The sequence below is a fragment of the Ciona robusta genome, chromosome 7 (genome assembly GCF_009617815.1).
Source record: "Ciona robusta chromosome 7, ASM961781v2".
In the NCBI taxonomy this organism is placed as follows: domain Eukaryota; kingdom Metazoa; phylum Chordata; class Ascidiacea; order Phlebobranchia; family Cionidae; genus Ciona; species Ciona robusta.
Genome location: NC_143241.1, coordinates 2,899,759 through 4,020,042, shown reverse-complemented (window position 1 = coordinate 4,020,042; position 1,120,284 = coordinate 2,899,759). Strand labels below are relative to the sequence as shown.

At 35.4% G+C, this 1,120,284-nt stretch overlaps 143 protein-coding genes, 13 long non-coding RNA genes, 11 other non-coding genes and 4 pseudogenes across 236 annotated transcripts in view; 93 read left to right on the top strand and 78 right to left on the bottom strand.

The window, feature by feature from the left end:
• LOC149733927 (mucin-like protein) overlaps positions 1–12,485 on the top strand; it is a 19,099-nt gene extending 6,614 nt beyond the window's left edge. For 2 of the 3 annotated variants that reach the window (XM_089882024.1, XM_089882025.1), the window contains 22 exons: positions 138–281; positions 659–816; positions 1,005–1,193; positions 1,516–1,692; positions 1,921–2,166; positions 2,422–2,686; positions 2,852–3,076; positions 3,476–3,628; positions 4,036–4,218; positions 4,517–4,690; positions 5,244–5,405; positions 5,700–5,847; positions 6,055–6,279; positions 6,554–6,834; positions 7,330–7,436; positions 8,659–8,806; positions 9,463–9,629; positions 10,191–10,257; positions 10,581–10,723; positions 10,971–11,457; positions 11,614–11,773; positions 11,874–12,485. In XM_089882024.1, the coding sequence (XP_089738150.1) occupies positions 138–281; positions 659–816; positions 1,005–1,193; positions 1,516–1,692; positions 1,921–2,166; positions 2,422–2,686; positions 2,852–3,076; positions 3,476–3,628; positions 4,036–4,218; positions 4,517–4,690; positions 5,244–5,405; positions 5,700–5,847; positions 6,055–6,279; positions 6,554–6,834; positions 7,330–7,436; positions 8,659–8,806; positions 9,463–9,629; positions 10,191–10,257; positions 10,581–10,723; positions 10,971–11,457; positions 11,614–11,773; positions 11,874–11,922 (4,058 nt within the window). In that variant the 3' untranslated portion in view covers positions 11,923–12,485. The remainder of the gene's footprint in view (positions 1–137; positions 282–658; positions 817–1,004; positions 1,194–1,515; positions 1,693–1,920; positions 2,167–2,421; positions 2,687–2,851; positions 3,077–3,475; positions 3,629–4,035; positions 4,219–4,516; positions 4,691–5,243; positions 5,406–5,699; positions 5,848–6,054; positions 6,280–6,553; positions 6,835–7,329; positions 7,437–8,658; positions 8,807–9,462; positions 9,630–10,190; positions 10,258–10,580; positions 10,724–10,970; positions 11,458–11,613; positions 11,774–11,873) is intronic. The other variant, XM_089882026.1, reaches the window with a different exon arrangement.
• Trnar-ccu (transfer RNA arginine (anticodon CCU)) lies at positions 8,427–8,499 on the top strand. The gene has a single exon. It is a non-coding gene; the product is annotated as a tRNA-Arg (tRNA).
• LOC149733926 (fibrinogen-like protein 1) lies at positions 12,378–13,410 on the bottom strand. Its single transcript, XM_089882030.1, has one exon. The coding sequence runs from the start codon at positions 12,996–12,998 to the stop codon at positions 12,378–12,380; it is 621 nt and encodes a 206-aa protein (XP_089738156.1). The 5' UTR covers positions 12,999–13,410.
• An 858-nt stretch (positions 13,411–14,268) lies between these two features.
• On the top strand, positions 14,269–24,609 carry LOC149733925 (polycystin-1-like protein 2). Of its 3 annotated transcripts, XM_089881801.1 has the most exons (32): positions 14,269–15,676; positions 15,791–15,931; positions 15,998–16,175; positions 16,232–16,425; positions 16,492–16,680; positions 16,946–17,223; positions 17,286–17,408; positions 17,472–17,621; positions 17,691–17,823; positions 17,883–17,956; positions 18,017–18,419; positions 18,475–18,671; positions 18,727–18,891; positions 18,941–19,069; positions 19,137–19,292; positions 19,348–19,472; positions 19,546–19,719; positions 19,788–19,987; positions 20,044–21,166; positions 21,244–21,465; positions 21,683–21,822; positions 22,021–22,175; positions 22,256–22,378; positions 22,482–22,623; positions 22,696–22,855; positions 22,910–23,062; positions 23,120–23,260; positions 23,313–23,498; positions 23,615–23,877; positions 23,942–24,000; positions 24,138–24,358; positions 24,477–24,609. In XM_089881801.1, the coding sequence occupies exons 1-32, from the start codon at positions 14,284–14,286 to the stop codon at positions 24,598–24,600; spliced, it is 7,614 nt and encodes a 2,537-aa protein (XP_089737927.1). In that variant the 5' UTR covers positions 14,269–14,283; the 3' UTR covers positions 24,601–24,609. The 3 variants fall into 3 exon arrangements, with proteins under 3 accessions (XP_089737927.1, XP_089737928.1, XP_089737929.1); XM_089881802.1 differs by lacking the exon at positions 23,120–23,260; XM_089881803.1 differs by lacking the exons at positions 14,269–15,676; positions 15,998–16,175.
• A 700-nt stretch (positions 24,610–25,309) lies between these two features.
• Positions 25,310–27,474, top strand: LOC149733924 (uncharacterized protein CG5902-like). The gene is made up of 5 exons (XM_089881808.1): positions 25,310–25,756; positions 25,874–25,984; positions 26,243–26,357; positions 26,419–26,509; positions 26,579–27,474. Exons 1-5 carry the CDS (start codon positions 25,509–25,511, stop codon positions 26,935–26,937), a joined length of 924 nt encoding a protein of 307 aa, XP_089737934.1. The 5' UTR covers positions 25,310–25,508; the 3' UTR covers positions 26,938–27,474.
• Positions 27,268–31,505, bottom strand: LOC149733922 (uncharacterized). 2 transcript variants are annotated; one of them, XM_089881806.1, is made up of 12 exons: positions 31,344–31,505; positions 31,205–31,283; positions 31,041–31,152; positions 30,879–30,993; positions 30,711–30,826; positions 30,535–30,656; positions 30,239–30,466; positions 30,102–30,180; positions 29,944–30,051; positions 29,827–29,883; positions 29,609–29,765; positions 27,268–27,700 (listed from the first exon to the last, which is right to left on the bottom strand). In XM_089881806.1, the coding sequence occupies exons 1-12, from the start codon at positions 31,377–31,379 to the stop codon at positions 27,476–27,478; spliced, it is 1,434 nt and encodes a 477-aa protein (XP_089737932.1). In that variant the 5' UTR covers positions 31,380–31,505; the 3' UTR covers positions 27,268–27,475. The 2 variants fall into 2 exon arrangements, with proteins under 2 accessions (XP_089737932.1, XP_089737933.1); XM_089881807.1 differs by having other exon boundaries at positions 30,102–30,171.
• Positions 27,692–28,832, top strand: LOC149733923 (uncharacterized). The gene is made up of 2 exons (XR_016385367.1): positions 27,692–28,285; positions 28,547–28,832. It is a non-coding gene; the product is annotated as an uncharacterized LOC149733923 (long non-coding RNA).
• Positions 31,506–31,620: 115 nt separating the features above from the next.
• On the bottom strand, positions 31,621–34,079 carry LOC149733921 (polyglutamine-binding protein 1-like). The gene is made up of 6 exons (XM_089881809.1): positions 33,918–34,079; positions 33,497–33,620; positions 32,899–33,021; positions 32,605–32,672; positions 32,306–32,384; positions 31,621–32,086 (listed from the first exon to the last, which is right to left on the bottom strand). Exons 1-6 carry the CDS (start codon positions 33,982–33,984, stop codon positions 31,921–31,923), a joined length of 627 nt encoding a protein of 208 aa, XP_089737935.1. The 5' UTR covers positions 33,985–34,079; the 3' UTR covers positions 31,621–31,920.
• A 367-nt stretch (positions 34,080–34,446) lies between these two features.
• On the bottom strand, positions 34,447–60,396 carry LOC149733920 (ubiquitin carboxyl-terminal hydrolase 9X-like). 2 transcript variants are annotated; one of them, XM_089881800.1, is made up of 53 exons: positions 59,880–60,396; positions 58,938–59,052; positions 58,588–58,655; positions 58,318–58,528; positions 58,011–58,117; positions 57,633–57,851; positions 57,296–57,411; positions 56,381–56,644; positions 56,030–56,168; positions 55,544–55,696; positions 55,004–55,108; positions 54,371–54,553; positions 53,392–53,532; positions 52,992–53,142; positions 52,430–52,531; positions 51,874–52,025; positions 51,313–51,498; positions 50,603–50,768; positions 50,232–50,385; positions 49,895–50,005; positions 49,429–49,561; positions 49,059–49,211; positions 48,412–48,561; positions 47,889–48,002; positions 47,470–47,624; positions 47,270–47,328; positions 46,850–47,034; positions 46,392–46,517; positions 45,923–46,086; positions 45,525–45,633; positions 45,069–45,215; positions 44,608–44,754; positions 43,919–44,138; positions 43,515–43,777; positions 42,942–43,117; positions 42,497–42,670; positions 42,018–42,159; positions 41,345–41,527; positions 40,766–40,894; positions 40,143–40,279; positions 39,726–39,853; positions 39,383–39,476; positions 39,020–39,156; positions 38,652–38,781; positions 38,047–38,174; positions 37,665–37,816; positions 37,171–37,336; positions 36,649–36,808; positions 36,196–36,345; positions 35,787–35,987; positions 35,369–35,546; positions 35,186–35,284; positions 34,447–35,127 (listed from the first exon to the last, which is right to left on the bottom strand). In XM_089881800.1, the coding sequence occupies exons 1-53, from the start codon at positions 59,880–59,882 to the stop codon at positions 35,086–35,088; spliced, it is 7,677 nt and encodes a 2,558-aa protein (XP_089737926.1). In that variant the 5' UTR covers positions 59,883–60,396; the 3' UTR covers positions 34,447–35,085. The 2 variants fall into 2 exon arrangements, with proteins under 2 accessions (XP_089737926.1, XP_089737925.1); XM_089881799.1 differs by having other exon boundaries at positions 43,515–43,774; positions 43,916–44,138; positions 59,880–60,395.
• A 415-nt stretch (positions 60,397–60,811) lies between these two features.
• LOC149733919 (uncharacterized) lies at positions 60,812–69,308 on the bottom strand. The gene is given in 18 exon segments (XM_089881805.1): positions 60,812–61,761; positions 61,885–62,027; positions 62,173–62,297; positions 62,437–62,563; positions 62,832–62,986; positions 62,988–63,008; positions 64,098–64,248; positions 64,721–64,827; positions 65,103–65,296; positions 65,493–65,621; positions 65,967–66,007; positions 66,246–66,401; positions 66,644–66,782; positions 67,130–67,304; positions 67,618–67,759; positions 68,155–68,295; positions 68,477–68,703; positions 69,084–69,308. Coding segments are annotated over 17 exon segments (2,364 nt in total). The 5' UTR covers positions 68,536–68,703; positions 69,084–69,308; the 3' UTR covers positions 60,812–61,402.
• Positions 69,309–77,033: 7,725 nt separating this feature from the next.
• LOC149733918 (polyunsaturated fatty acid 5-lipoxygenase-like) lies at positions 77,034–84,675 on the bottom strand. The gene is made up of 14 exons (XM_089880363.1): positions 84,478–84,675; positions 84,104–84,293; positions 83,645–83,776; positions 82,751–83,005; positions 82,495–82,588; positions 81,898–82,054; positions 81,330–81,587; positions 80,762–80,954; positions 80,582–80,662; positions 80,003–80,121; positions 79,433–79,552; positions 78,808–78,942; positions 78,203–78,301; positions 77,034–77,600 (listed from the first exon to the last, which is right to left on the bottom strand). Exons 1-14 carry the CDS (start codon positions 84,547–84,549, stop codon positions 77,421–77,423), a joined length of 2,085 nt encoding a protein of 694 aa, XP_089736489.1. The 5' UTR covers positions 84,550–84,675; the 3' UTR covers positions 77,034–77,420.
• A 171-nt stretch (positions 84,676–84,846) lies between these two features.
• Positions 84,847–110,119, bottom strand: LOC149733913 (polycystin family receptor for egg jelly-like). The gene is made up of 36 exons (XM_089881253.1): positions 109,483–110,119; positions 97,587–97,680; positions 96,304–96,451; positions 96,085–96,251; positions 94,390–96,006; positions 94,135–94,275; positions 93,891–94,068; positions 93,640–93,833; positions 93,388–93,576; positions 92,853–93,130; positions 92,666–92,788; positions 92,461–92,610; positions 92,259–92,391; positions 92,126–92,199; positions 91,663–92,065; positions 91,411–91,607; positions 91,193–91,354; positions 91,010–91,138; positions 90,787–90,942; positions 90,606–90,730; positions 90,359–90,532; positions 90,091–90,290; positions 88,909–90,034; positions 88,615–88,836; positions 88,258–88,397; positions 87,906–88,060; positions 87,703–87,825; positions 87,458–87,599; positions 87,227–87,386; positions 87,020–87,172; positions 86,824–86,964; positions 86,233–86,418; positions 85,854–86,116; positions 85,729–85,787; positions 85,373–85,593; positions 84,847–85,231 (listed from the first exon to the last, which is right to left on the bottom strand). Exons 2-36 carry the CDS (start codon positions 97,675–97,677, stop codon positions 85,111–85,113), a joined length of 8,241 nt encoding a protein of 2,746 aa, XP_089737379.1. The 5' UTR covers positions 97,678–97,680; positions 109,483–110,119; the 3' UTR covers positions 84,847–85,110.
• Positions 96,479–97,523, top strand: LOC149733917 (microfibril-associated glycoprotein 4-like). The gene is made up of 2 exons (XM_089880870.1): positions 96,479–96,756; positions 96,823–97,523. Exons 1-2 carry the CDS (start codon positions 96,489–96,491, stop codon positions 97,521–97,523), a joined length of 969 nt encoding a protein of 322 aa, XP_089736996.1. The 5' UTR covers positions 96,479–96,488.
• LOC149733916 (dehydrogenase/reductase SDR family member 6-like) lies at positions 100,691–101,771 on the top strand. The gene is made up of 3 exons (XM_089880884.1): positions 100,691–100,796; positions 100,988–101,024; positions 101,081–101,771. Exons 1-3 carry the CDS (start codon positions 100,700–100,702, stop codon positions 101,298–101,300), a joined length of 354 nt encoding a protein of 117 aa, XP_089737010.1. The 5' UTR covers positions 100,691–100,699; the 3' UTR covers positions 101,301–101,771.
• Positions 101,808–108,843, top strand: LOC149733914 (uncharacterized). Its single transcript, XM_089880885.1, has 7 exons — positions 101,808–102,202; positions 107,219–107,352; positions 107,557–107,691; positions 107,973–108,069; positions 108,129–108,239; positions 108,434–108,470; positions 108,528–108,843. Exons 1-7 carry the CDS (start codon positions 102,169–102,171, stop codon positions 108,745–108,747), a joined length of 768 nt encoding a protein of 255 aa, XP_089737011.1. The 5' UTR covers positions 101,808–102,168; the 3' UTR covers positions 108,748–108,843.
• Positions 103,823–106,745, top strand: LOC149733915 (uncharacterized). The gene is made up of 5 exons (XM_089880881.1): positions 103,823–104,444; positions 104,544–104,640; positions 104,704–104,814; positions 105,880–105,916; positions 106,341–106,745. The coding sequence occupies exons 1-5, from the start codon at positions 104,349–104,351 to the stop codon at positions 106,381–106,383; spliced, it is 384 nt and encodes a 127-aa protein (XP_089737007.1). The 5' UTR covers positions 103,823–104,348; the 3' UTR covers positions 106,384–106,745.
• A 155-nt stretch (positions 110,120–110,274) lies between the features above and the next one.
• On the top strand, positions 110,275–111,785 carry LOC149733912 (aurora kinase-like). Its single transcript, XM_089880874.1, has 2 exons — positions 110,275–110,426; positions 110,597–111,785. Exon 2 carries the CDS (start codon positions 110,607–110,609, stop codon positions 111,522–111,524), a length of 918 nt encoding a protein of 305 aa, XP_089737000.1. The 5' UTR covers positions 110,275–110,426; positions 110,597–110,606; the 3' UTR covers positions 111,525–111,785.
• A 27-nt stretch (positions 111,786–111,812) lies between these two features.
• On the bottom strand, positions 111,813–113,818 carry LOC149733911 (inosine-uridine preferring nucleoside hydrolase-like). The gene is given in 7 exon segments (XM_089880869.1): positions 111,813–112,300; positions 112,393–112,586; positions 112,732–112,843; positions 112,907–112,966; positions 113,085–113,136; positions 113,138–113,226; positions 113,338–113,818. Coding segments are annotated over 7 exon segments (990 nt in total). The 5' UTR covers positions 113,536–113,818; the 3' UTR covers positions 111,813–112,015.
• Positions 113,819–113,933: 115 nt separating this feature from the next.
• Positions 113,934–117,079, bottom strand: LOC149733910 (microfibril-associated glycoprotein 4-like). Its single transcript, XM_089880871.1, has 8 exons — positions 116,752–117,079; positions 116,579–116,695; positions 115,781–115,923; positions 115,571–115,667; positions 115,398–115,494; positions 114,831–114,895; positions 114,557–114,710; positions 113,934–114,276 (listed from the first exon to the last, which is right to left on the bottom strand). Exons 1-8 carry the CDS (start codon positions 116,924–116,926, stop codon positions 114,180–114,182), a joined length of 945 nt encoding a protein of 314 aa, XP_089736997.1. The 5' UTR covers positions 116,927–117,079; the 3' UTR covers positions 113,934–114,179.
• Positions 117,080–117,219: 140 nt separating this feature from the next.
• On the bottom strand, positions 117,220–119,712 carry LOC149733909 (microfibril-associated glycoprotein 4-like). Of its 2 annotated transcripts, none has more exons than XM_089880872.1 (8): positions 119,279–119,712; positions 119,106–119,222; positions 118,380–118,522; positions 118,172–118,268; positions 117,997–118,093; positions 117,871–117,935; positions 117,617–117,770; positions 117,220–117,505 (listed from the first exon to the last, which is right to left on the bottom strand). In XM_089880872.1, exons 1-8 carry the CDS (start codon positions 119,451–119,453, stop codon positions 117,409–117,411), a joined length of 945 nt encoding a protein of 314 aa, XP_089736998.1. In that variant the 5' UTR covers positions 119,454–119,712; the 3' UTR covers positions 117,220–117,408. The 2 variants fall into 2 exon arrangements, with proteins under 2 accessions (XP_089736998.1, XP_089736999.1); XM_089880873.1 differs by having other exon boundaries at positions 117,220–117,501.
• Positions 119,713–119,839: 127 nt separating this feature from the next.
• Positions 119,840–132,289, bottom strand: LOC149733908 (centrosomal protein of 104 kDa-like). Its single transcript, XM_089880854.1, is given in 23 exon segments — positions 119,840–120,667; positions 120,978–121,079; positions 121,082–121,117; positions 121,535–121,673; positions 122,032–122,140; positions 122,475–122,526; positions 122,830–122,902; positions 122,958–123,020; positions 123,470–123,578; positions 123,850–124,039; positions 124,434–124,608; positions 124,939–125,087; positions 125,518–125,671; positions 126,198–126,323; positions 127,416–127,553; positions 127,815–127,960; positions 128,254–128,438; positions 128,847–128,922; positions 129,039–129,099; positions 129,422–129,589; positions 130,747–130,885; positions 131,330–131,482; positions 131,822–132,289. Coding segments are annotated over 23 exon segments (2,748 nt in total). The 5' UTR covers positions 131,935–132,289; the 3' UTR covers positions 119,840–120,575.
• Positions 132,290–132,439: 150 nt separating this feature from the next.
• LOC149733907 (nucleolysin TIAR-like) lies at positions 132,440–142,269 on the bottom strand. 2 transcript variants are annotated; one of them, XM_089880861.1, is made up of 12 exons: positions 142,094–142,269; positions 137,900–137,996; positions 137,483–137,581; positions 137,278–137,329; positions 136,966–137,053; positions 136,825–136,900; positions 136,360–136,459; positions 135,900–136,074; positions 135,450–135,597; positions 135,110–135,222; positions 134,390–134,647; positions 132,440–134,124 (listed from the first exon to the last, which is right to left on the bottom strand). In XM_089880861.1, exons 1-12 carry the CDS (start codon positions 142,174–142,176, stop codon positions 133,995–133,997), a joined length of 1,419 nt encoding a protein of 472 aa, XP_089736987.1. In that variant the 5' UTR covers positions 142,177–142,269; the 3' UTR covers positions 132,440–133,994. The 2 variants fall into 2 exon arrangements, with proteins under 2 accessions (XP_089736987.1, XP_089736986.1); XM_089880860.1 differs by having other exon boundaries at positions 136,348–136,459; positions 142,094–142,268.
• Positions 142,270–145,106: 2,837 nt separating this feature from the next.
• On the top strand, positions 145,107–146,622 carry LOC149733906 (uncharacterized). The gene is made up of 4 exons (XM_089880882.1): positions 145,107–145,278; positions 145,516–145,613; positions 146,160–146,297; positions 146,443–146,622. The coding sequence occupies exons 1-4, from the start codon at positions 145,221–145,223 to the stop codon at positions 146,512–146,514; spliced, it is 366 nt and encodes a 121-aa protein (XP_089737008.1). The 5' UTR covers positions 145,107–145,220; the 3' UTR covers positions 146,515–146,622.
• Positions 146,623–148,681: 2,059 nt separating this feature from the next.
• On the top strand, positions 148,682–151,148 carry LOC149733905 (uncharacterized). The gene is made up of 4 exons (XM_089880867.1): positions 148,682–149,591; positions 150,037–150,149; positions 150,521–150,608; positions 150,854–151,148. Exons 1-4 carry the CDS (start codon positions 148,877–148,879, stop codon positions 150,970–150,972), a joined length of 1,035 nt encoding a protein of 344 aa, XP_089736993.1. The 5' UTR covers positions 148,682–148,876; the 3' UTR covers positions 150,973–151,148.
• A 2,818-nt stretch (positions 151,149–153,966) lies between these two features.
• Positions 153,967–155,793, top strand: LOC149733904 (uncharacterized). Its single transcript, XR_016385292.1, has 2 exons — positions 153,967–154,646; positions 154,794–155,793. It is a non-coding gene; the product is annotated as an uncharacterized LOC149733904 (long non-coding RNA).
• A 1,623-nt stretch (positions 155,794–157,416) lies between these two features.
• Positions 157,417–164,174, top strand: LOC149733903 (soluble guanylate cyclase 88E-like). Of its 2 annotated transcripts, none has more exons than XM_089880856.1 (19): positions 157,417–157,748; positions 158,185–158,268; positions 158,367–158,515; positions 159,119–159,310; positions 159,656–159,794; positions 159,862–159,984; positions 160,051–160,180; positions 160,249–160,375; positions 160,516–160,645; positions 160,931–161,077; positions 161,248–161,378; positions 161,462–161,634; positions 161,995–162,197; positions 162,602–162,684; positions 162,996–163,068; positions 163,140–163,203; positions 163,301–163,354; positions 163,409–163,450; positions 163,667–164,174. In XM_089880856.1, exons 1-19 carry the CDS (start codon positions 157,629–157,631, stop codon positions 163,963–163,965), a joined length of 2,463 nt encoding a protein of 820 aa, XP_089736982.1. In that variant the 5' UTR covers positions 157,417–157,628; the 3' UTR covers positions 163,966–164,174. The 2 variants fall into 2 exon arrangements, with proteins under 2 accessions (XP_089736982.1, XP_089736983.1); XM_089880857.1 differs by having other exon boundaries at positions 157,422–157,748; positions 160,051–160,138.
• Positions 164,175–164,611: 437 nt separating this feature from the next.
• On the bottom strand, positions 164,612–168,813 carry LOC149733902 (N(4)-(Beta-N-acetylglucosaminyl)-L-asparaginase-like). The gene is made up of 7 exons (XM_089880868.1): positions 168,609–168,813; positions 168,144–168,297; positions 167,456–167,633; positions 166,996–167,240; positions 166,459–166,573; positions 165,770–165,896; positions 164,612–165,223 (listed from the first exon to the last, which is right to left on the bottom strand). The coding sequence occupies exons 1-7, from the start codon at positions 168,706–168,708 to the stop codon at positions 165,132–165,134; spliced, it is 1,011 nt and encodes a 336-aa protein (XP_089736994.1). The 5' UTR covers positions 168,709–168,813; the 3' UTR covers positions 164,612–165,131.
• LOC149733901 (ferrochelatase, mitochondrial-like) lies at positions 168,716–170,926 on the bottom strand. Its single transcript, XM_089880865.1, has one exon. The coding sequence runs from the start codon at positions 170,559–170,561 to the stop codon at positions 169,383–169,385; it is 1,179 nt and encodes a 392-aa protein (XP_089736991.1). The 5' UTR covers positions 170,562–170,926; the 3' UTR covers positions 168,716–169,382.
• Positions 170,927–171,067: 141 nt separating this feature from the next.
• LOC149733900 (plasminogen-like) lies at positions 171,068–176,552 on the top strand. Its single transcript, XM_089880859.1, has 14 exons — positions 171,068–171,219; positions 171,359–171,479; positions 171,552–171,649; positions 171,933–172,116; positions 172,418–172,557; positions 172,930–173,101; positions 173,663–173,799; positions 173,873–174,013; positions 174,673–174,802; positions 174,870–175,023; positions 175,196–175,310; positions 175,378–175,514; positions 175,979–176,098; positions 176,336–176,552. The coding sequence occupies exons 1-14, from the start codon at positions 171,189–171,191 to the stop codon at positions 176,381–176,383; spliced, it is 1,728 nt and encodes a 575-aa protein (XP_089736985.1). The 5' UTR covers positions 171,068–171,188; the 3' UTR covers positions 176,384–176,552.
• LOC149733899 (GTP-binding protein Rheb-like) lies at positions 176,480–180,203 on the bottom strand. Its single transcript, XM_089880880.1, has 7 exons — positions 180,007–180,203; positions 179,451–179,522; positions 178,933–179,000; positions 178,276–178,358; positions 177,770–177,826; positions 177,298–177,427; positions 176,480–176,983 (listed from the first exon to the last, which is right to left on the bottom strand). Exons 1-7 carry the CDS (start codon positions 180,056–180,058, stop codon positions 176,894–176,896), a joined length of 552 nt encoding a protein of 183 aa, XP_089737006.1. The 5' UTR covers positions 180,059–180,203; the 3' UTR covers positions 176,480–176,893.
• Positions 180,204–181,432: 1,229 nt separating this feature from the next.
• LOC149733898 (uncharacterized) lies at positions 181,433–183,380 on the top strand. The gene is made up of 6 exons (XM_089880866.1): positions 181,433–181,866; positions 181,924–182,014; positions 182,121–182,250; positions 182,328–182,438; positions 182,496–182,720; positions 182,856–183,380. Exons 1-6 carry the CDS (start codon positions 181,569–181,571, stop codon positions 183,075–183,077), a joined length of 1,077 nt encoding a protein of 358 aa, XP_089736992.1. The 5' UTR covers positions 181,433–181,568; the 3' UTR covers positions 183,078–183,380.
• Positions 183,381–183,590: 210 nt separating this feature from the next.
• LOC149733897 (ATP-binding cassette sub-family C member 1-like) lies at positions 183,591–206,326 on the bottom strand. Of its 3 annotated transcripts, none has more exons than XM_089880852.1 (38): positions 206,175–206,326; positions 205,781–205,954; positions 205,416–205,541; positions 204,984–205,124; positions 204,591–204,707; positions 203,516–203,634; positions 202,730–202,858; positions 201,465–201,547; positions 201,210–201,336; positions 200,304–200,481; positions 199,724–199,844; positions 199,268–199,401; positions 198,725–198,826; positions 198,275–198,376; positions 197,832–197,978; positions 197,160–197,314; positions 196,708–196,834; positions 195,942–196,118; positions 195,595–195,663; positions 195,139–195,237; positions 194,744–194,827; positions 194,419–194,527; positions 194,032–194,134; positions 193,349–193,508; positions 192,744–192,864; positions 192,240–192,329; positions 191,749–191,899; positions 191,409–191,568; positions 188,924–189,014; positions 188,649–188,757; positions 188,206–188,332; positions 187,690–187,791; positions 187,078–187,224; positions 186,412–186,570; positions 185,840–186,006; positions 185,387–185,501; positions 184,598–184,677; positions 183,591–184,174 (listed from the first exon to the last, which is right to left on the bottom strand). In XM_089880852.1, exons 1-38 carry the CDS (start codon positions 206,211–206,213, stop codon positions 184,066–184,068), a joined length of 4,650 nt encoding a protein of 1,549 aa, XP_089736978.1. In that variant the 5' UTR covers positions 206,214–206,326; the 3' UTR covers positions 183,591–184,065. The 3 variants fall into 3 exon arrangements, with proteins under 3 accessions (XP_089736978.1, XP_089736977.1, XP_089736979.1); XM_089880851.1 differs by lacking the exons at positions 191,409–191,568; positions 191,749–191,899 and adding exons at positions 190,467–190,590; positions 190,692–190,878; XM_089880853.1 differs by lacking the exons at positions 191,409–191,568; positions 191,749–191,899; positions 201,465–201,547; ... (3 more) ...; positions 205,781–205,954; positions 206,175–206,326 and adding exons at positions 190,467–190,590; positions 190,692–190,878.
• Positions 206,327–206,654: 328 nt separating this feature from the next.
• LOC149733896 (uncharacterized) lies at positions 206,655–236,746 on the bottom strand. 5 transcript variants are annotated; one of them, XM_089880846.1, is made up of 55 exons: positions 236,621–236,746; positions 236,054–236,179; positions 231,320–231,438; positions 231,198–231,256; positions 230,856–230,966; positions 230,006–230,082; positions 229,827–229,950; positions 229,364–229,535; positions 229,065–229,149; positions 228,623–228,761; positions 228,430–228,492; positions 228,295–228,324; positions 227,557–227,652; positions 227,124–227,261; positions 226,743–226,865; positions 226,379–226,453; positions 225,907–226,017; positions 225,510–225,620; positions 225,011–225,220; positions 224,512–224,691; positions 224,172–224,215; positions 223,989–224,093; positions 223,850–223,888; positions 223,323–223,428; positions 222,912–223,072; positions 222,503–222,611; positions 222,142–222,314; positions 220,867–221,001; positions 220,294–220,431; positions 219,915–220,017; positions 219,489–219,634; positions 219,225–219,285; positions 218,799–218,946; positions 218,273–218,386; positions 217,643–217,763; positions 215,837–215,937; positions 215,379–215,513; positions 215,136–215,235; positions 214,659–214,869; positions 214,222–214,344; positions 213,862–214,045; positions 213,424–213,592; positions 212,967–213,086; positions 212,612–212,709; positions 211,992–212,120; positions 211,637–211,792; positions 211,283–211,401; positions 210,820–210,953; positions 210,400–210,527; positions 209,929–210,174; positions 209,269–209,490; positions 208,813–208,946; positions 208,291–208,536; positions 207,473–207,658; positions 206,655–207,206 (listed from the first exon to the last, which is right to left on the bottom strand). In XM_089880846.1, the coding sequence occupies exons 2-55, from the start codon at positions 236,104–236,106 to the stop codon at positions 207,156–207,158; spliced, it is 6,771 nt and encodes a 2,256-aa protein (XP_089736972.1). In that variant the 5' UTR covers positions 236,107–236,179; positions 236,621–236,746; the 3' UTR covers positions 206,655–207,155. The 5 variants fall into 5 exon arrangements, with proteins under 5 accessions (XP_089736972.1, XP_089736975.1, XP_089736974.1 ...); XM_089880849.1 differs by lacking the exon at positions 223,850–223,888; XM_089880848.1 differs by lacking the exon at positions 228,295–228,324.
• A 138-nt stretch (positions 236,747–236,884) lies between these two features.
• On the top strand, positions 236,885–239,227 carry LOC149733895 (centrosomal protein of 76 kDa-like). The gene is made up of 2 exons (XM_089880858.1): positions 236,885–237,022; positions 237,209–239,227. Exon 2 carries the CDS (start codon positions 237,239–237,241, stop codon positions 239,225–239,227), a length of 1,989 nt encoding a protein of 662 aa, XP_089736984.1. The 5' UTR covers positions 236,885–237,022; positions 237,209–237,238.
• A 697-nt stretch (positions 239,228–239,924) lies between these two features.
• Positions 239,925–242,161, top strand: LOC149733894 (m7GpppN-mRNA hydrolase-like). The gene is made up of 2 exons (XM_089880864.1): positions 239,925–240,187; positions 240,355–242,161. Exons 1-2 carry the CDS (start codon positions 239,925–239,927, stop codon positions 241,313–241,315), a joined length of 1,224 nt encoding a protein of 407 aa, XP_089736990.1. The 3' UTR covers positions 241,316–242,161.
• A 140-nt stretch (positions 242,162–242,301) lies between these two features.
• LOC149733893 (uncharacterized) lies at positions 242,302–244,182 on the top strand. 2 transcript variants are annotated; one of them, XM_089880876.1, is made up of 5 exons: positions 242,305–242,661; positions 242,765–243,026; positions 243,374–243,463; positions 243,545–243,672; positions 243,789–244,182. In XM_089880876.1, exons 1-5 carry the CDS (start codon positions 242,482–242,484, stop codon positions 243,972–243,974), a joined length of 846 nt encoding a protein of 281 aa, XP_089737002.1. In that variant the 5' UTR covers positions 242,305–242,481; the 3' UTR covers positions 243,975–244,182. The 2 variants fall into 2 exon arrangements, with proteins under 2 accessions (XP_089737003.1, XP_089737002.1); XM_089880877.1 differs by lacking the exon at positions 243,374–243,463 and having other exon boundaries at positions 242,302–242,661.
• On the bottom strand, positions 244,099–245,964 carry LOC149733892 (triosephosphate isomerase B-like). 2 transcript variants are annotated; one of them, XM_089880879.1, is made up of 6 exons: positions 245,790–245,964; positions 245,580–245,703; positions 245,414–245,513; positions 244,957–245,074; positions 244,647–244,890; positions 244,099–244,347 (listed from the first exon to the last, which is right to left on the bottom strand). In XM_089880879.1, exons 1-5 carry the CDS (start codon positions 245,896–245,898, stop codon positions 244,694–244,696), a joined length of 648 nt encoding a protein of 215 aa, XP_089737005.1. In that variant the 5' UTR covers positions 245,899–245,964; the 3' UTR covers positions 244,099–244,347; positions 244,647–244,693. The 2 variants fall into 2 exon arrangements, with proteins under 2 accessions (XP_089737005.1, XP_089737004.1); XM_089880878.1 differs by having other exon boundaries at positions 244,717–244,890.
• A 3,114-nt stretch (positions 245,965–249,078) lies between these two features.
• On the top strand, positions 249,079–254,368 carry LOC149733891 (uncharacterized). The gene is made up of 7 exons (XM_089880862.1): positions 249,079–250,216; positions 250,511–250,726; positions 251,130–251,326; positions 251,727–251,857; positions 252,227–252,385; positions 253,170–253,504; positions 253,912–254,368. The coding sequence occupies exons 1-7, from the start codon at positions 250,119–250,121 to the stop codon at positions 254,138–254,140; spliced, it is 1,365 nt and encodes a 454-aa protein (XP_089736988.1). The 5' UTR covers positions 249,079–250,118; the 3' UTR covers positions 254,141–254,368.
• A 1,095-nt stretch (positions 254,369–255,463) lies between these two features.
• On the top strand, positions 255,464–259,229 carry LOC149733890 (leukotriene-B4 omega-hydroxylase 3-like). The gene is made up of 11 exons (XM_089882081.1): positions 255,464–255,784; positions 256,106–256,250; positions 256,461–256,593; positions 256,705–256,869; positions 256,999–257,152; positions 257,426–257,572; positions 257,847–257,934; positions 258,141–258,243; positions 258,308–258,524; positions 258,596–258,678; positions 258,972–259,229. Exons 1-11 carry the CDS (start codon positions 255,572–255,574, stop codon positions 259,138–259,140), a joined length of 1,617 nt encoding a protein of 538 aa, XP_089738207.1. The 5' UTR covers positions 255,464–255,571; the 3' UTR covers positions 259,141–259,229.
• A 279-nt stretch (positions 259,230–259,508) lies between these two features.
• On the top strand, positions 259,509–261,649 carry LOC149733889 (ATP synthase subunit C lysine N-methyltransferase-like). Of its 2 annotated transcripts, XM_089882084.1 has the most exons (5): positions 259,516–259,767; positions 259,845–259,964; positions 260,394–260,468; positions 260,741–260,860; positions 261,324–261,649. In XM_089882084.1, exons 1-5 carry the CDS (start codon positions 259,603–259,605, stop codon positions 261,480–261,482), a joined length of 639 nt encoding a protein of 212 aa, XP_089738210.1. In that variant the 5' UTR covers positions 259,516–259,602; the 3' UTR covers positions 261,483–261,649. The 2 variants fall into 2 exon arrangements, with proteins under 2 accessions (XP_089738211.1, XP_089738210.1); XM_089882085.1 differs by lacking the exon at positions 260,741–260,860 and having other exon boundaries at positions 259,509–259,767.
• LOC149733888 (fibrinogen-like protein 1) lies at positions 261,622–263,103 on the bottom strand. Its single transcript, XM_089882082.1, has 2 exons — positions 262,626–263,103; positions 261,622–262,324 (listed from the first exon to the last, which is right to left on the bottom strand). Exons 1-2 carry the CDS (start codon positions 262,957–262,959, stop codon positions 261,666–261,668), a joined length of 993 nt encoding a protein of 330 aa, XP_089738208.1. The 5' UTR covers positions 262,960–263,103; the 3' UTR covers positions 261,622–261,665.
• Positions 263,104–264,056: 953 nt separating this feature from the next.
• Positions 264,057–274,278, top strand: LOC149733887 (uncharacterized). Its single transcript, XM_089882086.1, has 18 exons — positions 264,057–264,253; positions 264,615–264,746; positions 265,174–265,248; positions 265,852–266,031; positions 266,921–267,052; positions 267,633–267,681; positions 267,741–267,817; positions 268,220–268,317; positions 268,771–268,909; positions 269,267–269,331; positions 269,969–270,104; positions 270,423–270,598; positions 271,167–271,290; positions 271,626–271,754; positions 272,117–272,209; positions 272,481–272,558; positions 273,194–273,320; positions 273,729–274,278. The coding sequence occupies exons 1-18, from the start codon at positions 264,215–264,217 to the stop codon at positions 273,800–273,802; spliced, it is 1,923 nt and encodes a 640-aa protein (XP_089738212.1). The 5' UTR covers positions 264,057–264,214; the 3' UTR covers positions 273,803–274,278.
• Positions 274,279–275,025: 747 nt separating this feature from the next.
• LOC149733886 (uncharacterized) lies at positions 275,026–277,629 on the top strand. Its single transcript, XM_089882083.1, has 5 exons — positions 275,026–275,178; positions 275,737–275,838; positions 276,671–276,848; positions 277,055–277,243; positions 277,313–277,629. Exons 1-5 carry the CDS (start codon positions 275,161–275,163, stop codon positions 277,489–277,491), a joined length of 666 nt encoding a protein of 221 aa, XP_089738209.1. The 5' UTR covers positions 275,026–275,160; the 3' UTR covers positions 277,492–277,629.
• A 1,540-nt stretch (positions 277,630–279,169) lies between these two features.
• LOC149733885 (uncharacterized) lies at positions 279,170–280,795 on the top strand. Its single transcript, XM_089881700.1, has 4 exons — positions 279,170–279,393; positions 279,656–279,836; positions 279,957–280,160; positions 280,221–280,795. The coding sequence occupies exons 1-4, from the start codon at positions 279,307–279,309 to the stop codon at positions 280,415–280,417; spliced, it is 669 nt and encodes a 222-aa protein (XP_089737826.1). The 5' UTR covers positions 279,170–279,306; the 3' UTR covers positions 280,418–280,795.
• A 1,286-nt stretch (positions 280,796–282,081) lies between these two features.
• On the top strand, positions 282,082–283,072 carry LOC149733884 (tRNA wybutosine-synthesizing protein 5-like). Its single transcript, XM_089881697.1, has one exon. The coding sequence runs from the start codon at positions 282,082–282,084 to the stop codon at positions 283,024–283,026; it is 945 nt and encodes a 314-aa protein (XP_089737823.1). The 3' UTR covers positions 283,027–283,072.
• LOC149733883 (general transcription factor 3C polypeptide 4-like) lies at positions 283,040–288,461 on the top strand. The gene is made up of 11 exons (XM_089881687.1): positions 283,040–283,472; positions 283,916–284,049; positions 284,458–284,846; positions 284,951–285,104; positions 285,337–285,457; positions 285,985–286,144; positions 286,330–286,496; positions 286,945–287,132; positions 287,542–287,704; positions 287,797–288,029; positions 288,101–288,461. The coding sequence occupies exons 1-11, from the start codon at positions 283,155–283,157 to the stop codon at positions 288,261–288,263; spliced, it is 2,190 nt and encodes a 729-aa protein (XP_089737813.1). The 5' UTR covers positions 283,040–283,154; the 3' UTR covers positions 288,264–288,461.
• Positions 288,462–288,609: 148 nt separating this feature from the next.
• Positions 288,610–295,445, top strand: LOC149733882 (cAMP-dependent protein kinase catalytic subunit PRKX-like). 2 transcript variants are annotated; one of them, XM_089881694.1, is made up of 9 exons: positions 288,610–289,442; positions 289,784–289,952; positions 290,150–290,238; positions 290,702–290,876; positions 291,203–291,322; positions 292,483–292,578; positions 293,115–293,250; positions 293,954–294,028; positions 295,075–295,445. In XM_089881694.1, exons 1-9 carry the CDS (start codon positions 289,070–289,072, stop codon positions 295,159–295,161), a joined length of 1,320 nt encoding a protein of 439 aa, XP_089737820.1. In that variant the 5' UTR covers positions 288,610–289,069; the 3' UTR covers positions 295,162–295,445. The 2 variants fall into 2 exon arrangements, with proteins under 2 accessions (XP_089737820.1, XP_089737821.1); XM_089881695.1 differs by lacking the exon at positions 295,075–295,445 and adding an exon at positions 294,607–294,797 and having other exon boundaries at positions 288,931–289,442.
• Positions 295,446–295,465: 20 nt separating this feature from the next.
• On the bottom strand, positions 295,466–304,120 carry LOC149733880 (coagulation factor IX-like). Of its 3 annotated transcripts, XM_089881690.1 has the most exons (14): positions 303,997–304,120; positions 300,520–300,569; positions 300,268–300,317; positions 299,744–299,872; positions 299,126–299,248; positions 298,805–298,957; positions 298,699–298,742; positions 298,313–298,398; positions 297,885–297,975; positions 297,440–297,605; positions 297,057–297,173; positions 296,599–296,784; positions 296,185–296,331; positions 295,466–295,569 (listed from the first exon to the last, which is right to left on the bottom strand). In XM_089881690.1, exons 2-14 carry the CDS (start codon positions 300,534–300,536, stop codon positions 295,565–295,567), a joined length of 1,314 nt encoding a protein of 437 aa, XP_089737816.1. In that variant the 5' UTR covers positions 300,537–300,569; positions 303,997–304,120; the 3' UTR covers positions 295,466–295,564. The 3 variants fall into 3 exon arrangements, with proteins under 3 accessions (XP_089737816.1, XP_089737814.1, XP_089737815.1); XM_089881688.1 differs by lacking the exon at positions 295,466–295,569 and having other exon boundaries at positions 295,576–296,331; XM_089881689.1 differs by lacking the exon at positions 295,466–295,569 and having other exon boundaries at positions 295,576–296,331; positions 299,126–299,239.
• LOC149733881 (uncharacterized) lies at positions 301,390–303,711 on the top strand. Its single transcript, XM_089881699.1, has one exon. It carries the CDS (start codon positions 302,264–302,266, stop codon positions 303,080–303,082), a length of 819 nt encoding a protein of 272 aa, XP_089737825.1. The 5' UTR covers positions 301,390–302,263; the 3' UTR covers positions 303,083–303,711.
• A 3,100-nt stretch (positions 304,121–307,220) lies between the features above and the next one.
• Positions 307,221–312,792, bottom strand: LOC149733879 (leucine zipper transcription factor-like protein 1). Its single transcript, XM_089881698.1, has 9 exons — positions 312,722–312,792; positions 312,125–312,197; positions 311,759–311,883; positions 311,168–311,362; positions 310,873–310,999; positions 310,401–310,544; positions 309,888–310,031; positions 308,831–308,958; positions 307,221–308,365 (listed from the first exon to the last, which is right to left on the bottom strand). Exons 2-9 carry the CDS (start codon positions 312,125–312,127, stop codon positions 308,347–308,349), a joined length of 885 nt encoding a protein of 294 aa, XP_089737824.1. The 5' UTR covers positions 312,128–312,197; positions 312,722–312,792; the 3' UTR covers positions 307,221–308,346.
• Positions 312,793–313,274: 482 nt separating this feature from the next.
• LOC149733878 (sodium-dependent proline transporter-like) lies at positions 313,275–320,888 on the top strand (annotated as a pseudogene). The gene is made up of 14 exons (XR_016385362.1): positions 313,275–313,432; positions 314,699–314,864; positions 315,090–315,221; positions 315,277–315,434; positions 315,851–315,987; positions 316,594–316,939; positions 316,996–317,099; positions 317,418–317,542; positions 317,805–317,917; positions 318,108–318,239; positions 318,298–318,397; positions 318,979–319,094; positions 319,533–319,709; positions 320,274–320,888. The product of XR_016385362.1 is annotated as a sodium-dependent proline transporter-like (transcript).
• Positions 320,889–321,030: 142 nt separating this feature from the next.
• LOC149733877 (sodium-dependent glucose transporter 1A-like) lies at positions 321,031–324,278 on the top strand. 2 transcript variants are annotated; one of them, XM_089881691.1, is made up of 8 exons: positions 321,031–321,591; positions 322,148–322,264; positions 322,332–322,439; positions 322,781–323,199; positions 323,254–323,391; positions 323,460–323,553; positions 323,612–323,745; positions 324,087–324,278. In XM_089881691.1, exons 1-8 carry the CDS (start codon positions 321,423–321,425, stop codon positions 324,261–324,263), a joined length of 1,356 nt encoding a protein of 451 aa, XP_089737817.1. In that variant the 5' UTR covers positions 321,031–321,422; the 3' UTR covers positions 324,264–324,278. The 2 variants fall into 2 exon arrangements, with proteins under 2 accessions (XP_089737817.1, XP_089737818.1); XM_089881692.1 differs by having other exon boundaries at positions 321,031–321,185; positions 321,414–321,591; positions 323,612–324,229.
• A 2,043-nt stretch (positions 324,279–326,321) lies between these two features.
• Positions 326,322–335,641, bottom strand: LOC149733876 (sodium-dependent proline transporter-like; annotated as a pseudogene). Its single transcript, XR_016385363.1, has 15 exons — positions 335,453–335,641; positions 333,551–333,701; positions 332,871–333,002; positions 331,958–332,123; positions 331,446–331,582; positions 330,909–331,046; positions 330,397–330,531; positions 330,090–330,193; positions 329,902–330,026; positions 329,528–329,640; positions 329,036–329,167; positions 328,642–328,741; positions 328,016–328,131; positions 327,418–327,594; positions 326,322–327,221 (listed from the first exon to the last, which is right to left on the bottom strand). The product of XR_016385363.1 is annotated as a sodium-dependent proline transporter-like (transcript).
• A 407-nt stretch (positions 335,642–336,048) lies between these two features.
• On the bottom strand, positions 336,049–338,821 carry LOC149733875 (uncharacterized; annotated as a pseudogene). The gene is made up of 4 exons (XR_016385364.1): positions 338,558–338,821; positions 337,938–338,080; positions 337,205–337,429; positions 336,049–336,720 (listed from the first exon to the last, which is right to left on the bottom strand). The product of XR_016385364.1 is annotated as an uncharacterized LOC149733875 (transcript).
• A 141-nt stretch (positions 338,822–338,962) lies between these two features.
• On the top strand, positions 338,963–342,436 carry LOC149733874 (uncharacterized). The gene is made up of 4 exons (XM_089881696.1): positions 338,963–340,404; positions 340,748–341,291; positions 341,429–341,491; positions 341,681–342,436. The coding sequence occupies exons 1-4, from the start codon at positions 340,302–340,304 to the stop codon at positions 342,117–342,119; spliced, it is 1,149 nt and encodes a 382-aa protein (XP_089737822.1). The 5' UTR covers positions 338,963–340,301; the 3' UTR covers positions 342,120–342,436.
• Positions 342,437–344,333: 1,897 nt separating this feature from the next.
• LOC149733873 (uncharacterized) lies at positions 344,334–346,409 on the top strand. The gene is made up of 4 exons (XM_089881191.1): positions 344,334–344,562; positions 344,958–345,501; positions 345,702–345,770; positions 345,955–346,409. Exons 1-4 carry the CDS (start codon positions 344,556–344,558, stop codon positions 346,367–346,369), a joined length of 1,035 nt encoding a protein of 344 aa, XP_089737317.1. The 5' UTR covers positions 344,334–344,555; the 3' UTR covers positions 346,370–346,409.
• Positions 346,410–346,728: 319 nt separating this feature from the next.
• On the bottom strand, positions 346,729–351,367 carry LOC149733872 (uncharacterized). Of its 2 annotated transcripts, none has more exons than XM_089881195.1 (4): positions 348,862–350,039; positions 347,664–347,839; positions 347,210–347,310; positions 346,729–346,969 (listed from the first exon to the last, which is right to left on the bottom strand). In XM_089881195.1, the coding sequence occupies exons 1-4, from the start codon at positions 348,986–348,988 to the stop codon at positions 346,729–346,731; spliced, it is 645 nt and encodes a 214-aa protein (XP_089737321.1). In that variant the 5' UTR covers positions 348,989–350,039. The 2 variants fall into 2 exon arrangements, with proteins under 2 accessions (XP_089737321.1, XP_089737322.1); XM_089881196.1 differs by lacking the exon at positions 346,729–346,969 and adding an exon at positions 351,165–351,367 and having other exon boundaries at positions 347,038–347,310; positions 348,862–350,875.
• An 802-nt stretch (positions 351,368–352,169) lies between these two features.
• LOC149733871 (uncharacterized) lies at positions 352,170–354,495 on the top strand. Of its 2 annotated transcripts, none has more exons than XM_089881198.1 (3): positions 352,170–352,335; positions 352,898–353,069; positions 353,866–354,495. In XM_089881198.1, the coding sequence occupies exons 1-3, from the start codon at positions 352,170–352,172 to the stop codon at positions 354,146–354,148; spliced, it is 621 nt and encodes a 206-aa protein (XP_089737324.1). In that variant the 3' UTR covers positions 354,149–354,495. The 2 variants fall into 2 exon arrangements, with proteins under 2 accessions (XP_089737324.1, XP_089737325.1); XM_089881199.1 differs by having other exon boundaries at positions 352,195–352,335; positions 352,855–353,069.
• On the bottom strand, positions 354,366–364,162 carry LOC149733870 (prestin-like). The gene is given in 16 exon segments (XM_089881175.1): positions 354,366–355,749; positions 356,176–356,447; positions 356,660–356,795; positions 357,380–357,556; positions 358,003–358,176; positions 358,301–358,414; positions 358,911–359,058; positions 359,534–359,600; positions 359,603–359,667; positions 359,946–360,049; positions 360,505–360,669; positions 361,836–361,924; positions 362,351–362,491; positions 363,307–363,417; positions 363,748–363,911; positions 364,018–364,162. Coding segments are annotated over 16 exon segments (2,199 nt in total). The 5' UTR covers positions 364,098–364,162; the 3' UTR covers positions 354,366–355,557.
• Positions 364,163–365,262: 1,100 nt separating this feature from the next.
• LOC149733866 (prestin-like) lies at positions 365,263–371,636 on the top strand. The gene is made up of 14 exons (XM_089881174.1): positions 365,263–365,499; positions 365,602–365,733; positions 365,876–366,033; positions 366,117–366,371; positions 366,702–366,866; positions 367,024–367,116; positions 367,181–367,323; positions 367,889–368,033; positions 368,432–368,545; positions 368,752–368,889; positions 369,228–369,370; positions 370,078–370,215; positions 370,580–371,013; positions 371,103–371,636. The coding sequence occupies exons 1-14, from the start codon at positions 365,361–365,363 to the stop codon at positions 371,297–371,299; spliced, it is 2,394 nt and encodes a 797-aa protein (XP_089737300.1). The 5' UTR covers positions 365,263–365,360; the 3' UTR covers positions 371,300–371,636.
• Trnaw-cca (transfer RNA tryptophan (anticodon CCA)) lies at positions 369,405–369,476 on the bottom strand. The gene has a single exon. It is a non-coding gene; the product is annotated as a tRNA-Trp (tRNA).
• Trnaw-cca (transfer RNA tryptophan (anticodon CCA)) lies at positions 369,594–369,665 on the top strand. The gene has a single exon. It is a non-coding gene; the product is annotated as a tRNA-Trp (tRNA).
• Positions 369,901–369,972, top strand: Trnaw-cca (transfer RNA tryptophan (anticodon CCA)). Its single transcript has one exon. It is a non-coding gene; the product is annotated as a tRNA-Trp (tRNA).
• A 280-nt stretch (positions 371,637–371,916) lies between the features above and the next one.
• On the bottom strand, positions 371,917–371,988 carry Trnaw-cca (transfer RNA tryptophan (anticodon CCA)). The gene has a single exon. It is a non-coding gene; the product is annotated as a tRNA-Trp (tRNA).
• Positions 371,989–372,106: 118 nt separating this feature from the next.
• Trnaw-cca (transfer RNA tryptophan (anticodon CCA)) lies at positions 372,107–372,178 on the top strand. Its single transcript has one exon. It is a non-coding gene; the product is annotated as a tRNA-Trp (tRNA).
• Positions 372,179–372,565: 387 nt separating this feature from the next.
• On the top strand, positions 372,566–374,530 carry LOC149733863 (uncharacterized). The gene has a single exon (XM_089881181.1). The coding sequence runs from the start codon at positions 372,806–372,808 to the stop codon at positions 374,411–374,413; it is 1,608 nt and encodes a 535-aa protein (XP_089737307.1). The 5' UTR covers positions 372,566–372,805; the 3' UTR covers positions 374,414–374,530.
• Positions 374,388–378,315, bottom strand: LOC149733862 (uncharacterized). The gene is made up of 11 exons (XM_089881180.1): positions 377,986–378,315; positions 377,685–377,835; positions 377,397–377,490; positions 377,217–377,338; positions 377,038–377,130; positions 376,644–376,723; positions 376,507–376,569; positions 376,035–376,343; positions 375,051–375,605; positions 374,870–374,925; positions 374,388–374,803 (listed from the first exon to the last, which is right to left on the bottom strand). Exons 1-11 carry the CDS (start codon positions 378,164–378,166, stop codon positions 374,690–374,692), a joined length of 1,818 nt encoding a protein of 605 aa, XP_089737306.1. The 5' UTR covers positions 378,167–378,315; the 3' UTR covers positions 374,388–374,689.
• A 320-nt stretch (positions 378,316–378,635) lies between these two features.
• Positions 378,636–388,928, bottom strand: LOC149733861 (cyclic AMP-dependent transcription factor ATF-7-like). 3 transcript variants are annotated; one of them, XM_089881177.1, is made up of 17 exons: positions 388,788–388,928; positions 388,301–388,406; positions 388,072–388,175; positions 386,051–386,167; positions 385,568–385,769; positions 384,571–384,635; positions 383,964–384,110; positions 383,490–383,653; positions 383,038–383,206; positions 382,549–382,635; positions 382,390–382,458; positions 381,733–381,914; positions 381,469–381,550; positions 381,257–381,318; positions 380,765–380,895; positions 380,394–380,491; positions 378,636–380,253 (listed from the first exon to the last, which is right to left on the bottom strand). In XM_089881177.1, exons 1-17 carry the CDS (start codon positions 388,881–388,883, stop codon positions 380,188–380,190), a joined length of 1,947 nt encoding a protein of 648 aa, XP_089737303.1. In that variant the 5' UTR covers positions 388,884–388,928; the 3' UTR covers positions 378,636–380,187. The 3 variants fall into 3 exon arrangements, with proteins under 3 accessions (XP_089737303.1, XP_089737304.1, XP_089737305.1); XM_089881178.1 differs by having other exon boundaries at positions 381,733–381,863; XM_089881179.1 differs by lacking the exons at positions 378,636–380,253; positions 380,394–380,491; positions 380,765–380,895; ... (7 more) ...; positions 383,964–384,110; positions 384,571–384,635 and adding an exon at positions 385,055–385,229.
• On the bottom strand, positions 388,924–390,070 carry LOC149733860 (SUMO-conjugating enzyme UBC9-B). Its single transcript, XM_089881200.1, has one exon. It carries the CDS (start codon positions 390,017–390,019, stop codon positions 389,537–389,539), a length of 483 nt encoding a protein of 160 aa, XP_089737326.1. The 5' UTR covers positions 390,020–390,070; the 3' UTR covers positions 388,924–389,536.
• An 825-nt stretch (positions 390,071–390,895) lies between these two features.
• LOC149733859 (lipoma-preferred partner homolog) lies at positions 390,896–406,344 on the top strand. Of its 4 annotated transcripts, none has more exons than XM_089881183.1 (12): positions 390,896–390,928; positions 391,066–391,346; positions 392,084–392,252; positions 398,855–398,943; positions 401,908–402,063; positions 402,174–402,374; positions 402,653–402,874; positions 403,550–403,667; positions 403,965–404,080; positions 404,289–404,419; positions 404,703–404,823; positions 405,218–406,344. In XM_089881183.1, exons 3-12 carry the CDS (start codon positions 392,138–392,140, stop codon positions 405,329–405,331), a joined length of 1,383 nt encoding a protein of 460 aa, XP_089737309.1. In that variant the 5' UTR covers positions 390,896–390,928; positions 391,066–391,346; positions 392,084–392,137; the 3' UTR covers positions 405,332–406,344. The 4 variants fall into 4 exon arrangements, with proteins under 4 accessions (XP_089737309.1, XP_089737308.1, XP_089737310.1 ...); XM_089881182.1 differs by having other exon boundaries at positions 402,174–402,380; XM_089881184.1 differs by lacking the exons at positions 390,896–390,928; positions 391,066–391,346; positions 392,084–392,252; positions 398,855–398,943 and adding an exon at positions 398,708–398,817 and having other exon boundaries at positions 402,174–402,380.
• Positions 406,345–406,909: 565 nt separating this feature from the next.
• LOC149733858 (large ribosomal subunit protein eL36-like) lies at positions 406,910–409,687 on the top strand. 2 transcript variants are annotated; one of them, XM_089881203.1, is made up of 4 exons: positions 406,910–407,021; positions 407,827–407,923; positions 408,924–409,058; positions 409,567–409,687. In XM_089881203.1, exons 2-4 carry the CDS (start codon positions 407,831–407,833, stop codon positions 409,651–409,653), a joined length of 315 nt encoding a protein of 104 aa, XP_089737329.1. In that variant the 5' UTR covers positions 406,910–407,021; positions 407,827–407,830; the 3' UTR covers positions 409,654–409,687. The 2 variants fall into 2 exon arrangements, with proteins under 2 accessions (XP_089737329.1, XP_089737330.1); XM_089881204.1 differs by lacking the exon at positions 406,910–407,021 and having other exon boundaries at positions 407,804–407,923.
• On the bottom strand, positions 409,458–413,800 carry LOC149733857 (rhodopsin, GQ-coupled-like). The gene is made up of 7 exons (XM_089881188.1): positions 413,413–413,800; positions 412,870–413,012; positions 412,221–412,383; positions 411,613–411,758; positions 410,451–410,668; positions 409,889–410,026; positions 409,458–409,837 (listed from the first exon to the last, which is right to left on the bottom strand). The coding sequence occupies exons 1-7, from the start codon at positions 413,628–413,630 to the stop codon at positions 409,754–409,756; spliced, it is 1,110 nt and encodes a 369-aa protein (XP_089737314.1). The 5' UTR covers positions 413,631–413,800; the 3' UTR covers positions 409,458–409,753.
• A 620-nt stretch (positions 413,801–414,420) lies between these two features.
• LOC149733856 (intraflagellar transport protein 46 homolog) lies at positions 414,421–416,035 on the bottom strand. Its single transcript, XM_089881190.1, has 2 exons — positions 415,921–416,035; positions 414,421–415,733 (listed from the first exon to the last, which is right to left on the bottom strand). The coding sequence occupies exon 2, from the start codon at positions 415,655–415,657 to the stop codon at positions 414,572–414,574; it is 1,086 nt and encodes a 361-aa protein (XP_089737316.1). The 5' UTR covers positions 415,658–415,733; positions 415,921–416,035; the 3' UTR covers positions 414,421–414,571.
• A 174-nt stretch (positions 416,036–416,209) lies between these two features.
• On the top strand, positions 416,210–418,378 carry LOC149733854 (uncharacterized). Its single transcript, XM_089881192.1, has one exon. The coding sequence runs from the start codon at positions 416,655–416,657 to the stop codon at positions 417,426–417,428; it is 774 nt and encodes a 257-aa protein (XP_089737318.1). The 5' UTR covers positions 416,210–416,654; the 3' UTR covers positions 417,429–418,378.
• LOC149733855 (ufm1-specific protease 1-like) lies at positions 417,647–418,378 on the top strand. Its single transcript, XM_089881194.1, has one exon. It carries the CDS (start codon positions 417,647–417,649, stop codon positions 418,295–418,297), a length of 651 nt encoding a protein of 216 aa, XP_089737320.1. The 3' UTR covers positions 418,298–418,378.
• Positions 418,379–418,392: 14 nt separating this feature from the next.
• On the bottom strand, positions 418,393–419,267 carry LOC149733853 (dynein axonemal assembly factor 19-like). The gene has a single exon (XM_089881193.1). The coding sequence runs from the start codon at positions 419,160–419,162 to the stop codon at positions 418,500–418,502; it is 663 nt and encodes a 220-aa protein (XP_089737319.1). The 5' UTR covers positions 419,163–419,267; the 3' UTR covers positions 418,393–418,499.
• Positions 419,268–420,348: 1,081 nt separating this feature from the next.
• Positions 420,349–423,826, bottom strand: LOC149733852 (uncharacterized). 2 transcript variants are annotated; one of them, XM_089881186.1, is made up of 9 exons: positions 423,225–423,826; positions 422,796–423,020; positions 422,436–422,678; positions 422,263–422,365; positions 421,956–421,990; positions 421,679–421,750; positions 421,074–421,145; positions 420,672–420,809; positions 420,349–420,525 (listed from the first exon to the last, which is right to left on the bottom strand). In XM_089881186.1, the coding sequence occupies exons 1-9, from the start codon at positions 423,442–423,444 to the stop codon at positions 420,413–420,415; spliced, it is 1,221 nt and encodes a 406-aa protein (XP_089737312.1). In that variant the 5' UTR covers positions 423,445–423,826; the 3' UTR covers positions 420,349–420,412. The 2 variants fall into 2 exon arrangements, with proteins under 2 accessions (XP_089737312.1, XP_089737313.1); XM_089881187.1 differs by having other exon boundaries at positions 422,796–423,358.
• Positions 423,827–424,399: 573 nt separating this feature from the next.
• On the top strand, positions 424,400–427,261 carry LOC149733851 (transcription elongation factor SPT4-like). 2 transcript variants are annotated; one of them, XM_089881201.1, is made up of 4 exons: positions 424,400–424,674; positions 425,058–425,164; positions 425,649–425,704; positions 426,519–426,679. In XM_089881201.1, the coding sequence occupies exons 1-4, from the start codon at positions 424,597–424,599 to the stop codon at positions 426,662–426,664; spliced, it is 387 nt and encodes a 128-aa protein (XP_089737327.1). In that variant the 5' UTR covers positions 424,400–424,596; the 3' UTR covers positions 426,665–426,679. The 2 variants fall into 2 exon arrangements, with proteins under 2 accessions (XP_089737327.1, XP_089737328.1); XM_089881202.1 differs by lacking the exon at positions 426,519–426,679 and adding an exon at positions 426,828–427,261 and having other exon boundaries at positions 424,437–424,674.
• A 145-nt stretch (positions 427,262–427,406) lies between these two features.
• Positions 427,407–429,256, top strand: LOC149733850 (uncharacterized). The gene is made up of 3 exons (XR_016385328.1): positions 427,407–427,707; positions 428,628–428,778; positions 428,874–429,256. It is a non-coding gene; the product is annotated as an uncharacterized LOC149733850 (long non-coding RNA).
• Positions 429,257–433,427: 4,171 nt separating this feature from the next.
• Positions 433,428–463,138, top strand: LOC149733848 (forkhead box protein P4-like). The gene is given in 18 exon segments (XM_089881400.1): positions 433,428–433,698; positions 440,816–441,187; positions 442,197–442,370; positions 442,482–442,562; positions 443,772–443,840; positions 448,102–448,339; positions 448,444–448,612; positions 449,634–449,765; positions 453,122–453,209; positions 455,517–455,672; positions 457,257–457,539; positions 458,581–458,657; positions 460,637–460,738; positions 461,072–461,193; positions 462,283–462,367; positions 462,448–462,529; positions 462,532–462,677; positions 462,997–463,138. Coding segments are annotated over 16 exon segments (2,238 nt in total). The 5' UTR covers positions 433,428–433,698; positions 440,816–440,854; the 3' UTR covers positions 462,579–462,677; positions 462,997–463,138.
• Positions 438,114–448,105, bottom strand: LOC149733849 (uncharacterized). The gene is made up of 2 exons (XR_016385347.1): positions 447,132–448,105; positions 438,114–446,952 (listed from the first exon to the last, which is right to left on the bottom strand). It is a non-coding gene; the product is annotated as an uncharacterized LOC149733849 (long non-coding RNA).
• A 580-nt stretch (positions 463,139–463,718) lies between the features above and the next one.
• LOC149733844 (protein polybromo-1-like) lies at positions 463,719–499,514 on the bottom strand. Its single transcript, XM_089881399.1, has 40 exons — positions 499,492–499,514; positions 486,331–486,490; positions 485,911–486,008; positions 485,438–485,585; positions 484,540–484,659; positions 483,798–483,839; positions 482,782–482,895; positions 482,125–482,280; positions 481,483–481,592; positions 481,073–481,133; positions 480,560–480,622; positions 480,005–480,175; positions 479,607–479,750; positions 479,182–479,238; positions 479,039–479,092; positions 478,791–478,881; positions 477,883–478,085; positions 477,271–477,393; positions 476,359–476,535; positions 475,587–475,703; positions 474,940–475,067; positions 474,554–474,636; positions 473,762–473,910; positions 473,269–473,409; positions 472,799–472,891; positions 472,088–472,273; positions 471,808–471,907; positions 471,215–471,381; positions 470,700–470,796; positions 470,369–470,460; positions 469,970–470,082; positions 469,166–469,370; positions 467,987–468,136; positions 467,119–467,403; positions 466,359–466,532; positions 465,701–465,866; positions 465,035–465,198; positions 464,479–464,605; positions 464,272–464,365; positions 463,719–464,108 (listed from the first exon to the last, which is right to left on the bottom strand). Exons 2-40 carry the CDS (start codon positions 486,427–486,429, stop codon positions 463,991–463,993), a joined length of 4,980 nt encoding a protein of 1,659 aa, XP_089737525.1. The 5' UTR covers positions 486,430–486,490; positions 499,492–499,514; the 3' UTR covers positions 463,719–463,990.
• On the bottom strand, positions 486,491–488,348 carry LOC149733847 (G-patch domain and KOW motifs-containing protein-like). Its single transcript, XM_089881401.1, has one exon. It carries the CDS (start codon positions 488,346–488,348, stop codon positions 486,753–486,755), a length of 1,596 nt encoding a protein of 531 aa, XP_089737527.1. The 3' UTR covers positions 486,491–486,752.
• Positions 487,679–488,831, bottom strand: LOC149733846 (mediator of RNA polymerase II transcription subunit 10-like). Its single transcript, XM_089881411.1, has one exon. The coding sequence runs from the start codon at positions 488,829–488,831 to the stop codon at positions 488,436–488,438; it is 396 nt and encodes a 131-aa protein (XP_089737537.1). The 3' UTR covers positions 487,679–488,435.
• LOC149733845 (centrosomal protein of 19 kDa-like) lies at positions 491,962–494,338 on the top strand. Of its 2 annotated transcripts, none has more exons than XM_089881410.1 (5): positions 491,962–492,237; positions 492,341–492,457; positions 493,086–493,174; positions 493,572–493,658; positions 494,069–494,338. In XM_089881410.1, exons 1-5 carry the CDS (start codon positions 492,165–492,167, stop codon positions 494,141–494,143), a joined length of 441 nt encoding a protein of 146 aa, XP_089737536.1. In that variant the 5' UTR covers positions 491,962–492,164; the 3' UTR covers positions 494,144–494,338. The 2 variants fall into 2 exon arrangements, with proteins under 2 accessions (XP_089737536.1, XP_089737535.1); XM_089881409.1 differs by having other exon boundaries at positions 491,967–492,233.
• LOC149733840 (nuclear pore complex protein Nup205-like) lies at positions 495,266–530,864 on the top strand. Its single transcript, XM_089881413.1, has 44 exons — positions 495,266–496,449; positions 496,798–496,969; positions 497,197–497,341; positions 497,632–497,791; positions 498,372–498,603; positions 498,780–498,861; positions 499,187–499,382; positions 500,133–500,231; positions 500,643–500,747; positions 501,234–501,386; positions 502,443–502,593; positions 503,269–503,411; positions 503,879–503,971; positions 504,402–504,615; positions 504,904–505,024; positions 505,621–505,735; positions 506,286–506,498; positions 506,787–506,915; positions 507,433–507,554; positions 508,175–508,383; positions 508,626–508,774; positions 509,058–509,260; positions 509,685–509,749; positions 510,535–510,653; positions 511,007–511,240; positions 511,436–511,546; positions 511,880–511,969; positions 512,212–512,358; positions 512,747–512,889; positions 513,003–513,078; positions 513,508–513,637; positions 513,991–514,125; positions 514,401–514,521; positions 524,424–524,632; positions 525,133–525,216; positions 526,865–526,977; positions 527,417–527,551; positions 527,889–527,987; positions 528,350–528,494; positions 528,879–529,027; positions 529,458–529,547; positions 529,732–529,906; positions 530,015–530,115; positions 530,493–530,864. The coding sequence occupies exons 1-44, from the start codon at positions 496,303–496,305 to the stop codon at positions 530,631–530,633; spliced, it is 6,165 nt and encodes a 2,054-aa protein (XP_089737539.1). The 5' UTR covers positions 495,266–496,302; the 3' UTR covers positions 530,634–530,864.
• Positions 518,263–519,634, bottom strand: LOC149733843 (uncharacterized). The gene is made up of 3 exons (XM_089881408.1): positions 519,072–519,634; positions 518,729–518,946; positions 518,263–518,524 (listed from the first exon to the last, which is right to left on the bottom strand). The coding sequence occupies exons 1-3, from the start codon at positions 519,493–519,495 to the stop codon at positions 518,330–518,332; spliced, it is 837 nt and encodes a 278-aa protein (XP_089737534.1). The 5' UTR covers positions 519,496–519,634; the 3' UTR covers positions 518,263–518,329.
• Positions 519,737–523,537, bottom strand: LOC149733841 (uncharacterized). Of its 2 annotated transcripts, XM_089881406.1 has the most exons (3): positions 523,360–523,537; positions 520,957–521,535; positions 519,737–520,462 (listed from the first exon to the last, which is right to left on the bottom strand). In XM_089881406.1, the coding sequence occupies exons 1-3, from the start codon at positions 523,469–523,471 to the stop codon at positions 520,398–520,400; spliced, it is 756 nt and encodes a 251-aa protein (XP_089737532.1). In that variant the 5' UTR covers positions 523,472–523,537; the 3' UTR covers positions 519,737–520,397. The 2 variants fall into 2 exon arrangements, with proteins under 2 accessions (XP_089737532.1, XP_089737531.1); XM_089881405.1 differs by lacking the exon at positions 523,360–523,537 and having other exon boundaries at positions 520,957–521,873.
• On the bottom strand, positions 522,152–523,309 carry LOC149733842 (uncharacterized). Its single transcript, XM_089881151.1, has 3 exons — positions 523,099–523,309; positions 522,809–523,045; positions 522,152–522,532 (listed from the first exon to the last, which is right to left on the bottom strand). The coding sequence occupies exons 1-3, from the start codon at positions 523,307–523,309 to the stop codon at positions 522,471–522,473; spliced, it is 510 nt and encodes a 169-aa protein (XP_089737277.1). The 3' UTR covers positions 522,152–522,470.
• Positions 530,865–531,382: 518 nt separating the features above from the next.
• Trnaw-cca (transfer RNA tryptophan (anticodon CCA)) lies at positions 531,383–531,454 on the bottom strand. The gene has a single exon. It is a non-coding gene; the product is annotated as a tRNA-Trp (tRNA).
• A 326-nt stretch (positions 531,455–531,780) lies between these two features.
• LOC149733838 (equilibrative nucleobase transporter 1-like) lies at positions 531,781–533,486 on the bottom strand. Its single transcript, XM_089881402.1, has one exon. It carries the CDS (start codon positions 533,353–533,355, stop codon positions 531,781–531,783), a length of 1,575 nt encoding a protein of 524 aa, XP_089737528.1. The 5' UTR covers positions 533,356–533,486.
• A 1,396-nt stretch (positions 533,487–534,882) lies between these two features.
• On the top strand, positions 534,883–541,163 carry LOC149733837 (uncharacterized). Its single transcript, XM_089881403.1, has 8 exons — positions 534,883–537,100; positions 537,393–537,588; positions 537,956–538,074; positions 538,434–538,590; positions 539,478–539,615; positions 539,843–539,971; positions 540,414–540,516; positions 540,967–541,163. The coding sequence occupies exons 1-8, from the start codon at positions 536,973–536,975 to the stop codon at positions 541,122–541,124; spliced, it is 1,128 nt and encodes a 375-aa protein (XP_089737529.1). The 5' UTR covers positions 534,883–536,972; the 3' UTR covers positions 541,125–541,163.
• Positions 541,164–541,307: 144 nt separating this feature from the next.
• Positions 541,308–542,394, bottom strand: LOC149733836 (putative methyltransferase DDB_G0268948). The gene has a single exon (XM_089881407.1). The coding sequence runs from the start codon at positions 542,279–542,281 to the stop codon at positions 541,406–541,408; it is 876 nt and encodes a 291-aa protein (XP_089737533.1). The 5' UTR covers positions 542,282–542,394; the 3' UTR covers positions 541,308–541,405.
• Positions 542,395–542,625: 231 nt separating this feature from the next.
• LOC149733835 (uncharacterized) lies at positions 542,626–543,399 on the top strand (annotated as a pseudogene).
• Positions 543,400–543,570: 171 nt separating this feature from the next.
• On the top strand, positions 543,571–545,273 carry LOC149733834 (uncharacterized). The gene is made up of 5 exons (XR_016385289.1): positions 543,571–543,901; positions 543,993–544,013; positions 544,426–544,452; positions 544,519–544,577; positions 544,706–545,273. It is a non-coding gene; the product is annotated as an uncharacterized LOC149733834 (long non-coding RNA).
• A 29-nt stretch (positions 545,274–545,302) lies between these two features.
• Positions 545,303–546,554, bottom strand: LOC149733833 (putative methyltransferase DDB_G0268948). The gene has a single exon (XM_089880834.1). It carries the CDS (start codon positions 546,479–546,481, stop codon positions 545,594–545,596), a length of 888 nt encoding a protein of 295 aa, XP_089736960.1. The 5' UTR covers positions 546,482–546,554; the 3' UTR covers positions 545,303–545,593.
• A 601-nt stretch (positions 546,555–547,155) lies between these two features.
• On the bottom strand, positions 547,156–548,692 carry LOC149733832 (putative methyltransferase DDB_G0268948). Its single transcript, XM_089880833.1, has one exon. It carries the CDS (start codon positions 548,557–548,559, stop codon positions 547,669–547,671), a length of 891 nt encoding a protein of 296 aa, XP_089736959.1. The 5' UTR covers positions 548,560–548,692; the 3' UTR covers positions 547,156–547,668.
• Positions 548,693–549,148: 456 nt separating this feature from the next.
• LOC149733827 (putative methyltransferase DDB_G0268948) lies at positions 549,149–590,672 on the bottom strand. The gene is made up of 2 exons (XM_089880835.1): positions 590,655–590,672; positions 549,149–550,341 (listed from the first exon to the last, which is right to left on the bottom strand). The coding sequence occupies exon 2, from the start codon at positions 550,312–550,314 to the stop codon at positions 549,430–549,432; it is 885 nt and encodes a 294-aa protein (XP_089736961.1). The 5' UTR covers positions 550,315–550,341; positions 590,655–590,672; the 3' UTR covers positions 549,149–549,429.
• Positions 552,902–562,139, top strand: LOC149733831 (serine/threonine-protein kinase 26-like). Its single transcript, XM_089880821.1, has 11 exons — positions 552,902–553,104; positions 553,489–553,590; positions 554,063–554,191; positions 554,887–554,943; positions 555,669–555,777; positions 556,538–556,695; positions 556,881–557,066; positions 559,612–559,751; positions 560,289–560,451; positions 560,833–560,969; positions 561,288–562,139. Exons 1-11 carry the CDS (start codon positions 553,066–553,068, stop codon positions 561,313–561,315), a joined length of 1,248 nt encoding a protein of 415 aa, XP_089736947.1. The 5' UTR covers positions 552,902–553,065; the 3' UTR covers positions 561,316–562,139.
• Positions 562,328–566,989, bottom strand: LOC149733830 (uncharacterized). 4 transcript variants are annotated; one of them, XM_089880829.1, is made up of 8 exons: positions 566,638–566,989; positions 566,177–566,261; positions 565,140–565,226; positions 564,659–564,706; positions 564,375–564,397; positions 563,905–563,980; positions 562,984–563,105; positions 562,328–562,847 (listed from the first exon to the last, which is right to left on the bottom strand). In XM_089880829.1, exons 1-8 carry the CDS (start codon positions 566,884–566,886, stop codon positions 562,569–562,571), a joined length of 969 nt encoding a protein of 322 aa, XP_089736955.1. In that variant the 5' UTR covers positions 566,887–566,989; the 3' UTR covers positions 562,328–562,568. The 4 variants fall into 4 exon arrangements, with proteins under 4 accessions (XP_089736955.1, XP_089736956.1, XP_089736957.1 ...); XM_089880830.1 differs by having other exon boundaries at positions 563,917–563,980; XM_089880831.1 differs by lacking the exon at positions 564,659–564,706 and having other exon boundaries at positions 566,638–566,988.
• Positions 567,135–568,917, top strand: LOC149733829 (uncharacterized). Its single transcript, XM_089880841.1, has 2 exons — positions 567,135–568,384; positions 568,510–568,917. Exons 1-2 carry the CDS (start codon positions 568,233–568,235, stop codon positions 568,682–568,684), a joined length of 327 nt encoding a protein of 108 aa, XP_089736967.1. The 5' UTR covers positions 567,135–568,232; the 3' UTR covers positions 568,685–568,917.
• On the bottom strand, positions 568,513–590,673 carry LOC149733826 (E3 ubiquitin-protein ligase DCST1-like). Its single transcript, XM_089880813.1, has 14 exons — positions 590,655–590,673; positions 573,199–574,907; positions 572,835–573,044; positions 572,371–572,754; positions 572,109–572,252; positions 571,822–571,946; positions 571,325–571,479; positions 570,915–571,014; positions 570,760–570,855; positions 570,498–570,642; positions 569,592–569,693; positions 569,182–569,438; positions 568,930–569,121; positions 568,513–568,875 (listed from the first exon to the last, which is right to left on the bottom strand). Exons 2-14 carry the CDS (start codon positions 573,350–573,352, stop codon positions 568,768–568,770), a joined length of 2,172 nt encoding a protein of 723 aa, XP_089736939.1. The 5' UTR covers positions 573,353–574,907; positions 590,655–590,673; the 3' UTR covers positions 568,513–568,767.
• Positions 576,273–579,336, bottom strand: LOC149733828 (B2 bradykinin receptor-like). Its single transcript, XM_089880839.1, has 6 exons — positions 579,305–579,336; positions 578,663–578,777; positions 577,534–577,649; positions 577,133–577,273; positions 576,639–576,736; positions 576,273–576,415 (listed from the first exon to the last, which is right to left on the bottom strand). Exons 2-6 carry the CDS (start codon positions 578,760–578,762, stop codon positions 576,307–576,309), a joined length of 564 nt encoding a protein of 187 aa, XP_089736965.1. The 5' UTR covers positions 578,763–578,777; positions 579,305–579,336; the 3' UTR covers positions 576,273–576,306.
• LOC149733824 (neuropeptides B/W receptor type 1-like) lies at positions 585,446–601,333 on the bottom strand. Its single transcript, XM_089880822.1, has 11 exons — positions 601,089–601,333; positions 599,169–599,275; positions 597,999–598,139; positions 590,094–590,200; positions 589,142–589,220; positions 588,767–588,878; positions 588,171–588,279; positions 587,502–587,626; positions 587,103–587,177; positions 586,378–586,452; positions 585,446–585,963 (listed from the first exon to the last, which is right to left on the bottom strand). The coding sequence occupies exons 1-11, from the start codon at positions 601,302–601,304 to the stop codon at positions 585,880–585,882; spliced, it is 1,230 nt and encodes a 409-aa protein (XP_089736948.1). The 5' UTR covers positions 601,305–601,333; the 3' UTR covers positions 585,446–585,879.
• On the bottom strand, positions 590,885–598,004 carry LOC149733825 (uncharacterized). 2 transcript variants are annotated; one of them, XM_089882049.1, is made up of 2 exons: positions 595,087–598,004; positions 590,885–594,951 (listed from the first exon to the last, which is right to left on the bottom strand). In XM_089882049.1, the coding sequence occupies exons 1-2, from the start codon at positions 597,080–597,082 to the stop codon at positions 590,966–590,968; spliced, it is 5,982 nt and encodes a 1,993-aa protein (XP_089738175.1). In that variant the 5' UTR covers positions 597,083–598,004; the 3' UTR covers positions 590,885–590,965. The 2 variants fall into 2 exon arrangements, with proteins under 2 accessions (XP_089738175.1, XP_089738176.1); XM_089882050.1 differs by having other exon boundaries at positions 591,467–591,640; positions 592,008–598,004.
• Positions 601,334–604,448: 3,115 nt separating the features above from the next.
• Positions 604,449–612,400, top strand: LOC149733823 (uncharacterized). Of its 3 annotated transcripts, none has more exons than XM_089880814.1 (4): positions 604,449–604,590; positions 608,681–608,830; positions 608,977–609,067; positions 609,917–612,400. In XM_089880814.1, exons 2-4 carry the CDS (start codon positions 608,740–608,742, stop codon positions 611,751–611,753), a joined length of 2,019 nt encoding a protein of 672 aa, XP_089736940.1. In that variant the 5' UTR covers positions 604,449–604,590; positions 608,681–608,739; the 3' UTR covers positions 611,754–612,400. The 3 variants fall into 3 exon arrangements, with proteins under 3 accessions (XP_089736940.1, XP_089736941.1, XP_089736942.1); XM_089880815.1 differs by lacking the exon at positions 604,449–604,590 and adding an exon at positions 604,788–607,013; XM_089880816.1 differs by lacking the exon at positions 604,449–604,590 and adding an exon at positions 609,564–609,712 and having other exon boundaries at positions 608,813–608,830.
• Positions 612,401–613,046: 646 nt separating this feature from the next.
• On the top strand, positions 613,047–626,334 carry LOC149733822 (uncharacterized). The gene is given in 30 exon segments (XM_089880844.1): positions 613,047–613,207; positions 613,946–614,041; positions 614,929–614,993; positions 615,627–615,831; positions 616,149–616,242; positions 616,558–616,607; positions 616,698–616,760; positions 617,177–617,289; positions 617,753–617,822; positions 618,243–618,386; positions 618,653–618,826; positions 619,059–619,133; positions 619,446–619,566; positions 619,842–619,970; positions 620,328–620,491; positions 620,688–620,918; positions 621,032–621,133; positions 621,295–621,437; positions 621,535–621,690; positions 621,830–622,581; positions 622,745–622,833; positions 622,836–622,890; positions 622,977–623,207; positions 623,734–623,873; positions 624,136–624,273; positions 624,275–624,417; positions 624,725–624,879; positions 625,142–625,231; positions 625,526–625,903; positions 626,062–626,334. Coding segments are annotated over 29 exon segments (4,380 nt in total). The 5' UTR covers positions 613,047–613,180; the 3' UTR covers positions 625,891–625,903; positions 626,062–626,334.
• A 5,187-nt stretch (positions 626,335–631,521) lies between these two features.
• On the top strand, positions 631,522–632,961 carry LOC149733821 (ribosome biogenesis protein NSA2 homolog). Its single transcript, XM_089880837.1, has one exon. It carries the CDS (start codon positions 631,721–631,723, stop codon positions 632,501–632,503), a length of 783 nt encoding a protein of 260 aa, XP_089736963.1. The 5' UTR covers positions 631,522–631,720; the 3' UTR covers positions 632,504–632,961.
• A 24-nt stretch (positions 632,962–632,985) lies between these two features.
• Positions 632,986–636,303, top strand: LOC149733820 (uncharacterized). The gene is made up of 7 exons (XM_089880836.1): positions 632,986–633,128; positions 633,770–633,877; positions 634,143–634,264; positions 634,612–634,695; positions 634,918–635,047; positions 635,524–635,668; positions 635,953–636,303. Exons 1-7 carry the CDS (start codon positions 633,008–633,010, stop codon positions 636,071–636,073), a joined length of 831 nt encoding a protein of 276 aa, XP_089736962.1. The 5' UTR covers positions 632,986–633,007; the 3' UTR covers positions 636,074–636,303.
• On the bottom strand, positions 636,187–638,548 carry LOC149733819 (uncharacterized). Its single transcript, XM_089880845.1, has 3 exons — positions 637,770–638,548; positions 637,307–637,474; positions 636,187–636,627 (listed from the first exon to the last, which is right to left on the bottom strand). Exons 1-3 carry the CDS (start codon positions 637,933–637,935, stop codon positions 636,428–636,430), a joined length of 534 nt encoding a protein of 177 aa, XP_089736971.1. The 5' UTR covers positions 637,936–638,548; the 3' UTR covers positions 636,187–636,427.
• A 145-nt stretch (positions 638,549–638,693) lies between these two features.
• Positions 638,694–643,695, bottom strand: LOC149733818 (zinc finger TRAF-type-containing protein 1-A-like). Its single transcript, XM_089880827.1, has 7 exons — positions 642,998–643,695; positions 642,671–642,781; positions 641,409–641,587; positions 640,956–641,094; positions 640,264–640,419; positions 639,775–639,864; positions 638,694–639,341 (listed from the first exon to the last, which is right to left on the bottom strand). The coding sequence occupies exons 1-7, from the start codon at positions 643,139–643,141 to the stop codon at positions 639,138–639,140; spliced, it is 1,023 nt and encodes a 340-aa protein (XP_089736953.1). The 5' UTR covers positions 643,142–643,695; the 3' UTR covers positions 638,694–639,137.
• A 576-nt stretch (positions 643,696–644,271) lies between these two features.
• Positions 644,272–651,582, top strand: LOC149733817 (aspartate--tRNA ligase, cytoplasmic-like). Its single transcript, XM_089880819.1, has 12 exons — positions 644,272–644,433; positions 645,080–645,261; positions 645,693–645,888; positions 646,199–646,301; positions 646,479–646,628; positions 647,350–647,493; positions 647,939–648,041; positions 648,404–648,551; positions 649,147–649,293; positions 649,523–649,646; positions 650,282–650,465; positions 651,016–651,582. Exons 1-12 carry the CDS (start codon positions 644,405–644,407, stop codon positions 651,105–651,107), a joined length of 1,602 nt encoding a protein of 533 aa, XP_089736945.1. The 5' UTR covers positions 644,272–644,404; the 3' UTR covers positions 651,108–651,582.
• Positions 651,583–654,075: 2,493 nt separating this feature from the next.
• LOC149733816 (transcription activator GLI2.S-like) lies at positions 654,076–676,114 on the top strand. The gene is given in 30 exon segments (XM_089880843.1): positions 654,076–654,554; positions 656,473–656,759; positions 656,881–656,990; positions 662,801–662,890; positions 663,321–663,359; positions 663,598–663,684; positions 663,747–663,834; positions 664,435–664,634; positions 665,329–665,575; positions 666,287–666,469; positions 666,685–666,928; positions 666,986–667,064; positions 667,133–667,245; positions 667,674–667,823; positions 668,103–668,267; positions 668,874–669,038; positions 669,334–669,435; positions 669,742–669,952; positions 670,219–670,389; positions 670,515–670,723; positions 671,057–671,138; positions 671,438–671,561; positions 671,957–672,170; positions 672,649–672,792; positions 673,539–673,716; positions 673,774–674,435; positions 674,782–674,868; positions 675,081–675,144; positions 675,201–675,284; positions 675,646–676,114. Coding segments are annotated over 29 exon segments (4,695 nt in total). The 5' UTR covers positions 654,076–654,554; positions 656,473–656,496; the 3' UTR covers positions 675,786–676,114.
• Positions 676,115–676,373: 259 nt separating this feature from the next.
• On the top strand, positions 676,374–681,139 carry LOC149733815 (uncharacterized). The gene is made up of 7 exons (XM_089880838.1): positions 676,374–676,539; positions 676,599–676,915; positions 677,506–677,590; positions 677,938–678,434; positions 679,021–680,281; positions 680,475–680,562; positions 680,915–681,139. The coding sequence occupies exons 1-4, from the start codon at positions 676,404–676,406 to the stop codon at positions 677,994–677,996; spliced, it is 597 nt and encodes a 198-aa protein (XP_089736964.1). The 5' UTR covers positions 676,374–676,403; the 3' UTR covers positions 677,997–678,434; positions 679,021–680,281; positions 680,475–680,562; positions 680,915–681,139.
• Positions 681,140–681,538: 399 nt separating this feature from the next.
• On the top strand, positions 681,539–682,772 carry LOC149733814 (uncharacterized). Its single transcript, XR_016385285.1, has 3 exons — positions 681,539–681,879; positions 681,936–682,020; positions 682,612–682,772. It is a non-coding gene; the product is annotated as an uncharacterized LOC149733814 (long non-coding RNA).
• Positions 682,773–693,943: 11,171 nt separating this feature from the next.
• On the top strand, positions 693,944–702,648 carry LOC149733813 (serine/threonine-protein kinase DCLK3-like). Its single transcript, XM_089880810.1, has 18 exons — positions 693,944–695,715; positions 696,052–696,191; positions 696,251–696,277; positions 696,697–696,852; positions 697,794–697,873; positions 698,055–698,163; positions 698,233–698,399; positions 698,455–698,622; positions 698,695–698,877; positions 698,992–699,211; positions 699,268–699,384; positions 699,442–699,555; positions 699,671–699,848; positions 700,096–700,202; positions 700,623–700,769; positions 701,224–701,356; positions 701,469–701,636; positions 701,870–702,648. The coding sequence occupies exons 1-18, from the start codon at positions 694,560–694,562 to the stop codon at positions 702,076–702,078; spliced, it is 3,579 nt and encodes a 1,192-aa protein (XP_089736936.1). The 5' UTR covers positions 693,944–694,559; the 3' UTR covers positions 702,079–702,648.
• Positions 702,649–703,020: 372 nt separating this feature from the next.
• On the top strand, positions 703,021–704,565 carry LOC149733812 (WD repeat-containing protein 74-like). Its single transcript, XM_089880826.1, has one exon. The coding sequence runs from the start codon at positions 703,073–703,075 to the stop codon at positions 704,186–704,188; it is 1,116 nt and encodes a 371-aa protein (XP_089736952.1). The 5' UTR covers positions 703,021–703,072; the 3' UTR covers positions 704,189–704,565.
• Positions 704,530–707,172, top strand: LOC149733811 (vesicle transport protein GOT1B-like). The gene is made up of 5 exons (XM_089880840.1): positions 704,530–704,705; positions 705,166–705,257; positions 705,700–705,878; positions 706,124–706,205; positions 706,720–707,172. The coding sequence occupies exons 1-5, from the start codon at positions 704,681–704,683 to the stop codon at positions 706,756–706,758; spliced, it is 417 nt and encodes a 138-aa protein (XP_089736966.1). The 5' UTR covers positions 704,530–704,680; the 3' UTR covers positions 706,759–707,172.
• A 3,967-nt stretch (positions 707,173–711,139) lies between these two features.
• On the top strand, positions 711,140–734,879 carry LOC149733810 (membrane-associated guanylate kinase, WW and PDZ domain-containing protein 1-like). 2 transcript variants are annotated; one of them, XM_089882054.1, is made up of 27 exons: positions 711,141–711,394; positions 712,004–712,134; positions 712,929–713,045; positions 713,501–713,620; positions 714,072–714,230; positions 715,123–715,236; positions 715,939–716,062; positions 718,677–718,759; positions 719,497–719,554; positions 720,216–720,373; positions 721,184–721,399; positions 721,835–721,949; positions 722,852–722,994; positions 724,371–724,515; positions 725,243–725,393; positions 725,854–726,102; positions 727,472–727,607; positions 728,083–728,143; positions 728,622–728,751; positions 729,067–729,183; positions 729,430–729,505; positions 729,855–730,034; positions 730,514–730,751; positions 731,019–731,157; positions 731,691–731,838; positions 732,638–732,727; positions 733,531–734,879. In XM_089882054.1, exons 1-26 carry the CDS (start codon positions 711,231–711,233, stop codon positions 732,703–732,705), a joined length of 3,540 nt encoding a protein of 1,179 aa, XP_089738180.1. In that variant the 5' UTR covers positions 711,141–711,230; the 3' UTR covers positions 732,706–732,727; positions 733,531–734,879. The 2 variants fall into 2 exon arrangements, with proteins under 2 accessions (XP_089738181.1, XP_089738180.1); XM_089882055.1 differs by lacking the exon at positions 732,638–732,727 and having other exon boundaries at positions 711,140–711,394.
• Positions 734,819–742,600, bottom strand: LOC149733809 (uncharacterized). 2 transcript variants are annotated; one of them, XM_089882057.1, is made up of 5 exons: positions 742,476–742,600; positions 742,235–742,290; positions 740,468–740,663; positions 740,011–740,261; positions 734,819–739,360 (listed from the first exon to the last, which is right to left on the bottom strand). In XM_089882057.1, exons 2-5 carry the CDS (start codon positions 742,269–742,271, stop codon positions 735,813–735,815), a joined length of 4,032 nt encoding a protein of 1,343 aa, XP_089738183.1. In that variant the 5' UTR covers positions 742,272–742,290; positions 742,476–742,600; the 3' UTR covers positions 734,819–735,812. The 2 variants fall into 2 exon arrangements, with proteins under 2 accessions (XP_089738183.1, XP_089738182.1); XM_089882056.1 differs by lacking the exon at positions 742,235–742,290 and having other exon boundaries at positions 742,476–742,595.
• LOC149733808 (monocarboxylate transporter 2-like) lies at positions 735,030–746,084 on the top strand. Its single transcript, XM_089880820.1, has 5 exons — positions 735,030–735,196; positions 744,052–744,298; positions 744,477–744,617; positions 744,953–745,723; positions 745,786–746,084. The coding sequence occupies exons 1-5, from the start codon at positions 735,161–735,163 to the stop codon at positions 745,926–745,928; spliced, it is 1,338 nt and encodes a 445-aa protein (XP_089736946.1). The 5' UTR covers positions 735,030–735,160; the 3' UTR covers positions 745,929–746,084.
• Positions 746,085–746,222: 138 nt separating this feature from the next.
• LOC149733807 (DBH-like monooxygenase protein 1 homolog) lies at positions 746,223–756,695 on the top strand. Of its 2 annotated transcripts, XM_089880818.1 has the most exons (16): positions 746,223–746,370; positions 746,804–746,943; positions 747,479–747,589; positions 748,232–748,378; positions 748,849–748,939; positions 750,094–750,272; positions 750,671–750,748; positions 751,239–751,343; positions 751,570–751,672; positions 752,455–752,624; positions 753,313–753,407; positions 754,004–754,160; positions 754,631–754,761; positions 754,873–754,972; positions 755,361–755,453; positions 756,161–756,695. In XM_089880818.1, the coding sequence occupies exons 3-16, from the start codon at positions 747,533–747,535 to the stop codon at positions 756,299–756,301; spliced, it is 1,647 nt and encodes a 548-aa protein (XP_089736944.1). In that variant the 5' UTR covers positions 746,223–746,370; positions 746,804–746,943; positions 747,479–747,532; the 3' UTR covers positions 756,302–756,695. The 2 variants fall into 2 exon arrangements, with proteins under 2 accessions (XP_089736944.1, XP_089736943.1); XM_089880817.1 differs by lacking the exon at positions 746,223–746,370 and having other exon boundaries at positions 746,499–746,943.
• A 5-nt stretch (positions 756,696–756,700) lies between these two features.
• On the bottom strand, positions 756,701–775,479 carry LOC149733806 (neuroligin-1-like). 2 transcript variants are annotated; one of them, XM_089880811.1, is made up of 15 exons: positions 774,790–775,479; positions 772,528–772,704; positions 768,628–768,792; positions 766,472–766,657; positions 766,203–766,229; positions 765,084–765,249; positions 764,306–764,438; positions 762,360–762,478; positions 761,740–761,859; positions 761,095–761,234; positions 760,509–760,686; positions 759,487–759,682; positions 758,788–758,909; positions 758,255–758,429; positions 756,701–757,898 (listed from the first exon to the last, which is right to left on the bottom strand). In XM_089880811.1, the coding sequence occupies exons 1-15, from the start codon at positions 775,151–775,153 to the stop codon at positions 756,960–756,962; spliced, it is 3,207 nt and encodes a 1,068-aa protein (XP_089736937.1). In that variant the 5' UTR covers positions 775,154–775,479; the 3' UTR covers positions 756,701–756,959. The 2 variants fall into 2 exon arrangements, with proteins under 2 accessions (XP_089736937.1, XP_089736938.1); XM_089880812.1 differs by lacking the exon at positions 766,203–766,229 and having other exon boundaries at positions 774,790–775,478.
• On the top strand, positions 760,562–798,001 carry LOC149733805 (uncharacterized). Its single transcript, XR_016385288.1, has 18 exons — positions 760,562–760,702; positions 766,491–766,627; positions 768,632–768,798; positions 772,626–772,719; positions 774,931–775,089; positions 777,506–779,880; positions 780,221–780,381; positions 781,150–781,300; positions 784,549–784,809; positions 787,359–787,489; positions 787,814–787,972; positions 789,065–789,214; positions 790,372–790,525; positions 790,888–791,311; positions 791,391–791,529; positions 792,192–792,430; positions 794,322–794,521; positions 797,821–798,001. It is a non-coding gene; the product is annotated as an uncharacterized LOC149733805 (long non-coding RNA).
• Positions 779,455–806,942, bottom strand: LOC149733804 (uncharacterized). Its single transcript, XM_089882048.1, has 37 exons — positions 806,073–806,942; positions 804,933–805,121; positions 804,507–804,698; positions 804,245–804,357; positions 803,578–803,748; positions 802,913–803,059; positions 802,218–802,395; positions 801,710–801,812; positions 800,874–801,085; positions 799,932–800,095; positions 799,321–799,483; positions 798,627–798,822; positions 797,832–797,989; positions 796,961–797,138; positions 795,784–795,936; positions 795,200–795,334; positions 794,331–794,517; positions 793,449–793,709; positions 792,772–792,888; positions 792,213–792,415; positions 791,385–791,622; positions 790,744–791,040; positions 790,364–790,513; positions 789,565–789,826; positions 788,992–789,137; positions 787,791–788,029; positions 787,349–787,463; positions 786,868–787,011; positions 786,329–786,460; positions 785,342–785,490; positions 784,516–784,797; positions 783,667–783,803; positions 783,036–783,280; positions 781,930–782,063; positions 781,140–781,287; positions 780,214–780,348; positions 779,455–779,835 (listed from the first exon to the last, which is right to left on the bottom strand). Exons 1-37 carry the CDS (start codon positions 806,659–806,661, stop codon positions 779,683–779,685), a joined length of 6,915 nt encoding a protein of 2,304 aa, XP_089738174.1. The 5' UTR covers positions 806,662–806,942; the 3' UTR covers positions 779,455–779,682.
• Positions 806,943–808,050: 1,108 nt separating this feature from the next.
• LOC149733802 (uncharacterized) lies at positions 808,051–830,822 on the top strand. Of its 2 annotated transcripts, XM_089882051.1 has the most exons (55): positions 808,051–809,266; positions 812,319–812,516; positions 813,003–813,055; positions 813,216–813,248; positions 813,630–813,683; positions 813,800–813,889; positions 813,976–814,038; positions 814,097–814,141; positions 814,266–814,373; positions 814,598–814,651; positions 814,707–814,760; positions 814,845–814,898; positions 815,121–815,165; positions 815,325–815,378; positions 815,603–815,647; positions 815,901–815,954; positions 816,122–816,220; positions 816,382–816,426; positions 816,490–816,543; positions 816,726–816,770; positions 816,840–816,893; positions 817,165–817,218; positions 817,578–817,631; positions 817,698–817,751; positions 817,976–818,074; positions 818,306–818,359; positions 818,595–818,693; positions 819,039–819,146; positions 819,390–819,497; positions 819,672–819,815; positions 820,117–820,278; positions 820,470–820,523; positions 820,718–820,771; positions 821,011–821,064; positions 821,436–821,543; positions 821,692–821,745; positions 821,938–821,991; positions 822,268–822,367; positions 822,740–822,801; positions 823,307–823,360; positions 823,436–823,489; positions 823,712–823,873; positions 824,171–824,278; positions 824,651–824,704; positions 824,868–824,921; positions 825,097–825,150; positions 825,309–825,362; positions 825,558–825,665; positions 825,857–825,904; positions 826,296–826,400; positions 826,770–826,908; positions 827,307–827,472; positions 827,922–828,030; positions 828,982–829,137; positions 829,564–830,822. In XM_089882051.1, exons 1-55 carry the CDS (start codon positions 809,191–809,193, stop codon positions 829,708–829,710), a joined length of 4,425 nt encoding a protein of 1,474 aa, XP_089738177.1. In that variant the 5' UTR covers positions 808,051–809,190; the 3' UTR covers positions 829,711–830,822. The 2 variants fall into 2 exon arrangements, with proteins under 2 accessions (XP_089738177.1, XP_089738178.1); XM_089882052.1 differs by lacking the exon at positions 812,319–812,516.
• LOC149733803 (uncharacterized) lies at positions 824,746–826,773 on the bottom strand. The gene is made up of 2 exons (XR_016385290.1): positions 826,481–826,773; positions 824,746–826,420 (listed from the first exon to the last, which is right to left on the bottom strand). It is a non-coding gene; the product is annotated as an uncharacterized LOC149733803 (long non-coding RNA).
• A 500-nt stretch (positions 830,823–831,322) lies between the features above and the next one.
• LOC149733801 (uncharacterized) lies at positions 831,323–834,502 on the top strand. The gene is made up of 4 exons (XR_016385284.1): positions 831,323–832,085; positions 832,191–832,222; positions 832,793–832,873; positions 833,532–834,502. It is a non-coding gene; the product is annotated as an uncharacterized LOC149733801 (long non-coding RNA).
• Positions 834,503–834,755: 253 nt separating this feature from the next.
• LOC149733800 (uncharacterized) lies at positions 834,756–835,498 on the top strand. The gene is made up of 3 exons (XR_016385286.1): positions 834,756–834,916; positions 835,012–835,043; positions 835,342–835,498. It is a non-coding gene; the product is annotated as an uncharacterized LOC149733800 (long non-coding RNA).
• A 3,553-nt stretch (positions 835,499–839,051) lies between these two features.
• Positions 839,052–839,592, top strand: LOC149733799 (uncharacterized). The gene is made up of 3 exons (XR_016385287.1): positions 839,052–839,190; positions 839,286–839,317; positions 839,455–839,592. It is a non-coding gene; the product is annotated as an uncharacterized LOC149733799 (long non-coding RNA).
• A 4,307-nt stretch (positions 839,593–843,899) lies between these two features.
• Positions 843,900–847,329, top strand: LOC149733798 (sphingolipid delta(4)-desaturase DES1-like). The gene is made up of 9 exons (XM_089880828.1): positions 843,900–844,262; positions 844,320–844,469; positions 844,785–844,863; positions 845,229–845,381; positions 845,659–845,789; positions 845,848–845,969; positions 846,419–846,529; positions 846,865–846,994; positions 847,155–847,329. Exons 1-9 carry the CDS (start codon positions 844,181–844,183, stop codon positions 847,163–847,165), a joined length of 969 nt encoding a protein of 322 aa, XP_089736954.1. The 5' UTR covers positions 843,900–844,180; the 3' UTR covers positions 847,166–847,329.
• On the bottom strand, positions 846,996–854,651 carry LOC149733797 (glycerol-3-phosphate dehydrogenase [NAD(+)], cytoplasmic-like). 3 transcript variants are annotated; one of them, XM_089880824.1, is made up of 10 exons: positions 854,493–854,651; positions 854,071–854,248; positions 853,645–853,785; positions 852,684–852,731; positions 851,514–851,652; positions 849,955–850,067; positions 849,505–849,612; positions 848,503–848,631; positions 847,730–847,839; positions 846,996–847,224 (listed from the first exon to the last, which is right to left on the bottom strand). In XM_089880824.1, exons 1-10 carry the CDS (start codon positions 854,546–854,548, stop codon positions 847,128–847,130), a joined length of 1,119 nt encoding a protein of 372 aa, XP_089736950.1. In that variant the 5' UTR covers positions 854,549–854,651; the 3' UTR covers positions 846,996–847,127. The 3 variants fall into 3 exon arrangements, with proteins under 3 accessions (XP_089736950.1, XP_089736949.1, XP_089736951.1); XM_089880823.1 differs by lacking the exon at positions 852,684–852,731 and adding an exon at positions 852,426–852,479; XM_089880825.1 differs by lacking the exon at positions 852,684–852,731.
• Positions 854,652–857,593: 2,942 nt separating this feature from the next.
• On the top strand, positions 857,594–863,790 carry LOC149733795 (uncharacterized). Its single transcript, XM_089882080.1, has 14 exons — positions 857,594–857,726; positions 858,253–858,437; positions 858,799–858,903; positions 859,289–859,420; positions 859,699–859,907; positions 860,279–860,422; positions 860,531–860,647; positions 860,932–861,016; positions 861,271–861,533; positions 861,784–861,880; positions 862,074–862,260; positions 862,616–862,764; positions 863,170–863,275; positions 863,454–863,790. Exons 1-14 carry the CDS (start codon positions 857,609–857,611, stop codon positions 863,768–863,770), a joined length of 2,214 nt encoding a protein of 737 aa, XP_089738206.1. The 5' UTR covers positions 857,594–857,608; the 3' UTR covers positions 863,771–863,790.
• On the bottom strand, positions 861,407–863,461 carry LOC149733796 (uncharacterized). The gene is made up of 3 exons (XR_016385391.1): positions 863,183–863,461; positions 862,609–862,753; positions 861,407–861,520 (listed from the first exon to the last, which is right to left on the bottom strand). It is a non-coding gene; the product is annotated as an uncharacterized LOC149733796 (long non-coding RNA).
• Positions 863,791–875,529: 11,739 nt separating the features above from the next.
• On the bottom strand, positions 875,530–902,431 carry LOC149733794 (uncharacterized). Of its 4 annotated transcripts, none has more exons than XM_089882072.1 (30): positions 902,376–902,431; positions 890,962–891,042; positions 890,282–890,370; positions 889,806–889,872; positions 889,672–889,728; positions 889,100–889,194; positions 888,606–888,741; positions 887,937–888,038; positions 887,536–887,618; positions 887,126–887,237; positions 886,686–886,777; positions 885,990–886,230; positions 885,470–885,599; positions 885,044–885,147; positions 884,571–884,671; positions 884,199–884,379; positions 883,708–883,846; positions 883,220–883,349; positions 882,723–882,860; positions 881,984–882,080; positions 881,663–881,743; positions 881,211–881,281; positions 880,478–880,604; positions 879,623–879,687; positions 879,291–879,417; positions 878,195–878,360; positions 877,797–877,879; positions 877,255–877,298; positions 876,415–876,537; positions 875,530–875,753 (listed from the first exon to the last, which is right to left on the bottom strand). In XM_089882072.1, the coding sequence occupies exons 2-30, from the start codon at positions 891,011–891,013 to the stop codon at positions 875,628–875,630; spliced, it is 3,159 nt and encodes a 1,052-aa protein (XP_089738198.1). In that variant the 5' UTR covers positions 891,014–891,042; positions 902,376–902,431; the 3' UTR covers positions 875,530–875,627. The 4 variants fall into 4 exon arrangements, with proteins under 4 accessions (XP_089738198.1, XP_089738199.1, XP_089738200.1 ...); XM_089882073.1 differs by having other exon boundaries at positions 889,806–889,869; XM_089882074.1 differs by having other exon boundaries at positions 890,282–890,367; positions 902,376–902,394.
• Positions 892,016–905,304, top strand: LOC149733793 (uncharacterized). Of its 3 annotated transcripts, XM_089882076.1 has the most exons (20): positions 892,016–892,237; positions 893,241–893,310; positions 894,177–894,286; positions 895,593–895,713; positions 896,650–896,824; positions 897,751–897,842; positions 898,084–898,193; positions 898,631–898,762; positions 899,160–899,264; positions 899,722–899,820; positions 900,171–900,256; positions 900,962–901,082; positions 901,651–901,799; positions 902,778–902,903; positions 903,284–903,397; positions 903,922–904,044; positions 904,117–904,227; positions 904,288–904,594; positions 904,653–904,714; positions 904,783–905,304. In XM_089882076.1, exons 1-20 carry the CDS (start codon positions 892,192–892,194, stop codon positions 904,825–904,827), a joined length of 2,304 nt encoding a protein of 767 aa, XP_089738202.1. In that variant the 5' UTR covers positions 892,016–892,191; the 3' UTR covers positions 904,828–905,304. The 3 variants fall into 3 exon arrangements, with proteins under 3 accessions (XP_089738202.1, XP_089738203.1, XP_089738205.1); XM_089882077.1 differs by lacking the exon at positions 899,160–899,264 and having other exon boundaries at positions 892,018–892,237; XM_089882079.1 differs by lacking the exons at positions 899,160–899,264; positions 904,117–904,227; positions 904,288–904,594; positions 904,653–904,714 and having other exon boundaries at positions 892,023–892,237.
• A 1,864-nt stretch (positions 905,305–907,168) lies between these two features.
• Positions 907,169–912,583, bottom strand: LOC149733792 (ferritin heavy chain-like). Its single transcript, XM_089881984.1, has 7 exons — positions 912,426–912,583; positions 911,616–911,708; positions 911,172–911,318; positions 909,822–909,928; positions 909,185–909,266; positions 908,339–908,437; positions 907,169–907,499 (listed from the first exon to the last, which is right to left on the bottom strand). The coding sequence occupies exons 1-7, from the start codon at positions 912,495–912,497 to the stop codon at positions 907,353–907,355; spliced, it is 747 nt and encodes a 248-aa protein (XP_089738110.1). The 5' UTR covers positions 912,498–912,583; the 3' UTR covers positions 907,169–907,352.
• Positions 912,584–913,437: 854 nt separating this feature from the next.
• LOC149733791 (uncharacterized) lies at positions 913,438–916,887 on the top strand. Of its 2 annotated transcripts, XM_089881985.1 has the most exons (7): positions 913,438–913,594; positions 914,122–914,199; positions 914,367–914,450; positions 914,771–914,890; positions 915,434–915,511; positions 916,078–916,200; positions 916,680–916,887. In XM_089881985.1, exons 1-7 carry the CDS (start codon positions 913,550–913,552, stop codon positions 916,821–916,823), a joined length of 672 nt encoding a protein of 223 aa, XP_089738111.1. In that variant the 5' UTR covers positions 913,438–913,549; the 3' UTR covers positions 916,824–916,887. The 2 variants fall into 2 exon arrangements, with proteins under 2 accessions (XP_089738111.1, XP_089738112.1); XM_089881986.1 differs by lacking the exon at positions 915,434–915,511.
• A 1,141-nt stretch (positions 916,888–918,028) lies between these two features.
• LOC149733790 (nuclear factor NF-kappa-B p105 subunit-like) lies at positions 918,029–937,439 on the bottom strand. The gene is made up of 30 exons (XM_089881983.1): positions 937,280–937,439; positions 935,950–936,090; positions 934,221–934,369; positions 933,050–933,186; positions 932,600–932,758; positions 931,796–931,900; positions 930,431–930,591; positions 929,679–929,751; positions 928,990–929,067; positions 928,568–928,767; positions 928,301–928,366; positions 927,780–927,842; positions 927,304–927,375; positions 926,799–927,002; positions 926,221–926,349; positions 925,759–925,840; positions 924,907–925,064; positions 924,496–924,585; positions 924,006–924,048; positions 923,550–923,686; positions 923,323–923,353; positions 922,812–922,965; positions 922,389–922,554; positions 921,588–921,744; positions 920,942–921,117; positions 920,587–920,769; positions 920,267–920,345; positions 919,855–920,024; positions 919,166–919,285; positions 918,029–918,558 (listed from the first exon to the last, which is right to left on the bottom strand). The coding sequence occupies exons 1-30, from the start codon at positions 937,337–937,339 to the stop codon at positions 918,499–918,501; spliced, it is 3,603 nt and encodes a 1,200-aa protein (XP_089738109.1). The 5' UTR covers positions 937,340–937,439; the 3' UTR covers positions 918,029–918,498.
• A 3,761-nt stretch (positions 937,440–941,200) lies between these two features.
• On the top strand, positions 941,201–952,794 carry LOC149733789 (palladin-like). Of its 8 annotated transcripts, none has more exons than XM_089881746.1 (18): positions 941,201–941,340; positions 941,613–941,803; positions 942,253–942,369; positions 943,519–943,606; positions 944,165–944,461; positions 944,537–944,605; positions 944,739–944,841; positions 945,149–945,223; positions 946,545–946,670; positions 947,328–947,426; positions 947,791–947,940; positions 948,785–948,885; positions 949,130–949,243; positions 949,657–949,792; positions 950,224–950,431; positions 950,788–950,950; positions 951,723–951,856; positions 952,238–952,794. In XM_089881746.1, the coding sequence occupies exons 1-18, from the start codon at positions 941,336–941,338 to the stop codon at positions 952,387–952,389; spliced, it is 2,328 nt and encodes a 775-aa protein (XP_089737872.1). In that variant the 5' UTR covers positions 941,201–941,335; the 3' UTR covers positions 952,390–952,794. The 8 variants fall into 8 exon arrangements, with proteins under 8 accessions (XP_089737872.1, XP_089737871.1, XP_089737873.1 ...); XM_089881745.1 differs by lacking the exon at positions 945,149–945,223 and adding an exon at positions 944,994–945,092; XM_089881747.1 differs by lacking the exon at positions 945,149–945,223.
• A 589-nt stretch (positions 952,795–953,383) lies between these two features.
• On the bottom strand, positions 953,384–970,835 carry LOC149733788 (uncharacterized). Of its 4 annotated transcripts, none has more exons than XM_089881742.1 (29): positions 970,426–970,835; positions 969,878–970,018; positions 969,543–969,585; positions 969,158–969,323; positions 968,529–968,650; positions 967,874–967,904; positions 967,304–967,363; positions 966,731–966,833; positions 966,132–966,431; positions 965,132–965,227; positions 964,730–964,786; positions 964,408–964,491; positions 963,221–963,314; positions 962,421–962,500; positions 961,887–962,010; positions 961,122–961,254; positions 960,319–960,436; positions 959,729–959,852; positions 958,882–958,980; positions 958,284–958,333; positions 957,914–957,988; positions 957,800–957,841; positions 957,581–957,680; positions 957,202–957,317; positions 956,756–956,857; positions 956,429–956,490; positions 956,319–956,367; positions 956,157–956,198; positions 953,384–955,142 (listed from the first exon to the last, which is right to left on the bottom strand). In XM_089881742.1, exons 1-29 carry the CDS (start codon positions 970,514–970,516, stop codon positions 954,034–954,036), a joined length of 3,813 nt encoding a protein of 1,270 aa, XP_089737868.1. In that variant the 5' UTR covers positions 970,517–970,835; the 3' UTR covers positions 953,384–954,033. The 4 variants fall into 4 exon arrangements, with proteins under 4 accessions (XP_089737868.1, XP_089737869.1, XP_089737866.1 ...); XM_089881743.1 differs by having other exon boundaries at positions 961,122–961,257; positions 968,529–968,647; XM_089881740.1 differs by having other exon boundaries at positions 961,122–961,257; positions 970,426–970,834.
• Positions 970,836–971,581: 746 nt separating this feature from the next.
• LOC149733787 (CDC42 small effector protein 2-like) lies at positions 971,582–975,924 on the top strand. 2 transcript variants are annotated; one of them, XM_089881758.1, is made up of 5 exons: positions 971,582–971,763; positions 971,953–972,026; positions 972,776–972,880; positions 974,031–974,134; positions 974,382–975,924. In XM_089881758.1, the coding sequence occupies exons 2-4, from the start codon at positions 971,970–971,972 to the stop codon at positions 974,124–974,126; spliced, it is 258 nt and encodes an 85-aa protein (XP_089737884.1). In that variant the 5' UTR covers positions 971,582–971,763; positions 971,953–971,969; the 3' UTR covers positions 974,127–974,134; positions 974,382–975,924. The 2 variants fall into 2 exon arrangements, with proteins under 2 accessions (XP_089737884.1, XP_089737883.1); XM_089881757.1 differs by having other exon boundaries at positions 971,584–971,775.
• LOC149733786 (U6 snRNA-associated Sm-like protein LSm7) lies at positions 975,812–977,599 on the bottom strand. Its single transcript, XM_089881756.1, has 4 exons — positions 977,261–977,599; positions 976,904–976,988; positions 976,775–976,846; positions 975,812–976,364 (listed from the first exon to the last, which is right to left on the bottom strand). Exons 1-4 carry the CDS (start codon positions 977,264–977,266, stop codon positions 976,228–976,230), a joined length of 300 nt encoding a protein of 99 aa, XP_089737882.1. The 5' UTR covers positions 977,267–977,599; the 3' UTR covers positions 975,812–976,227.
• A 799-nt stretch (positions 977,600–978,398) lies between these two features.
• LOC149733785 (uncharacterized) lies at positions 978,399–983,429 on the top strand. The gene is made up of 5 exons (XM_089881754.1): positions 978,399–978,635; positions 979,436–979,572; positions 981,735–981,832; positions 982,264–982,491; positions 982,639–983,429. Exons 1-5 carry the CDS (start codon positions 978,490–978,492, stop codon positions 982,795–982,797), a joined length of 768 nt encoding a protein of 255 aa, XP_089737880.1. The 5' UTR covers positions 978,399–978,489; the 3' UTR covers positions 982,798–983,429.
• Positions 983,430–983,583: 154 nt separating this feature from the next.
• Positions 983,584–986,731, bottom strand: LOC149733784 (uncharacterized). The gene is made up of 6 exons (XM_089881753.1): positions 986,551–986,731; positions 986,160–986,305; positions 985,657–985,724; positions 985,073–985,287; positions 984,356–984,523; positions 983,584–983,866 (listed from the first exon to the last, which is right to left on the bottom strand). Exons 1-6 carry the CDS (start codon positions 986,647–986,649, stop codon positions 983,606–983,608), a joined length of 957 nt encoding a protein of 318 aa, XP_089737879.1. The 5' UTR covers positions 986,650–986,731; the 3' UTR covers positions 983,584–983,605.
• Positions 986,732–986,967: 236 nt separating this feature from the next.
• LOC149733783 (uncharacterized) lies at positions 986,968–988,633 on the top strand. The gene is made up of 4 exons (XM_089881252.1): positions 986,968–986,984; positions 987,063–987,255; positions 987,684–987,911; positions 988,057–988,633. Exons 1-4 carry the CDS (start codon positions 986,968–986,970, stop codon positions 988,213–988,215), a joined length of 597 nt encoding a protein of 198 aa, XP_089737378.1. The 3' UTR covers positions 988,216–988,633.
• A 754-nt stretch (positions 988,634–989,387) lies between these two features.
• Positions 989,388–994,448, bottom strand: LOC149733782 (uncharacterized). The gene is made up of 9 exons (XM_089881739.1): positions 994,077–994,448; positions 993,706–993,879; positions 993,209–993,296; positions 992,212–992,367; positions 991,573–991,728; positions 991,183–991,328; positions 990,682–990,749; positions 990,100–990,313; positions 989,388–989,554 (listed from the first exon to the last, which is right to left on the bottom strand). The coding sequence occupies exons 1-8, from the start codon at positions 994,082–994,084 to the stop codon at positions 990,198–990,200; spliced, it is 912 nt and encodes a 303-aa protein (XP_089737865.1). The 5' UTR covers positions 994,085–994,448; the 3' UTR covers positions 989,388–989,554; positions 990,100–990,197.
• An 818-nt stretch (positions 994,449–995,266) lies between these two features.
• On the top strand, positions 995,267–1,003,043 carry LOC149733781 (sodium- and chloride-dependent glycine transporter 2-like). Of its 2 annotated transcripts, XM_089881737.1 has the most exons (16): positions 995,267–995,332; positions 995,602–995,738; positions 997,485–997,614; positions 998,089–998,220; positions 998,648–998,821; positions 999,527–999,696; positions 999,870–999,956; positions 1,000,359–1,000,493; positions 1,000,889–1,000,992; positions 1,001,428–1,001,552; positions 1,001,634–1,001,746; positions 1,001,812–1,001,943; positions 1,002,006–1,002,105; positions 1,002,164–1,002,264; positions 1,002,322–1,002,489; positions 1,002,701–1,003,043. In XM_089881737.1, exons 2-16 carry the CDS (start codon positions 995,649–995,651, stop codon positions 1,002,917–1,002,919), a joined length of 1,980 nt encoding a protein of 659 aa, XP_089737863.1. In that variant the 5' UTR covers positions 995,267–995,332; positions 995,602–995,648; the 3' UTR covers positions 1,002,920–1,003,043. The 2 variants fall into 2 exon arrangements, with proteins under 2 accessions (XP_089737863.1, XP_089737864.1); XM_089881738.1 differs by lacking the exons at positions 995,267–995,332; positions 995,602–995,738 and adding an exon at positions 996,734–996,866.
• A 1,055-nt stretch (positions 1,003,044–1,004,098) lies between these two features.
• On the top strand, positions 1,004,099–1,008,197 carry LOC149733780 (sialin-like). Its single transcript, XM_089881493.1, has 10 exons — positions 1,004,099–1,004,215; positions 1,004,281–1,004,526; positions 1,004,845–1,005,078; positions 1,005,678–1,005,852; positions 1,005,905–1,006,041; positions 1,006,298–1,006,456; positions 1,006,583–1,006,699; positions 1,006,790–1,006,913; positions 1,007,338–1,007,471; positions 1,007,565–1,008,197. The coding sequence occupies exons 1-10, from the start codon at positions 1,004,183–1,004,185 to the stop codon at positions 1,007,736–1,007,738; spliced, it is 1,533 nt and encodes a 510-aa protein (XP_089737619.1). The 5' UTR covers positions 1,004,099–1,004,182; the 3' UTR covers positions 1,007,739–1,008,197.
• A 6-nt stretch (positions 1,008,198–1,008,203) lies between these two features.
• LOC149733779 (cytochrome c oxidase assembly protein SCO2-like) lies at positions 1,008,204–1,012,011 on the bottom strand. Its single transcript, XM_089881499.1, has 6 exons — positions 1,011,732–1,012,011; positions 1,011,046–1,011,349; positions 1,010,563–1,010,640; positions 1,010,032–1,010,154; positions 1,009,239–1,009,447; positions 1,008,204–1,008,429 (listed from the first exon to the last, which is right to left on the bottom strand). Exons 1-6 carry the CDS (start codon positions 1,011,777–1,011,779, stop codon positions 1,008,289–1,008,291), a joined length of 903 nt encoding a protein of 300 aa, XP_089737625.1. The 5' UTR covers positions 1,011,780–1,012,011; the 3' UTR covers positions 1,008,204–1,008,288.
• Positions 1,012,012–1,012,772: 761 nt separating this feature from the next.
• LOC149733778 (phosphatidylinositol 4-phosphate 3-kinase C2 domain-containing subunit alpha-like) lies at positions 1,012,773–1,032,696 on the bottom strand. The gene is made up of 35 exons (XM_089881487.1): positions 1,032,344–1,032,696; positions 1,031,342–1,032,112; positions 1,029,907–1,030,128; positions 1,029,368–1,029,402; positions 1,029,133–1,029,178; positions 1,028,792–1,028,862; positions 1,028,341–1,028,506; positions 1,027,939–1,028,025; positions 1,027,315–1,027,435; positions 1,026,583–1,026,694; positions 1,025,953–1,026,029; positions 1,025,812–1,025,881; positions 1,025,327–1,025,501; positions 1,024,567–1,024,697; positions 1,024,051–1,024,196; positions 1,023,619–1,023,744; positions 1,023,076–1,023,216; positions 1,022,474–1,022,677; positions 1,022,009–1,022,181; positions 1,021,562–1,021,700; positions 1,020,801–1,020,989; positions 1,020,245–1,020,382; positions 1,019,845–1,019,992; positions 1,019,191–1,019,283; positions 1,018,694–1,018,823; positions 1,017,953–1,018,089; positions 1,017,325–1,017,494; positions 1,016,619–1,016,775; positions 1,016,237–1,016,346; positions 1,015,642–1,015,852; positions 1,015,337–1,015,464; positions 1,014,783–1,014,900; positions 1,014,391–1,014,555; positions 1,013,999–1,014,124; positions 1,012,773–1,013,653 (listed from the first exon to the last, which is right to left on the bottom strand). Exons 1-35 carry the CDS (start codon positions 1,032,420–1,032,422, stop codon positions 1,013,477–1,013,479), a joined length of 5,289 nt encoding a protein of 1,762 aa, XP_089737613.1. The 5' UTR covers positions 1,032,423–1,032,696; the 3' UTR covers positions 1,012,773–1,013,476.
• Positions 1,032,697–1,033,105: 409 nt separating this feature from the next.
• LOC149733777 (cytosolic sulfotransferase 3-like) lies at positions 1,033,106–1,036,612 on the bottom strand. The gene is made up of 7 exons (XM_089881498.1): positions 1,036,254–1,036,612; positions 1,035,888–1,036,001; positions 1,035,720–1,035,829; positions 1,035,522–1,035,666; positions 1,034,426–1,034,541; positions 1,033,871–1,034,021; positions 1,033,106–1,033,671 (listed from the first exon to the last, which is right to left on the bottom strand). Exons 1-7 carry the CDS (start codon positions 1,036,525–1,036,527, stop codon positions 1,033,559–1,033,561), a joined length of 1,023 nt encoding a protein of 340 aa, XP_089737624.1. The 5' UTR covers positions 1,036,528–1,036,612; the 3' UTR covers positions 1,033,106–1,033,558.
• Positions 1,036,613–1,041,458: 4,846 nt separating this feature from the next.
• Positions 1,041,459–1,047,111, bottom strand: LOC149733776 (ralA-binding protein 1-like). Its single transcript, XM_089881489.1, has 13 exons — positions 1,046,908–1,047,111; positions 1,046,581–1,046,737; positions 1,046,426–1,046,517; positions 1,046,141–1,046,333; positions 1,045,463–1,045,619; positions 1,044,802–1,044,989; positions 1,044,064–1,044,223; positions 1,043,560–1,043,634; positions 1,043,364–1,043,465; positions 1,042,958–1,043,110; positions 1,042,685–1,042,782; positions 1,042,410–1,042,510; positions 1,041,459–1,042,222 (listed from the first exon to the last, which is right to left on the bottom strand). Exons 1-13 carry the CDS (start codon positions 1,047,107–1,047,109, stop codon positions 1,041,981–1,041,983), a joined length of 1,920 nt encoding a protein of 639 aa, XP_089737615.1. The 5' UTR covers positions 1,047,110–1,047,111; the 3' UTR covers positions 1,041,459–1,041,980.
• A 43-nt stretch (positions 1,047,112–1,047,154) lies between these two features.
• LOC149733775 (uncharacterized) lies at positions 1,047,155–1,051,301 on the bottom strand. The gene is made up of 5 exons (XM_089881495.1): positions 1,051,145–1,051,301; positions 1,050,849–1,051,019; positions 1,049,711–1,049,840; positions 1,048,845–1,049,043; positions 1,047,155–1,047,970 (listed from the first exon to the last, which is right to left on the bottom strand). The coding sequence occupies exons 1-5, from the start codon at positions 1,051,147–1,051,149 to the stop codon at positions 1,047,342–1,047,344; spliced, it is 1,134 nt and encodes a 377-aa protein (XP_089737621.1). The 5' UTR covers positions 1,051,150–1,051,301; the 3' UTR covers positions 1,047,155–1,047,341.
• A 244-nt stretch (positions 1,051,302–1,051,545) lies between these two features.
• On the top strand, positions 1,051,546–1,053,168 carry LOC149733774 (ribonuclease kappa-B-like). Its single transcript, XM_089881503.1, has 3 exons — positions 1,051,546–1,051,766; positions 1,052,170–1,052,258; positions 1,052,784–1,053,168. Exons 1-3 carry the CDS (start codon positions 1,051,695–1,051,697, stop codon positions 1,052,920–1,052,922), a joined length of 300 nt encoding a protein of 99 aa, XP_089737629.1. The 5' UTR covers positions 1,051,546–1,051,694; the 3' UTR covers positions 1,052,923–1,053,168.
• Positions 1,053,169–1,053,211: 43 nt separating this feature from the next.
• On the top strand, positions 1,053,212–1,055,637 carry LOC149733773 (uncharacterized). The gene is made up of 2 exons (XM_089881490.1): positions 1,053,212–1,053,307; positions 1,053,479–1,055,637. Exon 2 carries the CDS (start codon positions 1,053,492–1,053,494, stop codon positions 1,055,373–1,055,375), a length of 1,884 nt encoding a protein of 627 aa, XP_089737616.1. The 5' UTR covers positions 1,053,212–1,053,307; positions 1,053,479–1,053,491; the 3' UTR covers positions 1,055,376–1,055,637.
• An 859-nt stretch (positions 1,055,638–1,056,496) lies between these two features.
• On the bottom strand, positions 1,056,497–1,056,586 carry Trnay-gua (transfer RNA tyrosine (anticodon GUA)). Its single transcript is given in 2 exon segments — positions 1,056,497–1,056,532; positions 1,056,550–1,056,586. It is a non-coding gene; the product is annotated as a tRNA-Tyr (tRNA).
• A 382-nt stretch (positions 1,056,587–1,056,968) lies between these two features.
• Positions 1,056,969–1,059,537, top strand: LOC149733771 (succinate dehydrogenase [ubiquinone] iron-sulfur subunit, mitochondrial-like). The gene is made up of 8 exons (XM_089881501.1): positions 1,056,969–1,057,281; positions 1,057,547–1,057,692; positions 1,058,014–1,058,157; positions 1,058,230–1,058,308; positions 1,058,464–1,058,567; positions 1,058,631–1,058,742; positions 1,059,000–1,059,122; positions 1,059,178–1,059,537. The coding sequence occupies exons 1-8, from the start codon at positions 1,057,207–1,057,209 to the stop codon at positions 1,059,271–1,059,273; spliced, it is 879 nt and encodes a 292-aa protein (XP_089737627.1). The 5' UTR covers positions 1,056,969–1,057,206; the 3' UTR covers positions 1,059,274–1,059,537.
• A 497-nt stretch (positions 1,059,538–1,060,034) lies between these two features.
• On the bottom strand, positions 1,060,035–1,067,812 carry LOC149733770 (sodium- and chloride-dependent taurine transporter-like). Its single transcript, XM_089881491.1, has 12 exons — positions 1,067,604–1,067,812; positions 1,066,909–1,067,040; positions 1,066,119–1,066,338; positions 1,065,695–1,065,827; positions 1,064,414–1,064,548; positions 1,064,113–1,064,216; positions 1,063,667–1,063,760; positions 1,062,708–1,062,851; positions 1,062,496–1,062,633; positions 1,061,725–1,061,931; positions 1,061,263–1,061,433; positions 1,060,035–1,060,875 (listed from the first exon to the last, which is right to left on the bottom strand). Exons 1-12 carry the CDS (start codon positions 1,067,737–1,067,739, stop codon positions 1,060,747–1,060,749), a joined length of 1,743 nt encoding a protein of 580 aa, XP_089737617.1. The 5' UTR covers positions 1,067,740–1,067,812; the 3' UTR covers positions 1,060,035–1,060,746.
• Positions 1,067,813–1,069,914: 2,102 nt separating this feature from the next.
• On the bottom strand, positions 1,069,915–1,070,004 carry Trnay-gua (transfer RNA tyrosine (anticodon GUA)). Its single transcript is given in 2 exon segments — positions 1,069,915–1,069,950; positions 1,069,968–1,070,004. It is a non-coding gene; the product is annotated as a tRNA-Tyr (tRNA).
• A 95-nt stretch (positions 1,070,005–1,070,099) lies between these two features.
• Positions 1,070,100–1,070,189, bottom strand: Trnay-gua (transfer RNA tyrosine (anticodon GUA)). The gene is given in 2 exon segments: positions 1,070,100–1,070,135; positions 1,070,153–1,070,189. It is a non-coding gene; the product is annotated as a tRNA-Tyr (tRNA).
• A 139-nt stretch (positions 1,070,190–1,070,328) lies between these two features.
• LOC149733767 (golgin-45-like) lies at positions 1,070,329–1,074,185 on the top strand. The gene is made up of 8 exons (XM_089881494.1): positions 1,070,329–1,070,572; positions 1,070,654–1,070,776; positions 1,071,103–1,071,335; positions 1,071,711–1,071,812; positions 1,072,274–1,072,411; positions 1,072,735–1,072,823; positions 1,073,215–1,073,437; positions 1,073,734–1,074,185. The coding sequence occupies exons 1-8, from the start codon at positions 1,070,509–1,070,511 to the stop codon at positions 1,073,908–1,073,910; spliced, it is 1,149 nt and encodes a 382-aa protein (XP_089737620.1). The 5' UTR covers positions 1,070,329–1,070,508; the 3' UTR covers positions 1,073,911–1,074,185.
• Positions 1,074,186–1,074,468: 283 nt separating this feature from the next.
• Positions 1,074,469–1,077,780, bottom strand: LOC149733766 (F-box/SPRY domain-containing protein 1-like). Its single transcript, XM_089881502.1, has 4 exons — positions 1,077,229–1,077,780; positions 1,076,775–1,076,939; positions 1,076,273–1,076,543; positions 1,074,469–1,075,660 (listed from the first exon to the last, which is right to left on the bottom strand). Exons 1-4 carry the CDS (start codon positions 1,077,393–1,077,395, stop codon positions 1,075,475–1,075,477), a joined length of 789 nt encoding a protein of 262 aa, XP_089737628.1. The 5' UTR covers positions 1,077,396–1,077,780; the 3' UTR covers positions 1,074,469–1,075,474.
• A 339-nt stretch (positions 1,077,781–1,078,119) lies between these two features.
• LOC149733765 (solute carrier family 35 member B1-like) lies at positions 1,078,120–1,081,557 on the bottom strand. 2 transcript variants are annotated; one of them, XM_089881496.1, is made up of 8 exons: positions 1,081,173–1,081,557; positions 1,080,340–1,080,431; positions 1,080,067–1,080,197; positions 1,079,611–1,079,805; positions 1,079,375–1,079,501; positions 1,079,113–1,079,237; positions 1,078,855–1,078,990; positions 1,078,120–1,078,595 (listed from the first exon to the last, which is right to left on the bottom strand). In XM_089881496.1, the coding sequence occupies exons 1-8, from the start codon at positions 1,081,391–1,081,393 to the stop codon at positions 1,078,528–1,078,530; spliced, it is 1,095 nt and encodes a 364-aa protein (XP_089737622.1). In that variant the 5' UTR covers positions 1,081,394–1,081,557; the 3' UTR covers positions 1,078,120–1,078,527. The 2 variants fall into 2 exon arrangements, with proteins under 2 accessions (XP_089737622.1, XP_089737623.1); XM_089881497.1 differs by lacking the exon at positions 1,081,173–1,081,557 and adding an exon at positions 1,080,543–1,080,706.
• Positions 1,081,558–1,083,084: 1,527 nt separating this feature from the next.
• On the top strand, positions 1,083,085–1,089,021 carry LOC149733764 (sodium- and chloride-dependent transporter XTRP3-like). Its single transcript, XM_089881488.1, has 10 exons — positions 1,083,085–1,083,440; positions 1,083,828–1,083,985; positions 1,084,395–1,084,617; positions 1,085,079–1,085,196; positions 1,085,393–1,085,477; positions 1,085,734–1,085,975; positions 1,086,202–1,086,358; positions 1,086,550–1,086,760; positions 1,087,753–1,087,897; positions 1,088,347–1,089,021. Exons 1-10 carry the CDS (start codon positions 1,083,197–1,083,199, stop codon positions 1,088,642–1,088,644), a joined length of 1,881 nt encoding a protein of 626 aa, XP_089737614.1. The 5' UTR covers positions 1,083,085–1,083,196; the 3' UTR covers positions 1,088,645–1,089,021.
• Positions 1,089,022–1,090,923: 1,902 nt separating this feature from the next.
• Positions 1,090,924–1,092,942, top strand: LOC149733763 (uncharacterized). Its single transcript, XM_089880595.1, has 3 exons — positions 1,090,924–1,091,093; positions 1,092,080–1,092,213; positions 1,092,320–1,092,942. The coding sequence occupies exons 1-3, from the start codon at positions 1,091,021–1,091,023 to the stop codon at positions 1,092,698–1,092,700; spliced, it is 588 nt and encodes a 195-aa protein (XP_089736721.1). The 5' UTR covers positions 1,090,924–1,091,020; the 3' UTR covers positions 1,092,701–1,092,942.
• A 118-nt stretch (positions 1,092,943–1,093,060) lies between these two features.
• Positions 1,093,061–1,093,150, top strand: Trnay-gua (transfer RNA tyrosine (anticodon GUA)). Its single transcript is given in 2 exon segments — positions 1,093,061–1,093,097; positions 1,093,115–1,093,150. It is a non-coding gene; the product is annotated as a tRNA-Tyr (tRNA).
• Positions 1,093,151–1,094,226: 1,076 nt separating this feature from the next.
• On the top strand, positions 1,094,227–1,095,705 carry LOC149733761 (uncharacterized). Its single transcript, XR_016385250.1, has 5 exons — positions 1,094,227–1,094,475; positions 1,094,558–1,094,578; positions 1,095,171–1,095,197; positions 1,095,271–1,095,323; positions 1,095,647–1,095,705. It is a non-coding gene; the product is annotated as an uncharacterized LOC149733761 (long non-coding RNA).
• A 6,123-nt stretch (positions 1,095,706–1,101,828) lies between these two features.
• LOC149733760 (small nuclear ribonucleoprotein Sm D3-like) lies at positions 1,101,829–1,102,729 on the top strand. The gene has a single exon (XM_089881990.1). It carries the CDS (start codon positions 1,101,936–1,101,938, stop codon positions 1,102,326–1,102,328), a length of 393 nt encoding a protein of 130 aa, XP_089738116.1. The 5' UTR covers positions 1,101,829–1,101,935; the 3' UTR covers positions 1,102,329–1,102,729.
• Positions 1,102,723–1,104,736, top strand: LOC149733759 (fas apoptotic inhibitory molecule 1-like). Its single transcript, XM_089881989.1, has 5 exons — positions 1,102,723–1,102,891; positions 1,102,949–1,103,024; positions 1,103,213–1,103,365; positions 1,103,983–1,104,032; positions 1,104,330–1,104,736. The coding sequence occupies exons 1-5, from the start codon at positions 1,102,769–1,102,771 to the stop codon at positions 1,104,471–1,104,473; spliced, it is 546 nt and encodes a 181-aa protein (XP_089738115.1). The 5' UTR covers positions 1,102,723–1,102,768; the 3' UTR covers positions 1,104,474–1,104,736.
• A 4,374-nt stretch (positions 1,104,737–1,109,110) lies between these two features.
• On the top strand, positions 1,109,111–1,120,018 carry LOC149733758 (uncharacterized). Its single transcript, XM_089881991.1, has 19 exons — positions 1,109,111–1,109,271; positions 1,109,537–1,109,711; positions 1,109,885–1,110,056; positions 1,110,184–1,111,803; positions 1,112,068–1,112,254; positions 1,112,537–1,112,678; positions 1,112,817–1,112,897; positions 1,113,563–1,113,690; positions 1,114,942–1,115,013; positions 1,115,470–1,115,620; positions 1,115,900–1,116,074; positions 1,116,358–1,116,451; positions 1,116,844–1,117,015; positions 1,117,229–1,117,363; positions 1,117,616–1,117,740; positions 1,117,887–1,117,927; positions 1,118,015–1,118,162; positions 1,118,556–1,118,704; positions 1,118,964–1,120,018. Exons 2-19 carry the CDS (start codon positions 1,109,568–1,109,570, stop codon positions 1,119,692–1,119,694), a joined length of 4,467 nt encoding a protein of 1,488 aa, XP_089738117.1. The 5' UTR covers positions 1,109,111–1,109,271; positions 1,109,537–1,109,567; the 3' UTR covers positions 1,119,695–1,120,018.
• Positions 1,120,019–1,120,284: the final 266 nt, after the last annotated feature.

Here is a 1,120,284-nt window from a genome sequence, read left to right as displayed (position 1 = left end):
TAACAAAGACTAACTTTTTTAAATGCTAAGTATGTTTTTGCAACCTATTAGTAACTGCAACTTTGAGTTTTGTATTATATATTTTACATTTTAATGATGCAAAAACAAAAATCCCAATTTTGTTTTGAAATGTGTAGATATCAATGAATGCGAAAGTGGAACCCATAATTGTGACCAGAACGCCAAATGCTACAACAACGAAGGAGGTTACTCGTGTCGTTGTAAGACTGGCTATAGAAGCTTGGCCACCAATGGGACCGGTTATACTGGGGAATGTAAAGGTGAGAAAGAAAAGGCATTATAAACAAAAATGTAATTGTTATATATAGTATACTGTAGAATAATACGGAATACTTTTACTATTTAAATCTTGCATTTCCCGAGTGTCTTAAACAATTCAAAACGATTTTTAGAGTCGTTCGGATACGGTTATATAATTGTTTAAACATTCTTTGTTTACTACTAAATGATCATTACATTTCTGTAACATTTAACATCTCATTATAAATTGATCTATATACAGCATTTATCATTACGCTTTTCTTTAAAATACGATCCCGTTAGGTCTATGCTAGAACATGTTTATGGAGTAGGCCATATGTCCTTTGGCTCTTCAGAAAATGATTCTCCAGTCAAATGCTTTTATGGTTTTGATTAGAATCGAGGTTGGTTCATTTCGGAGTTTCCGCTGATGACACCGAGGTGACGTCATTGTCCCAATCCACCGGTGAACGTGTAACTGAACATCTGGCTGTACCTTCGGGCATTCCCATTGAGGACGCTGAGCATAATACGAAGCATTGCAAAAGCGTTTACGTAAGAAAACGAATTGTGTTTTTGTATGTTAACAAAATGCCATAAGAATGTTAGCTTTAAGTTACAATATAATACGAGTGGGAGGAACTTACATAAATGCCCAAAGATGTAAATATCGTTTGAATTTACATTGGTGTGAACATTTGTGGGAAGGTTTATATCTTACTGCGGTATTTATATTGTATAAGGCATCAGAAAATGGTTTGCTGGTGGTCTCAACTATACCAGGAGGTGTCAATCAAACTCGAACAGCCACGTTTCGTAATCCCAGCAATATTACGTCATTTGCTATGACGTCAAGCATAGAAATGCCGAAACATATCTGCGCTGTCATTGCACCATTGTGGACTGACGTCTCTGACGCAGGAACGGGAAAGGTGTGTGTAATAATGTATATATATCACAGAACGTTTTCCAATTGGAAATAAATATTTTGCTGTATGTTCATGGGTGTAAGAGAAAGTTACTTTGCAAATTATTTCGAAGTAAAGTTGAACGCGGATATCAGAAGTCATAATAATCGAAATTTACAAATATTTTAGGGTTATGGGTTACATTAAGGGTTAGTTAAAGGCTAAAACTGTGTCGATTTTCTTAACAGCGGATACGTGCTGGTATATAACCACCGTGTCTTAAACTTAAATAAATAGTATTATAAAATTATGTATACTTTTTTGTACTATAATTATGTTTCATCAGATTTGGTATCAACTGTATGACATGGAAGAACTGGTTGAAAACGAAGCGATTCTTAACAACAACGATTATAGCGTCACAGAACATATTAACAGGATTCTTCCTGGAGACTTTAAACCAAGATACGTGTTCAAGGTCACGTGGGAAAGAGTCTCCCCACCGTGGCCTTCTATAGACCAGGTATTCTACAAAATAGTGGCTGTACCACGGCTTACTTATACGAGCACGAGGTTTTTGAAACAGAACATCCGTGTTATAACGACTGTCGTCCTCCCGTCATGCAAGGATAAAGCAAATAACATTCATCGAGTTACTAAAAACTGTCTGTACCACGACCTACTATCTCTGGTATGCCATATGGCCGAAATTAAAAGTTCGAAACCGTTTCTAAATATTTTTTTAACACAGGAAATGACATTCCAATCATTACTCGCTACCGACGGGGCTCGAACTTACATCACCAACCTGTACGAAGACGGCGTGATGACGTGGCGACCTGTATATGACGTACCAGCAGAAATACCACACTACCAAGCCATTGCTGGATATTTCGTCAACAGTCAAACTCCTGCATGGCGTCAACATAGTAGCTCCGGGGAATGGTCAGAGAGAGATGACCCGTTTAAGGAACCGACAGTCTACAGGCTTGATGAAGTAATTTTGCTATTTTAAAAGTAATAACCAGCAACAAATACCTTGCAGTCCGTCCTATTTGAAATATCGTAGAAGACGTAGAATGTAGGCACGTTTTATGGTTTGTTTAGTTAATTTGGAGCCCGTTGGTAAATTGTTCGAAACAGAAAAAAATATAAGTTTTAGATGCTAACAGTATCCCATGATACCCCACAGTACTATATCTGTTTATAGTTACTCCTGCCTCTTCTCTTTAAACAAATATTGTTCTGACAGGTAACGTTCAACAGCACGTCACTAGTTGGCAAATCACTTTACAGTCTAACTCCGAACCGCACTCAAAGAAATTCGAACGCAGCTATGACGTGTTATGAATGGTATTTGCAACAGCATGACGTCACTCTTTCCGACCTTGACGTCATCAACTCATGCCCTCCGTCTGAGTCAGCTTTCCTGAAACTTGGATCGGTAGCTTGGAGAAAGTTGGCTACTACTAAGGAAAACACATCTTGTTACACATGGCGTTTTCAGTTCATTTCAGGTAATTCATTTGTGTTATTGGGTTCAACAGCCACACTTTTTCACTGTTGCCTATTAAATCATTGTTGAAGGCTTTTTTCATACATTTAACGGCTCGCCTTTTACTTATTTTGCTGTGATACATTTAATTAAATTAGGTAACCTAATAATTGTTTTTTTTTTGCAGGAGCATCGTTTGATTGCTGTTATCAATGGAAGGTGGATTCCAGCGGCCCCATCATCTCGGGATTGAACGCGTTTAACGCTGGTGCCGGGTTTTATTACGTCAACAGAACCGGGGATGACATCATCAGGAAAACATGCTGTAGCGAAACAAGATCGAATTACTTCTGCTCATTGTACAGTATAAAACGGCCACCGTCATCAGCAAGCAATTATAAACCAAAAATCGGTAACATTTGCTTACGGTTTTCCCTGAAACATTATAATTAGCATTTATTGACTTACGTCTCACCTACAATGGTTAACGGTTGGGTTTCCGGCCAAGAGACTATGGGTTCAACACTCAAGGCTGCTACTATTGTGGGCGTATGTGTCATTGGGCAAAATATTTAACGGCAATTTCCCTAACCCTATGATTCTCTTTATTGAATATGTTAAATGTCAGCCAAAAATCACTCCACTAAATGTGTCATTGGGCAAAATATTTAACGGCAATTGCCCTAACCCTATGATTCTCTTTATTGAATATGCTAAATGTCAGCCAAAATCAAATAATGACGCCCAATGATAAGTAGAACCTCGGCTGTCGCTCCGTGAAATTAATTAAGAAACACTCATTTATCCGCAGTTGTTGGAAACGACAACGGTCGCTTGGTTTCGATTTCGGGAAAGCACCTTCAACTTGAAGGTAGTGCAGAAGTTCAGTTGTTGAGGCGTGATGAAGACGGAGTTTCGAGAATTAACTTCATCGGTCGTTTGAGTGACAGGCCACAACAGACAAGTCAGTAATAGTAACTCTGGTTTTTTTATTAGGGTTTGTTACAGTTACATTTTTTATTAAATTAATAATATTTTTAGTACGTTCATGCTTATGTATCGCACTTTTAGTTTTTCAGAAACAATAATTACAGTTTTTTGGATAAATCAATTTTGTGATTTTTTAAACACAATTCCAATTTTATTCTTTGTAGCTTGATCACAGCTTGCTTTTTGTTTTATTCGCCTGCCGGTTTTCGTATTTAGTTGCAAATTTTATTAACTAAAACACGGTTCATATACACACCGACAGTCTGTTGGTTGTAGAATACGTTGAATCACGCTAAGGCATCAGTACATAGAATAAATTTTTATCTCATAATTATATATACCTTACTTCTTATACATTAACGCATTGTTTCCACATGTTAGCATCCACATTCACTGCACTTGCTCTTAAACTCAACAACATCACTTTGGAATTTTATCTTCCTCCATCTGAAGACGGAGGAATAATTTGCATCGTAGATGATGAAGAATGCGATGATCTACTTAATGATGTTGATCTTCGTGTTAATTCGACTGATTCATATTATGCTGTAGCAACACGATCTGGTAAGAAAAATACACAGAGCTATCGAGCATTTTTACATACACAATATTTGATTATTGTCTCGAAATAATAGTGTTTAAAATTTGGCAGATATGTTGTAATGGCATATAAAAATCAGCCAACGTTTTAAAAATTTGTGATATGTATTCACTATAATAAGCTTCAAATATGTAAAAAGTAGTATACGTAGATAGCTAAATCATCGTTGGCTTAAAAGTTATAAAATATTTGATTCATATGTAGGCTAATACATTAAGAGTTGTATACAAACAATTAATTAGCAGATATATACAATCTTAGGTCATTTTATCAACGTTTCTATTGCCGATCATGGAGATGGTTTGAGATTCTTTGCATCGTTCGATGGTGGGGCGTTTTCAAACAATCCTAACTCCACATCTGGAATTTTAAGTCAGCGTGGAAACTGCTATGGTGCAAGACCAGTAACTGGAAATCCACAAGTAGAGATTCCTTGTAAGAATGTGATTTTATTGTAAGAATGTGATTCCTTGTAAGAATGTGATTTAGTAGCGACGTATGCATTTCAACTTTAACAGAAAAAAGCCCGAACTGTCAGCCAACAAACAACAAAAACAATAGTCACCTACAAAGTTAAATCTGCGGTAACTCAAAATGCATGAGCTGTTCCAAATAGGACACTGGTGTTATATAATAGAGTGGGGGAAATGGGACAACTGTTCATTCAATTTTCTCGTTCAGTTAGGTGATAAACAAAGAACATTCAAAGAATTATAAAACCGTGCACTGACGACTCCCATAGACCGTTGTTAATTGTTTAAAACAGGATATTTTGTTATTATGTACTAAAGGTGTCCCGTCTCTCCCCATCCTACTATATATATACATATATATATATTATAACTGTATAATTGCCTGCCACACGAGAATAAATAGATGTCTTTAATTTTAATATTTAAGAATTATGACAAAAAACTATCTATGTGCATTGCTACTGTTTAATTAAACTGAATCTTCAATTGACCTTAATCTAATTTCATACGAACAGGTGACCTGAAAAGTATCGCAGATGGTCATCACCGTTCCGTGTACGAAGAATCTTTCTTTTCAAGATACCCGACTGGTATCAATGTGACGTCATACTTATCCTCTATGACGTTGCGTCGCATCAGTCAAGGCGAACAAACAAACGAAAGACAAGTTTATGCAAGTAAAATATACATATGGGTGTATGGTGTCGATATATTACAGCCACTCATGAAAAATTAATCAAACTTTTACAGTCGTCCTATTTGGTCGTTTGTTGTGATTATATAATTGACATTCACGAGATGCATTATTCATTGGAAGTCTTCAACGAAATACACGAAACACAGAGACAGTGCGTAATCACACCACAGCGATAAATATTTATTTCCTCTATTAATATTTACTTTTGAAAATTAAGTATTTATGGCTCGTTTTTACTTATGATATAGTACTGTTTCACACATCACTGTTTCAGCTCAAACGAGTTCCAGTTCTGCCCAAGTAATAGCGACCAAAGTCGCCGATGGTTATGACGTCATAGTTAACGTAACAGGCGTATCCGGTGACGTTACAACAAACTACGATTTTTCTGCAAGCAGTGAAAACGGACTTATCCGATTCAGGTATACCGTCCGAAAATATAACATGTTTAAGTAGCAAACAGAGTCTTACCAAAATAGAAATATTGAATAAATAAATGAATGAATACACTACTGGCTGAAAATTTTACTGTTTTACGTTTCCTTTTATAATTTAATCGAACTTAATTTAACCAATATGTATGCTTATAAAACCGCACATGGTAAGTTACTACAATATTGCTTTCACAGAACTAACAACTTGACAGTGGTTGAAACAATGCGCCTTAACGTGACGTCATCGGATGGTGTGACATCACTAATATTTCCTGATGTCACATTGTGTCGTTGTGAACGAGGCACCTGCGTCACAAACAGAGAGGCCAACGGTGGAGGGCCGTTTGTGACGCAGGCAGCATGTGATTGTGACGTTGGATTTGTGGGAGAGAGATGTGAGGAGAGAGCAAGATCATGCAGGTTAGCTGTGGTTGTTCATGTTTAGTCACTTGTGTGGAGTCGTATATCACAGCGTTTGGTTTGTATATGTTTACACATGATAATCTTGCAGTGATAAGAAATACAACCGTTTGGAGCGTTATGACATTAGCTTTTATAGTTTAAATTATTTATGCTGCTAAAAATATACCTCGTTCGCATTTTGTATCTTAAGCTAATAAAATATCTCATCATATTATTGAAGGTCTGGAAAGTCAAACACTTTACGATGTTTAGTTCAAATTTGATAATGCAGTGAGAACCCATGCTTCTATGGTGTCGAGTGCAACGAGATACAACCTTTCCAACCTCGCCCGGGAGATGTCGCTAAGTGGTATGAATGTGGCGACTGTCCCGAGTCTTTGTCGAGAGGCAACGGAGAGACTTGTTACCATGACAACCCGTGCTTGAAACCACGTGGTAGCGAGGGTTCACATGAATGCATGAACGCTACATGTCGTCATGAAGTATATGGATATTCATGCACCTGCTTCGATGGTTTCCGTAAAGTTGAAGAGGAAGGCCGAATATGTGAAGGTGCGAATACACCATTTACCTTAAATACCCGTTTTGTAACATACGAGTTAAGAACATACGCCGGCACATCACTGTTATGCTATTACTATTTAATACGGGTAAAGATATAATAGGTTGGAGGAGTTAGGACACCTTTAGTACATAATATCTGAATAACCTGTTAAACAATAAACAACGGTCTATGGGAGCCGTGAGAATACAGTTTTATAAATGTTTAAATTGTCTTTGTTTACTACCAAATGGGACGAAAAAATTGAATGTAAATCTTCCCCCACCTATACGAAATGCGTTTAGCATATAATATCCAAATACCCTGATCGTGTTTTAAACAATAACAACAGTTTATTTGGGAGTTGTAAGAATATGGTTTTGGAGTTCTTTGAATTTTCTTTGTTTACTGCTAAATGGGACGAGAAAGTAGAATAAAAAGGTGTCCCATCTTCCCCTAACCTACTCTATTACTTTACTGTCAGTTAATTTGACCTTTTACTGTAGATATCGATGAATGCGCTGAAGGACATGATTGCAACGACACAGCAGCGGAATGTATTAACACTCTTGGTGGATTCCTTTGCTCGTGCAAACTTGGTTACGAGTTAGAGGTGAGCAAAATGCTAAAATGTTCAAGACGCAACTAAACTTGAAATATTGTTAGGCCCACTCTGTTTCAACAACACTTATAATTTAGATTATCGTATTTTGTTAAAAACTTACACCTTAATTTGTACAGTGCAATGTTTGACGAAATGTAGCATTTGCTTATATATATACGCGTCTTTCTCTAACGAGTCTAACCAGCAGTTCTATGCGAGGCAGGACCTGTTTAAACACGTATTATATTCTTTATAATTCGAAGATTCTCCGTCAGCATTTCACTACTTTATCACACGTAACATCTTTGGCTGGCAATGCCAACAAATAAAGGCTTATATAACATATGTTAACAACTGAACAACAACTTGTAGCATACGTCTACAAATATGTTCCAGTATCTAATTGCATTTCGTTATTCTGACGCGAGTTCACGCTGCAGCATTATTGATTTTCCATACATTTTCAATCCCTTTTTGTTACTGGCCGTAATCGCATTTTAATTTTTAAAAAGTGAAACAAGAAACACAATTTAGACGCATTTTTTACGAATAGGTAGTCTAAACGTGCTTATAGATAAATGCTTCGTTTATAAAACGTATTCCATATTTTAGATCGTTTGTATTTAATTTGTCAATTACAACGTCACCAGCGCACAGTAAGTCATTCCCGATTCTTTTGAAACAATTTAGGCCTGAAAATGAAACAATTTTAAATTTTAATGCCGTTGTCCTGGTGATATAAGAACGGGTGGTCGGTGGATGCTCCGCGTGCGGTCAACGTCTGACGTCATATAGCAAGAAATGAGGTGAGCGTGGGAGCTCTTTCTCGATTTTCCCTCCTCGCTCCTCTTAGTCTCTCTCTTTTCTTAGCGCGCGCGGATGAGTCACATTTTCGATTTTTACTGTTAGTTGAAACGGGAATGCATGATAAAATATTTAAGACCTTCCCTTTGCACTCGCTTGTTGTATAGTATGGATTTTTGCACTTGGAAGTCGTGGGCTCCTGTGGCCTAAAGGAGAAGGCGCCGGTCTCCTAAACCGGAGATTGCGGGTTCGAGTCCCGCCAGGAGCCAGTTCTTTTCTAGTTTATATCCACCAGTAAGGACATCACAACATTTGTTGATAACGACACCATATTACTACCATTAAGCTAATTTAGAAGATAGCATCCGTCAGGTGGCGCTAACGAGTAAGTAATGTAGCAGCGTTATCTAACACATTATCAACACAGCAGGAAGAAGGTGAAAGGTGTATGGATGACAATGAGTGCCTCACTGATAACGGTGGGTGCGAACGAAGATGCGTAAACACTGAAGGAAGTTTTTACTGTCAATGCGAGGTCGGCTACAGACTTGCTGCAGATGGTTATAGTTGCGACGGTGAGAGTTCGTTTATTATAATACTTTTTAACTGAACAATGACTCAACATCTGTATAAATGGTGATTAGTGTATTCGGTAACACTACCAACTAAATTTCTCCCTCGTAATTATAATTTCTCTCGTGTTCCTCGCTGCTTGCTTGCAGTGCACGTGCGTGGCGTGCTGTGCAAGAATTTTTGCGTTTTGCTCCATTCGTTAGCTGGAGCATGGTTTGATTGAACGCCATTGGGTGTAGTTTTTTTTGTAGATTATGTGCAATCCATACGATTTGAAGAAAAGAACACTTGTAGCATTTAACGTACACTTAGTACGGGCAGTGATATACAGCAATGTTTTTTTAATTAGGCGTAAATATAAGTTTAGTTTGATACCAGTACTTGAATGTATAGTAGTGTGGGAGAAGATGGGACACCTTTTCAGTCGATTTTGTCGTCCCATTTGGTAGTAAACAAAGAACATTTAAACAATTATAAAACCGTATCCTCACGACTCCCATAAACCGTTGTTTATTGTTTAAAACACGATTAGGGTATTTAAATATTATGTGTTAAAAGTGTCCCATCTTCCCCCGCCCTACTATATATATGGTATTATGTTGCGGCCTTATAGAATTTAATTTCAATGATCAACACTTTTAACCCATTTATTAACTAGAAATCAACGAATGCGACGAATACGCAAGACAACACTGTAGTCAAATATGTGACGACAGTAGACTTGGGCTGCCATTCCGATGTCTGTGTTTGGAGAATTATGAATTACAAGAAGATTACTCGACGTGTAGAAGATTGTTCAGCACTGCTGCGCCTCCGAGCGCTGTGGTAGGACACGTTTATAATTTACAACATTACGAATTTTATATACTTACTATTGAATTAGGTAACGGTGAAGTTGCACTTATACTCCTTTTTGCACGGTCACTTTAATGCGCGTAAGTACTCCCATATTTACTCGCAAAAATAAAGTTAACACGCATAACGTCATAAGCGTGTCATCTAGTGTAGGAGGTTGGTTGTTACTCGCATTATGCGAGTAATGAAAAGTATGGTGGAAAGACAGTTTCACTTTTAAGAGCCTAATCTTTTTCGGGTGTTATTTTAATAGTTTTTAGTTGGTAATAGCACCATAAAGTATCAGAACTTATTTTATAAAGTAGATTTACCAAAATTGCGCTAAAATAAGCTAACTCAATGTTGATACGCGCATAAACCAATGACCATGCAAAATAACGCGGTTAGCGAGTTATCTTCTGACCTCTGACGAGTTAATGCGGATCGTTATTCGCATTAACTTTTTACCATGCAAAAAGGGTATTATTGTGAGGTTTTATATAAGTAGGATTTTTGTATTATATATTTATTTTTAACACCTGTGTACACCAGACGAGCAACCAGCCACCAACTACGACGGTATTGACCATCGCCACCATCCTAACAACACCATTGAGAGGTATGATCCCTCCCATTAGCATAACACATTAAGTACAGTAATAGAGCACTCATATATAGCTCGGTGCGATTTGGAGACTAAATGTCATTGTGGGCGTGTGTGTCTTTCGGCAAGACACTAACTTAAACGGCAATTGCTCCAATTCAGTAATTTCTAAAGTGTTCTCGGCCATAAAAAAAGAAAGAATAAAAGCAAATAAATAAGCTGTGCGTAGCATAATACCAGTGGTTTTAACGACTGACGTTGCCTCTTCACAAAAGGAAAAATTATTTACCTGTTTAAAGGTATTACTTTCATTTTATCTCAAAATTGTTCATGTTTAGTTTATGACACCACCACAACCACAAAGTCGAAATTTCGAGTCGCTACCACAACCCAACTCATTACATCAACCTCTCAACCTATGTCTGCGTCACCAACAACCTATATGATGTCGCAGGAGGTGCTGGACGAAATATCGAGTGAGGTAGTTATGATGTTTGAATATGAGGACATATAGTGTTTTTTTAGTGTATTAGTGTCGGGGTAGGTGGGACACCTTTTCGTTATATTTTCTTGTTTAATTTGGTAGCAAACAATGAACCTTGAAAGAATTATAAACCGCATTTTAACAACTCCCATATCCTTTTGTTAATTGGTAAAAACACGATCAGAATATTTGAATAAAGGTGTCCCATCTTATCCACAGTACTATATTTATGCAAATTCCACAGCTTATGCGCGACCAGAACTATCGGTCACTGACTGATCAACAGAAACTGAACGCTAAGTTAGTGTTTCAAAATGCCTTGCGGTTACTAAGCAATGACGCCATTTTGAGATTGATCATCTTGCTAAGTCGGATTGGAAGATACCAAAGCGAAAGTCAAGTTTGTGCATCTCTGTACTCTGCTGCCCAGTACGAGCATATCGATATAGAAACACTTCCGCTAGATGGTGTTCGTGAGCTCGCTAATACTGAAAGTAGCGCAAAAGTTATGAAACTAAAAATTGATCTGGACAAAGTTACTTCAAACTCGGTGCAAGCCACCCATGGTATGAAGCTGCAACTGCGGGAAATTAAGAACTACATGCAACTTATCTTACGCTGTGTGGCGCTATGGAGGTGGTACAACAGATCGACAACTGATAGTGAGCCAAACATTGCAAGGCGAGAAGCAACCGGAAGTGAAATGACGTCTTCACCAACCACTGTTAAAGGTTAGCGTCCTAAAACTAGCTTTGCTTGTCATGTTGAATCTCTTGCATTTATTATTAGACGGTTTATATCGGCATATAAAAAGTTATGACTCCGTACATTTTGTTTTGTAAATCTGCTACATTTTTCCTTTATATGTACACACTAACTATTTTCAGGTATAAAGTTTGGGAAAGTGATTCCACCCATGGTGCTTGTTTGGATCATTGTTATTGTTTGTTTCTTGACAATCCTTGCCTTTATTTGTTTTATCATTGGAACTCGAGTTTGTTTTTCTGGCAAGTCGGAAAACAAAAATGGGATGTCTTACAAGAAAAAGTAAGCAAGTAAACTCGTTTCCCTTTTAAAAAAATATAACAAAATTTTAAACTATCCGGAAATGCAATACGCACTGCCAATTATACCGTTTTATTTACAGGAAAAAGCTGGAGCAGTGGCCAAGAATTGTAATGTCGCAAGAAGTTTGAAGATCGTTGGTGGTGCGAAACACACAATCGACTGTAAAATAATATAAGATGATCTTATTCTATCATTTTTCTTACACATCGTTTATTAAGTTCTGAAGTTAAACTGTGATCTAATTTTGCCTAAATAAATACTGCTGTGTAATTATTGCGATTAGTGTTTTTACAAGAATGTATATGACGTCACATAAGTACAAAACGACATATACTGTATTTTAATTACAAAGTTTCACAGAATATATTTCATGTTTGTGGTAAGTCTTATATTTATTTTTATAATAGGAATATTATTATTATCAATGATTTTCATTTAACAGAGAATTTACTCAAGACTGAAAATCTACATATACGATGCCTACTTCAATCACTTTATGTAGTCTACTGATTGTTGCTACAATGCTAATAATTCAAGGTGAATAAATATTTTGGAATTGCGTTATGTAGGCAGGAGTAGGTATTTAGTTTCCACGAAATGGATATTGTGTCTTCATCGATGCGTGTTTCAAAGCAGTCTTGTTTGTATTAATTAAGAACCAATGTCGCCAATATATACCGTCTCGTTTAGACATTTTTTGATTTGGCCCCTGATAAACTCCGTTGAGGTTTGAAAAGCCGCATTCGGAAAACCACCACCCGCTGTTGTGGGGACCGGGACAATTAGTTTGAAAAGAAGTTCCTTCACTCTTTTTGTCAAATGTACTAAACTCTTGTCGAAAAAAAGCATCTGGAAAATTTGGCTGAAACCCTGTGCCATAACGTTTTCCGAATCGTCCTATTTTATAGTTACGGTTTGAATACAGAGTAAACCTCTCATATTCCACATGCGCATTAAATCCATCCCATCCTTTCAAATCAACACGGAGATTTGGCCTCAAAGTGGAGTAACCATGGTTCAGTACAATTAAATTTTGATTAGTCAACATTAAAATATTTTCCAATCCAGCCCAATAATCTTCATTTGGATTTCCAAATCCATTCACATAATCCTCCCACCCTCTGTTGAAGTTGATTTTACCATTCTTCCTTTGCTGGAAAGTTATCCAACCAGTTTTGTTGGTTATGTAGCTTCCACTTTCCATGTCGCAGTAAATGTCGATGAAGCGATATCCAACTTTTAACCAAATTGGATAAACATCACTGACGTACTTCCCAGATAGATGAATATTAGTGCAGTCTGTTGGAAAATCATACGCGTTTATTTTGACAACTATAACGAAGAGTTTTGACTCTCGTACCTGTATTTAAGTTTTGAGCAGCCGTCAAAGCATTCCTTTTTGCGCCAACTTCAAATAAACTAACTTTAAGCTTTCGTATTTCTTTTTCCAATATATTCTTACATTTCTCATTGCGTAAACCAATTAGCTCGCGACAGAGTAAAAGTTGTCTGGACAAATTTATTACTTTTATTTGAAAACCTGTTGCTGTTATATGGACACCTTGGTTCAAGGGTATAGCCATATATAAAGAAAATACCACCTGAAAGTAAATCCATTTCATTTTTCTATCCCTTTATCCACAGTTATTGTTTCTGATACCTCAACGAACGTTGTAGAAGTTTACGCTCCAGTGGTTGAAGAATGCAACCAAACAAATATTCCAAACGAGATTTCTCTCGAATTTGATTTAAAAGATAAACAGATGTTGGTCATTCATTTTCAAAATGCCAGGTTGCAACTAACCATAACTATTTTTTTATTGATTTTAATCTTGTTAATGCTCGCGAACAGTTGCCAGAACGTTTTTATAAATGTACAATTAACGAGAGGAACACAATTTCTATGCAAACAAGCTCCACTAAAGACTACCCTTAGTTTCAACGATCGATTTACTGTGTTGATCTCTCCACAACCACGAAACTGCAAAAACATTGTAATTGCAAGCTACATATTACTAGGTAGTTATGTTCGTGCAGTTCTTAATATAGTAGAATGGAGGAAGACGGGACACAATTAGTCAATAATATCTAAACCTCCTTAACGTATTTTAAACAATTAACAATGGTCTATGGGAGTCACAAGGATGCGATTTTCTAAATCTTTGAATGTTTACTACGAAATGGAACAAGAAAATTAAAAAATTAAAAAGTGCCCCACCTTTCCCCACACTCACCATACTTCGTTATAAAACATTATTTTTCTAGAAACGATACTGATTTTACCAACACAACCGGTCTCCACTCGGGAAAATGTAACTATTTATGCTGGAATTACTGACATCGGCCAATACGCTGAATCATTTGCCATAAACCTCGAATGTTCTTTAACCTTTGGTGATAATTCTCCTAAAACAGTTGGAATTCACGACAGTAAAATGTATCATATATTTGGACTGCCTGGTAGCCATTATATTACATTTTCTTGCCATATGCCGAGCGGAAGCGCGGTTACGGAACGAAAATTAATACAAGCTGAAAGTTGGTTAAACGAGGACAGTCTAAAAATGATACCTGCACCGACAACAGTCAAGTTTTTGACAGACATTACTCTAATGTTTCTGTACGTGTACCAATATCCAATAATCTCCTGCATCGTTTTAAATGATAATCAAGTTTGTGACAGAACCGAATCCTTTTCAGTAGAAAAGTTTGAAAGGAAAGAAGTTGTTGTAATGCCATATCCACTAACAAACAGTATACAATCTTCCACTGGCCCAGGAACACATCTCATTACAGTTTTCTTGCAGAATAATGTGTCGGCAGTGCAATACAATTTTACAGTTTGGATTAACCGACAAATTACATCAATAAAAGTGGCATGCGATTCTTTTGTTGGTATTCAACCAAATTACTTTACAATCAACATCACACTTGAAGAAGGTTGTCCAGCCAACATTACAATAGAAATCAATAAATATCCCAACAATGAACTTGTATCTCAAATGAAGACACTTTGTTCAAATCCTGATGAATGTAAATTGGTTCAAGTCAAAACATCTTTGAAGAAAGCTGGAGAGAAATACAGAGTCTCTGTGTTTGCAAATAACCAGATATCTAATGATAGCGCTGCATCTCAAGTGTTTGAAACCGTTCCTCAAATATATGACGTATACATGACGTCAGATGGACCCTTATATGCCAATGTTCCAACCAATCTTATGATTTACGTCAGAGGGGACATTGGTGGATTTGAGATGACGTTGAAGTTTGAGGAACATTCTAAACATGTTCCGTTTACAATTGATTCGATCAAACATGTTCATTCAGATGGAGCAAGTCTACCGTTTGATTCGACGTTTTTCAAACTAATAAAAGAGAAAATTATCTTCAGATCTACTGGAGATCAACAGATTGATGCAAATATCAGGAATTCAAAACAAGTTTTCAATTTTAGTTCAAACTTCATTGTACAAAGGCAACCGACATGTTTGGAAAGCGTGAATATCCGTGATGGGAATTCAAACAGAGCGATTGGTGAACCGTTAAAACTTGCGAGAGAGTTGATTTTAAGCGGTGACGTCACTTTATCGTGTGTTGAAGATTCCATCATTAAGTTTAAATGGAAATCTTTTAAAGTCGATTCAAGTTCACAATTACCTCGACCTGAAAACGAAGTGAAATTAAAAGGAAATATTTACAACAATGAGATTGTGATTCGAAGCAACGATTTGCTTCCAGGATTGTACGTCATAATGCTTGAGGTGTCGACTAATGACGTCACAGATAAGGATGTGACATCAGAGGCGAGAGATTTCAGTTTGATCGAGGTTCCCACGAGAAAGCTGGAGGTTCTTATTAAAGGAGGCAACAAGCGACAACTTGGTAAGTTTTGTGGTGAATGTTGTGGTTAATGTCGTGTTGTGGAATAGATATGATGAGATTGCCTGTGTTGTATATCGTTCTTAATAAACTATGGATTGTTCACACATTTAATAGGAAATGAAACAGCCGTTAAATTTGAAGCATCCGTAACAACTGAAGTTGATTTCGCGATTCGATTTCATCATAACTGGTATTGTGCCGTCACATTAGATGATTTACCACGTGACGTGGAAGTTGGTAAAGTGAAACGAAAAGGTATCAACATCCAACTGTAGTTATCTCACATAACAATGCTCGTTACATTGTATATGTTGTTACCAGGTTCATGTTTCAACCAACAACCACTGTGGATTGGTGATGATACATTTGTTCAAGTCTCAAATTTTAAACCAAACTCATTTTATTACATTCGATTAATCGTTACCGGTAAAGGGTATTCCCCCGCTTATGCTGATCAAGAAATATTTATTCTCCCTCAAGCTCCAACTTTAACATTGAAGTAAAATTGTGGTTTGTTAAAAACATGACATTTTTCATTTCACCTTCTTATTACAGATGTTGGACGAATTGTGGGAAATTTGTTTCTCCAAACGTTCCACTGATCCTCCAATCAGAATGCAGTGATTGTGTTCGTCACACTTGGTTTCTTAATTCACATATAATGGAAAGCTGTAACAACCAAGCAATTTGTAAATTTACTCCAAATTTGCTCCAATCGTCAACGATTTTAAACAACATTACAGTTATTGGTAAATATGTTTTAACTTAATGTTTATTACTTATCAATATTCACGTTTAAATTAACGATTCTTTAGGTTTGGATGTTTACAAAAGAGGGTCTTCTGCGAGTCTACTTTTCAATGTTACATCGCCACCCAGCGGCGGGCATTGCTCAGCTTTACCACAGCTCGGCAAGTCTTACGTCACAAAGTTTACTGTGAAGTGTCAAAACTTTGCAGACGTCCATCCACCACTGATGTACAAGTTTTACATGAAACAATCCGGCAAGTCGTGTTTGACTTTGCTTATATTGTAGGATGGGGGAAGACGGGACACCTTTAACACATAATACACAAATATCCTAATAGTATTATAAACAATTAACAACGGTCTATGGGAGTCGTCTGGATACGTTTTTATAATTCTTTGAATGTTCTTACTAAATGGGACGAGAAAATAGAATGGAGTTATGTCCCATCTTTCCCCACCCTACTACATTATACATTCTCATATTAGTCATATACATGTATTAATATAACACTTTCACAGACAAGGAATTATCGCTCCTACAATACGGTTACGATGCTTCAGTTCATAACATCACTATGAGCAGAACGTTCGGGGTTGCTTTCACAGTGGATATTTGCAACAGCTTGGGCGCGTGTCGACGAGATAAGGTTGCCGTTGACGTCATACCTACGTCACGAAATCCTCCAATTTCTGACGCAATAAAAGAGATTGACGAAAGTATGAAAGCCAACAACATCCAGAGATTGTTACAACTTGTGGTGCCTTTGTCAGGAACAACAGCATTGAGTTCTAACAAAGTAGGACGATCTCTTGTTTTATAATTATTTAAACGAATAATTTAACTTTTACATTTCTATAGAGAAACAAAATACTCAAGCACGTAACTGCCACAAAAGTAACTTCTGTTAAATCAGCGAAACAAATTGTTGATGTCATGAATTATGTCACTAGTAAACCGGACTTGACAGGCGTTGAAAATAAGGTACATGACTACATGATATTTATGTTACTTTTAAATTAAACTATCAAATGATTATTCCTCAAGGAAAGTTCTTGGGAAAAACTTTCTGATGTTCAAAATTTTATGGAGTCAAGGTTGAATGACGCAACAAAGACCGAACTCAACTCCATAATGACGTCATGTGTGTCGGTTGCTTCAAATTTAATGCTAGCTTCTCACAGCAGCATAAACAGGGTGAATATTTATAATGTCATTCACAGTTAACACTTACATGATAATACTATTTGTTGTTTTTATCACCAGATAGAAGAAACAAATAAAATAAAAAACTTTGGAAGACTTTTGATGACGCAGGTTATTCCTGGGGAATCCCCCATGACGTATAAAACACCCGGAACTGAAATAATGTTGATGAGAGTGAAAGGAAACACGACAGGTACATGTGGTATAAGATACGTGTTACATTATTTAAAACTAATACAGTTTATCTTAAAGAAAATGATCAATCTGTACCATTCCAAATTCCTGGTATGACGTCAATCTTCGGTAATGACGTCATCAATATGGAGGTTGGTGGAAATATTATTGGTATGACATATTATGTTTGATAATTGTTATGATACTTATAGTTATACAACTACGACGCACGAAAGATAAATTTTAACACATCCACTCAAAGTGTTGACTTTGTCACTGCTGTTTCCTTGACAACTGGTTGGGAGAAACAAAATCCGATTTCTTCCAAAAAAGCCCGAAATCTTCCAAGTCGATTCATTGTTCCAAAACAATCAACATCAACAAGTTTGCAATTAATCATTGCCAGCGATTGTGATGTAACAATATGCAACAGTCGAGCAACAACTAGCACAGCATTTGAAGTAGGAATCGACAACAAAGAAAACTTAAGTAAATATTTTCTTCGAATCTTGCTTGAAAATTCTACTCACGAAGTCAAGGAATGGAAGATAACGTTACAACTTTCTGATTCAATGAACAGCCAGTTTAACTTGACGAAGACATTCACCGATAAAAGTAACTAACTGGACCACACCAACTTAAACTGAGATTAATTTGGAAAACATTTCAGAGTCAGGATTTGATTGGTTGATCCCGTTCACGAATCTACCGCATGGTGGCAGCAAATACAACTTGACCATCCATGCTTACCTTGGTTCGAAATATTTTCGTCAAGGAAGCGTCATGAAAACGTCATTGGTGACGCATTCTGTCAATTGCATGTATTGGGATGACGTCATATTTGATTGGAACAACAAAGGGTGTCGGGTTTGACGTCACGAAATATTATTTTTTGTATTTTTAACAAAATTATTCATCTTAGCCGAGAGTGAACTCGAAAAAACAATCAGAGTTGATGTGTGAGTGCGATCATTTCCCAGTTCCTCCTGAGAGCAGTGGGAGAATGAAAGAAAATAACGGAAGAGATGTTCCCACTCTTTTCGCATCCAGTTTGATTGTGTACCCAAACAAGATTGATTACAGCAAGGTGAGAAATAATTTAATTTTTTTTGTTGAAAACCTAATTCTGTGTACAGCTGTCTTGGAATTTGTGGGCAGAATTTCTAAAAAATCCGGTTATATTTGTTTGTCTGTTTATTCTTTACACGTCTTATGGTATCTTGGTGGTTCTTGCAAGAAAGAAAGATATTGAATATGAAGACAAAGTAAGTCATTCATAATTATTATCAAGTTATATCATAACACTTCACATATACTGCATATCTTACCAAGCAACAATATATCGACGTGGTGGATAACTCACCCTTGGATAAATACCGTTATTACGTCACAATATACACCGGAAATCGTCGAACTGCTGGGACATCTGCCGTTGTTTGTATCAAACTGATTGGATCAAAGAAATCTAGCAAAGTTCATATTCTGCAGGTTGATTGTAATTTTTAATATTTTTAAATCTGAATTTACAGTTTTGCTGTTTCAGAACTCGGAAGAAAAACTTTTAACTAGAGGGAGCATTAATTCATATCTGATTACGTCATTCAGTTGCCTTGGAAATCTAGTTGCTGTTCGGTTATGGCATGACAACAGTGGACGTAGCCCTGAATGGTAAATTTATTAAATTATGACATAAATCCATGCCTTGTGTTTCAATTACATTTAAACCAACTTATACTCGTAGGTTTTTACAAAGAATGGTTGTAAGAGATTTAGAAGCGAATGAATGCACTTTCTTTATTTGCAATACGTGGTTTGATGACGTCATTGACCATATATTTCCTGCAGCTCGTACTAGAGAGCTCCACACGTTTGAAAGTTTATTTCACATCAAATGTGAAAATTATTTGAAAGACGAGTGAGTGGTAACATTGTTAAATAATCCAACAATCCACAAGTAACATTATCACTCCATGTAAAACACAGACACTTGTGGTATTCGATACTTGCGATGCGACCTTGGCAACAAAGCGAGATGTCTAGGGTGGAAAGACTCTCTGCTTGTTATCTTCTTATTTTTATGATCATGTTGACGTCACTCATGTTTTATGGACGCGAGGTTTCTCAACCTGGTTTCCAAATACACTTGGGTTACTACTCGTTCAAGTGGTCGCAGATAGCAGTTGGTAAACTGATTATAGTAACACGTTTTCTGATTTGATTTACACATTGTAACTTGCAGGTGTTGAAAGTGGATTGCTATGTTTTCCAATGACGTACATCATCACAACTCTCTTTCGATTATCTCAACCAAGATTGAAAAACACAAGAGATGACTTGGTTTCTCTTGAAAGAGGAGAGTTGAAACATTCTTATGAAAGTAACGACCATTATGAGACGGAGATTTCTGATGACGTCACCAATTCGTCACTAAGCGAAAAGATTAAAAATAAATCTATACATCAAAAGTCATCTGTAGGTGGTTTCAGCAAAAAGAAGGGTTCATCTCTCGGTTTGGGGGATTTCCACAAAAACAAAAAAAGAAAAAGAAGCAAAAGCGAACTGACGAAAAACGTACTAAAAGTACTGAAGAATGATTTGACCGACATAAAAACAGAAAAAGAATTGAAAGATGATGTTGAAACAACTAATAAGCAAATCAACACTTCTAAAAATATAATTCCCGACGATACCTCAAGTTCATTTAAGAGTTGCCGTTCCGCATTTGGGGGTAAAACTAAACGTGACCCCGATCATCGTCATCAGAGGAAACATCTTGATCATCAACAATCGTATGAGGGAAAAAGTAAAGGAAACGGCTTGAACTCGCCGACTTCATTAAAATCAGTCAAATTCAGTCTTGAATCAAATATCGAACCTCTCGATTATTCACGTCACAATTACAATACGTCATGGCAACCAGCAGGAAAGTTTGGTGCGATTCACGATTTGACAGAAATGGGCAAATTTTTCAACAGAGAACATCCGAATCCAATTATAGATCAACCTGTACATAACTTGTCTCAGCCAAAGAGGCACAGAACCAGGTTAAAAGAAATAACTAAGAATTCCAAACATGATGCTTTAGGTTCAAGTGAATTAAATAACACTGAACATGTGGATCCAATCAGAAATATACCTCGTAAACCTCATCATTCAAACCAACCAATCAGATCAAAGAACTCTAAACCCCCTCAAATCATTGATGACGCCATTGAAACAAAAACAAAGAAACTTCAAAAGTCGAAAAAATCAAAACTTTCTTCTGAGAAACCAATTTTGAAAGAAAGGTCAAAAAGACCTCAACCAAGGGCAAGGAAAAATAAAGTTCATGAAAATACTTCTTCTCCCGTTCCTTCAGCTGGGTCAGTTTATCTTTTAACAAATAATGTGTTCAACTATATTCAGGTTCGCTATCAATGTTCGTTGCTTGTTTCTTCAGGTTGAACAGGCGTGAGTTATACAGCATTGACCAGAAGGTAGCGGGTTCGAATCCTCGTTCGTTCACTATGGTTGACGTGGATCCTTTTTCTGTTGATTTCCGACCTTTACCTTCCTTCTTTGTGTGGATTGCTTGGTTCTTTATTTTCTCCACAATCCTCGCTTCAAGTTCGTTGTGTGTAATGTATGGGATGACGTACGGAGTCGAAATCAGCAAGGAATGGTGAGCGAACATGTTTAATCAGAACAGTAAAGACCAAAATTAAAAAAAACATTGGTGGCCCCTCCTTTGCCTATAGAGATGTATTTTTAAACATAGACGTTTTAGTCAATTGGTTTAATTCACCACTCTAATTGCTTGTTTGCTACACAACTGTTGAATAATACAAATATCTACATCTAAAGATTCTAAACACTGTTTTAAACATTTGTCATTTAAGGTTGATGTCTTTATTAAGTGGATTTATTCAGAGCATTATATTAATCGAACCCTTCAAAGCAATCTTCCTCGCCTCCTTTCAAGTCATCAACAATCCTAAACATGATTTGAAAGATTGGCTTGCACCTGTAGCTGACAATGGTGAGTAAAACCACAGATTTGTTTGTGTTTAAGTTCTAAATTTATATCTTTCCTTTCTATCTAATTTATGGCAATTACATTATATACGGGCGAGACCGACGGTTTAAGCAACATGTTCGTCAATTACCCTGTTCCATGTAAATTAAAGCATCTAACAACGCTCAAAATAATTAATTAATATCTTGTACGATGAATTAGTTCAACCACGAGATGCTCCTGATCCACAAATGGTGGAAGATTTATTAAAAGAAGAAAGATCAAAGAATCCGGTTTACAAACCTCCGACTCTTGTTCGGATGTTGGAAGGACAGGAGAAGAGAGCTTCGGAAAGAACGATCAGAAGAAGATTAAAAGTAAATCATTCCTTCCAAGCACAATATTGTATTCTTGATGTATTTTAATATTTGTTTACACTTTGTGTTCCATCATCCAGAATATATCAGTTCATTTGCTCTACCTCACTTTTCTACTGATTGTGTCGTTTGGACAACGAGAAGAGAATTCATTTCATTTCGGACAAGCGTTAAACAGAATGTTTGTGAATGAAGCGAAAAACGTAAGTTGGCTCAAAGATGGTTTAATATGAAATCAATTGTTGGAAGAATATGAACTGAATGATGTTGTATGTACAAACTTTCCATTCAATATTACTTTACCAGATCAAATCAAGCACGGACGTTTATAAATGGATCGATCGCTCAGTGGTTGGAACACTTTTAAATGATCACATGATGCATTTTACTGACGGTCAGCTGATATTTGTATCCGGTCCATTGTTACGTCAGAAACGTGTCGTCGCTGGTAAGATCTTCTAGAATTTGTAACCAAATTTTAAATTTACCCGATTGTCTCACTCACCATTGTATGTTACAGGAACGACGTGTGCTCACAGTGATGCCGTGAAGAAAGCAAAACTATCTGGAAACACTGCTTGTAGTTTAAGATATGATTCACCGTTTGAGGATCAACGAAACTACGGTCCTGGATGGTCGACTGAAAATCCTTATTTTTCCAACAGTGGCCACAAAAATAAGTAAATCTTTTTAAACGTTTGAAACTTTTTAAATGTTTCCACCGATTTGTTTAGTGCATGGAGATATAAACCCAAACCATGGACATGGATCAGCGATTATAATGGTGAACATGGAACGTATGACAATGGTGGTTATTACGTCACAGTGACGGATCGCGATGTTGCGCAATATCTTCGATTGTCGAATTGGATCGATAAACATACAAGGTCCGAAAATATTCAAACTTTTTGTCATTTTATAGTTGGAGAATATAACTTTTTTAGGGCCATAATTTTCGAATCAATATTCTACAATGTTCCTCATCGTATTTATTGCGTCACAATTATTGTCATGGAAATCCCAAACTTCTCCGGTGACGTACACGTGACTTCACAACTTCATTTTATGAGAACACACCACGTCGAGTGAGTAGAAAATGAAATGAAAGCCAAAGTTTAATATCTCGTTCCATTATAGGTACGCATCGGATGTGATTGTGTACGTGTCCCTCATTTGCATATTAATCATGGTTTTCTATCACTTGGTGGAAATATCGAGCAGCATGAGAGAAATTGGTTTTAGATTTCTATGGAACTTGTGGAACTTATTTCACGTCTTTGTTCTTTTGTTATCGACAGCTGCAGTCGGTGTTTATTTAACTAGGTTTGTAATATTGACCAATATCTTATTATTCCTTTACTTTATATTTGTACAATGTTGATTTCATATCTTGGTATCAACAAATATGTTCAATGATAACATTGTTGCTTCAAACACAGGGTAACATACACTGACATGGCACTTAAAGCTTATGTGGACAAGATGCCCTCATTTGAACTCTTCCACGAAGCTGCATACTTTGATTACGTCACAAGGTGTCTATTATCATCGTGTGTTTTCCTCACAATGTTTTACACTGTGAAGATAATGCAAGGTCATCCAACTTTTGAACTCATGTACGCCACCATGCGACAGTCGAGCGGTGACTTGAAGGGGCATTCCGTTCTCATGTTTTTCTTGTTTTGCGGTTTTTGTCATGTCGGTGAGCATCTTATTATATAACGAACTACCATCATATATAGTTTAACTGTATATACATCCAACAGGTTTGATGTGGTTTGGTGACATCAAAGACTTCAGTACGTTAGTACGAACCATGCAATCGGTATGCAAAGTAATAAATATGATAATATTTCGATGACAATTCATTTTATTGTTAGGTGTCGTCGTTATGGAAACATTTCTTCCTAAAATTCTTTAACTTAAAACAAATATTAAACTGTATTTAACTTTAATTTTCAGGTACTTGGTTTTTCAATGGAAGCGTTCACATCAAGCGATCTACTGATTCATCATCCTTTACTGGGAAGTCTCTTCCTCTTCGTATTTGTCGTCCTCTTTACCAAAGTCTTCGTCAACTTTTACGCCGTCATTCTCGAGAATTCTTTCCGCGAGTGTAAACTACTGATGCGTGACGACATCACTGATGATCATGTGCTTTCCTTCGGAAGAAAACAACTGAGGTGACAAATTTTGTTATGAGAAATATTTGTATTCAGAAGTTTCTATTTGTATAATAACGGGTGGAAGTTTTAAACTGTTTTTAAATTCGGATGAAATTAACTTAATCATTGTGTTTAGATCAATGTTCGCGATAAAAGAACAAAAGTTAAAGGAATTGAGTAACCCACAAGAAAGAAAGGAATACATTGATTTATTGGATAAGCAGACTGCTATAAAGAAGGGCAATAATAAAATACAATAAAATATTCCATATTTTAGTACTGTGAATTTGATTTTGGCCTAGACCATTTATACGATTATATCATGTATTTTGTGATGGTCTCTATGCTAATTGGGTACGTGATTGGAAATTTAGAGTTATTGATTTTACTCGCCGAATAGTTTTTCTTGTTCTTCCACACATTTTGTTCCAGACACAACATTTTCCGATCCACAATCTTGCCGCGAAAGCAGTATCTCCGACATTTTGTCACCTGCCTAGATTTACAGTCTACACAAAATAGACCAACCTATTGTTACGTAAAAGACAATTTGTGTTCAAAATATTAAATATATGCATAGAAAACATGCATGTTTTCGGTAATTTAAATAACAACATGGAATAAAAAACAAACTTAAAAGTTGGAAAGTCTGAACATGTTTTTTTTGTTTTCTGCATCGAAAAACGTTAAAATGTTATTAGGAAGAGGTAAATTTGTGACTTTGTGTCGTCTGCTTATTACCATATAAATACGACTCTGCTCATTACCAGAGTCCGTATATAAACATACGGACTCTGCTCATTACAAGTAGCAAAGTGACGTCATTTTTCATCGTGTTCTCTAGGCGATAAGCGATAGAAAAAATGCAAAAAAGAGAGCTTGCTGCAACTGTAGGGTAAAAGTGGCCACCAGAATGTTTAAAAGGAATCTGTCTCTCAAACTGTAACAAAGAAACAAGGCATTTATTTCGAATTCGACTCACTTAAATTTCGTACACTGAAATAAACTTTAACATAATACAGTTTTTGTCAATTTCTTTTGATGTTTACAGTAGATACCCGGGTCTCGCAGTTATTTTAATATTTAGGCCTCTATCACATTTGCTTGAATTTGCAACATTTTGGTCCGATTTGAAAGACTGCCGAGAACATCAGATTACTTTCTTGATATGGCATCCGGTTGTTGTGGTGGAAAGAAAACCAAAGTCAACACCGACCGTCAAAGTTCTTCCGCAAATCGCGAAGAAAGTTCTGCAATGAAACTGAGTAGACCCATGGTGAATGGAAATGGGATTGCCAACGGATATCAGGATAATACAGTGATCAGACCAGAAATGTGCTACTTCTGTTTTGATGTTCTTTCAGCTCACTTGCACAACAACGAACCTCCTAAACCATCATTTACTAACCAAGCCTAGTGAGTATATATTTGTATTGGTCACTATTTTTGTTGTTCAATTTGTGACAACTGCTTATAGGCGTAGTTAATCTTTCTTGCAACACTTCTTGGTGTTTTGTAATAATTAAATTTCAGTCCACTTTTTGTGACATGGAAGATTGGAAAAGATCTTCGCTTGCGTGGTTGTATTGGAACCTTCAGTGCCTTGTCATTACACTCTGGGTTGAGGGAATATGCAATTACCAGGTACCCGGTGTTGAACAATTTGTTTTACTATAGACATACTGGATTAATAATGAGTAGCTTGAAATTGTCATACAATCTGACTTTACCGCATTGGTTATTCGGGTTGCCCTAATAACTTTTCTGTACAAAGTAATTGGTGTAAATGTCAGCGCAAAGTTCCAAAGCAAGACTTCAAATTTTCAATTTGTATTTTCTACACTTATCTCACATACAATTATTGGGCAAGTCTTAAAATACCTGCTTGGTGTTTATTTTCAGCTCCATGAAAGACAACAGGTTTAGTCCAGTAAAACTGGATGAATTACCTCGGCTTTCTTGCTCTGTTTCGTTGCTTACTAATTTTGAAGAATGTGCAGATTGTTATGATTGGAAGGTATGCATACAAATGATTTGTTAATATTACACATGAGGGAAAATCAAATGTTTATCTAAAGGTTGGCATACATGGTATTCGAATTGAATTTCAAAATGAGCGTGGCCATCATAAAACTGCTACATATTTGCCAGAAGTGAGCAAAGAACAAGGTATAGTGTACATAACCAAAATATTATATAATTTAATATATATTGACTTCTAATATAAATTGTATTAAGGTTGGAATGAACAGCAAACTGTGGAGAATTTGTTGAGAAAGGGTGGCTACCGATCTGAAATTACTCCTCAGTTTCTTGCAACAATAAGAACTAAGAGGTATCAGTCTGAAAAACTTACTGTGTCATACCAGGATTATGTTGGCGCATGTGGATATAAGAGCAAAGCTCACATGAATGGAGTCAACCACAGAGGTCAACATCAACCTTACCCCCCTCCTAGTCAAATGCATCAGCACAGAAGGAATAGCCGTGAAAAAGGTTCCTCCTCCAGCTCACTTCACCCCAACCATAGTTCCTATAACTCAGTTGTCCATCAACAGCCAAATGGATATGGGAATCACTCAAACAGCCAAATGTGATGGCCTTGTGGGAAGCCAAAATATTTTAAAACATTTTTAAGTGGTATTGTAGGAACAGATGTTTTGGACCAAACAACAGTGTCTAATAAAATTGTAGGGCATTTTTGTTTTTAGGTACTTCGTAATTGTTACTTAGGTAAAACTAACTAATTAAATGTGGCAAGTGTAGATTCCATTTTGGAATTCACAGGTTTTATTCTTTTACTTATCTTGTCGTTTCTTTTAAACGTCTTCTAGCAAATACTTTTGTTGTGTGTCCTCGAATTTTGGGAATGTTATAAAAAGTACGAGTGTACTACTATAGCAATGAATGCTGCCCTGTTTAAATACTTTGTATGGTGCATGATTTGTGTGTATGACCCCTTTTTTCCATATTCTATTATTTTAAGACTTTTTGCGTATGAAATTATAGTGATATTGCATATATAGCACATTCAATACTATTACCATTGGTAACCGAGTTGTACTGTCAATGATGATTCATATTCACCATTAGAAGTAAAAAATGGCTGTTGAATAAAAAATCATTTGAGCCAATTTAGTATTCTGAATCATTAAGATAAATTTGAATATTTCCCAGTTTCCGAAACTTGGCAACAGGAGTAGGTTTAGGACCTTGATAAACTGGGTTGCCTGAAACATTTTCGAACCAAGATGTGCTGGATGCTCCTCTAATGGACATGACAGAATTTCTAACAGGAACACCATATGGATTAAAATGTGCATCTGACAAACTCGCAACATGCTGCTTATGTTTTAAAGAGTCTGGACCACGCTCATACAAGTTGGTTTTAATTGAAAATTTACACTTAATAAATACTATCTGTGGTAATTTTTTGTGAAAAAAATATTTAGTTTGGCCAAAAAAACGTTTTAAAAAGTGCCAAAAAATTCGCCTATTGTTGCGTCACTCGCGGGCACTATGACGTAAATTACGTCACGATCTTTTCTAATCGATCAGCTGATTTGGGCTTTGCTGTTTACAGCAAAACAGTGTACCGTCGACATAGCATTTTCTGTTACTTTTAAATTAAGAAATAAGCGTGGGTAATGCCGTGGCCTGATTTTAGTTTAAAATTAATATTTTTAAAAATTGTTTGTAAGTGTATTACAGTATTACACTATTTAAATTTGTCAGTTAACAATAATGTAAAAGTGTCAGTGTGTGATGTATAGTCAGGTAGAAGTGTTTCATCTAATGAAGTGACATAAGTGAAGATCCTAGTCCACTAGCAATAGGTATTGAGCCTTTCCAGTTTGAACCTGTACTTCCAGCAAGTGTTGGGGAAGTAGACAGGCCAAGACCATGGAAAATAAGTGAAGCTGAGCAAATCAACAACACAATTTGGTGGGTTGACGAAGAATAGCATTTATTAAAAAAAATGTGACATTTAATAAGTCTGTTGGTTGAAGTGTTGCACTGTCTTTTTTCCTGAATTTGTTGAAATTTGTGTAAACAGATTTGTGTTGCAAATATGATGTTCTTGACTGAGACCCGAGCATGGAATACAAATTTAGTGAAATCAATTTACTCTAGTCTAGTATTTATTGTTGGCTTTCATACCAAAAAGTTGGTCAATCACATGTTTATGGCATTTATTTTGTTTAGACAGTATCGCTACACAGCTGATCAGAACTTTGTTCGATAGGTGCGGCAATGACTGGAAAAGGAAAACAGAAAGGTTCAACATTATAGTGACAGTTCAACAACATTTGCAAGAATTTTTCATCATTCAGTTTTGAATGGTCTTGTTTCATACAAAATGTGATTCATGCAAGAGTTATGTTGTTTTAAATTATGTTGTTTTAAATTAAGTACATTCAACATTACAAGAAATACATATTTAAGTATTGGATTATTTTCATTGTTTTGAATAAAGAATACTTGTACCAGATGGTGGATTTGTTCTTCTGCGCTCTCCAAATACAATGCTGCTTACTTGATCCGAACAAGTTTCCTTGCATATTCTAATTAGAACATATCATAGTAAAGCGATCTGAAGTAAAATGTGCACTACAAATATGAGATGACCAGCATACCAATGTAATGTTTCTTGCTTTTTTTCTATGCTCCACTCTTCCTTTTGAAAATGAAAACACACATATATACTTATCGCTTTACAGCCATTCTTGTCTTGCTATTTTAAACACAGCACCTATCAGGCATGATTACTCAGCTTATGGTAAACTCCTATATGGTAACTTTAAATACAGATATAAATATAGTCTATGCCATATAGGGAAAAAACAAAAAGAATTTAAAATCTGAACCCTAGAAAGTCACGAAAACTAATTCTCCACTAAGCTTGGTAGGCTATTTTGTGTGGTTATACACTGATCCCTAGGAAATAGCTTCCAATAAGTTGCTGAAGCCATAGGTATTGTTAATACCTTAAAAAACGTTTTGATTTGCTTATCTATCAAAACTGCACCAATAAACCGCTGATAGACCGGGTTTTCCCCATAAACGAAATATTGCATTGTGACGTCACAGTGCCCGCGAGTGACGTTTTTTACAACTTTGAAATTTGATTTTTTAAACGTTCATAACTTTTAAATTAAAGCGAATTTTCACAAACTGGCTGTGAATTTAGCATCAGTAGACATAAAACTTTATTCTTATGCAAAAAACTGCGCAACCATGAGAACCGTGGGCCGGACTCTTTAAAGATAAAAGTATACGAGACTGTCCACCAGTTCTACTATTTTGAAAGTTTATGTAGTCTGGAAATTTTGTGTTTTTAAGGTCACTTCTCATGTTGAGCACGACGCTGCCCAGTGGTTTGGTAAGTTTGCTGTTACTTGATCCAATAACTCCATTTACCCTTCTGTGGAATTGGTTTTCGTCAAACAACATTTTTGATAGACTGTTAGAAACTTAGAACTTACTTGTATGCAGTTGGAACAACATTTCGTACGATGGTTTCTGGTTTATTGCTTCGATTTCTGACAATTTTAATGAATTATTTAAACTAAGCTTAGTCTTAAATTAATTTCATAACTTACCTTTTAACACTATTCTTTTTATTTATCGCTGCATTTTCTAATCGCTTAAGCATAGTCTGTTGGTTTTCAAAGATGATTTTGGTCACAGGAGCTGGCATTTTCAATTCCCTATAGGGAAAATAGTTTAAACCTAAAAATAAAAAATGTGAATCTCTTACTTTAGTCGAAATGTACTTCTCGACGTGGTTCTGCTTCCATTATCATCTTCAACTTCTGTAGAAACATTATCTGGAACAGCTGAATATTTGATTTTGTATTAAACACATTGAAATGTAGTTTAATAACAAACTCTCACTTTTATCCAATTCAATTTGTGGCAACACATCATGTGTGTTTGTCTTTTTTATCGCTTTATATTCACTACTTTCAGGGTTTTCAGCATTTTTTGTGATTTCATGAACAAATTTTCTGTCTTCATGCTCCAGTCTTGGTCTCTTTAATTGAACACCAAGTATTCTTTCAGCTTCCGAAAACTTGACCATTTTGCTCAACTCAGTTTTATGCTGCAGCATCCTACTCTTACCTAGAATTTGAATATTTGTCCTTAGTTTACTTAGGTAAACTATGTACAATACAACCATTTAACCTTACCTTTATTGAATGTATCTGGAAGTTTTGCTAGCTTTGGCAGGATAAAATGTTTGTTCATTGAATGCACACTCCCATTTATTACAGACTCATCTTCTTTCTGGGCTCCCACCACAAGCATCTCACTAATTTAAATATTTACAAATGACTTTTGGTAATTTTACCACATATTCATTCACCTGATGTTTACAGCAGTTGGTTTCTGGTCCTTCTTTGCTACTTTACGCTTTGCAAATGTTTCAGGCTGAATAGGCTGTTGAGAATTTTTGTTTTGTACTATCAGGTCCACATACCTCTGTGTATAAAAACATTAGAACAATTACACCAATGAATGTAAAACTTCTTACCTGAAAAGGAATTCCTTTTGTTGTGTGTCCATGCATGTTAATCACTTTGGGCATGGAAGGTAAGTAGACAACAGGTTCCTGTCTCTGCTGTGCATCTTCTCTTGCTTGTAACCATCTGTAAGCCAGTCTCAAAAATTTGTTTATTAATAAAACTTAACCCACCTGTCACGAAGACGTTTTTCGTTGTTGTTGTGAAGATTTTCAGAACTATTGGTCACACTATGTTTCGGAACATAAGCTGGAGCTCGTCTTGGCACTTGGTTAGCTTGTATGACTAACAATTTTAAGATTAGTAAGTATCTGATGTTTAAAATATTGGTTCACACCTGGCACTCTATGATTAGCGAACACATTGCTTCTCTCATAATATCTTGTCTCAAGTCTCTGAAGAAGATTGAGGCGGCCCTATATATGCACACAGTGGTTTAAATTTTAACGAATTAAAAATAATTATAATATACATACTTCATAAAACTGACTCGGCCTACTACTTTCTTGCATTATTTAAACAAAGTTGGCAGTGTTTTCAAGAAGTTTCCGCTCTTGGCAAACCGAGAATGACTGTAATGAACCGCTTTGTCCCAGAGACACACTAATGGTGGTGTCATTACACAACACAAAGGCGTGCCCAACCAAAATACATGTTTTGGTATCATATGTCATATACATCATTAGGAACAATGATCCTTTTAAGACAATATGATCACAATTGTAATTACAACTTAGCAAACAATAAACACACTTTCATGGGTTGTACATTGTATTAACAACACTCGCAATTATTGAATGCTCGCGCAATAATGCATTCTTATAAAATTCATGTAGCAGGAGCACAAAAACCAATGTTACATTACAAAAAGATGAGGGTTTTAGAAAAAATAACAGAATTTGACAACATAGCTGTAACAATACTAAAAGGTAGGCTAAAACATTTCTCAATTTTAACAAGTGAGTTTTTCCCGACTAACTTTCTTCTGTATTTTGTGACAAAACACCTTCCTTAAAAATTATATTTCAGTTGTATCGATAAGTTTTATTTTTATCATCTTGGCTTTAAAGGTCCAACTTCACGTCGCGCTTGTTTATTTCGACTAAGAACTTCACCAGGTGATGGGTAAGGTCGTTGTTGAAACAGAGGACCATTCGCTGTCGAGTCAACCCCGGATTTAGCATCATCAACTTTTTTTAAACCAACAGACCACTTTCCTCTGTTAAATAATTTTTTTGTTAGGAAAAATGCTTCGGATAGTCTTTTTTAAATACATGCAGTGTAAAGCAGATGATTTCGACAAACAGTGGTAAATTTTACAGTGGTAAATTTTAATAAAATGAACTACGAATTAATAACAGTGGTAAATTTTATTAAAAAGAACTAGGAATAATTCCTTCTAAGCTATATAGAAATTGCATTGAAACCATATACATACCTTGGTGCATCAGAATATGAACTTGGATCCATCGGATCAAATTCTTCAGGAGGTCTTGGAGCTTTGCGTTTTGCTGCACCTGGTGAATAAATTATTCAAGTTTTTAAACTAATCTTGCAGTGTTTCGAGGAATGCTACAGCAAGTTAGGCAACATGATTGTGTTTTAACATGTTTATATTAATATTAGAAAACATGTTAAAGTTGTAATGGGTATTGATCTACCAAAAAAACTAAAAATTATTTACAAAATAAAGATCACCAAATAATAATGTATAGCCTATACACTATGTCTATTTACTTTTATGTTTTGACTTTTTCTCTTCTTTTCTGTAATCCACTGGTTCAGAAAAATGATTTGCTCTTTCCCTGTATTGGTGAATGAATAAAAGAAATAAAGATTTTTTGGGGGGAATTTAATTTACAGAACTTAATACTCTAAAATTATGACCCATTTTTCATGATTAAATAAAGAGATTTATTTACATTTAAAACAGTTTATAATCATCTAAAATGATATATTCATATATTTTATGGTTCCAAGCATGGCCATAGTAAAAACAGAATACTGATATTGTTGCAACTTTAAATTTACCCCAAAGGAGCAGGAGCAAAGGGTGATTTCTTAGGAGCTGGGTTTGTTATCTTTGCATCGGGATCAGTTGGTGGTAGCCAGCTCACTTTATCATTCACAGTATCCCAGTAATACCAGGTTTCACTGAAAAATTAATGAATCTAAATTACACAACCAAATACAACAGGTTTATATTTAACCCCTTATTGCCAATACTTTTCAAAAGGGCGAAACTTCAAAATATAAGTCAACAGTTTGCGTTTAAACTGATGTTCAGTTAAATTTCAAAAACTTTTTAGATAAATGTGTTCAATTTGGGTACTTGTAGTCCTGAAATAGGTCTTCTTTTTTAAATAATAAGTACATTAGGCATTTGCAAGAGTAAGACATATTTCAAACTTATTTATATGATAGGCAGTTTGACAAATGTAAAAGTCCCATGAAGTACGTAAGCCAGATACAAGACTATAACTCTAGCAAGTAATAGTGTAAGAAATAAAAGTTCGCAAATTATTAGGCACGAATGTATCTAATAACAGGGTGTACTATAAAGGTAGACAGGTTGAGTATTAAGCTGATATAATGTGCAGAATAAATCTACAACATCACAAACACATACTGTGATGGCTCCCACACTTTCTCCCACATTGGAGGAAGATGTTTCCCAAACTCATCAACATGAGCTTCTTGTCCTGGGATGTCGTAATCCTCTGCTATTACTTCTTCATCGGGGTTCGAAGAATCTAAAATTAATTTTGCGTTAGATTGACTTGAAAGCTTGGTTAAAACTTAACAATATACTAAATAAGTTTATTAATGAAAGGATGAAAATAAAAAGGGTAGGTTAGTAAAGAATTCGGTGCTAGTGAAGAATCATCCCCCCCACCTTATTTGCTTACCCCTAACCCCTAACCCCTAGATTAGGGGGTTGGGTGTTGATGGTTAAGGGGTTAGTAGTTAGTGGTTTTAGGAGTTAGGGGTTAGCAAATAATGTGGGGGGGATGATTCTTCACTAGCACCAAGATATCAATACAACAAACCTTGCGTTTCACTTGAAACAATTCCTCGTTTTGCTAACCTTGCTGCCAAAGCAGCGGGCAGAGGCATTTTATCAAATTAATCAGATCTGTGGGTGCAAATTGAAAGTATTATTTATCACTATCAGTAATTTGATCCTTAGACCATAGTATGTAAGAAACCTGGTATCTTCCTGTACTGCAATAACAGTGCCACATGTTGCTGATATTCTTTCACGCGCTATTTAAGTCACCATTGGCAAACAACTTGTCTACATGATATCAAAATTAAAATTACCTTTGGTACCAGTATTTACATATTCAAGTATAATGCAGTAGAAAACAACAAACATTCTGTCAGAATTACAAACTATCATAATTCTGACAAAAAATATTCCGAAGAAACAGTGTTGCCGAAAACGAAAAATATTTTTTTACCATTCTTTACTTTTGCAGTGTTCAATCTCATAAGCTTCTACCGGTTGGCAACGCAAAAACTGCTTTTGACTTATGACAATACCATTCAGCAAAAATGAATGCAAAACAAATCCAATACATTTGCGTCGACAATTTATTGTAGTAATCGAATATGCGCTCACAGAAAGCAAATTATCGTGACAAGGACACGTGGGCAAAATGCTGCATTAAAAACGAATTGTTCAACATTATACATAATTACCTTTTAATATGGAACTTTTGGTACACTTCCACTATACAGCTATATATATAAGTTTCAAATGCGAGCCGTTTAATTACCTAAAAGGTACTGGGAAAAAAAAGGAAATTGCGACACCGTATAACATGAAATTCTTTGGTTTTATTACCAAAGTACAACGATGCAATAATACAATTTCTGCACCAAAAGAATTGGTTGAAGCAAACATTTGAATTTTTAGAAGTTTTAACAGCCCTTATTAATGCCATGAAAGATTGGAAGATAAGAATAAAATATTAATATATATCATCTTTTTAAACGTCCGCAGAAGAAAGTTGTTAAAAATTGAAACTTGTGTGGATGAGTGAATATTTAGTTGAACACCTTATCCACATAGTAACTGATACTAACAGCAACTGTTGGCGCACAACTGAATGTTGGCGAATTAGGGCGAACAAAAACATGGCACTACATATTGTACGAACTTGATGGTAAGATTTCCCAGCTCAGTGAAAAAGTGCATGTTGATAAACCAGGTCAGGTCTCATCCAGTTTATTTTCGCTTGTTTTGTTACTTTGCTGAATAAAAAGTAATTATTGGAAACCACTTCTACACCTGTAGTTAACTTTAGCTTACCTGATCAATTTCTGGTGCATATTGGGTAACCACAGTGGGATCGCTGATAGGAGGATTGTCACTTTCTTGTTCCTCACTTACTTCTATATCTTCTGGCTCCTATTCATATAACAGATGTTTAACTATCACACAAAACACCTATACCCATATTAACAAAAACTGCATAATAAAAAGACATCATACCTCAACAGGGCAAAGCTCTGATGCTTTTGCCAGAGTGTGTTTGGCACTCTGAGAATGTTCCAGAAAATATCCGTTTGCTGATTCATTGGAAGGTGCTGGTGGTGACCAGTTGTTGTAGTTGTACTGACCTCCAGTGTTGCCAGTTCCATACGAGCGACGATCTAACTCATCACCCAACCTGAAATCGAGAAACACTGTTATGTACATCAAATTAACTTAAAAATATTTTCCCCGACAGACAATAGTTTTTATTTATCTCTTTAAACAATAGCAAATGTCATGTTATTTAAACAACGACGAAGAGGGAATTACAGCTTTTAAAACTGCTATGGATGAAAAGTGTGGATAAGTTTGTCAAGTAAAAATCGTTACTGATGCACCCATATTACATAAGACATGATAATTCAGCAAAATTTACCATTCCACACTCATGGACCATCTTCTTTTCAGTTCACCATTGTTAAATAGAAGTTGATACGCCACTGGGCAGTTGCTGAACAATGTTGTCATGCATTTAATGCACTGATATGCTCGCTTGGCGTAATGAGCTTTTGAGCGTTGGATCGTGGTGAACAAACCATCTCTATCATCAGGTATCCCTTTCAATGTGTTGATGATCCTGAAGGAAAAACAGTAATAGCATTTTAAAGTTTTACTTAGGATTTGATAATATATCTTACAGTAAGCTGTGAAAAAATCACAAAAAAAAACAAAAAATTTAAAACATTTTTTTGGTCAAAACAAAACAATTTTAACACAATTAAACAAAAAAAAATTACAAAAATCCAACTAAAAGAAGCAACAAAAGTTAGGAAATATTTTGTAACCTCTGATGTTGCCATGAATCTTCCAACATCAACATTTGAAGAAGAAGATCAAGATGAGGACGAAGCTCGTATGTGTACGAGTACGCGATCTGCCATAATAATTCACTCAACACAACTCTCGACATCTGTGGATTCTCCCAGCATAGAAATCTAAAAAAAAGTTTGACGTTAATTGTAACATAAATTATAAATACAAAACTATCTTTTATATTGTTAGGAATTGATATTATCATGGTCCAATTAGAAGTTTATGGATCATAAAAATCCTACTGTTTGGTGTTAATAGGGGTGCTTGGTATTTCAAGTTGGTATACAACAACTGATAATTTCAGACATAAAAGTACAAACTATTTTATTTAGTTAACCATAATATCATCACTAAATAATCTGCTATTTTATGTTTTAATTTTGTTATATTTTTATAAATTACATGTTCCACCACAATCCACATACTTGAGTAGCTTGAGTGTTTCATCAGTGTTACTTCCGTCTTCAATTATCTTCTTCACATAACTCTTGTTAGTCATGAGCAGATCAACCACGTTAGATTGAAGTGGTATAATGGGGTGGGTGATTGAACGATCACCGTATGGGTTGGGTAATGCTGCTTGACCTAAAAGAGGAATACGTAATGTATGTTAATGGTCCAGTATTGACATTTCAAGTTTCACAACATAACATGGTAATGTGTGCATGCAAGTAAAGGGTGAAATTAATATGTGTATAAATCTTGGTGTATTTTTGCAGAGAAATATAAATGATTTTCAAGGAACAGTTTTTTGGTTTATTCATAAGGAATATGAGCATTTTATTTGGAAACAACTTGAATTTAACTGTCATTGTACCAATTACAATCTCCATGTAAAGCTATTTTTATAAGATGTAATTTATGAAAATTTGCTTTCCAATATTTTGAACAATATGGTGATAAAATCAAATTTAATAAAAGTCAATATTATTCTAAGTAGCATGTACCTGGCTTTGAGCTGGTGCAGTGTTGAGAGACATCACAACATCTAACAAGCAGTGATACCACCTGGTATAATTTATTGAGTTCAGCATATTGATATTTAATGGGGGGACCTGGTCCATCATCTAATGCTGTCAGGATGAAGTAGTGCGGAACTTGAAGTTGGAGAAGCTATGAGAAGAAGGAAGATTAAGGTTTCTGTTATGTTTCTATTTGGTTTTATTCACTATGTCTTATTAAAGGATACAACACCATAAGTATCATACTTGAAGTTTAAATTATAAATTATAGTTAACACATAATAATCTGAGAACAACTTTAACAACTTTAAAATTTCCAACATTCTCATTACCATTCAGATTTAACAACTTTTTAATTGAGCAACATTTAAAAAACTGCCAAATAAATTTCATCAGTCAAGAAAACACAACAGAAACCAATGGTAAACATGGTATAATAAAAACAAGAGTGTTTTTACAGCAAGAAAATTTGTTGTCACCTGTTTCCTGTTCACCACACCAAGATTAAGATACATTGCAAACACAGAGAAATACTGGGGCAAGTGACGACCATGTTCCGAAACATCTTTCTTCAGTAAATTGAAGACTCTTTGTAAGATGAGGTCACTCATCATTTTCGGGGGGTTTTGCTCTAAAAGTAAGTTATGTTGTTTAAAATTGGGTGGCTTATGTGACAAAGTTTACGTTTTTTTTACCTTGCATAAATGTCTGATAACATGTATTGAGGTAACAACCTTAGATATACACAAACAAATATTTTTAAAAGCAAAATACTATTTTTGATTTCTGTTTTTAAGACTTTTAAATGATTTAAAAAAAAATTTAACAAGAAAAATGTTGTTTGAATAATAATTTCCTCACCTGGACTCCCCTCTGTAGGTAAATGTATTGGTCCATCAGTAATAGTAAAATGAGCAAGGAATACTAACAACTTTGCAAACGCTGTTCGAACATCAGATGAAGTGCATTGTAATAAGTATTGACTGAACCTGGAAAACATATTAATATATTGAGTAATGATTATACAAAAACGTGTGGTAGCAAATAACATGACACTAATTTCTAATAATGTAAATGATGTAAAGATGCCATAGGTGACAGTGATTCATAAAAAATTAACAGTCAGTACAATTTTACTTTACTGCTGTTGCTACCAAGTCTGTGGATTGTGTTAAGTGAAATATCTGTGTGGTGATTGTTGCAAAAATAACGATAATATGTTATTTGCTATACAACACTAAAAAAGCTGTTTAGTTTACATAAAGGCTGTCTACCTAAGGCACCGTAGACTGATCTGACAGAATATATAAATAGCTGTTCAAAATCAAACTATTAATGCTTAATTAGTATAAATATAACCCTCAATAGAGCAATGAGTAAAATGTTAGACATACAAGTTTTAAAATTATAAAGTGATTTAATTTTTCATGGAAAAAAGTAGAAAAATAAAAGTTGTTCCTCCGCACCTGTGTGGATGGTTGAGGAGTTCATTTTGAACGAACCATTTCCTCGCTGACTTGCAATTCCTCATTAAATGGAAGAGAATATCATACCACTCGATGGCAGGCCCGCGCACTGCTTTCTTCGTGTGGAAACCTGTTATCCAAGATTATATTTTATTTATTTTAAAGTTTTCGTCTTAATAAATTTAACTATGGAGAAGCTTCTACAGCATGCAAGACGCGCCATGGGACTTGGGGTTTGGGCCACAGTTGGCTTATTACCACATGCATAAAGATGCAAAAAAAATTTTATTTCATATATATATATATCTGATACTTACAATTACAGTAACCCTTTTGATTTATAATTCTATTCATATGTAAATACACACCAGTACTGAATATAAACTTGGCAGCAAGTTGTACACTGATCATACACAGCTCTTCAGCTTCAGCAGATAACTGAACTTGTTGTTTATCTCCACCCATGAAATACTGGAAGTTGATGCGAAGTAACTGCTGCATGAAACTGGGAAAGAAAGGTCTTGGTTTAATTTTTAAACAAAAACAGTTTATTTTATAAAAACTAAACTAAGATCAAAATCACAAGGTTAAAAAAACAAATAAAAACGTATTTCAACAATTACTAAATAACTAAAAAAATAAATTTAGTTTATGACATGTCATATTAATAAGTTGGAAAATGATTATTTTATTTAAATTGAAACACTGAAAACTGAGAGAAAACCAGCCACCTGAAATATTCTCTACTGAATTGCATCCTCTTATGCATAAACTCGATGTTCTTCAACTGAACTCTGCGTTCAATTACTTTGGGAAGGTTACTTCCTGTATTAGATTAAACAAAACATGAAAATTTATAACTATAAAATATTCATAAACAACATTTTATAAGCAACTGTGAGGTAGTTTTATAATTAGGACTTGGATTTAAAAAAAATGCTTTTGGTGCTATATATGCACTAATACAACAGACTAAACAGGGGTGTTAACATAAAAGTTTTATCCACGAGGGCAAATATAATGAATATATAGACTTGCTCTTGTACATTGTAATTATCCACCAATCTCACTTACCTTCAAATGAAGAACCAAGTGATAAATTATGAATACTTTTGCTCAGCTCATAATCTTTCAGCACATCAACACGTTCATAGAAGAGAAGGTAAGCGTTCCACCATCGCTTCTGTCGTCGATACTGCATTCTGTCACGAACATCAAAATAGTAGTTAATTTGTTATAAAATAATATATTAAAATCTACTTTAATTAATTCCAAACTAAGTTGCTAAAATTTACTTTTGATTCATTCATTATTATAAAATACTTTCTGATAACAATATTTTTTACACACTTCAATTCAATTTTATATTTTATACACTCAATTCAATTTCAACCAAGACAAATTTTACATCAATCTAAGTACCTATATACAATAAAACACTTGCTAAAATACAACATATAAACTGTTAAAAACACACAAAACAGCCCATACCTTTTAACCATATGGTCAAACACCTCTCCCATATAATCTCCACCAAACGACTGGTTCTTCATGTCTTCATCAGTGAACTCACACTCACTAACATCAACATCATCAAACTTAAACCATTTGTTCCTCGCCTCTCCACCCTGTATGTTATATACAAGTTGGAAAGATAATAAAATTCACATATATGGAATAGAAAATTGTGGCAATATAAAAGTTTTGTAAATAATGAACTTTTTAAGAAAATGGGTAAAACACAATGAAACACTTTAGTGTTTATGTTATATATATATATATATATGTTGTAAAGAAGATATACTAAGTATAATTCAGTGACCATGGGATTTCACTTGTATAGAATAGAAAATTGTATTTTAACTATGTAAGAGAACTTATAAAACAAATTACACACATGTATGCATGCTATTAAAATTTATTATTTAAAACACTTTATGGTGTATGTTGTTTTTAAAAACATTGTTTTATTGATAAAAACACCAATTTCCCTAATCTTTATATAATTGGATATTTAACTAGCAAAACAGATTCAACAAGTTAAAACTTTATCAAAAAAAAGAGTAAAGATCTGGCATATTCATAGAAAGACGTTCTTCTCCAAACATTGTAACCTTAGATCTTTGTAAGATATAGGAATAGTAATGTCCACCACTGGCTTGTCCACTATGAACAATCACACCAACTAATCTATAGTTGGTTGGTACGTCGGCATCGGAATCGTTTCCCATTGCTTCAATTACCTGAATGTAAGTGCACATATGTATACATTTAGTAAGGTAAGATGGGACACATTTTCATTCTATAGTCTCGTCCCATTTGGTAGTAAACAAAGAACATTCAAATAATTATAAAACCGTATCCTCACGACTCCCCACGACTCCCATAGACCGTTGTTAATTGTTTAAAAAACGATCAGGATATGTAGATATTATGTGCTATAGGTGTCCCTTTCCCCACCCTACTATATACATATATAATACATTGAGATATACACGCATGAAAATATTTTTTATAAAGAAACCATTTTTGTATAATTATAAAGCCAACCGTGGTGTGACTGTAAATACTCATAGTTGTATTTCTTTAGCATTTTCTCCTATTATAAACATTTTACAAAAATACTTTTAGCAAACAAATTTAAATTTTTGTTTAACAATAATATTTTCCAAACTTGTTATTAAACCACCCACCTCTCCTTCTATCTTTGCCAAGCCAGCCACTGTATAAGGCTCCATATCTATTTCACGAGGAAATTCAAAATACTCGTTGAACTTGATGGCACATTCTCTCTCCCAGTCGTAATCAAACCTCTTCAATTGAATACAAAGCACTGATGGAAGCTTCTTTATACAAAGTCGCTTCACCGTGTCAACCTGAAAAAAAAATCGTATAAAAAGTTTTATGGCAGACTGAACCAAAATGACAATTAACTTCATAAAACTACAGTTTTACAATAAATAGAAATTAAGTAGGTTCATTGCAACTGTTTGATTTTCTTTTGGTATCCCAAATTTGTGTTAGAGACTACATTTTGCGTATAATTTGTTATATTAATCAAAATTGAATGCTATAACTGCAATTATTTCACACCGGTAAGTAATATAATGTAAATATCTCAACCAGTTCATGTTATGAGTAAAAAATTAGAAAAACCAGAACTCCAATGAATGAGCACAAAAAACAGAACTCCAATGAATGAGCACAGTAGATTATTTTTAAGAAACACAAAATGTCACTATATTTTTCACTAAGTACAAACAAGAACTTTCAATATTTAAATCACAAATGTAATAACAATAACAGCAGCTGGTCAACAAAATATATTAATAGGAAACATAAGTGTACCAGAATAACCGTCCCCACCTTTTTATCACATCTTTCACATCGATAAGCGTTTGCACCTTCAAGTAAATCCCCCTTCACATATTGTTCGAGTGATTCCTTCAAGTTACGATGATGACGAATATCAACACTTAATGATAGGAAAGGTTCCTCACGTGTGTATCTGGTGGTAGTTAGGTGGTTTAGTAAGGTTGATAGGGGTGTTAAAAGTGTTAAGTAATGCTGTAGTATAAAGTGTTAGGTAATGTCAGAATAGTTTTGACCATATATTTATAAGCTTTGGGTAAGAATCCCTGTCTTCTGTCATGCTGCATAGTACACACATAAATAAAAATAACTTTTGTGAGAAAGTAAGTGTACATAAGCTTTAAAAAAAACTTTAAAACTTAAAATGCTTTACTTAACATTACATAGAGTTTACCTTGGTAAAAACAATTCAATACACTGGCACATTACAAAAAGCTATTGTACTTCACATTAGAAAACATTATCTTTCCAACCTGTGGGGACAATCTTTACAAATCTTTTGATCGGAGAAGCTTCCACCAAGTACTTTGCTAAATATCGGGGATTGTTTGAACAACTTGAGCCCTTCATCCAAACCATCAACCAATGAATTGAAGAATTCCATCGCGTCGTGTTGTTCACGTACATTCACTGGTTCACCCATGAATCTGGGAACAAAAATGGAGAATAATACAAAGCAAAAAATGCAATTTTATATTAAAAATTTCAGCATATTAGTGTGTAGAGGTGTTGCTCATAAAATTATACAAAGATTTAAAATTGGCTAATTCTGATCCTGCTCTGAATACAACACTCACAAACACTTTTACTTTAAACTTTTAGAGGTTTATTCCTACGGTATTTCAACAAAACATTACCAAGGTCAAAGAACTAAGCATACAAAAAATGAATAAGTTAAAACTTGACTTTTTTACTCACTTAAAATGCTTCCAAAACCCAGCAGGTGAATAAAACTGCTTCTTACTGTACGAGAGATGACCGAATATGATTTGTACTTGGCGTGCCAATGTTTTATTATATTCCTTTAACTCTGTAGCTCTGCTTTGCTCAGGAGAAGTTGTGCCTTCCATGTTGCTGATCTCATCTTTACCACACTGTTTTTAACATGAAAAATAAAATATAATATTAAAATGTATGTCGCAGGCATGAAACAAAAACACATTTCACTAAACAAATTTTTCATGATTTTTTATTTAAATTGTCAATCTCTAGTCATTTTCTACTAATGGCAAAAAACTATTTGCCTCTTCAAACATGATAAACAAGATTGAGCAATAAATAACATTAATCATACTACCATAGTTTGATATGCTAATGGTAAAACATATTCTCAACTTATTGATTAACAAATAAACCCAAATAGCTTCTATTAAGCATTAATGTACATACGGAAAAGTTTAAAATAAACAAGACTCTCCAACATTAAATTTATTAGAGAAGTTAAAAAAACAACTTAAAGATTTCCAGGTGCATATTTCTCTTCCGCCTCACCTCATTATCTCCTTTTTCATTCGAACTCGACAAATTATCAACGACTAATTCTTCCTCATCTCCCGTGATCATGTATGTGTCCGGGAACGATTCATCGAAACCCAACATCTGATCTCGGATGCTCGGGATCAGGTAGAGCTGTTGGATCACTGAGTTCATGTAGCACGTTGCACCGGCGTTCTTGAGCCCAACGAACCCGCTTGGGGCCACTGGACCTACAGGGGGCATGAACTCCCATTCTTTTATTGTATCCTCATTATCTGGTGAAGAATTTGTTAGAAACTATGAGAAAAAATACATTCACTGGTATATATTACCACAATGCAACTATTTTAATGTTTATGGCTTTTCATACATACCAAACAATTAACCTAATCATCATAGACTACATTACAACTTACCAGAATAGAAAAGTTCAGTAAGAGCAGTTGCAAGTAACCGAAGGTTTGGAATACAACCACGACACAACGCACACAACACGTTAAACGCAGCAATTGTTGTCATCGGTTGATTGCACACAGGACGTACGGATGTAAAGTCGAAACTATTTTCATCCTTGCTTCCCGTGTTCTTGTATTTGATGTACGCTCGAGATGCGGGGAAGAGAAAATCCTCAATCATGTCCTGGATGTTGGGAGTTTTAAAATCGAGAACATTTGAGTTAAGAATATCGCATCTTAAGTTACAACTGTGTTAAAATTGTTTAGTGTTTAAAATAAATAGGTGTGATGTTTATGTGCAATGTCTTCCATTATGTATCAACATTAGAAATGTAAAAAAATAAAATCATAAAAGAGCTAAACGAGTATATTTGTCTTTAAATAAAACTGTTTCATGTTAAAAAATAGTTCATTATTGGTTTTACATACTGATTAACTTTGCTTTTAAATACCAAAGAGTTTGTATTGTTATTTTTTTAATATAACTAAGCCTTAACCTAAAAGGTATGACAGTTACAACTGTTTAATGAAATATTTTACTCATGCTGTCATTTCAAATATCTAATATGTTGCATTTACAGCACAAATACCAATCATGCTGCTATAGTAGGAAGTTATACAACTTAACAGATGCATAATTGGACAAAACTCACTTTGACAAGGTGTGCACCACCACGATCTGAACCAACATGGAACTTTTTATCTGGTGTTTGAAATGAAATAAGTTCCTTACACACACCAAGGTGACCTTCTAATAAAGCTTCTTCTACTGGAAGACTTCCATTTGCTTTGCATTCCTCCTGTTAATATCAAAATGTATTGTTACATAAGTTAGTGGATATATTACTGTAAAGGAAATTCCTTTTTACTTTGCAGAAACTAAACCATTACATTTCAAATATTTTATCACCAAACATTTATTTAGAAAGTAAAAGTGATTTTTATTTACAATGTTAAGTTTGCTACATTTACATTATTGTAGCAGAAGTTGTGAGCTATTTTTTACCAATAAAATATTATTTAACAACAATAAAAATTTTATTTTGAGCTCTAAATGAGGAGTTATACTCTTTAAAATTAATTAACTTACATACAAACCATTATTACACGTTACCTTGACCCGTTTAAGCCATTCAATCTCATTATTAAGAAGAACTTCAGCATTTTGAAGATGGATGCTCGAACAGAGAGCAAAGTTAAGCAGTCGACATAATAACGAGAAATATTCGCGACATTGTTGAGAATAATCACATACAGTGCTCTGTGAAAAATTACTTTAAAATTATACTCTTTAATATAATTTAATTTATCTAGTTTACACTGGTTATAACTAAAAGTTTTTGCTCTATTATATATGAGTAAGGTCCAACAACAAGGTATGATCGGGGCCTGGTGGTTTAGGCCCAACGTTGAAAAAATAATATTTAAAAATAAATACAACCAAATTTACTCAAAAAACATAAACATATGCAACAGATATATGCATTAAATAGGATGACCCTTGCTAAAAAGTTGCACGAATATGAATAAAAAACATCAAAATTAGTAAAACTATAAAAGACTCCCCCACCTTAAGAACTGTGATGAGTAACGTGATGAAAAACACGAGAGGTTTGTGACCACCTGAACATTTGGTGGCGATAAGTTGGAACTGTTCGCAAGCACATATGCGCAACATCCTGTAAAGATATGATGAATAACTAAAGTGCGAAGATATATTTTACATGAGCCTTTGTGAACATTAAAGTCGAAAATTTTAATAAAAAGGTATGAGCTAAATTGTTTGCATTGTAGAGTGTCCCATGTAAAAAATGTTTTAAAATCTATTTAGTGCTTATATAATCGATGTACACATTTTAAATTTAATAAAAACAGGTTATGCTGATATTTTATTAAAGACTAACCAATATTTCAAACTTATCAAACAAGATACACCACATGTATAGTACAAGAAACAACAAAGCTTACTTATCAGGACAAGCCAGAAGCAAGTCAATAATAAAACACTGCCATGTTTTGTCCTTCTGTAGTGAATCAAGCATATGTGGACACAAGGCAAGAGCTACAGTGAGAACTTGTAACGATTCTTGACACAAAGTGATGTTTTCCTGGTTGGTGTTGTGACGCATGGACTGTGGATATTTGCAAAGCTTGTTAGGTTTGTGGAAAAGATAAACGAATGTGTGAAATCCTTAATAAAGTAGTCTTAATTAATACGATATTTCTCTAGAAAACATTGTGTTTATATATGTTAAATATATTTCATAAGAATACATTGTATTTCATGTTAAATATACACAATACAACAGGAAATATATTTGGCTTTTTTCTTATTTTACAAAACATACATTAAAATAAAAAAGTAAGTATGCATCCATGTGCATTAGCTCTTTGCAAATATACAAAAAAAACAACGGAAAAAAACTTCTAAACTCACATTTTCAAATGTTTGATGAATATCTTCGTTGCTAGCCCCGAGTAAATTAAGTGAATCGCTTGCAGAAGTCCAAGCCAACTTCATTATCTGCTTAATAACTTGTATGTCAGGTGTCACGTCTTTTATCTGTGGAATAACATGCTTTGTGATCAACATAAGAAATCATTTATAATTAAACTGTTGACAATAAGTAACCTGTTAATAGTAGTTTCAAGCATAACAAATTAAACAATTTTGCCATGTAGAGTGTGGTCGTATATTTTAGATAACTTTCTTTGACATAAAGTTTGATATATCAAAGCTTGGTTAGATTAAATAATCTGAATAATATAAAATTCAAAGTAAAAACTAAAAGAATACCACTAAAAAAAATAATCACTAGTAAGAGATAAATTAATGCATTATCGGTTTAGGTCATTGCAAAATTTCTATAAACTATTTTTCTTTCCTATAATCACCTCAGCATGACATTTCTGACCAAGTTTTGAAGCCACAGATCTCATGATCATACAGTTGACTGGGTTCGGTATTTCTTCCAGTGCAGAATGAAGAATAACTGCTTGGTTATGCACACTGTGTAACACTGGGGGGTTGTTGCTGTTTGTACTGTCGTTCAAAGCTTCAGCAACTGATGCCACACGAGCTGTGTAAAGTAAAATGTGCAATGTTTTAAACAATATATTGTTCATGACAATGTATGAGGTAGTATATGTATTGCCATGAAATGACATAATTTTATTGCAGATAGCACTTTTTAAATAATTAGAACAAACACAACTTATGGGATTTAAAAGCAGATGATATATAAAAAAAATGACAAGCTTTGTTTTTCGTATTATGTTTTAAAAATATATTAAAGTAACCAATATGTTGCTTACCATAAGACACTGTTGTGAGCATTAGTTTAGCAACTTGTAACACAGTTGTGTACGCACTCCTGTAAACACAAAGTACAAGTTGACTAATCAACACTACAATTTTAAGTTGGGCCAAAAACAGATGAACATATACTTCCAATAGTATATTATTTTTTTTATAAATTAAATGCATTAAATTATGTGTTAAAGGCAAAACTTACCGTTTAGTATGCACGTCAGCATTAGCAAGGAATGTACTTAGTGTGAGCATGTTGAGCACAAGTTGTGTTCCGTTGCTTCGAAGGAAGTTAAGTTGAACCTCACTTGAGTCAGGACACGCCTCATTCGATGCAGGCATCAGGAGGAAATATAAAACCTGGAATTGTAATAATCAGTCTTGTCACTCCTGTGACATTAGTACTGCATGGCAAATAGACTGCACTCTAATATACAATGTCTATTGTACATTACTTTTGTATTCGTAATAAAAGTGTTTGCAGAGGGCAGTAAACAAAGTGTTTTGTTGAAAAACTTTTGTAATGATGGGAACTTTAAAACTGTCTACAAATACAGATGTTTAAGATAATATATTATATTAAAAATTTTAAAAAGTAAATGGTTTAGCAGTTTTTTAACCTACATTTAAATTATAGAGAGCTTCTGAAGGAGATGAAACAAAGAACAAACATTCGATCGCTTTCTGACTTGAATGAGTCGAACCAGCTAACTTTTCTTTCGATATATCCGATGTTAGCTGCATATAGCACAAAAAAAACAGTTAATTAAAAATAATTCAATTATTTAGGTAAAATAAATTACAAAACAATGGGCTAATATTGGTATGAAATCTTAGAAATCAGTTTTAATCTGCATTGAATCTTTGAATGCAAGCTTTCTGTATATATTGCAGGGTAGCAAATAACTTGTTTATTTTACAAGTTCCATGTTTAGTTATTGGGTGTGAATTACAACACATTCAGTTTTACATAAAGCTTAAACACAACACACCTAAAAACAAAACATCCAATTTCACATAAATCTTCAACAGAAAATCTAAACACAATTAAAAACATGGTCTTTAAACCATATAAATTCCTATACATATTGGCTGCTAAACAAGCTTAGGACAAAACATTAGAAACCTGCCCACACGAGATAAGCACCTGTTTAATGTCATTGACAGTCTTAATGTTGGCTGGTATGAGATTAAGAAGATGACGCGCTTCATCTCTAAGAGACGAGGATCCAATTTGACATCCAAGGTCAGCAAGTTTGAAGAGGAAAGAACAATACCTTGGGTTGAGGGACATGATCTGTAAAAGGTATTGAAAAAGATCATTAAAATACAAAGAATAGAAAAAATAATAAGAAAAACTTTTAAAATATTAGGCATAATTAATATTCAGGGCACTGTTTGTAAGGGTAGTATGTAAAAGACATATTGATTTTTAATGCATAATAAAAAGTTTTTTTTCTAACTATACAAAAGCCTTTTAAAAATTTACAAACAAAAATATTTGAAATCGAATCAGCATGTAGAAGTAACAATGTGACATTTGTCATGTTTAATGCCTGTTGTTATTATTAAAAACCAGAGTTTACAACAAATGATGTCACCCTAGGTACCTGAACATTATGCTTTTGATCATGTTGTGAATATGAATATTATGAATTCATGATAATGTATCATGTGATCACAACATGAACAACACAGAATATTTAAAAACATATCAGCATGTAGGAACAATGTGGCATTCATGTTGGGATTTTGAATATCGTGATAAATTATCACGTGATCAGAAAGACTCACGGTTCCCGGGAGTTGTTGCTCGATGGTGGTTGAGTCAAGAGGAGATTGTTGGTTGGGAACGGGAGATGAGGAAGATGAACTATCGGAGCTTGATTCTGGTGATGAGGATGCACGACCAGAGCTGTTGTTTTGAACTAACTTCAGCGAGATCGTCTGTGAGAGAAAATTTGATTTAGAAAAATATTCTTCGTAGAAAGAATATATGTTTTAAAAAATTGATGGAGAAAATAAGATTTTAAACATAGTAGCAGTAGGGTTAAAAATAAAATATACCATATTTGAGTTAAATGGTGTAAGTAATCAGTTTGAATATATTTACACCAGGAATTTTTACAATTACATTCAATATAAATTGATATGGGCAACTTACACTGCGAGTTTTTAATGACAAACTTCCGATAAGTTTCCGATCAAGTTCGGTTCCAAGCTGTTCACCATTAACGTACAACTCAGCTTTCATCACACCTGAACTGCTTAACTTGAAGTGGCTGAGAACTTGCTTTCTGTGTTTAAAATGAATTGGATAAAAATTATGGGCGCTTATATAAAAAATATAGTAAAATGACCATATTTCCGATACTACAGTCGTTTTGTGTAAATTTTGGAACTAAATACTAATGGTAAAAAAACAGACTAAAAGTAATCATTTTGTACCTTGATCAGTTTAATGCTCTGTAACATATGGGGTAGAGAAAAAACAATTATGTTAAAGGTATAGTAAAAAACACCAGACATGAAATAGATTTCCTAACATACTTTTTCTTTGTCTTCATTTTTGACATTAATGTCAACAAAAATGAAGTAAAATTATTTTGCAAATATACTAATGATTATACCTGACAGAAGCAAGTGAAGCATTGGCATGAGTGAGAATCTCAAAGTCTTCCGTTTGTCGTCCTTGTGCGGCGAATCTGATGATCAAGATGATGTTTTCTCCACGTGCTGCCCTGTGGTGTCAAGATATAAACATTTAAAAGTTGAATTCATCCACTGTGTTAAAATGCAAAATCAAACATTAGATTTGGCGAATTCAAATGTGATCAAATACACTTTCTAATTGTTTTGTATTACCAGCTATATTATTTAAATCAATTGGCCTATAAAAAATAATGTTTGGTCTTCTAAAACCATAAAAATCCTACAAATAAAAGTTGCAAGTTCCACGATAGTTACCTGTACATAGGAATAATAGTTCTCTCAAATGAGCATTCCTCGTCACACTTAGTGATATATTCACTTAACACAGTGAGGACACGAGTCATTCGACGGATCTCGTTATTTATATCGTTGCTTGAATCTAATGTTGCGTCATTGTCACCAACCAAGACTAAAAAACAAAATTTTTTTTTCCAACAACAAACAAAAAGAAAACAAATACATCAAAAAAACTAAAAAAAAATTTTTTAATAATAAAATTATTTCAATAGGTTATGCATATAAGTTAGATCATAAAATAAATTAAAAAGCAAACAAAACATTGCAGGGTAATTTTTATATTTGATGCTTACAAGCAGCTAAATAGAGTTGGAGTATTGAAAACTTACGGTTAACATTGTCGAATGAGACACGAAGTCGTTCAAGACATGATTGGATGAAATCCTCATGAATGCTTCCCTGGTTGACCTGAAGGTTGGGACCAAGGTTTGTGTAAATCTCCTGCAGAAGTTGAATTGCTTTTGTTGCAATGTCATCTTTGCCGTTCATCACAACCTGTATATGGTTTGGGTTAAAACTCTGGATTAGCAATAGATAATGTATATGCTATATAGGATTAGATAAAGCATAGTTATATATTTATACCAAAGTAGTCCAGATCACGTCTGTGAGTTTGTTGTGAATATTATTTAACCAGTAGCAGTAATATGTAAAAAAGCAGGAAAGATATTGAATAAAGGGTAATGTTACTGGCATAAGTCAGGAAATGTGATAATTTAAATACATGCCACAAATGGTGTTATTACTTTGTTGTAAAACAAGTCAAGCACATTGTTCATAATCATAGATCAACTATAATTAACAATTGCTACAGTAAGATACACATAACACATACAATACAATACTTACTTACATACATTAGATACCAACATTAAAATGTACAATGGATAGGAATATAAAAAAAATCCCTATTATTCAACTAATACTATTACCTTAAAAAACAATATAAGCTTGCATACGAGGCATTATTATATAAAAAAATTACCCATATATCAAACTCAATTTACCTTCATCAGTTACAACAGTTAGTCCCACTTACCCTCCACATATAAGGTACTCCAATAAGATCAAGCGCATCCATCATAAAACTTCCAGATGAATGGTGTTTAGGAAGAAGTTTCTTCTCATGACAGTTGACAGTTTTAAAGAATCGTTCGAAACAAAACATTCCACTCTGTGTAAGTTGACCGGGATCAAACTGGAGTATTTTGGTTTCGAAAAACTCCTGAAAAATGACATTACAAATATTATCACTACAGTAAAAAGGTGTATCATGTAAATACTTATTACAGGTAGGCTATGATAACTTGCAGTCCGTAAATAAGGCATAGGAATTATATTAGGGGTTTAAGGTACCCACCATAGAATATTTATCTAAACAGATATTTCTTTCAATTTTCTATGTAAAGGTTGGAACTCATAGAAACTTTCCTTATGTAGTATTATGTATATACAATACAATATAACCACATATGCACATATAACCATATATTCACATTACAGAATATGGTTGAACCATTATAATGCTTAATAAAGTTAATCACAAATCTAAGTGTGGGAACAGTAGAAAAAGGAAATGTAGTCATTTTTTTAAACAAACCTTATTTATATTTGGGTCCAGGTCTGGTTCTTCACCCATTAGTTTTGAGAACCATTGAAAGCAAGCTTCCTGATCACTCTGGTAAACACTGTTCTCAGCAAGACATGTCCATATCTGACAAGCTTGTGGCGCACATAACCATAACTGACCATCTGTGTGGAACATAGAATTGACAATTAAATACAGGTTTATTATACCATGGCATAAGGAGGGGTTTAACACATTCCTTTATATTAACATTGCACAAGGTTTACTATACACCTTATACTAAGACTATGGTGGATTGGTGGTAATTCTGTTTATTTTACATGATGTTGATGTACTAGGTATTAAAATACCATACATGTCATGAAATGTACTTTGCCTTTTTTTCTATGAAATTCCTAATAACAGCACGTTTGTTCGGTTGTTTCAGCTGTGGTTTATTTTTCTCCCAATATTATTGTTCACTTTGGATTATTAAATATCCTTGATATGCTTTTATATGGGGGTGGCTACACAACTTTATATTGTGTAAGTACATCAGTATAAACATGTTCTTTCTGATATTCAATACCTTTTAATATAAAACGTAGAAAGTTCAGTCTTTCATTTATCTCCTGTATATGCGTGTATCTACTTCCATTTCTTATTTCACTTGGCCTGTAACGAGGATTTTCTGGAATAAAAAAAAAATATTATAAAAACAAGTAAAACAGTAAGATCCATAGTCACATGTTAATTAGTTTTTAAAAATCTGTTGAAATTAAACAATGCTGCGTTAGTGATAGTGGTACATAATTATGTAACCGAATACACTTTAAAAGAAATATGCAGCAACACCATGGCCGGTTTGACTTCTGTTGAGTTTAAATTGAAAATTACCCCGGGCTATTTGTGGATAGATAATGCAGTTTCAATACAAAGCAAGTCTTGTATGGAAAACTGAATGAAAATATTCAGAATTTCTGCTGTCTTTTTCACACTGTTTTCAATTTTTTTTAAAAATCTGACGAACACGAAAATCTTATTTACAATATATATCATTACATACATACATTGTAAAAATGAATACAGATAATCAAATCAATATTATTTTCATTAAAGTTATTTATTTGTGTAAGAACAACAAGCAGTACCTTGGGCGTAGGTTCTTGCGAACTCAACATAGTTGGAAAGGTTGACGGCAACCAACGTAACCATGGAGTGTTTGTCTTGTAATCGATTGATTATTTCAGGTCGGTACGAGAAATGTTGCGTCCGATGCATGTTTGGGTAGTTTTGTGGAGCCTATGGGGGGTATATATGGTGATTAGTGTCAAAATGTCAATATATCAATTATAAATAAAGTGCTTCTGTGGCTACTGGTATCTAATGTATTTTTGTAAAGCTATAACAGTTTATTTTTAAAGTAGAAATGCCAAATAGCTATCGGACATTTGGTAAGTTGACCATATGATTAATGCAGTACTAGTTTATATAGAGACAACACAAAACTAAAAACAGCTATAATAAGATATCATACCAACATATACTCACCTCATTAAATAACAAACATATTCCTTGTATTTGTCGAAGTGCAGGAATCACCCAGTTACCACTTTTCAATTCTTCAGTAAATTTATCGATCCAGTGAAGTTTTTGGTTGTCGCGATCTTGGGAGCAACTGTAGTCTAAGATCTGGTGAAGAGAAATAGATTGTTACTATGTTTTTAGGTGCAGTATGTTGTATTATAATTTGTAAAATACGAACAAATGAATGTTACTTTATCCTTCCCCGGCTGGAAAAAGACAGTCGCTATAACACGAGTGTTAATACATCTCATGCCAGCTTACGAGTTACCATGCATGTTACTTTGTTGGTTATTATTTTTTTTATTTCATTTTCCTTATGGCTGATAATTTGGACAACCCATTAGTGACCACTGGGTTGAAGTAATTGTCGTTAGGTGTCCTGCCAACGGCCAAATACGCCCACAATGGTAGCAGCGACGAGCCTTGAACCCATTACCTCCGGGTTACAGGCAGGCACGCTAACCACTTTGCCACCGCGCCGGACAAATACATAATGCAATATTTCTTGGGTGGAAGCAAAGTCTACACTCTATTGTTCTATTGAATATGGGCGATAGCTATAGCTCACATGGAAAGTAGCATGGGAGGTCAAGGTTGCCCAATAAGTGTTTTTATAATATTGTTTTTGAGTAAAATATAATGGTTTCTACATAAAACAATTTAATTACCTTAGAATAAAAACTTTAATTTCCAAAGCAAAAATTTAAACATAATATATTGTTTTAAATTATGTATCTAACTTCACAGTCACACTAAATGTTGTTATACATTCAAATGTTTTTTCAAATTATATATCTAGATACCATCATAAACCATATAGCTAAATATTTCAGACTTGCAGCAATATAGTCTCATTAATCCTTATGACATATCAGGTTGAGGTTTATTTGCCAATAATATAAGCTCTAGTTTACAATAAAATATTCATCAGTATTTTTGTAACCTTTTTATGAGCACTTAGTGCTTGGTCCATGATTTCTGTTGGAACATCATCAGAGTGTGCGAGGTTCCATAGGAGGTTGAGGACTTTATGAGCCATCACTCCATCCTTATCATCTTCAGCCAACCTCCGGATCAACTCCAACAACTTCTCTCGCTGCTTTTTACTCGCTCCTGCCCAACTTTCCTGGAAAGTTGGAAAGTTTTTTTTGTCATTATTCACAGATTTTTATCACAATGGTTATATTTATGAGTTGAGTTTATTAGTAAATAAATTAATTTGCGGTGAATATTATTTAAAAACTAATTTTTTTAAAACTGTTTTACATAAATTTGATTTTTTGGTGCAAAAACACTGCACAATGGTCATACTGACAAATGCTGGCATGTGAATATAATGACTTATAAAAAGATTAAATGGAGATCCCAATCAATGTTTTAAATTGGATTAGATTGAAAAACATTCATGTTAAATGGAAATTGTAGAATAAACCCTAAAAATATTCGTATTTTCATAATCTTTACCCTTGCACTAACAAGAACAGTTTCATTAATGCAACGCTTTCAATCTGAGCTAAAATTCTTCCCCATTTCTTTTAAAAAACAGCCACCATTTTATATACAAAATGATATTTACTTTGAAAAGTTCAAACAGATGATCCAACTGCTCTGCAGAGAAATCCCATGCAAGTTTTGCTAAAAGTTCGTGAACATTTTTCACAATGGCTTCATGTTTTCCTGCCTGTTGAGTAAATTAAAATTATAATGTGCTTAATTTTCGAATACATTCATAGTCTTATTGTCTACCAAACCCAACACAATTGATATATAGTCTTATCAGTTAAGTTAAGTATGCATTTTACTTATTAGTAAATATTCAGTGAATTAATTTAAACTAGTTCTAAGCAATATGTTGCGCTGTATACACTAAACATGTTATTTAACAAAAGTGACATTTGCACCTTATCATAAGAACATTAAGTAATTGGGTATTTTTAGACAATAATTAAAGACCATTATTAAAACATCTTAACATCTTCTGGGCAACAAATTACTACAAAAATATCAGTAAAATCAAGTATGTATTCACATATAAGAAAGATATTATGTTTTTCTATAGGATGCATGGTATATTTCAAGGTTAAAATTTTAATTTGGTAAATAACTTATTTCTTACCTGAGCATTCCAGATGCTTCCCAGATCATCTAATGTGAGGGATTTCTCTTTAATTATAAAACGAAGAATTTTTTCAAGTTTTTCCACATATTGTGGTTGATGTAGATTATCACACAACACGATTGATAAGACTTTGTTTTCTTTCAACCATTCCTGTCAATATATACGATAATGATGTTGTCATTTTTATAAAAGGGATACACCGTACGGACAAACACTTTATGTACAACATATGCAAAATTTATCCTCAGAAATATACAGTTGATGTCACAATACTATAGTTGAATATAAACTCTACAGTCGTAGCTATACCTGAATATTTTGATTTAACTATAGCACACTTTTGACTGCCATCTTAAAGTTTTGTTTTTACAATAAAAAAAAAAAAATATATATATACAATTTAGTCAACTTCCCTGTACATACGCTTGCAATTTATCTTTACATATAATTCGGCATCACCCTAACCAGCATAACGGAACTTACCGCCATTTTTTCTGCCGTTATCCAAACTTCTTCATCCAGTGAATGTCTGCTGTGTGGATAATATGACACGCTGTGTATAACCTTGTTTACTTCATTTAATGCGTTCATTTTCCCATTGAATGATGAGATCTTTAACAGCCTGACAATGAAATAAAAAGTAAAAGGATTGTAGTTTCAGACAAAATAAAAGCAAACATACGAGTCATTTTTTAAGAAATTTGAGCAAGAATAAGTATTCAAACGTGGGAAATCTTATGTTTTGGACAGCAAACATCCTATAACTTTGGCTTATTAAAATATTCCTACTGTTGGTTAAAAGAAAATACATTCACCAGCTTCACACATGATTACCTGAGAATCATCTTGAGGCGAAAGAGCTCAATTGCTCTTACTTTCTCTTCCACCTCATTCAGTGAGATCCTGAGTAGGATTCGCTTGAGTGATTTGAGGATGATGGAGAAGGAATCTCCTCTTTGTTGCTCCTGCTTATTTGCTTCCTTCTTGATCTCATCATCAGTAAGAGAGTCAAGACGGTTAATCACGACTTCAATAACAGATAGGAAGTACGTTTGGCATATGTGAGCAGTCAGAAGTTCGGATACTTCACCGAATGGTCTGCATGGAGGAGATGAAAGTTTTAGGGTACCGAATATCATTATACAGTTTACAGTATTGTATAGCAGAATTACCATACTATAGGTTTATAAGCATCATACATGCTATCAGTGGCATAACCAGCGTATATGAAAAGGGGCTGTCATATTATTACATACAATCAGTGGCGCAGCCAGAAAAAAATAAGGAGGGGGGGGCGTTAATAAATATTTTTGGGTTAAAAAAGGGGGGGGGTCACAACCCCCGAAACCCCTGGCTGCGCCACTGCATACAATTAATAGGTATGTTGCAATAAGACGTGTAACGTAGAAATCGTTTAAAAAAAAAATTACCAATTCTAAGTAACAGCAATAAGGAAGAGCGTTTGTGTCTCTGCTATTTCTCGGAGAGTGTGTGTTTGTGATAACGAGAGCAAAACAATCCTTCAATTGCCCCTTGATTGCTATAACTACACTAAACTTTACCATATTAGGCACTTTAGCAGGTAGGAATAATTTCCTTATATTAACCTTTTGCAATTTAATTTATCTTGAAACATAAGATTGTCATTTAAAGCCTTGACATAAGTATTAAAAAGTGTTATATGGCAATGAATATTGTGCCGATGCCTGCTTGAAGAATCCAAAAACAAGCAATGCAGGATGTATTTACCTTATCAATGCAACTATAACCGGGACATTGAGTGCTGTTCCAGATTGAAATCGTTTTTGTAACATTTCGAAACCATCCAACTTTCCAAAGTAATTCACTAAATCCACCAACCAACCCTGCCAATCACAATCAAACATAATAAATGTGAATTTGTTACGTATATAAGTTGTTTAAATCTTCCTTTTATACAAGGAGTAAGGTCCTACTGCGAGGCATGCCAAGGACCTGGGATGTGAGCCAGAGTTGGTGGATTACACCCTAACCAAGCACATTCACCAAGAAAGAGTTTACTGATATTAAAGTAGCATAATACCAGTTTAAAGCAGATAAAACTTACCCTTGGTTGTCTTGTGTCTGCAGGTCGTGCATATAGTTCATCATCCTTAAGTTGGGCATCAAAGGGAACACTCTTTGAAGCCCTCTGTGCGTTGTATATATGATACTTGCAGTGTGGGTTGATGGCCATACCAAGCAGTTCAAGCAAAGGAGGAAAATCATCCGATAATTTTGAAATGCAAAGTTCAATGAGCAGCAAGATGTTCTTGTAAATGCACTCCTGGAAATTGAATGGTAGTAAAGGAAAGTTAGGTTAAGTGGTTAATCTAAGGTATAAAAAGAGTTTTATTAAGTTTTTGAATGGCAAAATGTTTGTACAATATTTGTTAATATATAATAACCACACAGAGAGTAAGACTAAACAACATGCCAATCTTACATGAATATTTAACTTCCAGTTGCTCACTGCATCATCTGTGAGGATCTTGGTAAAGGAAACAACTAAACTGCTGTTGAGGAATCTTTTGCATGGAACAGTGATTGCTCCTGTGCAAAAAACAAAAACTCATAAACAAATGCTTTAACTTAAACAGCCTATACTGTTACAGTGCATTTTAGGTATATTATTTAAATGGATGTAAAAAAAAGGCAAATCATAAACATATTATAAAAATTTAAATAAGTAATATTTTGTGGGTTTTAAAATTACACAAAGAGTTTTAAACCAACTACCAGTGTTCACCAACCTTGTGTGCTTTGTTTTATTGCGCATTGCAGTAAAACTTCAAGTTGTCCGTTGGGCAACACTGGAACCACCCACTGCGTTCTATTGATCATTTCTTCGAGTTGATCCAACTCAACCATCGGAAATTCAGGTTCTGCCTCTTTCTGACCAAGGTCTGTCACCCCAGCTTCATTTATTGTGCTTTCAGGACTAGCATCTCCACCTCCCATATTCTACAAAATGCAACAATTTCATATTTACCTGAACTACATAAACATTACATCTACAATACCTCATTTTTGGAAACTTCATTTTGTGGGGAGACTTTAGCCATTGGAACATTACTGTCTGCAGACTTGGCTGTAAAAAGAAAGATTGATAAAGTCTCCAATGTCGGTAAAGGAAATAGCTTATGCACTCTCTTTCAACGGTCTTGTGACCGCAAGGCGATCCCGTTTACTATTGTAGTCAATGGGATCGAGGGCGTTTTATGTAGTTTTTCTTTGTATTTTGACTTTATTTAAAGTTATAGGGAAAAATAACTATTTCCAAATATATGTATTTTTTTATTTCTGTGTATAAATCACATAACGCTGTTATGCCAAATTAAAGGTGGAGTGAAACTGGTAAAGTAAAACACACCTGGTGTACTGGTTATTGCCACTACTTCCTCATAGGGTGGTGGTGCTTGGTCCATGACAGGGGAATTATTTGTCTGACGTCTAAATATCTGAGAATTCTTATCTTCACTTGTATCCTATTGTATAAGTTTATAATGGTAAATGTATTAATATATATTTTATAATAATTAATACTACTGCATATTATACAAACTTGTACATGGTTAAATATGTTGAAAGAAACCTTATCCAAAGTTATCAAATTATTGTCACCACAAAAACAAAACATGCCAGTCTGTAGAATTAGCAGTTACTAACAAAATCTCACGCATGCAAGAAGTGTGTTTTTCGCGTTCGCGCTCAAAATCGGCGTGCAAATCAATACAATTCCAAATCACAATACGAAATCCCTAGTCTGCAGAGTATGGCAAGTGAAGGAACGATATTTTTTACAAAGTTTTGGTTATGCACGCCAATTAATTGAACAATGAACAAAAAAAATATGTATTACATTAAGTAGGATTTTGTAATGTGGCTTGGAAATGTACATGCTTTGCACGCCGATTTTGATAATACCAAGTGCGCACACGAGAAATAACTGTCCTGCCTACATGAGATCCCATCAGGAACTGCCATTCTCTTGTTTAATTAATTCGACAGCGTTGGACAAGCTATGGCTGAATGCATAACCAAAACTTTGTTAACAAAATCGCCTGTGAACCTGCCACACTTGGAAAACCAGCTTTTGTTTACTTTCACAGATAATTACCTTTTACATTTATTGTGAAATAAACATTTTAAACTTATTGATGTAAAGGAGTTGGAGTATTAAACTAAAAATATGTAATAATTGTTGGGAGTATAGTAAACATATAAATAAGTTTGAGAAACCAAACATGAAATTTTTATTAGTGCACTTACATGAGGTGTGAGAATTTGTATTGGTAAAAAATAAATCACTTACCATTGTAAACTTTGGGTAATACAAGGCTTAAGAAATCTTCTTATCGTTCACAACAACGAACGTTCGTATATAACAACAATAACTTTATTATCTGGCATTCATGTTCAATTAAAAGTACTAAATCAATAATTTCACGATTTTCTGCTATCGGCAAGATAATTTGCCGTAAGAAGCAGCCTACAAGTTCGTAGTTTAACTGCAACATATGATTAACTTGTATTATGCATACATTTTGTTGTTGTTTTTTACAATATCAAAAATGTTTAACTGCCACCTATTTTCTCCATGGTCCGATTCAAAAAGCGTGCTGCGCACTTGTTGATTTTAGTATAGGCCAACTATCAATTATGGCTGCAATTTAAACAGCACGAATGTTATAACACTAATATTGTACTTTAAAGTATCTTTAACCTATGCTTATTGCAACATGTTTACCCTTCACCACTCTAAACTTCCGCTGTCCGTGCAACATTGTTCACTTCTGTTTTTCTTCGTTGACCGTCACTTCGGAGTATGCTGTGGAAAACATTTACTCGCGGGAATAGAAACCGTATCATCCCGAAACAAAAAGTTAATTCGACAAACTCCCTTCTTAATTTTATTTTTGGTTGGCATGAAAAATCTACACAATAAATTATTTATAACTAAATGTATGAATGTAACCAACTAACTTTTGCCGAATTTAAAGAGTAACATGCTACTTTTACCAAAAATATGAAGAAGTAAATATTAAGTATTTTAGTTTACTTCCCAAATTTTTGTGTCCATGTCCGAAACATATGATATTCAATCATAAGTAATATATATACTATGTATATAGATAATATATGTATTATCTATATTTTAACAGTTCATATTTTAACATGTTCTACCACAGATACTTAAATATCTATGGCTCAACTTTTAAGTATAGCGACCAAGAACAACTTCAGTTATATAGTGTTCAGTTATATATTGTGTACAATGTATTTTCAATATCAGAAAAAAAACTACAGTTAACACATAAACAATCTACCAGCAAAACAAAACCTCCATGCTACTTTAAAGTAGTACAGGCCAAAAACTTGACATTAAATTTCACAAATTAAAGTGTGATACAGATCCTACTAAATTTTTAATCCTCGTCCACAATGCATTTAACACATTGGTAACTGATTTAAAATGAAGTACAGGTAGACTGTATATACAGCAGACAATACATGGATACAAAACTACATAAAGAAGGTAAATAAAACCATTGTCTCTGTACACTTTATATTATAATAAAAAAATAAAAAATACATAAATGGCAACAAGGGTGATTGAAACTATGAAAGAGACATGAAACTATTTAATTCTGTTTCTAAACTATTACGCATGAAATTAAATTTCTGTATCAATGTGTGGAATTCTTACTGGGTCTAATGACATAAAAATCTATAAAATGATTTTGCAAGTGGTCATTAATGACCACAGTTTTGCATATACCTGTTAAAAGACAGTATAGAAATATGTACAACACTAAGCTGTGGTAAACACACTTTCTACCATGGGTTTTTATGCTGAGACAGCTGCATTATGTGGCTTGGTGGTCCACTAATTACACGCCGGGCCCAGATATAACCGTCTTGTGCACCTTCATTTAAATCATTGTTCGCTTCCCTTGGTCCAAGATCAAGGTTGGGTAGGTAGATGTCACGCACATATGCTGGGCCATGATGGGAATGGTCAAGTGGCACAACGTCGTTGCGGTGGCGGACAACTTTGTTGTGGTAAACAATGCAAGCAATGATTGCTAGCAGAAGAAGTAAGGTGCAACCTCCAACAGCAGTGGAAACAATAACCACGAAAGAGGTTGAAGAATCATCTGGTGGGTTGCCTCCATCAATTGGTGGATTTTTAGCTGTATGAGAACAGTTTAATATATTTTTAACAAATATTGTGCAAAAGTGTTTATTTTAACATTTTAACAATACAATAAAATCTCATGTTTTTACTGAAATACACAAGCTAACAGAAAACTTACAAGGGGATGGATTGGAATTAACTTCTATAATTATTTGAATGTCTCCACTGCTGTTAACTTGTTGCACTGGAGACTGAGTGACGTTTGGATCATTGTTGTTTGGAATAGAGTCATCATCATCCTCAATAAGTTGTCGCTTGTATCTGAAAAGTTATTAAGCATTAAAGATGCATAAATAATGCAGATGGGTTAGGTTTGCTCTTTCCACATGTTATTGTTGCTCTCTGTTTCTTCAGTTTACTAGTATCTTATCTCGCTTACCAAACATTAATTTCCCTACATTCTTACCGATGGTTAACAACAAAACTGCTTCGAATTATTTCTCTTCTCCTTCTGGTAGCTTGATCATCAGAAACACAACCTTGTGAACATCTTGTGATTGAGTTGTTTGAGACGCACACTATCACTGAGCACTGAAAACATGATACATGATAATAATAAAATGCACATGGATCATACTACACATGTTTATACAGGTTTCCTAAGCAGGCACGAGGTTTATGAAACAGAACACTGTGTTATAACCACTGTCGTTGCCCAAAAGGGCTTTACCTGGATATGAACAACAATGGGTCCAGTGTTGTTTGCGATTGTACGAAACTGAAATGCTTTGATGCTGAAATGGTTTTCCATGCTTGAAGCTGCTGGATGCTTAACCATAGTGCTGTCCAATATGCATCTGCAACATTAGATAAAAATATTTTTGTTGGTAAAAATTGTTTTTTTTTGTAAAAATAATGTTTGAAACCCATTATATTAACTCAAGACTAAATGCTCTAATTTACTGTTTAAGATTTGAGTACATATATAATTTTGTGTTTTTTAATGTGTGAATGAACATAAGTCTTTGTCATATTCATGGCATTCAACAACCCAAGCAAAGCGGATAATCAGGTATAAGCTCTAAATTTAGTTCACATGAGTTATGGTTCAACAATGGTACACACCCGTTCCCAATCATTGTGTAGGAGTTTGTATTATCATTGATGTCCGCTGTTGGGTAAGCGATGCAGTTAACCGTGAAGAGTTGCATGTCAGTTCCCCCTCCAACAGCTCGAAGCCCAAAGTAAATGTCACTGTTTACTGTGAACTGAAGGGGGGTAGTCATACGGACCTATCGCTACCTGTGGAGGGTAATGAAGTGATAAATATAGATGAAGTAGTTGAGATTTAGAATTTAGAAAAAAGTCCAATTTTAACATTTCTTTTTTACACACAGAATTTTGATATTTCCATTTGCCCTATTATTTTCTAAAATGTGTTTATATAAACATGGTAAATGCGGGAAAAATTACAAGATGAGGTTTTAATTAGTTAAGCAATAAAATTCAGATAAAGGTAATCCATAAAAACACAACAACAATAGGAAACATAATAAATGTGTTTAACAATGTACTTTCACTTTCAAGTTTGTGGTTTATTGAATATTGATTAGAGACGTGAGTAATTTTTACCGCAATGTGTAACTACATAATCATGCACACCCTGGTCATCAGAAACGTGAGCGAGTGCTGTTTACTTGAGATGGCAAAATTGAAAAAATGCTTTCATTTTTCGCCCATTTTGTTTAGGTTCTGGATCACTGATTCGATTATGAAGCGTTGTCCCGAAAGAATCCGCCATTTAGCGTGGTACACCCTTCAGCGTTTAAAGGCTTTACGTAAAATCGTGCGTGGCGTAACAAAGTAATAGGCAACAATTTATGTTAAGATACCAAACAGATGAGTGTTTCTCAATTGAGTCAAAGTCAAACGAATCTGTTTCTATGTCATACATGCAGTGTTGGATGGCAACCACAAACATTGCGTGCGGTCTGCCAAACCCTGAACCATTCAAGCATCTGTTTGCGAAAGCCCTCATAAACCAGCGAAACTTTTCCAATGTATATTTAGTAATACTACACGTCTCAGTTTAAAACTTGACTAATTTACAAAAAAGGCTTTGAAAACTGAACAAAAGTAAAATGATTTACGAAGTTTAAGTTGATTCACTTGATTACTGCTATTAATTCAATAAGTTAAAGGTTCACTATTTGTCCTTTTCAAATTGTACTAAATGAAAAAATACATGGGCCATACTCTCCTCATTTTAAAATGCCATTAGAGTTTTAATAACCCGTGGGTCAAATGTAAAGCTGTTTTAAAATAGCATCATGGTTGTAATTTAACACAAAAAAAAGACGAATTTTGTGATAATCAGAAAAACTCACATACCGAAAAATCGGAGCTGTTATAGAAATCAAGGAAGAATGAAAATGAACCCATTCCTGGCACTGACAACAAATCTACTTCACGTTCAACTGGTTGAAACGAGGTGGTGAGGTTGCCATGTTTTTGGAACGTGCATGACACAGGAACGTAAAACCTAAAGCAGTGACTTATAATATCAGAGTTTCATTTGTATAACATTACTTTGTGTAATTTTACCACAGTAGATACAGAGCAATTGTATTGTGGTATTTTTATTGTTTTTAGTCCCAAAGCCTTGCTTTTCTAACCAAATCTATTTTTATCATGCTGTCATAACCACAGTTTTGCCTATATCTTTTAAACGGCAGTATAGAAAAATGTACAACACTAAGCCATAGTACCCACTCTTTCTATCATGGGATTTTATGCTGATACAGCTGCGTTATGTGGTTTGGTGGTCCACTAATTACACGCCGGTCGTGGTAAATTGGTAAAGTACATATTAATATACAAAAATACAAATATTAGTTATCAATTGGTGGGATTAAGAACAGTTTTGATTTTTATAGAACCGTTTAACAGCAGCTGCAGAAACTCTATACTCCTACCAAAGCACAGAAGTTTGTAATATATAATCATCAACTTACCATGCACCTCTGGTAATGGGAGAATTGGAATTCTGCGTTTCATCATCTTTTGAATCATCAGCAAATAAACGCACCGTGTTGGAATAAACGATTGTCCAAAAATCCTCCTATATAAACGACAAAAAATATAACAAAATACATTATAATGGCAAAATATATAATCTTGTTATGTTTTTAAAAAATAATATGGATTCCCAGTTAAAAGTTTAAACAGTTATAAGTCCAGTTAAGCTTTTGTTTTCACAAACAGTTACCTTAAATAAAACACATATTTCATTTCCGAATAAAAGACAATAGAAAATAATATTTTGTAACATTTGACATTTTATTACAATAAGACAAAGAACTGTGATTTATATTTAAAAAAACAAAGGTTTGGTACCTCTACTCTCATGCTGCAGTCACTGAGGCCAAATGAAAACTTATGAGAATCTTCTTCACTTTTCACTCGGCATTCCTCAGGAATGGGTTGAGTGCCGGGAGCTGATGTACCAAGAGATAATGCATTGTTATCTACTGAGCATGCAGATACTGTGATGTCCATCACATTGCTGTTACACTCAATTTGCAAGTCAGCTGCAAGTTTTAAACAAAAACATTAAATAATTTCAGTGAACTTAAACTTAAGCTGGGTTTACATTGAAAGTTAAATAAAGTAAAATAATACAAAAGAAAATGGGTACTGTTTGAAAATATACCATTAGTTATTTATTCTTTCAATCCAATTTAGTGAGTTGTAACACAAGTGTCTTGTTGTGTGGTGAAAACTTACGTTTGCAAGTTCTGCCATTAGATGCAAGAGTCCAACAATCTTTGGGGCATATGCAATGGTAGGAGTGACCAGATACTTGACACGTGTCGCTACAACCCCCGTTGTTCACATTACATGGAGAGGTGGCACCTGCAAGGAAACAGACAACGATAAACAAGTTCCTAGACTTTCTGTACATGAGTCAGAGATTAAGAAGATTACCGTGTTACGCTAAGTAAGCTGGCCAAGAATAATATGTTTACTATTTAAAATAAAAGGACACCCAAACTCATTTAGGTTTTAGGATAAGCTCTGGTAATGATTCCTCTCATAAGAAAATATTTCTTATCGTTTTTGGAAAACTTCCTTGTTGTAAAAAGAGAAGAACTTTTTCTATAGTTTCAGTAAACACATTGCAACCATAGTGCAACATCAAAATGTAAATGAAAAAAGGGAAAAAAAAGTTTTGACCATAAATTCTGTTTAAAACCTTACCTCCTACTATAATGGTGATACATCTTAACGCAGAAGTACGCCTGTAAAAACAGATACGATTTATATTTTTTTGACATTTGAACATTAGTCAAAAGCGTATAGGAAGTTTAACCAAGACTTCCTTAAATTGAAAACACACCTATTTTTTGGTCCATTAGAGTTTTTAAACTGGGATTCTAAATACAAAATGCCCCAACCAAGTTATCATTAATTGGTTTACTAAAGTTAAGCGACAAGCAGCACCCATGATAATGCATAGTGATGTAAAAATTCAATTACGGAATGTCGTCCACAGCTGAAAAGCAAAGAATGTTTGTTCCAATCTGGTCAGTGGTTGGTTTCCAGCTGAGATCCACTTTGTAAACGTTGTCCTGTGTTTCAGTCAAATTGGATTTTGAGACTCCAGCCATTGAAACAATGATCACTTCTGTTATACTGGTACAAATGGATAATTATTTATAATTTTTAATTTAAATTAGAATACATTGCAAATAAACAACTATATAGTTTGACATTCAACTAGTCATCAACAAATTAAGTCTCCAATAAAGAACCCAAAAACAAAATTCTTAGGATTAATTTATATATATAAAGTATTTTTGCATCAATATATACCAAACAGTGATACATAATTCCGAATAAGTGATTATTTTTTAAATATAAAATTTTCTTCCTACTTTCCGGTATCATACGAGGGTTTGGCCGATAAACTAATGTTGAATGAATCTCCAGTGATGGTGGTTGTGACTTGTCCATCAGGTGGTGTGTTATCGATGAATGTTGGTTTAGCATTACAAGGATAGTTGGATGATTCCACTGAAACAAAGGATTACATTGTTACTGTTTTAATATATTAAAATAATTTATTGCTCCAGCCCAGTAGTTACTTATGGGTTGTCAAACTGTCTGCCACACATTAAACAAAAAAAATCCTAAAAAAATAATTACAAAGTTACATATTTGTTCCAACTCATAAGTAGGGGGAGGTGTGTGAAACAGAACACCCACACTGCCCTGCCATGGGAGGATAAATAGTTACAATCAATCATTAAGTTTATTTTTTTTAAATCACTAAAATTGCGTTTCTTTTTCAATACATTTAAACAAATAGCATATGAAGCACGTTATAACTATGAAAGCAGATATTAGGTTGAATCACTCACATGCCACGATGTATTGTAGGGAAACATAACTCAGAGTATCAGATGGTGTTTTTGTAACAACATTTCCATTTCCCCTATCCACTGTGATGGTGGTAGATGGATGATCCTCAATGACAAGCGCCACTGTCACCAAAGTATCACGACCCCCTCCATTATATGTTAGTTGACAAGTTTCCTAAATATACATAATGTGCTTTAAATAAAATCAGGTCAATCATACCTTTACCCATCAGTGACAATTTTAGATTTCGTTTGTAATGCATACAAATAAAAGCATAACGATTTTTTTTATTTTGACGTATTTAGTGGGACAACTAACGTATATACTACAAATTTGTCAACAGAAAAGATATAAAGTGAAAAAAATCTAGTAGGGGTTTCATCACTACTAAACCACACACCAAGCTGGCACTAATTAACATTTAAAATCTAAGTATAATAAGAATTACATAAGCATTAATGTACAGCTTTGAAAACAAGATTCAAACCTCATGTATTGAGAAGTAAGGATACTTCTGGCAGACTTCACCACATTCTTGTACAGTTTCACCAAACCTGCACGTCACCTTGTCATCTGAATCAGGATCTGCTGTTGAAATTTGCACCGTTTCAGGGCAACCAACTTGCATCCTGTCAAATATTGGAAACAATAACTAAATGCAAATATTTTTGATCAAATTATTTTGACTTGTTTAAGAATGCTATATATTAAAAAAGCTTGAGCTATAAAGAAATAAAAGTGAAAAAAAATACGATACAAAACAGTAAAAATAATTAGGGACCCTTTTAAGTTTAAAATATTCTTAAGTTTTGGCAAAGCTGTTTTATTGAATTTTTCTTAGCTAGTAAAATGTAGAACATCAGTGCAGTATACCATATTGTATGTAACATAGACCACCATGAATAGTAAACCATAGTTCTTGTCCAGTAAACTGGGATTAAGTATTTAAAAAATTGTCTGTAAACTGGGATTTAGTGGTAAGAATTGGTTCATATCAAGATGAAATACTATCAGTAATATTCACCTGATGATTGGAGTGGTCACTGATCTTGGTGAAGAGTTAGGAAGAGTTGTATCTGATCTGATACCAACATCAATATAAACTGAGATGTTCCATGCACAAAGTGAATAAAACAAACCATCAATCCAACATCTTCCATCATACCTAATCAAAAATCAATTGTAAATTAGTTATTTTAAAATTGCTGGAAATTCCTAAGAGTTTCTTGAAAAGATAAAAAAAAGAAATTGACTATTTTTGTAAAGTTACAGAAACAAGCGAAAACATTGCAAAATAACGTAGAATATACAAAGTAGAGTTGCAAAGTTTTTGGAGCCATTCTTACCACATCACAAAGGGATCATTATTTGTGATATTGAAAGTGACGTGGTTTGACCCAATCATCCAATCTTCACTTGCGTAGTAATCCACACAGTAAAATTCCGCTGAGAAAGTTTCATCATTATGGCTGGTCTTCCAAGTTCCAAAACCACTAGAAAGTTTGTTGGCATTGTCGCAGATTGGTACTTGGTAGAATGAAGTCCTCCAGTTGAGTTTAAACTCAAAATGAATCTGAAAATATAATTTGTGAAACTTGGTACAGTCCAACACAGAAAGTTTGTTTTTTAACAGGATGTTTTTTTTCGCAATTATTGGAGCCGATTTACATCACATTTTGCGTTTTTTTTTTTTAGTATATTCTGTAGTATTGATTAAAAACCATTGCGCATTTAAAAAGCATGCAAAAACCCGAAAATCTTGGTGCATGTTTTTCAATCTGGTGTGTAACTTAAACATATCTGATCAAGTAAAGATAACTAACGCAGATAAGAAGAAATGACAACAGAGTTACATTCGTTCCCAGGAAAGTGGATACAGGTCAGTCGACATGTCAGCTTAGAGCAGCCAAACGGTTAAACCAAGTAAACCACACACAGCTACGCAGTCACAACCTGTCGAAACTTGCCTCCGTCTTTTATTTCACTGTCTCCAGTACTTAGGTAATGTCCTTAAGCTGGCACGATAACATAAAGCTAAGGTAAACTACCGGAACCATAGTTTTACACCGTTTACATAAGAAACAAGACATTTTAAGGGTGATCACAATGTTAAAATTAGCACTCATCCGATTCTTTTTACAGAAAACATATCGTGAGAACTCGACACACAACTGAACCGTAAAATTTAGTGCTATGCTTAACATGAACCGTAAGTCATGAAACATACATTTCATAATATTAAAAAAAATATGTTTTATGGTTATTCCATGTTGGGAGTTTCCCGAATTTAAGATTGACGACGATATAAAAAAAAGAGGGAGCCCATACAGACTTTATAAAGAAATACAGTTTAATTGTCTGTGTAAAAAGCACTTCCTTAAAAAGTCACAACGATTGATCTGAACAACGGAACATAGGCATAAACAAAAAGAACAGTCGAGATTGAAAACGTGGTAACAAAGTGGATTAACTTGAACCAAGAATAGAACGCGCATGATTTTTGGCTGTGCCCTCTTTTCGTGACGTAGAGCGTAGGAAGATTAAGCACCAGACTGTAGTAATTGAGCGAAAAGGCACCAGCGTTAAGCCCAACCACAAGCCAGCAAGACTTGGTTCCGCACTTGCACTGCAACGGGAGCATGTAAAGTGGGGGTGCGGTTCGGATAACTTTTGCCGTCTTACCCGACTGCCCACATAGTAGCTACCTAAATTCTTACCCCGCAGTTTTAGAGCTCCGCGGATAAGGTTTCAAGAAATAACTTTCATGATCATGTCTGTACAGACAGCAGCGGATTTCGTCAGCTTTGCTATAAGCTTCGCCCTTTTTTGATTTAGCGAAATTAGTTGTTGGTTATGTGTGGGTGTTTTACAACTAACACAAGTACGGAACAACACGAGTTAAACGAGTTTCACTCAATCTATTCAATATAAAATGCCCTTAATTCCTGTACAGACAACTGAATCCGAGTTGTTAAAATACAAGTATAGTAGGGTGGAAGATGGGACACCTTTTTTTCTATTTTGTCGTCCTATTTAGTAGTAAACAAAGAACATTCAAAGAATTATGAAACCGTATCTTCACGACTCCCATAGACCGTTGTTAATTGTTTAAAACACAATCAGGATATTTAGATATTCTGTGCTAAAGGTGTCCCATTTCCCATCCTACTATATATATTATATATCAATAAACATGGTTTACCTTATAAATATATTTACATTACAAGTTTTAATGAGCAAACAAAGTTGCAAAGCTAATAAAAAGTATAAATATTGCAAATCGAAATGAGGTACGTACACGTGAGATATTATATGATAGGGGGTAAAATGGGATACGGGGTATAAAGTCGGACACTTTTTAAAATTTTTTTACGGGCCCTTATTTCATTATAGACAAAAAATGTTCCAGGATTCATGGACAGCATTCTCACAACTATAAGCGCGCATTAAAGCCTATTACTACTTTAATTTATTAATATTCCAAGTTTTAAGTAGAAACAGTATTATTTTAATGAGTGAAAACATGCGTAATAGTAAAGTGCCAATTTTAAATGCTTCCCGAATAATATTTAAACAACGGAAATTTTATAATTTTTTAAACCATTAATCGAGAATGGAAAATTTAGTAATAAAATTAGAGTTGTGAAAAAAAGAAATATGCACATTAAAAATATTTCCGGGGTCAATTTGGCTTAAAATTGGGTAAATAGGCACATTAATGCAGTAAAGTTTATAAAGTGAAGAAACTATCACAGCCGGTTAAATTTGTTGTATATACTACACACGAGTTGCGTAACAATATAATATCAAAAACTTTTAACTGTGTCCCACTTTACCCCGCCGTTCTGCAAACATTTATTGCCAAACATTGAATGTTTTTGTGTAATTCAATGATTTATATCATGGGTATTTTTAATATAATGTACTAATATAATATGAAAAGTAGCATACTCACAGTGCATCAGTATACGTGTGGCAAAACCAAATTTGTTGTAAGGATATATAACAAATTTTTAGTTATTATAATTTCGCGATATTTGCATGTATTTCTAATATTGTGTTCATTTATAAATCAAAATTATCAAGAATTTGAAGTATTCAAATTTAATCAGCCGATTTGCGAATTGCTAAAATAGTAATGTGCCAACAAAAGCGCCCCTGGTGTGGTTAAAATATTTTTTTTTTGTCAATTAATAAAAGTATGTCAATTAATTAATATAGTATGGAATATAATACAATTTTCTTCAGCCTGTTATTGTGTGTCAACAGATCTTGTTCATAAAAAAATCAACAAAATTGTTCATTCTGACACATTGGTTTGTAACGTTAATTTGGAAGATTGATAAACCCGTCAAAAATGTTAATATCTCTAGATTGAATAAAGTCACCTTTGTGTTTTACTCCTTATCTCTTCGGGTGTGTCCGCATCAAATAATTACTGAAAACCCCTTGCTGATAAACAGAGACATCATTAGGGACGAAAAGTTCTGTAAACAACTCTTACCACAGCCCTACGTGTTTTCTGAAGTTGTGGTAATGGTGTGTTTATGTTAGAGCTCACACCGAACAACGATGTTTATTGATAAAACATTTTCCAAACGCGGGTGTCTTGATTAATGGGGCGCATAACAGCTTTTAAAACTTTCCGCTTACGTCATAATAACTTGTCAGCTCGGTTTCGAAGAACGATGGAGTCGGTAAGACGACCTTAACCTTGAACTGAGATCACTTTAGGGAAGTAACGGTTGGATGAAAAACTTATGAAGATTATGTTCATTGCGTTTGGTGCGTGTTTATACATGTTTATTATTATTTTAAGTTCATTCTATTATACATAGTTCAAGTCAGGGGGTCTGAGATTTAGGCCACACCTGATCCTTTAACCCAAATATATATTTTAACAATACAAAGGACATTTTTGCCACCTTATCACATCGCTGATTCGATTCAGTAGCACAGCACATCATTGTTACGCAGTTACCACAGCATGCAGCTGGGTCTACTGCCAACAAGCAAAGTAGTTCAGAGTTACAGCTTTACTTTCAACAAGTGACCGATTTTCGGCAAGTTGGGGAAACTACTCTGCTGCGAGAATTGCCAAATTGACCGCAAAAATGTTTTTGACTAATTATATCGACTGGTTCATTAAACATAGCAAGATACGTGACTATGCGGTGTTTGTGTCAAAAACCACAATTCTTGAGTGAAAATATTTTAGTAAGTTGCATACAGTATTTATATATATATATATATATATATATAATAGGGTGGCGGGGACACCTTTAACACATAATATCTAAACATCCTGATCCTGATTTCAACAACTAACAATAGTCTATGATAGTCGTGGGATACTACCCGACTCTACAACTATATAGTAAACATTTTCATACTTTACTAAAATGCGCATTTAAATGTTCTTGCGTAATAACAATACGCAGCTCTTTACACAATACAAAAAAAGCACAGTCATAAGAAAGAAGCGAATCCACCAATAGTCTTCTTAAAGCCAACCTTCTTAATTGGTTTATATTTAAAAAACAGGGTAGACTTTTGTCATTCCCAATCTTCCATTTTACAACCCTGGTTTCACTCAATGAGTAACTCGTGTTCACTATAATGTTGTTTATGTAAATAGGAAACCAAGATTTCCTATTTACATAAATATTGGTTCCATTTACACACCGAGGCGTACCGAGTTTTTCAACCAACACATAAATAATAATGATAAGTAAACTCGCGCTAACAAGGCATTTTATATTCACGATCTTTTCTACATCACCTTTCTTTACGATATTTTGGTTCTTTTAAAACAGATTCTTTCGACCATTACAGAAAACAAAAACTTTCAAACTCGATAAATCATTTCTTCAATGAATCGCTTTTTACAAAATAATTAAATAAAAAGAAACACATATAAACCGCTTATATTAAAATATACGTCGTATAGCACTTGTTTTAAAACACCAAAAAACTTTCCGTAAAAATACACTAAATGTTGGAGTTGTTTTAAATTATGATGCTATACTTTAAATAAAGTAAATACATCTTTCGCAAGGAGATATTGTGGCAAAACAGCCACTAAGTCTCATGAGGCACTATCATGTATTATTACTCAAAAAATAACGAATAAAACCGCAAACAAAATAACGGTAACATTATTTTTGCTTTTTAAACCTCACCTGTTTTAAGTCTTCAGAGAAGTCGGGTGACGGTTGCCACCAAGCTGTGCCTCCGCGGAAATGCGTCGCATTGGCGATGGACAGGAGCAGGGTGGTCTGGAGAATCAGGTTGAATGTCCAGCTCGAACTGAGTAAGCAATGTAGTCCCTTTGCGTGCGACTGTTGCTCATAATTTTCTCCAGCACATCATAAATAAGGGCGATAGCAATATGGAAGCACGTTTTGTGTTTGTTTGTTCGTGTGTAATGTATGGTCCCACTGTGATAAATCCAAAGTTGTTTTACGACTATACGGAAACACACAAATGGACTTTACAATAACTGTAACTTGACAGCAGGTGGAGCAGATAAAACTATAAACCTTAGCTGAAGATAAACAGATATACTGAAATGTAAATAAACACAAGTTATGTAGATGCAAAATATACGAAAGATTTAAACGGTTGAGGTCAAGGTTTGAAACCGAACTTTATTTGAGGTATTTGCTGTGTGACATTCAACACTTCTGTTTCACTTTTGTCTCGACAACGTCACATTGCTTTCTGTGTAAACTAAGATGATAATAATATTTAACCCCAAACAAAAACTCGCAGCTCTCTATGTTTACGGCGAACCTCTGCCGTTCAACCTTAAATCCTGATATCGCATTTCTAGTGGAGTGGCCGGGAGCCGTCCAAACATGCGTCATCTAATTTTGATCAATGCCTCTCCTTACTATACCGCGACGAAGCTGACGTAATGCTGAAGAATCCTCGCGTGAATACCCTTATACTGGACTCGACAATATATAGACTATTTCAAGAACTGCAATTCGGCCGTCCGAAATAAATAAAATAATTGATGCTACTCAAACTGTTTGAATACTCGGTAGTTTTCATTTTCATGTACGTTACATTCCATATAAACCATCAATACAGAAAACAGCATACAAAAACGTGTTTCAATAAGTAACCGCTTTGTAAGTTGGATGCTTTTACTGTCTCGTTGTTTAACCTCGCTTTACATCAAAACACTGTTTGTTTTATAAACCTTCGAAACAAGTATAAGACCACCGGGTTGCTTGCGTTTAAGTGTGCACAAAACAAAATTATCAAGTAATCTGATATTGAAAAAGTGCTGTTGCTGTAACGTGTTCTACTGATAACACGGCGAAGGGCGCGTAAAAATTAAGCGTCCGCTGTCGCCTAATTAACGTAATTATGTATATACGCGATAGGCAGTGATTTAGAAAAGACAGTGGACAAAATAATTTATGGATTCTAATTTTTGTGTAACTTGAAAGTGTCTAAATTTAAAATGCGCTATATTATTTAAATAAAATTATATTATATAATGTATATTCACAGGGTATTAAAAAGGTATATATAATAGGCTTATAGTAGAGTGGGAAAATGGAACAACTTTAGCGCATAAGATCCAAATATCCTGATCGTGTTTTAAACAATTAACAACGGTTTATGGGGTCATGAGGATGCGGTTTTATAATTCTTAAACAATATTTGTTTACTACCAACTGGGACGAGAAAATAGAATGAAAAGATGTCTCGTCTTCCCCAACCCTACTATACATTCATGTCTAGACTCAGGAGACTTTAGTAACTGCCTGTATAACGCTACTGACAACAACCTTCTGTTCCTTATCGTAGGATAATTTTTCTTACAGTATGTTTTTTAATTATTGAAACGCTTCTTTCATAAATTGCTTCTAAATTGGCCATGCTTGTTAAAGCAACGCTACTTAATAAAGAAAACAAAGCTTTAATTATCTCGAGTCAAAAACAAGCGAGCTTCACATAATTTAACCTTGTGGAGAACAGACCTTTCTCTGCAGAAACATCGGAAACCGATGTAAGCTGCAAGTTTACTAACGAGCTTTACGAATTATACAAATTTAGAATTAACTGCTTGTCACTCCATATAAGGTTACCGTCTATTATACATTGTATTACTAGGACTTTTTAAAGTCATCGTGTTTTAATCTTTATTTAATTTCGATGCGGAATTTTCTTTGGCCAGACCTATCTATGAATGAAGTAGACCAGACCTATTCTGCTGCAAGCTATACGAACATTAAGCTCTCGTGACTGATTTTAGCTTCGTATAAATCTGGTAAATATGCTTCCGTCTTCCGATGACTGTTGTGGCGACACCAGAAGCGGCTTCGAAGCCCATGTCGGGTTACTCTCGAAAAGGACACCGAGAAAGGAGGACTTACAAAAAAGTTGGGTGTAACCGTCACGTACTGCAGTTTCGCCATCGCTGCACTGCTGAGAGAGAAAGTGTTTCTGTATAGCAAGGCCTTGTTTGTCAGCCATCACCGTCTCCCGAGGAGAAACCGGTCTCGCTCGGCTGGCCACTTGCAACGGGTGAACACGAAAAGCAAACCTGAAGGTCTTGCGCAATTTTGCATCTAAAAAGCACAAGCAAAGATAGATTACGTATATACCGCTGCGAGATTTTCCACGTCACCCGCATGAGCTACAGCGTTGTGATGTGCGTGGCCAGAATGCTGGGAAAGTCACGCACATGCGCATCAACCTCAAAAATGAACATCTGGATTATGTTAGGAAGAAGACACAAAACGCTAAAAAGAAGTTTGAATATCGCTCTTCTCGTGTTACAGATCCGTTATGAAACTAAACCCAAACGTGATCACAAATTTTTGTAAACAAGTCCTTGTGTTCTTCACCTTATCATATCCTAAGTAGAGTCATGGTTATTTTTGTTTGTCCCAAGTCACTGATGCGTGACCAATGCACATATTCATTGACGTCACCAGCATGTAGGGTAATTTCGTGGACAGATTTTGACATAACATGAGCAACCACCAGAAAGAATTAGAGGTGTTTATTCCTGACTGGATGAAAACTTAAGCTGGGTTGTTGATGCGAGAGGATTAACGCGAAGACGTTAAACGATTTTTAAGATTTGACGCGTCAGCTTCAGATTTTTCTCCATAAGTTTGTTGAGTTTTTTTTCAATTTTAAAACATTACTTTTGTGTTTTTCAAAATCTAAATGATATAATAAAAAAGTAAAAGATATATTTGCTAATTATTATTATTAATTTAAAAAACTATCTTTAAAATATGTTTTAATTCGAAATATTTGTGAACTATATAGTTTACTATCAGCATGTTGCAATTAGCTAGCTAGTCGGGCGTATCGGAGTGTGACGCAGTTAATAAAAGATTAGCAAGTGTATGTGTCTTTTTTTTTCTAAAAAATCGTTGTTTTTCGCTGCGAGAAACCAACAGCCTTTAGCGTAGTCAGGCGAAAACAGAAACCCTCAAATTTTCGCTCTCACATTCCACGGCCCTTAAAACAAAGTGGTCGCGGTCCGCTGATCGCAATATCGCTCATATACTCTTAGCACGCGGTTATAACATTAGCGCAACTTACTAGCGATGGTTAGTTTTTACAAGCTGGAAGTTCTGCTCTGATACACCATGACCGTGACAACAAAAACCACATCTAAACGTCGAAAATCTTACTTCTAATTGTAAGAGGTGATAGTATAATTACTGGATGGTAATTCACCATAGAGGCAGGTCGTCAGTAGACATCACAAAACGACAACATAAAAAATTCTTTTTCGGTGGCGCTTATTAGAGGCGATGCTTGTTCAGGGGTGAAGGGAGACGAATTTTCCTACATTCATCTCAAGAAAAATTATTCTTTTTTATAAAGAAATGATAACCGTTATATGATGAGTACTGTCGCTATTATATATATGTTTATTATACATCAGTATATACAGTAACTTTTCCAGCGTATATATAATTACGTATTTTTACACCGAATATACCATAGTATAGAAGTAAGATGTTCTTTTTTTGTTTTTATTCTATTTTATATTACCAATTTTTTAATACATAAAGCATATTTATAGATATATTCAACCGTATCATCTTACTCACCAGTAGCCTATACTATACAACACTTTCTACGAATACTTCAGCAGTAAAATATAAAAATAATATTATGACTGGGTACATTTTTACATCTGTATGACTGGGTACATTTTTTATCTATTATGACTGGGTACATTTTTACATCTGTATGACGGGGTACGTTTTGACATCCATACACGTTTTAGAATAAGGTCGTCTATATTGCAATACTGTTGGGAATATTTTTCGGATGTAAATACGTATACTTGTGTTGAAGGTCTTTGTTTCGTTTCTCTATCTTCTTGCCCAATTCTTGTAGATCTTTCCTGTATTCTTCTTGGATTTCTTCAATCTCAGTTTCTACGAAAAGTCGATCAGGAAACTCTCCCAGGTAAACCTTTAACAAAATATAAATACATATTTAAAAACATGTATTAAAAAAAACTTACGAGCTGGCCATACCCTCTCTAAGATGCAGGTTTTATAAAACAGTGTTAATAAATCAGTATAGAAAATAATTATCATGGATCATCGCTGACACGCACTCTACAAAGGAAACAAGATAAACAAAGTTTATGGTTTCGAGCGCGCCTTCCTGTAACCCAGAGGTAATGGGTTTAAGGCTCGTCGTTGCTATACCATTGTGGGCGTATGCGTCCTTGGGCAAGACACTTAACGGCAGTTGCTCCAACCCAGTGGTCACTAAAATGGGTTGTCCAAATTATCGGACATACATAAAAAAATGAAAAAAATCATTCATTCATTCATTGTGTTCTTTCGAAAGACACTTAGCGAAAGTTATCTCAACCTAGGGGTCACTAATAAGTTGTCTAAATTGTCAACCATACGGTATAAATACACGTAAAAAATATTTTTACACAGTTACACACGTGGTAATTGCTAAGTGAATCACAAGAAGTATGAAACACCCGAATAATTATAACGATTGCCGTATTTCTTGTCACAAAATGTTCACAAGTAAAAATATTTAAAATTTACCTCATTCGGTGCATATTGTGAAAGGGTGTATGAAACTGCAATACTTCGGTTTGATATTCCATTATCGGGAAGGGAATTCATGATTCTAGCCATGGATCCCTATGGAACAAATGAAAGGAATAGAGAGAAAGAAGTAAACAAGTATTGACTTGAAATTTACTTATATTCGACAATTCATTAAATTTTTATGAAGAGATTAAATAGGTTATACAAGACAAAGAGTTAAAACTACAGGCATTTTAAGATGGTTTTAAAAAAGGGGTGTATTTTTTTAACCTGGCACATGGAATAATAGTAATATAGGCCGACATGGTGTTAATGAGAAAATGTATAAACGCACACGCCTGTAGCATATTATTCGAAGTATAGTACTGTTGGGTAAGAAGGATACTACACATAATATCCAATCTTTTCTAAGCGTGTTTTTAACATTTAACAACGCCCCTAAGAGTCGTAAGTATACGGTTTTGTCATTCTGTAAAAATAGTCCTCATTTACCCCATACTTAATAAATAAGAATGGAAACATTCATCTTAACCCAACCCCATATGCAACATCATTGATAGAGCTAATGCGGACATCAATGATATGAAAACCTAGCTTACCTCTCCAACTTTATGTGGAGGTAACCTCATAGAGAAAGGAGAGTTAGGAATATACTTGTAAGTTTCAAACTGTCCAAAGTTGACTGCAGCGTGTTGGACAGAACTCGTGAACATAATAGTAGTGCATGCTTCAACCTAATATATAAATAACACGGTAGGTAATGGCCCAATAGCTGCATTTAAATACTTTATTTATTATTATAATGCAACGTATGGGATTTAAACGATACCTTGGGTTTAAAAATACTGGCCTGTTTAGAGGATGGGACACCTTTAAAACATAATATCAAAGTATCCCGATTGTGTTTTAAACAATTAACAACGTTTTATGGAATTTGTAGGAATACAGTTTTATAATTCCTTGAACGTTCTTTGCTTACCACCAAATGGAACAAGAAAATAGTATGAAAAGGTGTCCCATCTTCCCCCGCTGTACTATAGCACGTTGCGGCAAAGTGGGACGTGGGTGTAATGTAAGACAATGTCGGAGATTATGTGTTTAAATTGTCCCAATATCTTTCATCCTACTTAGATATAATGTTTAAGCTTACAGCCTATATATAATACATCCTTAACGAAATATGAAGTTATGGACAAACGTTACAAACTACTACTTTATACCAACCAATTCGTCCAGCGATAAAATGTGAGATTTAAATCCTCGTGGATTATTATCCTGCCATGCAATGCCCTCTGTTACACTGCCTTGGGCCCACGTTTGTAGGCAGAAGTCGGATATGATGTCCTTTAATATAACAACATATTTGTATAAGTTAGAACATTGTGTATTATTGGAAATAAACATATAGTAGTCTGGGGGAAGATGGGACACCTTTTTATTTTATTTTCTCGACGCATTTGGTAGTAAATAAAGATCATTTAAAGAACTATATAGATCATTATCCCTACGAGTTCTATAGACCGTTGTTAATTGTTTAAAACGCGATCAGAATATTTAAATAATATGTGCTAAAGGTGTCCCATCTCCCCAACACTACTATACCCCGAATCGTGATTATTATTATTTAAACACACTTGTTTTCGTCTATGATCTGCTGATACCACGCAGCAGTATTTTTATTCGTGTACAAACCTTTTTTCGTAGCGTGTGTGTTTTAACAGTTAGAAAGTGCAAATTTGCTGTCAGTCTTGCCGTTATAGGTTACGGGGATAAATCCTATTTAAATGTATATACCTCTCCCGATTTGTAGTAGAAGCTTAACACACTGCGTATATACTTTTCCATAATCTTCCAATGAGCAATCGCATCGTCTCTGTAATAATATCCTGGTAATAGTTCGGGATCGTCGGTACCTGCATACATTAAATCAATTGTTGTATAACTACATTCATGGCCAGCATATCAATGAACATGATATAGTAGGTGGCTTAGGAGAAAATGTAACAGCACTTATAGTAGAGTGGGGGGAGATGGGACAGCTTTAGCACATAATATCCAAATATCCTGATCGTGTTTTAAACAATTAACGACGGTCTATGGGAGTTGTGAGGATACGGTTTTATAATTCTTTGAATGTTCCTTGTTTACTACCAAACTAGAGGAGAAAATAGAATAATCAGGTGTCCTATCTTCCCCTACCGTACTATATATCTCATATCTTTTAAACTTGTTCTTAAAAAGTAACAACGCTCTTTTAAACTCGCGGGATTACAGTTATATGATTCTGTAGATATGTTTTGTTTGTTACCAACCGGTACAAAAAAAGAAAATGAAAATGTCTCATCTTACCCTACCCACTATAATAAACTTTACCTTGCTTCTTCAGAAGTTTTGGAATCACAATGTCATTATGGTGGAAAGTTTTGTAAGCCTTTCTTGCAAGTGAAGTTGCAGCTAAAACAAAAATATTTTGTTGATATTGATTTTAAACTTTAAATAAGACACGGATGTTAATGTAAAACTTGCAATTGCAGTCTTTAAAACACAACTTACAAATAGCCATTGATTTATTTGTGCTCGATCCTTCGGGTATTAGGGTAGCTCTCGCATCAGTGTTGATTGCTTCCACAGTTCGTAAGTGTGGTTGCAGTAACTTAAACACTGGGTGGCACTTGGGGAAATACTTATACAGCGCGGTACCTCCTGTGCCGCTAACGCTGTGCGTGTTGGAGTAATGAAACAACCACTGTATTAAAGGTTAAAGTTACATTTTGCTTTTAATGTAATAAGTAATCATGACCAAACGTAAATAGTAGTATCTAATATAAACAACGTTTCTTTCAAGTTTGTTAAATATAGGAGGGGGTGAAATGGGTCATGTTTTAACCTTTTTACTTTTTCCCATTGGTAGTAAACAAACAATATATAAATAATCGCATCCTCGCGACTTTTAAAATGTGTTGGTATTTTTTTAAATAACTGTCAACAAAATAAAATTTGTGATTTAGGTGCTAACGGTAACCCATCTTACTCAACAGTACTATATTATGCTCCAACGTTTAGTATGGAAACATGAATATAGCGTGTTTAAATGCGTTTCTTTTAATATACTATAACGTACCTCATGTGCATTTGCTTGAGAGCAGCGATAATACATCTTCGCCAACAACCAATCATGTTCTGCAGAAGAAGGGGTGAACAAATAGTTTCGATCACCGGGCACCAACTGTATTGCAATTGGGACAAACTTCTCGTTGGGTTTGGAATAGAAGAGCGCGATTGAGTTTGCGCAGTGGAAAGGTAGCTTCGTTGCTGGATCGATGTTACGTATCGCGCCTTCTAGCATTTCACTGTAATCGCTGATGTATATCTTCCCCGCCTTTAAAACAAGCAGTATGAATGTATAGTACTGTGGGGTAAGATAGGACACCTTTAGTACACTAAATCCAAATATTCTGATCATGTTGTAAACAATTAACACCGGTCTATGGCAGTCGTGAGAACACATTTAACAGTTGTTTGAATGTTCTTTGTTTACAACCAAATGGGATGAGGAAATAGAATGAAAGGGCGTCCCATCTTTACCACTGAAATTGCACGTGCGTGTGTGCATATTACATTAGGCAGATTTAATATATTCAAGAAAAAATCCCCAAAATATGTATTTTCATTATAAAAAGTATATGTACCGCCATATTTGTTTCAAGGGTGGTCCCCGGTGCGAGTGATGACAGAACGTCGCTGTTTGTAACGTTTAAGTTATTCGGCAATTTGGAACACTTTTGTAGAACCAAAGGACTGATGCCGTTAAGAACTTGTCTTCCCATTCCTTCATCTGTGTCCCAACTAATTAACAAAAGATTGTTAATTCACACTTTACATGGATACTAATAACACAGCCATTTCAGATCGCGGGTGCAAGAAGTTACATTACAGAAAGAAATAATTAAAGAAACCTCATAAACATTGTGGTTTTAAGTGGAAAAGTGGTATTGTAGGTTTGACTTAATAAGAACTATCTGTACACCAGCAAAACTACGCCATTAAGGTGCCATAACTTGTGTGTTGATAATTAAAAAAGGTATAGGTCAGGCTAGGATGGTGCATGTTAATATTTTTTCTTATCCCATTTCGCAGTAAACAAAGAAAAAAAAATAACTGAGGCATTACGATTTTAAAGAGCGTTGGTACAGTAATTGTTTAAAACAGGCTTAGAAAATATTAGGTATTAATATGTGTTAAAGGTATCCAATCTAGCCCCACAGTACTATAAAGAGAAATCTTACTCCGAAATGTAGCTTCGATCATTCGCAACCTCGACTGCCTCTCGTTCGTACAAGTAATGAAAAGACTCGAGGTTTTCCAGCGGGCATGCAGTACCTTGAAACAAAGTTGTATCGCAGTAAATTTAGGTGTTACGTGTTAAAATTTAGAGGGAAAACATAAATCCATTGCGATTTTTAGTGAAATAAAGCTCACAGTTAAGTTACAGAGCGTATATGATGAAGTTCTTCTGTGGCCTTATACCCTTCTCTTACTTACTTTCGAGTTGCTTTAACATAAGGTGAATTCCACTTTCCAATTTGTTGGTGGTCTGTGCCAACTGGCGAATCTTCGTTCTTTGAAATACATCGGGAAGATCCTTGTAAGTAACAGCATTAACATATCTAGGAAATCCCCAACCAATGTCGTTTTCTGTAGGCCGGGGAATCCACGAAAACTTTGCATCAGCCTTTTTTAGTTCTCGTTCGATCATAGACGACAGATGGATGTTTTTAACTTTCTGCGGAAGGATCGCTGTGGATAAACAACCCGTGAAAAACTTTAATAGATGTCAAATGTCACAATCCAGCAAGAAAAACCAATAATTTAAAACCTATTGTTAAAAACGTAAGTAAATGTTGGAACCAACAATTACCTACTTAGTTTAACCTGTCTATCGTCTGAAATCTTACAATATACAATTAAACACTTGGTTTAAACTTACGACCAATCGTCTAACCACTAACAGAAATTTCACTGTTGTAATTAAAACCTACGCAAATGTCAAAAAGCTGAACGCGTGAACAACTAAAAACTCGCTTTTACTAACAACAATAACACAGAGTGAACACAAATAACACAGTATATACAATGGACAGCAATTGCGCAACACAGGACGTGGACCTCAGTAAAAACGCCTCGAATCACTTATAAGAAGCGAGAAACGTACTAGCAATTATTAAAACTCAAGCTCAAAGCAGAAACCAAACTTTGCGAATTTTAATAAACGCGTATAAAGTTTAACATGGAACAGCAAGAAAAATCAATCAACAAACCAACCATATAGTTTAAAATTAAACGAACAATATACAATGTCACAAACCTATTTCGATTTATAAAAATAAGTGTATATTGCAATATTTCGTTATATAAAAGGATGAAACGTTTACACACCTTCTCCCCTTGTAACTTCTATTTCGTCGTAAATCCAGTCACATACTGGGAATGTTGCTTCTTGACCGTTTACGCTCACCTTTATAAAATCACAGAGCAAACTATCTTTTGCGTCAGTATCGTGCTTTAACTCTAGAAGAAAAGTTATTTGTAATATCAAGTGTCATTATCGATCATAGTACTGTGGGGTAAGATGAGACACAGTTACCACCTTAATAAACCCTATATTGCATAATTGAGTTTTAAACAATAACAACGCCCATTTAGAGTCGCGGGGTTACCGTTATATAATTCTGTAAATATTCATTGTTTACTACCAAATGGGATGAGAAAGCAGAATGAAACGTCTAATCTTACCCCAACCTACATATGATGTAATTGATAATAATTAATTTAAAACATATTTAACATTAAGCTTAAGGATAGTAAATGCAACTTTGTTAAAACTGAATCCCTTACTTATTCGAACAATAAGCGGCAAACCAACGTCTTTAAGCTCAGTGGTGAAAGTGTCCAACCTTCCAGGTTCAAAGTTGTCGTAAAACTCTTGGTCCAATTTAACTGAACCAGTTGAAACAGCTCCATCCTCACCAAATAACTCAATTGAGACAGTCGAGTCAGTACCACTGCCCACAAACTCAGCATTTGTCTGATATAAAAATAGATTGCATAAAATAGAATTTCATTTTTAGTAGCTTTGCTTTTATGGAAGTATTTAATTGTACATTATAAATGTAGGGGGCATCGCTAATCTTTACGGTGAACTTTAAGTACAATGATGTTTATAAAAAGGTAATAATATTGCATTAACAAAGAAATTATTCAAATCTTACCTTAAATACAATGGTGTAGGTGGCGGTGTCCTGTTCGTTATTATCGCATGCTCTGCTTCTTTGATTTCCCATGTTGGTAATAGAGAACTATATGAAATACTACGTAAATCACAACACTAGCAAATTAAGATATAGCATAAAAGTAAGTAAATTTTAAAATTGAAATATTTAGAATTGCTGCAAATGAAGTCTGGTCTGTCACGTCTGGTTTTGCTGCAGTCTGGCCATCATGATGTTTACCTCTGAGGCGCCAAACATGTTTTGTTAATTATCTTGATGAAAATGCTAAAAACATGACACTTCGAACCGAAGCTTTGCTACCAAAAACAGGAACTGAATCATATAAATAGGTATGTACGTGCCCATGCATCACGCTTCCGAGGAAAATTAATTAAAGCTGCTTTATTAATGTTTGATAAAGAAGCTGAAAACAATACACTGCGAACCGAAGCTTTGTTACCAAACACAGGAACTGAATCATATAAATAGGTATGTACGTGAAAATTAATTAAAGCTGCTTTACTAAGCTAAAAAGAAGAATTAATTAGCTTCTTAATTAACATTTACGCGTGTGATGCAATGCTTCCCATACAGAACAGGTTTTGCATTTAGCAATCGAGTGAAATTGTTGTTTTATTTTTTATTTTGACGCTTATTTTGAGCAGTCTGCTTATCCAATAAATCAATGTATTCCTTTCTTTCTTGTGGGTTACTCAATTCCTTTAACTTTTGTTCTTTTATCGCAAACATTGATCTAAACACAATGATAAAGTTAATTTCGTCCGAATTTAGAAAAAGTTTAAATCTGCAACATGTTCTTATATAAATAGAATAAACCTAAATTAATTTGCAGAAACTTCATATTACAAACAATTCTTGAAACAAAATTCGTCACCTCAGTTGTTTTCTTCCGAAAGAAAGCACGTGATCATCAGTGATGTTGTCACGCATCAGTAGTTTACACTCGCGGAAAGAATTCTCGAGAATGACGGCGTAAAAGTTGACGAAGACTTTGGTAAAGAGGACGACAAATACAAAGAGGAAGAGACTTCCCAGTAAAGGATGATGAATCAGTAGGTCACTTGATGTGAACGCTTCCATCGAAAAACCAAGTACCTGAAAATTAAGGCAAAAATAGAGCTTAAAGTTTGTTTTAAATTTAAGAATTTTAGGATGAAATGTTGTCACGACGACACCTAACAATAAAATGAATTGTCATCGAAATATTATCATATTTATTACTTTGCATACCGATTGCATGGTTCGTACCAACGTACTGAAGTCTTTAATGTCACCAAACCACATCAAACCTGTTGGATATATTTATACAGTTAAACTATATATGATGGTAGTTCGTTATATAATAAGATGCTCACCGACATGACAAAAGCCGCAAAACAAGAAAAACATGAGAACGGAATGCCCCTTCAAGTCACCGCTCGACTGTCGCATGGTGGCGTACATGAGTTCAAAGGTTGGATGACCTTGCATTATCTTCACAGTGTAAAACATTGTGAGGAAAACACAAGATGATAATAGACACCTTGTGACATAATCAAAGTATGCAGCTTCGTGGAAGAGTTCAAATGAGGGCATCTTGTCCACATAAGCTTTAAGCGCCATGTCAGTGTATGTTACCCTGTGTTTGAAGCAACAATGTTATCATTAAATATATTTGTTGATACCAAGATATGAAATCAACATTGTACAAATATAAAGTGACAGAATAATGAGATATTGGTCAATATTACAAACCTAGTTAAATAAACACCGACTGCAGCTGTCGATAACAAAAGAACAAAGACGTGAAATAAGTTCCACAAGTTCCATAGAAATCTGAAACCAATTTCTCTCATGCTGCTCGATATCTCCACCAAGTGATAGAAAACCATGATTAATATGCAAATGAGGGACATGTACACAACCACATCCGATGCGTACCTATAATGGAAAAACATATTAAACTCTTGTTTTGATTTTATTTTCTATACCAGTGGTTCCCAAACTTTATCTACTCGCCTACCATTTTTTGGTTCATACAGCGTTCTCGTAACACGTACATACCAAACTACTAAAGGTTCGTGAAGAACTAATTTAAATTAGAAACCGCACGCATCTACATATTTTTTTCGAAAACTTGTACACGCGTAAGGCAACGCCTGCTCGACTTAAAAAAGTTGGAAACCACTGTAATAGGGAATATAGCATGAAATGTCACATACTACATAGTTTGTGTGAATTAAAATAATGCTTACGACAATCACTAAAAGATCGTTCGCGACCGTTTGTTGAAACTCAATAAGGTGCTCGCGTACCACAGTTTTGGAACCGCTGTTCTATACTCACTCGACGTGGTGTGTTCTCATAAAATGAAGTTGCGACGTCACGTGTACGTCACCGGAGAAGTTTGGTATTTCCATTACGATAATTGTGACGCAATAAATACGATGAGGAACATTGTAGAATATTGATTCGAAAATTATGGCCCTAAAAAAGTTATTTTCGAATTATAAAACTACGAAAAGTTTAAATATTTTCCGACCTTGTATGTTTATCGATCCAATTCGACAATCGAAGATATTGCGCAACATCGCGATCCGTCACTGTGACGTAATAACCACCATTGTCATACGTTCCATGTTCACCATTATAATCGCTGATCCATGTCCATGGTTTGGGTTTATATCTCCATGCACTAAACAAATCGGTGGAAACATTTAAAAAGTTTCAAAAGTTTAAAAAGATTTACTTATTTTTGTGGCCACTGTTGGAAAAATAAGGATTTTCGGTTGACCATCCAGGACCGTAGTTTCGTTGATCTTCAAACGGTGAATCATATCCTAAACTACAGGCAGTGTTTCCAGATAGTTTTGCTTTCTTCACGGCATCACTGTGGGCACACGTCGTTCCTGTTACACACAGTGGTGAGTGAGACGATCGGGTTAATTAAAGTTTAGTTACAAATTCCAGAAGATTTTACCAGCGACGACACGTTTCTGACGTAACAATGGACCGGATACAAATATCAGCTGACCGTCAGTGAAATGAGTCATGTGATCATTTAAAAGTGTTCCAACCACTGAGCGGTCGATCCATTTATAAACGTCCGTGCTTGATTTGATCTGGTTAAGTAATATTGAATGGAAAGTTTGTACATACAACATCATTCAGTTCATATTCTTCCAACAATTGATTCCATATTAAACCACCTTTGAACCAACTTACGTTTTTCGCTTCATTCACAAACATTCTGTTTAATGCTTGTCCGAAGTAAAATGAATTCTCTTCTCGTTGTCCAAACGACACAATCAGTAGAAAAGTGAGGTAGAGCAAATGAACTGATATATTCTGGATGATGGAACACAAAGTATAAACAAACATTGAAATATATGAAGAATACAATATTGTGTTTGGAAGGAATGTTTTACTTTCAATCTTCTTCTGATCGTTCTTTCCGAAGCTCTCTTCTCCTGTCCTTCCAACATCCGATCAAGAGTCGGAGGTTTGTAAACCGGATTCTTTGATCTTTCTTCTTTTAATAAATCTTCCACCATTTGTGGATCAGGAGCATCTCGTGGTTGAACTAATTCATCGTACAAGATATTAATTAATTATTTTGAGCATTGTCAGTTGCTGTAATTTACATGGAACAGGGTAATTGACGAACATGTTGCTTAAACCGTCGGTCTCGCCCGTATATAATGTAATTGCCATAAATTAGATAGAAAAGAAAGATATAAATTCAGAATTAAACACAAACAAATTTGTGGTTTTACCTACCATTGTCAGCTACAGGTGCAAGCCAATCTTTCAAATCATGTTTAGGATTGTTGATGACTTGAAAGGAGGCGAGGAAGATTGCTTTGAAGGGTTCGATTAATATAATGCTCTGAATAAATCCACTTAATAAAGACATCAACCTTGAAAGACAAATGTTTAAAACAGTGTTTAGAATCTTTAGATGTAGATATTTGTATTTTTCGACAGTTGTTTAGCAAACAAGCAATTAGAATGGTGAATTAAATTAATTGACTAAAACGTCCATGTTTAAAAATACATCTTTATAGGCAAAGGAGGGGCGACCAGTGTTTTTTTTATGTTTGGTCCTTACTGTTCTGATTAAACATGTTCGCTCACCATTCCTTGCTGATCTCAACTCCGTACGTCATCCCATACATTACACACAACGAACTTGAAGCGAGGATTGTGGAGAAAATAAAGAACCAAGCAATCCACACAAAGAAGGAAGGTAAAGGTCGGAAATCAACAGAAAAAGGATCCACGTCAACCATAGTGAACGAACGAGGATTCGAACCCGCTACCTTTTGGTCAATGCTGTATAACTCACGCCTGTTCAACCTTAAGAAACAAGCAACATTAATAGCGAACCTGAATATAGTTGAACACATTATTTGTAAAAGATAAACTGACCCAGCTGAAGGAATGGGAGAAGAAGTGTTTTCATGAACTTTATTTTTTCTCGCTCTTGGTTGAGGTCTTTTCGACCTTTCTTTCAAAATTGGTTTCTCAGAAGGAAGTTTTGATTTTTTCGACTTTTGAAGTTTCTTTGTTTTTGTTTCAATGGCATCATCAATGATTTGAGAGGGTTTAGAGTTCTTTGATCTGGTTGGTTGGTTTGAATGATGAGGTATGCTTCTGATTGGATCCACACGTTCAGTGTTATTTAATTCACTTGAACCTAAAGCATCATGTTTGGAATTCTTAGCTATTTCTTTTAACCTGGTTCTGTGCCTCTTTGGCTGAGACAAGTTATGTACAGGTTGATCTATAATTGGATTCGGATGTTCTCTGTTGAAAACTTTGCCCATTTCTGTCAAATCGTGAATCGCACCAAACTTTCCTGCTGGTTGCCATGACGTATTGTAATTGTGACGTGAATAATCGAGAGGTTCAATATTTGATTCAAGACTGAATTTGACTAATTTTAATGAAGTCGGCGAGTTCAAGTCTCTTTCTTTACTTCTTTCCGCATATGATTGTTGATGATCAAGATGTTTCCTCTGATGACGAAGATCGGGGTCGCGTTTAGTTTTACCTCCAAATGCGGAACGGCAACTCTTAAATGAACTTGAGGTAACGTCGGGAATTATATTTTTAGAAGTGTTGATTTGCTTATTAGTTGTTTTAACGTCATCTTTCAATTCTTTTTCTGTTTTTATGTCGGTCAAATCATTCTTCAGTACTTTTAGTACGTTTTTCGTCAGTTCGCTTTTGCTTCTTTTGCTTTTTTTGTTGAAATCCCCCAAACCGAGAGATGAACCCTTCTTTTTGCTAAAACCACCTACAGATGACTTTTGATATTTTAGATTTATTTTAGATTTATTTTTAATCTTTTCGCTTAGTGACGAATTGGTGACGTCATCAGAATCAGAAATCTCCGTCTCATAATGGTCGTTACTTTCATAAGAACGTTTCAACTCTCCTCTTTCAAGAGAAACCAAGTCATCTCTTCTGTTTTTCAATCTTGGTTGAGATAATCGAAAGAGAGTTGTGATGATGTACGTCATTGGAAAACATAGCAATCCACTTTCAACACCTGCAAGTTACAATGTGTAAATCAAATCAGAAAACGTGTTACTATAATCAGTTTACCAACTGCTATCTGCGACCACTTGAACGAGTAGTAACCCAAGTGTATTTGGAAACCAGGTTGAGAAACCTCGCGTCCATAAAACATGAGTGACGTCAACATGATCATAAAAATAAGAAGATAACAAGCAGAGAGTCTTTCCACCCTGGACATCTCGCTTTGTTGCCAAGGTCGCATCGCAAGTATCGAATACCACAAGTGTCTGTGGTTTACATGGAGCGATAATGTTACTTGTGGATTGTTGGATTATTTAACAATGTTACCACTCACTCGTCTTTCAAATAATTTTCACATTTGATGTGAAATAAACTTTCAAACGTGTGGAGCTCTCTAGTACGAGCTGCAGGAAATATATGGTCAATGACGTCATCAAACCATGTATTGCAAATAAAGAAAGTGCATTCATTTGTTTCTAAATCTCTTACAACCATTCTTTGTAAAAACCTACGAGTATAAGTTGGCTTAAAAGTAATTGAAACACAAGACATTAAGTTATGCCATAATTTAATAAATTTACCATTCAGGGCTACGTCCACTGTTGTCATGCCACAACCGAACAGCAACTAGATTTCCAAGGCAACTGAATGACGTAATCAGATATGAATTAATGCTCCCTCTTGTTAAAAATCTTTCTTCTGAGTTCTGGAAACAGCAAAACAGTAAATTCAGATTTAAAAATATTTAAAATTACAATCAACCTGCAGAATATGAACTTTGCTAGATTTCTTTGATCCAATCAGTTTGATACAAACAACGGCAGACGTTCCAGCAGTTCGACGATTTCCGGTGTATATTGTGACGTAATAACGGTATTTATCCAAGGGTGAGTTATCCACCACGTCGATATATTGTTGCTTGGTAAGATATGCAGTATATGTGATGTGTTATGATATAACTTGATAACGAAGATGTATGACTTACTTTGTCTTCATATTCGATATCTTTCTTTCTTGCCAGAACCACCAAGATACCATAAGACGTGTAAAGAATAAACAAACAAACAAATATAACCGGATTTTTTAAAAATTCTGCCCACAAATTCCAAGACAGCTGTAAAAGAGATAAGTTTACAATAAACAAATTAAATAAAAAAATATTTCTCACTTTGCTGTAATCAATCTTGTTTGGGTACACAATCAAACTGGATGCGAAAAGAGTCGGAACATCTCTTTTGTTATTCTCTTTCATTCTCCCACTGCTCTCAGGAGGAACTGGGAAATGATCGCACTCACACATCAACTCTGATTGTTTTGAATTCACTTTTGGCTAAGATGAATAATTTTGTTAAAAATATAAAAAAATAATATTTCGTGACGTTATACCTGACATCCTTTGTTGTTCCAATCAAATATGACGTCATCCCAATACATGCAATTAACAGAATGCGTCACCAATGACGTTTTCATGACGCTACCTTGACGAAAATATTTCGAACCAAGGTAAGCATGAATGGTCAAGTTGTATTTGCTGCCACCATGCGGTAGATTCGTAAATGGGATCAACCAATCAAATCCTGACTCTGAAATGTTTTCCAAATTAATCTCAGTTTAAGTTGGTGTGGTCCAGTTAGTTACTTTTATCGGTGAATGTCTTCGTCAAGTTAAACTGGCGGTTCATTGAATCAGAAAGTTGTAACGTTATCTTCCATTCCTTGACTTCGTGAGTGGAATTTTCGAGCAAGATTCGAAGAAAATATTTACTTAAGTTTTCTTTGTTGTCGATTCCTACTTCAAATGCTGTGCTAGTTGTTGCTCGACTGTTGCATATTGTTACGTCACAATCGCTCGAAATGATTAATTGCAGACTTGTTGATGTTGATTGTTTTGGAACAATGAATCGACTTGGAAGACTTCGGGCTTTTTTGGAAGAAATAGGATTTTGTTTCTCCCAACCAGTTGTCAAGGACACAGCAGTGACAAAGTCAACACTTTGAGTGGATGTGTTGAAATTTATCTTTCGTGCGTCGTAGTTGTATAACTATAAGTATCATAACAATTATCAAACATAATATATTATAGCAATGATATTTCTACTAACCTCCATGTTAATGACGTCATTACCGAAGATTGACGTCATACCAGGAATTTGGAATGGTACAGATTGATCATTTACTTTGAGATAAACTGTATCAGTTTTAACTATTATAACAAGTATCTCATACCACATGTACCTGTCGTGTTTCCTTTCATTCTCATCAACATTATTTCAGTTCCGGGAGTTTTATACGTCATAGGGGATTCCCCAGGAATAACCTGCGTCATCAAGAGTCTTCCAAAGTTTTTTATTTTATTTGTTTCTTCTATCTGGTGATAAAAACAACAAATAGTATTATCATGTAAGTGTTAACTGTGAATGACATTATGAATATTCACCCTGTTTATGCTGCTGTGAGAAGCTAGCATTAAATTTGAAGCAACCGACACACATGACGTCATTATGGAGTTGAGGTCGGTCTTTGTTGCGTCATTCAACCTTGACTCCATAAAATTTTGAACATCAGAAAGTTTTTCCCAAGAACTTTCCTTTAAAAATAATCATTTGAAAATTTAATTTAAAAGTAACATAAATATCATATACCTTATTTTCAACGCCTGTCAAGTCCGGTTCACTAGTGACGTAATTCATGACGTCAACAATTTGTTTCGCTGATTTAACAGAAGTTACTTTTGTAGAAGTTACGTGCTTGAGTATTTTGTTTCTCTATAAAAAAATGTAAAAGTAAATTATTGGTTTTAAATAATCACAAAACAAGATATTGTCCTACCTTGTTAGAACTCAATGCTGTTGTTCCTGACAAAGGTGCCACAAGTTGTAACAATCTCTGGATGTTGTTGGCTTTCATACTTTCGTCAATCTCTTTTATTGCGTCAGAAATTGGAGGATTTCGTGACGTAGGTATGACATCAACGGCAACGTCATCTCGTCGACACGCGCCCAAGCTGTTGCAAATATCCACTGTGAAAGCAACCCCGAACGTTCTGCTCATAGTGATGTTATGAACTGAAGCATCGTAACCGTATTGTAGAAGCGATAATTCCTTGTCTGTGAGAGTGTTATATTATTACATGTATATGAGAATGTATAATGTAGTAGGGTGGAGGAAGATGGGACATAACTCCATTCTATTTTCTCGTCCCATTTAGAAAGAACATTCAAAGAATTAAAAAAATCGTATCCAGACGACTCCCATAGACCGTTGTTAATTGTTTATAATACTATTAGGATATTTGTGTATTATGTGTTAAAGGTGTCCCGTCTTCCCCCATCCTACTATACAAGCAAATTCAATGACAACTTGCCCGATTGTTTCATGTAAAACTTGTACATCAGTGGTGGATGGACGTCTGCAAAGTTTTGACACTTCACAGTAAACTTTGTGACGTAAGACTTGCCGAGCTGTGGTAAAGCTGAGCATTGGCCATCACTAGGTGGCGATGTAACATTAAAAAGTAGACCCGCAGAAGACTTTGTTTTGTAAACATTGAAGCCTGAAACGTTAATTTAAACGTGAATACTAATGAGTAATAAAAATTGGGTTAGAATATAATCACCAATAACTGTAATGTTGTTTAAAATCGTTGACGTTTGGAGCAACTTTGGAGTAAATTTACAAATTGCTTGGTTGTTACAACTTTCCATTATATTTGAATTAAGAAACCAAGTGTGACGTACACAATCACTGCATTCTGATTGGAGGATCAGTGGAACGTTTGGAGAAATAAATTTCCCACAATTCGTCCAACATCTGTAATAAGAAGGTGAAATATAAAAATGTCATGTTTTTAGCAAACCATATTTTTACTTCAATGTTAAAGTTGGAGCTTGAGGAAGAATAAATATTTCTTGATCTGCATAAGCGGGGGAATACCCTTCACCGGTAACGATTAATCGAATGAAGTAAAATGAGTTTGGTTTAAAGTTTGAGACTTGAACAAATGTATCATCACCAATCCACAGTGGTTGTTGGTTGAAACATGAACCTGGTAACAACATATACAATGTAAAGAGCATTGTTATGTGAGATAACTACAGTTGGGTGTTGATACCTTTTCGTTTCACTTTACCAACTTCCACGTCACGTGGTAAATCATCTAATGTGATGGCACAATACCAATTATGATGAAATCGAATCGCGAAATCAACTTCAGTTGTTATGGATGCTTTAAATTTAATGGCAGTTTCATTTCCTGTTAAATGTGTGAACAATCCATAGTTTATTAAGAACGATATACAACACAGGCAATCTCATTATATCAATTCCACAACACGACCTTAACCACAACATTCATCACAAAACTTACCAAGTTGTCGCTTGTTGCCTCCTTTGATAAGAACCTCCAGCTTTCTCGTGGGAACCTCGATCAAACTGAAATCTCTCGCCTCTGATGTCACATCCTTATCTGTGACGTCATTAGTCGATACCTCAAGCATTATGACGTACAATCCTGGAAGCAAATCGTTGCTTCGAATCACAATCTCATTGTTGTAAATATTTCCTTTTAATTTCACTTCGTTTTTGGGTTGAGGTAATTGTAAACTTGAGTCGACTTTGAAAGATTTCCATTTAAACTTAATGTTGGAATCTTCAACACACGATAAAGTGACGTCACCGCTTAAAATCAACTCTCTCACAAGTTTTAACGGTTCACCAACCGCTCTGTTTGGATTCCCGTCACGGATTTTCACGCTTTCTAAACATGTCGGTTGCCTTTGTACAAAGAAGTTTGAACTAAAATTGAAAACTTGTTTTGAATTCCTTATATTTGCCCCAATCAGTTGATCTCCAGTAGACGTAAAGATAATTCTCTCTTTTATTAGTTTGTAAAACGTTGAATCAAACGGTAGACTTGCTCCATCTGAATGAACATGTTTGATCGAATCAATTGTAAACGGAACATGTTTAGAATGTTTCGCAAACTTCAACGTCATCTCAAATCCACCAATGTCCCCTCTGACGTAAATCATAAAATTGGTTGGAACATTGGCATATAAAGGTCCATCTGACGTCATGTATACGTCATATATTTGAGGAACGGTTTCAAACACTTGAGATACAGCGCTACCATTAGATATCTGGTTATTTGCAAATAAAGTGACTCTGTATTTCTCCCCAGCTTTCTTCAGAGATGTTTTAACTTGAACCAATTTACATTCATCAGGATTTGAACAAAGTGTCTGTATTTGAGATACAAGTTCATTGTTGGGATATTTGTTGATTTCTATTGTAATGTTGGCTGGACAACCTTCTTCAAGCGTAATGTTGATTGTGAAGTAATTTGGGTGAATTCCAACAAATGAATTACATGTAACTTTCATTCCTGTTACTTGTTGGTTAATCCAAACTGTTGACGAATGTTTTACAACAGAAACATTATTTTGAAAGTACAATGTAATTGGGTGTATTCCGGGTCCAATTTTAGATTGAATGTTTGTTGTTAGTTGGAATTCAACCTCAACCAATTCTTTATTGTTGTACTTGTTTTGTAAAAAGTCTTTTGTTTGGTCACATTTTTGATAATCTATTAAAACGAAGCAGTACTGTAGAGGATATTGGTAAACGTGTTGATAGAGTATACTTGCATCCGTAAGTAGTCTGACTGGTGCCGACCTCGGTTTTATTTTTAGGTTGTCATGGGTCAACAAACTTTCAACTTGTAAAAGTTCTTGTGTTGTAATGTCAATGCCGCTTGGTATGAGGCACAAAAATAATATTTCATAAGAACCCGGTAACAGAAAACGATGAGAAAATGCATTTTCGTAGATATCAATCATAACATTAGAATCGTGCCCAAATGAAATAGAACAGCTTATGGAAACAAAGAAAGCATCTGAGTATTTCCTGTTGTTCGTTATTTTGGCGTGAACTGTGACATTCTTATCAACCGGGATTGGATGTGGTGGTAATATCAATGACATTTCTGAGCATAGGGAAAAAATACGATGTAGTTAAATACCTATTTGTTTAACAGCGCCTGAAAGTTTCATATTATAACTACCTAGAATAACGTAGATTGCAATCACATCGTCTTTGCAATTTAGTTTATGTGGGGAAATGTACACAGTAAATCGGCCAATCAGATAAAGTTGTTTCGTCGTTGAAGTAAGATTGCATGAAAATGCTGTTTCCCTATCTCTTTGTATGTTTATGGAAACATGCTTGCAACTAAACAATATGAATACAGTCAGTAAAATATTAGTTAAATAACGTACATTACCTTGGTTCTTTAAACCGAAAAACCAGAACTTGCGTTTCCTTTAAATCAAACTCGTGTGTAATCTCACTTGGGTATTTTGTTTGATTGCATTCTTCGTGTACGGGACTACGAATTTCTTTTACGCTTGCAGAGGTATCACGAACAAGTACTGTAAATAGTTAACAAAAATGAAATGGACTTACATTATGCTGGTTTTTGCATCCCAAGTTGCCCTAACTCTAAACCACAAAAGGAACGCAACCTTAGTGTCAATAACAGCAAGGAGTGTTCAAATGAAAGTATTAAGTTTTTCGAAACAAATGCAATTGTTGAAGATATTATTGAATGAGCATAGGCACAGATGCAAAATTATCAGCGGATTAGTGAAAGAGTTACCAAACGATTACATTCGTCCTATTCTGAAGAACGATTTTAAATTGTTGTCTTTGGCGGCAATTCAAAGCTTATATACAGGTATACGACATGCTGCAAACATTATATATATTGATTAAAAATATTGGCTATTTTTTTTACAAATAGATTGTAAAGACATTGTTCAATTTGGAAAAAAAGCCAGTAATGTTTATCCAATTTGGTTAAAAGTTGGATATCGCTTCATCGACATTTACTGCGACATGGAAAGTGGAAGCCACATAACCAACAAAACTGGTTGGATAACTTTCCAGCAAAGGAAGAATGGTAAAATCAACTTCAACAGAGGATGGGAGGATTATGTGAATGGATTCGGAAATCCTAACGAAGATTACTGGGCTGGACTCGAGAATATATTTTTGTTGACAAGACAAAATGAAATTGTCGTGAACCATGGTTACTCCACTTTTCGTCCAAATCTTCGCATTGATTTGGGAGGGTGGGACGAATTCCATGCTTTTGTAGAATATAACGGATTTACTTTATATTCAAATTCAAATTACAGAATAGCAAATCTTGGTAAACGTTTTGGTACGGCATTTCAATCATATTTTCCGGACGCTATATTATCAGTGGAATTTAAAACATTTGACGCAATCGGAGACGGAACTTTTTATCATGTGAGTTGCTCGAGTCCCCATAACAGTGGATGGTGGTTTACAAGTTGCAGTTTTTCAAATCTTAACGGAGTTTATCAAGGACCAATGCAAAAAATGTCAAAACGTGAAGGTATATATTGGCGACATTGGTCATTTATTAACCCGAACAACACTGCTTTGAAACACGCATCGATGAAGATACAATATTAATTTCTTGGCAACTAATAACTATCCCTGCCTATGGTGCACACTTTTTTAAAAATATTTATTTACCTTGAAGTATAAGCATTGTAGCCAGAATCAGTAGAGTATGTGTAGTGATTGAAGCAGGCATCGTATGTAGATTTTCCAATCTTCGGTGCATCCTCTGTTAAATAAAAGTTTAGTGACGTCACCAATTAAATAATAAAATGAATACGACTTACTAGCAACAAAGTTGTATGTATTGGTATATTATTTGATGAACCTTGTAAGTAAGGTATTACTTTTTTATCCCTGTGACGTCATATACGTTTTTGTCAAACATACAAACGCAACAATCACACAGCAGCATTTTATTTAGGCGAAACTAAAATCACAGTTTAGAACTAAGTATTTAGTATACGATGCGTGGGAAAAGGGTCGAGTAAAATAATCTGTTATTTGTCATGCGTTTCGCACCAACATTTACAAGCAAAAGTAATTCTTTAAACTTCTTGGGCCATGACAATTCTTGGCTACTGCTCTAGTTTATAAACCGGTTATTGACAATACAGGGTTGCTTCTAAATAGACTTAAGACGTCATTATATTGTTTTATGAAAAGAATTAAAAAAATCTGACTTTTTCCTGTGAGACATCTTGTTAATGTTTTCCGACTTCCCGGAAAAACAAACTCGAGTTCCAATGATGAAACAAATAAAGGCAATTATTGTTAAGAAACAAACAATAACAATAACCCAAACCAAAGTTAGTATAGACCAAGTTAGGAAACGGATTGTAAAACAACGAGTCTTGTTATCCATTGTCGCGCGTCTATGACGTCATAGACGCCACCATTACGGAGCCCACGGCATAGCATTTTATCACTGCTGGGTGCTGTTTTTCGTTTAAATATTGCGATTTTTTAAAAACCAAGCACTTTTGCGCGTAAAAATGGCTTTCTACTAATGTTATATCTTATCACAATAATAAACCTCACAAAAATAATCAACTTTTACTGAACACTCAATCGATTAAAGAGTAAAAAAACAGAAAATATCAAGTTTACTAACCAAAAACATAAAAGAACATGTTCAAAATATAAAAATACAAACAAAAACGCATAACATTACCATAAACTGGTGTTTCTAGCTGCGGTTTTGCATTTAAATTGCCGTGATTTTACTTTTTGGCTCACAAACTTAACACGTATACCCGGCAATGAAACTTAGGGTATCTGTGTAAAATTTGCCTAATATCGAAGTGACATTGAGGAAAACAATACTGAGTTACTATTTTGGTCCTCCGCTTGAGTTAGTAAGCTACCTTTTCTGCGTTGTGGGTGTTTATGAAATCGAAAAACGCGCGAACACCTTATCTGCTAGTACTTAAGCAGTTTGGAGCTGCATGTCCACTCATGTTGGATTATAAATGTAGTAAAGAATGGCTCTGTAGATTCGTAGGTACGATCATATACTATTATGTAAACTAAGCTGATTGCTGCTAGTCTTAATCGCCAACGTAAAGTACCCTGTTAAACCAGACTGTACGCCGAAACCAGTCAAAATATTAATTTACTTCACATTAATTCCTAGATTTAATATTATATAACAAGATTTATATTAGCAATTATATTTTAAATGTTAAAACAACCGCTATACGTGTTTTCTAGCTTTGTATCGCTTACAAGAACTAAATGAACACATGCCGACCATGCATTTGTATAGGCGATTCACGCTCTGTGGGCTCCGTAATGGCGGACACGAGCGCCGTTTCCTAACTTGGTCTATACTAACTTTGACCCAAACAAGCACCAGCATGGGTGGAATCACTTTTCCAAACTCTATACTTTATATAGAATAAGATTCAGAACAGATACCAAGTTTTCATACTGTAACAGAACACTAAACTTCTGATACGCTTAACAGATAAACAATTTAACTTCGGTGATCAATTGCGATACTGTTGAGTGTAGCCTAATTAGAATAACTTCTATGCAGAGTAGTAAATCAAATTTATTTGAAATATGTGACCAACAACCACAGAAAAAATAATAAAATGTAGTTAAGAGATAGAACAGTGGTTTGAACGTGGGTATATATCATGATAAAAACTTACATCGTGCGTATAACTGAATTATATATGGACCAACAACAGCCAATAAAATTGAAAAATAGTCGCATCGCTATATACACAAATTTCCCCTTTGATAGGCTTAAAAACTGATTACGATACAACGGTTAATATTTAACTTATATCGCACCTATCAGACGAACTTGTCCGCACCACAGAAATAAAAAAGAATAGATCGCGCAACTGCCCAAAATCGTGATATATTCTTTTTTCTATTCACGTGACCGCCAACTCCGTCCCTATTTCGCTTGGTCTCCATTGTAAAAGATAGGCGCACAGTAGTTTTAGGATGTTTTAGCTGTTTATTTCAAAAACTACACCAACTACTCAAGTTTATTAGGCCAGTTTAGTTATTTAGTAGGTTAACGCTTACAGTTTACCACTCGTTTGGAAAATTTAATTATTTAATAATTTTAATTAAAAACTTTAAACAAACGGTTTATTAGAAATATATATATACTAGAAAATAATTGTTTTACTTTATAACTTTTAATAAATCAAAAAACGAATAAATATATGGGCGAGCGAAAAATACCGGTTTACACATTGTTTATACTACTATGCAAACCAGGTTTTGGAAACAATAGCAGATCTTACAAAGGAGAAAGAGATGGACAAATTAATGGAAGAGACGATTCAAGCATTCGGAAAATTAGATGTTCTTGTAAACAACGCTGGGGTCGTATCTATGACGTCTGTTGAAGATGTGGGTATAATATATTGTATAACACTAAGGGGTAAGATGGGATACCGTTATAGCACCTTAAACCCGCCCTTTTACAGTTTAACTGATGCTAAGATTGTGTAATTCTGAAAATATTTGAAAACTTGTCCCATCTTATACCCTATACTCTTATATACAAACTATTGTGTTGGCACAAAGGCAAGTAGGGACATACATTTTAACGCGTGTCGAATCGTTCGACAAGATTTTAGCAATCAACCTCAAAGCTCCAATGTATTTGACAAAGATCGCGAAACCTCACCTTGCATTGACAAAAGGTATATTTATCATGCGAGAGACAGTTTAGTTTAAACTAAATCCTTTTGTTGTTTCCAGGCAATATAGTAAATATGTCAAGTGTTTCTGCTACACGTCTTATAGAAGGTTACTCCATGTATGGTATTACGAAGAATGGACTTAGCTATTTTACGAAAACAACAGCTGCAAGTTAGTTGTATGGGGAAAACTTAACTCAACTTAAACAACTATATAAACATGAAATTAAACGACAGCATGTTATACCATAACTGGAAATAAAACCACTTTAAGAAGTATAATTTTCTTTTAAAATGCCATTCTTCACGATTTTGGCAGCCATACGATGCTTTCATACTTCTCAACCGCATTTTATTTTGCAGGTTTTGCAAAAGATGGCATAAGATGCAACGCGATATGGTTTGAATATTTGGACTATCATAAAGTACTCAGGTATTACCGACTACTTTTTTCAGTCCCGGAGCGATTGGCACCGAAATATTTGACAACTTTGTACCAAAAGAAATCGTGGAAAGTATTTTAACAGTCGAAGCATCTTTGCTTAGCGGGAAAGTAGCAACAGTAGAAGATGTTGCCAATATGGCCGTATTTCTCGCCTCGGAGAAAGCTGCAATGGTAACAGGTGAATGCATTGTGATTGATGGAGGACGATACATCACAAAAATAAATGAATGATCATCCACACGAAGCAAACAATATTTGAAAACACACAAGATGTCGCTTCGTTTTATTTAGAAATGACTGTAGATAGATACCATTTTTACGAATAACTTCAAAATATATAATTTTTTTTTACAATGAACGTATAGGCTATAGCGTCTGCTCAAATATAATTTATTTTCATTAAAGCGCTTATAAACCTCCGACTGATTTCTCCATATATTCCTTGCACGAATTTGATGAGTGAAATGACAAATGGGTAGCATAGATAGAACAAACCGGCGCCGTGCACGTAAGTATACGTATATCGGATGTATATACACCTGTAAGACTGTAAACATTAACATCAAGTTTACTAACTGACTGCGGTACATCAGTTAATATTTAACTTTAACATTCTACCTACCATACTAACTTATTCGTACAAGCAGCGAACCAAGTACAGATATTATTTATCAACACGATATTGTTACGTAAAGTGTGTGGTCCGGGACGCTTTGACCAGACTGATGTAGGATTTTCTTAACAGTTTAGTGACATACAAAAACTGCTATAATAAAACGATTAGGGATAATGCTCGAATACACCAACGTTTTGACCACAATAATCAAATACATCAACGTTTTGAACACGAAAAATAAATACACCAACGTTATACTCGCATACACACAACGAGAACTACCAATCTTATCCAATACTCGGACGGATGTGAGAAACAGGAGAAAAGGGCGCACTGGCGCGACGACGACCAATCATGCTCAAAGGTGGTTTAGCGAGAGACGTATCAACCCAATACAAAAGTCATTAACAACGTAAGCAAAACTAGAAACAGTGCAGAAAAACCCACAGCAAAACACAGAAAGAAACAATACGTCACGATAACATGGATGAAGCTTGCAAAGTTGTTTTAATTACTGGTAAGAGATAATACTTTAATTGAAACAGTATCAGGCTTATATAGGCATGTATCTACAGGCAGTTCGAGGGGAATTGGAGCTGCGATTGCTGAGTTATTTGCCAAGCAAGGTGCTTTGTTATCAATCACAGGTCGTAATAAGGATAAGTTAAGTAAAGTTGCCAAGAAATGCAAAGAAAATGGATCGAAACAGGTTTGTCACTATTGTGCACAATACCTTATTAAACGGCTTCGTACGCTTTATTTAAAGGGCCTAAACACACTCAAATGTACATCGCTTTAATAGATAGAGTGTGTTTTTCTAATTCCAACGACACCTTACTTGTTTTAATCGGTTCTGTATAACCAAAGATATTTCAGCTCAAACACCGTGAAATTCATAAAACTGATTTGAAAGTTGCGTGGCGAAAAAATGAGAAGTGTACTACCCACGTGACAAATCACGTCACAAAATTGTTAAAGCGTGGCCGCTCTCATTCGCAGAAATAAAAAAGAATAGAAGGCGCATCTCAAATGTCGGCAAAGGAGAGAGCATGATCAAAGTTAGTATAGACCAAAGTTAGTATAGACCAAGTTAGGAAACGGCGCTCGTGTCCGCCATTACGGAGCCCACAGAGCGTGAATCGCCTATACAATTGCATGGTCGGCGTGTGTTTATTTGGTTCTTGTAAGCAATACAAAGCTATAAAACACGTATAGTGGTTGTTTTAACATTTAAAATATAATTTATAATATAAATCTTGTTATATAATATAAAATCTAGGAATTAATGTGGAGTAAATTAGTATTTTAACTGGTTTTCGGCGTACAGTGTGGTTTAACAGGGTACTTTACGTTGTGGATTAAGATTAGCAGCAATCAGCTTAGTTTACATAATAGTATATGATCATACCTACGAATCTACAGAGCCATTCTTTACTACATTTATAATCCAACATGAGTGGACATGCAGCTCCAAACTGCTTAAGTACTATAGCAGATAAGATGTTCGCGTTCCCGATTTCATAAAGACCCGTAACTTACTAATTAAAGCAGAGGACCAAAAATAGTAACTCAGTATTGTTTTCCAAAATCTCACTTCGATATTAGGCAAATTTTACAAAGATACCTTAAGTTTCGTTGCCGGGTATACGTGTTAAGTTTGTGAGCCAAAAAGTAAAATCACGACAATTTACATGCAAAACTGCAGCTAGATACACCAGTTTATGGTAATGTTATGCGTTTTTGTTTGTATTTTTATATTTTAAACATGTTCTTTTATGTTTTTGGCTATAGTAAACTTGATATTTTCTGTTTTTTACTCTTTAATCGATTGAGTGTTCAATAAAAGTTGATTATTTTTGTGAGGTTTATTATTGTGATAAGATATAACATTAGTAGAAAGCCATTTTTACTCGCAGAAGTGCTTGGTTTTTAAAAAATCGCAAAATTTAAACGAAAAACAGCACCCAGCAATGATAAAATGCTATGCCGTGGGCTCCGTAATGGTGGCTTCTATGACGTCATGGACGCGCGACAATGGATAACAAGACTCGTTGTTTTACAATCCGTTTCCTAACTTGGTCTATACTAACTTTGAGCATGATACACTCTCTCTCTTTCGCGGGTCATTCCCGTTTACCATTGTAGTCAATAGAATCGAGGGCGTTTTATGTAGTTTTTTTCGTGTTTTGACTTAATTTGAAGTCATAGGGTAAAACAACTATTTTCTAATGTATATATATTTCTAACAACCGTTTTTTGAAGGTTTTTAATTAAAATTATTAAATAATTAAATTTCCTAAACAAGTGGTAAACTGTAAGCGTTAACCTACCAAATAACCAAACTGGCCTAATAACTTGAATAGTTGGTGTAGTTTTTGAAATTAACAACAAAAACCTCTTAAAAAAACTACTATGCGCCTATCTTTTACAATGGAGACCAAGCGAAATGGGGACGGAGTTGGCGGTCACGTGAATAGAAAAAAGAATATATCACGGGTTTGGAAAGTTGCGCGTTCTACTTTTATCAGCGTGCGGCAAATACTGTTTCACTATAGTCTACTGAAGTGTATACAATAGTTTTACACATTGTTTATGATATAAGGCACAACTACTCCCAAAACCAGGTTTTGGAAACAATAGCTGATCTTACAAAGGAGGAAGAGATGAACAAATTAATGGAAGAAACGATTAAAACATTCGGAAAATTGGATGTTCTTGTAAACAACGCTGGGATATTACATTTTGCGTCTGTTGAGGAAGTGGGTATAATATATTATACAAAGTTTTTTTGTCGAACATTAAATGTAATTGTTGGGGCATAAGTGTTTTAGTGTTATAACTCGTGTAATTTCACGCAGTACACAGGAGAATCGTTCGACAAGATTTTATCAATTAACCTCAAAGCTCCAATATATTTGACAAAGATCGCGAAACCTCACCTTGCATTGACAAAGGGTAATGTTTATCATGCGAGAGATAGCTCAGTTTAAACTTAATCCTTTTGTTGTTTCCATCCAGGCAATATAGTAAATATGTCAAGTGTTTCTGCTACACGTCTTACAGAAGGTTCCTTCATGTATGGTATTACAAAGAGTGGACTTAGCTACTTTACGAAAGCAACAGCTGCAAGTCAGAAATATTTATACTGTATATTACATATAGTACAAATATGGGACACTTATAACATATGTTGCCAAATATTTTAAAAATGAAAATACATAACGGTTTTTGGGTAATACCACGAATTAGTACTATCATTCCTTTAGGAACTAACAACAATTCAAAAAAATATAATAAAACGTACAAGGAGTTATTTTTCGCACAACAGGTCAAATTTTACAAACTCGAAAAAACACAGGATAAGACGGGACAGTTTTAAATCATTATTAATTATAAGCGTGTTTCTTAATATAGGACTAAATAATACTGCGGTACGCTTGGAAAATCAAGTTTAAACATTCTTTTTCTTGTCTTATTGGCCCCTGCCTATTTTCCTCATGTTTATATCTCAAATTTTAACAAAAGTAAAACTAGTTTTATAAAATGAAATTTTGCGATAATATATAAGTTTTTTTGAAGGTATGAATCTAGTTTAATCGTTCACACTTGCAATCTACGTAATTTCAGCGGCTTTGCTATGATTTAGCCAGCATTCAAAATTAGCACCTTACTCTATTTCGCATTTTTACCTGTTCAAAACATACTGTTTGTATTTTATGATTTTTTATAATATTTGAAAACAGTTTTCAGCTTGGACCATGGCCTACTAAAGATATATCTTTAGTAGGCCATGCTTGGACCTACGTTTTGTCAAGTCGTGATAATACTTTCGAATAATTCTGTAACATTATTTTCCTAATCATTATTAAATGGGTGTCCGTGAAAACGAAAATTAAAAAATGTCTTGTCTGACCAATAAGTGTCCCATCTCCCCTCTACTATATATTGAAATAAAAGTATATATATATATATATATATATATATATATATAGTATACTTTAGCCAAAGTAAAAAATCTAGTTTTACATAATATCAAATGCCATGTCTAATATAACTATGTACTACCAGCTTATAGATGAACAATAAGATATTTTCTTAAAATTGACAATTTGTGGAAGATGTATATCTATATTGGCTGTATAATAGAATGTGAGAAGCGATGCCTTTACATTCCTCATTCATTTTACTTTGCAGGTTTTGCAAAAGATGGCATAAGATGCAACGCGATATGGTTTGTTCATTTATTTATACCAGAGTCCGTATACAAGCAGGAGTTATTTCATCTCCATAGAAATCTTACAGCGCAACCAAATGGTGCAAATTCGCCGACCCTAGCAACGGAAGTTTTTAAACAATTTTTTTCTGCTTAGTCGCAGTTTATTTATAGAACTGAAAAACTGCAAGTCACTTTTAAGCTTTAATAAATCTACTATACCTACTTAAAAATTTGTTTTTTTTTCAATCTGCATCCTGTAATTGTATTAAAAACAAAAAAATTATATAATTTAGCTATATATGTACATATTTATACTATCAATTGAGGTGTGCTATGTGATTTCTATGGGCGACATGAAATAACTCATGTTTATATACGGACTCTGATTTATATTATCTATTCGTAACATGATATGATATTAAGAAATACTTTTTTTCAGTCCCGGGTTGATTGCCACAGACATACATGGAAACTTAATGTAAAAAGAACTTATACAAACTGCGCTCACAGTCGAAGCATCTTTGCTTAACGGGAAAGTAGCAACAGTAGAAGATGTTGCCAATATGGCCGTATTTCTCGCCTCGGAGAAAGCTGCCATGGTAACAGGGGAATGTATTGTGATTGATGGAGGACGGTACATCACAAAAATAAATGAATGATCATCAACACGAGGCAAATATTATTTATAAACACATAAGGCGGCACTTCCGTTTTGTAGTAATGACTGTAATTAAATTCCACGTACTTAAATAACTTCATATTGTTATTTACGACGTATATAGCGCGTGTTCATATATAACTCATTTTAATGCATTTACAAAAATAAACAAAAGTTCTGCCTGATTTCTATATTGCTTAACTAAATATGACAAGTAAAGTGAAAAGTGAAGGGCATGGAAACGAATTTCGTACTATGTGCATGTATATAAGTCTATGGAGTGACTATAATGCAGTTGTTGCAAAATAAGCAATGATGGATTATTTCATGGTAATATTTCGTGACTGAAAACTACAAGTTAAATGTCATTGAACAATATAGAAAAAGAAATTATTACGCCGTGCATGTATAAAGTCCAGCATGCACTACACGCCTTTGAACGTTAGTTAAAGCTTAAAACTGTCTGCAGTACATCGGTTAATATTAGCCTGTACCTATACCAACATACTAACTTGTTCGTACTAACGCTGAGCAACGAACTAAGTAAAGATATTATTTGTCAACACGATAACATGGACGAAGCTTCCAAAGTTGTTTTAATTACTGGTAAGAGATTTTAATTGAAACAGTATATCAGGCTTATAGGCATGTATCTACAGGCAGTTCGAGGGGAATTGGAGCTGCGATTGCTGAATTATTTGCCAAGCAAGGTGCTTTGTTATCAATCACAGGTCGTAATAGGGATAAGTTAAGTAAAGTTGCCAAGAAATGCAAAGAAAATGGATCCAAACAGGTTTGTCACTGTTGTGCTGTGTCTACATTCTGGAGTATGTACTGCTTTATTCGGTGACGTAAAATTAAGAATTATAGAATAAATTACAAAACTCATCGATTTGTTATAGCTTTTTTAGGAGTAATTTTACCATGCAGCGTGCGGAAATCTCTGGTTTATACATCGTTTATATAAGCCATTAGGCACAACTACTCTCCAAACCAGGTTTTGGAAACAATAGCAGATCTTACAAAGGAGAAAGAGATGAACAAATTAATGGAAGAAACGATTAAAGCATTCGGAAAATTGGATGTTCTTGTAAACAACGCTGGGATGTTACATGTTGCATCTGTTGAGGACGTGGGTATAACATATTGTAGAATGGGGGAAGATGGGACACCTTTAGCTCATGATATCCAAACATCCTGATCGTGTTTTAAACAATTACCAACTGTCTATATATATGTGTCGCGAGGATACGGTTTTATAATTCTTTAAATATTCTTTGTTTACCACCAAATGGGACGAGAAAATAGAATGAAAATGTGTCCCATCTTCCCACACTCCACTTTAACAAAGTTTTGTGTCGAACATTAAAGGCAAGTCAGGCCATAAGTCTTAACGCGTGTAATTTAACGCAGTATACAGGAGAATCGTTCGACAAGATTTTAGCAATTAACCTCAAAGCTCCAATATATTTGACAAAGATCGCGAAACCTCACCTTGCATTGACAAAGGGTAATGTTTATCATGCGAGAGATAGCTCAGTTTAAACGTAATGCTATTGTTGTTTCCAGGCAATATAGTAAATATGTCAAGTGTTTCTGCTACACGTCTTATAGAAGGTTACTCCATGTATGGTATTACGAAGAGTGGACTCAGCTACTTTACGAAAGCAACAGCTGCAAGTTAGTTATATGGAAGGAGACTTAACTCAACTTATAAAATATATTTAAACATGAAATTAAACGCGATGTTATACCATAACTGGAAATAAAACTATTTAAAGAAGTATAATTTTTTTTAAATGGCATCCTGCACGATTTTGTCAGCCATACACGGTGCTTGCACTTTCATATTTCTCATGCATTCTGTTTTGCAGGTTTTGCAAAAGATGGCATAAGATGCAACGCGATATGGTTTGTTCATTTGTACTATCTATTCGTAACGTAATTAGATAACAAATACCTTTTTAGTCCCGGAGCGATTGGCACCGAACTATTTGACAACTTTGTACCAAAGGAAATTGTGGAAAGTATTTTAACAGTCGAAGCATCTTTGCTTAGCGGGAAAGTAGCAACAGTAGAAGATGTTGCCAATATGGCCGTATTTCTCGCCTCGGAGAAAGCTGCCTTGGTAACAGGTGAATGCATTGTGATTGATGGAGGACGGTACATCACAAAAATAAATGAATGATCATCAACACGAAGCAAATATTATTTATAAACATATAACGCGGCACTTCCGTTTTGTAAAAATGACTGTAAATAAATTCCATGCATATATGAGTAACTTCATATTCTTATTTACAATGAACTTACATAGCGGGCTGCGCTCAAGTATTTTTCATTTTAATCAAAAGAGCTTTAAACAGCACACTTACAAAATCTAAACAAAGCCTCCGCCGGTTTTTATTTATTAATTTTCACAAGCCTTAGCAAACATTGTATCTGCGCGCATTATTTATTAACTTATAAATTGTAGGCTTAACAAACTGGATCACAATTAGTAAGCGTTCTTAGTTTCACGAAAAGCCTAATTGGTTACACTGAAGTGTGTGGCCGTTTTGACTGTGGCAATTGCGAAAACAACGAAATATTAAATGCGTTTACATGTATATTATGATACTTTTTCATAACGCAGGTCTCTGTGAATGCAAGACAGTGCTAATTTTATATAAAGCAAAGTAACATTTGCATATATGTAGTAGGGTTGGGTAAGATGGGACACCTTTAGCAAATGATAATCAAAAATATTTAACAACGGTCTATGGGAGTTGCGAGGATATGGTTTTATAATTCCTTAAACGTTATTTGTTTGCTATACCAAATGGGCCAAGAAAATATAGAATGAAAAGGTGTCCCATCTTTCCCACCCTACTACATACATGTAGTATGTCTTAACTAACAGTGAATATTTAAATAACATTACCTGACATCCAAAAATGTGTAAACAGCATCCACTTCTTGTTCTAATCTATAATCTCGTCATCGAATTACTATTGAAGTACATCGAAGTTGCTAACATAAGAAATCAACATGCGCTCACTCTAAAACGAAACAACCAAAGCTTGCAGTACAACTAATATACCATTCTTGCTTTATAAGGTACATGTAAACCTTTCGTACTAAAAATCAACGAAAGGCACAAAACCCGCCTAATTATGCCGGGGGAATCAGCACTTTTAGCGCAATTGATCTAAGTTGTTTGCTCGAGGAATAATTAAACAATTGACGCGAAACGTCAAGTTTCCTTCCGTTTATAGGTTGTGTCTCTTTTATGTAACTAAACGTAAATAATACACGTCCCATTCCTTTCCCTTGACATTTTAAGTTTTGACTCTTTGTATTCTATCGTTTGACTCCGCCGACTAACCTCTGCCTAAAACTAATAAATACACATTATTTAAATTCTCTTAAACCCAGTAATTTTCAACACGTTGACACGGTTACAAAATTTCCAAATTTTAAATGCGCCCCTAATATCGTCTGTAATATTACGTCACGGAGTTATGGTTCAGCGATTTGACCTTATGTTGAAAAGCGCAACATTTGATTTGAAGTTTTATTTGACTTGGTAGTTTAAATATTTTTCGTAAATTGCTTCAATTCTGTTTAGCAGAGAAACTAGATTGGACGTTTAAAGTGACCCCAAGAGTTGGCGAAAATTACTGTAATAGAAAATAATGCATGTTTCAGCAAAGGTGTTAAATATAAATATTATCGCTAATTTAAATTTTGTTTTCCAGTTCAGATCATTTATGCTGTAGATATATAATTTATAAACCTTTAGAATCGGGAGAACTTCAGTCGTAACATCCAGACTGTATGCTACTGCCGTCCTTTGAATATATCGTTTACTGTTTTTTTGTTTTAGTAAGTATTTATGTATTTCTGTTATATGTGTAATATGCTCGTTTATATACTGTATTAGATTATTAAGCAGTTGCATGTATATTACTGAAACTGAAATTCCTTTGATTGATTTATTATTATTTTACAATATAATTATATAGATATATATATAAATTTTATTTTTTTTATAGAATTGCAAAAATGAGTTCTGCCAACAATGAAAACAAAGCTCCTGAGAAAGCTTCAACATCTGGTCGTGCTACTGCTAGTTCCGCCAAAGATAATGCAAGTGACACTTGGTCACTTAAAAACTTTGACATTGGCAAACCACTGGGACGAGGAAAGTTTGGCAGCGTGTACCTTGCTAGAGAAAAAAAGAGCAAGTTTATCGTTGCACTGAAAGTGCTGTTTAAATCGCAACTCATGAAAAGTAATGTGGAGCATCAATTACGAAGAGAGATTGAAATTCAGTCTCATTTGCGTCATCCACACATTCTGCGACTTTACGGTTACTTTCACGATGAGACGAGAGTGTATCTGATCCTGGAATATGCATCTCGTGGGGAAATGTACAAGGAGCTGCAGAAGCAGGGCAAGTTTACAGAGGAGATGTCGGCTACGTACATAGCCGAGCTAGCAGATGCGCTCAACTACTGCCACAGCAAACAAGTCATTCATCGTGACATCAAACCTGAGAACTTGTTGATGGGTCTTCGAGGGGAATTGAAAATTGCTGATTTTGGTTGGTCTGTGCATGCTCCGTCCTCTAAACGCCAAACTCTTTGTGGTACGCTTGATTACCTCCCACCAGAGATGATTGAAGCAAAAGATCATGACGCTAACGTCGACCTGTGGACACTTGGGATTCTATGCTATGAGTTTCTTGTTGGCAAACCACCTTTTGAAACAAAAAGCACACAAGAAACATACCTCAGAATTACATCACTGAAATATTCATTCCCTCCCCATGTATCAGAGGGAGCTCGTGATCTTATTCGTCGCCTTTTAAAGTTGGAACCACGACACCGACTTCCACTGGAAAGTGTAATGGCTCACCCCTGGATCAAAGCCAATGCCAAAGTACATAAGTTTGGACCAGATGGTCGACCTATGGACTGACAGTAATTTTCCATTGAACCTTTTCCAATAACCACTCAATCATTTGAAGTTTTGCTAGATTATAAGATGGCAACTTTTCTATGTACATAGACACTTTCTCAAAAACTCTGAACTTTTCTGTTGTTCTTTCAGAGGCATTTTGTTTCTATCTGCCTTTTCTGATCTCATGCTTGTTTTGTTTAAAAATAACATTCTAAAATATTTGAAATTTGTGTTTCACTAAAAAACTTATATTGCATAAAACGGCTATACAAGGTAGAATCTATTTGGATGAAGCATATTAATAGCAAATTGTAATGTATTGCATAAAACAGCTATAAGAGGTAGATTCTATTTGCAAAAAGCAGCGTAGCAGCTGAGAATTGACGCTTTGATTACAAAAAAGTTTACAATCAAATTATATTGCACTGAAACAAATGTCCACTAGTTAGTTTTAAACACATTTTGTACTTAAAAATCTTTATTTTTGAGCCAGCCAGCATATACGCTTCTTACAAAAATGCTTCAGCAAGAAGCTGATGGTACAACTCTATGTTAATCTCGTCATAAAATATCACTGAAGGCATTTTAAAATTTTTAGAAAAGTGGTTTACAACCAAACTGCCCCTACTGTGAAAACCAGCTACTTCAACATCTGCACCAAGACGAGTGGACTTAACAGCCACATCTTTATTCAGTGCTATTGCCATAGCATAGGCATCACACATTGCCATACCAGCGTGAAATTCAACATCTTTGTCTTTAAGACAGAAATCTCGCAAAGTAGTCAAGATCATCTGCATTTATAAATACAGCATTAAAAGTAACAGCATTCAGATAAGCCTCTCATACAGATACAACACAACTTATGCTTATGTAGTGCTCTTACCTTAGCAAATTTTGTCTTCTTGTTACTTTCATCAGACAACCATTTGTCATACTGAGGCCAAGGTGTGGAATAAGTTAATGTCAGCTCATAATCAATAATATGAGTTTCACAGCCACTTGCATACCCATTTAATACAATGTGAGCAGCTTCCGGATCAAACAGGAAATTAAATTCGGCTGCTGGTGTCACATTACCTGTTAATGTATTGATGTGTTCAAAATGTTTGAACGATTAATACTTGACATAAATAGTCAATCTAAACATTGCAGATCCTGAACATCCACAGAAAATAACATTATCATAACAGTGGTCACATTTACTTTGATATAATGCAATTACCTTTTCCATACCTATTCCCTCCCATTATATAGAGTGCTTTTAATCGCTTGGGTAAATCAGGATCCAATTTAACTGCCATCGCAATATTAGTAAGTGGGCCTGTGGCAACAATCTATGACAATAACATAAGGTTAAAGAAAACTTAAAAGGGATTTCAGTAAACCCAAATACAAACCGTTAGTTTTCCACTATACTCCTTTGAAAGACGAATAATTGCATTCACAGCATGTTCTTCCTGAACAAATAAAATACAATTGAACTTATACAACAATAAAAAACATTTAAAAACAGCGACACTCATTTCTTTTAATGTAAAAGCTAATCAATGATAAAGTTCCTTATATAACCATCACCTGTAAATGTTTAAGCAGATCAGGTGAAGCAGCAGGTTCAATATCTGGTACTACCTAACCCATCAACACCATGAACTTCACCACAGTGAGTTGCTGTACCAACGTTCATCAACGGTCCTTGACAACCTTTGAAAACTGGCACCTTGAAAAAACACAGATAAATTTCAGAAAAAATACACAGATAAAATAACGTAATTACAAGAAAACTTCTGCTTTCAGGTATGATATTTAAATAATAAAAAAACATAGTTACCTTGTCTAGCTGGTCGTACAACTTCAATATTCGTAAATTGTTCATTATGACGTTGTCTAAGTGTGCATTCCCGTCAATGCAAGTTACAGCAACAGTCTTTACTTTGCGCCAATGACTTAAAAGCATCATTAGCGCAATAGCATCATCTGACCCCGTATCACAATCATGCAGAATGAATTTTTCTATTTCGGCGGCCATTGTGATATTATTTCTTTGTACACTATCTCTTTTTGTATAGCCCTACCACTCCTTTAACAATCTTAGCCAAGAATAACAAGGGATCCTTAAACACACTTTGCGCAACACCAGCAGGAAATTATACCCCAACATGTGCCAAGGAAACAGCAATGTATCCTGTCACGTAACTTCTACGAAATGCAAAGTGCAGGTCTATACAAAAAGTAAAAAACAACTTCTATTTAAATATGCAGGTCCGCTGTCCACTCTTATCTGCACCACTATATGTACTAATTAATTATTAAACGGACCAGAATGTTCTGTGTATCCACTGTCTAACATGCGAAGCGGAAACAAGTAAACACCGAATTCAAAGAAAAACATAACAAAGCAAGCTGACGTTGAAATCCCCTAAATAATTACTCATTGCATAGAAATTTTAATTTACATTAGCAAGCAATAAGCATTTAGCAAGTCAATAAAGGGTCTTGTTAAAATTTACAGGTTAACCAAAATTTCTAAAGCCTAACTGCCAAACAAAGGCTTTTTTTACTTTTGCTTTCATACAATAAAAATAAACGAAAAACACTTTTGAGAGAAAACTCAAATCTCAACATATAAAGCGAAAGCAGTAAAAGAAGAGATGTAACCGTGCCGAATGAAGATTACTTCAGACGAATTTTCATTTCAATCGACTTCATTGATTCGAACCAGCCTTTCCATGAATACCAAATTATTCCCCGAGCGCGCGTTGGTGTTTGACTGCAAATTTACAATAGAATAGTAAGGTGAAAACACATATTATTCCGACTCCCATAGACCGCTGTTAATTGTTTAAAACACAACATCAGGATATTTGGTGCTAAAGCTGTCCCGTCTTTCCCCCACTATATCTTGACACAAGTTGACACATAATAAAAAGGTCTGAAACGAATTATAAAACTTTATCCTCACGACTGCCATAGACCGTTGCGTAATTTAAGGTTTAACGTCATCAAGTACATTCGACGCAGGCTTACAATAGACAGTTGGCACCGCTTACCCCGCAGTGTAATATATTCCATTCGGGTTTGCTCCATGACATGCAATATGCCACCATGCCCCTCTATACTGAACCGCGCAGTTTGAACCACTACTACCGTCATTGTCTCTATCTTTCGTGCTAAATTTTCTACCATTGATTTCCATTGAATCGCCTAATCAAAGAAAGAGAACGAATATAAGAATTCGAACGTTTTGTGAATCGTGTCAGGTAAAGCACTTTGTTTTATTTGGTCGCAAAGATGCTGAGCAAAAATAATATTTCATTTACAAACCTGCGGTTCCGGAGTATCCAGAAATCCACACTGTGTAATATATACGATCCAAGAGTCGGAAATTCCTGCATGGGGATAGACAAATAAATATATACCTAATGTTTTCCATGAATTGTATTGTAAAAGCACGTTAAACTAAATTTATATTTATTGTATAGTAGGGTGGGAGAAGATGGGACACTTTTTCATTCTTTTTTCTCGTCCCATTTGGTAGTAAACAATGATAATTCAAAAAATTATAAAAATTATCCTCACGACTATAGATCGTTGTTAATTGTTTAAAACACGATCGGGATATTTAAATAGTATGTGCTAAAGTTGTCCCATCTCCCCCCATCCTACTATATGTTACGTGCTGGTGATTATAGTAGGGTGAGGAAAGATGGAACACTCTTAGCACATAATATCCAAATATCGTGATCGTGTTTTTAACATTTAACAACGGTCTGTGTGACTTGTAAGGAAAAGTTTTATAATTCTTTGAACTTTTTTGTTTACTACCATAAATTGGGCGAGAAAATGGTATGAGTAGATGTCCCATTTTCCCCCACTCTACTACATATGTACCTGTATTTAGCATATGCTGTGTTTCCTTGGAAATCTTCCATATCTACTCTGAGTTCGTAATTCCCGCTGTTCGTCAAGTTGTATATGGTATCCAAACCTTGTCATTGAATGTATTGGTATTGATGGCAGTAATTGTAAAATAATATCCCATATATACAATACAACTTACATACCTATCCAATACTCTGAGGTGATCTTTCCAAAACCAGTCACATAATCATTCCAATTTCTGTAAAACTCTTCGGAACCATCAATTCGCCTTTGGATGATCTACGAAATTGTTGGGTGTGTTATGTATTTTAAGCACTAAACGTGCTATTATATGAATGCGAAGCTTTATATCGTAATAAACTAAGCTTGCACAATTCAATTTAAACACGAACCATCCATCCGCCGCCATCAGTAATAACGTCACACGCAACTTCAATGCCTTGGTTTGTGTTGCCGAAGGGGAATATTGTGTAGACAGGCTTCTGCCACAATGGTTTGAACGGCACGTATCTGCACGACGGTGGAAACGTAGCATCTGTGGAATACAGGCAGTGTATAACACATTACATTTAGCATGAATGCAGACGCAAACCAATGTTACATCTAGAAATTTTACCAACACATATTTATTATACCAATATTTAAACATTTTTCGTTTAATGATCACAACATAAGCTAATTATGGTTGAATGGGTAACGGAAATTTTTCCCTCAAAGGGCATATAGGCACCGTGCACTAACCGATCAAACCTTCACTACTGCATTAATTATAAAATACTGTACTAACTATAGATACGCGTAAACAGTATATATATATATATATATACATATGTACCGAAATAGAACATGGTATTAACGTAAATACTAAAATACAGCAATAACTAAATAGCAGGTACGTAGGCTACCTTGCCTGAGAAAGAGAACTGCAACGTTACCTCTTTTTAAACACGCCTGCAGCTTTGTAAGCCTGCAGTGGCTTATTTACTTGAAAAAACACACGTACAATAAATAATTACACCGAGAAGGAATGCGGAAGAAAACACAAAAAAGGTGGAAACTCGTGTAATTGGCTCAAAACATTCATATGAACACGACAAAAAAAAAATACCATCCAATAAAACTAATGTTAGTCATTTTGATGTTATAAAAGCACGTTAGGTTTTTAAGATGTGATTCATATACATACTTACTTTGTATACTGTCTACGAGATTCCTATACTGTTGCACAACTGCTGATAACTCATTCATTCCATTACACTCGCATTGAACTGCAGGAGCGCCACGGTCTCCTTTAACACCTCGTAGACCTGAATACAAGAATACACTTGCAAATTACGATATAATAACATATTCGTGTTATTACCTGGAGGTCCACGCTTTCCAGGCGGACCGCGACTCATATTGCTTCGGCTGAATGAAAAGACAGCAGTAGACTGATCACATTGTAGAGAACATGTTCCAAGATTTAGTTGAGCGACGACTTGCGCAATAAACAATGTTTGCAAAACAATCAAACACAAGTACAACGAAGAAATCATTCTGGTAAGCAACGTTTCAGTCAGAATGCTATAGACGCGCCCCTGATTAATGCCGCGTAGCACACTCGTATCGCAAAGTTAAGTCGAATAACATAGAAAAAGTCTTGAAATTAAAAAGTTTTCCGCGTGTTTTGCCTGCCTTGGGCTATTTCATGCACCATCACAGTACCTGCCTCTGGTTTCCTCCAAACTGACGTATCAAACATTGCTTAATATTTGGTAAATCAATGTAAGGTAAAGGTTGTTGCTGACAAATCGTTTAATACAATTCAGTTGTAAATCTTTAATCTCCCTTTTCTTCTGCCGTTTGGTTGTAAAAAAGTTTATTCACAGAATGTTATAATGCCCGTAGTCTCACGACTAAAATAGCGTTGTTAAATGTTTAAAACAGGATCAGGAAATATAGGATTTAGATGGTAACGCCGTAACGGTATCCTATTTTACCGAACAGTCTCATTTTCAGCAGTATTTATAGTGTCAATTTACTTTAGGCGAATTTTCATTTCAATCGTTTTCATTGATTCATACCAGTCTTTCCATGTTGCCCATATTATACCCCTTGCACGATTCGGCGACTGTCTGTGAAAAACAAAAGTGTTTCCTGAAACCTTGTTGAGAGTTATAACAAGATAATCTTTTAATTGAAGATAAATTCGAATGAAAAATAAAAAAGAGGTTATATTTACGTACCCGACTGTATAATAATGTCCATTCGGATTTGCTGCATGACATGCAGCGTGCCACCAAGCACCGCTGTATAAAACCGCACAGTTGGCATTGTTCGCCGTGTCCTGGTCTCTATCCTTTGTGGTGAACTTTAGACCATTGATCTCCATTGAGTTACCTAATTAATAGAATTTAGAACTAGCCCCGGAACTTATTAATTAAGGTATATATCTGAATAAATGGCCGTAACCCAATAAGAGATTTAGTTTAAAGCAAACCTGCAGTTCCAGAGTATCCAGATATTCTTGCTGTGTAAAATGTCCTGTCTAAAAAGCGGAAGATGCTGTAAAGTAAAACAAGGCAAACTATTTTTTTATGACAGAAATTATATCTGTCAAGATTACCTGTATTTAGCATATGCTGTGTTTCCTTGGAAATCTTCCATATCTACTCTGAGTTCATAATTCCCGCTGTTCGTCAAGTTGTATATGGTATCCAAACCTTGTCATTGAATGTATTGGTATTGATTGCAGTATAATTGTAAAATAATATCCCATATATACAATACAACTTACATACCTATCCAATACTCTGAGGTGATCTTTCCAAAACCAGTCACATAATCATTCCAATTTCTGTAAAAATCTTCGGAACCATCAATTCGCCTTTGGATGATCTACGAAATTGTTGGGTGAGTTATGTATTTTAAGCACTAAACGTGCTATTATATTAATACGAAGCTTTATATCGTAATATAAGCTTGCACAATTCAAGTTAAAACACGAACCATCCATCCGCCGCCATCAGTATTAACGTCACACGCAACTTCAATGCCTTGGTTTGTGTTGCCGAAGGGGAATATTGTGTAGACAGGCTTCTGCCACAATGGTTTGAACGGCACGTATCTGCACGACGGTGGAAACGTAGCATCTGTGGAATACATGCAGTACATTTCGTTGAGCATGAATGCAAGCGCATACCGATGTTACATCTACGAATTTTACCAACATTTACACACTCTTCGTTTAGTGATCATACGTTCAATATATGTGTTACGGGAATTTTTTCCTCAAAGGTTTAGCTATACCCTGCACTAACACCCTATCACTCAAACACTCACTACTTCACTAATTCTAAAACTTGATACGGGTAAAGTATACACTTACAGCGTCATAAAACTTTGTTTAGCGTAAACACTAAAATGCAGCAATCACCAAAGAGCAGTTAACCGTGCAAAGCCAGAGAGAGAGAACTGCAAAGTTACCTTTTTTCAAACACGCCCGTATCATTGTACGCCTGCAGTCGCTTATGTGAAGAAACATGCACAATAAATAGTTACCCCGAGAAGGAATGCGCAGGAAAACAAAATAATTGGAAGCTTGTGTAATTGTCTCAAAACATTCATATAAACACGACAAACGGAAAACACCATCCAATAAAACCATTGTTAGTCAATTTGATGTTAAAAAAGCACGTTGGGTTTATAAGATATAATTCATATATATATACTTACTTTGTATACTCTCTACGAGATTCCTATACTGTTGCACAACTGCTGATAACTCATTCATTCCATTACACTCGCATTGAACTGCAGGAGCGCCACGTTCTCCTTTAACACCTCGTAGACCTGAATACAAGAATACACTTGCAAATTACGATAGAATAACATATTCGTGTGATTACCTGGAGGTCCACGCTTTCCAGGCGGACCGCGACTCATATTGCTTCGGCTGACCGAAAAGACAGCAGTAGACTGATCACATTGTAGAGAACATGTTCCAAGATTTAGTTGAGCGACTACTTGCGCAATAAACAACGTTTGCAAAATAATCAAACACAAGATCGACGGAGAAACCATTCTAATTAAAACCTTGTTTAAAGGCTGGCACGCTTACTGAATAATATTGCAGTGCAATTGCTTGCTTTGCAAATGAAAGTGGCCCAAAATAAAGGGTAAGAAGCAAATTCAAAAACGTCACAGTGCTTGCCCTTAGCTTCAATGGTTCCTGTTATGAACGTTGCCAAATTGTGCCATACATAAGGTAGTGTCGATGCAGACTTCAGAAAACAAGTCAATCACTTCACAAAAAACACGTAGCAGGCACAGCATAAAAAATAAATTTAAATGAATCACTGCCAATTTAAGAAGTAACCACATAAACCTGATACTGCTTTTAAACGCTCATGTTGACATGTAAGTTGTGTCTTTTCAAGTGCAAACTTTTCCAAAATAAAAACGAACTGTTACAAAAAAATTATGATGTATTACAACTGAAACCAAAGCAACGTGCGTCACCAAAAATAATTTACAGATAAAACTGAAACCATGGATTTAATAAAAATAAATAAAATATGTACCATGCTGAAATACAAAAGGATCATACATAACTAGAACCACAGAGGGAGACAATTAAAATACCATTCATATTAAGTTGGCATTTGCCACATTTGTGTGTAGGTTGTTTTAGCAGTTTTGGATTAGAGTATGTTTCAGGTTGTCAAAACTAAACAAATACTGCGTCGTGCTAACAAGCTGATAAAATACAGACATACATGCTACAGAATTTATAAATAGATATGACATACAATGTATTAATTAAAATTACACTAAACCCATGAAGAAACTACTAGACGAGACGTTATGCTAGCAATGATGTAACATCAAATATACATGTTCGAATTTCTAGGAATTTTTTGTTGGAAAGTTTAAATTAAATAAGTCGCTTTGACAACAGTGTCTAAGTCATTTTTTTAGCGAAATTTTCGAATGCAGAATATTTTAACGGAACAAGGCACACTATAACAGTGATAGTTTTGAAACCAACGCACTGTATATTATGAAAACCATGAGTACGAATACGTTTAGTGCAACAATTCACAGTGGTACTTAACATAAGACGTACTTGGGAGTTAAACTGTGTGGGATGGGTGTAAGTATAACACAGGCCCGTTTAATTAATGCACATGTAGTAATATCAACTTATCTTCGCTGTTGTTTTTTCACGTTACCGACGCCGCTCTTTTTCCCTTTTCCAGCTGCAGCTGCCTTTTCGCTTTCTTCTTTTGCTCGAACTGGAGATTTATAAAACAGTTAAAAATGCAGGAAAAATAACATATCGCTCATTATAGTAAAATTTAGATATAAACTTGTACAAATTAAAAAATAAAAGTTTTCTAAGCAACAAACCAAAAAACTTCAAAACTATTTGGCCTCATTTTATAAAAAAAAACCTAAACTAAAAAAAACAATCAAAAACATTGGTCCCTTACATAAAAAAGAGCAGCTTTTTTACTACAAACACATATATATATAAACAAAATAAAATATCTGCTACATATAAATCTAAACCCCACAAAACCAAACACAATAAAAATAACTTACGTCTATTAATAGAAGGCTGACGTCTTGGGTTTTCTAAACAAGCATCTCTCTTTACCCCCATCAAGTGAGATTTCCATGATTCTTCGCCCAACGCAATGTTTTGTGGCAAAGCGGACAATGATCCAAACCAGGTTTGGCCGCTAAAATTTATTAAAAAACATAGAAGCTTAGTCTTTTACGTTAATACTAAAATAATTAATTAAAAATATATAAAATAAAATCATTCATAAATTTTAAGGTTTAAAGTGATCAGTAGGAGCATTTGTGGTTTAAAACAACTCTAAAGTGATAGAATGAGGTGATATTTTAAGATTTAAAACAATGCTAGCTCATCAAAAATTTACTTAAGCTTAATTCCAAGGTGATTTTAGAATTGGTTATAAAAATGCTATTATTTTGTAATAAGAACAAGACAACAATTCCAACACTGCCATTGTAAAACATCTAGCTTTATTAAATAGAACATCTGAATTAATCCCAGTAGTTTGCGTACTACTGTTCTCACCCATTTACCCAAATGTTATTATAAAAACTTAGAATTTTTTTAATGTTTTTACCTGTACATCTTTTATCTGCCACATGTTTATCCAGGTCCGTCAATGGTATTGCTTCCTTACATCGCGGACACTCACCAAATTCACTTTTCTTGTCGCACTCAGTTAACAGGTGGCCACAGTAACCTGCTACCTCAACCACCTGCAAGGTATTGTATTAGAAATATCAATTTAATTAATAATAATAATTATAAATGATGGATATAACCATATGTGTTGTTGGCTTGGGAGCCAACCGATAGGCTTATATTATAAAAGATGAAAAAGTGTAAGAAATTTTGTTTTAATTTTTTTGCAGGTACATCCATGCATTGTGCAAGTATAAGAAGCAAATATTGAAAAGAATGACTGTTGCCTAAATCCCAGCCACCCTAACATGCCTCACTGTAGGACATCACCCGTCTAGAATTTGCTCTGTACGAACCAATTATAAGAGGATATAAACAATAACAACTGTTTAAAACAACACAAATCATCACAATGTAGCACACACGACACACCTGTTTACAATGTTCACATTTCTTAAGTAACGGACAATGTTTCCAATAATGTAAATCTAAACCTTCCTCTGTGAATGCATCGTCTCTTTCTCCACAGAAGATACACATGCTATGATAACAACATAATTATATCTTATCCCTATACCAAATAACCCTAATTGACTGAACAGGATTTTTTCACTGAATTCTTTCCCTTTAATTCACATAAGAATCATTTATGTAATATTTACAAAACTAGTTTTGACAAGAGTTTTTTTTATATATTACTAAAGTAAGGCTGGAAAATTTTGGTCCTACAAGCCTTTGGAAGGTGGCAAAAATAAAACCAATAAACAAAATACAGCAATATATGAATTATCAGTTCTATCCCCTGTTAACAATTAGAGCCCTTTAACACATACCATAAACTGTAATCAGTTAATATTAAATAATATAAAACTTACTTTTCCAGATAAGTTGAATCATTTTCATCTCCTGCTTTGTTTGGACTTGCTTCTGAACAAAATAAAAATAAATTAAAACTTTTTACTTTTTTAACAACACTTTCTTTTTAGACATATATAAAACAGTCTGTGTGTTAAGGTAATGTGCCAAATCTGGCATAAAACTTCTGTCCTCTAGCAAGCACCTCACCCATATAGAAATGTCCTAACAATAAACTAAATTATCAATACTGGGGCACGTAAATATACACAAATCACTAAATTACAAGATAAATGAATTTATATGTAAAGTATGGAGAATATTCCACTAATATTGTAACAAAACAATTAAACAACATATTCATCATAAAAATACCTTCAGCAGGTGGTGGTGGTGGTTTGGTTGTCGATTTCTTTGATTTCTTTCCAACTGCTGGTTGTTGCACCTGCTGTTATATTGGTAGTGTTAATGTATTGAATACAAATGTTAGTTTTCATTCAAACCTCATTCGCCACCATGTTGTTCATCTGCCGCAGTTGATTGACTTGTGATTGAAGATCCTCGATCTGTGAATTTATATTTGAAATAAAATTAAAATAAATTCTGTTGAAAATGTAAAAAAATAAGTAAAAATGTGATTTAAAGCAATATATTGTTTTGAAAACCAAAACAAATAAAATACAACAGATTCTGAAAGAGACATGGCTACCAACATAGCAATGGGTCAACTCTGATCTAAATTTCATGTTCTATGGCATGCCACGCCCTTCCTAACAGAATAACCACCAACTTTAAACATACAAAATGTAAAGCTATATATATATACACCAAAGGATCTGGTGCTACGAAAATGTAACCGACAAAAAGTCCAACTAATTATAGTATTAGAGAAAAATTGTAGTCTTAGAGACGCTTAAATGGCATCGTCAGTCTCTTGTTCAAATAGAGCTACACACCAAATAAATTATGTTGTCAAATTACACTTGTTTACTCGAGACAATATTTGAATTCTCACCTCTTGTTTTTTCTTTCTCTCACTTTCCGCCGCTTTAGCTTGTTGTTGAGCTTTCAGTTCCGATTGAGTAAGTTTGCCAGATATTCGATCAAACCCATCAAATATATTCCTTAGAATAAGTGACTTACAAATTAATATATAAACATTCATAGGAAGCAGTATGAATAATAAAGTAATTATAATTAATATTTAAGTAGTAAAGACTTTTTATCGATGCCAACATTTTTTTGCATGATATGCCTGCTTATTCTAAAAAAACAAAATTAAAGAGCTCCACTGGCATTTCCCACGAAACACAATAATTTTATCCCAAAAATTGAATAAAGAAGTACCAGCCGAACAAACCACTGACATTTTCCACATAACTTAATATATAATACCTATAAAGTGGATTCTTTCTCGTTGTATTATCATCCGGTGGTAGATAAGCTTTCACTGCATTCCCAGCAATCTTATAAAGAAGAAAGATGATCCTCGTTGCCGCATCACGAACTGATCCGGAGGAGTGGGAGAGAGCTTGGGAAGCGAACTTCATCCCTGTTTCCACTGTTAACACAGGAGGTTCAAGTCCTGTAGGAAAAGATAATTATTTAATTTATTTCGTTTGAAACATCTTTAATATTCAAAATGAATCTACATAATTAAAACAAAATGACTTCTATTCAATCACAAAGCAGTTATTTTTAGGAAGACAGACTTTTTTAAAGTTTCTTTCTAGAACTATGCACAATTTTAGGCACGTTTTTTATAAAAAGAAGATGTACAACTAAATAAAAACATAGACAAGTTCCTTGTAGGGAAAATAATATTTAAAAAGAATAATTAAATACATAATGCTAAGAAACAAACTAAATCTCTTTAACTGTAATGTTTACAGATTAACATTTCCAAGAATGTAAACCTGTCCCTTGCCACCCCAGGTTTGTTGCCCATGTTTAAGTAAAATACAGAACAGTTAACAAACCAAATTTAGTGAAAAGTCGTTCCAGTATTTCCACTCTACTCAGTGCGAGTCTCATCGCCATGTCACGCTTGAACGGAGGCGTTGCTTGTTGCGCAACCAACTGATACTGGTGGACCATAGCAAACTCACTCATGCGATCGATAAACTCAATAGCAGCGTTACGGGAACGAGCAGCCTGGGAAAAATAGAAAAAAGTTTAATATAAGAAAATTACAATTTGAAAAATACTTGTGTTTACTTTTGCATTGTAAGTACGATTACAAAAAATGAGAAAAGTATAGATAATATATTTAGAAGACTACAAGTACATTGTTTCCTTTTTGTTCTGAGTTGGCTGAAAAAATTATATATTTGTGATTGTTTTCACTTTAGAATTGGGACAATCGATTATAAAGAAATGTAAACGTTGGAAATGTTACAAAATATATATAACTGAAAAAAACACATTAACAATTTTTAAATGCAATAATATGATTACTGTTAATGTATTATAATTAAAACTCACAGTTTCTCCAGTTTTCTGGATTAGATTTGGAAGTGTACGTGACACAGCGTGAACTGTTTCCACTTTTCCTAACTTGTGTTTAGGAACAAAATCCACCAGGATTAACTCTAGTAGTCGAAGTGAAGCATGAAACACTGCATGGACTTTATCTGGTGGGGAATGCAAGGTAATGTTGGATTGAAGAATAAACTATGTTATATTTGTGTCTAATATATATGTATGAATGAATGTAACTATATATGTATGAATGAATGTGTTATTAAACCTTGCGTGGCAGGAAAACGCCAGTCATTACACTGATCTTTTGTTTCATACACCCGTACTTGTTTAACTTTAAAGTATCAATTAAATTATGATATGTTATAAAAACACAGAGAGTAATACTTTGTGTATAATATTTGGGATATTCCATTACGTAAAAAAAACATTGTATTAAAAGATAATTGTAATTCTGGTAAAACAATAATTATAATTAATTACACCTGAATGAAATAAACAATTTTTAAAACAAAGCTAACCATTCACACATTACATAGGACAACTACAGTACTGTTTAAATATAATATAAATTCTTCTCACCTTTGATAGCTCTTCTGATAAGAAAGATAGCAGCTCTAAGGTGCGACTTAAGTTCATCTTTGGATATCGTCTCGGGAGCGTTTGATAGAAGTTTGTACACAGCAAGCAAGGCGTCTTCACGAAACGACCATGTCTTTGAATATGCACCAGATACCTTGAAACATCAATGGGTTGAAACAAATTTACAGTAGTTTAATTTAATTTATATTAGTTTTATTAATTAGAGTGGCACCATGGTATAATGGTTAACCTAGACTCCTAGAGGTAATGGGTTCAAATTTCAAAGCTTGTTAATGCTACCATTGTGGCCTGTGGGCGTATGTGTCCTTGGGCAAAACACCTAACAGCAATTGCTCCAATCCAGTGGTAACTAATTGGTTGTCTACATTGACAGCAATACATAAAAAGTCATCCACAAAGTTACATTCATGGTATCTGTAAGCTGGTATGGGGTGTATGAACAGTTCACCCTGTTTTATCGACTGTAATTGGCGGGCCTGGCGAGGATAAAGCAAGCTACATTCATTCATTCATTAGTGTGCGAAGTAAAGTAATATATGAAGATTAGGATGCAAAATGTTATGATTTTTACAGTTTAGGTTATACTACTTTCAAGATGCAAATGCCAATAAATTTACTGTGGATAAAAACTTATAGAACTGTGACATCATAATGCTTACCAGTGGAAGTCCGAAGACATCAATCACAGATGAAGCTTCTCGGATACTTTTCTCTGACATTGCTTCTGGTTCACCGGAGGGCGCCGAAGGTTTGTCGGGAGAAAATTCTTGTCGGGGAGAGGGGACCTTTTTTGATGAGAAAAAATAACTTACTTTATTATAATTACTTTATATAATTTTATGTTTAAAGTTTAAACCATACAATTTGTACTTGAATATGGATGTATAATTTTTAAGCTCCAAAAAGGGAAATATATCTTGCACTTAAAAGTTGGGATTATTAACCATTTTGTAGCAATCATATTTAAATTTACAGCAAATAACTAGAAACAAACATTTCTTTGATTTGTTTTAAATTTCACATCAATAAATGTCAATAAAAAACTTAGCAATTGAATTTATATGTTAAAGCTATTGTACTGGGTTATAACAGAATTACACGGAAAATTAACTCTAGTTAGTTTTTTTACAAACACTACATCCCATATTCACATATATGCATATGACATAACTGTGAAGACCAAAAGAAAGCCGTTTTAGTTTTAAAATAATAAAAATAGGGTTTAATATATTTGGGGTGTAATGTTAGCATTAAAACTGACAATATATTCTGTGTTTTATGCATCTTAATTCAATTTTAAAGGCCAGATTTTCTAAAGTATATGGTATAGAAGCAACATACAAAGTAAAGTAGCATGTCATCCCAAGGGGCAAAGTAAGACACAGCTGTTTGTTCCAAATGAAACACGATACGATTTCAAATCCAAATAATACTTATCATCATATTATGTTACAGAAATCAATGGAACAAATTTAAAAACAAACAGAATTTGAAACATTACAACTGAAGCTGGTTTGACCGAACAGACTGTTTATAAGCCCTGATTTAACTCAATTCAAGTATAATATAATGAAATTAAAAATGAAATTTATACATACATACATTAACATTAAACATTTATATATCTTAAAACAGATACCATTTAATTTTTTAAATTACATCACTTATTGCTACACTAAAGCAACTATTCTTAAACTTTTAAGAATCACTGCAGAAATAAAACTGAGATATTATACACAACATTATTCTGAAACATTTACATACAAAAAAAATTTTACTTTTCACATTTTTTTACAATTTTAAGACACTCTGCATAAAAGTAGCCCAGAGCCAATGACTAACACTTCGTGAATAAATAAGGGGTCTCGAACTCTCACCTCATCCTCCAGGAAAGGATCGGGATCTTTATGTTTCACGAGAGCAGGAATGACTTTCTCATCGTAAATGACGGGTGAATGACGGACACGAGGTGAATACGTAGCCACTGGTTCAGGTGAAGCAACTTTTTCCTGGATCTGTGTTTTAAAGGTTTTGTAACATGTGAATAGGTTTATAAGCATTGAAAATTAGGTAGATTGAAGCCAACATATTTTGAATAATAAATATTTAAAACAAACTTATATTTTAACTATGTGGCTTCAGAATTGAAATTTCAAGCATTAAGTATTCAGGTGAAAATTTGGGTAAGAAATGTCTAAGGAGGTATTAGGCCAAATCCCTAACCCAGGTCCCCTGGTGTGTTTCGCCGTAGAACTTTAACAAGTTTTCTAAATTACCTGTTCTTGTGGTGGTTCAAGTCTTGGAGAGGCAATTTCTTCGTGTGGAACAAATAGTGATGGAGACTCCATGGGTGGAGGGGATGGTTGAGGTCGGGGGGAAACTGTGGGTTCCGATATCACCCTGCGTGGGCTTGGTTGGGGCTCTGTAGGAAAACAAGTGTGAAACTATGCAAAATACAACAACAAAAACATTGATGCATTATTACCTCTTGTCTAGTTAGAAATATATAGTGACAAAATTGTGGGTATCTTATACGCTTGTATCTTTTTAAATCATGTAATATAAAAAGTACAAACCAACAAGGCACTAACAACACTTGTTTTTGGTTTTGTCAACGACAACAGTATGTCAGTACCCAAGCAAATTTTTGGGACAATTGTCGTAAAAGGAACAATTACCTGTATAAAATGATCAGACAAAACAATTCTACACTACCTTGAACTTGTTGTAATGGTTGCTCTCCATTCTGCTTCACAGGTGAGATACCAGCATCTTCAAGTAAGTTATATTTCTGTAGTTGCTGGTACACCTTTAGTCTGTATTCATCCATCTGAGATTTCTTGCTCTTAGCAAGATCATAATCTTCATGTTCCACAGCTCTTCTCTTGTCCAATTCATATCTGGTGTGAATATTATATGATTTAAATGATACACCATTGATTTTATGTAAAGAAAAACATTTTGGTGAAAATAATACAGGGATTTACTATGGGTTTTGGTATATACCTCAGTCCTCACCAAAAAGTGCTATTTAAGATTATTTTGGTAAAAAAGGATACTCATATATACCAAACTAGCAAAAACAAAAAATAAAAGAGTAATATTTGTACCATAGTAAAAGTTTTTACACTGTATAAATCACAAATACTTTATTATTTCAATAATTTAAATTTAATTACTTCTTGGAAAAGCATTCCTCAAATAAAATCAGACTGACAAGTACATAATCACACAAAGCAATTGCAAGTGGAGTATTAATAACTTACAGAATACAAACACAACACCACATACAACACACACATAAATACCTTGCAAGTTTTTCACCAACTTTCTGCAGATCAGCAATGGCTTGCTTCATACGTTTTGCTACGTCAAAATTTTCAGCTGTAAAATAAAACAAAATTAATAAAAATTAACCAAATTACTCAAAAAACATTATCTTTTTCTCACAATTTACAGTAAAAACCAAAATACATTACATATTTCACATTATAACCAACCTATAACAGCTTTTTGTTTCTTTATATCAAGTTTCCTGATAATTCCAGCTACCTCTGGATCCTATGAAGAAAATTATTATTAAAACAATTAAAAATAAAAACAATTCCAAAAATGTGGGCAACAACAACACAAACTGGAGCAAATTTATTCTCAAGGGTCAAAATATATTAGTATAACATAAAAAATGACTATTACCAATACATTGGGTGTGGTAGAAATGCATAAAAATTTTATAACCCAATCTGAACAACAGAAACAGTAACATGTTTTGTTTGGATAAATAAGAGTCATTTTGACACTTCACTCTTAAGTGGATAGCTATCAAAAACTTAAAAGGTTTGTCTTTTAAAAAACAAACTATAATTAAAAAGTGTTTTTTTACCTGGTACATATCGAACGCCAGATCATCCATAGGTGAAATATAATCTGGTTTATTAATAGAACCTTCAATGCTGTAGTTTAATGGGTTTGTAGTACCGCTACTGATGGGTTTAAGTGGGTGTCTCTTGCTTATACCATCACCAATAACATTGAAAGCCATAATCCCAACCTAGTATATAATTTAATATTAAAATGTGACTTTTGAGGTTGGATGGTTTAATAAAGCTCGGAAAAATAATGAAAGCATTTAAATAATGGTGGTCGAATTACAATATATATCCATACTGTCATACTATAAGCAGCTATATATATATATATATATTAAAATGCTACTTTTTGTAAATATATTGGAAGGATGAACAAGTACAAGACACATTCAGTATCCCAAGTGGAATACTGACAGTGTAGATAGAAAAATTTTTGAACAAAAATTGATCAGAGTTTAAATAGAAGAATGTAATTGTATTACATTTTATTATTTATGTAAAACGCTCCTGACTGTACATTTTGAGATTTAATCATGTTTTGTATTTTTTGTAAAATATTCATTTAGTTTTTTTAAATATATTGGGTTAATGTATGTTTGAATTGTTGTTCAATCAATTTTAGTCACAAAACATCATGCAGCTACTCTTTAAAAAGTATTTTATTGTTTTGTATCATTATCCTCACTTCATTTCAATGAAGTATAATGAACAATAGCAGGCAGTAGGCACAGTGAACAAATATATCACAAAACTTTTATTCAGCTTATAGCTCAGTACCTAAAGCAAACATTTACATTAGCTGTGTAAAATAACCACACAGACAGTCAAATGACAAGGGTGCTCATAACATACTGAATTTTGCACACGTATAAAATTAAAATGCATACAACCTGATCTATATTAATTCTATAAACAAACTAAATTCTGATCATCCGATGTATATTAAATAAATTGAACACATAATAACTATTCGTTTTTGTTTAATTATATACACTGCTAAAGTGCTAAACAGACAAATAAAAATCATTCATTCCTATTAAATAAGAATTTGGTTTCATTAGAAAACAAACACAAGAATTGGTCAGTTTTAATTCAAACATAACAGTATGATACGACATACGATTGTCTTCTTCTCAAACGCTTTGGTTTAAATTTTAAAAACTAAAACCATCTTTATAGTTTTTTTTCTTTACATGGTTCATTTTAACGTCTAACATTACTAAAGATGGTTTTAGTTTTTTAACCGAAATGTTTGAAATGAGGACGTCATATTATATATGGACTGTTATGTCCGTTTAAAACCGACCAGAAAATTTGCATTTTATGCAATCAAGTGTACCTGATTGTAGAGGTTAAATTTGTTCATGTGGTTTTTATGAACAACAAGTCGTAGAAAGTGACCATCTGCATCAACATGAACTGACTTTAATTCACGGGCCTTGAAACCAGTTTTCTCATTGTTTGACAGATAAATGTACCTTGTGAGCAAAAAATTTTATTTATTTTTAAAGACTGTTTAAACTGTCAGGCCGACCCTCGAATAAAAATAAACAATTGTCAGCAACAAAATGAGCTTGTTGTTGCCCAGCAATAATATTACTACTGGTAAATATAATTACCGAAAACAGTATTTATTTATAATACAGCAATTCAACCAGGGTAATTGCAAATTAGGTGGTTAAATTTAGAATGCCAGCTTATGAGTTCCTGTAATTTTGTTCATTATTTTATTTATTTTTGGCAAGGATGCCAATTAGTACAACTCATATCAGTCCACTGGGTAGGAATAATTGCAACTATTTTGAAATATCAAATTTTGTATTTTCACAAACCTCTAATAGACAATGAAAAATACCAATTAAACTATTTACATTTACATTACACACATGAGTATTTACATTAATAAAACGTTAAATAGTTACCCGAGTCGCTTAAAACTATCTGCTGACTCATTCGTTCCAACAAAGAATTCAATCTTTGAAGGAATCATGAACTGATGTGCGAGAAGCTGAAGTTTCTTTACGTTTGTTCGCTCGTTCATTCTGATGATCAGTTCTTGTGGGTAGACACAAAACCTGGATTTAAAATGAAAATTTATATTCTAAATGTCATTGCATTATGCTGAAAACACAACATTCAAAAGGAATGTTGCTACTTTTAACATTTTCTACAATATGATTTAACATATATATATAAATAATTTTTTAAATAGAGAAAGGTTGATTAATTTATACTAGGTAATATTGGATTGTTAAATTTAATAAGGGGATTATGCAAGAAAACTGATCTTAGAGTTTCATGCAGTGTACTGTATAATAAGCAAATGTAATGAATAAACGCTCCAAAAGTAGCATAACAAACAATATACACACAATATTTTTTACCTAAAAAATTAGCAAAAAAACATTCTTTACCTTGGTGTTTGCCACCCAGGTATGGTAGGGTTTTGGTGTTCAAGATTTTTTGCGCCATAACCTTCCGCTTCACCCGTGCTACCAACCACGGAATATCCGATCTTTGACGGCATTTTACAAGTTTGAACTATATTTTAACATTCTATAAAATATCTGTAATCAAATGTGTATGTAATGCCAGTACGGGGGCTTTAAATGAACAATATAACGTCTGTCCAAAAAGCGACTAATGTTAACTAAATATGTACAATCCGCCAATATTACAGTTAGCACAGAGCGTGCACAACAACAAACAAAACGCTAACAGTTGCCAACCAGCTCTCGTCTGACACCGATTCATGTAACGTCTTTTGAGTTACGAGAGGGTTGGGGGCGACGTTTAGAGCTCGTATTTTGGATAATTAAAGTGAGTACCGCCAAGTACAGATAGTAAATATATGTACATAAAGCCAATTTATATAGTGATTAACCTTTCGATGAAATCTAGAGGTTACCTTGACAGAAATAAATAATCCAATGATTAAGATCAGACTCCATATACGGACTCTGATTAAGATTAAAGAATTAGAAATACGTTCTGTCATTAAACTTACTTTCCTGTGGAAAGTATGCAGCGAATTTTAAGTGTCACCAATCTTATTTTTATTAAAACAAACAACCAACTGTGAACAGTATTCAATTTGGTATTTTATGGTTCGCAATACACAAACTACCACACAAAACAAAACATGAAAAAGAAATTTAAAACAAAACGAAGCATTGTAAGAAGAAAAAAGCAACAAAAAACTTTTAAAATTCAAATCTTGATTAGAAAACGTTGGGCAAAACAATAAGCACATTTTTACAAGGATAGCTTCAAAGGGCTAGTCCCGGTAGCTAATTATATACAATGTTATATATCAACATGGGCAGTATTCTTAATTGCGGGCCTGCTATCTCGAATGACACGACAACAGCAACAAGTTCAAAGAGCGCCTTTTCATGTGAGGGTCTAAGCCATGCAGAATTAAATTAGTTCAATTCTCAAAGCAGACAAAGGCACATGTGCATTGAAATAAAATAGTTTCACTTAACACCGCCTGACATTGCTGAATTTTGTTGTGTATCAATTCGAGTTAGTTCACTAACCAGGTCACTAAAATTTGGAAGCGTGACCAAAACATCGTCTGTGCTGATTGTTTGCAGGTAATACTAGTAAGTAAAAGTAGAAAAAAAGTGAAATGTGTGTTAAAGTTCACCATCTGTTTCAGAACGCAGCGCTTTTTACGCATGGGGGTCACGAGTTTGTTAGATATGAGTAAATGGCAAAGAAGTTGAAAATTGGAAAAATTTTGATAAACAAACAAAATATTGCATGTCAGAAAAAACCTGAAAGACAAAAACCAAATGTTAAGGGGTATTACAGTGTACGACTAAAACTAAATTGAATAAAGAATAAATAATTACTAATGAAACAAAATTAAAACTTGGCCAAATTTGAAGTAGAAAGAATATAACTAAAAATGTAGTAGTATTAAGAAGAAATAACAAAATAACTAGATGATTAAACGTGTGCACGAAACAAGTATTAAGTCAAGATAAAATGCAAACAATGAACTTCATTTACAGATTGGCCGAATGTTTACTGAATCCGGTGTAAAAAGTTAGCAGCTCTGTTAGGTGAAGCAAAATGACAGGTGCCCATGCACGCTGTCGATTAGAAAAAAGCGTGACCAAAGGCTAGTTAGCAGTGTGGCGGTGAAAGCATCAAAATGTTGTCAATTCATCAGGTTTGTCATCAATTTCAACCTCAATAGATATCAAATGGGAAAAGATATAGGGACCACATATGCCATCAAATTTCGACATGATTATGTACAATTCTCTCAATGTAAACAAGGCTAGTATATAGGAATTTTAAAGCTATATGTGCTTTTAGGATATAGCTCATTAATACATAGCACCTTTATATGCTTTGGTAAATCTTTCATAGGATTAATGTGTACAGATAAAATCAGAATTACTATTTTCAACAAAATTAAACACACCTATAACAAAGGGCATGTGCATCTCTTGAAATTTTGACTGGAAATAACACTCATTATTCAAAAGAAAAGAAATTTTAAGGATGCCAAGAAAAACTAAATAGAAATTGAACAAGGACAGGTACCCCCCATTGGTGAAGTGGGAAGAATTAAATTCCGAACCCGTTGGTTGCTTGGGAAGCAGCAGGATTGGCAGCAGATTGGTCTCCAGCACCAGACGCACCGTTGGGTTGACTATCACCTTGGTTTGCTGTTAGATTTCCGAAACCTTGGGAGTTCCTACATGAAGATAACGATGACGGTATGAAAATTGAAAACAAAAGTTTTAAATATCATACTATGAAAATACAAAGTTAAACAGGAACATTACGCAACTTTAATGCAGGTAAACAGCTTTTTCTTCCCCTTATTTGCTTGCTCAAAATTTTGTAACATAATGCTAATTCCAAACTGATATCAAATTAACAAATTCCATAAATTAGATTTTATATCATTGTCCTATTCTTACTTGCACAAATATTACAAAATAAAAATAAGCATTTACCAGTTATTCCACATTCTGTCACCACCATTTGAACCCCAAGCGTCCCCAGCATTCTGGTGACCCATGCTTGGCCACCCCCATGAGTTACCCTGCCCCTGCTGGCCGCTCATATTCTGCTGCTGGTTGGTTGAATTAGGGGTCCATGTGTTATTTGACCCCATCTGGTTTGGTGGGGCCCATGTGTTGTTGGATTGAGTCATTTGATTTGGTGCCCATGTATTCCATGAGTTTTGTTGTGGTTGTTGCTGGTTTGGGTTCCTGGGATAAATACGTCATTATTTAAAATAACGGTGATATGTTTCAAGAATGTGGGTCTGATACTGATTTAGCACTTATGTAGTTGGACTATTCTACTCTAGTTGCGCCTTAACAGTGAATACAGCAAACATAAACAGAGTCCAACTAATAGTGTACATGAGGCTAAGATACCTATATTTTACTACCAGCATTATAGGTCTCTCATACAAATAAAATAAATTATAAAAGTTCAGACAACAGTAAAACTACATATTTGGTTCCAAAATAGCTTGTTGTATAATAACAGATTAACAGTAAAAGTCCTACTTTGCCACAGAATTTTTTCAACAAATTACATACAGTCTGATTAAAACAGAAAATAGAAATAAATGATGATGAAAAATTTAGATCAGCTTAGTAAAAACAAAGAACAATTCCTTATCTATTAAATTGATCGAACTTAGTTTGACCATTCGTTCCTACCTCCATGTTGTCCATTGATTATATTGTTGAGATTGTTGTTGTTGTTGTTGACCAACCCCCCACATATCAGCACCTGCAGGTGACCACTGGTTCATCTGCATGTTGTCCATTCCCTGTTTAATCATTAACATTAACAAGACTGGCAGCTGCCTTTTATGTTTAAAAAAAATATATATAGTTTTTTGTAAAAAAAATTGCTGATCGTAAAACACATCGTAAAACACAAAGTCTTTCGCTTTTACACATATTCAATAAAAAAATAAAATAAATAAATCTAAGAAAATAATAACATTCTGTTTTACATGTACAGCGAAGAAAAACTAAAGCCTTAACAACATACCCCAACTCCATTTGTAAAGTTGTTTGTAATATTTGAATTTCCCAAACTAGTTCCTTCTTTTCCCCAGGAACACTTGACTGTATAACCCTCCAGTGTTGAACCATGCTTATTTGTGATTGCTTGGGCTGCGTCAGTATGATTGTCAAACCTAATAAACAGAATATAGTAAAATACAGTGTGATAAAACACTTAAAATGGGACATTTAAGTTTAAAATTTAGTCACCTATAAACAAATATATTAAAAGCGTTTTCAGAAAGTGTACATTGTATAGCACTGTGAGATTGCTAGTGATTGTAGTTAAAAAAAAAAACAAAACAAATATATACATTGTTTGTTTTTAATTTTTTAACAAGCACTATGTAAGCAGCTGAGAATTTAAGACATTTAAACCCCTGTAGATAACCAAGGTGCCAGAATACTTTGATCAAAAGTAAATATGTTAACATACCGTATGAATGAATAGCCTTTGTCCGGGAAGACTCGAATTTCCAAAATATTCCCAAATCCAGCAAATGTTTCACGCATCAGTTGATCTGTTAGACCAGACATACATCCACCAAGGTAAACTGTGCAGTTTGTATTGCTTGATTGATTCACCACATTTGCAAACTCCAATTTTTGAACTAAAATTTAAAGAACATGGTAACTAAACTGAGAAGTATTACCACTACCAGCTATATATAAATAATAAATATATTGGCTTTACTAGAACGCAGTTATGAACAATAAAAAAGAACTGATGTAGGTAAAATTTAGCATATTATCCAACTGTGTTTTATTTATTACAAACTCTACATATTTTCCACTTTTTGTTTATACACTTCCAGTAGTTACTCATGTTTTGTTTTATTCAAGCAAATTCATTGTTCTGCTCATATTTAATATCGAAAACTCACAAGTTCTTCCACCTGTTTGACCTCCCTTCCTTGCAGCCCAGTTACAACGAACTTGCCGACCATGTAAAGCATCAGGAATAATTCGTTTCTTTTCTACAATGTCTTGTGCATCCTGCAGTTGCATCAAGTATCAAATTATTAAAAATTTTAGTATTTAAATTTTATTCTCCCTCTAATGAGTTAATTGTAGAAGAATTATTCAGTTCATGGTTATGAACAAATTTTTTTATGTAAGAAAAATACATTTATATATAATTATTGTATATATATATTCATTAAACATTTTTTTTTTAAATTTTCTCACATCGTTATGCGAAGAACTGGAGGATTTTTACAAATAAAAATTCTGGTGTCCGACTAATATTTTATACTTAAGCATGATAATGCTGCCATGGAAATAATGTATCGAAATTTTGTGAAAAATACTTGGAAAACCTCAGGTGGCAAAATTAAATGGAAATATTTGACAAAATGTACCTGGTAATTAACAAATGAAACAAATCCATATCCTTTAGACTTGTTGGTTTGAAGATCTCTCATTACACGAGCGTCACTGAAATTCCAAGAAAATACAGTCACACAGACAGTTATGTTAAAAACAATAACAAAACAACTTACGAAACAATTCCAATTCTGCTGAAGTAAGTTTTCAGGTCATCGGACGTTGTCTCTGGTGCCAAATCGCCAACAAATATGTGGTGATGGTCTGGGAACATACAGGGTGATTTACAATGGGAATGTGTCAGTAGAGAGAAACACTTTGTGGTATAAGTACAATACATTGGAACCGTATTGATCTATAAATAGCATGTGTGCTGTGCCAACATGTGTGCGTATGAAGCACATTGTAGCTAGTCACCACACATATTGAATATTTCTTAAGTGTTACTTCAGCCAATTTTATAAAGTGCAAACGAAATAAAAACTTACTGCTTGTATCTCTTTTGTTAGAAGGACGAGTTGCCCAGTTCACTCTAATTTCCTATAAAAAACAAACATTATAGTAATGTGAAATATGTAACCACACTTTTGTTAGTAATTTTGCAACAAAATGACGAAAATAAACGCGCCAAGCAAATGCAAAACAAATTTGAATGTAATTAAGGTTAATCTTCTTGGATTAAATTCAATTTACTTTTCCAAGGATCTTTCTTTGGTTCATGGCTCCATGAGCTGCAAGTGCATGACTATGCTCGTAGAACTCAACAAAGCAGTATGGATCACCACCAGCAGGCTGGAAATCAAGAATCCCTTGTTTTACAAAGCGTTGAGCAAAGATAGAATGTAATAACAATTTCCAGACATAATTTTATTTTTTTTTACTGTTTAGTGTTTAGTAAAGGTGGTTTAACACACTAAATGACAGAACATAACAGTGGGCCTACAATTTATGTGTGTGTGTAATAAGACTCAGTACAAATGCACAAACTTTAGAATTAAAATATTTGATGCACTATTATTCACCTGTAGTAGCATTGTTTTATATTTAATGATAAGTATAAGCATAAAATAGTACAAAAAGTGGTAATATTACAGATATCATGATACTTACATCCGTTATCATCTTGCAACTTTTGCAAGGTCCAATCACACAAAACAACTCCATTATCAATGATTCAGAAACAAGCGGGTCCAGGTTTCCAACATACCTAGAAGGTATAACAGATTAAACCAATGTTGATGCAGAGAGATTAAATCTCACATTTAATTACTTAATTATAGGGTAGCCCTGTTAAACTGGTAAGATAATAAGAATGGGTAGGGAGCAAGTTAATTAATTCAATGTCGGAAAGGGTAGGTTTTATACACTACACTGAATAGGTTGGGGTAAATAATGTTTCCACTATTTAACTGTAGTAACCTATGGAAATGACATTGAATGATGCAAACCTAGATTTTCTTACCACCAACACACCGCAAGAAGTGACATTTTACATATAGCTGTAACTGGTGGTATTCTAAACTATGTTTGAAGTATAAACAGTCAGATATGGCTGAAGGAGTTGGAAGCTACGAAGTGAAACTTTTGGGTGTTAGGAAGACAGGAAATTATATTAAACGAGTCACACATTGTACAGCACACTAACACATCAGCAAATCAAGAAACAACACCTTTTTAGGTATAACATAACTGCATTTAATACAAATTCGGCAAATAGAAAACAAAAAAATACTAGAAGTTTCCTTTAACTCAGTTTTAAAAATAAGTTAACTCAGTTTTAAAAACAAAACAGAAATCAAACAAACTTACAAGTTGTAACACAACTTCAGTTAATATTATAATATAGACCTTATGTATCTTTGTATATACCCTTACAGGAAAACTCTGTGGCAGCAAAACCATGTACATGTTGTTGCTCACCATATGGAAAAGTTAGGCTAGTGTTTATATTCATGTTGTGGAAGTGAAAACGTTAAGTTGAACATTGTCACGTTTCACTACAGCAACAGCCACTAAGTAGGAACGTTACACAACTAAAAACCCCCAGGCAGTTGGTTCAAGCATTTAAAAAGTAAAGCTTGTTTCATTACACAAGCTACAATTACAGAGAAATCTTCGTTAGAGTTTAATGTACACAAACTATAAACTAATGTGCTCTTGTTAATGGTAAATATATAACCTTTCCACCAGCCTATTTTACCAGTGTATTTAAATTTAAAAACAATTAAACAGGTAAGACACCATTGGTAAAAATTTTATCTCAAAACAAATTGTTGATCAACTTATTCATTTATATATATACAACAAAGAAGATTCTCAACAGTCATCAACAACACAGAGGATCAACAAACATACAATTTTTTCTTTATGTAAAAATATGAAAAGATAGGTAATTGCTTGAAAAAACTAAATATGAAATTACAATAAATTACAAAATTAATGAGTTGCTGTAGTTTTCTATTTTCCTTAACTAAAAATTCATTTAACAGCTCAATTCTAATAAATCTGCCTTGTTTTGAAAAAGAGGAAGTAAAAAGTGGATGTCACTTTTGAATGTGTATGGTAGAGAAATAGCAGTGGTGCAAATAATGTCATTTGTTCATTCTGTTGTTAGTTAGTTAAATGTATATATATACAAAAAACTTATAGATTATCGATAACTATTTACTATGCTTTATGGCCAGCTTACACCCAGGCGGATATTTTTCGATCATGAAATGAAAAAAAAAAATGAAAAATATGTGCACAAGCAATGTTTATTTACCAGCAATATTAAAATATCAAACGAATTGTGAGACAGATTTTATATTTTGTTAAATTAATTAGCATGTATGGGACAAATTATAGCAGGGGCGCAACCAGGGGGGCTGTTTTGCTGTCATGACAGCCCCCTTTTCCGCAGACACGCACGCAGCCAGAAAGTGCTAAGACGCACACACGTGCGTTGCATTCAATATTAGATTCGTTCGCTTGGAATTGGAACAATTTTTCGTTCAATTGTTACGTCACTTTGTCTATTGCAACGTAACTATTAATTATGACGTTTCATAATGTGGCCACTGCCCAACCAACCACGACATCGAAACATCGTGTATGAGCGTCATATTTTTACGCTCTGCGCTGGTCTAGGAAATAAAGGAAGACGCATGCCGTAGCATACATTCCACACCTAACAAACGAAGCAATCGTTGTGAATTTATTCTCGTGACAAGTGACGTAATGAAACTCTGGTTCTCGTGCGGTGACAACCAACGACTCTGTCCAAGCTCGACCGGGACGATACTTTGTAATATCATATTACGATTTTTGTTGGCTCCAATTTACTGATAGCGTCGCTACTTGCTTTTATATATGCACCAATTAAAATTCACATAATCGCGGTTTATCTGCATTTAAACCAGTGGTTTCCAACTTTATTTACTCGCGTATACATATTTTTGGTTCATGTAGCGTTCTCGTAGCACCTACACACTAAACTACTAAAGCCTCATGAACAACTCATTTTAAATAGTGGAATTAGAAACCGTACCGCGGACACACCTATTTTTTTCGCGAGTATTTGTAACACAAACTTGGCACTGCCTTTCTCAAAGCTGGGTGTAAAATAATTGTAATTTGCCAATTAAACAGGGTAACAGGGTGGAATAAACAACCTAAATATGTTCCAGAACGGACCAGAAGTATAGCACTGCTGTATATTTACGATGTTTTCCTCAGCCAAGCAGCATATTTATTACGAAACAGTAGGGATTCACACGTGGATTCATTGCATCATAATAACGATTGTTTGACCTGGTAATTGATTACGACATAATAGCAATTCACACGTTGATTATCTGCGTCATAATAGCAATTGTCCCCTTGATTATTTAACCTGCATGTGCTTAAAAACAGGTTGGTTATTTGCCTTTTCACGAATGCGCATAGGTAAAGATAGGCTTGCAAAATACTTTGTACACGCATAAAGCAACGCCTAAGTTTAAAAAGTTAGGAACACCGGTGTAGGGAATATAACATGAAATGTCACGCTGTACGTAATTTATGTGGATTAAAATAATGCTTACGACAATCACTAAAAGATCATTTGCGATCGTTTGGTTTGAACTTAATAAGGTGCTCGCGTACCACCTGGGAGGCCTTCGCGTACCATAGTTTGGGAAGCACTGATTTAAACTAATCATCAGAAACAGAAATTATACAAAAACTACAGATCGTATGGGAGAAAATAAAACACGATTGTTTACCAATAATCTCGTTTGTGACGTAACAATCGTAATGGTTTTTCAAAGGTTTATTCTGATGTAAATAATCGTTACATTATCCACGATGGACATGCGTAAAACTTGCACCAATGTTTCATCAGTTTATATCAATTTAGATACGCCTTTTTAATAATGTAGTGTTTTTAATTTACCGCGTAAAATAGGATATATATTAGTGTGCACATCCAATAAAGGGAGTGTTTTATCGTGTCATAAATAAACGTTGACTGGACGTAAATATGACAGCCCCCTTTTGAACGCGCTGGTTGCGCCACTGAATTATAGTGTGGGTTTATAAGCAAAATCGCAGGTGCACATGTCACAGAAATAATAGGTTGGTCATGAGAATAGGAATTAGCAGCAAAAAAAAGGCAAAACCTAACCTTAAAGCCGTTTTAATCAAAAGTATTCTTAAATCTATCGTAAAATTACAAACAAAATACTACAGATTCATACATTGATTAGCGTCATATTGGCAATTGATCAACAGATTGTTTATGATACAGTGAGAACAGACACATAAAATATATGCATCACAATACCCATTTTCAGGTCCATGATTTAGAACATAGAAGTTTCGTAACAAATTAAACATTCGCAGTTTTACGTTAACCATCGCAAATGGTTAATGCAGAAAGCTACACAACAGTGTTGCTATTAAGACAGAAAATAATAAAAACAAGTCGCAACAACTGTATAATCGCAATATGCGATCTGCTTTGGTTCCTTGATTAGATTGAATATAAGTTATCCACTGTTGAAAAATATGTAGGCAGGAACTCCAGGAAGCAATAAACAAATAATTAAGTTAATGTTATAAATAACAAGTTAAACAACAGAGTTTTTGCTACAAATCAAAAGCTTAAAATATTATATATTTTGTTACAATGTCTAGGTTAATGTGTAGTTTAATGAGCAAATTTTGCTTCAAGGCTACCCAAACAGCTTATACAAAATAGAACTGATGAACAGCCTACAATAAATATATATAATAAAAATCCAATCAATTTAGAAACATTAATGTAAAATTGCAAATGCTTACAAAGTTTTAGGATAAGCCTCATCCTCCTGAGGTTGTGGTTGCACCTGCTGTTGTTGCGGAAAATTCATGTTCAAATTGTTCATGACAAAACTTACAGTAGCAAAATTCAGAAAACTACAATATATAAAAAGCAGTCAAAAAGCTGGAATATAAAATGTTCGTTATAACGTAACAAACTATATGTTCTTGTATCGTTTTAATCACACATTATTAACGGTAACCAAACGCTTCTGTCAGATTCTATCGATCGCAACGTAAGTCACTAAGTTAATCTATTTACTGAATTGTTAAAGTAAAATACGAAGTAACACGTGTTCGCGTCCAACTTAAATTTGCTAAATCTTGACTTTTGCTTTCCTTAACGTATTAAAACTTCCACATGCATTTTATTTACCACACTGCACTGCAGCCAAACTAAATTTTCTTCTCGGAAATCGTTTGCTTTCCTAGCTAATTACGCGCATAAAACAAGAACCACAAAAGCAAGATCGCAGAAAGTGCGCTTGGTTGCGACACATGCGGCGGTGTCCGCGCGAAATGGAATTGTGGGTAATTTTATTCGGCTCATTTTGGGGACGATATTTATTTGTGGATTTTTTGTTGCACGTTCCCGAGGTCATATAAACACCAAGTAGTCCAACTGCCGTTTTTGTGTGTCCAAAATAGAGCAAAAGGGTGAATTTGGAAATGGGTTTAAACAAACTTGTTAGGTTTTGTTTGTGTTTTCCTTTTGTGGAAAGGTGTAATGCAGCTTTTATTTACCTTACCAAACATTTTTTAGAAAAAATATTCAAATTTAGCCGCATTAAAAGACTAAAATGTCACAAATCAACCGCTTCTGATTCCATTTTTAGACTTTTTTTGATACAAAAAACAATTAACACATTATTTTCACATTTTTCAACCTTTAAATTTGTTTTTAGGCCTAAGTTTTTCTGTAATTTACCGAAAAACATACATTTCCTCTATACCTACTGTGTTATTTTGGACCTTAGTTGGCGTTCAATTTGTCTTTTACGTAACAATGGGTTGATCCAAAGTTAGTATAGACCAAGTTAGGAAACGGATTGTAAAACAACGAGTCTTGTTATCCATTGTCTCGCGTCTATGACGTCATAGTCGCCACCATTACGGAGCCCACGGCATAGCATTTTATCATTGCTGGGTGCTGTTTTTCGTTTAAATATTGCGATTTTTTAAAAACCAAGCACTTCTGCGCGTAAAAATGGCTTTTTACCAATGTTATATCTTATCACAATAATAAACCTCACAAAAATAATCAACTTTTATTGAACACTCAATCGATTCAAGTGTAAAAAAACAGAAAATATCAAGTTTACTAACCAAAAACATAAAAGAACGTGTTTAAAATATAAAAATACAAACAAAAACGCATAACATTACCATAAACTGGTGTATCTAGCTGCAGTTTTGCATGTAAATTGCCGTGATTTTACTTTTTGGCTCACAAACTCAACGCGTATACCCGGCAACGAAACTTAAGGTATCTTTGTAAAATTTGCCTAATATCGAGGTGACATTGAGGAAAACAATACTGAGTTACTATTTTTGGTCCTCTGCTTGAATTAGTAAGCTACCTTTTCTGCGTTCCGGGTCTTTATGAAATCGGAAAACGCGAACACCTTATCTGCTAGTACTTAAGCAGTTTAGAGCTGCATGTCCACTAATGTTGGATTATAAATGTAGTAAAGAATGGCTCTGTAGATTCGTAGGTATGATCATATATTATTATGTAAACTAAGCTGATTGCTGCTAGTCTTAATCGCCAACGTAAAGTACCCTGTTAAACCACACTGTACGCCGAAAACCAGTCAAAATATTAATTTACTCCACATTAATTCCTAGATTTAATATTATATAACAAGATTTACATTAGAAATTCTATTTTATATGTTAAAACAACCGCTATACGTGTTTTCTAGCTTTGTATCGCTTACAAGAACTGAATGAACACATGCCGACCATGCAGTTGTATAGGCGATTCACGCTCTGTGGGCTCCGTAATGGCGGACACGAGCGCCGTTTCCTAACTTGGTCTATACTAACTTTGGGTTGATCTACTCAGTATTTCTATGGCTCTGCCACGAAAATAAAAGAGAGTAGAGCGCGCAACTGCCCAAAACCGTGATACATTCTTTTTCTATTCACGTGACCGCCAACTCCGTCCCCATTTCGCTTGGTATATATTGTAAAAGATAGGCGCGTGGTGGTTTTTGGAGGTTTTACCTGTTTATTTTAAAAACTACACCAACTAATCAAGTTTATTAGGCCAGTTTAGTTATTTGGTAGGTTAATGTTAACAGTTTATCACTTGTTTAGGAAATTTAATTATTTATTAAGTTTAATTAAAAACGTTCAAACAAACGGTTCGTTAGAAATATATGTATATTTGGAAATAGTTTTTTTCCCTATAAATTTAAATTAAGGTAAAAAAGCGAAGAAAAACTACATAAAACGCCATGTATTCCATTGACTACAATAGTAAACGGGATCGACCCGCGAAAAAGAGAGGGTGTATCAGGTCTCTCCTTTACCAACAGCAGAGATGCGCGTTCTATTCTTTTTATTTCTGTGGGCTCTGCACGTACCCAGCTGCTGGTGTCGAGAACTCGGTTATATAATTCTTTAATTTTTTTCGCTTACTATCAGATGGGACGTGAAAATAAAAATAAAAACATGTCCAATCTTACCCCCACCCTACTACATCCTATAAGGTACGCCAAGGTAGTTTGGGTTATGTAATAGTTCGTTGTCCTAAGGTAGGTTTGGCTGATGTAATAGTTCGTTGACTCTGTTATATACGAATCAATAACATGAACGAGAACAATTATAACACCTAAGGTGATAACGGGCGATCAGATTTGCGATCTTTTCAATTTTCTGACAGTTCAATTTTCTAACTTTGCTTTAGGGCAAAATATCGTTGACGAGTTTGAGTTTAGTATTACAAATTGCAACGTGTATAACGCGTCTCTGCCTCATTGGCGGTTTGTGGCGACCACAAGCTTATAAATGCAACCGGATTAACCATCTGATTATCGTATAAGCCAACAGCAACTGTCGTGTCGATAAGAGTAAACTGAACTTTTCGTATTCACCTGAAAAAATGAAGTTTTTGTCGCTTGTTTCAGTATCTCTACTTATTGGATTTACTTTGGGAGCGGGTGGGTTATGGTTTAGGTTTTAAACTATTTAATTACGGTTTTTACGATTTAAATGTAGCCATCTGAAAAATAGTGCTTGAGGCTAAGCAGTTATAAATCTCCATAGTGATCGGAATCAGAAGTAGAAACACAAATATGGCGCCTTTGCTAGAATAACCCTATCCCCTTAATACACTTACACAAGCAGCATTATACTATGTTATAAATCAGATTAACATCACGCTTATATCATTGCAGTTACTCCGGCTCCGCCGGTCACGTGTTACGTTGGAAGAAGTTCGGGTACAACCATAAACGCAACCAATTTCGAAGAACAATTGTGCGCAATGGGAGAGGTATGTGAATTATCTTTATTACCAATAACACACACATGTATATACATATAGTAGGGGGGGGGAACAATTAACAACGGTTTGTGGGAGTCTTAAGGAAACAGTTTTATAATTCTTTGAACGTTTTATTGTTTACTATCAAATGGGACGAGAAAATAAAATGAAAAGGTGTTCCATCTTCCTCCACCCCATACTATAGTACTGGACGGTAGAATAAACACTTCCATATTTCGTAATCGCGTAATAAACAATTTATAACATGGCCATTTTCTATTTTTTTAGGTAATATTAAGTTTGGCGAGAAATGGGAATAGAAACATGTTTTATCTTACTTAACTGTCATATACGTATACAGTCGATATACATTTTTCAAGCGCTTGTAGCTAAAGGCTACAAGCCTGTAGTTAAATTGAAGTTGGGGACAATATAACTTAGTGTTGTGATTTCTGTTTTATTACTATATTGACAACATCTCTACATAACGACAGTTCTTGAATATGTAATGTACAAATTTACTAACAAGATCACTAAACTAATATCTTCCATAAGTCTTGCAGAACTGACATTGTTAAAAGAGAGAACGAATTGATGATTGAGAAGAAATGCCACAACACAAAAGCTTGCTTTTCTCAAACAGATGTCGTCAATGAGTTCCAATGTTATAGTGGTCTGTCATACAGAAACAAGGTATGTGAAGTATAGTCCTACATTACACTAGCCGTAAAATGTACACAAAAAATAAATAAAAATGCGCGTGTCTATATTTTTTTAAACTAATTTACAAAAAATAGTGTCTCTAAAACTTTAAACGTATATATACTTGTTATTTCAGTTGCACGTTTGCCTGTTTTGCTGTTCAACTGATCGCTGCAACAATATGATCGAGATGCCTTCCGCTCCATAAGAAAACTATGCATCATATACATAGTTGCCAACAACATCTTTTCCGTCATGTTTAACGTGAATACAGTGCAAATTACAGAAGCCAAATAAAAATTATTGCTTGCTGTCATTTATTGTGCGATAACTGGTCTCACAGGGCATATATGCGTTTATAGTTTATGTGTTTTAAGTTAAAAGTTTTGTGGCTCGCACCTTTTTATTTGTATTATTTAGGATAAACTCAGTCATAAATGTCTATAGTTACATTAAATAAGCCATGTCATATATAGTAGAGTGGGGAAAGATGGGACACGTTTAGCACATAATATCCGAATATCCTGATCGTCTTTTAAAGAACTAACAACGGTCTGGGAGTCGTGAGGATGCAGTTTTATAATTCTTTGTATGTTTTTGTTTACTACCAAGTGGGTACCAACTGGGTCAAGAAAATTGAATGAAAAGGTGTCCCATCTTCCCCCACCCTACTATATTTATCAAACAATTCGCGAAACACGTCTATCATAACACTTAGAACGAACCGTGAAAGGTCACATTTATCAGACAAACACACGCCGCCTAAATTCCCACAGCATCGTGTTAAATCAATCGCTAATTACTGCTCTAAATGTGAACTGATCTATAGGAAAAGTGGCAACGATTGTTCCGGGTCGTTGTTGGGCGTGTGCGCTTCGATAGTTCGCGATAATGAACGATGATGTACGTCAAATTATTCCACAAGTTTTTTTTTTTGTGGGTTTTAAACACACACAATGTACATCCGACAAATGAGAATTTAATGTAGCGAAAGTTAACTACAGTTTGAACAATCGCTAGATTTCTGACCATTTGCAAATTCAAACCGATCTGCTGGCAAAATTGTGATGAACTCCAATCTATAATGCCAGTTGTGAACTTTGGCCAATATTAATTGAAGCGTCGTTTAATTCTCGATTAATTCTGCGGTCGTTCCGATTGCGCCACGGTAGGGAATTCAAAATCCAATCTGGATCAGAACTCTTAAGTTACTTAATTTCAAATTTGTCACTGAGACAACACACAAGAACAAAGTCACTCCAACTCCCATAGGAATGATGTTTAACATGGCTAAAATTGAACCAGAAAGTGATTAACGCAGCCAGATTGAATGTTATACGCTTGAATGAAGTATTTGAACATTTCCGAAGTCAGAGTTTTGTTGGTGTATTGGAGTGGGCGGTATATAGGAGAAGGCGATACACTGCTGAGAATGAATACCGTCAGCTAATAATATTCTATTCCAATCGTATTTTAACAAATAATAACATTTTTTGGTGGTGGGGGGAGACGGGACACCTTCAGCCCAGAATATCCGAATACCCTGATCTTGTTTTAAACAATTACCAACGGTCAATGGTAGTCGTGAGAATACGGTTTTATATTTCTTTGAATGTTATTTGATTACTACTAAATAAGACGAGAAAATAGAGTAAAACGGTGTCCCATTTTACCCCAACACTACTATATACAAAACGGGCACGCCGCTATAACACTGAACTTAGAAATCTAAAGATGGAACAAACTACACCTCCAATCAACAAACCTTAAGAGCACCTTACACGTATTGATTACAGACCACCATCATTAGTGCCACAACAATAAATTGATCAGAAAAAAGCTCTTATTGTACAAGCAGCTCAATCCAAATTACAGTGTTTTGTATGTACCCGAGAATAAAGTTTAAATAATGTGTATTTCGCTACTTAATTTATACAAATAATTCAACGATTTAATAGCCTAGTTCAGCAACAAATATTTTCCTTTCAATTTGTTCAGAATTCACAAAATGACATTTCACGCTTCTTGAGAACAATTACGCAATCGGTTTAACCGAGTCAACGAATTTTACAAAATGGCGGAACTCAAGAAAAAGGCGGAAGCTCAGATTGGAAGCGGCATTCCTAGTGATCAAGTCAGTTACAGCATACTCGTCTGTGACGAAGTATATTTGTGTGAAGGACGTAAATGATGTGTAAACTTTAAGCGTAATAATAATTATTGCTTAAAGATTTAAGTTGAATTTATTTAAATTAGATACTTGTGAATCTTGGTAAAATATCTGTCTTTGTATTAGATATTGTTGGTTGGACTTAATTTATGATTACTTCTGATTTAATATATTTTGATCCATTAATTCTGAACGCCAATTATTTTTTCGCGCAAAGGCAGAGCGAGTATATTACCTTATTTTTTAATAAGAAAAATACTATTTTTCTACTAAACTATTTCAAAATGGTAACTCTTTTTTTACTTTCGAAATTATTTTAGCCGTTTAAGTAGTAATCGTAAAACAACACCGCTATAAAAGTGTTTTATTTCAAAAGACAAAGGCGGGCGGTAAATTTAAAATGAAGCGAAATACAAGGTTGCCCAACTTTTACATTGACACAATTTTAAGGAGTTTACCATTGAACAAAAATCCTCAAAAAGGCGAAGTGGAAAAATATAACAACACTCATACTGGATGGACACAACCGACACGGGAATATACCGGAGTCGCACATCAAGTACAATCTCCGGCAGCACAAAGCAAGATAGACATAACCAGTTTTAACTTGCAACTGCATTTGTTTGCGCAGAGCATTCTGCAATGGCGACAGCTATACCCCAGCGGCCCGCGGGAATATGGTGACGCATATCCCGCACAGAATTGCGAAGTCCCGAGCATTCGTGGTCTGGCGGAGATAAATGAAGTTAAGAGGAATCAAACAAAGAAATCTTTATGGAATCCGATTAACGATGTGCGTGATCCGAAAAACGATTTATCAAACAAAGATGATACGCTTACCAAAAGCCAAGACGACCCCCTAGCGAGCCTCAACCGACTGTCGCAAAATGTCGACTATCCAGCAAACTTTCAAGAACTACCGCGCGCGCATTCGACACCAAAACGGTCGCTCATATCAAGTGATGAAAAATTAGCCGAGGATAATCAATCCCCAAACAGCAGACGATCTTTAGCTACAGGAAACCAGCAACCAACATCAGGAACCGAGGAAGAAAAGAAAACACTTTGGCCTGCATGGGTTTATTGTACTCGGTATTCTGACCGACCGTCCGCAGGTAAGACTACGCATGGTTTTACATTTAAAATTAGATCCGTGGTATCTGACACAAAATAAAGATAAATTCCGTGGATCTAACTCCGATTTGACTTATGAAGTTGGACGATTCACGTAACAAAATAACATTCAGAATCAATATATAGTGGTGTGAGGGAAAATGGGACACATTTTAATTTTATTTTCTCGACCCATTTTGTAGTAAACAAAGAACATTTTAAAGAATTATAAAACCGTATTCTCACGACTGCCATAGACCGTTGTCAAGTGTTTAAAACAGGATCAGGGTACTTGAATATTATGTGTTAATGGTGCCCCGTCTTCCCACATTATACACTGTATCTTACAGATTTTAATTCGTTGACGTTGATTTTTCTCGGTTACGCATTTTGTAGTACTTAATACTGAAACAAAATACATGAATTTTATATTTGAAAATATTTTAGGCCCAAGAACCCGTAGAGTAAAGCGGAAATGCAAAAGCAAGGACACGGGTGCTGAGTCATTGGATAAACGAGCAAGAACCGCATTCTCCCCGGAACAGCTTGATTATTTACAGGTTGGTAACAGTTGATTTTAACAGCAAATAGTAACTGCTGTTAAAATTGTTTTTTTTGTTTCATATATAAATAAAGGTATAGTAGGGTGGGAGAAGATGGGACACCTTTTCATTCTATTTTCTCGTACATTTTGGTAGTAAACAAAGAACAATTAAAGAATTATAAAACCTTGTCTTCGCGACTTTCATAGACCATTGTTATTTGTTTAAAACACGACCAGGATATTTGTATATTTTGTGCTAAATAAGGTGTCACGTCTTCACCCACCCCACTATTATTAACTAAACTGATTGCGCACCGAACTGTAGATTGGTTATGCTCACCGATATAAGTGCATTATGTAAGTTTTTAAGAGTGATTCTTGTTGCAGGTGGAATTTGAGAAAAGTCAGTATTTGACCGAAGACAGGAGAGTACGAGTGTCGGAAAAACTTGGTTTATCAGTCTCGCAAATAAAAGGTTGGCACAATTTGTGTTTATAAAAATATAACAACACGTCATCAAACTTTTAAAATAGCTAACTTATAGTACTGTTAGTACCGAAATCCTTATTTTCTAATCGTGTTTTTAATATTTAACAACGACATTTTGGAGTTGTGACGATAAGATTATTAAACTCTGTCGATGTTCTTAGAAAATGAATTTATCTTACCCCAACTGGGCACATGTTCTCATCCCACTAACAAATAAAATTACTTATACAGTTTGGTTTCAAAATAAGAGAGCAAAAGTAAAGAAGACAAGCGGAGTCAAGAACGAGCTTGCAATGCAGCTGATTGCACAAGGATTGTACAACCATAGGACGCAAAAGCAGGATGAATAGTGGGAAAAAACAACTTTGTTTCGTATTTTTATGTCACTCTAATTGGAAAAATATCGATCAAAATGTAAATACAACAATTTTGTTCTGAGTATTATTTCATTTCATTGCACCATGGTATAAGACTTGTTTATTACGCATTATAAGGTGAAAAAAATACATCGAATTTGAATTTGTAATCGCTTTGTATTAGTTAAGTTACCGAATATATTATTCATTTTATTTTGCATCGAACAATTGTAAATAACCGCCTGTCTATCTATGTACCCCAGTTGTATATGTTTTGTAAAATGTCATTTTTCTAAATGCGATTGCTATGGAACAGAATCGATTTAGTTTCTTCCATATTGTTTTAGAGAAACGGTAACCGTTAAAGGTAACATAAGCATATACTGTTCCTTTCCTATTTCACCATTAACAAAAGTTGTAAAAAAAATAAAAAAAAGAATAAAATAATCATTTTACGTAAAGAAACGGTAAAAGTTTTTCAAATAAAGCAGTTTTAGTAAGATTTTTGTTAAGTGTTTGTTAAGATTTGAATCCGTGTTAGTAACTTTAAACTATGAATAGTCGCGTGTCAGCAATACAATTAACATTTACTGGACGTATTGGTGTGGAAATAATCACTGGTATTTTATTAAATATCCTAACGTTTAATTTTTTACATAATCTGTAACTTAAATTTAATCGCATTAAAACGTCAGTTAGTCGCTTCTGTTACAGCTTAAATTAAAATACGTATTTATTATAAGACATATTCCAATAAAGTATGTATAGGGTGGGGTGTAAGGACATATTTTATTATCATTTTTCGTCACATTTAATAGTTAACAAAGATAACTTATAGAAAAATATACCTGATGTACCACGTGATTCTAAAGTAGTGTTGATTGTTTAAAACACGGCCGAGAAACATTATAATTTAGTGCCAACAGTATCCCATTTTACCCCATAGTATAGTAGAATTGGGGAAGATGGGACACCTTTTTATTCTATTTTCTCGTACATTTTGGTAGTAAACAAAGAACATTCAAAGAGTTATAAAACCTTGTCCTCGCGACTTTTATAGACCATTGTTATTTGTTTAAAACACGACCAGGATATTTGTATATTTTGTGCTAAAGGTGCCCCATCTTCCCACATCCCACTATATATCCCTTCCTATCATATAGTATTGTATATTCATAATATGGCAATCTTCCATTCCGCTTTGTTTCGCAGCGCTTTCGGGGTTGATTAAAAAACTTTTTAAGTAATTAATGAAAACGAAAAGACAGCTACATCCCACATTTAATTTATGAACAAAATGTATTTGTACTATAGGTTACAATAGAACTGTAGTAAAAAAGGAACAAAATTATATAAATTACAACTCACTAATATACAACTCCCTTAATATCAAATACCGAAACTTAAATCAAGTTGAACAAAATTCAATTGCTACAAAAGAGATTTCAAGTATACGCAAATTTTGATATTAAAATAATCATCATAGGAGACGAAACAAGCGTTACGATTTGTGGCGCACGCTTCTCCCTAGGGGTAGACGCCCCGCAATGAGCGACGGAAATCGTTCGTAATTGACGACAGACCAAAAGAGAATTAGATCGGCCGCACATTGGAGACTCATTCATCATTTTGGTACAAGCATTCAGCAATTGCTGGGTCAGTTGTTAGAAAGAAAGGAAAACGGCATCTAGGCACAAGCGAGGATTGGCGCTGGGATAATATGATTGTAATAACCTTGTTTATCGGCTGTTAAAGACGTTCGAATTAGCGGTGACTGCTTAGAGGAGGTTTGACGCATTCGAAAATTCAATTGAATCGAACGTGAATGAAGGACGATTGTCGTCCGAGGACGACGGTTCAATGACTATGTTACGGAAATACAAATTACATGCCCAAAACTGGGGTAATGAGTCAAATTAGGAATAAAAAACATTATTAATCCCTATTATAAAGCATAACACGAAAAAAAAAATATTTTGATTCAGATTAATTCTTAAGTAGAATGGCCGCGTGGTGGCAGCATACAGCAAAGCGAACAATATTTTCTGATTTATTCAACTTCCTATTCTTCTATAATAATGATATACTTATGTTTGCCACATAATTTCTCTGCGTGAAATGTTCGGACAATACGTGGGAAAGGATCACAGACCCACCGCTACTGATATGAGACCAGCCTTTACTTTATAAAGTACACGAACTCTTATAGTACTAGGACGTAATTAGGTCAAATAAACAATTGAACAAGTTAATTAAACTGGATTTCTACCACGATCTAGTGTTTGTTTGTTTTTAAAACCAAATTGTAGTAGCGTAGGGGAAGATGGGACACCTTTTGATTATATTTTCTTGTCCCGTTTGTTAGTAAACAAAAAACATTCAATACATTATAAAACTGTATCCTCACGGCTCCCCTAGACTGTTGTGAATTGTTTAAAAAAAGATTAGGATATTTTGGTATTATGTGCTAAAGGTGTCCCATTTCCCCCACCCCACTATGTGATAATAAATATCATCACGTTAAAAAGAAATGATAATATGGGATATTATATACGCAGCTTAAGACGCTGCTTCAACCTTTATACGTTGTTTACCTGCAAGCGTTTTACAGGAAAACCCCTGTATTGTTACATGGTTTCAACAAACGGTACGCAGGATCCATCTTAACGATATACAGGCGCCAAGAGGCTACAAATAAATAACCTAGAACTGTTTATCAGGTTTAAACGTTTTATACAATTTAATAAAGGACTGGTTCAACATTAAATTAAAGGTCCTAGTAATTTTGTCGCTGGAACTTCATATTAAACAGGTTAGGAGTATTACGAATCTATTTAGAATAATTTTGAAAGTTTGTCAAAAGAATGACTTACAAAACTGAGCCATGGTTTTCTAATGATTTTGGTGCGAAATAGCCAAAGGCATTTGGTCAAGTAGAAAATTTAGCTGAGCGGTTCTTTCGTTGCCTGCGTTGTAGTGAAAAAGCTCTTTAGCTCTTCGTCTTTGCAGTAAGAGAAAAAGTTTGTGGCGGAAAGTCCTGATTAGAGAACATGGTTCGAATTCTTATGTGCAGTAGTTTACCTTACGAACAGACACTAGACAGAGCTAAGAAAGTTAGAGAATGACGTTGCCCTTTTTAGGCCAGTTCTATTTGCCCTACAAATGTTAGCAATTTCCCCATTACAGTTATTCCTATTACAGTTGTACGGAATATATGTATAATGTCGGTCAAGGTACAAATGACACGGAGTTAGTTTAAACGCCCGAGGTGCAACAGTCAAAACAACATCGACCCAGGCAAATGTACTGAACTGGAAACTTAATAAAAAGAAATAGTACAGTCTACTTTATACCTACCACCCCAAGTTTTGTGCTATAGCTTTTGTTGTCTTGTTCATCAAATGATTTTGACCAATAGTATTTGCATAGACTGTAGCACAAACTACGTTTTCCAGCACTAGCGTTACTAAGTGAGGGAATCCATATACGTCAGTTTATTGTTATTCATGCTTTGTGACGTTTATTATTATGTGTCTTAATTTTCGATTCGGAAGGACAATTAGTAGTCACACAGCGTTGGTAAGGCCGATAGAATGGAAAATTACGAACAAGCGACGCATGACGGCCTTAGAATTAGTTTGGGAGAATACCGACCGATGTAGAGAAATGTAGGTAAAAATTCAGACGCAATTTTCTACAAAAATGTTTAATGAAAGCACTCTACTGTTTAATATTGTTATGTTAGGTATATGCGGACAAGATTTTGTACTAGTACGATGTAATACACAACTTACATATGTTTTACTATATTTCAGAACCGGGTTTAGTATACTAAAGAATTATTCTGTGTGCCCAAGCGAACAGAAGTCTAGTTACTTAATGAATACAGCATATCACGCATGAGAAACGGAAGCAATACGTTTACTTCGAAGAAAACCGTTCACGCTCTGTTGCGTCACGTCGGATGACGTCATCGTTTATGTCAACTGACGTCACGTCACGTTTGAATGTGGTCAAAAGCAACAACTCGAAATCTTTACTAGATACTTTTCTTAAACCGGGAGAGAATTTTAACTATGGGCCTATGATCAACTTCACGCCTTTGGCTGTGCTTATAGCGGTTGCCGGTATCATGATATTATGCGCGTCATACGCTAGTGTTATAAACTGGGTAGACAGAAAACACCAGCGTGCAAGAAGGCGGTTACGCTCAGGCTCATTTGGATCATCACATACACCTTGTACTTCAAGGGACGACGAGGATCATGTATTTCACGCATGAAAAATCTTCTATGTTTTATATAACTTGACTTTTGTATGCCTGTCTTTTTTAAACTTTTACCTGAATCGGTCTCGGTAACCTGTAAGACAAAGCAATATTTCCTCTGTTCTATTTTCTCTTTGACTCTTTTTAATAGTACCATTTTAAAAAGAAGCTTTACACTTTACAGTTCAGTTTATGTTTGTCGTTTTAGGCAATTTCCCCTGGAATCCAGGTCAAAACGCGATGCGTACGTTTGTGTGCTGTGCACACTACATTTTAACTTGCTCGTTTAACTTTTTAATGTACATTTTTAATATTTATTCCACACAACGGTAAAATAACGTGAGCGTTTTTACCAATTTTGAATCGCAGTTAGTTATGCATTCACGCCTACAGTTTTCTATGTATGTGTTTCTGTATTTAAAAGTGACCTTTTCATGCCATTTCTTTAGTTCCAAACTAATTAAAAATTTTAGCTAAATTGTGCGTATGTCCACAAGTTGCAGTTTTTTTTCACCGCACTAAAATATAAACAAAGACGACCAAAGAAATTGCAATGTGTTTGGCTATTAAGTGATTTAATTATGAACTAAATTAATTTATGCCAGTTATAAGTGAGGACAATGATTAAGTTAGGACAATGATTGAAAACACGATTGGGAAATATTATGTGCTAAATGTAACTCATATTACCCCACCGTACTATATATACAGTACACTAGGGGAAAATAGGACACCTTCAGCACGTAATATCTAAATATCCTAATGGTGTTTTAAACAATCGACACCGGTCTATGGGAGTCACGAGGGTACAGTTTAATAATGCTTTGAGTGCTCTTTGTTTCCACCAATTAAGAAGAAAAAAATAAAATGAAAAGCTTACCCATCTTCCCCCATCCTACTATATATAGTAGGGTGGAAAAAGATGGGAGACCTTAAGCACCTGATATTTAAATATCCTGATCATGTTTTAAACAACTAACAACGATCTATGTGAGTCGTAAGGATACAGTTTTCTAATTCTTTGAATGGTTTTTGTTTACAACCAAATAAGACGAGAAACTAGGATGAAAAGGTGTCCCGTCTTCCCCCACCCTACTGCATATGTCTGCTAACCAAATTCTCAAATCGTAATTTTAAGTTCAGTGTGCTAAGAGATTGGTATTTACGTAAATTAAATTTGAGTTGTTTGTATAATAGCGCCTGCGCACGACATGGTAAAAACGTGATCTTAAATAATCCTTCTTTGTGGCAGAGAGACAGTCGCTCAATAACATCTGTTTATAGCACGTAAGTGGACAAGACTTCATATACAGGCCGACAAACAACGAACGTTTTTTTCCACCAAATGCTCTGCCGAAAATACCTGAACTGCCCATCAAAATTCAAACGTTTTTATATGTGTATATAAAGTTAACTATAATAAATGTAGATACAGTAGGGTGGGGAAATTGCACACTTAAGCACGTATTTTACAAAACTTTAACAGTAACTGATACGGGTAACAGTAATCAGCTTTGGCGCGTGGTTTGTATAGTCGTGATAATACTGCCGAATGAACATTTATATTTGTGGGGTTCCGTAACAACAGAATGTCTCACATTACCCAGCGTCCCACTTTACCCCACCCTACCATACATGAGAACTTCCGATTTTCCATATATCCACGTAAAAAAATAAAAAAACAAAAGACACAATCACTAATGTAGGGGGGTCTCGTAAGCCAGCACAAGGCTTTTTATAATATATGGAACAGGACACCCGTGTTATATAACGACTGTCGCCCAGTCACGTAAAAATAAAAAAAGTTCATTCATTCATTATAACTTTTCTAAACAGCTAAAGATCTTTGAAAAGACCACCTTGCAATATAGGTTTAGAAATACGGAAAAGGCTGGTTTAAATAACATTTTTCGTTATGTCGATAACTTTATACACATACCGCTGTATTGATTATAAATGGTTTGGTCTTTAATGGCCATTTGATTAAAACAAACATAATACATGTCAAATGCAGAGAAAATGCATTTCGATTTGCGTTACGTTTGTAGTGTTCTGCATATGACAAGCGCACACTGATAATAAAAAGCGGATAAAAGCATAATTGTGGCGTATTTGTAATATACTTCTTCGTGTGCAATCAGTATAAATCTAATAATACAAATGTGTGTAGTTCTTAGACTTCGTTTAACTTAACTATTGTAATTTTAGTCATGTTGTTGGTTATACGTTTTTAACTTCAGGCACGAGGTATATGAAACAGATCATCCGTGTTATAACAACTACCATTGCTCCGCCACGCAAGGATAAAGAAGCATAAGTTACATTTAGTAATAAAAAATACTGTAATAATTCATTCATATCCACCAAGTACAGATTCCGTAAGATGTACGGATTCGTGCTGGAAAGTATTGTAGATTGTGTTCATGAGCAATGGGGGGAAGAGGTATGGATGGAACTTGTGGGAGAGATGGGATTCGATACTGTGGGATTCTCCATTCACACGGTGGGTGGTTTACAGTTATGTTTAAAAATTAAAGCAACTTTTAACATTCTTGTTATATATGGTACTATGTGTGGCGTATGATGGGATACACGTTTTGGAGCCAAATCTAATGTTTCCTCATCGTGTTTTGAACAGTTATACCAATGCTCATTTAGAGTAGTAGAGCTACGGGTATATATAATAGTATATTGGTCTATGTTTACTACCAAATGGAACGGAAAAAATAAAGGAAAACATGTCCTACAAAATATTGTTTCAAGCATTCAATACGACAGGAATGAGTTCTCACGGCGCCGCACGTGTACGTCTGGGGATCAAATAATACCATATATGACTGTGTCTGGCGGTTGGACCATTAGTTTAACACGTGCAGATATAAAATAAACAATGTCAAAGTTTTCAGTAATTCACTTTTTAATTGCTGATACGTTTTCAGGTATACGAGGAAAGCATGATTCCGCTGATTGCCCAGACACTCTCCAAGATGCTTCAAATAACTGAAGATGACATCATGTTTCAGGTGTGTTTCAAATATTTTAAGTTTAATCTTGCTATATGAGAAGCAATCAGCAATAGACTTGAAATTGAAGATATAACACGGCATATATATTCTAATAGTTTGGGGGACATTTCATGACGTTCGTATCAAGTTATGGTTACGACCAAATTACGAAAGTTCTCGGAAGAAGAATCTGCGACTTTATTAACAGTTTGGACAACTTGCATGATTACATCAGCAACTTGTATAAAGACATCAAACCTCCGAGGTGACAAAACTGACTTTAATATATAGTAGGATGGGGGAAGATGAGACACCTTTTCATTCTATTTTCCCGTACATTTTGGTAGTGAACAAAGAACATTTAAAGAATTATAAAACCTTGTCTTCGCGACTTTCATAGACCATTGTTACTTGTTTAAAACACGACCAGGATATTTATATATTTCGTGCTAAAGGTGTCCCATCTTCCCCCACCCCACTATATACTTATTGTAATGTGGGGTAAGATGGGACGTCGTTAATAACCTTTAAATCCTATGTTTCCTGATCGTGTTTTAACAAAAAATGCTCGTTTAGGGTTGCGAGGCTGTGGTTCTGAAATTTTGTAAATGTATTAAAATGTAGCCAACTTTCAGAATAATTACAGGGTGTGTAGCGATATCTCGTTGGTTATTTAAAAATGAGCGAGTTTTAGAGCAGACACACGCTTTTATTCTGTAACATATTAATGGCTCATCTGGTCACACTAATATGTTATTTGCACGCTTTTATATTTGACACCTTTACTCAGTAGTAACGACTGTCGTTTTGTTGCTAGTTCACTTTGTTGTGTTATAACTAATAGGTAACGTTGGATTTTGTTTTATAGTTTCTACGTAGAGACGGAGGACGATAAGGGTTTGACCTTCCACTACAACACACCAAGGAAATACTTTGGTTACATTCATTATGTAAGAGGGTTGGTGCACACGGCTGCTATAATGCATTACAATCTACATGATTCTGTTGTCGAAGTTGTAAAACAAGAAATGTTGGGAGAAGTAATGCATGGAATAATAAGGTGATGCTTCACTAAAGTTAAAATAAACTGATAGCTTAAATATATTTAGTGCGACTGAAGTTGCAGTATATACACTTCGACCTATTTTGGCTTATATAAAATAGGCTGGGGTAAGAAGAAACATGTTTTAGTTCTCTTTTCTATTCGTATTTGGTAGTAAATCAAGAATATCTACAGAATTATATAACCCCCGCAACTCTAAATAAGCGTTGTTAAAAAAACACAAATGGAAAAAATATGGTTACCAACAGTACAGCCCATTTTCCCCGTAGCACTATATTTCCTTTTTTATTGGAAAACTTACAAAATCGTAATTTAAACCCATTTTCATAAACATGGTTTCAGAATCAAATTTCAAAACGGGTCAGTTGGTAAACAAGGTGCGTGGATGCCAGCTTTGGCCAAACTACGATCGGTCACCCCGGTCAGCGTGAACAGCGACGTAGTTCTCAACTCATTCCCATTCTCAATCATATTTGGCGAGGTAAGTCGTGTGTGAATGATTTTCACGTAATTGTTGATAGAATATAAAACATCTTGGTTTGTTGCAGAATATGGAAGTAATTACTTGCGGAGCAGGAGTTGTTAAAACATTCCCAACTTTGGTTGGAAAGAAAGTGACGGATTTCTTTGTGTTAACCAAGCCGATTGGGATGCCGCTGTCTTGGACGTTTGTGAGCATTAATATGAGATAAAAATGATGTGTTTCGCTGCTGTATTGTAAAACAAATTTTACTCAGATGAAAAACCGACCGGTGAATGTCTTGGTGGAAATGACGTCAACTGTTGCATTATGGGCGGAATATGAAGAATATCTGCGATCTCAAGGTAGGCGGGAAACTTCGGACAACACTGTACATCCAACCGATGGTGTTTAATACATATTAATAACAAAATTCTGCACATTCTATTGTGCGCTAACCATGTTTCAATTTCAGTGCAAATATTGGGGCCAGAGCATCCACCACCGCACAAGCAAAGAGACGATTCAATCTCGCTCAAACTTAGAGGAACGTCTGCATTTCTTGAAAGCTGGAACGCGGTTATTTTTATGTGCACACCTGTGTAAGTAGAAAATACCGAATAATCAAGTGTAAATGCATTTTGTCCGGTCTTTTATTCTCTGATATTGCCAGTTTTCAATTTCTATCCATTCGCCACCAAAACTTATAAGTCTGTCTGACTAATGCTTGAACTGTCCATAGGTTTGACAACATGGACGTTATGAAAGATGTAGGCCTTTATATCAGCGACCTCAGTTTTCAAGACTCGCTTCAGATGTTGCTGATGGCTGGACCTCAACAATCTGCCGAACTCAAGATAGCCTTAAATATGGTGGGTTTAATATAACAATATTTATTGCTTTATATAACAGTTTTGTATTCGTATATAGTTATGCTATGGGATAAGATGGAATACCGTCAGCACATAATAATCCATACATCTTTATCTTGTTTTTAAGTTATTAACAGCGTTTTTTTAGAAGCATGAGGATACGGTTATGTAATTCTAGAAATAGTCTTTGTTTACTACCAATGGGAGGAGAGAATATGGAAAAAAACATGTTTTATCTTACTCCACGTTGTATGTTACATGCATTTCAACGTTGCTTATATATAGGAACAAGGGAAGACGGCAAAGATGGAAGAAACGTTGGAGGAATTGGAAAAAGAGAACAGGAAGACGGATGCTCTTCTTTTTTCGATGATCCCACGGGAGATTGCAGAGCGTTTGAAGAAAGGAGAAGGAGCAGTTAATCTTGCGGAGGTTAGCCAAATATACTAGGTGTAGAAAGCTGTGTGGTTTGATAATGCGTTGTAAGTTCATTTCTGTTGAGTAAACACTGCTTCGGATTTTGCATACGAGAAGATTTGAGTGTGAAATTTCACTTGTGGCTGTTTAAACTGCATTGCAACAATGTATATTTCCTTCTACAGATGTTTCCCGACGTTACCGTGTTGTTCAGTGATATAGTAGGTTTTACAAACATTTGTACACGTATTACACCGATGGAGGTTGTCTGTATTCTTAACACAATATATACCGTGTTTGATGTTCTCAGTGAACGGTGAGTCCACTTTACATAAACTGTGTAACAGAAACTTATTTAAATGGAATCTACTTTCTGTAATTAATTTCATGCGATTCCAGCTACGCTGTGTTTAAAGTTGAAACGATCGGTGATGGATATATGGCTGTCTCTGGCGCCCCTGTGCGGACAAAAGAACACGCCCAGCGAATCAGCGACATGGCGCTAGAGATGCAAGCTGGTATACGACACGTGAAAAACCCAGCGGATGGTGAATTAATTAGAATCAGAATCGGTGAGTTGACCAGTGTTTACAGTTTACACGATAACCTGTCTACCAATGGGTTGACGAAATAAGCAAACCAGGGCCTAAATTCCAGTTTCCATGACGCACCTCTAAGTCAGAGGTAACGGGTTTAAGGCTTGTCGCTGCCAGCATTTTTGGAAAATGTGTCTTTGCTGGGAAAAACACTTAGCGGCAATGTCCAACTCAGCGGTCGCAAATAGATTGTTTAAATTGTCAGCAATACAAAAAAGTCCACAAAGTAACATACGTGGAGTAATTAACCAAAATGCGCACGAGGTGTGCGAAACAAAACGTCTGTAGAAGATAAGGAAAACTACATTCATTCAATAACATTTTCCTAATCAATAGGTATTCACTCCGGTGGTGTAGTGGCTGGAGTTGTTGGTCGGAAGATGATCAGATATTGTTTGTTTGGTGATACTGTGAACACAGCATCACGTATGGAGAGCACGGGTAAAGGGGGAGAAATACACATCAGTACAACTGTACGTGATCAACTTGTACAAACGGAGGAATACCTTATAAAAGATAGAGGGATCATGTATGTTAAGGTGGGAGACGTGTGTTTGCTGTTATCGTTCTCGTACTAAAAAGTTTGGCTTTGTTATCACAACAACAAAAAATCGTGGCAATCGCCCACAAAAGTTACATATGTGATCACTCGTAAGCGGGCACGAGGTATATGAAATACAATTTACATCCCTCGTGTTATAACGACTGTTGTTGCCCCGCTACGCAAAGAAAAAGGGTCACATTCATTCTTTCATTCAAAAATTGTTTGTAAGAAACAAGCAGAACAAAACGTTTAGTTAAAAGGCATGCGTTAAAAGATTCAGCAATTAAAGCAGAACATACTTTACACAATGGATATAATCATACACTGCCGTTGTAGTCGTATAAACATATATGTATATATGCGATAACACCACTGTAAAAGCATGTTTTCTACATACAGGGCAAGGGTCAAATGAGAACTTACTGGTTGAACGGGAAGAAGGGAAAATATATTTCAATTGCAAACACAGTTTCAAATACTGAGTAAGTTATTATTTAAAAAGTAATGCAATAGATTGCGTGTTCTCTTGACTGTTACCATTGTGGTCGTGTATATGTCCTTGGGCAAGATACTTAACGGCAATTGCTTCAACCCAGTGGTCACTATGCTAATGCGTTGTCTAAATAGTCAGCCATATACAGAAAAAACAATTGCCCACAAAGTTAAATACATGGTAACTCGTGGGCAGGAACGAGGTACATGAAACAGAACATCTATATAATATAACGACTGTCGTTGGCCCGTCACATAATGATAAAGCAAGTTACATTTAACTTCTGAAAATAATCCACAGAAGTCAGCCAAAACATGACAAGAGCGTTCAAATGCGTCAAGCTTTGAAAAGTTTAAAGAACTACAGAATGAAGGTAATAATATAACTAGGTCTGAGCAATAAATCTGTTATATATTGTTGCTTAAACGCTTGTTGCAATTGTAGAATACCAATAGACGCAATGCCGCGAAACAACGAACACAATCTGACGTTACGAAACCAAACAACGGTAAGGTTATGACGATGCACATCTTAATTTTGCTAGTTTGACAAAACGCCTTCGTTTAAATAAAACTATACTGAACAACTTGTTCTTTCCAAACCAGATTTTGCTGGCGAATCTCAAGGTGGGGAACACGAAGAAAGAGACGCGAATGATGGTAAACAATATTTATATTGGTGGTGATGTAAAAGTAATTTGTTTGTTTTAACAGAAACCAACGGCGAGAGAGAAGAAGCACTTCAATCACTAGGAGGTAGCTATCAGTACAAAAACCAAACTTGGGCAATTTCAATAAATGACGTCTGCTTACGTCTCATATGATTGCATGACTTTAATAAGACATTTCGGTATATAATACCCATGTATTATATAGCGATTATCATTTCCCAGTCACGCATTAATAAATAAGCTACCTTCATTCATTTAAATATTCCTGAGTTTTTGACAACACTTATACTTGTTGTTGCAGGCAAACAAAACTCGACGTTCGATTTAAGACAATGTGACGTGAATGGCAAAAGTAAAAACACCAATGAAAACGCTCGGGATAGCTCGTACGAGGAAACAAAGTCCGACGACGACAGTAAAAATAGAGAAGGGGGCTTAAGTGTACAGAAAAGATCACGAAAGAATCGTTCAAAGATTGGCCATGAACCTCCAGGAGGAAGCGACTCCAAGGGAAAACGGAAGATCTGTACTATTAGGAAGCTCGTTGGAGGAGCAAGCAATATAAAGCAGAAGGGATCTAGTATCTGTATAGTGCTGTGAGATGATGCGATAATTAATATATGAACTGATCGGTACTTGTGTTTGTAAGTGTGATTTCACCAATGTTGATTTTGTATAGATATATATATAACTTCATTAAAAGTACATGTGTTTGTATTGGCGACCATTGACCATATTTGCGTTTCCTTACTCGGAAGAAACGCATGTAATGAACATGGTGGTTTAACATGACGTATGTTTGTACAATACTTGTTTTTATTTAAAGTTTGGTTTGGTTACAAAAACAACGAAGGTGATTATACGTGGAATTAACAACATCATCCACAGAAAGGAAAAAAAACTCCTACGGGGTTTAACTTAATACCTCATAGCCGACAATTACACGCAATTCTGATGCTATAACACAGTTTTACATACTGTACCTTACTATACAGTCAGTAATCGTCACCGTTCGTGTAGAGTGTAGCGTTTAACTTATTAATTTAGTAGTCGACATTTCCGTGTGGGCCATCGAAAACTCATCTACGTTATATTCGTTCCGACTTTTACACACACACACACACATATATATATATATATATTTATATTTATATATAAATGTGTATCTTAATACAGTTACAGTATATGTCGAGGTTCGCGCCGGAAGAATTCGTTCTAAACTTTTAACTCTACATATGAGAACACATTCAAGACACAAGGCAACTTTACTAACGTCTGCAAACGTCAAATCAATACAACCTAAAACCTATCAGAGATCACACATAAGCTACAAATCAGTAAACGTTGACAAGGTTATTATTTGAATATTAAGCATATTACATATAGGCCACGTAATGAAAATGTCTGAGAATATATACTAAGGCAAAGTCTCAGTTTTACAAAGTGTTTTAAGAAATCATAAATTCGGCGCCTATTCTAACGTGTAAGTTCAAACCAAATCAGTTTGACAGTGATCAATAAAATATTAGACAAGTTAAAGTAATTGAAAAGCGAGAAGTATGATGTAAAATTACCAACAGGCCAACTCTGGGTCTACTTTTTTTCATATTTTCATTGAAACTGCAACTTTATGCTAAATCCTATGGTATAGATTCTTGTAAAATAAATTTAAACATATAGTTCTGTGACTGTGAACTTAAAAGTGCATAGAAAACATTGCAGTGCTGAAAGAGGGGTACGGACCTGTGGTTTTGGGCAGTCAGCATTTATTTGCACTTCACTGAAATAACTGAGGTCATTGGATTAGATTTTGTTCGCACACAATAATGAAATGATGAGAATCCTGTGCAAGCCGCGCCTGTGAAGATATGAGGATTTGATTTAAAAAATACGGCCTGCAATTGGTTGTTGTGTTATGTTAGCCATAATAATGTATAGTATCTGTATGAATTGTTTGTGGGCAGTATTTAATACTCTAAATTTAGCTTGAGGGTACAAACATGTTGTTATAAATAAACGTATTGTTGTAAGAGAGTGGTTTCACTAGTGTGCTAACACAACTATACACGGAACGAAATAATTATGTGGAAAATAGTACTTGGATGGAATTTCAACAATGAATGAATAAATGATAAGCATTTATTTCTGTATGGCAACAACAAGAGTCATTATGACACTGGTGTACTATTTTAAACACTTCACGCTAGCTTACGAGTTGCCATGTGTCTTTTTACTTCTTTATCCCTTTGGATGTTCCATGACCGACCACTGGGTTAAAATGACAGTCAAGTGTCTTGCCCAAGGTCACACAGGCACAAAATGGTAGCACTATCGAACATATTTCTTTACAGTTAGAGTGCTATAACCATTGAGCCACTTAAAGAGAAAAAACATTTCCGCTCACCAACAAGTCCATCTTTTGTTACAGCAACAAGTGCGCCACTGAATGAAGGAAAATGTTTCAGTATTCTGTTCAAAGCATCTTCTGTTGCTTGTGTGGGAGAAGCACCTTGACGCATGGATTCCACAGCCTGTCATATGTAAAATATTTGCATTGAAAAGTTGCCCTAGTAGTAGAATTCACAATTTGTAACAAAACCAACAAAGCATTGCAAAAAAACGATAAATGTAAATGTAAGAAAACTATTTAGCTGTTTTGCAAATTGAACATTTCAGCTTTTGTTCCATAAAAATTAAGGTTTTATGTATTTAATATTTAAACCTTTATATAAAGAATGCTTTCTACTTTAAAATTAAAAAATTTTTACCAAGTACGAAAGTCATTTTTATGATACCCATACATTACTATACAACACTTACATGAATGAATATAACTTACTTTATCCTTGTGTGGCCGGAAAACAACAGTCCTTATCACACGGGTTTAACACCTCGTGCCAGCTTACGAGTTACCACTTATGTTACTTTGTGGGTAATTATTATCTTTTTTATTTTTTTTATGTATGACTGATAATTTGAACAACCCATAAGTGACCACTGGGTTGGAGCAATTGCCATTAAATGACTTGTCCGAAGACACATCTGCCCACAATGGTAGCAGCGTCAAGCCTTGATCCTATAATCTTCACGTACCTGGTAAGCGGGTAGAAACCTCATCATGACATCACCATCACCCGTAGCAACAGCCCCACCTACTAAATCATCGGCATAGCAACCTGACCCGGGCAAGGGGGAATCCCCAACTCGCCTAAAAATAAAAATTGAGAATATTTGATTTATATATTTGCACAAAATTTAAATTAATTTATAATGACAAACTTATTATTTTTTTAACAATATAACTTGTTAGTGGTACTAGAAAAGGAGCAAACATATTTGTAGAGAGAACTTTAAATATTTTTTCTACTAATTTATAACTAAGGTACACTTCTAATTTTGGTCAGATTTGCCTATCCATTTAGGAATGTATATTTATTTTTTCCATATGATTTACCAACATGAATGAATAAATAAATGTAACTTTTATATCCTTGCGTGGCAGAGCAACAACAGTCGTTAAAAGTATAACATGGGTGTTCCATTTTTTACATCTGCTGGCTTACCAAGTACATACCTTTGTGGGCAACATAACCCAACAGTTTCTGACAAACAACTAATTTTTGTGCTTACCCAGGAACCTTATGTGTCATCCCATTAGTAGAAGTCCCAGCAGCTATATGTCCATTCATATCAATTGCTAACATTCCTATAGTGTCATGGTTGGACTGATCTATACCAAGCTCAACACGAGGTTTAGTTTTCTCGGTGTTAAGTTGATTGGTTGGTTTGTATGGCCCACATGATGTGGTGGGGTCAGGTGTGACGTTGGATCTGTAGTTTGGTTGACAATTCTTGGCTTTCCAATCATCATACATCTAAATAATGAAATAGCTTTTAATATTTTGTATGTATTGTATAAAGTAAGTTGGTCAAATGAACTTTTTTATTTGGCAAATAGTTTATAGCCTGAAAAAAATGGTATTTCTGGATATTTCTTTTAGATATAACAGGATTTTATTTTCAAAATTAAAAAAAATGCACCTTTGCAAGTAATGATAGCATTAATAAACATCAATATTACGCCACATGCCTGCTGTGAGTGATTAGTAGTTAATGATTCTTGCTTGAATCCCATTTCCTTTGCAAACTCTGTAGCAAGTTGTCCCACCAATAAAGTATGTTCTGTGTTTTCCAATACCCTTCTTGCAACTCCTATCGCATTTTTAACTTCTCTCAAACAACCAACTGCCCCAACATTCATGTTGCCACTAAAATAGAACACTACATCAAATGGTCCATCACAAAACTGGTGCCAAAAAAATAAAAACACCTTTTGTATAAAACAAAGCCAGTGTGGGATATAGATCTCATTTTTGATTGTTGCTTGACAGTCTTGGCACAGAACACAACATACAAATTACAATTACCTATAAACTTATTTTTAGCCACATAATATATAAGAAAAAAAGGTAAATTGAAGGTAAACAGCAAATAGTTATATTTATATAATCAACATACAGTAAATAATGCTAAAATCAACTTATGGTAAATAGTAATAAATTTAATATAAAGTAAATGGTACTTAGATTAACATACAGTAAATTGTATTAAAATAAACACATGGAAGGTAAAAGTGAATGAATGTAACTTACTTTATCCTCGCGTGGCCGGAAAACGACAGTCGTTATCACACAGGTTTAACACCTCGTACCAGCTTACAAGTTACCATGTATGTTACTTTGTGAGTAAATTTAAATATGTTTGTTACACTTACTCACCCATCCATTATCATAGCATCCAATGTAGTTTCACCCATTTCATCGGGTGAACCCCCATATCCTACACTACCATCACACTGATCCACCTCACATCTCGTACATCCTTGTTCAACTGCATCCAACACTGATGAGGAAGAAATCAAGGAGGACCAAGCTAGAGGAATGTATAACATGTTGTTTTGCCATGCAAGATGCAATATATAGGCCATATAATACAAAACATATACTAAAGAACAAAGGTTAATATATAAAATATTATATGCGGCTTGTATATTAAAGATATACAATATAGTACAAGATTAAAATTAAAAAAAATTGTTCTAAACTTTAAAAAAAATATAATGTCAAACGTTTTTCTTTTAAAATGGGATTTATTAAACCAATATAAATATTCACATCTTGAGCTATTAAAGATTAAACAGACAAAAGCCTTAAATTTCAATACATAATATTAAAGTGTTGTACCTGCATCTGTGGCTTGGGGCCATGGCCATGTGTTGACTACGATTGGTAACTCAGCATTAGACATTAGGACTGTACATAACAAACATGCATAAAAAAGCATTGCAACATTCTCAATGTAAAGAAAACTTTATTGAATCTATAAAAGAAATTTGTTTGTGCAGCAAGTGGCATAATTTGTCATCAAGCAGAAGTAAAGTAACCTATTGGAATAGTAGAACACACAATAGTAAATAGCATGGGGTGTTGGAGTACACTAATTAACAAAAAAGAACAAACATACATATTTATTTGTACAAATACTTTGAAAAAAGCCAGAAATCAACAAAACACATGAACATCGTTATCGCTATGAATATAAAAATGTTGGCAAATGTACAGCAAACTTTAGAAATAATTAAATCAAAATTTCAAAAGCTTTAAATAACTAGACTAGCCTATGAGATAAAAAGAATTGTGAACACAACTTTTACACAATTTAGAATTTACTGCTTTGCTTTTGGCAAATGTGTTCAACGTATGACAAACGTTTTTGTTCAAAACACTTTTTAGTTCAACAAATTGCAACATAATAACTAATGCAGTATTTAAGGTTGATTTTACAAATTAACAAGGTGAGGAGTGATGACATAAATAAAACTGGGTATACTAAACAATGATTGATTTAAATGGACTTTATAACCAGGACTGCAATAGAATGTAAAGTTTACTAAACATCACTTATTCAGCTTATTTTAACATATTTTAATAACTTTTTAGTTTTTACATCTTGAAAGTTTAAACTGAATTTTTTAGAAAAAAGTTTCTCATTCCAACACAGGCTTCATTTGTGCATAGTGGACAACGCAAAGGTAGCTGAGGGGTGCTGACGGCATCTGAATTCAGATGGGATTTTACAACGTCAGCCATTGCTTGAATAAAGATGGGACTGTCATTTAGGGATTCAGCTCTGTGAATATTTTCAACACCTGCTTCCATCGCAAGCTCACCGATGTATTCTTCATCTAGCTCAAATAATGTTTCTATGTGATCACTCGTAAAAGCAATTGGCACGAGAAGCAAGTTTTTAAAACCGTTTCGGCAAAGACCTTTAATTGCTTCATCTGTCTGTGCACCTAGCCATGGCATTGGACCAACTTTGGACTGCCAGACAAGCCTGTATGGATTGGAGTTGTCTAATCTTTCCATAACTCTGCTTACAGTAGCAGCTACTTCAGCAGGATAAGGGTCACCTCTGTTTACAACCGACATTGGAAGTGAATGAGCAGAAAACAAAATCACAACCTTGTTTCGAACATCTTTGGGAAATTTCTCTAAAGCAGCTGCTGTTCGATCTGCAAATGCTTCAACCAATCCACTGTGAGTTGGCCATCGATCAATAACACTCCATTTCATCGCAGAAATGTCTTTTGGGTTACGCTTATAGTGTCGGAATATTGCATTAAGGCTGCTACCAGTGGTGGAACAACTGTATTGCGGATACTGGGTAAAAGCAACAGCTCTTTCAACACCATCGTCCCTCATTTGATCAAGAGCGTCCTCCGTCAAAGTTGGCACATATCGAAATCCAATATAATGTTTATGGGGAGCAGTCTCAGGGCTTATTTTATTAAGAAGTTTTACCATTTCAGTGCCTTGGTGGTTTGTCCACTTAGTAATAGGAGACCCACCTCCAATTTTCTTGTACTGCTCCTCAATTTTTGGTGTTCTTCGTTTTGCAATGAAGGGAGCAAGTCGACTCCGAGCAGGAAGAGGAATAAGATCGGGATCGGAAAATAGTCGGAAAAGAAAGTCATAAACATTCTCCCACTTTTCTGGTCCTCCCATGTTCAAAAGAACAATCCCTGTCTTAGGCTTAACCACTGTACTCCCAGTGTTATAGCCTCGAAATGAGGGCTGCTGCACCACACTAGCGCATGACCAAGCGCGAGGAACAGTTCGCATGAATTGCAACATAGTCTTGTTTTTATTTTAAAATGTAATTCCTACTGCGAAAATAAAATATGCGCTTGTGAGTACAAAAAAACATAATACAACTATTGTAGAGCTACCAAAACACTGAAGTCCCAGTTTTAAATAACAAGCAATAAGAAAATGCCCAGCACCGAGTTGTTTCTTTTTATTCAAACTAAGCTGCTTTATCACTCTTTACGCAAGCAGCGCGAATACTGAATGAAATCAACCGTGAATAAAACTAAGCTTATGTAGCTACACCTATAAAGTTAGCATAAAAAATAAAAATCTAAAGGGTCAAGGTTTTTTCATATAAACACGTTTATAAACCGAATACTGTATTTTTCATTAACTGCTCTGTGCAGAAAATACACGATTCGTGCTGGTATAAACACATCGGAGATTCCCAGACAACTAACGCGCCACTACTTGCAAGCAATGTGCCAAAACAATGAACCCAGAGTGAATTAATTGGCACTATTTATAATCGATTATGGATAACCTTTTGTTCCAGCTGTATCGGGAATTATCCAACGTAATGAGACTTCTAAATGCACTTTTTTTAGCATTTTAACAAATTCACGTAGAGTTGTTTTGTACGATCTCATTCGCAACTGAGGACGCGACAGGATGTTCTATTCAAGACTATTCGTTCTGGCAGGTAAGATTAGTCTTATCCCTACTTTTTCAAGGTTTTCGCAGGAAAAGGGGATTTAACGAAATTAATCCCCGGAAATACTAGTTAAATATAGATAGCAGCTTATATAACATCTGTATCTTAAAATTCTTGTTTTTTTTAGGTTTGTTTGTTTCCGTCTTATCGAACGACCCACTCTTTCGAACAATTGACTTCGGAAAATGGACGTCGTGGTCAGATTGGGGAGAATGCTCCGTCACCTGCGATCGAGGTGTTCAATACAAGTTAGTGTCATGTTTAGTTTTATGGGGTAAAATTAAATATTGCAAATTGTTATTTCTTGCGTTTTTGCACAGATCGCGAAACTGTACGGACGGCATTGCTGGCATAGGGAAGTGTAACGGGTTGGCTTGGGAGGCGAGAGCTTGTGTCAAAAAGTCATGCGATAGCAACAGTGAGTTTAAACTTTAAATGCATAATATAGTACCGTGGGGTAAGATGGGACACTTTTAGCATATAATATTCAATTACCCTATGTTTTAAACAATTAACAAAGGTTTATGGGAGCGGTGACAATACAGTTTTATAATTGTTTGAACATTCTCTGTTTATACCAAATTCGACACGAAAACAGATTGAAAAGGTGTCCCGTCTTCCCCCACCCTACTTATACACAATACGAATAATTGTGGTTCGACCAATTAAACTCGCATTCTTTTGTCAATATACGAACGTAGGTACAATAGCAGTAACACAAACTGTACCGACCACTCCTACTCCAACTACGAAACGCCCTAAGTCTTACGTGAGAAATTGCTACCACGAAAACCGGGCGGCCAGCTACAGAGGATTCACGTTCAGAACTATTTCGGGCCGATTTTGTCAACAGTGGACATCTAACTTTCCGCATGTTCATTCTTAGTAAGTTTACAGTGCGACTTATTTGCATGAAACAGCTACTTTACATTATATGAATGTAAGTTTCTTTATTCTCACATGGCGGAAAATGACAGTTTTTATAACATGTGTATTCATGCACTTCGTGTCCGTTTACTAGTTACCGCGAATATAACTTTGTTTATCATATTTTGTTTTGTAAAATCCTTGAAGTATGGCGCTGGATTATATACTCTTAGTTGTATAATGTCAGCTTAAAAAAATGATTAAAAAGTTTAACTTCCACAGGTTTTTTGTTTTCTAATTTTCTATTTGTTTTATATAGCACTCCGAGCAACTATCCTCAAGGTGGGCTTGGTTCTCATTCATATTGTCGAAGTCCAGACAACGATCACAAACCGTGGTGTTTCACAAGCGATCCAGCGAAGAAATGGGAATACTGCAACATTAAAGAATGCTCAGAACGTAAGACGCTGCCAATTGCTTGTTTGTGCATGTCATGGCAAAAAAGGGATTTTTTAACACTCTATATTGTTCGATGTAGCGTGAAAAATCAACATTATGCTATGTATATATGGTATTTTACACAGATGTATAGTGGGTTGGGGTAAAATGGGACATTTTATTGTTTAATGTTATTGTTCCAATTTTAGTATACAAGGACTATTTACAGAATTATATAGCTGTAACCCGGCGACTCCAAAAGAGCGTTGTTAATTGTTAAAAAAACATGATAAAAAATGTAGCATATTATATATGTGCTAATGGTATTCCCTATACCACATACAGGGTTAAATTACTATATTATAGGGCTCATTGATGAAATTTAAATTGCAGTTCCTTTACCAACCACCACCACAACCACTACTACCAAAGAACCAGTGACGTACACCCCAACACTCTGCTTTGATATGCGACACCCATACAGCTACAGAGGATTGGTCTCAACAACATCAAGTGGACAGCCATGCCAGATATGGGATTATAATAAGCCGCATTCACACATATAGTAAGTCTACAATTACCAATCCTATTGTAACTTCAAAACGAAATTACCATACACGAGTTGCATTCGAGTTACGTATATATGGAAAAGTTTGTACTACCTAACTTCGTTGGCTATTTTTATATGGCTGTCAATTTGGAAAAACTGTTTGCGCTCACCAAAGAACATCAGATACCAGCAATTTACTTGTGTTTATTAGCTTACAGCAATGGATAATATTTTTATGCCATTGGCTTCAAACGCCCATAATGTTACAAGCATCAAGCATATTGAATCCACCCCCTTAGTTATGCAAGCGCTATAATGACCATGGCGTCCAACTGATATATAGTAGGGTGGGGGAGGTAGGGACACATTTAAAATCGATTTCTCATGCCATTCAGTAGTAAAGAAAGACATTTATAGAATCGTAAAACCGTACCCACACGACTTCTATAGACTGTATTTAAATGTTTAAAACACGATCAGGATAATTGGATGTTATGTGCTAAAAGTGTCCAATCTCCTCCCGCTCTTTAGGTATAATATATCATTCTCAAATACGCACCGTATGTTTTTTTGCAGCACGTCGTCTCGGTTCCCAACCATGGGTCTTGGTTTCCACAACCAATGTAGGAATCCAGATGGAGATCTGAGGCCTTGGTGTTTTACAACCCACCCTGATATTCCGTGGGAATATTGCAATGTACCATCTTGCAATGGTAAGAATATCTGCACAATTTTGTTGAAACGAGCGTGTTAAAACATAGTTTAACTTGTTTTATATCCATTTAGGTCCCACTACTACCACTACACCAGTCTGGACAACTACCTTTTCAACGACAACCAAAATGACAATTACAACACCCAGGCAACTCCCAGATGGTTGTGGAAGATCCTTATATCCGATGGCTTCCTCATTTCGAATCTTTGGAGGTAAAGTGGCACTTATATTATATTAATATGGATGAATGCATGATATAGGTTGGAGTTACATGACCATTTGTTTCATTCTATTTTATCGTTCCGGTTGGTGGTAAACAAAAACTATTTATAAAATTATATAACCAAAATGAGAATACGCCCTAACAGTATTCGTCTTACCCCTTAATCTTATAGTAGGGTGGGGGAAGATGGGACACGATAATATCCAAATATCCTGATCGTGTTTTAAACAATTAACAACGGTCCATGTGCGTCGTTAGAATACGGTTTATAATTCTTTGAATCTTCTTTGTTTACTACTAAATGGGATGAGAAAATAGAATGAAAATGTGCCTCATTTTCCCCCACCCTACTCTATATTAGTGACACTTATTCATTCTCGGGTTGGACAATGACAGCCATTAGAACACGGGTGTCATATTTCATACATTTCATGTCTGCTTACGAGTTATATCTTTATTTACCTTTGTGAAGGTTAATTTATCTATATCCAAAAGACATGTAGGCTACGTAACATACGTACATTTTCACAATGGTAACAGTTAACATCGAAGGGGATGCTGTTCTTCAGTTACGATGCGAGCTTTCTGAGATAGGGCACCAGGCACCATACACCAATATATAACTTAAACTATTTTTGATTTGAACAGGTGTCGAATCTGTGAAAGGCAGTTTACCTTGGCAACTTTCCTTGCGTAAAACATCCGGGAACTCGCATTACTGTGGGGCAACGATCATCAGTACGCATTGGGTGATTACAGCCGCACATTGTATAGCTAGGTAAACAAATCGTGTATATTTCAAATGCCATTTAAACAAATATCAAATCTACATTTGCTTGTTACAGCCCAGACCTTCCACATACGTATTACGCAATGGCTGGGAAATATTATAGGAACCTTAGGAACGAACCGGGAGAGGTTAGAATCAATTTCCAGATGATATTCAAGCACAGGTTGTTCAACGCGCAAATTCTTAACAATGACATTGCACTAATGAAGGTGATTATGTAACTAAAAGCATTTTCATGAACGACATTAGTTAAAGCTTGGTTGCATTATATTGCACACCTCAGACACTCGCTTTCCAGTTACCGCATATACCTAACTTTGTAAGTAAGCGGTAACTGTGGAAAACACGTCTGGATAATTAAAAACTTGCCTGCTTTTTCAGGTTACAGCACCAATCATCTTTACCAACAAAATCCAACCTGCGTGTCTTCCAACCACGAAACAGCCACCTCAAGATCAGCGTGTTGTCATTGTATCCGGCTGGGGAAGAACCGAAAGTAAGAATCGTTTCGTATTTTTAAGCTAAAAACAATATTTGCATATCTTAACGACTATTTAATACAGCTGCCGGTTCCAGTAGCGTGCTGATGCAAGCTAGCTTGAAAATCATATCTGCAGCGAGATGTAGGCTGATGCATGACAGTCTGGACGAAGGAATGATGTGTGCAGGTTATACTTCAGGAGGAAGGGATTCTTGCCAAGTAATACCATTATTATATTCTGTTTATTGCTCTAATTTATTATTTTTTGGTGCTATATACGTCCGAGCAGATACAGATTATATGTTTGTCTAATAGGCCTATCACGCGTTTGAATGAATGAACGTAATTCCCTTACTCTCAAGTGGCAAGGCACGACAGTTGTTCCAACACGCGTGTCCTAACACGAGTGTCCTCCATCAAACACGCGTGTAACGTTTTGGTTATTAATTTTTTTAAATTAATGGCTGCGAATTAGATGCTACACTCATAAGTGACCACTGGGTTCATTTGTGATTACTGTCTGCTCACTGGCACAGACGTCTACAATATTAGCAGCGCCGAGCCTTGAACTCGTAAACTCTTGGTTTGACGCAGGCGCGCTAACTACTATGCCACGTACATTCAGTTGCGACATACATCTTATGGTGTTAAATTTGTTAATAAAACCAACTTACTTGCTACAGGGTGATAGCGGAGGTCCATTGATTGACATGAATGATAACAACGGTAGATATGAGATTGTTGGAATCGTGTCTTGGGGCATCGGGTGTGGTCTGCCAAATAAACCAGGCGTTTATACCCAGGTAAGAAATAAACCAACATATTTCAAATGTAAAAATATCATTGAGCCAAAACTATAGTACTGTGAAGTAAGATGAATACTGCTAGCAAATATTATTTTATATTTTCGTTTTTTACAACGCTCTTACAGTCGATAGGATACGGTTGTACAATTCATTAAACATCCTGGAAAATCTTATTTTACCCACGCAAATTTACCCCTTTGTGTTTTTACATTTATTTAAATTAAACATTTTTAGGTGTCATATTACCTGGATTGGATCAATTGGATCATGTCTTCCTACTAGTTTCAAACGATTCTAATATTCCAAAGGTGATTTGTTGGTGATTTCGAAACGCTTCCATATTTCCAGCAACCAGATTTATAATTTTTATGAACAATATTACTATTTCAGTATTTTTATTACTTTAAGAAAAGAGTTTGCCCATCACAAAAATACATTATTGAAAAAAATATATTGTTGGTTATTTAGATTTAGTGCAGCTAGTTTTGCTAGAATGTGTCCAGTTACATTATTAAAAGCACCATAATACATGCTGAAAAGTTAAACAGGTGTAACAGTTTTAGTTACTTTGTTAAACCATGCAGAAGAGAAAAGACGTATTTATCTCATGATACTAGAACATACATAATATATAACTCAGATACATTTAAAATAAAATGCGACTGAAAAACAATCAAGAATTAATCTTCCAATACAAAGGAGTTAAAAACCGCAACAAATAAATGCATTCCTCGCTTGGCCCAAATCTCGGGACCATCATCTTGCTGATTGTTTTAACCTAAGAGACAAGAATCAGGATATGATGCATTTCTTCTCTTCTGGGAGGTTGCCATCTTGTCTCTCCATCTCTAAAATCACTTTCTTGAAAATTTCCTGAACGTCCTGTAAATAATGGATTTTAATATGTTCAACCATGTTACAATAACAGATTAGTGTAAATGTAGTATTACTATTGTTGACACAGGCAAGGTAATAAACAGTCATTGCTTCAACCCAGTGGTCACCAATGGATTGTACAATCGTCAACAATACAGAACAAAAAACACATAGTTCCCACATGTTAACTTGTAACGAACAAAATATGTAAAAAATAACACTCGCATTATGACATTAGGCAATGACTTGCAAGCAGATAAAAAATCGCATTCATTCAGTATGATACAGAGCTATTTTAAAATAATAGGTTTATAATTTACCAAATTATCTTTGGCTGATGTTTCCAGAAAGATGGCGTTCCATGTTTGAGCGAGTTTCTGACCTTCATCTGTGGTTACTTTCCTATGCATGTGGAGATCGGTCTTATTTCCAACAAGAACTATAGGGATTCTGCAGCAAAGAAAACAACTAACGTTGATACGCAGTTAATATTGGTTGTAGAGTGTAATTTATTACTGTTCTAGACTGTTGTATAATATATTGTTCCATCTAGACTGTTAAATCTGATTGAATAAAAACACTACCTACCTTGCTAAAAAGATTTAATTAAAAACAAAATAAAGTTTGCCAATGAAGAATGTATACAAAATATGCATCAAGCAAAAATAATGATCAGTTTTAAACCTTTAACTGTTGAAGCAAATTAAATTGTTTGTTCTTATACCTTGTTATATTGATTTAAACTTTAATGTATATTGATTGCGCAATAAAAGTACATGTCACTCAACTTACTTGATCCTACCAACCATGTCCAGTAGTTTATCGTATATTACTTTCACAACTTCAAAACTATGAAAGTAAAAAAGTTATTTTCACATCTTATTGAATTTTTAGTAAAATCTACGATGACATGGCTAAAACACAGTAAAAAGAATCAAACATGGAAATTTGATTAATATGGTTAATGCAGTACACTATGGCTCTGCTTGTTTGTATACATATGTTACAGCAGAGTAAAAGCTATTTATTTCATAAAATCCCTGGACATTATACTTATGCCTTTAAGTGTAATGTTATTAACTTATTACTGGCGCTTTAACCCTATGATAATCTAAACAAATGACATATTGTTTTTTTGTAACCATAGGACAAGTTACCCAAAACAGCAGGTTAAATTTTTGTTATACATATGAGAAACAAACAACGGTAATACTTCTAACTACTATTAAAATTATTTAATGAAATAATTTCTTTTTCCATCTCAAATTACATGTTATATTTATCGCTCAGGTAATTACCTCTTTGCAGATGTGACAGAGTAAACAAGAATATAACCATGAATATCCAGTGAATATGAAACGGGAAACAAGGAATATTCATCCTGGTTGAAAAATAGTTTATCATCAAAAAAGTTTAAAAATATCTAAACCCTAACATAAAATATTCTGTGTACAAAAAGTCATTTAAAATGAACACAAGTATAAAATATTCAATGGATCATGTAATGGGCCTCCCTCATGTTAGCTAAAAAGTGGCGCTGCTTCTAAGGTATGGAGGAATTTATTTATTTTGTGTAGTGGGGAAATAGCAGGGTTTGAATTTCATACACCTCATGTTGCAAGTTACCACCTTTGTACCTTGGTAGGGAATTATTTTGTTTGATATTAATATTTGAATTATATCGTTTTGTAACTTTATGGGTGTCACAGTTGTAACTTTCTGTGTGTTTATTTGATTTTTAGTTTTAATATATGGTTGTTTTTTGGACAATACATAAGGGACCAATGGATTGGTTGGAGGCTTGGAAGCAATGGCTGTCTAAGTTTCTACCAATGACACATACTACACCCACAATAGCACGTGCCTTTAACCCATATCCTTTTGTCCTGCAGACTAATGACTGTGTCAGGGTACCAGACAATATAAAGATCTATCATATAATTAAAAAACAATACCTGTCCAGCAGTGTCCACAATGTTTAATTTATATTCTTGATTAAGAACCTTGATCTGTCTTGTGAATGCTGTAATAAAATTTATGAATAAATATATATATATAATTTATATATTATTTGTTCATTTTTTCTAATTTTAAATTAATATTTAATTTAATTGTTTAATTTAATATTTAAATTTGCCATAAACCTTGATATAAATATAAAGAAGATTCTTGGACAACATTAAAATGAGGAATGGAGGAAAAACACCGCTACTAAAAGAAGGGACGAAGAGGAACTATTTTTTTTCCAAAATAAGTGGGGGGGGGGGGGGCGGTGGGGAAAATGGTGGTGGTGGAGGGATGTTAAGTGGAGAGACCAGTCCCCTTCGTTCCTCCACTTATTTTGGATAAAAAATTTAGTGTTGTCTAAGATTCTTCATGTTATCATTATTTTGTATACATTTTTTAGCTTTTATGAATGCTACCAAGCAATACCATGCAGACACATGGTTGCAAATATTAATAAACAACTTACTGTTTTCAATAGTTGGATCGTATGATTCAACAAACTGATTGTCAACAAACTGAATTGTAATGGAGGATTTTCCTGGTAAAGAAAAATATCTCTAATGTTTTCAATATTTTGCATACAGCATAGTTTAAATAGTTTCAGTTAACCAATATTACATAACATTACTTAAATAGAAATAGCGCTTAAATTCTTTAACACGCCACGAGAGGATAATTTTCAATTTTCATTCATTCATTCATTCATTCATCTATTCAAAACAGCCAGTCTGCAAAGTATGGCAGTTCCTGACGAGATCTCGCGCGTGCAAGACGGTTATTTTTCGCGTTCGCGCGTGCTATCATTAAAAATCTGCGTGCAAAGCATGTACATTTTCAAGCCACGTTAGGAAATCTTACTTAATTTAATACGTATTTTTTTCTTTGTTTAATTAATTGGCGTGCGTAGGAGAAATTGTGGCGTGCATAACCGAAAGTCTGTAAAAAAATCGCGCGTGCACCTGCCATACTCTGCAGTCTGGCAAAACAAAACGTAATATACATTAATACATAACGAAATTTACCAACAGATCGATATCCCATAATTGCAAGTTTGCGTTCTCTGGGCGGTGGCATGGTAAGGAATTGCAACAAAGTTTTTTCTGAATATTTTATATTACACCTTGTACCAGATCAAACGCAACTACACAGCACGGTTTCTTATATCTCTTCCCAAAGTGCACACGAATTGGTTACCAAAGTAAATATAGTATATAGTACACATGCTAACATTTTTTAAGGTCCATTTTTGTACTTTAATACAGTCCAATTTTCATTACCGAAGACTGTCACATATTGGAGAGGCCATTCGTAACCTCGGTATGTTGCATTTTTCGAAAAGCTTCACCAAAATCAGTATCCTTCAGAACTAAGAACGGAAATATTAGTTGTATATTTGTTTAAAAGCACAAGAGAGCCAAGCTTTAATGAGTAGGCACGTTCTATTATAAAATGACTAGCTAAAACGAAGATTTTTATTTATAGTGCTATGGCGTAGGATGAGAAACTGCTGTTAGCATCTAAATTCCATGTTTCCTTATCGTGGTTCGAACAACTAACAGCACCCTTTTTACTCGCAGGAATACGGCTATATAACGTATAAATGAATGAATGGAATTTATTTTGTCTCTTCGTTCACGATAACCAAGAACGGAAGAGTTTACAAAGGCGAAAAGACGGGTAGTAACGGTTAAACAACAGTTGTTAAAAGACGATTACTAAATAACAAAAAGAGAAATAAATTTTAGGATAAAAGGTGTGGTCGTTACTATACTGTACACAAAAGAGATTAAAACCAACCTTTTTGCTCTCCACAAATGTTCGCAACTATACCCTATCCTGCTATATATCTCTGATACAGAATCAACGTGATCTAATTATATATATTTATATATCTAAAAGTTGTCAAATAAAATCCCCCGCTTTTTATTCTTATTTATTATTCTAGATCCCGGATTTGTGATATTGAACCTACCACATTTGATCGAACAGGAAAGTGTTAATTACACTGTTTCAAATCTGAGGAAATATTTTAAAATCCAGAAGTATATATATTATGATTTGGTTTCAGTCAAGAAGTTATAAAGACTATATGCGAGAAAAAAAGAAATATTCTAATTAGTAAAAATCAGAGTCCGTATATAAACATGTTTATATACCGACTCTGGTAAAAATCATAGCATAGAAGAGCAAGACCTGTTCGACGAAAAGGGATCTATTTTATTGCCATTACGTGCCCCTAGAAAGCAGAGCCGTGTCTCTCACATGAGCAAACAATATATAGTTATGATATATAATAAAATGTAACATTTACGAATATGTAGTTAAGTAAAATGGGACGCTTACCTCTTTGTAAAAATCACTCACTTTCGCACATTTGCGTGACGAGTAAGTAAACCACCAGTTACAGTTGGCCTTCAATAGAGGGCGCCATGCCTTCAATGTATTTAGATTTCTGTGCTAAGACGTTACTTTGTTTTTGATAAAGGGAACTTCCCGCGACCGTAAAATTTGCATAAAATTATTAACGGTGCCAGCTGTGAAAGTTCCCGTTGCTATTGTTTAAAGAACATATATTTCTCGGGACATGTCTATCAAAGACAAAAAAGAAATTAATATAAACCCTGATGCTAGCCTTTTTTCCTATAATAATGGTATCATACCAAATGAAAATCAAAAAGAGTCTTGTGAAACATGTCGTCGTTTAAAACAAGAAGTTAACAAGCTGCAAGTTACTGTTGGAGATTTAAAAACAACAGTTAAAGGCTTAGACCTGCGTCAAACCCAGCTGGAAAACACGGTTGAGGAATTAAAGACAAAACAAACCGTTTCAAATTCTACGGAGACAGAGAAATATTTTAAGGATATAATTAAACAAATATTGGGTATACCCAGTTTATTGTTTGAAAAGTTTTCTACATAACCAACATGATTTTTTGTAGATGCTGAAAGACAAAAATCAGAAGTATTAGCAAAAGAAAATAGGTTTACAAGCGCCACCAAAAATTCAGTAGTTATGATATTTCACGACGAGTAAGCAGAACTGTGGTGTAAATATATTGTTAGATAATAGTTTTGTTTATTACAAGGTTTTTAAAAATCTTAAATTGAGTATTGACAAGAATGACCTTTGTTGTAGAAAATTCAAGGGCTCTGGATTCATCATCCATCCAGATGAAGTTCTGCGAGATAATCTTGAACTGAAATCATACTTGTGTGTTGTTACATCCAAACATGTTGTCTGCACAGCCGCTAAAGAACGAACTGAAGTAATTATACCCAAGTTAAAACTACTCATTTTTTATACTATATAATCAATGTTCTAATTTTAAATATTTGTATTAAGGGGACACCGCTTTGTGGCCTTGATGTACGGAATAATGATTGGTCAATTGGTACATTGAAAGTAGATAAAGTTATACCTGACGATGATGCAGATGTTTCTCTCTTGTTAGTGGTATGTAAAAATTGCACAATTTATTTTTAAGTGATAAACATTCATAACTTTTATCAGAAAAAAGGTTTTTATCATTACGAACCACTGCGTTTGTGTGGTGAAAATTCCATCCCTAAATGGAGAGACAAGATCACAGTTATAGGCACTAGCGACGATCGTTCACCCAATACGGTGACAGAAGGAATTGTGAGCTGTAGGGATCAACAGGTTGTGAACAGTGGCCACTTGCAAGATAATACACCAATTTTCTCCTCGTTCATTCAGTGTAGCATGACTATCAGGGTAAAGTTTTTTTTACTTTTTAATTTTATACAAAATCTGGTATAGTGTTGTTAATCTATAATAAATTAAATCTCTGAACAGGCAAAGACTTCAGCACTAAAGTAAAAAATCTAAGGTTGTTTTTTCCTGCTCCAGAAAGGATTTTCTGGATCTCCTGGCTTTGTAGAATCTGGTGAAGTGATGGGGATGGTAAAAAGTGGTAATGATGCAGTTGATGCAAATAAAAAAGATGCAAATGATCAGAACAAGACTGTTACCCTGGTACGTTTAGTATCATCAGAAATTATTAAAGAAGCATTTAGCCGCCTTAAGAGTCGGATTCTCAATGCTCTTCAGGATTTAAAAAAATCAACATAAAACTTGGTCATCCACTGTGTTAACTACATTGGAGATTAATATTTTAGTTTGTTTATATTTTAGTAGTATTGCTTCAAATTTTTTTATCAATTTTTAAATTTTATTGCGTATCTGTGCGGAAGTGGTTAGCGTGTCTGTCTCCAGTCCTCGGGACACAGATTCGAGGCTGGTCGCTTCCGTCTTTGTGGGCATGTGTGTCCTTGGGTAAGACAATTAACAGCAATTGCTAAAACCCCATTATCTATTATTGGTTGTTAAAATTGTTAGTCATAGCTTCATAAGATAAATATCCTAAAAAAGTAACCATTTACAGCATAAAATATGTTGTAACCTGTAAGGAGGCCTGATATGTATAAAAGTGAACACCCATAGTTAAAATCAACTCGTTGCCTTGTTATTTGAGGATAAATAAGCTACATTCATTTATACACTTATGCACATTAATTGCCTATACAATTTTTACCTAATCGTTTTGTATCCTTGTGCCTTAAAGGTGCTAATAAAATCAACATATGCAATGTGCTTGGTGTATTCAAATTCCCACACACAGAAAGAAAAGCAATGAAATTGAGCACCTAATCCCAGCACATTTAACTATTAAGGTCTTCAAAAAATGTTCCATTCGCACCACATTCGAAACACTTTAAACTGTAGCAGTGGAACAAAATAGGAACTGCTTCATTGTGTTATTTGATAGTAGTGAGGTAGGTTACTTAATTTACATAATAAACAGAGGTGTAAGCGTGTAGCAGCAACCATTCTATATTACCATACCACCAGTTACATGTAATTCTACTCAGAACATTAAAGTTAATGGATCGCACCCTAAATTATGGAACTATTTGAATACATCAGCTGTGTAAGGAACTAAGGTACCTATATACAAGTTAAAATGTTATACTGAGAATGGGTTGGGTCTATTTACATTAGGAGATATCATTATCCCTTTGTTCGACAAGTTAAGACTCCGGTTTCGCGTTGTTTGCGCTCACGCTAATCCAGCGTCTTTTGCCATGCTGTAGAAAATTCCCTTGGATTTAAGTAAATTGATTGGAGAATCAAACTCAGCAACCTTTCCAGCATCCAATACAAGAACCCTGAAAAGAAAATGTTTTTATTTTAACTCTATGTGAATTAAAACAGTAAATATATTTATTGATGCATTGGTTTGGTTTAAAAATATAAAAGCAATGGCAATATTCATGAAGGCATTAAACTCAAAATTGATGCATTTCCATTAAAACGGTGTGCGTATATTACTATCTAAACGGATTAATTGTTCGAGTTAATTTTAAAAGCAAAAACTGAGACTGTAATGTTACCATTAATGTTACAAAACACAAATGAATTATAACTTGGGCTATAGGTAATAGTAAATTTAAGAACAAACAGGTCCATAGTGTGTGGGAAAACGTAAGCCTATGACGTGTAAGTAATGCTGTTGATATGTTTTGAAAGCTATAGGATTGCTAATTTGTTCACAATAATTATTTAGTCCATTGCTGTCTAAATGCTTTTACCTTGTACTATCCATGATGGTATTAAGTCTGTGAGCAATTGTGAAAGTTGTGCATTCAGCAAACTGAACACGGATGGTTGCCTGAAACAATAATAATAATAATAATAAAGTACAATAAAATAATAAAGTAAAATAAAATAATATTGTAAAATACAATACGAAATAATAATGTAAATACAACAAAGAAAATAATGTAAATTACAATAAAATAATAATGTAAAATACAATGAAGTGTAGTGTGCTGCATGTTAAACTAAACCATAATTAATCAATGTGTGGGTTGTTTGTGTGGTTTAAACATGGTGGAAACCTGCTTGTAACAGAGGTGTGCAACTTATACTGAACTGCTATCTGACTCTTATATTTAGCATTAGTATTGAATCAGTTAAAATTCCTACAAATCTAATGCATGCTGACAATTCAAAGCTTAAAATCTAAGACAAACCATTTATTGACAACAAACCAAAGCTGGTAATATAAAAGGCCATTTACAAACTTCTACCTTCAAATTTTAAGTTTTTTTATTTAAAATGGCAACCCTTCCATTTATGGTGATCACTTAATTTTATCCACGTAGGTAACTTTATTGATGTAGGTGGTAAATGCAATATTTTGCTATGTTTGTTTGAATAAACACCCAACAGCAGGGTGAAACCTATTTTAAGATGTAAACTAGGGTGCTAATACATATAATATTACCCCTTCTTCAAAAATTCGGATGACATGTCACTCCAATTCATGCATCCCTAAACAATCAACCATACATCTATTAGTTAAAGCGCATTTTTACCTGAATAAGATCATCAGTTTCAAGATCAACTGCAGCAGTTGCTTCATCAAGAACGAGAATCTTGGATTTCCTGAGCAAAGCACGAGCGAGACAAACCAACTGGCGTTGACCAACACTGGAAAATACAATAAAAAAATATAAAACTACAGAAATACTTCAGACAAGGTTCGTTTTGAATCATGATTTTTCTGTAATGCTACAGTTATTTTTGCTATCTTTTCCCTTGTGCTCTATTTTATCTTTCCGAACACAAAGGATAAGATAAATCATACATATTTTTGACCATTGTTTCTATTAAAAGTTAACTGAGTAAAAAAATAAATAAACACTTTTTTAAAAAGATATATATATTTCATGACCTAAACAAACCCATTCCTATACCTTACAAATGTGTTTCAATTTTCAAGCAGTTCAAAAAAGTGTTTAAATTATAATAAACAAACAAGCAAGCACCTTAGATTCTCCCCTCCCTCAGTTACTTCATGTTCAAGTTTAAGAGGAAGATTTAAAACAAAGTTTTTGAGATGAGAATGTTCCAATGCATCCCATAATTCATCATCGGAGTAAGAATCAAACGGATCAAGATTCATCCGGAGTGATCCCGAGAAGAGGACAGGATCCTAGGGAGGAGAGAATCATTATATTGTTCCAACATCCAATGATTAAATTATTTTGGGAAGAAATACATTGACTACTTGCATGGCTTAATCACTTGATTTGCGGAATGTGCCGCAATCAGCGTGGTTCATTATTAATTGTATCGCTATGTCGTAATTAAGTGACCTATACATGTTAGTGTGCTCGCCTTAGTTTTTATTCTGTTATTCTGTATCCCAATACAAACACAAGAACACGACAGATCTAAAAGTTTGCAGTATTTACTCTTGAAAACAACTAATGCTAGGTCCAAATTTGGGTATATGTAAAAATGTGACATTAATTTAACAAAAGTTGCTAAAATTAATATTTAAAGAGGTCAATTGTGGGTGATACATTGTACATACAAACATGATCTGACCCAATACCTGTGGTATGATGGATAACTTTGATCTGAGGTCCTGGAGTCCCATCTTTGAAATATTTTTCCCATCAATAGTGATACATCCATCAGCAGATTCAATGATTCGGAACAAAGCTAATGTTAAAGATGATTTTCCTGCTCCTGTCCTGCCTACAATCCCAATCTGTGGAAATCATTTTTATTAAATTGATTTTCTAAAAGCGCCTCTCCTGGCATTTTTTTGGTATTGTTGTTTCAACTTTTTATACAGACTGTATTAATCAGCGTGAAAACAAGTGTAATATTTAAAGTTTAAAATAAACATACATATAATGTGTATTATTCCTTCAGCTACCAAGTTGCTTACTTTTGCAAGCAAAATGTTTGCTTACTTTCTGTGTACAAATCCAACAATCACTGATAAAGTTTACATAATGAATATTAAGCCATTACAATGTACATTGTAAGCACCCATTACGGTTTATACTGTAAACCCATTTAACCTTATTTTTATTGAGTAACATATTGGTACAAACATGCATGGTGTATACAATATACATACTAACATACAGTACACAAATAATTGAACATTTGCTTAATTAAAAGATAAAAATTTATCTAATAATACTTTTATACACAAAGTCCTACAGAATATTAAAATTCAAATTCGCAAATTTTGATTTCATCTTACCTTTTCGCCGCCTTTAATATCAGCGTTGATATTTTTGACCACGAGATCGAGTTCCGATCTGTACCTTGTGCTGTAATCCTCAAACTTAATCCCACCAATTGATGGCCAGTCTTTATCAGGTGTCTCATCCTTAATAACTAGCGGTGCCTATATATATATATATATACAGTGCCTATATATTATAATGTTATATACAACATAACATTATAATTATCATTTTGCAATTAATAGTGAATGAATGAATTTATATTTACGGTTGTGTGGTTGGGCAAGACAGTTGTTATAACACAAGTGTTTTGTTACACACCTTAGTGAAGTTCAAAATATTTAAACAACAAAGAGAAGGGAATCAACAGCATGACGATAGTCGTTAAAGAGGGTAAAAAAAGGGGTTACTAAGGTATTCTTAAGTTTTCAATTTTTACTTTGGTTCAACTGTCATAAACATGTACAGCAGTGAAAAATAGTGCAATATATTTTAAAATAATATCAGTTTTGGTCGAACAAGCATAACTTTTTTCTAAAATTTCGCATCAAGAAAAATATATTTGTCTGTTAAATATTATTAAAACAACATATTTCTTTCGAACAACATGACACGCCCAACCATACCTCTTGTTCTACATTGGAATATTCCTGCACTCTCTCTACAGCAACAATATTAGTTTCCAACTCGCTTGATTGACGAACCATCCAGTTAAGTGTTTGGGTGATCTGGAGAAAAAAAAGTCTTAAAAAAGAACTTCCACATATAATATACAAAAGTACGAAATGTAAAAGTTTTGTGTCTTTGGGTAAGTCACTTGAACAGATATTACTCCAACCCAGTGGTTTCTATTAGCTTGATTTTCACACATAAAATAATAAATTACCCTTAGAGTTACATATCTCAAGCAGGCATGAGGTGTGCGAAAAAGAACATCATTTTATAACAATTGTCGTTGCCCTACTATGTAAGGATAAACAACTGTCATATAACTTATTGAAAAAATTATAAATCACATCACAAAATTTTAAATATTTTAACTAAATTGTTTTACAACTAAAAGTAATAATAATAACACGGCAAGTATTTTATGAATATATCATTCACATCATGTATTTTAACAAACACTGCCACATTATCACCTGCATAGCATATGAAACAGACAAACCAACAATCCCAGCATCCAATGTATCTCTGCCAGCCACAGCAAATATAGCGGCGAACAAAACAATGAAATTTCCAACTAATTCCAATCGAAGAGCTAACCACCTGGTAATGAATAACAAATAATGAGACTTGAGAAATATCGGAGTATTGCTATTATTGGTTACTGTTAAATGTATTTTATTCTTGCATTGTATTTAAGAAATAAACGAGGGCAGTTTGAAGTTTTAATTATCGCAGTTGCCTATTAGATACTGCTAAGAAAACTACCAACGCAGATTAGTCACATATAGTTTAAAACAAAATTATTATAAAGGTTTGCATCATATTATTTCAGAGTTTCCAGTTTTTTTTAAATGTTACATACATGAAAAGTAAGTCTCAATTAAATAGAGTTACCAAATAACGTAAATTGTTCTACCTGTTCGACACAATATTTGGATAGTAAGCCATCTGGTTGACATCAACAAGGTTTTCATTCTGTTTAATAAAACTTTTCTGGAGACCGTATGCTCTAATGGTGCTGGCGCCTGGTATGAAATTAAAACGGTAAACTGTGGAGTTATACAGGGGGTTACTAATGGTACATAATATATTATGAAGTTTCTTTTGGGTTAAAGTGTTGTTTTTTTTTATAAAGAAGACATTTGTAATGTAAACTGTAAAAAATGTAGGATCTGCAGAGTTCCAACTGACCTGTTATACTTTCACCAAAGTGAGAATATATTGGAGATCTGCTGATCGATTCAAGTCGTTTTAATTGACGGGAAGTACATACATAGAATCGCTGTGCGGAAAATATACTTTGGTTAATTTAAACTTAATCAAATTTAAAACCAAATGCTAAATATATCAATTTTTTTCTTTAATTGTAAAATTTAAACTACGGATATTTATTCAGCATTTGGTTTTAATGTCACTGATATACACACACAATTAAATACAATATAATAATTTACATTATTGTGAGTCCAATAAATCTTCATTTCTTTGGTGGCTGGTTGCATTTATTTCTCTAAAACAAACACAGCTCCTAGCACCCATAGATATGCATGTCTACAAGCAAGCACTGTATGCTACATGTCTGTTACTTACTACAACTGTATTCTATCCAGTGAAGATAATCTGATAATATACATTGCTACAGCTCAACAAAATAAATGAATAAAAACAGCAAGAAAAGCAACACCTTGCATGAATATAAGAGTAGAATATGCCAACTTTCAATACAAATGAAAATAAAACAAATAAAACATAGAATTTAAAAGCATGTTTTGAAACCACCCAGAAAATAAAACAAACCAATTTAAATTACCAAGCCACCATAAGCACCAGGTTTCAAAGTTCTTAAAACAGAACAAAATAAATACAAAGGAAACACAAAACAAAAGAATGAAAAGCCCGCCATGACGCACCTGTGCAAAAATAAACAAAAATTAAATAAAAATTGAAAAACACAGCAATCGAAAAATAATTTAAAATTTTTAACAAAACTTTTGAAATTAGCAACACGGAATAACAGGCAGGTGCAATATATGTACAATTAATTTTATTGTTTTAAAATTAATAATTAAGATTTTAAAACAACATGCAGTAGTAAGATCATTACAATTTCCAACAATAAGGAAGAAGTTTTCAAATCCAGGTTAGTATTGAAACAATTAGTGAAAAGAATTAAAACGCGTTCAAAAAAATCACTGGCAGCTACCATGTATTAGATTACTGCATGATATGCTGAGATATAGAGACTATAACCATATATATATTAAATAGTGGTTTTTCACCTTGCTTAACTTTAGAAATCATCTTTTAATACCAATAGTCTATCTGTACTAGTTTAACTTTTCAAATTATTCAGATATTACTGCTGATTTTAAAATTCGTAAGATTTGGCTGTGATCAGTATTGTTGCAACTCTATAAAGGTGCTGATTGAAAAATTATGAATGCAAGCCTTGAACAGACAGCGGCATTTTAGCAAGACACATATTTACCATGGAAATCTGCCATGTTAGTGTTATGCAATTTTTTCTGTGTATTTTGACCAAGTAACCTTTATAATGCAAGCTGTACCCCAACATGCAGCTTATAACAAAATAAGCAATTAAAATAGGAATATTAATTTTAGCCATTATTATTCAAAAGGTGTGCAAATTATTACACTACACTGACTACAGCATTGCAATTAATTTTAATGGCAAATGTTAAAATAATTAAGCATCTATAAGCCATGCACTTACCTGGACACCATAGTACAGCAGTAGTATAGGGAACAGTGCAAAAGTGAACAGTGGAGTGGCATAACATATAACAAACAGCGTGCCAAGAACTTTAAAGAAGCAACTGAGGAACATCGAAATAATTCTGCAGAAAAAACAATAAATGTAAGTTTTAAGGCATTTTTAACTCAAACTTTTTTTGTTTTGAATTTTTAAGTTAAAAAAATATTTTCTAACTAATTTGACCTTATCAATAAGTTATCCATCACATCCACATCTTTGCTGCATCGATTTATGATCCTTCCAATCGGAGTTTGATCAAAGAACCTCACCGGAGCAAGGAGCAGATGATGGAGCATGGTTTCATGGAGGACACGAGATGCTCCGAGAGCTCCAACGTATAATATGATTGATTCAACAACCACAATTAAACCTGTGGAAAATGACGAACCTACTCACCAAAAAGAGCCTTTTAAAAAACTCTGTTTTGCAGCAGAAGGCAGTTTAGATAAAATTACATTAATGATGTAATTGCTCACAATCCAGCGAAAGCAAAGTAAGCATAGAACAGATATATGTATGAACTCAACACTGAAGCAGTAGGTATCAATGATCCAGTATCAGCAAAATAACGTGAGACAAGAGATTTGACAACAAAACTTTTTACCATAAACAACGATATTTGGAAGCCAGTCGCATCAAGCGTCAAATATAGAAAACAAATTTGCAAAGCGATTAAATTAACCAAGTCATTTGAACAATGCAAACTGATAAAAACATGAATATAAACCCAAAACCTGGACATTTGGTTACTCTGTTTCTGGGCTGGCTAAAACCTTTTGGATTCTAAAATATATTTTTTCTGCAAACTTTCACTTAAATTTATACTTTCCTATCTGTCTATTCTGTTGAAAAAACCAGCAATTGGACTCACAAAAAACCAACAAAGTTAGGGATATGAACCTGAACAAAGTAATATAGCAGCAGTAGTGGAACCACTATGGATGCGAATACAGGAGTACTGTAGATGATTACACCAAATGTACCAAGTGCTTTGATCAATGTTGACATGAATGCATTAAATGTTCGTGGAATAACTTCATCCACAAGATACACGTCCTTACTGTAGTTACAAGAGGAAAATTAAAACTTAGCTTTGATTTCTCTATTTTTTAAAGAATTATTTCCAGGCCTAAATTAATTTTTTTTTCGCCTTAAATTTCGATTTTTTCTATTTTAACAATTATCGATTTTGATTTTTTTGCAATTATTTTTCTAACCGCAGAGAGGATAACGTACAGACCTGAATCTGTTTATGACACGACCAAGAGGTGTAGTGTCGAAATATGACATGGGAGCTCTAAAAACTCGCTGTAGCATGCTATAATGAAGGAGAGCTGCTGCAGCCACAGACCCATATGTCAATGTGAATGAGGAAGCCATTACAAATATTGCTGTGAATTGAAATGGTTAACAACAATAAAGGTATTGCAATCTTGTACAGTTCGCAAGCCTTCATGAAAGTAACTATCTGGCTGGATGATGAAAGAGATAAATATGCATTTAAAAAAGTCTTTGTGCATAGCAGGTTTAAAAATAAATATATATCTTTGTTAAAGTGATCAACATAATTGACACAAACAAAAAGTTATAAAACAAAAAAAAAACTATGATGATAAAAATACAAGTGGCTGTTTTTTTATTAAAACACAGCTTTGTTCCATTATAAAGAAAAACATGATAACTAGGATACAAACTTTTGAGTATATATATATATATATATATAATACATACCTTGTACAAGTCCCAAACCTCCATACACTGCCAACCTTATTTCTGTTCCATTCTGTGTTCCATCTGGATTCAATGGATCATTGCTCCATTCTAGAATTCAAGGTAAGTATGTTATTCTTTAGAAATTTTTTTATTGGTCAATTTTTGTTTTGTAATTTTTTTTATAAATTTGTTATTTTTTAAATTGTTTGTTATAATTTTGCAAACAAGTTTTGTTATTGGTCAATTTTTGTACTGCAAATTTGTTATTTGTTATAAATTAAGCTTATTCATATGACACTTTCTGTTACTTTTAGTATTCTATTGCTTAAAACTATAAAAGTGCATTAATTCAAACCTAAATTATATTTTTCAGTGTTTTGATACTTTTTGTAAAAAAAAAAGTTAGCATGCGTAGGCTAAAAATATAAGAATCAATTTTTGTATATGCTTCTGCAAATAGATCACACTTTGAAACTCTACAATGTAAACATAAGTGCAAAAAAACAATTGTTTAATGGTAACCTGAAAGCCAGATATTGGAATAAATTTGCGCTCCATTTTGTAAGATAAAGAAGGCACAGATGAGGAAACAAAGGAAAAATCCGATGGAGTCCATGTATGAAATGAATACTGACAGTTTAACCTGCGTGAGGTACAGTTTAATGCAAAGAGTTGATTAATATAAGGTAGAATAATATAAGTTAGAATTTCATTACTACGAGTTTATTTTGATAAACTTTTCTGTGCCATAGAAAACTCACTGGTAGAGAATGGGCCAACACTATGTATATAAATTGCTAACACACTATATATGTATATTTATATATATAGTAGAGCGGGCAAAGACAAGACAGATTTAGCACATTATATCCAAACTTTTTAATTCTTTGAATGTTTGTTTACTACCAAATAGGATGAAAAAATAGAACAAAAAAGTGTCCTATCTTCCCCTACCCTACTAGATAAAAAGTTATCAAATGATTGAAACAGCTATGAACTATTAGAGATATAAAAACTGTTTTGAACAAAAAATGATTAAAATGCAAATAACTAAGCAAATATTAAAGAAGTACATATGTGGTATATAAGTACTAGATTACTAAATGAAACAGAAAATGTAAACTTACACTGCCGGTTTCAGCTTTTTCCGATTGAATAAGCTTGTTTTCTTCTTTCTTATCAGGTGGAAGTTGACAAGATTTTTCTTCTTTTAGTTTCTTCTTTAATGGGATGTACTTACATGTAGGTCCAACGGGCTGTTGGGCCATTAACTGTCGACTTTGCTGTCTGGATATCAAGGAAAAGTTAAAGTTAAATAAAATTTAGGAACTTTAAAATATAAGTTTGTGTAACAATATACAACAGCTAATAAAACAAGTTAATGTGCTGTTGTATGCAGGATACTCATGCTGTTTGGTTAGTTTAGTCATTTTACTGTAGTCCACATAATAATAATAATACAGTATAATATATATAATATACACTTGGTATTTACAATTTCCATAAAATTCCAGTCACTGTATATAATTTAAAAACCTTTTAAAATTAGAAACAAGCAGAGTTTACAATTATCTTCTATTCTAAGTGGGTGAGGTCGTGCAGAGTAGCACCATATGGGACCTGGTGTTTAGGCCAGGATTGACGTATTTCCTATACAATAACCTTAATAACATTACCCTTAGGCCCATTACCCCAAAAATAACCTTAGGCCTATTACCCAAACAATTAGTAAAATTCATACTGTCACAGACACCAAGCCTCCTATATATATTTGCTACAAATTGACAAAACAATAAACTGAAGTGGTGACCTCACAAACTTCTTCCTTGCATCTTCAGCTGGCATTTCATTCAACTCTAAATCTTCATCCACATTATCAGGAATAGAATAAATATCAGATGTCATCGATAAAACTGAACACAAATATTAAATTGGGTTAACTTTGCAGAAAATTTAAAAACATTTTATTTCCAAATTTAAAACAAAAAGACCTTAGGTCCTGCTCATAAAAAGATTTAAAACAAATTCTCATCTTATAATATTTTTTCTACATAATTTATATTAAAAAATAGATTTACAAAATGTTAACCCAAATACAAAACTTTATTGTGTATTTATTGTATGGGTGTTCAAGCACTTTTAACACCTAACCCCTTTGACCTTTACTATGAATATAAGTTAACATAACAACGCGCACCTGTTGGATCTCCCTCCTTATACTCATCATCATCTTCATTAATCGCGTAATTACGAAGAAACTCGGCAAATGCTCCGTCTTTTTCAATCAGCTCGTAATAATCGCCCACCTACAAATACAGTGCAGTGTAAATGGTTTCCCGGGTGACAAAAACCAATTCTAGCCCAAATCCCCTATAGTGTGCTTCATATGACCATACCTATACACAAAAGATAAGACAACATAGTAACTGATGTGTTTTAGAACAATGGGCCAAGTCTCAAAATTTTTCTCATTAAAATCAATAAAATTAAGCATTGAATGCATCAAAGTGAGTTCCACACACCTCTGATATTCTTCCATTAACCAACACAAATATTTTGTCAACTTGAGGTAAGAAAGCAAGTCCGTGGGTGACCAACACTCGTGTCTGGTTAAAAATAAACATTTTAAAAGCTTTAACCTCAAAAATGTAAAAAAAAACTCAACGTAAGAGATATATAAAATGAGGGTTTGTGCGAAAGAAACTGTACCACCACCACTGGCCTTTTGATAACTCGCAAAAAATGGATTGTTTTTAAAAAGCATACTTTTATATTAACAGAGTTAATACCTAGCTTCCCAGTTATGAAGTTGAAGTGATATAATTTTTATCAATTTATTCCCTTTTTACACAATTTATTTCATTTAAAGCATTATACAAAGAAAATCTATGTTAACATAAACATCATATATATAAACCTTCTTTTTCAAGCATCCACGAGGCCCAAGTACGTTGTCGAATATGTTCTTACCAACATGAGAATCTACGGCACTCAGTGGGTCATCAAACAAATATATCTGTGTAAGGTTGTTTGTAATATTAATAATAAACAGCATAGAATAGATGATACAATCTGTAATATTAATATATATATATATATATATTTATGTTGGAAATGACAAGTAAGTATTGGGATTTTTAGGATTTGTTAGAAGCACTTTAAATTATAAAAAAAGTGATTTACTACGTAAAGTAATTAAAATGTGATTAAAGGCAAAAATGTGTTTTAGGCGAAAAAACAAAAGTGACATTGTATTTGAGTAAAATATACTGAGACGATCAAACTTGTTAGTAGATAGAAGCAGAGATTCACAAAATATTCAACAGCTTTTTATAGAGAAGCGCGGGTGAATTGAATAGAAATAGCAACCTACATCAGCATCTTGATAAACTGCCCTTGCGATTGCAACTCTCTGTTTTTGTCCACCAGATAAATTGATTCCCTGAGTACAAAAAAATTATTTAAGCCGCATACTCAAAATTTGAAAACACACAATCATAAAAAATCATATGTTAATACTTGACAAATAAGAACTTGAAGGCAAATACAGCAACAACAGACAATGGTTATTACTTTATAAAACTTTTCTGTTACCTATTTGTAAAGGATTTCAGATCATACTTTAATTGTGCTTTAATGGTGCCAGAGAAGTAAATAAACTATGACATGTAATTGAAGACGAACTAATGAAAACTAACTAACCAACCACACCCAACTTACCCTTTCTCCAATTTCGGTCTGATCACCAGCAGGCAACATTTCAAAGTCAGATTTAAGTTCACAAGCTTCCACAGTATCTTGGTACTTGCATACGTTGAGTGATTTGCCAAATGTAATGTTGTCGCGCACGGTTAGGTTTTGTATCCATGGTTGTTGAGGTACGTAAGCTACAGACCCCTGTGAAGTTCGTTTGTTAATATAAATATCCATGTAGGGTTAAGTAAGCATGTATGGTAAACCATTCATTGTTTATTATAATTATGAATGATAAAGACCCAAATAAGCTTATAATATTTACAAAAATTATAAATATATTAATATTTACCAAGCAAAGTATTTTTTTACAACATAATCTAAGAAACTATGCTTGTATATTAACATGTTTATTGTTTGTAAATTGTTATAATGATGAAAGGGTCATTAAAATTTTTTTTAGATTAAAACAAAGGTTAATTCACGGATTATACAAGAAACTCAACAAAGAATAAATATAACAGATTCTTTTTAACTGTACGTTTCAAAAAGTATATATTAACCAATCAAAATACTCAGTATCATAAAGTGGAATATTAAAAGTGTAGAGTGTAGAAAAATTCTTGAATGAAAAATTAACTATAGTTTACTGTTAAAATAGAAGAATATAACTGCATCACATTTCATCATTTAGTTAAATCGCTCCAGACTGTAAATTTTGAGATTAAATTATGTTTTGCATTTTTTTTTTGTAAAATATTTATTCAGTTACCCGCACACAAACACAACGTACCTTAACAGAAACAGATCCATCAATTTTCTCCATATCTCCCAACAAAGCCGACATAAGCGAGGACTTTCCACATCCTACCTGACCCACTACTGCCACTAGTGACCCATCAGGAACCGACATAGAAATACTAGAAATAAAATTAATAATTAGACTGTATAGTATAGAAACCAATACTGCTTCTGGTCAAAAACATACATTTTATCACAGAATTAAACTTTTTTATACCAGAAGACTTATATATTACTTCATGGGAGCAAGCAACAACAGCATTATACTGGACCAAACATGATAACAATTAAACGGACTAAACATTAAGACTGTCTGATACATTAAAAGCATTTGCGAATCTATTATAACTCATAGGACTAATTTTTATTAGTATCATAAAATTTTAGGAAATACAAGTTATTTTGCTAAAATGTCATATTTTTTTACTAAAACTGATGGCCTACTTGTGCAATACATCTTCTTCCTCATCTCCATCCCATTTGAATGATCCCTGCTCCACTTGGATGACATCATCGGAGATGAAACTACGATCCACGTTAGATCTGTCGAGCTCCTCGTTATTGAGGAAAGACTCGAGTCGTTGAAGACTCACGCTGGCCTGGAGGAAGAGAGGGTTAGGAACAACATCCGGAACAATAAAAGAGTTTGCAGAACAATACGATACCATTGAAAACAATTGAAAAAGTAAATTATTATTTTTGTGGGGCAATGAGCCAATTCTGTCCTAAATCTTTAAACCCATGGGGTGCTAACACAGCGGAACCTAACTCACACAGAATAGAAAATTGTTATTAACATGATAATTTAAATAATGTTTATAACACCCTTGGTACTTAAATATTATGCTATTCTGCATGGGTAAGGTCGTACAGCGTAGTATGACATAAGAACTAAGATTTAGGCAGTGTTGAACAAATTACATGCTACAACTCATTAGTGATTTAGTGACCACTGGGTTAGAGCAACTGCTAAGGACTATGTGCCAGTATAGATAACAGTATTGAGCATTGAACCTGGTATCCTTTGGTTACAATGCAAGCGCCTTTGCCTAAATAAAGTAATACCTAATCTTACTAAATTAAAAAAAACGTTCTAGCTTAGAAGTTCTAGCTTACCTGCACAAGTGAAGTGACAACCATTGGCAGCATCATGAGTGGAAATCTAAGGATGTTGAAAAGAGATAACGACACAAAGGCTTTTTGTGCGTCGAGTACATTTTGATCATCAGATAGAACGTACACTGCAAAGGTTGTCAAAGACACCTGTGAATGGGATTTGTGGTTTTGAAAATGGGTATTAACATAAATAACTGTTCCATAAAAAAGGTTTAGAAATGAAAAATTAACAAAATACAGTATTTCATTAAATCTATCATTGCAATGAAAATATAAAAAAGTACAAGTCTAAAAATACAAATAAATATTTTCAAAATAAAAACCAACCAAAATCTGATGAATTACATAAAACTTAAGAAAAAATAGTAGAAAAAAAAACATATTTAATACTTAAATTTACGAGCATGTCAAACGAGTGAGCAAATTTAAATTTAGTTTCTCACCAGGAAAGGAGCACACACAAATGTGAATGAGGATGCAGCATTTAAATAAGCAGCTTTCCTCAGTTCCTTTAATTCTTTGTTTCTTATATCTGTAACCTTATCCTGGAATTTGACATTAAATTAAAACTATGAGTTATATGCAGGAAAAGTTAATTTATCTAAAATTGTGTGAAATTGCTCCAAAATAACAGTATTTCATATAATGTTGTTTATTAAAGTTTTTGTAATAGAGTACGGTGGGGGGAGATGGGACACCTTAAGCACGTAATATCTGAATATCCTGATCGTGTTTTAAACAATTAACAACGGTCTATAGGAGTTGTGAGAATACGGTTTTATAATTCATTGAATATTTTTTGCTTACTACCAAATGAGACGAAAAAATAGAATGAAAAGGTGTCCCATCTTTCCCCACTCTACTATATGATTGAATAACAAGTGTCCACATACTTTAAATGACATCTCCCATGCATACATCTTCAACACTTTAATTCCATTCAAGATCTCATTCATGAGTTTGATCCGTTCATCTTTGTGTTTCATTTGTTTTACCTGGAAATTTCAAACCACATTTAATCTTATGTAAGATCTAATACACTACTTAATTGTAAAATTATTTGGACAGAAGAATATTTTACTTAGAATTCAAAATATCGTAATTAGAATTTTTTTTAGTGAATGTGTAAAACAACTTCAAGGTAATATAGGGCCATCTATGCTTAATAAATGCAAATATCACTATCACTATTTAGGTCTGAGGAATTACGTTTTTTTAATTTTTTTTAAATTTTAAAACTAATAAAACCAATCATTTGGAAAAGAACTTGAATATGTTTTATTGTTGCCAAACAACAAAGCATATGCATTAAAGGAGGTTTTGTGGTTGTGTGAACTGAGTTTAAGTCAAAACCCTTTGAACTTAAAACTGAACTGAACTTAATTAAAATATTTAGTAATATTTAATATATGTTGATGGAAAATTGTGTTAGTTACCTGAAGAGCTCTAGCTTTTGCAGCAATGAATCCATTAACAGGAATAAGAAGAATCATCACAGCTAATCCCGCTAATACTGATGGTCCAAGTATTTTCCATAAGAAATACAGAGCAAGTATGATTTGGAAAGGACCTGGAATTTGTAGGTGGAAAATAAAATAAAATAAAATATATGACTGCTTGTTAATGTAATGCTGGCATTCAGTTTTTAAGGACTTTTATTTGTATTTAGGTTTGGGTATAGTGAAAATATTTCTTTAGGAAAAAGGTAAAAAGAGTGTCTTAGATTGAACAAAACATTTCTTTTAATCGAGCCCTAATTATTAAGCAGTAAAAAACTTGAAATGAAAAAAACAGAAAAAAATGTTCCATGGTCACAAACAACTAACATTAAATAGAAAAAAATAAATTCCCTAACCATAAATACAATTTTTTTATGAGAATATTAAACTTACCAGACCAAACAACATTAAGGTATGACATGAGGTCCATGAACCTCTGAGCGTCAACTGACATCAAGTTTACAACTTCTCCAACTGTGCTCTCCTTGCGTGCTGCATTTGATAGAAGTAATGCCTGGGTGGGAGGGATGAGTTTAAGATAAAAGAAATTGATTAATTGGATCTAAAAGATAATGCAACACATCAGTTGGCAGAAAATATCAGTCAATACAATATTGTTGATCAAATTGTTGGAACTTTTTACTTTATCCTTGCATGGCCGGAAAACAACAGTCGTTATAACACGAGTGTTCTGTAATCTGTTTCATACACCCCGTGCCAACTTACGAGTTACCAAGCATGTTACTTTATGGGTGACTATTTTTGGGAACATTTCCCATTTTTTTTTATGTGTGGATAATAATCTGGACAATCCATTAGTGACCACCCATTTTTGGTTCATTTTTCTATTGGAATAAGAGACTGACGACGCCATTTAGGGGAAATATATTTTTTCTTATAGGATTAGACTTAATTTTTATTTGTTACGTTTTTGTAGCACCAGATCGTTTTTTGGTTTAATTAAAATTCCCACCTTTCTGTAGATAGCAGACACGATCGCCGACCTAAGCCTCATGCCCACCACAAAACATATATGAAAGTATTGCTGTAGGATCACACTTTGTATTAACGCTGTAACGAACATTCCAACTGCAAGCAAGTAGCCTTGCCACATAGGAGCGTAGTCAGCTGTTGTGAATGTGATCAATGAGCTGGAACATAAGTTAGGATTGTAAGATTCAATGGTAAAATTAGTAAAAAAGTAATGTGTTAAAATTAAAACAAAACCCCAAGGTGAATTAAACTGTATAGCATTGTTAAATATTGTTATGTTGTTTACACAATAACAATGTAAGTAATTCAAACAGATACTTCGCCAAATATTCCAGGAAAAAAAACAGGTTAAGTAAAACAAAAGTTTTTTTTGCTGCTGTTGGTACTAGTTAGGCATAAGGGAAGACTTAAAATCATTTTTTTGTTTTTTTACCAGGCAAAATGGAAAATTCAAAATCATCTTTTTGTTTTTTGTTATTATATAATAATGCATATCGATGTAAAGAATTTCCAGAAATATTTATAACAACCAAAAATGTGTTTGTTTTTACTGTTTACAACAGCTTGTTGGAATACTTTATTCCATTGCATTTTCATCACATAGCATTAGAAACAAGGTTAGCCTACCCTCTTTTTCCTTTAGTTTTTTTAATGGTATTCTATGTTTGTTGTATTATACCATAAAAATGTCTTGCTAGATGGTGGACCAAATATTGGTAATATAAAACATTAAAACGTACATTTATTTTATGTATGCTTAAAAACGTTGATAGAATAAATTTAATAAAACTTACATACAAACACTTTAAATATTTTTAAAAGGGTGCAAGTTATATAACCCAGTTAAAACCTGCCATTCAAACCACACAGCAACAAAGACATCTACCTTAGCAGTTGTGGGCTAACAAATGCAAGAACATCGTAGAAGATTTTGAGCACAGAGCTGATGAGGAAGAAAGGTCCAAATGTTTTCACCATAGCAAGTCCTAATGATGCTTTCACACATTTCTTTTCTGGATATTTAAAATATCTTACAAAGAGTGATTTGCTTATACTACTTTTAAAAATATGCATCAAGGAAAAGAGTTATACTGAAAATTGTACAACAGTTAACAAATTGGAATTTGAACCATTATATTACTTTTTGGATCTTTAATAAACACAGCTTCTTCTTTGTTGTCACTATTCACGTGTCTGTGTGTTGACTTTGCTGCTTTGCATTGTCTGTAAATTATCATTTCACGATTAGGAATACAATCATATTTAAAACAAGCGTCAAGGTGCTACAGCCTGCCACTCCATGAAACTTATTACTTGGGCCAAAGTTTGGACCCCAACACCCATTAGTGATCACTGGATTTGAGAAATGTGCGCTAAGTGCCCTGTCCAAGGACACATACCCATAAACCAGGAATCCTTAGGTTAGGATAAAAATGCCTAACCACCATGAAACCAAACACCAAATGTTTACTGATACAAACACTATCGTAACTAGAAGTCATGTTGATAGTATTTTACAAGCTAAACCCAATGATCATTCAAACTGTGGCAGAACTGGCGCCAAGCACAGTTGGTAGCACGCCTGCCTGTAACCCAGAGGTAATAGGTTTAAGTCTCATCGCCGCTACCATTGTGGGTGTATGTGTCCAAAACACTTAATTGCAATTGCTCCAACCCAGTGGTCACTAATGGGTTGTCCAAATTATCAGTCACACATAAAAAATCCCAAAAAATATGCACCCACAAAGTAACATACTTGGTAACATGTAAACAGAACACCTGTGTTATAAAAACTGTCGTTTGCCAGGCACGCTTGAATAAAGTAAGTTACATTCATTTTTACATTCAAAACCTTCCTCAACAGTGAAAAACATTCCCCACCATTGTTCAGTTTCATTCATACATACTAAGCATACTTTAGTGCATTTTAATAGAATACATATTTTGTGCAGAACAATGAGCAGCTCACAGTACACACATCAAGCATATTCTATCAATAGAAGAGGATGTCAATGTTTAATAAATTGTTATCCAGTTAAAACAGATCAATAATCTTCTACTTTGAATCTTCTAAATTTAGCGTCTTTGTTTGCTAAGCAAATAACGTTTTCGCGCCATTTTCTGTTTGCATTCAATCAGTGTGTACTATATTTTCCACGCTTGGATGCTTCCACAAAATATGCTCTTATCTCAAACAACAATGTACAAAAAGCTTTTGTATTATAAACCTCTTTACTATTGATCCCTATCAGACAAAATAGGATTTCATATTATTCAATTTAAAGAATAAGGGAAAAGTCAGTAGACTTAGCCATTTCATTATTGCTTTAAACAAGCCCCGTAATATGTATTTAAATTTCCAACGTGTTTTATGTAAGTAATTCATTTAACATATACACAACATACTCGGCTTTTGCTTTCTCTGCATTCCAGTTTTGTAGAAAATGTTTTGCGATGTTTTCCGATTGGTCGGTATCGTTTAACTTCCACAGATCTCCATCGACGAGTGGGCGCTTGTAACCCGCGACAACCATGCTGGGGGAATGGAAAAATACAGAATTAAGCAATAAAAAACTTTGAGAAAATAACTGCAACATGAGCCAGGAATAGCACAAGTGGAGCAGCCAGGGGGGTTTCGGGGGTCGCAACCCCCCCTTTTTAACCAAAAAAAAATTGTTTTTGATTAAAACCCCCCCCCCTTATTTTGTTTTCTGGCTGCGCCACTGGATAGCACATTATATCTCACAATGATAATACAGTAAACCACACTTAATCGAAACAAATTGAGATTAAACCAATTTAATCGGGTAGGTCTAGTGGGCAGAGGTAGGTCTGGTGGGCAAATGCGGTCATTAAGCTGGGTTGTCTGTAATAGTTCCATACTAGTATGTAGCAGACAAGATTTAGATAAAACAATTGCACAGCATATGTTCATTGTCTTGTTACTTTACACTAATACTGCACAGTGAATATATATATATATTATATACATAAATATAATTAAAAAATAAATAAACCCAATATAAAGTAATAGTTACAGTATTTTACCATTTTATCGTATCACTAGCATTAATACATGTGTAACATACATTACAGTATTTTATTGTATCCTTACTGGCTGTACTAAACACAACAGTTACAGTGCAGAAACCTCTATTATTAAGTTTATTAACTATAACACAACATACGAACCTTGTAAACCACCAGAATGTAATTTTTGATAGGAATGTTGCGCCCTCCTCTGGACATTCGATGTGTTTCTTCTTCTCTTCATCCATCTTCTCCAACAATATTCCTCCATTTTCTTCTTTCTGTGGAAGACATTATTTTAATGGATAAAATATGTTTTATAAAATCCCTTTAGACCAGGAACAGTAATTACTCAAAAGACAAAAAACACAAAATAATTTTTTCAGGACTTTGCTAAATAAGAAACAAAATGCAAAAAAAAGTTTAAGACTAAGTGTTAATAGTTTTATAAAAAAATAATTTTTTATCAAAAACTTCTTCAAAAATTAAAAATAGACAATTTAAAGAAAGTTTTAAATGTAGTTTATCGCAAAAACTATCACTCCAGTGTGCTTTTAGGTTGTTAAGGACTAAATGGCAGTGTTGGGCTCTCACAGCTTGAGATAAGAGTTCAACTACCACTTGTGAGTTGCTGTTCAATGATGGAACCATTATCAACAACATGATGTTACTTATATAGCCCCGAGGCATCACATGAACTTGAGTTATTTTACTTTCATTGATTACATTGCTGAAGTCAACATGACTTTGCAAAATTTGAACTGAATTATATAAATGTATGTCTGGATCTTCATTGCATAATTCAAACTAATCAGTGATTGCACCACAGCCCACTCATTTATTAACTCTTAGGAATTGTCTTGTAATATGACTTTTTAAACAACCATAAAATACAGATTATTATTGCATAGGGTATGCGAATAACTGTAATACAGTAGTAAAATAGTGTAGGTTATTTTATTACATCAAAATAAATGTAGTCAGAACTTAAATTATATGTCAATTAATGTTAACGCTTCAATTAATTTTGATATTTTAGTTTCTAAACATTAGAAAACAATAAAAAATATTCTTTCTTTGTTCCTTTAAGGAAATGCAGGCACCAAGTTATTAAAATGCAAAAGTATTGAAATAAACTTATTTTGTCCCCTACAATATTTTACATTCGATCCATGCTACATACAGTCACATTTACCGTATAAACCTTATACTATACAATGTACACATATTTACAAACCTTGATTTTAAATGCAGGCAATTCATCAGCGAAGAAACACAAGACAAAGTTGACCAAAACTGCAGCAAACGAGAGAAAAAATGTCACACACCTTAGTACCTGGCCACCAGTCAAAACCTGTCAAATATTTATAAAGATTGATAAAACACATTTCTAATACAAGTTTAGTTTCGGAAAAATATAAAAAGAATAAACTTCGCACAGTCTTAAACTAGAAGCATCTCATACCATGTGTATATTAATATTTAATATGGGAAATATTATTAAAACGCTCAACCAAATGTGATTCATTGGCATTATTAACCTTTTTACTATTAAAATCTATAGAAAAGTATATTTAAGTTTTAATCTATAACTTAAGCCAGTATTTTAAAATATTATCATAGATCTTACATCTGAACTGAGAAGAATTTGGACTTTTGATTGGAAAACAAATATTCCAGTCAGCAGCGTGAGTATCCAATAACATGTAAGAAGACCAGACGATCTAATGCCTTTCATGCGATCAAATTGTAAGAAGATAAGCGCCAATGCCTGTATGGGAAATTATAAAATATTAAAATATGATTAATTGATTACACAGAATATAGTCAAGTCATTTGTGTTTGTCAAAGTATTTGATTAAAGTCCAAAAAGCAACCTTAGACCACAGGTGCCGTGTGATTACAGTAAGAGAAGTGTCTGCTATGACACGGCAGTTTTAAAGCCGGTATGACTTTGAAATAAAATGCAAGTCACTGCCAGACTCATGGTGTATATACAGACAGTGTCAAATTTCACTACGGTTGATTTGCAATGTAATGAGAAAGAACACACAGCACTTACCATGGATAGGCCCACAATGAGTGGTACAACTAGATCCACTGATGGGACAGTCATCCCTTGTCCCCATTCCCATAAACTGCGAATCAGATTTGTCCATGCTAATACCCACAATATTAAAGTAGTACCCTGAAATAAATACATAAAATATATTAATAACATTATATGGCATAAAAAAAAAAAAAACATATTTAATTATGCTATAAGGATGCTTAATACTTTAACTTAACAATCTCTACTTTACACTTAGTAAAAGTTAAAAAAAAAATTGAAAAACTTTTGATGGTTTTATTTTAAACTAAAAATTTTGGGTTATGTTAAATTGTAATTAATTGAGAAATTTAAGTGTTAGGATAAATAGTACCCACCGCTTTTGCCTTGAAAAGAGGAGAAATTGGGATGTAGGACACTTTACTCTTTCTTGTATAAAGATAGTAAGGTAATGAGAAGATCCACAGATACAGACATGGTGTCAGGTCAAACACCAACTGCTGGAAACAGCTGCTGAATATGAGACTTGTTGAGTTTGCTGCTGTTGGGTCCTGCATAATAAAATGAACGTATTTCGGTTATACACTTATTAGTTACATTCACATATCTGTAATTAATAATTATCTTGCACAATCTAGTAAACTTAGAACCTAAACTTTAGATTTTCCCTGCACAATTCGTACGCTGTAACAGTGTAAGGTTTAAATACGTGGCCTAGTAAGTTATTAGATGATAAAAGTACAAAGTCGTAAAACGGCTGTTACAACTTACAATGAACTTCTCTCCGCCGCAAAATTCGTTCAGGCCCATGTTCACCTGCTAACCTACCCCACGTTTACAAACAACTTTACAACTTATCGTCCACGCTTATACAAACGTTACTCATTCGTTCACCCACTGAACCGAACGAACACCTTAAAGTAGCGAAAGAAAAAGGCAAATGTCTACAATTTAAAAAGGGAAAAAATGCTTTCCTGTTCTAAGTGTGCTTGCAAACGGATTTCACGCTTGCGGTAATGCATGAATGTTGACATACAATATTCGAAAGTGTTTAAACACACAATGTGGTGTGTACTAGTTAAACGATATGTTTGCTGTCGGCTATCTGGGTTTATTTTATGTAAATATGCAAGGGCGTTTTCAAATCAAGCATCTGCTATGCATGGGCTGCAACATTCTATTCTTTAAATAACTATTGGTACTTCTATTTTCCTCTTATACAACACACGAACTGTCTTTGACACAGATGCATTTGGTTTGAGAGTATATTTACTTTAAATAAAATCACTTTTGAAAGCAGAACGGCAAATATGTGAAGTGTAATATGTTTTCAAATACTTTAATTAAAATTTGTGAGTAGAGCTAAAATAAAGGCTTGAGTGACCGCTACAAAAGCAGGCAGTTAAATCGCTAGTAAAACCATTACATAACCACATGGCTTAAAAACAGTACAACTGTACGAAAAAACGGCAACAATTGGACATTTAAGGCTTAAAACTGTACTATTAATCTGGTACAACATGCAAAACATTCCAAGAAAAAAAAGTAAAACTAGTAAAAGTTGTGTTGTCGATAAAATATAACAGATTTGCTAGTAACAAGTAGCACCTGCGTTAAAACCAAAATCTAACAAGCAGCATTCATAGTTAAGTCTTGTTTGATCCGACTGCATTTTTGTTGTGCTTCCAGCAGGAATGTGCTCACAGTAAATTGGATGGAGTATTGTGGGTATGATAAATATATTGAGTGATATCAAGTACGACGTATTCGATGCTGTGGCCGGACTGGTTCATTTACTTTGGCCTAAAAAAACCAATTTTAAAGAGACCACAATTTATCAGCCTACAAAATAGATGTTTTAAAAATTAATTGGCTACTTTGGTTACTATAGCAGGGTGGGGTAAGATGGGACATGTTTTTATTCTCCGTTCATTCTATTTGGTATATATAATGTAGTAAACAAATGCGAGACCATTCCATCTTACCACTCAGTACTACATATATTAACTTAAATTCATAATAAATTGTGAACAATTTTTGCTCCTACTTTTGCAAAGATATGCTTATACCTCCAAATTGCCACGTGCTTTTTTTAAAACATCGTGAGTTTTTGACAACTGTTTAACAATAGCATGTTCAATCCCTTCCTTCATTCTGTTGGTTGATTGAAGTCGTTCTACCGTGCTTTGCAATAATTTATCTTGAGTTGTCAATCGTCGCCGAAGTTTACCAACTTCCCTTCGTAGACCATCGGTCTGTTGGAATTGTATTTTTAATTTATAATAACTTTGTACAAACTTATAGTATTTTAAAACCATACATAGTATTTTAACTACATAAACAATTAGTGTAGAGAATTTCATGTATGTAACAGAATTTCATGTATGTGTTAAAACCTGGAAAAAGTATTTTCTCTTTTGAAATGACATAATATGTACAAAAGAGGCAAATTAACTTAAAATTACTAACTGAAGTTTTAAGAAGCAAATTACTAATTTAGGGTCTTACATTGTGGCATACTATTGAAAACTATATTGTCCGGCGCCGTGGCATAGGGGTTAGCGCGTCTGCCTGTAACCCAGAGGTAATGGGATCAAGGATCGAAGCTGCTACCATTGTGGGCGTATGTGTCCTTGGGTAAGACACTTAACGACAATTGCTCCAACCCAGTGGTCACTAATGGGTTGTCCAAATTTGTCAGCCATACATAAAAAAATGAAAAAATCCCCCAAAAATAATTACCCAATAAGTAACATACATGGTAACTCGTAAGCTGGCACAAGGTGTTAAACCGGTGTGATAACGACTGTTGTTTTCCAGGCAACGCGAGGATAAAGTAAGTTACATTCATTCATTCGTATTATTAACTCTCCGAAAAACTACTGACCTCTGAGCTTATTGCATATTCTCCAGCTGACTCTGCTCCCCTATTCATGGTGCTCTCTGATGCTGATGAGCCCCCTCCAGTGGCAACACCAGATGAGGTAAACGACCTGACACGTTCGTGTGGTTCAGTGAGCATGGGAATATCTGCAGGCCAAAAGTTTCCTAATATTTGATCGCTATTATTGAGGTGACGACGTAATGCACCGATAGATACAGATATATCACGAAGCATTTTCTTTTCCGGGTTCTGAAATGTAAAAGAAACTTAAGACTTTTTAATAATAAATTACATATACAATAGGCGTGTTTATATTTTGGAAGTGGTTATTTGAACCTTAAGAAAATCTTAATGTGTGCGTGGTTACAAAATCTGACAGAAGAAATTAAGAATAACTGAACCAAATATTGCAACCATATAAAAACGCTGGAGCAGATCCCTTTACTCAATCTATCATTTTCATTAAAAAAAAGAAAGAATAATATTAAATATTTTTTGAATATTTAATTTCTAAATTCCTCATACCATATGTTTTGATGAATTGATTTCACCAAGTTTCCTCGCTATTTGATCATCAGTAGCTTGTGCAAGCAAACCACTGTCCAATATACTTTGTTGGAGATATGTAAAGTCTTCATGCTTGCACAGTGTGTATAGACCTGGTAAAGATTCATGGTAAAAATAAATAAATACTAAAAATTTTTTAAATTTTTTTTAAATACAATTACTGTTTAAAACATTCATTCGGTAAGTGTTTAAGAATTTGAACTAGATAAATTTTAGTTTTATAAGTTTTTAAAACTACATATGTTGGTAATAATATAATGTCAGACTATAACATTAATGTTTTAATAAATGTGTTTTTAAAAAGATTCATAAATGATAAAACTATTACATACACGTATACAAAAACAACATGATATAGCACTTTATTTGCAAGTTTTAGAATTTTTGATTTTTTTGCCGAAATTTTTTCCTCACCTTTCTTGCAATACAAAGGTCTTTCTCCATCGCCACCATGTGGTGAGCAATGATCAGGTATGGAGTGAGTCGAACATGAGACGGGAAGTTTATTGAAACTTCCATGATTATTGTGATGGTTGGTGGTGCTGGTGTCGAATGGGAAGGATTTACTCCCGTGATCTTCTGCTCCGGATGATGCGGAGGCAGGAGGAGTCATGAGAGCACTGTCTTCACCCATCACTGTGAAATAAATAAAGTTTTACAAACATCTACTTAAGACTCTAATTTAAAAAAAAGGAAGATATGCTAGATAGTGTTAATTTACTAAATATAATTTTGAAATTTTAATAACAGTAAATCTAAAAAATTAAAAAAATTTAGTAACAGTAAATCTAAAATGTACTAGTAAATGTTATGTAAAAGTTAAAGAAAAAAAAAGAAAATGATTCTTTGTTAGAAGATGCAACATGTTATTATATTATGTTCTAGTATATGTTTATAAGTTTAAACACTAATTTTAAAGACAATTCCCACATTTCAAAATAAACATAACATTTTTTTACCACAATATTAAAAACTATGAATATTTGAACATTAAAAGATAAAATAAACGAATGCATAAAACAAATGGGAACAAGGAAAATTAGCAACTTAAGATTTATGCCAAAGTAATCTTACATGAATCTAGTTTAAGACTCCTGCGAGCGTTATGTGAAGATTTTGGAGAAGATCGGACTTTTGATCCTCGTGGAGGAGTCAGATGGTGGATGTTGATGGTGGTTCGAGATCCATCTCGGTCTGGAGTCTTCGGATGCCTCAGTTGCTCTTCCAGCTGCTTCCGGAGCGCAGAGTTGGTCTCAATGCTTCTCTCAAGTTGGACTCTTAAAGATCGAACTTCATCCAGGAGTTCAGTGAGATCAATTTCTAAGAAAAAAAAAAAAATTAAGTAAAAATTTAGGTATAAAATTAGAAAAAAAATTTTAAACTAAAAAACCTAAATAAAAGCACCATTTTTCAAATTATAAAATTCACGAATAATTATGTTCTTATAAAATAGCTTTATTACAAACAAGTTATTTACAACAGCCAGAAGCACTCTATCAAAATTTGCACTCTATACATAAAAAGTAACAGAAGCTCCGTACTCACCTGGATGCTGAGATCGGGATTCTCTCCTCGTAACTTTCTCATGAAGAGAAACCTCACACTTGAGGGAGTCAATGAGTTGTCGACACTCGTTAAGTTGAACATACATGTGGTCGAGTTCTTTGTTTAATCTAAAAATAAACATAATAAAGCTTACTATATAATGTTGAAATATTTATAACAGTAGAATAATTAAAAATAAATTTAAAACAGAGTGTGTCAAATATGCTTACAAATTTTAGTTAAACAATAGGTAAAATTTTATTCTATTTTCATAGGCATTTAATTTAGAGACATATGTGTTACATACAATTATGTGGGTGAAGTCCTACAGTAATACATGCCAAAAGATCTAAGTTTTAGGCCAGAGTAGATCCCAAGAATCATAGTATAGTTTAATATCTTAAATACAAGTTTAATTACCGAGTTGTTTTTTCCCTTCCCTTCTTCTCACGATACAGCGCATCATTCTTCTCCGATTCAACTCGTTCAAGTTGATGTTTGTAGCCGTCAACTTCACCACGACTCATGTTTAGTTCGGATCCTAACTTCTCCGACTAGAAATACAAAGAAAATGTATTTTAAGAGCTATATATGGAGGAGTGTTATTGTATGCCATGTGAGAATGAATAAGGGACATTTATATAACTAGTTGGTGTGCTAGGTATGTGGAAACACCTTGAATTTGAATTGAGTGTTACTGTTATGGTTCATATTCAAAAGTTGAGATATGTACAAACACTTTAATATTTACAGTTAAGTTAAGTCAAACAAAATATCTTTCATACCACACATTAGGATCCTACTCATAAATAGTTTCGTTTCATGCCTCTTATGCAAACCATAATGCAGCAACAACTAGCATTATATTTTTTCAGATTCTCACCAAAGCTGTTTGTTCTTTTAATTCCCGTTGTAACTGATCAACGTGTTTTGATAACATGTCTGTCTGTGTGGACTTCTCCACTAGGTGGGATTGGAGAGTATTCAGTTCGTGAATGGCAGCTAAAACAAATTTGATAAAATTAATATAAAAATTTATATATATACGATCTATAAAATAGGAACTGTTAAAATCTTAAAAAAACATTACAATAAAATTATAATCAAAAATTTAAAACTATTTTTTTAACCGAAAAATATTAAAACTGGCAATTATATAACAGGTTTTTTAAAAATTAAATTTGATTAAACTTAAAAATAAAGTTCAAAAATTTAAGATTTAAGTTTTAAACCCAACCTGCATAAGTTGCTTTGATTTCTTCCTCGGAGCCAAGTCTTTCAAGAAGATCTTTGTTTTCCGCTTCAGCGAGCGCTAGTCTCCGACGCAAATCATCAGCCTCCAGTGCGTCACGGTTCGTTGGGTTTTCCGGGGAGACGTAAATATTGGTTGATACTGGAAAAAATTTTTTTTTTTATAAAAATGAAGAAATTTAAAGAACAAACAAACAATTTTTAAAACTGTTCTTAAATTAAAAAGAATAAACAAACAAATTAAAGTATGCCTAGATTATAAAAATAAATTGAAACAATTAAAAATAGCATAAAATAAAGTTTAAATATTCGTAATAATATAAAGAACAAACAAAACTCACAATGTTCATGATCATCATGATCTTGTAGTTTCTGCTCAAGTTTTTCACGAAGATGATCATTTGTTCCGATGCTCTTTTCCAACCTCTGCCTTAATCCTCGGATCTCACTCAGATGATCAGCGAGGAGGTCTACAAAAGATCATCAAAATCAACAGGAAAAAAAAACAATCTCGTATTTAATTTGATCATCAAAAAAGAGAAAATTTAAGCTATTTTTTAACTTTGGGTTCCTTTTTCATTTTGGGGTAACAGTTCTAAAAAGTATAAGATATAGGCTAAAAAAATACCATTTTGATTTTTAAAATTTAATAAGGGTCAACCTGGTTAGTAGCTTAATATGAAATATCAAATAACCAACAAAATAACTTGCAGTTTAAACTTGCCTGTCCACTTTACAAAATCAGAACTTTGCAAATTTCGAATCATGACAACTTCACTATTACCAACATGAACTAAAACAACCATCTCTATAGAAAAACTCACACCTATCTACACTATATACATTGCACACACTCAATGCATTGAACAAGTTATCAATAATTGAAAGCTACCTGTTTTAAGCTTAGTGCCTTACATATCATGCATCATTGAACGGTCTCTTAAATTTCCAGCCAAAATACCTGTTGGGTTCCTCATAGAGCGTTGGTAGCTTGGTACGTTGGTTTCTCGTGCTTTCTGTAAACTCTTACTTGCAATGTCGAGCTCTTCACGAAGGGATCTGAATAAAGTAAAAAATAAATCAATTCCTATCAATATTATTCATTATACTATGGGTTGATATAAGACATTATAAAAACATTAAAAAGATATATATGGCCAACTCAAGCAAAAGGGGGGAATATGCACTTAAATAATTTATACACAACCTGAATAATTTTAATGTAGTGCATATATAACAAATTCAAAATCAGTTTTGGCAAAATGCTTTTATACAGCATATTATAAATTTTCAGATGACAATTTCTCTCAACATACCTGTTTATTTTCTTACTATCCGATAATCTTCTTCGAAGTCGATCGAGCTCCCGTGATAACTTGTGGTCATGAAACTCATCACATGAGCTCTCACAAGCGTGACTACGGTTGTTGTATGGACTGCAATGAAATAACAATCGGTATTAAAACATCATAACTCGAAATGCTTCAATTAAGCTAATCATATTATCAACAATAATTCAAACTCAAATATTCAAATACTTTAAATTAAAAAACTTTATATTTAAAATTCAAATACTTTAGACACACATCAAGATTACAGTTACTACAACCTTCTGATGAAATGCAGGCGGTAGACCCTGTACAAGGTAAGGGCCAACCCATGCCTGAATCCCAAATTAAATAAAAACACTGTATTTTCCACAATTTTCAGGAAATTTTGCAGAACCTATTATCAATTCTTAAACAAAACTTATTTCTCAATAACCTTTCCCACCTTTGTTTAAGAATGGATATTTTATCAGATTTCCGTGGCGTGGCTGATGTTGGTGTCCACGCTCCACCGAACGCAGCCGTACATTGCGCTTCCTCGGATGTGGTCGGTAATCTTCTTCTTCTGCTCTCAACCATCGAGTCATCCGCTCCTGATGAAGATCGTGAACGATCTGAAATTTATTTTTAATTTGAAATTTTAACATTTTATTTTTTTTTATTTTACATACCAGTATAGAATATAAAGCAAGAATTGCATAGTTTTCCAAAAAAACGTTAGTGTTTAAAGGATATTTTTACTTACTAGTTATTTTTTTAACTCTTTACATTATAAAATTGAAGAGGTCCTACATTTTTGACCATGCACAATATTGTATAAAAAAAAGTAGTTAATCAAATGGGAGATCATAAAACTTACACATTTCTGCACATATAAACAAACCTTTTGAATGTTTTGAAGGCAAATATTCAGTGACAGCAATCGTACGTTGGTACATTGGCATTGATTTTCTACCCGGTGTCACTGGGCAGGATTGCATCTTATTTTCCGGCCACGAGGCTCGATGTGTTTGGTGATGCGTGTCGAGCGCAGAGGGTAATGAAGCGTAACGGTCGTCATGGTAATCCTTTAAAGAAACAAAACAAAAAAATTAACATTATATTAATGTTACGCAATCACATTGAAGAAAAAAAAGTGAAAAATAATATAAAATTGAACAGATTTCAGAAAATAAAAACAAAATAGGCAGATGTTAAAATATTAAAAAAGTTTAAAATTGATTTTTGTGTCAGCATGACTCACCAGTTTCGATGGTAAACGTGATGAGTCGTGAATCATCATCTCATCCTCGGTTCCTGACAACAAGGAGTGATGCGAGGATGAAGGAGTGAGCATCCCGTGACGAGGATCAAATGAAGATGGACGCTGAAACACATTAAAAAGATTATTTCCCGAAAAATATTTAAAAAATCTTTTAAGAAAAAAAGACTGTAAAAAAAGCAACATTTTTAAAATGATTAATTTACAATTTTAATCTAAACATTCATTAATTTAAATGTGATAACTTTTCACGCGAATTTGACAAACATTAACATTTTACCATCCTATTTAGGTTGCCTTTATATTTATAATATGCCTGGCAGCAAGAATTTATATATTTATTATTCCAAATTGCAAACCAGTAACTTATATAGTGTATACACCATGTTTACACTGTAAAAAATATAAATACCACTTACTTTTTTCACTGTATGAGTATGATGGCTTCCACTATCAGTTTGTAGATTTGGTGAACTGAGCCATTTCTCCCTTGTGTATGTGTTGCTTGTGTTAGCTGGTGTAGCACGTGGTTCATCTACTTGCATACTATCAACATATAACTGCAAGTTCTCCAATCTGTTCTCCAAGTCTTTTACTATAGTCGTCTTGCTATGTAATTCTGCTGAGAGTCTATAAAATGAAATGATTTTGGCCTTAAAAATATATCAAATGCTAATATTTCAACAAATTTTATTTAGATAGTGTAAGAAGTTGTCATTGTAATAGATGTATACAGTATACATATACATATTTGTAAACAACATCAATTTCAACAAAAATTGTATTCTGCTAATTTCTTGTCATAAAAGTAACACACTGCAGTGCTAGTAAAAAGTGTTTTAGGGGTAAAACGTAAAATGTGCAAGATGTTTTAGAAGTGATAGCTTTTAGTTTACCTTTGAATTTGGTTATTTTGTGAGTTGACGATAAGTTTTGAAGCGGAGCTTGGTAGAGAAGTTTCACCGTCACTTTCAGATTGAGAAGTATCCCCATGTTCTGTGGAATATTTACTTACAGTTTAAAAAATCTACTTTGAAACAGTGTTTTTGAAAAGTTCGCACCAACTAAACAATTAGGGTGTAAAAATTATAGCTATTCTTTTTTTTTCGATAAATTGTTTTTTTTTGCCAACAAGCTACCTGCCAAATGCTTTTGAAGTTTTTGAACGAGTTTTCTGCTTCGTTCAATCTCAGCGTTGACACTACTACTGATCATCGGGTCGATGTGGTCACAACTAGAGTTCAGTAGAGTGTTGATGTACCGCGTGACAACGTCTAAAAATAAGGGAAATTAGTTTTAAAAGTATTATGTTTATATTACATAAAAGTGAGATGAATTTCATGAATCTGGCCCTGATGTAACTCTCATAAAGTTGTACAACTCTCCTAACAAAAAAACAGTCAATGCCCATCAAAAAATCAAATCCAACGGATTGTGCAGCATATAATTCTCCTAAAATGGCCCAATTATTATGTTATCGAACAGATTTAGTTTTTACATTATATTCTAATTCTTTAACAACTTTTTACCAATCTCTTTTAGTTTGTATATTTTTAAATAAATACTGAAAAAATAGAAGCCACATCACAAAACTCACCCATCTCAGTAGCAAGATGACGACAAGTATTTCTTGATTTCTTTAATTTTTCACGAAGTTGAGAAAGTTCTTTTGCTTGTGCTTGTATGAGGGAATTAAACCTGGAAAATTATTTATAACATAAATAAATTATACTTTATGCTTTAATTACATGCTAAACTACAAAAATCCAATAAACTAGAATACAAAAACTATTTTCTATTTGTATGTAATACATGACTGGCTACAGGTGTAACTGACTTTATAGTAAACCACTTTTTTTTTAAATTTTATGGTTATTGTTCTTTAAAATTTACTGCTTCTAAGTCAGTATAACTGTATGGTATGCTGGGTTCACAACAAGGCATGTTATTAATGTATTTTTTATTCGTACCTGTGCCGATTGTTAAATATCTGTATGTAGTAATATGAGTGACTGTTTAAGTTATAATACATTTCATGTAAAAATGAGGCCATTTTTATAGCAAATACAATAAATTAAAACTAAACACTAGTATTCGCTATTCACCATTTGAAAGTATTTAAAATCAATGATAATGTAAGTTAAAAAACAAAAATCCAGTTTAATTGATAAAATCTCACCTTAACTGTTCTTTCAACCTAACCATGACACGAATAATTATAATCTGAACATTTTCTATGTTAAATAAACATGTTATAAACTACTAAAAATAAATAGAACATAATACCGAACAGTGTCTTCTCAAAACTGTATAATAAAACAAAACCTAAATAAAACAATCTAAGCTATAGATTTCGTTTGGTTAATAAACTTTTTCAACAAAAACTATATTTTTGTTACAAATTACAATTATAATATAGTATCTTAATATGGCTTCTTAAAACCCTGAATAAAAACAATCAAAAACTCTCAGTAACTTTTATCAACAAAAACTGCAAATTAATATCTGCAAATATTATGTCTGAAAACTGTCTTTACAAACCCTACTATAAAACAGGCCAAACAAAAAAATCCAAAACTCTATGTGTAAAAAAGCCATATATTTCCTCTTTTTTGATGAATAAACTTTAAAAAAAATCTGTTAAAAAATAACTAATAAATAAAATCCCTAAAAATTGTCTTCTTAAACCATATTATAAAACATCATAACCTATACATTTTCACTGTTAGACGACCTTTTTCAAAAAAAAAAAAAATGAATTTATTAAATATCTACAAATGCTATGTCCAAAAACTGTCTTCCAAAACCAAATTAATTTATAAAACTCACTTAAATAAAACAGTCTAAAACACTTGTGTGTCACATATCAGTGATTGAAGCCACAGCTGCACATTGTAAGAGTAACTTGCTCAGCCTTATACCCCAAGGGGAAAGCTAATTAGATAAAAGAGAAATGATGCCACAGTTGTATTGATTATTGGCCCGGCTGCTGCTAATGGTTTATTTTAAACTTGTGCTTATCTCAACTATTATACAAAACAGGACTGGTTAAACTTTTCTAAATGACTGGAATGGTTTGATTTTTAATATAGTTTGATTTTTCCTATGGTTTGACTTTTAACACCATTTTATAGAAGTATTTTTATTTAATTGCCTTCTAAGCAATAAAATTTATTCGTTTTAACAGTGTGAAAAACACTGCTTTACAAACTCAAAAAAATAAGTCCTAACTTACAAAAATGACCATCTCAAATTGAAAATAGGACCGCCTCTTATATGCCAAGCATACAACACTAATTTCATTAAAAAAATGCCAAAATTGGAGATCCAACAAATTTTCACAAAATAAACATTGACAACTGGCTGTAACAAAGACTTAAGCAACAACCAAGTGTTTACTTACTTCTCTTCAGACTTAGGAGAGACAGAAGCGAAGCCGCTATCAACATTGGAATGAGTCTGCGTGCTCACATCGTTTGTTTCATTGCTGTGATTACGCCCGTCACCGAGACGCTTGGCAGATTCTGTGGGGAATGTATTTGTTGGTGAGGAATATATACATGACTGTTTGGGTTTAACTGTTTAAAGTAAAATGACTAATTTGAATAGTGAGTAACATACAAGTAGATGCAGGCGTGAAATATATGCAATTAGCAACAGTTTATCATCAAATGAAAAAAAATATTCTATTAACATAATAATGTATCATAAAAAACTTAATCAAAAAAATATTCTATTACCTGTCCACAGTTTTACATGGATGGAACAGATACTTTTCGTTTGGGTTAACATTAACTAACAGAAAGGAAATTAAAGCAAATCAAACCAACAACAACATTGATACATGATAAAAACTATATAACTGAATGTATCATACTTTATTAAAGGTTACAAAACATGACTTGCATTATTAAAACTTGGTAAAAAAACAGCAGTAAAAAAAGTTTTAAAAAAATAAAATTACAAAAAGCAAAATTTATAAAGAGTAAAATAAATAAAAAAAAACTAAATTTATAAATAAGAAAATAAGAACCTGCATCCACAAGTTCTTGTGTGACCACATCGTTGATATGGTGTGTGTAAAGATTGGGTACACTACGTGCAGCACGTATGGGGGAGCATGGTGGACTAAATATACCAGCTTCACCTGTATGTAGATATGGTGATATTTATCCAACATATCAGGGGAACTGATAGTTGTAATGTGTTGGGATATTGGGAAGAATTTGGAAAGTGGTTTGTCTAGTATTTAACCATACGCTAGATGCTAAATCTCTCATCCATTATTACATCTCTTAGTGCATAATACTGTTTGGGAAGAGTTTTTGTGAGGTCCTTATGATAATAACATGGGTGTTTTGGTATTGGGCCAACTCTTAGTTAAATCCTAGGATCCATGGCATGCCACACAGGAAGACCTTACCCTTACAAAAAGTCATAAAGGGTGAACTAACCATTTAGTCAGGTTTTACTTAATAAATTAGGTTTAAAAACAAAAAAAACTTTGATATTAACTATTAAAGCTTCTAAATTACACTAATGTATTTTATTTTACTCACGCATGGCAGCTCTACACTTGTTCAATTTATCCCCTTGTTGTCTCACAGTCTGTTCAGTGGCTGCAAGTTTTTCATTGAGTTTCTTGTTCATGTTACGAGCTCGTTCTAAATCATGTTTCTCACAATCTACAGGTTTGGCAGCAAGACCCTGGTGAAAAAAAAAGGAATTACTACACCAGCATATTGTAAAAATTAAATTAAAAATAGATATTTTTCACTAATATGAGAAAATGATAAATATGAAGCCCGTGCAAATATTTAAATCATACAAAAGAGTTTGGTAAAAAACAATAAACGAGTTTAGGATAGTTAAACATGTAGTGCATGCACAAATACAAAGGCTTTTAGTTAGTCAGGGGTAAATAATAAAAGTACAATAACCTTTTTATGACATAACAGAAGGAAGTATTTAGTAATAATACTTACAGATGGCACGGGTAATCGACTCTTCAATATGGAAGCTGATGATTTCTTTGAAGGATGAATTCTAATGAGAATAAAATAATTTCAGAACAAACTTTAATACAAAACTGGTACTCCTTACCAGTTAAATGTAATACAGTTTAGGTGGGTGAAATATTTTAATATTAACAGTTTAAACAATTTATTGAATAAAATTTGATAAATTCAGAGCTTAAATCGAGATTTTTATTATTTTAACAAAATAATATATATAATACTAAATTTTACTTTAACTTGTTGCGTTCATCAAATAGTTGTTGTTTCAATGTTTCAACTTCAGCAGCAAGCTCCTCAACACGCTCGTTGTTGATTGGTCCGTTTGAATCTTTCATGCTTGACTGATCATGCACTTGTCGCTTCAGCAACTCGTTTACCTGAAAGTTGATTTTAATTTAGGAATATATTAAAAAATAATTCAGAAAATATTCACCTAGAGCTTAAATTACACTCTTTAAGAAATAGTCTTTTCTAGGAAAATGTTAAAAAAATGAAATTTTTGGACCTAAAGTTTTGAAATGTTAATGTTTTTCTTGAGTTCAGAAAAATTCTTCTCAAGTAAAATTATTTTAAATTTTTTAAAGTTGAAACACAGCTGGTTAAGAATTAAGATCCTTTTTTAAGGAACAGACTTATTACTCCAGGATGTTGGTTTACCTTCTCAGCATTCTGCAGCTTCTTCCGGAGGTTGATGATCATCTGATGAAGTTCCTTTCGACTAAAGTTGCTCATACCATCAGACTCTTCACCAGATAAATGCCTGGATAGAAATGATAGTGTTTAAATACTGATATTAAATACAGATAAACCTGTTTGTTTTGACCTCATCTGTCTGCATATTTTAAATACCTACCAGATTTAGACTCATATTATTTTTGTAATAAGTAAAAAATAATAGCACCAAACATGCAAAAACTATTGCAATGAATAATTAGTTCACCAATGCAAACTTACACAAATAAAATACCTGTCAACAAAACTCTAATTCCTAAATTTTCTATGCAAAATTTTTCCAAATATCCTGACCCCTACATACCTTGATCTGGATGATAAACTCCCATCTTGTGAAATAAGATCGGAAGATGTTGAAGTGTTGCTTCTCGTGGTGAGAGGGATCTTCTCAGAGTCCCGGATGCGGGAGAGAAGTCCGAGGATCTCAGATTCCTTTGCTAATCTAATGAAAAAGAGTAAAGATTCTTAAACTAATGATTACTATTTGGTACATAGCTTGTCGACATACATGACTTGAAGTGAAAGGGTGGACTTTTTGCACTTTTTCTGCACTGTATTAATCAGTGAACGTTACAACCAATATTTAATAATGTAAAATTTCGTTTAAGAGAATTGTGTATATTGATACTACTGTCTGCATTTATATAAGCTTGACACATACACAAACACCTATATAGTATTCTGCTGTCAATTCTACCAGGCAATTAATTAAGACAATATATAAAATTCATATTAGTTTAAAGCTTTAAATTACTATTGCTTTAAACACTATACTACTAATTGTACGGAAACAGCAGAAGACAAATTTTGATAAGACTTATTTTACTAAATAAAATCCCAATATTTATATCAACTAAAGTTAAAGTAAAGGACTCACTTGTCATCAAGCAGCTGCTGATTCTCCATTTCTTTCTCATCGAGGATGATTCGAAGTTGTTCCGATTGTTCCTTAAGGTTGATGGATGATCCACGCAGGTCAGATATTTCATGCAATGAGTCAGATAACTGATTTCTAGAAGAGTGAAAAAAGGATTAAAATTCCTTTATAACGGGTGTTTACCTGCTACAAAAGAAAATGATGGAGTTTCTGAACTGTTATTCTAAAATACTGTAACTGTTCAATTAGAGAGCGAAAAATTACTACCTGCAAAGTGGAAAATTACCACCTCAATCATTTAAAGTACGAAATACCTCACATTTTTGAAATCTTATAAAAATATAAACTAGACTATATTATTCAGTAAACTAGGTCATGCTTACGAACCAACTATAGCTTAATAATTCAATTGTGGTGAGCTATCAGGCTACAGTAAATACAAACTATTGTCTGTGGCTTGCCGACTCAACAACTGGAAGTTGGAGAGCTTTTCAATGGGATTCCATTGAAACAAAGCAAGCACTGTTACAAAACAATCCCTATTCTGTGTAACAAACCCCTTGCTTTGGCAAACAACAAATTAAATATTTCAAGCAGCAGCTACCCAAATACTTCTCTTACAATTTAAAACCCATTAAAGTTGAGTAAATAATGAAATTGAAAGTTAAATAGCTCTCTGTGTTTAATTAGTAGGTTTAAGTTTCTATTTGCTAATGGCTTGGTAACTTGGTTATTGAATAACTATCCAAGAACTCATAAAATTTAACAACAGCTTCGAGAGGTTTAAATGCCAATTGAAATTTAATAAAAGTACAGTGCTGTTCTAAAGTAGTAACGGCTGAGTTTTAAAAAAAATTTAACTGCCTGTTATAAAATCTATTATACAGCATAATATTGCATGCTAAAATGTAAACCAAAATGGATGTCCAGAGCAATATTGAGAATGCAGACTAGCGTAACATTTAGAACTGAATAGGTGTGAGCGAAAATGGTTTCAACAAATTAAACAGTTTATGATTGTTTTAAACTCAAATCAGTTCTGTGGGTAAGCTTTTAATGCATGGCACACCATGGAACCTAAGATTTAACTTATAGTTGTCCCACTACCCCAACACTAAAAGTGCTACAACTCATTAGCGACCACTGGGTTGAAGCAATGTTCGTTAATCGATTGTATCAATAATAAGCATTAAACCCACCATCCTTCAGTTATGACGCAGCAAGCACCTAACAATAAGCCTGACCAATTTCCAACACTTAAAAACATTAGCTTACCTTGTGTTTATAAGTACTTGTTTAAGCTCGTGTGTGGTCAAGTTAGATAGATCTGCATTACTTTCATCACCATGGTTACCATTATGGTTGGAACCATCAGGCATATCCATGTATGAGGTTTGGTCAAGTGGAAAACCAAGTGTGGTGTTCATTGTACCATTGCATGTCACATTCTGTATTTTTTTTTAAATTTAATTTTGTATAAATTCACTATTTCCATATATATATAGTATATACATCACATTTTTCAATGAAAAAGTATTTTTTTTATTTATGATTGATTTTGTTCTGATAGTGACAAGAATTTATATTTTGTTTCGTTTAAATTTTAAATAAAATGAAAATAATATTCGCCACTGACCTCTGTGTGGATTTTGGACCGGTTTAAACTAGTTCGAAGCGGTTCATGGTGGCCACCATCTGTAGTTGAATAGTTGGCAAAACTGGTTTGTTTGTCTGCTTTATTGGGTCTGGAAATGTACAATCAATATAATTAAACATTGCTGTAGTTAATAATATATGTAGAGAAAAAATAATATTTATTGTATAGTTACGTATAAGCCAATAAACCGTTGGATACTTGACAAAAAATTAAAATATTAAATATTGGACAGTTAATTAAAATCAACTAAATCTTTAAAACACACAGGACTTAATGGCAATAAAATAGTTACCTAATATTTCATAATATAAACAATCTTGTTAATTGCGCACATCATTTTGTATGGTAGTACTGGTAAGAATTGATGGTTAAAATAATAAAGTTCTACCTTTTGTTAAGTTTCCTCTGGTTAGGTGATTGTATATGTGTGTGGTGGTTGTTAGTGCTGTGCGTGTCTTCACCACTAGATGAAGTGTTGCTACCATCAGATAAACCCATGTTGATATGTTCATTGTGGATATAAGTGTTGTGCTGAGTGTGCTGTAATCGCTGTGGGAAAATGTTAATTTTAAGAACAAAAAAATATAGAAGCAAAAAATACATTTGAAATGTTTGTCTTTATACAAATTCAGAAATACAAATACTTGACTAATGGAAAAAATTATATAGTTAAAAAAATATTCAAAATTATATTCAGAAAAAAACCTATAAAGAATAAAAATTCTCGTTTAAGATTTTATTAGATTAAACATACAGTTTTAGCCATACTTTGCAGTGTAAATTATCACACACAATGTACCTGAATAACTTCTTCTTTATCAGCAACTTGTTGAGTCAAAGTTGTTATCTCTTTATAAAGACTTTGGATTTCATGGTTCAACGATTCAGACTCATCCTGACTTGACCTGGTGGAAAATACATTAATTTTATATCAGATAAATATCCAAGGGCACGTGTAAGTGTGCTGTGATAGCATAATCAATGCTAACTGTCAGGCATAGGTAAAAATATAAACCTAACTAATAAAAATCCAAATACAGAAAATAACATTTAAAATTTTATATCAGAAAATTTCCAACAACACATGTATGTTGCATGTCACAATATTTCATGTTTCAATACTACACCCTATGCTCAGTGTCGAGCATAGGGCAAACTCTAAACTTGATTTGTTAAAAATTCCAAATTTAAGATGCTATTTTAAAAGAAAATAGAAGATCTGTTGGAATAAAAGGGTAGGAAGAATATGGGAATGAAAGGAGTTATAAAAATATAACATTCTTGAAAGTGAAAACAACAAATTTAATAAAGTAAAAAAAGACTCACCAAAGAGAAAGCAAGCTAATAGAGGAAGGGTGGCGATTTCTTAAAAAAGAAAAAATTAAAATTTCGAAAACACAAATATAAAAGAAATATTCCTTATGGACAAAATTGCGCAATATTTCTTATGTTAAATATTACATACTTCCTCTGCAGTTCATGTTGGCGCTGTACTGCCATCTGCTGGCTGTTGAGGTTCTGAAGCTCTTGCTCGCTAGAGACGAGTTTGTTCTGAAGATCGGAGTTGATGCTGTGGAAGAGGGAAGGATAAGATGATGATCATGAAGATCATGTTAATGTATATTACATGGAGAAAAAAAAAACTTACTTTAAAAGATTGGAAACTTTGTTCTCAATCTCAGATTGGAGGTTCTGTTGAAAAATATAAAAATAACAAGTTACGTAAAACTTTATTTAACGGCTGCCTAATATGCATATAATTTTTTTTTTATTTGGCTCTAAAACAAAAATAGTTTAAAAACCAAGTTTAATAATACTCTTCCTCATAAAATGTTTATTACACTCGAACGTTTAGCAAAAAGTACTTTATATTTTAACAGAACAATAACTTATGATAAAATTTGATTTAATTTATGATTTAGAGACATTAATTTTGACAGAACATTACTTTATGGCTGGACCCGCATCACTAAGAAACTTGATCTCACCTGAATCTCCTCATCCCTGCTCCTAATGTCCTCCTTCATCTTGTGCATCTCCACATCTTGTTGAGCAATGGTCCTCCGATGTCTCTCGGACTCCTCTTCCTTGGAACGGAGCGCTTTTTGCAGGTCACTGATGGAGGAACGGAGATCAGATGCAACTCTATCGTGAGAAGACTGAGCTTCCTGAACAAGTTGAGGATCATTTAAATAAACAAGTATCATTACAAGATTAGAATGTCAAAAATAAAGCTATGTTGATCACAACAGTCCACACTTAAACAGCAAAAGAAATATAACGCGGGATGTTGTCAGCCACAACTTTTATCTACCACGTGAAGAAATTGTGTTAAAATATTTTTTTTTTTTCTAGGGTTTTTCGGATAAATATGAGCTGCTACTATATTGTTTTAGCGTTCTTAAAAATAAGAAAAGAATATTTCAAAAATTCTGTTCCTGCCAAAATGCTGCAGAAGCTTAATTTTTTTTAAATTTCTCCACTAACCTTATATTCCTCCTCTTTTTCCCTCAACTGATGCTGAAGATCAGATATTCTTCTTTCTGCTTCCATCTGGGAGATGTTGGATGAAAGATCCGAGCTTGATCTTCTCAACATTTTCCTGCTCATCTCAGTGAACCGGAGCTTCTCCTCATCACAATGGATGAGAAGTTCATCTCGCTCACGAAGAGCTGAAATTCTCTGCTCTTCTTTTTGCTGAAAACAGAATTCTTTAGATTGATTTTTTAAATTTATAATTTGAGTGTTTTTTTTAATTTAAATTTATAGTGTTTAACAGTAACTAAAACAAAGAATAAAGAAATCTCTTTACATTTGGTATATAAGTCACTTTCCACTCACTTTCCACTCAACACTCTTAAATTACATCTAATAAGTAAAAATCAATCCATTGGACTTACACTTCTAGTTAGTTTATCATAAATATAAAAACACAAATAAAATTAATAAATTACTTTTTTTGTAAATAAAAAAATAGATTTTTTACCTGCAGTTCCTTGAGCAATGCTTTATGTTTATTTGTGAGATCTTGAAGAGATTTATCTTTTTCATTTATCAATTGATCCATGGATACCACTGTTTCTTCACTTACTTGCAACTGTAAGTTAAGTTTTTATATTTATTGATTGATTTACAGATTTGTGGGTGACATATTATATTTAAAGTATACAAACCTGCATTAAAAGGTTTTTAGTTATTATTTTAAGTATATTAGACTGCTTGAACAAGTATGTATGATGAATGAGTAAAACAAGTTAGAAATTATTCATACTAATTTTAAATTCACTCATTACATGAAAATTAATTTAGACTTACAAATTAACAAACTAAGTAAATAATAAAAATTACTAAAAATTAAATATTTGATAAAAGTTTAAAAATACCGAAGTTTTAAGATGTTCCATCTGTCTCTCCTGCTCCCGATGTTGCTGAAGTTGCTCCCTTATCTTCTTATCATGATCATCTTGTGTCTTCAACTTTTCATCAAGTGCATCCTGTAATAAAAAATTGTTTTTAAAAGTTTTTTTTCCAAAAAGTTATATGCATAAAACACATTTTATAACTATTTCTATACATTAGCCACATAAGCCAAAAGTTACCAAAGTTATGTTCATACTTTGCAATTTACTGCACAGTGTTTTGTGGTATTTATTTCGTTTAGTGTCATTGAACAGTTCAGTTGAGTGTCACAAATAAATTTAAAAGTGAACCAAAAAATTTAAGATATACCACAAGTAATAAACATATTTGATTTTCCACCACTATTGTAACTAATAACAAATATGACAAGTATATTAGTACAACTAATCTCATGCACATTTTATAATCATAACCAAATTAAACTTGATAAACTACCTGCAGTGCAGCATCTGCTTGTTTAAGTTGTTGTCGTAGTTGATCAAGCAAGTTATCCTTGGTACTTGACATTGGCTGGCAACAACAAACAGAAGATTATTTTCAATATTGCAAATTATTGGGCGAAGGAAACCCCACAAACAGCAGTTAGAAAATGTAAATAAAACTTACAAACTAAAGTATAGACTTGATAAATAACACAAACACAGTAAATTGACATAAATGACACATGTTAAATTTACGGAAAGTTCTGCATTTATAGACAAAAAACATTTCATTACACCAATTTAGAAAGCGAAAACCTTAATTACAACTTTCAATTTTGAACCAAAATATCAGGTACAACAGAAAGTTAATTCTCCACCTTCTGTATTTCCAGTTGTCGAATAGCATCAGCCAACTCTTCAGCTTTAACTTGTTGGTCTTTCACTTCATCATTCAAATTCTCTATTTCATCTTCTTTCTTCTGTAGAAGCTTTGTTAGACCCTGGAACATAAAATGTGGGATTTAGAACTGTATTTACCGGCTTACTGCCCAAGCTATGAATTGTAATATTTTATCTAAAAATGTTGGCAGTCTATGTAATCTTAAAAAATTTATTTAAAAAAGTTTAACACATACTTTTGAGAGGTTAAAAATAAAAATAGGATTAAATTTGCAGTTAAATACCTATTACACACATGTAAATCATACATTTCCACTACTTCTCTAGAAAATAAAGATACAAAATTCAAAGGTACTCACAGCGATAGCTCGATCCCGCTTATTGACATCACGTTGAGCACGAGATTCTTTTTCTTTGAAATCTTTTTCCATTTCTTCAACTTTCGAAGTAAGATCGTTGTTCATTTCTTCAGCTTCGTCTAATGCTTGTTTCAAATCCTGAACATAATTTTTAAATTAAAATATAAAAACAGGGGAGATGTAAAAATTAAAAACAATCCAGTGTATTTTAGTCAATTGACAAACGTTGTTACTGGTTTTAATATAAAAATTTGAAATTTACTTTTGTCATTAAGTTTGTGTCTAAGTTTGCATTAACAAAAAATGTTATAACAACAATCTGTTTGTCAAAATGCAAGACATTATCTGGATAGGAAACATTTAAAGATTAAGACACAACAAGGGTATAAACATAACGTTTTTTTTCAATTTAAGTAAAAAACAATGGTTTTACCTTCACTTCTGTTTCTCTTCTGTCAAGTTCTTCTGACATTTGTTTAGTAGCAAGTTCATATTCATCTAATCTTTGTTGTTGTTCCATCATGTGCTCCTGGGTAATAATAAATATAAAATAAGTAACAGTAAGATCTGATCAGCAACCAACATAAATTTTGCAACTATTGTCAAAACATGTAATCTTATTTAAAAGTAAAGGTAATATGAAAATAAAGGTTTTAAAGGGAAAACCCAAATAAAAGTCAGATTGTTTACCATCAAGTTTTGGTAACAATTTTAGAAAGTAAACTCAAAATCAACCATTCCATACAAAATAATCAGTTTAAAACAATATGATTTGAGCAAAAAGTCGAAAACCTCTTTATTTGATTGTACAGCATGCGGATAATGGCTCATAAGCCAATCCAATCATACATACAACACAGCAATAGCAGTAAGCACACATATGCAGGGTTAGGAACGAAGTAGCTGCTTTGCAATGCAAAGCTATGCATGCTTGGACCTCAGGACTAAAGCAACTGCCAATAATTGACAACAAAACAAAACCAGAATTTTGACAGAATTTGTTACTGACCAACTCAGTAGTTTATATTATGTTTTTTCCATTTTCTAATGACGTATACACATTAGTAAAACTATGGACTCAATTGTCATAATTAAAGCAGACATGCGAGAAATGAAAATAAAATAAACCCAAGCCCACGAATGAAAAGCACAACCAGGCTTTGACCTTTACCTGATAATCATCTTGTAAATGCAGCATTTCCTAACAATGTAGTTTAGAATAAACAAGCACAAACAAATATTTGACTGAATCTCCATTATAATGTATAGTATAGACAGACAATGAACATGAGGATCACATCCTTACCTGGTATTCAACTTGACTTTTATCTTCCTTGTCTTTAGCAGCTTTGAGTTCAGTTTCAAGGTCCTGATAAATTTGGAAATAAATAACTAAAATTTAAAACTAATGTAAACAAAAAGATTCCAACAAAATTTAAACGGGATATAAGAAGGATATATAAAAAAAAGAGGATACACAATTAAAAAAATATATATACTTTTAATTTTTGTCGTGTTTGTTCTTTCTCCTTGATCAAGGAAGCCACCTGCTGGTCAAGAATGGATTGTTTTTCCTCGTTTAACAATTCAATCACTGTTTGCTTGGAAGATAAGCCTTCTTTCAGTTGACTGATGGTTCTGAGGTGGAGATAGCTTTAGAATCAATATTTAAATATTTGCACAACACAAGAGAAATTTTATCCTCATAAAATATTTACCAAGTAAATAAAATCGAATTTCCTAGTGTACGGAAAGCAATTAGGTAAAACAAATACCTGATTATAAATTATTATTACACTAAACAATTAAACATAACACATAACACATAAAGGAAACGAAAGTCTTTAGAAGATACTAAGAATAAAACATACGAATTAACATGTTTTCTATTATGATTTAAGCTGAAGAAGCAATAGCAGTAAAAACAGATAATGAAGCTACCTGTCTTTTTCATCTAATTCTTCATTTAAATCGTCAACTTGTTGCTTTAAGTTTGAATCATCATCATCTAATGATATTTTATCATCTGTTGGATATTAAATGAATCAATTAGCTCGTACGGCACTACAGCCTATTGAAAAACCAAACATTTTCTCAAGCAATGAAAAAAGGGAAAAATAAAAGCATGTCCAAAATACATAAAGCTTGCCTAAAGGCTACACAACACTACAGCAATATTATTCTTTCCCCCAACCTATGCCAAACATAAGACACCAGTTTAAAACAAAAACACCACTCACCAAAGTTACCACTGTCTGTTTGCTGGCTTGAGTTTTTTTCCAATGCAGATCTGACCTCATGCAACTCCTGGTTAAGAGCTTTGTTCTCAGATTTTATTTCATCAAGTTGTTTTTTGAGGTCAAGGGCTTGCTGCAGTGTTCCTTCAGCGTCCTGCTGGGCAGCTAACAAGTCCTGGGGGAAGTAGTAATTAAGGAGATTGCACAAAATAAGCAACACCTAGAAATTATATAGCACCTATGATACAACAAAGTCAGCAAGAATACTTTTATTGTTTTCTATATCTAATGTTTTTTATATAAAAATAAAATATTAATTTGAATAATTTGGATAAGTGGTTTTTAATTTTTTGTATCTTAAGCTATTATATTGAAAATTAACATTACCTTATGAAGCTTTTTTGAGGTTGTGACCATTATGTTTAAAAAAAATTTAGAACTACACAATACAAAAAAAACATGGCACCTTCTCAGCAGCTTGAACTTTTTCATTCATTATTTCCTTCAGTTGTTGCAGTTCATTTTCAGCTTCACTTCGAGCTTTACGCAAATCTTCAGGTCCATTCGACTCCATACAAGCAACTGCATTCCTGCAATGGAAAGACTTAGTTATATGGTTTTGGATTGTTGTATTCGATCACTTACGAAGCTTTAACCAATAGATCATGTTTGTCTTGCAGTTCTCTTCGGAGACCATCACATTCAACTTTTAATTCAATGTTCTGAGGAAAAACAAATTTGTATTAGATATTCGTACAACTAGAAAAAGTCACAAAAATGTAAGATATAATACTGAACGAGTTCCATCATTACATGCAAACAATGTGTTTTAAAATTAAATCACTCTAAAATACAAACCTGTGTTATTTTTCCAATACTTAATCTATGCGCCATCATAAGTAAAACCAACTAAACTAACCATCAAAAGCAATAACCACAGTTTGTTAATAAATTTAAAGCAAAACAAGCAACAACAAGCAGCATAACCTAACTACCGCTTCAATTTTTCAACTGAATTAATTGAATTTTGAGCCAAGCAGAAGCAACTTTGTTATCCACAAATATTGAGGCACGCAACCAAGTTATTTGTCCCATAGTCAAACCATCATTTGATTGTTGACCTAGTCAGCTTTAAAACTAATTTAAAAGGGGCAATATAAGCGTATTGTGTCCTAGGTGTCTAAACTTGCCCGAATTCTCCTTCGAAACCACACGTAACTTTGGAGATTTTGAACTAAGCTGGTGTTTGGCTTGGGTAAACAAAACAAAGTACATCAAATATAAGGAGGGTATAAATCACTATCTTTGCTACAACAAACAAATATGAGATGCTGAAATACTAAGTATAACGATGTAAAAAACAATACGGAAATAAAAGAAAAGTACTGACTTTAAAAATTTTCCAAGGTTGTTAGAGTAATTCCCATTTATACACAACAAAACAAATAATTTTAAATCTATACAACAAAACTCTACATTTTTTCATATAACTTACCGTACGAACGAGTTGTTCATGATCACCAGTGAAGTTTTCCTGCATCCGCTCCTCCATGTAAAATATTCGAAGCTTCAAACTGAAATTCTCCTTTTTTAGATCTGAAATTTGCTGTAAAACAAAAGGCCAATTTAAATAGAGTAAGTATTATGTGGTATATATATTACAATTCAAAATTAGGGAGTTTATAGGATTTTGTAACTGAATAACCAAGATGGTGGACTATTTTTTTATTTTACTTAAGTAGTATCAATAGCAAATAATTATAAGTATTTTTTCATATTTTAAACAGACATTTAAACTAAAAATTCTAAAATATTGTAACAATAAAAAATATCTTACAGTTCCATAGTCCTTCATGTTTCGGTTTGGGGAAAGTCCCTCTGTTGCAACTTTAAAAACTAAAATAACAAAGTTTTAAAATTGTTTAAATGTTTCATCCAAGCTCAGTGTTGCCAACTTACTTGCTGGGTATCCAGGTCCAGGATCACTTTTCCTAGCAGTATCATCCATATGAAGATGACTGGCATCACCGTTCATTGAGGTATATGATGTCATGTCAGGTAATTGAGACACATTTGAACTAGAGAAAATGAGATTTTTTTAACTGGAGCAAAAACAAGATTAAGTGAAAACTAAAATGTAATTCAACAATTGAACGTTTAAGGAAAATAATAATATACAGAACATTGTTATTCGAAATAAATATCAAACTTTATTCAAAAAATCTATAAATCCACAAACAGTTCCCAATTTAAACACACTGGTTTAACTCATCCAAATATAAACCTTTCAACGCCCTTCAAGTTCACAGACAACTAATGAAAAGTCTCTCTACTTTTACTCAACCAGACCACTTATTCATTTCAAGTCAACTGGATTACACTGAATACACAACTTCAATGACAGAACTTCGTACAGGGTGGAACACAATGTAGAAATGCAACTTTAATTTACAATAAAAATAAACTACAGACATATAGACAGAAGACATTGAAAAATTGTATCAATTTGTATGCCTGACAAGTTGACAACACTGACTTAAACCAAATTACTTTAAAATAAGATTGTATCCAGAAATACTCGTAGAGTTTTCCAAAGGCTGAAGTAGCACTTGTGTGTAAGCCAAATGCTCTGATTTCCTCAAGAACAGGACTGACTGTTGACATAGACTTAATAGCAAGAATGTAAACACACTTATCAAGTGTCCACTGCGGTGAAGCACACCCACTTCAAGTGGGAGGAATTCTCCCAAACTTTAAAAGCCAAATAATGAAAGATACTGATTAGAAGGAACATTCATACTGTTATTGTTTTAAGACAAATAAAACAGAACAAAAAATCTCTAGCAGAATATTAAAATTAAAAAACCACCAAAAATAAACAAAATAACCTGACGCAATTCTTAGAAACGGCTGACAATGATAATTGTTGGTATATTATCAAGTCTACAACTGTCAATCAAATGTCATATAGCTGCGGTTGTCCCTAATGACGTAATCGTCGCGATACTGGTGGGCAACCTCATACAAAGTACAAACAATTCAATATCGAATGCTCTTTGCACTCCCGCGACACTATCTGCTATGCAAGTCCTTCTAACGCGTTGAAAGATGCTAAAACAAAAGCCATAGGGCATAGGGCGCTGACCCTGCATAAACCAACAAAATTAACGCGTTTGCTGTTCGATCGTTGCTCTATCTAATGCTACGCGTTAATGGACAGTGACGTAACTAGTTTCCGCAATGGGCCAACAGAAATAAAGCGTCTGGATTTAATATACTATGTAGGAAACCGTAAGCTAAACGCTAAAGCTTTTACTATTGGTCAAGAATTATATTCTTGCTAACTATTAGCACAACGTCTCTCACTAAAGACGGTTACTAAACTTGAGTAATATTCCTAGTCCATTGCTACGATACGCACACGCAAAGGTAACTAGACAAATGCGACTGGCACAGCGAACTATTCCTAGGGCGTCATGGCATAAATTAATTACAGTTCGAAGGGAAAAACACAGCCGGTAATTTTGACGTTTGAACCTGCTAACTACGCCAATTGAAAGATGACGATTAGAACTGGCGGCGGGATTATAACAAAAGAGTCGAATCGGGAGTTGGCCAACGAAGACGATTTGAGAAATGGATTAATAAAGCAATCCTATTTCCGCAATGGCGGCGAAATTACACTGGTTTTACATGAAAGGCGCTGCTATATCTCAAGGCAATGAAACAATTACGGGCGTTGGATTAGTTCGACGGGGGAGATTAGACAGTTTTATTTGGGGGAGGGAAAAAGTATGTTGAGGGTCGAAGTTGTAATGGGACATACCACAAATAGATCACAATTAGTTGCAAGATTAGTGCGAAAAGCGACTCTTGATAAGGTCGTCAACAACTTGGTAGTATACCCAAGGGATGCTACGAACGTCATGCATAATTTATAGCAGCAAAACCGAGCGAGCGGGGAGCCTTTATAAAAGTCAAGTTCGCTATGCATTTCTGCAGCGTAAGCATAAATACACTTAAGCTATACCTATACACAACTTAACTTACGCACGCTAATAAGCAGGAATAAATGCTGGTTTAATATAACATTTAGCAGTGTGGGAAAACGGAAGCCATTTCACAACAGACGCGAGTATTTAATAAAGAAACAAAGAATTCGCCTGGAATGCACAGGCCTGTACATTGTAGTTTATAACGCAATAAACTGGTGCCATTATATATTAGTTTCTGGACCTATGTTCAAAATTACGTCAGAGCTTCAGTGGTCCAAACAACTTGGCTAAGGAAACCTTGGTAACAGTGCGGGGAAATCGATTGTTGAAAGAAACCAAGACTTCCTTTGTAATACACAAGGGAGGTACATTGGTTATGATGAGATTATTAATTTACCTTTTCTGCTTTGCCTCTATCCACGATTTGAGGAACGGGTACATTTCAATTCAAAGTATATTCCGCTAACGCAGTTCGGTATAAAACCGGTGCAAACGGATAAGAAAATATCCGAGTTTTTTTTAAATCCTTTGCTAAAAGTTGATAGCGGGTGGTGTCTTGGATTTTAGACGGGTCCGTTTCATTCTTCTTCAGTAAAAATGTTCAGTACACCACACGGGAAAGACTTCCTTAAGCAATCCACTGCTTACTACTTCTTACTTGCTTTCGGTTTTCCTTCTGAGTTTCGACGATGGCCGAAAGAATTTCTCGCACCTTCTAAAGCAATCTCACACCAACCAGTAAAATACGTCAGCTGCCTACACGGGTGACGGCTTCGGTCGGTAAGTAAACAGCGCGAATGGACTATGGCAACATAACGATTTCGACCGACGCTGATTAAGATTTACAGGCCGTATTCTCTCACGTAACTTAACGTCTACAACGACACTAGGTAACCTGTGAAACATAGAACACGACGTTGTGAAGTAGTGGCCTCAGGCAAGGAAAGTCGCCTCCTGAACCACTGGCGCGTACGTACTGCCCTTGTATCTCATTTACCTTCCCTGGATATCGATCTACCTTAACTCGGTCTAGCGCCAGAGATCGGCTATAAGAATAGCTAGCTAATTTCCTTTCGATATGCGTGCGGTTTTTTGAAAGGTTTTGCTTCACCACACGAAAGTCTTTTTGGAACAATAAACTGAACCCCAACGACGAGGCAATAACAACTTGTTTGTTATGTCAGGCGCACAAAAAGATGTGGAAACATCGAAACAGCGCGCGCTCTGCGACTAGTACACGAAAGCATATTCAGCCGAGCGTAGCTCTTACTGTCTCGCTGGCAGCAACTAACGTAAAAGTCTATAGGAGAGACAGGGCGCAGTCGCCATCACCTGTGCGTGAACCATCACTGTCAAACTAACTTGGCATACCGATCTCCTGAGTTATTAACTACCGCCCTGCATCACACTGTGTGGCTACTGGGACTCGGTCTGCCATTTAACTCGCAGGAGATCAAACGTACAATGCTTCTGCACGTATATAGTGGCAGAACGGAAACTGTTGGCTGCAACAGAACGAACGAACGATGCATCACACGTCAGGCGTGGGCAGGAAGAGACGAAATGAGAAAAAATGCAAAGCGTTGAATTAGCGCAGACAATCATATATAAACGGCAACAAAAATAGTTGAAACATTGATTGTTTAGAAAACAGCAACATGTTTGTAGCAGTAGTTTTCTCTCTTTGACATAAGTGACTTAACATTGTCAAAGACAATGTTTTGTTGCAGTACAAACTATTTAACTATTGAGTATAATATTTTATACAAAATTTGGATATAATTTAATTTCCTTTAAACTCTCCCATACAATCAAAATGCAACACAATGTAAATCAAACAACAATTATAAGTATAGTATATTCAACATTAATCATCTCAGTTTATTTATGTACACAAACGAAAATGATAAATTTAAGTAAAAAGCTGTTTTAAAACAAGCTGCAATATGGTGATACATGTTGTAAACAGTTGTTAACACAAAAAACAAAAAGTACAAATATTGATTGAAACTTGAAACAGTAACGACTTTTAATAATCCAATTAAATTTGCCTGTTCACCGCACCTTACAGTTACACCTAATGCAGAAAAACTTGTCTGACTGGTTCTACTGCGGTTGTCTGTTTATATTTATCACATACCAAATTAAACTATGTAATTTTGGGATGTACATTTTTTACAAGAATAGAAGAATGAAAATGATATTACTTGACACTTGTCAACTGGTCATTAAAAAATATTTACAGATTTTGAATAGTGAAATATATATTTAAAATAATCTGAAACAATTGTAAACACCTCATTAGAGCAGGATAAAGAAAGTAAGGGCCTACTTAACTTTAACTAATAAAAGTATAAAGAAACATCTACCATTAAATAACATAAGAACCCTGCAAATTTTTTGTCATCGAGCCAATACAAATACTTGAATTGTCACAACTGTACGGTCACCTTAAATAGTGCATGTCCACTATGTCCGCTTGTCCACTATATTCAGTTTACTATGTCCGCCATGTAGTGAATATTGTGGACAAAGCGGACATAGTAAATGTTGTGGACATAGCAGACATAGATAGCCGACATAGTGAATATTGTGGACATAGCGGACATGCACTAATTAACAGGACCCCAACTGTATACGTACCAATTAGGCAATTACTACAAACTTTATCACACAATAAATCTGCAAAACATCTTACCTGAAGTCAAAGTTTATGGGAAGAGTTTGATCCTCACCCATGAAGGATTCCATCGTACACGGTTCCAGGTGTTGTTGTGATCACAGATGTTGGCTTATAGATGAAGACTCAAATCAGGAAGCTCAACTGGAAAGAATGTTTGCATGTTGACTATGTGGCTTGGTAATTTATGATAGTAACAATGACAATGTTTTTTTAGTAAACATTAGGAAAAACATTTGAAAAGGCTTTGTTATAAGCAAGGACCTTCTACTGAGAAAGAGTGTGGGAACGCAAATGGTAAAACAACACCTTGTGTGTGCAAATGGAATGTTTTACAGACTGGACTTATATTACATCGGAATGATTTATTGGTATATTTTAAATTTTACAATAAAGTCCTTCAATTATGCTAAATAATATCAACCACGAACAGCGTCTTCGTACACATACTATACAGCAAATTTCCAGAATATGAAATTGAAGCTTAAATTAAAAGAAGAACTTAACAAAGTATACCATACGTAATGTCGTATTAGGTTATTCAACAGGATAATATAAAAACATACGACGATACATACTACTCACCAACTACCAGAAAGGATTTTGATTCATTTGAACTTTTGCAAAGCGCGCGGTCTTTTTTGTAATTTTTCTTTTTTTTACGTCCATAGAAATCATAACAAATGTGGCACTTAAAATGGTGACGTCACTATTATGGGGTGTACGTGCATTTAACAAGAAAATTTTTATTACAAAACTTATAAATTCACCAGTACTTAAATATTATCATTAAACTGCATTTATATTTTAATTCGGTAATAAAGCCGCATTTACAATTCTAATACATGACAGTTACCGTCGGTCAGGAATAGCTATAAACCCAAAACCGTTTGCTGTTTGTTCTTCGTTTGAAAGAAGTTTGGAAAGTAGCTAAGATTGCAGCATTTGATGGTGGCTGTTCGTGTGTGTATGAAGTGAAATTTGCAGGTGAGTTAAATGTATTTATTTCTAACAAAAAATACACCTTATGTACTTGACTTGTTCTTTAAATAGATGCATTACTCATACTTTATGCTACAGATATATTTGTAATAATTAACGTGAGTAAATGATGTGTCTAATTTTTTTAAATTACATTATGAGTCCATTACACCTTGTTTATGATCTTTACAGAAAATTCTTTGTTTGTGTGAACTAAAAACAATGGCATTGCCGGCAGAAAAAGTCGTGGAGCTCAAACAAATCATTCATAATCAGATGAATCAGGCAAATATTCATGACCAGATCAAAGACATTATTTCACAAAGTTTAAACAGGCAGGACCCCGGCCCAAGCGATGAAAATTTTGACATCACAGAAGGACAAATATTAAGTGACCTGAAACGAAGAGGTGTTGTTGAGGATATTCTGTCTAAGCTTCAAGTCAGTTCACCTATGTATTCTGACCACTATAAACCAGCCACCCATGAGCCTTTAGCAGATGAGTATGCACGTTCAAAAGTTACAAGTAAAGCAGCTGTGAATCCGACCCGAAGGTACATTTATTTTCATGTTTTAGCTGGTAAAGCTTTTTTGGAGCATGTGAATGCAACAGGTGGTGCAGGATGTTCCATGTTCAAGTTACACTTGCATTTTCGTGGGCAGCGATTTTCTTCAAACCCAGTTCCAGTTGCATGCGAGCCTAATTTAAACGAGGCATTTCTTCTGGAGTTGCATTCTCCAGATGCTGGAGAGTCCTCTGCAATGATGAATGTCGAGAACATGCTTTCTATTTGTGATCCAGTGCATTTAGTGCTGACCAAACATGATAATGATGGAACTTCTTCCCTTATATCCTCCCACAGTTTTGAATGGAGAGAAATTTTGACTGAAAAATGTGGCCAGGTTCGAAAAACCATTGAAATGATGGGAGTTGGTGCTGAATGTAAAGTTCCAGCTGGTATTATAGATGTCAATGTAGAACTTGTACCACCTGTGAAGAATGTATTGCTGCCTGATATTTTAGATGCACAACTGCAATTAGAGAGACAACGTGCTGCAGAGAGAGATCGTCTCTTTGTTGTTTATGCAAAGCAGTGGTGGAAGGAATACTTGGAAATAAGATCCGAACATGAAACAAGACCGGTCAAAATATTTTCTCAAGATGAAACTGGGGTAAATCGCCTTGTGTGTTCTTATGTTTCTCCCCTGCAAGCTGGTAGGCTGATCACAAGTCCTAAAATGGCTGCGCGCTTTGTGAGCGCTATTCCATGTGAGAGCAATTCTTTTGGTGGTGCTGGTACCAATGCATCTAATTGGCAAACCACTCATGCATTTCTCTGTGCAAAGAAAGGTAGTTCTGAAGATCACAGCAACTTACTGTGTAGTTTACTGCTCGGATTTGGCCTTGAAGCCTATGTTTGCAGTGGTAAAAAGTCAAATAAGGCTGTTTGTACTTGGGTTATGACCATTCACTGTGACGGGAAGGTTTATTTTTGGGACTCTACCACTGGTCAAAGATATACACATCAAAGAGTTGACCCAAATGACCCACCTGCCACCAAACAACCCACAAACAAACACCCATTCAAGTCAATTGGTTGTGTGTACAACAATGAGCATTTCTATGCCAACATACAACCTTTGAACATTGTAGATACAACTAAATTCAACCTTCGAAATACCTCACTATGGAAAAGCATGCCAACAGATGCGATTACATCAGTTTCTGGAAACCTGTACCCAAGCATCTGTAGCCCTTTACCGAATCTCAAACCCCCCTCCTTAGATCCCGCATTAATGAGTAATACTTTAGAAGTTTCCCTAAAGGCTCAAGTCTTGATGCACCGAAAGCATTTGGATTTGTCAACTGAATGGGACGACCACCTGAGTTACATTCTAACATCATCACTTGGCAGTTATGAAATTGAACAACAAACTGGGATTCTTAACGCAGGAAATGATGACTTTCAAGACGCAGTACGTCGATCTGTTCCTGAGGGCCACACATTCAAAGGCTTCCCTGTTCAATTTCTTCATCGTGACCCAAGCAGAATAATCTCTTCTTGTCTCAAAAACACAATATGTTCTGAGATAATTGAATGTCGTGGAGACCGTGTGCGTTTAGCTGTACGTGTTTTGGTTTCTTTGTTTCCAGATGATGTTTCTGCTACTTGGGTTATGTTCGCATGCACGTACAAATCGGTGTTATAAACTTTGGAATCTCAGACAATAATCCACCATATATTATATTTCCCAAAGGTTGTTTACCAAATATTTGCAGTATAATGCTAGTCTGTATGACTCCATAGTTTCACATTCCTTCATATTAACAATTACATTCTTTATGTTGCTGCTATTATTATAGATATAATAGAATATTTGCGTAATGCATTATTCAATTATTGATTTATTGTTGCTACTTTTTTATTCTAACTTTTTCTAGTTCAGTAGCTTATATTCGCTTCACTTTTGTAGTAAGTTTTTTATTTTCCTGAAAATATCAATGGTGCTTAATAGTTTAGTGTATTTGTTTTAAAGGCAAACCACATTTAAAAGGAATATTTATATATGATACTGTAGAAATCGGCTTTTTATTAAAACCCTTTATATTTTGCAGATAAATTTTTACTTAATTACACGTAGGTTTTATAACTGAGAATAAAGATTGTTTTACGTTGCTGTTGATGTAACAGGTATGCAAATGCAACTTGATGTTACAAGTTCTGGTGCTTAAAATTAAAATGCTAAATAAAAAATAATAAGGTTTTAAGGTTTATATTGTATTATTATAAATCACATAATCAATAGATTTAGCCCATAACCCTACTCCCTAATCCAAGTTTTTTTATATTGTTTTTAGATATTTTCTCAGCATCTGCAAGCTAGAGGCATATGACACCAAAAAAACATGTCGAAATTAAAAATTAGCCCAAATGTGCTTGATGATCTGTGCAGCAGATTTCTGCTGAACATCCCTTCACAAGAGAAAGAGGATATGATTCGTTTGTGTTTCCAAATTGAACTCGCACATTGGTTTTACCTGGACTTCTTCAGAGCTGAAAATAATCGCCTACCTGACTGCAGGATGAAAGAATTTGCGAAGCTGGTATTTGAAACATACCCTTTCCTGCTGAATCCAAGTGATGTAAATGTAGATAAAGTATTGGAAAGGTATGTTAGCTAACTAATCGAGTTGTGGTAAAATTTTGGAAATAGATAACATAAAATGATTTTCGGCAAACCAAAATATCTATATAAATTTACTCTAATCAAATGTAACTACACTCATATTAACAGTAACTTATTTACAAAATTTAATAAACTGTATTTTTGCACAGTTGGAAGGAATACAAACGAAGTGTTCCAACATATGGAGCAATCCTTATGGACAGTACGTTGGAATACGTCCTGCTTGTACAAGGGTTTTGGATCAAGGCTAGTTGGGGGTTTCCAAAAGGCAAGGTGAATAAGGATGAACAACCAGAGATTTGTGCTGCAAGAGAAGTGCTTGAAGAAACAGGATATGACATCACTAAGAGCATCAAACCAAATCAGTATGCAGAACATTTATTGAATGAACAACTGAGTCGGTTGTACTTTGTCAGAGATGTGCCTTTGGATACCAAGTTTGGTCCAAAAACCAGAGGAGAAATCAAGAATGTACAGTGGTTTAGCGTGAGTGATTTACCTGCTCATAAAAAAGACCAAACACCGAAGCAAAATTTAAATATAGCTGCAAACTGTTTCTTCATGGTCATTCCATTCATGAAACAACTACGCAGATGGATTGCAAGCCAGAAATCCCTAGAACCTGAAGCTCCAATTACTAAACCAAAACAAATTTTACAACCCAGGCCAAAGAGTGAAAGAAAGTCTCAAGGTAAGGAGAAAGGCAGGAACTCCAATCAATCACCTCGATCACATTACAATGGATTTGGTTCGCCGGTCAAGTTCTCCACATCTCCAAGTCTCTCCATGGCTCCCAAGACTTCCAATGAAAAATCTTTCGAAGATGAGCAGATCAACTCATTTAAGCAAGGAAACAATAAAGCACTTGAGGATATTTATGCAATTCGTACACTGAATATTAAACAAGAAAATCGAAATAAACCACATCAAGGTGGCCGTGGCAGAGGCCAATATTTGCATGCAACTAATCAAGGTGATGGTGGACTTTTTGTAGGGAAAGGTAAAAGTTTGCAAGCTGATTCATTGCCAGCTGCCTGGGTCAACTTTACTTTTGACCGAACATCACTAGAACGAGCAATTGTGAATTTCCATAATCGCAACAAATATTAAGTGATCAATATTCTGAACTTTGCAATCATTTCTTACTTGCCATTCTTTACGGAAATGTTTTCTGCATTCAATGAGGGAATCTGCCGTTGTACAACATCAGTCATTTTGAAAAAATGCTCCCACTGGAAGTACAGATTTTACAAATTTTTAATATTTTTTTTACAACTTACACAGGGCCTTTTTTTCTGTGGTTTAATCCTTGTTAAAAAAAGCTTGCAACAAAAGTGTGAAGAAGGTGCAATTTTTAAATATTTTACAAGCAGCCTATTTGTGTAAAGATTCTAAAGTGGGATTGTGAACATGTCATTTTTTTGTGTAAGAGTCCAGTCTTACTGTACATCCATGTTATACACTGTGCCTTTTCCTTTGGATCTTTTAATGGATAATTACACAAACAAGTATTAATTGTGGCAATTCAAAACAGTACTAACCCGCGGCATTTTGGAATGCTGGCACTTATTTGACTGAGCTTTCTGTTTCATATGTGTAACTGGGACCTTTTAAAATGGTGTAAGTTTAACTTGTCTCCAGTGTTTTAATAACTATTATTTCAAATCTCTGGACCTACAACGAACTTCCAACTAGAATATGTGAGAAACTAGTGCCTTTGTATAAATGGTACCCTGCTTTTAGTGTAAGTTAAGTACACAATAAACTGTCATGTGCATGATTCTGCTTTCCCACAGTGCAGCAAATGATATTAATTTCAACCCGTAACTATGAAAAGAGTTTTACTTCATATTTACTAATAAATTGCTGATCTTTTTAGTATGGATCTTAATTTCGACATGATCGTGCCTGCATTGACCCATTCTTCGATAAAAAATAAATATAACGTTGTCGTTGTGCCTGTTTTCTTATTAAAACACAGAACCAACCTGTATAAAAAATAACAAACGAAGTCTTTAAACGAAACCCGTTGGATTTCTATTGCTAAAGTTTACTTTTGAACGTAATCATGCGTAGAGAGTATAGAATGTTTTCCGTATTTGGCTTTCCTGTGAGGAGGTAGACAGACACGTACGTTCAAAAAACACAGTTGTATATCTGTTTAATTTACAATTTGCTTAGGTTGGATGCAAAACTTCTAAGAAAGTAAGGCAAAAACGGCAATACTACAGGCCATAGTGAGAAGTTACCGATTTTATGTCATCACATTAAAGAGCATGATTATACACGCAAAAGTTGCGCTGCTTTCAATTTTCTCTTGTGCGTTATGGAGTCCGCTACATTGGATATGGGAAGGCGATATTGAAAATATCTACATTATCGTTGGGTGGATTTTGACCACTGTAGTTTCCCATCTGTGGCTTGCAGCTAAAATCATAAACATGCGAATGTTTTCGGTAAGTAATTAAATACATTGATTATTTCTTCATTGTTGCCACCTTTTAATAGCTCGAAAATAGAACAGTAAAAATAATTCCAGTTGTTCTAATGTCTTTTTAGGTTGCATGGAGATCCTACATGCTGACTGCATTTTTTATGATGGGTTTCAGCATTGCATACTTTGCATCTACATTATATTTATCATTTGGCCTATACATTTGTGTTCTGTCAACATTTCATATGGGTGAATACTTAGCCACTGCCCTGTTTAATCCAACAAGTATATCTCTCTCTTCCTTCATCTTAAACCACAGTCTAGAGTTTAATGTTGCCATGATTTTAAGTGTGGTGGAGCATTGGACATTACTGTACTTCTTTCCAGGTAAGATTTGTATAATATTTGAATTAACAGTCTTAGTTAAGTACTATTGTGTGCTGTAACGAAAGTTAGGCCAGATCTCTTTGTTTGCAAAGTGGTTAGCACGCCTGCCCGTAAACCAATGAAAAACTTCGAAATAAATAATCACCTACAAACTGTACAAAGTAACATACATGATAACTCGTAACCAGGCGTAAGGTGCATGAAACAGAACACCTGTGTTATAACGACTGTTGTTTTCCGGCCACGGGAGGATAAAGGAGGTTACACCTATTCATTTCTACATTCATATGTTTATATTCCTATGAGCAGTGAGCACCAATTTTATTCTATATAATATTATTATTTAGGTATAAAGACCATTCAGTGGCTAATATGGACTGGTTTTACGCTGTGTTTATCTGGAGACTTGTTTAGAAAAATTTCAATGTACACAGCAGGTACGGTCCTGGCAAATACTGTTGCAATACTCAGAATGCCAAAACATAATTTTATCATTAAAATTTTCCACATTTTATCAGGGAAGAGCTTTACTCATCTTGTTCAATATTATAAGCGAGATTCTCATAAACTCATAGTAAATGGAGTGTATTCACTTTTCCGTCATCCATCATATACTGGTTGGTTCTGTTGGAGCGTCGCAACACAGGTGTATATTATGTAGTACTGTATAGTTTTGGTGCCTCTACAATATTTTTTAAACTGATGTTTTCCAATTAAATCTGCAAATTATTCCTAAACATATTCCACAAAAATATTTTCCAGGTGCTATTACTGAATCCGATTTGTTTAATTGGATACACCGTTGCTAGCTGGAAGTTTTTTCATGAGAGGATTTATTATGAAGAAATCACACTGCTTAATTTCTTTGGGCAACAATATTTGGAATACAAAAGGAGAGTTCCCAGTGGTATACCTTTTGTTTGTGGGTATAGTTTAACCCAGAGTTGACACCACAGCCCAAACACTCAGGTTCTGAAACCAAGATTCAATCCAATACTTCTCCTTAGTTAAACGTTGTTTTAGTTCATATGAAATATTTTTTGTATATGAAAGGTCCCATTCCATTTCCTACTTTGGTGCATAACGATTTTTATTCAAGAAATTATATGTGATTTATACAAATCAACACTGCACAACATGAACTTTCCGAAAAAGATGTAACAGCACTAAATGTCAGACTAAAGGGGCAGATAAGCACAGGATTATGCATTAGCTTTGATGATGTCTAAAAATTCTGGTTTCAGTGATGCACCTCCAACTAGAAAACCATCAATATCCTTTCCTTTAGCAAGCTCTTTGCAGTTTCCAGCATTGACAGAACCTAGAATATACAGTGGAAAAGTCTTAATCCGATAGAAGACAGCAGTGCATCAAAGTCCATAAAAATCAAATGGCAGCCAAATTGTTCTGTTTCTTAACTTGTGATTTCTATGGACTTTGCTTGCCGTTTTTTGTATTCCTATTAAGATTTAAAATAAAACTAGAAAACCAGCATACATAACCTTATATAATGATGAATTAAACCATGTTTTAATTGGCAGTGGTAATCTGATATTTTTTTCGTATTAATATGAAGATTTCAAATAAAAATTGAAAATCAGCGAAAAATATTAGATTTACCGCCATAAATAATTCTTGTTGATTTGGAAACATCATCAGATACATTATCAGCGAAAAATATTAGATTTACCGCCATAAATAATTCTTGTTGATTTGGAAACATCATCAGATACATTATCAGCCAACCACTTCCTTAGCTTCTCATGAACTTCTTGTGCTTGGCCAGGAGTTGCTGTCTTACCAGTTCCTATAGCCCACACAGGCTCATATGCAATGACAACTTTACTCCAGTCTTCCACATTATCTAATTAATAGAAAATATAGTTCAAGCAGGCTACAATCAAAATGTGTGTATAATGGATGGCATTACCTTTAATAAATGTCATTTGTTCAAACACCACTTGCTCTGTAACTCCAGCTTCTCTTTCATCAAGTTTTTCCCCAATACATGGAATTACACTCAAACCACTTTCCAATGCATGTTTCACCTGCAAACATACGCATAACAGTCAAAGCACCAGCACAAAGGGTATAAACTTCGAACCAATTTACACCAAAGAGTCCTCCATAATCTAGCTATTTAGATAACATGTATAACTATTATTTTTCAGTATGTATAGGTTTTGTTGTATATGCAAATGTTTTTTAATAATTTAAGAACCTTTCATTAATGTGCATACTGACATGTCATCCACGGCACATCAAATGACATGTCCATCAAGTATGACTGTGTACACGATCAATTATAATTACAGAACCTAATATACAAATTTAATTTGGTATGTGTCTTAATGTGTGTAAAGCATATGTTTGTTAGAAGAAGTTACTTTTTGTCCAATCAATTCATTTGATTCATTGAATACATGTCTTCTTTCCGAGTGACCGAGGATTACCCAATTAACACCAACATCAGACAGCATGGCTGGGCTGTGGGACGATAGGTATGTGTTATATTGCTATTATTGAAATTTCATGTTTAACTGTAACGCATACCTCACTTCACCAGTGTAAGCACCCTTAGCAGCTTTGTAACAGTTCTGGGCAGCAACTTTAACCTGGCTGGTGATTTTGTTGGTGACATAATCAAGATATAGTGGCGATGGAGCAACAACAACATCTAAACACAGATTCCAAGTGTAAGTTCACATTTTTACCAATAAATACATATCAAATAAAGCTCTTTATAAAAGATGTTTAGTTTACCTGTTTCAGGCGAATTCACAGTGTTAAGATTGGTAATAATATCATCCAAAGAGGATTTATTTCCATTCATTTTAAAGTTGCCTCCAACGAAAAAACGTCGTCCACTCATGCTGACAGATTATTTTTACAAACGTGTGCAAACTTGTAAAAAACTGCAAATAAAGTTCAAACACATTAAAGGGTGTTAATATAAACAAAACGTTTTTGCCAAACAGTTCATACAGTTAGCTTAACTATCACCCTCTTACTTAAACTCTGTGGTAATACCAACAGAATCTAAGCAACTCTGCCACCCGCAATATCTTTCTCTCCCGCCCAACACCTTCCCTCTATAGAAAGTAATGTTGCGCGAATGATTCCATATCGACCCCGACGTACGACCTTCGTCTGTGGTTTATCCACGTCTATGCTTAGTTTGTAACGAAATAAAACTCCCCGTTGTGAAGAGCGTTGAAAGGTATATTAACACATTCATGGCCTATTTATAGCCTTTAATGCACATTCCATCTTGAAAACAACTACACTAGAAGATTTGCCAGTGGGAGCTGTAATAACTCAACTGCATGAACAAGTAAAACACGTGTAAATACCATCATAATAATTTAAATTAACGATTAAAGACATATGATTGGTCATACAATTGGTCAGCTAATTAAATAATAAGTGTTTATATAAAAAATCGTAGCATGACATCAATATGAGAACAAAAAAGGTGCATTTGCGTTATTCATCCCTGTTTTCAACGAGTTTTAAAAATTGCTTTTAAAAACTGCAGTGACAATTAACGACAACCGATTTACGTCATCAATTTAGGACTTTAGTGGTGACGTCATTATAAAAGATATTTTAACTTGGGTAAAACCACAGAACCCATAATACAGTAGGATGGGGGAAGATAGGACACTTTTCAGCTCTATTTTCTCGTCCCATTTAGTAGTAAACGAAGAACATTGAAAGAATTATAAAAGTGTATCCTTACGACTCCCATAGGCCGTTGTTAATTGTTTAAAACACGATCAGGATGTTTGGATATTATGTACCAAACGTGTCCCATCTCCCCCCACCCTACTATAAATGTAGTACTGTGGGGTCAGATTGGACACCGTCAGCATATATATAATATATTCTGATTGTGTTTTAAACAACTAACAACGGTATATGGAAGTCGTGGGAATACGGTTGATAATTCTTCTTAGCTTACTATCGAATGGGACGAGAAAATAGCGAAAAGGTTTCTTATCTTCCCCCTCCCTGCTATATATAACTATATATTTATACGTAAGGGTAAAACCTAATCAATCGGAATTAAATTGTTTTCGTTCAGCCATGGCCTACTAAAGATATCTTTAGTAGGCCATGGTTCAGCCTAAATCAGTTGTCCCCAGACTTTTATATCTACTCACGTACCATGCACATTTTGGTTCATGCAGGGTAACGCGTTCTGGTACCACCTACATATAATTTACTTAAGGCTCGTGAACAACTAATTTCAAATAGTGAAATTATAGGAACCGCACGCATACGTCTTTCTTTCGGCGGGAATTCGCACCACAAACTTGGGACTGCCTTTCTTAAAGTTGCGTGCAAAATAAAAGTAATTTGTTAATTAAACAGGGCGAAAAACAACCGAAATATATTCCAGAAGTAGCACTACTGTATATTTACGATGTTTTCCTCAACCAACCAGCATGTTTATTACGAAATAGTGGGGATTTACACGTAAATTCATTGCATTATAATAGCAATTGTTTGGCCTGGCAGTTGATTATGACATAATAGCAATTCACACGTCGATTATATGCGTTATAATAGCGATTGTCCCCTTGATTATTTAGTCTGCAGGTGCTTGAAAACAAGTTGGGTATTTGCCTTTTCACGTATGCGCGTAAGTAAAGTATAGATATAGTTTGCAAAAATACTATGTGAAACAACGTCTCGATTTAAAAAGTTCTAGTACGGAATATAGCAGAAAGTGTCACGTTTTAACATGGCGTATACTCAATACACGGCCTACAGGAATTTAATACACCTAAACTGCTCTGTATTGAGTATGTCATGCGCTATACGTAATTTATGTGAATTAAAATAATGCTTACAACATTCACTAAAAGATCATATGCGATTCTTTGGTTAAACTTAATCAGTTGCTCGCGTACCACCGGGGAGACTATATAGTGGTACGCACCACAGTTTGGGAACTATACTGGTCCAAACAAAATAGTTTTAAAAACACACAAAAATAATGTGAGACCATTAAATACGTTTTGCCATATTAAAAAGTGAAAGTACAGTCTTGTAAAACTTATACTGTTTATATGTTTTATTATATATTCTATCTAAGTGAGAATCGACGCGGTTCACCACGGGGAGTAAAGACGATGGAATCGTGAAAGATCGCAAATAATGAATCTTGTAGCCAGCAAACATTGCAGCTCAGTTATATTAATATGCAGGAGAAAGTTTAATTAAATCGTGTAGTTAACCGTAAAAATACCTAATATGTTCTGCCGCTAATAACGAGCCCAGTGGCATTTATTTCGTGCGTAATTATGGCCTGTTTGGTCTGGAAGTATAGAATGCATTACTGAGAAAATATTCAATATCCAATCTCTGTATTACGCAACTTAAATCGTCTGACAAAGTGGTTTAGTTGTAAAATAGATAAGGGTCGGTACGAATGTTGCTGTATTGGAATAAACTGTTAGTTAGCCAGTGAATAAAACGTTTCGATGATAACCATGTTTACATATAGGCTTAATGTACCTAACCTTACGTACTAGTGGTACTAACCTTACTAGTAGTTAGGATATCGACACGCGTGTGGTGACATCCTGTTACGTTTATGATAATACACGTGATTGCTTATCAATGGGCTGCAGTGCAGCATCCTGTTTAAAACGTTTGTAGCATCTTTATACATTTATGCGCTATGGCTGAATAATCTCTCAGTGTATAGCACGTACAGGGATTTATATTACCGCTATACCCTGCCGTTTAATCAGTGAAGTGTTGACTTAATAATGTGGGTACACAGTGTGTGTAATTCGTTAGGTTGCAATAATTACGAGAAACGGGTCAAGCCTTAGAACTGATAAACGCGCTCGCCTTTGACTCATATGCCATTCTTTGAGGGAAACCACACGACATGCACTGCACAACGTATATACCCCGGTGTGTGATGGGGCAAAAGAATTTTGCACACGGCGCGTCCAAATCTGCACTCACCACCAAATTAAATTTGCACTGTCACCAACAAAGCAAAGAAATAAAAAGCAAACTCTTTATCAACAGCATAGGTGAAGGCTCTGCGGTACCGGCGGCGGCTTGGAGATTTTCCAAAAGAAACGGACAGTTTTTTTTAACAGCCGGTAATGCAGGTGGCCTTTCCCCATAAAACTGACAAGAATTTATACAAACAAGAATTTACCTGCACCGATTTACGACTATAGAAATACGTCATATTATTACGACCGCGATTGTCCCGAACAGCAAACTATAATATAGCGATAACTCCTAAGTAAATATTAACAAGCAGTGCAGGTATAAAATGACCAAATAACGTTAGTCAGCACATGTATAACAGTTACTAAAATACAGTTCAGTTACAGGTGGTTAAAAAGTAAACCGTAATACAAATAGATTTAATAGGTTATAAACGAACATGAAATAGTAGACATCGTATAGTAGGGCGGAGTAAGATGGGAAAATTTACAGAACTATAGTATCCCAGCATCTTACCTCAAAGTACTATATATGAGACATAAAGTAACTATGTTTCAGACAGCTAGTCAGTCAATAGTCGCATAAAAATACCAGGTTTTATGTGCGTAGGTCAAATGCATTATTTAGATATATAGCTTATAACGAGCCGCGTGTAACTAAACTGATTATTCGTTATGAATTTATGACAATGCTCGTCACTATAGTTTATTTACATTTATCATAATTTATCTATGTACATATATCTTATTTCAAGTTACAAAGTCAGGATATTATTTAGCTTACTTAATTTGGAGATCTTCACCAGTTCATCAGTCTGTATATAAAGATATGTTGCAGACTCTTAGTTTCGTCATTTCGCTCATCATGTTTTCAAGGAAGTAACTTTAAAAAAGGGTCAAACTCTGTGGTACAGCTGTCAGAAATGTCTTTGTTTTTAGAAGTCTACACTATGCAGTATGCACGTATATTTGCAATACTGTATCGCATAATATTCGATTGGTATATTATTGTATAATCCCGCTTTACTTAAGTGTAGATGAAAGTGCTGGATTTTCTTTGTTGAGTGATTAAGCTATAACAAGCGTAATAGCCACTGCTGCATTTAAAATGACCTTTACATGCAAAATTAACAGAGGGCCGAAATTCAGTCTCATCTGCATGCTCATTATGACATCGGCGTTTTTCTTCACAGAGATTGTAGTCGGGTATGTGAATCAATATGTTATCATGCTTTAATTTAATCAGTATACATTCCTATTCCACCACATGTAATATGTTGAGTATATATTTGGGGTACGGGTAATATTGAGGAGAATATTGCGGATCAGTTTTTTTTTATTTTAGAGCGTTCGAGTATGGACTGTGTAAATACTAAATATTGCCTCGGTATAGGCTACTGCTATATATTCAGTAATGGTTTTAAAAAAACAACACTTGTTTATATACAAACTAACAGAAACACTGCTTTTATGTTTGAAGAACTACGTTTTTGATACCAGGTATTCCACCAACTCCACGGCATTGGTAGCAGATAGTTTCCATATGTTGTCTGATGTGGTGAGTCTTGTTGTCGGGTTGGTCGCAGTTATTTATTCCAACAAAACAAGCAAAACCAATACGTACGGTTGGGCAAGAGCTGAGGTTCTTGGAGCATTATGCAACGCCGTGTTCCTATTGTCCCTTTGCTTCAGTATTGTAATCGAAGCTATTCAAAGGTGGGGGACTATTTGCTAATTTTTATTTGTCTGAATTCGTGCCACAATGTTTAAAGCTATCGTCACTGCACAAAGCGATATACTGGAATTAGGAATTAAAGTTCCCAATCTTTTGACCGTGTATCTCTTTTAAAAAACATTTTTAACTCTCATTGCTCCTTAGGAGGTTTCTAATCTGTCGTTATCCTGCTACGCCAGGATAAAGAATATTTTTTTATTAATTAATTCATTTACATGCTCGCTTTGCATTGCAAGTCCTATATAGGTCAATGCGTGTCGGCGTGTTGCACACGACACCGCCTAAACGTGATTGACGTGCTTTTTTCTGCTAAAATAAATAAACAAACGTACATGCTAAACATCACGAATTGTAACTGCACGGATTATTTATATTTCACTGCAGACTCGTGGAAGTAGAACCAATAACTGAACCATTACTTGTTCTGGGTGTTGGTAGTGCTGGTCTGGCCATCAACCTTATTGGACTTCTGTTGTTTCATGAGCATGCTCATGGACATAATCACAGTCATGGGCATTCTCATGATAGTCATGACGTAAAACACGAACATTCACATGATCATGACGATGACCCCGAAGGAGGTGAAATTGAAATTTATTATAAAGTAGGGTGGGGGGAGATGGGACACCTTTAGCACATAATATCAAAATATCTTGATCTTGTTTCAAACAATTAACAACGGTCTATGGGAGTCGTGAGGATACAGTTTTATAATTCTTTGAATTTACTTTGTTTACTATCAAACGGAAGGAGAAAATTGAAAGAAAAGGTGACAGCGTATGGTAGGCTGCTGGGGTGCTGGGGTGCTGGGGTTCCTGGGCGCTGGGGTAACATTTTCATTTTTTTTCTTCCTCTTTTGTAGTAAAATAGTAAAATATCGACAGAATTATATAATCGCAGCCCTGCGGCTGTAAAACACGGTATTCCATCTTACCCCACAATACTTTATGTAACGTTTTATTAACATTAATGGTAATACAGAACCAAAAGTTCGAGTAACTGCAGCAAAGCGAGGTCACTTGAATATGAAAGGAGTTTTCTTACATGTATTGGGAGATGCCTTGGGATCTGTTGTCGTTATCATCAGCGCTTTGATCGTTAACTACGTACAGGTTAGTTAAAAAGAAGACAGGTGTCAAATTTCCCTGTTTCTGTACGTGGCAAGATACAATGGCTATTATATAGGTATACAATTTCTTAAATGAAGTCTGGCAAAAAAACTATATTTGATTTGTAATGGAATATAAATTGCCAACAAACTAGTTTACTCTATAAATGAAGTGAGGTATTTTACAGCGTTGTATGCTATATTGTACCTGGGACTTGTACAAGATTTCGTTGATTAATTCAATACCCAAATATAGAAGCGCCTATATACCGACAGTCCATATACCGCAAAATAACACAACTAAAACAAACTGTTCTAAAGAATTTTGAGAAATTTTCGCAGCATTATAAATTCACATTTTACACTCATATAGGACTCTTGGCGTTTTTATGTGGATCCAGTTATGAGTCTCTTTATCGCGCTCATCATCGTATGCAGTACCCTGCCTCTTCTTAAACAATCTGCTTACATATTACTACAACGACCACCTGCCCATATCAAAGCAGATGAATTGGAAAGCAGGTTAACAAAGGTAAGTTGCGCAGTGTTTTTTTTTATAAGTTAAGCAAAAGATTGTATGGTATATGATATGTACATAACTATTAACTACGTCGTTCTTAGGCTTAGTGCTAGGTTGTTTTTTTAACAACTACAAACAGAATTGGCAAAAAAATTAACCGGTAATTTGCGTGACAGCCATTAATCAATGTCTGATCATGCTAAATCAAATTGCTAATATACTTATGCACATTATCTGGTTCAGTCACGAACATGCTTTGATACTTTAATGAGTAATTAGAGTAAAAATCACGCTTGCGTTTGCGTGTCTCGGTTTTGCGGTGCACTCAACCGGTTCGGGGTATTTTAGCGGCGGAATATTTTGCAGTCGGCACCAATGACATGCTGTGTGCAAAGCTTAGGTCTATCGGTCAATATTGTGTAACGGAATGCCAATAAATGCTAAAAGCAGTGTTTTGTGGTGGAACGCAATGTGTTTTGTTTTAAAATTTAAACCATTCCAGACATTAAAGGGTAAATATGTATGTATCTTAAATATATATGTAGTGGGCTGGGGTAAAATGGGACACCTTAAGCACAAAAATCCAAATACCCTGATCGTGTTTTAAACATCGGTGTAGAGAAGTCGTGAGGACATGATTTATTAATTCTTTGAATGTTCTTTGTTTGCTACCAAATGGTACGAGAAAATAGAATGAAAGCGTGTCCCATCTTCCACCACCCTGATATGTAATCTATCGTCTATATGCTGAGCTTACTGGAATTTGCAACGTATATTCAAATATATTATATTTCAGATCAAGGGTGTAGTGTCACTTCACGATTTGCATATATGGCAACTGTCAAGTAACCAGGCGATCGCTTCAGCCCACTTGACCATGCATTCAGAAGATGATTTTGGGGTGACAGCTCACAGGCTACGGCATGTGTTTCATGAAGCAGGCGTCCACTCACTTACTCTACAACCCGAAGTTTACCCGTGTAAAAAGGGCATGTCGGTATGTGGGATCAGTGATTGCCAATATTTGAAGGAAGAAGTTCACCAGTTGCTGCCTTCTATGTTGGAGGAAATTAAAAATAATGAAAACGCAGATGCCGAATGCACGGAGAACGTTAGTTTTACAGAATACAAGTAAGGTTATGTTGCCGCTTACAGTTGTGTTAATTATTTAATAACGAAAGCTACATCCTATATGTGTTTTGTTTAGACCCCAACATTTCTAATTTATATTTGTTAGAAACATAAAGTATATTCTAGTTTTTAAACAAGAAACTTCAAATTAAACAATAAACATTTATATTTGAATAATTATATATATATATATATATATATATACAGTGGGGTCTAGGGTGTATTTTTTATTGTCAGCAAAACATAGGCAACAACATAAGATAAAACATTGTACACAACGAATAATGCATCAGGTGACAAAAAAAAACATTCGGAACTTTTCATGTACGCACACATTATTTTACCGATAAAAAAATAAATTACATGGTCTAAGCAAGCCGCATAAACTACATTTATTTGTTTCACAGGTGTTGTACGCCACCCAGCGAGCATTCCGACAACAGTCCTATCCACACCATCTCAACAACTAGCAGTCAAATTTGTAAATTCTCTTGTGTCTCTGATGATTGCGCCGCATTTATGTGTTGCGATGGTGTCCGTTCTAGAAAGGAGTCCACCGTGTTAGGCGAGGACAATCCAGTTTATGGCATGGGACCTTTAATGTCGGTTGTTGAGTCGGTGTCTATACGTTTGTAGTGATACATTGAGTTATGCCATATTGCAAAAATAACTGTTGTGTTTTAATGCGCTGATGCCCCGCAGTACATTTACAGTATTATGTGGCGAAAAAGTTCAGTTTCAATACACTTTCTTTAAATCGCAAGTAATAAAGATGTTCTTTTAATGCAATTCTTTTTAAATTGTGGCTTCAACTAATACCACATCTTACTACTGACTATACAATAAATTTTGTCCACAAATAAACGTTGTATAATTGTATTAAACGTGCACTTGCATTCAAAGGCACGTGATTGTTTAATTACATTAGACATATTTCCTATAAATTGTCATTGTGTATATGCCTAGTCATCCTAGTGTTCACGTGTTAATTAAGAATTAGAAACGAATATCTGGTTTACTGCTGCACCATTAAATGACTAAAAAACGGTGTCAAACCAAATGTAAAACTGAAAAATCGTCTTCATTGGGTCATTTATGACGTTCTCAATCGACCCCGAGGACTTTCCTTGTACAAAGGTGTTATTTTATGATACTGAACGTGGTTACTCAATACTGTGGGTCCAAAGGTCGGAGAGGAACTATATACTCCTTCAGCCTAACAGTACATAGGAATCCGACGCGAGTTCATGATTATGCGAAAATACGTTGGTTAAAGTTTGGTAGGTTTACAAATTATGGTGTGGCGATGATATACCTGAAACCAAATCCTATTCTGAGATCTACGAATGAAACCTGCGTCAAATACAAACCTGCAGTGTGAATCTTATGTGTTTGTCTTGAGACCACAATTTACAGAATTCTAATATTAGTTAGTTGCATGGGAAAAGATTGGACTCTTATTTTTCATTCTACTTTCTCGTTCAATTTAGTATAGTAAACAAAAAACATTCAAAGAAATATAAAAGTATATCCTTGAACGACTCCCACAGACCGTTGTTAATTGTTTAGAACACGATCGGGATGTTCGGATATTATGTGCTTAAGGTGACCCATCTTTCCTCACCCTACTATATATAAAGGCTATTCTACTATATTTCAATTAAGTGATATTGTGTCATGCGAATTTGGGTATACAGTTGGTAGCTTTTAAAAATTGCCACAAATTCTTGTTTTGACGAAAATGCTCAAACGTAACCTAAAGGTACTGTTAAAGTTTGCCAAATTTGTACGCCCTTTAAGTTTTCCTCAGTATCCTTTATGTCTATACCTTTATGTCACATTTGAGCCTATATCTAATAATACACAAATTTTGATATTTCGTTGGTAGGCTATATGCCCCTTTAGTCGTCGTTTGTTTGCATTTTGTGTAAACTTGCCGAAGGTTATAAAGCTATACGTGTTTTTGGTGCGCGCAGCGTCATTTTACCGAAGCGCACGGGTCGTTAGGTTGCACGTTTCAGTGCACAACCTTTGCTTGTGCTGCATGCGTGCCTGGGAGGCAAGAAAATGACCCTCTTCGAAGCGGCTTCAGAGGTAGTTTTTCTGAATCGTGGGTTTGTACTTTCAAGTTTAATCAGCGAAGTGGTCTTGTTGATTGCGATAGTAGCAGTTACAAAGGTCTACCTAGTGCCAGCGATACGTTATTATAAGCGTGGTTTGTTGTACACCAAGCAAGGCTGTTCTCCTCCAAGGCACTGGCTATGGGGACATCTTACAGTAGTAAGTATATATATATAATTGTAGTGTTAAAGATTGCTGTTATTGCACAGTGTGCGTAAAAGAAAGCGAACATGAGCACTATATGTACAACCTGTTTTCACCAACTGTCCTTTAGAAGTAAATATCTGTTCTCGGAAAACAATATGTGCTTCGCTTTAATTTAGCGGCACAGAGAAAACATAAATTATGCATTTGAGTCGTATATTCAATATTGCTACACTGTGTCAGTGTGTTTATTGATTTTCTGCCAATAAGTCTATCTAAGCGTGTTATAACAGCATGTTATACCATATATGGTACTATGTTTATACATTACCGTAGTTCCCACTAAGCCACGATGGGATGTTAAAACGATTAAGAACAACAGCTCAATATGCCGGAATGTTCGTATCCTGGGCTGGACCTTTTACATACTGGATTGAAACTCAACACCCGACGACTTGCGCCGTTCTAGCAAACAGTTCAGGTATATAAGGATGCATCGCTTGAATAAGTTTGTGTAAACAAATGGCGTGGTCCAGTATATATGCCATGGGGGAGATGCAGGCCATTGTTTTGTCGTATAGTCTATTTAACCCCTCACAATACAGTATAGTACTGTCGGGTAAAAACGGGATACCGTTAGCATCCGCATCCCATTTTACCCCACCCATCTTATCATATTGCTGTATTTCAGCACCCAAAGCTGAATTCCTATACGGATGTCTTCGTCCATGGATTGGAGATGGTCTGTTGACAAGCAAAGGCAGCAAATGGAAGAGAAACAGAAGGCTTCTAACGCCTGCCTTTCATTTCGAGATACTTAAACCGTGAGACTCTTGTAGATTTGTATATTATTTGTTGCATCGTCGAAGAGCAAGTTCTTTTGATGATTCGGAAGTTTTTGTAGCATGAAATATCAGTGTTATATCGCTGTACAGATACCTCAACATTTTCAACAAATCCTCTTATGCAATGTTGGAAAAATGGAAACGACATTCTGGCCAGTCGTATGACGTGTATGGTGACGTCAGTAACCTTACACTGGATACCATGATGCAGTGTGCCATGTCGACGGACACTGACAGTGGAGGTGAAGACGGAGGGTAAGAAATCATTACAACTGATACGTATATTTAAATACACTAATACTTATACGTATATTTAAAACACTAATACCGATATTTGATACTGCGCTTTTCTAACGTATCGACACAAGATTCATATAACTTTAGATACGGCTACATTAATGCTGTCCACGAGTTGACGTTGCTAGTTATGGAGAGAGTTTACAATCCACTACACATGATTGACTGGATCTACCATTTTTCATCTAACGGAAGACGCTTTCGAAAACTAGTCGACTTCGTTCACGAAACATCCGAAACGGTAAGTTCCTACTTTACAGTGTAGCTGTATAGATCGCTTGTGTACAGATATTATAACATTATTTTTTCGGTTGCTCATTTTCTTAACAAATCTTAATGACACCAACGTGATCGTCTATGCTATGCTCTTAAATGAAATGTAAAACCCTGTATATGCATTTCCACTAAATACCGAGCGTAACAGTTAATAATCGTCCTATATAAATTTATTTATACATTTACACATTCTATTTACAATGTACATTCAACTTATATGAGTGACATATGGTCACAGATTATTAAAGAAAGGAAGAAAGAGCTTGAAACACTCGTCCAAGAAGACAATGATAATGCCTCAACTGCCACCAACAACGAAATATCCAGCTTCAAAAAAAGAGGAACAAAACATTTGGATTTTCTTGATATCCTTTTACAAACAAAAGTATGTAATAAGCTTAGTAATACCACTTTTGCAGATAAAGTGCATTTAACTGTTCTAGTGGCGCCTTGATAGTAAGGGCAATCAACATGGTATAGCTCGTATATAATCATGTGCGCTGTATAACATATATAGAACATCCGTGTTATACTTACTAAAGTTGCCTCGCTATTCCAAGATAAATAAGCAATATTCAATAACCTCTGTTGATCAGATAATGCTTATATTTAAGTACGGTCAAAATTCTCTATAGCCCTAAAATTTGAACGTAATACAGGATGAAAACGGCAATGGACTGACTCTTAAAGAAATCCGTGACGAGGTAGATACGTTTCTTTTCGAAGGTCATGATACGACAGCAAGCGGTAAGAAGTATATCCTAAATGTTGTTGTTGTTAATATTGATCTGACAATCAGCAGAGTGCTAAAAAAGCACTATGAGCATAGAAGCACTGTAGCATAGGTAATAATAAAAGTTTGCCTATATCACAAAACCATATTGCTAAAACGAAAGTTCTCGTTTTGGGTCATAAGTATCGGGTTATAAGAGTTAATTGTTCGCATAAAACAGGTATAGCCTGGTGCTTGTACAATCTAGCGAAGCATCCTGAGTATCAACAAAGATGCAGGGAAGAAGTTCTTGAAGAGGTCGGTGAAAAAGAAAAAATAGAATGGTAACTATAGTACAATAACAAACGTTTTATATATAAACAATATTTTATTCTTGTATTTGTACAGGGAGGACCTTTCGAAACTGACTTACTTAGCCATGTGTATAAAAGAAAGTCTTCGACTTAATCCACCAGTATTCTGTGTTGGCCGCGAACTAAACGAAGATCTTACGTTTAATGACAAGTACACGCCGTGTAAGAAAATGAAGGTTGAGTCTGGAAACACTGTACTCATGCAGATAATGTCCATGCACAGAAATCCACACGTTTGGGAGAATCCTGAAGTAAGAATGCAAAATGATTTATAGAACTTTTAGTTTCTGTGATTGTCTCAACTAGCAACTGTTCGTTGCAGGTCTATGACCCCGAAAGATTTTCTGCAGAAAACATGAAAAATCGCCATTCAATGTCATTCTTAGCGTTTTCTGCTGGTCCGAGGTAAAGCCCATATATGTTTGGTAATGTGCGATTTGCAATAATTAAACATAAGATTATAAATATTCGTGCTAAGCACCGACTAATTAACGAATACTTTAGGCTTGAACTTTATAAACACAAAGCATTTTGTCCATACAAGCAAGCGCGTCTGCGTCGAACTATTAAAAGCATTTCTCTTATACAATACTTAACATTAAGTTATGCAATGGGTGTTTACAAACCTTCTTTTCTAGTCATTTTTATATTCAAACGTAACCATTTATTATAGCTATGCTCTCTTTTTATACTAACAGAAATTGCATTGGTCGAAATTTCGCCATGAACGAGCTACGAGTTGTGATTGGCCAAACATTGCGACAATACAAATTATGGTGTGATGATGATACACCTGAGCCTAAGATGCAACCAAATATTATCCTGAGATCTGCGAATGGAATTCACATAAAATTTAAACCAGTGTAAACTATAGACGTTATAAAGATTTGGCAATGGTGTTAAGAAATCGAATTTGATCATTTAAACCAAAATAAAGCATGTGGCACTGAACTAAATATTTGAATAACAGGAATCACTAGTTAAGCAAGGAGTCGGTTTGTTTGGTCAGAGAGACTGAAATCACTGATTTGTGTATTTTCGTGTAACAAAAGTAGAAAGTAACGACAAAACACGCACAAAAAAAAGCTTTTAAATGGCCCAATTAATTAAACGTCGTGCGGTACAAAATTATGATAAGGAGAAAGTTAATTTATCAGCCGTTGCTCTGTCACACAAGTATAAAACATATTATATTAATTCAGTTATTACTCCCCATGTTATAACACTGGAGCGGGTGTTTGTAATGGGGCTTCCCCTTACATAAAAGTTTGTCTTTTACTTAAGTTTTTTTTTAAGTTTAAAGTTGATAAAGGGGCATAAACTCTATTAATGACAAGCGGTCAAAGTCAAGCAAGTATTTTTGACGTGGATGATAAAGTTAACAATGTAAAGCCAAAATCTATCGCTGGGCTTACTGCATTCGGCATAGTGACAGGAGTGACTGCTGGATTGTTTGTTTTTACAACTCCCTTTATTTCTCCTGCCCTAAGAAAGGTAATAGTGTTGAAAAGTCGAATTTTATTTATAAATTAATATATCCAAACAGATCTATCAAATATTTCTTTTGGCAGATATGTCTACCATACGTACCAGCATCCAGCAAACAGATTCGTAATGTTATTAAAGCTCTTCATTCACCTTCAAAGTTAGGACACACATTGGTTGACATTGGAAGTGGAGATGGTAGAATTGTAAGTCAAATCATATAAGTGAGTGTATCTTTTTTATCCCCGCATGGCTGAGTAATTACAGTCATTATAACATAGGTGTTCTGTTTCATACACCTCTAGCCTCATAGAAATTCTCACACATATAATTGTATGGATAAATATTTAAAATTGTTGGCGATATAACCCATAAGAAACCACTGGGTTGAAGAAATTGCTGTATGTTAGGTCTAAGTCACATGTTTCTACTGTAGTAGCAGAGGCGAGCCTGGTACCCATGTTCTCTTGATTGTAGGCAGGTGTTCTAACCACTGCGCCCCGCCTTAGAACAAAAAATAAAGTTATTTTACCTTAGCCACTAACCATAAAATATATTTTTTAAACAAGTAAATTCTTAGAAAGATAATTTTTTACACATATTTTCTTTAAAATATTTTAAAATTTTTGCATTAGGTGTTGGAAGCAGCTAAATATGGATATCATGGGATGGGGTATGAACTAAATTTGTGGCTTGTGGTTTATAGCAAAGTAAGTGACTTTGTGTTAGCAATGATTTATAAATGACATTAAATGACTGATGCTTATTTTATCCTTGCATGTTGTGGCAAAACGGTGTCTTCTGTGTTGTTTCACACACCTTGCATCCGCTTGTTGCCTTATGTTTAATTGTGTCAATATGTCCAACAGTTGGGGCTCATAGCGTTCTACTGTCTTTAAGTGTTATATTGGTCTGTTGATATAAATCGTTAACCTTAATAGTAGCATTATATTCAACATAAGGCTGATGTTTATTTTCTTAGTTTCAAGCTTTACTACAAAAAGGCAAGTTATCAGGTTCTGTCAATTTTAAGAGAGTTGACCTTTGGAAAGCAGAGTATGCACAATATGATAATGCTGTTGTGTTTGGAGTAGATCAAATGGTACGACCTTTATTTTTTATGATTAAGCAATGGACCATACTAATTTATACAAATCACAAAATAAGTTACAATTACTGACAATTTGCTTTTACAAGTCTATGTTAAGTGATTGTTTTTTCTTGGTTTGAGCTTTTTAGCCCGTATATAGCAAAATGGTTGGATATCTTTAGCCTAAGGAATTTGGTTATATGCCTAAACGGTTGGGAAATATGACCCTTGTTATAAAATGTGCCAGAAATTTATCTAACTAGTTTTGTATATTGAAATATAAGCCATAGCACACAAACTTTACATAAACTAATCATCATAGTATAGTTTTGTTTTTGATTTTTTTATAAACCCATTTCAGAGTGTGGTGAAATAATCCAAACTTTAAACCTCTCTTACTTAGTCGTAGATGCTCTCGTTAATCCCTTCCTCCCATTTAAATTTCTTTCTTCTATTTATCTATTATATTCAAAAGATGCCAAGACTGGAAAAGAAGTTGCTTCAAGAAATGCAACCGGGAACAAAACTTGTGGTTTGTCGTTTCCCTTTTCCCAACCTCAAAGTTTCTGCCACCCATGGTGAAGGGGTTGACACAGTTTGGACATATTTTTTACCAAAAGTTGTCACGAACTAACACATGGTTTGATATTAATGGATTTTATTGAACATACCAACCTATACTGTGTTGTTTATTGTATTGTGAAATGCAAAAACTCTTTTACAGCAAAGTGGTTTTGTAGTTGATATAATATGACAATATAGGGTCGATGTAGCATTTACTGCATGACTTTCAAGATCTGATACATTGTTATTACTTTTATATATATCTTTGAAGCTTCATTGATACAAATCGCAGGTCTGGGTTAGCTGGGTTAACTGCTGTCCAGTTTTTCCATTGCATTTTGTAAGCGCCGTTATGGGGCCTGCCAACTGTCGGGTACGGGCCGTTAAGCGCTGCAACCGCGCAGTTCTTGTACCACCACCCAGCCCTCTTGAACCCCGCGCACGATTTAGCGTTGTCTTTATCGTTTGTGTGGAAAGTCTGATTGTTCGAAACTGCTAGCAAGTCGCCTGCTGTTCCGCTGTAGCCCGACACTGACAATCTATACCCGTCCGCTTCGGTACCCACACTGAACCGTTCGTATCGCGCGTAAGCCTTCACCCCACTTGTGTCTTCTAAATCGATGCGAAGCCTCGCTTGTCCACCTCGAGAAGAACGAACATTTAATGCAAGAGTGTATATGTTCTTTAAGCCAATCCAGTACTCGGCCACTGGGCTACCGAATCCACTAACGTAGTCTTTCCACGGCCGTTCAAAGCTGGCGCGACCGTCGATTCGTCTTTGTATTGTCATCCAACCACGTTCAGAACCAACATCCATGTCGCACCATATCGGAATCGACTCGAAGCGATCGACCAACCAGATTTTGTACATTCCGCTCTCTGTGTTACCATCCACGTATATTTGCCTGCAATCTATAAGGAGAATAGGGTGTATACAGAATTGAGCACGGAAGATTTAACTTTTATTATATATAGTAGGTTAAGATCAGATGGGACTGTTTTTTTTTCTTCTTCCTCGTCCATTCGGTATAGTTAACAAATAATGTTTACAAAATTAAATAACCGGAACTATAGCGAATCTAAAAATGCGTCATTTGTTTAAAACACGTTGAGGAAATATGGGATTTGGGTGCCAATAGTGACCTATCTTACACCGCGGTATAGCTATAAATTATTACATTAAAATACTAAAAAAAAAATACAATTATTTTACCTTCATATTTCGCCACGGGTTGATTATAATAAGCAAAAGGTGAAGATGAATCGTCTGAACCGTTTCGCGAGTTATTCGCTTCTCTCTCCCTCAGTAACTTGATGGTATCGGTCAAGTTTTTCATCGTCTCATTGCACGAACAGATTTCCAAGTCACTTGTAATGCTGGCTTCTAGTTCATCAACTATCACCTGTAACTGGTCAAGTTGTTGCTGCAACAACCGAACCGCCACCTCATCAACTGCATCAGTTGTATCGCTTCCATTTCCCAGAGTACAGCTCATCATAAAAGCAAACATCACAAAATACATAGCAACCCTCGATGCAATCATCATTTTGGGCTAAAAATGTAAAAACGTTGAACTATCTATACTGTGTTTTAAACTTAAGTTTTCTGTATGTTTTTCTTAAATCTCGTGTTTGCTTTACCTATAATATTTTACTGACTTGTGCATTTTTATGCTCGCCCTCCGCAGCTCGGCTATATCGTATGATAACTGGCAACGGCGGTTCTTTCTTATCACCTTTCTCATGGGAAACTAATACAAGGGAGTTTTAGTAGTTTGCTACAAATGCAACACTTGCAACCAAAGAGAGAGACATATTAGGGTAATAGCAATTCATAAATGGTAAAGCCTACACGTAATCTAGAAATTTGCACTTTTTTACAGACTAATTAAACATTTGTAACTGTCGATGCGATATACAGTAGGGTGGGGGATGATGGGACACCTATTCATTCTATTTTCTCGTCCCATTCGGTGGTAAACAAAGAACATTCAAAGAATCATTAAACCGTATCCTCACGACTCCCACAGACCACTGTTAATTGTTTAAAATACGGTCAGGGCATTTGAATATTATGTGCTAAAGGTGTCCCATCTTCCGCCACCCTACTGTATGTCTGTAAATTTTCTGTTTAGTACCCATTTGGACAAGAAAATAGAAAGAAGACATGTCCCATCTTGCCCCGCCCTAATATATCTTCGAAGTTCTGTTTCCAATTCGATGATTATGTGCATATAAACTTTGATTGTAGTCTATTTACATCAGTATCCGTTTGCGCGGGGTAATAGCAGTTTCGTATACAAGGTTTTTCTCACCTTTTGTGTCCGTATACGAGTTACCACATATGTAAGCTATGTAACTTGGTTGTTAATTTTTTTTTAGGTGTGTATGCTGTATGACTGACTAATTAGACAAATAAAATACTGGGTTAGAGCAATTAGCAACGTCGAGCCTTGAAAGCCCTCTGGGCGAGAGGCAATCGAGCTAACCCATGCGCATGCGCACATAGCTCCGCCTTGGCGCTTTTGAATTGTAATATTTAATACGATTTCTATGACCGAAATTTTCTTTTTTCGCAATCGGGCAAAGAAGCGAGAAACGAAAATAGTAAAGCGCCAAACAAGAATGAAAAGATGGAATTTAAAACTGAGCAATCAAAAAGTGTCGAATGTTGTATGAATTACGCAAAATATATGTAATCAACTGTTATAATTATAGTCCTAGGTTAGGCCTGTAAAGGGTTTGTTATTAGTAAAGGTTAGGTTATACCGTTGCCCGATTTCATTCATGTAAACCCGTGAAATGCCAGGAAAAGTTGGTCTAGAACACGCCGCAAGATTGGTTAGTATTAAAACTGCTTTTGTAGTTTATAATATCGATTGGTATAGTAACCTTTCTTGTTAAATAACTAGTGCTTGTGAAGAATCATCTTATTTGCTCAAGAATCCTCTTAACTACTCTAACCCCTATAACCACTAACTCCCTAACCATCAACCCCTAACCACAAACCTCTAACACCTAACACCAGCCTATTCTGCTATGTACCAGAGGATTCTTCACTGGTGCCAAATAACTTCCTGTAATAAAAGTTTACTTCTTAACAGAATCGATTCAAAGCATGCGATACATTACCCAAAAATGTTTTAATGGAAAGATAACTTATTTACAAAGCAATATTTTATTATTACAATCTGTATTTTAGGCTGCTCATCTGTCCATGCAGAGGGAGTTGGGAAAATATTGTGACGTTTGCATCTGTGTCGCTGAAAAAAGATTTCTTGCTCACAAATGCGTGTTGTCCGCCAATAGTTCGAAACTGGATGCACTTATATTGGTATGGGTTAATAAATAAGTTTATGGCTCATTATTTCAATAAAATCATGTGAATTACACAGGTTTTCATATTAAATTTCTAAAATAATTACATCTAAAACTTTTTTTACCGAACCAACACTTTATTAACCAGATAGCAATAGATAATATTTAAAACGTCACTTTAAGATGAGGAGCCATCACTTTTTATAAAGTAGCTTTGGTGAATTTCAAGTACTGTTTCATAAACATTTAAATATATATATAATATATGCAATATTATAAAAGTATTAGGACAATATTAGTATACTTTGTTCAACTAAACATGCTTGCACCTGCAGCAGACTGTATTGGATTCATACAGTCAAGAGCCGTTGAATCAATATTTGTGTTCTTTGTCGTTACATGATCTTTGGTGTGTTCTTATTTCTGTCATGTTTTTTTATTAGGACGCAATTGGTAACAACAGCAACAGCCAAGATATAGAGATTGAAATACAAGGTGTTAGTCCTGTTGGTTTTGAAGTAAGTAATTGGAAAATATAACTTTATCTATACTTTATTCAGTATCTGTTAATGTAGGATTTGAACCGCGTTCACTTTTATGGATTATTTATGAATATTGATTTTAAAATGTGTTTTTATGATAAGTCTTGTATGAACAAAACAAAATATACATAAATATAATACTGAATTCTGCTGTTAAGGAACTGGAGTGTTAGACTATTCTGTTAAAATGTTATTTTTTTATACCAACAATCAACCAACGTTGTGCCTGCCAAACATGCCTTGCTGTATGGCATTTGGTAGATTAAACATTTGTATACTGAAATATGCGTTTTTACCAAAACGCTCTATACTTGTATAAAAATAAGTGGGATCATGTGTGAAAATAGATACGTACCTTAAAATTTCCTGGTGTTTATTAAAATTTGTAGATCAATAAGCTGTTTTTGATTTTTAGTGGCATTAGTTTATTGGGCAGAATTCTGTCAATATTTTCTTATTAAAAAAGTTTTGGTGCCGTTGCTTTGATTTTTTTCTTGCATTGTTTTATTCCGGTATCATATTAAAAGCTGCAAATAATGTGAATATTAACAAGACTTGATATTTTTTCTTTACATACAGAAATTGCTTGAATATTTTTATGTTGGAGAAATGAACCTGGAACCGCATACCGTGATGCCAGTGTGGATGACTGCTGCTTACCTTGAACTACCGGATGTGGTGTCAAAATGTAATGATTACTGTCAGAGATCGGTGACTTGTGTCTCATCCAATCAACCTCCCACAGAAGAAACTGTCAAGGTAAGTTTAGATTTCTATTTTTATCTCTAACACTGATTCTGAGATTAAGATAAGGATTTTCTTGATTTGTAGAAATTTGTATGTTTGAAATTTGTTTTTTTTTATATAAATGTCGTATAACTGTACATATATATATAAAGATAAAAAGCAAATAATGACAATTGGGCAATTTATTTAGTATAGGTCATTTGTTTGTAATAGCATATTAACTTTTTCTGTTTTGCAACCCTCTGTATGCATAGCAATACCGGTGCGTTGGTATAGTTATAAGAATATAGGCAACATGCTGTACCTATTGTTCGTTAATTTCCACTTTTTTTGAGTTCAATTTACTCCGATGTTTCCCGTCACTGACAGACAAAGTTGAGCATGAAGTAGGAAGTATCCACACACTATCAATATAAACAAAAATTCCTATTAACAACAGTGACTGGGGAATCAAATCATCAATATGTTATTTAAAAATGAATAAATGTCACTATGTTTATATAGAGACTAGTTGCACTCACATCCCTGTTTTTAAGTTTTAATCAATGCAATATATTAACAGCTGTCAGCATATAATATGTATTGGTTGTTACACAAAATAAATGTTGCATGCTCAATTATTTAATTAGGGGTCCATACAACACTCTCACCAGACTAGATGCTTCGCTGCAACAGAAAGAGTACAAATATTAAACCCACCATGATCACTGTTTTTATACAGACTTTTGCTTATACTTAATGAAAAAACAAGTATAATATTATATATATATATAATTTGCATGTATAATGAATTCAAATATAAAACAAGAATAATATTTGAAAGTATTACCATTTGCTTATGTGTCATTTACTTTCTATCACAAACCCCCTGCTTTAAAACCACCAATACATTTTCATCCAGACATCTGACATGAACAACAACAGCAGTGGTGGGATGGAACAAGGCATGGCTACATTAAGTCCACCAAACCCTTGTATTTCACCAACAGCTCAGGTCTCTGCTTCTCCAAAACCAGGATCTACACAGCACGAGGTATATATATATATGTATATTTATTTTCAATGTTTAGGCCTGAAAATGTTTAGGCCTATACAAAGCACAGAAAGCAGAAACTCTTATCAATTAAAATAATGATTGTTATCAGTTAACAATTACAAACGCTGTCCCAGGGGATATTATACCTCGTATTTATCTTTTTTTTATCACTCAGCGCTTAACACATCTTAAACCTGATTTCTCCTTTCAAATTAAGTACTTACCCATTGAATTTATGACTAAATGATTGCATTTCTTATGCTTTTTGCATGAATACATCATATATATGTATGGTTTTACTATAAATAGCTAGCATTATCGGTTTCTGAACGAAATAGCAATCTGATTAAAAGTAATAGGAATTCTAATGATGATATTGATATTAGACATTAGTGATTATATATATTTGTTACACCATTAGTTGGACTCGATTTTTGTTTGCTGCATATAAAGAGGGTTTTGTGTATTCTGTTACCATGCAACAAGAATCCTTCAACAATATAAGTGTTTGACCAAAGTCGTTCACATTACATAATACATACCACACTTAAAAGTTAAAATATGTTATTTATTTTAGCAAGGACCGAAATACAGTCAGATGAACACAGTTTCAGCAACAACGAAAGGTAAGGATAAACATAACCACAAATGCCACTCGCATGTTGTGACATAACCAACATTACAGAAGATAGTCCAGGTGTTGAACAAATAGGAGTCCAACATAGCGGGAGTGCTTCCCAGAAAGTGGCTTCACATGAGGAGGTGGGTTACCTCTGTTTTAGTAGTTACCGTGTTTAATACGCACATGACTATACTGTGGATCAGTGGTTCACAACTACCAGTCTGCATAGGTCTTTGCCTCCTTAAAATGCACTAATTTTGCCAGCTTATTTTTTAACATGTAATCCAATTATTGTATTATGTAGTCTATGCAAAAAGTTACATTACGTTATGCAACAGCAACTTTGTTAAACAAAATTATTACAATTAGTATTTTATTCGTGATGATCTTTTGTTGCTGGTCCGTGACCATTTTTAATTTATTACTGGTGCCCCAAAATATTGGTAATTTCTGCTGTACTGTAGATATATCTGAATGCTTGATATTATTTTCAAGCACTTTCTACTACTATTATATTTTAAAATAAGCTTACCTTTGTATAGAATGGCATAGCATGGACACCTTTGCAGAATGCCACAGGGGAAACATTCTCACAAAACAGTGGAGGTTCAAATAATATTCAGAATTATCAGCAATTCCAGTGAGTAACATGAAAGTAGCCACTTCTCGAAACAAATTCTTCATTTTATATAAAATTAAAATACCTACACTTTATTTAAAATGTTAATAAAAAAAATATAAATATAAGTTTCAATAATTTAAGAGAAGCTTCATTTTAATATCAAGTCAAAGTACATACAAATGATACAATTTAATTGTGTGTATATAAAAAGAAAGTATAAATATATATATTTTTTTTTTTGGGGGGGGGTGGGATTCCATTTTATGTAGTTGCAGTTTTGCATTAAAATTGAATTTCTCATGACATTAATGGCAACACTAAACATTCCTTATCATATAAAATAAATACAATTAAAAACGGTAAAATGATATTGTTTGTGGTTTTTCATTGCATGTAATATATAGTTGCAGAACTTGCAGCTTTGCATTAAAATTAAATTATCGATGACATTAATGCGAACACAATCCTTAGCGCCAACACCACCCAGACGTGGAGTCAACCACAACAAACATGGGTGACCACCAGTTACCAGGATCAACCATTACAAGTACAGTTAGCATCTGACAGCAACCAACCTGCGCATACACCTAACAATCTAATTGTTATTAAAGTAAGAAAAAATGCATTTTAATTTTGTGGTGTGTAGGAAATTTATTTATATATTTAATGACATCAGTAGTTAACTTTTTTTCTTTAAAAAAAAAATTTTTGAATCAAACAAATTACTGCTGAAATGTAGAATTTAGGACGTATTTAATAGTTGTAAAGTTTAATTTAATATTAACAAAATAATTTGGTCAATAAGTTTGTTAAAATTTTTGTAAGCGGTGGTGTCACCAAGCCAGAATAATGAACTTGACTCTTATTTATAACTATTTACAACGTAGTGTAAGTACACGGGTGTTTACTCCATGGGATATTACACAAGTTATAAGTGCGTGGACATTTCATATTAACTTCTCCACAGGAAGGTAATGGTTCAACACCTGAAGATGGTGAGATACAGATACAAGCAAATGATGGAACATTTACGTATGTTTTGTATTTTTATCTTTATTATTAATCATATGAAGCTTACATGATGACTCATGAACTCATCAGCTCATGATTCATGACCAAATAACTGCTTGTTGATGTATTTATCTCATATTTTTTTTACAATGTGACACTTAATGTACCTTTGGGTATATTGGGTTTATGTACAAGTACATCTTATTCCAATTTATGTCACAGCAAAATAATGAGTTCACTTTGTGCAATATCTCTGGCTGTGGCATATCATTAATAATAAATAATTAAAAGTATTATATAAAAAATAGATATATTAGCGACTATTAGTATTTTTCGAAAAGGCTAAAATACTGGATTAACCAATTGCCTAATCTTGTGCAGTTTGACCACATATACACCCATGTATGTGTACACGGCCATATTCTGCACGTTTGTTAAACATTTCTGGGTTGACATAGTTAAAATGCAGTTATACTCTAGTTTTCAAACATAGAGAACCTCATAAATTAATGTAATTATATTTTCATAGACACCTAACATCGGGTAAAAGGTCTTTTAAATCGGGATGCTAAAACATAGAATTTTACCCCTGACTCAAAAGTTAGGGTGACATACATATGCAACCACATTGTAAACTTAACTTATTCTTTCCCCACAGTGTGCCTTCATCAGGGACAAGTATGGTATATACACACCCAAGCAATATACAACATGCTTCAATAATAGATGTCAATAAACTGTCGGAGAATAACTGCATCGGAGATAAGGGGAATTGTGAGAACATTATGCTGCAGGTGAAAACATGTACCATATTGCCCCAAACTACATTGTACTAATTTTACTTTCTAATAGGCCTATGCAGCCTTATTTCCTAATAATATTGCCAGATAAATAATAGGTTTTAATGCAGATGTACCGAAGTTATTGATTTATGTAATTCCTTTTTAATTACAAAAAACTAAAGTGCTAAATATGGTGTTTAACCTGTTTCTTTCGCTGGTTTAATATTTTTAATAGGTTTAACTAAAAAAGTATTAAAATTTCAGATTTATGCAATTCTTGTTTAATTTAAAAAACAACTAAAAGGCTAAATATAATGTATGACATTTTAGGTTGAAAGGCTTCGAATTCAACATCAACAACTTCAACGTCTTCAACAACAACAACAAGCTCAACAGAATGCCGACGATCTTCAAAGAACAGGTCAACCACCATTGTTGATGAACTACTTACCACAACAACAACAACATGCAGATGAACCACCGAGAAAAAATCAAAGTAAATTCCTGTCTGTATTTAATTTTTCGGTATAGTACAGTTAAACTGTTAGTATATATTTATCATGTGTTAAAGTGTTGTGTTTTGCAAGGGGTTTATGTATGAAAACTTTCTATACAATAAATAAGCCATGTGTGGTTTCCGTTTTTACCTACCAATGGTGTAAATATATAGGAATAATTTAACTGTATGGTAACGGTATAACAGTATGAATTACCACCAAGTCCAAGAGACAGTTAAATATAAAGGAAAAAAATCTTTTTGCATTTGACATGTTTGTTCTTAAATTTAATGTATTATTTCTTGGTCTACAATATTGCATATGTGGCTTACCAATGTTGTAGTTTGAGATATATTTGAAATAATATAACTTTATGGTAATTTTCTAATATAGGTACATTTATACATACACTATACAAGTGTTGTTAGGTCTTAAAAAGATGAAAATCTTTACTTAATATATATTTTGTTGCATTAAAGAGAAAAAAAATCATATTTTCATACAAATCGTTACCCATCTACTATATATACATACAAGTGCTGACAGTGACAGTTATAACAGCATTGTGTTTTGATAGGAAGAAGAAATCTTCTCGGAGCAAATCTTCCGATACAGATTTGCCTTCAGACATGGAGATGCAGAATTACCAGCAATCTACCGTCACCCCACTTCCCATGCATACTCAACAAAACCAACAAATGGTATGTGTTTTTATTATTGTTACTATGTAGTATGTAAGTTTACCCAGGATTTATATGTGTTGTGTAAAGCATGCATAGAGCATGCGTGTATTTCTGTATTTATAATATTAATTTTGGATAAAAAGACAATTCAGTATATTTTCACAAAACAAACTCTTTGGCTAACTGTGATTAGTCACATATGATAAATAAATAACAGAAATATAACCTAAATTGAATCAATATCATAATTTAAAATAAAATCAGTCTAAAAAAGACCTCACAGAGCAAAATTACTCCACAAGACATCGTAGTTTTCTTTCCAAATGCCCTCACCTCACATTATTCTTACACAGGTGGTAAACAATGGTCTTTCTCTTGATCCTACCACGGGTTTACGAACTGTGAACCCACCTCCTGATTTTCGTATTGTAACTGAAGCTTACAGGAAGTCTCTATACATGAAACATTCAAGAATAAAAGAGGTGGTGTCGTATTAAACTTCTAGAAATTTCTAATACAGTTACAATTTTGTTTCCTTTTTTTCCTAATATCAAATCAATGAATATTTGTTGCAGTAATAAAGTAGGGAAAATAGGAGGTTTTGTCATATGAATATTTGAACTTGTATATTTTAAAACATGATAAGAATAAACATAGTACAAATAGTGCTAGAAAATCATGTCAAAATGCCAAAATGGAATTTATAGCATTGAGGAGACATTGCCATTTTTATGTCTGATCATTTCAAATAACATTTTGAACACGAAATACATACCAGTCACAATAAGGTGCATTTTTTAAATATAACAAACATTAAAGATAGAAATAATATTTTCCATCACAGGAAAATCCAATCTCTGCAACTGGTACTGTGGCTGAATTACTACAGAGGGGAAAATCTCGTAAGAGGAAATCTACAGAACAGAATGCACTCAATGTAAGTGTCTTTTTCAACTTAATGCAAACTGTGTGTTTTAAAACTTAGAGTGGGATACAGAGGGAGCACTTGTTTTTTTAGGATAAGGCCAACTTATGTTTAAATGTAATATGTAAACCAGTTGTTGTTAAAAACAAAAATGTGCAAAGAAATATGCAAGAATTTGTTGGTTGGTTTTATATATTTCACAGACACTTTATTATGTTTTGTTTATTTATCATGCTTGTACATATCATATTTAGTAAAATAAGCAACTTATTCCAACATACAGAACACCATTCGTCTGATACTTGATATGCTTGAGATCGTGGATTCCAGCGATCCTAGGGTGGAAGATGCTTTGTTTCTGGTGGGTACATTTATTATTTAGCATAAGGAATATCGATAATTGTTTCATTATATAAATGAATGGGTAATAATACTTATTTTATCGTGACATGACGGGAAACGACAGTCGCTATAACACATTTGTCTTGTTTTTTGTATAACTTGTTCAACAGGCCGTTTTTCAACACTATGTTGGAAAAAATGTTTGTTGAAGTGTCTTGACCACTGCTCACATCTGATAGGAATTAGGTTTCATGGCTCAAACCCACATGGTTTTATGTGTTTGCTTCCTTAGTCAAGATGCCTGTCGGCTTCAACCCAGTAGTTCCTTATGGCTTGTTTAAACTTTAGGTGTTTTTTTTAATAGTGTTTTTACAGCAATCATTTGTTGTTGATTTTCATCTTTTCGGTGTTATAATTAATGGATACTTGTACATGTTATCAAAGGTTGGAATACAATTGATGTTAGTTTTTTAAGTTTTTTTTTTTAAATTTTATGTTTTTTTGTATGGTACATTGGTACCTTAGGGCCTAGTTTTATTCTATATAACTAAGGCCCTACAGCGAGGTATGCCATAGTACCTAAGATTTGAGCCACAGTTGACCATTAATACTTCCCATTCAGTGTATTTTAACTTTGATAATATGGAATTCCAGATCATGGACAGATTTGTTTCATTGAGAGAAAACATCAACGACCCAACAGTTCGTAGAAGTTTGTTGGTGAAAGTGAGACATTCCATTCACTGTAAAAAATGGAGGGTCAAGCGTCAGATGCTGAAAGGTAGTGAAGATTAACACAATACATGCATGCTCACACCTCATGCTGTTTGTTTTAACAGGTGTGTCCCATACGGGAGTATATTTTTATCAATTTAGAATGTGTAGATGTTTAAAACGTGATCCTTTTAAAGCTTATGGTAGTTAAATAGGAAACTTACAATGTTTGTTAGAGATTTAAACATCTCGTACATACTTCCATGATGCATAGTAATAAATATCCCATCTTACCCCACCGTAGTATATGTGTTTTTAGAAAAATTTTCCTGTGGCAGTTTCTTTTTCACCCATGTGTAAAAAAACGCCTTTCCACGAGAGTTATATCCACTTTTTATGCAAATAAACAGCAAAAATGTCCCATTTTACCCCACAGTACTCCGTGTGAGCAAACTAAGCCATATTGTTAATGCAGAACAAGAACAAGGTGGCGCTGGTGTGGTTGTGAAGCTTCAACACGAGGAAGAGGAAGACAATCTACATGGGTGACCAACCAACCAACCAACCATATGTTGTTCATCATAATAATATTACTGATGGGCTCCATAGGACTGCCTTGAACTCTTTTTGTAACCAAGTTATATGATCCGTGTAACCGACCAAGTGCTAAATCGGTATATTGACCATTCTGTATTTGCGCGAACGTTTTTACGAAGTGCCGGTGCGTTTACTCGATTTTTTAAGTTGTTTTACACTCTGCACTATACCGGCATCTCATAGAAATTTTACGACGGCAAGCTCTAACGTAAAGCTAAAACATAACAGAATTTTTACAGCTTGTATTTTTACGATTTTCCTTTTATTGGTCATCTGTAAACGGTCCAGGTTCTGGAAAATGTTCGTTTTAAATTTTCGATGTTAATTTTTGCTCGTCTTGAACTTACTGCCCATGATGCTTTGTTTTTGTGCATAATCACGTTATTTTCATTTTTGCTCAATACATGTTCTCAACAACGCCGTAAAAATGTCACTATGCCAAAGATTTGTGCAAAGTTTGGCGCCTTGGCATAGTGCTAATTCATCGCATACCTCAAGCCCAAAGGACTCTAATACCCAGTGCCCCATTTTGGATTATCTAAATTATCAACCACAATTTAAAAAAAAATCTCAAAAAATAATCACTTACAAAGTTATCTCGTAAGTCGTAAGCGGACAGAAGTTAAAAACAGAACATCTGTGTTAAAACAACGATCGTTGCTGCCAATAAATAGGTTATATTTATGCATTCAACTACATTATGGTTAGTATGGTTATACACGTTCTCGAAAACGAGTAACTCAGCAAGTAATGCACCAAACTGTGTCTGTGGTAGCGTATTGAGACTGAATCGTACATTCTCTTTTATCTATATGATTATAAAACGTCCGATAACAGGTTAGTTAATGTTTGTAACGTTTGTAATTAATAAAAACAAAAGCGGTTACAATGATACAATAATGTTTTAAAAATTTAATAAAGACGAGCAATTACAAAATATAAGTTATATAATGAGAATTAACAAATTACGCGATTATGAAATCCAAACAGCACTCCCCGTAATTTCGATTAATTGCGTGTGGCCAAAACGATTTGCGTCATTACTGACAATTGACGCACCACAATTATTTCAATACGTTGGCTGACGGCGAAGCTCAACAGCGTAATTTAGTCTGTAACATCCTTAAGGACATGAAACGAACAGCTTTCTGAAAATACAAATTTAGAGCTAAGCACTTTATAAACTGATACAGCAGCAGTGTCACTTCACAGTTAGTTTGGCCTTCAGTAAGCAAGACTCGATCAGCAGTCAATAAATTTTATTTTCACCTATTTCGTATACAAGCACACTTACCGTAAGGTACAGCAAAATGAAGTGTATTTGCAAGGTAAGCTAAAGTTTTAAACAATAGTATTGCTTGAATTAAATTTAAATGTGTTTTTGCCAATAAGAAATTTAGGAGGAAAAGCCCTATTTGCCGTTGTTACTTTTGTTACTTTTTTATGTTGTTGATTAAATATAACTTATTTTATCCTCGCGTGGCCGGAAAACGACAGTCCTTATAGCACGTTTGTTCATACACTTTGCTGATAATTTAAACAGCCTGTTAGTGACCACTGGGTTGGAGCAATTGCCGTTAAGAGTCTTGCCCAAGTACACATACGCCTACAATGGTAGCAGCGACGAACCTTGAATCCATTACCTCTGGGTTACGGGCAGGCGGGCTAACCACTTTTGCACGGCACCAGATCGAGTTAACAACGGGTCATGGGAGTCGTGAGGACACAGTTTTACAATTCGTTGAATCTTCTTTGTTTACTACCAAATAGGACAAGAAAATAAAGTAAATGGCGTTCCATCTTACCCCACACTACTGTATGATTATTCTACTATAAAATAAATAATCTATATTTACTTTTTAATCAGATAACTCGTTGTTTTGCAGTGCTCAACTCTTATTATTTGGTTTGGCTACCTTCCCACGATTTTGTATGCAATGTCTTTAAACCAGTATGCGTCGGTGCTTTCCCGGCAAGCAGATAGAACGGTGAGTGGTTTAGGTTTAGACTACATTATGTTTGATTAAGTACGAAGTGTGCTAATTATTTTTCGCGAGAGGTTAAAGCTTTGTTAAAGAATGGCAAATTTCATCTTTGTTTATCAAATCACAGCACCTTGCTTTTGTCAAATACGAAGTGGGCTAGTTTAATTAAAACTCTATTACAGAAAATCGGTTCAATCTTAATACGATTATCCCATTAGAGCTGGAATACACAATTCAAAACAATTGAAGCTGCCATAATCTACAAAACTAGATATATAACAGTTATACACCTTAGGTAGTATTTGACCACCACTTCTAGTAATCGTTGAAAGTTCGTGACCAAAATTAATTTCTCGATATTGGCTCGGCGCCAAATTATTCCACGCGGTATCGGTCGTTAAATTTCCTTCTCATAAAACTTCTTTAAACATGCGCTGTAATTATAATGTAATTAGTTCGAATCTAAAGGTTTATTCTGCAATTATGCCAGCAATTGGCCAAGTCTTTTAAACTTTTGAAAAAAAAACCCTGAGAATTTAAACAACGATTAATGGACACTCTTATAATGAATACAAAATTAATTAAACAGATTATATTGTGGGCGTTTGTGTCCTTGTGCAAAAGACTTGAGGTTAATGGCTCCCAACCAAGTGGTTATTTCTTATAAGGTCAAATTATAATCTATACGCAAAAAACATGAAATTCAACTTTGCGACTGTCGTTTCCCGCCACGAAAGATAATTATAAGTTGCATTCATTTAATAGCAGCCATTTTTAATCTCAAGTAGCATTTTTGTCTTGTAGTTTTTAAAACTGTAATATTTTGTGTTTACAGTATTACCCAACCCCGAAGTCTCTCTGCGACGTTGAACCATACAGGTCAACTAGGTCCTGCTACCTTTTACGAACCAATAAAAGACGATTGCGGTCACTGTCGGATAAATACTTGCGCTATGATTTCAACTACTGGAAGAGAGTGGAATCAACCGATATTGCAGTAACTTCCAGCCATGGTAAGTTGCAATACATGCAACTTAACGTTATGTGCACCTCTCCCGTTTGACTAAAATGTCAATCGTTATATTTACTGTATAAAACTTAGCAGCAAACCTTGCAATTAGCCGATAATACAATCCATAAAGTGCCAAGAAGCCAAGACTGTTCATGGGTTGTTTAAGTGATGTATTTTCGTAACGTCAACTGTTTCTGTTTTCTTTAGACTTGAACACAATCTTGCAAACTGGGACGAACAGCAGCAGGAAAAAAAGATCGATTGAAGCAAAAAGACGACAAAAAAGAAACACAGTCACTTACAATCCATGTTCGAACGAAATTGCTGCCCGTACTACCATGTTTTACGGAAGAGATGCCAACACTGGCGAAGTACTTGAGATTCTACAGAATCCAGGTGAGAAAATGTACAAATATACAGCAGGTCTTGTTAACCGAGCATTATTAACCAAACCCTTATTCACAGACCGGAGATTGTACCAAACATTTTTTACTCATTCCTGCAGCGTACCTCGGTATTTCTGGATGGTTTGTGAGGTTCATTACGTCATCTATCTTGCAGCGGTGTTCAAACCTAATTCAGACACCGTTCATGTGAGACCAGTCAAAATCCCTACCAGTTGTGCGTTACGAGCGATAAGATGATAAACCACGGGCTCAGAAATGCTTCACCTTTCTTTCTGCAGCACAAGTTGTCACCTACCCTGATACGAGGCAGCGTTTTTGACAACATTTTTCATGCATGACCAAATATTCTATTGCCGAAAGTCAACATTCAAAAGAAAAGTTGATTGTGCACTCGCATGGTACCAATTTTGGCACCAACCTTAGATGCCTGGGGTTCGGCCACAGGAATTTGCCAGTTTTTAACATAACATTTGCTCTATGGCGTGGCGCCCTCTATAGCAAACAGGCAACAGTATTAAGTTCTTTAACTCTACAGAAAGTCAAAGCTATCATTCCACCGGTTTTGTGTTTTGGTAGTTATCAGCTATACTTTCTGTGATCATTTTAGAATCGTTTTAGCAAATTTACAACTAACACTTTACAACGAAACTTTATTTAAGCTGACAGTGGTGTAACGAATACTATAATTAGATCATTTAGATGATTTAAATATTTAGCTGCTTTATTTATATTCGACATGCATTTTTCCACAAGTGAACTGGAAAATACGCTGCAAGGAAATTTTCTCTTTTTTACGTTTTTTCGACATACTTTAAATAAACGAAAACCCAAAAGATATGGTTGGTTTTAAAATATTTCTTGCCGACATTTTCAGAACGTTGGATGAAATTCAACTCGTAGTTTAAAGTCACTTTTTTGAGTTTTTGAGCTGGTTTACAGATCGTCCCCTTTAAAAATACGCAACGAGGAGATTTCCGAAAAATGCAAATGTAGAGCAGAGTAGTTTATAAACTGATACAGCAGCACTGCGATCATATATGAGTAGCCTACAACTTGCGAGGGAGCCAGGAAGTCACAGAAACGTTTATTAGTAAGAAAGACGTTTATTTAGTAAGAGTGAACAATTAACAGCTACACAAATCGTGGTGTATAAAAATCTCTTTAATATTAGGAACCTGTTAACACTGAAACTGTGAGGGGGATACTAATCGATATCTTTTGGCTTCGTTTAGGTTACAGCGCAAGTATAAACATAAAGGTGTATAATACTAACCTTTATAAATCTCTCTTAATAACCATACAATATTAATGCCAATGAGCTAGCATCGAATCCGGGCCATTTCAGTTACTTTTCCTAGACGCTAACCGCTATATTACCTGAATACCACTACCGCGTATCTTTGAAACAGCGAATAAATCGTGTACTAAATATAGGCGTAAGAGTGTGAGATGAATGTACACGACGATTGCACAACGAAATCAAAATATAATTTCGTTTAAGCGGGGGCGCGTTCTCATGATACCTTATTATAGTAAATTTACAATCCAACACACAGTTCCGGAATTGTATAATGCGTTTTTGCATATCTCCTTCATTAATCATTTTACAGTGTTAGGTGCTTATTCATTAGCGCGTTGCTCTCTTGTTTCTACTATTTCGTATAGACACAAACGAAATAGTTTTTTGATCTGACAATAAATAAGGAATAAAATCGTCGCCACAGCGACGAGCTATATAGGCTATACGCGTATACTTATGCAAATTCCACTACGATTGTTTGCTGACTGCTATTAAAACAATTTTTACTTAGATTTATATTTGTATACTTATTTTGCATACTTGCATAATTGCTCCTTTGCATTGAGAGCTACTACTGCCCCCTTTTTAAAGTATACAAATAAGCTGTATTTACATTTTGCATAATTACTCGCGTATAGTAATCTATCATTTGCTATGCTTATCTATTTTGCATATTTACTTAACCGTATTGCAAAATATTGAGTATAGCGGTAACTTGGTAATACGTTGTCTTTCAGTGCTCAAATTTTATTATGTGGTTTGGCTACCTTCCCACGATTTTGTGCGCAATGTCTTTAAACCAGTATGCGTTGGTGCTTTCCCGGCAAGCAGATAGAACGGTGAGTGGTTAGGACTACATTATGTTTGATTAAGTATGAAATGTGCTAAATATGTTTACAGTTTTAAGGCTTGATGGCTCCACATTGTAGGCGTATGAGTTGTCCAAGTTGTCAGCCATACCGAACAAAACTATACGAAATATAAGTTTTACGTCTGACTTTGCCCCGCCATGCGAAGAAAAACTATTTGCATTCACCTATTATAGAGACTGGCATTATCGACTAAAAGCTTCTAAATGTTAAAAAACTCTTGTATCTACAGTATTACCAAACAATCCCGAAGTCTGTTTGCAAGATTAAACCATATAGATCAATTAAGTCCTGCCGCCTTTTGCGGACCAATCAAATTCTTTTGCGTTCACTGTCGGACAAATACATGCGCCATGATTTCAACTACTGGAAGAGAGTGGAATCAGCCGATGTTGCAGTAACTTCCAGTCATGGTAAGTTACAATACCATACGCGCAACATATATATGTATCTTAATAGCAAACTTAGCAGGGTTGTTGATGTGCTACTTAATGTGTTTTCGTAATGTCAACCATTTATTTTATTTTTACTAGACTTAAGCAACATCGTTCGGCAGACTCAAATCGAGAAGGGGGTAATAAGCAGGATAAAAACATCAGCTGATGTAAAAATCCGACAAAAAAGATCCAGCACATCAGTCACCTACAATCCATGTTCAGAGAGATTTTCTTCTTCTGTACCCGTACAAACCGGGAGAGACGCAAACACTGGTGAAGCACTTGAGATTTACCGTCCAAGTTAGTATACGATTAACCAACAATATTAGTAACCGAAATTTTAACTAAAACTTGTTTCAGACCGGGGGTACCAAACATTTGCCATTCGTCCTTGCGCTGCATCGGGGTATATGGGGTTGGTATGCGAGGTTACCTACGTTGTTTATTTCGAAGCGGTGACAAAAGCTAATTCAAACATCGTTCTTCATAGGCCAATAAAAATTCCTATCGATTGTGCTTTGCGGGCGCCAAGACCACAAGCAGCCTCGCTGAGTTAACTGTAATTTTATTCCATATTTACGCTTTTTTGTGTCACTTGTTTATGTGTTATATACGGACCGCGTTTTTATATAGCATTCTATTTTCGAAATCTTAATAATTTCTTTTTCGTTTCAATAGTTCTTAACTGATGCACTTTCCCACACCTTTTTTCTCTTGCGTGTTTTATCAATTGTCGTTGATTCCCTTTTCATCGTTTAAATGATACGTTATTTTCTACTGTTGTGGAAGAGATAATCAAGTTTTTTTTTTAAAAATTGTCTTGAGGTGGTAAACGAATTACATTTATTCTTTATTCGTTAAAATTATTAAAACAGTTATCGCTAGATGGAGATCAAGGGTTTAGATTTTTGATTCGTCACAAACAAACATGTCGTCACGTGGTAATCGTATTGACATGACTAAGCGTAATAATATGTCGTAATTAAATGTGTTTCATGCACTCTTGCAAATTAGGCCACCATTACTAGGCGCAAGAACGATGGGGCGACAGCTGTTAGTTTATATTAGAACGTTAAAAGCTTTGCCAAATTGTGTATTGTGGAAAATACATAGTTGGTAATAAAATTAAACAAAAGCGTTAAAAACAAAACTTTCTGCAGATTAGTTTTCTCAAAAGCAAAGTTATTATATAACAATTGAGTGTTTGTATTGTAACATAACAAGTCATGTATTCCCTGCGTCATATTGTTCAAAGAAGCATTGCTTCCAAGTTTGCTTCACCCACCACAAATGTAACAGCTTTCAGAGCTTACCATGAAAAAGTGATTGACCATTATGAAAACCCAAGAAATGTTGGGACACTTGATAAAAAGTCAAGTTCTGTTGGGACTGGGTTGGTTGGAGCACCAGCATGTGGTGATGTTATGAGGCTTCAAATCGAGGTGGATGATGCCGGAAAAATTGTCGACGCAAAGTTCAAAACCTTCGGATGTGGATCTGCAATCGCTTCGAGCTCACTGGCCACCGAGTGGATAAAAGGAAAGTCGGTCTCTGAGGCTGCGACGATCAAAAACACACAGATTGCAAAGGAACTGTCTCTACCACCTGTCAAGTTACACTGCTCCATGTTAGCAGAGGATGCCATCAAAGCCGCAATAAAGGATTACAAGATAAAGAGTGAATCGAAGAATTGAAACATTTTATTATCTCTCATTTTTCATGTGTTAAATAAAAATGTAGATTTGGTTTGCCTCAGTGTCTCTTTGGTTAACTACAGCACTCTTACAACAGTTTGCAAGATATTTGTTTAAACAAACATTTTACTTCTTGAATTAAATTAAACTTCCCATTTTATTGCATGCAAACTAAAATTGTGCGAATTTTTGTTTTTTGAGGTTAGTTGTAAATCAATATTCCTGTTCTTATGCTTTGTCTTTTTTGAAAACATTTGTGTGTTTGCATTGGTCACAGTCCGCCATTTATTTTTCATTGTAATTTTTATTGCATTCTGTTTAGGTTTTTGGGACACACCTTGATATTTATAAACTAATAACACAAACCAGTCTATGTTTACATTCTTATGGTAGAATTAGACACAACATTGTTAATGAAAATTGTCAAATATTTGTCTTAGATCTTAAATTCTGTGGTTTGGCTGGTGTGTTTTAATTTATTTCATTTTCTCCTTGTACAGTGACTTGGTATATGTTTTAAAGGAATAATGCAAAAATCGGTACAAGTTAATGTTGCATACAATGTAGACGAGTCTAATTTTGTTGAAGAAGTCCAAAGTAAAAGAAGACCATGTGTGTTAAAAGGATTAGATATTGGAGAATGTTCAACCAAGTGGACAGCTGAGTATTTATCCAATGTTGGGGGTGAAGTAGAGTGTGTTATACATGTGAGTGAAACACCCCAGATGGATTTTATCAATAAAAACTATCTCTACCGTAAACTACCTTTCAGTGAAGTTGTAAAAAGAGCAGCTGAAAGAAATCACACAGAATATTTTTTAACTAAAAATGAATATTATTATTTTCGTTCACTTGGCGAAAATGTGAGAAAAGATGCATCAAATATTACCGAACAATTCCCACAAATTAAAGACGATATTAGAATACCAGAGTTTTTCCCACCTCAGTCATTCTTCTCCAGTGTGTTTCGAATAGCATCTGCTGGAATGCAACTTTGGACTCACTACGATGTTATGGACAACTTACTCATACAAGTAAATGGCCGTAAGAGAGTTGTGTTATTTGCACCTTCAGATGCGCTGCATTTGTATCTCCAAGGTGATAAGTCTTTGGTGACAGATATTGATAACCCTGACCTAAAAAAATTTCCTAAATTTGTACAAGCCGTTCGTTTTGAATGCGTTTTAGAAGCAGGGGATGTTTTATTTATTCCTGCTTTGTGGTTTCATAATGTTGTAGCTCTTGAGTTTGGGGTGGCAGTTAATGTATTCTGGAAAAATCTGCAATCTGAAATGTACGATAAAAAAGATCCATATGGAAACAAGGATCTCATACCAGCAGCACGTAGCATGGACATTTTGAACAGAGCTTTAAAAGTTCTGGACGAACTACCTGAAGATTATAAAGATTTTTACGCCAGGCGAATGGTGGCAAGAATACAAGAAAAATCTTTTAAAACTGAAAAGTTATAATTTCACTTCACTTTATATTAATTGTTGCACACATTTTCTATTTAGATCATGCTGCACATTATGCTGTTAAACATCAGGATAGTATGAGTTAAAATCATGTTTAAGTTTGTACGATAATTATTCTAAACATGGAAGTAACACCCGACTCATGGTCAGCAACATTTGGGGAATCCAAGCTGGAAAACCGAGTTGTCAGTCACCATGCAGTAGACTGGTCCGATTGTTACGCTGTTGCCGTGGCAACTGGAAGGAGTGTTGTTATTTACTCGATGGGTTTGTATTCTGAAAGTCAGAAATTGGAGACAAGTTTTTCGGTTGAAAATATTTCAAGAAAGGCGAACGTGGTGAAACATGATGTTGGGATTGAAAGTTATTTAAGTGAATTTGAATCGCTGTGCAACCAATCTTCTAATGTTGCTGCATATCCTGATTACTCAATATATAAGGTACGGTAACAGTAGAAGAATTATCATAGCTTTAGAGGCCGCTTCTGGACGAAATCAAATCATACTACAAAAAATCCAAATCTGAATAAAATTCCAGGCCATTTGGCGTACTTTATCATAGGAGCTCCATTTTATAGTAGAAATACAACTGTAACAGATAACAGTGTTTATTGTTTTGAACTATTATTGTATTTTATATATTTAAGTCATACTCTTTTTAACCAACAAAAAACTAAATGTAAACTTGAGTGGAAAAATTCACTGGTGTAAATTTTGTTGAATCCATGCATATGCTGGGATCTGCATAGATATAGATTAAGTTTACATGGCACAATAAAGGAATGTATTATCTTCTTGTTTATTTCTTCTTAGTTCATTCTGGCTCTAATTTTTTAGCTGGTACTATTAAAGAAAATTTCAAGAGTTACCAATTTTTTTTTCAGATTCAACTTGACCCTTTGCTAAGCCAAGCAACAGATAGCACGTACAATGAATACGACATGGTTAGATTTTCCCCAAGAATGTCCACAAAGTTCACCAATCATTGCTTCCTTGCCACCCTCACGCTTGATAACAGGTTATGTTTGTTCCAGATCTATTTAAATTGTTATATCTTATATATAAGTGTTAACATTTGATAGATAATATTGTGGGGTACGATGGAATACCAGAAACTGTATCCCATATTTTCTAATTTTGTTACAATTAACAATGTTCTTTTACAGAGGATACATACATATGATAAATAACTGTGTAAATATTCTTTGTTTACTACATAGATGGGACAGAAACAACCCTGACCCATCTTACCCCACCCCACTATATAGGCAGTAATCTTACTTTATTAGGTTTATATAGATTTTTTTATGTTATTGTTAAAGATTAAATATAACCAAGCTTATCAAAATATCATCTATCTATGTACAATTGAGATTAATGGTTTATCCCACCTGTCACCACCATTCATTGAATGTTACATATCCAGGTGTGCGATTCTATACAAAGTTTCCACTGGTGCTGAAACAGAATGGAAAGAAATAATTTGTCCATCGGAACAGCTTCATGCCTATTTAAATGAAAACAAGCGGTATTTTCCTGGCTTTAAAATGGATTCTACTTTAACAAAGTTGGAAAAACTGATAGAGCATAAATATGCTGCTTCAATTGCTTGCATGGACTGGTCTGATGTGTACACCAGGTTTGATGCTAATGATGAAACCAAAGAAGTTTATTTTGCAACATCAACCAGAGCTGGCTTTGTTGTTATATGGAGATGTGTTGTGCCTGATTTTGAAAAACCAAACTTGAACATTGTATATGTCTTCCAGTGTAGCTATCGTGATATTGCAGAAATAAAGTGGTGCCGTTATACAGGTAATTTTTCAATTATATCTATATATTTACCATCAAATTTTTTAGGCTATATATTAAATTTTTGGCGTTATTATATTTTACCAATATAATATTACATTTTTTAGAGAGAAATAGAACCAAAACGAGTGACAGCTGCTCATTATGTATTTCTTCATTGCAAGGCCAAATATCTGTATGTCGATTTAAAATTAAGGACGACAGTATAACTTTGAAGTTGGAACGGGAAATTTGGGGCGAAAAAGACAATCTAATAGCTAGGTAATTTTACTTTAAACTTTGAATAAAGACCAGGTTAAATATTGGACAAATTTATCAGCATTAAGGGTAAACCTTCTATCTTAATGCAATTTAAAAAATTTTGCTTTAAAAATTAACCAATTTTTAAAGTTTTTTTAATGGCAAAGAAATACAGTACTAATTACCAATAATTGCCTCTATATGGTCATCATTGGAATATTTCATGTAAATTATTTAGTTTTTTTTTTTCAAGGCACTTCCAGTTTATAGACATTGAGGTTGGGTGTTCAATGTTACTTGCTGCCAAATCCCAGGTTCTCATTGCCATAAAACTCAATGCTAATTTAGAAGTTTGTGCTCAAGTAACCAACCTTGTAAGTATTTAGTTATCAATTTTTGCAATTTTTTTGTGCTTATGCGCCAATGGCCAAGGATAGTTGTTATAACATGGGTTGTTTTAAACACCTTGTGCCTGCTTATGAGTTGCAACATATGTAACTCTGTGAATAATAAATTCTTGGTGGATTTTTTGTTGTTGTTATTTTTGTAATGAATGGCCGACTATTTTGCCCTATAAGGGGCCCAATGGGTTGGAGCAATTGTCAGTAAATGTCTTTAAGGACACATATGGTAGCAAAGCTGCGAGCCCGTAAACTTTGTGCTAACTGCTAAATATTTCTTATATTGTTTCTTGTATTGCAAATGAAACTGCAGCTAATGCAGTTTATATGTAAACCAAATGTATAATGTTCAAAAGGGAAATCCTAATTTAGTTATAACCTGTTAAGATGTCCTGCCATGGGAACACAAACACTAATAAGTGAATGATCAGTGATGTAGCATACTGCAGTTTACATTTGTAACAAAAAAACACAGTTATTTTTACATTTATTCCAAACAGGATGCACACATCATGCCAGTAACAGGCATGTCTGTTGTAAAACATGGCACAACCCACGGCTGGTATACATGCAGTGGTGATGGTACTATGGTCAAGTTAGATGTGGTTTTGGATGAAGACAATATTAAGTTAAATAAGGAAATCTTAGGCACTTCATCTGGTAAGAAAGTTGTATTATTTATTGGCCTAATTATTTTGATAGATCTAAAGTATTGGTTGTAGACTACAAAAAAATAACTGTTTTTTTAAACAAACAGTGTATTATATAATTAATATCCTAATGATGTTGAACTTTTCCCCTGGTTTTTTGTATGTTATGTACTTTATTTTCGATATAATATTTAGACATCGGTGCATACAAAAGTATTTCCCCTTCCATGATGCATGGTATTGCTGTTTCACCAAACGCTGCATTCATTGCTGTTGTTACATCTAAACCAATCATCATTTCAAGCATACAAGTCAACAATGTTGCATTCCTGTCTTTTAAACAAAACAGCACACCATACAATGTAAGTGGCAGATAATAAGCAAATTGATTTTTTTTATTTTTTTATTAGGTAATATGCATCTTCTTAAATGGACAATTCCCAGTATGTGTACTAACAACTATTATTTATATGCTGTGTATGAAAACATTACTTTTAAAACATAGTTCAGCCATTGTCTGGTATCGTGAAAAGCGCGTCTGCGTGTAGCTTTAAAAAGTAATAATGTTTGCAGACAAATTTACATATATGGTAACTTGAAAGCTAGCGCGGGGTGAATTAATAAAACATATATTGTTATAACGAATATTAATACTCTGCCACGCAAGAATAAACAATTTATTTTTAATGAAACATTTATTTTGTTAAAGCAACTGCACTTTGTAATGTGTTATGTGTTACATGTTTTGTAATATGCGTGTACTATTTATGTAATAATTGGTCAAAATAGTGATAGTTATATTTATCTCAGGCAGCCGTGACGTTGCAATCTGCCGCGTTTGAACAAAACAGCTTAAACGTGTGTTATCATTTCCTTGATGTCATTGAAATAATAAGACAACATTATTTTGTAAATCAAAATCTGGAAACAGTTCTTGAAGAATTTTTAACCATTGCACCAAATAACTATCAAGATGAAACTGTTAAATTACAACTCAGGTAACCATTAATTATTAATACGTTTTTGTAATTTTGTCTTGGATCTTGCAATAATTAAAAAAGTGTAAAACCAAGTGAATAAAAACGTTGAGTCAGTTATCAACAAAATAACATTATAATAATATTATAATAATGATAGAAATATTAAAAATAACAACTTTTATTTGTCTCTTTGATTATGGTAGGAAAGATTTAGAAATAATTTAAACGAAAAGACAGGATAGCCTATAGATATAAAGAAAAGGCAAAACATGTAATTTATCAATATGTTTACATTTGTAGTCATGTAAAAATGTAAATGTTATTTGATAATAGTTATTTGAGTAGGAGTATGCTTCAATTCCATTTTCGATAAAATAGGTATTCTTAAAATAATTGTTATATTACATTGCTACAACATTTTGTTCAGGTGGCATCTTCTACAGATAAAGTACTCGTATATCAATTCATGTCAAACACCTAGTCCTTATAGACAGAATGAGAATACAGATCCGAACACCAAGCTTCTGGAAGAGAAAATTAAAGAGGTTGAATTATTGCTTATCGTTAGTCAAATGCTCAAAGTAATCAAGGTAATAAATAAATAATTAAATTATTTTATTTAACTAATTGGTTTTATGTAACTTTTTGTAACTTTTAAAATATTTTAAATTTTCAATTTCAGCTCTGGTGTGAAAATGGTGTTCCATTAGATTCCATGGTTCCAGTTGTTCAGCTTGTTAAATGGTTGGAAAGCAATAAGTCAAAACTTAGCTTACAGAGCAGAAATGTTATCTACCAAGCTAAATCCCTGCCTGCATATCTCATGCTACCAACTTGCCCTGTTTGCTTGATTACTGGTCAAGACTTAGCCTTATGTTTGGATGGTTTGACATTTTTCTCTGAAGATGGTTCAAGGTAACTCGTATTTTTTATATTGCTCTGGAAATTTTTTGCTTTTATTTATTTATGTATTGAGATTTTTGCAGGTGGCCAGCATGTTGTATTACGTTTAGTCCATTGCAAACCTACAAGAAACGAAAATCTTCTTGTTCATCACTATTTGGAAAGAAATGCGAAATAAATGATCCTGAATGGATCAAAGAACTTCTGTCGATGGAGTGTTTGTTTTCTGGCACTCCGTTAATCTGATATATATGTGTTTTTATATTACACAATCATGTTTCTATTGTCCGTCATTCAAAATCAACACAGTGGTTCAAGTGTAGAAAATTTATTCAAAAATTTTATTTCATCTTTTTGGTCTTGATAACTGTCTCAGTTTTGTTTTATTATAGACAGCTTTTGTTCAGAAGGCAGTGGAATTAAAAATTGTTTCTGTACGTTTTATTTCCGAAATAATTTTTTTTCTAAATGGGCTCTAATATGATTCCAACAGATTCATTAAGTACTTTGGGGTGTAAGTAGCATCACAACTTAACATAGAAAGTATATTGGTTATAGCGTCTGGTTGTTGTGTAGATTCTGTAGAATTGGTAAGGTCACCTAACAAAGTTACGTTTTGTTGTTTTAGATCGATTTTTATTCGATTTCAGCAAGTTGTTTTGCAGGTTTCAGGCACCTGAAATAAATGCCAAAAGGTCTTTAGTGAAGTACAATTATTACGTTAAAATAAATTGAATAAAGGTGTTGTACGAACCGTTAAAGACGGATCAAAATTGTGAATTGTTTGTCGTTACATATGTTTTAAAAGTTAGTTCGGTTGATTAGATAGAGTAAAAACGTTATACACAAGTTGTGTATAATTGATACTTTAAGTTTTAATGCATTTGGTTTGAATATAACTATAATATATATACTCAATTTTTAATTATGTGCTTGCATTATAGATGTTTAACTTGTTTTTATAGTTTTATTGCTGACTGTGGCAGCAAGTTGGTATTTTTTTGGAATCATGATAATCAGTTTAACTTCACTGGAAAAACATAAAACCAAAGATGAGTGATTCCAAGACTGTGAGCAATTCCACCAACTCGAATAACGTGGCTTCAGTTTGTGATACAACTGTGGACAACCTGGCATCCTCTGTTTCCACTGTGAAGTTAGGAAATACAAACACATCATCTACAGAACATAAACTTAACAGTTCACCATCAACCCCAAAAGGAGAAAATGTCCATAATGCAAATCCAGCAGCAGGGGACACGGCGGCAACTTTAAACTCTGTTGGCAATTTAAATCTCCCCCATGTTACACAACGTGGGTTAGAACAAGGTGCTACGGGTGGAGGGTCGCGGTCACCTGATTATTCAGTGGGAAGAGTGGAAAGGAAGCTTTCACTCAATGACTTGGAAATTCTATCTACAATAGGTATTTATGTCATTTAATATAATCTTAGTGTGTGCCTAAGCTAGTTGTATAAGTAATATTGTGTTTTTTAATTGCCTAAATTAAAGAGTAATTTGAAATGTAGGTAATTTATATAGGCTGACATACATAAATATATAGGCAATATTTGTATTATTGCCTATATATTTATATTTGAATGAATAAATTTTTGGGTTTAATTGATCTTTAATTACAATATATTAAAAGAATTTTAAAGCAGCAATTATGCATTATTTTTTTCATACATTTAAAATTAATTTATGATCTGTTTGTATAAAGTTTTGTTAAAATTTTATATTTAAAGCAAGTAATCTTCTTATAAGGTACGGGTACGTTTGGCCGTGTTGTTCTGGTGAAAGAGAAGCACACCAAAGAACATTTTGCACTGAAAGTAATGAAGATATGCGACATCATTAAACTAAAACAAGTCCAGCATGTGAAAAATGAAAAATCAATTTTAAATCAAATTCAGCACCCTTTTATTGTTCAATTGTAAGTCAACATGACCCACTTCAATTTTATTTACATTTCAAACCAAACCAATGCATGCTTAAATATGCCAATTGTTCATGTTCATTAATAATTCAGTAATCTGATAATCGCTCAAAAAAACCTGTTCCTTGACCATAATGAATTTCGACAAGGTGCCAGATGAAATAATTGGAATAATTGATGATGTGTTTGTTAAGGTTTTGGGCGGATCATGACAATTCCTTCTTGTACATGTTGCTTGAGTTTGCTTGTGGTGGGGAACTATTTTCCTACTTAAGAAATGCAGGTGAGAAACAGTGGATTATGAATTATGATATTATCAACTACTTGGAAAATTGCTACCTAACTGTAATGTATTATTTATGCAGTTTCATAATTCAAAGTATTGTATGTTTAAACATGTTCATAACTTTATGTTTGTTACTTGTGTCAATAATCAATATGAATGTATGCCAGTTGGGAGTTACATTTGTACTGATAATCACTATCTATACATACATTACCACATCCACCAAAGCTGTTTAGTGTAGGCCTAATGTTTTCCTGCTAGTTACTTTGATTGCTACACATTAAATTGACATTGCTACTCTCAAAGTATTATTGACCAAATTTTGGAATGAAATTTCACTCTGAATAAATTGTTACGCGATTTTAATCTTTTAGAAAAAAATAGTTGTAAAATGACTTAAAAAGGAAAAATTATACTCGTTACATCAGCTTGGTATTTAATACACCATGTTTTCATTAAGGTCGTTTTAACAATTCCACCTCATTGTTCTTTGCCTCTGAGATTGTGTCAGCATTAGAATACTTGCATCAACGTCACATTGTTTACCGGGATCTTAAACCAGAGAATGTTTTGCTTGATAGAGATGGACATACGAAGCTAACTGATTTTGGATTTGCCAAAAAAGTAGAAGACCGGTATGTCATTGCATTGTCATTTAATCTTCAATATATATATATGTGTATCATAATATATAATGTAAATGTAGTTTTGTTTAAGTGTTATATGTTAGTGTTGCATCACTTAATTTTGTATAGCAGTATATGTATATATATTTATTAGTTAGCATAGTTCAAATGTGTTTGTATTTTGTATATCACACATTCTGTAAATTAAACTTGATACTTAAATTGCTATACTCCTTCTGACTAAATCTTGATGTTCGTTAAGCTCCTATAGCTGGTTTCCGTTTACAACCGTATGTGCTTTGAAATACAACCAGGCCATTGATTGTGTATTACAGGACATGGACTCTCTGTGGCACGCCTGAGTACTTGGCTCCTGAAGTAATTCAAAGTAAAGGCCATGGAAGGTCTGTGGATTGGTGGGCACTTGGAATTTTAACTTACGAGATGCTTGCTGGGTATGTGGGTGTTGTTACAAGCTAGTACAAACTATACTATATGTGTTGTATATTATATTCACATTGGCATTTATGGCAGAAGAGTTTCTAGTTTTCTATAGTATTCAAATTGATAAACTGCTACAGTATCGTTACAGAAATAGCATTTTTTGTGATTTTAATATACCACAAATATGTTAAGATTTGGGTTTGTCTGGACTAGTAGAAGTTATTTATATTATAAACTATATTAATAGATCGATTCAGTGATCCTATATTATAGTACTTTTCAGTAAAAGTACTTCTAATCCGATTGTTTATTTAGGCAGAAGGGTACACATATGCCTTTACAATCTGAAGCAGCATTTAATAATATGCAACTTATTTTGATACTTTAATTTTGTGTTGTTTATATTACTAATATTGGGATCTGTAAAACTGCCAGCGTTTGAATTTTCTTTTATTATCTTTGCTCTTTTGAAATCTCCTCAACAACGGTGGCCAAACTTTTCCTTCTGTATGTTTTTATTTGCTGATGCTATGATAAAACCACAGCACCACAGTATGATAACAATAGTCTAAGGCGACGGGTGTTTTAGAATCACTTTGCTTCAATAGCCGACCACTGTATTGAGGTGGCCATACTTAAAGTGATGTTGCATTGTTGGCCAGTTGAGCGTGATCAATAGGATTACATGAACAAATGCCCACTTTGCTATGTTTTGTTCACTTTTATGTCACAGTTTTCTATATTGGATTTTAGATTTTGCATAAATTACGATTTCGTCCACATTCTATGCAGAACTGTTTATTTTTTATAAATCTGATTTTTTAATAGAGTTTGTTTTTGAAAATACAAAAACCACTTGTGTTAACTTTTATATTTGTCCCGGTTAATTTAACATGTTAGAACAGGAAACTTTGGCTGAACATAACAAACACTTTGTATTTAGCTGTAACCCACAAATGATTTAAACAAGCTATGACCTATAGTATATTAGATATGTATAAAACATCCATCAGCAGTACTTTTACTCTATACATTTGTTGTAAACTGTTTATCGTGTCTGTTCACTGTAGACTTATCGTGCCTTACGCGCTCTAAGCATTGTTGCCCGAGGTTGCCTTGCCTTTATATTTATATATGTATAAATATATATATAATATAAAATATTTTTCAGTTTTCCACCTTTCTGGGATGAAAGTCCGTTTGGAATTTACCAAAAAATTCTCCGTGGAAAAGTTGAGTTTCCAAAGAACATGGAAGGTTATGCTAAGTATGTTTGTTTGCACTTAACTTGCTTTGTTTTTTTTTGTTAAGATATCTTATAGTATGGTGGGAAAGACAGGACACCTTTGTCACATAATATCTAAATATCCCAATCGTGTTTTAATCAAATAACAAAGATCTATGTGAATTGTAAGGATACGTTTTTTCTTAGAATTTTCTTTGCTTGCTATTAAAAAAGATGAGAAAATAGAAAAAAAAGGATGTCCAATCTTCCCCAACCCCACTGTATATAATATATTAATATGATCTACAACTACACTCGTGGTTTTTATAAAATAAAAAAACTCTTCATAATGCAATACATTTATGTTTATTCTAATTGTGATTGGTGGCACACTTGTCTAGAAGTATGTGACCGCACAAATTTATTTTTCACAGATCCCTTAAAACAGTTTTATTGTTACGGGCAAACAGTTAATCTCACATTTTACTATATACACCTTTTTTAATTTTAAGTAAAATAAGTTAAAAACCTTGGAAGAACTGAACGAGCGATTTCTAATTTTTAAAATACTTTTTCAGGGATTTAATAAAAAAGTTGCTGACTGCTGATCGCACACGTCGTCTCGGTAACATGAAGAATGCATCGGAAGACGTGAAGAATCATAAGTGGTTCCGTAATATTGATTGGGATGCTGTTGTAGAAAAGAAAATGATTGTAAGTTGGGATAATTGTTTCTCGTTTATCTTCCTTTTTCACTTTTTTTCGCTTATGTTTATTGGTGTATTGATGTGTTGCATTACATGGTAGCCTGGTGAAGTCTTGCCAAATGGCAGATGAAACACAGGAAATACACTACGTTTTTAATACCAAATGAGCCGCTAAAAGATTATAACAGTGAATATGTCTGGTTGTGTTAGCAGAAATAACAGAATATTTAATGAAATGGTTTCTATGTTAAATTAAAATAGTTACAACCAAAGTGGTCTTCACTTATAAATTTGACCATAACTTTAACTACTTTATTCTTAACCTGGTAGTTCCTAATTTTCTTTGTGCGCTGCTTTTTAAAAAGCTCAACCTACGTCACAGTAGCAATATTTATTACCGACATTGCGACGTTCATTACTAAAGTTGTATTTATTAGGAATGAATTATTAATACAGAAAAATTGTCAGGGTGTATTGTGAAATAGTAATTACAAAATGTATTGGAATGTTATTTGTCCTTTAGTTTTTTTTTTTGTTTGAAACTTTTAGTGTTCTTCTCTTTTTGGCCGATGCCTTCTGCTTGTCATCTTTTTAAAAGTTATTACTTCTATTTTTTGATGTTATTCAATGATAAATCAAAACAAATATGTACTTCTATTGCAAATTAAGTGGTGTCACATACAAAGTATTAATAACATATTATAATCCAGCCACCCATCATTCCTAAAGTGAAACATAGTGGAGATACTCGCAACTTTGAAGATTACCCTGAAGATAACTGGCAGGTGTGTATAATAGCTATGATGCTTGATAATAATTTTGCTTCTATGTTGTTTTTGTTTTGGTAAACTCATGAATGTTCTGGATAAATGTAACATGCTTTATCCTCGCATAGCCAGAACCACAGTAGTTATATAATACAGGCGTTCTGTTTCATACACTCTTGCCAGCTCTCGAGTTACCAAGTATGTTACTTTGTGGGTGATTATTTTTTTATGTGTGCCTGACAATTTAGACAACCCATTAGTGACTACTGGGTTGGAGCAATTGCTGTTAAATGTCTTGCCCAAGCACACATACGCCCACAATGGTAGCGGCAAAAAACCTTGAACTCGTTACCCCTGGGTTAAAGTCAGTCGCACTTTGCCATGGCGCCAGACTGAATGCTATGACTATGTGTGTACTATAGTATATATTTCACAATAGATATTGTAAAAAGGCAGAAACTGTTTACTTGTTCTTACACATAAGCATATTGCTGCTTATATTTCACAATTGTGTATAGTCATCCTACTGTAGAAATGAAACTATGTATAGTCGTCAGCACTCAGCAGGTATACAAATGGACTTTGTACATTTTTAGACAACAGCTGCAGCTCAACCAAAGGAGTTGAGCGCCTTCACTGACTTCTAGCCATCCAAACAACGGCTTGAATTATTCCAAATAAAATTTTAACTTTTTGCGAGCAACAATTTTAAATTTTTACCATTTCCTTCATACCCATTGTGCCCAATCACTTTAATGCAAATATATTTTTGGTTGAATTCCTAACATTCCTTAATCGAGTTTTTTGTTGCCAAATGCCTATCATGCGTGCTCTATATTCCTGTTTAGTTTGCACAAACTTACCTATGCTTTTATTTTACCGAAAATCCACAAAAAAATTTGCCTACCCCCCAAACATTTCTCATGTCCTTCCAAAAATTATACACATTTTTAAATTTTAACATTTTGTTCCCTTGCCATGTCAATATTTTTTTCAAAACTAAAATTAGAAAAGATTTATTTTACTTTCAACTTTTAAGTAGCGCTGACAAGTCTTATTCTCAGGTTGCGAATGCGCCTATGTGTGTGTTCCTAGTACTTTTATCTGCATTTCCACCCTCAACAACCATCTTACACAAAGTCGCTATCTAGATTTCTTTGCTAAGCTTACCTACCACTTAATAAAGTGGTGCCACACAACATTACACAAAAAAAAGGTGTGACCCCTAAATGTGCACTGTGACCATATAGATACAAAAGTTTCGAAACGCAATATTTTCCCAATAGTTTCAACATTGTGTTTTACCCTGGTTTGAATGTAATCTTCTTCATAGAAACCTATTTCTTCAAGATTTCAATTTTTGTGTGTTCTAATTTCTTAGTGTTTCTCAATAGCTTTATATCGGTGTTGTTAATAAAAAGATATAAATCCAAAACCTGTTTCTTGAAAATCTTGAAAAAGACTCTGTGAAAAGTACAACTGGTTGTTGATGCAGGTAATTTTATTGATTGACAAACCAGCAAGAAAGTTTCTTGCATCTTAGTTCATGATGTTTCAAGCTGTGGAGATAAGAATGAGGATTATGTTAAAGTAGTTGAATCTAAATTGTTTATTCTCGTGTGGTGGGAAAACGACGGTCAATATGACTCAGATGTTCTGTTTCATACACCTTGTGCCAGCTTATGTGTTACCACGCATATGTATCTTTTTTTTACTGGGGTAATGGGCCAAGTCTGGCCTAAATCCCAGGTCCTCACGGACCTCACCCATACAGAATAGAATAGAATATATGTATCTTTATGGTGCTTCTTTTTTCATGTATGGTGGAGAATTTAAAAAACCCATTTGTGACCACTGGGTTACAGCAATTGCCGTTAAATGTCTTGCACAAGGACACATACGCCCACAATGGCAGTAGCGATGACCCTCAAACCGTATGGCAAGCACTAACTATTGTGCCACAGTGCAGGATAATGTAATGAGAGTATTTATGACTATCAGCATTATCTTTAATACCTAAATTAATACAAGTTGTGAAAAGTGTCAAGCACACATTACACAAAGATAACAATATGTACCACAGTAACTGTATAAATTATTAATGTTTACAATATTATACGTCTATATTGTATTAGGGTATACTGCTACATAACAAACATATTTAAAACCCTCACACTGGCAATTATTGGGTTGGCATAACTCTTGATGAATGGGATAACCTGGGCAACCCAAATCACCAGGATTCTCACAACTTCGAGTTCGATTTCGAAAACCTTTAAAGCAAGACTCACATCTTGACCATGCTCCCCACAAGGTCCATGCTGTGAAGTGGAAATTTAAATTAAAATGAACAATACAGTTATACTTTATTAGTGAGGGTGAGGTTATACAGTGTGGCATACCATGGAACCTGGCATTTGGGCACAAGTTGGCACATTACTTCAGTACAAAACAGCTACTATATATTTTTTTTTTAGTATTGGTGAGGTACTTTGCCAAGGCACATAACGAGACCTGGCTTTTGGACCAGAGTTTGCTTAATACCCCAGATGCAGTTATTATGTATAAATAAACATGATGTAACATACTTGCGTGTACACAAGGCTGGCGTGTGCTTCTTACAGCTGTGTGTTCAGTTATCCAATTCTCAAGTGTTGTGATTCTAGTATACACACCATTGGTATGATTCATTTCACTACCAAAACTATGCATTCCAGCCAAATACCAAGAACAACTATTGCAACGCTGGCAGAGCAGAGGTCCTTTAAAACTCTCTAAAATGTGATGGTTATAAATTACAAACTTAGAAACATTGAGATTTAGAAATTCTTACAGTAAAAAAAGAGTTTCTGTAATACTAATTATACTCTCTGTTTACAGTTTATGCATACCTTTGTTACAATACCAAGCACAATATTAAATGTATATTTCTATGTTTTACTATTTGTTAAATGGTAAAATGAAATGCTACTCAAAGCAAAAGCTAAAATGAAATACTGGTGATAAAATAAATTGGACATGTTATGTGGTAATTAACTAGTTACACCTGTCACGTGACCACCGCATATCATTGAGTTATTGATTGAAACGTTGACCTGACCCTGACAAGTTTCAATGGATGCAATTGGTTGGCTAACAGCTTGAAGTATATGTCCTTGAGAATCTATTAGAAGTTCAATAAGTTTAGGTGCACCATGTCTTATGTGGTTTTTGTTAAAAGCGGCACTGTGCCACAGTTTTGCATTTCTCTATAATAAAGGATTTAGTATTCAAGGTCTAAAGGTGCCACCATTGTAAGGGTGTGTGTGTGTGTCTCTTCAAACCAATGTGCCCTAATGAACTAATGGTCATATAACTTAAACCATATTTATTTCTTTTTTAGTTTAAAACTGTATTACAATTTAGAAAAAAAATTATTTTAGTACATACTGGGCAACTTTTGGTATCCAAGACCCCAACACTTTTCTTCAACAACGGTTTCCTCTCCACTTGGTAGACAGACAGGCAATATATAGGAAGACTCAATCACAGGACAGCCCAAGTGAAGCAGGGCAATGTTATTGTACGGGTAGTTATAATGTTCATGTATAGTCACCTAAAAAATAAATAAGTGTTTTGGTCCTGACTCACGGTGGGTAAAGCGGTCCTCTCTAAACTAAAGGTTCTGGGTGAAAGGCTAGCTGCTGTTGTCATTGTGGATATGTGTGATAGAAGCAATTGCTTGCACCCAGCTATGCGTTATGTTTTTGGACAACTCATTAGTGACCATTATGAAGGCCAAGTGTTTAAACAATATCACACACGCTTACAATGGTTATCACATCAAGAATGAGGTTGATATAGAATAAAATCATGGTATATTATTTTAGTTTACCTGTATGACATTGCATGTTTGTTCATGTACGTTAAAATGTCCAACATTTTCATTTCCCATTATAACACGAATATTTGACTGACCGCTATTCCTAAAACCGATGTGAATGACACATGTTTATTCGCTTTTCGTGCTTGCATATTAATTGCCATGCAGTGTTTTTTTCCAAAACACATAAAGAAACGCAATTGAATATTACTTTAGATAGATCATATATCTATAGTACGCATAAATATATTTTTTTAGTTTTTCTTTTGAATACAGAAGCAAAAAAAAATTAATTAGAACATTAGCAACAAAACTACAGTCAGGTTGTTGCACACTTTAATCTTAATGCGTTGCATCATAAAATTATTTTTGACACAACTATATTGTTCTAAGACGTATGAATAAATTTAAGTACTGAAATTGATCAATAGTTCACTTACTCAAAGCAATGAGCAGCAGCAACTACCCACTTAGAAGATATTAAACTCCCAGTACATGACTTATCTTCCCCAATCTGTATGTAAACCTAAAGCAAGACATTTTTAAAAATTGAAAGTACCAACGGTCTGTTCTACTATGACATAAGTAAAACAGAAAGCAGAATAAAGAAAAGTATGAGCTGACCTATATGTTCATAATATCATTTATACAGAAAATAGACAGAAAACTGACAAAGTTACGTATTTGGAAACTGGTAATCAGCATGAGTTGTATGAAACAGAACCTTGTTATATCGTGTTATATTATATTGACTATCAATGTCTGGATAAATAGGGTGAATTTATATATTCATTTTTAATTTAATGAGTTATTTATTCCAACATACCGCTGATGGCCATTGTGAAAATGAAGTAGCTGCTCCACAATTGTCTGAAACAAATGCAAGATAATGCCAGGTTTTTAAATTCATTCATTATAAGTCATTACAATACCTTGCCTGAACTTGCAGCATTCATTTCTCCTATAATAATTCCAATAACCTTGAACAGAAGAGCATGGACCACATATATATGACCCCACATGGTTTAAACATGTGGTGCCAGGAAGATTACATAACGAAGGGTTTTCAATGCATTCATTTATATCTGTCAAAAAATGGTTTTAAGATACTTGTTCATTTATTCAATATGTTAGCCTATTCAATCTTTTAAGTACCTGTACTTTTCATACCTTAATGCAACAAATAAATAAAAGTCAATTAGGTTAAACCAATATTTCAAATATAAGAAAAAATAAAATTATGAATTTTATACCTGAGCAGGTCTGGTTGTCAGGGTTAAGTCGAAACCCACTGTAGCAACCGCATTTGTAGTTACCAGTTCCATTAGACTGTGCGCAACTTTGACTGCAGTTTAACACCCTGCATTCTGCAAATTCTAATTAAAACAGAATAAATTTGTTGTGCAACTATAAATTGTTCAGCGTCGTAGCCGGGGGTTAGCACACCTGCCTCTAACACATATGTTAAGAGTTCATACATCGTGGCTACTACAATTATTGGTGTATGTGCTCTTGGGTGGTTTTCCAACCCAGTGGTCACTAAGGGGGGGGGGGGGGTCTACAAGTCATACAGAAATAACAATCACCCACAAAGTTACATTCGCAGGAGCTCATAAGTGGGCAAGAGGTGCATAATACAGAACACGTTATATTAAGTGGCCTGAAGATAGGCAAGTTAGATTCATTCCAAGCTGAAGTGAATATCATAATCAAAATTTTGCTGCAATTTGAAGACAGCTCTGCTTTTTAGTACAAAAAAATTACAAAAATTATAAAGTTAATATGTTCCGATATGCAAAATCCTAAAATTTAGGATTTATTAATAATGGTTAAATATGAGGAGCTATAACTTAGTTTAACATAAACCACACCTTCAGTTGAACAGATACTGCATGTTTTCTTGCACCACGATCTTATAAGTGGAACGGTACTGCATTGGATTTCAAAATCCGGACACCATGAAAACTGATCCACACATGTGAGATCATTAGGACTTATATCTGCAAATGAATATTTATACTTTATCCTAGAAGCATTTATTTTGCATATGTCTAAATACTGCAAAGCAAGAAAAAGCCCCTAACGTTGTAGGCACCTTTGGCCTTGGTGAAAACACCTAACAGACATAACTAGTGGTCTCTTATGGGTTATCCAAATTGTCAGTCTCATATAAAAAACACTAACAAAGTTACATACATGGTAAATCATAAGTGCATATTTTTGTTTTACCTAAATACACTTAACTCCTTTCGTAATTGTATAAATAATCAATTTCTACCAGTGATATAACATGGTACAATCTTAATCTATCCTAAATAGTGGCATGAATAGCAAAGTCATTTAAAAAGGTCAAAATATTGAACAAATTGAAATGTAAGAATTTATACAGTCTTACTTGTTCCAGTGGAAGATTCAACTCCCAGAATAACCCAAAGTACTAGAAACCTGAAATAATTTACAAATTAAATTAATACATAATTTTATAACGAAGAATCTAAAATGTAACAACGTTTATATATATACTCGTGGGCAATGCATCCACTAGCAAATTTAAATATTCGAGATATTTTACCCAGCAACTCTCTTCATAACACTAATCAACATATTCTTTACTGAATACATCTACATAACATAGGCTTTTACTTACATGGTAGTTTTACACATGGTTGAAATTGTTGGATTTCAGTATGAATGATCCTGAAAATTAAGACTTTATATAGTGGAGCTAGTCTAAAATAGCATAAGGAGCAAGAATATTCAAAACTGTAATCAAGATTGTTTCGATTTCAGGTACTATAGTTATAAAAGTTTCAATAATTAGTAAGGAGAAAAATAAGAAAATGCAAATTAAGAATTCGCCCTTAGGCCTGGAACCAGAAAATGTTTATTTTAATTCAAAGTTGGTACAGAAAAGGTAAACAATTTGAAAAAAACAAAATCAGAAAGTGCAAATTTTTGTGGTATTTTGTTCATAGAATCTTGATTTAAAACTACAATGACATCATCCAGTAAAATTTAAAGATGTATTTTTAAAATTCACCTACTGCTCATTTAAATATAGTTTTATATTTAAATATAGTTAAGAAACTAATTTCTCATTAAAATGTAGTCCAGATATTAATTCTAAAAACTAGTGAATTTGTCATATTGAAAATTTTTATTTGGCAGTAAATCACAATGAAAAACAATGTGTAGTAGGGTGGGGGAAGTTCGGACACCTTTAGCACATGATATCCAAATATCCTGATCGTCTTTTAAACAATTACTAACGATCTAGGGGAGTCGTGAGAATACGCTTTTATAATTCTTTGCATTTTCTTTGTTTACTACCAAATTGGGCGAAAAATAGAATGAAAAGGTGTCCCATCTTCCCCCAACCTACTATATGAAAATACGGCTTATTTAGTTCGGATGTGAATTTTTATAAGAAATATTATAAATAGGATATTGATTAAAGTATGTGCAATGAACATCTTGTATCCATTTTTAACTTGTATTAATTTAAGATATGTCTAATTTGTATACAGTGTATCTTGTACTCTATACTCTGTGTTATTCTGTGTTGTGGCACTAAAGAGAGTATGGGTTTGAGGCTGGATGCTGCTACCATTGTGGCATATGTGTCCTTCACATAACAGCAATTGCTTCAACCCAGTGGTACCTCATAAGTTGTCCAAATTATCAGTCATATATTAAAATAAAAAAATACATATATTCACCCACAAAGTTACACACATGTAACTCATAAGTGAGCAGCAGGTATATAAAATAGAACACCTTTGTTATAGTGACTGTTGTACATTTATTCATGATTCAACTTGTTCAACTGTAATGGATATAAAACTTTAATGGCAATATACAGTTTACCCATAACTAAGCAGATAAAAGTAATAAACTAAGTAATGGTAGGGTTTGCCCTCACAAACTGTAAAACACAAAGTAGTGATCAACCAATCCTAACTAAACAACAGATAAGAATATGATATTTACCAAGTTGACAGCAGTTTCAAGAATGTCATTATAATAAATTTTATCTGTTGTCAAGACTCAATAATACAAAGAAACCTTCTCAAAATTTACTGAAGTCAATAAACATGATGGAGATTTTTTTGAAGTTCTGACTAACGACCTGTTGAAATATTTGTCTTAGGGGAACTTTAAGGCTGGTATGCACACACATCGAAAGTTCTGACTTGACAATTTCCTAGAACAGCAATAACCATTTACACAACATAAATCAAACCCTGAGACAGGTAATAGAAACTGAGCCTATATTTCTAAAATTATCTGTAAATAAATATTTAGTCATGGCCATGCAACATTATATAAGTTGCAAAAGTTGGACTAATTACCACACATATTAAGTGAAATAGTTGGAATTGGAATACAGTATGACGCTCTATATTGCTCTGATTCTTTGTGGCTGCCTTTGCTTCAGTGCAGAGTCACAGAAAATTCTATTAGACATGTCAGTGGAGCACTATATCGAGAATAATGCTCTTGTGCACTATGATGCACGCTTTGACACCAATCTTGATTATGAAAATGGAAAAAGTGTTGAGGAATTGCTGGATCAAGGGTTATCACAAACTCATGCTTATCAGAAGAGTGAAGCAAATCAACCTTATGTTTCTAGCAAGCGACAGAATGGAAGAAGATACCTTTTCTTTGATGGAAATGACCGAATGGTGGCCAATTACAATCTCAATTCAGAGTCTGGTGTAAATGACAGACTTACTGTCACCATTGTGTACAGAATAAACGACAATAATGCTAATAATGGTTGGGTGAGAAATGGTTTGTTTGGTCATGACAATGGTGATTTTGACAAATTCATCACCTTTCTACCCGACGGTTCCCTTGTTATTTCACGCACCAAAAACAGTGAAAAATACATATCAATCAAAAACTATCCTAGTGGTGTAAACCCTGCTGCCAATGTTGTTTGGAATGTCCTTACTGTTCACTGGGATGCAGATGGTGGTGAAAATGCAAGTGGTGCCTGGTGTAACAGAAAATTACTCAGAAGGTTCACAGCTAGCCCAACTCCAAACGGATCAAACAAGTTCGTCATTGGTGATCTTAACCCAGACGGTGCAGCTCCTTTCATTGGAGCAATTGGCGAATTTGTCATGTTCAAACAAAAAAGTATTACGGATGCATCGGTTAATCAACAACACCAATATTTCAAGAAAAAATGGTCCATCTAATTTCCAATTGTAACTTTATAAGCGTAATTGCGTGATGCAGTAATTAACTAAATATATATATATTTTTGATTCTTAACCCCCTATTGGATGTGTATTTTAATTAGTGTGCAAAAAATAAAAGCTTTACAAATGTACTTTGTTGCAATATGTAGTGAAACAAGCAGAAACCCCTGTCTAAAATCAAACATACATTGATTCTGACAAATGATATTGAGTAAATTCAGATTCACTACTGAGCTGCTACTTATCTATTGTGCCAAATTTAATGGAAAAAAAACAGCAAAGAAAAAAAGGTTCCGCAAAGTTACATACATAGTAACTTGTAACCAAGCACTAGGTGTATAAATAAAACACGTGTGTTAAAATGATCATTATTGAAATACATAAAAGAAAGTTGGACATAGGGATTATGAATTTAACAAGGCACACACCCCAAGAATGCATCCGTGTAATTCATTCATTTACTAAAATCTCACCAAACTACTATGTTTATCTTAACATAAATAACGAAAACAAGAATTGTTGGAAAAGAAAGTCACAGGTTTTATTGAAATAAACGTAGATAACAGAAATTAATTTGTATGAAAGCAGAAAAATTCAGAAGACTCAGGTTTCCAACAATCTAAATGGAGAGGAAAAAAGGAATTTAAGAGAAAGAGAGTGATATAAATAATAGGAAGTTGGGTATAAGGATTATAGATTTAAAGAGGCAGTGGTCTAAAATTAATTATTTTTGTTCATATCATACATATTGTAAGAAAGCACTAGCCAATAAGTCTGAAAATAGGGTAAAAAGAAACATAAAAAGACTGCATAAAACATTAGAATGTAATTGTTTTAATAATTTACAAATAGGAACAACCTAATATTAATTTCTAATGTTTACTACAACTTGTATTAAACCATTGACTTACCTGAGTGATAGAAAATCCTGCAATCTCTTGGGAAGACTTAATGAAGTTATGAATCTCATTCTCTGTTGGCCCATATTATGTCGAATAACTATGCGGGTGAGGTCAGACAACTTCATTGGGTTACCTGGTAAGTTAAGTATTTAATTAGAAACCAAAACCAAAAAAGTAAACAAAAAAAAATGAATACTCCCAAGTTACAAATGCTGTAACTCGTAAGCAAGCAGGAGGTGTATAAAGCAGTCTAATCTAAGAATACTGTAGACTTAATTACAATTATAGCTTATATTCTTTATTTATAAAACGTACAATTCCACTCTTCCAAATATTCAAGCGTTTCCTCCCTAGTTCTGGTTCTACCACTGGTCCTGTACATTCGAATCAACTCTGATATTTCCTCATGATGTTGCACCAAACCACCACACAGTGAGAGAAGTTCAGTGTATCGCACGTCACACATGTACCGTAGTGCCCCACACAAAAGAGAGGTGCTTCCCCAGCCCCATTTAGACTTGGGGGCAAGCAAAGGTCCGCTCCACCTTTAACCAGGTGACGAAAACACTCAAAGTGACGATACACTGTAAAAGAAAGCAATTAATATGGCAAACCCCAAATGTAAATAAATAAAGGAATCTTATATATTATAGTGTAACAGGGCAACAACAGTTGTAATAACGCAGGTGTTCTGTTTTATTCACTTTGTGCCCACATTGTGGATTTATTATTTTTTATTTATTTCTTATTTGTGCATGGCTGAATATTTAGACAGCTCAAAGGGACCACTAGCTTGAACCCGTTAATTGTCGTTGAAAGTCTTCTAAAGAGACATACACCCACAATTGTAGGATCAACTACATCTACTTGACTAGGGGAAAGCATTTTAACTACTATGCCCACGACGAAACAAAACAATGGTTCGCTAAGTTGTGTTTGTGGTAACTTGTAAGCAGCCACATGTGTATTAAACAAACAGAACATCCACGTTATAATGACTGTCATTTTTCCAACATGTGAGGATGAACAACATTACATTCATTCACTCATTCAACCTAATATCCATTAAACAGCCTACCTAGAGTCATATAGATTGGCAGGTTGCCAGGGTAATCCCCCCTGACGTCACCAGGTGTGTGTTTCCCATGTCGTCCATTCACGTCTGCTCCATAACTGATTAGAAGATCCATAACATCAGGGTAATTGTCCCTTGCTGTTACATAGATAGGGGTTGAAATATTGGTGTCGCTACCATCTGGTTTAGCTCCAGCTTGAAGTAACATCCTCACACATTCAACGTGGTTGAACTTGGTCGCAGCAAAGAGCGGAGTTTGGCCTTTAATATCCTCTGTCTCGAGGCTGTGTATTGCAAATAGGTATTATCAGAATTGATAGTGATGTAACTGTATACACATAAAAGTAAGTAGGTTAAACGACCGATATGTGGGTTACGCGTACGATGTAATGGGCCGATATTTACGATTCACCGACATTCAATATGCCGTTGTAATTCAGCCTTTTACGTGCGTCGCAATTTAGCCTTAGCGTGCGTCGTAGTTCAGCTTTCATACTGATCAATTTCATATGTTCGTTATGCTCAGCTTTCATACTGATCAATTTCATATGTTCGTTATGCTCAAATATTGTTAAAAATATCGATATAAGTGGAAAATGATATCTGTCGGTCTCTATAGTCGAGATTATCATCAATGATAATAGACTATTACGGGCAATTGGTATAAATATATTTACAGTCGGGTGGGAAAGACGGGACACCTTTAGGACACAAAAACATCCTGATTGTATTTGGAACAATTAACAACGGTCTCCTGTGGTCGTAAGAATACGGTTTTATATTTCTTTGAGTGCCCTTACACCTTTTTGTCTACTACCAAGTGTGACAAGAAAATAGTATGAAAGGTGTCCCATCCTTCCCCACCGTACTGTGTGTACAAAGGACTGCCGATGCAACAGTTTCACATTAATTACAATGTAACTAGTACTTACTCTGCACCGTGTTTTATGAGCAATTCAACAGCATCAGCATGACCCATTAACGATGCCAACCATAGAGGGGAAGCCCCTAACCGGTTTCTTTCGTTGACATCTGGCGCAGTGCTACCGCCATCTCGCGGACTATCATCATCGTTTTCGTCATTTCGGCAATTTTGTAGAAGACATCGTAAAATCTGTAATTACGACATAAAGTTTCGCCTCACGGGTCTGTGTATTTTTGTAAAATAAGCTTTTACGCAGTCGTCGAATATTAAATTTTGTCAAAATGTAAGAATTATTGCTACGTATATTTCTGACGTAACATTCTGACCACGTTTATTACTATACCGTGTAGCTCATTCCAGGTTTACACTTTAGTGAGCAGTACTAAATGACCATCGGAACCAATACAGACACGTTCGAAATTTAACGGGAAACCAACTGTTTGCTTAAAGTCCGTAGAGAATGTACTTTGATTTCACTCACCCAATTGCAGTCTCCGCACCGGCTCGCTTTGTGCAGATTATTCTCGCTGGCTGATGATAAACCCTTGAACGGCTTTGCTAAGGCAAGAGCAATGTTAAACCTCTGTGGTGGTGCAACTTCATCAGAAGCATTTCCATGTCCAGCGCTTTCAACCACAGGGTTATTATTTACATCAGTCGACAATGCTGTACTTTCTGTATGGCTGTACTCAGGCATTCTGATTTATTACTGCGATGATTCGTCAGCAGTGAGGGCTAATAGTGGTCTGTCTAATTGAACGCGCTACGTAGCCTTATCTCTGGAACTATGACGTCATAGTGGCAGCTGTATCTTGGAGGCGGTCGTTCGCACTTGGAATGATGGCAGAAAATCTGCGCGATTCAAGTGACAGTTCGAGATTGGCGACTTGATTGACACTGAAAGTGACCTACATAGCTTGCACATTTAAAAAATAAACAAGCCTAAAAGTATTACTGAGAATCGATATTTTTTACTTAGCATACTAGGGTGGGGAAAGGTGAGACACCCTTAGCCCATAACATCCAAATATCCTGATTTTAAACAATTACCAACGGTCTATGGGAATCGTAAGCATACGATTTAAAAATCTTTGAATGCCCTTTGTTTACTAACAAACGGGACGAGAAAGTAGAGTAAAAAGTGCCCCATCTTCCCCCACCCTACATACTTGAGCCATCTAAAACACTGTTTAATACAATGTAGTTTTCCGGGATTAAATAACTTAACACATATATGCTTGGTGTATATATATATTTGGTATATAATTGCAGCTACAAAACAGAATAGAACAAATATACGAAGCAAGAAACGTTACATTATACACAGAAGAATTTGGGAACGCCTTACGCAACACTTAAAAGCATGAAGATTTTTGTTGAGTATATTAAACAACTAAAAGAATTTCGTCTCATGCACCACAGTAAAATTCACTATGTTTTTGTTTTGCTATGAATATAATAGCTTCTGGATTTTAGTTCCCAGTGTGCTCTATATACCTAACTGTTTCAGCCAAAGGCGTCCTGGTGCGTTCAAATCAGTTTCACAATATAGGTTAAAATGTATAGTAGGGTGGGGGGATATGGGACACCTTTATTTCTGTTTTTCGTCCCATTTTGGTAATAAACAAAAAACATTTCAAGAGTTAAAAATGTATCGCGACTCCCATAAACCGTTGTTAATTGTTTAAAACACGATCAGGATGTTAGAATATTATGCGCAAAAGGTGTCTCATTTTACCCCACGGTACTATATGTTGTGCAAAATGGGCGGTGTGTTACATAACTACATATAAACGAACGTCGTATTTTAGATATGCGCGAATTATAAAAGTATTTGTACCGACGGTTAACATACGAGAATTAATGATTCAGTTTGTAACATGAAGAAATATCCTTGCACAGGTAAAATGGTTAAACGAACGGGTAAGTTTGCAATTAACAGTAAATACCTGCTGATGTAGTGTTTAATTTTGTAGCTATTTCTGACACGGTAAAAAATAAGCTCATTTTTTAACAATCCAGTTACTTTTTAGGTGTCTGAAGATTTGAAAGAAAATACATCATTTTGAGTACAATTACCTTAAAACCTTAAAATTGTTGCATGTAATGCTAATAGACGCTCACGAATGAAGACCGTAAAGTAGCACCATAGTGAAAAAGTGTATACCATGTTTCAGGTAAAAAATTGGCATACAGAAAATAAAGGAATGGCTTTCCGTAGTCAATTGCATTCACGAAACAGAAAATATGCTTAAAACCCTACCCAGTTTACAAAATTTCAAAAATATGCCAAACTTCTTTAAAGTGCATACTGGTATGAATGACTTCTTTAACTAAGAATCTATGTTGTAATGCTGTATTAGTCGGTTTGTTCATACCTGTAATAAATAGTAACTAAATACTGTGGCATTTTTGCATATTCAACCTGGTGACTTAATAGACTTATATTTTGGAATATGTATCAGGGGCCACTGAACTAATAATAGGTAATAAATATGCAGCCGTAAAGGTATTTTGTAACAGCACTCTTCAAGCACTTTATACATGAAACATACAATTAGTATGACACTGTTTACCAGTAACCAGAAATGTTTTGTACAATAATTTCACTAACGAAGTTGGCTTAGGCAACATGTTTTATACTGAACCTATATTTGAGTGCATCATATTTCATTTATGTCAGTTTCAAATTTAGTTAATTCCCTTTGTCCTAAATGCACCAAATAAACAGCACATTTGCATACTAAAAAAGAAACCATTCATGGTACAAACAAAACAGATGAGGCATACAATGTCTACTAGTTACACAGTTAGAAAACAACTACGTTTATGAAACAACTTACTTTCCAAGCTTCTTCCTCAGTTCTTTTAACTGTTCATTTTTCTTGGCAAGCATATCCCGTAAATTACGAAATGCACCGGTTTCACGGAATTTCTTTTCCAGATCTTTCTCAGCCATCTCAAGTTGTTCCTACAACATAAAAAAGAATTCAATTTAAAATTGAGACAAACTCCCATGTATTACATTTAAACTCACTTATTACTAGGTGAAAGCCATTTGAAAAAAAGTAAAATGAAATCTTAAACTGAATGAATGAATTTAACTTACTTTATCCTCGCGTGGCCGAAAAACGACAGTCGTTATAACAGGGGTGTGCACCTCGCGTCAGCTTACGAGTTACCAAGTATGTTACTTTGTGGGTGATTATTTTTTTTAGATTTTTTTTTCATTTTTATGTATGGCTGATAATTTAGACAACCCATTAGTGACCACTGGGTTGGAGCAATTGCTGTTAAGTGTCTTGCTCAAGGACACATACGCCCACAATGGTAGCAGCGACGAGCCTTGAACCCATTACCTCTGGGTTAGAGGCAGGCGCGCTAACCACTATGCCACGGCGCCGGATAAACTATATTCATAGATTTGTTAAACCTTGATAAGTATTGACCCCGCAATATCCATGAATACAATGGGGAAGTATATCCCATTTGAAAAAAGAAACCCATTTAAAAAAAATCTAAAACAGAGGGCAATCAAGTTAAATTATTCTAACCCATTTGTAGAATATCAAAAATGCAATGAATTTCCACACAGTCATTTCTATGAGCCAGGAGTAACGTACTACAAAAACAAAAAAATTCAACATACATAGTTTAGAAGAAGTTAAAAAAAGAAAAAAATTTCAGAGAAACATGAACTGTATCCCATATTCCGTATTCTGTATCTTGTATACACGCCATCTTAGCCAACAAACCTAAAGTGGAAGAGTAGGCAGGCCAACCCTGAAACTTTCTGCACTACAATAATCAGTAAACATTACAACAAATAAGTTAGATTTGATATTAGTGTGGGCATCTAACTATTGCTGCATTTAAAAAGGTTGTCTATACATGGCATACCTGCACTTTAAGTAGATCGTGTTTAGTTGATGTAAGATCAGCAGCAAGAGCCTCGTTAAGCGCCGATTTTGAATCCATGCTCTCACTGAAGTCAGCCGTCATTGCTTTAAGTTTTGTCTCAAGCTCAGAAACACTGGAATTATCCTGCGCAAACAGGATTAAACCAGTTTTATTTTAATAATAGAGACTAGTATTAGAGTAATAAAGGTACAAACAAATACACACAGACTAATTAAAAGAGTAGACATAATACGTTTTAAATAGGAAAATGCTTAGTAATTAGTATGGTAATGTTAGCAACTCATTTTCAACTCAAACTTTATATGCAATATATATATATTTAACATTTCAGTTCCTAGAGTTTGCAAAAGTAGAACAAAATAAAACTTAACCATGCAGGTAATATTTTAGAATTGACTAATAGAGAATTGGGTTATAAAAGGTAAGAAATAAATTTTCAATGATTCTTTTATTAAACAATCAACAAAAAAATAATATAAAATCAACACATACCACAGCAGCAACAGGTTTTGCTCCAAGTTCTTTAATTTGTTTCTGCATTGCCTTGTTATCTTCCACGCACTTAGTTGCATGCTTTTCAAATGACCTGCTTCTTTCATTCAATCTTTCATTTTCTTCCTTCAAGCGCTCGATTTCCTAAGTAAGAAAAAATAATAGCTTAAACAAATATGCAAAGCAAGTATTATGTATTTTTATTGGGTTAGAATAGAATAGATGTATAGGGCAGGGGCACACAATTGGTCCATTACTCCAGAACATCCCTATTTTGTATGCAACTACTAACACCCTAACACATATATTAGTGCCTAAAAACTAGGTACACCAGTAACTAGGTACTCCAAAGCAAGATTTTTCAATGTGAGGATAGGGTCAGAATGTGAAAGAGAAATACAAGTCAATAAAATGATGTACATTTGTGAAATCCCATTTGTTAATTACAAGTAATGTAATATAATAGTCCTACCATTTGCAATAGAGCAACACCACCACTTTCATTTAAAGGTTCAAGTTTAGGTAAAGGTTTGAAGTCTGAGCTTCCAGATAAACTTAATTCCTGTTCTTCAAAGTCAGCAATCTGTTCAAGCAATTCTCTGAGGAAAAAGGTTGTTTAATTCAAAATTTTATCTCAAATAGACAAAATAAAGAAACATAACACAAATTCGTAATATTTATTATTGTAACCAACTACATTCAGAATATAGTTTAATAAACATTGCTTAAAACTGTTAAAGTTTGCATAAAGAAAACTTTTACTCAACCTGTTTTCAAGTTCAGAAATATCCGAACACAGCTTAAGATGCCATTTTTCAGCTTGTGAAAGGATTTGTCGCAGCTGCAGGACACTTGTGTGGCTTGCATTTAATAACTCGGCTTCCATTTCCCCTCTTACAACACTAAGTAAGCCATCAAGCATTTCTGTCACTTCATCTGTGGTGTAGGTGTCTTCGTATAACCTGTGTTATGAAGAAGCTTAAAATGCAGCTTACACCTTCACTCGCTAGACAACATGTATATACTATTAAATAATATGTTTTTTTGTTACTATAGCAAACGCCGGATTGGAAAAAAATATGTGTCGGCCATCCTTATAAACTGTGGTACACTGGTATAATTATATCAGATATTTGTTACCAGCAAGGATCTATGCAACATTACAGATGAGGATAATAGTTAGGGGGCAATGGTGAGGTTGTAGTTGTTAGAGGTTTGGCAGATGACATATGAATAGGATTCTTCACCAGCCATGGTTATTTTACTGTATATTTTGATAATGACACTGGCTGTCTATGACAGATATTTAAAAATATTGATTGGTGAAACAAACATTAAAGTATTGTTTATTGTAGAACCTGCTGTCTTTTAAATCTTGAAAACAGTGATCCACCGCTTTTAAACGTTGATTACGTTTATAACGACAAAACCGAATGAAATTGACAGCTTGTTGGTGGTGGTGGTCATTTAAACCTAAACCTGACTAAAATAAAAAGAGGATAAATTCTTCATATGTTTGTTAGTCGTGCCTTCATTCTACTGAAGGTTTTTTCACAAATTTTAAGTGTTTTAATGATTTTTGATTACAATGAATTTAATAAATACATTCTGCATAAACTGTGTTTCTTTGGTAAAAATTTAACTTTAGATACAGTAAAAATAAAGTGAAGCAATTCTTCAAAATATATTTGAACTTTAAAAATTATAATTGAAAAGTTACTTACCATTTCTTTTTTACTGCAGTCGAATGTACCGTTACAAATAAGTATACAGATAAAGTTTGATGCACCTAAAAGCGGTAATCCTTTAGCTGGTGGCCACCTGAAATTTTGGTTTCAAAATGTTCTATAGCCCTCACTGATACCTGCTGTCTAATTTTTTTTTCAAAAAAGTCGGGCGTTCGTGTCGAAAATTAACTTTAAAAATGCGCAAAAACATGCTGTGTCACCGTAATTCGTCTGATTTGCGTAAGGTTAACGATTTATTACGTCACAATCGCGGTCTGTTACGTCACAATAGTGGTATATTACATACGTTATAAGACGGTATAGCCTTGTTTTTCCCCACTGTTTTAACGTAGGAATCAAACGTAACAATACGCATTCTATGACGTAATAATCCAACCTTGGTTTAATTCATAACGGCTGATGTGGAAAATACGGTGACGCAGCACGATTTCGCGCACTTTCAAAGTTAATTTTGGACACGAACGCCCGAGTTTTTTCAAAAAAAAAATATACAATGAGTACCAGTGAGACCTAAGGAACATTTTGAAACCAAAATTTCAGGTGGCCACCAGCTAAAGGATTACCCCTAAAAGCTTTAAATTGTAAGTTCCTGTGGAAAACAGGTTCAAAAATAAACACCAGTGTTTAGTTTAATTATTTACTTAGATGGAATGACAATAAGCTTCTGTGATTGCCAGGGTCACTGCTCATTGGTGACAGCTAGCGGAAGTAGAAACTCAATAGGGTTGATGTTAAGGGACCGACAAAAGTGGACTCGAAAAGTTCATAGAGGGGATCAGAAACACATTTTTGTGTTGTGAATTAAAAATAACTCTTCGTTTACCAAGAAATGCCTATTGACAATAAATGCAGTAATTATTATAAGCAGTTTGCCCTATTTCATGCACATTAACAGATTAAACATGTCGTCAGTTAATGACATGGCGCAATCAGGTCTTTTTTTATATTACCTAACATTCCCATTGAGGTCATAACGCACTGCTTTATACGTGTTTGGTTACAGGTAAATAGGCAACGAAACACGCAGCGGAATCAGCAGAATTTCGTCGTAAAAATAAGAAAAAGGCAGTAACCACGTCTGGACCACGCTGTCGATTTCTGGAGGTATAAAAAGCAGCTTCCAAAAAACACAAAACTAAAGGTTACGAACGAAAGGCTCCTTGTAGCTAAATGTTTTGTAAGATTTTTAAACACAATTCTTTTGTAAGCTAGTATTATTTCTTTTGCAGATTTAAATTACCAGTTGTTACATAAGTTTTACTTATTACCATGGAGGAGAAAAAGGTGAGTGTTAATCTTAAAAGTTAAGAAATTAAATATGTAATTGCAATCAAAGTTAAATTTAAGTTTTTAACTAATTGAAAAATATCCTCTAGAGTGTAGATTGTCGTTTAAAAAAAAAGAAAGTAAAATAAAAACTTTCCAAAAAAATTTTGGTTGCGTATATGTTTTTGTTTAATTTGTCAACTTAGTTTAATTAGACAATTTATATTAAATTTCACTGTGTATGTATATAACATATTAAAACAGATCTATACGTTTTACAATATGTTCTCAGGCGTGGTATATAAAAGCAGACAAACACAAACTTTCTTTTTGTAAACGGCTGTAAATCTAATAAAAACACGCACAAAAGCGAATGGAAAATTCCACTTGTCGCCGAAGTATGTACATACAACCGAACCGTATACCTGCGGAGTTAATTCGAAACGCCGCCCAAATCCGATGTCCCAGTTTGCCCTGTGCTTTTAAGTGATTTTGAAGAGCTCTTGTGTTCGCCAACCAATTTATTTCAATAAAACGATTGTGGTTTACGGGTGTCTGAAATTTTTTGTTTGGATTAGAATTTTCTCCCAGTGTTTTCATTGTAAGCAATTTATCAGCACCGTTGTTATGTGTTCTCAATAGTGTACCCAGGAACCATTGTAATATTTTACATACCTGAACACGAATTTCAGCACTTAAGAATAAAGCGCACAAACTTACGCAATAAAACGCAATAAGGTTTACCGGACAATAGAACAAACTTTATCCTATGAGTGATCAGTCCATTATAAGCGGATTTTATAACACCATCTCTTGCTCAAATATTATTTCAATGGGTTTTATAAAAAATCTTTAGTACGCCCGCACGAGAGTTTAATAAATAAAGTAAAGCACAACCCCAAATGACATACAGGTAGTCACAGGTGTTTGTTGTCTGTCTAGAAAACCGTTCGATCAAAAAATTGGTCTTTTCGTACCCTCCTTTCAAAAACATTATTTGAAATAAAAGCACACATAGGCATAAAACCGTGCACATTTTCTAAAAAAAGAGAACTTTGCTTGAACACCAAATCAAAGAGCAAATTCAAACAATCACATCAAACAACTGTTCCAATGCTTTATCGAACAAATTCGCAATACCTTTTGTTAGTTTTGGAATTGAAAAGAACTACCACAAAAATAAACAAAGAAAAGCCTAATTGTCGTTATAGATGGACCGACAGTCTATAATCTACTCTAGACCCGAAGTATCAGTCTCACGCCTCTAAGCTAATTGTCGCGCAGGACATCGAGCAAGTTCAAAACAACGCGGGAGATAAAGGCGAAGAAACCGGCGAGAAGCGCGAGCAATGGGGCGGACAGATAGAGTTCCTTCTATCGTGCATTGGTTACTGCGTGGGATTGGGAAATGTATGGAGATTCCCATATCTTGCTTACGAAAATGGAGGAGGTGAGATTTTATATTTAAGAATTGTTCTTTTGACCATACAGGCTATGAGAGTTTTTTTTTATGTTTTAAGTCGTTACAGGCGAAGTGATTTAAAACAGCCTGCCTGGGGAAACATAATATATGACTAATGGTATTAACCTGTGTTATATCATCCAAGTGTAGGCCTACGTGTCTGACGTTTCAGCACTTTGTCAGCGACCACAACATGTTTTCTATTCCACGCAGGTGCTTTTCTCATTCCTTACATAATAATGCTGTGTCTGTGTGGGATCCCGTTGTTTATGATGGAGCTTTCGTTTGGCCAATTTGCTGGGCTCGGACCGATTACAGCTTGGAGATCGGTGCCAATATTTAAAGGTACGCTTTACACAACGCAAATTTAAGCCTCTATATACACAACTGATTTTTTTAGGCATTGGTTTCGGCATGGTCACGGTGTCTTTTCTCGTTTGCATCTACTACAACGTTATTATCGCATGGTCGTTGTTCTATCTGTTCGCTTCTTTCCAGTCAGTCCTACCTTGGACTTTATGTGATCAGTGGTGGAACAAGGAATCGTATTGTCCACCGGTAACTCAAGCTTTAATATTACAGTAGGATGGGAGAAGATGGGACACCCTTTAACTCGACTTTCTCGTCCCATTTAGCAGTAAACAAAAAACATTCAAACAATTATAAAACTATATCATCACGACTCTCATAGACCGTTGTTAGTTGTTCAAAACACGATCTGGATATACGGATATTATGTGCTAAAGGTGTCTCATCTTCCCCCACCCCACTATACATAAATATTAGAAGGCATATGATGTTTGGAAAACACCCGAGTCTTATTTTAAAATAATGGGACGAAGCATAAACGAGATTTAGTTTCGTATACCAACCTTAAACACGCCGGATTTGCGGCTTTTGAATTTACAAAATGACGATAAACGATATGGCGACAGTGGTTAGACACGGCGAATTAACTTGTTCTGTCGTCATAGCAAAATATATCCCTGAATGCGTCAATGGAAACTACCACTCAATCACCAACGACAACAGCAGGAATGACCACCAGTATTATGAACGCCACTCAAGTCAATAAAACGAGACTGGTCAGCACAACGGAAGAATACTGGAAGTAAGTATACTGGTAGGGATCAGTAATAATCGCTATATCATCGCACAAACTTCACATAATTGGCAATCATGAAGTGTTAAAAAAACAATCTTCCACAAACTTATACATGTAGTACATACGCGGTGTATGAAGTAAAACCTATGTTATAACTGTCGTTGCCCCGCGCGACGCGAGTAAATGAAGTAGGAACATTCGTGTTTACTGATGTAAATATATTTATGGCCTATACAGAACTACTTGACGCCTTTCTCAATTTATAATTTGAATTCTTTATATTTATTATTTTATATCTTATATTTTAGTTTACCAAGTGGTTTTAATCGGAAGGTGTAATTTTGGCCTTTATTGGGATGTTGTACCTACAAATACATTCAACCATTTATACCACTGTATAGTATTGTGGGCTAAGATAGGATTCCGTTGGTATCTAAATCCCATATTTCCTGATCGTTTTTTTTTACAATTAACACGACTATTTTAGAGTCGCGATGCTACGGTTATATAATTCACCAAATATTCTTTGTTTATACCAAATAGAAGACGACAAGACAAAGAGAACATGTCCCATATTACCCTACCCTACTGTATCACATCCTTACTTTACAGGTACAGGGTGTTGAGGATAGATCAAAGTTCGGGAATTGGAGATCCTGGGATTGTTTTATGGGATCTCGTATTGTGCCTTCTGCTTGCATGGATCATTGTATTTGCTTGTTTATTCAAGGGAGTCAAATCAACTGGAAAGTAAATATTCATTAATTTTACCTATCAGTAAAAACTTGAACAATTTTAAAATTTTAACACGTCCGCTATATAGGTTGTTTATTTCACGGCAACCTTCCCGTACATTATTCTCATTATTCTTCTGGTGAGAGGCTGCACACTAGAAGGCGCCCTGGACGGCATCATTTTCTACGTCAAACCCGACTGGGAGAGACTAAAGGATTCAACAGTAAGTAAATTTGTTTTTCAAACGACGCACTGTATTTAAATGTAAACTTTACACAGGTGTGGACCGCGGCAGCCACACAGATATTTTATTCCCTTGGTGTTTCTTTTGGAGGTTTATTGACATTTGCTTCGTACAACAAGTTCAACAATAACATATATAGGTATGGGGACTTACTTCACCTTCTCTTGCATAACCATTTCAGATTTCCTTTGTCTTTTATATATGGAGGGGGAAGATGGGATACTTGATCATTCTATTTTTCGTCCTATTCGGTAGTAAACAAAGAACATTCAAAGAATTATAAAACCGTATCCTACCGACCCCCATAGACCGTTGTTTATTGTTCAAAACACGATCAGGATATTTGGATAACATGTGCTAAAGTTGTCCCATCTTACCCTACAGTACTAAATACCTTGTGCTATTTCGTTAGTGAATTTGGTCATACACACGATTAATTTAAATTGTTTGGATTCAGGGACACATTGATTGTTTCTCTTGGAAACTGCGCAACCAGTGTGTTTGCTGGTTTTGTCATCTTTTCTGTGATTGGACATATGGCGTTTAAAGTTGGACAAAATGTGGAAGATGTAATCGATCAAGGTTAGTGATTTAACGATAAATAAAATTAGTAGGGTGGGGAAATATGGGACATGTTTTCACTCCATCCTTTTGCGTCCCATTTGGTAGTAAACAAATATTATTAAACAAAAATATACAACAAAAATATAGACTCGCGACTCTAAAAGAGCGCTGTTAATTGTTTAAAACACGATCAAAACTACGGGATTTATGTGCTAACGTTTTCCTATCGTACCCAACACAAAACTAATCCAATTCTCACTTTATATTTCCTGCACATCAGGTCCAGGGCTCGCTTTTATCGCTTATCCACAAGCTGTCGCCCTTCTACCAGTTCCACAACTTTGGTCGATTTTATTTTTCTTCATGTTGCTGACGCTTGGCTTGGACAGTCAGGTAAATAATGGAACTTGCGTGCCCAAAAATGGTTTTATACGTATTGCGTTAGCCTGATAGTTTAAACTGTGCAAAATGATGCCCAGTCCATTTTATTATTTAGTGAGACCGACGAAAGTTTGAAGGGTATAACTCTGTCAATCCTATTATATTCTTCCTGTCCTTACACTAATTTGTTGAACGTTTACAGTTTGCTATGCTGGAAACTGTAGTGACAGGTTTCATTGACGAATTCCCGACTCTGCTACGCAAACGAAAGATGCATTTCACTTTGTTTATAGCAGTGGTTGCGTTCTTACTGGGAATACTGCTAGTAACAGAGGTATGAATTATACTTAGAGGAAAAACTATTTTGACTAAAATCCCATTGTATGTTACAGGGTGGTATGTACTGGTTCAATCTTTATAATTTCTACTCTGCTTACTATGGGCTTTTAGCTTTATCGCTTGTAATGTGCTTGGCGATCAACTGGGGATATGGTAAGTAACTTCTATCATAACCTGTATAGTGTATATCTACAAGGGATATTGTTTTACAGAGATAACAACCGTATTAAATATAAAATATATTCTTAAACGTATACATTCATATTTTAGGGCGGGGGAAGACGGGACACCCTTATCACGTAATATCCAAATATCTTGATCGTGTTTTAAACAATTAACAACAGTCTATGGGAGTCGTGAGGTTTAGCAACCCTTTGCATGATAAAATAGAACGGAAATGTGTCCCATGTTCCCCCCCCCCACTACATATACGATCGAGATATGGACGTATACATTTATTATATAACAAAATAGCATCGTATACATGCAACTACAAAAGTGCACACTTGTCTGAAATAAAATATCTATACAAGGAATATTTCTACGCAGTTAACAACCACATAAAATATAAATGATATTCTTGAACTCGTGTATATATACGATCAAGAAGATATGTCCATACAGTTAATATCTAAACAATTTTAACATCGTATATTCATACGCAACTACAAATGTGCACACTTGTCTGACATAAAATACTTTTATATACATTTGTCAATACATTCTACATATAGGCTTCTTTTTCACTTACCGGTGGCGTTTCAACACCGACATTAAACTGATGTTGGGATTTGAACCGAACTGGTATTTCAAGGGAGCTTGGATGTTCGTCACTCCTGCTGCACTTATTGTAGGTTTATATAAGATTTAACTCTAACACCTTAGCCATACAACAATTGGTTAATTTATGATATACATATGTAGTTTGTTTTATATAGTACTGAGGGGTAAGATGGGATAACGTTCGCACCTAAAACCCATGTTTTCTGGTCGTGTTTTTTTACAAATAACTGCGCTTGTTTAGAGTGCCTGTGCTATACGGTTATATGTTTCTGCAAATATTCATGTTTACTATTGAGCGGGACAGAAAAGAGAATGAAAACACGTCCCATCTTACCCCCAGCCTACTACTAAACTGCGTATATGGTGAACTTGTTGCTAGTTGTTCAGGCAGAAGATAACAATTCAGCGAAAACTATAATAACGTTAAACCTTATTTTATATTCACTACTTTAAACTGCACCAATGTCCACTTATAACATTATACTGTCATTTACTTATGCTACAGTTCCTGATCATCTACGATGCGATCAACTCTTCCCCGATAACATACAGCGACTACAAGTACCCAAAGTGGGCTAACGACTTGGGAATATGCATGAGTGTATCTTGTGTAGCAGTTATTCCCATCTATGCAGCTTGGCGTGTTATTTTGGCTTTGATGAGAGGAGAAGATTTGAAACAGGTTTGAGTTAGATAGTTTAAGTATTTTTCCAAACTCTGAAACTTTTTTCTGAACTATATTCAATAACATATTACTTAATGCTGTGAACGTCTGATTTATTGCTGCAAACACTATCAGCAGTGCCTTCAATGTATAGCGGTTACAAGAAGCAATTCTACCATGCATTCTTATCGAGCGAAAACTTAGATCGCTTGGAACTAAAAAGCGTGCGGCGTTGTTGATTATTAGGGCCGTCGGCGTAATAGTACTTAGAGTAGAGCACGACTCAGTAGAGCACAACTCATGAGGAAATGAAACTAAAATAACTTAATATGGATAATAGGGTGGGAAAATAGGGCACATATAATATCCAAATATCCTGACCGTGTTTTCGAACAAGGATCTTTGGAAGTCGCGAGGAAACGGTTTTATAATTCTTTAAACGTATTTTGTTTACTACCAAATGGGACGAGGAAACAGAATGATAATGTGTCCTATCTTCCCCACCCTACTATGGATGTAAATATCCCTGTTTGAATTTTATTATAAAACGAAGCTTTTTAAAATTTAACTTCACTTTTTAAGCTGGTACTTCCAAGCAAAAGATGGAAACCTTCAGATGATACGATTAAGTACGATCATATGAAAGGTGCTATAGATACCAACATCAACGTTTTCAACATCACAAAACGTGAAAGCGACGCCCCACCTTACGAAGTAGCCACCTACAGTCAACCAGTTAATGATGAAATCTCGAACCCTTACCCGGAAACATACCATAGCAAGTTGTGAATATAAACTGACGCCTTTTTTAGCTGCACCATCACTATAGAATTAACACAAAAGCAAACTAATTCAACTTATTATTCCTTTATTCCATACTTGTGGCATGGACTTGGAAAAAAACAGCCTAAGTTTTAATAGGTTAAAATGTATCACAGTTTAATATTAATTGGTCAATTCCATATACTGCCTTGTGTTGTAACAAGCGAATTTCATACACAAGTTCTAATATTAGAAAATCACCAATTTGTTTAACCTGCTGTGCATTGGTTCGCCTTGTCAAATTGATTTAAGCTATTTGTACCACAAACAACACGTTCAATTGCTAATTGTTGGCAGATAGCCAAAGTTAATGATTGCAGGATACCGCTTATATATTGCACTTTATCGCAAACTAAATACACCAACATAGTTTTACGATCACTCGTTCATTCTTTGCGGTTCCTGTAGAACAAGCAACAAGTTTGCAAGCATTGTTGTTAATGTTGAAGTCACGATAGTTGAGCAACGCATTTAGCAGAATTAAGATAGCGTGTTTGTCAGTTACGCTTGTAGCAAAACCTGATTACTGAAACGAGCAGAAATACTTGGAATTTTAAAATGAAAGCACGTCTTTCTGATTCAAGCGAGGAAACAATTACTGGTGAAATAACTGCAAACAAAATCTGGGTGTACACCTTTGTTGGTGTAATGAGTTTGGCTCGAATAGGATGTGTAAGTCATTCATGTTAATCACTATAATCTAATGACGATAAAACTTAGTGTAAATAAATCTATATACATCATATAAGAGTGGAGTGAGATGGGAGATGCTTTCTTTTCCTTTCCTTAAATCCTTATCCTATTTAATAGTAAACAAATCATATTTACAGAAATATACAACCATTCTTCTTAGCCCAAAGTACTATATACTTGCTCATAACGGAACTTTTTTTACTGAAGGGTCTTTTTATGTCTCTATCCGGCCCCACACTTCTGTATTTAGCTGATAACGTGAACGCTAGCGTCGCAGATGTTTCGGCAATGTTCACTGGAAGATCGGCGGGATTCTGGGTTGGAGCGGCAATTTGTGGGGTGGTTATGAACCGCTTCCCAAAGTTTCAACAATTGCTAACGATAGGTGAAAATTTGGCAATGCTGTTAGTTAAATCACTAAAACGTTACATATGTGGCAACTCGTAAGCGGGCACGAGGTGTGTGAAACAAATCATTCGTGCTGAAACGACTGTCGTTTTCCCGCGCGGACATCCGGCGCCGTGGTAAAGTGGTTGGCGCGCGTAATGGGTTCAAGGCTCGTCGCTGTAACCATTGTGGGCGTATGTGTCTTTGGGCAAGACACTTAACGGCAATTGCTCCAACCCAGTGGTCACTAATAATGGGTTGTCCAAATTATTAGCAGTACGTAAAAAATGAAAAAAATCCAATAAAAAAGGCACCTACAAAGTAACATACATGGTAACTCTTACGCTGGCACGAGGTGTATTAACTCCCGTGTTATAACGACTGCCGTTTTCCGGCCGCGCGAAGGTAAAAGAAGTTGGTACATTCATTCATATAAAGCCAGTTAGATTTAAATAAAGACTCGTAGATTATAAAGGTTATCATGGCCTACTAAAGATAAAGATATCTTTAGTAGGCCATAAGGTTATCTATTTGTAACATTCGACTTTCTATAGCAATCGGAGCAACTCTAAACGGCATCTTTATGGTGATAACCCCTTGGGTGACCAATCTGCCAGGATTGATTGTAATTACTACATTGGGAGGCGTGATGTTTGGATACATGGACTCAGGTATTGCATAGAAACCTTCATGGATCAGCTTTTATATTGCCCACTAAAATTTAAACATTCCTGGCAGCCATGCAATCCATGTACCTACAGCTATGGGGAGAAAAAAGGTCGCGTCCTTACGTACAATCGTTTCACTTTGGATTCAGTGTTGGTGCATTACTGGCGCCTGTAGTAGGTAACTTACCATATATTCATTATTTTTCACGGGTTGAATTACTGTCAACACATATTCTGTTACTTCTGCTTCCAGGCATAGTATAAATAACCACCAACAGGCATGAAAATAAATAACTATTAACACACATGAAAGCTAAGTTTTTAAATGTTATAAAGAGTACTGTAGTACATAACATTCCATGCACCTAATCTTTTTTGCAAGTAACAATGGCCTTTTATAATCGTGATGATACGGTTATATAATTCTGTTAACATTCCTCGTTTACTACTAAATGGGTTAATAAAAGATAGTGAAAAGATGTGCCACCTTTACCTCAAACTAGTATACACTTCTTTTAGCTGCTCCGTTTCTGCAACAAGCTGATTCATTGCAAAGCGCAACAGATAGTTGTCCATCTCATGGAACAGTAGTTGTCACAACGCCCTCCACTGGCAACGTCACATCTGATGACGTCACTGGCATGACAACTCAAGTACCTTTCACTGGCCTTAATCCTGTGGCATGGCCTTACATCATATCCGGTTCCTTTATGCTGGGAATAGGACTTATTATGATCTTGCTCGCCCTCTTGCGAATGGAAAACAGAATACGAATCGAACACAAGGAATCGACAGAGGAACGGTCTGAAGAGCCGCTTCGTGATGTGATCTGGCTCTTTCTTCCTATCTGCTGCTTCTATTTTACTGTTGTAGCCATGGAAGTGGTATATCAGACTTATATTTATTCAATTGCTTTGTGTTCCCAGCTTGCGTTTTCGGTAAGATTTTACCCAGTTGACAGTTGTAAAAGTTCTAAACTGTGATATAAATAGGTTGTTGACGCATCGAACCTTAACGTTGTGTTCTGGGCTGGATTCGGCCTTGGCAGAGGTGCCGGTATTTTCTACGCTGCGTTTTTCGATCCGAAGACAATGATCATATTCGATTTATTTGGAACAACTTTGGCTTTGGTTGGTACATTAATGAAAGAACTTCTAAGTACATTTTCAGGAATTTCACTTCTTGTTTTTAAATGTAGACTCTTATGTCGATATTTGGGAAATATATTCCGCTTGTTGTCTGGTTGGTCACTTTTTACCAAGGGCTCTGTGTAGCGACCTTTTATTCCAGCGGTGAGTTTTGAACCTCGAATTTTAATCTATATACTGAAAAACTGTTTCTATACTACAGGTGTGTCATGGGCATCAAGGATAACCAACATGTCATCAACTTACATTTTCGTTTTTGCGACTGGTAACACTATAGGTCAGATGACCATGGTTCCAGTCGCCGGTGCTTTGTTCGATTCCACCCCCTACAGTGTTGTAAGTTATAAGAGACTCAGTTTAAATTACACTATACCTTTACAAAAGTAACCATATGCTATATTGCCACACTGAATATCCTACCGATGATGCTGGTAAAACGATATAGTACTGTGGTATAGTGAAGGTATACTGTTTGCACTTTATTCCATATTTTCCCAATCGTTTTTAACAATTAACAACTAGTGGCAGGGCTACTGTTAAATAATTCTGTAAGTAATCATTGTTAACCACCAAATGCAACGAGAAGAGAGTCCCATCTTGTCCCACCCTAATATATAAACTTTATGGACGGTTTAGATTTAAAAACATAATAAATCCCCAAACATTGTGTTATCCAGATATACCAGCTTCTCGTGTTAAGCGTGCTAACCATTGTGTTCTACATTTGGATGGAATTCATGGGCAGAGGACATGTTCGCAAGAGAGCAATGAAACAATCAACACTAAACCTCGCAAATTCGACGATAGATTACGACAGTATAGACACAACATCGATGTATAAAACAAAATTATAATTCAATAAAAGAAAACTTGCTAAAATGGTGTGGTGACTGTATTGCGGTATTTTTGACTTGGGTCTATTTTTATAAATATTATACTTGCGCGCTGGATTTCCCTGGCGTGAGGCGATTTCTGTCTGATTCCTCATTTGTAAAAGATTACAACAAAGTACAAGCATAGTGGCGGGGAAACATATGATTGCGTCACACTTTCGTATAAGGGCCAATGTTTCACGAGCAGCCAAGTGTGTAAATCGTGGGTGTGTATATTTACATCACATCGAGATCAAATAACGCGAACATATCGTGATCGTGGACAATACAATAACAATGTCCACTTTCGAGTGGAAATTGAAAATTAAAATAAAACAAAATCCTTTTCCCACTGTAGTTTCCCACATTCACGTATATAAATACGTGTTTATATTCCTTGGCATTTATACCGTTAACAAAACTTTAGACAACGTTAAAATGCGCTTAACTTTGTATTTGATTTTCGGGCTAGTAACGCATGTGTATAGCAGTTGTGTATATCCTGCGTACATAAGCAGCGTTAGAAAAACCTTCAACAGATCGAGCGAGTGCATTCAATACATTGACCGAAATAACCTGAACTTACAATTTGACTTCGAACAGCAGCTGGTACTCTCCCTACCACAGAACACAGTGAACCTGTGCTCCTATCAAAGATTTACGTAAGTTTAAGGCGTACAAATAACCTATATAAAGTAGGATAGCAACTAGAATACCGTTTCTCTTATACTGGCTCAGGTGTATTTGTAACATTAGCGCGACCATTGTGATAAATTTCCACTTTCTCAAATAAATAACAATTTTAACATAACAGTGCTCCGCGACAAAAAGAGATCTCGTGTGGCCGATGTGCGAGCACGGCACTTAGAAGAACAGGTTGGATGACTGAACACAAGATAATGATACCATGGTTAATATGCCGATCATACGCAAGAGAAGACAACCCTTCTTACCACGTATGGAAAATTGAACTCACAAGCAAAGAAGTTGCTTGTATGTGTGTTTTCAACTTATAACGTATCGACCCAACAGTCTATATATCACTTGGAAAATTCTTGATGAGTTCTAGTTCTGGGTTTTAGAAATGATTTTACCGTTTTAGTTTTTTGCATCCTACTACAAACAATCTTTTATACTTATCTTTAAAGGTTTACCTCTATATTTATTTATTAACAATAAAATCACTACTACATACACAGTCGTCATAAACCAGCGGGGAAAACTTATATATTTATACAGTATTCTTTAGTGTAATATGTAAATGGTGATAACTTATATATAAATATCTATAGATATTCAACAGCAGTAAAAGTAACAGATTAAATGGGTTCTCCCTGTGAGACGGGGTAGAGTCAGATATAGGTGCGATTTCGGGTGAATTTTTACGAATTAAGACCAAACCGACTGCGGGCACGTTTCATTTTGATTACGTGTTTGTTTTAGAAAACACTCTTAACAATATGCGTCGAGTAGCGCGAACCCTTAACAGTTAATACATTAATGCACCGTAAAGGTGTTTTGTGAATATCAAACATCGGTTTAATACATTCAGCTTTACTAAACCCCATTATATGCAACATGATTATGTATTTATATGCAACAGGGCGTATCCTTCATGTACAATAAACCTATATCTGGACGCTTTAATTAATCATACATCATATTAAGTAACACTAATCATGGTCGAAGTCATAATACTGACCACGACATTACAACACTGTTAGGTTGCATTAAAACCACGTGCATTCACATAGTCTATACCAACACACTTACCGATTCCAACTGATCCGAACTTTTGTCTCCGTTTTTCATCTTGAGACTTCGGCTTATGTTGCAAACAAACTAAAAACTGTATCAACGCAAGAACACGTACGACTGCACGAGAAAACAAGTACTCTGATCCGCACTCCCCTTTTCCGTGCGCAAGTATTTTAGCCCCGCTGGTAATCAACGCAAGACACGCCTGATTTTAAATCCATTGCCCGATCGATGTTAAAGGAGCGTGATGCTGGTGTGTATAATAGGTGTACAGGCCGGACGTACTTGTGTTCAGTTTTATTAAACTGCAATAAAATTCGACGGATGCTCATTTGTTTTCAATCTATGTGTAATTGTTGGATTATTCTTTATTTATTTGGCAAGTTGTAGTTTTGTATTTTTTAAGTAATTTGACCGTTTTAAGGTTTTACTACATCGATTCTTAGATCTTGTGTGTTTGTCTATAACGGTTATTTAACCTCTTTATTTATCAGTTACTATATATATATTTGTTAAAATTAAAATCGCTAATAAACACACACAGCCGTCGCATAAACAGCTTTATAAGAAATGTTAAATCAAGTAAAAGTAAGGCACACTATAACGACACAAAAATGTTTAAGGCGATAAAATTTTCCCTAATAAAAGGCATTTTTGCTAAAATTTAATACATGAAGGTATGGGTTAAAATTTAAGATACAGCAAATGTGTTCGTGCAATATCGTCATACAGGGAAACTGTATAATACTTGCTCCACGTTCAGGTATTGCATAATCGAACTATTAATTACTATAATAGGGTACAAGGCACAAAAGGAAAATCAAATAGCAATTGATTACTTAATATATATTTATAGAATGTGGGAAAGATGGGACTATATATGCATATGTGCTGAAGACTCCCGTCTTCCCCTACTTGAATATACCTACGAACCAACATTAAAAAGTTCCTAATAAAGTATCGTTGCTATAGTTGATACTTATACAGTATAGCACTCATGTGCAAATTTTAAGAAGGGTAGGGATCGACCACAGAGTCGTTGACGGTTTGAGAATAAGTGGGTAGCGGGTTATCAATATAGTTGGAGGAACGTAGATGCAAATTCGGGACTCCCTCCCCAGTCAGAGAATCGTAGTTATAACTTTTGTCTTGAGGTCCCCATTTTGCTTCAGGTAGGAAAAGCTAAAAGAAAAATGACAACTGCTGATATTGATAATTGAATGACATTTGAAACCCACTGTCAGCAGTTACAGACAGCAATCGGTATTTTTTAGTTATAAAACAAGAATCTAAATATAGCCTGAAGCGTTTTAAACCATAAAGGTCACATACCGGCGTTGAATTTGTAGATAAGCTGTATACCAAATAGCCAGCATACCTCTTTAATTGAGCCACCTTGCACCAGCGCTTTTATAATGCGGTATGCCATGTAAATGGGAATAAGGGCGACACAAGCCATGCTCATACAAAGACCGAGGTCGTCAGCCCACTTTGGATAAACGTAACTCCCAACTGAGATCGGAACGTACTTTATGCCAGAGTAAATGATCACAAACTAGAAAAGAAATAACCCTGTTTATATATATATATATATGTATAGTAGGGTAGGGGAAGATGGAACACCTTTAACACATAATATCCAAATAGCCAGATCGTGTTTTAAACAATTAACAACGGACTATGGAAGTCGTGAAGATACGGTTTTATAATTCATTGAATGTTCTTTGTTTACTACCAAATGAAAAGAGAAAACTTAACGAAAATGTGGGAACAAAAATGTGGGAAAATATAAATATATACAGTACTACATTTTTACCACCCCAATTTGCATTATACGTTGATATTTTACACTTGAACCTACTGTTGAGGATTGTTCAAACTTTAAACATATTGCAGACGTAGTTCACACACGTTACAATGGTAAGTCATATAAAGAGTATAAAAGAAAAAATATTACAAGTTTTTAAAGAACTGACCAGAAGTAGTCCAGGTGTGATAAACATCCAGTTGATTCTGAAATACCAGTTTGGTTCAAATCCAATCATGAGTTTGATGTCCTTAACCAGTCGCCATTTGTAAGTGAAAAAGAAGCCTGCACAAACACAACAGTATTGGGTTAACATTCTGAACCAGCAATAAATGCTTGATTGAAATATTTGAATTATATAGTACAGCTTGGTAAGATAGGAGATATTTTTATTCACTTTTTTCGTCTAGTTTGGTAGTCTACAAATAATGTTTTAATTAACTGCATCCTCACTAATCATAAACAGCGTTGTTAAATGTTCAAACCACGATCATTAAATATGGGATTCAGATGCTATAACGTTCGGTATCTCATTTTATCCCACGTTACTATATCAATTATAGTTTTGCTGTATATAAGTGAGATCTGGTGTAATTGAAAGAAGTATAGTCTATCATAAAGACATTATCATAAATCCAATCCTTTATACGGTCTTGTCTATATAGACATCGTTAAGGTTTACTGTATTAAATATCACAGTGCTAATCATAAATAATAAATTTGTAGGCGCACGTTTATGGTTTAAAAGTTGACACGTGATATTATTGCTATAAAACGCTAATTTTGACGACTTACCGTAACCCCAGGCTGCTATTAAACTAAGGATAAGAGATTGTAGGAGTAGACCGTAATAAGCGGAGTACCAGTTGTACAATTCAAACCAATAAAGACCACCCTGAAAATAGTTTCAAAGGTATAAAAACCAAACACAAATGTCGTATCTTAATTACCTAAACAAAACTGTTGTATAACATTGAAGTTATACGTGGCCAAATTGAACAAGCTTATTTATTCATGTGTGGCGGGACAACGACTGTCGTTACAACAAATTCTGCTATACCTTAAAAGAATTTTGAGTAAAAAAGAAAACAAAGGAGTTGTGATTTTTCACTGGCATTGTCACAATCATTTAATCCAAAAAAAACTCTTAAAAAAATGTTTAAAAACTATTTTTCTCTTCTTTTCTTACCTCGGTCACAAGTAGAATTCCCAACAAGAAACAAACAATACAAGTTCCAGCGGTGAAGGCAATCTTGTGAGGTCGGAGAACTTTCGGGAATTCGTCCATGAATCCAGTGATGACGGTTTCCACCATTGCAAACTGAACAGTGTATGAGACAAATTATGAAATAATCGTGAAACCAGAAATGTATGTGACGAGCAGGACATGCATAAAATAAAGATTGGTTTTAACTATAGTTTGTTGGAAGAAAAGTTATTTGTTTTAGCTATAGGTGTGTGTATGGGCGTCAAAGTTTTTTGGAAGAGGCGTAAAGCATTTACAATCTTATAGATTTCACGTGCTCATATTTTTGTAAAAAAAGCTTGTAAAAACACGATTGATGAGCTAATAAAAGTTTAGGAATTCCTGGATACAAAAAGAAGTAAAAAAATGCATTTTACCAGAATAGAATTAGTATGTCGTGAATAATGTAACAAATATAAACAGAATATAGCCTACCTGACTATCTAATCCCAGTGTCAACAACATGAAGAAGAAAAGGATCGACCACAACTGGGGAAGTGGAAGCAACGATACTGCTTCCGGGTAGACAATGAAAGCCAAACCAGGACCTAAACATCATCAAAATTTATATAGGCGATGGGAGAAGATGGGACACCATTTCATTATATTTTCTCGTCTTATTTGCTAGTAAACGAAAAACATTCTAAGAATTATATGACCTTATCCTCACGGCTCCCATACATCGTTGCTAATTGTTTAAAACACGATCAGTAAATTTTGATGTTATGTGCTAAAGTTATCCTATCTTCCCCCACCCCACTATATATTGTAAGAAACGTCATGTAAAGATAAATGGAAATCCAACCCACCCTGGTTAACCACATCTTCAACATTGAGTCCTAGTTTAAACGACATATGGCCGATCACAGAAAAGATCACGAAGCCAGCGAATATACTCGTTGCACAATTTCCTAATGCAACAATGAGCGTGTCTCTGCGTTAAAACAGTTTAGTTTTTGGCAACAGAATCTCCGAATTAAGGATGTTGCTTCAGTACCTATGAATGTTGTTGTTAAACTTGTTGTATGAAGCGAAAGTAAGCAGTCCGCCAAAGGAGGTTCCAAGAGAATAAAATATCTGCGTCGCTGCGTCTTTCCAAACCTGTGATCGTAAAGTTTAACTTAGAAAATATTCAACAATTAGTGACAGTAAGTGCATATAATATGGGCCAGGCCCTATACGCGTAGCACCCCGGCAGGAAACCTGTGATTTGTGAAAAGATTGGTTCGTTTGATGTAAAACCACATGGAAACACGCCGCCCATTAACGTAAACCAAAATGAAAAAAAAAGTTTTTGGTTTTACCTTAGCTGTTTGAAGTTTTTCCCATTTCGGAGTAACGTAGAAGACAATGCCCTTTCTTGCACCTTCTAGTGTGCAGCCTCTCACCAGAAGAATAATGAGAATAATGTACGGGAAGGTTGCCGTGAAATAAACGACCTGTATATTATACCATAAATAAATGATGTCTCTAAAATTAGTTTATTACTTTTCGGATAATAGCGGACCTATAAACATGTGCAGTATAAATGATCTATTCGCCGTTATCTCTATAAGCATCCAACAGAAATAGTAGGGTGGAGGAAGATGGCACATCTTTTTATTCTTTTTCTCATCGCATTTGGAAGTAAACAAAAATTATTATAAAACCGTTTCCTACGACTCTTATTGACTGTTGTTAATTGTGTAAAACCCGATCAGGATATTTAGATATTATGTGCTAAAGGTATCCCATGTTTCCCCACTCTATACTATATAAATTTAAGGTGACGACTTGAATATAATGTACACTAGGTAACCTGCAACCATGAGCTTACCTTTCCTGAAGACTTCACTCCTTTAATGAGACAAAAGAAAACAATAAGCCAAGCAAGTAAAGACACAGAACTAAATCCCACAAGACAGTCCCTGGGTCATCAATACCATCACTCTTGTTTATCCTCAGTACACGGTTCCTAGCGTAAAGAACGCAAGGTTACATTTAGAAAATAGGTGTCTCTGTTGTAATGTAATGCATCGTCCAATACAGAAGTAAACTTTAATTAACCAAGTCTGAGATTACAATAATAAGTACTGTTGTAATATAGGATCGTAAAACAATCCGTAGGACACCTGTTTTTGTGCCTAATGGCTGACTAAAGGTGGCTGTGCACAGTATCCCACGTGCGAATTCGCTTGGAAGTCGTATGCAAACCCATTACTGAGTTCCGCATTCGGCAGCGAAATCCGGACAAAACATACAAAACGGACGAATTACGGATACTGTGTACAGCGACCTTAAGCAGTTTGCTTTAATAGTGTCGTGCAAACCATGTCATTTCAAGTTATTAAACAACATATTTTGATATTAATACCTCCAATATTCTTCGCTTGAACTAATTCGTTTCACCGCTGCCATAGTTGTCATGTTTACATCCGAGGTGTAAGCTGTTGTCATCTCAGGTACTGCCGTAGTTGGTTCCATGGTGCAGTTAAGACCGATGCAGGTTGCCTGTATGATAACATGGATGTTATTACTTAATAACGCGATAGTGAAACTATAAGTGTGTGTTTTTGCAAACCCTACAGTGTTAATACTTTGACACATTTTATATACGAAATATAGTCATTATCTACTAGGGTGGGGAAGATGGGTCACCTTTAGCTCATGATATCCAAACACCTTGATCATGTTTTAAACAATTAACAACGGTCTATAGGAGTCGTAGAAATATAGTTTTATATTTTTTTGAATGTCCTTTGTTTACTATTAAATGAGACAAGAAAATAGAGTTAAAATGTGTCCTATCTCTCTCCCCCCTCCGCTGTATATGTTGCTAAATATAAATATATAGGTATATCTGGTTTGGGATAAAGTAGTTCTTACATTAGCTGTCTCAACGCAGGAGTCGACGTTCCAGTCAGTCCCGCATGAAGATGTCCAAGGAAGGACAGCTTGGAACGAAGCAAACATATAAAACAATGACCAAGCGATTATGACGTTGTAGTAAACAGCAACCAGAAAGATACAACCATCATCCCGTAACCGATGCCTGCGTAACAGTATGGTTACGTTTTGTGTTTTTAAACAGGATGAGACTGCTTTGGTTTAAAATCTCCAGGCATGAGCCAAATAGTTCCTTTTAACATAATAAAATATAGTAGGGTTCGGGAAGATGGGACATCTTTTCGTTCTATTTTCTCATCTCATTTGATCGTAAACAAAGAACATCCAAGGAATTATGAAACTGTATCCTCAGGAATCCCATAAACCGTTGTTAATTGTTTAAAACACGATCAGAATATTTGGGTATAATGGGCTAAAGGTTCCCATCTTCCCCCAAAGTATTATATAGTTAAGTTACACATGTTGTGCCGTCATATGCATTAGCCATTAATCACTGCGACCATTTCATAGTACCCGTTTCAAAACATTTCGAAGTACCCGTTTCATTTAAACAGGGTATTTTATGTTGTTGTAACCTGTGTTAAAGTCATATACTGTTTACAGTTAATACTTGCCGTAACCAATGAATAAGTTTATAATCTTATTTTTCTTAGCCAAAACGCCGCTTTTCCAAAATTAGGTTTACAATTTTTCCCGCATTTATTAATAACACCGAAGCCGATAAGATACTTATATAGCGAACGGAAAGTCCAGAAATCACGGGTTACTAATAATATAATATTATATACCCCTAGGCATCTTCAAACATATACTTATTTTGGCTCGGACAGAAAAATAGGTGATTTTTTGTGTTTTAAGTGGTAATCGGTCAAAAACATTTATGCCTATTCACCTTTAAAAATGGGACTGGCCCTCCATGCGGTAATGACACCATAACCTGAGAATTGTCCAAGCGCCAATTCTATCATGAAAAGCGGAATCCCACAAAACGTCAACATGATGAGGTAGGGTATGATGAAAGATCCTGTTGGGAAAAACAATGATGATAATATACGCGGAAGTCCGTGTCATAGGTCGACTAATGTCCGACGGCTAAAATAGATTGTTTGAATGGTGCGTTTAAAGCAACCGAATACGAACGGTTCTTAGAATAACAAATAATACGATGACTCATACTTAACTCGACGTCATTAAATATCGAACGGCAAAAACATGGGTGAAACGAAAATTCAATTTTATTGAAGAGAATCCTGGTCGGATGTTTCTCAATCTATTTGCTAGGTCATGAGAAAGTCTTTTAAATTATATGTCAACGCTCCGTTAATGACTGCGCATTGCAATTGCAATCGCATACAAATATCTATAGAGTTGCTGAAAGGTATATATTATACGTGTATTTTGACTTTTCCGGAAATAATTTTGCTTAAGTTTTTATTAAGTGTCCTTTACCCTGATAAAGGGGAACTGAATAGGACTTCGAAACGTCGGTTTGTAAAATTGTTGTCCAAAGAGTCAAAACACAAGTATATAGCATAAAAGTGTTCCAACTTAGTTCTATTTTCTTCTACTTACCTCCACCATTGTCATATGCGAGATATGGGAATCTCCACACGTTTCCCAACCCCACACAATAACCGATGCACGATAGAAGGAACTCCGCCTTATTTGCCCACATTCCTCTTTCCTCTCGATCCGCGGCTTCTTCCAATGCATCCGCATTTTGCTGTTTATTAAAAAAAGAAAGTTCATTTTGTATACAGTAGGGTGGGGGAAGATGGGACACCTTTTCATTCTATTTCTCGTCCCATTTTTTAGTCAACAAAGAACATTCAAAGAATTATAAAACCGTATCCTCACGACTCCCATAGACCGTTGGTTATTGTTGAAAACTCCATTCGCATATTTTTATATTATGTGCTAAAGCTGTCCCATCTCCCCCCACCTTACTATACATGGTGGGGAAGATAGGACACCTTTAGCACATTAAATCCAAATATTGTGATCGTGTTTTAAACAGTTAACAACGACCTATGGGAGTTGTGAGTATTCGGTTTTATAATTTGTGAAATGTTATATAGTAGGGTGGTGGAAGATGGGACACCTTTAGCACATAATATCTAAATTTCCTGATCGTGTTTTAAACAATTAACAACGGTCTATAAGACTCGTGGGGATATAGTTTTATAAGTCTTTGAATGTTTTTTGTTTACTATTAAATGGGATGAGAAAATAGAGTCAAAAGGTGCCCCGTCTTCCCCCACCCTACTGTAAATATAATAAATAAAATTTAATACACTAAACAAACAATATTTACAGAATTATATAACTGATAGTCCGGCGACCCTGTATAAAAAACGTCGTTAATTGTTAAAACACGGTCAGGAAATATGAGATATAACGGTATATTATCTTACACAGATATAGATGCAGAAGGGGATTTACCATAACGATTCAACAAAAATAGTTACACCGTCGGCTATTTATTTTTATGTCGTGAAAAACCACCAATGTTGCAGGAAGTGAAACATTTGTTTGCGATTACTAAAATAGGGCAAATGTTCCAACAACAAAAACTTTTAAGCAATGTTTTACATCATATAGCCTACTTTATATTGCGCGCAGATCTAAGCAAATTGGTGCGTATTTAATAGTAACCATATCGACACCGGTCATAAAACTCACTAATTACTCCCATGCTATATAATTTTTATGTTATTAAAGCAATGGTACGTCATCATACGGTGACGTATAGCTTTGTATTCATCTAAATTGACTTGCCCCTTGGCGAACTGCCGAAACATCGTGTTTATATTTTTGCCAAAGGCGACAATTATAATACGGGTTATTCCTGTGAGAATGGGTGGGGTCAGGTCGGTGCGGGTCACGAATTCGTCAATTTTACGACTCAAGTCACTCAAAACCAACTCCGGGCACGTTTTATTAGGATTACGTATTTGTTATTGAGATTTCGCTTTTGGAGAACAGACCATTATGCGTCGAATAACACGAACTCAATGGTTAATGTGCCAATGCACCGTAGAAGTGATTTGTAAGTACCAAATATCGGTTTAATACATTAAGCTTAACTAAATACCAGTATATGAAATTACTCAAAAAGGTGTATACGTTGGGGTAAGATGGGCCTCGATTTTATTTTTCCATTTTGTAGTAAACGAACATGTTTACAGAATATTAACGTATCCTCACGATTCGCCCAACACGATCAGGAAATATGAAATATTATATCCTAAAGATATCTTACCCCAATGTACCATAAGGAAAGCAATTTAATATTGGTAAATTTTCAATATGCAATACGAAATGGTATCTTTATAAATACAATAACCCGTAGTTGCACACTTGCATACTTTATCTATATCTAAACTATATTAAAAAATCTAACGAAGACATTACAACACTCTCAGGTTATACGTTTAAAACACGTGCATTTACATATTTTACCAACACACTTACCGATTCCAACTGATCCGAACTTTTATCTCCGTTTTTCATCTTGAGACCTCAACGTGAGGTGCAACGAAATTCAAAACTGTATCAACAAAAGTGCACGTCCAGCTGCACTAGGTAACTGTTCAACCAAAGTCAGATATCAAGTGACTACTGTGATCGGTAGGTATGATTTATAAACAAGATGCGGCTGACCAACAAAAAACAACGCCCGTGGCGATTTTTTGACGTGTTGGCTGTTCGTCTTAAACCCTTAAAGGTGTTTGTCAGCTTCTGATTTAAACCTATTTAAAAAAATTTTTTTTTTAATTTATACGCTGAAATCTGGCTACTGAAACAACGTTTTGCTGTTATAAATCATACTGTGGCAACAAACAAAAGTGAATTCAGCCTTAAACTGCATTGTAAACGCGTTTCTAGTTAAATGCTTTTTTTCTCCGGCGTAATGCCCTGCCGGTAATTGGCGGAACTCGAGACTTGCGCGATTTAAATTGAATCCATGGATGATGGTGGTGCTGTGTGTAAAAGACGTGTTGATATTTGTGTAATAATCACTTTGGCATTCGTCGGGTGTATTTATAATTAGATTTAATACACTGAGATAAAATCCGACAATGGTTTATTTCTGATGTATCTGATTACACAATGGTTATGCTTACATATTATTTATATACGCAGCAACTCGTGTAATATAAACGTAGTAAAACGTGAAATAATACTAGTTAGACGAACGTTTCTTATCCAAGCGCCAAAAGTGTTCTCAATACCACACGCTTAACAAAATAAAAAATATTATTATGTTATAAAAATTTTCAATCATAGTAACGAACACCGGCGGAGTTAAAGTTAAACACTTTGATGTATGTGCCTGACACCTCACTAACAAGTAAAGATCCTGATTTTGTGGCGACGACGTCATGGGGACGCCACATTCCGTTATCTCGTTTCGTGAGCACAGAAGCTCTGTATACCCCCTCAGACGTGAACTGGGAAACACGGTGGTTCCCCACATCCGCTACTAGTATGTTGTCGTGAGAATCACACGCGACACCTGCCGGATATTTGAAGTCGTACCGCAACCGGGGGATGGTTTAATAGCGTTGCTAGGGCGACCGTTGTGCTCGAAAACGTAGACGGCGTTTTGAAGATGATCTGGTATTATTAAACGCCCTTTGCTGTCTGCACTGATTCGTAGAATTTCATCTTTGATTCCAGGATCAAAGGAGTCGACCATTTTCCCAGTTTTACTGCAAGTTATCACTCGCATCTTACGTCTGTGGATTTTTTTTATAAATTTAGTAACCATAGTAAACTTACAAGATTTGCTATCTAAGTTATAAACGTTACGCGTATGTAATTTCCATAACCAATACAGAATAAATGATTGGAAATTCACGGCCTGCTAGAGATATCCATAGTATAGGCCGTAGATATGGTAATGACAAGTGTACTTTTTAACCTCCTTTGGCACGTTACGACAATACTTTAACAGGATTGCCCGATTTCAGTCACCTCGTATGTCCACTTACGAGCTACCATATATGCAAATTATACCCACTGGACTAGATAAACGATCATTAAGTGTCTTGTCCAACGATACGACCCCGTATAATAGTCGAAGCATCAACCATCAAATCCGGTATCATTTAGTTACGGTACAAACCCTCAAACCCTTACGTCATGTCACAGGACAATAATACCTCAATCAATTAAGCTACATTAAAAATCTAACGTACAAAAATCATGTAGTATTTAAACCTGTCAACAACTGATATTCTGTCCATTTCGTCTACAGCCATAGCGCTTGTTGAACCAAAAACTCCGGGCCCAAAATGTGAGATGGTTTGTCCTTCTGGTGAAAAGATGGCAACTTTGGAAGTTCCGTTATATCCAACACAGTTTACACACAAATCTCCATTTCTCAGAATGTGAATTCCACGAGCTTGAAAATTGAAGCCTGCGATATTGGTCTCGAACGAATGACTGTAAAACCAAAAAGTGGCGTCACGATACGTGAAATATTTATTTTTTTATTGCTTGAACCACGGCCTATTAAAACCACGACCTACTAGAGATTACAGCCATTCGTCTCTAGTAGGCTGTACTTGAACTAAGTTACATATTAAAAATATATTATTAAATAAATATAATAAAAATAGGTATATGAATATTAATTATATAGTGAAGTGGGGAGATGAGACACTTTTTTGATCTATTTTCTCGTCCCATGTGGTAGTAAACATGGAACAGTTAAAGAATTATATAACGCATCTCAAGGACTCCCATAGACCGTTATTAATTGTACACGACCAGAATATTTGAATATTATGTGTTAAAAGTGTCCCGTCTTGCCCCACCCTAATATAAAGATGGCTGGCAAATACGACGATTGTGTTATATGTAAAACACCAACTACATTGCATTTCGTGTTTTACTTCAATACCATCTGAGAGCTAAATACACTTATATACGTAATACGTTACCAACGTACAGGGATTTTCTATCAGGTAGTGATATCAACTGTATCCTCTTATTCCACACATCACAAGCATATAGTTTGGTTCCGTCATCGCTGACAGCGAAATGTTGGATCCAGCCGCCAAATTGCCCAGAACTGTTTCCTTTACGACCAACCTGTAATTTCAATCAAAATTAACGTTTGTGCACAAATTGAACCGCGGGCAACTTACATGCAGGCATTGAAATATGTAATTTTACTAATAATTGAACCCCGATGATTAACAGATCAAACAAATTGGTGATGTTGTTGCAATTTATATAAACAAACTGCTACATGATTTACATACGGTTCAGAACAACAACTATATACACAAAGCGCTACATTGTATATGCATATAGTAGGATGGGAAAGATGGGACACCTTTTAATTATATTTTCCCGTCCCATTTGGTAGTATACAAAGAACATTAAATAATTATAAAACTGTATCCCCACGACTCCGAAAGACCCTTGTTGGTTGTTTAAATTACAATTAAAATATTTGTATATTATGTGCTAAAGTTGTCCCGTCTTCCCCCAAGCCATTATATTGTATATATATATATATATATGCACGTTTCAATAGAATGTAGAGTTACAATTGCCTCATACCTCATACGAGTAATCAACGTATCCAGATATTGGCATTCCTGATGACAAAGATGAAATTCCGACTTTTTCGTACGGGTCCTCTCCATGGACCTCGTCTGTTTCGAATGGGACTTGAGCATAATAATCCTCTGGCATATCCATTGTAGTTAATACAAGATGTACAACTCCTAACGTAAATATAGATATGTGCAATGCCCAACCATCAAGCCATCTTGAAAATGGTAATACAGTATATTCTTATAGTACTGTATTACTAGACAGTATACAAAGTACGTTTCTTTCATTTAATCAAACTGGTATAACAAGTTATAGTATATACCTAATATAACTGAACCAACGCGTACAAATACAGTTACGCGGTGCAGTACAGTTTACAAACAACAGCACTATAGCGACTATAGAAATTAGCAAATTGTCTTCTCTGCTTTAGAATATAGAATTCAAACGCAAAGTGTGACGTCAGAATGTGCATTGTTTGATTGAGAAACCGGAAGTGAGGTGTAATCACACCTACTGATTTCCTACTAATGAGTGACGGCACAGTTTTATCTTATTTTACCAAGAAGTAATGACAAACATGAATATATGAATGTAACTTGCTTTATCCTCGCGCCAGAAAATGACAGTCGTTATAACACGGGTGTGCATACACCTCGTGCCAGCTTATAAGCTACCATGTATGTTACTTTGTGAGTGATTTTTTTTGGATTTTTTTAATGTATGGCTGACAATTTGGACAACAAATCCGTGACCACCTTTAAGTGTTTTGCACAAAGACACATATGCCCACAATGGTAGCCGCAACGAGCATTGAATCCATTACCTCTGGGTTACATGTAGGCGCGCTAACCACTCAATCAATACTGCTAAGTAAAATATATCTATCAGATGCAACGATGCCGTTGTTACAGTTATTTCCACCAATTTATTATCTTTCAAAACGGAGACAAAGTTTCCGCAATAAAACGCTTGAGAGATTGGCAACCCTATAGTTATGCACCTAAATTTAGTAGCAACATGTTATGTATAAACTTGGCGTCTGTGGAATAAACCTCTCGTTTACACAAAACGGTCGAAGTTTGAAACGAAGAAAGTAGGCGTTTGACAGTTTAACACTGGCGGGAAAATCTGGTCCTGCTGTTTTGAATGTGTATTTGGTTGAGCAAGTCGTTATATCGTATATTATATATCTTCATGAATCATTAACAGGAGGCTAATAACTAGTATTTGGATAAGTCACGCTCAGGAACACATACCGATTACGGACAGTATTGGTTGACTCTGCTTTCGTTAACGTTGTGTCAATCGTAGGTTAGTTGACTATTGTATATATTGTCGAAGTGCAAGAAAGTTTTTATGTTAAATAGAAGCTTCTATTATTTGTATAAAAGAGACGTTGGTACGAGTTAAGAGATCGATTGAGTATAGACCTACGAATCAAATCATTTTCGAATTCGCGTGGGTTTTCGAAATGGCGTGGAAATGCAAACAGCAACTGTAGTAGACAAATAACAAAATCATACGGTTCGACGTTCGAGGGAATACTTTAGTTTCGTCAACGACACATATACGATGTTGCTGATTTATCCGATACGGTTTGTCTTGTGTAACCATAACGACGTTGTGCATTCATGCGTGAAGGCGAAAGAAACCAGTCAAAACCAAAACATCACAAGTTTTCCTTCATTGTTCATGTTTCGTTGGTTACGTCATAGCCTAGTTACGCTGAGTGATTTTCAAGGAAATGCTGCATTTTTTCACAGACGTATGTTACATATATAGGTGTCCAGCAGTTAAATTACTGTATTTTGCTATAACTGGTACAGGGCTTACAATCAAAATGGAAGGTAAGCTTTGTGTGAACTATGTTCACTGACAACTATATATATATATACTTTTAACTATACTGGGAATCGTCGTAGGAATAACGCTTGATATTTTATTATATTTATACTTATATTAAAGTTATATTATCATTGTAGATCCGCATAAACCTAAAGAAGAGATATTACAGTGGGGTAAGACGGGACACCTTTACTACATAATGTCCAATTATTCTGATCTTGTTTAAAACTTTGATTTGATCTTGTTTATACCAAATGGGACAAAAAAAGAATGGAACGGTGTCCAATCTTCCCCATCCTAATATATGTAATATTTCGGCTTGATCCAGGTTCCTATTTGTTACAGCGGTTGGTTCGTTTTTTAAAAGGTTGTGCGACTCGAAGTTTACGACTGACGAAGGGAACATCCATGATATCGGGAGTTTAACAGGAGACCAACTTCTTCAGCGGTTTATTGAGTTGGTGGATAACTTTGGAGATACTTCTGCAGACAACCATCAGTTTAAAATAGGACGGAAAACTATATTCCAAATTATTAAAGTTTCCTTGCCAGCAATGGATGGTTATCTGGAGTTAAAAATGAAGGGAAAAGTAAAAGAAATAGACAAGTCGTTTGAGAGAACAGTGACAAAAAATTTTGACAAAGATTTCAACCACTTTCTAAGCACAAAAATAAGCGAACAAGATCCGCTATTGGTTGGTTTCTGTGCTTCGTTGCTGATCATTTTTCGAATCGCTACTCAGAAGTTTAATCTTCCGCATTTAAGCCGCGCTGAGTTAGCTAGGGGTATTTGGTTTGCTCTGACCTGCAATATGCCAGAGACTATTGTAAATATACTTCAAAGAGATAAGCCGGAAAACAGCAGAAGCATCTACGACACTTTAAAGCTGTAAGTAAAATAAGTGAAAATTCTCTATGGCTACACTATTGCGTAACATAGAAATTACTACTGAAATGAGTTTAATATTGCATGTATACGAAACTTTTTATTAACCCACTATGAAGTTTGTTGTTTATTCCTTTTAGGCAAGCTTCGAAGATGAATCCGCAGTCTGTACAAAAGTCAAAACCAAGTACTAATATTAAAAGGTAATATGATTACGCCATAAAGTATCAGTCCTGAGTACTTGTTTTGTCAACTCACTTTATTATGAAATACTGAATATTGTCATCTGTAAAAAAGGTGCAGTGTATATACCAATAGTTGTGTTTGTTAATCGGTAGCACCTATAGGCAAATAGACTCCTAGAGAATGTTTTAATTTGTTAACGTGTACAGGAAGAAACCAAATACATTAACACAAACATCAACTGATGAACAACAAATGCCAACTTCAACGACCAGCAATCCACCACCGGAACCACCTGTGAAAAAAGTAAAAGTTGAAGCAACAAGGCGACCTAAAAAGAAGGTTGTTGTGGATCTAACTTCAACATCAAGTGTGCAACAACCAAGTCAGTCCAATGTTACTCTGGAGAGAAATGATGAAACAAGTCCTTGGCCAACGTGGGAACATGCAAACCGTAAAGAGTCGAACAGTTTTGGATCGTCCGTAGACAAAGTTGCTATTCATAAAGCAGGCCGTCAAAATCTTAACAACAATAACCATTATTCTAACGAAAGTGTCAGACAGCAGACGAGCAATGACCAACAAACTAGTTCAGCACAAGCTTGGTTTCAAGATATGATCAGAAAACGAATGTCGGAAACAAATTAAACAAGTATTTATGGTCCAGGCCTAACAGTACAAACGAAAACCTTACTCAGTATATAAGTAGCACCACGTTTCGAGCTTTAATGTATAATGATGCACTACCTTAACAAAGGACTCTCTTCATTCTGAGTACAACATTTTGTAACTATACTGCTGTACTAACAATCACTGACGGTGTCGCGGAAATCTGGTTCCCATCGGCTACTGCGCATGCGTAATAGACACGGTACTTTTTTTTATCAGAAATCTTTAAATCTGGTTTCGAACGAATCATATATTCATGTTTTTGTATAGTTTGTATTATTAAATGTGAAAATGTAGGTTTTGTTGCCTTTTTTCGTTGTTGATGACGTATTAAGGGTAGAGGTCACTAGTCATGCGTCATAATGTACAATTTAAGTAAAAAAACTGCATAAATTACTAAAATATTTCTACAAAATGATACTCGTATAGAAGAATTGGAAAATTATTTTTTTGCTTATAGGAATTGGTAAACAAAATATTGCTGCACGCATAAAAGAAACGAATCGGCGACATTTTCTGACTTTACTACGATATGTATGGTTTAATGGCAGTCGATCTGCCTTGTTGTAATGTTGCCATTGCTTTTTGCTCTTCTTCCGTCACGTCTCAGCCAATTCGATGTGAAGTAACCGACCATGCAACCGGCCAGAATGCAGACCACAGTCAAACCGTTATACGTCATTACAAATAGCATTAAGATGTAAGAAACGCCCTATACTATATATTAATAGAATACTATATATTATACCCTACTACATATTAATAGGATGTAGAGTTATAATCGCCTAAGCTAAGTTAACACTGCCTGTCTCAACAATCGCCCCATATTCCCGGATTCTCTAAAATACGCGCTAACAACGCGAGCAGCTCACTGACTGGGTTTTACACTATTACAACGCCGTGGCAAAGTGGTTACCACGTCTGCCCCCCAGTTCAATGTTCGTGGCTGCTGTCATTGTGGACGTATGTGTTCTTGGGCAAGACTCTTACCATTAATTGTTCCAAATCAGTGGTCACCAATGGGTTGTCCAAATTGAAGGCCTTCCAAAAAAAGCATCCCCACCGTCCCCCCAAAAGTTATCACTTACAAAGTAACATATATGGTAACTTGCAAGCTGGCACGAGGTTTGTACCGTGTTATAACGACTATCGTTTTTCGGCAGTGGTCACCAAATCAGTGGTCACCAATGGGTTGTCCAAATTGAAGGCCTTCCAAAAAAAGCATCCCCACCGTCCCCCCAAAAGTTATCACTTACAAAGTAACAAACATGGTAACTTGCAAGCTGGCACGAGGTTTGTACCGTGTTATAACGACTATCGTTTTTCGGCAACGCGAGGATACAGGAAGTTACATTCATTCATTCATATACTAGAGTGGGGGGAGATGGGACACCTTTAGAACATAATATCCAAGTATCCTGATCGTGTTTTAAACAATTAACGACGGTCTATGGGAGTCGTGAGGATATAGTTTTATAAATGTTTGAATGTTCTTTGCTTTTACTACTAAATGGGAGGAAAACAAATAGAGCTAAAAGGTGTCTCCTCTTCACCCACCCTACTATATATCTAACAACCAATAAAAGCAGAAAAGTAGGTATCCAGGATAGCTCGAGCTGTTCTCGCTTATTCTAACTTTGAACCTATACTTTGTAAAACGTGTTCGCGCTCAGCAAGTTAGCGCTGAATTTTAGAGACACCGCGTATACCTCATATACGAGTAATCAACATATCCAGATATTGGCATTCCTGATGACAAAGATGAGATTCCGACTTTTTCGTACGGGTCCTCTTCATGGACCACGTCTGTTTCGATTGGGACTTGAGCATAATATTCCTCTGGCATATCCATTGTAGTTAATACAAGATGTACAACTTAACAGTAAATATAGATATGTGCAATGCCCAACCATCACAAAGTTTTGAAGTTGGTAATATATTTCTATAGTAAGTGCATTTATTTCATTTAGTTAATTTATTATAACAACTTTTACAATTATAGTACTTAATAATTAAACCAACGCGTACAAATACAATTACGCAGTGTAGCATAGTTTACAAACAACAGTGCATATAGGTACCGTATATAGAAATTAAAATATTGTCTTCTGTGCTGTAGAATATAGAAATTAAACGCAAAGTGTGACGTCAGATGGTGCATTAATTGTTTACTTGCAAATCCGGAAGTGAGGTGTAATCACATCTACTGCTTTCCTACTAATGAGTAACGGCACAGTTTTATCATAGTATACTGAAGTGTTTATTATAGGATTAGTATATACCACTATAGTTCACAGGCGACTGTTGCATATAGGTGTCAATGAGTTATAAATACTGTATTTTGCTATAACTGGTACGTTTCGGATTTTGAAAACGTTCGAAATCTTACTGATATACTCTGGACTCACAATAAAAATGGAGGGTAGGTTTTGTGTGAACTACGTTGTACATTATTAGCTTTGAACTTTTAACTATACTAGAGATCGTCGTTGAGATACAGCTAGGTATTTTAATGTTTACACTCACATTAAAATTATATTATCATTGATGATCTGTATGAACAAGGAAGATACAATGATGTGGGGGAAGACGGGAGACCTTTAGCACATAATATCCAAATATCCTGATCGTGTTCTAAATCTAAACAATTAACAATAACGCGCTCTGTGGGAGTCGTGAAGAAACGGTTTTATAAATATTTAAATGTTATTTGTTTACTACCAAATGGGACAAGAAAATGGAACGAAAAGGTGTCCCATCTTTCCCACTCTACTATTTGTAATATTTCGGCTTGATTCAGTTTTCTATTTCTTACAGCGGATGGTTCGATATTTAAAAGGTTGTGCGACTCGAAGTTTATAACGGACGAAGGGAACATCCATGATATCGGGAGTTTAACAGGAGACCAACTTCTTCAGCGGCTCATTGAGTTGGTGGATAACTTTGGAGATACTTCTGCAGACAACCATCAGTTTAAAATAGGACGGAAAACTATATTCCAAATTCTTAAAGTTTCTTTGCCAGCAATGGATGGTTATCTGGAGTTAGAAATGAAGGGAAAAGTAAAAGAAATAGACAAGTCGTTCGAGAAAACAGTAACGAAAAATTTTGACAAAGATTTCAACCACTTTCTAATCACAAAAATAAGCGAACAAGATCCGCTATTGGTTGGTTTCTGTGCTTCGTTGCTGATCATTTTTCGAATCGCTACTCAGAAGTTTAATCTTCCGCATTTAAGCCGCGCTGAGTTAGCTAGGGGTATTTGGTTTGCTCTGACCTGCAATATGCCGGAGACTATTATAAATATACTTCAAAGAGATAAGCCGGAAAACAGCAGAAGCATCTACGACACTTTAAAGTTGTAAGTAAAATACATCTACAATTCGGTTGTGTAAACTTGCAGTCTATGATGTCCATTCTTGTTCTCCAGCATGGCTGCACTATATACTACGTAACATAGAAATTAACTTCGAAATGAGTTTGACTTCTCTATTAACTTGATATTGTATGTTTACGAAACTTTATTAAAACCCACTAAAGTTTGTTGTTTATTTTTTTCAGACAAGCTTCGAAGATAAATCCGCAATTGATTTCTCCACAGAAGTCAAAACCAAGTACGAATGTTAAAAGGTAATATGATTTTGAAAAAGGTAATATAATTATGTACATGCTTTGTCAACTCACTTTATTAAGAAATTCTGAATATTGTCATCTATAAAAAAAAGGTGCAGTGTATAACAATCGGTGTGTGTGTTATTGGTAGTACCCACGTTGGTAGTACCTAGAGAATGATTCAATTTATTAACGTGTACAGGACGAAACCAAATACATTAACACAAACGTCAACTGATGAACAACAAATGCCAACTTCAACGACCAGCAATCCACCACCGGAACCACCTGTGAAAAAAGTTAAAGTTGAAGCAGCAAGGCGACCTAAAAAGAAGGTTGCTGTGGATCTAACTTCAACATCAAGTGTGCAACAACCAAGTCAGTCCAATGTTACTCTGGAGAGAAATGATGAAACAAGTCCTTGGCCAACGTGGGAACATGCAAACCGTAAAGAGTCGAAGGTTCCCATTCATAAACCAGACCGTCAGAATGTTAACAATACCCACCATTCTAACGAAAGTGTCAGACAGCAGACGAGCAATGACCAGCAGTCATTAGGTTCAACACTAGCTTGGATTCAAGATCTGATCAAAAAACGAATGTCGGAAACAAATTAAACAAGCATTTATGGTCCAGGCCTAACAGTACAAACGAAAACCTTACTCAGTAAGCACCGCGTTTCGGGCTTTAATGTATAATGATGCACTACCTTAACACAGGACTCTCTTCATTCTGAGTACAACACCTTGTAATCACTATACTGGTGTACTAATAATCACTGACGACATTGGATTGCGTATGGGTGCACGCAGATTTAATGTCAGGCAATTGAAATACCAGTTGCGTAACCATATGCAGCTATACATATAAAACTACTTTTGTGGTTAAAATATTTCTACAAATGGTACTCGTATAGAGGAATTGGAAAATTATTTTTTTTGGCGACATTTTCTGATCTTACTACGATATGTACAGTTTAATGGCAGTCGGTCTGTCTTGTCATGATGTCATTGCGTCTTGCTTTTCTTCTCCTGCCACGTTCCGGCCAATTCGATGTGAAGTAACCGACCATACAACCGGCCAGAATGCAGATCACAATCGAAACATTATACGTCATTACAGATAGCATTATGACGTAAGAAACGAGCAACTGCACGCCATGAACTAGTGTCTCGATCAAATGAATCGTGACCAACGTTCCGTGAGGAATTGGTGAACTGTGACAAGTGTAAATAAATGAAGAAATGAATAAAATTTATTTATACCTGCGTGGCAACGACAGTCGTTATAACATATCATATATGCACCAAACTTTACAATCTGATTCATATTTGTGGATGAGACAAGAATACCTTTGAACAAAAGGTTTCGCTAGTAACCAGTGCCAGCCATGTACAAGAAATGTTTTGTAAAAATAGTGTATATATAGTTTAAAAAATATTAACATTCTTGTGTACCTATCTTCCCTTTGCTTCTCTTTTTTGATTCTTACTTCAGTATCCATGCGACTGTCGTCGATCTTGGGCAATCCGTTTCTGATTGGTTGCTTTACCACCAACTGCAACAGTGTAAATATATTCGTATTTAGACAATACTCAAAGATTGTAACAATAAACCTAATAATTTTATTTTTGTACAAGCTAAGATTAATAATGAATTCTGATGTATGCAGAAATGAATGTAATATAAAGCATCTTAATTTAAGCAGGGGTATATATAACAGCCGTGTTCTGCTCGGTTTTACAGGCTAAAAGAATATAAAGGACCGATTTCACAAATGTTTGTGAATTATCTTTACGCCCATGACAGGACATCCTACCAAATGTGGGGGTTGTTTTACTGGTATATATAGATGTACAATTGCGCCGAAAGCGAGTCTATATGCTGCCACTGCTAATACCACAGTTTTACCTTCGTCCTAACAATTGATTCATTTGATTTGCTCTCCTTAATGTCACTGTGTTGCTCATTGCAGCTGCAGCACGAGACTGGGCATGTTGTCATTGAAGCAAGGCAGAGACGATAGTGTTTGAGAAACTCGTAAAAAACGCCAAGCAGGAACATTATAAAGCCAGCGATGGCGAGTTCTGAAACATGTTTGTATGTCAAAATGCATTTATGGAAATATAGATGCTTTTATAAAAAAAACTTTCTTAGCTTTTATAAAAAGATTCTTAGAAAAGACTATTGCCGTTTGAGCGATTCAAGTAATAAATCTATAGTTAATGAAGTGGTTTAGTAGAATGTCTACAACAGCAGTTATATAAACATGGTTCTTATACATTTTAAGTACATATTTAAACATAAAAACTCAGTGACAAAAAGATACCTAGAATCCACCTAATTCGTTCCCCAAGTTAAAAAGTAAAAAGAACGAAAATCACAAAACTACGTTGTGACATAAAAGGCGTATTATAAGTCAAATTTCATTAAAAAACCAAATTGTTCAAATTGCGTACAAATAAGATGTTATTTACTTTACCAAGGCAACGCTTTCATATAACTTTTCCATTCTCAATTGAAAACCACATTTTCTCGACAATAATAAAATTCCAATGTTAATTTTTTTGAGTATATTTGCATTATGCTATTTGTCTTGCAGTACTTGGAACTTTAAGAATAATCAGCAGAAGAATAAATAAATCCTTTAATGTGTGCGTACTTTAACACCTATTAAAAGTGTGTGGCAGCATTTTCTGTGGATCCGATGTTAAAACAGGCATTTTTGTGTCGACGTGTTTAAATGACAGTATATGCTTTACACCCATAACATTTTGACATCTGCAATGACGCCAACAGCGCTAACTAATATAATGGGATTTTTGGACCTGCGTTTTAAAATAAAATGGCTTATAAAAAAGGGAGCTATAAAACCAACACCGTATGTATAGTTATATGGGGTAAGATGGGATACCGTTAGCACCAAAATCACATATTTTCTAATCGTCTTTTAATAATTAACAGCGATTTTTTTCAGTGGCGGGGCTACGATTATATTTTTCTGTAAATATTCTTTGTTTGCTATACCAACTGGGACAGCAAAATAAAATTAAAACATGACCCATCTCCCCCCGACCTACTATACATAGAACTAAAGAGCATTTTCTACCCATGTTATTTCTTATTTCAATCGACTTAAGAAGAAGAAAAAATGGAAGTTGGTTTGTGAACGTCATCGTCATCATCATCGTTCCTTCCATAGACATCATATTTCCCATTGAAGAATTTCCCTCCATATTTTATATATTTATGACTACTGCCTTAAAATCAGTTATAGTAAGTAATAGAGTCCAATCGGTCACTTCATTTAAAAAGCAGTAAAATTTAATTGGCCAATAAAATACGAAATGTGCCTTCGCTTTTATGGTGTACCATGGTGAAATATCGTATGTAGGGTAAGAGCGTATAACAATAACAATGATGTAAATAATTTTGCACAACGATCTCTAGCTTTTAATTAATTGTATGGTTTAATAATAAACCTAAACATAACGCGGGTTAAACCAACTGGGAATAACTACTAAAGTAACTGCTGTGTATACTGTACTCGCCAAACATATATTGCGTTTGGTCGTCCGACAAAATTGCAAGCCGGTTTAGATAATACCTATTTTTGATTGCATATTAAACGTTAGACTCTGTGGCGCGCCCCTTATTTAGCTTTTATACAGGAATTATTGCTAAAATTCCACTGTATCTGACCAACTGGTTACTACACTGCTGGTGGTACATGCTTACACAGCTAAAACTTACTATGCAAGTCGATTCCAGTTAAACAGACTAAAGTTTATTCACACTGTATCAGCAGAAAAAATTCACTGTCGCCTCTCACTATATATACACTTGGTAGAACTGTTTAATTAACGGAGTTCGTTTTAATAGATTTAACTTGAGGCTAATTTTAAAACTTATTTTAAGCCAGTCCTGCTGTGCAAGGTCTGATAACAATACAATCATTCCCAACCTCGGCCCTGTTCCCATGGATTTTCATAGGCGGAACGAAACTAGTATGTTTCCCCTTAGCGCGTAATTAACGCGTTTCTCATAGCGAAGCTGAATCATAATAAACTCTCAGCAGGGCCGGTGAAGAAGTTTAGGAAGACGTGGAAACTTTACGCCGTCAATTTGTTTACAGCCGAATACTTGGTTTTGAAAATCGCTGTAGAAATCCCCAAACGCGCACACTCAATGACGATGTTTTGGTTAAGACATGCCATTTTTTTAACAAGCAATCTACTTTAAAAATCTGATTATAGACACGGTGTCACGCCCGATCAAAAAAAATATAGCTTCAAACTTTTATAAAGAAACCCTTGTAAAAATGCCGTGGTAGTCAACATTACACTTGAATTTGAACCCCTGTGGATTCCTAAGCCGTTTGTTTGCCACGGACAATCCTACGAAATTTTATTTTCACAAAAGGATTTATGACTATTGTAACATTCAATACATAATGCGTTGGACGTTATGTTTGTAATCTTCTTTTTCTCTTCTTCGTACAATTTACATACATCAGCATCGGAACTTGTGAAGTTTTTGATTTCTAGTATAGTCATACCCGCTATATATTCATAAGGAAAAACAGTTTATCTTAATTTGAAACCCGTTCACTCAAAAATGTATCCACGCCCCGAAACCACAAGAGAGAAGAAGTATACGACAGTAAGCAGCATAATACTTTTTTTGTATTTAAATTCAGAAGCGCGTGTAACGTAAAAAAACAAACCAATTTCTCTTCGGGGCTTGTATATAGCCTTTACTGTACATAAATGTATATAGTACTGTGGGGCGTGATGAGATACCATTAGCACCTAAACATAATATTTCCTGGTCGTGTTTTAAAGAAATATTAACGCTCTTTTAAGTTGCTGGGCTAAGGTTGTAAAATCTGTAAATACTTTTGTTTGAGATGAGAAAAGAGCATGAAAACGCCCATCTTACCCCATTCCTTTAAAGGTCAAATATTAAATACAAATGCAATAAGTTATCATGGTAAATGTGACGAAGTGGAGGGTATCATGTCTTGTGGTAAGTTTAATGAGACTGCACGGGCTTGGTTCTTTATTACGACAGCTTGACCTTTTTTGCTTTTAGATGGGTGTGCTGGTTCAAGTACACCAATGCTGGTTGAATAAATGTCATTGAATAATAGCTTTTCGTGCCGCTGTACACGTAGAAACGTGGGTGATGTGCCAAAGGCAATGCTATACTTTAGTTTACAATAGTGGTTTATCTGTTTTGGTTTAGGTAAGCAGTTTGTACATGCAACAGTAAACAAGAAATAGTCTAAAAATTTTAATGCAGTAGCACATACTGTACAGTTGATATTTGTCGATGCAAAGTGCATGTATATCATGATATGTCTACTACATACGTTTCCGGTATAGTGAATACGCCAAAACATAAACCTACCTGATTAAAAATATATAAATACCAAAGACTGCAAATGCTGCAATAACTACTCCAATCGGCACCCAGTACACAACTTTATTCGTCTCTTCTGGCTGTAAAGTTACAAACGAAATATTCAGGTAGCTCGTGGTAGTGGCATTGAGAATTATCTTGACCATTTTCCTAACCATTTATCTGACTAAGTTTTAAATAGCAAATGCTTCTGAAAACACCTTTGAACACCCCTTCAAATAAATGTGAAAGTAAGCGTAATAAAAGGCCAAATTCCATAGTGTACTGAAGGCAAACAGTCCGTTTATTTTGCAGCAATCTCAAAAGAGATCTTAAAATCTCCACGGTGTTTACTGAAATAGTGAAATCATTATATAAATCTGAAATTGCCATTTTAAAGCGACATAAACCTGGCTATAATACCTTCAGACTTCAAACCAAGCGAACCGATGCGCAGTACTGACCGCTGACCAAGAATACAACTAAAAGACCAGCCAAGGCGTGGATTTTCGTAAAAAAGCTGACTGAGCTATTAGGTTAGCGCGTGTTGCAAACTGAAACAACAGCTGGTTCGTCCTACGCAATCAAATCAGCAAAACAAATGTACACGCCTGCGTAAAAAGCATGCTTTTCTAGTATAAAAAATAACGTGTTTTTCTAGCATCAGTTCATGCATGACGGAAGGATCATTGTACGCCTCAAGTTTAAATCTCTGTCAAGTTATAGTTCAGTGAACATTCCTATCACAAAGCGGTTTAAATTATAGTATCTAGATTACAGCCTGACAAGCACTGAACAGGATCCTGGAAAGCTGTATAGATCAAAATAAGGTTTAAAACGTGTACAGCGTGTTGTTCACAGTTAAGACGGTTGTGCGTATTCGGCCTTGGGGCGTAAAAGAAATTAACTGAAGTGCTTTGTGTGGTTGAGTGGCGGTTAGTATCAAAAAGAACACAAATTAATCGTTTAAACGCAGTGTGCAATGTAACGCCTTTGGCCTGCAAGCTCTAGTCTATGCAGTGGTGTTGGGAGTTCAATTTGAAAATAAAAAAGGCAGCAGTGATTATAGAAATGACGTCTTATGTTAGTGGAGCAACACACGGAGCGCATCTCACCGCATTTACAAGCAAACTTCCCTTCTACAACTTGTTCGAGTTCTGGAGGGTCCAGACGGTTACTGGTAAGGGCATGTTGAATACCACGCAATTTTATGATATAGTATAGAGAGGGGGAAATTGGGACACCTTTTCATTCTATTTTCTCGTCCCGTTAGGTAGTAAACAAAGAACAATCAAAGAAAAAAGAATTATAAAACCGCATTGTCACGAACCCATAGACCGTTGTTAATTGTTTAAAACACGATCAGGATATTTAAATATTATGTGCTAAAGGTGTCCCGTCTTCCCCCACAATAGTATATGTTTGTGGAACCTTACTTCGCGCCAATACATTTACCATGTATCGTACTTATATGTGTACAAAGCTACACACGCCGTTGATTTTCAAATTCAATATCGCAAGTTTACACCGCAAACGTTCAGTTGTTCATGGAGCAGCGGAATCATTATCATTCATCATTCCTTACGTGTTACGTGTAATGAGAAGTAATGGTTTCGCTCTGTGTGTTAACTTTGTTAATGATAAGCGCCGGGGTTCACCACCACCGTGTTTGCCGATAATATGTAAATACCTTTTACAGATACTAAAATATCCCCTATGCTTATCTTTTGCCGCATCTTTAGAACTCGTCGTCAGTTGTGTGGTTTTATTTCTTCTTGGACTTGGCCACGAGTTTCTAAAGTCGGTTCAGATAAGCCATGGGAAATGCCACGTGCCTGGACGAGACGTCACGGACAGTGACGTAACATGTTTTGATAAAGAAGCTAGTTCACTATCCGAAGAATATAGCAAAAGGTAAGCGCACCGACATACATTAGAATTTTTAAACAGAAGTGTCTAAACAAACATGAAAGATATGTATAGTCGGGTGGAGAAAGATGGGACACTTTTTTATTCGCTTTTTTTCTCATAAAGAACATCTTAAGAATTAAAAAAAAAGTAATAATTTTAAACAGGGTCCGGATATTTGGAAATTATGTGCTAAAGATGTCCCATCTTACCCCCGACAATGATGAATTTGTTTAATCTAATTTAGCTTCCGTAATCGCTACATACGACTTACTTCCACTTTCTTGGCGCTATATATACGGTATGACGAAACCTCCACACGGCAGCTCATTCGTATAAATCAGTCATCTGTAGTAAAATAACAAGCGACTTAATTTGTGACTACAATGAACGTGGCGGTTAACATCACCATTATTAAGCAGATTCCTATACACTTATAGTGTATTAAATTACGTGTATGGTTGTGAATGTCGGATCCTTTTCGTTATATTGAGCTTCAAACAGTAGTTCTTTGTATAGAACTATGTGGTAAGGTGGGACACCCTTAGCACATAATATCCAAATATCATGACGTTTTAAACAACAATTAACAACGGCCTACGGAAGTCGTGGGATACGGTTTTATAATTCTTTGATGGTTCTTTGTTTACTACCAAATGGGACGAGAAATAAAATGAAAGGTGTCCCATCTTATCCACCCCACTGTATATACACAACTAATGTAGCGAAAGTTTATCCGTCACGCTATTAGGCAGTGTTGAAACCACAGTGGAATAAATTTACAAAAGAACAATTTTCGCAGACCAGCAATGAACGTTGAACAAAAGATGAGTACTTTGCACCACCTAGCGAATACTATTTTATACTGCGTGGTGCTTGCGTGGTCTTACTTGTTAATGCTTTCCGTGATGACAATGAACCCGTGGCTGGCTGGGAGCTCTGTGCTTGGATGCAGTACTGGCTTCATGATTTTCGGCGTTAACGAAAAGAGTCTCCCGAATTCGCAAACGGTAGAAATTGATAACAACGAAAAGTCAGACACGAACAGAAGCGATAAGGTGGTGGAGCTGGAACATTTGAAGTAATTTCATAAAAAACGTTTTCCTAATGCTAACTGCATCGTTTTATTTGCTGAATCGCATATCTAGTTGATGTTACAACACCAACTGCAACATTTGATGACATATCTTGGACTTGCTTGCATACCTCACAAACACACACACCAGTTATGCATACCACTGCAGTATGTTTAAGTTACAGAAAAAAACTTTTGCCCTAATGTTGGCTATTGATGCGACGATACATGAGTTTCCTTTATATTTCAATTATAATCTTAAAGAATGAAATACCATAGTACACATAATATTGTTAAAAAATCGAAGCAAAATTCAACACCGCCAGACAAAACAATGTAAATAAAATGCACAAAGTATACATAGCGAACAAGCTGCAAGGAATTAAATAAGGAATAACAACACTCGAATGAAAATCTCCAAAAAAGCAATGTAGTTTTTTTGTGTAATAGAGTCACCAGTACTATAAAGCACAGTAAATTGTTGGAATTTATCATCAATGAAAAATCAGTACGCTTATGAGTTAAAACGGTCAGGTGATGTGTTATGTCAGACTGTGCTAAAATCTTTATATTTAGGTAATAAAACCAGGCCATTAAGCCTCGCATATTGCAATACATTTAAATTTGCTATTTTCAGGAAACATTTTTAAGTTTTATCTAAATTGTCCTAGCTGAGGTGGTTGCTTGGACAATATAGTTAAGAACATTTGCTAATGTAAAGTAATAACACAATGTTGACGTTAGGACTTGCCTCGAACTTACTTTGACAGTTTATGATTTAATTTAAGGATGTTGCATATTGTGTGACATACAATATCTGGATTGTTATATATTTTAGTTGATAAAAATGCACCATATTGTAGGCTATGATTTGATCACCAATGTAGAAATAAAATGGGAAAAAACTCTAAAACAAAATCTTTCATTTAGAACCAACAGAACATAAGGTTTTCTTTTGGTGTGGCCAAGATTTGAATTTTAGACATCTAAAAACAGCAAGTACAGAAAAAAAAACCTTAAAAAAAAGTGTTTATCCAAATTACCAATAGAGTATAGGTTGGAAAACTTCATCAAATACACAAACCTGGGGCTTAAATAAGCAGCAACTTCGTAAAGAACTTTGAATACATTGTATAAGGTTCAAGCATGATGCTTAGGCAAATAGCGATGATTGACATTTACATTGAAAAAAAATGAATTAGATTTGAAACTTTGGAAATAAACTCTGGTTTATGTGTGGACAGTATAAAGGTGAATGCTATACTGTGTATGGCCATGGAAATGTGATCAATTGAAGCAATGCATAGAATGTACAGCTCAGAGGATTAGGCATTTGTGTTTATAAATACGATGAATAATAACAACTGTTTCAGTAAATTGCCTAAATTTTTAAGAAATCAGAAAAAGACGAAATACTTATTAGGCAATTTCCCGTTCGCGTCGTTTTGCAGCTTCTACAGCAAACCTTACTGAAGGAAACACTGTAGCCAATCCCTCATCTTCGTCATCACGTGATGCGACCACGCCCACTTTCATGAGGCGTGTCATGATATCAGGTTGCATTGAAGCTAAATACACTTGCAGGCCAGCAGCGATGAATTCTTTGCAAATCTGAAGAAATGTAAAACAATGGGTAACTCAAAACAATGGGTAACTAAATAAAAGCAGTTGTACCAACAAAACATAAAAATTAAATGCATTTCACTATTTTTACATCATTTATTTACAAGACATAAGTGGCAGAAGCAAACTCCAAAAGAAGATCTTAAAGTCGAGAGAAATGAGAGGAAAATCCTACTCTTAAAAATAGAAATTAATATTTAGCACCATTTCTCTATCGCGCCTCACTATATCTTAAACAATCACCATATTTATCTGTTCTTTCTCATAATTTTATCCATAGCATGTCTTAAGACTGTGTTTTGCTAATTACCTTTTCTTCATTGTTTCAATACTTCGCTATCGTTTTCGGAAAGACAAATTAAAATGTATTATGTTTACAATATGGTATCGAAAAAAAAATGTCAACAAACACACCTGTTTCATTGAATCCATTCCCATGGTGTCCATGAATATCCACCCCGAGCAATCGAACACAACCGTGTGGAAGTTGTGTGTGGGGTTAAAGTGAACTCCGCCGTGTTCTGGGGAATCACCTGGGTGAAACTTGACAGTGGCTGGGTCAACGAGGGTCACTTGCTGTCGGGGTGAGTAGGAATGTAATTCTTCGACATCGGTTGCCTCGCTGTCCGGTGAATCCACAATGGTGTGGTTGGTCATGTTGTTTAAATTATGGTGGGAACCAATGCCTAGAAAATATTTTATATTTATTGGTAAAATAATATTATACAACTATTTCCTAAACACAAACAAATAGACGTATTACTTTAAAAAACTTCTAAAAAAGTTTTATAGATTTCTGTAAAAATTTACATTTCTTTTGTTACATCAAAAGAATAGTTTTCACAATTTCATATGCTTGGTAAGCCCTGATATAAACATACAACACATTTACACCGACTTGTATGTGATTGTTCAGCGTCACATTTCCGTTTGGTAGCGATAGTTTCTTCCGCAAGAGCTTGAAGAGCTTCTTTGTTCCCAAAAAATGGAGATTGTGGAAAACGAAGAATTTTAACGCCATGTATTTCTCGAGCCTGTGTGCACAGAGTATTTGTTTTACTGATAAATAAAGAATATTGTTCATAAGTCTGGGTAGTAGCTCAGTAGTTAGGCATTTATACCTTAACTGGCAAATACAAAGTTTGATGCTCGGCACTATAGTGATCGGCGTATGTGTCATTGGGCAAGACACTTAACGGCAATTTTTCCAACCCAATAGTCATCAGCGGGTTGTCCAATTTAACAGCGACTGTCTTCCCTTTAAAATGCAACTAAATGGTAACATGATGTCCCGTTTCATACACCTCGTGCTAGCTTGGGACACATATGTAACTTTGTGAGTGATTTTTTTTCTGTATGGCTGACAACTTAGACAACCCATTAGTGACCACTGGGTTGGAGCAATTGCCATTAAGTTTAATTGTGAGCGTATGGTAGGAAACTTTAAGGTATTACACAATCATTCTGTTCCTTACATTAGTAGAAAGTTATATTAAGCAATGCCCAAAAGTATGAACTAACAGTACTGTCAGAAACAGAATATATTAATATTATTAAATGGAAAAAATCATGGTTGACAATAAATAAATGAATGACTTTTATTTAATAGAAAATTTACTTTTTTGAACTTTTCAATATCCCTGTAGAGCTCAGTATCACCAAGTCCACCACGAACTGTAATCTCAGGTTTGTAAACACGAAGAACAACCGTAACCAACAACCCAGCAACACCAATCAGCAAACCAATGTCAACACCGAACAAAGCAACGGCAACAAAAGTTAGCAACCAGACGGTCTGTGTAACATAAGTGTTGAAACTTAAAATCATTGGCATTGACAAACTATTGACTATTTTACATTCATACTAGTACAATTCTTTAAAACATTGTTGGTGATGTTGTTAGTTATTATATGGGTTAGATGTTGACAGTATACCTAAGGATTTTAATCCCAGCATGACTTTTGAAGGTAGCTGTGATACTGTGTTAAGTAGTGTTGTTATGGTTGCTACTTATAGTCACGACCTTGGACTTTTTTAATCAGTTTAATCAACGTCAATCTAATGTAGTTGCCTGGCTGTATTATAAGTGTAACTAATTATAAACTATTTTTTAATTTAGAGGAAGATTAAAATGAGCTGTATATGGTTAAAAAACATCCCCAAAGATTGCTCACAAATCACTGCTTAATATGAAGATACCACATTATTGGCATACATGTTAGTATAAACTTCCATCTTACAAAGTCATATTTGCACAAGCTCCAGATCTTTGGAAGTTGAAGGACTTGTCTAAAGAGACCTCGGATGTTGACCATGATGATGCACGAGAGAGTCGCTTTTGGAAGAGGGGAGAGGAGAGGACCAATAAAGAGGAGGACCAGAAGGATTACGCAGCATGAGATAACATCAGAAAACTTTGAAACAAAAGCGAATAAAAATAGGTTTTATACATTTTTGCCTGCATGAAAATTTTTGCCTGCATTATTTTATAAGGTATTATAATGTGCAACAAACTACGAAGAGTCGTTTAAGTTTTACTTGAGTTTTTGTTCCACTACTTTCTTTCACAGTGCTACGAGCAAGTGCACCAGCACACGCGTGTCCTTGGAATAAACCACACGTCACTTGTGATACGCCGAGGGCAAAAAGCTCCTGTATAAATAACATGTATAAGTAAATACACATTATTGAGTCAAACTAGGAATTTAAATGGGTATAAAGGTTTATTATAAAAATTTGGTAATAGACACATTAAATATACAAAAATACATGTGCCTTTCTGAAGCAAATTCTATTATGCAGTTTCTTTGTTGTGAATATAATTAGTTACTGATTAGGCTAAGTATACAGCACTAATGTTTATTTATATCTTGAACATGTCAAAATAACGAATTAGGCACTCATATGCCTTAAACTACATCAACATCCATTAACAATTAACTAATTTTAAACAAATAAATAAAATAAAATTTTAACAAATCACACATAAATAAACTATATATAAAGATTAAAGAGTTTCCAAAAAAAAAACAGGAAATGCTGCATTTTTGCATGCTTAAAAGATCACAATCGTAGCGACACTTTTACATTAAAAAAAGCAAAATGCTTGAATTAAATGCAAAGACAAGCCTAAAGAACAATCATTCACTTGGTTTGGAGATATTTCATAATCGTGCTTCTTCGCAAATAGCTTTCCTAGAGACACAGTGATCGCAAAACTAACAATTGCAATAGAAAACGCGTCGCTTATCAATGATGGCCACTTGGAGGCATCGGGGAGCAAAGGGCCAGGTAACCTGTTCAGGATTTATCAAGCAATGCAGTAGCAGTAGGCTCGGTACCAAAGTAAAAAAATATTACACTTTATAAACATGTATACCAGTGGGTAGAGATTTTTCAAGGGCTGCTATTTTTAATCTTTTCCTACTATTTATGATATAGATATTTAAGTGATTTTTAACACTTTGATACTATTTCATATAGTTTAGCTTGTTTTATTGTTGCAATGGCTGCCAAAAAGTGGAAAAAATTATATTTTCAACTTTTTTATACTAACGCCCAACAATTTTGTTGCTCTTGGTAAAAAAATACATATTCACTAAAAGAGCTGGTTTGAATTTATATTATAGTAGTAATAAATAATTAAGTAACTGCTTATATATTAAGGTATAAACAAACAATGGACAAATTCTGGCCTAAATCCATGGTGTACCATACCATAGGACCTTACCCTAACATAAGATATATAGACAAACTGTAAAACGCACTCACCCACTAGGAATTGCCCCCACTATGTCAATACCATATTTGGCATGAAAGTTTACATTTGCTGATATAATGTAGTTATAATGATGACAAATAATTCAATTGGAATTGGGATATTACGAAGTTTTTTCTTGTACTTTCTGGAAAAGATTGGAAAAGTAAGCCAGGGTTTGATGTGAAATCATTTAAGCTTTAAACTAAAAAATGTAGAAAAGATTATAAAATCATGTTTTGTAAATGGATAACATCTCCAGCTTGAAAGAAGTGACATATGTATTTATTAAAAGTTTTCAAATCACAATTTATTTAATTCAAAGTGAGCAAAATGACAATTAAAAGGCTTAAAAGAATTGCTTTTCTTGCTAAAGCTGCAAGAACGATCAATATACGGATGAAAATATTTTACAACAGCACTTACACATTTAGTAGTTTAACAGGATATAATACAACCACAGTGACTAATGAAAGAACAATCTCAGCAACATTTGTTTCTTTGATTCTACTGAACAACTCAACGTAAGTCTGAAAAAACAGAAACTCAGATAGGAAAACACACCCAGTGTTGAAAAAAAAACTGTTAACTCTGTTATGGGGCCGGATGCACGAATGTGCTAAGACTGTTTAAAAGTGTATTTTATTTGAAAGAAAATTCGCAATCCTTTTACATAAAATTTTTTCGCCATCCCTTTACATAGGCAGTAAACTTAAGGTGGCAACCCTGGAATTACATGCATTAGTCATAATGAGTAAAAGATGGGTTAGACTTGTTTCATAGGCATGCCTGTCCAACTTTCCCGCCACCCCGAATTTACCAAGTTTGGTGTCTATGTTTGGGTACACATGATGTGTTTTAAGTTATCTATTGGTAAGTTAAGTAATTTCAAATCTTTTCTTAACTTGCAGTAAAACATATTTATTTTGGTGTCATGCTTAAGAAGAAGTAGTGCATTAATACAACGCATGACAATTTGTTTTACCTTCACAAGAGCAAAGGGTGCCTTCTGCCTTGCCAGGTCAATTCCAAAGCAATATTTTACTTGTGCTGTGAACACAAACAGAGCAGCACCCGTGGTAAAACCAGCAACAAGTGGGTCAGAAAGAAAAACAGCCACGAATCCAAGATTTAAAAGTCCCAGGACTACCTGCAATATATAATTTAAGAATAACGAACAACCATTTTGAAATAAATAGATAAAATAATATGTTCTAAACTGCAGCCGTTGCTATTTATTTTACAGCAAAAAAATAATGTTTTATTGTTTATTAAAATGACATTCATTTTAAAACATACTAAATGTTAGGTATATACAGTGAAAATGTACGCATATTTTTCTAACACCTCATTTTCAGGAGTAACAATTTGTTTTGACATGTTTTCGCACAACATGCACTCCTATTAAGCAAACACAGTAGACTGCTGCTATAGCACGGCTCTGTTTATTTTGGAATGCCAGTGCAACAGAAGCTTTTAGAACATAAATCTTTCTATTATGTTGCCACAGTAATAAAGTCAATACCGATTAAAATATTACAAGCTACATAAGTTTAACCGCGTTGGTTTGTGTTGGTAGTTGGTACACACTGTGAGTTTACATATTAGAGAATTTGTATAAACAGCAAATAAATGTGGCACAATTAGATAATGGATTAATATTTGTCATAGGGGGTTGTAACCGGTTGGAAATCCCGTAGACACAATGGTAAATTGGTGATTATCTGCCACTGACTCAAATGTGTCAAATTTCACAGTATGGTGTAAAAAGCATTGTTTAGCCAGGAGGTAACAGATACTTTAATTTGTAAATTAGGAAGACTTCAAAATAGGGTAGGGTTTTGTTCGGTGTTGAATGCACAAGTACAAGCAGTTGGGAGGGGGTCCTGTTGAGATAGCTGTTTAAAATCAAAACAACATTTTTGCGCCACTTTATGTGGTTAGTGGAGTTATAAACTTGGAACAGCGCATTCAGTTTACACAGCAGTTAAGAATGTTCATGTTTTTTAAGCTTTGATTTAATCATTTTCTCTGTTTGTGGTAAACTGATACTTGATGTTAAATGGATTAGGAATGAGGATATGGGATAAGATTACATATTTTGATTGTCAAACTCCTAAAGATGATCTCTTTTAACAGAAGATTAAACATTTTTCAATTACATTTTGGAATATTTAATCTGATTAACTGTGAAGCATGATGGCATGTGATGCAATAATGCGAATTATGAGTTTAATTCTTAGTAGGGTTAGAATTAGTGGAGAACCTGTTAGACAGAAGTCAATTCATAAGTAGGAAAACTAAAGCAACCATTACCTGTATAAGCCCAACAAGTATAGTGACTGATGCAATAATAGAAAGGTGATAGGCAGATAGTTCGGCCGATAATTCTGCAGATAAAGCACCTGCAAGGTAATGTACTGCTTGTTAAAATTTTATCTCGATTTATTCATTCTCATATAGGCCTTCAGATTTTTGGCTTATTTAGGCTTACAGATTTGGAGAAATTTTGGTAGGCTATAGTATATATATTATATATACATATCTTCTTTTATAAAATTATTGAAATAAAACACTCAATATATTTAAAATCTCTCTTTAGGTCTTTTAAAATCTTACAATAAAAAAAAGATTTAGGTCTTTTAAAAACTTACAATTTGGAATAAAGGAAACATAAAACAAAACTAAGTATTAGGAATTGCAAGTTGCTTCATAGTTCATATTTGTGGTTCGGGATTGCATAAAATTAACATTTCTCATGTGCATTTAGTGTTTGACTAAATCATTTAAGCCCGACGTTTAGTGTTGAACTATACATATCATGCTCATACCCGAGTTTGCAGTAGTACCCGCAGTTGCTGTTGCTGCAGATGAAGTATAAACTGTTTGATTGCTTTGTGAAATAAAAGGGTGATTGGTCAAATACTTTTCCAACGCTGAACCCAACATTAAACTGATTACAGCAAATGTACCTAAAATGTAAAACAAAACAATTATAGTTTCAATAGTTTTAAAGAGGATATTCTTGAATGTGATATACAGTAGGGTGGGGAAAGATGGGACATCTTTAGAACAAAATATTCAAACATCCTAATCGTGTTTTAAACAATTACCAACAGTCTATAGGAGTTGTGAGGTTACAGTTTTATAATTCTTTTAATTTTTATTGTTTACTACCAAATAGAACAAGAAAATGGAAGGAGAAGGTGACACATCTTCCCCCACCCTACTATGTAATTTTAACTTATTAAATGTAGATGTGATTAGATAAACCTTAATAAATTTAAAACTATTTAAAACGTATTTAGTGAGGATGTTTATTTGGCCTTATCAATACTGAATTATGTTAACAGCAATACTACTGGTTTGATCATAAGTATAAATAGAAGCAGTTTATAAACATTTATTGGCAAGAGCATGAAAAAGGAAAAACAGATAATGTTATTTAGTTACTGGTAACGGATGGTATTATCAGAGGAAACACATGTCTATGTGATATGCCACAAATTGTGGTATATAAACAGTGTACTTGCTCCTAAGCAACCAAGGCAATATTAGGAATATTGACATACCAGTTTCCTTTTTAACACAGTATAACAATGTAGAGTAATGCTATGTAATGTCTAAAAATGGTTGCAGTCATAAAAGCATGACAGACATTTTTATTAATACGTGATATCAGGTTATTCTGTTCGAAAGACAATAAAGGGAGAAATGGTATCAGCATGATTATGGTCATGTAAGTAATCATTGTATAGATATTTTAATTTGCATGAATGCAGCTTACCAACAGAAACATGCCTAGAGGTTCCAAGGAATGTGTAAGTTAATGGAGCAAAGAAAGCTGTGTACATTCCATTAATTGGATCCACCCCAGCAAGTAAGCCATAGGCCAAACCTATATAAAGGATATTGAGAAAGGGGTTTAGTGGCAACAATAACGGTGCATGGAAGATGTTTGGTTATAGAAAGATAGTGAAAGAAACTATGATTGTAAAACTTCTATTTTACAATTACTTTGAAAACCATTTATTTGCTTAAATTAGATTACATAACTTAATAATACCAAAAATTTGTTTTCCACCAATTTAAAGTCAGATTTTATACAGTTTAGGTATCTGACTATCTGTACAATATACTATTAAATCATTTTCTGTATATGTGGTTTATGATGAAAATTTTAATTATAACTGCAGTCTGTAGGGCTATCCATTTCTAAGTTACTTACTCTGTGGTATACGAACTACAGCAGTAGTGATGCCACCTATCACGTCACCTGGCAAGTAATTTCTTATTGAGTAACTTGGCAGCCATGTTAGTATGGGAAGAAAACCAAGAATGAAGTTTTTAACTCGCTTTAAATCGCAAGTGAAATATTTCTTTATCTGCTCCCTGTTAAACATATACTGAGTTACATTTTAACAAAAAGAAAATAGGTGAATCCTTTTTACACTAAGCAAACTTTTTACATAGAAATGTACAGATGACTTATTCTTACTTTATGCTTTTTTGTGGTGGTTTGTGGTAATCATATTCATCCTGAATCTGGTATTCTGTTAGTAAATCATTACGTTCCATAATCGCTGTGCAAGGTCAGTAACAGACGAGAATAATATAAAAGGAACACAAGCTACATTACATTTGCTGCAATCGATTGAACTTGCGGTTATTAGTTAAATATTAAATCAATACAGACACATGTTAAACAAACACAAGTGTCAGCACTATTTTAAGCCACAACAATACGCTATTTCGTTTTACGATGCCGGTTACTGATAACATTGAACTATTAAAAATACTGCAACCTTGCTTCTTATCGGGTACTATCTAAATATGCTTCCTGCTGTACGTTAACGGTATCAAACTACTGCCTTTTGTATTAAATATATGGTCTTATAGGTCACACTACTTTTTTCTCTGGTCACATACGAAACGCTGTTTCCCGGTTGTGGGGAAATTTTGAAAAACTGCCTTGTCACAACAACTTTATACCTGAGTAGTTTTTAAAGAATGTGTCTACGTGATCAAGACATGGACACTGCGTTTGCGTGCTGTTGCATCATAAATGGTAGTGTCATTCGTTGTCAGAATGACAATGCGGTTTTGTATAGATAAATAGAAAATGCATTATTTGATCAGCATTTAAGTGACATGTAGTTCCTCTTGAGCTGCAGAAACCGCAGTAGCTACAAACAAGCAATGATATACATATATTAAAACAAGGCAGCTAAAAACATAAACCGCAGACTCTTGATAGCCTAGGTATAACATTCCACAGGTAAGTACATAATTATAGCATGTATCTCTAAAACCTAAATTTATTAAAAAGTAATAGACAACCGAACACGAGATAGTTACACAACAGACTAAAATTACTCACACACACTCATCAACGTGTGTGGTTCATTATCAGCTGATTGGATAAAAAGAAAAAGGTGCGTGACGTAAAACAGTTCATGATGACATCATACGCATTGGCTGAGAGACCGGAAATTCTGTTTTACTCGACTGTGTAGTTTATAAACGGTTATTTGTTTAAGCTAATCGATTGCAAACCAAAAATAGGATCACAGTCTTTCGAGCAATACTCGTTTTAATCGAGATACAGCCTATAGTACCAAACAAATTGTATTAACCATACGGAAAGTATCAATTTCAATATTTCCGGCCGTAATAAATATTTCTAGTTGTAAACAAATCAACGAGTTTACTTTAGACATTACCTAGGCAAGCATTGTTTACCAATGAATTGTATTCGTTTCAGCTAAAGTTAAGTTATAAGCTCTGTAGCTTTACAAATGAGCACTATTAGATAACGTTACTAATAAGCGAAACGTGATTATGGCCGAAGAAAATTCGATTCACGAGGTTGACGTCATGACCGAAGAACTTCTGATTGAACGCTATGGTAAACCCAGTGAAGAACGCACACTTCGTGAAAGGATTAAACATGAGGTGACGTCTTCGTTTGAATGCTCAGGTATATACCACTGATAAATTTAGGCCTACCACGGCTAGTAGGCCGTGGGCCTACATACACCGAGGTTCAGATTACATTATATTATTTTTTCAATTCAATTAGGCGATAAAGCCAAGAATGCGGTTCAATCCGTCTTACCTGTTACGCGTTGGATTCCGAAGTACAAAATTAAAAATCAGCTGCTGGGTGACATCGCTGGTGGCATAACGGTCGGAATAGTACATTTACCACAGGGTAAGCAGCAGTATATGTAAACACTGTTTGGTATTATTTTCCAAAACAAACACTAATCTCCCTTAATTAATCTGGGTGCTTAGGCCTTAGGTCATGTCAGTTCATACTGAGTTCGAATTAAAATAAATATTTTCAACCACAGGAATGGCGTATGCTATTCTGGCTTCGTTACCGGCAGTGACTGGCCTTTATGTCTCGTTTTTCCCGGTGCTCATATACGCAATCTTTGGCACGTCACGCCACATTTCAATCGGGACTTTCGCGGTCATTTCACTGATGGTGGGCGCAGTCATTGACAAGGTAACGTTACACAACATTGCCAAATAAGCAAAAAAACACCAATATTCCTGTTCCTGAAATGTTAATTTCTAGTCTTGTTTCAGAAAGTCCCACAACCGATCTGCAACAACGTCATCAATACAGTGACATCATTACCTACCACTGTTAGTGACGTAATAACAGTTGACGTCACAGGTACAACTGATTTCTTGACTAACCCATCTACGTTTAGTGACGTCACGAGCAGTGACATCACTACTAAACCAAATGTCGTAGTACCGTCTTCTTGTCAAGCGGATTACGATCGAAGAAAAATCGAAGTAGCAGTTGCTATTTCACTTGCAGTGGGCCTCATACATGTAAGCACCAGTTTTTCTCTTTTTTTAGAATTATTTGGATTTTATTTGGTATAGTAGGGTGGGGGAGTTAGAACACCATTTCATTCTATTTACTCGTCCGATTTGGTAGAAAAAAAACAAAGAACATTCAACGAATTATAAAACCTTATTTTCACGACTCTCATAGGTCATTGTTAAATGTTTGAAACACGATCACGATCAGGATATTTCGATATTATGTGGTAAAGGTGTCCCATATTACCCAACCTACTATATAATAACGAAACTTAACACAAGTATCGTCAATGCCCAAGAAATCGTTTCTGAAGTTTGTAACATCATGTGCTTCAGGTGGGAATGTACATTTTCCGTCTTGGCATTATCACTCTCTACCTATCTAGCCACCTGGTGTCGGGTTTCACATGCGGCGCTGCCTTCCACGTAATGACGTCACAAATTCCGAAACTGTTTGGATTAAATATTCCGCGGAAATCCGGAATCCTTGCAATTATATATGTAAGTGGTTAAAAATCTATACCCAAGTTTAAGCAATACGTTGTTGCAGAGTATAAAAAATATGCTTTATATACTATTTACATAAATGAAAATAGCAACGTGACCGTCCATTTTACCGATATATCTAAAATGAACGTATCCGTATTTTTTGTTGCAGACGTACATTGACGTTTTTAAAAACATTGCAACCACGAATGTCGCTACTCTCATCTTATCAGCTATCTGCATTATCTTTCTCGTGATCGGAAAAGTAAGGAAAAATAACATATTTATTGAAATGTGCGCGTAAATTCAATCCTATACTACTTTCTCAGGAGATAAATCAGCGATTTAAGAAACGCTTGCCGTTCCCTTTCCCATGGGAAATATTGGTGGTAATCTTCAGCACCATAGCTTCGTACTTTGGATTCTTAAATCTTAACTACGGGGTCACAGTCGTGGGGAATATTCCTCGAGGGTAAGCTAAAGCAAAATAAGTCACATATACCTAAAACGTTCATGTTTGTAAGCTCATATTCAATACTGTATTAAACGGTAGGTTATCTAATCATTCTACTTGAATAAGAGACTGACGATACCATTTAGGTTAGGCGAAATATATTTCTCTATTGCTACATTGTAGTTGGACTTGATTTTTGTTGGTTACGTTTTCGTAGCACCAGATCATAGGTTTTCTGTCGTTGATTCTTTAGGGCATACTAAGTATTTTTGCTGTTTTAGCAAACATAAACGCAAGTATTTCTGGGCCGATAATATGCCATGTTCGTCATATACAGGCAGACTATTTTTAAATTGCTATTCTAATGATAAAAACGAAAGCATTCTTGCACAAACGGTTCGTCTGCCATACGGCGAGACTGTTTTTACTAGAATTAAGAATATATTTTTTAAATAATAAGGTTTCAAACTTTAGCTGGTTAATATGTTTGTGGATGATCATGTTAAATGAGATATTTGACACTTACGCCATTATGACAATAAACTTATTTATTTTTGTTATAATTTTCTCTGTACGTTCGTAGAATTCAAATGACTGTACCACAAGGTAGTGATCTCGCATCTGTGATTGGTGATGCGATTCCTATAGCGGTCGTTATCTTTGCTATAGCAGTCTCGCTTGCTCAAATGTTTGCAGTGAAACATGTTTACGAAACCGATTCAAACCAGGTAAAACTATTACTGAGTGAGGATTTTATATTCAAATACAAATAACTCTGGTCCACTTTTAAAAAAATACTTACATATAGACATATAGTACCAATGGTAGGGTGAGGGAAGACGAGACATCTTTGGCACATAATTTCCAAACGTATCCTGGTCGTGTTTTAAACAACGTCTATGGGAGTTGCAAAAATACGTTTTTATATTTCTTTAAATGTTCTTTATTTAATATTAAGGGGACAAGAAAATAGAATGAATAGGTGTCCCATATCCCCCAACCTACTACATTATAGTTCATTATACATAAACAATACATAAACGACAATTGGAAAATATGGCATCAGTGCATAACTGCTATATATTAATAAACACACACTTCACAGTTTGGTTTATTTATTTTTTAGGAACTATTAGCGTATGGTTTGGCGAATGTATTCGGTTCTTTCTTCTCGTGTTTCCCTGCTGCCACTTCTCTCTCTCGTTCTTCTATTTGGGAGGAAACTGGGGGAAGTTCCCAGGTATACAATTTTTATTTAAATATTTTTATCGTCAAGTCCTTAAAATTTGCCATATACCAATCTATATAAAACTTTTATTTTTCACGAAAGATACATTACCGCGTTTCTTGATCACGCAATATTTACAGTAGTTTTAAAATCGTGGATAAAGTAAAGGTTGAATTCATGTGTTCGTGTTTCATAATCACGAATTGTGACATATACAGGTTACTGGATTGATATCATCCGTCGTTGTGCTTATTATCATGCTATGGATTGGCCCATTGTTTCAATCCTTGCCAGAAGCCGCTCTTGCCGCAATAATCATTGTTAACTTGAAAAAAATGTTGATGCAATTTGAACAGGTATTTTTAATGAACATGTTGCGTGGGGTAAGATGGGCGTGTTTCGTTCTAATTTTTCTTCCCATTTAGTAGTAAACAAAGAATAATCACAGATCTATATAAACGTAGCTCTCTACGACTCTAAAAGAGTACGCTATCATATTTATTTAAATCACAATCGGGAAAAATGGGATTTAGGTGCTAACGCTATATCTTATCTTACCCCACGGCCCACAGTACCATATTTTATTAAATTGACCCTACACTCTAGCCATTGTAAAATTACAAGTATCGAATTACCGCTATGACCACATGCCCAAAACACAGGTAAACTAAATATTTACTCCGATTTTATGCAGCTGCCTTCACTGTGGCGTGTAAGCAAGTTGGACGCTACGGTGTGGTCTGTCACATGGTTAGCAGTTGTCTTATTGGGTGTCGATCTCGGTCTTGCTGTTGGTGTTGGCTACTCCTTGCTCACAGTAATTTTTAGAACGCAAATGTAGGTTTTTGTTTGTTTTTTATACAAAAAAAATTGACCCCGACGTGATTTGAACACGCAACCTTCCGATCTGGAGTCGGACGCGCTACCGTTGCGCCACGGAGTCTGTTGGTAAAACTGCATACCATCATTGCTTTTCTTCCAACATCCTGTATTGTTATATCGTGTTTTTCAACTGCAGTATGTTGTTTAATAAGTATAGGTGAACATACCATATGCAGCAGACTCCGTGGCGCAACGGTAGCGCGTCCGACTCCAGATCGGAAGGTTGCGTGTTCAAATCACGTCGGGGTCACACTTTTTTTCCAAAGAAGTGGATTTAATTTAAAACTTTTGTAGCAATGTAGATGTAATATACACTTTTTTTCTTTGCTTATTTGAGACTTATTAATATGCATAAAACGTTGCGCCACGGAGTCTGTTAATATAACTGTATACCATCTTTGCTTTTGTCCCAACATCCTGTATTGTTATTTTCAGCTATACAGTATGTTGTTTAATGAGTATAGGCAAACATACCATATGCAGCAGACTCCGTGGCGCAACGGTAGCGCGTCCGACTCCAGATCGGAAGGTTGCGTGTTCAAATCACGTCGGGGTCACTCACTTTTCCAAAAAATAGAATTACTTTATAAAACCTTAGCATATATATATGCTTTTTCACTTTTTATGCATATTTGAGACTTATTCATATGCATAAAATACAGAGCCAATGGCGGGGTAGTAGTTCCAGTTGGAGAGACGGGGGTTTATAGAAATACCAAACGGTTCAATGGAAACGAAGTCGACAGTTCTACTTTGCTTTTTCGGTTTCCATCACCCATCTACTATGCTAATCACCAACGGTAAGTCAGCAATAATTCCTTGTATTTAATTACACATAAGTTGCAATGAAACGGCTCTACAGAAATGTTTTAATTTGCGTTTAGTAGGGTGGGGTAAGATGGGACACTTTTTTAATCTCTTTTCTTGATCCAATTGGTAATAATCAGGATAATTACAGAATTATATAACTGTTACTGCAAAGAGCGTTGGCAATTATTAAAAATACGATCAGAAAATATATTCTTCAAAATACGATCAGAAAATATAGGATTCATATGCCAACGGTGTCCCGTAGTACCCCGCAGTACAATATATGTCAGCATTCAATCGCATTTGAATTCGGGTGTCGGTAGTATCATGTAACCAATATGTTCATTTGTGTAGATTCAAAAGTCAGCTTTCTGCAGCCCTTGGATTCGAGCCAGCGCTTGAAGTTCATCGCCAGAAGAAACTTAAGCTAAAACAGGACAAACTTAATCTCCTTGTTCATATTAATACTGCTTATTCTGAAGAGCCACATGTGACCAACGCAGAGACAATGACTGCAGAAAATGGAGCAAAATTAGAAACACCATCCGATACAACTTCCAGTGCTACGAACGACCAACCTGTAAAACAGAACGGACATTCGTCGGTTTTCAATAAGAGTACTGGAGAGGTGACGATAGAAGGGCTCGATGGCAGAGCGCCTATTAAGTACGTTATAATCGACATGTCGGCATGCTCGTTCATTGATAATGACGCAGTAAAGACGTTCATTTCGATCCACGACGACTTATCGAAGTTGGGAATAAAACTTCTTCTCGCCGAATGCAGAAGTGAGTATATTAGCGCTGTTAAAATACATTGTTGAGCTGGCACCTGCTGTATATGTAATTATGTATAAATGGCATGATGTTTTTCACAGACTATGTACGCAAAGCCTTCCAAGCTGGCAACTTTGGACCAAGCGAGAAAGAAGACTCTCCCGAAGGTGCTACTCCGACTCCTGTTTTCTTTATCTCTGTTACAGCGGCCCTGATGTATGCACGAACTGATGACGTCATCAGCGATGATCCAATAACGGCTAACGACGTGAATGACGCCGAAACGACGCAAATGTAAATGTTGCCAAAGAAGAATCTTTTTTAACAACGCCTAAAACATATTAATGCAGTAGAACATTATAAAGAAGTATATCGTCGTTTGTTTATATTCCTATTATTACACGTTATGTTTTAATACTTGCTCCGTCAACATTTTGCAAAGTCTAGAAAACATATTGCATTGTTATGTGGCCTTGTGAAATTATACCTCTATATTTTTATTATATATTACACGTATGGCGAAATTGATTATTTTGTCCTTTTCACGCTTGTTATTATTAGTACTTTTGGCCTTGCTTTTATAAGACAGCCTACTCTTGTGAAATAAAAACTTGAAGCACTTTTGTAATTTTAAATTGTGGTTTTCAGTTTTTAAAGCGAACGAAATATTAAAACGTGAATCAAAAAGAAAAGAATGTGACTCCGACGTGATTTAAACACGTGACGCAATTATTGTTGTAGTTGTTTAAGCAAGTTGTTTTAACTGGAAAATAATTAACGCTCATGACCTACTAAAGGAACGTTTTACAACCTTCCGGATATCGTATGATCGACTGGTGTTATATGCCACTCAAAAAGGACTCAATATAGGACTTGGTATCGAAACGGAATTAAACTATTTTTTGAAATAGTGAGTGACCCCGACGTGATTTGAACACGCAACCTTCCGATCTGGAGTCGGACGCGCTACCGTTGCGCCACGGAGTCTGATGCATAAGGGTTGTTCGCCTATACTCATTAACCAGCAACACATTGTTGTTAAAAACAGTATTAACAAAACAGGATGTTGGAACAAAAGCAAAGATGGAATAAACTTATATCAACAGACTTCGTGGCGCAACGGTAGCGCGTCCGACTCCAGATCGGAAGGTTGCGTGTTCAAATCACGTCGGGGTCACTTAATTTGCGATGTTTCAATTTGTTTTTAAATTGACTGACCAGAATCAACACCAGCTAATTGAAAGATTTAGCTAACTCTCTGGCGCCTTTTAACGGGCATCGTCAGGTGTAAAACCACAACTTCTGGTCTAGGGCATTCAGATAAAAGCTCGCCAGCGGTGTGAGTTTTGCGTAATTGGCGTGTGGACGGCGTTCCTGTACGGTACACGCTTGGTGTACCAGCCTTCAGACAATGTATTTTTTCTTTGGACTACGTCAAAGAGATCTCTTTGGTCCAACTACACTTAGGCCTAATGGTGAATAGCCGTAAGCATCAGACTCCGTGGCGCAACGGTAGCGCGTCCGACTCCAGATCGGAAGGTTGCGTTTTCAAATCACGTCGGGGTCACATTGTTATTTAATTTGTCACATTAAATTTAGTTTGCACATAATGCATGATTTGTATCAGCATGACGCGCCCTGGCCACATTTAAACGGGAAATCCCCAGCTTTGAAATTCTCTAACAAAGCTCAACAACCTCAAACAAACCGTGAAACTAGACGTATTGGTTAAGCTATAGATTCAAGATTTGTTTTTAGATTGCAATGTAAAGACCAATGTAGGTGTTTATGAAACGGATCAAAAATGGAAATATTGACCGAGTTTCCGGAACCAATCCAATATCTTGGTCATTACCATTCGCAAGACGAAGTATATACGGTAGCAACGTGCGGGAATAATTGGATACATTGTTTTAAAGGTAAAGAGAAGCATTTTTCTGTCCAATGTTGTTCTAGTTTTGCACCGCTTCTGCTTTATTCCGTGATAGAAACGCGTAAATTGATCACAGAAAAGTTTTTGGGATATGCCAAAAACATTTCCACTTGCGAAGTGGAAAATATGGTTGTCGCTAAAGGAAAAGTTTTTGGAATTTCTGAAAACCAAAATTTAGTTGTGATTTCTGCAAACTTTTTGCTGGAATTGTTTGAAAATAAAATATCTACCCTAAACAAAATGATGGACTATGTTGAACAAAAGACATCTTTAGCAGAAATTACTCAAAACAGCAAAATTAAGATTTCATTTTTAAAAGTTGTTTCTGTTAATAAAGAAAATAACTGTTTATGGATGAACAAAGACTTATACGTTGCAATGTTTGGTAAAGTAACTGAAAAAAGACTTCTTGTTCTACTGCTGTTTTTGGAAAACGGACATATCTGGTACATATTACTGGAAAGTGGCAGCAAGCCTGTGTTTTTGTATGCCACTGATTGCTGCTGTGTTGATGCATATACGGATAAAACTTCATTAAAAGTTCTGTCAAAAAATGGAAAAGTAACATCAATTGAAAAATCCAATTTAAACAAGTTTAGCGTGAAAGAAGATTGGCTGCATTTAAAAGATACTCCTGAAACCAAGTGTCCAAATTTTTGTAGTCAGAGAATTAGTTTTAAAAACTGTAAAGGAGGCTTGGTGGCCGATTGGTGCTTCTTACTTTGGGAGAAAACTATAAACTTGCAAGCCGAAACAGATTTTAGTGTGATGTTGAATGAAGTGGAGGACCTGGAATTAAGAAAAAGTGCTCTTATGACTCTTGTCGAAGAAAAAAACGTTGAGTATAAAAGAAAGCAGTTGCTCTGCAAAGTTTCAGCAGAAGGTAGCAATTTGTTTCATTTTTTGTTCTGTGAAAATGAAGTGGAGATAAAATTGGATGATAAAGTCAGTTTTCGTCAGTTTGAAGTCGTATGTACCAATGAAAAAAGAGTTAAAACATTCCATAGCTCATATAGAGTGGTGCGCATCCCTGCGTCTGAGGTGGTAAACTTTACCCACTTATCTTGTTTATTTATAGACAAGAATGGGGCTGTACAAGTGGGATCAAAGGATTTAAATGTTCTTATGTTGTTGAGAAATAGTGATAGAGAATTTCCAACATTTGCCGAAAGAAATTCCTTCCAAATGATTTTCCATAATATGTTTTCAGAAGCTGTCGGAGATGTAAAAGCCTTTTTACTTAGTCCTGAAGTGAATGATATCAAAGGTGCAAGCACGTTCAGGATAGTAAATGACTATGTGTGCATAAAAATTGTTAAACGGCAGGATGTTTATGTGGTCAAAATAATCTGCACTGACGAGGGAATCTTGTCAAAACTTCACCATGTGTTCCTAACAAAAGTCCGTAGGCATTATCAACAAACAGAGAGGATCGTTAAAAAAATTGAAACAATTGATGAAGATATTGTGTATATGTGAACAATAAAACAGAAAAACTCAACGAAAGTACAATGGCACATCATGGGCAGTGTAAATTTAAAACAAAAGTTATGAAAAAATATGATCACAGCGTAACAAAATAAAAAAAAACAGTAATTTTCTTCTTATTTCTCAACAGGAAATTTATCCAAAAGAAAGTTTTTCGAAGCATGAATATTACGCCCACTGTAATAAAATAACAGTATTGACCAGTATTTTAATATAAATAAAGTAAGCAACGCTTGCGGATTCAACATAGGCAAATGCCTAGCTGGACTAAGAGATGTTGTTTTGCAATCTCATCATTTCAAACCACTTTTCTACGGATGAGGTGCTTAATTTAAGTTGTGCTGATAAGAATTGGATCATACCAATATCAGGATGGTGTGTCTAAAAACATATTAGAAAATATTTTGGTTTAGATATTTTTTTTTTACTATTAATATATGTCAGTACCTGGCTGAAGACCATCAAAAGAACATTGATTTTTGAGCAGTTCAATTTCGGCGGACCTGAATTTTGTAGGTAATATAGAGAAATTCATTATAAAGCTTGGTAAGAGTAAATAGGTTGTAACATTTTTTGGACTCATTGCTGCTGACAGAAAGTAATAAAATAGAAAGTAGGATACCATTACCTGCAACTTTAAAGTTATCTTGAGCAACCTTTGAGGGTGTGGGTTTTAAAAGTTGTTGTTGGGGAATTTTGTTCCCAATATCTGATATATGTGGAGTATTGGCTGTATTCAATTTTGTAATGTCAGAAATCTGTGGTACAAGCTCACAAATTGGAATGGAACTATTTAAAAACTTCGACTCTGTATCTGTTAGTGTTATTGGCATGTCACTAAGAGTTTGCTTGTGGAATTCTTTGTCTTTTGCTTTACCTGATACCTGGCCATTTATCAGGTTTTGCTGTTGAGCTTTTAAGTGAATGTTTGATGGGATTTTTATTACACATCTTACATGAGTAGTTTTCATGTTCGAACACAAAGTGCTGATGTTTCTAGGGTACATGATCTGGTTTGAACTGGTTTCAACTGGTGTTTGAGATGAGCAGACTTGGGTGGTATTGTTTTGATCACTTATATGTTTGGTCACAGTGGAAGTTGGTATTGTAGAAGTGACTTGTTTACTAAATATGCTGTTTACGGGAGGCAGAGGATCGGAATAATTGTGGGGAGTGGGATTATCTATAAACAAACAGATTATTATTATTACAAAACAAATTAATAATATAGTAGAGTGGGAAAACGGGACACCTTCAAAACTTGTTTTAAATAACTAACAATAGTCTATGGGAGTCTTAAGTATACCGTTTTATATTTCTTTTGAATGTTTTTTGTTTATTACCAAATTGGATGAGAAAATTGAAGGAAAAGGTGTCCCATTTTCCCCTACTATACCACAGTGAGCGTTGTACCCACATTAAGTAGCCTATCCTATACCTGTTGTGTTTAGTAGTATCTAGTATACCATTATTACAGCACCAATGTAATTACATTATAGTTTTCTAATTCTGTGTAAAAATTGGAATGATTGCAAAACCAATTCAAATTTACTTTTTTTACATAACTTTTAAACACATAAGTATTATAAGCAGCAAAGTTTACTCAAATTACCTTTATTATCGTTCTCTTCTTTTTCAATAGTTTGTGAATTAGACATGTGAGAAAATAGGTCATTTTGTTGCTGTTGTATATTTTCTTGCATTTCTGACACGGAAACTTCATCGTTATTAAAAGATTCATCTTCAAAATAATTTTTCCGATTTTTTCTTTCCCGGAGGTTTCTTTGAGGTGGAACATCCTTAGAGGTCGCAGAAGCAACTTTGTCCTCCATTAAGTTTTTCTTCTCCGTTTCTTTGGTTGTTTGTTTTAATTTCCGTTTTCTACCTTTTGAAGTTCGTTTTCCTTCACTTTTTAGTCTTTCTGTATAATATAGTATTTTTATTATTTTTAGTGTAAATAATGCTGGTGCAGATTATAACCAAAGCCATATTTGATACAGTCATCTTATTACTTAGACTTAGAAGATGTAATTTAACTGGAGTATTTTTGATAAAGAATTTAAGATTCAATGCAACTTACTTACCGAACAATTTCTTATTAAATTCTTTTTCCTTGTAGTAATCACTCATCAGATTTTTCAATTTTTCTAAATATCGATAAAAATCATCAGTCTATGCATTAGCTACACAATTCATGAATTCAACATTTTAAAAAACCTACCATCCCAATACGCATTCTTTTCCTTGTTTAACCGTTCTTCATTTTTCTTCTTTGCCTCCAATCTAGCTTTTATACGATTCCTGTAATTTTGAAAATATTGTAAAAAAATTACAAAACCCAATACAGGGTTTGAAATGACCTACACAGATTATTAGTGTACCATTATCTATTTTTTGACAGATATTTAAGTTTATAACAGTAATTTATCTCTAAGAATAGTCGAATACCATTGCAAATATAAAATTAACAAAACAACAAACAAAAAGAACATTAGCATTAAAAATAGCAGTTGTTAAAACCATGCTAAAGGAAAAGTGTGGCAGCTAAACCCTAACCAATCAATATGCCTATTATTTTATTTTTAACCAATGTTCGCAAAATACAGTAAGCTTACTCTCTCTTGTCAAATCTCCTCTTTTTGTGGAACCACTGTTCTACGGAGAACTCTGCAATCATTATTTCCTTTGATAGCTCTTGCATTTGTTTCCTAAAAGTAAAGTGGTATTAGAATACAAATTTTAAAAATTGTATACAGCCACAGAAATTCAGTATTAAACATAAATTTTTATTTACTTAGTCGGATTAGGTGTGTCTTCGTACAGTTTCATGAGTTTTGCTTTGGTTTTTTCATTCAAACATTTCCGTTGTTTTGCTTTTAAATCTTTACCCAAGAATTTGGCAAGAGCCACATCACCCTGGGTGAAATTAACATGAAGTAAAATACTAATTATTAGTGTTGCTATTGTAGCATACCTCTGCCTTAGCCTTTTCAACTTGTTCCAACCACTCTTTTAGATCTGGCAGTAAGTCAATTGATTCTTCCATGGTTAAATCCAATGTTTCAAAGCTGGTATATTAATAACTGATATTTTCAAGTTACAGACTGTAACTTACAGTACTACTACTAGACCATAACCATTATATTATGTACAATATACATAAACATTAAATTAAGTACATTACTATTTCATTAGAGATTTTTACTCAACATAAATGTAAAGTACAAAAGCAATGAATAATTATTTCATTAAATTGTCTTACTCTCTAATGTTGAACTTCACTTCTTCGCCAACCCAGGAGTTAAAAGATGAATGGAAAGTTTCAATGGAGATTCCAAGCCAAATTCTCTTTGTTCGGAATTCTGTTGCAAACTTTCCAACTTCGTGAGCAGTTAATGTTAGGTCACAAACATCTGAAAGGGTGTGTGAACAGATAACATAAGAGGAAAGAGGAACACCAAATTAACATACAATAGAAACTTGTAGAGGAGAGCAAATACAGAAACAATTTTGTTGTGAGGATATTATTATATTTAGCTTAGACAGTTTTAGCTTGAACATACCTTGATTCTCGTTTTCAATATTAACAACATATCCTTTCACTTTATCCACTTCGACCACAGAAAGTGACTGCCGTTCTTCCAAAACAGTATTTACTACATCTTCATAACTTTTAGGGATATTGGACAAATTTAAATATCGCACGTCACTTGACGACTGGATATTCAAATTGATAGGCTTCATATTGGTGGAAATGTCACAGCTACAAGATTCCTATTTACACACACTTTCGGCTATACTCACAAACCTTAAAAACGAACACTATACGCACATGCGTTAGCACGGCCGTCTGTGTTTGGATTTATCTCACCAAATGGTATCCACTCTCTCAAAACTCTTTACTGGCGCGCTTACCTTTTTTCCTTTTTACAATCTCTCACATGTGTGCAATTTTACAAACCTACAACGTTTGTACTAAGTTTGATAGACTATGAAAATATCTATTTATACTCCCAATGCGTGATATTTACCTGGTGTATTCATACAATGTAAACATACATTGCTCCGTAGTTACCTTTTAAAACCTTTTTTTATGCCTGTCCTTCTCACATTTGCTAACAATACGATGATGGTGCAAAAGCCAGTGTGGTCCAGCTGGTGTTTCTAAACCTCACATTCTATCTAATAGATTATGTCAATGAGCAATGAAATGTAAGAAGGCATTGATAGTGTTAATAGCGATATAGGCGAAATATTGTGCATATATTTACAGACGTAGGAAAAGAAAAAAACTAAAAGTTCACATGAAAATAATAAAAATAGAAGACCACTCGGGTGACTGAGAAACCAGGGTATTAAAGATTCTGAATAAAATATTTTGTAAAACGATAAAGTTTGGTAAAATCTGTTTAAAAGTACCCGGTTGTTAATATAACAAGGGTCAATTGCAACAGTGCACAGTTTTGCAAAGAAAAACAGGGCACGTAAAAGTTGTGGTCAAAAGAACGGAAAGTTATTGTTTTAATTTAAAGAAATGTTGGACAAAAATATGTTATTTGATAATGAAAACTTTAGGACATTTTACCAAACCTGAAAGCTTTGGCAAAATAAAAAATCATGGCATTGGTAAAAAGGCGCTTATTTGACCATGACCACCAAGCCATTACACCACAAGTGCATTTCTTATTTGTTTGGTGGTAATGACTTTAGTAGCTACGGAACTGTTTTAAATTGGGATAAAATCAAGTGTGTAATACTTACGAGTGGTGGTAAACAAAAGCTTACTGGTGGAACTTGCGACACTATACACAACGATGTTAGTACAAGCACATGCAATACGAATACTATGGACAGAAAATGAGAATTTTACGAGTCAGTGAAACTTATAACTGGAAGCTCAATTTGTCCAAAAATTTTTGCGCAATGCTGGGCAATAAAAATTGTTAATTACATCAGAGCATAGCGTTTACATCAGAGCATAGAGTTTGTACCGAATAAAAATTTTACATAAAATTGCAATGTTTACAAATTGTTCGTTAAAATGAGCTGTACTATTCCAGTCAATTTATAAAATTGTTATAAAGGTTTACAGGTTGTACTAAAAAGATTTTTAGTATGAACTTTGTTTTTATAGCTGTTATGGTTTCGAAAGCAACACATCAATTTGTTATACCAGCTGTAAAAAAGTAGCAGTACATTTGTAAGCCTTGCACGTAGACAGACTTCTTCGGAATTTAGGGTTTAGGTTTCTTGCTACTTGATATATATAACTCTATTTTCAAATATAAAACATAAAACTGATTAAGGCAGTCATGGTGTACTACCTAATACATAGGGTTAGTTGTTTGAGGCAAAGCTGCCACTGATGCAGTTAGCAAATTTAGGAGATTTTTTTAGAATCAAAATTTTCGCAATTATCTTTGAATTTTTTATATGAGAATGTTTGGAAACTGCTAGGTGTGCACCAGTGAGTAGCTTGCCTGTTCAATGACGTTTACAACGTTCAGAGGTGGAATGTTGAGCTATGCTTGAGAGTTTTTTTTATAATGGAACATAAAGCGGCTTATTTATAAAGCTGTTTCAACCCAACTGTGGAACATGGGTGGCGAAATAAAGTTTCTGCGCTTTATACTATTATATCAGGGTTTAGGTAATGCATTTTTCACACAACTTCGCGCAGTGACCTGACTTGCAGTGCTGCGGCGTGTACCAGAGTTCGCCAAGAGATAAAATAATAGAAATTATATAAAGACCACAGCCGCACGTCACGAGGTGGCAGTGTTAGATGAGGACATGAGGTCGGCGTATAACTGACCACTGGAAACTGGCGGCTAGAAAAAATATAGTTTTTTTAATAAAAAAATAAAGTTTTTTTTTAAGCGACAATTTCAATATACACACCAAATGAGCAAAGTTAGGTGTCACTTTGTTTAAATTTTTGAGCAAATAATTTTTTTAATTTGTTACTTACCTGCTGCTGATGCTGGCTGGACTGACTGTTAGGATTATGGTAATTTTCATCAAGTGAATTTGAGGATAAGGATGATGTTAAGGACTGGTGGTAATTTTCTGTCAAGTATAATATAGTACATTAGTGGAGGTGACTATTAAAATTCAATCAAAATCCGATTTTTGACTTAAATCAAAATAAAATTCAGGTATTGTAAAATATATGTTAGTTGTGAGCAGCATGACAGAGGGACTAATATTGCTTAAAATCTTTTTTTTTTATTTAACCTTATTTTTACAAAACTTAAAAAACTATCTAAAGTTAAATAGTTAACCAAAATAAAATATTTTGTGACTAAATGTTATGAGCCTAAGCTAATTATCAACTTTTACCGGGCATATTCTCTGACTTTACACCACTGTTGTTGGTGGAAGTGGTGGTTGTTGTAGTGGAAGGCTCCAGGTTAAGGTTGATACCAGCCATTGCCATGCTCTGCTGTTGCATCTTGGTTATTGGACAATCCCTGAAAATTTAAAAGCAGTAACTAACATGGTGTCTCAATGATTGCATAGAAACTATAGTGTTGTAATAGGTTTGTTGAGGAAAACAAAGAATGTACTAATGTAGTAACCACATGGTTGTTCAGGGGCATACCGACGAAAAATGAAAATTTGTATATAGATGGAGATGCACAAATGTGAAAGTAGTGAAACTGTTTGTTTTTTAAAACTTTGGACTTTGGATCACATTTGAGCATCTTTAGCCATGTACAAATTTTCATTTTTCATTGGTATGTCCCTTTAAATACATTTACCCCACGTTGGAAGTGGAAATTGAGAGCAATTTCATGCAAAAGTATTTTACGTTAGTCGTTACAAAACTACCTGTGAGAAAGCAGAAGTTGTTTCAATGATGCAATCTCGTCCTTCAGCTGCGTTATTTCGTTCTATGAGAAAAAATAAAGTTATTCAATACTATGTTTCTATAACATACTTTTTATGTACATGCTAAATTGGAGCATCTGTACAAAATTCCAGCACAGTATACGGATATGAACACAACCTATATTTATTTATACATTATAGTGTACACACACCTGTAGCATAACGTTGGTTTGTGAAAGTGTCTTCGCTTTACTCTCCAAACCAACAACCCAATTCTTTTTTTTTGACCGACACCTGACATAATAAAGTGATAAGCGGCCATGTAATTACAATTCAATAATAAATAAAAGCAAAACTCATTATACATTGTACACAAATACAGAATCAGTGTATCACTACTATTTTGTAAACTAACTAATACATTCTTCAAACTGTCGGTCTTTTTTTTGTCTTTTTTTTAATGTCAAAAATTTTACCTTGATGCAGCTGCTCTGTTTCGCTCCAGAAATCGCTGCCTCTTTATGTCCGGATCAACATCTTGTTGCTGCCTCCCTCGCCTTCGTTTTGGTTGATCCGAGGATGAGTTGTTAGAGGAGTTTACTGACATCTGATGGAAGAAAGAAGAATCATCGTAAGTTTCGTCAGAGGAATTATGACTCTAAATAGGGATCAAGAACGAATGGTTAATTTATAAACCTGTTAGTTCGGAAAAAAGAAAAACTGGTTAAATAACAAAGTGGTTAGTTAGGTTAGTAATTAAATTAACCTAGGTACAAACAAAGCTTTCAATATTTTTTTCTCAATGTGTAGTGAAATTTAAATTGAACGAAAAATTATTCACAGTTTAAATGGAAGAATTTAACTGTATCACATTTTATCATTCAGTTAAAAGACTGTAAATTTTAAGATTCAATGTTTTGCAGTGTTTTTGTAAAATATTTATTTTGGTAATAATTTCTTTTGTCAATGTGTAGGAAAACTTTATGTCTTTTAGTTCTTTAAAGCCAAAACGCATCTAGTGTAACAAATGCAAAGGTAATAGTAATAAACACAAAAGACAAAAATAGTTGTGTTCTAGAAAAAGAATATTATACAAATAAATGTCTGACAATTCACCATGGTTTATGTTATACCTGCATGGATTGAGTGGTGATTGCATGCTGCAGAGCTGGGTTGTTGCTTTTTAGAGTTTCTTTAAGTTTCTGAATATTCAAAATTCTTGTAAGTTTTACAAGTAAAGCTTTACCAAGAATTTTTTCGTGGAAATTTTACAGAAAAGGGTAACATTTTACCTGCTTTGCATCAAGCAAGTTGGAATTGCTGCCAAACTCGGAACTACTTTTCATAGATAGAGTTGGGTGGTTGGCTTGCTGATGATTCTGTTTATGCAGAGTGGAAAAACAATTGGAGGTTGTTGGATTATTTATAGGGTAAGGATAAGAAAACTTAACAAAAAAATGATACTGCAGTGATTGACTATATGGTAAATTGTTGAATTTGAATATATTTGATAGTCTATATTTCAAATTGAGTAAACTAAAAAAATTGGTAAAGGCAGAAGCTTACTGCATAACTTACATTCATATACAAAGTTTTTTTAAAGAAATATGTAACACTGGAAATGTAAAAATAAACAAGCAATAAGCATTATGCAACTTTTGTATACAAAAATAAATGGGCACAGTGTTACATTTGTATTCAAAGACTAAATAATGTGGTCAAGACCATTATGTCTATAGTCCTATACACACATTTTACATACAATACATACAAAACCTTACGTTCAGTGCTTGTTGCATGGTAGGATTGGACATAGTTGGCATGGTGATTGAGCTAGTAAGATCCACCATACCAGCAGCCATTGGTGGGGAAGTGGTTGGGATTCCTATACAAGTGGTTTGACCATTTGGTAAATGAACCATTACTGAGGGAGGCATGACCATTGATTGGCTGAAATGAAGTTTTGTTTATAAAATAGATTATTCAATAATTATAAAGCTATATTGAAGAACTGTTTTTATGTAAACTTTTTTTATTATTAAAAGAAAAATTATTACAGAGGCACAGAAATATAATAATAAGTGTACCAGTTTTTTTTTTAGAAAAATAGAGTTTTTTTTACTGCATCATTAACACAACAAACCCATAAGTTATAACATCTAAAGTTCTCTGAATGTAATACACTTAAAAACAAATTACATTTTATAAGTTCTTGACAAAATTTACAAATTACCTTTGTAAATAATTTTCATGCATCATCGCCTGTGATTGGTGGGCTGGCAGGGGTGGAGAAACTTCTGACATCTGATTGGTTGATTCACTTTTAACCGACGAATTAGATTGCGGCCTCTCTTGTTTAACGTAAGCTACTGAAGGAAGGGAACCGGTCCTTGGAAGCTGAGGAAACGTAGATTTGTTTAATTTATTCAAGAAAAGATAGGTTAGTATGGTTGAGTTAAGCATATGTTCATCTATATGATACATGGTAATAATTAACATACAGGAAATGTAAGGTTTAATGAATACAGAATGACTTGGATTTTAATTATCACAAACTTTGTGACATTTATATACATTATTGAAAGCATTTATTAGGATTATTTTAGGTTAGCATTAAAAAAACAGCCTATATTGTAGGATCCTTCAAAAGTTAAATGCCTGTCGTTTAATGTATTGAAACAAAAATGTAGATTTAAAAGAAACATACATTTGCGTTTGTGTTGCCAATAATTGGCTGCGACGCAGCATCAGATATACTTGTGTTGTTGTTGTTGTAAGCATCTTGTGGGTTGGTTAGTAGTGGAACATTGGATGTTGTTGGTGATGATGCTGATACTACAGCAGCAAACATAGCCTGTGGATTGTATATGGGGAAAATTTACATGCAACATATTGACCAGTTATCTCAAACTACACTGCATTATTTATACTGTATACAAACTAATACACAAATGAAAGTTATTTTCTATATTGGCCAGAGCCTATAGTAAAACAGGCTTGGGATTTAAGCCAAAGTTGGCCCATTACGCAACACATGTAAAAACTGATACTATAAAGTATTTTCTTCATGTGGGCAAGATCCTACTCCAAGAGTGAAACACACACTGGGGTCTGAGACTTGGGATTTAGAAAAGAGTGAAGGTGGCTGTACACAGTATCTGGAATTCTTCCGTTGATTTCGCTGCCGCATGCCTTACGGTAATTTTCGCAAGCGAATTCGCATGCCGGATACTGTTTACAGCCACCTTTAGCCATTTTAATAAGTTTAACTGAAACTTGCTATAAGCAATAGAATGTTTTTATAAATGGCTTACCTTTGTCAATGCCCTCTGTGCATCTGCCATCATACCTGGTGACATTCCATGCATTGGCAATAAACCTAAACAAGGTATAACAAATAGTTCATATATGTACCTTGTGTTGTTATTGTAATTTATGCTATTTAAATCAATGCTTGAAATACAGTTTAATACAGAAAAGTGACCAACCATTACCAAGAATTGTAAACTACTTAATAAAACCTATCTTTGCGCAGTACTGATTTCTGCTCTGAATAATACGTAACTATTAACTTTCAATTATTTTATTTACTTCAATACAGCTATTAGTAGTTTAGTACTAGACTGCAATGTACTAGACTGCATCATTAATCCGTAAACTGGTAACTTTCAACTAATGTGTAACTGTTAACTTTTAATTATTTTATTTACTATTCTCTTGTCATATTTAGCAAATAAAATAAAAAGAATATAACGAATAAATGGAGAGTTGGCTGCTCCTTGCAACTGATTGTAATGCGGGCAATGAAAGCTTGGCACGAACTTATGATTGATGCTCATTCTCCTATTTCCTCTACAGTTCTAAATATTCGAACAACTTTAGCACGATGTAAACAAACCAGTGATGCCATTTGCTTTTCAAATAATGATTAAATGTAACCATTTGCACGGACTAATGAGTATAAGAGGAAACACTAGAAAGGATTTGAAATTGTTTGTTCAATCACACAGTTCATATACAAACTGTATATTGTTCAATACAAAACTAAAATCTTTAGGTGTATTTAAATTAAAATAGTTAAGTTTCTGATCTTAAATTACAACTGAGCTTAATTTTTAATTTTTTTTTTAGTGTGCAACATTTGTTACTATGTAAAATGAAGCAAAACAGAATATATAAAAAAATTATAAAAATTTTATGATATAATGGGGGGAGGAAGATGAGACACCTTTTAACTCTACTTTCAATATTTAGACGCTATATTCTAAAGGTGTCCCATCTTACCCCCTTAACTATAAGATATTAGTTCACCTGGTGCAAATGGCATAATGGAGGGACTGAGCATGCTGACGGGCACGGACATGGGTGAGGAGGCTGTGTAACCTGGTAATGCTGGTATTAACCCCTGGGGTGAAGGGAGAAGTGGGGGCACAAAGAACTGACCCCCTCCAACAGGTAAGTTACCAACGGGAGATGACAGAGAAGGAGTAAGGGTGATCACATGGACAGGTTGCTGGGAGAAAATATCATTAAATACCGGTTCATGTATTTAAAAATGTTTAGTGATCAAATATTATATTTCATAATTTTGGAGATTTGTTGACCATAATTTTATTTAATTCTGTATGGGTGTGGTCTGTCAGGGAACCTAGGATTTCGGAAGGCCACAGTTGGCATATTCTTACTGATTATGATGTAAATTCATTGAGAAAGGGATTTTCCTTCCTTTTCGATAACTAGAGTTGCTTGGCAAATATTGAAGGAACAAACAAATCTCGCATAACTGTACAACACCTGGAACATGTTGGCGTCAGTATTAGGAGTTGTCGGAGTTTTACTTTTCGTTGAGTTGTTCATCGCTTGCAGTTGATGGACCACATTTGCCGTGCGTCGCTGTTTGCTTGTCAGTGTCTGGGAAAAATGGACATTGGGTTAATCTTATGTTTAATATAAATAAATTTCTAATACCAACAAAGTGTTATGTATTTATATAAAATAGGATACTAAGTATAAGTAGATTTGTTGTATAACTCGGTAAGCTTACATGCATAGTCATACGTTTTAAATGTAAAATAAAATTGTGGTGATTTTGTCATGGTATTTAATGTAAGGTACCATAAATAATGTTAGTATAAGGTTTAACACATAGTCAATAGTATTGACTCAATACTATTACTTGGTTTATAATACAGCAATATTATACGACTAATCTGCAAGTAGGCATAGGCATTGATATGCCATGTTAAACCATAACCTTTGTTTAACGGTCTAAAATTGCAGTTTCGGCGACATGCATTAAAAATTAATGGGGTGTAGATATTTTTATTGAAAATCAATCAAATATTTCATGCATTTCAACTGAGACCTCAAAGGATAATTGCCATAAACACTTAGATATGCGGATTTCCGATTTACCACAGACTTGATATAAATAACTTTACTTACAATAATGAAGCATGTTTTCTGGCCTAGGGGACCACTAATAGTTTCTAAAAGACTATAGCTTTGGCTTAAAGGCAATGTTGTTGCAGTTGCTTGCGTGGACTATGTGTTAATGTATACTTCAATAAAGCTATTGGTAGTTTAGTACTAAGCAATGTACTAAACTGCACCTTTAAAGAAAACAATAAAAAAAAGTGTCCTATACATAAAAGTTTAATAAATTAGATACATTTTTAACAAATATGATTAACAAATATAAAATAATTATGTAACAGGTGTAACATTAGGGGAACCTGAGCTGACATGTCACCTCAATTTCTGAAACAGGGGTTACAGTACTTGTTTTAGCACTTTACTTTTAAGCTCTAAACAGACAATGGGTGTAAGCATGTAACTGCATTTAACAATTTCAACCAAGATTTTAGTAAAAATCTAAAAACGTGCGGCTTATGTTCGTGGCGAACATTTTCCTTTGACAGAATTATTAAAATACCTTGTTTAGGTGTGAACAGGGTATTAGTGGAAAATTAACAAGTTGACATGAGGTTATTAACTTCCTAACGTCATAATATGGCTTATGGGCCAAAGGATTATGACAACTAATGAGAATTGCTCTATAAATGCTGGTTAATTGGATAACCACTGTTGCATCTACCACAATTAGTAAAACCATGTTAGATTGACAAAAATGACTACAAATGCCAAATCATGTTAAGCTATTTACTTTTGTACTTTAACACTATCAGGTAAACCTTTAGGAAAACTTGAATACACGAAAAAAGAAACAAAACTTACATTATTGTTAATACACCCTAACGCAGGTTACATAACAAATATTTAAGTATTATTTGGCAATTCAGTCAGCACAAGTTTGGTCTAAAATTAGCTTTGGTGGAAAAGATTTCAAGATTATGCTACAATTTACGGCACTTTCTAAAACACCAACAAAATATCATTTAAGGGCAAGCTTTGGTTTTTCCTTGAACTATTAACTTAGTAAACAGCTTGAACTATTCAAGTTCCAAGAACCAAATAAATAAGGAAGTTTTTGGTCCAAGTACTTTTATATCACTGTATGAGGAGTGTAGCTGATACATGCTGTGGTGAACTGAACTATAGTAAAGTTAACTTTAAACCAAACAAGTGACTCATGCGTATTACACATTGTTTTGTATGGCATAGAACAGAGAATCTTTGAATAAATTAACTCAATAAACAACTGTTAAACTGTTTACTATGAGATCATTTTCAGATTTAGGAAAAAATGTAGATAAGCCCCATTATAAATATAGCATAGGTTATACTATAGTTTAATTGTGCACACCAACAACAGTTTCAATTGTTATGTCATCACCCATAATAGATTCACCCACCTCTTTCTGAGCAGTTTTAAATTCACGGTCAAACGGGTTCAGTTCCTCGAATAATCCCATTTGGTTACCAAACTGTAAAAATCTTGTTGGAGTTGGAGTTTGATCTAAAATCCAAAATTAGATTAACTTTCAGGATACAGCTTTGGTATATATAAAATTTTAGGTGTACTTAATAACGCCATAGAAGAAATGGATTGTGAAAAGGTCAAATTTTAATAGCATAGTTTACCTATTGGCAATACATCCGACAGATTGCTGGCTTTGGTTGGTCCAAGTTTAAGTGTCATTTGGTGCTTACACTTGTGCACTTCCAATTCCTTTGCACTTGCAAACTTCTGCAATTTAAATCATACTTAGCAGTTAAATAAAACAATGCGGATAATTTGTAACTCTAATATATATATACATATATATATATATATGCTTTTTTAATAGGCCTAGATAGCCGAAAATATTTATATATTCCAATTCCACATAGTTTAAATAAACAGTATAAACACTAGTGGACTAGCATATATATTTATTTAAATATACAATTAAAAATGTGGTAGCTATACTATAGGTAAGTGGTTCAAATATTAATCTCGCAAACACACAAAACAACAAAAATCAAAGGTATGGCATATGTTATGTACATATCTTGTTACAAATAGCGACATATTAAAGAAAACAACAAATTGAAAAATCATAAACAAGGGTATAGTATATGTACATACCTGGTTACAACCAGCAGAGTTGCACACAAAGGTATCTTGGGAGGTTTGAGTTTCATCGCTGTCCCCCTTTGACGGCGAGTCTGACACCTCCGACATCGAGTTGATTGATTCTTTACCCTAAGTTTACCCTACAAGCTTATCCTTATGAAGTACAATTCAAATAAGAGGGGAACACAAATTATTTTGGGTCGTTTTAAGGGTTTTTGTTAATTTAGATGGATTGTCACAAAAAATAAGGGGCAGGAAAAAAAGGGTGTTGAACTAAAGAACAGATTTGGAAAAGCCACAAGTTTTCGTAATAGAACAACAAGGCAGTATTGACACAATGGGCTGAACATATCATAATAAAGTTGAAGTTTAATGAGAAAAAATTTAAGGTATTTTGGTACAGTTTTTTAAATGCAAAAAAGTTTCATCATACAAAACGACCATTAAAACAGGGAAGCTTGAGTGGCAGCAAAATTTGAAATTACACAATTCCGAGGTTTACTGCTCAACTTATGTACAATCTCAGTTGGATCAGTTTATGAACTCCGCAACTATTATCAAACATTCAGATTCAACAAAAATAAATTTCCCTTCCCACCGATGCAATGTAAATGCTGCAAGGATAAATGAACTTTGAGCCTAGTTTTTTTACTGTAAAAATAAGTGAACCAATCAATTTATCTATTGAATGTATGGCAGGGTCTGGTTAATCGTGAATTTTCTAGTTGTAAATGTCAGAAGATACTGTGGCTATGGGAAATTTATACGTCAAGTCCAGAGAATTGTTTTGCTTGCTCCTTTACTCGCTTGTCATATTCAACTTTGTTTTGGCTGTAAATCGCGTAGGCTTCTGCCTGTGCTGGGTCGTTTATGTTTGGCTCAGTCAGAAGATCCTGTATGCCAAGTAGAATCTGTTTAATTGTGATTGCTGGTCTCCAATCTTTGTCCTCATCAAGAATGGAGAGGCAGACAGTGCCCGAGGGGTACACATTAGGATGGAATAGTGCAGGTTCAAATCTACACTTGGGTGGTGAGGATGGGTAGTCATCCTTAAAAATCATGCGAATTTTATAAAGGCCCCCTTCCCAAGATGTTCCTTTTTTTCCAGGTATCGCACATTCCCAATTCATAAGATTTAGTGTATGGTCAGGATTCTTTGTTGGTTTTGCTACGAAGCCGAAGGGATGATCTTTCCTCCAGCTTTTTCGTTCCTCTGAAAGTCGCGCTGTGGCGATACCATTCATAATTTCAATTCTACACGGTTAAGTGCTAGACCAGAAAACCTGCTTGTGTACCTGTAACGGCATTGGCAATGTACAACTGTATATAATATTAACAAAGAATGTATTTTTAATTCGTACTGGTACTAGTGCCACTCTCGGTTATGTTACAGATTAGGCAATTGGTTGGGAGACTCTTTACTAGTGTTTATATGTAGACTTAATATAAAGATTGAATATTTATCAATTTGTGTATATTCAAGTATTGACAGAAATCAAGTATTTAATAAACGGTTTTTAATTTCTATTAACCAATGCTTATTTTATATGTACACCAATAAAAAGTAAGCCGGGAAACCCGGTCACAATAGCTGCTGTAATAAAGTGTTTAAGGTATTATAAATAATGTGTTTAAAATATCATAAATGATGTATACATGAAAATGATGTTGTTTATTAGGCACATCGGCACTATCGGGTGTGTGTATATACTGCGGACTGAAGTATAAACGTAGCTAAGTAAACGACTTATGAACTGTTTATATATATACGTAAATAACAAACTTCATCGAGTGAGGAGTCAACAAACAACGCCAACAAAAATTCTTAACACCTGTAACGCTTTAAGTGTAGACCATTTCTCAAAGCACACATCAGAAACAAAAAACCGTCGGACGTTTGGTCAATTTTTCAGTGTTTTCGGTAACAGTAATTTCTAATTTTATTTTCAACCCAATCAAGTAGGTATCGCGACATCAATTATTCTACTTGACCGAAATTATCTTTGAGATTAAAACCGTTAAAGCATCTGAATGTTTTCATATACTACGTACTTTGGTATATCTAATACAATCAATAGTCGAGGCAATGTGTATTTTTTGCCTCCCAATCATTCACGCAGTCGACAAGTCGTAGAAGTGTATATCTTATCTTGGTAATCAAATGATCTACTTTATAGATAATAATATATTTTTAATAACAAAGTAGCATTTAATATTTCTGAATTTATTGTTTTTATTTACTGGTTTTTATAGAGAATAAACGTATCTCTATCTCTTATTCTCTTTGCAGCAAAGTTCGTGATTTTGGAGAAACGTTTATCTTTTTGTTATGCGAAACAGACGGACTTTGATGCCAAACAGTCAATGTTCTCTATTTCGATTTATATTTATCTCCGACTCCACCTGTTGCACGACCATTTCCGATTTTATCTTTTCGTAACCTTTTTTCTTTTCCTGGAGATTATGCTCGGGTGTTGTCTTATTTGGTGCACGACTGCAGTCTCGAATCGTGGCGCCACTCATTTGATTCGGCTGAGCAAGTTTTGGTTTGGTTTTAACGTCGGCGTGCAGGTATGTACCGTAGTTTAGATTTTCAGTTGTTGTTTTTCTCACAATACATGATCAAATTTCTTTACTACGCGCGCGGGTGATCTTATAACTTGGTAGCTTTGGTTTTGGATCGTATACGCATGTTATGTATCCGCATATTTTATGTATTTTTTGATGTTGGCTTTTAATTATGGATACATTGTAGGTACTGGAAAGTAATATTTAAAAGACCAAAAACATTTTAAGCCCGTTCATTCACAGTACCAGTATAACTCAATGTTTGCTGCCTTATGTATCAACAGAAGTAAACCCACTAAAATGTCAGTTGTCAGACAGATCCAAATATGAATTTCTCCTTTGGCACCATAATTAGAACTTGTTAATGCAATGTCCCAATATCGACATTGTGTGCGTCACTTGTAGAAAGGAACGTCATTTCCTCGTCTGATCTGGCATCTCTTTCGTTCAATGATAAAAAGGAAGTCATTTCATGAATTACTCGCCGTGATTGAATAGCAGGAAGTAAAAGTCATTCAAACCACCGAGCTGAATTGCGCCACTTCACAAACCGACTACGTTTATTGACAATAATTTGGCACTTACTGTTTGATTCAGTGGAAAGCACAGTTTATATTTCCAAAATAAATACTCACAGGAGTATTGTCTGTATAGTGTAAGAATTCAAGTTTATTCTTTTCACAGTTTGTCTCAAATCTTTTTTTTCTTTTAACTCTTAAATTGTTTTTTTTTTATTTCAGGTAAAATAAACAACTTTTGGGTGAAATTTATTGATTGTATAAAAACCAACAATCATGGCGGACAACTCGTGGCTTGATGAAGAATTGGCTGAACTTGATCAGGCTGAACGACTTATTCATGAGACTTTGAATGACTTTACACCATACACAGTCCAAACTCAAGATGAAAGTAAGCAGTAAACAATATAATTATTAATTAGCTATGTTTGAAGTGGAAAATTGGGTCAAAGTGCATAACATTTTTGCCATTTATAAAAAATAGTTTATATATGTTAGTATGTGTAGGCAACAATGTTGATGGAATATGTTTATTTATTTTTACATGTTATACAAACCTAAAATATATTCCATTATAACTGCAATTTTCAACATATATGATTACTAAACTTGTAAATTAATAGATACGTAGTTTTGTTATTTCATCATGCCTAATAGTTTGGTGTAGGGTTAATATAAAAATTATAATGCAGTCCGCCACTCTGTTTGAAATAATGTACAAAGCTTTTGAATTAATAGCCTTGGGCATGAAATAAGGTTGACATTGTACCATATGTGACAAGGAATGTAAACAAGTGTCTTTTATGATCCAATTTAGACCTCATTTATTTTGAAAGAGGGGATTAGAACACTAATCTAAAGATATTTTATTGTTCAACTGCAGCCTTTCATGGTTTACACAGCTTAGGCAAACATGGTTTATTTTGTTCTGTATTTAAACATAATAATTAACTTTCAAACAGAGTGTTATGGTATAACAAACATATAAGCACACACAGATAACAATTCATTTAAGCATGTTTTTGTTTTTTTTTAATGTAACATTATCTGTGTTTTGGGAACTTTCAACTCACATCATAATTACATAAGTGTTTAACAAGAATGTTAAAACTTTATTTTTAGTTAAAGGAATGTGTTGGTAGTGCCCTATTATGGTCAAAATTACTTTCAATATTTTACAGTTACTCTGTTAGTTGTCTACCATTTGTATTCAAAGTGCAGAACATTTGTGATGTTTATTTGTTTGAATTGTTAAATGTATGATAAGCCAAAAGTTTTAAACAGTTAGCACATTCACACAAACTTAAAGCCACCCAAGTTGCTTAGTAAATACATTGGCATGTGCCAATGTCGACGTAAATGAAGCCAATTGATTCACTTTGTGTACTTAGCAACCGCGAAAGACGTATGCCACGCATTCTGTTATGTCAGCGTTTCTGTCTCTCGGAGTGATTCTATATTACCGCTAGATGTCGCTCGAAGGCTTTACGCCTAAAACAACCTTGTCTGTCGCTTGGACATAGTTCGTCGCTCGTAAAATGCATGAAGTTGTTTAAGCTCAAGTTCTGTACTGTTTTTTGTTACATTAGCTCTGTTATAAAAAATAACTAAAATCTCAACGATTAAATTAAAAATTTATGAACGTCGCTTTAAGTATAAACATACACAGACCAGCGCGTAAACTAATCCAGTCTATTGCCTAAACATGGATATATTCATCAACCAAAATACCGCTGTAACCGTCTATTAGTTCAGCGCATTTGCCGTGGATTCGACCAACCCTTAGAAGGACTTAATTAACCAGACTTAGCTTTGGCTACAATCAAGGAGTTTCGCTTTGATGAGAGCGATAATTGTCTGGCCGCTGTCGAGCCCGATTCTCTATAAACTGAATCGGTAACATTAGAGATTGGAATGCGGGGAATGAAGTGTACTCCCTCAGTCTGTAAATGTTGTAGCGAGCGGCCTATTCTCTTCACACGTAATTGAGGAACTCGACGAGAGATATTTTTATTGCAGCCTTATTAAACAGCCTCGGCGTCGTCGTTACGAGAGATCTTTTTCGCCTTACCGCAGATTGTAATGTTATTAAATGCAAATTTTAGATAAGCGCATGTCAGTGAGTAAAGTTGTTTAGTGCGTAGTATTCGAGGGCCGAACTATATTTCAGGTTAGCAGGTCTGTTAATAACCATAAATCATTAGTTTTCTAATCTCGGTTCGTGATTTCAGTTATCCTATTGTGTGTTGACATGTGGTTTTCTTTTCCCTCTCATATCAAAACCCGAACGATAAAGCTTTATTTGTTTATAACTTTTGACCTCAGGCGGGCCAGGCAAATATTGAAGTGCAAGTCAAAGAGCATCCTTATCTGTGAGAACAATCGTTGCTCAAATATCTGTGAGAACAATCGTTGCTCAAAAATATTTTTTAAGCTTCCCCACTGACTCATGCGGTAACTGGCGCAACACGCTTATCTTCCCCAAATATTCAACTGGCCGAAATCACTCGAGATCTACAGCGCAATAGCAGGCCTATAAATCCACCCATTGTTTACTTTGGACGTTGCTTCTACGGCCACAACGGCTCAAAGGGTCAGATGAAAGCGCCCTCGACAGTAGCTTGTATTCATAGCTTACATTAAAGGCTCCGCCGAGTTATTAATCACGCTGGTCGTAGTAGAAAGTTTGGTAAATCATCGCGGAAGTACTTACACGCTTACCTTGTATACGTTGGTGAAGAGGTTATGGGAGTTATTTTAAAGTTTTAAACAGTCGTGAATATAACGTATCCAATTACGTCACGATCAAGTGGGCACTACACTTTTTTGCTCCTGGAAATAGTTTAGAAACGTCACGGGAAGCGCTGTTTTGACAGAGAAAACGAAACAATAGCAAAGGCTATTTTATAAACACGTTAAAGTTGTTTCCGTAGTTCCACTTAAACTTACTGTTTAAGTTCAGGGCGAATGCGATTTTCTTCGCTTGGTTCACCTTACCGCTAGCTCAAATGATGCAGAACGGAAACCGTACGTGCACCTGCGCATCCGTGCTTGTCCTGGTCGCAATTCGTCGTTTTTCCCTGTTTACTGCAAACTGACTTGCGGTTACGAACCTATCGGTGGCGGTAGAAGACGCGTGGCATAGACTGCGTCATTTGCCACTACCATACAACGTCAGGTCGCCTGCCACAGGGAATTAGTCTTAACACGATGGATCGGAAGCAAAAACTATGATCAGTACTGATACTACGGAAAAGGCTTTTTCGTCATTACAATAGAAAGTAACCCCAGCCTTAGGCAATATACAGTCATGGCTAGATGATGAACTGTAATTTATTGCTTCTATAGAAGTTCAACCCGTATCGGCGCAGTGAGATTGTAGGTGTTGCTTATACGTTATTTGTGTTTCGCCAAAGCACAATACAACTGTATTAATGTCACGCTCCACTTGCGAATAATCGAATGAGATATCGCTGGTTCTGCTTCCTCAGTGCTTGGATAGACACAAGCTGGATAGCCGCGACAGGTTTTTGTCATCAAGTCACGTCATGCCGTTCCTCGAATAGCAGCAGCTGTCATATTCTTCCCGTGTATAGTACGTCATCACAAGGCTATTTTAAATGCAGCAACGCTTTTGTTTCCGCCGGAAAAGCACGAGATCCTGCATTATATCATTGTGACCCCGCCGTGTACCTTCTTTGGCTTCCGCGCCTTAGTCTAGTAAACGAAGGTGTGGGCACTCGACCGCAGAGCCGCAAAGCTGGCGATACGCTATTTTAATTTAACTTAGTTTGAGCTCTGCCAAGATTATTTCAAGTGGTGTTGTCAGCTATAGAGTAGTAAGCAGTGGCTTAAACAGGTATACCCACACTGCTAGGTAAAATAGGAAAAAATTACGTGGTTTACCCAGTGGTTCGTGGTTTTTAGCTAGAACTTGAGAAAACTAGCTTTGTACTGTTAGGTATTTATATTTGCTTAGATGTTCTCAGAGAGCGATCGTTTTTTATGCACGCGTCATAATGTAATTAAATCTTAAAACAAATTAGACTGTGCAATTGTGAGACAGTGGCAAGGCCATGAATGTAAGGAGTTTGGTTGAAACGTGAAATGAGCAATGTTGGACAGGCAGTATAAAATAATTTTCATGGAATATTGTATCCTTTATTTGAATGAATGTTTTATCGTCCACATTTGTTACTTTAAGTCGTTACGTTAGTCGTTTTAACTCGTGATGTAATTTTTAACATTAGCTACATTGGTTGGGCAAGCAATCGTACACAGCGTTCTTTTTATCTATTTTGCGATTAGCAATAACGGCATACTTAGCAATATGAAAGAAACGCTCATTTCGTATCATGGTACAAGGCAATCAAAAAGCAAATATATATTTCTAAGAAAACAAGGATCAGAAATTGTCTTGAACGTCAATTCGTGCAGGCCTCCCGTTGTGTGTGTGATTTACCCGACATTTTATGGCAGGATATTTCGAAATGGACGTTTTCGCCCAGTAAGCATTCGGGCCACGCGAGCTTTTATTGCCACCATCGCTATATATGTACTGCTAGCCGGAATATGTGCGCATCGCTGCGGCCAGTTTTCCAAGCCTCATACACCAATACGTGACTGTAGCACTGTGGGGCTGCATTTTTGCGGGTTTAATATATCCTTGTGTTTTGCAATGTGACACCTTCCTGCAGATTTGTAACAGTATCTGCGTAGTTTTACCACCAACACGCTGTGGTTAGAATGAACTGCTCTAGCCAATGATAATCCCATGATTAATACCCTCAAGCTACAGTCTATGGCGAGATTTGCCACTGTGAGAAATCTGCTGTTCTTTGACGGCAGACGCCGCTTTTCACGCATAGTGGCGCGCGAGCAACGTGCCAAGCAGTCGCTCCAGGCTGAATAAGTGTGTGTATAAAGGCAGGTCAAACGTGACTTCCAATTAGTGTATTATTCCGTAATTAGATGCTCCACATTACGCACCAATTGGCCGAAACGAAGTAAAATTGCAGAACGAAACATCGCAATCAAAGTGTAGTGCATCGGAATGTGTGTATAGTTCTCCATACTGCTGGAGTATACGCCTCATTTATTTAGCCCACGATAGTAATAGATGAGATAGTTAGCAAACAAAAGAGTTAATACATTACCAGTTGGCAGCGTCCTGGTATAGCTCCAAGCCTTGAAACCGAACCTGATAAAATCAGTCTTCCGAACAGTTTCATATAGCTAGGCAAGTGGCTACGAACTAAAAAAGTAGTTGCGTCTTGTGTGTATTTATAATTAGATCGTCGAGAATTATGAAAATATGCAATTTGTATTTGTAGTAACGTGCAAGTTTTACGCCCTGCGTTGGAAATACTACGCGGGAAGTCCAATTAGTAATTATGGGTTAGTTGCTTATGGGCTGTGTCGACGTGCGTATAACATGTTCTCTATATAAGCGTGTCATTCGTTTATCTAAGTATCAGTGATCGTCTCCGCACATGTTGGAACTTTAAATTGCACGTTGTTCGAATAATTCGTATTGTAGTGTGTGTCCCGTAGAGATGAACTCTTACGAATGTGAAAGATGTGACCGTACATGCAGAAAAACCGCCGCCACGCCAGGGATACTATGACGTTCGGTTCACTGCTTGCAAAAGATGACAATTGCACGCATCAGTGATTGTATTGTGACGCAAAACCGCGAGAATTTACCACACGTGTTCCCAGGTTTTTCCTTCCAACATGAGAAAGGCGCCAGAGCCAACACGACGCTTGCTAGGAATGTATTTTGGACAGTATTGTTGTTAGAAAGTCAGGAGTCCCAGGCTACGGTGCTTAGAATGTGGTTCAGGGATAATTATCTCGTAATCGCCTCCAATCTCAGTCAGTCTATATGAGTAATGGGCACCTTAAATTTAGAACAACCGTCTGATGCAGTCAGGTTTAAACCGCTTATGCAATACCGATATAAATTCGTTGTACATCGCATGGAACTATCAATATTTTCATTCGTAAGATAATATGCCTAATGCAACCAATTATAGTGAGTTTACTGTGGTTTGTTGTTACTACAAAGCTGCGTTTTGTATATTTCGCATTACGAAACAACGTAGTTGTAGTGGACCGAAAGCAAATAGCATTTTAATCTCTCCAGCTGTTCACGAATATTTCAACGTTGCGTGTTACCAATACACCACTAAGGGTGCATTTGTCACGTTCCCGATTTTAAGTTACAAAGGTCGGTATCTCCAAAACGTGGAAAATACTTTTCACGAAATCGTGTCCGATTTGATGGTTTACGCACACAAATCATTATTGTTCGACATCATTGAATCGAAATCTTACTAGAATAAGTGCTGGGTTTATTACAGTCAGACGACATATACGAACCCCGAAAGAACTCACTCATGTCTACATTAGTTAAAACTTAGCAGCTTACGCAGTCTTTTTGCAGCTACAAATATGTTACCTAACAGAAAGCAGATCACGTAAAATTTCAAAATTTCGCGTTGTTAAGAAGCATTAGGTCTTTAAAACTTGTTGAAGTTTAGGCATTTTTCCCAGGTGGTTTTAACAGTAACATACGTATAAAAGATACAGCAATAAAGTAACAGTAGTTGTCGACCGGTGAGAACGTCGTGACACGTGACCTTGTACATCCGGAAGGTCGTGTCTCAATTAAAGTTGATTAAACCACGAATTCGTTTGTCAGTGTTTCGTCTAGTTTATTGTTGTCTGGAGGTTTTCATATACAAATGAATAATAACCTGTAAGGCTTTATAGTTTCCTGTTGGATTACACATTATAACTATGTATTAAAACATACGCATTTTTTAGAATTATATTTTACCCAATTTTCCACTTTCTAGAACTTTTTATATACTAACTAAAATCTGCTTATTTGTACCACCGCCAAGATATTAACCCCTCAACGTAACGGCTTCGCCATGCTCAAATTCAAGGTGAGTAACTCAGACTTATTCCGTTCTAATTACCCAGAGCCTAAGCAAGCGGCAAAACAAAGCAACTATGTCATGGCTGGTCCTTCGCCTGTCGAGAATCCTTATGCCATGGCCGGACCTTCAAAGGTAGGAATATTAAAAAAAACAGTCGTTTTTATGTTCAATTTCTCGTACAGTATAAGCGTGACGTGTGTCCACTTTTGTAAAGGGTGTGGTCATGTTTTCTATTTTGCCATTGTCGTTTTGAGTTGCTAAAGTGCCGTTGTTTTTTTCGGAAGAAAAGGACATGTATATACCCGTTACACTGCAGTTTGCATGATATGTGCTATATATAGCAAGGCTGAAACGTTCAATCGCTTCTCAAATAGATTTCTCAGAGCAATTACCGTTTGAGGTTACTCAAGTACAAACCCCAGCATGTAAATTCTTTGTCTACATATTTTGCTTGCACGATCCTAATATGCAGATACATCATAATTTGTGTAATCCACCCAGCGCTATGTATAACACTTAATTTGGAAAACTTTCACACACTATAACCGCCACACAAACACTGCGTTATGTAATATGGACAATACATTCTAGAGTGTTGGTTTACATTTACTATGTGGTATGGTCAATGGCCATACAATAAAGTAAATAGGTGGCTGTTGAAATAAACTTATGCCCTATTTAACAGCATTGTTCAAAATCTCATATTGCTGGCGATTAAGGCCATTCCCAAAACATAATATACAGAGTAGAGTTATAAACACCATGCATCTCTCTCTCATTTGTGGGAACGCGACCTTTTTCGCTTTCACGGCGTGTCTAATGCGTTTTCCTGCCCTCGATTTGGCAATTGCAAGATCGCAGAAACGATTCGCTAGTTTTGCAACCGAATCCGCATTATCACGGCTTTTTGCTCGGGGATTGAAATCGTGTACTCGCTTACCACATTGGTGCTTTCTCAGAACAGAGGAACAAACATGCACTACATTAATTGACATGAAATAACGAGGCAGAGACGGAAATCAATCAACTGTAAAGTGGCAACGTAAAACTAAATAAAAAACAACAACGTTGATATGTTTACCCGTGGATGTGTTTAATCAAATAAACAAAACTTTTCACATGCCACAACAACCAGTAACCGTCCTTTCCTTTGCGTTCAATGTTTCATCATTGCGACGATCACGATGTGTTTAATATGCCAATTGCATCGTTTATTACATCTCCAGCTGTTATGACGATTGCTTAATTGCCCCGCCGACACGAATCAATATTGGCCACTTACTCATTCGCAACAGTGAATACCAGCGCCATGTAGTATTGTATACTGTTGTTTTGTTGCGCTTATTGTCATACACTATAGGGGTAAAATACGATAGAGATAAACTACAATTAAAAAGAACATATCAAACGTTGTATATCTAGGTTTATACAGGCAAATGTATGATTTAAGTCAGTCGCAGAAATAAAGTTTTACATTCATTTCCTATTGAATTGCAGTGTTAAACTTGGGTGTCTGAATGGTATTATTAGGTCACATACTGGGCAGTAATATTTTGTTTGTTATCCGCACGGTGTCACAGCAGAGCAGAACAGATTCCAAACCTCATAGCAAACAAACAACACCGCACCCGCTTACATTATGTTGTGTACCCCGCCCATTCTTTTAATTGTTATGCAAATAATAAACGGTTAAATTTTTCCTAAAATCGTTATATCTTTACCTTAAAATAAGTAAAAAGCTCTAGACCGGGGAATTAAACAAATTAATATCCGTCGCCTGTAGGATTTCAAAGTAAATTAAATTCCGCAAATGATGTTTTTTTGGAAAATGCCGAAACTAATTCTTCATATTTCGTTTCTCATATCGCAATGTGTATTTTTCGGTAACTGGCAAAACATACATATATGCCAACGCATGCTTACCTACAACCGCCCCAGGCCGCCACCCGCATGTCTCGCATATATCAGCGAATTAATCACTACTCTCCGTTTGCCAAACATAGTAATATACGCTCACGTTCCTGCATCGTAATGACTGATACATTGACGCAATATATTACACTGATTTACGAACCCCTGTTGCGCTTTTTGTACTTTCAACTGGCAATACGCGTTGTCAAAAATTTGTAGTAAAATAACGTTTCTTTTTTTATGACGTAACTGTCTACCATCGCTCAATTGCGCACGCCGCGGCTTCGAAACATTTCGAGCTTGGCCGACTATGAAACCAGTATCTCCTTATACGGCTAAAGCCGTTTTCGTGGTGCGAAGCCGATACTTAGCTATTCCCAGTACCGTGCACTCGATAATCGTCCGGGCGACGCACAGGAAGAAACAGAGCATTGTTCCGACTAGACAACGTTTTTATCCATTAGTGTAGTCATTTAAGCGAGAAGGGAAAGTGCTAGAAAAATTATATGTAGCATGTTAAAGTAAAAGATGATTGTAATGTAATATGTAACGATTTAGCTAACAACTACTCGCTGTATAGCGTACATTCTTCACTAAATGCCATTTCAGTTTTTAGTTGTTTTTTAACGTTTTAACCTCCATGAAATCTACGCATGGGAAATCATAATATGTCCTATAAAGTAGCACTGCACGCAAAAGTTGGTCATTATTGTAAAAGTAATATGACGAATACGCACTGCGTGTGGCTTGAGTGACGTTTTGTTTAGGAGAACTGTAGGACGTTCTTATTCTGACTCATCTTCGGTCTGTTTTAAAATAATCTGTAATGTCGGCGCTTTGCTGTGGTTATTCATACCACGGCTATTGGGTTATGTTAGTGGGTACTAAGTATACTGATTTACGATCGTGCAACTGCTGTCCAGTTTTAGATTAGTCGGTACTTCACTATCGTGAGAACCCTTGTATTGGCTTGCTCAGTGCTTTGCCAATAACAGGCCGTTTAACAGCTCGTCTGTTTATCGCATACTTTAGTCTTTAGAGCTTAGCTGAAGCGTGTAGCATAGCTTACATTCTGTTACATGCCTTTAAACTATAGAAAAAAATCGTATACTGTAGTAGGCTGTAGTAATTTAGGCAGGCTCACTGTCGTTAGTCGTCAGTTTTTATAAAGTTTCTTGTCTCCAGGTTACTAACACCAGTCCAAAAGCTGTGTCCGACGTAGACAAACTTACAAGTCAACTTCTACAAGGCTTAGATACAGGAAAACGCAAGAAATCTGACAATATTGAAGACTTCAATCTTCCACCACCGCCCAACTTGGACGACTTCACATTCTCACCGGTACCTAATTACGTATTCTAAATCCTATTTTAGATTTATTCGTTTTTTTAACTATTAGAAATATTTTAAAAGTTCAATTAAATTTTATCCCAACCTCTTTCTGCATTCAGCCTTCACCAATTAAGAGTCCAGATCTTCCCCCACCTCCTCCGTCCGCTGTTCCCAACGTCTACTCCCCTCTTCCACCTCCTCCAGCTCCCAAACCTTCCTCCCAGATGTCTAAAGCAGCTCCACCTCCCGTCCTCCCAAAACCATCAAAATCAACTCCACTGACGAAAGAGTCAAAGAGAGGCGTCAACAGCATCACTATTGTGAGTGTTAGTAATTAAATTTACTTTCCAAAATATCACAGAATTCCAACTAACAAATTACAATTGCATTTAACCACTTTTAGTGTGGAGAATTATTTGACCTAGGAATAACAATTTATCTATCACGGTCTGTAAAAAAATATCGTCCGTTTTTAGTTTGAGACATGATGGTACTTCACGAGAAGACGAAACTAATGTGTTTACATTTACAATTACGTTCATATATTTATATGACTAAACTGCGTTGTCCAAAATTATAATGATATTTTAATCTGCAGCAATTAAACAAACCGTCATCTGCTCCTTCTCCTCCTGCTCCCACTCCCACCACTGCTCCTGCTCCAGAGCAAAAATCCGCTCCGTATGTTCCTCCAGCATCCACCAGACCTCCAGTTGGTCCAGGATCAAGAGCAGGCATCCCAAAGGACATCAAGAAGAACTCCGAAGAAGAACTTGACTTTCTCACCAACAATCTGCTGAAAAACATGGAGAACCCGAGGGTAAAATCACATTTATTATTTATCTGCATTTCATTTAGCTTTACGCCGATTCGTATTGTGCTACCTATTTTTACATCACTGTGGAAAATAACCATTCAGAATTTGAAAGCCGTCTGGCGTGTAACACAAAAGATTTAAAATCTGCCGTGTAATACTCTTTTTGCATGGTAAAAAGTTAATGCGAATAGCGATCCGCATTAACTTGTCTTAGGATAACTCGCTAACGGCGTTATTTTGCATGGTCATTGGTTTATGCGCGTATCAACATTCAGTAAGCTTATTTTAGCGCAATATTGGTAAATCTAGTTTATAAAATAAGTTTTAACACCTCATGGTGCTATTACCAACGAAAACCTATAAAATAATACCCGAAAAAGATTAGGCTCTTAAAAGTGAAACTGTACTTCCACCATACTTTTCTTTACTCGCATAATGCGAGTAATAACCAACCTCCTACAGCAGGTAACACGCTTATGACGTTATGCGTGTTAACTTTGTTTTTGCGAGTAAATATGCGAGTACTTACGCGCATAAAAGCGACCATGCAAAAAGGGTATAAGTTAAGACAAAAAGTGTATCCACAGTTGCATTTTAGGTCAATGTATTCTCTACTGGTAGCTCAAAAAATTAAAATTAAATTTAAATGAATACTTCACGTACTTACTTCACCAACAGGATGAAGAATTCTACGGTTACTGCGAACGTTGTAACGGTGTGGTTGAAGGAGAAAACGTTGGTTGTACCGCCATGGACCGTACCTTCCATATTACTTGCTTCACTTGCCTAAAATGCCGTAAGTCAAATATGTTTTTTTAATAATAGTTGTTGCCAGTGTTAAGTGCTGGTACGCATGATGTTTTACTTAAATTTGCTAAAGACTTGAATGTCCAAAGGCGGGTGAAATGTCATGTCTGAACGTAGCTGTAATGGTGTTAACATTTTATAATTGTGTTAACATTTTATAATGGTGTTAACAATTGTATATATAAAAACCATTTCTAATTATATTTACTTATAAAAGCTGATATTAATATATAAGCAGATCTCCAAGTTTAAATTACACATATTCACAAATTTCTTTACACGTTAGATCGCAATCTGCACGGTGAACAGTTTTATTGCGTTGATAAAGATCCGTGGTGTGATAAATGTTACATGAACTCGTTGGAAAAATGCACAGTCTGCAACGAAACCATCACTGACAGGGTATGTTTTATCCTTTAATATTGTGAATTTAATACAAGGTTATTAGTATAAAGTCAGGCACAAATTACTCGGTGGGTTTATGTTATTTGACTGTAAAACGATTAAAATATGGGCTCTTTTAATGATAATGTAAACAAAAACGAAGTCTAAGCTTATGGTCAAAGAATGTACACTTGGGAAAAGTCATTAAATGTTGACTTTCATGCAGATTCTTCGTGCTACAAACAAGCCGTACCACCCACATTGCTTTCAGTGCGTGATGTGCGGTAAGAGTCTTGACGGTGTCCCGTTTACAGTGGATGAGAAGAATGAGGTGCATTGCGTAGAAGACTACCACAAGTAAGTCTACGGTTTACTATCGAGTGTCTACATACGCCTATGGCGGATTAACAACCTGTTATCATACAAGAATGTGCCTAGGCGTGTCTGTGTATTACAGTTTACAGTAAAGATAGTTTAAATACATGTGTCCAACTGTTAATCACAGTAGTAGAAACAGTTATTGCTATGTAGCGTAAAAACGCGATTCTTGTGCATTTACAAAATAGTGGAATCGTTTTTTATAAAAATGAGGTGATTTATATATATAGCTTGCTTTTACACTATGTTGTTGTTGTTGCAGGAAATACGCACCACGTTGCTCTGTCTGCCAGGAAGCTATTATGCCAGAGAAAGGCAAAGAAGAGACCGTACGCATCGTTGCCCTTGAACGAAGTTTCCACGTCGATTGCTACAAATGCGAGGTAACGCTTTATTATCAAACATTACTTTCGATCTCAAAAGAGGAATTTAGCTTAGTAATCCCTATTTCGAGCGTTTGATGTTAGTTAGCCGACAACCTCGACAGTATAAAATAGAACGCTCGAATTTCGTTGCCCCGCCATGCGAGGACATAAATACCTTACGTTCATTCATTATACAGACATTCACTAAACAACACCCACCTCCCACTATAGTAGTTTGGTAGTAAACAAGGGAAGTTTACAAAAATACATAACCATATCCCCCCCCCACACACACACACTCTAAAACACCGTTGTTAATTATCAAAACACGATCAGGAAAATTAAGTTATTATGTATAACGTTATCCTATCTTACTCCAAATTACTAATCCATGTATCTTACATTTACACAGAAATGCGCGGTCAAGTTGAATTCGGAGAAAGAGGGCCGTGGATGCTTTCCCCTTGACGGCCATATCTTCTGTCGGGATTGCAACACCAAAATCATACAACACCTTTCTGCATAAGATCCATTTGTTAACGGCTTAACGTTATCAAAAACACCATGATTGCATTTTAACGCTTAAGTAGGCCGACAGGATTCATTCCATTTGATCTCATACTTTCTGCATTCCAAAATGTTTTTATTTTAAGCTATTGTTAACGAAAATATTCTTTGGCAGATTTTAATGAGTTAAAAAAGTTACCTGCACCTTTTGGTTTTATAATTGATAATGTAGCGGGCACGATTAATATTGTAACTCAGTCTGTGTAAGCCACCGTTAAAATGCCCCTTTTTATGGATTTGTAACACCTTTATGTACTTTATTTTTTGTGCTTTTGCGAATTTTATATTTTACGCTGATTTTTTGCCGCCGCTTTTGGTCTCTTTTATAAGTTCAAATAAGCACGGTTGATTTTTCGTCATATACGCGTTGTACATAAAGCGCCTGCATGAAAAGTGAATTCTAGTTGCCTTTACACAGCATTACCGCATAGCACTAGCGCTGTAGTCGCTTATATATAACTGTACATTGCGACTGTCTGTAACTTCTAATGTCCCATATTAGCCAATGGCTATTTGCATTTCCTTTGTTAAGTCTGATAACTTTAACTAAACATTGTTAAGGCCTCATTGTGCATTCAGCAACTCATTGTGCTTCAGTATTGTGATTATAAGTCCGAATTGCAAATATTTTCATATTTTTACGAATATGTCTTACGGTTTTTACATAAGGTTGCATAGAGTGTAGATTTTAACACTTTTTATTGTTGTAGTACATCGCGTTAACGTCGTTGCACTAGCCCAGTATTAACTTTGTACAATTGTCCTTGTGTATACGTAATTAGCTTTTGAGCCGCGCAATTACTTGATTGATTATCGTTCGAACTGGTTCTGGATATCAAGTTATTAAGCAGTTTCAACACCTTGAGCTGCGGTTTTGTTATTTGATCTTTGTAAAATTTAATTTGTCGTTTACTTCCATTAATGTCGGTTGGCTCATTATTGTCAATCGTGTAATAAAATAATGATTTTGAATCTTCGCCGTTTCTTACTACGGGAAAAGTGCATAAAACTTATTTCTTGGTAATAAAGGCAAGTATATGGTATATTATAGTAGGGTGGGGTAAGATGGTACATGTTTCCATCATCCCGTTTGTTGGTAAACCAAGAATAGTCACACAATTAAATAATCGCATTTTCGCAAAATTTATCCAAACCACGATTAGAAAATAAGGGCTTTGGGTGCTAATGATATTCCATCTCACCCACAGTAATGTGTCGAAAAGTTGTCTTAAAGAGTGAAGTTACAACAGCTTCGTCACGACAGATGTGTAACAAAATAAAAATGAATAAAGATTGGTTGTCTTATTATTTTTAACTACAGCGCATGAGCCAATTAACCTGTTGTTGTAAAGGACAAACTTTTCTGAATGAACAGGTACGCTAAAAAATCAAAATGTTTTATATCATTTGCTAGAAATATAATATGATGCAATTTTGTTCCGATTTAGAAAAATACGTTAGTAAAAACAAAAATTTGTAAAAATGTATTGTAAAGCTGTAGATGTATACATAAAAGGGTTCTTTTTAAAATGCATTCTGATAACAACGATCCCCACTTTACTTCAATTTTTTAATGTTATCTCTATGTTCGCACAATTGGTCTAAAAAAACTTCCCACAATCCTTTTCTTCGAAGCTACCGTGGTAAAGGTGCGTTACTTTATACAGCATGTTATAAGCAAAATATAGGATAAAACGGTAAACTTCCGTGACTAATCAAGTAATACACATAACACCGTAAAGATCTTTAATGACACAAGGCAATACTAGCAGTATTTCCACAAAAAATAGACTGTTAAAGGGTACGAATTAAGTTACGAAGTAGGTGTTCCGTGTTTATAAAGAATCTTGTCAGTATAGGCAGTTGATTAAAGGTTAGGGAAATAAAAAGTAAAAACAAAACGGTAATCCTTTAGCTGGTGGCCACCTGAAATTTTGGTTTCAAAATGTTCTATAGCCCTCACTGACACCTGCTGTCTAATTTTTTTTTCAAAAAAGTCGGGCGTTCGTGTTGAAAATTAACTTTAAAAATGCGCGAAAACATGCTTCGTCACCGTAATTCGTCTGATTTGCGTAAGGTTAACGATTTATTACGTCACAATCGCGGTCTGTTACGTCACAATAGTGGTATATTACATACGTTACAGCCTTGTTTTTTCCCACTGTTTTAACGTAGGAATCAAACGTAACAATACGCATTCTATGACGTAATAATCTAACCTTGGTTTAATTCATAACGGCTGGTGTGGAAAATACGGTGACGCAGCACGATTTCGTGCACTTTCAAAGTTAATTTTCGACACGAACGCCCGAGTTTTTTCAAAACAAAATTATACAGTGGGTATCAGGGAGACCTAAGGAACATTTTGAAACAAAAATTTCAGGTGGCCACCAGCTAAAGGATTACCAACAAAACTTTATGGTTACCTGTATTTGAACAATTTCTTTGTTTTAGAATCATGGCAGTTATTCACGATATGGTGGTTGGTCTTAACAAGGGACACAAAGTCACCAAAAACCCTCAAACACCAAAACATGCCAGAAGGAGGGGGGTAAGTCTTGTGGTACTGATTATTGATAATTTAAAAAACTCATATATATATATACATATATATATATATATATATGTATGTTAAACTTAACTGCAAGAAAATAGAATATAATACTTCTAGCAAGATACTCCAATGACATTAGATTATAGAGAAATCAAAAGTCCAAAAGAAGCAATGCATTAGTGTTTGTAACATAGGATAAACCTAATTGGGACCATGAAAATTTTGCCACTTTTCGCAGTAATTTTTTCACATGGAGCTATACAGAGAAGACGGAAATTTTTTTCCGCTAGGAGGCGATGACAAATTCGTTTCTCTATTTTATGGGGAGCAGTTAGTTTCACGGTTTATACACATAAGATATAAACCCCTAACCCCTAACACTAACCCCTAACCCCTAACCCCTAACCCCTAACCCCTAGCCCCTAGCCCCTAGCCCCCAACTCCTAACCCCAAACTCGCCAAACAAAAAAAAACTTGAAAAAAATATAAAAAAAGTATTCCACTGTGCGGGACTCGAACCCGGTAAAAATGAAACAAAGAGAGTTTACGACCGCACGCAAACCGCTACACCACAGACTCGACGACACTAAACGTAACGAAAGAGCGTATATAACCGACCTAATGTGGGAAATATGTTCTTACTAGTGTTTTATGTATTTAGAAAGGTATTTTTATTATTTAATTAATTTGTTTTACACTTATTAACACTTTGTAGTGCTGTTTTGTTCGTTTTTCCGTATTTTTTAATTTAAATAATTACCGCCTCTAGCGGAAAAATTTTTCCGTCTTCTTTGTATAGTCCCATGTAATTTTTTCCTAGCAATTCCGTAAGGCCGTGCTTATTAAAGTATTATGTTGGTAACACTGTCTTTTAGGTTTTAAAACTAGCATAAAATACAGTTTTTCATTTTCCTATGAACAAAAACCTTGTGTGGTTTAAGTTAAATTTTATTTAACGTTTGTCGACTACAATCATTCATTATTTGTTTTATGACAGAGACTTACAAAGAAGTCCAAATTTGTCCGAGACTTGGTCCGTGAAGTTTGTGGCTTTGCTCCTTATGAAAGAAGATGCATGGAATTGCTGAGAATCGGCAAAGACAAGCGTGCTCTTCGATTTTGTAAAAAGAGGGTATGTACTTGTTTGCTTTTTTGGGTTGTTTGACTGGATAAATAATGTTTGTGTTCTTCTGCCTTGTGTGTTTCAAATCGAGGTATTATCTTTCTGCTCTGAAACTTGTGTTTGTATACAAAAATGTGTATTTAGGTTAAAGGTTACCAATATTAATAATAACTTTTATTTGTCTCTTCCATTATGGTTGCGAAGATTTAGAAATATTTTAATCGAAAAGAGAGAATGTAGTGACAAAACAACAATTGTTAAAACACGCTTACAGTTAAAAACGTTTTACGTTTAATTGGAAGAAAGTAAGCGTGGTCGCTACGCCTAGCGGACAAGCTGGCCATTTATTTTAATTAAGTTGAACTTCTAATAGAAGTAAAAGTGTGCGTAAAGACACAACCTGTACAATGACAATTTTAAGTAAGACATGTATTTGAACAACAACTATTTCTGGACAAATTACAAACACAAAACAATATTTTTTATAATAACTAATGGGATTTCTTTTTATTTACAGCTTGGTTCTCATTTGAGAGCAAAGCGAAAGCGTGAAGAGATGCAAGCTGCAATCCAAGCTCAGAGAAAGGCTGCAGCCCAGAAGTAGAGCGCTGGATAACAAATAAATGAAAACAGTTTAAGTTTCAGTCTCCTGTACACAGTAATATATTGTAGGCAGATGCTTAATACGTGGCTCCTGGCAAGGTTTATACGGTCTGTCGTTGTTGAAGTTCAATGTTTATATGGTTGGTAGTCTGGTTGTTACGGTCTTTCGTGCAGCACCTTCGCGCCTGGATAAAATAACAATATTTACATTGGTTTACGTTTTAATATAAACGTACTGTTAATTTCGGACGAACGAAGAGTTGTTTGAGGTGTTGACGAAACACAGAGCTGCGGTAAGCATAGATAACCGCGTTCATACCCGTTGAAAACTTGGCCAGAAGTACTGCGAAAGTCATGTACAGTCTGGAAACTTTCTGCAAGTTTAATGTTAAGTGGTTATAAATTCTAACAAGCAAAACAGTTTTAATATCATAACGGCCTAACATAACAATGTAAATCATTAAAAAAACAGGTGCTACTATTACATAACAGCAATTTCCGCCACCGTCAATAACCATAGGCTAAGTACTGAGTGTCTAATAGTACTGTGGGGGAAGATGGGACACTTTTAGCTAATAACATTCAAATGTTCTGATTGTGTTTTAAACAATTACCAACGGTTCATGGGAGTCGAGGGGATACGGTTTTATAATATTTTGAAAGTTCTTTGTTTACTACCAACGGGACGAGAAAATAGAATTCAAAAGTGTCCCATCTTTCCCCACCCTACTATATTTCATTAGTTTATAATATAGCTAACACATAAACAAACACAGCATTCAAGTAGTATCATATTACTGCTTGGAAAAGGCCTATGATAACTCCGACAGCGTATGGCGTCCAAGACACACTAAACGCTACGACACATATTATCACTGTGGTTGTCAATTTTCGCGTTCTGGCTGTTGGTGTAGACCTCTTTCTCCCATGCACGCGAAGTGCGCCCAGATTTTCAATGCTCGTCCGGTTGTTCGACACTACTCCAAGGTACAGAAGGTACAAAGCCAAACTGGGAACTGTATCAAAATATATTTAGTACGATGGGGAGAGATGAGACACGTTTGACACATAACATCCAAGTATTGTTAACAATTAACGGCCTATGGAAGCCGTGAGAATATCGAGTAATATTTCGTTGAATGTTCTTTTCTACTAACAATTGGGACGAGAAAATAGATTGAATAGGTGTCTCATCTTACCCCAAACCTACTGTATCATACCTTTATTATTTGACAACAATTCAAAAAAAATAAGACGGGTCCATTTAAAATCGTTGGTTTTATATTATTTTTTATTACTTATTTTTTGACATTTTTTTCCGTTATTTTAATTTATAAGAAGACAGGGCTGTCAATAACAGTCGTTATAGGAGATGTCCTGTTTCACACCCGCTTGTGCCCGCATACGAAATACCCGTAACCTACTATATAGTGAAAGGCGCGCTATAACCAGCACGGCGCTTGACAATTTACAAAAAAAGATCGGAATAAAAAAATCCATATAATAGAACATGTTTGCGCTGTTGACATATATGCACCCTCGCACCACTATAAAATGTATTTTTGCGACTATCAGAGACTTAGTTAATTCTTCATTTTTTTATGATTTAAGTCCTTTCCGTATAAACGAGGTCGACATTCTAAGCAAACCCTGTTATATATACACCCAAAACATTTATCACAATGGTTATAACGCGCCTGCGCTATAACCTATACAGTCCTCCTACTATAGGGTTCAGCTCGTCGCTGCTGCTACCAATCTGGGCGTACGTGCTTTTGGACCAGACACTCAACGACAAGTTGTCAGTCACATATAAAAAAAGAAGAAAATAAAAAAAGGTTAGAAAGTGGTAACTTGTAAGCGGACACGAGGTGTATATGAAACATCCTTGTCATATATAACGACTGTCGTTGCCCTATGAGGGTAAATAGGTTACATTCATTTCTTGCCCATTTCTTACCTATGTACCCAACTAGAAGCAGCAGTATGCAGTAAGCCATATCCACCTTGGTGCCGTTGCTGTAGTTAAAACTACAACTGATCAACATGGCGTCCGGTACAAATGAACCAAATCCAAGTAATGGGGCAGCGCCAGCAAGTATTCCACTATAGAACGGGAACAATTAACGTATTAGAAAACCACATTGCGCAATTTTCGACCCGGATATGACAAACTGTTTGTATAAAGCAACGATTTGTCTTGCCTAACATTGAAATGGCATAATAATGACAAACTATATTATATCGTGGGCGTTGTGTCAAAAACAATGTACATATAGCAGTTGTGCAGTATAGCGTAAGATAGGACATGTTTTCAGTTTTCACCCTCTTTTCCCGTCGCATTTGGTAAAAACAACGAATATTCACACAACTATATTCGCAACCCCGCGACTCTAAAAATACGTTGTTAGTTCTTTAGAACACGATTAGGAAATATAGGTTTTTATAGATCCTAACAGTAGGCAGTATCCCATCTTACCCCACAGAACTATTCACACCCTTGATCACATGATGCGCCGCGTTTGTTAATATTTAAACATACATTGCTTTTCTAATGTGGAAACTTACGCGGTAACCCAAATTGCTGATAACCGAAATACGGTGTAGCACTTCTTCGCTCTGTACTTTGACCTCTTCTGCATGTAATAATATCTTCCGAACGCTATTTCTAGAAGAATGCCAATTTGGGCAAGCGAGCCTGTGTTTGAAATCATTGCGCAGACCTGACAGGCTAAAATAATATGAAAAGGGTTAATATAGACAGTATAGGCTTATGGAGCTACATCAACACATAGTTATCCTCAAGTATAACTTATATGTAGTATGTGTTTCTATTTCGACCTAAAACAAAATGAAATGAAAATATGCGTTATGGTAGGTTGTGGTAATATGGGACACGTTTTCATTCTATTTTCTCGTGTGATTTGTTACTACAGAATTATAGGAAGTATATAAAGGGTGTTTTTGTTTATTCTTAATACACGATCAGGAAATATGGGATTAGGTTTCTAACAGTATTCCAACTTACCCCGCATTACTAAAGAGTGCTAGAATTGGTATACGATTAGGCTTAGGGGACAGACATATACATTGTTTGTTGGGCTGAATTGTCGTGAAGTCAATCGATATATTAATATTTCTCGTCTGATGGTTACTCTGGTATGTACAGCTTTTAAACTTGTATTTGAGAAGGGGAAGAAGGACGAGTGTTTTTTACCGACGGCACCAAGTGCCCATCCATGGTTGAACGCAGAAATCACCATTCCTGGATAGCTTCCAATACACATCAATAAATCTGAGCATATGAGATTCAGAACACTCAAGTTGTAAGCGGATGCCCTCACTTTCGATCGGCAAAATCTGTAAAAAGGGTATTTCAGTTCATAGCAGAAATAAAACAAACAAAACCAGTTTAAACAAAAAGTGTTTTGTTATAGCCTACCCTGTAGTTTAGGCTGTATGTCGATCTCAATAAAATCAACACCTTGCAAATGTTTAGCGTGTGCTTTGGTGTAACTATAACCTATTTATTTATCTTAAATATCTACCATTGTTGATAGGAATATTTTTATCAACTATATGTATCTCCCTTGGTTATAACTATTATGCGTGTATGTGTATCTCATTTGTTGTGTATCTGCGGGAACTCATTAGGACATAACGTGGCCCAAATATTTTATATTTCCATATGCCTAAATACCCTGTGTCACATAAAATACCCATTCTATAAGTTAAATATCAGCAAATATTAAACATATACCGTAAGTAAACGACGATTAGCATAAAGTTCAAGATGATAGCAAATGTCCCAGACACTGCGCTGTAAATGCCAAAGACCAGGTACCAGGTTTCCGAAAATTTCCTGACGTCTAGTAAGCTTGCTAAAGCTTTCTCTGGATACGGAAACATCTTAGATACTTCGGTGAGCATTTTTAACTCTTCCGTAGGTACTTCCTTCGCTTTCGTTATGTTTGCCATGATATATAGCACCGCACTAAACTGGTATATAGGTACAAATAACGATATTTTTCTTCTGTACCAAAACACGAACTGATTCAGATATAACAATTAAATGAATTTTTCACATCAGCTAACACAAGATGTTCAAATTGACTAGTTTTTTTTTTATGACAGTCAATTAAACCCAAATCATACAAAACATTGATTTAACGCCAAAAACAGAATGTTAAGCCAACAACAGATGAATGCCCGCGTGCAGGGCCGCCATTGGTATTTGTTCAGATTAGGCATTGTAGTCACATTCGTTATTTTTTGAAAAACAACTTTAATAAGGTACTGTATTTCTGGGTTTCACTTTGTTTTTAGTTCATTTAGGACTACTCAGTGTGTATTATATATCAAACAAATGTAGTTTCTCCACGTGCAACGTTGTAAAAAATATACTTTCTGTATGGTTGACAACTTGAGTAACCCAATAGTGGCTAATGGAGTAATAGGTTGGAGAAAACACAGTTAAACTTCCTCCCTAAAAATACAAACGCCTTTAATGGTGACAGCATCAATCCGAGCATAGAATCCGATTTGCTGGACCCCAACCACACAACATTCCCCACATTAATATGCTTTGTATGTACGCCATTTTGTTATCGTAATAGTTTTTTTATATATTTTATTTGTCTAAGTTCATTCATTATGACATTTCGGAAATGAAAATAGTTTTTTTTTGGTATATTTTATTTGTCTAAGTTCATTTATTATGATATTTCGGAAATGAAATAACTTCTATACAGTATGAACAAAACTTAGATTATTGCGCAATGTTTACTGACCATCTCCAAAAAAAACAAGCAAGCAGCATGTATAGAATAAATATGAAAGTGCTGGTGCCAACCATTGACCAACATCACTGCTTACTTATGCAGTTGAAGTAAAGATAACATCACAACCGGTTGTTGAACTTATTCAAAATTTAAAACTTCAGGCTCGCCCTGATTCTGGTCATCTTCTTGTACATTATCAGTTTGAAAATGCTGCATTTGCTTGAATGCGGAATACAATGAAAAAAGAACATGAAGAGACTGGATTCGGTTTTTGTAAACTGGGATGTCTAGTAAGCTGCAGATTATGTCACAATATTTTGGTAAATCACAATCTAACTGTGCTGTTGGGAGACTAATCTTTTGAAGAAGCTCTTCCACCTCTCTTGGCCATTCCTGCATCAGGTGATCAATCTCAGGCATGCTCTTCGAGTAGTGGACATTTGGAGGAGGTTTAGAGCGATGAAGATCAGCCATGCTCTCAACCCAGGTATCAATTGCTTTGGGATTTCGATCAGCATCTTTAACACTTCTTACTTGCATGGCACGAACGCCGGAAGTCTTTGAAATGCTTCTCAATTGAAGGTCAAGGACTGTGGGGTCAGACTGCTTTGCACACGGCTCATCAAGAACAGTTAACCCCAGAGTTACTGGTTTGTTATCTGGTCTGGGTACTTTTAAGAAAGCATCAATGTCACCAACTGCAGGAATGAAATCTGGGTTAAAAGGTTTAAGTTTATGTTCCAACTCAATAGACTGTGGTGTGTAACGGGTTATGTATTGAAAGAGCTCTTTGATCTCTTGGCTCACAGTGAGGTGCTCGTAATCTGCAGGATCATAGGCCCCTTCTAATCCAACCATATTATCATCATCTTCATCTTCATCATCTGATGAAACGTCACTGTCTTCCGATTCCTCGTTTAAATCAATATTTTTACCGCTAGGTGGCGGTTGTGAGAGCTTCCGATCCATCTGCCCTTCTCCCAAATGCTCTTGCTCATCAAAATCTAAATCGTCGGATGGACTTTGCTGAGAAGACATTCTGTTCAGTGGTGGTGGTGCAGGGCCGCCTCGTTCTATTGGCCTTTCTGGCGTCACAATTCCCGGAGACGGTTTTCTAGGTGTAGGTGTGTACAGGCTGGCTACTTCCTCTGAATCGTTCACATCCAAACTTTCGTCGTAGTGCTGGTTAATAACTAGTTTGGTTTCCTGGCCTGAAGAGGCCATTTACAAATTTGTAGTTACCTCAACTAACAGGGAATGAAATTCATTTATAAATTATGCTAAACCTTTCAAATTAGAACTGCAAAATATAAAAATGTAGCGGTGAAAGTGGCGATACACAATACGTGAATGAAATTAACGCGTTCAAAGCTTAAGCTTCGTTAGCTTTCTACAATAACACAATATTGTATATATACAGCAATATAACAGTAAATAAAAAGTCTTTACACATTAAACCTTATGTCATTTTTATTAAATCATCTTACCTTTTTCACTCTTATTTAAACATTATTTCCAACGAAATTGTGTTTGGACAAAACTTGAATTCACAGTTGGAATTTCGTGCTGTTTGAGACTAATTTCGTCGTTAATAACAACACATCAACATCTGTGAATTTTAGTTAGGGTGTTTTTTGGGGAGTTGTATAAAGTTACTATTCAATTTTCTGTATTTATGGCTGAAATGAAATTTAGAAAAAGAAGTTTGGATTTTTTCTTTTTTTTTTAATTTTTAGTGAGTAGTAGATAGACACTGGTTGATACCTGTGACGTCACAATAACATTTTGAGTCATACGCACGTGGTTCATTTCGAATATTGTTTTGAGTTTTGAATTACGTGTTTGTTGTGTTGATAATTTACAGATAGCAGGTCTGATTAAGTGGTTTGGTACTACATTAAGCGCTATTTCATCATTTAGCTGTACATCTGTATCAATGTTAATCGTACTATGGCAAACGGAGACTTAGGTGCTTGGCAATTTTCAACAGAGATACCCTTTGCCACGGAGAGACACGCAACTATTGCCTACAATTCATTAAGGATCGACAAGGAACCACGAAAAGGTGGGATCACGCGAAATATTACCACCGACGGAAAGTTGTTAAAAGTTAACTGGGAAGCTAAAGAAGGAAGAATTTTAAGAGTCTCAATCAACTCTTTTTTCGAACTCCTGTTATTAGTTATTGACACCATTGATCAGTTTGATTTAGTTAACTAGGATGAGTTTATTGACTCGAAAAAGCATTAATTTTGTTTTAAAGCCTCAGGCATGTTATATTGGTGGCTTACACTCATGTACAAATTTGAAACATTCTTTTACCACCTGTCCTTTAAAGAAACTACAAGATGTTCGTAACACTCATACCTTAAGACGCAGTTCTTTCCAACCATATAACTTGAGACTTAACTTTTCAACCACCAGTAAATCCATTGACAATAATCGCAAAGGAGTCCTGACGATGGATGAAATTTATAATCTAATTGTAGAAGAAAATGGGCGAGGTATTACAGTTATAAAATTGAGCAAGGAGGCAAATTATGCCGACTATTTTACCATTGTAACTGCAAACTCTTCGCGGCATTTGGTTCATATGGCGGAAACCTTAAACCGGCTGTACAAAGTCCGGAAAAGTGAAAATGACCCATTCTGTCTTATCGAAGGCAAAAGGTCAAGTCGTGAGTGGCAATGTATAGACGTGGGAAATGTAGTTGTTCATTTCATGCTTCAAGGTATGAGAGATAAATACCAAATGGAAAAGTTGTGGCTGCTCGGTCCGAAGTATGATGATCTAACAAGAGAAATGCCAACAATTGATGAAATGATCAAACAAGCAACAGAACAAGGTCTACGTCTAATGTCAACTGTTGGGGAAGATCATGTAAATTTCCTTGAGGACAGTGAGATTATAAATCCTTGGGAAATACCTTATAAAGAAGAAACGAATAATTCAGATACTGTTGAATTTGATGACGATGATGAATATATTGTGTAACTCTAATATACAAATGTTTCATACTGATTTACAATAATTCAACTGTAAACTTTTCAACAAATTTAATTATTATGCTACTTGTATTTTTTATTTGTAAGTGCTGTCCTAGTAATAGGCCATTTTTTTTGTTTCAGGAATCAATAAGTTAAATTCTTACAAACATAAGCATTTAAAAATTACGTTTAACAACTAACAAATAATTTTTGGTAAAAGTTAGTATGGAGAAATTACTTCGAGATGTTCATATTGGATTAGACTTACCATGCTCTCCTGTGCAAATAATTAAGGGAAGCTACACTTATTATCATTATCTTTGTGATGGAACTGATGACAGGGGTTGGGGGTGTGGTTATAGAACATTGCAAACCATTTTAAGTTGGATACAGTTTAACAAACAAAATATCCATGACAACATAATGCTGCCTAATATATTGGATATACAAGAAGCACTTGTTAAAATGGAGGATAAGCAAAATAGCTTTGTAAATTCTCGAGAATGGTTGGGTTCTTTTGAAGTCTGCCTGTGTATAGATTACTTTCATGATGTGCCTTGCAAAATACAGCATATTCGCAGTGGTGAAAACATTCATGAGGCTCTGCAAATTCTTTGGCAGCATTTTCAGGACTTTGGAAGTCCCGTAATGATGGGAGGGGATACAGATGCTTCTTCCAAGTGCATCCTTGGCATTTGTGGAAAAAAAAAGAATGAATGTTATCTTCTTATTCTTGACCCACACTGTTCAAAAACAAACGTGACAACAGAAGAACTTATTTCTGATAAATGGGTAGCATGGAGAAATATAGACACCCTGCTTAATAGCTCTTTCTATAATCTATGTCTGCCTCAAGTTAAAAGCAAACTGGGGTGACTTGTTTTTTATGTTCAACAGGTCACTTATAATGGAGTTATGGGAAAATAAAGAATACCTTTGTGCAATATCTTACAAAAATATACACCACAATCTTATTTGCAAGTTACAACTATATTAAACATCTAGACACAAATAAATATTACAAAAACACATAAAATATATAGAACATTTGAAATAAGTTTTTAACCACAGTGTTTTGTTATAATTCACAGTTATAAACTGTTGAAAGATCATTCAATTTCTCAAGATCATGTCCTTTAATTTTCAGCTGTTTAAAAACTTCTTTAAGATTGTTCATCTCTTTTGGTGTCAAGAAATCCAACTGCAAAGCAAATCGTTTTGAATTTTTCATGACAGATAAAATGTTTAACATTTTTTCTAGGTGATCTTGTCCACTATTTTCAATTTGCAATGCAGTTATCACGTCTCCCATGGGACATTCAACAGCAAAAAATTTTTCAAGTAGTTTTAGTTCAGTTGACATCAAAAGATCATATTTTTGACTTGCAGTTTTGCATTCTCGGTTCCAAATTTTCATAAAATCTGAGGTAGTTTTGGGGTCACGATTGTTTGTTTTGACAACTTCTGTTTCAATTGGACTTTTAACATCAACTTTTTTAGTAGAATGCACATTCCACTTCTGGTAGCTCATCCCGCCAAGTTTATCGCCCCTATCCATTGGTTTTAAATGCGAAGCTGCTACGATGTCCCGAAATTCATCGTACGATTGCACTTTCTGATTGATGGCACGAAACTTAGCGTCGTTTTCACGTTGGTACTTTTCATCTCTCGCAACTGCATTGGACAGTTCCCGCTGTATCTCGTGAAAATTTAGATCGTCGTCGAATTCGTCGTTATCCATTATAAAGGTTAAAACACGTAACTAACACTTGGTCTATTTTGCCTAAACCGCTATCATCGTTTTGTAAAGAAACATGAGGTTTGTTACGAATCTAGGTTACTGTATTAATAATATTAGCAATATATCAAACCACCATACACATTACAAAAAGCAAACATTTTTCAAGTATTATTTCGCAGTCATTTCTAAAATTGAATTTTGGTCGTTCGGTTCTTTTGCCAAATTGGTCTTTTCGGCTTATAACGTGAACTTTTTAAAAGGCCCTATTTATTTGCCGTTTATTCAGAGCAGAGTCGTATAAACACCGAGTAGTCCAACTGCCGTCTATGTGTGTCCAAAATAGAGCAAAAGTGGTGACTTTGACAAAGGGTTTAAACGAACTTGTTAAGTTTTGTTTGTTTTTTCCTATTGTGGGAAGGTGTAAAACAGCTTCTATTTACCATACCAAACATTTTTTAGAAAAAATGTATAAATTTACCCGCATTAAATGACTAAAATGTCGCAAATCAACCGCTTCTAATTCTAATTTTTGACTTTTTTTGACACAGAAAACAAATAACACATGTTTTTTACATTTTTCAACCTTTAAATTTGTTTTTAGGCCCAAGTTTTTCTGTAATTTACCGAAAAACATACATTTTCCTTATACCTACTGTGTTATTTTGGACCCAAATTGCCGTTCAATTTGTGTTTTACGTAACAATGGGTTGGACTACTCGGTATTTCTATGGCTCTGATTCAGAGACAAAAAAATTGCGTGACCTAGTGGATAGTTGTTCGAAGCCCAAACGAGATATACAAGATTCGGTGCTTGATGCGTTTAGCCCGCTACCAATGCGGAGTTGCGGTATTGTCTCCTTTAACACTACACGGCTATGCTCCAACACAGTGGTCACCAGAGTCCGTATACAAAGTCGAGTATTTTTGCGATATACAAGAAGCGATCGGATAAGCAAAAAAACAATGTTTATATACCGACTTCACTGGTTACTAATTAGTCGTTTAATTTACCAGTCGTATTGAACAACAACAAAAATCGCCCGCAACGTGGTAACTCGCAAGCGGGCATGAGTTGTATAAAATAAGGCACCCGTGTTATTATAACTGTCGTTGTACCGCAACGTGACTGCATACAAGTGCATTCAGAAACAACAACGTACGTAATAACATTAAAAACGTAAACCCGAAGAATTATTATTTTTATTTTCAGTTACCACAAGCCGCAAGAGAACAATCAGGGTCCTAGAGTCTTATTCCCTGTGGGTTTCGATATCATCTTCCGCGAGAGATGTTGATTTTTGGGATTTGATTTCCTTATCGCCATCCAGATGCTCGTACAGTATATTAATTTTCGTTTCCGCATCTGCTTTAAAAACGTAAAAATCGTTTTCGGTTTAATACATAAACATAAACCAATCGAATATATTTGTCTATATCAATATAGGTACTTAAATACTGCCACACATAAAAGGCACACGCAAGCTGAGTATTTGCCATACAACACTGTACCTTCGCTAGCTCCCTTGCAGCACTCGTACAAGTTATTTTCTGTTGCTTTTGCTTCATTCTCCGTGATACCGAGAGAGGAACCTATTTGTTTGTCATAGTTTCCATACAATTCGTTCGTCTTGGTTACTTTCTCATTTTCTGAAATATAAATTGTTTGCGTAAAACCAAATTTACGTTTCAAATATAAGGTGTAGTAGGGTGGGGGAAGATGGGACACTTTTTCATTACAACTTCTCCTCCCATTTGCTAGTAAACAAAGACAATTCAAAAAATCATAAAACCGTGTCCTCACGACTTCCATAAACCGTTGTTAATTGTTTTAAACATGATTAGAATATTTAGATATTTTGTGCTATATGCGTCTCATCTCCCCCACCCTACTATATAAATATATATATATACTTTCTTGCTCGTCGAGGACATGCTCATAATTTCCATAAAGTGTATTTTCCCTCATAACTCGTTCGTCGTTTCCTGTTTAAAACAATGCAAACCAATTATTCACCTAAACGTGTACGACATGGAAAACAACTTTTAAGTTTTACATTGGCCATCATATCTATACTACAAAGTTATAAAGTACAAAACAAAAGTAACAATTTAGGTTTTCATCAGGTTGATGTTTTTGCTAAGTTTTATACTATGGTTTTACCACCAATCACAGTATATACTTTTGTGAACAGCATCTGTAGTTCCACTAAATATGTAATTTGTTATTTCTTTATGGTTTTCTAAGAATTTTCCTATTGATACAGTAGGGTGGGGTGAAATGAGACAACTTTTTATTCTATTTGGTTGTTTCATTTGGTAGTAAACAAAGAACGTTCAAAGAATTAAAATATCGCAATCGCATCCTCACAACTACCATAGACCGTCACCTATAATTGTTTAAAACACAAACAGGATACTTTGATATTATGTACTGAAGGTGTCCCATCTTACCCCACAGTATCTATTTAGTGTGATACTAACTACGCGTTTAATCATTGCGCATTTCTAGTTTATACCTCCATGATCGGTGGTAAACTGATGATTTCCATAAAGAATGTTCTCGGTCATTTTCAGTTCTTCAGTATCTACTATATGTATATTAGAATATTAATTTATTAACAGATTTGTACTGGTCAAACAAAACAAACATTAAACCTTTGCTTTCGACTTATTGTGCCGAAAAACCATATGTTTTTATTCATTTGGATTTCGAATAAATATTGAATGTATATTCTCGCACAGATGCGCTCTTCATGAACATATTATGCAATTAAAAGATTAGTTTATATGAACCTGTGTCTTGTGGGTGTTTTGTTTTCCTCAGCTTCCTGGTAAATACACGTAGTTATATGTAGCCATCTTACGTGGGTTTATGTGGAAGTAAACAATTCGCACAGCAACGCAGAAATTAAACCGCCATTAAATCACAACGCGGTGACACGGACAAAGTAATTAATGCTTGCGTATTTCCGAAGGTTAATCAGCACTGCTGATACACTCGGTCAAACATATATTCATTTGGTGTTTACCCATAAGTTTGGATCCTACGCAACATCGGGCAATACCGGGTCACGCACTTATATCAATTAACTTATCAAACCTGTGGTATATGAAGACGAAACTCAACATTCGAAGCAAGAATAAGATACCTCCGGTTACACCAATAGCGATATTTGTTGTCTTTGCAGAAGTTATTGGTATTACTGCGAAGTAAAATTACTTTGACCAAAACATTTTTATCAATGTCGCAAATGCGATAGAATCCAACAATACCTGTATGTGCAGAACTTGAATATTTACTGATTTGCGTAATTTCCCAGGTGCCCGGTGAAGTTGATTCTGTTGTGTCTTTGTCTGTTGTTGTTGGTGTTGCTGCAGTTGTTGTTGTTGCTTTTGTTGGCGGTGTAGTTGTTGTTGTTGTTGGTAAAGTTGCTGTTGTTGTTGTTGTTCCTTTTGTTATTGTAGTTGTTGGTAATGTTGTTGTTGTTGTTGTTGTTGGAGTGCTGGTGATGGTAGCTGCGGCGCAATAAATATTTGTTTTTCGTAATAGACTATACCAATTTTGTTAAACGTACTTATTTAGTTAAATTCTTACGAACTATGTTCCATAAACTATTACATTCGTTTACTCACGCATCATGTGTCTAGAGCATATGTAGCTTTCTTTTTTATTAGATGAAACATCGTCCCATTTGTAGCGCGTACTTCTTTTCATTATGACAAATTTAGCATCGGGATTGTCTGGTTTACCCCTATCCCATTGCGTATCACCATCTGTGATACTTGTACCATCGGACCATATGAACTCTTTATTTCCGTTTCCAGATCGTGTTAAACCAATAAAATATGCGGAATTTGCTGGATAACACAAACATTTACTTTGGTCATTGAATATAATATAGTATGGTGCGGGGGTAAATGTGATACTTTTTCATTTTTATTTTCGTGTTCCATTTGGTAGTAATAAACAAAGAACATTCAAAAATTATAAAACCAGGATATAACTGGAAAATATTTGCCAAAGGTGTCCCGTCTCCCCCATCCTACTAAATTCATACTAACCCTTTTTCAAATTCCGTAACTCCTCTACTAAAAATGTATCAATGTCATTAGTTTTAACTATAGCTAATGTAGCGTTTTCCTTGTTGCATCTGTCTTTTGCTTGTTCGTACTTTACTGAATTCGACCCAATAAAATATTCGAACCCCTTATACTGTATCCATGTTTCCGACCTAGCAGATTTACTCACAGAGAAAAGCAGAAGTAGCGTCCACAAATGCATATCTGTATATAGCACGTTAATCCTCTAATACAGAAATCAGGTATAATGGTTAATGTGCTATAAACAGTATACACTACCCGCATCAATTTGGATTTGTTTGCTGATGACGTCTCTCTTTTTTCTCTTTTTCCTAAATAAGAGTTCAGGCCAACGCATCCATGAAATAACTTACCATTTAGGCAGAAACCAAATAGATTAAAACCATCTATTTGTGCTGGGAATAAACATAAATTTAAACGGGCTGTATTTTAAACAACGTTAATACATTTAAATGAGCATAAGCAGAGTCCGTATATAAACATGTTTATATACGAACTCTGAGCATAAGTATGAAGTGGTTTTAATCTCTTTGCAGGAACAATATGCAGCTTTATCCACCTAAGACCAGAGCCATAGAAATACCGAGTAGTCCAACCCATTGTTACGTAAAACACAAATTGAACGGCAATTTGGGTCCAAAATAACACAGTAGGTATAGGGAAAATGTATGTTTTTCGGTAAATTACAGAAAAACTTGGGCCTAAAAACAAATTTAAAGGTTGAAAAATGTAAAAAACATGTGTTATTTGTTTTCTGTGTCAAAAAAAGTCAAAAATTAGAATTAGAAGCGGTTGATTTGCGACATTTTAGTCATTTAATGCGGCTAAATTTATACATTTTTTCTAAAAAATGTTTGGTAAGGTAAATAGAAGCTGTTTTACACCTTCCCACAATAGGAAAACACAAACAAAACTTAACAAGTTCGTTTAAACCCATTGTCAAAGTCACCACTTTTGCTCTATTTGGACACACATAGACGGCAGTTGGACTACTCGGTGTTTATACGACTCTGCCTAAGACAAGTGACGAAAAAAATATTCTGACGTCATCTACCATAATATACCTAAAGTCATTTGGTCTGTCTACTGTCAGTGGATTTGTATATATAAACATGTTTATATACAATCCCTACTGTTAAGTATACTCCTAATTTATATTTTCATTTGCACTACTTTTATGTAAAGTCTCTGCTTTTGTGTTCCTTTACGATTTACGTAATATCCGTTTTAATTTTTTAAATGGGACTTCACCGAACTAGAGATCTGTATTTATTTTACCCCCATTTCGCGTTTTGGTTATGAAATTGCATTAGGTCATACTTATTAAATAAAAATGGCAAATGCTTCCATGGAAACAGTTCCGAAAAGTTTACGAAACATGCGTGCATGTCTACTCTGTTCTCTGATAAAGGTATATCAAACGTTAACATAATGTATTATTTAGATTTAAACTATTTTAAGGCTGAAATGGTTACTTACTTATTTACCAAGCGTCGATTGTAAAGCATGAGCCAGATCAAACTTTTAAACATTGGCTTATTAAGCATATTATGATTTGATTTATGTGTAAGATTTTCCCTTTTTATTTCTTGATTTGGTATTTTGAATTTGATATGTGTCAGAACAAAATGTGAACTGGGTTTCATGAATCTAGGCCTATTCTGAAGACTTTCTTTTGTAAAATGCATTTTATTAAATTAAGAATTGATAAATGTATATATATATATATGAGTGTAATGTGTATAATAAAATAAACAACTGTAATAGTAAAAAAACTTTAAATCCTTTCTTCAGACAATGGACCAGTTTGAATACGATGGATGTGACAATTGTGATGAATATTTACATATGCGGGGAAATAGAGACATGGTATATGATTGTACCAGCTCCTCATTTGATGGGTATTTTAATTTTTGATAATATTTTTGTTTAAACTTGACCAATTTCATTATTTAAAGTAACTTTTAAAGTTTAAGTCTAATTCGGGCAACAACTTATTACTTCTTACTATAGTAAACTTTGTGTGAGATTTTTCGTGTAAATTCGCACAAATTTGAGCACTCGTTTATTAAAGTTTAAAAGAAATCTAAAATCTTGATATCATTGGCATGTGTAGACATTTCGTAAACCAGACCATTCTTTTAAATCTGCTACAACCGAACTAAAAGTGCATAACTATTGACATGCATTTGGTAGTTCATTGCTTATATAAGTCGGTACCACCACAATTTGGTCTGAATTAGCATATGGAGTTTTTGCTCAATGTATTTTAGCTACTCGAAAGGTGTCTTACAAAATAAGTGTTTTATGCTTTGCAGCAACAGTATAGTCTATGTAAAGTGCTATATAATTTAGTATTAATTTTATATATTTGTATTTATGTAGAATTATATCTATGATGGCACCGGATGAAAGTTGGGTTGCAAAGTGGCAAAGAATAAGTAAGTTTTCAATATAGTTATATTTTTAACATTTGTTTGCCTTATGCCTATATCGTTATTTACTCCAATCAAAGCCTTTTATTGTTTATTATCTTTAAAACATGATTTTATATCTTTAAAACATGGATTTTTTTTGTACAATTACATTAATATTAATTAAAGAAGTATGTATGATAAACCTAATACTTGTGTAAGTTTAAAAAGAAGGCTTAAGTTTTTGACTAAAATCATCTCTTTAAAACTTTGCTGGTTTTCAAGTTGACTCTAGATTGAATCACTTTTAGTCACAAATAACAATCCTTTTTTTTATCATGGCCTTGATCAATATTGTAGTTAGCTGACTAGAAAGTATATTGTGGTATCTTAGTTATAGTTAATGGAAAATGACAACGTCCTTGTCAACTTCAGGTGTCTTGTAGAAAGACATTTAGCTTTATTAGGGAACTTCAAGGTCCGACGCCGTGACACAGTTGGTTAGCAGCCTGCCCATAACCCAGAGGTAATGGGTTCAAGGGTTGTCCCTGCTACCATTGTGGGCGTATGTGTCTTTGAGCAAGACACCAGTGGTCACTAATGGGTTGTCTAAATTATCAGCCATACATAAAATATTGAAAAAATCAAAAAAAAAATTACTGACAAAGTAACAAACTTGGTAACTCGTAAGCTGGTACGAGGTATATGCACACCCGTCTTATAACGACGGCCATGCAAGGATAACGTAAGATTCATACATTCATTCAACTTTAAATAAAGGAGTATAACGTGTCAGTTCATTTGTTACACCAAGTACTTTCTTACAAATTACCAACTAAAGGTGACTGTACACAGTATCCGGAATGCGAATTCGCATGCAAAGTTGTATGCAAACCCATTACCGAGTTCCGCATGCGGCAGCGAAATCTGGACAAAACGGACGAATTCCGGATACTGTGTACGGCCATCTTAATATCAAGTATGTAACTTGATGGGTTATTGTTTTTTTTTAATTTAAACAACCACTTAGTGACTACTTGGTTAAAGGCAAGAATGAACATTAGGTATCGTGCCCTTAATAAGGATACACTCCTACCATTTTAGCTTCATCATTTTTTTTAGACTTTCATTAATTGTTGAATCGTTGCAGAGAAATTTAGCCCTGGTTGTTATGCCATCAGTGTGACTGGTCGATTACCTTCAAGCATGATAAGAGATTTGAAAGCAAATGGAGTTGTGTACAGGTCTCGTGACACAAGTCAGAAGGCAACTGATTAACACAACCTCTGCATCATAAACCCACTAAAGATGTATTTTGCCTCAATAAAGATTAGTGCCCCACTAATCAGATATGATATTCCTTGCGAGGAAAAAGCAAACATCTAATGTTTAAGTTTAATCTCGAAAACTTGCATAAAATCGGAAACTTGCATAAAATACAGTCATTCTTAAATTTTTAAATGATGGGAACTGTTTTACATATTTTGTTGTTAAATATACTTGATGCTTTGTCGCTTCACTTACATCATGTTTTATGTTCGTATGGAAATGCGCAGTTTTTATGATAAAACGTAGCGGATGTATTATGAGTTGTAAATGCTGTTATACCAACCTTTATGGCCAATTTAAACAACATGCGCTAGAGATAATGAGTGCTACGTTATTTATTCTCGGCAAACGTTATTTATCCTGTTTACTGACAAATGGGACGAGAATAGAATAAAAATGTGTCCCATCTTCTCCCAACCTACTATACCATAAATAATAATTGCAGGCCAATTTTAGAAATTCATAAATTTAAACTCCAAATAAAGCCCTTCCTATCGAAACATATTTGATAGACACCGGAGTAGGTGTATAAACTGCACTCTGTGTAGACAGCTCTAATATAGACAATTAAATTTACTGCTGTAAATTCGTAGTAGTTTATACCATGCTTCTATTAGTCTGTTCAAGTAATCAAGAAACAAGCACAAGGAATTTAAATGTTTGCCAATTTCTTGAAGCAGTGTTTTAAAATACGCTTTTCGGTAAGTGTTGCGTCTTCTGTATTAAAATAGTTGACATATTAGAAGGTTATACAAAACAGGGAAAAAATATATTTAAAAAATGTGCTGTTAATGTTTCAGTTTTTTTAAAACCATGATTTATATTGAATGTAATCCGTTATACCTGTTTCCGTTGCATGCATATACAATACAAATCTTTTACACAAGCGTGAATGAATGAATGGATTCATGTAACTTACTTTATCTTCGCGTGGCCGGGAAATGGCAGTCGTTATCACTTCGTACCAGCTTACGAGTTACCATGTATGTTACTTTGTGGGTGATTACTTTTTTGGATTTTTTTATTTTTTTTTATGTATGGCTGATAATTTGGACAAGCCAATAGTGCCTACTGGGTTGGAGCAATTGCCGTTAAGTCTTGCCCAAGGACACATATGCCCACAATGGTAGGAGCGTCGAGCCTTGAACCCATTACCTATTGGTTACAGGCAGGCACGCTAACCACTATGCCACGCGCCGCACGTGTGCTTGGCTTAAACGCACCAGTAGCGCTAAGACAAGAGCATCGATGATCAGTGTGGACTTTTAACTGCTTAATATCCTGATTCCTGACCCTTGAATGAATGAATTGTGACCCGTGCAAAATACAGTTATGCATTGTGTATAGTGGTACAGATTCCAAGCCAAACAATGAAGATATACGAAGCCATTGTTGCAGCTTGGATATTTGGAAGTTCAATATTCATTAAACGGGTTAAGTTGAGCTTTGGTAGATTGCATACGATTGTTGCAACTGCAGCAACGGATATAAAGGCGTTTCTGAAACAATTGATTTCTAGGCTATAAATACGAGCATCTCGCTTTGAATCTTTACTTGCAAATTCAAAGTAAGTCGACAACATAGGCAAATGTAAGCTACAATTCAACTTGTTACTTTACAGATGAACAAGTTACTGCTTATCACTCTGCTGCTCGGACTTCTCTGTTTGGTTGACGAAGGAGAGTCATATTGTTGGAGACGTCGTCGTTATCGGCGTCGTCGCTATTGGTACCGTCGTCGCCATTGGTACCGCCGTCGCTCCGGTGACAACGGTAGATAACTACGCATTTATATCTTTGATATTTTTTACTTATTTAAGCTCATTTTTTCCTGAAGTATTAACTAATTGTTTATTATTGTTTTTTAGGTGTTGAGGAGTCAAAGGAAGGTAAGTGCTGACAAATGCATTAATCAAACATTATGCAGCGAATGAAGTTAAATTAATATATAGTAAGGTGGGGAAAGATGGGACACCTTTAGCACATAATATCCATGTATCCTGATCGTGTTTTAAACAATTAACAACGGTCTATGGAAGTCGTGAGGATATAGTTTTATAATTCTTCGAATGTTCTTTATTTACTACTAGATGGGACGAGAAAACAGAGTTAAAAGGTGTCCCATCTTCCCCCACCATACTGTATGTTTACCCAAAACACTCGCCAGATAAATAAATAATAGATTCCTGAATGAAAACAAAAAAAAAAAACTAACGTACTAGCTACTTTTTCATATTTGCGTGAATAATCTTTCCTGTATGTTTATCATTACATAAAAAAAATACCGAAATATATTTTTTTGCAGTTGTGGACGAAGGAAAAAACCCGAAGGTAAGTTTTCGTAAAATAGTTTATTATAAAATTGTTCCAACTGAACAAATTTATTATATGAATAGTTTCGGAAAGAACAAGATTTTGACAACGAGTAAATGAATATATGCAAGCCATGGAGACAGGTATGATGTCATGCTTCATTACAAATATTAATCCTTAGAGAACTGCTGGGAACTCAGCAAATTTAAATCACTTATTTTTCCATGTTACCTTATTAACCCATGTCAACTCTTTTCGTACAGAAGACACAACTCATCGAAAAGCGTATTTTAAAACCCTGCTTTAATAAATTGGCAAACATAATAACTGGGTGATTACTTTAACAGACTTATTGGGGCATATGTTGCAAAATACTACCAATTTACAGCAGTAAATTCAACCCTTTAGTTTCAATTTTAGCTGTGTCTGTGAGTGTTTATATAGGAACTACATCATATATGTTTTGGAAGGTAAGAGTTTTTTATTTTTATAAGTATCATCGAAACAGTATCAAAATTTATATATATATCATCGAAACAGTGTCAAAATTTATATAAGTATCATCGAAACAATGCCAAAAAAGCATCGAAACAGTGTCAAAATGACGTTTTTTAAAAACAGCATTTTATCGAATATTTTTACGTAACTGCTAAAACTGATGCAACTTCGTGACGTCCTCAGATACAAAAATAAATAACTTTGAAAAATTCAAATATAATCAACCGATCAAATTCTTTGTTTAAATAGTGATGGGAATATTAGTCCGTTAGGTGTCACTGAAGGGTTAGCGTTAGACCGACCATATTACGGAATACAGAGAAACCGTCCATACGGAAATGTTTTATCTTTAAAAATACAAGAAACCCTCCCTATTTTGTCTAAAATTTCTATTCTAAGCAGAGTTTTTTAATGTTAGGTATAGCAGATATTGACTGAAACCGAGTTGCGACCATCTACAACACAAATTTCATTGATCTTGTTTTTATTTTAAATTTTCGCTGAAAAACGCCCACTCACATATATTTGTTTTTACGAGACTGCCAACCTTTACATGAAGCAGAAATTTAATATTAAACCAGCATTACGAAGGAACGCAGTGTTTTTTAAATTAACATTTGTACAACGAGATTTAACGTTCCCTCCGCGGTGCATAATGGGCTTTTAACAGCGCCTTAAACTAAACACGAAAACTTTTTGTCTTCGAAGGCAAACAACATCGTCTTTCAAGTTACGAGGCTGTTAAAGCCGCTCGAATATGCCACACATTGCCAGCGAAACTGGCGTGCATTTTATTAAAAAAAACCTTTTGTGTTCCTCGCCGCATATATCGCCATCTTTCAACTGCGCATTGTAGAGCTATGTTTACTTGGTGGTATTTGCCTTCCGCTGGTCGAGCGTTCGTGTTGGGAGTTGTTTACTCTGTTTTTTGTTTTCCGGGGTGGGGCTCTGTCGTCGGGTTGGGAGATCTTGCTTGTACTGCTCGAAAGGATTTTAATAAATCTTGGGAACATAATAGCGCCGTAAAAGCTTCGGACAACAATTGAAGCTTCGTATTCTTAACTGCGGCAGTTTCTTCTGATAGATAGAGCATCATGCTTCGCCGCTCAGGTTTACCAGCGCTTTACAATTTTGTCTTTATACAGAATTTGCATTCCTGTATACCCACGTGAAGTAACTTCAAAGGGGATGCATCTATACTACCAAGCTTGTTTTCTGTACCAGCATTTATGAGCATTTTTTGAAAGAAATGTTTGTTTTCTGTACCAGCATTTATGAACATCTCCAGCACGAAAACATTCTGTTTGTTGAATGTTCGCCAAAAAAAACATTGTAGCAGGTTAAATACGAACTCTTAATTTTTAGACGCCTCCTGTTTTTTTTAATATTTTACATAAATCAAAACAACTTATATTCTGGTGACAGATCGGGTGTAAATTGGAAGAAACGCCTTTTATTTACGATTAAACATATTTGCAACACCTCGTGGCGTTTTTAACTACTGTTTCTCATGCCTTTTTATGGCGTGTCGGAAGAAATTTAACGCTCAAGTATACCACACTTAAGAAGTGTTTTCTTATAAATAAAAAAATGAAGTTTCTTCTTTTAAAAGTGTGGCAGGAAAAACAAAACGTTTTAGGCAAACAGGGCTTTAACCTTTTTGTATTTTATCTTATGCTTTTAATTGCAACTTTTAACTCAGTTTATTAAAATACCACCCTTGTTAATAAGTATTAAACACAATATACAGTAGGGTGGGAAAAGATGGGACACCTGTTCATTCTTAAGTTCTCGTCAAATTTTGTATAATGCCGTATCTCTCACGACTTCCATATAGACCGTTGTTAATTGTTTAAAACACGATCGGTATGTTCGGATATCATGTGCTAAAAGTGTCCCATCTTGGCCCACAGAGCTATATGCTTGTTATAAAGTATTAAACACAATGTATATATAAGTATTTCAATCATTCAGTCGAGCCATTTCCAGAGTTGGTCTAGCATTCTTTAGATTTGCACTGATATCTAAATATATGCGTTAGAAAATATCATTTTTCAAAATAATGCGTGTGGTTTAGTACGTTGCCTATACACAGATGCCACTGATTTATTACGCTGATATTAATTAGCTATCGTCAGCAAGTTTTTCTTTCGTCACGGATTATTAAAACTGAAAATCGAATCTGTTCGTGTTTAGATTTTATTTGTTTACTAAATACTCCGCCGTGTAACATTTTCATTAAATCACTTGCTTTATCTAAACACTCAGGATGCTACATCACTTTATACACAACCGGTTTATTGTTGCTCATGTAACGGTATGAACTCATACACAAGTTCATAGAGTCTTCATCCAATTTTATGCAACAGGTTTACCACAAAATAAACTGATGTAAACAATTACAATATCCAACACAAATAGACTCATATTTGTACTTTGTTTTTTTATTTGTGTGTGTTTGTACATACAACAAACAGTCTTCGCCTAAAAAAATGCTTCTGTCGTTTCGGCGTTTCTTATCACGATAAAAGGAAGTAGAGTGGAGACTCCCAGGGCAAAGATTTTCGAAACTGGCATATGTAGTTTCGTAATCTCGTTCTTGTTGTGATAATAGAGCTTGTTGCATTTACTTGTTGACAGCTGAAGTAAAGCAGAACGGCCTTTGCCGCCTTCCGTGCTGTAACGTAGTTTCTCATAGCCGGAATTGTTTCCACATTTGGTTGTTTGTCTGGTCCGACAGAACGCGTGAAACTAAACGCGGAGCCTGAATTTATCACCGCGTTCTGTTTTTAAGAGGCTTCGAGTGGTCTAGTTAGTGTTTTGACATTACATACACTTCATCATGTATCAGGTTTTCATGCAATAAACTCGTTAGCAGCGTTTCTTAACGACCAGCGGTGAAGTTGGGGCGCACCACAACACGACATACTTTTTGCAGACATATCTGCTGTCATCGAGAAGTTGCTTCTCTGAATTTTTAATCCGTCACCGGAAAGGGAGCCGCGGCGAAAAGCATTGTTTTGACAACTTGGCTTCTCAGTCGAGCACCGACGCTTGTTTCAATTCGGCTGTCAGCGGCATAAAGAGCACTTGACCCGAAACGCATCGAGAGCTCGTCTGCCGACGATTTGTAAGTCACATTTGCCTGTAAGTCCGGTCGGCGTTAACACGACCGCTTGTTCCAAGAGCAGACGATGGCCCTTGAAGTTTTGTTTGTTTGTCAACTATTTCACATTACCGAATTGAACGACAGCGAGCGAACATACAGTGTGGAAATTTACCAACACACTTGAACAGTATGGCCCAACATCGGACTGGGTCGTTGATCACGTCCAAGGCGGTCGCGGTGTACAAATATTGGAGCCTGTTTTGTGTAACACAAATACTGATTCTAGTGACAAGAAACTCCGCGAGTTACGGAGGCCGCGTGGAAATTACTGGCCTGGCAGTTCTTTTCCTCCTCTCCAGACATCTTATCCCTTGGCACGTCGCAATTGTTTGTTGTGCGGGGAGCGCGCGCGCTTTTTCTTCGCGCTCACAAACAAGCGATATTACGGCACCTTGCTGTTTGTTTTATGCGCATTTGTCAGGAGACTTGGCCAAGGAAAGGGCGGCAGGGTTAACTCTGTCATTGACTGTTTACCGCATGCTACTTACAAGTATATCGAGCGAAGCCGGTAGCACTATCCAGATACATCTACCGGTGCAATAAATCGTAACCGTTTGTCTAAACAGGAAGTTTTGAGTTAGTTATCACGCAACTGCCTTTTATTTGATTACCACCAGGAATTAATACGAGTCAGATTTATCCCTTTGGCGATTGAAGATACGTGCGTGGTGTGATTACTCAGAAGCACAAGACGTCTCGTCAAAACTTTTTCGGTGGGTTAATATTTTTTACTTTTCCACTGGTAGTGAAACTTGATTAAGTGCGTAATCTGTTAAGTGACATCAACGTGTTGGTCATATACTGGACCGCATCGTGTAGCTTAAGTCAAAGAGGGGTAGATTGATTTATGGGAGTCGGGAAGGTATCAGAATGCGGCTGTGGATCCTTAGTGGTTGTTCAGCCGGTAACCTGTCATGCTGATATTCCACAGATGCGTTGCACATGACCTTCTCCCTTAAGAAATGTCATAAATCCTAGTTTGGCGGCAGGCAAATATTACGTCACTCCGGCGCTATGTATATACGCACTCCATAACACCCAAGCTTTTGTCTGTAGCGTTTGTGACGAAAAATTAACATGGTAGTTTTCGGAGCTCGTTTGACGATTCTCAGACCGACCGCGGACCCCGTGACGTCGTAATACCGGTTTTATTGCGCAACGGACGATAACTACGTCACTTAGAGCGCGGAGACATAACCGCTAAGCAAACAGCGAAGCAGGTGAGAGAATGACTAGGTGTATATATCAGCTAAACCGTTCAACGGGGTCGCCTACCGACGCCTTTATTCCTAATTTCATTAGCGAGACTTGTTTGCGCGGAACACACATGCTCAACAATAAAATCGTGTTTATAAATAAATAATGCTCCTTTGGTGCGACGACGACGGCGCTTTAGAGTAACCGCGTCTATTGATCCGCGCGTTTCCATAACCTCCAGGTTATTTGTTGCCTGCCACCATATTAGTCAGGGCACACAGGTTGTAGAGTAAACAATCGACGCTCCGATTTCCCGAAAAAATAAATGCGCGCAATCCCTGTCGCACAAAAGCAGCCATGGCGTCCCGCTGTGCGCATGTTTACTTTCCGACAAGGAAACTATATACACAGGTGTTTACGGTTATTTGTTGCTTACAACTTATCCCAAGCTCGCCCCTCTGCCGGCGGTGTTGGGCATATTGTCATCATAAACAAGTCGCATTCACAGCGGGAATTCAGCGGGTACGCGATTCAATTCATTCGGCTGTTTTGGCCATCGCTTTTAAACGACACAACATGAGTGTTTGTATTTCTTTTGATGATAATATGCCTTCTGTTTCGCTTCACTCCGGGCGTCGCCCCCGCTGTTCAGGCCCATTATGCCTCCTTATCAATTTGCTGTTTATTGCGTTAAGGGTCTTACAGCGTAAATAAGGCTTTGGATCTGTGCACTGCTGAATGTCATCGCTTTAGATCTTTGCTAAAATACGAATGCGAGACGCGTATTCTAAAATATTTCCAAGAAAGGTCAGTATAGACTTAGGATAGAACCCAACACCTTGGGCAAGCGTTTAGGAAAAATAAACTAGCACAAAGGTTGTGTTTGTTTAATGCGTATTTATATTGCATACCGTGTGCTTATTTAAGTCTGAGTGTCATAATCTGCAATAATAATAAACCCACTTAAGGGTTGTGCACCTAATTTTCCGGTATAAATAATAACAGGTAAACTAGATTGGCATTATAGTAAAAAGATTGAATTTGTTTGAATGGATTCCATAGCATAGGCCTTATAGGGTGTTATAAAGGCGCCTCTTCCGGTTGTGATTTTATTTTGTATCTCCCTTTAGGTGGAGCTCGCGGTTTTATATATGAATGTATACCAATATAATATGAGTAGCTGTACTACGGATCATATAAGTTAATTTAATTTATTTGGTATGGAGTTATTTATACCGCCAACGGGGTTGTATAGTTCAATTTCCGACTTGAACGAGCAATCGACAAATTTGTTTTCATAGCCGGTTGAAAACGTTGCGCAACATACAGTAGGGTGGGGGAAGGTGGGACACAATAACCACATAACATCAAAATATCCTAATCGTGTTTTAAACAAATTACAACGGTCTATGGAAGTCGCGGGTATACAGTTTTATGCTCTTTGTTTACCACCAAGTAGAACGAAAATAAAGGAAATGTGTCCCATTTTCCCCACCCTACTATATGTGTTGATATGTTGTCAGTGTATATAAACCAATGCATTACAAAGTTCAGCTTAGGTTTATTCAAAGCAAGCCGCTTGATAACAAAAATGTAAACACTGCTTCGCTATTTCTTTTCCACCTACGTCATGGCATAACTATTGGTTCTGTTCTTGTTGTTGACGAATCTGGTTCGCCACGGATCGCAATATATATGCTCACATGTCATTAAGCTACACACCTTAATGGCCGACCGTCGGTCGATCGCGGTAATGCAACCGCATTTGCAATATACTTGTCAAAATGTCGCGACCCGGTTAGGATAATAGAAAAATAAGCATTCTGCAAACCGTGAAACACCGAGTAATACTTGGATTCTTTCTCCTTAATAATTCACGTTCCTTTCGCCTTCGCTTGGACATTTTAAGAGGATTGTCATTGTTGTTTGGGACCGGTGGCCTGCAGGTGATACGTTTTAGTCGTCGTGACCCATTTTGTGTGGTAGTCAAAGAATTTCAATATACAGTATGGTAACAGTGTATGCATAGCACAAGCGTCGCAGTAGCTAAAGAATGCACTGAAATTACTACTTCGGCTCATTAGGATTGTAAACAGTCGGAATTGGACTATTGTCGACTGCGCTCACTGTTCAGGGCGCAGCATCATACATGGTTTCCTTTTCCCGGACAAGCCTTATTCGAATGGTTGGTTAAATTATTTCGCCCAAACCATATGTCGGTAATTGCCTTATGAAAAGACGAGTTGCAAGTTGTGACGGTTCGTTGTAGTAAGCAGGTACTTCGTCTGTGCGGAAAAGTAAGAAACTACCGATCGGTATCTTATATTCGTTGTTCAATCAGTCGTCGTGTTGTCAGTTTAATGATTGCAGCAATCTCCACGAGCAGCACATAAGCATTGTGTATATTAATGAGTAGATATGTATGCAATTGCAGTTGTCGTTGTGTTATTGTACATAGTCGTGTTACAGATTGCAGTAGATATATATTAATTGTCAAAAGACGCTTGCCCGTGGGAGCGCTAGGTATTCGACATCTGCTATAATAAAACAAAAGTCAATTTTTTGATGCATTGCAATTGTTACCTTGTATTACGCGTCAGTGCCATTGTCCTGACGTCACCAGCCTGTGACGTAACAATGAACCCATCAGTTGAGGAGGTGGCGGGTTAATCTCATTGCCAGGATTAGTAGATTCCTCCGTAATCTCAATACCTCGTACTTCGCAACCTTGTCTACTACTATCTCCCGATCTCACGATAGAAAAAAACTCATGCAATCATTTGTATCTGCTGGTGCGGTATAAAAGCATCACGTTTTTGCCTTGTCATTTAGGAGTGTTGGTTGGGCAGCAGAAGCAATCTACCTTGTGTGGTAAAATTTGCATTTAAAATGCGCAAGGTTTAATATTGGACTTGCGGTAAGGGATAGGAGAAGGTGTTATTAATGTGATGAGTTCAGTGTGCAACGTTTAACACAGGTCTGAGAAACTTAGGTCTACTGTAGCGCAATCGGATTACAATACCACATGCACACAGCGAGCTAAAAATAGTCTTTCCGAAAAGCAGGAACATAAATGCACAGCGGATATAATGCGCAGGTGGAATTTGGCATCCTTATAATCTTGCTAATAAATAAACTGCAAACGAACCGCGTCACCCGTTGCTCTGTTGCCGTTTGCACACGGGTAGTAAATAAACAAGAATTTTCCGGCGTTCTATTTATGGCCGACTTGGAGATAATCGCCGCTATATCTAGCAAACGTGCGTATTTTGTCCTGGTTCCCTAAGTCAAGCTGAATTGCCGAGATTTAATCTTCACCATCGCGTTATTTTAAGCCGCGCCAAACGTGCAGTCTGTATCTCACCTTTGTTTATTTGTTTGTTTGCTGTGCTGTTTTCGGAGCAGCGGCATAATGATGCACACATCCTTGCCCGCTACCGGTACCGCGGCGGGAGCAGTGTGTATCTATAAAAATAAATAAAAGACAAGCGGCTTTCAGGCCAGGAGAAAGGCGGGGAGTTATCTGCTTTTAACAAAAACCCACGTTCAGCGTGGTTTTGTTATTTCCTATGACTAATATCATTGTAATTTGACGGTTTACTTTTAAAGGCAAATGTATACGGGTAATATTAGAGTGAGTAATACCAGGGTGCGAATTACTTTATAATCGCAATTTGATCGTACCGTATGGTGACACCATTGGGCTGACATTTCGGAATATAACTGCCTTAATCTCCGAGCGACCTTGCTCATTAAATTAATCGGAAATCGTTATAGAATTCCTGGTATTGTAGTTTTAGTATTGTTTCAGCCGTTAAAAAACGTACACGATTGGTTGTAATGTTTCTACATATATTTATGTCTTAGTGATATATATGATTTTCGCTTCGTGTATTTATTTTAATGGATAAATTATCTGGTCGCTTTCGCCAAACAAGAGCATGGAATTACAGCTCTTTGCTGTTTACGTATATTGAAGCGGTTATGGGTAATCGCATTAACTGGTTATAACAACACGGAGGAGTCGTGTTTGTTTGTTTATTTATTTTGAGTTTACCTTTTACCGCGGGGGACGTTTTCCTCTAATTGAACTGCAGTAGCTTCGTGTGTTCAAGGCATACTTAACGTCAATCGGCTTTTGTTACGCTACGGATGGTGTAGGCGCATGTATAAGGGTTACTACTGGTACAGTATGGTATCGCTGGGTTGCTTGAAAGGTTAGTTTACTCGAAAAAAGCAGTTTTTACACAACGCATTTAGTTGCAGACTTTGTATACATTTTGTGGTTTTGAAATCGGTATAATAGTTTACTTTTAGTTTGCCCTTTGCACGCATGTATTCCGAGTAAGACATTTGTGTTTTGCCGAGAAGGTTTCACACACGCTATGTCTGAAGATTAGTTTATGTACTCTGTTAATCCCAGCTTTGGGATTCCTCTCAGGTCCACTTACTATCTGCGGTAATCCATCTTTGCGCACTTGGCGAACATTTATGAATCCGTTGTAGCTTTTCGAACATTTATAAACGCTATTATGATTGCAGAAAAAAAATCGTTTTTTTACGCTGGTGTACTTGTTTTGTGTTGAGCATTGTTTGTAAATCTTGCAGCCGCTCTGCAAAAGCATCACTCGAAAGTGTTTTCCGGAAAACCGCGACCGCAAAGCTCAAAGCAATTTGATCGAAATTGCTGCACAAGAAACATTCATCATTTGTCACTGCGAACTACCGGGGAAGAACAGGAAAAATTGAACATGCTGCGCAGAGCGGTGTTGCGCTTTTTTCGTCTCGCGGGTGACGCGAAAATCACGTCATTCTTTCCCTAGCGATTGTATTAAGACATCGCCATAACAAGGCGCTTCTGACTTGCAGCAAATATTGACCGCTTTGAAATAGGAGCTTGTCTAATTTTGAGGCAAATTGATCACGGCGATTAGATCGGTCCGTCGTGCGGGCTACCCTGGTTACGGGTAATTGGGACTGGTCAGGCGTATTTCTGCTTATTTGTTTGTGTCCGGGATGATTAACGGCACGGTCGATTCGCCAATGAAATTGTCGGCCCCTGGAAACTTGAAGTTGTCACCGATGATCGATCACGCAAATGCCGAAGTGACTTGGTCGCTTGAAGGCGGCTGCTCGCAAACAAAACGTGGGGACGCTCGATTTGGGCCGGATGGTCGTTTACACTGCAAAACGAGCGACAACGCGGTGTCTTGTTACTTGCTTGAGCTTGAAATTGTTGCCGAGCGCTGGACAGTCGGTAGTGGGGCCACTTTAGGGTGTCGTTCTCACGTTCACCGGTCTGCCTTGCTTTGTAACCGAACCCGCGGGCGGAGGGATTTGGCAGGTGCAACCACAACGTGTAACTCTTCTGACCAATGTATCGAAAGCCAGCCGTGGCGAGTTGCTGTCGGTAGTCGGTGATCGGATCCCCCTTGTTTATTTAGTCCCCAGTAATGGAGCTTTCAGTAGACGCTTGGCTCTTGCAGGGAAGTAACTCACTGCCGCGCCCAGCGATCTATGTCGTTATAATTATACTGGATTATTACGAACTATCAACCGCTTCCACTCAGTTTGATTAAAGCGCTTCCTTCGCGGTCGACACTTTTTCTGCATTTTCCTGATTGTCCGCGCAGGGCGCAACGACGCGTGAACAAATTGCTGGACTGGCGCTTCTCTCACAGTTTCGAGAAGAAATGCGCAGATTCGATTCGCAGCGGTGTCATTTCGTGTTTTGGCTAGCGGGAAAAGGTCGCATTGGCATGTGGCGGCAGAATCGAACCATTGAGCAACCTCAAGCTTACGTTCAGTTGTTATTTATTCAAAAGCAAAAGCGTCAGAAATATTCTAAAGTTAAACAAAATTAAGCTCACAACCGAGGTGTCAGGGCGTAAGCTGAGTTGAAACAGCAGGACCCGGTAGTAATTTTCCGGTCCAGGCCAGTATGCTTGTGTGCCGCGCATTGTTTACAGTTGCTGTGTATTTGACGCTCTAACTAAAGTGTGCGCGCGATTTCTTACAGTACCGAGTTGTAAACCAAGCGCTTTAAAAAATAGCAGGCATGATTTCTAATTAAAGCCAACAGCAGGTACTATATTTCTTTGTGCAAAGACATTATCCGGGTTTATAGAATGAAATAGTAAAAGTGAAGCGAAAGCCCAAAGCATGACTGTTTTTCAGGTTTAAGAGAATACATTAGACAGCTGTCGACCGGTGGAAACGCAGCGCTTTCGTGGCTCACATACAAGAGAGCTTAGGCAGCACACGAGGCTGTGTGGCTTGTATCCTGTTTACCAAATGCGCGTCTCTATTGTATCGGATCATTTTTCCTGTTTACCGCGAAACTGAATAATAGGAGATCAAACCTGCGCAGTACGAAGCGATATCATGCATACGCGTTAATGATGATGCGTAGCTACCGCAGAGGCGAATAGTGGTCTGTTTTTATTCACCGTCATTGGCAGGTCTCGTATTCAAAGCAGAATAGGCGCATTTACATGCATTACCGGCTGAACAGTTGCCGCTTAAGGGGATTAAGCGCAGTTTGCTTGTGGCATGTTTGAACTTGTTTTTATTTTTTTTAGTTATCGTGTAGCGACTGCAGCGCAAGGTTAACTTCATTTCTTTACTTTCCAGCGCACACTGAGGTGCTCTTATAGTTCTCTTGTCCTGAGAATGCGCAAGGCTGTCCACGAAAGCTCAGAGCCGCTCATTTCAGAAAATCAACCCAGCGAGGCTCGGTCAAACCATACGCCGGAACAAAGTGCCCGAAACCTGCCCGCCGGAATTGACAACGAATTGTTGCAGAGCATAGCATTGTACGGTCGGCTGGCCAAGGATACACGGACAAACAACAACTCGAACAATAACAGCAAGCGACAGTACTCTGGGAATTCCCCGCAGTCGAGAAGCAAAAGTCCTCGCCTGGATCAAAGTCCTAGAGCGGATTACAATAAGGAGAGTGAGGGTCAGCTGGGAGTTTTGGAGCTGGCAGCGCTACAACGACAGGTAATGGAATAGCTCGCAATATTTTGAATAATATTTCGCCTAATCAGATACATGTTTTCTCGTTTTCGACGTTCGTTGCGTTATATAGTCGCTCTATAAATTGTGTAGCGTAATTTTAGTGCATTGATCCATTAAACGCATTGTGATCATCGCCACATTTATGAGTTATTTCCGTTGTTGTACGAATCGCAGGCGCAAAGTTCACTTTAGAACAATACGTCAGACTGATCATGAACCGCAATGTTGTTCGGTTGCCCAGAAACTTGACTTATTCGGTTTGCGCTTGTGTATTCATATTTATTAAATACTACATTTGATGTAACTTGCCTTTGGTTACTCTATGTGCCTTTGAGATCGTGTATTTTAAAATACCTTTTTTGTAACCACGTACGAGCCAATTTAAAATAATGGATTCGACATCAAATCCTACATTTAGTAGTTCTGCTCGCCGGTGTATTAGAACAGGAGCATGTAGGTTATCGTGTCCGCTATCGTGTACACGATTTAATCAGCTCACTTCGGCTAGATCCCCATGGGAGAGGGTTATTTGTTTGTCAGCTGTGTTTGTGTACAGCCGCACACCCCTTGTAAACATCGATCCGTGGATCGAGCTTAGAGATCGATATTGAAGCACAGGATCCTAAAATCAACGATTAACCTGCGTTTACCGGCGTCGAAATAGAGCGGAAAAGAAAGCAGAATCTGCGCAATGTATATGTTGTCGCTGAAAGTCTAATTCCCACACATTTTCGAAATCATGTCAACGCGATGATGCTTGTTTTCGATTCGTAAGCGACCTGCTTCCGTTCGCCTGTCATTTCACTGCCTTTTACATATTTCTCACATTTTGTTGCCTAAATGACTCCGTGCGGGACCAGTAAATATGTCTCCAACGCTTCTTTGAACGAAGCTAGTATTAAACCGGACTGTTTAAGTTTAACAGTCTGGAAAAAATATTTTCTTTTTTCTTTTATCCACTATAAAATGTTCCTCACGCCGTTCTTTGCAGGCAATGCAACTTGCCTTCTTACAACAGTCCACCTTCAAAAATCAGGACAAGTCAGATCTTCCTTCTAGCCCAGAAGAGGACGGTAACAACATGTCCGTTGCGGCTGGCTATAAAAATCCCATGGCGGTTGCCATGGCAGCAGGGGTCCTCCCAGCTACGTCATCAGCGCAACAGGTCAGTGACGTCATGGATTATTCGTGGTAAAGGCTTAAGGACAATCATGTATACCTTTGGGTTTTAGATGCTTAGGCAATAACGCATATAGCTTAATGTTTATCTACACAGATGCAGCAGTTGCTTTCCCAGCAAGTATTATCCCCGCAGCATCTGCAAGCTATAATGCAACAACAAGCCTACTCAGCCCAGGTAAGCTTTTAATCCTATTGTTTGTATAAGCTTATTTTCTTAGACTCTTGCAGTCGACACACTATGTTAAGTACAATTTTTAGAAAACGCTCAATTACAGCGCGACTTTAAACTGGACTTTAGCACATTTTTAGCTTTTCAGTTTTACACATATATCTTTCGTATAAGGCTGGCGTAATTTGCAAAAAGTATTGTTTATGTTTTCTGCGTGTTAAACATATATATGATTATATAAGAAACATAAGCGTGACAGCGTTAAGGTATTGGCATAACTTGCATGTTTAGCCTCGTGAGCTTGAACCATGGTAACAAATTAATGAGCCAGAAATGGCAGCCGAAATCGCATTTTAGCCTTCGCGTTCAGAGCTCGAGAAAAATGCGCCATTTTGGTAGCGATTTAGTTTAAACAGCGTCTGAAATTGGCCGAAACGCGCTCAAGTTTGTAGCAAACAAATAAAGCTAGGTGCCGGCGTCCGGTTTCGGTCGTAGACGCTACGGATGGTCGAGCAAGCAATCAGCTTAATGGACCTCCTGTCAGGGCGATAGACTGCTAGATACTAATTAATGTCGGTGGACTGCCCAGAAATGTGATGCTGATGTCGTATCGATTTAAGCCTTTACCTATGTTCTTCCGATTGTTCATTGGCCGGTTTTGATAGTCTATCTAAGATTTTCTATAGGGTTTGCGGTTTGTTACATAAAAATCGTGATAACTTTCCCGCGTTGGGTCGCAGGGTCAAGCGTCGGAGTTTAGTTAGCCCCAGGCCCCCGCGTGCGTTCTTTGTGTTTGATTTACAGCCCCATGGGCCAGCGGCGCCGTAGCACGAAGCACTTGTTTCCGTTTATCCGCTTTAGGGACCTGGTGTATATATAGAAAAGCTTTTCCTTGTGGTCAGTTAGATCTTATCTCTCGTCACAACATGGTAATCATCCAGCAATGCAGCGCCTTTGTAACCAACTTCAATCACAAGCTTTCTGCCTGGTGTACCAACAGACACTGACAGCACCGCGTCCACCTTCGCTGACCACAAACAAATTTACGTCGCCCCTGACCACATCACAACGCTCGCTGTTGCGCTTTAATCTATTTCCTTTTGCTCTAACCTGTTTGTTCAGGCCTTGTTTTGTAACGGCCTGCACTTAATTGCCCGTCGATCGCAGCGTTTCCGTTTTTCCTCGTCTTATACCTGTTTGTTCTTTATACCACAGCACCACCAGGCGCAGATCCACGAATTTTACCGGCAACAGCAAAAACAAGTCCAGGACTTTCAAATCCAGGTAGGAAAAATTAAATTTTCATTTTCCCATTAAATCTGAAATGGACTATTTTTTGTTCTATTTTAGTGTGTCATAAGCCCACCATATTCTAGCGTGTAAAAATCATCTAGGATTGCCATTTACCGCAGGTGTATACAAGCTTAATGAGTACAAAGTTTCCCTAATGTATTAGCGTGCATGACGTGTTCGCACGGTGTCGAGTATTATTAATTTCCGTCGCGAAAAGAGCGAACACGAGACCGCCATGCCTGTTATCTCTAAGCAAATATATAAGCGTCGTGTGTACTTGGAAGTTCCCGATGTGTACTCTGAAAGCATCGCACCTTTCTGTAGGTATCGCACCTTAATTTCGTAGAACAGTGCACGTCATATTTTATAAGGTGCGTGCGATTCCTTAGCGGGCGTATTTTGGCGTTCGCATTAGAATCGGAACAAAAGCGGTCTTCGATTTATTCCTGCGGGACAGACAACACCGATGCGCCTTTGATCAGATTCTGTTGGCTTGGTGACTGCGCCACGTTTTTGTTGAAAGACATGCGCCACGCGACGAGATAATAAGTAAGATGATTCACCCACCTCACCCCATAGTGACTGACTCACAGGGTAAAACTATCACCTTGGACCCCATAACCGCAGCCCAGACAAAAACTTTCCATTGTTATTGTCAAGGGCAATAAAAGTCTCATGTTATAGTTTCCCTTTTTGTCTTCTAATTATTTTGAGGTTGACTGCAAGAATAAAATTTACCGATCACTGATATGCTAAAAACGTTCATTTATTGCTAAATTATTCATTTGCCAATAAAACATTCGTAACTTTATTTTTATAGCGGAATTAGATAAATACGCTAGAACCCCCTATATACATGCTATACGAGTTTATTAAACCATTTCCTTAGTACAATGGGTGGTTTTTAACACGAAATTGGCTGTCTGTATAATTTGCCAAGTTAAGCGGTAGTGTATACAACCACCCGTACGCACATCCATAACACTTTAGCTGCTTTTACTTGCTCGCTGTCGAATTGAGGCGTGCACTTGAACTCTGGTTAATGTTAAGACGAGCAGTCGCACTTTATATTACGAATACGGCGTTTTTTGTTTGTTGGATATATACTTGTTGAAACGGGGCATTTGATATTCATTGATAAACTTCCCATGTGAATGTCAAACAACGCTTTCTATAACGCTTGGTTCGCCACACAAGTCTGCGCATGCACAGTAGATCTACGTTAGAGCCTGTGTGCCAATCATGACCCTAATCGACCCAAAGTGCCTGACCCGCCATAGGGTGGTCAGTTACCAAACATCTCCGGTCTGAACACACTCTGTTAAAAAAGGAAAATATCCACCAGTGCCCCGTACCGTTATCCCAACCCAGCGACCCCAAACCTGACCTTGTTTACTTGGGCGTAAGATTACGCTTTTACGCGGCACGGACTCTACGGTGGTAACCGAACCCTGGATTTCGAGCGGGCCGTCCCAGAAGGCGCACAGATTTTATCTTTCCATTCTGCGTAGAGCCTGAAGTGTCCAGACTCGGCAGATATGGCTAAGTAGCAACATTCCAAATATAGCGGCGCGTTTTCTCGGGCGGGCCGACAAAACGCAATGACGCCTGTATTCATAGTAATGACGCGGTCGCCTTTTATATACGCCTAATTCAATTAGTTTCGGTGAACCGACTCGACGGGATATCTCATGCAACGGAACGCCGCATGTTCACTGTTGTGTAGTGCGATTTTATTTGCTGATTTTATCAAGTATTTATCCGGTCGTTATTCAGCCCATATTTACTGTTTACTCGAGCTTTCGGACGAATGCTGGTTAAACGTTTGTCGTCGCCCAAAAGTAAACTCTCTCCCGCCTATGAGATTTATAGCATTTCGATAGGAAACCGCCGTTAATGAAATGGGGAGTCCGCCCCGTGTTTTACTGCCATCAACAGATGTTTTGCTCAAATCTTGTCTTCTTTCCAGCCAACTTACGACCTAATTCAAATTCGTTGTCTAAGTTTCCCCACGTTTTGCCAAGAACCAATCCTCGTCATTCATCGCACGTAATCGGTTCAAATCCATATATTGGACTCTAACACCGCAAATTATTCCTCGAATCCATCGCGCTTTGCTCTGTCGTTTATTTGGAAACCAGCGTGCATCAATAAAATCTAGAAAGTATACGTCTTCATTTTAAAAAGTACAATTTCGAAGTTTTATAAACGTGTTACCCATAACTCCTAAAAACAACGCGGCAGCTACAATTAAAGCCACGGTAAATTCAATGTGATTTCCAAATGTAGTCAAATCCACTACGGTGCTATTACGCACGAGTGCTGACTTAGATTGTATCAACAGTAAGTCATAATTATCCGCACTTGACATTTGTCACCATCCAGGCTTGCCTACACGCGTGGTAGAGACTGGCGAATGCGCATGTAATGTACAAACCACTGCCTATTGAGATGACTTGTATACCTTTATTAATAAAATAAGCGCTGGAGCAACGCCGCAGGTCAGCGTACCCTTTCAAAACAATGCTTTTTTTCAATAGAGTCTTTGAAAAGTCTACTCTCCCAATAGGTCGCGATTCCTAAATTTACCTACGTGGGTGATCCGGCGTAATGAAATTTTCCCCAACAGTAAGCGTAGCGGGAAACGAAGTTAGGCGAAGAAAAGTCGTGTGCAGGTCAAACTATTACTCGCCTTCCTACAAATACATGGACGAGAGATGTACATTTCAAAGCTGGGCTGTAATTCTGTCACAAAAAACTAGCGCGATGTTTAAAGGCTTATAAAATGCGTTAATGTTCAGCAATTTACCACATGATGTATCGACTCCGCCCGTTTTATTATAGATACAAACAAACACAGCTCATGCAGTGTTTACTGCTTCAAAGAACGCAGTTCCGCCATTGTATTGTTTATTGGCATCTCTCCCTCAGTCATGTTTTCTCCACTCGTATTTTACAAATAGGTTTGGCTGCTTTGTCGCGCGACATCTGTTGTTGTTTTGTCGATATTGTTGCTCTAATCGCCCCCGCAATTGCTTTGCTTCTACGTATCTCACTACTTAGTGCTGCCAGCAGGAAACCACATAACCTGCCTTTCGCGCTCCTTTTGGTATAAAAATATGATAAAATACAAATGTTGTTAAACTGTCTACCGATCATAAATTTATGCAAATGTTTTCAAGTAACCTGTACTTAGTTTGGCCGATTTTTCTCTCTCTATACTCTATTATGTGAATTCCCATTTACTAGCTCGGTATCAAATATGGTGAATTTTTTTTTTACCTTTGTTGTCAAAATTTCAATCTGGCAACACTCTGCTTGTTGTTTCCTACTTTTTGCGCATATCCAATGCATCAAAGGTCGGATTGCTTCCGCTTCGTGAGGCACCCCACAATTAATAGATTTTACGTCGTCTCGATCATAATTCCCAACTTGGAATATACGATGTAACTCGCCCAGAAGAAGCCCTAGCCTTGTTGTCTGTTGTAGTAACGGTCAACTGGAAATAAATCATTAAAAGATCACGGAATTCGCTCGGGACACGTGTTACTATAGAAAGTGACGACTCTATCGTTTGCTTTTATTGCGTTTATTCGGCCGAGTGCGATTTGTGTATCGTCACGCCCCACGCTTGAAAGACGCCGTCGTTCCAACGTAATCTTCCGTTTTAAGACCGGACCCAAATTGCTTTTCCGGCGGGCCACGGTCGCCGCGGACGCCCGCGAGTTTTAATTAGATGCTCGGTCGCGAAATCAAAGCCTTGTTGTGTGTTGGCGGCGTTGGTTTATTGCTTCGGAAGGATGATAGGACCGGAAGCACGATAACCGACTTTATAGTTGCGATTGCTTTTTTACGGGCTTGCTAGCGTGGATGGAAACACAAGCAATTTTTCACGGAGGGTTGACTTGCATTGAAGTCGAGCACGGGATGGACCAGTTAGCCCACACTGAGCTGTCTAGTTTGTTTATTTTTAGACTCCGCCTCACCCGTGCGCGATTATTAAAAACCTATTCAGCGTATGGACAACTAATCTTTGTTGTTATATATACCCTACATTATTTCGAATTCGCAGGCATTCTGTTTATGTTTATACTTATCGTGCTCAGAATTTGTGGTCGTTCTCTTCGATGCCTGCATGAATCATATTTCCTTGATGTATAATCCTTCACCTGCGCCGACCTTTAACGTTAATTATTATAACCTACAGTGGCTTCTAAGATTCTATATATTAACCACCATTTAACGTTTGCAGCTGGCCGCCGCCAAGCAGCAGCAAAAAGGCGAGGTGAATGACGTCACGAGTCACCATAGCAACGGCGCAAAGCTGAGCAACGAGCAACAACTTCAACAGCATCTTGCGCTACAGCAACTGGTTCATCTCCAGCAAATGCAGCAGCAACAGCAACAAGCAGCAGCAGCGGCATTACAGCAACATGGCCTAGCAACCGCTGTAGCAATGGCCCAAGGCCGCCATGGCAACGGGAACCAAGGTTTGTTTAAAACTGCTTCCATCCGCATGTGTATAATATGCTGACGTATAGAATGTCATATATAGATTATTAAATCGAATGCTAATTTTCATATCGACCTCCAGCAGACATGTCACCAAGCGACATTCAGCAGCTTATATTAAAGCACGTTGCTGAAACCGCCACCCCGAAGAAAGAAACACCTATGACGTCACAAATGCAGTCGGACAAGCCGATTTCCTCCATCCGGTCACGTGATCACTCATTTAACGGGGAAACACCGAATATGAGAAGGTAAGATTTTTTTTAAACACTTTTTGTGTCAAATACATGAAATGTAAAGTGGTTCGAACTTAGATAAATGGAACTAAATTATTTTATATTTAATTGGATAGTCATTGAAACTAAGTGATAAAAGGATTCGTTCAGCTTATTTCGCATGTGAGTGCCATACAAATCAGTCAATACAAACGTGATCTATATATTGTACCCTTTCTCCCGTGCCTATTTTAAACAAGGCGTTGCGGAAAACACACGCCACAAAACCTAACAGCATGCCATGCATTATGCTGGCGTAGTTCATCAAGAGTCGGGTAGGTAGGCCACGTAATGTCGTGTAATGCGATCGTGATGCTCTGACGTATAGCAGGGCCGGTAACTTCTCCTAGTCCCACCCGAGCACAAAGGGGTGCTGTGTATATTCATTTAATCTGGCTAATTTTTAGCCCAATTCGTAGTGCGTATCAGCACGTATCCAACGCCTGTTTTAAATTTGGAAATATAATTAAAGCAGTATCTATTTTACTGTAATCCGCTTGTCGCTCCATGCTCTTACGGTTAGATTCTCCTTGGTATCTCACGCCGGCTAACTCTATTTCAACTAACCTTTTCCAACAAAGATACCGTACCCCCTTACACGTTTGTGTACCGATTTAAATAGATTGTGATCTAGTATGGGATGACTATAGCGTTCGAAACCGTTATCGCAGTTTCTCGTTTGTGGCCAGGTTATCGCATCCAAGTTCGTGGTCACATGGTGCAATAAACAATTTGTTTATGTTTACATGATATCGGTTTCTGGTCGTGTCGTGACTTGCACTTCGTGAGTAAGCCACGCCTAAAAATCGACCAGGTCATCTTAGATGCAATTTTTAAAATGGTTTCTTCTTTTTTAATAGATTCTGAAGTAGTTAGTTTGTAGCCTACACTCCAAAAAAAGACTCTCACCGGCAAATTTGGCGTGTTTTTTTTTTCTTTAAAATCAACACAGAATTTTTCATTTTTATTTTTACTGAATCGAAACACTTTTATACAGAATCTCTAGCTCGAAGTCACCCAGAGAAAATTCCCCGGACCCCCCACCAGCTCCCCAACCCCTATTTGCTCATGGGGTTTGCAAGTGGCCTGGGTGTGACGTTGAATGCCCGGACATACACACCTTTCACCGGTACGAAATAGATGTTTTATATTTAAATAGGTTACTTTATTTAAAGCCAACAAATATCTATAAAACCGTATCCTCACGACTCCCATATAGACCGTTGTGAGTTGTTCAAAAAACGATCAGAATATTTAGATATTATGTGCTAAAGGTGTCCCATCTTACCAAACAGTACTGAGTCAAAGTATTACTTAAAATCAAAACTTTGGCTTACTAACAAATGGGACGAGAAAATAGAATGATAAGGTGTCCCATTTATACCCGCCCCACTATATAAAAACACAAATATCAATGTTCTTTATACTCGAATTTATTGAACTAAATCTGATGGCGCGCGGTTTCTTATGTTCAGTCCGCATAAACATAGAAATACAATAGTTGATTAACATAGAAACAGCATAACTCGAGCCGCTCCCCGATCAAAGTAAATATTTACGCTTTGACTTGGTGTACTGACTGACTTATAACTTTATGAGTGGTTGGGAATCTTGTACAGAAGGCTAATTGTGTGATGTACAGTATATGATGAGAATTTCTCGAAAACCAAGCAGACATGTTCGGTTGTACATGATAATATCACTAATAGTTTAAATGACTGAACTCCTCTGTTTATTTTTACTAAACCAGTATAAATTCCACATGTACACACAAAACATTACAGACTGAAAATCAACATATACATTTAAACACTATAATACAGTGCGTTTCTCTTTTCCTTTGGCCACCTTAGCGAATAAATCTAAATATTTTCTGGTCGATTATTTGCAAATATATGTGTTCGTTTGCGCCGTTAAACGGTAGGCCGAGATTGGGAATTAAAATTCCCACGATGTAAAGCGGTTGTGCCGTTAACACCTCTATTTATGACGTCACTGTCGGATGCAATTAGCTGGAACTTCCTTCGAAGGTTGTTATTAAACGAGATTAAATAAAAACGGCGGCATAATAGCAGGAAAGGTGTTGAGATTATGAGATATTGCAAAAATTATTTTTTCAGTATTTGCCGCAACAGGTTAATTAAGCTTGACGAAACTTATAAAAAAAGGCGCCACCGTTAAAATGGATCGTACTGTTTTTTTTACTGCGAAACTGTTTGTGTTTTTGTAATAGGAAAATACGGTATTTCCGCTCCATTAAAACGAAGATGAAAAAATATTTAAATTCCAATAAATTTCAACAGTGGCTTGGTTTAAGTAAAGCATAAGTTTGGTTGGAAAAAAGAGCAAAGTCGTAAATAAAGTTAACGACGTTCTTTCCAGAAGTGTCGGTTTTTGCATCTTTTCCTCGCTACTCCCTAATTCGTTTTTTCCTGGTCGTAAAATTTCGCTCAAAATATTGTTTTCTTTCGCTGCGGGAGCATCACGGACAGCTCTGGTTTCCTCCGACTGCAGCAACGCTTAACTAAGTGGCGGCTCGCTTTCCTCAGTCATTACTTATTTATCCTTCGCATTCAAGCCGCGCCCGACAACAACGTGGCAATTAGCGTCCTCCGCCGGCCTCGGGTCGTGGTAATCCGGCCGTACACAAACTTCGCTCCGGGGTCGCTGCTCCGAGGTGAAATCACCGGTCACGTAGTGCCGAAATGAGCGCTTTCCGCCGCAAATTATACCATCTCGACCCGTGTACTACATAAGCGCATAATAGCGCGAGGTCTAAGCAGTGACGCAAGCATAATAAAAACATGGCCGACCACAACCAGTTTCGCTCACACACACTTGGAAATGATCTCGCCCCCAAGGTGTGCCAGTCAATGCGTAATTGACGTTTCCACCAGGACGCAGCTAATAACGGAGTCTGATCCCGTAAACCAGTTGTATCCGGATACAACTGCTTGGAGCTAAGCCAATACATACACGGCAACATGATGCGAAATTACTTGATGAATATGAACTGGTGGTTTATTGTGGGCGGCATTTTTGAGCCGTACAAGTGCCAAAATTTAGCTTTTTTTGTAATATAACTAAATTAAACATGACAGCGGTAAACGGCATATTGCGAATTGAACCAATTTGCGGAACTTGCAATATTCAGATACCCGACAATTGTAAAGTAACAATAAAGGTCTAAAATTATCGGAGATTGCGAAACGCTTGGACACCTGAAGCCAAGTTTAATTTGTTTCTCGTTACGATCAAACAGCGATTTGTGGTAAATACCGGTCGTCGCAACACCAAAGCGAAGGTCGCTCTTTCATCTAAGCAAAAGAACGTTATGTGCGGAATAAGACGCGCTAATCACAAGCTGACAACAACAGCAATTAGATGGCCGTAATTGACGGAAGTTGGCGAGCCGTTTCCGTCACCAGTCATTCTTTTATGAAAGGTGTTGCGACTCGTGTACGGCACCGCCACGGTGCTTGATATTTGCTGTCCAGCTATTATGACTCGTCGCTTCGGGCTTGCGGTGCTGTGAAACGAGCGAATCAAACGATATTAGCTTCACTTCCGTTTGAAAATAGGCGTTGAAGCGCTTTACGGTTTCGTCATCAAAGTTACAGCAAGCGACGTACGGTGGGTCCCTTTCAGCTCGAAAACGGTCGAGCACTGACGGAAGGAAAATGAATAATTGTGCTATAGGGCCATGGAGCGTACGACCTATTGATTTTGACTTGCGTCTCAATGCAAGAACCTCTTAGAAGCCGCGTACTTACGTATGCGATCTTATCCGCGTGTCAGTCTCTGTTCATTTCGGAGCGGCGACTGTCAGCGATGCCAGCGCGCGGTTTTACACTGGCCCGCCATAAAGCACAACGGTCCGGATCGCAGTGACAATGCCACCCTAGTGCCACAGTTCAGATGGAGGGTTATCGCAACAGCCCAACCCAACGTATTTATAGTGGCCGTGTATCGAGATCTATAGACACCGTAATATCGTACCGTTATGTGATGGATCATACCTGGGCAATATGCTCGCCTAAATCAGATGTTTTCTACACCCAAGCTCCCACGGGTATAGGGTGATAAAGTAAGAAACATCTGAACTGCTGCAATAACATATTAGTTCAGGACTAAAACATTCACTCCCCAACGGCTTTTCAATTTTCTTTACAATTCTACTTTCCGGTAATTCAAACTTTCGAGTTAAAATAATCTGTTCATATTAATATAGTTTTGTGGGGTAAGATGGGTCACCTTTAGCACATAATATCCAAATATCCTGACCGACTTTTAAACAATTAACAACTGTCTATTGGAGTCTTGAGGATACGGTTTTATAATTCTTTGAATGTTTTCTGTTTACCTCCACATGGGACAAGAAAAATAAGATGAAAAGGTGTCCCATTCTGTTATGTATTGTACAAGCTTGTTGTCCACCCTATATGTCAGCTTCATAACTAATTGAATTGTTTTATTTTTCAACAGTCATCTCAATCGTTCCCATAGTCTGGACGACAAAAGTACAGCACAGTGCCGTGTGCAAATGCAGGTCGTGGAGCAATTGGAAAAGCAGGTTTGGTTTTATTTTAATATTTCAATAATATTTGTTTGGCAAATGCTGGAAAGAAATTTTTTGATGTTTTTTCGGTTGGAAGTCGCTACGATTTTCCACTTCGGTAGTTGCAGAAAATCGAAGACCGCAAACGCCATGTTTATGCAATAAGCGACAGAACATGTATCGATTGAGCTGTTTGGTCTTCTCTAAATAGCACGTAGAGTCAGTGCGTATTTGGCTCAAGTTTATTAATCACACATCGGCCATTACAAGATTGAAATCCCTATTTAAATCCATTTACACGTAATCATCAAATGTAAGGTCTATATTCAGATTGTTTTCGATATACGTATAGACATTAATAACAAAACGTAGTGAAACTTAAAATAGAATGCTGATCAAAATGCCTCGGCTTGAAACATTACAGTAGCCGGCAGTTGTTTTTTATGCGCCGGCTAAGATGGCTCTTCGGTAACCTAATTCGGCATCAGAGTCCGTGTACATTTCCCCAGCACTCGTGCACTGATCCTGTTTAGCAAAGGCGTCAATTGCTGGACCAGAAGTCAGGTGCTGCTTACGCACAAGTGCACCTTCCGCGTGTAAATACTCGGCGTATACAAAACCAGTTTATTCCGCCCGAATCCGCTTTGTTTTAGCAAAATGTGACACCGGTCCTTCAGCGGGGTGCGATTTCCGCAATCGAAACGTAACGCTTGTAGTTGCCCGTTTAACACCCTTTTGTTTTGGCCCGGAAAGAATAAGAAAACCACATCTTATGAGATTTGTGTGAATTTTGTTTGGCAAGAAATCGGATAACTTGGCCTAAATTCAGCAGTTCAATTGATCCAAGCTATTTCGCCAGTTTACAACAGTCTTTATATATAATGCCGAACGGTTTGTTTGGCTGCAACTATACGGTCAATTCAGCTGAGCAAATTTTCGAATGCGGTGCTTAAAAGGATCATAAAACCAGTGCAGCAACCTGGTCAGTTTTATTTGAACGGAACTTCGAAATTTAACAAAGAATCTCCTTTAAGACGAGCTTTCCGCCGCGTTATGACGTAACACGACTCATTGTCTCGAAATAAACAAGCGGCCTGCTCGAAGGTTTATTGTGCCATAAAAGCGAATGTTTGCTAAGCCCAGGCGTGCTACAAAGGACGGTTAAATGCGACCGATTTGGCGAAGATAGGGATCGGCCTATTGTTCCTTGCGTATATCGCAATATTTATTTGTGGGGCGCACCCACGGTCGTTAAAAAGCTGCGGTAACCTACGTCTCCACTGGCTCGAAATTAAAATCGTAAATGTTTCGGTTAAGTTTTCCACAGAGTTCCAAACATTCCAGATCGATTTCAACATTTTTTATACCTTTGCTTAAACATACCTACAGTTCGTTGATATTTTGAGAGTATACTGGTAGTTTCGTTTCGGTTTCGCACAATGTTTTATGATATCCAAACGATGTTGTGTATTTTAATACAGGCATGTAGTAGGGCGGGGTAAGATGGGACATTGATAACTGTTAAATACACGATCAAAAATAGGGGTTTTGGTGCTAACGGTATCCCATCTTACCCACAGCATTATTATTTACTTCTTCCGTCACTAAAAGCGTCATAGGTTATAAATTGTATTGTGACGTCACAGCTTATGACCAGCACGTCATACGTCACTAGGATTGCTGTTGTTTTTGTTCCACACTACATATGACCTGTTGACATGTTTTCTTTTATCAGCCGACACCCAAAATGATATGGTCACTATTACAATAATCGCCCTCTAGCCTGCCTTGTTAGTTTAAATCGGGTAAATAATATCCGTTCTCAGATTCGGGGAACGGAAGATTAAACGGTTCAATCCGGTTCGCCGGTGTGTTACGTCACAATTCTGTTTGTCATCCCTTTCCTGACGTCATAATTTGTCGGGTTATTTTAAAATTAATAATCGAAAAGAAATCGAGCGAAATGAGCTTTCGGTAGGAAAACATCATTTTTCATATGCGATCGCATTTTTTGTCGTCGAGATCAAATCTTGATGTACGACGCCAAGCGCACGACACGCACAGATCGCAGGGTTGACAAACTGCACTGTGACGTAACAAAGAAGTGTTATTACCACATAATGCACATGCATTGGCCGCGCGACAGGCGAAACGAATCGGTTTATTTGCAGCGAAGATCGCGTCGTTTTTGACGAACGGTTGCGACAAAACGACAACAAAGCCCATCATTATCTTGCAATGATCTGAAAATGTTGCTGATCTATTTTTGGCTCACAATTTACAAAAGCAAATGAGATTTTTAAATCTTTTTTTTATGTCCAGCTCAACCAGGAGCGTGAACGATTGGATGCAATGACTCAACACCTCAGCGGGAAAGAACAAAAGCTTGAGACACGTGACGAACGAGTTGCCATGGATACTACAGGAATGACCAATGGAAAAGCGGAACCTTTGGAAATGCGACATCAGTCACTACCGGTAAATATTTTTTTTTAAATCTTTGAAAATGGTTTGGCAGTTATCGTTTAATTATAGACACTTGCGTGTATCGTATACAACAGCACCCGTTTTATGTCGCCATGATACTGCTGGGTGCTTAGTCAACTCCGCTGTAAAAATTTCACGAGCATAGTTCAGTGCACACGTTACTATACATACTGAAGGCCTGGGAAATTTCGGGCAAATGTTGTTGTTGTTGTCGCTATAGTCGAGAAAGGATCTTTTTGTTTCTTTAGCAGGCGAGGTGTTTATGGCACACACCGCCTAAAATGACATATACGCACCTTAAAACGGGTCGTAACGGTGACTGGCCGATTTTGCAGGCGGTCCTTCAACAAAGTGCACGTCCGTAAACACGGTTTGTACAGCAGGCAGCTTTCCCACTACCAGAAACAAACACAAAACAAAACCATTGCTTTGATCAGTAGGGCTCTTTGCATTCGTTTCAACTTTGAAATAGTTCGTGACATTTTGAATACGAATCTTCGCCGGAAGGATTCGGAACTTGGCATCTCTAAATTCCTTCAAGGTCATTAACTAAGCAAGGCCGTGGCGTCTCTGCGCTCGTGTCGAGCAGGCAGGCATTGTGTATGAGTTTCTCGAGTGTTGTCTCGTTTGTTGCCTGCCACTGTCGGTCGCTTGGAGAACGCTTGAGCCCGCGCTGATGGGCCTTGAAGACGCGACGCTAATTTTGAGCTAAACAGGGACAACAACAATTAAGCGACGCGGTAAACAGTCAAGTGCCGAAGCGGTGGCCGCCTTTGTGAGGCGAGAAGTCAACTTGACCCTGGAAGAATGGGTACAAAGCTGCGACAACACTGTAAAGATGCCGCGCGTATTGAGTGGAAGGCCGACGGTGCACAAAGCGCAGCGAGCGAGTTAAGTTAATAGCGCTGAAACTTCATTTCAAGCGGATATCGCTAATTGTTCGCACCAATATGACCCGAGCATAGCCCCGTGATATCACCGCAGATGCTCATTGAAACTTTTGCGAGTCATGGCACTCATCGAAATTGTTTATCCAGCACCTAAAACCTCTGTATCATAAACCGCGTAATGTGTTTGCATAGTCACTCTTCTAATGGCAATCTTGTGTAGTGCTTCCCTGGTTTTGATGCGGCCAGTGTTTCCAGGCAATTAACGGCAAAGTAAAACGCCTTCTCGCCCAATCTCATTAACGGCAACACTTTTCGCCTTTGTATTTTCTGTGACGTGCCTTGAAGTTCGCATCAAAATAAACTGTTTAGTTTCCTAAGTGGGATTAGTTAGGACCTGCCAACTCATCCCCGCGAAAATACCTCAAATTCCTTTTTAACTCGCCGAGATACATACCGCTCCTTGATCGAAATTATCGCACGAAGAAGTTCATTCACTGCACCTTGCGTTGACATAACGTTTAATCTTGGAAAGTGGTTCGGCCAGCTGTTGTATATAATATACCACCTCAGTGTCTGGCATTAACTTCAGTTCGCAGCTCAGCGCGAAAACAAGAGCGATTAATTACCAGTCGTGTGACATGCGCTGATGAATAATGCATTTTTAAACTGCCTTTATATATTACAGGGTCCCAACAACAACAACAACAGTCATCACGGGATGGCGCTCGCACCCTTTCCCGCCCACCCAGTGACGTCACGCACCCCTAGTACCATCAGCCTCCCATCGAGCCCCATCTCGGCCCCCCATTTAGGTGCTTTCCCTTCGACCCTATTTCCTCCAGCGACGTCTGTCCCATCTTCCCCACCTCTGTTCAACTATTTGACGAACAGTATGACGTCGGGATCACGTGACGCAATGTCCCAAGCCTCGAAACGACGTCACTCGGCTGCTGTGCCCATATCGACAGGTATGTTCGTATTTTTGCACCGTATATCGCGCTCGGCGGTCGATTACCCAATATACACATCGCATTAGCATCGTGCAGTACTAGAGCTTTAAAAATAACCCTAACCTTAGAAGAACAAGTGCTCATAGTTCAAAGTACTTGTCCTAGTGACCGCAAAACCGGACCGTTGAAACTCAATTAAAACCTCTTCTTGCGTGCAATCGATTTGAACACGGAAGAAGACTTATGGGCCCGGTCGAGCTGACCTGACTTTTTAATTGAAACCCTGCGATCCATCGCCGCAGCATCAGCTTTATTTGTTTGCATAATAAATGAACCATTAGTAGTCGCTGTCGCGGTGCCGGGCAAGGATTAGGGTTGGCACAACGCACAAACAAACCTAGGCGTCTAAATTTCTCCTCATGACGTCACCGGCATAAACGTGCCCACTGCAACACGCTAATCCAGTAAAAGGTGGACGCCGAATTTGCTCGCAGAATAATTCGATTTGATTCCAATTTAAGCGAACGTCGGACCGCCTTTCGAATTTTAATGGCTCTGTTATAAAAGTGCCGTCGCATGCATGTTGTTGTCGGTCATTAATAATGTATGGACTGTTTTTGACTTTAAATAATGCATTTTCGAGTCGCTTATTAAGAAGATTCCAGACTTCTCAAAACGCCCCGCGATTCAGCACCAGCAAGCAAGCGCATCCTTCTATTACGTCACAATAAACGCGCGACCACGGCGATGACGAGCCAACCCAGGGGGTCCGACCTTCGAGTTCAAACGAAAAAACAGAATCCCTATTTCTTACTTTTTACGATCCCCCCCCGCATTTTCCGCATTATTATAACACAAGAACCGACAACATCCTCTGCCTCAGAATAATCCCTGGGGAGCCGATTATAGCCGCCAGATGTACAGTGTGAAGTTTACATCTTAATTAACGTTAACCCTGTTTATGGCTTCTGCCCGCATATTTCGTGCCATTTGCTGATATTGTTATTGTAACACAAACATGTATGATTTACAGCTTTTAAAAGGAATCTTTTTTACCAGATCTCTCCCAGAATCAGGAGTTCTACAGAAACGCTGACGTCAGACCCCCCTTCACCTACGCCTCACTGATACGACAGGTAACATAAAAATAATATAACAACGCGTGAAATTATGACACTTTCCAAAAATAGCATTTTTTAGTATTGCTAACCTTTCCGTCTTTTTTAAGTCAGGTACAGTTTAAACAAACGAGCAATACTCGCAATTGTAATACTTACCCCATCACAAAACCGTTACACTTTTTCGCCAATAAAAATGCATTATAACGATACGCCTTAATTTAAGTCGCGTTGTTGCAAAATGCAAAACTCGAGTCGTGGTCGGAATAAATTACGACGTAATGTCGGACCCGGATGTGGAGTTTCACTAACCTGGCTTGTCGCATACCATCGATCTACGATTAAGATGCCAAGACCGCGAAACTTCGACTTGGCGACCCCACGAGCTGTAAGGTGCGGACATTAATATTTAATCGTTGCTCGGCCGCGTGGAAGTAAACACGACGCCTTGGTAATCCCATTTCTGGGGTGTCGCTGCGGCTCATTTGCATAATCAGCTGTCACAATGCATAAGGCCTTATTACGCGTGGAGACGGGCATAAGGCGCCACATTCGTACTGAATTCAATTAAAATCAATTAAGGTGTTTAATATATAGCATTACTGTCGTTATTTGCCAAGCATTGATTTGATGCTCTAAGGGATATTGCATATTAGAGGCCTTACTCTTTCTCTCGAAACTCCGTAATAATTTCGTCAAGAGCAATATCAGATGTCATATATTACTCACGCGTCGAGGACTAATGGAACATTTTGTATGCAAGCCGTTGTGTGTTTGGACGGGAAGTCCAGACTTCCAAACAACAGATATTTTGTATTTACTATCAGCATGCACTCATTGTTTCGAGGCGGCGTTTGGGCGAAAATGACAACTTTCGACGGGGTGCAATCAGTCACAGAACGCACAGGTCCATTGCCAACACGGTTGTCGCTTTCCGGCGCAGCTGCAGACACTGTTTTCGTCCGTCTCCCGGACGCCGCTGTTTACCAACAAGCCTGCAGTGTGTGTGGCTTCCATCGGTCCGGGGATCGCGGCCGGAGCCTGCCGGGCGTGAAATTAGATGCCCTCCGCTAATGGATCGCACACACAGCAGCGAAGGGTTATCGCTGGGAGCCGGAATTTTGAGAATTCGCTAACTTGTTCTGCCACCGTGCGGAAAGCGGTACATCATCGCCTCGTGGGAAACGAAGGCTAGTAGAAAACCCGATGTTCGTGTATGGTTTAGTTAACACGACTTGAAGGTCGGCTAAATACCAACTGTATGTTACTATTTACGTACAACGATAATCAGTGTATATACAAAAAGCAAGACACCTAGAAAATATATTATTATTCGGTTGAATTTGTTGCTGGTTACAGTACATACAGATCATTTTCTGAGTTAACCTTCTAGAAATTTGTTAAAATCTTTACCTTGAACTTTAAACAAAGCTTTACGCTTACCGTTGAGTCATTACACGGCACGCAAATGTTTTGGTGCGTAGCAAATGCCGCGGCTTCTCATGTGCACAAGCGCAAAAAGAAAACCAACAAACACCAAGCTATTTCGAGCACCGCCGCCGGAATTTTACGCTCGATCTCCCGCCGAAATAAACACAATCGCCCGAGCCTTTCAACTTCAAACGGGGGCGGCGAAATTGAAACTTAATTTAAAGAAATCAATTTTAAGATGAAAGGCTCTGTCGATGTTTCGATTCGGCAGCAGTACACAAATAACGCACCCGTGTCGCTAGCAACCCGAGGAGTAACCAATCCGAAATTTTAGCATTCTACTTGCCCTAGACTTCCGGATCGAAAGTAATTAGAATCCGGTTTGGTTTTGCACTAACTTTTAAAACACAAGATAAGCCACTAAATTACAAAATGTTCCAATTTTTACAACCAAAGTCATTTTTAATACGTTGGTACTAAAATATAGATTGACTTTTCAATAACTTTATCTATAAGTGAAACTTATAGTGTATAACTATATGTTTCATAAAAATCTTAATTTTTAGGCTGTTTTGGAGGCGCCCGACCACCAGATGACGCTAAACGAGATCTACAACTGGTTTCAGAAAAAGTTCGCTTATTTTAGAAGAAATGCCCCAACATGGAAGGTATTTATGGCAACCTTGTTAAAAAAATAAGTGTATTATAATGAAAAGTGTGCAATTTAAAAAGGGTCAATTTCTAAATTCTAAATTTTGAAAAGATTATGTCAATATCAAGCGAGCAAGTTATGTACAGATTTTCCCTCTTACCACAGTGGTGTAAATTTTGAATTTGTAATTTATTTTCTGAATAAGTCATAAATTCGATGGTTGGAACGGGCCGGGTCCGTGGAAAACTAGGTCGTGGGTAAATGTTGGGGGTTTCCCAGCTTTCCGGGGGGGGGGGCAAATCCTGATAATAAAGACTGGTCCAAGTTTAAGGCCATATTGTGTGCCCAGAACGCTGTGAGACACAATTTGAGTCTGCACAAGTGCTTTGTGCGCGTTGAGAACGTAAAAGGAGCGGTCTGGACCGTCGATGAGAACGAATACCAGAAGAGGAGACCCCAGAAGTTCTCCGGGTACGGCCCTCTAGCGACCGCTGCTTTTGGCTGTTTGTTGCCTCTAGATGACGCTGCCGCATTAGCTGTTGTGAACGTGCTTTTGCTTTTGGGTGTTGCTTCTTTTCCCTGCATTCTCCTAACGCTTCGCCTACTAACTCATTAACAGCGCGTCATTAACATTAGTCAGATAAAGCGCAAGGGCGAGAGAATCGATTGAGCTCCATATAACACAGCATATACAGTACAAGAGAGAAAATACGGCCAAACAGTGCAACACCCCTCACGCACCACCCAACAGGCAGATTCTGAACAGAAAACAGGGCCATCAAACGTACTTTTGGAATAGAGTAGCTTGCGTGCCTTCAGCAAAGCGAGTGACTGTCTTTGTGTCGTCACAGAGCGCGATCCGCACCAACCTGTCCCTGCATAAATGCTTTCGGAGGTGTGAGGACGTGATGGGATCGTACTGGACCGTAGACGACCAGGAGTTCCGCAAGGGCCGGCACTTGAAGCGCGGCAGGCCGCGGAAGTACGACGAACGCGAGCGTCCCCAGTAAGAACCATTCACATCCGACCACTGTCCGACCGCGTTCGCCTTTTCGCCGGCCCCAAAAACAGTGTTGACCGCTACAATTTTACAGAAAACTTAAAAACCGTTGGTCATCACTCGACGTCTCGCCGGCGAATTTGCAAACGCGCGCGCACCAATTAGATTTAGAGGCCAGGTAGCAACTTATTAGAGGCCAGGTAGCAACCGATCCTGCAATCGGTATTAATTTGCCAGCACTCACACCAGACCACCCAATCCCTTGCTTCACTCTTTCCTGCATGAACCGCATTGCTTGCATGCTTTTTTAATTTGAATGCCGTACAGTGTTGCTCCCAATTGCTTGCTATGTGTGATTCCACAAATTAGCATGCTCACTCAACATGTAACTTATCATAACTAAAGTAATTTGTGCCATACGTTCCAAATTGCCAACTTAGTTGATTTAAAACCAAAACCAACCGCATATTATCAACAAACTAAACTAACACTACAGTTTTATGAATCTAGCAATAAAATGATTTTCACGATATTCAGTTCTAACTTTCCCTCTACTTTAGGAGTCCAGCAATTCGCAACCGTATCGAAACTCCGTCATCTGCTAGTTTCTATAGCAACCCAGCAATGAACCTTGCAACCATGCAGGTATGCATATGATTCAATATAAAAAATTATCAAACTAATTTATACACCGGTCATTCCCTATTACAAATATACATTCACAGATGGCTCTAGGTGAAAACCCTTTCAACCAAGCACAGCTTGTAAGTCAGGCAGCAATGTTTGGTGGAACCCCTAGCCCTTACGGAGCTTTTTTACCCAGCGGGTTCACACTTGGCCACAGTATGTCTGCTGATCCATCGATATCAATGGACCAGGAAAACCAGAATATGTCTGGAGCCAGGATCACTAGTATCTCCCCAACATCGAGTAATCACAGCCTCAAAGATGATAAGTGAGTTTTGTTTCGCCGTTGTATGTTCTAATTTTGACTATACTGCGTTGTTTTTTTATAATATTAATAATAACGGGTAAATGATAACTTCTGATCTGTCACGGAAACCATTTGCTGGTCCCCGCCATTTTGTGTACCTCGCGAACATGTTTGTCAATTAAAATACTGTTTGTTTGTCAGTACGACCACTTTTTGTGTTTTCCAGAAGTTTTTAGTCCACGAACATTTGTAGTCTACAACGTAGACACTAAGTCTCGTTGGGCGGGTTGCAAATTATCATGAACAATAAAATAATTCCTTCCCGTATTTTTTGCAGCAGAGAATACGTGTCGCAGTTCAAAGGCACCGGGAAGCTTGACAACCAGTCAGAACCGGTTCCATCCAGTCACTCCATGGAGAATCCTTACCACTCGCCCAGACCGAACAAAATGGAGACAAACGAATCAAACCAGTACAGGGGAAGTCCCGTGCGATCACGTGACGACGACGCAGAAGCCAGCGGTGGCTCCATGCTCTCTGACGCCTCCGCCGGCGAGGACACCGACAAGCCGATGAACCTGCAGAACCTCACAAATGGGGACTCGCCGTCCCTCCAACAGAGACCGGGCATGCTTTCGGCCAGAGGCTCATTCACCATGCTGCACGATCAGTCAGCAGCCGAATAGACATTTTAGACAATCGTTTTCCCTTCGGGACAATGTCGCGTACATAGTAGCCGGAATTTATCCAAGACCCGACTGCGCAATCCCAATTAGCGAACACATTACCCTAAAAATTCGAAGCCAACACAGTTCACAAGGGTGCTTCCCAAAATGCCGTTCAAGTGACCCTATATACGTATGTTCCACGCCATGCGGCGGTGCTCCCTGCAATAATAGTGTGGTGCTGTAGCCAAGTAGTAGACCCACAAACCTAGTTGATTTCTGTCGTGTTTTCAGTTGTTTCGTGCTCACCCCGCAGTATGAGGGGACTTTTGTGCTTGTTTGCGTTTTTCGGTGCGCAGATTTCAAGGTGCCTGCCGCCATGGTATCACCACGGAAGTTTTACCAGGATGTGTACTAACATAACACGACACAAAACAAAAATAACAATTGTGTTAGCTTTATGTTACAGGTATTTATGAAAGGTTTGAGACAAAATGTTCCGGCCATGTAAAAGACAGTATGTCGGATACAAAATGTCCTATATTTTATCGGGAAGTGTACTAACACAACAGGGACACATGCAACTATTAAGAAGTTTCAATTCATATTTTACATTATTTGCAAAGCTGAAGTTTTTTTGCTCCGTGTAAATATGTCTTTCACACACATCTAGAAACTATTCTTGATGGCAAACGCATCCTTCAGCATTAAATCACGTAATGCCCACAGAGCTGACTTGGTTGTCTCATATCTAGCCTTCCCGTTTGCAAGCCAGTGGACTGGTAGTCTACAAACAAATCAAATGTTATTACAGTTCCGAAAAAATAGACACAGCAGAGGAGAGATCAATTAAAAACCAATTACAGATTTGGGAATAGTTACCAGTAAAACACATAGGGATTTACCAGGTTGAAAATATGATCAAATATACAAAATATGCCGTTACTTACTTTTCTTCCTCTTCCTTGGTAAGCAAGACATCACGTTCTCTCACTTTTAATGTTCGATTCCAGTTGCTCAGAGTCTTGCTGCCTTTTTCTAATCCTGAAAATGAGAGAATAAACTTCAAGGAGAGAAAAAACAGGATATTCTAAAAAAAAATCCAAAAATTAAAAGCAAAAAAAAAAACAAACAGTGTAAATATATTAGCAATTCACCTTCTATGTATCTTAGATAAGCCTCTGAATGCATAACACGCTGAGCTTTTGGTGGTGGCTGAAGAAATAGGGGCCCTCTTTTAACACGGTGACGTTCTGCTATACTTGCTGGTGGTGGTTGTGGTACCTGTGGATTTAAAATGTGGATATTCTGATTGTCTGACAGTGTTGCACTGTGGTACGGGCACCCTTTGTAGATTGTAGGGTATTTGTTTATTTAGGGTAAAAGTGATCACTGTTTTGAGCGCGTGTTCTTTGGAAAAACATTTAACAGTCATTGCTTCAACCCAGTGGTCACTAACCGTTTTTAAATTGCCAAACATAGTAAAAAAACAATCGAGCAGAAAGGAAAATATGTGGTAATTCGTCAGCAGGCAACATTTGTATAAAACAGAACTTTGTATTATAGCGACTGTCGTTGCCCCCTGACACAAAAAGTTCCATTCATTACTTCTGAAAATTACCTATCATGTATAATATGTGTTAAGTGTTAAAATATGGGAAGTTTTTTGGGGAAAAAGGAGTTCAAATTTTCATGTTTAGTCGTTGTTCTTACCGTTCCAATAGTCTGTGGAGGATAAACTATTCCAGTTGGTGTTTGGGTGTAAGGTGCCATACCAGGGGTGTAACCATGTTGTGGGGTGCCATCTGCATTGAGTTGTGGTCGCTGTTGTTGTTGTTGTATGAGTGGGTACTGTGGGGTTTGCTGGTATGGTAGTCCTGTGGGGTTAAAGGTTTAAGTTGCTGTAGATTTTTAGTGGAAAAAAAGTTTTAACATATTTTGGTTTAGACTTGAGCAGTGTGCGTGGGGTAGAATAGTACATCAGTAGTTCTTAGGATTTTGGAAAATTTTGGTAGGACGTCCAGGAAGAAAATAACAAACCAAATTTATTTAACAAACCAAAAAGTATTTAGTGGTTGGTGTGCATGCCTCATATAGTTGCCCTGCAGGACGTTGCTACCATTATGGGAGAACCTGTCTTTGATCAAAACACTGAACGACAACTGCTTCTTTTTAGTGGTTGTTTTTAAATTGCCAGCCATATTTAAAAAACAAATCTAATTTGTCACCCATTTCATTAAAAAATGCCACCCACAAAGATACAGGTATGATAACTCAGGGGGATTATGAAACAGAACATTTGTGTTACAAGACTGTCGTTGCCCCACCACACAAGAATAAAGCATTAGATTTATTTAGTCATCCAAGATTAATAATCACCTGGTGGAATGGTGGTTGTTGGAGTAACGACTTCATCATCTTTCTTCTTTTTCTTCTTCCTACCAGTAAGTCTTCCCTCTGCCTCCGCACGAGCTGTTTTCTCCCGAGCTCTCTCCTCGTACTCGTGTTTCTCGTCTTCATCCAAATTCCTCCATTCCTCACCAACCTTTATTGGAAGATGTAAAAGTGAAATAAAACTGGAAACACTGGAACGTCAGCCAACAAAAACAGAACTATTGATCAAGAAATACCCAAATACCAGTTATAGTGATGGCAATTGGTATTTACATCAAAGTACACTGTATTGTCAAGAAGAAAACTGCAAATTTTTAGTTTATTTTGATGTCAACACCCAGTTTTGATTACTAACTGTTTCTAAAATTCACGAACACATTGGAAAAGTCACTTTAAATGGCTGGAAAACTAATGAGGCAATTAACATAAACTATTCATGTGCTGTTTTTGCTAGGAAATAATACAGTATAAGAAATGGCTCATTGGTAAAACACATTACTTTTTACTTCGTTGCAATTACATTAACGCAATAACAAAAGGTTAATATATATTCAAAAATTGTACATTGTAAATTTCCGTTAGTGCAGGCAGAAACAACACTGTACATATACTAAGCAGACTTCACATTCCAAACAACACTCACCAATTTACTGATGTCTCCAAATGGAAGATCAGGGTTGTCAGCTCTCACTTTAGGATGACAATGACTTGCAAATAATATGTAACCTGTTGAGTGGCCTCCCCTACCCTTCTTCTTAGGTGGGGGGGTGGCTACAGATTCAGGTCGAACCGATGATGGCCTGCTGCTGTCTGGAGACTGTGCATGAGGTGGTTTTAGTTTCTAATTTATTAATTTAACTTTTTTTGTTTATAATATATATAAGTATATACTTTTAATATATAAGAAAAGATATTACAAAACATTTTAAACCAATATGCTTGTTTTAAAATCTTTTTTTTTTTGATATACGACATAATATTATACAGCAAACAAATGTATTTTTTTGATGAATAATTTTAAATCAAACAGGCTTAAATTATTATACTAGGTAAATAGAGATTGCACTGTGCATTGTGTGGTTCAGTGTTTCACATTTTTTTTTCAACTTTGGCAAAATCTGAAGTTACATGGACAAAATGCAATTACACTCATAGGCAACAAACATAGGGGACCTAATTGATTAACGTGGAAAATGTAGTATATTTTGGCTCTGCTTGTGTGTATGGACACCTTATAACAGGGTTAATCTATGTTAGGCCTAAAATTGGGCTGCTTAAACACATGATGCCACTCTAGCCCAATGTTAAGGCTATGGTTTATTCATTGTATCACATAAACAAGTAACACAAAATATTGTAACCTATTTTAAACTGTTTTTCTATTTTCTATCTAAACCATTTACCTGCACTCCAGGGTTAGGGGTGATCATAGCAGGATGTGGGGATGATGAATACACCATGTGGGGTGAGTTTTGGTAGTTAGCAACCCCTGGATGGGGTGAGGGGTAGCCTTGATACTGCTGTTGTTGTAGGTAAGGTCTTGCCGCACCATCTATGGCACCTTGAGCGAACTGTTGTGGGTATGTATGGTAGGCAGGTTGAACTATCATCTGTGGTTGGCCATACACAGCTTGTTGGTGGTATGGTTGGCTGGGTGGTTGGTTTACGTAACCAGAACCTGGTATTGGCTGGAAAAGCAGGGTATACATAATTAAATACATTGTCAATGATTGTAATGTATTTTTTTATACAGTATTTTTCTATGAATATGAATTTTGTTAATACTAGTGAACAAATTTACAGATGTTCATTTAAAATTAAAAAAAATAACTTTGAGAGTGTTTGTTTTAGAAGCAGTAAGCCGCAAATGACAGTTCATAAGTATACATGGTAAAAAAAAAATTTGCAGTATAATTGAATGAACTGAATTAAAAGCACTAAGCTAATATCCACACAGTAAGTACAACTAAGCATGAGTGTATTTGCTGGTTTATGTAACGGAACATAGTATTGGCTAGGCAAGCCTTTTGGTTACAATTGGGTACACACATGGTCAATCTAATGTAGTCATTAATACATTTTTTATGATTTCTGTCAAAAAAATATAAACAAATTTTCACTGATGCTTGTTATAAACCAGTATTAGGTTTGCTAATTTTTTACCTATAATTAAATCACGGCATAATTTACTACTCACTAAATACATATAAGCAGACAGCTTTTATATAAACACACAGTCAATAAACTTAGCATTAGTGAATTTTAAATCACCTCATTAACTGCAAACTTCTGTTCTTTTTGTTGCTTTGCGATTTGCTCACGTTGTTTCATGTCTTCTTGTACAAGTTGTACAAGGGAAGGCGACAACACGTTCTCTGGTGTGAACGGTTTCTTGAAGTAGTAGTACTCATAGTCTACAACCTGTGGTAGGAGGGTGTGGTAACTGTGCAACGCATATACTTTGGTGGAAAACTGTAAGACACTGAACCGCATTTGCTTAAAGGCAATTGATAGTTGCTCCAACCCAGTGGTCACTAATGGGTTGCCCAAATTATCAGCAACACATACAAAAAAAGAATAAATAAATACCTACAAAGTAACATACTTGGTAACTCGTAAGCTGGCACAAGGTGCATGAAACAGAACACCTGTGTTATAACACCTGTCGTTTTCTGACCTCGCGAGAATAAAGTAAGTTACATTCATTCATCTACGACATAAGTTGGTAGCATTGTTTGTCTATGATATTCATCATTTAACATATTGGTACTGCCTTGGAAAAAAATGAATTCCAATTCCTTTCTAATTCATTCTATATGGGGTCCTTAAGAACCTAGGATTTAGGCCTGTGGAAGTTATTAACCTGGCTAGTACTATACTGATATTCACTCAACATATACTTGATGCTTTGCTTAGATAAACTGTGTTACTTACTGTACATGAATCCCATTCTAAATAAAACTTCTTTCTCTGTTTTTGAAATAAAAGTTCGGTATTTATAATTTAGAAGGTTAACATTAAAATAATTAAATGACCAAACACTAAAAATTATATCTATGCTTTTTTAAACTGCTAACATAAAACTATTATATTACTTATCGACTGAGGACACACTAATAATCAAGTTAGCATGGACACTGGCATGGCTGTATGTAAGCCTAACCTAACTTGCTATAATAAATAAACACATAGATGCTAATATTGTTATATAGCAGGGTGGGGGAAGATGGGATATCTTTAGCACATTATATCCAAATATCCGAATCGTGTTTCAAATAATAACAATGGTCTATGGAAGTTGTGAGGATACGGTTTTAAAATTTTTTGCTTACTACCAAATGTGAGGAGAAAATAGAAGGAAAAGGTGCCCCATCTTCCCCACTCTACTATACAATTTTTATTACTGTAATCCAGTTATACCTAGTTAAGCATATTGTTTGTTGTCCCTACCTTATGTGTTGGCATGTATCTCTTTATCCCTTTTATTTTTTTGATAATTTTATCAAAATATTTGGATTCGTAGACATAGACATCTTCTTCCGGCATTTCAGTTGGTCTACATGCAGTATAATCACGTCCACATAACACCATACACTTCCCTGTTACATCCGACATCAGGACAGTGTCTTCTATTGAACTGAGAAATAACTCATTTCTGGAAAAAAACAAAAAAAAAACAATTAGTAATGTATAATCAGGGTTACTAAAAACTGAATAAAAAATTAAAAGAAATCAAAATACAGTATTGAAAAATTTAGAAAATATAATGGAAATAATATCAAACAAGTGTGAATACAGAATACAGGTCTTTTTAGCAAATTATTCTTAGGGGGTGATAAAACCTGTACATACACGTGTAGCGACCACTCTTATTTTCTTCCAATTAAATGTAAATATGTTTTTACCTATAACCGTGTTTTAACAACTGTTGTTTTGTCGATATACCCTGTCTTTCGTTTAAAGTATTTCGAAATCTTCACTACCGTAATCGAAGAGACAAATAAAAGGTTATTAATATTATAACATCAAATCTCTTGCCTTGCCCATACTGCGCTATACAACTCACAAGTAAATAAAACAAGCTAGAACATAGTAACTAACAATCAGATGTGAACAGCTTTTTATAAAACTAAAACAAAAAGCCTAAAAACCCTTCACCCACAACCAGTTTCAAAAAACATTTAATTAAATAAGTATTTCCAAATCAAAATATTAAATATTCATATCAAAGTAACACACACATATGGTACTTACTTGAAAAACATTCGTGTTGGTTCATGTTCGGTAGATTCCGGTCTTACAAACCATGGACCGTGAAACCAAACATTTCCGCTCATATCTGTCCATAAGCGCTCAACCCTCGCTATCTATAAACAATATTTAAAAAGTTAAAAAGTGAAACCAAATATTGTGGTTTTACCAAACAGATAAAAAACTAGCAAAACATTTTGACATTGGTATGGCATAAAGCTAAAGGTTTAACCTGATTTTTAAAAATATTTTTTTTTTAGTTTTTGCTAAAAAAATTCGCAAAAAAAAACTTAAAGCTAAAGGTTTAACCTGAATTTTAAAAATAAATTTATTTTGAATTTTTTGTTTCGCTAAAATTTAAAAAAAACTTCAAGAGAATATTTAAGCGGAATTGTACCTTACCTTTGGTTTAGCACCCCCAGAGTTTCTAACGTACAAACAATCTCCCAGTTTCACCCACATACCTTGTGCATAATACTGGATGTAATATGTAGCTGTGAAGAAAGAAGTTTTATAGGAATTTCATGTTTTAGCAAATAATCACATAACTACTCAATATAAACAGCACTGTAAAAAATGGCCACTGAAAATTTTATTATTTTGTGTAAATTTTAGTGTTGCTTTATTCTCTTTACAGTTTTTTTCAAAAAAAGAAAAAAAAAACATTATTAATAAATTCTATGAACTTATAACTTTTAATTGCTGAAAAGATAAATTAGTTTAAGTAAAAAACCTTCACTATGTGGGTTCTGTATCTCAGTTTTGATATTTTCTCGCTCTTTATCAATAACATCAGTTGGCCATGAACTTCCAACTTCTAATGCTGGTTCCTGAGTATATGGGTTATACCTAATGCTTCATTACAGAGTTAAACACATATTTGTTGATCCAATATACAATAGAATCATTCATTTTATAGGGTGATGTCTTACAACAAAGCATAATATCTGGGATTTAAGTCAGAGTTGGATCATTCTTTAACAAAATGGAGTAAATTACTTTCCAGTTTCCACTAAACTGTCTGCAAAACTGCAAATCATGTTACAATAGTAATGACCTGCGGAAGATTTTGGAAGATTAAAAAAGGTCGCAAAGAAAAAAGTTTAGGGCCCTGTAACACACCATGTTTTATGCCACATATACTGTGGCACTTTATCATATTATAAAAATTAGGCCTAATTTTGACAACCCGGTCTTGCCACTCTAATTTTGTGTGGTAATATGAACGTATTATTTTGTGTAAGTCACCTGTGTTGTATCTCCAGCTGTAGATACCCTGATCATGGGTAGGGGGGTTTCACGGGGCACCAGGGGGGTGTCGTTTACGGGGACCTGCAGAGCCTTGATTCGCCTGAATGATTTTGTCTGGCTCATATAACGAGATTCGCAAACATAGATATCCTCATTGTTAAAACCTGGGATGGAAACTTAATTTTGATAAATTGTCAGAATCATTGTATAGTAGGGTGGGGTAAAATGTTATTTTCAGCTTACACAGCAGACACAGACACTACTGCAAGAGGTATAAAACACCTTTTACTCTTATTTAAAGTATTTGCAAGTGACATGAAAAGAAATTTTTATAAAAAAAAATCAACAGGATTGAAATAACGTAACTGTTGATTTCTGCCTGTTATAAACTTCATCACTTTGTACACTAGTAACACTACAATATTTATAAAATCCAAGACCTATGGTCATTTTTAGACTACTTAAACATTGCTAAACAATAAAAATCCCATAAAATGTTACTTTATATTTAATTGATTTAAAAATCTTTTACAATAGCTTTAAAAAAGTAAAAAATATTTTCCAATGTAATCTGCCATGGGTTGACAAACCTTTTGGCTTCATATTAAAATAATCTTTAACCATCATCACAAAACATCGACCCAGGATATTTTTCACAGGAACAGTGTTGTAATAATCACTCTTGAATACCTGGATGTTTGATTAAAATGGGTGAGGAAAAAAGAAAACTTTCTAATTTGAAATATAAATGAAATAAAACTTCTCTTTTTCTATTTTTTTTACTATTTTTTTTTTAATTTTACTAATTTTTTTATTTTTTTTTAAAAATTTTACTAAAATCTTTCCTTTACAATCTTGTAAGATTTTTACCTCTTGTTGAAGGAACCTCTTCCCTGCTGTGTGAGCTGTGTCATGAGGAGCAAGGAACCAGGATCCGTACATCCTCTGCTCCCCTGCATCATCAAGATAAAACTTCTCAATACAAACCACGTGCTTTTCATCTCTTTTATCCGGGTTCTCCACATAAACAAAGTCTCCCACTTTATAAACAACACCCTAAGTGATAGATATAATATTTGGGTAAGTGGTTGATGTTTTCACTCAATTTTATCATCCCATACTGTTGTAAACTAAGACTATTTATAGAATTATATACCTGTATTATCACATTCCTTAAAGAGCGTTGATAATTGTTTAAAATTACACTATTATGAAATATAAAATATTGTTTGTTTACAGCAGGGGTGTGCAACCTGCGGTCCGTTTAGGCGAAATATGCCAAATGAGGTCACAAAGAAAAATTGTGTGGGCTGCAAAGCCAGTTGCCTATTTTATATTTTTTACCTAATTTATATAATGTGTATTGCAGTTTTAAATTTATATATTGTGATAAATTTATATTGCAGTTTTATATATATTTTCTTGAGAAATTTATGCGTCCCAACTTCATATATTTACAAGGAGTAATTTATACTCTCCTGTATTAAAGGTTGCACCCCTGGTTTACAGTATCCATCTTACCCCAAAGTATTCAAATTAAATGTCAAATGATATATAAATATTTCTAGTGTATTCTCTTACCTCGTCCGTTTGTGCACTTTCCTTGAGTTCATCCTTGATAAACTTGACGGCATCTTTCACTTCATCTTCTTGTGGTTCTTCTGGAACTTTCTCCTGAAAAGGTTATCAGTTCAAAAGAAATTAAATGTTTGTTTATATTTTTTTAGTAAATTTAAAACAAAATTTTTGTAAAATTTAAATATATATATAGTATGTCTAAAATGTGAAATGTTTTATTTTGGCAAAGCAGATTATTTTCTAAAAACTCCTGCATTAAACCTTTTTTAAAATTATTGCACTAAACCATTTGTGTATGACTGTGTAACAGTGTAATGCAGTAGCCTACTTATATAACACTAAAAAATAAGGCATTTTTAACCACCTAAAGAGTTTAGAATAAAAAACATTTAAATGTGTTTGGGTGAAAAGTCTAACTTTTAATGTAAATACATGCAAATAACAGAAAGGGCAAAAGCTAGCATGTACGTTACCTTTTTCTCAACGTCTAGGTCATTTTCGAGCCTCTTGGTGGTGTAAGAGAGCGCAGGTGAAACGAGAATCTCTCCGTTCTTGCACAACTCATCTCGAATCTTGATAAAGAACTTCTGAAGCTCCACAGCATCTTCATAGATCTTTTAAAAAAGAATATTTAAAGAGTGTGGAATATCTTTGTTGATGGTAAAATCATAATAAATATATAAAAAATGTTTTATTTGCCACTGGAGTATGAGAGAGAGAGAGAGAGAGAGAGAGAGAGAGAGAGAGAGAGAGAGAGAATGAGAGAGCGAATAAGGTAGAGAGAGAAAAATAATGTATATTCACTTTGTCTTTAAAAATTAAAAAAAAACACAATTTTAATAATTAAATAAAATTTTTAAAATTACATTTTCAGTTTAAAATAATACAAATAGATGTTTAACTATGCTTATAAGGTATGTGTAAAAAGTTATATATGTCATTTTTTCGATTCTCTGCTTTCCTTACTTCTGAATCCGTTCTATTTCTCTCTCTTGCTTCCTCCAGAACATCGAAGACTTGCTCCTGGAAGACATCCAACCTCTTGTATCTACGATGAAGAAGATTCTTCTTGATCACACCAAGTGAAAGAGTCTCACCTGGATGCTGAGGTTGCTCTGGAAATATTTTGGTTTATTTTTTAGGCAAAGTGGTATAGGTATAAACCATGTGACTACCCATAGTACATTTGTTGGGGTAGTTGGGGTTTTTATATTTTTTTTAGGAAAATAAGGGTATATAGTCGCTATACTGTACATTTTAAAATTCAATCACAATTTCCAGTTTTTTTTAATATTTATTTGGGTAATTATATTATAGACACTGGAACTCCATATAGTATTATAGGCAGTGGCCAGCCAGAAAAAAATAAGCGGGGGGGGGGGGGGGGGGATTTTAATAAAAAATTAAAAAAAAATAATTATTATTTTTTGGGGGGATTTATAAGGGGGAGGGTTGCGACCCCCTAACCTCCCTGGCTGCGCCACTGATTGTAGGGTACTATATAGGTAACACGTCTGCAACATTCACTAGTCAGCCTATTAAAACAATATTCCAATAACCCTGATATTTTAACGGTTACTTCACTGTTTCAGTATAATTTATATTGTAAGCAAATCACATTGAGTTGTTTTGCTAAAAATTAAGCCAACAATGCAAAATTGCTCTGACTAAAACTTTTTTTATTAAATTTTGCATGGTGGAGATAAATGTAAATTAAAAATTTTGTTTTAAATAGAAAGAAGTGATGGTCTAACATACCACTAGTATCCATGGCAGTATCTTGAGTTGATGATTGAGAATTATTTTTAACTTCCATTCCTGATAGTGAGTCACTGAAACATCTTTGTAAAGAAAGAAGCACATTAATTAGGTTTTATTGGAAAAAAAATATATTTAACAGATTTTTGTTATGTGACAAAAAGTGTAACTAAATTGCATTACTTTATTTATTTTTTTTTACTTTATATATTTATTGGTAGAATTTTCAAATTAAAAATAACTCAAAAATAAAAATTTTCCTAAAACTAAAAAAAATCAGTCTAAAAACCAAGTGAATATCTTGAATATAAAATCACATAAAAACCAAAATTTTCGGCAAAACTTAAAAAAATCTGTTTAAAAACAAAATGAAAACTGGAACTCACCTGCCAGTATTATCCTGGTGATTCATGAGAGACATGAAAAGGTTGGTGAGCATCTCATGAACAAGTTGTTGGGATTTAGGCAACGGTTCGATGCCTTCCAGTTTGTAAAATGTCTTTACACCAAGTTTCTGTAGAAAGTTATGTAGGTTAGTGGTTTATAGCTTGTTCATGTGGAGGCATAACTTCAAAGGTCTATTATATTCTTTGTAGGTGGCCTGGTTGGTACATTACTCCAACACACAGGTTTTCGTAACCCATTTAGTGACCACTGGGTTGGAGCAATGTCCGTTAGGTGTCTTGCCAAATACAAATAGGTCTATCACTGTTGGTATCAGTATCACGCATACCATAGATCTGTTATTACTGCATAAAAGTATTTTTTTTCCAAAAAATATTTAAAAATGCATATGAATATATGATACAACCAATTTGCAGTTACAAACAGATATATTTAGTATAGTGGGGTGGGGAAAGATATCCTGATCGAGTTTTAAACCATTAACAACGGTCTATGAAAGTCGCGAGGACAAGGTTTTATAATTCTTTGTATGTTCTCTGTTTACTACCAAAATGTACGAGAAAATAGAATGAAAAGGTGTCCCATCTTTCCCCATCCTACTATATAGAATATAGTTTTGCGATGTTACCTGTAGAATAAGAGCATCCTTGTATATCACAGACCCAGGTTCATTATAAACACAAGCATTTTCAAACATAAGCAGCAAGTCTGATAACATTTCCTCAAGTTTAGCGTACTGTCCTCCCTAAAAAGAAAATTTTATATTTTGTGTTTAAAACATTTTAACAATTAATTTAAAAGTTGCTGAAACTGTTTACATATTACAGTGTATGACTTCATTGCTTTTATATAGTACTGTTTCTGTAGTGTAAAATGGATAGCTTTAGCTTATAATATCGCATATGCCCTATTGCGTTTTAACAATTAACAACTTTTTTAGAGTGAGGCTACGGTTATATAATTCTGTAAATTTGTTTACTACCTAATGAGACTATTATATTTTAGAAATTTATATGGCCTTTGAAATAGTACAAAAAAAACACAGATCTTTAGATTTTAAATCTGAGCAAAACTGAAGAACCAGTAAATAAAAATGGGTAAAACAACTGCTAATGAGGTGAGGTCCTAGGGACCTCTAATCCAGTATTTCGACACAAATTTATTTGCCCCCCCAAATACCTACTACATTAAAATGTTTGTGTGGCACTGTGAAGAAAGTTGGGACACCTTTAGCACATAATATCTAAATATTTTGATTGTGTTTTAAACAATTACAACGCCCTTTTAGAGTCATAAAGAAACGGTTTCATAATTTTTTGCATGTTCTTTGTTTACTACCTAATGGGACAAGAAAATAGAATAAAAATGTGTCATCCCCCCACCCTACTATATAACCATACCTGCATCTTCTGCTGGATCCTGTCCATCTCCATTGGTTTCTTGATGACTTTGTAATAATCCGGAAGCTCCTGCTTGGTTGGAAGATGGGAGAAGATGTCACAGATTGCTCTTCCTGTTGGATCCGTGAAGTCCCTGAGTTTCACGAAGAGTTTTTCCATGTTTTCTTCCAAGGGGGTCTAAAATGAGAATTTTTGTAAATAGTTAAAAAATTGTTTTCCTTTCATTGTTACGAGTGCCGCGTTGCATTTAAACTAATAGTAAACCACGTATATATACGTACGCTCGATCTAGGCTGCATTGAGACTAAATGCGAAAGTCTGCTTTGAGATTACGTTATTTTTGATCAATTAGCTTGTGACTCTGCGATCAGCTGTTTCTGACGATTTCAAGTATATTTTACGCAATATTACTAGTTTACAATGTTTCACTGCTGCCACTGCTGGAATAATTACGGATAATGGTTCAAACTTCAATGATTTAGTGTCTGATCATTACAATTATGATGTTGTGAAGTTTTGTTTTGTCCAATTCTTATTCTTATTCTTACGGCTCTGAAGAAAAGTGAAGTTATGGATACATTGGTAGTGATGTTATACGTCCACACAAACGGGATAACATGGATATGTCACTGTTTCTTGGATTCCTGTTGCTTACTGTTGTATAATTTGCAACTTTCAACTGTAATTCATAGCTTATTAAAATTTAATAAAATCCAAAATTCTTGCGGCACCCAGTGTCTGATTGTTCAAATTAATGCGGCGCCGAAAGTGTTAAAATAAAGTTTCAATAATAATAGACTTTCATTACTTTGCTGAGTATAATACAATAGGATTTCTCCTAAATATATTTTCCCATTTCTAATTTAAGATGTTTATTGTTAAGGTATTGTAAATGTTGTCTATGAAACTTACAAGTTGTTTCTTTGAAAAAGTTGATCTGCCAGGAGTCATAGTTAGCGCTTGTTCAGATAACGGACCTAATTCCTTGTTTTTATCCAATAGAAGTTTCTCGAGTGTATCAGCATCCAAATAGACCTGTAATTTGAAAACTTGGTTTAATTTTTAAGTACAATTATTATAATTTTGAGCCCTATTGTTAAGTAAGAAGTGCTATTAACAGTTAAGTTTACAACATGACATGAGTGCCCAAGACTACATACAGCAAATTTTTCATGTTGTAAAACAATTTGGGCAATCCCAAAAAAAGAACTTCAATTAACCAAATAATCATTTTTTTTAAATATAAAGGTTTAATATTTTGACACTATATCAAAACAAAAAAAAAAACAGATTTTATTACTTTTTTGAGAAAAAAACAAATTCATCAAAATCAAGCAAACCTGTGAACCAGGTTTATTAACAAAAGTTAAAAACTATAAAAAATATTCAATCAGTTTTTTCAATGACAGCAAACTTTAACATTTCTAGAAACAGAAAAACTGTAAACAAGCAGAACAAAATGCAAATTTTACCAATTTTTTAGTAAAAAATAAAATAAAAAAATTCGTCAAAAATCAAACATACCTGTGATCCAGGTTCATTATACTGTCGAGCATTGTTAAACATGAGGTGAAAATCATCGAGAAGATCTTGTATTCCTCCATATTTCTCCTGTCTTATCTTCTTCTCAATCATCCTCATGTCTATCGGATCAACTACGAGTTTGTAATAATCTGGGTAATCTTTTCGGGATGGTTTTTCTAGGAAAAGAAGGATCATCTCGCGACCTGCAGATGCGGAAAACAGAAATCAAATGCAGGAAAAAAAAATAAAAAAATAAAAACTGTTTTTATAAATCTTCTAGATTCCAAAAGAAAAAAAATATCCCAAAAATATAAAAAAATCTTTTAAAAAATTTGCTACAGATGTTTTAGGGAATACTGTATGGCCTACTTTGAAAGCATGTTGTAACTCTTTCTATTATAAGTATTATATTACACAAACCTACTTCTAATATCACAACTCTGGCCTAGATCCTAACAACTCTGGCGGCCTTCGCTATAGAAAAGCAATTATTAAACTAGGGTAAATTTACCCCTGGGGGTAAATTCCTTGTATTTGGAGGAAAAATGAGCAACCAATCAAAATCCACATCAGTTGACGGGATGGAAAAATTGTGCCAATTGAAGTACTTAACCAGACATTAAACAACTCATTGTCAAAAGGCTAGTGCATCCGTTGCATTAAATATCCTAATGTAACTAGTTGTTTTGCTTTTTAATAAAAGAGCGCCATGTATGGGGGGTAAAAATGATTAGAATCTTTGTTAAAAGGAAAAAGCATACAAAAAAATGTTAAGAACCACTGCTGTAGGACCCCCATTATATAAATTTAAAGGGCTGCTTGCAAATACTTAGAAAAAGACTTGTTAATTCGGTTTAAAAATGAGCGCAAGTGCTCTACCCTGACTTAGAAATGAGAAATATATTCACCATCATCAGTTTCTGCATCAAGTACAGTCTCATACAGCAATCTCATCCTCCCATGCAAGGTTTCACCTCGTTTCCTACGACGTTTCCGCTTCTGGAGGGAAAATTAACACTTTTTATTAGGTATAACAGTTACGAATTTTTGGGCAAAAAGTTTGTTGTGTGCGGAGAACGAATTCAATATGTTCATGTATTTGACCTATGTTACAAGCATTGTTGTATACATTAACAAAGTTATAAAAGGTACTCACTTTAGTGGAAACTTCTCCCTTTTCTGAAGCAGAAGTATCATGCTTTGGTGTTTCCTAAAAAACATTGAAATTTCGACCTTAAGATTTTGTTTTTGGATTTATTTTCGTTTGCCACATAATGAGCACAAAACAATATTGTTTACCTTTTTAATTTTATCTTCTTCTTCTTCACTTTCACTACTCTCATCTGTGTTTTCCTCCTAAAATGTAAAAGTTGGTTTTAATACACAAGTCAAAAACAAGAAAATACCCCTCAAAAAATCATGTTTTTAAAACTTGCCCCCATATTGCCCACTCCCCTCAAATAACAAAACATTTATTTCAAAATTGGGTAACATATTGCCTAATAAAAGCTTATGGTCCTCTTGGAAAACACTTGCCTGAAACATTACCCGCCATAGATACAGATACATTTTTTACTTCCTAAACAATGCTTTAAAAATTTGCTTTCATATTGCCCCCTCCCCCCCAAAATGGGCCTCTTGTAAACATTACCCCCCACCAACATAGCTACAGATACATTGTACTCTAAATCGCAATCTACCATTAATTTCAACAACACCCCCACCTCTTTAGTTGCATACTCTTGTAGTTTTGTCTCCATAAAAGACTTGAGAGTGACGGCATCTTTATGTATGAGGGAGTTTGCTACATTAAACTTCATTGCATTTGAAAACAACAACTCAAAATCCTTGGCTAGTTCATGGCAGGACTGAGAAGACAATGAATATTTTACATACTTCCAATTGAGTTTTGCAAAAAATTATAGGAAAACCACCCAAAAACAAATCCGGTAAAATCCATTAAAAAAAAATTGTTTTTACAAAACATACTTTCATATACAAGAAAATAACTACAAAAAAATCAAGAAAGCCCTATTTAAACTCTTTTCGCTTAAATGTTCTGCTAAATCTACAACTCCACAAGAATATACAAAAATTTTCACAAAATATTGTCATAACTCACATCATATTTTTTCGCCTGCAGTTTTTTTCTGATCATTTTCAGTGAGATAGGATTATCTATTTCTTCATAATACGTTGGGTAGAACCTTTTATTTGGAAGTCGACAAAATGGGTCAGCAATAGTGTGGCCAATGTTATTTCGATAGTTCACTATCTCATTGTAGAATAAACCCTGTTTTGAACATAGTTGTTATATTTTGTGAATCCATCCCTGGTGTAGGACAATTATGGTGTAATGAAATAGTCTGAATCTGGTTCTACAAAAAGGCAGCAGACAAAATTCAAGGCAAACCAGTTTTATAGTTTTATAATAAAAGAAATATGTTTCGCCTAAATGGCATCATCAGTCTCTTGTTCAAATCTTTTTTTTTGGAATATGTGAAAGTGCAAACATATTTTCTGCTAACTGGTGTACGTAGGAAAAACATGATTGTGTGCATTTAAATTTTTGCTGATAAACACAAAAATCTTATTAAAATTAAGAATAAAATTAGGATCTATTAGTATGAAAGGTTTTGAAAATTGGACAGATATATGTAATAAGAACTATAAAAACCTGATAATCATCTTCATGGCAGTTTATTATTGAAACTTCATGCAGTTCATGTTTATCTTCTTGCTGAAAAGTGAAATATTCATTGAGTATGAATGGGGTAATGGGAATGGTGGCCATCTAGGGACAAGTAGTCATGTTAAGTAGTTTGTTATTTGGAAATACAATGGTTTCCAGCAGTTCCTGTTGCTACTGCATGGTCTTGTGTGGAGAAAATGTTACACGATGACCATTGAACCATTTTTTTAAATGATTAGGTTACAAAAGTACAATTTATTAAAACATCGAGTAGTAACATTAATTGGTTTCTCGTTGTAATAATATGAGAGATATCTGTCAATGGTAATGTACTGGTCTATATCCCAGGTTGCTTGAAGTTTGCCATGGGATCATTTTGCCAAAGGATCAACTTGCCATAGGATCATACCAGAGTATAAAACATACCAGGATCATACCCGAGTATAAAACAGTATGAATAGTAGTTATAATCAAGGTAGGGTTCATGTTTAAGCTTACCTCCTGCTTAATGTTTCTTTCATGGATTCGTTCAGAAGCTCTACCCCAAGATTTCCTGTGTCTATGAAGATATATTGCTTAGTATTAGGAATATGGAATGAAAATATTAAAAAATCGCTATATATATATATATATTAGTTTTAAAAACAATTTTGATACCAGCACTTAAATAAAGCGCAATTGCTAGTAAAAATTCTTGTGTAATAAAATACCTTTGCAATCTGGTGCTATGAAACGTAACAGACAAAAATCCAGTCTATCAATATATGTATTAGTTTTAAAAACAATTTTAATACCAGCACAAAAAACATACCTTTTCAATCTATAAAATTACAAAAACTTTTATCATATTCATATTATTTTACTCAAAATTTGTTGTTTTTTTTTATTGTGTTACTGCAAACTCTTACTTAAGTCGAGCGCTTGATTTTGTTCCCATCAGCTCCGGATGTTTACTTTTCTCCATCTCGTTCATCTTTTCTTTGAAAAGGGTGCGGATCGTCACTGCATCTTCATATATCTGGATGGAAAATATTTATATTCTTATTATATTGATATATAGGTATAAGAAAGTAAATAACCTAATTGAACTAATCAAACTGCTGGAACAGAATATAAAACGGTAATTTAAAGTGGTAGTCATGATAATATATTTTGTATCATTTTATACAGAAAATTACTTTTTAGGCAAATTTTATTGTTTATTTAACAAAAACCACAGCTTTTAAATTTAAAAACCAATAAATTGAAAGCTATTATACCTATTTTTATATCGACAAATAATGTTTACTTGCAATTTAAACTATTTGCTGAATAAATACTTTTTACTCTAAATGAAATTTTAAATACTAGACTAGAGTGGATCAGGATTGTAGAAGTTGTAAACCCAGAAGATGACCGGTAAATTTTATTGAAAATCTAAACATATTATATACACAGGTCTGTGACTCAAGCTACCAAATCCACTCAGTGGGTTAAGAAGCATGAATAGTAGATAAACAACTGGCTGTTGCCAAAATGCGGCTATTTAAGGCTCTGGTCTAAATGTTCACCTGTGAATTTGGGTCGTTAAATGCTTTGGCATTTTTCACAAGAAGATTCAGATCTTTTTCAAACTCCAACACCGACTTATAATATCCATCTTCCACCCTGTCACCAATGATGAGGAAATCGATTGGATCTTTTATCAATGCGTAATACTCAATGTTCTGCAAGTTACGAAAACTTTTTGAAAAAAAGAAATGTCAGAGCATAAAAAAACAAACTTAATAAATGGCAAACTGCTTTAATCAATATTTTTGGTTAATAAAAAACATTAAATACATTCCAATTAAAAAAATAAACTAAAAAAAAAAATATGCTACAACCCATTCAGTAACCACTAAGTTGTAGCAATGCCTATTAACTTTTTTGCCCAACCCATGTACAGCTATGAAAGAAAAACATATATAAAATAATATATACTAATACATTTAAATTAAAAAAAAACTACAGAACGCTAGAACCTATTTAATAACTACTGAGTTGTAGCAATGTCAGTGTCTGTTAACTCTCCTGCCTAATACACATACGTCTATCCGTATCAAGCATTAATTTAATACAGATAGTGATAGCTATTAGCTGTATCCTGTATATGTATGTATTAGTATTCTCAGTTATCATGCAAATACCTAACCAATAAGTGAAACCAATATTTATGTTATACTGACTGTTTTATCTGGTAGTTGCATGAACATCTCAGCTATCAGTCTTCCCTCGTCATCTGTTTCTGATACGGTTGCTTCGTAAAGTGACTTCATTTCCTCCTGAGTGATGTCTATCTCCTATGAAAGAAATGTGTTTAAATATGTTAGTTAGGATTTAACTTGGAAAAGATGGGCAAAAAAAACAAAACAAAATTTTATATATATGTATTATTATAATTTTTAATAGTTTGGTTTATTGGCTAAAAATGTAGAAGGACAATACATAACAATACTTTCTTTATTTTATAGCAAAATACTGTTTACTTTATTTAGTTTGCAATATAGACTATTATTCATTATTTAATGGCCTACTTGGTGAAATGTTATGAACTATTTTGTGATAAAATATTAAATGTAATAAAGTATTTTATAGTAAAATATTATTATTAACTATTATATATATATATATATAATATATATTAAACTATTAAATAGGCTAAACGAAGCATGATTCTGAAGCACATGCTGCAATGAATTGTAATAAATTAAACAGAAAAAACAGTTAAGAATTAAGTTTTCATGTGAACTAATGCAGCAAACACACCAAACCATGCAACATAGTATGATCACATCATGCATTGGAAAAAGCGGATTAAGTTTAACATTTGTTTAATGCACTGGTTTTAACCTATGTGTAGTCATTGTAGTGATCTTCATACTCCAATTAATAATTTAATATAAACAACTTTATTTTAATTTAAAATGAGTGCTTTGCTTGTATAATTAAGTAAAGTGCAATTGCTGGTAAAAAACTAAGACCCAGTGAAAAATCATAAAATTTGTGTTCTTTATTTTGGGAGCACATTAATATTAACAGCTTTTTATTCTATATAAGCAAGAATATTCAGTTTTGCATAACCCATGACAATTTATAGTATTAATTCACATAGGAAATGCAAAGCGTGTTAGCCAAGCCGTAAGCATTATTTAGCAAAGCAGTTTCACACAAAACAGTAAGAGGGAAGCAAATAAACAAATACTTCGAAATCAGAGTCGTCTGCAGTTTTCGCACGATTCCGTGGCTATGGATATAATGGTCAACATAACAATATGAACAAACTATATATATATAATATATATATAATGTTAATTTATATATAATGTTGCTGCCAGGCATATTTTACACTTCTTAAATAGTTTTTTTTGTGGCATATATTTGTGTACTGATGTTTTAAGGTCATTTTACATGTCATATACACGTCATCTTCATCAGGGTAAATTGACACTACTAGTCGTAAGATTAGTTTTTTATGTTACCCAGCAAATACTAGTGTATGACAGGTCAAAAGACTCAACAGCATAAAATACTAGTCTAATCTATAGTAGTTGGTCAGCACATAAATACCAAAAAAAAACTATTTCAAAAAACATATTTAAACTATAAGACTAAAACTAAAGGAAATACTTTTCAGGTAAAAATTGAACAAACTCAAAACACACAGAACACCCAGGCTTATTAATCATTTATTTTAACTTAAAAATTAGGAATATCTATTGTTTAAAGAGTAGCATGCCAAATACCAGAAAATCTAACATAGGAACTAGGATGTACAGAACATGCCAACGTATTAGTTAACTGTATCTTAAGCCCATTGAGTTTCTACTAAGAAAAATATGAAATAAACTTTTGCATGAAATATTATACAAAGTTAAACTATATTGAAAAAAGTTAAAGTATATTGAAATTTTTTGTTCTACACTTTACGTTACGTTACTACACACCTTTCTTCCAGGTCGTGATTTAGTTTCCTCTGTTGGTTTTAGTTGCTCAACAAGCCGGGATTTCGTGTTTAAATAAAGTTCCCATAACTTACAAGCGTCTGCATACTCCTCTGTATCTTCCTATACAATAAATAAGTAAGTAAGAATGAAAAGGCTGGAGCAAAGAATAGGAACTGCAATACTGGATTATTTTATGGAATTCTATATGGTTAGGGATGCACATTACAGAATAATTAGGTATTCTAGGATATCCTAGAATACTTTAATTCGAATCTAGAATTCCGAATCTAGAATTCCGAATCTAGAATTTCGAATCTTTTTATATTTATAGGAAAAAAAAATTTTACCCACAAAAGTCAGTTTATTGACCCTTTCATAACAGCCTTGTTGGATCTTGAGTTGTAAAATGATCAAAAATTGTACTATTGAGTAGTTTTTGCGTCATGAAACGTATAGCAGGCTATGAAAAGACGTTACGAAACGTTTACTCTCGAAAGTCCCACAAACACAAAAATATTTTTTTTCAAAATTAATAAGTTTCAAAAATTGTTAATATAGTATATGAGATGACGTGTAATGATGTCATTAAACAGAATACCGAATCCCGTAATTAGATTCGAATACAAAAGGATTCGAATCTCACGGATTCGAAATTCTGTAATGTGCATCCCTATATATGGTGTATAATTATGGTCTATATAGGTGAAGTCCTACACTGCAGCGTACTTAGGGTATCGCAATGCACGCTATGACCCAAGATTTAGCCGTTATCCTATCATTAGAGCTTCATTTATGAACAATTTTTCTTCAGTCTATTATATAATCTTTCGCACAAGTGACAAGTAGAATAGCGAAAAAGGGAATTCAAACTTAAAAAAACTAACAAAAATTCACGAACGTTGTAATATTTCTTCGCATTGCTTGTCATTAATTGCATGTCGGTGGTTAAGATTTCTATGTCCCGATATTCATCCATGCGTATCCGCTGTCCAATCTTTGTCAGATCAACGGGGTCGACTATCTGTTCATGGTACTCAGGGTGGTATCTATGATGAACAAAGTAAAGCTTGGAATTAAAAATAAAAGATAGGGAAGGTAAAGACTGTATTATTAGTGATTTAGGGGTAGACTGGTAGCATATATAGGTATTGAAAATTTGAAAATAAAAAAAGGGAATTTATAAAAAATGGCTGCATACAAATGATTTTAATTAAACTGAGTGAGTAAAAAAATGTATAAACTGCCATTAGAATTTAAAACAGTTCCAGAAAAAGTATTGTTTTATTTATATAAAAAGCTGTTTCAAATAGGTGAATTTCAAATAAGGTAAAAGTGGATTGTCTGTATAATAAATAAAAATAATTTACCAACCGTTTTGATGGAAGTTTCATGAAAGTATCAGCAATAGCTCTTCCATCTTCATCTTCATGATCTTTTATCACATCGAAGATTGCTTGTGCGAGGTCCGACTGTGGATTATAATAAAAAATATCGGTGTTAAGTTTTGACTTTTTTATGTTAAAATTGTTTTTGTGCCAAGAGTAAAAAGATGATTAATTTATGGATTATTTATATTGTATATTGTTTCATTTATGTTAGACACCTGTGAGGCTGTGACCTGACATGAAAATAAATAGCTAGGTAAGGTTCATTGGCAATGCAAAGTCCCTATATATATATAATATATATATATATCCAAGCCAATTTATCTCAGTTTACCTTTAAACATAGTTATTTCCAGGACTAGCCTAGATAGATGTACTTCTATGAATACATTACTTAAGTATAAACCTGGTTTGCAACTGAGCGCCGCGATCGTTTTGAGTAAGGAGAATCGGAGGTGAATGGTGGGTCCTTGTTAGGAGTTTGATATTTTCGCTTACCAGGCATTGCAAACGTTATGTTATATTACCTAGCTTTTGCATGCCTAAAAATATGCACTGAAAATTGACTAGAAATGAAGTAAATTGCATTTCATCTTAAAAAAGTGGGGACTTGATGTAAATTAAGAGGAAGTCAGTTTAAATTAATAGAATTGTTTTACCAAATATAAATATTCAAATTTTCCTGGTAATTGATAAAATTTAATAAACTATGTATGCTAAGGAAATATTCAAAAGACACTTTGGCAGTTGCAACAATACACTGTATGTAAGAAGCACAGGAACTACAAACGGTATTAATAATTTAAATAGATTTAAATTTACAAATGTTCAGAACATGTCTTCTGCTTCTACATCTCCCACATACTCGCAGATGTCGTCAAAATCGACGTCTAAACAAACATCTCTGTCTTCAAGAAGCTGTAAATAAGCCCGACAGTTGGAACGATCTTTTTCAAGGATTTTTGCAAGTTTTCCATCATGTTTGAGCCTTCCCCTACTTGTGATTGACACATAAGCATCTGAGATGGATTTTGGGACGACTGTCTCCAGCATTTGCTCTCGGACATCATCCAAAAGGATACCTTCCTCCGACTTACAAGAGCATCTACCTGTAGCATCCAATATATCAACCACGATCAGTTTTTCCCTGAAGTATTTCCCTTTTTTGTATTTTTTATCAACCATACGAACTTTAAGATGTGGACGGAGCCATGTTGGCTTTGGTTTTGAAGAAAGATGTTTTCTTTCTGAATCTGAATCAGACGTACCACTGTTTGTTGAAGGTGACGACTTTTTGCTTTTATTTTTCCGCTTTGGGGAACTATTTACAGAACGGGATTTTTTGTGATGAGAGTCATTAATATCTTCTTCATAATGACGACGTTTGTGCTTAGATCTTGACTGGTGTTCCTCATGTGCATGCCGAGAGCGCTTATGATTTCTTTCCTCTTCTTCTTTTTGTCTCTTTTTGTGTTTTCTTTTGTGGGATGAATCTTCACGATTTTGTTCACTATCATTATCAATACCAGTGTTATGTTTATTTTTTGATCGATTTTCTGGCTTTTTATCCCTACCACTAGTCCGTGAAATATCCTTACTATACTTTTCATACTCTGATTTCGCAACAGCCTTCAGAGCAAACTGACCAACACTGGCTGTCCCACCAAGAGCAAAGCTTACCACGCACTGTGCATTGTCTGGATCCATACCTTCAACAACACCATACTTATTTTTATGGGATCCTGAATTTACAAACACAAAAGCCCCCTTTTTAATCTCCAACGTCTCATTTTCTTTGTTTCCACTTTGCCCATTTGGGAGCTTTTTATTCGGAGCATTTGCTCCAAGTCCAAGTCCTTTAGGTCTCACAACTGTCTCCAGCATTTTTGTATTCTTTTTAAATGTTCTGCCAATGCCAACCTCTGGATTCCACCCCATACCCCTTAACATAGCCATCCCAAAAGCTTGAATTGGAATCTGCTCATAATCAGCAATAGTTGCCTCTTCGGGGCGGATCGAAACATCCAATACTGTGTCATCCTCATACCCATCCGGGACTTTATTCCTTAAAAGAAGAGGAACAGCCATGTTTTCAAAATCTTCATTGCTTTGTTCTTCCGGAGGAGCTTGATCCAAAAACTGTTTTGATTCTGCCATTAGTTCCTTTGCTGCTTCATCTTCAATTCCTGCAGTTATCTCATTTGTTTGCAGTTTTTCTTTTTTTGGCATCACATATCTATTCTTTGATATGAGAGGGATTACCAATTCCTTTGGAGCCACCTTCTGCAAACTTTTAGCGTCAACCTCTGTGAGAAAGTCCTTGGTGCTGCTCTCTTCAGGAGCATCTTTTACAACTTTACTTTCATCCACCTTGGTCTGGATTTTCTTTTTAAATCCAAATGAAATTGATTTTTTATCATCCATGATTGAAACTTAAAAAATAAGATGTAAAAAATAATGTTATGCGCAGAACAATTTGCAATGTTGATGTTTTAAGCTTAGAGAGCACTATCAGAGTTCCCCCCTTGCTTGCTTATACTCAATAATTTGTTGTGGATAAACCTTTCCAATTTGAGTCATTAATTCCTGCCGAAATTTTCCGTAAACGTCAATTTTTCCTTTCAAGGCTTCGTTTTTCATTAACGACTTCTCGATGCAGTCTTTTGTGTAGTGCTGGGGGTTTCTACCAGAGTCAATGTAATCAAACACCTCAAGCGGCACGTGGATGTCTGAAACTGAGGCTTTACAGTTCTCAATATCCTTAAGACATGTAATAGTTGAGTTGATTTTCTGATTAAGCACCTCCTGCCCTTGTGGTTGGAAGTCAGTAACGATTACACCAAGTTGCCGCACGTTTTCAATGAATTGTTCAAGACACGCTTCAAGGACTTCTAATTTTTCAGCCATTTAGGTTATACATGAAGGAGTTTGTTATAGTTTAAAGCAACTTAATACCTCAGTTTGTTAGATTTCTATGGAAATTAGTAAAACATTACTAATACAGCACAACAAAATATGTTTAAGAACATACAGAATTTATAAAGGACAATTTTTAGTTTATATTTGGCCCACACACATGGTGCTAATAAAGAATCTCCCTTCTACGGTATCTGGTCAACAGGTCAAGGCCCCAATGGCCCTTTACCATTTAAACCATTATAACTGGCTAGCCTAATCTGCAAGGGCTTCACCAGTACGGCACTACAGTATCAGTTTCGTAATATTAAACCTACTTAAAAACGGGTGACTCTAAAATACGCGCGAACAGCGCGAACATCTATACTGACATGTAGTTTTGTATATCAAACGTCGAACACCGCGCCATTGCTCTTTCTTTTATAAAAATACACGATATCTATGTTGTAAATCCAAAAACTTTTACACATCCCTTTCAATTTTAAAACGACAATATTTTTGTTTTTCCCGAATGCTTTTATACAATTCTTCTTAAAATTAAAAATATAACAAAAAATCACTAAAAAAATAAAAAAGATCACTTCTTACTTTACATGGATGTTTATATACCGTGTCGTGATATGTTTCTACCGATTGATATTCCTATATAGTAAGGTGGGGAGAGATGGACACCTTTCATTATATTTTCCATTTGGCAGTAAACAAAGGACATTTAAAGAATTATAAAACCATATCCTCACGTCTCCCATATACCGTTGTTAATTGTTTAAAACACGATCAGAATGTTTTGATATTACATTCCCAAGGTGTCTCATCTTCCCCCACCTTACTATATTTTTACCGGTGTTGTGATATATTTGTTCCGATTGATATATCTGTACCGAACGCTATTGCAGATGCGCAGCGGGTCGGAACAAACAGTATCGCTAGCGACAAAGAGGAAGTCACGTTAGAAAATCAACGGACTCTCTCGAATCGCCAGCCATCGGCGCCGGTGCCAACCCGACTTTAGTAGCACGAGTAGAAGATATCTAATAATTTTTGTATTCTAGGATCTCCTTGTTTCTTCAGCACCTGTAAATTATCAGTAAGATGTGTGTTTATTTAAACTAGCATAAGATAAGTGTGTTGGTATAGTACTTACATTTTTAGGTTACAAATAGCATACCAACTCAGTTATTCTACTGACTTTAAATAAAAATACTTAAGTTTATATACGTCAAGTCTGGAACGTTTTCAACGAAGGGCGTAATAAATTTGGACCTGGTGGTCTTTGCTTTGTTCCAACCTACTGCGCACGAAAAGAACAAATAAGAGAAAAAGATAGAAATTTACGAGAGAGGTCACTCTTAAATTTGCGAGTGACCTCTCTCGCACATCTCTTGACCAAAGTTAATAGAGACCCAAACGAGTTGTAACTCCCGGTCAACAATATTTGCTGGCCGCCAAACGCCTGGCTGTATTAGTTCAGTTTGTTAAAGTACATTCTTTCAGTTTGTTGGATAATTCATTAGTTCAGTTTATTTGACAGATAACTTTTGTACTGTTGTTTCGGATTTTTGCTCTTATACAGGCGTAATTACATGGCACATCTGTTTTCCTGCGAGGCTATATTGTATAGAAAGGCATGATATAGATGCGAGTAAAAAACTTCTTTTTGAATCGTCTTAGTAATTCAACATATTGTAGATAATATCGTCTTTTGTAAATCTGGAAAATAGTTTTGCGTATTTGTTTTAATATTCTCGTATACCTCTATAATAATTCGTGCTTCCGTTACCCAGGCTATACGGCGGTTCATTTATAGCCTTCCCTGAATAAACAGGATTGCTGGTTGGGTTAAGTTACTCCGTACTGTTCCGACTTCATATACAGACTTCAGCGGGGTTCCATATCTACTGTATTCTTAATTGCTTTTATAACCAGAGACCAAACAGAGTTCATGTCTTCATGATATCTTGCTATTTTTTATTCCTTTTCGGGTATACAAGTACACGATACAGGTTTGGGCAAACGTTTACTTGATGGCCGGGCAGGGGCTCGTAAGAGCCCGCCATAAACCCAGACTGACCTCGAGGTCTGAGTGCTGGTAGCGGCGTTAGTTGGGTAGTTCCCGTTTCTTGTTATCGTTTTTGTGTTAGGAAAAAGGCGAATTATATACCAGATAGAATCACGTGACAGCAGTGTGACGTCATGCGATAAAATGTTGGGAACGATTTGGGCCTGTCAGCCGCTGAACGAGATATCAATAACCTCAATCAACGGGGGTTTGTTTTCATGAGAACAGTTTCCCATGAAACAATTCGTACTTGCAGTGTTTACATTAATTAAATAAGTATTGTAATTGGGTAATGTGACCTCACTTTAAGCGCACATCTCTTGACCAAAGTTAGTAGAGGCCCAGACGAGTTGTTAGTAACTCCCGGCCAACAATATTTGCTGGCCGCCTAACGCCTGACTGTATTAGTTCAGTTTATTAAATAGTACATTCTTTCAGTTTGTTGGATAATTTATTAGTTCAGTTTATTAGACAATAAACTTTTTTACTGTTGTTACGGATTTTTTCTCATATATATATATACAGGCGTAATTAAATGACACATTTGTTTTCCTGCGAGGCTATATTGTATAGAAAGGCATGATAAGTGAATGAAAATCTTCTTTTTGAATCGTCTTAAAGATTCCACCTATTGTAGATAATATTGTCTTTTGTAAATCTGGAAAATGGTTTGGCGTATTTGTTTTAATTTTCTCGTCTACCCCTGTTAAAGTTCGTGCCTTTTACCCAGGCTACCGCGATTCATTAACATATTTTTTTCTATTTTTACCGACCCGGCAGTGTCGCAAGGTTAACAACTATTGGTCTAATAAGGGTAAAGATGGAGGCACGAAGTCTTTAATCTCTTTGATCAGGCTATTTAGATATTATGTGTTAAAAGCGTCCCGTCTTTCCCGACTCTACTATCTTATGCTAATTAGTTTAAAACGTGTTCATTCATTAGATCTGTGATCTCTTGTTATAGTTACGTCTGTGGAAAAAAGGCAAAATCGAGGGGATCTGCCGATCTGTTAAAGCAGAGATATTGTTTATGTATCTCTGGTTAAAGTTGCTGTCGGGGACTTCCCTATTTAAAATACTAGTGGCAAGTCGTGCGTGTAAAACGTTTTATTTGCGGTTAATATTTAAATTATGACTGCAGCAACGGTATATGATTCCATTAAAATTGCAGATACAGTGATATTATTTTTGGTTCAGGAATCTCGTGATGTATAAAGTAAAGAAATGCGGGTTAAAGTTAAAGCCACCATCGCTAATTGTGGAGTATGAAGATCTCTCCTCACACAAGCAGAGATGTAGGACCATGCCAATACGAAATTTCAAAAAAACGTCAAGTTGGTATAATATTATTTCCATTTATATATTTGACATTTCCATTAATATCCAACTGTTTATATTGTTTGGTAAAAAGGTCTTTTTTACAATTTTCAATATTTTACAGATATATCCCGTGCTGCAGAGGAGCTCAAGAAGAATCCTCGGCACCAAATGCTGCTGAAAGATGTCTCACAATTGCAAGTGGAGAAGATGCTTCTTATAATCCAAGAAACATTGAAAGGTTGTTCTTTATTCATTTACTTAGTTCTACTTGACAATTAACCCAGTACATCAAGCTTAACCTATAATCTGTCAAAGACTTTTTTAATCCTTCTTTGCTATTACGTTTCAGGAGGATTGTACACTAGTACATGCACAATAATTGCACCAGTATATGCTTCTATAAGCATTAATGTTTTGTGTTTGTTTGCATGTTGCATTAGTGGTTGTACCAATCCACAAGCTACTATCTTTTGATACATATTTTTTAAAACTGGACTGTTACATGCATTGTACCAATTACATGACTGTTTAGCGTTGACATAGATCTCCACTAAACCTATAAAACTGACTTAGGGTGGCTGTACACAGTATCTGGAATTCGTCCGTTTTGTCTGTTTTGTCTGTTTTGTCCAGATTTCGCTGCCGCATGCGGAACTTAGTAATGGGTTTGCATACGATTTCGCAAGCGAGTTCGCATGCCGGATACTGTGTACAGCCACCTTTACACTACACTGCTCATTATAGGTAGGCTATTATAAGGGTATTGCCAAGAATATTTAAGAATATTTAAGCATTTCGAAGAAGTGTTACAGTTGACTTTTACACTTTACATTACTTAAAAATAGTGTTTTACTGTTTTAACAAAGGTGCTTCACTTGATGATGCTATCAGTAATGCTCAATCGGCGCTGACTGTTGATCCTAATTTGGATTTAAATAAGCTTGATGAGTCAAAGGTAAATTAGTATTAAGAACTCATTTTCTAGTACACATTTTCTGAAAAAGGACATAGTGCGGTGATTAGAATGCCTGCCTCTATCCCAAAAGTTAGGCTTATCGTTGCTACCATTGCTGTCCATGTATCCTTGGTAGACAGTTTACAGAAATTGCTTCAACCCAGTGGTCACTAATGGGTTGTCTAAATTGTCAGCCAAACAGAAAACGGTCACTCAAAGTTAAAAACATAATAAATAATGAGCAGGCACAACAAAAGAACAAAGTATATGAAACAGAACACCAACATTATAACGACTCATGTTATTACTGCCTCGCACAGATGATGCAAGTTACATTCATTTATTCATTCAATAACTGTTTTTATACCATTGAAATTATCAATATCACCATTTCTAGGTTGAACAAGCCAAGCGAATTATGGATGAAGGCTTCGAACAAAACCGACTGAAACCTGGAGATGAAGATTTCCAATATGATGTTGAGGTTTGATATGAAGCACAATTTGACTTGAAATGTTACATCACCAACCCTATAGTACAGTGGTTGAAGCATGTGTTTTGTAACTAGACTGTATGCTTCAGTTACTAGGCTATACTAGACTAACTAGAGTATACAAGGTTCACAGCTTAATGTGATCCGTAGTATGCTGCATCTGTGATTGGATAAGACACCTATTGGTTATTCTCTAGCCCAAAAGTCACTAATTTGATGTCTTAACTGACAGTCATACAAAATAAAAAACTCCGAAAAACACAGTTGCGATTGTAGTAACTCAAGGCATTGGGTGTACTGAGACACCTTCATATGTAATAGGACAACTATGTGTCTGTGTTTTAATATAACTGTCAAGTCTGCCATGTCCAAGTTAGGTAATGATTATTATATAAATCCAGGTTGATTTTGACAATGTTGGTCCAGTTGAAAGTAGTGGTTGGGATGATGACAATTCCGAAGATAATGAATTCTAATGGATTTTATTTTCTGCTGTTCCTTCTTATAAAATTGTGGGTTTTTCTTTTTTAGAACATGTATTTTTATATTTTATTTTTATATTTCTGTGAGAAATATTTCTACCAATTGCAGTGTATATGTAGATATTGCATAATCTGCGTGTTAGAACCCTAATGTGTTGCAAATGAATAAATGGTTATTCAATAAAACAATTGATGTTGTCCTTTATACAAACAAACTGAATATATAGGAACCTAATTATAAGAGCAACCAAATCAACTTCTACATACTAGAATTGTGAAACTAGTAGAATGCGACAAGGTTTTGTATGCTTCTATACAAATTTTAAATTAGAAACACCACTATTACATGCTCAGCAGGAACCTAATAAATTTGGTAAAAAATGAATCTTCAGCTCTTTGTAGAGTTTAGAATGTAATATACATTTTTTGAAAGCTTTGAAAGTTCAGAGATAAATATATGTTGTAACATTTATACACAAGATGTAAGTATAGGATGTCCGGTTTGGTTACCCAGTTTTTCAAAAACATGTACAATTGTACATATTACTTTTGAGACCGCAATAAGTTAATTCGGGACCAGAGAAGTTTTCCGCACAACTAACCAAACTCGCGTGTTTTTTTTTGCGAATTTGCCAAAATCACACATTTGTAGATCGCGCGCGATTTCGAAGATGCGAATTACAGTTCCCGTACGTATTTTACGTTTTGCCGTAGGCCGCAACCATCTTTCAAGACTATTAACCTATAAACAACATGCCTATCGTTCGTTCTCATTATCTTCCCTTCACGAAGTTCAAGAAAATGAAAACTATAGCGATTTTTCCAAAAGTGTTTCCCACCCATCAAAAGCAAGCTTAGCTGATCATGTTGGTGATATGTCTTATTCTGAAGACGAAGGATACAAACTTAGTAACATTCTCGGTCTTTCGGTTGCTTTCCTTGGCTGCATGCTCGTCGGCTACGCGATATTTTTCAGCAACTATGATTTAGAACTAGAGGAAAAATTATGTGAAACTGTGCCTGGATATCGCGATGAAATGAGTAAAAGACCTGGCTATGTTAAAAATATAGAACTATTACAGGAAAAACGAAGGAACGAAAAGTTATCACGAAACAATTAATTTTCTATTTCTTGTCTTTTGTTTATTTTTGTTTGCTGATACTTGAAAATGATCTTGAATGTGTTAAGTTCTTATCTTATGGATGAGCTTATTGACATACACTTGTTAAGTGAGCAATAATGTAATGTTCAGTCTCATTTACCCCGATTCAAACAAACTCAAAAAATTCTACTTGTTTTCCCTTTAGGTATTATATTTGACACATGGCTGAAAATCATAGTTAAATATTGTAATTACCTAAATCATGTCAGCAATTCTGCGGCGATTGTCAAATGTACGAATTAGTGCAGCTAAGCAAGCTGTAATTGTATCCAACCATGGATTTATATCCTCTTCTGTATACTGTATGCAAGAAAACGCTGGAAAACAAGCACCCCCATTTCCGAATTTTTCCAAAAAAAAAGAAAAACCAAAAAGTTTTGCGAGATATGGTTTATTTGTTGCTGGTGTCCCACTGACTCTTCTACTAACTGCAGTTTATGTTTTCTTTTTTCACATGAAAAAGGAAAGAAGCGAAACTGACGAAATTCCGGAATATTCTGAAACATTTAAGAAGACTTACGTCAGTCGAATAGAAGCTGTACAAAAAGATCGCTTGCGTCGACAGCTTGCTGCTGAAGCAAAAGTGTCGGAATAATTTTTATTTTAATGCTTTTTTTCACAAATTTTGTTGTGTAAAAATTTTGTTGTTGTCTTGAATATGCTAATTGCTAATTTGTTTTATAATAATTTGCATGAAGTAGTACGATAGTATGACATCAATTTTTTTATTGTTCAATAATACTATCTTTTTTGCTTCTATGCTCTACAATTTTAACTAATAGTTTAATGTAATGGTTCTATGGCAAAATACCTTATTCTCATGCATACTATCATTGCTACCCCAATTCTTAATTTGTCTGCTTAGCAGTTTGGTATATACAACTTATCATAAAAGTTTTCAGTAACATTATTATTTTTGCACTGTAAATTTAACTATTTTCGAAAACAAATTGTTTAAAAACTTTTTGTTTTCTACTAGTTCATTTTAGTATGGAGTTAAATAACTGGAGTCCATTCAAGGACTTGTTTACAGCAAGTCAGGACTTTGCTTTGCGTAACTCACAAGCTTCAACCCATCTGCTAAGATCCTTACTAAGAAAGCATAAACCTGAGCTGCTTTCCCTGCTTAAAAACACTGTATGTTGAGTATTGTTGTTTACTGTTTGTCATTAACGTATTACCTTACAGGGAATCTGTTGACTGTATTGTTGCACCAGTTGAATTTGATGTTATCTTTTAAGTAAAATTTAGAGGCAAATATTAGGATTTAAACTAGACCTGTATCTGGTAATCAGACATTTCAAACTTAATCGTAAGACCAACCTTAATTCTACTTGTTTCCAAAACAGCTTTTCTAGAATTTAATTCTGCACCAAAGTTTCGTCCTATAATATTGTGTAATATAACTGACAGCAACAGACAAACGTTAATATATAAAACCTTAATTCTGGTTCATTAAATGAATAAATGTTGATTTTTTTGCAGCCTCAAAATGCCACCCATCGAGAAAAGCTAAAAAACAGCCACACAGTGGGGCTAGTGATCAACGAGAATGAATCTCCCAAAGTTTTTGAGCAAACTTTTATCGACGAAGCAATAATTATCAGTGATATGTTTAAACTGAATGAATTGGCTGCTGTGGATTTGTTATTAACAGGTGATAAAGTCAATTTTTTCATATATAAACTGGTTCACCCAGTAAAAACCCTCAAGGTCTTGCCGTATGGTAAAAAAAGTGTTTTTACTGTAAAATAAATAACTTATTTACTTTTACTTTAAACCATGCATGGTAGCAAAAGCAACAGATTTTTTAACTCCTTTTCTGCAGATTTGCACTAAGATTTTTGTAATCAATATTATTTTCAAAACTGGGTATTTTTGCAGGAGAGCAACAAACGCCAAACTATCCTAATTATTCCCGTGGTCTAGTTGCTGTTCTCTTGTACTGGGATGGCCGTCGTAACCTTGCAAGCTCACTTCGGACATTAGTTCAGTGTCGTCGTGGTGCAACATGGACCTTGGATATCTCGTAAGTCAAGTGCAGACACTTGCTTTTTAGTTTAACATGGTTTAAGTCTATTTTTCCTGTGCCAAACAAACTAATAAATTTTAGAGAAAAGCTTTTTTGAAATTGAATTTGGAGTAATGTCGCTATAATGTGACAGTGTTACTTTGTTCAGTATTATGCTGCTGGTTTGCTGTTTAAGTAAAAAAAATATAAAAAGAAATGATTCAATGAACGTGGAATAAGAAAAGAGTTAACTATTGTCTTTGCTCTGACTAATTGTATTTTTCTGACTAATTGCTTAAATTACGCAGCCCTGAAGGCACATCTATGGTAACTTCATTTTCTGACGAGTTGCTAAGCAACGGTATGACTCAGCAAATTTTAAAACTACTCCGTGAAATAAAAGTGGAAGCTGAGATGGAAAAGTTGGCGGGTCAACGTGGTTTGGGTGATGCAAAACATAGAAAGCAGGTGAATTTATCTATAGTGTGTTTTAAGTTTTTAACAACTGTAGATTTGCTGTTGATTTCACTTTTTTCGTTCTTTTGGTCAGAAAATGATATTTGCCATTGTTCTAGAATAGTTAAACAAAAAATCATTTTCACATTTTATTTTATTTGTATTGTAGCAGGTTTTGTGTTAAAGTTTTTTTTTTAGGTTTAGATAAAAAATTGTTAAACAATATACTTTGCAATTTCGCATTATGTGCTATTGTTGATATTCCGCCCCATTTAGTAGTTTAGTGCTGTACTTCTAGTTAGTCGTTTTAGAACTAAACCAGTTTTGATCAGAGAAAAATAATAATACAATCTAGTTCTTTTTCTTTCTCTTTGTTTTTAATAATCTGAACTTCGTTACTGTATTTGTGAAGATATACGAAAAATTATGTTTGTTTATGTTAAATTTTGACTCTGTACCTATAACCTAGATTTTTGGGGTAGGGGCCAATGCTGGCCTGAATCCTAGGACCCATGGCGTGCTGCGCAGCAAAACCTCACCCACATAGGCTATAATAACCTAGGTTATTATTACAAAAATGAATTGTTTTAAGGTGCGCGATTTGATCACTGAAGTTCGGCAGTGCTTATCTGAAACCCTCTTCTACTTTGCTGGCCAATCAAGGTTGCCACTCAATGATATAACTGCGATGATACATTACCTTGAAACAGATGGGGAGGTAGAATCAGATGGGAAGCTCTCTCTCCCCACTCTTGCTGTGCTGTTTGCTGTTCTTTATGCTATTTCACTCCCCTATGATTTGAATACAATCCAAGATGAAAGCAGTAAGTTATTATTTAGCATGTGCATTTGAATTTTTTAACTGTAAACACAAGCGCATCTTTAATTCCTTACACTTTTATACTTTATCTTTTTTCTTGCAAAAAAAAAACAATTTTTCTTTTAAATAAAAAAAAAAGTATTTTTATGTCAATTTGAAAGGTTTATTTTTTTTCCACAGCTGTTGAGGAACTTCTTCAACATCCACTGATAACCGATGCATCATATTTATCCGGTATTCACAAAGTGCTGGCCAAGGAAAGGTACAAATTTAAACATTAGCCACATTTTTTATGTTGCATAGCAAATACACATGTTGAATGTTGTATATAAATATTATTTTCATATGTTTATTTAACAATACCTAATTTTAACTTTAGAATTAGGTTATATATATATATTTAATTTCAGTTATATGTATATTTATATAGTTTATGTTTTTAATAAACATTTAGAACAATTTTTTGTTTGCTTTTGTAAAAGATACTTGTTGCAAAAACATTATATATAAATATAATTATTTTATTCAAATTTTTATTGTTTAATATTTTATTCTAATATTCCTATGTTTTACCAAATGTTTTAAAGCAATCACCCAAGTTCTTGGAAAGTATCGGGTGTTCGGTCATGTTTGCAGTTAGCATGGTCGGTCACACTTCGCTTGCTCGCTCAAATTCCCTCCTCGCTGCTCAGTGGCATTACCCCACCAAGTGGTGAAATACTCGAGCAAGACGAACTGGTCGTGGAGATGGCTCTCGCTGATCGTGTGTTCTTGTTTATAAAGGTAAATAATGATTCGCATTGTGAATTCATAATCCAAACGTCGAAACTTAAAAGTGATGAAGCGTTGGGAGATCGCGTTTAGCAATTTGTTTTTTTTTTTATTTAAAAACCTTATTCAAATAGAATCCAAATGAAAACAATTAGAAATGTAAAATATAAAAGTAAATAGGTATTGCAACACACACACGCGTTGCGAATAATAGCACGTTCTATTACGTCGCCTGAACCAAATGTGACTGCAGAGACGAGTCGATGACCTAGCGGTGAACGAGAACGCAAGGTTACAAGAAAAGCGCACACATGGGTTTACCGAGTCGTGACGGTACAAATCACGGAAAACAATAGCGGGGACGGATTGAGAACGAATAAAGAACATAGTTAAATTGATTATAAATGAAACACCACAGTGACTTGTTTATGTTCCAAACAACATTTTAAATTTTTTTCAGTAGAATCTGGTTAAACGCAGTTTTACATTGTTAAAATACCGTTTAAGATATAACCCATAGTTGGGAAACATAGGGAACCTCATTGATTAATGTTTCGACTTTTTTGTATTGACACCTAACACCAGGGTATACCCTTTTAAAGAAAAACAAAACTTGGGTGCTAAAATACATGTAAACCTGTTTTTTAATAAATGAAATGGTATCCCAAACACCCCTAATGTTTTCCTTATGCACTTGCCTTAACTGGTATTATAATGTAGTTTTATAATTTGAGCTATCATTACATTTTCCCACACATGCAGGAAAACATTGTGTTATGCCCGAGTTTCTACTCAGAAGAATTTTATCTTCGTAGAATCCATGGCATCATAACTGATCTTATTGTTAACATGACACTTAAGGTAATTTGGTGATTTGTGTGCCTCGTTTATTTTACTATTTTTTATTGACTATTTATTGACTGTATGGTTCATTTAGGGTTGAATTGATTTTCATAAAATCAAACTCTTAAAATTAGTTGGAACCATCCCTAATTGTCTAACACCCAAGAGTAGACTACCTTAGAGTTTAATAAAAACGTCATTTAATATGAATTACTAGTGCGCATCTATGGGGCCTAGATGGGTCAGTCATCCTTCACTAAGAATGTTCTTTTAAGAAAAAAACTAATCCTAATCAATATACAAAGGCACAAAGTAAAATTAGTAGTACAGTTTGGTTTCACTGGTCATTTTAAATCTATTTATGTCTTTTATTACTCCACTCATATTCATTAGACCATACTGTAGTTCCATTTTGCCCCCCATTCTTAGGTAAAGGAGATGCGTAACCATGGTGACGAGGTGGCGAGGATACTCATGCTCCACCTGGCACAAGGTGAAGAACCTCCACCTTCGTTAAGGAAAGATTTCCACCAGGTAGGTTCAGAAACTGACCAGTACTTTTCTGACTTTTAAAACCATCCTCAAAATAGTTGCAAAAACATTCCGGATTCCGCGCTTAGTAACAGTGTATTTACCTTCACTATTTTTCTCACAAATTTTTCTCTGTTTATGTTGCACATCCTTTGATTTTAACTATTTCCTTTATGTTTATCCCATTCGGCTATTTCCTTTATCCCATAGTGGTTGGCGCGCCTGCCAAGAGTTAGCGCGCCTGTAACCAAGAGGTAATGGGTTCGAGGCTCGTCGTTGCTAGCATTGTGATGGGTGTATGTGTCCTTGGGCAAGACACACTAATAAAAATATCCCGCCCTTGCCAAAAAAATAATTACCCACTAAGTAACTACACGTTAACTCATAAGCTGGCATGAGGTGTATGAAATAGAACACACAAGTTATAAATACTTCCGTTTTCTGCCACGCGAGGATACAGTAAGTTACATTCATCCTTTTATCCCACAGTTGTTGGAACTGATCACTGCGTTGTATGAAGATGATCCTTTATCACTTGAGTTATGCTCCGAGTACTGGTGCACAGCAGACACATCCATGATGGATGCGGGCTCCTACATCATCTCCCCTCATCGATTTCATCATGGTCCTCCTCAGAGACAAGTGGGTCAAATTTTGTTGTACAAAAAAAAATATTTTTTTTTAACCTAAAGTAAGACCTAAAACTGAGGTATCATGCCAATCTTAAAGGCATAGGTGCCAAACTTTATAAAATGCAGGGACAGGTGGGTAATTTTTTTATGTACCAGATTTAGTTTTTAGAACCTAAAAGATGACTTAAAACAGAATTATCATGCCAATCCTAAAAGTTAGGGGCGGAACTTTTTTCACATGCAGAGACAATTTGATAGAATTTTTTATACATTTCATTTTATTTTGACAAACCTAAAAGATAGACTAAAACTTAATTATCTTATTTTGCCAATCCTGAAACTTAATATGCTACTGGAACTACTAAGAATCTAACTCTAATTTAAAGTTGTGTGATGATATGGTACAGGCTTTACTTTTAAAGCTATGCTCTATCAAAGTAGTTAGTTATTCTGAGCTTCAAACAGTTGCATTTGCCTAAACTCACATTCAGGAATTAGGGTCCTATATCTTAATACTTTCTCCAGTTATATACTTATATACATATATTGTAAAGGACATCATTACTGTACAAGTATAGTTTGACTTAGCATTGTCATTCTATATCAGTCTGTCCAACATCAAGTAGTGACTTGCCGACATGGTCATATGAGTAGCAATGACAATGAGCGATTGTCACTCACATTTTACAGCCAACATGTTCAGATTCTTGAGAATTGGCTTTCTTGCATTAGTTTACGTCTGAAGGCTGTATGCCTTATGATGATAAATGCATCCGCATATTTCGCTGATTTAATGTATAGTAGAGTGGGGTAAGATGGGACACGTTTTCATTCTATTTTCTCATCCCATTTGATAGTAAACAAAGAACATTCAAAGAAATATAAAACCATATCCTCACGACTCCCATATGTTAATAGTTTAAAACACAAGTTACACAATCAGGAATATATGTGTCAGGTCTTTCCCCACCCTACTATATGTTCTGTATATAAATACATTTGATTATCTAGCATTTTGGCATATTTTACCACCAAGTTAATACATTACCACAATTCACCTCTCCAGACTGCTTTGTTTAAGTTTGTCCGCCAGTCAGGAGATCTCTTGCCTCCCTTACTGTACGTTCCATACCTTCATATGTTATCTGCATTGGCCAGTGGAACACAAAGTGCCCGTGCATGTTATGAGATGCTACATTACAATGGTGCAAACTTCAGTAAGTTTTAAACGGTTGTATATTTATATGTTGTACGATAAAAGTTTATATTATAGTTGTAGGGTGGGGAAAGATGGGACACCTTTTACATTTTGTTTTCTCGTCCCATTTAGCAGTAAAAAAGAACATTCAAAGAATTATAAAACTGTATACTCACGACTCCCATGGACTGTTGCTAATTGTTTAAAATATGATCAGGATATTTGGATATTATGTGCTTAGAATATCCCACTTGCCCTTTAGTACAAAATCTCCTTTGGTAAATATACATTAAACAATATTAAAAAGGTCCCCACCGCTCTTTTTAACAAAGTTCCAGTTACAAAAGTTTAAATTTGCTAGGTTCATTATAACTCCTACGAAATAATCTACAATCATTAACTCTTAAATGTCATGTGCCAAGCACTGGCGACCATGCCTGAAGCTCGCAGACAGGTCATTAGGTCCAGACTGTCGTACAAAAACTCGCAGGCTGCTATTTTAAAAGCTCTGCATTCATGCGGAATACAAAACCGCGCCAAGATGTATATTTGAACAGTGTTCTTGACAACTGTCGTTTTGCTAATTTCCTTTTCCTTGTTGTTTTAATTATTCTGATCTTCGCTACTGCGTATTCAAGATAAATCTAAATTTAAGTTATGTTATATAACAACACATATGCATATTCCTACATAGGTGGTGGTAGTGATGTGAATTCAATGTCACTTGATCACTTCTTCTCATCTTGTCATCGATATTATGAACATCTACATCAGGATAAACCACTCCATGACATCACAAACCCATTTATGATGTCACAGTCTCAATTTGGATCTCAGGTAAAAAGGCAAAATTTTCCAAAAGATGATTTTTTTTCATAATGCCTATTTTTTTAGTGGACCATACAATAGTTGCCCTTGCATAACTAATACAAGCTCTCTAATATCAAAGTTTGTACCAGAACTACTTTATGTACTATATACAAATTATATATACCTGCATGGCCTACTCTATACACGGGGTATTATTCGCGTCAATAGGCCTCTTTTTCTGAGCAGTTTAGGTGTATTCCTAGGCCGTGTATTAAGTAGGCCATGATACCTGTCATACACTCTAGTATGGTAATGCCAAATCTGGCCCAAATTCTCGTTTTGCTGGCATGCCTCATCTAGAACCTTACCAATTTATAATAGGCTGCTGTAAAAAAAGGGTCTCACTCAATTAGAATGAAAATAAAAGAAAAAAACCTCAATCAAACAGAATACTAACTACTAAATAGAAATAAGTTTTTAATATAACAATACAGAGTGGGCACCCTCCTCGAAACAGAAGCATCACACCCAAAGAAGTGGAAGGATTGAGAGCTGTCATGAAGTTGCTTACACAGATCATTAAATACGTGAGATTCTTGCTTTATTTTAACCATTTTATTATTGTTATAACTTATAACAACTTATAAGGTATGTCAAACAATTTTAATATTATCTAATAAATTCGCGGCAATACCCGGATAAGAAGTTGATTGGTTTTTACTTAAGAAGTTAATAGGTTTTTACCGACATTTACATTCTGCCTATCGGTAAAAAGGCGCTGATATTATAAAGATATATAAATAGTTTGTGAGAAGCAACGTGCCTTCTACTTGACCTTCACGTGCATTGTAGTTTGACTTTTACGTACGCCATAGTTTAACCTTTATGTGCGTATAGTGACAAATATCGGTATCAGTTTAAAAAATTGATTTCGGTCGGTCTCTAGTTCTAAGCTTAAAATCTCAAATATACTTTATAAACATCTTATTTTGATCCCGATAAAATCTTAACCTACAGGACAACATTGCATGCATCAACATATATGAGAACCAACAGTGGTTAGCATGCGGGGTGTTGTATGGGTTGCTACAATGCCCAGTGCCTGTCACACTGAAGGGCGATGTACTGGGAGTCCTCACTCAGCTCTCGAGGATCCCAGAGATCGCATCCGGCATCCTCCAGATCACCGAGAGTGCTCAAATCCTCGTCACTACTGGAGATTGCTCACCTGGTAAGGAATTTAAATTTTTTTCAAAAACTAGATCTGTTTTAAACTGGCATAGCACAACTGTAAATACTTAAATAAATTAAAAATATAATTTTTATGCTTATTTTCTGGTAGCCCAAAACATACTTAGTTATTGAGTTACATCTGTAAAACAGGGTTTTAAGCATGTTTTTTCCTATATAACACTGTAGTTATTGCTTATCCTTATTTTTTATTTATTTTTAATACCATTTATACTTGTTGGGAATATTTATGGTGACAATCACATAACTTTTCACATGAAAATCACAGGTTCATCAGGTGTATCACTAGAGTTGGAGCAGATAGAATCACGTGAAGAGGAATACCCGATGACGCGTTCATTTGTGAACCTTCTCACAGCCATGGCTCACTCTGGTGCTAATCTATCAGTGTAAGTGTTGTTTACATAAGTGTCACATTTTTTAAAAATTGTGATCAAAATCTGTGATGACATTGTAAAAAAACCTAAATTGATTGGTTAATGTGTTGAATACTGTATAGTTTGGCCTTGCATGTTTGTACAGAAACAAATGAGCAAATTTAAAGTTGTATTGGGATGAATGTAAAACCTGGGGGGTTGAAATATTATTTTACTCCAAATTGGTGTAAACGTGTGTTTATGTATGTTTATTTGCAAAGCACAAAATATTGAAATTAACATCCAGAATTTTCCAACTCATTTTCACATTTTACAATAAGTGTCGGATGGCTTAGTGAACTACTGTACTGCTTATTACAACTGAGCCAATTGTTGACCCACTTTTAGGACGCTGCCTTTTAGTTGAGTTGCTGTAATAATTAATTGTTGGCTGTATATGCAGTTTAACTTCTTATACCTTTGTGTGTGGGCTTTTTTACTAAGTTTAGGAAACACAGTAAATGAAGTTTATTAGTAGCAGTGTACTTATTTGTTTGTTTGTGTTTTGTTACTGTATAATATACAGGCCAACAGGCTAGAATATGAAGTAAAATGTCCCATTTCCACAGCATTGGTGAGGGTGTGCGAGCTCCTGGATTTGATCCATACCTCACGTTCACTGTCGAGTCGGTCTTTCTCAAGTTTTCAACGCGAGCCTATGGAAGAAAGGAAGAAAAATGGGAGGTACCAACTTTTGTTGTATTACGCTAATAACTTTGTTAAGTTATCATTGCTTTTATTTTATAACCTGTTTAGTTCTCTATTGGCTTGTTACCAAGATGGCCCATGTTTCTGCATTTCGGGACTTCTTAATGTACCTATATCTTAATATTTTAAATTTCTACCTAAGTGGTCCCCCAATAATGTGACCTTATTTTATGCCTCAATGGTTTTGTCTTTTTTTTCTCTTTGTCCATCTGTCCGACCTTATTGGACGAACATTCTAAACATGAGGTTGTGTCAATATTCGAACTACAAACTTTACACACCCAACTGTTTTTTAGGGGGTAATGCGCCATTTAAGCCTATAATAAGTTGTTTTAATGTATTGGTAAATGGGTACAAATTCGGGCTGTATAACATGTCATAGTGTAAAGGGGGACAAGTTAACAGACATGTCACATAAGAGGAAAATTATAAAATGGGGACTTGGTTCCTTTCTTAACCCATTGGGTGTGTCATTGTTGATAAATCATTTTATGCTTTTTTATTGATCACTTTTGTTTTTTCCAAGGTTGCATCATCTTGCCTCAAATTATTCAACAAGTTGATCACGACCTATCAACCTCACCCTGATCATTTCAACATCAACAAAACTGGTTTGCCGGCTGACGTCATGCTCGACCGCACACAGCTGATGCACGATGCCGGGCCGTTTTCAAAAATCCGGCCACCAGCGTTTCATCTTTTACTTTATGTTTACAACCAGGGAAACTTTTTCAAAACTGTAAGTCAATTTTAACAGAGTTTTTTGACATAGAGAATACTGACAAGCTTTATGATAGAAAGTAAATTTGTAAAAATAAAAGTAGGATTTATTTCTGTTATGCACTTTTGTTTAAAAATCTGGTTTCCTATTCTGTTTATTCTTCTGACACAAAAGTTTTTCCGAAAACAAAGCCTAGATTTTCTGATGATTAACTAAAATGTATCTTTTGTTATTTTGTATGCTTTATATCCAAGTGTTCTTTCCTATCCTTATATATCTATTTACAATTTTTTATTTTGACTACAGACCATGCAAATAGTTGATGAATGCGTTCACTATTTAGACACCTACGTAACTAAACCTGCCCAAGAGCGCTCTCTTGTGGTGGCAGCCACGCTTGCAATGCAGTTGCTCTACAATGGCCTCATGATACTGGTAATATAAAAGTGTGGTTTTAGTTTTGCAAATACTTTTATATTTCAATTGAGATTATCATAAAAATATTATATTTAAATTGAGTCTTCTGGTATAAAAAGTTAATTTTATTAAACCAATGCTTTTATATCTTGTGTATTATAGTTAGAGCCAATCATAAGACTATGTCTGGTCGCAAGACCATCACAAATGTTTAATAAAATACAGGGACAGTTTAACAAAATATGTTTTATACAGACTGTAATAATCTGTGCCTAACCTATATATGGCAGTGTAGAAATCATTTTCTTCAGTTCTAATAGTTTTTTTTTTACTGTTGAGTGTTGTGCAATAAACATATACATCAAATCTAATATACCACAACTTTGTCTTAACTTTAAAAACATAGGCCTAAATATATTCCTAATGGTGACTGGTTGTATTTAAAAATCCCCAAAAATTATTTATTTTTTTCATTAAGGATTTGAAAATTCTTTACGATTCGAAAATTTTAAGTTTGATTTTTGTTGTTATTTAGGATTCGTTCATGGCCAGCATGCGGGCAAGTGGGAGTGCAATTCTCCTAACTTCACTTGATAAACTATTACTTGGTTTGAACCAACAGACTGGCAAAGCTGATTTCGTTGTAACATTGGCCAGGTTTGTAGCTTCATTCTAATATTACTAGTTTAGGTATTTCCTAATAAAATGTTAGTTTTTATTGGAAGTATAAAAGTTATTGATTTAAGTCAAGTTTTAGTGATTTAAAGTCAAGTTTTTAAAACTGATTTAATAAATTGACTTCTCCTTAACAATGTTTTTAACAATGTTTGTCTGCCTCAACTACAACTATGCGGCAAATTTTGGTATTCCATTTTCATACTGGTTGGCAAAAAAATAAACAAAAGTCAGATAGAATAATCAACCTAAAACTCAATATTCTCCCGACAAAGTTCCACCCTTGGTGAGACTTGAACGTGAACCCGTAATAATCGGGGTACAATAAAGATTAAAAATTTTTTTAACAATTGACAGAAACAGGAGAACATTTAACAGAAACAGACGTATTTAATATTTATCAACCCAAAACCTAATATTTAACCTTTGGTGAGATTTTGATCCCCATTTTCTTTAGATTTTTTTAAATTTCAAATAATACTTACTTTCATACTGGTTGGCAAAAATTAAACAAAAATCAGATAGAATAATCAACCTAAAATTTAACATTCTCCCAACAAAGTTCCACCCTTAGTGAGTCTTGAACCTGTAATCCCCTTCAGATTTGTGATTCATAACTCCTCCCATCCTCATCTTTCCCTCCTCTCCATCCGGATCATCTCCCACCTCTGTTTATCGGCAGCGACTCAGCGCGAGGTCGTCACGGCGATCACCAAGTCATGCAGCGTGGCGACTCAGCAAAAAATCCTACATGGTTTTGTTGAAGTACTTGACACTATGACTTCGGAAAACGATCAGGAAAACTTACAAGGTAGTCTCGTTAGGTGTTGCATCTGAGATGTGTGTATCTTTACTTTTTGAAATTAAAACTTAATTGGCAGTCTTGTTTCTAATTTTGTTATGAAACTTTTGCTTATAATTTTGTTACAATAAAACGAAAAAAAAAATACCAGAAATAGTTGCAAAAAGGCTAGTTAGAAATAATATATGGTTTAAATATTGTCCGTTTTTTATCTTTATACTGTATCACAAAAATTATTTGTTAATTTTCAGATACCACTGATACCCCCGTGCTTATGGGTCAGTGCAGACAAGCTGTATTGAAGCTTCTAGTTCACTGTGTGGACATGCCTCATCCAAATATGACAACTTTCCTTCTGGGATTCGATCTAAGCAAACCTCCAAACAGAACAAGCTTACAGGCATGTTGGATCTTTGTGAAATTGTTTTTTTAACTTTTTTTATATAAATATTTTTTTATCTTAAAACCCTCTCTATTTTTGTGTCTTGTTGAAAAAGTATTTTTTTTAATTAAAAAAACTTCTAAATTTTAGATTGTAATTACTAATGAAAATTACCTTAACATTCCAATTTGAATCTGACTACTGTAAAATACAACTATAGTTCACACTTTTTTAAAAATTTAAAAAATTTCACAAAATCTCTATACCTATCCTTAACTATATCATTGTTACCACATCTCAGGATCCAGGAATCCTCAGCTCTTCCCGCTCCTGCCTCCACTCTGTGCTCACTATCCTCTCACTAGAGAGCAGTATAGAGACAGCAGATGGCACCACCACCACACAACCACTTAGTATCATTGAAACACCGAAGCTGTCAGAACTCTGCTATCAGCTTGTACATAAACTTGCAGCAAATGTGGACACGTCTGGACCTGTCCTCAGGTTTGTAACAATGTGTTATATAATAGATGCATTGGAATTTGTAGTATATTGTAACCAGGGCAGTTATAATTTGTGGTAATGGGCCAATCATGGCCTAAATCCAAGGCACCATGCATGCCACCTTACCCACATAGAATAGAACCACTGATATTAATATTAAACACAAAATAAGGACGACTGGAAAAACTATAAAATAAAGAAACATTAGAAACCTCAAGTCAGAAGTTGTATTTATCATTACACCTAACTTGTTTCAACAGCCTTTTTTTTATGTTAAAATCCTTAGTCAGCAAGACTAACTTTAAGGGCAGTTTGGTAGCCTTGCTCACTTTTTCATTGTGTATTGGTGAGGTTATTTTATTTCATATCCATTAATATATACAGTATAGTAAAAAAGTAATTCTTCTCATGTCTTTGTTTTCAGATACTTGCGATCTTCATTTGATTTTGTTTTCAAGCAACTTCAATACCTGCCATTCTTTCACCCTGGTAGGTTTAACTTTATAAGAATATCAATTATAGGATCTAACTTTTGAAAAGTCAGGGTACCCCTAAAAAGGTACCAATATGTTTTAAAAGATAAAAGTTTATGCTGGCGAAAGCATGAACATTTTTTTGGTCACATTATTAGTTTTTTGGGGGTAAATAGACTGGACTGATCATTGCTCTATCATTACTATATAGTTTTATTTTAAGACATGTCTGTAAGAGTAAATTGTTTAGCTTGACGCTGCTACCATTGCGGGCGTGTGTGTCCTTGGGCAAGACACTTATCGACAATTGCTCCAACCCAGTGGTCACTAATGGGTTGTCCAAATTATTTAAGACATACATCAAAAAAATCCCTCAAAAAAATAATAAAAAAAGAGTGAATTGTTCATGCATTTATACTGGATACTCTGATTAATTTTCAGGGTACTTTTGCATATTGTGAATTGTTGCATACAAATGTTAGTAGGCGCCTTTGATCTTAATTTTATGTATTTAAACTTTACCTAAACTTTTCAGCGTAGTGGTGACTAATTTGTTGTTCAAATTAGCAATCATATATATATATATATATTTAAAATTAAATGTAATTATTTAAAATGTAATTATCTTCTAAAATACATTATTCTAACTTGCCAGCATGAGGTACATAGTGCTAACATGTAAGTTACGATATGCATTACGTCATACACAATTTGGCAGCCATGTTATAACCTACAGAGCTGCCTGGCAGTAATAAATAATATATTATGATGTCATGGTGGTAATTATGATGTCATACACAGATGTAGAGAAGTCGAAAGAAGTTTTGATGCAGCAAGCATGGTTATTAAGGACAGTTGCTATCGAGTTATATTCACTCTCGTTGAAACGACAACGTGTGAATGCAGAGAGAATACTAAAGGTAACGCATTGTTACATGTGAGAATACATTCTAATATATAGCAGTGGTTCTCAAATATTTTGCAACTGATTTGGAAATGTTAAACAATTTGTGTGTTAAAAATGACATAGCATGCTTATACAACACTTCTATAAAAATGACACCCCAAGTTTGGTTGCTCAGTTTAAAAACTTTTTTTTAAAATGTTTTTCTAGCCTTTTAATTTTATTCTCCACTTATTTATAGCAATCTGCCTTTAAAAAAACAAGACCTTGAACAAAAGTCTGTTTATGTTCCCTGATAAACAATCTTGAAGAACCCTCTGGGAAAAACTGATTTAATATTAAATTCATTATTAGAAATCTGTTTTCTAGGTACTGTTTTCTTCCGATTCATGCAATCTGATTGGCTCAACTTTAAACGCATCGCGTTTGCTTAACCAATCAAGCGACAAGACAAACTTAACAACAAGAGCGCTCGCTGGAGATGTTTCAGTCACCCAACACTCGATGTCAGTGTTGGACGCCTCAGCGTCGGTAGCAATGTCTTCGCAACGAAAGGAATTGTCAAAAATGCTGAAAACCTTCGGTGTATTGGATCTAGTGCAGGTAAAAATCTTGTGAAAAGAAAATTATAAAATAAAGTGCGCTGTTTTGTTAAACTGCCTATTACCTAAACAAGCATCTAAATATAATTAAAATCTTAATTGAATGAGATCTAGTCAGGTAAAAATCTGTTAAAAATATTTAACCTTTTTATATTTGTTTATATGTACCCACTACTACTAAAATATCTAATTGCAGGAATTCCCGAACCCGTTAACCTTGGAACAATTCATTCCTTCAATTGTAGAAGAAGCCATCAGATCGTGTGAAGCAACCAACGAACATGGGATCATACAATGTGATGTCAAGGTAACTATGTTTTTTGTCATACTTTGGTGTTGTTTTACTCTCAGATGCAAATTTTCTTTACTTTTTTATTTACAACAGTCGTTATAACATGAGTGTACTGTTTCATACACCTTGTGCCTGCTTACAAGTTACTATGTATGTTACTTTGTGAGTAATTATTTTTTGGGAGTTTTTTTTTTGATGTATGGATGATAATTTGGACAACCCATTAGTAACCACTGGGTTGGAGCAATTGTCGATAAGTGTCTTGTCCAGGGACACATACGCCCACAATGGTAGCAGCAACGAGCTTTAAAAATCTTTTGCCTGTTGTTTTACTGCCTTTTCTTCCAGGCTCTACACAATATACTAGAAGCCAGCTGTACTACCTTGTCCAGCTCAGAGGATGCAAACAGAAAACAACTTGCCATTGCAGACATGCAGGTTCATTTATTTTTAAATATTATTACTTTTTGTCAAAGTCAGACATTTTTAACGGGAACAGATAAAAGCAAGATGTGACAATTGTTTTAATATTTTAATCATTTACTTTAAATTCATTTTATAACAGCAGTTTTTTAGCCATTATCTTATTTTGTCAATGCTGTATGAAATTAAAATAGGAAAAATGTTTTTTGAATGTGATAAAACAATATTTTTAATTTATTTTTTTATTCTTTTTTCAGAATATTCTTCAAAATGCGATGGACCGAAACATGACGAGAGAAACCGTTCATGCGAAGCTTTCATTCCTCACTGGGTGGCGCCACACACTTGAAGTTGCGTTAACAGCATGTCCGGTTGATCTGTTAAGCAAGGAAGCAAGACAAGAAGTAAAATATAGATTTTTTTATTAATATGTGAGATTGGTAGTACATATACTGTATTGTTAGCAATCAAGCATTGGTACATTTGGATACACCAACATTATTTTTTATATAATTTATTATATTCTATATGGGTTAGGTTCTTGTCGGAGGCCCTAGGTCTTCAACCACTTATTATAACTATGCATGAATTAATGTAACTAGTTTAACCTTTCACAAGTTATCTCATGCCATGTCTCTTTCTGAGTATTTTAAATGTGAAATTAATTTTTTTTTCTGTCAGTTTCTTCTAAGAGTAAATTTGAGTTGTTATAATTTGCATTTTAAATTTACTCATAATTTGCATTTTAAATTTACTTATAATTTCCATTTTAAAAAGAGATTTCTATTTTAGGTGCTTCTCTCCACATTACAACATCTGGTCAACACTGCCAGGAGCAGTGATGCCACGCAAGAATTAACTTCCCCAATTGCTGGCATCGTGCTCATGATCATTGTACAAATACGAGCCAGTTTTTTTGGTGATGCTGATCCAAAGTATGTTGGTTGATTAGTTGCTATGCATTTGTATGAGATCGGTTATAATATCATTGTTGGTTTTGCTTAAAATCAACAGGGTAAAGTTTCCAATTTGATATCCTTTTTTGCAGTATAACCATGGATGGAAGTATTTCTGCTTATGAAACAAAACAAGAAATATCATTGGCCAGTGTTGCACCATTACAGGTTTGTAGATTTGTGCAATCTTTTCTATACGGATTAGGTCCCACAGTAAGCCTGACCAGGGGATCTAGGTAATAGACAGGAGTTGCCTCATTACCCATTTTGTTAGTTTAGCATTGGTAACAGTGGCAGTTTAATTATAAGTAGGGGAGGGGAGGATGGGACCCCTTTTTACTCTATTTCCTCGTCCAATTTGATAGTAAACAAAAAACATTCAAAGGATTATAAAACCGTATTCTTGCGACTTCCATAAACTGTTGTTATTTGTTAAAAAACAATCAGGATATTCGGATATTATGTGCTAGGTGTCCCGTTTCCCCCTACTCCACTATATGTAACCTACCAACAAAAAGTTATTTTCTTGATCAATAAACAATTTCAACGAATGAGTACCTTTTAGTAAAAACTTTAAAATCCCCTTATTATTCCTAGGTTGTAGTAAGGGGTGTAATGGAATGGTTGCTACAAGCAGGCTTACCAGCGAAAGTTCGTACCCATTTATACACGGCTCTGCTCTACTATTTACAACTGTGCCAAAAGCCGAAAGACTCCGATAAAAAGAGTAAGCATGCACCAATATGTAACCTTTTTTGGGGGGAATTTGTTTATTTTACTTTATAAAACATTTGCTCTTTCTTTTTGGATACATTGCAATTGATTTTAAAAATCAGAAAATATCGTAATAATGCTGTGTTGCCTTGAAAATAATCGGAAAAATCTGTAGTTATCTTAGGACTATGTAAATGTGATGTATTACTTTTAATTTCTTGAAATAACTTTAAAATTGCTGTGTTACTTAAAATAATATTATTGTCAGGATTAAAAAGTGTTGACTTTCACATAATAACTCCAGTTTAAATTTTCCAACATATCATCTTTATTTTTCTTTTTAATTTGATAACTTTTTTTTTACAGAGTCACGTCATGGCAACCTAATGTTACTCGCGTCAAGTGAGGACATCTATGCTCGTTTGAATCGTGACAACCTCCAATTACTACAAGAATATGGAGACACTTTCATGGACTTGCTATGCAAGGATGCCTCCAGTGGTGAGATATTAATATAAGATGTTTGTATTTTTGCACAGCAATGTTTATGTGGGAGTATGTAAAGGTAGCTGTACTCTGTTTCTTTGCATTAATGACTACAGGGTATTTTTCACTTTTAAATAATGGCAACTTCTTTAACAGACTAACATATGGTTTCAGTTTAATATTCCTTTGTGTTACACTGGATTTAGTGTGTTTTTCACAAGAAAACAACCTTAAACTGCATTAGTTAATTAAGGTACTAATTTGTATGTACGAAAAAAAATATTTTTCAGGTTATGGTGTGTGTAGGGTGCTAGCGTTCGCTTGCTTAGATGCAATCCATCAGATTGACACACATCAGACTTGGTTACAATACATGGTGAAGAATGGATACATGGCACATATTGCACACAGGTTTGTTTATTTAAATACATCCGCATATATACATTTAGCAATGGTATGAATTCACTTTTTGTGGTTAGATATATGGCATAAACACTATGTATACACTATATATGTATAATGTAAGATTTGAATTTTGGAATTTACAGTTAACAGCTGTTACAGTTGAAATTCTATATAACTGTATTTGGCATAGCTAATAGCATTGTAGAGGTGTCTTTGATTTTAGAAATGATCTGATAAGTCTTGAATTTAATTCCTTTTTCTTCTTGATGTGGTTAATATTTTTTGGATTCGTTACTTTCCCGGCCTATAGCATGTTCCTCCTACATATAAGATTCCATAAGCATGTGTTATGTAACTTTTATAAACGGCTAGATCAAGTTTATAGAAGCTATTAGGAAACTCCTGTAAAATTGTGATATATTTTTGTCAGGATTTTTTAAAATATGGTACTTCAATAGAATAAAAAACTTAGTTTAGGAGCTGCTAAAACTCATTGTAGAGTTGTTGTATATATTACTTTTTATTCTTCAATCGTTATGGGTGAGGACCTTGTCAAAAACCAAAGATTTATCCAAATTTCGCTTACTACTTGTATGTGTGACTTACTGCAAAGAATTCGTCTTCTGCTTAACCTTGTTTGGAAGCGGATTCTTCTATCCACCTCTGCCCAATTTATAGAAGCTGATCCAGAAGGTCCCCTTGCACCCTTTTGCCCCTTGTTCCCTTGAGCCCTTGTGAACCTTTTGATCCTTTTATACCCTTGGGCCCGCTGGGTCCTTGTAGGCCTTTTGGACCTTGTAGACCCACCGGTCCTTGCAAACCTATGGGTCCTTGTAAACCTTTTGGCCCTAGCATACCCAAAGGTCCTTGTGAGCCTTTTGGTCCCTGCAAACCCCTAGGACCCCTTTTACCCGGTCTACCCATTGGACCTCGTACACTCGTCGCATTGGATTGCTGTATTTCTTGGTTTGGATCATAAATACCTTCTACTGACCTACAAACTATGTACTGGTTTCTAACAGTTGACTCTGCAGTGAAAGTCACTGCAGCAAGTATCAGCAACGTAACTCCAACCATTTTGAAAGTTAATTACAAATGCAGTCAAGAACATGTTTGCTGCTTTTATAGCAAAGTAAGCATGAACAAAATCCCAATCCACATTCAAAAGTGCAAAACATTAATCATTGGCAGAATCATGAATCATTGTATGTCATGTTCGTTATGTAAATTTAATGAAGTTTGTGTCAAGCTAAGTTGGCCAGCACGGTTGGTTCTTTATTTAAATGATATGTGGTAATATGGTCCTATTTTAATCAGACTTTGATTGTAAAGATATCAGTTTCAAAGCAAGTAATTAATATTTGAAGCAGTTTATAACTTTCATTGCCATTTATTAAATATAATTTCCTTTTCTTTTGGCAAAGCAACTCTGATAGGATTTTATTTTCTGGTTTTGTTTGACAAAGAAACTTGGCATGTGTATACCAAACATGAGCTATTAAATGCGTCTGCTTCTTAAATTAAATAACTGCAACGAGAGAAAAAACCTGCAACACATTGTTTCTTATTACAGACTGTCTGAAAAAATGGTTCTTATGCAAAAGGCATGATTTTGCAGTTAATTTGGACACAAACATGGTCACACTAAATCGGGTATTTTTATTCTGCAATAGTTTGGTACAAAGCAAATGACATAAAAACTATAATATTTGCTGTTGAAATCTTGAATAATGTAAAGCAAGAATGTTAAGTTTGAATTTCTTGTCTCTTCACTTCAGCAGAATATTCTGTTCTTCATCATTTGCATAGGAATTGACCTGAACATGTAATGGTTATTTTAAATGGGATTAAGTTTAAAATACCTGTTTTTTTTCATTTTTGACTTATGCAACACAGATTCCGGTATTAAATAGATAATATGTGTAATGGTAGATTTTTCGGTTGTTTAACAAAGTTTTAAAACCCTTCCAAAATAACCTGAGAAAAATGTTAAACCAAATTTTGTGTTTATTATCTGTTATTAAACAGAGTAATGTCTAAACAGTGCAAACACTGCTGGAACTTAACACACCGTAAAGGAAAAAAAGTTCGCCTGGTTGTTGAACGTGGTTGAGTTGTAGTAGTTGTTGTTGTTGTTGGTATATACCGTTGTATTGCAACTTGAATTCTCCGATCAACTTCTGCCCAATTTATATTAACTGATGGCCCAGGAGGTCCCCTTAACCCCTTGTATCCCTGTACCCCCCTGCTTCCTTGTGAACCCTTTGGTCCCTGTATACCGGTAGGTCCTTGTGATCCTTTTTGTCCATGAAAACCTCTCCAACCAGTTGGTCCCCGTAGACCTATGGTACCCTTTGAACCCTTTGGTCCTTGAACACCTATAGATCCCTTTTCTCCAAGAAAACCTCTAGGCCCCTGTGCACCTTTTGTTCCTCGCCAACCCATGAATCCTTATGAACCTTTTAGACCTTACAAACCCATCGGCCCTACCAAGCCCATTGGTTGGTTCCTGTGAACCTTTACATCCACGGAAACCTCTGAGCCCTTTAGAGCCTTTTGGTCCCAGCATATCAATGAGTCCTTGTAAGCCCTTTGGTCCTTGTAAGCCCTTTGGTCCTTGTAAACCAATAGGACCTTGTGAGCCTTTTGGGTTCTGCAAACCTGTAGGACCCCCTTTACCCGGTCTACCCGTTGGACCTCGTACACTCGTCGCATTGGATTGCTGTATTTCATGATTTGGATCATAAATACCTTCCACTGACCTACAAACCATGTACTGGTTCTGGTTCCAATTTCTAATAGTTGACTCTGCATATAGGATCACTGCGGCAAACACCAGCAACAATGCCACAGCCTTCATTTTGTGTGTCTTTAACTGTTAATGCGCTCAGATGCTGTTTTTTTGCTTTTAAGCTTATCCAGGTGTCATCCGTCAAATGGGTCATGTTGTGGTAGTTTAGGTGTATAGCATTTACCTTGCATCTTGCCATCATAAATTATTGTAGCATGTCTTATGACATATATAACTACTTTGTGCAATAGAGTCCTATGTTTGTCTTCCATAAATTAGTTTATGAATTGTATTGTCATTTTGGGTTGGTAAGTTGTGTTTTGTATGTTTCTGGCAATGGGTTAACAATTATGCTTTGTAGTTGATAAAAGGAGTTGATTTTTGCTACATTCTTACATGTATAAGTGTAGTGGTTGGTACAGAACTAGGGAAGCATTATACTGTTCCTAGGATAGGATACATGACTACTGTGGTATAATTGCTATTTTTTTGTTAAAAAAGTTACCCAACATAAATCTTTTTTTGCCATTTTGCTTATTTCTTGCAAATAAATAAAGTGTGCCAATTACAGTCATTTCTAGAATACTGTGCGTAGTCTATTTGGTAGGTAATGCTATTACAAAAATTCAAGTTGTATAATGCAGTTTTAAATAAAGCTTAACAGGACAACAAAACGTGAGGCCTCTTTCATACCAAGCAGACTGTCAATCAAACAATGCACCAAGCATGACATATCAGTAATTATTTATCAGGTTGTCATAATTCAAATCTTGGTGGTTTTGCTTTAGACCTATCAAGTTTTAAAGTTGACCTATCAAGTTTTAATATAAATAATTAAAATGTTGCACGTCTGCAGGTTGAATAGTTCCAAACAGTTGCAATGTGAAAAAAAGCTTGCAAAATACTGTCTTGATGACTGCTTGAATAATGACTGCTTGAATAATTAAAACAATGGCTTTTTGTGTTAAGCATTTATGAAGCTTTTTATAGCAAGCAAGCATTTGCCCCCTGGTTTTAGTCTTTTTATTCTGAAATACACAAAGGAACTGCTCTTGGGAAGTAAGGTGGTACAGCGATCATGCCATAAGCTTGTTTGGTTGGTTTGGTGTTCACCGAAAAAACCAGGCAATTAATTTGTGGTCGCCATGAAACTCGGCGATTGGAATACCACTTGGTATAAGTTGCTCCATTACCTCTGCTCTGTCGCACTCCATCGTTCTAAAATAAAAGGAATACTAGTTTCAACTGCTATACAAGTTTATGAGCTACAGTTTTCTGTAAATATTTTTAGAATTTATTTTAAAATCATTTATTAAAGTAAAAATAGCAGCAGACAGATCAAAATCTCTAAGCAGGTACTAAACAGTTACACTAAATATCAAATTCATGTTTTCAACAAGGTAATTGTGTGAAAATGCTCACCTCAAGTGTAGAAGCAAGCCACACTATTACTGAATTTTGTAGTCCAGAATTGTAGGAAGTTTTAACATAGTTGTACACCACATTAAACATTTCTTCACTTTCAATGTCCACCAGTGTCCCTTGCCCTTGGTTGCAAACACTTTCTGCTCTCTCTTTTCTTCCATTGCCAGAACTTAAAAAGGGCAGCCATATACATCGACCATGGTAGGCGACGCCATCTACAAATAAGTTTGCAAAGTTCATTTACATTATTTTCCACAATTGTCCGACTATGTGTCTAGCGTTTTGGTATGACAGGGTTAAGTAGTTGCTATATTTTTCAAACAGAAATAATAGTTGTTACCGCAATCTGATACATCCATTGTTGCTGTCACTGTAGATACTGTTGTAGATGTTGTTGGCAATGTGGAAGCAGTACTTGGCATTCTTACAATTGTGAAGTGCTGCTGCATTTCACGCATGTAGTTTTGCATGGCAACTTGGATTCTCCGATCAATCTCCGTCCAATTCATGGCAGCAAATGACCCAGGTAGCCCCTGCAAACCTGTAGGTCCTTGTGAGCCTTTTGGTCCCTGCAAACCTCTAGGCCCCCTTTTACCCGGTTTACCCATTGGACCTCGTACACTCGTCGCATTGGATTGCTGTATTTCTTGGTTTGGATCATAAATACCTTCCACTGACCTACAAACCATGTACTGGTTTCTAACAGTTGACTCTGCAGTGAAAGTCACTGCAGAAAGTATAAGTAACATTGCTACAACCCTCATCTTGTGAGTCTTAACTGCATATGTATAACAAACTGTAAAGTGCGAAGCTTTTAACTCGCCAAAAAGACAGAGTTGCCCTTTTTAAATCAGTTTTATTGATGGAAAACTTTGTTTATCACATGTGTACACTCTGTGTTATTTTTCTCTCAAATCGTGGGCGGAAAATGCAATTACTGTTCATTATTGACTCAACCTCAAAACAAGCCAGTGTAGCTTACACTAGACAAACATGATTTAGGGACTCAGAATCTCAATAATCTTTTAATGATGATGAATTGATAAGTTTAAGCATTACAAATCGGAAGCTATTTTGTTTTGGGGCTAAACTAAGATGATTCATCATATTGTGGTAAACCAAATGTGTTGTGGTAGCTGTATTGTGTTACAGCAAACAACACAGCTTTTGAGCTGGGTCTATGTATCCAAAGAAAATCATACTTAAGATTTGCTGCTTGTGAATTTATATGTGAAAACCAATACTCTTATGTTTTAATTTAACACCATTTATCGTCAAAGCAAAATTTGACTGTAAGCGGTTATTAAAACCAGGCACATTACACAATGATGACGAATTGTTTTGTTTTATTTAATTAGTTTCAGTTTCTTTCTCTTCGATTCTAAAGAATAATATCATTTTTACTTTGGTAAATTATTGCTTTATTTTCACATTACGAAGTATAGCGAATATATATAAACAACCAATTTATTAGCAGCGAAAATTACAATTTAATTACATTTTTGCTTCTCCGCAACAAAACCTAAAAAATACAACATAGCCCATATTATTGGAAAAGTTATTTTTACATTTTATCAATATAACAAGTTTTATATAGCGACTTGTATATTGCCACACAGCTAACCCTTGTCCGTTGTTTTGTGTAGATTCCTTTAAATTGTAAAGTTTATCCACGCGCCCATCTAGGTGCCCGCATGCAACGACCACGATACCAAGCACCCTTGTCCTCTCCTATGAAATTTAATTAAACTTAAATGAATGAAACTTAATTATCCTACCATGGCAAGCCAATGACAGTCCCTGTGGCACGGATGTTCTATTTTATATACTGCCCACTTGTCGATACTTATTTGGGGGGGGGGGGATTATCCTGTTTGACTGACAATTTATACATTACTGGCAGTTTTGTGCCATTGTGTGTTTTGTCCAAGGACAAATACACCCACACTGTTGGCAGCCATATTCTCTGGTAACAACTGTGCCATGCTAAGTTCATACCGGAATTCTCTGTTTTGTTTATTCATAAACCTATATTTTATAAAAAAATAGACACATATGGTTATTGAACAACATATTTTAGAACAGTTATGCTCTAGATTCTACGGCCTAGAGCTGGGCAGTTTTAACAGTATTTAAGGTACATTTTTACATTACTACAATTGATTTGATTTTCAGACCAACTAAACATGTATATATCCTATGAGAAGTATGTATACAATACTCACTGCATCTAGCTCCTGCACTTTTTGTTGTTGTGGGTGCTACAGTTGTTGTTGTTGTTGTTGGCACATAATTCTGCAATGCCCCTTGTATTCTTCGGTCAACCTCTGCCCAGTTCACATTAGCAGATGAACCAGCACGTCCCTTTATACCTTGGTTCCCTTTTGGTCCTATTGATCCCTTTGGGCCCATAGCACCCCCAACACCTTTTAATCCTTTTGGTCCCCTTGGTCCATTCACACCTCTAACTCCTTTTAAACCTTTAGGACCTATTACGCCTCTGGATCCTTTTACCCCTTTAGGTCCTGCGGCACCTGTAGCTCCCGATGCACCTTTGGATCCTTTTAAACCAGGAAGACCTTGTAAACCACGGGGTCCTTGTAAACCCCTAGGACCTGTTACACCTCTGAGCCCTGGTGCACCTTTTGATCCTTTCACACCAGTAATACCTTGTACACCCCTAGGACCACTTAAACCATTAGGTCCTTGCGAACCTTTAAGTCCTTGTAAACCTTTAGCACCTGAGTTGCCTCTGGGTCCTGGTGGACCCTTAGATCCCTGTGAACCTTTAGGTCCCTCTAAACCTCTGGGTCCTGGTAAACCCTTGACTCCAGGTAAACCTATAGGACCCTTAGTACCCCTGGGTCCTTTCTTCCCCGGTAAACCTATCGGTCCTCTTGTTCCAGTTGCATTGGATTGCAATGTCTCTTGAATGGGGTATGGCAGTCTTTCCACTGACCTACATACCATGTACTGGTTTTGGCTTGTAGCAGTCACCTCTACAGTGAAAATCACTGCTATAACTGTCAGCAACAATGTCACAGCCTTCATTTTTAGTCAGATACAGAAAACTCTGTTTGCCTTGGCTTTTTAAGCAAACCAATTCCAAGAAAAACGTTAAAAACATGTTTTTCGCATTTTGCACTGCATTAATCAGTTGAACTTTTTTTGTCAAAAACATGACACTAGCGGTAATGGTTCAACAATTTAGGAGTGTGAAAAGTAATCAATTACCATTAGCCTATAAACTAAGCTATTATTGTATATTTGTATCCATCTACAAAACATGGAAAGTTTTACTAAAGAAAAGTTAAAACCCACCGCTGACTCACATAATGATAATAGATTGTCTGTTATGTTTGGCTAGTTATTTTCTTCTTTCAATTTAAAGCTTATGGTCATACTAAATTTGGTAAATCATTTCTGTATTTAAATAACATTATTGAGCAGTGGAGCGAGTAAATATAATTTTTTTAGAGGAATCAAATTTTTGTTTTTACGTTTTACCAGAACATCATTTCCTTTATTAGGTTATGACAGCAACAGCAGTAAACAAATACAATGTTGCCTGTATTATTGGAAATGTCTTGTTTTACATTTTCATACAAACAATAAATATATAACAAATCTAGTGTGTAACTTGCAAATGGTATTAATATTTAAGCTGTGTAGTTTGATGAAATGACTGTATCGTCAGTTGTGTAGACTCTTTTATGTTGTCACAATAGGAAGCTTATGTTCAATTCTCCCAGTAGGGTGATGATAAAACACAGTCATGGCCCGTCCAAATCTCATCATCAGCTGTAATATTTTATAAAAGTTAAATAACTCAGTATATTTTTGTGTCAGGGCAATAACAGTGCGGTCGCTGTAACCCTTGTGATTTGTCTCATAGCTCCCATGTGTCTATTATAAATATAGATAGACACACTGTTATTCAATTAACTAATATTATAGACAGCTAGGCCATTTAAACACTTTTAAAGTCAAATATTGTAAAAAAACAACCATGAACAGTTATTTTTGTAACCATCTATAATAAATGTATCATAGAAGTTGTATGATTACGATACTCACTGCAATGAGGTTCTTCAGTTGTTGTTGTGGGAGCTACAGTTGTTCTTGTTGGCACATAATTCCACATTGCCCTTTGTATTCTCCGGTCAACCTCTGCCCAGTTCACATTAGCAGATGAACCAGGACGTCCCCTTAAACCTTGGTTCCCTTTTGACCCCTTTGATCCTTTTGAACCCTTGCGGCCCGTTGTCCCTAGAAAACCTCGCCGCCGATCAAAACTTGGTGGTCCCGGGTCACCTTAGGTCCTTGTAAACCTGTAGGACCTGACTTGCCTCTGGGTCCTCGTGCACCTTTGGGTCCCTGTGACCCCTTAGGTCCAAATGAACCCTTTGAGCCCTTGGAACCTCCAACGCCGTTTAATCCTTTTTGTCCCCTAGGCCCAATCGAACCTATCAGCCCAGTTAGGCCTGGCAGTCCTTGGGCACCTTTAGCTCCTGGTGCACATTTAGATCCCTTCAAACCTGTAGGTCCTTGTTTACCCCTGGGCCCTTGCAAACCCATAGATCCTTGTAAACCCTTAGGACCTGGTAAACCTTTAGGTCCCTCTAAACCTCTTGGCCCTCTCTTCCCAGGTAAACCTATCGGTCCTCTTGTTCCAGTTGCATTGGATTGCAATGTCTCTTGAATGGTGTATGGCAGTCTTTCCACTGACCTACATACCATGTACTGGTTTTGGCTTGTAGCAGTCACCTCTACAGTGAAAATCACTGCTATAACTGTCAGCAACAATGTCACAGCCTTCATTTTTTAGTCTGATACAGAAAACTTTGCAAGTACTGATTTTTAGGCATATCAGCTAAGAAAAGCACACAAACAAATTTTTTTTTTGCTGTCTAATTTATACTGATCACCAAAACCTCATATGTGTCAATCATCATTACACTACTGACAGTTTAGCCACTGTGTTTACAGAAGCAATAAATTATCTTTACCAAATTATCTTGTGCAGTTATTACAAGCAATTATCTCGGTACCATCACTTACTTAATACTGATTGACTGCTTTGATTATTCAACTCAAAAGAACCTGTTTTCGATTCTGAATGAATGAATGTATGAAATTTATTTCGTCTCTTCGGTCACGATAACGAAGAACAAGAGAGTTAATAAAAAGCGAAAAGACGGGTAGTAACGGTAAAACAACAGTTGTTAAAACACGCTTGTTGATAAAAAAGAAAGAAATAATGTTTTGGATAAAAGGCGTGACCGTTACACCCTACAGACGATACAATTTTAAAATTAAATAAATAACATTCTATGTTTTTTCCACTGTGAATCTATTGTGGTATGAGATAGCAGTTCCGTGCAGTAGTAAACAACTAGGAGTGCTGGAGTCTGTTCAAGTAGCTGTAACCGAGAACCAACACATTTGCTAATGTTGTGTTAGATATTGTTACAATTGAACCTGTTAAATGTGCCCTGATCGAAATGCATAACATACCATTGCCCATAAAAAAATATCTCAAGAATGTCTTCTTTCATTCATTCAAAATACCTGGGTGTTGAGGTGTTGGTTAAAGGTGTTACCTTAGACTAAAATTTAGGTCCTATGTGCCATGCTGTAGGACCTCCCCAAAGAACACATATATTATTTTAAACTTATCTTTTTATCTCAGCTTTAGCCAGGAAGATGCCTCTCTCCAGGAGTCCCTAGATCCCAACCAAGATACTCCTCGCTCTGTGTTCATTTATGAACAGAAGATGGCGCTGTTGTGCTCAATAGCCGAGACACAAGGTGGAGCTAGAGCGATAATTGACTGCGGTATTCTTACTCAACTTGCGGAATGCAACTTCCTACAAATGAGACCGGAATCAAATGACAGTGGTAAGTAAATTTGCTTTACCAATTAACTATAAATGTTATAGTGGGGTGGGAGAAGATGGGACACTTTTACCACATAACATCTAAATACCCTGATTGGGTTTTAAACATTTAACAACAGCCTATGGGAGTTCTAAGGATAGGATTTTGTAATTCTTGGAGCGTTCTTTGTTTACTGCCAAATGGGACGGGAAAACAGAATGAAAAGGTGTCCCATCTTTTCTCACCCTACTACATTTAATACTGAAAATGTAACTTATTTGTCCTCGAATGAAGAGACAACAACAGTCATTATTAAACATATGCTATTTTCCACACTTCATGTCATTATAATCATATGCAAAACTCTTTACTTGTTAATTTGGCAATAAGTTTTGGTAATCCTTTTATAAACGAAACTAGTATCGTTAGAATACATACAACAAAAATTATTTTTTGTTGATAATTTTTTTTCTTTTTTTTACCCTACACTAAATCCTCAGTTATTGTTTCTTTATTTCCAGAATTAGGTTCAAGTGCATTATCCAGATACCAACAACTTCTGTTCCCAACATTCCATCTCTGCTCTGCTCTACTTGCTACTCTAGGTATGTTGTTTTTTTATTTGGGATTTATTTATTGAACACTTTTGCATGCTAGTTTAAATTGTTACATTAATTTTCCAAAAATTGTGAAAAATTATGTTTTACCTTGGTTCAATTATTACTTTTTATACTCGCATAACATTTTTTACTTCATACATGATTGTACCATTTTTTTGAAAAATGACACTGTAAAGCAAAAAAAGAATATTCTTGTTTCATTTATTTAAATTGTTTGATTTTAGTAAACCTAAATGTGTTTCTCACATACAAAATTCAAAATGTACCACAGGTGGTATGTGTAGTCTGTGTACCATACGTTGAGAATCACTATCATATTTTGGATATCATATATAATATTATAAAATCCTATATAAAATCATATATAATATTATAAAATTCTATATAAAATCATATATAATGTTCTAAAATCCCATATAAAATCATATATAATGTTCTAAAATCCCATATAAAATCATATATAATGTTCCAAAATCCCATATAAAATCATATATAATGTTCCAAAATCCCATATAAAATCATATATAATGTTCTAAAATCCCATATAAAATCATATATAATGTTCTAAAATCCCATATAAAATCATATATAATGTTCCAAAATCCCATATAAAATCATATATAATGTTCCAAAATCCCATATAAAATCATATATAATGTTCCAAAATCCCATATAAAATCATATATAATGTTCTAAAATCCCATATAAAATCATATATAATGTTCCAAAATTCCATATAAAATCATATATAATGTTCTAAAATCCCATATAAAACCATATATAATGTTCTAAAATCCCATATAAAATCATATATAATGTTCCAAAATCCCATATAAAATCATATATAATGTTCTAAAATCCCATATAAAATCATATATAATGTTCCAAAATCCCATATTAAATCATATATAATGTTCCAAAATCCCATATAAAATCATATATAATGTTCCAAAATCCCATATAAAATCATATATAATGTTCTAAAATCCCATATAAAATCATATATAATGTTCCAAAATCCCATATAAAATCATATATAATGTTCCAAAATCCCATATAAAATCATATATAATGTTCTAAAATCCCATATAAAATCATATATAATGTCCCAAAATCCCATATAAAATCATATATAATGTTCCAAAATCCCATATAAAATCATATATAATGTTCTAAAATCCCATATAAAATCATATATAATGTTCTAAAATCCCATATAAAATCATATATAATGTTCCAAAATCCCATATAAAATCATATATAATGTTCTAAAATCCCATATAAAATCATATATAATGTTCCAAAATCCCATATAAAATCATATATAATGTTCCAAAATCCCATATAAAATCATATATAATGTTCTAAAATCCCATATAAAATCATATATAATGTCCCAAAATCCCATATAAAATCATATATAATGTTCCAAAATCCCATATAAAATCATATATAATGTTCTAAAATCCCATATAAAATCATATATAATGTTCTAAAATCCCATATAAAATCATATATAATGTTCCAAAATCCCATATAAAATCATATATAATGTTCTAAAATCCCATATAAAATCATATATAATGTTCCAAAATCCCATATAAAATCATATATAATGTTGTATAAATACTAGGTGGACAGTCCCACCATGAAGTGAGTGCTTTGGTTCTTCAATTCCTCCTGTCACATGTTAACCCAATAGTGAACAGTGTTCTCAAATCACAAGCAATACACACAGATATACAGGTGACAATTTTTAAATCCTTTTTGTCAGTTTTTTAAGGGGGTTTGTGGTCCATATTTTTGTTGTTGTAACAAGACTGTAAGTTGCCAGAATAAGCCTATTGCTTTTAATATAACTAAGTAACCATGTAAGTACTTCTTTGTCAGTTTGATACAAAAACACATATATAGTACTGTGGGGAAAGATGGGATACCTTTAGCACATAATATCAAAATATCCTGATCGTGTTTTAAATAATAACGATGGTCTATGGGAGTCCTGAGAACACGGTTTTAAAATTCTTTGAATGTTCTTTGTTTACTACCAAATGGGACCAGAAAAAGGAACAAAAAGGTGTCATTTTCCACCCTACTATATAATATTTTAAAGTACTTAAATGTATATGACATTACGCGTAAAACATAATTTTGTAAAGCAACAAAAAATATAAATGTTTTGCAGGCACTCACTGAGTTAAAGTTACTGACCAGTATACTGAGTGAAACTGCTGGTCAGGATTTCTCTGATCCAACCATGTACCCTTCCATACCAACCCCTGTTTTGCTGGATATTCAAGGTCACCTTATGAGAATTCAGGTACAAATATGTAATAGACATTTTTCTGTGTTTTCGCACAGTAAGATGAAATTTACTTGATTGGAAAGAAAAATAACCAGTTTATGTAATGTTGGGTTTTAATGCATTGATTCATTGCTTTATTAAAATAATTACCTTTATGAACATTTTCACATTTTTTTGGAAATAATTTTTTAAAAGAGTTTTTACATACAAGAAACTATAAAAAAACATTCAGAAATCACTTATAAAGGACTTCTCAAATTGTCTAAAATGCTTAATATTCTCCTGTATTTTGTGATATAACAATCAAAATATTACATGATTATTAACAAGTACCAACCCTGTTTTCTAACAGAGACAGATGCTCTTCCTTCTTCCAAGCTTCTTCCTCACAGATCAGCTCCTTAAAGATCTTGAAACAAAGAGCAAGGAAGAGGGAAGTGACTTTGGGCAGGTGAGAATTTTGTTTAACTAAAAGAAAACTCATTTTATTCAAATGTTTGTATATTATTTTGTGTGTGTAAAATTTATTTGGATTGTTTTAAATGCTTTTCTCATAGTGTACAGTTTACGAGCGTGCAATTGAAAACTGCTTGCTGAAATAAGTTTTTTTTCCTTTTAGGTTAAGGCAATATGCATGAACTTGTATTTTAAAAGTAATTTTTTTAAATATAAAAGTTTTATGTATTAAAATTTTTTTTAATTAATGAATAAAACTTTTACGGAAATTGTTTATTCCTTACTTTCATCTGTATAGTGTATACCATTTCTATTTAAGTTATATTTTAACCAACGTTTTTAATTTCATCTGTCTAGATTCTCACACTTATTCATGAAATTGGTTCAAATATATTAACATACGCACGGGTGGTTGTAGCTGCCAGGTCACCAGACGCTGACTCGACATTTTTGCTTTTCTCACCGAGTCTTGCTGAGTCATCCTTCGGCAATCCAGGTTATGGTAAGCCTACAGACCAAAGCAAGTTAATTGGAGGTTCATTACAGACAGAATTTTTTATTAGAATATATTGTTTTTTGGAGATATAATGCATTTAGGGGTAAGAAATTTAGTGGTTTAGGAGTTTGGGTTTAAGATTTAATCAAAAATCGATATTTAAGTGACATGCCCCAAAACTTTGTCAAAGTGCAGCAAAGGAAGCATGTTCTAGTAGAGAAACACTTTCCCTAAAATAGACTTCTAGTAAAATCAATAGGCTTTGCCAGTGTTGATGCAGCCAATTAATAAGTTAACATATTTTTTTGATTTTTAAAATAGATCTGAGAATTTGGACAATATATAAATACGCCCACTTTTAAAATATAAAGTTCAAGTACAAAATTGTAGATGACCATCGTCGACAACCTGCATTGGGTGCGCTGATGCGTATCTTGCATACCTGTGTTTCACGGTTCATCGCACAACTAGATTCAATGAGTCAGCAAGAATGGAAAATCTCCAACATTGAGACTTTGTCCTCGCAGGACTTAAATGAGGTGATTGTAAAACTTTGCTCTTGACTTAATGTAAATTTTATCATTGCGTGGCCGGAAACGACGGTCGTTATAACACGGGTGTTCTGTTTCTACACCTTGTGCCAGCTTATGAGTAACCAATTATGTTACTTCATGGGTAACTAATATTTTATTTTTTGTATGTATGGCTGATAATTTGGACAACCCATTGGTGACCCCTGGTTTGGAGCAATTGTTGTAAAGTGCCTTGCCCAAGTAGACATATTTCTGCACCAGTTCAATACGACTTGTGTCTTTTTTATAAAATTATTATGTTCACTTAAGTATCCAGACCAAGCATGAGTGGTGCTTTCAAGTTTTAACATTTGTTGCCTACTAGCTTCAAAAATTGTTTTTTTACATAAGTTGATTTCTATTCTAATTTATTTGCTTACCATTTAATATCTTGCAGGTAATCAATGGAGGAACCCCCCAGACTATGTCTCGAGCTCAGGAGAAAAAAGTTGCAGAGTTTATCTTAAAACAAAGTGTGCAACAAAAAGTAAGACTCATACAATACAACTGTCATTGTTAGCTAAAATACTGTTAATGAAATTAAAACAGTTTACAGACTAAAAAATATTTTTTTTTTAAATTTAAGAAAAACGATTGACCAATATTTCACTTTATTTATTCATGTTTGTACTGTATTATAATTTAACATCTGCTTTGTGTATTCTTTTCAGACTCATCTTCTTGAATGTTTGTACAATGTTCTTGAAAATTGTTTGCTGTTATTGTGGCAACATGTTGATTATTATGTGCTCCGTGCCGTGCCCACAGAAACAGCAAACGCAAATATTCTTTTCCCATCTAGAAATCAATCAGACACGCATCAGCGCTCACTACGCAAGTTACAAGGTCGGAAAAAATGTCCTGTTTTATTTTTTACAATTTTTAATATTAACATACTTGGTAATTCCATTCTATGTTGAATATTCTAGATTTAGCTTCAATATCTATGTTTAGAGTTTTCAGAAAGTTTTGTTGGGCATTCTTCACAAACTGAGTTTGGTTCTAATTTTTCAACTCCAAAATCAGCAGGCTTGCGTAAAGAAACTATTGTTCAGGTATTTTCAGGGGTGGACTTATAAAACTAGAGCTTTGAGAACTTTTATAATAATTCAAATAACAAAGAAATTAATATATATTACAATCTGGGTTTAAAGTTTCATGCAACTTTTTAAAAACTGTTCCGGTTTAACCATTTATTGAGATTCTAGAAGTGTGGATTGTGGTTGCAATTTCATCCTGGGTGTTTCAATGTAATGCAAAAAATTCTTTGATGTAGCTCTGTTTGAAGCTTTACAAGAATACCTGCTATATACAGTGGTTGGCGTGTATTTTCTATTTTTTTAGTAACGCCAAAACAGTTTTACTTACTATTTTTTGAAATTTTCAAATCTATATTGTAATTTACATCACAATTGCCACTATGTCACCCCAGTTAAAGATGGAGCTTGCATCTTCACTACCTGATCATTTCTTAAAGAAGCTTACCAACATAGAAATTCCAACCAAGGGATCAACTGCTAGTTTTATGCAACCAATAGTTCGCCGTCTGCAGCATATTGTGAAACTTCATTAGTTAATGCTGGGACAACACTGATGTTATCACTCTTGCTGTCATTACTGATTCACTGGTTGTGAATTCTGTCTATCATGCCTTAGATTATGGAATGTCACGCTTTTCTTAAGCTGTCAAGTCAATCAGGTCACTTGGAGCCATACAACTTGTATATTATGCTTAGGATAGTAAACGCGCTGTAAGTAAAATGACCAACTGCCATTATAAAATAAAGTTCTTTTTGTATGATGATTCCCAAAGTCTGCTTCAAAATGATTCCCGTTCTGGTTGGAAAATATTGTAACAGATTTTAAACTCCGGGAGTTTTGAAGATCGCATTTAAGAGGTATTGGTTATTGTGTATGACAATCATATTGCAGTAGAAAAGCACAATTGTTTCAATGGGGTATGGCAGATACTAAACATGTAAGCTCCGGCATATTTTTTTGTATGTTTAACTCTCAGGCATATTTTGTTGTATTATGCCTGAGGGTTAATAAATATATTTAATAGAATATGCCTAAGCGTTAAATGTAAAAAGTTATGCCTGAGAAAACCTGTTTAGTATCTACCCTACTGTACTGTTGCTTAATAAGAGAAATATTTCTGTCCTTAAATATCTAGAAATTTTGCCCTTTTAGTAGTAGTATAAATTTTGTATTGGTAAAAGGATTAGCAGCCTAGGTTAATATTAAAAATATAATTTGGGACGAAAAAGGCTAACTGGAAACAGAAAAGTAAAATTACTGTAATGATGTGTGAAAAAGAAGTGACCCCGACGTGATTTGAACACGCAACCTTCCGATCTGGAGTCGGACGCGCTACCGTTGCGCCACGGAGTCAATTGAAATAAAAGTGTCGAACTACCGCTAATGAAGGACCCGTTCGTTTTTGTTGCCGTTAGAGAGTGCAATGGCTACATAGTTCGTATTATTATGCGCCTGCAGCTCTTTGTTTCGCGATTTTCATTATAGAGTTTAGATAGATTAGAGCCATAGGTAAAACAGTCGATTTAATCAAACTCCTTTATTCACGTTCGTGTAATTATAATGCACTCGTATATATATGAACGTTATATGAATGAATGTAATGAATGAATGATGTCGCCTTTATTCAACAAAATTATAAATGCATCAACCATTTCAACCACATATTTATTATTTATCCGTTAAAAAGTCACACATTTGTTGGTTTTCATGTTGTCCTTGGTTGATAACTCGATTTTAATTACGTCAGTTGTCTCCACAGCAGCAGAATCCGCGGTATTTAATAGATTGTCTTCTTTTTTATAAGTTTTCAGCATTTTTCGCGCCCTAACGTATATATTGATGGGATGAATTATTGAAATGGCACAGAGGCCACACAAAACTGCATTGATGACCGTAAAATCGTTGTTAAACACCCGAGAAACCAAGATGAAGACCGGATACTGCAACAGCTGAAATAGTCCGCCGATTGCCATCGAGAGACCATAGATCTTGCCAAAATGGACGGCAGGAAAAACCAGACTTATAAAGGCTGAGTTACCACCGTATAAAAACGCGCGACCAAGGACGTAAATTACAAACGTGAAATACTGAAGTTCGAGCACCGGAATTACAGAGGTGATGGAATATATTGTTGAGAAAATGCTGGTCGCTGCTGCAGAAAAAGCAACTGCGTAAAGGGTGGCAATTTCTTTCGGCATTTTTCGAGTGAATCGCCGCTTCACAGTATCGATTAATACGCCGTTCAATGGGGCAAGAAAAACGCCAAGAAACTGCAGAATGCCAAAAACGTCAATATAGGTGTTAGCATTGCCACCATGTATCTCAACAAGACTGTCAATAAAAGAAGTAAAACTACTAATAAAGAAGCTTTTTCGGAACTGATTTATCACCAAGTGCATTAGATTCGACCAAAACAAGACAGACAGAACACAAGCTTTGACCGTTTTTGTTTCGGAAACGTCCATTGATTTGTCGTCAGTTTCTTCTTCGGTATTGACTTCCGTATCCGTAGTTTTGGCGCAACATGGTAACTCATTGTAGCCAAACTTAAGGTTCGAATCATCGGTTAGGACAGGCAACGTACGACGTGGCAGCAAAAGAAATGTCCTTACATAAAGAAGCACCGAAAATGCGCCAAGAACAAAGAAACAAACGTTCATTTGTATTCCGAGATCGTAAAGCAGCTTAAACAGTAAGAGAACCGAAGCGGCTGAATCAAAAGCACCGTTTATAAATGTAATTATGGTAGCTTTGGCCTTTGGAAACAGGTTACCGGTCTGCATGTTACAGATATGAAGGTTAAATCCGCCTACTGATATCATCGCCATAGAAATATAAAGGTACCAAGAAGTATCGGCGCTAGAGGCAGCAGTGAGAAAGCAACCGATTAAGAACAAAGTTACGTTAGCCATTCTCGCAATCCATGTACCATATGTGTCCATAACTATACCGTTTACCAAACCTATGTAGACTTGCATAGTTGAAGAAATAGTAAAAACAAGACTCAGGTCTTCTTTTTGTTTGCTACATGTTCCTATTCCTTCCGGGACGGCAGTCGTCGCGTTAAAGTAACCGAAGGTACTTGTTACAAAATCCGAACCATTACTGTTGTTAATTTCATTCATGCATGATTGCCCAAAGTAGCCTTCCTTTTCCAAAACATAGCTCAGTGATGCCCAACCAAAAATAACTCCGTCAAAGCACAGAGCTTCCAGAATTCCGGTAACAACGGATAAAACTCGCTGGATTTTCATAATTCTTAATAAGCATTCCTATTTCACTTCAATCTATTGTTCTAAAATATAATTTATTTGTTTATTTTTACGATTTTGGTAGTAGTAACGTATATAGATTCTCTGTTTTTTTTTAGGATTGCACGCAATACAACAGAAAACGCCACACTACACTGCAATCGTTAAGATACTTTGGCTTCTGCTCGTGATTTTCGAACACCTATACACGGTTATGTATGAAGATAAAAGTTGCCCTTAATTTTGTCCTTTGAGGAAAACACGGCACAAAAATCACGCTAAAAACTTGATCGGTATGCTTCTTTAGTCTATTTTGGCAAAGTTTTAGATCACGACTCTTTTTAACCGATTCTTGTGCCAGACAGGTAATCCGCAATGATCAAAATGCATGTCAACAAAAACACAAATACAACAACAAGAGATCACAGATCTAATGAATGAACACGTTTTAAACTAATTAGCATAAGATAGTAGAGTCGGGGAAGATGGGACACCTTTAACACATATTATCCAAATAGCCTGATCGTGTTTTAAACAATTAACAACGGTCTGTGGAAGTCGTGAAGATACGGTTTTATAATTCATTAAATGTTCTTTGTTTACTACCAAATGAAAAGAGAAAACAAAATGAAAAGGTGTCCCATTTACCCCCACCCTGCTATATTAGTTAATCCTTTTACTACAACGGTCGACTGGGTTCGATCAAAAACAAATCTGAAGTAACCAACAAAACGGGTTCTAGTCGCCATTGGTGACTGTGGAGCAGTAGGCAGAATGTATTTATACATGTGTTATAACTAATGAAACTTATGACGTATGAGGATTGAGTGATTGGTAAAGAATATGTGTAAATACGCTTTGTACAACTCCTGTACCATGTGTTTATTGTAAACTTACACTAGTTAACGTTGTTGCGCTTAAAAACGTTTGTTTTCATGAATTTTGACAAACCGTAATCACGCAGTAATTAGGTAATGTTAGAAGTTAATATTAATCATATGATGTTAATTTAAAAATAATGTTTCAATTACGATTAATGATAATACGGTATAAGAGTAGTGCATTTAATGCGTCCCCACTTAAATGCTAATAGTTTGATTCAGTCGTGAATCGTTGTGTGGATTTCTTATCTTATATAATACGTGCCGTCGTTCCCCGCCAAACTCCAGACAGTGTTTCCGTTATGTAAAGTGCATGAGGAAAGTAATCGTTAATTAATCGCTCATCGTGCGGTTTTAAATCTGAAAATTCAGTCTAAAAATTATATATATATATTACGATTTGATTTCAATCAAGAGATTAAAGAAAAATGCTAGAATTAAGAATTAGGATAAGTGCGGAAAATAATCGCCCTATCAGCAACAACAACAACAAAGCCAAGAACAACTGTTCGACGAAAAAGGATCTATATGACCACTAACGTGTTCAATAATAAATCAACCCTTGTGACTGGTGCAAATATTTTTACACTTCTGATATAGAGACGTACAGATCCCCTCTTTTTAAGGAATGCATACGTAATACTACAAAAATACGTCTTACTTCACTGCAATCGCTAAGATACACCAGTTTCTGCCTATGATTTTCGAACACGAGATACAAATCGGTCATGCATAAAAAAATAAAAATATGTAGTCTTCTCCGATGCGAAAAACACAGCACATAAATCCGACAACAGTTACGTCAAAAATACGTCATCGATCGGTATGTTTCTGAAGGCTATTGGCAAAGTTCTAGATCTCGACTGTGGTTAAAAAATTCTTGCGCCAGACGAGTATTCAAAACTGATCTAAATGCATGTCAAACACAAATGCAACAATAATAAATCAACCCTTTGGACTGGTGCAAATATGCGTCTTTTCTGCACTGCATATACTTCGGTTAATTATTACAATCTAGTTTATTTGTTAATCCACTATCAGGTGTGTTTGACAACAGCTATTTATTGATTACACAACTATACCCTACCGCAAAAATAGATATACTCGCTCTGAATATTATATAGGTTAACTTAGATTGTTACTTCGTACAATACACAACACTGCAAAACAGTCAGCAACAGCACTATACACACATCACGATATATCGGCAAGTGTCATCTTGTCATTTAGAATAACAATCGTAAACGATAAGGTTACCACTACTTTAAAACGCAAAACAATTCGAATTATAGTCTAAATGCCCTTTTTTGTTTTAATAAACGGAATAGAAAAACTTTACAGTTTTTAGTGGCAAGAGGAAACATGGAAATTATGGTCGTATGGGAAAGCAATTGCGAACATGAGGACCAACGGCATAAATAGGACAAGAACGACAAGAAAATAATGTTGAGGATATACATATGTATATTTAACTACCATTCTTATAGACTTCCTTATTGTAAATCGTATTTTCCTGCTTTCGTTTTCGCACACGTGTTTTATGCTATATACACAGCTCTTCACGGTTTCTGTGTTGAGAGAGCAATATAACAAGCGTTATTGCTACGGGCTTGATAATATACACCTGTTCTCATACTGTCTACGTCTGTGGCGTTATAGTAGGGTGGGCGAAGATGAGACACATTTTCAAACTACTCTCTCGTCACATTTGGTATTAAACAAAGAACTCTCGAAGTATTCAAAACCCGTATTCTCACGACTCCCTTATACCGTTGCTAATTGTTTAAAATACGATCCGGATGTTTGGATATTATGTGCTAAAGGTGTCCCATCTTTCCCCATAGTACAATATACTATCACTGTTGAGTTGGGTGCGAGTAAATATTTTTTGCCATCCCTGACAAGCAATGCCCCGAAACTTTTTTTATATGTCCCACAATGACAGTTATTTAAATATTTGCACAACCTCGAACGTTAACCTAAACATGATTTTAGTACGGCGTGTACATTCTGCTAACTAATACAACAAAACTGTAAAGCTGTAAATGGCAAGTTGCATCTACCACAATACTGTACTTCAATTAATGCTGAATAGGCCAAACACGCAGACTGTGCGAAAAATAATTTAGGAGTTTGTGTGTTTTTAGGCAATTTCGTGTGTAAATCACATTTACTGTTTTACGTGCATGCTTAAGCGCGACACTTCTTATAAATTTACCACAACTGATGCGACACAATTGTAAATGTTAACTTAATAATAGCTTATTTACTATGCAGTATAAATGTATGCAGCTAAAAATGATTTAAAAGTATAAGCGTACCCTATAAAACGAAACGCTCGTACAGCATAACCACAAATAGGTCTATTCACATGATTACCCCCAGCAAAAAAAACATAAATCTAAAATATTTTTAATTTTTAGACCCATTTTTCATTACGAAATTAAGGAACTATTTTTTCTGCAGCAAGTGTCAAATGAAAAATTCTTCACAACTCGAATAATATGGCTAAATACGAAACCAAAAGAAATCATGTCGGTCCCTCCCCTTACCTTTTGTGTATCGATGAGCGTTCAACAAACCAAAACATAAGCCGGGTGCTGGCAACCTTGTCGGGCGCACCTTTTGAATCAGCATAGATCTTAAGTTACCGCTTTTACGCTGAAATAATCGTACAGGCTATATTTGAAACAGTATCGGTTCCCCGTGTTATGTAAACATTGTGGATTAGATATCAGTATGCCAGCTGAATGTATTACTGGCCAACTCGTCACTGCTGGTAGTCCCATATCAGTGCCTGCGACAAAAGAAAAGAAAACTGTTTTAAGACGAAGGTCAAAGAAGCGAGATTTATATTCAACTAACAGGTAACATTTTATGCATTTGTAGGATTTTATGTTTATACATTTTATAATTAATAATACCTGCTATACACTTTACAATCGTGATAATTTTGTCGTATAATCCTATAACATTTGTGTTTGTTTATCATCAAATGAAAGTCCTTGATATGTAATTTAAAAATAAGTCCTACATTACTCAGTGTCCCACTTTAGCCCACCCCATTATGCGTTTTATATTCTACTCCAAAATCGTTACGACATCTTTAAAAAAAAATTTAATATAATGCGTTAAACTGGATCACTATCCTGTAAACAGCATGGCTAGCACAGCATTCGTCCCTTCGCTCCAAAAAATGCCCAGACCGCCCAGGGCTCCACGGACCCCAAGATCTCCACGTACACCCCGCGGCGGGTCACCACGTAGGTCACGGTCAGCAATGGAGTATGATGCAGGGTTAGATGGTCATCAACAAACTTACGTTCTATCTCATGCGATGATGAACACACTACAGGTATAAGAAGGCCGTGTCTCAGCATTGGTTATAGCGCTTATCTATATAGTCAAGAGAATAAGGGTTCGAGGCTTGACGCTGCTACTGTTATTGGCGTATGTGTTCGTTGGAAAGACTCTTAGAAGTGCTACAATCCAGTGATCTTATAATTGTCAGCTTAACATTATAAAATACGCCTACAAGCAAAGTTATATATGTGGCCCCTCTTAAAGGAACGCGAGGTGTATAAAACACTCGTGTCATAACTATACCGTTGTAGCCGCTACGCGAGGATAATTAAGATACGTTTATTCATCTAAACGGTTATCCACGTTTAACTAATATATGTATGACTTTTTAAACACAAACTTTACTTTTGTTACCAAAGAAAACGATGATGGGAAGTAGTGGAAAGTCGTTTACGAGTCCAGGCGACAAAATTGGTTTCCACGGACCAAGAAAGCCACTTCTGCTTTCCTACCCCACCGCTCCAAGCAACCTCGGCAGGTACAATATACATAGCAGGGTGGGGTAAGATGGGTCACGTTTTTGTTCTCTTATATATCGTCGCATTCGGTAGTGTACGAAGAATATTTTCGGAAGTATATAAACATATCCTCGCAACTGTAAAATAGCGTTGTGAATTGTTTAAAATGACATCAGGAAATATAGGATTTAGTTGCTAACGCTACCCCGACTTACCCCACAGTACCACATCTTCTATATATATATATATTGGGATCTACTGCGTTCTGTATTGCAACACGTAAAATAAGCAGGCATATACTGTATTTACAGTATAGTGTACACAGTTATTCTTATCGTATTGGAAGGACACTGTTACACGCAACCACAATTCAATGCAGAGTGATTTATGTGAATCGGTATTCACCCCGACAGAGCAGGAGTCGATCACCAGGTCGCAGAAATGTTTCGGGGACACCAGACCAACCCCATGGTACACTGCCGGAGCCAAACAAGGAATCCAAAGAATTTATGAGATTGTCGTGCAATCTTAGATCTGTAGGTTAAGTAGGCCTACACTTTAAAAAGTTTCATAGGTCTATATGGTTGGCAGTATTGACATTTTTCCATTTTCGTTAGTAGATTCACGAATGTGCATTTTCAGCACACTATACTGGTTGCAATTTCAAAACGCTCATTTCCGAAGGCCACACGGGAGACCTTTTCACTTTGTTTTCTCATCTCATTTTTTAGTAGCCAAAGAACATTTATAGAATTATAAAACCGTATCCTCACGACTTCCAGATACCGTTGTTAATTGTTTAAAAACACGATCAGGATACCTCAATGTTATGGGCCAAAGGCGTCCCATCTTTCCCCACATATACATCTCATTCAAAGATTGAATAATATTCGCGATGGAATTCATTCTGTTGTGTTATTTTCCGTGACAACCAAAAGCAAACGAAGTAACACGATTGGCTTCATTCCGTACTCCTTGTCTAAACATGGATTATCGGTTAAGCCGTTAACAATGCAATGTTGGTACAACGACGCCTTCGTTCAGATCCTTAAACGCAGTGTATGCCATGTTCATTTTAAACGAATACTTTGTCATGTATGATGGATGGAACCAAGACGAAAACACTTTTTATAAGCATGGTCCTATAGTTACTTAACTTCTTTACTTTGTAATCAAATCTTGCAAATTTTTCGATTGGTTTATACGACAAAACTACTTTTTGTCTTTTCTATGAAGGGGATTAGCAACAAAACGACAGTCAGAAACCCGTAACAGTTGTTAAAGTAAAAACTGCTAAATAATTACACTCGTCGGGTAAAAATTGCTGAAGGAAAACTTTCGAATTAAAAGCGTGGCTACTAAATTTAAAACCCACATCTGGACAAGTTTGTTTAAATATATTAAATTTGTCCTATTTACACAGAACGAAGCGAATGAACAATTCCCAGGTTGGAAAAAACTTCCCCAAGCGAAGACGATCGCTCCTCCCCCGACAAAAACTGAGAAACTTATCAAAGAAAAAGGATTTATATTAGATGGGATAGCTCTCAGCAACATACAAGTAAATGTGTTATATAGTAGGGTCGGGCAGATAGGACATTTTTGTTTTAAACAATTAAGAACGGTCTATGGAAGTCGTAAAGATACGGTGTCATAATTATTTAAATGTTTTTTTTGTGTGTATAATACCAAATAGGACGAGGAAACGAATTTAAAAGGTGTCCCATCTTCTCCCACCCTACCATGTATGTGCAAATATTACATGAAAAACATGCATTTTTATACCAGGATGATTTCGCCAAAGTGCAACCAAAATTGGGACCTGCAATACCCCCCTACAACTCTCACTTCGACAAGCACGTACGAAGCTACTTTACCTACAAAGGACTAGATAGCACGTTGGCCAAAACCATGCAGGTTGAAAGCTTTGTATATTTTGGATTATTTATTACTGTTTTTTAAACATTTGTGGTTTGCGATACTTTTCTGAACGCCCGTGTGATCCCCTGCGACATTATCAAAATTATCTTGATTTGATTTAACGTGTGGTACTATGGGTAAAATGAGATACCAATAACGCCTAAATCCCCTTTTCCTGATTTTATTTTTAAGAAAACGCTGTTTAAAGTCGCATGGCTATTACATATATGTAAATTTTAGTTGTTTACTATACCTACCCAATAGAACGAGAAAAAGCATGAAAAACATGTACCATCATCTTACCGCACCGTATACTGTTTGTGTACGTGCCATTTTTATACATCGACATAATAAACAACCTTTAGTTTTGGGGTTTCAGTCACTTGTAAAGCAATGTACTTAAGCGTTAATTTTGAATTTTTATATTCTGATTTTAAAGACAAGAGAACGCAGCGAGTCTTTGCAAGGAAGAAATGTTGACAGGTTTCATAACATCGGTGTTGGATTCGAATATTTATCGAGGCGAAACCGCTCAGGGGCAGGTAGGCTGTATATCTATATGGTACAGTACTGCGGGGTAGGATGGACACTGTTAGCACATAATATCATCCATTCTCTAATCATGTTTTTAATAGTTATCAACGCTCCTTTGGACCCGTAAGAATACGGTTGCATGTTTTTGTACGTGTAGATATTTTTTAATACCAAATGAGATGATAAAAGAGAATGCAAATATCGACTCTTTTACCCAAACCCCAAACCTATACTGTGAATGAATAAAATAAAATGAATGAATTATATAGTTAGTTATCCTGTAAATAAAATGCACGATCATTTTAAAGGTGGCTGTACACAGTATTCGGAATTCGTCTGTGTTGTCTGTTTTGTCCGGATTTCGCTGCCGCATGCGGAATTGGACACGGGTTTGCAAACGACTTCGCACGCCGGATACTGTGTACAGCCACCTTAAGACACAAAAAATATTTTTTAAGGTTACTCGAGGGATCTAGTCGATGGGCATGATCAATTTCTTAGCGAGGCTCGTCCTATGAGTAGCTACAATGGAAGATACGGTTTCCGTCGCAACACCCCTCTTTTACGCAACTGTCCCTCACCATTTGGTCTCGCAAGTCGATCTTCTCCGTTCTAAATATTATCCCAACGACGCCGCTTGGCAGAATTAAACTGAAGCTTCTGTGTAGTCTTTCACCTCTGCGCAAGAATGCCATGCAAAATCGAAGCGTTTCATATTTAAACAAAAAAAAACGCAACCGGTTACTTACAATGCCGGTATACGTGCGGTAAAAGCCCTATAGGTAGCGGGATTTTAAATTATATGCTTAATAATTATAACACAGTCTAAAAAACGGTACACTTCTGCAATAAACAGCACCGTATCAAGTGTAACTGTTAATCGTCAAAGTTTTAAGTTTATTTTTCAGCAATTATGCCGTAGAAGGTAAAGATGGCTTTCATTTTGACATTCGAGTTTTCCATTTCCGTACACCCCCAACTTTCCTTGAGCGATCTCACAAACTGTTCACTGTAATCCAGTTCGAGCAGTCTTGCGTTGCGTTCTTCTTCCGAAAGTCCCATTTGCTCCAATTCTTTGGCGTTTAAGTAATTTTTATACGTTATATAAGCCTGAACATATTCTTTGGCATCATCCAGCGACCAAAAGCATTCGGTTGAAAGATGGTCGAACTGCTGTTTCCTGAGATTCACTATTTCGTCAAAGATGTCAACATATCTTCTTTTACATATCCGATTCATATCTTCCTCAGCGAGATCCCCATTTGCGCCCCTTATTATAGCATCTTCAAAAAGACTAGCCCCACATTTTGCCAACTCATTTATGTCACCAGATACACCAATCGGGATAAGGTTCGGCATCCAGTAGCCAAACATAATCAACCGACCACCCGGTTTCAAAACTCGTTCCACTTCTTTGTAAAATTTCGGTCGATCAAACCAAGGTGAAGACGACGCAGCCACGATGACGTCAACACTGACGTCATCACACGGTAGCTTCTCAGCAAATCCCCGCTTGTAAGTCACGTGAGCAAACTTGTTTTGAGATCTCGCTTCTTTAATTTGATTCCCGCTAGGATCGATGGCTAGCACTTCATGAAAGTAGGGAGCAAATATATTCACTGATTGTCCACCACCGCAACCGACATCAAGTAGAAAATCCAATTTCTTTTCTCTTAAATCACCCAATGTAGTTTTGACAAGTTCTGGTGGGTAATTTGGCTGGTACAACTCATATTTTACCTTGTTTAATGTTGTATCCAAATTTCTTAACATGATGCTGGTTTACCTACTTGTACTAACTGAAGTATATATAACACTATTAACGCTATATTAATACCTAAACCCCCCAATTTAAGTGTCTGTTTACTAGACAATATACGTGTGTGCTGTGTCGTATGCGTCATGTAGGTATACAATACGTACTTCCTTTTATACACGCAATCGCAAAAGAAAACACGTAAGAGAAAGTTAAGTGCACGCGTAGTAGGGTGGGGGAAGATGGAACACCTTTAGCACATAATATCTGATCGAGTATCCTGGTCGTGTTTTAAATAATTAACAACTGTCTATCGGAATTGATACGAGTTATTCTTTGAATGTTCTTCGTTTACTACCAAATGGGTAGAGAAATTATAACGAAAAGTGTCCCATCTTCCCCATCCTACTATATAGCCTGTTATAGTGTAAGTAGGGAAAATCAAGCACCCAGCTCGTGTACATTGCTACGAAGTGACACTTATACTTATTTATATACGGCACTGTTCACGGTATTAACATGTTTGTGGTAGTACAGTAGCATCAGCACATTCGGTTAAGATTGTATAGTAGAACAAACGAGGTCCTCATGTCCACACCATGCGTTTAGCTCTGTATTTACCATGCTGAAATATAACGAATAAAATTTCACTAAAATGTAGGCTACAAGTTTTATCGACAAAATTATCCACCAAAACTTGCGAAGAAAACTGTTGGTGAAAAGAAACTGATTTTTTCTACTTGATGTCGGTTGCGGTGGTGGAAAATCAGTGAATTTATTTGCCTCCTACTTTCATGAAGTGCTAGCCACCGATCCTAGCGAGAATCAAATTAAAGAAGCGAGATCTCAAAACAAGTTTGCTCACGTGACTTACAAAGCAGGGTTTGTTGAGAAGCGGCATGTGATGACGTCAGTGTTGACGTCATCGTAGCTGGTGCTGCATTACACTGGTTCGATCGACCAAAGTTTTACAGAGAATTGGACCGTATATTTTAAAACCGGATGATCGATAGATAGTGGATACTGGATACCAAATCTTTATTTTTTTGCTAATGACGAATTGTTTACGAAGATTAGAAGACAGGTGCTGCACGACGCCTATTTATTTGGTACGAAGGTAAATCCAGGCTTGTAACAAGTTTATACTCTTGTCCAATAACATCGAATTGTTAAGGCATCGGTTACAGTGTGGACTTTTCCTGACCCTTGAATAAATGAATTGTGACCCGTGCTAAATACAGTTGTACATTGTGTATATGGTGGTACAGATTCCAAGCCAAACAATGAAGATATACGAAGCCATTGTTGCAGCTTGGGTATTTGGAAGTTCAATTCTTTAGATGAATTTATTTGAACTTTGGTAGATAACATACGATTGTTGCAGCTGCAGTAACGAATACAAAAGTTTCTATAACAATTGATTTCTAAGCTATAAATACGAGCATCTCGCTTTGAATCTTTACTTGCAAATTCAAAGTAAGTCGACAACATAAGCAAAGTATAAGCTACGATTCAACTTGTTACTTTACAGATGAACAAGTTACTGCTTATCACTATGCTGCTCGGACTTCTCTGTTTGGTTGACGAAGGAGAGTCATATCATTGGCCTCATCATCGCCGTCGCTTCGATGAAAACGGTATATAACTACGCATTTATGACTTTGTTATTTCATATTCGTTTGTGCTCAACATTTGTTTATTGTCTAATTAACTATTATTGTTTTTTAGGTGTTGAGGAGTCAAAGGAAGGTAAGTGCTGACGAATGCATTGATCAAGCATTATGCAGCGAATGAAGTTAAATTGATATAGTAGGTTGGGGAAAGATGGAACATCTTTTCGTTCTATTATCTCGCTGTATTCGGTAGTAAACAAGAAACATTCAAAGATTTACAAAACTATATCCTCACGACTCTTATAGACCATTGTTAATTGTTTAAAACACCATCAAGGCATTTAGATTTTATGTGCTAAAGGTGTCCCATCTTTCCCTACCCTACTGTATATGTTTAACCAAAACACTCGCCAGATAAATAAACAATAGATTCCAATGTATTAAATGAAACCAATCAATGCCTAGCGTACTAACCACTACCTCTGCTTAAGTAATATTTTTCCATATCTTTTACCATTACATATATGTATCGAAATATATTTTTGCAGTTGTGGACGAAGGAAACGAACCCGAAGGTAAGTTTTCGTGAAACAGTTTATTATAAAAACTGTTCCAACTTAACAAATTTATTATATGAATAGTTTTGGAAGAACAAGATTTTGACAACGAGTAAACGAAAATCTGCATGCCACGGAAACAGGTATAAAGGATTACTTTCAATACAAATCATGGTTTTAAAATAACTGAAAACTTAAACAGCATATTTTAATGATTAATTTGTTCATGTTCTGTATAACCTTCTAACCAATGTCAACTCTTTTCGTACAGAAGACGCAACTCACCGAAAACCGTATCTTGAAAAAAAAACTGCTTTAATAAATTCGCAAACATATAATAACTGGGTGATTACTTTAACAAACTTATTAGCGAATATGTTGCAAAGTACTACAAATTTACAGCAGTGAATTCAACCCTTTGATTTTAAGATTAGCAGTTAGTGTCTGTCAGGGTATGTACAGTAGAGTGGGGGAAGATGGGACACCTTTTATTTCTATTTCTCCCATGAAGCGTTGTTAATTGTTTAAAACACTATCAGAATTTTTAAATATTATTGGCTAAATGTGTCCCATCTTCCCCCACAGTACTATACATATGGACTCTGTATCAGAAATGTTTCGGAAGAAAAAGTTTTATTTTGCGGTTAATAAAAAAGCAGACTATCATTGAATAAGTTTTTTTGTATGAACGCAGCTTGTTTTAATGAAATATTAAATTGTAAATCTTGTTTTTATAAAATGTGTGCCGCCATTTTGTTTGAAATCTTCTTGCCTGCGCTTTGTGACGTCATTCAGCAGTCAGTCGCAAACGACATGCCAATAAATGCAACCTCCAAATGCATTAGTTGTTACAATAACGAATACCGAATTTTAACGAATTTGTTGAATTTTTTATTTCGATTGAGTAATCGGAAAACGCTTTTTGAGAATATACGATTTAGAATGTTAAATGCAAAATACGATGTATATTCCAAATTCCAACAAAATGATATTTGCATTAGTACACCATATAAAAGATTATACAAATATATACATAAATAGGTTGTTTGGTGTAACAAGGATACAATATTTAAATATGTTTATACCAATAATATATAAACATGATATTAGGGTGGCCAACAGTTATTTTATTTACAATACAACCAGCTGTTGCTGTTATTTATTGATTTGGTTTATCAGCAACAAGAACGAAAAAGTTGAAGACGACTTGCATTTTGACGTCTGAGTTTTCCATTTCCGTACACCCCCAACTTTCCTTGAGCGATCTCACGAACTGTTCACTGTAATCCAGTTCGAGCAGTCTTGCGTTGCGTTTTTCTTCCGAAAGTTCTTTCAGTTCCAATTCTTTGCTTTTCATGTAAGTTTCATAAGAGTCAACTGATTGAATCATTCCTTTCATGTCAACGAGCGACCAAATGTATTTCATAAACTTGTTGTCGAATCGCCTTTTATTAGGAAAGGGTATTTCACCAAATATTTGATTGTATTTGTCGCGAACATGCGAATGACGCTCGTGGAAAACCGAATTCCACTCAGTGAGATGGTTAAAGGTATTTTTTAAAAGTTGAGTTCCAATTTCCGACAATTTTGTATCATCACCATTCAACAAACACAACGGGACTATTTCTGGAGACCAGTATCCAAATATAATTAACCGACCATTCGGTTTCAAAACTCGAGTGACTTCCTCGTAAAACTTTGGACGATCAAGCCAGTGTATTGCAGTTCCAACCGTAATGACGTCAACACTGACGTCATCACATGGTAGCTTCTCTGCAATTCCTTGTTTGTAAGTCACGTGAGCAAACTTGTTTTGAGATCTCGCTTCTTTAATTTGATTCTCGCTAGGATCGATGGCTAGCACTTCATGAAAGTAGGGAGCAAATATATTCACTGATTGTCCACCACCGCAACCGACATCAAGTAGAAAATCCAATTTCTTTTCCTTGAAGTTTCCCAGCGCATCTTCGGCTAATTGAACTGGGTAGTGTGGCCGATACTTCTGGTATTTTTGCGTAATTGACTTGCTTTCATAATATCTTAACATTTTGTATTACTTCACTCTTGTATCTTAGATCTACTACCAACCACCATGCTTATATATGTTACAACTATACGACGCAGGATGCACGAACAAAGAAAGACAGTTGGATAACTATAGCACCCATAGGGACGTAACAGCGGGACTGCTTTTTTAGGGTCCAGACATTGCACATACGCTCTAAGATTATCAACACACAACTGTTGTTTAAGATAATGCGGTAGAGTGACCTAGAAAAACACGCAGGGAAATATTTGTACATATTGTAGGTATGAACATTCGGGTTACCTTAGCTGATGTTAACTATTGATTCATTTTTTAGCAACTATGACGAAGACGTTAAAGATAGTATTTATTTTGACTTTGGAGTTTTCCATTTCCCTACACTACTTCAGTTTAAACACGGAAACATGGTAAAAGCTTCTTAATAAAGCATTTATATTTGATAGCTGGTTTAAATAATGTGAGTGTGTGAACAATAGGTGTGCGTTACTGAGAAGTAGCATCGATGGAATAAATTAAAACTTGAAAATAAATTAAACCCTTTTCAGACTAAATTAAACCCTTTTCGACGGAAACAAATTAAACCCTTTCAGACTGTGTGCCAAGTTTTGTTCCAGTCTGTGAAATAAAATGCAGCAGTCGAATGATAACATTATATTAATAAACTGGCAACACGTTTTACTGGTGTTATTTATTCCCATATACCAAACAGAGGTAACTAAATGCATAGGATATTTAATTAGAAGTGTCTTTTACAAATTTAACCTAAATTTTGGAAATATAGCTTATAAATATACAACGTAAAAGGTAGATATATTAAAGTATAATATACAATCCAGCGTAAACATATACCAAATACTATATATTAGACCGGGGTATGATGGAACACCAAAGCGCATATTGTCCAATATTTAAAAAATCATTTAAAAAAAAATAAATTATTTTATAGTATACACATAAATACCACCAAACAATATTGCGTGCTATGAAATTTAAGTTTCAACATTATTTGTCTTGCCCCAGCAGTACATTAGTAAAACAGCTGAAAAAACATAACAATTTGTAGTTAATAGTTGCCTTTAAATTTAAAAACATAAGCTAAAAATATATCCCAACTTGCTCCGTGTCCCAACATACCCCACCCTGCTATATAGTGACTCCTGAATACATGTGTATTGAGAACCCAAGGTCTACATTGTAGGTTTATCAGCAACAATGACAAAGAAGTTAAAGATGACTTTCATTTTGACGTCTGAGTTTTCCATTCCCGTACACCCCCAACTTTCCTTGAGCGATCTCACAAACTGTTCACTGTAATCCAGTTCGAGCAGTCTTGCGTTGCGTTTTTCTTCCGAAAGTTTCATCAGCTCCATTTGTATGCTTTTCATGTAAGGCTCATAGGCATCAAGTGAATGAATAAGCCCTTTTACGTCACCAAGCGACCAAACATATTCCGATACTAAATGGTCGAATCTCCGTTTATTTGTAAAGGTGATATCTAGTTCAATAAATATCCTGGCGAATCTTTCAAAACTAACATTGTAAGCTTGTTTTAAGTCATCTTTTCCCATGGTGCCTTTAAAATAAGTGTCTTCTAGTATTTGCGATCCGATGTGAGATAATTTATTAACGTCACCTGTAATACCAACAGGAATAAGTTTTGGAGCCCAGTATCCGAACACTATCAGCCGACCACCCCGTTTCAAAACACGATCCACTTCCTTGTAAAACTTTGGACGATCAAACCAGTGTATTGCAGTTCCAACTGTGATTACGTCAGCACTGACGTCATCACACGGTAGCTTCTCAGCAAATCCCCGCTTGTAAGTCACGTGAGCAAACTTGTTTTGAGATCTCGCTTCTTTAATTTGATTCTCGCTAGGATCGATGGCTAGCACTTCATGAAAGTAGGGAGCAAATATATTCACTGATTGTCCACCACCGCAACCGACATCAAGTAGAAAATCCAACTTCCTTTCCTTGAAGTTTCCCAGCGCATCTTCGGCTAATTGAACTGGGTAGTGTGGTCGATACTTCTGGTATTTTTGCGTAATTGACTTGCTTTCATAATATCTCAACATTTCGAATTACCTTATGTTTATCTTAACCTTATTTTACTTTTATCTGATCCTAACACAGATGTAGGCTCGCCAGGTGTAAGAAAAAGTTATTTTTCGTTGTAACTCAAATGAAAACTAAAGTCTTGTAATAATGGTGTTCATGCAGTTCGTTTTGCACACAAGTTCTTTTCAAGCCATGTCACGCAATTTCCGTAAACAGAGAGGCATTGATTATAATTCAAAACCACGTGGTAGTCTAGTATAGTTCAGTGCGATGTTGGTTCTGTGAAGTAGGCAGAATATACCGTTAACGGATATATTCCTTATTTCCTGGAACAACTTGTAGCCTATTCTTCTCGTTTAATTTTGAATCCAAATTTTAACATGACGCTAGTTTACCCTTGTAGTAAAGAATAAATCTAAACGCTTTACTAAAGCCTAGAACTTATTTTTTTAAATATAAAAGAGCAAAGCTCAAACATATGGTCACGTTCAAATACAAAATGATTGATAAAGAAGATTTGTAAATACGCATCGTGCAAGAACCATGCAAGAACTAAAATTGGTTGGTAAACTAAAACGCTAATTGGCAATACTTTTTATTGGTTCTCTGGTATATATGATTTTAATGGCATGTTAAGTCATAGTATACTGAAGTGATTAAATGCGAAAAAGTGTTACAAATACCGGCAAAATGACAGTCGCAATATTGGATTATATGAATGTATGATTTTAAAAATATATAAAAAATTTATGGAATACTATCGTCATTAGGCGTACTATTTTAACCATGCAAGCTATTTCCGGAAACAGAGGCGTTTATCATAAACCATCACTTAATTCTGGATTTGTTTTCTTTACTTAATTCTGGATATGACAAGCTGGTAGTAATTATAGATTCGGTTTATCAGCAACAATGGTGAAGAAGTTGAAGATGACTTGCATTTTAACATCTGAGTTTTCCATTTTCGTACACCCCCAACTTTCCTTGAGCGATCTCACGAACTGTTCACTGTAATCCAGTTCGAGCAGTCTTGCGTTGCGTTCTTCTTCCGAAAAGTCTTTCAGTTCTATATGTTTGCTTTTCATGTAAGGCTCATACGAATCAATAGATTGAATCAGACCCTTTACGTCAGTAAGCGACCAAGCCTTTCCTTCAGTAAAATGATTTAAACGCAACTTCTTCGCGTACTTTATTTCATTAAAAATTTTGGTATATTTGTTGTATATTAGCAAGTAAACTTCTTTTACGTCTGGGTTCCATTTAGCACCAAACAAGTAAGCATCGTGTATAAGTTGTGAGCCAATTTCAGATAACCTAGTTTCATCACCGGTTAAACCTAATGGGACGAGTTTAGGGGACCAGTACCCAAACATCACCATGCGACCACCCGGCTTTAAAACACGATCTGCTTCTTCGTAAAACTTTTGCCGATCAAACCAGTGTACAGAGGCTCCAGCTATAATGACGTCAACACTGACGTCATCACACGGTAGCTTCTCCGCAAACCCTCGCTTGTAAGTCACGTGAGCAAACTTGTTTTGAGATCTCGCTTCTTTAATTTGATTCTCGCTAGGATCAATGGCTAGCACTTCATGAAAGTAGGGAGCAAATATATTCACTGATTGTCCACCACCGCAACCGACATCAAGTAAAAAATCCAACTTCCTTTCCTTGAAGTTTCCCAGCGCATCTTCGGCTAATTGAACTGGGTAGTGTGGTCGATACTTCTGGTATTTTTCTGTCATTGTTTTGGTTTCGTAGTATCTCAACATTTTGTATTACTTTTATCTTATCTTAACCTATTACAAATATCTGTATTACTTTTATTTCTTTTTCCAATACAGATATATAAGCTTATAGGTGCAAGCGCGGCCCACAAGAGATATCTCTACATTCTGAATGGATATCTTACATTCTGAATTCTTCTTTTCTTATAGTTAGCCGTGGTGTAAGTAAAAATATCGTTGTATTTCAACGGGGAGCTGAAATCTTTTTTTTTCGTTTTGTACCAAAGTTATTTTCACTTCATCAGGCGTAATGTTTCAAACATGGCAGGCAATTTCCGTAACCCGAGATAAATTAATTATAAATAAAGTTCCCGTGGCGGAGTTTTTTTTTAACAATTAACAACGCTCTTACAACGCTCTATTGGTCATACAATTTTGTAAATATTCATTTCGGCCAAATGGGAAAGAAAAAAAGAATGTCCACTCGTACACAAACCATACTATCATTATCTACACTAGCACCCGATACTAGCATAACTAGCGCGACAAAAAGCGTGGTTGGTTGGTATTTATCCCTGCGTGGCTGGACATTAACAAATGGGTGAGAAAAAGAATGTCCAATCGTATACCCACCCACGGCCTATACTAAAAATACGGCCTGATAATTCACATTTTACGTTTGAAATTATCTCTAGTAATCTCTAGTAGACCGTGACCCACCCTATACTACACTGGCACCTAATGTAAGTAGTAAGTTTATTAAAAAATCCAATTTCTTTCTTTTATTGCATATTTCATATAGTGTCTTTTGCACGATAAAATTTGTAAATTTTACACTTTTGATTCGAAATATATTTGAACATGGCGAATATTTATTCCGTTTCTTGGCTATACGTCGATTAAGCTTGTGCTCTTCAACATTTTTTGGGGGTGGTAAACCCCTAAATTTGTTGCGACGAACTTATGCACCTCTGATTGCTTTGACCTAAAACTAATGATGTCATAAAGAAGAAGTGCATACAAGAATAAGTTCCTGTTTGGTCAAAAACACCGTCAATCAAATTGGTTAGGAACAGCTAGGTGGTTTGCAGTTAAAGAGAGGACTAGTTTGGCAATTCCCAGTGATGCAAGATATAGAATTTGTTGCAACTCGACGCTTAAAGTGACGTCACATCACCCAATCACAATACTTCGTTAATCATGTCAACACTGCGGATACGGCTTATCTCACTATTCTCATGAAAACAAACCCCCCGTTGAACGAGGTTAATGATATTCCGTTCAGTGGCTGACAGGCCAAAATCGATTCCATTTTATCGCGGGACGTCACACTGCTGTCACGTGATTCTGTCCGGTATGGAATTTGCCTTTTCCCTAACAAAATAACTAATAACGAAACGAGAATTACCGAACTAACGCCACTATCGGCACTGAGACCTCGAGGTCAGTCTAGGCTCATTCGAGCCCTTGCTCGGCCGTCAAGTAAGCTTTTGCTAGACACTGTATCGTGTACTTGTATACCAGAGTCCGGCGCCGTGGCTTCGTGGTTTAGGCGCCTGCATCGAAAACCAAAGTGTCCCCGGTTCGATGCTCGACGGCGGTACTTACACTGATAGGCGTATGTGGCCTTGGGCAAGACACTTAACGGACATTGCTCCAACCGAGCGGTCACTAATGGGTTGTCCAAATTAACAGTCATATACAGGAAAAGAATTACCCACCTAGTTGCATATATGTGGTGACTCGCTGCCCAAACGAGGATAAACCTTCTGCGTAAGTGCGCCGGTTGTGACGTTGTGAGTACGAGTGTAGTCCTCGAATGATGTTCGCGAATCGTGTGAGAACGAGTCCGCAGATGGAGTCCCACGGGTCAAGAATCGGGACAGAATAAACCGGACTTGGTCGGAACGGAGAACGTGTTCGCAGAAATAGTCTGCAGATGGAACCCCTATATATGCGGGTCAAGAATCGAGACAGGACTTGGTCGGAACACTTCACTACCGCGAGCACGTCACTTTCGGACGGTGTTGGGGTAATGGATCAAGTCTGGCCTAAATCCCAGATCCACACGGACCTCATCACCCATACAGAATAGAATAGAACTTGTATACCAGAACAAGGAATAAAACATAGCAAGACATCATGAACTGTTTGGTCTCTGGTTATAAAAGCAAATAATACTACAGTGGATATAGCACCCCGCTGAAGCCTTTATATAAAGTCAGATCAACACGGAGTCATATAACCCAGCCAGCGGTCCTGTTTATTCAGTGGGGGCTATAAATTCATACAAAAGAATTGTAGGAAAGTGGCTAAATTTGATAAAACTGTTCAAAACTAAATATTTTTGGTAAACATTTTTGAAGTTTGTGATGCACCGTTGTATACCCTTTTGTACTGATGCACTCATGGAATATTTTAATGCTAATCGGTTGAAGAGCACTGGATTAAGCTATCTTGATCTGAAATGATGAACTTCATTTAAAATTATAGTTAATTTGCTTTGTATATGTCATTTTCTTTGGTTATTTCTTGGGATTATTTCGTATAAAGGTTTGTAATTGTCCGCGGCAATCTAAATCTAAACTTTTATCGTCCCCGTTCCATCAAAATGTTTAAAAGTGCGAACCCCAGTGGATATTTAATCTGGGTTAAAAAACAGAAGTCGAAGTAACAAATTTAAGAAGTAAACGAAAAAACAAACTGTTCTTGTTGTTGTTTTGCTTGGAATAAATAAACGTTTAAATTGTAGTAGCCTGACATATTTCGTCAGGGTGTCGTACTACGTTTCTCAGGATGGCAAGCCCCGCAAATATGTCGTTTGCTAAACAGCAGGCAAGTATTAAAAAATGTAATTTAACAAAATACTGTCCCAGTTTTGTTGGTATTCGTTTAGTAACGCTCCCACACATTACTCTGTGTGGTTTTTCGGTTTTAGAGTTAAAAGTGCTATACTTTGCCATTTATATTTTTCACAATTGTAGTGCTTTTGTTTTTACAAATTCGTTGGTTATAATTCAACACGAAATATATATTTTAAAGAAAATGTACATTACAACTTGTTTTGGAAATCTCTTCTGCAAAAAAATTAACTTTTAATTTTGGCTAAAGCCCTACCAGCTAATTCACTGAAGGCACATTTTTTAAAAAACGCCTTACTTTATCTTTATTATTGATCTAATCTAATGTTTAATAAACAAGTATTCCCTATACTTGCAGAAGCTGACAATGGATCCAGAGAAATTGTTTACTAAACAGGAAAGAATTGGTAAAGGGTCATTTGGGGAAGTTTATAAAGGCTTGGATAACCGGACATCAGAGGTAATCCTATTATTATAAAACCAAAACCATTGTTATATTATCTATAGTAATGTTGCATTGTTGAGATTCACGTTAAAGAAAGGTAACATTACACTGATATTATAAATGTATGTACTAGTCTATAAACAAAAGTGCACAAAGTCTTGAAGCCGATCTAAGTAGAAAGTAGAATTAATAGTTGGAACTGCTACTTGATGTAATCTTTAAGGTTACATTCAATTAATAAACGTTTCTAACTTATTTATCTTTGGTTGGTGGGACAACAATACTTAAAGACATTATAACACATTCTTCTGTTTCATACTGTTAGTGGCTTTTGTCCAATTATTAATTTCATTTAATCAAATGAAATTAACAAGTCTAACACAAAAAATGTGAAAAATTAGAAAATCTGTTAAATTTTAAATAATTCATAGCATAGTCTAACACTTCAATAAAAATAACAAAAAGTAATAAAAATGACAAAAACTAGATTGTGGCGATAAAAATCATTGACCTAGAGGAAGCTGAAGATGAAATTGAAGACATCCAGCAGGAAATAACGGTCCTGAGTCAATGCAACAGTTCCCATGTAACAAAATACCACGGATCCTATTTAAAGGTATAACGTCACTTGAATTTAAAAATAAATGCAGATGAGCTGTTTATATGTTTCTCTAGTGTGGTATTGGTATTACTGTGCTGTTATAAATCCCAACAATACATACTGTTTACTTAACGACACCGACAAACTATCTTCAAACCGATTTATGCTTTCTGTCTTTTTGCACACTTTTGTTTCTATTAGAAGTTTTAAATGGCTCTTCTGTCTGCTAGGTGTAGCAACCGCGCTTATTTTTTTTCGAAATAAATGTAAATATGTTTTAGCTGTGAGCTTGTTTTAACAACTGTCGTTTAGTCGCTATATTCTGTCTTATCGTTTAAAATATTTCTAAATCTTTGCTACCGTAATCGATGAGACAAATAATGGTTATTATTATTATACTTGAACTATAACTAGTGAATTACAATGTCAAGTAAAAGAGGTTGGAATATTTGTAAACCATTTGTATAGGCCTAAAATATGGTTTCAAAATCAAAATTTGTGTTATGTATGCAGAATAGTTGATGGTAAATTCAAAATTGGTAATTACCCATTCTTCGTAGGCATAATACTAAGTTTTGTAAACTTGTTCTTAATTTTTACAATAGGCTACAGTATGTGTTAGGGCTATTAGCTAAGCTACAGTAATGTAACATCATCTAGAAAGTTATTCATTAACTTATATATTACAAAACACAATGCATTATTCCCAGGGAACCAAGTTATGGATTATTATGGAATACCTGGGCGGTGGCTCAGCATTAGACTTGGTAAGTTTAAGTACTTAGCTGGATTTTGACCACCAAACACATGTGTGCTAGTGTAATCATGCAATACCTCTATTTGCCGTTTAATATCATTAAAATCGGTATGAATTTTGTCTTTTGCCTTAGTTTTTCTATGTTTTTCAGAATTTTACATTTAGTAAAGCCCCAGATAGGTTACTGTTTAATTTATTGAGGTGTATTAATTATTCATAGTCAAGGCACAATGTACTTAATTATCAATGTTATAGTTAGTGCAAAGTTTCAATTAATTTTAGTCATTGAAAATACATTGACTATAATTTAATTGTTTGGCTGTTGTTAATTTAACATTAGTTTTATGTCTCCTTAATGTTTTAAGGTCTAAAAGTATCTTTTTTTTTATAAATGGGTTTGGAATATATAGGTTCAGAGTCTCCAGACCATAAACAAAGTATTTTTCATCACAAAAATCTACACCACAAATTGCACAAAATACAGTGTTTCATCTTCAATTACATTATATATGTAAATTATTAAACCAGAAATGCCATTTGGCATTTAAAAAGCATTCACACTTAATGTTTGAAACAATTTCTGATCAAAGGCTCTACTTAAACAAAAAGCTGTATATAAATATATGTAATGTCATCTTAGACCAATCACCCATATTTAAGCTGTAGACCAATCACCCATATTTAAGCTATCCATAACAAAACACCCGTTTTTACAATTCCATATTTTGTCTCCAGATGAAAGCAGGTTTTTTTGAAGAGCCTTACATTGCCACGATACTGAGGGAAATATTGAAAGGTCTTGATTATTTACATGGGGAACGAAAACTACACAGAGATGTGAAAGGTTTAAAACAGTTATTTGTATTACGTTGGCTTTACACTCAAAATATGTGTCTGACTCTGCAGAGTCCAGCACCATAGCAAAGTGATTAGCGCGCCTGCCTGTAACCCAAAGGTAATGGGTTTAAGGCATGCTGCTGCTACCATTGTGGGTGTATGTGTCCTTTGGCAAGACACTTAACGGCAATTGCTCCAACCCAGTGTTCTCTAATGGGTTGTCCAAATTATCAGCCATACATAAAAAATCCCTAAAACCCACAAAGTAACATACATGGTAACTCGTAAGCTTGCACGAGGTGTATGAACACTTGTGTCATAAGTTATATACCTTATAACGACTGTCGTTTTCTGGCCAAACGAGGGTAAAATAAGTTACATTTATTCAAGTTTTGTGAAATGCTTAACATTTTTCACCTATAGTCAAAAAAAAAAAAATCTGTTCTATTTTCTAATGAATACACGATTCATTATACCGTGAAACCTGTATTGCGTATTATATGTATATTGTAACATATTGTAATACATATTTAAAACCTGCCATTTTAAATTAATTTTAGTAACAAACTTTGTAATACCTGTGCGATTTGTTATCAAGACATCTCTGTTTTTTGAAGTTAAACTTGGAAACTGCTTCCTAAAGAAATTATGTCATAAACTTAAAACTTAATTGCACCTAGGCCATTTTGCACTGTAGTTTTATTATAACACTATCCGCCTGTCACAACATTGGTAAATCAGTTTTTAAACTTCAATTTTTTACTCAGCTGCAAATGTTCTGTTGTCTGAAAACGGTGAAGTGAAGTTGGCTGATTTTGGTGTGGCTGGTCAGCTTACAGACACACAAATCAAACGTAACACTTTTGTGGGAACACCATTCTGGATGGCTCCTGAAGTTATAAAGCAATCCGCGTATGATTTCAAGGTCAGTGAAAATTGTTGCAACATATAAACCTGGGGTGACAGGGTTGGCAGGCTATTTTACCTGAATAACAGATTAATGAACTTAAAGTACACTATTTTGACTTTTTATTTTTTATGTATGTTACATATTTTGTGCCACTTCATTTCTTGTTTAGCATTACCTCTATAAAAAATATTTCACCGCAGGCCGACATTTGGTCGCTGGGGATCACCGCCCTTGAGCTTGCAAAGGGTGAACCCCCTAATGCGGACCTTCACCCGATGCGGGTCCTCTTCCTCATCCCCAAGAACAATCCTCCTGCCCTGGAGGGAAACTACAGCAAAGATTTCAAAATGTTCGTGGAAGCATGTCTCAACAAGGATCCAAAATTTGTGAGTTTTTTTTAAAAAAACAATAATTTTAGGGCGTGTTATTTTATCGATAAGGTTAAACCATTAGATTTGTATTTTTCTTATTGAATTTAAATATGTAAGTTATAATTGTAGGGCTAGCCTAGTTTTATAGTTTTTTGTGTTCTAGCTTTTTTATAGATAAGGTTAAACCATTGGATTTATATTGTCCGACGCCGTGGCGTAGTGGTTAGCGCGCCTGCCTCTAACCCAGAGGTAATGGGTTCAAGGCTCGTCGCTGCTACCATTGTGGGCGTATGTGTCTTTGGGCAAGACACTTAACGGCAATTGCTCCAACCCAGTGGTCACTAATGGGTTGTCCAAATTATCAGCCATACATAAAAATGAAAAAAATCCAAAAAAAAAATAATCACCCACAAAGTAACATACTTGGTAACTCGTAAGCTGGTGCGAGGTGCACACCCATGTTATAACGACTGTCGTTTTCCGGCCACGCGAGGATAAAGTAAGTTACATTCATTCATATTTTTTTATGTTGAATGTAAATGTAATTTAGGTTAATTTGTAACTTTTAGTATTAGATGTAGGTGTGTTATACTTTCAATTAACTTAAGGAAGACTGTCTGTGATTTACAAGAGCTTAACTTGTAATGTAACAGTTCAAACTACAAGTTTATGGTGTTGAATTCGAATATTTGTTTACACATGTCAAATGTGAAGTTTACATTGCCGGCTGATATGGTCATTTTAATCGCGCTGCAACACATTGTGATGTAATACTACGAAATTAGAACCTTCAAATTTTGAAAAATTAATTATGTGCCTATGCTTGCACAGTAAAACTGAAACTAATTTACTTTAATGGCACCAAATGGAAATTTCTATCCATGTATGGCTGATACTAGCAGATTAGGTCATTGGGCTTAACGCATTATACTAAGAAATAAGAATGATCTTACATCATAATAGAGATATATTGCTTTATATGTGGTTGCTCATTGACGTACATGTATTATTCCTGGTTTTAAATAGCACTCTTGTTGTATGGTCTATAAATAGTTTATTGGATAGTGTATACTGTATATACATATGTACATTAGTACATGGCCACACCAAATCTAGAGTTGACATGTCTCCCTATCCCAGAGTTTTGCATAAAGTAAACATTACAACCATAAACGTTAAACAAAAACTTGAAATTTATTTTACAGGATTGTATGTTTGACTATCGCTCCATAGGCGCCAGGTTTATTTAATGTTTAACACATTCTGGGTTGACATTGCTAAAGTTATGTAACAGTCGTTAGGCATAGGAAACCTTATTATCTAATTTGGTGACTATACGGTAAACCCTTAAAACTTGTGTGCTAAACATGTTGTCGTCTCTGTTTCAAAAACAATGACAAATCAAAATTTCAACTCCTTTTCAGGATATCAGATTTCAGTCTAGTCATGGTACAGCATTTAAAGGTTGTGTTTTTATTGTCGATTATTCTCTTTTTAAGCGAAACAATGACCTAGTGTTGACTTAGGATTTCCTTGTTTTTATTCAGGATTTCCGCTTGCTCCAAACCATTTTCATTTGTCTGTATTTGGTCAGCTTTCTGTTTTTTGAGAGCATCAGTGTTTTATAGACATGGTTTTGAGTATTAAACATTTATTTAAAAAATCATCAGGTTGTACATCAGGGGTGTAAATAGGGATGCACATTACAGAATAATTAGGTATTCTAGGATATCCTAGAATACTTTATTTCGAATCTAGAATTCCGATTTTTTTATATTTATGGAAAAAAATTTTTACCCACATAAATCAGTTTATTGACTCTTTAATAGTATAGCCTTGTTGGATCATGAGCTATGAAATAATCAAAAATTGTAATATTGGGTAATTTTTGCGTCATGATGAACAGTTCCTGAATTTTTCGCATTTGGCGTTCGCATTTTGGCACACCGTATGTTATGCATAACATGGCGTCACATAAGTTTTTCTGCATCACGTAAAGAAATTTTTTACCACATGGTGGTTTGTGTATGATGAATATGCCCATGTATATACTTTATAAATATCTGCACTGTAGAATAGAGTAAGAGACACTATAGGAAACATATTTTTTTGTTAATAAATTAACCACAATCTTGCAGTTTAATTTACACAATTTGTATAATCTATATATGAAACGTAATTAAATATGGTCTTAAATGGCAAGAAAACACTTTCACTCTTTTTAATTTATTCATCATTAACAATGCCTTAATTATTATGCCATGGACTCTGTATTAAAACCAACCCAGGATTTTTTAACATTATACCTCCTGTTTATTAGTGGAAAACCTGAAGTGGTAGGATATGCAGGCCTACCCTGGAATTTTCTGCACTACCTTATTCAAAACACATTACAAGTTTACAACCAATACCTTGTTTCATAGGAATGTTCATCTAACTAGCCCTGCTGCCTGCCTGAATTTAAAAAAAGTTTGGTGCCTACGCTCACGATCATTTTTTTAATACATCTGCCCTCCTGCTATCAGCATAACTTTATGTAACTAAAGATTTTCTGCCACAGAGACCACCAGCAAAGGAGCTTTTGAAACACAAATTTCTGAAACAAGCAAAAAAGACATCTCATCTCGTGGACTTAATCGACAGGTATCGAGTTTGGAAAGCGAATAACAACGATTCTGACAGCTCTGGGGACTCAGACAAGTAAGCACAATAGAATTACCATTAAGCTATATTGTTTAGTTTTTTTGCAGTATAGTATATTTATTCTGGAAAAAAACTGATTATGGTAACTTGGCACAGTATGCAGGCATGCCGTGGGTATTTTTGCACTTCATCACACAATATATACTGCCACCAATAAATCAAGACTTTTTTCATAGGAATTTGCTAACTATCCCTGTCTTTCCTACATTTCAAAGCACATATATGTACATTTTTAAATCTAGTGCATACCTTATGCCTATTACATGTTTAAAGCCTATAACATAAAACCTACATGGTAGGGTGGGGAGAGATGGGACACCTTTAGCACATAATATCCGAATATCCTGATCCTGTTTTAAACAATTAACAACGGTCTAGGGGAGTTGTGAGGATACGGTTTTATAATTATTTAAATGTTCTTTGTTTAGTACTAAATGGGATGAGAAAATAAAATAAAAAGGTGTCCCAACTTCCCCCACCCTACTATATGTCTAAAACCAATAAGGAGTTAAAGTAAAACTCTACCTTCTCCAGTGATGATAATGAAGAGCGGGATGACAGCGATAATACTTGGGAGTTTGACACAATCAAAGTACCCGGGAACAAAGTCCTGGAGAATGGAATCGCAAAAATGTCAATGAATCAAACCAAGCAATCAAAGTCACTCACTGAGTTACTTACACCTCTTGTAAAACAGGTGAGTTGCTCTGAACTATGTCCTATCTTTGTGAGGGTCCATTTTCTGCTTTTTTGTTCGACGGCCTTTTTATTTGCACCTTTTCTTCAGGTTTTTATTTGGCAAGTTTTTTTTATTTGTTGTTTGAATCAGATTTTAAAAGCAAAATAAAATTATGTTTAGTTATATAGGGAATTTTGGTTTTGCAAAGTTTTGCCCATTGCTCTAAATGTTTATGTAAAGGCCTAGAAAGTTTCAGATTTTAATGTCCCTTTAGATAACAATATTTTCTAATTAATGTCTTTTTTATCGAAACAGTTGATTAAATAAGTATTTTACCGGTTTTCAAAAGTTGCAGTATAATTATTAAGTTATACAAATATATTAAATGTTTTATTCAAGCTGAAAGAAAACAAATTTGAGAACGAGACGCGTCATGCTGCTCTGGACGCCATTCTAAAATCACTGGAACAAGCAGAGTCTAAATGCCCGGGTATTACTGATAGTTTGGTGGATGGTATCGTTACAAGGTTCAAAAAGTAAGCACAAGTTTGTCTATGGAGCCAGTATAGTTAATTTATACAAAGCAAAAGTTTTGTACACTATTGTCTTTTGCAAAGGTATTTAAACTTTGTACTGGAAAATACTTTTTAAACATTCTATTTTCCATACTATGATAAAGAATCACATTCCTTTTTGGGCGACATATGTTACATATGTAAACCCATATAAAAAGGCTCCAAAATATGTAAAGGTTATCACAGGGCATATGTGGTTCAGCTAATGGTGAAATAATGTAATACCCAATGCTCAGTTATACCATAAGTCTCTTAACTATTCAAGTGTTGTTTTTTCAGATACAATTTACCGAATTCCACGCGATGAAGCAATTTTCTGATGTTTATCTTTCCATATCTCTTTCTGGTTCCAATTTCTCTTCAAGTAATTTCTAATTTACCGAAAATCTCCCAACAACTGCCAGTGCTTCGGGAACAAGACAGAATCTTCAAAAGTTTCCAAACCTGAGATGATTCTGTTTAGTTCCACAGTTAGTCATGGCAGTATCAAACCAACAATCATAACAAGCATCCAAAATTGTGAATTTCAGGTCAGCGGATTCTGCTTGTTAATTATAAGTACTCCAGGAGCAGGTATTGGATATACTAAATTTACGATAGTTCATTTTCTAGGCTATTTTATCTTAGGCCAGCTTATGTTATAAATCAGACTACCAGTAATTATGCGGCAGTTAATTGAAAAACTAATTTTTCGTGGAATGTACAAGTCGTCTGCAGCATGACATCTACCCAGCTTGAATCTGTGCAATTTTAACCTCTGTGCCTTTTCTTTGCTTCCAAAACAATATCACGTGCACTGTGCCGCGACTTTGGCCGAGAAACCATTAAACAGCTTCGGGAAATGCGAGGGGCTCGCAACATAATGTATCCGTGGTCGGGTACGGCCACCATTGTATAAACCGTGTCGAAATTATATTTTGTTCCCTGGCTGTGTTAAGCGTGCTACTCAATATATCTTAAGTCCTAAAAAGCTCCACGCTGTTAATGTGTGAATGTATAAAACAACGGAGCGGGTTTTCAATGCGAAAAAATATCCCTATGGGATCTTATGCTGTGGCCCGCTCCAAATCGTTGTTCGTTATTTTTACTGAAATGATATAATTAAATTGTATTAAACATATTTCAAAGATATAGCCATGCTACTGTGTAGGTAAAAGCTGCTTATCTGTAAGTCTCGGAACATAAGGTATTGCAGATACAAAGGATTTTCTGCATTTTTTTTCTATGTTCAAATGTACAGTCGAATGTGGGCAAAAGTGCATAAACGTAAACGCGATAAAACAAACACGGAAGAAGAAGGAACAAAAAGCGCGTGTATGTACATGTGTTTCAAAAATAATGTATTTTGTTCTAACATGTAGGCTACACATTTAGCAAAAAGGAAAAGCAGATGCTGTACTGTAGAACAGATGGTGGTATTAATGTAGGCTTAACTCCATGGGTTGGTACTATTGGCATTGCTGCGTGCTCACAGTTAGAAGTAAAGCAACCCTGGACAGTACAAGCCAGTTTTCTCTGCATGCATTTTTACAAAAGTTATAAACAGTTTTAATGTCAGTATCACAAGCCTATCAGAAAGGCCCCGAAGTACGTGTACTGTGGTGCTAGAAAAACTTCAACCGACGGTGGATTGACCGATAAGGAAACTCCATGATTTGCCTTCATGTAAACAATTCCGTTTGAGTGGCAGGTGACGAATCTTTTTCGAGTTGAACTGGCCCGTGGTGTGGAGCGGGTAAGAGTGTTGGAGAACTGGCATCGGGAAAAGGTTGATTGTCCGTCCACGTTCACTCCAATCTCAGACACCATAAACGGTAGGTTTGTTACGTTGAACACAACCTGGAATAAATGCATTTGCAATGCTGGTTTGTGGAAGTGATACTGTGTAAAGGGTTATGTACGCCAACCTTAATTGATTTTCAGCAATATTCTCTCTCTTGTACAGGCCGTCAATTAAGTTTCTAAGTATGCTTACCTGGCTGTACACAAAGTACACCCCTGCAACAGGGACAGTAAAATAACCATCGTTATTCAAATGGCGAGTTCCAAACCCTTTAAAATGAGAATCCGGAGGCGCCCAGTCAGTCAATGTTCTTCCTGGAAATATTATTGTAAAAATCACTAGACAAGCCAGTGGTATTATATTTACTCAGATGTTGATAATACACCAAGTTAATAAAGTTCTGTCTGAACACTTGATATTGTATGCAAAGCGTTTGCGGTGAGACGCGATATTTTATCGCTGTCAATTCGAACGCCTCTTGTTTAATCACAGAGCCCGAAAGATCGCAAACAATCGACTTGCGTCAATAGAGAACGAAGTTCGATATTCTCTTTGTTTGGTTTGTTTGTCCCGTCACCTACGCACCATTTTGTAATAATGATACGTTTTACAATACCAGCTGTAATGACCTGGTATATATTTAGGATTCTATAGGGTTTCTTCGCAATTAAAAAAATATTTCTCCCAACATTAGCAAAGCGCACACTGTGTTAATTTATTAACACCCTATAATACTGTGGAGTAAGATGTTTTTTTTTCTAAGTGTTCTGTTGTATATTTTATTGAGTGTTTTTTACTACCAAATGGGACGAGAGAAAAAGAATGAATAAGTGTCCCATCTTCCCCCACCCCACTTTATAGTGTACAAGGTTGGGGTAAGATGGCCCGTGTATTTATTCAATTTATATCCAGTTTTGGTGGTAAACAAAAAATATTGATGGAAAAATATAACAGTATTCTTTCAACTCTAAAAATGCGTTTTAATTATTAAAAATAGATTAGAAAATATGGGATAATATAAGTGACATTAATATGAAATATTATAGGTTTTCATCTTACCCAACAGTACCACACCTACGGTTTACAAAATGACTTCGTAAAGAAGCATCGTACCTTCAACCGTACCTGGCAGGAAAGTTCCGCCAATTCCTCTCTCTGCGCCTTGCGCCTTCACATGTATCGCCACCGCCTATGCAGTAAATGGTGTCAGCATTTTTTCACCGATTACTACTTGTGTTTTTAGGTATAGTTGGGGTAAAGTTGTTTATGATTTGGTGTCATTTATTTTTCTATTTGTAGTAAATAAAAATATTTCTATACACTTAGTAGGGCGGGGTAATTCGGGACACCTTTATTCATTTTCTTTTCTCGTTCCATTTGGTAGTGAATATACAATATTTACAGAACTATATAACCATATCCAGTATTATCCACTTTATGAATAAGGATTGTTAAATGCTAACGCTATATACATCTTAAACACACAGTACTATGCTTAAATTATTTTTTTATACTAGTTGCAATTTTGCCAAATTTTTCGTGTAGGCTATGGTTTGTGAAAAAAATCCCAAACAATGTCTTACCCGGTTTCGTCTCAGACGATTTTCTGCAAAGAAAATGACATATTATTACTTATCAAACCTGTCATATCGTTGTTTTAAACTTATTTTACAGAATTTTTAATTTTAAAAACGAACGAAAAATTCAGAAATAATTACGGCACATATAATTTTACAAAACCAAAGAAAGAAAAATACATGCAGTGTTTTAAATAGGTACTACTGATTAGTACATCCATTGAAAACCATGCTCCAGTTATATTCTAATGTATATGAAGTGTTACGAGGTTATTATATGTTGTATGTACCATGGTATGTGAGAATATGCCGTTTTGACCTTGCGGCTCTGTCTCCCGCTGTTTGTAATTTAACAGAAATAAATATAGAGTACGGAGGGGGGTAAGATGGAATACTGTTAGCACATAAATCTCCTATTTTCTGATCGTATTTTAAACAAATAATCAATGCTCTTTTTATAGGGTCGCGGGGATATAGGTTTATATAATTCTATAGATATGCTTTAGTTACTACGAAATGGAACGATAAAAGAGAATGAAACGTGTCCCATTTTACCCAACACTACTAAGTATATATAGTAAGTTGAGGTCAGATGATTCATTTTCTTATTCCCTATTATCGTCCCCCCAAAAAACTATAAACGTATACCGCGCATCTTAAACAGCATTGTTATTGTTTAAAACACGATTAGGAAGTATGCACTATCATGTGCTAACGGTATCCATTTTAGCCTACAGTAAACAGAAATTAAGATTTTAAAATCTGACTTACTAATCATTTTTTTCATGTTACTTCCCCGCTTTGAAATCTTACGACTTTTTGATTCCCGTGGTTCTGCGGGATCGTCCGCTGTTGAATCTGATATAAACATCTGTTAGTTAAAATGGCGCCGAAGAATACGTGGCATCTTAATCGCCGAAAACGTTTTGAGATAGAAATACAATTTAATACAGTAATATAATGCATAATAAATATATTTATCTCTTCGATTACAGTATAGCGAAGATTTAGAAATATTTTAAACGAAAGGACAGGGTATAGCGATAAAACAACATTTGTTAAAATATAGTAGGGTCGGAGAAGATTGGACACCTTTTTATTCTATTTTCTCGTGCCATTTGATAGTAAACATAGAAATTTCAAAGAATTATAAAACCATATCTTCAAGGCTCTCATAAGCTGTTGGTAATTGTTTAAAATACGATTAGGAGATTTATATATTACGTGATGCTAAAGGTGTCCCACCTTCCCCTACCCTACTGTATAACATAAGATAAATGGAAAGCCCCGAAACTTTTGAATATAAAGTGTTATCAAGTTTAGCTTTGTATTCAAATTAAGGTATATATGCATATATTACATTGGGACTTCACGTCTAATAAATCTAATGCTTATTAAATGCGTAGGTGGGCGTTTGGAATATGGTACACATACGACAGAAACCACTATAGTACCTACTTATGACCCCTGTATGCACTCCAAAGTCACGTATTTTAATGCTTTAACTACTGTTGTGATAGTAGGTTGGGGTAAAATGGTCGATGTTTTTATTCTCTTTTATCGTTCCATTTCGTAGCAAACAAATTCAACCTATCATCACGACCTCAAAAGAGCATTGTTAACTGTTAAAAACACAATTAAGTAATATGGGACATTCTGTGCTAACACGGTATCCATCTTACCCCAACCTACCATATATGACTTAGAATATATATTGTAAACGGTCCTTCATAATACACACATATGTTTAGTGTCAAAGCTGTACAGTGTACACATCGACTGATATTAGCGATAAAAGTCTTACGTACCCTCCGCATTTCTTTTAACAAGAGATCTGACGAGCGCCCTGTGTTCGAATTCGCTTTCCGCAGTACTTGGCTCGTTTCTGAAGAGCTATTTATGACGAAAGTTATATTTTATATATAATGTCGGGTGGGGGAAGATGGGACACCTTTTCATTAGTTCTTCGTTTCATTTGGTAGTAAACAAAGAATATTCAAAGAATTATAAAACCGTATCCTCACAACTCCCATAGACCGTTGTTAATTCTTTAAAACACGGTAGGGTTTAAATATTATGTGCTAAAAGTGTTCCATCTTACCCCATAGTACTATATATATCTATATTTATGTTTAATAATCTTAGGATTTCTCTTAAAAAAATGTCATATATTCTAGATTTTACTAAAATGTATGCAATTGTTACATTAGGCATGTAGCATAAATGAAGCAATTGTTAAAGGTTTGTCGATGTGGGTAAGTGCCATTACCTTGAATTCTGGTTTATCTTCGGCCATTTGTTTCCTTTCTGCATTTCCTGTCAGTTCCTTTACAGCTAATTTTAATTGCTGCACATCGTTATTTAAACAAAAGCACCAGAATGAAAGTAAGAATACGCCAGTACCCAAAATCATAACCAAAATATTAGTCTGGCCATTTTTTTGCTGCGGGCATCGGCACATACTAGTTGTTGGTTCCACCACAGACGAAGTGTTAGTTGTTTCCATTTGTTTAGTCATATTTTCCGGTAAAAACAGTCTTTAACAATTTCGCCTCACATTAGACAAGTCCACTATGAAGCATCTGCGTGCAAAAACTTTATAAACGCAGAAAATCATGAAAAGGGGAAGAAATGCAACTATCTGGAACAAATCTGTCATCTAATGCCACGCGTTCTGTTTTACTGCTGGCTATCAATTAAAAACAAAAACATAAATGTACACTCGTAAGTCATGCCTATTGCAACAATCGACTGACCCTATTAATAAGTAACTACCCCCCTCGATTTCAATTGCCTATTTACTCTTACCTACGTCTTTTTATGAATTTAAAACTAATTCAATATAGGCTAATTGAAGTGTATCTATTAAGCGCATTGTTAGTAAATACAACTAATAATATGTTACAACACTAACACTACGCATAACTGATTAAGTTTACTAGGTGCATACCGAGCAACAAATAATTGACTACTACTGTTAAGATTTCACATATTGTACTTTGCGCCTGAATGGTAAGCGATTCTATGTACATATACAATTTCTTACCCAACATGATCATATACCTATACAAGCATACACCCGTTCCACACGACGTCCAAACTAATCTACCATGTCCGCGTAACATCAAATCATCAAAACGTCTATGCAAATTGAAAAAAAGCCCCTAAAAGCGTAAAGTAGTTTCGTCCGCCCGAGCGAAAGCCCGAACGAAAAAGGCTTGGCCCTAATGGCAATGTACTAAATTCGTTACCAACGCTCTACTGTAGGGTAATTGCGAAGTTTTTAAGGTTGTTACTAAGCAAAATTGTCATGCACCGATACTGTTGAATTGACCCGTTCTTGATAAAGACCATGGATGATTGCAGAGCTATTCTGCAGCATTCACGCTTCATTGACTTTATTTGTTGGAATCGTATTACTTTAGCGACGTTGGGTTCAAATGACAAATAAACATCGTGTTGCTATAGGTGTAGTCGTAGCGGCACTACAAAACAAAAGTTTGATAACTTGACGCCAATTTAGCCTCAATATAATATGTCAACTAACGTTACTCCTTTCTGTTTGCTTTGTTGGCGTACACCTGCATTATTGCTAATACAACAAAGCGTTTATTCACTGATATTAGTTACTGGTTAACCAAGCCAGAAACTACCTTACTGCATTGTCATGCTGTTCAAAGTAGTTACCACTGTGCACTGACGACTTTCGTAGAAAAGCGTGATTCAGTAAAACCAGGATCTATACGCAACGTAACTGCGTAGTGTAGAAAGTGACGGCAAGCGTGTAAAAGCGCAGAATTGGCACTGTATTAGTTTCGGGTTTGAGAAGTACAAAGGATCTGTTTAAGCCGTGGCCAAGCAAGGATGTCTAACAACATTCCCGCTCAGTACGGGATGGTAACTGCTGCTTATTTCGCCTTGTTTATGTACCGTTACAACCGAGGTCACATATATACTGGTCGGAAAGCAATCGTCAATATTATGATTCTCTTTGTGATCGTGCAACCTTTGTGTAGGTATGTTATTTGTTTAACAGCTTAACCCTATACAATACAGTCTAGCCAGCGTAAAGGTTTGTCGTTTGCGCTGCAGTAAACATACATTAGCGGGTTATAAACGTGTTTTACAAAACGTATTTCAGAGTTGTTGGTGGTACTAACGGTCTTGTAATGTTCTCCGCATTGTGCATGAGCAGCATCATTATGCTCCCCACTCCTCAGGAGGAGAGGAGAGAGTGGGAGAAAGAGCAGGAGAAAAAAAACACAGCTACCGTCGCGAAAAGGAAAAAACAAAGGAACAAAGCGAAAACGTCGTAACTTGGGTAAACTGAGGTCAAAATCTCAGGTCCCCTGGCGTGCCTCAACGAACAACCTCTTTCTTTTGCAACAGAATCCCTCCTTTATTCCATACTCTGGTCACGTAACATTGCCATATTTCCCGTGTTATCATCTATATCTTGTAAAGTTTCGTCTTGTGGTCTGTAGTTCTTACACGCCCAACAACACTCCTGTGTTACGTATTACAAAATTATATCCACGCATTAAACAAATGCCTCACTTACCCCGACTTCACCCCAACATACTGTACAGTACATCATGTGACATTTAACGTCGTCGCATTTAACCAACGGTGACGATTTGGTTTCTTTCACTTCGCAGATAAGGCACCGGGAAGAACCGATTCCGAGAACGGCGAATATTTTGTCGACAGTTTCGCTTCTTATGCGCATAGCGGTAAGAATCGAGTGTCGTTGCTTTAAAGTAAGAAGTGTTGGGAAAAAATAGTTTTTTTTATTGCGTTATATTGTACTTACTCTCAGTCTAAAATTTTGGGCCAATTTCTGCACAGTCATCCTGACGTGGTACAGATGGTTTTTCCTACGCCTCATGACGTCACTGTACAGAAAAATGATTCGTTTTTTCTCGCGTCTTCTGTAAGCAATGGAGGCGACCACGTGGCGTAAACGTAGCGCGTATGCGTCACCTAGCGTCGTCAGGAGAAGCACTCCGTACATTCCGACTATCCAGTAGATGTCGCTGTTGGGTAATTGTCTGGCGACAGGCAGACAGCCTGAAATTATAATTGTCAGTACATTCTGTATAAGATAAATAAAATCAAACTCACTACGAAAATGTGTTTAGTTTAATTTTTTGCGTTCTTATGGGTATGCTAACTTTACATTGTTGTTATGATAGCTTAAAGTCATGTTAATGCACTTCTTACCAAGATTGCTGGCGGTAGTGTTGAACGCATGGTCATTGTCCTTGAAGGGAAGAAAAAGCCGTTTCAGTAATGCAGCCACTGTTTTATTGCCCTCTATATGAACTGTAAACAATCATATACACGTGTTTAGTAGCATTTATATAACGAAATGGTTTACACTATTGACGTTTCTCGGTTTAGTAAAGAAAATTGTATTAGCTTTGAATATTGTCTATTGTATTAGAACGGTATATAAGTGTACATGGAGCCTTCGATGCCTAATATCTATTTTATAATGCCGATAACAAATGTTTGGTTCTTAAATAACACTCAGTGTTATTTACATTTAACCAAAACCCTTTGGCGAATGTACACAAACAAATATTTCAAATTAATTATTAATTTATTCAAATGATTACGTCCATTTCTGTCTGGAAAAAATCAATAAGTTTATTATGTACATCATAAATTGTGGATGGTATGATGTGACTTTAAATCCAAATAATAGAGGTTTTAAACTGTTGACTCGGGCCGGTGGGGTAAGACGGGACTTATTTTCTCGTTTGACATATTTTCTTATTTTAATTCCATTGTGTAGTAAACAAGGAATATTTACAGAATTAAATAACCGCATCCTCACGACTCTAAACAACGTTGTTAATTATACCAAACACGATCAGGAAATGTGGTATTTAGTGATGGCGGCATCCCATCTTACCCCACAATAAAATACGTATATGCCATAAGAGCATCTGTCCTTGGCCTGTTACCGTTATAAAGCCCTTGTCGCGTCGCCTATACCTTCGGGAAAGCGACAGGCTACAGCATCTGGCTAGGTCTGTGCGGCAGCACCCTGGGTATTACGGGGTAATGAGACAGTTTCTTACCTAAATCTTAGGTTTCAAACGTGTAACGCTGTACATATACCTTCTAATTTATGACGAGCTTGAACTGTTACGTCGACTTTTGCGTGCCGTCGAATTAGATCAAGGACCGCATAAATGACATAATCGAACATCAATAAAACGACAGTGAACAGAAACTGTCCGAAAAGCGTGAGCATCTTGAAAAACTGAAAAAAATCCATAATCTAATTGATTTTTTTGCGTTGATGGACGGACTTTGCGGTTTTAGTTTTCAATTTCCACATTTGTGTGACGTAAATGAAAATTTCCACAAGCATACTTACCACCGACTTCTTTTCATTTATCGATAGTTTGGGGGACATTGGTAAAATGAGATGACGCTTTTCAAGCCTTGATAAGGGTAGAAGACAACGTTTTCCCTGCGTTACGATGCATAATGTTACGCGTTGGTAAAATATAAAGCATTTGTTTCACTTACCTGCACTTTTCGCTCTTTGTCTTTCCTTTTGAAGTATGTCGTTACGTACAGATTATCAAAACGAAAGTCAGTCAAGTAGTTTGAGTTATATGAACTCGATCTGTGATAATAAACACGGTTTTCACACGCAGTTCCTTGATTCCACATAAAAAACATTTTGTATAGTAGTTAAGGTTAACATTTTTGATGTTTTAATTTTCTTTACTGTCCTATTATTAAAGAGCAAAGAATATTTACAGAATTATACTTATATCCGTATTTTATGACTCTGAAATAATATTTGTAATTGTTGAAAACTTGATTAGGAGATATGGGATAATGTATTATGGTAACAGTATTCATCTGATCCAATAGTAATATATACATGACTTGAAAGAAAAATCGCTGTTTCTCTTATAAAACACACTTACGAGGACAGAACAAATATAAATGAAATTCCGATGACTTTCTTTACGAGCGCAATGCAAAAGTCAAAAATTTGCTTTTTACGACGAATATCGCTTTCAACGTTTTTAACGATCTCATCGACGGTTAACATCGCCGGGGCGGGCTCGTCACGTGGTACCTGACGTCACAGGAGGCAAAATAGTGTTTATATAGTCTTAATAAATTTATGTCATATGATGCTGGAAAGTAAGTTGGGGTAAGATGGTTAAATGTTTTGTCCCGTTTTGTATTAAACTGGGACTGTCTATATGAACAAGTCTGACGACTCAAAATGTTAGTTGTTAAAACACGATTAAGAAATTTTGGTTATCACCTTATCATGTGCTAATGTTATTCATGAATAGTGTCCGTTTTGAGTATCTCACCTCACGGGAATATATGTTTTACAAATGGTTTGCGCCAATTTACAGTACCGGACTTTGTGAAATTTAATATAGAAACTTATTATACAAATTAGCACCTTCCACAAGAGATTAGATTCGAATTCCCGATTTAGAGACTCAGAAATTTGGTTCATTTTTGAATAATTTTGATTGACAGATGTTTCGTCGACGGCTGGAACGGCAGCGCACCACGTGTTAAAATCTGTAAAAAACATATACTGTACATTGTGTTTTAATGTATTGAGTTCTAATCACTTGAATCATATCATATGGTATATAGTTTCCCCCAATTGAGTTTGGTGTATTGCTTTATTGCTTCAATGGTAGTTATATTTAGAAACTACATTCCAGAACACATGCTTACTGCGTACAATGTTGCAAAGAAATGATGTTTTTAGAACCAAACACAGAATGTCTTTTAAGAAAGGAATTTTGATTGCGTCGTGACATTCCTGCTCCTTTTTCTGGAACAACCGAACACATTCATTCACACCGTACTCGAAGACCCCTGTAGTTGTTTTTTTTGGGTAAAACTTAAAACCTAAATAATAAAAGGCTGAGTACACTCACTGCGCATACAAAATATTTCCGTGTTGCCATTCTATTTTTGTTTCATCATGACGCACCTGTACACCGTTGAACCGCATCGTCCTTCAGTTTTCCAGCGAGATTTGCTTCAGTTACTACAGTTTTTTCACTTGCGGTAGATCCAGTTGGTTTGGTGTCATCATTGCTCCAAAGCTCGCCTTTCATTGTTTCCATTTCATCGTTCAACCTTTTTTCCGTATCATTTAGCACGACAGCGTCGTCCTGCAAAATGGTCAAGTATTTAACTTTACCAGACGTATAACTGTTTAACATGAGACTTGCCACAAGTTGCCTAAAGCCGGCGGTAACTGGTGCGTGTAATAAGTGCAATAACTGCATCATTTGCTTGTTGTGCATGCGCGCTGTGCAAGTCAGGCTGTTCACTGCTTCTCCGCTGTGGTACATCACATTAGCTATCGGTCCTGCAATTTTGTTAGAATGCACAGAACATACGGAAATGGTTCTTTACCAAATAAATGCAATAAAATAGTAATGTATGTACCAGCCAAGATCCACGTCGCAAGAACAGCGCCAAGCACGCTTCGGCCTGTTTTACCAACCATGGTTGGAACGCTTAGTGCTGCAATACAACGAATTTGTACAGACAAAGCACAGCCCAAAGATGACATGCAAATGACAGCCCATAGCACACACAATTGCAACACTCGCTCCTTTTCTTGGAAAGCACCGCTGAACGTCAAGTAATAATATCCTGTATAAATGAAACATGCCTGAGCCGAGATTTTGAATTGGAAAGCTGTACAATATACTTGTTGATTTATGCTAATATGGCAAACATCATAGGCAACATTACTAGGTATAAACTACATATACAATATAGGCTAGTTTGTGTGACTTAGACTTACCATAGCCTATACCAGCCCCAAACACAGATCCAGCCAGGATTTTTACTACTTCGATAACACCTGAGTTACTACAGAATAACCGAGTAATAAAACTTTTCGACTTTGGTTGTTTTGAACCAACTGCTACATACGGATTACGCATTTTGTTTTTCATACGACAACATTTAGGGCTCTATAAGCTTTGGCATAATATGAGTCTGTGCAGTTCGCTATTGCAGGTAATAAATCCAAGTATGTCGTCATAAACCCTTTTATATAGATTATTCCTTTATAATATGTTTATGTTTCAATGGTTAAATAGGTTATGAAAAAAAATAATTCACAGAAACTTGTTTCAAATGTTGTAGCAATAGAAGTGTATTATATTTTTTTATATGACAATGATATTTGAATTACGTATAATTTATTACGATATTTCGTAATGTAAATATTGCTGTACACAAATACCATTATAAAATTAAAACGTAGTTTGCAACTGTTAGAATACTAATGCAACGGCCGAGTAGTACAAGTAATTTATCAAGCTATTCTTTTATAGGTAACCAAAAAAGAACCAACAACGATGGAACCATATTCTTAATCACACAAACAGACGGAATAGATCGCCAGTGCCTTATTCGAAAACTTGACATGTGGTCTACCTGTTCTCAATCACAATATAGTGTACAATATTGTAGGTAAGTACAATGTTCAAACGGATAAGGCTACAAAACTTGCGGTTGGGATATTACAAGGCACGTAGTTTGCTGCAGAATATATCATATATCACCTTAATCGTTATAAGGTGTTTATTTGTTCAATGCAATTTGAACAAAGTTTAAATATACTTCTATAAATGCACCATTGACGCTCTGAATTACCACTCTGTACAGTACCATAATAATGTTTTAAATAGGTTTCACGTTTACGATGGGCTTTTGTATATATCGTTTGATGTCACTTCGTCGTAGGAGGGGGGCAAGTCAGCGTGAATGATTACACCTTGAGGCCGGTATGTGGTAGTCGGTATTTGATTAGTAGGAGCTGTATTTGGATAGGGTTGACCCATTGGAGGTGCATAGTACGGTGCGAAGTTTGCAGCAGTCGTTGGGGCGGTAGTGTAATTGGACGGCTGCTGAAATGATGGTTCTGTCGTTGGTGGGTAGTGTACAGTGCCTGTCTCGTTGGTCATAAATACAGTCGATGGCATAGAACCCATTTGTGTCGTAAAAGTGGTGGTGCTGGTTGTAGAAGGTGGAACGACCGGATTGAGCGACTTCTTGGCTTGTATGGATAAGCAAGTGATTAAACAGACGACGGCGAGTACAACAAAACTAATACCGATGTAAAACAAGGCTCCCATTTCTGAACTTCCGATGGAAAGTAAAGGTACGCTTACAAACGCGAACATAAACAGCAAGGCCACAGAAACACACCCAACTTTTTGGGCAGGGGTTCGTAAATGGACCACCGTAGCAGATCTCCCCCCTCTCACGACTCCAACACGACGAACACGTCCCCTATGGTGTATGTTGTGACGTATGCCAGTCCTGTGATGACGATGGTGATTGGCTCTGCGACGTCTTGCTCTTCCTGCTCTTCTCCCAGCTCTTCTTGCTCCTACTCCCATAGTTACGTCACACAAACAATTGCAACGCAACAGTAACCTTTAGTGCAAGTCGCAACAAAAACTTAAAATTGCATGTGTCATCTTTCTATATCTATACTAACTAAAATATAAAACACAGTGTATGCAATAATGTATGTAGTATATCCAATATATACGTTATATTACACACCATTGAATTGCCAACGATATATATATATGTATTGCCCAGTTTTATAGACATTATCAAAACAAACCTCGGACGTCAGTTACATGTGGCGCCCCGGGCCTTCTACAATTTATACCATGAACCCTCAAAGCTAACAGTTGCCAGCACTGTACATACCATAGTACTTTCTTATAAAGTACAAACTATGTATATGCCGCGCTTAATATTATGCATAATATTATGCAAACGCATGTCTCTCTGCCTTTCTGATAGTTTTCAGCACGTAAACAAACTACATCTACTCGACTTATAAGCGAAGTGGTTCTTTACAAAACGAACTATGGTCCGAAATCGTTGGAGCGTAGCCAAGCGTTCTTAGCAATTGCAAACCACCTATAGGGTACTAATAACTTTAGCCAGGGGTTGTGCACTACGACTACATAACTCTAGAATCTGCGAAACAGTTCGATCTAATCACTCCATACATGCAGAATTGGGCAAAGGAACTAAACAGCGAAAATGAAGCTATTTGTATCCAAGATTTGGCCTCAACTGTACAACGAAGCAATACCGCATATAAGAAAAACGTTTACGAGGTTAGTAGTTACTAAAAACAATGACAACATTCTGTATTTAATATACGATACAATGTACTGTTACGACTTGTAACTGCTATACTAGTATAGTGTCTATTATTAAATTTCCGCTGCGTTGTTATGCAGAACGCTTGTATTGGTTGCGTCATTATATGCTGAGCAACATCTATAGGTACGGAAGTGCGTCATCCCTGTTAAAAAAATTCGAAGAAACCGCGCTGTCACTCAAACTGAGAAAAAATTCCTCCTCCCCCTATAAATCTAGGAATGTTTGCCGCACAAGTTAGGCTAATTTGCAACTTTGCTTCAGGCAACTCGTATTTAAGACGCTGGACGGTACAACAAAACTGGGGTGCTTTGGTGTCTTTAGTATAGTGTACAAAAAATATAGATACAGTTACTGTATGTGTAAAAAAGTTCACGCACTTGCCCAATGAGGCTTATACAACATTTACGGCGATGGAACTTTAACTCTGGCACAGTTAAATCAAGAACTGACAAATAAAAACAACGATTTTTACTTTTTTTGTACAATAGCAGACAGTGTAAACTCATTAAAAAATTGTGTTTTGCGACGTTTAAACAACTTCAAAAAAAGATTGTTTGTAGAAGCGTTATTTAATTATTTCACACCATATATTTGTACATATGTTTCACACCATAGTACTTGCTTGGCCTTTCGTTCCAATAACGTTGAAAGATTTTGTTCTTGGCGAGTGGGCCACCCTGTATTTTAAAAGGTTACAGCATAAAAAACGTTAATGTAATGTACAACCACCACGCTCAGAAGTGTTATTGGATTTCACAAAACCAATGCTAACTGCGTGCGTATATACGTAATGGTATGAAATTCCTTTTTCCGCTTGTCTGTGGATAAGTAAACATGATTATCACGTGGTGTATGTCATGCCAGAACATCAGTCAGAATAATGTAAGCATACAATGCGTTGAATTTTTTATAAAAACGGTAATGCATTTAACAAGCAGAAGCCAAATAACGTTAGACAAATATAAACGCACATGTTCTCCACATGTGTGCATGCCTACTTGTAATTGATTTAACAGCCGTGATTCTTAATGTTTTACTTACATTGTGTACTGGGTTTGTCCTTCTGCATCGAGCGCTACTGTATGTTGTTTGTCAAAGTCTTCCGCAAGTGGTGCATCTGCTTCATCTGGTAGAATTTTCTAAAATAATTTGTGTTATAGTAGCTGGGGTAGAATCGGACGTTATCGTTATCTTCGCTCGTCACATTTGGTAGTAAACAAAAAATATTTACAGAATTAAAAAACCGCAACCCCGCGAGAGGGTTGTTAATTATTTAAACACAAAAACGAAATATAGATTGAGGTGCTAACGGCTTCCCATCCTACCCCACAGCACTAAACAACTCTACACCATATACCTAAAACATATTCATTAAAATGGCAACATAAACTACCATGTATATTTTTTAAACACAAAAGAAATAACTTAGCAGAACAAAAAAACAATAAATTTTAACGACGACGCTAAAATGGTAACATTTAAACTCATACACGCTTAAAATGCCTTGCTTTTTGTTATGACTGGTTTAAAATTACCGAATCAGAGTTGCGTTTACATCGCAAGGACCCTAGCGCCATCAATTGTCCATTGGAGTTGTTTTCTGTTGGTGTCTTTCGTTCTAATGTTGAACTTGCGCCTCGGCATCGTTTGGTTGCAGTATGTAGTATTTCTGTGACCTATATGCGGGTAGCGGGAAAATAAGTGATTAATAAGCAACGGTAGTCGTATGATTGCTTGAGCAAATATCATGATATGTTAATTATTATTATATAAGTTTATAGAATATCATTCTTTATCACCACCTCATGTCGTTTATAATACATCACTTTCGGCCGTGTTCTTTGCTATAAGGTACATGCATGGTGGCGGTAAACTTAATCGTATTACATTAGGTATGAGGTGACATAGGGTCCACTGTAAGCAATAAATTCTCCACCTTTAGCTTTATGTCTTCGCGCATGAACAGGTATAGAATAGGATTCATGCAGCTATGACCCCACGCCAAGCAGTTACTAAACATGTGTATGTAGTAATGCGCAGTACCATGACTCCCTGGAAGAAAATGTGAACTTAATTCTTATCTAATATACCTTTGTTAAAACAATGTGACAAGAAAACATTCACGCTGAAATATATTTGTATTGAAACATACGCGTGCGTTGATGACCTGTTGACGTTTGGAGTAAGATAAGACATCTTTGTTCCTTTTTCTCCTCCCATTTAGTAGTTTAAACAAAAAATACTTACACAAGTATATAACCGTGGCATCGCCACTAAAAAAAGCGTTGTTAACTATGAAAAATCATGATTGGGAATCTGGGTTTTAGGTGCTAAGGGTATCCCATCTTACCCCACAGTAAGTTATAACATTGGCCGCTTATTTAATTCAGCTTTACCATCAATATCTGTTGTAGCATTTTTGTTTTAAATTTTGTTGTCAAAATAATGTTACAAATTATTACTATTCTAATGCTGTGCCATCCTTGTTTAATGGCGCTTAAGAATCAACCGATTTGCAACATTTACTTTGCTTCAAATAAATGTCAAAATATACCGCATTTAACCGCGCCCCACCACAACTGTGAGCTTGTAAAAATAACTTTTAACTTTATGAGTTTAAGTTGAATCGAACTTGTAAAATTGCACTTTACGGTCTTAGACCGTGTGGAATTTATATTATAGTCTTGATCAAAAGGCCGCTTTAATAATACCTCCTGTTTTAACCTTAGCGACCGGAAAACCTAATGGTATAACAAGATTTTTTCTGAACTCCAAATGGTCGAATACCTCGGTTCGTTTGTTATATCATTGTGTGCGATAGCTAAGATACAAATGCTGCTAAGATCAGTAATTTCATTTTCTTATCGATACAAATACTTAATTCCCTGGGTATTATTACGACACGGCGTAATTGCACCCATTGTATTCGCATGGGCTATCATGCCCTTAAATTATGCATACTGCCATTATTAAATATGACCCCAATAAAGGACACGGTATATATGCAAAAGACGTCAGGCGGTGCGCAATATTTTACAACATTTATTAAACAGTCATGCTACAACCTGCAGGAATAAAACCCAATCCTTGTCCAACGTAGACGAAGTTCGACAATTGGTTTGGAAGCCAGCAAAGTAGAAATACCGCAATTATTACCAGCACCATTACTGTTGCTTTATCCTGCAAAATAAAGCAGCTAATGAACATAGGAATGGGGTGGGTCATAGTGCAAAAACAATCAATAAGAGCGTAATAAGTTTAGAATTCCTACTGCGCCCTCAGCAATTTCTTGGCTTCGTGTGTTTTCTAAATTAAATTAGACCATCGGCGACCTGTAAGTGCTGACGTTAAAAGACACTCAGCCAGACAACTTTGTAGCCTACACCTGTAGTGCTTTGTTTGGGAGGAGGAGCTGTTTAAATTGGCAGCAGCACCCTTCTAACTATTCGCATCAATTATTTAAACCTGTCAGCACACTTCACAGAAAATAAGGCCGGAAGTTATAAGGAGTTATTTTTCTGCCGGAATTATTTTTCCAACCGCAGTACAGCACTTTACCACAAGGCTGCATCAATCGATACGCCTAAGAAAAAGGAAAACAACTCATTCGCTAAAATCAAACAAATATAAAAGTTCAAACCCGCAACAGTTTAATAAGCTTTTATATATACCACAATATAGCTTTTATATACGGATAATATACGTACACACGTCGTTGGTGCGCTTCGAAACTGTTCTGCTACATAATTTAGGTATTATACCTGACGTTGACTTGTCAGCCGTCCGCTGGTCTTCCGGGATTTCAGGAACACAGCAATCCATATGTAGCAGACCACTATTACAACAAAAGGCAGGGCAAATGCTATCACAGACCTGCGTGCATAATTTTATGTCAACGAAAACATGTTTAGGAATATGATATTGGGGGCGGGGCTATCCAAAATTGCTATCCAACATTTTTTAATCGTGTTTTAACAACGCAAGTCACAAAAATACAGGTTTATAATTCTGTAAATATTCCTTGTTTACCATCATAAGGTAAACGATGAAATAACATTAAAACATGGGCAATCTAATATATTTTCTGACTACGGGTTATTATCAAGTTATTTTCATCGTCGATCAGTAATCGAAAATGCGACTTTGATTTCCACAAACCGCTTTTTAATTTAAATAACAACAGCTGTTATACCTCAAAAGAAATTGCATCAAGAACCAAATCGTATCTGTATCATTGAATGCCCACACGCACGTACTGTAATCTAAATGGAAAATATATTTTACTGACACTAACACTTGATGAATGGCCTAAATGCTTGGACCTATGGCCACGCTGTCAGCCTAATAGTCAAACGCGTATGCTCTTTACACACTCTATATAGAATATACCTTTTGTAACGTGAATATAACAGATTTATAGTAGGGTGGGGGAAGACGGGACACCTTTAACACATAATATCCAAATATCCTGATCATGTTTTAACCAATTAACAACGGTCTATGTATGTCATGAAAATACGCTTTAGACTTCTGTGTATATGTTCTTCGTTTACTACTAAACGGGACGAGAAAATACAATGATAAGGTGTCCCATCTTCCACCGACCTACTATATATTGTACATCCTAAAAACTATATAGGTTTTATTATTGGTAAAATTTTACCATTAACGGTGGCAAGGTCTCTGAATTGGTAAGGTAGTATGCTCATTATGATTGCCATTATCCACAACACCAAACATCCCCCAATCGCTCCATGCTTAGTTCTGCACAAATTAGAACATTTATTAAGTTGTTGCTTAAATAGATTTAAGGGGCGCTTATAAATTATGTTAGCGTACCTGTACCTCTTGCTGTTAAGATAGCAAACAACAGCAATGAATCGGTCCACGGCCATTGCAGCAAGGAAAAATACACTGGCGTACATGTGTATATGGGTGCTCGCGCTTGATAGCTTACAAATCGTGCGCCCAAACCACCATCTAAAAGTTAAAACAACAATAAAAACCTAGCTTTGTGTAGATTTGCACCCAAAAGATATTTACCGGGAATACCTCGAACCTGGTGGACGTTATGGGTTGTCTAAATTATCAGCCATAAAGAGTGGGGTGGGGGAGACGGCACACCTTTAGTACATAATATCCAAACATCCTGATCGTGTTTTAAACAATTAGCAACGGTCAATGGGAGTCGTGGGGATACGGTTTTATAATTCTTTGTATGTTCACTGTTTACTACAAACTGGGACAAAAAAAAAACAAAATATACTAAAAGATGATAAAAGTCACCCATAAGGTTGCATAATTGTTGATATACTTTATAAGCAAGAGCGGGGTGTATGAAACGGAAAATGTGTGTTATATAACTATCGTCGCCGCCCGTTACGCAAAAACAAATACTATACATTTATTTATACCAAAAACTAAAGGTTATAGTTTAGTGGAATATAAATATAGTTATATTGCCTTTATTCACACGATATGGATATAGTTTTTTATCAGTCATCGAAAACATGTAGTAAGTCCTGACACATCGGTTTCCATTCATAAATATGAATCATATACAGTTTTGGGCGTTGCAGATTTTCGGTCAGATAAGTTAGAGTCGATTTTCATTTATGTCTGGTCAATTACACGCTACGGCAGGGGAAGACCGGACACCTTTAGCACATAATAACCAAATATCCTGATTTTAAACAATTAGCAACGAGGTAGAGAATAAGGTGTTATAATTCATTGAATGTTTTTTAGTTTACTACCTAATGGGGCGGGAAAAACGAATGAAAAGGTGTCCCATCAACCCCCACCCTACTATATAACAACTTCAGTCAATGTATTGCGTTGTTTTCTTGGTTCAAGAAAATGAACTGTGTTTTTTAATGTAAACAAAACAAAGACAGAAATTATTATAATTTGCATATTGTTTTAATCCCAGAATTGCGAAGTTTGTCAACAAATTCTAAATTTGCACTTTTTCAAAGAAAGCCGACGTCATTTATGATCACTAATACGTGTTATTATGTTATGTATACGAAGTTTACCTGTCATGTGCTGCAAGATCAATGATCCAGAACGGCAGCATAGCCAGAAATATGAAGTCCGCGATTGCCAGGTTTATTACGTATACATCCGTAATGCTTCGCCCTCTCATCTGGTAAAGTGTTTAGGCGGTTAGTACAACAACATACAGTAGAGATTTTCAAACCGCGGGTTAGCACAGATACATTACTGTTGGAGCACAGACCTAATTATGTTGTACTTTAAACCGGCGGGGCACCGCCGTTGAATAATTATAGTTCTGTGGGTGAGATTGGTTATCGTCAGGACCAGTATCCTATATTTCCTGATCGTGTTTTCAACAGTTAACAACGCTACGTTAGTGTTGTAGGATTACCAATCTTAACCCACTAAACTATATTTGCCCCACAGAGAAAACTTGGGAATCGTTGTGGCATATAGGGTACAGTTATGTTACCATGCAGTATTACAGTATTACCCGCCTGCAAATGGTGATTGCAGCATACACTGTATACGTGCGTGTAAACAAACCCATTCAGATCAATTCTAAGTTTCGTGGGAACAAACTGCATGTGATTTTAAGCTGAAACCAATTTAAAATCGGCTGTTCCGCCAAGCAAACAGTTTTAAAATAATCAATTGTTGGCTGAAATTAGCAATCAACCCAGCGCACAACAAAAACCACGATAAGAATTGATCCTGGCTTAGCTATATGTTCAAATAAAGTGCAGATATACGTTGGCAATTAAGCGGAAAAGTTGAACATTGCTAATGGACCACATAAGTTATATATGCCTTAATAACTTTCATCGTTTACGTTTAATTAGCTAACTACGCTAATAATCGGTAAAATATAGTAACGAGTCTCGCTTTATGGCTACAATCAAGCGAAAAGCCAACGCTTTATACCATCGGACGCGTGTCTATTTTCATAAAGACTTCTTGTGTTTAACCGCGTGAAACTCTGCGCGTAATGTTATACAGTAGGGTGGGAGAGGACTCGAAACCTTTTAACTCTATTTTCTCGTCCCATTAAGTAGTAAACAAAAAACATATTCAAAAAATTATAAAACTCTATCCTCACGACTCCCATCAGCAAAGGCCGTTGTTAATTGTTTAAAACACGATCAGGAAATTTAAATATTATTATGTGCTAAAGGTTTCCCGTCTTTCCCCACCCTATTATATAATGATTTGAATGCCAAGGCATCGTAGTTTCTTATTTATAATTAGCAGTAAGCAATCGATTGAATGTCTAAGGTAATTTGATATTTGTACCCGCCATACATGCCAAGCTGATTATTCTTTTTCATCAAACAAAGATTTCTTTAAAGTTGATCGGCGTGGAAAAAAATTTAATGCATAAATATGCATGAAAAATGTCCTTAGGTTCAGTAGAATGGTGTAAGGCCATGTTTCTGTTGTTTTCTTTTTCCATCACATTTGGTATTGAACAAACAAAAGTACCGAATTATGTAACCGTAGCACATGACTTTAAAAACGTTGTCAATTGTTAAAAAGCGATTAGAATATACAGGTTATTATGTGCTAGCGGTTACCATACAGTACTTAATTCATCCCTGTTTAGCATGATTATATAATTTTTCACAATTTTTCTCACCCGCATACGTGGTTAAACTGCGCTTGTTATTTGGTTTTCCTATGTTTGGTGGTTTGTTAACGAACTGGGAATAAATGTTCTATCGCATGCAACAACTTATGTAATTGGCGATCTAACCTGACACGCCATTAAAAATTGATAAAGGTAAACAGATCAATTCTGAGGCAGCTTGATCTCTTAATGGCAAAAATAATATTATGCTTATTGTGACTTGAATTACATATTTGTCTGCCGCGTATTAACGAGTAATTTCTCTAAACTGGCGTTTTGAAATTAGACCTTCAAATTAGCTTGCTTTTATCTGGGTATCTTAATATATCTATGAACCGCAGAGGGTTTAAATGGTTTCAAATTATGTAAACTGGTATATGGGATTCAAAATGACACATGTGGGTCAAATGTTTAGTAATGTGTGCGCCTATATGAACAAAACGTCTTACCTTTACTTGTATAATATAAATGATCATTCCGTTACCAATCAGCCCGACACCGCACACAAGGCTGTATATAATTGGTAGCACGATTGATTTTAAGACGGAGTTTGACGTCACGATAGACTCTGATGTGGCCGTGACGTCGATTACTTCGGTAGCTGGTGACGTCATCTTGGTGTGTAATTCTTAAACTGATGCTTAATTTTACAAACACTCTGTTTTACCTTTACCTGAAATAAAAGCAAGACTATTAGCTTTGTAGGTATACATCATAACCATTCGCTGGTGCCTAGTTTTGTGCGGGTTTGTCCACTAATACCGTTTTGTCTTACTGTTGCTTCGATTGTATTCGTTTAAAAACGCAGGTCTGTTTTTGTCCTTGGAAATTGCTGTTCCCACACTTTCGTTCCGACCACTGTTTCAGCGATTCCAACAATGTTTCCCCGAATTTTCTTTTCGCTACGCTGCGGTTTACCAAACCACAGATATAGCGATGCTTGAGTTAATTAAAATCTCCCAACAAAGCAGCTCAGCCTAAGATTAATCTAACTGACGCAAAATCTACGAACCTGTCCCATAAGCATCTAAAATTAGTTTTTACTTTAAAATACTGTTTTTTCTGCTGCGCGCGAAAATCCGTCACCGTTTCTGCCGCAAACGCGATTTGCTCGAATTTGAAAACTTAAAGATCGATCTGGGCCGACCTGAAAGCTTGCACTGTGTAAACGAAGGCATATAGCCGATCATAATATACTTGTATATATACAACCAGCACTCAACATCACTTACACATCGACTGACTGCACTTCAAATTGGCCTCTCATGGTCCATATGCCAAGCTTGATTTGATTTTCAGAATAAGCCAGCCATATCATTCCATTAAATCATTCGTACAATATACAAAACTGAAAATACTTCTGCACTAAGCTCAAAATTGTTTCAATCTGCACGCTGGGCCTTCGACTATAGAGGCTATAAGCACAACAGGTAAAACGCCACGTATAGTTAGCACTTTTATCATTTCGGCAAGAAAGTATAAAGAACTCATACAGGTGTGGTTATCTACATTGTGCATCTAGTTTACAATTTTTCTCTGTTACATCATGTCTCATATTTTATTTAAAGCCCACTTTGAAGTTCGGCAACTAAAAAATTTACGCGCGCGGCTCGCGGAACAGACAAGGCAAAATAAAGGCATAGATGGAATTACACTGATATCGATTTCACAGCGGTCTCACGTATGTGCTTTCATCATTTGTAGAATTCAGGCGCTCCCCTATGGATCTCGATTTTATTGTGCAACAGCGCCACCAATGTAAAAATAATCTGTTATATAGTAGGGTAGGGGAAGATAGAACACATTTCTTTCCATTTTATCGTTCTATTTGGCAGTAAACAAAGAACATTCAAAGATTATAAAACGTATCCTTATCACGACTTCTATAGACCGTTGTTATTTGTTTAAACACGATCAGCATATTTGAATAATATTTGCTAAAAGTGTCCCTTTCCCCCCACACTGTATAATTTTCGTGTAACTTTGGCATGTTCTTATAAACATATAAGCGGAACGAACTTTTTCTTTCAAGATTTAATAAATCATCCTCGTTTGATGCAAAATCGCTATCACAATATTGTTTCCAAATGGTTTGATTATAAGGCTAAAAAATATAAGTTATACCACGTTAAATGAGACTTTTATTGTGGCTCTAATAGCCTAATACTGACCAAGGTTATCAATGTGGTCACTTTTTAGTAGTGAAGTCCTCATTGAATCGTTGTCTTGTTAAAATTCACATACTTTAATACTTTGACGTATCTAATGCAAAACACATAATAGAAAATGTGCGAATACGATGTACGAATGAGCTAAAACAGTTAACACTACAGAAAGTGGAACTATAGTTGGTGTAGTAAAGTTCAGGACATGATAAAACGTAAGTCGTAGAAGTAGAACCATGTTTATATTCTGCTATTAGGGCGACTTAAAATTTCCTACAAACCGCAAAAAAATCGGTTTATGATGTTTTCAAAGACTGAGGTTTCGCTATATATGCGTAGTGATGTGGTGCTCGCTGTGCTAATCAATGTAAACACCTCTGCAAGCTTAGGAAACTAACCTACAGTGCGATTACAGTACAAAGTGTGAGTACATACTTAGTTGAAATACTAAAAATACAAAAATGTTTCAGTACAACAGTGCTGCGGAGCATTAGACTTTAGTACATTTCTGCAGGTTTGAAGGTGAGCCAGCATGTACAGCCTTGATAATAGTTACTGGTTTAGGTTGGGTTTCCTGAAAAGCACAATGTAAAATTTAAATTTTTACTTTAACATGAACTATACTGCCGATTGTCACGTTATACTGAATAAATGTAACTTAATAAGCCTCTCGTGGCGGGGCAACGCCGGTTGTTATAACATGAGTGTTGTGTTTCATACACCTTACGCCAGCTTACGAGTTAGACTTTTATGGGTAATCCTTTTCAATTTTTTGTATGGCTTACAATTTAGAGAATCCATAACGGCCACTGCGGGTTGGAGCTAATGGTAAAAGGCAGGCGCGCTTTCGACCACTTTGTGTTAAAATCTCGAATCGTTATTCTGAAATTCGACTTTGCACCTAACTGTGAACATTGGTTAACAGCCAAAGTACAATTGTTCATTTTACTTCTAACTAGTCCGGCCAATATGTATATATAGCCCCCACCTTCTGCTTCGGCAAAGATTCTTTACTTCTGTAACTCCGGGAAGTTTGTTTTCTTGAATTTTGACCTCGAGTTTGCTGTCAAAATATGGTTATATCATCGTTAAACTGTTGGGTATCTGCCCTAATGGGGTTTGTATATAACAGTGAAGAATTGTGTTTAAATTTTTAAAACTAATGATTACTTTAGTAGTATGGGGTAAGGTGGAAAACATTTAGCACATAATCTACAAATATCCCGATCGTATGTTAAATAATTAACAACAGTCTTCATGTAGGAGTTGTGAGAATACGGGTTTGTAATTCTTTGAATGTTCTTTGTTTACTACCAAATAGGACAAGAAAATAGAACAAAAAAGTGTCCCATCTTCCCCATCCTATACTATATAATAACTGCTGTAAGAATTTTTTATATTTTTGTTGTCATTAGATGGTATAAGAAAAACTGACGGAATTATATACGTCTCTAAAAGGAAGTTGTTATATAACATGTAATATTACGTGCTAAAAGTATCCCGCATATTTCCTTCAGCTACTGTTTCAAAATTTTTACCATTGTTGGCACTATTGCAGAAAACACCAAACGAATGATTTCTACAAATGATAGAAATCTAGCAATTGTTATAACCCGGAAATTAAAATTACATCAATTCAGTAGGCCTATACTAAGGTTAAAGAGTCGTCTATTTAATAACACTCATTTTGGTTTAACCAACTTTGCCTAGCACCTGTGTTTGCTCAGTAACGTTTCTTCTGTCTTTGATTGGCACAAGACAACCGATTTGGTTCACTGTTTCTGTTAGCTAAAAATATAGATTCGCGTTTTTTGGCAATCGTAGTATTTATATATCAGGTATACGTCCTATAACACTATAAATATATTTTGTTTATGTTCATGGTATATTGTAATACTATATTTAGTAGTAAGAGATGACGGGACATCTTTAGCACATAATATCTAAACACCCTGATCGGGTTTTAAACAATTAATAACGGTCAATGGGAATCGTGATAAAGATACGGTTTTATAATTCTTTAAATATTCTTTTCTACGAAAAGGTGTCCCATCTCTCCCACTCCATTATACCATCAGTAACAGGGCAACATTGCAGACACATTGGGTTTACCTTTAATCTAACGTCCTCTCGCATAAACGCGTAAAGGAAAGGGTTGACACATCCGTGGCCCCAGGACAAACAGGTAACTACAAGGTGAATGTTGTATTGCGCCAGTGAAGGAACATCGCTCTGTGCTGAAAAGATTTCATCATAGTTATGAAAACATATTTTAAATCGATCAAGGGTTTTTTTACGATGCCTTTCCAGTCGTTTTGGCTGTGAATACGACGCTTTTGATCAGTTTCCGTATAGAGTGTACAGACTAAAGAAAATCGGTGTTGTTGTGGCATATGGGAATAGGTTTTCAGATATAAAAAAGTAAATGAACGTCAATTTATAATTGTAACTGTGAAAAGGGTCTTCCAGCACTTTTTGTGACATTTGTAGAAAGAACCGACCCCCAGGCGAGACATCATCAGAATTTGCCAATAACTTACAATGCATGCACCAACCGGTAATATATAGGTGGGGGAAATGGGACAACTTTGACGCATAATACCTAAATATCCCAATCAAATTTTAGACAACTAACATCGGTATGGTAGTCGTAAGAATATCGTTATATAACTTTTTAAATGTTCTTTGTTTACTAACAAATAGAATGAAAAGGTGTCCCATCTTCCTCCATCATTTATACGTGTGTTAATATACAAGTTTTATCAATTTGTTTGCACTTACGCAAAATTCCGAGTCCCTGTGCCATGTATATTAAGTTGGAGATCTGGTTAGGGAGGAAACATGCGAGATAAACGACCACCACAGTAGATACAGTAAGAGTAACACGGTCCTGTAAAAATAAAATCTTTCACATTTTTGACATCTGTCTCTCCAGGCACGCCAACGACGTTTGTTTACACACATAAGCCCTATAATTTAACAGAATGGGGGAAGTCAGGACACCTTTATAGGGTGGGGGAAAGGCAGGACACCTTTATAGCACATAATATCCAAACATGCGAAGTAACTTGCCTTCATTGTTTATTGTATATGTTTAAAAAAATACATTAAGTTTATTGATGGGATATAAAGTTAAGAAATAATATAGTAGGGTAGGGATAGATGGGACACCTTTTCAATCTATTTTCTCCTCCAATTTGGTAGTAAACAAACATTCAACGATTTTTTTATATAAAACCTTGTCCACACGACTTTCATAGACCGTTGTTAATTGTTTAAAACACGATCAGAATATTTAGTTATTATGTGTCAAAGTTGTCCCATCTTCCCCCACCTACTATATAGAAATACAGGATGAGCTAACAATACAGACTAACCTGTTTCCGGCGAAGGAGTTTTTTCTGTGACTTTCTTCTTTGTAAGTAGGCAATGATAATAATGTAGGCGACCACCATTGTGCCTAAAGGTAATCCGAAACCGACAAAAAATCTTCAAATAAATTTCGTTTATTTTTTAGCGCATCATTATGTCCAAAACCTATGATATAGTTGGGTGGGGTAAGATAGGACACCTTTAGCACATATTATTCAAATGTGATCGTGTTTTAAACATTTAACAACGGTATGCCGGAGTCGTAAAGATACTGTTTTATAATTCCTTGAATACTCCTTGTATACTACTAAATGAAACGAGATAATAGAACAACAAGGTGTCCCATCTTCCCCACCCCACTATAACACTTACGCGCTTACCTTAGTAGAAAATGAACGCAAAACCAGGTTACGTGCGAAGATATATGCTCGTCAAAGTTCCACCGACAGTGAAAGTGTCCTGAAAAAATATTTATGTAAATCAATGGACCCATTAAAGTTGAGTTAAATATCATTTGCTAGGGTAACAAAATGCAAGTTATTTAATTGTTTTTTAGTGAACGAAATAAATTGTGTTTTTTGTTATACCCTGTCGTATGTGTATATAATGTCGTATGTGTATACGTCGGTTTGTCACGTAACCGATTATGAACGAATGTGAGCGATTGGTTCCGCAATTTCTTGACTAAAGACACAGGACAGATTATCGACCTATTTTGTGTGCATTTATGGGAAAGATGTGAAGCAACTCGCCATAATCGATCATATCATTTTCGATAATAATAAAGTACTTTAAGAAGATTTCCCGAACTCGAAAGTTCGACTATATTTTCAGATTATGCGTACTCGATTTTCATTTATAAATTATTCAATAATTAATAAAATCTCTTTGAAAGCGTTTAAAAATGACGAAGCTTATGATATGAATGCATAGAGGGTAAACATATTTAACCTTTGCATTATATACCGGTTTGCACCTTTTTTCACACAGTTAAACTAATATAAGGAATACTACGTGTATCGATCGATACCATGTACCAGTAACACATTTCAGCTGTTATGAATTGACTGTTGCAAAGAGCAGGTGAAAGTGGCAAATTAAAACGGAAATTGCTTAGCTTTTGTTTTAAGATCAATTCCTTAATTTGTAATGGTACAAACAGGGCGCGTGGCATTCAAGAAAAAATAAATTGACTTGTTTGGTCCATAACAAGCATAATTAAAAAGTTCTGTTTTGAACAGCTGACAAAAAAACGATGGTGTTTTTTTCCTAATTGCCTGTTATTTTTCCAATTTGCTCATAAATTGACTAAAAATATACAAACCAAGCCACCTGTTGTTGAACTGTATTTCGATTCACGGAAATAAAGAGACATACAGCTTGTTATCCCAGCAACCACCCACATAACAAACACCGTAATTTTCGCCTTGCCCCAAGTTCTGTACGTTAAAACATGAGTTGATAAAACGTACATTTATAGCTTACGACATGCAATTGGTATGCTGACTTTTGGGAAAAAGTACTTATACGTCTGTTATAGCTGCCTTTTCGTCGGGCGTGGCCCACTTGTCCCGAGGCAGTATATAACTGAAACTATTCGATTGGGTGTAGACGTGACCGTGTGTCCCGTCTGAACTTCTCTCTGTGCTTACAACGCGTCCTTTATCAGTAGAGCACTACCAGCCTTCCAAACTGTCTTAAGGTTTATTGTGTGAAGTAGAGGAACGGTACACTTTACGGGACGGTACTCTTTAGGATACGGGACGGTACTCTTTAGGATACGGGACGGTACTCTTTAGGATACGGGACGGTTAAACAGGGTGAGAGGACAGGGCCACTCCAGGTGTTACATACAGTTACAAATAAATACAAATTTCACTTACATGTAGTAACCTTATTCAAATAGAATCCTTCGTTAGGGTTAAACACTATAATTAATACAAACATTAACGGTGAAATATATACGAACGGATGGATTACGTCCGATCCGCATTCGGTTACTGGAAAAGAGGAACAAAAAGGGCAAACGAACAAGGCCACGTTTCTTGAAACTAAAAACAATAGAAATAACAGAAAGAATAGGAGCCGGGGATTCTACACTCCCCCCAAATTGCTAAGTCATAAAACGAACAATTTAAACACAAAATCCACGGCGCACATTCGCACGTGGTAACAATAAATGTCTAGAAACGCGAACGCGCTTCTTAGGTGGTCGTCACTTCGGTCGGCATCGTCGCCGGGTCATCATCCTCCCTTCTCGGGACTCGAACATCATCGTCGTCGTCGTCGGCGGGAGCTATCATGCATAGCTTATGGATCGGCCTTCGCATCTCGAGGCCGCGGGCCCGCACAGATACTGTGCGAACGATTCCATGAGCGTCGGGGTAAACCTCACAAATTTTGCCTATGGACCATTGTGAGCGTGGGGTCGAGTTATCGACCAACAGGACAATATCTTTGGATTTAAAGTTCTTTTGACGTAGGTGCCATTTCTGGCGGGCAATGATTGTACGTAAGTACTCGCGGGACCACCGAACCCAGAACTGTTCGGCCAGGTACTGTACATAGCGCCATCGCTTGCGGGCGTAACAGTCTTTCTCGCGGGTAAGTGTCGGTGGTAGGTCAGCGGTTGGCTTCACGCGGAGCAGATGGTTCGGGGTCAAAGGTAATTCACTATCACAATCGATAGTGACCGGGGTGAGAGGACGTGAGTTCAGTATCGCCTCGGCTTCCAGCAGTAGGGTCTGTAGTCCGTCGTCTGTCAGCGGACGTTGAGCGGAAAGGGAGAGCAAGACGCGGCGGACCGACCGGATCATTCTTTCCCATGCGCCGCCCATGTGGCTAGCACATGGCGGGTTGAAGCTCCACTGTATGTCTTTCTGTCGAAGAAAACTGTTAATTTGGGCTTGGTTCCATTCCTGCATTGCTTCGCGCAGGAGCCTTTCAGCGCCAACTAAGTTGGTGCCGTTGTCTGAGTAAATATGCATGGGAGCGCCTCGGCGGGCTATGAAGCGCCGCAGCGCATTGATCATCGCGTCAGCAGTTAAATCTTTCGCCAGCTCCAGGTGAACGGCGCGGGTAGTCATACACGTGAAGAGACAGCCATAACGTTTAACAGAACTTCTTCCCTGGCGGACCATAATAGGTCCAAAGTAGTCCACTCCGGTGTATGAGAACGGCGGGGCTTCCACTTGCAGTCTTGGTGACGGCAACGAGGACATCAGTTGTTCGGCAGGTTTCGCATACCTGCGGCGACACGGTAAACAGTTGTTCAGGACTCGACGGACAGCAGCGGTAGACTTCATGACGAAGAAGCGTTGACTCAACAGGTTCAGGGTATGATTTAACCCAGAATGGCCGGCAGCAGAATGATGGTAGGTGATGATCAAATCCGTAAGATGAGAGGTATGCGGCAGGATAGCTGGGTGACGTGCCTCGTACCCAATGGGCGCCCTTTCCAGTCGGCCACCCACCCGGAGCACACCATCTGAAACAAACGGGTCAAGCTTGAAGACGGGCGACTTTCTACCTGGCTTAAGGGGATTCTTGTCACTTGCGACGCCAAGCATCCACTGAGCATAATTCTGCCTCTGTACATACTTAATAAGTTCAGTTTCGGAGTACTGGAGTTCAGCGACGGACAACGGGCTTGATTCAAATTTCGGGTCCAGCTTCTGGGCACGTTTGCGTAAAAAGCGTTTGACCCTAAGTAGCCAGGCTGTGGCGACCTTGAGGCGGTAAAGACTAGAGAATTGAGATAGCAGCGCGTCAGTAGCGGGTATTGTCACTTGTAACGAGAAAACAGTTGCAGTTTTCTTATCGAATTGCTTTATGTCATGGTCAGACATTTCCTTTTTCGCGAAGGCGTTCGGCCAGTTTTCGGGATCCAAAGTAAGAAAGTCGGGGCCGGAAAACCAGAGGCGTGTCTTCAAGAGTGCGTCGCCACTTGCGCCTCTCGACGCGTAATCAGCAGGGTTTGATTGGGTGGGAACGTGTTTCCAGTTGCTGGTGCACGTATTCTCAGAAATCATAGCAAGACGACGTGAAACGAACAGAGGGAAACGTCGCCGTTCGTTGAATAAGCTCTGCAGTACAACAGCCGAATCGGACCAAAAGATCGAAGGACGCAAATCCAGGCCAAGTTCTCTTCTCAGCATCTGATCCATATTGACGGCGGTGACGGCAGCCATCAGTTCCATGCGGGGAATAGACACTTCGTTCTGAGGTGCCAAGCGGGACTTTCCCATAACGAAAGTGCAGTTCACATTCTGATTGCGGTCGACGGTGCGCAGATAACAAACCGCGCCATACGCGATTTTCGAAGCATCTGCGAAAAAGTGCAGCTGGGAGCGTTGCATATTATCGTACGCTTGCAGACCAAAACTTCTGGAGATGACGATGTCGCGCAGTCGCGGCAAACTAGCAAGCCATTTTTCCCAACGCTTTAGTTCCGGTTCGGGTACTGGTTCGTCCCACTCGAGCTCCTGTTGACACAAATTACGGTAAATAAGTCTCGCTTCTAGAACGATAGGGGCAACAAATCCTAACGGGTCGAATAGGGAGTTCATAGTGGATAACATTCCACGACGAGTGCGGGGTTTCATAGGTAATGCGACCGTGAACATAAACTCGTCTGTGTTCACGCTCCAGTTTATACCAAGTACCCGTTCATGAAGTTGATCGTCAAGGGTACGGACTTGTAGAGATTTCGAGCGTTCTTCTTCTGGGATTGAGTCGATGACTTCCTTGGAGTTCGACAGCCACTTGGTCAGGCGAAATCCAGCTTTAGCCAAAATACTTCGCATATCCTTAGCCATGCGTATACCGGCCTCCGCGTTCGGGACCGAGACCAGGCAGTCGTCGACATAAAAGTTACGCTCAACCGCTGTTGCAACGCTGGGGTCGTACTCACCACCGAAATCCACTGCGGCTTGTCGTAGGCAAAATGAAGCGCAGCTAGGCGAGGACGTGGCTCCGAACAAGTGTACCTTCATGCGATGACATCGGGGTTCAAGTGTCAGGTCTCCGTTCGGCCACCACCAAAATCTTAAGCTATCACGGTCTCGGGGAGTGACGCGTACCTGGTGAAACATCGCCTCGATGTCCGCTACCAGAGCGATAGGTTCCCGACGAAACCTCGTAAGTACACCAACCAGGCTGTTCACCAAATCGGGGCCTTGCATAAGAACCTGGTTAATAGAAATACCTTGATGTTTGGCTGCACAATCAAACACAACGCGCAGCTTGTCTGGTTTGCGGGGATTGATGACGGGATGATGGGGAAGGTACCAGGCTCTGCGATCAGTGTCGATCTCTTCTTCTGGCGTAACTTCTGCGTAGCCCTTCGCAATCATGGTGGATATCTGGTTGACGTACTTCATCTTCATGTCGGGGTTGCAGGTGAGTCTCTTCTTCAGACCGCTCAATCGTCGCTTCGCCATCATGCGGCTATCTGGAAGAATCTGGTAGTCGTGACGCCAGGGCAGGGGCAATTCGTAATGGTTATCTGTAAACTTAACTGAATCTTTCATCAGCCGGTAGGTTCTTCTATCCTCTACGGACAGGGACGCTCCGAGAGCCGATTCATCGGGGTTCGTATCGGCGGTAAACGGATGCAAGTCGCTCTCGTCTTTCAAGAACATCACGTGGGCGGCACGGAGGACTTCCGTGTCTTCGGCCTTAATAGAAATAAAGTTAGAACAAGCAAAGCTGGCAGTTGTGGCGTCAAATGATGGACCCAACAGGGACCATCCCAGGGGCGTCTTAATTGCATCCGGGCATTGGCCGGAACCGCTTCGTGACGACTCGACGCGGAATGCCTGTGGTACGTCGGCGCCAATCAATATCTTCACCGTGCCATTCTTTACATGGCGTAGTTCGACGTCTCGTAAGTAGTTGTGGCGTCTCATCAATCTGGAACTAGGAACAATATTAGGCTTAATCGGAATTGTATCGACAGCCACCACACTAGGCAGCTGCATCCATTCTCCGCCGTCAAGTGACCGGACGGATAAGGTCAGTGAAGTAGTGTCCAAGGACTTCGCTGATGTTAGTGTCTGAAGGGTGAGGCGCCTCGGTGTGCCGGTGGCGTTCAGCTCGTCAACGAGGGATTGCTCACAGAAGGTCGTGGTCGATCCTTGATCCAGGAACGCGTATGTGTTAAGTTCTCGATCCTTAAATCGCACCTTGACTGGAACAACGTTAAGAAACACAGCGGAGGCATTAACACTGGCGCTATATTCGGTTGAGGGGGTAATTTTCTTCGGTTGTTTAACATGCAGCTCCTTGAGCCTCGGGTTATGTAATAGCGTGTGGTGATAGATACCTGAACATCCTGGGGCGTCGCAATATACCGGACTTCTGCAGTGACGGACACTATGCGATTCCTGGAAGCACCTGAAGCATATCTTCTTCGAGCGCACAAAATCCCATCGCTCATCTAGGGACTGAGATTTGAACTTTCCACAGGAGTCTAGCGGGTGGCAACCTTTACAAAGAAAACAAACGTTAGTGGCTTTAAATGTCGGTCTAGACTCCGGATTGGCGGTGCTGCATGCCATTGCTCTGGTTCTTCTATTCGCGGTACGGTTAGAAGACGGGTGTATCGCTCTCCCAAATATCGAATTCGCAAGGGTACTCTGAAGGCAGACAAACTCGGATAAATCGGTGAACTTAGCGCGGTTACCGGTTCTGCGTTCCACGTCGACAGACCACTCAATCCATTTCTCGTGCAGGACTGGGGGCAGTTTGCGGATCACGGACAGCATCACCTCCATCGAATCGACACTGGATGATTGCTTCACATCATGGAGTGAGGTGCAACACTTGTCCATCAGGACCGACAATTTCTTTAATCCTACATTATCAAATTCGTTTACCTTGGATGCATCCTTTAAATGCTCTTCGCAACATCGGGCGATAACGTGTGGTTGGCCGTACTCTTCGTGAAGCGTGTTCCAGGCGGTGCGGTAACCAATATGAGGCGGTTTCGACGTAAGATGACTTATCTTTTCTCGGACGTTTTGCTCGCAATGCTGTATAAGATACAATAATCTCAAATCGTCACCTTGTGTCTTCTTGGTGATGTGGGTGTCGAACTGTCGCACAAAGGTCCAATATCCCATGGGGTCGCCGCTAAACTTCTCGATAACGGGTCGTGGTAGGAAGCGTTCTCCCACGTCAGTTGTTTGGTATTGTTGACGATTGTGGTTGTGTTCGTACTCCTTCTGTGTTCGCAGCACCGGTCGGGGGGACAGGTCGACTTCTGTAAGGGGAGTCGCTTCGAAGGAAGGCAGAGGCGGATTGTAGGGTTCAGGGAAACGTGGTGACGGCGATATCGGGATCGGGAACGTGGGAGGCCGGGGTTCTCGGCGCACGTCAGCTACAAAGCCAGCCGTAGGGTTTGGAGCCGTTCGCAGGGAGAAGGGATTAACGCGAGTGGGGGCTTGATGCAACGGGTTGGCGTGATCTTGCATGGGAGACGGGGAAAGGCCTACCTGGGCGGGGGTTTCGTGCACAACGCCAGGGGGCATTGTCAGGGGTTCGCTTCGGGAAAGTCGAGCGGTGTCGGCAATGGGACGTGGAGGGGCAGCGGAAACTGGCGAACTAAGGGCGGTGCGCATGGATGGTGCTGGCGGGGCGTCATCTTCGTCTCTCCATGCGTTGTCGGCAGCTTCAGCCATTTCCAATTGTCTCTGCTTGTCATTTAGGGATCGTAGGGCTTCCTCTTCGATTTCGCGTTGTTCTTCTTGCGCTTCACGTGCTTTTCGATCAGCATCTTCTTGCGCTTCACGTGATTTTCTTTCGGCATCTTCTTGCGCTTCACGTGCTTTTCTTTCGGCATCTTCTTGCGCTTCACGTGCTTTTCGATCAGCACGTTCTCGGGTACGTTGACGGGTTTCGTGCAGCTTCTGCTCTTCATGTTCCTTCGCTAGAATAGCTAATCTCAGGTTAACGCGACTCTTACGTCGTTCGCTACGTCGAGAACTAGTGGTGGAGCCACCGTAAGATTGTTCTGAACGTCGCTCTGCAGGTAAAGTTTCTCGGGGCTGATCAGTCTTCCTTAGCCATTCCTGGACGTGAACGTCGAACTCTTCCTTTTGATTTCGCAAGTCAGACAGGCGTACGTCTGTACCTTCTAACGGGACGGCGGGGGTAGAGGCACAGGCGTTCATTAAGACTTCGAAATCATTGTCAATAACGGGAAGCAGTTCAATCAGAGGTCCTTTTCCTTCGGGGGATATCATTAACTTTTCAGCAGCAACATATTTCTGATTCAGGCTTTTCAGGGCATCAGAATAAACAACACCTTCTGACGTCATAATGAGACGTGTTGCAATATACCAACAAACAGTAATAAATTCTTGAAATGTCAATGAACAGGCAAATGTCCAACCTGTTTAACGATGTTATAGCTGCCTTTTCGTCGGGCGTGGCCCACTTGTCCCGAGGCAGTATATAACTGAAACTATTCGATTGGGTGTAGACGTGACCGTGTGTCCCGTCTGAACTTCTCTCTGTGCTTACAACGCGTCCTTTATCAGTAGAGCACTACCAGCCTTCCAAACTGTCTTAAGGTTTATTGTGTGAAGTAGAGGAACGGTACACTTTACGGGACGGTACTCTTTAGGATACGGGACGGTACTCTTTAGGATACGGGACGGTACTCTTTAGGATACGGGACGGTTAAACAGGGTGAGAGGACAGGGCCACTCCAGGTGTTACATACAGTTACAAATAAATACAAATTTCACTTACATGTAGTAACCTTATTCAAATAGAATCCTTCGTTAGGGTTAAACACTATAATTAATACAAACATTAACGGTGAAATATATACGAACGGATGGATTACGTCCGATCCGCATTCGGTTACTGGAAAAGAGGAACAAAAAGGGCAAACGAACAAGGCCACGTTTCTTGAAACTAAAAACAATAGAAATAACAGAAAGAATAGGAGCCGGGGATTCTACACGTCTTACGTCTTTGTAACAGCCAGAAATTTTAAAAAGGGTTACAAACATATAGATATAGTAGGCTGGGGAAGACAGGACACCTTTGGCACATAATATCCAAATATCCTGAACGCGATTTAAACAATTAACAACGCTCTATCGAAGTCGTGAGGATACGGTTTTATAATTCTTTAAATTGTCTTTGGTTTACGACCAAATGGAACGACAAAATAGATTTAACAGGTCTCCCATCTTTCCCATTCTATAATTAAAGTTGCCAAACCTAAAAGATTTGCTGTTCTTATAGAAAACCACTGCCAATAGTCGATCGATCGACATAACGGCAAGGAAGAACACACTTGCATAGGCAGAGAACAGTGTCAGAGCTGATGCGATCTTGCACACGGCACTCCCAAACACCCATCTGCGAAAAGATGGCTGTTAATCACAATAAATGTCAACAAAACTACTACCCGGTTATGTGGAAAAAGAAATAAGCTGATCTCGTGAGTTTTGTTTCCTTGATATACAGTATATATAAGGTGAGTGACGACGGGGCTTATTTTATATCTTATTTTACGAGCACCCATTGGATGGTAGACAAAACCAAGAAAAAAATGTTTAAACTTGATTATTAAAGCGTACAACGTATTTTTTTATGTTATTTACGTGTATATTCCTTATAATAAATACACTTATTAATCAAAATTAACAAAGATTTTAAACTGTCCCGTCTTAACTAGTGTTTTTTTTACGGTTGTAAATTACACTTGTTGTGGGGATCGCTAAATAACTCCTCCTGTGTTTTATTATATTTTTTAACTGTTGTCAATTAATAAAGAAACAATGGTACTAATTCGTGGTATCACCCAAAAACCGTCATATATTTTGATTTTGGAAACATTGAGCATTGCTGTGTGCTTAAGGGTCCCGTCTTCCCTCACCTTATTACTATATATGTCATACATTTTGAGCAATATTTTTAATATTGGGCAATACTATGTGCTTATGGGACTCGTCTTCCTTTGCCCTACTGATCAATATCTTTTTATTTATGTTTTGTAATTTGTTAAAAACACAAGCTGGCCGCGCGGGATAGGTTAGCATAGCTTATCTGGGTAATTTAGAAAATGCCTTCTACGGTGCTGCACTGGGACTTTAAATATCAAAAACACTGCTTACGTTGAAGTGCCATAATAGCAATCGACTGTGTGTGTATGGTGACGCATAATGCTGAAAAGCTATAAACCTCTTATTACAATCTTTGGTCCGCTTTTGTGTGAAAAAAATTATAAAACCGAATAAAAACGAAAATTAAAAATAACAAGCCCAACGCTTTTAGAATAATTAATAGCGCGTAACATGACTTTGTTTTAAAATACTAAAAATAACTATAGAATACTAAAAAAACATGTCACATTCAATGCACCCCAAGAAGAAAAATCGTTCTTACCTTCCGCTGGAGAACTCTATGGCCCAAAGCGGTAACACACTAATAAAGAGAATGTCCGCCACGGAAAGATTTATCACAAATATGTCGGCAATTTTTCGTCTACATGACTGAAAAAAAAACGTTTGTAGTAAAAAATGACAACTTAAAATATTTAAAACGTTTGGACCATAAGATCATACCCCACATTACAGTGTGGGGAAAACGGGACGCCTTTAGCACATAATAAGATCATACCCCACAAAATAGTGTGGGGCTAAACGGGACACTTTTAGCATATAATATCCAAATATCTGATTAAGAGTACGGTTTTATAATTCTTTACATGTTCTTTGTTTATTACCAAATCCTAATCTTTCCCCATTCAACTATATATACACTCTAAAAAAACTTGACGCAAAATGCTCAATCAAGTGCTTGATTGAGCGCGTTTTTTCAATCAAGTCGCTTCGACCGAATCAAATTCGCGTCAAACGTCTAGATTCGAGAGAATCGCTCTCGGACTTACATCAAAATTTGATTCAGAGGAGCGACGCGAGAGAGTCACTCACTTCTTCTCGCCCTTATTACGTCACGCGGGAGCGCGCCAAATTTTAAACGGTCTTGAACAAAGTCTTTAGACTGTGGAAGTGTTACTTAATTCTAAGAGGAATCAGGTGTATAATATCGCTTAAGTAAGATGAAAAAAATAACAATGCAGACGCAACGTTGGTCAGTAAGTCTTAAATAAAAGTCACAGTAAAACACGAAAAGAAAACTCGTCAGAAGCTAAAGGTGAGCAATTTTAATACCATTTACAACGGTATGGTCTTACACACTTACTATATCTTTTGTTTAATTAACAGCACTCTAATGTGAAGCAACACCATTATAAATTCAACTATCGACGATAAGATTTCAAAATGGGTCATATATTACAACTCTACTGAAGAAAGATGACAAGTGCACGTTGCTTACCATAAAAGTTAAGTATGCATTTGTGTTTTTATATACAAAGTGGACATAGCATTATGTAATAGCATCCAAATACAAAACCATATTTTATTTTTTTAGACTTAGGCGTCACGACAACTGATTTTCCGAACTACCATCGTTTATACGAATGAATTACCGTCAACAGGGAATGTGAAAATTAGAACGTCGTTAATTCAAATTGGTGAGTATCAAGTAAACTTTTGTCGGAAAGGGTGTGTGGACTTATTCATTTAACTTGCTGCTTTCATTACAGACTGAATGTGATGTCAAGTGGAAACGTTATTGAGGGAGAAGTCCGTTCAACGTTTAATAAAGGAGAGAATTTCTTATCTGCGAGCTTTACTACTTCATGCCTCAGCAATACCCCTGGGAATACGACGTTTTGACAGTCGTTTATAAACCACATTTTCTATCTTTTGTTGTGTTTTAGGTTCCTTCCTATTTATTGTCTTTCATTGCGTATAATTTCCCACGTCAACACTTTATCCGCAGTGTTTATAATAACTTGTGTATGCTGTGCCAATTAAATAAAAAATACAAAACAAACATTTTTCACCCCAGAAATATATATGTAGATTTTTTCATACAAATCAAGTTTAAATCAAAATTTGATTGAGATCGGCCCATTTTAATGCTAAAAAATCGCTGAAACCGAGCGAAATTTTGACGTAAATTTGATTTAAAAAATTGCGTCAAGCACTTGATTCAAAAATTTTGCGTCAAAATTTGGTGTTGAGCGGATTTGATTGAAATTTGATTGAACTTTTTTTACAGTGTAGGAATATAGTTGCAAACTCGCTAAATGTAGAACTTATAAACTATTACGGTACATCCACTAACAATCTATTCAAATTTATAATCCTATAATCACAAGTTTTAAATACTGTGTACATGCTTGATAGTACAAATAAACAGTAATTTTTAGTATTTATATTTGATCATACTTACCAATTTTATCATAACGTAGACAACCAACGAATTTCCAATTCCTCCGATTATAAAGACAGCATAGAGAATGATCGGCAGTACAACGGTGGTGACCGGTGACTGTGGTAAGTGCTGGTGGTCCAAAGTCGTGTTTTGAAACGATACTGATGGCGGAGTCGAGGTAACATGCGAGTGCGAACCTAAGCGGTCAGTGGTAGCGAATATAACTCCAGCCATGTCTGAAACAGTAGTCTAAACTGCATACAGTGCTCTGAGGGGAGAATACATATATGAGAGTCATATACGTGAGAAAAAAGCATGCTTGGTCTATACCAGCGATAACGCCGCAACTCGATGAAACTATAGCGCAAAACCGCCTTTTCAAAGTAGACATGCTGCTGTATAAAATATATCCTACTTAGGGGAATAGAATTTCGTATTCAAAATATAGCCTTATTTAAGAAACAGACCGCGTAGGCCAGATGTTACTATCTGTGATAATCCTTCGTGCACCTTAAGATATATTTGGTCTTATAGATTGACAGTGGCGTTAGGCTATAACGAAAAACCAACATAGAGTATCGTAGGGTAAGATGGGCCACCATTAGCACATTAAATCCAAACATCCTTATAATGTTTTAAACAATTAACAACGGTCTATGGGAGTCATGAGACCACGGTTTTATAATTCTTTGAATGTTCTTTGTTTACTATCACATGTCACGCGAAAATAGGATAAAAAGGTGTCCTATCTTCTCCTACCCTACTACTATAGAGTTAACGCAATTAAAGTAACTTTTCCTTTAGCTATATAATTCCCTTAATGAACACGCATGTAACCAAAGTATACCAGTAGTAAAGCTGATTTAAATCTCGGTACAAGGGCTTATAAAATCAGTAGATTAGTACACCGGTCACATACAAGTCCAAATCATTGATAAAATGCACTAAACTCCAAAATATGTTCTACTGTGTCGTGTGCGGACAAGAAAATAGAAATTAGGCTTGTGTCTCTACCTTCGCCGAAAGTTTTTTTCGTTTCATGTTTTATGGTTAGGAGAAAAGCGAAACTGGTTTTTCATAATTCCTAGGTTTTACATATCAAATATAACAAGCAATATTAATCGCATTAGAAGACAAACCGTATGCACCCTTGCATATTTACAGCACCCCAAAACAACATGCCGAAATAACGCAAGTTAAATATACCTAACTAATAAAAAGTAATTCGTTGACTGTACTAATTACCACTACCATGCTGCATAGGGTTGCCATACGAGATTATAAACTCTATACATTAAATCGATTGATGTATACATAGATCCCTACTGAATTACAACAGCTATAAGTCCTCGGTTACTCTCTTTGATGAAGTACTACAAAAAGAATATTTTTTTCCAAATATCTAGCTGGATTACACATATATAGTCGGGTGGGGAAAGACGGGACACCTTTAACACATGGTATCAAGATATCCTTAATAGTGTTTTAAGCAATTAACAGCAGTCTATGGGGGTCGTGAGGATACGCTATTGTAATTATTTGAATGTTCCTTGTTTACTACCAAATGCGACGAGAAAATAGAATAAAAAGGTGTCCCATCTTCCCCCACCCTACTATAGTATTAATACACCAACATATACTTAGCCTGGACGCTAGCACACTAAACTGCTTTTAAACAACACATATTTGTGCCCACTCTAACGGTCAAGGGGTGAATGGTCAGAGTAATTACGACATGAACAAATTCAATCTAGATAGGAGCTTGGGTTGACTTAACCTGACCGAAATGAGCTCCAGAGAATTCCTCTGCACTTCTGAGCTGCTGGTCGATTCACGGCTTACTAAAGATGCTTCTAGTATAGGGCTGTGGTCGATTACTGAGCATCTTAAACCGACAGGTTGCCATATACATTATCCTGTCTTTTATAGCTGAATAAGGATTTTAACTTGTTGCCGACCTTAATGAATTAAAAACGTATTTTAGTAAAATCGACGAAAATCCGCGCAAAAAATGTGAAATTTTATGTTCCACGCAAAAAAACTAACTTTTCAATTTGCTATTTTACTAAAGTCCTGATTTACAATACTAAACTTCTAACGCTAAAATAAAGTACTGGCCACCGTTTTAAGGACGCTAGCTTAAAGTTCAAAAAATCGTCAGCGACAATGTGACGTCAAAAAATAGACATGATTCACTTAATTTTGTTTTTTTAACTGCCCTGTAACTAGACTGTGTCGTTTCACAGTACAATATATTTGATGATACCGCCAATACCAGTCAGTAACCTATTTCCGAGATATCGTATTATCTCGTCATAGATGTATGTGTCTTATCAATGAATACTCCTCCTAGATTATTCTTTGGTCTTATTGACACATAGATTCATGACGCAGTTTGAGGTGTACCACAACAGTTTAATACTGACTCTTCAGTTATACACGTCTGATTATTCCTGAAGTAAAACGCTAAGAATTTAAAGTTAAAACAGGTTAAACGAGACCTTTATTAGGATACTAATAGCGTAATACGTAATACTATAGCTTGCGTAAACAATATAGTAGGGTGTGGAAAGTCGGGACACCTTTAGCACATAATATCCAAATTAACAATGATCCATGGAAGTCGTGAGGATGCGGTTTTACAACTGTATAAAATAGTCTTTTGTGTGATTCTCAAAAACAAAAATCTTGGTTTGTAACCTTGTCCTAGAGTAAGTAATCATATTTAAAACATTTATACGGCGAAACTCTTTCTTTTCTTGCAACAACAACATAATGTATTGTGTCTAAAGTTTAAACATTTAATTCCACGCGTTTAATTATAACGACTTGGTAAACACACGTGGTTTTAGAAAATGCCAACTGTTCATTCACTACGCCACTAAACGACGCCCAAGAGGTACCTCGTGGTAGAGATTTCGCGGTTTGAACAGCTTTATAAAATTGGTGATTTTAACAGAACTACATACTTCTCAATTAAAAAAATGTAAAATTCAATTAAACCCAAATTTCCCCCAAAACATTCTTAACTTTTAACGTTGTTTAAGCTAAAGATACACAAAACACGTGATGTTTCCAGCGCTTTTGTTCCCGTTCTGTGTTGAGTTTTTGTGGTTTGTCGCTCGCTTTTATTGCCGCCAGCAGCGTAGAGTTGACTCTGTAACTAAAAACCTTGTTTTCTAGTTTGGCTTCTATTTTAAAAAAACAAAGTGTCGTTTCACCAAGTGAAAGCGCGCTATAGCTGAAACAATAGCAGTAACTCAACACCAGAGCAATTCAAGAGCCGCGAGTCCGAGTTGTAACTGTTGCGCAAAACAATCGCTTTCGCCTTCTTCGAGTTCTGTCCGCCTTTGACCGAAGTTGTCAAGCGTCGTAGTAACCATGTCGCAATGAACATTAGGCTAGGAAATTTGAGCGGTACATGCCGGTTCAGGTTAGGTGTTCACAAAAGTACTTGCAATATGGAATACAAAAATACTGGTTTTCACGAAAAAAACTACTGCAAGTGATATTTTTAATGGTAATGAAAGTTTTTTTATAGAGAGTGTATGACATTTTTTGCATAAAAGTAATCAGCGTTCAGTGTACCTTTGCACCTGTGTTTTAAAACCTATCGAATTAAAGGGTTTTTGTAATTTACCGCACAGAAAGTTCTTATGGGGGTGAAATTGCATTAACACCAGCGCTTTATTCTCTGAGGCGTTGTACGAAGACGTTGCTGCGTTTATCATTTTAACGTTTACTTGTAATTAGGTTAATGGATTGGACGGCGCGGGGTGTCTGTGGTGTCAATAGTCGACTGACCGCATGTTTTGTGTGAGTTTGCCAGCTAATGTAGATTATACAGTTCATATAGTTAAATTTTTACTACAGTACTATTACACAAGCAGGTATTCAAGCTAAGGTTAGTACAGAATGGAGAGGATGAAACACATTTTTATTCTATTTTTGCTCTTCCCAATTGGTAGTAAACAAAGAACATTCAAAGGATTATAAAACTGAGATTTTTCACGAGACACATTAACCGTTGTTAATTGTTAAAACACGATCAGGATATTTATGTTAAAGGTGTCCCGTCTTCCCCCAATCTGTTAAATTTTTGATATGTCGTAGTAAAGGTTTAATTAAACGTACGTTGCATATGTGTAGCTGTTAGCGTTACCCTGCTGTCACATTTATTGTCGCTAATAAGGCGATTATTGTTGCGGGTCAATCGATATTTACGGGCAATTTGAAATTCAAATGTTTGCTAGGGGTGTTCGTGACGTCCGGTCCACTTTCGTCGGTGATTGGTTGTCGTGGTCACGTGTTTTACAGTTAAAGGGTCATTCAAGTAAAATCGATTAAGCCGCTACTTGAAGTGGTGACTACAGCAGGAGCGTCACGGACTTCACACTGTGTTAATTCCGCGGGCTTTCACAACTGTCTTCGCCAAAAATAGGCTCCGTTGTTTTTCCCAACCCCCGCAAAGGCTTATACAGTCTATTGAATTTGGCTCACTGACGTCATAGCGTAATTCATTTTAGGTATTATTGTCGCTTTTAAAAAAAAATGTTTGGATTTTCGTCACCAGACGATTTAAACTTTAAAGCGAATTTTTTAATTGTCAGCGTTTTGTATTCACAAACAATTATCAAAGCAATTTACTTCTGTGTTGAAATCGCTTTAGAGTGTTGGAATATGATCACTACCTAAAACAAGGCTGAAAGTGGTGTTGATTGCCTATTATAGGAAGTACATCTTGCTCGTAGAATCCAAAATAACTCCGGGGGCTTCTGTAAAAAAGGCTTCTAAGAAATAATTGTTTGTATACCTTAACTGTAACCTAACCGCCCGTCAGCTTGTCGTAACGTACACGACAGGTGCTGAACAAAACACGACACTTGACGCTTTCCTAAACCTCGGCGAGCGGTAGAGTCTATCATATTGCATTGGATACAAACATGCAGGCCCACTTTCGGCAATTACAGTTTACAACAGTGAAAAATATAACTATACGAGTAACATTATACATATTTAGTAGGATGGGGAAAGATGGGAATCCTTTTTATTCTATTTTCTCGTTTTATTTGGTAGTAAACAAAGAAAATTCAAAAAATTATAAATCGTATCTTTGCAACTTCCATAGACCGTTGTTGATTGTTTAAAAACGACAGGATTCTTGAATATTATGTGCTAAAGGTGTCCCGTCTTCCCCTACCCTACCTTATATAAAAGAACCATATAAAATCTGATCGTTTGGGATTAAAAGAATTAAGCGGCGCAAATACCGACTTTCGCAAACTGGCCATGCTTACCGGTCAAGCTACATGCCCCAATAAGCATTACGAAATACGCTTATATGAGTTTCTAGGCATATATTGTATATAAACAAAAACAGGCATAAATATGTTTGCGTGTGACCAAAACTTTAAACACTTGCAAACAACATAATAACTTTGCCCGATAAATCCTTATTAAAATATAGGTATATTGTGCATATTTATTCAGTGCCGAATAAAGCTTTTATAATGTGTTTAAAATAAAGTCAAATCGTGACCAAATGTCCTTCTCCAATTAGAAAACACCCCACCGTTCTTAAGAATATAGCGTTTGCATTCTCAGACTGTGTAACGGTTAATTATGATATCATAAACAGAGCTTAATGACACGAAACCGGCTATTATGACTTCATAATTCCCATATAAAGGTCCCATTTTCCACGCGAACTCGACACCGAAACCCGCGTCCATACGCTGAAACACGTGACTGTGACGTAATTTGATTGTTTCAAAACTCGCCCGACCTGAAAAGTTCGCTTCATATTCTGACCTTTGAGTGTCATTATTGCCATTGATAAGTATAATGTTATTTATCAAAAATATTGTACCAGCAGTAACATGAAACCAGACACACTCAGAGTCTGCTGTGATTGAAGTATAGATGCTGTACCGCCTACACATGGTATGTTTTAATCTACTTTTATAGTAACGTATTATAATGTAATGTGTACCACCTTGGTATTACATACTTTTGCTGTAATTTAACGCAATCGTTTATACACCCAATCGATTGTAAATTCAAGTAAATTAATTCCGTTGGGACGAACACTGCGTTTATTTTCGCCTAACATGATCAATCAACGCAGTCACCCCTGCTGATCACTTAAATGTATTGGATCGTCTGTTCATGCTCACAGCGCAGTTTAGTGTATATGCCGCAACAGATGGTAGCCGTTTCAGTCGGTTGTACGGCTCGCTGTATGAAATATTAATGCTCATTGTTTCATAACAATACCAGCTGAAGGGCAATGTAAGTTTAGTGAGCAGGTGAACATACTATGAAGAAATTCAGGAGTTCTGAACAGGTATGAGGCGTATAGTACACAAAGTTAAGGGCAATACAAAATTTCCTTGCCTCCAGTTTAAGTCAGGCACTCTATTGTTGTTACAGTCTGACTTGGTATTAATTTGCAAAATAAATTAGTTCTAAAAGCCCGTACCGGGTGGTAAAGACACGGTAATCCTATTCTATACAGCTTCGTCATTTTCCAGTTTCAAGCGTAATCGGCTTACGGCACGAGGCCGAATCCACGGTTGTCGAGGCCAGGTTTCTCAGCTGACCGGTTTTGCTGTCCGATGTTAATTTGGCGTACAGTTTTTGCTTTGTTGCTTTAATTTTGTTTGTGCAACGGTGTAATTTGTCGGTGAGAAAATGAGAGGTTATGCTACATTAGCAATTTTACGTCTAGTTATCGGTTTACCAGTTTGGGCAAATTTACGAGCTTATGACGGTGTTTTAACCCGTGTTTAGCCATATATACCTCATATATAAGTCGGAGATTTTCAAAACAATAACTTAATACTGCTTACTGGTAAATGAAGTGTATTATACCGTATTTCTTTATTGCTAAGGGTAACATTTCGTATTACAGCCATTTCTGAATCGACAACGTGGACGACCAGTATTCGTAATTAAGGGTCTTGTTATTTGTCTTTGAGTTAATACCGTTAATGGCGTACACGTTAGTGGTTTCATTATATTTTCTAATTTTCACCCTTAAAATCCATTAGAGGGATTTGCTTGTTTTCTTTGTGTTAGTATAGACGTATCGAAACTGAAAGTGGGCAATGTAGAATAGTCGTAACTTATACAATATTGGTTACTGCACTGTAATATGTTTGTACCATATTTTTTTATTAAAAATAGGTCATTCAGTTTATTTTTAGGGGTTATTAGTTTACAGTATAGTAAGATGAGAAAGATGGGACACCTTTCATTCTATTTTCTCGTCCCATTTGGTAGTAAACAAAAAACAATCGAAGAATTATAATACCGTATCCACGCGACTTCCATAAGGCGTTGTTAAAATGTTTAAAAAACGATTGAAATATTTAAATACTATGTGCCAAAGGTGTCCCATCGTCCCCCAGCCTACTATACAATGCACTGAAAAGTCAGCTTTCGATAGGTTTTTAGTCATAGATCATTGGTAAATGCTAGTAAATTATGTGCGTATGAACAGTAGGATATATATACAGCTATTATAAGCTGTTAGCTTGTTTAACGCATCTATATAAGTCTAAAATTTCGACAATTTATCATTTTTCCTGTTGGATTACATGATTTAGATGCTGTTCTCTGAAAAAAGGCAAAATGTGGAGTAAGCTAAGCTTTTCTTATCTGAAAAATGGATCGTACTGAAACCTCCACTTTACCACCCCCTATGATTACTGATGACGTAGGATCTGGTGACGTCACTCAACCTTTTATACCATCTCGTACGTAACATTTCATATTTTTTACACTAACTTATTTTTAAAGCGTATATTTTAAAAGTACTTAACTTCGTATAGGTAAGATAAAGCTTTAAACAAATTTATGTTCTAAGTTTGGACGTAACGTTTGTTATTTAACTATTTTACAGCTCCACCAAACGTCGGAGTCAACATTGTTATCGTCGTTGTAGTTGTTGTGCTAATAGTTCTGGCACTTGCTGCAATTGGATTGCGAATTTGGTAAGTCTAACCAGAAAACCTCCAGAAACTGCATTAATAACGTTAATAGTTCTAAGTAAGCATTATTCTACAAATCTACGATACTGTAGTAAAAGATGGATACCTTTATTCCGGTATTTCCTAAACTTTTTATTAAAGAAATAACATCGCGTTTTAAGTCATGTGGGCACGATTATACAGTTCTGTAAATATTCTTAGTTTACTACTAAACGTGACGATAAAAGATCATAATAACAAGTTCCATCTTACCCCAGCCAACTATAGTAGGGTTGAGGAGATGGGACACCTTTTCATTCTGTTTTCGCTTCTCATTTTGTAGTAAACAAAGAACATTTAAACAATTATAAAACTGTATCCTCACGACTTACATGGACCGGTATTAACTGTTTAAAACACGATCAGAATATTTGGATATTATGTGCTAAAGGTGTCCCATCTTTCCCCATTATACTATATATATGCTTTCGTCCGAGAAGCAAAAAGTTATTTTTCACAGGAACCGTGTTAGGAAGGCGAGTTATTCCCCAGATATGGTGCGAACCAACCGTGTGCGCTACCTATACAGGTGGCACTGATACCCACCATGCTAAACTATGTACCTGCCATGCATAAACTTACCTATTCTGCCCCAGCCGCACAACAAAAGTAAAAAACCTCATCGTCACGCCATAAAAACGTCGAATCGACGTCAAACATTCATCCCAACAAAACAATTATATACTCTATAAATGTCGCCATCACTTGTTTTTTAGTTGTTCTCGCGCTGGATTTTACCAGAAGATTTTGCATCAATCTTTAGAAATTGGACAAAACTTTTATCATTTGCTAACTATAGTTCTATATTTGCAGGTACTTTAGAAGGCAGCATGGCCACTGGCCAATACCTTTTAAACGAGACCGCACGCCAAGCTCCCAACTGCGACCTTTTGGTGATAAATCCTATACCGCGAGGTGGCAGGGAAGATCAGGGAATACGCCGCCACTGACCTCAACGAAAACATCATCGCAGCGTTGTCCAGAAAAATCTGTGTTTTCGGTAACAGGTTCCATGCGTACACAAAAACCAAAGTTGCATTCCCCGCAAAAACAACTTGGTTCAACTACTAAGTTAAGTAGGAACGAGGTGACCGTCTCTGTAGAAAGCGGTTACTCAACTGAAGATGTACAACCGAAAAAGTTTGCCAGGTCAAAGTCGTGCGATTTTGGCGACGAAATTGGTGTGTATCAGGATAGGACGCTCCCCGCCACGCTTATGATGACGTCGGAGTCGAAATCGCGTCTTTTCGCAAAAGAGCAAGAAGCGCTGAAGCGTTCGAACTCCGCCACACTCCGGGATTCCGGAGGAAAATTGCGAAGCAGGAAGAGCTTGGCCGGTAATCCTGGAAGAAGACCGATTTCGGCGAACTTGCAAAAGTACAATGACTTTGCCGGTAACATGGGCATTCGCGGGATAGGGAAGTCCCCGAAGTCATCAGCACTGAGTAATAAGCCAAGTAACACTTCAGATTATGTGTCGGATTTTGACGGGAGCGTGTTAGATGGGAACCGTGGAAGGTTCAGGGCAAATGGGAACTATCTCCGACATATGGATCGGAGGAAACGAATTTCCGACTGCGATTCCGCTATTAAGGAGCTCGCGATTGCAGATCCCAGGAACCTGACCAGTGTTAGTGTTGTACAAGCACTAAAGTTGAATATATCCACTGATGGAATATTTAGAAACTACAGGGGTGGTGTTGTGATGAAGGAAGACGAGAGGACAGAGTCCCAACAGAACACGGTGAGAATTGGGAGCATGAGTGATCTCATCCAGGAAATGGAAGGAGAGGAAGAAGACGGGATGCAGAGCAGTGATACGGAGAGCATGACAGGATCATTCGATAGGACATCTTTTCGGAGCAGAAGACGCATGTACGACTCCGACGGTGGAAGCAGGGTCTTTGGCTCTACCTCGCGGCGAAGTAAAGCGAGAAAAAGTTCCGCCAAGCGACACTGTCGTCGTGCCCATAGCGACGGTGGATGGGACTCTGGAGACTCAAAACGAAAACGACGAGTTTCAAGAAGTAGTGGAAATAACATTTCTTTTTCTAAACAAGTCGAAAAACATATCGAATTGAATAAAATTCCGCAGAACCATGTTGCACACCCGGTGCACCATTCAGTGTCACTGAAGTCACCTATGGGTGGCACTGTCATAGAAATGCCAATCTACGCCCAAGCTACTTGGGCTGGCCCCGGCAGCAGTCCCAAACGTCGTCATCGGCGACCCAAAAAATCAGCAAAAGCATCGAAAAATGCGACATCCGCACCACCAAAGAAGAACCAGTCTCAACCAGTTCGACCCAGTTCTGCCCGGTCTCCACAAAAACACACAAAACGCAGCCGAAAGCTCAGCATAGGCGGCGGCGGCAAGTACGTATGCGAATACGGTACTTTACCCGTCGACCTTAGCAAACTGCCCAAGGAACTCGTCGCAAAACTCGGTGGCCAGCCGCATCGACTGCTAGAGCCCATAGACCAGTTAAATTTCGATAAACTGTGTCGCCCTTTGCCTGCCCTGGGCGACCCGGATGGTCAAATGAGCGCCCGCAAACTCGTATCCCTGCCGCCTGACCACATGGACAGGGAAATACTCGCAAACACGTATCAGTATGAAGACACTGGTCTTGTAACGACCGACTTATAGCACAATTTGTGTGGGAAATTTACCTAGATCTTATTAACCACAAATACTTTACCTCCACGGCCAACTCATGCACTAACAACCCGGTGCTTTGAAAATTGACAAGATATTTATGTGGCTTCCAACAAGCCTATGTATGATACGCCAGCAACAATCTTTCGGCGTTGTTCCAGTTTTAACCATTTGCACGCATACGATGTACTGAATCAGTGTTTGTCACTTTTGTTCCTTATTTCCCACACAAGAACGTATTTAGCAACGTGGTTTAAGCATTCTAACCACTGCACACAAGTTTTTTTTTAAAAAAACACAAAAAATAGCGAGGCATGTTTTCATTAAATTTGAAAAAAAAACATAAATTCAAAACTGACTTTTATACGTTTAATTTCCCATTGCACGAATTTTTATGCAGTCATTCAAGCATGCCACAACTGTTAACATACGCCTTTACGTTTGTGTACACATATACTGCCCAACCGCTCAAGTTTTGAAACATATAATTACAACGTGGCACATTCGAATACTGAATGAAGAACATGTCACAGAATGCGTGATTTTTCTTCTTACAAAGCGTTTTTACATTGTGACTTGTAAAACATATTATAGCCTCTTTATCTTAATTTTTCTAAATAAATCTTTTGTCGACGGTTTTAGAAACTTTTGGTACCGCAGGAGTTACAGCATTCGTTGTGTCATTGAGTCATAAGGAAGCTTATGACGTCATAATCTGTGTAGATTGCGCGCGATTCGAGTGACGTTCACGTCAGAGAAATATGCACTAACTATTTTGGTAACTAAAAAAAATATTATTTTTGAACACTCTTCATAAATGTTTAGAAACACGCAAAACTGTTTTCAAATTACCCAGTAAGTATATAACAGGAATTTCAATCAGTTTTTCCGTATACCAATTTGCTGAAATCCAGCGTTTTAATTGGAGCCGGCGGTGCTGGCAGTGAGCAAGTCCAACACAGTTTTCGCCTGCGGGCACCAGCGTCCGACTCATGACGCTATAATCGCACAGCGCTGAGCTACTTGCCCGGCAAGTATTGCTCAAATGACAAGCGGACCTATATGGTCGTATCAGTATTGTTGTCAGTTACATCAAGTCTTAGGTAACCGTATCAAGTGTACAAGTTGTATTTGAGGTACAATCTCAACTATAACGCAGTATTGTTAGAACAGTATGCCTAGTCAGCATAATATAGCAAAACTTTAGTATAGTGAAGCTTCTTTTATGTAATATGCATAGTCAGGATACCAAGTTTATACTTTCTAGGTTAATTTTGCTTACATAACCTCGTACTAATACAACGTACATTTTTAGACTACAGTTTCTGTAACTTTAGTTAGTAGGCTAATATTGAGAAAGAAAGTCGTTAGATCACGACAGTTCTTTCGTCAAATAGACTTGAACACCTGGTCTGACAATGAGCAGACCAGATCGATATCAAGACGTAAGTAGATTTAAGTAACCTGTATTCACCGTTTGTTTATATCGCTGTTCTCAATATTACCATGTGGGGTTATTTTACGCCATTAAAATCATTGCGAAGGGTTTCTGTAGTTTGATACACAAATTGTTAAATTACAACTACATTGGAATATCGTGTAAAGCGTAATGCAAGTTTTTAACATTCAAAATCTATATAAACTATATAAACTTAACATAATAGTGTATAGTAGGATGGGGGAAGATGGGACACCTGTAGCACATATAATATTCAAATAGCCTGATCATGTTTTAAACAATTAACAACGGTATATGGGAGTCGTGAGGATATAGTTTTATTATTCTTTGAATATTTTTCGTTTACTACTAAAAGGGACGAGAAAATAGAGTCAAAATGTGTCCCATCTTCCCCGCCCTACTATATATATAATACTGCGGAGTGAGATAGGATACCGTTAATTGTGTTTTTAACAATTAACACATTCTTTTTTTTAGTCTTGTAACTATACGGTTATATAATTTCCTAAATAAACTATGTGTACTAACAAAGAAAAATGTTTAAAAGCAAGTCCCATCTTACCCCACCCTACCATACACCAATAAAAAGGGGGTTGATTGTTTTTTTTTTTACTCTCTTCCCTTTTGAACACCTACGTAATATACCTACTGTAACACACATGTCATAAATATCGCCTTGACTTTTCGTATGATACGTTTATAACTGTACCGTAAATATCACCAGCTGCCTGGAGCATACAGAAGAAGCGGATTCTCTGAAGGCCGTAGTCTTCCCAGGAGTTCTATCCCCCCCAAACCATCAAGATATACGAGTTCTTATGTAAGTTGCTTGAAATAAAACTAGTCGTTATTATTATTTTTCTCAGTATAAGAACTGAAATTAGAAGGATTTGAACCCATTACCTCACGTTTTATCATGTTACTTTACAACTTACCGCCAAATGGCCAACTGCATTTGTCAAATACAGTTATGTATATTTGAATTTAAATGTGAGAATGATGCTTGAACATACGGTACCAAGATTAAACACGGTTATTGCGTGTTAATAAAGATTTGGTCCTTTTGAACCGTCACGTTGCATGCACTTTATTGATTTAAAATAGTAAAACCGCATATTACCGCAAGCGTTTGGGGTATGTTTTACTTTACGGGCATATACATCTTATTTTATAACTACCCTTTACATGCCGCTAGCATAATTATTGGCCAGAGAGACTGCAATTAAGTGATTTGTTGTATTAGTTCGGGAAACGATACCCTGAAAACTGAACGAGTGTTGCGTAACCTCGGCGTCGTGAAGTTACGAGCGTCTCCGCTTCTAATTGCTTTATTAACGACGCGCAGTGAAATACTGCCCTGGCAAGTTTTGACGCATCACGAAACTTTCATGTGAATAATTCACTGCAGTACACGATCACGGAAATTAATTGTTAAACTAGCTATGCGTTTGTTTAAACACCAACATAGTCACCCCGCGGGCAAAAACGATGTTTCTGCATTAAAGTTACACATAAAAGGAACCCTCTCTTTAAAATACATGTTTTAAACTCGTAAACACCCACACTACTATTAACGTATCAACATACAATTACATACGGAAATGTATAAGCTAACTTTACTCCTACAATCCTAGACAGCAGTGATGTAATACCAATAATATAAACAGTTTAGACTATATCTATTACCATGTGCCACGTACATTTCAGGGTACGTCTGAGAACGACTTTGGACCTGACCACTTTAATTTCACCGATGGAGACACGTCTGCAAGGTAAACAAACCCGTTTATATTTCACCCTTTAATTTAACTATTACAGCGCGGATAGAATGCTTGTTTTTAAGACCAACGTAGTTTCTCATACTGCATATAGAAACTGAAGTAATAAGTTGTAAGTTCCCTAATTCTAACCCTGATCTGGTGCTCATATACGCCAGGACGATTCTTGTGTATAATGAAATACAGTCAGGATATGGTGCTTGATAGCAGTATTAGTTAACACAACAATCACAGTAGTCAAATTGAAATAATTTTGTTACCTTTTTTAATATTTTAAACGTTTCGGGTTTTGTTAATATATTTATTCTAAATGATATTGTATCGTGGATTGAATAGCCACGCCTTTTAACACTTTTATACTTAACAGTTCTTAGCCGTGGGTATGTTCAAAACGAATATAGTTGTGTTGTTAATTCCATACTCTTTGTTTAGAATATTTTAATCTTCAGTATGTATTTAAAGAGATAGATAAAAAACGATTTTTGGTCTTCATTTTACACCCATATATGTCCTAAAATTTGTACCAGATCAGTTGTTGGCAAACATTGTACCTTAACAGCTTGTTATCTGACTAATTTTATTCAAATGTAATAAACCCAATGTATGACATATACTGCATGTTTATAGCGGTAGATCTCGTAACGCCAGCACGCTACCGAGTGGACCCAGTGGTAGCAGCGCAGCATTCTCCATCCGTGACTCCCATCCTCCACCTGTTTCCGACTCAAAGAGGAGGACGATCTCCATGGGAGCCAACATCCAACCTCCGAGGAGTAAAAGGAGCGGAGGAACAAGACATAGAGACAGAAATCAGACACTTCCTCCATACTCGGTTGGTTACTAAATATGTTAGGGTGGGGGAAGATGTGTTGTCTTTTCATTTTATCTCCAGGCCCATTTGGTAGTAAACAAAAACATTCAAAAAACTATAAAACCGTGTTCCACGACTTCCGTTGACCGTTGTTAAATATTTAAAATACGGTCAGGGTTTATTTTAAGCTTGTAATAACGACTAAAATATTTTAAAATTTTTGGATTTTTTTTTATATTTTTGGACAAAATGGCAATTATTTTTGCATGTCGATTTTTTGTGATAAAGTCTATACCAGGTTATACACGTTCTTTCATTCTTGCAATGATATCATTTAGGTGAGTAATTCCAGCCGTCGAACCACCTCCGGAAATGACGAAAATAACCGGTTTGGATCGGATGGATCGAGTGTTTACAGCTCGGATAGTTTTGGTAAGTTTACCAAATGATAGCATTTCCCATATAGCATCAATTCTATTTATTGTGGGGGAAAGGCAACGATAGACTTGATGCAAAGTTTAATTATGCGATGATTAATACCAAATTAGAGCCAAAGAATTATTATTTAAAAACAACCAAGTTACGAAAATTACCCAAAAAAACCACGCCCTTTTACACAGGAAAGATAAAATAGACTTTCACAAAAGCTTGACCGCCAAAAATTTTAACACAACAATGCAGTTACGAAAGTTGCTAAGGGTTATATACACATTTCACATATTTAAATTTAATTTATTATTTTTCCAGACTCTCAAGATGATTTCGATCGGCGATACCCTCCTCGCCCGCCAAAACCCGTGAGAATTATTACAATTTACCCAATACTATTTACCCTATATATAAGCTAAGCTTATTTTTTTGACTTACTTTGTTTTATTTCATTTCAGGACAAATACAAAAGCACCTCTTCAAGTAATTTTACCGGACAATTTTATCCTGACCCGTTAGAGGTGAATACTCTTTAAACAAAAGCTATTTCTTTTTTACAATCGTTATTTCCTTCTCCATGTGTTTTGTACATAGCTGTATGTCCCAACATCAGTTCGCCCAAGGGCTAAATTGAAATCTCGTGGTTATCGTACGATTAATGTTCAGGATCTTCTTATCAACTAGTTTAACTAAATATAGAAAGCTCGTACGTTGAAACTATAACTGTTTCGTATGATGACCTATGGCTAAGTTATTTTTGGACATACTGTTTGTCTTTTGCAATAAGTTTTAAAAATAATTGCAAACACTGTCGTTGCCCCAAAAGCGATTGATTTGTTGTTATATTTATTCAATTTCTCCTTAAAACGTCCTCTTCATGTTTTCCGATTTTCTTCTTCAAACGAATTTAATTTATTTTAAATTACTCTTTTATCAGAGCGCTGACATTCGACGTTTACAGTCCGGTTACTCAGAAGATACTAACACTACGATCACAAACGGAGGTAGCAGGCCTACCAATCTCGATGAACTAGCAGAGTACTTCAACAAGTAAGCGTGTCTATATAAACGAGGAGTTTCTTCCAAGTTTTACGTATTTACATATACCGCACTGTGAGTTAATATGGATACCGTTAGCTCATATAATATCCAATATTTCATATAACCGTGTTTTTAACAACCTCCTTAGAGTTGTAGGGAGGTACTATCGGTATATATTTCTGTATTTTTTACCGCCGAATGGGACAATAAAAATGAGTAAAACATGAACCATCTTACCTCAACCTATATAGTAGAGTGGGGGGAAGATGGGACACCTTTTCAACCTATTTTTTCCTCCAATTTGGTAGTAAACGAACGTTCAACGATTTTGTATGAAACTTTATCGTCGCGGCTCCCATAGATCGTTGTTAATTGTTTAAAACACGATCAGGATATTTGGTTATTATGTGTTAAAGGTGTCCCATCTTTCCCCACCCTACTATATAGTAATTTTTATTATCTACGTTTTTAGAAAACTGGAAGATGTCCAGCGGCAAGCGGACAGTGCCATGCACCAAATGCAAGGTCGAAATAGAAGCGAGGTATGTATTATATTTTTACTCACCGTCATTTATACCATACACACACGCGTTTGTTTTAGAGTTCTTGTAAAATATTATCAGAAAAGGAAGTTAACGTTTTAACATTTGTATATTGTTTTGTATAAAGCTTTCAGGTTTGCAGAATGCCTTTAGGGTGAATTACATTCTTGCGAGCTGTTAATCATCATGCAAGAATGAATAGGACAAAAATATTTACAATTAGTATGATTGAGTAAGCATATAACATTGTATACTCAAATTCTACAAAGAAAAACTATGTTGTTAATTGTTCAGAACACGATCATAAAATATAGTGGTACTATATATATGGCGTCTTTGTATTCCAGTTAATAAAATGTTATGTTATGTATTTATATTCAAACATATAAATAAAAATTGTTTTTATGTATCTGATTACAGAGAACTGACTCCACACAAGAAAGCTCTATGTTCAGCTACCCTGCTGGTCCGTCAGGTCGCCACACAGTTCGTCCAACTAACCGAGCTGGTGTTTCATCTGACGCTTCTACGATAACTCCAACAAACAGTCGGACGTTTCAAACGGTTAGTGATTTTGTTTTGTGTTGCAAAGACTGTACATTTAAAGATTCAATAATGTTTTGCAGTTTAATAAACCGTTTTTTTTTTTTATATTTATTAAGCTATAAATTTTAGTGAGCTTAAAAACTCACTCATTTAACACCCATTCTCCGGGCGCCACGGCGAAGTGGTTAGCGCGGCATTTATTGCTCCAATCCAGTGGTCACTAAATCAATTGTTTTATTTATTAGTATGGCATAGAAATATCAGTTTGTTCTCTATATTTCCAGCTGGAATCTACACAACCTACAGAAAGTAGCATCTCAGCCGTTAGGGACGAAATCGAAAGTTTAAAATCACAGTTATCGCGAGGCTTAGGAAACATGGGAGCTCGTGGTGAATCGCAAGACATGGACGAGATGGCTGACTATTTCAGTAAGAGACTTGAAGAATGTCAAAATCAGGTACGTGGTTCTAACCTGTATAAGTATGAATATGATATGCTGTTTTATTGGTTGGGGTTGTAAGTTTAGAACTTACACGGAACTATAATTTAATTCCGATAGCTATAGGGATTTGCAATTCATAAAAACTGGATTTAAAATCTTTAAAGTTCAGGTGTACTTCGACCCGAAACCCAGCTCTGTTGTTTGTTCAAATTCAGAAAATGTTGCTTTAAAAGTGTATATTTAACAGGTGTATAAGGCTGTGAACAAAGTACAAGGTCAAATGGGAGATCTTAGACGAGGGTTCGACGGTAGACAACCAAGGGTGAGAGTTGTCTTATTACTTTACAGTCTTCCAAAAAATGCACTTTCTTTCTTTCGGAAATATCGTTAAAAGAAATCACCTCTTGTCTGGACGTTAAAATTTAGATTACCCAAAATAAGAAATCACCTCTTGTCTGGACGTTAAAATTTAGATTACCCAAAAAAAGAAATCACCTCTTGTCTGGACGTTAAAATTTAGATTACCCAAAAAAAGAAATCACCTCTTGTCTGGACGTTAAAATTTAGATTACCCAAAAAACTGGTCTGTCAGTTGCATAAACATGGATTTTATTAATAAAATTTGGCTTTGCAGCATCACCAGGAATTTGAAAATCGAGACGACGAGGTGTACGACAGCAGTGACAGCGGAATTGGGCCAATAAATCTAACTATACGCCCGCTTACCCGTGCACATGCCAATGCTTTAGAAAACAGTAAGTTAAAATATATAAGTATATTGTACTTTTTGCCTGTGGTATCAAGTCCTCGTGTGCACATGAAACGAAGATCCTTATAACACATACACCTCGTGCTCATATTACAAGTTACCACGTATATTAGGTAACTTTCAAGGCGACTGTTTTTTTTCTGCATAACTGACACTTCGTATAAATGTATGAAAGCTTGCTTTTCCAATGTTGTAAACGTCCAACCGATAAAACATCTAACTTATCAGTATAAATAAATCTTTTATCCGTTTCCATTTTAGACCAACCGCCAAATGGACCAAGTCATAACCCCCCACCAGTTGTGCGACAACATAGGAATTACAGGGAATTTGATCATCACCGAGAGCAGGATAACCACAGACATACTTATCCACCACCATTACCACAAGGTTTGTTAAAAAATGATCGTGTTTCAAAGAAACAAAGTTGCTCGCGTGCAAACCGTTTAGAACGGGTGTTATATAAAACACTATTGCTAAGCTGTTGCTTAAGTTTAAGACACGAAATGCAACATTCAAACCTTAAAAAATCCAATAGATAACCGAACATCGAATATATAGAAGGTGGGGGAAGATAAGACACCTTAACGTTCTATTTTTCGTTGCATTTGGTAGTAAAGACCATTGTTAACACGTTCAGAATGTATGGATACTATATCTGCTAAGGGTGTCCCGTCTGCCCCCACCAACTTTACGTAATAAAAAAAATATGGATCAGCAAAAACACAGTTTTTTTTTTATTTTTAGATGACGACGAGTCCTTCAGTATTGCTGCATCGGAGAAGTTGAGAGATGCTCCTCCTCCTGTATACAGGGATGACATGGATTTCCCACAAATGGCTCCTCTAAACGAGGATGATAGTTGTTACATGGGATCAGATGATGAGAATGATTGGGACGATTATGAAGATGTATGTGGGATATGTTTACATACTCCTAAATAAACGTTTAACCCTACACTGACACAATCATAGAATTTATTTATTCATCTTTTTAATACTATGATGAACCGTGATATCTTACACAAAAGCTTTCAAACTTTTATAAAAAAGTAATCACATTATTCTTACATATATAAACGCATACTTAACCAGCATTTCTTTACAGTTTATAGACGATGATACTCCAGCCCCAGAGACATCGATTCCAGTTCCCAAGATTACCTTCAAATCGGACAACTACATTTATCAATCTCTCTACATCTTTTACATCTGCTCTTTCCTTGCTTACGTGTTCGTGCGTATACAGTACACACTGGATGCGCCCGGTTTGAACCGGATTTACTGCATTGTTGTCGCTATCCTTGAGATTATTACTGCACCGTCTCTTATTCTCCAGGTTCGTAAAACAAAACACTAAACGGAAAATTTACCTTTTAATAAGTTCAGTCACCAATTATAATAGTTTTGGGTTTCCATAACCAAAAACCTAATATTTTGTTTCTTACTTAGGGTTTGTGTCTGTGGAAATGGGTTTCCCGTGAACCCCTGCCTGACGACGCCTATCTCCGCCAAAAGTTTCACACAGCTAGAATCATGGTCCCAACATACAAGGTGAGCATTTTGTAATGATATCCAACGCAGGTAATTTGTCTTATACATTTCTCTTCATTCTGGAGTATGTACGCGTACTGCTTTGAAATTTACGAGTGTTCTTTTGCCACCACAACTAATTTTCGTAATATAATTTAATGCAACATAAACTATCTGTACAGGAACCGCTGGAAGTGGTAGCAGGTACTGTACACGAAATCGTTCATATGGATCTCCCACCTAATTTCCATGTCCATGTATACGTGCTTGATGATGGTCGAAGAGAAAGTCTCGAAAATTGGGTTTTGTCGAAACGTACAAAGAGGTAAGCAACACAAAGTTATATAAGAGCCTCCATTCTTACAAAAGACTTATAATACCAACTGTACCTTAAAAGTTAACACCTGGTGCTTTTATTCAAGGGGTGTCTATTTGCATTACGTCGCACGAACGAAGCTGCCTGGTGTTCCCCATCACGCTAAGGCAGGCAACATCAACCATACATTGCACTTCGTGTTCGACGACGCTTACGCAGAGCAGGAATGTGTAATCATCTTTGACGCAGATTTCATGCCAAGGTAAATTGATTTTTTGCCGAACCATCATTTCCCGTATTTTTATCTATAGAGTTTAGGTAATGGATTCTGCATTTTTTGTGTGCTTAGGACTATTTTACCAAGCAACCATTAAAACTGTATGCATTGTCCTACTTTTCAGGCGAAACTATCTTCTCCGTGTGCTTCCTGTGTTCTCTGAAAAACGAACACGTCCACTTGCTCTGGTGCAAACCCCACAGTTCTTCTACAATGTCAACTCTGACGAAGACGTGTGGGACCATCTCAACGTCTCGTTCTTCCATCGTATCGAACCCAGTCTTGATCGTTGGAGTGCTGTCAACTGCTGCGGAACAAATTTCACGGTCAGAGCAGACGCTTTGAAGGACGTCGGCTACTTTCCTGTCGGTTGTTTGACTGAGGACACTTTATTGTCTCTACGTCTATGTACTATGGGTTGGGGTGTGGCTTATCATCATGAAGTTCTTGCTATTGGACAGTCACCTCACGAAATCACAGAGATTTTCAAACAGCGGTCAAGATGGTGTAAAGGAAACTTACAAATCTTCCTCGACGAGTTCCCGCTCATGCAGTCTGGTCTCTCAATGTCGCAACGTGTCTTCTACAGCTCGTGTGGCTTCAACTACTTCTGTGCTTCCATCTCAATTCCGTTCTTTCAACTTGTCCCGGCCTGGGCTATCTTTTTCGGTTTGTGGCCAGTGTCGAAAATCGGGCTCGAGTTCGCCTTTGCTTTCTTCATCTATTATCTTCTTGGAAACTTCCTCCTTCTCTACCCTCCTCCCGGGTTTGGAATCAAGGACATGTGGAACGGCGAATTGGCTTCGACTAACTTGTGGTTCACTTATTTCAACGGAGTACGCAGAATCGTTGGCACAAAACTACTGAAAGGAAAAGGTAAATAATACCGCTAGAAAGATTCATTACCAAATGACATATAAACAAAAGTGTTAAAAACTTGGTTTAATGTTAAAACCAAAACGTCAAAATGTGTTCCCCATTTAATTTTATTGTAAAACACAAATGCACCGGATTTAAATCATTTTAATCACGGTTACAGGTGAACTGACTTTCAAAACTACAAAAAAGAAGACGGACGAAGACGAAGAAGGTTCGAATGTTGGTTTCCAGAAAGAAGACGTTCGTGCTTGACAAGGAATCTAACAGAAAACTTCGTGTGTCCCCACGAGTACACGGGTCAACTAGGTCAGTTGCTAAAGGACATACGATAGAAAACAGCTTTCCACTTTAAAAACTAGGTCCTATATTAAACAGTTTTTTTGGCTTTATAGGCGCTAGTCCACTTGCTATGGTCAAAACCCTGGATATAACTTCGAATCTCCAAGTTAGTCGAAACGCTTTCTGGCTCCTCGGTCTCACCGACGATTTCTACACCATCCAGCAGATTAAAAAGACAGCTTGTAATGAGGACGAAATACCTGTAATCGTGTTTTTCATGCGACCGTCTGCTGGTCTAGTTCTAGATGCTGAATCTAGCCATTACATGCCTACAGACCGAATTGGTAAATTTATTTTATCCTTGATATACTTTTTTATAGTTTATATAGTAAGATGGGAGAAATTGGGACACCTTTTGTATTTAATATTCTCGTTCCGTTAGGTAGTAAACAAAGGACATTCAAAGAATAATACCGTATCCTCACGACTTCCATAGGCCGTTGTTAATTATTTAAAACACGGTCAGGGTGTTTGGATATTATGTGCTAGAGGTGTCCCGTCTTTTACCCCACTGACATCGCTTCCGTTAAAATGTATCTATGTCCGTTTTCCTTATATACCATAACATTGGCAACTAAAGGTGTCTACAAATATCAATGCGCTTAAAGTTATCAAAATTGAATGGCAGGCAAAGCGAGACTCGTATGTTTCTAAAAATCATGTATTTTTTAATTAAAGTTTTTATTTAACTTGTATAAACAGTCACCCTGCGACGGGCTCGTTGTTTATGCTATAGTACAAACATGTTTCAAACTATTGATGTGTTACAGATACACTAACACTAGTTAACACTCTCCAATATTTATCTAGCATCCTGGGAGGAATACGATGTAAAACTAGAAAACTACGCCAAACAGTTGGCTGATGTCCCATCATTGATTGTGATGGAACCTTCGTTGCTCATGCACACGTTTAACTCTCAAAATAGTCAGCACGATACTGCTTACCAGGTCAGTAACTAATTGGTGTAAATTGGAGATAAAATTTAACATATAATACTTGAAACTAGCCTGCTGATAAAGGAGCGCGAATTTAAACCAACATTTCGTTATAGTCATCGTGAGACTATCGTCATGGTACATTCTGCTTAGCAATACCAGCAGTCAACTTTAAAATAATCATATATGTTCATTTAAGATTAAAATTGAAGGATTCCAGTTTCAAACTTTTGATAAAAACCTTTGACCAAACTTGATACATTCTATCTTTCAGGTTCAATTCGCCCAGCGTGTCCAGAACGCTGTGAATCTGTTTTCAAAGTCCTGGATATACGTCGACGCTGGTAACGCTATGTACCTGCAGTGGAATGTTAACTTAAATCATGTCATCAACGTGCTGAAACAAATGCCGCCCTACGATACGCGGCTTTACCATCAATGTCGGGTCCTTTGTCAACAGCTCATACAATGAGATCCTGGCCAACGAAATTCATTGCCAGACGGGATACCATTTCCTCATCGACACGTCACGAAACGGTGGAGAGTTTTCCTCGCGGTAAGACAGATTTGTTGCTGCTGCTTCTAAACTACTTTTAGCTATTTTTAGATTTCTTACGGCGTCAAACATTTGCGAAGCTAAATCCTTTAAGTTATACATGGGGTAACTCGTAGGCGAATACGAGATGACCAACATTGGACACTCGTGTTATAACGACTGTCATTGCCCCACACGTCAAATGTTCATTCATTCTACCTAACGTAGTTTAAACACCACAACCTCCCGCCATATAGTTTAATATAGTTTATAACTACCATACATAATACGGTCCAGTATACCGACTATAACTTTCACACCGATTCAGGTCGTTGGACGAGATTAACTCTTGTACTTACGATCCACCCCGTGTGAGAAACGGCAGCAGACCAACCTGGAGAGATGGGGCAGCCACTGTAACATTAGTTGGTCAAACTGGCCTTGCCTCAGCAGCTGCTACGGTTCCACCGACAGAAACTCCCCGTAAGAAAATGTTATTTGGCTTTAACAATATCATAAACTTTGCATATCTTCTGGAATACGATAGCGAATATAAAATGAATTTAAACCTTAAAAAGAAAAAAGAGTATATGAGCCAAAAGAGACAATTAGTAACTAAACCTTTTTTTCTATATGTTCCAAACTTCAAATTAACCCAAACAGACTGTACCAATCGTAATAGATTCTACTTGTTTATAGGAATTTATAATCCATACGCAACATTTGTACATTGTATTTGTTTCAGTTCCTGCCAGTGTAAAGAAACGTTGGGCGCTGAATGCTCCTGCTGCCGGTGATCCAGTCGTCGAAGCCAACAATCCAGCCGCTGGTGGAGGTAGGTTATAAATGTTTATGTAAACTCCATTGAATAAAATTTCGCTTTTTTCAAGGAAAGATACTCTCGTGATTAATTGTAAAATAAACGACTTTATATTGATTAAAATTTCGTATAAAAACTAAAACTACTCCCTTTTCTCTTATAGCACCAGCTATTTGTTGATCTAGTAGCAAACTTTTACTCTGATTGTAAAACGACTTTTATATAGTGGCTAAAATGTTAATTACGATATACGACGGTTAAATCAAACAAAAACTTTTATGGTATAATATAAAATCTTTAATTTTACAGCTTTACCGGCTGCTAACGCGGGGGCAGCCGCAGGAGGTGCAGGTGGCGGCGCTGCTGCTGCTGGTGGAGGGGCTGCTGCCGGAGCAGCCGATACCAGCTACGAATACAGTTACGATTACACTGCTGGAGGAGCGACCGCCGCAATAACTTGTGTCACTACGGAGGCGACAGGTCTTGATGCTTACGCTTGGATTAAAACACCTGGAGAGTCAGACGGCAGAATGTTCGACGCTGGTACCTACCATCCATGCCTCACTGACCACACCACTGAATGCTCGGAAACTTGCAGTCAGTACGTCACTAAAGTGGACGGTGCCTTCCAACGTTCTGAAGCTTGTCAGTGCGGTACGGTTCCCGAAGTTTGAAATTAGTTGCGAGGTGAGTGTAATATTCATTTTAATATTCAACTAGTTTTGTTTGCTTTTGTAAACGACCATTTCTAGAAACCTGGCATAATTCAACCAGATATAAATTAACTTAAAGTAACTCGAGTTTGCATCTTTTCGTTCACTAAAATACACTTTTTGTTACTGCAGAATCTAAGAATGCGTGAAGATTCAAAAAAGCTCTCCAGAAATTGGTAAAATGCGCAGCTTTTAAGTCGTCGAATGCTCTCCCGTTCTTCCCACTGCTGTACATTACTTCCTGCACTTCTTTTCCCTTAAAACTCGATGTAAATTATGTCTTTCTCACGTTCTACTATATATATATTCTGTCCACAATGTCGGTTGCTTTACGAAAAAATACGATTGTACAGTGTTGAGAAAATTATGCAGACTGGCGCGAAATACAATAGTGGTGCTCTGTAACTGTGTTGTTATAGTCGACCACCATCAGGGCTAAAATACCAGAACCTCCGAATTTTAGTGGATTCGCTATTTTGAATCGTCTCGCAGCTATTGCCGTTCTATAGTTAACATATTTGTTAATCTTCGAAGTCGAATTAACCGACTGTAAAAACACCTTACGCGCGTTCCCACGGAGTGCCTTTAGACCAGATACTAAGGTGGTCGAGGCTTAATGCCACTACTGTGGCGTATTTGTCCTTTGTCCTTTTTTTAGAGCTATATCTTATTTCATTTTTTGCTCCTTAGCGCCACATATCGGCTGTGTGACGTCATCAGCGCTGTTTGTTAATTACCCCCCGCTTTCTCCTCATTTAATACGACGTCCTTCGAGCGCGCGATCTTGTAACGCGCTGTAGTTTGGATAAAAGTCACCAGCAGATTATAATCACGTGCGTTTCTCTACTACAAGGCTTGAGTTAAGTAATTTATTTCTTGTATTGCTATTATATACTAACCATGCACCACTAATATAACTATAATCTAACTATATTCATAACATACTATTATACTAACATAGCAATGCGCCGTGTGTTTAACTATTATTATTATTATAATACAGAATCTTTCTTTCTAGATATTTTTTTACGTCACTTACATTGTGACGACATTTTGCGGCGTTATAACGGTTCATTATATAGGTTATATGTTTATTACGTCACTCGCGACGTTGTGTTCGATGTAATCGTTACGTAACAGTACCGATTTATTACGTCATCATTCTTTCATGAGAACCAATGCGCGTTTTGCGTCGACGCTATAGGCACATTATATATTCTAATTATATTTGCGCTATAAGCGCGAGGAAAATGGTAAAATTTCCAATCGGCATTATTACATACATTAGCTACAAAGGCAATAATTACTTCGATTTGCGAAATTATTATTTGAATTCGAATCCATTATTCGCTTTATTCGAAAAAAAACAAAACAATTTTAGTAACTCAATGACACTGACTGAAGTCTTATCAATCCAATGCCAGCATTGCACTTCTGCCTTACCATCTTCAGAGCAATGATGGATTTGGTCTTGTATACTTTTCACATTGGTGTACATTTTTTCAGGTGTGTTTTTCGCTTAAAAACTAGTCGGGTGAAATTAAAGATACCAGTAAGTGTATTTTAGGTATAGTAGGGTGGGGGAAGATGGGACACCTTAAGCACGTAATATCCAGAAATCCTGATCGTATTAAACAATTAACAACGGTCTATGAGAGTAATGAGGACATAGTTTCATATTTCTTTGAATGTTCTTTGTTTACTACTAAATGGGAGGAGAAAATAGAGTTAAAAAGTGTCCCATCTTTCCCCATCCTACTGTATAATCTATTTTTTGCACGTAATTGCAAAATCAAAGTGTTGTCATTAGCCATAGCTAACTAGCCAGCGGAATCTTTTCTCCCGACATTCGGCTTTCTTGCCACAGACTTGATTTTTTTCGCGCAAGCAATTTTATTATAACGTTTTGCATGCCGTTTAACGAACTTTACGAACTGTTTCGGTTAGTGCTGTTAACACATAGTTACAAACAGGCCTGTTGTGAATGACATTTTATCTTGAACCGGAGTGATGGTGATTGAGTTATATGGTGCACTGTATATGATCATGTATTCGGTTTACTACTTTTGGCTATTATTTTTTCAGTAAATTGTAGTGGTAATATCATAAGGGTGCGACAATGGGACCAAATCGTTTATGTATACCAGTATATAAAGTTTTGTGGTTGGGCAGAAAGCTGAATATACTTTGTAACTAATCATTTTCGCTATAATTGAAAATATGTAATAGGCTATACAGCCTTTATTTTTGCCTTACATCTTTATTGCGTTTTTACAAAACATAAACACTTATAAAAAAAAATAGAAAATTAGATTTGATATAGTATAAAAAATAGTACTTCAGAGAGATATACTATAAAAGTAAGAACTGATAAAAACTGGAAAAAATGTTACGAATTTTTAAATTGAGTTGCACCATTAAAATATCAAAATTGCGCTGTATAAATATATAAATAAAAAAAATGTGTTTAAACAAACGTATAGTCAATGACTGATCGTTACGTCATTGCTGCTAACAACTTTGGTGTTAATTTATATTCAAGTGATCAGAAATTACATCAGATCTGTATATTCCGCAGATGTGCTTGGGTTTTGTTTTCAGTCTCTTATACCTCCTAGTGCAGCTCTATAAAGTTTAAAACATGTTAAAATAATATAAAATAAAAATACTGTGTTTAAGTAAGTTTCAATTATAATTGTGTTATTACCAAAAATTCCATATTTCCTGATGGTGTTTTAAAAAACCAATAACGTCGTTTTAGTACGGTAGTACGGTGGGGTAAGATGGGACTTTTTTATATGGTCCCACTCGATATAGCATAGACACAAAACTTTTACAGAATTATATCACCGTAGCCCCAATATATATAGTAGGGTGGGGGAAGATGGGACACATTTAACACAAAATAACCAAATATCCTGATCGTATTTTAAACAATTAACAATAATTTATTGGAGCCGTGAGGATACGGTTTTATGATTCTTTAAATGCATTTTGTTTACTACCAAATAGGTCGAGAAAATAGAATGAAATAGTGTCCCATCTTTCCCCATCTTACTATATATATTGGGGCTACGGTGATATAATTCTGTAAACATTTTGTGTCTATACTATCGAGTGGGACCATATAAAAAAGTCCCATCTTACCCCACCGTACTATAACCCCAAAGCTCGAGTAAATTTAACATTTTTTGGTATTTAAAGAACGAATTGTTAGTTAGATTTGCTTACGTTAAAAAGTTTTGTGTTATTAGAAAATATAGAACTAGCAAGTGTTGAGGCGGCTCGCTCCAAGTCTTGTAAGCACGCCCTGTCGACGCTACGAGGGTCACATCTTGTCTGAAAGTAATCAGTTTTAATTTGAGAAATATTGATACTGGTTTTAGAGGCAATTAATGGGTTTAAATAGCTGATTAGTCAAATATAGGGTACATTTAGTATACATTTAGGGTATAGACCAGATTTTCGCTACTATAATGTTGCATTTTTGGGGACGGTTATACTGGAAATAGTTTATTAAAGCATATATATAGATTCTTTTAGAGTTTTAGGTACTAACCGTAATAATATTACGAGGTGATAAATTTTTGTCCGCGCAATTCACCGTTTCTGTCAGCTGCAAATAATAATTTTTACTTTGAAATGTCGTTAGCCATAAAAAGGTGATTCACACACGGCTATTTCTGAACATAGATTTAATAAAACTGACATAATTGGTATAGCCAAACCGTCCATGTCTCATTTTTTTGTGTAATAACGAAACACATTGCATGGGTAGATGCATAGTATAGGTTGCGGAAATATGGGACACCTTGAAATTATGTTTCTCGTTTTCTAGTTGGTAGTTAACAAGAAATATTTATACAGTTTGTAACCGTAGCCCCGCTACTCGCTGTTGATTTTTTAAAACACGGTTAGTAAAAATGGGATTTTGGCGCTACGTTGTCCTATCTTACCCCACAGTACTATACTGTTGTATATTCTGATATTAATAGTTCAACATTCTGAATTCTCTTACCCCTAGTTGAGTACCAAGCTTTTTGTACCACAGTGAGAGCCGCCAAGCGTTTATTCCTAGAATCCCGTTATCGCCAAAAGCTTTTCGTACTTTGTTTTCCTGTTTTCTCCGCAACCATACTTTTTTGGTCATATTTCGCAATCTTTTCTGGGTCTTTGATTTAAACTGAAACAAACAATTTTATTAAACTTACTGCGAAGTTTCTATCACTGACTTGATGTGTTAGTATCTACTATTAAGTTTCAAACTTACAAATGAATTCCTGTCTCTCCAAATGTCGGGAAGTAAAAGTTGTTCATTTACTGACAGAAAAGTACTTTTATAACTGCCGATGTCACCCCTTATTAATTCTTTGCAGTTACGTCGGGATCGTCCTTTATGAACTTTTCGTTTTGCAAGCACAGATTGAATGTAGTAAAATAAGCACAAAAGTAAAATATTGGACAGTCTCATGGTTGATATCGTGTTCTAACTCAGTAGGCTTACACTTGAATGATGCTGCCGTCTTCTCCATCGCCGTATTTATGTATTTGATCTGCATGGGAAATTTAACTGCAACCGAAAGGGGTTGGTTTCTATAATAAGCACCAGCACAATCCGCAATTTCTGTGACGGCGTGCTCTATTATTTGTCGTTTTTTTTCTTCACCTTTTGTTTGTTGTAAGGTTTCAATTTTGGTTGGGTGTGTGCTGCTCCCCGTTTCGTCATATTTCGTCATTACCCCAGTATGCTGAAAATAGTATGCCAGGAAAAGGATGTGTGCTTTCCTGCGCGATTATATTTTCTTAGGTCGTTTAACACCGGCTCTTGAATATTTCACCCAATCATAGGCCACGTTAGAAGACTTTCCCAGTTTCCAAATTAGAACCAACGTTTTTACCCAAACGAAACATATGCAAACACTTTTTCTTTAAAACGCACTAGATAAATTAATATTACTATTTCCATTTATAGTAAGCCATGGGTTCCCCATACCATTACATCATTTGGTATTTCCCACAGTACGTAGTGGCCACTACTGTCACACAAGATAAACCTCATTGTTTTGTAGTAGGAAATATTTACATTTCGTCTATTTTAGAGCCTTTGTTGGCTTTCAAAATCGATATTCGTTTTGACAAACAGAGAATGGAGCATGTTTAACAATTTTATCATATCAAACGGAAACACTAATATGATAGGGTTTGAAAATAGGAATAGGGGAGTTATTTTTGTTTTATAACGGATATTAGAAAGTTAGAACAACTAAGCTCATTTAACTTTGTTTCACATCTTTGTATTAAATTCGGGAAACATTATCTTTAAACAATATTTCCAATGCATAATTTTGTTGTATTATTTGAGCTGCTATTGCATCATTTTTAAAATATAAGTATGCCGAAAAAAAAACTTTTTTGGGTACATATTTTGGGACCACGACTGTTTTTTGGGTACATACTTTGAGACCACGAACGAGTAAGGTTTCTCTACTTTTGCATTTGCGTATCGTGGAGTTTCACGTGAAGTTTGGTAAATGAGAAACGTGCGATGTAAAACAAATCATGTTCCTAAATAGTCACAAAAAGACATGGACATAAATACGTCAATTTTTTTTGAAAATTAAAACAACAACTTGGCTCTTGAGTTTCTGTGGGCGTATTGTATTGTAGAAATGCGAGTTTTTAGTGCCGTTATTACATGTTTTTGTTTATGTGTTATAGTTTTTCAAGTTGTTTTTTACCTTTATGCAGTGGGTGATATTTATAAATAGGACGCCAAAAGTAAACTTCAAACATGCCACAAAATGAGCATATTGAGCTGCATAGAAAGCGGCATGGCTATCGCTTGGATTTTCATGAACGTAAGAGAAAGAAGGAGGGACGAATGGCCCATGATCGCGCAAAGAAAGCCAAGAAATTAATCGGCTTGAAGGCGAAGCTGTACAACAAGCAGCGACATCATGAAAAGATTCAGATGAAGAAGACGCTGAAGATGCATGACAAGAGAAACACCAAGCAGAAAGATAACGAGAAGACACCGGATGGAGCTGTTCCTGCGTACTTGCTCGACCGTGAGAGCCAGAGTCGAGCTAAAGTTTTGTCGAACATGATAAAGCAGAAACGAAAGGAAAAAGCTGGCAAGTGGGATGTACCGATCCCGAAAGTCCGAGCACAGAGTGAAGCAGAGGTCTTCCGTGTGGTGACGACTGGGAAGAGGAAGAAAAAAGCTTGGAAGAGAATGTGCACCAAAGTTTGCTTTGTGCCGGATAACTTTACACGAAAACCACCAAAATATGAGAGGTTTATACGCCCAATGGCGCTCCGGTTTAAAAAAGCCCACGTTACCCACCCTGAGTTAAAAGCCACATTTTGTCTGCCAGTAATTGGTGTGAAAAAGAACCCCTCTTCCCCCATGTATACATCATTAGGGGTGATAACCAAGGGTACAGTGATTGAAATAAACGTGAGTGAGCTTGGACTCGTCACTCAAGGTGGAAAAGTTATTTGGGGCAAATATGCCCAAGTTACGAACAATCCTGAAAACGATGGTTGTATTAATGCCGTGTTGCTTGTATGAGGTGGTGTGGTTACACAGGGGTATTTTTACCTCTTTGAAATAGTTACTTGCTTTCACAAGTTATCTTCTGTGCTCTTTGAGACTAGAAAAGTGTCACTTAGGTTGCTGTTTTAGTTCACTAAAATGTTTATTTCAAAATTGGAATTTAAATGTCATTTAACGATAAAGTGTGTTTCTATAATTTTAAATTGGCAAAGAAACTATGTTATTTTTCACAATTTTGGTTGTTTATGTCTTATGTGTTAAACTTAATATCCCTGTCAATCCAGTTGATAAATGCATAAAGTATCATCAACTATACATACTTTGCAAAATTTAAATCTAATACTGAATAAATTCCTGTCGCTTTTAAAACAAAAACCCAAAAACCCAAATGTCCATTGCCTTGTTAATGTTTCTCATGCTGCATTGCATTGCACCATGTAAGATACAATTATAAGAAATTATAAAATTCCAGATTGCTTAGTTAGTATCTTGACCTTTAATTGAACCTTGTCCATTGTGATGTCATACTTCATCACTGCTCATGAAGAAGATGAGGAAGACTTCACAAAAGATGTTTTCTTCACGGAGCAAGGACCATTCGGTGTTTCCGGTTTCAATATGGATGGAAAAGAGGTGGGAAGTGAGTTTACTTTTTATAAAAATAAACATAACATAGCCGTCCTTACTCCTTACTATGTCGAAAAGTTGAATGAAAGCTACTTTGGCCTTACTTGTTTTTAAAACGCCTAACAGCAGGGTAAATGCTATTAACATTTGGGGTATAACACATGATTTTTTAAAAATTGGGATGACATGTTGCCCAATGGCAGACACGCTGGACACTTGGTCTAGTCTGGGCCGTAGCACAGTTGGTTAGCACGCCTGCCTTTAACCCAGAGGTATAGTTTCAAGTCTCTTAGCTGCTACCATTGAAGGCGTATGTGTCCTTCGGCAAAACACTAAACGGCAATTGCTTCAACCCAGTGGTCACTAATGGTATCACCCTAGGCAATAATACCATCGTGGTTTGCTTTCCATCTTTATTTTTAATTTATTATACATACTTGTAAACCCTATTAATAGATTATTAAAGTAAAACGTTCATCGGGTATGTTTAAATTTGGAGTGCCAATAAATGCATTTATTTTTACTATACCCATACTGTAATTAGATGCTGTAATGAAACTCAATAAAAATTTTTTTATTGCACTTAATATTGGATTGGCTATTATATGTAACTTAAGTTATTATATTGTAAATTAATTACCTTCTTTATTGCAGTGCATTGTGAATTGTGCAATGCCAAACTGGAAACATCGGTACAACTAATCACACATTTTTCGAGCAAGAAACACACAGCTAAAGTAAAACAACTGAGAACATCGAAAGGTAAATTTTAGCCTCTGCTTTTATTTACAAATATTTTTTTAACTGCTTGATACTGTGAGCATTAGTTTTAACCTGGTGTTCACTAAGGGGTTATAAAAATTATCAGCCATACAGATAAAAAGGAAAAATTACCCATAAAGTGGCTTCCGGATAAATTGGGGTTACATTTATCTATTCATGATCCATTTTAAACAAACAATGTTACTTTACTACCAATTAGTACATGAAATAAAATCTGTGTTATTCACTCTCATTTCTTTACCAGAGTTGGTATTGGAGTCCTCTACAGGCAAGGAAGATGATCCAGATAATATGTTCCTTTCTGATCTTTGTAAAGTTTGTAATGCTGAGTTAAACACTACAGATCAATCACAAGCTCATTATATGGTTAGTGGAAAATTTATTCATCCAGACAAAAGTGTCATAGCCGGTTTTCATTATATTGTCAAAGGTGAAACACAATTTGACAAATTTTATGAACAGTAATGTGACTCAGTGGTAAGAGGACTCGCGTCTTAAACATGGTCCCTGGTTTGACGCTTGATGTTGTAACGTGTGTCTGTGGGCAAGAGTTGCATGAAATGAAATGCCCTTGTTATAACGACTGTTGTTGTTTTGCTCATAGTATAAACAAGATATTAATTATTCATTCATATGCTTAACCATAAGAGTGATTTACATACATTGTAAACAGACCACTGTTTCACAATCATGTTTAAAGTTGTTTATTTTAGAGTGATAAGCATCAGAAAAAAGTGAGACATTATTTTCTGGTGAAAGTTGGGGCATTACCAGAGAAAGGTGAAGAAAAGGAAGAGGTAAGTTGCATTTATAATTGTCTAGTGTTTTCAAATCCACTAAGTGTAATTCAAAAACTTTTTGTATCGTTTCACGTAAAAAAACATCCAAATAATAATGGTTCAATCAGCGAAAAGTATAAAACACCATTTTAAACAACATTGAAAAACAGAGTCAACTGAAAAAAGTAATCAACTATGCGATAAATGAAATAAAAACAGTAAATGCTGATTTCTTTTCAGGTTAAGAAAAAAAAATCTGAGTTTGAGCGATGCAATCTGTGTTCGTGTGACTTCACTTCCGAGATAGTTGCGAATGCCCATTACCTTGGCAAGAAACATGCAAAAAAACTAAAGGAATTATCGGAGCGACGTAAATTTTTGTGCTTTTTTAAATGTTGAAAAATTAAAGCAATTTTATGACCTTTTTATAAAACAAACAAATCTTTTTTGCATCTGTTGTTAAAAGATAGGTTAAGCTAAAATTAGGTTAAGTAGAAAAAAATTATTTAATCTGAAAACTTTGGTATAATAAAGATTGACCTTTTTTAAAAGTATATGTACAATGTCTGTTCACTGTTCTGTATATGCCACGCCATCAATATGTCATTTAAATATAAACCATGAACAGTGGGCACCCAGGGGGTTAAGGGTGACACCTCTCCCCCCTTTTACATTGCACAAATGGGGCTGTTTACGTATTCCCAGTTTTGGGGTGTTACATTATTTCCATCCGAACGCGCCTAGCCTTAAATTTGTCTTAACTCATATCATAACTGTTTTTTGTCCATAAACATTGTAACCTTTTCCAACTCTGTTTTTTAATCACTTTTATATTTTTCTGTTTAGAAGCAAACAAGTATTTTAACAAGTGCTTTGCCTGTGGTGTGGTGTCGGGCAATGCACGTCAGTATGAGATTCATATGCAATCATCCAAGCATGCCATGATGGTGGAAAAACTAAAATCATCAAAAAATGGGGAACTGTCTCGTCGGTAAGTTTTAATTTGTAGATATGTGTGGGTTTAACAGCCACGAAGTGGTATGTTCAAGAAATTTAGTAAAAAAATATCAATAAAATACACTAATACCCCTTTTAAACATTGTTTTTAAAGAGTTTGTTTAAAAATAAATTATAATCTATTTAATTGCTGGCAATGTTTACTGTTTATTAAAATAACTGATTTTCTTAAATTTGCTTTTGGGTTGGCCACGCCGCCACTCCCGGATGGTGCCTATGATTAATGTATTTTGTTTACAAGTTTCTTTTTAAATTCAGGCGTGCAGAGCTTGAAACAGAGATCAAAAATGAAGCAGCAAAACGTGCCCGTCTGGAGAGAGAACTGGCAGAGTTACAAGAGACAGAAATGTCCCTTGCTGGGACAAGCAATGAAGGTTGAGGTGTGTTCAATTGATCACGTGATTCACCTGGGTGATTTTTAACTCACAAACTCACGACTTGATTCAACACCAGGGAATGTTATGAGGGAACATTAGGTTGCCAAGTTTATTAAACCACGATGTGAAAAATTAAGTTCTTTTTTGTATCAGGTGTCTTTCTTATTTTATTTAAAGTCTTTGTTTAACTTTCTATTCTGATTTTAACAAAAATACATAAAATGCTTCTTTATTTTTGTAGTCCTAAAAGTTGCAACAGAAAATCAAAGTCAAAAACTTCTAAGTAAAAACGCTCGAAACAATGACAATATAATGATAAATTAAATTGAGGTAAAATCTCAGAAATTTAAAAACTTTTATAAATTATAGTGAGTATCTTCAGCACTGTTCACTGTGTACTTGCATGCTGCTTTTGTTGCTGTGACTGTAAGTATCAGTGCTACTATAGTGTAACACAACAGACATGCTGTCCATCCAAGCCAGTAAGAGTAACCATAGATATACGGAGAGTGGCAAAATGAACTGAAAATTGCCATGGCAATAATACCAGGAATTCCTGAATTTGAATTGTTTTAGGGTAAAATTTGTATAAAATGTAAAAACACATTACTAAGTGTACAAACAGTTTATCAGCACTTTTATAGCATTAATTTTAAACTATTGTTATACCATACACATGTAGGCATACTTAATCTACCTAGTGCTTGCTATTGATTACCTGCAACTGTAAAGACAAGAGCATGAGCCGTTCCCAATGCGTTTATATCATCACCATTTTTCAAAGTATAATACGAGTATGTGGTGTTAAACACCAATGCGAAAAAGAATGTGAGGATGCAAATCCACATGAAGGCATGCACTGCAGCAAACCAACCATATTTATCTTCTGTAAAAGAACAAAAATGTAAATTACTTTTGCTGCAAGGAAGAGTCTGAAATATTTGTATGCCATAGTGCAGACATATGTTGTATAGAATTCTTTTTTATTTTTAAAGTTCAGAAAGTAAGACCAAGGTTACATTTGATGAGTTTTATGTGATAGTTTATACAGGTAGACAGATAAAAGTTTCTATACATAATTGTGATGAGTAATTTCAATATGTTATTAAGCATATATCTTGCATTGAACGGAACCATTTGTTTACAATACACAATTTATTTCAACTTTTATAAACTTTGACCTTTTCCATATCCATAGGGCATACTTAATCTACCTAGTGCTTGCTATTGATTACCTGCAACTGTAAAGACAAGAGCATGAGCCGTTCCCAATGCGTTTATATCATCACCATTTTTCAAAGTATAATACGAGTATGTGGTGTTAAACACCAATGCGAAAAAGAATGTGAGGATGCAAATCCACATGAAGGCATGCACTGCAGCAAACCAACCATATTTATCTTCTGTAAAAGAACAAAAATGTAAATTACTTTTGCTGCAAGGAAGAGTCTGAAATATTTGTATGCCATAGTGCAGACATATGTTGTATAGAATTCTTTTTTATTTTTAAAGTTCAGAAAGTAAGACCAAGGTTACATTTGATGAGTTTTATGTGATAGTTTATACAGGTAGACAGATAAAAGTTTCTATACATAATTGTGATGAGTAATTTCAATATGTTATTAAGCATATATCTTGCATTGAACGGAACCATTTGTTTACAATACACAATTTATTTCAACTTTTATAAACTTTGACCTTTTCCATATCCATAGCAGCGTGTTCCATTACAATAAATGTGTAGACCAGTTCTGAAGTCAATTTCTGGGTTGTAAGCCCAGTCTGGTGTGGCAAATGCTGTTATTATAGTGACAAGACAACCAAGTGCACCAAGGGAAGTTATGTGAGGTAAAATTGTAACCATGAATAAATATTTTTTTTGATTTTAATTACCTAATATTTTTTCACAATATAAAGGTTGTATTAAGGATTCCTGATAATTGAATTTTAATCATTTTAATTTTTCCCTTTTATATACTCTAAGTATATATAATTTAAAACTAAGAGCATCTTATGGCTTAAGAAAGGTACTTTAAGCAAAGAGATTAAAACTAAATTTAAAGTCTTTGTTTTTATCTGTAACCTGTATTAATTTTTTCTGCTACAAAGATTCGGTTTTAAGTCTATAACCTTTTGGGTCTTCTTATGATTCAAATTTGAATGCCTTTCTGCAGACAGATATATTATGTTACTGCAACCAACCATTCATTGAAATACATAATGAGAAGAAACCCATGACTGGTTAATTGTTAACTTGGATTTACACACAGGTCTTGTGCTTATAATATCAAAGCAGTTGGGTTAGGAGAATTTCAGATTTGCTTTTGCTGATGTTACATGTGTTACAACCAGTGGAAAGTTTCAAAAAGGTGAATTGCAAGAGTGTAATGTTTTACATATGACTTATACTTTTTGTGCCATAATGTGAAAATGTGAATGTGTTATATAATTATGAAACCACTGTTGTTGCATATGTAACTAGTCTTTGGCCTTTAGCCTTTACAGTGCTTATATAGACTTTGTGGCAAATGGCATTTACAATTAACAGAGCAACATTATCATGACCCAAATGTTACAGTGAGTTTAAGGTCTGATTTAAACCATTCAGAAACAAAAGACAAGTTCTGGCAAGTACATTTTACTGATACAATCCACAAGACAAGTAACCTGAGGTATTCAACAAAAAGAAACAGTATTGTGATGTCATAATCATCTCTTATATGTCACAAACACACAAGTAGCTGTTACAAGTTTAAAAGTTGTATGGTTAAACTTATTTTTATCTATGTACACACAGCATACGAACACCTAAAAACAAAATACTCATATATCTATATATTTACACACTAGGACGAAAAAGGTAAAATACAAAAGTCAGCATAAAACCACACCTTAAAAAAAAATGCATCAATTACTTGTTTAGTCAAAATTTTTGTAAATTACTTTAAAATTTTTTACCAATGTTAATACAGTAGTTTCGACATAGCAGTAGATAGGACCATTTTGTGTGGAAATTTTATATAAAAAATGAAAAAAAAACAAAAAAAAATAAATAAAAAATCCAATTTAGCGTTTGTGCTGAAACATGAACAACCTCAGATTGATGACCTTTGACCCAAGCAACCTATTCGTGAAGTCAGTTTGGATTGGCTGAACAGCTGTTTCCAGTTTTTCTGCATTGAAACGGGTAAAAAAGGGCTTGGGCATGATATTGACATCGTCATATGGAGCTCTCAGGAGCAAAATATCAACTTCTAACGGATCCGTAATCTGATGAGAAGAAATTGTTTTTATATAAACATAACTTATTTATCTTAGTAAAAACACATGTGGCTATGGGTGAACTATTCTGGCTACAACATTAGGAACTGTATGTTGATTCAGAAAAAAAACAAACAATTAAACAATGCAGCACATACCTATCTAATGCTGTTTTAAAACTTACACATACGCCCACAATGGTAGCAGCGTCCAGTCTTGAACCCAAACCCCTGAGCTTAAGGCAGACAGGCCAACAACTGTGCCATGGCACCGGATCAATGATGTTTCGATTAACTTAAAATATTTATCATGCTTTGCAATATGCATTTGCAAGGTTTCATTAGCCGTTGTAATTCCTAATTTAGGTCATTTTACTGCAGACCAACCGGGTTAAACGCTATGTTGGAAACAACACATGGAAACAATGTTACTAAAGTTTCACCTTTGACTTAAGAAACAGCTGACACGTTAGCCTTCTCTCTGCTGACACCGTGGGGTTTGAAGGATGGTTCTCAACAGCTGACACGTAAGCCTAAAAATACATTACTTTAGATTAAATAGATACTATAAATAAAAAGCCCATTTATTTGCTCTTACTGTGCATCTTTTTACACCGTTTCTGCTTACAATTTAAGTATAAAGTATAATTTCTTTTTACCAGCCATTTGGGGTGAATTATCTATAGCAGTTACTGTTTAAATTTTTTTAGATTATATTGATACTATATATAAAAAAAATCTATTTTTGCTCTTACTGTGCATCTTTTAGACTTTCACTGCTTACAATTTAAGTACAAAGTATAATTTCTTTTTACCAGCCAGTCTTTTAAGTGAATTAACTATTTAGCACTTTCTGCTTGCATTTTCCGCATAAAGCAAAATTGGGTGTAGTCTTAGTTATTTTCTAAAACCAAAACTAATTGTTCGTCAACCTTGAGTATCCAAGTTTGTCCAAGCAAATGGAATCTGTTTGATTCATAGAATAACTTGGTTACAAAATCATCAGTTCTGTATGGACGTAACTGGACCTCCATATAAGATATAAGATCACAGCTCAATAAATCTACTATGTTTCGAAGCACTGCCCCCTGAAAATAAAGCGCTTTTATTATGGCTGGTATATAGTATTTCCAATTACGGTGTGTAGTTCAAAGTGGCCTATTAGGGCTATTACCATTTATTTAAATAATGCATAAGGGTTTTGAAATTTTGAAATTATGTGTTGTATTGCTAGAGTTATATAAGCGCAATAAAGTTGTACTTGTTAGGATGGAAAACAGAGAATATTAAAATATTCTAGTTCTACACAAGAACGAAGATATTTAATAACACTTTACTATATCTAATTACATCGTTTTACCTACATAATTTGCATTTTCTGAAACATCATAGTGATAATTAATATTATTACAGAATACTAAAAAAAATTTGGTTGGTTTGTAAGCCTATGGATGGCTCATTATGTTATTAACAGAGAAACATAATACTATCAACAGGCATTTTGTATTGTTTAGTTGACAAATAGAAACGTGTTGCTCTTTCATAACCTACACACTATGTAGCATTTCCTACAGGAAACTGCTGTACGATATAGAAACCTCTTGGTTACATAATAAAACAACACCTGTTTTTCTTGCTGTGAATGGATATGGTCTAGACACTTTAGAAGCTCAGTTGGTGACTTAGCGTGCTGGTTGCAATCGGTTGTGTGATTGTCCAACTCATGCGCTGGGCCAGACCAATAACAACCAAGCTGCTTAAATCTGAATTTAACACAATTTTTCGTTAACACCCTATAATATATTCAAAGACATCTGGAGGTTATTACGACACAAAAATAAAAACCAGTTTTGTGACACAAAAATAAAAACCAATTTACAGTGACACTAAAGTACATAAAACAGAAGCATTATGTTTCAATACAAACATTTCAGCCAACATATGTGACACAACTGTCTTCTAGCTGATTTTAGTTTTGAAAGGCCGTTTGAAATAAAGATAACTGCGCATCACTAATATATATGGACTGAAACACAGTGACACTGCTTTAGCAGAAAACAGATTAAGCAGAATGAACCTGCAAGGGACCACACGCTCCGAACACTGATGCAGTTCATGATTAACAATGTTGCTTCTCGGGAAAGTTCCCCCGCATGTTCTGCATTCAACAGGGAGCTCGGAAATTGCTTTTTCGACAGCGAGGTTTCGAATGCAAGTACCCCTAGTTATATCGACACGACAGGAAGGACAAGTCGCCTGGGTAAATTGTATATTTTAACTACTATCAAGTGAGTTTTTTTAAGAATATTTTGGTGATGTGGACTATTGGTTAAAGCCCTGTTTTTAGAGATGATACGGGTTCAAGGCTTGTCGCTGCTGCCATTGTTGCTCTGTGGTCTTCGGCAGTACACTAAACAGTAATGGCTCCAACCCATAAAAAACTTTGAGTTATCCAAATTGTCAAACGTATTATAATAAAATTAACATTCTGAGAAATTATCACCCATAAAGTTTAATATGTGGTAACTTAAAAGCGTAAACAAAGTGTATGAGATAGAAAACTTGTGTTATAACACCTGCCAATGCTCAATAGGATAAAGAAGTTATATACCTTCATATTGGTTCAGCTGGATGCATTAAGATTTAGTTAACTAATTGCCATTATTGTAGATTTGGACTACATTTAGTATTGAATGTATGTGTAAAACTTAAATTATTTCACTTTACTTGAAAATCCTATACAAACTACTCCACAGTGAAGTTACAGAAAGGCAATAAAACTCTTGTAAACTAGGCAAGATTGGGCCAATAAACACCCAGTTGGGTATATGACCTCCAGCAACTAAATAAACATCTCACTTTCATGAGAAGTACTAGTTAAACAAGTTACTGCTTGTTTAAAACTTTAAAACAATAGACAAACCCTTTAAAGGTTTAACATTTACGGGGTCAGAGTTCGCAGACGTGAAATGATAAATTATTAAATGAATATTGATTTTTGTTTGTCTTTATTTAAAGATGGTAGAACCTTATAGGGTTTATATAACTTAAACCATAATCTTATACTTGAAACATGTCTGTATTTAAACACGGCAACATGGTATAGTGTGTTTTTTGTTATATAGCCCACATTACATGGATGTATATGAATACACCTCCTGCTGAGTATTTAAGTTATTAACACTATAAAAAACTGGTAATTTGAACAAAAAAATTAAACTAACAGTAACCATTAGATTAAAGCTAATCTTAAAAACATTGTCATTTGAGTACTAGTAATCATTTTTAAGCATAGGGCGTGTAACGAACTAATAATATGTTCGGTTCTGCAGTGTTTACCTGTTCATCTTTAAGGCGGGCATCAGCAAGCAAATGGTGGTAGCAGCCAACACACATTAAATGACCATGGCAACACTGCATACAGGCTGAGGTTGGCAAGTCAAGACAAACCTGCAGAAACACTGCATTAAAAACATTACAATTCCTTTAAAATAAGGCATTGGCCGCTTAATTTTGAAAAAACAAGATTTTCTAACAAAACATTAATTTAAAAAAAATGCACTTTCTAAAAAACTAAATTTTAAAATAAAGGTATATATTTTTTAAGAATTTTTTTTTTTATGTAAATTTTATGTAAAACCACATCATACTAATTATTCAAATTACTGTGCAACTCAGGATATGATTCAGTCTTTCTTCTAACTTCTCGCTTGCATTACTTTTCGAGGTTTTCAACTTTTTGGTTGGAGGTTCTTTGCATTGCTCTGTGGAGCTGCTTGGAGTGTCCAGCAGGTTATGCTCGGACATCATTTTCCTTGATGTTTGAATGGAAAATGAAGAGCAAATGATGTGTTATCACGGCGCCGCTAGTTAATAAAGTTTTTTTTTTTTTAATCTTTACTTTATCTGAAATAATGTTTATTCTTTAAAGTTTAAGTTCTACATCACTAACGTGGTTGCATAATTAATTAATAAAATGATATCATTAATTTAAGCCTCGCTAAATATTAAAGCACAGGTCTGATAAAGTCACATAAAATGAGCCTTGACTTTAATTTGTGCAATTTCAAGTTCAAGCACTATGGTAAACAACTGACAAATCTACTGTTCATTATGCAGAATTTTCCTATAAATAGTCCAACGACAGATTTTCTTTAAATTGCAATCAAAATATCAGCTAATGCGTTTATAATGTAAAATTCCAGTACCCGACAGTTTAATACAAGAGTTGTTACCGTGACAGAACTTTCACTTTAAATTCTCGAACAACGCGACTAAATCAGTAGGTTATGGTCACGATATAAGTAGAATAACTTATGGAATGATAATCCTATTGTCCCAATACCAGAAATCCTCCCAACAGGCATTCCAGGACAGTTGACAATCTAACAGCTGTGACCTCGCCTTCTGATTGGTCGAGAGCGAATGTTTTGTTTTGGCAATCAGCTGATCGAATGCTTGCTCAACCATGACGTAACGTGTTAAAGGGTGAAATAAATAAATTAAATTATGAAGTAAAACTAACAATTTTCTCAGCAAAGAAATGTTAGTATCAATAGTTTGGTAAAGTTTTTATAAATTAGCTTGCGCGTATATAAACGAAATGTTGCCCATATTATAATCAATGAACAAGTAGTTTTCAATCATTTTTAGTATGATTTTTTCGTGTATTTCAATTATATTTTCCTAATAACTAGTTTGAAACAAATTTCCCCGGGTTTGTAATTTAATTAGTAATTATGTTTACGCAAACACATCAAAATTAATAAAAAAAATAATATACCATTTCTATGACGTTTAAAATTAAGGTTATGCTTGAGTAGTTTCCACGTTTGTAATGAAAATTGAGAAATAAAGATTTTTCATATTTTGGGTTCATGATGCAACATTTCATAGCAAGGTGTATTTTCATTGCACATTTTAATGCGTGTTGCGTAAGGTTACCCGGTAATCAGGTATATATATAACCCAATTGATAACTTAACGCTATATGACAAATACATTCTAATCATACACATGTTTATTTAGTTTTACAAGTCTATCTGTTTTTTTGGTTTTATCTGACCCGATAGTATGGCAGATGTGGAAAATGTCCCCTTAGGGTAAGTTTTAGTATAAAATTATTTTATTGTTGTAAAGTTCGGGTCATCTTATTTTTGTGTTTACAAGAAATCTAAAATTTATATATATTTTATGATTAAAGAGTTAAATTTACTGTTGCTAATAAAGAATCCAATACACGTATACTGGTATGTGGTACCTAACATATTGCTTAATGAAGAATTCTTCACTTATACATTTTATTTTTTTACTAGTGTCACTTACTTTATCATTAAATTTAAAAACGATTTTTTCTACACTTGGATAGCACTTAATACCCATAATATAATATATTGCTTAATCTGTAATATTACAGTGAATTTTTACTAGAGCCCGATCGATATAGCTATTTTCAAAACGATGCCGATATTTTGTAAATTTCAGTTGGCGATAACCGATATTTTAATGCACCTAAAAAACTTGACTGATTAAAAACCGTCTGGTTACTTAGCGCCGATAATATTGGCCGTTTTTTGCCTTTGCCTATAATCGGTAAATCACCAAAAATGCGGCCGATAAATCGGTCGTGCTCTAATTTTTACTGGTAACAATCTTTTTATTTTTAAACAATTTTTTTTATGGAAATTTTCAACACTTGACTTGTACAGTACAAGTCATATAATATAAGACATATATTTATATATTTAGTGACGATGGTAAACCAATGTCAAAAAAAGCATTAAAGAAACAACAGAAAGATGCTGAGAAAGCTGCAAAGAAGGCGCAGCGTCAGCAAGAGCAAGCTGATGCCCAACAGAAAGCTGACGCAGATGATGTTTCTAAAGATCTCTATGGAGACATGGTGATGATACAATCCTCCGAGAAACCAGGTGTAGTAAAATTGGTTTGACGTACAATGTAATAAATCCTAATATTGCTTGTATATTTTGTGCATATTAACACAAACAATCCAAAGCTTTTCGGCAAAAATTGCCAATGCTTGTAAACTTTGGTGGAAATCATAAAAAAAGAAGTTGTATGCCGAACATAGAACTGTTTATAGTATGTTGGGATTAGATGGTCTATGTTTCCATTTTTTCATTTGGTAGTAAACAAAGATCAGTAGCAGAATTATATACCAGTATTGTATCCTCAAGACTAAAGAGCGGTTGTCAAATGTTGAAAGTAAAATTAGGAAATGTGGAACATTTTGTGTTCTATTTGTTTACCCATTTAATATCATACAAATTTCCATGCTTTTAAAATTTCAAACTCATAGCCAACCATATATTTATTCTTTTTACATTAAATATTTTTCCAGATCGCTGCTTACAACCAATTGGAGATATAGGACCGAACCTGGCAGAAAAAAACATCTGGGTTCGTGGCCGTCTCCACACTTCACGTGGTACTGGTAAACAATGCTTCACTGTGCTACGGCATCAGCAGTCAACTATCCAAGCATTAATCTTTGTTGGTGAAAAAATTAGCAAACAGATGGTCAAGTTTTGTGCCAAGTAAGTTTAAATAAATGAATGTTGTTTATTCTTGCATGGTAAGACAATGACAGTCGTTATAACACAGGTGTTTTTTTAATGGACTTTGTGCCCGTTTTCGAGTTATTACATGTAGCGTAGTTACTTGGTAAAAGTAATATTTTTCTGAGTGGTGTATGACTGACAATTCATAGGGGCCAGTAGGCCACTGGGTTGAAGCAATTTCCATTAAGTTTCTTGCTTAAGGATACATATATAGACAATGGCCGTCTATTGTGTTTATTTTTGAAATAGCTTAAATTAGTTTTCACGTATTTTGTGTTGTTTTTAGCATCAGCAAAGAAAGCATAGTGGATGTGTATGGCGTGGTGAAGAAAGTTGAACAAAAGGTGGAAAGTTGCACACAGGATGATGTGGAAATTCATATCGGCAAGGTAAACAAAACTACTAATATTTTTGTTTAATGTTATATTTTTATCTAGACCCATTTAAACACCTGCACATAAATTATAAATGAAGTTTTATAAAAACAAAAACAATTTTTGTCAAAAATTTTTTTTAATGAAACTATAAAAAAAAGTATATATATATATATAAATGTTTTTTATTAGATTTTCGTAGTGAGCAAAGCAGCTCCACAGCTCCCTCTGCTGATAGAAGATGCCTCACGACCAGAACTGGAAGATGGTAAGAATGAGGAGGGAGGTCGTCCAAGAGTCAACCTTGATACAAGACTTGACAACCGAATCCTTGATTTGAGGGTGTGTATTACATTGTGGTTGTCGTATATATGTTACAGTGTTACAGTACCAGCTTGTATATGCTACATAGTAGAGGTCGATCGCCGATATTTACATTTTACCAATAATCGGTATCAAAAGCGCTGATATTTCACCGTTATATAGATAGTTCGTGCGAAGCGACGTGCGCCCTACTTGACCTTTCTGTATGTCAGAGTTTATATTGGTATCCAGTGGGGCAGCATGGGGGGTCACGACACCCCCTTCTAAACCAAAAAAAAATGTTAAAAAATTATTTTTTGACAATTTTTTGATTAACTCCCCCCCCCCTTTATTTTTTTTCTGGCTGTGCCACTGTCGGTATCGGTGGAAAAAATATAGGTATCGGTGGAAAAAATTGATATCGGTCGATCTCTACTATATAGTATAAACAATTCCTTGATTATTCATAACTTTAAAATTGATTTTCCAAAACCATTTTCAACAATATCTGCAAATTGTTATTAGACATTCATCATGTTCTACAATAGGCCCATTATGTATCCTACACTATATTGTTTAATTAGATTATCCATATACTTCGAGCTTTAGCTGAATCAGATTTTGCACAGCACTTCTATATATTACTACGGTAATATTACCCATAGTTTTAAATTTAAATTCAAAGACATCATTTTTTTTGAAAAGGTAGTCATATATGCGATCGCTTTTATTTATATAAAATATATATTTTACTATGAAGACCACCACCAAGCAAGCAATCTTCAGACTCGAAGCTGGTGTGTGTAAGCTATTCCGAGATACTTTGACAGCGAAGGGCTTCTGTGAGATCCACACACCCAAGATAATATCAGCGGCTAGCGAAGGAGGGGCGAATGTGTTTACGGTGGGTTAAACAAAAATAGCCTAATATTAATATTATAAAGTATATATGACCAATTACCAATGCATAACTACAGTACAAATTGTATGTAAACTTGTGAACATATTTTAATAGCATTCTATTCTATGTGAGTGAGGTCCCGTAGCGTGGCATGCCATAGGTCCTAAGATTTAGGCCAGAATTGGCCCATTACCCTTGTTTTTATATTAGAGCAGGAGGTGTAAAGTGCTCATATAATGTCTATAAAAAAATATAGTAAGACTTAACTTACACAGACAATTGCAATTTGAAAACCTACTGTTATTGTACTGAAACTAGAAACAGGTTATGTATTGAAATTGGATAACTTTTTTATGATTATGTTTACCATCAATTTGCCACCTTTATAGCTTAATAATTTAATTATTTTATTTTTTCGTGATAAAATTGGTGATAATATTTCCTACAGGTCTCTTACTTCAAAACAAATGCCTTTCTTGCACAAAGTCCACAACTGTACAAACAGATGGCAATTGCTGCTGACTTTGAAAAGGTTTTTACTGTTGGTGCAGGTAGGCACTGTATAGTGTATCATAGTAACATCATTGGGCCAGACACTTAACGGCGATTGCTCCAGCCCAATGGTCGCTTTTTTACCTACGTAGCTTAATCAGTAAATTGAATAATTTCCATTAAAGAATAGAACATTTTTTAAAGCAGTTTTCCAACCTTTGTTAAAAGCTTGGTAACCTTATGCAATCAGTTTACATACATATACTCTTAGGTTAACTAGTGAAATTACCTCAATTAAATATAATGTCTTAGGACATTGTCTCTGGTTTTCCTATAGATTGATGCCTATATATGGGATATAAGGTTTTTAGTTTTTATGTCGCTATCTCTTTGCTGTTTCTTTAATATATTATTGTTTCAGTGTTTCGAGCAGAAGATTCCAACACCCATAGACATCTTACTGAGTTTGTTGGTCTTGATCTTGAGATGGCTTTCCAATATCATTATCATGAAGTGTTGCAAGTTATCGGAGATATGTTCATATCTATATTCAAAGGGCTGAGAGAAAGGTGAGCATTTTATAAAATGGGTTACTTTTCAGAACTTAAATGGAGCCGAAAGGGTGTTCATATGTTTTTTTAACTAGTTTTTATAACTTAAAACGGGCTAATAGGATGATTGGAATTAAAAAATTAGACATGCAGTTAAATTGAGCAAAGTGTTTTATTTGCGGCTACATCTACAACATATTGATTTAAACCGAAAGAAATGTTTCTATTAGTAACTAAAAAAAAAAATCAAAAATGTATTTTATTTTACATTGACATTTTTAAAGAAGTTTGACTAATATTTTAAAAAGTTCAAATTTTATTTAAAAATAACTTGTACCAGAATTGTCATAGTAAACAACAGAGCTGATCACTAATGCATAGACGCGTTTCATTATAAAATAAATGTTAAAAATACACAAAAATGCACATTGACATTGTAAAACTCCGGGGCTGTATGTATTGTATTTCTACACTTGTCAACAAAAAATCTATATGTATACTTATGTGCCCACCAAGAACAACTGTTTTACGAAAAAGTATCTATAAGGCCAATACGTGCCCAACAAAAACATCTGTTCGACTAAAAAGTCACTTACGTGCCCAATAATTCCAGCTACCAGAAAGAGATCACGACAGTAGCTCGACAGTATCCAGCAGAGCCATTCAAGTTCCTCGAGCCAACTCTGATCCTCCAGTATCCGGAGGCAGTGAAGATGTTGAATGATGCAGGAGTGGAGATGCAGGACAATGAGGATCTCAGGTGAGGAGGATTGTATTTTACAAGGAAGAAATTTGGGGTTTGTTAAAATTAAAAAAAAAACATATATTATATTAAAAAATATGTATATAAAAGTAAATATACAAAAAACATAATTTTTAATGTATTTTTAAGTACATTTTAGGGATTTTTTTTTATTTTTTTGGTACACAATGAAAAAAATAAATGAAAACTTCCCAAACTCATAAATTAAATGCTTTATTCTTATTAGCACCCCATCTGAGAAGCTTCTTGGTCGTCTTGTTCGTCAAAAATACGACACCGATTATTACATACTTGATAAATATCCTCTTGAAGTGCGGCCTTTCTACACTATGCCTGATCCTGACAACCCAGTAAGCGTGCTGTGTGGTTTATGTAGTCTTGGGGACATTTGTGTCTCATATTTTCAATAAACCAACCAATAACAATATTCAGTTAATATGACGCAACATCATATATGCCTAGTTCTAGTTTTCATACAAGCTGATTCACTTGTATTATGTAATTATGTTCCTTATATTGCTTGGCCTGCAGTGAGCTTCTTGCTAAAAAAAATATATTCTTTAGATTTAGAATAGTTTTAGTTTTTACGCACCTTGTTGTTTCTACTAGAACACTAACTTGATATTAATTAAACATAACTGGCTTGTTTGTCTGCTAGGTGTAGCTACACGCTTATTTTTTTCCAACCAAACGAATATATGTTTTTAACTGTGAGTGTCTTTAACTATTGTTTTGTCGCTGTATCCAGATTTTTTGTTTAAAATTTAAATCGTCGCTAATGTAATCGAAGAGGCAATTAATAGTAATATTATAATCAAAATAAAGGGAAGGTTTTAACTCTGTATTCTGATAGTCAATGTAGAAGAACTAGAAAACAAAATAGAACTCCAAAACGATGATAATTAAAACATACGCACAAATAATTGGTTTCAAAATCAAGGTGTCTGCACCCAGATGTACTTAATATATTCTTTGTACTTTGAAGAAATGGTCCAACTCGTATGACATGTTTATGAGAGGAGAAGAAATATTGTCCGGTGCTCAGAGGATCCATGACCCTGAGTTTCTGTCTGAACGAGCCAAAGCACACGGAATTGATCTGAAAACAATTGAAGCTTATATCGACTCATTTAAATATGGCTGCCCTCCTCATGCTGGTGGTGGGATAGGTGGGTTGAACTATTTCTACAATAAATATATTTTTTCTCAATTTATAAATTTAAAGATGTTGACCATTTTCCATTTAGGGCCTTTTAAACTGAATTGTAGGGCCTTTTAAATTGTCTCAAAACATATATGTTATTTGTTTTTTCTCAATTTTTTAATTTTAAGGTTTTAAGATTTTGTCCATTTGTTTCTGTTTCTGCTGTTTTTTTTTCCTGTTTCTGTTTTTTTACTCCTAATGCAAAAGGTAGAGTACTAAAACAAATCTTACAGTAGTGTTTATACAAGCATCGTATTAAAATACTTTTTACTTTGGAAGAATCACAAACACAGACATGTGTGTAAAGGGTCCAGCTCAGTGTTCGCTAATCAGTTGTATAAGTTGTAGTCATACAGAAAAAAAAACAATCGCACACAAAGTTACATATGTTGTAACCGTAAGCGAACACAAGATGTATAAAACAGAACACTTATGTTATAATGACTGTTTTTGCCCCACCACGAGGGTAAATAAGTTGCATTTATTCAATTTAATTTATTTATCTACTTTGCTAGGTATGGAGAGAGTAGTGATGTTGTATCTAGGTCTTCACAACATCCGTTCGTCTTCTCTCTTCCCACGTGATCCTAAGAGGCTTACTCCTTGATCATATAGCAGTCTCTTACTTAGTAGGGAATTTTCGGTGTGAAAAAAATCAGAATTTTTCGAAAGCAAATTTTTCAATAAGTCACCGCTCAAATGGTGCCTTATCAATATATTTAAAAAATATCAAACAAAAAGCCATTTTTTCATACAAATGTATCCGTTACGCCTAACCTATTCACTGCCTCGAAAGATTGGTTTATAAATTGATTTATACGTTGCAAGAATTCTACAAGAGGCATAGTTATTTACATAATCATATTTATAGTAGGATGGGGGAAGATGGGACGCATTTTTATTCTGTTTTCCGGTCCCGACCAGGATATTTTAATATTAAGTGCTAAAATTTTCCCGTCTTCCCCCACCCCACTATACGATGCTAATATCATCTTCCGCTTGTTTCGTTGCCTGCATTATCGTTCCAATGGTTATCACGGATTTTTAATAACGGGTGAATCTAATACAATGCATGGAAAGAATTGAAGAATTTTTTTAGTGAAGCTAAAATAATCTAAATAGTGTTGAAGCTCTGTCATGTAACATAAATTACATGCCATTTTTTATGTAAATTATTTATAAATAGCCTTCCTGCTTTATGCACTAAGTGTATGTGCATGGCTGGCGCTGGTAATTTGCTTGGAATGGAAAAAGGTGTCTTACGCAAGGAGAGTGTACGAACATCTACCTCTACCGTCATACACGAGCTTCAACCGAATGTCACAGCAGTTGCGACACCAGAGATACCAACTTACGGGCTTCGTGTAGGTATGTATAAAGGTGGCTGTACACAGTATCCGACATGCGAAGTCGTATGCAAACCCATTACCGAGTTCCACATGCGGCAGCGAAATCCGGACAAAACGAATGAATTCCGGATAGTGTGTACAGCCACCTTTAGTGTTTTTTATGCCTATATAAATTTTTAATAATCGTAATTCAAGTTTCGATAACCATTTATGAATTTTTGTTTACACGAATATTTGCGTCGACCTGATTACAACACCTGACTTTTCCTGCGTTGTGGTATAGTTGTTAACGCGTCCGCCTCTAACCCAGAGGTTAGGAGTTCAATGCTTACCACCATTGAAGGTGTATGTGTAAAAGATATTGTTCCAACTCAGTTTTTACTAATAAACAATCACCCACAAAGCACTCATGTTGTTACGTCTGTTCTATTCCAGCCACGCGACGATAAAGCAAGTTACATTCATTTATGCTGCTCAGATAGGGTATTCACCATGTTGATTAAATATACCAAATGTATCTACTTAAGATAACTAACTAATATTCTTTTCGTCGCGGCAATATGCAAATGAACGTTGTTGTAAATTGTAAAAAAACAGTTGTTACAACACGCTCAAAATAAAACATATAATTGTATCCCATCCTACCCCACAGTACCATATATATTGATCGATTAATGTATAAAGCACTCGCAACTTTTCCTAATTGGCATCGTAGTGTGGTTTTGTTGGTGTATAGCAGGAAGGGGGAGGCGGGACACCTTTAGTACATAGGCCAAATATCCTGATCGTGTTTTAAACAGTTAACATAGGTCTATTGGAGTCGTGGGGATACGGTTTTATAATTCTTTGAATAATATTTGTTAACTACCAAATGGGACGAATAATAGAAATCATATCTTCTCTCACCTTACTATTTCTCGATATGCGTTAATTTTGTAGCCCGCAAGGTGGAAGTAGAGATCCAGTCTTGATTTTGTTTACATCGTGCAATTTCACGGTTACGAACATCATCCTCCGTAATACTCCGTACATCCGGAATAACGCTTATATTGACAACAAACAAACCTCGGCGACACTAACCGATGACCGATGCCATGTTGCCCACGGCGTATACTTACGTCAAAATAATCCAGCTTTACTATTCCGGCATTTCAAGCCCATTGATTCAATTTCAAACCAGAGCCAGCCGCCAGCTTTATTGCCAAGTAACTGACAGATAGTTTTCGCACTTTTACAGTCTCCTGCTAGCAGTTAGCGGTCCTCCCCTTTTACGATCAAAGTCTTAGTAACTATGGTGATGACTGGAACCGATGACCCGTGACCGTGCGCCGTTATGCTCCGTTGCTCGCATCAGTCGACAGCTAATGCGTTAAGCAGTTAGCCGAAATCCTTTGCACACTAAGTCTGCTGGAGATTCGATCGAAAATAATTTGAATATTTTCACAGCCCTTGCTTGGCTGATATTATATTACCAACCAGCAAAGCATCCAGTTTATCCTAGCGAGTACCACCGCCGCAGGCCGTATTTGGAATCAACGTGAACTTGATACGTTTGCTAAGATATCGTAATATTATCAAAACTGGGAATAATGCTAGGATATAAATAATCTAAATATCTTCGCTTACCATTTTTGGAAAACTTACGGTAATGTCATGTGTTGTACAAGAAATGTCGAAAGCGTTTTGGTATTTGGTAAATTAAACAAGGTGAAGTGGGATAATTATAACACTTAACATTTGAAAATAACTTTCCCTCTTAAATACCACCTTGATCATAATAGTTCGACAATTCATTTGAAGTCGAAACTCGCTGTAATTTACAACAGGTTTCCGTAATGAACAAGTGATCATTTTTGAAGAGGAGACGTGAAGTGAAGCTTCTCGAACTTCGACCTCAACAAAAAGTGCAACCGCCCAAAACGGCCGGTATGCTGCCCCTTGCGGTCTCATATGTGCGCATTTGAAGGCCTAACACAGGCCTGCAATCAAAGAAAATACGCTTGCGTTTAGGAGATTTTCGGGCGCTGTCTTTTCCAGTTCCGCAGATTTTTTTCAGACAAAGCGCGCTGGCCGTCACGCCTCACAGCACCCGTGTTACCATTGTAGCGTCACAAACCGAAGTTTTTTCGACGCGCTCTGTTTATCGTTTATTATTTCGTCACGAAGCTGGCGCGGGAGCCTCCGATGCACTGCGCAAACGATCTGTAGTAGTTCAGCTATAAAATAAGCGTTATTTATATCTGTATTAAAGCTTTTAAATTTACAAGGCACTATTCGCCGAACAAGTATATTATATTAATCATTATTTGGTAAGAAATTCGCCGAAAGTGAAGAAGTTTTAGTTCCAGTTGCAGAAAAGGTTAGTTATCACGATGCGGGTCTAAAACGAAGTGCTAGGCTACTATAACCAGCTGTTGAGGAATGCAGTTTACGATTCCGATAGAAAAACATGTTCAAATACAGAGCTAGCAGTGTGTATAGGTATGTAGAGGTGCGTGTATGATGTATATTGATGCGGTAGTCTGGCGGAATGAGGTATGTAGGCCTCCCATCGAAAGAAACGTTTTATTATTCAAAGACTGTTCGATCAAAGTCGAGGTAGAGGCGCCTTCGTGAATTGGATTGAAATGAACCAGAACCAGCAGCAGCGGAATATTTCAGGCTCCCCCGGGGCCCGTTAATGGCCCTGCGGCTTGTGCTCTGAGGTAACTCTGTTATTCCTACGCCTAAGCTAACTTTATAAGAGTATATGCGATTAGGGGTAGTTCGTCCGTTTTATGCGCCATTACGACTGTTGGTAGACACCGTACGGCTGTGGCTGGTTTGTTGTTCGTCCTCTAACTGCTCATTATGTCTTCCCGAGTGCCCGAGCCTCAATTACAGGATTACTCGCGAGTTTTAAAAGCTTATCACTGGCGCACATAAGCCACCATCGTCACAGTACAGCGATTTCGACAAAAAATGCCTGAGTGCTGCCTCGTGGGCGCCCCTCTCTGCCCTATAACCGATCAAACAGCATGACTCGTGTTGTATTTTGACATTGTCGGGGGAGTTTTTCTGACTTTGTGTTGTATTTTGACATTGTCGGGGGAGTTTTTCTGACTTTGTTGAAGTTTACGCTAAACGAGCTGAAGCAACCTTTCGCCTTTCTAACATAATTGCAAGCGCCCCGTAAAAAAAAGTATTTTTGATTCGGAAACTCAAGGGCGAAGTGTTTTCAGGTTACGATGGAATTTCCTGCTCAACGGTTTTGTAGCGAAACGTTAAGAGCCATTCTGCCTTTAAAATGTAAACCATGTATCCATTCAACCGGCGAGACACTGATACACTGATAGTCTATGCGGATTCCCACAAACAAACTCGGTTCCCATAATGCCCAATGTATCGAATTCAAGTTCAGTAAGTGGCCTGTATTAAGTCGCATTGTGGTAGGGTATTAAGTTACAAGCCAAGTTCAAATACTTAAACCAGGACCACATCTAAGCGCATTTGACCGAGATCGTATCAACTTTGGTTGATCAACGGAAATCGGGCCAATTCAAGTCCGTTAAGAATCCTCGCTTCAATAAATCTGTTATGTAACGTTTTCGTATCAAAAATCTTTCAGGATATGTCGCCAACGACCCCCTTCACCCCTGTGGCTAACTATTTTTGGCTAGTAACGGTATTTTAATAAAGTCCCTCGCCCCAATAGAAATGTTGACCCTTATCTGCCCCACTTATAAAAGCGACGATCGCTGGGTAATCAAATAAGTGGAGTCAAGATCGGGGTTAAGATTGGGGTCAAAAGGGTCAAGGTCAGGCGTGACCTTTTGGCTAGCTGGTGACACAATCAAGCCAAATGTGACAACAATTAAGAATTTAATTAATAGAAATTTAGGATCGATGGTTGATTACGTCATACATCATCATACCTCGTGACGTCATAATTACGTCAGCTTAGATAGATTTGTAAAAGCTGGTTAGGTAAAGTTTTCCAAGCAAGAAGATACGAAAATTATAAAATTGTTTAGTCAATCAAAATAGAGGTGTCAATTATAGCAATTACAATTTTCTGGTTACAATTTTTGGCATTTCCTTGAACCTATTTTCATATAGTGCCGTTTTAATCTTCGTTGGATGTATTGAACATATTAAAACTAATTAAATGCGGCATTTCTTGGCAGCGCTTGCCCTTGTAAGACAACCCGCAAGATCGTTCTATTATCTGCATGATGCCAATAATTTCTGGGTCGTTTCTCTCGAATTTCTTCCCAGAATGCGACGTCGGGCGTTGATGGAATGTAACCTATTCTTGTAGACCGCCATTAATTTGACACCTACTGTTGTCGGGGCCTTGTCCCGTAGACTTGCGGATTTTGCAGCTTTTGACACAGATTTGACTGTGAGAATCTTGCATGCCTTTAAACGTGGTTTAGTTGCTCAATGTACCACAGCCGCGAATGAGTCAGTATCGAAGCCTGGCGAATGGAATTTGAGTTCTGTCCATGTGGCGTGCCGCATCGCAAATCCGCGGCGTCTGGTTTTCGTCCCTGTTATCTGTACACTGTTGTATGGTTCTGTGGAACGTCCATGTGGTCAGTTTAGAATTTCAAGACTGATAACAATTTTGGTATTTTTTAGGGGTAGGTATGTCGTAGATTTTACATGGAGAACGCGGCAAAAAGCGACGTTCAAGTTCTGTGTCATAAAAGTGGCCAAAACCCGGCTTTAGTGGAGAAGAATGAAGCCCAAACTCATTTGACTCCGGATAGCGACATCCAGCAGCTGGAGCTCTCTTCGCCGGCTGCCGATGCACCAAAGCCCGGGAAGCAACCAGTTTTGAGTCGAAAGCAAAATCGGGTTGTCGATAGAGAGGAAGAAGCGGTAGTGTCATCGTCGACTAGTCCAAGCGACAAACGTTACAAAAGGTGACACGTTATTTTAATATCCATAGTCTAACTACGAACGTATTATGTTCTATAAGTAAGCCAGGAATCTGCCTAAACTTTCAACATTTTCATTCCTGTTTACCATAACTTCTCTCAATAGATCAGAATCGCCTCCTGAGTCTGAACTACCACGGCATCGAAACGAAGTATTACATCATCAGTTACGTCATCAGTCGACCCTGGAAGCACCAACAAGCACAACGTCTTTCGGTGAGTCGAAATTAACAGCAAGCAATACAGTTATCAATGTATTTGGGATCTATAGTGTAAAGTCGGGCGCATGATAGGACATATTCGCATGTTTTTTTTTTCGTCCCATGTGGTAGTATGGAAAATAAATATATATATATATATACCCACAACTCTAAAAGAGCGTTGCTGGTTTTTAAAAATCCTACCAGGATGTATTTAATATTGGTTCTAACGATATCCCATCTTACACAAACTACCATATCTTTCAAATAAAGTGTTCGTAAGTTTTATGGTTTTCACACGCTTTATGTTACAAGGACTTAACTTTAAGGGTCCGTCTTTCGTTTGTCATAATGCTAACCATGATGGATAAGGCGTCTGACAAATGCGATTACGCCGTTGGTCGTTTATTAGGATTAATCGCGCAAGCTAAAACAGAAAGCTCAATCCTAACGCCGTATAATTTTCGTGCCCGGTATAGGAATGACGTCATGTGAAAATACTGTTTCTGTGGCTCAAAAAAGCCCGGTCCGCAACAGCTACTGTAGTTAGTGCTGATCAAACAGATTTTTTTGATTTCCGTTCGTTTCTGCGCACCCAACAATGCGGCGGAAACGTATGGGCTTATTTTCAGACGCCCAATGAATATGAATAGGTCCGTGGATAGAATAGGAAAGCCAAAGTGTACCGACTTGATCTCAGCCTATAATAAAACTGAGTTATTGTTGCTGAGTTGGGCACCGTTGTCCGCCATATTGTAGCCATTTTCTCCACGAACATATGATTAAATATTTTTAAAATAGCCTCTCAGGCCGTTAGGTGTGTTATTTACGTGCTCTGTAGATACAATGTTAATGTACTATAAATATAACACTATGGGGTACGATGGACACCGTTAGCATATATAAGCCATCTTTCCAATCACGTGTTAAACAATTAACATTGCTTATATAATCCTTTAAATTTTATTTGATTACTATTACGGGCGAGAAAAGAGAGTGAAAATATGTCCCATTTTACCCCACCCTACTATTAACGTAAACCATTCGACTGATGTGTTTTTTGGTTAGACATGCCTGCACTGTGTGTTACTACCTGTTTTAAACATGGCTATTATAAATCATTAAATCCCATAAGCCCGGTATCACCGCGTACTTATCTAAAGTCCATAAATTAAACACGAATTGCCCGAACTGATGATAGCAACAACAATGTTAAACTTACAATCCGCACCGTATACCGTTATACGCCCCATATGTATAGATACACGGCTTACAACTGGTGCGTCTTGGCGCCCGATACAAAGGATTTTTAGCTGTAAATAACACCGAGGTGAATTCGACCTTGGCCGTGGTCTCGTCCGCAATAAAAGAAGCGCTTATAACTTGATACTCAATGTAGAAACTCCGGGCGACCCTCGCACGACACAAGGATTAGATTTGATACGCTAGACATTGTGTATGCACGCTCCGTCGCCATAGTCATCATACATCTCATGCAACAGTAATCCGACTATTTATAAGGCGAAGGGAAATCCACTATGTAATATTACTTGAAACTTATTGCTACTTCCTGTTACAAATACTGGTTAAGATAGGTGGAATATTCAATTCGTAATGGCATAGGCTACCATTGCGCTGGTCAAAAAAAGAAATACCACAGCTACAGTTGCTTTGCGCTTTTACAGTCGCGAAATCGTATTACTCACTAAGTAATTTCCAATTTCCGGCTTCCCGTATAAAAGTGAAAGAACGCAAATCACTCTCTCCCCGAAAAAGCCCTAACCTGACAACCATGGTTGCCATAACAACGGGGGAAGATGACTCACTCCCCGCGGATCGTCTTTCCCAATTTCGGGTCAAGCCGGAGGCAGAGTTATGACGTAGTAGGAGGGAATGGCTTTCATTGGCCAATTACGATCAAATTAAGGGAGGCACTTTCGCCACCAAGATTGCTTTACCAAATATAGGCTTAAAATAGGGTTCTGTTTATTTAATAACATTTTTGCCGAACAATTCGTTACCCCTACCCCGCTGTAGTCCGGGATTTCCCCGATGACCCTCACTATCACAATAGCGCCGCAATGACCCAGGGTCGTCGCTGCTTAGCGAGTGATCGATTTTCATTTTCTCTCGTCACTCTGCAGCGCCGCCCGCTGCCTTGTGACGTCACAATCGTGATTGTAACGTCACGGAGGCCACCCACGATGCGCAATGCGCGGCAGCGAACGAAAACTGTTTCAGCAGTTACACCGCGTGTGCGGACGAGGTAGAACAGTACCGCGTGATTTGCTAGCTTGTGAACTTGAGGGAAACAGTAAATAACTCGGGCAAGGATAGAGTTCGAATTCCTGGTGCATTACTGTATGGTAGATCGAAGTTTTTAGGCTCGTTATAAATTTGGCGGGTTGTCCAAGCTAAGCGGATTAGTCAGGCAGTCTCGGACCTTTTACTGCCAGTTCTTGTCAGACGTTAATCTAATGCCTACGTCGAGTTGATGTTGGGTCTAGTGACTTTAGTTACAGGTGTAATATGTAACATTTCGGATTTTGCTAACAAAAAGAAAAGCAAGTCATTATGAGGTCTCTGTTTTTTTATTTATCGAAAAAAATTATCTTATTATGTGGCCCAAACGCGTTTGTGACATCATAGTTGACACGCGGGGTCACAGGTTAACGTTCGCCTTGTATTTATACCAGGTGCCAGTTAATTTAGGAAACGTTTAAGAATGTGACTAAAATTTGCATAAAAGAACTAAAGTGATGCGTCACGACGTACGTCATTTAAGATGACGTCACAATGTTGCCGATGGACGATTCTTCTGTCGCCGACACCCTTTCGGATTTAATCGACGGTCTACACTGCGAATTTTTGGAGCTAGCAGGTGAAACGATGAGAAGATTAAACTGTTAGAAACTTGGCCGATTTCCCAAGGGTAGTGTAGAAGTAGCTGGCTGTGGCTGTATAAATACTGGAAACAAAACACGTCGCACAAAGTTTCGTTTCTTCGTAATCATCTTAGCGTTCCACTTTGTGTTAAACATCCCGTCTCAACCTGCGGGTCTAATTGCTTATCTTCGGGTCATCCATGCGTGAACAGCTGTCAGGCACGTCAGCCACTCAAAGACTTGTTTCCAAGTTTTCGCCGAGCCGCGAAAATACCTTGACTTCGTTGCGGCCGCTCCGGATTCGGACCGATTATTGTGGCCAATTTAAAGTTATTGCGAACGGTGAATTGAATTAGTTGTAGGCTGTATGGATGGCATTTTCATAATATGTAATCGATAAACAGCAAAAACTGTTTGTTAACGAACAGGTGCTGTGTGTGTTCGTTACAACATCAGCAGTGGCTTATACACCCGATTCAAATTGCCCGCATGACGTTTATCTATGTTCAACACGACACAGGATAATGAGACTTTTATAGCTTCTTAGGCTAGGTTCTATACAAGCCAGTCAGCGTCGAACGAAGCCTCGCTGCTTCGTTGATCGACGCGAATCGCCCAAGGCCGTAAAAAGATCGCTTAATTGTTGCCAGGTGTGCACTGTCGGAACAATACCTACCCCTGTTTAGGCCCGAAATTCGCACAGATTGCGGGTAGTCCCCGCGTTACGAAACAGCCCTGACCGTGCGCAACCTACCGTTTTCGAATTCCTTCGCCTGTTGGATCGCTTAATGAGTGGTCGTCGTGGCAACGTGAGGCTGCTGGTTTTCGGCTTCACTGAACCGGAGATAAATAATTCGCCAAGTTTAAAGCTGGTTTCTGTTTTGAGGTAAGCACGCCAGCCGACAACACGGACAGTACGCGGCAGAAGCGACTTCCATCGTGCCCCGCTACCCGAATATGACTCGAATTCGGTTTCCGCCCCGTCGCCAATCAAAATCGCTCGATTTTTCGCCGATAAACGACATTGTTTCGACTTCTTGGTTGCCGTTGCGATCCCAGCAGTCTGGCGGCGCCAGTGGCCACAAGAGTTAACGTCGATTTGTCTTAATTTTCGTCCGAAACGCCGCAAAACTTCGTGTGTGTTCGAAACCCGATCCCAAACGGCGGTGATCTGATCGTCTTCGAAAAAAATTCGCGTTTTTGGAGCAGACGAATGACAGATGACAACATAGGGCCGCCCCCACGCTGATGTGAAAGTCACTCAGCCATGAAAACTGCCAAGCGGGTTCCGAGTTTCAACAAAACCCTTAACATTCATCAAACGTTTAATTGCCAGTGACTTGGGACATGGCTACTTGTACCAGCGGAGTCTTTGATCCTAGTTCTCTCTCTTCAACTGTCACTCTTATGGGAATTCGCTATTTTCCCACAGTTAAGGCTCGTGGCAACACTACGTTTTTTCCCCCGGCAACACTGTGATCGTATCGCGTGGTAAGCTTCCACGGTTGATATGCAACAATGTTACGAGCCGTAGATCTTTCTTGCCCTTCAATGATTCGCCGAGATATGGACCGTATAAAAAAAACTGCTGGAGCCTGAGAGTCGAATCCGGATTCCGAGCGCTTTACTTCAAACGCTTCTATCGGTTTAAACTTTAAGAAAAACAACCATTATACCTAAGCGTACTCACCTGTATATCACGGGTAGGGTAATGTTTCAATGCAAAATTTACTTAACTCGCTGTCCCAAAAGGCCTTAATGGTATTGATACAATTAACGTATAGTAGGGTGGGGGGAGATGGGACACCTTTAGCATAATATCCAAATATCCTGATCGTGTTTTAAACAATTACCAACGGTCTATGTAAGTCGTGCGCTACGGTTTGATAATTATTTGAATTCTCTTTGTTTACTACCAAATGTGGCGAAAAAGTAGAATAACAAGGTGTCCCATCTCCCCCCTACTATATTACAGTTACTGTATAAAGAACCGTGAAAAGTAAAAAAAACAGCCATACATTTTACTTTTGCTAATTCACATACCATATTCATTATCAATCCTGAGGTTTCTCACATGAAAGGGTACTCGTGAGTTTTCGTGATACTTTAGTGAAAGATAAACGACCACCATGATACCACCCGTCGTTTATGCAATCGGTTCACCCACTGTCCCCGTTCCGCCTCATTAACCACAAACCCTTGCCACGTTGATGGATAGATAAGCAAACAACGCTCGTGTAGAAATCGTATACAAAGATTTAGTTCATGTTGTTTTTGTTAGCTTTTAGTAGCCAGTTACATCCTAATATAATAAATTTGGTTTCACGTAAATTTTTATGTCAAATTCCCAATTTTTGAGTAGTCAGGTCAATACTACTTAGGGTTGGAAAAGGTTTGACACGGGGTAATATGGGACATTTTTTAAATTTCAGTTTATTATTGTGGCCAATTTTTTACAAGGGTATTCGACAGTGTGTTCTCACGAATGTACTAAGCGCCGAAGCAGATTACTGTTATTACCTGTTAAAAACAGATGTTAAAATTTGGGAGAATATGTGTCTCGATCGCTCTTACTGTAGTATGTTTTTTAACTGTTTTGGGCTATACTGATTTCCAAGCCAACGTATTAATATACATTGTTTTTATCAGTATTAAGTTACCATTCGGTACCTACAAATTCCTGGTACACGATTTTAGTAAGTGGTACCAATCATTAAAACATCACAATCTCGTCTCCTTTACCAACTTACGTGACCGCGGTCCATCGGTTTTGCGTCACGCACTGCAACAGCGTGTACTCGAAAACGATTTGACGAATCGCAAGCTAGAGATAAGGACTGTCTCCAAACCGCCATTGAGGCATGACTGGATTTGTTGTTTCTCCGAGATTTTTCACTCGCTTCGTTTTTTTTCTAATTTTATTCATATTGTTACGTCACAGAAGATGAAGAAAAGCGGAGCAACTCGGGGAAAGGGGGACGCGGATCGTCGAACATTGTCTCGAAACCACAAGGGTGTACCACCTCTACAGGTTGTACATTGTATCCATATACCCAATGAATCTAATCGTTACAACCATATTCTATTCTACGTGGAAAAGGTCCCAGCCTGACACGCCATGGGACCTGAGACTTAGGCCAGAATTGAGAGTAACGGTTTTGGGGGTTCCGCAGTGTCTAGGGTGTATACTTCGCCATTAAAAGGGGCATAGTTAGGTAGCGGGTAGCCTGATAATGGTATATGCACTTTTACCCTTCTTATTTTTAAAGTTTATATGTTTTCGTTACTAGAAATTGGAAGCACAATGAATATAGTGTTATCTTATTTTTGCCTCACATTTGTCTTTATTACATAACTTGTTCAAGATGTGCCAGACCATGGCTTACTCAACATGTATTGAGTAGACCATGACCAGACTGCTCAAACATTACGTGTTTTTAGTACTTGATTATATTTCATAGGAAAAATGAAAGAAGAGATCACTTCAAACCAACGAACAGGTACGGTTAATTATAATGTATTAACAGATGCGGAAATTCTTCCAGTGCTATATGTTATGAACATATACTAGGTTGGGGTAAGATGGTACATGTTTTAGTTCTCTTTAATTCCATCTGGTCTTAAACAAAGCATGTTTACAAAATTACATAACCTTGTACTTACGACTCAAGAATAGCGTTGCCAATTGTTAAAAACACGATTATAAAATATTGGATACTATTTGTACTTTTAACACAGCCACGGACAAACACCAGTTTACGAAACCGTCACCTAGCAACAGAAACATGACATCATCAAATTTAGGGAACACTTGCAATGGAGACGGTAAGTCCAAGCTTTTCGTACAAAAATATGACGTCATTAATGACGTATTCATGCCGTTCCAGATCGACGCTACCCCATCAACTCGCATTTGCCAGTCGATTCGCAACTTAGAGACGGGAGATATCCCTTCGATCCTCGGCACATGCACACGTATGTATTAAACACCAGTTCCTACAACTCAACACAGAGCAGTATTTGTAGTTGTCCAATAGGTTGGAGTGGGATGGTCTTATGTTTTTTTATTTTTTATTGTCCCGTTGGGTAGTAAACAAAGTATATTTACAGAAATAAATAAACAATTTCTTACCATTCTTTATAGCGTTGTTAAAAGGGGTATACCAACAAAAATTGAAAATTCGTATATGGATAGAGATGCCCAAATTTGACCTAAAGGTACTATCAAAGTTTTCTTTTTCTCCAATGTTTTAGAGACAATTAATGTTGAGTGATTTTTTTCCTATGGGAAATCTCATGCATTGCGCCTGGTCAATTTTTTTACTTTTTGAAACTTTTGAAACTCTTTTTTTTTAAAAGCTGTTTTGTATTTTGATACTTTGATGGTACCTTTAGATCATATTTAAGCATTTCTATCAATACACAGCCTTTGATTTTTCGTTAGTAAACCCCTTTAATTGTTATAAGCACGATTAAAGAACATGAGATATTATGTCCTAACGTTATCCATTTAACCCTACACTACTATATTGTCTTGAACCCGCAGTACTCTATAACTTTACACATGGTTCGCAGTGCTCCTGGTGTCAGCGGAAGTCCAATTCACTCAGATGTGTCTCTGATTCCAATGTCCCCTCAGCAGAACACAAACCCGTTTAACTATAATTCATCACTTGAGTTCTACATGGGTGGATTATCCCAAGGTGGCCTCAGATCGCCAACAATGTCCATGTTATCGCAAGCAAGGAACCTCAGTCCCCACCATTCAATTCAAGGTATAGTACTTTGATATGATATATTTTGAACACCATTTCGCATATTTCTTAATCGTGTTTTAACAATTAACAGTGAGTCACGAGAGTATGCGGTTATATAATTGCTCAAATTTTCTTTGTTTACTATCAAATGTGCCAAGAAAAGAGAATGAAAACATGTCCCATCTTAGCCAAACCTACTATATGTTTAATTCCTAATTTCCTGGTGCTGTTTTCATATAAAACTTTCGTTTTATTACGTTTAACTTAAATTTACTTAACAATTTTCAATTATAGGTCTAAAAACTCTTGTCTTGTAAGTTCTTAGTTGTTTAATTGGTCAATTTCGTTATAGTCTCACTGGGAGACTTGAAGCGTAATAACATAACAACGTAATGTTTGAGTTACAGTAATGATCTGGTGCTACAAAAACGTAACCAACAAAAATCAAGTCCAACCACTAGTTATTAATTAAGAAATATATTTCGCCTAAATGGCATCGTCAGTCTCTTATTCAAATAGAAACATGATTGAGTTACCGTTTTATTTCGGTGGTTTAAACTTGGTAAATACAAAGCTTTTTTACAAAACTTGAAATCTGAAACCTTTTTAAATCTGAACCTTTTTTACAAATTGATATATATTATTGTTAAAATCTTAATTTAATTGTTTGTACCAGAATTGAAATTTTAAAGCTAAATCTCTCTTTTTACAGAGCTTGAAAAGTTGTGCTACCCTTACTACTCACCCCATCAAAGCAACATGGCGGTGAACAGTGCACAACAGGGTTCAAATCAAGGCTTAGCGGGGAATTTTTCGCAAAACATAAACCAGCTGGCATACTACCAATTGATGCAGCAGCAACAGCGACTTCTTGCGGTGGCAGCTCGGAATGATAGGAACCTCGCGCTGTCGCTAGAGAAGCAAGAAGAACTTGGCCGATTTCCGAGTCCACTGTGCAGGTTAAGATGTTTTCCTTTTATCCTCAAGTATACCCAAAAACCTACGGTCAGGTAAAATCTACATTACTATAAAAAACGCCCAGAAACTAACGAACTTTAGACTTTAGAAATTACAAAACAATAGTAACTTATTTTAAGTACTGGATCTTAGTTACCAAACACACACATGCCTCCAAATAACTATGTTCATAGTTAGCGGCTTAAGGCAAAAGTCGTGGCACATGCGGCTAAGACAATGTAACAAAAGAATGGCTGTTTTATGAAAACAATTAAAAGAATCATTCAGAACTTGAGAGTAAGCATGAGCCGTGCACATTAAACTCATTATATCGTAACAGACGCTTTACGGTAACTGCTCCAACCAAGTTATCACTGATGGGTTATCAAAATTGTAACCCATACAGGAACTGAACCAAAAATAATAAAACTCCACTAAGTTACTTATAAGGAATAAAAAAAATGGCCATCCGTGTTATAATGACGTTTTTAGAAACGTAGTTAGAAAATTGTGTTGTACATTTGTTTATATATACTACTCCTCTATAATTTAGCGCAGGGGTTCCAAAACTGCATAAAAACTTCAGGGGTCTCGCAATTTCACGCAATGTACATTTTTCATTACCTGTAATTGATCGCGAAAATTTCTGGAAGATTAAATGGGTCGCGAGTAAATAAGTCTAGGAGGATTAAACAAACAACTTGCGTCTTTAGGTCTCGCGCTCGGAAACGTCCTCTCTCCATCTCTCCCTGCTTCTCTGACACTGGTCTTGACATCACAGCAATGATCCGGACTTCCCCTAATTCGCTACTTCCTTTCGGAGGTATTGCAAACTCCCGTAGTTCATCGGTGGCAAGCGGTGGCAGCTACGGACATCTAGCGGCAGGTGGAATCAGGTTGGTATGGCCGTTATATGGCAAAGAAATATATACTTTCACAAGCTTGTAACCGAGCGATTAAATTGTCTGTTTTTTTAATAATTACAATTTACAGCGTATATGTAACAATGCTTTTAGAAGCATTTACTTTCCAAGCAGCATTTTTCTTCCAAACCTACTTATAAAGTGGTGCTTTATACGTTTATTTTACCGAATGCTTTGTATTTTTCCAGCCCAACGTTCGGCTACCAAACTCCTATGATGACGTCACCACAGCACTTACATGCTCATTTACTATCACGTCAAATGCAATCTTCCTTCGCTAGTCAACTCCTCCCTGGTTTTGCCCCTAACCAGATCTCCTTAGATAAATCGGCTTCAAGATTCGATCCGAATATTTCCGGCAGAAATTTCCACCCGCACGTTGGCGCTAGTGCTGCGTCTAAAGACATGTGTAACTCCCATCTTGACAATAAGGTACACAGGGTGTTTTGTCATTACCTTTAAACCATCTAACGCGAGTTGCTTGTTCAGAATTTCAATAAACATCAAATAGAGACGCAGAGCCCGAACGTTCAATTCAACAACAACAGCAACAATAATAATAACTCAGGTATATATGTTCATTTTGCTGCTGGTCTAATACTCAGACCTGTACTTTTACTTTCCTTTTCTGTTTAGGTGTTTCTCCTGGCGCACATGCTGGCAACGACGAAAACGACGTAGTGTACGACACCAATTGCTTTTGGGAAAACTGTTCGCTTGAGTTTGATACCCAGGAACAGCTAGTTCACGTAAGTCGACCTGTGCAGCTTAAGAATGTCTGTTGATGAACTGACATTGTACTTTAAGCAATATTGGTTACGCTATTCTTTAAAACTCACGATTCTGAAGATCTTTTTCATTTGCCAAATACGCTGCGTTTTATTTCTGGCATGTTGTCTTTGGACATTTGATCTGAGAAAATTTGTAGTATACAGCTAAGCTAATTTGTCCCGTTAAAACATGCTTATTAACTGCAAATTTTAGTGCAAAAAATCCTGGTTTTCGGCTCAGTTTTAATAGAAACATAACAATTTTAGATTTATATATAACTCTTTTTTGAAACCTTTCAGTTTAAAAAAACATCAAAAAATATTATTGGTATTTTTGTATTGCAAATGTACTTTTAAATAAGTTTGGTAACAGCTTTATCTGATGTAAACTCTTTTTTTATACACAGCATATTAACAACGACCATATACATGGCGACAAAAAGGAGTTCGTATGCCGGTGGAGAGGTTGTGCCCGAGACCAAAGACCTTTCAAAGCACAATATATGTTAGTTGTGCATATGAGAAGACACACGGGCGAAAAGCCGCACCGTTGCACGGTAAGCAGCAAATAAGCTCTAAGGGTCAATATGGTCGGTTATTGATGTTTTTTTACATCACGGTCGATTTAATATAAATAGACCAAAGCGAATGTGATAACGGAAGACAAATACGGAAACTTAGCTGTTTTTGACTTAGAAATATACCATTAGCGTAGCGAAGAAAATGGCCGATGAAATAGTGTCATACACTTTTTCCTTCTATAATTGCTATTGTTCTATTGACGATACACTAATCATGTTACATATTAACTTTACAATAACTTATTTAAAATTCAGTTCGACGGATGCACCAAAGCATATTCAAGGTTGGAAAACCTTAAGACCCATCTACGTTCCCACACTGGTGAGAAACCTTACGTGTGTGAATACCCGTCCTGTACCAAGGCATTCAGTAACGCATCCGACAGAGCCAAGCATCAAAATCGAACCCATTCAAACGACGTAAGATTACGTTTATTTTTATATAATAGGGTGGGGAAAGATGGGACATTTTTATTCTATTTTCTCGTCCCATTTGGTAGTAAACAAAGAGCATTTAAAGAATTAAATAACTGTTACTTCTATACCTATAGAATAGACCGTTGTTAATTGTTAAAAACAGGAAAATTTGTATATTATGTGTTAAAGGTGTCCTGTATTGCCCCACCTTCTTTTAATTAACGCCGTGGTAGTTGAGAAAACTTAATTAATGTTGTGATAATTCGTTGATGCGTATGCCATGTATTGTGTATTAATATACTATATGGTAAGGTCCTATGGCGAGGACTTGGAATTTAACCCTGATTTGATCTATTACCTCTCAACGTAACTTATTTTTTAAACCTGGTAACAATTGATACTTATTTTAAGTTATATTTATACTATTATAAAAATAAGTTCACACAAAAATAAGTTTTAAAAAGTAACAGCAAAAACCTACACGTCGTGCATAAAATTTTACAGGGTTTTATTTTTTTAAATAAACCTATTTTAAATAAGCTAAGGGGTCATGTAGTTTTGAGGTAATTCCTTGGTACAGCTGTGTAATGGTTGTGGTTTTGTCTGCAGAAGCCATACGCATGCAAACAAGCGGGTTGCACGAAGCGTTACACTGATCCTAGCTCTCTTCGTAAACACGTCAAGACCGTACATGGTCCTGCAGCACACGTGACTAAACGCATGAAAGCGGAACAAGAAAGGAATGGCAAGAGAACAGGACAAAATATAAAGCAGGTACATATTGTTACTGCTTTACAAAAATAATACAGTAGGGTGGGGGAAGATGGGACACCTATTCATTCTATTTTCTCGTCCTATGCGGTAAACAAAGAACATTTAAATGATTATAAAACCGTATCCTCACGACTCTCATAGACCGTTGTTAATTGTTTATAGCACGATCAGGATTTTTGGATATGATGTGCTAAAGGTATCCCATCTCCCCCCCACCCTACCTGCCTCCCCCCTACTATATAGAGGTCTAATATATAAAAGATATTAATACTAACAGCATTATGCTATGTTATAGGAACCAGGGTTGGATAAGGAGAAGCAAAAAGACGACGGATCGGGGACGAAAACAAGTTGCCACCCTCTGTCACCCGGCTCAAACCCGCCATCTAACGACCAAGTAAACTAAACTTTATTCACAGTCTTCACGGAAAATGTCTATGATGTTATATTTTTCTAGTTAACCTAATTATGCCGGACCATTGTACTTTTATTTAAAATAATTAAAGTTAAAGCTTCAACTTAAAGTAGTTTAAACATACATTGGTGTATTTTTGAATTTCCTGAACTTTAACATATAAATTACCCTTTTAGTCCCATTATTCCAGCAAAAGATAGTGTACTATTTTGTTACTGGTAATACAGAAAACTTTTTTTTTTAATAAATGACGCGAAAAACATATAAAGTGTTATATTTTTTTATCAGAACCCCCCTAGCAACATGAACCCCAGAAGCAACCAATCATCGTGCACTTCCGGTTCTGACGTATCTGTGACGCCACAAAACTCTCCGCATATGACGTCACAGAACAATGACTCGGGAGTTGACGTCAACGTGGGCGGGAATGAAGGTGACAGCGATGGTGATATAGTGGTCGATGAAAATCCACACCGGGTAAGCTAATGCTATATAGTAGGTTATGGTAAGATGGTTTATGATTTGGAGATAAGATGGTTCATGTTTTTGGGCAAGATGGTCGTGTTTTGGGGCAAACTGGGTTGTGTTTTCGGGTAGGATGGAGTTCGTGTTTGGGGAAGATAGTTCCTGTTTTGGGGTAAGATGGTTCATGATTTGGGATCAGATGATTCATTTTTTACTTTTAGATAACTTTAATTTAGTTTAAATAATTAATACCTACTAGCTACCACTAACACTTCGTTTACAATAACGTTTTCTTTTTAGATTCAACGTCTGGGGGTGTCGGTGTACAAAGCAGGCACCGTGGGACGGTACGAGCCTCTATGGTGCCACGCCTGGTCAACAAGAAGATGCAGAATCTGTCACTTGGGGGATTAAGCCCAAACGTCGAGTCCTACGTTGACATTGGTGGCTATGACGATCAACGAAAACTCGGTAAGTTTACTCGCATTCGTTTATTGAAGGTTTTATCTTCCATTCGTTTATTGAAGGTTTATTATTCATTTTTTCATGCAGTACTCTATACCCTTCTTGGCTAATTTCTGTAACTGTTACTTTAGGAATGAACAAATCCGAAAGTTTTACCGAAGTTTCCTCAACCACTGCCTTCCCTGCCAAGCAAAAGAGCACCACCTACCCGAGGAAGCTTCCTCTAACTCCCCATCGGCAGGTGGCGTTGTTAAATCAAGATAGAAGGGATAGTGGTACCGTTAGCGATGGAAGCAGAAAATCGTCGATGGCTTCACAAAACAGTCGCCGTTCTAGTCAGGTTTGTAAATAGGTTTACAATGTCGTATCTATGTTGGTATATTAAAGTTAAAATGCCGTAAAAACCGCCATGGCACAATGGTTGGCGTGTTTTGTGGAATTAGGATACGGGTTCGAAGCTCAACGTTGTTTTTTTTGAGGACGTATACGTCCTTGGGGAAGATTCTTAACGGCAGTTTGTTTAAACCAACGTAGTTTGTTGTGGCTTGTATAAATGGTCAGCCACGCATTAAAATATTAAAAACGGTAAAAAATAAAGTTACCTAGTTTCATATGTAGTAACTCATAAGCGGCACGATGTGTATTAAACATATTTAACTACCTTTTATTTTAGAACACTGGGTTTAACGTTGCTGGTTCTTACGACCCAATCTCACTTGATTCTTCGAGACGATCAAGCGCAAACTGTGGTTCAGGTTTGTAGATTCCTGTTATTAAACCGCTAATATGTCGGGTCGTATTGCATACAAGTTTGCATATAGTAGAGTGGGGAAGACGGGACACCTCTAGCACATATTATCCAAATACTCTGATTGTTTTTTAAACAATTAACAACGGTCTATGGGAGTCGTGGAGAAAACGGTTTTATAATTATTTAAATGTTCTTTGTTTACTACCAAACGGGCTAATAAAACAGAATTAAAGGGTCTGACATCTTCCCTCACCCTACTATATAATAAAAAAATATCCCATTACTTAATCCTACTCACCGCAGGTTCGTCCACGATCAATGCATTCCATCTCCACCGTTTAAGGTCAAGATTTAACGAAGACGCTGGTCTCCCCCCACCCACCCCTCTGGACAGAGAAGGTTATACAAAAAGCCAACTTAGTCGTTGGTAAGGGTAATTGTAGTGATTTTAGCCTACGTTTAGTTCCTACGTTTAGTTGAACATTTTGCATTTAAAAAGTAAATATTAAACCCAAAGAAAAAAACTGTTTTTCAAGCAATAGACTGGCGCTGTGGCATAGTTGTTAGTGCGCCTACCTCTATAGCATATAAGTTATGACTACGGCTTACTCAAACCCAGTACTGTTATAAATTGTCGGCCGTACGTAAAAAATAGTCACCACAAAATTACTGATGTTGTAACTCATAATTGGCGAGTGTGAAACAAAAAATGTGTGTTTTAACGACTGTCGTTGTCCCGCCACACGACGATAAATATGTTATATTTACTCATTCGTTTCTTTAATACTTATTCAAAAAAATATTTAAAAAATTACCACAAAGGTTCAAAGACGAGCAACCAACCGTGGACCCCGCTGGTTACCAGTTCAACCCCCAAGCCCGACCGTCCCTGCCACAAATGGGACCCCCGAAACCCCCAGAAGTTCGACGGCGCAGTGAAGGTGCGCAATCAAGGCCTTCACGCACTCCACTGCCACAGCACCTGGGAGGCAACGCTTTCCGAAGAGCAAGCGACCCAATTCGTAATTCACCGCAGGTTGGAGTACATTTGACTTAGTTTGATATATTACACGAATATTACACGTATGGCGCATAAGATATAGAAAAATAGGTAGTATGAAAGATACATGGTGTAGAAATGCAATACTTTAGAAATAAATCATCTCGCTATCGAATGTTTGTAGCCTATGTAACTTATTTGTTCTTGCGGGGCGGGGTAGCAATAGTCGTTATAACACAACTGTTATGTTTCGTGCACTAGTTACATATACTAAACTTTGTGAGTATTTTTCGTACTCAGCGACGAGCCTGAACCCATTACCTCTGGTCTAGAGGCAGTCGTGCTAAACCCCTATGGCGCAGCGCAGGACTATTACTTGTAAAAACAGTTGTTGTTTTGGTGTATATTTTACAAAAAGTAAACTTTAACTGTGTAAAATATTGGCAGACTTATATCGAGCAGAACAAATCGTTCTGAAAATGACTTTTACAACACTTGTATTCACTAATCACAGGTTGACCCGAATAGACTACCGAGTGTACAGCGTTACAACAGCTGGAACAACGTGAACCCACTGCCTAGTATCAAACCACAGAGAAGCAACAACACGAGTACTTCGCAGTACAACGTACCCAACCAACAACATGTACATCTGCAAGTAAGCTAAATCGGACATAAATGTAGTTCTCAAGGGGAAATAAATTACCACATAATATTCAAATATCCTGATCGTGGTTTAAAACAATTGACAACGGTCTGTAAAAGTCGCGAAGATACGTTTTTGTCATTGTCTTGTTTACTACGAAATAGGACCAGAAAATATAATAAAAAAGTCGCATCTTCCCCCACCCTACTGTATTCTATTGTGGATAGGGTCTTACAATGTAGCACGCTATGTATTTATGGCAGGCTGAGCCCATTAACCCGACACCCTACATTTTACAAGTTATGATGCAACTATTAATTAATATACACCGGGTTGAAGCGTAACCACTAAGCCACGACGGCGAACTATTGACATAAATACATACCTATATTTATATATATATATATGTATTATTAATAGAATATATATAGTAGGGTGGGAGAAGATAGGGCACCTTTACATTCTACTTTTTCGTCCAATTTGTTAGTAAACAATTTACATTCTAAGAATTATAAAACCGTATCCTTACGACTCTAATATACCGTTGTTCATTGTTTAAAACAGGATCAGGATACTTGGATATTATGTGCTAAAGGTGTCCCATCTTTCCCCACCCTGCTATATATTCATAATAAACATACGGCCCGCTTGATAAACAAAAAATATATAAATGACTTGCAATGTTAAAAACACATTAAAACCCTACTACACTTGTTCCTTGCATCTCATATGAAACTTCACCATTCTTTATCACATAGAGACAACGGTCGGAAAGCAATGGCAGCTACTATAATAGTGAGAGTGGTTATCGCAGCAACGGTAGCAACATGGCCATACACCAGCCCAACTATCAGGTCAACGAGCAAGTGATGATGGAAAATTTCAACAATGACGTCATGAGTCATGACGTCACTTTTAACGGTCCTATGTACGGAGGTAAATGCGACGAGGGTTGGAATTGAGATTTAAATTTTTAACGCTGTGTATTTCTAGGTAACCAGCACATGCAGATTCCTAACATGGCACATCCTCAACAAATGATGACGTCACCAGGGTCTGTGGGTGCGATGACGTCATCACACCAACGATACACCCCACAGAGACAGAACTTCCCGCAAAACCCCAATTTCCACGGGTTTTCTAACCAGGATAGAGGCTCGAACAGGAACGCACCGAACAATATACAGCAGAACCAATATTACTCCAACCCGCAGATGAATAGTAATCCACAAACTGCCCAACAAATGCACAATCCCCACGGCCCTGACATGAGGCATGGGGAAATGATGCAACGTAACATACCGCAGCAGTTTATGAACCCGGAGTTCATGAATATGGCTTACAACAACAACCACGCACCGTCCCCTTACGCAACGCAGCGTCAAGCCACGCAAAACCAAGGACGATCTCCCCACGTTATAAACTCTGGAAATATGACAGTCCAGAACAATCACACCCAACAGGGACATTCGTCCAATCAAATCACGCCACGCCCCCCAGTCAGCTCCACGTCATCCAATCAGAATCGAATTCGTCTGCAGCGGATACGTCAGCACAGCGGTGCGGGTAGTGTGACGTCATACAACCAACCTACGAGGCCTGTGACGTCAGAAAGTGGTGGACAAGGACGTATTAACTATACACCTGATGCACAGGTGGGGAATATACAGTAGTGGTACCGTGGGATAAGATGAACAAAGTTAGCATACCGTATCCTATACTTCCTAATCGTTTTTTTACCAATTAAGAAAGTTCCTTTAGAGTTGTGTGGATACGGTTACATAGTTCTGTAAATCTGCCTTGTTTACTGCGAAAGGAAACGATAAATCAGATAGAAAAATGTTCCACCCTATTATTATATATTTATTTGGTGAAAAATAGACTTGTTTTGCCGTCGTTACAGTTTTATAAAATTATTAGGTTTCCTGAGTTGCATTTTTGTATTATTTTTATTTTGTTCATTAAAGATGTGTGTTCGTTAAAAAAACTATTTTTTCGCAGATTCCGGATGAGTTCTTACAACAAGAATTCATTGACAGGATCCCAGTCCTCCAACCTAACAGCAACAGAGGAGGAGAACCAAACGATGTGAGAACTATTTTAAAAACTTCGTTTGCTTTTAATGTACTTTGTATAATGTGTTCGTCTGTATAATACATTTATTATAGTATGTAAAAACACAATGTGTATTTTTAATAAAGTGGTTATTATTTTTTTTCAAAATTCTTGTTGTTTATTAACTTGAAAAAAAACCCACTTGATTGTAAATAAAAATATTAAACCGTCTATCTATCTAACAGAACCAACCGTACGTTAAGATGGCAGCTGACAGCACGACGGGGCCGGATATGGAACAACTCAACGGTAACCTATCAGGTTGAAAGTTTCATGTTTCTAATAATGACGTTGCGTAATTTTAGGTTTCCATGACAACGATGACGCAATGAGTGGGACGAACACTGACGTCACACTCCCACCGATGTCAGCGTTTTCGTCGCGAATGGGTAAGTTTGCGGTTTCGTTTTTACAAAAAAAACTTGTTCGTTCGGCGCCGCTGCCTTTTGGTTGGTACACCTGTCGCTAATCCAGGGGTTACCTGTTCGAGGCTTGACGTTGTTAATTTTGGAGGCGTATGTCTTTGGGCGAGAAATTTAACGGCAATTGCTCCAATCCAGGGATCGCTATTCGGGTGTCCAAATTTACAGGCAAACATTAAATACAAAAAAGTCTCCCACAAAGTTACACATATGGTAACTCGTAAGCGAACCCGATGTGCATGAAGTAGAACACCCGTGTTATAACGACTGCCATAAATAAAGATGATGTATTCACATTCATTTATTAAAGTAATTCTTTCAATCGCAGCCACGCCTATCATGGGTAAGTACCCGCCGCAAATTCCGACCAATCAGCACCCAGCATCAAACATGGCAATAAACAGCATGAGTTCGATGCTTTCAACGCTTGAGGAAGAGAACAAATACCTTAGTCTTATTCCCCAGTGATGCCTGACAGATTTACAATCAAAATTCCAGTGATGACCAACCGAATTTGTACTGCCACCGAAACAAACAAATGACATTTTAAAATTTGTATTTCGTATTTGTACCTTTTACTAGTCGTTCCAAAATGCCATTTTTATCGAGCTGTCTACCAGCAAGCCTATGCTGTTATTTTGCCTTATGTGTCCTCTGCCATTTTCGCCATTCCGCTGCTAACTCGTTCCGAGCGTGTTCCTCGTGTTTTGTAAATTCGTCCGGTTATGTAAATACGCGCTGCTGTATTCCCGCAAGTTTATTTTCAGGCACAACATAAACTACGACCAAAACACGAAGCACTGTCATGCCTCGCGTTGCCCAAAATATCCCAGACAACATATATACACTTTTAAAAATTTGTGGCTTTTAGCAAAATCAGTCATATTGGCACGAGTTCCTAAAATATGCGGCAAAAGTTTGCAAGCAAGTATCGGAGTAAATCGTTACCAAGCTCATAAAGTTTAAACAGCTAGTAGCCCTCGGTGTAACCGAACGCATGTCCTGTTAAAAAAATCATGTTTTGATCAGCGTAGCGTGGGAGTTTATATTTAAAATTGTCGAGCGACAGCTTCCTATATATCTTAAATGCGTGTAATGAGTCGGAATGTGGAGCTTAATAAAGGTAATTGCTGCGCTCAGGGGAATCTCATTTCCACAGTAGGCTCGAAGATGAAGATTTTCCTCATTTCTCTACTCGTTGTTCTCTGCACAACTGCCTCAGGTTTGATTTGCGCTTCGTAGCTGCAATTTACGTTTTTACGTTGACTTTTATAATTACAGCTGCCGGAAAAAGGCGAGACGAAGCAAGCGCTTTTAAACTCTTATTGGACGCATTGAGAGACGGCCTTCGTTCAGCACAACAGGCAGACGAACAGAAAGCAGAAAACAGCAAATCCGATGCCGCTGCATTTGACAACCAGAATAGATTTGATGATGATAGTTCGGTGTACCAAGAACTAGATTCTACAGGTGTAGGGACAACAACAGATACAGAACTGCAGTTGCTCAATTTAACCACAGTTTCACAATCCCGTGCACCGAGCACACGTAGCGGTTCTGCCACCAATACAGTGACAGTTTATTTCAAAGGGAAACGGGTATGTTGATTTCCAAATGCTAATACTATATTATGTATACGTATATATACACAACATATAATGTTATATAGTAGAGTGGGGGAAGATGGGACACCTTTAGCACATATTATCCAAATATCCTGATCGTGTTTTAAACAATTAACAACAGCCTATAAGAGTCGTGAGAATACGGTTTCATAATTATTTGAATGTTCTTTGTTTACTACTAAATGGAATGAGAAAACTGATAAGGTATCCCATCTTTTCTCTACCCTACTATATAGTACTATTACGTACGTGCTACGTATAATGTGTGATATATGTTAAGCTGTTATAATATAATAACAAACTATTTGGTACACGTATACACGACATGTGATATAAAGCTGTAAACATACGAAAAAAGCTTAGCGTTATACGCCAGGTAAACTGACGAGCTGCTAGATAAAGCGTGCAAATAGTTCGGCTTTTTCTAGATAAGAATATCGGTTGGAGTCGGGTGTGTGACTCAGTGACTGTAACCCATTAAAGAAAAACAAACCAGTTTTTATATTTTATGTGCCATTTTTACAAAAGTTGGATTAATTCATGCGGAATATTCATACATGCAGATCGTGATTAACTGTACTAAACATTGCGCAAGGAGGAATGCTCATTCCTACATTGTTAGTGAATGCAAGTTATCGAGTGCACCACGTGAGTCTAGCTTTAACCTATTTGCTATGCGCACTGTAGTATATAACCCCATGTCAACCTCTGCTAAGGGTCTACAGTGAGCGTCGGATAGAAATATAGCCTTCACATATTATATGTGTTAGGTATATATATGTAGCCTATAGGTTGGGGTAAAATGAAACAAGTTTTCAATATTTTATTATCCCATTTGATTGTAAACAAAAATTGCTTGCAGAATTATGCAACCGTATTCTCACGACTCTAAAAAAGCGTTGTTAATTAGTAAAACACGATTATGAAATATGAGATATTATGTGCTAATATACGGTATCCATCTTCTACCCCACAGTACACTGTTTTTGTTTCAGTTGCTTGTTACATATGTCGGGCGAGTGGGGCTTGTGTGAACCGGAATTCAGCGATCTGATTTCTTTGTTATTTCAGTTATATTTAAATACCTACGCTCATAATTCATTAAAATATAATAAACTCGCCCGCTTTAAATGGATGTGTAATTAATTGTCTACCGCAAATGACAATTCAGAAATTCAAAGACTTATTAGCTGCAATTTCCTTGTCGGAAAATCTAACTAAAGGACTCGTATCACGAAAGTTAGGCATTGTATATCAGACAAGACAAATTGAGTAGCCTATACAGTATATATACAAACAGTGTAAGTGTAGCAGGTGGTATAGAGTCGTTTTAACTGCAGTCTCAATATGAAGGTTGGTGTGTTAATAGTGTTGTGCATTCTGGCTTTTTGCTGTGCAGTCTCGTCGGGTCTGGTCAGATGTGGAGAATTTTGTTACCTAAACCCAAGAACACGTCAGTGGATTGTCCCTGATGCTCACTGCAGGCTTTATTGTAAGTTGAATATGATTTATCATATTTTTAATTTCTGTCAGTGTAGCCGTTTATTCCTACTGCAACTATCGGTTTTATTATTTTATTATTTTTTTATGATGGGTTGAGGTAAGATGGCGCATGTTTCCATTCTTTCGTTCAAACAAAGAATATTTGCAGAAATGAATAACCCTATATCCTCGCAACTCGTTGTAAATTGTTAAAATACGACTAGGAAGTGATGGACATTTACCGCTAACGGTTTTCATCTTACCCCACAGTTCTGTATAGTATGGTGGGGGAAGATGGAACACCTTTTCACTCCATTTCATTCCGTTCATTTCATTTTTCTTGGTAGTAAACAAAGACAATTTAAAGAATTGTAAAACCGTATCCTCATGAATCACATATACCGTTGTTAATTGTTTAAAACATGATCAGGCTATTTGAATATTATATGTGCTACAGGTGTCCTTTCTTCCCCCACCCTACTATATATGAAGAGCCATATATTTAATAGGTTTGTATTTGCGTTTACTTTTTGTTTAGATAGCTACAGGAAAACCGTCTCAAACCAAACCCTGTAAATTAAACGTATATATTGCAGGGCGATGTTGGTTTTGTCGAAACGCTGGTTATTGCGGAAATACCGGTTCGATCTTTGACGTTTTACCGACACCAGCAAACACCACTGCATAGAACGTCTTCTAAATGCGTGTGTAGCATATGATATACCTGTATATCCCGTATTGTGATGAACGCATTGTTATATATACAGACACTTTTACCATAGTATACTGATGTGGTATACTCTGCTTTTACGTTGAGTGTTGCATTCAGTAATAAACGAAATTTGTTTTAGATGGTTAGTTGTTTCGTGCATGTGTGATATGGCTTTTGACTACTGAAACTACAAAACTGTTAATCTGTTATAGGCGTACGAGATTATAAACATACTTCAGTTTGTAACACGAATAATTAAATGAATGTAAAGTATTTTCCTATAGAAAGCGGGGCAACAAATTCAGGTCGTTATAGTACAAATGCATGTAATTTATTAATACATACTTTTTCATTTGTTTAATGTATGGCCTACAACTAGCTAGGGCAACTTACTAGAGACCGCTGAGTCAGCTGCCGTTAAGTATCGAGCCCAGCAATGGTCACCCGAAATTGCTACAACAGCGCCAAGACTCCTATATACCCGTATACTTTTATAAGGGTTATAAGAGGCAGAAGTTTTAACTTACCGCGCAATGACGCAGTGCAAAAGATACATAACGAATATGCGATTGCCCAATTCAACTGCCTATGTCATTGTAGTTTTTATTAGCTATATATACAGAGGAGGATGACGATAGACCTGTATATGCTCTCTGTGGTTTCAAACATTCGAGGCATAGGTTATATTGGTTAAAAGACGACCATGTTACTACCGGTTTGCCTGAACAGAAGTTCAGCGATCTCCGTTCACATTTCAGTTAAATTTAAATACCATGTCATATACGCTCATAATTCATTTAAACAGGATAACTCGGTCGCTTCAAAATTGATGTGTGTAATGAATGGTCTACTGCAAAAGACAATACAGAAATTCAAAGACTTATTAGCTCCAATTTCCTTGTCGGAAAATCTAACTATATGACTCATATCACGAAAGTTAGCCATTGTTTCGGAAGAATAAAACAAATTGGGTATACGGTATATATACAAAGAGAAAAGTGTAGCAGCTGTTATAGAGTTCTTTTAACTGTAGTCTCATTATGAAGGTTGGTGTGTTAATAGTGTTGTGCATTCTGGCTTTTTGCTGTGCAGTCTCGTCAGGTGTCCAATATTTTACCTACACAGATAGTGCAGGGAGAACAAGGGTAAGTCTGTTTACTGCAACTGTATGTAGTAGAGTCGGGGAAGATGGGACACCTTTTCATTCTATTTTCCTGCCCCGTTTAGTAGTTATCAAAGAACATTTAAGGAACTATAAAATAACCGTAAAAACCGGACGATAAGATGTCCCGTCTTACCCCACACCACTATACATGGTGTAACATTTGTGTTTTTTAGACTTTTATATGCACACGATACTGTATGTTCAACTCAACCACCCGAAGGTGGATTATTCCCATGGCTAACTGCGTGAAAAACAAAAACCGTAAGTTATTCATGGTTTATCATATTAATCATAGTTGTCGGTGTAGCCATTTACTTACTCCTTACAACAAACTGTTTCATTTTGTTCTGTATAGTGCGTTAGGGTAAGATGGTACATGTTCGTATTCTTCGTTTTAAACAAAGACTCATAAACGTCCTCATGGCGTTGTTAACTGTTGAAAACACAATTGAGAGTATATGTGCGAGTATATTATTCGGTATCAACGTATACCCCAGTAGTATAAAAGCCATGTTCAATAAGTTTTGTATTTGCTTTTACTTTGGAATCTGATCACATAGCTACAAGTAAACCTTGAACCAAACCCGATAAATCAAACGTATATATATTGCAGTTGGATGCCAAGTTTGTCGAAAAGCTGGTTATTGTGGAAATACTGGATCGGTCTTGGACTTTGTACCGACACCAGCAATCACAGTTGCGTAGAACGTCTTCTAAATGCATCTGTAGCACAGATATGCCTGTATCTTTTATTGTGATGAACGCAATGTCATATACACAGACACTTTCCCGTTGTGTGTTGAATTCCGTAATAAAATTGTTTTGTGCGTGCACGTTACACCTTCTGCTTAATTGTCTCCGCCAAATTACGACGGTCGTTGCTTTTATAAACCCATAGTCCCTTCTCCTCACGAGTTATATTAGGTATTAATCTTGATATGCCATGGTAGTTCATATTAAGCTATATATACACACGAGGCTTATAGGCATATACGCTATCTAATGGGTTTAGGCATTTAAGGCGAAGGTGATATATATATTGGTTGAAAAGACAACCATGTTTATTACGTAAGAGTATTTTATTTATGAGTTTTAAAATACCTATAATATCATATATAGTAGGGTGGGGAAGATGGAACACACTTTCATTTTACTTTCTCGTCCCATTTGGTAGTAAACAAAGAACATTCTAAGATTTATAAAACTGTATATCCTCACGAATCCCATAGACCGTTAGTGATTATTTAAAACGAGATCAGGATACATGGATATTGTGTGCCCAAGGTGTCCTATCTTCCTCCACTATTACTGAGGTACAAGACAAGTCCGAAATTTTCTTGGAGATTCCAATTGTATGACTCAAATAACGACGGAAGTCTATTCTGTGTAGACAGAGGAAGAGGGTTATAGAAACAGTTAACCGTAGTATACAGAAGTATACAGTAACTGCACTATCACCATACTTGTGCCCGAACTATGAAGTTTATTTTGTTCTTACTGATCAGCATTATCGCATTCAGCTGTGTAGCCTCGTCGAGGGTAAAGTATTTCACATATTATTCCCGAACAGGCATTAAGGTTAGTACAAGATTGTCGATTAACGTAAAGTGTTTCAGTTTATGCTTTAAATCCAGATCTTCATATGTACACGGTATTGTGCGTACTCATCAGCGAGGACGTGGGTTATACCTACTTCCCATTGTACAAAGGCCTACAACCGTAAGTATACCTTTTACTATATATGTCATGTTAAAATCTTTTTAATTGAGAATAGTTATTTGCTTTAATATTTAGTTAGTTATTTTTTTAAATATAAGTTTTTTATCAACGACTGCTGTGTATCGTATGGTAGGGTGGGGAAAGATGGGACACCTTTTCATTCCATTTTCTCATCTCATTTGGTAGTAAACAAAAAATACAAAGAATTATAAAACTGTATTCTTACGAATGGCATAGACCGTTGTTAATTGTTTAAAACACGATCAGTATATTTGGATATTATACGTGCGAAAGGTGTCCCATCTCCCCCCTTCCTACTGTCTAATTTCTACTGTCTTGTGTTTATTTTTACTGTATGTCCGTTTACAGCACTTCCTATAAGGTTAAACAACCACTCGGTAGGTTAGTTAATACTCCAGCACTTGTAAAATACACAATACTAATGCACACGTGAATTTGCCATCAATATATCTAACAGATGCATTTTTGATGACTACTTTTAACTTAAAATAATAACGGCCCACATTTTGTTGAAGCAATTAAATTTCACCATATTCGATTTAATTAATTTTGAGTTCGTTTGTGTTTCAGTCGGTTGTTGGATTTGTCGAAATCATAAATATTGCGAAAACAACAACTCGATTGTAAGCTAGTGGGCAATGCTGCTGCGTGAATGAAGGACTATAATTTATTTTCTGTATAACGTGTTCTCGGTTCGTGACCAATTAATAAAGCTACCCCCGACTCCTGAAGTGTGTGATTGGTATTAATCGATTACAGTGTTATTTGAAACCCTGCTTAAATGCTTTGTCTTTTGCGTATATGCTACTGTGTGTTCCCTAAACGGAAGGATATAGGCCGCAATTGATTGCCGTGCTGAATGGGCTGAAAACAAACTTTCCCAGAAAAATTCCTATCCAAACCAAACCGTTCAACTTTATGACGATTACTGGAGTTACCAACAATGTATATGAATATATATGGGTAACGGGATAGTAAATTTACCAAGCAATGTGAAGAACGATGTCTAAATACCAGCGGCATGGGTAAACTTTCTTTTTCATTCCAATTCGCTGGTAACTTCCTAACGCTACTTTGTGGAAGTGCATAGAACCTGATTCTAAAAAAGTCCAACAACAGTTTCGCTAAATCCATTAATACTACGGCCCAAAGTTGCGATAGCCTATTGTTGAATAGAGCGCCACCAGTCGATAGGTATTTACTCTAAGGTTAATACTCATGTGGGCAGTAGAGGATTGTTGTTGTTTTAACTTCAGTGTTTGGTTTATTATCACAATCAACAAGTGTAAGCGAAAATGTTATTATAGTGGACAGAACGCGAATCTAGTGTCAGTGTACACAGTTATATTCAAGGTCATATAAAGTAAAGCCAGTGCAAGTATTTGATAAAGTTGGTTTAGACCTAAACATAAAAGATTTTATTTTTTACATTATTATTATATAAAATTTTGATGCCATAAAGCAGACTCTGTATCAGACTGTATATGTTTTGTTAGAAGGGGGTAGCTGTGTCCTGTAGCTTGAACCTGGCTTTTGCACCCAAAGAAGTACTACGTGGAGTAGAATTTAACTTTTAATGATTAGAGATAAAATTCTTTGTGGATGGAATTTAGAAAATGAAAGATTGTTCTGTGCTAAGTTTTACAGTTTAAAGGTAAATTGAAAATTGTTTTTTTTTATTGTACTATTTGTAGTTTGGATGCTTTTAAAGATAGTATGAATGAATTACACTTATTTATTCTCAAGTTGTGGGGCAAAGACAATCTTTATAATAATACACTGCCACATTTCATTGAAAGGCGCCGTGGCAAAGTGTTTTGAGCACCTGCCTCTAGTCCAGAGTTTACGGGTTCAAAGCTCGGCGCTGCAACCATTGTTGTTGTGTGTCCTTGAGCAAGACCCCTAACATTTATTGCTCCAACCCATTGGTCCCTTATGGGTTGTACAAATTGTACATATGTAGCAACTCATAAGCAGGAAAATGGTGTGTAAAACAACCGTGTTTTAACGAATGTTCTTGCCCGCGCAAAGATATATAAATTACTAGAGGTCGACCGATATATCGGTTCACCGATATTATCGGCCGATATTTACGTTCCACCGATAATCGGTATCGGTAAAAAAGCGCCGATATTTCACCGATATATTAATAGTTCGTGCGAAGCGACGTGCGTCCTACTTGACCTTTACGTGTGTTCGTAGTTTAACGTCCACGTGCCTCGTACTTTAGCCTTCACGTGCGTGCTAGTTTAACGTCCACGTGCGTCATAGTTTGACCTTTACGTGCGTCGTATTTATGCGTGGTAGTTTGTCCTTTACGTGCGTCGGAGTTTGACCTTTACGTGCGTCGTAGTTTGACCTTTACGTGCGTCGTAGTTTGACCTTTACGTGCGTCGTAGTTTGACCTTTACGTGCGTCGTAGTTTGACCTTTACGTGCGTCGTAGTTTGACCTTTACGTGCATTGGAGTTTGACCTTTACGTGCGTCGTAGTTTTGATCTTTACGTGCGTCGTAGTTTGACCTTTACGTGCGTCGTAGTTTAACGTCCACGTGTGTCATAGTTTAACGTCCACGTGCGTTGTAGTTTAGCGTTCATGTGCGTCCTAGTTTCGTACAAAAGCAACACCTTCCTAAGAACATGCATGTTTCCTAAAAACATGTAGACCAACCAATTTTTCTCTATAACTTGCAATATCTTGAATACAGGCATTACTTTTGATTAAAACTGATCATTTCATATGTTTCGCTATAGTGACAAATATCGGTAAAATATCGGTATCGGTATCGGTAAAAGCTAAAAATATCGGTATCGGTATCGGTGGAAAAAAGTGATATCGGTCGGTCTCTATAAATTACAATAATTTATATTCATAATCTTCATGAGTTACTATGTATGTAACTTTGTGGGTGATTTTTCCTTCTTCATTCTGTTTTTCCAACAATTTGCACAGCCAATTAGTGGCCACTGGGTTTAAACAATGACCATTAAGTATCTTGCCAAAGCACAAATATGCGAACAATGGTAGCAGCATTGAGCATTGAACCCTGTCTTCTTTGGTTACCATCAATCATGATGGCGTTTTAAAAACCCAATGCCTAACAACAAAATGTTTTTTTCTAAGTTAAGATTAGCAGATTGAGACATTATTGAGTAATAAAAATAATCTGACGTAAAACATCTAGTCTACCTGAAAATTCATACTTATTTGACTTAAAAATCTTAAATTTTTGTAGTTTTGTGATGATTGAGCCTCCATTAGTACATAGCATGGCGCGGCGACCATTCGTTAAAACAAACATTTCACAGGAATTGCAAGATCTTACAGATGACAGGTATTTTCTTTTTCAACAATCGCCCTCTTAAAAGAGAACTTTATTAAAGCATATTTTTACTAATACTGTAGTAATATTTTTTGGTTTTGACACTGACTTTTTAGTATAAATATATTATATATATAACACTACATAATATAGGTGATTAGGGTGTTATGTTTTTAATTTTTTTGGACAAAATTTGAGGGTGATGTCGTTATATTAGAGTTACATTTATATTATAGTTGTCAAATACAGGGAACCTCATTAATAAATACGGCGAACACAATAACGTTCTGCTTGTTTGCATAGACAATTAATATCAGAGTTAAAGTTAATTTACATTTAAAACTGGGGTGTTAAAAACAGGAGGTGGCAATCTTGTTTTAAAGGTTAGGATCACGCTTGTCCCTACTCCCTATGCTGTATAAATCACTGTAAAAAATTAAGGGGTATTAGAAATTCTGACATTATTTAGGTACGCAATTTTTATTCTTTAAAATATTTAAAACAGTTACCATCAAAGTGAGATTTAGAAAGTGCATTTTAAGTTTTGAGATAAAAGTTCGAATAGTTGTAAAATATTTGTGATGAAATAATAACAAAGGCAAAAGTAGCTCATGTGCAAATTACAACACCAACATTAAACAGTCAACATCTACATTATTATTTATGTAATTTATATATAAAACATATTATATAATATTAAAGTTTGTGTGCCAATGCCAATGCCAGTGAAAAATCGTTGGCTACTTCATATGGAATCTTTAACACCTAACTTCTAACTTATTGCATTTTCTAGCCCTTTTTTGTTATTATAATGTAATATAAGGATTCTTCACTAGTAACCTGTTTTAAAATAACCAGGTCCAAATATTTTTTGTGGGATCTTTTGTCTTATTTTATCAATGTTTTGATTACAATACATACACCACAGATACAGAGATCTACGCAGACCGAGAATCGTCATGTTTTACAAGAATGGAGACAGGTGTGTATTGTATATGCACAGTTTGACACTTCAATAATTACTTGAATTTTAAAATAGTTAAAACACTGTACCTTTGATCAAATAATTTTATAAAAAATAGAGGTAGTTTAAACTTATTTTGTTTGTGTTTTTTAAAGCTAACTATACCTTGATTTTGATTGTAATATACGGATACTTCTGATACTTTCATTTTTTTTTATATATTTTTGTTGTTTTTCTCGGCCTACTGTTAATACTACATTCTTAATAACCTTATCTGTTTTAGTAGTATAAAGTGTATTTTTTTGATATTTTCTGTTTGTAAAATTTTTTGTATGGTTAAAATGAGATGTTTATTGTTTTTGATACGCTGTTAAATTTCCTAAGATTAAACATAATTTTCTTTTTATAAATAATGCTACTTACTCAATATATATGGAAAAACCATTTAACTGTTGTGATTGAACACCAGCCATGTGTATACTTTGTTTGTAGACAAGTACCACCAGTAGTAGTGACACATGTAAACTGGTAATTGTATTTGCAGGTATTTTAAAGGAAAGAGTTTACACATAACCCCACACCGATATCTACACTATGAAGAACTTTTATCCGATCTTTCCAAGTCCATGTCTCTTCCTTATGGAGTACGCCGTATTTACACACCTATAGGTACTTGTATTTGCGTTGATTTCAAGGGCATGGGTGTAATGTTTTTATTTTATTTTAGAAAGTTAAATTTGGAGTTTTTTTATTTTCAAAATCTTAAATTTTTTTTTTTTTTTTAAAAAAGTTAAATTTGGAGTTTTTTTTAATTTTTAAAAAGTTAAATTTGAAGTTTTTTTTACTTTTAAAAAGTTAAATTTAGAGTAACATTGTTAAAACACAGTTACATCCATAGTTGTAAACATTATGAACTTATTAATAGTGGTGAATAAAACAGTCTATTTGGGTTCAGCTTGCTTTTTAGATCTATCGGTAGGGTAGAACCTCTTTTATGTGTAAAACTAGAGTGCTTAAGCATATGATTTCTGTTTAAACAATCAGGGTGATGTATATTATGCATATACTTTGTGACTTTGTGTTGTATTTATTGGAAACTGCTGACATTTAAAGATTGTGAAGGGTCATATGATATACTGATAAGCAATAGCCTTTACAATCAGTGAAATACATCCAGAGGGGTGAGGCTGGGTAACGTCTCATTAATAGGATGCCAAACCTAGGGTGCTGGGTTATGCTACTCTCCCTTGGAGTATTCTATGCTGTATTATCAGTGAATTTCAATATTACGACAAATATGTTCTGTTTTTCATAGGAAAGTGCATCGTCCTGCATTTTAAAATGTTTCATGTCCATTGCCCTACTATTTACAAGCAATTAAAAAACAATCCAATTCTAAAGATGTAAAAGTTTTGCGCTCTCAATAGTTCAGAATCTGTCCACTGCTGATTTAGGAGAAAACTGTTGTTCAATTTGTTATGTTAGAAATTTTAATACAATTTGTTTAAAAAGGGGGGACCCTTATTGAAGATATTGAAGAATTAAAGGATGGTGAATCTTACGTATGTGCGTCTTTTGAGAAGTTCCAGAGGATCAAATATGGATTGCATAAAGAAACGAAAGCATTACGTGAGTTTGTAGCATTATTATTTCATATTTTTTTTATTAGCGGTTGTTATACATTGATATTTGCAATGCTTATACAATTTGACTTTATTGTCACTATCTATTGTGTAGTAGTGTAGATTTTGATATTTAAAGCATTTAAAGTTGAATTTGCCATATGGATTTTTTTAATTCTATATGTATATATATACCTTAATTTCAAAATAGTCAGATCAGATCAAAAATTATATTAAAAATTGGACATTGAAGTAGTTTAAAAGGTCTGCTTGTTGCTTTTGCTGCGATGAATTGTGAGACCGTGTATTGTGAAGTTATTGTCCTGTTTTCTAGGCCCGCAATATTTAAGTCTCGAGTAGATTCCTTAGCACTCTGTACCGGGTTGAGCAAACCACTTGGAAAAGTTGTTTGTAATAGAAATATAAGCCACGAAGCTGTGGCAAACGCTCGCTTTGATCCTTGAAAGCTCAACCCAACCTCTTGTCTTGTCCCATATTTAATGAAAGCAATGGACACTTTGGTTCAATACCATCTTGCTTTGGTCAAAGTCTTTGTGGATACTTGAAAGTAGCCGCGTTTTTTTTAAATAGCCAACTTCAATATGCTCGCATATTTCAAATTTTAAATGGTAATTGACCATTTTTGGTAAAAATGGCAAATTTTTGTTTAAGTGTGTTTTCCCATTATTATTACATATTACTAACTTCTACATGATCCATAAGTGTCAGTCTTATGATTGGGGCGAAAAAATAACCTATTTCACCACCTCAGTCATTGTAACTGTAACGTAAAATATATTTGTCTATGATGGATGTGAAACTCAGGATAGATGACAAATGATTGTAGTGACGATTATGCCGCAGATTGTGACTCGACAATCAAGTGGTCACGATAAGTGCTACACTTATACCAACCTACGTAACAATGGCTATTGTTCCCTGCCATGTAGCCATGGTAATTGGCTCAGATTTGATCAAATCTACTTGATAGAGATCTAATGAACATGAAAATTGATCCCACTAATCATGAAATGATATATTCATGAATCATGATTTTTGTTTTGGTTTGTTTTTTTTTTCATATTTTTGTTTAAAAAAGATTGACTTTTCTTTTGGTTAGTTTTGGTATTAATATTTGTATTTTTTTATTCATACATATATATAGGCTATATCAGAAATGACAGAAAATAATTTTTTTTCATTTTAGAATTAAATAACAAAATTTAGGAATAATTTTGACCAGTACATATATTATATTTATGTTTTTATTTTTTCCAGTTTATAAAAAATTGTGTCATAAATATAAATATTATACAAAATATTGCCAAACCAAACAGTATAAATTACGTATTGTAAGTTTATGTAATTTACATACAAGTTGAAGGTTTAATTTGGGTGTAGTAGCACGTAGTAGAACACAGGCGTTCGTAAGTTTTGTTGTTCTGTTGTCATGGAAACATTGTCATAACCCGAACACTTTAAGAAACGTAATACAAATGTAAGTGGCTTACTTACCAGTCTGCTCCATGCTGCCATCTAGCATCTGGTCCTTAAATGTAATTAGTTGACACTCTTTGTTGTTGTAACTGGCTGGTCAAACTGTTATTTATTATATCTGTTTGTAAACTTAACGATGATGCTTACTGACTTTTAAACAAAAACTTCTTTTTCTAAAACATTTCATATAAAAAAATATTTCTTTCTTTATCTGCCCAAAAAGAAGTAAAGAACACACCATATTTTTAGTCTGCACAAACTAATACACAATTTGTACATAACTGCTTAGTTTAATTTGGCTACTTCTCTCAACTTGCTTTAAAACACCTTTAAACTACATAAGATCAACCAGCCACCAACCACTGTGGTACCTTCCTGAAACTCCCAAGTACTCTGTTGTTCTAATGTGTTTCTTCTGCTTTGTAATTGCGTTGTCAGGCAGTCATCTTCTGTTAATAATTCACTACTTTGCAAACATCTATTTTCACAGTTACTGGTTACCTCCACCTGCAATATCTACAGGTGGAATCCCAGTGTTTGTGAATGTTAAACACGTCCTATTGTTGTCTATGATCTATTACTCCTATCTTGAGAATGGCATCAATTTAGCTTTAGAGTTGCCAATGGTTTTGATGTATACAACTAACCAACAGAATACAAATGCAGTGAACCATGCCTAATTGCAGGTTGTGGATCATTTTGTAGGATTCATATAAATAATTTATATGAATATCAACCTAAATGCTTAGCAACAGATCAACAGTCGTAAAATTTGAATTGTTATCATAATTTTTGACCTTTAGACGATTTTTCTGTTAGAATATTTATTTCAGTTGCTCTGTAAATTTAGTAAGATCTTAGAATGTGAGAAAAGTTTTGGTCAAAATTTTATTCCGATTGGTTTCTCAATGTCTTCGGACTACCTGGCATCACTGCTTTATCCAAAACTGGAATCACTGCCTACTGCGGAACACCTTCGTACATTTCAAAGGAAAGTACAACCTCAAGATCGAGGCTCACAGAAGAAGCTTTTAAAGCGTAATGATTTAAAAAAGAAATCTCAACCAAAATGGGACTCAAAAGGTTGGTAATAATATGTTGCTTTTGTCTTAGTTTTGCTTGTTATAGCAAGTTTTGTATATAAAAAGTGTTTACGAAACATGTGGTTTTACTATGTGCTAATTTTGTTCATGTTTTAAAGATTTGTTTTAAATAAGAAATATATATATATACTTGTAATACTAGATATGTTGTTGGTATTTTAAAGGTAATTTCTGTTCTTAGAATAGTTGAATTACAAGAACTGTTGAGATATTTTGTCTTGTTTTTGAAATTTATCCCAAAATCACATGTGTGACCATTCATTTATAAATTTGAGTTGCATTTCTGCCTATTGTATTTTTATTTTTAAATTGATTGAATGTTTCAACTAAGGCTTAAACTTTAAGGTTCTTTTAGTTTGGATACTTATCCTGTGTTTTGTGCTTTGCTCCCCCCTTGTGTTGTTGATTCTGTGATTACAAAAGTGAGTAAATGTTGTTTTAACATTAATTCACTGAGCCGTGTACTCACACAACACAAAGGGCTCTGCGTCGAAATCTGCTTTCAATTTGTCCCCCGCGCTCCTGACTGTGTTTAATACACACTACCACTGTGTCAAAGCTCTAATCTTAAACATGGTTGCCTTGTAACTGATTGTGTTGCCTTGGCTGCGAGCCTAAATCTCAGTCCGAACCCGGACCTAAGATTTCTGTTATGATAACCATTAATAGATCCCTAAACCGCATTCAACATTTCTTTTCAACTCATTTCCCCAAAAACTGCTTATCTGGATTTGTTTTTTTAACTGGACTGTTTGTTTAACTGTAGACTGCCAGATAAACATGTTTGTGGTAAAACATAGTGAATACACAATAATGTTGTTAAAATTCCAACATTGTCTGTTTATTCATAAAACGTGACTTTGCTTTGTATTAATCTTAACACGTATATTTCGTTACATAATAACTATTACATTGGTTGTTCCCAAGCCTCACACATAAACTAATAAAGTTGCTTTTTATCTTGGAAATTTTTACAAGTCAGAAACAAATTGTTTTTTTTTAGCTTAAATTTAAAAGTTCGAAATGTAACTGAATTCTATAATCCTGTAACTGTATATCTTATAATTATCCAAAAAAATATGTCAGTTTTTCTACTGTATACTTCATAAGTGTTTAAATGTAAAAAATGTTAAGGCTTCTGTCTGGTAGTATATTGTGGGTGTAAGTCCTCTCCAAAATATATAGGATTTTATTGTTGATTCTTTGGTAGTGCTTAAAGCTGCTCAATCCAATTGAGAGCTCTTATGAACTGTATTGACCAATGACCGGTAGTATATAAAACTTTCACTATTGGAGACATAACACCAAGGTGTAGTGTATGTGTTTTTTTCCTCTAATGGCTTCTGTTCAGCCTATAAGTACTTGTCATTCTAAATGCTTTAAACTTGTTTAAATGGAATGAAAAGCGTGGAAATGTTACATAATGTCATAAGCTGGGCAGAAAGAGTTGCCCCCTAAACCAACAAGCCCACTCTCACTTGAAGGGGAAAGAGGAACAATTGTTTGGAGTGGAATTCAAACACACGGCGCTCTTGCCTTTTATAACGCGGTGCGATGTTGCTTATGTGTTGATACAGTCGTAGTTGGCTACTAATCTGTTAAAGTGTGGCGTACATTAGCCTTAAAACTGCCTCGGTGAAAAGGGACTCTCATTCGCGGTTTATTTATCCTTTGTAGAAGTCATTTTAGAGGAATATTATTATTTATGGAAGAAATTTTTTGAGGTGAGATAAGAATTTAAGTAGAGGGGTAGGAATGTGACATGTTATGGTTAAGATGCCAATTTATTTGGAATCAACCGATGGAGAAGACGACTCACCTTGGCTATGCAAGAAGTATATTTGGGGACGCATACGTAAGTTTTCGATGTTTTTTCTTTTGTTGCGGATTGTGGCAGTTTTTATATTTAATACATCAATCGCACTTTGGCCTCATGGGAGGCAGGACATTTATTGATTCACCATGAATGTCAAGAGGTTACACTTGAATTCTTGTAAACGTTTATTATACTTATATAATTCTTTTATTCATATCAGCAAAGCTTAATATAGATTTCAACAGCAATCGAGTTTGTTAATTTTAAACTTCAAAACTTCAAAAGTTTTGCCTGCAAATCTCAGATTAAAAATTCTAACCAGCAGATGGCAGTATAGAGCAAGGGGTTTTGTAAAATATTAAAATCACTTCAGTAAGGAGAAAAGACATATCTACTTGAGTAACAAGATGTTAGTTACAATGTAACGATGTTACGTAATTGTTTAACGAGAGATTTCAACTCTTGACTTAATCTTGTTTGTCATTGGGATGTAACTGTAGCAACTTGTCCTTCAAAATTATTTCAACTAAATTTTCCCACCATTGCCTTTTAATGTTACACTTACACAACTATAGAAAGTTGGTCCATTTATTTGAAGATTTATTTTTCAAAACAATTTTCGGGGGGTTTAAAGCTAAGCAAGGTGCAAGAGGTTTAGTTTTACTTTTGAATATATTTTGGAGCATTGGAAAATTAAAAGGATGGTGGAAAAGATAAACCTTCATAGGCCAAAGTGGAATCAACATATTCCAAACTTTAATAGAAGAATCCGGTTGCTTGGTCATGCGTGTCAAGCTTGTCACGTGATCAAGAAGAAAAAGGAAACAATGAATGAAATTTTAAATAAAAAGCCATCCTACAATCAAAGAAAAACTCTTAGAAAAAAGAGAAGCCAAGTCAAGAAGAAAGAAAATTCTGTTCCAAAATATGCTCAGACATTTAGAATTAATGGAAAATTAGATTGTATTTCTCCATTGAACAATGTACAGTATAACAGAGCTGGCCCCCAAAAAACAGCCAATGTTCAATCTTCACCACCACAAATGGTCACGCATGCTAGATGTAAGTCACCAGAACAATCAAAGAGATCTATCCCACCTAGTGATCAATGTAATACAGGTTGTCTGTCAGATGAGCACTCAAGAAATGGGTCAACATGTTTGGCACCAACTTTGGATCAAAAAAGTTTGCCCAAACATGACTTTGTCCGTTTTCCTAATAGAGAAAAAATCAGGAATGGTTTTCCAGATAACCAAAGTGAGAGAACTATCTTCAGCAGGCCTTATGCACCAAGGCATTGTTGTTTAGTGCCTCTAGTACCTGCATGTTGTGTGACATGCATGCTGCAGTGCTGTCATTCCTCACAAGGTAAAATTCTTAAAGTGCTAATATAATAGGAATGCAAAATTTTTAGCATTTATTTTGTTGCAGTACATTGAGGTAAATGATAATATGAAAGGTGCTTCATTTGCAATAATAAATCAGAAATAAGGAAAACGTTTCATGTTCACTCTTCAACATGCTGATTTAGGTGAAAATATGTTCAATCCATAGAGATTAAAAAGATTGGCTACCGATTCATAACTTGAATAACTTCATTGCAAAATAATCTTAACATAAAAATTAGTGACGCTGCATGAATTTTAGACGTGAGCATGCAACATGAAATTATAAAACGGTATCCTCACGACTCCTATAGACCGCTGTTAATTGTTTAAAACACAATCAAAATAATTGGATATTATTTGCTAAAGGTGTTCCATCTTCCGCCACCCTACTATTACTATATAGTGGCTTATTTTCTCATTTTTTGGTTACCCGGCCATTCGTGATTTAATTTTGTTTGTTCACTTTGCGGTTGCTGTTATTACGAATGGTGGTCGCCTTTTAAGTGGTACTCCACGTGCCACTTGCTGTCTATGATGAAACTAACAGCGAACGAGTGTTATCGATTGATACTCTTCATATATTCGACACACCATCCAACACTGTAATTCAGTCGCCCTTAGCAACTACTGTGGCATAAGTTGGCAGTTTGAATATTAGTTCAAAAACAAGTTATTTGAATTGAGTGTAGTTTGTAGTGGCTAGTGTTGGAATTCTTGGTTGTATTTTAGATCGTGTTTCTTCGGGCTTTGTGATCTAGTCTTGTCTAAGTTCAGGTCATTTACAGTTTTTAAGTATATTCTTGAGTTATGGTGTTGAATTTATCTCTTTCTGGAGATGGACCCCCTGCATTTTCGCCTGTGGATGATTCAGGGAATAGTTCTGACATTCAAGGAAACATGAACAGCACAACTTCTGCTGGGGCAGCTGTACCAGTGTTAAGAATGGTGGTTACAAACCCCCCTGTCAGCAGGCGTGCCTCAACAAGCCAGTCGGTCCCACCATTGGACTTATCACAAGTGGACAAGGCCACTCCTACAACTACGAAGGATGAAATACGGCCAGGCCCACTACCAATGTCCGCAGTTACCTTGAAAGATAAACCTCTAACATCAACACCAATAGCTCATTTATCCAGAAAACCACAGTCTGAGCATGGAAAACCAAAGTCAACCTCCAGAAGTTCCAGAAAATTTCTTTTCAGCAAACCTATTCATGAAAGCAATCATTCTTCAGTGCTGCAAAGGTCAATACCTAAAAACCACAACCCACATCCAGCCTTACACGGCCAACGGTCGGAAGATGACTTCACTGACACCACAGTGCAAAGGTTTTCCAGCAGTTACGATGATTTTGAAGAGATTCCTCCCCGAAAAATTGAGCTTCGACAAGTTCCACCAAGACTTGAGAGGAACACTTCTTCTTCCACTTCTTCATCTGGCTCTCTCCTCGAGAAGACACTTCGATCTAGTCCTTACAATCAAGTCTTAAAAGTGAACCAACCTATGGACTCCAAGAAGAAAGCAGCAATGAAGCCAGCAAACCAGACAAAACACAAGCAAAGAAGCAATGATGGAGATAGTGCAGCACATTCGCGCAGAAGAGTAAAGTCTATTCCTTCCTACAACAAACAACACACAGTACCTAAAGTTGCTCAAGCACAAAGAGCAAGGATCTACAGCTCTTCTGAATGCAAGCCAAAAAACTCAAAAACTGACAAGTTGAGATCTTTTATTTTATTGGACGATTCAAATTCGTCTTTATTTGAAGCCAACCAATCGTACGCCAGAGGGGTCCAGTCTGCGTTTCTTCAACAGCGGCGGTTTGCCGATGAAGACAGTGACATAAGAAGCAGTGCAACTTCAAATACATCCAATGTGCTAAGCGGGGGTTTGATCTCTCACCCCTCAGCTCACCATAAAGTTTCTCTTTGTCAGTTTTCAGAAGATGTAGAGGTTATTGAGGGTAAACGATGCAGATTCAATCTCGTGTTTGTTATTTTTCTCAACCAAACGTAATATTTTTTGCTTTTCTGCTGATAATCAAAAATTCAAACAGTTGTTGTCAATTTGACCAGTGGGGAAATTTTCGGCGAATCAGAACATGTTATAAAGTCCCCAGTCATACTATTCGCTTTTTTAATGCTGTACTTGGTTGCAGTATTTCTAGGTTGCAGTTTTTTTAAGTATTGAAGTTATGGGCCCACTCTGGCTCAAATCCCAGGTTTCCCTGCCATTCTTTGCAATAGGACCTCACCCATATAGAATTTCTGCATTTAAAATTTAACATTATCATTCACAGGCCACCGTATCCCAAACTACCCCGGAGGAGCATACTACGACACAGATAGCAGCTTCCCACACACAAGTATTGCAACAGCGAGAAACGGAATGCGCTCCACCTTTCCACCTAGCAGTCGAAATATGTTCAACAAATCACAGGTAAGTGACGAAGCTATGCAAAACTTTTTTCAGTAACTTAATCATGCCATACCTTGCAGCCGGACCATAGATCTGTTAAACAAAAGGTAAGACAACATTTTTCTTCTTTAAACTTTATTTTTCTTTTTAAGATTTTGTAACCTCTTTTTTAAAATTTAAAAAAAATATATAAATTATTGGAACTGTGTACTGACTGTAATGAATTTTATGTCTTAGGTGTTAAGCTCTCTAGAATGTATTATTATTACATATTAATATAACCTATAACTATATATAAATTTAATAACATATTATGAAACTGTATTGACCTATGACTAAAAGGGCCTACATCTTAAAACTTTAAAAAAAGCTAAACTTTTAACAAATTTATAACATATCATGGTTTTAATTCCTACCTAAAACTTTTTATCACAAGACTTCACTAGCCAAAATTTTACAAAATAATAAGATAGATTTAGATTTAATTCTTACCCAAATCCATATTTTTTTTCTAAAATAACAATAGCACCGGCCAATGACGTTTGGTACGGCCCCAAGAACCGATTACTCCCACACCACCCACCCCGATAACTCACCCATGAAACCCAAGGTAGTCACCGTGGTTCGAGCCGGCCAGATCCGTCCTCATAAGAAGATAACCATTCTTCTTAACAGGAGAGCTGTGAGTAGAATTTTTTATTTTTATTTATACGAGTGAGGTCCTACAGTGGGGAAGGCATAGGGATCTGAGATTACGCTATTGGATTCACAATTGATTTACTTTCTATATACAGGCCTGAGGATTGGTATGTCTGTAAATGTTTAGAAATATGTTATACCATAAATGAAGTTCATATTTTGTACAAGTGAGGTCCTACATTGTGGCATGCTATAGAATCTGAGATTTTTATACTATGGGGTCTGAGATTTTTATATTTTTGCACTATGCAAGTAAAATCCTTTCCGCTAGGGGATCTGGGAGCCAGAGTTAAAACAATTCACCTAGGGTTCTACAAATGATTAATGACCACTGTGTTGGTGTAACGTTCGTTAAGTGTCTTGCCCAAAGATACATTTGCACACCAGTGTTAACATCCAACCCTGTAATTTAAAAGCATCCAGTCTGGTAATTTTTAACCGGTAAAATATCTTTTGTTTATGATACAAGTGCCTTACCACTTAGCCATGGTTCTATAGTTGATATTTACTTGTTATGTCAGGGCCTGAGAATGTTTGTAAATGTTCAGAAATCCTTTCTACCATAAATTGTTCAACCTTGTTGCTAATGCAAAGCTTAAACATTTGAATGAATGAATGAAATTTATTTTGTCTCTTCGGTCACGATAACGAAGAACAAGAGAGTTGACAAAAAGCGAAAAGAGGGGTAGTAACGGTAAAACAACAGTTGTTAAAACACGCTTGTTGATAAAAAAGAAAGAAATAATGTTTTGGATAAAAGGCGTGACCGTTACACCCTACAGACGATACAAAATTTTACCTCATTAACTTATTTCCTTTTAAAGTCAATAACCAAAATTCTGTTCATTCTATGTTTAAAAGTTTGTGAGGGTGTGGGAGTTTGAAAAAGGCAGATTTTAACTTTAGGATTTTATTTTCACACAGGTTCAAACATATGAACAACTTGTCTCTGATATTTCTGAAGCTCTTGGTCAACCTAAGTGGAAAAATGATCACATTAGACGGTAAACATTATTTAATGAATTGATAATATATAAGTAAAGGATCTAGCCATAAATGTTTCAAAATAAAACAGAAAGTTCTTAAAATTTAGGTTTATTTGTTTAATGAAATTCCATTAACTTTTTAATAACAACATTTTTTTTGGTGTAGTTTCACAGAAAATATTTTGTGTTAATTTGGCAGGTTATACACTTTAAAAGGCAGGGAAATACGTTCCGTGTCCGATTTCTTCAGGGAAGATGATGTTTTTATCGCTGTCGGACGTGAACAACTGACTACCATGGATGTACAGGTTGGTTGTGATGTCATAAGTGTTATTGTGATGTCATAGTTGGTGATTTTGGTGTATTTTTATGTACAGGAAGTTCTGCAAGAGTTATACCCTGATTCACCATATGCTGAAAGCCTTATTAGGCAGAACCTGCAAAAAGCATATCGTCAGCAAAAACAGGGGCGTAGGGGGTTCCCTGAGCAAGGCAAGGGGTCAAAATCAGACTCCGGTCTTGGGGATTCAACGGAGGGTGACAGGTGGGTAGAGTTGGCTGGGTTTTGTTTATTGGGGTTAACTCTAATCTCTGCACAGAAGGTTCCAGAACGATGGTGGATATAGAGGACCTGGGGCTGGCCGGGGAAGGGCTGCTCATATTGTCTCTGAAAGGAGACGGTTTCAGGAAGAGGAGAGGATTAGAGCGAAAAAATGGGAGCGGGGAAGATGGGAGAGGGAGCAGGAGGAGCTGGATGAGGAGTTACGGTAAGAGGACTGGAGGGTTAGGATGTTGGATGATTGGGGTTTTCATTTAACATATTTTGACTTTGGTTTCAGGCGTCGCCATGGTAACCGAGATCCTGTAGATGACGAAGCCTCTGCAAGGGAACGAGAGAGAAAAAAGAAAGAGAGGATTCAGTGGGAAGCTGAGGAGCGTGAGAGGCAGAGGAGGAAGCAAGTTGAAGATGAAGAAAGAAGGAGAAGAGAGACGGATGAAAAACGAGAAAGAGATCGAATCCGGTGGGTTGAGATAAAAAGTTTATATATTTTTAAGTATTCACTTATTATTACAATGATTTTGTAAAATGTGGGTTTTTGTTTTATTTGGAATTTATAACATTTACTGGTTTGCAGGAGAGAAAGGGAGGCAGAAGAAAGAGAAAAAATTAAACGCCTTGAACAAGATTTAAAGAGAGAGAAACTGAAAGAGGAAGCAGAACGTAAACGGAGGCATCGGGAAGAAGAGGAGAAACAAAGAAGGAGGAGAGAAGAAGATGAAGAGAGAAGAAGGCGGGAAGAGCTTGAAAGAGAAAGGAAAAGGTTGGAGGATGAGAAAAGACAATGGGAGGAAGAGGTGGGCAGTGATAAGGTTATTTGTTTGATTGGTTTGTAATGTATTTGGTGATGTAGAAACGTCGACAACGGGAAGAAGAAGAAAGGAGGAAAAATGAGGAGAGGGCAAGACAAGAGCAGGAGAAACGGGAGAAAGCAAAGAGAGAAAGAGAAGAAGAGGAAAGGAGAAGAAAAGTGAGTACTTACCACACGTGGGTTGGGATGAAAATTAATTTGTTGTTTTTATGTTAGGAGGAAGAACGACATCATCATGACGATTATGACAAGAGTGAAAAAACTTCACCTACTCATTATGGACAGAAGAGTGATGACACCGATCGTATAAGAAGGGTGCAAAAGTTTAAAGTATGATTGAAACAAAAATCATTTTCGTTTAATAAACAATAAATATTATACAGCTCAATGTCTTAAGTATAATTCTTGTTATACACCTTACTATATTATATTAACCTTTTCCCAGGCACCAACTCGTACTATTATGGCACGAAGTAATATTGAAGCGAGATATGAGATCGGCAAAACTATCGGAGATGGTAACTTCGCTGTGGTGAAGGAATGCAGATTGCGAAACACTGAATCGGAATTTGCGATGAAAATTATCGACAAGTCGAAACTTAAAGGAAAAGAAGATATGATAGGTATGTGATGGTTTTAAAGCTAATTTTAGTGGCTGTTTTATTATATGTTCATTATAATAATAACTTTATTTGTCTCTTCAATTACGGTCACCAAGATTTTGAAATATTTTAAAGGACAGGTTATAGTGAACAAACTGTTGCTTACATTTAGAAATATATGTTTACATTTAACTAGAAGAAAAATAGGCGTGGTCGCTACACCTGGCAGACAAACGAGCCATTTATGTTCATTAAACATATTTAACAGAAAATGAGATTGCCATCATGAAGAACTGCCACCATCCAAACATAGTAAGGTTGATTGAGGAATTTGAAACTGAGAATGAGATCTATCTAGTGTTGGAATATGTTAAAGTAAGCAATAATTCTAGTTTAACCATTTTATTTTTAATTTTTAGTGTCTGCCAAACTTTTTTTAATAATGAAATATAGTAATACAAGATGTTTTGTGTTTTTATTCTGTGTTTTTATTTTTGTTTTTATTCCATTTGGTAGTAAATTAACAATATTTACAGAATTATATGACGTTATCATCAAAACGCCATAGGAGTACTGTAACTTAATAAAATACCATTAGGAAATATGGGATAATATGTGCTAGCATATCTATCTTACCTCAACATTTTGAATATTTATTTAAAACGCTTTAAACTGTCTAATTTAAAAAGTAATCATGTTTTTTTGGGGGGAAACTATTTATTTACTTTGAGATTCAATCATATTTTGCAGTACTGTATAACAACAAGTTTTTCTAAACACGTTCTAATATTGCAGGGTGGTGATTTATTTGATGCTATCACTGAGAGCGTAAAGTTTACCGAACGAGACGCAGCAAACATGGTGGCCGACCTTTCCGAAGCTCTTGCTTTCCTTCACTCTAAGAACATCATTCATAGAGATCTTAAACCCGAGAATTTATTGGCAAGTTTCGGAAATGAAATTTTTGCTGTTTTAATTTATATCGAATTAGTTGGAGTCACCCTGGTTTAGGATAATCGGCCAACTGTGGTCGAACTCTAAACTTAATCTAAGATTCCATGACATAGACATACCCTGTCTGTGGACCTTATATATATAGGTAAACATAACCTACAAATTTACATGGTTACTCATAAGCTGGCACGAGGTCTAGAAAACAGAACATCTGTGTTTATATACCAATTGTCGTTTACCGTCCATGCGAGGATAAAGCAAGTTAATTTCACTTATTCATTCAAATAATTTTAATGATTTAAATTTTTACTCATTTTGTTTATACTTTCCAAAATTGCGTAATGACCAACAGGTATACCTGACAGTCTTGATGTTAAAAACACTAAAAATTTATAATACATAACACAAAACCTTTTATTTTAAATTTCTGTTTAACTTCCAGGTTTCCCGCAACAAAGACGGCAGCATGACTCTGAAACTTGCCGACTTTGGACTCGCAATGGAAGTCACTGAACCTATCTACACAGTGTGTGGAACCCCTACTTATGTAGCACCAGAGATCCTAGCTGAAACAGGTAACAAAAATGTTTGTGTGGCAGAATTTCTATTAGTTCACTAGCTGAAATATGTTTGCAAACGTTTTGAATTTTTTTTTTTTTTTTTTTAAAAAACTGAGTTTTTACCTAGGTTATGGGTTGGAGGTTGACATGTGGGCTACTGGTGTCATCACCTACATCCTGCTCTGTGGATTTCCTCCCTTTAGGAGTTTGGAGCGGGACCAAGAGGAACTTTTCGAGATCATCCAACTTGGGGACTATGAGTTCCTTTCTCCTTACTGGGACAACATATCAGAAGGTATGGCTGGAGTATCGAGAGTTTAATTGTATAATATGTGGGTGAGGTCCTACAAAGTGAGTTTTATGGCTAAGTTTGCCCATTGCCCCAAAAATATATTAATTTACCTTGAATTAATGCCTATTCAGCCACTGTTCGAATTCTACATTTCAGTGGTTTTTATTTTAGTTGGTACCATGTGTATGTAAACATTTGGGTTGGTTTGATTATGTTTGCTTTTGCTCCTATTACAGCTGCAAAAGACCTGATCCAGAGGCTTCTAGTGGTAGACACAAAACGTCGTTACACAGCAGAGCAAGTGCTTTCTCATCCATGGATTCAAAGTGAAGGTACATACAAAGGTCCAAACCTACAGCGTGAGATCACCATGAACTTGGAAAAGAATTTCGGCGACCGTAACCGCCGCAAAGCCGGCTTTACCCAGCCAGCCGCCGTCCATTAAATGTTTAATGATACAATAGTGCATTCCACTTTATAACACCCACCAGTTCTATAGTTCTATTTGTAACAGTGCCTTTTGTTTCAATTTCCTGAGCTTTTCGTAATATTTTTTGTATTTTCTTGTTTTTCCCTCCTCATGACATCATATGTTCCAAACCATTGTGATGAAACAATGGGCCAAAGTCTTCAATTACTTTTTGCTCACTGCTAGGTTACACACTTTTTGTTCACTGCTAAAGTTTTGCAATTCCACTTCACGCCTGAGTAATTTTCCAATCAGCTGATGGTGCTGCGTAAAATGAGCAATTTTTTATCAACTTTTTAATTCATATATCTTAATCACTTTTTTACGCAATCCAGTTGCTATGTCGATCTGTTGTATTTATTAAGCAATCGTGCCTTTGGTGCATTTTGGTATGAAGCATAATTTTGCACAAAGACTCGTTTTAGTTTTTTCTTTTTATTACACACGACCTAATGTACCACAAGTGCCCCGTAGTGTAATTATGTAGAGAACCTTTTATTTTTGACATAAATTGTTAAAATAAATTAAGTCTATTGGCAACCTTAATTGACTACAGTTATTTAAATTAATCCTACCTAAAATCTATTAATTAAAAATATAGTGTTAAAAATCAGGCGAAAATAAAATTTCAGTGGAAAAATAACTTAGCAGGGACCATTTAGGTTTCCTTACAGTTGCTGTGCATACTTTAGGAAGGCTACCATAGAAACATTATAAAGCGTAAAGTCCACGTTGTGTTTTTAAGCATTTGTGTATGCAGGTACGTAGGTAGTATTTAAAATTAAATAGGAAGGATCAAATTTATTTAAAATTGCACCAACATTCTGCTCGATAGTTGTATGGTGCTTTTATAGAAATTTTAGACCGAAAAATGTAGTATTAAGGTTTGTACGTTTTTTTTATTCCTATAAACATTTTTTGGTAAAATTTGAACATACTTCATAGATAATTTAACTCTTTTATTTAGATAATGGTGGAAAATAACGGCTGTGGTTCTCAGAACAACGTCTGGGTTGGATCTGAGACTGGCCTACTTAAATCTGTGAACCTTTGTAAAAAGCTAGCAACTAACCACTACGATAAGGATAACTATGGAAAAGAACATGAAATTCAACGTATTTGTTGGGAGTATGAAGATCGGTCTGTATTGTATACTGCACATAAAAACGGGGTTGTGAGGAAGCTGGAAACAGCTAATGGAGGATATGTTGATTCGTTTCAAATACCTGAAATGGAGGGAAAAATTGCTGGTCTGGCCAGACTGGACTCAAATTTCATTACCTGCACTTCTAATGGCGATTTAAGACTGTGGTCTAATGAAAATGAAAGCTTGGCCAGCAGCAAGGCTGGTGATAATGTTTTGTGTATGGACTTAAACAGTGAACTGCAACGAGTGGTTACTGGGGGAAAAGAAAATCTTCTTAAACTGTGGGATTTAAATAAACCAGAGCAGCCAATATTTAAAGCGAAAAATGTGCGGCCTGATTGGCTGGAGCATAGGGTACCGGTGTGGGTTACAGGGTTAAAATTTATACCGAATTCAAATAAAATCTTATCTATAACTGGTACTCATAATATAAGAGTGTTTGATCCAAAATCAAACACAAGGCGTCCAGTTTTGGAGACCAGTTATGAAGAATATCCACTCACCGCAGTTGATATCGTTGCAAGAAATCCAAATCAAGTTATTGTCGGTAACACCCATGGTGATGCTGCTATGTTTGATATGAGAAAAATAAAACATGTTGCTCGCTGCTACAAAGGTTTTGCAGGAAGCATAAGGGAGATCAGATGTCATCCAAGCTTACCATACTTTTTCTCATGCAGCTTGGATCGACACCTAAGAGTTCACCATGAGCGATACCCAAAGGTTGAGCATAAAGTTTATCTAAAGTCGCGACTGACTTGCCTTCTTGCCACTGATGCAGAACTAGAAGTCAAAAATGATGAAAAGGAACCGGAAACTGAAAAAAGGAAAACAGAAAAAGATGTTTGGGACGAACTAGATGATGCTGACAGCAGCGAAAGTGACTCTGAGTCTGATAATGATTTATTACCGAGGAAAAAGAAAAAACAAACTTCCTAAGTGTTTGAGTTATATGAAAATGCTGTTTGACTATTCTCATTTTTTTAAACTTATCAATAAAATTGTTTATTTCATAATGAAAAGTTAAAATTAGAATATAAATGTTGGTTTAGCAAATTGAGAATATTGTTTAAATTTAGCTGATTTCTAAGTCAACTTACATCAAGTAATCTCAATGTGGGCAAAGTGTAACTTCTGCTTTGTTGACATTATTCTAAACCCAACAAAACAGACTTTGAACCTTTCATATTAAACGCGTTACTACAGTGGTTACCAATTAACCTATGTTATGTTGGCTATATTCATTTTTTAAACACACTGCCCTTTGAAATGTAAGGATCTGCTGTTTTGATCAATAATGGTTCCTAATTCTATAGGTTTCGTGAAGTACATTTTAGCTTTCTTTTTGTATTAAAATTTGAGACCAGAATTCACAAAAAAAGTGGAGACGAGAAATTAATCTGTATACCTGGATATTAAAGTACCAGCAATATGTTGTCTGTAACTGACAGTCAAAGTAAGTATATATATGCCACATGTATACATTTATATTTGAACCTGTGCAATTATTTATGTGTATGGTTGGTATTCAAATTCTAAATAAAAAAGTGGTCTGAACTCTGAAGTAGATACTAGATAGGTCAGTTTCAATATAAAGTATTGCACAGTAATATTATGGTTGATTAACTGGAGGATACTAGTTCCAAAGCTTCGGTTTTAAGTAATTAAAAACATAAGTGTTAAACTTTGGGTAGGCAGGCATACCCTGGAATTTTCTGCACTGCATTCATCAGTAAAAATTAGAACCAAAAAGTTAGTATTATTGTATTGTCTCATAGGTTTATGGACGTTAATGCTGGATTCCCTAACTGCCAAACACATCCAAATATAAAACAGCAAAAATAAATTATTTTTTTGCAAAAAAATGACAGTTTTATTTAACAGATTTTTGATGTGTGTTTGTGATTATATTTCAGAAATTGGTATTGGTCTGACTGGGTTTGGAGCATTCTTCTTATTTCTTGGTATGATATTTTTCTTCGATAGAGTTCTCCTTGCATTTGGAAATGTAAGTTATATATGTATTTGTGTGATAATGGTTGGTTATTTGAAAATTCACCACAAACTAACATGGCAGTGTGAGTAGTATACATACGACATAACATGTGGATAGGTACATGTATAGCATCTATACACAGTAATTTTGTGAGTATTCAAACTCTTAGTTGTTTAAAGGCAGGAACAATTGCTTAGATTTATATTGTGCAGAGTATGTAAGCCTATCCAGAGAGTTTTAAATTATATTTTTTTGTGTAGGCTCATCCTGAAAGTTTTTGCAGCAACCTCTAAATTTTACAATTTTAAAAGCAATTAATCTCTAAAAATTCTATGAAAAAAACACCTTTACAGTTAACACATTTTATTGTCACAACCCTGGACTTATGCTACTCAGCAGACAAGCCAGACATATCACTAAAATTACACTTTTGAAATTTTTCCTGTTCTTTTAGTTACTTTTCATCAGTGGTTTATCATTTATCATTGGCCTTCAAAGAACTTTTAACTTCTTCTTCCAACGCCACAAAATAAAGTCAAGCGGATTTTTCTTCACTGGTATTTTTGTGGTTCTATTGGGGTGGCCACTTATTGGAATGCTTATTGAAACTTATGGCTTTTTTCTCTTATTCAGGTAAACATGAATTTTATATATCATATGGTATACTTTAGGCCTATATGCGCTTAGGCTAGAAATATATTGTAATATGATATACAACATTTGTTATTGTAATCATATTGATAAATAAAAAACTATATAATGAATAAATATATCAAATTTATATTTTGGTGGACCCTGATTTTAGCAGTTGTATAAAAGTAAACGCTACAGCATTTAAGTAACATATGTATATATTAGGATTTTTTATTTGCTTGCAGTGGTTTCTTTCCCGTAATTATTAACTTCTTAAGAAGAATTCCTGTAATTGGTCGAATTTTTGACATTGCTATTATTAACAAGGTCAGTAGCATTTTAAGTTATGCAAGGAAAGCATGCAAAAACAAAATATTGTTCTGGATATTTTTTTATAAACTTTGTCTTACCATATGAATATGATCTGTGTGTGGAACATATTATAGCTGTGCCTGTGTTGCAATAACTCTACCCATTTCTAGAAAGGATTTTGATAAATATTGAGGAAAAGAACATTCTATAAACTTAGTTTATCCTAGGGTGTTGCAAAAATGACATTTGTTACAACATAAATGTTCTGTTTCATACACCTCATGCCCATTTACAACCTTATGGAACTGTGTGTTTTTTTTGACGGTTTGACAATTTAGACAACTCATTATTAAGTTACCACTAGGTTGAGGGAATTGCCACTAAGCGTCTTGCCTAAAGATCAGAGGATGCATAGCATTGGTAGGGTGACAACCTTAACTTGGGTTACAGGCAGGCACGCTAACCACTGTCACAGCGTTAAAGCCGTTAATAAAATACTATTACTAAACATTGAACATTTTTATTTTAGTTTGCAGAAAAGCTGGAAGGGCAGCATCCAATGGTTTGACCTCTTGTAAAACTACAGCTGGTGATGTTAAAAAACTTTGGAATTCTTCAGATTGAATTCAATTTCCAGATTTCGTTTTTTCGAAACTTTTTGAATATTTTTCGTTTTCCCAACTTTTTGAAGTTTACAGATTTTAGTTACTTTGCTGCTAGGTGGCAGCAGTGCAATATACCGTGCAACATGTTTAAAAAAGAATTTCAAATTTCTGTATCGTTTTTGGGTGTATTGGTTGACAACGTTATGAAACAGTATATTTGCTTGTAAATTTTTTCTTTAAATATTGGTACAGATTGATCCTTTTTAAAATTTTAGTATTTTTCTGAGGAGTACATTGTAAGAATGGTTAAACGGTAATTTAAATAAAGTAAGATTGGTGTAAAGTAAATATAATAAAGCTTATTTTTATAAACTTAATTATTGTTGGAATTGTTTCTCACTTTATACATACAGTGTGTAAACCAACCAAGATATTTTGTTAGAACCAGTTTAAGTTAGCATAGTGGCAGCTTAAGTTACAACGGAAATTAGTTTGAGTATTGTTGGTAATCGAGGGACAACTAAATCCATTATATGTGTTATAAAAAAAACATCCGTTTGAGTTGATTAATTTAGACTTCCTTTTTAAGATCCTTTTTCGTTGAACAGTTGTTCTTAAGCAATATCCCCAAAGTGGTTAATGCACCTGCTTCTACCCAAGAGCTTACGGGTTCAAAGCTCTGCGCTGCTACCATTGTGCGCGAATCCTTAGATGAGAGATTTAACGACAGTTACTCCAACCCAGAAACCAGTATTCCTTATAGGTTGTCTAAATTGTCAGCCATACATTACAAAAATATCCCTAAAAAGTATTACCATCACAATGATATATGTGATAATTCGTAGGCATGCAGAAAATGCGTGAAAAAGAAGACCTGTGTTATAACAACTGTGCTTGCTTAACAACGACTGGATAAAAACATACCTACATGGCCACTTACGTGCCCAATAAATGTACCGGAATTTTGCGCCACCTACAGGAAAATAGTATTTTCATTAAATCTTGAAATACGAGCGAAGCAGAACGAACCTGAATTTGAAGTTAAGAGTGTTTATTTTGACCATATTTGTCGTAGAGATGTTTCTACATTATACTGCACCAGAACTAGTTTATGTTTAATTGAGTCTGTATCGTCAGCTACAATTCCTATAGTTTGACTTTGTTTTTAGCGTTTTGCAACACTCTATTTTTTAAATAGTCTAAACCATTCGTAAGAACGTTTATAGTTGTTTTTTCCTTCTTTCGCAACTGTAATATCTAATGTATTTACACCTGTGTTTTATTCCTCAATATTTTATACAGAAAGAGAAGGGTGCAGATTCAGAATGCACCGTGCAGTTAATTAGCTGTTTGTAGCCAATGTTTTAGTTGTTATTTCCAATTAAGAATTATTATACAAATATAAATTTATGCCAAAACAATAAATAAAACCAACTATCTCTGTCTATACCTATACAGGCCTTTGGTGCTGTGTAAGTAATTATGATTAAAAAAAATGGGCAACCCTCTTTGCAAAATTTTCAGATTTCCTCTTTTTTAGAAAAAAATCCTAGCACAGGCTATTAATAATAAATTTTGCCATATTAATCTTCAAGAAACGTGCATTTAAATCCAAGTGTTTTTCCAAAACCTGTTCAATCAATATCACAGTTGACCCACTTATATAACTGGCAAACTGGGCCTACTCACATTCACTCCACTAAAAACAACCAATCTGCAAAATATGACATTTCTGAAAATTTTGCATATGCGCAAGCTAGTTATTTTTTTGTGGCTAAAATGTAAAAATTGGTGTGAAAAAACAAACATTTCGTAACAACCTTAAGAAATAAGGCTATTTTGATAAGATTTGGTTCCGTTATTTAATTGATGCTCCTGCAACAAATTCTGAATTTCAGCACCTATTCTACAGACCAGCACCACAGTCTACATGTGTAATGTGGAAAATTATTTCCACCTTATCAAGCTATAGTAAAACTGTAGGGTAAATATTTACCTTGATTTTTAAATTCAAATGGATATTCTACTGGTAGAGTAGAGGTTTAGCAATTTGTCCGGCGCCGTGGCGTAGTGGTTAGCGCGCCTGCCTGTAACCATTAGGTAATGGGTTCAAGGCTCGTCGCTGCGACCATTGTGGGCGCATGTGTCCTTGGGCAAGACACTTAACAACAATTGCTTCAACCCAGTGGCCACTAATGGGTTGTCCAAATTATCAGCCATACATAAAAAAAATTAAAAAATCTAAAAAAAATAATCACCCACAAAGTAACATACATGGCAACTCGAAAGCTGGCACGAGGTGTTAAACCCGTGTGATAACGTCTGTCGTTTTCCGGCCACGCGAGGATAAAGTAAGTTACATTACATTACAAACAAGTGTTTAGTTTGCTTTCTAATCTTGGTTATGTACATTATTTGGGTGTGTTTCATGAACTGGAAAAATCAGGAGCACTGTTAGAAAGTGGTGTGTACGAAGGTTGGTAGAATTTAATGTTTAATGTTTGGCCTTCATTGAGAGAGTTTTTAGGTTTTTGTGATTTAAGCTTGGATTTGATAGTTGCTGATAAATTTTAATAAGACAGCACCTACTTTGGCTAACAATTACTTTTATAGGCCCATTGTATTCAATACAACTGCTTACAGTATTTTTAATTCTTTACACAACGGACAGTGTTATAAAAATTCTATTCTTAAACTTCCTTAACATTTAATTTGTAATTAAATTTATGCTAAAATCAACCATATAGCACAGCATAGGCTTAGTACTGCATTGGGTAAATCGCAATTTACCAAGAAAACTACCAATGTCATCAATCTAACCCAACTGTAAAATCAATGTGTAGAAAATATGCGGCAGTTATAATTCAAACGTTTTAAGTGGGTGTGTAGTATTCTCAAGTGTTGTTATCTGGTATCATCCATCACAGGAAACTACTACGGGACTCCCAAACCCCCTCCTGTCCCTCTCTCCCCTCCAATTGTACGAAGATCAAACTCCGCTAATGACCTTCCAGGGATGCATCCCTCCTCTGATGGGAAGAGGCGGAGGAACAGATCAAATATCGAACAACAGTCATCTTCTTCCGGTACTTCATTTAAAAGAATAATTTTATTGTAATATGTAAACTTTATAAGTTTGTTATATTCACTTTAATGCATTAATCTAAATGTATTGTTAATTGGTATACATTAATTTATTGATTTTTTTACTTTATTTATTTAATTTAAATTTTTATTCTTAATATGTTAATCTCCATTAAGTTTGTTACAGTGCAAAGGGTCGAAATGGGTATATAAACCTGGACTACCGTGTTATAATATTTTTTGAACAGCTTGTTTATGCTTATGTAAAGCCAATTTTCTGTTAACCTATTTTAGCAGCTCAATTAGTTATAGTTATCTATTCAAACTCGACATATTTTAACTTGTGTATATTTGTAAAAAAATAAATTTTCTTATCAGCACCATAGGTATTTCTATTATGTTAAGGTAATGTTTCATGTAGAATTTGCCACAGCTTAAATTCTTAACGTTTAATTTTAAAATTGTCACTATGTATTTGTTTTTACCTCATTAACACTATGTTGCATGAAATATATTCATGTTGAACTTTTGAACCCTTCAGCTGTTTCTATACACACATTGTGACACACACACACGCATACCATTTTCACCTTTGTGTTAATTTATACAAATCAATAAGTTGTCTGACCTTTCAGCCTTTCACTAATACCAATGCAGTGAGTGCACATCACACAAACTAATTCTTATACGCAATTAACTGATAAGCACACAAGCAACCACTATCAAATACTACTTTTAACCTTCTGCATTATTACTTTTTTTTTATTTTTTGGGTAATGTTAAACCCGTGTGATAACGTCTGTCGTTTTCCGGCCACGCGAGGATAAAGTAAGTTACATTACATTACAAACAAGTGTTTAGTTTGCTTTCTAATCTTGGTTATGTACATTATTTGGGTGTGTTTATTTTTCTGTGTTTAAATTGCTGGTTCACAGGATCACAGCTCATTTGTGGTAGTTAACTTTGCACATACTCTTTAATGGTTATTGATTCACAAAATTTGTTTCATGTCTCTTTTTAAATATTGTATTACACAAGTAATGTCCCTGGGGAAATCCCTTAGCCTCAAAGTGGAAAGAACCTATTTTCACATGTCGAACACTCATTTAAAATTATTAAGTGCTTTTTGTCGTAAAATCTAACCATTTTAAATTAGTATATATTATATATATATTCTGTATTTTGGTCATAAGTGTCTGATTCTGAAAGTATATATAAATATAATGAGCCTTTTTACAGTTTTTTTAATGTTGTTATTTTAATTTGTGTTTAAAATTCAGGTGATAAACCTAGTTATTTAAACAAGCATAGCAGCTTAGACTAGAATAATGTAAATGGCTGTGATGTGATAATGTCGTCGGGAAAAAAGCATAAACACTGGTCTGATCGTGTACATGAGAGTGTTGTGAGCAGAAACAAGACAGGACAACTCAACCTCGTTATTAAAGGTGGAGCTGAGGAAATACGATTCCCATTCTTTGGCCCAGTGAAGCAGGAAAAAGTGATCTACCACAGGTAACTTACCCAGATTGTAAAGTTTGCTTTTGCGCAAAAGCTTTTTTTTTCGCTGAAAATTAGAAACACTGCGCTGTTGTTGGTAAAAAATACAAAATGATCACTAATGCCTACTGTTTTTAAATGCTTTGAACACTTAATTGCTTTTTTAAATCGAAAGGTTTATTTTTGGGATAAAAATAGTTGTGCTATAAAAGTTTTTGGATATAGTTTGTCCTGGCATTCAAACCAGCCATATGGGATACAGGAAACCATAATATACTTGGTACACAACTGTTCCTTATGAGTAATGCTGTATCAGATGGTCACATGCCAATTCCAATATATTGTCTTATGTTGTGGTCTATCAATATATTCGGTAGGCTCTATAGGTTGTTTTATAATGTAATTTAATAATGACATTAGATACAGCACATGTAACGAACTGGAAGAGTAATATTACCTGTAAAGGCATTCTACACGCTACAGTCATTCAATTATGGCATATACACTTTAATTCAGTGTATCAAGTTTTACTGATACTGTCTTGTAAATACACACCAGCACTCAGATTAAATTGCTCTCCCTTCCTTTGAAATTTTACCCTGATACCAAAACGTTTCCTTCCAGTGGTAAAATACATGATGGGGAAATACTGCTTGAAGTAAATGATCAAGCAGTGGTTGGATTGACGTTGTATGATCTCAACAACTTGATAAAACAAGCACGCGACCCTGTTCGATTTAAAACTGTAAAAGAAGGTAACTTTTGAGTTTGTTATGATATAGACAAGCTGCAAATCAAATTCTCTGTGTAGCAACAAGATCAGTTTGCAGGATAATGAGTGTAGATTAAATCACTTTGGTATCTTGTTACAAATTTATCCACGGACGAGATAAATTATGCTATGTACTTAATAAGATGTCTACACTGTCTTGGGTTACAGGACAACAGGGTTGGATAGACATATTATTAATTGTAAATACTCTGCATACTACCTATATTGCTTTTACTTAGGCAAATAGGTAGTTTAGTTTGTTATTTCAGCCTTAAATTCCATTTCATTTCAATGGTTTTGATCAGAACTTCTTAAGTATACTTGACCTACCGGCAGCTTTTATTATTCACTTTATCCGGTATGGTTTATTACACAAAAGACAGACATATATATTTATATAGGCCTATGAAATATAAATGTTTGCATTGCTGGTGCTCTGTTATATTCCTGCTTAGTGTGCCAGATTGGCAGATTATATGCTAAAGTTTTAGCTTGTTTACAAAAATTGGGCTTAGTGTGTTAAATGTCTATTTAAACAGACCATCTCAGTAGTCTGCTTTGTTGGTTTTTAATGCCCTCATAAATATTTTATCCTGCATAATTTTACAATTTTGCTGCTTAAATATTCATTGTCGTTAGATCTGCTGTCCCTGTGCGTATCCGTCTGCTGTGGTGTAACCGCAGGACCAATAGATTGATTTTGAATTTTCAATTATCATTAACCCCCACACAACTATTTTAAAGTAGCTTTGAACACCATTGCTTTGTTCTTACCAGGTCAAACACTTACCAAGGACCTCAAGCTCTATTTGAGCCAGCGGTTCAACAAAGGCACAGTTGACCACAAGCTACAAGCAGCGATACGGGATAATCTTTATCTCAGGACACTTCCCTGTAAGCATCTAATATATAATCTCATTAAATTGCTATCACCATACTTCTGAAGCCCTTCCCTGTGGTGCATTCATCATAACACAACCAATAATTGCAATTCCAGTTCTCCACATCCACTGTTTGTCTACATGCATTATTTATTACCTACAAAATATCCTACTAGACCATTCTTTACTTGCTGAAGCAGCAGTTAGTTCAACAGACAGGGAGGCCTGCTGTTAATCTATTTCCCATACCGGTGTTTTTAAATCAGTTTTACTATAATGCCTTTTTGGGCGACTGTTCAGTTTTTTTAGTGCTGCTACTTTTAGTTAGTGTTGTTCAATCAGTTTTACATCAAATCGTTTTGAGTAACTGTTAGCTGTTAAATGCTTGTACGTCTAGTTAACTTTTCATTTATTTTTTTTTAAGTTAAAGTTTATTTGTTAAAAAATTGAACTGTAATTTGATGAAAGGCACCACGAGATCACTGAGGGAAGGTGAGCAAGATGGGGTAGATTATACTTTCCTGAGCGAGGAGCAATTTCATGAACTGGAAAAATCAGGAGCACTGTTAGAAAGTGGTGTGTACGAAGGTTGGTAGAATTTAATGTTTAATGTTTGGCCTTCATTGAGAGAGTTTTTAGGTTTTTGTGATTTAAGCTTGGATTTGATAGTTGCTGATAAATTTTAATAAGACAGCACCTACTTTGGCTAACAATTACTTTTATAGGCCCATTGTATTCAATACAACTGCTTACAGTATTTTTAATTCTTTACACAACGGACAGTGTTATAAAAATTCTATTCTTAAACTTCCTTAACATTTAATTTGTAATTAAATTTATGCTAAAATCAACCATATAGCACAGCATAGGCTTAGTACTGCATTGGGTAAATCGCAATTTACCAAGAAAACTACCAATGTCATCAATCTAACCCAACTGTAAAATCAATGTGTAGAAAATATGCGGCAGTTATAATTCAAACGTTTTAAGTGGGTGTGTAGTATTCTCAAGTGTTGTTATCTGGTATCATCCATCACAGGAAACTACTACGGGACTCCCAAACCCCCTCCTGTCCCTCTCTCCCCTCCAATTGTACGAAGATCAAACTCCGCTAATGACCTTCCAGGGATGCATCCCTCCTCTGATGGGAAGAGGCGGAGGAACAGATCAAATATCGAACAACAGTCATCTTCTTCCGGTACTTCATTTAAAAGAATAATTTTATTGTAATATGTAAACTTTATAAGTTTGTTATATTCACTTTAATGCATTAATCTAAATGTATTGTTAATTGGTATACATTAATTTATTGATTTTTTTACTTTATTTATTTAATTTAAATTTTTATTCTTAATATGTTAATCTCCATTAAGTTTGTTACAGTGCAAAGGGTCGAAATGGGTATATAAACCTGGACTACCGTGTTATAATATTTTTTGAACAGCTTGTTTATGCTTATGTAAAGCCAATTTTCTGTTAACCTATTTTAGCAGCTCAATTAGTTATAGTTATCTATTCAAACTCGACATATTTTAACTTGTGTATATTTGTAAAAAAATAAATTTTCTTATCAGCACCATAGGTATTTCTATTATGTTAAGGTAATGTTTCATGTAGAATTTGCCACAGCTTAAATTCTTAACGTTTAATTTTAAAATTGTCACTATGTATTTGTTTTTACCTCATTAACACTATGTTGCATGAAATATATTCATGTTGAACTTTTGAACCCTTCAGCTGTTTCTATACACACATTGTGACACACACACACGCATACCATTTTCACCTTTGTGTTAATTTATACAAATCAATAAGTTGTCTGACCTTTCAGCCTTTCACTAATACCAATGCAGTGAGTGCACATCACACAAACTAATTCTTATACGCAATTAACTGATAAGCACACAAGCAACCACTATCAAATACTACTTTTAACCTTCTGCATTATTACTTTTTTTTTATTTTTTGGGTAATGTAAAACTGTGGTGTCTGGTCTAAATCCCAAAACCCACACCGTATAAGCGTAACACATCATAGGACCTCACCTTCCTACAGAATGTAATGTTTAATTTAAATAATTCACCATGCAGGGTCTACTCCACGACGAAACCATGTTTTTCCACCCAACAATAAAGATGGAGATAAGAAAACATTATCTGTGACCACCAAGGAGTCTTCAAATCCTAATGGAGACTTAACACCTGGTAAGTTTAGCAATACATTCCTCATAATCTGTGTACAAACATGGTTTGGTGTTTATTTCATAACTCTGGGTGTTTTACTGTGTTAAGTGGACCGTTTTACTGCCGTTTTGACTCCAAAATGTTGTACTTTGTTTTGTTATCAATGCGTTCCCTGACCCCTGTCTTTACATGCATGCTAAAATATAAGTGATACCAAAAATATTTTTTAATGCTTTTTTGAAATTTTGGGCATTTAAACTAGTTTAGTATTACAATATGTGTTTACTACGTTCCAAACAAAAGTAATATAATATAGCCAACACAAACTTTCGTAATCGTATTATCTTCTTTTAGTATATTTATTACTAAAGTTTTTTGTTTTGGTTTTATTTTTGTTACTAATATCGGCTAATTTTAAATGGCTGTTTTAGATCTGTTTTAAACACACTAACTTGCATTGTCCACCACAATTTGACACTTTAGTTAAAGATTTTAGTCTGAAAACTTATATATATATATATGTATTATATATATATATAATAGTAGGTTATGGTAGTCCATATTTTCCTTCTCTTTTATCCTCTTGTATAGTAGTAAACAAAGAATACAAACTATATAACCCTTTCCTCACTACTAGTTGATAAATGTTAAAAAAGCATTATAAATTTTGGGCTTCCGGATCCTTCCTACCTCACAGTAATAAACGTATGATCAATTTCACAGCTGAATCTCCGAAGAAAGAAACCTCAATCCCACACGACCAACAAAATTCGGATAAAATTCTTGGCCCGTTACCTGAAGGTTGGGAGATGGGGCAAACCGAGAATGGGGATTGTTACTTTATAGAGTAAGTAATATTAATTTCTGATATTATGTAATAAAATAAAAAGGAATTAATCTGAACCATTAATGTTATTTTTATTAGGAATGAGGGTGTTTAATTTATATAATACTTTTTCACTAATCTCTTGTCCACACCATGTATTAAATGTGGTCTAGTGTTATTAACTAATGGGAGTTTTTGTTAAAGGTCATACATTAGTGCTTACTCTTATCTCTTCCTCTTATTTTTGAACTGGATTTATGGTTTATCATGCTATCAGTCAAACAAAAAACTGCAATATGATTTATATAAATGTGTTTTATTGCAAAAAAAAATAGCAAAAATTGCCATTTTTAGACAGAAAAAGTAAAATTGTTTTAAACATACAGAAACAAAAAAAAAGATTTTAATCATTATAAGCAAAGGCTTTAAATTAAAAATTTTAAAGGCCTAAATATAAGAAGAGCCAAGGGAGTCATCAATTATATTGACAACCTAACACAAAACCATCAGTTTGATTGCATTGACATTGCAATGCATTTAATATGAGCATCACTTTTATTATTTGCATTGATTTTTATGTGGCTTCTTCTGTGGCATCATTCAATTGATTAAATGTGATTGATTGAAAGTTAAAGTTCCTTCAATGGCAGGTTTTGATGTGTATTAGAATTGTAATTCTGTATGTAACTTATTTATCCTAGCATGGTGGGCAATAACATTTAATACACCCCGTGCCTGCTTACTCTTTCTGGATCATTTTTTGTGGAGTTATTTTTTTTTAAATGTATGGCTGAAAACTGGCAGTTAAGATAAGTCATAACATACCACAGGCAGTAGTTTAACTATATTCAATAACCTGTAGATTATGGTTTAGCGTAATTGGTTTGTGGTCATTTGTCTCAGATAAGCGAGACAAAACAATGTTATTTGTTGGTGTCTTTGTGGTCTAAGTGTATGTGCATCAGTCTATGTCTTTTAAAACTAAAACCTGAAAAAACAGACATTTTAAAAGTTTAAAATCAAACCAGAGGTAAAAAAATTATCCATTGTAGGGCTGTAGGCCATTTTATGTTTAATGCCTCTAAAAAAAATTTTTGTAGCATACCACTGACAAAGTATATGTGAGGTCCTTTGGCCTGTTACCTAGAATTTGGACCACAGTTGGCCCATTACTGTAGCTTTTATATGCTGCATCACAAAATTAATTAAAAGTGTGTTGTTTTTTTAAATTATATCAAGATATGTAAACTATAATGTAACAAAAGTCTCTGCGATAAGTTTATTTTAATAACCATTCTGGTTATATTAAAATATTTCACCCATACAGAAAAGTCACTACTTATCTCAACCACATTGATTCCTGTAGACCCTGTGCTGTAGTATTTACTATTGATTACTGCTGTGACTACTGTGAGCATTTGACCATTAACAAGTTACATTAATTTCATTTCAACCGTAACGTTTCCAAAACATTCCTGTTTTCATTATTACTTGATGAAATTATGACACACTGCTGCCAATTGTATCAGAACAGAAATACTGTTTTTGTGTGGCTTGTTGTACTCGAGTTTAGGTTCTATGTATAAGGAAATTGAAATTTATTTAAAGTAGTAAATTTTGTATGCAATTGCTGTTTTAACACTTTGTTGCACATTTACACTGCAATACTTGTGTAGATATTAAGAGTTAGAATGAGTTTGTGGATAAACCTTGTTCTTTTTTAGTATTACTCTAACATTTTTCTGCTTGGTTACAAAGTAAAATGTTTTTCTTTAACTGATAAGTCACTATGTTAAAATATTTTAAAAATTTTGGCTTTATGCTACTGGTTCCTGTTAAGTACTTGGTGTGGTCTACATACAACATATGTGGGTTTTTTATTTGCACAGTAACTTTAGACTGATGAGTGTTGGTGCTGCAGAAAGTGTTTACTTGTTATATTTGCTTACTGGCTTGAAATATTTGCTCTTTCATCCACACACAGTATTGTGCGGTTTCTTCATATACTTTTTACTCCCATTGAAACAACAAACTTTTGACCTAACGGTTGTGAAATGCAGCCATTAAGAAATGCTGCTCTAACGCTAAAATTAAAAAAAAAAAAAAATGCTATAACTAAAGGAAAATTAACTAATATGGTATATTGAAAGGGAATCCAACAATGTAAGGCCCTATTTTCTTTTTAAAATTGTACTTTAAAATTTAGCAGGGCTTTTGTTTGACTGCATACTTCGGATTTTGCTGATAACCATTTACAGTCTATTATTTTTAGAAAAAGTATAGCCCTACTTTCATTGTGAAGATCAGTTAGTAAGAGGTATAATGACATCTGTTTACACTGAAAACAAGTTAACTGTAACATATTGGAACCTGAATACGCAACACTCAATTTTTTTTTTTTTGAAATGTACCTTTTATCTTCCACAAATGCATTTAATGCAGCTATTAATAATTCGCTTAATTTAATGTAAAGACTTATTTAGTGGCTGCACACTTACTAGTTAGGCCTATTACTATGATTTTGCAAGTAAATTTTTATATTCTATTACGTAAAATCATTACTGTCAACTTTCAATGTAAAGATGAGTTAGTAAGAGATATACATCCATATATTATATCCTAAAACTCTTTCCAGTCACATCGGGAAGAAAACTTCGTGGGTTGATCCTCGCTTGGAGAAAATGAACAGAAAGAGTTTGCTCGACTGTGAGGATGATGGTAAGAATATTTATTATGATATTGATAACTTTTGGTTGTTATTGAAAATTCACACTAGCAGTGGTAGCTTGACAAATAGTAAGTATTACTTAATTTGCTTTCATAAACTAAGTTCATTAGCTCAATACAGTTGGTGTATTCTATATAATATATTAAGTGCATAGGCGTGCAGTCTATTATGCTAACCAGATCTATACCAGAATTTTCTGCAGTGTATTAATGAATAACAGTAAACGCTACAACCAATTAAGTGAATTTTTTTTACAAAACCACTTGTTTGTCTATCACTACCTTCCCTGTGTTTATAAAGTTTAGCGACAATGTTTTACTTCGTAGCAGTGATCAACATGTTACATGTTAACCACAAATAACTCTTGAAGGAGGGATGTGTTGCAGCTAGTTGTAAAAGTTATTTTAAGCTGGGGAATTTTATGTGTTATCGCATTTAGTATGTACTATATCCAGTGGCGCAGCCAGAAAATAAATAAGGGGGTGGGGGGTTTTAATCAAAAATTTTTCCAAAAAAAAATTATTTAATTTTTTAAAAATTTTTCCAAAAAAAATTATTTAATTTTTTTTTTTTTGGTTTAAAGGGGGGGTCACGACCCCTGAAACCCCGCCTCCCTGGCTGCGCCACTGACTATGTCTGTTAAGTAATACCAATTGAGCCACCAAAAAATCTAAAGTAAAGTGATCATTAAAAATGAGTCAGACCAACTGAAGGTATTTTACCACAGAACTTCCTTATGGTTGGGAAAAAGTTGAAGATGCTCAATTCGGCCTCTACTTTGTTGAGTAAGTACAACTAGCAGTGTTTCCTATTTTTTTGTCCATTCCATTCCGTACATATTTATTACGCAATACAGAATTATCAAAAAGGAAACACTGCTTCTTAACACACTTGAAACATAATTCAATCATTGGCGGCAATTCTGAATTCAATTAAACAATTATTAAATTAACTTAATTTAATTATTTAGCTGAGTATAAAGGTTTTGGAAAATCAAAACAGGTGGCAATCACTCAAGTTTTTGCAATTTACAAGTTAATGCAAAGAAAGCTTTATAAGTTTTTTGTTCTGTAATGTGACGGTAAAGATATTATGTTCGAAACATATATAGTGTTTGTTCTGTTAAGTAAAGTGTATATTTCAACTTTAAAGTGTATATATCGCTCTCTTTATATAAATATCAGGTGTTTTATGAATTTCATGTAAATGCCTAGTCTTACAGAAGTTCATTCTCTTCTCTTATTGTTATACTTGATGTAGTATATTTTAACATCAGTATATTAATGCTGTATTACTACAACATAGTTAACTACAAGTTTGTTTTTTTTTTTAATTAAATTGTCATTATCAAATTTAAACAAAGACGTCCAACTTCACAAAATTGCAACAAATTTTTTTTTTAAATGGCAACACTGTTTAAACTTTCGCAACACTTACTTCCACCAGCCACATCGATAAGAAAACCCAGTTTGAGAATCCTGTCATCCAAGCGAAGAGGGAAGCAGGGAAGTCCATGGAGCATCCGGACCTTCCCTCTCCTCCACAGAGTGATAACGAGGAACAAAATGGATCAGAATTACATCCACGGAAGAACACGAACAGTGGTATTTGGTTGTTTGTTTTACTTAAGTATTTCATAATCTTTATAAGCAAATGTTATAAATGTGCTATTTACTTGCCTAGACTTGACATCATTTTTAATTTTTTTTCAATTTGCACCCAACGTGATAGGCCTATTAAAAAATATTATTTAGGTTTACACCCAATGTTGTATTGATGTGTTTTATATTCTAACAAATTTATTAATTAAATATAGCTGTCAATCTGTCATGGTTTGCTTTACCCTCAATGTTAAATTAGTATAACTGCATTTTTAAACATACGTAAGATAAATGAAGATTTTCTTGATATTTATTCCATTTGTGTTAACTTGTTCTTTTTAAAATGTTTGCTGATAATAATAGCATGTGGTGCTAGCTATAGTTTAGTGTGATTATTTAGCAATATCTTATTTTTTATGCTTGAGGTACTACTGTTTGGCCTACTAAAGATATCTTTAGTAGGCCATGGGTACTACTGTGAGGCATTCACATCATATGAGATCAGATTGCAACTTGGACCAGTTTCAGCCAATAAATAATTTTGCTTTAGCACTCCAGTCTAAAGCCTAAAATAGGTTTTACCATACTGTTACTTGTTAAATGACTATTCATATGACCAGAGCCAAAGTATGCTGCATTATTCAATGAGGTTTACTAAGAGTAAAGACTATGATTGTAGCTAAATTGTAACAACGTCACCAATTTACTAAAAAAACAAGAAAAAACGTGACTGTAATGCATGAACATAACAGCGTTTCACGCAGCCGTATTCTAACAAACGTTGAATAGAAATATTTTATATAAATATTTCAGACGATTCCTTTCAAGACAACATGAGCTCCCAAGAAAATTATGTTTTTACTCGTGACCCCTCTAAATTGAAGGGGGTTTCCCACTTAGTCCCCATCGAGAAAAGTCGGCGTGGGTTCGGGTTCACTATAGTGGGGGGTGACGACCCGGAAGAATTTCTTCAAATTAAAAGCGTTGTTTCTGATGGTGCAGCTGCCAAGAGTGGAAACATTGAACAAGGTTGACTGGTTGTTTGTACAATGTTGTTGCAGTGTATGTCAAATATTTTGCAATAGATTAGTTTTGATATATACCTGTCTAAGCTAAGTTTGTCTGTAATTAATTTCTCAAATTTTACAAAAAAATCTGTGCACATTTAAAATATTTGTTCCGGTTTGTCTGCCTTATGTGTAAGCAAAAAAGTTACATAAAAATATGTAACTTTTTTGCTATCACATCAGTCATCAGGTCATCAGCAATCTGAGGAGATCGCGATATTATATAACAAAAATAAGTCAAAAAGCACAGATAGTAATTTAATCCAATAAGTAAAACAGCAAAAAACTATAAAATGTTTGTCATTACTTATAAAAAATGCCTAACTTAGCAACTGGGTCAGACATTAAATAAAAACTCCCTTAATCAGAATCTGTAAATATCAACTTTTGCTTTCAGGTGACGTAATTGTCAAAGTAAACGACACTTGTGTTCTGGGATGGACTCATCCTGACGTAGTGAAGCTTTTTCAAGCCATTCCCGTTGGTCAAATAGTTACACTACAGCTTTGCAGGTGAGTTTACAAAGCTACAAAATGTTGCATTATTCATAAGATTTATTTGCTTAACTGTCTAGTTTGCGTCCTAAATTCTCGACATTTTTGAATGATCATGGTCAATATATAGGCTTCACCTTGCTAATGGGAAAGGGTATAGATTTTTATATTTTGCACAAGTTTTTGGGCAAAACAATTACTTGTCTAGAATAAAAACATTCATTTTACATAATTTGTAAAATAAATAAAATTGCACCAATTTCCGTTACAACAATCCATTACAAATTAGTTTTTTTTGCAAAATCATGGTTTAAATACTTGAGTAAGTGACGTAGTTTTTCTTATATTTTACGCCATTTTTCATCTAGCTAATTGGTATGCTTCTAATTTCAGTATTCAGTTTTTATATTAATACTTTCAAAGTAACAATGTTTTATTTAAATTTTAAAACAAGCCTGTTTCTAGATGATTTAAAAATGTGGTCATTTCTAATCCTTTAGCTGTTTTCATTTGCAACATTTTACTATTGTAAAACCAGAAAAGTATAAAATATAGTAAAATAAGTTTACCCCACAAATGGGTTATGTCCACCAAAGTACAATGTTATCTGAAAACCAGCAAAACGACTATTAGTCGTATATATCAACCTCTAAACAAGAAAATTTTACAAGTCTTGTGAAGCAGACACTGTCCTAGCCCTGGCACACATGGATAAATAAGTTACGTTTCTTCATTCATACTTATATATATATATATAAGTAGACAGTAGTCTTGGTGTTCGGGTAATATGCCAAAAGGTTTTATGGCAAGAACCAAATTACAAAAGTTCTCTGACAAGGACTTTACTTATATAGAATGTTACAGAATACCAATAGATCAATTTTCAAGCTTCAATTTCCCTAACCAATTATTTCACCCAGGGGTTACCCACTGATAATTGACTCCGATGACCCAAGCACCAACCTCTTAACCACATATGCTATTCGACCCGAGGATAAACCAACCGAGGAATTTAATCGACAGCTTCGGTTGTTGAACACGCAACTGGACGATGGATCTGAAGGTATATGTACCATATATTGTACAATTTTTCATTACAAAATCCAGGGTGATGCTGTTTAATTGTAGTTACTATTATAGTTGTCATTTTTTTCTGTTCTGTATGGGTGAGGTTCTTGAGGACCTAGGATTTAGGCCAGATTTGGCCCATTACCCCAACACCCTTGTACGACCAAAAGTGACGTGCTCACGATGGTGAAGTCCTTTATTCATGTTCCCTATCGCTTCAACCGAGTCCCCGTTCTAAACCGATTCTTGACCTGCAGAACTGTATCTGCATACTCGATGTAGTCGTTATGCACTAATTAATGTGCCTGCTTGTTGGTATACTATACACCTATCAACAGAGTTAAAGCTGTTATAGGGTGTGGAACTGTGGTGCTAAAACATATGATGCCACCCCTGTTTCAAAAGTTTGGGTAACATGTCACCTAAGGGCCTCAGGCAACCTTATGCTATGGTATTGTAGGCGTATTTTATTTAGAAAAAAATACCAATGTTTTTAAATATAGGTGGTAAAATTTTTAAATACAGGTGGTAAAATTATCAGATAGAGCAGTGCCCTTCAACCGGTGTGCACGGTGCACCCTAGAGTGCATAAAAATATGCCTGGGGTGCACCAGTGCAAAAGGGTATACATGGGTGCATCACAAACTTCAACAACCTTCAGCATTTTGAACAAATTTAGCCAATTTTCTAGAGTTTTTTTAATGAATGATATCTTGCATCATTGAAATTGCGAAACGTCATTAATTTTCTGTTAAAGCAATCAGGGGTGCATGAGTTCGTCGCAACAACTTTAGGGGTTTACCAACCCAAAAAAGGTTGAAGAGCACTAAGATAGAGCATATTGCATATATATATGTTATAGACTATTAAATTGTGAAATGAATGTAGCTTTGTTAATAAACAACCCGTATGTTCACTTATATTGACTGTGGTTAGTCTGGTATCTCAACACAGGACAACCTTTGTTCCTGTGGTTAAAATCCTTACTCACAGTTGTGTTTATTTTATCATGGTGTGTTACACATACAAGGTGTATGTATACATTAATACATACATACTGTATAGACTAATTTATTCGATTTAAGGTTTATAGAACAGGTGTAACAACTGTCATCATACGTTTTGTCACGCCAGTTTAATCTCCAAATATCCTTTACTCTGCTGTTAGAAATAAAACAAGCACTCCAAAATTAAATTACATTAACCACATTAAACAAAGAGGTTTTGTATGTTTGGTAAACCATGTGTGTACTAATAAGGTCCCGTCGGCTTTCACTAAAAGTTTAAAATCCCCAAAAAAGGCCTTTTCAAACTTAAATTCCATTTATATTGTTAAACGAATTCAGTAATAACACAACTGTCCCACTACAGTAATGGGGGATATGAATGGTGAAACACTCATGTCAAGTCCTTCCAAATCAATGCCCAACATAGCTGATCATCCAAATACTTACTATCCAAACTATGGACAACACAACATAGGAATGTTACCACAATCTACTGGCTTCCCTACAAGGTATGGCTTGCTGTTTTTTAACTTGTAGCTGTTGTAAAATGAAACGTGTTATAGAAGTTATAGAATACAGGTCGTGTCTTTACGCACACTTTTGTTTCTATTAGAACTTTAACTCAATTGAAATAAATGGCTCGCCTGTTCGCTACGTGTAGCGAACAACTGTTGTTTTGTCACTATATCCTGTCTTTTCGTTTAAAATATTTTTAAATCTTCGCTACTGTAATCGAAAAGACAAATAAAAATGATTATTATTATTATTATTATTATTATTATTATTATTATTATTATTATTATTATTATTATTATTATTATTTTTAATTAGCTTAAATGTATGACTATAAAGAAGCAAATTTATGTTTTGTGCCAAAGGTATGCTTTGATGCATATTGCATAATAAACGTTTTATTACTTTTGCTATATGATATGTTTTGGCTATATAAGGATTGCTATATGATGTCTTTATTAAGTTGTCTTTATCAAGGTAAACCTACTGGACAATTTTCCATATAACTTAAACTTGTTTTATGCTAAAACAGAGTAAAAGTACATTTAATGAAACTAAATTGGAGACACCGCAAGTGCATGCATACTTTTTATGGTAGTTTTTTATTAAAAATATTATGATACTGAAAATTCACAGCAAAATCTCCACACACCACTTATACCAGTGTTTCCTTTTTAATTTTTGATACACATGCCCGTGTATAAAACTATATCAAACTTTCAGAGCTGGCAGCATGGGAGCGCTCCCTGCACCCCTAGTAATGCAGGTGATTATAAAAAAGGGTGAACAAGGGTTTGGCTTCACAATATCTGACAGTCCACAAGGCCAACGTGTCAAGCAAGTACTTGAGGCTCAACGCTGTCATGAATTAATGGTAACTTTCTTAATTTTTCTTGAAATTTAATTTTTTCGTTGTATTTTCGTGTTACCCAGTGACCCACATCATATTATTTTTGAGTATTCCGCATTTAGTGCTTTTTTACTATCAAAATACTCTGCTTTTGATTTGGATTTTTTTTACTATTAGAATACTCTGCTTTTAGTGTGGTAATTTTTTTTCAGTAATTTGGGTACTTGTTTAATGTCTTAGTTAGGATATTTTCTAATTTTGTTTTTACTTCAGAAATACTTCTTGTAAATTTAAACAGTTCTGTATTGACAGACATCCATGGGACAACATGGCAGTTAGGCAACAGTACAAAAATATTTTTTTAATAACAATTCATAAGATAAGGCGAAAATCTATAAAAACAAATTTAGGAGTTTGATTCCTTTTTTCCCATTAATCTGTGCATCTCAATACCAAGGTATCGACAAAAATATTCTATTTCCAGGAAGGTGACATTCTGCTTGAAATAAATGGCACCACAGTTCAAAACATGCCACACAACAACGTGGTCCATATCCTGAAGGATTGCCCCAGCAACGCTGCTGCTATTTTCGTCATACAGCGAGGACCCCTTTCCACCCCCATGTATGACCCCGAAGCACTCCTGGGTTACCAACCTGGGTTCGCTAACGGGATTTCCCATCACCCTCATGCTTTCCAGAACCACAACCAAGCTATAAGGGCAAGGATGAAGGTAAATGACCATTTAAAGTTCGGTTTTCATTATGTATTTAAATACCAAAGTCAGGTTTGTTTTTTATAACATAGGCGGCAAACCTGGGGTTGCAAGGTAGGCAGGCCCACCCTTGTATTGTGTACACTGCATTCAGTATTCACTATAAGCATAATTACCAATGAAGCCGATTTTTATCACAGGATTTTGAGTAAACTATCATTACCTACCTTCCTTAATAAAGATTTGTCGCCCTTGTTATACAAATACAGTATTAGTAGTTTTTGCATCCTACTATGCACGGTAGGCCATACATGCCTTATTTGAGGCAGCTATAAACTATCCCTCCGGTCAATATTATCTGGTTTAAAATGGTTCTGGTGCAAAACTTTGGTTCAAACCATTAGTGCTCTGTATTGTTTTTAAATTTTAATAATTTTGTTGCTTCTAAGGACGTTATGGTAAGATAGAAGACCTGCATGCATATAACAAGTGCCTTGGTGTTGCTATGCTTGCACAATATTGCTTTAGCTTGCAATACAGAATACTTTTTATTCAATATTTCCGAAAAAATTTGTTTGCGGAATGGAATTTTACCAGCTGGTTTAAGTTCTGTGAAAAAATAATTTGAATTGGTTGCATGCTTGCCAGCTAGAAAGGCTGCATGTGTTTCTTGTTTTTCTCCATTTTGGTAAAGCCTTGAAAACTCCTTGCCCGCAGACTTCTGTCATGCCTTCCGGCATCAACAATATAACAAATGCATTCTACCACTACATGTCATTCATCAACCAATACCTAAAATTTATTACCCAGCTTATGCCATGCAAATGTTTATGTCTTAATTTTTTCTACCCATACTTGCAGGCAAGATTAAAACAATACCATAAAAATATTGCAAGTGTTTTATATTAAAACCTAATACACCAAAAGTCTATTTTTGTCTATATTGGCCAAAGTTAACACATAGGCAATAAAACACTTACAGACATTCTTCTGCTGTTAATGCTAACTTGCTACCAGGCATAATGGAATACTTTTTTTACCAGATGTTCTGCTTTATCAGAAAGAGCCACTTGCTTTAATATTAACTTAAAAACACCTAGTTTTGCAAACATAACAAACCGTAAATAATAACAACTTTGTGTGTCTTTTTGATCACGGCAGCAATTAATAAATATTTAAATTAAAACGCAAAATAAAGCGACAAAACAACAGTAGTTAAAACATGCTCACAGTTAAAAACAGATTTATGATAATTTAATTGAAAGAAGAACTATTGTCTCTGCACCAAGCAAAAACAACAAGCCATTTATGTTAATTATTTTCAAGTTAAACTTTTAATGGAAAGTTTGCGTAAAATATAAACTTAATAATCTTTTTTTTCACACAGAGATCAACCACTGAACCAGGACTTGGGAGTGAAAATGGCTCCGTTGTCTCCGCACCCCCCAGCAGTTCACTTGGGCCACCTACATCCCAACACCCTGTTAATGCATTGTTATCGGAATATAGAACCAAACACCATCGTAAGTTTATATTTGAGTCTTTTTACACTATTTCAGTTTATATATATAGACTGCTATGTTTATTTTAGATCGGTAGTTTGTATCTTTCTGCTTTATTTAAAATAAGTTTTGCATAATTAATTAAAGTGTATATTAAACAATAATTTAAAAAAAACGTGTAAAAATCTAGAAATCGTAAAAAAAACAATGCTTAAAATTATTTTCGAAAATATGAAAAAAAAATTTACATTAAAGCAAACATTTCCACAACAGGTAGCTCACTAAAAACATTTACTTTCTTCCGCAGTCTTTGTAAGACTCATTCTGTGTTCATTAATTCCCTTGACATTTAATTCCAGTTGCTCCAAATATCAATATAAAGTGAAAACTTCCATTTAACTGATGGACCTACAAAGGCATTCAATAACTTTAGTTTTACAAATCAATATTTTCATATTTTGTTGCAAGTTTTAAATTAACATTATCAATATTTCAGCTGCCAACATAAGACATGACAATTATGGAATACCAGTGACTTATCACCCTTATCGGGGCCAGTGAGTGAAAATTTTAAATATGTTTTGTTTTGTGCCATTTTAGCTTAAAAGTAGCAATGACACGATAGGATATTCCTGACTGATGAAGCGTAATTTCTTTTTTTTAATTTTGAAATTTTGTGAAAGGCAAGTTTTTAGTAATGTAACTTTATTTTAGATGATGCAAATTCCATGTATAAAGAAATATTCTTTTCTTAATTTGATGATTATGCGCTTTTAAATGTGTACATGACCATTTAAAAAAAACACTTTGATTCTTTAGTTGTTTTCGATTTAGCTACCAAACACATGTACAAAGGCATATTCTTAGTATAATTTGGCATTGGAATATTTTAGCAAAATTTCAAGTTTTATCAAAAAGAGAAAAAACAACATTTTTTCGAACAAATTTTAGCCTGAAAAATTTTTTTTTCGTGTTAATATTTTTGATATCAATTAGCAAGTTTTTTAAAGTTTCAAAATATCCAATACACTTTAGGACCATCTACCATGACCCATATGTAGTGACTCCGCAAACCGACAACTACATCTACCTCACTGTAGTCCTCAGGAGGGAGGAGACGGGATTTGGGTTCCGGATTTTAGGAGGAAACTTCCAAGATGAGAGCGTGAGTCAAATACTAAAGCATCAGTAAAAATGGGTTACTTACCGCAGCGGTTTACAAAGCTTTTTACTATTGGACCTAATGTAAAATTCACCTATTGAAAAAAAATGCGGTTTTAAAAATTACCTCGCCCAAAACTGGCCATAGTTTTTTGTTCTCTGACATTTTTGGTGTTATTCTACAATAAATACATTTTAATCAATAATTTTTTTTTAAATTTATCGTTTTAACATTAAAATTACAGCATATTAAACTACAAGCATTCTTACAGTGTTACCAGCAAGTAATAACACTTCTTTTTAAACCATCCATTTCCAGGTAACGATAGGGCAGATAGTCAAAAGTGGTGCTGCTGATAAAGAAGGAACGTTAAGAACAGGTGACGAACTTTTAACAGTGGATGGCAAGAAAGTGACAAGGATTGGTCATAACCAGGTACATTTACTGTCTTTACTTATTATTGGTGTAAATCGAGGCTAGGGTTTTCATGATGGCCTATGACTTACAGATAAATCAAAATTGCCATTTCTTTGTTACAAATTTGTTACAAAAAAATATCACACTAGACCTCAGTCACCTCACCCTGTAAGTTAAAATACGTTTAATTTATTTAATTCAGCTTGTCTGTATCATAGTTGAGCACACCATTTATTTTATTTATTCTATTTCTTGTTTTTCCAGGTTATTGCATTGATGGGAAACGCGGCACGTAACGCGGTTGTCCAACTTGGTATCCGACGCAAAGAAACATGTACAGGTAAATAAAAAAATGGTTTTTGATATTTTATTTTATTCTGTATGAGTGCAGCTTTGCCCCATGGTACTCTCAACCCAGAAGAGAAATGATTTTGGCTACAGTTGGCTCATTACCCCTTTGATGTTTCATACAAATTGAAGTTAGATTAGGTTGCACAAACTTTCTTATATATATATTTTTTTTATATCTAGATACATTTTTTAATAAGTAAAAAAAAACTGGCAATAATTTTATTTTTTAACACATCAAGTTTCAGCTGCATTTCATATACTTTTTAAAGTTTAATTTCCAGATTCAGACATAAAAAATATATTTTCCTAGATTTTTGAAACACGCATATATTTTTCAGCTGCTATAAACCTTCCCCATAGTAGGGGTCCTGTCATGAACCCCCGTTCTTCCTCTCGCCCCAGCAGTAGGGGGCCCCCTAACACTCCAGTCAATGAGGGCCAACCATTCGACATTATTATTCACCGACGAGAGCATGAGGGTTTCGGGTTCGTGATTATTTCTTCGGTAAAAACTTCAAGTAAGAAGTGCTGTATGTTTATCATTTTTATAATCGTCTTTTTTTTGTACTCAGAATCAATTGTAACCTATAGGGGTTAGGTCTGTGTTTCTATTAAACTATGCAATAAAACGGAATATGAAGGGGTTGCACTTAGTAACTTAAAAAAACATGTATATATTTTTTATAGTTATAATCCACTATCAATATTAAACACAAAAAAAAAGATCCGGCAAAACTATAAATACAACTTTAGCAGCAAGAAATTTAAGGCTATTATAATGTGAATATTATATAACTAGTACTAGGCTTTACACTTGTTTTTTTTTAAATTAGACAAAATGGTGTTGTTTTTAAATAAAGACATGTCTTAGAAATATGCTTAATAATATTTTATCAGGATGTAGGACTTTTTAAATAACTACCAGTGTTAGAAGTAATAACAAAACTGTATCAAATCATCAGATCTTCATTTTAACACGATTTTTCTCCCAACACAGTCACAGGGTTCCAGGCTCCTCATAAGATTGGTCGTATTATTGACGGTTCCCCAGCAGCACGGTGTGGACACTTGCGCGTCGGCGACCGAATCCTCGCTGTGAACAACGTGGACATCACCCATTTACACCATGGACAAATTGTCAACCTCATCAAGGATTCTGGATTCTCCATAGCTTTGCATGTCCTTCCCATTGAAGCGGACTTGGATAACTCTAACAGGGGCTCACAGAGCGATAGGTATGTGTTTTTTCATTATTTGACATATTTGAATTTTTTCCAGAATATATCTTTTTAAACTAAAACTTGATTATTTTTGTTGATTGGTAATAATTAAACTGGAGTTTAAGAGACTCATTCACTGTTTAACCCATTTTCAATTTTTTTTTGAAAGGAAGTTATGTTTAGTGTGCTTAAATTTTTAGATTTTAACAATACTTTTTTCCTGACTTTTCCTACACATAAAATTAACTAACATGATTTCCTTTTTCAATTTTTATTTTTCAGTGAATGTTTCTACGTTGAGTTACCAAGATCAAACAAAGGTTTTGGGTTTGGTATTCGAGGTGGGAAAGAATATAACTTGCCTTTGTATGTCCTACGTGTTGCTAAAGATGGCCCAGCTGCTGAATCGGGTCAAATAAGGGTATGCTATATTTTGTTTCAGTCAAAACTGATAATTTTCTTTTATTTTAATGACTTTCATAGTAAATGTACAGTTTCTGTACTCTGTTTAGAGCTGATTAGAATGCCTTGTTCATTTTTTCTTTTTTGTCTTTGCTTCATAACTTAACTACATCTCGGTAAGGATTGCAAGTGAAGAGTTTAGTTAACATCTGCCTTTATATTTATATTGTTGTGTTAGTGCATGTGAAAAAAAGTTCAGATTCAAACGTTTAGGAAAATACTCTTTCTAACTAAGGGGTCATGAATTGGTAAAAAAGTTTAAGATTATAAACTCTTGAAGAAAAATAGATCCTAAGAATTAAGTTTTAATGGGGGAGTCCGGAGTGTATAAAAAAGTAACAAGATGTGTAAAAATGCTTATTTGGGTAGCATAAGCACATCGTCATAAAGGAGGGTATGTAAAAAGTTGGAACTAAAATTCATAAAAAATAAAAACTCTATAAACCAAAGTGAATTTAAAAACGAATTCAATAATTTCGAACATTTTTTTAGGTTGGTGATATATTAATGGAAATAAACGGGAAAAGTACGATAGACATTCCTCACTCCCAAGCAATCAACCTTATAAAGCAGGGAGGATCAGTTGTGAAGCTTCTACTTAAACATGGTGATGGAAATGTACCTGAACTTGGAACTCCTGGTAAGTTTTCTGTAATTTTCCGCTCAACCATAGATGTATGTAAGCTGAATTTTAAGCTGTGCCTATTTGTAATTGGGAATGTATGTAAGCTGTACTTAAAATTGTTGTAATATGGTACCTTTTAAAATGTTTGCTTTAAACTTAATGGTAAACAGTTTAAACTATGCCAAATTTTTTCATTTGAAAGCACATTTGATTGATATATTTTATAATTATAAAATACAGTTAGAACATTATTTCTATTCATACCTAATTTTTTTTAATTTAAAAAATGATGATTTTAATTTTCTAACTTTTAATTTTAAAGTGTATTTATTTCAGAGCTCACTAATTTGACTATAGGCCTTATATACTATGTATGAGCAGTTTGCCACTTATGAATAAATGCATACTGCACTATAGTAGCGGACCTGCTTGCTAAGCCAGAGAGCATGCTGTTTTAACAGGCTCAAAATATGGTTTTCTAGTGTTCTACTAAACCTGTAATTTGTCATAAAATGATATTTCCAGGTCAAAATCTTGACCATATTAACGTTTTTACTGCATGACTGTCATGTAATTTATTTCACGCGGTTCATTTTTACAGAAAATTCAATAAAAATACACTTGATTTTGATGACTGCTTTTTCTGAGCTGAAAAAAAATTTAGTTTAATTTCATTTTTTTACAACTCGAAAATGCAGTTATCAAAATCCAGAAAATCTCGTTGACCCCGCTCCATTTGTGTGTTTTACTCCATTTTTCAATAAAAATCGTACCAACATCCCTGCGACGCAAATATGTCCCAATTTCCTCATAGATAACTCTACAGTGAGCGGAACTCGCAGCCGGAGCATGAATAACCTGCTTTACCCAACGAACCCGTGACATTTCTGTGTTGTATGTCCTGGTAATTCATATTTCTCACCTTGCTTGTGCCGTTGCATGCTCACTAACTTACACCGCACTAACCATACTCAAACCAGTTGTAACCGGAACAACCTGGATTTTTTTTAGTGTTGTACTAAAAAAAATACAAAAGAAAAATATTTCAGTGATAACGCACTGAAAAAATTTGTAATAAAATCCTGTAATTTTACATATGTAACTCTAATGATATGATATTATTGGAATAGTAATCCAACTACTGGGCCTAAATCTTAATTCCTCTGGTGTGCCTCACTGTTGGATCTTGCCAATATATAAAATAGAATGCATTTACACCATATGAAAAAAATTCATAAAGATTCACAACAGCTTTCATCACACATTACATAGAACTCAAAATAAAATCTTGCAATTCATTCGTATTCACACAAGAATATGGTTTAATTGTGGCCATAGTTTAATCCCATTCATACAAATAGTAAAATTGTTAGTTGTAGCTATTTCTTTTCAGTAGAATCCATTGCATATAGTGTTATGGGCCAACCTGAGGCTGTTTTCATACAATTTCTTCCACAAATACCACTGCTGTAGAAGCTATGGAATTCACAATATTTTTAATTCATAAAACACTCTGATTTTTAAATTATAGGGCAAAAAAAATAAATTTTAATCAATGTAAACTTAGATGACCATCCCATTTGTTATTTTTTTACAATCTCCATAATGCTTCAACTCAATTCAAACTTTGCATGAGATAATTGCTAACACTAACCAACTTATACACTATGTTGACATTTTTGTTAAAACAACAAAACTGCCTTTCAGGAGCAAACCCTAGTGGCAGCATGCAGTCCCTCTCCTCTAGCGCCCTCTCTGGCTCAGATGCGGCCAACCGAGCAGCCCAACTCATGCACTTTTGCCACCCAGAAAAGGTGGAACGTCCACCACCTTCAAGCCACTCATCTTCAAAAGGCAAACCCCCACCTACATTGCCCAAACCACAAACGCACAACAACTCAGTTCGACAGCTTCGCCGACGTGCAAACTCATCAGGCCAGGTACTTCCACCTGACCCAAACCAACCACAATCAACCCAGCTTCGTAGATCCATGACCCCCAACCCAGCAAAATCACCTCGAGAACCTATACCCATTTCTCCTAATAGTGACGTTGCTGCTCCCACACCACAACCTGAGCTCCAAAAAGCAGCAAACTCCCACCCAGAACAACATTTCTCTAACACAAAGTCTCCAGAACCTGTTGAAACCAACCACGGTCCACCCTCTTCTAACGGCCTCACTTCTCCCACAAATTCCAAGAGCAGTGAAAAGCTGAGCTCCCCGGACAAGTCCACAGACACAGAAACCACATCTCCAACAAGCTCCACACCAACTGAAGAAAACAAGAAAAAGTCAAAAAAATCAACCAAATCCAACAAAAAATCCAGCAAAGTTGGCCTCTGGCTTTCACCCAAGAAAAAACAGAAGTAGGCCAAAAAACATTGCTGCTTACAATTATATCATTTTTGTTACATCAGTATACAGTTCATTCATATGCTTGACAATTCCAAATTTGTGTACATTATTCATACCACAATCAAACTGTTTCTACTCGTGAATTATTCTTTGTTTATGGTGCTGATATCAAAGTGAACCCGGTGCAGATGAAAACGGTACTTTTATGAAATTCAAACTCAGCGTTTTGCACTTTCCAATTTTTTCCATCTTAACATTGTAAGCTTTGTGGAACCACTGAATTTAATTCTTATAGACTGGCTGGTAGCACTTTATAATACACCACTGTTACACACTAGTAACTAGTTTTGATAATTCAATTGGATTCCACTTCTAAAATGTGCAGCTTTTTGCGATACCCACATTGTCCATTTCCCACAAAATTTGCACAAACCTTTAAAGTTTCTAGTCATTTCCAACCATCCAATAAAAATCATTGTTGTCTTTATAATTGCTTACATTGTATGATGCAGTTGGTGCTACCATTTTTTTCTATTTAAGTTTGTAAATAAGTGTAAACCATTTGAGTATTCTAACTCAGTACACATGTCTGCCATTGAGTTCTGCATTTTATGATTCTCTGTATACGAACACGAGTATTATATTATCAACTTTTTTATCTTGTTTTAGCGTCGATATTATTAAACGAATTCAACAATGCTTGATATATAGATTATTGTTGCTAATATAAAACTATGTTGATTATATATACACAAGACTCATTAAATGATAGTTGAATAAGATTGTAAATGAGAATTCATTTTATAAAGTAACATGACTCAGGACAATATCGGTCACCAAATGCTTTTACTTTTAGGTTGTGCCTGCAACACACTACTGGAATAATTTTTAGGCAAAATATAAAAAACTGTAGAAATCTGTATTAATAAATGGTTTACATTTAAGAAGTGTAACATTGCACAAGCAATGTCAAGAATGCCATGGCAAATATGAGACTTGATATATATGATGCACAGGTAAGAATTGTATATTCGATAACATTCGTTTTTTTTGAACTTTACACTTTATTGTATGGATGCTATTAAAATATCTACTAACTATATTTACAGCATTGTATGCATTTTTTAATTATAACATAAATTTTGATTCATCTCTTTAATTACAATAGAAAGAGTAAAACTTAGTCATTATGGTGATAAGAACTGGAAATAGTAAAACAAGGGCAAGTGCATGACTGGTTAACTTACTTAATGCAGGCAGCAAATAATTAATAAGAGCAGATTACTTCGTAAAGAAGTGTTTGTTAATCAACAACAAATAAATGAAATTTAATTTGTCGCTTCAGTCACGATAACAAAAACTGGGAAAGAGAGAAAAGACAGGTAGTAAGAGTAAAATAATCAGTTGTTAAAACACATTTATTGATAAAACATAAAAAGAAATAACGTTTTTGATGAAAGGTGTGAATGTTACACCCTACAGACAATACAAGGTAAAAAATAAACAACATTTAATTAAACAATATTACACCATCTGTACAATGGGGGGTCACTGAAGATATAAGTCTGTTCTTTTACAATTATTACTTCCTTAATCAGGTGGTAAGATTTTTGTATTAAATTTAAAAACTCCTCAGGAAACAGTAAACTGACGCTCTGTAATGACTGCTTTACATTTATGGCAAATTGTTCTTGATAATAAGGTTGTTACTTCATATCGAGATTTGCAAGTTGGGCAGGTGTCTGTTTTCAATTCTTTAACATAGTGAGCTTCTGCTCCATGCACCACATTGAAACCGATAAAAAATTCTACCCTTAGTTTTTGTTCCGTGTATCGTTTGCCAAAAAATCCTGAAAGGTTTGGGGCAAAATATAAAGTCAAGTCACACAAGCTGTCCACCTGAATTCTACCATAGTATGGCTGATCGGATTTAACAATGGTGCCAGTAAAACCCTTTAAAAGCATGTGCTTTCTTTTGTCTTCAAAGAACCGATCTGTACTGTTCCACGAACCAAGTTTAGATTTGTGTACAAGCCTCTTAATTCCCATACTTGAGGTTGAGGATATCCATTCTAGGGCATGGACTGGAAACTGTGACACTAAGTTCGACAGGTCTTCCTGAATAAGTGCTTTCAGTTGATTTGTGTACGTTTTGGCCATCTTTTTTCCTGGCGATGTAAGTGCAAGTAAAAAGTAGAGAGTGCGTAAGTAGTAGGATGAAAGCACATCTTGCTCATTGCGCTCATTCCACATTTTAACTTGTCGTAGTACCTCAGTCAGCTCATATTCTTTTTCAACTAAATTGCAGCGTATTGCATGTAGCCACTCAAGAATATTCGGTGACAGTCTGATACCTCCATCTTTAAGTGACAAACTCATTTCAGAATCAAACGTTTCTTCATGTAGTTGAATTATCTTTACAAGATCTTTTTTGTCCTTTACAAGTTCAATAGAATTAACTGCTCCTTGAACTGCACCATGCTTCAACTTAATTACAGAAATTTGGCATCTGCGGGACAAGGTCGTATTAACTCCTTTCCACTCATTTAGTGCAGCATTTGGACTTTTGTAGAATGTGTTAAAGAGATTTAGGCAAGTTGCAAAATCAGGAAGCTTCATGGCATTTGCCTGTGCATCAACCTCTGCACATTCCACCAAGAGTGTGTCACAAATTGGAAGGCTTCTTGTGAGAAAGTCTGAATGTTTGTCCTGATGCAGATCTTCCTGACCTAAAATGTCTTCCCACCTGCAAATACCAGTTTTATACAAAAACTCCACAACATGTAGGCGTGCTTTCAGTTCACCAATGTATCCATATGTCTTTTTATAACCAAAACTTAATCTTACATTTGCTTCGAAGTGTAAAATTGCTGATTCTGCTGTTGAAAAAATTTCATTCACAAATGTACTTAACCTATGCACTTCATGTGGTTTGTAACCCCCAAGCATTCCAAGCTTATTCTCAAGCTTTCGGACAAACACACACCCCAGCATGTTTTCGAATCTGCTAACAGCTTGATGAAATTTTGATGGAGATGGAGAATTCTTCATTTCCTTATGAACCAACTCAAGTGCGGTTTTTAATTCTGTTTCAGCTTCACCATAGTTCCTACCATAACTTGATCCATAAAACCTTCCAAGGTGTGCACGGAATTCATAATTCTGTGGAAATGAGTCGACCAGCAGTTGAAGAACCTTCAATTTTTTGTCTGATTCAGTCATGTCTTCCAACAGCCTGGAAAATGTTTTTCTTTTTACGAGTACATCTTTATCATCAACAAGCTGGTAATCTCTCTCAAAAAATAGAGCAGTAATGATGTTTTCAATATCCTTATCCAAGTTTGAAACTCTGGCTTTTACAGCTTGTATGAATTCAAGTGCAATTTCATGTATATTTCTTTTGGCTTCTTTACTTAAGCCTACGTGTTGCTGCTTTGATTTTTTCTTGTAATTTCTTGTTGCAAGTTGTTCCAAAATCTCTTTTGCCAAAACAAAGTAGTTAATTTTCCAGGTATTTTCTTTTGTTTCTAAGATAAAAACTTGTGCTTGACTGGGAAGATCATCAATGGTAACCACATCGTTTGGGTTAATGCCAAGGATTTTCGTGAAAAAGTCGGGTGGAATTCCACGTTGTCCATAATAGTGGGCGAGAGAGAGAAATGCAAGAATACTTTTCCATCCTTCCAGTTTTTCTGTTCCTAGTTCCAGTTCTAGACGCCCTTGCACAAAACTTTTCAGGCCATGAAATTCATGCTGGAAGGAAGTTAAGCCAAACTCATACATATAACATGTTCCACCATTTTCAACCTTTCTTGCTAATGTTTGGAGCGGTTTTGTTTGCTGACTAAGGCACACATTCGAAAACACTTTGTAAAGATTTTCCGACTCTACTTTTTTTACTTCATCAGGTAAATGAATCAACACATTCTTTGGTGGTTTTTCATTACACCTCTGAACATGCAGAACAATGATTTTGCTAGAATGTGCATGATCCAACAGTGACCTTAACTCATATTCACTCTTACCATCTATAAGCACCACTACCGGTAATACTGTTATATCTCTTAAAAAATGAATTCTTTCGTATATTGCTGGCACAGGGAAAGTATTTGAGTTAATGTATATGCATGGAATATGTTCATGCAAAGACCACAAGAGTTGCTTAGAAAAGGTTGTTCCTCCAGCACCCGGGGTGTGGTATATGTTAACTATTTGGGATGTGCCTTTCTTGAGTGCCTGATTTAAAATTTTGTTTTTTGCATCATCCAATATAGATCTTGTGGCATCATATTTACCGAGTTGATCCCAGGTTATTTCCCCACCTTTAAGAAAAGCTTCCCCTTTGTCGTCTGGTTTCTTTGTATCAGATTTCTTTTCTTGCAGACTTAACACATCACAGTACACTGACAGCCATTGCATCTTTTCGGTATTAATGGAGACTGTTGGTTCACTTTTATTTGTTTCTTGAAAGCACGGCAATCTGTGTTGTGATTCTACCTGTTCTAATGAAGGGCAAGTTTTTAAAGATTTGCAGACTTCGGAGAAAGACCACATTCGCACAGCTTTTTCAAAGTTGTACTCTACAAGCAAGGACTGTAAGTGCTCATCCGGTTCTTCACTAAGACACAATACCAGTTTCAACCGGTTTCGCATGTCAGCATCATCTGCACGGAAAAACAGAGTGGATAGAAATTTGTGCAAATATTTCTGTTCCTTCAGTGAATGCCATAACACAAGGACTGTTGGAGGTGTGTTACATTCACAGAAGGAAAATATTTCTCCACATAATTTTTTCCAGGGCTTAATATTTTCAGCTTTGCTACACCACTGTACAGGACTATCACTGAAATATGTATCTGGACGATTTGCGTAACCCCTCATAAACGACCAGTTGGTTGATTTTTGATTTAAATCAATGGTGCTGTCTGTATGTTCAGATATTGTCAGATCTCTATGCAGTTTGATTGCTTGCTCTGTACAACTTAATACACCAGACATTCTACTTAATGGGTCAAAGTCAAACACCCGTAACCATGGAAACTTAGACAACTCTTTCATATAGTCTTCTCCATTAGTCACAGGCCCCAAGACAAGAAAATAAGCTCTTTTCTTGTTAAAATGGTCAAGAGTTGAGAGTATATTCATGGAGTCATCATTTCTTAAATCAGGGCTCGTTCTTTCTATAAGAAAAACTAAGTTTAGTTGACCGTAATAAATTAACTAAGCTCTGGCAGGGTTAATGTGACCTCGCTGCTACTATTGTTGTGGGCGTATGCGTCCTTCAACAAGACACTTATTGGTAATTGCTTCAATCCAGTAGTCACTAATGGGTTGTCCAAATTACGAGCCATAAATAAAAAAGATCAAAACAAAAAAAATCACACACAAAGTAACATACATGGTTACTCGTAAGCTTGCACAAGGTGTATGAAACTGTTGAAACAGAACACCGTGTAAAAAAGACTGTCCGGTCACGCAGTATAAAAACATTCATTCATTTAACTAAATGTAGAAACAGCTAGTATCCAAATGAAGTAATAATAAGTTTATTGCAGTATGATATTTTTTTATGTGATCTATTACTATCAGCTAACATTACTGTTTGTAACTGGTGCTGTGGCAAAGTCATTAGTGTGCATAACTCTAGCCGAGAGTCTATGGGTTCGAGGCTTTACATTGCTACCAATGTGTACATGTGTCCGGCAAAGTTACTTACATAGTAACCTATAGGCAGGTAGAGGTGTAGGAAACAGAACATTTGTGCTATAACGTCTGTCATTGCCCTCCCATGCGATTATAAATAAATAACGTTCATTCATTTATACCATACCTCTGTTCTGATTTACTGTAGTTTCAAGGAACTGGAATATTTTTCTAATCAGCCCTTCAATGGTGTCCAATTTTACATCCACCACCTGGACTTGTTTTTGCTTAAAATCTTTGAGGTGTTTTTCTTGCAAATTTTGATTGAGAACAAGGACGTTGGAGCTTTTATTTTGTTTCATAGAAGTAACAACATGTACCATCTTTCCATAGTTCTCATTTTTTGTTTGTTCTGTACTAAATGCAAACAGAAACAACCTGAAAAACAGTTTGATCTTTGTAATGTGCTTCTTGTGAAGTTATCCCAGTCAGGGAAATATACACTGGTTTGTGACCCAATGGTAAAAAGTGTTTGAATTGTTACATTCTTATTGCAGAACCTTAAAAAAACGTCAATTTATTTGGCTCCAGCCCATGTACCCATGAAGATTATTTATTTCCTACAGCAGATTTAGCAGACATACTTGTATGTTCCATGATTTGCAATAGAAGCAAAATTGCTCAATGACAAACGTCCACAAGGTACTGGTGTTGTTTGATCAATCACTGTGTATTCTTTCTTTAGTTCTTGGAGGATCTTCTGTGAAAAGTCGTTTTCAATATTTGTGCTGAAGAATGAAATATCAGCGTCTTCAAGACCAGAAGAGGATATGGTTGATTCTGCGTTTATGAAAAAGCAATTAACATGGTGCGGCGGTGTGTTCATATAAGTCTATGTTGTGTGGTTATCAGTTTGTAACTTTTCCATTGTTTTAAAACTATTGTGTTTGACCAAATCGCGGTAATACATTTATGTTTGTGTTCCCCCTAAAACAATACACCTGCGAGCGACCGACGAAGTTGAAAACTCAACATGACGTGTGTACAATACGAAGCTCTTTAAATCTTATATTGAATTTCACGCGCTAGACAAACATGATGTGTGTGTACTTGTGCTTTTTAAAACGAAATCGCGTGTGTGTATTTGACATAAAGCAATAAGGTAAGCTAATACGATATGCGGCGTTATTTGGTTACTGCTTTTGTTGCTATGGTCTATGTTGTATATTGAATTCCGATGTTGTGTCCGCTTAGACTGAACGCTTATAGACTGTTCGGACTCGTTCAGACTGCTTTATTAAACAGCGAATGTTTGGTCCCTTAAATTATCATTGTTGGCGACTAAAACTCGCACAGTGTAAGTCGATAATACCTCTCACAAACCACGAGAAATTTAACTCCCAATTATAGATAGCACTGAAAAGTGCTTACTAGAATATATGTCATATAATAGAGGTTTCGCGGATAGCTCTTAAGTTAAAACACTTGAACATTCATTTTTATAGCTTACCAAACGTGACGTGGAAGTTTAGTAAAAAAAAATGTTATTATCACTATTGCGTGTCTGCAGGAAATCCCACACGAGACACGAGACATGTAATACGATACTAATACTGAGTAGTTAACTAATAAAAACGACGCAGCAATTGAGATTCTACAGTTTACGCACGCACATACGTGACCTAACAATCGTCAAACAATACACTGCCACATAATACAAATACCTTATACCGCAATCGTGTGTATTTGCCGTGTTAAACTGACTAATAACCCTTCAAGTTATATTAGGAAGAGGTAGGATCGGACGTGTGTTCATTCTCTGTTCTCGTCCCATTTGGTATAGTAGGATGGGGGATATGGGACACATTTTCATTCTATTTTATCCTCTCATTTGGTAGTAAAAAAAGATAATTTAAAGAATTATATAACTACATCCTTACGACTCCAATAGATCATTGTTAATTGCGTAATATACCATCAGGTTGTTTGAATATTATGTGCTAAAGGTGTTCCATCTTACCCCACCCTACTATATAGTAATCAAACAGTATTTACAGAATTGTTTAACCATAACCCCGCAACTTTGTTAACAAAAATTGCTGCCCTTTTTTATTATGTGCATATCTAATTTTTCACAGAACTTAAGCTAATTTTATGAGACAAAATTATGCCTTTCCACCTTTAAAAAGTGTTGTATTCGTTCAACAGCGAATTTGAATACTTAACAACAGTAACCGCCTTTTCCGCGCATTTTGTTAAATAATGAGGAAAATGATAAACAATACTGTAACATTCTGTTTCGTCTATCATCAAATGGGTTACCGTAAAGGGAATTTAAATAAAATGTCCAGTCCTGTACCCCGAGTCCCGTGTTCCCCACCCTATATATAATAGATTACTGCGGTTCATACCTGCTGTAACCAGGGATTTGCCATTCGCTTTGGCCATGTTCCTGTGTTGCACCAGTCTGTAAAACAACCGAATACGATGGTCGTTTTGAATTTGTTTATTTTCGGAGATTAAACAACTTTATTCTAAAGAGTATTTCAACCAGTATGTCGAAGAATACAATTTCTTATTTATCAATGCGCGACTACTAACATTAACGAAAATAATGAACACTTGCGCTAATATGGTCAAAGAATAACTTACCTTAATAATTTCTCTAGTTCCGAAACTTCTACTTTGCAAAATTCACTTTAAATGCAGCTTTCAATCAACAATTTTAAAATCAAAAAAAAATAACTGAACGCTGATTCCACTCTAAAAGTAAAACGAGTTTAAGAACAAGCTTAACAAACGTTTTTTTAATTCAGTGACTTTGTATTAGCTCAAACTAAACTAAACACACGTCTAGCAACGGTACGATGGTTAAATGCCAGTGAATCGATTTGTGTTCAACACGATACTTGTATCGCGTCCCAGGGACAGCACCCGATGACGCTTCGGTGAACAATTACATTGCTTCGGTAATATGCGTGTATAACATTCTCTTCACTGTATGATCTCCCGTGACCAGTGGTAAAATATTAACTTTTAACGATGGCATTAACAACTACGATAACTATAGCCGTTACTGGACAGCCCATTTTATTGTGTCAGGACTTGAAATAATGTCACTGTTTTGGAATAGAAAATACGTCGCAGCTTTATTAAAGTTTAAAAGTACACTTTTGTATACGTTTTCCATGCAAACATTTTGAAATACTACACCCGAAAGCGGGCGATATAATTAGTTTGAAACTGAAAGGTGTATTTCTCTTTAGCAGGATTCCCAAGGTTTAATATCTTTATTGCAAGATTTCAGAACGCGTCAGCGCAATATAGTCTTCGCATATGTAGCTTTATGCAGTGTCATTGCGAACTACAGACAGTTTTCACGATTCCAGTATAGGTTACTTGGTGAATAAACAGTGACAAAACACCAGTGTACTAATTGTCTGGTGACAATACGGGGTACAGTGAGAGCGCTACAGGAAATGTTTTAAATCAGCTGCTGTCTACGCAGGCTATATAAGCTTTATTTAAAACGAGGAAATCGTAGACTTAGTGTTGTTAGTGTGCAGATACATTACCAACAGCACATGTACGTGGAACATAGTATGTGCATATTGTACGTGGTCATTTATTTGTATTGTCGTGACCTTTACCAGTTTATGCAATACCAAAGTATAGGCCATAGCATAGCTTAAAGAAAGTCAAAACGGCTGTCACTTTATAACGTGTAGGCTTGAAAAATGATTTTACCAAATATAATGTAAAGAAGTTGGCGTTATCCAACCAAGCAGCATCCAGTTAAGGCCGCCAGGTGTATTATAAAGCCGCACATGTTGCGGTAGAGGACTACAAGAAAAAGCTATACGTAAAAAGTAGTTTGCTATTAGCGCTCCGTTGGATTTATTCTGTAATTGCGCCAGTTCAGTAAATCGTCTTGGAATTTGTAGTAAAATGCTGATTGCCTCTAATTTTTCGAATTTTTTTTTTCCTCTGATGATTAATTGTTGTACATTTCTGCAGTGTGTTTGTGATTGTGTTAAAAAGATGTTATAGCAAAGAGATTGGTAAAGCAAGTTATATTATGTGAGTTTAGAATTTCAGATGCTTTGTTTTTTTAGTAAACCACAGCCTACAACTGGATTTAACTTGTGGTTCATTGTTACAACATAGTCACATATATTTAGAACTGCATTGGTTCTGTATCCTACTAACCAAGATTGTTTTTACACAGGGATACAAACATAGGTTTTATATTATGGTTAGGTGTACGCTGAAGAATGAGACTAAACTGAAAAAGCCTCCGAATGGAGGTTGGGGTTGGGTGGTGGTATTCGCTTCTTTCTGTGTCGACGCTATAGCCTTCGCTGTGGGCAAAGGACTTGGCATGTTTTTCACTGGAATCAAAGAAGAATTTAACGCCAGCAACAGTGAAGTGTCATTGGTATTGTCTCTCTTCTTTGCCTGTATGGGCTTTGCAGGTTCGTGTATTGAATGGATGTTGTTTGCATATAGGTGTGTTGATACAACGGAAACCCAACCAATTGTTACTTGTGGTCGCTATAGTGAATATGCTTTTTCATACCAGAATTATCATGACTAATACTCAAAAATAATGCAATAGTTATAATGTTTTCAATGCTTATTTTCACAAAACAGGTCTCGTCGTTGGAGTTTTAATTGAGATTTTGGACGTGCGGAAGATCCTTCTTTTGTGCGGGGTGGTTTCATGTGGCGGCCTTACCATGTGTGCATTCAGTCCAAGTATAGGGTTTATGTACATCGGCTCAGTGTTAAGTGGTATGTTTACAATACATTTATTCATATGGTAGGGCGGGGGAAGTTGGAAAACCATTTCATCCTATTTTCTTGTCCCGTTAGGTAGTAAACAAAAACATTCAAAAATTTATAAAACCGCATCCTTACGATTCGCAGAGACCGTGGGTAATTGTTTATAGCACGATCAGAGTATTTGGATATTATGTGCTTAAGGTGTTCCATCCTACCCCACCATACTATATTATGTGCTAACAATATCCATTCTACCATAGTACAACACACACACACATACATATATATATATATATATATATATATATACGTTGATTATACACTTAAACTCGCTTCTTTTGTAGGTCTTGCTTGCGGCAGTGCATTTATTGCCTCGTCTTCCCACACTGTTATCTACTTCAGTACTTTGATGCCTTTAGCAAATGGTATTGTTCTTACCGGTTCGCCAATCGGAGCGACTTTCGTTCCTTACTTCAACAAGTTCTTGTTGTCAGAATACGGGTGGCGTGGGGGGTTGCTTATTCTTGCTGGCATAAGTTTGAATTTTAGCTCGTTCGGTGCTCTAGTGCGCCCCATAGCGATTGCAAAAGTAGAGACAGCAGTGAAAGAAGCGCATGAGCGAGTCTCCAATGGAAGCAGAGTTTTTGCGGCTTTAAAAAAGTATTGGTTGGCACTGTTGTTCTTGTTTTTTAACGTTTTGTTCGCACTTGCTGCATTTGTACCAAACGTCTACATCGTGCCGTTTGCCGAATCGAAAAACTATTCGGAATCAGACTGCGCGCTCTTTCTGTCGCTGATTTCGGTCGGAGACATTTTTTGCCGACCTCTTGCTGGGGCGATACTTACCAAAAGCGACTTGTGCAAGAAGCACATTCTATCTCTTGTAGCATTTCTAATGATTTTATTTTCGGCGGCTCAGCTTTTATTGGTCCACTGTTCAAGTTTCTTCTGTTTGGTGCTTTATACTTCACTGTACGGTTGCTTATACGGGTCTGCATGTACTGCCACTATGATTGCCATGCCGCTGCTGGTAGGCAAACAAAACCTGGAGAGATATTACGGTGCTTTCTTTACAGTTGGTGGTGTTTCTACTTTGATCGGCGTTCCATTTGCTGGTAAGTATCGACTAACCTTTCGGTAAAACCTTATCCATTTTACCTAACTCTTGTTTTATCAGGTTCTCTGGTGGACGCACACGGACGTTTTGAAGATGTTTTCTTATACGCTTTTGTGTGCACTTTCGCTGGTGGCATTTACGTTCTTATATTAAGCTTTTTAAAATGCTGTAAATCGGACCAAGAAACTGTAGTTGTTTCATAGTAACATCAACGAATGTTTTTTTTTATGTCAAATATTGCGCACACTTTGGCTGCAGGTATTTTTGTGATGTAATACACAGTGAAGTTCATGACACAATTAACGTACTTAGTTATAATCGGTAATTTGTTCATATTAATACAATTACTTAAGAGTTAAGATGATGGTATTGTATTTTATAAGGACTCGACTTTTAATAGACACATATCCTTACAATGGCTTGTTGCAAAACACAAGCTCTCGCATATGTAAAGTACGTCTAAAGTTAAAACCTTTGTTTCTAAACTTCCAGGTATGCAACCGATATTACAAACTGGGCAATTTTTCATGTGTCGTTTAGTTAGACATACAGAATACCTTCAACATTGAAGAAGTTACTGACCGCATAATGAAATGCCACTAATTGTATAATCCACATAATTGCGACGAGTCTCCCACCCGAAAGGTTCGTGGAAATTCGTAATAAAATATTCTGTATTAAATTTGGAATAAGATTTTTAATTTACGAGTTTTACCTCGGTAAATGTTACTGGTGGGTCATTACCTAAATTCCTTTATTAAATAGGCCTACCCTATTTTCTCGGTTGCTCACGAAAGGGAAAAAGGTAACTTGATAGCCCATTTTTGCAGCTATAAAAATGCTTCGTATGCGATTCTACAGTTTATATATGCCGTTAAAGAGCGTGGATAGACTATGTGTTTTAGGATGTGTTATTAGGCACTAATATTTAACGGGTATTAAAAAAGCCATAACCTTTATTTATGTAATGTTATTTTCTATATTCTAAACTATATAACATAGTACATTTTCAAGCAATTACAGATTTTAAAGCTGTATTACTGCTAAGCAATGATGCATTTGACGTTTTCTTTGTTAGTATGTGCTCAATTGCTACTGTTGAAGTTGGTTCGATGCAATATAGACCCCACCCAGGCCTACGAACGATTTTTTGATCTAGACGGCGTCGGGAATGTGAAGCTGTATTGGAAATATACTGACACGCATATTACATTCGAGGTAAATTGCAAAACTATTTAAATTAGTTTTAATATTTTTTCGTTTTATTTGGGGTGTTTAGCAGTAAATCTCTAAATATATGTAAAAGATTGGGGTAAGATGGTACATGTTTTCACTGTACTTATTGTTCTATTTGGATGTAAACAACGAATATTTTCAAAATTATGTAATAGAATGGGGAAAGATGGGACACCTTTTTATTCCATTTTCCTGTACATTTTGATAGCGAACAAAAAACCTTGTCCTCGCGACTTTCATAGACCGTTGTTAATTGTTTAAAACACGATCAGGATATTTATATATTTTGTGCTAAAGGTGTCCCATCTTTCCCCACCCCACTATATAACCATATCCTTACTCTCAAATATCGTTGTTATTTGTTAAAAACAAGATTAGGAAACATGGGACACAACGTGCTAACGTTTTCCCATTTTACCCCAAAATCCTATGCACAATCCATTCAAGTAAACAATTTCATCATAGTAAAGCTTAATTGTCGACCTAATTACCTATATATGTTTTTAATGTTTTCCAGTTGCATGGTCAAACTACCGGATGGATAGGAATTGGTTTCAGCCCGACCGGGGGCATGCGGGGCGCCGATATTATTGTGGGTTGGGTCAAGAATGGGAATGCAGTTATATCTGTAAGTTAATGCATTGTAAAGTATATATAGTAGGGTGGATAAAGATGAGACACCCTTTCTTTTTATTTTCTCGTCCCATTTGGTAGTAAACAAATTCAACGAATTATTAAACCGTATCCTCACGACTCCCATAGGCCGCTGTTAATTGTTTAAAACTCGATCAGGATATTCGAATATCATGTGTCGAAGGTGTCCCATCTTCCCCCACCCCACGGAAAATGGGACACTCTTAGCACATAATATCCGAATATCCTGATCGTGTTTTAAACAATTAAGAACAGTCTATGGGAGTCGTGAAAAAAAATAGAGTTATAATGTGACCCATCTTCCTCCACCCTACTATATGTCATTTGTATAACAGTAATTGTAACCGCAGTCCGACTATTGCCGTTACTTTAGACGTACGTGTCCTTGGTCAAGACACTTATTTGCAATTGCTCCAACTTGAATTACCCCATATGGGTTGTCTAAATTGTCCGCCATACAGAAAACAGTCATTTACAAACCATTCCATGTAGTAACTTATAAGCGAGGGCACTGTCGTTGAGGCTATTTATCTCAGCCTGCACGTATAATCAGTATATTGCATTTTACTGTTTCCATATTTTGGTCATTTTAAACGTATCCCATCTGTTTTAATAGGATAGACATGGAGTCGGAAACACTTTCCCACCACGGGACGACCAACAGAATGTGGAACTTCTCACCGGCGCTGAGTGCAACGGTTGGACTATGTTGAAATTTGTAAGACCGTTGAGAACATGTGACGAAAACGACAGACAAATCACCGTAAGACTGATAGCAGATACATGTATCTTTTTTATATAGCAGGTCGGGGTAAGATGGTCTCTGTTTTCATTCCCATTTTATTTGGTCCCGGATTTGGTAGTAATCGCCGTATCCTCATTACTCCAAACGGAGCTTGTTAACTATTAAAAATTCAATTAAGAAATATCCATCTTATCCCATAGTACTACCTGCTAAACTATTAATATAGTAGGGTTGGGGAAGATGGGACACCTTTAGCACATAATATCTAAATATCCTGATCGTGTTTTAAACAATTACTAACGGTCAATGGGAGTCGTGGGCATGTAGTTTTATATTTTCTTGAATGTTCTTTGTTTACTACTAAACGGGGCGAGTAAATAGAGGTAAAAGGTGTCCCGTCTTCTCTCACCCTACTGTACTTATGCTCTTATGTTAAAAAAATCATTTCACAATATTAAAAAGGAAGTTTATTTGTTTCAAATCCCCAGAAAAACACAATGAAAGTAATTTACGCTTTCGGGGCTGCCGACCCAACCGATGATGATCTCACCCCTATCAACTATCACAGAATGAACAAAGGTGAGCTTATGGGAACCTACGTCACCATAGCATTATTGGCACGCGCCCCCCTCCCCGAATTACGTAGATCAAGCGGGGGCGGTTGGTCGACGACACTGTGTAGAACAAAACTGCGATTGTTGGTTTTGCTTTGCAAGTAATGTCGGCTGATTTGCGATAACCACTTCAAAGCGAAACGGGAATTAGTTTTAACGGTCCGCGCTTGTTCGCGGCAGCTACAAAGGAGAAATTGGCCAAGTCTCGCACTAAGCGTCGATGATGTAATGACGTTCGTAGAAATCAGTTCTCTGCCCCAACAATAGACTAAACGTCTCGTTTTGTTTTTTTCGCCATTTTGAAGGGAAATTATCTCTCCTAACGTTATTGCATTGAAATATGCGTAATGTCGATTTCTTGTATATGAAAGGCCCTTTGTTTCGTGCCTTTGTATGGCAGTTCTGTATTAATGTATTTAAAGCGCAACTAGACTGGTGGCTTTTAGGGTGTTTGATTTAAATGGAAAGTAATTATATAGTAGTGTGCAAAAGATGGGACACCTTTTTATTCTATTTTCTTGCCTCGTTTGATAGTAAACAAAAAACATTCAAAGAATTAATAAACCGTATCCTCATGACTTCCATAGACTGTAGTTAATTATTTGAAACACGTTCAAGATATTGTGTGCTAAAGGTGTCCCCTTTTTCACCCTATACTACAATTGTTATATGGTTTTAATCCAAACTTTACCTTATACTTTAAGCAACATATCTAATATTCAGCGTTCAAACCGATATACCACTGTGGGGCAAGATGGCACTTAAACGTGGGAAACAAAAAGTCTGTCACTTAATATCACGAATAAAAATACCAAAAACTTGTCTTTCAGACCTAATAATATGTCTGGTAGAAACAACATATAGTAGGGTAGGGGAAGACGGGACACCTTCAGCACATAATAACCAAATATCCTGATCGTGTTATAAACAATTAACATTGACCTATGGGAGTCGCAAGGATACGGTTTTATAATTCTTTGAATGTTCTTTGTTTACTACCAAATAGGACGAGAAAATAGATTTAGTAGGTGTCCCATCTTCCCCACCCTACTATATATATATATATATATATATATATATATATATTATACATTCAAAAATGTACTTTTTACACACCAGGTGTTCGAAGCATGATTTTACTTGAAGGTCCTCGCTTTGTTACACCACTAGTCCCATCAGAAACTCATTCTTCGTTCGATATTTTAAATAATGTTTCTGCGATTCCCGCAAGGAAAACTTACTATAATTGTATGTTGGTTAGACTACCTACTCTACCGACGAAACACCATGTTATTAAAGTAAGATTTTACTACAGATTACAAATATTGTTACTGTTGATGAATGTATGTAGAGCAGTTTTGTATAAAACAAAACAAAATTTGCACATCATAAACGTAAGATTTTTTATTATTAAATTTTTATTTTTTCAGTGGACTATATAGTCTATATAGTAGGGTGGGGGAAGATGGGACACACTTTCATTCTATTTTCTCGTCCCATTTGCTAGTAAACAAAGAACATTCAAAGAATTAATAAACTGCATCCCCACGACTTTCACAGACCGTTGTTAAATGTTTAAAACACGACCAAAATATTTGGGTATTATGTGCTTAAGGTGTCCCATCTTCCCCCACCCTACTATATCATTGCCCATGTAATCGCTATATATAGTTCTAAAAGTACACCTTTGTTTTAGTTTGAACCTTTAATTCAACCTGGCAATGAACGATTTGTTCACCACATGCTTCTGCACTTGTGCACGAAAAACGAAAAGGTATATTAGGTCCAATTTTAAAAGGTATATATATGCCGAAACGTTCTTTAAATCATTTTTTTGCTGATTTTCGTTTTATTTTTAACCAATGCATGACATAAAACGCCTGTTTAATACTTTGTCTAATTTTGCGAAGTTTATTTAAACTCATCATTTTCATCAGTATATTGTATTGTATACGCTAAATACCGTTAGCACATAATATCACATGTTTCATAATTGTTTTTAAACAATTAACAACGCTGTTTTAAAGTCGTAAGCATGGGGGGTTATCTAAATCTGTAAAAATCTTAATACTACCAAATGGGAGGATAAACGAGAATAAAAACGTCATCTTATCCCAACTGACAATACAAAATGCATATTTTGAGTAATAACTATGAAAGGCATGGTCGAATAATTTTCCATTGCAGTGGAATTTTACATTTTTACATTTTTCACTACAAAAATTTTTTACATTTTTTCAAAAAATCATTAAATATATTTTTAGGATGTTACTTTGCTGAACACCAACCATGAGTGTTATCGATTGACTTCCCCAGCTGACTTCAGTGACTGCGTTCAAATTATTGCTGCATGGGCGGTGGGGGGCGGGGTAATAAGATATTTATTATTTTCGACTCTAAGCAGATATTTTAATAATTTTTAAAACTCCTAATAAGAGACCAATGTGCCACGGGGCCCAACTTTAACACACCATACCATTTTATCATCGTGAAACTCGTTACTTTTTAATTGACTTAAAACGCCAAATGAAAGTGGCTGCTTGGAAATCAAGTATTGCGAAATATGTATCAAATATTTTTTCCCTTTCTTTTCAGCCTCATATTTTGCCCCCTCACGTCGGCTATCCACTCGGTAACACAAGTGAGCCAGTTTATGCGATGCTTGAAATGCATTACGACAATCCAAACCTTATATCAGGTAAGGCCTATATATATTACATGGTAAAATAGCAGGGTGTATTATATGTTACTGCTCTAGTTAAAAATGCAGTTATAGCCATACAGTTAAAAAAGAAAAAATGAAATGCTATACCATTTGGCATTCCTATTAAAAAAGAAAAAAGGGTATTTAATAATATAAAAAGTAAAACGTTAAATGCGGTTTTCAATCACAATAATGCGTGTTTATTTCACATATTTATATATATCAGTTTACACTTTTATTAAACCATTTATTCATTCAAAAAATACTAAATAAGAAAAGTACCTTTTGCAAAAGTATTACAGAACGAACTTTTGTTTACTTCAGACATGTAGAGCTAAAATATTGTAACCTTCAGTAATTAACGAGGCGTGTTCTTTTGTTATATTATGTTGTAAAGTGATCTTTGTATTCATTTTCTTGTGTCGTCCCATTTGATAGTAAACGAACAGTGTACGGAATTTTAAAACCGTAGCCTCACCACTATAGCAAAGCTCGACGCATTGTTAAAACAAAGATTTTTTTAAATGAAATATATGTATATATATAGTAGGTTGGGATAAGATGGTCCATTATTTTCATTCTTTCTAATTGTCCGATTTGCCAGAAAACAAAGGATATTCAAAGAAATATACAACAGTATCCTCACGAATTTAACAGAGCGTTGAAAATTGTTAAAACACGATTAGGAAATATGGGATATATATATAATGTTCTAACGGTATCATCTTACCCCACCCTACAATACTAAAAATAATATCTCAGTTTTTCCCTAACAGGAGTATCTGATCAGTCTGGCATGAGGATATATTACACACCTGAGTTGCGACAATACGATGTCGGTATTTTAACCATCGGCCAAATCGTCAACTCCTACTCTAACATTATTCCACCAACGATTAGCTCCTTCAAACACTACGGTGATTGCCCAGCTGAGTGTTTAGAGACGGTGAGAAATGTCATGCATATATATAATACATATAATATATATAATATAAGATATAATGCTGTGAGGGAAGATCTTTGGCACTTTATATCCAAATATTCTGATTATGGTTATAATTAGTAACGGTCTATGGAAGTCATGAGAATACAGTTTTATATAGTTCCGCAAATATACCTTGTTTACTACCAAAGGGGACGAGAATATAAAATTACTAGGTGTCCTATTTTACCCCAAATTACTAATTCATTAATGTACGCATTACAAGATTCATCACTCAGCAATATTGTTATTCAAATAACATTTTACGAAGGGTATAAGTAAGGGTGGGGGAAGATGGAACACCTTTTTATTCTTTTTTCACGCCCCACTTAGTAGTAAACAAAGAACATTGAAACAATTATAAAACCGTATCTCGACGACTCCCACGGACCGTTGTTAATTGTTTAAAACACGATTAGGATATTTGGATACGATGTGCTAAAGGTGTCTCACCTCCCCTCATCCTACTATATAATTTTTGCTGCTTTTTTGAAACACAATAAGTTACTGTTGGCTTTACATTATAGCCTACAGCACGGCCTACTAGCTCTAGTAGGCCGTGCCTGCAGTAATACTAAGCTTATAACTGACTCGGAAGACGTATACGTGTGCTTATAAACACTATAGAACATTGTTTCGTATCATCGCGCAGGTCATGGACGAAATAGGCGTTGACCACATTAAGGTTGTTGGTGGGTTCTTACACAGTCATCTACTTGGAAGAAAACTGCGGGTTCGCCATTTAAGGTTTGTGTAATGTTCTGTATAATGTTTATGTAGTATTTTTTGCTGCAGTCTTGCCTGCTTTCGTCGTGGTACTTATGCTCCGATAAAAATAGATGCTCTAGAGTCTATAGAGATGCAGGTTCTACTACAGTCGCTTATACCAAAATGTGGGCGTATGTGTTCTTGGGCCAGACACCTGTGTTCTAACCCATTGTTCCCTTTATATAGATTGTCCTTAACATACAAAAAAATCCAAGAAAAACCGTGAGGTTTCGGTTACAAAATCTTTAAATACTTATTGTTGACTACCAAATGGGACGATAAAAATAAAATAAAAACATAAGCCGTCTTACACGAAACTTGTATATAGTAGGGTGGGGGAAGATGGGAGACCTTTTTATTCTATTTTCTCGTCGCATTTGATAGGAAACAAAGAGCATTCAAAGAATTATAAATCCGTATTCTCACGACTCCCATACACCGTTATTAATTGTTTAAAACACAAACAGGGTATTGAGATATTCCGTGCTAAAGGTGTCCCATCTTGCCCCACCCCACTATATCTTACTAATTTAATCATAATTCATGCGACGAGCGTTTAAGTTACATCCATAAAGGAACGGAACTGAATTGCCGAATATTCTCCGTGACGATTCGTACGACTTCGACTACCAGGAAGGCCATTCACTTACTGAGGAAGTTATCATAAGGAAGGGAGATGCCTTGCAAGTTGTTTGTGATTACGACTCCTCTGGTAGAAGCACTTACACCACGGTAAGCATGTTGCTGGCAGTAACAGATTATATGTCATATTGGCGAAATATGATAAGGCGGGAGAAGATGGGACACCTTTAGCACATAATATCCAAATATCCCGATCGTGTTTTAAACATTTAACAATGGCCTATGAGAGTAGTGAGGATACGGTTTTATAATTCCGCGGCAAGAAAAGGATGGCAAATGTGTCCCATCTTCTCCCAACCAGCTATATATCTTTTAAATTACACAATTTGTTGGACTTGATCTTTATATCTGTTCCGTATTTTTTAGCACCTTATCCTGGCAGTATAACACTAGTGTATTTTTCGTAGATTTTACTTCACAGGTGCTTGAATGCTAGTACAAGAAAATTTTGCATGAAATAATAGTCTAACGTAATTAATTGCTTAGGTAAGAAAACAACTAAGAAGTAATGGCTGAAAGTTTGCGGTTAAAGTGACAAATGTTATTTTGTTGCTATGCAGGTTGGACTTGCCACCGAAAACGAGATGTGTTTAGGTTTCCTAACGTACTATCCGAAAGTTCCACTCTCTATTTGCGAGACTTCACCATATCTACTTGAATTATTGCAATATTTCGGTGTTCATTTAGCAGGGTAAGCGTTTTATAATTCATTGAATGTTCTTTGTTTACTACCAAATGGAAAGAGAAAACTAAACGAAAAGGTCTCCCATCTTCTCCCACCCTACTATATTATGTTTTCCAGGTTTAAAAGATACAGTTTAAATTACGGGAAAATGGACGACATATTAGTTCGGAAACCAAACGAGTTTAGGTTTAAATCATTTGGAAGTATTCTTTCACAGGTAAGGCTTTGAAATGCTAGGTGGTTGTATACTGTTAGCATATAATATCCCATATTTCCTAAACGTGTTTTAACAATTACAACGCTCTCTTTTATTTTTCTTTGGATATCCTTTGTTTTCTGGCAAATGGGACAAATAAAGAGAATGAAAACATACACCATCTTATCCCAACCTACTATATTTATATATATATTCCAATTTTAAAAATCTCTGTTTTAACAATGCGTTGGGCTTTGTGAAGATACGATTTCTAAAAAAAACTGTTTAATCTATTTAGTTGAGCCGTGAAGTACATGTATTTCACACAATTTTGCAAAAATACATCAATGTATGTAAAATACACGTGCTTGTACATTGCGGTCACATTTCAATTGTTCTATTTATGTAGCAACGATGGACTCGGGCTAGAGCAGATCACTACAGTGAAGCTGTGAGCAGAATGCATAGAAGTCGTATGTGTATTGTTAACGGTGTGTGGCTGGTAAGTTCATGGCTTTGACTATGCTGATAAAATTTATGTTATCAAAAGTAGGTGTTTGCCATAAAAAGTGTCACTTTGGTAATTTTTGAGTTACTAATTTTGGTAAATTTTTGATTTGTTTCAAATTTAAATTATTCGACGTTTCAGTGGAACATTTCTACTATTGTAATAGCTTACAGCATCTAGTATTACGTGAATCATCTTAACTCACCCTACTATATTTAGTACGTAATGATTGTAGTCCTATATATCAGTTTACTGGGCGCTACTTAAAACTTAATTTAAATATAATAGGGTGGGAGAAGATGGGGCACCTTTTTATTCTATTCTCGCCCCATTTGGTAGTAAACAAAGAACATTTAAAGAATTATAAAGCTGTATATAGTAGGGTGGGGAAAGATGGGACATCTTTAGCACTTAATATCCAAATATCCTAATCGTGTTTTAAACAATTAGTAACGATCTATGGGAGTCGTAAGGATAGATTTTATATTTTTTTGCGTGTTCTTTGTTTACTACCAAATGGGACGAGAAAATAGAAGTAAAAGGTGTCCTATCTTTCCCCACCCTACTATATTCACGACTTACGTGTAGACCGTTGTTAATTGTTTAAAACACGTTCAGAATATTTGGATATTATGTGCTAAAGGGTCCCGTCTTCTCCTACCCTACTATATCATAAACAAGCAAAAATTACTTTTCCACAGCATATGGGTTTGTACAGAACACAAGCATTGCAAATCCAACATCCTTTAACTGAACGACAGCCAGTATGTACAACAGCAAATCCGACAGGCATTATCACTGAAATCTACATACTCAATGCATGCCCTGAAGTAACCCCTTAACCTCGGTAACCATTGTTGACTAATAATCTCTAGTGTTACATATTCACTGCTAGGGATTTTGCTGTGTAATGCTTATGTGTGGCACTTTAATGTATGCAACTAACAACATGTAGAAAAGTAGAAAGTATGTCTAAATAACTAATCCCTTTTTGGAATTTTTTTTACACAGTTCTAAATAAGTCCTGTTCGTCGTGTATTTTGATTAAAGATTTTTCAAATTAACTTTCTATTGCTTGCTACAATACTACGTTTGGCAGAACTTTTATGCTTTAAATTTAAGATATAGTGGTATATACCTGTCTATATAACTCAGTCTCCAATTCTCTTTGTGCGCTGTACAGTAAAGTATCTAGTCTACTTTTAGTGACTGAAAAAATACTTTGACAGTTTTTTTGTACTGGTTTTCAGTTCAAGTGTAATGGCGCTACAGTAAACGACGAACCAAAAAAATATCACATTTTCTACGAACAGCAAAAAAACGCAAGCGCGGTCAGGTCACATACACTTAGAACTTGTTAAACCAGTTTGTTCTATTAAGTGGTTTACATTGGATAATACAGGCACGGCTTACGATATATGGGCGCCACAGTATTACATTATTGTAATTATTTTAACATAATTGGAATGTAGGCCATAGCTCGTTTAAAGTGTTGGCCAATTATAACTTGGTTGTAACTGAACTGTATGTACCCGTGGAAGTAGAACGCACCGATGCGTACGTTTCGTGTGATTTGGGGTAAACGAGGGAACTGTAACCCGCAGGCATCTGACTGTATTCATAACCCGGTTTGCCAGTCTGTCCAAATTCGTTATGGATGTAGTCCATCACAGGTCGACGATCGGGACGCTCCATTTGTGCCTGCCGATAATCGGCGCCGGAACTCCGGGGAGCAGTCGCGTATCTCTCGATGTCTGTAATCCGTCGCTGACTTGCTGTATGGCGGTTCAAGGTGGCGGGTTCGGCGTAGAAATCCGGTGATGTAAACTCGTGTTCAGGTCGGGAACAGAACGGGAGTGCTGAGCGACATCTTCCCTCGGCGGGCAGACTCCTGTTGTTGTGATCAGGGATAGCAATAGTCGGCCATCTTGTCGATTTCTGGGGCTGCTGTTTGTGACTCTTTTCCACATCAGCATTTGGGTTGTAGCTGCCACTTGCTCCGCTATCGTCGCCACATTCGCTTCGCGACCAGTAGTTGACCACGCTTTCCCTACCGTTGTCACTCTCATTAGAGTGTTGTCCTTTCTGCGGCGACAGAAAGGCGATATCAGCCAAGCATTCTCCATTTTTCGGGGCGAAAGCGCCGTCTCCGCCCTTCCTAGGACTCATAGTCGGCGCACCGTTGTTTTTCTGCTGTTCCCTCGACTCCAGTTTTAAATACATCGACTCTGGCCGTGCCTGCTCCAGGTTTCCCACCGTCCCTCCCGTTGAATGCATGTACAGTGGCTGGGGAGAAACTTGGCCATTTTTCTCCTGAAATTCCGGCAACTTCGGATCCGGGCCAAGACGGGACTCGAGCGTGGTGTGACCACTTGTAAGTTTTCGAGTGTCAGAAGATTTTCGACTCTTCTTGAACATTTTAAGTTCAGCCTTTAGTTTCTGCAGGAAGACAATAACTGTATAGTTTGCTATGGAAACATTTGTACGATTTAGCTCACTAAACCTATTTACATGGGAGTGAGATGAATACATTGAGAATCACAAAATATTCCATATGTCCTAATCGTGTTTTGAACAATTAGCAACGCTCTTTTAGAGGTATGAAGATACGGTTATACATTTCTTCTGTAAATATTCTTTATTTACTACCAAATGAAACAATAAAAGAAAAGAAAAAACGCGAACTATCTCACCCCAACCTTTGTACATTCCAAACTCACAAGCCAATAAAAACATTCTTTATGGAACGCCTTTCGTATTAACAAGCTATAATAAGGTTTTTAATATTTTGTTACCTCAATTTTGTACTTGTCCTTCTCTTTGTGGTATGACACCACTGCAAATGCGATAATGTTTAGAAATAGCAGCACGAATCCCACTGCTAGTGTAATGCTTAGTTGAAGCGACAAACCGCTTGTGTCAGTTTTTGGTGTTGATTGTTGTTGCGAACGTTGGTTGAATAGAATATCACTGAAACAGAATTTTATTAGGTCATTAAACACCGTTAGCTGTTTTGAAGATATCGTTAAAAGAAATTTATTAGGGCGATGTTTCCGTTCTAGTGCCGCGCACTCAAGCGAGAAGCATTCGTGACGTCACTGATGTATATATAGGGGACGGTAGCTCAAAAACGGTGTTATTTTGAAAGGAACAATTTGAATTGTTGATTCAGTCAGCAAGGACAGTCCGTTTACTTTTTAAAATTTGACTTTAATTTCTATTTCACTTTATTTTCTGATTTATAATAATAAATTTCGACTTTTATTAGGTATTTTTTCAGCGTAAATTATATTTGCTAAGAGAGTTTAAATATCTTGTAATGGCTTACCTGTAATTTTTGATTGGTTGCCAGGTCGGTGTTTTGGTTCCGGGTGAAATGGTCGGAGGTTTTGCACGAGGGGGTAAAAGGGGTTTCACCCTGCCCCCTTTGTACGACTCGTCATTCGAAACCTGTTTAAATTGTACAAAAATCTAAGTCGTCTCTGTATACGCGTCATAGTTTCTACATACGGGTAAATAAACTGTGTACAGGAACAACTATACGAACAAATTTAACAACCATATTTTAAGAGAAACATTTAAACGTTTAAATTAAATATATAGTAATATGGGGGAAAGTGGGACACCTTTAGCATATAATATCCAAATATCCTAAACGTGTTTTAAACAATTAACAACCGTCGAATGAGAGTAAAGAGGATACGGTTTTATAATGTGTTGAATGTTCTTTGTTTACTACCAAATGAGACTAAAAAATAGAATGAAAAGGTGTCCCATCTTGCCCCACTTTACTATAACCATTGGCTCTCATGAAAACTTTAGTTTCAGATACAAAAATAATCATCCTAAAAAGATATACGTACGCGGTAACTCCTGAGCACGAAGTATGTGGGAAAAAACACCCGTGTTATAAAGACTATTTTTGCTTCGCCACGCGAGGATAAATAAATAAATCACATTCATACACTTTCCCAATCCATATGGTATACATTCATTCATTCATTATTGTAACTGCATCCCTACGTACCCCTGATAAACTTGGTAGGAACGAACGCCAGAGTTCCACTTTTTGTGCCCTGTAATGATCTGATACTTCAGGGGTGGTGCAGATTTTCAAATGTTGTCTCGTGTCTATTGTATATTCCGGCCACACTATTTTCTCAAAGCTGTTTGCTTTTCCAGTTATAAACTGGGTTTGCTGCTTTTTCCCGATTCCTGGGTCACTATTAAAAAACACGTATAGTGGGGTGGGGGAAGATGGGACACCTTTAGCACGAAATATATAAATATCCTGATCGTATTTTAAACAATTAACAATGGTCTATGAAAGTCGCGAGAACAAGGTTTTATAATTCCTTGAATGATTTTTGTTTGCTACCAAAATGTACGAGAAAATAGAATGAAAGGTGTCCCATCTTCACCCATCCTACTATATATTTAAATTAAAAGCAGTCAAAGTGTATAAGGCCTGATTACTATGCTGTAATAAGTGTCTTAGCCCCACGTGTTTCAAATGCGCCTTATATGCCTTGAGCCGTATGTGCTCCTCCGGTCTTCTCGATTCTTGTCCCCGCTAATTACTCTCCCGGAGGCGCGTGTGTTTTGGTGTGTAAGAACCAGTATACTACTACACCGTTGTGTTTTGTAACTCAAAAGTTCGTTGGTTTGCAGTCGTTTTAGATTACAGAACATTTTAACTGATTACAGACGTTCTAATGAACCTTTAGATTATAAAAAAATAACTTTATAGGCTACATGTATACTGTAGTGTAAAGACTATATAGTACAGAGACTTAATGTGAAATGTTTCGGTAAGGCGTAGAAGTGTAAACAGGCACCTACGAATTAAGTGCATATACAATATTAGAATATAGCTATTGTCCATTGTAAAGCTTAGCTAACTGCATGATTTGGTTTTCTGTACCGGAAATATTGTTATAACAAAAGGAGGCTTTTGTCAAAACCAAAAGGTAATACAATTTAATGTTTTTTTCTTTCTGTGTGGATTAGGTTTAAAAGCAAGACAATAATAACTATTTTTTCCAATACCCGTTCTTAGCGAAGTTGGTCCAATACGTCATCACCGCCGTACTTATCATGATATCATCTTTGGTGTAGTTGTATGGGAACAAAGTGTCCTCACTATTACCCAATAATGGCGCTCCAAATACGAAAGGGTCTTGTTCTCCAAGTGCAGACTGAACCCACGGTCGCGTTTTATCTTTGCCTGTATTATGTATATAGTAGGTCGGGGTGATATGGTACAATGTGGGGTAAGATGGTACAAAGTTTATTCTATAGCATCGTCGCATTTGACAGTAAACAAAGAATATTTACAAATTTATATAACCGTATCTTACAACTAAAAAAGCGGTGTTGGTTTGTAAAAACATGATTAGGAAATATAGGATATTACGTGCTAACAGTATCCATCTTACCCAACAATATATAGCGATAAAAGTAATCAAAATATGTATGTCTTCTAACATAGATACCAGCAATCATTTTAACAAAAAAATGCGTTTTACGCTATTTAAAAATCCGATTTCCGTTTATACTTATAACCCGTGCGAAAAAAAACACATGCGTTTAAACTGAAATATTTTCTCCAGTTGATTCGAGACGGTCGTTGTACCTGGATGATGGTAAAATGTGTAGAAAAACGCATTGCTTTTGTAGTTGATATAATGTAGTGCAGCTCGTACTGCTGGTTCGACGTATTGCCGGTCAGTGTATAAGTCCATGAGAGATTCTTTTACACGTGTAGGGTTGCTCCTGTAATGTCACACATTAGTTGTTTAAGTTTAGATTGCTTATATACTTTTGTCATGGGCTTAATTTACTTTTTCCGTGTTTGTAGTCCAACGTCATACCACAATGGTTAGGCGTCTGCCTCTATAGGCCGGAGGGTACAGGTTCGAGGCTGTTACCAATGTGGAATGGGGGAATATGTTCATATATACGCAAGAAACTTTGTTTTAACTAAATTTTGCCTTATAAATTATCTAAATTGTCAGCCATGCATTATACCAATTAAAGAAACGAGGTGTATGAAAATGAACATGTGTTATAACGACCCGAGTTGTAAAAATTGTCGTTGCCCTGTCTCGCACATGAAGATAAATAAGATACAATTAATAATAGTTTCTGCATATAGGCAACTTTGAAAACCACTTGTTTGTTTAAACTTTCTTTATGAGTTTGTGAATGCAACTATTTAAACATGTGCATTGTTAGCGTTAACATTTATCAACCATGTAGAAAAGTATATATGTTTTACTTGTCGGACCAGTCGGTGTAAATGAAACGAACGAGTTTCTCAATGGCTTCCAAAGGTACTTTACTATCTTCGTAAAATGAATCCGTAAATTTCGCCACAACCACGTCAAAGTTGGTTTTCCTGTAGAAAAAGTTAAAGTATGTTTATATATACCAAGAGTGGGGTATGATAGGATACCGTGAGCACTTGAAACCCGTTCCAGGTCGTATTTTCAACGTTTTTTTTACAACGGGCAGGACTGCGGTTCTATAATTCGGTATAGATATTTATTGTTTACTACCAAATGGGACGAGAAAACTGAATGAAAACAAGTTTTACCTCCACCCTCTATACTATTTTAAATATAGGCATACCAGTGGGTCAATTATTATTTTCGGTGCAGTTTTGTTAACATATAGTAGCTTGCAGGAGTAAAATGGTTTGTGTTTTCATTCTCTTTTTTAGACCCTTTGGTAGTAAACAAAGAGTATTTACAGATATATGTAACCGTATTTTTAGAACTCCATAAATGGGGTTTTAAATTATTAAAAGTACGATCAGAAAATATAAAATAAAACGTGTTAACTGTATCCCTATCATCTTAGCTTTTGGCAGAACAATTTTGAAAAGTTGTAACTCACATGCGGTCTGAGATGGGCGACATAAATGCTGAGCTAGATTCAAAAGGTTGCCTCAATACATCGACGTTCCTATCTCGTATATAACCGAAACCATCAGCTTGCGATACCCCCATCATGATCTGAAAATATATATAGTAAAGGATGGGGGAAGGTGGGACACCTTTTATTTTTATTTTCTCGTCCCATTTGGTAGTAACCAAAGAACATTCAAAGAATTATAAAACCATATCCTCACGATTCCTATAAACCGTTGTTAATCGTTTAAAACACGATCAGGATATTTGGATATTAACTGCTAAATTGTTGGATGAATAAAAATGATTAAGGTATAGGAGAGTGGGGAAGGATGGAACACTGAATAACGTATCGCCTAATATTTTTAAAATCAAAATATATTTTTATGACTATCATTAAATTATAGGGTTCGTAAAAACAAAAAGTCACGTCTAACAAAGTGTCTTATCTTCCCCCACCCTACTATACCTTATTTCTTCTAGCGAGGCGGGACAACCACACTCGTTATAACACACGGGCGTTTTGGTGTTCCACACTAAGTGTCCACTGATGTTCCGCGAGTTACCACGTATGAAACTTTTTAAGTAATTCTTTATAACTTTCCAATGTATGGCTAATAATTTAAACAACTCATAGCGCGCCGGACACCAGTACAAGTATAGTATAAACCGTTCAATCAAACAACATTAAAGTTAGAATCAAGAAAAAATGGGCGTAAAGATAAGACCTGTAAGGGGTGGCGTAATGTAGTCTAAAGCATTTTCTGTACTTATTTTAGTTTGATGCGCAAATGACGCTCGCGTATCCAACTTTTCTTTATTTTTCGTATAAAATGTAACTTTTTCGATGTTTTTCGTATAAAACTCGACTTTTTTTATTATTTTTCGTATAAAACCCGCCTGAAATTTCATCACGTCACCTCTGCGAACGTCGGGTGTTATTTTTCTGTGGGTTTTTGTTCTGGCAGGGGTTCCGGTGCCAACAGGTAGCGCGTTCGGCGGATGCTGTGGCCCATTAGCCGTTGAATCAGCACGGCTTATCGACTGGCAGTCTGCCTGGGGTTGCGATCGATTGCCAAAATCCGGTCAAGACGAGTAGAGAGATAGCTGATTGACGTGTTGTTTGCGATAGTAGAAGCCACGCTTGTCAAACCGTATACATTTTGTGGGACTAATGCGAAAATCAAGTTTTGGGAAACATTTGAAACGTTGCTACGAAAGTGTTACTGTAAGCGGGTTGTCTCGTTTACGAAATATTTAGTGGGGTGTGGGACACTTTTTCCAATCTGTTTCCCCGTACTAAGTAACAACTGTCTATGATCAGAATAAGGTTTTATATTTCTTTAAATATTTGTTTATTTACTGAGTACGGAAAAATAAAATATAAAATAAAAAGGTGCCCATCTTGCCCAACCCTACATTGACTTAATATTTAAACTAAATTTAATTTTCAACTTGGATTCTACTTTTTTAAAACGTCTTTTTGCGCACGACTGATTGACAACGATTGGTGCCAAATTTTTACAATCGATTTCGTGTGGGACTAATTCGATACGAGTGAAATAAACGAAACTACAGCATAAACCGAAGCCGAGCGCCATCCCCTAACTAAATCGCAATCGTGTATTTAGGCTTAAAACAAAGCGCACAATTTCTATGTCCAAACAATGGTCTGTATATGCATGGAAACCTATATCGTTTAGGACAGTTGTCAAATTTTGTTTAATTGCTTCGTATTTTCCATTTCTATATATACATGCTCTGATTGACTCATCTTTAAAACGACAATTGTATAACACGAGTTGTATAACACGGGAAAAACGACAGTTGTATGACACGGGTTCTGTTTCACGGCAAAAGTCAAACACTAAAAAACACGGATTCTGCTTCATATACACGGCAAAAATCTAACATAATTTTTTGCCTACATACTTGGTAGTTGACGAATTCTCCTTTTTCCATGAGATTAAACGGGTTTTCCATCAAAAACTTGTCTTGCCCGTCAACTACTGGTCCATAGACCAAATCGTAAGGGTCTGTCATTATCTCAACGTTGATTAGGTCTCTGCGAAATTTTTATAACACAAAACCGTTTAAAAGCTAGTATTCAAATTAAACCGCAGCATATTGAAGGCAATTTTTAAATAAACTTGTTTGATATGATAAAAAAAACAGTACTTAATTTATAGCCAAAGTTTATAACCTAAAAATGGATAGTGAATTTTATAAAAGCATCAAGAACACTCGTGTTTTACGACAGTCGTTGCTCGCCATACAATAAAAAGTAGTAAAGTGGGGTAATGTGGGACTTTTTCATTCTTTTTCCTCGTCTCTTTAGTTATAGACAAAGAATATTTACAGAATTATATATCCCTAGCTTGCAACTCTAAACTAGCGTTGGTATTTGTTCAAAACACGATTAGAAAATATTGGATTTCGGTGCTAACACTGTATTCCAACCTTGCCCCACAGTATACTATATAGTAGGGTGGAGGACGATGGGGCACCTTTCACACATAATAACCAAATATCCTGATCGTGTTTTAAACAATTAACAACGGTCTATGGGAGCTGTGAGGATAAAGTTTCATAAAAAATCGTTGAATGTTTGTTTACTACCAAATTGGAGGAGAAAATAGATTGAAAAGGTGTCCCATCTTCCCCCACTCTACTATGTATTTGCCATGTTAAAACGTGTTCATAGACCCACCTCCAATGTTTGTGTTTCAAACACCGCACCATCTCCGTGGTCGATTCCCTGTCACAGTTAATGTTGTAGTCGCGCGCAAGAGCCCGCGTCTGTTGTCTAGGGTTGCGCACCATGCTCCAGGGCGCCAGAGGTGTACCGCTCTGAAAAATCGCCCGGTGGAAGTACTCTGCAAGTTGCTGGAGTTAGCTACCACGTTTCGGCCGGATTTAAAAGTTGTTGCTTTTCGATCTGGTCGAAAAAATTCCAAGAAAATCGATGACTTTTGATCAGCGATCGAAGCTTAGAAAATCAAACAGACACTACGTAAAGATAACACGTCCACGGAGAAGTAAATGTAATTCGTGAACCCTGCTTAAATGGCAAGACGTGCCCTAAGCATGCTGTGTGATAATTTGCATAACCGCCAAGCATTAGAATATATGGGGTAAATTTAATGGGGTTTTAAAATCTATAAACCATGACCTGGGATAACCTTAATTACACATCAACTGATGCGTACGTGATGAAAAATCTTCGGCAAAATATTATTCACATGACTATAAATAGTTCAAAAATATCATGAATAGTTAATTAAACCAAAATGCATAAGCTGTATTTGGTAGTTTGAAACCATGGATGCGCATTTAATTCAGCGTTGATCTGGGAAAGCTGACTAGGCTAATGGAAAGCCTAATGCAAACCCATTTAAGACCACGACTGCGGCGAGCGGCTAGCAAACACGTCAGCGTTGCAGCTTTTATCGATTAAATGAGGTTTTGAGTATTTAAAGCTGTTTGACGGCACATTTGCTGTGCAATGGGAACAAACTATTGTGCGGCTCATTTAAAATCTGGCTGAACCGTTCGTGTATGAAAGCAAAAATGGTGCAGTGCCAAACTGGTAAAGAGACAAACTATAGTAAAAATGGCACGAGCGTGAAAAGCAGGTATACGACATACAGTGAATAACGATTTTTCACACTTTACATGCACATGTACGAGTACAGCAGGCACGTATTATAAAGTCAAGGCTCGATTGGACAAAAATGCACATGGACATTTCCATAAAGCTTCCTCGAGGATTGGAGTCAAATTTACATGCAAGTGCCGGCACAGTACATACAATCCAAGATTGATGTACCTCTCGTTGTGTTGTCCGTTAAGTAACCTTTGAGCATGGAAAATCGGCCACCGTTAAAAAGGTTGACGAAATGCTGAAATGGCGTATGGCACCCGCAAACTATATGTCGCATTCGGGTGAAAATGCAATTGATAATAATGTATGCAGAGTATCTAAGGCACGATTCCCCCATACACGCAATATGTGAAGTTTTGCATTGAACTGAAAAAAGGCGAACTTCGCCAACTTTTCAGGGGTGACTATCCGAAACAAAACAAACGATAACTTACCGTCCAACTGTACTGACAGCATTAGGAGCCCGATACACGAAGCTCCCGCCCCGGAACCGAAGACAGTAACAGCTGACGGATCTCCCCCGAACTTTTCAATGTTTTCCGAAACCCATTTTACCGCAGCAATCTGGTCCCATAGTCCGTAGTTACCAGGTGAGTTCGCTTCCATCGTACTCATAAAACCTGATACGATAAAATATAATTACCGTGAATCCGGTGTCATGGTCAGTGGCTATAGCATCGCCTGTAGCCGGAGATAACGGGTTCGAGTCTTGTCGCTGCTACCATTGTTAGTGTGTGTGTTCTTAAGCAAAACACGTAATGATTTTGCTCTAACTTGGTTTATACGCGTACTAAACTGTAAATGGGGTAATTCGTAAGCGCGCACAGGTGTATTAACAGAACGCCGATGTTATAACGATTAGCGTTGTGCGCAAAATGAGGATAAAGTTGCATTCGTTCATTTAGATGTTGTTATATGGTAGGACGGGGGGGACGGAACACCTTAAGCACATTAGATATGAATATCTTGTACAATATTGACAGCGTTCTATAGGAGCCGTAAGAATACGGTTTTATGAATCTTTGAATGTTCTTTGTTTACTACCAAATGGGACGAAAAAATAAAATGAAAAAGTGTCTCATCTCTTTTATTTGTTGCTTATATAGTAGGGTGGGGGAAGATGGGACATCTTTTCATTCCATTTTCCCGTCCCATTTTGTAGTAAACAAAGAACATTCAAAGAATTATAAAACCGTATCCTCCCGACTCCCACAGACCGGTGTTATTTGTTTAAAAAACGATCAGGGTATTTAGATATTATGTGCTAAAGGTGTCCCGTCTTCCCCCACCCTACTATACAATAGCAGCCAAAATATTGCGGGTCTCCTGGTAATTAAAAACGGCGAAAACATAACGAAATGTCCTTGTTATAAAGCACAGTCATAAAATTACATGAATAATTGAACAACTATGTTACGATTCATAGCCCACCGACTTTTCTCCAGGGATCTTGTCTTTGTATTTCACAGAATGTACGCGTTTGTTAAAGATTTAGTAAACCCAATAAGTTGTAAAACGTTTTTTTTGCATTCCGCTTCGAAGTCCATTATAGAATTAAATGAATTAAAATGGTATCTTAATTAGGCGGGGTAGTTTAAACTACGTATTTATTTAAATGTTATTTTGAAAATATGGTTTCTTTTTGACATATACGTTTTTTGCGTCACTATAATACAGTCTGTAGCATTTTCTTAATTCGTAACGTATTTAACGTTGGCACTTAAATTTAATTATCCTGATCGTGTTGATAGCAATTAACAACAACGCTGTGTTAAAGTCGTGAAGTATACTTTAATATAATTCTGTAAATATTCTTTGTTTACTACCAAATGGGATAAATAAAAAAACATGTCTCATCTTACACCACCAGGTCTAACACGCGTAATAACGTACTATCTGCTAAAAAAAATTATATAGCGTGGGGGAGATGGGATATTTTTTCATTCTATTCTTCCGTCCCATTTAGTAGTAAACAAAGAACATTCAAAGAATTATAAAACTGTATTCTCACGACTCCCATAGAATGTTGTTAATAGTTTAAAACACAATCAGGATAATTGGATATTATGTACCAAAGATTCCCCGTCCTCCCATACCCCACTATGTATATATGTGTGTGTGAATCACGCAAGCAAAAAGTATTGAATTACTTCCTAATTGTGTTTTTAACATCTACAACGCTCATTGAGTCGTGAAGATACGATCATATAATTCTTTAATTTTGTTTGTTTGCTACCAAATGACCTAAAAATATAATATGTTATAGTGGACCATACTTATAACTTTTTATAGGCAATTTTTTATATGAATAACTTTATTATATTATAGTAGGATGGGGGAAGATGGGACACCTTTAGCACAGAATATCTAAATATCCTGATTGTGTTTTAAACAATTAACAACGGTCTATGGGAGTCGTGAAGATACGGTTTCATAATTCTTTGAATTTTCTTTGTTTACTACTAAATAGGACGAGAAAATAGATTGAAAAGTTGTCCCATCTTCCCCCACCCTACTATATAATAGTCTATTATAATAGAACCCAATTTCAGATATTTATTTTATTTTTCCTAAAAAAATATATTTTCACCTAGAACACCCAGACGGTAGTTAAACGTCACTACAATGACGTCACCATAGCTTGCCAACACGCTACCATCGTAGAAGTTTCCGGAACCTTCAGCGTATGTGTAGCCATGGAAGTAGACCATCACCTTTAATGGATTCTTGTAGTGGTTGCGTGGATAGTTCTGTTCTATAAGTAAGTAAATGTGTTTAAACTATATATATATATATAAATACACACACGCACACGCACACGCACACACACACACACACACACACACACATATATATATATATATATATATAGTAGGGTGGGGGAAAATGGGACACATTTTTATATTATTTTTTTGGTTTCATTTTGTAGTAAACAAAGAACCTTCAAAGAGTTATATAACCGTAACCTCACAACTCCCATAGACCGTTGTTGAATTTTTCAAACAAGATCAGCATATTTGATTATTACACGCTAAAAGTGTCCCGTCTTTCCCCACCCTTATATAACTGTACGGTATAGGTAGGGTAAGATGCATACTGTTAGCATATTAATTTCCAGTTTTCTAACAGTTAACAACAATCGCGTTTAAAAATGCGAGGAAAAAGTTTGTCATGAATTTTGTTAACACTTTTTGTTTGCTACCAAATAAGACGATAAATGCTTAGTATATATTTCGTTTTCTGCTGCATAGTTATACAAGTATGTGTAAGGGCCATTAAATTAAGTTAAGCGAGCGTTTTAATCTTTTAAGATGGTTTAAATGTCATTGGGATACGTAATATGCGATACAGCAGCGTAAGATCAAAACTTTGCAAAAGCAAAGTTGGGTACGTTTTGTTGCTTTAAACTAAAAAGTGCTTTTATCGGTAATTTTTCGTCCTAAATTTGCAAATGTTCCATTGAGGTGAAATATCAGACAACAGATACTTAAAACCCGATCCGACGCGGTAACCTTCTAATATAGTGTCGGAAAATATCTATCTCCCGTCGCATTAAACTGTCCCATAGAGTCAGACCGTACGTCTGGCCTGGGCGTCGTAGCGGACCTATTTATCTTGATCGCAAACTCCATAAATATTCATGGCACAGAATTTCTTAAACTGTGGTAAGCCGTTCTCTAACTAGCCAGCACTTTGGGTGTAAAGCAATTTGATTTGAAACGGAAAACTATTACCTTTAATTGCGGCGCACTTTGAACTTGGGCGAAATATTTAAATCTAAAAACATTAGCGTTGCTCCAAGGGTCGCGTGTCGCTTATTGGGGTACGCCTTGCTAATTTTGTATGAATTATTCAAGTGAGTTTCCTCTTTTTTGATTCTAAAAGCGCGTAAGCCCCCGAGCGATTGATTAACTATAAATAAGACGCGTGGAAGGACCTCTATAGCCCTTAGGAGCAACGGTAAAAATGGAATCACTGTTTCGACGTCTGAAGGGTCGCAGAGTGTATATTTAGTCAAACGGAAAGGTCTAAGGCGTCTAATTAAAACTCTTGAAAGGCCATCTCGGGTCGAAGGACTGAATAAATTGTTTATAAATAGAATGATCGAACACAAGATCATTAATTGGATTTTATGTCTGAAAATCATATTGGGCTACTCAAATCAATTGAAAACGATTGCAATTAAAATTAGTGCACTATAAGTCCACCATTTGGAAACTGAGTGACTATGCCCAAAATATGCTTTATGTATAGTAGGGTGGGAGAAGACGGGACACCTTTAGAACATAATATCTAAATATCCTGGTCGTGTTTTAAACAATTAACAACGGTCTGTTGGAGTCGTGGGGAAACGGTTTAATAATTCTTTGAATGTTCTTTGTTTACTACAAAATAGGACGAAAAAATGGAATGAAAAGATGTCCCATCTTCCCCCACCCTACTATATAGTACTGTGGGAAAAATATTGTTTACGCATAATATACCATAATAGTTTTAATATTCAACAACGATATTTTAAAGTCGCCAGAATACGTTTACATAATTCTATAAATTTTATTAGTTTACTACCGAATGGGACGATTTCACAGTATAAAAATGAACAATTTCACTTGACATGTGTCCTTGGGCAAGACACTTAACGGCAATTGCTCCAACCCAGTGGTCACTAATGGGTTGTCCAAATTATCAGCCATACATAAAAAAGTGAAAAAAATCCAAAAAAAACAATCACCTAAACAAAGTAACATGCACAGTAACTCGTAAGCTGGCACGAGGTGTTAAACCCGTGTTACAACGACTGTCGTTTTCCGGCCACGCGAGAATAAAGTAAGTTACATTCATTCATTCATTCATTCATTCATTCACATGAAAACACCTGATGTACCGCGTATACACCGTCTGTGCGATATAACTGTTCAATGTTTACGCCGGAATCAATTTACGCTTGTGTGTTTTTTTTATCGCGAGTAAAGGCTTTTATTTTAGAAATTTCTTTTGGTGGTCCATATTTCAAGACATTTAACACTTGTTAAACGGTAAAGTTTCCACCAAAAAATGTTTACAAATTTTCGCTGTGTGGTATGCCATAATATACGCATCCCTATTGTTAAGCTGTAGGTTTTAAACGAACGATTTTGCAAGCATGGATTGGCATGGGGCATTCTATATTGACGGTAAGCGATAACATCATAAAAGGAGTCCATTACACGCGGCCATCGGGGACCGGGAAATGTTACGGTTTAAATAAAGGGCGTTCCAATCGCAGCAAAGCCGTACGCTTTAAGTCAATAGCCCGGTGGGTGCATGGACGCTTTTACGGCGGAAATGCCATGAGGGCCGTCTTCTCATTAATATTGCATTAACTCGGACCCTGCGAGATTGCAAACGCATCAGGAACCTTACAATAACTGATTTTATTATTTCCTGAATCTGCTACAGCTTCGAATGGGACGTAGGAGTGCACCCCTGGCGGAGATGAATAATTGAAATAAGTGCACGGGACAGTTTAATTAGCGTAAACTAACAATAATCTAGATATAAAGGGGTTTATAAAGGTATAATGTGGCATTAAACTGATGCTAATAAACTTAACGAATCAAAAAGTGTCCGAAACCAGAAGCCTCAATTTAAAAAGAACTTAATTATTATGTTTCTATTAGATCAACTTTGTAATTAAACACGATAAATATGCGATTGACATTATAATAGTTAAATTATAAAACAAAACCGATAGTTGAATAAACGTATAAAATTTTAAACAAAATATTCTGATTGCATTTATTCGCTTATTCATGTATAGCTTAATTGATCTATGCGTTCATACGCTGTTTCTGCCGTTTATTCAAATATACAAATATTTTGTTGCAGATTTAGCGGGACAAAATTAAAACGATTTTTAATACTCTGCATGGGACTGTATACTACATCTAGTTATTAAATTATCGAGGCGATATTTTTATAATGTTATATGCCTTCAGCCTACAATTCAACTAATCCACAAAACACTGTTTTCATCTAACATCAAAGAATGTAACTCATTTACTCTCGCATAGCGGAGCAACGACAATAGTTATAACACGGGTGTTGTGTTTTGCACACCTTGTGCCAGCTTACATAGTATTAAACAATCGTAATGTGTTTAGCGCGCCTGCCTCTAACCAATAGGTAATGGATTCAAGGCTGGTCGCTGCTACTTTGTGGGCGTATGTGTCCTTGGACAAGACATTTAACAGCAATTGTCCAAACCTAGTGGTCACTAATGGGTTGTCCAAATTATCAGCCATACATAAAAAGGATCAAAACAAAAGAATCACCCACAAAGTAACATACATGGTTACTCGTAAGCACGAGGTGTATGAAAGAGAACACCCGTGTAAAACGACTGTCATTTTCCGACCAGCACGTGGGGATAAAGTAAGTTACATTCATTCATTCATTCATTCATTCATTCATTCATTCATTCATTCATTCATTCATTCATTCAATGTACCTGTAGCATACAGTTTGGCCGGTACATATATATTAAGATACAAACAATCTTCGTCCATTCGCATCTTTCTTACTAATGAATTGTTTGCTTTGTACCAGATAGGTAACAACACACTTGGTAGCGGTCCAGATCGTGGTTGAGGACATATGGGTCCGAATTCTGACGCGTTTCTAACTCCTGTGAAGGTTTTTGGTGAGTTTATGTTCAGTTATTTGTAATATAGTAAGGTGGGGGGTGATGGGTCACCTTAGCACATAATATTCAAATATCCCGATCGTGTTTTAAACAATTAACAACTGTCCATGGAAGTCGTGAGGATACCGTTTTATAATACTTTGAAAGATCTTTGTTTACTACCAAGTTGGACGAGAAAATAGAATGAGCAGGTGTCCCATCTTCTCCCACCCTACTACATATTACTGTTGAGTAATATGCATGCTGTTAGCACATAATATCTCATATTTTCTCATTGTGTTTTTAACAATTACCAACACTCTTTCAGAGCAGGGAGGGTACAGTTATATGATTCTGTAAAAATTCGTTGTTTACAATACGTTAATACAAAATAGGACAAGTAATGAAGGGCAAAAAATGGCTCAAAAATATTTGGAACATAGAGTAAAAAAACACATAATATTGTTGAAGTTTGGAGCATAAAACATAGCGATAAAAATGGGGCTGTCATATAACATGGCTAGCACAGCAAACAGTTTGACGTGTTAGCATGTCCAAACGTCAGTTCTACAAAACAACCGCTGTCTGTTTCCTCCTTGCCGGGAAAATAAGTTCAATTCATTTATCCAAAAATGTTAAGGCATATACATGCATGTACAATATGTGTGCATGTATTCATCCACTTACATACGAATAACACATGATGTGATATATATTAGGGTGGGAAAGATGGGACACCTTGTCATTCCATTTTCTCGTTCCATTTAGTAGTAAATAAAAAAAACACTCAAAGAGTTAAAAAAACGTATTCTTATGCCTCCTACATAGACCATTATTAATTGTTTAAAGCACGATTGGGTTATTTAGACTTCATGTGCTAAGGTTGGCCCATCTTCTCCTACAGTAAGCTACATCTTATAGGGTCTCTATGCCGCTCGATACCAAAAACGGTAATATGTTATAAATTTAGCGGAATCCTTATTGTCCTATATCACTGCATGCATCTTCGTTCTAGGATTAAAGCGTCAAAATACACACGAGTTTAAACCATCGTTCAAGCATTGATCATTACAAAATCAATGCTTTCGACTTAAATCAATTACTAGAAGATTTTGTGAGTAATTCTTCCAGTAAACTGAGCGTAATTCGATGAAATCAATGGATAAGTTTGCCGTAGGATTGGTCTTGCAGTTCAAAACAACCAAACAGTAATCCTAATCTTGTATATTCAAATAACAAATTCATATGCTGACTTGGTACAGGCGGTTTAAATTTTCCAAACCGAGCATTTTTCTGCTAAAGTTTAGGTAACATTTTTGTAATAAATTTATCTGACTGAAATTCCTTATTTTAGTCCTTTCGTACCGTTTAAGATAGAAAGATTTTGAAATTTACCCACACATTTCGCATAACAGATACTTGCTTTTGTGTAAAAGTGTTCAAATAGGGTGGGGGAAGATGGGACACCTTTACATTTCATTTTCTTATCCCATTTATTAGTAAACAAAAAACATTCTAAAAATTATAAAACGATGTCCTTACGACTATCATAAACCGTTACTAATTGTTTAAAACGCGGTCAGGATATTTGGAAGTTACGTGCTTAAGGTGTCCCATCTTCCCCCATCCTACTATATATATAAATATGTTTCCAAATTGGGTTACTACCCTGCGCCTAACTCTTTATCAAAGCACAGCCATTTATTTTTAAAAATAGGCTTGTACACACAAACGCTTAACTATTGTAGTCGTATAAAACAGGCACTATAAAATATTTAATAATCGTACCAAGTAACAGCAATCTTTTAAACCGCAAATATTTGAACTGCCTGAAAAATTGGAAAACAACAAAATAAATTATGAGATGTAATACTGTGGGGTAAAATGGGACACCGTTAGTACCTAATATCCAAGTATCCTGATCTTTTAAAACTTGTTTTAAACATTTCTTAACGATCTATGGGGGTCGTGAGGGTCGGTTTTATAATTCTTTAAATGTACTTTGTTTACTACCAAATGAAACGAGTAAGTAGAACGAAAGTGTCCCATCTTTCCCCATCCTACTATATGGTTTAAGTATAAACGTACCGTTCCATGGCTTTGCCTTTTCAGTTCTTTGCCAACGAAGTTTCCCAATAGGCGGGGCTGCATATGGAATACCGAGGAATTGAATGACCGGTTTAATCGAATTATTATCCAATACTTTCTTGAAACCCTTGATGTTACCAGAGTTGGTGCGGATCAGGATTGAAGTTATGTCTCTGATGCTAGCATCCAAGTCTTCATCGGAGTAGATTAAGGAGCGGAGGAATCCGGACGGCCTGGAAGGAGCATCACGGCGAGTCTTCTTTGAGGACCGGAACAATTTTCTTGCTTGGTTTCTGCTGGGTGAGCTGTTAAGTTGTACTACAGCATCAAGTAGGAGAATGAATAATACTAACTGTTGGTGCATGACCACACTGGGGTATGACTTATGCTACAGTGCTTTATTATAAAATTCTAAGCAATTCTTAGCTGTATTCCTGTTGTAAATAAGTTGTTTTAATAATAGCAACTCGCTAAGGTAATTTGCTTAGTCAAATAGAGTACTGGTCTATTTAAATAGTCTTACTGCTTTTAAGTTCTGGAAACAAGTGTGCACTGCTTTTAAACCGATCGAAGATAGAACTATGTGCGCTGCGTCTCTATATCCGACTTAGCGAAGCAGCTTCTACGCTACACAATGTCAAAGCAAAAGGCGATCCCGCTCTCCCCTGGGCGAGTTGAAGAAACCGAGTTCTTAACGAGCTCGCGTCGGCGCGGGGATCACAATCACGACAGTGACGCAACAATAAGTGACAAACGATCGATGCAGAAGCAGCTTAGTCTCTCTCGCTTTATTTGTAGCTGCGACAATTTCCACTGGGCCGACGCTCGCTTTGTGCGCGTAATAAATACGCAACGCATCCGACGTAAAAACCTTTGTGACTTTCGTCTCTCTAATAGAATATAGATTAAACCGCAGCTCCAAACAAGCTAGCTAGGGTTAAGTGTCGCCGTAGCCAAACCACGCATCTAGCAATAGCATAAATTGCTGTATAGCTATGAGAAACTGTCAACTGCGGCTTTATATATACTCTAGTCGTAAATCATAAGCACTATATCTGTTTTTGCATTTGCAACTAAAATTATTTTTTTTGCCGCCTATAACTAATTTCAATCAAGCAAGTAGCTAATTAAGTTTTTCTTGCGTTCGCAAAGAACAGTTCTGGTGTCTTTTTATCTCGTTTATCTCGGAGCGCCATCATTTTCGAACGGCTCGAATCAATAAATCTATTATGGTGAAAAGTCGGCGTAACGAGTCGCGTGAAGTCTCCGCTCAAAAACCCGGGATCTATAATGGAACCCCAAAGTACGTCTGTGTTTTATCAAAACGTCACGGATTTGTTTTCATCATACATACATCAATATTAAATTGGAAAATCACAAAATAAATATGACACTTTGAAATGATAAGTTCGCGTCGATTGTTATGTCTGCTTATTTAATAACTGCAAACAAACTAACCGCGTGTTTCAAAACAATATAAATTGTGTAAACCTTGGCATATTATATAAAGTATTGTTATATTGCGTACCACAGAACAAGCGTATCCTATGCAAATATAGCAAGCCAGCAAATGATTTCAAGTCGAATAAAAGCGAATAAAAAGTGATAAATTATGTGATTTGTTTATAATATTTCTGTCAACCAGTTTAAAAATTATATCGTCGTTGGTAAAATGATATAGTAAGGCGGGGAAAACGGGACACCTTTAGCACATGATATCCAATTATCCTAATCGTGTTTTAAACAATTAACAACGGCCTATGGAATTTGCAAGGATATACGGTTTTATTATTCTTTGTTTATTACCAAATAAGACGAGAAAATATAATAAAAAGGTGTCCCATCCCCCCACCCGACTATATTTCACAAACCGTATATTGATATAACTCCAATTCAAATATCTCAGGTGACGATCGGACCTTGCCCTTTAACCCATAAACCCCTGCGGATAAAGTAAATTTCCTGTATTAGCTTTGCGGCTTTTGTGTTTCAGATTTATCCACGGTTACATTAAGTTGTTTAAGATTTTCTTCGCGTCCCAACCGCTGGTTACGGCGGTACATAGACTCTGGGATCAATAAATCAATCTTCTTAAATTAAATCGAGAGTTTCGCTCCAGGGCTTGCGTCGTAGCCGGTGAATGTGTTTGCTGCGACCGAAAATCGGACTAAACAAAAACTTTGCAATTTCCCTTTTTTCACAACATTTTTTTTTAATTTTATAATTAAAAGTAATAATAAATCTAGCGATTTGTATCACCTTACAAGTAGACCAATGTACTGTATTTTGATAATTTAATTGCCCTTTATAAGTTTTAAACAACTGTTAATAAATTTAGTGTGGTGATTTATTTTTTAAGGGTCACAGTTACTAATAAACGAAAAATGTTCTTACCGTCCAAAAAAGTATGGGACAGTATGTGCTTAGGGTGCTTCCCTCCCCCTATATATATATATATATATATATATATTTATATATAGTAGGGTGGAGGAAGATGGGACACGTTTAGCACATAATATCTAAATATCCTGATCGTTTTTTAAACAATTAACAACGGCCTATGGGAGTCGTAGGGATACACTTTTATAATTCTTTAAATGTTCATCGTTTACTACTAAATGGGACGAGAAAATAGAGCTAAAAAGCTTCCCATCTTCCCCCATCTCATTGTATATATATGTAATGAAATGTGTTTACTAATTATTTATGCATTCAGAAATATAGGTTTAGCATTTGCGTTATACGAATACGCGACAGCTTCATGGCAACACCAGCATTCAGCGACATTTGCCGTTTCCCTCGCGGCCCCGCACCAGCGACAGCGGAATTGAAATACCAGCTGGAAAAACCAAATAAACTCTCGACAGGCATCCTAGGATATTCACCATCGATTGCACGCAAAGCCGATTTTCCGGCCCCGTGTCTGCCTTTTCCCCACAACACTAAGGTAATCAAAATGGACTAATGTATGACTGATGTTACCACCATCAGTGATTAATTATTAATTTAACGCAGCGCCTTGTTCCCCGAATCTTAGCACCAGTTTAGGCTGCCGAGTGTTATTTGTGAACGTGATTAATTAGACATTTAATGTCCTATTGCCCAGAGTCCGTATATAAACATGTTTATAAACATGTTTATATACGGACTCTGCTATTGCCTATATATGCACATACTGTGACCCAGTGGTCAGACGCTAGTTGTAACCGAAAGTTACCAGATTCGAAGCTCGATACTGATAGCTATATATGTTCTTGGCAAAACACGGACATTGCTCCTACCCAGTGGTCACCAATTTAGGTTGTCCCAATTTAGGTATAGGGGTAATAAGCCAATTCAGACATTAACTCTGGTTTCATGGCGTGAATAAAACTTCACCTATATATGAAATAGCACATGGTACTTTGTTAAATTGCACACATTCAAAAAATCTCCCTCTAACCAGCCTAGCGTGCAGATGGGATACTTTAGCACATAATATCCAATATCCTGATCATGTTTGAAACAATTAACAACGGTATGTAAGTCGTAGTTTTATATTTCTTTGAATTGTATATGTTTACTACCAAATGGGACGAGAAAATAGAATAAAGTGGTGTCCCATCTTCCCCCATCCCACTATATGTGTGAAACAACAATGTCACCGAAAAAACGCAAAACATTGATTTTTGTGTAGTTCACATACTTTCTGCGATTATTATTATCAACCAAATAACTGTTAAGACACTCAAATATAATTTGACTTACCTGCGCAAGGGCATAGTTTTATTAAATATTTTAACTCGTTTAAATCAGAGCCATAGAAATACCGAGTAGTCCAACCCATTGTTACGTAAAACACAAATTGAACGGCAATTTGGGTCCAAAATAACACAGTAGGTATAGGGAAAATGTATGTTTTTCGGTAAATTACAGAAAAACTTGGGCCTAAAAACAAATTTAAAGGTTGAAAAATGTAAAAAACATGTGTTATTTGTTTTCTGTGTCAAAAAAAGTCAAAAATTAGAATTAGAAGCGGTTGATTTGCGACATTTTAGTCATTTAATGCGGCTAAATTTATACATTTTTTCTAAAAAATGTTTGGTAAGGTAAATAGAAGCTGTTTTACACCTTCCCACAATAGGAAAACACAAACAAAACTTAACAAGTTCGTTATACCCATTGTCAAAGTCACCACTTTTGCTCTATTTTGGACACACATAGACGGCAGTTGGACTACTCGGTGTTTATACGACTCTGGTTTAAATGTCTTACGGACGTGTCCAATAAAAAATCCCCACGCGAGAAAGTACCATCGTCGAAAAGCAAGTACTATACTTATATTGCATAAAGCTATAAACCAAGAGCTATAAACCAAGAGGCAAATTCTTCCAGCTGCAGGTTATCGGGATATTTTAATTGGTTTACTGATAGTTCCTGATTGGTTTTAGTAGAACTCCGGCAGTTTCAGCTCGTTATAATTTGCTCAGCTTTTACAGAGTTACAAGCAGTTTAAATAAATGTATTTTGCCTTCCAGGAATCATTTTATCGGGCGCTGTAGCTTAGTTGTTAAGCGCGCCTGCCTCTAACCCATAGGTAATGGATTCAAGACTCATCGCTGCTACCATTGTAGGCCTATGTGACCTTGGACAAGACAACTCTAACAGTGCAGCAGCAGACATCCGTAACATAACATGTAATATATATTTCTTGTGCGCAAGAATGTACAACTTTGTAGTCTTTTAACTAGAGTAAAAAAAAATTAAAAAAACTTGCAATAAAGCAATATACAGTTTCACAGGGATTTTTAGCTTTAAATACAGTGTAATGTATTAGCAGGGAATTTGTTAACTTTAAAAACACTAAATAACGAAAGAAAACGAAATTAAACAAACATATTATTCTCATGGCGCTTATAACTTTACTTCCGGGTAAAGACGACGTGCGTTTGCAAGAATAATTGGACGTACAGCTGGGTGGTAACTCAACACACTCTGTAAACCTTCCAAAGTCATACTGAAGACATCAACGTATGTACGAGCTCGTAGTGAACAAGGTCTTCGTGTCTGCAGGGGGTCAAGGGGTATTTTCAAGTAAACATGTCATTTATGGTAAATAAAAATGCCATTATTTTGGTTATATAGTAGGATGGGGGAAGATGGGACACCTTTAGCAAATTTTTTTACTATCTGATCCTTTTTTAAACAATTAATAACGGTCCATGGAAGTGAGGATACAGTTTTATAATTCTTTGAATGTTCTTTGTTTACTACCAAATGAGACGACAAAATAGAATGAAAAGGTGTCCTATCTTCCCCCACCGTAATATAATAAAAACCTTCTTATTTTGGTTATAATAAAAGTGGCACTTTTTTAGGAAATGATAAAAAAGGCATTTTTTGCCCGTTGTAAGTTTGTTTTTAAAACTTTTTTGATAAAATCACCTTGCAGAGGATGCTCTCACAAAGGAAGTGCTCTCCCTCCATCACGAGGCGGATCGGGATCTTCTTTCCATTCTCCACTTTCATTGCTTCAGCTACTCCATGGTGGATGACGTACATCTCACATCGGATGTCGCCCTGATTAACATCAGCATTCAGTTATCATAGAAGGTATTATGAATATGACTTATTTATGTGGGGGGCAACAACAGTTGTTATAAAAACACTATAGACAAAATGCATCAGTTTAAATGTGTGACAGATAAGTCAGACATATTTATGTGTGGTGGGGCAATAACAGTTGTTATAACGCATGTGTTCTGTTGCATACACTTTGTGCATACTAAACGAGTTACCACGTGTATATTTTATTTTGCGTGGGTGAGGTTCTGCAGCAGGGTACACCATGGGAAAAGAGATTTAGGCCAAAGTTGAATGAATGTAACTTACTTTATCCTCGTGCGGCCGGAAAACGACAGTCGTTACAACATGGGTGTTCATACACCTAGTGCCAGCTTACGAGTTACCATGTATGTTACTTTGTAGGTGATTATTTTTTTTAGGGGATTTTTTTTTTCATGTATGGCTGATAATTTGGACAATCCATTAGTCACCACTGGGTTGGAGCAATTGCCGTTAACTGTCTTTTCCAAGGACACATATGACCACAATGGTAGCAGCGACGAGCCTTGAACCCATTAACTCTGGGTTACAGGCAGGTGTGTTAACCACTTTGTCACGGCGATGGACAGTTGGTCAATTACTCCGACACCCAGGGTGCACTATACATGGAATGAGTCATGGTACATTGGCATATAACTTTGGGTTGGCTGGTTTGCTCTTACACAAGTAAAAAAGAGAAATAAAAGAGAAAGGAATTGACATCAAAAGGTTACTAGCCTTATGTATTAGCTTTATATAATATAAACCTGTAAACAGATGTAATCCCCTGGCATGAAAGCAGTTGGATTCATCACCATACAAAGATGACGTAAGAAGTTTTCTGGGCAACCTTCGAACAGTTCAATGCTATCAACCATGTTCCTGCATATCTGGGTGTAGATGTCAGCTCTTAAGCTGAAAGTACAAAGTTAGTTATAAATATTTAAAAAGTCAAAATATAAATTATGTTTAGTTTTAATATATAGCAGTTTGTCTGACAACTTTTTTAATAAAAACTGTCGAAATGGTATTTTTTAATTGTTTAACTAAACCTTTTTGCATGCTAAAATATTTATGCGTCAAGTGGTAATTTGGTAAATCGCCAACGACGTTATTTTCTATGGTCATCGGTTTATGAGCCCGTATCAAAATTGAATTAGCTTATTTTAGCGCAATATTGTAAATCATGTCAATAACTTCTGATACTTTATTGTACTATAACCAACTAAAAACTGTAAAAATAATTCCCCAAAAAGATTAGGCTCTTAAAAGTGAAACTGTCTATAACTTTTTAAACACCCAAAAAATTAAAGATTAGGCTCTTAAAAGTGAAACTGTCCATATACAACACGGGTATGACGTTATGCATGCTAACTTTGTACATGCGCGTAAATATACCAGTACTAACGCACATAATAGTTACCATACAAAAAGGGTATAGGTAACTTAAAATCAGACCGAATCAAAACATATAACAGTAACTTCTATTTGTTAGTTTAATTACAGTAGCATAGATTAAAACTAATTTTTGCTTATGTCAGCAAAAATAACTTGTACCTGAAAGTTAGATCAGGAAATAAGTCCATAACATTAACACCTTGGTTCTTCATCCACATATAATCATAATACTGGATCACATGGTTGTATAACTCCTTGTCGAACTTCAGGTCTATCATGTAGCTCTTCACAGCCTTTTAAATTAAGATGTTAGTTTATTATTAATTCTGTGATAACTGATAGTGATAAGCAACACGTTTTATAATTTTTTTTATGGGAAAATCTGGGAGAACCTAGTTAAAATGCAGTTTCACTCATAGTTGTCAAACATAGGGAACTTCATAGATTAAGGTGGTGAATGCAATATACTTTATCTGTGCACAGATACCTAACAACCTATTCAAGGTGTAAAAATATTGTTAAAACATAGGAATTTCCAAAAGTTAGAGTAACATATCACCCCAGGGCCCCAGACACATGTCACTGAATGAATGAATGTAACTTACTTTATCCTCGCGTGGCCGGAAACCGACAGTCGTTATAATGCGGGTTTAACACCTCGTGTCAGCTTACGAGTTACCATGTATGTTACTTTGTGAGGATTATTTTTTTGGTATTTTTTATCAAATTTTATGTATGGCGGATAATTTAGACAACCCATTAGTGACCACTGGGTTGGAGCAATGGCCGTTAAGTGTCTTGCCCAAAGACACATACGCCCACAATGGTTGCAACGATGAGCCTTAAACCCATTACCTCTGGGTTACAGGCAGGCGTACTAACCACTATGCCACGGACTGCAACAATTGTGTCAAAATATTCCACATATGGAATTTGTTACTGCATTTAGTATATGCTGCATGGCTTAGTGGTAGATTAATGTTAACTAAAAAAGGAAGTTTAAACTATTTAGGCCGCAATTGCACAGCACACTTGGTTGGGTTATTAATTTTGAAATAATTTTTTACCTTAAATCAGTAGAAATTAAATTAAAAAAACCTTTTCAGAGTTATTTAAATATAACAGAGTTATTTAAATAGTTAAAACAATCTAAATAATATTATTTATCATTAAAACAAGATAACAGAGTTATTTAATTGAATAAAACAATCTAAATTTTATTGTTTATTATTAAAGCTAGCTAGCAAAAAATGCTACGAACTTACCGAAACGCTCTGTTCGTACCAAACTCTCAAGCTTTCATCATTAGCGAGTGTGGCAGCCACCATGCCAAGTACATAACCAATCACCAGTTTCCCAAGTACCATCACAAAACATGCGTACACCATTTCGGTCTGGTTTTCTGGTTTAATGTCGCCATACCCAGTTGATGTCATTGTAGCAACTGCCCAGTAAATACTATCTATCCATGGCAAGGAGTTGAAGCCAAAGATTTGCTTATTTTTGTAATCTGGAATAGTTTTTTGAACAAGGTGATATTGTTTTTGCTTATGTCGGCAAAAATTTTATACTTATGTGAGCAATATACCCAGAAGTATTTAAAATCGTACTTTAATTTTTTTGCGTTACATACAAATTCATTTTTTATGTGTTTTTTATATTTTAGTTAAAAATTGGGTGAAAAATAGGCCAACTCTGGCGTAAATCCTAGATTTTATGGGTGTCATGCTGTAGGACCTCACCCATGTAGAATAAGTGCCCCACAAAATTGGACACGGTTTTATAAGACATCAAACATAATTTCCCATAACTAGCAACTTGACTTGACAGTGGGCATAAGGTTAAGGTGTAAAACCTTGTAGTATGTAACACTATATAAAAAACAACATATAGTACCTGTAACAGAAGATGAGGACCATGTATTTTCCTTGCATTGACTGTTGGGACAAGCAAGTGCAAACCAGATGCTTCCAACAGCATTAAATATAAAGCATACGAACAAGAGGAACTTGTACATTCGTATAACTAATACACTGTAAAGAAATATCAGTTTTTTTTGGGCGTTAATAGTAAACAGATTGATTTTTAATAAATTCCCAAATCTGACCCTGATCTGATGTACATATAGTTGAACGATTTTTGTTTAGTGAAATACAGTAATGATCTGGTGTTACGAAAACGTAACCAACAAAAATCAAGTCCAACCAATTGTAGTATTAGAGAAATATATTTCACCTGAATGGCATCGTCAGTCTATGCAAAAAAAGCGTACAAATCACAGAAAAGTACTACTTTCTGTATTTTTTTATGTTTTCGTCGCACCAAATCAATAGTGAACATAAAACAACATAGTTTTTATTTGTTGTTTTAAATACAGTAATAAAGACCAGAATTAATACAGAGAAGGGGATTAGTAGGAGAATGACAATCGTTAAACGCGTGAATAATCTCTTTATATATACATGAAACTTTATAGTTTTAATAGTACGTACAGAAGTGTATGGGGTGTTAAATTAATTCTACATAGATTACGTCAAAAGTAAAGTTAGTCTGTATACTCGTTAGAATATTTCTGAGGCTCTTTAATATATTTTCATGCAAATTTTAAGACTTTTAAGGCCATACAGTTCTGCACTTACTACTAAAACTATAAATTCATGTATTTGTACATTTTAAGAAGTACCTTGTGCATATTTATCTTGGGCAATTTTAATGGAAGAAAAAATGAGTAAAAAAGTATCTTACTCTTTTCTGATGTCTTTTTCCCACTCTTTGAAGATCATATGGACCTTGTACATCCTGAGGACTCTGTTTAACCTGGCATAAGAGAGCACAGCCAACTGGAGGCCCACTTTGGAGCCTATCATGTGCGCAAGGAGGTCGATGGGCGCGTTGGTCACTGCGTCCAGCAGGAAACGCCGATATGATTTGGCGTACCGCGTGTGGATCTTCATTTGATCATCAATGTTTGTGCTGAACTGGTCGAAGAAACTCATGTGGAAGTTCATGACCATGTCGAGCGCAAACCTGGAGCATGAGGTGCGTGAGGATTTTTATTTTATGAGTTTGTTGTTTATTTTTAATATATGTTGAATGTATGAATAAATGTAACTTACTTTATCCTAGCGTGGCCGGAAAATGACAGTGGTTATCACACGGGTTTAACACCTCATGCCAGCTTAGAGTTACCATGTATGTTACTTTGTGGGTGATTATTAATTTTTTGGGGGTTTTTGTTATGTGCGGCTGATAATTTAGACAACCCATTGGTGACCACTGGGTTGGAGCAATTGCCGTTAAGTGTCTTGCCCAAAGACACATACGCCCACAATGGTAGCAGCGTTGAGCCTTGAACCCATTACCTCTGGGTTACAGGCAGACGCGCTAACCACTATGCCCCGGCGCCGCATAATAGACTACTTAGTTGAACAAATTGCTGTAAAGTTTTTCCCCAAGGACACATACGCCCACAATAGTGGCAGCGTTGAGCCTTGAACCCATCCCCTTTTGGCTAAATGCAGCCGCTCTAACTGTGCCTTCACACAAAATCGCTAAAAATCCTAAATCTTACCAAACATCCACAATATATCCGAGGATATAAAAAGTTGAGTTATGACTGTAGAACCCAGCTTGATAGATGCACATAGAGCTAGATAAGAAGGCAAGGACGACGGTGATGTGGTTCCAAACTCGAGCAAAAGTAGATTCTCTGTCCAATACCTTTAAAGTTGTAGCATATACATTATATGTAAAACATTGAATTAAAGTTGAAAATTTTATGATATTGTTACCAAATCAGTAGTATTATATTTTCTTAAACTAGTATTTATAAAGCATTACAATTTAAAGCTGCATTAAAAGTTAAGGAAAAATTAGCAAGCTTTTAACAAACGATCGAGCAAAATTATAGTGAGTAAAATCTGTTCTGCTGCTAAATTAGGTTATGTTTTGAAAATTGAGGTGTAAAAGAATGAATGGTGCAAAAAACTGTCTCAAAAAACTGACAATGGTGCAAAAAAAACTGTCCTTAATAATATTATATTGTTTATACAACACAACACTCATAGAGTAAAATGAATATAAAGGGTAGGCGCATGCCATGGAATAGATAATGGTACCTTATATGGGTTATCTGGGTATGCGTACATAGAAACAAGTATATTAATAATACTGCAGCAATTAAAGGTGATATCATGGCACTTATGAGCATATTGACTACAGAACATCCTGGTTTTCAAAAAAAGGCATCAATAACATATAGTAGGGTGGGGAAGACGGGACACCTTTAGTACATATTATCTAAATATTCTGACTGGTTTTAAACAATTAACAACAATCTATGAAAGTTTTGACTCGTAAGGATGAGGTTTTATAATTCTTTAATAGTTCTTTGTTTACTTACTAAATGGGAAAAGAAAATTTAACGATAAGGTGTTCCATCTTCCCCACCCTACTATACATTTTACACTAAAACAGACACGTTGCATATACTTAAATTTTAATAAAAATATCTTAAATTTGTTAACTAAAAAAAATCAGCTTATTTTGAAATAACTACCTTGGTGAACTTATTTTTATCAGTTCCATCATATCTGTTGCCTTGTTGGTCATATAACGAGCCTCGTGTCATGCTAGCTTGGCTTGGCTTTTGTTGGAATGTGAGTGAGCGAGTGCCTTTAAGGTTGCGGTCCTAATAATAAATTTGGTCGATTAATAAAGCATATATAGATTTTTAGGCCTAATGTTATAATTTTTCAGACTGATGTTGAAACTGGCTTGATGGATGTAAATGAATTTTTATTCTCACATGGCAGGAAACGACAGTGGTTATAACATCGCTGTTATATCATAACCCCCATGCCCCCTTACGAGTTTCCATGCATGTAACTTTTAGTGGGATTATATTTAGCAGGTTTTTTTTATTGTTTAATAGCATTTTTAACCACTGGGTTGAAGTAATTACCATCAGTTAAAACAATTACCATAAAATTGTAACTGTATACTATATGGGTGAGGTCGCAAGACACAGCAGGAAAAAAACAAAAAACAGAGCCGAAAAATTTGTATATTATCAATTTACCCCCAAATTTCAATCACCTTAGCAATAGCAGTCATACGTTCACGGAATCTTGGAAATTTGTCCAAAATCTCATCCAGGTCTTTCTTACTGAGCACGTTCAAATCACAATTAGTGAGCGCTTTGATTGTTCGGCTTCTTGGGGTTGCCAATAGCAACGCAACCTGGGTTAATTGTAATGTCATAGTAAAAACAATAAGAGCTAGTTTTGACGTAATATCAGTTTATTTAATTTTTTTCTTTATAAATAACATTGGTATAATGGTGTATTACGTTATGCAAAATTACAGAAAAAATTTATTCGAAACGATCATGCTAATATTGCTTATAATTAAGAAATGCAAACTTAGTTTTATCTTTTAGCCTGATGCTGTCATCAAAAGAGCTACATCTGGCCCACAAATCATAGGTTTCCTACATCTGTTTCAACACCTGTGTGTTGCATTACTTATATTCAATCTATTTTAGTTATATTTTGTGTATTGTTTAATATGGACTTACCTCTCCAAAGTGTTGTCCGGGTCCAAGCACCTTACACACAGTCTCATCATCATCTTCTAAGATCGCTACGTTTCCTCGTTGGATGAAAAACATCTCGTCGCCTATGTCATCCCGTCTGTACAAGATTTATATTACTTCTAAGTAAGAGAGTACATTTTGGAAAGCACTGATTTTCATCAGGAGTTTGAGAACAATGATTTACAAACGTCATATAAGATTAATAAATGAATGAAACCTATTTATTATTGCGTTGTGGGGAAATGCCAGTCGTTATAACATGGGTCTTTTGTTTCATACACCTTGTGCCTGCTTACAAATTACCACATATGTAACTTTGATGGGAAATATACATAAATTTTTTAAAAGTTTTGTAATAATGCATGGCTGACAATTTGCACAGTTTTACACAAGCATTTTAATATCCTTTTTCTAAATCAATTACCTGCAGATGATGCTTTGTTTCAGGTAGAGAGCTGGTTGAATATGAGTTGACATGAGTCGGAAGAATCCTTGCGTTTCCTTGTCGATCTCTGCTCCTCCTTCTCCGAAAGCCTCCCGGATCATGGGATCGTACATGCTCTGACACACACTGGTCCGGATGGAAGGAGGAAGACCGATGAGGAGGTAGTCAGGACTTACACCCTGGGTTCGATCCCAGAGGTAGCAATAGTAGTTGAGGACCTGAAAGGCAGAAAAATGTTGCGTTCTTGGGTTTGTATTGAAACCAGTTGCGCAGCCAGGGGTTTCGGGGGTCGTAGCCCCCCCTTTAAAAAAAAAATCAATTTTTTTTAAAATTTTTTGATTAAACCCCCTCCCCCTTTATTTTTTTTCTGGCTGCGCCACTTATTGAAACGCTTGAATAGCGAATGAAAACTAAGGCGAGCACATCCGTATATATAGGGCACTTAATTGCGACATAGTGACACAAATTACTACATAGCTTCACAATTAATAATGAACCACGCTGACTGCGTCACATTGCGCAGGGCAAATCATGTTACTAAGGCTTGCAAGTGCGAACCACGCTGATTGTGGCACATTGCGCAGATCAGGTGGATACGGCATGCAAGTGCGCCTTTGTCTGGAGCGTGCCCGGAGGCGTGTCCACAACAAAAAAGATGATCATTAGAAAAATTACAATATTTTTATTCGTGGTAATGATATATTACTCTCAAGCCACATTAATGCAAAACTATACGTGTAATGTTAGATATAGAATTTTTTATAACAGGGGTGATGTCATGTGTTTTATCACCTGGTTTTACATTTAAAAGTTAATTTATCTTAGTGTAATGTGTCTTTCCTAAAACATAGAAGCCAAACCTGGGGGGAAATTTACTTTTTTACTACACTGAATGAATGTAATGTTACTTACTTTATCCTCACGTGGCCGGAAAACGACAGTCGTTAAAACGCGGGTTTAACACCTCGAGCCAGCTTACGAGTTACCATGTATGTTACTTTGTAGGTGATTATTTTTTTGAGATTTTTTATTTACACTGCCTTTATTGAAACCACATTTGTTACATGGGAATCTAACTAGTACTACCCCTGCATTTTCAAAAGTTTGGGACCAATGATCTTATTTCCTAGTACCTACTATAATTTACATTTAGATTAACTTTAATTTGTTTTTATCTTACTTGTCTTTGTGTTTCCTTAGTTACATCATAGACCTTAAAGAATTTAAGAATGTCTGAAAGTTTTCCTTTGTAGTGTCCTCTCCTGATGTCATCCGTCTGGATGTTGGCAGAGATGTCTCCGAGGATGGAGGAATAATACACCGTTCCTGGAAGAAGAGGTTGAATTAAGATGTGGACTTAATCGTTGCATCACTTTTTTTGGCCACTTGACAGCGTGCATGAGGTAGGTGATCGTTTTATAGAAATTGGAACAGAAGAACTGTGTTTTTTGTATTACAAAATGCTAATATGTCTGACGCTGTCGCTTAGTGGTTGTATTGTAACCAAAGGATACCGGGTTCAATACCTGATACTGATAGAAGTATGTATTCTTGGACAAGGCACCAACTGGACATTGCTCAAACCCAGTAACTACAAACTTATGGCTTGTAGCACCCTGTGTGTTAAGATAACGAGACAAGTTTACCCAAAATCTCATTCTTAAACCTCACTCACATAAAATAATATATAAATGCTTTGTTTTTAAGGTTACATGAATTAAAAGTTTATAAAAATAAAATATATTCGACTCACCCATGATCATTACCACTGTTGCCATGAACATTTCCGTTTGCATCCTTGCGTGGATGTCACCATACCCAACGCACACCAAAGTGGCAGTTGCCCAATATAGACTGACTATATATTGGTCAGTAGCTGACATAACCACATCTAGGGCAGGGAAGATATTCTGTGTAGCAAGTTGGCCAATCCAGGTAGAATTTTGGCAGAAAGTGACAGATCCTGTGTTATTGAATGACACCATCTCTGGCATGGAGCTGTACAATGCGTCATTCTGTGTATTGCTATGTTTAAGTACACTGATATGGCCTAGGAAATTTGGATATGAAAAGAGGGTGTATGTAAAATGATATCAGTTTGGCACCAAGCCACAATGGTTAGCGACCTATCGTGCCTGCCAATGGTCAAGAGGTTAAGGATTCAAGGCCTGCCCCTGCTACCATTGTAAGCGTATCATACGCTGCGTATGCTTCCTTGAGCAAGATACTTAATGGCACTTGTTCCAACTGAGTAGCCTCTTATAGAATGTCTACATTATCAGCCATGAAAAATCCCAAAAATAATATTGATATTAAAAGTTACAATGGGGCACGAGGTGTGTAAAACAAAACATCCGTGTTATAACAACAACTCTCAATGCCCAGCCACATTATTGATAAATCAGGTCATAGTAAAAAATATATTTAATATAAACAGAATTGTTTTGTTTCATACACCTCGTGTCATCAATAGTAAAAAACACATACTACTTTATTTAACACTAAGTCAAGTTAAACACACATACTAACGAAGAACTGCCATTATAACTTACATTAACAGATTCAGGGGGGCATGCAGATACAAAGAGCAAGCAAGCAAACCAATGGTGTAGAATGAATCCATACAGCACACTACTGCAGTGTTTAAGCCATCGTCTGTTGGAACGAATGTCCGACAACCAGAACGAGAAAAATCCAAAGACCTTGAAAAAAAAGTAGGAACTTTTTTTGGTCAGATACTAAGGTTATTGAAATTTAACAGTTATACCTGATCAATTGAGCTATGAAACAAGGAAAAAACATGATCTTGGCTAAAAATTATATACAAAAATATTATCAATAAAACATAAACGCTAAACCTAACAAAAACCCAATAAAAAACCTATGCAAATTAAACATCCTTTATAAATGAAATGTGTAGTAACTCATTCACCTTATACAGCTGCAGAAGACGGTTAATTCTCAGTATTGCGACCAGTCTCCACTGCATTTGGCTTACAGGGCTACCAAGACATGCTAGTACCAATAACTCAATCGGAAACCAAGAGATTAAGTCGACAGCAAAACTTGTTTTCAGGTAACGCCTGGCAGTTTGTGCAGAGTTGGTCACAGCTACTGATCTGTCATCAAAGTATGAAGTGTGCGCTTTCACGTATTGGTCAAATAAGCTCAGAAAGTCCAGGAGGTATTGGAGGACAAGGAGGCTGGCATTGCTGGGGAGGATGGAAAACTGAAAGAAGAAAAAAATAGTTATTACGTTATGTATGAAATTTGTGTTTGATGTGATTTTATGTTTGTTTGTTGTAAAATTTTGGGTGTACTTGCAGAAAAGCACAGGGAAATATATAGGGAAGAATTGCCTGAACACCTCTACTTAGAAATGTTTTTTAATCTAACAGTGCCAAATACTCTAAGAAAATATCTAGGCTATGTACCAACACAAATTTTACATATTTTTAAAGATGAACATACAAAAGAAAAAAAGCCTCAAAATAAAAAAGGTAAAAATTTAGAATATATATCACTTTTGACAAGATAAATGTTTATAAACTTTTAAAGAGAATTAAATTTCACCTGCAGAGGAACAAGAATTACAGTAAGAACCGTCAAGATCACTCTGATCCCTTCATAGATTCTGTAATCCCTGCTCAGAGGATCGAAAGTGATGGGGAGGAGGAAGTAGCTTGATATGCTGTTCTCTGAGTCTTCCTTAGCATTGGTATGTATAAGAGGTGTATTAATCTTATGGTCAGCATACAGAACTGTCCCCCCTTCGATTTCTTCAAGGTTGTAGCGGTCCGTCATTGTAACTCTAATAGAAAACTTTTGTGTTCATATTATATTTTTACTTGAATGAATATAGTTGGGTGGGGTTAGATGGTTTATGTTTTCATTCTCTTTTCTTATCCTAACTGGTAGCAAACAAATAATATTTACAGATTTATATACTTATAGCCCTGCAACCCTTTTTAAGAGTGTTTAATTGTTCAAAACACATACAGAAAAAAATGGGATTTAAAAAGTCCTATGACCCAATGGTAACACATCTTGCCCAACAGCACTATATTTTTTATTCCAGCATTGCGTAGTTATGACAGTCGTTATAACTTATATTAACATGGGTGTTGTTTCATGCACCTTGTGCCTGCCTAGAAGTTAACAAATTTAAACTAGCCCCAGCCAAAACGAATAAACTTTGAGTTACAAGTCACTAAATGTTTATTTTTTAGTATTATTTTGCCTTATAACTCCTATATGTCGTCTAAAATTAGACATTCAAACAGTTTAACAGCTATAAAGCATAAATAAACCAAACATGCCAAGTTTTGGTAAAATTTTATTACAAATATTTTATTTACTTTCATTTTTACCTAATTTTAGAGGAAAAGTCACAGTACCTACCCCATTCTGCTGTTTGCATTACGTTGGTTGATTGCGTTCAGCACACGCTCTTTATACGAGGCATCGTCCTCAATCTTGTTCATTTGTGCTTGGAGGACAGGGAAGGACTGGAGGACAGTGTCGATGTCTCCTCTCTGGAGGACCAGGACTTCACAAGCAGTATCAGCGACAACGGTACGAGGTGATCCGCATCCAAAGAGGATCTATGGAAAGTTGAGGTAATAAAGGGAACTATAGCTAAATTATAAAACATGTGTGCAAAAATACAGACAGAATTTTTGAACTGAATGTAATCTTTTAATTTGTTCCAAGAAAGCCAGATTTTGAGAGGTCACCCCAATTTTTAATACAGGTATGGTTTTAGCACCGCAGTTTTAAAATTAAATAGTTTTTACCTTGTTGCATATCTACACAAATGAGTTAAAGTATGCATTAATCAATCAGGTTCTCTATGCTCGAAAACTATGGGTGTAAGTTCCCTGTAACTGCATTTTTACCCAGTGTTTTACTAGGAAATAAAAAAAAAGGGCTTTTCAAACTATAAAAATAATAAACGTACCTCAATTTCACCGAAATAGTCTCCTGGGACAAGATGGTCGACAATTTCACTTAAATCCTCAGTTACGATGTCACAATGACCTTGCTTTATGATGTAAAGGTTCCTTGACAGATCACCCTGTTTATATCAGTTTAAACACTATTTGTAAATTTACCTCTTTTTTTGTAGCTAGAATAGCAGGGTTCAAGAATTACTAAAGTAACTTAAGAAAGATGGCACTTTTTTATTAGTGGCAATGTCCATTTGGTTAAACGGGCAAACATAAGCGTAAATGCAACAATACAACTGTGGCGCACTGGTTTGAGTGTTTGCTTAACCAAATAAAATGCAAGGTTAAAGGTTCTATCTCTTAACAGTGGGGGTATGTAAGTTCTTGTGTGATTTTTCCTTTAATGCCAATTGCTCAAACTCAATAGTTACTAATGATTTTTCAAAAAAAGCCAAACACAAGCAGAAAAATAATGAACCAAAAGGTTTTTACACCTGGTATCTCATAACAGGTATGAGGACATAAAATAGACCCATATGTAATAACAACTGATGTTGCCCAGCCACAACACAATAAAATGTGACACTTATTCATTCATTTAACAATTACAGTGACCAAGTGTTAGTGTAATTTAAAGCAAAAAAAAAACAATTTTCTTTAACAAAAAGTTACCAAAATCCCAACCTACCTCATAAATAATGACATCCCCTTCAGAGTAGTGAAATATCATCACATGGTTGCACAACATGGCTATAAAAGATGTGTCCACCCCATGAAAGAAAGGTAAACCCTCTACAAACTTGTTAACACTTTCATACAGCAGAACACTGTGTAACTGCTTCGGTAGTTCACGCCCTATAGTTTGAACACCAGGTGTGGCGGTCCCACAGTAACGTTCCCATTCTATTCGACGTACGTTCATGACCCTATCAACCAAGGCATTCTTTACCTGAAAAAATTGGGTAGTGTTTAGGAATAGTCAGCATAGCATAGATGTAAAGTAAGGGTGAAGGGTGACGTAAAGTTTGGGGTCCTGACATGTCTGTATACACAAATTTTAATCATCTAGCACCCGTTTTGCACTCTAGCGCTAGGTGTCAAAATATTTGGAACATTAAAGAACAAAGTTTCTAATTTTTGCCAACTATGAGCCAATCGAGACATTACAACAATGTTACCCCAGATTTAAATCAAAATGTATAAAAAAATGCGAGGCCTATGCAGCAGGCACCATAGGTGCTGCCTATGTTTGACCAACGGTAAAACTTTTCAGCTAGGAAATTTAATTATATTTGAGCGTGGGCTGTGTATTTTATAAGTAGATAGTGATACACAAACTGTTAATAGACACTTTTAAAGGGAAGGGGGTTTTGATTTACGCCTTTTCATTTATTTTAAACTGATTTAAACCACTTTGCTATGTTAATTGGTTACTCGTCAACTGGTAACATCTATCGCACATAAAATATGTCATTACTTTTAAAAACTGTAAGGGTATTAGCTTTTTTTTTACATAATCACAATATAAATTTAAGTTTTCGCGGTTTACATGCATTCACAGTTAACTTACTGCATGCACGACGAGATATTGTTTAGTTGCAAGCATGGAGTTTCTGAAGCTGACTTCAGCTGCCTCGCTGTTTGAAACTGTGGAGGCAATAACAGCCACCAGCCACCCGTACATCACAGTACCTATGATCATTGTACCAAGGGCAAACATTCTTCCACTGGTTGTGCTTGCTGAGATATCTCCATAGCTGGGTAAAAGGAGTTAATTCAAGTGTTTATAATAATATTTTATTGACTTTATTTGTCTTTACGATTATGCTAGCAAAGTTTTAGAAATATTTAGTTTTAGAAATATATACGAAAAGACAGGATATAGCGACAAAACAACAGCTGTTAAAACACGCTTACAGTTAAAAACATACCTAGCAGACAAACAAGCAAACGACTGTAACAATGGGGGAAGTCGGCTTTGACCTAAAGATTGAGTCATGGTGGAAAAATAAAACCCCTGATGAGAGTTGTTAGCATTGCAGGTGGTCTAGTCTAGTCAGTGTTAAATACAAACTGTAATTTATTATTGCAAGCAGTAATTACACGCTGTATTTTTGTTTGTATGGGGTATTAAAAATCGAACATGTTTTTCTTAGACCTTACAACTTCAGAAAGGTTAAGAACTGATTGATGTGTTAAAATGGCAATATTTTTTTCCGAGTAATCAGCCAACTGTGGCCTAAATTCCCATAGCAAGACACACCATGAAAACAGCCACCAACGCCCACCATCCATTTATGTTAGCTATTATTTTTTAAAAAATCCTCATCAATGTCCACAGATTTAGACTGTGTTAAAAATTCAAAACTGTAGCGCCTATATTACCAATCTGTACATTTTTCAATGTTATTATATTTTTTAACTGCAACCATTACTTACCCTGTACTAGTCATGGTAGTAGAAGCCCAGTACATTGTCTTGATATAATCCTGGCCTTTGTTGGTGATATACCCGATATCAAACACCCATGCCCATGAACCAAATCGACATTTGTACATAATCCTGTCCAGGTGACTGTGGGTGGAATATAGCTTTGTTTAAAATTATGAATGTATCTTACTCTATCCATTGCCGGAAAACGTTGTTATAACATGGGTGTTCATACACCTCGGGCCAGCTTACAAGTTACCAAGTATGTTACTTTGTGGGTGATTATTTTTTGTGGATTTTTTTTATTTTTTATGTGTAGCCAGTGGCGCAGCCAGAAAAAAAATAAGGGGGAAAAAAAAAAATTTTTTTTTTTGGGGGGGGGTTTATAAGGAAGGGGGTCCGCGACCCCTAAACCCTTTTTTAGAAGCTTTATTATTTGGAGAAACTTTGTTGCCAACTGGTACCATATTTTTTGGGGCATCTCTATCTGTATATAAATTTTCATTTTTCGTTGGTTTGCCTCTTTAATTCTCTATTTACATATTTTTCTCGCTACTCCCGGCCATAAAGCTGTGATATTACATAAAACTTACCTTTGCATGCCGTAACCACAGGACCACCAGTAGTAGAAGCATGAACACATGTGTGTAAACGTATATATGTAAGCTACAAACTTAAGGGTACGGATTCTTACAATCTGCACGTTAAGACTGTATTCCCATCTTGAGAAGGAGCTTGGGACATACCTGCAGGTAAAAACAAGTTTGTAAAATAAAAAAAAAACATTAGTGTATTGTTTAAATCAGTGGTTCTCAACCGCGGGTCCGCTTCAACTTTAATGCCGGTCTGCCATATATTACAATTTTATATCTCAATTGCAAAATGCAAGATGTTCAAGTCTTGTCCATTAATTAAAGAAATAAAACGTCAAATTTTGACTGATTTAGAACTTCGCCAGTTACGTAATTTGCAGAACTGCAACGTAACATAGAGTTCATGGTCTACTTTAAAATTTTATCAGTTTGCAAGCTAAAAAGGTTGGAAAACACCGATTTAAACCATGATACTTGTAAGTAAAAGGTACTGAGTTCAAGTCTCACTGCAGTTTGTGTGTTTTACCCAAGTGGACCAAAGGTATAACCATAAGTTGGCCAACTAAGTGCCTGGTGGGGTACATTAAATATACAATTATTTAATTGCTCTCACGTTGTGTACAATAATAAATTACCCAAAATTAACAGCCACAACAAAATCAAATTAAAAACTTTTACATGGCAGCTAACACCATAGGACGCTTAGAGGGCATTGCTCCTACCCAGTGAATGAATGAATGAATGAATGAATGAATGAATGAATGTAACTTACTTTATCCTCACGTGGCCAGAAAACGACAGTCGTTATCACACGGGTTTAACACCTCTTGCCAGCTTACGAGTTACCATGTATGTTACTTTGTGTGTAATTATTTTTTGGGGATTTTTTCTTTTTTTTTATGTATTTCTGATAATTTAGACAACCCATTAGTAACCACTGGGTTGGAGCAATTGCCCTTAAGTGTCTTGCCCAAGGACACATACGCCCACAATGGTAGCAGCATCGAGCCTTGAACCCATTACCTCTGGGTTACAGGCAGGCGCGCTAACAGTGGTCACTAAATCAGTTGTAGCAACCTGTGTGTCAGAGTAATGAACCACGCTGTAGGAGCTCCCTTAGTATAACACAATATAGATAAAATAGAAACCACAAACCAATAAATTACATTTTTCATACCGAAAGAAATACAGGATTCTGTTAAGTCTCAAAAATGCCATTGCATGATATTTTGCAATCCTAGTACAACCAACCCAAGGTGATATTATCTCAAAGGGAATCACACCTAGGATATCAAGCCATAGTTTGTTCCATTTATTGTAGTTGTTGTAAATATCCTTGAAGCTTGTCAAAAATCCTGTTGGAATAAAATACAAATATTGCTTTACTACAACATAGGAATAAATTTAACGTTTTATCATAGTGTGGCGAGGTAACGACAGTGGTTATAATGTGGATGTTCCGTTTTATACAACCTGTGCCTGCTTACGAGTTACCACGTATATGTAACTTTGTGGATGGTTGTTTTTTTCTGTATGGCTGACAATTTAGACAACCCATTAGTGACCCTTGATGGGAATTAAAATTAATATAACACAGATGTTTTGTTTTATACACCTCATGCCTGCTTACGAGTTGACACATGTGTAACTTTGTGGATGGTTGTTTTTTTTTTGTGCATGGCTGACAATAGGCAACCCATTAGTGACCACTTAATGGGAATTACAATTATCATCTTACTACAACATATTAATTGTATTTTACACCAAGTTTTGTTAGATTTGTGTCAGGGTGTAACAACTAACAACTGGGTCTGGCATTGCCAAAATAATTTTGTTCAAGCTTAATTTATTGTATGAACATATAGAAAATTAGTTATTGCATGACCAATTGTTAGTTTAGTATTTAGTTAGTTTTAAAAATTTACTTCTTTTATTCAAAAATTAAGTAGTTGTTTAAGTAACAGTTACGCTTAAAAATAATATATAAATATATATATATATATTATTTATTGAATAAAAAAGTCCTAAATCCCTTAGGTAGTACTAACCATTTGGAGTAAGGACTTCAGTTCTCAAGTTGACAAAGATGTTGAAATAAAAGGATAAATCAATGATGGCGTACGTGAGGAAGATGTGGAGTCTTCCTTCATCTGAGGTTGGGTTGTAAGCAACACGACTGATGTCGTATGTGGATGGTACTATGATGCTGAGGATGGTATGGTATTTTAGTAAAAGGTAGGCTCATATATATAATTATACTACAGCCAGTGGCAGTGTCTAGCATGCTTTAGTAATGCTTTAACCAATCAGCAGCGGCCCATTATGGCTTGACCTAATTTTAAGTCATATATTTAAAAAATAGACAAATCTAAATAAAGGTATATAACTCACAAATTCACATATGAGATAACTCGCAAGCTGGCATGTGGTGTATGAAACAAAACACTAATGTTATAATGGCTGTTGTTGCTTTGCCACGCAGGGATGAACAAGTAACACTTATTTATTCATAAAATTAGATAATTAAGAAGGAAAGATCAGCATTTGTTACAAAAATGTAAGTTTAACTACATTTTTAATAAATCAGATCTCAAAGAAAAAATAATATAGTAGGGTGGAGGAAGATGGGACAGATTTTCATTCTATTTTTTCATCCCATGTAATAGTAAATAAAAAAAATTCAAAGAATTTTAAAACTGTATCCTCAAGATTCCCACATACCGTTGTTAATTGTTAAGAACTTAATCAAAATATTTAGATATTACGTACAAAAGTTGTCCCATCTTCCCCCACCCTCTTATATATTTTTTAAACCACAGATAAAAATAAAAAGGTTTTCAAACCTATAACTCCCAGTTGAGCCCATAATCATAGTTCCGAATATGCTGCTACCACTTTGAATGCAACCAGCAATATTGTCGAAGCCAGTAAGTGAACTACAGTTGGTTGAGAGAGCTGAATTGACACCAGAATTACACGAGTCCGTTGCAATTGCCATTAAATCAAGAGCTTCAGCTTCCGCTCCAGTGTAAGTTATTTCTAAAATAAAAATAAAAAAAATTTTAACCTAATCCTTTTTTTATTAGTATTTTTAAAAGAAATTAAGAATAATCTTACATTTTTCTGTGTTTTTATTAATGTTTTTTTTTTTAAATAGAGAATGTTATTGCATTTTTCGTTTTTTTTATAGAATTTTTAAAAGAAAAAAATGATGTTGCTTTATTCCCTCTTATTAACATTTATAAAACAAACTGATTTTTTTGTTTTATTTGTTCCTTTTCAGTTCAATATTTTTGAAAATTAGGTAGCATATTATTGGTATTTTAATGAGATATTATAGATAGTTACATTACACCTTAGTAATCAATGAATAACATTTTAAAAGCATTGGCTATTTATAACAGCCACAATGTAAAATACAAAATAGCTATTTAAAACAGCCACAAGAGTAAAAAACATTTTCTATCAGTCATAATTTTACAAATTTAATAAAAGGTAGTTAAAACAAATCATTTATATACTAAAGCATATTTTTACCTTGTCCAGGTGTTGTGGTGAAAAAAGCCATGAAAGTTGTGTAGATACCAGATAGTAAACTGATCACAAACATATAGTTGATCCAAAACTTATAGAAGATATGCTTTGGGTTGATGATAGTTAGATTGAAGAGTCTCTCCTGCCATGTTGTAACGTCAGGATCCTGCAGCATAGATATTATTAGGTTAGTTTTATATGGTGGACAGTTTTACTTGGATAGTTTTTTTTGTATGATAGATAGTTTTTTTGGTGGATAGTTTTTTTTATATGGTAGACAGTTTTACCTGGATGTTTTTTATACGTTAAACAGATTTTTTTATGGTGAACGGTTTTACCTGGGCAGTGGACACTTTTTTAAACATTACATTGGACCATTTTTTTTTAAATGCTTAGTAATATCTGGGTTACATTGTGAAAATGCATTTACAGACATGGTCGGTAAAGTAATAAACCTTTTTTATGTGACCAATGCAATATACTTGCTCTACTTGCTGTATATAACAGTGAGGTAGTAGCTGTTTCAGGTGTGAAACTGAGATGCCTAAACATATATTATTATCCCAAAACAATTTCAAATGGCCTAGCAACAGTTTATATATTAATATCATTACATCAAACTTAGCGTTGGGTGCCACTGCTTCTTTCAAGTCTTCATAGTTGGCGTTCTGTGCAATTATTTTGGTGCCATCAGTCAACACAGTAGATGATCTTCTCCCAACATTTTTCGGGGTCCCATTCACAACAAAGTCAACCAGAGATGGTTTGGGACCCGCAGCTGTGAATATTTTTGATGAGTTGGCTTTTGCAATTTTGAAAAGGTACAATCTAGTTGTTACAATATAATTAACACAATATATCGTTTTGACTGAACATAATTTCAGGTATTTTTAAGTTTTAGACTTTTAGTTCACATTATGTTTGCTGGGTGTTGGGGTGATTAAAAACTTTGGCCTATATCACAGGACCCTTGATGTGCCTCGCTGTAAGACCTTAACTGTACAACCATATTATAGAGCAGAATATTAGTTTCTATTGGCATTTAAATAGTGCTCTAAATGCAAAGCTGTAGTATAAATTTTAAATTGAAAATTTACTATATATAAATATATATATATAAACGTCCGGCGCCGTGGCATAGTAGTTAACGCGCCTGCCTGTAAAGGCTTGTAACCCATACTCCCATAGTTAATTGGTTCAAGGCTCGACGTTGCTACCATTGTGAGCATATACGTCCTTGGGCAAGACACTTAGCAGCAATTACTCCAACCCAGTGGTGGTTGTCCAAATTATCAGCCATACATAAAAAAAATCCCAAAAAAATAATCACCCACAAAGTAATATACATGGTAACTCGTAAGCTGGCACAAAGTGCTAAACCCGTGTGTTAACGACTGTCGTTTTCCGGCCACGCGAGGATAAAGTAAGTTACATTCATTCATTCATTCATATATATATATATATAAATATATAATTTATATTGTTACATAAATCTATACCTACTACACAGGTAGATATAATGTATATAATGTAATATTTTAAACTAATTTGTATACCATCCTCAGCCATTGCTCTTTCCAGGTTCATTTTTGCTTTGGTTTTATGCATGACGACCCTAGATAGGTCAACACCATCATAGTCAGTGGAATACACAGTTGTCATACGGCGGCCCATTTGTTCGGTGGGGGCTTGTGCCTCAGCACTACCTTCTGCAGCAATAGCAGTGGAATCAACAACACTCATGCGTCGTTTGTGCTTTGTAGTTTTCCTATGATGAACATAGGGGAGAATTGAATGCATTATGACAGGCATGTTCGTATGTAGATTTGAATTTATTGAAATATGACAGATATGTAGATTTAAACATTTGGTTGAGCTGGCAATACTCGCATAGATTAGGATAATTGGTACAAAATGAGAGAAGTTTAAAAGTTAGGTTTGGCGTTATTATTTTAGATAAATATATAGTTGGATGGGGGAAGATGAGACACTTTTTCATTCGATTTATTAGCCCCATTTGGTAGTAAACAAAGAACATTCATGGAATTATTAAACCGTATCCTTTCGGCTTCCATAGATCTTTGTTGGTTGTTTAAAACATGATCAGGATATTAAAATATTATGTGATAAAGGTATCCCGTTTCCCCACGCTTCTAAATAGATATATATATATTATTTTTATTATGCTGGTGGAGATTGTAAAATAAACTAAAAATTCACATAAACATGTATAACCCATCAGCTTATTAATATTACCATGATAAATTGAGTTTTTTCTGGTTGTGGCCACACAAGGTTTAAGTATAATTTATCTCATATACTCAAGTTTGGGAATTTTAGTTTTACATATTACAGTACTCAGTTTAGTACCCAGAATGTTGTTCAAACTTACTCAACAAAGCTGGTGTAGTCGTCATATTTTGGGGGTTCCATAGGCCATTGGTGATCACCTTGTGTGCATTTGATTCGAGCAGCTTCAACAAATTGCTCGGCAGCTATATTGACAAGCAATTAATGAGAATATTTATAAAACTTTCCACAACTATAGAAGCTATAAATAGCCATAAAATCACAATTATAAATGTTTGAACGTTTTGTCCAATTAATTTTTTAAATAGCCTTACTGGCGATAAAAATGACATAACAGTTTAAAAACTTTTAATCGAACTAATCATTCTCAAGTCTATTGTTTAATAAGATTGTAGCAGACCAGAAACACTGCCAGGCCAGCGTCCATACATATATCTTAAACTTATTCATTAAGCAATGCCAACTGTGGACTACACAAAACCTCTAACACAACTTTTCAAGAAACAAAATGTACATTTCAGTTGCAAATTGCAATGCCCTTTGACATAAAAACACATATTTTTTCCAGTTTTATTCTTTTGTATTTTTACCTTTAGGATATTCAGAAAGAACTTGACGAAAGTCGTGTTTGTTCAGGACGAAGATGTCACAGTTTGTCTTGCATCGAATGGAGTTGATACGCGGAAGATCAAACACGAGAAGGATCTGCCCAAAGAGCTTCCCTGAGTGCATCATCGCTACTACCTCTTCCTCATCTGAGTCTAAAACCTGAAGGAGGATGAATACTATTTGTATGGAACAAGGTGAAAATTAAATAATGATGTAATAATTTGTGCATCTTATTCTTGAAATGACCCTGGGAATAAGTGTAATTGATTTTAGTTGTCGCATACGTATTGGTGTTTAAACTTAGCTATCTGGCATTTTCACTTGCCTTCACCATTTGCACTGCCAGTACCATTTATATACGAAGCGTCTACAACTTGTTGCCGTGTGTATGTGAAAATGTATGAGTATGCTTCTGTTTCAACCTGATGACTTATGGTTTAAATAAACCAAAAATATAGAAACAAGATAGCGAGTAACCTTTTGAAAAAATGTTCATGAACCACTATGATGGAGAATTAAGGAGCCACATTTTACATTGTGTTAAAAGATTCAAAATGATATGTCATCAAACTGTCTAATACCCGCAACATTTTGTGGTTTGAGACAATCTGTCTGATATTGATGACAATTTAGAAATCATTTTTAAAATTAAACATCTTAAAATAGATTACCCTACCTCCACAATACCATGTTGTATGTAGCACATATTGTTGGCAATTTCACCAGCTCTCTGAACAAACTGGTTCTCCAGGTAGACCATGGGTGTTGCTACAAGTGCCAGGTTTCTACAGAAAGCATCTTCAGTTGCATCCAATAGATCAGCCTGTTGTGATAATGTTAGATTAAATAAGTATTGAATTATTGGCGGAATCGGCATTCGAACATGAAATTAAACTTGCCTCACTGCAGCAACACAATTGCAATAGATGATCAACCTACCATGGTACCATGGCAATTTGCCACAGGCCCTTTTTTGAGGACGCAACATCACTTATCACAGGTGGTTGCTAATGCTATCGTGGCATTTTTTCTACTGCAGTGGCAAATAATACCGGAGAAATTGCTGTGGTGAATTTCATGGTCTGAGCACTTGTACAGCAGATACCAGATACATTTAGAATAGAAGCGTAACCTGCACTACCCCTTGTAGGGTACCTACTACCTAGGACTCCATTTAGAAGTGTATTGGGCCAATTGGGGGCACGCCATTAAACATTTTCGTCAATAATGACTGGTAGTTTTATTGGTAGTCAGGATATACCAAAAAACATTTTTCAGATTGCATAAATACACTACACCGACACTTACACAAAAACGGTCAAAATCATAAAATGGACTTACTTTTCGGACCAGTTTTTGGAAAGTAGCTTCTGCAAAACTTGCACGTAAGGACTCAGGCAGTGTAAGAAGTATTCCACTTGCTTGTACATCCTCCCCCTCCCAACGATGCCACAGGTAATCGAAATATCGAATACATATTCCCTTCACATTTTCAGTGACACCCATGCGGTCCTAAAACAAGATTTGTTTGTTGTTATTTTCTTTCTAATATTTGTTTTAATTAATTTGATCTTTATTATCTTTTTAAAGCGCTATGACATAGTGGTTACGGTTAGCATGCCAGCCTCTTCTAACCCAGATCCAGAGGTTACGGGTTCGAGGCTTGATGCTGCTACTGTTGTTGGTATATACATTCATTTATTCATATGTGTCCTTGTTTAAAGTACTTAACAACAATTACTACAATCCCAATGCTTCCCGATGGGTTGTCTCAATTGTAAGCCAAATATTTAAAAATGAACCAACCAAAAGTTAATTACCCACAAAGTTTTATATGTGGACCAGTGTGGTAACTTGTAAGTGGACACTAGTCTAGGTGTATGAAACAGAACACCCTGGGTATAAAGACTGTAGTTGACCCACACGAAAATAAACAAGCTGTACACATTCTTTTACATTCAATAATGCTACAAGTACGTAGCTACAAAGTCTAAAACCCTAAACTTACCACTTCGTCCTGGAAAGCTCTGAAACGATGAACGAAACTTGATCGTCTAGCGTCAATGTTCGTAAGCATGGACGTCATACCACCCATAGTCATACCGTATAGGACCATCATACCTGTTACAATAACGTGTACATGTACTACAACATAAGTATTTGTTTAGGTTGTGTTTTTTTTACATAAATTTTACTTCTTGTTATAACCCGGGGGATTAAGACTTTTTTTGAATGTTGTAAAGTCGCTGAAGTAATCGTGTGCGCCTTACCAATGATCATAGCAAAAACGGAGTAGATTTTCTCGGGTATGGTGTACGCGTGTATGTCTCCGTAGCCTGTAGAAGTAGCGGTTGCAGACGCCCAGTAAAGACTGGTGATGTAAGTGTTATGCAAGAAGCTCACTTCGCTGTTTAAAGCGGCGTCCTTGTTGGTCGATAATCTAAGCACTTTCTCCAAAATATCTAGGAAAAGAGTGGGGTAAGATGGGACATGTTTTCATTCTCTTTTCTCGTGTAATTCGGTGGTAAACAAAAAAAAAACAATAAAAAAAACTGCATCTTTACGACTCCTAAAAGGCGTTGTTATTTGTTCAAAACACGATCGGGAAATATGGGAATTGTGTGTTAACAGTATCCCATCTTACCCCGCAGTACTAGATTTAGTTTTCGAGTGGCAAAAAAACTCATTTTGCTTACGTTGAGGCAGGTACATGATCCAGCTGTTACCGGAGCATAAAGACAGGTCGAAACCTGATTCATCGCTTCTGGAGCATGCGAGACCGTACCAACCACACGCGGTGAAATGGATCGTCAAGGTCGACAGCAGTGCGTACTTCAGGGTTCGGTAAAGAAGCGTGCTAGAGCCTGGTTCCCCTTCACGAATGCCTGTGGTAAGAAAATGTAGCTATCACTCAGTCATTTTTGTGTATGGAGATATTTGTAATTCCGTATGCGGTATGCCTGCTATACAGAATTTTTCGGCGTCATGGCTCGTCGCTGCACGATTGTAGAACTTGTTGGTACCGGTGCGTACATGTATTCTTAGGACAAGACCCTTATTGATCAAACTCATACCCACTAATCGTTTGCATCTTTTAAATGCAGTATATTCATTGCCCCATTTTAAAGTCGCGCTGATTTGTATAAACATTTAAAGTTTCGGTTGTGCGTAAATTATTATCCGTTAGCTGGTGCTAGTGGAACCTTGAAAATGATTATCAAGTATCGCGTTATAAGGACGAAATTTAGGCGACCGCAAAGGGCTTTAACATACTTAAGGAAACGTACAGCTTTACCTGAAAATTAAATGATCGCTAATTAGCGGTTTAGTGGTAATGTGGTTCTAGTACTTGCGTTAATTCTTACTTGGCGGTTTGACCGTGTAAAAACGGACTGGACACGGTTTTGACTGATTAAATTACATTATAAAGATAAGGTACACGCATAATAACAAAATTAATTATATATAATATTATATAAACACGTAGGCTTATCAATTTTTCGGTGGATTAAATTTTATTGTATAAAACCGGGGGGATTAGTTAAAATATTGCCTAAATTCTAATCTGCAGAGTATGGCAGTTCCTGAGATCTCGCACATTATTTTTCGCGCGCGCCCGTGCTATCATCAAAAATCTGCGTGCATGTAAATTTTTAAGCCACGTTAGGAAATCTTACTTAATCTAATACGTCCTTTTTTCTTTGTTTAATTAATTGGCGTGCGTTGGACAAACTATGGCGTGTATCAACAGTGCTGTGCACCTGCAATACTCTGCAGACTGGCATTAAGTGAGGGGACTAAAAGTTTATAAACAATTGAAAACACAATTTGCTTACCTAAGTAGTAAAGGACAAAGTGCAATCGTACATATTGCTTCTGGCGACCGACGGCGTAAAAAAACTGGTCGCTGCCAGGTGCAAGCCATCTTAACTGGGAAATTGGGAAAAGTGAAAGGACGTCAAGGAAGAACGCGAAGCTGGTTTGGTAGCGTTCTCGGATTTTGAGTAAGTTCCGTTCTTCGACTCCGTCTATCATGTGTCCAGTGCGCGAGCGTAGGAACATAATGTACGAAAAGAGAACATCGGCGGCGGTGGCCAGATTATACAGCATTTGCTGCGCATTGAAGAAGAACATGTAGGAATTGAAGAAAAGACACATTACAACCAAAATCGAGACGAAAGTCTGAAAGTTTCTCAGAATCGGGTTGTACCACGAAATGGTCTCGCTGCAGAAGGTGTTAGGTTCTCCACTTTCTTGAATGGTAAAAGCGCTTTTTGTCGCCTCCAGGTCATTAGCGAGCTGGACAATGCTGGACTTCTTGGCTGATACCAGCTGCCTATCGACAGTGGCGTTGCCTTCGTCAATTTCGGCCCGGACGTCCTTATTTTCAGGCTCGACTTCCACGACTGTTTCTGTTTCCGCCATGGTGCGAGCTGAAGTGGCCACAAATTACGAAATGAACTTTCCAATAACAAATAACACAGCACACAAATAAAGTACCACACTACCCGTTAACGCCAAACAAGCGTCAACGGACAGCTAAACAAAGTTTTGCAACTATCTGTACTGTATTCTGATACGGTCTCCAAATTTACATTTTTTTTGCTCAAATGGCAACAGTTTTAAAATTGAACAGGGAAAACGGCCGAAATACGACCAATTTGCTTGTGTTTTCAGTTCCCTTCAAAATATGAAATGCAGATTTGTCATAAACCAAGTTCTGGAATTATTGTTTGTATTTATATTGTGACATCATATTGTCTATTCATATTTTAAAATAGAAATGTTATACAAGATTAAAAATGATTGGGGATCCTGCTACGTATTTGTATATCTTAGGGCTCGAATCAAATTTATTTGGTAGTTGTTATAAAGTACAACGCGAAATTAACGATGTGGACCACCTACTGCGGCAGACTTTGTTGTTTCATCTGACGGGCTACATTCGTAGTCGTTGTTCGACATGCCTTGGCCTGAATTGGCGGCTGTCATAAACCCGCAAGCATTTGATGGCAATTTATCAACTAAACTGGGGCATTCTGGTTAATAAAAGGACCCGCGACTGTAACCTTCGACATTCACAGCCATAACCCTGCAACAAATTGTATTAACGACCGTAAAGGGCCTGCTTTTTAGTGCAGAAACTTGCCCTTAATTTAGACAACCGTAAAAGCAGCAATCGTTCAAAAGAAGTGTTTATCAAAAGCAATTTAAGTCGCTGCATAAAATGTGGCTGCATATTTGAGTTAGCGGTTCAGTATTTGGTTGACGTGCAGGGACACAGGGAATTTAATTATATAAACGAGGACTTGTATAACGTTGTTGTTTCAGTGATAAACGCATTCCTGTGGCAGGACTGTTGTCTGAGCTTTCCCAGCCGTGTGTCGCTCGCCGTACGCATAATTTAAGTAAAGCGCATATTTGAACAGCTTTCGTGACGTAAAATGTCATAACTTACGCACGGCGTTACCACAGTTTATTAATAAGAGATTTCGTCTCATATATGCAAAATATACAGTTGCACAAGTAAAATAGAGAACCAAACCGCGAAATTTCGAGAAAAAGTATGCCCTGAAATAGTCATTCGTTAGTCAAGATCAGCGAAACTTTCTATCTTGATAATCAGACAACAAAGCCACAACTCGCAACCTTTAACGAAAAGGTGACTAAATTTGCAAATAGGCCGGCGGTCGTCTGTCGGCAATTTGTTTGTCGCTTGTGGAAAATGTAGGAAATCATATCAGCTTGAGACTATGAGTCATACGAAAGTAATCGCCGTTGGTGTTGGCTACACAGGCGTTAACGTTGTTCGGTCATGTCCTATTTTAAAACTACACATTTCGGGGTAACATCGCAGTACAGAGCTTTCATTATTGGCCTGGATTTGTTTGGCTTTCCTTGGTGCGCCGAAAGTGCTGGTAATTTCGTGACCAACGAGCCGTGAATAACGTCAGCTTGAACCTGGGTAGCCAGACAACCGTCGAACGTTAAAACTGGCGTCGGTGTGGTAAAAGCGCGGCCTTGGGTATTACGAGCTCAGGAAATTGTGTCTGGAACTCTTACCACCTAGCCCGAAGCTAGGTTAACCAGCTAAGTCGCTGCCGGTAATCCAATCCAGCTGTAAGAGGGTATAACCGGCATCCTTGACCTGCCGGAAAAATAGAAATGGTATAGATTAAACCGACTATAGTATTTTCTTTTTCAAACAATTTCAAAGTCATTGGGGTAGAACGATATTGAAATTTTGTTTGCAGTTCTGGCTTACCGCGGTTTTACAAAATACAATAAAGGATTGCACGCTCATCGCATAACCGTTTTGCACCCCCTTTAAAATAAATGCTTGGCTATGTACCTTGGTAAACCAGTCAAGTGGTGAGTATGATTTTTTAACAACGCATATTGGTGAGGTAATGTAATATACTGTAGTGGTAACGTTTAAGTGCCCGGTGTGTTTCTGTATACTGACAGCAACGGCCAGACTAATTAGTTCATTTTTTCACTTTCTCCACAGAATGAGGTCGTGATATTTGACATCCTGGTGTTAGTAGGTTGTTAATTGCAGCACCGTCGGTCCTTTCCTTTCAACTTCGTACCGTGATCCACAGTGCAAACTTTGCTTTTCGCACTCCGCCCCTCGCTTACACGTTTTCGAGAGAATATAAGAAGAAACCAGCCGATCCAGAGACAAAATCGACGGCCTTAAAGAAGAAGGCATTCGCTCGACCTGGCTACATCTACCGTGGTTGGACACAGTCGATTCATCGGCTTCCCAAAGGGTCGCCAGAGGATAGCGAGACGTAGCTTCGTTGAGAGACTTTTTCGCTCGTTCTAGCCCCGCGGCCTGCGCTCGCCGCTAAACGCATTCTCGAACGTTCTAGGGGCGCGGACGCAGCAGCAGCGACCTTGTGCTACCGACGAACGAGTCGGAATACATCGGCGGAGGAGCTGTGCACGATGGGTGTGTACGGCACTATGAAGATACTTACCGCAGTGATGCTGCTGGCTATGCTGGATCTAGCACGCTGTCAGGGTAAGTAAATATTTCCCCCTAAGTCCTTATATAACCAAACATATCTTTGACATTTTCTGCAGACAGGTATGGTTGATTTGCCTTTTGAGGCAATCCGTTTTATTTTGTATACTCTCTCCCTCTTGCGGGAGTTTTGGCAAAGCGAGCATGGAGCTCATTTATTGAGCCAAAATAAATTCGAGTGTTTAATTATATATTCGAATTTAGTACATAATCATACTAAATAGTCGGTAACGTTTAAATTAATAAATGGAGCCTATATATGATTAAAGTTACAACGCAGTTCCAGCGTTATAACTGCAACCCACCTACAAATAAATGCAAAACGAGCGGCAATGGATTTCTACAATCAAATTTTAGGAACGGCGCTTTGACCTTTTCGCTTTCGAACATTCCGACTCAAAGCAGTCATGAAGTGCTCGGTTTATGTGTGATAATTTAGATTAGCGTGACCTTTACGGTCACCAGCGGTTTAGGTTTAAAATTCCGCATTTTGAGTGGCGCTGTTTTTGGCCTTTTCCGTGACCCAAAATTTCAATCGGTGTTGCGTAAGTTGGCCGTCGGAGATTATTTGATTCTTGACACACCGATAACGCATTTCGTTTATTTGTGGTTGTCACAGTTAAAATCAAATTGCAATTGCACGAAATGCCAGATGGCGCTTCGGCAAAAATAGCTGTCACACGCCTATGTGATAAATAGTCACGTTCCACTTTACGGCCTGAATAGCAATTTTATAAAATGCGACTGCGTAATATTTGGGTAAAATTTACCATGGGAAAGTTACAGTGCATGACTTTTTTTCTGTTAAACCCGTTGTGTTTCTAGAACAATAGGCCTTGTGTGTAGCCAAATCACCCCTTATCCGATACCCGGTTCTCGCGTGAAATTTTAGGCGGATATTGCAGAGCGGTAGGAAATGCAGGGTCGTTCTTCACCGGTTCCTCTGCAACCGCTGCTTAGGCTATGCTCGCCGCAGACTTTGTACGGTCTACTTGATCCAGCTCGTCCGTGCGTGCAAGTTAATACCACTGTATTTCAAAGCCGTTTTAACAAAGAAACTGCTGAGGTTCCGTGTGCAGCGTACCGAAGCAAAAGTCCAACGGAAAACCAGACCGAAAATTTGCCCTGGTTTCCGTTTGTCTGCTAGTGGTTTTCAAGAGACTGTAGCTCCCTTGTCTCTACGCGCTCGCGAACCATCTTTTATATTTACTCCCCGGTGCCCCAGCGTCCGACAAGCACCTTAAGCGCTCGACCGCAAAGTTAACTCATAGGTAATGCTGCACTGCATTTACGTAAGTGATGAATAATGCCCCAAGTTTGCGCAGCATAACAAGACTTAATTAACCACAGCTTCGGCACATCATGCTTCCCTTTCATTTTCATGCTGCAATCATTTTCAGTGTAATTTATTTTTCATTCACCTTACTCACTAGGCATTTAATTTACCATATTTATATGTTTTACCCTCTGCTTGTATTATTCATATGTAATTATGTAGTTATTAATACTATTAATTCTTTATGCTTTTTGTGCAAAGTTTGACGCTTTTCCAATGGGTGATATCTCTCGCAAAATTGCTAAATTTGGGATGGACAAAAATAGGAACAAACTGGCAAAAAAAATTATCAAAAAATGTAGATAGGCCCCGCTCACCACTCCGCAGTGACCGCTTTGCATGGCTACACACGCTGGTAACTTGTCCTTAGTATCTCACAATGCAATCATCCCATCGTCACCGTCGCTGCGCTTTCTTCCTGGCAACCTCCGCATGGCTTTTGTTTGTCCTTACTTCTAAAGCTTTACATCCGCGTCAGTAATGCGTGACTGCCCGCCGCCCTTTTAAAATGGACTCGAAAGAGCTAACGCCCTATCTGGTACCCCATTTTGATTTCGATTTTGCCCATATACCCTGGGGTTTAAAATTATCCAAAAGCATGAAACCAGATTTACGATACAGTTATGGATTATTTGAATTATTAAAGACTGTCGCGGTAGAGCAACGTCAGCCGTTACGTAATATGCACCAAAGTGAACTTGAATTAGATGCACGTATCGATCGTAATGTATTTTTAATAACACATTTTCCAATACTTACCACACTTTACTAACATTAACACCCCGAACACAGTAAAATGCTAACTAATACCCTACACGTGCATGTTTTATCCATCACAATTAATTTGCTCACAATACCCGAAATAGGATATGGAATCTCCTCATAACCCCTAATCTTTGGGTGACATAACCGTACAGTAATTGCATGAATTCAATCCCAATACGCTTGCGGCTTGCCCAACTAATTAAGAAGGCATTGGTTCTTCAGGAAACCCAACCATGTCGGGAATGTTTTAATTAACGGGCCAGGGAGTCATAACCATTGAGAGTTTGGTCGCAATTACTGCCCACGAAATGCGTCAGACTTTGCACATACCTACCGTTTAGCTTTTATATCTTTAAATCCGATCATAATTACAGTCATCATTCGCTTCATGTTGTTAATGGATTCTTTCGCCATAAGTATAGCTCGTCGGCGCCACCTTACGTTTGCATTTTACTTCGCGTATGACAAGTTCAACGGAATTCGAAATATTCCAAACACGCTGTTGTGGTCGTTGTGGCTTCGCTCTTGATAAATAAACTTGGAGCGGGAGCAGAGCGCGCCTGCTTTTTGTCCTTATTGCGGCATCACCTCACGAACGCTTCGTCTGTTGCGTTTAAGCAACTCGTCACAGCGGGTAGGTACTGAAGACGCCAAGGGGCTTGTAAGCCGATCCTGGAGTCACGGAACGCCATAAATTGCCAGTCCTGTGGCGGAAATCCTTCGTGGTATAATAAACGGCTTTACTTCGGCTATTTTAGGGAAATAGCTTTCTCACGACGAATTCGGTCTCAGACACTAAATGTGTTGCGCAATCGGTCACTGCGGCTGTGTTTGAGTAAGAATTTGTCCGTGTCATGTCGTCCCAACCGGCGCGAGATATCACCTGAGCTCTTAGAGCGTTACAAATCAAAAACAAACTAATCGGCAATGGTTAATCACCTGACTCAGGAGTAAGACTCGGCGGCGGCTGCGTTTACAAAGGCGAGGTCTACAACGCCGGTGACGTGTTCAAGCCCACAAAGTGCGAGGTGTGCGTTTGCGACGACAATGAGGTCGTCTGCGACTACATCCTATGCGAGGAGCTTACATGCCCATTCCAAAAAAGCATTGAAGGAGAATGCTGTAAGGTGTGCGCCGATGAACCAGGTGCGAATTTAAACACGCTCGACCGATTGTATGCTACGAATAAAGGCAGCCCTGCGAATTCCCGTGCATGCGAACGCAATATTATACGTTGGTCTCACACAACATGTGATCATTAGTTTACCAACTGCCACTTTACGTAATACCGCCTATTGCGGTTCACGAATTACTTAAAATGACCACTTTACCCTAACTCCTATTTGCCATTAAATAGACCTAAAATAAATTTGACCCACTTCGGTGTGTTATTTATCCGAATCCTTTTGTTTTTCAGAGGTGAGTTACATGTGGAAAGAAGACTGATGTATTCTGCAGAGTTCATGATATTGAAACCAGACCAAACATGCATAAAACTTTTCAATTATTTAACTATAATATTTGCACATACAGTTATAATCTCTGAAATAAATTTTACAACTTTTCTCCATTTCTAAATTTGATAACTTAGTAGGTTTATTGCATTATTTCTATTTTAAAATGTCTTTTATTAGATTGGTATTAAAGGACAAAAGGGAGAACCTGGAGAAATTCCAGACAATGTTGTAAGTATCATGATTTTTTTTAACCCATTTCCCTTCTCCAGGCTTATTTTCAATTAAAGTAAAATAAACCTCAAACGATTAACTCTGACTGTATTAAAGATTGTCATTTGTAACTTTTGTTTTGCCTAACTAATATCGCATCTTTATTTTAACTTTACAGGGGGAAGGACTTCCAGGACCCGCAGGAATACCAGTAAGTTAATAATGGATAGGTTTACTTTGTTATTAATGCGCTGCTTATTCCAAATGAGTGTGTCAAAAAATCACTGAATGCTTAGCATTTATGAATTTTGGGCTCATTGGCGCCACCATGGAAATATCCACATGTGTCGTTGGGACACTTAACCATAATGTATCCAACACATTATTCCCTTTTGGGTTGGACAAATTGTCTGCCATACAAAAAAATGACAAAATATTGTGTTACCCTTTAATTGGGAAAAAGGTGTGTGAAACAAAACACCCATGTTAAATTCTGACGCTCGCCCTCTTCTTAACAAGAGAATAAATAAGTTATTCTTCTGTGCTAAGTTATGCCTGCCTCTTACTATTTTTAAATCTTTTTATTTTAAAGGGTATTCCCGGACTACAAGGAATTGACGGACGGCCAGGAGCAAGAGGTCCAAAGGTTCGTTAAAAAAGTTGTTCACAGAAAAATAGCTTAAAGAAAAAACGATGAAATTTATTGAGAATTCTTTTACTGCGTTTCAAACTTATTTTTAAATTCTCCACTCTGTAATGTAGGGAGACAGAGGTACACCCGGACGTGATGGTAACCCCGGAACCCCTGGTATTCCCGGACCACCAGGACCCCCAGGTGCAGGAATGGACGGTGTAAGTAACAAATTATTTATTAATTTAAACCGAATTGTTAACATTTTTTTTGGAACAATAAACACTTTGTAAATTTTTAATCACAGGATCTTGCCCGAAGTTATTCAGCTGGAGGCAAGGGACCAAGTCCAGTTATAGCTGGACCACCTGTATGTATTTTTTATATATGTGGAAAATTACAATGTATTTAAACCTTACTTTTTATAGGGAGTTATGGGACCAAGAGGATCACCAGGAGTTCCTGGTTCACCAGTAAGTTTTTATATTGAATGTTTTTTATATTGAAATCCATTTTTACCATTTAAAAATCAGGTTATAACTAAATTTCTTATATAGTTTATATTTTGTTCTCCACTACAATAATCATGCTTAACAGGGACCCCAAGGATTCCAAGGACCCCCAGGAGAGACTGGTGAACCTGGATCTAGTGGACCACCCGGACATGCAGGACCTTCTGGAATTCCAGGCAAACCAGGAAAAGATGTAAGTCTGCAATATGTTGCATTGACACAGTGTTTTAAAGTGTTTGCCTCTAGACCACTGACATAGTAAAGTTCTGGTTTTTAAATCAAAGGATATGGGTTTAAGATGCTGTTACCCCACCTAATGGCAATTCTTCCTGTGCTCCTTTATGGGTTGTCTGAATAGCCAGCCATAGTGTTTTATCATTTTAGGTTTAAAAATTAAACATTTTGTATTTTCTTTAGGGCAAGGATGGCAGACCAGGGAAAACTGGTCCAATTGGTACTCCTGGACCACAGGTAAGTTTATTGGAAACATACAAAATTAAATATTCTAATTGTTGTTTTATTTAAGGGACCGAGAGGATTTTCAGGCACACCTGGAAACCCAGGACCCAAAGGACATAAGGTAAGATTGATATGACTGTTAATGATGAACCAGTGAATAATATGTTTAAGTACTGTAATTATATACTGACACTTATTTGTTTAGGGTCATGCTGGTCTTAATGGTTTGAAAGGAGATAGTGGTCTTGCTGGAGCAGATGTAAGTACAAAAAATGTCATTTTTAGCATACTTTACATTGTGTTTTATAAAAGTTTACAAACATAAAACATGTAACTTTCAAGTTTTTTTAAATTTGTTTTCATTAGTTTACTGCTTGGGATTAAATTTGTAACAAAACTTAATAAAGGTACTTCTGTAACAGTAGCAAGAAGTAGCAATAACAGTACATATGGTATAAACTTAACATTTAATTTAATCCAGGGTGAACAAGGAGCAGTAGGAGAAGCTGGACCTCCTGGAATCAGTGTAAGTTTCCTTGTCCTTGCTTGAAATAAATTTATTAATAAAATCTAAGGACTAGTTTGGTATTATTAAAGTGGTGGGGAGTCCATTTACATGTGCGTAAAAAATGAAAATTGTTTTTAAAATTTAAATGCAATGAATCTAAATTATTGTATTTTTCAGGGGCCGAGAGGTCTACCTGGTGACAGAGGAAGGCCAGGAGCTGCTGGAGAACCAGTAAGTTTATTGTTTTTGTGTTGCAACTTATGTTTTCTCTCCTACAAACTTGTGTTTTCTCTCTTACATAAGAAAATTTTAGGTATCGTTATATGTAAACATCCAGTTTACTAATTTTAACCAAAACTTTATTGTAAGTCCGCATAAATCTATGTTCCTATGATCTCAGTGTTAAATCACACTCTCGTTATACTGCATTAGATTTAACAAAATATTCTGAACAGGGTGCTCGTGGATCTGATGGTCTTCCTGGACAATCTGGACCACCAGTAAGTATAAACACTCACAATGTCAATTAATGTATCTATGGTTTTTAACCCTTTTTCAATTGAACCACTTTCCAGTAAAGGATGTTTTAATGTCAGTTTAGTAAATAAGTTTAGTTTTAGGAAGTTTTAAGACGGTCTGTGTTTTTCCTGCAAAAAAGAAACAACAAAAAAAGAATAAATATGAAAACCGTATAAAACTTATAATTTAGATTTTATAAAATAATTTAGATTTTAAAAATGGTGTTACTTTTAGGGACCAACTGGAATTGGTGGACCTCCAGGATTCCCAGGTGCGCCAGGATCTAAGGTTGGTTGGTTTTATTATAAATTTTTCTTTTAAAATTAAATTGAGCTTTTTTGGTTACAAAATATAAAAAAATTCTGCACTGATCAAAATAATTTCTGAAGTTTAAATGATTATCTTTTAAAAAGATGTTACTAAATACTAATACTAACCATGCCCATTTATCACAGGGTGAAGGTGGACCTACTGGTGCAAGAGGACCTGAAGGACCCCAGGGTTCAAGGGGTGAAGCAGGAACACCAGGCTCCCCTGGACCAGCTGGGCTTGCGGTAATTTTTTTTGCTGTAAAAATTCGCTGTCTTTTTTACTGTAAAAATGGTTGCTGTATAACTGCATTTAGCTTTTTCTAAAACTTTCTATTCTATTTTATGTCTCAATTGCTAAATTTTATTGTAAGCTTATATAATTTACAATTTTTATTAAATTCTAGGGCTCTCCTGGTATTGATGGAGCATCAGGTTCCAAGGGATCAACTGTAAGTGTCAACACTGCTTTACAATGGCTTTAAATTTATAAATAACCATATAATTCTCAACAGGGTGCACCCGGCATTGCTGGACCACCAGGCATTCCCGGCCCAAGAGGCTCACCTGTGAGTATGACTTTAAAAATGAAATTTTAAAAATTAAATCTATGCTTTATGCTGCCTTTTCTGAAATCTTTAATTCTAAACTTGTGTCTATTGAATAGTTTATTGGTAATGCCTAATCCTTGAATCAGGAATTTTAAACTGAATATTCATAACTCTAACTTTTGCCTGTTTCATATTCATAGGGTACACAAGGTAATATCGGATCTGCTGGACCTAAAGGAAACACTGTAAGTAATTTTACCCTATTTAAATGACCCACTTTTTACATTCTGCTCACCCTTATATTTGTTCCCTAGGGAAACCCTGGTGTTCAAGGCTTCAGAGGTGATCAAGGACCAAAAGGAAGCATGGTAAGAAAATCTTGTTTTGTGCTTCAAATGTACATAAATGGATATTTGTGTGGTTTTACTGAACAATATGTAAACATGTTTTGTATGAAAAGTATTGCTTTTATAGTGGTAGAGAGATTAATGGGCAAACATTAGCCTAAATTCCAAGTTCCCTAGTGGCATGTCTTGCTATGGAACCCAACCCATTGATTGCAAACATTCTATAGTAATGTTATCAACCTTACGAAAATCCTAGAATTGTATTTTCTAAAATTGGTGTTTTGTATTATAGGGTAGTACTGGACCACAAGGTCTGCAAGGAGTACAAGGAGAAGAAGGAAAGAGGGTAAGATTATGTTTATTTAAATTCTGTTTTAACTCAATTCATGTTAGCTCTAATCTAATACTTTGGCAGCATCATTCAATATGAAGCCACTATGTATGGTGTGCAACATTTGTGTAAAACACTCATAGATTTTCCACTCTAGAGGATAAACATTAAAGTGCCTTATCTTAGCTTGGCAGGGAGCGTGAGGTTGATGACATGTTCATAAAAATGTCGTTAATGATAGTCATCTTACAACCAACCATAAATTCCACAAATAGTGAATCAATGTAGAATTTACGGAAAAAATTAAAAAATGTTGACATTTTTTGTGTCCGATAAGACTTTGGAACAGTTCTTTAATTGTGTTGTGCTTGTAGGGTTCCAGAGGAGAAGCTGGACCTCCTGGACCAATTGGTTCAACTGGAGAGAGGGTAAGTGCTTTAATGTTCAACTTGGTGTATAAGTTTTAAAATTGTCATTCTAACATCAATTTTTAGGGTGCACCTGGTAACAGAGGATTCCCTGGACAAGATGGTCTATCTGGTCCCAAGGTATGTATTTATAAAAATCACAAAAGAAATTTTGACTATACAGAAGAAATCGCAAAAATTATTGCCTACAAAGTTGTATTTGTGGTAACCTCCAACCATATATTTATTCCTACATTACACAAAGTATATTTTTAGTTTTGCAAAGTTAAGTTATATTCAAAGAAAAAAACAAAAAAATACGTGGACTAAACTTTTTGCTGAGGTTAATTATGATTTGAAATCAGGGAAGCACTGGCAGAAGAGGACGACCTGGTGTTTCAGGGCCTAAAGGATCAGTTGGTGACGTTGGCAGATCTGGTGAACCTGGTCTTCCTGGTGCAAGGGTAAGTTGTATCATTATAAAAATGATACAAAATTAAATATAATTTGTATCTAAAAAAGCAAATGTTTGTATGAGTCAAAAAGTAGAATTACACTAAAATATGTTCTATTTTTCTGTAAAAATGTAAAAGATTTTCACAAGAATTAAAATAGAACATATTTTAGTGTAATTCTTTTTTGAAATAGCAAGAAAAACTTTACGTATTAATATTTGATTTAAATGTATCTTGCAGGGTCTTACAGGCAAGCCTGGTGCTGATGGTAGACAAGGAAAGCAAGGTCAACCCGTAAGTTGAATCATAATTTATGAGTAACATATTTTGTAACATAAGAAATATACTTGAATTTCATAAATTTTATAACCACTCAATTTTAAAATTGTTTAAGTTTGCAAAAATATTAAAAACGTGTAAGTTAATTATTAATTTTAAAGTTGTGTAAATTTGCAAAAAAAACAGTGTTTAATGCTGTCAGTAAACTGTTAGCTGTCAATCACTAAATTATGAAATCTCTATTATGCAGGGTGTTAGTGGTGAAGACGGTCGCGCTGGACCTGCTGGTGCTCCAGGACAGAAGGGACCACCGGGACAAATTGGTTTCCCAGGACCTAAGGGTGTATCTGTAAGTGATTATTGAATATGTTTATGTGAACATACATATATATGTTTTACTTAAATGTATAACATTTTTTACATAATCATTGTGTCCTTAAGCACACTTTCTTTTTAATTTGAACACTGATTATTAAATGTCTGCTTCACCCAATAATAAATTCTTTGGGTGAAGCAGTCATAACCTTTATCCAAAAAGGTCTGTACTTCTGTTTTTTTGTTTAACCAGTTATAGAGAACTTTCGCTTTTGTATACGACTCTGACCTTTTATACTCTAACTACATGCACAAGATACTGTCATTCTTATTTCTAAATGTAAAAAAAGACACCAAACTAAAGTTTATATTATAACAGGGAGAGCCAGGTCGAGGTGGTGAGAAAGGTATTGCAGGTCCCCCAGGATCACGTGGGTTGGCTGGTAAAGATGGAGAGATCGGACCACAGGGTCCACCAGGACCAAATGTAAGTCTTTTGAAAATATCTACATTTTACATCGTTTTAAAATAATTATGGTCTTTCTGCAAAATTTTTCAAATTGTGCATTTAATTGCAAGGATTTTATTTTATCTTATAGTTTTTTTTTAATTCTTAATTTTTTTATTTTTTTAAAAATATATCGATAAGGTCTTATTATAAATGGTATAAGCAGCACCTTATCTATATGAAGAGGTGTCAGAATATCACTAACAAGAAATTTAATATTAGGGTGTTGCTGGAGACAGAGGAGAAGCAGGACAACCTGGTCCAGCTGGGTTCCAAGGTCTTCCAGGTCCTCCAGGACCTAACGGAGAGCCAGGAAAGTCTGGAGAAACTGTGAGTAGTACAAGGGCAATTTTATATAATAACTTGGAAACTAACATCATCTTTTCCATATAAAACATAAAAATAATTTAAAAGAAATAAAAATTTGGGAGAAAATTTAAAATAAATATAAATATATTAATTTAAATTTTATTTTTTTGAATTTAATTTTTCTGTTTTTTATAGGGTGTTCCAGGAGAGGTTGGTCCATCAGGAGAACCAGGACCCCGAGGTGAACGAGGTTTCCCTGGTGAAGTTGGAACCACTGGACCACAAGGTCTTACTGGTCCACGCGGCGCTGCTGGTATTCCTGGCTCTGATGGACAAAAGGTAGAATTTCAGTTTGTAGCAAAGTAATAGTATTTCTTATACCAGAGTTTTGTGGACTTAAATTTGTAAGCCACCTTTTAAGTGTATAATATAGTAATAGTGGCAAATAATGTGAACGGTTTTTTTAACTTACCGCTTTTTCTTGGTACTTTATTTGTTTTACTTGGTTTCAGTTGTTTATGGTTACATTTTTTCTACTCTAATAATTGTAAGCTCACACAACTTAAATTATCTTTAATATTTGAACATTTTTGATAATTTATGGTTGAAACAAAGCCAATAATATTTTTTTTTGGTTTAGGGTCAAACTGGACCATTAGGTCCACCAGGTGAGCCTGGTCCTCAAGGTGTACAAGGTGGAACTGGCCGACGTGGTCCTCCTGGTTTATCTGGAGGTAAGGGAGACCGAGGAGATCTTGGTCCACCAGGTATTGAGGGAGAACCGGGAAAAGAAGGACTTCGGGTAAGTTAATTAGGTTTAATTTATACTTTTTTTACTGCGCATATACTACTATGTTTAATACTTTCAAAGAAAAACACGGTTAAGTTTTCCAGCTAACGATAATAGATGCAGGAAAATGAAATACTAATATCCTGTTAACTTTTTGGCTATGTAAAAGTGATACTTTAATAATATTAAATATTTTAATTTAGGGTTTGACTGGACCTATTGGACCACCAGGAGCTCAAGGACCAAATGGTGACAAGGTAATTTCAATATATTATGGTTAATTTTTATTTCACATTCAAGCTTTGAATAGATTTTGTCATACATTTGTCAGAAGATCATGTTTTTTTACACCTTTAGTTTAAACATACCTATATTTTTGTACTTCTCATAACATAGGAATACTTTTGTTGTATATGATTATTTTCATTAAACTTAAATATGTTTACCACAGGGAGACCTTGGTAACACTGGACCTGAAGGAGCAACTGGACCAAGAGGATCTCCTGTAAGTACATTCCTTATTGAAAGATATAACTTTATTATTTAATTTTCTTTTAGTATTTTAATGCCATATAAAATCGAACTTAAAAAAGGCAATATTTTCTTTTTTTAGCAATTTTTTTTTTTTTTTTTTATATAAATACATTTTTGGATCAATTAGGATTTTATTCCAAAATTTATATTAAAATGTTTTGTTATACATTTGACAAATCACAAAACGTTTTAATTTTTGTTTCTGCACAGGGTGAAAGAGGAGAACCAGGACCTGATGGGGCACCAGGTTATCCAGGATCACCTGTAAGTTTAGTATTAGTGTACAATATTGTACTTTAATAGTTTCACATGTTTTTTTATGACTTTTTTTGTATAGAAAGTTTTAAAAAAATTACATTTGATTGAATCACAAAAATTGTAAAAATGTGTTTTAATCTATACTTTATTTTTTTTACATAAATACTATGCGCATAAACATTGCAATTGTAGTATAAAACTGTTATGTTTATTACTTTCAAATGATTTTAGGATATGAAATTCATGTTGTAGTTATGTAAATATGTTTTCATTCACCCCCCTGTAAAAATAATACATAAGTTGATTTGAGCTGGTCATGTTTATGAAAAATACCAAATCCTCACAAAAATTTCACGAAATTTGTTTCACGATCTTAGGGAGCTGAAGGACAATCAGGAAAGAAGGGAGAATCTGGTTCCAGAGGTGTCAAGGGTGACTCAGGTGCTCCTGGATTACAAGGACCTGCTGGTGGTGCCGGACCAATTGTAAGTTTAACACAAACTTTTTACTAAACCTATTTCAAAATTTAAATAAAATTTTAGTATATTATTTTGAGCTGAAGTGTTAAAAAGCCAGCTTTTGTTATAATATTTATTTTTTTATCAATTTGTACTTAAATATGTTGTGTGACAGGGACCACCTGGAGTTGCTGGACGAAGAGGTACCCGCGGTGCTATTGGTGTTCCGGTGAGTGTTTTATTCTTATTCCTTTTATTTTATATCAGATGTAGAATTTTTTCTCATGTATTTTTTTAAATGTCAGTGAAAAGAATTTTATCCAGAAAAACGAACTGTATAATTTCTATTATGCCTTTTTTCATTATATTGGTAATAAAATATATTAATTTTCAAAAATTAAAACTTTTTTTCGAATTTCAGGGACCTGCAGGTTTTCCAGGACCAGCTGGACGACCAGGTGCACCGGGAGACCAGGTTAGAAATTAAACCACAAATATTCAAACATTTTAATAAAAATTAAAAAAGTCAACTGCTTGGTTGAAAAAAGTTTTTTTTTTTTGTGTAGTACAGGGTGAAAATTTTAATTGGTATCAGAGACCGGTTTTAAAAACTACTAAAAAAGTTCCAAAGCTGTGATATTTTGTGAATCCGGTTCTAATTTATTACTCATATTGTTGAATGAATCTATTGCATTGTTTTATATATTCAAAATTGGTTTCTTAACTTACAAATTCAATGTTTTAATCACAGGGATCATCTGGACAGCAAGGTAACCCAGGAGAGCCAGGTAAACCTGGATCCAAGGGAGCTTCTGGTGACGAGGGACCTCCAGGACCACAAGGAGAATCAGGTATAAAATTTTACATAAATCCAAGCGTAGGAAAATCACTATATAAAAGAACTTCTATATGATTTCTGTTTATGTGCTACTTTTTGAAGATAGGGGTTTGAGGTTCATTGCTACTACCATGTTGGACGCATGTGTCCACTTCCCAGAAAGTTGGTTAATTCAGTAGTTATTTATGGGTTGTCCAAACTGTCCAGCATGAAAAATTAAAAAAAAAATATTTATTAACAAGATTGCATATGTGATAACTTATAGAAGAGCATGATATGTACAAAACAGAACACATGTGATTGAATGACTGTCAATACCTGACCACAAGAATATAAAAGTTACATTCAATCAATGACATATTTTAAACCGTGACTTTAAAATCAGGACTCCAAGGATTGCCAGGTCAACCTGGTGAGCCAGGATCTGCTGGAGAACCCGGACCACAGGTAAAATACTTTTTCTAGACATGCTTAAGCTTAAGAGTAGCTAAGTTTCAAGTGTTTTGGACTAAAAGTTTATAAAACTGAATTAAGTATTTTTGATAGTGTATTTTAAAAAGTGGGTACTTGGTATATTTAAACCCTTTAGGGGTCATGAACTTTTGACTAGCAAGCCAGACGAGGCTATTTTAATGACGGCATCTGGTTTGCAAAAAAGTTGGTATTTCTTAGCTTAATTGTTAGAAATATTTTTATTTTTGGGTAGTTTTCCGTAACTTAAACTAACTATTCATTTGTTACAATGGTGTTATAAAATGCCAGGGGGAGTTATTTCAGTTACTTGTTTAAAGTGGCTGTACACAGTATTCGGGAATTCGCTGTTTTGTCTGTTTTGTCCGGATTTCGCTGTCGCATGCGGAACTCTTCGCAAGCGAGTTCGCATGCCGGATACTGTGTACAGCCACCATTAGTTGTTTTAAAACTGATATTTAAACTTTTCTAATTACAACAGGGTGGCCCAGGAGCATCAGGACTTAGAGGAAACCCAGGATCTTCTGGAAACCCAGTAAGTTTAACATTCTGTCACCACCATTCTAATATTATGTGTAATAGAAAATAATTTGACCTTTTTTTTCTCAAGGGTCTGCCTGGACCATCTGGACCAACTGGAGACAGGGGACCTTCTGGATTACAGGTATATTTTGCTTAAAAAAAATAACAAAATCATTTCTGATTCATAATGAATAATATAGATATAAAATGAAATTGTGTTTTTTGCTTGTGCTTTCTCTACTGTCATGCTTCGCATTTGGACCTCACCCATACTGAATAAAATAGAACCTTTAACTATGGGATGCTTATTTAAAAGAGCAGTATTAATATTTGAACAAAAAAATTCACTGCGTTTGTTTACTAGGGAGAAGAGGGCAAACAAGGACGACCAGGTCTTCCAGGAGACCGAGGTCCTCCTGGCGACATCGGCCCCGTTGGACCATCAGGACCCTCTGGAGAGAGTGGTCCTGAGGGTATGCCTGGACCTGAAGGTGCACCTGGACGAGATGGCTCAGTAGGAATTAAGGTAAGGCGTTTTGTGCAACATCTGGGCAACAATTTGTGTGGCCATGGCATAATGGCTAGATAGTTTATCTGTTGACCAGTGTTTCTTTGGGAAAGACACATAGTCTTAATTGCCCCAGCCTTATCATGTATAGATTGTTCAAATTGTCAGCCATTTTTTTTAAACTAAAATAGGCCTCCAAAAAAGTTTAAGATATGATTACTTGTAAGTGGTCACAAGGTGTATGAAACAGAACACCTGCTTTAATTACATATTTTAAAATTCAGTCACAAAATAATTCAACTAATTTCCGCGCAGGGTGAAATTGGTGAGCGTGGGCACACTGGACCCCCAGGTCCATCTGGCATTCCAGGACCCCCAGGTCTTCATGGTATCGAAGGAAAGAGTGGTCCACGTGGAGAATCAGTAAGTTTGTATTTCATATAAGGTTAAATGCAATGTTAGGCAGAGTTTTCATTGGCGCTTTTCCCTAACCTTATATTCATAACTGGTTTTAAAAAACGTTGTTTTGCTGTTCAATTCATTCTCATCATTTTTTAAATAATATTATCTTCGCTACTACTCTTAAACAGACAAATAAAAAATATGTTATGTTATGTAAACCAACATTATTAGAATTTAAAACAGTTTAAAAAATTAACTAAGTTAGTATTGTCATATGTTTTTGTGAGCTAAACTTTTATTGTCAATTTAAAACAGATTCTTAATTAATTTTATGTAATATTTATCATGTCTGCAAACTGGTGAATATTTATTAAAAATGTTTTTAAACTTTAGGGACCACCAGGATCCCAAGGACCTCCAGGCCCAGAGGGCGGCAGAGGACAAGCTGTAAGTCTTTAAACTCAATTATATGTTACTTTGATAATTTAGGAAGTTTTATTGTATTGAGTGTTAATTAGTGTAAAAGCAAAAGGATACTTTTCTAAAAAATAGCTTGATTTTTTAATTGTCATAATAAAAGCGGTAATTTTAAGATTTATAAAACTTGCAGGGACCACAAGGTGCACGAGGTGACACTGGAAAAACTGGCGATATGGGACCAAGGGTAAGTCCGCAGAACATGTAATACGTTAATTCCAACTGTATTTAAAAGGAAATAGAATAAGCTACGTCACATACATGGTAACTGTAAAAATGTATGAAATGTGTTATATCTTTCCTGCTATATATGAAAAAACATGTGACATTCAATCATTTATAAACTTGAACTTTTTGTGCAGGGTATCAAGGGTCACCGCGGTTACACTGGTCTACAAGGTCTTCCAGGAAAACTCGTAAGTTTTAAATAATTTATGTATTTTGTATCTTTTTAATGTGACTTTATTGTTTTGTGCAAAAAATCTTGTTTTTCTCAAAGGCATATGAGATTTTTTTTCTACTTTGTATATCATACGAATGTAGATACGAATAAAGAGAATTATTATTCATACAGGGACCAACAGGAGACCCAGGAATGCCTGGAACTGCCGGACCACAAGGACTTAGAGTGAGTTATTTTTCTTTTAGCTGGCTCTATTAATAAAACATAACTGCTGATAGTGTGGTAAAATTGGTAACACAAAGTTTCTATGAAAATAGTTTGGGAAAAATACCTGTCATGCATTTCTGTTTTTGTATATTTCTAACAAAATTCTTTATAGAAATTATTTTTTTGGCTAAAATTCCAAATTTTTATTCTTAGGGAACAACCGGTCCAAGAGGACCTGCTGGCAACGATGGATCCCCAGGAGCACCTGGTCCCATTGGCGCTACTGGTCCACGTGGTTCGTCTGGTGACGATGGTATGAGGGTAAGTATCTTTTACAGTTTACATATTTCTACTTTTTGTACTCAAAATTAATTTTTTAAATGCAAGGACCAAATTCCGAAACAAAGTTTGATAAAATTTACTTTAAAATTTTATTTATTATACTAAACTGTCTTTTTTTCGTTGCACAAATTGTTTCCAAGAATTCATTATAATTTTGATAAACTATTCAGGGACCTTCTGGACCTGCTGGGCCACCTGGACCTCCTGGACCACCAGGGGTAAGTAACACTGTACCGGTATATAAATATTAATAATACACAATTGTCATTGTCAAATAAATTATCAAATCAATTTGTGGTAGCACGCCTGCCTGTAACCCAGAGGTAATGGGTTCAAGGATCATCGCTGCTACCATTGAGGCGTATGTGTCCTTGAGCAATGAGCAAGACACTTAACGGCAATTGCTTCAACCCAGTGGTCACTAATGGGTTGTCCAAATTATCAGCCATACATAAAGAAGTGAAAAAATCTCAAAAAGTAATATACATGGTAACTTGTAAGCTGGCACCAGGTTTATGAAACAAATCACCTGTGTTATAACGACTGTCGTTTTCAAGCCCTGCAAGGATTAAGTAAGTTACATTCATTTATTCAAATTATTTACTTTAGCCTGGAATCGACATGGCTGCCTTCAGAATGCCAGTCATTAGTTCATTCAAGGGACCAAATGTTGCTGCAGATCAACCAGTCAGTGATGTAGGCAGAGATGAAGAGGTAAGATGGCTAAATAAACCCTGGATTTAATATATAACTTGTAAGTCTGGTGGCATAACACTGTTATTAAGAGTACTCACATTGTACTGAAAGGATGCAGGCTTCAATGCTTGTGACTTGGGCAAGACAATTAATGGCAATTGCTCCAACCCAGTGGTCACTAATGGGGTGTCCAAATAAATAATAAGCAAATAAAAGGAAAAACTATTTGCCATAAAAGTTGCATACATCGCAGCTTTTATGCAGGCAAAAAATGCATGGAACAGAACAACCGTGTTATATGGGCTGCTATATGGGCTGCAAATACACAAAACTAAATAGGTTTCTAGCTTAATAAAACATTATTTTAATTCTTATTTCTCATCTCAGATGATGGTTGTATTGAAAGAACTTACCAACTCCGTTGAGAACATCAAAGCACCACGTGGTGTGAGCAAGAAGACAGCAGCTCGCTCCTGCATGGACATTTACCTCGCAGAACAACAACAAAACATTGTTGCTAAGAATGGTATGGGGTCATGTTGTTTTTTTTAAAAAATATTTCGTGTTTGTTTTTTAATGAATCATTTTTTATAGTTTTTAGTTTGGTAACAAAATATTTAAAAATTATTCAACCGTATCCTTACACGTCTACAATACTGTTGTTAATAGTTAAAAACAACCAAGGTGATTCTAGAATACAGATTTTATAGCGGCCATTTTCGACACCTTCTACTGGTGCCACCAACCTAAAATTTGGACACTAACTAGACCCCAGCGGTACCGATTTTAAAATAAACATTTAAAAATTTGAAAAAATAGTGTTTTTAAAACACGATTAAAAAATAGGATTTTTTGTTGACGCTACCCATCTTACCCCACAGCACTACACATTGAATGTAAATCACAAAAATTCTAAATTCCCAGGCATCAGATGGATTGATCCTAATGGCGGCTGCACTGCTGATGGTATTGAGGTTTACTGTAACTTTGACACCATGGAGACATGCGTCTATCCAACCAACAGACACATCGAGAACGGAACCCATTACACCGGGGAGAGCCGGCATGTGTACTACGGGGAAGAAATGGCGTAAGAATTTATTTTATTATTTTGAGTTTTTTATTACAACAACATTTTTGTGTTGTTATGAGGGGAATGAAAATGAGGTAACGGTACTAGGATATTTTCGTACCTGGTTCAAGACTTAGATACCGTAGTTGTAGTATATCATCGTGTAATATTAAAAAACTGCAAAAATGTCTAATTGAAATTAAAAGGCGATTTTAACACATGTCTGGAAAAGGTCTTGAAAACCACTGTTATTTAGTAAAGTAGGGAAAGATGGGACACCTTTTCATACTATTTCCTCGTCCCATTTGGTAGTAAACAAAGAACATTCAAAGAATTATGAAACCTTTTCCTTACGACTCCCATAGACTGCTGTTAATAGTTTAAAACACGATCATGATATTTGGCACTAAAGGTGTCCCATCTCACCCATCCTACTATATATATAAATACTCAACTTTCCATTACAGCACTGGCAGCACAGTAAGATACGACCCATCTGACGAGGACAGAGTTCCACACGCAGATTACACATCGCAGCTCACTTTCTTGCGTCTGCTCAGTCGTCAAGTCAAACAGGTGGGAATATATAAATTACATTAAGTTTGCGTTATTAAACCGCATGTACACTTGTAATCACATAGGAACTAGACTCTAGAGGTTGGGCGACACTATTTTACACCCATGTTCCGGCGCCGTGGCGTAGTGGTTAGCGCGCCTGCCTGTAACCATTAGGAAATGGGTTCAAGGCTCGTCGCTGCTACCATTGTGGGCGTATGTGTCCTTGGGCAAGACACTTAACGACAATTGCTCCAACCCAGTGGTCACTAATGGGTTGTCCAAATTATCAGCCATACATAAAAAAAATAAAAAAATTCCCAAAAAAATAATCACCCACGAAGTAACATACATGGTAACTCGTAAGCTGGCACGAGGTGTTAAACCCGTGTGATAACGACTGTCGTTTTCCGGCCACGCGAGGATAAAGTAAGTTACATTCATTCATTCATGTTATAACCACTTTCCCACTATACGCGAAAATAGTTAAAGTATAATCGTTCAATTTGAACTGCTCTGAATTGCACGCACGCTTGGTCTACTATTAAACTCTTACTTTTTCAAGACAAATTTGGTTACTTTTACAATGCATATAATTTAAAATTCGCTACTCTAACGTAACCGATTCATAAACACATAGTAAAACCGATCATTTCCGGCGGTGGCGAAGTGGTTAGCGCGCCTGCCCCTAACCACAGGTAATGGGTTCATGGCTCGTCGTTGCTACCATTGTGGACGTATGTGTCCTTGGGCAAGACACACACGGCTATTGCTTCAACCCAGTGGTCACTAATGGGTTGTTCAAATTATCATAAGAAAATAAAAAAAATCACCTATAAAGTGACAAACATTGTAACTCATAAAAACTTACATGAGGTGTATAAAACAGAACACTCGTGCTTATCGACTGCTGTTTTCCGGTCACGCGAGGATAAAGTAAGTTACAATTATTCACTCATTTATTTCTCCCAGCACGTTACCTTCTACTGTCGTAACATGGTGGCTTATTATGACGCTGCTGCGGACAACAAAGCACAAGCTCTGAAACTTCGTGGTTTTGGAGATGCTGAGTTCACTGCTGAGGGAGATCCAAGCACAACATACAGGGTTCTCCATGATGGTTGCACTGTAAGTTTATCTCTAGTTTTACTTATTTTACAATAAAAAAATGGGATTTCAGAACATTTAGGCGTCCTATATATAGTATGTTGGGGTAAGATGGTCCTAATAATATTTACTTAAATAAATATATGATCGTATCCCCAAGACTCGTTGTTAATTGTTAAAATTACAATTATGAGATAATATGAGCTACGGTATTTATTTTACTCAACATTAAATGCTAATTTTAAATGGTTATTTAAGGGTAATTTAGTGTAAATCTGGCCTGTGTGTGCTGGGATTATGTAATGAGTCTGGCCTAAATCCCAAGTCCTAGAGGGTGTCTTACCGGAAAGAACCTCGCCTTTGTAAAACGGAATAGTAAATCCGACACCTGCGGTACATTTTTTCATCTGTAGCAAACGGTCAAAGTAAAAAACCAAAACTTTCCAGGGTCGCCCATCAACCTGGGGCAAGACAGACATCGAGTTCACCACTGGATTCGTTGGACGCATGCCAATCACTGATATTGCACCGTTCGATATCGGAGGTGCCGACCAGCAGTTTGGTGCTGAATTTGGCCCAGCCTGCTTCCATTAAGCGGCGGTTAAATCCCCGCTGTACCCGAAAACGAACTGGGAATGTGACAACGACGACGACGAACTGCCCGCTCTTAAAACGGATTTGACGACACGTAGGTGGGAGTTCGCTCCCGCGTTAAAAAAACTATTTTTATCTGACGACAACGACGACGACGGCTCTGTAATGTAACATTGTACTTGTGTTTTTATGTCACGCATTTGTAGCACCGATAACGCCGCCTTTTTTGCGTTTTTTCAGCCTAGTTAAATTGCGTTTTTTTTATGTATAACGAACATCCAAACTTACTCAGCATCCTGAAAAAATCCTCGCTCATTTTCGTTTCGCCCATTCAGCATATCTTTCCACACGGCAGCGGCGTTTTCCACCTTTGCTGTTTTTTTCGTTATTATTATCATGTAGCTTGCGCGACAGTATTATACCGTCACCGCTTTTTTTTTTGTCTAGCCTGACTGTACCTGCATTACTAAATCTTGCTTCGAACGCCTCATAGCCGTTCTCACAACGGCTTTTACCATTCAGCATACCCCGCCGCCCAGCAGTGACGTATTACGTGTTACCTGAGCGTCACTTTTTTACAAAACGTCTTAACCCACGGCCACGTCTGGTGTGCAGTCTACCTGTGGTCGCATGTTTCCTGTGTATAATCCCACTCCAGTCATAACCGGCTCGTGCCGCCTATCGTACCTTGCCCGCCTGTTGGTCAGTGTTTTACGGAAAGCTTGGGCGTTCGCCTTTGGTGGAAGCCGTTACGGTTGACCGACCATCGTGTCACGTGAGCAGCTCGTAGTTGGAAGACGTCGTCCAACATTCGAAGTCGCCACCCGTTTCGGAAGCCGGCAGTTCCCATGATAGAGTTCGGTTAAAATTCCAACTACGTTTACCAGCACTAAATGTAGTTGGAGTTTTCTTCGTTCGGGAAAATAACTGCAGCCAATCCGCGTCCGCGTCCTAGCCCACGTGATTCCCGTTCACCAATCAGAGCACGGCTTGGAAAATATGTCCCGTGAAGACACCAAACCACCCGTATTCGCCTGATACTTTGTGTTTTTCTATTACTTTGCTTTTATATCCTGCTATAAACGCGTGCACAATAAAACGACTTACGTCAATTTCTGGTAATTCAATAATTTCAATGAGCAGCAATGTAGAGGTTGTCTATCAAGCTAAGACCAGCAAAAAAAGAAAAGAAAGTTTTTTCCATGCTCATGTTTTGTCCATATTTGCAAGATTGACAAAACATGAAACACGGCATAAAAAAAACATAGAAAAAATATATCAAGTCACAAGTAAGGAATAAAAACTTAAAAAAAACATTCAAAAATGTCATTTTCTGAAAAAAAACATTTCCTGCCCCATTGTGACCAATGATATTAGATGCTAAGACCGTGACACGTAAGTAAACTGTTCAATAATACAGAGTTTTATCATTTCCATCTAAACGCAGAGCACGCCCAGTCAGCCTTAAGTTCATGGAAAACTGAGGCGAAAACAACAGAGTTCTACAAAAAGAAAATTTCGCCAGATAATTACTTCCTTAAATTGACGTTTGAAGTTACTCGTCACGTGATCTCTGCATGAGTAATGTATGAAACCATATGTGAAAGAATCCTTTTAATTGCAGCACTGTAGCAGACATTAAGTGACTAAAACTATGTGTACTCTTCTGCATTGAACCTGTGCTAAAATACAACCAAAAATGTAAAGATAATCAAGACACACAAACAAAATTTTTAACACAATTTTGTCTTTTTAGACTTCACTAATATTTACTTTATACCCATAACAAATACTATGGGGTAAGATGGGATAACTTTAGCTTCTAATTCCATTAATTTCTAATCGTGATTTAACAATAAATGAAATGCTTTGTGTAAGGTTATGGTTTTTAAGCATAAAAAAATATATATATATTATATTGGGCGTAAAAAACGGAAAACAAAACGTCCCATCTTACCCCACCCTATACTGTACACATGATATACCACACGTTCGTTGTATATTTTAAGTAGTTTTACATTAGGTGACTAGTTGGTTGTTTTGGTTATACGGTTTAAACATTGGACACATAGCAATAACATTGCCAGCAGTATACCTAATACTGTTAAAGGCTTCAGATATGCTTGAGCAATCACCAAGCTCTTTTTTCTTTTTAACGCTGCCTATGTAACTACGAAGAAGATTTTCGCAAAAGTAATCGAAAACATTCTGTCTAACGAACGCTTGAAGCTTAAATCATGGTGGGACCACGTCGGATCATTATTCTAAGTTACAGTCATGGATCGCAAACCTCTTACCTGTCTACTTCTTTTGGCTCATATTTTGCAAGTCGCTGCTAAGGGCGGTAACTACGATTTCAGTTTTACCCGTACTGAGTAAGTCTATTATTTAAAGTTGGAATAACATACTTAGATTTTAAGTTTTATTAATAGTACAACTATTACACAGAGTTAAATAAATTAACTTAATTATCGTTACAGCGGCGAAGAACTACTGCCTTTGGAGGAAGACGGTAAGATTTATATCTTTCAATCTTTTTCCGGTTATTAACAATATTGTATAAGCTTATAGTGCAATCGAAAATTGCCGTACTACAAGCTAAAGGAAACAATTCTTTTAAAGCTATCCACAGCATTCAGTTTTAAATTTATGTACGCCATTTTAGATGTAAGATGGACCACGTTTTTGTTTTATTTTCTCGATGCATTTGGTAGCAAGCAAAGAATATTTACAAAATCGTATAACTGTAGCACCGCGACTCTAAAAGAGCGTGTTAATTGTTTAAAACCCGATCATGAAATACGGGATTTAGGTGCTAACGGTATCCCGTCTTACACCGCAGTACTATTATGTAAAGTTTTAAATTTACTTATGCCATTGTATAATGTGGTGTACACACATATACCACGTAAGACTTTTGAACTTTAGTTCCAATATACTATTACTTCTGCTACCATATAATGGAAATTAATATTTTTGTGGCTTGCTAAGGCTTTTTTAAAAGGTTAGAAATAAAATAAAGTTTTTGTATCAGATGAGCCGCTAAAAGGTTAATTCAGTTCTAATATCGTTGTTTCGACAGAATTGTGCGATGGCTTTTCTGGCATGGTTATGCGTGACGAACTGGTCGCCTCGGTCGCCGCGGGGTGGAAGGAATGGAAAGGTTAAACACGTTATATAGTTTCACAATGAGTTTTTCAATAAAATTTCATGAGAAAAATCGTGCATGTTTTTAATTAAAAAGTTCCCATATCAGCAAAATTAAACCTTTGGCCCAGCCTGCTTCCATTAAGCGGCGGTTCAATCCCCGCTGTACCCCAAAACGAACTGGGAATGTGACAACGACGACGAGAACCTGCCCGCTTTTTCTGTTTTTTCGTTATTATTATCATGTAGCTCGCGCGACAGTATTACCGTCACCGATTTTTTTGGGTCTAGCCTGACTGTACCTGCCATTACTAAATATTGCTTCGAACGCCTCATAGCCGTTTTCACAACGGCTTTTACCATTCAGCATACCCCGCCGCCCAGCAGTGACGTATTACGTCTTACCTGAGCGTCACTTTTTTACAAAACGTCATAATCCACGGCCACGGCTGGTGTGCAGTCCACCTGCGGTCGCATGTTTCCTGTGTATAATCCCACTCCAGCAGTCATAACCGGGTCGTGCCGCCTATCGTACCTTACTTCTGCTACCATAATGGATATTAATGTTTTTGAGACTTTGGCAAGACGTTTTTAAACGTTAGAATATAATAACGTTTTTGTACCAGATGAGTCGCTAAAAGGTTGATTTAGTTCCAATATCGTTGTTTCGACAGAATTGTGCGATGGCTTTTCTGAAATGGTTATGCGTGACGCCACATGGAATGGATAGAAAGGATAAAAACGATTTACAGTTCCAGAATGAGTTATCCAATGACAGCGTATACGAAGCAAACAAAATAAAAATTTCATGATAAAAATCGTGTTTGGTTTTTAATCAGAAAGTTCCCATATCATCAAAATGAAATCTTTATTTAAGATAACTATCAAATACAATTAATTACGTAAGGTTCTTACAATCGTTAATTCATGCATTTCATTAAGCGCGATGGTGCCTGTAAATGTTTATTCTTGCTTTGGTTTAACAACTTTATTTGCGCAGAAAAATAGTTTTTGTCTTACTTTGCTTTTTCGGATAATTCAATCATGCATTGTACGGGTTTGTATTTAATTTTGATTGAATCCTTAAGAAACAACTTCGTTTTTGTTCACAATTATAAGTCTTGTGAAGCTCGCCTCGGCAATTTGGTAAAATAAGGTTGAATAGAATATAACGCTGTCGCATACAATACATTATGGTCAACTATATTAGATGCTAAGACCATAAGTAAACGAATCAATAAACCATCGTTCAATTGTTTCTGTCTTAATGTCTATAGCACGACTAGTCAGTCTAAACAAAGTTTTCTAATTTTCATAGAAACTGAGGCGAAAACAACATGAGTTCTAGAAAAAGAAAATTTCGCCAGATAATTACTTCCTTAAATTGACGATTTGGAAATTGCTTGTCACGTGATCTCTGCATGAGTAATGTATGAAACCATATGTGAAAGAATCCCTTTAATTGCAGCACTGTAGCAGACATTAAGTGACTAAAACTATGTGTAATGTTTTTGCATTGAACCTGTGCTAAAATACAACCAAAAATGTAAAGATAATCAAGTAACACAAACAATCATTTTAACACAATTTTGACTTTTTATGAGTGATTTAAAAACTAAATGCTGTTTTAGAGTCGGTTATAGAATTTGAAAGTATTTTTGTTTGCTACGAAATGGGACGAAAATAGAGAAAAGAAAAACGTCCCATCTTACCTCTTAAACTTAAGTATATTTTAAATATATTTACATCAACCGAATAGTTAGTTGTTCTGGTTATACGGTTTGACTAATGGACACACTGCAATACCATTACCAGCGCAAACAACAAGCTCTTTTTTCTTTTTAACGCTGCATACGTGACCACGAAGAAGATTTTCGCAAAGTAATCGGAAACATTCTGTCTAACAACGTTATAAATGATAGCGGGACCACGTCGGATCATTATTCTGAGTTACAGTCATGGATCGCAAACTTCTTACCTGTCTACTTCTTTTGGCTCTTTTGCAAGTCGCCGCTGCTCGCAAGTGCGGTACCTACGATCTCGCTTTTGCCCGTACTGAGTAAGTCTATTGTTTAAAGTTGGAATAATATACTTAGATTATAAGTTTTTATTACTATTAGACCTATAGATAAATTAACTTATTTATCGTTACAGCGGCGAAGAACTACTTCCTTTGGAGGAAGACGGTAAGATTTTATCTTATTTTATTTTCCCGTTGCATATGGTAGCAAACCCATCTTACCCCACAGTACTATTATGTAAAGTTTTAAATTTACTTATGCCATTGTATAATGTGGTGTACACACGTATACCACGTAAGACTTTTGAACTTTAGTTCTATTACTTCTGCTACCATATAATGGAAATTATTATTTTTGTGGCTTTGGCGAGACGTTTTTAAACGTTAGAATATAATAACGTTTTTGTACCAGATGTGCCGCTGAAAGATTAATTTAGTTCTAATTAATATTGTTGTTTCGACAGAATTGTGCGATGGCTTTTCTGAAATGGTTCTGCGTGACGAACTGGTCGCATCGGTCGCCGCTGGGTGGAAGGAATGGAAGGGTTAAACACGTTATAGTTCTCGAACGAGTTTGCCAATAACGTACAAAGGAAACAAAATAAAAGTTCATGAAAAAAATTGTACTTGATTTTTAATCAGAAATATAAATTTGCCATATCAGCAAAATGAAACCTCTAGTTGAGTGTAGAATTTAGAAGCAGAAAAAAAATTAAGAAAAAAGTTTTGTTCATGTTTTTCCTAGGTTTTGTTCATGTTTATTGACTATGTTGCTTTGACATTGTTTATTTTAGGTTTTCTATGTTTTTATATGTTTTGACCTATATAACAGACATAACAACGACAGAAACACGACAAAAAATGTTTCGTCTTTGTCCCTTTATGCAATGTTTTAATTTTGGTATGGCACGAATAATATGGTTTTAAAAATACTGAGTTTATGCATTTCGTCAAGCGCAAAGTTCATGCATTTCGTTAAGCGTTTATTATCACATATATAGAGTGGAAGATGAGAAATCTTATCATTCTGTTTTCTCGTCATTGTAAACAAGAACATTTAAAGATTTATAAAAACAGTATCCTCACGACTCCCATAGACCTTTGGTAATTGTTTAAAATACGATGAGGATATTTTGATATAGTAGGGTGGGGAAAGATGGGACACTTTGTCAGACGAGACCTTTTTAATTTTCTTTTACAGTGCCCCATTTAATGATAATTAAGAAAATAAGATTACAGAATTATTCGACAGTATTATCACGACTTTATAAAACGCCCGTCAAAGCTGATTACTGTTTTTAAATAATAAAAAAAAATATGTAAAATAGAAACAGTATACTTTGAACAGGTAAAAAAATGCGAAATAGTAAGGTGCTATTTTTTAATGCTCGCTAAAACATAGTAAAGCCGATGAATCTTTTTTAGATTGTGTGTGCGAACGATTAAACTAGTTTCATAGCTTCATAAAACAACCTTGAATATACTTCGTACAGTTTGATTTTGTCTCGTAAAACAAGTTTTAGTTTTGTAAAAAAACACTGAGATATAAGCATGAAGAAAACAGGCAGGGGTCAATATGACTTTAATTTGAGATAAAAACAACAAAAAAATATCGGTTTAACGTTATATATATGAAGTTTACATGGCAAAGAAACTAGCACAGCCTGTTAAACTTGGAAGGTTAACTACAAGTTGCAGAATACTGCTATTGTAAACATATTTCAATTTAGAGTCCCATCTTCCCCCACATTGTAGTTTTGTATGTTTTCATTGCCAAACTTTGAAAAATTTGCTTTTAATTTAGTAACTTATACCTCAGGGGTTATTCAACTATAAGATACTGTTATAATAATAAGATAATATTTTAAAAATATTCGAAATTTGGTCATTTGCACTTGGTGATAATATATGAGAAGTGGCTTGTGCCAAAAGCAGAGTAGCAATACCCAATTTGTAGCAAAAATAAAAACTTTATCAATAGTTATTATCAACTTTCTGTTATTACCTATTCATATACATTTGTAGGATACAATATTTATCCATTGATGTTCGAACATTGTCGTTTAAACAATAGCAATTGTTATACAATAATGTAATGTATAGGTAACATGTTAAAAACTATAGCAGTAGGGCAAGAAAATGAATGTTTAGACTTAATTTTCAAAGCGTTCAGTATTATTTCGTGTTATTTACGTATATTCCTATTTATAAATAGACTTATTAATCAAAATTAACACTGATTTTAAATTGTCCCATCTTATCCTGTGTGTTTTCAAATTTGTAAAATTTCACCTGTTGTGCCGATCGGTAAAAAACTCCTCGTGTGTTTTATTATATTTTATTAAATTGGTGTCAATTTATAAAGGAATGATAGTACTAATTCGTGATATTACCCAAAAACCGTCATCTATTTTGATTTTAAAAATATTTGGCAATATGTGCTTAAGTGTCCCATCTTCCCCCATTGTACTATTAATCCAGTTGTCCCATTTTACCCAACAGTAGGCTACTACATATTCTATAAAGTTGTTAAAAATAAAACGAGCATAAACAAGTAAGCTTTTCCTTTCTGGTAAAACTTGACATTTTTTGTTAAAAGTTTAACCAATGTTTGCTTACTTAAAAACAAACCAGTTCATGTTGCTTCAATTGTTGAATTGACATTTACAATTGCCGTTGCAAAACTGCGAGAGTTATCTTTATTGGCCGTTTGTTAATTTGTTGAATAACTATATAAAGTTGCAGTTGCGGGGCTATGCGAATCTTTTCGTTTAAACCGCTCTAAACCGGTTAAAACCAGATTTCCTTTTTTTGGTTTGTGCAAGTGACTACTTTCCGCTGTCTGGCCGCCTCTACATATGTTTGTTCTTACTTTGGTTTAACAATTTTGAGTGCACAGGAAAAAATAGTTTTTGTCTTATTTTGCTTTTTCGGATAATTCAATCATGCATTGTACGGGTTTGTATTTAATTTCGATTGAATCCTTAAGAAACAACTTCGTTTTTGTTCACAATTATAAGTCTTGTGAAGCTTGCCTCGGCAATCTGGTAAAATATAGTTGGATAGAATACATTATGGTCAACTGTATTAGATGCTAAGACCATAAGTAAACGAATCAATAAAACATCGTTCAATCGTTTCTGTCTTAATGTCTATAGCACGACTAGCCAGTCTGAACAAGGTTTTCTAATTTTCATAGAAACTGAGGCGAAAACAACATGAGTTCTACAAAAAGAAAATTTCATCAGACAATTACTTCCTTAAATTGACGATTTGGAAATTGCTTGTCACGTGATCTCTGCATGAGTAATGTATGAAACCATATGTGAAAGAATCCCTTTAATTGCAGCACTGTAGCAGACATTAAGTGACTAAAACTATGTGTAATGTTTTTGCATTTAACCTGTGCTAAAATACAACCAAAAATGTAAAGATAATCAAGTAACACAAACAATCATTTTAACACAATTTTGACTTTTTACGAGTGATTTAAAAACTGCTGTTTTAGACTGGTAAGGTTTGGTAAAATTCTGCGACAAAAATAGCTGGTGGTAGGCGACGACTAGAGTTTTGGATGCAGTTGTAGATCGTTGTTTTCACGCGGCGTAATTATAAAAAATAAATTGTATTCAGAACGCCTTTCCGTGTTTTTTGTTGTAATGAGGTGTTTCAAACCCAAAATACAACCATAAAACATTGGCCGGCACCAAAATTTAGGGCTCGCTACGCCCTTGCACACATACCTCTCAAACTTTTGTGTATTTTTAAACATATTTGCACCATATGTGAAAGAATCCCTTTAATTGTAATGTTTTTGCATTGAACCTGTGCTAAAATATTTTGTTTGCTACGAAACAGGACGAAAAAAGAGAAAGAAAAAAAGCCTTATCTTACCCCACCCTACTGCGTACACACACATACCTCTTAAACTTTTGTGTATTTTAAATATATTTGCATTAGCTGAATAGTTAGTTGTTCCAGTTATATATATGGCTTGAAAATGAAAACACTGCAATAACATTACCAGCAGTACCTAATACTGTTTAAGAGCTTTAGATATGCTTGCGCAATCACCAAGCTCCTTTTTCTTTTTAACCCTGCATACGTTATACCACGAAGAAGATTTTCGCAAAAGTAATCGGAAATATTCTGTCTAACAAACGTTATAAAAGATGGTGAAACCACATCGGATCATTATTCTGAGTTACAGTCATGGATCGCAAACTTCTTACCTGTCTACTTCTTTTGGCTCTTTTGCAAGTCGCCGCTGCTCGCACGTGCGGTACCTACGATATCGCTTTTGCCCGTACTGAGTAAGTCTATTGTTTAAAGTTGGAATAATTTACTTAAATTATAAGTTTTTATTACTATTAGACCTATAGATAAATTAACTTATTTATCGTTACAGCGGCGAAGAACTACTTCCTTTGGAGGAAGACGGTAAGATTTTATCTTATTTTGTTTTCCCGTTGCATTTGATAGTGAATTCATCTTATCCCGCACGAAATAAAATAACTTTTTTGTACCAGATAAGCCGCTGAAAGATTATTTTAGTTCTAATATTGTTGTTTCGACAGAATTGTGCGATGGCTTTGCTGAAATGGCTGACATGGGGGGAATGAAACCATGGAGAAAATATTAACACGCTCTATAGTTTTCGAATAAGTTTGCCAATAACGTACGAAGCAAACAAAATAAAAATTTCATGATGAAAATCGTGCATGTTTTTTTATTCGGAAAGTTCCCATATCAGCCAATTAAAACTGCTTTTCAAAAAAATCAAAACGGGATACCTTTTTATTTTATTTTCTCGGCCCATTTAGTGGTAAACGGAGAAAATTTAAAGAATCATAAAAACGTATCTTCACGACTCCTATATAGACCGTTTTAAATTGTTTAAAACACGATTAGGATTTGTTGATGGTATGTTTAAAACGATGTCTCATCTTACCTCACAGTATGAAATAGATCATATAAACGCGCTTTATAGTTTTAGAATGAGTTTGCCAATGCCATTCAAAGCACCCAATTTCGCAGATTTAGAATTTAGAAACAGAAAAAAAAGAAGAAGAAAGTTTCTCCCCTCCTCGCTAATTCCCCCCAGTGACTATTTCCTCTCGGCTATTTCCCTCCCGGCCATTTCCCTTCCGACTGTTCCTCCACCGGCTGTTTTCCCCAATGGTTGGGGGTTAGCCGGGTGAAATAGCCAGTGGTGGGGGAATAGTCACGGGGGGGGGGGGGTTATATCCGGGGGGAATAGCCGGTGGGGAATAGTCACTGTGGGGAAATAGCCGGTGGGGAAATCGCGAGTGGGAAAACGCCCAGGGGAAACGCCTAGAACTTTACACAGAATTCGTATTGCGTTAACGTGCGTAAATCGCATTCCACAAAGAAGATTTTTGCAAAGTAATCGGAAACATTCTGTCTAACAACGTTATAAATGATGGCGGGACCACGTCGGATCATTATTCTAAGTTACAGTCATGGATCGCAAACTTCTTACCTGTCTACTTCTTTTGGCTCTTTTGCAAGTCGCCGCTGCTCGCAAGTGCGGTACCTACGATATCGCTTTTGCCCGTACTGAGTAAGTCTACAGAGATTATAAGTTTTATTAATAGTACAACTATTACACAGAGTTAAATAAATTAACATAAATATCGTTACAGCGGCGAAGAACTACTGCCTTTGGAGGAAGACGGTAAGATTTTATCTTATTTTATTTTCCCGTTGCATATGGTAGCAAACTCACCCCACAGTACTATTATGTAAAGCTTTAAATTTACCTATGTCATTGTATAATGTGGTGTACACACGTATACCACACATAGGACCAATGGTTTTAATCTCTTTGGTTTAGGGCTAGGCCTTGTTTAAGAAGTTAATATTCAAACAAAAGCTAAAAATATTCAAACAAACGGTATGTTAGAAATATACATGCATTTGGAAATCGCCTTGCGATCACGTGACTGTCAAATAACAGTGTCCCAGCTCTCACCTCCTTGACACTGCAGGCATACCTAAAAAATTCAAACACATAATCGCCCACAAAGTTACATACATGGTAACGCATGGGCTGGTACGAGCCGTGTGAAACAGAACACCCGTGTTATAACGGTTGTCGTTTTCCGGTCACGCGAGAATAAAGTAACTTACAAAATCATTCTTTCATCAAAGAACGCCATGCGTTACACCATAGTACTCTAAAACAGTAGTAGGACAACGAGACAATCGTCACGCATGAGTGACTAGGATATGATTTTAGAAGCGCCATTATACTGTCGTCTTATTGTAATATATTGTATCAGCGTTGGTTATAGTAATGTCTTGCTAATTTTTTTGTAGTGAGTTACGTAATAAATCTCGAAATGATTGATATTGCAGAGTTGCGTAGTGAGGTTTTAGTTATGGAATATCGCTTGCTTCTGAAGAGAATCTTTTTATATACAGTGTAATTCTAATAATATTTACCGGTATATGAGACAGGAAGAGTGACTGACTGGCAAACCAACCAATTAAGAATAAACGCGTTTAAGAAAAGTTATTATTGTATAATATGTGATTGTTGGTTAATACCAAGAAAATGTAGTTCCCTGAGTCATTTGTAAGCTGTTCCTGCACCAATTTAAGCAATCGCAAGTATAATTTATTGTGTTCAGTAATGTTTATATAAGTTTCAGTTTTGGATACAAAAAAGTATATAGCGAATATCAAAACATTTTGTATTTATTAGGATAATTAAATAGAAATAAGGTGAATTATATAGCGATGGCAGAAAATTATTGGGAGAGTATTTCTGAGGATGCGATACAACAACTAGTTTTGACGGATTTTGTTGAGGAAGAAAGTGCAACTGTGACAGAATGTAGCGATGTCATGCAAGCAGGGCCTAATGATATTGTACAGTTAGTGGAAGCTGGTTTGTCTCTGACATCTGCCGGGGAAACTTTAATTGCTGAGCGGTTGACGCTGTACCGACAAACCCATCAGTCAGCCAAGTTGTTGGAACGATATCCAAAGGTGTGCCTTTCTGCAAAAGAGTATTTTAAAAATCAACTGACAAATGCACATGCTGCTAAGTTTTTAATTAATATAATTGAAGTGATCACAAAACCATCAACACTACCAGTAAATGAACCTACACAAGGATGTATCACCCAACATGAAAATGACATAATTGAGTATCTCGGAGGTTATTTATTAAAAAAGGCAATTGGCAAATATAAAAATAATAACATTCTACAGCATATGCAAACGAATAAGCCCTTTGGAAATCTAGTGGCAGTAATGGAAAAAAGAGTAGGAGCACTTAAATATCCATCAGAAGAACTTATGTATTTATTACAAAAAGTATACCTATATGTCACTCAAGAAATAAGTAAAAATCATGGTGAAATAGATTTTAATTTTGTAAGTAAAAATGTGATGAATTGAATTCCAATAATGTTGAATGTGTGGTTACATATATGGTGCAATTATTTATAAGGTTACTTTCTTACACTTATGCCAAAAAACTGTTAGATGACATGTTAAAAACTTCATCTAAACAGTCCGCTGGTTTAAGAGGTGATTTAAAAAAAAAGCTAAGGCAAATTAATAAATAATAGCGTATATAATATATATATTATGTAAATCAGGTTTTTGTATGGAACCTTTTTTGTCGAACAGTTGTTGATGTTGTTTGACAGTTTGAGTGATTCTTTTTTTTCCATACATTTAAATTTTCCTTCGTTTTTGTATTGTGTATTTCATTTATAGTTTTACTGTCCCTTTCTTTTTTTCAATGCAAAAAAACTAAATATATTTGTAAAGTGTATTACTTGTCTTAATTTTACAATTTCAATCGGTGGCTTCCCAGTCCCCCCCCAGACAACTGATTATTATTATGATCTGTACTCAATTTCTACACATCCTTGAAACTGTGAGAGCTTTATAAAAAACGGATAATCTGAACAGCACTTCCTTGACAATTGCTCTGTTATATCAACTTAACCTTACTGTTACACATATATATGTCTACAAACCTTCAGCATTCAGATTATTTATTGACTTTTGAAGGTCACTAATATTTTTATGCCTCAATTTCTGTGGTAATGCCTTTCGCAAGCATGGTTCTTTACTGCAAGGTTGAGAAAACGAGGACTGCTTCGGGAGATTCAAACATGGCCTTGCACCTACTTTTAACTTTGAACGGGCACTGGTTCTGATAACGTGCTCTTTCAAAAAATGTGCTTCGCAAATACCAGCTCTGAAAAATTATACTAAGCTTGGTATTAACTTTAAAGTGTTATGTAAAACTATGCCATAATTTGTTCGCGCAAACTTGACGGTACTATTTGAATGGGTAATGAAAACATTTATTAAATAATGAATAGACTACAGTAATAAAAAACATAGGTATATTTTTACTTTACAACAGTTTTACTTACGATTCTTTGTGTAACATTTCTTTTATTTTATCGCCACTAGCCTTTGTGGAACACCGCATACTCAACAAAAAATTTGTTAACATTGTGTGATGTTCAGCTTCGGTTGGGACTTTTATAAAAGAAGGTCTTCTTACAGTGAAGATACTTCGGGTTTCATTCGTTCGTTTACCCAAGTGGTACGACCAGTTGCAGCCAGGAACAGCGCAGTGGGTAGCAGGCATTTTTGAAAAGTTTATATAAAAGTTGCTTAGCTTATATAAATATCAATCCACTATTTAATAAAGCATTTTAATTAAAACATAACATTTAACAAAAGCTTTTACCATAGCATTTTGCCGAATTCACTTACCAGGTAATTTTGTACAAACCAAATAAATATTCACGATACACACAGCTCAATTGATTCGATCAGAAACAAAACCGCCTTAACCTAGCCACTCATGCGTGACCAAAAATTACGTCATTAAAGAACAAACAAACAATTGCCAAGCGTTGTCCTACTAGTGTTTAGAGTACTATGGTTACACTCATATAGAAATCACTGTCTGTGACGTAACAAGGTTAAGTAGATGTCATAATAACACTGAAGTGACGTAACGTACTTCAGTTTTTAAACATTTGAAAGGCTAGAGCAGGTTGGGCAGTTAGATTGGAAAGAGAATTTACATTAAACAAAGGCAAGTGAGAGCATTTCCGATCAGTTATAGCTTCATTAAAATGTGTGGTTGTTTGAAACTTCCGGGTTTAACGCAATGTATTGTTTTACCGTCACTTATTAGCTGTAGCCAGCGCCTCACTAGCTATTATAGCTATAGTAACCGGACAGAGAACAGGAGCTCTCTAACTGTTAGCCCGCCTTACCAACGTATCGTCAAGTATGGGGAATATAGTTCAGAGAAACTCGTACGAATGGGTATGTACGGACGAGCCGCATGCTACTAGAAGAAGAGCGATGCTAGGTAAAAAGGCACAAGTTCACCATTTATAGATACATTAACCAGTGTTAAACATTGCAGAAAAGTATCCGGACCTAAAAAAGTTAATGACAGTGAACCCGCACTTTAAATGGGTGGTCGCTGCAGAAGTTGCATTCCAGTTAATGATGTGTTACTTCGTTAAGGACCTTTCATGGCCTTTGTTGATAATTACCACATATTTTATAGGAGGTAACGTATACCACATTACCGGTACATTAATCGATTTTGACGTAAATTGATACCTATTACACAGCAATATTGTATAACTACATACGTCGTGTATTAGCTAACGATCAGGACAATAACACGTGTGTACAGTTACTGTGTAGTAATGAAAAACGTTTATAAAAGAAATACTATGACATTTTTGTTCTTTTTTGCAATAAGGTGATAAATTCTAACCGTTTATACTTATGTCTGTTTTCTAATTCCCTGCTAATATATTTCAAGTATATACTAACTCCCTCTTATCCAATTTAAATTCCTTGCCTTGTATTCTCATAGGAACCATAAACCACAGTCTCACGCTCGCTGTTCACGAGTTAAGCCACAACAGGGCTTTCGGGCATGGAAAACACGCCATGTAAGTACATACAGTACCTTAGTGCTAAACGTAACGCTTTAAAATAGAACTAGATCAAGAATTCTATTCAAACACTAAAGTGTAGTAGGTGGGAAAAAGATTAAACGATTACATTCTTTGTTTTGGTTTCATTTGTTGTAAACAATATTTACGGAATTGTAAATCGCGACTCTAAAAGAGCGTTACTGGTTGTTCAAAAAAAGAGCATCAAATATGGGATTTAGGTCCTAACGATATCCCATCTTACCCCAGCATATAGTAGGCTACTGTATTACGTTTTAAAAATTCATCGGACGCGTAAAGAATGAGATTATATTGCCCATTGAACAATTTGAAGACATTTGTATAAGTCTTACCGTTTTTAGGTGGAACCGTGTTCTTGCTTTTGTCGCAAACTTTCCGGTGGGCGTTCCTTTTTGTGTCTCTTTTAAGAAGTATCACCTGGAACACCATAGGCAGTTAGGTGTGGACGGTTTAGACACTGATATACCAATGGAAATTGAAGGAAACTTTTTCAGGTATATAGTATCATGTTAAATTTGTGTTTTTTTTTACTGTTTTGAACCCGTTCTGCATCTTGTAACCAATTTCCTGTACGCATTTTGGCACTCACACACGCAAAACATTAATTACTGATCAAATTTACGCAGCAGGTGTCATATTGCCTGTCGAATTATGGCGCACAAACCAATATTATTGCGCGCCCTTAAATAACCTGTTCAAAAAGTTAAAAAACATTAATCCCAAATTAGCATTTTTTTTCCAAATTGTTATTAATATTCGTTTTAAATTCAGAACTACTGGGCTTAAACTGTTATGGGTGATTCTGCAGCCGTTATTGTATACAGTTCGACCGCTATTTATAAACCCGAAACCATTGAACAGATTGGACTACTTGAACTTATCCCTACAAATTCTATTTAATAGTAAGTACATGTTGAATACGCAGTGACAATCCGATTTCTAAGCACCAAATTTCAACAGGTCTACTTTTGTCATCATGGGGCATAAAACCAGTAGCATACTTGTTACTGGGGACAGCCTTCGGCCTTGGCTTGCACCCATTGGCGGGACACTTTATAGCTGAACATTACATGTTTTTAAAAGTAAGTATTTTTAAGTGCGTAAAAATATAGTGGGTTGGGGTAAGATGGAAATTTTATAACTGTATTCTCACGTCACGACAATAAAAGAGCGTGGCTAAATGTCCAAAACACGATAAGGGAATGAGACACTTGTTCATTCTATTTTCACGTTCTATTTGGTAGTAAACAAAGAACATTCAAATAATCAAAAAGTCGCATACTCAGGACTCCCGTAGACCGTTGTTAATTGTTCAAAACACGATGAAGGTATTTAGATAATGTGCTAAGGTGTGCGATCTTACCCCACGCACGGCCTACTAGAGATATCTCTAGTAGGCCGTGCCCCACGTATATAGGTTATAATCGTTAAAGCGATTGAATTACAAACATTTGACGCTATCATGAATTGAGGTGTTCCGTATATGCAGCATGAACAAACTACTAAAATATAATCCATTTATAAACTACAGGGGCATGAAACCTATTCGTACTATGGTCCACTCAATATACTGACTTTTAACGTGGGTTACCATATGGAACATCACGATTTTCCAAGTATAACTGGCTCAAAGCTTCCACTAGTAAGTAACGATATTATATAATTTTTTTATACAACATTGGTTAGCGCGTCGCTTCCAGCCCAGAAGGCTTGGGTTCAATGCTGCTACCACTGTAAGCGTACGTGTCCTTTGACAAGAAACTGAAAGGCAATTGCTCCAACACGAGTGGTTCCATTCTTTACAAACACTATATATTTTCCACAAAGTTACATACATGTTAACTCGTAAGCGGGCCAAGGGTGTATGAAACATTTGTTGCTTGTCGTATAACGACTGCATTTGCACCGCCAGAGGATAAATAAATGGACAAAATGAAATTACTAACCTGAACTTCTGAGGTTCCGTTCTTTTGACAGGTACGCACGATTGCTCCGGACTTTTACGACGATCTACCACAGTATAGCTCCTGGCCTAAAGTTATTTACGATTTTGTAACAGATAGCACGATCGGTCCGTACTCGCGCATCAAAAGACCACATTTGAAAGGTTTGTATTCGTTTGGAAAATGTATTTAAACTTAAACTTTAAACGTCAAGGGTATAGAAAACGTTTCAAAAAAAGCGAACGGTCCGTATTTTTACACTAAAATGCATATTTGAAGTGAGGGGGTGGTGACATTTTACATATGCTCTGGATGATTTTGCAGACACTCAATAAAGCTTGGCACGGGATGTTTATTGAAGAAGATGTTGTATACAGACACGAACAGTGGATATCTGGAAAATATTGGAGCTTTGATATAATTTGCAAGCTGTTTTCGATGTCTATATGTTTGTTTTACACTGTTTGCTTTAATGAAACTATATGCTTTGCAAATTTGATACCTTGTGGCATGTGTTGTAAGCTATAGGAAGTGTAAAAACTTTTGGTGTAAATGTTTTTTTTGGAAGACCTGTATTTTGAATTGCTGGCACAATAGGATAAACCGTATGGAAAACCAGAGAAATCAAATGCACCCCATTTACCAAAAACTGGGGTGTAGTTGCAAAAGTTCAGTTACACTCATAGTCGTCAAACATATGCAACCTTTTCATTAAGAGGTAAATGCAATATACTTTGCCTTCACTCGTTTGTATATACACACATTATCAGAGTAAAGGACTTAAATCAGTGGTGATAAAACATATGTCAATGTCATCCCCATTTTGAAAGGTTAACCTGGTACCCCAAAGCCCATAAACATAACATACCACCAATGAAATGCAAAATATGACAACTTACTCAGATTCATCGATGTTCAAGGTTTTTAGAACCTTATAAACTTCACGGGCAGTTTCAGGGCCTTGTAGTTTCTGACCATTTAGCATTTCTGCTTCCAAGACTTCAATGGGCTGTGAAAGGTAGGTGGAATTGGTTATGTGTATGCTGGTATGTGTGGATAAGACTTAGGGTGTCTGAGTGTTGGGGCAATGAGCCAAATCTGAATTGCAGGTCCTCACGCCCAAAAAATAAAATATTGATAAGCATAATGTTTCATTAGTGGTATTGGTTGTTAGAATGAAAATATCCTTCTGTAGCTTATGTTGTGTGGGAAGACTATTTGAAGCATATTATTGCGCCAGTTTAAATGTGTCTGTTGTCTTGTTAACAGTATAGACAATTAAAACAGATATTACTCGAAAAGGAAACTTCTGAACTGAATAAATGATGGACATTTGCTACTGGATTAAAATAGAGTACCATTTATTGCAATTAATTTTAGTTAAGAAAAAATGCACTAAATTTAGAACTACAAATAAGCAGGCCATAATTTATTATTTGGGAAAGGTTGACTTCCCGAGTTGTCAAACAAAGGGCACACATTTGGATTTTTTAAGCAGCATAACATAAAACCTAGAGCGGTTTCAAAGCCAGATTTATTTTTGTTGTTATGGCTTTACAAGATGCAGTTTTTAAACCTGAATTTTGAAAAATAAGAATGTTGCAAACTTTTTAATTTATTGTATGGAAAATTAGTTGGTAATGGCAAAAAACTATTATTTTGTTTGTTATACCTTATTTTCCTTGACAAAAGCTCTAGACACTCTCATGTTTCGTCCACCATAACATGTCGTGACCAAATCAGCCACTCCACAACTTTCAAAAAATGTCGCAATCTCCGGTGGGCTGTCTGGAAAGAAAGCCTAAAAAATAAAAACAAGTGATATTTAGTAATAAAATAGCTTTTTAGTTCAAAAGAAAGGGGAAATTCAGTCTTAACATGCCAGTTGCATAGTCTGTAATGATTAAGTTTGCATTAGAGTTTTGTATACACTTGGTAATGCATTAAAGCAGTCTGAAAGCTTCATAAAGTTTCCTGTTTAATTCATTCATAAACTATTCAAATGGTTGCCTAAACTACCTACAAAAACAAACTTATGATATGCCCTCTGCCTCTCTGGCGCCATGGCACAAAGGTAGGCACGTCTGCCTATGCCTATAACCTTGGGGTTACCGGTTCAATGCTCGTCGTTGCTACTATTGTGAGCATATGTGTCCTTGGGAAAGACACTAAAAAATAATTTCTCCGATCCAGCGGTCCATAACAACTGCCAATGCCTCGTCACGCGAAGGTAAATAAATTACATTCATATATACGCCTAACTGAATGCCTGTTGTTATATTTTTATTAAACAATAAAAACAATTGCAAATGGAACATAGAGTAGGCAGTAAGCATTAGAACTATTAAGTTAAATTTGTTTCACAGAATTGTGTGCAACTATTCCTGCATTTTAAAAAGTTTGAGCTGTATGACCAATTATAGCCGCTTAACATGGGTATGTATGTCCTAGAACAGGATATGTTAGCCTGTGTAAACAGTTCGTGCACTCCATAGTCGTACAGCTAAATTGGCTATTTTACACTATTTAAAAGTAATTACCAAAAGAGCACCCTGGTTAACAGCTAGGTTAGCGATTTTACGTTATTTATTAATAAATTAATTACAAAAATAGCACCCTAGTTTTTAAAAGACAGTTGCATTTCACTTTAATACTAAATAAATAGCCTAACTACCTTTGCAAACTTCATCATCTCCATAAGCCCAAGTCTGATCACGGCTGCCTTTGTATTGTCGCCTAATTCCATCCCAGTTACAAATCCAGCTCCGCATGCTACGATGTTCTGTTAGAAAAATGGGGAAATAAAAAATCCAAAAATGTAAAAAAGCAAAAATCTGACACTTTAACACAAATGCAGTGGTTACGAAATTTAGACACTTTTGTAATATAAAGGTATTATGGAGCTAGAAAAAGTAGCAAAATGTACATATATGTAAAACATAAATTTACATTTTACAGATAATAAATAAACATGTGACAGATAACAGTTCTTTAACTGTAAAATAGTCCTTTAAAAAGCGTGTGTGTTTCAACTATATTATTTATAGCAATTTATCATGATATAACAGTACAGGAAGGAATGTAAGGTAGTCTAACATGCCACATAATTTCCTGCTATTCTTACCTTCAGTGCTCCACATATTTCAACGGTGTTAGGGTCCTGCACAACACAGATTCGGAAATTAGGAGTTTGGAGCAGTTTTTTGAACAACTGGCCATTCTCTTCTTTAGTACAACCTGAAATACAATCAATAAAGTTAAACTAAGATATATACGAATACTGATTGTGTGATCAGTGTATGTGTCCTGAGACTTAGCGGTCACTAATGGGTTGTCCAAATTATAAGCCATATCAATGCAAAAATCACACACAAAGTTAAAAAGCGTGATAGCTCGTAAACACTCGACTACACGAGGATAAAATGGTGTGAAAAATACATGTCTGACTGGAATGTGGTGTAGCGGCACCGCTTGCATGAGAGCTCTAAATGGGCTTTCCATATGTTGGGGGAATGGGCCAAATCTGGCCTAAATACCAGGTCCTTGACAAGGACCTCACCCACAAAGAAGAAAAGGTATTAAACTGAGATATGTAATACTTATATAACAATAACGTGCCCTACTCTTTAAAAGTAAGCCCTGGCATCCTAAAAAAACATCCATGGAGCTAGCAAAGACATACCACATCCAAAAAATACATTTTATTCTAAAAATCTAACAATTTGATACAAAATTTTAAATGTGAAAAGTGAAAATATACATTGGTTTTGCCAACACCCAATAATTTTAACCGGAAATATATACTTGGCATTGGAACTTCTGTCTTATAGTTATCCTTGAAACTGCTATTCAATTTTCTATAATCAGGGTTTTAAGATTTACTTGTATACATAAAAGATTAACGCTAATGGTTCTGTGTGCACAATCAGATACATATGAATATTACACTGCTGTTGATGCACGACTGACCTTGTCTGGGCTATTCAATAATTAACGAAAACCACCATATGTGCCAAGCAACACCTGGTGAGACATGTGACACACCCAAATGTTTAAGTTAGTTGAGGCTTTACTCAGAACAGCTTTTACAGAAATTTTATTAAAAAAGAACCTATTCCAAATGTGAAAAACTAACTTTTAATACATGGACAGTACCACCACTGTCCACCAGCATATTCATTAGTAGCAGGTTTTCTTTCCATAGCTCGTCATGAATAAATAGCAACTTGCAAAGTCAATAATAAAATTTACCTGCACAACTAGTCAACCTACATTACATAACAATTTTTATCAGTTCAATACAATAGAAAAATAAAGCGAAAAGAAATGAATTAGCAACAAAACAACAGTTGCTTAAGATCTGGCATCATGGCAAAGTCAGTAGTGCCCCTGCCTACAACCCAGAGGTAATGGGTTGAAGGCTTGTTGTGCTACTATTGTGGGCGTATGTGTTCTTGGGCAAGACACTTAGACACTTAATGGTAATTGCTCCAACCCAGTAGTCACTAATGGGTTGTCCAAATTATCAGCCATACATAAAACCCCCCAAAATAATCGCCCATAAAGTAAGATACATGGTAACTCGTAAGCTGGTACGAGGTGTACACCCGTATTATAACGACTGTCGTTTTCTGGCCACGCGAGGATAAAGTAAGTTTCATTCACTTATTCAATAACACCTACCAATAGTTGTCTCACAGAAATCCTCTGAAGCAACTTCACTAGCAATGTTAGCCCCCATCAGTACAGAGACATCCATGCTCAGAGCTTTACGAATAACATCACTGATCAACTGAAGACCTTTGTCAGTGTGGTCCATGCCCTGAAATCGCATACAGTTGGTTTATTTTGGAAAATTGGTAATTAATAGCCCTGGCCTACACCTCAGACATATGCTTAACGTTTTTTAAATTTTGAGTTAAATTTGGGTTTACGGAAATTGGTGATTGTTTAAAATATTGTTGCACTTGTAGTCTTCGAGCATAGAAATTGTCTACTCAATATGCCGAATGTATAAACTTTGCTTGTTTGTAAAGACACTTCAAAAAAGGGTAGAAGCTGTTTCAATAGGAAAAAGAGAGGTGCTAAAAATATATATGGCACCAAAACGCACCACTGTTTTAAAAGTTTGGTTATCATATTATGTCACCCCATGCACTCGAAACGTTACACTTAGAGTTAGAGGCCTTGAGGCTTCTATCCCCTGGTAAAGCGCGCTATGCTATTGAACAAAGGAGCCTCAGGCCAACCCATATAGTAAAAAATGTGTTAAAAATAAACATATTTAAAAGTAAAAGAAGACATGTTTAATGCAGAAATTGTTTTCTTGAATATTGCAAAATAATGGGTATAATGCAAAGCAAAGCCATTTGCACAGCGCCAAACACCGAAAATGAAGCCTAAACAAAAACTCCAGCCAGCAAAATAGTGAGATACATATTTCAGTATTAAAATTTAACACCGATGATGGGTTATAAACGTAGCGGAAAAGAAAAAAAGTGTTTGTTTTTTTTAATTTAAACATAATGAATCACCAGGTAGCACTAGCATGCCAGTGAGAGTTAGTGGTAGTTTAGTTCACCCTCATTAAAATACCGTTTGCTGACTGTCAAAATCTTGTTTTGGGTAATTTACCATCCTAGGAATGGACTAGAAGAAAAATTATCAATCTCTATGATGCATGGTGTCCTATTAGGTTACTACCTTCTACCTACTATAATGTTAGTATTTGGTATAAAAGAGTAATTTATCTGCTGTCTAAACAAATGCCTAGATTAATATTATATACAAAAACAATATTTTTAAGTAAAACTATAAATTTGACTGCAAAGTATACAATATTAAATTACTTACATTTTTTATGGTTTTCAAAAGTTGGGGTAACACGTTAGAGATGTCACCCTAATTTGAGTAATTTATATAATGTCTCTAAAACGTGCATAAAACATCTCAAAATAGTAACCACCAGAGTCCGTATATAAACATAAGTTATTTTATGTCACCCATAGAAATCACATAGCACACAGCAAATGGGGCCAGAGTCGTATAAACACCGAGTAGTCCAACTGCCGTCTATGTGTGTCCAAAATAGAGCAAAAGTGGTGACTTTGACAAAGGGTTTAAACGAACTTGTTAAGTCTTGTTCGTGTTTTCCTATTGTGGGAAGGTGTAAAACAGCTTCTATTTACCTTACCAAACATTTTTTAGAAAAAATGTATAAATTTAGCCGCATTAAATGACTAAAATGTCGCAAATCAACCGCTTCTAATTCTAATTTTTGACTTTTTTGACACAGAAAACAAATAACACATGTTTTTTACATTTTTCAACCTTTAAATTTGTTTTTAGGCCCAAGTTTTTCTGTAATTTACCGAAAAACATACATTTTCCCTATACCTACTGTGTTATTTTGGACCAAAATTGCCGTTCAATTTGTGTTTTACGTAACAATGGGTTGGACTACTCGGTATTTCTATGGCTCTGAATGGGGCTAAATTGATCATGGACATAATATAAACATATATTATAGCTAAGTTTATTATATTTTATCTTTTTAATACAAATTAATACAGGATGAGGATGAATGAAAAACAAATTTTCAAGTAGTTGTGTAGATTTATTAAAGCTTAAAAGTGACTTGCACTTTTTAAGTTCTATAAATAAACTGTGACTAAGCAGAAAAATATGGTAAAAAATTCCCGTTGCTAGGGTAAACAATTGGCGAAATTAGCCCCATTTGGTTGCCCTGTAAGATTTCTATGGTAATGAAATAAAACGTTTATGTACTCTGGTAACCACCATTGAAAAGGCTTACCTTAATAAGTGAGATACCAATGGCACCAGGTTTTATGTTGCTTTGAATGGTTTTACAAAGACCACGAATAAACTGATGCGGAACAACAAAGACAAGCATGTCAGCCCCCTTAGAAGCTTCTACAAGATCAGGAACTGCAACCTAATTGATTCATATTATAAACAATGTAAATAAACACAATTTCTTCTGGAGATAATTAATATGTAGCCTATATATATACATGCATAAGTTTAAATTATGTGTTTTTCAGGGTTTTAATTTAACAGTTAAAAGTTAATAGGCAGCAAATGTGGTCCTACTCAAGCGTAAACCACATATCGCATTGCATACCTTGCTTTAGAACCTAGTCAAATATAATACGATGGCCAACTCACAGATTTACTTTAAAAAAATATATATAACATGTTTTTTTGCGGGAATACATACCACATTTTCAGGCAATTTATGTCCTGGCAAATACTTGACATTTTCATGCCTTGTATTTATAATTTCAGTCAGTTTTTCTCCATTTATTTCCTCTTCGTATACATACATATTCACTCTGGTGTGGAAAGTGTCATATGCGGCAGCATTTCTTCCAATTAACTTTGCAATTGCGGAACCCCTGCAAGAAAAATGATTTTCAAGAAAAGGCTTAGGCCTATACATACAGTTTTGTAGGTTATAATGTAAAAAATAAAACCGTACATTTATTTTTTTTAGGTGACATGCTAAAAGTGTATTTGTCATTCTGCCTCCATAGTTTAAATTTACTTGCCAACCAAAACTTGATTGCATAAAATATAGTAAGCCTATAATCACTAAAATATGTTTTTAAAGTAATTAGAATATATATAACATTTAAATACCAGTTCCCTGATCCAATGATGCATACCTTCTTTGCCATTTTTATTGCAGAGTTCATAAAATTAATTTTAGCACCAAAAACTATGACCAGCTGCAAGAAAATCAACCGATTAAATCCTACGCCTTTCTATGGTGTAATAACCTAAGTTCTAAGAGGTATAGTTTGTAAATCTAACCGTTTTATATTACTTATTTCAATCCATTTCGCATTTTATGTTTACTAAGACCACACACATAAAAAGGCCAAAGTCTAATCGAACCGGTCTGTCTACCTACCTACGCAAAGCACACATATTATATACGACATTGTCAAGGTGACTTTCGCTAATCTTAGCATTACGTCAAGTGATAATCTATTTGTCAGTACTGTACCGGTCACCCAACAAGCACTGATCGGTCACTATACGCATACCGATTTTCAAATGCGGCAAAACCTTTTTAAACGAACAGTTTGAAAATACCACGCGACTGAGCTGTTGCTACGCTTCATTGCTGAACTGCAGCATCGTCATCTCACGAAAAAGGCAATCGAAGATTTTGCAACAGCACACACTTTCCAGCTTACGACTTGCACACACACAAGCGTGCAGTTAGGTTTCTTTTCAGCCACGCCACCTGTAAAATTCATTAAAGTAACTATCCAAATCCGCATTCTTTTAATGTTCATGCAGAATTGGTATATATTTTTAACAGTTTGAACTCAAAAGTCCCCATTGTACAACATAACCAGCAATTTCCTGCAAGTGTGAGAAATTCATTGTGGTTTATCTGAAATTCTAAATTACGGTTAAATTTCAATATGTATATTTTTAATCAATCAAGGTTAGAGCAACCTGCTGCAGAATCTGACCGATTAAAACGCAGAGTGTTACATGGCTTGACGCTACGTATATAGACACGTAACATCACGTATATTTGATATGTCATCAAGTGCTTTAGGATTGCCGATGTATCCATAAACCCACAGATCCGCTCGCATTTAAAAAAACTTTTAATAAGGTATTATTGGATGGGTGTATTTGGTGCGTGTAAAAGTGTATCCAATATGAAATGAAATAAATTTTGCTTCTTTTCATTCCCACTATGCGGCTATGTTAAATCCGTTCGTATAAATATGTACGATGCATTGACTCCTTAAGTCAGATATCTATAGAACTCTACTTGCAAGTTATTATTGAACAAAACACCGCTACGAGGCGTCTTGGTTAAATCGGTTCGTTGTGTTTTAACGTATTCGTCGCCCAGACGTCCACAATAAACAAATGATCAAAAAAAATATCATGTGATTTCACCATCACGCGATCTCTCAAGTTTATGTAATATTTATAACAAGATCCGGAAAAGCGCGCTTGTTTAACTAAATATTTATTCAGATCCCGTCTATTTTAAAAGCATATTATCCCAAAATATCGTCGATAATGATCTAAATTCTAAATGCATTACCGAATTGCCTTTTTAATGCCTCCCTTTCATTCTATTAATAATTTTAATAAATAAACAAAGAATTTAAAATAGACTGGAACGTGTCCGAAACCACGTGCAGCGCTCGCAAACTAAGCTGGAAACCACATAAATTCGAAAAAAGTTTCGCTTGCACTTAGTTATTCTTACCCGTCAAATGCCCAAAATTTAAACCGAGGTATGACGTCATGGTTATGACCAACACATTAGTGACGCGTGATATAAATGGTGCAGAACCTTCATGTTTTATCGACGATGCATTGACGAAAATTAAAAATATGCTGGACCGTTATAGTTTCTAGTCATTTGACGAAAGAAGAATAACTGACCAAATTTGCGGATTTTTTCTGTGCGGTAATTACGCGTAACTTGTTAACGATTATGAGTCAATTTTTATTACTGTACAATCAGATATACGCAAGTTTCCTGTTCACCATCTCGGTGCTCTTTCAACCTAATATACATTGTGGGAGTCGTTAAATGCAAATTAGGCTAAAACATGACACGCAATATTTAAATACAGAAGGTTTACAGCGGAAATGGCGCCTTATGTATATTCATATTTAGCGCCTTATGTATCTTCACATATTATACACAGTAGGGTGGGAGAAGGCGGGACACCTTTTAACTCTATTTTCTCGCCCCACTTAGTAGCAAACATAGAACATTCAACGAATTATCAAACTATATTCTAACGACTCCATAGACCGTTGTTTATTGTTTAAAACACGATCATTTCATTTGGACATTATGTACCAAAAGTGTCCCATCTTCCCTACCCTACTATATCTACTCTTTGTAGTAGTTAAATAATAACTACACTTTAAATTAAAATTATGATGTAACCATAAGTAAGTGCATATCTAGAAAAAATATATATTTATGTACACTTGCTTAATTATGGTTACATCAGCCATCCAGGCACTTTAAAATACCCTGCAAATATTTAGCGTAATAATATATACATTGAAACAATTAATAGAGCATTTATAGGCAATAAATGTAAATTAGGCAATTACTAAACACATGAACACATGTTTTGTTTATATAAACCGCACGTTTTGTAAAAAAAATATTTGTATTACAAACTTAAAAGTGCCTAATTAAAAGCAATTTACCGCTTTTGTTTCAAAAGTGACGAGTTTGAACGGGCGTTTTATGACTATAACCTTACATGTGCACGACGACCGTTTTGAGCAATCTTATCGCGCAAGCAATTTTAATGACGAGTTGATGAAATTCCCCAGTAACATTTTGAAGTCGCTAATGTTTAGAAGCATAAATTATCCGCTTAGCCGACGAACATATCGACGTGACTTGTGTCTCATTCGCTACTGCTTTAAATTTAGCATTCTTTACGAAGATGGTGCAATCGTTATGGAACATGATAATACGAAAATAACTGTCTTAAAGTTATATAAGGATGGGACGCCTTGAAAAATACACAGACCTGAAAAGTTTGGTTTTAGGGTCAGACCTAAAACGATTGATTTTTCTCTGTTTAGTATTTTAATTAAAGTATATTGAAAAATATTCTTTTTTATTTAAAGTATATTAAAAAACAATTAAAATTAAATACAATTTGAAGGTAAAAACCAAAAATATTTTGTGCATAATTGATTTTTTCTTTGATATAGTTTTAGAGAAAATATACACCATGTTACCTTTATCGAGTCTGCATCAATTAGTATTAGTGATATTGTTCATTGCTCCTTTAACATTGGGACAGCAGTCGCTTCCATGTTCTAATACAAATCCTTGTCGTCGTTTCAGAGGTAAGACTTCGATTTTAACGATTGCTGTATTCTATATAAAATAAGTCAAAGCCATATAAATTGTATAAATGTGGCTTTGGAGTAAGTCATACAACGTGGCACATGGGTGCGTGAGAGTTAGACCGCAAAGTGTTTTTTTATTGCCCTAAACAAATATAAACCATGGTTGTGTATAGTTCCACCGCCGTGCCTACATGTTCGGTGGATAAAAAATGTATTTTTTATTCGCTTACGTGTGCGCTTACGTGTGGCCATGTATTATGTGACTTTATTATTGGCATGTAGAAACTAATACTTGGCAGTTTAGCCTATGCAGTGACAAAAATGTTGGGGTAAATTGGTTAAAGAGGAATATTTACGAAATTATACAACCGTACCCTCACGATTCAAACTAAAGAACAATTTTAACCGTTAAAACCCTAATTAAATATTATATATATATTAGAACTGCTGTAGGCGAAAACGATTTAGATATTTAAACGTTACAAAATCCCATACCAGTCATAAAAAAATATTCAATTTTCAGTCGACGAACTCTACAATGAACCTACGTTTTACCAATCACGTGCCCGAAGACTTGACATAACTTTGAGCGTGGAAATGGCAGAAATCCGATTCGACTGGTTAAAGATATGGAGAAGAACTTACAACGGAGCTATTGGTGGACCAACGTGGATGGTTTACCCTGGAGATACACTCAATTTAAGACTGGTAAGAGGAAAAAAGCAATATTGTCCAAACCAGCTTTATTTCGCTATGGCTATATTTTTTGCAGAAACGATGTTTTTAAAGTTTCTGACACTGCATACGATGAGTCATGTTTAACATAGTAAAAAAAATATCTACAAAGTTATAGGCCTGGTGTGACTCGTAAGCTCGCACGAGCACTATGAAACAAAACACACGTGGTATAACGCATGGCGATGCCATAACGCATCCTCTGCTTTCATACATTTCACCAGCTAAATGCAGATAACTGTATGCCAATAATAGTTACATTATCTTGCTTTAGATTCTAAAGTTTAAAATAACATACAAAATAGAGTTACTTACTAAGCTAGTGTATTAACAGGAAAACAAGCTCGGGCCGAACCCAGTAAATGACACGGGACCAAATACATATCATAAGCCAAACACAACGAATATTCACGTTCACGGATTGCATATATCACCCGAGGTAAACAGGAACATTAAGCTATAATCATTATTTATTTGTGTATAGTAGGGTGGAGGAAGATGGGACACATTTTCATTCTATTTCCTCGTCCAATTTAGTGGTAAACAAAAAACATTCAAAGAATTATTAAACCTTATCCCAACGACTCTCATAGACCATTGTTAATTGTTTAAAACATGATCAGGATATTTGGATATTAGGTGCTAAGTGTGTTCCATCTTCCCCTACACTACTATATACCTATACCTTAGTGTTAGCGAAACTTTTTTCATCACAAAAAGCAGCGGTAAAGAGGTATTATATTTTCACAAATACGGTGTAATTATTATTACATGTATGTAGCCTATACTAGGTATGTAAATTAAAATTTGAACCAAATTTCCAGGGTATTTCAGACAACGTGTTTTTGACGGTGGAACCAGGAGCCGTACAGCAATACCAGTTCAATATACCAGAACACCACCCTGCTGGTACATACTGGTACCACCCCCATTTCCATGGCTCTGGAAACTTCCAGGTACATCTATATTTTAACTTATGTTGTATATACGTATTGAGGGGGTGGGGCATCTTTTTATTCTATTTTCTTGTCCCATTTGGTAGTAAACAAAGAACATTCAAAAAAATATTAAACCGTATGCTCACGACTCCCACAGACCGTTGTTAATTGTTTAAAATACAATCAGGATATTTGGATATTATGTGCTAAAGGTGTTCTACCTTTCCTCACCCTACTATACCAAAAGATCCCGAAAAATACTCACAATTTTAACCTGGTCCTATTCTTGGCGACAGGTGTCTGGCGGAATGGCTGGTCTGATTATCATTCAAGACAACCCTTATCATTTTGATACACCTTACGAACTACGTATGGTGTCCTGCCCGTTAAATTGCAACCATGATATGCAAATGCTGATACAACCGACATTACAATACAATGAGAACGCACTTCCGAATATTTTCGGTGAAATTCAGGAACAAATTCAAGACGACCCACTGTTCAGGTAAAGTTATCACTCCTCGTAAAAAACGCTATACTTAAGTAAAAAAATCAGTGAAGTTTATATTGTATATTGGGAAAAGATGGTCCGTGTTTTCATTCTCTTTTACTGTCCTGGTTGGTAGTAAACAAAGAATATTTATACAATTTTTATAACAGTTTTCTTAGGGCTCTACAACAGGCCTTTGTTAATTATCAAAATCCCGTTTAGGAAATATGATGGAATTTTATGTGCTATATTGGTATCTAACTTGCCCCACGGTACAATATAACACGACTGGTTGTAGCAGAGAGAAGGCCTGGGTTACAAATCACCAGTCATGCTTTTACCGTATAACTACAACATAAAAGTTAAAATTGTTTATAAATTTACAGAAACGAACAGTACGCAGTACCTGGAGCTGATGGCAACCTTGCACAATGGTTATTTAACACCACGAACGAAGTAAACTACTTTACCGTAAACGGTCAATTAAAACCAAGGATGTACTTTCGTGCGGGTCAAATGAAACGCCTACGGTAAGCAAATTTATCCCGTAAAAACGTAAACATATGGCGAATACAAACCCACACTTTACAATTAAACTAATAGTTTTTAAATTTGTTAACATTTGATTCAATTAAAAGATTCGCTAACGCCGGGGGAGCACACGCTCTGGAATTAGAGGTCATTTCGCTTTCAAATGGAAGAAAATGCGAATGGAGAGAGATTGCATTGGATGGCGTGTATCTACCATCGCCAAGGTATAAGGAATACATGAATAGGCGATACACATTGAAAAGTTCGTTTTTTCCCCGCTGCTTTTAAATGCATTGGCGTTTTTGATAGATTGGGGCAAGATAGTACACGTTTTCAATCTCTTCTATCGTCCCAGTTGGTAGTATAAAATGAATATTTACAATTACACAGCCGTATCCTAACGTCTCAAGAACTTAGTTAATTCTTAAAACACGGTTATGAAATATGGAATATTTTGTACTTACGGTATCCATCTTACCCCACAGTAATTTATATTGTATTCAAACAGAGTGTCCAGAACCGGTCAATCCCTAGTTTTGCCAGGCGGCCGAGTAGACTGGTTGTTAAGATGTGATTATCAAGGCGTTTACCAAGTAAGTGTGTTGGGTGAACGTATCGAATGGGACGTACTTATGGGGTATGATGGGACACACTCCTTTTTTATTGTCCCATTTGGTTGTAAACAAATAATATTTACAGAATCATATAGCCTAACCTAACGACGTTAAAGGGCGTTGTTAAAGGTTTAAAATATAATCTAGAAAAATTATCTGCTGAAGGAATTCACCTTACCTCCAGTACTATGAAAATAAAAATGAAGTAATTTTACCAAAAATTGTGTTTTTAGATCGTATCCACGGTGAAACCGTTGAACAACCCGACGATGGGGCAGTTTGACAGATTCAGTGGCGTTTTAGCAACAGTGCAAGTATATGGGGGAAGCGTTGCTTTTCCATTAGACTTCCCTCTTACCCTCCCACCACGTCCACAATACATGCCAGATCTAAGATACGTGGGTGACAGGGAGAGAGACCAATTCGTGGTAGAGATGGGGACACGTGACGGTTTGAACCGAGAACAATTCCCTGCCGATCCTTCTATAAGAATAAGGTATTTAAATGCTACATTTCTTGTGCAACTGTAACTCCACATTTTTTATTGGGACAGAAATTTTAATGTTCATTGCTATTATTCCAATTCATTTAGTAACTAGTTCATACCGTGTATAATAGCGCATATATATATATATATATATATATATATATATATATATATATATATTATGAATGAAGGAACGTATATATATAATTGCCTGCTAATATCTGTGGACAGAGCTTTAAACCTATTTTTTCTCCTACAGACACAAAATGCAGTTGGGACGACTACAGGAATGGACTTTCGTAAATCCAAACCCGTTTCTACTGCACCCGATGCATATTCACGTTAACCATTTCCAGGTAATAGGCTTGTAACTCAAAAAACCAAACCCACACAATTACATAAGTGGTAACTCTAAAGTGGGCACAAGATTTATGAAACAGAACTCCCTTGTTATAACGATAGTCATTTTCACGCCACGCAAGGCAAATTATTTACGTTCCTTCATTCATATACTTTATACACAATCTATAATTAAACATAATCTTTCAGGTGATCAGCTACAACAAGTACAACGGCCCAATCATTTACAATCCAGCTTTTTTCGCCCCACCAGATGACGGGCCAGGTGGAATGCCACAGAATCAAACTGGCCCGCCCCCACCGGAGCCAGTTGAAAGATTTGTGGACCAAAACGGCGACTATTGTGAATACCAATATGATGGTTTCATGCTTGAAGGTATATAACATTAATTATTACACTTATCTCAACAGAAACTCTTTTTAAACCTAACCTAAAATTACTGAACTATATAGGGTGGGGGAAGATGGAATATCCTTAGCACGTAACATCTAAATATCATGATCGTGGTTTAAACAATTAACAGCGGTCTATGAGAGTCGTGAGAATACGGTTTTATAGCTCTTGGAATGTAAATTGTTTACTACCGGATGAGCAAAGAAAATAGAAAAAAAAGATGTTCCATCTTCCCCCCACCCACGATAAATAACTGTCAGAAATTAATATTTGAGAAAAAATTTGCATCAATATCAAGACGCTGTTATTGGTTGTAAAAATTATCAATACCTTTTAGGTCAAACTCCGGCCAGAGCTAACCTCTCTTCTGTATTGAACATGCTTGGCCACGACACGCGTTACTTCACCGGACCAGGTTTTCTCGGTTACGCTGAAATCGGGGAATACCGGGACACGATACCAATTCCACCTCTGTCTAATGTTACGGTAAGAGTGGAGTTTTTTAGATTTAGCAGCCGCACTTTTGTATTGATATTTTTCTTAAAGAATAGTCGTTAAAATATATATATCGTAGGATGGGGAAACATGGGAAACCTTTATCACATAATATCAAAATATCTTAATGATGTTTTAAACAATTAACAACTGTCTACTGAAGTCGTGAGATTACCGTCTTATAATTATTTGAGTTTTCATTGTTTACTACCAAATGTGCAAGGATATATAATAAAAAAAGTGTCCCATCTTCCCCACTCTATTATAATATCTAATTACACTTATATAGGTTTCTTTAAATAGAAGATAACAATAAAACAGCGAAGGCTTTTTTAACACAGAAGCATACTTAAATTTAAATACATTATTAATAACACATTTTTTGTAACCAACCAGATTCGATTTATACCTACTGATTACACGGGTCGAGTTCTAGTGCATTGTCATAACACCGTACATTCTGATCAAGGAATGCTCCTCAATGCTGAAATCGTGCCTGCAGGTAAGAAAAAGTGATGCAATGTCTCAGTCTTTATTTCAATGAAAAGTACCCCATAGGCCCACCAAAACAAAGCAAACATGTAGACCTGAAATTATAAAAATATTTTACTTCGATATTATATTACTGCAGGTGTTTTTACACCCGGACCTATGTTTTCTATAACAAGCATTTTCTACAGGATCGTCCACAGCTGGAGCAAGGGTGCCTAGTAACAACGTGTACCCTGGGACATGTCACCCTGGCGACTGGTATCCTGGTGTACCGAATCTGCCACCACCTTCTACTATAGCCAGCACAACGACTGAGCCGACGACGACCACTGAGTCTACAACAACAACAACGACGACGACACCAACAACAACAACCACGCAACAACCTTTAGACTTTTTGGCGTTCGCTACATGGCTGCTCACCAATTATCCAACAATTCTTGCCGATTATTTTAGGAATCCCAACCTTTACCACGACTTGTACAGACAGTCTCTGTCAGGATAGAAAAAACAATACACTTGTAAAAATATGTTATGACTTGACATGCAGCCAGTTTTCACTTGTGCGATGCTTGCCAAATCCGTTATGGTCTCTAGTTAGACATGGATGCACGTTTTTGCAAAGTTTCAGAAAAGTCATTACCAGACCGTCAAGAAATGTGTGTTAAAACCTGTATGAAAATTTATTGAATTCTTTTCGTGTCTTTCAATTATAAGATTTGATTTTGGTTTGATTATAGCGAAGTAAATTTTGTATTAATGTTACTTAAATATCGTTTGGCCAATCACAAACGCTGTTGTTATCACAAACGCTGTTGTTATCACAAACGTTGTAAATCAACAAATCATATATAAGTACTCTAATTTGACTGGCTATACGGAGCACACTTTTCTAACTATCACAGAGAAAATTGTTTTTGTAAGAGCAAACACGCAATGCAATGTGTTTTGAATAAATAAATCTGTTTTAAATAAATTATTCATTTCTAACAGAGCTTTTCAGTATGTTACGTTTATGGAATTTGGGAACATAAAATTCTAACTATACTGTATTAGCACAACATATTATTAGGACTCTTATGGCAGAAATACGAATTAACTTGCAATGACAACCTGGCATAAACCACACCAGCAAGTTACATGGCGTATAGAAAACTAACCTGAAAAACATTACGTACAAACAGGATATATAACACTATGACCCAAGCACTTTATGCCACTAATAAATAGAATAGGGATCGTGTGTTGGCTAAGGGAGTTATATATATGACAGTTAGCCTACATATTTTTAATTTTAATTCCGTAAAAGCCAAATATTTTTGGCTGAATAAACAAACTCTTTAAGACAACTCGAATTACAAAACATAAATGTTCCGAAATTAAATTCACATCTGTCATTTTTAGGCTTTTCCAGTTTTACTTCTAACGTTTATGGGTTTACGAGAAATTTTCAATAAAAATTGGGCAGTCATAACTTAATTTGTGTAATACTTTGCGTTAAAGACAAAAAATCGCTTTGAACTAGTGGTCAGAGGTCCACGTAACTTAGCGAGGGATTTTGCGAGTTTGAGTCAGCCTAGGAGGCGTAATACCAAACTGGCATTATAGCGAGAACGAACGTTAAACCCAAGCACGCTATATGTACATTACTACCGAACGTCAAAAGGGTAATAGCTGCAACTAATGTCATGATAAAAATGAGAGAACGCACCAAGAGCATTTCCCTTTTGCTTGCATATTGCACTGCAGTTTATTTACATTTGAGTCATGGGGCAAAAATGTTATGTAACATATGACGTTATGTGATTGGCGTTATTATTAAGTCATTAGTGACGTGTTGTCTAATTAAGTAATAAAATCTAATTTTGTTCGAATATTCTATCGAGGCATTAATAGGTCTAAAATTACCCAAGTCTTTTTAGTTTCAATAAATAGCCATAAATCTTTACTAAATTAGTAATTGCTTTCGGGTGGAAGTCATTTGCTGCACACGACATTTTGGTTGTAACTAAATAAAATACATATTGCAATAATTTTCGTTTGCATGCAAATTGCGGGTGGCTCGGCCTCACGAACTATTTGAAGGCATTTTAAAATAACATACGATGCAACATATATAACTATATACTCTAAATGACGAGCTTTCGCAAAATAAAATTCATTTAAAATATTAATTACTCTGAATCACATCGTGATTTGTAATGAAAATAACGACGAATGGTTAATATATTACAATGAGGAATTGAAATACTATATAAGCTTTGCGTATCTTGCAAAATTATGCAGAGGGAACAAAATGTTTTTAGGTTACGAATGTGGGATTTAGATTTTATCACAGTTGCGTGTGTAAACCTAAATTTTCGCTGTTGTTTTTAATAAAAAAATGCGGAACAAATATTCCGGGAAACTGAAATCATACTGTGTATGCTATATTCTATTAATTCTTTTATATACGATATTTTTGACAAATAATTTTATCTGTTACAGAAAATATATACAATGTTACCTTTATCGAGTCTGCATCAACTAGTATTAGTGATATTGTTCATTGCTTCTTTAACATTGGGACAGCAGTCGCTTCCATGTTCTAATACAAATCCTTGTCGTCGTTTCAGAGGTGAGAACTGTAACATAATAGATGTTTTTATGATATAGAGTAAAAAGATGGGACATTTCCCTTTATGGATGTAACTTGCTTTAGTCGTTATAACACGGGTGTTTATACACTTCGTGTCAGCTTACGAGTTACCATGTATGTAAATTTGTGGGTTTTGGTGATAAAAAAATATTTACAGAACTATAGCCTATAGTAGGGTGGGGGAAGATGGGACACCTTAAGCCCTAAATACCAACATATTCTGATCGTGATTTAAACAATTAACAACGGTCTATGGGAGTCGTGAGGATATAGTTTTAAAATTCTTTGAATGTTCTCTGTTTACTATTAAATGGGGCGAGAAAACGAAACGAGAACGTGTCCCATTTTCCCCCACTCTACTATATAACTAGTCCCATTTTACACCACTCGAATCTACAGAAAAAAAAACACAATTAAAAACTTGAGAAAATCATGTTTTATACTCATTGTTAAACAAAACTGTTTCAATTTTCAGTCGACGAACTCTACAATGAACCTACGTTTTACCAATCACGTGCCCGAAGACTTGATATAACTATGAGCGTGGAAATGGCAGAAATCCGATTCGACTGGTTAAAGATATGGAGAAGAACTTACAACGGAGCTATTGGTGGACCAACGTGGATGGTTTACCCTGGAGATACACTCAATTTAAGACTGGTAACAAAGACGAAGTTTATTTTTAAATCAATTAAATGTAGAGACTGGGGTTTAAGAAATGTTTTTTAAATTGTTTTTTTTTATGTATAGTAGGGTGGGGGAAGATGGGACACTTTTAACTCTATTTACTCGTCCCATTTAACAGCAAACAAAGAACATTCAAAGATTTATAAAACTGTATCCTTACGACTTCCATGGACCGTTGTTAATTGTTTAAAACACGACCAGTATGTTTGGATATTATGTGTTGAAAGTGTCCTATCTCCCACCCTACTATATTATATAGTATGCTGGGGTAACATGGTCTATGGTTTCCTTTATTATTTGTTGTCCCATTTGATAGTAAACAGATAATATTTAGTATGTATAGTAGGTTGGGGGAAGACGGAACACCTTAAGCACATAATATCCAAATATCCTGATCGTGTCTTAAACAATTAACAACGGTATATGGAAGTCGTGAGAATTTTATTTTTTAATCTTTTAAATGTTCTTTGTTTACATTCAATTGGGACAAAAAAAATAGAATGAAAAGGTGTCTCATTCCCCCCCAGCCTACTATAACCATATCCTAACGAATTGTACAACGCACAAAAATATGGGAAATTATGAGCAAACAGTAAGCATCTTAATTATACCCCGCAGCACTATAAAGAGTTTTGCATTTGGTATCTGGTTTAACTTTGTTTTAATATTTCTTCTTATTTGCTTTTACGTTATGTTATTCACAGGAAAATCACCTCGGACCAAACCCAGTAAATGACACGGGACCAAATACTTTCCGTAACCCAAACACAACGAATATTCACGTTCACGGATTGCATATATCACCTCAGGTAAACAGGAACTTATGGAATATTTCAAGTTTTACAAAGTACAAATCTGAAAAACAAACATTTACGACCATTTTTTGCGGCATTTGGTTAAAAGTATTATAACGTTTAATAGTTAACTATATAGCACTTAGCAATATATAGTAGGGTGGGAAAGATGGGACACATTTATTACATAATATCAAAATATTCTGATCGTATTTTATTTAAAATTAATAACGGTCTATGGGGGTTGTGAGAATATTTTAGTGATAACTACTTATTTCTTATTGCGGCATTTTAAATTTATTTAAAAATTGGTAAAATTGCGTCTACATTACGCCTTGACAGTCATTATTTGCCAATATTTAATTGTTTAAACTCTTTATAACATACAAGTCACGTGATATAAAGTTAAACCAACTTTTCAGGGAATTTCAGACAACGTGTTTTTGACGGTAGAACCAGGAGCCGTACAGCAATACCAGTTCAATATACCAGAACACCACCCTGCTGGTACATACTGGTACCACCCCCATTTCCATGGCTCTGGAAACTTCCAGGTACACGTGGGGTGTTTTATGTAGTACTGTGGAATAAGATAAATATCGGTCAGTAGTAAATAAAGAACAGTCATAGAATTATAAAACCGCACCCTTCTGACGCCCTTAGACCGCTGTTAGTTGTTTAAAACACTATCAGGATATATGGGTATTATGTGATAAAGGTGTCCCATCTTCCCCCACCCTACTATATAGTACCGCTAGGTAAGATGCCATTATTACATTAAATGTAGATATAGTACACTGGGGGAAGATGTTACACTTTTAGCACATGATATTCAAATATTCTGATCGTGTTTTAAACAAATAACAACAGTCTATGGGAGTCGTAGGGATAAGGTTTTACAGTTCTTTGAATGTTCTTTGTTTACTACCTGATGAGACGAGAAAATGGACGAAAAGGTGTCCTATCTTTCCTCACCCCACTGTACCATATTTCCAAATCGTGTTTTTAACAATTAACAACGCTGTTTTAAAAGTCATGCTGAGGATACGGTTATATATTTCTTTAAATGTTCTTTGTTTGCTATCAATGGAACGATAAAAGAGATTGAAAACATGTCCCATTTTACCCCAACCTACCATATAGCAAAATGATATGTATCTAATAAACATATATTACATTTGACAGATTATTAGCGGAATGGCTGGTTTGATTATCATTCAGGACGACCCGTATCATTTTGATACACCTTACGAACTACGTATGGTGTCCTGCCCGTTAAATTGCAACCATGATATGCAAATGCTGATACAACCGACATTACAATACAGCGAGGCAGCAGTGCCAAACCCTATCGGTGAAATACAAGGTCGAACTCAGGACGACCCACTGTTCAGGTAAAAATAGTTTATAAACAATAATAAATGTATTTAAAATCGTCATAGTAGGGTGGGGGTAGACAGGGCACCTTTGGCACATAATATCCAAATATCCTGATCATGTTTTAAACAATTAACAGCGGTCTATGGGAGTTGTGATGATGCGGTTTTATACTTTTGTGAATATTTTTTGTTTATTACCAAATGAGACGAGAAAATAGAATAAGAAGAGTGTCTATCTTTTTCACCCTACTATATAAGGAAATTAACCCGTGAGGTTAAAACAATTAAAATCACATGAACTTGAAATGAGCAATCTTTTAGAAACAACATTGTATACGTAATTTCCGTTTTGCCAATCGATTAAAAAAAACATAAAATTTCTCTTCAAATGAAGTTCTCACAGTCCTGCCTTAAAGCACCGGTACGGACATGGTTCGTCGTTATGCCACAACAACGAATCTGACACACCGTATCTTTAACAATATCTACCCCTACTATACGTGGAAGTATTATTAAAAAATAGCGACCGCACAAGCACAGTTTCAAAAAAACGTTGCATAACTTTGCCAAATCAATTCAAAAAGATACGTTGCCATGGACTTAGCTTGAAAGACATCCTCTCGGTCGCCACCTAACGATTTTTTTGTTGCAATTGGTCTATTACATCAGCAACCAAAGCGTTGTTCGTTATACATCAATATACATTCGACAGAAACGAGCAATTTGCAGTCCCAGGACCTGATGGGAACCTTGCTAACTGGTTGATGAATGGAACAAACGGTGTCAACTACTTTACTGTGAACGGACAATTACAACCAAGAATGTACATCCGTACAGGTCAAATGAAACGACTACGGTAAGAATATTTAGCTTGAGAAAATTACCTTATTCTGTATTGGTACAGTGTTCATATATTGTAGGGTTGGGGAAGATGGGACACTTTTCGTTCTATTTTCTCGTCCCATTTGTTAGTAAACAAAGAACATTAAAAAAATTACGAAACCTTATTCTCACGACTCCCATAGACCGTTGTTATAATTGTCTAAAACACGACCAGGGTGTTCGGATATTATGTGCTAAAGGTGTTCCATCTTCCCTCACACTACTTTAAAACTTTTCATATTTTCTAATCTTAATTTTAATAATTAGCAACGCCATTTTAGAGCCGTGTGGATTCGTTCATAAAATCTTGTAAATATTTTTTGTTTACTACTAAATGGGGCGATAAGAGAGAATAAAAATAAGGCTCATTTTGCCCCACAATACTATATGAAGAATGGTACCGAAAACCACCAGACCACCACACACAGTGCAATAAAGTTATGAGAAAACACGGCCTACTAGAGATATCTCTAGTAGGCCGTGGAGAAACTAAACGCTAACATTATGTTTTCTTTGCATAGATTCGCTAACGCAGGCGCAGCACAATTTCTTGAACTAGAAGTAACTTCGCTTTCAAATGGAAGAAAATGCGAATGGAGAGAAATTGCACTAGATGGCGTGTATCTACCATCGCCAAGGTGTATATTTTAAATTATTTTTTCAGAATATTCATTTTTTTTTGTATTTTGTACTTTAAAACACAGAATTTTGTTAAATAATACTGGCATGTGCAATTTTTTTTCAAAAAAGCGTAATAATAATCGTCTTTGCCTCGAAATTTATTAGCCATAAGAACACTATCGAATAATACTGTAACAGTTTTCACCTATTATCAAATAGGTTACAGTATTATTGAAGTTTAAAAAATGCCCAACTTTACTGAATGTCCCAACTTATATGAACTCACCGATTTTTTCTTTTGTTTAACATTTGGTTGTGTCATAATTCCAGATTACCAAGAACCTTTTAAATGCATTGGCGTATATGATAGATTGGGGCAAGATAGTCCACGAACTAATTGTTTAAACACGGCTAAGAAATATGAAATATTTTGTACTTACGGTATCCATCTTACCCCACAGTAACTTAATACTGTATTCCAGGGTGTCCAGAACCGGTCAATCCCTTGTCGTGCCAGGGGGCCGAGTAGACTGGTTGTTAAGATGTGATTATCAAGGAGTTTACCAGGTAAGTGTTCCAATAGTAGCGACACTACTTCTGTGTTGTAATGCACACATATTAGTTAAAGCGACCCAGATTGTAAATTATGTTTTGCATTTTTTTAAAGAAATATTTATATAGTTAATTTTTGGTTTGTCCGTGCAACTTCATTGTTAGGCTGCGTAGTAAGAAAGAAAAAAAACATTAGGAGTCTGTGTTCATGAAGTCAAATAACGGTCATTGTTTTAAAAGGAATGTAGTAGTTTTAACTAAGCAGTAGAAGTATATTACTGTGCGGTAATGTGAGATGCTGTTAGCACATATACAACCCATATTTCCGGATCGTGTTTTTAACCATTAATTATATGCTCCATTCAAACTTCATGTAGTAGGATGGTGGAAGATGGGACAACATTAACACATAATACCTAAAAAAAGGTACGAGAAAATAGAGTTAAAATGTGTCCCATCTTCCCCCACCTTACTATATGAGGTTTATTACCAAATGGCACGAGAAAAATAGAATAAAAGCATGCCTTATACCACTTTACTTTTAGATAAAAATTAACAACTTTCTCCAATACTTAATATTGACCATAAATATTGGTTGTCACCTTGAATACAGTAAGGTGGGGGGAAATGGGACACCTTTAGTACATAATATCTAAATGTCTTGATCGTGTTTTAAACAATCAACCTAGAAGAGTCGTGGGGATACGCTTTTATAATTCTTAGCATTTTCTTTGTTTACTACCAAATTGGGTGATAGAATGAAAAGGTGTCCCATCTTCCCCGACCTACTAAATATAAATTGTACCTTTTTAGATCGTATCCACTGCGAAGCCCATGAATAACCCGTCGCTGGGTCAGCTTGGCAGATACAGTGGAGTATTAGCAACAGTGCAAGTATATGGGGGAAGCGTTGCTTTTCCATTAGACTTCCCTCTTACCCTCCCACCACGTCCACAATACATGCCAGATCTAAGATACGTGGGTGACAGGGAGAGAGACCAATTCGTGATAGAGATGGGAGCAATGGACGGCCTTAATAGAGAACAATTCCCAGCAGACCCCACAAACCGAATAAGGTATTGTAGGGTGGGGCAATATGGGACTCATTTTTATTCTATTTACTCTTTCCATTTCGTAGTAAACAAAGAACATTCCAAAATTATAAAACTGTATTCTGACGACTCCCACATACTGTTGTTAAAAATATGATCAGATTGTTTAGATACTATGTTAAAAAGGTGTCCCATCCTACCCCAAAATACTATATCGGGCAGTAGCTAAAATTCCCTACTGCTGTGTGTGCAACTTTACAGGATTTTAACCAGATTTTTACATTTTGTAAACAACAGGCATAAAATGCAGCTTGACCGACTTCAAGAATGGACATTCGTAAATTCAAATGCTGTGTTATCACACCCGATGCATATCCATGTTAATCATTTTCAGGTAAACAAGTTTTACGGTTTTAAACAGAAGAAATTTTTCGTGAAATTTTTCGTGAAATTTCTTTTTTAACGTATACGGTTTGATCGATTATGACAACTTTAAATCTCAAATACCAATCTAAACTACACACCAGCAGGAATTCTATGTTAACGGGACTTTCTCTTCAAAATACGGACTAATGGTACATCCTCTTTTTATCAAAACAATTTGTTACGCTTTGGCCCAACGAATGTTCAAACAGTAAAACAATTAAATCGAGAAATTAATCTCTAATTGAAGCGTGACACGGCATTTTGGTTGGTTATAAACGGAAATGGCTGCGTACCAATCAATGTTTCAAAAATTGAGTAGGGAGACATGTAGCCGTGACCGGTAATGTAACATAACGAGAAATAATGTACAGGTCGTCAGCTACAACAAGTACAACGGTCCGATATTACTCAATCCATTAGCATTAATGGTTGGCGCCGGTGGCCCCGGCGGTCCTGGTGGCCCCGGCGGTCCCGATGGCCCCGATGGTCCCGATGGTCCCGATGACGCACCACCAGACGAAAGATTCGTCGATCAAAATGGCAGCTTTTGTGAATACCAATATGCTGAATACATTTCGCAAGGTAAATAGTTTTTAAAATGACAACATTAGACTTACCAATATAGATGTAACGGTTTTGAATTGTATAAATATACCCCTGATCTATAAATCCATACATAAAGTTTGACGATACTTGACTAAAAGAGCTTCTATTTCGTGTTTCTTGAAACGTGATGCTGTCTATATAGGTGTTCATAAAATCTCCGTTAAACAAGCAAAAAAAATATATTAAAGCATATTTTTATGCTATATATGCTATATATGCCAAATATCTAATGTACCTCGCCTATACACGCATTCAAATTTACCTTTAACATAGAGCAATAGTTTGAGCAACTTAACCATAATACTCACTTTTTAGCTCAAGTTCCAGCCAGAGCAAATCTCTCATCTAATATATTGAACATGCTTGGCCACGACACGCGTTACTACACTGGACCAGGTTTTCTCGGTTACGCTGAAATCGGGGAATACCGGGACACGATACCAATTCCCCCTCTGTCTAATATTACGGTAAAGAAAAACACGTCGTTAAAAATATGGGTGAACAACATATAGCAGGATGGGGGAAGATGGGACACCTTTTCATTCCATTTCTCGACCTCTTCGTTAAATTATAAAACGGTATCTTCGCGACTCCTATATAACGCTGTTAATTGCTTTAAAACACGATCAGGATATTCGGATATTATTTGCTAAATGTGTCCCACCTTCCCCCACTTTATGGTATAAGCTATATAACCCAACGCTGGGTATAAGCTATGTTTTTAAAGTTATACGGTGGATGAAATTACTGATAGGCACCGGTGAAGAATCCTCCAGTACGTTAAATATTCGGCTGGTGGGAAATGTTATAGATTGTTATTTAGGGGTCAACAGTTAGAGATAAGGGGCTACAGTGGTTATAGGGAAAAGCGGTTAGTAGTTATATGAGTTTGTAGTTACGTTTAGTGGATAGCAGATAACGTAGGGAAGAGGATTCTTCGCTAACACCGACTAAATTCTTTTGACAAACCAAAGTTTTGTGATATATTTGTCAAGCACCAGAATTTGTGTAGTAGGGTGGGGAAAGATGGGACACCTTTTCAATCTATTTTCTCCTCCAATTTGGTAGTAAACAAACATTCAACGATTTTTTTATAAAACTTTATCTTCACGGCTCCCACAGATCGTTGTTAATTATTTAAAACACGATCAGGATATTTGCTTATTATTTGTGAAAGTGGTCCCATCTTCCCCACCCTACTATATAATTTAAAAGCTCAAGTTAGCTAACATGTTTTATGTTTTGATAGCTGTAAGCTTTTTAAAAAGTCGGCGAAAGTTTTGTTTAAAATGAAAAAAAAAAGTTTAAAATATATCGTTTTTAAAACTTTTTAGATTCGTTTTTTACCTTTCGACTTTACGGGACAAGTTGTTGTGCATTGTCACGTGACAACTCATTCTGATCAAGGAATGATATTGACCACTCAAGTCGTGCCTATAGGTAAGTTTGGTGTAAAAAATCATGAACATAATATATAGTGGAGTGGAGAAAGATTGAGAATTTTTCATTTATTTTCTCGTCCCATTTAGTAGTAAACAAAGAACATTCAAAAGAGTTATATAACGGTATCCTCACGACTCCCATATAGACGGTTGTAAAGTGTTTAAAACACGGTCAGGATTTTTAGATACTATGTTCTAAAATTGTCCCATCTTCTCCCACATTACTATAGTATAGGTTGGGGCAACGAATTCTAGGTTTTTTTTCTCTTTTCTTTTTCTATGATTGGTAATGAACAAAAAATATTTACAGAATTATATAACTTTATCCTGTAGAAGGGCTATGGTAATTGTTAAAAACACGATTAGGAAATATGGGATATCATGTGGTAACGGCATCTAGCTTACCCTACAGTACTTGTACATCCATATCTCTTTACAGGAGGTTCCACAGCTGGTGCGAGGGTTCCTAGCATAGCTGGCCAACACCCTGGGACATGTCATCCCGGCGACTGGTATCCTGGTGTACCGAATCTGCCACCACCTTCTACTATAGCCAGCACAACGACTGAGCCGTTGACGACGACCACTGAGTCTACAACAACAACAACGACGACGACGACGACGACAGCCACGCAACAACCTTTAGACTTTTTGGCGTTCGCTACATGGCTGCTCACCAATTATCCAACAAATCTTGCCGATTATTTTAGGAATCCCAACATTTACCACGACTTGTACAGACAGTCTCTGTCAGGATAGGAAAATGTTGGCATTCAAACCGGTAGAGCTATACTGTAATAACCAAAGGTTTTGTATGTTAAAGCTGCACGTACGGGGCCGCATTCAAACAGTTTTTTTTAGTATAGTCGTGTGGGGAAAGATATAGGATACCCTTAGCACATAATATACACATTTTCTGATCGAGTTTTAAACAATTAACAACGAAAAGGTGTCCCTTCTTCCCCCCTCCTATATAACAAGTTACCGTATTCATCAATAACGACATCATTATACTTATTTTAAACATTTAAAAAAAAATTATCTGTAAAAACACTATTATGTTCGTTCTTAGCCAAAATAACAATAGAAAATAGTGAAAAAATCAGAACACTTGGATTTAAAACGATTAAAACAAAATTAAGATTTTAAATAGACATAGCGCACAGAAAACTTCACACACGCGCATTCGGTTGAAATAGTTTTATTGATAATAAAAACTCTACGTGTACGCCTGCGCAATATGCGAGGTTTGAAAATATTATAATATGCAAAGAAAAGTGAGGTTATGATGTCTCAAGCAAACTGAAAACGCTGTTTGAATCTTCGTCCAATCGAGGTTTCTTCGACAAAGGCGCAACACCCGGGGATTTTGTTGGTTTACGTTTTTCGTTCGTGTTTTCTGAACCGACCTGAGAATACGTTGATGCAAACTTTTGAAGGTTCAAAAACTGAGTAAAATGTTCTGAGTGTTCTGACTGGGTTATTAATGTATATCTTTTAACTGTTTCTGAGGTATAGTACTGTGGGGAAAGATGGGTACCGTTAGTATATATTGTCCCATATTTCCTAATCGTAGCTTAGCAATTAACAACACTATTTTAAAGTTGTTGGGATATGGTCATATATCTCCATAAATATTCTTTGTTTGCTACCTAATGGAATGATAAAAGAGAATGAAAACATGTACCATCTTACCCCAACCTACAATATGTCTTCTAAAGCTTACTAACTGCGTTACTAATTTTCTGATTCTTCCTTTTAACACTTTTCTGAGTTATTTTTACTGATTTTCTGATGTTATAAATAGAAATCAGAGAATTTATAACAAAAAAAAATATCTTAGGTTGAAAAAAACTCCTATGTGTATTTACCATAATTATTTAGTATATACAATATACTTCAAAAACAAATTCAAAATTTTAGATGGTCTTTTTTAAAAGTTGTGAAAAGAACGAATTTTTCATTAAAAAATACCCATAACGATATACAAATAAAACATATTCATATCAGTTTCACATGATTTTTTAAATTTTAATTTTTTCTAAAGAAACATATTTTATTTTTTCTTACCGTAAACACCATCTTGCCTGAGTTAACCGCGCCCTTGATATTTTTAAGCTCCTTATAAGCAGAAAACTTGGACAAAATTTCCGGTTTCCGGCACATGAACGAACTTTGCGAATTAGAATGTTGCTGAAAATTATAATTGTTAAAATATTGAATAAATTTTATTACTGCAATTAAAAATAGGTTTGTGTAATTTGAAACAAGAATAAAGTATTTTTACAATTAGGAAAAAATAAGGATAAAAATTATGGATATTTGGGGAAATCCAGACAATACTGAGATAGTACTGTGGGGTAATATGGATACTGTTCGCAATTAATATTCCAAGTTCCCTGATTGTGTTTTTAACAACAGTGTTTTAGAATCGTGACTCTACTGTTATTTAATGCAATAATTAATATTTGGTTACCACCAAATAGAACGATTTAAGAGTAAAAAATGGACCATCTTACCCATTCTCATATATATATGTCGGCGCCGTGGCATAGTCGTTAGCGCGCCTGCCTGTAACCCAGAGGTAATGGGTTCAAGGCTTGATGCTGCTACCATTGTTGGCGTAAGTGTCCTTGAGCAAGACACTTAACGGCACTTGCCCCAACGCAATGGTCACTAATGGGTTGTCCAAATTATCAGCCATACATAAAACAATAAAAAAATCCAAAAAAAATCACCCACAAAGTAACATACTTGGTAACTCGTAAGCTGGCACAAGTGTTATAACGACAGTTGTTTTCCGGCCACGCGAGGACAAAGTAAGTTACATTCATTCATTCATTCATTCATTCATTCATTCATTCATACATATATACGGTATCGCTACTGAATATTTATTGATTAACTTACATTACTCAGTGAAACACTGTTGGATCTCAGTAGCAATGGTGAATCTGAGAAATTTAACAAAGTTTTTGACAAATGTTTAAGTTAGGATACTACACTGAATGTTTCTGTGAAATGCAGGGGTTCCCAAACCGTGGCCCTCAGAGCACTTTAAAATTACCGATTACTTAAGTTCACAAATAGACATATCACTTTAAAAAAATCTTCCAAAAATGTTTTAATGGTTTCTGTAATAATTTACATTGCCTTTGTTACGTCACAAGAATAGTTAAGACTGTCACAGCATCAGCCAACTTTCCTAGCTTATTACTCTGGTATAGGGGTTTATACCGTGGCATGATTCACAAAAAAAGTGTGAAACTTTGTCTTTTATCCCGCAAGCACATAGATTAAGCTATTCTAAAATCATTTGAAAATGCCTTAGACAATGTCTTTCAACGATGTAACACGCAACTCATAAAATACCGCTTGGTGGCGCTATAGCATAGAAGGGAAAATGATCGATGTCTAACGTAATATCAAAACGATGTTTGATAAATATATACCTTGAGATTGTTCATTTACTTCTGACAAGACTCTTGATTTGTGAATGGCACTTCTGCCCATGGTGAGGAGCTGACTGTCTTCACTGGGTTCAAAAAGCTTATTAATTAGGCAAAGAAAAATACAAGATTAGGCAAAAACTACTGAAAAAGAGAAATAATTCTAAGAAAAGAAATGTAAGAAAATTTAAGTAAGAAATTTTAGAGTTGCAATTTTTTTAACATTTATTTTTTAATAAAAGAGTTTTAGAATATTTGTCCTTCAATTAAAAACAATTTTTTAATCAACAAAAATGTATTTTTCAAATAAATATATACACATAATTTTTAAATGTATATATCTGTATATAATTTTTATTCAAATTTTTTGGGCGAATAATAAAATATGAAAACTTATGAACCTTATCTGATCATTTTCTGGTTTGCTCTCAAGAAACTCCTCTCTCTCCAACCTCATCTTCCTCCATCGACTCTCCTCGTTTGCTGCCTCCAGTGTTGTGATGACATCATCATCGTCATGACAACCATCATCATCGGAATGAAAGAGATCTTGAGTGAGGTTCTCATCTGGAAAGAGAATGTTGACATTTTTAGAAAGATTTTTTTGCAAGAGTGTTTTTTTTGGATTTTTTTCATGGCGCAGAATAGGAAATGGTATACCTTCTGTTATGGACACGCTTTTGTGCACATGCACAACAGAAAGGTGCATGGTTTAGTCACGTGATTTGCAGAGTGTGCCGCAATCAGCGTGGTTTAATATTATTTGCGTCGCAATTAAGTGCCCTATATATACGTGTGTGCTCGCCCTAGTTTTCAGTCTATTTTTTTGCGTTTTAATACAAACCCAAGAAACACAACACCTTTTTTAAATAAAACATATATAGCTGCATTATGAACCAGACAAATACATTATGTTATAAATCCCAATATAATTACTGGTTCTTTAACAGGTTATAAATAAAACCTGAAAGGACTTTTGTAATGGCACTCATTGCTAAACAACTGCTGTTCAAACAGTTTTTGGAAATATTGGTTTCACCTAACTTTTTGTTGTTAATGTTAACATCCACGTTTTAGTCACCAATTTTGTTCAAGCCGTCAAGCGAGTTGAAAAGTCTGTCATATTTGCTCATATATAGTAGGGTGGGGAAAGATGGGACAACTTTTCATTCCTCTTTCTTGACCCTTTTGGTAGTAAACAAAGAACACTCAAAGAAATATATAACTGTATCCTCACAACTCCAATAGACCGTTGTTAATTGTTTAAAACACGATTAGGATATTTGGATATTATGTGCTAAAGGTGTCCCATCTTCCCCCACGATACTATACACATGCTTTTTAAAAGTAACCCACATATAAAAATGATAACATGTTGGTTTAACAGCCTCGTTTAAACCACCGATACCAGTTTCGACCAGTTTAAACCAGATTTTGAGAACAAAAACTCACATATTTGTAAAAAAATAACTCGCAAATATATAAATGATGACTCACCGATATTTTTCCAACGAAACTTCCGATTCCGTTTTGCGTCCACGACTTCATCAATAAGAGCTTCCTGGAGCAAATCTATGTGATGTTGGTCTTCGTCCAACATCCTCTTTAGATGGACTTTATTCACCTAAGAAAAAAACACAATTTTCAACTATAAAAAAAAAATTAAGAAAAATTGAAAACGGTAAAAAATATTTTTTTATTTCTAAGAATAAAATTTTATTTTGCCTCATGAATTCAATACTAAACAACTTTATATCTACTAAAACATAAAATAGCATATGTTGGTGCATTACAAACGGTGGTATGGTCACTACTTAAACACCACATACTTGTTTCTTGATGAGATTTTCTTCCGGAAGAACTTCATCATTTTCTTCTTCTTCATAATAATCACCTGCTCAAAAAAAAACAAAAATTTTAGTGTTAAATTATCATTGTTTTAGTTCCTATTGTATCTAATGTGTTTGTGTGGTGCCCCTCCCCAATCATGTGCATTGTGTTCTGCCTCAGTGATTTTTCCTTCTTCCTTTTTCTGTCTGACCTTGTTGGTCATTCATTCTAAACATATGCTTGTGTTGTGAGGTGCTCTTAATAAACTTAACTACCGACTTAACATTTTGTACAATCAGAATAAGCGAATATAAAAAAAAAACAAATTCATCACAAAACAGATCCCATTATGACTGTGTTCGACTCTTTAAAATATTTCTTTACCAAACACGCAAAAGTTTTTCAACTTCCATGCCCATTATATGCCTTATTTGCTTATTTTACTTTTAAAAAGTTAAAAAGCACTACCCCAATAAGCAAATATGGGCTACCCATTTAACTACTTACTCTCCATATTTTGTTTAGTTATGTTTATAAATAAACTACATTTATTCTGTTTTTTTTTTAGCATACTTTAGTTAACCAAACAAAATATAGGGGTGTGTGGAAAGGAAGTAGTTGAATGGGTAGCCCATATCTACTTATTTATCGTCATTTTATTTTTGTTTATTTTTATTCAAGTTTTTTATTTCTTTTATTTAAATAATTGTGTTTCTTTTAGGCAAACTTTAGTTTTTTAGTTTAGTTAGCAAACTTTAGTTTTGGAAAAAAACTTTGTTAAATTTAGTTAAATATTATTCTTACTCAAGTTGAAACCGTTTGCTCCCAAACCTCCGGAGTAAAAGTGATCTTACCTCCTAGTTCATCATCATCGTCACTCCCAACATCATCTCCCGATAACTCTGCTTCGTCCTCGAGGAAATTCTTGGTCATTTTCTCCTCCACATCTTTCTTCCTTCGGATGATGGTGATTCCTTCATCCTGGGAGGAAGAAGCGCAACCATTTTTAGTTTTGGGGAAGACAAATAAGATGGAAAAATCGAAAGAATTGAATATAACTTAATTAAATTGATTGTAATAGAAATTTTTCCACAAGCGAATATTTTGGGAAACCAGAATTTAGATCGTATAAAGTATATACACATCATATAAAAACTGTTGGGAAAATATTTTTGTGTGGCGAGGCAACAATAGTTGTTATAACACAGCTGTTCTGATTCATACACCTTGTTCCACTTTTAAGTTACCCCGTATCCACATATACCGTTGTTTTTTTGGTATCACTGAAAATTTGGATAGCACAGTAGTAGCCAATGGGGTGAAGTAATAAACATGAAGTGCCTTGCACAAAGACACACGTGTTTACAAATGGTAGCAGCATGGAGCCTGGTTTGTGTCTGTTATAATGGCTAACTAGTGGTACAATTTGGCAGTTTCTCCAAAAATACTTTTAACACAAATTTATAACTAAATAACTTTGAACAGTTATGATCCCTAACAAGTGAAAAATTTTCACAAAGAAAATTTTCAAAAATAGTTTTAAAGCAAATTTACAATTCCATAAGAAAATTAAACTTTAAAACTTACATCATCACTTGAATCTCCATTTTTGTCTTCGTTGTCGGAAAAATTAACTGGTTCTGATTCTTTTAATTCCCCTGTAACACATGATTAGAGTATTTAAGCAAGACTACACCTTTTTTGATATTTTTTCCTTTTTTTTTCTTGATTTTTTTCGATAATTTTATCCAATAGTTCAAAATTATTCAGTTATAAAACATCAGCTTTAATATATATTGTTGTTTTTGTTGCTATTTTAAGTACCATACAGATTTTAAAGTCAACCTTTTACAAAAAGTTTATACAGCAAGCATTAAAACAGACTTTTTAAATTTTCATAAAATTATATTTTTAATTTATAATATTGATTATTTTTTCTTTAATTTATCATTTTTCTAAAATAATTTTTCTGGAAAAAAATACAAAAAATATTTCTTTTTGGCAGACTTAAACAAACTGGTTTAAACTGGTTTACAAACCGGCTTCAACTTGAAATCCAAAGCTTTCATTGACTTGATCTACTTCATTTTCGATATCAGATAGTAGGGGGTTGGCGGAATCTGTGCAAAAGCAATATTAAACTAATCATATGAAGTCTAGAGTGTTGGAATAATGGGAAACTACTGCTCATACAGAAAAGTACCACAGTAAGCTCATTTAGAAAAAAATGCTTTTCAGTTTGTAAGCCATTTTGACATTTTTTGTTTAGCTTTTAGGTAAGGCAAAAACTCACAAAGTATTATTTTAATTTAAAAAAAAATCATTTTAGATTAAAAAATTAGTATAAAAATGGGAACTACCTTGAAACTTTCCAGAACAAAGCTCCAATAATTGCGACATGTTGTAGTCGTTAGCGTTGTCATCTTCTGCACCAAGGGGCAGTAAAGAGTCGATGGGCTATAATAAAAAAAACAACAATTTGAAAAAAATGTTTTAAAATGTTTAAAGACAATTAATCTAGGCTATACCTCTTCTTTTCTGCTACCATTTTATATTTAAGTATTTAACTAAATGAATGGTTGTGTATAGAGATAAAGGCCATATAAAATTAACATAGCAAATTTCCCTACTAAGACAGTAACACTAAACAGTGTGGTTTTTCATAATAGGAGCGAAATGTCAACACAAATTCTGAAACAGGAGTCACATTTTATGTTTAACGCCCCAGTTTTGGGCAAAAAACAGGTTTTACTCTGCTTTTTTTTAAGTGTCTATACAAACAAGCAGGGCGAACGTATGTCGTATACAATATTCAACATCAGCACAACTATGTTTACCCCTATAAGTGTAATTTTATTTTAGAAATGTAAATTTTATGTACAAAATTCAACAATAGTTAAACCCAAGCGCATTATTATAATCAGTGGCGCAGTCAGAAAAAAATAAGCAGGGGGGGGGGTTTAATCAAAAAATGTTCAAAAAAAAATTATTTGAATTTTTTTTTTTAAATATTCTTTTAATTTTTTTGGGTCTAAAAGAGGGGGTCGCGACCCCCTAAACCCCCCTGGCTGCGCCACTAACGCCACTAAAGTTAACCACCTTAATTTCTTTTGGTTCTTTTATAAATCCGTCCGAATCCAGAAACTGGGATTCGTAATGAGGTCGAAATTGTGATGCATTTGTTGATGCGTTGGAAGAACGATCCGCACAGAAATAAGAATCTTCATCCATGTGAAGCTGAGAGGAAGACAAGGTTCAATCATGTTTTTTTAATATAAAAATACCATTAAAAAAAAAATTAAAATAAAATATAAAACATTGGGAATTTGTAGTTTATTGGGTACAGTTTAGTTTGCAAAATACTTGTTACTTAAAAAAAAGTGATTTTTCTTTTTTTTTAGTTTTTTTGCTATATGAGATCATTAAAACAAACTTGCTAGAATAATTGTTACCAAATTAAAGCTTTAGAGTTGCAAAGATTAAAAAAACAAAACACCCATATGCAGAAAATAGATTTTTTTAACAAATTTTACTTTGTATGGGAAAAACAATAAAGTTTAAAATTTTGTTAAGAATCCACATAATGAAGTTTTCACCTTGGATGGTTTGGAAGAATCTGAAATATCGGAAAGTGCCGGTTGATTTGGTGGAATCATTGAACCGTAAAGGTTGTCGTACGAGTGGTCAGGTGACTCAGCATCGTCATCATGACTCATGCTCGATTTTCTGAAAAAAAAAACATTTTACAGAAAATCACAAAATAACCAAAAAACCTGAAATGTGAAAACTTTTTTCCATGGACAAAAATAAAGAAATTTCGAAATTTGGTGATGAAATTTAGATTTTTTATTTAAATTTGTTGTTTTGGGGTGTTTTTGATAATAAAATTAAATTTAATAAAATCAAATCTTCCGAAATTAAATTGAAAAGAAATCTTACATTTAACAGTAAAATTACTACTGAGGGTTAGTAACTGTTTAAAAACCACTTTACCGGGATATACGTTACAATTAAAAATGTTTAGAAAACTACACAAAAGCAAGAAATAGCTAAAAAAAAAAAATCTCAAAAATCAATTATTTACTTGATGGAATCTTCAAACAGCAGCATTGAGCCTTCAGTTGAAAGGTGGGGGAAAAGAATTCCACTTTTGGAGGTGGCTTGGGAGGTTTTGGAGGTCAAACTATCGTTTGATAAAGTGAATTCTGGGTTGAGAGCTGAACCTGGAAAAAATAGCAGATTTTAGCGGAAAGGAAATTTTTGGGGGAAACATTTTTTTGGAAAATTAAAATGAAATATTAGGATTTTTTGGGCGAAAAATAAAGGGAAAACTGGAATTTCTTTATAGGAGAATAAGAAGAAATGCTAAGGGTTATTAAACGCAAATCTAAAGGCAACACTAAAACTTAATTTTAGAGTAAAAGAAAGGAAACACTGGATTTCATTTTAGGATAAAATAAATGGAACCACTAAAAATATCACAGATTAATGGAAAGACTCGTATCACATATGGCATAAATATTAATTACAAAAAAATAAACACTTATAATTACATAAATAACAACAACAACTCACCAACTGGTTGTGTGTTTTCCAAACTATCTTCATCATCTTCAATAATCGGATTTTTTGATGAATTTTCGGTTTTCTCGATTGTGTCTTCTGCTTCAGACTGCTCAGAGTCTATCTCTCCTTCTGACCAATCAGCTTCTTCTTCTTCAGATTCTAATTCTTCATTGTCCAATCGGTGAAGCTCCTGGAAAAAAATATTTTTCAATCTTTTAAAATATAAAAACACAAAAAAAAACTTTTTAAATGAAAAAAGATTTTGATTAAAACCAACTTTTTTAAATTTTAAGTAAATTTATAACAAATTGTTGTCACTATCAAAATAATTTTGGTCATATTATAAATATTCACAGTTAAATACCAAATATATCATATCACCTCTTTTTTTAGTCTTTCCTGGCATCTTTTTTCCCTCATTTTCTTGGTTAATTTTTCCCTCAAACGACGATATTTCTCACCATGCGAAACACAGGCGAGATCTAAAAAAGGATTTTATTTTACAACAAAAATGAGGTTAAATTTAAAACACCTACAAAGTCTGTCATCTTAAAAATTACTAATTTCTAAAACATGTTCTTTTATACCAAAATCAGCTTGCAGTAAATAGCAGACAAATTAATAAAAACACATGTATATTGGTTTTGGCTGTAAAACTCATCTTTTCATCCTTTTTTCGTCATACTGGTTTATATACAAAACATATTTACAGATTATATAACCATATCTTCACTCAAAAAGCATTGTTAATTGTTAAAAACATAATTATGAAAAAAGCATATTTTTCCTTAAGTAATTCTATTTAAAACATCTTTTTTAGGATATTTACTTTCAACAATGTTTGGACCCCCTACCTTTGCTGTCATTTGAATCTTCAATACTTGGATCAGTAAACTCCACAATCTCAGTGACAAGTTCGACACCGGATCCATCTTTTCTTTCTTCTTTCTTGATGATGCTGGGTGAATAAGTTAACACAAGTTAGTCAAACAGCTTATACATTCTACAGAGAGAGAGACGTATAAAACTTAGCAAAAAAAGCAAAACTTTTAATAATACGAATCAACTTTCAAAAATATCTTGGTAAACAAGTTGAAGCTATAGTATGTTTAGCACAATCATACCATATAGATAACGGAAAATTACCAAAATATTTCCTACCTTTGGCTAATGACTTAAACTTTAATTAAAACTTAAACTTTAAAAAAGTTTGTTGAATTTATTTGAGACCGATATTTTTTTTTATTTTGAAATAAAATTTTGGAAAAATATAAACTTACTCGAAGTGAACTTTCTTTTTGTTTAAATTACGTTTTCCTGCTTTTGAGTGTTTAAGGAACCTTTGCATAAAGTTGGTGACCTCGTTTTGAGGTTTAGTTGATTCTAATTCATCGTCAAGACGAATTATACCTGGAAAAATATTGACAAATTTATAGCTTTGTTTAAAATTATATTATAATTAAATAAGTGGATCCTAAGTTTCAAGTTTACAAGAGTGACCTATCTTTAATTCATTACATACTTTTGTAAGGGTTACTTTCATTTCCTTGTACAAGTACATTTGATATGTAATTATTTTTTTTTTATATATGTATAATAGTTATTTTGTAAATAAAGAAGAATTTCTAAACAATGCTCAAAATATCCCACGTAAAAATAATAAGAATTAGAATTAATATTACTTGTTAGAACCTTTAGACAGATAAAAGTAGTAACCAGTGTCTTCAAAATCAAAACAGTATCACTCCAGGTCAGCGCTTTAAAAATCAAATATTACAACTAGAGCTAGTTTAAAATCACCTGCAGCTGGAGATGTAACTTGCGACACAACATTAAGCGTTGGAACCGCAATTCCACGCTCGGCCAACAGTTTAGCTGTCTTACTCATCTTTTGTGTGGTAGGACATGACACAAACTTCTGTGTGCCGGAAACTTCTTCGTTTGGATTTTCTTCCTCGTTTTCTGTTTTTTCAGCAACTCCAATACCAGAGTCAGCCGTGTCTGTTTCGAGTTTGACTTCTTCTTCTTTTTGCTCGGTTTTCTGGAAACGCAAATGTTGGTATAATGATTTCAATATGAAAACAGCAGTCTAAAATACAAGTTTGAAATATTCGCATGGTAACATGGGAGAAGATGGGACACCTTATTCTATTATCTCATCCTATTTGTTAGTAAATAAAGAAATTTTAAAGAATTATAAAAGCCTATCGTCATGACTTCTATAGAATGCTGTTAGTTGCTTAAAACACGATTAGGATATTTTGATGGTATGTGCTAAAGGTGTCCTATCTTCCCCCACCCTACTATATATGCAAATTAAAATATTCTCTATAAAGAGGTCTGCCACGGTAATTAGTGTTTAGGTCAAAGTTAAATCGTTTAACTTAGTAAAATATTTCACTACCTAATATTTTTTGTCGACTTTAAAAGTTTGTATTCTAACGATTTCAAGCAAACTTTATTCAATTAATTAATTTATTCCAAACTTCCACATACCACTTGTTGATCAAGCAGACTGACAGGTCGTTTCATAAAATCAGAAAGTTTTTTTGACTCCGGAACAAAATACGGCAAATTGACTCTCGATTCTATAAAACATACCGTAGGTGATTATTGCAGGCATAATTCAGAACTGTGTACCCTATTAAAGTATGCTAAACTGCCCGTATAATGTTAGGTATTGTAAAAAGACCTAAATTTTAAATTCAATTTGTTTCATGTGACGTGCCCAAAAAAATGTTAACCTTTTTTTACGCAAACATAAATAAAATGTTTCAATTTAAGAAGGCTGTTTGTTCAAATACAAATAAAATGGTTGTTAGGAAAATATATAAAAAACATTTTCATATCATTTTGAAGTTGTTGTTAAGAAAATATATGGGAACATTTTTATATCCATTTTAAAGTTAAAATTTGTACATGATATTTTTAAGTACCTCTGATCAGTCTTTGAGTTTCACTCTTTATTTCGAAATGATTATCCGGACGTTTTGGTTTCCTACTCATCGGGATCACGTTTATCTCTTCGTCATCTTCCGAGTCAACGAGCTGAAATATTGAAAAATAAAAATTGTAATATTTATTTCAAGAATTTTTTTGATTTTTGAAAAATAACGTTTTTATGTAGTTTTTAATTTTTAGGCAAGAGTTTAAAGGAAATGTTAAAGAAAAAAATTGTAATTTTAACTAGGTTTCAAATTGTTTGGAAGAAAATGAAACTTAAAAAAAATATGACAAAAAAGCATAAAACCACAGTTTTGAAGACTTCAACCTAAAAATTAAACGAATTCCCACTAAAAATAAATTAAAAATTAGTTTTTTTTATACAGTTTTCGGAACATCTTACATTTGCTCCCCGATCATTCCTTGCAGCAGCATCCGGATTACGAAAGATACGAAGAGGAGGAGAATCTTCATCTGATGAGGAGTCTGGAAAACATAGTTTTGGGTTCAAAATATTTTTAATTTCTTTACTAATTTAGTAAGATAACTTAAAAAAGTAAAATTACACAACTAATACTCTTTATTCAGTGACTTTATATTTTTTATACTTTTAAAAAAAAAAAAAAAAACACAATGAAATCTGATTTTTTTTAATATTTTATTTTACTTGAAACAATTATACCTTGTCCTTATTATTGATGTGAAAAAAATATATACACATACAACATTCTTTTACTTTTAAATAAAAATATACTTATTGTATTTGTATAGACATAAAAAAATAGGAATTTTAAAAACACTAACCGCTACTGCATCCACTAGAAGAGTTTTCATCATCTGAATCTTCTTCGTTTTCTTTCAGATCATTCTTAGGAAGAGAGGATTTTTTGAACATCCGGATGTTGTCTGAAAATATGTCTTGTTAATTTGTTATATGTGGCAGTACTTGCAAAAACAAAAACTGCCTATGGATAAAAGGCTTAAACGCAAATTCAAAGATTAATATCTAAAAACAGATATATACATTTTATTATTTTACTTCTGCTACCAGGCAGAGTATAAATAATGTATTAGTGGCTCATCTGGTATAACAATGTAGTGTATTTCCTCGTTTATCTGCCATACGGCGAGACTTCATCAGGAATGAAGCGGAACAGTTTTTATACCAGATTAGCCAACAATATAGTGTTTACGAATACCTTCTGGTTGTAAAAAAAATTAGTAAAAGGTGGCTGTACACAGTATTTGGAATTTGTCCATTTTGTATGTTTTGTCCGGATTTCGCTGCCGCATGCGGGACTCGGTAATGGGTTTGCATACGACTTCGCAAGCGAATTCGCACGCCGGATACTGTGTACAGCCACCTTTTCCGCATGCGTCAGCGAATTGGACAAAATGGACAAATTCCGGATACTGTGTACAGCCACCTTTAGGGATTTGCCTAACCTATCTGACTGGTACTCTGTATCTTACCATCATCACTTTCACTGGAACTGGATTCTGAATCATACTGTTTGGTTGGTTGTTCCGGTTGATCACTTAACTTGGAACAACATGGCTTGTCTTCCTCTACCATTCTTCCAGTAATGGTAGTGGTATCATGTGTTATCTGTGTAAAGGAGAATTAGTACCCCATTGGCTCAATAAAATATAAAAAAAAATTAAATGTAGTTTTTTATGTAAAAAAATAGTTCATCATTGAGCCATAGCCATATAATATGTTTTGTAAATAAAACTGCTAAATCATGAAAATTTAAAGAGTGATGCTGCCTGGGGTTTTCAGGGTCATAGACCCACTTTTCTGAGCTGTAAAAACAAAGGAATTTTAATCATACAAGAACTTTTATACGGTTTTGTATTTTTTTATTAATATGTTAAATTTTTTACAACCCTAAATCTTTACTTGCTTTTTAAAAGATACTTTGTGTATAATATAATGGAAATTTAAATAAAAACAATAAACTTACTTTTGGTGACTCATTATTTTCAGCATCGGATTCATCTGAAGACGAGTCAGCTATTTTCGCTCGCCTTATTTTTCTTTTCGTCTTCTTTCTGCTTTCTATAAAATTGTATAAAACAAAACTAGTAAAAAAACACAGGGACTGTTCCATATTCAATAAAAGCATGTAATAAACAAAATTTTACTGTGACATTAATAAACCTTTCCGGACTGCACATTTTGAAATTCAATCAAATTAGTGTTTTTTTTTGTAAAATATTTATTTCGATTTTACACACATTTTGCCTTTCTTAAAAGTCACGACAGTGTCACAAATTTGGAAGTTTACAACCAAATTACAAATTACTAACAAAAGAACCAAAATAACTGTTGTAAGAAATATAGAGTCACATAAATATATATAATATATTATATATACATAGCCGTTGATTTTTTCACTTGGTAAATCAATCTTAGGCGGGCGAAAAAATGTCAGTGTATGCTTAACTAGGATGCACGTGAAGGCAAAACTACCACGTGAAGGCTAAACTACCACGCACGTGAATATACGTATATATATTGTAGTAATTATACTACCATTTTTATCCTCTGATTTAGCAGGAGATGCACTTGATTCTTCATTTTCGCTTGAATCTTAAAAAGGAGCAAATTTATCGACCAAGTTCCAATCAGTTAAACTTCAAAACTTGTATTATTTAATATACACCAACCTTGCAATGAAGTATTCACAGGAAGTGCAGTTTCTTTAGCTTGTATGTTTTGTTCATAGGGTGTCTGCTGGATGGTATTAATTTAAATTGCAGATTTAGAAAATAATGTATATTTTGAATTAACAATTTTCTCCATACATTTTATAGAGTAATGTAAAAGCTTTAATTTTGCCCTTAACTGATTTTTATTTTACATGGGTAGGGTTCTATAAGCGTGGCATGACATAGGGCCTGATTTAGAGTGGAATCCATTAATGGTTTATCACCACCCTCCAACTGTAATTCATTGGCCTTTGATTTTTGTAACATGTACCATACACAAAATTAACATTTTGAGCCATTTTTTGACTGAGTAACGGGTTAAACTAGTAAGACATATATAAAGAAATTAATTTTGTTTTTAAATTTAAACTAAAAACCAAGGACTTGGATGGTTTTAAAACCAGATTAAAAAAAATTAAAAACTTAAAACTCACGTTGTTGGTTACATCTTCAGTTCCTGAGTCATCAGATGAGTCAGCTAATTTAACAGTTCTACGTTTTCGCTGTTTATGTCCAGTTGCTTCTAAATGTGAGACAATGTATTGAATTCAATATCAATGGATAATTGAATGAATAGATAAAAATTATTTCGTTTCTTTGGTCACGATAACGAAGAACAAGAGAGTTTACAAAAGCGAAAAGACGGGTAGTAACGGTAAAACAACAGTTGTTAAAACACGCTTATTGATAAAAAAGAAAGAAGTAATGTTTTGGATAAAGCGATACAAAATTCTTTGGATGACACATAATTCTTCAGGAGCATGCACTTTAAATTTAAATGCTCACGCAAAAGTCAAACTTATATTGTGAAACCAACCATTGAAATAAAAATGACTTGCTATACATTAAGAAAAATGTGTTTCTTTTTAGAAAGCGCTATACAATTTCTTAACCGGTGGTAATAAACAGTATTCCATACATAGAATTTTAGTTCAAATGCTCACGTATACGGTAAAACTTATACTGCTGTGAAACAGACCATGAAAACAAAAGTGACTTAATATACTTTAAAAAAATGTGTTCTTTTTTAAAAAGAACCTTTCAATTTCTTTACCAGTAGTTAATTTAAAGTATAATTCCGGTATAATCACAATAAACACCATAAACAGCAAACCTGTTTGTTTTGTTGATGGATCCAATTCTTCATCACTTGAAACTTCATTCATTGTTGTATGTTATAAATATGCTTATACACCTACAATACAAGAATGTATCAAGGGTGAAAGTGAAGAATCTTCCCCCCAACTTTTTTGCCAACCACTAACCCCTTGGCCCTAACTACTAACCCCTATAACCACTAATCCCCTAAGCATCAACCACTAGCACTTCCTACCAGCCTATTCTGCTATGATCGAAGTTTCTTCACTAGTGCCAAATCAAGTTTAAACAATTATCTGTATTAAATAGTCACAGTATCAAAAACTGTAAAAGGAACTCTCTGCTTTAGATCATACGCGTATTGCCATTTTTCTAGTTTTCATTGTAGTGAAGTTATTTTTGTGATAAAAACGGCATATACATATCGTATTTATTAAGCTATTGTAATATTACACGAAATTCAGCTATCTGTTTAATAACAACGTGTCATTTTAACGGTTAAACTTCAATTGCTTTGTAAAACGTAAAGTTTCCAATTTCCCGCGTCCCGTTAACTAGCTGTTTTGGCTCGATTTCGCTATAACGAAACTATGCCAGTGACGTACGGCGAAATCTGTTTTCAATGAACAAACTGAAAGCGCATTTTGGAAAAACATAATAGAAAAATTTAGATTTTCATTTTCAAAGCGAGTTGCATAAAAGAAATGGTAACCTCTGACCCCACACGCCGCTTCATATCTAAGTGATAATAGTAACATTTTGTCCTTAGCGACAGAATGTATTCAAAAAACACATTTTTTAAAAAACGTCCTGTAAAAATTGGCACCGCAGTATGTGGTACGACTGTAAGAAATTGGAAGGATCATTTGTAAAACACAAACTGTCAACACCCAGTGTTTGCTGCATATACTTCATGGAGGTTGCAGCATCGTATGGGAAACTACAATAAGACACAGGTTTTACACAAACATCAACAAGAAGAAAGTGTTGTGCTTGTTTTGCAATTGCATGGAACGTTGCCCGTGGCTATATAATAAAGAAAATTGAATTAAAAATTCGCCTTTGGTGTTAAAAATAAATGACTAACATGATAGTTGGGGACAGAGAGCAAAACAAAAGGATTGCTAATTACGCTTCAGACTTGTGAAATCGTCAGCGATTTGGAGGCGATTTAGGAGTAACTTAACCAAGAAAGTATTTCGCTACAAGAAAGAACTAGCTTGGTCTCTGCTTACAGGACATCGGCATGGCGTTTCGGACAACACAAGGCAGAAGAAGAATTGTTTACGATGGTATGTATAGTAATATGATATAGACTGTATACTATTGCTTGTTCGTAAATAACAATAGCCCCGAGATTCATTCGGAGAAGTTTTCATTGAGACAGCAGCACCTTGGCGACCTAGGCTACCAAGATGTCTTCTACTCGCTCAGGTATAATGGATTGGGCCGATAAAGATCCTTTTGTGGCCAAAAATGTGGGCGTATTTTGAATGGAATTCAATATTTATTAATAACACGGTGTCAAATCGCATCATTTGGTCAAAATGAAAAAAAACAATTCTGTTCCCAATGAGACCTATGCTGAAATTGGAGCCACAGGAACCGTAGAGCGTTAGTAAAACGGTTTTCCAGGAAGTTTACATTAGGACAGTTATAAGGTATAACAAGCCATAGGTATAATGTCAATATTTTTTGACATTTTGCGGTTCTTTCATCGTTTGCCAATGTTTGCTTTTTGACAATAGGAGACCTTAAGACATTTAAATCAATATGGACAGAGAGACGTAGTAGTCGTAATAGCAACGTAATGTATATATGCAATGTTCTAGCAGCAGCAATTTATAAATGCATTAGCATTGCCTATCTGACGTATAAGCCGTGGGAAATGCTTATAATCAACATTATTACGTAGGCAAGCTCAATTAAGCGGCATTGTTTTGTAATAGCAGAACGTTCCTACAAGCAGGCAGTACAGAACGAAAATAATATCAAAACGTATATAATTCGTATAAGTAAGAAATCATGTAAAACGTCTGTTCTTTTTAACTAATTAAGGTAAGCTTTGATTAGATATGTCTTAATTAAGTTTTTAAGTCAGTTGCAGCAGTTTTTTCGCATTACGGTATATATGTTTGACACCGATTTCATTCTATATGCTGATTGAGGTCCAATAAACGAGGCACGTCAGCAGGGATTTGGTATTCAGGGCAGAGTTGACTCATTACCTTTTAATTTGTGGACAATAAGTTTTTAATTTTCTCTTGTAAATTTGTTGTTTTTCTTATGTTTCAGAAACCCCCAAAGATTTTTTGCCTCAGCTGTGTACGCCGCCGGCTGAAGAAGACATGGATGATACATATAGGTCAGTTATACTGGAGATAGTTAATTTACACTATGTCTGTGAGGTCCCGCGGCGTGGAGCACCACTGGCCCTAAGGTTTAGTCTAGAATTGGCATATTTCCCCCAAAATTAGCGTAATTATCACTGTTAATTGGTGTGGGAAACATTATAGGGGAGTTACAACACGAGTATCACATTGCACAATATAGCCTGTATATGCCCTATAATACTGTAAGCAAGCTTATAACACGTTGGTTAATATTATACAGCTAAACACTATTCTGTAAAATGCCAGGTTAATTTAAAGGGGTACCCAATAAAACTACAGGTTGCTCGCGGTTGCAGATATTTTAGTTATTTCGACCAGAAACGCTACGCGGCCACGTCCAATAGATGTCAAATGACCATACGAGTGTAACAAACCAAGTTTTGGTCCGATACCTCGAATGGTTTTTAAGTTATGGTTAAAAAAACATTGCGCGGTTGCACGCGGTTGCAAACGGTTGCAGATATTTTGGTTATTTCGATAACTCAAAAACCATTCGAGGTATCGGACCAAAACTTGGTTTGTTAAACTCGTATGGTCATTTGACATCTATTGGACGTGGCCGCGTAGCGTTTCTGGTCGAAATAATCAAAATATCTGCAACCGTTTGCAACCTGTAGTTTTATTAAGGACCCAATTTAAAATTGTCTTTTATTACAAATGCAGTTTTGGTGCATTAATACGAACAGCAAAAGGTGCATAGCGGCATATTTTGCAGTGTAAACGACATAAAATGTTTCAATTCTATTTGTGGCTGAAACAAAACGCAATTCCATCTGCTTTGTAACCAATTCTATTGAGATGCGTTGATATTTTCGATTCAATTCCATACAATATTTAGGTACAAAGGATATCTATACAATTTAAGGGAGCCGAGATATCCCATGACAGGCCCCATTGGATTTAAACCGAATGGAAAGCACTACCCGCTTAAGTCTTCACTGATAAAAGGTAAAGTGATATCGGGTGACAGAGTTGCTATGACATTACATTGGGCTGTAAGAACTATAGGGGTCGCGCTTTTCAGAACAAACACATATGCGCTGCTAAATTGCCACGTGGGTGGTAATGATAGCTTGTGCAAAACTATATACAACAGAATTTAACCGCATATACGATAATTTGTATTAACCGTTTAAATTTTAAAATGACACGTGTGTACAATATTTTAAATGATAATAAATACGTACTACTAAAAGATCTTTTATGCTAAAATTCCAAAAATTCCTGACTTGTTTCGCGTAAAACAACAGGCTGTATCAATTCGTACAGGCATCTAACAATAAACAGAGTTAAATTCGCTAAATAATTGCTATTCGCTAAATAATAACAGTAAAATAACTTTAAAAAGCATTTAAAGTCAAGTAGCTTTCTCAAGTCTTAACCACAACCATAATTTAACCTTCGTGTGTGGTGGCATCCTATGGTGAATCTTATATTTACTTTTATTCGTTGATTTTTAAAGGAGGCTTACAAGGACTTAATGTACAACCATTAGTGCTTTATTAAAACTGAAAGGTAAAAAGCGAATATGTGTTCTGCACTGCCAATTTCCGATATTATAGTGGGGTAGGGGAAGACGGGACACCTTCCCATTCTATTTTCTTGTCCCATTTTGTAGCAAACAATTTTTTTTTAGAAATATAAAACCGTTTCGCCACAATTCTCATAGACCGTTGTTAAATGTTTAAAACACGATCAGGATGTTTGGATATTATGTGCTAAATTAAACAGCTAAAGGTGTCCCAGCTTCCCCCACCCTACTATATGTCTTTACGTGCGATATTACAACTTATGCCAGCATTTCTTTAACTGGGGTTAGTTTAACCCTGGGGGTAAATTACTCGTATTTAGAGGCTAAATGAGTTACCAATCGAAATTCACATCAGTTGACCGGGCAGAAAAATTGTGCCCAATTATATTACTTTACCAGCAATCGAACAACTCGTTGCCAAAAAGCTAGCGCATTCGTCGCATTAAATATAACTGCTGTAATTAGTTTTATTCGATTTTTAATAAATGAGCGCCATATTACATATTGGGGGTAAATCTGATAAGCATCTTTGTTAAAAGGGTAAAAAACTTATATGATGCAGTAATTCTACTATCCTTTGCGAAACTCTGCTGGTGCGTCGGTTTAACTTTTCAATGGCGCTCCATCACTAGGAAGCGGGATTTTCTATCAAAAATATAAACACTGATGAAGAAGTGTAGCAATACTGAAAATCGTATTTTTTATAACACATTTATAATACAGGCAAGCCCGTAATGCCGACAACCCCAGCAACAGGATTCTTACACGGTTCCCCAACTATTGGACAATATACGGACGAGGAGAGGCGGGAAAAGAAAGTTAATCTTAAACTGATGGAAAAGACGTAAGTATATTGTCATTTAGGGGTTGAATTATATTGTAGGTTGGTGGAAAATGGTCAATGTTTTCATTCTTGAATGAATGTAACTTACTTTATCCTCGCGTGGCCGGAAAACGACAGTCGTTATCACACGGGTTTAACACCTCGTGCCAGCTTACGAGTTACCATGTATGTTACTTTGTGGGTAATTATTTTTTTTTATGTATTTCTGATAATTTAGACAACCCATCAGTAACCACTGGGTTGGAGCAATTGTCGTTAAGTGTCTTGCCCAAGGACAAATACGCCCACAATGGTAGCAGCATCGAGCCTTGAACCCATTACCTCTGTGTTACAGGCAGGCGCGCTAACCACTATACCACGGCACCGGACAAATTCTTTTTCATGGTCCCACTTGGTACTATAGACGAAGACTATACCGCATTCTCAGTATATTATTTTAACACATATAAACCCCATTTATATACTGGTAAAGAAAACCGCATTGCATTGCACTTTATAATTTAAAAGTGACTGAAATTGTTACATATAAATAAATACTATTTCCATAATACTATTAAATACTAAAATAATTGTAATGTTGGCCATGCATTAAACATGTCGTATTCGTAAGCAGGCTAATTGTATAAAACAGAACACCCTTGTTACAGCGACTACCGTTGGCCTGACCAGAGTAAAAAAGTTATCACAGGGTATTAGGGGAAGAAGGAATACATTTTTTTTTTTTTCTCACCCCATTGGGTAGTAAACAAAGAACATTTAAAGAAATATAAAACCGCATTCTCACGACTCCCATAGACCGTTGTTAATTGTTTAAAACACGATCAAGATGTTCGAATATTATGTGCTAAAGGTGCCCCATCTTCTTCCACCCTGCTATATACATTCATTGAATATTCTAACATTTGCAGCCTTAGATATATTGTATCTTGTTTATAGTTCTGCAGATTTACGCAAAGATTACAGACAACAACTTGAGAGGCAGAGGTTTATGAAGGACCATCAGAAGCACAAGCAGATCGAAAGTTTAATCAAAAAGAAAGAGAAAGCAGACGACTTGAAGTTGTTGAACAGTTACAACCCGTTTGGTAAACCTGGATATGGAGCTCCACGGGTAAGCTTGTTCACGGCTTATCATATAGTAGGGTGGGGGGAGATGGGACACCTTTTGATTCCATTTTCTCTTCTAATTTGGTAGTAAGCAAAGAACATACAAAGAATTATAAAACCGTATCTTCACGACTTCCATAGACGGTTGTTTAAAACACGATCCGGATATTTGAATTTAATGTGCTAAAGGTGTCCTATCTTCCCTCATCCTACTATAGTACCGTACTACCGTGGGGTGATACGGGACACTTTTACGGTTTTTACAATTCTTAAATACGGTTTTACAATTCTTTGAATTTTCTTTGTTTACTACAAAATGAGACGAGAAAATAGAATGAAAAGTGGTCCCATCTTCCCCCACCCTACCATAGATATCTTAGTAGGTCGTGATGTGTCTGGAATATGCTTTGTTGTAATGGTCACCCCTTTTATCCAAAAAGTTTTGTTGTATCCTTTAGCGTGTTTTATATCAAACATTGTTTTACCGCCACTTCCCAAATCGAAAATATACACAAAGAAAGTTACGTTATGCTCACTGCTGGTATAAATTTGATTTTGATGACGTAATTACGTGTTAATTTACACGCTTGCCAAATTTTATTTTTCCGGCTCGCAACAGTTTTCATCGAGATGTGATAACGCTCTTAAATTTAACATTACATTAATTGTGAAAATATGTTCGTTCTTGCAATATGGCCATGAAATAAATCGTAACTTATATATAGTAGGGTGGGGGAAGATGGGACAGCTTTTCAATCTATTTTCTCCTCCAATTTGGTAGTAAACAAACATTCAACGATTTTTTATAAAACTTCATCTTCACGGCTCCCATAGACCGTTGTTAATTGTTAAAAACACGATCAGGATATTTGGTTATTATGTGTGAAAGGTGTCCCATCTTCCCCCACCCTACTATATGGTTAATTTCAGGGGAGCGGGAAAGAAAACTTGTCGATCACCAAAGCGATAACTTCCAAAGATGGTGTTGGCATATTACAAGATAAAATGACAAAAGAAGAAACGTGGGTGACGGTTTCATATATTTTAAATATTCAGAATATAATTTTTACATTCTACAGATTTTTTATATAGTATAGGTTGCGGTAAGATGGGACATGTTTTCATTCTCTTTTTTGTGCTATTTGATAGTAAACAAATATATAGGCAGAATATATTACCGTATCCCCGCGAAGAAATTATTAAGAAATATGGGATGATATGTGCTTGCAGTAGCACATCTTACCCAACAGTACTATATTCTAGACCTCCAAAACGACCCAAAAACAAACTGAAAATCCAAAGGTACGAGGACGACCGCATGAGGCGCTACAGAGTAGATCGTTTCACGGCAAATAAATACAAGCAGGAACTTGGTGGGTGAACTTAAATCTAAAAACACGTATGCACGTATGCCTTGTGGTTACGTCAACGGTATAAGGAATCTATTAGGCTTAGCCTGAATGAGTTATTTTATATAAATTATTGATACTGTTACGTAGTGTTTTTTGGGGGTCGCGACCCTTTAAACCCTCCCTCTGGCTGCGCCACAGGTTGTAAACCTCACACCGTTCATTCGACTATAGTGTTGCAGAAACGTGGCCACCAAAGTAAAACCGGTTTCCAACGTGTTTTCCCATACGTAACTAAACATTTATGTATTTAGCAATAAAACCTTTTCCATCGTTCCTCTATTCTTAATAAAAAATATTGTTGCAAAAAGCAAATTACCCTAAAATTTCTGTTACACGAATTAATGTTACATTTTTCATTCCTGTAATGCGAAGTAAATACAAAACGTTTTTCAATACAGATGCCTTAATCGACGTTAAGAAGCAACAAGAAGAAATCGAGCAAAGCATTGACAAGAAGAGAGAGGACGAGATGGTGAATTATGATCCGTTTGGAAAACCTGGAGCAGGCGCACCCAACCGTGACGACCAGGGTAAGTCACGTGACAAAAAATGTTACCATTTGTAGTCTAGTAGAGTAAGGGTGATGGATACCGTTAGCACGTTATGTCCCATATTGACCTTTTTTTAACATTTACTAGCGCTATTTTGAAGTTGTAAAGCTACGGTTGTATAATTTAGTAAATATTGTTTGATTACTACCAAATGGGAGAATAATAAAAAATGAAAACATGTACCGTGTTACCCCAACCTAGTTTAAATGGATAATTTCCAGAATAAAAAAGTCAATTTTAACACTTTACGTTTGCAACCCATTAAACTGGAGACAAGGAATATAACATTAAATGAGCGTAAAGGGAAATATAATGTAGTGGAAGGTTTCTTTGTATAAATGTTCTAAACTTGGTTTGTTTGTATGTTGTTGTATAGGAAGACCATCAACACGTAGAAGCATCAGTCTCTCATATGTTAATCACCCGTTAGATGCAAAAAACATAGTACAGAAGAGACAGCGACATTTTAAACAGGCACAAGGTTTACTTAGAGAATAATATAGATCAGTGACAAAGAAAGTATACAGTTAAATCAAGACAGTTTTTGCTAATATTAGATTCTCGAAATTAGGCTCGTCAAAACAACACATTATTTAGATTCAGTCCAAACACAAAAAAACAATGAGTGCTGAAGGCTAAACTCATGTATAGTATAGTAGGGTGGGGGAAGATGGGACACTTTCAGCTCGTAATATCAAATTTCCTGATCATATTTTAAACAATTACCAACGGTCTGTGTAAGTCGTAAGAATATTGTTCTTTAATTCTTTGAATGTTCTTTGCTTACGACCCAATGGGACGAGAAAATAGACTGAAAAGTGTCCCATCTTCCCCGCTCTACTATATTTATCACGTATTGTTTTAACTGTGTACTGCGAGCATCACATAAGGAGTTTTAAAACGGTAAATACCTGCAAATTAAACTGGTTGTTTTGCAGGCAACATTAAAATGTCGCGGAAACATCATTTCTCAAGCCCAGAGAAATTTCCTGAAGACAATACGACGAACGAAAACGATAATCCGTGGATGAAATTGGGTAAGTGGACTAAAAAGTTGCCTGAATGAATGTATACTGCGACAAAAATACTTCATAACACGAATGTGCTGTTTCATACACCTTGTGCCCGTTTACGAGGTAAAGTATGTATAACTTTGTCAGTAATTAAAAGTTTTTTGCTCACAATTTTGACAACTCTTAATCGATTCTAACCACTAATAATTCTCTTAGCTGTTCAAGGTCACATAAACAACCACGTCGGTAGCAACAAAAGCAGTTTTTTAAGTAGCATAGAAAGTTTCGTTGGTTTAGCCGATCATGATTTTCTAGAGAAAAATGTTTGGTTTGGTTACTAATTGCGCATATACTGATAGTAACGAGGTCTACAGGTCAACTCCCTGCTAAGAGGGAAGGCATAAGATTCCCAAGAACAGGTGATCACGGAGTGTACGAATTCGTGGACGCCGATATGGAGGTATATGTATATAGCAGGAAGGGGAAGACGGGACACTTTTACCACACAATACGCAAATATCCCGATCGGGTTTTAAACCATTAACAACGGTCTATGGGAACTGTGAGAATACGGTTTTATAATTCCTTGATTGGTCTTCGTTCACTATGAAATGGGACAAGAAAATTGAATAAAAAAGTGTCCCATCTTCCCCACTCTACTATTTACTATGTGAATAAGATTCGCTCAGTAAAACCTAACTTTTAACAAGAAAAGATTTATTTAACACAGTTTGGGGTAAAGGGTGCTGCATACACTTTCCAATCCGGTTTACAAATCTTGTACTAAAAAATCTGTCTCTGAACCTTGTACCTCTTATAGTGTTTAATATCATGCACGCTCGTTAATGTGCCCTTATGTTGTGTACAAGTTTCACAGTTTCAAGAAATTTTAAGAAAAAATTATCATTTTAAATTACTTTTCATGCTAACTAACGTATAGTAGGTCGGGGGAGGGTACGTGCTTTTATGTTATCGTAGTGAAACACAATTTACAGAAATATGCAAACGTATCCTCACAACTCTAAAATAGCATCGTTAAAACGACAGAAAACAAACTGCCGATTTCACAATATAGACTCTAAAGCCACAATATAGACTCTAAAGCCATGGGTATGGAATCTAAAGCCATGCAGTTGAAATGTTAAACACTGTGTCCATTCCGCAGAGCGAGATATTCCCTCGTAAACATATAGGTGGTGGTGGAGAACCTTTAGTTGGAGACACCGGTGAAAAACGAACGAAACGTGTTGGCCTGCTTACCACTATACACGGTGCAAGGCGTTCAGGTACGCAAATGTGATACCAACTCAAAGTTAATTTTCGTACGATAATATATTACGACTAAACTACGGCTTTTTTACGTATTGTACTTAGGTCTCAGGATAAGATAAATTTTGGAACATAATATTGTAGGGTGAGGGGAATGAGGAACCTTTTCAACCCTTTTTCTCGTCCATTTAGTAGGAAACAGAGAACATCCAAAGAATTATAAAACTGTATTCTCACGACTCGCATAGTCCGTTGTTAAATGTTTAAAAACGATCGGGATATTTGGGTATAATTTGTTAAAAGTGTCCCGTCTTTCCCCACCCTATATTACATTACATATTTCCAAATTGTGTTTTAACAGTTTGCAACGCTCTTTTGGGGTCGTAGGAATATTATTGTTTAGTTATTTTTATTTACTACCAAATGAAACGGTAAACTGGAATATAAAAACATGGACCATCTTACCCCAACCTACAATACATGTTTTACCTATATCATAATATTACAGTGCAGAAATATAACATTTATATTACTTCTACTTTTTAAAAAAAATTAGTGTAATATTTAACAAGTCCCATTTCACAGAAAACATTACTAAAGTCGCCACTCCTGAGAACGTGAGAGACCATGGACGTAACAGCCCTTGGGGTCGACCGGGCGCAGGAGCCCCTCTGAAGGACGATAATGGAGAAATCGTTAAGAACACGAAGGGTCGCATACAGTACGAAGCAAAGGTGAGCGGTGTATAATAAATTATATATAGTTAAATATACGTGTCGTCGGTATATTGTAACGACATGTATAGTAGGGTGGGGTAATGTAGAACATTTCTTTCTTTTTTTTCTTCACATTTGATAGTAAACAAAGAATATTTACAGATTCGAATAACCGCATTCTTGAGGCTATAAACACCATTGTTAATTGTTATACATTGTTCAAACGCAATTAGGAAAATGGGTTTTAGGTGCTAACGGTATCCCATCTTACCCCGCATTACTATATATGTCTACAAAAACATAACGGACTAGGTTGGGGTAAGATGGTCCATGCTTTCATTCTCCTTTATCGTCCGACTTGGCAGTAAGTGAGAACATTTACTAAATTATATACCGGTATTCTATCAACTCTAAAACAGCGTTTTTGATAAATTTTATACGAAAACGTGTTCACCCCTAGATCTTACAATACAGCTATAATGTAGTCATGTATAGCAAACATATGGCGCAGTAACATAAATTTTGCCGTGAAAATTAGGTTTATAGATTTACTTTCTACATTCAATACATTGTTGTAAACAAAAACTCACTTACTTGGTACTTGGTGAAAATAAGTTGACCAAATCGACCTCGCAGCTAAACAGTAACAACCTTTACCTAACACTAAATAAACTAAATGACACAAAAAGCCTTCCCGGGTGCAAAGTAATTTAGATAAGCGCTGATTGCAATGCTGATTACGTCACGCCGTAAGGTTCAATTCCGCTTAATCTTCAACGCTATTAAATGTCCTATTAAAGTAAAACACGAACTGGCCGTTTAAAAAATATAAACGTTATAAATTCATAAAAAAATGAGTTTAAATGTATACCTGTACCGATATTCCATTATCCTTTTTTATTTTGAAATTTAGGCCACAGCAGTTGGTCATATAGTGTGTGGGGAAATGCTGTACTAAAACGGCTGCAGTTTAATATTTAGGATGTGTTTTTGCAGGGTTATTCGCAAGCAGAAGCAGAGACGATCGAAAGAGCGAAGAAGATTTACAGAGATGATTTAAAGGAAGGCATTGACCAACAACGTCAGATTCGCAACCAAGAGAAAGACTACATGCGGTTACCAGTAAGTGATAACGCTAATATATAGTACTGTGGGGTAAGATGGGACACCTTTGGCACATAGTTGATATATCCTAATCGTGTTTTAAACAATTAACAACGGTCGATGGGAGTCGTAAAAACACGGTTTGATAATTTTTTAAATGTTCTTTGTTTGCTACCAAATGAGATCTAAATAAGAGAAACTAGAATGAAAACCTACAGGAAAATTATCTAAAAAACATATATATATATATCCGTGCGACAGTCTAACTAAACTAAGACAGTATAAACTGAGTTGTAACGACTTAGAACGCTTATATATTCATATATACCTGTATATCTTACTTGTATTTGACGCAGTCAAACTCATTTGCAAACATATTGTTCTAATCTTACCTGCAGCCGGGAGATGTACCTTCATGGTTCAGCAAGGGAAAAGTTGGACGACCGAAACGGGATCCTGTCACTGGTATTATAGTTCCTCAGAAAAGGATCATGTCTGACGTCACAGCTCAGGTTCGAAACCACGCTGTTTTTTTTCTTTTGCATATAGATATGTAACCTCTTTATATACACCCTATTCTGTGCAATATAAAATAATGTTAAATTAGGTTCATGCTTTTATTTTCTATTTAGTAATGAACAAAGATTTTTTACAGAATTATAAAACTGTATTCTTAGAACTGAAAAAGCGTATTTAATTGTTAAAAACCTAATTAGGAAATATGGGATATCTTTGAAACTAATATGTAGGGTGGGGGAAGATAGTTTACCTATTTATTCCGTCTTCTCGTCCAATTTAGTAGAAAACAAAGAAAATTCAACGAATTATAAAACAAGATCCTTACAACTCCCATATGGACCGTTGTTAATTGTTAAAAATACGATCAGGATATTTGAATATTATGAGCTAAAGGTGTCTCGTCTTTCTTCACCCTACTAATAAATACAAGAATTTTCATGTATGGTTGTATCATATTAAACATAGCATACATTGTTTGGGCGACTTTTATAACTGTTACTTTGTTTGACCATTCCAGAAGTTTAATTCTGACCGTCCTCGAGACGCAGAGAAGTATTATCAAGATCTGCAAAGAATGGCTGACGAAAGATACCGAAAAAGGGTAGAAGAAAGGCAGAAGATACTGCAACAGGAAATAAAGGTAACGGTACCGGCCAATTTCAATTCAGTACACTATAATGATAGAACGAGATTAAGTTGTTTGTGCTTGTAGCATACGAAAGCGTTCAGTGCTTTCTTTGACCGGCCTGGACACGGAGCTCCACACGAAAAAGGGACAGCAAGAAGAAAGTTTAGTAACAATGCGATCATGGCGCAAGAACAGGTTAAATTTAAAGTTAGCAGACGATATAGGTTTTAGATTATGCATTGGTTATAAACACAGACTGGAACGGAAGTACCGGCTGTAAACCAGATTGCTACGTTGAATTCTGTATTAAATCTTCCACCCAAACGAGGAATAGAACAAACTGCTTCAGTAGAATCTTTCTATGAGCCAAAAGAAGACAAAGAAATTAAGAAAAATATTGTATGCAAGGAATGTCCTCAAAAATTGTCTAAGCGAGACAGTGTCAGAAACTATCTGCACGAGTTAGCTGAAGGTGATATAAAACAACGGCATGTACCTGCGCGCAGAACAGCATCGTTTCCAGCAGGTCTACCGAGTCTAATGGTGTCCACAAACTACAAAGGTAACGACAGTCAGCAGCATTTAAGTCAGTGTAAATGAGATGTGGTATTTGTATGCAGGTACATCAGGTTTGAGGGCACTGATAGAGAACAGAGAGCGTCCAAACGTGAAAATCATAGAGGTTTTACAATTTACATGATACATTATTGGGGAGTATATCAGTAAAGTAATTGTTGTTTTTTTTTGCAGCCTTTCCCTTATCAAGTAGTCGCACCTTGGGCCATTGATGCGTGACAGCACGTGACGGCAAGAACTGATAACTCACAAATACACAAACCAAGATTTTGTTTTGGCGATTCATGTGTATAAATATACTGTAGACATGTATGAAATGTTTTGGTTTATTACCTGCATTTTTAACGTTGGAATCAAGAGTTGTTGCAACTTATTTATTTATATAGTAGGTTGGGGAAGATGGGACGCCTTTTTAATCTATTTTCTCCTCCAATTTGGTAGTAAACAAACATTCAACGATTTTTTATGAAACTTTATCCTCACAGCTCCCATAGACCGTTGTTAATTGTTTAAAACACGATCAGGATATTTGGTTATTATGTGTCAAAGGTTTCCCGTCTTCCCCCACCCTATACTATACGTTTTTTTCGATATAGCTTATTACAGTTTATGTGTCTTACCAGCTAATACAAATTTTAAATAGTGTTTTATGTTACACGAAGTTTAACATTAAATTTTTCAACTATACCTAAATAACGCTTTTGTGTAAAATATCTTTTGTTTTCATTTTACAAATATGCAGCGAAAGTGTATAGTTTCGGTAGAAGTAGCGTTTCACGGCACTGAATGCAGGGTGTTTTGCACTAGAATTCTTAAAACAAATTAATGCATAAACGAGATGTTCTATGTCAAGCTTACTAAAATGTATAGTAAGCAGGCGGGGGGTAAGATGGTAGATTTTATCGTGGTCAAACACGATTTACAGAGTTATGCAAGCGTATACGGACAAGCATGCCTAAATGAAAGCATTAGCCATCTTACACCATAAATGAAAGCAGGAGCCATCTTACCCCATAAATGAAAGCATGAGCCATCTTACCCCATAAATGAAAGCAGGAGCCATCTTACCCCATAAATGAAAGCAGGAGCCATCTTACCTCATAAATGAAAGCATGAGCCATCTTACCCCATAACTGAAAGCATTAGCCATCTTACCTCATAAATGAAAGCATAAGCCATCTTACCCCATAAATGAAAGCATGAGCCATCTTACCCCATAAATGAAAGCATGATCCATCTTACCCCATAAATGAAAACAGGAGCCATCTTACCCCATAAATGAAAGCATGAGCCATCTTACCCCATAAATAAAAGCATGAGCCATCTTACCTCATAAATGAAAACAGGAGCCATCTTACCCCATAAATGAAAACAGGAGCCATCTTACCCCATAAATGAAAGCATGAGCCATCTTACCCCATAAATGAAAACAGGAGCCATCTTACCCCATAAATGAAAACATGAGCCATCTTACCTCATAAATGAAAGCATAACCCATCTTACCCCATAAATGAAGGCATGAGCCATCTTACCTCATAAATGAAGGCATGAGCCATCTTACCCCATAAATGAAAGCATTAGCCATCTTACCCCATAAATGAAAGCATGAGCCATCTTACCCCATAAATGAAAGCATGAGCCATCTTACCCCATAAATGAAAGCAGGAGCCATCTTACCTCATAAATGAAAGCAGGAGCCATCTTACCCCATAAATGAAAGCAGGAGCCATCTTACCCCATAAATGAAAGCAAGAGCCATCTTACCCCATAAATGAAAGCAGGAGCCATCTTACCTCATAAATGAAAGCATGAGCCATCTTACCCCATAAATGAAAGCATGAGCCATCTTACCCCATAACTGAAAGCAGGAGCCATCTTACCCCATAAATGAAAGCATGAGCCACCTTACCCCATAAATGAAAGCATGAGCCATCTTACCTCATAAATAAAAACATGACACATCATTTCACTTTTTTACGCAAGTATCTTTGTCGTTACATTCATTCTACTCCTGAATTAACAATGTTATACCTTCACTTTTATTTTCACAAACGAATACGAAATATCACTGACGTACACCTGTCTGACCTTTTTGTACTGAATGACTCTTCTTAAAAACTACGCACTGCCGTGTAATGAAAATTGATTCCTGGTGCAAAACGTTAATTTTTGTACACGCTTCTTGTGCCATGGGGCAGGACTTTATCAGTCTGCCTGATAACAAGGACAGCAGATGGTTCTGTGCCGACGGTTGATAAAGTCGCGTTGATTGAAGATTTAAGGACGTAACGCCGGGACGTTTTTCCCATCGAAACATTATAAGCCGTGATTTAATATATATAGTAGGGTGGAGGGAAGATAGAACACCTTTTCATTCTATTTTCTCGTCCCATTAGGTATTAAACAAAGTACATTAAAAGAATTAGAAAACCATTTCCTCACGACTCCCATAAACCGTTATTAATTGTTTAAAACACGATCAGGATATTTAGATCATATGTACAAAGGTGTCCCGTCTCCCCCACCCCACTATCTGATACATCACAAAAATACCAGTACGTTACGTATTTGGCTTTTTATTTACATTTGTAAGATCATCGAAATATATCTACATTTAACATTGTTGGTTACAGATTTCATTACAGAATGTCGTTTTACCAATTTATCACGGAAAGCAATTGTATTCAATACGCAAAGCAGTTTGATAAGCTATAATTACAAGGGGAATATGGGACGATTTCAGTTTACAATTCAAGATGTTTGTCAACAAGGAAACTGCCGAGCCCAGCATTAACGTCGCCGATATTCTGCAGTGTCTTAACATGGTTGGCAATCTCTTTCGTATCTTCAATTTGGTGACCCAAGAACTCGTGGACAATCATCTCTGTAAGCTGAAATTCAAGTCAAAATTAGATCCTGTCAGTGTGTATTATACAGTGGCTTAAATAGAATTACAGTACGGGTATGGTTATTTAATGGTAACTTTTGGCATATTGTTTTATATTTGGCCACTGTGTGCTACAAATTGTAATTGTAATACTATAATTATCGGGTTCTTTAAAAACACCCATAGTCAGATAAACCCTCGCGAAAAGTGGGTTGCTGTGTTGTAGCTTTAGGTTCAATTTGAGGTTTACGACCGTGTGAAGCTTTAGTACGAGACTGCTAAAACCATAAGTTTAAACCCGTAGTGATGTATTAGAATTAGTCCATGTGAAAATGTGTGATGCAATTCAGCGGAAATAAGACAATTTTGCTTCAAAACAAATTCAATTTAAAGAGGACATACAAAAAATGCAATATATACTTTACTGTTATTAACATGTATTCGGCTTGTAGCATAATTGCATACTAAATATTTCAACCAACGCAGTTAAGTTTATAAACGTTGTATAAAATTCTGGCGCTGTAGCACAGTTGGTTAGCGCGCCTGCCTCTAACCCATAGATAATGGGTTTAAGGCTCATCGTTGCAACCATTGTGGGCGTATGTGTCTTTGGGCAAGACACTTAACGGGAATTGCTTCAAACCAGTGGTCACCAACGGGTTGTTCAAATTATCAGCCGCACATAAAAAATCCGCAAGAAAAACACCCATAAAGTAACATATACTCAGTAACTCGTAAGCTGGCACGAGGTGTATGAAACAGAGCACCCGTGTTATAACGACTGCCGTTTTCCGGCCACGCGAGGATAAAGTAAGTTACATTCATTCAGAATAGGTTGCTTACCTCTACGTATTCGACAGTCACTCTGGTCGGGAGCTGATGTGGGCAGGTGTAAGCAGATAAAGGCTTCGAAACTTCGTTGTGGCGGTGAATGACTATTGGCTGCATATGCACAAAGCAGGTTTAAAGGAATTATTCATCTATAGTTAAACTATATGTGTGATTCAACGATACGGGATTTTCATTTGGGTATCGTTTGGGGTATAAGGATTGTCCATGTTTTCGTTTTTTTTATTGTCTCATTTAGTAGTAAACAGAGAACGTTTACAGGAGTATTTAACCGTATCCTTACGACTGTAAATGAGCATCGTAAAAACACACGATTGAAAAATAATAAGATGTCATGTGATAACGACTGTATCTATCTTACCCCAACGTACTATATATACATCATGGCGCCCTCTATAACTTACAGAAGGCGCCATGATACACATATATATGTGTGTGTGTGTTTATGTGTGTATAAGGCAAAAGTGGCAGGGTATAGCCAAACAAAGAGAGTACACATCGTCCAGACTAGTTTTTTAAAATGATTTCAAATATAGGCTTGTAGCTGTATTGGAAGTGTTAACTTCGAAATATTGAGACCTTCTAATGTATTAGGGTGCGCCTTTTGATCTTCACCATATATAGTGGGTGTTTTAAACAATTAACAACGGTATATGGTAGTCGGGAGGATACAGTTCTATGATTATTTAAATTTTCTTTGTTTGCTACCAAATGTGACAAGAAAATAGAATAAAAAGGTCTCCCATCTTCCCCCGCCCTACTATAAGTTAAATTGTGCTGCCCAAACTGAAACAGTTGAACTATATTAACATAAACGTAAAGTATTAAGAAATTGCAAACCTGAGCCCTTGCTAGATCGTTCCCAGTAGCTCCGCTGGCGTTATTATAACAACTCTCACTGATTTGAACTGATGTAACTTTCCTAAAGTGGATGATATGAAAGAATTATACATTTAAAGACAGTCGTAACCGCGGCCTCGTTATTACTTAATGCTGTTAGCATTAGAATCATACCATGTGTGCCCTTGAGAGATAAACTTTATGGTTATTGCTTTAATACTGTGGTCACTAATAGGTAGATTTAATAAAATAAAAATAATCTAAAAAATCAAACACCTTCAAAATTGCTTAATACAGAAACTCGTAAACGACCACGAATGTGTGAAATAGGGCTCTTTTTAATTTCATTTTACAACTCACTTGGGACCACTGTGTTAATTTAACTGCTGTTATAAATGTCTTGCCCAAGGACACATACGTCCAAAATAGTAACCAGCGCCAAACCTCGAACCCGTAACCTATACAGGATTACAGCAAATAGAATATTTTAAAAGATAAACCACGCGAAGGTAAAAATACTTGTTTTGCCACAGTAGTTCGTGGGAATTCATAATGAATGAATGAAATGTATTTCGTCTCTTCGGTCACGATAACGAAGAATAAAGGGTTGACAAAAGCGAAAAGACGGATCACTTACGATTGGAGAAGCGTCAAAGCATCAGTTACATCAATCTCAAGCTCCTTGGCGCATTTGAATCCCGTTAAAATGCTGTTTACGTTTGCACACGACCCATCCGACTTTTTCTATGTAGAGAATTGACAGGTACATTATACGTATGTATGGAGTTTACAATATCATAAACTTATTTATAGTAGGGTGGGGGAAGACGGGACACCTTTTACCTCTATTTTCTCGCCCCGTTTAGTAGTAAACAAAGAACATTCAAGAAAATATAAAACTATATGCCCACGTCTCCCATTGACCGTTAATAATTGTTTAAAACACGATCAGGGTATTTAGATATTATATGCGAAAGGTGTCCCATCTTCCCCCACCCTACTATATATAGATTGGGGTAAGATGGTTCTTGTTTTCATGACACATTTTTAGTTATCTCATTTGGTATAGTAAAAAGTCCGATTTGGTGGTAAAGAAAAGTTGATATTTATCAAAAACACGAATAACGGTATCCATCTTACCCCACAGTATTTTACACTCTATAACCTATAGCACGTTTTCAGAGCACAAACATACGGTACATTTGGTTGACCGGATATATAGTAGGGTGGGGAAAGATGGGACACCTTTCACACATAATAACCAAATATCCTGATCGTGTTTTAAACAATTAGCAACGATCTATGGGAGCAGTGAGGATAAAGTTTTAAAAAAAATCGTTGAAAGTTTGTTTACTACAAAATTAGGGGAGAAAATAGATTGAAAAGGTGTCCCATCTTCCCCCACCCTACTATATATATTCAGTTCGTGCCGTGGTTCTGCATGCTTAACACCGTAGAACTGAATGTTGCGCAATCCAAGTTCAGACGAGGTGACTGCTATTAAATGACGTCATGGAATTTTGCTGCCACGCCACGGGTGACGATGCAAACTTGCAAGCTTTCTTTGTTTAGCATTCATGATGTGTTTGTTTAGATTGCGTTATGTAAAACACTAATAAAAAAATGCAAGCTTAAGTCAATATTGCGAAATTCATAACTTGCCAATACAGTTGCCATACATTGCAAATCAAACAAAAACGTTCTAGTTTTAAGAAACGACTGTGTAAGGTGTATTATATTTCATTCATATAAAAAAAACGTAGTACTGTGGGGTAAGTTGGGACACCTTTATCACATAATACCCAAACATCGTGATCGTATTTTGAACAGTTAACAACGGTATATGCAAGTCGTGAGGATACAGTTTTATAACTCTTTAAATGTTCTTTGTTTACTACCAAATGGGACGAGAAAATAGAATGAACGGGTGTACCATCTTCCCCCACCCTACTATATATAAACAATCTTACAATCTTGTAGGTTTCACCTGCACCAATGTGATGTCGAAAGTTCCGCCTCGTTGGTTTTGGTACTCAATAAACCGTTCTGCATGCGACATTTCCTCGTTGGATTTTGCGCGGAAGTACTTGGCTACTTTTGGATAATAATGGGACTCCCGTTCGAAAAGTTTCGACTGCAAAACAAAAGAAAATTATTTGGGATCGAAATAATAATTACGCGTATTTATATACTATATTTATTTGGTTTTTATCTTGTTCAGATTCTGACTGGTTGTTTTAGTAGGTTATTTTTTATAAATTTGTGTAACAATAATTTAATTTTTAAGGGTTTTTGTCGCTATTAAAAATTTTAATTTTTGGAACAAAACAACTTTTGAATCGATTAAAGAATTTAAATTGTATACATGCATGGCAAATAGGTTATGGCTTTTATAGGTAAAACGTTGTCGTTAATAAAAAATATGCCTTACCAGGTAGAGATATGTGTAATGGCCTTTAAGCTCCACTGCTATCTGATCGTTAATCCATTGGTTCACCCGACTTTCAGCACAACTCAGTATTTTCTAAAATAAATTGTTTCTTTATAGTAATAATTTTAAAATAGTGGGTTGAGGGAAGATGGGACACCTTTTCAATCTATTTTCTTGTTCGGAACATATGTCGATTTTTTGGGTTGCAAATAGCAGTTACTGGGGTAAATCTAGAATCCCGTGTTTTAGTTTACTAAGAACGGTACCATTTTTGAGTCACTTATCAGTGACGTCACGGGTGCTTATCGCTTGTGGCTATTTCTTACAATGAAAAATGTCGTGCTAATTAATTTATTTTGTTTTTTTTATTTTTCTTTGGTGATACCTTTAAAGCGACTAGTTTGTTGGATACCAAATAACCGAAGATTGTAAACCAGCGTTTCTTAAACTGGGTAAAATTTACCGCTGAGGGTAAATTCCTTGTATTTAGAGGGTAAATGAGCTTCCAATCAAAATCCACATCAGTTGACGGGACAGAAAAACTGTGCCAATTGTAGTACTTTACCAGACATTGAACAAAAGCCAGCGCATCCGCGTTGCATTAAATATAACTGATGTAATTGGTTTTATTCGATTTTTAATAAATGAGAACCTTTTTTTATATATCGGGGGTAAATCTGATAAGCATCTTTGTTAAAAGGGTACAGCATACAAAAATGTTCCACCGGTATAAAGCATGAACATTCTTCGGAATAGCAAGAACAGTTATAATGACTACAAATCAACATTACATTAAAATATATAACTTACCCAATGACAGTCTCCCCAACCATAGGCACATGACAATGTTACGGCTATCACACAAAATGCAAAAAGCTTCATCTTCGTTTAATGTATGCAATATACGATTAAATTAACACCTTAGAGCTTAGAACAAATTTGCTGCAACAAAAATATGATTTAGTAATTTAACAAGGCTACACAACTTATCGTGTTTGTCTATGCTTTAAGCGTTTATTTATGCAGATTTATATTTACATTTTTATACAGATTGGGGTAATAGGCCAACTCTGGCCTAAATTCCGGAGCCATGGCGGACCAAAACGTAGAGCCTCACTCTTATCGAAGAAAGCGTTTATTTATTTAGTTTACTAACGTACTTTTGATCTTATAAAGAACACTGGTATACTACTAATAAATGCACTGCTGAATTTATCACTGCCTTTACTTTATACCGTCTACATGGTAACAGATATAATTACCAAATATATTACAGACTGTACCTGTCGATATATATAACACTATATTGTACAGCTGTGATTATCAAACTGTCGTCGGCTACAGAGCACAAACAAAGTTTCAACAACGTCGTTCTCATTACTGCACTTCTATTCTTCATCAGAAAGCTATGAACAACACCATGACGTCCGAACAAGTCAACCGAAAAGTGAAACGCCGCAGAGAAAGCAAAGAAAGACTTAATTCTGAAACACTTTTATTGTTTGCCTTTAGTGCGACATGCATTACAGCCCCGCAGGCGCTCTTGTCAGCTATTTTGATGCCGTACATTGGACTCAACCGGTCATGCCTTTTGTTTACGTAACTTGTTTGGCTTTAGTTGCCTGCAACTCGCAGTTGGAAACCTTTATTTGATGACTAGACAAAGAGCATGCAACTTTTGTTTGTCACGATAAGTTAGCGTTCACGAGTTCGTCAAAACTGTACTTGATTGCTCAAGCAGAAAGCTGGAACGAAACAAAACCGCTTCATAAAACAGTTCAAGCTTTATGAGTTATATATTGAAAGAAAGAGTGAAAAAGTACACAGCTGTAAAAAGTAGCTTTAGTTTTGCCGCCTATTGTCGCAGTTGAAATTAAAATTTATTAAAATTTGTTTTCTAGTGTTCGTTTAGAACAGAACTGCGTGTAGAATACATGATGCGTGTTTTAGTTTTGTTATGTGCCGTTCTAACAAGCCAGGTATGTATTTCTATATTGTGATAAAATAATGTGAGTGTGTTAATTCGTATGAAAACTTAGTATAGTAGGGTGGGGGAAGATGGGACACTTTTAGCACATATTATCTAGATATCCTGACCGTGTTTTAAACAATTAACAACGGTCTATGAGAGTCATGAGGACATAGTTTCATATTTCTTTGAATGTTCTTTGTTTCCTACTAAATGTGACGAGAAAATAGAGTTAAAAAGTGTCCTATCTTCCCCCATCCTACTGTAATACCGTATTTGTCATTTTTAATCGAATGTGTTTAAAACGGTTGGTATGTAAAGTAAAATGGAGGAAGATTGGGCACCTTTTTATTCTATTTTCCCCTCCCATTCGGTAGTAAACAAAGAACATTCAAAGAAATCTAAAACCACATCCTCACGACTTCCATAAACGGTTGTTTAAAACACGATTAGGATATTTGGATATAATGCCAAGGGTGTCCCGCCTTTCCTCATTGTACTTATATCTGTATTTGATTCTACTATGACATTTTCCAGGTATATGTTGGGTTCGGCCAGGAATTCAATTCATATTGCAATGTGAGTGCTGCAATGAAATTGGAAATTGAGGATTTGGTAAGTTCATTTATTTAAACGTTTCTTTAAATCCAAGTTGAAACTTTTTTTCAAATTAATGTTTATGAACCTAGGTCCGTACGAATTGTAAATAAAGTTTACTGGACTTTTTGGTATGTCCTTTATATTCACACATTGTTGCGTAACAATTTCATTAAATTTTGCAGCATTTGGACGACTTACCACTTTGTGCGATGGCAACGTCATTCACACAAGAACTGGTGAAAAAGCAATACCAGTATCTCACTTTGGTGCGTAGACTGTTTATTTTAGCCGTACCCAATTGTAATGTTTTCTGAAACGGTTATGAACGTGTAATATAGTAGAGTGGGGGGCGGTGGGACACCTTTTATTCTATTTTCTCGTCCCGTTTGGTAGTAAACACAAAACATTAAAATAATTCTAAAATCGTATCCTCACGACTCCCATAGGCCGTTGGTAATTGTTTAAAAACGATTGTAGTATTTGTATATTATGTGCTAAAGGTGTCCCCTCTTCCCCCGCCCTATTTAATATTTTTTCTTAGATTGTATTATAGCTGCGATTGGCATCAAATACTTCTATTTTTCAGATCCACCATCATTATCAAGCCGACCGGTTTTATCCAAATGTAGCGAAGTATTTCCGCAAGTGCATGGAGAAAACATCCGGCATGCTCGACCGTGTTGCAACCTATATTATGGCAAAACAAGTACGTTCAATTCCGCATGGTTTGTTTTTTTGTCATATTTTTTAATCAGGGTGCTCGCCTATATACCAGAGAGTTAGGTTCGAGGCTGGACTCCGCTATCATTATGGTCGGGTGTGTCTCTAGACAAGACACTTGATGGTCATTGCTCTAATCCAGTGGTTCCTAATGAGTCTAAATTAGTAGCTCTAAAAGGGAGCAATTACACCAAAAGTTACATACGGGATAACTGCAGAACGAATTTATGAAACAGAACACCCATGCTATAATACGACTATCGTCGCCCTGGTTCGCGAGGATAAATAAGTAACATATAGTAGGATGGGACACCTTTGGTGCATAATGAACAACGGTCTAACAGTAAACAACGGGCTATGGGAGTCTTGAGCATATAGTTTTATAATTCTTTGAAAGTTTCTTGTTTACTACCACATTGGACGAAAAAATAAAGTTAAAATGTGTCCCAACTTCCCCCACCCTACTATATCCATTCGATCACTTTTATTGGTTTGGCTAGAGGGGTGATATTTTCAAATTCATTTTCAGGTGACGATTTCAGCTTCTGCAAACGCCCCTGATTATGTGAACGATCTTTTTCAACACGGATTTATGCCTGCGTTTACCGTACGTGTATTATTTAACATAGACTAAAAAACAAGACAAATTTAAGTTCATTTCTTGTATGCTGTTTACTGCCAGAACTGTTATTTCATTAGGTTAACAAAGCAAATAAACATGTTGCAATTTAGGTGTACAATGTCGGGGTTAAATATTTATCAAGTTTTTGGAACGCCATTGTTGTGAAATTTGATATCCAGTTCTGTCTGAATATTTAGATTTTTCTTTTTATTGTTTATAAAACAGAAGCCCGCGTGGTAAAGTCTTTGAATGCATATACAGTGTGATGGTTTGTGTAGTACGCCCGTGACAAAAGTGGTTAGCGCACCTGGCTTTAACTCAGAGGTAATGGGTTCAAGGCTCGACGCTGCTACCATTGTGGGCGTATATGTTCTTGGGCAAGACACTTAACAGCACTCCAACCCAGTGGTCACTAATGGGTTGTCTAAATTATCAGCCATACATAAAACAATCTTAGAATAAATAATCACCCACAAAATAACATACATGTTAACTCATAGTTATAACGATAAAGTAAGTTACATTCATTCATTCATTCATACTATATGCAGATTAACCATACCAGACCGCCAACCCTCCGAAGTGCTTTTCGCCAAGCTTTTAAATCGGAGAGAAACACGGTGGAAACTTTAACAACAATACACCAAGCGGCAGAGGTTTTGGGGGACGCGGAAGTGAGTAATACGAATATCTTATTATAAAAAAACTTTGCCTATTATCGAAAAAAGGGAGAAGGAAAACTGTACAGGAGAAATCGAGCCGAAAAGCACTTTTTCCTTAATATTACGGACCAGGGAAAATGGTGTTTGGTCTAAGGTTTTCTAATTGCCTAAAGAAAAACATCTTCGAAAGACAATTAATTTTGATTTTTGTAGGATGTTATAGTAGGGTGGGGGCAGATGGGACACATTTTCATTCTATTTCCTTACTATATGTTTTAGTAAACAAAGAACATTTAGTTAAAGAACATAAAACCTTATCCTCACGACTCCTATAGACCGTTGTTAATTGTTTAAAACACGATCAGAATATTTGGATATTATCTGCTAAAGATGTCCCATCTTCCCCCACCCATCAAATATAGAAAATAAAACTATAGAATTAATCCAAAGAATCTGATTGATTCTAATAATCCTACGCCTTGTTACAACAGGTTGCTGAGCTAGTGGGAGCTGATTTGATTCCAGAGGTAACAAAATTGATGAACGAGTTACATACACACTTCAGTATGCTGCACTCAGTCACAAGGCATAACCTTCATGGTCTGGGGGAATTCATTTATGATAAGAACTTGTAGTAATGTTGTACTTATGTAAATTGTAATTCAGTGATCATGTAGTAATAAAGTATTGAACCAATAATTTTAATGGTTTTTTAAATCTTGTGAAATGAGACGAGCTAATGTAAGTGCGAGTATAGAGGTCAACGTTTTCTTTCGTTTTTTTTATGATCCCATAATACATGATAAAAAAGAAAAGATACAGAATTATAAAACCGTAGCCTCACGACTTAAAAAGAGTGTTAATTGTTAAAAACACACTTAAGAAATCTGCATATTATGTGCAACAGGTGTCCATCTAACCCTACAGTACTAAACTTTGCCTACAAAAAATGAACGTCGATTAAAAAACATATTACATATAGCAGGGTGGGGAGAGATGGGACACAATTTTATTCTTTAAAGAGTTGTATGACCGTATCCTCACGACTCTTACAGACCGTTGTTAATAGTTTAAAACAAGATCAGGATATTTAGATATTATGTGCCAAAGGTGTCTCGTCTTCCCCCCTGCTATTTATTTGTGGCCTTATAACGATGAAAACCAATGATCTTTTTTACATAAAAAATAAAAAGAATCATTTTTCATCAAGCCAATGTATAATATACCAAACAAACGGCCAAGAATCGATTCAGAAATTGCATTGCAGTTCAATAGTCAGTTTGACTTATTAATTGCAACTATCATTCATCAAGTACGATTCTAAAACTCATGGCCGTGTTATCTCGGTCGGGAAGTACTGTGGGGTAAGACGGCTACTGTTAGCACATAATATCCCATATTTCTAAAAAGTGTTTTAAAAATTGTAATCCCCCTTTAACTGTCATAAAAGTGCGGTTAAATATTGTGTAAATATTATATGTTTACTATCAAATGGGACGTTAAATCGGAATTAAGTATGAAACAATATGCATCACAGTATTATAGTAGTGCTGGGAAGATGGGAAATCTTTATCACATAATATTCAGACATTCTGATCGTGTTTTAAACAATTAACAATGGTCTATAGAAGTCGTTAGAATACGGTTTTATAATTCTTTGAATGATCTTTGTTTACTACCAAATGGGGCGATAAAGTAGAATGAAAAGGTGTCCTATCTTTCCCCACACTACCATATATATGTATAAACCTGTAGGCGTTACTAAGTTTTTTATGCAGTAAGTTCTATACCACGAAAACACAGAAAAAAAGTGCGTTTTTAGAACCACAGCACCGACAACTTGGTTTCTAATACATTTTATTTACATTTCTAATTAAAGTTACACGAAGTGGTAACATGGGGAGCTTGACGATCGCTCCTAACAATACGTGGAAAATAAAACATTATAGAAGTGGGCACCCAATTTAGCTCAAAAACTGTACAGATATCACTCTATGTGGAAAAAAACGCGGCCTTATTGTAAATCGATGCGGCTGAGCTAAAAAAATAAAATCAATCGAATGAAACAGAAAAAAATCAAGCGCGGAACGGGAGAATTTTATACAGACAGCAAAGGAGCATTTTTATATTGGCGTTCGAGCTTTTTACTTTAATTCAGGACTTGAAAAAGTCCAAAACACGATAAATATCAGTCCATTTAGGTTGATGACTGGCCGATTACTCTGTACACGAAAAAGACTGGATAAAAGAAATAAAACGTAAAATAAATTGTCTGTGCCGTCGCCACTATATATGCTGAAACTTGGCAGCTCAAATAACGTCGATTTGGTTGGGCAAGCTGCCGAATGCACTGTCGCATTGTTCTGTAGCCTGTAGAAGATGTATTAGTAAATAAGGGAACTAGTGACAGGATTTGGGTCAAAGGGGGGTAAAAAGTGTCGGGTTTTAAAAACTGGGGCTGTGTTGTATTTAGGTGAGGTTCTACCGCAAGCCACACCAGGGGACCTTAGATTTGGGGCATATGTGACTCATTGCTGTTGAAATTAAGGTTACTTGACTGTTATTTTGGCATATATTTAAACTTAACATAATATCTTTAGTTTTCATTAGATTATATAAGTATAGTATATTAGTATGGTTGAGACACAAAACAGACAGCAGTTCACTATGTTCCATGTTAAAACATTTGATGTGTTTACTACACATTAACCAAACTTCACATAGAAGGGGGGAGAGGGGACACCTTTAGCACATAATATCCAAATATTCAGATCGTGTGAGTCGTAAGGATACGATTTTTATAATTTTTTTGAACTTTCTTTGTTTACTACCATATGGGACGAGAAAATAGAATGAAAAGGTGTTTGTCCTCCCCCACCCTACTATACCAATATTACAACAGCCAAAATAAGGAAAATATTATATCTAATTACTCCGATTCTACCAGATACCCAACATTACATGTTATAAAACTTACATTGCTGTCGAACTTGTCAACGCATGTTGTTGTTGCTGCTCTGTTCAGAAGTTGAACTGCATCGTGTCTTCCAATATTCATGAGCGCTGATCGTAAGCCAGCGACTGTGCCGTGCTTAAACTGCAAAATCAAACATTTTTAAATTAATTAATATGAATGTAGTTTACTTCATCCTTGCGTGGCCGGAAACGATTAATTGTTAAACACGGGTGTTCTGTTTCATGCACCTCGTGCCAGATTATGAGTTACCATGTATGTTACTTTGTAGGTGATTATTTTTTGGGGATTTTTTCATTTCTTTATGTGTGCTGATAATTTGGACAACCCATTAGTGACCACTGGGTTGGAGCAATTGCCGTTAAGTGTTTTGCCCAAGGACACATACGCCCGCAATGGTAGCAATGACGAGCCTTGAACCCACTACCTCTGAGTAAAAGTCAGGTGTGCTGCTAACCAACTGTGCTATGGTCAATCACAAACAAAAAGATGATTAAAAAGACGAAAAGACAGGATATAGCAACAAAACAACAGTTGTTGAGACAAGCTTACAGTTAAAAACGTATTTACATTCAGTTGGAAGAAAAAAAAAGTGTGGTCGCTACGCCTACCAGACAAACAAGCCATTTATGTTTCACTATTATCAAGTTAGTCTTTTTATAGAAACAAAAGTGTGCGTAGAGAAAACTTACCATGTAGTTATCTAGTAGCAAGTCAGTGGGATTTTCTGTTGTGTCAATAAAGGGAACAATGTAGTCAAGAGATAACCGGCTAGCTAGAGCATACCAGTCAGAACCGGATTTTTCCAGATTGAGAAGCTTACACAGCTTCAGTCTAATCAATGGGTCAAGTGTAGCAAGGTCTATAGATGTAACAATGTTTATTAAAATTTAGGCAATATTGGGCATTTTTAAGATAAAAAAATTTGCGGACAAAATTGTCTTTTTAAGATAAAAAAACTATGTGAAAAGGGCAAAGCTAATGTTATAGAGCGGTAGCAACAGCATAGGTGTAAAACCTTTGAGGTTATCTGTTTAGTTTATTATTTTTTTTTTAGAAAAACATGAAATGTTTTAGATTTAAAAAAAAATATTGATTTTTCACCTTCTTCATCACTGTAGTTAGAGTTGTCAAGTTCTTCTTTTATATTTTTCATGAACACACCATTGAGAAGATCTCTCATCTGGGAAAACATGATTTATCCATGTGATAAGCTAATGATGCATTTAATCATATGAAATAGACTTATATATACAACTATTTCACAAAATCCATTCCTTTTATCATAACAGAATCACATGAACAAACCCTCACAGAATCATATCATGAATCCCTCAAAAATCATATGATAAAACACTCACAGAATCATATCATGAAACCGTCAAAAAAGTCATATGATAAAACACCCATAAAAATGATCTCACCTGATCGGAAGTTGCAAGATCAAGAGGAGTCATCCCATCTTCCCTTCCCGGAGGAGCAGAGCTCGCCTCCGGATCAGCTCCGCATGCGAGGAGCAGAGTAGCGATCTCACAGTGATCCAGGGATGCAGCAACATGAAGAGGAGTGTAACCTTCATATGTTGAAGCTTCCAAGTCCGCATCACACTGGATGCAACATAATTTTTACAATCCAAAATTTTAAATACTACTTTTTTATAAATTTATTTTTTCCTTCACAGTTTTTGGTCCAAATTTTAAAAAATATCAATTTTGTTTTTTAATTAAAAAAAAAATTGTTGACAACTTTCCAAAAAAATGATTTTATCGCTTAACGTACCTCTGAGATAAGACAGCCAGCCACCACGATGTTGTCAGCTTCAACAGCCATGTGCAAAGCTGTACGTCGGCTCTTCATGTCCGGCATGTTGACGTCAAATGCAAATTCTCGGAGCAAACCGAGGCATTGACGAGTTCCTGAACTTGCCTTTCCTGCAAGGTGGAAACACCCAAGACCTGTGACAGAAATGAATGAAATTTATTTCGTCTTTCAGTGAGGATAACGAAAAATAGAAAAAATGACACAAGCAAAAAAGACGGGTAGTAACAGTAAAACAACAGTTGTTAAAACACGCTTATTGATAAAAAAAGGAAGAAATAATGTTTTGGATAAAAGGCGTAACCGTTACACCCGACAGACGATACAATGTCAAAATTAAATAAACATTATTGAATTAAGCATATTAAAGTTCTAATTGGAAGAAAGTGTGCGTAAGGACACAACCCGTACAATGGGGGGAGTCGACCTTAAAAGAGATTGATTCAAAGATTGGAACATGATGGAAAAACAAAACCCCAAAAAGAAATTAAAAAAATATGAAGTCATGGCACTGCTAATGAAATTATGCCATGGCACTGCTCACCGTGGCACCTTAACAAATAACAGTATACAGAAAAAAAGGTATACCAAAAATTTAAAAACTCACCGTCGAAATTCTTCGTATCCATTTCCATGTCATAAACTTGTTTACAGTTTAGTAGTCGATTTAGAATGTCGGCGTTTCCATGACGACAAGCGACATGAATGGAGTGGTTGCCATAACTGTCAAGTACAAGTGGATCCGCGCCAACTTTAAGAAGATCCTGTGAATAAAATAAATTGATGAAAAAATGTAAAAACAAAAAAGATAAAAACTTAAGATTTTGGAATAGTAGACATACTAAAGTCGAACATTTTTTTGAAATAAATTTTTTTTTTTAAATGAAAAAAATTAGTTTGGAAAGGGCAAATATAAAAAGTAAAACCAGATTTTTCTTTTTCGGTTCTGTTTTAAGGAGTATACATATCACTTTTCAATTGAAAGTAATGTAACACGTTTTAACCACAAGACAATTTGTCTTCTCATATTTCCAACATTCAATACAGCAGGTTAACAGAACAAAGTGCCAACGGATCAAATGTGTAGAGTTTTCTAAACTACCACACACGGTATGAACACGTGTTTAAAGAGAAAAAGATGACATACAAAAGTAAAAAAAGAGTTTAAACAGTAGGGTAGGGAAAGATAAGACACCTTTTTACTCTATTTTCTCGTCCCATTTGGTAGTAAACAAAGAACATAAAAAGAATTATAAAACCGTTTTCTCACGACTTCCATAGACTGTCGTTAATCCATAGACTGTCGTTAATTGTTTAAAACTTGATCAAGATATTTGGAAATTATGTGCTAAAGGTGTTACGTCTTCCCCCACCCTGCTATAATAATATTATTGTTTTTTTTACTCACAATAACAGCATCCACATTATCACTAAGCACCGCCATCTGTAGAGCAGTTTGCTTCTGTGGGTTGACCGCATCAATGATGTTCTGCTTGTTATTCAGTGTAACGATCACATCCAGGAGCGAAGAGAGGACCTGCATCTGATCATGGATAACTGCTACGTGGAGGACACTGTGGATTGAGAGGATTTTTTTTAGTTTTGGATGAAATTTTAGGTTTTTAAAAAGTTTTGAGATTCCGGATGAATTTTTCCAAAAAATATTTTTAGGCAAGAACAAAATTTAGATGTTCGACAAAATGTAGTTTTTTTCTGAACTTTAACAGGAACAAAAATAGTGTTCAGACAGTTTGCAACAACATTTTAACAAAAATAATCTAAATTTTTTCACTAAAATATACATTTTTTTTAAATAAAAATTTCCACTCACGAGTCGCCGTTGCAGTCACGAACATCCGTTAGGTGGCGCTGTAGAACAAGGAGCATTCTGATATCTCCTGTCACCGAGAAATCGTGCAAAGCAGATGAATTTCTGTTCATTGTTTTTACAGCGTATTTTTCCAAGGCTTGAGTCACTGAGGCAGCTTTAGAAATAGTTTAAAAAAAAGTTAAAAATTATAAAAAAAGATAATATTTAATTGGATTTAAAAACTTGGAAAAAAATGAATGAATGTATGAAATTTATTTCGTCTCTTCAGTCACGATAACCAAGAAAATATAAAGTTTCAATTTAAAATAATAAATACGGAGATAAAAAAGGTGAAAAAAGCGACTAAAAAGTGTAAAAATTTAAATAATTTCGCCTGCCTTTTATAAGTTAAAAAATAGTTTATATTTTACAGCAACAAAACAGAATTATTGTTTTTAATGCTTAATACAGAGTATCATTGGTGTTCATATTACTGGTTTACAATTTGAAGGTTAATTTTCATGCAACTTACTTGTTGATGTGACAGGTCGTTTCAAAGGACCCTGTGAAAGATGAAAACAATATTTTGAATTTTTGCAAAACAACAAACGTTCGGAAGTTTAAATACAGTACTTTATACAGCAAACAGTTAAGCCCTTTCTTTATCCGGTTTTGCATTAAACCAATTTTAAAAAACACCCAAAAATGACACTGGGCAGCAGTAAATACATAATTTTAAGTTTAAAATGATTTTTTCACCTTTGCTTTGGTTTCCACTTGTTTAGAATCAAATTTCTTTTCAGGCTTAAGCGAGTCTAACTTTGTGGGCATAGATGGCGCCAGAGATAGTTTTTCCATTTTTAACATCGCTGCATCAGCTTCCACATTGCAACAATCTAGAAAAAGTTTAAAAAAAATTTTTAAACAGAAAAATACTAAAATATTTTTTAAGAAGAAAAAAAATATTTTTTCGGAAAAATATTTTTGTGCTGACTTTTATTTTGGTACTTTGATATATTGAATATATCCATTATACTCCACACTTAACATGTATGATACATTTGTCTACATATTTTTACCGTTTTGGCTCAAAATCCTAAACTTTTTCAGTGATGTCAGAACACAATACAATTGTGTTCAGATGTATGTAAGTAAAATTGAAAAAAAATGCTGTTTTAATAAAATAGAAAAAAATGTTTATCTTTTATTACTTACCAGATTGAACGGTGGAAAAGCTTTTGGGTTCTGCTTCATGAGCCTAAAAAATATGAATATCGATAAATGAGGTAAAATTAAAAAGCTGTTTAATTACAAAAAAATCGTTAACACACAAACAAAAATAATCAAGAAAAAAAAGCAAATCACAAAATATATAAAATGAACAAGAAAAACTATATATATATATATATTTTTTTTTTTTTCATTTTTTTTTTTTTTGAAATCATTTAAGTTTAAATTAGTAAAGTTATTTATATATATATACATACAGTAGGGTGGGGGAAGATAGGACATCTTTAGGCAAATATTATTGAAATATCGTTTCATGTTTAAAACAACTAACAGCAGTTCATCAGAGTCGTGAGGATACAGTTTCATAATTTTTTGAATATTTTTTCATTTTTTACTACAAAATGGGACGAGAAAATAGAATGAAAAGATGTACCTTCTTTCCCCACCCTACTATATATATTATAATTAGACTTACTGTTGAGTCAGTGGTGTCTTGTTCCTCACAATAAGCAGAGGCGTAATCCTCTTCCTGTTCATCATCATTGTTGTTGCCTGGCTTTGGTTTCTGGGGATTTTATGTAAATATTTAGGAAATGTAAATTATGTGATGTTTTGTGTGCAGGGATTTTTACATTTTAGGTATCATTTTTATACTTGTTAAGTGTTTTTTTGTTGGAAAATAACAAAATTACACAACAGTTGGTTAGGTTCTTCTATATAAAACCTATAAATCTAAAAAAAAAAAAATAGAAAATACTCCTAAAATGTGCTTTTTTGCTGGGCATTGCCATTTTTTTTTGTTGACTAAATTACTTTAAAAAACGTATAAAAAAAAGTCATTTTGCTTGGTCAAAATGACAGTGGAAAATTTTTGCTGAGTCATTACCCGTTCGGCTCCTGCATCTGATTCAATGTCGGCCAAATCATATTCCGTCAGCTCCAACAACTGTTGACTAAACTGTTGACTCAATATAGGAAGAGGAGCGTTTGAAAGAGGTTGAGGGATGATGGGATCAACCACTGATCCTCGGAAACTTCCACTTCCTAATTTCAATAAAAAAATTGTTGGGTTTTTGTTTTTCTTTATAATAGTTTAAAAATAAAGTCCTTTTAAAAATAAAATTTTTATCATACTTCTTAAATTTTGTGCAACTACTTAAGAAATGTAATGTACATTTTGTGTTTTATAATGGGAAATTTTTACATTCTTGGACTTCCTAATTTTAACAAATAATCAAATATATATTATATATAATATTTATTTTTTTACTGGTAAATTATTATTTCGTTACATTTTTAAATGATTTCAAAACTGTAAAAAAATGTTTTCAATTTTATTTTTTTTTAATAACAATTTCCAAAATAAATTTGCTTTCTAAAATGACAAAATATAGAGAGTAAAAAACAAAAAAAAACACAGAAAAAAATGATGTATAAGCGAAAACAGTGCTGAGGGTCAAAATGCACCATTATACAATAAAAACCCTAAGAAAGATACTTGGTATATAACTAAAAATCAAGATTTTATGGATTTGTCAAAATTAGTTGAATATTACTCAAGTGAGTATTTGCGTTAAATTTAGCATGATGAATCACATTTTAGTTAATTACGATACTAAATCTATCTAATGTAAAAACTTCGGTAAGAGTAGATGTTACAACATTTCAAACCAAAATATAGAGAGTAAAAAACAAAAGAAAAAACAGAAAAACTGAACTATAAGCGAGCCCAACTCACCTCCACCATAAGTGTTGTTTGTCTGTGTAAGAATGTTGGCTTGATCATAAGCTTGGTTGATAATGTTACTGTTGGTAGTTTGCTGGACATAAAATGAGAATTTAGTTTTTTTTCATGTTAAAAAATGGTTTTATGCATGTTTTTTTTGCAAATAATAAATATTGCGTACATCTTTTTTAAGGAAATTTTTAGTTTTAAAGATTAATTTTTTTTTATTTATGCATTTATATGTTCATATTATAGATAAGAGTTTACGTGTTCGGATAATGGGCAAAATCTGACCTAAAATTAGATTGTCCGAAACTACCCATATAACATAGAATAACTAATTTTTCAACTACTAATAAATGGAAAATCATTCCAAAATACTATTTACTGCAAAAAACATATTCAAACTGCAAAAATAACCAAAAAAATAATACAAAAACGAGTTTTTTTACAGAATTTTACAAAGTATTTTACCGGCATTGGGTTGTGGTTGAGATCGACGTTCATTATGTCGACTAAGTCACTCGCGTCAACTGTTGACAGCTCATTCATCACCGTCTCCTCATATTCTTGGACTTCTTGTGGGCTTAACTGCTGGATGATCTGAAAGGAATGAAAGATCGGATTAGAAGATGTAGGAATATGATCTTGGATGCGAGAATCAAAGATTTTGGTTAAAGAATAAAACATTTTTCAAGTTGACTTTTTTTTTATTAAAAAACATTACCTTTAGAAAATGCCAATTTTCTTTATAATCCCTTTAAAAATCATATTTGGTTTGTATTCTTTGATAGGCAAAATTTAAACAGAAGAAAAACAATTTGTTTTTATAATATTTTATTTAATGTTTAGTACTAGTAATCAAATCCCTAATTTTTTTCCACTTCAATTTTTCTTTTCAATTTTTTAAATTTTTAAATTTTTTTTTATTTCAAATTTTTTATAATTTAAAATTTTTGAAACAACTAATACTACAAATGGTGTTAAGCCTTTAAAAAATTGAAAAAAATTGCACTGAAAGTTAAAAAAGCTATTTCTGTTTAAAAAACTACCTGTTGGCCATAGTCAGGTGAGGGTGTACTGTACACCATGTGTTGAGTGTTGTCAAGCCCATATGTGGTGGAATACATGGGGCTGTAGTTTGAATATGCTTGTTGCTGTTGAATTTGTTGAAGATGTTGTTGTTGTTGTTGTTGAATCTGTTGTTGTTGCATTTGTTGTTGTTGGGAAAGCACAATTGGATTTTGGAAACTCATCTGTGGAATTAAGTAAAAATATAGTTTAAAAATATGAAAATTTTTGTGTAGTATTTTAAACATTTTTTTTTTTTGCTGTAAAAAGTAGTAGTTTCAAAAACTTTGATCACAAAAAAAAATTGAATAGCGCTGCTTCATGCACACAATTTTTCCATTTTAATATCATTTGCATACCGCCGTTATCATATATTTAAATCCTTTAAAATATATTGTAGTAATGAAAAATACTACAAATTAATTTTCAGCTTTTTAGGCAAAGTTTTGACATGCTATTTTTATCAGGCAATTGTTTAAACTATACCTGTGGTAGTCCAGTATGTGGACGAGCATTCTTGGGCAATGGGATTCGAGTTCCTGGTAGATATTCCTCTTCCTACAAAGACAATGGGAATCAGAGTTTTAAAGTGGTAATGCTTAATGCCTGTGTATGTACTAAAACACTATATGTAGGTACAAAAAATATATGATTGTTATGTTACACTAATGATGTTTTTAGATGTCGCAATATGTAAACTGTTGCTGTGTCTCAGTAGTTAGGTGCTTGTATTAACACAGAAAGATTATGAATTCTATTTTTTATACTAATGGGCATATGTGTCTTTGGGCAACACATTTAACAGGCATTGCTCCAACCCAGTGGTCACTTAATGAGTTGTAGCACCCTGGGTGTTAGAGTAATGGACAACTATGGCCAAATTATCAGGTCCCATGACGTGGCCTGCTGTAGGACCCACCCATGTACAATAGAACGAATAATGAAAATAGAAAGCAACTTACCTGGGGTACTTGAGCTGCAGGAGACCCACCAATGCTCATTGGGGCAGGTGGCGAGGGCTCAGACTGGAAAAAAAGAAGATATAAGCTCTGGCACATAGAATTAATTTTTAAGTTTTTTTTGGAATGACTTTTTGAAACCAAAAATTATTAGGCTGACGCGTGACCCCAACTTTTGGAGTAGGTGTGACAATATGTTTTAAATTGTAATTGTAACAACCCGCTTTTTACATTAAAATAGCCTTTCCATTACTGTTAGATGACTAGTAGAGTGAAAATATGTTACATTTGTACATTCATCAATGAGGTCTCTTACGCTAGATGACTGAGAGTGTAACTTCATTTTAACAATGTCTTTCCAGATTTTGTTACAAATTAAAACAAGTGGTGGTGAGGGGTAATAAGCACAATCTGGCCTAATACCAGGTCCTCACCCATACAGAATAGAATTAATAAGTGGTGCCTTACTGCCTTATGTCACAGTAAGCTGAGTAGTTAGTTCTAGGGGTTTGAGTTGTTCTTACCTTGGCTGGGCTCATGTAGGCAATTGGTGGGAAATTTGAATAGGTAGTTGGGGGTGATGGACTTTTCTGTTGAAGAATAACAAAATTACAAAACTATTTGTTTAGGTAAAAGTATATAAAAAACTAAAAGTATATAAAAAAAGGGGAAATTATCAAAACTATTTTTAAAAAAAATGGGAAATACTAGAATTAGAAAAATATTTCATTTAAATACTGCAAGATTAAAACATAAAAAAAAACGAAAAATGTTTTGAAATACCAACGTACCGGCTCTGTTTTGATTCTATTAAGTATCATAAGTACAGAAGGATCAACTGGCCCTTTCTGTGGGTTCTGTTGCTTTTGTGGGGGTCGGCGTGCTTCCTTTACTTTACCTGCCCCGTTACCTGCAGTGTTGCCGCTACCAGTGTTGCCGGAGAAGTTGTAGGAGCTTGGAAGGATAGCAGCTTGTGGGTTGAATGAATAACCTGGGTAGGAATTATGGGGTGTAAATTAAGGGGAAAAAAACAATATATATTTTTTTTAAATTTAAAGAAAAAAAATTAAAAGTGTCAATTTTTAAAGGAGAAAAGTCTATTCTGTTTTCTTTGTTGGCATAATTTGTTTTTTAAAAAAATATATAAAAAAAACAGATTTTTATTTGAAAAACGAGTTGGTGTTTTAGTGTTTATGACTATTTTAACAGCTACCTCCAGTGCTTCCATTTCCGGTGTGGTCAAGAAAATCTGGCATCACTTTCCTTCTCTTTCTGTCGATCAGTTCCAGATCTGGAAACATGTTTTGTTTAATGAATATTTGGTTACTTCTGCTACCAGGCATAGTATTAAACTATTAATAATATTTTAGTTGCTTATCTGGTATAAAACGTAGTGTATTACCAACGTCGAGTATTTTCCTGCTTTTCGCTTGCTTGTTACTGTTGCGTTTCAATGTCTGATAAAGTCTCGCCGTACAGCAGACAAAACGTGGAAATACACTACATTTTTACACCAGATGAGCTACTCAAATATTATTCAGTTTATTAAATTTATACCCAAAGCTTTATCAGTCACCATTATTATGTTACTAAACTATAACACGGCGCTTTGTAAACATAACATCATAGCCTAAGGTACAAAAACAACGTCTGTTATATTTGTCCAATTGGTGAAGGTTAGGTGTAATAATCCCACAACTTCTAAGTAATAAAAATTACACAATGTTTTTATGAAAACATTTTTTCACATGGTTACCCTTATTAAACAGGAATTAATGAACAAATAAATTAGTCAAAGTTATTTTTCCCTCATTTGCCAGGAGAATACAGGTGTTTTAATACAAATGCCTTTTTTTATTCAGACACCTCATGCCCAATTACAAGGTTTGTTAAGACACTCACCAGACTTGTTTGGAAGATATGTGAATGGTCTTGACTCCGAAACTTCATTGTCTGATTTGCGACGGAGCTGAACCTGGTTCAGTAAACAAATAATAGTTTATAAGCAGTTTTGCCAGATAATTTTGGATAAAAAAAAATTTGATTACTACATTTTTGGGAGCAACTGCAATAAAAAATGGTCTTAAATTATTTTCGCTATGTTTTTCAAATTTTATTTTTTGCGCATTATTTAAAAAAATTGTTTTATGTCTATACTATAGTAGTAGCGGTTTTAGCTTTTGAAAAATCAGTAAACATAAAAAATTAATGTGTAAATAGTTTTTAAGCTATTAAAAATAAAACATCTTCGTTATATTTCAGTTTTCAAAAAAATTATAAAATTTCAGGCAACACTGTAGGTCTGTGACAACACCTGGTACAATGGTTAATCATTAACTTCATTTTGTGTTTCCAGTAAAATGTTATTACTTAACAAAACCACTGGGAAAGCAAGAGTGGGGATTTTTCTATGTAATACCAAGGGCTCGAGAGATAAAAATCGATTGGGGAAATTTTTTAACAATTTATTTAAATAAAATTAATGTAAACTTTGTTTAAACAACTGCTGTATGAAATTGGAATTTTGTCTGGGGATTTTACATTTTTGACGCCCTTTTTGATACTTATTTTCAAATTTCCACTTTTTTTTTCATAAAAACTTAATTATATTTCGCCATTTTTTAAGTTAATAATATATGTTTATTGAAAAATACCTGAACATTGACTGGCATTTTTATTTCGGTATCTTTATAAGCTGGTGTCCTAAACACAATAGCAAACTGCCTGTGTACATCAGTAGGTGAGAAACTACCATAAGCCTCCCATAAGTTGTTTCCTTGCATGTCTTCTTCACTGAACACGACTTGGATGTCATCTACATGAAAAATATAGATTGTATATTTTACATTGTTTAGATTGCTAACGTGAATATATAGTATAGTAGAGTGGGGGAAGATGGGACACCTTTAACACATAATATCCAAATTGCATGACCGTGTTTTAAACAATTAACAACAGTCTATGGAAGTCGTGAAGATATGGTTTTATATTTCATTAAATGTTCTTTGTTTACTACCGAATGAAAAGAGAAAACTAAACGAAAAGGTGTCCCATCTTCCCCCACCCTACTATATATATATAAATGTTCTAAAAATAGAAAACAAGCTTAAATGTCTATTTACCTCGAGAAACTGATATTTTACAAACTAAATGTACATTGTACTTTATGGGAATAAAATACTTTAAAAAAAGTAAATTTAGTGCTACTTTATTAGAGATAAAATATCCTGAAAGTTTCCCATTATAAAGACTTTAAAATAACTGCTACTGTAAAAAATTCTGAATTATGGTATTTTTAGAAACGTTTATTTTATAAAAACTTTATTTAGCAGAAACAATAATTTTTTTTCTTTAATTACGTTGCACTATTTTATTTTTGGACATACTTAGTAAAACCAGGGTAATAAAAACATTTGTCTATCATAATTAATACTACATTACTACATATCAGAGTTAAGAAAACATTAACTTTTGGCTTAAGTTATAAATAAATTGCTGTGTGGCTCTTATTGTTTTTCAGTGTAGTGTATTTTACCATGACACAGGCAAATCTGTTTGTGTTTGTAACACGCTACTAAAAATATTTATTTAAGAGTTACGTCAAATACTGAATGAAGTATTGTAATAAGCAAAGTTTGGCTTCTTTAAGCTTAAAACCTAAATTTATGAAAGAGCATGAAATAACCAAAGCAATAATTTTTGCAGGCATGTAAGTGTTTTATTTTAAATTAAAAGCTTTGATTAGAAATGATATTGCAAAAGCATCGGATTCTAGTATTCTATTACTATTTTAACTAGGATACTAAAATCCCTAAATAATAAAATTGATTGATAATACAAAAATAGCTAAAACAAAGTTGTTAGTTAAGTTTAAAAGCAAATAACATTTTTGCCCGAAATAAATCCGAACCATTACATGGGCAATGTAAGACAATAATGTCAAAAACACAGTCCAAGTTTAGAATCCAAATGCCAAAAAATGAGTCACGAAAGCAAAAATAGTTTTGGTTATTTCCCACCTTTTTGTACTTTGTCGCACAGCAAGTAAACCTCATCCCCCCCACTAGCGCTCCCTGCGTTGCAATCCATGCGACAAATCTTTAGTGTTGCTGCGTTTGGAGCCTCTGTAGATTATAATTGTCTATGGTTAAAGGGTGGCTATTAGGAAACTGTTAACAAATTCAAGGTAGAAAAGGACACCTATATACAGAATATAGAGCATGGTGTATGGAATAGACAGTTAGGACGTATGAACATATATTTTTAGACAAAGTTATTGGTTAAATTTATTGTTTCATAAGCATAAGGTCATGCCCTTTATATATGTATTATTATATAAATGGGTTAGAAATAAATATATTGAAAAAATAAAAGCCTAAAATCTATTACATGTAACACTGAAGGTGGCTGTACACAGTATCCGGAATTCGTCCGTTTTGTCTGTTTTGTCCGGATTTCGCTGCGGCATGCGGGTTTGCATACGACTTCGCGTGCGAATTCGCACGCCGGATACTGTGTACAGCCACTTTAAGCAGTTAGCTAAACCTCCTAAATCCTAATTCAGCCAACTTTTACCAGTTTACATTTATAACTGGCGTTTCTGATTTGCCAATCCTAAACATTAATATTCTAAGTTTTAAGTTGGAAAACCCCATGCCAGTGACTGTAATGTTTATTTCCACTTGGTAGAATTTTCAACTCATTATAAAAAACCTGACCCAACACCCACACTAACTTTTATTCCATGTGGGTAGGGCCCTTATCGAGTGTACGGGATTAAGGCCAGTTTTAAGCCATTACCGCAACCCACACACAGTACTTACTGCTGTCAAAAATAGCATCTGAAATGACAGGTTTAAGCATGATTGTGAAAGCCCCATTGCTGTCAGGTAGGTAAGCAATGAACATGAGACGCACAACAGAAAGGTCAATTGACTTCGCTTCACTCTGAGCTTTTGCTGCGATCCGCTTTCGGTCTTCATCTGTTAAAAAATGGGAATAAAATTTGTAAAAAATGCAAAAAGTATGTATTTTGTTAAGCCCAAAACTTGTGTTAGCTTTTGCGTTAAAACTGTATAATAATGAAATTTTGGAAGAAAACTGAATAATTTGGAAAAATTTTACCAAATTAAATCAAAATTTTAATGAAAACAATCTTAAATTTATTGTCATTTTGAACCTGAACTTAATCTAATTGCTTTATCGTTGCATAGTGGGGCAACCACATTCACACCAACAAGTTTATCACAGCCCTGGGTGCGTTTCCAAACTACCTTTAATGTTTCTTTGAACCTCCTGTGGAAATCCATCATTGATTGAGCTAAGCTGCATCTCTGCTGCTATGTACCTTTCCTCCAAGATGGTCGCAACATTCTTCTTCGTCACATGCTGTATGCCAAGATTGGGGAAACTGGAAGTAAACACAACTTGTATTGCAGTCCTAAAAACCTTTGTGGTGTTGCTAGGCAATTTTGGCATCACCAATAATAATGAAAACTATTTTTGCTGCCATTATTTTGTCATAAGGTATAATGTTATAATTTTATAATGCAGTGCTCTACACTTTTTTTAATATGTAATACTGTAAAAACTAATCTGTTAAGGCATCTGGCCATGTGTTTGGGGGCCAGGTAAAATAAAATACAATCAATTGTACAAAATAAACTTTAGTTAGTTGTTAGTAGCAGTTCTAGCTAGGTTTGCAGGACTTTTTCTAAGTTATTTTGTTACAAATGGAGGAGTGAATAAACTGTAAAGAACAGTTTTATTCATATGTTTGGCATATATATTTGTGAAAATTACATATTAATTTTGTTAAACTTGGGCAAACTATAAACTTAAAAACTATGTTAACATGCTTTACCATAGGAGCTCAATAATATATATATATAATATATTTCTATTGAACTAGTTTAGCATAAAACTGGCAATCATAGTGATTTTTTGTTAATAGTGCAGTTTCTAGATATTAAAAACATACTGAACAAAAGTAAGCACCTTTACAAATGAAACCAAGCATAAACTACTGAATTTAATCAAAGGTATTGTGTATCTTAATTAATCTATGGCACAGATAAGCTAAACTCGTTGTAGACAGTATTGGCATATAGGCTTCTAGACAAGGAAATTTCCAGGGTAATTGTGTACAGGAAGTTTTCCATTATACGTAAACAATAAACATAAAAAGGTTTCCAATGACGTTACACGTGCGCCTTATCATTTGTGTTAATAACAAATTTTAAAAAGTTTTTTTTGCGCCAAAAACAGTTTAGTTCTAGAGGATATTAACTATTCAAAAATAAAAACAGCCAAAAAATTATTTCCTTTATACATATTTCATTTTTAAAAATGAAGAAAATTATTACATTTTGTAGGCCTTTTATAACACAAAGGCTGAAAACAAAAATGAAACAATAAAATAGTTAGGTAGGCCAGTGTACATACGTGGCAGTCATGTCCTTTGGCCCACACTGCACAGTACAAATACCATTCTGGCATTGTTTCCCCACGAGCGAATGCGGGTGCAGGCGGGGATTTTCTTCATTCGTTACCAACTGCACAACAATTCGTGCGTAACCATGGTAGTTGCAGATCTGGAAATTCCAAAACATAAGCATAATGTAAGCATGGTCTGGGATGACATGACCCACATTTTGAAACAGGGTAAAAACAATTATGTTAGGCACCCCAGTTTTATGCCCAAAAAGCCTTTTTCTTGCTGTGACAGGTCTAAACACAAAAAGAGCCAAAGTATATTGTGTTTGCAGCATTAATTTCTGAGGTTTTCTACGTTAACAATTATAAGTGTAACTTTACTTTATAAATTATAAGTGCATTTTAGTAGTAAACGGTCACTCCTAATTTCGTCCAATATTTAAAAACTTTTTTAAAAACATATAATTTTGGACATTGGGGCTGTATAACTACACCATTAAAAGCTTTGTATATGAGCGCAAAAAGTTGAACAACTTCCTTGAAGTTTCGTTATGACGTAATATTGAAACCTAAAATCAATTGAGTAGTTGTAAAATAAACAATGGCAAGCCCAAGGGTCTATAGGAAGCCTTTTTCTATATGGAACATTTCAGATTTAGGATTTTTTTATAATTTTATATAAAATCTTATCTGACAGACGAGTGGTTTTAAGTAAGCCATCTTAATGGTAGAAATGTCAGGACATGCATTAATTAATGATGTGTGTTAAAACATGACATTTCAAAATCACTGTTTTGACAACTGATGTTCCATGTTATGTAACTATTTAATTTCGTAACATAAACCCATTTTAATTAAAAACCCTTAAATATAAAGACAGTGGGCCTATAGCGATTGAAAAACATAGGCCTAGTCATGTTTTAAGTGGGAAATCCCGAAAGCATAGAACAAAGTTAATATATAGTGCCAAATGCCAATTATGGAAAATTTTGACCATTGAGGCATTACTTATTTGGATCATTTGCCATCAATTGCTGTATAATTAAATAAATGGTTTATTTATAAACAAATATACATATGATGATCAAATTATATAAAAAAAAGTCTGGATTTTGCAGTACTGCAATGAAAAAAGTGCATGATACTGCATATGCATATGCATATAGACTTGTAAAATTGCACTAAATTGTGTAACCAGAAAAATCCTTTTAAATAGTTCACTATGTCATGAGAAATATAAAAAGTTAGAAATAAAATATGACATCAAATTCAATTGTATATACATATAAAGATTATAAAGACAGTATAAAGTTTCTGTTCAACTTATTCTGTGAATTGCCTTGGGTGTCACATGACACTCAAGTTTTATTACGCTATCGCCATGGTTAAATTTGGAAATGGTCGGTTTCGTAAACATTTTGTTAACAGGGAGTGGAAGAAAAAAAAAATTATAAAACTGTGAAAGATATGTGTTTCCTACTTTGGAATTCAGATTTAGAATAAATTCAGCATTTGAAATGTATTATAAAAACTATAATTTTGCTTTGGCTTACAATATGTGTGTGAAACAGGAACTTGATAAATACTATTTAACTAAAACAAAGTGCAATACTATACACATCCCAGCTGTCTATTTTTATAAAATAGGCCTTTTTTTACTCATTAACCGTTACCATTCAAAAACTTGCCCAATTTTAGGCCTTTACTAAATTCATTTAAAACCTTTATCTAAACTTACTTTTACTGCTGGAAAAGTCTTTTTGTTTTTATCGCTGCTCCCTCCAGGAATGCCACCGTGTGACGGACCTTCACATGTGTATCTAAAGCGAAAACCTCGCGATTTTGGGTTTTCTATGATTTCAAGATAGGGTTCTCCATTCTGTAATAAAGTGCAGGACATGTTTTTTAAACACAAGTGCAGAACATGTTTTATACAAATTTGAAAAAAAAAGTTAAACATAAAATTAAAAAGTTTGTAAGACTGTTGTAATCAAAAAATTTGTTCAATTTTTTTGTCAAAAACAACTATTATTTTATTTCCACAACTGAATAAAGTAGATATATTGATAAATGGAGCTAAAAATTCTGTTGGAAAACTTTAGACATCCATACTATTTGATGCTAACTGCTGTAATTTTAAACACAATGTATAAAAACCAATAAGAACAAACATTTTAAACAGGAAGTATAAAATTGATTGTAATTCCTATTTGTTTAAAATGTGACATTTACACTGGCGTAATACCAAACTAAACACTCTTAGTGGGGCGTTGTTTAAATATTGTTGTTGGGTATTGTTTAAATAAATTACATGGAGCTATACAGAGAAGACGGAAAATTTTTTCCGCTAGAAGGCGATGACAAATTCGTTTCTCTATTTTATGGGGAGCAGTTAGTTTCACGGTTTATACACATAAGATATAAACCCCCAACCCCCAACCCCCAACCCCCAACCCCTAACCCCTAACCCCTAACCCCAAACTCGTCAAACAAAAAAAACTTGAAAAAAAAATATAAAAAAGTATTCCACTGTGCGGGACTCGAACCCGGTAAAAATGAAACAAAGAGAGTTTACGACCGCACGTAAACCGCTACACCACAGACTCGACGACAGTAAACACAACGAAAGAGCGTATATAACCGACCTAATGTGGGAAATATGTTCTTACTAGTGTTTTATGTATTTAGAAAGGCATTTTTATTATTTAATTAATTTGTTTTACACTTATTAACACTTTGTAGTGCTGTTTTGTTCGTTTTTCCGTATTTTTTAATTTAAATAATTACCGCCTCTAGCGGAAAAAATTTTCCGTCTTCTTTGTATAGTCCCATGTAAATAAATTAATGATTAAGGAACTTGATATGTACATTAATTTCAAGAGTAAAAATACAAGAATAAAAATTTGTAATGAAAGAAACTATCCTAAATACTTTATTTGTGCAATATGCATAGTGTATGGTATTTGCACTTAACAAAAAAATTAATTTTAAAAAAATACAAAAAGTTTAAACAAGTATAGATTTCTAAGCCATGCTGAAACGCATAATTAAGAATGTAATGATTTTACCTCCTCAGGAAACATATTTTCCCTTGTGCTCTGATGTAATATTAAAGATTGGTCACTCATTAATAAAGCTGGAAAATAGTTATTCAATAATTCAACTGAAAAACAGAGAAAATGCTTCACGTTTGTACAGTTTTTAATTTTTGAAAATTTAAACTTAATTTATTCATAGTAAAAAAACATAAAAAAAAGTAATAAAACATATATATTATATATATATACTTTATAATACAGATTGACAGTAATTCAAAACTGGCGCACAACAGCTAAGTTGAATATACGGCTACTGCGCAAGTCTAGTCTGTCCTTGAGACAAAAAAACAAAACATCGTTTCCAACGTCGCTAAACTAGTTAACAATTACATGCCGTAAGTCCAAACCAGCAAAAACAAAAGTGTATCCGATTCTTAAACATTGTAATTTTATTCTGCATCGAAAGACTAGATGTACTAAAGATTGCGATATTAAACGCGAAACCAGGGGCCTGTTTCATCGGTACAGTACCTCGTCGACAAAATTGCGGTACTAGCTATGGCGGTGCCTCACCGTGGGCATTCCCCGTCACAATTTTCTCGATCGCTATTGGCTGACGCGTGTCACGTGCTTGGTGCTATATTTAGCTCTCGGAAAGCACCACCAAACGGCGCACCCAACCATACAGAAGGTCTGCGATAGCAACAAGGAAAATAAGATGTTTTGTTGTTGAGCCAAAGGCGTTTTCAGTTTGGTTCTTGTTCCTTTAATCGATACATACACCTGTTAACATATAAAACCCGAGACACACGACGGGCAAGCACCCACGGTACAGGGAACCTATTTCAGACATCTGATTGTAGCAAAGTTATTTACACACGTAGATAACGAGGAAGTTACCAATATTCCATAGAATTTTCACATCTTGACCAAGAGTGCACAAGTTTATTCTCCCTTTTCCATATTTGCCCCTAATAAAGAACAACGAAACTCATGCAAAATTTTACGCATAGCACGTTTTATAATTTAATTACTAATATGGTTGTACTATATAATTTGATAATGGCTTGAAATCTTTGCATTCATTTTAGCTAGGGTTAGTTTAATAGCTTACAAATCAAACATATAGTAAACGTGGAAAAATTCAAGATGCATTAATACTTGTATAGTAGGGTGGGGAAAATGGAACACCTTTTCATTCTCCTTTCTCGTCACATTTGATAGTAAACAAAGAACATTTAAAGAAATATAAAACCGTATTTCTAGGACTCCTATAGGCCGTTGTAAAATGTTTAAAACCTGTTCAGGACATTTGGATATCACGTGTTAAAGGTGTCCCATCTTCCCCCATCCTACTATATGTATAGATCTATAACCTTAATCGCTAGTCAATTACTGTACAATGTGTCTAAATTTTCTTATTAATTTGATTTGGCCATAGTTTGGGAATGGACTTCAACGAAGCTCTGCTGCGTCGTCTACCGGTGGCGGTATCGTTACATAAAATAAGATTTTTAATTTTGTAGGTAAGCAAGCTAAACTCACTAATTTACAACTAATAGTAGAGTAGGGGAAGATGTGGCACCTTTTTAGTCAATTTTATCGCCTTAGGCGATAGTAAACATAAAACATTAAAAGAATTACAAAAACGGATCCTCATGACTCCCATAGACCGTTATTAAATGCTTTAAAACGATCGGGATATTTCGATATTATGTGCTAAAGGTGTCCCATCTCTCCCCACCCTACTATATATTTAAATCAATACAAAAAACGAAACAATTCAAGAGTTAAGCGATTGAGCTGAGTTTTAAAGTGAAATGTAAATAATGACGTTTGAGATAGAGAATTGGTCACGGTTTAAACCACCCACTTCGATTTACACCAATCTTCTAATCAATCATACGCGCTGTCGAGTTTGGTTGCAGAAGACGATTATGTTCCCTTTTAAGCGTTCTATCAATATTTCGTGTTGTTAAAATGTACCAGCATTAAAGGAGGTATTCGATTCAAAGTATATACACATTGAACAATTGGTATTAAGATATGTGGAAGCGTTGGCAATATATACAATGGACGTCCTCTGTAGTTCAAAAAGAGATTTCCTAACAGACAACGCGCTACAGATTTCAATTAGTGACGTTAAGGCCAGATGCTCATTGCTATAATTAGAACCAGGCTGCCTGCTGATAAGAACCGGCATTAACCGAAGGCAAATTCGCTTGTTTAATTGCGACATTAGGGAAAATATAACTTTAGCGTTATTGAAAGGTTTAATTATGACGTAATAAATCGTTTCCGAGGTCAACACGATTTAAGCTTTCTTTGCGGACAGTCGGAGTCGACACCCAAGGCCCGGATCACGTGATCCCAGGAGCTATCTCGCGCGCACACACGCGCGGTTCAGCTGTTCGTACGAAATGCCAATCACCACCTAAACTAAACTATACAAGAATGTTGCCGGCTTGACGCATACGACCCCTATAGTCGAGATCAGGCATTGGATGTGCTGTATGTCTTATGGAGAAGAGTTAAAGTATGTTTAAAGGTTATTCAACGCAGTTCAAAGGCGTGAGGTTGGACAGTAAAACCAGTTTCCGATAGAGATACACATTTAAAACAAGATGTTTTAAATTCATAGGTTATGCAACGAACAACCTATAAATGAGTCCAAAACTGAATTAGTTGACTTATAACACAAATTTTAAATTGTACGCTATGATATAGAAGCGGGCTTTTAGCAGAAGTAGTTTTAAAAACAGCAGTTTGACAGTATCGTATATTCAACGTTGTAAAGCGACAGGGAGTAATCCATTATCGTTAGATAGAGCAGAGAGAAGAGTTATCCCGTCGAGAATTCTCTAGACCAAAATAAACCATTCGCATCGTAATGCAGAATAAATAGGTTATACCGTCGCACGTAAATGAAGTGTAAATTGTAACAAATGTTCTTCGTTTTTGTGAGGTGTATAGAGAAAAAATTGAACAAGTCTTGATCGACTATTAGTTTGAGTTTTTCGCTTCCAGGACGATAGTTTATGCTAGTAATAAAGTTTGTGTGCAGAAATGTTTGCGAGGATTGAGACGATTTCGTAAAACTGTTCAAAGAACGAAACCATAAAACGTTGTTCTTTGATTAATTTTTATATTTTTGGCCAAAAATATTCATTAAAATAGTGTAGGCCTATGTATATATTAAGTCATAGAAGTAACATAAGATTGTTACAGCAATGAGGGCAAACCGCGAATATTTGAATACTTAGGCAAGTTTAAAATCCACCCGAAAACAGAAAGTTTTGCTGGTATATATGTTATATACAGATTTTTTGAAGAACACACAATTCTGCAATGCAAATCATATAAGACAGACGAGATGCGTATTAGACAGATATAACATTCGTATTATCAGTATTTTAGCAAAATTTCAAGTCACAAAAGAAACAAATTCCAATTTTTTATACTGGAAAATATCGATATAATACGTTATAATATATAGTGGGCTGGGGGAAGATGGGACACTCTTTACCTCATTGTTTCGGTTACCATTTGATAGTAAAAAAAAAACATTCAATAAATTATCAGAACGGATTCTCACAACTCCTCTATCGACCGTTGTTAATTGTTCAAGTACCGATTAGGATATTTGTATATTATTTGCTAAATGTGTCCCGTCTTCCACCCCACTGTACAATATTTTTGACTGCGCGTATGGCTGTTAAATACAAAGCAGACATCAGATTTTCGGCATCAGACATCAAATGTCATCGATGATATATCTTACATATATTCGATACCATCTTCATGCAACTAAATGTCAAGTTTCGAACGATAATGATCAAAAAAGAAAACACAAGTGCTTTAAAGTTCAGAAAGATATCACTCAATTTTTCTGTTACCGGTCACCCGCAGCTAAAGTCCAAAACGATTGAAAATAATTGAATTGAATTCGAAATAAACTTTGTTTAAGCGGGTGCTACCCAGAGAATATTTCTTAATTATTTTATTTTGACATTTTATTCCAGATATGACGTAGGGATAGGGTTGAATTTAGAGTGAGGCTGCATAAAGAAAAGAAGGAACGACGGAATGACGTAATATTCTAAATATATTATTGGCAAAAAGAAAACATAGCAATTTAAATATGTTTGTTGGATGTATTTCAGTTACTGGTTCTTGTATGTCATTAATACGATTTTCACTCGACAAAGGTTTTATTCTTCCATTTGTTTAAAACATTTCAGACGTTAAGTTTTTGTTACTATATATAATTCAAATCACATTTTCCCTTTTTTTAGCAAACACGAAATTTTCAATTTTATTCCTTTTTAGCAAACAACCGAATTCACATTTTTACCGCTTTCAGCGAACAATCAGAAAAGCGAGATTTTTTCGTCGCCCCCGCTTTCTATAAGCCTCTGCAGGATCTCTCCACGAGCCAGGGAGAATGCCTGGTGTTGGAATGCCGGGTCAAGGGGGTTCCCCCGCCCAAGCTGACGTGGCGAAGGGAAGGTGACGTCATTGATGATTGTCCAGATTTTCGAATTTTGCATCGAGGTAAGATGGAAAGTGGAGAGACGACTTTGTTTATGTCAACTGCATATAGAGAATACTTGATTGGTTTAGAAGGGGAATATTTAAATAAGTTGTCTTCATTTTTACATAGTAGGGTGGGGGAAGATGGGACTCTTTAACACATAATACCCAAATATTCGATCGTGTTTTAAACAATTACCAACGGCCTATGGCGAGAATGCGCTTTTATAATTCTTTGAATGTTCTTTGTTTACTATCAAATGGGACAAGGAAATAGTATGAAAACGTGTCCTACCTCTCTCTCCCTTTTACAAGATAAATGCAATTGGATAGTCAATATTTAAACTTTAACAGCAGAAAGGAGACTACTGACCAATTAATTGCATTTTTTGTCAAAACTTATTCTTAAACGTCGGCAATGTATATAGGTTTATTGTCCCAGTAATTTAAGCAATGTTATTTCCACGCAGGGGAAATTGGAACTCTTGTTATCGGGGAGGCTTTCCCAGAAGACAGCGGGAAGTTTACTTGCGAGGCTGTTAATAAAGCTGGAGAAGCTGTGACGTCATGTGACCTCACTGTTAAAGGTGAGCGATGACGTCATTTCAATTTGCATGACGTCATTGGATTGAGTGTTTTTAAATTGTAATGTTTAAGTAGTAGGTTGAGTGGGCGTCGACTGATTTACAATTGTAATTGTAGAAAGTTTAATTAGGATTATATTGCATGACAAATATAATTAAGACAAAAGACAAATATTGCGCACCAGGAGATACTAGAATGCGTTACTACGTAGTCAAGGAAACATATTGGTTAATATGACCAAAGTGCATTGTCCTAAAATACGAAGTTATGTCTCTTATATCTATACAAGGATAGTGTATTCATATTTTCATGCGGAAATCACGGGAATTCCGTCAGCTCTGTCGCCGTCGCTGCTTGCGATCCTAATGCGCACTCAAGCGCAACAACCTCGTGACCCGTGACGTTCCGACAATTAGTGACGTCACCAGACGCTCATTCCACGCGCCTTTTATGGGCGAACGTCGAAGGCCAGCGGAGTCTGCGACTGTTTTGTTGTTCCATAGTTTAGCGGCCAAACTTCAAGTCGAACCATTTACGGCTGTTGACATATAAACTATGCTCTCGAAATCACAAAAATAAAAAAGTCAATTATACTCGAGTTAGAAGAAAGGCAAGCGAAGAGCTCTTGTGAGTTGTACTTACGAGTAAAAGCAGCTAATACAATTCGGTTCGTTGAGCGCAGAGAAAAGAGAGGTAATTTGTTTATGCAAAATTAAGTACAGTACCTGTAAGGTGACTTTTATAGATCAGAATCGGGTTTTGTGCCTGGTATATATATAAATGTAGAACAAGTGTTAATACCACGAGTACGCATTTCCGACTATTCGAAATTCATTTGCATTGGCGGTCATCTGTGCGTTCATTTAATCATATAAACACTACTGTACCTAAACTCGGCAGGGCTTATATTGCTTACGGCATATTTAATCCGGTAGCGAGACAGCCGCAAATTTCAGTCTGGGTGGCATGGAACAATACAGAACAGTAGCAACAGAACAGAGAATGCGCGTTTAAGCTTAGACAAAATATGTTACTTATACCAGTTTCATACACATTTAAACGATGAAAACTATATAAAGTGTATTTCAGACAGCTCCTAAGTTGTGTTATTCTATACTGTATGGTGAATCAAACTATTTGATTATATTCAGGTGGTGCATACCATTCGATTGCTACCAAATCACCAGCGTCACCGCAATCGTTTCTGCAGCCAAGACCGACCCAGGTTCTTCCAGCGCAGTAAGTTTTATGCGGATAAGTCTCAATTTGTATAAGTATAGTAGGGTGGGGGAAGATGGGACATTTTTAACACATAATATCCAAATACCCTGATCGTGTTTTAAACAATAAACAACGGTCTGTGGAAGTCGTGAAATATATATAGTAGGGTGGGGTAAGATGGGAAATGTTTTCATTCTGTTTTATTGACTCATTCTGTGGAAAATAAAAAATAGAGAATTAAATAACTGCATTCTAACCACTCCATAAAGGTTTATTTATTGTAAAAAAAAACACAATTAGAATATATAGGAATTGATAACGGTATCCCATCTTACCTCACAGCACTGTATATGAAAGATGTTTTCGTCTAATGTCGTTCGAACGACACCAAGTATACAATGTGGTTAGCTTGTGTAAGCAGAGGTCTATGTCACTGCCTCTGTTGTTATAACATATTGATATCGACTTTTTCATTGCATTTTGTCCTACTGTGTCGCATAACCTCGTTCCCATCACATGCATGTTTTACGTTCCATCTCAGTATGATAATTCACATTCGATTCATTGCTTGAATAGACCACCAGTTCACTGCCCACCACCCAAAGTCGTCGCACCACAAGCAACCCATAAACCACAGACTCAAATCTCAAAGTTAAGCATAGTACCGAAGCAGAAACCGCGCATCTACGTCATCGGTGACGATCGCGTGAAGTCATCACAAGAAACGCGGCTCGTCACGCCTGTCAGGTCACCCTCACCAGTCTCCACTGCATCATTGAACGTCAACGTCACTCCTACGTCACCAACGCCTATTGTTACGTCATTGTTGCAACCGTATAATCGAACCCCATCTCCTGGAGTGTCACCCCCTTGGTAAGCATGAAGACACAGCCTAACCACCAATGTCATTCTCATTTTCAAATCATTTGCATATTGTTACATTTTCAGTCCTTCACCGTCACGGACCACGTCACCGTGTCCATTGGAAACCATCGACATGTCGTCATATAACAACGAGTAAGTTCTCGTTTCTGAAACAGTTTTTAATTAACCACTAATTTTAATTTCCTAACTCCAGTCATCACTAACGACCGTAACTGAATTATAAATTCATTTCCCATAAGTCACTAACGTTTGAATTGCATTATAGCAACAATGCCGACGAGAATCATAATTTCAAGGCGGAGAAAGACCAGTTGGTCCAACAAGTCAGTAACACTGTTACCGCCCCACTACCCAAGCAAACTAAGCAAGTAAGTACTTTCACCTTTCTTTACAAACAGAACATATACAAGTACTGTGTAGGATTTATAATCACAAACGTAATACCAACATATATATGGGAAATACGCAATTCTGGTATTATTCTCTGGTATCTGTTATCAAGCTGGTATTGGACTTTTAGAGAAACCATTCGAGCAGAGAATTTGCAATTATTCAGCGTGATATTGAGCACAGGCAGGCAATGATGTCATCGACTGCGTCACCAATTACGTCACTACAGGTGCCCGTTAGTTTAGACCAGTGTCTCACTTCTTTCCCTTTCTGTCATTCCTCTAGCATGAAGTAACTACACAAGGCGACTACATACTTTATTCCCCAACCTTGGCCGCGATTCTTGAAATCGAGCCCCAGGTATTCTCACAACCGCTCACGCTTCGCCTTCACACAGCTCCCATAAAACGCACCGATCGCTGTTAGATTTATATCAGCATGGCGAATTAAATTTTTGAGTGGCAGCAAAACACAAGTAGCCTAATCTCACCCTTTATAACACAATTAAGGTAACTGGTTTAACAAGACCTAGTTTACTGTGGATGGCTGTTGGTCAATGCGCATATCATGCAGATAAAACTGTGTTACACATTTATATACAGTAGAGTGGGGAAAGATGGGACACCTTTTCATTCTGTTTTATCGTCCCATTTGATAGTAAACCAAAAACATTCAAAGAATTATAAAACCGTATTCTCACGGTTCCCATAGACCATTGTTAATTGTTCAAAACACGATCAGGATATTTGGATATAGTGTGCTAAGGGTGTCCTATCTCCCCCTATCCTGATGTATATTAACAAACGTGTGTTACATGTGTGACAGAAAACTGCTTTGGCAGATTACCTCATAACACGCTTTTGCATTTACCCAAGAAACCATAAAATAACTTTTATTTCAAACACGGCAAATATATCTTTAAAAACACTAATATTTCAAACACGGCGAATTTCTCTAAAAACCCTTTTATTTTAAACATAGCAAATATTTCCTTAAAACCCCATACGAAATAAGATATTGATAGCTGCCTCTACGTATACCTAGTGCTCCATGGACCATATACATGGTGACTTTTACAACAACATTCACTTCATTTATTTCTTGCTTTAATTCATTTGCTTCGAGCAGATCTGTTTGCTTGCTTTACTCAACAATTTTGCTTCTCTCCACTAACCCTTATTTTAATTGTATATGTTATTTGTACGTTTATGTATTTTGCTAACACGTAAAAAACTACCTGCTTCTTATTTAAACTTTGTAGATATATAGTACTGCGGGGTAAGACGGAACACCTTTAGCACATAACATCCAAATATCCTGATCGTGTTTTAAACAATTAACAACGATCTACAGGGGTCATGAGAATACGGTTTCATAATTCTTTGAATGTTCTTTGTTTACTACCCAATTCAACGATAAAATAGAATGGAAAGGTGTTCCCTCTTCTTCCACCCTAATATATATTTATAGTATGAGAACTATCCACGAATGTCTGTATGCATTTATAACTATATTGGCCTATACCCTACAATGTAAAATAACCTAGCACATTGTCATAATCACACAAGTTTAACTACTGTATAATTTGACATGACTGCAATAGCAATCCGCTTCTCCGGTTTTGTTTAATTTTTGCCTGAACGTTATACTCGTGTGTTTATTTTTGGTTCTCATCTTGTAGGAATACAAGGTTTCTAGTTTCGAGCAGCGACTGATGAATGAGATCGAATATCGACTTGAGAGAAGTCCTCCCGTACTGGAGGACCCGGAAGATGGGATGTATGAAGATGTACCAGTGGAACAACAGGTAGGGATTAATGAATCAGAGAAATTGATTAATTCTTTGCATACATTATCAAATATAATTGAATCTAAGTCATATAGTAGGGTGGGAGAAGATGGGACACCTTTTCATTCTATTTTTGTCCAGTTTGGTAGCAAACAAAAAACATTCAAAAAATTCTAAAATCTTATCTTTCGAATTCCTATAGATAGACCGTTGTTAATTGTTTAACACGGCCAGAATATTTGAACATTATGTGCTAAATGTGGCCCATCTTCCCCCACAGTACTATACATAGGCTATTTTTCGTTTCTTGTGAGGAAAATAAAAATGTTTCAAGAGCGCAAAGAAATATCAATAAGTTTAACTTCACCTTAACCTACAGGTTAAACTTACAACGATCCCGAAATAAGACCTCTGTGGCAAGGGCCCATTTTATAGTTTAACCTTTATATTTACTGCAACCCGAACTCGCCACAGCCGAATGCGTTAAATACTTCAGTCAAACATAGAATGATGCATTGTACTGCGGCTATTTATCCTCAACAAGCCGTAACCTGACTGCAGAACTGAACTCAGTAACCTGATAATGAACACCTGTGCTTCGTAACTGCGTGAACCCTAAACTTAACAGCACAAGTTTATACAAAATCTTAATGTTTTTTTTTCCTTTATAAACAGAAACCTCCGATATTTGGCACCGTCCTCAAGAACTTTAAGGCGATGGATGGAACGTCGACAAAGTTTAGTTGTCGGGTGACAGCAATTCCCTCAGCGAAGGTAAGTCGTTAAAAACTGTTTGTGTTTATTTTTTACCTGCAGCAAAAATGTATTGTGCTGTGGGTAAGATGGATGCCGTTAGCACATAATATCAAAACTATCTTTGTTTATTACCATAGGACGATAAAAACGGGGAAAACATAGTTCATCTCATTCCAGTCTATATATATAAGGTTGGAGTAGATAAGACGCCTTTTCTTTCTATTTTCCCGTCCCATTTGTTAGTAAACAAATAACATTCAAGGAATTATAAAACCGTGTCCTTCCCAACTGCCATAGACCGTTTCAATTGTTTAACATGATCGGGATATTTGAATACTATGTGCTAAAAGAGTTCCTAATCCCACAATATATATTCGTGCAGGTTTTCTGGTTCAAAGATGGAAAGCAAATTTCGAAGAGGTCACAACATTACATACAACGTAGTGACGACCAGGGTTGCCACGAGTTAAGCATCCCCCATCTGTGTATGGAGGATGATGGTAACTACACTGCCCTTGCGACTAATCCACAGGTGAGGCTATTGTTTCGTATATAGCAAGCTACGTCTAATAACAATTTCTTTAAAGTATTTTGTAAGAATGGCAAATATGGTTTTGGTGTATAGTAGGGTGGGGAAGATAAGACAATTTATCAATCTATTTTCTCGTCACATTCGGCAGTAAACAAAGAAAATTCAAATATTTATAAAACCGTATCCTTACGGCTCCAATAGACCTTTGTTAATTGTTTAAAACACAATCAGGATATTTGGATATTATGTGGTAAAGGTGTCCCATCTCCCCCCACCATATTATATAATATACCTATGCCTTTAACATGGCTTACTATAATACTAATATAGTAGTAAGACATACCTGTGGTATTGCTGGTATTGCTCTGTATGTGGGTTGCATGTAGACATATCTTATTGTTGTTAATATTGGGTACATCTAGCTGTGTTGCTTTCTGGGAGAAGCTTAATATAGATTCATACGAGGTGGAAATCTAGATAAGTTTACAAAACCCTTCGCCACATTTCCTGATCTATCATTTACTTGTAGTAGTTTAAAACGATACCAATATACCAGGTTGTATAACTGTTTATCGTTATTTAAAAACTTACAAAGGGTGCATATGCATGCTCTTTGTATGCTCGCGTCGAAAAAGGGTTTAGGTTTGAGGTAATTCCCATGATGACGTCAAAGAAGAGGTAATTTTTCACACATGCTTTTGAAATCTAAAGGCATGGAAATACACCTTGAAATAAAATTAAATTTTAAAACTAAATTTTAAAGATTTGATTAAAACGCATTTATTTACTGAATAATCAAAATCTGTGCTTGATTGCTGATTTTACTAACCGCGTGGTGGCGCAGGGTCGAGTGAGCACTTCCGGTCGTCTCGCCATGGTCTCTGAGAAGAACAGATCAGTGGCGAATGATGGCAACCACCCCAACTCAAACGTTGTGAGAAAAAGGTAGACGCGTTGAGTTTAAATTGATCACTACTGAGTTTGTGTGCTGAAGCCCAAAATCAACACATTGTTAAATTTCACTGCATGTAAAATTCACTGTTTCAGTCACTACTTATTATCCCGACTTACTATTTAAACGTCGGACACTTAAAATAGAATGTCGTGCACAAGTCAATTCATTTAGCTTGTTTTTTTTTGCGATTTCCATACACATAACCACTTGCTTGTTGATTTTTCACGTTCACAGTCCTACAAGCCCTCATGGACGCCGTGTGACCTCACCAGTCATTACGTCACCGAGGCAGTTGATGCCTCATGAATTGCCGTCACCTCCTATACCAGTAAACGCTGCACCGCAAGAGTGAGATTGTGTTATGTCACGTAACATGCGCTATTTACCTATGAATAACAGTTTGTGTTTGTTCGGAACAAAATTATAGCTGCTAAAATAGCTCTAGACTTAACTTTAGAGCAAAGATCGGCAACCTACGGCCTGCTGGGGCTGGGTCCGCCCGTGAGCTTATTTTGACCGGCTCGCACACTGGTTTGTAAATTGTCCTACACCCGGCCCGTGATGAACAATATACTGCTTATTTTAGGGGCACAGAAATAAATAAGGCCAATATACTAAGTTTCTACATCTTATTTTTATAGATGAAATTGAAACTTTAATAGTACGTGTGTATAAACGACCAAAATGTCCATAGAATTAGAGTAATAAGCATAGGAGAGTTTTCTGTATACTTTAGGTTGTAACTCGTTATAATAACTCAGGGTGCTGCCTGAGAAAGGCCAGCTAGCAGCTGACGAAGAAAGCCCGATAGAGAAATACTACAGACCCAACTTTATTCAGAAACCAGCAGCGGAAAACAACGTTGAAGAAGGAAAGCTCGTCAGGTTTGACGTCAAAGTAAGTAAGCATAATGTAGGCGTGATATTGCGAATATAGTAAACGACTAGGCATCCCGTTTCATACCTTGTGCGCGATTACTTTTCATCACGTATGTAACTTGGTGGAAGATTGATTTTTTGTTGGCTCGGTAGCATCTCCTAATATATTGAGGGCAGACCTTGTTCTATTTATGAAAACATTGTCTTTGAATCACACTGTTTTATTGTAACATTTTTAACACACTCAAAGGTCATTGGTTTTCGAGTTAAAAATTATGTTAGCTAAGGTGTTTCAGTGTGCTGGTTTGAATAAACAAACTAATATAACTGATTTATCCCTGCTTGGCGGGGCAGCGGCAGTTTTATATAACGTACATAGGTGTTTTGTCTCACGCATCATGTGTGCACTGTTACCACATACGTATAACTTTATGACTGTCATCGATAAAGGTTACCGGGCTTCCACTTCCGGAGATTGAATGGTTTATCAATGGACGTCCAGTGCGACAAGATTCCTTGCATAAGATATTGGTAAGGGAGAATAATGTACATAGCTTGTTGCTGGAGCGAGCTTCACCAATGGACGAGGGACAGTACACGGTTGTTGCAACTAACAAGGCAGGGAGTGCCACTGTCAATGTACAACTACATGTAGCAGGTATTTATATTAAATCACTGGCAATAGTTGCTAAAAATGTATCATTTGGATTATAAAATCGAAAAAATCACGTCTTACGCGCTATAACTGACTTTTAAAACTTTTTTTTCTTCAAAGACATTTAGCAACGTCAAACTTCAAAGGAACATAGTGTGTATCTAATTTATTCCGGTGCCGCGGTATATTGATGAACGCGCTTGCCTCTAGCGGAGACGTTACGAGTTCGAGGCTCGACGTTGCTATACCATTGCTTGTGTATGTGTCCTGGGGAAAAACTTTTAAAGTCAACAATTATCGACAACTGTCATTGCCCCGCCACATGAGATAAATAAGCTACATTCATTCAACTTTCACAGCCCGTGAGTTCATGACACCACCAGCGTTCGTACAGAGGCTGGCTGCTAATTGCGTGGCAGAGGGGGAGCCTGTGAGATTGGAGGCGAGGGTGGTCGCTACCCCGAGACCAATCATTACTTGGAAAAAAGGATCAGATCAAATAATGCATGACCACAGGACACAGTGAGTATAGATGGTGTGTTGGAGTCATGGGCCATTTCTGCCTTTGTTTTTATTAGCGTAATTGCGTAGGACCTAACCGTTAGCCAATTTATAGTAGGGTGGGAGAAGGCGGGACACCTTTAGCACATAATATTTAAATAACCCGATCGTATTTTAAACAATTAACAACGGTCCATGGCAATCGTAAGGATACGGATTTTATTTGAACGTTCTTTGTTTACTACCAAATGAGGAAAGAAAATAGAACGAAAAGGTGTCCTATCTTTCCCCACCCTACTACTTAATATACAGAGTGTTCTACGCGGCAATTCCCGTTTATTAACAATCAGATCGCGCTGTTACGCTTCAGTTAGGGGTTAATTAACTGCGACTTGATTTGATATATTGTTTGGACGTGCTGAGTCCTATATATGTAAATACGTTGCCACCTAAGCATAACAGAGCGGTTTGTTTAGTTAAAAAATAAATGGCTATGCGTACCAGCAATCTGTATTCTTAAAATACGCTTACCATTAACAATTGAATTACCTTATATATGAATTGGCTATCGTTGCAATTTATATAACGCGGTGTATTGAAGACCTTTGCCAAAAGTGTCCCACCACGCTTATTTTCTCCCAATCAAAATTAAATATGTTTTAACTGAAAGTGTTTTAACAACTGTTGTTCTGTCGCTATATCATGTCCTTTCGTTTAAAAGATTTCTAAATCTTTGCTGCCGTAGTCGCAGAGACAAATATAAAATTATTATTATAACATGTTTTACCAACAGGTTATACCAGGATGAATCCGGTTATGTCTGTCTTCAGATCTCGCAGACTTCTCTGAGGGACGCAGCGTGGTACACATGCAGCGCTACCAATAAAGCTGGGATATCTAGCTGCAACTGCAAGCTTGATGTTTACTGTAAGTTTATAAATTAAATTTTGCTACGTGTGTTTGAATATATCCGACGTCGTTGATCAGTAGTTAGACGCCCACATCGTAACTTGGAGATACTGGGTTCGGTGCTCCGTACTGGTACTATTGAGAAAGAAAAAATATTGGTACAATATGCATACCGGAAGGTTATGGTCACAATAGGTTGTACAAACTGTCTTTAAAGTCGGAAAAAGAGGTTAAATTTGTTCTATAACTCGTAAGGGGGCACGAGGTGTATGCAAGAAAACATTCGTGTTATAACGGCTTGTTGCTCCGTCATACAACGATAAAAAGTTGCATTTGTTCATTGCCCCACCACGCGAAAATATATAAGTATTATGATAATCATGAATCATTGCTCTACAGCGCCTACATGCGACGCACCGAGTAGCAAGCATCGGATTCGAACCCCGCATAGATATGCAAACCTCGCAAAGGTGGCTGGAGTTGACATGAGAGAAGCTCTGACACCTGACGCGCAATCGCATCATATTCTTCCAGAATCAGATGATCTGTAAACGGCTATAAATGGAAATATCGTTTTTGTAACATTTTCATCATTGACCTTCATGGGAAATCACACTAAAGAGAAATATGAACGCAAAATACTGGACAATAACTGGCCACGTCTGCTCCACCAGAAAGGGGGAATGAGATTGTGCCGTGTGTGACATGATTTCGCCTTTACTGCTACTATAAAATGTTCTGGAGATAAAAAAACTTGTCGGTTGCATAAATCTTTACAATACTTTCTGCGAATAAACTTTTGTGCAGTACAGCCAGTCGTGTGATGTTCAATACTGTATTATGTGCATGATTCCTCTGCAATAATATTGCTATGTATAACGTGTTGTATTCATACACTGTTGCATGCGGCCTTTGGCGGGATGTTTAATCGTTAGTAAACTTTGATCAAAAAAAGATGAACCGTTAGATATTGAACACGAAACTTGGTGTGTAGGACACTGCACAGTTGACTTGGAGATCGAAACGTACAGCAATGAGATTTAAGTATAATCCTAATAATTTCAGATGGATGCGAAGAAGAGATATAGTAGGGTGGGGGAAGATGGGACACCTTTTCGTTTAGTTTTCTCTTTCCATTTGGTTTTAAACAAAGAACATTCAATGAATTATAAAACCGTATCCTCACGACTTCCACAGACCGTTGTTAATTGTTTAAAACACGATCAGGCTATTTGGATATTATGTATTAAAGGTATCTCATCTTCCCCCACCCTACTATACATCAGAACGTTAAACATAGTTTTTGGACCAGCATATGCCTTAAGAAGATTTAATACTCGCCGGTTTGTCCTCGCTCGACGCTCGACATGGTAAATTTCGACGAACGGCTGTATAACAAGACCAAATTTTAAAAAGTATAACAAGACCAAATTTTTGAGATGTGGTGTTCACCCCGCAGGGGCGAAGCTATTCTGGCGTGGTTCGCCATGAAGATTGAAATAGGCATTCTCGAAATTTGGACTGATGGTAAGTTTTCAAACATCGTCAAAGGCACAAAAATGATGGCTTTATTGTAATACAAGATTTAGAATAAATTTATGCAAGAAATCAAGCTTCAGTAAAGATGCAATAGATCAGTGTAATCAGAAATTCGACAGCAATTGAATGTATCTCATACAAAGGCAGCAGGATTTGCTTCTATAAGGTAAACGCTATGGATATAAAGGCAAGAAGAGCTGTAGGTCGCGATGAATGCAAGAAAAGAATAAAGTGGACTGTCCAGGACGTTATTATATAGTATGGTGAGGGGAGATAAGGCTCATGATATCAAAATATCTTGATTCTGCTTTACACAATTAATAACGGTCTATAAAATACTTGAGGATACCGTTTTATAATTCTTTGCATTTTCTCCGTTTATTACCAAATGGGATGGGAAAATAGAATAAAAAGGTGTCCCATCTTCCCCCAACCTACTATATCTATAAAGGAGAGAAACTGTATTGTACTTTTTAGAACAAGGCCACGCCATTGACTTGATTAGGATACTGTTAAATTAGGTTAGTTGCGATAAAGAAGGTTTACTGTTGAGCAAGTATATGAATTTTTAACTTTTCAGTGATCAGTATTTTGGAATGGAACTTTTTTTCGTGGCGGTTTTGGTGGTCGACAGTGGACAACTGGAATGAATGTTACTATATGACAAAGAAAACATCGAATTTCGGAGCTCTGATGAAGCTAAAGGCATTTGGTGAGCTGCTGATAGCGTTGTTGTTGTTGTTGTTGTTATTGTTAGTTTCAAGTTTATTAAAGGAAGCAGATCGTTCGTGTGTTGGCTTAGGTTCGAAAAAAGTTTTTGTTTTGGCGAATACACCTTTGCTGTTCTTTTCTGTTTTTTCTTCTTTTTGTTTTTCCTCGAAAGAAGCACGAGAACTGAAGCGCTTACTCAGACGACTAACAATGCCTTTGCGGAAGGCAGTCGGGCTGTTCGAATCCTTTCGGCTTCGGCTTTCGGCACTGTACCGACGGTTGTTTTCAACAATTTGTTCGAAATGTTGCTTCCGTACTTGTACAGGCGGAAGAGGAGACGAGTCGGCTTCAAGATCTTGTGGTTCCTTTTTCTTTGTATTAGACTTTGAACGGCGGAAAGAGCGAAGGATTTTGAATTTTCGCTTTGTGGATATTGACTTTGTGCTACCACTAGTATGCTCGCCGTCAGAGTCTTCAGCATTCGAGGTTTCACTGCCCGTTCGTTGGTTCTCACGTCGCTTAAACTTCGGTGAGAGTTTGTGCAGATGTCGAAAGACACCGCCTTTGCTGAATTTGCTCCTTTTTTCGTATATTCTGCTTGGACTGCGCTCAGGAAGGCTTTCCGTGTCTGAAGATAGCAAGGGTTTGGCGTGATAGTGTAACATGGATGTGGAAACCCATTTCGTGACACTTTTCTCAACGGGAGAGGTAGATGTGACGTCGACTTTTGAGGCCGTTCGTTGAGATATGAAGCTAACTACAGGTTTAATCGTTCGCTCGGAGCCGTCTACAATGGCTGGAGCACTGCGGGACATCTGAGTGTCGTCAGGTGACAGTTTTGGGCTGACGTCTATAATGGTAACAGTGTGCCGTCGCTGCGGGTCGTTAGGGGTGTAATCAATGTCATCAAAATTCGGCAAGCTACGGAAAGATGCTATTGATTCAGCTTCTTCTAGCAGGGGCGACATTTGCGGACCAGTATTAAGCGCCTCACACGAAGACAGGCGCAGGATAGCGACGGGTCTTGATCGGCGGGAAGAAAGGGCACTTCGACCTGTAACAGTTGTGATAAAGTTACAATGGCGCAAAAGTATACTAATTAAAAAAAAACTGAATCGCAATTTTTCAGTAAAAAATAAACAGATGAATTTCTACAGCGGTTTCATTTTTTGAAGGCATAAATAAAAATGGTATGTGGTAACTCGTAAGCAGACACAAGATGTATGCAACAGAACACTTGTGTTATTATTACTGTCGTAAGTATATAAGAGTTACATTCATTCAAAGAATCTCTAAGGCGCCGGAGATGGAGAATCATATATCCCTTGCCATTGGAAATTAGATGCTATTCTACATTAATGGTCGCAAAACAGGCTTTTTTGATATTATCTGCTAACAGACACCAAACCAACTACACAGGCTGCATTTCGTACAAAGGGTTCAATAACTACTTTAACAAATGCAGAAGGCATGCTGCAATCATATATGAATATACATACATTAAACTTACTAAATGCAAACGAAGAGTGACATGCACCATGCAGTTACGAGCTTTGTTATTAGAAAGAAGTTACCAAATCTTCAGAAACAAGTTTTGGCAGCAAGAAACTTGTTGGCAGCTTTGAAAATACTTATCTTTCACGCATGTAACTCAACTATTTTAACCAACTACTGTATTTGTTAGTTCCTATCAATATTCTGACAGGAATAAACCTCTTACTGCTTTGCGCTAATTCTTGAATTTGAAACTCTTACAGATTTATCAATATTTTGACAAAATAAACCTGTTACTGCTTTGCGTTATTGGCTGATTTTAAAACCCTTACTGAATTACAGCTATTTTCTGCCTGTTACTGAGCTAGCCTTTGCAACACCTAATGTTACATAGCACGGGTTAGCGGCAATCGCTCTAACATTCCAGTTGTGTTGTAGCAACCATGCAGTTCAAACCTCTTGTGTTGTCCAGCATCTGAATCTGATGAATCTTTTGCAGCAAAAACAAAAAGCAAAACAATGATAAAATGAGGAATAAAAAATGAGGTGATATCACTTATTACAAGAATATTACCTTCATTTAAACGAGCCATGGAAGATGCAGGCCTCTGTGTTGCTGCAATGTGAGGTAAAAAAATTAAAACAACACAATATAATTTTAATTCTATATGAATAGGATCCTACACTTAAAAAGTACACCTAAATGTATTTTACACCTAATAAATAGCCTACAAACCTTTTCCATTACCAGCATTCGTTGGCCACTCTTTTTCGATCACACTCAACTAGAAAAACAACAAAAATTGTAAAAATTTGAACAAAAGATTCATATCAACATGTTGTTACCTTGTCACGAAGTTCTTTGGTGTTTTTGTTCAAGTATTTTATTTCTTCATCATTTACTCTGTCTGTAACGTGCATGGAGAAAAATTACTACTTGCGCTTACAAAGTGTTAAAAATTAATACAAATTGTTCTTAATTTAGTTGAACCATAGAGTTTAGGTGCATGTAATATTTGACACTTAAACTAGAACGTAAGTTTAAGTATAAAAAACCCTGACCAAAAACACTTCTATCGTAACCTATTACCTAATTTTTTGTTAAACTACAAATAAAAAGTAAAAGTAAGTTTAAAACTGTCATACAATATGTTGGTCCATCATTACACTCACCTAAACCTTGAGTGACAGCTTGAACATCTTCTTGGTCAAGTTCCAAAGTTAATTGGTTGGCAAGGGAACCTGCTCCCACATTCGATTCTGCCAGAAAGTCACCTGAAGCAAAAATGTAAATATATTGAATTGAGGTAGGCTATGCAGCAGAGTATGCAGCAACTGTGTTATTTCAGAATATTAACCAATTCCTCTAAAAACAGATATATGGTCACCATAATATCAGCCATACCTATAAAACTCCCATAAAATAAATATTCACCCACACGGTAACACTTGGTAACTGGTAAGGGTATGCCATGAGGTGTATGAAACAGAACACCTGTGTCATAACTTATCAAAATTGTCGTTTTCCGGCCACCCAGGAAAGCAAGTTACAATCATGGTCAGGGTAAGTTCAAATAACCCAGGAGAAATGAGTTTTTGGAATCAAAGTTTTTCCTCACCTGAAGAAGGAAGATAATAATGAGATGTTGCTCTCTTTGCGAACGACCAACTTCGTCTCTTCCCATTCTTCTTCCGAAGCGGAGCAGCCAACCGTGACTGACTTGCGCTAATGAATCTAGACAAGAGAATTTTTTTTTTCTAACTATAAAAGATATAGCAGTTGAAATTGCTAAAACAATTGTTACTTTTTACCACAGGAGTAATTTTTAGTAATATGTATGTTAACAATAGCATTTACATCACAGTTTTAACATTGCAACTTTAACAAGTTTTATGTTTTAACAAATGTATATAGAATATAAGGAAATGATAAAAAATCTGCTTTAAAAATATTAAAATTTATAACTTTTTCACATTGCAGTGCTTGTTTACAGATACCTTCTGAGTGGATCAGTATGTGCGGACGTTTTGATAACAGGAGTTGAGTTGGTTGGGAAAGCTTCTTGTAATGCTGACCATTCAGTTGAATTAAGAGGTTCTGAAAAAAATGGTCAAAATAATTTGCAAAAGTAAAAGCAATCAAAAATATTGAAGTGTGGTGTTTTAAAAATGTGAAAAAAACCTTGATATCCTAAAGCGAGAAACTATGCAACTAACCTGTATCTTCTTTCAATTGGTTTTGGTCGTCATCACCAACATCTAAAAAAGGAATTATATTTGAGTTTATTTTGCTTAAACAAAATTGACATAAGTAACAAGTGACAATTATACCTGGTAAGTTGACACAAGGCATCGATTGATGAAATAAAGTAGTTGATGCACTTCGTAATCTGTAAGATCGAGGAGCTGAAAAATAAATGTAAATTTATGACAGTAATATATATAAACACACATATATTTACATATATGTAAATATTAATTATATTATTGACTCAAAACTCAACTTAAGGGATTATATTCCTTATGTTGGTGAGGTCCTAAAGGGTGGCATACCATAGGACCTGAGGGTTAGGTAACAAGTTGCCCATAACTTTAACAGATAACATATAACTAGTGAGGTAAATTTGGGCGAAAGCTGACTGTATAAATCAAGTTGGGTATTAAAAGAAGACGTTCGAAATATAATGTAGCAATTACTTACGTGTATCGTTGTAACTTGTTTCATTTACTCTTTCCACAGATTTGCTTCGTCTAATAAAACAAAATGTTTTTAAACATAAGACAGAATAAAGTACTTGAAAATGGGACACCTTTACCACATGTTATCTAAATATCCTGATCGTGTTTTAAACAATTACACAATAAGGGTCTACGGTAGTTCTGAGGACACGGTTTTATATTTCTTTGAATGTTGTTTGTTTATCACCAAATAGGATGAGAAAATATAACGAAAAGATGTCCCATCTTCCTCCACCCTACTATACCATACTAGAGCAGCATTTCTGGGGGAAATTCCTGGATTCAAAGGGTAAATGAGCTACCAATGAAAATCCACTTAAGTTGATGGGCAGAAAAACTGTACCAACTGTAGTACTTTACCAGCTTTGAACAACTAGTTGCAAAAAAGCAAGCGCATCCGTCGCATTAACTATAACTGATGTAATTAATTGTATTTGCTTTTTAATAAATGAGCGCCATATTACAAATTGGGGGTAAATCTGATAAGCATCTTGTTAAAATGGGAAAAGCATACAGCAAAATTTAAGAAACTAGATACTGCATAGAAATACACAACCGACCTATAATCTCCATGCCAGGATATTTTGCGTGAGGTTAACTTGCGTTCCCATCGACTTAACTTCTTCTTAAAACTTTCTTTGCTACGATCCAAAGAGTCACTGAAATTATTTTTTTTTATTTAAAACAAAATTTTAGTTTAATTTTTTTTATTTAAAATAAAATAGAAAGAAAATGTCTCTTGGCTGATAAAGTAATTATGGATTATTATAATATTATCCTCACTTTCAATGCCTGTTTATTTTAATGTTTAGTTTTCCAAAATTTTATTTTTTAAAATTTTTATTTATATAATTGAAATACTATATAAAGTTATTTTATTCAATATGGATGAGGTCATACAGTGACAGGCCATTAGACTTGAGATTTAGGCCAGAGTCGATCCATTTCCCAACACCTAGGATGCTACCATCCATTAGTAACCACTGGTGTTGAGCAGTGTTAAATACCTGTCTTGCACAAGCGCATATACAACTATCAGATGCTAATATGTCCGACGTATGTGTCCCTGGGCAAGACACGTAACGGACATTGCTCCAACTCAGCGGTCACTAATGGGTTGTCCAAATTGTAAGCCATATCAAATAAAAATCATACACAAAGTTAAAAAGTGTAGTAATAAAAAAGCACACGAAGATAAAAAAATGGTGCCAATAACACAAGTCTGACTGCAATGCGGTGTTGCGGCACAGTTGCACGACAACTTAAATGGCCTTCCCGGGTGTTTGGGTAATGGGCCAAATCTAGCTTAAATCCCAAGTCCTTGACATGGACCTCACCCATGAAGAATAAAAAAAACACAAAAAAACACGGAACGGACTGTATAATAGAATAGATTGAATCACGTACCTTGGGTTTCTATGATGTCTGTAACGTACACTCTCGTCACTCGAGGGCAGACACACCGCAGATGAGCTCGATTGTAAGTTACGGTTGATTGGTTCAGCACTTGACTCTGATGCTCTAGATGGCGCTAAAGAGAATAGAGTATATTGTTACCTGTTGTAAACACCATACATGTATACATACTATAGTAGTGTATGAAATAAAAGAAATATAAGTTTTTAAAATAATTTTTCACGGTCATGACCAAATAATCTTAAAAAATGATAAATTTTCTACTATTTCTAGTTTAGACATGTTTTCATATACATAGATCACATACATACAAACGCTTTAGGTATGATTATAAGGTTAAAATTTACACATATTATAGGCAACAAACTTTTTAAAATGCAAGGGAGGCAGGGATATAGTTACACATACAATTCTGCAAAAAAATCTAATGCTTTTTGGGTAATGCAGTGAAAAATCCCAGGGTAGGCCTGGCTACTCTGCCACCCCACGTTTGGTGCCTACTCTGTACAGGGATACAGTTTACATATTCGCCATTCGCTATTATATAATTTTCAAGTTTGGTGTGTATAAATGTAAGTCACCTCTGCTAGGTTTTGCTGCAGCTTGCCACGTAATCATCTTTTGACTGAAATCGTTGTCAATATTTTTCAAAAGCGAATCGAGAGTAACACTTGCACTTTTTAAATGAACTGCTGAACCCTGTTGAGAATTATTGTGTAAAAAGATGGCAAATATTTATGTTTCTATCAAGCCTGTGATATGAATGAATGAATGTAACTTACTTTATCCTCGCGTGGCCGGAAAACGACAGTCGTTATCACACGGGTTTAACACCTCGTGCCAGCTTACGAGTTACCATGTATGTTACTTTGTGGGTAATTATTTTTTTGAGTTTTTTTCTTTATTTTTTATGTATGGCTGATAATTTAGACAACCCATTAATGACCACTGGGTTGGAGCAATTGCCGTTAAGTGTCTTGCCCAAGGACACATACGCCCACAATGTTGATTCCCTATTGATTATGTTATTTTTCATGAAAGTGTTAAAGTACTGTGCAACAATTTTTGGCACGAAATTATTATTGTCAATGTTTTAAATTGAAAATATTCTTATGCATTAAAGGTGATTTTTCAAACAACGATTATAAAGAAACCCTTTTTTAAACTCCTCCTATTTTATTTTACTTACAATCTTTTTATAAACAAATTTATAAAAAGATGATTTTTATAAACAACAATTCTATAATATTACCCATTTTTATAAAGAAGCACTAACACTCGAATTTAAACACAAGACCTTTACATCATATGATCTAAATTCACATTTCTAACACAAAGCAAAGAAAAAATTACAAAGATAAGCTGCATCCCAAAACCTTCCTACCTGCATATGCTCTGCTTTGATAGAAGTTACAACTTGTTTCTTAGAGTTGGATGGTTCAGCTTGTCTAACTGGGGCTTTCCAAAATTTCCACCGGTTTTTAGTGAGGTCCAAATCATCACGAGCGTATTGACTCCTTCTGTAACGAAAATTCAATTGCTGTTTAATCTATTAAACATCGAACGATTAAATCCATCTTATTTATCTTCGCGAGGTGGGCAATGACAGCCGTTACAACACCAGTGTTCCGTTTTATGCACCTCGTGCCCGCTTACAAATTAGCACATATATACATAACTTTGTTGGGGATTTTATTTAATGTATTACTGATTATTTGTACAACACACAAAGAACCACTGTGTTAATGCAATTGCAGTTAAATGATTTGCTCAAGGACATACATTCAATGTAACAGATTTTTCCCCAATAAAATTAAAAGGGAAAATGGCAGTCTAAACATCGTTTTTTGTTTGGAAAATATGCAAAATATCCCATGATTGCCATTCTCAAACTACATTAAAAAGTAATTATTAAACACTTTATTTACCATTAATACCACTTTGCTATTAGGATTACATCTAAGCTATTATAGGTTAGATTAATTCAATATTACCAATAAATCTAAGATTAATAAATTGCTAAAGTAGATTTTAATTAAGTTAAGTCGTTAATAGCTGTTGTATTAACCACAATATAAATAAAAGACTTTGAAACATTAAGTTGTTTAATTCTTTACAACTATATTTTTCGAAAAATAACTCAATTCACCTTGGTTTCTTTAAGTTAATGTTGCTGAATATGACGGGGTTTGAAGTGGGGGGCTGGGGGGATCCTGTTGAGGGTAAAGAGGAACCAAACGTTGCACCTGATGCACTTTCATTGCGCTCGGCAGCTGTTACACAATAAGGGATTTTATTAAAACAAAAAAAATCTTCAGTTAAATTTTAGAGTAAATATGATTTTAAACTTATTTAACTATGATTTATTTGATGTCCTTTTAAACCAACAAAGGCAAATAAACCAATATTATATTACTTTCACATTTTTATATTAGGCATTGCACATAAAATAGCACAACTAGCAAATCAAGTTCATGGCCATTATGTGTAATCTGAGACCAATTTAAACACCAAGCACACATTAGCTGTGTAATTTTGACAGTTTAACCTATATAGCATACAACACGAACATACAATTGTAATTCCTACAACCACTGGAGTTTCAGTAACCTGTCAATTCACAATTCAGCCATGCAATTACTTTAACTTGAAACAGAGATTTTCGACCATAATTTCCACTTACACTGGTTTATCATCATAGGTTGACTTATGGTGCCATGCTCCAACACAAACTGACCTTTTTCCATGCTAGAACGACGTGACCTAAGTATAAAACAAAGCAGCCATGAATCAGAGTTAATTGCAGGTCACACAATTAAAAGTGGAGGCAGCTACTTAATGGTGAAAATTAAGCAGTCAGAACGTGGTATAGGTTTATTGCGCTATTACGTCAAAAAAGGCTGGATTACATTACTGCTGAGGAATTTTATAATTGCATATTAGGTATGCGTTGTGAGGCGTTTACCTGTATTACAATATATTATACGTCAAACCTACATAACTGTTGCTCGCAACATAAGACTTGTAATTTTATATAAACAATATACATGTTATAAATATCCCTAACCTATACAACTGTTGAAATTAATGTTTACCTAACTTAACGGAAACTAATGCTTTTGGCCGACTATGCTAAATGTGGCAAAGTTAAGGAGCTTTATTTACAGTAGTGTAGCAGAAACTTTACTTTGTAGAATAATGGTTTATCTTATAACTTTCGAAATTGAGTGGAAACACATGTTTTTTTAGAGCTCTGCTTATCGCAAGAATATCCTTAAATAGGTCATTTTTTCAGGGGTTTCTTTATATTTTTCTCATGTTCATTATATTTTATGATAAATTTTGAATAAGAGGCATGACTGGATTTAATAGTGTCTACCATATTTTTAAATGTATACCCTGTGCTTTTATAACATTATTCAAAAGGTTGTATAATGTATGTATATGGCTTCTGCATATTATATTGTACAAATAATCCATTACCTTGAAATAGCATCTTTGATTCTATCCACACGGCCACCACGCTTGTGCATAACAGGTGGGAAACTGAGTCTTGGGTCATATGACGTTGTTTCATCTGTAATCAAAACTTTGCTGTTGAATTATATATTTACATGTGGGTTAACCATTGTGTGTTACAGATTTTACTGACAGCCTTGTACAATTTTTTCGTGTGACACACGCAGTGGCGCAGCCAGAGAAAAATAAGGGGGGGGGGTTAATCGAAAAATTTTCAAAATATTTTTTTTTAAGATTTTTTTAAAATTTTTTTTTGGTTTATAAGGGGAGGGTTCGCTACACCCAATTTAGTGACCACTGTGGTCTGTGTTGGAGTAATGTCTGTTTAGTGTCTTGCCCAATGACACATGCTCCTATCAGTATCATCAATATTGAGCATTGAACCCGGTTGTGATAAAGTAACTTATTATATTTGGGTTAGAACTAAAATGATGGACATCCACAAACATATAATACTAAATAATAACCTAAAGTAAACGCTATTCAACCTAACTATACTGCAGTACCAACTAAACTAACTCGTGACTGAGCGCACAACAAAAGCGTTAATTACTCGGCGTTGGCAGAAATATAAGCACCGGAAGGTTTTCGAGGCGACATGGGGTAGTAAGTAAACTACTACCACACCAGTATCCTTTATTTACCAATTAAGATACAAGGCCCACTACCACTGAGTTGGATCAGTTTTATAAATTGTAACACAAAAGTTATGAAGTCAAATGAAAATGTGTTTACTATTGGTAAAGCAAGGTGTAAAAAGTCAACTGTTTCTAAAACAGACTCAACATATTATGTTTAGTAGTTCACAGACACAAAAGTAGCACCAGCTTTCATAAGTGATCTAGGAAGCTTAATGCATTTTACGCTGTGGTGCTAAGTACATTGAGTCAATAAGCTAAAGATGATAAATCGGTTTAACTACAAGGGCAGCTGAGGTTGCGAGAATGGACGAATATTGCCATTTAAATTGAATTGTGGCTTAACCAATAACAATGGTATGCAATAATCATGTTGTTCGTAAGGGTAAGCATGTTGTACATAAGGGTAAACAGGTTTGAACTACTGGAAATGCGGTATACAGTGCTTCTAACAGCTAATGAGCCAAATATAGTGAAAAAAATGATTATTATAAAATTGAAATATTTTTTTACCTTTCGATGATTTTAGTTCCACAATTTGTTGTTCAAGATTGGTGATTGTTTTCTTTAGTTCAGTGTTTTGTTTTCTTAAATCTCCTGAAAATATAAATACATTAGAAAAAATAACATAGCAATTTAAACTATTTTTAAAACAGTGCAACAGCTAGAAGTTTGAAAACTAAGAATTATATACCATACATTTTAAAAACAAACTAATACAAATAAAATAATGGTATAAAACACAATTTTTAAAAAGTGTAAACAAATAAATAGAAAAGTTTTGAAGCTTGAACCCCAATTTTGACTGATAAAAAATGTTTCTGTTTGTACTTACCAATTTGTTCAATCATTTTACACATTTGTTCTAAATGAGCCAGTCCATAGTCTGAATCTATAGACAGGATATGGGTTAAAAGTTAGAAAAACCAACACAAATGAATAAATGTATGATATAAAAAAATTCAACACATTTCAACTTAACAGCGCGTACTTCAATTGAACCGTTCTATTGTAAAATTTGTAATTCAAAAATTTATATGAAAACAGAAGACATTTTTTGGTTTTAAAGGAAATTTTTAGTGGAATTGATTTTTGTTGTATGGTATAAATTTAAGGCAGAAAAATGGAGTTTTCGCATGCATTAGCAGAGGTTTCAAATCTCTGCCTGAGGCAAATTCCAGGCATAGTTATCAACGACGTAATCTAAGAACTTCTAGTTAATTGAACGTCAGCCTACCGTGACGTGCGTTCATGTGTGACAGCGGTATTTTCCCTTGCTTATTGTGGGACACTTTCTTGTACAAAATTTCTGTGAGTACGTCTGTGTCTGTAGCTGTTACAAAGAAAAATATTGGTGAAAATTTGAACCCTAAATATGTATTATGTTGGTAGTGGACCAACTGTGGCCTAAATCCTAAAATTCATTATCCCCTATATAGAGTAGACAGTAGAATAATATATATATTGTTGAAGAAGTCATAACATAGCCATATCTGAAATAGGTCAATAATAATAAACTTAAATACAAAATGAAAAATAGAAAAAATAGTTATAAAGTATTCAAATTCAACCATTTATAAAAGTTTTTGTTGTTTTGGCAGACTTCTGTGGAATTTCTAAAATAAATTACACTTTCCCTTAAGAATATTGGCAAATGGCAAACATGATTAAACCAAACACGGAACAAAATGCTGCACATAAATTATATAAAACCCAAACATATTTATAAAATTGAGCCTTTAAATGACATGAACCTGAACAGAAATTGACAGAAAAGGTATTTTCTCCTAGATTAAGACTTTAAAGTACTTTAATAGATGCTTTTTGTTTACACAAAGTAGTAATTACATAATTATAGATATTTTTGGAAGAATTTCATGAAAGGTTTCGAAATCAATAAACAATTTTGTAATGTTAATGTAATGAAAACATGAAATAATAAACACAATTAGTGAAACAGCAGCATACCAGACATGTATTTTATAACATTTTTTCTATATTTTTCAAATATATATTTTGTAGGCAAAGCATGTAACATTACATATAGACCATACATAGTGCCTTATGTGCCTATTAATGAAAATTTTCCTGTATTTTTATATACTTTTCAGACAGAACACAGACTTATAGACTTTTTATGTATAATGAACGTTTCTATATACTCTCTAGGCAGAACATATCACAGTACCATAGTAGATACGCATTTTCTATATATAAGGACTGAAAAATTCACTCACCCATTACTAGATCGTATAAGGATCTTGACCTTTTCTCTTTTGATCCGCTGGAGGAAGACTGAGGAGTGAGGACTGGATGATCTCTCCCATCCTCCACGGACACATCATGATCAGATGTAAAGACACTCCCGGAAACCACGCTCTTCTGGTCAAGACTCATTTGCTTCTGGTGTGAATATTGAGGCTTGTGGGGCAAAGGAGGTTCTGATTTAAGACGTAACCCGTCACAGCTGTCAGTAGCGTATATGTCGCTTTCGCCAGGGATGTCTGTCATAGAACGCGACCTACGTAGCATGGGATCTAAAACAGAGGATTTTTTATTAAAAACAAAAAATAGATAAGGAAATCCTATTTAATTTAATACAGATTCTGTTTATTGTTTAATTAAATAAAGTGTGTGGGGCAAATTATGGCATGTATAATCAATGGTCTAAAAACAGAATGTACCTGCCAACTGCAGACTTGTCGTACAATGGATTTAATAAAGTTTAAACAGTATGTAACTTTAATGAAAGGCAGGTCCAAAGAAATAAAAAAAGTGATGTTTATTTTTTTGAGGTAAAGTTAGGAGAATGAATTTTGAGTTAGGATTTTTTTACCTTTTCTTCTGTCCTCAAGTTGTTGCTTAGCAACAGTGGTAGCTTCCTCCACATCTTGCATGAAAAGGGTGAGAGTTGCGAGCGCATCTTTCTGCTTGATTGCCTAAATTTGGGCTTACTTGTTTATTAAATAAAATGAATAGTAAATAGTTATTTTATACAAAAAGTGTTTTAAAAATTAACCTATGTCAATAAAGTTTTAATTTTATATAAAAGCTATGGAGTAGACAGTGACACAATAAGCTAGAAAAAAATTAAAATTTCTTTTTACGTCTGGATTTAGGTTTATTTGTTTAATAAATTACTAAAGGGCCCTTTAAAAATAAGGACAAAAGGGCCCTTTAAAAATAAAGTTCAAATGTGACATCAAAGATTAAACTTGTAAATAAGAAGCTATAGACAGTGACACAATAAGCTGTATTAGCTTTCAGTAAAATTTAGGGATTTTATTCACAAATTTCATATTTTACAATGTCATCATTAATGCGTTGGTTATCGTCTTATTAAAAATCTTTGGTAATTAAAATGACAGGTAAATAGAAAGGTAAGTCTGTTGACTTCAGCAAACCCTACCTTTGTGACATCATATTCAAGTTTTGTGACATCATTGCTGGAATCAAGCATTTCAAAGTCCTAAGTAATATAGAATTTTGTCAGCTTTAAGCCCAACATTTTTAAATTTTAACCCAAAAGTATGATCTTTACATTTCAGACCAGATCAAAATATAAAGGATATAGCCTATATATATATATTATAAACTAAAAAACTTACGTAAAATTTCATAAAATTTCAGGGCCTGTTTTTTAAGTGCAAGCTAAAACAGGCTGAACACAAAATTTCATGTTTATTTAGGTGACCTACTGACATTTCATGCTAAAACCTGAAGATCTATGAAGCCTGGAGGCATTTATAACGCAACAGGCAGAAAATAAGCCTTAAATTTTGCTTGCTTTCATACACAACAGTCAAAAGTGCTGAAAGGGTTTATCCACTGTTTAAAGCTTATGATAAACAATATAATTTGAGTGCAGAATGACCACGCAAGTTTGAAAGTGAGCACTTCCACAGTGAACTACTAATTGTGGATAATCTTAAAAGGAGCTTACAGCATTGCTAGAAGTTATAAACAATAGTAAACTAACCTGGTGCGGCCTATTGTTTTCCTGACTGCTCCTAAAATGAAATTTAAAAATGTTGCTAAAAAAATACAACTTTCTTAATAAAAATTAATATATTATGTTTATGTAAGTATATTATACCTTGGATACTATAATAAAACTATCTGTACCAACAAGCACTTGGTAGATTGGCAATACAGGACGCAGCATAAGCGTTATTATACTCTGGGAAAAATGACTCACAAAAAACAATGGAATAACAACCAACTCACAATACATCACTTTCTATCAAAGAAACTTGATCAAACAGCTATAAAAAATAAAAATTTGGTAGGCAGAGTAAAGTTTTTGAAATTTCATTTGAATTGTAACCGGATCTTTGTTAATAAATGTCAGCTTGTGTTTCTTGATAACTTATAATTAAAATGGAATGAGTATGGTCCGCAGTCAAATTTATTTTCACTTTTAGTTTATTATGCATATGATAATATGTATTTACAGACTATTTACTTACATATGTTTCAATGCAAAATGGCACAGAAAGTACACATACAGATATACTATGCGATACATTTTAAAGTAAAACAAAAAGTGCAGATATATATATATAATATGTAAGATATTGGTACTACAAAACAGTAGCCAATTAAACGAAAACATTTAAAAGAAACACACTTACATTGCATTTTCTGATCCAGTCATAATACTTCCCTCAATAAAACCTCTTCTGTTGTTTCGAAACGAACTTTTTTTCTTCGGTCGCCTTCTTACAGGAGCTGATGTTACTGGAACCTGTTCCTGCTGGATTGATATTTAAATATTGGTTTAATCTATGTCTATTGTAAGTTTTCCTTAAAATAAACTAATAAATAAATAAATATTAAAACACGCGGTATAAAGTCATTGGAACTTTGATAGGAAAACAAGTTTGTATTAAAACATATTAGGCCTACTGCTTTTTTAAACATTTTATTATAATATTTTTTATATAAGACAGTTCGTATGGCGTGGCACATCAGAGAACATGAAATTTAAGTGTGAGTTCAGAGTTGGCCCAGTGAGTTGGCTCATATTAACACAGGGTAACTGAAAACACATTGCTAAAATATTAAAAATTCCTATCTGCTATCTGCTATAAAAGTGAAATGCTGTTAAACTTTTTAATTTAATCATGTCAACAGAAAGGGGCAAAATCCGATACAAAACCTACACATGATTACTCACAGTATATGATTCAATAGCCGGTAGTGCAGCTCTACCAATCAAATCAAAACAAAACAGGGTTTAAATTTATTAATAATTACTTACATTTTGGTGAAGTGAGGTTCCATTAGGAACAGAAACCTTTGTTTCTGTTGGGATAGCATCTTTGGAAAATACCACTTTAGTGTTCCTTACAAGATCTCTTTCATTAAGAGATATTGAACGTTTAGGAACTTTGTTTTGGCTTGCGTCAGATGCAGATGATGTCACCCTGATATCAAGTGTATAGTGTCTCATTATCACATAATTTTGTAAATACAGGAAAAAAACACAGATTATCAGTGGCGTATTCTGTATATATATATCATGTTGGTGTATTATATAAAAGTATATAGGCTATCTAGTGTAGCCTAGAATTCTTAAAATGTAAATAATATTTAAGTTCATAATATGCTATTACATATTATATATATACAGTTTGTTTAAATACCTGGTTTCATCTTCAGAATGATTGAGAGCAAGATCGTCCAAAGCTAAACATAAAATATCAGGAATTAAAATAAACGCTGTAATGTAACTACAGCTGATTAAAACTTTCTTTATTCGCTTTACAATACATTATATAAAGAACATGGTGTCTGTTGTTAAAAGGCATGGGGCTTCTGTCACAATGTTATTAAAATTACAATCATTTTCCCAAAGTTGTATTACACTTACAAAACAATAAACAGACACATTGGTATTAAAATGCGAGTAATACATCACTAATATTCACTTTATATTTACTACTAAAACAACACTGATATTTACTTAATGCTAACCAACCTAAATTTGATTTCTTTTTACGACGTTTTGACTTTTTTCGTTTTCGAACTTTGACGGATCTGGCGCGATCAACAGAAACAACAATTTTTGGTGAAGTTGGGGTCGGGGGTTCAACGGCAATGTTGTTGCTCTCCGATAAATCTGATGGACAAGAACAAAAGAATTATGAAATTTTATTGTATTCCTTTTTAGCCTACGTCTTTTTCAATATGAACACTAGAATGTTTAAGGCAGAAAAATAATGTTTTCTGTAACTTGTAATTAATGGTTAAAAAAATGTGTGGCACATATAATCACATTTACATATTGTGACAGCCAACAGATTTTTTCAGAGCATGGCAGTGCTTACCTACAGTTATATGAACATTACGCAGAAATTACTTTAGGACATAATAGTTATAATTAAGTTTATCTAAAAATGTTGAATTCAAGACACCACACAACAGTGTAAAAGTTTGTGTAAAAAATAAAATAGGCGTAAAATCATACTTTTAATTCTAAATCCGATTACAAATGATGGCATATAACTTATTTATCTACAGACTCACCTGATTTCTTAGGTTCATTTTCATTAACAGTTGTTACATAGTAATCAACGCTTGTTTCACTGTCCAAGCAAATTGCATCTTTATTCGCCATTTCGGTGGTAAAACCTATGAGTCAATGGCTTAAACTACTACTTAACTACACACCGTCGCTACAATCCTACTAAACTACATTTCTAAGAGAAAGTAGCAACGTTAAAGTTAGGTCTGTTACGTAACATCAACAAATACATGTTCAAACACAGTCAGTCAAGCATATAATGTACTAATTCAACTGAAAGGTATAACACGATTTGTCGCGAGAGACAGGAAATCCGCGACGTTGAGCATAAACAACTGAACTCAGACGGACAGTGGTAAATTAAATACCGCGTAGACTGTGTACACAATGACAGAATAACTTTACCACTGTTCGCCGTAGAACCGACTGTGGAAATGGAATTCTCAAAATAAGGAGAGAACGGAAAGGTGAGAAAAAGGCAGTTAAAATATGACGTCATAAGAATAAACAAAAAAGGGCGCCGGCTGGGAAAAATCGGATGCGAGGAAGACCCGCAATAGGCTTCGATAATTTTGGACAATTTTTAGGTTTTTATTCATACGCCGGGGAATCGTTCCTTTATTTTAAAGTAATATATAGTCGCAATTAATGGTATAAGTAAATTAATATTCTAACCACTGAACACACCTCATTTTTCAACGAAAAGAGGGGGACAAGATAGTAAAAATACCGCAGTTCCGACGATTGACAAAGGCGACACCGGACAATAAAGATGTTTGTTTAGTTAGAAAAGTAAACAAATTTATAATTGTAGAAGTAATTTAAAGGGAATACAAAGTGCAAATTAATGTTCGTTTGACGCATTTTTAACTTAGTCCAAATAACTTTGCTTGTACAGAATTAAAAATAAGTGACGTTGCGATATTACTGTTGCGGTTATAGAATAAACAAAGCCAAGTTAACATTTTGTTTAACCAAGGTTAAGGTTTTTTAAATGGTTTTATTTGTTTTAAGCTTTATTCGTCCCAGTTTAACTTGGTATACAGTAGTTCAGTAATTAAATAAGGTGCCTTTGGTGCAGGAATTCAACTTTATATACCTAAATGTTAACATTTTTAACTTATCGTGTTTTATTATCTCACAAAAATGCGTTGGTATTAGTTCTATACTCTTACAGTGTTGGATTTATATACGTTTGTTCGAAAAGTTTGTAACAATTAAGTTGTTGTTTCCATACATTTCTGTTTCTCTGGATTTTTGACTACTTTGAGGTCTAATTTCTATATGCATCCTGTTCAGTGGAAATAAAACTACAAAAAGACCACAAAACAAAGTACAAGGTATTTGCAAAGGTATGTTTCTTTGTATATAAATACATTTAATGTTTGTTCCTCCTATGAATTTGGTTCTTAATACAAGTTCTGTCGTGTTACATTTTATTAATCAATATTGATCGTTTATTCTTTGTTTTATTGGTGCAATTTTGTTACTGCTTTTTGATTTAAATTTACTGCTTTTATTTTATGTAGGATTCCAGCCAGCAAAGATGGCTGAGATGTGGCTTTGCTTTTCGTGCTGTATGACAAGCAGTGGAACGTCAAATGTAAGTGTGCGTTGTAGCTTTTACAGCTAGCAGTGTACTGCTATTGCTATAGTGTTCTACTATAAAACGTTAGTCTGCAGATACAGGCTACAACGTCAAGGTTTAATGGTAATGTAAGGTACTTTGTAGTGATCGTCGGGTACCTAATAAAACTACAGGTTGTTATGGTCAAAAAACCATTACACGGTTGCAGATATTTTGTTTTTTTGATAACTCTCAAAAACCTCAAAACCCATTCGTGGTATGGGACCAAAAGTTGGTTTGTTAAACTCGTATGGTCATTTGACATTTATTGAAAGCTTTTTGGTCAAAATAACCAAAATATCTGCAGCCGTTTGCAACCTGTAGTTTTATTACAGACCCGATAAGGTCGTGTGAAAGCAGTTGGTTTTAAACTTACATTGTAACCAAAGAAATACAGGTTTATTCATTTATTACTCAATAGCGATATCATTAGTAATTTTTGACAAAACACTTAACGGAAATTACTCCAACCCATTGGTTACTAATGTGTTGTAGCACCTCGGGTGCCGACAGGGTCAATAGGCCAACTATGGCACAAATCTCAGGTCTCATGACATACACTGTAGGACCTCAACCAGTGTATGTCTAATAAGCGGCCTTAGAACGCCCATGAATACCTGACAATATAAAATACACCTCCTTTAGTTGATTCACCATTAGTCTAAAAAAAAACTTATCTAGTAAGAACATAGTTAAAATGAATAAAATCACTTTTTATCATGCAGAAGCGAAAACCAAGAAGAAGAAAGTTAGATCCAAGTATGATTGGAGCTCCAGCAAACTTCCAACATCTAAATCATATTGGATCTGGTGAATCAGGAGGGGCAGAGGTATGGTGATGTGATTTTAAGGTTTAACTTGAGTTAAACCCAAGTTAATGAGTTAAACCCAAGTGGGTGCCAGTGCCACTTGTGGTGAATGAAAAATAAGTTAAGTTTTAGTTTTTTGTCAAAGGGCTTATAACTTAAGATACTCTGTTCGTTGTCACAGAGTGTTAAAATAAAAGCTGGGAAACACTAGTTTAACTTATACGTTCGTTGTCGAGCACAAAGTGGTAAAATAAAAGCTTATACTACTTATACAGAATATGCATAAACCTTTCATGGTAAACATAATTTTAAAGTTTGAAAACATTTTTTGCTTGCTAAGTACACTTATCAGATTTAATAATGAAGAGGTGACTGTAAAATATGCATATACACTGTGTTTTATCAGCTATATATAGTTTTTTTCTGTGTAGTCTAGTTTTTTGAACAGTTAAGTGTACTAAAAGTATGGTTTGATATTTTAACACTAAACACCCAGGAAGCTGGTAAATACAGCATAATTTTTATTGTGTAGGTTGCTTCTCATTGAATAATAGTTTCAACATATGTTTACTTACATTTTAATATGAGGATTAACATCTTAAATATTAATATATTGTAGTTGTGCATTATTTTATAAATTTTGTTTATTTAATATGTGTAAGTTAGTTGCTTGTTTGTATATACAACGTTTTAAGAAGCCCTTTCAAAACATGCTTACATATGGTCTAATTATACATGCTTTTACACTGGAACTTAAAACCAAGCAAGCAGTGGCTGTGCTGTATTAATACTACCAAGTCAGCTTTTAAATTGCGAAAGTGATTATGTGTCATAACATGCATACGTCTCAAATCTTAGCCATGCTATGTCTCAATCTTACACTCATTAATATGAATAACACTGTACCATATACAGTAGTTAAAATGGGAATAGTAATATCATTTACACTCTATTTTAAAGTCAATGTTTGAGTTTATTTTAGAACTCCTATTATCTCATTATCAATAACAGCATGAATACTTGTGCTTCCAACATTATAAATACCCAAAGTAGTTATTTAGGATCACTTTTTTATTAAATGCTTTTACAAATACAAGTAATCTTTGTTCTATTTATACATAACATATTTGACTTAAAAGTTTTTTTTCACTAAAATTGCCTTTAATTCTAGATGCAAGACAACATGCAAAGCAAAGGAGGATATGAGTTTCGAACAGAAGTAACCGTCGAAAGAAAGTTAGCAGAAGTTAAAAGAGATGCATCCTAGTGATTGAGGTAAGAAATTATGTCACAGTTTCAGCATGAATATCTCATTCTAACAGAATTTTTTCACCACCCATTTTTTATGTTTACACAATTACCACGTGTCAAATTCCTATGAATCGTTTGATAAAATACACAAGTATTACACGCTATACACAGTATTTTAAAATACTAAGAATATTTTGTATAACATATGTATATATGTATTCATATAAACAGAACCGTATTAGGTTCAACTGCATACATATTTTTTTAACAGGTGTCTTTCTTTACCTATGCTTCCATAATCAGATTTGTATGCCATGTAACTCTGGTCGAAAAACTGTCATTGAACAGTGCAATATCCACCTATCTTGATTGAGCTGTACACCTTGTATGTGCTTTAACTATATTTTACGACCTGCGTTAATTGTTATGATTACTATTTTATTGTTTCTTACCGCCTTTGTGTCCTTATTAAGTCCTCCCCATGTAAAAGAAGCATTGCTTTTGTTCCCTCGGTTTTTCAAGTGTTAATAAGATTATTTTAAACAGGTGCAGTCTTTGTCTGATAATTCGCTCTTAAAAATGCACATTTTTGATTGTCAAGTTGAAATTACGAGATTTTGTTTTGCGGTAGTGTGTACTGAATGCGCACAAAACAACTTGTAAGCTTTAGATCAAAGAATTTGTACTTGTATTTGCTCTACTTAGTTTCTCGTTAAAAAGATTTCACTTTTCACCATGTCCAAGATTTTAAAAAACTGCAGTTAAAGCTAGGGAATTCATATGATTTGCACGTTCTCCCGTTTTCAGTGACAATTACATCATTGCATATTTACACAACCAAAGCAGTTTTTCTTTAAAAAAATATATTTTATTTCAGCCAATTTCACACAATTTTTAGGCTCGATCCCATTTCTTTATTTTGTTTCCCAAAGTCAACCTCAAAAATGAACAATGATTTGTGTCTGTTACTTTTTTTCATGAATTTTACCCCAGGCCGTGTCTAAACGCACATAGATTTTTATTTGTGTTGTACTATACAGCAATACAAATGACTTAACCTGTATAATTTAATTACCAAGCTTGAATTTTATAATCCTACCTATTAGAGTACAACTTTCAATTTTCATTCTCTAAATATTATCAAACGTCATTTTTACAGAGAATATGTATTTTTATTGTATATATTTACTGTTTCTTCCAATCAAAACACTGGAATATGTGCTTTCAAACAAATTGTGCCTTATTCAAGTAACTTGATAGTGTTCCTGTGCTTTTAATTGGAAAATGGACAATTGTATTATGCGTTTGACAATGCACCAATGTGATCGGTTTTCAGTATTGTTTCGTCACCATATCGCAATCGATTCAGTCATTACGTTTCATTGTGAACTGACTGCACCCGCATTCAACACTTTCAAACTTAAATATCAACCATTTGCATACCCACAGAATAGTATTAAAGAATCTAAGAATGTTACTGAAAAAGCAGAACAAATTGTTATTGGCACTGTAACTTATTATATAAAATGTTATTGTTTGAGAACATCAAATAACTAGACTAATGTTATCCAATACTTTACATTACTTTTGTATTCTTCCCTAACACGTACTAAATGTTAACCCTTACAAGCCATTCCAATAATTTTAAACAATTTTTTTAAACCCCTAATATTTCCACATTAGATGTAAACTTGTTGGACGTTTTTCAAAGGTGTGTTAACACCATGTAGTGTATTTCACCGGCTTTTTAATGTAAATGCTTGAGACTCTAGTTACTCAGACTTTTTTTGCAATAAACTTTTGTTGCACTGCGATTGTTGTCTTTCTAAATAAGTTCAGTATGTAAAATAATGTAAAACATATTGAATATCACAGAACATTCAACTCTAGTTTGCTACAATGGCGGTCATAATATTAAAGAATTGAGTTTCCTTTTTCAGCAAGATTGAAGACTTAGATGTTTTTGTTTTTTTTTTCAGGAAAACAACTATAAACATAATGTAAAAAAGAAGAATGGCAGAGTAATTCAGTTAGTGGATGATAATGAATGACAGCTTCCTGTTTTCAATCCAACCAACTTATAATTGAATTAAGATTTTACAAATTTAATTGCTTCTTCATGTGTGCTGAACAAACGGATTTGGTATCTCTTCCATGCCATCTTGTGGGCAAATTAAAACCACAGAAGTGCCTCTACACACAGTAAGCCCCAATGCCCTCGTATCATCACTCAGCTTGTAAGGGTCATCTGGATCTGTGAATTAAATTGAAGATGAAATTAGCCTTTAACAAAGCAGTAACTTTTTAGGTGATCTTACAGTTATATTCATTAATATAATGATGCTACTAATGTCGCAACAAGAGAATCTTTTTAGTAGGGTATAAAAAATATTTAAAAAGTATATATTATACATACATAGCCCATGAAAGGTATGTCATAAGTAGCAGTAGTGGACAAATTCCAAATAATTACAGGGAGAAACTAATATCACTACTGCATATTCAATATTTTGTTTCTTTGAAAATTAATCATTTTTTAAAAGCATATTTTTAATTGGGGAATGCGGAATACATTCATCCCTGCTTGCTATTTAGGATATCCATTATCCACTACTGCCTAGAGGACATCATGCAAAAACTTAACCATCACAAAAATCGGTTAACCTCTTAAAGTCTCTGTTGTACTGTCAAGCACCAAATTAAGCAGCGGATCGAAACCTTTCAGCACACCACTTGCTGAAACATAAATACAAAAGTTATAAAAAAATTGTTTAAGATTCTATTAGGTTATACCCTCTCTCCCTCCATGGAACTTTACTCTGATTGGTCGATCAAGATACTTTGAAAGATCCAAAATACTTTCCTTCTTCCTTTTGTCCTAAAAAAGTTTTTTTTGAATTTATTAAATATATATATATATATATATATATATATACATAATATATATAAATTTATATATATATATATATACATATATATACTTACATTTTAAAAATATTTATTTAACTAAAAAATAATTTTGTTTTTAATTTATATATATATGTATATAATATACATAAATTATTAAAAAGAAATTGAATTTTTCTACTACTACAAAAAAAAAATTTTAGGAATATGTTTAGTTTATTACGACAATACAAATTCTTTTACCCCCATGTTTTCTTGGATGTTCAAGAATGGAAAAATCAAGACTTGTTTAAGTTTAAATTGAGCAGAGCTAATGATATCTAACCCTGTTAAAATTGAATATGCATAAGATTTCCATACTTTTTTAAAATTTTCCAGCTATCCAAACAATAAAGTTCAATACAGCGATACAAATTGAAAGGTGCACAAGTTTGGCTATACTTTTATGGACATAAAGCATAGCACCAATGTTTAATGATTGATTTTTACTTAACACAATGTTATCAAAAACAATTGACCATTTGAAAACGGATATTAATAAAAAATTCATATATTTGTATAAAGTTTTGTTGTTTCTTCATCCCCAGAAGAGAGCGAGTAAATTTGGCTCAGGCATCCCTGGATCAGCTCCTCTCTTTATTCCAAGAGTGATGATGAGAGGGATCCATCCCCATCGGAAGACATGTCGGACACCTCCCCATACTTTTGAAATGTTTCGCTTGACAACAGCATCCATATTTTTACACAGTAAATAGATAAGAGCGATAAGAGTTATATAAATAATGCAGTGTGCTTGTGTTAAATCTCTGTCACTTAAAATAGGGGTTAAGATTTGTTTAGCAAAAAAACTAGGCACAAAAATATTTAAATGTTTATTTATTAAGTTACCAATATGTCAGGCAGGTTTTATATGCTACCACAAACATTTTTGCACACGCTTTACACCATAGCTAAACCCTCTGCATCTAACATGACCTAACAAAATATGGTACAAATTAAATAACCGGGAAACCGATGTAAACTTTTGACTTGATACATGCACCATGTAAAACACGTTGTGGCGGGATGTCCCACATTTGCCTTTTTCTCCACATGTGAAAAGACATGCACCATGTAAAACACGTTGTGGCGGGATGTCCCACATTTGCCTTTTTCTCCACATGTGAAAAGACGCATCCTAGCCTCACAAACCTTTATGTGCGTTAAAATAAAACCTAAACAATATGCTTACCCACACATTACCCATTTTCTTATATGTATGTTATTTATTTTAACGTATTTTATGTTCTTTTGGGTTAAAATACGATTTAAAAAATGCCTTGGTTTTTGCTGACTCATTCTTTCCATTTACACTATCAATAGTCAGCAGTTTCTGTCCGCTGAGCTTAGTTCCTTATTATGATATTTAGAGCGAACTTGAAACTTTATAGTGTGTTAGTTATGAATGTGCCAATTACCAGGTTTTACTGCAAATGAGACTCAGACACTCAGTTTTGTTTCTTTTACCGCAGAGCATTGTAAAAAAAACCTATTATCATTTATATTTTACATTGAAAACGCTTCAAATGAGCCAAAACGACTTTGATTCAAGTGTGATAGAAATTCCTTCAATAACTAGGTATACACATGTTTCTATACTGTAATAATATGAAATTGTGTTTTCTTCTATGCTTTTATGCCATTAATTTTATTTTCGTACTGGTTAACTGATATATAATATACATAGGGATAGGGTAATATATCTTAAGTTCCTTGTAATTGCTATGTTTTAAACAACTCTCACAACTCTTTTATGCATTTGTCATGAGAATCAAATATAACAAATCAAGTAGCATTCTATTGCATACTTCGTATTTAAATATTAGGTAATAGTTTCCACATCATAGATAAGGATGTATTGTTGAACACCCAATTTTGTTTTGTATCAAAATTAGTATGTTCAGTCACTGTATCTTGATTACATTTGTATTTTCACTATTTTGTCAATATTTACCAATTTTACACACACACACACGATAAGCAACTGTCTTCCACACCCGAGATCTTGCTTTGACCTTTCAGTTGTATTGTCAGGTGCTAACCCAGAGATAAAGGTCTTAAGACCTATCTCTGCTACCATTGTTGGCCTATGTGTCCTTGGGAAAATAGTTCGCTACAATTGCTAAACTCAGTGGTTACTTAGGTGTTAACTAAGTTGTTAGTCATACAAAACAAAAAAATACAAATTATATATATATATATATATATATATATATACTAAAAAATATTTACCCCTATAGTTATGTGTATGGTAACTCATTATCCAGGGACAAGTAGTGTAACAGAAGACTGGCGTTATAGTGACTGATGTTTTCCCGCTATGTGACGTTAAAAAATCATTTATTCCTAACATACATGTTATAACGCTTTTAAATGCAGGAGAAGATCGCGCATAGAATCAAACACTTCAAGTGGAAGTGGTGATGTCATAATTATAGAGTCTCCGACTGAAGGAACAAATGCGAGAGCCACAAGGAGGCGACGAAGATCTGCAACATCCGGTCAAAATGAGATTGGTAAGAAATAAAGGAGTTCGGTGTTATGATAATTTTATATGAGTGAACCCCTTCTGTGGGGATATTGTATTTAGGCCATATTGCCGCTTACCCCAACAACCAGACTGCTTATGTATTATGTTTCCATGTTCGACCAGTGTGTCTCAAATGTAAAGTGCTGCTGGTGTGTTGTGGTAGTGTAGTCTGTTTTACCTAAAGCAATTGGGTGTTGGGTTTATACGTTCATTAACTTCATTATTTAACAAAAAGGGCAGAAAATGTCAATTTGCATTCTGTGTATGTAATGTAGGGCGTGAGCTATTACCAAGATAGAAAGAAAATGCCATCAACAATATGTTGATGTTACTGTGTTCTCTGTAAACCAAAAAAAACTTAAAAAAATGGTAGTTGTTCTGTTTAATGTTTATACAGTAAACATATTAGTGAATTGTATGTAAAATGTTATTGTTGTGTTTCTTAAACTCCCATGTTAGAAAGTGATTCAGTTTATGTACATGATTTTGTTTTGAGTGGTGACTTTTAAGTTTCTTAGTGTTGCTCCACTTTGTAGCCAACAAAACAACAAAACTAACAGAAGAGAAAGTTAGTGTGTTATGTCATTTCTGTACTGTAATAACAGGTCCATAGCCTTGTTATATTTATAACATATATGTTTGATATTTTGAGGTGTTTTTGCCTACTCAAAAAAGTTTTTTATATCAGTTTGACAATTTATTAGCTACCAATGTTTCAGGAAAGGGCAATACCATTATCACTATTTTATGATAACTCATGTTGGATTATTTGGTTCAAATCATAAAAGGAACATTTTATTTCACCCTACATTTAAATTTTATACATTTTCTTTTATACAGCAGCTTAGTAAGTCTCTAAAACAATCGTCCATTAAAACATGTACCAAGTTAGATTTGCACATTTGTTAGTTTTGCCATGTTGTATATTCGTTGATGATCTGGTTGTATTTAAATTTATTATTGCACTTTACACATTAGGATGTTATATATGTTACTATTGGTTCATTACACACGTTATATATAAAGTGTTTTATGTAGTGCACACTTTTGTAGTTTAACCCATGAATAATTAGTAACTACTGTGTAAAGCTGACTAATTAAACAGAACAGTCTAGACAAAAACACTACTATCTACTGGTTATTGACTACACAGTACTTTTAATGTAACTACCGATTCTATAATTTGTTCATACGGAATGTGCGCACAATTGAAACGAAGCGGTACACCATAATACACAGTGCAAAAGTTTAAACTTTACGTTTACACACATATAGGTAAACCCTTGCGACTTTTGCCTTTTTCTAATTTCTCTCGCACCCCTCTCTCGCCTTTTGTCGTTGAGGTCGGTTTGCCGTCGCCCAATCGCGTTTCGCCGTTCTACTTCCGAGTCAGCTGGTCGTACAAAGCACGTAAAATCAGCTGGTTCTGCTTAAATAACACAAGCTTGTCAATACATGTCCCAACGGTTCCAGAAACCCGTTGGTCTCCATGTAGCTTTCCCTGTAGTCGTGTCACTTCGACATCAGGCACAGCAACAGAGCTATCTCCGCTGAACTACCCCGTAATATTGGTCTCTGACGTACGTTAGTGAGTGCTCAATGACAATACTATATCGCAGCAACAGAAAACAGTAGTCTAGATATGGTATCCCGTTACCGTCATATGTTAGGCCTTAAAACAGCCAGGGAAGTTATGGAAGAAATCCTTTTAGACGCTGGTTATCAAGAGGATATAAACAACAACCAAGGCGAGAACACCGCAGAGGGTCAGTGGTTATATTGCGATGTTTAACATTTAAACTGCGGTTGTTTAAAAGCATAGTCTGTTACTCTGTAGTAGTTACCCTCATTGCAATACTTTCGTTCAGACGCGACTACAATTCTTTTGAAATAAAAAAGGCCCATGCAGGATCGTACCGTATTTGGCCTCGTATTTAAACTTGGCCAACTCATTGTATTGCCATGCCCTGTTTTACCGATCATAAGGGGAAGTAAGATTATGTAACGAAAGAAGCCCGCCTTATGTGTATTTTCCATTACCAATGGATCGCAAAACTTACCCGCTTTCTGTCTTCGTTCCATTACATAATATCACTGCCGCATGTAGTTTGTCCATTATCACTATAATATCGAATACTTTTCCTACAGTCGACTTAACGTGTGCAACGGAAACTTCGAGTGTTTCAGTTGATCTTGTCGACCTTACTCTCACACCAAGTGATCGTTCAAGCAACTCAAGAACACAAGTAAGATTTAAAGAGAAAAACAGCTACTTGCAGTGTATTTATAACATGCAGACTGTTGCGCAGCCTTTTATTTTTGATCAATCGAGTCGCTATGGTACGCTTAGGTTACAATTTCTAAAATACACCCAACCTAACCTTAAACCCTATATAACCGTACTCTTTAACAATGAGTGACAGGTCGATTTGATTGGTTTCATAATATAAACAGGACTGGCTATGTATCATTCTGTATTTTTATATTGATCGACTTAACCGCTACGTAGATACGCATACACTGGAAAATAGCTTAATAATTAACTTACACCCAATCGTGTAGTTGGCAAGCTAATTCTCTCCTGAACGGCCCTAAACCAGTATAAAATACGCATGACATTTAATACCGATCGTGCATATACAATCTATTCTAAATTTGTCTCCTATTTCCCATTCAGTCCCGGGAAAGGACACCTACTACGCAGCGACGGTCGCGACCGTTATCGAGCATTCGTCGTTCAAATCCGTCACAAGCTACTTCTGCACGACGCACAGATACAGCAAGGTCTTCCATGGCATCTGCATCTCGTGTTATGATTCCCCCAGAAACACCCACAGTAATAGACCCAAGATTCCAAAACCTGCCTGAAATCAACTGCCCCGTTTGCCTCGAAACGTTAAAAACGGTGAGTTTTCTTTTCGACTGCTTAATTACTATAACTATATTTTCTAATTGACCTAAGTGAAAAATATTTTTCTGTGTTAACGTATATTAGTATGCCTAATTTTAAGTTGCAAAATAACGCATATTTATCCAATTCTTGTTTTCACAGATTCTCAGTCAAGGCAACGAAATTCGTTCCACAGTCTGCGGTCACGTGTTCTGCCACAACTGCATTTCATTGGCCATCCGCAGCAGCAAAAAGTGTCCAACTTGCCGACGAAAACTGACTTTGAAAAATGTGCACCCACTTTACCTAACAATAACGTAACGATTCTGAATGAAAATTGCTGTAGTTTCACAACAAAAGAATTCCTCTTCTCAACTCGTCTTAAACTATTATCAATCTTATCGCACTCTTGTTACATTTTTTCTTCTATTGCTTGTGTCCTCTTACTGAACTTTTGCTGTTCGGTGTGCGTGTACGTAGTAGCTGCCCCGGAACAATACCGTGTATATTGTCCAGCATATCTGTTAAAACGAAACATTCTTCGTATGCAGACTTTAAATGTCCTTTCAAACTCATACGACTTATAGATCATTGTAAACGGGACGTCGCTTTTTTGCACTTTGTCGATGTTACAGACATATGTATGAAACAAGGATGCCAGGATATTGGATGATGCGTCTTTGTTTAGAAATTGTTCTTTTGTATTGGTCTTGCTTTTTGAAAGTACACCAGCTTTTGAGTTTAAAGTTTTTTTGTTTTGGAAATTGAGAAAAGTTAGTCTTAAAATGTTATTTAGCCGAACGTTTCCTCCTCAGCGTCGCGGATAAAGGTAGTATATAGGACATGCGTAAAATCGCACCCAATAAATATCCGCGAAGGACAAACGTGCCCTTGAAGTAAGTCTGTGTGTATAATATTTGTGACAGAAATAAAATGCACGTGAAGGATTTCAATTTTGGACAATCTTTTCTTAGGTGTTATACCACATGTGTGAATGTTTTCTTTTAAATAGTCGTAATGCAACAGTACGGCTAATTATCACAGTTCGGGGCTTAGAATTTATTACTTTGATAGTAAAAAGATAGTTTCAATCAAGAACCAGCCAAGTTTTTGAAATTCGTTTATTTTATTACTTTTTTGCCTTTCGCTGTCGCCGTCTCTTCTTCCGCATGGTGGCAGTCTCGGTGAGCTCCCGCATTGTGTTTTGGATTGCCTCACGTGACAAATATTCATCATTATCGTCATCATCGTCGCATAGAAAGTCTTCAGCTGGAAGAATGTCTTCGTCCACAGCGATTACGATGCGGACGTTTTGTGGGGCACTTGCACGCATGGATACAAGAAGATCTTGGGCGCAGTCGCTCAAAACTTCTTCAGCGACCGTATCATCCTGGCATATATAAAAATACAGCTATATCTTTGTTAATTACAGTCAAATCCATAATCACTGCGGAGTAAAAAAAAACTAAGTTTGAGCATTGGTCTGCTTCGGTTACTGCTGCAAGTTGCTTCTTGTAAGTTTTAACAGTTACGTATTTTACCCAATATATAGACCTACTCTTATTCTAGTTCAGCTTATTCTGGCCGTGTTATAACGACTGTCTCGCACCTGTTAGTAAGTATGACCTTCGTTAAATATGTTATAGCAGGTTGGGGTAAGATGGGACACCTTTTAATTCTAACTTCTCGTCCCATTTGGTAGTAAACAAACAGCACTTACCTAACTACAAAACCGTATTCCTACGACCTTATAAAGAGTGGTTTATTCAAGATATTCGGATATGTGCCATAGGGGCCCATTTTCCCCCACAGTACTATACAAATATACTAGCTGTTTTCTCATAAACCCAATAATATAGGCTACTAGCAGATGACTCACTGGATTTTCCTCGGCCCTGTTAGCCATTTCCAGAGTAAGGTTGTTAAGTTGATCGGCACAAGCATTTAATGCTGTAACTGGATCTTCAAACGGATCAGCCACCTCCAAGGCTGATGTGTCTAATGTAGTGGGCATTTCGTAGCCATGCTTCTTAAGCTTTAACTTTAGCTTTTGTTAGAAACATATTCAGATTAGAAAAATAGTACATGCACAGTAAGGGTAAAATGAAACATTTTTACTCCTATTTCTCGTACCATTTAGTAGTAAACAAAAATGTTTAGAAAATTATATAACCATAGCCGTGTTGCTATTAAACAGTGTGTTAATATACACTGATGGAATATATGCGGTATCCCACAGTACTATATTTTAATAGAACTTGTCCTATTGGTTTTAAAACGACAAGTACATGCTTTGATTTTAGTACGAAACCCTTCTTTATGTTTGAGCTGAAAAGCCTTACGTAGACTGATGTAGTTGTTTCGGTCACTAAATTAGCCATTGTCGATAAATATAGTAGGTTGGGGTAAGATGATACATGTCTTCATTTCCCTTCCTCGTGTTATTTGGTAGTAAACACGGTGTTTACAGAATTATATAAACGTATCCTCGCAACACTAAAACAATGTTGTTTAAACGCAATTAGAAAATTTGGCACTATGGGGCAACCCTATATTCATCTTACCCCACGTTACTATATGTTTATACAAGCTTTACCCAGTTACTCGATGCCACTTTGTGTCTTATATGCTCGGTCGAGTTGGACACATCAAGTATTAATCGGTCGACTAAATCACTTCTACTCGATCTTTCTCTTAAAGTCCTGCTGGATTCCGCAATACATTTATAGAACTCTGCTTTTTTTGCTGCGGTGTCTTCCAATAGGCTTTGATGGCAACGCTTCTTGTCGTCCAGACTTTCCAGTATTCCATCTGATTATATTAGATCGTTGCCTTATATACTTCTCCCTAATTATAGCAGGGTGGGAATTTTCTGTCTCATTTGGTCGTAAACAAAGAACACTCAAAGACGAGTTAAAAAACTGTATCCTAACGACTCTCATAGCTCTTTGTTATTTGATTAAAAATGATCAGGATAATATTATGTGGTAAAGATGTCCCGTCTTCCCCACTAGACTATATAGTTATAGTAAGTTAGGCCGGGTGGCACAGGTTTTTATATGTTGTTTTTTTCGTTCGTTTTGACCATAGACGCTTTGGCAGTAAATCGTTCAACGCAGTTCGAAAAAACAGCGTACAAACCCCAGTTATAAGATGGAATAATTCTAAGCAACGTCTTACCTAAAACTTTGGTTAAATGAGCCTTGCGTTCCATAGATATGTTAACCATCGCTTGAAGCTCTTTGTGCCTGGGATTATATACACGACGTTATACTTTACTATAAATGGCCCCCACTAGATAGCTTATAATACTCCTTTATTAACCAATTAGCCTTTCTAACTTAATTTTTAACCAACTTACTAACTTATCCGAACCCAAACATAAATTTTGGACTGAGTTTATATATGCAATGATCTGTATTAAACCTCGTACTGCGAGATAATGCTCCGACATAGTACAACAAATCTTATATGGCAAGTTGGGAGAAGATGGGACACCTTTTCAATCTATTTACTCGTCCCATTTGGTAGTAAACAAAAAACAATCAAAGAAATAGAAAACCGTACCCTAACGTCTACCATAGAACATTGTTAATTGTTTAAAACGCGATCATGGATATTTAGATATAATATGCTAAAGGTGTCCCGTCTTCCCCCGTCCTACTATCGTAAGTTTTATGCACCGTTGTATTTGGCGTTCGAAACAAACTGCAATGTTGGTAGGTTGACTGACACACATCTGTTCCTGTAATTTGTCCATTGCTTTTTTGGTGACCCAGAAAGTTCGAACTTTCTTCCAAAAATACTTTCCATCTTTTGTTAATATTTTCTAAGACAACGTATGTAAATTCTTTAAACGTAATTTTTTTTATATAAACCCCCAACAGTTTATCTAACTTTCCTACAAACAGTATGCCATATTTTGTATGTATGTGATTTTAATCACGGATACGTTTTTCATTTTTGTGAGCATATTTCAATACTGTATACCTTGATACCCATGAAATATGAATTCTTATTATATTTCTTTACATCCAAATATCAAAAGAAGATCCTTTTCATCCTATAGTTTACCGAGTCACCCTGGCTGAATTTATTTGGTATTCTCTTTCTTGGTTTTGTTTCCTTTTCATTCGACTCCTGGTTAAGTTTCTTGAATTTTCGCCGCGTCATCGCCAAGTTAGAATCCCGAGATCGTTTTCCCTTTAGAATTTTAGATTCAAGTTGTTCCTGCGAAAGAGAAAACAGAATTTGCTTTTTGGCATATACATCAGCACATGTATTCTTTGACAAGACACTTTACGGTATATCGACCAGAACAAGACAAAGATCGAACTTAAGAAAATGCTACACACTGTTTTAATTGATTAAAATACAGAAGGTCAAGTATTTATGTCCCGCCCGCATGGCGGACAACGTCGAAAATAGTAACACTGTTTTTCTTTATACATTTTCTTATGAGTTAAACACCACGCGCGAAAGGCCACAACGATGTACAGCGCAGTGCAGTAAGATGGGACACCTTTAGCACCTAAGATTCAAATATCCTTATCGCATTTGAAACAATTAATAACTGTCTATACGAGTCACGAGGATACGCTTGTCTTCGTTCCATTACATAATATCACTGCCGCATGTAGTTTGTCCATTATCACTATAATATCGAATACTTTTCCTACAGTCGACTTAACGTGTGCAACGGAAACTTCGAGTGTTTCAGTTGATCTTGTCGACCTTACTCTCACACCAAGTGATCGTTCAAGCAACTCAAGAACACAAGTAAGATTTAAAGAGAAAAACAGCTACTTGCAGTGTATTTATAACATGCAGACTGTTGCGCAGCCTTTTATTTTTGATCAATCGAGTCGCTATGGTACGCTTAGGTTACAATTTCTAAAATACACCCAACCTAACCTTAAACCCTATATAACCGTACTCTTTAACAATGAGTGACAGGTCGATTTGATTGGTTTCATAATAAAACAGGACTGGCTATGTATCATTCTGTATTTTTATATTGGTCGACTTAACCGCTACGTGGATACGCACATCTGGAAAATAGCTTAATAATTAACTTACACCCAATCGTGTAGTTGGCAAGCTAATTCTTTCCTGAACGGCCCTAAACAGTATAAAATACGCATGACATTTAATACCGATCGTGCATATACAATCTATTCTAAATTTGTCTCTTATTTCCCATTCAGTCCCGGGAAAGGACACCTACTACGCAGCGACGGTCGCGACCGTTATCGAGCATTCGTCGTTCAAATCCGTCACAAGCTACTTCTGCACGACGCACAGATACAGCAAGGTCTTCCACGGCATCTGCATCTCGTGTTATGATTCCCCCAGAAACACCGACAGTAATAGACCCAAGATTCCAAAACCTTCCTGAAATCAACTGCCCCGTTTGCCTCGAAACGTTAAAAACGGTGAGTTTTCTTTTCGACTGCTTAATTTCTAACTATATTTTCTAATTGACCTAAGTGAAAAATATTTTTCTGTGTTAACGTATATTAGTATGCCTAATTTTAAGTTGCAAAATAACGCATATTTATCCAATTATTGTTTTCACAGATTCTCAGTCAAGGCAACGAAATTCGTTCCACAGTCTGCGGTCACGTGTTCTGCCACAACTGCATTTCATTGGCCATCCGCAGCAGCAAAAAGTGTCCAACTTGCCGACGAAAACTGACTTTGAAAAATGTGCACCCACTTTACCTAACAATAACGTAACGATTCTGAATGAAAATTGCTGTAGTTTCATCAGAAAAGAATTCCTCTTCTCAACTCGTCTTAAACTATTATCAATCTTATCGCACTCTTGTTATATTTTTTCTTCTATTGCCTGTGTCCTCTTACTGAACTTTTGCTGTTCGGTGTGCGTGTACGTAGTAGCTGCCCCGGAACAATACCGTGTATATTGTCCAGCATATCTGTTAAAACTAAACATTCTTCGTATGCAGACTTTAAATGTCCTTTCAAACTCATACGACTTATAGATCATTGTAAACGGGACGTCGCTTTTTTGCACTTTGTCGATGTTATAGACATATGATACAAGGATGCCAGAATAGGATGATGCGTCTTTGTTTAGAAATTGTTCTTTTGAATGGTCTTGCTTTTTGAAAGTACACCAGCTTTTGAGTTTAAAGTTTTTTTTTTGTTTTGGAAATTGAGAAAAGTTAGTCTTAAAATGTTATTTAGCCGAACGTTTCCTCCTCAGCGTCGCGGATAAAGGTAGTATATAGGACATGCGTAAAATCGCACCCAATAAATATCCGCGAAGGACAAACGTGCCCTTGAAGTAAAGTCTGTGTATAATATTTGGATGCGGACGTTTTGTGGGGCACTTGCACGCATGGATACAAGAAGATCTTGGGCGCAGTCGCTCAAAACTTCTTCAGCGACCGTATCATCCTGGCATATATAAAAATACAGCTATATCTTTGTTAATTACAGTCAAATCCATAATCACTGCGGAGTAAAAAAAAACTAAGTTTGAGCATTGGTCTGCTTCGGTTACTGCTGCAAGTTGCTTCTTGTAAGTTTTAACAGTTACGTATTTTACCCAATATATAGACCTACTCTTATTCTAGTTCAGCTTATTCTGGCCGTGTTATAACGACTGTCTCGCACCTGTTAGTAAGTATGACCTTCGTTAAATATGTTATAGCAGGTTGGGGTAAGATGGGACACCTTTTAATTCTAACTTCTCGTCCCATTTGGTAGTAAACAAACAGCACTTACCTAACTACAAAACCGTATTCCTACGACCTTATAAAGAGTGTTTATTCAAGATATTCGGATATGTGCCATAGGGGCCCATTTCCCCCACAGTACTATACAAATATACTAGCTGTTTTCTCATAAACCCAATAATATAGGCTACTAGCAGATGACTCACTGGATTTTCCTCGGCCCTGTTAGCCATTTCCAGAGTAAGGTTGTTAAGTTGATCGGCACAAGCATTTAATGCTGTAACTGGATCTTCAAACGGATCAGCCACCTCCAAGGCTGATGTGTCTAATGTAGTGGGCATTTCGTAGCCATGCTTCTTAAGCTTTAACTTTAGCTTTTGTTAGAAACATATTCAGATTAGAAAAATACATGCACAGTAAGGGTAAAATGAAACATTTTTACTCCTATTTCTCGTACCATTTAGTAGTAAACAAAAATGTTTAGAAAATTATATAACCATAGCCGTGTTGCTATTAAACAGTGTGTTAATATACACTGATGGAATATATGCGGTATCCCACAGTACTATATTTTAATAGAACTTGTCCTATTGGTTTTAAAACGACAAGTACATGCTTTGATTTTAGTACGAAACCCTTCTTTATGTTTGAGCTGAAAAGCCTTACGTAGACTGATGTAGTTGTTTCGGTCACTAAATTAGCCATTGTCGATAAATATAGTAGGTTGGGGTAAGATGATACATGTCTTCATTTCCCTTCCTCGTGTTATTTGGTAGTAAACACGGTGTTTTACAGAATTATATAAACGTATCCTCGCAACACTAAAACAATGTTGTTTAAACGCAATTAGAAAATTTGGCACTATGGGGCAACCCTATATTCATCTTACCCCGTTACTATATGTTTATACAAGCTTTACCCAGTTACTCGATGCCACTTTGTGTCTTATATGCTCGGTCGAGTTGGACACATCAAGTATTAATCGGTCGACTAAATCACTTCTACTCGATCTTTCTCTTAAAGTCCTGCTGGATTCCGCAATACATTTATAGAACTCTGCTTTTTTGCTGCGGTGTCTTCCAATAGGCTTTGATGGCAACGCTTCTTGTCGTCCAGACTTTCCAGTATTCCATCTGATTATATTAGATCGTTGCCTTATATACTTTTCCCTAATTATAGCAGGGTGGGAATTTTCTGTCTCATTTGGTCGTAAACAAAGAACACTCAAAGACGAGTTAAAAAACTGTATCCTAACGACTCTCATAGCTCTTTGTTATTGATTAAAAAGATCAGGATAATATTATGTGGTAAAGATGTCCCGTCTTCCCCACTAGACTATATAGTTATAGTAAGTTAGGCCGGGTGGCACAGGTTTTTATATGTTGTTTTTTTCGTTCGTTTTGACCATAGACGCTTTGGCAGTAAATCGTTTAACGCAGTTCGAAAAAAACAGCGTACAAACCCCAGTTATAAGATGGAATAATTCTAAGCAACGTCTTACCTAAAACTTTGGTTAAATGAGCCTTGCGTTCCATAGATATGTTAACCATCGCTTGAAGCTCTTTGTGCCTGGGATTATATACACGACGTTATACTTTACTATAAATGGCCCCCACTAGATAGCTTATAATACTCCTTTATTAACCAATTAGCCTTTCTAACTTAATTTTTAACCAACTTACTAACTTATCCGAACCAAAACATAAATTTTGGACTGAGTTTATATATGCAATGATCTGTATTAAACCTCGTACTGCGAGATAATGCTCCGACATAGTACAACAAATCTTATATGGCAAGTTGGGAGAAGATGGGACACCTTTTTAATCTATTTACTCGTCCCATTTGGTAGTAAACAAAAAACAATCAAAGAAATAGAAAACCGTACCCTAACGTCTACCATAGAACATTGTTAATTGTTTAAAACGCGATCATGGATATTTAGATATAATATGCTAAAGTGTCCCGTCTTCCCCGTCCTACTATCGTAAGTTTTACGCACCGTTGTATTTGGCGTTCGAAGCAAACTGCAATGTTGGTAGGTTGACTGACACACATCTGTTCCTGTAATTTGTCCATTGCTTTTTTGGTGACCCAGAAAGTTCGAACTTTCTTCCAAAAATACTTTCCATCTTTTGTTAATATTTTCTAAGAACGTATGTAAATTTTTTAAACGTAATTTTTTTTTATATAAACCCCCAACAGTTTATCTAACTTTCCTACAAACACTATGCCATATTCTGTATGTATGGGATTTTAATTACGGATACGTTTTTCATTTTTGTGAGCATATTTCAATACTGTATACCTTGATACCCATGAAATATGAATTCTTATTATATTTCTTTACATCCAAATATCAAAAGAAGATCCTTTTCATCCTATAGTTTACCGAGTCACCCTGGCTGAATTTATTTGGTATTCTCTTTCTTGGTTTTGTTTCCTTTTCATTCGACTCCTGGTTAAGTTTCTTGAATTTTCGCCGCGTCATCGCCAAGTTAGAATCCCGAGATCGTTTTCCCTTTAGAATTTTAGATTCAAGTTGTTCCTGCGAAAGAGAAAACCAGATTTGTTTTTTGGCATATACACATAGCGACTTAGACAAGACAAAGGTCGAACTTAAGAAAACGCTATATACACACTGTTTTAATTGATTAAAATACAGAAGGTCAAGTATTTATGTCCCCGCATGGCGGACAACGTCGAAAATAGTAACACTGTTTTTCTTTATACATTTTCTTATGAGTTAAACACCACGCGCGAAAGGCCACAACGATGTACAGCGCAGTGCAGTAAGATGGGACACCTTTAGCACCTAAGATTCAAATATCCTTATCGCATTTGAAACAATTAATAACTGTCTATAAGAGTACGAGGATACGCTTTTATAACTCTTTGAATGTTTTTTTGCTGAGTATCAAATGAGACAAAAATATAATGAAAAGGTGTCCCATCTTACCCCAACCCTAAATAAAAACCGGCAAGATAATAAGGCAATTAGTAATAAAAACATCTTACAAATTACAACTACCTTTTCCACTTTAGTTTGGTCGTACGCAGTCTTAGCATCGTTCTGAATTTGAACCAATTCGTTCTTCAGCTCAGTTTGAATGCTCTGTAGACTTTGCTCAACATTACTGAGTCGGCCAGGCAAGGTCAAACTGTCCCGCCCCATGTGGTACAGAATCTTTAAAACAAACATATAAGAATTACAGATTAAAATATTTTTTGTCTCTAATTCACACAGCCATACTGTGGGATATGATGGATATAGTCAGCACACACTGTTTTTAAAAAGTGTATTTTTACAAATTAACAACGCTGTTTTGGAGCCGTATATAAGGATATGAGTATATAATTCTGCAAATATTGCTGTTTTACTACCAAATGGGACGAGAAAAGAAAACATTTGGACTATCTCACGTACCGGAACCTAGCCATTTTTTTTGTTTTTTTTGTTTTTTTTTCTGCGTATTAATTAAGTACAGTAGGGTGGGGAAGACGGGACACCTTTTACCTCTATTTTCTCCCGTTTAGTAGTAAAAAGAACATTCAAGAAATTATAAAACTATATGCCCACGACTCCCATTGACCGTTAGTAATTGTTTAAAACACGATCAAGATATTTAGATATTATGTGCTAAAGGTGTCCCATCTTCCCCCACCCTACTATATAAAAATGTTCTAGTTTTAGATAGCGTTCGCGACAATGTGGCTGGCTGCTGTTTATCAATCGGCATACAAAATACCAAGCAACACGACAGCTGAGATTGTAGGTATAAGCACTAACAACGTACGCGGTACTTTTTGCACTGTTTCTAGGGTAATTTTCGACTTTTTTGCGCTTTTTTGAATTTTAAAAACAAACATCCGACTTTTGACCCTTAAAACATGGGTATCAGTGAGGCCTAAGAATCATTTTGAGACAAATTTTTTTTAAAGTTTAAACATTCGATGCGTCACAGTTTATAAAATACAGTCGGAAATCGGTCTTTAAACTTTTAAGGCGAGTTTTCTTCCCGTATTACCTGATTATATGTCTTCTGAACATACTTTGCTGAGCTGCATTTCATCTTCATTTTATCCAATGATGTAGTTAACGTTCGAACCCGTTGGCTGTGGCAGGAAAGCACAAATCATAAACTGGGATAGCTCAAAAAAGTAAAGTAATAACTATATTAACTAAAGTAGTATATAGTTGGATAACAAAACAATATATTAGGGTGGGGTAAGATGGGACATAGTGCTTTCTCTTTTCTTGTTTCATTTGATAGTGCACAAATAACATTTACAGAACTATATTATAACCGAAGCTTGCGATTCTAAAAAAGCGTTTAATTTGTTGAAAACACGATCAGGAAATATGGGATGTTAGGTGCCATCGGTATCCGATCTCACCCCGTAGAACAAAATATCAGCTTAATAGCACCGAGATAAAAATGCTTTATAGTAAGGAAAGTACTAACTGAAGAAAGTCTATACATACCTCACAATAAAACTATATCATGCCGACATATATACACACCTGCTTTTATCCTCTTCGCTCGATTTTGCTAAACTTTTCACATCTTTCAACACAAATAACAACTCTCGGACTTTTCGTTGTTTCCGTTCCTTTTCATGCCTCGCTGAATTAAGAACTGCTGCTTTATCGAACACGTGTTCATATTTCTCCGTTATTGCTTTTGCAACAGTGTACCTAAAAACAGAGTTTACCCGAAGTACTCTTGCCAAATACACTCTCTACAAGTGTGACTACATAATGGAAACCCGTAATAGCGCACACCGGGTAAAAGAAACAGAACACTCGTGTAATAAAAATAAACAACAAAAAAGAATAAATTGTATAAAAGTGTTTAGGGATAACCCTAAGAATTCAAACTTATTTGTTTTTACTTTTGCATTGCCAGCTGTGACTCCCTGTTTTCGTAAAACCTTCCCGGATAACATATTCATCCGCGTTCATGCTCATCATTTGTAGATTCCGCTTCTCTTTGATCTCCGCTCGGAGGTTACGAATGAGGTTTTCATTCTCTTTTATCTCGTTCTGGGAGAATGTGTAGTATGCTGCCTGGTCACGCTGCTTGAGGGTCAGTTTACCTAGGAGTCACAAAAAAGTTGTGCGTTCAGTGAGTAATGTAATAACTTCTGACAGTACAAATCCAGTAGGTTGGGTAAGATGGGATACCTTAAGTTTATAATATTCCATATTTCCTAATCAAGTTTTAACAATCGCCAACCCTCTTCTAGAATCGCGAGGAAAATTTAATTATATAAACAATCTTTGTTCACTCCCCCAAAAAACGCAGGGCTGATGTTAAAAACGTGACAGTAAGAATAAAAATATCCGGTGGCAAGAAATCTACTTTGTTCGGAAAATGCATGGATCGGCCGGTGTTTGTAGTTTCGCCAAACGCAAGAATAAATGTTGGAATATAAAAACGCATATTCATTTTTCTTAATTTAAATGTGTTTGGAATAGGTCTATTTTTGTGTTGAAAACGATCGATGAAAAATTTCATAGTGTGCTCGTTCAGATTGAACATTAAATACAGCTTACCCCGACTTCTTCAATACGATCTTGCACCGTCCAAGCACCAGGGTCCCCACCACCCTTTTTGCTTCTATCTTTCTGACTTCGATACATTGCAAGAATTATTTAAATATTGTAAAAATATTCAATACTTCCGTTTTACAAAATCGGAAATTAAAAAAATTCCCAGCTTTCATTCACCTTTAGAATGGTATGTTACGTCATAATTGGTATATTACGTCATTATAAGATATTATGTTAAACGAAATTTATGATATAACCATTTTAGTAAAACGTCCGTCATACTTTTTCTAAACTACTTTAATTTAGGCATACTATATATTATATAAGCAATAAAACACACACATATATATATATATCAAACTGTAAAATCCAATTGCAAAACAGAATATACACAAATATACAACGCCATTTACAAGAAATTTCATCCCAAATTCTGATTTTCATTTTACTGGCTACAGTGACGTAACAATACGTCTTATTACAATCAATCCACAAAAGATATAATCCAATCCGTGTAATATTTTCATATGCATGGCCTGCCACGTGTTGTGGCATGTGTAATAAAATATTTTAAAGGTGGCATAATAAGCATGAGGTATGTACAATTAGGTTAATTTTTATGTGCAATTATTGTAGTTTTTTTTAATGTAATTGTTAAATTTGTTTTCTTGTCTTTTTTTAACCGGCGCTGTGGATCAATATAGACTACTATACCCATAGAACTAAAAGTCACCAGAGTGGAGACGTTGCTATACTATTTCGGACGTCTTTAAGTCTGTTAACTCATTCATTCAATTTGTTTTCTTTTTACAGAAACCAATATTAGATTACCTCAAGTTATTACAGTCATAACGTTCGTTTCAGCAAATTCCATAGAACTTACACAGACCGCGGATATAACAGCAACTACAATGTTACCGACCACAAAGTGCAAAGGATGTTCCAAATGTAGGCCCGATGATGTTGTACCCAAACTCCCAGCTGGTTGTGTCATTCACCCGGTAAGCAAGCACGAAGTTATTGCTATGTCGACTCAGAAGATCTAAAAAAGTTAAATTTCGTTAAATAACTTTATTTAAAGTATATAACTTTGTTTAAAGTTATTTTAAGTAAAAATATCTTAATTCCTTGTTTGGTTGGCTTTTAACTACTTAACAGCGCGTTCGCGACAGCTGTCTGTTTTAATTATATAAACTGCTTACAGAACATTGGCAACTTGTAAAAATGTAAATGCAAAAAAAAACGGTCTTTTCAAGTTGCTCCCCGTAATAGATCTTTACGCCGTTTGCTTATGTAAAAAAATCGATTTAGGCTCGTCTGGGTTTTTCACTCCCGTACATTTTTAGTGTACAGAGCCAGCGTAACCTCATAGACAAAGACCGATGTGTCTGTTCCATTATTTTAATAATTAATCGAGCACGTCGTGGCTATACAAATCCTTTTTCATCGAGTAGTTCTTGTTGGGCACGTAGCGGCTGTATAATAAATATACAATTCAGCACGGCTTCACATTTGTACAATGGGTATTTACAGACCTTCTGTATTAAATATTTTGTAATGGAACGTGCCCGATCATTAGAGCTTAACTCTCTTGTTCTACTCTTTTTTTTCTTTGCTCTTTAATGGTAGACGTTTAGTGGTTGTATATAAAACACCAAAGCATATACTATGCGAGGCAGAAGATTTTTGCGTAATAGGACTATTTTAGACTCGGTGTTTCTGACTAAAACAATTGAAAGTGACTGGCATAGCTTAGGTTTTCCTTTATTAGTTGCAATTTCGTGTGGCTTTTGGATGTTGATTTTTATTTGCGTGTTTATGAAGTTACATAAACTACGCTGTGACGAGCCAGTTTTCGTTTTGTAGTAATGATCAGATCTATAAAGGCAGGAACTAAACCACAAAGTCTTATTAAGCATGGTTTATCTATATAGAACAAAATAAATGATTCCACATTGCAAGCTTTCAGAGTTATAGCCTATGGATTTTTAAAAATAATTTAGAACTATATACAAAATCTTTACGTAACTGATTTATGCTTCGGGATGAACCACGTTCATAAAATGAAACCATTTGCATATGAGGCAACTGAGACTTGTATGAGGGAATTAAATTCTACCACCGATAAGGTATACATGGTACTTGCCGTACAAAGTACTATATTTTTTTCGATTTACAGTATTCTTATTGATTGAGCGTACATTAAATCATTTTGGGTAGGATTGTGTCAGAACTTCAATTGTAATTACTTTTTAAGCGCCCTAGACCTTGGTCGATTTTAAATCAATATTGATGTCGTTTGTAGCAAATAGAGGGCACGGGAATGGTATAGGTATATAATAAAAGCAACCATATACAACACTAGCTAAAGGGTATACGTTTTTAGGTACCAAACTTAAAACGGTACAATACATAAATTTAATATAACACTACAAAACGTGCTGTATTTTAACTTTACGTTAATAAAGAAATTTGACATTATTCTTTGTGTGGTGTAGCAACGACAGTCATAATAATTAACAGGGGTTTTCTGTTTCACACCTTGTGTATCCGCTTACAAGTTACCACATGTTACTTTGTCGGTTGAATATTTTACAACTTTTTTTTGTAATGTATGGCGACCACAACACATAAAAATCACTGGGTTGGAGTAAATTCTATTAAGTGTCTTGTGCTAGAGACAGGCGCGCTAACCACTTTGGCACAACACCAGTCTTAAGTAATTCCTAATGCGTTTTTAATTGCAGGAATACGACGATACAGGAGAGAGAGGAAACTGGACTAACAAAGCCGAATTCTTACTGTCTATGATCGGTTATGCCGTGGGATTGGGAAACGTTTGGAGATTTCCGTACTTGGCGTTTGAAAACGGAGGAGGTAAAAGTGATTATGTTCACTATAAAAGTGATTGCGATAACTTTATCTGAGCAAAAACACTAAACGAGTATTGTATCTTTGATTATGGTTTATACAACCATTAGAATACGATTCAGTTATCCTGTAACATTTTTATTTTTTTATCATTAAATAGAAAGCCGTCAAAAAAATTTAAACAATTTGTCCCACATTAACACGTGTCCCACTTTACCCCACCCGACCACATGAAGTAAAATTAACTATACTTTATTTGCGGTAGCGATCTTTGCGTGAAATAAAATATATACGAGTGGGAAAGATAAAGTAATAAACACTGTAGTAAACAAGTAAAACTGATACTCTTTGGTGTTCAGCAGCATGACACATATAATCGGTTCTTACACATATGGCTTCGTAAAACAACTTTACTTCCTATTTGCACCAAATATGTTTCATATAATTTATGCTGTACCTGAAACTTTATTTTTTCCACAGGCGCCTTCCTATTACCTTATCTCACTATGCTGGTTCTAGCCGGGCTCCCAATATTCTTTCTGGAAGTTTCCCTAGGTCAGTTTTGCAGTCAAGGCCCGTTGGGGGCGTTTAACGGTGTGCCTATCGTCAAGGGTAAGTTTACTGTAGAGTAAGACGGATACATTACCGTATAACATTCTATATTTCCTGATTATATCGTGAAGACGCCATTTTGGAGTCGCGAGAATACAGTATATAATTGTGGATATAACATAAGCAATTTTATTTTTTTGATACCACGCTTGAAAATCTTGTATATATAGTGCTGTGGGGTATACGATGAATACCCTAAGCACATATATACCAGATTCCCTAATCTTGTTTTGAACAGTTAAAAGGGCTATTTTACAGTCGTGACGATACGGTTATAAATTTTTTAAAATATTTCTTGTTTACTACCAAATGGGACGATAAATGAGAATAAAACCTGCATTTTTGCCCTAACCCACTAACTTTGCCCCAACCTCTATCCATACAACATACAGCAAATGTAAAAACCTTAATATTATTTCCTGTATAGGACTGGGCGTTGCTATGGTTGTCGTATCCGTATACGTGGGTGTATACTACAATGTTGTAATTTGCTACACGCTATACTTTCTGTTTTCTTCTCTGACATCGGAACTACCTTGGGATAGCTGTAATAACGATTGGAACACGCCTGCATGTCTTCACAGCACTTCAATATACAACAGTAAGTTTGCTTATATTGATAAGGCTGTGGGGTAAGATGGAACACCGGTAATACTAATATTCAATTTTTTTATGATCCTATTTTAAACAATTAACAATTCTCCGTTAGAGTCGCAGAGTAACGTTTTAAAATTATGTAAATATTCTTTATTTACTACCAAATGGGACAGGAAAATGGGATAAAAATATGTCTCATCTTACCCCACCCTACTATGCTAACTTTTAACAATAACTCCAATTAATACAATACGCTTTTGATACCATGACTGTATACACAAAACTTTCAATAGATTTTCAAGGCGAGCTGCAAACAATATAGATTAACACCATTTTCACAACCAAACTTTACAATACGCCTGCCATTAGACTAACTAATGGCGATACGGGCTGATATTGCTAAACAAGTTTGTATATGAAAAACGATCATATATTTCACCGTATATATTGGGCTAATCCCAGGTCCTATATGTCAGCATAACTCGCCGCAGGACTTCACCCATATAGAAAACATTCAAGCGCACTGTTGTACTACTACTAATAATTTAGCGGTCACGCATTATTGACACTTTTAAATAGTTTTTGCGCGGATGTCCAACGACTGTCCTTAGATTGCTAATTGCCCTGTTACTGTATTCAAAGAGATAAAAAAATATGCTTTGTACGTTCAATTTCTTTGTACCGATTAAACTTACCTTTTACTTTGTAGTGACTTTAAATTTTACTCTTCCCTCATCTCTTGAAACCGGTTTCAATAATTCACAACGATTCAACACAACTACGTCAAATTTCTCAATGGCACACCGCATCAGTCCGAGTGAGGAATATTGGAATTACAAAGTACTGGAAAAGACGCAAGGCATTGAAAATCTTGGAAAGGTACGTTCTTAGTTATAATTGGAAGTTCGCAGACGATAAACTGTTAGACTATATCATAAATAGGCGAGGGGAAGATCGGACACCTTTTCATTCTATTTATCGTCCCAAAAACCGTATATCCTTGCGAATCCCATAGACTGTCGTTTTGTTTTATAATTACAATTTTTTTGCAGATACGATGGGAACTGGCACTAATTTTACTCCTTGCATGGGTCATCATATATGCATGTCTAATAAAAGGCGTTAAGTCTTCGGGAAAAGTAAGCAGTACAAGTTTTTTTTTAAATTATATTAAGTAGGATAAGATAATCCATATTTTTTATTTGACGTCCCATTTGATAGTAAACACGGAATATTTTAAAAGTGTTATAACCGTATTGTCACGACTGAAAAAGTGCCTTGGTATTTGTTCAAAACAAGATTAGGAAATATGGGATATTATGTGTTTAGGCCTTATCCACCATACCCCACAACACTATATGCAAGATTTCCAAGCGTGGTAGCAAAAAAATAAAATTGCCTAATATTATTTCACGAATAAAGAATTTTCATGCACAATATTAAATCCCTAAACCCGTGTTACGCCTGTGCAACCAGCAATATTATCGAGAAAAAATGTAAAATTTTCAAAAATAAGAAAAAAAAAGTTGTGTTTATTTTAGGCCGTATATTTCACTGCAACGTTCCCGTATGTGGTGCTCACTGTATTGTTGATACGAGGTTTAACATTGGACGGAGCCATGGTTGGAGTTCGCTACTTCTTTGAACCGAGATGGGAAAAACTTCTTACAGCAAAGGTATGAGCTTTGACCGCAAGTTAAGTGATGTCTAAAGACTATTAGTAGGGTGGGGTAAAATGGGACATTTTATCTTTTTATTGTCTTATATGGTTGTAAACCAAAAAATATTTAGAATCATATAACCATATCCCAAAAACTCAAAAATAGCATTGTTGAAGTTAAAATCTCGATTAGGAAATGTTTAGATGCTAACGATATCCCATTATCCCATCTGTACAACATAAGCATATTAAAAAAACGACCTAATAAACCCATAGCGAAAATCAGACAATGTCATTTTCCGTATTCGAAAGTCAACTAGGCGTTAAAACTACACTTTAGCGCAGACATATACGTACAGTTTCAGAATACTAAGTGCAAAAGTTGAAAAGCTAATGTTACTTTTACCACAGGTGTGGAAGGACGCAGCAACCCAAATATTTTATTCTTTATCTGCATCTTGGGGTGGTTTGATTACTTTATCGTCGTACAATAAATTCAACAACAACTGTTACCGGTAACCTAACCCTGATTGTGTATTTGAGCATTTTTTAATGTTTGATTCGAGTTATTAGCAAATAGCTTTAAATATAGTAGGGTAGGGGAAGATGGGACACCTGTAGCACGTAATATCCAAATATCCTGATCGTGTTTTAAACAATTAACAACGGTCTATGGGAGTTGTAAGGATACGGTTTTATAATTCTTTGAATGTTCTTTGTTTACCACCAAATTAGACAAGATAATAGAATGAACAGGTGTCCCATCTTCCCCCACCCTCTATACATTAACGATTATCTAACATTATAATACTCGCCTTTGAAAAAAGCCAACACGTAAATTTTATGTTTGCAGTTCTCAAAACGGTAGTTCTCAAAAGTGTAATTATTATCAGTCTAACCACAAGTATAGTAAATAAAGCAATATAAAAGTTTTATCTTATTTAATGCAGGGATTCAGTGATCGTTGTACTTACCAATTCCTTCACGAGTATCTTCGCTGGTGTAACCATCTTTGCAGTGATTGGATTCATGGCGCATGTGCTCAAAACTGATATCGCTTCAGTTGCCGCAGATGGTATGGCGTCTATTTACCTTTAAATTTATTACATTCCGAGAATTGGATTTAGCTTTTACCAGTTCTATCTAATACTCGCAGGTCCTGGCCTTGCTTTCGTTGTTTATCCAGAAGCATTATCTCAGATGCCGTTTGCTCCTGTGTGGTCGGTCCTGTTCTTTCTAATGCTGTTCACACTAGGACTCGACACAATGGTAACGCTTTGCACAGCAGAATACGCCGCGCGAGGATTTTGATTAAACCCGCCCTTTTCGAGCAGTTCGCTACGCTTGAAACCATTGTGACGTCACTGACCGACGCTTGTCCCCGCCAACTGCGTCATCGAAAATGTCTTTTCACGTTGGTGGTTTGTATATTTCTTTTCCTCATTGGACTGCCACTGGTTACACAGGTAAGGGCCTATACCCAGTTTTCGAGCTCCCCACACATTTTAATGTATATATAATGTTACAGGGTGGTTTCTTCTATCTTCACCTCTTGGACAGCTACGTGGCTTCGTACTCCTTGATTGTTTGCGCCATTGTTGAAATGCTATCTATATCCTACATATACGGTACATATCACTTACGTGCCCATATTATTTGCCACACTAAACACACAACGTTTAACAGGATTAAACCGGTTTTGTGAAGACATTAAAATGATGACCGGCCATAAACCGAACGCTTATTGGAAAATTACCTGGTCTGTTATATCTCCTGCTGTATTGACGGTCAGTATATGTTTATGTGAACACACAACAAACTAACCAATAGTGTTCGGTTTTTAGTTCATCCTAATATACAGTATTGCGGACTACAAACCTCTGAAACTGGACGAGTACAATTTCCCACTGTGGGCAAATATACTTGGCTGGTTCACAGTCGCTTCAAGCGTCATGTGCATTCCAATATTTGCAATAAGAGAGATCATACGAAATAAAGGCACTTTCCTAGAGGTATGTAAATAAATTTGTTTAATTTATGCATGGTATACGTCTAGTTTCACGAATGGTACAGTTTTATGCACGGTATATATATATGTTCTAGCATTTTGTGTGTTTTGTATATATATATACGTTCTAGCAATTCAAATTTGTTTGCACACCCACAAAATCGAAAATGAATGCTATACAAATAGACCTGTTTTACCAAGTGTTTACGTTTCAGCGCATCAAGTCAGCCTGTAAGCCTAACAAAAGGTGGGGTCCTTATCTATTAAAGGACAGAGTTGGATTTTACGCTTTTAATGTGCATCCGCCTGCGGTTACCAATGTCCGCGGAATTGACAACGATTCAGACGCCACACTGTTGCACGACACAATACAAGATACCCCGTCGACGTCAAAGCGAAACTTGAGTGCGACTGCAACAGCTTCTGAAGGCTGACGAATTTTTAAATTCCTGCGATGCGAGTTTTGTTGTATATACACACTCTTGCGTGCGCTTGCTCTATACCCCATACTATATATAGTATACACCGTGCATTTCAGTACATTTTTACTTCAGTGCACTTTGAAACTTCCGCTCTAGTTAGCTCGACTGTGATATTATGTAAAGTAAACTATACATAGAATCAGCTGATGAGTCTAGTTTTAGTAAAAAAGAAATTAGTTAGTTTGGGGACTATACACCATTAGAATATATGCGATAGTTCAAGAAATATAATATAGTTCAAGCAGTTTAAATTAGAGTAATCCGTGGGAACTCTGAAAATACAGAGTTGCTCTTGAAACCTCGGTTGTACGATATATATATATATAGTAGAGTGGGGAAAGATTGGATACCTACTCATTTTATTTTCTCGTCCCATTTGGTAGTAGACAAAAAAATCAAAGAAATATAAAACCGTATCCTCACAACGCGGATGGACCGTTGTTAGTTGTTCAAAATACGATCAGGATATTTGGGTTGTAAGTCTAATGGTCTCTCACCCTCCTCTACCCTACTATTTATTCTGATAAGCACTTTTCAGTGTTAGATGTATTGAGAGTTTGTTTTCTCATGAAATGGTGGGAGTTATTATCGACTTATACTGTGTGAGCTGTAGTGGTTAGTGGTGACAATAAAAGTTAAAAGGACCAAACATCTTCTATTTGATAAAGCGGTCAAAACGAGTCCGAAGAGTGTAGGCCTTCAGTCTATAAGAGCACAGATGAGAGAGGCCATTGACAAATTCATGAATGGCCTCTCTCATCTGTGCTGAAACACCTAACCTCGAAAATTAATATATGATATATGCTATATAGCAGCAAGCATAGGAAGCGGAAACGCCGCATGTAACATCATTGTTGCTTTATCGGCCACTAAATCATTATTTTTGGAAACTGACTTGTGGGTTGTGCTCTGGTAGTAGGCTGGGGCACCTTTACCACATGATATACAAATATATCCTGATCGCGTGTTTTAAACAATCAACAACTGTCTATGGGAGTCGTAAAGATACGGTTTTATAATTTTTTAAATGTTCTTTGTTTACTGCCAAATGAGACAAAAAAAACTGCCAAATGAGACGAGAAAAGGTGTCCCAGTATCGTTTGTTTCACTTTTTATCTCGCCGACTTAAACTTTTTTTTAGTTTTTGTTCTGTTATGATACTATGCTTACATACAGTTACTGAAGTAAGTTAAACAGATTGTGAAATTATATAGCATGGCCAAGCAAAGTATGAATCAATTGAAAGAGGTAATCTTGTTGTGCATTATACATGTTTTTACTGTGCTTAAATATGTGTTTTTATTGCATTTTAGGAGCCAACGCCTGGCTGCTACATCAAAGCTCGGTATGTTGTTACGATTATGGCAGCTCTGGGTTCAGTTAACCTTTATTTGTTGAGGAACTCATTAAATATTGCTCTTATCTCGATGGTTGGGGTTAGTAATTCGTCTATAAGCGAAAAGAACCAAAACAACACGGCGAGTTTACTAACTACTGCCGTTGTATGCCCCCGTAACCAAGCAAACTATACAACTGAAGAACAAGATTCACAATATCAAGTAAGTTGGATTGCATAACTATATATAGGGGACGTATTGTGTATAGAATTTAGAAAAAAAATATAAGTTATATATAGTATAGGGTGGGGGAAGAAGAGACACCTATTTCTTTTATTTTCCCGTCCAGTTTGGTAGCAAACAAAAACATTCCAAGAATTTTGAAACCGTACCACACACGTTCGATAGACCGTTTATTACCCGTTTAAAACACGATCAGGGTATTTGGATATTATGTGCTATGAGTGTCCCGTTTTCCCCACCCTACTGTATATTTGTTTTGCATCAAGATTGCCATATAATTGTTGTGTTTTGCACCAGGAAGGAGAGTTTGATTGGTCATTGGCAAAACAAGGACTACTGCTTTCGTGTTATTGGTACAGCTACACCCTTTCCAATATTCCAGGCGCTTGGCTTGCGCAGCAATTTGGAATTCGAATCACACTTGGTGTCACATCTTTACTTTCTGCAATATTAACCTTCTTCGTACCACCAGCAGCTCGTCTAAGCTTCGGTTTGTTGGTAGCATTGAGAATAACAATGGGTTTACTCCAGGTTCGAATGTAATGTCAATATTTTAACAAAAGAAAAACAACACGTATACAAGAGTGCAAATCATTAATGAGTAAGCACGTGTTGAAACAATCAACATAATATTGTTTAATCCTTTTACTAAAACGAATACGATCGATCAAAAACAAACCAGAAATAACTAACAAAGCGGTTTTAGTCGCCATTTGTTACCGTGTATCAATGGGTTAGAATACATTTGTACATGTATTCACAACACACGATGACTTATGTTGTATGGGAATCGAGCGATTGTTAAAGAATATGTGTAAATACGGTTTGTACAACTCCTGCACCACGTTTAGACTTGTAAATGTACATTAATGAAGCAAGTCGTGGCTTAAAAACGTTTGTTGGGCACGCAAGTGGTCATATATTTTTTGTCGTCGAATAGTTAAAGAAACAGAAATCCGAGATTACACTTTTTAAAGAACAATTGCTAGAAATAGGAATTGAGGTAGGCGCAGAAAAAGTCGCACAAAAAAAACAACAACAAGAACAACTGTTCGACGAAAAAGGATATAATATCCACTTACGTGCTCAAAAATGCTTGTGCTATATACAATACTGTATATACTATATAGGGAGTCACTCTGCCAACAATCATGCAGTCAATTGGGACTTGGTCTCCCCCGTGTGAAAATACTCGTCATGTTGCTTTGAGCTTTACTGGAGTAGCATCTGGGAACGTAGTGGCGTTTACTTTTGCCGGTTTTATCATCTCGTATTTTGGATGGGAGTGCACGTTTTATGCGGCAGGTGATTACGCTATTAAATATTTAAGCAATTTAAATACTACCTTATTTCATAGGCGGTGTCGGATGCTTGTGGTCGATTGCTTGGTTTCTGTTAATTCACGACACGCCCCTGAAACATTCGAGAATCTCAAAACAGGAATCAAGTTACATAACGAAAAGCCTTTCGGATGCAGCATCTGTAGAAACAAAGGTATTTATAGACACCCGTGTTGGAGGTTGATAGTTTGTGAGCTGATTGCAGGTGAGCTGCTGCAGTTATATGTTATGACTTTCTAGCGGCATGTGGGTATCTAAAGCTACTCACTATTCCTGGTTAGCTAGGATTTTGACTGACAAAAAATTACACGATTCTGTGTGTGTCTTGGTTACAGTAGTTATATTTGCTTGTTAAAAAGCTAAACATCGTATCGTTATCTTTCGACGGAACTTCTTACGTTTGTTCCTAGACAGCCAGTTTTAAAACTGTACCATGGCGTAAGATATTGACTTCTAAGCCATACTGGTCGACTGTTGTGCCTCATTTAGCTGAAAATTGGGCATCTGCCATCACACATAGTTGGGTGCCGCAATATATTGCCAATGTGTTGGGCTTCAGCATCGAAAATGTAAGTAAAGCGTTTGTAAGTAGGTGTATCACGCAGCACATAGAATATTTAAACCTTGGACGCTTTTACGAACTTGCCTAACTAATAACCTATGAGCAATTAGTTTTATTTGTTTCCATATCTCAGGTTGGGATTTTATCTTCATTACCATACGGACTAAACATGTTCAGTCTACTAGCGAGTGGTTTTCTCTCCGACTTTATCTTAATAAAGACAAAAATACGAAAGACTTTACTACGAAAGGTATAATAGGCTATATTTTCGAAAGAACCCTCAAAAAAGCATATACGAGTTAACTTGACGAGCAAATTTGTAAAAGTTGTTTATTTGCAGGTGTTTACAAGTATTGGAATGGGAGGTACAGTCTTGTCGTTTCTAGTTTTGCCTTCATTTGGTTGCAACCATACTCTTGCCATCGTACTGTTGTGTACGTCACACATGTTCGTGGGATGCAATTGTAAGTATAGAGTTAGGTGGGGAATATGGGACACCTTTTAACTCTACATTCTCGTCTCATTTAGGGTAAACAAAAACATTCAAAGAATTATAAAACCATATCATGTCGACTACCATAGACCGGTGTTAATTGTTTAAACTCGATCAGGATGTTTGGATATTACAGGTGTCCCATCTTACCCCACCCTATTATGTATAGTACTGTGGGGTAGAATGGGGTACGGTTAAAACCTAAATCCCAGATTTCCTAACTCTGTTTTTTAGAGCCACAATTATTTAATTATGTAATTTTTCTTTGTTTTTCATTAAGTGGCATCAGAAAAAAAGAATGAAAACGTGGGCAATCTAACGTTATACTCGTTTAAAGCTTCTATAGTTATCCAACACAGCCGTATCTAACATGACACCGACACTTTCTATTACAGATGCCGGGTACCGCGTTGCGCTTGTTGATATGGCAGCTTCGTATTCAGGAATCTTGTATTCCATATCAAACGCTATGACCTGTGTAGTGACTTTGTTTGCGACACAACTAGTGGGAGTTATGCTTGGAGATGGAGTAAGTTTATGCCTGTGCAGACTAAGTTGGCCTTTTAAACGTAGGCTGGATTTATAAGTTCTGCGATGCCTTAACGTTTCCTATTTTAAACAGTCGCTCCCGTACTGGAGAATTGTGTTTTATGTGACTTCTGCAGTATCTGCATTCGGTCTATTAGTATTCCTTTGGTTCGGGACATGTGAATTGCAACCATGGGCAAAATCGAAAGAAAAAAAAGTGGAGAGTGACCAAGAACTCGCCTTTCTTGAAAAGACAGAGGATATTTAAAACAATACATGTTGTAACACAAAAAATGTTACTTTTTTAATAATGTTAATTCAATATATAGTAAGGTGGGGGAAGATGGGACATCTTTAGCACATAAAGTCCAGATATCCTGATCGTATTTTAAACAACTAACAACGGTCTATGGGAGCCGTGAAGATATAGATTTATAAATGTTTGATTGTTCATTGTTAACTGCTAAATGGGACGAGAAAACAGAGTTAAAAGGTGTCCCATCTTCCCCCACCCTACTGTATATAGATGATGTTAACAGAAACAAGAGAGACCATACCTTTTCTCCTATCATATATGTGGGTATATATTGAAGCTGACGGAAACAATCATATAAGTTAATACCTTACAGGGTGTGCGCACACCAAAAGTACAGAAGTAATTCATGTATTATTAAATTTAAATACTTACAGCACATCTTCACCCCACATAAAAATAAAAAGTTATTCAACAATCTTGTAGACGGGAATTAGTTTATTACTGCGATTTAACTACAAGCGCTATGGGTATATGACTAAAAGCTAGTTTGGATCGAAGGGTTTCATGCGTGTAGTCGCTCATAGTTTTCCATATTTCTTTTTATGCCGTTATAAATGTCTTGTATAGCAACCGATCGCGAGCCGTAGTAGTCCACAAAGTTTCCTTTAGGGTTCATAAGATACATGACAATCGTGTGGTCAACCTGAAAAAGTAAAAATCAAGTTTTGACAATGATAACAGCAAGAGTTCCAAACCTTTCCTCAACAGTTGGCGGATCATAATTGAAAAATACCGGGCAAATATTGATAGGCGTATCATCATTGGGAAAGACACTTAACAGAAATTTGCTCTAATCCAATAGTCACTAATTGATTTGTATTAGCCTGGGTGTCAGAGTAATGGACCATTGGCTTAAATCTCAAGTCCCATGGCGCTGTGCCAGGCTGTAGAATCTTACAAAAATAAAACTGAATACAGTAGCACTGAAAATTTAAACTTTGCTGGTGTGATTGTTTTAAACAATCAACTTACCGTTATGCAGAGAATTTCATATGAATATAATACAAAGAACATAAAAAACAGTCTGTTGTTAATATTGCTTGTTCAATTCTGTGCACACATGTTAACGCACTATATCACATTTTGTTGGAAATGTAAAACCGCCTTTAAATGGTGTGTGTACCAACCATTTTTGTCATGGCACCCATTCAACCCATAGTGCTATACTAACACTGAACAAAGGTCTGAATGCATTGAGAGAATGCGGTTGGTGAAAAAACCTAGACTCTACCACATTTTAAATTGACTAAGAAACTGTTTTTTTTCTGTCATTTTTCTAAATTAAATGCTTAACCTGTCATAAAGACAGCATCTCCTTATAATAATTGCGAAGACTGTTCTATATGGGTGAGGTCATAAGGCAAAGCATGCCAAGAGGCCTGGAACCTAAATCAGAGCTGTACCATCACTTATTATGGCCAAAACAGGGTAAATGAACAATTCTACACTTACAATGTAATCATTATCTTCATCTTTGGGACCTGCACTGTAGTAAACACGGAAAGCTTTGGATGCTTGCTTGATTTCTTCAGGAGTTCCAGTTAGTCCAACCATTTTCGGATGGAACTCCGAGATATATTCCTTCACTGCTTCAGGTGTGTCTCGCTCCGGATCAACAGTGAGGAAGATCGGAAGCAAATCTGGAATGCTCTCATCTTTATCTGTAAAAAAAATGAAATAAATTAATAAATTCCTTAAATATGTTTTTTAAATTAAGTTAAATATACATACATTAGGTTTTAGTCATTTATATTCAGTTTTATATTTTTTTAACAGTTAATGTAATCCATTAAAAATGGTGGTTAGGGTGGGTAATACATTTTTCATATAAATAGCCTACATGGAAAAACTGATTGTAAGTTATATCTTGCTGTGTGGTAGGGGAATCACAGTTGTTGTAAAATGCATGTTCTGTTTCATACACCTGATGTCTGCTTACGAGTTGACACATATTTTACCTGCTATGTAGGTGATTATTTTATAAATTTCTATTTAGACTTTTTCTTTTTTAATGTATGACAGTTTAGACAACCAATAAATGACATCTGGGTTGGAAGAATTGCAGCAACAGGCTTGCCCAAGTACACAAACATCCACAATATTTGCAGTAGAAAACACATTCAACTGTTTCAACAAACTGGGTCAGTAAAATAATGTGACACAATTTTTGAATATAAAATACAGATTGTATATAAGGAATATAAAGCAGAAAATCTACTTCTGCTCTATACATTTTTATGCTTACCCACAAGGTCGATAATGTCGGCCATTTTCTCAAGTTCCTCAGGACAGATATCAGGACAGTGGGTGAATCCAAAATAAAGGAGAAGCCACTTGCCAAGGAAATCTTTTTTGGTGACAGGTTTTCCTGAGAATACAAATGTTTCATAACATTGCCAGTTTAGCTGATTATGAAAATTGTTTATTCGGACCGAAAAAGCTACAATTCAAACATACTAATCAAACCTGAGTGACAATATTCTGCACTTAATCAATAAATTGAAACTAAATTTGTATGCTCCATTAACTATCCATGTATTCCCTACATTTAAAAAAGTTTGGGGTCTATGAAACTTTAAATGCACAGTTATTGACCATTTAACAAAAAATGACTTTAATAACACAGATATTCGTCATTTTTAAACCATACAAACAAATCCCTTACTAGAGAATGTATACAGAATATGAAAAGTTACTAATGCATTTAAAATACCAAATCTTATGAATAAAGACTTTTTTCTCTATGGATAAACAAAAACTGTACAAGTTCTTTTACCGTTGTGATCAATTAGATTATAATCTTCAGCTCCAATGTCAACTTTACTTAACTGTGTTTCCCTTTCCATTAGACGGTCTGAAAAAGTGACACACAATAATAATATATATTATATATATTTATTATATATGATAAAATTAGTTATATATATTAGATGTTAAATGTACTTTCATTCAAATGTTTAAACAATTTGCTATGTCCTTTTGTTTTATTGGTTCATCAAACATAATTTAGTACATAGATACATACATATATATATATATATATAAATAGGCACTAGTGAAGTATGCTCCTGTAGTTCTGTGGGAAGAATTAGAGGCTGGAATGGTAGTTTTAGGTTATTAGTTGGGATTATAGCCATAGGGGGTTAGTGGTTAGCACTGTTAGCAGATAACATGGGAAAAGATTCTCCACTAGCACCCATATGGCGATATGTGTATTGTTTATTAATCATTGGGGGAAAATACACTGCTTATAACTCACTCTTTTTCTTTTGCGTAGTTGCTAAATAATACACTCCACCCCAAGCAAGCAAGATGGAAGCAACTATCAAAAGTCTTTTGCCCATCGGCATTGGTTGTGGTGTTTCTACTGGTTCTTCAGCTGACTTTTTCTTGCTATTTTCATTCTTAGTGTCAGTGTTTAACATTGTATGTGAATATGAAAGGTTTCTGGTTGCTGTCTGGAGAGGCAGGTTGGTGTGAATGGCCGGAAATGTGTGGAGTGGTTTGGAACTTGCTGGAGCCAACTTTGTACAAACTGATGAGAAGTATAACTTCTCAGCAACCTAGGAAAGACAGGGTCATATGATTAGCAAACATGGTGACAAGAAAAGTTTGCACTTTGCACAGATTCGAGATTCGTAACACCGGTATAGCACAGTTGGTTAGCACGCCTGCACTAACCAACAAATAATCACCCAAAAAGTAACATACTTGGCAATTGGCATTTCGACAACTTGTAAGCTGGCACGAGGTGCATGAAACAGAACACACAGGTTATAACGACTGTCGTATTCCGGCCACGCGATGATAAAGTGAGTTACATTCATTCATTAAGCTTAAACGTAGGACTTACATGCAGTTATCATGCTTAAGTGTTTAGTATACGCAGTTGATAATGTAATTACGTTACAATTCAATATTAGCATAATGAACGCTGACACTTACCTTTAAGTGACTCAGTGGTCTCATTTTTAAGCAAAATGAACAAAACATGATTTAAAGTTAGTCTTATATCATATATCATATGTCACAAATATTTTCTTTGGTGGAAAATTTTCCCGAAACCATTACACAATAGAAGCAACATTTCGTATTTCATTTTATTTTAAACTTGTTCATCAAAGCAACGGTACACGTATGTATGAAGAAAGAATATCATGGATGTGGTCTATAAAACGACTTAAACGCCATCTTCAAGCATAATTTCCACTAGATGTGTTTTAAGGCTAACACGTCGGTTAACAGGTTAGAGAATGAGTAGGTAATGCCCAAATACGAAGGCGCCATGTCTGCAACAGCCACATGGTAATCAAAATCTGCAAGTAGGCAGAGTGTAATAAATGGCTTAATATCTACACCACACGCAGGAATAAACGACTCGAACCATCCATTTCAATAGTAGAAAATACCTATAAATATACCAAAACCGTGAAATCATCAGAATGTCCTGCCCAAGGACCGTCGCTTGCTATTAGGCCTACCTTTCGGAGTATAGTCTTCCGTGTTTTTGTTTTTATAAAGTCAAAAATAAATCCACTTCCCATTTGAGCAGACTGATCAAGTTGAGTGTGCCAACGAAGACAGCAATCCAACCTGTCACATATTGAAATACTTGTAGTGGGGTGAGGAAAGATGAAAACCTTTTGATCCTGTTTTTTCGTTCCATTTGGTAGTAAACAAAAACCATTAAAGAATTATAAAACCGCATCCATACGACTCCCAAATACCGTGTTGGTAATTGCTTAAAACATTTTTAGGATATGATGTCCCATCTTACCCCACGTTACTATCATAGTGTATTGAGTTAAAGACATAAAATTTCTGGAAACACTTTGAATTATAAGCAGTCCATAATGAACAAATCTCTGATGACTGAAGTAATACCAGAACCTGCGGCTCAAGAACGAACAAGAACAAGCAAATAGTAAACTACGCCGCGCCTTTTAGACAGAAACAGTTAGCAGACGCCAGTCCTCTAGTCTAAAGTAACTGTGCAACATGGTTTCCTATTGCAGAAGATTGCACAAAATTGTAATCATATAAATAGAAAATCATCTTGCCAGCAAAGAACATTGGGCATTTTTGCCACGCAGTGTACACAGAAAACAGTTGAAATATCATTTGCTAATTTTAAATACAACGGAATATAGTGCTAAAAGAGAAAAATGCAATACCAGCTTTTGCGGGAAGGCGTGCACGGCATTAGGTTCAATTTTCGGCGAAAAGTGCATTTGATATGTACAGTCGCAATAAGCACATATAGTTAATACATTTGTAATCGGCACAGTGTAATGTTAATGGGACTGGAACCCTGGATGATCATTAGAATTGAGAGTACTAGTGAGAAAAATGAATGAATTTTGCAGGTGATAGGCGTGGATTACCTATCTTGATATTATAATGACATTGGTCTGAGTTCAATGACCTGCTAAGTACAATTATAACAAGATTAATTTGGTTCTTACGTTAAGGTTTAAGTTATGTAATAGTTTTAGATCTTTAAAATCAGTATATACTAAGAAGATACAACAAAATGTTAAAGAATACACAAGAAAAGTTGGGAAGTCATTTTAAGAGCTGACAAACCTTTTTGGGGTTCACCATATTCAAAAACTATACAATTTATTATTATTTAGTGACAGGTAAAATTAAATCAAACGAAATGATTAACACTTCTACTTTAGTTGACATTACCCAACACCAGAGCTTAGTTTATACCACGCTGTAGATTCAGACTGTAAGTCAAGTTTCGAAAGATCAAAAGAGGTTTCGCCCATAAATTCATTTTCCTGCAGACTCTCATAGTTCCAGACAGTCACATGTAATTGTTTTTGTTTGATTTCAGCAAGTGGAATGTTGTACACCAACTGTGGAAAATAAAATTGGTTGTATGCTTAAATTGGTTACAAATACTAGAGGAAATTTTGCGTAATAATTTCTTTGTATTGTAGCTTTAGTATAAATTTGTGCAGATTACTGGTTTCTTAATATGAATATCAACTACAAAGGGGATTTGAAACTGAGATTGAAATAAATTTAACTGCATTGCTTTTGAATTAACGTAAAGTTTTGAAGACATCCATTTTATTAATCAGATTTGGTTAGGACTTAGCCCTTTTGAAGTTTGCTGTGCATGTACATAGGCCAACCTTAACAGGACATAAAACAGAATGTACAAAAAAAAACAATCTACCAGTAAACATATAACCTACCATTTCATTGTACGTTGGGTTGAGAGTTTTTCTCGCCACTTTTGTTTTACGTTTTGTGGAATGTGAAGCATCAGGTAGAAGGTAAGTTTTAACATATGGGTCAGGGACGGTTCCATTTATCATTAACTACAAAATAGAAGTTAGGTTAAGTTGTTTTTTAGTTAGAGTACTAAAGTAAATAATAAACAAACCATTAAAATATAAAACAATAAAAAATTATATGGGAAATTGTCATCGGGCATGAGTTGTATGCATTGCTTTTTATTTTTACGCAATATATAGAAAAATAAAGTTCATCATTGTTTGGGTATAGGGATACAGGGCAAATCTCAGTCTCTTAACAAGTTCCATCCATATAGGATAAAGTAGAATTGCCACAGTACATAACATACCAGATTTTTGCAGTGAATGACCATTATATAGAGTGCGTTGTTCTTATAATGCAAAGAGACTTTGATCTCACCACCGACTGTTAGATCGGGAGATTTTGGAACTGTTTTTGTCACTTTTTCCTCATCTCGTAGGATTGGGTGAAAGAATGTGTAGACTAAGTCATGCTGGGGAAAAAACAATCATTAAAGGGCTACAACAGGGATTTTTTCAAATTTTAGGAATTTTCTAATTTTGATATTAAATTTAAAGGAAGGATTTAGGGCCTTAACCAAAATTTAAACCCAACACTGCATTTAGAAAGATTGCTAACACATTTTTGTATAAAAAATTACTCTTTTAATAATATATTCTTAAGTTTTAAATGTACATATAAATAGTTCACAAAGCCTACCATAGCAATGGTTTTTTGAGATTTAAACAAAAACGAGAGATACGAGTTAAGTTTGATTTTCCTTCGTTCAGCAACTTGCTTGACTTGCGAGCGACCAACTACAACGCTGTCAGAAAAGCTGAAAAATAAGGGATGTTCAAAATTACAATGATATTGTGCTGCCATGCAAGGATAGGTTTTATTAATTCATATATTCAAAAATAAACAATTTTAACATTTAAGTACAAAGAATTATGTTTTAATACATAAAGGTTAACAGGTGTGCTGCAGGTTATTAGATAGATAATAAACTTAGAAAAAAATAAAAATTGCATTTATGAAATATACTTAAGGATACCACGTTCAATGCTTAATACTGGCTATAGAGTATTGCTCCAAACCAGTGGTCACTAAAATATGTTGCAGCACCCTCAGTGTCAGGGTAATAGTAAAACTCTTGCCTAAATTTTAGGTCAAGCAGTAAAACCTCACCCACATAGATTTAAACACAGAGAAACATAGCTAGCTGAAAGCATAACTGGTGAATCTGGTGGTACCTGTCAACGTAAAGTTACCTTGGTAGTTTAGAAGGGTAAACAAAGGAAAGTTTACGATGCAGTTCTTCAAACTCGCTAAAAGTCCGGAAGACGTAAGAATCTTTCGTGGTCGTGTTTTTCTCACGTGTTACTTTTACACAAAACATCTGAAACAAAATAATAATTCTACTGACGTCAGAATTAGAAATTTTGGCCTGCACAAATTCTATCATGTTTTTTTTCATGTAATAAAAGTTACTGCAAGAATTAAATAATAATTTTTTTTTTAATTACCAGTTTAATAAAATGAAATATATATATATTTACAAAGTAAATCCACTCACGTAATATTTTCCCGGACTGTATCGCTTCTGGTATCCCACCACAGTTGCCATGGTGATGGTGCCATCTTCATCCCGATGACTCTGGAGCTGAGGAGCAAATGAGAGCGTGTTCTTGTCATCCTCATCATTGCTGAGGAATCGGAGCTGGGCGAGATTATGGATGAAGAAGTTGAATCGAGTGAAGGAAGAGGAGAGACTGCTCTCGATGAGTCTGGATGCAGGAAAGAGGAGATTATCGTTTGATGTGGTGGTTTAGTCATTATAGCTGTTGGACCAGAGGATGCAGGTGCAATGCTCAAGGGAGCCAATATTGTGGACATTAGTGAAACTTGAGGAAAAATGGATTAGAGCACCTGCCACTAGACCAGAAGATATAAGTTCAAACATTGCCACCGTTGTGGACTTATGTTTTTAGACAAGGCAGAACCACAATTGCAACCAAATGGACCCTTTGAACATTCAAATTCGGCCATGCATAAAAAAACAAAAAAAAATACCCCAACATGCAAATTACATACAAAGTTACATTAATGATAACTCGTAATCGGGCACAAGGTGTAGAAAACTTTCAGGAAAAATAGTTAAAACTTTTTACCTTGTAAACATAGTTGTTGCTTCAGTTTCAGCAGCGTTAGGTTTAAGTGCGTCATACACGTATTTCAAATCAGATTTACTGCTCAGTTCAGGAATTCCACAGTCCAACATCTGGTATTAATAGGAGATATAAAATATATTGATAAAATTTTATTTGAAAATTTTTATATGAACTTGAAAATTTTAAAAAAAGATTGGAAAGTTTCACTTGAAAAGGTTTTTACAAAATGAAATGATTAAATTCACACTTATACTAAATATAGGTTGACTATAAAATCCAGTTAGTAAGTTTCAACTGAGGAAAATGTATTCAAATTTTGTATAACCGTAAAGCAATAAATACTGTACATTAAACAGGTAATCAAATGACAAACTTCACCTACCAATGACAGTAGGTTGATGATTACATGCGACTGACTTCGTACAATGTTAAACGCTCGACAACAAACATCAACAAAATCTTGGAACTGTGAGCTTGGCCGATCCCCTCCGTTTATTACATAAGCCATGTCTGATGTGAGTACAAAAGGAGCGCGATCTCTGTGAACGTAATTAGTATCTAATTTGATTCTATACTTTTACTATGTTGGCGTTTGTCTGGCGAATGTGAATGCAGTAGCACTGGATGTTAGGGTAATGTACAAATTTTCGCAGACATTGCAGAACCTATAACTTGCCCCATTGCTCATTCACATAAAATGGAACAGACTCCGTTATTATTTTTTAATACAACTTAAACCACTTTGTTTTAACTAATCCCTACAAAATGATTTATCAAAAAATAGAGGTAAGCAATTTTAGGAACTTTTTTGTTTAAATTTATAATATAATTACAAATAGATCGTTTTAGGTAAAACATGTTGTTTTAAGCACATCACAAAAGCACAAAAAAAATCAATTAGATTACTTATCGTAGTTTTGTATTAGGCAGTAAACTAAAAATAGATGGTGTTATTTTAAGAACATCTCTAGTGTCGATATTACTTTAAATGATTGTGAAAAATGTGCCAATTGTTTAATATGCTTGTGTTAAAAAATTTTACGACATCATCTTTTTACTATATTTCTAACATTAATCCTAAAACCAACCTTTTAATGTTTCCAAACATTTGAGCGTGACCAAGAAACCTCGCAAAGTCAATGTGGAAAAGATGTCCACTGCTTCTTAACATTATATTGTCGTTGTGGCGATCGCAAATACCAAGAACATATGTTGCTACACAGTATCCAGCGCATGATAAAGTAAAGTTTTCAACTGCCTGTTTGAGATTTTAAGGTCATTGGCACTATGGTTTATTCAGATACATTTTTAGAAGAGATTACAAAAAGCGCTTCTCATAAAAACATTATTAAAAAATTGGAAATGTTAATAATTTAACAAGGGTATTAGGAAAGAAAATGGAATAGCTCTTCTAAGTCAAAACACGAATTCAAAAACCAAAATAGTTTTACTAATGCTATGCATCGTAGCAACAACAGCAAACAGCAGTTATTAGAAAAGTGTGTGTCTTTAAATAATGCTATGATGGATGCTTATAAACGAATACTAAATATTTGTTTATAAAAAAAAAAGTTTTTTTGGACATTTAAATGTCGTAAAAGAAAGAATGAAAAAACAACTTTGTAAATCAGCCTGCAGTTATCTAAAGCAGACATACACACACATGTTCTCAGTATCATGGTCACTTAACCAAGTTCACATTATCTTGCTACCCACCTTCTCGTAGCTGATACCAGTAGGGTTATATTTTTCCAACCACTCAGCAATAGGACGATCTTTAAAAGCTCCAGTTAAACCATAACTTGACTGTATTTCACGTAATGTCTTGGATTCTCCAATCAGTTCAACCAAACCTAGTGATATGGTGATTTTTAGCGTTTTTTTCAGTGTCGTATTAAAAGATTGTGTTGGTACATTAATTAAACTAATCTTTCATAGACCTCATGGCCACTGCCGAGTAGAAAACTAGGTTGAAGTACGAGTTTTGAGTTTGGAATTTGTAACCTATTTGACTGCTTTAAAGTTTTTTTTAGTGCAGTTTTATAAATATATGCTGACTGTCTTTTAATAAAGCATGCTACAACTGTTTAATAGCATTAACATTTTTGACCTATTGCATTGCATACATCATATACACACGGCATAGCTGCCAATGCAGAAACCTAAACTACACAATGTAACTGTTCCAAGTCAAAATATTGCAATATTACAGAATAAGAATTTTTGAAACTGGGATAACATCCTATGTTTTGCAATATAAGTACCCAGTTCTAAACCTTAAAACAGGTTAAACCCTGCTGTTAGGTGTCTATATATACCAGCAGAGCCAAAGTATACTGAATTTTCACATTTATCAATTAAGGTTCTATGCTTTACAACTATGGATCTAACTGTACTTTAACAATGTCCCCTCAAAGCTTAAAAAAACACTAAAACATGAAGCGTATATTAGTTTACCTTGGTTAAGTCCAGTAGGCAGACAATCAAATGTTACAATCCTAAGATCCAATCCCTCAGCCAGCCACATGTTTTCCATCACACGTATCAGTTGCATAGTAAGAGCATCTTGCCTTATATCATCACCAACCTTTGTGAAGATAAAGAGGACATTAAAATTGAAAACATAGAACACACAATGTAGTAAGTATTTTAAATTAATAATAATCATGATAAAATTTTGCCATGTTTTGAAAATTTTCTTGTCTTCTGCACCTATTGCAGTTAATATTGATTTGTTTCGTTAAAGGCAATGTACAGTAGGTTAGGGAAGATGGGACACTTTTAGTACTAAACATTTTGATAACGTTTTAAACAATCAACAACAGCCTAGGCTAGTTGTAAGGGCACAGTTTTATAATTCTTTAAATGTTTTTGGTTTACTACCAAATGGGATTAGAAAATAGAATGAAAGGCGACCCATCTTCTTCCACCCAATATAACATATTTTACATTACCTTATACATTATGTTGATTTCTCCTCCGTTTTTACAAGAATTCATGAAGGAGATTTTAATAGGAATGGCGTTTGAATTGAAATATGATGAATTCTGTAAAAAGGAACCAGTTTTAAAGAAATAAAAAAGCAAAAAACAGGTTTGCTTTCATTTTAATGTTCCTGTATGTTAAAAATTAAACAAGTTAAAATTTCATTTTAACCTGCCAATGCAGTGTATTTGTGCTGTATAATATTATTAGCTGGTAAAACACTCATAACAAGCATTGTACACCTAATGTCTGGGGCATTGTTGGTCCTTGTAAAACACCACACAGTTTAAAGCACCATAGATGACAATGTTTTGCGTACTTTTTATAAAAAGTACGAAAAACGGAAAACAACTACAGAGACTTTATATATTTTAGTGGATTTAACACATGCGTGTTTAGCCAGTTATATTGCTTGAGCAATTATTTTATATTAACCTTAACCTTACAGTGATGCAAGACTTATTATGTAATGTAATGAATTTAATTTAAATTTGATGACTGTCTTTGCCTCTCTTAAAATCACTGCTATTCTATGCTATATAGGTGTATTCTATGCTACAAGGCCTGTCAGGGAACTAGGATTTAGGCCCGAGTTGATTTGTTACTGAAGTCACTGCCATTACCTTGACATTTATCCCGTTTGCTATCAACGCTGGGTTGGTTGGAACTCTGAATTTATGTCCGCCAATGCGTGAAGAGATTTTGCTGAGTTCATCTGTCAGTGTTGACTGTTTTATTGAGTCTTTGGCTTCTTTAACTGATTCGGCAACACTGGAAATTTGAATATGATAATGGTAAATATTGTAAACACGTATATGGTTTATGTTTATATTTTTTTATAAGTGACTTAAAAAGAGAGCTGCATAAAAGTTATTTACATTAAATTAAATAAACCTACTAATAAAATAAACAAAAAAACAAAAAATAAACTTTGTAAAAATAAAATTTGTTAAACATAAAAAATGGTCAAGTCTGTAACCAGAGAAAAAAAATGTTAAAATGGATAAAAAAAAAGGCAAATACCGGTGAACTTTTTTAAGAAAGTAAACTTCTTTGTCAAATTCTTTTTTAAGCGCCGAACCACAAGTGGTCAGTAGAGCTGCATTAATAATTTTGTACCGAGGACCAAATAATTCGTCAGTTTTATTTTCTCGAAGAAGCCTGGGGAAAAAAGGCATTAAAAAGCTAAAATAAAAGTTGCAGGTGTTTAGATTTTAATCATTTAAACAATATTCTGTTACTTCTGCTACCAGGCAGAGTATAAATAATGTATTTGTGGCTCATCTGGTATAAAAACGTAGTGTATTTCCAACGTTTCATCTGCCATACGGCGAGACTTCATCAGGGAATGAAGCGGAACAGTTTTTATACCAGATGACCCACTAATATCTTATTTAATTTAAACTATTACTTTGAAAAAATATTGCCTGTAGACTGTAGTGTACCCAACAAAAATTAATCATTTTCAAGACATTGATTTTAAAACCTAATTCCTTAAAGAATATTTAGGATATTTTTAATTACTAAACAAAAAAATAAAAAATATATTTTTTAGAAAATTAATTTCACATATTCTTACCAAAACAGCTTATGAGCAATTCTCACGCTCCCTAGCGCCCTCCGGAGGAGCAATCGAGCCAGAGGAGAGTCATGGTGTTGCTCCTGACGAAGAGCTTGAACAAGTTGCGACAACCATGAGACGATGTCCATGTCCTCTGCAGCTTCCAACCACCGGATGGCAGCAGTGCGAACACGAGTGTCCGGAAATCTGGGGGGCATCACAAATTTTAATTTACTTAAACATTTGCGAAATAATAAAGGTTATACTTTGGTTGGGTTTATGCTTTGGAAACAAACTAAGAGTTTAATATAAATGTTAGTATGGTAAGAGTAAAATGGAAATGTTATGGGTTTATTACTGTAAACTCATTTAAATAAAAAAAAAATTTAAAATAGAAAAAAAATTAAAGAAAAAGTTAAAAGAAACTAAAGAAAAATTACAAAGTGGTGTTTTAAAAACTTGTAAGTTTGACCAAAAGATAACATAATAGAACTGTTAACAAGTACAAAAGACAGCACTTTCTTCACATAGTCTATTAACAACCAAAACACAAATACCTGTACCCCCATTCCCACAAGCCACAACAATCCCATATTCCATAAATAATGGGGCGCATATATAAAAATATAACCCTTAAATATAACCCTTAAATATAACCCATAAATATAACCCTTAAATATAACCCACAAATATAACCCTTAAATATAAACCATAAAAAAGCGCCACATATTCAAAACTAGCGGTGTCTTCCAAACTATACATTAAAACCCACAACTTACTGTCCAGATAGCAAAGCAAGTGATTCTTCAGGTTGTGGTCGTTGTGGCCACGATGAAAGCAGTTGGTAAGCTGCTTTGGGGTGGGGGGAAGATGGTGACCATGTTGGAACACACCTTAGTAATAATGGAAGGCCAACACCTGTGGGGATAAAGTTTAATTAAATTAATAAGGACCTTATTTGTCTTCGATTACGGTAGCGAAGATTTAGAAATATTTAAATCCAAAAAGACAGGATTTAATTAAAGGTGAAAGGCCATTACCTACGTTGAAGATGTTTTGTTTTATGAGGTGTATAAAATACAGTCTTGGATTATAAACAAATAAATGTTGTAAATTGATTTAAGTACCCCTGCTATCATTTTATAAGTTTGGTTCCATGCTAATTTTGTATGTTGTTTTAGCTTAGAAATTCATAATTTAGTATTTGTTGTTAAGATAAACAATACCTGATGCTGTAGCACAATCTGGGGCTCCAATTATATGCCTGTGGTTCCATAGCACTGCCTTTTCTGTGGGTGATAAGTTACATAATGGTCCTACTGTAAGCTTTGCGTGACCCAGCACCTTTTGAAGCGCATCTGGTTGCTGTAATGACTCTAAATTTTGCCACTTTACCGGTCTAGAAAAAAAAAATTAAATATATTTTTCTTTTTTAAGTTTTAGCAATGTACACAGAAATAAACTGGAATGTATGAGCACTGTAGTTCAGATATTTTTTTTTTGGGGGGAAAAATATATTTTTCACATTATTTTTTGCAGGGAATTGCGCCAAGACCTGCATGTGTTTTTTAAACAAAAACTAAAATGCAATAAATTAGTAAATAAATCTTAAATTATTATACCAACCAGTTTACGTTGTGCCTAGTACCAATAACAACAGAAAAAGTAAATAAATAAAAAACGTAACTTACTCCAATTGATGTTCCTCCACTTGTGAGTGAACTACACACGTAGTTGGATCTTTCTCCTCCGCAAACTGGAGGAGGAGGATCGGATTATCGATGTTTGTGATGTCATCGGAGCAAATCAGTGGACCGTGAAAAGCACCTCGGGTTTTCGGTCGGAGTTTTGACATGGAGTGCATTCCGAAAACGCAACTTTCGTACCGCAGAATTCTATTGAGAAAAATGATATTATGAATGTGATAATGCTAAACTTTTTAAGTGAAATGTAAAAACTTAAACGAAAAAAGTTGAATTAGCAATGATAGTCATTAAATTGTAAGAATCTTGAGTTAAGAAAAATAAAGGACAAAAATCAAATCCAACAAAATCTATAAGAAAGACATTGTCAGTCTCTTATTGAAACACAATCTAATTAGTACAGAAATGTCAAATGTGATAACATTTTTTATGTTAATCAACTTAATCCAAATAGAATCCGATGGGATTAAAGACTGAGTTCATGCAAACTTAGATTGGTGAACATTTTCCAGCAGATGAATTACAACATATAAAAAAAATAACGTAACGAAAAAAATGCCAAGAATAATCAGGAAAAAGAGAGCAATTACCTTCTATGATCGAACAAAGGAATATTGAGCCAACATAAAGGTCGTGACGTGACTTTGTCATCAGAAGATACAGTGCCATGTAAATAAACACGAAGGGTGGTTTCTAATGGAAGATCACATACACGGATATCAAATTCAACCCTGGAAAGTTAGATATATGATAACTTATAAATGTTTATTACAGTAATTTGAATTTTTTTTTTATTTATGAAATTTCAGAAAATATTTCCAGTCAGAATTTTTTGGCAGAATATTAAAAATTAAATTACTGTTAGCTCAATTTTTTTTAGGTAAAGTTACTTTTAAAGATTAGCTTTTCTGTAACAGAAATGGCTTATAAATAAAACTAAGAAAACACATTTTTTTAATAAATTTACACCATATCAAACAGTAATAAAATAAAGCAGTGCCAGTTATAGCAATAATACAAAGCAAAATATGAAAATACTAATTTAAAATGCTAGATAAATGCTTTTGACTGTACATTTTATGATTCATTCATGATTTTCATTTTTATTTGTAAAATTGTTATTAGGTACTTACCAGGTATCCCAGACTACCCTTGGATAAAAACTCTTATTAATGGAGGTTGGTTTTGTAGATGCGTTGTTTGAACTTAGTTTTTCTTCACCATGATAAAGATGACATATTATGTGAAAGTCTTCAAACCTATGTGGGGAATATAGTTTTCATTTTTGCGATTTTTTTGGTATTTTTTTAGTATTTTTTCGCTTTTAAATTTTGTTTTACAAACTAACTAATTAAAGTAATTTTTTTTAATTGTTTTGAATATTTTTTTTTACTTTGTTAAATAAGCATTTGTACCCAGTAAATGGTCAGTCAAATGTTCTTGATTTATTTTACATTCACTTCTTAATACGTCAGCATTGGAGTAATAAGTCAACTGTATAACTCCCAGCCCTGGTGTGCATGCCAAAAAACTCCATCTACATAAAATAGAACTTTCCAACTTACTGAGTTTCCCATGGTTTAGGAAAGCGATGTAATGACATAATATGCACCGAGTACAAATCCTTTACTTGAGTTGACTTTATCTTGTCTTTAGGGGGAGGGGTGGCGTTTAAACTATTGCTTAACGAGTATGCATCAACTTCAAATGCCTGTAAATAGGTTAAGTGTAAAACAGGAATTCCAGTGATTATTAAATAGTGTGCTAAGAACTGTTAATGGTTTCCCTAATTCAGTGCTTTTTTAATATTTTATTTATTTTTGTGTTTTTATATTATCTATTTAACCCTAAATGTGATTTATTTGTGTTGGTAAACATTAACTTTTTGAATGTATATAAAATTACAGATTTGCAATAATGCAAAGTATAATTCAATAAATATTTACTGTATTTAACCCCATAAGCGCATACAAACTAGCTTAAACCAGCCAAAACAGAAATCTTTTTATTTTCTTAAAAATAAAATCAAAGAATAAAAAAATGATTTTTTATTGGACAAAATTTACAAACGCCCATCTTACCTTACAGTAAAGTTGTGAAATATCAAGCAGTACAGATGTTAGTTGTTCTAATGCAGCACGCACACAATGTACATGTGGAGAATCTTCTTTATTTTCTTGCTTGGGCTGATCAAGTTTAACCAAATCATGAACTGCAAAAAATGCTAATTTTCATTCTTTAAACCAGGGGTGAAAAGATTTATTACTGAAGGGGAGAATAATTCATCAGGTTATAGCAAAAGTGAATAATAATGACAATATTAACTTTTATTTGTCTCTTCGATTACGGTAGCGAAGATTTAGAAACATTTTAACGAAAACACAGGATATAGATAAAACAACAGTTGTTAAGACACGCTTACAGTTAAAAACATATTTACATTTAATTGGAAGAAAATAAGCGTAAAGTTATATAATGGTCACCTATAAGTTATGTGATGGATACCATGATCTTTTAAGTACTGAGTATACCACATACAGTACTTCTATTGAAGGTTGTTATTTTGCGCATAAAATGCAAATTGTAAACCCACTATAATATAATGCTTCTTAATAAGGCTTTTTCTGATGAACCAAGTATTAGGCATGAAATTAAACATTTTTAAACCATATAATAAAAAATAATTGAACTTTCACACAGCGAGATTTTAGACGAAAAAAAAGGCGCAAATGTACTCTTTAAATCTTGAACTAAATAACAATAAATATATTTCATCCCTTTCTAAGAAATTCAAGTTTGTTCACTGATCTAAATCTACATGTAACAATAATTTGTATTTACCAAGTCCATCATCTTGTTTTGATGAAGTTGGTTTACGTTGTAGCACGCCGCCCCACAGTGTTTTTGCAGCATCAGTGATGCCCAGTGTTTCCAGGTATCCAAATGAACAGCATGTTGCCTTGACTGTCTGCATGAGGCGGTCACACTGTTGGGTCAACACTGCTTCTCCAGGCTCCTGGGGAACAAATTTGAAATTGTAATAAAATATTAATATGATTGAGAAAATTAAAACATAAATATTACTTTCTTCGTTTCTTGATAATAATTTCACAAATACACACAAATACAAAAATCGCATGGATTTTTTGCCTTTTTCTGTTTTGTATGAGTTTGGTTCAAAACATGCCGGAAAAGTGAAAAGACCTAGGATTTGGGCTCATTAGATTAAAACCTAAAATAATTAAAATGAATTATAAAATACCTGTCAAGTTAACATATGAACATATAAATACAGTTTCACCAAACAATTGTCTAAGAAAACTTACAGTTTTCACAAGATCCAACAATTTCTCTGCTTCTTTATAAAAAGCATCAAGAAGAATCTGAATATCATCTCTATTGGTAAAACAAAGAAAGTTAAACATTTGACATTTGCAACCAGGCAATTTAAGCTAGAAACAACCAACCTGCTTAGAACGGTCGATGGTTTTCCTAACTCTGAGAGAAATTCTTTCATCACTGTCTGTTTGTTGTCGTCGTCGTGCTGGGAGTTTTTAGTAGGTTAATTTTAACAATTTTTAGTTTTTTTACAATGTTAAAAAAATGTTTTTAACATTAGATTATATTTATATATTTAATTGACTTACTTTTACAAATGGCTGCATGAAATTAAAAAAAAATTATTGAATGTAAAACAGGTGGGAAATACAGTAAAGACAGGCTTTAATGAAAAGTTTGAAGTGAACATAGAAATATGTGTAACAATATGTATCATATTACTATATTGGTATTTAATTCTACAACTTAATCCTAAAAATAGCGTGACATTTTATGCAGTATTGTACATTGTAGTTAGCAAAATTTATAAGAATACATTCTATTTCACAATGCAATTATATCAAATTAAAAACCTCTAAAAAAAACATTCTATTTTACAATGTAATTATATCAAATAAAAACCTTTAAAAAACATTTTAATTCATAATGCAATTATATCAAATTAAAAACCTCTAAAAAAACTTTTATTAATAATGCAATTATATAAAGTTGAAAGGCTTTAAAAAACACAAGAATTTTGTTTGAAAATTTCGACTCACAGTTCTGCGTAAAGAATGGTCGATGTTCGTTTTGTGAACCAACTCAAGCGTGACATCTTGTTCGAACTTAATGCACTCACGCACGTAGTGATACATACCTAGGTGGGTTTTGCTGTGGAAAAAGAAAATCCCCTTGATTTATATGCGGAAAACTTTCAAAAAATGTGAAGGGGTTTTACTTCTAAAGGTTTTGATATACTTGAGAACTTAAAATGCAGAAATAATCAAAAATAAAGGTAATAATCATAGCATATGTCAGATCATGTTATTTAACTGACTTCACACCAGATTTTCTTATTCTTTTGCCAAGAAAACAGTTTTTAATCCAAAATTGAGTTCAGTATGCTAACATTTAAACTGTTAATATCTCCCGGGACGAAGTTAAATTTAGATCTTGAGTCATGACATATTTTGCCCAATGGGGTGTGTGGTATTGGGCTTGGAATCCTATCTAAAAAGCAATGGCATGTATTGTAGTCTGATGTGTAAATTTTAGGAGGTAAGTAAAAATAAATCAAATGTATTTAAAGCCTGCACTCAAATACACTATATTCATGTGAGAATGTGCACAAAGACAAAGTTGTAAGCTTGTAGCAAATAATGCATATATTTATATTGCCATAAATACCTACAATAATAGTTCTATCCAGTTATAGACCTTAAATAGATTTATAAAAACAAATCAAAATGGATTAAAAACAAAGAGCTAAACAATGTGTTTTCTTAGCTCACCTAAGAAGATATTCTTGTCGGCCGATGATTTTAAATGCATAGTCATCAGTGGAGACAAGAGATATATCTTCATATGCGATACACAGCGCCTGGCTCACTATATGTTCCACTGATGAGTTTACTAAGAAATAAACAAACAGTTAATATGGTACGTATTTTCACTGGTGTCATATTATATGTAATGTGACGGTTATTCTAGGAAAAAAGGGTAACGGTATAGATACGTTATTTTAGCGAACTGCCGTTAGTTTTAAATGGAGTATATAAATTGCTGTCAACCATTTTACACTAGGTATTTTAAAACAGCTTTTTAGGCATTTTTGGCTTTTCTGACATTTGATGTATCTAAACAGGGCAGAATACTGAACACAACATGTATAAAATGGTGCAAATTAAATGGGGTGTGTTTCTATTAAGCAAAGCAGGGGTTAGGAACATGCTGAAACACATAGTAATATACTAATATGTTAGGCCAGGTCAATAAAGTATATAGTCCTGTTTAAAATCAAACTATTTTTATGGGAAAAACTAAAATTGTTGTTAAAAGAGGCAAGAAAACACATAAAGGGGGAACAAAAAATATTTTGTAAAAAAAAACACATTGTATTGTATGTGTGTACTTACTGTCACATTCAAAAGTTACAGGTTCTGTAATTCCATCTGCTGATATTGACACTCTGACTGTAGAATCATCATCCTCTTGCTGACGATCTATTGGGATTACAAAGAACTTTTAGCATGAATGCATGAAGCAATGTTAGAAAGATTAAGACATATTATATGTATATGTACAATTGTGAAATTTTCTAAAAATAAAAATAAATCATAAAATCATATTTTTTTATAAAAAACTGCCTTTATAAAACTCATAAACTTTTACAAAAACTGTTTTCAAAAAACTCATAATTTTCTATAAAAAACTATTTTTAAAAAACTTAAGAATTTTTATAAAATTGGTCTGATAAAAATACTATTTAAACACAATTGCAGGAAATAAAAACTTAAAATCCTATGTCATTTATTTACCTCCTGTATTTATTGCATGGTCCGACTGCACCATGAGCCCCACCACATGACCAGGGTTACATAACTGATCGAGGTGCGTGAATCCCGCTCTCAGTTGCGCCACCATGTGAGCAAAACGTTCAAGGTCGGTTGCAGAATCCACATTTAATTCAGTTACTAAAGAAACCTGGTAAAAAGCAAGAAATTATTAAATATTCCCTTGTTAACTATATATATGTATTCCAGGTTTCCTTTACTTCCTGTTTTTAAATTCAAAAAAAATAAAAAAAATTTTACCTTGGTGAAAATTTGTGAACTTAAACTTTAAAATGTTGTTTATAAAAATATTTCCTATGGTGGAAAATATAATGACTTTCTAATGGTTAAACACTATTAATTGTGCATTTGAACATATATTTGTACCTATAAAAAAGTTAAACTTGTTAAAAAAATAGATATGTGTCTTACAAACCTCATTTTGTGGCAGGTTTGGTGAAACATTGTCATCCTCTGGTGTATCAGCATCATAAAGACCAAAAATATCTGTATAAAACGCAAATTTTTAACAAATATATCAGTTTTACTGCAGTATATAATAGTGGTAATCAAAATCTTTAAACTATACAATAATTCAAATTTAAATTCAGGAACTGAAGCTTAAGCATGTCTGTGTAAACAAAGGTGAGTTTGACCATCCATAAATTTTAACGACTACTAAACTTGGGACGAAGTCTCAAATTTTCAACTTTTAAACAAATAAGGGGCTAATATGTAAATTAGTTTCTCAAATTTCAAATAATAAAACTGTTATACCTCTCTCTCTGGCTGGTGACATGCTCTGAACCTTGGAAGGAGAAGTCTGAAAAACAATAACAAATATTCTTTTTGAATTGGAACAGCAGTCTGGAGAAAACATTTGTGTCGCTTAACAATTGCCTGATGACTTCCTAAAGTAACGCTCGAGTCACTGAAAAGGGTTGCAGGCATGTCTGTCACCCACTGCTATTGATAATAGCTTGAGCGTTTGATAAGTATTTCGATCACTTACATTGGCACTTGGACTTGCGTCTGGAGCTAAGGCGTCTATAAAAAGATAATTGAAATTAGATTGAGTTGGTCTTTTACCACCAGCAGACCATACAAAGTGTTAGTATGCTTTACAGATTTCACTGATCAGACTTATTTATTTTCTCGCAAAATATTTAACATGAATTTTAATAGAGTTGTGTTGTCTTGTCGGATTTAACTTTAATCTAATAACATTGACATTAAAGTTGGTATTCAAAGGAATAAGTTTTTAAACTTTTTTAAACTGGTAGCACAAGCAGTCAAACAAAAGCTGCATGACAGATTGAGATGAAACTTTAGTTCAATAAAATCTATGCTAACATTGTTATCCAGAAAACCAGAAGTAGAATTGTAGAAAAGCATTATAAATGACTACTATTGTTACATGTGATGTAAATAAATACAAACTTGATAAGATATATCCAAAGGCTAAGTTGAAGTACATACATTGAACTATTGGAGTAAAACAGCCCACACCAACAATTCATAAACAAAAATAAATATATTTCTCCAACTTACCTTTACTTGAATTCCATTCACTCCCTGGCTGGTGTAAAGGATCCCATTCTAACCAATCGGGCTGTTGCTTTACTCCTTCTGTATCAAACACACCAGGTGTGGAGGTTTGTTCTTTCACGTCTTTAAACCAGTCGTCAAACACGTGATCGTAATTCCCACTCCACCCCCCCACCTGTTCCTTAACTTCTGTTTCTGCTGGCTGAAGAACCTTTGTTGTGGGTGCTGTAAAACAAATTGAAATTTTCAATGTAAATATGGAACTGTTTGAATAAGGAACATCCAGGGTCACGGTTCCTGTACTGTAACTCATCATGTTTTTGCTGGCTCAATCGCTATTGTTGTGGGTGATAATAAAACAAATTAAAAGTTACAATAAAATATGGAACTGTGTGAATAAGGAACATGTTCTTGTTATATAACAAACTTATGCTGTTCCTGTAACGAGGGGTTTAGGGGTCTGGGGAATATTATATTTGAATGTTATAAAAATGTAGTTCTGGTTCTGCCTTCACTTGAAATTTCCGCCATTTTAAAATAACAAATCAAATCTTTCACAACTTTTCGAAACAAATATAAAACTTACTATAACACAGTCATTCCAACAAAATGATTTACTGTAAGTAATTTTGTTTGTACAACCAATTTTATACAACCAATTTTATTTTTTTTATCAACTTTTTTTTTTTATTATATTTTGTTTTAAGAAAATATATATAACAATGAATATGAACCACCAATTTACAGAATATTAAACTGTTTTCTCACACCCACCCCTATTGAACCAGAGTAATAACACTAAAATTTTATTTCAGGTTATAGTGCTAACAGCATGGATAATGGTAATTGCCAATGAAACACATTCAATCGTATTGTCTCTTAAATTATACTAGCAAGTGTCACTGGGCTCAATTTAAGATTACGTAACTTGGTAATGTTTACATGTTTTATTGGCTTGCTGTACAATACAGCTAGATACCATTCATTTAAGTTTGAGGTTTATAAAGCGGGCAGGAAATACCTTTTCTGCAGGAAACCACGATGCACAAACTAAATATATGTGTAATGGAACTATTACGTTACTAACTTACAACTAAAACATATTAACAGTGTTTGGTTCAACATTTATCCTCTGCTGTTAGGGCCTTTTAAATGTAAGTGTAATGTTGACAATTGTAAACAACTTAACAATTATACTGTAAAGCAGTATATGACTACTAGAAGAATAAAACAATTATACAACATGAGTACATGAACATGACCTTTGGTTTTATGTCTGATGTTTATATTGGAAACTAATGATTTATACTTGGGTCAATTTTTGTAATATCTAATATTGGGACAACACTAAGCATGATAAATTTACAGTAACAATACATTTACTGTAAACCAAATCGGCAATGACACCAGTTTAATTGCTGACACATTACAAACTTACCTTTCATTTCTGGGAAATTAAGTTGAGTGCCGTTTGCTGTTGAAAATGGGTTTGTAGCAGGATACGTAACATTCTCACTGAATGAACCTGGTCTTAAACCATTAAAGCTTCCACATGAAGCTGGCCTTTTAAAAGCCGCTTTGTTTTGAATAGAACTCAAAACATTTGGGTTTTGTAAGCTGAATGATGCCTGGTTACTTCTTTCAAAAGGCTGATGGGTAAAACTTTGAGTTCTGGGCAACATGTACAAGTTATGTAAATCTTTCCAGTTGTTTAAATCCATGGACTGTTGAGTTGAATTATTTCGATAATTTACCGCAGGAAAAGGTTTTACCCTTGAGTCCACTGAGGTGGTTTTAAAAAACATGTCTTCTGATGAATTACTGGGTGATGCAGTTGCAGGTCGTCCAGGAGTTGGGGTGAAGTTTTGCGTTGGGTTAATATTGGGAAAGGACTTGACCTGACTGAGAGTCTTGTGGTATGTGCTTGAGTTGGACCAGAATATATTCTGAGGTTGAGACGCTTGGTTGTTAATGTTCGATGTTATTAAAAAAGGGTTGAAATCGTTATTTGTGGATGTAACACCAATCTTGGATGAAACACCACTTTCAAAGGCAGTCCAATCATCTGTGTCGCCTGATGAAGGCAGTGCATCGTTAAATGACATTAAATCTGGGGCGTCTAATTTAGAAGTTTTGTTCGATATCTGGTGGTTGGTGGACGTGGTTTGTAATCCACACATCGGGTTTACTATTCCAGTTCCTCTTACCCCTGTTGGAAAAGTTTTGTTAAAAAGATTGCAGCTTTAAGGTTATGTATATATCAAAACAAATGGAGGGTGGAATTTACTTTTTTTGCCTTATTGTAGAACACAATACCCACAACAACAGCTGTGTTTTTACGGCTTGTTATTTTTGATAATACTTTTACAAAACATATATAGGTTTTTAAACCAATAAACAAACTGATAGAGCAATATACATTTTTAATTTTTTCACTCACTTAATGTCGAATCTCTGTTTTTCTTCATTCTTTGCATAGCTTCCGCTTCCATTAGAAGCGCACTTTTGATGTCCGACATGTTAACTTTTAAGTGCACTTCATCTAATTAAATGCTAAAAAACTAACAAAAATACTGAGTAAGCTCTGAAACAGACACTAGAAATACTGAAGAACAATGATTTGGTTTAGTGTCTCTGCACATACACGCAGCACAAATTTTGAACGTTATTTCCGTTGCGTGTAAACCACAAACTGGATTTTCGTTGTAAGAAAATTGATTAATTTCAAACGATACAACAAAAACGTGATAATAAATTTAATATACCAGACGTTACTTACTCAAATCTATGACTACTGGCTGACATGGAAACATTATTGAGCACGTAAGTGGTCATATCCGTATGGACCTTTTTTCATTAAACCATTGTTGAGCACGTAAGTGGTCATATGCGTATGGACCTTTTTTTATTCAACAATTGTTGAGCACGTTAGGGGTCATAGAAAGATCCTATTTCGTCTAACCATAGTACTCTCTTACGGTAGTCCAGCTCTTTGCTCCAGTTTGTTTCTTTTGTTAGGACATCACATTGTGGTCACGCATGATAGGTTCTTTACAGAGAAACGTTTATAAACGAATAAATTGAAACTAAATATCTTGGTTGCAGCAAAGTTAGTACTTGGATACTTCGGTTGTAGTACAGTACTACAAAACATCAGTTTAGCGGAGGATAAGAGATAATTACTTATGTCTGCAACTCGCTATTCAGTTCCAAATTTCATTTATTAACTTTTTGCTATAGAAGTTAAAACAAAATTAATATAGTAAGAAATCCTTCGGTACGTTTTCGATTAGGTTTTTTAAAAGTGTTAGAGGTTGGTAGTTAGGAGTTTTTGGTTTGAGGTTGGTTGTTATACGGGTTAGAGTAATTACGTTCAGCGGTTATCAGGTAACGTAGGTGGAGAACTCTTTACTTGGAATTTATAACATGTTTTGGTAATAATGATTTTCAGTATAGCCTAGGCTATATACTCATTTGGTCGACTCTAAGTCTATAGAAAGAGAAGGGAATTGGCAACAAAACGACAGTCGTCATAACACATGCCGTAAAAAATGTATATTGCTTTGTAAAAAAACATACTTGAATAAAAGTATTAGATAAAAGCGTGACTGCCAACCCCACAGTTGCATCCCATTTTACCCGCAATACCATATATCTACAGTTCATAAATAAATTTAATATCAGTGCCAGTCAGCTTTTCTTTAACCATAGCATCCATTTTCTCCGACTGTGCAACAGTAAAGTAATTCTTCCAATCTCCGACCTTTCCTGGAATAGCAACATTGAAAAAAACAGTGTTAGCCTACACCATAACGCTCGTCTTGATACACAGAATCAATTCCACTGCTGCTACCCATGCTAACAAAGTAATATATTTGGTATTTTTAAACGGACACGAGGTGTATATAAACCCAACACAGAAAATGTAAAATGTTGGGACTAGGAAATATTTGTTAAGAAGACAAACCTTTTCGGTAGAAGTTAACTAACTTTTCTGTGGTATTGCTATTTGCTTTCAACGTCCCAAACGAAGTTTCTTCTGCAATGTTCGAAATATCTTGATCAGAAACAGCAACCTCAAGAAAGTCAGCTATTCTCTTGATTTCCTTTTCTTGATCCTTTCCGCATAATTATACAGTTAATACAGCGCATACATAAGTTTCCAAAACAAAACTTATAAAAAAATATACGAGCACAAATAGCTGTAATAAGGAGGTTTGCAAATTTTCCAGTTCACAAACGTTTATGCAAAGGAATAAATTCTTACTTTTACTTTGACTAGATGTGTACGAAAGGCATTTATTTTTTAGAAATGTGCCCAATAAGATATTTAAATTGTGATTGGTAATTAAGCAAACAGGTTAAAATCCCTTATAGGAGAAAACTATACACAAAATTCCGAACAGCATTTTTCCTGATGGGTTACAATGAAAATTGTATTTTCTCTTTAAATACATTAGCGATTAATTTACTTTATTCATTAACTTATCCTAAAGTAAAACCAACACTGGGTAAATCAAACCTGTATCAGGTCTTCATAAAACACAAATAGAACGTTTGAGTCGTTTCTATGTGGATACCATGACAATAAATGCTCTATGTACCATTCCCCTTCCTTGTTGCACTGCAGTTGTTTACCTATATACAATAAACATAATTGTTAGTGTAATACGTAACACAAATGCCGATTACAAAAATTATTTGACAATGCCTCAGTAAAATGGTGGTTCTACACAAACATTGGCGAATAGCCTAAGTTGCTAACCCTAGGAGGGTGGGGTAAGCTGAGACCTGTTTTCATTCTCTTTTCTGGTTCCATTTGGTAGAATAAACAAGTGATATTTACAGAATTACATGCACTACAACCGTAGTTAATTGTTCTAAAATACAATCAGAAAATATGAGACATATAGGTGCTAACGGTATTTTATCCTACCCCACAATCTATACGAAACAGGTGCATATAGCTTTTTGCAGGGCATATTATGATTTAACCAGCTTTAATGAAATAATTGAGACAACGGTTGGCTTGCGACCATGAGAAAGATCACAAAACCATCTCTTTAAGTTTGCATAATATACTGTGGGGTAAGAGAAGATAACTTTAGCACATATAATCACCTATATAGTTTCTAACTTTGTTTTTACAATTAACAACGATCTTAAAGATTCGTGAGGTAACGGTTGTATAATTCTGTAAATATTTTTTGTTTACTTTTAAATAGGACGAGAAAATAAAACGAAATACGTCCCATTTTATCACGATCTACTATATCTATAATATAACTCATAAAAAAATGGCCTGTACAAGTCGAAACACTTTTATTGCTCAAAGTGTATTATCAGTATTCCAGGCAGAGTCATTTTCGGAGATAGCTTCGATAAGCTTTGATAATAATGTTTTACATATAGTAGGGTTGGGGAAGATGGGACACCTTTAGCACATGATATCCAAGTGTCCTGTTCGTGTTTTAAACAGTTAACAGCGTGGTCTATAAAGGTCGTGGGAATACGGGTTTATAAATATTTGAATGGTCCTCGTTTACTATTAAACGGGATAAAAAAAATAGAGTGAAAAGGAGTCTCATCTTCCCCCCCCCCTACTGTATGTAATTTACCTGCAAAACACAAATCGAAAAACTGGTTCCAGTCCTTCGGATACATATCAAAATACTTTGTTGCTTTCGGGTTCACTGGCAAGTTGAGTGTCATGTGGTACCAGGATACCATCTGGTCTTTTGGGTTGCGCAATGTGCATATTATCTAAAATCAATGGGTTAGTCCAAAAAAATCGAATAGCACCTTAGATGTAATACCTTGGCTCCTGCAGATTTGATCTTTTCTAAGTTAAGAAGAGGGGTAGAAACATGGGTTACTAGTACACGTTTCTTCCACGGCAGTTTCTCCAGTAGTTCAAATTTTTCAGCTAAATGTTTAGGGGATAAAAGCAACATTGTTTTGTTTTTTTCTAATTGCCAACTTACGGAGGCCTGTTTCAAGGTAAATAGTTGGCATTGCCATATTTCTTGTCATTGCCATTAGTTTTTCATCGTGTCTGAAGTAGAGCTGACGTACGATGTTCTTTGCCCATGTTGTACCTAGAATGCCATAGGTGCCATCAATAATACGTTTATAGCACTTTCGCAGTTATAACCAGAGCTATATTGTTGAGGCCAAAGATTTGGGAACATAGATAAATTCCTACATCAAAGTAATGAAATTTATATACCGTAATGATGCCGTTTCAAAAAAAAGATAAAATAATTAAGTTTAGCAGAAAGGTATTACGTTGAACTTCATTCCTTATCGTGGTTTATGTAATTTAATCATTGTTCTGCTGCTGTATTTACCAGTTTTCATAAATGATGCAACGATGACGTCATCTTTCCACGGTGTCCAGTTTTCATATACCCACTTGATCGTGTCTGCATTAAAACCTTGTCCGTACATTTTGTAGCCTTTCCATTCAGTTAACTTTGGTTGCATAAAACCATCATTCACAAAATAGTCGACCAACGGTTGTACATCAGGCGGATCCGTAACAAATTGCGCGAGGTCTTTAAAAGCCCCACCAAAAAAGTTTTTCAAAAGCTGTTTCATCGCCTCTTGTTCAGGTTCTGCCATACTAACGGCTCAGTGAACAAGCTCTACTGTATATTTTTTAAAGATCTATATATACTAACAGGACAATATAAAAAGTTAAATTATCTTAATACGCATATGAACTCCTGTAGCGAAGATTGCAAAACATTTACAATGTTCTCTATTTATTATAACCTATATATAACCTATATATGGCTACGCTGCAAAATATACATAGACCATACAGGAGCGACTAAACGTTTATCGTTCAGCACTTTTTTTATCGTTCCGGTGCGTTGAACTTAATTTACGTTTGTACTAAGCTATATACATCTCACTTGTCTCACACAATCATGCATGACTAGCCATGTATCAAAATGCCTGTCACGCGCACTGGTAATCAACTAGGCAACATTTTTTTCTATTAATAGGCCGACTTGCTTACTTTTCATCTAACAATCATCTAGTTACTGTTTTCTTATTTGTTACTGTTTGCATAAAAAAAAGTTTTTTTTTCGAAAATGTAAAATACGGAATATGTATTTAACTCTATGTTTAATTGACTGCATTAAATATAGAGTCTTGCGTGCATTCCTAATGATATAGTCAATGTACCTTTTCTGCAAACTTAAACCAAATATTAACTATTTCTACACCTTGCATGCTATGGCTTACATGCTATGGCTGGCAAACTTAACGTGTGCGCAAATACCTATTAAGCACTTATGTACCTGTATATTATATATTAGACCAGTCGTATATTTACCGAGTATATGTTTATTGACGGTCGTTGACATTGTATGCCCAGAGAAACGGAGCGTAATCTTAAATGGCAGTCATTCTCCCAGGACAGTTACACGACGCATCAAAGAAATGTTGCTGACGTAAAACAATCGCTCCACAGTTGTGCCGAAATGTTTCTTTATTTTCAATTGCACTTGATGAAAGCACTAATGCTAAAGATGCTGCACAGCTTGCCAAATTCGTGAGAGGCATTAATTCTAACTTCGATATCTTGGAGGAATTTGCGCACTTGGTGCCACTGATTGGCACTACAACGGGAGCAGTTATTCTCGATGCGCTTTTGCTTTGTATGACGGATTTAAACTTAGATCTGTCGAAGTTGGTATCTGTGACGACTGACGGTGCACCAGCTATGGTTGGTAGAAATAAAGGTGTCGTTTCACTGTCTGAAAAGCACATGGAAAGTAACGGGGTGAACGAACTTTTGAAACCAAAGTTTCACATGCATACAATTTCCTTTTGGTCGAAATTATCAGAAATATGTAATCGACGCTGGAAGTTTCGGAAATTTAATAAAACACGCGAAAAAATAGAATGCCTGGATTTTCGGTAGCGCCTACATGTGTTAGTAAATTTCATTTTTGCTAAGAACAAAAAAACAACCAACCATTACCGTTTTAACCGTTTGTGTTCTTATTCTCGTCTTGTTAATAAATTGTTATTAAAATACGCGAGTTTTGCATGTGCGGCCCGCGCGACGAATATAATTCTTCGTTTTTTTTTTTTCTTTGATCGAGCCTATAGTCGACCGTGGTAGTAAAAGTAACAATTAAATTAAAATTATGATTTCACTTTATTTTCTTTTTCGCCTAGAGAAAAAAATCATTAATCAGCAACTGCGGTTTATTTTATGTTATTTAAAAAAAAAAAAATAAAAAGCAGCAGTCGCTAAAATGTAACCAAGAATTAAAACTTGTCTTAACTTTCTTTCTGAAAAAATAAAATAGGATTAAAATACCTTCGTGATTAATGTGACTGGCGTTGGTGGAAAGCCACTACGGCACGACAAGCCCCCAGCCAATGGTAGTGGGTTTCTACTTAGGGGAGAAACCCTTGCGGGATGTTACTGTCCACGCAGGTTAAAGAAATCCCCCATAGACAAAAATGATACAACGAATGCACATACACATGTGCACGACAACAACGACAAAAAGACAAAAATGATACAACGAGGTGCAAATATAAAAAGTGCAACAAACACAACAGCTCAGTCATATCCAAAAAATGGGAGGTCGTTAATTAACGCGGACATAATCAATGATACATCTTCAAAGAAAATATGGTTCAAATTCTGAAGGATAATCAGTTGCAGTGTACAAATCATTAAATGTCCGGCCACAAGGAGACGAAGCCAATAACGGCTCTGCATGTCCCAATCACCTGACAAGTCGCCATGTTGGTACCGCGATACTCTCGTAGTATCTTCACGCAATATAATATCGTTCGAATGTTACGCACTGCTTCGACCGTCATGAAACTGCGTTAGGTTATTACGAACCGCACTAATAGTGACCTAAATAACCGAGCGTAGCATCACAGTATCGGTAGTGACCTAAAACTAGCGTAGCATCACTGGCGGCGACGTCTACGCAACAACCCAACGGTAACGTAACTCAGTCAAGAACTGTGACGTAACCGCACCGAACGCTGGGCCTTGAAGGCTCACCGACGTACAGCGTAATTGTAACGTGGCCAGCGTCACAATTAGGCTTTCGTAAAAATAGCAACAGGTTACCGGGGACAATCAGTTAGTACAAAATGAGGAATGTCATTACTAAAAGTTTAACTGCGTGTATATATTACAAAGCGCGTTGATATTACTCAAGTATTTGTGTACCAACATGGCGTTCTTTTCAAGTGATTAGGACAATGCAGAATCGTTAGTACAAAATGAGGAATGTCATTACTAAAAGTTTACCTGCGTGTATATTATAAAGCGCGTGGATATTACTCAAGTATTTGTGTACCAACATGGCGTTCTTTTCAAGTGATTAGGACAATGCAGAATCGCTAAAGTATTCGACCTTTGCAGACGAAACACATAATGACGTGTACAACAACAAAATCCGATCCAGCTGGATGTTTGCCATAGTTTCGTTGAATATATTTCAGTGACATGCAAAATGCACTAAAGTAGTGATGACTGACAAAAAGGCTGGCCACATAAGGCCAGCAAATATAAGTCACAAACACTAATCCGGCAACACTGTAAGAGTGCTCCAGCAACCACACTCCAGCTACACACAACTTCTAAGCCTAAGCAAAATCCCAAACCGGCATATTTTTCGTCTTCTTCGTCTCTGTTCTTTATCGGCAAAACAAATGTAAATGCAAATTAGGCTGGGGTAAGATGGTCCAGGTCTTCTATAGTTCCATTTCGTAAAAACAAAGAACATTTACAGAATTATAACCTTAGTCCGAGCGTATTATAAGAGTGTTGTTAATTGTTAAATCGCAATCATGAAAAAGGGATGCCATCTGCTTGACGCCTACAAGACCAGAGTGATATTATTACAAACGACAGATCTTGTCACCGATTGATTCATATGGTGATGACTGATGGCAATTTGTTTTAGAAAAAACGCTGGCTGCTGTACCAATAAATAGTTAAATGTCGGAATATTTTATAACGTCACAATTACCTTTTTTTTCCTATTTGCACTTTGACATTTGGATTCTCTGGGACGTCACATACTATGTTCTGAGTATTAAAAAAATGTTGTTTTAAATAATAAAGATTGCGACGAAACTTACGAAGTGGTTTCATCTGTTGCGTTACCACCACTTCGTGACGTCACATCTCCGAAGTCATCTAGAAAAGAACTGGTGTACATAATAATGCCTGTTGTGATTTATACTTTACCAAATCTTTGTTCTTCATGCTTTATTTCTAGCTAACAGAACGATCATGTATTTTAGAATAAAATTAGTACGTATTAGTAATGTGCCTTGCGACGGCGCAAAGCGCGCATGGGGCCCCATGAAAAAATAAAAAATAGAAGAAACCGCAATGTGACGTCGCAAACGTGTGCGCTCTCGAGCGTGAACCGAACTATGACGTGACAATTGCGAGCGATGGCGTAGCGGTTATGACGCGGTGTCATACAAACGTATTGTGACGTATAACACAGCGATTGTGTAAACCGATGTTTCGTCGTGAGTGATGACGTCTGTTGTGACAAAATTAGGAACCGTAGCGAAATTCTTGAAATAATTTTGTTAAATATTAAAATAGATAAAGTAAAATAAGAATATCAGTCGCAAGGCACAATATTAAATTTGTTTATTATATAATAGGTTTACCTACTTATACAATCTAATCATAAATAGTCATATTCTAGTGTAAGTACATTAAATAACTAGTTCATAATAAGGTAAAACTCAATAACTAAATAAAATACAGTTCATAATTAAGCAAGACTAAACAGTAGCAATAGTACTTAACTTCAACTCTTGTAGCAGAAACAAATATAATCCTGCACTGAGTTCGTCCAAAGAGTGCTGCTTTGTCGCTGCTTCTTCCGAACTGCCTTGTACAGTTGCAACCCGCTATTGAAAAAGGGCGTTTTGCATGCCCCGGGAATCAACGAAAAGCGGGAGACGTCGGCTAATCAAAATGATAGACGCGGTCGGTTCAAATTGCCGGCGTTCTCGATTGCTCTGTGTGTGTTTTAGTACTGTGTAATCGAGCAGGTAAATGAAGCGTGTTTTAAACAATTAACAACGGTTTATGGGAGTCTTGAGGATACGGTTTTATATTTGTTGGAACGTTTTAGCAAGATAAGGAATCCACACCACGTTTGACGCCTGTATCAAACTATTCTCATTTAAGTGAGGACGTATTGAAAGCACTACTCTTATGCCTTCTTAGGATTTATCCTAAATAAAACAATATTTTGGGCAAATGTTGAATAATTAATATTAACTTCTAACATACTTAATCACGCTATTAAATAATGTAGTTTACTTACTGCCTTATGATCACAAATGGCCATCATAACCCGCTTTGGTGGTTACTTCTGTTTTTTTTATCCAGCTTAGTCGACCGTGGTAGTAAAAGGGTAATTAATATCATGATAAATATATTACGTGCTTACTCATTAGAGCTGTGCTCTCTTGTAGTTCAAAACTGTGGTGCGCGAAGTGCAAGTCTTGTGCTTACCAGACACTCAATTTTGAATACTTTATTTTTATGTTCAATAAATGAAGTACATTTACTGTCGTTGTATTTTTTTCATGTACTTATTTCCAAGACAATATAGTGATTAGAAACACATACATTTAATACTAAAAAAGCTACAAACACAACAGACTTAATATTGCAAATTTAACAAAAGCCAAGCCATTGAACGATTAAAGCCTATTAATGTTACACAACGCATGAAACATTTTAATGTTATGTGTATATATGACATACTGTCTTAATCGAGACTAAAATATAACCAATTGCACAATGAACAAAATTTCGTAACAAATACATTAAATATTTTAACCAAAGAACCATGGTTTTGATCTCCACTTAATCTTCGCCCACACGTTTGCATAAACACACTAAATCCTGGCAACCAATAGCACTAAGAACCAATATATTTGAAGGATATGTATAGTAGATGCACCAATTTGCACTAGCAGGTAAATCCAAATGGTTACCAAAGGGTTGGAAACCAAAAGCTTTTTAAGGAGTTTACGGATCACGTCACAGTAATTGTTGCGGAATCTTTTAGAATAGCTTGCTGATGTTTATACATCATGCAGCGTAATCGTACACGTGCTTCAACCACTGCCTCACGCTCATCATGGATGGAGAGGTTCAGAGCATCATTCTTCCTCTCAACATCACGGTTTGCTCTGAGGAGTTCATCCCGGATCCTACATAGCTCCTCAAGCTCAGCTTCATCATCTGAATCTTCCGAACTGCTCCGTTCTTCAAGCCCTTTTTAGAAAGTAATATCATTAGCGACAAATATTAAATTTTCTAGACATGTAAACAGCACTAGTAGTGACTAACAAAAAAATAGTGTTAGTAGGACAATGGGTTGGCCAGTATGTCCATTTGTTATGGGATATACATTAAAATGATATATTTCAAGACCACAATGAAAGAAATTTAGATCAAAAACCTTCATTAGTGACATCGGCAGTTTCCTCGTGTAACTCCACGCTTAAAATATCATCTGAGGATTCTGTTGCAATTGATGTTGATTCAAGATGCTGATTTTGACTGAAAATTAGAAGATTTAATGCAAATGGAAGATACAAAGCAGTGAAAAGAATGCAAGCTTTAATCTAAGTTGTATTGGAATAAATTTATGCAACTTTGTATAGGGTTTAAACATGTGGTGCAAAGGTTTAATTTATCTAAGTTATGAAACATGGAACAATGGTGTCACTTTACTTTTCAAAGTCAGCCAAGATGCCTTTGAGTCTGTTAACTTCTTCCTGTTCTGATTGTATTCGGGCTGTTAACTCTTGTTGCATCACCAACAGTTCTTCCTATAAAAGTAAGCATAACATATAAAATTTATCAACTAACTCCCCTTTATAAAAGTTACAAAAATATAAAACATGCCAAAAACACCTATATATATATTGGTGTAAATGACAAAAAGAGTTTGCATTGTCAAATACATTAAGGAGAAAAACTTTTGGTAAACTTTTTTGACCCAACCTGCTCCACTAGTGCCTCACGTTCTTGCTCGAGGAGAAGTTGTATGACATCAGGATCATATTCATCATCAACTTCCTCATCCACATGAATCTCGGGATCATCTGACGCATTCTCTGCATCAGGAAAAACTTCAGACGCAACTGCTGTTTCGGACTAAAGAAAAAGAAGAAAGTATAAATATTAAAAATGCAATAAAAAACCCATTAACAATTATATTTAAATTTACTGTTCTTGTTTCGGACTGAAGCAGTAAATAAAGACCAGATTAAAATTATCACAAAAAAATAGAAAAAATCATTTTTTTATTTAAATTGTTTTATATATTTGTAATCATTTTCCACACAATATCGACTAATGCAGACAATAAAATAAAATTTAATCTGTTCGTTTAGTGACGAAAATTCACCTTTTGACTTCTGTTGCCGGGACTTGAACCTTGTTGCTTTCTTCTTTCGAGAGTTAAGTTGTTAAGTTTAGTTTGAGATTGTTGATGTTGGAAATTCTTATGCTGGGAATACAGGATGTGTAAACAGATTGGTATACTTATTTACTGCATACATTGTCATTTAAATAAGTAACATTAAAACAGATATATTTTTTACCAATCGTTTTAACTGCGTAAGGATCCTTTGGACTTCCCACAGTCTTTCATCTTTCCTTCTGTCTTTGCAACCTGCCTGTTGGCGTTAAAGACATATTTTATTTAACTGAGATATCAAATCACCATGCTACACACTGCATACAATAGTATTAGTGTGTTAAACACAAAAATAACCCAGTACCACTAAGATAGATTTTGTGTTTAATAAATTTAATTTACATTACCCTCCAAAACTCTATTGATTAAATCACTTTTACAAAGAGAAAAAGGTTCTCTATAAGAGACTTGTGTGACTGTAAACATGAAGAAATACACTATGTTCAAAACTGTAAAAATTTCACCCCTTCTTAACCCAAACACATTTACAGTGCTTACAACAGGGGTAGGCAACCTTTTTATTGCACGAGCTCAATGAAAAAGGTTGCTGAGCCATAAGTTGCCAACCTATAGCTTACAGTCTTAAATGGTAACGAAATTTCAACAACAAAGAATAAACCCATAATACCTGAAGTAAGGAATGCAGGCGATTAAGAAGAAACTCCTGTCTTCTTATTTCTGCTTCAACTTCCGATGGTTCACTGGGGAAATTTGGTGTGGTGTCCCAGTCGGGCCATCTCATCGGTTTTATCAATTTCTTTCGTTCTACTCCACTAAATATGTCCTTGCTGGTATAGAAATTATTTTATTCTTAGCAATTATAGGTAAAATTTTCTTTAGAATCTAGAATAGGTTGTTACGTATTAAGGTACAACAGATTAATTTCTGTTTGGGAATAAGTACATTGTATATTTTTTACTGAATTGTACATTTTATAATATCATTTTTATATAAAACTTAATTTGAAATTGGCATGGAAAATACAATTTAAAAAATGTTTCAACACGCAACAGATAGGCCTAACCTGTCTATTCTTTTCTTCTCATATATTAAGTATATAAAGTAGGATAAGAAGATTGTGTTTGGTTGTCAGTATAACCATTACCTGAATGTAAGTTGCTTATGTCACACCGAATTTTGAAACAGGAGTGTTATCATATGTTTAAGCACCCAATTTTAAGCTTAAAACAGCTTTTAACCTGCTGTAATTAGTCCAAATAAACAAGCAGAGCCAAATTGTATTGCATTCACCTCATTAATAAATGATGTTCTCTATGTTCTGTAGGCCATTTTAGCAATGTCCTCAAGGTTTCATTAAAGTTTTAAAACATAACGCCTTGCTATGTGCTATGTGTATAAGTCTTACCAATATGAAAAGAAAACATTAAGAACACGATGACTGATGTGTAGAGTAGGACTGAGGACAATAGAGATGTTTTGTATGGTCATCTTGCTCTGTTGTTCGTGCCTAATGATCTGATCAAAGTGGAGGATCAGCCATGATACAAGGATTCGATTGCAGTCCGGGAGTTTAGAGAGGAGATCTCGGAAGCCCTGGATGAGAAGAAGAAATGAAAAGGACTTGCTCAGTTCTTTAATCTAGTATATAAAGGTCACAATACAATATACCAATAAAACAGAAATACCAGAATTTAAAGTTTAGTAAATTTGTTTAATTGACAGGTTATCTCCAGAAAAACGTGCACGTTATTTCAAAAATATTGGTGTACCAGAAAATTGATAAAGGGTAATAAAAAATTATGCCTATGCTAAATATACATTATTACTTTGTAAAAATATGTTATTTCTTGTGGCCCTAGTACTAACTATATGTTATTGTTTCATGCATTGTCTATTGTTTCTAAGGAAATATTTTTTTGGAATCATAATAACACAAATACACCTAACTAGAAGCCGTTTAAATGTGTTAATTCATCGTGAAAAGCAGTTTTCCTAGTCTAATAAATACCATCCATGGTTTCCCGATACTATATAAAATAACATGTTGTTTGACGTAATCAACATACTTGTATTTTCTCCTGCTTAGAATGCTTAGTTGCAGCTTCTTCAAACTTGACGCTACACTGCTGCGTTAATATGTGGTCAGGCAACTCACGAAGATAAGATTTAAGAACACCAGCCACGGTATGAGGTTCATACTTGCTCAAATCAGGTGTTTCTTCCCTACAAATAGATGGTTGATTTTTTCGAAATTTATTGACAAATTTGAACTTGTTTTATTCTAATAAATATTGTATAGAGAATAAATGGTTCGGCGCCGTGGCTCAGTGGTTTAGGCACCTGCATTGAAATCAAAGTGTCTGACTGCGATGTGGTGTCGTGGCACAGGGCGCACAAAGGACTTAAATAGGCTTTCCAGGTGTTGGGGTGGTAATGGGCCAAATCTGGCCTAAATCTCAGGTTCTTGACAAGGACCTTACCCATAAAGGATAAAAAAACAATGGAGAATAAACACTACTGGTTTTGAAATCTGAGTTCTTTAACCTTGCAGCACAAACTGACAATCAAGTTACAAGTAGCAGGTGTTAAAAATACCTGTAGCAGGTAAGGGTAAGCAGCTACAAATGTTTTGTATACTATATCCCAAAATATCCAAATTTAAATACCCTTGATAAATGTGACATAACACTGTCACAAAAGCCAAAAAATATTCTATTTAAATAACGTTCTAATGTTAATCTAACCTATTGTAGATTTTAGTAAGTTCGTCAATTTTCGTTTTGATCCCAGAGATTCTGTAAATTCCCTCAGCAGTGATGCCACGCTCTTCCACAAAATCCATGCATTCGCGCACCACTGCTGGCAGGGGAACACCATCATGGTAGCCTGTCCTTGTCACTGCTTCTTCCAAGCTTTTACCAAATATCGGGTTCAAAACTGGAGTTTAAAAAATTCAAATGCTTGTTTGTTTCATTTAAAAAAATTATACAAAATATAAATTAAATATATTTGATAAAAAAAATACAAACCTTCAACTTCTTCTTTCTCATCCAATGTTTCTTCTGTTGGAGCGGGGAAGGAGGTAATCCTCTTCTTTGTTTTGGTCTTCTCTTTTTTATCCCTGTATTATAATAGTTTGTAATGTAATAGACACAAAAAATGTATAGAAATAATGAGTTCTTACCTGAAAGAAACTTTCAGGTCTCTCGGCAGACTTGCTGCCTTCTTCTTATTCTCTCTCATTTCCTTTTCTCGCGCTCTGTCTCTGTTTTGCATTGGTGATGGTTCTTCAGAAGGTGAAGTCATAATGTCAGTCATCTTTCCACGCTTTCCATGCTTGCCTTCGGAATTTAGAAAAAGATAATTTATTGTAAATCATTTGGTTTTGAGAGAAAAATTAAAGCAGAGCTTGATTAATACAACATGTTTGAAGAAATTTGTCCAAATTTTAATGAAAAATTGACACAAAAATTAAAAAGTTTGAGAATCACTGATTTAAAAACCTCAATACCTTTTGAGAATGAAGGTTTTTTAAAAAGCTTTGGTTTTGACTTCTTGCCATGCTGTGACTGCTTGGGTGTGTTACTGTTGGGTAAAAAATCCAATTTTTCTGAGTCTTCCTCCCCACTGTCGTTTTCCGGCATAAAATGATGATATTTTCGTTCTCTCTTTTTTTTCTTTATATCCTCACCAGAGTCGGCAGACTCAGCCATTTCAATTAGAAATCAATGAAAAACAATAACTATAAAACCTGTGTCTTTGTATCTAAACGGGTAAGAAAACGGTTTAATCCGGAATGAGTGATTGAGTAGAAAAGGTCCAGTTGTGTACAAAACATAGCAACTCCAAAAAAGTGTTTTAATGATATAAAAATTAACCTAATTAACAATAACATTATTTAGTTATGTGATCATTGTAAATTAACCTATCAAAAAAATAAAAATTTCATGATCGTGATCTGGACCTTCTGCTGTGCTTATGATTTTTATGATCACGATTATCACGGCGGTTTACACGCCGATGATCCCTAGGTCTTCTCTCACGTGATTCTGCATATCGATTGTCTCTTGAATGATTATCACGCCGTTGATAATCACGTGATCTTGCATCACGTTCATGATTGTCTCGATAATTTTTATCATGTCGGTTACTATCCCGAATAACTTTATCATGATGATTGTTTCCTCGTGAATCTGAATCACGCTTGTGATTGTCACGATTATTTTGATCCGGTGATTGAGAATCCCGGGAGCGTTTATCACGCTTTTGATGCTTTCTTGCATCAGGACTAAAAGATTTCACTCGCTTTTTACGTTTTTGTCTCAAATCCTCATCTTCAGATGAAGAAGATGATGAAGAGTCTCTCCGTTTCCGGATGTTCTCATGTTCTCTTTGATCTTTATCTTTTATTTGATAATTTTTTTCCTCCTTTTCAAATTTTCTAGAAGGCTCGTCAACCTCTGTAAATTTCGAAGATTTTGATGTTTTTTTGGCTTTTTCAGCTGGCGTTTCTTTTAAAAAGCTGAGTTTTGATTTCTTTTTCTTGTTCTCTTTTTTGTGTTTCTTTTTCTTTGCTGAAAATCATAAGTCATTAATCAAAGACAGGGCTATGAAAGTTTTTCATACAACAACTTGCCTGAAACATTCTCAGCGCACATAAGAATTTACAAATTTTAAGTACATTTTTTCTCACAACCACAATGTTTTTTACATTTTTATATACCACCTGCCATAAGCATAATGTCAGATTGCATCTTCTGAAATATGGGTGACATCATATGTTTTAGAACACCAGTTTAAAATGTAAACCAACTTAACTCTGCTGTTAAATATTTATCAAACCAGCAAAATATATTTCAAATCTCTCAAAATTCAATGAGGTTTCTGCGTTTGACGACTATGTAACTGCATGGTAGCAATGTCATCCCAAATTTTGTTAAAAAAACCAAAAATCCAATATTACAAAAAAGGATGCACATTACAGAAATTCGAATCCATGAGATTCAAATCCTTTTGTATTCGAATCTAACTACGGTATTCGGTATTCGGTATTCTGTTTAATGACGTAATCACACGTCTTCTCATAAACTATATTAACAATTTTTGCAAATTAATAATTTAAAAAAAAAAAATTGTGTTTGTGGGACTTTTGAGAGTAAACGTTTCGCACCGTCTTTTCATAGCCTGCTATACGTTTCATGACGCAAAAACTACCCAATAGTACAATTTTTGATCATTTTTCAGCTCATGATCCTACAAGGCTACTATAAAAGAGTCTGTAAATTGACTTATGTGGGTAATATTATTTTTTCCTATAAATATAAAACAATTCGAAATTGTAGATTCGGAATTCTAGATTCAAAATAAAGTATTCTAGGATATCCTAGAATACCTAATTATTCTGTAATGTGCATCCCTAATTACAAAATAAGATGATAAGAAACTCACGTTTTTCCTCTTCACTATCATTACTAACAAGCACAACCTCTTCTTCCACAACTTCATCCTCTTTCATCTCATACTCCTTCATCACATCTGGAGCAACTCCCCGCTCCCGTATCCTCTCTGTGACCTCATCAACCTCATCATCTTCCTTGGGCACTTGATAAGCGAGCACATGATCAACTCTCATCTGACGTCCTTTGATCTGGTAAAAAAAACTTCTTTTTTTTACCCGAGAAAAAAAAGGCGATTTAAAAAATAAGGGAAAAAAGACACTTATTTTTTTCAAAAAGATGACTAATGAATGTATGTAAAAAAAACCTTATTTATCCTCGCATTGCAGGGCAATGACTCCAAGATTTTTATTGCATGAACTTAGTTACAACACACAAGACACAATGACATTGAATGTGTTAGCACAAGACTTTTCTATATTCAAAACTATAATTATAAGTAATGCCAAATATTGTGTAAACTGTAAAGTACTTAGCTGTTAGGTTAGTGTTTCTTAAACTGCGGTAAACTCTAGTATTAAGAGGGTAAATGAGCCACTAATCAAATCAGCTGTTGGGACAGAAAAATTGTGCCAATTGTAGTACTCTACCAGATATTGAACAACACATTAAACAAAAGCTAGCGCATCCGTCGCATTAAATATAACTGATGTAATTAGTTTTATTCGATTTTTAATAAATGAGCGCCATATTACATATTGGGGGTAAATTTGAAAAGCATTTTGTTAAAAGGGTAAAGCTTACAAAAAGTTTAAGAACCACTGTTAGGTTACTGTAAAAGGTATTTAAAACCACAACTGTCAATATTGAAAAACAATCAAGGAAATAAATAATTAGGTTTCACCAGTTCCAATATACCTTTGAACCATTTAAATTATCCACAGCCAGAATTGTACTTTTCTGATCTTCATAACAGACAAACGCAAACCCTTTTGATTTTCCTGTCTTCCTGTCTCTTATAAGGTTGATGTTAACCACTTCCCCGTACCTGGTGTATAATACAGATTTTAGTTAACTGTTGTGGGTGAAAACTTGTAGGGTTTAAAGTTACACTACAGTAGTCATTGCATTGTCTAGTGTCAGTACACATCATGTAAGGTGTTCATATACCTGAATGAATAAATGAATGAATCTTACTTTATCCTCGCGTGGCGGGAAAACGACAGTCGTTGTAACACAGATGTTCGTACACTTCGTGCCAACTTATGAGTTACCATGTATGTTACTTTGAGGGTGATTATTTTTTGGGGGGATTTTTTTATATATGGCTTTTTGGATAATTTGGACAACCCATTAGTGACCACTGGGTTGGAGCAATCGCCGTTAAGTGTCTTGCCCCCAGAATGGTAGCAGTGTCGAGCTTTAAACCCATTACCCCTGAGTCAGGAGAGGCGCGCTAACCACTTTGCCACGGCACTGGACTTAATGTATATTTACATTTCAATTACATGTAAAAAGGTTACTAAATAAGCTATATTATTTGGATAGCCATACCATATCGATGACCACTTGGCTAAACCAGTTATCCGTAACTTTTATTTATAAATGTTTTATTGTCACAAGCAAAAAGTGCTCTAAAAATGGTAGTAGCACAATTTCACAATGGCACACACAGTATCAGTTGTAGCACAAATGACACACACATTCATTATGCATTACCAGTCTGCAGAGTATGGCAGTTCCTGACGAGATCTCGCGGTGCAAGACGGTTATTTTTCGCGTGCGCGCGTGCGATCATCAAAAATCGGCATGCAAACCACGTACATATCCAAGCCATACAATAGGAAATCCTACTTAATTTAATACGTATTTTTTTCATTGTTTAATTAATTGGTGTGCGTGGGACAAATTATGGCGTGCATAACCAAAAGTTTGTAAAAAAATCGTGCGTGCACCTGCCATACTCAGACTGGTGGCATTACAGGCGGATTGTTGACTAATATCAATTCAACTTCACAAGACATACTTTCACAGTATCAAGCCTAATTGTTCTTACTGTGACATGACGCAAATCACGTCTCCTTCACTTAGTTCAAATGGCAAGCTTCCAACATAAACCCAAGCACTATCTTTGTATTGATTATGCCATGATGAAGACGTCCCTGCAACCCCACTTCGAAGTTCTTTTGCATTCAACTCATTGATGAGCCGGATTTTCGTTAAAACGCTGGAAATTTAGAATGTTTATGATTTTGCAGCTTTTGCGCAACGTATAAAATGCGGAAAATCAAAACTTAAAAAAAAAAAACAAGTTATAAAATTTCCATCGCACAACGTCATTACATTACTTACTTCATTGTGCTTCCCAATCGGCTTGATTTTCTTTAAAACTCAGTTTATTTTCGTAACAGCTAAGGTCTAAGCTCCACAAACTCACCCGAGCTACAACTTTTCAGTCTGATGACGTCATAGTTGCCGGTCAAGAGATACTAATAGAGTGTAAAAAAACAAAAGTAGTCCTCTAGCTCCCTCATGCAAAAAATATAGTCTTAACATTTAATATTTTCGAATTATTAATTCAAAACTTGTAACTAAAATATGAATGAATCACAATGTCTGAATAAAATTGTTAAAACACATGCTAATTTACGATTTTAACAGCAGAAGATTCCTGTCAACTCCCCAAACAAAAACAAATAAACCTTTTTGATGATCTTGTGATTGCTCATAGAAATAGCAAGGAATTTTTTTAGTTTTCGTGTAACTTTTTACTTCAGCAGTTGCTGTGTTTTGTTCATGTTAGAATAATTTACATTGTAAAACCCGCCATATGTATTGTATAGGTTTTTAGCTGGCACTTACGTGAAGTCTTTGGAAGATAGAACCGACGTAAAACATTACAATGATCAAGATAATCGGTCCAAAATGCTCGACCTGTTGCATGTTAACAAGTGTTTGGGGAATCATTATGATGGTATGTATATAGGTTTCGGTAATGGTTCATTAACTTTAGTGTTCTACATCCACCGTATTATATATATTATATGTAATACAGTTGCTCTATGTATTTGCTGGTTGTGGTAAACGGGTCCCTTTAATTATTGCATGTCCACAATATTTACTATGTCCACTATGTATGTCAACACGCTTTTGAAACTGTATGCCAAATAGTAATTAACAATGAACCAAATGTGTATAAAATTAAAAAGAACTCAAAAACACTGTTCTTATATGGATCTTATGAAAAACTGCCATGTTCTACAAACTGCTTTAATTAACTCAAACAATTAGTTTTATAATACCTATTTAGTATTTAGAAACTCTTAGTCCTTTGCATAATACATACAATATATAAATGTGATATTCCATTCATACAGCTGTGTTTGGGAGGTGCTTACAAACTTCGGAGTCCTGCATTGTACAAAGATATTCCAATTGACTTTAAAAATGCTGCATTAGCTTCCAAGTAAACATTACTATTTTTGTATTATGGTGTTTCAGTTTTGGTTTTATCATCATAAAAAGTTTGTGTAGATGTATTGGAAAGTATTTTAATATTCAAAGTATTTTTATATTTAAAGTTTTTTTAATTTTTGTTTAAGATTCTTTTGAAAGAATGTAACCTTTTCATTTTTTGTGAGTGGCAATTCAGACTGCCTGTGGCTATAAGGGTCCACTGGGTTAAAGCTGGTAAAATTAGGGACACATCGGTCACAATACAAAATAGTAGCACTGTCTACCCTGTAGTGTATTCTTTGGGCTATGGGCAGAAAGTGAAACCAACTGTGCCAGACTATTAGACTAATGTTATAGCAGCGTATTACACTTTAAGTTTATATTTTAATACAATGACCCTGTGTTAATACTTGTGAAAAATATAGTAGTTCATAGTCATACTGCCAAAATTTAGACATGTTTAGGTAAAATTTATCCCAATAATCCATACAATAGCATAACTTATATCATTAATTTTTGTCATTTTACTTTTCAGTCAAAAAGAAGTATTTGCTGCCTATGACAGCAGTGGAACAAATTGCTTCATTGCTGCTGGACTCTATGTTCTTGTTCTTTTCTTTAGTCTTTGGCAATGGAAAGTTAATAAGTCTTTACAAACATACACTGTGCGGTAGCTTTTAATCTGAAGACAGAAGAACAGTTTTCGATGTTAACAATTTCGTAAGATTGTACTCTCAAAAAGTTATCAACGTCATTTAAGTGTAAACATTAAAGAAACTATCAGTTTACTTTCAAATTCCATTTTGGAGTTGTAAATATTTATTGGTATGGTTGTATCGTGTCCTTTTAATTTGTAGAATTTAACCTCTGTTTATTGTGTATTTTGTGCAATAAAATTAAAAACTTTGACCGATCACAAATTTTTTTGTTGACCGATTCTCAAGACCCTTATTTTTTGCGTTATACTTTGCGCGTCCCTGGTCGCATCCATTTTAGTTGCAACGTAAATTCCATTGGCGGTTAACTACAAACTTAGTAAACGAAGATCGTATACAAAAGGTTGGTGGTGTGTTCAGTCCTGTATTTAACAGCAAGAAGAGAATTATTATTAACGATCTACATTTCTTCTGGTGTTGTATAATTTTTACGTTTGTATATTTAGCGGTAATTGCAAGTTTTACAGTTAGTATGCCTGAAAACTAAAGTATAATTCAACGAAATGTTACGCAGATTGTTTACTTAAATGGCAAAGAAAATGATCTGTGTTGATAATCCTACTCATTATCATAACCAGCTCCAGTTTAATCTCGATGCTCAAAGCCCTGCATCCACCGCAAGTCATACCTTTGGACGTCCAAAGTACTTGTTAATAGAAAAGGTTCAAAAACATGTCCCGAAAGTGCCTGTTCCGTCTCCAGAAAACAAATTCGACATGATGCCTTCGGACAAACTATCGTTGGCTATTCAGTTAGCGAAAATGGATGTCAGCAACTCTCAGTGGAATAATAATGAGATACCGGTGAAAGACACAACAAAACCAAGTGTGAAGGCAAAACAACATCAGCAACATTTCGATGAAAGGTTTGTAAAGAAGGTCCAAGTACAGATGCCTGGGAATTATGCCCGAGCTGGCAAGATCAACAAACCTAATCTATCCAAACCCCCAAAACCAGTGCCTGCTTTCCGATCTCACAGAAACAAGCAGAACCATATCCGATTTCAGCAGGAGCCAGATTTTGAAGATCATATTCGACGGATCATTGAACCAGTTCAACCCAAAAGTAAGAGTCGTCCTATTTCGAAAGATGCAGTTACTTCAACTGCTGATCTAAGCAGAGAAGTAGAAAGTTTTGGTCACCGAAGCGAGTTTAAGAACTTTGCGCGGGAACTACAAGGGGTAGTTAAGAAAGAAAAGTTGATAAAACGGTATAATCAGCAACAACCAGCGAAAAGTGGGTTTCTTTCTATGCACAGGTCCCCGGCAAAAAGAAGTTTTCGTCAAGCACTCTCAACTCCATTGAGAATGTCAAATATATCAACCCAGCAGAAACCTAGAGAGAAAAAGCAGCTTCCAACGGAGAAGGTTGAGAAAGCAACACTACGCGATGCAGCAACTTCGCCAATTTTACGTCAGAAAAACAAACAAAAACAAAAGAAAGTTGTGCGAGCTTTACACAATGATACATCTGATACCGATGAAAACTGGGTCAGTTTTACTGCGAGCTCAGGCACAGAGGATAGTTATTTTGGAAAAACTGAACCAAAGCAATTTGAAAGAAGAAGAAGAGGATTCAAAAAACCCGAAACAGATAAAAGAAAGCAACAACAAAAAGGTCTAAAGGACAGGCTTGTGGCATCAATTTTGCAGGACTTTTTTGCAGACACAGTAAAAGAGGTTCATAAACATGAGTATGAACCGAAACTGTTGCAGAGCATGGCTAACGAGCCAACATGTGAAGCGATGTACAGAAAAATTGAGCAAATGGAACAAGAAGAGACAGAAATACGAAAAAGATGGGAGACAATACAATATGAAGATATAAAACCAAGAACAACTGAACCCAGACATAACAGGACTAGCTCTGACAACACTGAGGAGCCTCGAACCTCTTCTCCACAACCTCTCTGCTTCACCAACAAAGATTGTGCTAAAGGAGAAGAAATTTCAAAACCTTCTGTTCGTTTTATGCAAGAAGAACCTGGCTTTCACACATTGTATATGTCTCCTACATCATCTACTAAACCATCTCCTAATTCAAATGCAATCAAATTAACCCTTAACAAAGACACAGCCGAATCCATTCGTACAAACAGAGCCAAATACAACAATTACCTAAAGCATACATACCATGAACCAAAGGGTGCATTTAACCCTTGGAAAATCGTACAAGAACTCTCAGAAGACGTCATGAAACAAGTGATCTCTGAAGTTGTGAATGAACTCGATGGTTTATGTGATGATTACGTTGAACATGTATTTGAATCAGAATTTGCTGATCCCAGTCAATCCCTCGCATCCGGAGTTGATCCTTCATCTTCTTTTTCCACAATTTCTCACATTGTAGAAGAATCCTCACTTGCTCTGAGCTCTCACATTTCAGAGGTTTTAAGCAATACCGCAACTTAATCTATTTTTGTACCCTTCTATATATCGTGATTTATTCGTGATTTATCTTACTTTAACCCATATAAGGTGGGCGATTTTTATAACTTTGCTCGTCTTGTCGTGGCAACAAAAACTCGACGCGTTAGTTTACTTAGCAATGCAGTTAAAGATGGCGACTTCGGGGGCATGCTTAGGCTAGTTCGTCTACGTTAAAATATTTTCGCGTCTCAATAAAACTTGCTAAACTAGTTTATTAATTGCAATAAATATTTGTCACTATATACGCTTGTATTAAATAACGCAGTGAATTGTAATAGGTATAAAATTTGCTCTGAATTAAACGCGATTTGGGGCACATAGTTTTAAATCTGACAGTGTTTGTTTCTCGGTGCATTCATTATGCTCTTTGTTTGGTACAAAAAACATTCTTCAGGTCGTATTTAAACCGGCGATCTTTGGATTTGTAAAGAATATTTAGTTAGAGTCCACCACTTTACCAACCGAGCTATATCGAAGGTATAAATATAGTAGGGTGGGGAAAGATGGGACACATTTTCGTTCTATTTTGTCGTCCCATATTTTGTAGTAAACAAAGAAAATTCCAATAAATATAAAACCTCCGACTCCCACATACTGTAACTGTTAAGGTGTCCCGTCTTCTCTTGACCTACTAGTAGACTACTGTGGGGAAATATGGAACATTTTTAGCACATGCTATCTAAATATCCTGATCGTGTTTGAAACATCTAACAACGGTCTATGGGAGTTGTGCGAGTAGCCTACGTTTTCATATTTCTTTGAAAGTTCTTTGTTTACTTCCAAATAAGAAGAGAAAGTAGAATAAAAAGGCGTCTCATCACCCCCACCCTACTATACAAATCGCGGACGTCGTTATGTGGTAATGAAAATGCTGTGGAACAGGCGACATTTTAAACGTGTGCCCGTACTGCCAAAACGTCCTTCGAGCCGGAGTCGAACAAGCGACCTATGGATTTCTGATGGTTCATCAACTACAGTCCACCGCTCTACCAACTGAGCTATCGAAGGGGCGATGCCATGGATACGCAACGACGTACTTATCATGTGTCAATCAAATATTAGGATAAAATTGCAATTTAAATGGCGGTCCAACGTGCAAAACGTCCTTCGAGCCGGATTCGAACCAGCGACCTATGGATTTCTAAAGGTTAACCAACTACAGTCCACCGCTCTACCAACTGAGCTATCGAAGGGACACTGTTATACCGACAGATTACCACCCATACAATTTATTTCCCCTTTATAATAACAAACTTCCTCAATGACAGTAGATGATGTTTTATTGTGTGATGTTCAGTTGCTTTTGTAACGTACTGTAGTCAGCTCCGTGTATGCTTTAAAACTGTTCCAACAATACGAACAACTAAGGCAAAAACCCGTTACACCTATACTCCTTGATTAACGCTGTTTGTATATTAAATAAGCAGACAATTTTGCCGTTGGCTCCCGAGTTATGAATACAATATTCATGCACCAATTTTGCCCGTAGCAGCAACACAGACCTTTGGTGTAACATGTCGAGTTTCTTTTTACTTCTGGTTAGTCTTAAATCTTAATGCTGTGGTTACTTATTTACGCTTTATACGGACAATTATTAAGTAAATAGTTTACACGACTTGCTGAAACGTGCATTAACACGTCAGTTAACCTCTGTCCCCTGTTACACAACAGTTACGTAACATAGAGGGTACTAATACACTGCACGCAAAAAGATAATTATATTGATATTTAACAAGTATTGCTTAAACTTAAACTAACCAGTTTTAGGTTTGAATTAATATAATTGCAAAAGGGAATCTTAACTGTAACAACCATGTCGTCTGGACTTCGAATTTCTCGTACAGTGTTGCGAAGTTCGTCTCCAGTATTGTCACTTTTAACAACTCAGGTAAGTGTCTTATTTTATGTAAATTTCAAATACCTGTATATATTTAACCTACTGTATATGTTGTTTGATTCTTGGCCTAGTTGTTTAACTTGTTAAGTCAAGTCTTTTTTACTCTTTAGCCTCTTGAGTAACTATAAGATTATTGTTGTTGCTATAATCTGCATAATAGATAAATTTTTGTTTACTGTATGAAGAAAAACAAGAATGCAATAGTTGTAAACTTTGTAATTATTAAACAAATTAACTCTTTATTTGTCTTTTTTAGACTCTGCGTTGTTCAGCAACAGCTGCTGCCCAAACAACCGAACAAAATCAGCGTTTGAAAACATTTTCAATTTACCGATGGAATCCTGAAGCAGAGGGTGACATGAAACTCCCTGTCATGCACAAGTATCAAGTGGATTTAAATGAGTATGTGAAGTTTTACGTGTATAGTGGTGGTAACAAAAGGGTGTTTGAGCGTTTGACGAAAAATGCCCAATTGTGTTTTCACTTTTTAAAGTGGTAAGATCAAAGCAATGCAGTTGTTGTTGTCAAAAACATTATAAAGTGTATGCACACCAAACAGAGATGCCATCAAAATAATAATAGAACATGTCACATGCTATGTTTCATAAACTAGGCCATAATGAGTAAATGACTAACAAACAGATAACAATATCCTGCTCTGTAATGTTTCATCCAAATAACCTCGTTCTATAATGAAGTATCTTATGAATTTTTCTAACACAGTTGTGGTCCAATGGTTCTTGATGCTCTGATCAAAATAAAGAACGAACAAGATCCAACTTTGACCTTCCGTAGATCATGCAGAGAGGGAATCTGTGGTTCATGTGCAATGAACATTGGTGGTACCAACACCCTGGCTTGCCTAGCGTAAGTAAAGTAAAGAATGATTGTGTAATTAATAATTATGCATGAATTATGGTTGGGTTCTGTTTTATACAGGAGAATTGATACCAACTTGTCAAAGAAAACCAAGATATATCCATTGCCTCATATGTATGTGGTGAAAGACCTTGTACCAGTAAGTATATACCCTTCTATTAAATAAAGGACATAAATTTCATATGATATATAAATATATGAAATTTTAATAATTTTTTAAGATTTAAATATGATTACATGTATATATTAATATTTTGTAGTGTTCAATAGGTGTTTAATCTGCTGTTTGTGTAGGATATGAATAACTTCTATGCACAATATCGCTCTATTGAACCGTTCCTGAAGCAGAAAGATGCAAGTAAACTTGGAAAAGAAAACTTTCAATCTGTAGCAGACAGGTCAGTTTTAACCTCAAAGGTTAATAATAAAAACTCGACCAATATTTTTTGTAACAATTTCAGGCAAAAGTTAGATGGTTTATACGAATGCATCCTCTGTGCTTGTTGTTCCACTTCATGTCCAAGTTATTGGTGGAGTTCAGACAAATACCTTGGCCCTGCAGTTTTAATGCAAGTAAGTGAAATGTTGTTTTTATACCAATCACTCACATTGATGTTTAACAATCACCCACAAACATACACATCATAACTCAAAGGCAGGCACAAGGTGTGTAAAACCAAACACCTGTGTTAAAACAACTATCGATGCCCTGCTACAACGGGATGGATAAGTTACATTATTACATTCGTTCATTCAGTGCAGATATTGATTTGTTTTTGTGTTAATGGTATTGTGGTAAAAATAGAAATTAACTTAATATTTATTTTAAGGCATACAGGTGGATTATAGATAGCAGAGATGAATACCAGAAAGAGAGACTGGACAGAATGAATGATCCTTTTTCACTTTACAAATGCCATACTATAATGAACTGTACGAAAGCATGTCCAAAGGTAAGACAATTAATAAAGTAAAATTAACAAAGTTTTAATTATGTTTTTAATATAGGGTTTAAATCCTGGTTTGGCAATTGCTGAATTAAAGAAGATGCTTGCAAGCCATAATTCAGCAGAGGTGGCCTCACCAAAACCAGCAGCGCAGTGAATTCAATCTAGTGTTATGTTTACCTGGTAGAAATGTAATTTAGATCATAACAAAGTCATTGGTCACGCATACAAAAACAAAGTTTCCTTTTGCCATAAATGTTCTCCAAAAATTCTCAACAAAAATATATAGTGATATATATGTTGTCATGCTAAACTTAAGAGTTCCTAAATTATTTGTACAGCGCTTCATGTGGACTTCTGCGAGATATATTCTTTGTTTTTTGAAGTGTGAATACATAAATATTTGAAAGTGGTAATTTAATTCATTGTAGTTATTGAACAGTTAGTTGCAGGCGAAGTTATTAAAGATTAAGTTAGGCCCCCAATTTTAGAATAAGACTGCTGTTAACCACATTATTAATTCTGTTATGTCATATTCGGCTTATTCGCTACCATTTTTGATCTTTTGTTCACAATTTACCATTGCTTTCTTATTGTGAAAATGGCCGTCTACTCCAGGTATACGTTAAAATTAAAAGTGGTTGGCTTAACACATTAAGTAACAGAAAACTCCTCATCCTTCTGGTTTTAGAAATAAAAGAAATACAGGGTGATAATACACATCTTAATCACACAACTTACGCCTTAATTTGTCTACACTATCACAAAAAAATAATTTGTCTACACTATCACAAAAGCATATGTATTTTTAATGCATTAATAATAACTGCCTTATTGCTATGCTCCTCTATTCGTTTTAACTTTTTAAATTGATGTAAGTATAAGCTCACCTAAAAATAACCTTTATTAAACTAAAAATTAATCCAACATTTTTATAATATGAATGAATCAACGTAACTTGTTAGCCAGTAATCGACAGTTGCAACAAAAGGTTTCATATGGCTTGTGCCAGCTTATGAGTTACAATGCATTTTATTTTGTGGGTAATTAAATATATATATTTTATGTTTGACTGATAATTTGGACAACCCATCAGTGACCACTGGTTTGGAGCATTTGTCATTAAGTGTCTTGCCTATGGACACATACACCCACAATGGTAGCAGCGATGAGCATATATATAATCTGTATAAATAAGAATAAGTAACTGAAGCATTGCACAATTTCAACTCCGAATAATAAGGGGCTTTTGAAAATTTAAAAGACATATTGATTTAAAATAAATTAATTTCTGCAACTTAATAAAAAAAAACTTGTAACTACATGAACTACTCAGAAAGTGCATACAAAGCTGTAAAATAATACTCTTTTTTATACTTAATGAACTTTAAAATCAATTATCATACTGTTGGGTAAGATGTGATACTGTTAACAACCCCAAAAAATCTTATATACCCTAAACGCATTTTACAACGTTATTTAAAAGTCACGTGGTTGTGGTAATGCTGTAAATATGTCCCATCTTACCCAACCCTTCTGTATATATGTATATAATCTAAGTATTAAGTAAACATTTTTTCTAGTGTATATATATATATTTATGAAGTAAAATTTTGTTGAATGGTTGACACTAAATGAGTTCCTTTAACTCATTCATTGTCACATTTACACCAGGCTTGTGGGTTTTATTTTCGCTTGTCAATTTAGCAGTCAAGTTTTCACTAACGTATTCTGGTAGGTGACAGGCCCTTTTCAATCTCTGAAATGTAAAAACAACATTACATAATTTGTGTCAGGTCTAGTTAATGACTGTCTCTAACTCAGAAGATACAGGTTCAAAACTCGTTGCTGCTATTAATTCATTGTTACTACCATACAGATTTCCAATGTTATAACAGTTGTCATTTTCCAACCATGCCAGGATATATCAAGTTACATTAATTTATGTATTAGAACTCATATGTATTAGAATTTAAAGAGTGTGATTGCTAATTGTGCCAAATCTAATAAAAAGTAACTTACAGTGTATTAAAAATACTTATATTATATAATCAGAAAAAATCTGAATGAAGAATGCAAGTCAGCTTTATGGAATAACAAAGAAAATTTATAGAAAATGAAGATTATGCAACTGTCACATGCGTACCGATTGTAAAGTTCCAGTAGCTGTAACTAGATCATATATTGCAATTGTTGGCACCCAAATAATGGATGAGCATGTTATAGATATTCCAAGGTATTGTGCCCATGGTGGGTACACATACTCTTTGTTGTATGTTGCAGGTTGGTAGAAGTACAGGGTGCAAATAACCATCACCTAAAGTTAAGTATATATTTTGTATATATTTAAAACAGGACGGGAGTAATTCATTATGGGAGTTTTGGTCTCAACGACCATAATGGTTAGAAGGGCATTTTCAAATCAAGAACCCCTGCAACCTATATATATATTTATACAAACTCCATGTCTGTGCAGTAGGTTACAAAAATATATAGTTGGTTAGGTTAAGATGGTCAATATTTCGTTCTCTTTTATTGTTCACTTTTTGGTTGTAAAAAAGAAGTATTTACAGAAATGTAGCTTATAATGAATAAAGAATTTGCTTACTGTAAGAGAGGCGGGGGTGACATATCTCCAAAAATACTTAAAATAAAGCAGAGCTCTCGACCCTCGATTAAGCATCTTTCCCAAACAAGCCAAATATGCATCTCTGCCTATCCACCCTCCAGCCAGGGCTTCGAATACACATAACGTTGTTGTCGACCACCCGGCTGCAGCAAAATTGTCTATCAAATTAAACACGTAGATTCCACCCTGTTTAAATTTTTTTAAATTTGTTAAATTCATAATTTTCTTATCAAACCCTGTCGAGAAACGATATAATATGTTATCAGACACCTTTTTTAATGTTGTTATATAAATAAGTTCACCCTCTATAACTTTATGTAGTATTAATTCAATGCCATCAAAAGCAGCGGACAATATTACGCAGTTGACATTTAGGGTTCTACATTTAAAGGCTTTATATAAATGTTTCCAAAAGGTTTTACTTTAAGTTGGTAATCTATTTATGTAAATGTCACTTTAATGCAATCTGTGTTATTTATGTTTTAAACAAAGGTGTTTAAAGAATATCTATTTTGCCATTTTCTTATTTTTGTACATTAAATTTGATCTATAGTAGTGTGATCCAGAAGACAAATACAACTTCTGGTATAATATTAAAATAATGTATGCAAAAAGTCTTTACCATTGCACAGGTTTTACTTGGTGATTTATATTTGTTATTCTAAACCTTTGTTAACTGATAAGACAAAACAAAGTTATAATAAATATTATCTTATGGCTAATGAAATATGATTAAAACACCAAACTTACTTCAGTAGTCATTGTGATTCCAATCACACACATGACAAATGATGCAGATGCAATGAACAATTCTTTTCCAAATCGAAAGGATTTAACACGAGGAAAGAAGTCCATTACACCGGTTGTCCAACTCTCCAAATACACGAACTGTTAAAATTTAACCATTGCAGAAATAAACAAATTCATATTATTTTATGAAACATAATACACCAACATCTTACCTGACCATCAAAACCCAGCAAAATTAGGGTGAGGAAAAATAACACACACCAAAACTGTGGGATAGGTAATAGTGACAATGCATGTGGATAAACCAAGAACACCAGACCAGGCCCAGATTCGGCAACTGCTTCCACAGTGGTGTTCTAGTAAATATAAAGTTTATATTAAATCACTGTTTTGTAACATAAATATTTATATATATTTGGTTGGGGTAAAATAGTTCCATTTTATATCCTCTTTTGCCAATTTGGAAATAAATAAAAAATATTGCAGAGTCCTATAACCGTTTGCTCATGTTTCTAAAAAGGATCGTTGTTAATTGTTGATAACAGTATTAGAAAACATATTATGTGCTGGTGGTACCTATTTTTTGCCCACACTACTGTATTTAATGTTAAGTATAAAAAAGCTCTTGTTACAAATTTTTATTTTGTAACCTTGTCTGGCTCGCTGCAAAGTGGTTAGCGCGACTGTCTGTAACCCAAAGAGAATGAGTTCGCTGCTGCTACCATTGTTAGGTATGTGTCTTTAGGCAAGACACTTAACAACAATTGCTCTAACACAGTGGTCACTAATGGTTTGTCCAAATTATCAGCCATACACGAAAAAAATCCAAATAAATATTCACTCACAAAGTAACATACAAACATGGTAACTCGTAAGCCGGCAAAAGGTGTAGGAATACCTGTGTTATAACGACTGTCGTTCTCCGGCTGCGCGTGAATAAAGTAAGTAACATTCATTCATTACATTCAACCAACCTAATAAAGGAAAGAGAAGTGAATAAAGGAAAGAGAAGTGACCGGAAGAGAAGAAAATAACCAGTTGTATGAAGAATTGTATTAAACATATAGTAGCCAGGCAACATGTATGTTATTAAGTTTTCAGAAGAAAAATGTCATCTTTTAACCACCAAGTTAATAGTATTAAATATTGCAAATTGTTGTACTCAATATACCTGAGCTTTAGCCATAAAACCAAGAACAGAAAACACAGCAAAACCACTCAAAAAGCTTGCCCCGCTGTTTACGACCAACAATAGTAGAGAGTCCCTGTCATTTAACACAGCAATACATATTGATTAACATGAGGTTCATATTTAAATTAGCATGTAAAATATTTGATCAAAACTTAATGCACAAAACATGGGTATTAATTTAGAACAGGATACTTAACGATCATTATTCCAACATCAGTGTTTGATTGTTTAAGTTAACATTTATACATAAAAATTACCTGCGCATAAGTGGACACAAAGTGAGTGAAGTCATTACAAAGGCATCCATTTAATAAAAGGGCATCCATGTATTAACACGAATTGCCCTGACTTATTAGGATGATTAAGAAACTATAATAATGTGAATAAACCTGGGCATGTAAAGTGTTGTATATTATTCTATTTACCGCAGGCAGTTATGTTTAATCTTGTTATAACTTCCGAGACATACGAGTGCACCAAAGCAAATGCCGTAGGAGTAGATGACCTGGGATGCTGCAGCCATCCAAACCTTACATGCAATACAACAATTAATGGTATCAGCCTGAACAGTATCTTAAATTTAAGATTTTTTTTCTTGTTTTTGGTTTTTTAATGGTAAAATTTTTAAAATGGTGCTATTTATATGTGTATTTTTTATTGCTGTTTTAGTGTATGAATGACCTGCTGCTAAATGTACGCAATGGTAAGTTTTATTTAAAAGCTTACCTTTATGTTTGCTAACTCGGACATTTCGGGTCGAAGGTAGTAGGTTATTCCATTAGCTGCACCGTCCAATGTGGCGCCGCGTACTATCATTATGATTATCATTATAATTGGTGCTGTTGCCGTGAAATATACAATCTGTTTGGAAAATATACTTAATCAATATTTTTTTATTTAAATTGATAATATAGTAGGGTGAGGTGAGGTTGCAAACTTGAGTTAAGCACATGTTTTCCAATATCTTAAAAATCTAAACATATGACCGCTTTTAAGTGATACCCTGAATTTGTATTATTATACCTATATTAATTCAAAACACTTTAAAAAAATATATTGACACAAAAAAACTATTTAGTGATTCGTATACAGGTGTGGTAAGAAGAAGCAGTTTAAAATCCTTGTTAATTTCATTAAATAATGATTTTTTTTATTCTGCTACAGTTTAAACGGACCGGTTGGTGTACACCCGGCACAAGTGGAATCTAAAGCATGGGAGATCTTTGCTGGATTTGGCTTTTTTTCATCTGCATGTGGGAAACAACTCTTTACCTGGCTAAGCAATGGGAACTCTACGGAAAACCCGAATCTTAAGATGGATTTTAACTTCAAAACTATATGAAAAACTGTCAGAAAATTAATTATTTTTTTAGTAAAAAAAATATATCAGGTTTAAACATTTTTTGCCTTGCATTATGGCCTATGCAATGCATTTTTAAATGTTACCTACACTATGTTATTGTATGAAGAATTGGTATTGCTCGAAAACAACAGGTTTTTAGAACATCATTTTTTGTTGTTGTTTTTTAAATAAAACATCATTTGAAAAATGTTGTATCCTCCATATGCTTTTCATAACAGAAAGTTTTATATTAAAGTTAATAATTTTTGCCACAAATTGGGTATTTTTACACTTTTGGCACAAATCATTTTCTATACATTATCCTGTTGTTATATTAATCTATTAAATTGAATACATTCCTCAGGTATAAGTATAACTTGTTCATTTAAAAGCACCGCTTTTAAATTTTGGCAATAAACTTCTACAGAACTACAAGGTGGGGTAAGATGGAACAAACAACTGAAAGACTTAACTTGGAGTTAACCAAAATTAAAACTAATTTTTTAATACAAAATCAAACTGTTTAAAATATTTTAGCTTTTTTTATACATGTAGTATTTATGGTATAGCTCAATAGTTTTAGAAATTCAACAGTTAAACCGTTACTTTTTTCCAAGGCTCGACATATTTGCTGTCTTTTAGATAAACTATTTTACGCATTTTACCTTTGCGGTCCATCGTACTCCTTTCCAAATGCAGAAATAACACAAAATCCAAACTACAGCCAAGCAAAGGCATAAACGCCACTGTACACTACCCACTTCATCTATACCGGAAGATTTGTGTAAGATGCTCCTTCTGCAACAGAACAAATATATATTAGTGCGGGGAAAGATGGCACAACTTTTCATTCCAGTTTCCCGTTCTTTGTAGTAAACAAAGAACATTTAACGAAATATAAAACTCGGGACTCTCTAAGACCGTTTTTAATATTTTTTTCTGAGGAAAACGACTTCGTTTATCTTCTTCAATCAAAGATTCGAATAAAACTGCGACGAAAACGGCGAATGCAAGTTTAACGACAACAGTTTGTACGCCTAATCTATCTTGCAGCACACTCTAAAATTAAGTCGTAAACACAGTACTTACTCCCAAAACTCGGTAACTGAAGATGTGGCATTTTCATTCAAGGTCACGTTCGTAACATTCAAAATAGAAAAGCAATCTGGCGAATTGTATTCGTTGTTGCAATGCGTCCATTCCAGCTCTGAGTTAAAACTCGCTACAAGATATCGTAATGCCCATGCCAGTATCACCGGGTAGTATATGTTGCAATACAGCAGAATTACTCCGCTAGCGAGACCAACACCTGTATGTTACCATTAAAGACCTTATCGTCTACATTTAGTGAAGCGCCAGGCTTCAACATGTAGTGATGACTATATGCGGCATAGCCTACACTATATATATATATGTGTTAGGACAATGAGGTAACTCCAACATATCCTCAACCTTGGATCCCATGCCTTGTCACACTGCAGGACCTTACCCACGTAGGATATAATACAATTATATATATTACAATTATAATACCATTATATAATGACCACCCATAGTGTAGTGTTTTGGTTTAATGCTGACGCCATCAAGTGATTGAAAATAGTTAATGTGCAACACTGATCGCCTCGTGTATGAATTATGACAATAGATAAGGTTTCTAAAAATACTGTATAACTAAATAAGTGTGTTAAATAAGAATAAAATATTTGTATCTTATTCATCGGCTGTGATGATACTAAGCGTATTATAATTAGAATACTACAGATATGAATAAAGAACTACCTTTTAATCGTCTTGCCCAAAGACAAGCACCGAATCTGAAATGGCCCGGTTACGAAACGAGCGCTAAATAAGAAACCACATAACTGTGTCATCTTACCTCTCAAAAGTGGAAACATGTTCCAAGCCTTGAATTGACCTATTCTTGTAATTTGACCAATAGAAGTCTCCAGAAAAACCATAGGTAAGGCGACGATGGCCACGAATATAAAGTATGCTATCAAAAACGCCCCTGCGTTAAAATGCTCGGTTAATTGTCATTATGTATCCTATGTCGCGCGTTGTGTAACTATAATGACTTGATAAAGATATTTTACGTCACATGTAACTTTTATCTATCGGGTGTTTAGAAGCGTATTATGTATATAAGCGTATTGCAGTGTTGTATATCCAAGTTGCAAGACACAGAAATACGGTATACAGCGAGACTGAACGTAATAATATATAGTACTGTGGGGGAAGATGGGACACTTTTAGATAATAATATTCAAATATTCTATTCGTGTTTTAAACAGTTAACAACGGTTCCTGGGAGTCGAGAGGATACGGTTTTATAATATTTTGAAAGTTCTTTGTTTACTACCAAAGGGGACGAGAAAATAGAATTAAAAGGTGTCCTATCTTCCCCCACCCTACTATATAGTTATATACGCGCAAAACTAAGCAAAGTAACTCTTTAAAAATAATATTTTAGCTGTAAAACCCAAACCGCGATAAAATTAAGCATTTTTATCATGAGTATTAACGACATTAAAATCAGCGAAAATTTGATAATAAATAGGATTCAAAACTTACCACCCCCGTTTTCGTAGCAGAGATATGGAAACCTCCATAAATTTCCCAAACCAACCAAGGCTCCACCAGCGCTAAATAAAAAGTCAAACCCTTTTTTAAACGTATCCCTAGTATCGATCTTAATTTGATCAGACATTACTCAACTTCTTAGGGTAGGTATCGTTCTGTGGAGGTTATCTGTGTTTTATGCATAAATTTAGTTATATAGGCTATAGCTTATCCAAATTTAACTTTACGCCTAAAGAAAGAAAAATAAAGAAATCGCATTGCGTTATTATACCATAAATAAGTGCAGTCGTTGTATATAAAATGCTTTAACTGTTTATGTGTTTAGGAGGCACGTCGTGCTTTCCGGAAAGGAGGAAATAACATGCAACTCAAGCCATCCTTCACGCAGAATATCTTTCCTGTGCTGATCGTGTAATTAAAACTTGGTGTTGTGACATTATACAATCCAGTATAATATTACATGCTAATTAAAGTCGACCACTACGACTCGACAGACCCAAAGTTAGTATAGACCGTTGGTCAGACCTAAAGAAACGTTGGTCAGACCTAAAAAAAACGGTGTTTATATTTATGAATCTTCGCAACCGTAATCGAAGTGACAAATAAAAGTTATTGTTATTATATTACATTGTTATATAGCCTTCTATTCAGCCAGACGATGTGGTATGTAAGTCGCATATGTTTGTACGCTTTATAATATGCGTCAAACCCTTATTGACTTTCGTTGCAACCAAATAAACATTGCTTTCTTTAAAGATTTTATAATTAATTCCAACATATAGTAGAGACATTTCTTGTGTAATATTTCCAATCTACGAACTATGGAGTTAATACGACGCAATATTATTTATACTTTGTTTTAGTTGCTTCACAAGCTGGTGGTTCATTTGTGTTGTGTTAAACCGGAAACACACTATCGCAGTTTGTTAAATGCATATAGAAAGTGCCGCTGAAACGCCTTTTGAGATATCGCACTTTAAGCTATGTTTTTACTAGTACAAATTAACCATGGTATTTATATACTCCATTTGAATAAGGTAATCATCTGGGCTGTGGCCGGGCTATTTAACATCTTACCGCATTCTGTTTGAATAGGGTTTGCCGATACGAGTACATCGAATAAGTAGTCGTGCCCACTGCTGCAAGCTGTATACCGTCAAATACGAATCAACAAATCCGTTGTAATCAGATACTTTTTGAGTCATATCAACACAGACTTAACACGGGCCGACAAGTCGTCCTTATAATCTTGTCTAGAGTCCCGAGCGACACCTAGTGACGGCAACTTACTTTAACCGCTCGAGCTGCCTCAATCAATCCAACTTCTTTAATATAGCAGCGCACGGTTTAACAGTTGCTTAATTTGACCCAAGTTAACACTTTGGCGACAAGCTGACGGGATTGAACTTTATTTACGGCAGTGCGACGGACGAACTATGCAGTGTATAAACGTTTATCTCGTGTCTTTCCTACGATACACAAGACCTTTAATTAAGGCGTGCTTCCTTATCTTATGAGACTCATACTATGGGAGTCGTTGACTGTTCCATGAAAACATGTACCCGCATGGTCCAGAATAATGAAATTCCGTCTAATGGCTGATAGGTTCAAATAGCTTTTATAAACACAAAACGACAGACCGATGCCACGTATAGTTTGATTGTTGGTACAATTCACCATTTAGCATATCATCAAAAAGAAGAAAGACTAAACTTACGCAACTACCATGTAGTAGGACTTCAAGGTCAAATTGGACCATAGCCGGCTCCTATGGGCCCTTGTCTGGTCGGTATGTAAGCTTTTGCCTGATATATGTTGATACTGTAAATATTAATATAAAACAAAAATATCGTAGATGTAACTACGTGTCATACCAATATACCACTATTTAGTAACAAACATTTTGCTCGGACAAAGTCCATAATATAATATACATTACCTTCTGCGCAACATTTTAATAACATTCATATAACACAACTGTGGGAAAGAGAAAAGTTTTTGTTGTCTATTGTATTTAATGTAGTAAACGTGTAGATTATCTCGCGGCTTACCCAAATTTAGGTGCAAGTTATGGCATGAATTATACCAACAGATAGACGTATTGGGATAAATAAACTTAAAACCCGTCTTTCGAGTCGGATTGGAACCATCAGCGACCTATGGATTTCTGATAATTCACCAACTACAGTCCACCGCATACAACGACGTACATGTCATGTGCTAATTTATTATGATACCTGTCATGTGTTAATTTATTATTATGATAAATTGCAATTTAAATTGCTGTCCAACATGCAAAACGTCCTTCGAGCCGGATTCGAACCAGCGACCTATGGATTCCTGATGATATATCAACTACAGTCCACCGCTCTACCAACTGAGCTATCGAAGGGATGATACCAACGATACACAACGACGTACTTGTCATGTGTCAATCAAATGTTAAGTGGAAATTGGAGTTTAAATTATGGTCCAACATGCAAAACTTCCTTCGAGCCGGATTCGAACCAGCGACCTATGGATTTCTGATGGTTAACCAACTACAGTCCACCGCTCTACCAACTGAGCTATCGAAGGGATATATTGGTAATAGTTAACTAAACCTTTTATCAACCATAGACTTCCAGCGATTGTCACGACAAAATGCACTTGCTGCTCTGGAGTGCTTAAAGTGCTCTAGTTAAAAGAAACAAGTTTCCTTTCTCTCGCTACAAATTTCCGTTTTTCTTTTTCCGTGACGTCACATTAGCACAAATCAGCTGATGGCGGTGCGGCCGTGTAGTAATTGACGTATTTGGTGTGTCGTGTTCTTTTCTGTACAGATTAGTTGCTTGTTAAAAAGCCAGATATATAGATTTAATACAGTATAAATTGTATGTTTTGAATTCGGGGCAGAATGGCAACGATATCGGCTTCTCCTATTTTGTCTTTGAAGCCACCGCATCTACAAATTGACAGAGGTAAATGGTTTGTTTATAAATAGTTATATAGCGTAAATGTATGAAAATGGTTTTGAAATTGGAAAAAATATTATCTAACAGATCCGTCATGGAAAAATACACCAAGAGAAGTTGGAGATGGAATGGAATCTGATGTATCTCTTTCTACACTGGCACCACCAACAATAACAACAACCACCCCAAACCTTACAAAGACACCGGAAAGTAAGCATTTTGGACATGCCTGAAATTAAATGACCAATGTAAAAACAGCATTGATGATAGTTTAAGGGCACTAGTAAAGAATCTTCGGGTACATAGCAGAATAGGCTGGTCGCTGGTGGAAAGTGTTAAGTGGTTGGTGGTTAGAGGGTTAGGTGTTGATGGTTAGTGGTTATAGGGGTTAGTGGTTAGGGGTTAGTGGTTAGGAAATAAGGTGGGGGAAGACTTTTCACTAGCACCGTTTGAGCTAGTAGAGAATTCATGTTATATGTGAAAACATACTATAATTCATTTTTGATGATTACATTGATTTTACACTTAACTTTCAGAGCAAACTTTTGAAACATCTGAAATATACTCAGTCAGTCAATCACCATGTTCCTCGCCAAGGTGTGTACACCGCGAAGTTACACGGACACTCCCAGATGTTTCAGCCGGCCCAGTTTCAAAATTAAACTTCTCCTTTAAAGAACCGGACATACAAATACAAAGAAAAACTTCAGAAAAATTTCTTATAGAAGAAAAATCAGCTTTAAAGGACCATTTACAAATACAGATTCAGGTATTTCAACTATTCCTATACATTTTGTTATGTAAGTAAACTTCGCATTCTGTATTGTGTTTATAAAGATAATTATAAGTATGAGATATTTATGTCAGGCGCCGTTGCGTAGTGGTTAGCGCGCCTGCCTGTAACCATTAGGTAATGAGTCCTTGGGCAAGACACTTAACGGCAATTGCTCCAACCCAGTGGTCACTAATGGGTTGTCTAAATTATCAACCATACATAAAAAAATTAAAAAATACAAAAAAATAATCACCCACACAGTAACATATACATGGTAACTCGTAAGCTGGCACAATCATGTTAACAATCCTGGTATAAACATTTGAATTTTTTTCACAAAATTGTGATTTTTTTTTTCTATTTGTTCAGGTAAACCAAGAACTAAAGCGGTTGCTTGTAGCGTCTGTTGGAGATGAATTGGGTTATCATTATGAAAGGTTGGCAACGGAAAAAGCTCAACTTCAAATAGAGGTTAGATATCAACTCATTTAGCTGGATACAAGCTTTTGTACTGTATCAAACTAGACTGAAGATATGTGTGGTGTTGGCTGATCATCAAATGTTATATTCTTTATAGTAGTAGATGTGTGACTCCCTACAAAGCAGCAAAGGATAACTAAATACTGAATGGTAAAAAAAAAAAAGTACTGTATGCCTGTTTGGTATGTTAGTTTTTCTGTGACACTCATAATTTTCAACAAGTATGTTGACTATATAAATGAAGGAATGAATGAACGTTACTTACTATATTATCGTGTGGCCTGAAACGACAGTCTTATAACACGGATGTTCTGTTTCATGCACCCTGTGTCAGCTTCTGAGTTACCACGTATGTTACTTTGTGGGTATTTTTTTGTTGTTTTTTTATGTGTGGCCGATAATTTGGAAAATCCAAGTTATCAGTCACATTTGGAAAAATCAATCTTACACAGCTAGACCAAATGACAGAGATAGCTCAAAAGAAAAGCGAAGAGATTGAGAGATTAGAAATATCATGTGATGTTTGGAGAAGCAAGTTTCTTGCAAGTAGAATGCAATCTGATGATGCTAATGCCTGGAGACGTCATCATGTATGTGATTTGTTTTAAGTTTTACATTGTATGTTGTATTTAATGTTACATTTAGTAAGTGCTGGTTTTTGTCTTAAGTGGCATACTAACGAAAATATTCTCATGTATTTTTCAGAGGCTGTTTTTTTTTAAACCTTGGTAGTACCTTTGGATCACATTTGAGCATATTCATATACAAATTTTATTATTCATATACAATTTTTTTTTTCTTGGTAAGCCTCTTTAAAGTATATATAAACTTATTATGGAATGAAAACTTTTTGACCAACATCAGATGCTTTACTGTAGGCTATAAACTAAATGTAATAATGTTGTTTATACAGGAAAGATATGAAAGAGAACTCGGGAATGCAGTCCGTGGGCTGCTTCGAGAACACTGGGAGAGAACAGAGCATTTAAATGAGTTGCACAGGTAATGCATTGCTGTGTCATGTGTTAACTAATAAGTATTTCAGACAATATTTTAACTTGTCCGGCGCCGTGGCATAGTGGTTAGCGTGCCTGCCTCTAACCCAGAGGTAATGGGTTCAAGGTTCGTCGCTGCTACCATTGTGGGCGTATGTGTCTTTGGGCAAGACAATTGCTCCAACCCAGTGGTCATTAATAGGTTGTCCAAATTATTAGCCATATACATAAAAAAATGTTATTAGCCATATACATAAAAATTCCCCCCAAAAGAATAGTCACTTACAAAGTAACAAACATGGTAACTCGTAAGCTGGTAACAACTGTCGTTTTCCGGCCACACGAGGATAAAGTAAGTTACATACAAGTTATATACATACATACAACTTGTTTTACAGGACCCTTACCAATCTTAACAATTCACTGACCACTGATAATGATGAGTGTTATACAGTTAATATAGAAGGGTCCAGTTCTGTTGGTGAAAACTGTCGAAGCCTTGCCAATTCTTTGTCTGATAAACTGATCGGTACAAGTAATGTACCTTTACCAAGGAAACCTGCAGTTTCTGTGCACTGTGATATACCTGCTGCAACTCCTGCTGAAAAATATGTGTTACAGGTCGGTATAAGTTAATAAATTGAATGAATGTAACTCTACCACATATAGGAGACCACTGGGTTGGAGCTATTACCGTTATACAGTAAGCACAGGCACTGCCACAATGCTAGAAGCATCAAACCTTATGGGTTACCCTTAACCTCTGGTCTAAGGGCTGACGTACAACATATAATTGAACAGTATAATAAAAAGATTAGCAGCTAGATTACTAAAGCATTGTTTTATGAGAAAAAAATTCTTTGTAAGACTTAGCTTTATTTTATTTGACAAATAATTTTTAACATTTTTATAATTAGCTACTCAATGAAAACCAACATACATTGTCTAACGTACGGCATCGACCTGATATGTTTGTGCCATCTTGTGAGCAACGAAAATCCGGGACAATTGATCGCTTTCACTCTCAAACACAACATGAAAACATTACACTTAACTGCTGTGTAAATTGCAAAGGAGAAATCCATGTCATATAATATGCCTTAATGTTCTATCTAATGTATTCACTGTATTTATATACTTCATTTAAAAGTAACTTTAATTTAAAAAATAAATGAAATTTATTTAAAAACTGAAGAAGCCAAGTTGTGCTTTAAGTTCTTAAAAAAGTGAAACAATCAAAATCAAGTAGATTTTTATTTACCTGTTATGTTGTTTTGTGAAGCAAAAACCTTACATTACAATTACCAATATTGCTTATACATTATGTGTTTGCAGATTTATTTGTTTAATAAATACACACTCCATAGCAGCTGGGATTCTATATTCATTAACAAATGTGTGTCCATTTTTTTCTTAACCAAGCTACTAAATAAAGAATTTTATTGATTTTTTAAGCTTTGCCAATTTAAGCTGGTAGGATTACAGTAATTGGGGAGGATGCCTGGCAGTAAAATCACATGATTTTGAGTGTACAGCAATATGTGTCCACTGTCCAATTCTTAAGACATCTGTATGTATGTTTTAAGTTCCCACAGCTAGTAAACCATTCTGTGAATACACATTATGAATTATGTGTACCATACACAAGAAACTGCTGGCTTGCATGTTTTATTAATAAGATACTCTTTCAAAGTGCAGAGACCTTAACTTTGTTCTGAATAACTTGGAATTGAACTTTAAAGCGGGAAAACAAACTTTAAAGACTCTGCACCAATTTTACCAGTTTTAAGCTTGGTCAAACAACAAAAGGTAGAAGTGAATTGGAAAACATGGCAGCAAGTTCACATTATTTTGCACAGTGACTGGAATGTGTGACCATTCATTATAGAAATTTTCTGTTTACTTGAAGTCAAACACTAATTTGCAAGAAACGCACACAACATGGGTATTTAAGTGACAGTCCTTGTGCTGTCACAGTATGGTCAATTTAACTGTGCTCATTTATTTCAGCATACACCTTGCTTACAAAAAGCAGGCTCAACGAAAAAATAAGCTATCAAAAATAAAATTTGAAAAGAAGATCCACTTACGCTAGTGCACATAATTTGAACAGTAGAACATGATAACAGACATGGCAATGTGAAATTCGCATGTTTAAAACGGCAACTAATAGAACTGGACATGTGAATGCTCAATTCATTGGAAAAATAACTAAGCGTTTATGTATGCTTGATTGCGGGAATTTCAAAATCAACTGCTGAATTGACTGACTGTGTGGTGTTGCAAGAAACATGATTACAGGTAACTAACTTCAGCAAGAGGAAGGCTGGTGGTGACATAACAAACTAAGCCACGGTATTTATCAATTATTCAGTAATTCTTCAATGGTGTTACCTCCGCCACATTCACCAAGCTCACTACATAAACCAATAGCGATTTTCAGTGCACAGGTATTTGTTCAAAATTTGGCCACCTTGTAGTTGACTAAGAAACATCTCAACAGCCACATATTCAACATTACAAAATAAAGGTGGGTTGCATATCCAGGTTGTTACAGGTACAGTTTACAAGCAGCAGAGGAAATTTGGGAACCAGTTTCGCCGGAGGCACAGTCCTGATGTGACCGATTGCTTTTCCTAAGTAGAATAATATGACTGGTCATCCATCAGTGGGGTTTCCTTTATAAACCATCGTGACTTCTGTATTTCCATACACTGCTGATATTGAGGGGTAAAGTCTGGTCTGTGGTAACCCACGAAAAGCGATGCCTAGGAATTCATAATCTCTTTCAAACGCAAGCGTATTGTCCTCCATATCCAAAACTACAGTTATTTTCTCACCAACCTGAGAATTAAACACACTTAGTTAAACAAGTGGCCAGCACTAACAGTCTATATAAACCAACTTGTAAATCATGGTCTGGTATTTGAACATTTCCAATATACATTAACAGCACTAGTGATACTAATACATCCTAATTTTCATGATATATCCCTGCTTAGTGTATATTTGTATTACAGGAAGTTGAAATAATAAAAATCCACATTGGTTCAGAGAGCTGGCACAAAAGCATAAATTAAGTAACATTCCCTTTGAAATGGTAATACACACCGTTCTACCCAGTCGAACCCTGGGTAATGTGATTAAGTGTTCTATAAAATATTCATGCAGTCAATACGATAAAATTTAAACACTTCACTGTGAATGGGAGCCAGCTGTCACACCCAACCTTTACAAATAAGTGGTCCGAAACAATAAACCAAACATAATCTCACAAATCACTAATGTAAGTTTAACAACATGGAACCTATAAAAGGGAGGTGTTTTGGTTGAAAGTCAACAGCTTAACGCCTTGAATAACTCCCCAGTAAAGGATAATTAAAGTCTACTACATACACCACATAAGGTATATAAGTAGCCTATATAAAAATTTTTAAGGATTTATGTTTACAATACCTGGTATTTAGGAGGATTATTGCACTTTGGGTAGGTGTCTCTTCTTGAACCACCATGAAATAAATGATTATCGACTAAATTCCATGCCCAGCTTTGATCTGATGAGCCTAGAAGGGGTTTATAGCCTCCTACACGTAGGGGCGCTTCTTTAGTTGCCACGCCAACCATAGCTACAGTTCCCACTGGTCCCCGCCAGCGAACATCCCAAGAATGTCGGCCAGATTCAAATCCAATCTTTCCACGAGCTGCATCTGTACATTGTGCTTCTGGTCTGTGGTTTATAATAAATAAAATAATACACACAAGCAACAATGCAGGTTTGTCAATAAAAAACACAATTTGCATTGGACATTAACAGTATTACGGGTTTAATTAATTAAATTTACCCTGTTTGATTTTCTGCATTGTCTAAAAGAGCATATCAACATTTTTCAAAATGTCACCTTATGAAATGTATATAGGCGAATTTTTGTGAATTTTTTTTTAAACTTTTTATTCTTACCTTCTGTGAAGTGTAAACCCATCTGGTTTTATGTAAATATTTCCCGAACAGTCATTCGCGTTCCAGGAATGATGGAATGCTTTTAACTTTTCTTTATAAGTTGGGAGGGAAGACAATAAATCAGACTTTAACGCTTCTTCTGCAAGCTTTTGAACACATTGTAGCCTTAAAAGAAAACAGATAGTCAATCTATGTTAAAATTTAGACCACAGTTTCCTCAGTACCAACTGCATAATTCTGGACTTTTAAATAAAACTGGCAACATGTTTCTTGAATTCTTGTATAATCAACAACAAAACATATAAAGTCAAAGGCATATGAACAGTATATTTGTATTTTTTAACCAAATCAGGACATACCAGCCTTATTGTGTAAACATAAACTGTTGTACTGATTCTGTTGGATGTATCTTTTCTTGTTCAAACCATAAAACTAATAAACTGCAACAATTTACCTCCAGACATCATTATTTCCATCATTCAAGTAGTGAAACCAGGATTTGCAAACTAGGGAACATGACTGCAGTTCCTCAAGGGACAAAAAGGAAAATATACGCTCCAGAACCAGGGTTGGCAGCTTATCCGCAGTTGGCTTCTTGTTGTTCACAGATGCAGAAGCCATGCTTGGCCAGTAGGTTTGTATCTATAAGTATTCTATTTTCTAAGGATTGCTTAGGTAAGAATATATTGGAAACAAAACAGATAAGGCCAAACAGAACAAAAACGAACAATGAGAAATTTGCATTACGCAAAAAAGCACACTGCACATATTGTATGATGTGTGTTCGGCGTCTGGTGTACACAGACAAACTCAACAAACATAGTACAACTAGAGGTCTAGAACTAAACTTTTGATGAATTACGAGATCAACACACAACCTATTTTAAAACTGTGACCACGGTTATTTAATTAAGGTTACAAACACTGATAAGCTTAAGAAAAGATAAATAAATACTTAAGAAAGATAAATAAATACGACCGCTATTGTAAACTGCAAGCCAAAACCATTCACATTGATACCTGTGACCAATATTTAGGAGAAACTACCCGTGACGTCACAGACCTCGCGGTTTGTGGCCGCCAGACCATGAAGTTCCAACATAGAATTGTACATAACAGACTGTATGGCTATTGTGTGTGAATAAATAAATGTATGCCCATCCAACGCCGTTTTTTTATATACCAACTGGCATCGCCGATTCATTTAAAGTAGAGATTTTCAGTTTACCCAAATGAATAAAAGTGCTATTTTTTTAGTATTTTTACGAACTCTGGTTCTCTATATTAAAAATGATGTGTAACTGCCTGTATTCAATAAACAAAGAAATACCAGCCAAAAAACAGCTTTTTCAAACAATAGGTCGTAAGCATTTTAATTTTCGCTACTTTAATCAATGAGACAACAACAACAAGTTTTGTTGAACCACCAGTATCTAAACCAAAACCTGTACAAACTATTAAACACATACATATACTAAATAGCGCTATTTGTGTTTAATAAACAATGTCTATGTTAACTGATTCAGTAACAAAATAAAACAATACTACAATGTATACTGATTCAATATCAAATCTGACAACAGGTTTGCTCACGTTGCCTTTTATTGAGTTAAGGCCATGAGTTGAAATAGAACATAATATTGCTGAAAGATAAAACAATAAATAAAATCTCTATTTGGTATGGCAATGGCTGAAAATGTTTCACTCAAGGATGAGTTTTCAGCTGTTGTGCTGCAGCTGCAGGTGTTTCATGTCATTCTTTTTGGGAGATTTTTAGTTTTGGTTTAAGCGATTTGCCATAAATTGAATCCAGCCCCAATCCTGTAAGATAAGGTTTGATTATATATCTTTAAAAATCCTTAAATTAAAAGTGTGTAAAATTATGATCTAGAATGTATAACACAAAAAACAATCCAAGTAATATATAATTTATATTAGAATTGCAGAAAAACATGAATCTCTAAACGACTAAAATGCTCAGAAAAAATAACCCCATGTGTATAATCTTAAAGCATAGATATGGTTTACAACAACATAGGCTTATATTACAAATAGTTTCAGCTACTAATTATAACAGTACCTGTGAATACAAGGGCAGTTGATAACCACTGCCTTGTGTTCATTGGATTTTGAAAAATCAAAACAGAGAATAAGATTGTGAAGAATTTTCTAGTAGTTGTTATAACTGAACAGGTCAATGGTCCAAAAGTCACAACCTGAAACAAAGTATAAAGGATCTTTAGGAAAGAATAGTTACTCGCATTAAAATTTATGTACTATCAATAACAGGAGACATGCAAGACGGTGTAAATTAAAACTAAAACCAAAAACTACTTACTGTCAAAAATATGAAATGCTGACCAAGTGCTGACATGACACTGAACATGGCTAAATGTGTCACAACTTTCGGATGTTTCATAACAAATTGTACAAACTGAGAACCTTCTCCGGTTATGAGTAGTGCTATAACATAATTTAAAGTAAAAATTGATTGTATAATAATAAATAACATAAAATATTGAATTTAAAATACTAGATTAATGGTTAATACAGTAATGATGACCAGGGAATTTATGCTTGTATTGAAATAGGTAACAAACCTGCTCCTAGGAGAAAGCATGACCACAAGTTTACGTTGTGCATCATGTAATGGTGGTTCGTAAAATGGTGAGCTCTCATTCTTTCTTGTGTCACTCCAGTCAAACCATCAAGGGTTAAAGATACCAACTGTGTTTAAAAGAAATCATGTTATTTTAATACAAATCATGTTATTTTAAAACCAACTTCTATTACACAGATAAGTTAACTAGTAAAAAATAAAAACTGTCAAATTTACCAGCAGAATTTCCCCAAAACCTAATGAAACTAAACCAGCTGAGTCTCCAGTATCCTTGCCATCTTTGTACATAAAACCAGCAACACCCAACACAATCATTAACACACAGAAATACTTGGCTATTGGATATCTCTTGTGGGCAAGTAGTACACCAAGAATCATGACTGGAATAGGTTTACAAGCTTTGCCAAGAACCTGAAAATCAAAGTCAAAAATAATATATAATATGTTAGGGAATGGGTTGAGAATTGAGCAGTAGAAGTTAGTAAAATGACATATGGTAAACAACTTGTTTTTACACCAACATGTTTTAGCAAGTGGGTAATACTCCGTAAACAAATTTAAATAATTTACACATGTACATACTAGATAATTCATGTGGTCAATAGTATATCCACACCAAACAACAGTAATCATAATTAACAAAGGTTTAAGAATAATAATTTATAAGAATACCTGTTTAGGATAAGCAATGTATAATAAGGCATGGTTACTTGCAACCATAGCTCCCATGTAACAAAATGCACAAGCAGCATACAGTGGTTTCGGTGTCTTATCTTGTTCAGGTTTTGTCAAAAAGACGATCACTAAAAAAAATATTGGGTATTATAATTATAGGTAATAATAAAATTATATTAATAACACAGCACAAAAAAATGTTAAGTCAAAACGGTATAAGTATGTTAAACAATACACACATGTTACAGCTCACTACAGACTTGTTCTTACTTGCTTTGGCAAATATGGCATTAATAACACATTGAACGAAAACAAGAGCTTGGGAAAAAGTGAATCTTTCGCCATCATAATCACCTCTTGTTCTGTAACAGTAAATTGTTAGAACTTTTTAAAATGTAAACCTAAACTACAATTGAAATTCATATATTTGTTGTACACCAGACATATATATTTATAAACATATTAGAACTTACATTTTTTCTTGTGCAAATCCAAACAAGAGGTAACAAAAGAAAATACCAAAAAAACAAAACATAAGCTTTGATGTATTGGGTGAATGATCATGCATGATGACCAATTATTATTTATTGTTACCCTAGTTATTCTCTACATAATAATACAATATTAATTACTGATCAGTAAAAATACCAGTTTGTGTATTGAGTTTAATTTGTTAAAACTTAGGCCCGTGCATGGCTGGCTATTTTCCCCATTATGTGTCAAATATACATGAAACCTCCTCCATGTAAGGAAATCCACAAATAGGTTTTAAATTAAATTTTATTCCAATATAAAACACGCGTATCCTTGCAGTTATGTGTTATAATTTACTCATCTGCCTAACCTATAATACAACCACTTCATTTATCGATTTAGGCTTCGAAAACTAAAGTAGCGAGGTATCGGATGAATTTCGCGTGTGACACTAAAATACGATGTCAGTGCGCCGTCTGAATGGTGACGCAGCAATTCGTTTCTTGACGTGGCATTACCTCGTGAAACGTCTAAATTTAAATACCGCAAAATTTCGTTTTGTGTGTAGCCGCTGCAGCCAGTAATACGACGAATGATATTAATTCTAACTCCACACAGAGAATACTTACATTCCTTCTTGTATAAAACCGTAGACAAGGTAGCAACAGAAAATCCCGAGCGAGTAAATAACCAAACTGACAAACTGTTGCTTTTCACCATGGGCGATTGACGTTTGACTAATACGTTCATCCCATGATTTTGATGTTTCATGTATTGCAGGTACAGTTTCTGTCATGTCAATAGTGATTTCCGAGTCCGAAAGCTTTGCTTTCTTAGCATTTAGACTCATACTCTTACGTTGACCTATATATTTAAATCGAAACTGCCACCAGAGATCAAATAAAACCTACTCCACAAGTTACGATTTGTGTTGATGCTATCGCGAATTCTTTAACATGTCTGTAACCACGATTTATGTTCTACTAATAGTTTCGCATTTCCATACATATAGTAAAAGAAAACCACAGTCTACACGTGGGACACATACGTATTATAATCGCCGGGGGCAGAAAAGTAAATACAAGTGGTATAACTTGCTCCACCGCAGTAACAAAAACCGCATCTCATATCCGAAATTTCCACAAAATTTGATTTAATCACTAAAACAAAGACAGTATCGTCCTGATTACAAAAATGTCAGAATGTCCTAATTTTAATGTTATGCCAACCCTATGCACAATATTTACAGTAAGCTAGAAAAGCAAACCACGAATTCTCACTTACGCCCGTTTGTTAACTTGTAGCCTGCTGTGTCGATCAATAAAACCGTGCTCACATAGTTCTCACCGTGCGTCACATCACATCTAAAACAAAGGGCTGGTTTAAAAGTTCGGTGAATGACTCGTGAAACCTAATAATGTCCCTAATGTTGCTTTTGATGTTAAACATATTTGAAACCTACAACAAATTTCATGTGTAAATAACATATACACGCAATAGTCTATTGTAATTGAAAATTACGTGCTTGCAATTTACGAAATGTAAATTATTTTTCCGTTTATTTATGTTCGAATAATAACAAGCTTACATAAAAAGACAGGATACAGCAGATTTACCACTGTCCCGTTAAAGTTAAACCCTAGCACAGAAAGTTTGTTTATCACGCTTTTCTTCGGCATGTTGTGTATGGTTGCCGCTGGAACGAAGCCGACTGTCCCAGTCACTTGGGTTCGTGACGTCACAGTAGTGCCCTCTGATATTTCGACTGCGTGTGGTTTGTTTTGAGGGAACAGGCGAAGTGCTGTTTCGAGACGTCATAAGAGGAGCGGTCGTAATTTAAGTAACAGTAAAAGGTCATCTTACTAAGGAAGTCCTTGCCTTGCTGGTACTGTGTATTACTGGGCCACCCATTTCAAAATGCACAAGGACCACAATATATTGTGTTATGCAGAAATTGGTAAAGCATTTGCAATCATCACAAATTACGTTTTATCGGCAAAGCAAAGGGTATTTTCAATCAAAATCAAAGTGTCAAAAATTGCTTAACCTGTCATTCGCTTTTCACAAGTCATATTTGGTTTTCGTAAACTGTGACAACACCTTGACACAATTAACGACGACACATTACTAATTATTCTGGCAAAAGCAAAGATTGCGTAGAAATGAAGGTGCTTGAATAATGGTCATGCGTTGAACCTAAATAGGTTAGGCATAGTGACCAATCAACCGGGCACATCTTGTTAGCAAATATTCAAAACTTTGTTGGCTATAAATTAGCACGATGTATTTCAGCAATGAAATGTAACACGTGGGAACTCAGCGTGTTCGCGTGAATATTGCAAATGTGTTGTTTTAAATTGTTTAAATTAAGCAGGTAAAATATGAGTATTTAGGAATGTGTGGCCACAAATCAAGAGGTATGGTGCAAACCCCAGAACGCATGACCGCACAAAAATGCGAGATTGTTTTCCGACTTGTGAAAAGGCGGCGGTGCAATGGAGAAAAAGGCAACTGCCATCATCAACACTGGTGTAGCAGACGGCACAATCTGACTCTGTTTCTGTCTCCGTTACAGAAGCGTAATAGGGTGCATTATTTTGCGGGAGAACTCTTAAGAGCTTTTGTAATCTTGTACAGCCCTCAGTTATTTACCATGGTAAAGCACGATTTGGAAGAGCAACGCTGCATGGTATCCAGCGATAAAGACAGCTCGGAATTACAAGTTCTAAACGACAAGGAAACTGGAGTGATTGAAAGCGGGTCGAAAGAAAGCTCCAAGGATAAGACTCGGCAGTCATGGAACAACAAGACTGAATACATTCTGACATCTCTTGGAAATGCTGTTGGACTTGGTAATATCTGGAGGTTTCCGTACAAGTGTCACAAACATGGCGGAGGTAGGTGACATATCATGGACTTTTATAGCTGTATTTCATCAACTTAATTACCGAGTTTCATTCCGGCTGTAAACGTAGCACACTCGTGACCTAGTAAATAATATATCATTCGACTGAATTGCTCATTCGCGCTACGAATGCTATAAAGTCCGAATTTTGATCCGATTGTTTCCTGAACCACCAAAACAGCGGTTAGGCCTATACCATTTTGTACGGTTATATAATTTTGTAAATATATTCTATGTTTACTATGAAAATATTCTTTGTTTACTATACTATAAAATGGAACGAAAAAAGAGAATAACAATAACATGACCCGTCTTACCCCACCGTAATATTATATTTGTTTAGTATATCGTTCGGTTTGTTAAAGCTTGCATATCGCAGGTGCTTTCCTGATTCCTTACGCCATAATGTTACTGGTGGTTGGTTATCCGCTTCTCTTAATGGAATACTCCATGGGCCAGCGGGCTAAGAAAGGAGCAATTGGCGTGTGGAGTAGGGTCAGTCCTTATACCACCGGTATAGGCATAGCATCACTTGTGGTAAGTTATATACTATATTAATAACATAACGTTATTCTCTTGGATTTGCGCGTAGAGATGAATCTATTCCCTTGGTAAATTGCAAGAGCTGTACATCATTGTAGACTTAGAGAGTGTATGTGCCTACATCTTTAAAGGAAGCAGAGAGGAAATTTAAAACTGTGACTTGACACCGGTATCCTTCTATGATGTAACGGATTGCTACAAATAACGCGCATTGGTTTATGTAACGCTGTCACATTTTGTCAATACATTAAAACAAACCAGACCGTCCAAGACGTGTATGGAATATGTCATTCGCACTCGATTTTACATAAACAAGAAAAGTTTCGCTTTTTTATTAACCTAAGTTACATGTATGGTTCTGGGGGTTTTGACTATTCGCTTTACACATGTGTCTTTTACTCAGGTGTGTTTAGTTCTTGGTTTGTACTACAACGTCATACTCTCCTTGGCATTCTTCTATACAGCCAACTCGTTCCGTTTTCCACTTCCGTGGGAGTCGTGCCCGGTAACCTATTCCGGTATTAACATGACGGCTACGATTGTACAAGAATGCGCTGATTCATCTCCTACATCATATTTCTGGTTCCGAGAAACCCTGGATGTGCCAGTAACCATCGATCAAGGAGGTACGAAATTGTTCATGTAACGTATATTTGGCGTTACGGCTGATGGATACACTGTATATTTTATTCCAGTTCGGGTACATTTCCCGTTGTACAGCAACGATGGTTTAAAATGTATGGGGGTTTTGCCGTAACCAATACAATTCACTTTACAATAATCTCCCAGCCACTTACATTGTGCATGAGTGCTGGCAGATTTTACGTATACATAATTTACAAGGTATTATTCTAAAACGTGTATAATGAGTGCTTTTGTTGTACTATAATGGATTACCAGTTAGTATAAGCATTCTCGACTGACCGGTTGTTTTCATAACCTGATTTTCGGCTGCGACCGGCCGAATTCTTCGTGTTCGAAACGCGAGACGGGTATTAGTATTTACCAATGTGAAACTGCTCTTGTTTCCTGTTGACCTACATTTAAACTGTATGATGGGGAGCTCTTAACGGGTAACTATTAACAGGGGAGCTGAACTGGTGGGTGGTTGCCGCTTCGTTCGTCGCGTGGTTCGCTCTGTTTATCGGACTTGTTAGAGGTACATCGTCCACCGGAAAGGTCATGTACTTTGCCGTCTTTTTTCCGTAAGTCAATCTGTGATACATCGATCAGGATAACTGCTTCTACTCTGACAGTCGGTTTCACTCAATAGCAGCTGTTAATTACCGCTCGTCAGCTGTCATAAAAACAGTCAAAACGCACACTAACGAGACCGATGACATGGCATTACCGTCCCATGTGCTATTCCAATATAATCAGTTTAATTCTATACGCTTTCAGGTACATCGTGTTGACAGCGTTCGCTATTCGAACAATTCTATTAGACGGGGCGGCGGCCGGTATAGCCTACCTCTTTAGACCAGACGTGAGTGATTATATTTTTTTCCCACAACTACATGATAAAAGTTCATACATAGTATGGTGGGGTAAGATGGAACATGTTTTCATTCTCTTTTTTTCGTCCCATTTGAAAGAAACCAATGATTTTTACAGATTTTTAAACCACATCCTCTCGTTGTAAACTGTTTAAACACCGATCAAAAAATATGGATTTTAGGCCTAACAGTATCCCATCTTACCCCACATACAATCAGTTTTTACTAAAAATCGTCTCATCACAGATTGAAAAACTGAAGAACCCAGCAGCCTGGCTCGACGCTTTAACTCAGATCTTTTTTAGTATTGGTTTGGGCCAGGGGACCTACATCGCGTTTGCCAGTTACACCACAACTCACAACAACTGCATCTTTGATACCATCTTTGTGGCAACCGTAAATAGCTTTACGTCACTCTTCGTTGCACTCATTGTGTTTGGTGTCATGGGATTTAAAGCGGTCGCTAACTCAAAGCTTTGCCTCGCCAGGTTAATTGACAAAACACTTATAACATTTATTTGAATCAAGTAAAGTTTTCGTAATTTTATCCTAAATGCCAAACCTTTCAGTTTAAAATACCACCATTACTCTATCTACTGTTTATGGCATATGTTCCCAATTACCATGGCTAATTTAGCACAGGAACAATTCTTTTAATGAAACATGTTCACAATTGAACTACCTACATTAAAAATGATGTTTTATTTCAATCAGAAACGAGGTGACACTGCAAAGGATGAATGCAACTTTAAATGGAACCCTGACAAACGATAACGTTAACATGACAACTCTAAACAGTGCCTTCAATGGGACTTTCGGAAACGGAACGGACCTTTTACAAGACTGCTCGCCCGCCAAAGAACTCGGCTCTGTAAGTTATATCAAAGCTGTGAATCCCTAATAAAAGCACTATTTGATTTCTTTATCGCGGTCGTGGCTGTAAATCAGCAATGTCATTTTACTAGTATGCACTTTTGACATTGGTCAGGCATTCGGTGTAACACACTTTAAAGTATAAATTGCACCTTTTTACATTACACGCATAATTGAATGTGATTTTAGATCCCCGGCGGTACAGGTCTCGCCTTCATTTCGTTTTGCGACGCCATCTTGAAATTTCCGGGCTCAAACTTTTGGTCCGTCCTTTTCTTCTTTATGATCGTTAACATCGGGCTGGGAAGCGTGTTGGGAAACTTTACTGGGATTGTGTCTTTAATTCGAGATCTGGGATGCAAGATTTCAAAGGCCAAACTAGCATTATTGCTATGCATAGGTAATATCATTTACTTCACACATGTTAAATATAAAGTATTGTGGGGGGAGATGAAAAGGTGTCCCATCTCCCCCCATCCTATTATAGGGATATATATTGAAATTACTGTTTGGCTTGTTTGGTAAACATTAGGGCTGTGGAAAAGTTAACGGTTAACCGGTTAACCGAACCTATTCGGTTAACCGCTAACGAAAAGTTCAAGTCGTTAACCGAACTATGACGTCATAGGGCATAAACGTATATCAATATCTGTCTTATTTACACGAAAGGCACGTGTTCGCGTTCGTTGATTGTTGTTTTGCAATAAGACAGAGTGCGCAGGGACGCTGTTGCTTTGATCGTGCCCTACAACGGCGATTACGCCATCAATCTTGATTGTTAATACCGCAGGCTAACTAGTTTTGCAACACTTTATTGGTGTAATACACAACTTAAATGTTTTCCTCAGCCAAGCAGCGTGTTTGTTACGAAAAAGCAGGCATTCACACGTGGATTCATTGCATCATAGTAGCGATTGTTTGACCTGGCAATTGATTACGACATAATAGCAATTCACACGTTAATAACTGCGTCATAATTGCAATTCACAAGTTGATTATTTAGACGGCAGGTGTTTAAAACAGGTTTGAATATGAATAAGAAAGCATTACTTTGACCTTAAGAACGTTTGCCCGTGTATTGCAAGCATAGTCCATACGTTCGTCGTAAAGTTGCCTTTAAATTCGCGAAAGAAAAGCGATAAACAAGACGCTTTTATTAGGATTACACTTGTATCGGTTACCGGTTAACCGGTTAAAACTGAACGGTTAACGGTTAAACAAAAATAGGGAAAATCCACAGCCCTAGTAAACATTCAATCTAATAAGCATTTATGGCTTACATGCGTCAAATATTAGAATGACTGACGTTTACATCAAAAATCCGTCTCTAATTTAACAGCTTTAGTTTAAATTACAAAAAGTATTATGTATTTTTGCGTTTTTATTTTTCAGTTATGTTCATTATTGGTCTAACTTTGACAACTAAGAAAGGAATTTATCTGGTCGAAATATTTGATGACGTGTACGTAGGCACGGGACTTCTGTACATTGTTCTTTGTGAAACTTTCGCCGTTGCCTTTTTGTACGGTATTAAACGGTGGGTTTGTCTTACTTGTCTATAAGGTTTTAAGTTTGTTTTCCTACTGTTTTTTTTATAAGCATGTTAGCTTTTATACAGAAGATTAAACACAATATTTCTTTAAAAAATAAATTATTATTTAATATTAAGCGAAGATTATAAAGTGACATTTTATAGCATATATACTAGGCTACCCGTTCTGTAAACACGTGCAGTGGCGCAGCCAGAGGGGGTTTAGGGTGTTGCGACCCCCCCCCTTTTAAATCAAAAAAAAAATTAAAAAATTTTTTTGTTTGTTATTTAAACCTCTTTTTTTTCTGGCTGCCCCACTTCTCTCTCAATCGAACATTTTCTGTTTATACCGGATGCACCAAATCTGTTCAAGTTATATTTAGTAAACTATTCGTTGTAATTTGATATAACTGTGAGATTTGTTAATACACTTAATACTTGGTTTATATTAACAGGTTGGGAAACGACATTCACTTTATGACCGGGCAGCGCCTGAACATTTACTGGAAGACATGTATGCAATTTCTCTGCCCTATTTTGTTGCTGGGTTGTTTCGGTACCATCGTTGTCTCCTATATCATTAAATCTCCAATATACCACGCGTGGGACGGGTCCGGTATTGTCAAAATGACTTATCCAGCATGGGTGAGCGCCTTGGTCGCCATCTTGCTTGTTCTAACCACACTTAGTGTCCCGCTGGTGGCGCTGTTGCACAGGTTAAGGGTGTACGACTTCAGTAAATTTGCCGAATGAATCACCATCACCCCACATACAGTATGCAAACACGCAGTTGTCGCATTTGTAACGACAATCTCTTGTAAATGAGCGGAAGAAACATTTTTACTACAAACTTTTATCGTTCTGTATTCAATTTTCTACACGAAAAACATAATTACACTATGTTTTAAGTTTCAATACGTTTACTAGTTTTACGTCATGGCAATTACGTATATGTGATAACTGTTTTTCTATACGTTCAATGCCTCACGCGAAGTTTTTTCATATTGCCCTAGCATACAAACAACCTCTTAGGAATACAAACCCGAGTTACTGGTTATCTGCGCGATTTGTACATTTGTTTTATTTTCTAGGTTTTCAAATCAATTAAAATGTACTTTGTTTGCAGCGGAGACGATATGTTAACATCAGTTTTAATCCAGTAGTTTCAGCATCCGCCCTTTTTCGAACACGTAATTCTCTTTCAAATAATCTGATTATACAGGTTTGCAATTAAAAACCCGGTATAAATCATTCCTTCACGTTTCCAAAAACAGCCGCGCTGACCAAGAGGTATTGGTGGGTGAAAAACGAGATAGCGTTTGGAAAAATAAATATTTGCCACCACCAACAACTGCCAGAATAACAAACTCTCTTTTATAACTTCGCGAGATTCTGTCGCTTGATATATGATGGTGGTTCGGACAGTAAGCAAAAAAATTAGCCCTTTGTTTGGTAAAATATCTATGGAAGTTTAGCCAAATAGGTTTAAGAAACTATCTACAAAGTTGCTTTGAATGTGCCAGTCGTCAGAAGTTAGAAACATATCATATACAAATTATTTATCAAGTCAGTAAATTTCCTAAATCCTAGCTGTTACATATATTATTAATAACAGGTTTAATAGTACTGTTGAGTATGACGAATAATATTCACATAAAGTGCCATATTTTCAATCTAATTTGTAACAATTGAGAACGCTGTTTTAGAGTCAAAAGGATATACGATATAGTTCTGTTAAAATTATTTGTTTGTTTACTACCATGGAACGAGAAAATAAAGTGAAAACATGGATCATATATTGTCACAGCCTACCATACATACTTTTAGGTCTGCTGTGAAACAATTAATTTTACTTTACCAGTAAGCTTGTTTTGTTGTTAACTGTAGCTTATGCGTTTCTCAGAATTGTTTTTTACGTCAGTGATCCAGTACAACGTCCAAGTACAATGCTAATTTATAACACGTTTATATGCAATAATTAAAATATTTCCTAAAACGCGAATTTTTCTGTTGATTCTGCGGTAGGAACGTGACTCGTAATTCTATCAACGCACATCAGGATAGCAAATAGAGTAAGCCACAATCAATTAAGCAGGTGTTCGTTTTTAGCGTAAGGTAATAAAAATCTAAGAATAGCATTTCAACTTTCCGTTATCTGTGAAAATTTATGGTAAAGCGAAACGTACGTACTGTGTTATCTTCGTGTCGTTTGCAATGTGTGACTGCCAGTACATTGCGAGTTTAATTTGTTGGTAATATTGAACAGATTTTAAATCATTATTTAAGCAACGCTTATATGTATATATAAGCGTTGATTTAAGCATACGATTACGCCTTGTTGGCAGGTCCATTAGCTGAACCACATTTACACAGTATAAGAAATCTGGTCTGTGTAACGAGGTAATTTCGCTTAGTGTGTTGATTTGACTTATGCGTATTAAACTCTGTCAGAGGCCTCATTTGATGACAGGATATAAATTTTACTGCGATATCAAAGAGAACGACAAATTTTGCTCTCTCCTGATTGATGAATAACCTCGCCAGGCAGTTTGCGAACAAACAGAATGAAAACATATTTTTAACTGTCAGGTATCGATTCAGACGGTGCAAACACGTCGTATTTAGAACAATTCGCAAAAATGTAGGTTTCAAGCAAAAGTACCAGCACATTAAAGTTGAATTCCAGCTTATCAATTAGTGTTGATGTCAATCTAAAGTTTAAAATGGATTTGACTGTCACTTTTTATTACTTGCCAGTTTGTTTGCGACGCGTATGCGCAAACCGTTCCGTGTATATAATGTATTAAAAGTAATTCGATTTTATTGTTAGAACGTGACAGATTTATTTAATGTAGGCACCGCAGTACTGATTAAGATAAGCCTAAGTAATAATGCATATATTGGAACTTGCCCAAGTACATATTGCCGTACACGTATAAAGTTGATAAGAATGTATGAAGACGTGGCGGGGTCGCCAGCATGATTGTGTGAATGGCTTTACTTTGTAGAGGAAATATGTAGTTGTATATTAAACATCTTAGTCTGTTTTTATCGTGTGATTTGTCAGTAACATACATTAAAACTCTTGCAGCAGTAGGTTCAAACGGGATGATTTAAGTTTCAGGCAAAATGTATCAGTCCAAAAGACAACAGCGTGGAAACGTTCTTATAGAATCGGACAAACTTCAGGGAAATGGATACGGTTAGTAAAGAAGTAGTTACTTGTTTGACGGTTATATAAAAGACATAAAAAACACCGTTTGTCTGCAATGAGAATCTATCCTTGGAATTTATTTTAATAACCTGCTGGAGGGGCTTATAAATTAAACTTTATGTATTTTTGATCTATTGATCACGTCGGTGTCAAGTACCATTAGGAATAGAGCTATCCTTTAGTTTATATCCACTAGATACTTATAAGCAAACAGATGTTCCTTTGTTCTGTTGTCATAGATCCACAAAGTAACTGACCGACCATAATATATGGCACACATCGTTTATTTGCACACGTGACAGCAAGGTTTGGCTTTATGATTTAAATCTGGCAAAAACTTTTGAAAAAATAGACTGGAAGACGCGTTTTGTTTTGTAGTTTTGCAAACATGACATATGGGCTGACGGCCACATTCGGATTTGACTTGATTTCGACATCTGACTGTTTGTTCATATTCCCAAATTAGAACAAGTGTTTATTTATCGCGGTGTAACATTGGTTGTGTGGATTTAAGTATCGTTAACGACTTTGATCATGATAGACGAGCCTCCTGTAATATTAAATGGGGTAGTAAACACTTTTTGGCTTCTTCGGTCTAAAAACATTTAATAATAAGTTTCGTCTGCCACTGGGCAAAACTTCATTTTTTTGTCAAATGGCAAACGAGACGTTGATGGGATAAAACAAACGTTTTAGCAGCAAACAATTCAATGTAGTAGTGTGGGGTAAGATGGAATGGGGTTATAGCACCTAAAATCCTATTTCGCGGTCTTGTTTTGAACAATTTACGTGAGGATGGGAATGGAATATTTAATTGTGTAAATATTTGTTATTTACTACAAACTGGGACAAGAAAAGGGGAATAAAAACATTTTTCATCTTACCCTACCGTAGCACCCAATTACATTATTATGTCTGGAATCTAAAACAACAAAATATGCGTGTGTATAATATTAAATTTAACTGTCACGCAGATACAAGATCGGATAAGGTAGGAAAAGCAGGCACTGAAAATAAACGGAGAGTTGTCTTCGTTGGACAAAGCAGGCAAAAACCTGCGGCCTCGAAAGCTGCTCGTAAAATCATCGCAGATCCGCGCGATATACAGGTTTATAAAGTTTTATTTCTTGTAAATTTGCATTTCAACAAAAGCGGATAATGTTTGTATAGTATTATATACCTTCTTTTATATATTGAGATATTAATTGTTGCAGGAGTTTCAGCAGCGACAACGAGAGCGCTCTTCAGGTCTCGCAAAACGTCCAAATGGTCGACGGGCCTCAATTCAGCCTGTATCATCATCTAGCGGCCAAGCTAAGAACGCTACAAGTCAACAACGAGTTCGTAGAGCGTCGGCTCCTGCTAGGACACATGATGTCATACAAGAGATTTCTAACGGTGAAGTTCGAATGAGTGTAGTTGCCAAAAAGCCCAAGAATCCGGTTCAACAAAAACCATCCACCGATAAACAACATGCAAAAAATCGGAGAGTCTCCTTTCATCATCTTGTGGCTGATCTGTCTCTTTCCACTTTACAAGAAGAAGAAGAAGAAGTGGAAGACGAGGAAGAAGAAGACGATTTGACTTTGTTATAACCAGCTTACCTTCTTATATAATATTTCATACTTTCGTTGAGATTTTCCCTTTTGTGTCGTTATATTGACTGTGAACACATCGAACGTTGAAAATGGCGAGGACAGTCGTGTTATTATAACAGCTTGTATTTTGAGCGTACTCTTTTTTTGTTTGTTTCGTTCTATGATCAGTGTTTTTATTATAGCGGGTATCTAGTGTATTTGGCATACATAACAAATATAGTTCTTTCTTGGGCTTCATCGTATATTGTTGCATTTCCATTTAAAACAACGAAAGGAATACAGAACTCACAATGAAACTGTTCGTTGATTTAAGCGATCAACAGTACAAATACACAGTGAGCCCGAGTAGGGTTCATCCCTTCGATAGCTCAGTTGGTAGAGCGGTGGACTGTAGTTGTTTAATCATCAGAAATCCATAGGTCGCTGGTTCGAATCCGGCTCGAAGGACGTTTTGCACGTTGGACCGCCATTTAAATTGCAATTTTATCCTAATATTTGATTGACACATGACAAGTACGTCGTTGTTTATCCATGGAATCGCCCCTTCGATAGCTCAGTTGGTAGAGCGGTGGACTGTATAGTTGGTTAACCATCAGAAATCCATAGGTCGCTGGTTCGAATCCGGGTCGAAGGAACTTTTTCTGTACGATGTGATTTGGGCTCTTAAGGTTTTTTCTTCTTATTAGCTGATTAGTTCTGTTACATTTCTTTTTCAGCTGAGCTTTACTATACAAACTTCCATAGTTTTTTACGTGGCTTGTATTTTAAATGGGCAAAAAGCAAACAGATTAAAAAGCAAAATCTATCAGCTCCGTATACTATCTGCACAGAAATTCAAGCTATAACAGTCGAACAATTGGCGATAGAAGCACACAATGGATATATATCAGCGTATAAAGCGCGTGAACAAATGCTTTTGGATCATGATCTACATGTTTAGACATTTAGGTGAAGTATATACTAACTTAACCCATTATACGGTCCATTCCGCGGAAAGCTTGGATCTCATGGACCACCATAGCAAAATAATAGAAAATATCGCATTGATTCCTGACCTTTTCTGTCAGTAAAATATTGTAGCTTAAATGTGGTGTCAAATGTGTAGAGATTATTGTTAGCGTGAACGACGACATGAGTAGTGTTGTGCAAAAACGGTTCTGCATTTCTATAGTACAATATAATAATTATAAGATTATCTTTCGCAGAAGTGTGCTAGACTGAAACGCTAGTTCTACATCGCTTTGTTGGGTAATCGGTTACAGTGTGGACTTTTAACTGCTTAATATCCTGACCCTTGAAAGAATGAATTGTGACTCGTGCTAAATACAGTTGTGCATTGTGTATATGGTGGTACAGATTCCAAGCCAAACAATAAAGATATACGAAGCTATTGTTGCAGCTTGGATATTTGGAAGTTCAATATTCATTAAACGGGTTAAGTTGAGCTTTGGTAGATTGCATACGATTTTTTCAGCTGCAGCAACGGAAAAAGCTGTTTTTAAAACAATTGATTCCTAAGCTATAAATATGAACATCTCGCTTCGATTCTTCACTTGCAAATTCAAAGTAAGTCGACAACATAAGCAAAGTTAAAGCTACAATTCAACTTGTTACTTTACAGATGAACAAGTTACTGCTTATCACTCTGCTGCTCGGACTTCTCTGTTTGGTTGACGAAGGAGAGTCATATTGTTGGAGACGTCGTCGTTATCGGCGTCGTCGCCATTGGTACCGTCGTCGCCATTGGTACCGACGTCGCTCCGGTGACAACGGTATATAAAAACGCATTTATATATCTTTGATATTTCTTACTTATTTGTGTTTTTACGACCAACTGATTGTTATTGCTTTTAGGTGTTGACGAGTCAAAGGAAGGTAAGTGCTAACAAATGTATTCAACATTATCCAGTAACTGAAATGAAAGGAAAGTGATTTACTTTAACATAAAACAATTGTACCATAAATAAATATAGTAGGGTGGGGGAAGATGGGACACCTTTTCGTTTAGTTTCCTCTTTCCATTTGGAAGTAAACAAAGAACATTCAATGAATTATAAAACCGTATCCTCACGACTTCCACAGACCGTTGTTAATTGTTTAAAACACGATCAGGCTATTTGGATATTATGTATTAATGGTGTCCCATCTTCCCCCACCCTACTATACTAGATTTTAATGTAACTAGTGCAAACTATATAAAGTTATAAGGGGTAAGATGGCTACCTTTAGAACATATTTTCACATTTTCCTTAACGCGTTTTGAACAGTTAACAACGCTATTTTAGAATTGTGAGAATTTGGTTGAATAATTATTTGAATGTCCTTTCCTTACCACTAAATTTGGCGATAAATAAAAACATTTACCATCTGGCTTAACCTATTATATGTCTAACGCACCAACTATAGTGCGTCTTACATGTTTCTCTATCATTTATGTTCTTTCATATAACATAATTATTTTTTGCAGTTGCGGACGAAGAAAATGAACCCGAAGGTAAGTTTTCGTAAAATAGTTAATCATAAAATTTATTCCAAATTACCAAAGCGATTATATGAATATGTTTCAGAGGAACAAGACTTCGACATCGAGTAAATGAATATATGCTTTCCATAGAAACAGGTATGGCGGGTTTGTTTTATTTTGTATAGTAAGGTGGGGGAAGATGGGACACTTTTACTTATATAATTGCTTGTCCTATTTGGTAGTAAAAAGAACATTTAAATAATTATACTACTATATCCTTACGACTCCCATAGACCGTTGTTAACCGTTTAAAACAGGATTAGTATACTTGGACAATATATGTTCTAAACGTGTCCCATCTTCCCCGACCCTACTGTATACAATAATCTTAAAGCAATTGAAAATTTAAATACTAAATTTTAAACACCTAATTTTTTACATGTTATACCGTATAACTCATGTCAAACCTTTTTCCACAGAAGTCGCAGCTCACAGGAAAGCATATTTTAAGACACTGCTTTAATAAATTGGCAACATGTACTTATGTTTTGATTACTTTATTAGACTTATTAGAGCATATGTTAGAAAATTACCACAAATTTAGAACAGTACTATGGTGGCCCAGTGTTGCCACACGTTTTTTATCTCTTAACAATAAAAAAAACAAAAAAAAAATAAAATTGAAAATGAAAACGAAAATGAAAATGAAAACGAAATTGAAAACGAAAAATGAAAACGAAAACGAAATTGAAAACGAAAATGAAAACGAAAATGAAAACGAAAATGAAAACGAAAATGAAAACGAAAATGAAAACGAAAATAAAAACGAAAATGAAAACGAAAATGAAAACGAAAATAAAAACGAAAATAAAAACGAAAATGAAAACGAAAATGAAAACGAAAATAAAAACGAAAATGAAAACGAAAATAAAAATGAAAACGAAAATGAAAACGAAAATGAAAACGAAAATTAAAATGAAAACGAAAATAAAAATGAAAACGAAAATGAAAATAAAAATGAAAACGAAATTGAAAACGAAAATGAAATTGAAAACGAAAAAAAATGAAAATCAATTTCGCTTTTCGCGTCGTGGCCGAGGAGTGCCAACGAAAAAAAAACGAAAATGAAATTCAATCGCGCCGTGGCCGAGGAGTGCCATGTGCAGTGTTACCGTTGTATTTCATTTATACTTACCATATTGGATTGTACGTCCTTCTGATAAACAATAATGATGTAGAGTTAGGCGTATCTACAATCTACATTATGTATTTACTTTATTGAGTTATTTAGCAAATAAAACTCAGTGAAATTATCAGTACGTAAACTCGTTATTTTGCATTGCATCACTGAATCGAATGACGTCATATTCAAGCAATTCCCTCGGGTGAAAGCGCTGTTAGTTAGTAATGGCTATGTTGCCTGCGTGAGTTACCTCTGTAGTCAGTTTCCTGTTTCAATTCACAATGGAAACCGATTGGAAAACTGATGATGATCTTAGGTTGGAACTGGAAAGATATGTTTGTCAATCTACTCCAAGAAAACTCATTTTACAATACATGGAAAGAGATTTTTCAGAGTATCAATGGAGTCTGAGAACATTATCCAGAAGACTAATGCATTTTAGTTTAAAATATGTTGATGGTGATGTAACACAAAGTGAAGTTAGTGAAGCTGTAAGCAAAGAGCTGATTGGAGCAGGAAAAGACCTAGGATACCGGGCTATGCATAGAAAAATTCGTGACATTTATGGTTTAAATGTTTCTAGAGACACAGTTTACACAACTATGAAGGAGCTTAATCCACAAGGATTAAAGTCGCGACAACTCGAAAATAAACATCAAAGATCAAATGAAATATTAAAAAAGGCTGCTGAAATGTCTGGAGTTCTCAGTGTACCAAGTGATTATCTACCTGCGCAAGTAAGGAAAATGCTGACCGATATTTTGCCTAATTCAGAGGAAACTGAAACACACAAATGTGTTCATGCATTTTTATTTGCTCAAAAGGAAACAAAACGAATCATTAATCAAAACGAATCATAAATGAACACATATTTACATAATTGCTGTGAACATATTTACATTCATATGCCCCATTAAGTGTCATGATTCCACTGCTGTTTTATATGATGCCTCTGTAAATAAATAACCAATGCTCATTCCACTGTCAGTGTGTTTAACTCAAGAATTTGGCAAAATTTGTTGCAAATGTGGGAACTTTTAAAGTTGTTAATAGCTGTGGTGGATAAATTGCCTGCACAAAATGTAAAAGCACCATCAGTACCATCAACCAACGATGTTGATGCGATTTCCGGATCTGTAAATATTGTTTCGCTTCCTTGTATATCTGTCAGTAACAGTTTCATGTCGGACTGAATGTATGAATAATGAGCCAGGCATGCAGCCTTTTCATATGTTGGCGAGAAAGAGGCAGCAGCTAAGCACATCTTTCCATCATTGCAGAGGAACTTTATAAAGTCACCTTCTATGTATTCTTCTATAGTGACAAAATCCTCTGAATTTGTATCCTGACCCAAGTATATTTTATTATATTTTGGAAAGTGGCCAAATTCTGAAGCTTTTCCCAACTTCTCTACTTTCATTTTCATTTTTTGTGCCCAGTGAGTAGCCAGTGTGTGTGCTTGAACTATTTTTTTTGTATGTTCCTGACAGGTTTGGTTTATTGCTTTGATTGTAGGTAATGTAGAGGAGAGATACCGTTTCAGTACCCAAGTTCCTTGAAATTCCCTGGAGACAGTAAGAGGCTTTGCTTTATATGCTTCTCTGAATGAACCTTGTCCGAAACTTCTGGCTCCAACATCAAATTTTACCGTTTTGCCGTTGTTAAACCAGACCATATTAGGAATTTTCAATTCATATATCTGTATTGTGCAAGGTTTAGAAGTTTCAATTACGCGTCCAAGACGAATCATTTCCAGAACGGAAAGACTTTTAGGCACAACTGGCAATGCACGCGACGCCGGTATTATCGTCGTGCTGGAACACTGGCCTATTTTTGGTTTCTTGCGAGGGTGTAGAAACGGTAACTCGTCAGACTTCTGTAGGTCTACTTCGTTTTCATCTGTTTCCGATTGGACGAATCGTATGTGGAGGACGTTTAGATTTGTTAATTGATTTAACATGCTACATGACGGTCCTTGCTCACCGACGAGAATATCACATCTACAGGATTTTCCAAGTTGAAAGTGGTCGTAACAAGCTGTTTTGATGTTGTGCAGGGTAACTTCCTCATAGTGAAACGGTACAAACATGCGTGCACCTCGTCGTGGATATTTTTGAGCCTTACCGCAAACGTTAGGCTCGTATTGCTGTACAACAAGATGTCCATTTTTGATAAGCTTTTTCCACGATTCTTTCTTATTTTTGTCTGGTCTCCGTTTGTTCGACATTTGCTTATTAAATTTGCTCCACTGTTCTAGTTCTTCACATTTATCGGCCATTCTTTAATAATATCCAATCGTTTAATAAAACTTAACAGGATCTGTTTCTACTGCTGAATATTCAAACAGTTCACTGACCAATGCTTCCGCAAAGTTAAGGCAATGGGGAAATTGTTTCTGTTATCTCACAATGGGGAGTATTAGCGTGACATTGATAAATTGATTCTCCAGTTATAGATCATTAGGCTGAGGAATGATAATACTGTTCATTGGTCCTTCTACACTTTGTAAATGGATAGCTACCTGATCACGGCATACCATTACGACTTGACTGTATTTTTTGAACCCAATATACATTAGTACAATTAACGCTGTACTATCAAAATACTTTATTTCGACATGGCGTAAGAAAAGGCGGTACGGTATTCCTTTATCTGGTGACCAGCAAAAATTGTGGTCTCAAAATGTTCCTTGGTCTCACTGATACCCGCTATATATATAGTTTTTTTGAACAAAGTCGAGCGTTCGTTTCGTAAATTAATTTTAACAAGCGAAAAGAAGCTTCGTCGCCGTAATTCACCTGCAATGCGTAACCATTTGTTACGTCTAAATAGCAACATATGACGTCACAATAAGGATATGTTACGTCGGATATGGCACATTATATTCTTGTTTTTCGCACAGTTTTGTGTTGGTAAAACCGCAATATATAAAAAGACTAACAGCGATTTCACCCAAGGGAATTGCTTGAATATGATGTCATTCGATTCAGTGATGCAATGCAAAATAACGAGTTTACGTACTGATAATTTCACTGAGTTTTATTTGCTAAATAACTCATTAAAGTAAATACATAATGTAGATTGTAGATACGCCTAACTCTACATCATTATTGTTTATCAGAAGGACGTACAATCCAATATGGTAAGTATAAATGAAATACAACGGTAACACTGCACATGGCACTCCTCGCCCACGGCGCGATTGAATTTCATTTTCGTTTTTTTTTCGTTGGCACTCCTCGGCCACGACGCGAAAAGCGAAATTGATTTTCATTTTTTTTCGTTTTCAATTTCATTTTCGTTTTCAATTTCGTTTTCATTTTTATTTTCATTTTCGTTTTCATTTTCATTTTCGTTTTCATTTTTATTTTCGTTTTCGTTTTCATTTTTATTTTCGTTTTCATTTTCGTTTTCATTTTCGTTTTCATTTTCAATTTCATTTTCGTTTTCATTTTTGTTTTCGTTTTCATTTTTATTTTCGTTTTCATTTTCGTTTTCATTTTTGTTTTCAATTTCGTTTTCATTTTCGTTTTCATTTTCGTTTTCAATTTCGTTTTCATTTCCGTTTTCAATTTCAATTTCGTTTTCAATTTCATTTTCGTTTTTTTTTTGTTTTTTTTATTGTTAAGAGTTAAAAAAACGTGTGGCAACACTGGGCCACCATACAGTACTTTCAACTGTTCATTTTTAATCTTAGCAGTGTCAATCAGAGCGTTAAAAATACAAAAAATACTCCTAAAAACAATCAACCACAAAGTAACATCCGTGGTAACTCGTGAGCTGGCACAAGGTGTATCAACACCTGTGTTATAACGACTGTCGTTTTGGCCATGCGAGGATAAAGTATGTTACATTTATTTGTTACAAACGGACTCTTGTGTCTATCAGATATGTTTCGGAAGAAAAGGATTTGTTTCGCCGTCGAACAAATATTTAGGCAAATTTCTTATCGAAGACAAAATCCCAAGAAATGCTAATAACTCAGCCATGTATAAGAAAATGTCTATTAAGTCAGCCATGTTATCAAAACTCGCTTTAACCATCGGTTGGGACTATATGGTTTCACCGTATATAGAAAGATGGGAGAAGATGGGACACCTTTTTATTCCATTTCCTCGTACATTTTGGTAGTAAACAAAGAACATTTAAAGAATTATAAAACCTTGATCTCGCGACTTTCATAGACCGTTGTTAATTCCCCCCAGCCCACTATATTACATAAAATTACATCTCGATGTACAAGGTTTCATGTAGACGAAACGTGGAGAGTCGACTTATGCTATCTGTCCGGGATTTCGAATGGCACAGCGTGCTATAAACAGCCACAATAAAACACTAAAATTTTTAATACTATACTCTGCACTGACCAAAAAAGCCCCGTTGAAGATGTCTATAAAATAAAACTTGTTTGTGACTGCTGTATTGCCGACTTTGTTCAACCTAAAGTTACAAAAATAAAAATTTCAGCATAATAATAAAACTTTAAAATGCGTCCGAACTTTTACAAGAAGTAAGATAAAAACGTGATGATATTGCATATACCTGTACGTGGATGCTAGTTCAACACTTATCACTGTATACATGTTGTAAATATTATTACTTGTAGTGATGCTGGGTTTCACTATATAGCAAAGTACCCAGTGGTCCAGCCATTGTGTTCATATAGGGACCAGTTCTCACGTGCTTGTTTGTTTTAAAAGCTCTTTACTCCAACCATATTAACTATATGAATAAAACAAGAGGCGTGCGTATATGCACGTTAAATCTAAGTTTTATGGAACAAAAACACTCTGAAACAAACCATGCAAGAGTGAGTTTTCTTGTATATGCGTCTTCGTTTATTATTGTTTTCGGGTATTCATTATTTCGTATTTCGGTGGACAAATATGTTGTTGAGTGGGAAGATGAGACACTTTTTCATTCTGTTTTCTAGTCCCATTTGGTAGTAAACAAAGTAGATTCAATGAATTATAAAACCGCAGCCTCACCACTCCCGTGCCCCATACACCGTTGTTAAATGTTTAAAACACGATTAGGATATTTAGATATTACGTGCTAAAGGTGTCTCGTCTTCCCCCACCCTACTATAACTTAATTTGTTTAGTAATAAGCGTCTTATCAAATCTAAGTTTCTTTGGAAATGCTAGGTCGTCCATTTTCTATATTTTTTCTCTATTTTGATAGCGATTACTCAGTACACAAAACGTCGTGGTATTTACGTAACTTGATTAGCAATGTGATAGTTTTTCTTTTTATTGGTGTCGGTCAAATTTCAAAAAGGTCAATTTTTAGGTTTGCACTAACATTTAAATATAAATGAGCATACGATCCATACCTAGTAAATTATTGTAATAAAATATAATTTCCTGCTGTGGAACAAACAGTTTTTAAACGCAGTTTGCTTCACACCCCATTCACAAGCCCAATGTTGCGCCGCATATCGACACCACGCGAATTCTTTACTCACCTCTCATCTACTTTAAAGATACGAAAAGACTACGCATAAAGCAATTGTGGTTACCGCCGAAAAGAGTAAGAACGGAGCGCGTTGGTTTTGAACAGTGTAAAGACATTTACCGTTGAACATGTCTATTGGCGTACCGATTAAAGTTTTGCATGAAGCAGAAGGCCACGTGGTTACATGTGAGTCTGCCACTGGTGAAGTTTACCGAGGAAAACTGATCGAAGCCGAGGACAATATGAACAGTCAAATGCAGGATGTAACGGTAACGTATCGCGACGGAAGAACGGCTCAACTGCAGAACATATACATACGAGGGAGCCAAGTTCGGTTTATGATCTTACCGGACATGCTCAAAAATGCTCCTATGTTACGTCACCAAAAGGGTGGAACAGCCGGGAGGGGAAAAGCGGCAATTTTAAAGGCGCAAGTGCGCGGCAGAGGAAGAGGCGCTCCAAGAGGAGGCGATCGTGGTGGCTTCCGTGGCGGCTATGGTGATCGTGGTGGCCGATGGTAGATTTTAAACACAGTCAGTTTGGATTTTTACACAGACTTGTGGACCAACTTACTGTCCAAGAAATGTTCTTGGATCATTTTTTAAACAAAAAATGGGACGTAACAAATGTGATACTTTTAAATCTAAAAACATTGATGAAACTGGTCATATAGTTGATTTATTACTTTACCAATCATATTGGCAATGTTAAACTATTTTCCCATTGTGTAATATGATTCATTTTATTTTGGTAAAATTGTGTTGACTAAAATACGGTTATTTTAATATTTCTCCAAATACGTCTTTTTTATAATGGAGATCATTGCTGTAATAACATCATCAGTAATTTTCACATTGCTGCTTTGTGCTTTACATTCATTTTTGTCAGCCAAATGACAACTGGTTCATTTTGTATCACATAGGTGTAAGGCTAGTTGCGAGTGGTTTAATTATTTTTACCAATGGCTCGTAGCACCACCGACCTTGTTGCAGTTTGGGACATAGCTTTGAGTGATGGAGTTCACAAAATAGAGTTTGAACATGGGACCACAACAGGAAAACGAGCGATTTATGTTGACGGACAGGTGATACTTTGAATGCGCTTACTTGAGCTCTGTTTTAAAACAATAAATTATTTTCAGACGAAGCTGAAAACAGAGTGGTTGTTTAAGTTGGTTGGTAAAGAAGATTTTACAATAGGAAAGCAGAATGTAAAAGGTTGACATTATTTTTACCCTTGTTACTTTTACTTTACCCTTTTCTTTCATATGACATGAACAGTGTAAAACACAAAAAGTCGCTCGTTCACCTGCCATACTCTGCAGACTGGCTTACAACCAGATATTAGTTTTTGACCCTTGTTTATAGTTTATGTACTATTTTACTTATTGTGGTTCTACTTTCAGCAAGTATACACATCGATGCTTGCAGTGGGTTTGCATATGAATATACGCTACACATACAAGGGAAAAGCTTAAAGAAGTTCATTGAAAATAAAAGCAAAACTAGCAAAAGTTGGGAGTTTAAACTAGATGGCAAGGACACCAGAGTTGTTCTAGGTACAGGAGTTTCAATCAATAGTTATAATGTTGTTTTAAGCTTCATATTAAATACACTTTACCTAATAGAGAGCCCGACAAAGCCAAAATATTGCGGAGGCGAAACTATTTTATACATATTATGAATGAATGTAAATGAATGAATGAATGTAACTTACTTTATCCTCGCGTGGTCGGAAAACGACAGTCGTTATCACACGGGTTTAACACCTCGTTCCAGCTTACGAGTTACCATGTATGTTACTTTGTGGGTAATTATTTTTTTTGGATTTTTTATGTATATCTGAAAATTTAGACAACCTATTAGTAACCACTGGGTTGGAGCAATTGCCGTTAAGTGTCTTGCCCAAGGACACATAGGCCCACAATGGTAGCAGCATTGAGCCTTGAACCCATTACCTCTGGGTTACAGGCAGGCGCGCTAACCACTATGCCATGGCGCCGGAAAATTATTGTTTTAAACTTTTATAATATATTAATATAGCTTTTACAAATTGATGGTGTTTTGAATGTCTAAGTTACTTCCCTGAGTGTTTTTTTGCCACTGACTACATGTGTCCATAATCAGTTAACTATAGTATGCATAATGCATATATTAATTCGATTTTCCTTTATAGAAAAAGATACCATGGCTGTCTGGTGCAACGGTCAAGAAATGGAAACGGCTGTAAGAATTTGCATATTCTGTATTGTGGTTAATATATATTTGCATACAACAATTCATGCTCATATTCATAGTAATAAATTAATAAGCATTGATTATACCTTAGGCTTCAACTCATAATTTATGTACCGAAAAAATGAACCAAAACCATTTTACACGTAATACCTCTAAAGATTAACTGATAATTTACATACTGAGAATGGACCAAAACTGAACAATTTTACACATATCATAGTAAATACTATTTCTAGTTAACATATTTTGCTTGAGGAGACAAAAACTGAAAAATTTTTCACGCAGGGTGAATTCACAGATGAAGGAACTGAAACCCATTTTGAAATAGGGAACCATTTCTGTTATATTAAAGCACTTTCAAGTGGAAAACGCAGAGATGGGATTCTTCATACTTTGTACTTAGACAATTGCCTATTGCCGGATAAATAATCTTCCTTAATCATTGTATTGTAAACTTGACGTACCTAGCAAAACCACTGGGTTTCTGTTTGTTCCTTGCAGTAGTGTTTAACGTTATCTTTAGTTTTTTTTCATGTATTATGGTGAAAAGTATTCATATAGGAATTCATGTCCAACTGTTGGTATTTTATCTGTGCTCAATTTTTATATTTTGTACTTTTTTGGTGTAAGCGCTTATTGTAGTATTCGACTGTTCGCATATGGTATTTTTATCAATAAAATTTATTTTTAAATCAGTTTAAATTAAAAGTGAGCGTAGGTAATTTGGCAACACATTCTGTAGAAAGTGGAGCAGTTAAATGTGTTACTGTGCAAGATGTACCAGCTTTCTAGGTCTGTTTGCAGTGAGAATAAATGGTATGTAAATGATACAATTAAATTACTCAATGGTCAATATACTTTAAAGCTCCTAGTTGAACCAAAAAAAAACATCCAAAACTGTATTGCTACCTAACAGTAAAAATGCTAAATCGTACCAATGTGGAAATAACAATAAAAAATTAAGCAAGATGGTGCATAAATAAATCAAACAAGAAAATAACATTTTTATTACGTCCATACTGTTTTATTTATACATTTATACAATAAGTCAATAATTTAAACATGTGATATGTGAATAAGGAAAAAGTAATGCAGTACCAGTTCGCAAAAAGAAAAATTTGATTGCTTTAGCGAAAAACAAAACAGGATAGACTTTTTACCGAGCAATTCAATCAAATAGAACAAATACAACAGCATGTGGAAAATTATTTTTAAAACTTGTTATTACATTCAGTTTATTAATTGTAACAGGAAAAACTATAAAGAAACACATACAACCAATAAAAAGGGTAAAACTTTAGATAGGGGACTAAGAAAAAGCAACAAATGTAACACAATAACACAACGCTATAATACAACATAATGGTACTATTTAAATGTAGTTCTAACTTGAACTTGTAAACAATATTAAATAAACCTTGGCATAATCATATTCTTACCATAACACTCTGTTAAATGGACCCGATTACCCGCCAAAAATAGTGATCAGTACATTCACCTTAACTTACATAAACACAAATCCAGAAACAGCGAGAACGTAAGCGATACAAAACAATATAATTAACAAAACACTGCACCAAGTAAAATAAAATTACCTATCCAATACATCTATCATATTAATAGATTACAAAATTTGATCAGTTTTGCTGTTTTACCGATGAAATTTAAAATTTTAGGGAGTGAAATACGTAATGTAATGGCACTAGCCAATCAGAATGGTCCATTGTGAGAGATCACGAGGACGAAGTCGTTCGGGTGAACCAGCATTCTCATGTCGCCATTGCCCGATCAGCGAACTGGTTCAAGCAAAGGGACTATTAAATGTTTGCTATTTGCTCGTTATGCACAGCATGTTCGTTAGATGTTAAGGTATCTATGGGTAGGATTTGTATTGTTGTTGAGCATAAAAACGTTTTTGGCAAGAAGTTAGCGAGGAATATTAGTAAAATCTGCAGTTATCGTCATTACGGCAAAGGGTGTTGTCACCGTGATGTAAAACGGCGAGACGTGGCTCGTCACGCTCGGCTGCTGTTCGATCACGTGAATAGGCGAGTTTCTTTGTAGTAATTGAGGGCGCTCACGCAGTTTCGGTGTAATAAGCATGTGTTCACAATGACAAAGTTATTACCTGAAATTTGTTTTTTGCTGAGTTGGCTTGTTTATACGGGTCAACGAACACACACATTCTAAGCATCACATACTTAGAGACACTTTATTGTATTGTAAACTGTACAGTTAACTGCATTTTATTTAAAAGAACTTAAATAAATTCGAAACATGATATTTAATTTATGAAAATGTTAGCCATTTTTAGTGCATATTTAAATTATTTTAATGCTTACTTAAAATTATTTACCCAATATTTTTATGAAGTAATATACACTGTGTTTGCATATTCAGAAAAAGGCGATTAGTGACCAGAATTCATGCATAGAATTACTTCTTACGTACTACTGTACTAGTCTAGTGTAAAGTTACAGTCACTGCCAGCAATAATTAGGTTTTATTTATTTTTTGTTACAGATTTTAAACTATATGCTAGGAACCATTTGATTTTCTGTAAAAAACAGTAGACATGGCATACATGTCTTGTGCAGCTGTGGTATCTAGCAAGCTAACTATACGTAATATTGGATCGGAATTACATAATATCGGGGATTATGAGAGGCTTGGACAGGTGAAATGAAATCTTAGGCTTCGCAGTAAATGATGTTAAAAGCATCTTGGCATGGAATATCCAAAACAATCTGAATGATGTACAAACGCATGCAATCGATGCTGGTATATGGATTGTAACATCAATATGAATTTTAGTTAAAACAGTGGCCTTAAACACAAGAAAGTTAACTTCTAGGTATCTATATGTAATAAAGTGAAATTCCTGATCACTAAATATTTCTATTTTCCATCTTGAATGTGAAAGGACTTTTTTCTGTGGAATCTTTTACAATCTTCGGTACGAATTGCAATTTGCAACTGTTTTGGTTCAGAAGGCATTTGTTTGATTGTGGGTAAAAATGAGGTTTTGGATTGATTCTAAATAGATGTACTGTTTTTCATGAACAGTAAATAGCCCATTGCAAAACCAATTGAATTTATTTAGTGCAATGTTAACCTTTAATTAAACTTTCAGACAGTACAGAAAGAAGTTTTAACAAGAATAGCTTATGGCTAGGTCAGAAAATTAAATTATTTGGGTATTGTACTATCATTTAAGGTTTCTTGTTGATATTCACTTGTGTTTCAACTTTTATTATTGGCAATGTAGGTGTAGGTTTCATAAAGGTACCATGAAGCTGCTACAGAGTCTAAGATAAGTGCCACTATTTACATTAGCCAATATATTTAGTCTCTGTGTGGTTTCAATCAATACACCTACAGTGTCACGTCCATTTCATTTTCATGTGTTTTTTTAAAGTCATATAAACCACTAACCAGGTACCAGTTGATGTATTCTTGAATACCTCATATTTATTACATTGATTGTGTAGTGGTCTCATTTGACTTTATGACAGAAGATGTATGAAACATTCATGATAACTTTGCACCTGATGTTACCACAAACTATACTGTAATGTTCATTGTATATTAGCCTTGTGTGATACATGGTAATCCATTTCACAGCTTAGCGGTAAAATATGGTACTAAAGTTTTGGTAAAGCAGCCACAAAAATGATAACATTAATGTACCTTCTAGCTTGTAACATCGTTGGCGATTTTGTTCTGGTAAAAGTGTCCAAACTTAAAAGTATTAATATATGTAAAAGTCTTTGGTGCAAAATCAGTTTCATGCTTTATTTAACAAAGCTTGTTTTATAAAAGTGATCGCTATCAGTATAATGAGGAACATGGTCTCATTGTTTACCATGACGTCATAACATCCCGCGAACAATTTTACTTGTTATCAAACAGCGTCTAAATCTTTCCCAATGCTCTCCCGTTTGGATAACACGTGGTGCACAACTCGTTCGTTTGCCCTTGAGTGTAGGATTGCACCATCGTTGCGCTATGCTCATACACCGCTTTCTTGTTTCTTTTATTGCTCTTCTCCGCACTCGAGTAATTGCCCAGGCCGTTGAAGAAACCTTATCCAGTTATGCTATACCTTTTCCCAGTAGAACAAGTTGTGGATTCGCGGGACGTATTTAAGTGCTACATATATTTCGTATTACCCAAAGTGTGCATAAATGCTTCGTGTGAGAATCTGAACACTGAACTTTATTGCATCTTGTCCAGGGCTGTTTAGCTTGCGTAGTTAATCGCACCTGCCGGATGCACAGGCGCAGCAGTCGAAATATTTCCTGAACTAATGAAATGCTAAACTATATTAACTTATTTATAGTCTGTAGAGGGCTGACGTAGTGCTTTTTATTTTGCCCTAATTGGAGTTATGTAATTTTTCTTAATACTTTATTTGTCCCTGAAACATGCACCCTGAGATCATTGGCACCCTCGTATGAATAGCATGTACTTTCGTGAAGTGTTCTTGAGATATAAATCTCGCATGCGAAATAATGTCGCACTGTCGTCCAGCTAAATCACTCTTCGTAAGGCCTCGCACATAACACGCACACGAACTGTTATGTTTTCATTTATGGAGTAAAATGTGCACGTGTTACTCACAACCTGTTTTTCTCGCGCTGTTTTTCGCACACACACACAAACAAAACGTGCGCCTACCGCACACACACACGCACACAGAGAAGAAGGAGCGCGCGTTGAGAGCACATAGCATAAACAATACGTATTCGAGCCCACGAGGCGATGCGGCAACGTATTGTGTACGAAACAGTTTCCAGTTCTGGGGAGCAACACAGAGACATCTGTCAATACAAGGGCAGATGTCTGGATATTAAATGAATGTTTAAGACATTTTAAATTGTTTAATATCAGGCAGAATTTGAGAAGTTTATAATAACTATAAGCTTGATTGTCAAGCATAAGCACAGTTTACCTGCTAAGCTGTATAAGTGCATCATATCTAATTATTATTAATTTACATACTTTTAAAGGATGTCTTTTCGTATTTTGCCTCTAATAATGATTTTATCTTTTAAATACTCCACAGGTATTTAGTTGTATAGTGTGATTACCTTAAACAAACACAAGGCTTCAGGAATATAATACAATACAAGATAACTTCAAGGTGCTTCAAATATACGATACTTTGCAACAGACATTATCAATACTGGTGATTCAAACGAATATAATGATTTTCGTGAACCAGGTAAGGCTATACTAAAACTTAAGGAACCCTGTTAATCTTGTATTCTTATTCCTCATACGGATGTGAAATAAATAACTACATGAGCTCTATTTTTATATTCCAATCCATAAAGCATGGTTTTATGTAGGACTCTTGGTAAATAATCTTAATTAATTACAAAAGAAAGCACTTATTTTGGAGGACTGTTCTACCCTTAAAAATTAAATGTGTCATGCTTAATTTGCATCACATTTCATAAATTTTTAATTTGATTTATTTCTCGCAGTGAATTTCGCTGTTTGTCCGTAATATGACGAATGGACAATAGTTCTGAAAAGAAGATGGCCCCGGCCCTTCACAACACTGAGCACGAGCCTGACACAATTAAACATTGCTTCAAGTTGCCTCCCGACTCCCCAGAATCTGCGCTAACTGTTCGAAATGATACGGTTTATACAAAGGTCAACTTTCTATTTTACTTAGTGTTGAGTTTAAGTCTATCTATACTAAATGGGTGAGGTCCTTGTCATGTAACTTATATTTACGTTCAATTTGGCCCAATACCCCAACACCCAGGCGGATTATGTCAGTCTTAAAAATGAGCTATATTTCTAAACAAAGCTTTAACTTCCAGATGAATGGATCCTACTCACCCTTAAGCCCAGTATCAGATGATGTACATGAATCTGCAACACCTGATGTGCAAGATGAATTCAAGAGTCGACCAATTAACCACAAAACTCCAGTAGCTGTTCCACCATATTCAAACCATGGTGGCTCAGGAGACTTTGTCACTCGAAGTGAAGGTAAACATTTTTAATTATTTTCTAAATGTTTAGAAATACAGATGGTTTTATCGTAATAAAAGTCATGGTCACCTGTGTAAAAATGTAGTTTTACACCATGTGTTTAATTATTTAAATTTTCATTTAGAGCATGGAACGAGAACATTACAGAAGACAGAGGAATGTCAGTCTGTTGCCACGCACTGTGGAGATGGATTGGTATCCACCAGGAAATCTAACGGTTGGCCAAAGAAATGTTCATCTGAACAGTCGGAAGTTATTGCCAAAGTTAACGGAACAAATAACCACGCTACAGATGTCATAAATTCAGAAACGAATCAAGAAAAATTAACAGTGAACGGAAATTCTCATGAAACTAATACATCTTTGACTCCATCCTCTGATAATAACCTGGAAACTAAAACTACAACCTCCCTAATTATTACACCAGTGTCAGAAGCTGTCACGGTCAGTTCTGCAAGCACTGATATGTCCATATCTGTGGATATGAACACCGCACCACACCCACAAACTGACTACCCAATTATCAATGAGTCATTCGGCAAAAACTCCCAAACCGCAACTGATGTTACATCTCAGGGAACGTCTACATCTGTGTCTGCAAATATATTGAATAATGACTCTGTTCCTATGGATATCTCTGATACCAACGTTCCGCAAACAGTTCCTTCTTCAGACATTGAAACCTTAAAAACAGCAGACATTGAAACCTTAAAAACAAGTTCTCCAGCAGAACCAATGGACACTTTAACAGTAACCGCAGCTGCACCAACCACAGAAACTTTGGATGTACAAACAAGCTTTTCAAGTGACAGAGATGCGACTCTACTTGCTTCAAACAGGCAAACAGAAGCTTCCGTTGTTGCAGATGTAACAAGCATAAACAGTCAACCATCAAGTACAGTTAGCATGGTCCCATCTCTTTGTCTGGCTGCAGGAAGCAGTGAGGCGACCCACATGGTTAGCCAAGCTGAAACTGTTTTAACATACAAGGCACGTTCCCCAATCTCTTCACACTGTGTTTATGATAGCAAACTGGAGAATGTGGAGCAGCCGAATGAGGCAAAACCAGACCTAGTAGCGGACTTAAAAGTGCCAGACCTTCTGGGTCTTGCTCGTGATTTAATAACGGGCAATCACATGCAGCATCTCCCTTTGAAGCTTACCAACACTCTACAGGAGTTGGCAGCTTCATTAACGAGAGGTCAAAGTGAAAAGGTTGAACCAACCGACTCCGTGAAACCTGAACTTCCAGCTTCACGTAGACGTTCCTCCAAGAGCTTGAACTTTGAGCCAGAAACACCGGAAACTGTGACAGGCATCACGAACATGGCTGAAATTCGTAACCAACACCTATTACAACATGCGGACGTTGTAAGGAGAAGAGTCTCCTTAGAAGGTCGGCTAAATTTACTTTCACGCCGTTTAAACCGTATTCGTGCAGCCAGCTTCTGCAAGCACCTCTCCACCGAGTTATCTGATGTATCAGATTCGGTAAAGCCAGAAAAACACCCAATAAAATCTTCTCCAATAAAGACGAGCCTTGTTGCTAAGGACCTCGAAGTGTGGAGGAATATTTTAAGCCGAAAACTTTCAGATCGTAGACCATTTACTTCAGATGGTCAGTCATTTAATGGTGCTCTGTCATCAGAAAACTCAGGTTTACTGCATTCTAACAATGCTTTATTAAGTGGAGTAGCCAAGCCTGTTGGACTGGAGCTTTATAAGCAGATCAGAGATCGGACAGGTAAATAAACTGCTTTATATGTTTTATTCTTGTAGTTTTATTACTTTTCGGCCACAATGTATGCTAGTATGCACTATGCACATTAAAATAAATCACAATTTCCATAAGGTTTTATATATACATATATATATTTGTGTTTTATTGCCTATATTCTTTAGTCTTGACAATATATATATACTTAAGTAACTTAACATATAGAAAACTACTTCAATTTATAAACAACCAGTTAGTGTGACTTTATCTTAACATTCCATTATTTACAAGGTCTTGTGAAAAAGGAACTTGACCACCTGACCAAGGTTTTTGATGGAGATGTCACAGATAGCAGTTCAGATGAAGAAACCACAGATACTGTGTATCGGGGTGGGGAGTGTATTTATCCTTGTAATGTGAAGAACTCATCCACCACACAGGGTGGGCACTTGAACTTAAAAGAGCGGAAACGCTGTGTGTAAGTACATTTACCGCTATTTTATTCTTTAACAATCTGTAAAGTAATATTGCCAATTAAAATAGCCTAACTTGTATTCTTAAAATCTTAGTTAAATTCGGTGTATGTTTGGTTAATGTTTATTTAAGTCATAATTGTACTTTTTCAATTGCAATTTAGGAAATTTATCATCATTTTTCTATTTTGTAAACATGTTTAAAGGCTTAACAGAGTGTTGCTATGTCTTCTAACTTCAAATTTGAATATGCATTGAAGTAATATGCATTGCGTTCCCCCACACAGAACATCATCAGCATCATGGCGTTGGGCGAACGAACGCACGTCAGTTGCCAAACGATGGACTTGGTTGCAAGCGCAAGTTTCTGATCTTGAGTTCAAAATCCGACAACATACTGAAATGCACAGGCAAATGCGACTTGCAAAGGTAGGAACCCTTTGGCAATAAGACCTGAAGTTTGCCATAGTAAGCTATTTTACAGTCATGGTATATTAAACTAGATTTTTTGCCCTTTTATTACCACAGATATTTGTATAATCATTATATTTATGAATGTTTGTACAGGGTGAGGCTGTTTTCTGTGAGCAACCCCCTCATACTTCACCTGTTTCTGTGTCGGATATAACAATCCCTGCCAACACCCAGGTCAGTAAACTTACATGATGGTTTTCGCACCAGAGACATGGGATATGGACCTATGGTTGGTTCTTCAACCATATCTCATGTTATTACTTGTTTAATTAATGCAATAACAAGTGTTACTCTGTTATGTAGCAAAACTATTCACAAAGACAAAGTGAATCTTGACCAATTTCAGGACATTAATACATGCATACCGTATCCATGTTATATGCTTATGGTTGTTCGCTTATACTTTTTTGTATACTATAGTTTTAAATAATTTCCCCATGTGAGTTTGTAGCTAGAAGATGACATGTCTACTTTGCATGCGTTTCATACCTGCTTCCTGTTATATACTACTACTATATCAGGAAACAGTTTTTTGTTTCTAGTTTCATGACTGTTGTTTTCCGTGGCATTTTAACAACCTGGCAATGCAATATTGTGCATTGTGCTATTCATCCACATTGGTGGCTCATTTTATGATCATAGGTTAATTTAACCTACATTTCAAATAATAAAAACTGTCTAACATCATTTGCAAATTCTATATTATACTTTTTCAGCCATCCGCTCAAACTGTTTTTTTTTTGTAGTTTAGGTATTGTGATGAAAATATTTGTTATAAGATTAAAAGCTTTAATTAAAAAAGATTGCAAGAAATGAAGAAATTTTCATTTATATTTCAGAGTGGCAGTCAATCCCCCACAACACAAATAGATTCAAAAATTTCCACTAACAAGGGTGGCAACACTGATTCACCATCTCCCTTCAACGTCACCAAGCTTGTAAACAACGTGCATCGACAAACATCTAAGTAAGATGCATTACCTTTAATAATCTTAATATTACATTTACATTATTGTAAATATCAGTGGACCTAGGTATTCAGTTATATAGACTTGTTTATTCTGTTGTCAATTTAATTGGATATTCTTGTAATTTTGTTTATAATTTAATGTTTAACGTCAACTATATATATATATATATATATATATGTATGTAGACTTGTTTTTCCAATTTTCTGGGAACCCCATTCATCTTTTTGTATTTTCGTAATATTGGTTAATTTTCACATTGTCCATCTGTGTATGAACTGTAGCTTATAATTTTTCTACAATATGATTGTTGGTTCAAGTGTGTTTGCATCTTTAATTCTCCTACATGTGAAATGTTGCATCTTCTTAAATTCTTCTTCGATCATGGTACATGGTATGGTACACTCAGACACACAACAATTAATTATTCACAAAATCCGGTATCTGATTAGAGATTGGTATTTGTGTTCTTACTGCATTGTAAATTGTGTAAGTTAGATGTTGAACATTTGTAGCACAGCAGGTTGTTTATTATTTAATTATAATTTCCACATTTTATTCAAAAGAATGTTAAACGAAACATTGAAAATTTCTTTGATTGATATTTTATGTGTAACTGGGTAACATGGGTGTTGCATGGCAGCCAGAGGTTTTTCACAGCAGTTAATATTTAACTTTTCCCTCATTAAACATTATTTACTCACATTCTTACTCCTGGGTTATTGTACCCCAATGTGATGGAACTAAGACTCAGCATGTTGTATTGGTTAATCCACTGTCATTTAACTTACAAAGTATTATCCTTCTTTGCACAGCATGTTTTTGATGTTTTGGATAGCTTTAACCCAGAGATTTGGGAACCTATGGCTTGCCAGCCAGATGTGGCTTTTTTTGTAAGGGCATTTGGCTTATTTCTTACCATAATTAATATGTGTACATATAAAACTTTTGTAATTTTCTAAAGTAACAAATTATTTGTAACAATCCTGTAGTAGAGTCAGGTATTATTTCTGTTGTTTGCGTTTGTTTACCAAGCTATTTCTTAGAATCAGTTTTTGAAGAAATTTTCTCACTAGCGAAATATTTTATAGCTCTTAGTCCTTAGTACATTTTAAAATATGTAGCTTCAATGGCTTATTGAGGTAAAAAGCTTTATTACCCAAGTTCTAACCCATGAACGTCGAACATATATACCATGGTTCATACCCCACCTTATGCAAACATAATTAAAACCTCATTTATCGTTACAGCTTGTTGGATAACCTTTCCCCACTTTCTGCAAGGACTCCTTCACCTTCAGAAAAGTGTCAAGATGTAAAAAGGTAAATAATTGTCATTACTATAATACTATTGCTTCAGCCTCATGTTTGTATTCCATTACCTAAATGTTCAATATGACTATGGATCCCATACGCATACCTTCTTTATTTCTATGTTTTTTTCTTATTTTCAAGGTCTGCGTCTTGGAAAGTAATATTGTACCTATGTGTGAGGAATATTCTTATTTATATTTTTATATTTTTTAACAAAGCAATATGAAAGACTAAAACAAAATAATTATTACCCTAAATTTCCTGTACGAAAGTTTTTGTCATAAAAACAGAAATTGTTAAAGCAGATAATAATAAATACAATTTGGTGATAATGATTTGACATTTCTCATTTTATTAACCCTCATTAAAAACTGTGGATTTTTATGGAAATTCTAATCGCCCTAATTTTTGTTCTATGATAGTGTACAACATCATATAGCATTTAATCCAATAATTTGTTTCTAGTGCCACCCCTGAGCCTACCGTAGAAGTTCCACCTACCCACCAACCCACCAGTGGCTTTAACCACTCATCTGCACGCACACGACCTCTCCGAAGCAAATTACGAAAGCGTCGAATTGTGTGTCCGCCCAACATAGAATTCCTCAACAAAAAGGTACGATCTTATGGCCCATAAACATAAAACTATTACACATGACCATGTAGCTCTCTAAATGCCTTCTTATTCCCCTCTTTCATACTGTTAGTAATGATAAATCATTGATTTTTGGAATGAAACCTCAGTTTCCACCATTAACCCCACAGCCATGTCAATAGTAATCCAACTGTCGTACTTCTTCACTGTCACATCTGAAATATTGACCCATATCAAGCTAAAGGCAGCACCCTTACAAAACTTATTCTATTAACTCAACTTAATATTTACTTATTCCAGAGCTTGAAACCCCCTCGTATTCCCAATGATGGTAGCATCATGTGCAGCGAGTTCGAGAAGCAGACACCATTCCAACGTTGTGATGGAAGATTCCTTCATCCGATGCCTGCTTCGTTCAACACACGAGCTGCCAACCACGATCACTCTTATCACAAAACATTATCTTCTAAACAAGGTAAGAAACTTGATTCAATATTATACTTGTATTGATCCTGTAAGTGCAGTGCGTCATGCGCCCATGGCTGCCATGTTTAATGTAAAAGCCCAAATTTGAATATACATCTACACTGGTGGTTAGTACCAATTTGATGACAGTAAAATTTTAAACTTACAAAACTTAGATAGGCAGGTAATAATACTCTAATTGTAGTTTTTGCTTTGCTTTACATTGCCGAAATCTAAAAAATGTTTTTTTCCATTTATTATTGGTATTTATTACTCAACTGTATTGCCCACAGATGTTCCGTTGTCTCTGAGGTTAAGCTCCTTCATGACAAACAACACCAAGTGGTACAAAGAGAAGAAGAGTGGGAAAGATAAACAGGAGAAGAAGTTAGTTTCTTTATTTTAACTCAAACCCGCACGCCATGTGTTCCTTAAAACTAATTATTTTCATTTGGTTTTTGTTCTGTTTTTTTTTTGAGGAAGTCTGTTTTTCTGACTCACTTAACTTATGATATTAGTACCACAGTAAGTACCGTTGTGCCATGGTCTGACCTGTAATTTATTGTCTTTTAACAGAATTGGTCAAATTACTTATATAGAGCTAATTTTTATGTATATATAACATATTATATGAAGATCACATTAACATTTTTTCTAATTCATTGGTAATTTGAACACTAAGAAGTTTTGACAATAGTCCCTACTTTTAATAATTTAGAACTTATTTAACATCAAAAACTTTCTTTAAACATCTAACCATCCTCCACTTTAGGAACAAGAGAAAAGCAGAAAGAGGCGAAACGGGAAGAGCGAACAAAAAATCGAACTAAATCGGCAAACGTGGTCCACGAAAGAAGTGATAAACTCATCCGTTCAATGAGCGCTCTTCAGAGGAATACGTCAATGGATGAAAGATCCTTCGAACCGAGGAAACGCAGAGGAAGTGTACAGGTAGGTTAATTTTCATAAAAATAGTTTTTTTTTAGGATAAGATTTGAACTTAGCTGAAAAAAAACAAAAAAGCATGTTTTTGCCAAAAAATTATAATAAAGAGCTTTGTCTTTTTAAATATTTGTAGGAATTTTAATTTAAACATTTTTTGCTTTTTTGTTCTTCTTTCCACATTTTTTCAGGAAACAAAAATAACTTAGTTTGTTAATGCAGTTGATGGCGGATTTCAACAAACGAAACCGAGTTGCTTCTGTTGATTCTGATGCAGAATTACATCATCATAGAAGTGGAGCAAGCACTCCAACTGAAGCTACACTTGGTCATTCGGGCAGCGGAATCCAACTTCATGTAAGAAAAAATTCTAATTTAAGTGTGTTTAAAATTGTCTTAGTTTTTTTATTTTTTTTTTAATGTAAAATTCTAAATTATGTCCGTTTTAGTATCTTTTTTAAAAATAAATTTTTTTCATATCATAAATCCAAATTCATCCTAACATTGCTGTATGTTTGTTTTTGGGTGAAAAACGATGTTTATTTTTAATCAAATTACCATCTGCGATGTTAGTTTTTATCTAGCACATAACATGCACAATATACACAGGCACTTATGAAACGCAAGCGAGCAGCCGATCAGGCTTACGATATAAACAACATCGTTATTCCACAACATGGCTTGACTGCCCCTCGTATTGAGAAGCTTCAATATAAGGAGATTCAAACACCAGGGTAAGAACTTTGCAAATTTTCTTAAAAGTGTAACTTTCTAAGACTTAAGATTTTTCGGACTGTTGACGCGTTACTGGGTTATACAGTTGATTTTGTTTTAAATTTTTTAATAAAAAATCGTTTTATCAACCGTTTATTCTTTCCAGTTGGAGACCCATACCAAGTGAAGAGGCAACAAAACCTACAGGTAGGCTTACTTTAACAGTTACAGCAATTACGAATGTTAAATAGTCTTCGCTGGCACAAAAGTATATCTTGATTTTATGTTCCCCAGATATTTCGCCGCTAGATGACGCTGAAGATGTGGTAGAAGACCTGCTCGACACTGCGTACCAGATCCGACACGATCGGTACGAGATATTGGAAAAAAAGAAGTATGTAGCTTACATGGAGTGGTCCATGAACAAAAAGAATGGCACACGGTAAGAAAATTAACTCATAAAACATAAATAATTCGTAAAATTACGGCAATTTTTTGCTTGTTTATTTATGAGTATGCAATACCACGATACCCAATATCAATAGTATTAAATAATCGTTAGGAATATATACGTTGGGCGGATAGTACTTTGACGATTTTGTTGCCGCAGTAGCGAATTAAGGTGGCTGTACAGTGTACACAGTATCCGAAATTCGTCCGTTTTGTCTGGATTTCGCTGCCGCATGCAGAACTCGGTAATGGGTTTGCATACGACTTCGCAAGCGAATTCGCATGCCGGATACTGTGTACAGTCACCTTTACGCGCAGTAATTGTCTATGACTGAGGTAAATTTTATTGCATATGTTATGACTTTAATATGTATATTATTACCAGGGTAATGAGTCGTGCCAACTTACCCACCACTTCACCCTTCTTTGATACCCCATCTTTGCGAGATAGCCCCACACCAAACATGGGGTCTCCGGAACTCCCCGTACCCAGCAGCCCTGAAGAAGCTAGCGGTGGTTCCCCTGCCCCTCTTGGTAATTTTTGCAAATTAACAATATTGTGTTTTATTTCGAATACGATAAGAAGATCAAGTTAAATAACAAAAGCAAAATAATAAAAACTTAATTGTAAAAATAAAAATTAATACGACAACATAAATAATTTAAAAAGGGCAAATTGCAAACAAAACAATGGTCGTTAAAATACCGATAAAACTACTTTATTAAAAGTGTTGTATAAAAATAAACCAGAGCTAAATATAATTACACGCGTCTGAAACAATCTTTCCTTTAGTTCGTTCAAGGAGATCTTCCTCCGATCACAACAACATCCAAAGAGCATCGGTGATGGTCACACCGATCCCGGACATGAAACCTCCATTGCGGGAGTCGCTTTCCTCGGAGGACGGAAGACCAGCTCGTGCTCGGCCGATGGAGGAGTCGTGGGCTGAACGTTGCTTTCCTCTCAACGATGAAGATTTTCACGAGTTAATGAAAACGCCAGTGGTCGAGAACACGCCTTCATTTAGCGGAGACAGCAGCAACCGGTTCCGGCCGATCGGACGCACCGGTCCCGATACGAACACAGCGTTCAAATACAAAACCCCGAAGTCAATCGACGGTTTGCCAGCTAAGCGTCGACGTACGGACTCCACTTTGTCGTCTGTATCTCGTGACGACGACAGACACAGCGATTGTTCTACGACTTCGTCTTATTCAGCGCGTCCTTCGACCGCGCACAAAGAGGTTTCGCCCACGCAGCCCCGTCGACACAAACCGACGATAAAGCCCGACTTCTACGTGTACAGCGACCTCGACACTGATACCGAGTCCCAAAGCACCGACTCTGCGGACGAGGAACCCCAAATATCAGGCGACGATCGTCCCGAGCCTTACCATCGCCACTCAACGAACTCAGCTCGCTGGTTCGCTAAGCCTGTAGACGGCCACGCGTCACCGCCAGTGCACAGGACTCCAACCGTGGAGCAGAGAGGTCCTTTGCTGCTAAAAATTAAAAAGAAATAAAAAAACACCACCATCACCTGCGCAACCACAGAGCACAGCAACCATAATACAAATCTCGCATTACTGCCACTATTCCTACCCATCCGCTCTGTCGTCATCATTTCCAAAGTACCATCTTCGACTGTGCCATTCTTTCAGTAGCTTTGCTTTCGACTACGATTTTTCTATTTCAAATTTTCGGGCTTGTACATCGTTTTTAGAAACAGTTCTTTAACCCTTTCGTGTGTTCGTATATTACGTACAGGCACGCAAAGGTTAAATCCTATGCGTAGATTAGTCTTGTTAAATCTTGTTACATGTTGCATTACAATTCAACGAACACGGCTCTTTTTAATTCTCCTTGAACCCGATTTCTTCCCGACCGAAGTAGAATATATTGAAGGTTTCTTTCTGTACAGTCATGCTTGGGAGAGGTCTGGAAACCGAGTGATGTCACTTCGACGTCGCTTTTACCGCCTCTCTAATTCCATATCTGCGCCTTTTTACCGCTCTACACAGTGGTTCTGCAACGGACTGGTTCTTTTAATACACTGCTTCGTGAATTTGTAGACGGTCAATATTTTTGGAAATTCACTCTATAAATGTTTGCG

Bases quoted from the DNA above. Each gene is read 5' to 3' on its own strand.
- LOC149733883 (XM_089881687.1), top strand. From the start codon at position 283,155: ATGGAAGTAACACCCGACTCATGGTCAGCAACATTTGGGGAATCCAAG. The intron at 286,145-286,329 runs GTAAGAAAGTTG...TATAATATTTAG, and splicing joins AATCTTAGGCACTTCATCTG to ACATCGGTGCATACAAAAGT. The intron at 287,705-287,796 runs GTAATAAATAAA...TTTCAATTTCAG, and splicing joins AAATGCTCAAAGTAATCAAG to CTCTGGTGTGAAAATGGTGT.
- LOC149733866 (XM_089881174.1), top strand. From the start codon at position 365,361: ATGGCCGAAGAAAATTCGATTCACGAGGTTGACGTCATGACCGAAGAA. The intron at 366,867-367,023 runs GTAAGTGGTTAA...TTTTTGTTGCAG, and splicing joins GAATCCTTGCAATTATATAT to ACGTACATTGACGTTTTTAA. The intron at 368,890-369,227 runs GTATTTTTAATG...GATTTTATGCAG, and splicing joins TGTTGATGCAATTTGAACAG to CTGCCTTCACTGTGGCGTGT.
- LOC149733846 (XM_089881411.1), bottom strand. From the start codon at position 488,831: ATGGCTGAAAAATTAGAAGTCCTTGAAGCGTGTCTTGAACAATTCATT.
- LOC149733770 (XM_089881491.1), bottom strand. From the start codon at position 1,067,739: ATGTCTGATCAAATTAAGATCGATACTAGGGATACGTTTAAAAAAGGG. The intron at 1,066,339-1,066,908 runs GTAAGATGACAC...GGTAACATACAG, and splicing joins CATGTTTCCACTTTTGAGAG to GTGTTGGTCTCGCTAGCGGA. The intron at 1,062,852-1,063,666 runs GTATATTGAGTA...TATATTTACTAG, and splicing joins GTTTTATGGCTAAAGCTCAG to AACACCACTGTGGAAGCAGT.
- LOC149733811 (XM_089880840.1), top strand. From the start codon at position 704,681: ATGTTGTCTGTAACTGACAGTCAAA. The intron at 704,706-705,165 runs GTAAGTATATAT...ATTATATTTCAG, and splicing joins GTCTGTAACTGACAGTCAAA to AAATTGGTATTGGTCTGACT. The intron at 705,258-705,699 runs GTAAGTTATATA...CTGTTCTTTTAG, and splicing joins TTCTCCTTGCATTTGGAAAT to TTACTTTTCATCAGTGGTTT.
- LOC149733837 (XM_089881403.1), top strand. From the start codon at position 536,973: ATGCCAGCTGAATGTATTACTGGCCAACTCGTCACTGCTGGTAGTCCC. The intron at 538,075-538,433 runs GTACAATATACA...AATTCAATGCAG, and splicing joins GCTCCAAGCAACCTCGGCAG to AGTGATTTATGTGAATCGGT. The intron at 540,517-540,966 runs GTAGGCTGTATA...ATATTTTTTAAG, and splicing joins GCGAAACCGCTCAGGGGCAG to GTTACTCGAGGGATCTAGTC.
- LOC149733910 (XM_089880871.1), bottom strand. From the start codon at position 116,926: ATGATTTCTTCGTTGTACTTGTGTTTGATTGTTTTGCAAACATTGTTT. The intron at 115,495-115,570 runs GTATGTAAGTTG...TTCAATGACAAG, and splicing joins CACCTCAGAGTATTGGATAG to GTTTGGATACCATATACAAC. The intron at 114,277-114,556 runs GTAAGCGGTGCC...GTAAATTTGCAG, and splicing joins GGAATATATTACACTGCGGG to TCAAACACCAACGCGCGCTC.
- LOC149733894 (XM_089880864.1), top strand. From the start codon at position 239,925: ATGTCGAAATTAAAAATTAGCCCAAATGTGCTTGATGATCTGTGCAGC. The intron at 240,188-240,354 runs GTATGTTAGCTA...ATTTTTGCACAG, and splicing joins GTAGATAAAGTATTGGAAAG to TTGGAAGGAATACAAACGAA.
- LOC149733921 (XM_089881809.1), bottom strand. From the start codon at position 33,984: ATGCCTCTGCCCGCTGCTTTGGCAGCAAGGTTAGCAAAACGAGGAATT. The intron at 33,621-33,917 runs GTTTGTTGTATT...AATTAATTTTAG, and splicing joins TGTTTCAAGTGAAACGCAAG to ATTCTTCGAACCCCGATGAA. The intron at 32,673-32,898 runs GTAAATTTAAAG...TCACCAATACAG, and splicing joins TTTGCTCCTGCTCCTTTGGG to GGAAAGAGCAAATCATTTTT.
- LOC149733907 (XM_089880860.1), bottom strand. From the start codon at position 142,176: ATGAACAATTTGAACATGAATTTTCCGCAACAACAGCAGGTGCAACCA. The intron at 137,330-137,482 runs GTAAATTGAATT...TGTTTTTTATAG, and splicing joins AAAGAAAGATCCTTGGAAAA to GAAATTAGAGTGAACTGGGC. The intron at 134,125-134,389 runs GTAAATGCTTAT...ATCTTCATGTAG, and splicing joins GACAGAATGTGGAATAACTG to GAACTCCCAAGGTTTCGGAA.
- LOC149733877 (XM_089881691.1), top strand. From the start codon at position 321,423: ATGTCTCTATCCGGCCCCACACTTCTGTATTTAGCTGATAACGTGAAC. The intron at 323,200-323,253 runs GTAAGATTTTAC...TGATATAAATAG, and splicing joins GTTCCCAGCTTGCGTTTTCG to GTTGTTGACGCATCGAACCT. The intron at 323,392-323,459 runs GTTGGTACATTA...TTTTAAATGTAG, and splicing joins TTGGAACAACTTTGGCTTTG to ACTCTTATGTCGATATTTGG.
- LOC149733795 (XM_089882080.1), top strand. From the start codon at position 857,609: ATGTTACCTTTATCGAGTCTGCATCAATTAGTATTAGTGATATTGTTC. The intron at 858,904-859,288 runs GTAAACAGGAAC...CCAAATTTCCAG, and splicing joins GATTGCATATATCACCCGAG to GGTATTTCAGACAACGTGTT. The intron at 861,017-861,270 runs GTAAGTGTGTTG...TTGTGTTTTTAG, and splicing joins ATTATCAAGGCGTTTACCAA to ATCGTATCCACGGTGAAACC.
- LOC149733831 (XM_089880821.1), top strand. From the start codon at position 553,066: ATGGCAAGCCCCGCAAATATGTCGTTTGCTAAACAGCAG. The intron at 553,105-553,488 runs GCAAGTATTAAA...CTATACTTGCAG, and splicing joins TGTCGTTTGCTAAACAGCAG to AAGCTGACAATGGATCCAGA. The intron at 554,192-554,886 runs GTATAACGTCAC...CATTATTCCCAG, and splicing joins ACCACGGATCCTATTTAAAG to GGAACCAAGTTATGGATTAT.
- LOC149733917 (XM_089880870.1), top strand. From the start codon at position 96,489: ATGCTGGTTTTTGCATCCCAAGTTGCCCTAACTCTAAACCACAAAAGG. The intron at 96,757-96,822 runs GTATACGACATG...TTTTACAAATAG, and splicing joins AATTCAAAGCTTATATACAG to ATTGTAAAGACATTGTTCAA.
- LOC149733798 (XM_089880828.1), top strand. From the start codon at position 844,181: ATGGGGAATATAGTTCAGAGAAACTCGTACGAATGGGTATGTACGGAC. The intron at 844,263-844,319 runs GTAAAAAGGCAC...TAAACATTGCAG, and splicing joins TAGAAGAAGAGCGATGCTAG to AAAAGTATCCGGACCTAAAA. The intron at 844,864-845,228 runs GTAAGTACATAC...TACCGTTTTTAG, and splicing joins GGGCATGGAAAACACGCCAT to GTGGAACCGTGTTCTTGCTT.
- LOC149733764 (XM_089881488.1), top strand. From the start codon at position 1,083,197: ATGGTAAAGCACGATTTGGAAGAGCAACGCTGCATGGTATCCAGCGAT. The intron at 1,084,618-1,085,078 runs GTACGAAATTGT...AACTATTAACAG, and splicing joins AGTAACCATCGATCAAGGAG to GGGAGCTGAACTGGTGGGTG. The intron at 1,086,761-1,087,752 runs GTAATATCATTT...TTTATTTTTCAG, and splicing joins AGCATTATTGCTATGCATAG to TTATGTTCATTATTGGTCTA.
- LOC149733924 (XM_089881808.1), top strand. From the start codon at position 25,509: ATGGCATCCGGTTGTTGTGGTGGAAAGAAAACCAAAGTCAACACCGAC. The intron at 25,985-26,242 runs GTACCCGGTGTT...GTTTATTTTCAG, and splicing joins AGGGAATATGCAATTACCAG to CTCCATGAAAGACAACAGGT. The intron at 26,358-26,418 runs GTATGCATACAA...GTTTATCTAAAG, and splicing joins CAGATTGTTATGATTGGAAG to GTTGGCATACATGGTATTCG.
- LOC149733820 (XM_089880836.1), top strand. From the start codon at position 633,008: ATGTCATACTTCATCACTGCTCATGAAGAAGATGAGGAAGACTTCACA. The intron at 633,129-633,769 runs GTGAGTTTACTT...TCTTTATTGCAG, and splicing joins GGATGGAAAAGAGGTGGGAA to TGCATTGTGAATTGTGCAAT. The intron at 633,878-634,142 runs GTAAATTTTAGC...TTTCTTTACCAG, and splicing joins ACAACTGAGAACATCGAAAG to AGTTGGTATTGGAGTCCTCT.
- LOC149733842 (XM_089881151.1), bottom strand. From the start codon at position 523,309: ATGGGTTTGCAAGGGCCCAGGGGTAAACAAGGACCTACAGGTTTGAAG. The intron at 523,046-523,098 runs GTGCACGAGGAC...CAAGGACCTAAG, and splicing joins GGGGTCACAGGGACCCAAAG to GTGACCCGGGACCACCAAGT. The intron at 522,533-522,808 runs GTGAGTATCGTA...AAAATATTACAG, and splicing joins AACTGAAGAACCTCATTGCA to CTGATGATGAGATTTGGACG.
- LOC149733788 (XM_089881740.1), bottom strand. From the start codon at position 970,516: ATGGCGAATAAAGATGCAATTTGCTTGGACAGTGAAACAAGCGTTGAT. The intron at 958,334-958,881 runs GTCGGTTGTGTA...TTGTTTTATTAG, and splicing joins TCCTGGCATGGAGATTATAG to ACGAAGCAAATCTGTGGAAA. The intron at 957,842-957,913 runs GTATAATTGTCA...TTCCTTTTTTAG, and splicing joins GCCTTGTGTCAACTTACCAG to ATGTTGGTGATGACGACCAA.
- LOC149733897 (XM_089880852.1), bottom strand. From the start codon at position 206,213: ATGGGCCTGAACGAATTTTGCGGCGGAGAGAAGTTCATT. The intron at 205,125-205,415 runs GTAAGTGCTGTG...TTTCCCATACAG, and splicing joins TCATTGTGGGCCTATCCATG to GCATTGGCGCTTATCTTCTT. The intron at 186,007-186,411 runs GTATTGGGTCAG...TCTCCTCCCTAG, and splicing joins AGTTATCCATCATACCACAG to GATCCTGTCCTCTTCTCGGG.
- LOC149733912 (XM_089880874.1), top strand. From the start codon at position 110,607: ATGAGTTCTGCCAACAATGAAAACAAAGCTCCTGAGAAAGCTTCAACA.
- LOC149733918 (XM_089880363.1), bottom strand. From the start codon at position 84,549: ATGGGAAATCAAAGAAGCAGAGCATGCGATAATAACGAACAGGACACC. The intron at 83,777-84,103 runs GTAAGGGATTCA...CTTTTCTTCTAG, and splicing joins GCCGCTTATTGTTCGAATAA to AGTTAAAGCACGATACTGAC. The intron at 79,553-80,002 runs GTATATACATTT...GTTATATTAAAG, and splicing joins TCTACTACAAATCGGGAGAG to GACATCATATCCGACTTCTG.
- LOC149733832 (XM_089880833.1), bottom strand. From the start codon at position 548,559: ATGTTGAGATATTATGAAAGCAAGTCAATTACGCAAAAATACCAGAAG.
- LOC149733844 (XM_089881399.1), bottom strand. From the start codon at position 486,429: ATGCCTGGTAAGCGAAAATATCAAACTCCTAACAAGGACCCACCATTC. The intron at 483,840-484,539 runs GTGTGTAGTAAC...TTATATCCATAG, and splicing joins AATCACGACCTGGAAGAAAG to CCACGGAATCGTGCGAAAAC. The intron at 467,404-467,986 runs GTGATTTAAAAT...CTGCTTTTCCAG, and splicing joins AGAAGTTTGCAGTTAATGAG to CCAATACCAGGTTCTGGTTA.
- LOC149733779 (XM_089881499.1), bottom strand. From the start codon at position 1,011,779: ATGTTTTGTTCATTTTGCTTAAAAATGAGACCACTGAGTCACTTAAAG. The intron at 1,009,448-1,010,031 runs GTAAGCATAAAA...TTTTTTTTACAG, and splicing joins CGACATTATCGACCTTGTGG to ATAAAGATGAGAGCATTCCA. The intron at 1,008,430-1,009,238 runs GTAAGTGTAGAA...TTACTTTTTCAG, and splicing joins ATGAAGATAATGATTACATT to GTTGACCACACGATTGTCAT.
- LOC149733874 (XM_089881696.1), top strand. From the start codon at position 340,302: ATGCTGCATTTTTTCACAGACGTATGTTACATATATAGGTGTCCAGCA. The intron at 341,292-341,428 runs GTAAGTAAAATA...TATTCCTTTTAG, and splicing joins ATCTACGACACTTTAAAGCT to GCAAGCTTCGAAGATGAATC. The intron at 341,492-341,680 runs GTAATATGATTA...TAACGTGTACAG, and splicing joins CCAAGTACTAATATTAAAAG to GAAGAAACCAAATACATTAA.
- LOC149733778 (XM_089881487.1), bottom strand. From the start codon at position 1,032,422: ATGTCGGACATCAAAAGTGCGCTTCTAATGGAAGCGGAAGCTATGCAA. The intron at 1,023,745-1,024,050 runs GTAAGTTGGAAA...TTCCCCACATAG, and splicing joins CCTAAACCATGGGAAACTCA to GTTTGAAGACTTTCACATAA. The intron at 1,016,776-1,017,324 runs GTTGGTTTTAGG...TTACGTTCACAG, and splicing joins ATGTTTGGAAACATTAAAAG to AGATCGCGCTCCTTTTGTAC.
- LOC149733807 (XM_089880817.1), top strand. From the start codon at position 746,776: ATGATGCATTTGACGTTTTCTTTGTTAGTATGTGCTCAATTGCTACTG. The intron at 746,944-747,478 runs GTAAATTGCAAA...AATGTTTTCCAG, and splicing joins ACACGCATATTACATTCGAG to TTGCATGGTCAAACTACCGG. The intron at 751,673-752,454 runs GTAAGGCCTATA...TTTCCCTAACAG, and splicing joins CAATCCAAACCTTATATCAG to GAGTATCTGATCAGTCTGGC.
- LOC149733892 (XM_089880878.1), bottom strand. From the start codon at position 245,898: ATGAGTGGACGACGTTTTTTCGTTGGAGGCAACTTTAAAATGAATGGA. The intron at 245,514-245,579 runs GTATGCGTTACA...ATCGTCCCACAG, and splicing joins GCTTACACTGGTGAAGTGAG to CCCAGCCATGCTGTCTGATG. The intron at 244,348-244,716 runs GTAAATCTAATA...TGTATATTCTAG, and splicing joins AACAAGAATTATTTATGGCG to GTTCTGTCAATGCTGGAAAC.
- LOC149733786 (XM_089881756.1), bottom strand. The intron at 976,847-976,903 runs GTATAACCTAAT...TTTATGTTTCAG, and splicing joins GTTCCATGGAGGGAGAGAGG to CAAGTGGTGTGCTGAAAGGT. The intron at 976,365-976,774 runs GTTAACCGATTT...TTTAATTCACAG, and splicing joins TACAACAGAGACTTTAAGAG to ATCCAGATGACCCTTACAAG.
- LOC149733903 (XM_089880856.1), top strand. From the start codon at position 157,629: ATGTACGGATTCGTGCTGGAAAGTATTGTAGATTGTGTTCATGAGCAA. The intron at 163,204-163,300 runs GTAAGGTTATGA...TTTCCAAACCAG, and splicing joins CGTTACGAAACCAAACAACG to ATTTTGCTGGCGAATCTCAA. The intron at 163,451-163,666 runs GTAGCTATCAGT...TTGTTGTTGCAG, and splicing joins AGCACTTCAATCACTAGGAG to GCAAACAAAACTCGACGTTC.
- LOC149733863 (XM_089881181.1), top strand. From the start codon at position 372,806: ATGGAAATATTGACCGAGTTTCCGGAACCAATCCAATATCTTGGTCAT.
- LOC149733793 (XM_089882076.1), top strand. From the start codon at position 892,192: ATGGCGTTTCGGACAACACAAGGCAGAAGAAGAATTGTTTACGATG. The intron at 899,265-899,721 runs GTTTACTTAGAG...GTTGTTTTGCAG, and splicing joins ACATTTTAAACAGGCACAAG to GCAACATTAAAATGTCGCGG. The intron at 900,257-900,961 runs GTATATGTATAT...TCCATTCCGCAG, and splicing joins TCGTGGACGCCGATATGGAG to AGCGAGATATTCCCTCGTAA.
- LOC149733913 (XM_089881253.1), bottom strand. From the start codon at position 97,677: ATGCACCGAAGATTGGAAAATCTACATACGATGCCTGCTTCAATCACT. The intron at 93,834-93,890 runs GTAAAAATATGG...TTCTTATTACAG, and splicing joins GCTCCAACTTTAACATTGAA to ATGTTGGACGAATTGTGGGA. The intron at 87,173-87,226 runs GTAAATCTTTTT...CGATTTGTTTAG, and splicing joins AACAGTGGCCACAAAAATAA to TGCATGGAGATATAAACCCA.
- LOC149733808 (XM_089880820.1), top strand. From the start codon at position 735,161: ATGGCAAATATGAGACTTGATATATATGATGCACAG. The intron at 744,618-744,952 runs GTATGTTTACAA...CTTCTTTTGTAG, and splicing joins CATCGGCTCAGTGTTAAGTG to GTCTTGCTTGCGGCAGTGCA. The intron at 745,724-745,785 runs GTAAGTATCGAC...TTGTTTTATCAG, and splicing joins GATCGGCGTTCCATTTGCTG to GTTCTCTGGTGGACGCACAC.
- LOC149733809 (XM_089882057.1), bottom strand. From the start codon at position 742,271: ATGGCCAAAGCGAATGGCAAATCCCTGGTTACAGCAG. The intron at 740,664-742,234 runs GTATGAACCGCA...TCATAAACGCAG, and splicing joins CAAATCCCTGGTTACAGCAG to AATCAACCATATCCTCTTCT. The intron at 739,361-740,010 runs GTATGGTATAAA...TTTTTCTTATAG, and splicing joins TACAGTAAATCAGAACAGAG to AAAGAACGAGCCCTGATTTA.
- LOC149733785 (XM_089881754.1), top strand. From the start codon at position 978,490: ATGAGACTCAGACACTCAGTTTTGTTTCTTTTACCGCAGAGCATTGTA. The intron at 978,636-979,435 runs GTATACACATGT...TTTTAAATGCAG, and splicing joins GAAATTCCTTCAATAACTAG to GAGAAGATCGCGCATAGAAT. The intron at 979,573-981,734 runs GTAAGAAATAAA...CTTTTCCTACAG, and splicing joins ATCCGGTCAAAATGAGATTG to TCGACTTAACGTGTGCAACG.
- LOC149733922 (XM_089881806.1), bottom strand. From the start codon at position 31,379: ATGCAAGAAAGTAGTAGGCCGAGTCAGTTTTATGAA. The intron at 30,827-30,878 runs GTAAGAAGTTTT...TTTTATACACAG, and splicing joins CAAAAGGAATTCCTTTTCAG to AGGTATGTGGACCTGATAGT. The intron at 29,884-29,943 runs GTAAGTTATGAA...TAAAATTGTCAG, and splicing joins AAAAAGAATAGTGTTAAAAG to AAATCGAAGCAATAAACCAG.
- LOC149733775 (XM_089881495.1), bottom strand. The intron at 1,049,841-1,050,848 runs GTAAGAACAATT...ATTATACACCAG, and splicing joins GTGATTTGCGTCATGTCACA to GTACGGGGAAGTGGTTAACA. The intron at 1,047,971-1,048,844 runs GTGAGTTTCTTA...TATGATTTTCAG, and splicing joins TGATAGTGAAGAGGAAAAAC to CAAAGAAAAAGAAACACAAA.
- LOC149733776 (XM_089881489.1), bottom strand. From the start codon at position 1,047,109: ATGGCTGAGTCTGCCGACTCTGGTGAGGATATAAAGAAAAAAAAGAGA. The intron at 1,046,518-1,046,580 runs GTAAGAACTCAT...ATTATAATACAG, and splicing joins GACCTGAAAGTTTCTTTCAG to GGATAAAAAAGAGAAGACCA. The intron at 1,043,635-1,044,063 runs GTATTATGGGTT...TAACGCCAACAG, and splicing joins GCCTGCATTCCTTACTTCAG to GCAGGTTGCAAAGACAGAAG.
- LOC149733891 (XM_089880862.1), top strand. From the start codon at position 250,119: ATGACCTTTACATGCAAAATTAACAGAGGGCCGAAATTCAGTCTCATC. The intron at 250,727-251,129 runs GTGGGGGACTAT...ATTTCACTGCAG, and splicing joins GTAATCGAAGCTATTCAAAG to ACTCGTGGAAGTAGAACCAA. The intron at 252,386-253,169 runs GTAAGTTGCGCA...ATTATATTTCAG, and splicing joins TGGAAAGCAGGTTAACAAAG to ATCAAGGGTGTAGTGTCACT.
- LOC149733812 (XM_089880826.1), top strand. From the start codon at position 703,073: ATGGTGGAAAATAACGGCTGTGGTTCTCAGAACAACGTCTGGGTTGGA.
- LOC149733802 (XM_089882051.1), top strand. From the start codon at position 809,191: ATGGGTGTGTACGGCACTATGAAGATACTTACCGCAGTGATGCTGCTG. The intron at 814,899-815,120 runs GTAAGTACAAAA...AATTTAATCCAG, and splicing joins GTGGTCTTGCTGGAGCAGAT to GGTGAACAAGGAGCAGTAGG. The intron at 826,909-827,306 runs GTATGGGGTCAT...CTAAATTCCCAG, and splicing joins AAACATTGTTGCTAAGAATG to GCATCAGATGGATTGATCCT.
- LOC149733777 (XM_089881498.1), bottom strand. From the start codon at position 1,036,527: ATGGCAGAACCTGAACAAGAGGCGATGAAACAGCTTTTGAAAAACTTT. The intron at 1,035,667-1,035,719 runs GTATTACATCTA...CATTGATTTTAG, and splicing joins TCAAATCTGCAGGAGCCAAG to ATAATATGCACATTGCGCAA. The intron at 1,034,542-1,035,521 runs GTAAATTACATA...TATTGTATATAG, and splicing joins TTTCGATTTGTGTTTTGCAG to GTAAACAACTGCAGTGCAAC.
- LOC149733818 (XM_089880827.1), bottom strand. From the start codon at position 643,141: ATGATGTCCGAGCATAACCTGCTGGACACTCCAAGCAGCTCCACAGAG. The intron at 642,782-642,997 runs GTAATTTGAATA...GTGTTTCTGCAG, and splicing joins ATCATATCCTGAGTTGCACA to GTTTGTCTTGACTTGCCAAC. The intron at 639,342-639,774 runs GTGAAACTTTAG...TCTTCTCATCAG, and splicing joins AGCTGTTTCTTAAGTCAAAG to ATTACGGATCCGTTAGAAGT.
- LOC149733813 (XM_089880810.1), top strand. From the start codon at position 694,560: ATGGTGTTGAATTTATCTCTTTCTGGAGATGGACCCCCTGCATTTTCG. The intron at 696,192-696,250 runs GTAAGTGACGAA...CATACCTTGCAG, and splicing joins ATATGTTCAACAAATCACAG to CCGGACCATAGATCTGTTAA. The intron at 698,623-698,694 runs GTAAGAGGACTG...CTTTGGTTTCAG, and splicing joins GAGCTGGATGAGGAGTTACG to GCGTCGCCATGGTAACCGAG.
- LOC149733853 (XM_089881193.1), bottom strand. From the start codon at position 419,162: ATGGATAACGACGAATTCGACGACGATCTAAATTTTCACGAGATACAG.
- LOC149733915 (XM_089880881.1), top strand. From the start codon at position 104,349: ATGAACAAATTAATGGAAGAAACGATTAAAACATTCGGAAAATTGGAT. The intron at 104,445-104,543 runs GTGGGTATAATA...AATTTCACGCAG, and splicing joins ATTTTGCGTCTGTTGAGGAA to TACACAGGAGAATCGTTCGA. The intron at 105,917-106,340 runs GTTTGTTCATTT...ACTTTTTTTCAG, and splicing joins ATAAGATGCAACGCGATATG to TCCCGGGTTGATTGCCACAG.
- LOC149733791 (XM_089881985.1), top strand. From the start codon at position 913,550: ATGATGCGTGTTTTAGTTTTGTTATGTGCCGTTCTAACAAGCCAG. The intron at 914,200-914,366 runs GTAAGTTCATTT...TAAATTTTGCAG, and splicing joins AATTGGAAATTGAGGATTTG to CATTTGGACGACTTACCACT. The intron at 916,201-916,679 runs GTGAGTAATACG...TTGTTACAACAG, and splicing joins AGGTTTTGGGGGACGCGGAA to GTTGCTGAGCTAGTGGGAGC.
- LOC149733829 (XM_089880841.1), top strand. From the start codon at position 568,233: ATGTCTAACAACATTCCCGCTCAGTACGGGATGGTAACTGCTGCTTAT. The intron at 568,385-568,509 runs GTATGTTATTTG...AACGTATTTCAG, and splicing joins ATCGTGCAACCTTTGTGTAG to AGTTGTTGGTGGTACTAACG.
- LOC149733759 (XM_089881989.1), top strand. From the start codon at position 1,102,769: ATGGCTCGTAGCACCACCGACCTTGTTGCAGTTTGGGACATAGCTTTG. The intron at 1,103,366-1,103,982 runs GTACAGGAGTTT...TTTCCTTTATAG, and splicing joins GGACACCAGAGTTGTTCTAG to AAAAAGATACCATGGCTGTC. The intron at 1,104,033-1,104,329 runs GTAAGAATTTGC...TTTTTCACGCAG, and splicing joins GTCAAGAAATGGAAACGGCT to GGTGAATTCACAGATGAAGG.
- LOC149733766 (XM_089881502.1), bottom strand. From the start codon at position 1,077,395: ATGGCTTCTGCATCTGTGAACAACAAGAAGCCAACTGCGGATAAGCTG. The intron at 1,076,544-1,076,774 runs GTAAGAATAAAA...TATAAACCACAG, and splicing joins GGGTTTACACTTCACAGAAG to ACCAGAAGCACAATGTACAG. The intron at 1,075,661-1,076,272 runs GTATTGTAAACA...TTTAATTCTCAG, and splicing joins ATAATCCTCCTAAATACCAG to GTTGGTGAGAAAATAACTGT.
- LOC149733880 (XM_089881688.1), bottom strand. The intron at 298,399-298,698 runs GTATGTTGGAAT...GTCTTGCTTTAG, and splicing joins TTTCACAATGGCCATCAGCG to GTTTACATACAGATTGGGGA. The intron at 296,332-296,598 runs GTATGTTACATC...TCCACTTCACAG, and splicing joins CCAGCCTTGTGTACACGCAA to CATGGACCTTGTGGGGAGCA.
- LOC149733787 (XM_089881758.1), top strand. From the start codon at position 971,970: ATGGCTGAGATGTGGCTTTGCTTTTCGTGCTGTATGACAAGCAGTGGA. The intron at 972,027-972,775 runs GTAAGTGTGCGT...TTTATCATGCAG, and splicing joins CAAGCAGTGGAACGTCAAAT to AAGCGAAAACCAAGAAGAAG. The intron at 972,881-974,030 runs GTATGGTGATGT...CTTTAATTCTAG, and splicing joins GTGAATCAGGAGGGGCAGAG to ATGCAAGACAACATGCAAAG.
- LOC149733886 (XM_089882083.1), top strand. The intron at 275,839-276,670 runs GTGAGTGGTTTA...TTGTGTTTACAG, and splicing joins CCCGGCAAGCAGATAGAACG to TATTACCCAACCCCGAAGTC. The intron at 276,849-277,054 runs GTAAGTTGCAAT...TGTTTTCTTTAG, and splicing joins TGCAGTAACTTCCAGCCATG to ACTTGAACACAATCTTGCAA.
- LOC149733906 (XM_089880882.1), top strand. From the start codon at position 145,221: ATGAAGTTTTTGTCGCTTGTTTCAGTATCTCTACTTATTGGATTTACT. The intron at 145,279-145,515 runs GTGGGTTATGGT...ATATCATTGCAG, and splicing joins TGGATTTACTTTGGGAGCGG to TTACTCCGGCTCCGCCGGTC. The intron at 145,614-146,159 runs GTATGTGAATTA...ATCTTCCATAAG, and splicing joins AATTGTGCGCAATGGGAGAG to TCTTGCAGAACTGACATTGT.
- LOC149733885 (XM_089881700.1), top strand. From the start codon at position 279,307: ATGTGGTTTGGCTACCTTCCCACGATTTTGTGCGCAATGTCTTTAAAC. The intron at 279,394-279,655 runs GTGAGTGGTTAG...TTGTATCTACAG, and splicing joins CCCGGCAAGCAGATAGAACG to TATTACCAAACAATCCCGAA. The intron at 279,837-279,956 runs GTAAGTTACAAT...TATTTTTACTAG, and splicing joins TGCAGTAACTTCCAGTCATG to ACTTAAGCAACATCGTTCGG.
- LOC149733792 (XM_089881984.1), bottom strand. From the start codon at position 912,497: ATGAAGCTTTTTGCATTTTGTGTGATAGCCGTAACATTGTCATGTGCC. The intron at 911,709-912,425 runs GTAAGTTATATA...AATTTATTTTAG, and splicing joins GTTGGGGAGACTGTCATTGG to AAAATACTGAGTTGTGCTGA. The intron at 909,929-911,171 runs GTGAAACCTACA...TTCTCTACATAG, and splicing joins TCGACATCACATTGGTGCAG to AAAAAGTCGGATGGGTCGTG.
- LOC149733815 (XM_089880838.1), top strand. From the start codon at position 676,404: ATGCGTGTAATGAGTCGGAATGTGGAGCTTAATAAAGGTAATTGCTGC. The intron at 676,916-677,505 runs GTATGTTGATTT...TCATACATGCAG, and splicing joins TTTATTTCAAAGGGAAACGG to ATCGTGATTAACTGTACTAA. The intron at 677,591-677,937 runs GTGAGTCTAGCT...TTTTTGTTTCAG, and splicing joins CAAGTTATCGAGTGCACCAC to TTGCTTGTTACATATGTCGG.
- LOC149733782 (XM_089881739.1), bottom strand. The intron at 991,329-991,572 runs GTAAACTATAGG...ATACGTTCTTAG, and splicing joins AATTCAGCCAGGGTGACTCG to AAAATATTAACAAAAGATGG. The intron at 990,750-991,182 runs GTGCGTAAAACT...ATATAATCCCAG, and splicing joins TTCGAACGCCAAATACAACG to GCACAAAGAGCTTCAAGCGA.
- LOC149733838 (XM_089881402.1), bottom strand. From the start codon at position 533,355: ATGAAAATCCAGCGAGTTTTATCCGTTGTTACCGGAATTCTGGAAGCT.
- LOC149733916 (XM_089880884.1), top strand. From the start codon at position 100,700: ATGTCAAGTGTTTCTGCTACACGTCTTATAGAAGGTTACTCCATGTAT. The intron at 100,797-100,987 runs GTTAGTTGTATG...TTTATTTTGCAG, and splicing joins TACGAAAACAACAGCTGCAA to GTTTTGCAAAAGATGGCATA. The intron at 101,025-101,080 runs GTTTGAATATTT...TACTTTTTTCAG, and splicing joins ATAAGATGCAACGCGATATG to TCCCGGAGCGATTGGCACCG.
- LOC149733858 (XM_089881203.1), top strand. From the start codon at position 407,831: ATGGCAGTTATTCACGATATGGTGGTTGGTCTTAACAAGGGACACAAA. The intron at 407,924-408,923 runs GTAAGTCTTGTG...GTTTTATGACAG, and splicing joins AACATGCCAGAAGGAGGGGG to AGACTTACAAAGAAGTCCAA. The intron at 409,059-409,566 runs GTATGTACTTGT...TTTTATTTACAG, and splicing joins TTCGATTTTGTAAAAAGAGG to CTTGGTTCTCATTTGAGAGC.
- LOC149733825 (XM_089882049.1), bottom strand. From the start codon at position 597,082: ATGACGTCAGAAGGTGTTGTTTATTCTGATGCCCTGAAAAGCCTGAAT. The intron at 594,952-595,086 runs GTATCTATCACC...ACGTTGTTCCAG, and splicing joins CGACGCCCCAGGATGTTCAG to TCAAGGTGCGATTTAAGGAT.
- LOC149733830 (XM_089880829.1), bottom strand. From the start codon at position 566,886: ATGACTAAACAAATGGAAACAACTAACACTTCGTCTGTGGTGGAACCA. The intron at 565,227-566,176 runs GTACGTAAGACT...TGTTTATATCAG, and splicing joins TGTTAAAAGAAATGCGGAGG to ATTCAACAGCGGACGATCCC. The intron at 562,848-562,983 runs GTAAGCATACTT...CATTTATTCCAG, and splicing joins TGTACTTTGTGTACAGCCAG to GTTGTGTTCAACGTAACAAA.
- LOC149733774 (XM_089881503.1), top strand. From the start codon at position 1,051,695: ATGATCAAGATAATCGGTCCAAAATGCTCGACCTGTTGCATGTTAACA. The intron at 1,051,767-1,052,169 runs GTATGTATATAG...CCATTCATACAG, and splicing joins TTTGGGGAATCATTATGATG to CTGTGTTTGGGAGGTGCTTA. The intron at 1,052,259-1,052,783 runs GTAAACATTACT...TTTACTTTTCAG, and splicing joins AATGCTGCATTAGCTTCCAA to TCAAAAAGAAGTATTTGCTG.
- LOC149733854 (XM_089881192.1), top strand. From the start codon at position 416,655: ATGAGTTTATTGACTCGAAAAAGCATTAATTTTGTTTTAAAGCCTCAG.
- LOC149733914 (XM_089880885.1), top strand. From the start codon at position 102,169: ATGGATGAAGCTTGCAAAGTTGTTTTAATTACTG. The intron at 108,070-108,128 runs GTAATGTTTATC...TGTTGTTTCCAG, and splicing joins TCACCTTGCATTGACAAAGG to GCAATATAGTAAATATGTCA. The intron at 108,240-108,433 runs GTTAGTTATATG...TCTGTTTTGCAG, and splicing joins TACGAAAGCAACAGCTGCAA to GTTTTGCAAAAGATGGCATA.
- LOC149733847 (XM_089881401.1), bottom strand. From the start codon at position 488,348: ATGGATGATAAAAAATCAATTTCATTTGGATTTAAAAAGAAAATCCAG.
- LOC149733843 (XM_089881408.1), bottom strand. From the start codon at position 519,495: ATGAGGGTTGTAGCAATGTTACTTATACTTTCTGCAGTGACTTTCACT. The intron at 518,947-519,071 runs GTAACAACTATT...ACTTATTTGTAG, and splicing joins AATGGATGTATCAGATTGCG to ATGGCGTCGCCTACCATGGT. The intron at 518,525-518,728 runs GTGAGCATTTTC...CTTTTATTTTAG, and splicing joins GGCTTGCTTCTACACTTGAG to AACGATGGAGTGCGACAGAG.
- LOC149733760 (XM_089881990.1), top strand. From the start codon at position 1,101,936: ATGTCTATTGGCGTACCGATTAAAGTTTTGCATGAAGCAGAAGGCCAC.
- LOC149733861 (XM_089881177.1), bottom strand. From the start codon at position 388,883: ATGTCGGAGGTGTCAGACTCGCCGTCAAAGGGGGACAGCGATGAAACT. The intron at 388,407-388,787 runs GTATGTACATAT...TTTAAATTGCAG, and splicing joins ACTCTGCTGGTTGTAACCAG to AAGTTTGCAAGTGCAAAGGA. The intron at 382,636-383,037 runs GTAAGGTTTTGT...CTGCATAAACAG, and splicing joins CCATGCAACAAGCACTGAAC to AATCATCAGCAAGCCAACCA.
- LOC149733871 (XM_089881198.1), top strand. From the start codon at position 352,170: ATGCAGTGGTGTTGGGAGTTCAATTTGAAAATAAAAAAGGCAGCAGTG. The intron at 352,336-352,897 runs GTAAGGGCATGT...CCGCATCTTTAG, and splicing joins GAGGGTCCAGACGGTTACTG to AACTCGTCGTCAGTTGTGTG. The intron at 353,070-353,865 runs GTAAGCGCACCG...CAATTTTCGCAG, and splicing joins TCCGAAGAATATAGCAAAAG to ACCAGCAATGAACGTTGAAC.
- LOC149733852 (XM_089881186.1), bottom strand. From the start codon at position 423,444: ATGCATTTGTGGACGCTACTTCTGCTTTTCTCTGTGAGTAAATCTGCT. The intron at 421,991-422,262 runs GTTTGATAAGTT...TGTATTTACCAG, and splicing joins TTCGTCTTCATATACCACAG to GAAGCTGAGGAAAACAAAAC. The intron at 421,751-421,955 runs GTTCATATAAAC...ATATACATATAG, and splicing joins AAAACACCCACAAGACACAG to TAGATACTGAAGAACTGAAA.
- LOC149733899 (XM_089880880.1), bottom strand. From the start codon at position 180,058: ATGCCACCGCCCAGAGAACGCAAACTTGCAATTATGGGATATCGATCT. The intron at 179,001-179,450 runs GTAAGTTGTTTA...ATTTTATTACAG, and splicing joins CGATCCAACTATTGAAAACA to CATTCACAAGACAGATCAAG. The intron at 176,984-177,297 runs GTAAATTATAAA...CATTATTTACAG, and splicing joins CATCAGCCAAAGATAATTTG to GACGTTCAGGAAATTTTCAA.
- LOC149733905 (XM_089880867.1), top strand. From the start codon at position 148,877: ATGAAGCGAAATACAAGGTTGCCCAACTTTTACATTGACACAATTTTA. The intron at 149,592-150,036 runs GTAAGACTACGC...AAAATATTTTAG, and splicing joins TTCTGACCGACCGTCCGCAG to GCCCAAGAACCCGTAGAGTA. The intron at 150,609-150,853 runs GTTGGCACAATT...TTACTTATACAG, and splicing joins ATCAGTCTCGCAAATAAAAG to TTTGGTTTCAAAATAAGAGA.
- LOC149733851 (XM_089881201.1), top strand. From the start codon at position 424,597: ATGGCAAATGCTTCCATGGAAACAGTTCCGAAAAGTTTACGAAACATG. The intron at 424,675-425,057 runs GTATATCAAACG...TCCTTTCTTCAG, and splicing joins TACTCTGTTCTCTGATAAAG to ACAATGGACCAGTTTGAATA. The intron at 425,165-425,648 runs GTATTTTAATTT...GTATTTATGTAG, and splicing joins ACCAGCTCCTCATTTGATGG to AATTATATCTATGATGGCAC.
- LOC149733896 (XM_089880846.1), bottom strand. From the start codon at position 236,106: ATGGAATCCTTCATGGGTGAGGATCAAACTCTTCCCATAAACTTTGAC. The intron at 224,692-225,010 runs GTTAGTGGAGAA...CAACTTGTTCAG, and splicing joins AAAAAGAGGAGGAATATAAG to GAAGCTCAGTCTTCTCACGA. The intron at 208,947-209,268 runs GTGAGGAAAAAA...AATCTTTACCAG, and splicing joins ACCTTTGTATTGCAAGAAAG to GTCTATACACACTGTGCAAG.
- LOC149733925 (XM_089881801.1), top strand. From the start codon at position 14,284: ATGCCGAGCGGAAGCGCGGTTACGGAACGAAAATTAATACAAGCTGAA. The intron at 15,677-15,790 runs GTAAGTTTTGTG...CACATTTAATAG, and splicing joins AGGCAACAAGCGACAACTTG to GAAATGAAACAGCCGTTAAA. The intron at 23,499-23,614 runs GTTTGTAATATT...CTTCAAACACAG, and splicing joins GTCGGTGTTTATTTAACTAG to GGTAACATACACTGACATGG.
- LOC149733900 (XM_089880859.1), top strand. From the start codon at position 171,189: ATGTTCTATTCAAGACTATTCGTTCTGGCAG. The intron at 171,220-171,358 runs GTAAGATTAGTC...TGTTTTTTTTAG, and splicing joins AAGACTATTCGTTCTGGCAG to GTTTGTTTGTTTCCGTCTTA. The intron at 174,803-174,869 runs GTAAACAAATCG...TGCTTGTTACAG, and splicing joins GCCGCACATTGTATAGCTAG to CCCAGACCTTCCACATACGT.
- LOC149733884 (XM_089881697.1), top strand. From the start codon at position 282,082: ATGCAAAAATCGGTACAAGTTAATGTTGCATACAATGTAGACGAGTCT.
- LOC149733893 (XM_089880876.1), top strand. From the start codon at position 242,482: ATGATTATACACGCAAAAGTTGCGCTGCTTTCAATTTTCTCTTGTGCG. The intron at 243,027-243,373 runs GTAAGATTTGTA...ATTATTATTTAG, and splicing joins ATTACTGTACTTCTTTCCAG to GTATAAAGACCATTCAGTGG. The intron at 243,464-243,544 runs GTACGGTCCTGG...ACATTTTATCAG, and splicing joins AATTTCAATGTACACAGCAG to GGAAGAGCTTTACTCATCTT.
- LOC149733780 (XM_089881493.1), top strand. From the start codon at position 1,004,183: ATGGCCAAGCAAAGTATGAATCAATTGAAAGAG. The intron at 1,004,527-1,004,844 runs GTAAGTTGGATT...GTTTTGCACCAG, and splicing joins AACAAGATTCACAATATCAA to GAAGGAGAGTTTGATTGGTC. The intron at 1,006,700-1,006,789 runs GTATAATAGGCT...GTTTATTTGCAG, and splicing joins GAAAGACTTTACTACGAAAG to GTGTTTACAAGTATTGGAAT.
- LOC149733887 (XM_089882086.1), top strand. From the start codon at position 264,215: ATGCCAGGAAAAGTTGGTCTAGAACACGCCGCAAGATTG. The intron at 264,747-265,173 runs GTATGGGTTAAT...TTTTTTTATTAG, and splicing joins AACTGGATGCACTTATATTG to GACGCAATTGGTAACAACAG. The intron at 266,032-266,920 runs GTAAGTTTAGAT...ATTTTCATCCAG, and splicing joins CCACAGAAGAAACTGTCAAG to ACATCTGACATGAACAACAA.
- LOC149733794 (XM_089882072.1), bottom strand. From the start codon at position 891,013: ATGAATGAAGTTTCAAGTGATGAAGAATTGGATCCATCAACAAAACAA. The intron at 888,742-889,099 runs GTAAGTTTATTG...TCCTTTACACAG, and splicing joins AAAATAATGAGTCACCAAAA to ATAACACATGATACCACTAC. The intron at 881,744-881,983 runs GTAGTTCCCATT...GCTTTTGCACAG, and splicing joins TTGTTCTGGAAAGTTTCAAG to ATTCCGCCAACCCCCTACTA.
- LOC149733901 (XM_089880865.1), bottom strand. From the start codon at position 170,561: ATGTTGCAATTCATGCGAACTGTTCCTCGCGCTTGGTCATGCGCTAGT.
- LOC149733797 (XM_089880823.1), bottom strand. From the start codon at position 854,548: ATGAACTCTGCAATAAAAATGGCAAAGAAGGTATGCATCATTGGATCA. The intron at 850,068-851,513 runs GTAGGTGTTATT...ATTGTATTTCAG, and splicing joins TTTCTGTGAGACAACTATTG to GTTGTACTAAAGAAGAGAAT. The intron at 848,632-849,504 runs GTAGTTAGGCTA...TTTATTTTTTAG, and splicing joins AGATGATGAAGTTTGCAAAG to GCTTTCTTTCCAGACAGCCC.
- LOC149733783 (XM_089881252.1), top strand. The intron at 987,256-987,683 runs GTAAGATTTAAA...TTTCCCATTCAG, and splicing joins CAAGCAACTCAAGAACACAA to TCCCGGGAAAGGACACCTAC. The intron at 987,912-988,056 runs GTGAGTTTTCTT...TTGTTTTCACAG, and splicing joins GCCTCGAAACGTTAAAAACG to ATTCTCAGTCAAGGCAACGA.
- LOC149733821 (XM_089880837.1), top strand. From the start codon at position 631,721: ATGCCACAAAATGAGCATATTGAGCTGCATAGAAAGCGGCATGGCTAT.
- LOC149733810 (XM_089882055.1), top strand. From the start codon at position 711,231: ATGTCGTCGGGAAAAAAGCATAAACACTGGTCTGATCGTGTACATGAG. The intron at 728,752-729,066 runs GTGAGTCAAATA...ATCCATTTCCAG, and splicing joins GAAACTTCCAAGATGAGAGC to GTAACGATAGGGCAGATAGT. The intron at 729,506-729,854 runs GTAAATAAAAAA...TATATTTTTCAG, and splicing joins ACGCAAAGAAACATGTACAG to CTGCTATAAACCTTCCCCAT.
- LOC149733909 (XM_089880872.1), bottom strand. From the start codon at position 119,453: ATGGTTTCTCCGTCGATCTTGTGTTTGATTATTTTGCAAACGTTGTTT. The intron at 117,936-117,996 runs GTAATCTTGACA...TTTACTTTACAG, and splicing joins ACAGCATATGCTAAATACAG to CATCTTCCGCTTTTTAGACA. The intron at 117,771-117,870 runs GTTTGCTTTAAA...TCTATTAATTAG, and splicing joins TGGATACTCTGGAACTGCAG to GTAACTCAATGGAGATCAAT.
- LOC149733784 (XM_089881753.1), bottom strand. From the start codon at position 986,649: ATGACGCGGCGAAAATTCAAGAAACTTAACCAGGAGTCGAATGAAAAG. The intron at 985,725-986,159 runs GTGCATAAAACT...ATATAATCCCAG, and splicing joins TTCGAACGCCAAATACAACG to GCACAAAGAGCTTCAAGCGA. The intron at 984,524-985,072 runs GTAAAGCTTGTA...TTCTAACAAAAG, and splicing joins AAGTGGCATCGAGTAACTGG to CTAAAGTTAAAGCTTAAGAA.
- LOC149733855 (XM_089881194.1), top strand. From the start codon at position 417,647: ATGGAGAAATTACTTCGAGATGTTCATATTGGATTAGACTTACCATGC.
- LOC149733781 (XM_089881737.1), top strand. From the start codon at position 995,649: ATGTTACCGACCACAAAGTGCAAAGGATGTTCCAAATGTAGGCCCGAT. The intron at 999,957-1,000,358 runs GTAAGCAGTACA...TGTTTATTTTAG, and splicing joins GCGTTAAGTCTTCGGGAAAA to GCCGTATATTTCACTGCAAC. The intron at 1,002,265-1,002,321 runs GTCAGTATATGT...TTCGGTTTTTAG, and splicing joins TATCTCCTGCTGTATTGACG to TTCATCCTAATATACAGTAT.
- LOC149733872 (XM_089881195.1), bottom strand. From the start codon at position 348,988: ATGGAGGGAAATTCTTCAATGGGAAATATGATGTCTATGGAAGGAACG. The intron at 347,311-347,663 runs GTAAAACTGTGG...ACACTGTTGCAG, and splicing joins AATCAATTGTTAGGACGAAG to TTGGTGGTAAAGCAACCAAT. The intron at 346,970-347,209 runs GTACACAAGAAT...CACTTGTCACAG, and splicing joins GAGAAGCAAAGGGAAGATAG to TTCACCAATTCCTCACGGAA.
- LOC149733819 (XM_089880845.1), bottom strand. From the start codon at position 637,935: ATGGTTACAATTTTACCTCACATAACTTCCCTTGGTGCACTTGGTTGT. The intron at 637,475-637,769 runs GTCAAAGTTTAT...GTTCTTTTACAG, and splicing joins CTGCTATGGATATGGAAAAG to AAGATAAATATGGTTGGTTT. The intron at 636,628-637,306 runs GTAATCAATAGC...ATTCAAATTCAG, and splicing joins TCTTGTCTTTACAGTTGCAG to GAATTCCTGGTATTATTGCC.
- LOC149733758 (XM_089881991.1), top strand. From the start codon at position 1,109,568: ATGGACAATAGTTCTGAAAAGAAGATGGCCCCGGCCCTTCACAACACT. The intron at 1,115,014-1,115,469 runs GTAAATAATTGT...ATTTGTTTCTAG, and splicing joins AAGTGTCAAGATGTAAAAAG to TGCCACCCCTGAGCCTACCG. The intron at 1,117,016-1,117,228 runs GTAGGTTAATTT...TTGTTAATGCAG, and splicing joins AACGCAGAGGAAGTGTACAG to TTGATGGCGGATTTCAACAA.
- LOC149733856 (XM_089881190.1), bottom strand. From the start codon at position 415,657: ATGGCCTCTTCAGGCCAGGAAACCAAACTAGTTATTAACCAGCACTAC.
- LOC149733833 (XM_089880834.1), bottom strand. From the start codon at position 546,481: ATGTTAAGATATTATGAAAGCAAGTCAATTACGCAAAAATACCAGAAG.
- LOC149733888 (XM_089882082.1), bottom strand. From the start codon at position 262,959: ATGATGATTGCATCGAGGGTTGCTATGTATTTTGTGATGTTTGCTTTT. The intron at 262,325-262,625 runs GTAAAATAATTG...TTCTCCTTATAG, and splicing joins ACCCGTGGCGAAATATGAAG to ATTGCAGGCAAATATACGTG.
- LOC149733840 (XM_089881413.1), top strand. From the start codon at position 496,303: ATGGAGTTAAATAACTGGAGTCCATTCAAGGACTTGTTTACAGCAAGT. The intron at 527,988-528,349 runs GTGAGAATTTTG...TCATCTGTCTAG, and splicing joins AGGGAAGTGACTTTGGGCAG to ATTCTCACACTTATTCATGA. The intron at 530,116-530,492 runs GTATTTTCAGGG...ATGTCACCCCAG, and splicing joins GTAAAGAAACTATTGTTCAG to TTAAAGATGGAGCTTGCATC.
- LOC149733789 (XM_089881745.1), top strand. The intron at 941,804-942,252 runs GTAAGATGGAAA...ATTTCCACGCAG, and splicing joins TTTTCGAATTTTGCATCGAG to GGGAAATTGGAACTCTTGTT. The intron at 950,951-951,722 runs GTGAGTATAGAT...TTTTACCAACAG, and splicing joins ATGCATGACCACAGGACACA to GTTATACCAGGATGAATCCG.
- LOC149733804 (XM_089882048.1), bottom strand. From the start codon at position 806,661: ATGGCGGAAACAGAAACAGTCGTGGAAGTCGAGCCTGAAAATAAGGAC. The intron at 803,749-804,244 runs GTAAGTTTAGGG...ATCTTGTTTTAG, and splicing joins GAGCTTTCCAGGACGAAGTG to GACCGCATGGGTGTCACTGA. The intron at 792,889-793,448 runs GTAGGTTGGGAT...TGATATAAACAG, and splicing joins GGGATGTCATTATTTATGAG to GGTGATCTGTCAAGGAACCT.
- LOC149733902 (XM_089880868.1), bottom strand. From the start codon at position 168,708: ATGCTTTTTTATGCATGTTTGTTATGTACAGTCCTAATGTCTAATGCT. The intron at 167,634-168,143 runs GTGAGTAAGTGT...GTTCTATTTTAG, and splicing joins GATGCTATGATAATGGATGG to TGGCAACATGAATGTTGGGG. The intron at 165,224-165,769 runs GTGAGCGGAAAT...ATATCTTCACAG, and splicing joins AACAAAAGATGGACTTGTTG to GCGCGGCTTGCACAGGATTC.
- LOC149733841 (XM_089881405.1), bottom strand. From the start codon at position 521,782: ATGAAGGCTGTGACATTGTTGCTGACAGTTATAGCAGTGATTTTCACT. The intron at 520,463-520,956 runs GTGAGTATTGTA...TAAATTTCATAG, and splicing joins AAGTGCAGGAGCTAGATGCA to GAGAGGACAAGGGTGCTTGG.
- LOC149733765 (XM_089881496.1), bottom strand. From the start codon at position 1,081,393: ATGAGTCTAAATGCTAAGAAAGCAAAGCTTTCGGACTCGGAAATCACT. The intron at 1,079,502-1,079,610 runs GTAAATTTGACA...TTTTAAACACAG, and splicing joins GTTTTGGGGAAATTCTGCTG to TTGGTATCTTTAACCCTTGA. The intron at 1,078,991-1,079,112 runs GTAAGTAGTTTT...ACTTTGTTTCAG, and splicing joins AGCATTTCATATTTTTGACA to GTTGTGACTTTTGGACCATT.
- LOC149733882 (XM_089881694.1), top strand. From the start codon at position 289,070: ATGAGTGATTCCAAGACTGTGAGCAATTCCACCAACTCGAATAACGTG. The intron at 289,953-290,149 runs GTAAGTCAACAT...GTGTTTGTTAAG, and splicing joins CACCCTTTTATTGTTCAATT to GTTTTGGGCGGATCATGACA. The intron at 290,239-290,701 runs GTGAGAAACAGT...GTTTTCATTAAG, and splicing joins TTCCTACTTAAGAAATGCAG to GTCGTTTTAACAATTCCACC.
- LOC149733817 (XM_089880819.1), top strand. From the start codon at position 644,405: ATGGCAGATGTGGAAAATGTCCCCTTAGG. The intron at 645,262-645,692 runs GTGTAGTAAAAT...ATATTTTTCCAG, and splicing joins ACAATCCTCCGAGAAACCAG to ATCGCTGCTTACAACCAATT. The intron at 646,629-647,349 runs GTGTGTATTACA...TTTACTATGAAG, and splicing joins ACCGAATCCTTGATTTGAGG to ACCACCACCAAGCAAGCAAT.
- LOC149733836 (XM_089881407.1), bottom strand. From the start codon at position 542,281: ATGTTAAGAAATTTGGATACAACATTAAACAAGGTAAAATATGAGTTG.
- LOC149733845 (XM_089881409.1), top strand. From the start codon at position 492,107: ATGTATAAAGTAAAGAAATGCGGGTTAAAGTTAAAGCCACCATCGCTA. The intron at 492,458-493,085 runs GTTGTTCTTTAT...GTTTTAACAAAG, and splicing joins AATCCAAGAAACATTGAAAG to GTGCTTCACTTGATGATGCT. The intron at 493,659-494,068 runs GTTTGATATGAA...ATATAAATCCAG, and splicing joins ATTTCCAATATGATGTTGAG to GTTGATTTTGACAATGTTGG.
- LOC149733824 (XM_089880822.1), bottom strand. From the start codon at position 601,304: ATGGCTGGAGTTATATTCGCTACCACTGACCGCTTAGGTTCGCACTCG. The intron at 588,879-589,141 runs GTAAGCGCGTAA...ATTTATTTGAAG, and splicing joins TGCGTTCATTTTCTACTAAG to ATTTTTTGTCGGTTTCGGAT. The intron at 587,178-587,501 runs GTAAACCCAATG...CTATATTTTTAG, and splicing joins GAGAGGACGTTAGATTAAAG to CTAACAGAAACAGTGAACCA.
- LOC149733826 (XM_089880813.1), bottom strand. From the start codon at position 573,352: ATGAAAAACAAAATGCGTAATCCGTATGTAGCAGTTGGTTCAAAACAA. The intron at 571,015-571,324 runs GTAAGTGTGTTT...TTATTATCACAG, and splicing joins TTTATATTTGTTCTGTCCTC to ATCGAGTTCATATAACTCAA. The intron at 570,856-570,914 runs GTAAGTGAAACA...ATCGTAACGCAG, and splicing joins ACAAAGAGCGAAAAGTGCAG to GGAAAACGTTGTCTTCTACC.
- LOC149733828 (XM_089880839.1), bottom strand. From the start codon at position 578,762: ATGGTGCTGGTAATAATTGCGGTATTTCTACTTTGCTGGCTTCCAAAC. The intron at 577,274-577,533 runs GTGGAGAATTTA...ACCCGCATATAG, and splicing joins GCGAAGACATAAAGCTAAAG to GTCACAGAAATACTACATAC. The intron at 576,416-576,638 runs GTAAGTAAAACA...ACTTATCCACAG, and splicing joins GGACAAACCCAGTACACAAT to ACAAGCGGAAAAAGGAATTT.
- LOC149733898 (XM_089880866.1), top strand. From the start codon at position 181,569: ATGTCTATCAAAGACAAAAAAGAAATTAATATAAACCCTGATGCTAGC. The intron at 182,251-182,327 runs GTAATTATACCC...ATTTGTATTAAG, and splicing joins CCGCTAAAGAACGAACTGAA to GGGACACCGCTTTGTGGCCT. The intron at 182,721-182,855 runs GTAAAGTTTTTT...TTCCTGCTCCAG, and splicing joins AGTGTAGCATGACTATCAGG to AAAGGATTTTCTGGATCTCC.
- LOC149733860 (XM_089881200.1), bottom strand. From the start codon at position 390,019: ATGAATGGTATCGCCACAGCGCGACTTTCAGAGGAACGAAAAAGCTGG.
- LOC149733890 (XM_089882081.1), top strand. From the start codon at position 255,572: ATGACCCTCTTCGAAGCGGCTTCAGAGGTAGTTTTTCTGAATCGTGGG. The intron at 257,935-258,140 runs GTAAGAAGTATA...CGCATAAAACAG, and splicing joins TCATGATACGACAGCAAGCG to GTATAGCCTGGTGCTTGTAC. The intron at 258,244-258,307 runs GTAACTATAGTA...GTATTTGTACAG, and splicing joins GAAAAAGAAAAAATAGAATG to GGAGGACCTTTCGAAACTGA.
- LOC149733773 (XM_089881490.1), top strand. From the start codon at position 1,053,492: ATGGCAAAGAAAATGATCTGTGTTGATAATCCTACTCATTATCATAAC.
- LOC149733920 (XM_089881800.1), bottom strand. The intron at 39,854-40,142 runs GTATGGGCTGTT...TGTTCGTGACAG, and splicing joins TTTGACCATATGGTTAAAAG to AATGCAGTATCGACGACAGA. The intron at 36,809-37,170 runs GTACATGCTACT...TTCCTCTTTTAG, and splicing joins CTGCACCAGCTCAAAGCCAG to GTCAAGCAGCATTACCCAAC.
- LOC149733790 (XM_089881983.1), bottom strand. From the start codon at position 937,339: ATGAGTGACCAATCTTTAATATTACATCAGAGCACAAGGGAAAATATG. The intron at 936,091-937,279 runs GTAAAATCATTA...ACTTTATTACAG, and splicing joins AAAATATGTTTCCTGAGGAG to AATGGAGAACCCTATCTTGA. The intron at 927,003-927,303 runs GTATAGTTTAAA...TTAATTCCACAG, and splicing joins CACATACTGGACTACCACAG to ATGAGTTTCCAAAATCCAAT.
- LOC149733889 (XM_089882084.1), top strand. From the start codon at position 259,603: ATGACAAGCGGTCAAAGTCAAGCAAGTATTTTTGACGTGGATGATAAA. The intron at 259,768-259,844 runs GTAATAGTGTTG...TTCTTTTGGCAG, and splicing joins TTTCTCCTGCCCTAAGAAAG to ATATGTCTACCATACGTACC. The intron at 260,469-260,740 runs GTAAGTGACTTT...TTATTTTCTTAG, and splicing joins GGCTTGTGGTTTATAGCAAA to TTTCAAGCTTTACTACAAAA.
- LOC149733771 (XM_089881501.1), top strand. From the start codon at position 1,057,207: ATGTCGTCTGGACTTCGAATTTCTCGTACAGTGTTGCGAAGTTCGTCT. The intron at 1,058,568-1,058,630 runs GTCAGTTTTAAC...TAACAATTTCAG, and splicing joins TTTCAATCTGTAGCAGACAG to GCAAAAGTTAGATGGTTTAT. The intron at 1,059,123-1,059,177 runs GTAAGACAATTA...TTTTTAATATAG, and splicing joins GTACGAAAGCATGTCCAAAG to GGTTTAAATCCTGGTTTGGC.
- LOC149733926 (XM_089882030.1), bottom strand. From the start codon at position 12,998: ATGGAAAGTGGAAGCTACATAACCAACAAAACTGGTTGGATAACTTTC.
- LOC149733873 (XM_089881191.1), top strand. The intron at 345,502-345,701 runs GTAAGTAAAATA...TATTTTTTTCAG, and splicing joins ATCTACGACACTTTAAAGTT to ACAAGCTTCGAAGATAAATC. The intron at 345,771-345,954 runs GTAATATGATTT...TAACGTGTACAG, and splicing joins CCAAGTACGAATGTTAAAAG to GACGAAACCAAATACATTAA.
- LOC149733827 (XM_089880835.1), bottom strand. From the start codon at position 550,314: ATGTTGAGATACTACGAAACCAAAACAATGACAGAAAAATACCAGAAG.
- LOC149733823 (XM_089880814.1), top strand. From the start codon at position 608,740: ATGGATCGTACTGAAACCTCCACTTTACCACCCCCTATGATTACTGAT. The intron at 608,831-608,976 runs GTACGTAACATT...ACTATTTTACAG, and splicing joins TCAACCTTTTATACCATCTC to CTCCACCAAACGTCGGAGTC. The intron at 609,068-609,916 runs GTAAGTCTAACC...CTATATTTGCAG, and splicing joins GCAATTGGATTGCGAATTTG to GTACTTTAGAAGGCAGCATG.
- LOC149733767 (XM_089881494.1), top strand. From the start codon at position 1,070,509: ATGGCAACGATATCGGCTTCTCCTATTTTGTCTTTGAAGCCACCGCAT. The intron at 1,070,573-1,070,653 runs GTAAATGGTTTG...ATTATCTAACAG, and splicing joins GCATCTACAAATTGACAGAG to ATCCGTCATGGAAAAATACA. The intron at 1,073,438-1,073,733 runs GTCGGTATAAGT...TTTTATAATTAG, and splicing joins CTGAAAAATATGTGTTACAG to CTACTCAATGAAAACCAACA.
- LOC149733806 (XM_089880811.1), bottom strand. From the start codon at position 775,153: ATGCACCAACAGTTAGTATTATTCATTCTCCTACTTGATGCTGTAGTA. The intron at 772,705-774,789 runs GTACGTTTATAC...AAACCTTCACAG, and splicing joins AAAGGCAAAGCCATGGAACG to GAGTTAGAAACGCGTCAGAA. The intron at 766,230-766,471 runs GTAAGTTATCGT...CCATGCTCAAAG, and splicing joins GCTGTCAGTACAGTTGGACG to GTTACTTAACGGACAACACA.
- LOC149733859 (XM_089881182.1), top strand. From the start codon at position 392,138: ATGGCGGACAACTCGTGGCTTGATGAAGAATTGGCTGAACTTGATCAG. The intron at 392,253-398,854 runs GTAAGCAGTAAA...CTAATTACCCAG, and splicing joins AGTCCAAACTCAAGATGAAA to AGCCTAAGCAAGCGGCAAAA. The intron at 403,668-403,964 runs GTAAGTCAAATA...TTTACACGTTAG, and splicing joins CTTCACTTGCCTAAAATGCC to ATCGCAATCTGCACGGTGAA.
- LOC149733895 (XM_089880858.1), top strand. From the start codon at position 237,239: ATGGCATTGCCGGCAGAAAAAGTCGTGGAGCTCAAACAAATCATTCAT.
- LOC149733881 (XM_089881699.1), top strand. From the start codon at position 302,264: ATGACGCTCTATATTGCTCTGATTCTTTGTGGCTGCCTTTGCTTCAGT.
- LOC149733763 (XM_089880595.1), top strand. From the start codon at position 1,091,021: ATGTATCAGTCCAAAAGACAACAGCGTGGAAACGTTCTTATAGAATCG. The intron at 1,091,094-1,092,079 runs GTTAGTAAAGAA...ACTGTCACGCAG, and splicing joins ACTTCAGGGAAATGGATACG to ATACAAGATCGGATAAGGTA. The intron at 1,092,214-1,092,319 runs GTTTATAAAGTT...TAATTGTTGCAG, and splicing joins CAGATCCGCGCGATATACAG to GAGTTTCAGCAGCGACAACG.
- LOC149733879 (XM_089881698.1), bottom strand. The intron at 311,000-311,167 runs GTTGAGTAAAAG...CTTTTTCCTCAG, and splicing joins ATTTCTGAACTTGAAAACAG to AGAATTGCTTGAACAGATTG. The intron at 310,545-310,872 runs GTAGGACTATTA...TTTCTTACTTAG, and splicing joins GTGTTGCTCTATTGCAAATG to GAAATCGAGCGCTTGAAGGA.
- LOC149733857 (XM_089881188.1), bottom strand. From the start codon at position 413,630: ATGGCAAACATAACGAAAGCGAAGGAAGTACCTACGGAAGAGTTAAAA. The intron at 410,027-410,450 runs GTAATATGATAC...TTAAACTTGCAG, and splicing joins TCATAGGCCTTTTCCAAGCA to AAAGTTTCCAGACTGTACAT. The intron at 409,838-409,888 runs GTACGTTTATAT...TATTTTATCCAG, and splicing joins TCGTTCGTCCGAAATTAACA to GCGCGAAGGTGCTGCACGAA.
- LOC149733862 (XM_089881180.1), bottom strand. From the start codon at position 378,166: ATGAAGCCTATCAATTTGAATATCCAGTCGTCAAGTGACGTGCGATAT. The intron at 376,724-377,037 runs GTAAGCTTACTG...TCAAAATTACAG, and splicing joins AGGAGATTTGACAAGAGAGA to GAATCGTATAAAAGCTAGAT. The intron at 375,606-376,034 runs GTAATTTGAGTA...GTTTGTTTATAG, and splicing joins AGAAGAGAACGATAATAAAG to ATAATCCCACTCCCCACAAT.